We start from the raw sequence: 998070 nt of genomic DNA on the forward strand, positions 1-998070 counted from the left end.
TTACCTCATGCGTACATAAGCGGCAATCGAAAAAGTTTCTTTTCTCGATCTTTAGGAAAATATGCGTTTGTGTACCCCATATACTCTCCTGGAAATGGAAAAAAGAACACATTGACACCGGTGTGTCCGACCCACCATACTTGCTCCGGACACTGCGAGAGGGCTGTACAAGCAATGATCACACGCACGGCGCAGCGGACACACCAGGAACCGCGGTGTTGGCCGTCGAATGGCGCTAGCTGCGCAGCATTTGTGCACCGCCGCCGTCAGTGTCAGCCAGTTTGCCGTGGCATACGGAGCTCCATCGCAGTCTTTAACACTGGTAGCATGCCGCGACAGTGTGGACGTGAACCGTATGTGCAGTTGACGGACTTTGAGCGAGGGCGTATAGTGGGCATGCAGGAGGCCGGGTGGACGTACCGCCGAATTGCTCAACACATGGGGCGTGAGGTCTCCACAGTACATCGATGTTGTCGCCAGTGGTCGGCGGAAGGTGCACGTGCCCGTCGACCTGGGACCGGACCGCAGCGACGCACGGATGCACGCCAAGACCGTAGGATCCTACGCAGTGCCGTAGGGGACCGCACCGCCACTTCCCAGCAAATTAGGGACACTGTTGCTCCTGGGGTATCGGCGAGGACCATTCGCAACCGTCTCCATGAAGCTGGGCTACGGTCCCGCACACCGTTAGGCCGTCTTCCGCTCACGCCCCAACATCGTGCAGCCCGCATCCAGTGGTGTCGCGACAGGCGTGAATGGAGGGACGAATGGAGACGTGTCGTCTTCAGCGATGAGAGTCGCTTCTGCCTTGGTGCCAATGATGGTCGTATGCGTGTTTGGCGCCGTGCAGGTGAGCGCCACAATCAGGACTGCATACGACCGAGGCACACAGGGCCAACACCCGGCATCATGGTGTGGGGAGCGATCTCCTACACTGGCCGTACAACACTGGTGATCGTCGAGGGGACACTGAATAGTGCACGGTACATCCAAACCGTCATCGAACCCATCGTTCTACCATTCCTAGACCGGCAAGGGAACTTGCTGTTCCAACAGGACAATGCACGTCCGCATGTATCCCGTGCCACCCAACGTGCTCTAGAAGGTGTAAGTCAACTACCCTGGCCAGCAAGATCTCCGGATCTGTCCCCCATTGAGCATGTTTGGGACTGGATGAAGCGTCGTCTCACGCGGTCTGCACGTCCAGCACGAACGCTGGTCCAACTGAGGCGCCAGGTGGAAATGGCATGGCAAGCCGTTCCACAGGACTACATCCAGCATCTCTACGATCGTCTCCATGGGAGAATAGCAGCCTGCATTGCTGCGAAAGGTGGATATACACTGTACTAGTGCCGACATTGTGCATGCTCTGTTGCCTGTGTCTATGTGCCTGTGGTTCTGTCAGTGTGATCATGTGATGTATCTGACCCCAGGAATGTGTCAATAAAGTTTCCCCTTCCTGGGACAATGAATTCACGGTGTTCTTATTTCAATTTCCAGGAGTGTATGATGATAAAAATGCTCAGTTTTCAATTACCTATCGATTTCATCAATTTGAGTCGATGACGCATCGTGAACCTGAGGGGACGGAGGGAAGAGGTTGTTGGGCCAAAATACCGCAGAGTGTTTCATTTCAGGCTGTTGACAAGTGACCTGCCTTGTATAAGCCAAATCGCTTGGCCGTGTCCGAGGCCTCCCCCTTGTTAGCGTAGCGGGCAATCCTCCGGCCTCCATGTCCTATGATGGGACGCGGACGTCCACCCCCGTGTCGCCCGCTTCTTGTTTCACCGCTCTTCAACCGCCGCCCACTGGTGCTCATCACAGCAGCAAGAGAACATCCGACCAGCCTCGCCGTTCCCGAGCTGCTGATCCCCAGGGGTCAGTCCATTACAATCTGACCTACGTCCAGGAAAGCAATATCCGCGATCTAGAGAGAGAGAGAGAGCAAGGAAGGAAGGGATGGATGGTGGGTAGGGCAAGGCGGACGAGAGAAAAATCACGTAGATCACATTCGTATCCCTTACGGACATTGAACTGATACAACGTTCACGTCACATTGCTTCCATCCGATAAGATGTTTGTCGAGAGCTCCACAGATTAAGTTGTCATTCACAGTACAGCTCATATCACACATGTGCTATTTAAATACGGCTTGGTGAGTTCAAACTATTCACAATCAGTTTATTAATCCGGTAATAGTAAGTTCTACTTGCCACCCGACACTTTCTGTGCTGCATCATTGTTTATAATTGCCAGCTCTTAAACAACAGTTTTAACAGTCATGCTGTCAAGTCACAGTGATTGGTGCCTCAAATATAATGGAAAAGTACGGAAGTAATGGTCTTAGCGAAGCAACTTTTCTGTGCTCGGTAAATCAGAGATATAAAGCTAAATTTTGCATCATGAGACTTTTAATTCTTTTCGTTTACGTGAATTCATCCCACACTTATAAACCTGTATTTCGTATTGAAAACTATGTGACACCAGTATTTCTGTCTAGTTCTTGAAACCCCCAGCAGCAGTTCATAAGATATCAGCATAACAGACTTATTTATTAGAAGATCGTGTAATGTACCTACAAAGAAAAAAATAAATACCGATAACATAGAACTCTTGTAAAAGTAAACTGTTAATGACCAACCGTAATGAAATTTGAACTCTGTTCTTGTGCGTGCATAAAATAATAATGAATTTAAAAAGGGTCAACCTTCTCCGAAGAACACAGTTTTTCTTAATTCCCTAAAAAATGTTTCACCACAGTTGTGGCATATACAGTGAGTTTATCTGTCATTTTTAAAGATAGATGTACAACATTTTAATCTGTTCGTTGAAACTCCCCATTTCCACCCCCAATGACGAATAAGGGAAAAACGTACTGTAACACACCAACTCTGTAAGTACATAAAATGTTAACGTAATACTGTTTCAAACAAATATCTAGCGACTCTTGTAAATCTGCTAGTCACAACTGTGTGTTGCACAGTGCTCTTTCTTCAGAGTTTTGTGTTCGTTTAGTCTTTAGATTCGCTAACCTTCATACGTTGAGTGTACAAAAATAGGAAGTCGTACAGAAAAATGACTTTGACGAGCTATAGGAGAGACACATCTCCATATTTTGAAAACATTTTTATTCTGTTTTAGTTGTTTGTGTGCTATTTCCATTGTAAGAACTGATGTTATTGTGACTATTACTTTCAGGGTAAGAGTATTGCTGTCTCTCCCATAACAGTTAACTCCACTGTTAATGATACTCTAACAGGAAAGCTGGTTAACTATGCTTAATTTTACCCTATTACATCTGGCGACACTGAATTCTGGGACAAATCAGTAAATCATTGTTGGCTCGGAGAAGGGCGACCAGAATGATCAGCTCTGACAGTTCACAATGATCATACATGTGGTTGTTCAAGCGTCTTGGAAGTGTAACTCTGTCATTGTATCGGGGACTAATGACACTGACTTATTAAGAAGCAACTGTAGCACTCATTCAGTGAATACCAGACACAAAACTACTTAATCATTGTACAGTAAATGGTCTTTATTTTAAGGGTGTTGTTTGCAATGGGCACTGAGCAGATGAGTGGAAATGAGTGAAAACCCCAAACGTTCAATTGGAATCTGAAGGCCTCCTCATAACACACTTAAGGACAAATTCTGTGTAGCTGAATATTTTGTAGTACATTTTAGCCCTTTAAGCGGTATGTGTAGGTTTGGTTTCAAAGAGACACTCACATATGGAGAAGCACTGGATGTCACTACAACTTCTTGGCAGATTAAAAACTGTGTGTTAGATTGGGGCTCACTGGCAAGTGCTCTATCGAATGTGTCATCCGAGCATGACTCACAACCTGGCATGATCGCTTTGCTTCTGCCAGTACAAATGGTTCAAATGGATTTGAGCATTATGGGACTTAACTTCTGACGTCATCAGTCCCCTAGAACTTAGAACTACTTAAACCTAACTAACCTAAGGACATCACACACATCCATGCGCGAGGCAGGATTCGAACCTGCGACCATAGCGTCGCGCGGTTCCAGACTGTAGCGCCTTGAACCGCTCGGCCGCAATGGTCGGCCTCTGATAGTACACCTCTTGGGCAGAACACTTTGCTGCGAAACACGAAGGTCCTGGGTTTCATACCAGTGAACACTCCTCTATGGTGTGAAAATTCATTTTGGAAATAATTCCAGAAGTTGTGCTGAGCGATGTCTCCGCAGTATCCTTTCTTCTTGGAGTGCCACTCCTGTAACGTATGCAAGAGAACTTCTGTACAATTTGGAAGGTAGGAGATGAGGTACTGGCGGCGGTAAAGATGTGAGGACAAGTCGTGAGTCGCGCTTGGACGGCTCGGTCGGCAGAGCACTCACCCGCGAATGGGAAAGGTCCCACGTTCGAATCCTGGTCTGGCACGCAGTTTTAAGTCACATGGGTGCACACCCCACTACAGAGTGAAAATACGTTATGGAATGGATGTCATTCTTACACATCTACTCAATGAATTTGGCCACACAATTGTAAGAACAGAGAGCAAACTGACGTCAGAAGTAAATAGGAAAAAAATTACAAATGCAATACATATCGCAGGGATAGGTTGGACATTAATTGTAACATAAAAAAATTTGATAATATCAAGTGCCGTAGTCATAGACCCCAAACCTGAATTAACTAGGGTTAATGTGTCAAAAGTGGATCTAGCGTGGTTGTACGTTGCTGACGGTGCCGCTTGCAGAAGAATCGACGAGTGGATTTAATCTTGCGACACAGGCAGATCCAGCAGTCGGATGGCACTTAATGTCAGGCAGAGCGACACGGATGAGGTGGGGAGGGGGGAGGGGGGGGCACGTGTAGCATATCCTCAGCACAGCGACTCTTTTAGCTGTCGTAAGCAAAAGCACATACGACGCAAGACGTGATTAGCCGGTAATTCGGGCTTGAATTGCACTAGGGTTTATTAATTATTTATGACATTATCGGTAGTTATTTATGACATTACCGGTTAGTTGTCGTGTGACTCACCGAAAAGAAAATCTGTACGTAGATAACAACTGCTGTGATACGTTAAAAGAGACCGCCGGTGCCATCGTAGCCGAATGACGACCGGTAGGATCGTGATAATACAGGGTGTATCAAAAAGAATTATCTGATTTTTATAAATCATAACTATTATTTGAGGTATGTGCGTGAACAACATACTGTTGGAAAGAGCCAACTCTCGAGTTTTACATGGTTCTCGCTAGGTAGCAGCAGTGTGACTCCACTTCAGTTATAGTAAATATGGCGACATTACAACATAAAGCGTTTAGTGTGCTACGTTTTCCACAGTGCGCGTCAGTAATGACTGTTCAGCTTGATATTCGTACTAGGTATGTTGTGGATCGTCCTGCAGAGCATTAGACGATGCCGTGAACAATTCTGAGAAACAGGTTGTTTCTGCAAAGACAAATCGCTGGGCCGTCCCCGAGTGTCTGACACGGACGTCGAATGCATCCGATTTAGTTTCACAAGGAGTCCGCAAAAATCCGTTCGCCGTGCAACTCGACAGCTCAACATGCCCCGATGTTCGTCTGGCGTGTGTTGCGTCGACGTTTACACATGAAACCATAGAAAATTCAGCTACTGCAGGCTCTTCGTGTAGGTGACAAACAAGAACAATGTATGGAGTTCTGTAATTTCGTTCTTGACAAGATGGAGAATGAAGTTTTCTTCCATGCCTAGTGTTTAGTGTCGAGGCAACATTCCATTTTAACGGAAAGGTGAACCGTCATAATGTGAGAATATGGGGTTCGGAACAACCACACGAAGTAGTACAACATGAGAGGGACTCTCCAAAATGTAATGTCTTTCGTGCAGTTTCACAGGAAGAGATGTATGGTCCATTTTTGTTTGCCGAGAACACTGTTACAGGAAGAACATATCTCGATATACTTGAGAACTTTCTTTTATCACTGTTGAAGACTGATTCGCACGACTTCATTAACCAACAAGGTGGGGCACCATCACACTGCCATCTGGAAGTGCCGGAATTTTCAAATCAAAGGATTACTGAATGAGGGATCAGTCGCACTGGACCAAATGATTCAGCCTTACATTACTGGCCTCCAAGGTCACCGGACCTGACTATGTGTGATTATTTCTTGTGGGTATTTATAAAAGACTCTGTTTATACGCCTCCGTTACCAACAACAGTGAATGAAGTGAGACACCGCATAACAACTGCTGTGGAAGCTGTAACTCAAGACATGCTCGCTGCAGTGTGGGAAAAATTTGAATACCTCATTGACACATGCCGTGCATCTCAGGGGAGGGCGTGTTGAACACCTATGAAACGGTATGAACAAAAACTTTTTGAGTTCTCCGCTCATCAAAAAACAAAATTCATTGTGTATGTATGTTAGTTTCAGCAATATAGACTTGCCAAATCCGATGATCCTTTTTGATACACCCTGTACTTTGGTATCTTTCCAGCACGAAAGCTGCAGTCGGCTTCCAGGTGCGGTTCGAGTCAATAGCAGACATAACGATTTTGGTAATGAGTCGCAATAATATTGATGTTTTCCGTCGTTTCCAAGGCAAACAGACAAATAAACAAGATTGGCTGGCATTCCCACTTTTAGCGTTTTGCATGCCGCCACAAAATACAGTACATTGTCATAACGCTGATGGTTGCTACCTTCTTCAGGGTGAGGAACATAACAAGGGAAGTTTACGAGTAAGTGATTCGAATCTGGTGAATGAAGAGTACTTTTCACAATCTCTTTAGCAAAGTGACTGCTAATATCATTGCGAAATACTATCCACTATGACGGGTGTTCTATGTCTGTATGTCCAGCCTTACTCTGTACATTACTGTGGAAGGTTAACTATCATTGAATCACACATTTGAATTACTTGCCGTTATATTCAGGTACGGTGGACGGGGAGAATTACTGCTCAAAAGCTGTCATGCTGTAATTATTTTAATTTTGGTTTCGCTGTTCCTACAGAAGTCATACGCCAGGGGCTGTAGTATAATCTGGGATTCCTTATTGAATTCTCGAAATTTTTAAGTAGACTTCTGCGAGACGTTCTCGTCGATTTTCAAGCATCCATCACTTCAGTTTTTTTAAGTATTTCTGATAGGATTCGTATTGACCCTTTTTTCTTACATTCAATGTCCCTTGTCAGTCTTAATTGGTACTGATGACATATAGTTAAGAAGTATTCGAGAACGGGTCCCAAAAGTCTTTCTAGGGAAATCTCCTTTGCAGCCTTCAGAGGTGCCAAGAAATCGTCAGTTCATCGACAGAAGCATGGGATTTTAGGGGGGGGGGCGGGGAGGGTGTAAGTGGCTGAAGAGGGAGAGCAAGCTTCAAATGGGTTGTTTAAGTTTTAGTAGTTATTCAGAGGTGAAGGGGCTTGTGCAGGATAGACTAGTACGGAAAGATGCCTCAAACCAGTCTTCGGACTAAACGCAACAACAACAACTTCTTTGCAGACGGATTGCTTCTCGCAGTATCCTACCAAGGAAGCTAGGTGTGCCACCAGCTTTACCTGAAGTGGAGCCTTTGTAATCATTCTATACCATATCTGCGCAAAAAGTGTTACACCCAGGTGTTTAGTCTTGCACTGTAATAATGGCAATATGGGTAGCGTAAAGCTTGTCAGGGGATTCGTTTTGTTTCCGGTTAGTATATTTGTTCTTTACTAATTGCATTTGTAGGTGATTTTATACTCCAATTGGTTCATGAAAACTCATCAATATTTTCATATTTCGTTTCCTACTCCGAGTAAGTCCTTTCGTGTCTGAGAAATGGTTAAAAATACGTAATCAGTACACTGTGATATTATCGATAATACTGAGAAATCAATACAGTTTTAGGTCTCAGCATCGGTATGAATTATCGTATCGAATCTGGTATTTAAAAATATCTAGCTGAGCCACTGGAAGCAAGGTCGGGGTAGGAGAAGTACAATAATGCGCCATCTTGGACGTGTGACTGACTATGACGTAACTGAAATGCTGCCAACGTATAATAGAACACGATTACAGTAACAGAACAATAGCTCTAGTCACTGCGGCTCTTAATTGCTGCAATCAAACGGCGTTGTTTCACCAGTAAACTTATGTCAGAACTCAGCCTCTTCCTCGCTGACGATCTATTGTTCGAAATTAATGTCATTCGGCCTGGCTTGCTTCGGAACTCTGACCTACCTGTATTTCGACGTTCTCGTGCATTGTGATCTGTTGTGCCATTCTTTTCACGGACGAAATACCTAATCCAGACCAAGTTGTTGTGATGCACTGGATCCCAGAGCTGCCGGCGAAAAGCCACGACGACGAAAATAACCTGGCGATATGTAATGCTACAGTGTATGATCATCATTACAGGTTCCCGGTCTCGGAGATAATTTAGTCATGTACATATTTTCTAGCTCTGAATTTCTTTTTGGGGCACATACTGCTGTCTCAGTACTGCCTTACACTCTCTTCTGTCGTAGCCGTCTCAATGAATGGGTGAAATATAAAAGGTAGTGTCTTATGAGGTTCACTTAATTAAATTGCTTTTAAAATTAGTTGCGACTTTTGGTTCACCCGAAGTGGCATGACGCCGTTGCCCAGGTAACTCCAATGGCGAGCCGGCTTTCCCTACCACGCCACCAGCAGCTCGGTTGCTGAAGCGCCCCTGTTCAAATGGTTCAAATGGCTCTGAGCACTATGGGACTTAACATCTATGGTCATCAGTCCCCAAGCGCCCCTGTTGCCACCCCGTGAATAAACACTGCCACCAGGTGCCACGCATTAGAGCCACCTACGTTTATCAGCTCTCGTTGTAAAGTGATATTTTCTGGCGTTGAAGTGTTCTACAGACATCGGGTATTGTGAATGAGTGCTTCGTGCTGGCGCTGCATTAATAATAACAGCGCAGCACGCCTGAACACGAGACTCGCAATAAAGGTGGACGTCCAAGAACACGTTCACCAGGTGTGTAGATAACGTTCTGCTGCAAAATGTTCCTCCGAATTCGACAACAGTAATGGACTATGAGCAATACCGCTCGGTTGTGGTGGATAAAGCTTCAACAATACAGCGGAGGCAAGCGGCTGGTTTTCCTCTGGGTGCAAAGAAATGTTTGACTGGATGAAGCTGAACGTAACTTGTGTAAGGCGAACTTACGGGACTTGTACTAGTGCTCACGCTAAAAAACTCCACACGACCAAGTCGTCGAACTGGCTGACGCTAAGGAGCATCTGTTTAATCACTCTTCCTCCCTAACATGCTCTTTTAAATCCGACTGAGAATATGCGGATCTAGATGAAAACTAATGTGCCAAAAAACGACAAGAGATTTACGCTAGGTGAAGTTGAAATGCTGACAAAAGAAATCGTAACAAATGTTACATCACAGGATTGGTCTCAAGTTCCCAGCCGTACCAAGTTGAGAATATGTGGGTTCATGAAGGACTGTGTCGAGTGTCGAGTAATAAGTTACTTTTCTTGTTGCTGTGTTAACAACTTATTCATTTGCCTAAACACAGCAGAGTTTACAGATATACATCTCACTAACATTCTAATGCGATTTAAATTGTGGCAGAATCTTAAAGCACCGTATTATTAAAGTAGCAACCGAGGACGAAAAATATCAATAGTTATGAGAAAGCGGATTCTTAGTATAAAAGTAAATGTACAGCTTCTTCACTTATATTGCCCAAAATCCACAGCAAGTCTCGTTTCATAGACTTTGGTGGTCCTTAAAGATTACATTATTTCACTTAAAAAAATCTGTAGTTGCTTGAATATAGCCGTGGATGTGAAATTTTCGCATATTGATCACATGGCAAAATACTCTTCACTTTGCGATTTGCCAAAATCTTCTTTCGATATCTCAGACCGTATGTGAGATAAGAGGGACTGATTAATATTCTATTTTGGTTTTTTCACTTGTGAGTGCGTTCGTACATATCATTTTCTCGACAGTGGAGACAGACAGCGATATCCTTCGAGGTTTAAAGAATGGTTTAATTCGTTATCTAAATTTCATTTGCAGCAACATATAACTCAACACACAATAAACGCAAATTCATAGCGACTCCTACTTTTCACTGCAAACTTTAAGAATTTCTTGCAGTACTTTAGGTAATTCCGAAGTATTTCAATAACTATGACCATTAACGAAATGATAGGTAATTTATCACGAAGCTGACGAATGAAGACATAAGATATGCGAGACTGAGAGTTTGTTACCGTACGGTTTCTTTAAAAGCGCTTGAGAAAGACTGCAAATCGGCCAGTTTGCGCGGCTGACAAGTTACGCACCAAGCAGGCAGGCCCAGTAGCGTCTTCGTAACCTGTTGAGGCGTGTCCAGCACGCGCTGGCAACCACGCTTGCCTCCACACCCTCCACTTTGAACTGTCCAAAATCGCAACTAATTTTAAACGCATTGTAAGTCGAATTACATTACTCCGAACATTTAGTTTATCCATTTGTATTATTTAATTTACTCTTAGTTCGCATATGATAATTTTTAATGTTTTCAGCAAATATACGTCGTTGGTCGTCTTAATACGATGACGCAATGGGCCGTCATTTTCGCAGTCGTAAGTGCTCACAGCAGTTACAGAAAACGAACCTATCTTCATTCAGTTGCATGATGTCCAATGCTCATTTATGAGCGTCGTTTTATTTTGACGCACGAAACTGTTTAATCACCTTTCCACGGTCACGCATCATCGTGTAAAAGGTAGGGCAACAACATGGGCTTCGCTGATATTTGTCTTTCATCATGTCCACCCCTGGTAGCTGAGTGTTAATTGGTCGCGAAGAAATAAAATTTTTGGGTCATCTCATATCTCTTGCAGGAGTAGCACCTGATATTGATAGGTGCCGTGAAAAATTTTCCAGCTCAAAACACAAAAAGGCTGATGAAAGCTTTTCTTGGCCTATGTTTGTGTTTTCGCCATTTTGTTCCTGAACAACTATTTAATAGTCCAGCACTATTGAGCCAATTAAATAGGAGCGTTGCATGGTACTGGTCAGAAAAATGTCAAACAGATGCAATAAAGAACGTTTTAGTAAATTCTGAAATTCTATGTCATACTGACAAGAGTATAGTTTTTTCATTGCCACTGACGCATCCTTTTCGGGAATTGGTGCGTATCTATTTCAAATGCCTGAAAAGGATGATGAAATTCACGTGATACTTTTTGCTAGAAAAATCCTTTCAGAGTGTGAACGTGGATATTCTATTACTGAGTTAGAAAAATGGTTCAAATGGCTCTGAGCACTATGGGACTCAACTGCTGAGGTCATTAGTCCCCTAGAACTTAGAACTAATTAAACCTAACAAACCTAAGGACATCACAGACATCCATGCCCGAGGCAGGATTCGAACCTGCGACCGTAGCGGTCTTGCGGTTCCAGACTGCAGCGCCTTTAACCGCACGGCCACTTTGGCCGGCACTGAGTTAGAAGCTCTGGCCAAAATATGGGCATCTAAGAAAGTCAGTTATTATATTTATACACTGAAATGCCAAAGAAACTGATATTGGCATGCTTATTCAAACACAGAGATGCGTAAACAGCCAGAATACGCCGCTTCGGTCGGCAACGCCTATATAAGACGAGTGTCTGGCACAGTTGTTAGATTGATTACTGCAACTACAATGGCAGATTATCAAGACTGACGTGCGTTTGATCGTGGTGTTATAGTCGGCGCATCAGCAATGGGACACAGCATCTCAGAGGTAGGGATGAAGTGGGGATTTTCCCATACGACCATTTCACGCGTGTGCCGTTAATATCAGGAATCCGGTAAATCATCAAATCTCCGACATCGCTGCGGCCGGAAAAAGATACTGCAAGAACGGGACCAACGACGACTGAAGAGAATCGTTCAACGTGATAGAAGTTAACCCTTCCGCAAATTGCTGTAGATCTCAATGCTGGGTCATCAACAAGTGTCAGCGTGCGAACCGTTCAACGAAACATCATTGATATGGGCTTTCGGAGCCGAAGGCCCACTCGTATAACTTTGATGACTGCACGACACAAAGCTTTACGTCTTGCCTGGGCCCGTCAACACCGACATTGGACTGTTGATGACAGGAAACAAGTTGCCTGGTCGGACGAGTCTCGTTTCAAATTATATCGAGTGGATGGATGTGTGCGGGTATGGAGACAACCTCATGAATCCATGGAGCCTGCATGTCAGCAGGGGACTGTTCGAGCTGGTGGAGGCTCTGTAATCGTGTGGGGCGAGTGCAGTTGGAGTGATATGGGACCCCTGATACGTCTAGATACGATGCTGACAGATGACACATACATAAGCATCATGACGCATAACCTGCATCTATTCATGTCCATTCTGCATGCCGATGGAATTGGGCAATTCCAGCAGGACAATACGACACCTCACACGCACATAATTGCTACAGAGTGGCTCCAGGAACACTCTTCTGAGTTTAAACACTTCCGCTGGCCACCAAACGTTCCAGCCATGAACATTATTGAACATTCTGAGATGCCTTGTAACGTGCTGTTCAGAAGAGGTCTCACCCCCTCGTAGTCTTACGGATGTATGCTCAGCCATGCAAGATTCATGGTGTCACTTCCCTGCAGCACTAGTTCAAAAATTAACCGCTGTTCATGCCCCGTCATGCCGTGGCAATTCTGCGTTCTCGCAGGGCTCCTACATGATATTAGGCAGGTGTACCAGTTTCGTTGGCTCTTCAGTGTAGAAAACATATTAATGATATTTTAGGCGACCATACATTGAGCTTTTTATTAATCTGTAACCTATTAGATCCTACGATTACGAGGTGGACACCTTTGCGACAGGAATATACGTAGTTTCAATTAAGGTATGTAAAATGTAAGAATAATGTTGTGGTTGATGCTTTGTCGCATCTACCACAAGGACTGATCTTTCGAATTTAGCAGGATAGATAACTTACCACAGAATTTTATTAATGAAAGACGCGCGCTACAAAAAATACTATGTAGATATGTGTAACAACATGGCTACCTTACAGGATGCTGATTCGAGGTGGCATAAAATAAAGACTCTCCTTACACAAATCCTACCTGACAAAATTTTACAGCATTACAAAACTCGAAACAACGTTTTACTCTACTGACGTAATATTTCTGGTGACCACTGGTGTGTATACAGGGTGACAATTACTGAACTAGTTGAAAAAAAATACATTAGTTACAAAGTTCGGTGTGCACACACTTTATTCAACATGCAAACGTCAGTTCTGATCCTCAGATTTAGGTTATGATATGTTCGCTGTGCCTGACGTCAGTGGCGCAGACGAATAGCGAAATCTGCACGACCCGCCGAAGTGTTTTAACATCGATGCTGTCGATGACCTCCTGCATGGCTGTTTCCAGCTCAGCAATGGTTTTGGGGCTTTTGTTATACACCTTGTCTTTAATATAGCCCCACAAAAAAGACTTGCATTGTTCAGATCTGGAGAAAATGGCGGTTAATCGAGACCCATGCCACTGGCCTCTGGGTACAACGGAGCCAGAATGCGGTACCAAACTGCTCCTCGAGGACATCAAGCACTTTCCTGCCATCAAGAAATATCGCACCGTTTATTCCGTGACTGGACATTGTACACCATGCAGTCACCCGTTGTAGGTGAAGAGTCTTCTCGATCGCGAAATTTGTATTCTCAGTTCCCCAAACGCGCCAAGTTTGCTTATTGACGAACGCATCCAAATGAAAGTGAGTTTCGTCTCTAAACAAAAACATACATACCCATACCAATTAGCATCACACCCCGCGGTCAAGCGTGCAGTTCGAACGCCCTAACGCAAATCGTTCAGAGGTTATGGCGATTTTACTTCATATAATTCAATAATAATTGTCACCCTGTTCATTCCAGATATTATGTACATTGAAGGTGGAGGGGAGAGAAACGAGAGGGAAGGGAAGGAGCTGAAGACATCAGCTGCATTGGGACTTCATGCAGAAGCAGCGGAGGCGAATCAGAGTGTGTGCCGGACCAGAACCCTAACCCGGGATCTCCCGCTTGCTAAGCAGTTGGTTTATCGCTCGGCCTCCGGCAGGAATATAAACTTAGCGAACGTGGAGGAGATGAACCGGCCTACAGATAGGTGGAACTGGGTGGGAATGTGAGCTGGCCGGGGAGCGCACGATATAGTATAACTTTTGTGTTAGCAGAAGAGCCAAAACCGTGTTACGAGTGCAGGCCGAAATGCACGCGTTTTAGCTCGAGCAGGCTAGCGTGAGGAGGAAAGAACTATACTGACGTGAGGTCTGGAACATGACAAGGAATGAGAATTCAGAAAGCGGACGTAATTAGTTTGATACTTAACTTTAATCCATTAATGATGAACGTCGCTCTTGACAATACATGATTCACAATATCATCTGTTCAGAATACATTCTTGAAGTAATTATAGTAACTGAATATGGCGCCTTGCTAGGTCGTAGCAAATGACGTAGCTGAAGTCTATACTAAACTGTCGTGTCTGCAAATGAGAGCGTATGAAGACAGTGAACCATCGCTAGCAAAGTCGGCTGTACAACTGGGGCGAGTGCTAGGGAGTCTCTCTAGACTAGACCTGCCGTGTGGCGGCGCAACCACTGATAGTGGCGACACGCGGGTCCGACGTATACTAACGGACCGCGGCCGATTTAAAGGCTACCACCTAGCAAGTGTGGTGTCTGGCGGTGACACCACAATATCCATTTGCAGTAAACTATGTGTCCGGGTGGCACCGTGGTGAATGCAACCCTCTAGTAAGCAAGAGGTCCCGGGTGCAAGTCCCGGTCCGGCACGCATTTTTCCTCGTGGCCCTGATTCGGCATGAAGTCTCTATGTAGGTGATGTCATCAGTTCCTTCCCTTTCCATTCCTTCACCCCCCCTCCCCTCCACCTTTAATTTACATAATATGTATCACAGCTGCGGATTCCGCGTGGTGTCTATTCTTTCGTACGTATCCGAAAGCACAAAAACCAAGCATTCATACATGCCAGATACTTGTAGAGAACCTTGAGTTTGGCATATTAATTATATTTCGGCTCATTACGGTTTCACAAAAGTTTAAGAAACTTGAATTTATATTGCTGCTTTCCAAATGTGCGGAGGTATGTTGAACAAATATTAAACTTGTCTACTGCGTCAAAAACCAAAGCCTGTTAAAACATGCTGCTACACTGAATCACGCTCTATCTTACCAACACACCAACTACAAACTGTGTACCTTTATGGCGGTTGGCCAGGGTCTCCGGACTAGATGGTGTTAAGTGATTAGTACACTAAGTGATCCAAAGGATCCGCACACCCCCAGAAATATACAATATGTGAACAAAAGTATCCAGACACCCCCAAAAACATACCGTTTTCATTTTAGGTGCATTGTGCTGCAAGCTACTCCATATCAGCGACCTATCAGTAGTCATTAGACATAATGAGAGAGCAGAATGAGCCGCTCCGTGGAACTCACGGACTTCGAACGTGTTCAGGTGATTGGGTGTCATTTGTATCATACGTCTGTACGCTAGATTTCCACTCTCCTAAACATCCCTAGGTTCACTGTTTCCGATGTGATAGTGAAGTGGAAACGTGAAGGGACACGTACAGCACAAAAATCATACAGGATGATCTCGTTTGTTGACTGACAGAGACCGCCGACATCGAAGAGGGTCGTAATGTGAATAGGCAGACATCTATCCAGACCACCACACAGGAAATCCAAACTGCATCAGCATCCACTGTAAGTACTATGACAGTCAGGCGGGTGGTGAGAAAACTTGGATTTCGTGGTCGAGCGGCTGCTCATAAGCCACACATCACGCCGGTAAATGCCAAACGACGCCTCTCTTGTGTAAGGAGCGTAACCACTGGACTATTGAACAGTGGGAAAGCGTTGTGTGGAGTGACGAACCACGGTACACAATGTGGCGATCCGATGGCGGGGTGCAGGTATGGTGAATGCCCGGTGAACGTCATCTGCTGGCGTGTGTAGTGCCAAGAGTAAAAAAATTCGGTGGCGGTGGTGTTATGGTGTGGTCCTGTATCTCATGGAGGGGGCTTGCACCCCTTGTTGTTTTGTGTGGCACTATCACAGCATAGACCTGCATTGATGTATTAAGCACCTTCTTGCTTCCCACTGTTGAAGAACAATTCGGGGATGGCGATCGCATCTTTCAATACGATCTAGCACCTGTTCATAACGCACGGCCTATGACGGAGTGTTTACACGACAACAACATCCGTGTAATGGACTAGCCTGCACAGACTCCTGACCTGAAACCTATAGAACACCTTTGGGATGTTTTGGAATGCCGACTTCGTGCCAGGCCTCACCGACCGACATCGATACAAGACAACAATATTAAGCACATTTTGATATCCCGGTATCACCTGCAAAGTAACTCGGTTGAACACATTATCACAGAATTCAACCGATTTATAAGCACTTACACTAATACACAACACCCGCGATGGATAGCATTTATTGAGGCATTTGAAAATATAATAAATAATTTACATATTTACACAAGACCACATACACTTGGAGGACTGTTTAACATCCACGAGGAAACCAACGACTGGATAAACCCATTGCCACGCCTGCCTGAAAAAGAATCTGCTCTTGAAGAAAAGGTAAGGTACGCACTTGTTGCAAACAGACCATGCCAGAATTAGTAAAAAATACATACGACAAAAGGTTAACTCATGTACAGGAATATTTGATTGGAAAAACAGTACTATGAAATCTCATCATAAATCATCTGCTTTACTTAAAAGAAATAGTAAATGACAGTTACCCTATACAGGACGCTATCGAATAAGCAACATACCACATCCAGATAGTTATCTTTTGGCTTTTCCTAAATCTGGTAAAAATAAAGGACTTCACTGTTACCAGGATCTAAAAAGATATCTAAATGTGTAAAGGGGATAACCTTATGCTTCTATCTGAAAGAAATTAGATGTACCAACGTTTTTTTCAAATCACGTTTGTCAAGCTGAATTAAAAAAAGAACGAAACCTATCCTTTCATACTATGAATTTTAGATTAATCAAATATGTGCAAGAAAATCACAAAAGAATAGATCACAACCTAAGATAACCCTGGCATAATATGTATAGAAATTGTTGACTGTAACCAATACCGCTTTTATTTACTGAGTAGATTACTATGGGACCAAAGATCCTGTGAAATGTTACATGAAACACTACATTTGTAAAGAAATTACTTTAAGATTCGTCTTGCTGTAAGTACTGTGTACTTAAACTTGGCGTTAATAGAAAATTAATTTCCTTTCCATTTTAAGAAGGTTACAAGAGCTATCATGGAAGCCCTGATACACTTCCTTGCTTTCTTTCAAATACGCCCCTGTGCACGGTCGCAACCGAGCTGACACGCAGGACGGATATGGCCGCCGTAGCGCTTTCAACCTTCTACGCTCGATCTAGCGAGCCCAGTCGTCACAGCAACGCCTGTGCTACTATACAGTCTCTGGTGCTGGTTCGCTCGTACAGCCTCACATTAGAATGGACTCGTGGGTCATCAGTAGTCATAGGGTCGTTAAATGATGGACGAAGCGGCGAGATATTAGCATCTCAGAATCGGTCGAGGCAGCTAAATGAAGTGATCCCCAGAATACTACCTCATCAGGGCCCAGGTAACTACTCAAGCCCGGCAACATTGCTGGCTACCCCTCCCAGATAGCCAAGGTCCAGACCGCCGTCCTCCGGAGTTCCACACAGTAACCAAAGAAGCTCGTACCTCGCACCTTTGACTGAACTGCTGCCTCCAGCTGTGGAAGTCTCCTCCCCGCCAGAAGACTACGCCCCGAGGCCCAGCACACACCACCAGCTGTCACGGTGTCGCTTGCAAGGATATGCACATCCTTAGTCCACCTCCATGGCAGTTGCTGGTTCCACACTGCTACCGCCCTGATAGGTAGGTTAAATGGGAGAAAGATCCAATATCTCGCCCCTCCAGCGATACCGAGAGTGGCGGTGATGTTATTCGTATGGCCCTAGTTCCGCCAATAGTAGTAATGATCCTGAGGATTGCAGCAAACACATGACATTAGGACGCACATTTGTGTTCTACCTGAAATGAACATAGGCACAATGGGCGAACGGTACAGCTCATGTTTAATTGTTCAAGCAATTGTTACTCCGCTTAAAAACAACAGTCGAAATCGCAATAACATTTGTTTATTATGACCGGTTTCGGCTTATGTTTAGGCCATCCTCAGGTTTTTTGGGCCCCCTCTGGTTGGCGCTGCCGGCTTTTCACGTTACACCACAGTCGTACATTGGTATTATGTGAAAAACCGGGGAACCCCCAGTACCAGCCGTATAGGGCCCAAAAAATCTGAGGATGGCTTTAACATGAGCCGAAACCGGTCATAATAGACAAATGTTATTGCGATTTCGACTGTTGTTTTTAACCAATGTGTAGCACGAGATCGCTGTGTTTCACGGACAATGTTGTCCAAATTTATGAACAATTGTTATTACGATTCAAGAATAAAATGTCACCTCCCTTTCTGGACCTCATCTTTGATTTCGAATTCTGTTGGATAGTGTCCTATTGTATAAGACGATTCTGGCTTTCGTTCATCGGTTCTCCTTATTTCTAGTCGTAACGTTCTTTTCAGCTGTCTACTTAAAGTCGATATTGGTTTGGACACGGTAAGTGCATTTTGACAGGTAGCTGATTGTTTAGCGACAGGCTACGACATTTAACTAACAAACTCTGCTCATCCTAAATCGTTCCACTAAAGTAACACACCGAAACTTTTCCCTATGGGAGCTATCAGCTACACTGCGTGAACATCTGAACTTGACACTGCGGTCTACCCTGCTTCGTTCCGTTTAGCCTCATCAAGATGCAATAAGGGGCTTTCCACCCAGTTCTTCGCAGCCACCTTTTGCAGCTCATACAGAAATATTAAAGAATTTTTTCATCAGTATTCTATCAGCTTTGAAATTTTTTCAAGAACGAACTATACAGCAGTGTGTAGACTACTGTAACGCTGCGTCATCAGCGGAAACTTCTCACTGTAAGAAACTGTGGTACCAAGCAAAAATACTTTATTACCAGGTCATTAGACGAACTTCGAAGCGATGTTGTACATTTTAACGGTCTTGATCGCAATCAAATGTAATTACAACTAGATGACAACTGGTTTGAACAGTGACCATCCTCGGATATGCTTATACTATGAATAGCACATAAGTACAGTGTTAACCGCAACAACACTGTTATTCAGCGTAACTTGTCACTCTCCTACTGTTTTATACACTATAGTCATTCTCTGACCTGCCATTTAATATTGACAAGTTGCGCTTACTAATGGTGTCGTTGTGATTAACGCTGGGTCTATGTAACGTTTGTAGTGAAAAATGATCTGAGGATGATTGCTAGTCAACTGAAATCGGTTATCATGTAATTGGAATTACATTACATTGCGATCAAGACCATTAAAATCCATACATATTATAAAAATGTGTGTATGTGTGTTCAACGTCTCCTCCTCACCCACTGGACCGATTTCAACCAAATTTGGAATACGTATTACTTATGATCTGGAAAGAATGGTTGTGGGAGTAAGAACGACCAACCTATCAGAAGGATAGGGGTGGATTTGAAAAATCGGTATAGCCCATGATGTGCGAATACTCATACTTTATTCATCTAATACTCGTGAATGAGAACACCTGGTGACTTGCAACAAACTTTATACTGACGAAAGGAAAAAAAAAAGTTTATTACTTACTACATATTAGTTGTTCACGCAGTAAAACTGCCGCATGAAGCGTGACGTTTTAATGTATTAGTTCTTTACTACTAACTGTATTTGCGACACATTTTAAAGAGAGTTTTCACATATACCACTGAATATACCAGAAAATTATATCATTATACGAAGCATAGTTCAGGAGATATGAGTTCATGAACAACGAAATGCATCAAAAACTGACGTATCATGCATGACGTTTCAATTTATTAATTCTTTGCTACTAAGTCTATTTGTAACATATTGTGCAGACAGGACCCACATATGCCGCTGAATGTACCTACAAAGATATTTCATTTTACGATGAATAGTTCAGGAGATATGACGTCAAACACTGAGATGCATTAAAAACCGCCCCATCATGCATGACGTTTAATTTACTTTTTTCTTTACTACTAAATATATTCGCAACACATTTCACAACCAGTATTAACGTGTACCGCTGACGGTACCTAGAAAAATGCATCACTGTACGATAAGTAGTCCAGTAAATATGATGTCAGAGACACCGAGATGTGTGTAAAATTACTGCATCATTCATGGCGTTTTAATTTATTACTTATTTACTACTAACTCTATCCACAACCCATTTCGCAAACAGTAGCCACATATGCCACTGCATGTACCTGTAAAACTGTATCCATTGTGCAACATATAGTTGAGGAGTTACGATCCCATAGACAACAAGCTGCATAAAAATGAAACTGCAGGGCGAAATTCGCCAGAGATACAGATTACATATGTGTACAAATACGTGGACATTTATTAAAAATATATTAAATATATTTGAAATGTGCATACGTGTCCAAAGTCATGGGTAAAATACTGATCCTAAACCTCTGGAACGATTGGTTTCTTACACATAATAGCTACGATCTGCTAAGAAATAGCAAGGGGGGGGGGGGGGGGGGGAGTAAGAGCGACCAGCTTCCTCTTCAGGTGAGAGTGATAACATGGAGAGAAAAGGGAGGAGATGGACAAAGATAAAGGTAAGGTTATGGACAGAGGGAGGTGAGGGGAGAAATTGACAGAACGAGTGGAAAGAACGAGATGGACAGAGAGTGGAAATAGGAGAAAATGGAGAAAGATATGGGCAGAGAGAGGAGAAAGAGAAGAGGAGTAGGTAGACAGCGAGAGGTTCAAAATGGTTCAAATGGCTCTGAGCACTATGGGACTCAACTGCTGTGGTCATAAGTCCCCTAGAACTTAGAACTACTTAAACCTAACTAACCTAAGGACAGCACACAACACCCAGCCATCACGAGGCAGAGAAAATCCCTGACCCCGCCGGGAATCGAACCCGGGAACCCGGGCGTGGGAAGCGAGAACGCAGACAGCGAGAGGGGAGAAGAGGAGATGGACAGAGAAAGGAGAAAGAGTGGGAGACAGACACAGAGAAGAAAGGGAAGAATAGCGAGAGGGGAAGGAGAAAATGGATAGGGAGGGAGGGAAGGCTGAGATGGACAGAGAGGAGGACAGGGAGTGGATGGTGGACGAGGTGGACAAAGGGTGGATGGAGGAAATGGACAGAGAGAAGAGGAGGAGGAGGAGGAGATGGACTAATGGAAGAGTGGTGTAAATACATACCCAGGCAGCGCTGGGTTTTCTGCAAGTTTATAATAAATCGTACAGATATCTATGCATCCCTCACCTGACGATGTCATGATTTACAAGTTCGAAGCAACGTTCTATTGTCTTTTTTATCACTTTACTAGCTGAGAAACCTGGCATTGGCCGGATAATTATTTATTCCAATCGTCCATTAGTCTATCTCCTCATCCCTCCTCCGTCTGTTCATTTCCTCACGCCTCTCCTCTCGTCCATCTCCTCCTGCCCCTTCTCACGTCATCTCGTCCTCCCCACAACCTTCCTCCCCTTTCCTGTCAATCATTCCGTTATCACCCAAGCCCTCACTTCAACTGGTGGTTGGTGCTTTGCACCATTGCGGCCCCCCCCCTCTCCCCTCCCAAACAATATTTCTTTGCAGAAATAGTATTCGTGCCATGATTGGTTGAAATCAATCCAAGGGCATAGGAAGAGATGTTAAATAAATGTGTATGTGACATATTGCACACATAAATGTCTAATTCTCTGCTGTTTTACACAGCATGACTTCAGGTGGGATGGTATTCAGTAGTTTGGCCTGCTGTTACGTCCCGAGAGAAGTTAACAAAATTTTTGGCTGGCTGCAATGTTCATTCTCAAGCCCTACACACTGAACACACAACAAATAAGAGACCAATTACATTCATACTTTTAAAAGTATTTCTCGTTAGCTAAATACAGGACTCAGGCCGTTTTCGAACATTTTTAGGTCACTCCTTTTCATTTACATCTCCCACCCGTATTGATAGTGGAAAATCTTACTTCCACAGTATTTTTAAACAAATGATAACTGATTTATCTAATAATTTGGTTGAAATTGCTCCAGGTGTTCCTCAGTTGTGCATCAATGTCAACCACTTTTTATCCCCGCCCATATGAGATGTAGATGGTTCTTAACCCCAGAGTGCTTCTTCCCTGACAGCAAGTAATCAGGAAACCCCGCTTCTTTAAAGAATAGAACTCACTGTGTAAAACAGCTTCGAATTTCTGATAAAATTACGAATGAGTTAACGAGTTAAATATTTGAGGTTAAACATGTAGGCGAGAAAAAGTTTGATAAAGGTTTGAAATTGTCTGTAAAGTTTGTTGCAAGTTACTGTGTGCACTAATTCTCCAATACTGGATGAATACGAGTACACGTAGTCTGGATATTTGCATGCAGTGTGTTGCACTTGTTTATCAACCCGACCCGAGTCCTTTGAGAGGTAGCTGGTTCTCACGTGTACAGCGCTTCTCTGCATATAGCAAGTGATATGTATAGCAAGTTTAGTAGAAACAGATCGACTAGTTTAGAAAAAGATGCTGAACATAAATTTCTATAAGACATTGGGGTACTGCATCTTTAAGTAATAAGCCAAAACTTTATGACCGCTGCCCACCTCGACATTAGATGCCGCCCTCTGGCGTTTCGGGAACGTGGCGCGGTAACAAAAGTATGTAAGTGGAGCAGACAGGGATATTGAATCACCCTACCGGGGATATGGGCTACAAATAAGAAGTCGATTGAGATAAGCGACTTTGACAAAAGGGCATACCATTATTATACAGAGCGTGTGAACGAGTATCTCGAAAACACACACTCTGCAACCCCAGCGGCACGGTACCGTAGCGCGCCGATAGAGCAGCCAAAGAAACTTGTTGATGAAGTAGAGTATCGTGCGGTAATTCGCTTCTGGTAGCTGCTGAAATGGTGCGGCTGTGTCAGGCCAACCCAGGCGACTTCTTTAGCCGTCTTGACTAGTCTGACACAGTAGCAACGATGTCGTCGCTGCCGAAAGCGAATTATCGCACGATACTCCAATTCATTAATGGGCTCTGCCGTTTTATTTTGGTTCCAAGCATCTATGGAAAGAGGTAGGACAGCGAAACTACCACTAGGCGCTAAATGGTTGGACGACTCTTCACAGAAAGTGGGGTTCGGAGGCTTGTCTGCTCTGTAAAGTAGGACAGATGGTGATCTATGGCATCTCTGCCAAAAAGGCACAATGCTGGTGCATACATAAGTGTTTCGGAACACACTGTTCATCGTACATTGTTTAACATAGAGCTCTGAGGGCCTCCCCTGCGTGTTCACATGTTGTCCCAACACCATCGTCAATTATGACTGCCGTGTGCCCAGGACCATCATGATCCACTGTCGATCAATGGAAACTTGTAGGCTCTTCGGGTGAATCATATTTTTGCTATACTAGGTCGATGGTCGTCTCCACAAACGCCGTCATCGAAGTGAACGGCGGCTCGAAACGTGCAGCGCGCCGCGAACGCTGGCTGGTAGGAGCAGCATTTTGATATAGAAGACATTCTTCTGCGCTTGCATGGGATCTGTGGTACTAATCGATGACGCTGTGAATCACCTGCATCCCTTCATGCGTGATGTCTTCTCCGACGGCGACGGCATCTTTCAGCAGTGTAATTGTCCGTGTCTTGGAGCCAGAAACGTGCTACAGTTGTTTGAGGAGCGTTATAGTGAACTCACGTCGGACCAAATTCGCCTGATGTAGATCCTAAGGAACCCGTCTTGGTCGCTATCGAACGCCATCACCACGTACGCATATCCGTGGTCCGTTATTTACGCGAATTACATGTCCTTTATGTAGGCATCTAATACCACATACCTCCAGTAGCATACTAAGCATCCCTTACAAGCAGAATCAGTAATGTATTTTGTTTTAAGGATGGACAAACAAGTTGTTAAGCAGATGGTCATAAAGTTTTAGCTCATTAATTTGTGTATATATATGGAATTCTTATATTGGCTTTTGGAATCTGCCTATAAAACCAGTCACTAAGTGCGTTATGTACTTCGTCTGTCTTTAAGTTATCAGAATTATGAACTGCTAAAGCAGGTATTCGGATGCGAATTTATATACACTTGACGAATAGTTTGTGAAATAACACCTATTCTCACATAAATAGTGAACATAAAAAATAATATTGTATATATATATATATATATATATAGGGTGAGTCAGGAGGAAAGGTACGTGTTTTGACAGGTGATAGCATTACTGATTCTGAACAAAAAACTTCATGTGGACATATGCCCCATTCCCAATGGTTTCCGATATAGAACACTTTTAATGTATATTTCTATTCATTTTCTGTATTATTCATTGTCGTTGTTTACAACGTACCACATTAATATATAGGAAGTTGAGACGAAAACTACCTCAAACTGGCCTACAAAAAGTACCTAAGATACAGGGCACGCGCGTCGCGCGAGATTTTCAATGTTCTCGCGATCTCTCCGCGCAAACTGTTAGTCCTAGACAAAAAATAAATAGGACCTTTTTTGTAGCAAATTGTTTTAGTTTAATTGTGCACTGAGACACGTTTCCATTGGAGTGTGCGGTTTTCGAGTTATTAAAGAAAACCGTACAAATGTGATATTAAACGTATTCTATCTCGGAAACAATTCGCAATAGGGCATACGCGCATATGAAGTTTTTTTGTCCAGAATCACTAATACTATCGCGTCTCAAAGCATGTACCTTTCCTCCTGACTCACCCTTATATATATTGTGAAAATAGGTCTTATTAGACAAACTATTCGGTAAGTCTGTGTAAATTAGTATCTGACAACCTGATTTAGTGCTGCGCAATTCTGATAAGCTAAAAACAGATTAAACACATAATGCAATATTTTATTGGTTTTATATGCCTATTCCAAAACCCAATATTAGAACAATTCCGTACACCTGTGCTCAGTAGAGGGCACTGTACCTTGTCTCCTAGCCACCGCCGCATTAAAAGTGAGTGAGAAAATCGATTTTATGAATAGGTGTGATAGCTTACTGTTAGCGCTGAATTAAAATTTATCAATGTTATATGGAACTGAATGACTGCGATCGTCTTGTGAAATTCGTAAACAATAAACTTTTTCGTTTTGAGTCCGTTTTTAGGAACAACGCTCGGATTTTAACAATCTTCGTTAGTGGCACAAGAAAGATGGAGAACCAGGTGCTGCATGACAATTTAGAAAATGGTAGGAGCCCATTCATTAAAAAATAAATTTTCTTGAGTTTTTTTTTCTAATGTAAGTTAATCTATCTTAACATGACATACTTTCCTGCTATTTCTGACAGAAAAAGAAACTTTGTATGAATGGTGTAATGTATTTTACACTGGTTTGGAATTAACAATCGAACTGGTCTCGCACATGTTCGATCAGAGACATAACGGAGGATCTTCCTGGAAAAGGGAGTATTTCATTGTCAGGCACGAAGTTTATAGAAACGTGTGTCGTGAGAGGACGAACATTGTCCAGTTGAAACCTGTTACTAGTAAGCCGTCTAATAGAGGTAATATGAGAGAATGCAGGGTGCCCATGGGGTGCCGCTCTCTCGGCAGATTTCCCTGAATCACTGCTGGGTATGCCCTGAAGCTACAAGGGGGTTTCAATAAGCACTTCAACAATTTTTTCCCTCAGCCAAGTCACCTAAAAAACTGCGGAATTTCTTGGGGGACATCGTGGAAAATTCCCGACCCAGTCCCTGTAGTTTCATGCAGTTCCGAGGGGTGGTGGCGCTATACGTACCTGTCATTCAGTTTCTTTTGGCGGAAAACCAGAGCACTTGCAGAAAGTTTACGGACACCTGGCAGTGACAAAAAGCACGGTGAGTCGTTGGACTTGGCGTCTATCATCAACACACCAAATCGCAAAAAACTTGTCCAATCTTCTGCGTGTCGGTAGGCTGCAAAAAGCTCTACTGTCCTCATGAATTTGAATACACAAATTCAGCGTGTTCGTCACTGCAAAAATGCGAACGAACTTCTTCCTCTCCACGACAACGCTAGGCCTCGCATCAGTCTTCCTCGTTTTACCCTACAGCTCGGATCTCGCACCTTCCGACTTCCATCTGCTTCGCGCAGTGAAGGATGCACTCGACGGGAAGCAGTACTTGGATGATAGGGAGCTCATTGATGCAGCAAGGGGTTGGCTCCTACGTCGATCAGCAGAGTGGTGCCATGCAAGCACACAGATCCACCCAGTAATGTAGCACAAGGCCATTGCACTGAACGTAGATTACGTTGAAAAATAGGGTTTTGTAGCCAAAAGAGTGGATAATAACATGGTGCATTGGAATCCAGAATAAAACCAACCTTCTTTCAGAAAAAATGTTGCTGCACTACTTACGGAAAGTCTCTCGAATAAACAGTGGATTCCCACACCATAACGCTATTGGGTGGAAGACAGAGACTTCTTCCCTCAGCGCTGGTGAAGTTGCAGACTGATCGTTCGATGTGTTGCAGATCCGTGGTTCATCGTTGAAAATGATGCGAAGCCGCTCATGAGGAATCCAGAAGTAACGTCTGCGCTGTGGTTTTAACAGCAGCCTATGCAGGGGGCGCTGATTCGGTAGTCAGGCTTCTGTCAGTCTGACTATTGGTGCTGTGACGCATGATGATGTGGTGACTCAATTGCTCGTGCCAGGATGACAGATGAAGGTGTGGTAGAGTGACCACGCGCGTGGTTTGCCTCACGCCCTCTTTCAATTCAGCATATAAACGTTCTCATATCCTGGGTACTGAACAGTTTGAGAAGACAGCTACGTAGATCACAATTGTGTCTCTTTCAAACTCTGTCAACTGCCACTAACGTTGACTCGACGAGCGCAAAGCATTCTCCGTGTTCCTTCACAGTGCTCACTTGTCATCTGACCCAGCGCAATACTATTATGTATACTATCAGACTTCATTATATAGTCACGTGGCGACAATGCACTCTGATGAACTTTTGAGCCCTCACAGGTCTTTATAACTATATGTTATTCCAACTCTAATTATGTACATACCTGCGGGTCACATGTACGTAACGGAATTGCGTCTAGACCTGACCATTGTAGCCAGGTCGTTAACTTTTTTCCTTGTCACTTAATGTGTTTACAGACAGTGTGTTAACAGATGCACTGAAACGTTCATCTGAACTTTATGCGGGGCTTAGTCATAAGGCTTTAGTTATCGCATCGCAAAAACAAAATGAGGTAATTTTTGCTTGTTTGCAGATACATTTGTGCAGTCCTTGTACACAATGGAATCCCCACACTACAGCACTGTAGCACTCCCCTAGAGGAGCCAAAATAAAACGGCAGAGCCGATTAATGAATTGGAGTATCGTGCGATAATCCGCTTTCGGCAGCGACGGCATCGCTGCTGCTGTGTCAGACTAGTCAAGACGGCTAAAGAAGTCGCCTGGATTGGCCTGACACAGCCGCACCATTTCAGCCGCTACCAGAAGCGAATTACCGCACGATACTCTACTTCATCAACAAGCTGCACCAGTTTGTTTGGCTAATTTATCGGCGCGATACGGTACCGTGCTGCTGGGGTTGCAGAGTGTACCATGACTAGACACACGTACCTGAAAACAAAAAATTCCGTCTATGTTTCGCTTGTAGAATGAAAGTAATTATGAAGCGTTGATAAATTAAGTCTGGCGTTATACACTAAGGTAACAAAAGTCATGGGATACCTCCTAATATCGTATCGGATTACCGTTTACCCAACGTAATGCAGCAGCTCGACTTAGCATGGACTCAACAAGTGGGTGGAAATTCCCTGCAGAAAAACTGAGCCACGCTACCTCTGCAGCCGACCGTAAATGCAAAGGTGTTGCCAGTGCAGGATGTTGTGCACGAACTGACTACTAGCGCATGTCCCATACGTGTTCGATGGGATTCATGTCGGGAGATCTCGGTGGCCCAGTCATTTGCTCTATATGTCCAAAATGTTCTTCAAAACCAATCGCAAACAGTTGTGGCCTGCCGCCATAGAGCACTGTGATCCATAAAACCAACACCGCTGTTTGGGAACATCAAGTCCACGAGTGGCTGCAAATGGTCTCCATATAGCCGAACCCAATCATTCCTAGTCAATGACGGGTTCAGTTGAACCAGACTACCCAGTCCATTCCATGTTAACGCAGCCCCCACCTTTATGCAGCCACTACCAGTTTCCGCAGTGCTTTGTTAACAACTTGTATTTACACTCGAACCGCACCATTGGCTCTTACCAACTGAAATCGGGACTCATCTGACCAGGCCACGGTTTTCCAATGGTCTAGGATCGAAATGGAATGTCTGATGCGTCTATCTTCAACTGTCGTCCCGCATTCAAAGTCTATTAATCCCCGTCATGCGGCCATAATCACGTCGGAAACCTTTTCACATGAATCACCTGAGTACGGAAGACAGCTCCACCAGCGCGCTTCCCTTGTACACCTTGTGTGCCCAAAACTACCGTCTGTATATGTGCATACCGCTAACCCATGACTGTTGTCTGGTCGGTGCACTCCTACGTCTATTGAGTTTGCATTTAATTTGTGGGTGTAGTGCCTACAGCTAGTAAAATAAGTATTCTGTGTAGCTGGCTTCACGAGTTGACAATATTATAGGTTTACGCTTGTTTAAAATTAATAGTGAAACCATTGTTCAAAGGTTAGTGATGGCACTGTTTATGCAATCGATAAAAACCTCGCCGGGCCAAATACAGGGTGGCCCTTTCAGACCTCCCACATTTCAAAGACTCAAGAAAAAAAACTACATCAGGTATGATAATGAAATTGCACAACATCCTGGAGCATCTCAAAAAATTTATTTAACAATCATCGGTACACCTCCGTATGTAAACCATCTGTAACATGAAGATTATCGAGTCTGTATTCAGTTTCTTGCCATGTTCTTCGTATCATGTTCTCCGCCATTGTTGGAATCGCATCTATGACATGACATGGTAACATAGGAATATCGTCTATTTTAAAAAATCCAACGGGGTAATGTCGTATGAACTTGGTTGCAGGGCAACGGGTCCTCCGCATACGATCCAGCGATTTGTAAATTTCGCATGCAGGAACTTGTGAACAGCTGCAGATCAATGCGGTAGGGTTCCATACTGTTAGAAGACGGTTTTATGAAGTTAGGTTGCAAGTCTTGTATCTGAGAGTATACACGTTGCTCCAACATGTCCACATACACTGACCCATTCTCGTGTTTTCTGCAAATAGGAACGGCTCAACAATACTGTTGTGCATTAGCCCTCACCAGCTGTTCCATTTAGGTCTAGCAGGGACGTGTTAAACGACAGAGTGTGGATGTTACGAGCTGAAAATCCGAACGTTATGCCAATTAACCGTACCCAGTACATGAAAGTTTGCTTCGTCTAAGAATAAACATCTTTCCAGGAAGCTGTCATTCATGTTAGTACGCTGCAGCATATCCGTAGCAACGTTTTATAAGCATGGTTTGTCGTCCGGCAACAGATGTTGTAGAATTTGCATTTTGTAAGCAGACAAAAGAAGACGCTGCTGTACTACACGATGTAACGTTGCTCGGGGAACTCGTAAGTTAACTAGATGCCTGCCGATCTGACTTACATGGGCTTCTGAGAAACGCTTGTCTGATGTATCCGCTGTTTCTTCTGGAACAATACGATGTACCCCGCCAGAATCTTTCAGAAACTGACGATACCATTTCTTAACTGTTTTCACATCTGGTGAATTATATCCACACAATCTACGATAATTTCCATGCACAGTAATCGGCGAGTTTGTTAACGCAAACCACACTATTCCTTGCGCGCGTTGTTGTAGAGTCGTCATTTTCACTTCATGCGATCGTGCTGCACTCTGGTGATAATTGTTGGAACGTTGGCAAGTGAGACGCGAGGAAATAAACCCTTTGAGATGCTCTAGCGTGTGGCACAATTTCGTTATCATATCTACTATAGTTTTTTCCCGAGGTCTTTGAAATGTGGAAGTTTGAAATGGACATCCTGTTTTTGATGTAAGTGAGACTTTTATCGAATGCAAAAAAACAGTGTCATCACTAAACTGACACTCTGAAAACAGTGACGTGGTTTGACTATGAATTTTAAGCAAGCATAAATGTTTGGAGGTATGAATTATAAAACGCCTTCAGTCACAACTTCTCGTGTGTTATTAAGTACACGATGCATTTCGGACCCTGTAGCTCCATCATCGGGTGTAATTTGTCTTATTACACTATACCGAAATGCATCGCGTACTTAATAAAACTCGAGAAGTTGTGACTGAAGGCGTTTTTTAAATCATACCTGCAGTGTATTGAATACCGTCATGTTTGAAGCTGCGAAATATGGATAAAAATAAAAAAAGTAAATGTTTGTATCTGTTGTTTGGAATCATTGTCAAAAGCTCTTAATCGTGCGTCTCATTGGCTAGGCTATGCTCAGGCGATTCACCTACCTTTCGTGGCTGCTGGACGTCACACCAGGTGGGCGTGGTGCTCCGCTGAGAAACCCTGCTCCAGTGTGGGGAGGTGGGAGAAAAGACCAACACACAAGTAGTTTTCTTACAAATTCCTGTATTTAGATTCCACAGTTATATTTAGCACCTGAACAGGACCACAGTAGATGGCAGAGCGACCCCTGACCCACCGACCAGCCCCATTCACCTTTCAACTCTCCTCCTGCCCTGCTATTGGCTCTTGAGTTCCGAACACCGATAACATATGCAAAATATGTTATCTTTCTGCCCAGAGAGGGAAAGTTCATTTCGCTTCCTCTTGGTGTCCGACACACCATTGAGTAAAAACTCCTTACATGGTGGAGCTCGATACAATATCGACACCTGTGCATTGTTTGTCGGCGCCTAGGAGAGATTGCACAGTATCCTTCTCTAATGCACGATGTTCACCGTTTGGCTGGCAGCCCTTTAGCAATGGTCCCTCAACTTAAGTCATAAAAGTTTGAAATTAACAATCTCTCGATGACCACTTGGTACTGAAGACGTCACTGATCTTTTCAGAGGAGCTGGTTACGATGTAGACCTACATTTAACAATTCACAATCTCTACACAGTGATAGTTATGCAGAACATATCAGTACGGCACAGTGGTGGTCTATAGCCTCAGCCCAGTCGAGAGGAAATAATCGCTAACTTGAGAAAGCGCGCTCCAAACTCCGTATCCTTCGTCGCTTGCACCTGAACACATTTCGCGCGGTCACGTGGTATGCATAAAAAAACACGCATAATTTACTCTCGACCGCGCCGTTGTTGACTGCCTGTTGACGTCGCCAGATGGAGTCATAGATTTTTACAGCAGCAATGTGTTCCTCTGTTCTGTAGCAACAAATATTCGTCCATGTGTAGCTGCTCAGTAGCATGCAAATGACAGAGATCTCTCCACATTCGTCAGGTGCAGCTGAACAGTGACTGAGTGGCACTCTACTTCTCAGACAACTGGAGATCACCGTAACAAATCATAAGACTTGGAGTGGTGCTGGTGGGAGAGTCACCTACAGTACCTCTGCAACACCGGCTTACCAGAATTACCCACTCACTCTTGACCAGTGGTCACGGACCGGGCTGTGGTTGGACAGGTGTCGCTCCGCCGCAGGTCAACATTCCACTGTAGCCCAAAACATGAACAAGAATTTCAACAGCAGAAAATAAAGCTTAACAGTAAATTGCTTCGTTAGTCAATCGTGCGTTTCACGGAGAAGGCAGGTGGACACTGACATATGAACATCCAACACTTTCTCATTGTACAGGCTCACGATGGTGAAAGCGGAAACGTGGTGCAGCTCAAATGATGCAAACGTCGACATTTCTTTATACTCCTGGTAACATGCGTCAAAATAGGTGATATTAACTGGACAGATTGGGAAACCCTAGCAGATCGCATCAGCGATTTATTGAAAAATGCTGAATTACTTACAGATCAACAATATGTTGGACAAGTTCAGTATGACACGTAACCATCTGGAAGATATCGTGCCACGGCATTCACGCGGGCGGAAACTACTTCCACTAGGTTGTATGCCTGCACACCGAGCGTAGAGCCTGCGTTAACAAAAACGACGTTCATCATGCTGCAACACGGTAAGACTTCTTACAACCAAATCCACGAACAAGAACTGGGACGGGGGATAACACTAAACACGCAATTTCATACAACCGCTCTCAAAGTGAGAGCAAGGGGCAGGAAAATTAACAACTGCGGATGGGAGCACGAGTGGAATGGGGACGACAGATATGCAACAGTCCGACTATACAGCCAAAGCCGAAAATGGAATGGGAAGATCGCGAAGCGGAGCTCTTCCAGGATAAGGTTCTCATCAGAAACACATCGACTCTTCTCGAGTGGGTGCAGCGCTTAGTTTGCGTCTACAAGGAACGCGCGGGGTGGGTTTATGGTTGTCCTAACCGAAAAGGAGAAATAAACGGCATATTAAGACCACGGGGCAGTCTCACACCAAACCAAAGCCTGCGATCAATTCTGTGCGTGTGTCTCAAAGTATAAAACCGATTAGCTTCGAGGGAAAGGCGAAGTGCGCAACTATTTTTCACAACCGGAAATAAATGCCAGCGAGACTAGGCAAGAAGATCCGCTCTTCGCCATCTCTAGGAGATTTAGCTGGCACGGGAGAGGCGACGGTATAAATGTTCAAAAACAGCTCGTCGTAGCATATCTGCAAGAAACGGCCTAATTCCGTTGTATATAACGAACATCGCTCTTAAGCGTCTTACAGTTTACAGTAGAGAACTTGCTATTATTACGTTAGCAGTAGGAAAGTGTTAGTAAATCTTAGTCCCAATAATTTGGCTAGACAACAAGTAACAAGGTATATAATGAGCAGTCCTAAAATATCTTCTCATTTGTTTCTGAAAGTACAAAAGGACAAGATATTTCCTTTGCGACATACGTGAAACTAATTTAGACAGCCATTATCTCTTCCGTTAGTTTTTGTTCTCAAAAGAGTCTCTACTGAAAGGCACACATCCGTGAATTCCTCCCACCCCTCATGCAAGAGCAACCCATACTATCGGTGAAGAGCGTCCACTCCGTTAGTGAATTAGAGTTTTGATATGCTTTAATACAACATACTCGGGGTTTCCTTATAAACGTTATTTCACAGAAATGCTCATCTTTTGCTCATCCCGATTTGGAATCCGTACAGCACGTCAGCGGCCCTTCTACACAAACTAACACTGTCTCGCCTTTACAAAGGCAATCCAGACGCTGCGGGCGAAATCTTACATCCGATGTCTAGATCGGACCAGAGTTGATAGCCTACGGTCTTTCCAACAAATTACAAGGCAACACTGGAACGCATCCAGAGAAAACTGTGCTTGATCCCTTGAACCTGCAATGCAACGAAACGATGTCGGTAAACCGTATGACAATTGACACGTATGCAGCCCTAGAACAGATCCCGGCAATATCAAGCTTGCGTGGATGAGAATAAAACAACAGCAAAGAAGAGCCCTTTGCCAATTATGACCACAGTTTCTCTAACAAACAACCTCGCTAAGATAACTCCAATAAAATTTTTTGCAGAATACAAAACGACAGTAGTCTTATGCTAGTAAAAATTTAGCACTAATATACACAGCGGTCAGAAACATGACGTACAAAGTTGTTACTCCACCTTATACAGGCGTTAAAAGGTGAAAAAATGTCAAATGAGACTCTCCATGTAAAAATATGTCATACATATACAACACTCTATAAATAAAGACCTTCAAGCGTATCTTTTAATCATTCCCTTTGGTATCTCTTCCTCGAGTTTCGTACAGAAGTGTTATTTTTGTTTTTTGCAATATTTTTAGTCTCTAAACAAGAGAGGTTTCTTCTCGAATAGGTAACTGGAGTTTTGGAAGCTAGGTGGTATTTCTTTTTATTCACAAGTAGCTATTAGTTTCTTTTCTCGCAAAAAGAAAACAAAGTCACGAATCCTATCCCGGTGAAACTCTGTTGTTGCCCGAGGAGACACGAAGGGGCGTGTCCGCTGTGCGGCGGAGGCCTGCAACGGCGGCGGCGGCGGCGGCGGCGGCGGCGAGGTCTGGGCCGTGTACTACGTGAGCAGCTTGAAGAACATGATGGCCAGCGAGATGTTGATGAAGAGCACCAGCATCACCAGCTGCTGGCGCGAGAACCATTCCTGCCGACAAACACACACAACTATCTGTCAAACGGAAATCGATGACTGTCTCAGTTGATCTAGGCCATCTTCCATAAGCTTAATAAACACAATAGATACACATAACAGAGACTTCAGTCATCAATAATACACTCCTGAAAATTGAAATAAGAACACCGTGAATTCATTGTCCCAGGAAGGGGAAACTTTATTGACACATTCCTGGGGTCAGATACATCACATGATCACACTGACAGAACCACAGGCACATAGACACAGGCAACAGAGCATGCACAATGTCGGCACTAGTACAGTGTATATCCACCTTTCGCAGCAATGCAGGCTGCTATTCTCCCATGGAGACGATCGTAGAGATGCTGGATGTAGTCCTGTGGAACGGCTTGCCATGCCATTTCCACCTGGCGCCTCAGTTGGACCAGCGTTCGTGCTGGACGTGCAGACCGCGTGAGACGACGCTTCATCCAGTCCCAAACATGATCAATGGGGGACAGATCCGGAGATCTTGCTGGCCAGGGTAGTTGACTTACACCTTCTAGAGCACGTTGGGTGGCACGGGATACATGCGGACGTGCATTGTCCTGTTGGAACAGCAAGTTCCCTTGCCGGTCTAGGAATGGTAGAACGATGGGTTCGATGACGGTTTGGATGTACCGTTCACTATTCAGTGTCCCCTCGACGATCACCAGTGGTGTACGGCCAGTGTAGGAGATCGCTCCCCACACCATGATGCCGGGTGTTGGCCCTGTGTGCCTCGGTCGTATGCAGTCCTGATTGTGGCGCTCACCTGCTCGGCGCCAAACACGCATACGACCATCATTGGCACCAAGGCAGAAGTGACTCTCATCGCTGAAGACGACACGTCTCCATTCGTCCCTCCATTCACGCCTGTCACGACACCACTGGAGGCGGGCTGCACGATGTTGGGGCGTGAGCGGAAGACGGCCTAACGGTGTGCGGGACCGTAGCCCAGCTTCATGGAGACGGTTGCGAATGGTCCTCGCCGATACCCCAGGAGCAACAGTGTCCCTAATTTGCTGGGAAGTGGCGGTGCGGTCCCCTACGGCACTGCGTAGCATCCTACGGTCTTGGCGTGCATCCGTGCGTCGCTGCGGTCCGGTCCCAGGTCGACGGGCACGTGCACCTTCCGCCGACCGCTGGCGACAACATCGATGTACTGTGGAGACCTCACGCCCCACGTGTTGAGCAATTCGGCGGTACGTCCACCCGGCCTCCCGCATGCCCACTATACGCCCTCGCTCGAAGTCCGTCAACTGCACACACGGTTCACGTCCACGCTGTCGCGGCATGCTACCAGTGTTAAAGACTGCGATGGAGCTCCGTATGCCACGGCAAACTGGCTGACACTGACGGCGGCGGTGCACAAATGCTGCGCAGCTAGCGCCATTCGACGACCAACACCGCGGTTCCTGGTGTGTCCGCTGTGCCGTGCGTGTGATCATTGCTTGTACAGCCCTCTCGCAGTGTCCGGAGCAAGTATGGTGGGTCTGACACACCGGTGTCAATGTGTTGTTTTTTCCATTTCCAGGAGTGTATATTCTCCTTCACTATTTACAACAGTCTGACAGAGCTGTGGTAACTTTTAAATTCCGTGACTGTAGAAATCATTTGGTTTCGAGGCGAAGAACTCTTCGAGCCATGTTCGGAGCGCATTTTCATCCGGAAAGGAAATTCCATGAAGGTTATACGACAGAGAGCGGAAAATGTGAAAATCTGAGCGAGCAAGATCAGGTGAATAAGTGGATAGGGAACGACTTTCCAACCTAACTCCTGTATACTGCTTTTTGTCAGTCTAGCAGAAAGTGGGCAGGAGTTATCGTGCGGTAGCATCACTTCACACAGTCTTCTTGGTCGTTCTTCTTGGATTCCGTGTGCAAGACGACTCATTGGGAGACTTAATGTCGGCAATGATAGTTACATCCTGGGGAAGCAATTCGTAGTACATAACACCGTCGCTGTTCCACCACACGCATTAGATAATCTTTAGTGGATGTGCGCAGGTCTTTCTACGTGGAGCTGCTGCTTTGTTCGGGCTCACCCATTCCTTGCTTTTGCTCGTATTAGTATAAAGACACCATTGCTCATCATCAGTGACGATACGGGATAGGAATGGCCGGTACTGTTCACGAGCCTATTGACGACGAGCACGTAGTGATGTACACATGGCCACCCGCCGATTTTTGTGATTTTTACTTAGAGCGTGCGGTATCCACACACCCGATTTTTGAACCTTTCCCGTTGCATGCAAAGTGGAATGAGCACAGTTCATCACATCTTCTAGCTCTCGAGTATAGCGACGCGAATCGTCGTGGATTAATTCGATTAAACGATTTTCATCGAACCCCAAAGGTTTTCCTGCACGTGGCGAGGCACTAATGTCGAGACGATCCTCCTTAAAACGAGAAAGCCATTTTCTTACCTTGCTCTAGCGAATGGAATTACCCCATATACGGCTGAAATGTTTCTGGCTGTCTTTGCTGCTGTCACCTCTCTATGGAACTCAAACAGAACAACATGTCGAAACACGTTGATTGCACTTGTCCATTACGTTTCAGGCCTCAGGCACGGCTGATTCGATTTCTCGACTTGGCACTCCATTTACTAGCGTTCATCACACATCCACTTGACGAAATGACTATTTGTAAATTCAAATAACAACAGTAAAGCACAAATAAAAAACGACAAGCGACAAATAAATCCACAGCAAACGGAATACCACCACGAAAAACAAATACACTAGAAACGTAACTTAATTCCTGCTCATATTATTTTAATTATTTATTTTTCACGATCAGTCCTGATCCCTGACAGTGCAGAAGTGTTATAGTATAAAACTATTTATGAAAACTGCAATACCTACAAGGAGTGGTCTCAATCACTCCAGAATCGGAAGATGTGAAGAACAGCGGAACCTTTGTACATGATTGAAATTGTAAGGAGACGGCATACATGCACTTTTTGACCAGAGAGGTCGTGCATAGTGCTACAGTCAGCAGGAGCTGAGTCCTCAAACGAAATGGCCACGTAGAAGCAAAGAATGCGACAGGTTGACTAAAGTGTTGCCATATAGACGTTTAAAAAAAAATCTACCTGCCAGGATGGCCGAGCGGTTCTAGGCGCGTCAGTCTGGAACCGCGGGACCGCTACGGTCGCAGGTTCGAATCCTGCCTCGGGCATGGATGTGTGTGATGTCCTTAAGTTAGTTAGGTTTAAGTAGTTCTAAGTTCAAGGGGACTCATGACCTTAGAAGTTAAGTCCCATAGTGCTCAGAGCCATTTGACCCATTTTTAAAAAAAATAGCGTTATGTTATTAGATGACGTACGCGCGTGAAGCTGTCGCGCCCAGTCCACACTGCAACTGTGAAGAATCAACTTATGCCGACTCAACTATAGTGGATAGAGAACGGTCGTGCACTGAGGCCAGTGGGTACTGGACCTTACAGTGTGACGGTAGTGCGGAATGACCGCCCTCTTGTCCACGGCATGGCCGTAATCGACAGAGCAGCTCCACCCACAGCGTTGGCTTGACTTTGAAGCACTGCAAAAAGTGTGGACCTGTCTGCGTCGACAGTTCCATGCCATCTGCTGAGGGCTGGACTGGTGGCACGCATCACGCATGGCATTACATCATCTTCAACTGATGAGAAAGCACGAAAGCCTCTGACAGTAAAAGGCACATGAACGCCACTACTGGCGTGCTGAGTGGCATAATGTGTTGTTTTCGAACGAGTCTCACTTCAATTTGTCCCACAATGATGGCCACTACTTGTTAGATGATAGCGTGATTAGCTCGGTTGGGCAGATTGCATTGGGAGTGGCATAGTGGGCAAACGTAAAGTGTAATAGTTTGGAGCAGAATTGTCTGTAACATGTGATCTTGTTTCCTATATTTTGAGAGCTATCTGAACCATAACCATCAGGGTGACTATACAGGGTGTCTCAAACTTTTTGGTTCAAATTGCAACAGGTGATACTTGGTCCACAAATGATTACATGCAGATAGTGACCAATGGTCGGAAATGCATATTTACTGTGCTGACACAGTGTACACCACACAACAACCAAGCTCATAGTAATTGTTCAAAGCGACGACCCCCATTCTTAATGCATGTATTGCAATGGCACATACAGCTCTCTCACACCCTCGCAAAGATCCTGGTTGTCTGTTGTACACTGGAAGAGGAAGTGGGTGATAAACAGCGTACACCCCAGACCACCAACAAGTCATACTGTACACATCATCGCTAATAGCACGGTCGTCCTGTGACAACTGCATGTATCTCACAGCGCATTAACTTATGACACACACACACACACACACATGCACACACACACACACACACACACACACACACACACACACACACACACACCACTATCCCTGGTGCCAGCTGCATCAGACACCTTGTGATACGTCCATGGTGAGGTGTGTTACTGTGTACAGTGTGTGATGTGTAGCCAAAGATGGAATGTTATTCGTCACGAGAGTTGGCTGACATGCATTTAATGTATGGCGAGGCAGGATGTAGAGCCCTAAAGCGGCTCAAACGTACAGAGAATGCTTCCCCAACAGGTGTCGTCGTAAGTGGAAGAAGTTTATCTCTGTGGATACCAAGTTACAAGAGATGGGGTTGCTCGCACCACAGAGAGCCAGCCAACATTCCCACCAAAGACAGGTCTAAACATCACCAGATCTTGAGGATATGGTATTGGCTTCATGTGGCCGACCACCCAGCAAAAATCACCTGCCAACTTGCCCATTAAACGCACACTTCAAAGGATACAGTGTGGAGAGTACCAATGGAAAAGGTATTACACCCCAATAAAAAAAAAGTGTGGAAGAACTGGGACCAATGGATTTTGAGCCCTGCGTTCCTTCTGTCAATGGATTATCCATTTCAGTGCTGTACTGCCGAACTTCGTACAGTTTGTATTGTTCACAGATGAGGCCTCAGTCATCCGTAATGGTGTTTTCAGCAGGCACAACAGCCATGTCTGGAGTGAGGACAATACCCACGCCACTCACGTTGGTCGCCACCAGCAACAATTCTCAGTCAACAAATAGATGAGCACTGTCTAAGATCACCTAATAGGATCTTACTTGCAGGCTCCCCATTTCGCTGGCCGATGTTACCTGGTGTTTCCTGCAAAATATGCAGCCACAGTTCTTTAACATCGTACCCCTTGTTGTCCGCAAAGGATGTGGTTTGTTTCAACATGACAGTGCACCAGCTCACTTCAAAGTTAATGTCCACGAGCAACTGAACAACACATATCCTTGTCACTGGGTAGAAAGGGGAGGTCTTCTCCCTTGGCCACTGCGACTGCGGAGCTCGCACTTCTGAACATTTATTTCTGAGGTTAGGTCAAGACGTTGGTGTATGAAACCGCTGTAGAAATGGACGAAAACTTGCTTGCTAGGGTCCAAACTGCCTGTTGCCTGGTGCAATACACACCAGGGATCTTTGAGAAAGTGCGGCAGAACTGTATGTGCAGTTTCCATGCACGCAGTGAGACTGGCAGTCGCCACTTTGAACAATTACTATGTGGTAAATTGTTGTTATGTGATGTACCCTGTGCATATCCATAACACAATAAACATGAATTTCCGACCATTGGTTCCGTATCTCAACATAATCGGTTGTGGACCCACTATCACCTGTAGACCCTGAGGCACTGCCACTCCTGCAGGAAGCTCCACATAACATATTTCAGCAAGCAAATGCCCTGGCTACATGTTGTGAGGAGTGTCCAAGCCTTCTTTGATAAGGATGGCTACTGCTGTGTCCGTGAGCTGCAACTTCACTTGACATGTCACCCACTGAGCATGTTTGGGATATGGTTAGTCGTAATCTTGTTTGTTCTGGTCCTTCTTCAATCACTGTAGACGCTTTGTGGCCTCGGATAGAAACCATGTGGCACTGTGTTCTCCTGCAGCACACCCAGGCCCTCTTTGATTCCAGGCGACGGAGTCTAGAGTTTCTGACTGCGGCATGTGGTGGCTTCCAACCATGCTGAACCGTCACAGTTAAAGTGCGTGCAGTTCTAACCACTCATGTATTGTCATGTCTCAAATATGTGCAATAAATTTCGCTGTTATCACATTTCTTCTTTGCGTCACGAATTTCGGGATCAGTTGTGTATGAAATCAGACACTGGCAAACTGGAGCACGCGATCTGTTTTGAAGAATACTTTTTATTCACAAATAACCTGATCCATTAATTTTGTTGATTTTATGACAGTTAACTAGTTTGGACTCTAACGAGTTATCATCAGTAACAAAAATTTAACAAAGATAAAAATCAAAAGTTATGACATATAAATTTATATGAAGTGCAAGATAATGCATTTTGTTGCGAAACCGAGGCGTCAAGTCGTCATTAAGTATTCATGGGAGTCACTTAAAGTTGACTGCCATGCCTGCTTATGGGTCATACTTACAAAGCAGAACATTTATGGTCGTAGAGAGTGTATGAGCATGCTTTCCTAATACGTGTGAGAATGACTCCACGAAGCCTGATGCACATCACTGGTGCTTCATGGTATAACTCTTTCCATTTCCATCAGTGTATTACTGAATGAGTTACTGATGACGAAAACTGTAGCTGCAAGAAAGAAACACAGCGGTATACCTAGATATGGGAATATAAGATATATCGGTCATGACGTAAGATGCAGATGTTGTGCTGAAACGAAGAACAAGATAGTTGCCAGGCGACACAAATGGAGAACTGCATTGAATCAGTCTTAGGGTTGATGAACGAGCAATAATATAAACCGCCTGTGTATTAAAATGTATTCCTGCTAGGCTGTGGTGACTAACTGCGTTGGAGACTCAACGGTTGTGATCAGATGAATGACTTAGACTCGAAACGTGGTCTCAAGACCAGAAAGTTTACTGTTCCAAAGTGAAGGATCTGATGGAAGAAGAAAAATATATATCTAGCTACTGATACACACTAGTCCCTCTTGACCACCAATATTCGTACATTAGCTTTATGGAAGTTGAAGCGACTTTGAGCGCAGTGCTCGATGTTATGTCATTACAATATAGGTGAACTGAAGAGGTCCACCACGTAATTACAGTTACTTATTGAATTACTTGTTTGTAGCGAAGTTTTAGTACATAAGGAGAATTTAGAAAATCGAGCGGAAGTGAAAGTGAGGTTCAGAATTGTTAGGAGATGAGTATCTGTACAGGGATTCAGCATAATTATCCTCAGCAACTACACAAGCCATCGTCGCGTCTTTCCTATGTAATTGCAATTTGAAGATAATTACAGTGAGTGCACTGACACTCTTCTTGCAATGTGGTAAGCTGTGTAGTACCACATCCTCAACAATCGAGTTTTCCTTATTGTGTTCTCTGACTTAGTAAACCAATGGGCATATGTTGACACATGGAGAGATGGGTCAAATAAGTGGGAAAAGCATAATTTGAAGTAGGGCAAGAAAAAGAACACTATGGTCAGGAATGTGTACACTTTGACTTGTGGAGGGATGAAATGGAGCAGTACCGTCAGGAAATTACCTCGATGTCTGGAAATGTGATGCAAATCATCAGAGTTGGGAGAAAGAAATTTGACATACAGAGCAACGAGTTACATCAATGGGATAATGAACGCATAGCAAAACTTGGGGAGAGATGAGGTTGACCATTGAGGTAAGGAAACCACATCTTGACTAGGACGGATACGTAGTTGGCCAGTGAGATGAAGAGAGCGTACTTTGCATAGGTGGAGATGTGGTTGAGAATTAGGATGTGGAGGGAATACTTTGATGTTGAGATAGATATGGTCGGGAAGTGAGATGCAGAGAGCGTATCTTAATGTTGAGAGAGGTGTGGCTGGGAAGTGAGCAGAAGGAGAACGCTCTGACATGAGGAGAGATATGCTTGGCATATGAGACGAAAGGAGAACTCTGTAACATGAGGAGGGACATGGTTGGAAAACGAAATGAGGAGACAGTATGTTGAGGTTAAGAGAGACGAGGTTGGGAAATGAAAGAGAAGCACATACCTTGACATGGAGAGAAACAAGGATGAGCAGATGAAAAGAGCATACCTTGATGTGGGGAGAACCTTGCTTGGTAAATAAGATGAGGAGAGCGTGTCTTGGCACTGAGAGAGACATAACTGGGAACTGAAATAATGATGGCATACCTTTACATGGGAAGACATGTGGTTGGGAAATGACTTGTACTTTGAGACTGAGAGAGACTTAGATGAAGAGTGAAATGAGGAGTGCACGCCTTGATGCTGCGAGAGATGAGGTTGGAAAGAGACATGAGGAGCAAATACCTTGATGCAAGGAAAGACGAGGATGAGCTGAGAAGTGATGATGTAGCTTGAGGTGGGCAGTGATGACATAAGGTGGAGCAGGGAAGTGGGGAGGGTGACGTTGAGGTGGAGAGTGATAAGGTAAGGCGGAGCAGAGAAGTGAGAAGGATGTACCTTGATGTGGGGAGAGACAAGGTAGAGCTCAGATGTGAGGAGGGCGTAGCTTGACGTGGGGAGAGACGAGGTAGAGCTCAGATGTGAGGAGGGCGTACCTTGACGTGGGGAGAGACGAGGTAGAGCTCAGATGTGAGGAGGGCGTACCTTGACGTGGGGAGAGACGAGGTAGAGCTCAGATGTGAGGAGGGCGTACCTTGACGTGGGGAGAGACGAGGTAGAGCTCAGATGTGAGGAGGGCGTACCTTGACGTGGGGAGAGACGAGGTAGAGCTCAGATGTGAGGAGGGCGTACCTTGACGTGGGGAGAGACGAGGTAGAGCTCAGATGTGAGGAGGGCGTACCTTGACGTGGGGAGAGACGAGGTAGAGCTCAGATGTGAGGAGGGCGTACCTTGACGTGGGGAGAGACGAGGTAGAGCTCAGATGTGAGGAGGGCGTACCTTGACGTGGGGAGAGACGAGGTAGAGCTCAGATGTGAGGAGGGCGTACCTTGACGTGGGGAGAGACGAGGTAGAGCTCAGATGTGAGGAGGGCGTACCTTGACGTGGGGAGAGACGAGGTAGAGCTCAGATGTGAGGAGGGCGTACCTTGACGTGGGGAGAGACGAGGTAGAGCTCAGATGTGAGGAGGGCGTACCTTGACGTGGGGAGAGACGAGGTAGAGCTCAGATGTGAGGAGGGCGTACCTTGACGTGGGGAGAGACGAGGTAGAGCTCAGATGTGAGGAGGGCGTACCTTGACGTGGGGAGAGACGAGGTAGAGCTCAGATGTGAGGAGGGCGTACCTTGACGTGGGGAGAGACGAGGTAGAGCTCAGATGTGAGGAGGGCGTACCTTGACGTGGGGAGAGACGAGGTAGAGCTCAGATGTGAGGAGGGCGTACCTTGACGTGGGGAGAGACGAGGTAGAGCTCAGATGTGAGGAGGGCGTACCTTGACGTGGGGAGAGACGAGGTAGAGCTCAGATGTGAGGAGGGCGTACCTTGACGTGGGGAGAGACGAGGTAGAGCTCAGATGTGAGGAGGGCGTACCTTGACGTGGGGAGAGACGAGGTAGAGCTCAGATGTGAGGAGGGCGTACCTTGACGTGGGGAGAGACGAGGTAGAGCTCAGATGTGAGGAGGGCGTACCTTGACGTGGGGAGAGACGAGGTAGAGCTCAGATGTGAGGAGGGCGTACCTTGACGTGGGGAGAGGCGAGGTAGAGCTCAGATGTGAGGAGGGCGTACCTTGACGTGGGGAGAGACGAGGTAGAGCTCAGATGTGAGGAGGGCGTACCTTGACGTGGGGAGAGACGAGGTAGAGCTCAGATGTGAGGAGGGCGTACCTTGACGTGGGGGGAGACGAGGTAGAGCAGCGGATTGGCGCGCAGGCGCTCCTGCTCCTCCTGCATGCGGCGCATCTCCTCGCGGCGGGCGGAGCTGAGCACGGACACCTCCTCGCGGGACATGGGCTCGGTGGCGCGCGGCAGCCCCTGCACGTCGGGCAGGCTCTTCTTCCGCTGGATGGGCTGCGGCACCGGCAGGGTCTGCGGGCACAAAACACCACACGTCACGGGAGTCCACTTCCCTGGTGCAACACGCTCTCTCAATGGTGCCTGCTGGTCCTCTAGCTTAATGCCATTTCTCGTCACCGTGACAAAGTGGAAGTCCGATCAGCATCCACAGCAATTTTTCCTTACCGGCCAGATGACGATCTGATTTTATATCTTGACTTTTACTATTTCTGGATGACAAAGCACAGTCGTTGGTCCCATAAAAGGCTATCTTTACTATTCGTCAGACAGGCAGCGGATGACTGAGACATCCTACATCTGCGCAATTAGTGTGTAGTGAACACTTGCGTTTGGCAAAGGATTCATAATACCATTTTCAGAGCGTTTCTGTATTGTTCTACTCCCGAATAGCACATGGGAAAAATGAACACCTAGATCTCTCATGCAAGCCCTAATTTATTTAACCTTGATGGTCATTTCTGCCTATGGAAAAGAAAATTGACGATCTGATAGATGACGATGGGTTTAGGAAAGGTAAAGGCGCCAGAGAGGCAGCTCTCACTTTGCGGTTGATAGTGGAAGCAAGACTGAAGAAAAATCAAGACACGTTATAGGATTTGTCGACGTGAAAAAAGCGTTCGACAATGTAATATTCGAAATTCTGAGAAAATAGTGGTAAGTTGTAGGGAAAGAAGATTAATATAAAATATGAACAAGAATCAAGAGGTACAATAAGAATGGGAGACGAAGCACGAAGAGTTCTGATGCGATATATCGCCCTTATTGTTCAATGTATACGTCTAAGATGCAATGACAGAAATAAAGATTCATGTGTGGGATCAAAATTCAGGGTGAGATGATATCAATGATATGATTCGCTGATGACCACTGCTGTTCTCAGTGAAAGTGAAGAATTACAGGATTTATTGAATCACATGAACAGTCTGATGAGTGCAGAACAAGGATTGAGAGTAAATCTAAGAAAGACAAATGAGAATACCGAGAAATTTAACATCAGAAATAGTGATCGGAAGTAGATGAAGTTAAGGAAGTCTGGACCTAGGCAGCAAAGTAACCCATGACGGATGGAACAACGAGGACATAAAAAGCAGACCAGCACTGGCCAAGGAAAGTCTACAAGACAGAGACTGAAATACATCCAGCAAATAAGTGAGGATGTAGTTTGCTACTCTGAGCAGCCACTCTTCCACGGATATTTTGAATGTTTAGTTTAACACGGCAGGGAACTCCAATTTCCTCGAAGACTGCTTTGCTGGATATCACCATATATGACAGCTTACAACTAATAGTCAGCTGGTACGAACGTAGCTTAATGGTGTTCTCGACATATTTTGATATAGCCTTATTTCAATATTTATTACACTGGCTACTGAAAATAACACACAAGGCGAAACTGGTATCCTCACAGGAATACTTCATGCAAATATCTGATGTAGTAAACTCTACAACTCTTATGGTATATGCTGCACATTGCCACTTTAGGCTTCAACTTTGGTGAATTGTTCACTTTTATCGTGGTTCTTAAGTCTTCGTTTCTGGCCATGTATTTCCGTGTTATATTCATTATACACACATAAAAAAAATTGCATCACCCCGGTTCACAGAACTCCTGAAGATAGACGTTGAGTGTGGATATTGTATCACAAACGGTCTCTTTGACTGTTCAGAGGTGCCACTAAATCCTCCCAAAGATGTAAACAACCAGCGTCTATTAGACGGAGGGGGTCCGACAGCCGATCAGTTCCATTCATTCCACCAGGAAGAAGGTACACGGCTCGTGTTGTCTGTAGTTCAACCATGCCTAGATGGTCAATACCGCGGTTCGATCGTGTCCGCATTGATACTTTGTGCTACGAAGGGCTCTCAAGAAGCGATGTTTCTCGGACATCGACGAGATACAGAGAGACAAGAACTGTCGATGACATGCCTCCATCAGGCCGCCCAAGGGCTATTACTGCAGTGGATGACCGCTACCTACGGATTATGGCTCGGAGGAACCGTGACAGCAACGCCACCGTGTTGAATTATGTTTTTCAAGCAACCACAGGACGTCGTCTTACGACTCAAACTGTGCGCAATAGGCTGCACGATGCGCAACCATTCCCGACGTCCATGGCGAGGTCCATATTTGCAACCACGACACCATGAAGCGCGGTACAGATGGGCCCAACAACATGCCTAATAAACCGCTCAGGACTCACATCACCTTCTCTTCAGCGATGCGTGTCGCATATGCCTTCAACCAGACAATCGTCGATGGTGTGTTTGAAGGCAGCCCGGTCAGACTTAACGCCTTAGACACACTCTCCAGCGAATGCAGCAAGGTGGAGGTTCCCTGCTGTTTTGGGGTGGCATTATGTGGGGTCGACGTACGCCGCTAGAGGTCATGGAAGACGCCGTAACGGCTGTACGATATGTGCCTACCATCTTCCGACCGATAGTGCAACCATATCGGCAGCACATTCGCGTGAGGCATTCGCCTTTATGGGCGACAATTCGCGCCCCCATCGTGCACATCTTGTGAATGACTTCCGTTAGGATAACGACATCGCTCGACTAGAGTGGCCAGCATGTTCTCCAGACATGATCCCTATCGAACATGCCTGGGATAGACTGAAAAGGGCTTTTTGTGGACCCACCAACCACTCTGAAGGATCTACGCCGAATCGCCGTTGAGGAGTGGGACAATCTGGACCAACAGTACCTTGATGAGCTTGTGAATAGTATGCCACGATGAATACAGGCATGCATCAATGCAAGAGGACGTACTATTGGGTATTAGAGGTCCCGGTGTGTACAGCAATCTGGACCACCACCTCTGAAGGTCTTGCTGTATGGTGGTACAACATACAATGTATGGTTTTCATTAGCAATAAAGGGTAGAAATGATGTTTATGTTGATCTTTATTCCAGTTTTCTGTACAGGTTCCGGAACTCTCGGAACCGAGGTGATGCGAAACTTGATGTGGGTACTACGTTACAAAATCATCTGTGTCATTCTGATTTTATTTTTTTATTTATGTGTGAGTCTCTTGTGGCTATATTCGGGTTGACTCGCCAAATAAAGATATTTCTTTTTATACGCACAAATATGTTTGACACAAAAAATATTTCAAGTTCTAGTATTTTCCCCATCTGTTTTTAACGCAGGTATCAGCTTTCAGTTACTGACTGATACTGAATGATAGGATGTGTTCAAGGTACATATACCGTTGTGTGTGTTCTAATTGGGTCTTACTTCTCCTGTATCGGTTTATGTTCCAGGCTGTTACACATTAGCTTTGTTGATGATAGGTTAGTAGATATTCTGGCTTGATAAGTCACTTTACTGATTTGTTGTATCATGGGAGATATATTGTACAACTTTATGTCGTCTGCAAATCCCATATGTCTTTATTTCGTTCTTACAATTGCGTCCGTTGTCCTCCCAGTCTAGTTTTCTAAAGGTATGTTTTCAAGGTGTTACAAATACAGGTGGCATTGAGTCTCTTAACTAGACTGTTCTTCTAATATTTCATCTAATTTTTTTAGTCTAATTTTAAGTGTTTTGTATAGATGTATTTTATGCTGCTCATAGGTAAACCTTGTTGATTTCAAGTTTCGAACATCATTTCATAAGAGACGAAAGCTTTTGTATGGTTGGTAAAAGCTATATTTGTATAGTGTCCTGCTTTATTCGTTATATTTCTTTATTATTGGGTTGATATTTTGAAGACTATCAGTCACTGAGAAACTTTCCCTTAATGCTGATTGACGTGTATTGTTTTGATACATAATTTGTAATTAATTTATGGCACATGTTGACTACCTGCACGTTGTCCACGCCCGCAACTGCGACAGTGAAAATCAGAAGGCTGTTTGGAAGAGACAGGATTCTATGTTACCGTCAATATTACGTTAGTCTCTCAATTAAGCATAGTCAGAAACAGAGGAGTGTGGAAACGAAAAAGGCGAGCAGTCACCGTGACAGGTGGAAACTGAGATATATGAATTTAAAAAAAGGAGTTCTCCGTGTTCCGAATAGGCGTGTGGCTCCGAGATAATGAAAACAGTGCACTGGGCTCATGATGTGTCGTTCGTATTTGCTCTTTCCATGAGAAAAGTGTGCTCTTGGCGAAGATTAAACCTCAGAGCCACAAGGACGCCGTTTAAATCCTGTTTTCCAGAGTAGAATAGTTGGTCGCCTTGAAGCGGGTCAGAAGTGAATCGCAATCTAACTAGCGTTTGCTTTGCCACAGAAAGTCGAAGATTTCGTACACGATCTCCGGATACGAGAAATGTTTACATGAAGGGATTACAGCGACGACCAAGACCCCCCATCCAACACGATATGTTCCGCTAAGCGCAAGATAAATTCCAACAGTGACCGTAAAATTGTCGCCTCCGGAGCTTACAACTGACTCACAATTGGAGGATTACCAACAAACCATGCAACCGAGGCCGTTACAGGTGGTCTGTGTGTGATATGTCCGATAGCGTGTGCCCCGCCGAAGGTAGTGCAGAGACGGTTCCATTTATTGCAGAGCCAGCGACACCAAGACTGGGCCATGCCTGAACGGAGGAATGTGCGTATATGAATCGAGCTTCCATTTGCCGACTAGATCTCGTCACATATTCGTGCATCACCGTCGGTGGCCCTAAAAATACTGTTAACTCTCGTGTGTACAGGGAAGGGGTACTGTAAATACTTGCGTTTTTCAGCTGGTCCAGGCTTCATCTTCTCGAATGATAACGTGTATCTATACTCCTGGAAATGGAAAAAAGAACACATTGACACCGGTGTGTCAGACCCACCATACTTGCTCCGGACAACGCGAGAGGGCTGTGCAAGCAATGATCACACGCACGGCACAGCGGACACACCAGGAACCGCGGTGTTGGCCGTCGAATGGCGCTAGCTGCGCAGCATTTGTGCACCGCCGCCGTCAGTGTCAGCCAGTTTACCGTGGCATACGGAGCTCCATCGCAGTCTTTAACACTGGTAGCATGCCGCGACAGTGTGGACGTGAACCGTATGTGCAGTTGACGGACTTTGAGCGAGGGCGTATAGTGGGCATGTGGGAGGCCGGGTGGACGTACCGCCGAATTGCTCAACACGTGGGGCGTGAGGTCTCCACAGTACATCGATGTTGTCGCCAGTGGTCGGCGGAAGGTGCACGTGCCCGTCGACCTGGGACCGGACCGCAGCGACGCACGGATGCACGCCAAGACCGTAGGATCCTACGCAGTGCCGTAGGGGACCGCACCGCCACTTCCCAGCAAATTAGGGACACTGTTGCTCCTGGGGTATCGGCGAGGACCATTCGCAACCGTCTCCATGAAGCTGGGCTACGGTCCCGCACACCGTTAGGCCGTCTTCCGCTCACGCCCCAACATCGTGCAGCCCGCCTCCAGTGGTGTCGCGACAGGCGTGAATGGAGGGACGAATGGAGACGTGTCGTCTTCAGCGATGAGAGTCGCTTCTGCCTTGGTGCCAATGATGGTCGTATGCGTGTTTGGCGCCGTGCAGGTGAGCGCCACAATCAGGACTGCATACGACCGAGGCACACAGGGCCAACACCCGGCATCATGGTGTGGGGAGCGATCTCCTACACTGGCCGTACACCACTGGTGATCGTCGAGGGGACACTGAATAGTGCACGGTACATCCAAACCGTCATCGAACCCATCGTTCTACCATTCCTAGACCGGCAAGGGAACTTGCTGTTCCAACAGGACAATGCACGTCCGCATGTATCCCGTGCCACCCAACGTGCTCTAGACGGTGTAAGTCAACTACCCTGGCCAGCAAGATCTCCGGATCTGTCCCCCATTGAGCATGTTTGGGACTGGATGAAGCGTCGTCTCACGCGGTCTGCACGTCCAGCACGAACGCTGGTCCAACTGAGGCGCCAGGTGGAAATGGCATGGCAAGCCGTTCCACAGGACTACATCCAGCATCTCTACGATCGTCTCCATGGGAGAATAGCAGCCTGCATTGCTGCGAAAGGTGGATATACACTGTACTAGTGCCGACATTGTGCATGCTCTGTTGCCTGTGTCTATGTGCCTGTGGTTCTGTCAGTGTGATCATGTGATGTATCTGACCCCAGGAATGTGTCAATAAAGTTTCCCCTTCCTGGGACAATGAATTCATGGTGTTCTTATTTCAATTTCCAGGAGTGTAAATTGAACTTTTCTGGTGGATTAATTCCTCACAGCTGACTTCCGTCCCCCTGGAACAGCCAGCGAGGGTCTACAAAAGCCTCTCCGTGGGGTATAACGCTTTCCTATAGCGAGTACCACTGCAGTTTGTTGTGCATCTCAGTTACACTCTCACGCGTAGTACGAGAGTCAGTCAAAAAATATTGCCTCCTTTTTTTTCTCTCTAAAAAAAGTGTGTTAAGTAAAAATTTGAATTTGGCGTTATTCCGTATAGCTGCTTCTCCAGTCCACTGCAATAGTAACTTTCTGCGTTAGCGGATGCTGGTACTGATGCTTGAAAAATGGCCGACATCGATGTTCGTACTAGACAGCGTTCTGCGACAGAATTCTTGAACGCAGAAGCTGAAACGCCCAATCGCATTCATGAACGACTGAAAAATGTGTGCAGTGAAGTAACAGTGGATGTCAGCACAGTTAGACGATAGTTTCGTCGCTCTAACGAAGCTGAAAGGCAAACACCTTTGGGTGACGAAATGCGGAGCGGCAGTCCGGTGACGGCAGTCACTCGACACAACATTCAGCGAGCCGATGACATCGCTGGTGGTGAGCGGCGGTTGACTCCAAGTGATTTGAGTCGCATTACTTCCCTCGGTAAAGGCAGTGTGATGACGTTTATTCAATAACTGGGATACTCAAGGGTTGGGTACGAAAAACTGTGACCGACTAATGAGGCAAAAAAATTGCCGCCAAACTCTTGCAGAGCTTCGTTCGGAGGGACAAGAGTTTACAAAAATATTGTGACCAGAGACGAAACATGGGTTCATTTTTCTGAACCATAATGAAAGAGTCAGTCAATAGAATGGCATCTCCTAAACTCATCGAAGAAGATAAAGTTAAAAATTCTTCGATTGGAAGGGAAAGTTATGGCTATAGTATTCTGGAACGAGGGTGTGATTATGGTTGACTTTTTTGGAGCGGCTATGCACAGTAATAAGTTTCGTCCGATTCGTCAGAACACTCAAACAGCTTAAAGCACGTCTTCAGTGAGTTCGTCCAACAAAAGTCCTGCTGGATGTTGCTCTTTTGCACGAAAATGCAAAACCACACACCAGCTAACACACCAATGAAGAGTCTGTTAAAATTGGATGGCATGATTTGCCTAATCCTCCATACAATCCTGACCTGTCACCATCATTCTTCCATCTGTTCGGCCCGTTAAAAGAAGCTCACCGAGAGATTCGCTTTGAAGATGAGAAGGCCGTGAAAACTTCTGTACGTGAATGGCTTCGGAAGCACGGCTGTGCATTTCACCACACTGGAATACATGCCTTTGTCAAAAGATGGACTAAACTGTAGAAATAGATGGAGATTATACTGAAAAGTCATGAATTTATATTCAGTGTCGTAGTATTCAACCTTCGTTGTTGCTTTTGAAATGACTGACAAATTAAAGAAAAATGGAGGCATTACTTTTTGACTGACCCGCGAAAACATGCACCACACTTCGGATCTCCTCTCCCTCTCGCTTTATCTGCTGTTAACTGAACCTGGAGAGTGGCCCACACCGGTAAGAAGTACTCAAAAATCAGACAAAAGAATAGCTCTCAAGCTGAATGAATTACATTTTATTCTAATGAATCTCAGTATAGTTTCTGTTTCTCCTACGGTTATGGCGGTCATTCCAATTTAGGTCACTCCGGACGATTACTGCTAGGTATTTTATGGTTGTTTATGTTCACAGATACTTATCTCCAGTAGGATAATCGAATAGTAACGAATCATTTTGCCTATGAATACGCTACAAATTACATTTAACTGCTTTGAGGCTCAACTTCCGGTCCTTGTAGCAAACGTCGATTCTCAGAAGGCGTCCCTGCATTTCGGTACAGCTTGCTGCTGCTGTAGCCTTACTACAGACAATAGCATCGTCCGCGAACATTTCACAGACCTTCCGACGTTATCGACTAGGTCATTTATATATACTGTAAACAGTAAGGATGCTTTCTCTGGACGGGATTTTCTAGCAACAAACTCAAGCGCGTCCATGAAAGACAATGTTAAGCAGCTGGTGGAACGGCGACGGTATGGTTTACTAGGAACTGCTTCCCCGAAGTACAACCATCACTGCCGACATTTACTGTCAAAAACTGAGACGTGTTGCAGACGCAGTAGAAGAACAACGACCAGGAGGACTGCGTGAAGTGATGCTACCTCACGATAAGGCCTGGTCGTATTCTGACAGACGGACAAAAAACACTACACAGGAGTTGGGTTGGGCAGTCATTCCACACAAATTTTATTCAACTGATGTTACGCCGTCAGATTTTCACCTTTTCCGCTCTCTGTCGAACAACCTTCAGCGAACTTCCTTTCCGAATGAAGATGCGCCGGCCGGGGTGGCCGACCAGTTCTAGGCGCTACAGTCTGGAACCGCGCGACCGCTGCGGTCGCAGGTTCGAATCCTGCCTCGGGCATGGATGTGTGTGATGTCCTTAGGTTAGTTAGGTTTAAGTAGTTCTAAGTTCTAGGGGACTGATGACCTCAGAAGTTAAGTGCCATAGTGCTGAGAGCGATCATCAATGAAAATGCGCTCCGAATATGGCTCGAGGAGTTCTTTGCCTCAAACCCACGTGATTTTTTCATTCCTGGAACCGAAACGTTACCGTAGCGTTGGCAGACGTAAATAGTGAAGCAGAGTATATTATTGATGACTAAAGTCTCTGTTACATGTATTTGTTATGTTTATTCAACTTGTGGAAAAATGCTACGAACTTAACGCACCAACCCAATACATGTAATTAATGGTTCGATCTATTGTATGTGTTTCTTAGATTATGTCTAGGACTCTTATTTGCATAGCACTGTAGTTTTTCCACCCGTCCTTGGAGTAGTCATGCGGCTCCGGAGCAAGTTCATATACCGGGACCCCCTCCCCTTCCTGCAGGTCCCAGATGAGAAATCTTTTAGCCGGCCGGAGTGGCCGAGCGGTTGAAGGCGCTACAGTCTGGAACCGCACGACCGCTACGGTCGCAGGGTCGAATCCTGCCTCGGGCATGGATGTGTGTGATGTCCTTAGGTTAGTTAGGTTTAAGTAGTTCTAAGTTCTAGGGGACTTATGACCACAGCAGTTGAGTCCCATAGTGCTCAGAGCCATTTGAACCATTTGAGAAATCTTAACTTATCCTCAATTTTTCAATTCTTTGTTTTGGGTGCTAGAGGCCCTCTGGAGTCCAGGGTCATTGCTTCATTTGCCTGTCTAGTTACGTCCTTATTAGTAGCTTGACCGTAATCACAGTGATTAAGCTAGAGGACAAGGTTAATTACGCCTTCAAGTACGAGACAAAGCTGATGCCTGGGCCACGCTCTGGACTGCTATCTGTACGGCAGGTGCGCATTTTAGCAAGGCCACACAGCAGCTATCTCGTGATTAGACTTTATTATTTCGCGAAGCTCGGCCCCCACCCTGCCCAGGAAGCCCGGCCTCGTATCTGGACTATGCTTCAACGTCGGGCTCCAGAGTACGCGGCGCCGGCTCGGATGGCCGGCCACGGGTGGAGCTCGGCGCGCAGAACAAAGCGAGCCGCGCCTCGGCGCTAACTAGCCGCGTGACGTCAGACGGCACGGCACGGCACGGCGGTGCACGCCCACACGCCGCTTCTGCTGCCGTGGCCGCCGCTCCACACCAGCAGGACACAGCCCGCTACCGCGTCCTAAACTAGACGTTGCGCGCTAGGGACGACTGTTTTCGCTGAAACAACCAGTATTCGGTTGTATCGGTTTTTCCACAACGCTCAAAATAATCGGTTTCTAAAATAACCGATTTTAGGTTATTTGTTCGTATTATTTACTATAATAAACGTAGAAATCGAACAAAGATTAAAAAACTTCTGAATCCCTCAGTTTCAAGACACGCAGAATGAAATTACTGAATTAAATAGGTAGATAAAGGAAAACTCCCCGCTGCTTTCCGCGAAAAGTGATAAGTGGTTGAATGCTACAAAACAATCACCACTATTCTTATATTGATTCTAATTTTCAAAAATCGTGTCGTAATCGAGGGCCATATAACCATTTGGGCATTAGGAACAGTGTTAAAGGGTGAAAACTGAAGTTGAAGAACTCTATTTCTCGTGTTAATTTGTCCGCTGGCTACAAGCAGATAAGGGGCATATTACGCAATATTACGTACACACAGGCAGTAGATTATCTGCTTTCTATCTTTACTGAAAACGATGAGTGTATTGTTTAGTTTTCTCGTTATATGACGTTGCAAGTTTGCTATTCTTAATTTTTTAAAGGAAATGGAGCATATTACTTTATTAGTACCGCTCTTCGTAAAAACGTCCAGACTAGGGATGGTGCCATACTGTAATACAACTAATGTCCGACAATGACAGGGTGAAACTACCATGCAGACCAAATGGGGCAAGTTCCGCACGCTGAATGCACACGCGTACCATCCTACAAGCCAAATCCACATGATAACAGGTTCAGTATTGTCTCAGCAATGCTGGACCATTTTGCCATGTGTTTGTTGCTCGTTTCTTTCAGCATTGTGTTAAAAAAGCACTGATCGCTTTTCCCATTTTCTATAATAAAGCACTCCGACTTCAGGCCACAAGTGGCCCATCAGGACCATCCGACCACTGTGTCATCCTCCCATTTTCTGTAATAAGGCAATGGAAATTCCACGAATAAAGGTTACCCGTTTCTTTTAAAAAAAGTTTATTAAAAACCAAAACAATAGTACTGGTGCTACAGCTATCTGATGTTTTGGTTTTTTATCCCGTTATCAGTAAAAATAAAAAAAACACCTCTCATAAGAGAGACCAAACAAATACCATGGCGGATTGGTTCCGACTGACAATAACGGACTGTGACAGATCTGCCAAGAGTAGAGTTTACTCATTAATGAACATACGCCTGTCTTGAGACAGAAACCGACAGTATATCACTACAAGTACAAGTTCACTGTTAGCCATCACAATTTACTTTTATTTCCACTCGCGTTTCGGAAGTTTAAACCTGTTTTCGGGAGGATTTATGTCAATGGCATGTTTGTGTAAGACTTTACGGTAACATGCGTCACTGTCAGGGAACTGTAGACAGGAACGAAGCACTATTTTACTACAAGAATCAAACTTTGAGTCTTGTACAGTGGCAGAGGGTTCTCCTTTGGACACAGAAGAGAGAAGATTTAACAGCATATAGCTATATTACCTACATTAGACAACATCCACCCACGAGGGCCGAAAAATGAATCTCTTTATTTATTTACTGTATTGTTACTGTGTTCAGTTTCATTGAAATAATATTTTATGAAACAGTTTCCGGTGTTATACCAATCAGAAAAGAGCCGAGGGTACAACGAAGGCTTACGAAAAGGCACTGAAATTTAGGATCCCTCAAAGTCAGATCTTCCTATCTCAGTTATCTGTATTTAGAACGCGGAGAGCGCTTAGATCTAATTATTGCCACATAATACGCCATTTAATGTATTTATCATGGAAGTGAAGCAGATTATAAACAACGTAGCTGTGTTCTTATAGTGCTCAAGTTCTACACCCACGTATGACTGCCTCCAGTAAATAATTGTTAACTAGTACCCCTTTCTTAATTTAAACCAATTGCACAAGAGCCCAGATACATGTAGCAGCCGCCTACGGGTGTTGTTGCTGCGCCTTCAGAGGACTGGGGTAATGCATGTCTCCGCGCTATTTTATCCAGCACAAGTCTTTTAATCTTTGCAGAAGTAGTGCATCCTACATTCATTTGAAACTGCTTAATGTATTCCTAGCCCAGCCTACCCCTAGAACTTTTACACATCACAGTTCTTACATTATCATACTGATGATTCCTTGTTGCCTCGGGACGTGTCTTACCAGCCGATCGCAAGTTGTGTCACAAATTTCTTTCCTCCCCAACTCTATTGAGTATGTCCTCATTAGATATTCGATCTGCCTATATAATCTTCTGTATCCCATTTCAAAAGCTCCCATTCTCTTCGTGTCTGAACTTACATTTCACTTCCGTACTTGACTACACTCGAGACAAATATCCTCACGACTTCCTAACAATTCAATTTATGTTCGATGTTAGTAAATGTCTCTTTCTCTGAAACGCTTTTCTTTCTGTTTCCAGTCTGCATTGTCTATCCTCTCTATTCGGCCATGGCCACCTAAAAATTGCTGAAAATGCAAACCGGTCTACTACTTCTGATATCTCATTTCGTAATCTAATCCCCACAGCATCGCCTGATTTAATTTAACTACATTCCGTTACCATTGTTATCCTTTTGCTGATGTTCATCTTATAACCTCAATTCAGGATACCATCTAACTTCTCTCGCACGTTCCTTGCAATGTAACAGAATTACAGTGTCATAAGGAAACTGCAAAATTTTTTATCCTTCCTACGTGAAATTTAATCCCCCTTTCAAATTTCCCTTGGTTTTATTTACTGTGAGCTTAACGTACAGTCTGAATTATGTTGGGGTTACGCTTCAGAACCGTCTCACTCCCTTTCTTAGCTACTGCTTCCCATCACGTCCTCGATTCTTCTAACTATAGTCTGGTACATGTCTGTACAATTTGTGAGTAACCTTTCGTCCCCCCTATTTTGTCTCTGCTATCTTAAGAATGTCAAAGAGCGTGAGCTACCCAAAATTGTCAAAAGTGTGTCGCCTGCGCAGAATGTTTTATTATAGCCAGTGATCGCTTTTTAGGGTTATGTACCTCAATAGGTAAAAACAGAACCCTTATAGGATTACTTTGTTGTCCGTCTGTTTGTCTGTCTGTTGAATATCCTTATTGTCAGGAACGGACAGACGTATCAAACTGAAATTCATGTCACATACGAAGGTCTACAGTTTCTCGGCAGTGTAACAAATTGAAGCTTCTGTGTCAAAGCAATCAAATGAAACAGCATTTTATGTCACATATTTTGACACTCGAAAACTTACTCACTGATACCTATAGGGTACTTCTCGTTGACCTAGAATAATGAAATTTGGCAAGACGCAAGGTTTCATAGTACAACCAAAGGAAAAAATACGAAAATTGTGAATTTCTAACCACGTGATTTTTTTTTTTTTTTCATTCATCCGTCCGTCTCGTAAGACCTCTTTTCGCAGGAACAGGTTGACGTATCAAACTGAAATTTGTCACATACTGAGGTCTATGGGCCTTTGGTGCCATAAGAAAGTTAACCTTCTAAATCAATGAAATCAAAAGGTACTGTCATTTACGTCACAAATTTTGATACTCGAAATCTCACTCGTTAAAACATATACTGTACTTCCGATTGATGTAGAATGATGAAGTTTGGGAAGGTTTCAAAGTACAAGTAAAGACAAAAATAAGAAATTTCTTCATCTGTAACTATATCGTACGAAAAAAATATTTCTTTTCTCATTTGTTAACCTGGAGCAACTTGAAATTAAAACATTCTGAAAAATCCTTGGATCCTGGGACTGATGTCCTGTCACTACCAACGTCGACATAGGCGAAAACCGCCGAGATTCTGGATTCCCGGAATGTATGAATTATCTACATACATAATTAAGTTCGTACGGTACCCTCAATGCGTGAGTGCTACTCCCACCTGGCCATTTTTGTCTACACGTGCGCCAATAAGCAGAAAACTAACTGGTACGTGTGCTACACTAACCACGCAAACGCCAGCGCAGGATTCAGTGCGTGCACGTTCTTTATCGATTCACTGTCTGTCTGCGCAACGTATCAGCACCGTGTACCTGTAAAGGAGTGGGACAGATCGTTGACTAACCTCGCTCGGCTGAGTTTGTTCATACGTTGGAGCAAATGGGCGGAGTGCCACCGACGACAGGAACACAGCTGTTATAATACGGTGTTTGAGACGTCGTTTCGCGACCTGTGGCTGTGCTTTCCGGCTAGGCGAGACGTGGCCATAGCTTCCGCCCCTTCCCCCTCCCTCCTCGCCCTCTCTCTGCCCCCAAAAAACTCCGCGGCTAGTACAGCAGCCCCAAGGCGCAAGGCTGAACCGCTCCTTGCGTGACACACAGCGGCTCCTGCTGTTCTGTATACTCATCGTTTCGTGTTCAACGATCGACCGTCTCCATTTTTAAACTTTAAGCGCTGTTATGATTACTCGTCGCTTTCTGTAAGCTTGCTTTGGACATCCTGATATACACTACATGTATACTCTTTTATTAGGCAGGGCCTGAAGATGGCATAGTGAAATGCTGAAACTGATAGCCTTCCAAACAAAATAAAATAACATATTAAGTTACACGGCTGTTGGCAAATTTCATTGACACTGACAATTACTATCAAGCTTGGCATTTTTCACAATAACAAAACAGCACTAGAGATGAAAGAAGCGGTAAGCTGAGTGGGGTTCGAGTATCAGACCTTGAAATCAGCAATCGATACGTACCCCATTAGCTACTGGGTCACAGAGATTTTCTTTTTGAGACAGAAATTAATCATAATAATATGAAGCAAGAGAATATGTGCACATCCCTGAAGATATTCGACTGCTTCTATCGTTTGGCAAATTTTCTCTTATTTTAAATTTTTGGCAGGATGCCCTTCCTGTTGACAAAGTCATCAATTAAACTAATGGAGAGAGAGAAGCAACTGTGCGTCATCTGTCCGTACATTGTATGTTTTGCGGTGGGGACTGGGGACGAGTCCACTGTTTCTATAAACGAGCGTGGAGATCCACCAGAATTCTACAGTCAGACAGGCCGGTCTGCCACAGCGTCGGCCGTTAACTCGCGAGACGGATTCTATCCGAATCTTGCTCACCTCCGTGAAATAAATGCGAGTCCATTAACTCTGATGGTACGGTATGTCGGTTGCCTGAGTTTCAGTACAAAACGGTACAACGACCCACGGGACAAAGTCTCGGGTTACGTGTAGTGTAGTGACTTCAAAAGTTGTAATACTATCAAAGCGTGTATAGAGAATTATAAGGAAAATTCCGCCACTGGCATATGTTTTTATGATATTTCACCACTGTGTCACCGAATCGCAACAGTTTCGCATCATCCATGTTTCGTGACAAGTTACGACAATCCAAAAACAGATTTAGACATTCGAACGGATACGCCACATAGATGAGACCTAATTTGAGCCCACATATGTTAAAGGACTTTTTAAATGGTTGGGAATATGCGCACCGTCTGTACACATATGGGTCACGCGAGAGAACCGATGAAAAAGCTCCCGTAGGATTTGTTCATATACCTCCATGAAAAGTAAAATTGTGTACGCAAACGGAACACAGATTTTTCTTTTCTTTCCAAAGTAACATTTGAGCGCCAAAATCGTTCCGGTTTTCCTCACTTTTCGACTGAATGCCTCGTTCTGGCAATACTTTGTTCCTACGAATCTAAACGCTCTGTTGCGCACATTTAAGGTATGAGCAGGTCACCTTGAACATCGGACACTACCGGGTGTTATATATGTGCAGACTGGAGTGACAAATGAAAATTTGAACCAGTGCTGGGATTCGAAATCAGGTCTCGTGCTGACTAGGCAGATGCGCTAACCGCTACGGCACGCTGGCACATTGGCTTCGCCCAACTGCACTCCACGAACTAGCGTAGCTCGTCTCCCTTCCCAATCCAAACTCCCATTCGCGCCTCGGCCCACTGTATATTCCCATCGAACCCGAACAGCATTGCAGACGGCCTCCTCTAACAGTACTGGAATAACACATCAGCATCGACCGCGACGTGGGATCCTGCCTGAAACTCAGGCATAAGGGCTTTCATCAGGTGAAACAACATGGTTCCAGATAACTTTCCAAGTCTCAGTCATCTAAGATGCATATATGCAGACTGAAGCGACGAATGAAAATTTGTACGACGCGTATGCCGAAGGTAAGGGCCGATCGGTCGCGAAATGGAAACCACAGCGAAAATCAAAAGTGTTTTCTTTGAAGTAGTTAGCCACACCTTCCAGCAACGTCTCTACACAGTCGCCCCTCCCTCTGAGACATTTGTCGTAGCGTTGTACCAACTTTCCAATATCCTCGTCACAGAAGGCAGCCGCGTGCACTTTCCGCCGATTCGCTACGCTGATCTGCAGTTCGTTGTCAGTGCCAAAACACCGACTTCATAGCCAGCGGTTCATGTCAGCAGAGATGAAAATCAGAAGGAGCGAAGTCTGGGCTGTATGGAGGGCGATCAAACACCACCAATCGAGAACGCTGCAGGGGCGTCCCTATTGCCATTGCAGTGTGCGGCCGAGAACTATCATGAAGAAGGAAATGCATGAAAGTTATGTTGTGTGGGCTGCATCAAATCAGGCGGAATCTCTCACGTGCACTCATACTTGGCAGGAGACACTATTCTGTGCGCTGAGAACTGAAAACACAGACGTGATGCGATCAATGGACATATTAAAGACACTGTCCAACACGCCTATGCAAAGCTTTATCGGATTTCCATTTCGCGACCGATCGGACCTTACTTTCGGAATACGCCTCATACCAAGTCTGGGATCCGAACCCAGCCAGTTGTGTAAAGCTACTGCGTCAGGATGGCATAATGATTAGCGCATCTGCCTACTGAGCAGGAGACGTGGGTTCAAAAACCAGCCTTGGTACAAAGTTCAATTCGTTGCTTCAGTCTGCGCATATACGAGGGCTGTCCAGAAAGTAAGTTACGATAGATCACGAAATGAAAATCACAGTGAAAATCAGAAATGTCTCATTTGTAACAGTTAGCTACACCTTTCAGCTACTTCTCTACGTGGTAGCCGTTCTGACTCAGACATTCGTCGTAGCGTTGTACCAAGTTTCTAATACCCTCATCATAGAAGGCAGCCGCCAGTGCTTTCCGCCAATTTTCTACGCTGGCCTAAAGCTCGTTGTCTGTGCCAAAATGTTGTCTTCATAGCCAGCGGTTCGTTTGAGCAGAGATGAAACTCAGTGGGAGACAATTACGGGCTTTATTGTGGGTAACCAAACATTTCCAATTGAAACGATGCAGGAACATCTTCATTACCCCTGCAGAATGAGGCTGAGAGTTGTCTTGAAGAAGAAACCGCACGACAGTTATGTAATGTTGGTTGCATAGCTTCAGGGGAAAATTCTCACCAGGCCCTCGTACTTGGCGGGAAACACTATTTTCTATAACATCTTCACGCGCTTACTAAGAGCTCAGGAATGAAAAGAGCGACATAATTCTACCTAGAGTCATACTAGAGACACTGCCCAACACATCTTTGCAAAGCTTTATCGGATTTTCATAGTCGTTTCCATTTCGCGACCGATCGTAACTTACTTTCTGGACAGCCCTCGTACATCATACAATGAAGCGCCAAAGAAACTGGTATAGACATTCGCATTAATATACAGAGATATGTAAACAGGCACACTATGGCGCTGTGGTCGGCAACGCCTGTATAAAACAACAAGTGTCTGGCTCAGTTGTTAGATTGGTTACTGTTGCTACGATCGTAGGTTATCAAGATTTAAGTAAGTTTGAACGTTGAACGTGATGCTACAGTTGACGCGCGAGCGGTGGGACACAGTATCTCCGAAGTCGAGGTGAAGTGAGGATTTTCCCGTACGACCTTTTCACGAGTGTACTGTGAAATCAGGAATCCGGTAAAACATCAAATATCCATCGCTGCGGCCGGAAAAAGATCCTCCATGCAACCCTTCCGCATATTGCTGCAGATTTCAGTGCTGGGCCATCAACTAGTGTCAGCGTTGTGAAATCAGGAATCCGGTAAAACATCAAATCTCCATCGCTGCGGCCGTAAAAAGATCCTGGATGCAACCCTTCCGCATATTGCTGCAGATTTCAGTGCTGTACCATCAACTAGTATCAGCGTGCGAACCATTCAACGGAACATCATCGATATGGGCTTTCGGAGCCGAAGGCCCACGTGTGTACCCTTGATGACTGCACGACACAAGGCTTTACCCGTCGCTTGCGCCCGTCGACACCGATATTGATCTGTTGATGACTGGAAATATGTTGCCTGGTCGAACGAGTCTCGTTTAAAATTGTATCGAACGGATGGACGTGTACGGGTATGGAGACAACCTCATGAATCTATGGAACCTGCATGTAAGCAGGCAACTGTTTAAGCTGGTGGAAGCTCTGTAATGTAGTGGGGCGTGTGCAGCTGGAGTGATTTGGGAGCGCTGATAGGACTCTAACAGGTAACACATACGTAAGCATCCTGTCTGATCACCTGCATCCATTCATGTCCATTTTGCATTCTGACGGACTTGCGCGATTCTAGCAGGAGAATGCGACACCCCACTCGTCCATAATTGCTACAGAGAGGCTCCAGGAACACTCTTCTGAGTTCAAACACTTCCGCTGGCCACCAAACTCCCCAGACATGGACATTATTGAACATATCTGGGATGCCTTGCAACGTGCTGTTCAGAAGAGATCGTCCTCTCTTACTCTTACGGATTTATGGACAGCCCTGCAGGGTTCATTGTCTCAACTTCCTCCAGCACTACTTCAGACATTAGTTGAGTCCATGCCACGTCGTACTGCGGCACTTCCGCATGCTCGCGGGTGCCCTACACGATATTAGGCAGGTGTAGCAGTTTCCTTAGCTCTTCAGTGTAGATGTTGGAACTTGTTACGGTCTCTGAAAAACATATAGTTTTATTTGCCTACCAGGTGTAGCTCTTTTCGACTTGTACATAAGAAATTTGTTTTCTCTGTAAACGTTGTGTCGCTGGGAAGACAGAGCGGATGTGACGGTCCATTAAAGGACGCGATTTGTGCACAAAAACGAGTGCGGCGAGAGAAACCGCCGGCTGGGGAGGCGACGCGGGAAACGGACGGCCACCGCGGCGTGTCGCGGCCGCCTCTCAGATTCGAAAGCGGGACCGCTCCCTGGCCTCATCTGGGCTGGCCTGCCCGATACAGCCGTCTTGTGAAAACCTGGCAGTCCCAGAGGTCGCCAGCGTTTCACCGCAAACGCCGCCTGCAGTAAACTGCTCTGCGGGGGCTGCTTGTGTGAGTAGGGCGCGTCGCAGAACACTCGGGCATAGTTTACGGGTCTTCCTAATGTTACTACTTGAGACTCCTAGAGACTATGGCGGCCCCACAGTGCCGGAAACAGGCAAAACTATTGATTTATTTACGGAGACAAAACATTTCTCCATCCTGTCCACGAGGGCTTTCTGTTAGTAATGCAACACATCTTTTATTCTGGACCAAGTTCGGTTGAAAAAAATGCGGAATTCGTTGCGTGAGATTGAGGAATATTTTCGCTTCAATCCTTATAGTTTCATAATGTTTCGATAAGTGGCGACGCTACACGTAGCATTCAAAGGGACGTTTGGAACAGAAGAGCACTCCAAGCAGAGAGCTATCATTGAGTTCCTTTTGGCGAAAAACAGTGTATCTACGGAGACATGGCAGTTAATAAAGACTCGATGAGTCGTTGGGAGAGGCGTCTGTCACCATAGCAACAAGGTCGCCCAAATGTGTCCGACCTCCGACGCGCTAGCCAGCCGCACACAGCTGTGACTGCTGCAGTGCTGGAACGTGCGGACACTCTCAGTCGAGGTGAGTGGAGAATCACGAACACTGCGCAGCACAACCAGACGTCTCTGTTGGTAGGCCTCACTCTGTCTCTGCGCACTTGAAATATGCTCACCATACTTCACTGGCTTGTTCTTTCTCATCCATCCAACAGCACGGATCTCGCACCTTCCGACTCCCACCTGTTCTATCCAATGAAGGGCGCACTCCGCGGGAAGCAGTATATGGATGATGGAGAGATTGCTGACGCAGCAACACGCTGGCTCCGACGTCACCAGCAGAGAGCTACAGTGCGGACAAACAGGCCCTCCCAGTAAGATGTAACAATGCCGTTGCATTGCACGGACATTTTATTGAAAAATAGAGTTTTTTAGCCAAAAGAATAGAGATTTACATAGTGTGCCGGAATTCTGAATAACAGCAACCTGCTTTCAGAAAAAAATGAGTTGTGATACTTATTGAATGCCCCTCGTAAGAATAATTCTCCACTTTGTGGGACTTATCCAAGTCTAACATGGGACAATGAAAGTAAATAAGGAAGTTCTGCGCGAATGGTCAAGATTTGTTTCACTTACGAGCGTGCGTGCCGAAATGATGAAAAACATCAGCTGGTAGTCACTTAAGGACAGATGCCAATTATCCGCGAAAGCCTACGTACAAATTTTAAACAAGCAGTAGTAAGTGAAGAATCTAGAGTTATTCTTCAACCTTATGCCTGTTGCTCCAACAGATCGTGAAGACAAGATGACACTAATTACATCAGCCACAGATATATTTAAACAGTCATTCTGCCCCCTCTCAACACGAGACTGGAGCGGGATGAAACACCGACGTGGTACATGCCCAAGCACTACATAGTAAATGACAGAGTAGGTATGTACATGTCGGTGGGAACTTTCAATTTGTTGTTTCTCACTACAATGTTTTCCCTTTCTTGTGCGAGAAGGCCTCGAAAGATCTGCGTTTCCATTTCAGTTCTTTATCTACCGATGTTTCTCCCTCTTCTCCCAGCATTCTGTCGTTATTTTACTGTTAATTAAGAAACTGTTCTATTTGGTGATAACTGAACAAAAGTATTTCACAATTCTGTAAACAGTATAATTTCTTTCAGTGAGACACTGATGTTATACACGAAGTTCGACATTGAGAACATTCTGACACAGGAAAGAAAACTCATTAGGAAAATTATTGGACTAAAACTCAAGGACGACGGATATAGGCTTCACTCCAGGGACATCACAGAAAAGTTCTCCAACATCGCAGCGGACATTAGAAAGAGGGGACTAAAATTTTGTAGACACATCAGCAGATTGCCACAGACCAGACTCACCAACAGAATCCTCAGGTACATCCAGGGACTCAAGACCACTACACCCTGGATGACAAGTCAAAATTGATCTGGAAGGAACTCAGATAGATTCAGCGCACGTCATGGACAAAGGCGTCTATAGACACAAGGTGTACAAGTGGGAAGTGATGTCAGAGAAAACAGCACCTAAAGCTCGAAAACAGCACCTAAAGCCCAAAGGACAAAGCGGACTGAAGAAAGGAAGAGAGCCTTTAGTGAACGAATGAAGGAGTACTGGGGGAACAGAAAGGACAAGTAGTCATGAATGTTTCGCGTGGTCTGATAAAAAGCCTGTAATAATAATAATAATTTCTTCCTACAATCGGGACCTGTGGATACTATCATACCCTTGAGTGGAGACAAGAAAGCAAACATGGAGACGATCTTCTTCTTCTTCTTCTTCTTCTTCTTCTTCTTCTTAAGTGTCGCTTCAGCCTTGGAGACCATACGCGTTCTCTACATTCCTCTTCCAGAGCCCTCTGTTCCTGGCTTTTGTAGCCCATTCTCCTTCACTCAGGCCCATTGCTACCGCGACCTCGTCGATGTCACCCTTCCATCTGGCTCGTGGCCTTCCTCGCTTCCTTCTGCCTCCTATGGAACCAGGGAATGCTTCTTTAGGTAGTCGTTCCTCCTTCATCCTAATTAGATTTCCAGAGAATGCTTCTTTAGGTAGTCGTTCCTCCTTCATCCTAATTAGATTTCCCGCCCACATCAGTCTCCTCGTCTTTATCCTTTGACTAATATTAGCCTGTTCATATAACTTCTTCAGTTCCTGGTTTTTAAATATTCTCCACTCCTGTGTTTCTGGGTCTCTCTTGAGCCCAAAAACTTTCCTGTCAAAAACTGATAATTTTTGTTCATCTACTTTTCTAAATGTGAAGCTTTCCGACCCATATAGAGCTACTGGCAGAATTACACTGCAGCGTGTTGTAACCGCGGGGTCCACGGCGCCTTGTTACGGTTCGCGCGGCGCCCCCCGTCGGAGGTTCGAGTCCTCCCTCGGGAATGGGTGTGTGTGTTGTCCTAAGTGCTAGTTTAAGTCAGATTAAGTAGATTGTAACCCTAGGGACCGATGACCTCAGCAGTTTGGTCCAATAGGAACTTACCACAAATTTCAATTTTCAGAATTACACTCTGATATAGCCTAAGTTTGAAGCTCCTGGAAACAGCTCTACTGCATAACACATCTTCTAGGCCAAAATAAGCTTTATTCGCTGTTGCTATCCTCGCTTTAATTTCAATTTCCATTTTATTCTGTTCATTGACGATACCTCCCAGATGCATCGAGACAATCAGCTAAGTAAAAAACTAATAGTTTAATACTGTGAGCATGTACATTTCAATTTCGGCCACAAATGACTGACATCCGTACTGCAGACAAATTGTTGTATAAACGTTATCGAAAGAGGCGTGTTACAAGGAAAATGGCATCAATATGTGCGTGGTTGTCTTCTGTCCTCTACTTCTCAAGTGCTAAAAGAGCGAGGAGGGTCTGATAAGACCTCTGCTTGTGGAATTCATGTTGATATCTATACAGGAGATTTTTCGTTCTCGTAAAACGTCGTATTGCATAAGCATGAAACACACTGCATAAGTCTACAGCAGACTTATGTCAGCGGCATAGGTTTATAATTGTCCGCATTAATATGCGTTGAGGTGACAAAAGTCATGGGATAGCATACATATATATGACGGTAGTATCATGTGCAGAAGGTACAAAAAGCAGTGCATTGTCGGAGTTGTCATTTGCAATCAGACGAGTCACGTGAAAAGGTTTCCGACTTGGTTATGGCCGCACGACGAGAATTAATAGACTTTGAATGCGGAATGATAGTTGGAGCTAGATGCACGATACATTCTGTTTCGGAAATAGTTAGGGTATTCCATATTTCGAGATCCACGCAGTCAAGAGTGTGCCAAGAATACCGGATTTTGAAGCATTATCTCTTACCACCGACAATGAAGTGGCAGACAGCCTTCACTTAACGACAGAGAGGAGCGGCGTTTGTGTAGAGTTGTCAGTGCTAACAGACGCAGAAATCAATGTGGGACGTACGACGAACACAGCCGTCAGGACAGTGCGGCGAAATTTGGCGTTGGCAGCAGACGACCGACGCGAGTGCCTTTGCTGACAGCACAACATCGGCTGGAGCGGCTTTCCTGGACTCGTGACCATATCGGTTGAACCCTTAACGACAGGAGACCGTCTCCTGGTCAGATGAGACCCGATTTCAGTTAATGAAAGACGACGGTAGAGTTAGAGTGTGGCGCCGACTTCATGGACCCCTGTTGCGAACAAAGCGGCTCCGTAATAGTGCGGACTGTCCTGCGGTCCGACTGAACCGATCTTTGGCGGGAAATGGTTATTTTCTGTTACTTGGGCACCATTTGCAGCCATTCATGGCCTCCATGTTCCCAACTGACGATGAAATTTTTATGAATGACAATGCGCGATGTCGTCGGCCTACTGTTGCTCTCGATTGATTTGAAGGACATTTTGGACAATTCGAGCGAATGATTTGACCACCCACATTGCCCGACATGAACCCCATCGAACATTATGGAACATAATCGAGAGATCAGTTCGTGCACAAAATCCTGCACCGGCAACACTTTCGCTATTAAGGACGGTTATAGAGGCAGCATGGGTCAATATTTCTGCAGGGGACTTCCAACGAATTATTGAGCATGCCACATTTAGTCGCTGCACTATGCTAGGAAAAAAGGAGGTCCGACCCGATATTATGAGATATCCGACGAGTTTGGCACCTCAGTGTACATCTGTCGGTCGATCTTTCATGAAACTGCGAATACCTTGTGCTTTTTTTTCAGTGTTTGTTTTTGGCTCTGAGCACTATGGGACCTAACATCTATGGCCATCAGTCCCCTAGAAATTACAACTACTTAAACCTAACTATCCTAAGGACATCACACAACACCCAGCCATCACGAGGCAGAGAAAATCCCTGACCCCGCCGGGAATCGAACCCGGGAACCCGGGCGTGGGAAGCGAGAACGCTACCGCACGACCACGAGCTGCGGACAGTTTTTGTTTTTATTTTCCTTTCGTTGCCCCAGCGACATATGATGAATTGTTGCCAAAAGCTAGCGAGTTACTTCGTATAATGTCTGAAGACTCTCGCAGGTGTCTCATTCAGTCCGTACACCTTCCTGCTATTGAGCATTTTATGTGATTTTGTAGTCCCGATCGCTTATCACAATATCTGCCATTTCGACGTTCGTGCGATGATTGAAATGAGTAACGAACAAGGCTCCTCTGTCCCTGTCCGACGGCTTCCGACTATGCTAGGTCAACTGCGGCATGTGTGGCCAAACGTGACATACGTTTGGTGCGGAAGTCTGTTGGACAAGGGCAAACACACGCTGGCAAGCAGCAAGGTTGCGACCACATAAGGAAACCTGCAGCCAACTGGTTCCCTCAGCCCCGTGTCCTTGAATCAGCGAGAGTGCTCTAGGGGTCGCTTCCTACTGGGCTGTCCACACTGCGCTACTCTCAGGAGTTACGACTCTGGTTTTACAGCTGGAAACGAAGAGGGCGCTTAACTAACAAAGCAACAACCATAAAAGAGCTTATTTGTTTTCATAACGTCCATACGACATTCTCGTCGCTCCCGTTTTGTAAGTGGGCCAGAATTTGCAGTGCGTTGTTCAAATAAACTGTAGAACTCGCAGTCTTGGTCGAGACTTAAGTTATGTGAACAGATAACCGGTTTCGCCTTTACTGCCGTCATCAGCTCGCTAACAGGAAAAAATATAGATATTCTAGAACTCGTTACGCACGAACATGATTTTATGACGACGTACACACGGGAAAACAAGCTAATTACCTTCGATAAACGCTTCAAACTCTTAATGTTAATTGCGTTGTCAGGTGCAGAGGTGACAGCTCTTTAATAAACGATGTTTATTATGCGTAATTATATGTGACACAGTGTGCTTTAAAATGTGGTTCATACACTTACCAATAACGTATAATAATCACGTTGTCTTCTTTGATTTTCGGCAACTTTTTACGCATTTGTAGTTATACGAGTAATATTGCTTATATATACCGTCTTTTCGACTGTAATAAATGTCTTATTTCGACCATAAGCGTTTCGCTTTATTATAAAGCATCTTCAGTGGTCTCCATAACAGCATGAGTTTTGCTACTGTGACAGTGGACCTACGTAACATAAAACATTAAATACATTTTGTTGTGTTGGCAGAAGAGCCAACACCGTGTTACTAGAGGAGGCCGAAATGCACGCGTTTTAGCTCACGCAGGCTGGCGTGAGGAGGGAAGAACTATACTGACGTGAGGTCTGGAACATGACAAGGAATTAGAATTCAGAAAGCGGACGGAATTAGTTTGATACCTAACTTTAATCCATTAATGATGAACGTCGCTTTTGACGGTACATGATTCACAATATCAATGGTAACTGATAATGGCGCCTTGCTAGGTCGTAGCAAATGACGTAGCTGAAGGCTATACTAAACTGTCGTCTCGGCAAATGGGAGTGTATGTAGACAGCGAACCATCGCTAGCAAAGTCGGCTGTACAACTGGGCGAGTGCTAGGGAGTCTCTCTAGACTAGACCTGCCGTGTGGCGGCGCTCGGTCTGCAATCACTGACAGTGGCGACACGCGGGTCCGACGTATACTAACGGATCGCGGCCGATTTAAAGGCTACCACCTAGCAAGTGTGGTGTCTGGCGGCGACACCACATATTTCGCATCAGTGAAACGGCTGTCTGCAAAAATCTGGCACAAGTGTGTCGAAGAACACTAAAAAAAAAGTGAGTAACATCAGTTTCATACTGTTTAACAGTAGTAAGTCAAGAGAACCGTTTAAGATCCTGGCAAACAGGATGTAAGAAAAACAATATTGTTACAGTAATCACAGACGACGCTTTAAAATAAAAAGAATGCTTGATGGTTCAAAGAAGACTTTTATTATAGTCGCAAAAAACTGTATAAATCTATATAACTTACATAATAATCATTTTGTAAAAAGATATAACAAAATGTAGTTCAATGATTAACTTCTTAACATAAAAGATCTTTATTTAACTCCACTGTTGAGTAATCTTTTATAATATGTATTAAATCAGGCGTTTTTATGTACGTTTTTTATATCGTTTTACTAAAATGTTTATTATAAGTAAATGGCAAGTGTACTAACCTTAATTTTAACCATACTTGCTGACGTTCAATTATCCGTAGTATATGCTACCCCTTCCACGGGCTCCACTAGCGCCATCTTGTAACTTACAAAAAGGTAATTAATTTACGTGTTTTCCGTGTCCATGTAATTGATTCATATTCATGTTTTATTAGTTCTGAAATACTTTTGTTTTTATTTTCCATTTGTAGATCTGATGATCTGAGACAGGCTGTAAAGTCGCAATCGGCTATATGTTCAGATAAATTAAAATGTGGGCAAGTCTGCGAACTGTACGACTTATTTATGTATCAAGATCGCCAGTCTCATGCGGAGTTTACAGCTACTTTATTTCATGCGTCGTTTCTTACCGATGCAGTATCTGTAGAACAGGAATCTCTGAACTCAGACCCGCGCTGGGTAGCCGAGCGGTTTGAGACGCCTTGTCACGGTCCGCGCGGTTCCCCCCGTCGGAGGTTCGAGTCCTCTCTCGGGCGTGTGTGTGTGTGTGTGTGTGTGTGTGTGTGTGTGTGTGTGTGTGTGCGTGTGTGTGTGTGCTTTGTCCTTAGCGTAAGTTAGTTTAAGTTAGATAAGTAATGTGTAAACTCAGGGACCGAGGACCTTAGCAGTTTGGTTCCGCAAGACCTTACCACAAATTTCCAATTTCTGAACTCAGTGTATTAGGAAAGCAATTCTTCTGCACACGTACCAGGCATTTCTGTAGTGACACAAGCCATTTTCTTAAGCTGAAGATTAAGACTAAACCATACACTACCTTCGACAACAGTGACATAAGATTTTTTTCTAGTGAACACAAGAGAAAGAGGAATAAAAGCACATAGACTGGAAACGTCTCTTAAGAAGCTTTTAAATTCTATTTAATCTTAGTGAACAAATATTCACACGAATTTTCCGAACTGCAATAGTTGGCAGATTATACGCTTAAAATGAGATTATACATCTTGTATTACTCACTCATCTATTTCTTCTGCGAAATACGTATATGTGTCATTATTGAGTAACAACTCAGTCCCACTTTTTCTCATGGCAGCCGTGTCCGTTTTAAAGCTTCCTGAACGTCTTCTCTACGGGCAAAACAAGTTGCTGACCTCCTGCGACAAGTCAAAAAGGTGTGCTTGACTCTGATGGTTGTCATTTGCGGGCAAAATTTCACAGTCACAACCACACGATACAGGCTTTCAATTTGCCACCCTCCTTCTCTTTATAAAATGAGAAAGAATTTCTTCCGCAAGCGAAACCGTTACTTCTCGTGTTGGTTCTCGTACGTAGCGACTGCAGCCACTCCCGTCTAATAACGTAGTGGTGAGCGATACTTTGTGCGATTTGAAGCGGAAGGGATTACGAACAAAACGATATCACTCGTAACTACTGTTGATAATTCTTGTAGCAAAGTGCGCTGGTGATTGATGAAGCCAAGTCAGCAAGACCCTGATGAAATTTGTTACTCTTTGTCATCTTTATATACCGCGAAACATGGACATGGCATTTTTCAGCCGGCAGGTGTTTTCCTCCTCAAAATGACGAAAGACAGTGAAATTGCCGTTTTCGTTACGTTTTCGCGAGTCAGCATTATCATCGGCTATTATAGATTTCAAGAAGAGACGGAGCCTCTTGATTCCGCAGCAGGCGTTCGGCAGCACCGAGAAAGTTTGGACGGCGCAGTAGTGAGGCCTGGGAAGCAACCTGTTTACCCAGATTCGTGCCAAGAGGCCCGACCTCGGCTAACCAGCGCGCTGTTGACGCGATAAAAGTCGCCTCTCCACCGTGCGTCACGTCGTCACAGGCACGCTGGCAGAAGCTTTATCACCAAAACCCACTAACTGTTCTTGCTGCGGAGGGACACCAACAAGTATCTGATATAGTTCAGGAATGTTTTGGCAAAATCTTTGAGAGGAGCGAAAACAAAATTCCCTACAAATTACACAAGGATTCTTGCCCGAATTTTCGAAGCCAAACGAAGAAGGGGAACTGGAAAAAAGGATTAATTGCTTGAAAGTAATCAGAATAATTGAGTGAAACCTAATTAGCGATTTGAGGAAAATTGTACTAATTCACGACTAAAACTTAAAAATTAAAAAAGGAACGGTCAAATTTTTGTGAAGTGATTTGTCTAAAAGTAAGAAAAAAATGGTTCAAATGGCTCTGAGCACTATGGAACTTAACATCTGAGGTCGTCAGTCCCCTAGAACTTAGAACTACTTAAATCTAACTAACCTAAGGATGTCACACGCATCCATGCGCGAGGCAGGATTCGAACCTGCGACCGTAGCGGTCGCGCGGTTCCAGACTGAAGAGCCTGGAACCGCTCGGCCACACCAGCCGGCTAAAAGTAAGAACTGAAATATATCAGAGAAACATTTGACGCATTTCATATGCTGCAATGTTCTCGAAACTCATTCGAGGTTTCCTAATGTATTTTGCTTCTTAGCTCTCATTTCACAAAACATTTGACCGTTTGCTTTTCAGAAGCTTTTTATTATTTGTATGTGCCACAGTCATTTACAAGTTATTAGACGATGGCTTTAGACAGAAGCTGCAAATTTTCTAGTTGGTAGCTGTTAAGGAAGTTCCGTTTCAGATGGTGCCATATGCTTACAAGCATGTGAAGGCAACACTTAACATTTGTTGTATGTTTTTTGTACCATGGTGTTCCGCAGTGGAAATAAAACTAATTAATGTACAGATAGTACGGCAACAGGTCGCGTCTTACTTGATTGATTTTCCTCTTTTTTTTTTTTTTTTTTTTTTTTTTTTTTTTTTTTTTTTACTTTCAAGAAGTGAACATCGCCAGATACTAATTACTCTGGGTGGCAAGAAGTCAGAAGTTAACAGCGTCGCTTTGAGCAGTGACGGGCGCTGCTTTAAACCTCTCACGTCTTGCCACCCAGGGTAATGAATATCTGTCGATGTTCGTGTCTGTGGTGTAAAACTAATTAAGACTAATAAAATGGTCCGCAACCTGTGGGGGTTTATGTGAATATTTGTTACAACGGTTGCAACATCCCCTGCAGGCGATGCCTGGGTTTGGTAATCCTTTTTAAACCAATTTTTTATTGCTAGCATAGAGAGAAGAAAGGCTATTAGGACGTAAGGTCTCGTCGACGTAGAAGTCATTAAAGTCATTAGAAGAGAATGACTGCCTCAGTTCCGCAAGAGTGAGGGAGCTAGCGACGGTGAGTTTTCTATAGAACAATCCCGTCTTCGCCTAGAGGGATTTAGAAAACCAAAAGAAACCGAATGGCGGCCGATGAGGATTTGAACCCAACTTCTCTTGGATGGGATAACAGTGCCTTAGCCACTGCACTACTCCATGCTGTTTGTTACTGACGAATCCTCGTACCACAATAATGGAACCAGAGGATTTCTCCTGTATGAAACTACAGAATTTATACGAGTTCCTCATCGTTGCTATTAAATGGGAGATCACTATTTTCATGGCCTGACAACTAAAGTTGTTACTAACATCTGAACAGATATTCATAATGAAATCATCTAAATGGAAGTAGAGACTAGAAAGAAAATTAAAATCGGGATCTATAATGCTGCTATAGTGACTGAATTCAGAATGTCAAGCAGAATCTTTCGTGAACATGATAATAATTTTCAGTAGCATACATAAGAAGCGTTGGAAGTATGCGAGACACTAATAACCTAGGCAAAGTAATACTGAATACGTTCGGTATCGGCAGCCTCCTATCCACATATCTTATCTCAGATTTGGAGCTATATTTTGTGGATACTTTACGACTTAGGCATTTATCATACTCCGAATTCAATGATTCTGTTCCTGGTAATCACTATTCTACACTGATTTATTTATATAGTAAAGCAAGAAACATGTATGAAAGCACAAGGGAAGACTGAAGAACTCCGACAAAATCAGTAAGTCACTGGGTAATGAACATCTTAAAGTTGCCTTCGCCGATTTAGATGAATTTGGAATGCAAGCTGACAATGGGGTGGGATCTGTCCTCTGGCACAACACTAAGGAGGGAAGGGAGAGGGGTGGGACACTGAAGTTAACGTGCTCATTCGAATGATCGATTACCAACAGTGCCACATGCCCTTACTCTATTGTTATAAATTGCTCTGATTTTGAACCAAAGACATTGTCACTGGGTTTAGTGGCGAGAAACAGTGTATCGCCACACTGGATATTACTGCCATCCAAATTCTACGGATGCAGTCGTATCGAGAAAGTGTATCCAAATTTCTTTTTTTTTCTATACGCTACTTTACACTGTCCACCCCTAAAATTAATTTGACAGTCCTCCGGAGCAAATGCACCGTTATGTGGTTGTCGTCGCAGCTCAGCATAGCTCTTCCACTGAATTCAGCGAATCCATACACGAGGTACATATCGGATAACTCTTAATCAGTAAGCCTACACTATGTGATCAAAAGTATCAAGACACTCCCAAAAACATACGTTTTTAATATTAGGTGCATTGTGCTGCCACCTACAGGCACGTACTCCGTATCAGCGATCTCAGTAGTCATTAGACATCGTGAGAAAGCAGAATGGGGCGCTCCGTGGAACTCATGGACTTCGAACTTGGTCAGGTGATTGGGTGTCACTTGTGTCATCCGTCTTTACGCGAGATTTCCACACTCCTAAACATCCCTAGGTCCACTGTTTCCGAAGTGATAGTAAAGTGGAAACATGAAGGGACACGTACAGCACAAAAGCGTACAGGCCGACCTCGTTTATTCACTGACAGAGACCGCCGACAGTTGAAGAGGGTCGTAATGTGTAATAGGCAAACATCTATTCAGACCATCACACAGGAATTTCAAACTGCATTAGGATCCACTGCACGTACTATGACAGTTAGGTGGGAGGTGAGAAAACTTGGATTTCATGGTACAGCGGCTGCTCCTAAGGCACACATCACGCCAGCAAATACCAAACGACGCCTCGTATGGTGTAAGGAGCGTAAACATTGCACGATTGAACAGTGGAAAAACGTTGTGTGGAGTGACGAATCACGGTACACAATGTGGCGATCCGATGGCAGGGTGTGGGTATGGTGAATGCCCGGTGAACGCCATCTGCCAGCGTGAGTAGTGCCAAAAGTAAAATTCGGAGACGGTGGTGTTACGGTGTGGTCGTGTTTTTCATGGAGGGAGCTTGCACCTCTTGCTGTTTTGCGTGGCACTATCACAGCACAGACCTACATTGATGATTTAAACACCTTCTTGCTTCCCACTGTTGTAGAGCAATTCGGGGATGGCGATTGCATCTTTCAACACGATCGAGCACCTGTCCATAATGCACGGCCTGTGGCGGAGTGGTTGCACGACAATAACATCCCTGTAATTGAGTGGCCCGCACAGAGTCCTGACCTGAATCCCATAGGACACTTTTGGGATGTTTTGGAACGCAGACTTCGTGCCAGATCTCAGCGACCTTCATCTCCAAGAAACCTTCCAGCACCTGCTTGAACGTATGCTTGCGAGACTGGAAGCTGTCATCAAAGCTAAGATTGGGCCAGCACCACATTGAATTCCAGCATTGCCGACGGAGGGCGCCACGTACTTGTAAGACTTTTTCAGCCAGGTGTCAGGATACTTTTGATCACATAGTGTATCAGTACTGCCATTGATCACTGTTAACGTACAACCAACACTGTCGGGTCAACTAAGCCGTAACTAAACCGAGCAGTACTAAATACATGCTTAGGGACATTGTCGTCGTCAACAGCAGGTATCATGATTGAATGAAACAAGTTTGTTTCGAAACAAGATACCCAACGCATACCGACAACGTTGGCACTGTTGCGCAGATATTTTCAGCGCAGTATTGATAAAAATGTGAATGACGGAAGAAATCAATCAAAATACAATTACTCTGAAACGAGCTACCACACATCACAGGTCCCTTATACGAAAATATTCAGAAATATCCCTGAACAACCTCCAAAACTGCGTACTGCCTAAAGAGTATAGAATGATCTTATTGTACAAAAATGTCTTTCATTGCATTATTCCAGCCTAGAGTCCCAAAATTGCTATCATGACCGGTTTGGGCAATTTGGATAGTTATCATTAGATGATTTCAGTACATTACGTAGGAATACGTCAGAATACCAATGCAAACATATCCTAGTGCACATGTTTACATTCAAGTCTCTGCATCTGCATCTACGTGACGGCTCTGAAATTCACACTTTCAGGCTATTTCTCGACCTTCCGACTCTCGAACTGCACATAGGAAAAATTAACACTTCAAACTTAACGCATGTGAGCTCCGATTTCTCTCATTTTATTACGATGGCCATTTTCCCTATTTTCTCATACGGAAGTAACAGCTGGTTTTTTCGTGAAAAGATCTCCCTGCGAAGAAAATGCCTTTGTTTTAATAACTGCCACCCAGGTTTGCTTCTCATTTCCGTAACATACACTCCCCTATTTCGTGATAATACAAAACGAGCTGCCCTTCTTTGAACTTTTTCGATGTATTCCGCCAATCCTATCTGGCATAGGTTGACAGAGCGGACCAGTACTCCAGAAGACAAGGGACAAGAGTATTGTAGGAAGTCTCTTTGCTAGATTCGTTGTGTCTTCTACGTGTTCTGCCAGTAAAACCCAGTCTTTGGTTTGCGCTACCCACAACATTTAAGCTGTTTGTAATTGTAATCCACAGATAGTAACTGGAATCTCTCTTGGTACAGCACAGCCCCCGTGATGTTTGTAGCCAAACATTTGAGAATCTTTAACTTTGCGCGTCTAATAGCTGACTGCCTCAAAGGCAGGGGTCGGTATTCTAATCATGATCCGGCACATAGTTTTAAACTTTCACAAATGTTCATCACAGAACATACTAGTATTTCCATAAAGAGCGGAAAAGTGGCGTCTCATCGAGAATCCTTCTACACTCGTATCTACATCTAAACTCCGAAAGCCACTCAGTGGAACGCCGCGGAGGGCACCCTGTGTACCCCTGTCATTTTCGGCACTTTCTCGTTCTTCCCCCGGATGGTGGGCAGGAGGAACGATTGTTGGTATGCAGCGGCGTGAGCTCGAATCTCTGTAACTGTACCTTCATGGTCCTTTCGTGAGATGCATGTACGAATAGCAATATAAAGGGTTATTGGTAACCTCAAGGATTTCAGAAGATAACTGGACGAAAACTACAAGACACACAGGAAATGACACTCGTCAGTGGAGAGAGTACCTCTCTAAGTTTCTATTCGTAAAACACGCCGTGGTGTAGTTCTACGTCGCACCACTAGGGGCAGACACGTCAGAACACATAGAAAAATTATCCGCTCCGTACTGTTGCGTAAAATTAGTTCGCGCCAGTAGACAGACAACCCAATGAGCAGATCTCCAAACAGGGCTGATGTGGCAGCAGCAGCGACTTCAAAGAATTGCACTCACATGGTATTCCGCCCGTACTGACCTTTGACGCACCACAAACGCTGCAAATATGGAGCAGCTGTAATATGAGTTACACAATGAGGTGACAAAAGTCATGCGATACCTCCTTATCTTGGGTCGGAACAACTTTTACCCGGCTAGTGCTGCAGCTCGACGTGGCGTGGACTCAACGAATCGTTGGAAGTCCCCTGCAGGAGTATTGAGGTACGCTCCCTCTACAGCCGTCCCCAATTGTGAAACTGTTGACTGTGCAAGACTTTGTGCACGAACTGACCTCTAGATAACGTCTGAAAAATGTTCGCTGGGAATAATGTCGGGCGATCTGGGTGGCCAAATCGTTCGCTCGAATTGTCCAGAATGTTCTTCAAACCAACCGCAAACAACTCTGGCCCAGTGACATGGCACACTGCCGTCCATAAATATTCCATCGTTATTTGTGAACGTGTACTCCGTGGATGGTTGCAAATGGTCTCCAGGTAGCCGAACATAAACATTTCCAGTCAATCATCGGCTCAGTTGGACCAGAGGTCCCAGTCCATTCCATGTAAACACAGCCCACACCACTACGGAGTCACCACCATCTTGCACAGTGCCTTGCTGACGATAGTTCCATCAGTGAATAGGATGTAAATGAAAATTAGCGATTCCACGACGCACGGAGGTTCCGCAATGGCCGGCCCTCGGTCGAGCTTTCGGTAGTTCTGCTGGACCGGACAGAGATGTGGCTGAGATAATTAAGAGGACAGGGCTGTCTGTTGTGGCGCGGAGCTTTCCACTTTTAACGGAGAACCCCTGGTGCCCTCATTAGCTCCAGACAGCTGCCTTCTGTGCCGCAGCGGCAGCAGATGCACAAAGAGAAGGGGCGAGGAGGGAGAGCCAGAGCGCGTGGCCAGGAATAGCTGCGGCTTGGCAGGTGGAGGCGGCTGGCCGGGGTCCGCAGCGCGAGATTCGACCAGACGAGACGGCAAAGCACTGCAGCCACCACACGCGCTGCTAGCCGGTGTACACTTCAGTTAACGACGGTTTCTATCGACGTTTTCGCTAGGTGTCCATCGGTTTTAAGGTAAAATTTTGAAACTGTAAATCCCTTCCTGAATGTTGTCAGTCGGGACCGCCTCGATCTCACCTCCAACTCACCTGGTATTTGGCTGAAAAGATTCTGACTCTATTTGGCTGAAAAGATTCTGACTCTATGTGTGTCATTGCTCCAACTGTTCGCTATGGAAAATATGTAAAAAAAATAATGTAGGAAATCGATTTCATACAAATTGACGCCACGTCCTGACGCTGTTTAATAAAGACATGCTTGAAAATTAACGTGTGCGACTTTTTTTGTAGTCAGTATTTCCTGTGGAGGCTTAACACGGACGTATCAAATAGGAACATCAGGATGTGGAACTTAAGAATGACAGTGAAGATACCGTCCAAATAGACAGAGATAAAACTCTCACAGGTGTAGTTATCGAAAATTATATGAAAGACCTCACTCTATCAATGTTGTAGTTCCTCTGTTTTATGTACAACGTAAAAAGACTATTTATAATGGTAGCGTAATAATGATCAAACAGTTATCCCAAAATGGAATTGTATGACAAATGAGACTACTGTGTATAAAAATTAACAGTAAGGCCCGAGCTGAGATTTAAAAAGTCAGAAACTGTCAGACTACAAATATTAAGGTTCCACCTTCTATCGCCGGCCGAGGTGGCCGAGCGGTTCTAGGCGCTACAGCCTGGAACCGCGCGACCGCCAGGGTCGCAGGTTTGAATCCTGCCTCGGGCATGGATGTGCGTGATGTCCTTAGGTTAGTTAGGTTTAAGTAGTTCTAAGTTCTAGGGGACTGATGACCTCAGAAGTTAAGTCCCATAGTGCTCAGAGCCATTTGAACCACGTTCTATCCGAGGGTACTTTATCATGAATATACACAAACAGGATACCTCTAGGATCGAAGACTTTAAGAAAATAAGTCCGGTTGCAGTAACGCTCCAATCCTTTTTTTAAATTTCAATACAGATGAAGTGTTACAGTAATGAATGCACAAGATTAAAAAGAGCACTCAAAGCTTATGCCATACTAAATTTTCAACGGCTGTTTTATTTTCTGCTGACGAAGTTGTATTCATGATCGTGATGAATGCAAGAAAAGAACTGCCCATGAATTCCATTAAGTGAGTCTTAATGTTTCAAGCTACAGTTTTTAAAATAATGGCGACCAGCGCACTCCATACTCTTGTATGAAAGAGAGAGAGAGAGAGAGAGAGAGAGAGAGAGAGAGAGAACCACTCTACGGAAAGAGTGAATTAATTGAGTTATTTGGACTATGCCATAGCGTGGCAACAAAAAAAAAAAGCGGACATTCGAAGTAAACTGGAAGATTTATTTACATCAATGGGACATTTAACGAAAATTCAGAAAAAAATAATAAAAGAGATGGCAAAGAAATTTTATAAAACCAAGGTTACTCATATTTTACTGAAGAATGGTGTGGTATTGATGCTAACGCAAAATAAAGAAAACTTAAGATTAAAGACAGCAGAAACGATGTAGCTGAGAATAATATGACACATAAGAAGAGACACGAGAACAAATATTGAAGCAACAACACAATTACAAATACAAAATGTCAGTAATCACATTCAACCAAGTGTACAGGTTGCTTAGATAGTATGGACCTTACTTCCATTTCCAAACAGGAAGACATGTATCGGTCAAGGAGGCGAAGATCGTTGAAATAACCAAGAAAAGACGGATTGATCAACACCGGCGATAGGAATTATAAGCCGTAACAGTCTACGCAGTCTGACACGCAAAGAAATAATTTTCACCTGGAAGCATGTAATTGTCGTTTTCATTCTTCACTGAACATTAGGTGAACCCATAGCTGGACGGGTAGCTCAGTTCAAAGGTCGTAGGAAGGTAAGAGATTATCACCTCTAGTAGGAGCATGAATAGTAGTCACAACACGAAACTGAAACATTATTAATTTCAGATATCGTATCACGTGGTTTAAACACGAATTGCAAATAGAAGGGACTGGCTGATATGGAAATTAGTTGTCGCCGCCAGATCTACGATCAAACAGAACGCGGTGTCGTCTTCTTAGGCTTCTACCAGCTCAAGAGTGCTGCAGAATAGGATTTTCAACAAACTTCTTGTCCTAGTCTGGCCACACTAAATTGGTCTTTGTGTGCATATCCTAAGTGATTCTGAGGACTGTCCAGCTTAATACTTGAAAAGTTTACAGCGGCGTATTTTCAGGTCTCTGACGGAAGTGATGTTACTGCTGATGTTAGAAAAAGGAAATACTTTCCAACCAGAAGAATGGGCGCAGTCTCTACAGTAGCAAATGCAGACGTGGACAAGTGAGATAAGGCGCCTAATGTGTTACGCTACAGTGATGACGCCTAACTGTAAGTGTCTCTTGTCTGGCGTTAATGATACCAAGAAAATGCAAAACATACGCAGTAACTACGCAGGATGATAAACAGAAACTGTACTATCATCTCTGAACAATCACGGAAAATTGCGTACCAGATTACGTAAATACTTGGAAGTACAGTAGTCGAACTTGTTGTGAGTTTTGGCGAGACTGACCTGTGAGGCGGGCGACGGCGGACGGGCGACTGGAAGGCAGATGCGCCAGGCAAGCGGCCAGTGGAACACTGACCGGGGTGGTGTGTTCGCCGCGGCACACACACACCGGGGCTTCTTTTTCAATTTGTGAGCCTGCCAGCATTCCGCTACATCCGTTCCTGCGTGGGCGGCCGATCTTGGACGTGCCGACGGGAGCGCCCGGTCTAACGCACAGCCGCCGCTCTCGAGCCACGGTTTGCATATTTTTCAGCCCTGGCACAGACTTTCAATGGCTCCGCCCACACCCCTCTCTGTTCTTTCTATGTACACTGCCTGGCAAAAAGAAGATGAAGCATCCAGGAGGCATTGTCGGATGTTCGAAACTTCATAGCGTACATACTATCGGCGGGTATTTAAATGTTTTAGAGTTCCAGTTCTCTGTTGTAGGTGGAATGTGACCAGAGTTCGTGTTTAGCGATGTTACCAGAGCTGGTAGGACATATAAGGGGCGTTAACAGGGACAGATGTTCAGCGATCACTGTGGAGGACAAGGAGATGACGCGTACTTGTGTGAAACACAGTTATCAGCAACTGGAGCTTCAATAGTGTTACCCTTGACGTCAGGTATGACTTCAGGTCACGGCTGGTGGTGATTAAGGGAAGTGTGACAGCACAACGCCACGCCACGGACATCCGGTGTCTTCATATGTTACCTCTTATGTGACAGTGTCGTGTTGACATGACAATGTTCGTTCATACACATGGTACGTGTCTCTATGAAAATACGCATAATGTTGAGATACACCAATGGTCAGAACGATCCCCAGATCTGTCCCCGACAGAACATGTATGGGACCATCTCTGACGTCTTCTCCGTCCCAGGGCTAGAATCCAGGATATCAAGGACCAATAACAACGGCTGTGGGCCAGCCTGCATCTGGAGAGGATACCACCTTTGTGACACCCTTCCCAGCCGAACAAGTGTTTGTATCCAGATTAGACGAGGGGCAGCGTCATACTGTCAGATTCCTTGTAAAATTGACTAGATTTTGAAAGCACTGAATATCACATCACATAGGCTACCCTATCAACCCCTGAAGTTTCATTTTTTTCCTCCTCTCCCAATGATGCTTCATTGTTTTTGTCAGCCAACGCTTATCAAAAGAAATGATTGCAACGAAATGGCATACGCAGCAACATCACCGACAGAGCTAGTTACTGCCTCACCTCGACACGCATTATTTCGGGGCCAGCAGTCGAACAACGGGGTTTGCAGACGTGTGTACATAACTCCTTGGGGGAAGACTATAGTGGACTATCTGTGGTACAAATATGTACGTACGTTAGGTCACTTGCTAGACCCGTTTGTGCCCTCGTATATAGCGACGGATAGGAAGGGCCTACGAAATCAAACAAAGGTCTTGCATATAAAGGCAAAGTAGAGGAAATGAAAATAAACGTACGGATGTTTAGTTCTACTTAACATTAACATCTGTATGAAAGCTGTGTGTCGAGATGTCGTTGATCATGACGGTACCAGAAGGAGACACTAAAATGAAAGCCGAAACCTAAATTTTGCCTTCGAAATTGTTTCATCAAAGATCACGGCAAATTCGCAAGAATGTGAACATGGCACAAATGAACAACGCTGAATACGCTCGACAGAGCTCAAATTTATTAAGGGATCCCTTAGCTTCTTTAAACGATATGTGGAAAAGATAGCCCCACTGCCGGAAAAGTATATCCTTAGTCGTTCGAACATGGAGGGTGAAAGGCGTATGTACATTAATTCTTGGAGAAGTTTCACAGGACAGATGCACAGAATTACAGACCTTATGTTGGTTGATTTGTAGTGGAATTATGAAAAGTACGATGAATTTTTCGGAGAACGAAAAGCCACTCTATATGAATCAACGGGGATTATGCCAGCAACAATAGGGCTACTTTACGAGATTAAGAAGTTTGAAGCCATGTTTCTTCACTTCTGAAAACCCACCGAGAGAGTTCTATATCTTGGCCTCGTAAATAAAGAATATATTTATGAACTATCGACACACGCCGACTTAGTAGCAAGCAGAACTCACTGTGGTGTTCTTAATGGTGCGGAATCGTCAAAAGTGCTATAGCGTCCGCTGTTCTTGAAGAAAGAGTTATTGTTCATGATGTGTATGTAAAAGACAACAGATTTATTTCCAGAGCGCGGGAGGATCTCAGAAATGCAGAACGAACTCCAGTGGGAGACATGGAAGAACACTGCATCACTAATTTTTATATTACGAAATAATTGTTTGAAATAATTTACAAACAAGACAGTGTGCACAGTAGGAATAAATCATACGAAGTTACGCTGTTTAAAACAGAAGATGCAAGCTGTAACGTCCATTCACCAATAGTAGGTTTTCTGTAGTTTCCCTAAGCGCCAGGATGGTTGCTACTAGGATATGCCCGACTACCTGTGCCCTCATTGTCCAGTTAAACCTGTTTATACGTAATTCCCTTTATTTATGAATTATATTTCTTGTCCTGAAACCGTAATACCGTGAAACGTTCAACATCCTCCTCTACGGATGAGTGAAATGACTACTGCTACACTGGACCACGTTAGCTGCTATAAAACGGCGTTTTGCATCAAAAAGCGTCTTACTCTCAAACTTTCGATGGTCAGTGATTCAGTATGACTTGAGAAACATGTCACTTCCTACAACATACATGTCCTGTACTGGCCACAACTCTAAAAACAGAGATATTCTGGTTCATACTTGATTGGAACAGACTCCAATATGATAATCGCCAGTGTAATACTGTGTTGTTCTACCTTGCGTGGATTCAAAAGATTGTTGGGGAGTTTCTGGAAGTATGCAACTTCATTCAAGCAATTCCCGTAAATTATCCGCCGGTGGTCTGTGGGTGCAGAGCTGGCGCACTTAGTTTAGCATACCTGATATCTCTCGTAGGGTTCAGATGAGGCACATTTCGTAGCCAAGATATGAGTTCACTATCACGGTCCTCAAATAGTGTAGCACGAGTCTATGACGCGAACGACTGTCCTGTTGATAGATGCTATTGCCGTCAAGGAGACATGATGCACGAATGGGTGCAGCTGGCACTCAATAAAGTTTACGTTGTCTACAGCTGTCATGGTTCCATGGAAGCCAGGTGGATGTCCGCCGCAGCGCCATTATGCTCCCACCGACCTATGTCGGGCAGCCATTCGCCTGGATGGGGGTGTGGCCCACGACCTGGTGTCACAATAAATCTGATCCATCTGAACAGGAGAAATGTTTCCACTGATTCACGTCCAATGTCGATTAACATGTGCCCACTGTAATCGTAACTGACGACGCCGATGTGTTAGCATGTCAACACACAGCGGACGTCTGCTGCGGAGCCCCGTGTCCAAAAATTTACGCTTAATGGTGTTCTCCGCCAACAATTGTGCCTTGGTTCAAATGGCTCTGAGCACTATGGGACTTAACTTCTGTGGTCATCAGTCCCCTAGAACTTAGAACTACTTAAACCTAACTAACCTAAGGACATCACACACGTCCATGCCCGAGGCAGGATTCGAACCTGCGACCGTAGCAGTCGCGCGGTTCCGGACTGAGCGCCTTAACCGCGAGACCACCGCGGCCGGCTAATTGTGCCTTGTATTGTGCATTGTGAAGTGTCGGTAGAAGTGCCAACACCGTGTTGTTTGAGGAAGCCGAAATGCACGCTATAAGCTCACGCAGGATGGCGTGAGGTCTGAAACAGGATACGTAATGAATGCTATAAAGAAAAGTACGTAGCTGCTGGAATACTTAACTTTAATCCACAATTGGGGAACATTGGTCTTATTGATACAGTATTATCATTTCAATATAACTTGGTGATGGCGCCTTGCTAGGTCGTAGCAATTGACTTAGCTGAAGGCAATGCTAACTATCTTCTCGGCAAATGAGAGAGTCTTCGTCAGTGTCTGTTGCTAGCTACGTCGGCTGTACAACTGGGGCAAGTGCTAGTAAGTCTCTCTAGACCTGCCGTGTGGTGGCGCTCGGTCTGCCATTACTGACAGTGGCGACACGCGGGTCCGTCGTATACTATCGGACCGCGGCCGATTTAAAAGCTACTACCTAGCAAGTGTGGTGTCTGGCGGTGACACCACACATTGTATTCTCCCGCCAGATCTACAGACATCGCTGCCTCTCATGCACAGCGATCATGTCTACGACCACCACTTTCCCCGATGAGGGCCGGCCGGAGTGGCCGAGCGGTTAAAGGCGCTACAGTCTGGAACCGCACGACCGCTACAATCGCAGGTTCGAATCCTGCCTCGGGCTTGGGTGTGTGTGGTGTCCTTGTGTTGGTTAGGTTTAAGTAGTTCTAAGTTCTAGGGGACTTATGACCACAGCAGTTGAGTCCCATAGTGCTCAGAGCCATGTTTTCTCCGATGAGGTGTTGACGATCAAAACTTTGTCGCTTGGCCGTGGTTTGAGCGTCGTTCAACCACTTCCATAGATGCTCACCACACTAGCAAGATACTTCCGATCAGCTTCACCGTTTCGGAGATGCTGATTTTCATGGCCCATTGACAACACACACACAAAAAAAAAATGGTTCAAATGGATCTAAGCACTATGGGACTTAACATCTGAGGTCATCAGTCCCCTAGACTTATAACTACTTAAACCTAACTAACCTAAGCACCTCACACACTTCCATGCCCGAGGCAGGATTCGAACCTGCGACCGTAGCGGTCGCGCGGTTCCTGTAGCGCCTAGAACCGCTCGACCACTCCGGTCGGCTGATTGATAACAATCTGCCCTTTGTCAAAACGGCTATGTCAGCGGATTCTTTCATTTGCGGCCTGTATAGAAGCTAGAATAATTCCCCATTCGTCACTGCTCCACTTACATATTTTTGTCGCCGTTTCATGTGCCTGCAGCGTCTGCAGGTACCATTTAATCCCATCCATCAGTGTATACTGCGAAGAAATTGTTATAGCAAAGAGTCATTCAAGGAAAGGCTGCGTGGAAGAAAGAGAGAGGAAGAAAAGGACTTGGAGTGCTGAGTGACATTAAAGAAAAAGAAACGAACAAGCTCAAGTAGAACTTACGACCTTAGGGTTCCACGCAAACTTACTATTGTATATATATATATATATATATATATATATATATATATATATATATATATATATATATATATATATATATATAGTTGATTATAGGTTTTGCTGAATGAGTTTGCGAGTGACGTGAATGGCCGCACGTTTGATTCCACTGACTTAGAAGCTTTGTACACCACCAGGGTCCATAGACCGTAGTATTTGACATGAATTTCAACTTTATACCTCTAATTGTTCCTTATAAAAAGGGATGTTAGTAGGCGAACAGATTGAGGGCCTGATGGACATCAAAGCGAGTCTATAAGTCGGGCAGCCCTACACCTATGACCACTAGATGGCAAAGGCAGAGTTTTCACGGCAACAGGGGACTTCATTGTAGCTCAGCCAACTAGCACGAAATATTTGTAATTTATATACACATACCTTCCTCTAGAATGACTCTACTTGTTATTGAGAACCAAATCAAAATCCATACAGTAGTTCCTGAGATTTTTGGTGGATTACAAATGCAATGTTAGTTTGCAATGCCAAATAAGTAGTTTTCTATGTGATATACGAGGGTTGGAACTTTAATAGTCGCAACTATTTATTTACAGCTCATACAAAATAGATACGTGTTTCAAAGTTTTACTGACCTTCAAAGTAGTCACCAGCATTGTGTATAACCCGTTGCCAGCGATGTGGAAGTCATAGGATACTCTTAGCAGTGCCAGTTTTATTGACAGTTCGAGTGGCGCGGTCTATTGCCCGACGAATTTGTAGCATACTTGGAAGGAGAGACAGCATTGGTCGTATATTTTTGTTTATTATCGCAAAATCGATTTTCGGTCACTTAGTGACCATCTTCAGTGCTGTAATATATAACTTAAATTAGTAAGCTTATTGACACCAGTGCTTACTAATTTAAGTTATATATTACAGCACTGAAGATGGTCACTAAGTGACCGAAAATCGATTTTGCGATAATAAACAAAAATATACGACCAATGCTGTCTCTCCTTCCAAGTATACCCATTATCTGGTCGTAGTGCACAGGACACTACGGAGGCGCCAATCAATAGAATTTGTAGCAGTTCTTAAGCGAATGCCATGAAGTGTTTCCTTCAGTTTAAAAATCGAGTTGAACTCACAAGGGCTTAAGTCAGGGGAGTCCACTTGGTGGTATAGCACTTAGCAGCCCCATCAGTCAAACAAATCAGTAACAGGTCCCTCTGTACCTGCTTGAGCATTGTCCTGCAAAATGATGGTCAGTTCCTGCAGAAAGTGTCATCACTTCTGTCTCTAAGCTGATCGTAGGTTGTGTTCCAAAAATGAACAGCATAGAGGCAGAAGTTATGACCATCATTTTGCAGAACAATGCTCAAGCAGGTACAGTGCGAGCTGTTACAGATTTTTTTTTTTTTTTAACTGATGGGACTGCCAAGTGCTATACTACCGATTGCACTCCCCTGACTGAAGCCATCGTGAGTTCAACTCTATTTCTAAACTGAAGGAAACACTTCACGGCATTCGCTTCGGAACTGCTACAAATTCGTCGGGCAATATACCGCGCCGCTCGAACTGTCAACACAACTGGCACTGCTAAGAGTATCCTACGACTTCCACATAGCTGGCAACGGATTATACACAATGCTGGTGACTACTCTGAAGGTCAGTAAAACTTTGAAACACGTATCTATTTTGTACGAGCTGTAAATAAATAGTTACCACTATTGAAGTTCCAACCCTCGTAATTACAAACTAATAATTTTCGAATTTTTTCCTTTACTTGTTCTGTGAAGTCTTAGTTCTTACCAAATTTCGTGATTTCGGGCCAATGGGATGTACCAAATAGGTTTTGATGAGTGAGTTTGCGAGTATCATAAAATGGCCATATCTTTTGATCGCATTGACTTAGACGCTTAAATTTTTTACACTGTCAAGGGACCATAGCCTTTCACATGAATTTCAACGTGGTACCTCTAAGTATTCCTGAGAAAAAGGGGTCTTAAAAGACATAAGCAGATGGACAACAAAGAGATCCTTTAAGGGTCTGTTTTTATCGATTGTGATACGGAACCCTAAAAACGACGAAGATATAGTACAGAGGAAGTGAGGAGCGTCCATTCAAGATCCGTCGTAAGATAGAAGATGAAGAAGAGAAAGGAAGGGTGTTGAAACATGTGGTTCCTGCATACAACCCACTAATATAATAGAAAAGTGGGAGGATACCTTCCATCTCACAAAAAACTGTTACTCATTCTCCGAGAACAGAGTTTCAGGTTAGAAACTCCAGATATGTGCCAATCCCATAGAGACAGTGAAGAAAATAGAAATCATTTTTCACTCGCTCCATCCGTGAATGGCACACGAGGAAACCATAACATACTGAAGCGCAAAAGAAACTGTAGAGATATGTAAACGATGTAAGATATGAAACTGGGGAGATATGTAAACACGCAGAATACAGCGCTGCCATCGGCAACGAATGGATAAGACAAGTGTCTGGCGCCGTTTTAGATTGGTTACTGCTGCTACAATGGTGGGTTATCAAGATTTAAGTGAGTTTGAACGTTATAGTCGGCGCACGAGTGATGGGACACAACATCTCCGAGAAAGCGATAAAGTGAGGATTTTCCTGTGCGACGATTGTGCCGTGAATATCAGGAATCTTGCAAAACATCTAATCTCTCACATCACTGCGGCCGGTAAAAGATCCTGCATGGACGGCACCAACAACGACTGAAGAGAATCGTTCAACGTGACAGAAGTGCAACCCTGCCGCAAATTGCTGCAAATTTCAATGCTGAGCCATCGGCATGGGTAAGCGTGCGAACCATTCAACGAAACATCATCGACATGGCCTTTCGGAGCCGAAGATCCACTCGCGTACCCTTGATGACTGCACGACACAAAGTTTTACGCCTCGCCTGGGCCCGTCAACACCGACAATAGACTGTTGATGACTGGAAACATGTCACCTGGTCGGACGAGCCTCGTTTCAAATTGTATCGAGCGGATAGACGTGTACGGGTATGGAGACAAACTAATGAACCCATGGGCCGTGCGTGTCAGCAGGGGACTGTTCAAGTTGGTGGAGGCTCTGTAATGGTGTGGGAGGTGTGCAGTTGGATATATATGTCTAAATATGACTCTTGCAAGTGAGACGTACGTAAGCATACTGTATGATCACCTGCATCCGTTGATGCCCATTGTGCATTCCGACGGACTTGAGCAATTCCAGCAGGGCAATGTGACACCCCACACGTCCGGAATTGCTCCAGAGTGGCTCCGAAAAATTCTTCTGAGTTTAAACACTGCCACAGACCACCAAACTCCCCACACATGAACATTACTGAGCATATCTAGGATGCCTTGCAACGTGCTGCTCAGAAGAGATCTCCACCCCTCGTACTCTTACGGGTTTATGGACAGCCCGGTAGGATTCATGGTTTCAGTTCCCCCCAGCACTACTTCACATATTAATCGAGTCCATGCCACGTCGTGTTGCTACACTTCTGCGTGCTCGCGGGGGGCCCTACACGATACTAGCTAGGCACGTGTACCAATTTCTTCGGCACTTCAGTGTATATGGCACAGAGCAAACTACACTGCCCCACGCATTGTTTGGTTATTAGCAGAGTGCAAATGCAGATATAGGTACGTAAATGCTGGAGACTTGGCCCCTTGGAGCACGGGCGAAAGCGGCGGTGTTAGGTGGCGGTCCCTGGGGCCCGGTCCGCGCTCCCCTACGTGGGCGAGCCGGAGCGCATCGAAGCGTTGGCGGCCCCGGCAGCCGGCTCGCCTTCCCTCCCCGGCACTTGGTCACCTCCTGGCCCGGCGCCGTCACACGCCGCAGGGCTCTCCTGCAGCGTGTCCAGCGCGCCTCCGACTGGTCCTGCCACTCCAGAACACGACACCGCGCTGGACGCTCTCAGGCGTTTCGTTCCACTGCTAAGAAGCATGTTCCCATCTTTTCCGCTACCTAGTCTAACTCGTCGTTACACAACTTGGTAGTCTTTCTCTGAAGACTGCCGGTGCATTGTGGGCAGCTCATATAGCTGAAAGAGATTCCGATGCTACTGAATTTTGGACCCAGAATGAAAATGTTTTGGTGTTGTAACAGTTTCCTCGACGTTACCCTCAGAGAAACAGTACAAATGTTGTACATGAAGAATATCAGAGTTGCGCACTACCAAAACTACCGTTCAATAGCTTTGGTACACCACATAATTGACGCAGTAAATAGTAGGATTACAACACGCGTGGATAGTATTGGGAAAGAAACATAAATGATTATGTACAAGAGATACTGAAGCAAACGATTTTTTTTCACATAATCAGAGCTGCATATCATTCAGCGTTAGTCCATTGTGCATTTTATATCTTTACAGAATGTAAATTGCATTCTATAAGTAATAAAAATTAGTTGACGTGAAACAACTGTACTCTACACTCACTTTCTACGGTAGCCTACGGCAGTTTTACAACTCTAAAATCAGTATTAAGTGGTAAAAAACTGAAATCTATACCAAAGGATATCTATGCTAGCTACGGAGCTACGCAATATTACATGCCGCACCTAACTACTTCAACGAATTATATTGTCGGACTAGAACACTCTCTTATTAGTGTCTGACAATGGAGTTTGTCAATTGCCTCCGTAACACTCTAAGCTCTTACTAAACCACCCGGAGACAAAATGCCCCATAATACTCAAGAAATGGTCGAATTAGTGTTTCGTAATCCACTTCTTTCGTGGACGAATTGCATTACCTTAGGATTCCTCCAGAGATATCATTTACTGGCCACACATGTCCACTATTATGGTAGCCAGGAGCAGTACGCGGTACACGGCAGGAGAGGGTTTTGTCGGCCTGGAGACGATGGTCCAGTTTTCCTATAAGCCTCCTACATGGAATATTGTCTGAAGTTATTAGGGCGAGCAATATTTCCATGACGGCAGCTGTTTTCCGGCACCTGGTGGAAATAAACTCTGAAGATCCTGGCACGCTGCGGCGCCTTCTAGAAAAGTTCCACTTGACGAATAGGAAATGGCCAACGGCAAAGACTGCAGTGCAGTATTTGCAATCGACAAAAGTATTGCGTCTATCGAGGCCGACATGAGTTTTGCTGTGAAGTTAATTGGGCACGCATAACCAGCCTAGGTGAAGTCAAGTCACTCACGGTGGTTTTTACTGGCACACGATTCCGCTTCAACAGTTGCAGAGTCATTCAAGGAAAGCAAACGCTCAGTAGCGCGGAATTACCCCGATCGTGCAATATTAGTTGTAAGCGACTTTAACCTATCGTATTTAGAACAGGAGTCTAAGGATTCACTGCAAGGGGTACGGACAGACAAGTCTTGTGAAGTAGTTCTGAACACGCTTTCCAAAAGCCGTCTTGAGCCGCTAGTTAGATACCCAAGTACAACGGAAAATTTTTAGAGCTTGTAGCTACAAACAGGCCATACCTTATCGACAGTATCAGAATAGATACAGGGATTAGTGATGATGATATCGTAACAGGTGATGGTTACTAAAGTTAATAAAACCATCAAGAGGGTTAGGAGAGTATGGTGGAAAGAGAAAAAGTAATTGTTTGCATCCTACACAGACAATGAATGGACATCATTTAGGTCCCGTATGATGGTCGTAGAGGAATTATGGGCAAGGTTTAAACTGATTGTAAATCGCACTCTAGAAAAGTATATCCTGAGGAAGTGGATTAAGGACGGAAAGGACTCATCGTGGTTTAATAACAAAATTCAGAAAATGGTGCAGAAGTGTAGATTGTTGCATTCTCGACTCAAAAAAGAATGTTAGATATGTAGAGAGGCAAAAGTTAGTACAGATTCATACGTCTGCAAAAAAATCGAAGTGCAAAGCATATGCTTCCACCGTCGTGCCTTGGAGAAAGATCTTGCCCAGAACAGAAAAAATTCTGATCCTTAGTAAAATCGCTCATCAGGTCGAAGGCTTCTATCCAATCACTTGTAGACAGTGTTGTACACCTATGTAAGGCAGCAAAAGGAAAGCTGAACTTTTAAATTTCGCATTTAAGAAATCATTCATGCAGGAGAATGGTATATACATACCGTCGTTTGACTATGCACTGTCTTCCGTATGAAGGACATATTAATAGGCATCTCTGGCATAGGGAAGCAACTAAAAGAGTTGAAAGCACATAAGGCATCAAGTGCTGATGGAATCTCAGTTCGGGTTTACAAAGAGTATTCTACTGCTTTGGCCCCTTAACTTAGCTTGCATTTACCTCGAATCTCTCTCTCTCTCTCTGAACAGATTGGAAAAAAAGCGCAGTTGACTTCTGCATATCAGAAGGTTAAAAAACGGACCCGCTAAATTACAGACCAAAATTCTTAACGTCGGGTTACTGCAGATTTCATGAACATATTCTCAGTTCGAGTATAATAAATTTCCTTGAGACAGAAAAGCTTCTATACACAAAACAAAAGGGATATGGGAAGCATCGCTCGTGCGAAATTCAGATTGTGATTTTCTCACATGATATCCTACGAACCATGGATAAAGGGCGACAGGCAGATACCATATTCCTAGATTCCTGGAAAGCTTTTAACACGCCCATAGGAGGCTGTTAACGAAGATCCGAGAATGCGGAACAGGTTCGCATATATGAGAGTGACTCGAAGACTTCTTGAGTAATAGAATCCAGTGGGTGAGTGTTCATCAGCGGCAAGGGTATCGTCAGTAATGCCCCAGGGAAGTGTGATAGGACTCCTGTTGTTCTCTAGCCATATGAGCGATCTGATTGAGAGGTTGGGAAGCCATCTGCGACTGTTTGCTGATGCTGTGGTGTGCTGGAAAGTATCGTCGTTGAGTAAATGTAAAAGAACACAGCATGACTCATACAGGATTTCTATTTGCTCTAAATGTTGAAGAACGTAAGTGAATGACGATGAGAGGGTGAATTAATTCTTCGATGTTCGAATACAGTGTTAGCGGTGCTCTGCTTGCTATAGTCATGTCGATTAAATACCTAGGCGTAACGTTGCAAAACGATATGAAATGGAACGAACATGTTGGTACGGTTGTAGGGGAGGCTACTGATCGACTCTGGTTGATTGGTGGAATTTTAGGAAGTTGTGACCCAACCGGAAAACCAGACCGCGTATAAAACACTTGTGCGACCCATTCACGCGTACAGCTCGAATGTTTAAGATACCCAACAGCCCACCAGGTCGGCTTAGGGGAAGACATCGAAGCTACTCAGAGACGCGCTGCTAAATCCATGGAGGGAAGACGACATTCTTTTCGCGAAACCGTAATGAGAAAATTTAGAGATCTCGCATTTGTAGCTCACCGGAAAATGATTCTACTGATGCCAACGTAAACTGGCCGCGAAGGCAAGGTAAGACAAATTAGGCTTCGTACCGAGGCATATAGACAGTCCCTCGCTCCATTTACGAATGGAACACGGAAGAGAATGACTAGGAAGTGATACAAGGTACCCTCCGCCGTACACCACACGGTGGCTTACGGAGTAATATAGACGTAGAATTCCTGAAGCTGACTAGGTCAAAGGACTAGACGTTAAAAAATATTTTTATGCAACTGTTTGCAGCTGTAGAAATCGCGGCGTCGACTGCCAAGCGTCGTTGGACTGAGGTGAAAAGTCGTGTGGGTTTTAATTGCAATCGGAAGATAGTGATCCTTAGTGATCAACAAAGCTACTTTACAAATACGGAAAGACTGTAAGAATCGAAAGTGCGTTCCAGTGCGCGAGCGTGGATTCCCGCATAGTCCTTTTGTTATTTTCTAAGCAACTGTTGCTTTTTAGTGACAGTGCGAGTGCTCGACGGGAAGATCCATTTTGTATCAGAGTGGGAGCTTCAACTAGCTGGAGGTACTGTTCACTGAACAAAGCAGACTTGGTGAGGTGTAACTAAAGAAAATAAATTTATGTTTGTTTCTTTGTAAATTTGAGTGTTCTATTAATGCGTATATTTGACCTAGGGAGTAGAATTCTGTTATGTTTTATTGACGTGGAAATTATTGGCGCAAGTTGCTAGAGAGGTTCAGATTTTCCATTTCAGTGGCCGGATCTCGGAATCTTTCTGAGACTAGCTAGACAGCTAAGAGGCTTTCAGTTACTGACGTCGGCGTCGTGATAGGTTTAACCCTATCTCGAATGCCGAACTGAGGCCGGGATCCTTTATTTAGACTGATGTGTACCAGACCAGAGATTTAACCCGGGTCCGCCAGTTATCGTTTTCGAGTGAATCTGTAAAGAAAATTCGTCGCGTAATTAGTTTCCCACGCCGCTCTGCACTGAGTCTGTATCGATTCTGGATGTGATCGGCAACTGAATTTCGTTTAACACTACAGAAGTTCAGAGAATGGACGAAAGGAATGTTTCAGTTTAGGTCCTTCCGCACGGTTACTCCTAGACATTTTATTACTGTTATTTTTTCCAGAGATTTATCACCAGTATTAGCGAACGAAGATGAGTTTCTTCTTCTATTTATGGTATAGACTGTAAATTTAATTGCAGCGAGGACAATGAGGATTAAAAATCAGTGCCTGCACCAATCATCGATCCTCTGCATATCTTTCTGCAGTCCGATATATTTTTGTAGCCTCGTATACATACATGGTGAAGAAAAATTCGCGCATTCGGCCTTCGCAACTCGATTCCTCATATACTAACAAAATTTCGTCCTGCTATTATTTCTGGGAGTAAATAGACGTCAAAGACTGGCAATCTGGCAAAGCTATAATCACGTGTAACGTAACTGCCTCTCTCAGCACTTAGGAATAGTGCTGTACAATTGGTACAGTGGATAATGTTTTGGGTTAACATGTGGGAGGTCGTGGGTTCGATTCTAGATCGAGGCGAATTTGTGTTTATTTGCTAGCTGTAGTACACGTGGTTCGCTATCTGGCGACTTAATCGTCATACAGCGATCACAGTGAATCTTTTACAAAACATTTGTATTTACGTACTACTAACACAGGAATGCGAGTACAATAGTTTTCATTAGAAGTCTTTTGCACATCGTGGACGCGAATTGTTTCGCACCAATGCATCTACAAGATTCCAAAACTATTTTCTTTGTACCCTCCCCCAATGGTCCGGTCGATTAATACCTACTATTATTCTCATTCAGGTCCATTACATTTTTGTTTAGGAATGTGCTACGTAAATGTCTGATACGACTGGCTTAAGAAAAATTTTCACTACAGTATTATACGGCAGAATGAAGTTAGCAAAGAAAAACAAATACGTCTCAACGCAGAATCGAACCCTCGATCTCCTGCATGCCACCCCAAAATGCTATCCACTACACTACTTGCACAGCGACATTCCTTATCGATGGCAGTGGTAGTTACCGTACCTCTGATTGCAGTCTTGCCAGATTGCCACTCTTTATCGTCCATTTGTTGCCCGAAATATGCAGAGGATGAAATTTTGTGAGAGACATTTTTATATTGCTAGTATGTGAGGAATGGCGCTGCGAAGTCAGAGTGCGCGTATTTTTCTTCACCCTGTATACGGAAGACATCTCGAAAACTACACATCGGACAGAAAAAAGTTATAATTCTGTTTCTCGGAGGGGAACATCCAATGATAGCACACTCGACCCGCCGCCCCTCTCTTTGCGTGGTTGGCGGGGGTATCCCCCGTTTGACATTACACATACCGGTTATTCGATAAAATCTACGTACGTTTTGTCTGAAGTATTTTCTTCGTTTTGCCACAGATGGCACTGTAGTCGGAAGAATAGAAATAGGTAAACAATTGTAATTTACAACATACTACTCAATTGTCCTTGCGTATCCAATGGCACTCGAGACACCGCCTCCATACTTTTTTTGCGTCACCTCGGTTCCCAGAACTCCTGAAAATAAACGATGACTGTGGATATTGTATTACAGACACAGCCCCTTTGACTGTTCAAAGATGTCACGAAGCCCGCCCAAGGATGTAAACAACCATGCTTGAGCAGCGCCTATTAGACGGGGGGGGGGGGGGGGGGGGGGGTGTCCGGCAGCCGAAAAATTCCAGACATTCCACCAGGAAGGAGGTACAGGGCTCGTGTTGTCTGTAGTTCAACTATGCCTAAGCGGTCAATACCGCGGTTCGATCGCGTCCGCATTGTTACTTTTTGCTAGGAAGGGCTCTCAACAAGGGAAGTGCCCAGGCGTCTCGAAGTGATCAAAGCTGTGTTGTTCAGACAGGGAGAAGATACAGAGAGACAGGAATTGTCGATGACATGCCTCCATCAGGCCGCCCAAGGGCTACTACTGCAGTGGACGACCGCTACCTTCAGGTTATGGCTCGGAGGAACCCTGACAGCATATTGAATAATGCTTTTCGCGGAGCCACAGGACGTCGTGAAACGACTGAAACTGTGTGCAATAGGCTGCATGATGCGCAAATTCACTCCCGACGTCCACGGCGAGGTCCATCTTTGCAACCACGACACCATGCAGCGCGGTACAGATGGGCCATCAACATGTCGAATGGACCGCTCAGGATTGGCATCACCTTCTCTTCAGCGATGCGTGTCGCATATGCCTTCAACCAGACAATCGTCGGATACGTGTTTGGAGGCAACCGGGTCAGACTTAACGCCTTAGACACACTGTCCAGCGAAGGCAGCAAGGTGGCATTATGTGGGGCCGACGTACGCCGCTGGAGGTCATGGAAGCCACCGTAACGGTTGTACGATACGTGACTACCATCCTCCGACCGATAGTGCAACCACATCGGCAGCACATTTGCGTGAGGCATTCGTCTTCGTGGACAACAATTCGCGCCGCCATCGTGCACATCTTGTGAATGACTTCCTTCACGATAACGACATCGCTCGACTAGAGTGGCCAGCATGTTCTGCAGACATGAACCCTATTGGACATGCTTGGGATGGACTGAAAAAGGGTGTTTATGGAGGACGTGACCCACCGACCGTTGAGGAGTGGGACAATCTGGACCATCAGTGCCTTGATGAACTTGTGGATAGTATGCTACGACGAATACAGGCATGCATCAATGCAAGACGACGTGCTACTGTGTATAAGAGGACCCGGTGTGTACAGCAATCTGGACCACCACCTCCGAAGGTCTCGCTGTAAGGTGGTACAGTATGCAATGTGTGGTTTTCACGAGCAATAAAGAAGGCGAAAATGATGTTTATGTTGATCTCTATTTGAAGTTTCTGCACAGGTACCGGAACTCTCGGAACCGAGGTGATGCAACACTTTTTTATGTGTGTACATATCGAACAGGGGATGGAGTAAGTGTTCAAACGCCCTGGACGTTCGACAACGTACGTGGTCTCAGCATGACGGTTGCTCAGCGCACGGCAGATATTAGACCGTTTTTACACTGGTCGGTGGGTCGATAGAGGTGATCCTATGAATTTGCCCGTTGGATCGGTGGCTTGGACGTCGCCGCATTTCTTTCTGTGGGAATATTTAAAAGATAAGGCGTACCAGAAGGGGTCAATAGGCCGCAAAAACATGGTCAACCGCATCAGAAACGCCTGTGCTGACATTCCTGCAGATATGCTTCTGTCCTCTGCACGGTTATTTGAAAAGCGGATGAGTAAATGTATTGAAGCTGGCGGTACTATGTTTGAACACTTACTGTAACTGGAGTAGCGTTAGCCTCTGAGCTATTGCCACTGTGGAGCGTCGAGTAGTCCCCTGTTCAAAATGTCAGAGGAATACAACGTTGGGAATGGAATTTCCAAATGGAAGTTATGAAACGCTGGCCTGCTCTAACCTCGTAATATGGAGGTGGGTTCTCACGTGTCACTGGATATTCAAGGGCCATTGAGTAACATATCGTAAATTTCGGTGTACCAATTTTTATTCCTCCAATTACAGCGCCATTTGTGTCGAAACGATTGAAATGCTTCAGACAATTCGTAATCTACCATAAAAAACGGGGTTTCCACTGAAGATTACAGAATTGCCGCTCCTCCCCTATCTCCCCACCCTCCGCCACCCCAACCCTTGTGATATCATCGACTGGGGTCGCAGACAAACTCTTTGGAATCATAACTTTTTTTCATTGGATGTGTAGTTTTCGAGATATTTCAGTCTCTTAAAATGAACACCCTATATGCATATATGACTGTCAACTTCCCGCAATCGAACATCATGCTCCATCGAAGCTACATAAATAAATTTATTTCATCGTGCTCATGTTTCTCGACAGCTCCTGCATGAAAATACCAAAATAGCAAAACAGCTACCTAAGGTACTGACGTCAAGCAGCTTTCTGTGAAAGATTGTTACAGCCACACCAGGGGTACAATTTGGTTCGCAAAGATTGAAACAGTGAAGACACAATGCTCTTCACACGCTGATATGTTTAGAATGTAGTCGATTATTTAACATTCAGCTGTCTGCAAATAACAGTTAACTATTTTTCATAATTTTATATTAGTTTTAATACAGCTGGCCCAAGTTAAAGCAGGTCGTGGCAGTTAACAAAATTCAAGTAAATCAATCAAGCCAAACGACGCTCGAACTATCACGCAGAGGAGGGGCGAAGTCCCTTTCGTCATCAGCCACTGAAACAGTGCTGCAGTTAACCTGAGGGTTGAGGGTCACTATTTATGTGGATTTCCATTGAATTTTTCCCATCCATACCTGTTCACCAGGATGCAATAAATGTACAGTACCAGATAATAAAGCTAGCGTTGATAGGTGTAGTGATTAGACAAAAATATGGAAATACCGCGAGAAATGCGTGCTTGAGAATAAATTTAGATGCCAGCCACGCCTGTAGGTTGCGCTGTCGGATTTGACGACGAACGGCACCTGTGCAATGGCCTCAATACTTTGCAAGTGTTAGTCGTAAGCAGAACAGTGCTCTTTATAGTTATAAGCGCTTTATATCGGAGCTAAGTGGGTTCGAACACTGGCAAATTGTTGGTGTTCGTATGTGTGTGCCTCCGTAAGCAACATAGCCAGAGTGTTAAGTGTTTCGATACGTACCGTATCGAAGATTTATACTGCACAGAACTAAAGCCGAGAAACGTTATCCGCCAAGTCACAACGCGAATGAAATCATCGGTGAGGACTGTGATGGATAATTAGAGGACGGCACCTGAAAAAGTCGCTACAGAACTGAATTCGCATTCGCGAACCCTGTCAGCGCAGACACAACTCGAAGGGAGATCCAGAAGGTGGGAATTGAAGGGCGCACTGGAATTCGAAGCCTATGCTTCTCAGATGCTTATGCCCGTAACAGAGAAACGTGTTATCGAAGCCATAAAGTTTAGACTGTGGAGTAATGGAAGAGAGTAATTTGGTCGGATGAGTCTTGTACACTGTTTCCAACTTCTGGCCGAGTTTTCGTCCCAAGAATGAAACGTGCCGGAGGTTGGGGCAGCCATATCGTGGTATTCCGTGGGCCCCACGGTCACTCTGCAAGGTTGCATCACTGCCAAGGATTGCTGGCCATTTTGGCTAATTAGGTCCATCCCGTGGTACAACGCTTGTTCCTCGACGGTGACGTTGTGTTCGAAGACGGCAGGGCCCCTGTTCACACATCTCACATCATCCAGGACTGGTTTTGTGGGCACGAATATGAACTGTCCGATCTTTCCTGGCCACCACAGTTACCAGACCTCAATATTATTGAGTCTTTGTGCTCTGTTTTGGAGAAAAGGTGCGAGATCGAGATCAACCTTCGTCATCGTTACCTGAACCCGCCATTATTACTTTGCAGCCAGAATGGTCTAAGATTCGCTTGAATATAACACAAAGCGCGTATTTATCCATTCCGAGACGACTGGAGCTGTTTTGAAAGGCAACGGGTTTCCTACAGCGTGTTAGCCACAATAATGTGTTGTGTCTTTGGTGTTTGCATGCTTTTGTTCACCCCTTGTGTTTCAAATCTACTTATTACACACATACACACATTATCAACAACACTACTCTTTTCATTTCCTCTTTATATCAGTACAACCTTATGTGTGTTATAAAAACTGTACACAGTACTTTGCTCTTTTCAGTCATAATATTTCGCAAGATTGTTTAACCTCTCCCTCCAGCTCTACCTTTCACTGAACGGGAAGTCCCATCAACACAACCGCAGTTTGCGTTTGGTTCTAAATGTTGCCGTTCCAGTATTAAATGGTAAGATACAAGGCACGATTTGTATGTTGACAAGTTTGGATTACATCAGAGTGCTTGCTGCCATGTAAAGGCAGTTCCAGGTTACCATCAGCTGTTGATACGTATTCGAAAACTCTTTACACAGATTAAACTCTATCGCGTTATCTTCAGGCCTCGTCTCATTTCATCCTTTTTGATTGTATCGGTAAATGAATATGCTAGGAATTTAGAGAAAGTTGGTCACATTTTGCAAAAAAAAAAAAAAAAAAAAAAAAAAAATTTGTTATATTACTTTGCACAATGCCTTTCGCTGGAGATAAAGGAAGAATTATGTGCGAGTTCAGGCCTAGAACCTGACAGCAGAGCAAAGCCTATTTGTGTCCATATAACAAGTATTTTTATCGACACTGAAAACTAATACGTTGATATAAGTAAATCACTAACAAATTAAATGATTTTCTGCATTCTGACTTCTCCGTAAAAGAGAGCAACTATGAAGCAATGCTTTAGCTACATTTCCTGCATGAAAGAGCGACAGACAATGGGCTACCATTATCTTCCGTACGTCGTTGCCCACACTAATTCCTCTCATGTGCATCGTAATAGGATATTTCGGTTGACGAGTTAGGACTCTGTTGTGAACAGAGCGACGTATACCTATTTACACTGTTTATAGCCTCACACACTTCCTGACATAACACTTGAAAAATTTGCGTTGGCGTACGCTCTCCCGTTGAGCGGAATCTGTTGGTAGCAAAACGTTACACTACGAAAAATCTGCCCTTCCCCACTAACTATTTTTCTCTTTCTTCAAGTATTCGGCCTTATAGTCACACTAATTCATCTTACTACTGGCATATTTATCTTTCTATCTCTTCTCTGGTAGTCGGAATGATCTTCGTTTCGTCCATTAACACGATGGTGATGCCGGCCGCTGTGGCCGAGCGGCTCTAGACGGAACCACGCGGCTGCTGCGGTCGCAGGTTCGAATTCTGCCTCGGGCATGGATGTGTGTGATGTCCTTAGGTTAGTTAGGTTTAAGTAGTTCTAAGTTCTAGGGGACTGATGACCTCAGATGTTAAGTCCCCTAATGCTTAGAGCCATTTTTGAATGATGGTGTTATCTTTCCGTGTGCGAGCTTAGCCCTTTCTGTTTATGAATTGTATGTTTTGTTCCATCTTTCTACATACGTTCTCTTTCCTTGTATTTGTAATTCTCTACTTATTTCTGTACTTATTTCCTTGTCCCTGTTCATGTTTTCTGCTGTTCTCAGAAGCCTTATACCTGATGTCGGCAAACTTGTTTTTTGATCTTTTGTTGGAAGTCATTCCTAATTTCCAATCAATAAAGTATGAGCAGCAATGTTTCTAAAAATGCAGAGTTATATCGTCATTAGCAGAATAATGCAGTCACTACAAATTTAGTGTCACACAAGTTACGTAGTTCTTAATATTTTTGATGTATCTCTGAAAAGCAACATCTACATAAAAATAAACAAGGTTTAACAAGCAGCAAGCTGTCTCCTTGTTGTACGCGTATTTTCCTCTCAAAATCTTAATTTCATCTAAAAGCAAGTTCCGTATTTCTGTACATGATTCTTATTCATTTTATTGTGTACAGTGCTGGCCATTAAAACTGCAGCAGAGCACAGGCGATATACAACAAACGTCAAACTGGTATGAAGAGTACTACATGCGGGCATACGCAGAAGATTAACATTTAATCACGGCCGCACAGACTAGGTGGAAGTAGCGCCACCCAAATTCTGGACATAAGAAAAGGATAAGCAGTGGGTTTGTCATTCAGAAATTTCTGTTGAATATAAGCTGTTTGCAACAAGATGGTGTTATACCTTTTGTACGAGGAAGCCCTTCTCAGAATCCGACAACAGCAGGATCATGGCTTATCGAGACTGTAATTCATCGTTCTGCAATATTTCTGCTCGCTCTGGTCGAGATTTCACGACTCTCGCGCGAAATTACCATCAATAGGTTCAGGAGGGCCATATTCATCGCCACGCAGGATTTTAGCGGTCCCAAGTGACTAGCGCCAGAGAGGATCGACATTTCTCACCCCGCCGTGCTAGTTCATATAGCCACGATACGTGTATCTACATCTATATCTCGACTACGTAATTCACGCTTATTTGGTAGAGGATTCACTGAATCATTTTCAGATTTTTTCTCTACCGTTCCACACCCACACAGCGGCGGGAAAATCTGGATGAATGGTCATTATTCAGGGATATGACAGGAACAATCTTTCGAAGCAAAAGTCTTGTAAATATGGACTATAAAATGTGCATCTTGAGTGCTATGAGCACTACTTCATCTTAGATGCTGTGAAACAAATCTCTTCTACTGCAAGCTCTTTTCTTTCCATATTTTGGGAGAAGGTAATCTGGACAAAAAGAAGAAAAAAAGTCTAGTAAACATGGGTTCTGAAATGCGTATCTTAAGCGCTATGAGCACTTGTTCAGTAGAAGAGTTGTGTTCCGTTGTTGTTGTTGTGGTCTTCAGTCCTGAGACTGGTTTGATGCAGCTCTCCATGCTACTCTATCCTGTGTAAGCTTCTTCATCTCCCAGTACCTACTGCAACCTACATCCTTCTGAATCTGCTTAGTGTATTGATCTCTTGGTCTCCCTCTACGATTTTTACCCTCCACGCTGCCCTCCAATGCTAAATTTGTGATCCCTTGATGCCTCAGAACATGTCCTACCAACCGATCCCTTCTTCTAGTCAAGTTGTGCCACAAACTTCTCTTCTCCCCAATCCTATTCAATACCTCCTCATTAGTTACGTGATCTACCCACCTTATCTTCAGCATTCTTCTGTAGCACCACATTTCAAAAGCTTCTACCGAGCGAGGTGGCGCAGTGGTTAGCACACTGGACTCGCATTCGGGAGGACGACGGTTCAATCCCGCGTCCGGCCATCCTGATTTAGGTTTTCCGTTATTTCCCTAAATCGCTCCAGGCAAATGCCGGGATGGTTCCTTTGAAAGGGCACAGCCGACTTCCTTCCCCGTCCTTCCCTAATCCGATGAGACCGATGACCTCGCTGTTTGGTCTCTTCCCCCAAACAACCCCCAATCAAAAGCTTCTATTCTCTTCCTGTCCAAACTGGTTATCGTCCATGTTTCACTTCCATACATGGCTACACTCCATACAAATACTTTCAGAAACGACTTCCTGACACTTAAATCTATACTCGATGTTAACAAATTTCTCTTCTTCAGAAACGATTTCCTCGCCATTGCCAGTCTACATTTTATATCCTCTCTACTTCGACCATCATCAGTTATTTTACTCCCTAAATAGCAAAACTCCTTTACTACTTTAAGAGTCTCATTTCCTAATCTAATCCCCTCAGCATCACCCGATTTAATTTGACTACATTCCATTATCCTCGTTTTGCTTTTGTTGATGTTCATCTTATATCCCCCTTTCAAGACACTGTCCATTCCGTTCAACTGCTCTTCCAAGTCCTTTGCTGTCTCTGACAGAATTACAATGTCATCGGCGAAACTCAAAGTTTTTATTTCTTCTCCATGGATTTTAATACCTACTCCGAATTTTTCCTTTGTTTCCTTTACTGCTTGCTCAATATACAGATTGAATAACATCGGGGAGAGGCTACAACCCTGTCTCACTCCTTTCCCAACCACTGCTTCCCTTTCATGCCCCTCGACTCTTATAACTGCCATCTGGTTTCTGTACAAATTGTAAATAGCCTTTCGCTCCCTGTATTTTACCCCTGCCACCTTCAGAATTTGAAAGAGAGTATTCCTGTTAACGTTGTCAAAAGCTTTCTCTAAGTCTACAAATGCTAGAAACGTAGGTTTGCCTTTTCTTAATCTTTCTTCTAAGATAAGTCGTAAGGTTAGTATTGCCTCACGTGTTCCAACATTTCTACGGAATCCAAACTGATCTTCCCCGAGGTCCGCTTCTACCAGTTTTTCCATTCGTCTGTAAAGAATTCGCGTTAGTATTTTGCAGCTGTGACTTATTAAACTGATAGTTCGGTAATTTTCACATCTGTCAACACCTGCTTTCTTTGGGATTGGAATTATTATATTCTTCTTGAAGTCTGTGGGTATTTCGCCTGTCTCATACATCTTGCTCACCAGATGGTAGAGTTTTGTCATGACTGGCTCTCCCAAGGCCATCAGTAGTTCTAATGGAATGTTGTCTACTCCCGGGGCCTTGTTTCGACTCAGGTCTTTCAGTGCTCTGTCAAACTCTTCACGCAGTATCTTATCTCCCATTTCATCTTCATCTACATCCTCTTCCATTTCCATAATATTGTCCTCAAGTACATCGCCCTTGTATAAACCCTCTATATACTCCTTCCACCTTTCTGCCTTCCCTTCTTTGCTTAGAACTGGGTTGCCATCTGAACTCTTGATATTCATACAAGTGGTTCTCTTCTCTCCAAAGGTCTCTTTAATTTTCATGTAGGCAGTATCTATCTTACCCCTAGTGAGACAAGCCTCTACATCCTAACATTTGTCCTCTAGCCATCCCTGCTTAGCCATTTTGCACTTCCTGTCGATCTCATTTTTGAGACGTTTGTATTCCTTTTTGCTGCTTCATTTACTGCATTTTTGTATTTTCTCCTTTCATCAATTAAATTCAATATTTCTTCTGTTACCCAAGGATTTCTATTAGCCCTCGTCTTTTTACCTACTTGATCCTCTGCTGCCTTCACTACTTCATCCCTCAGAGCTACCCATTCTTCTTCTACTGTATTTCTTTCCCCCATTCCTGTCAATTGTTCCCTTATGTTTTCCCTGAAATTCTGTACAACCTCTGGTTTAGTCAGTTTATCCAGGTCCCATCTCCTTAAATTCCCGCCTTTTTGCAGTTTCTTCAGTTTCAATCTGCAGTTCATAACCAATATATTGTGGTCAGAATCCACATCTGCCCCTGGAAATGTCTTACAATTTAAAACCTGGTTCCTAAATCTCTGTCTTACCATTATGTAATCTATCTGATACCTTTTAGTATCTCCAGGATTCTTCCAGGTATACAACCTTCTTTCATGATTCTTGAACCAAGTGTTAGCTATGATTAAGTTATGCTCTGTGCAAAATTCTACAAGGCGGCTTCCTCTTTCATTTCTTCCCCCCAATCCATATTCACCTACTATGTTTCCTTCTCTCCCTTTTCCTACTGACGAATTCCAGTCACCCATGACTATTAAATTTTCGTCTCCCTTCACTACCTGAATAATTTATTTTATCTTGTCATACATTTCATCAATTTCTTCATCATCTGCAGAGCTAGTTGGCATATAAACTTGTACTACTGTAGTAGGCATGGGCTTTGTGTGTATCTTGGCCACAATAATGCGTTCACTATGCTGTTTGTAGTAGCTAACCCGCACTCCTATTTTTTTATTCATTATTAAACCTACTCCTGTATTACCCCTATTTGATTTTGTATTTATAACCCTGTAATCACCTGACCAAAAGTCTTGTTCCTCCTGCCACCGAACTTCACTAATTCCCACTATATCTAACTGTAACCTATCCATTTCCCTTTTTAAATTTTCTAACCTACCTGCCCGATTAAGGGATCTGACATTCCACGCTCCGATCCGTAGAATGCCAGTTTTCTTTCTCCTGTGTTCCGCAGTAGCGAAAATGAACAAGTGCCCATAGCTCTTAAGGCGTTCCCTTTAGAGCCCATGTTTACTACACATTTTTATTTGTTTTGTTCCTTACTGCCATTTCCAGAAATTTAGGCAGCAAAGAGCTTATAGAAAATGAGATTTGTTCCTCAGCATCGAAAATGGAGAAGTTTTTGCAGCCGTTAAGGTATGCATTTTAGAGCACACGTTTAGTAGACTTCTTTGCTTCGAATTACCGTTCTTGTTATATCCCTGAATATTGACCATTCCTCCAGGGACATCCTATATTTCCGTGTATGCTCTGATGTCTCTTATTTTATGATGATGATCTTTTCCCCCATACAGGTGGCCGTCAACAACGTATTTTCGCATTAGCAGGAGAAAGATGGCATTTCAAATTTCATGTAAAAATCTCGCAGCAACGAAAAACGCCTTTGTTTTAATAATTACCACCCAAAGTCGTGTATCATACCCGTGACGGTCTGTCCCCTAATTCGCGATAATACAAAACGAGCAGGCCTTCTTCGAACTTTTTCGATGTTCTTCGCTAATCCCGTCTGGTAATGCCATACCGCGCGGCAGTGCTCCATAAGAGGACGGACAAGCGTAGCGTAGACACCTCTTTAGTATATCTGTTGCTTCTTCTAAGCAAATAAAACGCAGCCTTTGGTTCGCCTTCCCCAAAACATTTTGTGTGCGATTGTCCCAATTTAAGTTGTTCGTGATTGTAATACCCTATGTACTCACATTAAATAAAAGCCTTTAGGGTTTGGGTGATTTATCGTGGAACCGAAATTTAACGTATCCATTTAGTACTCATGTGGACGACCTCACACTTTTTTCTTTAGAGTCAACTGCCTCTTTTCGCACCATACAGATGTCTCGTCTACATCGTACGTTGAGTCAATAAGTGGACTTGTTTACAGCAAGACAATACATTCATACGGACAATGGGACGGCGAGTGGAACAACACACACCCTCAGCACTGCGAACGGTGTTGTGGCTTCCCTTAACGCGTTGGCAGAGGGTGTCAGCAACACCGGTCACGCGGTGGGCAATGCAAAGTCTTTTCAGTCGCGTCCCGGTTCCGTGTAGGACGTCACAGTGGACACATCTGTGACTGGACGCTCCGAGGAGAAAGAACGCTGTCAGACGGCATTCGTTATCATCACGTGGGCGCAGCACCTAACATGTTGGTATGCGATACCATTGGTTACGCGACACCTTCACCTCTTATTCGCATAGGCGATCATTTGGATGCCAGCGCCAAATCAAATTTCTCACGTCTTATTGCAGGTGGCTGTGCCCTCACTTCGGAGTCTCCATGACGTTTTCTTTCAACAAGATAACGCAAGTCCGTGTGTTGCCATTGCTCTCACGTTCTGTCTCGATACGGGGGTGATCGACTGTTGCTCTTGCCAGTACGTTCTCCATAACTCTCACTGAAAACATCTTGTCTTTGGATTCCGAACGACTGGCAAGCCACCAACAGCAACCAACTACGATTGATGAGTTCTGGGAGAGAACTGGAGCAGCACAGAATGACGTACACATATCCGCTTCCATACTAATGTCGACATCATGCCCAGCCTGGTTAGAGCCAATGTTGCTGCCTAAGGTAGCAGCTCTGTGTACTAAATTTCGCACCCTGTATACTACCAAATAATCTAATAGTTCAATAGTGTATTTCTCCTACTAGAGTGTAGACATACAATAAGTAAAACTTCGTTATTTGCTATCCTTAGCGGTGTAGCAATTTAATGGCCAGTAGTGGAATAACCAGCAGAGTATATGTAACACCTTTAGATTCACTAGTACGAGGGGACGTTCCAAAGTTATGCAACACGTTTTTTCCCCTGAAAGGAGGTTAGTTTATTCCCGTACACCAAATCATTCACCACACTTTTGGCTACGAAACCTCACTTTTCAACATGATCTCTGTTCAATGTGACGGCCTTAAGCAACCTTACTGGGAGAAATTGTATGCCCACACGGTACCACTCTACTCGTCGGCGTCGGGTTCAGCGTCTATCTGCATTAATAACCTCCCCATCTTCCACGTACTGCTTCCCGCCGAGTGCGGCCTTCATTGGGCCAAACAGATGGAAGTCGGAAGGTGCGAAATCCGGGCTCTGGAGTGGATGAGGAATAAGAGTTGAATGAAGTTTTGTGAGCTCCTCTAACGTGCGCAGATCTGCGTGAGGCCTCCTGCTGTCATAGAGAAAAGTTCGTTTGCATTTTTGTGGTGACAACCACGCGGAAGTCGTTTCTTCGTATTGCTGAGGGTAGTACACATATCCGCTTCCATACTAATGTCGACATCATGCCCAGCCTGGTTAGAGCCAATGTTGCTGCCTAAGGTAACAGCTCTGTGTACTAAATTTCGCACCCTGTATACTACCAAATAATCTAATAGTTCAATAGTGTATTTCTCCTACTAGAGTGTAGACAGTCGGGTAGTACAATACTCGTCGGCGTCGGGTTCAGCGTCTACCTGCATTAATAACCTCCCCATCTTCCACGTACTGCTTCCCGCCGAGTGCGGCCTTCATTGGGCCAAACAGATGGAAGTCGGAAGGTGCGAAATCCGGGCTCTGGAGTGGATGAGGAATAAGAGTTGAATGAAGTTTTGTGAGCTCCTCTAACGTGCGCAGATCTGCGTGAGGCCTCCTGCTGTCATAGAGAAAAGTTCGTTTGCATTTTTGTGGTGACAACCACGCGGAAGTCGTTTCTTCGTATTGCTGAGGGTAGTACAATACATTTGAGAGTTCATCGTTGCCCCTGAGGGAGGTATTCAAACGGTTCATATGGCTCTAAGCACTATGGAACTTAACATCTGAGGTCATCAGTCCCCTAGATTTAGAACTACTTAAACCTACCTAACCTTAAGACATCACACACATCCATGCCCGAGGTAGGATTCGAACCTGCGTCCGTAGCAGCCGCGTGGTTCCGGACTGAAGCGCCTAGAACCACTCGGCCACAGCGGCTGGCACTGAGGGAGGACATCAAACAGAATAACCCCTTCAGATCCCCGAAAACCGTCCCTATGATTTCACCGGTTGATAGAGCTGCTTTGAACTTTTTCTTCGGAGGAGTGATGGTGTGGCGTCACTTCAATGATTGTCGTTTTGTTACCGGCTCGAAGTGATAAACCCCTGTTTCACTGCCTGTGATGATGTTTGACAAAAAATTGTCACGATCAGCCTTCGTGGCGTGCATTCAATTCCGCACAGAAGGTCCTTCTTTGCTCTTTAGGTCTTTTCTTAGGCGGCGACGAACGTTTGACAACCCCAACTGGTGGACGGGTCTGTCAGGACTACGAAGAGACGTACAGTTGTGCAGCGAGGTGTTTGGTTGTGATCCAATGATCACCTCGATTGTGAGTGTCCACACGTTCCAAAACTGCAGAAATCACAGCTGCGCGCAGTCGGCCGGCACGCAAGCGATCGGATAAGTCTGCACGTCCTTGTTCCTATGATGACAGACGCCTTGCGCAACGACTCGTCGTGCTTTTGTTTACTGCCAGGTCTCCGTAGACATTTTGTGAACGCCTATGAATACCTGGGACGATCTAGTGTTCCGCCAAAAGAAACTCAAACACAATTACGGCTGTCTGCTTGGAACGCACCTCCATCTAACAGACGCCATTTTGAAAGCTATGTATAGAGCCACCACTATAGGAACTTCGTGGAACTATAGGGGCTGAAGCGGGAATATTCCTCGATGTCCCCCAATAAATTCTGAATTTTTTTCAACCGAAACTGGCCGAGAAGCAAATGTGTTGCATTACTTGCTGAAAGTCCTTCGTAACATAAGCAAACTGTTAAATACGCTACAGAAGTAGAAACAAAGACAGTAGCGACAGCTGCATGTGAAGCACGTGGCGGGCGCACGCGGCTTCCCGACAGCTCAGCAGCTACTTAATCGCCAGCGAGACACTTTCTTCTGGCAAATTTCTGAGTCAATGGTTGCGAAACCGGCCCCGTTATCTGAGACACCAGTGTTTGCGTCGTCCCACTATGAATCGCAGATAAAGCGAAGCCGGAAGGCACTCCGACTCGCAGTGACCTCTTTGCGTAGTGCCTCTGCACACTGGGATTCGCGTGTCAAACGTGTGTTCGCCACTCTTAAAGCATAGAAGGGGGCATGTGAAACACAGGCTAAATTTCTGCTTAAGGGAACCCACGTACTCTCACATTTTCGTCAGTAGCTAATTAGCAACAAAATATGCACTGCCGTACTTTATCAATCCCGTCCTCGGTTCCCTCGGTATTCCATCATTCTTTTTCTGCGAGAAACAGGTGCACAAAATTATGTAAACAGCATTTTGTTACGAAAGATGATTATTCTTCGGCAGTTCCTTCTGTATTTATTGAGTAACATAATTATAAGATATTCTTAGAAGACGAGATTGACACAGGTGAAATCATGTCGGGTCGCATCAACACAGTTAGCCTCCCTCCAATCAGTAGAAAGTTATTGCGATGTAATCTATTTACATCACTGCAGCTGAAGCCCCGAATCCTTTCTCTGTTAATAACTCCAATGCAACACAGAAGTGCAATTATTCTGTAATTGACAGGTCCTTCAGGATTTAATTAACTTATCTAATTGCACTTACAGTTTTACATGGAAAAAGGGGGTTGAAAAAGTTTTTGAGAATGTGTCAATGGCTTATGACTGCCTGAAACCAGCTTTATACAGCAATAGACGGTACAGCTAAATTCAGATTCTGCAACTCGAAAATCTAGACCTCCTTCTTAGTCAAAACTAAGAAACCTGGAACACAGCGGTTAGGTCTAAATGGAGGCAGGCACTGATGTGACATTTCGTCGGATGAATGGCAGAGAGAGTTTAAATAATGTTGCGAAGTATTGTGACCTGAAGGATCTCTTCCCTAAGAGTCGACCATGGATCACTTAACGACTTCTGTTTGTTGTTTTCCTGGACTCTAGTTTTGTTGGCAGTCGATACCCCCCACCTACACTGTGAAACATGTTCCATTTTGGTACTAATGTACTTTTCCTCTACATCTTTTACAAAATTTCTGCTTAGTGGAAAACACCTAAACAAAGAAAAAAATTAAAGTTGAGGCAATGGAAGATTTAACTTTGGCGCTCTTTTCAACATGCAACACACCCCTCACTCCCACATCCTCTCCTAACTGTGACCTGCTCTCATCCACTGGTCCAGCACTCTAAGTCACTCGCACTTTCCCATTCTCACTCACGCGATCAGCCCAACTCATTCTCGTTCTCTCTCTGTGTCTCTCTCTGTCACTGCCTCCTGTCTCACAGCCACAGTCTCCTTCGTTCTGTCCTGCTGCTACAGTCTTGTCTCCCTCTTGCTCTCTCTTACTGCTACCATATGATTCATTCCTTCCCACTGCTCCTGTCTCTTCTTTCTCTTTCTCGTTGCCACTGTCATAGACTCTGTCTCTCAGTATCAGTGGTTCCCATCCACTTTCACTTTCTCCCTCTCTTTATTCATGTTTCACTGGCATTAAGTGCTACACTCTTTTTCCTAGCACTGTTCTGTCACTGGCAACTATGTTTACTGGCACTGTGTCCCTCTGTTTCTCTCACATGGCCATTTCTCCTTCGCTCTTTCTATACGACAACCACTGTCTGCTATGTTCCAGTATTTATTACTTTTCCATCTTTTTACCACTGTCATTTTTTCCTACTCTCTCAGCACGAAAAAGCGCGCATATGTTCGCATGCCGAAAGTTTTGGAAAAATTTTTAAAGATGCTGAGAACGCTAGGATGAGGCAGCTGGTACTCCACTTTCCAGTCAGAGTCGCTCCAATAGGAGCATTTTTCCGCTGGTTCACTTATTTTCTCTGCCACAGCAAGGCATGTCACTCACATGAAAAGAATTTTTCGGGTCAAGTAAAATTTTGGTAGTTTAGTTTTATGAAACTGCAATAACGCGAAACTAATTTTGCAGCTCAGACCGGATTTGATGTGCACAACAATTTTGTAAGTGCTTCAGTGCTACAACATGGTGTTCCTAGAACCGTTCTGATGATAACGGCACACATAATATGCATGTGTGTGTGCGAATGCACAACAGGTTCCGAGCCTCTTGCGAGAATAGAGGACTCGCTGTGAGCAAGTAGGTAAATGGACAGTGGACGCTACTTAGCGTGTGACAGGTTGAGAATTTTGGTCGGATGGGAAGCGTGTCCGGATGATCGATACAGTTAAGGCAACTGCTCGCGAGACTCGAACCTGGATCTCCCGCTTAACAGGAGCGGTTGTCTTAACCGCTCCAACCATCCGAACACGCTTCCCGTACGGTCCCAACAACTGGCATCGTGATTTCCTTCGAAATTTGATATTTACTGCCGTTGTATCAACCAACACTGTGGTGTCTGTTCCGGCGGGCATGTCAGACAGATCGACAGAACACACACACACACACACACACACACACACACACACACACACACACACACACACAGCTGAATGATTGAGCTGAGGCCATAGTACGATAGCACCCGCCAAAGCATCAAAGAACCGCCTTCGGCCTGAACCATCGCCCTCACGCTGAGGGTTAAACCCTTCAGTAGGCTGTCGCTGCACTTGAGGCTATGCGTCACTTGAAAAGAAGCGTAATTGTCGGATAAAACCGCATCCCTCCAGTCCACTTTCTGTATTGTTTGGTCCATTGAAGAACTGGAGTTTTTAGCTCTGTGCGAGGCTGTGAGCAGAGGCTAAGCGAGGTATCTGACTAAAACCCTCCACAGCATAGATCTCCCTTCGGAATGTTCGCTCGGAAACAGTTGACAAGGACCGACATTCGCAGACAGCAGCAATTCCTGTCAGGTTCGAAACCGATTGTCACTGAGGAGGTGTGATCTCTTCTCCGGTGCCTGTCCGTTGAAATCGTTCTAGAACACTGTTTGTACGCCGGATTACATCGTCTCCTAAATTTCTGTCCAGACATTACACAGTGATATCCCAACAAATGGCGTGGTCATGGGCACGTCCAAATGCGAGAGTTCCTTTGTGCCATTCTACATGTCGAAGCATGTTACTACGGCTGTTCCATACAATTGACTGGTGCATATGCATCGCCTCACTGTCATTACGTCGGAAGCAGAGGATAACGTCTCCGGAACGACCACTGTGCTGTTTTAGGGGGTGAGCAATGTTTTGTCCGGTGAGCTAGTAGTGAGCGCGAGAGGGCTACGGCGATTTTCACCAAAGCTACGCGAAAGGCTTTGTAAATCCTGGGGAACATTATGATTAAAATTCCAAGAGCGTACGTACCAGGAAGGGCCGGGCAACATATTCTTCCTCTTCACAAAACATTCACGTACAGAACATGAAATCGGGGAAAATAGTAATACCACCACAAGCGTCCTCCACTACGCACCACTGGATGGCATGCAGAGAATGGATGTTGCCAAAAAGTAAAAGCACTATGAACGATTACACATCATGGTTTTATGACCAAAAAAGTTCTGTTACTGCTACTGAGCCAAGTGTCTGTTTAAATTTCTCAATGAAATGTTTCTACTTGTTCCTGAAAATTTGTCAAGCGTCTGCGTCGGTGCTTAGATGTCTGAATTATCTGCTTTCGCGGCGTGTTGCTTCCTTGATGGCACGAGCAGTGGAAGGAATGCGTAACGTTGTGCAACACACACCGAAAGTGTTGGCACCTGCTACAAGTTACGGTTTCTTGTTTCTTTCGCGCACAGACGCTGGCCAAAGGAGGGCGAAGGTTTTTAGGGAGTGTTGTCAGTTTGCTCTATTCACCCTGTCTGCTTGTTGATACACATTGGAAATCACAAATAAAGCTGCTTCCCTTTCAAAAGGCAATAGTGAGATACAGTATCTCTCGATACACAGTTGAAAATCGCAAGGTAAGGTGACAGAACGAAAACGACCTTGTTTTAGCGCGGAAGGCTTATGACGCTCGTTCTAACGGCAGATACTGTAGCGGCCTTTATGTATCAAGAAACCTTTTGTTTGTTCTATGCAAACAGGGCCAATGCCAGTGTCATTAGAACCATCTGCTAAGGACGCAAAGGAACTGTGTTGTCATCCGTAAAGGTTTTATCGGATGAGAGGATGCTCGGAGCATATTTTTTTTCCCGCGCTACCGCAAGACGCAAGGGCTTCCGTGTTTTTCCGTTCCTAGTTTCTACGCAGCGGACCGCAAATATTACCTCTTTTAATGAGTACGCTCATTCCTTATAAGCACCGTTCTTCTGACCATAACGTCCGTCTTATCTGGCAGTTACAGCCAGGCGTCCCCGGTAGTAAGTTTAAATGGCAGTAAGGCTCATGTAGTTCAGTCTGCTGGCCTACGGCATGCTGCATGTTTCCGTGGGGCCAACAAAGTTCATTTGCGCGCGTTAAGTATTTAACTTTCCTGCATGCTATAGTTTCACGGGGAGATGTCTGTTTAAAAGTGAACTGAAACGGTCATCAGTGCCAACTTTAATTTCAACATCACAATAGACTGCTAATACCCGTCGTGTTCAGAATGGTATGCCTTTGTCTTCGCCTGACCCGAGAACCATTTCGGTACTTGGCACTTTTCACGTCACGTGCAGATGCGGATCGCTCAGCGCAATTCAGTGGCTCGCATTGCTGGCTAATACCACGGACGCGTTGGATTTGTTTCCTGCTGCGGAGTGGCCGCGGGGTTAGAGGCCCCATGTCACGAATCGCGCGGCCCCTCCCGGCGGAGACTCGAGTCCTCCATCGGGCACGGGTGTGTGTGTGTGTGTTGTCCTTAGCGTAAGGTAGTTTAAGCAGTGTGTAAGTCTAGGGACCGATGACCTCAGCAATATGGTCCCTTAGAAATTCGCACACATTTTTTGTTTCCAGCTGGCGGCCATAGATTTTTATGGACCTGAGTTAGCTCAGCTCCTTGAGTTCAAATGTGAAGCTGTTTGAATGAATAAGCACGCTGCGACATTGTTACGCAGATCGCTAAAATATAGTCAGATAGAAACGATTGCACCAAGCTGTGTATCACGGCATTTATTTGTTCATTCCTCTCGGTATCCGTCGCGTAGAGCTACAAAAATCCATTGTTCAAGAATTCGTTACCCATCCTTCCTTCATCCGACGGGACCCATGACCTCGCTGTCTGGTCCCCTCCTCCGAATCAACGAACCAACCAGCCACCCAGAATTGAATCGGAAAGAGTTGATATAAGGAATATTGAAGAATGGCGTTTCTGAACGTAATGTGACATTCAGAATGGACACCTTATTAACACTTATAGATGAACAAATTGCTTCCATAACAAAAGAAGACTCGAGGAAATGCCGTCAGCATGCAAATAAAATTGCAGAGCAGTATATTTCAAGTGAAAAGTTACCATACCAAGCGTTGGAGATGGTCATAAATGTGGGAAGTGGAACAGGCTCGTATAGTGATAGTCATAGTGATGGAAGCAGTACTGATTCCGCAAGTAGAGATGAACGTGAATTAACTGGCATGCCAGTGGAAGCTCCCGAAAATGAAGAAACGCAGGGTGGGCCATTTTCTAAATGTGTTCTGTGTATGGAAGTAATTAAAGTGAAAGTTCTATAGTATTATGTCAAATGATGAACTGTATTATTTGTAATGTACACCTGTGTCTTCAGTTACTCTAGAGATATGTGTAAGTCTTCTTAATAGTGAAATTCTACGTTTCACGTGGCTATGATTGTGAATAAAGTCGCTTACATTTTTTTTTGTGTGTGCTCGTGCCGCCTCTAATTCCTTTGCTCACCCGCTACACTGTAATACTTCTTCCTCTCCCTCGCATTTCCCACCCTGCGCATATGAGTGTCCTCTGTTTGCGTGAAGTGTAACATGGGTCAATCAAGAAAATTTGTTTCCAAACAAGACAGACTAAGGACACCTCCGATATTTTCAGTACGGAACATATACGAAGATAAACGAAGGACGGAAAACAAACGAAATGCAACTAATCTGTGACGAGTCACTGGAGACGAAGAATATTATATACTAGAACACTCGAAAGACGTTCTTCAACAACCAGCGACATTTTGTCGGTGAGATTCGGATTCACCCTGTAGACACGTATGTACTCTGAAGCGCCAAGGAAACTGGTATAGGCATGCGTATTCAAATACAGAGATATCTAAGCAGGCAGAATGTGGCTGTGCGGTCGGTGACGCTCTTGCAAGACAACAAGTGTCTGGCTCAGTTGTTAGATCGGTTACTGCTGCTACAATGGCATGTTAACAAGATTCAAGTGAGTTTGTGCATGGTGTCACAGTCGGCGCACGAGCGATGGGACACAGCACTTCCAAGGTAGCGATGAAGAAGGGATTTTTCCGTACGATCATTTCACGAGTGTACCGTGAGTATGAGGAATCCGGTAAAACATCGAATCTCGGACATCGTTGCGGCCAGAAATATATCCTGCAAGAGCAGGACCAACGACGACTGAAGGGAAACGTCCAACGTGACAAAAGTGCAACCATTTCGCAAATTTCTGCAGATTTAAATGCTGGGCCATCGACATATGTAAGCGTGGGAACCATTCAACGAAACGTCGTCTATATGGGTTTTCGGAGCTGAAGGTCCACTCGTGTACCCTTGACGACTGCACGACGCAAAGTTTTACGTCGCGCCTGGCCCCGTCAACACCGACGTTGGGCTCTTGATGACCGGAAACACGTCGCCTGATCGGACGCGTATGGGGGTGTACGGGTTTGGAGACAACATCATGAATTCATGGACCCTACGTGTCACCAGGGGACTGTTCAAGCTAGTGGAGGCTCTGTAATGGTATGGGGCGTGTGCAGTTGGAGTGATATGGGACTCCTTATACGTCTAGATACGACTCTGACTGGTGATACGTACGTAAGCATACTGTCTGATCACCTGCATCAATTCAAGTGGGGATTTTTCCGGAATTCCAGCAGCACAATGCGACACACAACACGTCCAGAATTGCTACAGAGTGGCTCCAGAAACACTCTTCCCATCTTAAACATTTCTGTTGGCCACTAAACTCCCAGACATGAACATTATTGTGGATATCTGAGATGCCTTACAACGTGCTGTTCAGAAGCGATCTCCACCCCGTCGTACTCTTACGGATTTACGTACAGCCCTGCAGGATTCATGATGTCAGTTCCCTCCAGCACTACTTTAGACATTAGTCGAGTCCATGCCACGTCGTGTTGCGGCACTTCTGCGTGCTCGTGGGGGCCCTAAGCGATATTAGGCAGGTATACAGTTTGTTTGGTTCTTCAGTGTAGAAGAAGCCGGAGTGCGTTCTAAGTTAGTTCGCTATCGAGATGCCTCTTGAAACAATGAAACGTTGACGCTTGGGACTTTTCCACACGTGAAGACGGCGGAGCAAGTAGTGCGTGTGGGGATGGTAGCCCAGGTAAATGGCTTCTGTGCATACGTACCGGACACACTGAGTGTGGGCCCCTTACATCCGGAGCAGCACGGCGGCCCTGGGCGCGTGCCCGGCATGTAAACAGTGGCACGGCCGTCGCCACGCGCCGCGCCGCGCCGCTCGCCGCTCGTCCCTCGCCGGCCAAGGCTCGGCGCCGGCCGGCTGGAGCAGGTGGCCTTGGCTGCGCCGCCACTTTCCCCTACCTCCCACGGCCGCAGAACGCGCCACGCTATGGCTTCTGTAGACACTGCGCGCTCTGCTCAGGCGCACGTGCCGCCGCCGCGTCAACGGACGAACCGAACCGTGCGCGGGGACGACATTTCGCGTGCAGCTTGCTTACCATTTGTTTGTGACATTCGTCTTTTCGGTCACGACATTCCATTTTACATACTTCTTTTTCCGTAACGTACAATGGACATTATTCAATCTGTATATTGAGCAAGCAATAAAGGAAACAAAAGAAAAGTTCGGAGCAGGTATTAAAATCCATGGTGAAGAAATAAAAACGTTGAGGTTCGCCGATGACATTGTAATTCTGTCAGAGACAGCAAAGGACTTGAAAGAGCAGTTGAACGGAATAGACATTCTCTTGAAGGGAGGGTATAAGATGAACATCAGCAAAAGCAAAACGAGGATAATGGAATGTAGTCGAATTAAGTCGGGTGATGCTGAGGGAATTAGATTAGGAAATGAGACTCTTAAAGTAGTAAACGAGTTTTGCTATTTGGGGATCAAAATAACTGATGACGGTTGAAGTAGAGATGATATAAAATGTAGACTGGCAATCGCAAGGAAGGCGCTTCTGAAGAAGAGAAATTTGTTAACATCGAGTATAGATTTAAGTGTCAGGAAGTCGTTTCTGAAAGTTTTTCTATGGAGTGTAGCCCTGTATGGAAGTGAAACGTGGACGATAAATAGTTTAGACAAGAAAAGAATAGAAGCTTCCGAAATGTGGTGCTACAGAAGAATGCTGAAGATTAGATGGCTAGATCACATAACTAATGAGGTGGTATTGAACAGAGTTGGGGAGAAGAGGAACTTGTGGCACAACCTGACTAGAAGAAGGGATCGGTTGGTAGGACATGTTCTGAGACATCGAGGGCTCACCAATTTAGTAGTGGAGGGCAGCGTGGAGGGTAAAAGTCGTAGAGGATGACCAAGAGATGAATACACTAAGCAGAATCAGAAGGATGTAGGCTGCAGTAGGTACTGGGAGATGAAGCTTGCACAGGATAGAGTAGCATGGAGAGCTGCATCAAACCAGTCTCAGGACTGAAGACCACAACAACAACAACAACAAAAACAAAATCAACGTGATGGAATTAGATTAGAGGTGCAGATGAGTTTTGATATTTGATCGGCAAAATAACTGATGACAGAAGTAGAGAGGATATAAAATTCAGACCGGAGATAGCAAGAAAAGTGTTTCCGAAAAAGATAAATTTGTTGACATCTATACATGGTATAAATTAGACCGAGGTGACAAAAGTCGTGGGATAGCGATATGCACATACACAGATGGCGTAGTACCACGTACACAGCTTATAAAAGGGTAGTTCATTTGCGGAGCTGTCATATGGAATCAGGTGATTCGTGTGACAGCGTCTACGACGTGATAATGGCCACACAATCGGAATTAACAAACTTTGAACGCGGAATTATAGTTGGAGCTAAACGCATGGGACATTCCACTTCAGAAATCGTTAAGGAATTCAATATTCCGAAATCCACAGTGCGAACAGCGTGCCGAGAATACCAAATTTCAGGCATCACCTCTCACCACGGGCAACGCAGTGGCCGAGGACCTTCACTCAACGGCCGAGAGCAGCGACGTTTGCGTAAAGTTGCCAGTGCTAACAGAAAAAAAAACACTGCGTGAAATAACTGTAGAAATCAATGTGGGACGTACGATGAATGTATCAGTTAGGAGGTTGAGTCAAAATTTGGCGTTTAATGGGCTATGGCAGCAGACGACTGACTCGAGAGCCTTTGCTAACAGCACGACATCGCTTGCAGCATCTCTTCTGGGCTCGTGACTACACTGTTTGGGCACTAGGCAACTAGAAAACCGTGACCTGGTCAGACGAGTTCCAATTTCCCTTGGTAAGAGCTGACGTTAGAGCTCGAGTGTGGAGCAGACCGCACGAAGCCGTGGATCCAAGTTGTGAACAAGGCACTGTGGAACCAGGTGGTGGCTTCATAACAATTACATGGAATAGGCTGGGGTCCTCTGGTCCAGGTGAACCGATCACTGACTGGAAATGGTTATGTTCGCAGCCATTCGTGGACTTCATATTCCCAAACATTGAAGGAGTTTTTATGAACGACAATGTGCCATGTCAGCGGGCCACAATCGTTCACGATTGGTTTGAAGAAAATCCTGAACAATTCGAGCGAATGATTTGGTCACCTAGATGGCCCGATATGAACCCCATCAGACATTTGTGGGCCATAATCGTGCACAAAATCCTGCACTGGCAACACATTCGCTATTATACACGGCTGAAAAGGCAGCATGACTGAATATCTCTGCATGGGACTTCCAAAGACTTGTTGAGTCCATGAGACGTCGAGTTGCTCTACTATGCAGGGCAAAAGGAGGTCCGATAGTATGTTAGGAGGTATCCCACGGCGTTTGTCAACTGCCGCTTATTTCTGTCTATATGTGAAAGCTAGTCTCAGAAACTACTGTAGGGATTTTCACCAACAGACTGTTTCACGAGGAAAGTTTGTTTACATCACTACTTATTATAAAGAAATCTTCCACCTTTGGATACTCAGCACTATCCATGCGAGACCAGGCTGAGCCGCTAGCCAAATATATATTTAAGTGTTGGAAAGTGTTATCTGAAGGTATTTGTCTCAGGTGTTAAACAGTTCAGAAAAAAAGAGAATAAAAGCTTCTGAAATGTAGTGCTGCAGCAGAGGCTGAAGATATGAGTACCGGATGAGAAATGTCAAGGAGAAAAGAAATTCATAGCACGAACTGACGGAAAGAAGGGATCGGTTAGTAAGACACATCAGGTGGCATCACAGAATCGACAGTTTGGTAATGGAAGGCGGCGATGGCAAATGTGACGAATATATAGGGTGTTTGGAAACAGTCTGAAAAGCTTGTGGCAGTGTCGCAAGGTATGCTGTGCTGAGAAATACCTGTTAAGAAATAAATTCGATACTTTGCGTAGTTCTGGGGTTAATTAGCACTGAAACTAGCCAATCAGGCCATCACGCTCGCAAATTGAAGCGGCCCGACACGGACGGTGTCGCCAAACGTGTTCCTTGTTTGGTTTCCTAAAACTGACCAAGGGAGCCACACAAACATTGAATATATAAGAATATGGTTCAAAATGGTTCAAATGGCTCTGAGCACTATGGGACTTAACAAAAATGGCTCTGAACACTATGGGACTTTACGTCTATGGTCATCAGTTCCCTAGAACTTAGAACTACTTAAACCTAACTAACCCAGTCATCACGAGGTAGAGAAAATCGCTGATCCCGCCGGGAGTCGAACCCGGGAACCCGGGCGTGGGAAGCGAGAACGCTACCGCACGACCACGAGCTGCGGACTGGGACTTAACATCTGTGGTCATCAGTCCCCTAGGACTTAAAACTACTTAAACCTAACTAACCTAAGGACACCACACAAATCCATGCCGAGCCAGGATTCGAACCTGCGACCGTAGCGGTCACGCGGTTCCAGACTGAAACGCCTAGAACCGCACGGCCACACCGGCCGTCCATTGAATATGGGACAGTAGTGAGGATCGAACCCGAGCCAAAGGCTGGGCAGTCTCGTGCGCTGTCATCTACGCTATGAGAACAACTGACACTAATTGTATCTGGCGGGCTGCTTGAATGCGCGCGCAACGGCCTGACTGGGTAAGTTCAGTGCTAATTAACTCGAAAGTGGCGCAACGCATCGAATTTATCTCTTAACAATTATTTCGCAGCACATCCTCCCTGGAGCACCCTGACAAGCTTTTCAGACTATTTCTGATCACCGTGTATGAAAGGAAAACTGTGCGACACTCACTAACTTCACAACATTTCTAATTAGCCCCGCTGATCAATCCTGGAAAAAGTTTGGTGTTTCCAAAGCAACAAGCCTCTTTCGCATGGATCGCTGCAGCGACTATTGTCTATTTTTCTCCCAGAATTCTTTATAGTATGATCACGTCAGTTATGAATGAACTATTATTTGTCAGCTTCAGAAAAGTTGCGATAAGCCTGTAAATATTGGCTTCCGTGAGAAATTGCACCTAACTTGAGGATTTCTTTCAGCTTTACATGTGCATTGTTTTATTTCCTGTATTACTAACGAATGGATTTACAGCAACCAGTCACAATTTGAATTATGACATTTACTTTTTTTTAACTCTCTTCCAACAACTGTCTACTGAATCAACAAATTAGCTAAAAAAAATTTCACTCAGAATTTGGAGATCTACATCTACATGACTACTCGCCAACACTTAAATGCCTGGCAGAGGATTCGTTGAACTATCCTTCAGGCTATTTCACTACCTTTCCACTATCGAATAGCGCACCGGAAAAAATGAACACTTAAATCTCTCTCTGTGCGAGCTCTGATTTCTCTTATTTTATTAGTATACACATTTCTCCCTATATATGTTGGCGTCAACGATATATTTTCGGATTCGGAGGAGAAAGCCGGTGATTGAAATTTCGCGAAAAACGCCTTTGTTTCAATGACTGCCACCCCAACTCGCGTATCATATGCGTGACACTTTCTCCGATATTTAGCGATAACACAAAACGATCTGCCCTTGTATTACAATCAAATACCACACATTCATTAGTCCAATCATCAAGTTCGACCAACAATTCTATACGCTTGCGCTAACAGGAGCTATAAACATGCTTATTTTTAATAAATAGATTGGTGTATACAGAGCCCAATGTAAATAAAAATCACACACAAAAGATGCACATTACTAAATCTACAATGTTACTGAATATCATAGACGTATTACTGCACAAGAACGAATATAATGTATTGATAATTTTGCGCAAGCCGATTATGTAAAACAAAAAAATGACTCTGAGCACTATGGGACTTAACATCTGAGGTCATCAGTCCCCAAGAACTTAGAACTACTTAAACCTAACTAACCTATGGCCATCACACACATCCATGCCCGAGGCAGGATTCGAACCTGCGACCGTAGCAGTCGCGCGGTTCCGGACTGAAGTGCCTAGAACCGCTCGGCCGCCGTGGCCGGCTATGTAAAACATAATCACTGTATATTACGTGTCCTGTCAGATATGTGTATCTGTGCTGTGACCTGGTGTGTAGGGCACATACAGACTGTGTTAACAATACAGATAATACACAGGTAGCCATCTTTATAAGAAAGTACAATAATATTCGAATGATGAGGACGAATATTAAACAATTATAAGATTTGTTTATAGTAGTAAACCACATGTATCTCTGGTTAATTCCACTGTTCCAGAGTTCAATTTTGGAGACGCTGTCGAATGTGTGCTTTAGATCTAAAAACTGCACAGCTGAATGTTTGGAAGTCCATAGACGAAAGTGAAGTCACGCGGTACATAGATCCTTCAGGAGGAGAGGTCGGTTAAGGACGAGATGGAGCGATGGCATCACAAAAGCAATTTATTCGAATCTGGAAAGGCTGCGGGAGATAGTGCAGGGTAGAAGAAATTGGTGTGCTTTAGTTCGTGGGATCACGGAGATTCGGAATCGACTGGGGGGAACGATTAGACAGAGAACGAGATAGATACACCAGGAGCTTGTAAGCAAACTGCAGCACGTTTGAATGTGTCACTAAGCCACTGTAATACACGTTGACCGGATAATGAAGCCATGGAGCAGTATTGTTCGGGCATATGACTTGGATGTGTGACTGTAGATATGTATCAAATTGGACACTGCGAAACGAAATGAGTTCCACGTAGCCATTATTTCATGTCCGAGTACATACAGCTTCGTGAGGTCTCAGGTAAAAAGCCAGTGAGGTAACAAAACAATCTTTCACAGAAGACGCGCAACTTAGTAGATATGTCTGAATTCAAGTGGATTTCCCCGTATCCACCTTGTCTTCTCCACACACACACGTTGTGCCACGCTGACTGCTGGTGCTGTGCATCTGGTCGGAGCTACTACTAGCGTGCGCCTAATGCTTGTGGCATTTGCTGCAGACTTACAAATGGCTTCGGTTCAGCCGATAAAATAGCGACTTGGACGAGAGCCACGTAGGCGCTTCCTGTTTATTTCGTGTCTCTTGTAAGTCTTGTTATCCTGCAGCAGAGAATAGGAGCCTTGTTGCACGGTCTCGTATCACCCAACGTTATGTAGCAAGTGTGCTTCTCCAGCGAATCTCTACATTTGCCACGATGACTATGCGCTCTGACCCATTACTCCCATTAAACGGCGCATGTACCTTCCAAAAGCCCTAAAATGTACGGGGATTTATGACATAAAAAAGAAACGAAATGATTGCGTAATCAGGGTGGTGGCACCGTCGTGTTTACGGTAGCAATAGCGCACGCTGCAGTACTTTTACAAGTGGAGTTCTCGTATTCGGCTCATGTACACAAAGTTCATTTGCATTTCAAATGAAAGTTAACCGTATGCTACATACATTTTATTCAGGGTGAACATTAATAAAATCGACAAACCGCAGACACGGACTCCTGAATGGAAATGGAGGAAAATAGGTCCTAAGAAAATGGGTCCGGAAATGGACGGTGTGCGTGCAACGACAAGTCGTCCCGGAACACACTACAGAATTTCATCGCATTCACGTGACAACAGATATTCGTAGTGGCCTCGATGTGATGCAGTGTCTTGCAGGATACACATAATCGTACTTTGGCTTACACCATATTGGCGGGCCACTTGCTTGGAGCTTGTACTACGGTTCGTCTCTATATCCTGTTGAACCCGGTCCTCCAAATCGGGTGTATGCACAGTCCACCGCCTCCCTGAAGGGACCCATGATCACACAAACTCCCAAAAAGGGCTTGAACTACTGTGTGATGTCGATGGTGTCTGTGAGAGTACTAGATTTGGTATAGCCGTGCTGCCTCTCGACCGTTTCCATTCGCTTGGCCCTGCACAAACACCATCTCGGCGTCTTCCCGACATCAATGCCGAACCATTCTGCTGCTTACAGTACGCTGCGTCAATCACACAGCTTGCAACACGTAAGGAACACACGGCACGTGGTCAGAGGAACTGTCATTCGTCAGCGCCATCTACCGTGGCAACGATGCATTTCCGGACAAATCTTCATAGGAATTTTTTTTCTTCATTTACAGTCAGCAATCGGTCCCTGCAGTCTCTCGGTTTCATTAATGTTAACCTTGTATAAAAGTAAACTTTTGCTAGTAGGTTCTACGTTTGTCTCTGAACTCTCTGTTGCCGGCCGTGGTAGCCGAGCGGTTCTAGGCACGTCAGTCCGGAGCCACGCGGCTGCTACGGTCGCAGGTTCGAATCCTGCCTCGGGCATGGATGTGTGTGATGTCCTTAGGTTAGTTAGGTTTAAGTAGTTCTGAGCTCTAGGGGACTGATCACCATAGAAGTTAAGTCCCATAGTGCTCAGAGCCATTTTTGAACTCTCTGTTCTCCGAAACTTGCGGATTACCTGTACCAGTTACAGATACATCTTTCGTGCAGTAAAAGGTGGATTAAACCACACGAGGACTGATTCTGAAATGAATTTTCCAGACACTGACTTCCCATTCTGAATGCTACACTGTCGATCGCGTGGGACTAGTCTTTCTGTGTATGTGTTGTAGTTAGTCACTGCTGAAAGACGATGTATACCAAGTGTTCGTCCGTTTTGGTCCGGTAATTTCCACTCCAGCCGCTGAAAGTTAAGAGCTGGATGTTTTTTCGTAGTTACTTAACACACTGTCTGCCACCATGCTGCACCACGTCCATTTTGACGACAAAAATAATGGTGGAGTGTTGTTCCATTGAGTTGGTGCATAAGCTTGTATCGTTTTCCCGTAAGTTTAATAAACGCAACAGATACACATAAACAGAGACTTTATTCATCAATAATATATTCTCCTTCAATATTTACAACAGTCTGCCGACGCTGAGCTAATATTTTCGATTCCGAAACTGTAAAAATCACTTGGTTTTGAGGCGAAGAACTCGTCGAGTCATGGTCGGAGAGCATTTTCATCCGCAAAAGGAACGATAGAGAGCCGAAAAGTGAAAGTCTGGGTGTGCTCAATAAGGTGGCTGGGGAATGACTTCCCAACACAACTCTTACAAAGCGTTTTCAGTCAGTCCAGCAGAATGCGGGCGGACGTCGTCGTAGAACAGTGGCACTTCACGCAGACTTTCTGATCATTGCTCTTGCACTGCGTCTGCAAAACGTGTTAGCCGCTGCCAGTAAATGTCTGCAGTGATGGTTACACCTCGGGGAAGAAGTTCGTAATACACCACAACGTCGGTGTTACACAAGGTGCATAACATTATCTTTGGTGGATATGCGTAGGTCTTTGTACGAGGAGTTGCTACTTCGTTTGCTCTCAACCATTCCTTTTCGTTATTTTAGTATAAAGACGCCATTTTTCGTCACCAGAAACGATACAGAATAGTAGTAGTTGGTGTCATTCACGAGCCAGTTGATGATGAACAAGCATAGATGCATACATGGCCACGTGCTGATTTTTGTGATTTTGGCTTAGAACGTGCCGTACACATGCACCCGATTTTTGAATCTTCCGCACTGCGTGAAAATGTCGCGCGATGGTGGACTGTTCACAGTTCGTCGCATACAGTTCTCGAGTACACTGATGTGCATCATTGTGCATTAAAGCGTTTAAATAATCTCCATCAGACCCCGAAGGTCTTTCAGAACGTTGAGAGTCACTAACGTCTAAACGATCCTCCTTAAAACGAGAAAACAATCGTGTTGCCGTGCTGTGTCCAACGGCATTTTCCCGGTACAAGGCGTAAATATTTTAGTTGTTGTCACACCTTTATTGAACTCAAACGGAAGACAATGTTGTAAATGTTCCGATTTTTCCACTTGTCACTCCATTTTCTAGCGTCCTAAGATCCATTCATTATCTCCAAATGACGGAATGACAGTATGTAAACTCAAATAGCAACAGCGAACTACAAATAAAAAAATGACAATCGATAAATAAGTCCATAGCAACCGGAATAACAACATGCAAAACAAAAACGATGCTAACTTAAGCACCACCCCGGTGTTTGCGTAAATGAAATGTTGTGGTGTTGCCTCTCTACTGTATGCTATATCTTTCGGGGGAGAGGGGGGTGGGGGGGGGGGGGTAGCGAATGTGCGTGCGCCGGCGGCGGCTGCTGTGTGATGTACGAGGGGACAATGAGGGACGCTGTGGCCGCGGCGGCCGCGACCTTGGTCCCCAATGGGCCGCGTTGCGTAATGCGAGCCGCCAGGCCTCGCCGCGTGCGTGAGGCGTGCGCTAATTCCCGGCAGGCGGGCGTGGGTGCGTATCGCAGCCTCCAGCTGCGCAGTTAGGGCTCGTTGTGGCGGCCGACTGCGGCACAATGCCCAGACTCTGCTATCGACGAGACGCGCGCGACACCTAGCACAATGTCGTCGCGGACCTGCACGGTGTCTTACTTCACACTTGTCGATAGAAGGCGCACAGTCGCACTTCCATTGTCTACAGACTCGGTTGTAGAGATGACGCGCTCTCACTCAAAGCCGCAGGTAAACAGGGGTTTCTTTCTCGCAAAGCCGTATAGACTAACAAACTAACGAACTGTACATACAACGCGTATCAGAATTAACAGCGAAAGCTGACACGTTTGAAAGGGTACGATAACAGAAGCAAAACCCCCCAAATAAACTTGGATCCGCGAACGAGCCATTTGCAAGGTAACTGTGAATGTGTCTTTAAGAGCTGCTATTGATTCCAGTACGAATGACGGTCGTAGTCACTAAAAATGGAAAGCAAACCTTTCGAGTCGGGCCCCATCTAACTGAGGTCAAATTCCGTCCCGTGTCAATGATTGGAAAATATGATATAGGAAAGCCGGGAAAGGTGTCCACTGGGGTCCCGAAGAGAACGAGTTGCTGGAATCGAGCGGGAAATGCCTTAACTTATTATCCCTGGAGGGTCCAGTCATCCCACGACGACTAACCTCTTTGTTGTGCCGCTCCTCAGTGTTATATGTTAATAATGATTTTTGCGGATTTTCGTTATCCTAAGGTAAGGTAAGTGCTCAGTTTGGAGAGGAAATGTGACTTAATATATTTTTAATGAAGTTTTGTTCAAAGTGCCATATCTTGGCTCGATAAACCTTCTTTAATTATTGAAAATTCAGTCATGCTGTTAGAGGATATACAGCATTCGTATAAAGGTATCAAATCGGCCATATCGGCAGTGGCTCTTGGTACGGGGGAAAACGCAAAAGCAGCGGCCGAAAGAATGGCTCCTGATGAGAGAGACGTCGAAGCGGAAAATAAAAAAAGAGAATAAAAAGAAAATGGAAAGAAGAAGAAACGAAAACTAGCCGAAAACAAGAAAGAAAGTAAGAAGAAGAGTGCGAAGAGCAGGAAATCCAACCCTAGAAGACGTCTTTTCGACGACATCGGTGAAGACAGCGTGCATGTCCTGCGAAGAAAAAGTTTCAAGTTCGAGGCCAGAAGAGCAGAGGATTGACTGTCAATTGTGCTCCATCTGGGCCCACGAACTTTGTACAGGAGTTCAGGAACACAATTCGACTTTTATTTGTGAAAAGTGTACATAAAATATGAGTCATGATTCATGATAAAATATATTTGATTCTTTGTAAAAACAGTCTTTTATCCCTTATTTTTGGTTTTAAAACTAAGTGGCCATTTTGGCAGCTCATGTCGCGGAAAGTGGTCATTTTACCAGTTTGTGAAAATCGAACCTTCAAAGTACTTGACTTGATCCTAAGGTAACTAAACTCTTCGATATTATATTTTAATAAATGCAGATTATAATTGCTTATTTCTGAGCAATACCTGAGCCTGGCTAGTTTGTCCAGCTCTCCCCTACGTATGATGGGGCGCCAACACATTTTACTCTTGATGTAAGACGAAACCTAACGCATCAGTATGGTCCAAGGCGGCAGAGCCTGTACCTTGGCCTACAAGATCAGCTGACCTAACTCATCTGGATTTTTTTTTCTCTGGGGACATTTCAAAAATGAGGAATACAGCACTCTCGTTGGTTGAAGAACCGGACCAGCGAATAGTACAACGTTGTTAGTATTTACGAGACGATCCGGGTGCGATTGAAAGTATTCGTTACTTATTACAAAGACGAGTGCAGCACTGCATCAAAATGCGAGGAAGATACGTGGAACAAGTCCTTCAATACGTACGAACGTGCGCCAGTACAATGGGTTTCTTGTTATCGTAGACCACGAAAGAAATTTGGGCCCGATTACGTGGGGAATCAACTGAAAAGTTACGTGTTGGTCTGCAGCTCCAGTCTCAAAAAATATACTCAATGTACGTATTCACTCTCAAATTAGTTTTCGGCGTTATTCAATCCCTCGTTGTTAAAAAAAAAAAGGTTCAAATGGCTCTGAGCACTATGGGACTTAACATCTATGGTCATCAGTCCCCTAGAACTTAGAACTACTTAAACCTAACTAACCTAAGGACATCACACACATCCATGCCCGAGGCAGGATTCGAACCTGCGACCGTAGTAGTCGCGCGGTTCCGGACTGAGCGCCTGAACCGCTAGACCACCGCGGCCGGCTCCTCGTTGTTACAAATACTGACTGTTCTTCTTGTTTTGCAATCACGCTCATCAATTATCATTGCACTGAATATTGTACCAGACTAAGTAACGCAGCTCTATGGTTTAGGAGATAAAATATACGGTTCGTAACAAAATTTTCTTTGTACTTGGTGTCACAACAAACACTCACTAAAAATCATTAATTTCGGCAGACCTGTACCTTTCAAATATTAAATTGAAAACACCTTCTCAAACACCAGAGATTCGTTAAAGAGAACCACAGTATATACGTAATTTTGAAAGCATATGAAATATTTTTGTCGAAACGAAGAAGATTTGCCATTTTGGACAGTATTTTTTAATGAAATAGTTTCAGTTCGAAAACAAAATGCCAAAAGAAACGTAAAAAAAGATCAAACCTGATTAAATATTTCAGAAATAGTTGTGAAATGTAGATAGGGAGCAAACAAAGTATGTAATCTCTGACGTGATAAAAGTAGGTGGCGATACGGTAGTTCAAGGAGCTATTAACGTTTGTTTGTGTCTCTCTAACTCGATCATTGTTTCCCCTGCTGCACTCAAGGTTTGTTTGGCCCCGAAAAAGGTGTTGTCTACCTGTTTTCGTTTCCTACATCAGCTGTTGCGCTGACGTAACCTGGGATAGCGTGTCTTGCGAGACGCAGAACAGTCACGATACGTCCAACACGTGTGCACACGTGTTTCTGAAGATTGTGGCATGTTGTCAACCACAATTTCAAGGAGCTATTCCCGCATTTTCTAAGAGGCCTATGAACTAAAGAAACGGTATTGTAGAAATTAAAAACCCCATTACTCGTGGCTATAACCACGTTAATCCAAAGTTGCTCTAAAAGACTGTGTAAAATCTTCTGAAAGAAACACTTGGTGCATACATCTCGATTCCCCACCTATAGCTTCACAGTGTCCCATACCTGGCAGTGCTGTACAGTGATACAATTTACCTGCGGACCGGCAATATATCAAAAACCGTATTCACTGCTACCTCCCCTCCCCTTTTATTTTTCATTCGCGGCTTGTACGTGGGAATATGTCTGGAATTTTTTTTTTGTGTCGTCGTTCATCTGACTAATTTATACAACGCGCTACAATTTCCTTTCCTGTGTCAATCACTTCTTCCCGAATTAGTTCTTACATCCAACGTTTTCGATATTTTTTGCATGTTCTCCAATCTCTGTCTTCCAGTAAAATTTTTAACCTCTACGGTTCCTCCTAGTGCAATCGAGGTTATTTACTTAATACGTGTCCTATCACCGTGTTCCTTCTAGTTATCGTTTTGCAACATCATTCCTCGCCGATTGTGTAGAAACCTCTCGCGTCCTCGTTTCCTTTCCCCCGCTCTTATCTTATTAGTCCACTTTGTGTACACTGCCTCGTACCTTTCTTTACCCTGGAACTCGTAACCCGTTATCATGGATTTATGATACACTGAAATACTGAAGTAGGTTTGTGTGTATCGGAATCATGTTTTCGACTGTGATACGTGCTTGTACAGTATAGTTTGATATTCATGTTTTTACAGAAGTGAAATGAAGACAGAGGGTGTATCACGGCAACTGCATATAGCCAACTCTTCTCAAAAGAATGAAAAACTAATGTTGACGTGTACGTCAACTTATGAAGTTGGAACTCTACTACACTGTATTCCACCGCCACTCTTCCCTCTGGCCAAATACAGGTAACGGATATTTCTTCCTCCATCTGGTTTCGACCGACTACTACGTGGTCGAGAATCCCTCACTGTCTTGCGTACTTGGGCCTTGCGCTACGCATACGAGTGGGCGGAAGCAGAACGTCAAACTTTCTATTTAAACAAGCAGTAATCGCCACTGTGTAGAACTGTTGCATACTCATTGGGGACTATTTTTGGAATACTCTTGACGAGCGCAAAATCGAAGCGGCTGTTTTGTCTTGGATAAGTGAGACGTTAACCTGTGCCGTGAATAGAGGAAACCAAGTAGATACGATGTTTATAGATTTCATTATCGCATCGACGCCATCTACAGAAAATGCTTTCCTATGGCATATCTAAACAGGCTTGCGACTGGAGCGAAAATTTCATGACATGCAGGACGCGGCAGATTATCCTTGACGGATATTCATCAGCAGACATTGAAGTAATACCTGGTGAGCCACAGGGGAGTGCAATAGGGCCGCTGCCGTTCATGTTGTACAGCAGTGACTTAGCGAACAGCTTTAGTCACAGACTGAGGTGTTTTGTAGTTTTATAGTTCACGAAATGTAACAGCGTTGTAGTCTTCGACTACCAGATTAATTCACACACTGAGAACCATAGAGGCACAAAGTACAGAAAAAAGTTTTGGGAAAAGCAGATGTTTGTGAAAATCAAATTTACAGACAAACTACCAGTTTCATTGGTCTGAATTGTTAGGGAATGGCCATGACCGACCAAGTCTTACATAACGTTATGTGTGGGGAGAGCATGTCACTCGACAAAACGATCTTCATCCTCACCTGTATACTTAATAGCGACTGGAAAGAATGAAGCACTTAAGTTAATTCTCAAATTTGTTTTGATATGGAATTGTGTACACAGGGTAGAGCCTTTCCAAAGAGCGTTGAGTATCAATATCCTATACTTCTTATGGAAAGATAATGTACCCACTTTATGTTGGGAAATATTAATTAGTATTTATTGTTAATGTTAATTTACAAAATATTCATGTACGGGCTACCGAAAATAGTATTTTTTACAGTAGTATTTTTTTTACAGTTGAAAAGCATGTAATTAGCGTGAAACTAATATTCATTAAGCACTTTCTGTGCTTTGAGGTTCAGACAAAACTGCCGATACACCTCTGATTAAGAAATGTGTTACTGCTATGAACATGATGTAGACGCTACATTATGTTGCGTACCCTAGATAACAATTGAGCAGTGCAGAACGACAAAATTATACTTTGTGATTTGGGCCCACATAGAAATGAGTATCCGAGAAATCGGTGAGACAGCTCTTGCCCGCATCTCGTGGTCGTGCGGTAGCGTTCTCGCTTCCCACGCCCGGGTTCCCGGGTTCGATTCCCGGCGGGGTCAGGGATTTTCTCTGCCTCGTGATGGCTGGGTGTTGTGTGCTGTCCTTAGGTTAGTTAGGTTTAAGTAGTTCTAAGTTCTAGGGGACTGATGACCATAGATGTTAAGTCCCATAGTGCTCAGAGCCATTTGAACCATTTAGACAGCTCTTTATGAATGATCATATAGGCTAAACCTACCTAACGTTGTGATATTAAGGATTGTAAATGAAAAAGCAAAGCAAATATCCAAACTGGAAGCTGCATATTTTACATGTAAAAGACTCTGCTAACCCGCGATTTAAAAAAATTCAGGAAATGACTAACTGTTGAAGTTATGAAATGCAGTAATTTCGTTACAGCATACCTAATTCCGTGACACGATATATTTAAATTCGTGATAACCTGCTTGATTCCGTGATAATTTTCTTTTTAATTGTTGAAGTGAATCGATGGACTCACAACTTTCATGGAACCGTCACAGATAAAAACAGGACTATTATGTATTTTGATGGTGGAGGGGGCAGAAAGGAAAGGGAATGAACTATTGATGTCAGCTGCATCGAGTCTTTATGTGGAATCAGCGGCGACGAGTGCAGACGCACTGAGTAATAAGGCATCTAAATCCAACGTGACGACTAAAATTATAAGTATATTCCATTGGTAATACAGCTGAATATTAGTGTATGACTAGTTACTCGACAACGCACCTTACAGAACTTGTATTATAAGATCAGCGCAGCTAACGACGTACTCGTGCTTTCCTCTACGCACAAACAATAAACTGCCCGTCCCGCACACAGCACTCATTCCCGCCCAGAATGTCTTTCCCGTTTGAAGACATTCCTGTCATTTGTCGACAACGGTTGGAACTCTGTTTAAAAGACCTTCCAGTCATCTCGAAATGTTTGAATGCAGGTCTTATACCATTCCTTCCTCAAAATAGTGCCAAGTTCAATTAACTATGATTGAGGTGGGTAGCGATCACGCACCTATCACGAAATAAAGTATATCACGGAATTAGGTAGGATTGCCCCACACAAAGTGGGGCTACGATATAGACAAAGCTGGCCCAGCATAAGATCAACAGATGTCAGGAGCATCCATACACGCTAAAATCTCAAAATAGATGACACTATGCCTTACGCCTTTATAGTCCTCAGAGCTTCAATTATTCACAAATATACTCAGTCATGTTATACAAACACCTGGGTGTGACAATGTATGCAGGTATGGTGTGGAACAAAGCGAACGGCAGGCTACAGTTCATGGTTGGGATACAGGGAGAGCGGAGCTTATCTAGAAAAGAGACTGCATACAAAACATTTGTAGGCCCACGTTTCGGAACCATTCCACATCGAACTAGTAGGAGTGATTGAGCATGTACGACGGAGAATGTTGCGTATGGGCACAGGGTTGTTTGACTGACGGTAGACTGTAAAAGAAATGCTGAGAAATTTTAAATGGCACGTTTTCGATGAACTGCTTAGAAATGTACAAGAATTATCTTTCAAGGCATCTCTATCAGCTCCGTGCGCATCTATCGAGCAGTGATTGCGCAGGTAAAATTAGCCATTTTCAACGATAAAATCCGCTACAGTTGTAAAAATGATTTATTTCTAAAAAGCACTACCAGGTTTCAGGACATATGTCCCATCTTCAGGTGGAGCTGCAAAATTTTTAAGTGAATAATGTGGGTAAGATAATGTGCTTAAGATAATTAAAGCTAAACAGAACCAAGAGAAAGTCTTAGAAAAACTCTATACGTACATTAAAATGTAAGTCCATAAAGGATGTATAAATAAGGTTATAACATGTTGAAACAGCTTTTAACCTTACTTATACATTCCTTATGAACTCACATTTCAATATACGTATAGGGTTTTTTCTAAGAATTTCTGTTGATTGTGTCGACCTTTGATTATCTTAAACATGTCGATAAGTATTATTATTCATTTAAAAATTTTGCAGATGTACTGAAGATGGGGCATAAGTCCTGAAACCTAGTAGTGCTTTTCTTTTCAGAAACAATTAGTTATTACAAAAAAACTAGACTCCGCCCGAACAGGTCATGAAGACCCAACGGTACCAACCGGCCCCGTATTATCCTCAGCCCACAGGCGTAGCCGGATGCGTATATGGAGGGTCATGTGGTCAGCACACCACACTCCCGGCCGTATGTCAGTTTCCGAGACCGGAGCAGCTACTTGTCAATCAAGTAGTTCCTCAGTTTGCCTCACAAGGGCTGAGTGCACCCCGCTTGCCAACAGCGCTCGGCAGACCGGATGGTCATCCATCCAAGTGCTAGCCCAGCCCGACAGCGCTTAACTTCGGTGATCTGACAGGAACCGGTGTTACCATTGCGGCATGGGCTTTGGCAAATAGTTATTACAGCTGTAGTGGATTTTATCATTGACGATGGATTACAGTTGTGGATTTCCCTTGAAGGAAAACGTTTGTCAAAATTAAGCATGTCTCCTAGTGCAGAGACGTTCAGGCAATTATTCTTCTAACGTCCCATCCGAGAATGGAACGGGAAGGGAATCTATAAAATTTTTAACTGTCACCTCGATAAAAGAAAAGTTGCGTAATTAATTGTTTATTGGTAGGCACATGTCTGTCAGTACGCAGTTCATCCACACACTCAAATCGCAGCGCTGTAGAACTGTAGCCTCCACTGGAGGAGTCAAAATAAATTCGCGCAGCTCATTTATAAATTGGAGTATCGGGCTGTAAATAGATTTCGGCAACAGTTAGGATGTCGTAGCTGCGAAATGCCAATCCGTGCGATTCCTTCAACCGTACTGCGACGCGGGGATTTCAATGTATAGCAGGACTTCAGACTTGTACCAGCAAACAAACAAACAATTACGTAACTTCATTCTTTCGAGGTGATAGAAGTTTATGACCATCGCCCCTATCGTATGACAAAAAGAACCCTCTGCCACACACTTCGTAATGATGCGGATGTGCCACGTCTCGAAAAGGTGACGCCCAGGCGGCGGTCAGTTGCGCAGTGCAGTGCGGCCGCCCGACTTGAGACAGAAGTCGGTGCCAATCCGTCCGTCCCGGAGCTGGCGGGTGACGGCGCGTTGCATCAGACGCCCTCCCGACGGTATTTTGATGCGCCGTTTTTGCGGCCAAAGATTACTCGATCACGGGAGCAGCCACGATTCCATGCGAAACACGACACGCGTCACCTCAGATAATGCATCTGTGCAACAACTACTCTAGTCCACGAGAAGAGAGTCAGGAAAAGAGAAACATGGGATGGGAAATGGTGAACTGTCATTATAATTGACCACGAAGACCTCCCCAGAAGCAGCAGTTATTCTGACGGAGTCTTCTTAGCCAGTAATTTGCTAAAGACCACAATGTCTTCTTTTCGGACCTGAGGAGCTCATTGGTTATGGGTATTCTAGTGACTATACACAGAGATAACAAAAGTCATGGGATAGCTATACACGCGTATACAGATGGGCGGTAGTGTCGCGTACACCGGGTACAAAAGGGCAGAGCATTAGCAGAGCTGACATTTGTACTCAGGCGATTCGTGTGAAAAGGTTTCCGACGTGACTGTGGCCGCACGACGCGGATTAACAGACTTTGAACGCGGAATGGTAGCTGGCACTGTACGCATGGGACATTCCATTTCGGAAATCTTTAGGAAATTCAATATTTCTAGATCTACAGTGTCAAGTGCGCCGAGAATACCAACCTAAATGCATTACCCCTCACCACAGACAACGCAGTACCCGACGGCCTTCACTTAACGACCGAGAGCAGCGGCGTTTGCTTACAAGGGAACCTCCCCATCGCACCCCCCTCAGATTTAGTTATAAGTTGGCACAGGGATAGGCCTTGAAAAACTGAACACACATCAATCGAGAAAACAGGAAGAAGTGGTGTGGAACTATGAAAAAAATAAGCAAAATATACAAACTGAGTAGTCCATGTGCAAGGTAAGCAACATCAAGGAATGTGTCAGCTTACGAGCGCCGTGGGCCCGTGGTTAGCGTGAGCAGTTGTGGAACGATAGGTCCTAGGTTCAAATCTTCTCTCGGGTGAAAATTTTAATTTTTTATTTTCAGGTAATTATCAAAGTTCAGGCACTCACACGTAATCAACTTCGCTCTCCAAAATTCCAGGACACATTCAGATTTGCTTGGACATATACAGAATTTGACGGTCTACGCACGGAAACATTTGAAAACGTAAAAAACATATGTTTTGACAGAGCACAGGGAAAACTGTGCCACTCTGAAACTGTTGCATTCATTTGATGCAGTTTATGTGACAAACTCTTATGTTTTCATCACTTTTTTTGGAGTGATTATCACATCCACAAGAAAACCTAAATCAGGCAAGGTAGAAGAATCTTTTTAACCATTCGCCAAGTGTGCAAGTTAGGTGGGTCGACAACATATTCCTGTCATGTGACGCACATGCCGTCACCAGTGTCGTAAAGAATATACCAGACGTGTTTTCCTGTGGAGGAATCGGTTGACCTATGACCTTGCGATCAAATGTTTTCGGTTCCTATTGGAGAGGCACGTCTTTTCGTCTACTAATCGCACGGTTTTGCGGTGCGGTCGCAAAACAGACACTAAACTTATTACAGTGAACAGAGACGTCAATGAGTCAACGGACAGATCGTAACTTTGCCAAAATAAAGAAAGTAAAATTTTCAGTCAAGGGAGGACTCGAACCAAGGATCTTTCGTTGCTCACTCTAACCACGAGACCACGGCGCCCATCAGCTATTAATGTCCTTTAAGTTGCATATGTTGTACATGGACTACTCAGTTTGTATATTTTGCTTATTTTTTCATAGTTCCACGCAACTTCTTCCTGTTTTCTCGATTGATCTGTGTTCAGTTTTTCAAGGCCTATCCACTGTGTCAATTTATAACTAAATCTGAGGGGGGTGCAATGGGGAGGTTCCCTTGTTAGAGTTGTCAGTGCTAACAGACAAGCAACACTACCTGAAATAAGCACACAACGTACGAACAACGTATCCGTTAGGACAGCGTGGCGAAATGAGGCGTTAATGGGCAATGGCAGCAGACGACCGACTTCGCTGCCTTTGCTAACGCCTGCAGCGCCTCTCCTGGGTTCGTGATCATATCGATTTGACGCTGGAAAACTGTGGTCTGGTCAGGTGAGCCCTGATTTCCCTCGGTAACAGCTGATGGTAGGGTTCGAATGTGGCACAGACCTCACGAAGCCGTGCACCCAACTTGTCAACAACGCACTGTGCAAGCAGGTGGTGGCTCCATGATGGTGTGGGCTGTGTTTGTAGTGAATGGACTGCGTCCTCTCGTCCAGTTGAACCGATCATTGACTGGAAATCTATTTGTAACTGTGATGACGTCCCATCGAACATTTATGGACCATAATCGAGAGGTCAGTTCCTGCACAAAATCCTCCACCGGCAATATTTTCGCAATTATAGACGGCTGTAGAGACAGCATGGCTGAATATCCCTGCAGGAAACTTCCAGTGACTTATTGAGTCCATGTCACGTCGATCTGCTGCACTGTGGCGGGCAAAAGGATGTCTGACTCGATATTAGGATGTATCTCGTCACTTTGTCACCTCAGTGTACTGTGTATAGATCAAATCTAGTAGCTAGAATATTCACAAATATTGCAATTAAAACATGCTGAGTGGTTATTCGTTTCTTATTCGCCTACTGCTTATCTAATTAATGTTTTCGACGTTCGTGTTCTAAGTACTCTCATATAATCCATATAGTTATTCTGAAAATCAATGTGCATATTATGATACAGGATATTTCACATTGCATCAGAAAGGAAAGATCCGTCTCGTTCCGTTTGCGCACGGAGTGCGGGAAAAATGACTCCTCGGATGATTCTGTGAACGCAGTAATTAATATAATCTTGTCTTCACGGTAGCTTTAGGAGTGATACACAGAGTTGAAGTATATTCCAAGATATCTCACTTAATTGGATTCTTGAAACTCTGTAAGTAGGGTTTCGCGGGACAGTTGACGTCGTCTGTATTCAAGTGTCTGTTACGCCCCAGTTTATCGCTAACCTCATTTCTGCAACTCCTCATTACTTTCCTCTCTCTTAGATTTACTCTCAGTCAATAGTGTGTGCTCATTAGTCTGTTCATTGAAGATAGTAATGTCATCAGCGAATTTCATCATTGATATCGTTCACACTCCGTATTAACCCAACTCTTTAAACGTTCTTTTATTTCCATCATTGCCTCTTCGACGAAAAAAACTGACCAATAGGAGCGAAAGTCTACACCAGTGTCTTGTAAACTTTTTGATACTAACTTTTCGATGTTGGTCCTCTTATTTCTCCGGAATGAATTTTTACTCTGCAGAGGGGTATGTGCTAATTTGAAATTTACAGACAGATTAAAACTGTGTGCCGGACAGGGGCTCGAACCTGAAACTTTTCTCTTTCGCGGGCAAGTACTCTTAACTACTCAACTATCCAAGTACGACTCATTCAGACATCTGAGAGTCTACGCTCCGACCAGTAGAATATTAGCCTTTCGTTGATCATTCAATATTTTTCTCATTGTCACCTACCCAATAGCAGTCCTCTCACTCAGATCCGAATAGGGAATTAATCCGAAATCTATTGCCAGATATTATCACAACAGTTTTTCAATTTAGGCCACATGTCTTGTGGATATGCACTGTGTGACTTTAACGGCGTTCTTTCCACGTTTTTAATATTAATTACGTATTTCTGCATGTTTCATTAGAGAGCACCTAATACCTTTTACGCTGTCCTCTGCCGACGTTGTTGACCCTTACGTTAGGCAAACAATATTTGTTTGGAGAGACGAGACTCTGTCGTATGTACCGCATGACCACTCCATCGGAGATGATGTTTCCATTTTTGACTCCTCGATGCCCATAGCACTAACTTCTTCAAGGGTAGTGGTGCTGGTTCTACATATTCTCCTCAGACTGCGCTACCAACGTTTCTTCACGCCTATTACGACGGTCCTGTATGTGGCCTACATTTGACAGCCTTAATTTAAGCTTGGCATTTCAGTTGTCTGGTACACAATCCGAGAGCTGTAGTTATGGTTATCGAAAACCATTTCCTGTAGGCGATCCAAAGCTGTATTGTCCCAATCGAGGCGAAGTTGGATTATGGAATCAGTGGGTGAACTTGCAGATACCAGTAGTTCAGGACTTAGGAGAAAACAATGCCGGCCAAGGTTATCAAGACAATTTCACTTGTTTAGTTGTATAGGCAGTTGACCCGGCATAGCGACTAAAATGTCTCCTTAGGCGACAATAATTGAAGGCGACGGCGGAAGAAACTGTTAATCCCTGGTCAAGTTGTATGTTCTGTTTTCGAACGCACAAAAAAAAAAGAAGCATCCAGAAGACATGGTCGGGTGTCAATGTAATTGCGTACTCGTGCACACCATCGGCGGATACATAAATGATTAGAGCTGCAATACTCCGTGACAGGTAGGACTGCCATCAGAGTGCGTTAGTGTTGTTCGTGTTTAGTGTTGTTACTAGGTCTGACTAGGTATATAAGGGGCATAAACAGCGTCAGATGTCGAGTGATCACAGTGAAGGAGTCGGAGATGCTGCGTATTCGTCTGAGACAGCGTTATCAGCACCTGACAGACTGTGAAAGTGGCCTCACTGTGGGTCTCCATTTGGCCGCCTGGTCGAATCGTGCAATATCCAGATTTATGGGGAATTCGGACGATACAGTGGTCTGACGATCTACACGGCAGCTTGGAGGCAGGCTTAATCGTCGTCAAGGTAACGGTCGACCAAGTCTGAACTCCATCAAGAAGTTTTTGTAAGTCCGTTCTTTTGACTGGAGGTCTGGTGGACCACGGCCGCACTATTGTAAGAAAATGAAACGCCTAAGCCGTCATTATGGTCTTATTTATTGTGTAGCTACCAGTTCCGTCGCTTCAATGCCCTGTCTTCAGGCCTTAGTTGATGCTGAAGCGGTTATCACAATCCATATGTCCGATGCATCAGTGGTCGAAATAACTGGTTTACGCAGACTGTCTGTAACTGTGATGTCGCCTTTCCAACTGCCAACTGTCAGCTTGAGTTGACAGTTGACGGTTCGAGAGACGACATCACACTTACAGATAGTTTGCGTAAACCAGTTATGTTGGCCACTGATGCATCGTATATATGGCTCGTGATAACTAAGGCCTGAAGACGGCGCAATGAAGCGCCGAAACTGGTAGCTACAGAATAAATAAGACCATAATGACGGCTTAGGCGTTTCATTTTCTTACAACCATTAAGAAGTACCGTCGTATTATGCACCAGGCACACCGCAACCGCTTCACATCTGCGCCTGCCATCCGAGAACAAGTAATGGACTCCTCCCGACATTTTGTGTCACCCCGTACCATTGGTCGGTGAGTAGCAACAGCCGGACTAGGGAATTACTTGTCCCTCGTGTACGCTGTGCGTTAACACCATAACACAGGTAGTTGCGTATGTATTGGTGCCACGGCTGGGAAGCACCTGCTGCTGATGAATGTCGTCGCATTGTGTCCCGTGATGAGCCGCTGTTCCGTACCCTTCTCGACGACCATCGTCGGTGTGTACGGTGGCGACATGCGAAGGGGTTCAGCTCTTCCAGTGTTTAAGAGAGGAACAACGGTGCTATTCTTGGTGTCATGAAGTGTGTGGAGGGAGGGGCACTGGATATGACTTCGGGTCACAGTTGGTAGTGGGTAGTGGCGGAAGTAAGTCCGATGGCACCAACTGTACATCACGGCCATACTGCGTCCATATGTGTCACCAATCATGTTGCGCCATTTTTCAACAGCACGATGCGCATCCACAGATGACACGTGTACTATGTATCGTCTGAGATGCTGAGGTACTCCCTCTCCTTCAGAACAAGTTTGGGACCAGCTCGGAATGTCAACACTGTCCCACTTCCAGTGTCCAGTGAGGCTCAGTCCCAGTGCCAGTATCCATGTTATCGAGGGCCGGTTACAACAATTGTGGGCCAGCTTGCCTCAGGAAAGGATGCAATGGATTTGTGATGCCATTTACAGCTGAATCACTGAAATCTCATAGTGGTAAATGGTTTGGAACTGCCGGATTCTTTGCAAATTTTATTTTGCACTCACTCTAGTAATTTCACAAACTTTCTTAATCCGTAAAGTTCCATTTCGTTTTCTCCTTCCCTTCTGGATGCTTCACTTCTTTTGCCAGGCAGTGTGTTTATATTCTTGTCTTTGAATTTTGCCACACATACAACGCACAGTGAAATAAAATACGCTCTTGTAGATTAGCGCTTTGTTCAGCTGATTCCTTCAATGACGTGACACATCGCGTGTGCCGCTCCTCGCGTGAAGCACGCTACGGCGACAACGGCACACGTTATAGTGACATCGCAAAAGCAGAGAAGGGGAAGAAAAACCACACAATGACTTGAAGCGAGAGGAAGTAGCTTGTGGTAGAGCAAGTTCTAGAACGTGCAAAGGCGCTCCACTCACGGCTCTTTACCATAACTTGTGATTCGAATCTTGGAGTTCCTCTTTGCTAAGCTCCAACAAAACTCTATATAGCGACTGGAATACTTATCATAGTCTTTATTCGTATTCTGTGTCTTTCTACGTAATTGTGACTTGGCCAGAGGATCGCCCGTGTAGTCCGAAACTGTGGACTGGTTAGTATCTAGACTGCCCCTCATTTCAATGCGCTTACGAGAGTATATCTGATTTTTTTGTTTTAAAAAAGAGCTGTGTGTTACTGGTCTTTGTCTGCCCCTGTGCTCTTCAGTAACCAATTAAATTCAGTCAGTAATCGATACTCCTGATGTAAGCAAGGAAGAATCTGACGTCAGCGCGGTCCGGAGAGCAGCAGATCACCAGGTATGGTTTTCTGGTCTGGTGGTAGGAAACACGTTAACTGGCACACACCATTTATTTGTTTCAATCGATCCCTCCGAAGCCAAAAGAAACGAGCAAGCCATACGGCCTCACCACTGATTTTATCAGCCGTGAAGGCTTCTACGTTATGAAGGTGGTTCGGATGCCACGTTAAACTGTAGATTCCCTTTTCCCGATTGGATAACAAGGGTGGAATAGGGACACGAAAATAGCCCTAGCGGCTTCCAATTGAAAGACTTGTATCAGGCCATAGAGCCAAACGAAAATACTATTATTACTATTGTTTCCTCTTTAGTTCTGACATAGACTGTTCTTGCTTCCCAAATAGCAAAACATTTATGCTACTTTCAGCCGCGCAGGATTAGCCGAGCGTTCTAAGGCGCTGCAGTCATGGGCTGTGCGGCTGATCCCGGCGGAGGTTCGAGTCCTCCCTCGGGCATGGGTGTGTGTGTTTGTCCTTAGGATAATTTAGGTTAAGTAGTGTGTAAGCTTAGGGACTGATGACCATAGCAGTTAAGTCCCATAAGATTTCACGCACATTTGAACATTTTTTGCTACTTTCAGCCTCATTTTCCAACTCTCTTAGCATCACTTGAGGCCAGGCTCAGGGTGGTAACGATTAAATTGTCGAGAGAGTGTAGCGGCATACCTGTTGAAGATCATGCAAGGGCAATTAGATTGCTCTGGGGGCTGCGCGAAACCCTTTTCTGCTTCCTCAGCAGGAATTTCAGTGGAAGGCACCGTCATGAATTTTAATAGGACGCAGTTTTTAAACAGTCGCGATCAGACACATCCTTAAGACCAGTGTTACCACAGCGTCGGCTGCGCGTGTCCGCACGTCGATCGGGCACCGCTTGCTGCAAGGTGTGGTGGTCGCTGCATACAGAAGTGCGGGGCGGTTGAGCAACGCCCTCCGCCATTCTAAACAAGGGAAGTGGAACGGGCCGTTTGTACTGTTGACGAGGGCGGTGTTCAAACCAGCCATTGACGTGAGGACAGCTTTATCTTAGGACTTTCTACCATCCTTTGAGTATGGTCATAAGTTACCTGAAGTAGTCGTGAGGAGACATGAAACACAGATTGAATTTTTGCGTACCATCGAATAAAACACATCTTCATGGATTTTGTTTCAACTGTATGCCAATGAAACTCTCCAAAGGCTACAGACAAAGCACATGGGAAATGTAAAGCTATTACGGGCTAAAAAAAATTAGCAATATACTGCACTCATCACAAGATATATCAAGAAAAAATATTAAGTGTCTCCCCCTGAATTATAAACTGTTCATAGTATCTCACGTTTCTACTTAAAAAAAATGGTTCAAATGGCTCTGAGCACTATGGGACTTAACAGCTGTGGTCATCAGTCCCCTAGAACTTAGAACTACTTAAACCTAACTAACCTAAGGACATCACACACATCCATGCCCGGGGCAGGATTCGAACCTGCGACCGTAGCAGTCGCGCGGTTCCGGACTGCGCTCCTAGAACCGCGAGACCACCGCGGCCGGCTCACTTTTCTACTACATAACACATCTATATTAATCTTCTATAGCCGGCCGCGGTGGTCTTGCGGTTAAGGCGCTCAGTCCGGAACCGCGCGACTGCTACGGTCGCAGGTTCGAATCCTGCCTCGGGCATGGATGCGTGTGATGTCCTTAAGTTAGTTAGGTTGAAGTAGTTCTAAGTTCTAGGGGACTGATGACCTCGGATGTTAAGTCCCATAGTGCTCAGAGCCATTTGAACCAACCAACTGTTGGAAATTACTGTATTATTCTATTATTGTCTTCAACGAAGCTAAGAATGAGAACATTTCCCAAATTTTGACTGTCAGAACTTAGTTCCAAATGCCAGCTGAAACCACTTGTGATGAAACCGTAACTGTCTGCGGTGCACGATGGAAGACCTGTGTAATTGGCTCGCACAGACACAAATAACTGCTTCTCACCGATAGATGAACAGCTGTGACTCTTGCTTGCCAATGTCGCCGCCTCAAATAAAAGCGACACTACTGCACCTGAAACGCTGCTTATTCTCACTGTAGCTTACGTCTTCTGATGCGTACACAGATCCTTGCTTCCTGCAGTACACAGAAGAGTGGTAAAGAACTGTACACAAGAGAAAATGTGGTGAGGAAAGAGACGTGCATTGGATGAGCTGTTAGACAAAGGTGTTTGTCACCAACGCTCTTCAGTACACATGCTAAGAAAATAGAGAATTAACCATCAGGAATAGCAAGAGGTATAGTAGCAGGAAGAAAGATGATGAAGACATTTAAGCTGGGTAAGGCTGGGTAGTATAGGACACGCAACCTTTTTGAAATTATAACAGTTTTTGAAGGTCAAACTGGAACATTCTTCATGATGAAGAAAGCTACGATACCTTATTTAATAGAATTATAAAGTTCGATGTCGTAAGACCATAGGTTCGTTGTTTATGTTTAAATATTTTCCCACTCTTTACATTTTGGTAGTCTACATTTCTGCACGGTTGTATCCGACATAAAACTGTAATTTGTAAGTAAATCGTTTTTTTAGAATAAAATTTTAATTGATTCGTAAATGGTTTTAAACTGGAATTTGTCCATCATCTCAGTTAGTCAGTCTGGCAACTAAATCCTTGCTGAAATGTTGCTCACTGGATACTCGGATTTTGCTGCCGTAAGTCCTCGTGTCTTCTCATAACACGACAGTGGAAGACTTTACCCGCTTTCATTTTTGCCTTATTGAAACGATGCTTTATTTTCATTGCTACTCATATTTGTACTCGTCTTTACTCAAAGACATAAGATGCTCAATTTTTATCATGACTGCACCCTATGGTTTCCCGTTCATCACTCAATGTCCTCGAGAAGAATTTATTACTTCCTAAAACAGCCACCTCTTTATTTTATTGTAACGCTTGAAGTCTATTACCTAATGTACTTTTTGGAATTTAGTACTGCTGACTCCTTTCGGTGATTGTCGTTTCGAGAAATACTGACTTTTTCTCCAGCTTCCTTTGGGTTATTTTCATGCCATTTATGTCCTACCTCCTCCACATTTGCTTGTTAAAGATGAAAACGTAAAAATTAAAGTTTTATGCTAACTTTTTGTCTGGTGCAACCCGAAATTTATTTTTCTAATACAAATTAACGTTCCGGTGGGATAGTTTAACATTCCTATCGTTATTACCTGGATGGACATTGCCAAGGCCTGCAACGCAGAGAATAATATCTGTTGCATTTACATTAACTGACTATTCTGTTGATTAAAATGTAATTTTGATTACACTCAAAGCTAAATTCGTGCACCCAAAAACTCACTATGAACAGATAACTTGTTGCCATGCCGAAATGAAATGTTGTTTTGATTCATAATCGCACGAGTTGTCTCATTGTTCCGTAGCTGATACTGCAGTGGCGCGACGGGTGTTGCCACCAGCAAACACTAGAGTTTAGAAACAGCTTCTGTCCGATACTGCCCGACCTTCCGCTATGCAGATCATTAATAGAGGAAGAGCTATATTTTTATGACAGGGAAGTGTGGGAAGAAGAGTGGAAAGAAGGGTATTACATGGCGATAAATGTAGGAAAGATGAAAGAGATTAGGAGTGGGAAAGTTAACGATCACGTCAATGTACCACTAGCAGGAACGGCATTGTAACAAGCAAAATCTTGTAGTTACAGAGAATATGAGCCGAGTGGGGCAAATAAAAAGTTTATCATGTATGGCTATAAGAGTTTATCAAACAGTTACTGGTTGATTGACAACAAAAGGAATTTCCACAGAATTTAGATTCGCCCAAGCCTGTAATGTTGAATTATGTGGTAGTAAATCAAGATTAGTCCAAAAGAAAGAGGAAAAATACTTACATAATTCTGAAATGGCTGTGGAGTAAAATGCTTGAAACGGGATGATAGAAAGAGGAATGAAGAAATGCTAATAACAAGAGAAAAAAGAAAAATAGAGGAAATGATAAGAATGTAGGAAATACCTTGGCTCGAACATTGCGAGGAAATCATCTCCAACGAAGAGCCCCCAAAGCAAAGATTACAGGGAAGAGGAGGATGCGAGGAACAAGGCTTGGAATGTTGGGTGAAATTAAAAATGCAGAAGTTAGCGGTAGGGTAGCGCGGAATGTCTCGTCTATGCTCGAATTAAGACAGATATCAAAGAAGACGAATAGTATGTAATCCGTAAAGTTAATAGGAATAATAATAATCATCATCATCTCCATCCAAAGATTAGATGTTGTAATCACCTATTAGGGTCTGTATCATCAATATATCTGCTACGAGGTCCATATAGTTCTCTCTTTCCAGTCGGCCCGTAATTCATTATTTTTTGGCAACATTTTTTCTGTCATTCTCTCAACATGATCTTTCCATTCTAATCTCTTCTATATTGTCATTAACCGAAAAGATATTTAAATCTGATCTTATTGTTCCACTCCTTATTTTATCCATTTTATTACAGCCTCTTACAACTCTCGTGAACATAATCTCTGCTGCTTATATAAGTTATTTTTCTTTTTTTGTTATTTTCCATGATTCGGAAGTTTATACGAGAGTAGGTACAGCCATAACTTTACAGAATTTCATTTGCGTTTCTTTTCTTGTTTTTCCTCCCAAAGTTCTTCCAACTGTTCCGCAGATAGCTTGACATCTGTTAACTTCTTCTCAATGTCTGTGTCACAGTTAACACTAATATCACATCTTAGATAACTGAAGTGGAATACTTGTTCTAAAATTTTCTCATTTATTATTATTTTCGATCTGACTGAATTCTTTGAAAGCCATTATCTTTGCCTTATCTGCAGATATAGTTAAGTTGCAATATATTGCGTTCTAGCTCTGTCTCTATACTGCTCTTTGGAAGTTATCTTCTGTTTTCTGTTAATAAAGCTGACGATATGAACTATATTTTGGAAAATAATCAAGCTTTTTCCTTTTATTTCTCTGCTGTTAATCGCCAAAACCAAACTGATGAAGTACACTGCCATTTGAAATTTTCATAGAAAGGTTGTTTCAGGTCGAGCGGTCAGCAGTTGTGTGCGTGTGCGTGCGCGTCCGTGTGTGTGTGTGTGTGTGTGTGTGTGTGTGTGTGTGTGTGTGTGTGTAACCGCAAGTGCGAAACTAAGCTGTGTCACGCAAATACCACAAAACGACAACTGGGTGAAGCATCCTTTGAAAAAGAAGAATAAAAAACATGCAAATGGTTTCTCTCAGGCAAGCTCATTCGATGCATTCAGCAACAGACGATACTTGCAAAGCAAACCAACTTGACATTTATTTTTCGGATGGTCTCAGATCGTCTTCGGCTGCAACTAGGAACTAAACAGCATATAATCAAAATGGGCCTCCTGTCAGTCAGTAGACTACCAGTTCAGTAGACCGTATTCATGATAAACATTAGCACTGTGATGTGGAACGTGTTAGCTGAACAAAAGAGTTGCAAATATATCTGCTATGCCGAGGAGACGTTAAGGATGTGCGACATCCTTATTCCTGTGTACAGGGTCTTCAAAGCAGTCCCCGTTGGAGGTTACTAATTGGCCTAATGTATTCAGAGGTTGTCGTTTAGATTTTTCTGTTAGTATAAATTTAGTATTTGCAGGAGGTACTTGACTCATTGTAGCTATTGATGTTGGTTCACACACTGATTTTGGAAGTTAGGAGGCGTTTGCAGGTAGTGATATTGTAGCACGGACGACTTTTGGAATATCAGAGTGACCGAGGTTATTTCTGAAGAACCGATATGGAATAATATCACGAGGCAAGCTGTTGTACTTTAATGCAAGGAGGAAAAGGGAGATAAATAGCGATGTATATATTTTTATTTCGTGTGAGATTATTTTTTCTATAAAGTTTAAAATTATTGATTTTGTGCTAAACTAGTGGATAACTCTAACAGAAACCCCATGTACTGTTTCCCCTGTGGATGCTCCAGCGATCCGCTTGACAATAATGCTTGTCTCAACTGCCAAAAGGATTAATTTTTTTGTCCTGTGTAGAAAGACAGATCATAAACACAGAATGTTAACATTTGAACGATCTGTATCGACGTATGCTGGTGGGTGTTCGTAATGATTAGTAGGGAGGTACCGGAAACTGGACCGTGGTGTCGACATGTAGGTCAGTGAGGCCGTCTGCGGCAGGAGGCCGCACTCGCTCAACACATTCCATCAGCGACCACTAATTGCTTCCGCCAGCGGGCGAGTAATTGAGGATCCGCTCAGAGCACTGCAGTCCCCACACTGCGCCAGCGAGCTAACGCCCAGTTTCTGCACTCGCAGCGGGGCAACCCGTTCAGCTCGTGACGTCATCAAGACAGCGCTGTGGCAGGCAGGATAAACAGCCACTAACATGTGGACGCGCGTCCGAGATTTAGTTCCTCTCCAGGAGACGGACTTCAGGCTTTAGATACGAGGAATGGGGCGCTGTTGGAAGATCTGCAAGTCGATTCATTTGCGGTGCTCTGATTCTGAACATTCGGCAACTCACTTTTTGTCAACTAGGTTAGTTTATAAAGTCTAGATGCACGAGGATAACCATCAGCAGAAACGACTGCAATTCAGAACACCCAACAGCATTACGTTGCTGATATTAAAAATCCAAGCTTCCTCCTGAAGGTGGAACTGAGGCGCCGAAACACCTCGTGATTTTTGTGACTGTGTACTGAGTTTTGTTGTGGCTTTAAAAATGTCTGATTGGAACATTTGTGACAAGTTCAAACAGTGCGCTACTAGACTCGAACTCGAAATCACATCTCCGTTTTCTTCGGGCAGAGTTTCGTCGCTTGAGTAACCCGAAGAAACACAGCGGATGCAGCACAGCTTCACCACCCTCCGTTCCTTACAAATTGAAGAGGATCCAATAGCATGAGCGAATAGTGTATGCGATTTGTGGTTCCATCTTGGAGCGAAACGTTATTTTTCGGAGCTAGACAAGATTGAACGAGAAGTGTTTTACGATTCATTTCGTAATAAACCACACAATCTGGAAAATGACTGCCAACAATGAGTTAAGTTTACCTCTAGTCGTCGTCCATTGCTGTAACTTACCATTGCAGCTTTCTGGTTAACCGTATCCTAAAAGTATAGAAGAAACTACAAACAAGAAATGAGGCTTCACAGTGAAAGTAAGCACTATGGCGGAAAAGCTAGTCAAAGCCGAATATTATCTATCATATTGGAGTTTTGTGATTGCAGAGAAATAATAATGGATTAAGGATGGGTCCGACTTTTTATGAGTACACAAAATATTGTTTTGTTTTAACGCCTAAACGTGTTTTATCACATACCGATTAAGTTTAGGTTAGGGAATATGGAACATCAGATTTTATATATATATATATATATATATATATATATATATATATATAGTAAACGCATACAGTTGAAAGTACACGATACTAGAAACAAGAAAGTCTCAGTAAACATAGGGTCGAAAATGCTACGAGCAATTTTTCAGTCCAGTAAACACGTGCTCTAAAATGCATACATTAATAGTTATGAGCACTTGTTCATTAGAAGAGTTGTAATCGAAGGTATGCAGTTTAGAGCACATGTTTACGGGACATTTTTTTCTTGTTTTGGTCCATTTTATCACTTCACAAAATATGGAAAGCAAAGATTTTGCAATAGAAGAGATTTGCTTCACAGTAAAATTTCTCTTACCTCTTAAAGGTATGCATTTTCGACCCTATGTTTACTGAGACTTTTTTGCTTCTAGCATCGTGTACTTTCAATTGTATGCGTTTACGCCATTAACTATGATACATCCTGTATATAATTTTACATTGTGTGTGTCCTGTGGCTGCTAATCAAAATCAGCCACAGGTCTAAATTAGCACCCCAGGTCAATGACCAAAGAGCTCTATGTAACAAGACACTACTTAACAGTTTAAACGAATTATCGGACAATACAAAAGAGAACACACGTTCGAGCAGCACCAAAATAGCAAAACGCAGCATTTACAAACAAGCAGGAGAAAACGTGAGTAAACACTGCCAAAATACGAAACATAATACAAGTGTAACAAACTACACGAAAAAGTTCCCCATACCTAAGCTTCACAAAACTTTTACTGGTGTCCAGTGAATCAACTCAGTTATACAAAAACACGTTTGGTACATAAAAACAAGCTTTTCACAGTTCAGGACTAGCCAGATAGTACAATGATAAGGCCAAAAACGGGCATATACCACAAGTTTTACCAGAACATACATTTTAGAGATTGGATTATAAACAAAAATTCAGAGCAGACGATTTTTTAACATGGTCGCAGATGACACGGTGTTCTAATTTAGACAAGTGCCTCGTTTTGGTTTGCAGCCACAAGACAAATACAATGTAAAGTAAAATAAAATGTAAAGCGCGTGTATAATTTAAATAACAACAACATCGCTTGTATCACATTCTCTCACTTAAACAAAACCTGTATGTACGTATTTCAGGAAAATAAAAGAAAAAACCCAATAGGAAGCGACCAGTGTGATAAAATATGTTTGGGCGTTAAAACAAAACAATAATTTGTGTTCTAAGAAACAGGCGGACCCATCTTTGATTCATTGTTATCAGAATATTATCGTAGAAGCAATTCACTGACCAGCCTCTTACTACTTGTTAACCATACTGGTTCACGTTTTGCTATGCGCTGGTTACGTGAGTTCGAAGGTCTCTGGCTCCAACTTACAATTTCTAACAGAAATTGCTCTCGCTGTTCTTCCCATACCAATAACTCAACTAGTTCTCTAAGAAACAAAACTCCGCCCCCGATGGTGTGCACGAACGCTGAACCAGTGCTCGTCGATAAACCTTGTGTAGGCCGTGGGTGTATCGCGTGTCATTAACCTCGTGCATGCTGCCCCCCCCCCCCCCCCCTCCCGCATCCCCCTCCTCATTCCTCGGCCGCTCTTTTCCTTCACACAGTCCAGACAGGCACCTGCCCACTCGCGCTACACCTGCTCCCTGGAGTACGGTGTTTGCCAGCCGTTGTGCAACTCGCTGGAGAAGGCAGGCCTTTCACGACGGCTCCAGTTATATCACATCTCTGCGGCATTTCGCAGGGAGGAAAGGATATTACTTGTCAAAGGCCGTCGCTACAGATGGGGGACACGTGCTAAGCTTTCCGCAAGAAATACTAGGCAACCCTCACGTGAGCACATCGGTCGCTAAGAAGCGCTGGTAGATGGTGTAGGAGTGGTGCTAGACGGGCATGTACTGGCGTAAGTCATGGCAGTGAAGCATTTTTGGTTGGTTTTGTTTTATTTGGCCTCCAGAGCCTGTACTCTATTTAGCCATCGAGAACACATGTTTACGTAGAATACTTAATTGTATACTGAAAATCCGTAAATGCATATTTACAGAACTGAAAATTCAAGCTGGCAACTTTTTTCACAGCCAATGTTTAACAAATAGAATTATAAGTAAAGTACACATTTTTATGTTATCAATTCATGCTACTTCTTAAATTTAATAATACTTTATAAAAAAACATGAAAATGTGAGTCCCACAGATTCTCCCTGTACTCTTAAGAAACTAACAAGCACTTTATACAAGCGAATGAATTTAGCAATCAAAAGAGAAGATGCTGATTGAGGGAAGAGGTAACCCATACTCATCAAAGTCTTCAGAAATTCCGACTGTTCATTGTCAAATTTGGAAAGCGAAAGCATGACGTTGTTTACGTCAGTTTCTGACTCGTACTCGTATTCACATACAGGGAAATCTTAAATGTTGATTGTATACATCTGCACACGAAATGAGGCATGATTAAAGCAGAGTCGAATGATGTTGGAAATCGTAGATCGGCGCAAATGCGTCCCCGTAAGCCACAGTCTTGTAGTAGTTTGACGTTGTAACACCCCATAATATCCACCTTTCGTTTGTTGGGACGCATTCCACATCTCTTGCCGCTGCTGTTTTCCGTGCCTCTTGACTTCGGTAAGTAGTCTGTATATAGTAGTTTCGCATCGAGAACGGTTTCCGTAGATGTAGCTTGCTTCATTAAGACATCAATTCCCTCATTATAGCGGATGCAAGCGTGGGACTGCATCCGCAGCGGAATGATTGTCTGGCTTCTCTGTTAACAGCGAATATATTCCAGTACCACATCCATAATACACTGAAGCGCCAAAGAAGCTGATACAGGCATGCGTATTCAAATACAGAGATATGTAAACAGGCAGAATACGGCGCTGCGCAGCTGTCAGATCGGTTGCTGTGGCTACAACGGCAGGTTATCAAGATTTAAGTGACTTTTAACGTAGTGATACAGATATGGGACACAGCATCTCCGAGGTAGCGATGAAATGAGGATTTTCCCGTACGACCATTTCACGAGTGTACCGTGAGTATCAGGAATCCGGTAAAAAATCAAATCTCCGACATCGCTGCGGCCGAAAAAGATCCTACAAGAACGGGACCAACGAAGATGGAAGAGAATCGATCAACGTGACAGAAGTGCAATCCATCCGCAAATTGCTGCAGATTTCAATGCTGGGCCTTCAAAAATGTCACCGTGCGTATCATTCAACGAAACATCATCGATATGGGCTTTCGGACAAGAAGGCCCACTCGTTACGCTTGATGACTGCATGACACAAAGCCTTACGCCTAGCGTGGGCCCGTCATCACCGAAATTGGACTTTTGACGACTGGAAACTTGTTGCCTGGTCGGACGAGTCTCGTTCGAAATAGCGTCGAGCGGATGGCCGAGTACGGGTATGGAGAAAATGTCATGACTCCATGGGCTCTCAATGTCAGCAGGGAACTGTTCAAGCTGGTGGAGACTCTGTTATGGTGTGGGGCGTGTGCAGTTGGAATGATATGGGACACCTGATACGTGTAGATACGACTCTTCACAGGTGAAAAGTACGTAAGCATCCTGTCTGATCACCTGCATCCATTCACGTCCAGTGTGCAATTTTGGACAATTCCAGCTGTACAATGTGATACCACACACGTCTTTAATTGCTACAGAGTGGCTCCCGGAACACACTTCTGAGTTTAAACACTTCCGCTGGCCACCAAACTCCGCAGACATGAACATTATTGAGCACATCTGGGATTCCTCGTAACGCGCTATTGAGAAGAGATCTCCATCCCGTCCTACTCTTTATGGACAGCCCTGCGGGATTCATGGTATCAATTTCCTGCAGCACTAATTCAGACATTAGTAAAGTCCATATCATGTTGTGTTGCGGCACTTCTGCGTGATCGTGGGAGCTCTACACGGTATTAGGCAGGTGTACCAGTTTCTTTGGCTCTTCAGTGTATAACGGTTGGTTGTTTTATTACATCTTCAGTATTGAACACTTTTAAAATCACTCTGGGAGTCGGACTCAAGGAAATTGTTAGTTTCTTAAAAAATTCCCAGTCTCCTCCGTAAAAAATTGAAGCACTTTTAGGCAGTTTTTAGGCTTTACTGGGTTGGATCTGAGCACATAGAAAAGCGCATCCAATATACTCCTCGTGTGGAATTTTGGATCCGTTAGTATATACACACAGATAACTAGGTCACTGAGCTTCAGTGAGACAACTGTATCCGCAATTTATGTTAACACTCCGCGAGCTTTTCATATTATAATAATAGACTGGAATCTGGTAGCTGAGTGTGTGAAGATTGTATTAAAATCAAGGTAAATGAGAAGAACATCGCATAGAATGTGTGACAGGGCACCAAGAGACAAAGCCTGTGCAGAAGGCCGGATTTTTAATTCTGTTGCTGGCACCCCGTAAATGGTAAATGCAGCCTCTACTCTTATATATAGGACTTTCGATGAACGCCGCTCCTTGAATGAAACATTCGTCTGACAGCATTTGACGTCTTATGCGTAAGAGCATCTCTGCTGTCTCCACCAAAACAGCACTTGTAGGTGTCGAAGTAGTGTAAGACAAGGCGACTATACACCAGATGGGTCGACGTGGAGACGTGACAAAAGTCGTCCGAGTTTTAGGTTCAACGCGGACTATCCAGTGTGTCTACAAGAAACGGAACACCAATAGCAGGCATCAAATACGGCGCAAGAAGAGTAGTTGTAAAGACGTTCTAGCAGAGAAGGACGGGAGACGAATGTCACGCCTTGACGGTTTGAACCCTGAGTTGTGTTACTGCTGTCACTGAATGCAGGACCATCTCAACTAGTTTCCGAGCGAAGGCTGAGAAGGGAACTGCATGCAGAAAATGGATTGTAGCTACCTTGGAGGCGTGAAGTGTGCTCAGTTACCAGACGACGGAAGAGGTCAAGTGCACTGACGACACGTAGAGATGTTCATCCCACAGTGTGTATAAGGTTTCGTTCGGACAGGATTGGTACTGTGATGTTTGCCGAGTGTTTCTGGATCAGGTAATTGTTACATGAACTCAGGAGATTTATTTCAGCATTCTCTGTGACGAGGTGTTGCCATTTCCTTCACATCTTCCTGACGTCAAGTTAAATCATCCGAAATTTACTTCCACAGAAAATATCTGTGACTATTTGAAACAGTTGGTGAAATGATCTCACAGTATGGTATCTCTACGGGATATAATCAGTGAAGACTGACAGCAGTTGATTATGGCATGCTTGAAGGAATTTGAGGACACACTTTCTCGACGAATTGAGAAAACTGTCACGGCTAGAGTCAGTGTTTCACATCATTAGCGTGACATCTCCTGGCGTGTGATTAATTTCTTGTGTGGTGTGTTTATGTTCCCTGACTCTTCTTGGAACTCTCCCGGAAGCTCAAAAGTAAACCTCTACGAGATGCATGTCACGTCTCTGGAATGTGTTGAGGACTACTAACCGAACTTGTCACGAACTAAGCCGTTCTTTATTGGACCTTCTCGCTTCTTTTCGTCCAAACTGATGTGCTTCCTAGACTGATGACTAAAATTCAAAGAGTCGATAGAACGGGTGTTTTGTTAGCCACTTCTTTCCTCGATGAATTACGTTTGCATGAGATTCCTCGCATTAATTTCAGTACAGTATCATTCCACTGAATGTCCTTTCGGAGGGTTCCTCATATTTTACGGTTGCTAATGTTTCCAGGAAAGTATCGCGAACAGCGTAATGAAGCAGTAAAGGACCTCTTCGCCTTTTTTTTTTTGCAAGCTAAAAGTCAGCTGCAAGTCGATGCACCAATCTGCATTTCATTACAGGTTTTTGGCGTTTCAACCTCATGTTTAGAGATCGGCGAAAAGCTGCATCGAACACACTCCCTCGATGCACCACCGAAATTACATTAACATTTGTCATTATCGTCACATTAAAAAATACGTGTTTAGTTCTATCCGCAACGGAGTCCTGAAACAAATCAATTACAAATCTCGTACGATAGTTTATAAACTCGTATTTTACCCACCAACGGCAGTGCCGAACTGTACTTCATGCCATAGGAAAGTGAAGGCATACGTTACCAGCTGGGGCGTCGTTGTCTACTCTAGACACGCCTAGTTTCGCAAGAACTTTCTTTTCGGAATCCATGTCGATTTTTTATAGTGCAGTTTCTCGTTCTGTAAAAAGGTTTCAATCTTCCAGTCACAGCAATAACACATTCACATGCCGCAGACATGTGAGACATAGTTTGAGGGAAACGGCGAACTCCACCTTCGTTCTTGTACGAAACGACTGTTAGCAATAGCAAACCTGAGCGGCACGATAGCGAAAGGTTTGCCGGCTGCGTTCTCCGCCTCGCCCTGGGGAGCCCCTGCCCCTGGCAGTTGCAGACAGCTGCTCCCAACAGCTGACTGCTACCTCCCCCCCCCCCCCCCCCCACGTCATACCCCCCAGGTGTCAGTTGTCAGCAGCTGGCGCCTTGCTGCTACAGTAACGGCTCTAAGCCGTGTCTCTGCGCGACTAGGAAAGGTGCGACTTCATTACTGTATTTTAATCTCGCTGTTACAAAGGCGTCTCATTGGACCGAACTGATATTTGATATGGGCGAACACTCTGTAATCTTAAATTAGATGCCATCTCAGTTTTCGTCAAAGCTGTGACCTTATGGTGATGAGTACTATCTGAAGGCAGCCGAAAGCGGCGATGGTAAGTCGCTTTAAAGGGTCCACGTGCTACAAAAATGATATAAAAAATCTGAAATTCGTGTATGGTACAGGTCTCTGTAGTGCATCCAAGTACGTCAGAAATCTGTTCTTAAGTTTAATAAGTGCCTCTTTTCTGATTTTTAAAACAAGTATAATATTCCCTTCCGTCAAACGTCGTAAAAGAACTCATCAAGTCATTTATCAGAAACTATCTGACCAGCTGAAATACTTTCTTTTATCGTCGATTACCAAAATACATCGCTCGGGAACGGATCTGTTCCAAAGTCGCGTATCGCAATGCGTTTTGCTGCTATCAAGTTTAAACTCGCTGTGTCCAACAAAAACCTCTAAAAATTCACTTGTGGTATAGATAACTATAGCGTCTCTCCAGTGCCCCACTGTAATCGCACATCGAAAGGTAAACGAAACAAAACGTTCCACGGATCTCCTATTGCACCGGCTCACAGAATTGGCAGGCATGTTTCTCTGCAATGCGGAACTGGCAATACAGTGGGAGTCGACAGTGCGAGTACAGTTTATAACGGTGTAACGGTGGTGGGAGCAGATCAGCCTGCTATCCGCCAAATGCCAAATACTCTAAATAAGAATAGAAGTAACAATGTACGAGGAAGGGCAAGGAAAAGCAATCGAATTCGAGAAAAGAAAATCGGTGACAACAACTTGATATCCATAAGCAGTCAAGAATATTTGGTGTTCCTGGCATTCCCAAGGTGGTGTTGTTGTTGTGGTCTTCAGTCCTGAGACTGGTTTGATGCAGCTCTCCATGCTACTGTATCCTGTGCAAGCTTCTTCATCTCCTCTTGTCTCCAATTCTATTCAATACCTCCTCATTAGTTATGTGATCCACCCATCTAATCTTCAGCATTCTTCTGTAGCACCACATTTCGAAAGCTTCTATTCTCTTCATGTATAAACTATTTACGTCCACGTTTCACTTCCATACATAGGTACACTCCATACAAATACTTTCAGAAACGACTTCCTGACATTTAAATCTATACTCGATGTTAACAAATTTTTCTTCTTCAGAAACGCTTTCCTTGCCATTGCCAGTCTACATTTTATATCCTCTCTACTTCGACCATCATCAGTTATTTTGCTCCCCAAATAGCAAAACTCCTTTACTAAGTGTCTCATTTTCTAACCTAATTCCCTCAGCGTCACCCGACTTAATTCGACTACATTCCATTATCCTCGTTTTGCTTTTGCTGATGTTCATCTTATACCCTCCCTTCAAGACAATGTCCATTCCGTTCAACTGCTCTTCCAAGTCCTTTGCTGTCTCTGACAAAATTACAATGTCATCGGCGAACCTCAAAGTTTTCTTTCTTCTCCATCGATTTTAATACCTACTCCGAACTTTTCTTTTGTTTCCTTTATTCCCAAGGTACCTTTCCAATTTTTCGTTATTTTCTCACTAAACAGTACAAAAAAAATAAAGTGTGTCTTGTACTTCTTGAAGTGATTTCCCTGCTACGAAAGGTGAAGTTCCAATAGGAATCAGCATTGCGTTAGTTGCAGCTGCGTAAGAATATCACTTATTTGTTTAAAAATTTGAAAATAATACAAATTGCAACTGTAACTTCTTCTATATTGAAGACAAATGTGTAGTGTTCTTTAGGATGTATGAGATTTGAAAAAAAGATGCGTTATTTGAGAACTTGAAGGAATTTCGGCCGTACGCCCACCTGGCCATCTCACACAGATGACGGTGGTCACCTTATGTACGTATGGAAGGCAGACTCTGCAGTTTGCGGGACACGCCTGAAGCCAGGCAACCCGCTCAGCCCGTTCCTTACTCCTGGTATAATTGTACGCTGTCAGAGCTCCGCTCTGCCCAGTTCCGCGAGGGAATATCAAGCCTGGTTTACACCAGAGCGAATACAAGCGATCATTTTCTCTAGTAAGACTGTAACCGAGCGCGAGTAAATAGCATTCGGTCGCACTGGGTTAGCATTTGTTGGTGCTCGCTCGTGTCCTGTTGCTTGTCCGTTAGCAGCCAAGCATCAAAGGAAATTCGTGTTCTCTCCGCTTCGGCGCTCGCAGCACAAAGAGTATTCGTCAGCTGTTTCATCGCGGGCTGCTCTCGTTACTGGCGTGAGTTGCATGAGCGATGGAATGGTCGGATGACAACGCAGTGTTACTCGTAGAAGAATCTAGATATCATAGGATGCTTGTGGGGTGAAAGAGATCTGTAACATAATCAAAAGAAATATGCTTGTGAGAAAATTGCCGAAGGACTCAAGTGTCCGACAGGGGACGTGATAAAAAGACGATAAATTTAATAGTTGAACACGAAGTATGAATACAAAAACCTGTCACAAAAATTTTTGTGTTTTATTTCATGACACTATGGATTTCGGATTCTTTGCGTCCATTATCAGGTGTAAATCGCTTAACAGATTATTTACGCTGTTCTATAGCGAGATGATGCGAAATATAAGTTCCCATTGCGAGAAGGCTACTTCTTAAATTTAGAAATTCGAGATTCCAACCTCGGAAAATAAGACAAAAAAAAATGAAAAAATTCCGAAAATATTGAGGAAATAGATTTTTAACCCTGTAATGTCAGCAGAAGCTGTTTTATCCATTCCATAACTGCACACCACATCACGTAAGGCTCACACTTGTTTGTGCACTTCAAAACACTTCGCAAAGGTGGTATAATAAGAGACGACCAAAGCTGTAGCGTCAGATGTTAGTGTTATAAAGTAATTTGACTTATGTAAGGTACTTGTTAAAATTACTAAATAACTGTGGCTAGCGAGATCTACCTCTTCATTTAACATGGATGACCGAGCGGAGTACCACAATGGTCAGCACACTGGACTCGCATTCGGGAGGACGACGGTTCAAACCCGCGTCCGGCCATCTTGATTTAGGTTTTCCGTGACTTCCCTAAATTGCTTAAGGCAAGTGTCGGGATGATTCATTCGAAAGAGCACGACCGCTTTCCTTCTCCATCCTTCCCTAATCCGAGTTTGTGCTCCGTCTCTAACGGCCTCCTTTGTGGAACGTACGTTAAACAATAATCTCCTCCTCCGTAACATGGGTGATGGATTTGTAATTTTATAGAAGTGTATCTCCATTTGCTTCAACAGAGCTTGGGTCTTACCATTGGTATTTCACGACGTCGTAACACCGCATTCTCTGCTGGCCAATCCTCAAATTTCTAAATTTGACATCTAACTTTCTCACAACAGGAACGAACATTTCGCATCGACTTCTTCAAGAGCAGACCCAAATAATGTATTAAACGATTTAATGTCCGACCCGCAGTGACTGACGATGTTATTATTCAGATTTCCTATGAACTGAATACAGTCACGTCCGCACCTGAAAAATAAGGAGAAAACTAATTTCATTAGTTTCTTCCATTACGAGGTAATGGAGCGAAGACGCACAAGCTCTCTTATTTCTTTTTATTACATGAACGTACAACGAATCACTCTGGACGCAACCAAATACGAATGCGAATATCATGCTCACCAATGTAAACTTAAAACTTTACGAAAGACCTGCTAATGTTCGTTGTCTACGTTCATTGTAGCTGTAATTACATCACGAATGTATCGCTGTTATTTTAGAGCTTCTGCTGTAATAATAGAATAAATATAAATTGTCATCTCGCGGCCAGGCTATCTCCCATTCAACTAACAACACTGCACAACACAATTAAAGGGTCACTGAAACGAAATACGGTACTGTAATTGTCTCCCATAGTGACGTAGAAGCTTGAAATTTGACTCAAAGAGGGTGGCATAAAAGACGTCACCTCTTGCTTTGGGGCGCTGATCCCCACACATCTCGAGGTTGAAAACGACAGTGTCCAGTGTGATGAGCAGCAGGGCAACGTGCTTCACAACTTTGACACTGCTGACACCTCCCGGATGGCTCAGCACTTCTCTAAGGAAATGGTGCGACTCTAATCCCACTGCTCGTGATCTGACCCCTTTGGAATGCAGCACGACAGCAATGTTTGCTCCGGATAACAAGGAGGTAACTTTGTTGGGCACTCCAAAAATTTACTTGTGCAGAGGCAGCCATTAACTGATCCCTATGCGCCGGACAACCATTTCGACACATCTACAGCTACATTGCTGAACCAGCTCTTGCTGGCCGCTTGTGAATTCTAAGGGGTGTCGAAAGGGATGTCTGTCATGTCGACGCCTAGGAATTTGCGATTGGTTGTCTCTTTACAGGAACATTTTTAAAGTGTAGCACAGGCGGCACCAAGAGCGTTACGGAAGCGGGGAGTGTTAGAGAGACCTTTTGCCGTTTTGCTCACGTACCTGTCTATTTCACACCCCTCCGTGATCACGCCACAAGGGAGCGCAAAATAGGAAGGCTGAAAAAGCGTAAATACCAATAGCTGCTTTGCGTAACGTACAAATTTCAAGTGGTTTTGAATAGTTCCTAGTGGCTCCACCCTGTATACCAGAGCAAAAACTGCCGTCGCAGTACACTCCAAAGGAATCAGAGCGCATCCAATGAAGTCGAAGCACCTGACGACCTTAGAGAAGGGTTTAATCGTCCGGGAGGTGTAAGCACTGTCAAAGATTGCCAAGAACGTCGTTCTGTCGTATATTATATCGTAAGTTGTCGTTTTCAGCCACGGAATGTGTGTAAATGAGGCCCCAAGCGATGGGACCGTTTCATTGACACCCTTGACACCCTTTATGCCATCTACTGAGTGGCAGTGTGTTTGAATGTTTTCATCAGCCATTTGTAAGAAATCTGCGTTATTTCAGCGCTGCGCATTGCGGTTCTTTCTGGCCTTCTTTTCGCATGTGTCGACACCTTGCTGCTGGAAGCGCCTCCCTGTTGGAAACGTCACCGAGTCTGACAAGCGGAGGCCGCCAATTGTGAAATTCAGATTCGATTCATACTGCGCATAATAAAAGCTCATGGCCAGAGGTGTAATGTGGCGAAGCACCAAGATGCACTTCTCAGCCATTGTCGAGAAAATCGACAGTCAAAAGAAACCGTTACGGTGAAATACTCTCTACGATTAATAATTTTCTACAGCGTCGTGGCGCAGCGGTAATCGCTCGGGTTCGTAATCCGAAGGTCGCCGGATCGAATCTTGCGCCATGAAACTTTTTTTATTATTAGTTTTTTGTAATTCAAATGTACACACACACTCACACACACACACACACACACACACACACACACACACACACACAAACTATTAATGAATTGCTTATGCATGTTGGTGAAGGCGGATCGCTCTCCAATTGTACCGCCTCCATTTTTCCGTTTGTTTAACAGGGTGTACCAAAGCTCTCACGTCCGCACTGATTTTCGACGATGTTATAAGTTGCGCTAGGGACCGCATCTACCTTCTTTCGAAGTTAGCAGGCAACTACGCTGTTATGCGGCGGCTCGTTTTGGGCCCATTCAACATCTGTGCTTCAAGTGTAACGAGCGAGTAACGGAGTTCATATTTCATACCTGCCACAGCAAATTTGTGTTCTTGGGTCTCTATTCTAATTTGAACGTTTGACTTACGCTATACGTATTCGTTTCGGAATATCGTTTCTACGTCTTCTGTTAACTATACGTGGTAAACATTACGAAGACAACTAATAGCATTTGTGAAATACAACTTTGTTTGCGGAAAACATAATGATGTTCGAAGTCGCCAGTTTTTCCACGACAAACGACTTTCAACAACTTATTATATGCATAATTGTTGCAACTGATTGCCGGGAATTTTAAAAAACAAATACTAAAAAAAAAGAAAAAGGTTGCATGGGGAGAGATTCGATCCGGCGACCTTCGGATTACGAACCCGAGCGCTTACCGCTGCGCCACGACGCTGTAGAAAATTATTAATCATAGAGAGTATTTCACTGCAACGGTTTCTTTTAACTGTAGATTTTCTCGACAACGGCTGAGAAGTGCATCTTGGTGCTTTGCCACATTACACCTCTGGCCATGAGCTTTTATTACGCGCAGTATGAATCGAATCTGAATTTCACAATTGGCGTCCTCCCCTTGTGAGAGTAACGTCGCGGTGCACCACGCTTGTGCACCATTATAGAGGAAGACTGTAGACACCTTTGAGCTAAATTTCAAACATCTACGTCGCAACGGGAGACAATTACAGAGTTTCGAAAAAGTGATCGTTCAATTGGGTTATGCAGTGTATGTAGCACATTTCATCAAGTCACCTGTGTCAGGGGCTATACGTATATTTTACATTACGCGAATGGTGCTTCACTGGCATTGTCTTCCTTACGTTTCCTTCAATAAAAATTTTGAAGCGATTCGCATAAGGCACTGGAGAGATCAGGAACTGTCTTAAATGCAGGAGTTACTTAAATGCAGAACAATTACTATCGTAACTCTCTTCCAACCTTCACAGATCAAAACGAATGGCAGTGACCGCTGGCGAATTATCTGCAAATGCTCGTTCCTTTGTGTTCGCTTCTATTCGCTCCAGTGCGAAAGAGCCTTATCGCTCCACAGGAACTATGCAGTACGCTGCATCATCTCCCCTGAAGGCATCACGTATACACGTGAGCGCAACAGTACCAGTACATCAGCTGTAAATAACGTCGCTGTTTATCTCTTGCTGCTGTTGTTTTCAGTCCGAAGACTGGTGTGCTAGTCTTGTTGTGCAGACCTCTCTATCTCTGCGTAACTAATGAAACCTGCATCCATTTGAAGTTGCTTACCTCAGTCAAGCTTCGTCTACCTCTACAATTTTCATCCCTCAAGCCTACCTCTACTTCCAAATGGGCTACTGCTTAATGTCTGATGTTGTGCCTTATCAGCTGAATCCTTCTTTATTCAAGTAGAGCCATAAATTTATTTTCTGACCCACACGATTCTGCATCTTTTCGTTACTTCCTCGAGCAGTTCATGAAATCTTCAGCGTTTTTCTGTAGCACCACATTCCAGAAGCTGCTATTTTTACCTTGTTAGCACTATTTATCGTGCACGCTACACTTTCGTACAAGGCTACACTATAGACAAACACCTTAAGAAATGTTTTGTCATATGTTCACCTGAAGATGTGGCTTTTAGTGCCACAAAACCGGTAGTGGTCGAATAATAAAGGTCTAAATACAGCTGAAGCGGTTATTAATACCCAAGACGACTTTCAGATAAGATTCGAAACACTTAAATTTATATTAGGTGTCAATGTCTTTTCTTTCATAAACGCTTTCCTTGCCATCGCCAGGCTGCATTCAACATCCTCTCTCGTACAGCTACTGCCAATTATTTTGCTGCACTAATACCATGTCTCGGGGACTGCTCTTAGTAATAGACTAGTGACCTGCTCTGACTTCGGAGTGTAGCACTAAGTATCTACAGCTGACGCCTTGTGCGGCGTAGTGGTAATAAGTTATATACGGAAACCTTCCTCTCAAGTCAGCCTATCTGTTAGCGAAAATCGGATCAAAATTGCTTCAGTAGTTCCTGAAATGACCTTCGCGTATGGACAGAAATTTCACCTTATTTTATTTTCATTGGTGCTTATCTCTTCGGGACATAATTCATTGCGTCAAACTGATCTTCCCAGTCCTTTGCCGGCCATGACAGAATTAAAATATCATCGGCAAAATCTCACATTTTTGGTTCAGTATCCGTGAACTTTAATCACATTTCCAAACCCCTTTTTCGTTTCCTTTACTGTTTGCTCATTGTAAAGATTGAAAAATATAGGGCAAAACTCTAAACATCTTTTCCCTCCAAGAATTTGTCTCTGTTCAAAATCCTGTCTGCTGTTAATTCTCTAGACTATGAGGTCTACTACGCCATACTCTACAGAGTCCGAATTCGAAGGTCGGCTGTCTTAACTTCTAAACACAGGGGAAAAACAGTGAGTTACCCCAAAATAGGCTGTGTTTTCGGGAGTAGCGATTCTGAATGCTCCCCTTCATTGATTCAGGATTAGATTTTCCATGAAGTCCGTCTTATGTGAGGTCCCTATAATTCCTGATACATCTTAAGGAGAGTTGGCAACGTATTTAGGAAGCAAACGGTCTTTCTGAGAGCGAAGGAAGAACGTTTGGCAACCTGATACATGATGTAGTGCTCAAATCATTTTATATAGCGCTTAATTATTCACTGTACACCCCCAGAGCCGATTAGTCCGCGCACGTAGTTGCCATGCCAAGGACCCATGTTCGATTCCCGGTACTGCATGGGATTTTTCCTTGGTGTGAGTCCTCCCACCGGGGTTTAGTCAGCTTCGTAATGCCAGTTGAGGAACTACCTGAGCGAACAGTAGCCTTTCCTGGTCTGCTAACCCACTGAACCACTGAAAAGTGAGCAGTTTATGTGGATTCCGAATCATGGTGCAGTTCGACATTTTTCACACCAACAAACATTGCAAGAGGAGAAAGAACTCATAAGTGTGGGTGAAAATTCTAGGATTGATCGGGATGGAACTCAGAACCTTTATTCGCAGTCCTGCTCTTAACCATTGATCCACCGAGCACTATTATGCACACATAATTCTGGATGTGCTGTAATGCTCAATGCCTCTCTGCTGTGCCCATATGTCGTCAGTGTAACAATCGAAGCCGGTGCACTTGAACTTCAGACAGATGGAGGGGACGTGGGCAGCCTTCACAATACACTGACATATTAGCCGTCAGTATTCCACCTAAAATTACACCACTGTCTGACACTGCAATACCACAGCTTGTCTAAGACCTATCTTCCACTGTGCTTAGAGTAAGCAAAGCAAGACGACACATTTTGACGGAGTGTACACAGAGATACAAAGGGACACGTTAAGATACTCGTTTGTCGCCTACTCAGCTTATTCATAAAGCTGGCTCGCATGAAGTGTTTCAACTACATACTTATGATATAAGGGCAGAAAAGTACCAATCATACTTCATACGTACTTTCCATCTCGTATCTGCCAATTGGTCAGAAAAGAGCTGGAATTTTAACTGGAATATGAAATGTGAACTACAACGTGAGAGCACTCTTCGGCATCTGTTGTTGTTGTTGTTGTTGTTGTGGTCTTCAGTCCAGAGACTGGTTTGATGCAGCTTTCCATGCTACTCTATCCTATGCAAGCATCTTCATCTCCGAATAACTACTGCAAGCTACGTCCCTCTAAATCTGCTTACTGTGTTCATCCCTTGGTCTCCCTCTACAATTATTACCCTCCACGATTCCCTCCAATGCTAAATTGGTGATCTCTTGATGCCTGAGAATGTGTCCTACCAACCGATCCCTTCTTCTAGTCAAGTTGTGCCATAAATTTGTCTTCGCCCCAATTCTATTCAGTACCTCCTCATTAGTTACGTGATCTACCCGTCTAATCTTCAGCATTCTTCTGTAACACCACATATCAAAAGCTTCTATCTCTTCTTGTCTAAACTGTTTATCATCATGTTTCACTTCTATTCATGGCTACACTCCATATAAATACTTTCAGAAACGACTTCCTGACATTTAAATCTATGCTCGACGTTAACAAATTTCTCTTCTTCAGGAACGCCTTCCTTGCCATAGCCAGTCTATATTTTATATCATCTCCACTTCCAACATCATCAGTTATTTTGCTCACCAAATAGCAAAACTCATTTACTACTTTAAATGTCTCATTTCCTAATTTAATACCCTCAGCATCACCTGATTTAATTCGACTAAATTCCATTATCCTCGTTTTGCTTTTGTTGATGTTCATATTATATCCTCCTTTCAAGACAATCTCTATTCCGTTCAGCTGCTCTTCCAAGTCCTTTGCTGTCTCTGACAGAATTACAATGTCGTCGGCAAACCTCAAAGTTTTTATTTCTTCTCCATGGATTTTAATTCCTGCTCCAAATTTTTCTTTTGTTTCCTTTACTGCTTGCTCAATATACAGATTGAACAACATCGGGACAGGCTACAACCCTGTCTCACTCCCTTCCCAACCACTGCTTCCCTTTCATGCCCCTCGACTCTTATACTGTAACTGCCATCTGCTGGTTCCTGTACAAATTGTAAATAACCTTTCGTCTAAATGCTAGAAACGTAGGTTTGCCTTTCCTTAACCTATCTTCTAAGATACGTCGTAGGGTCAGTATTGCCTCGCGTGTTCCAACATTTCTACGGAATCTAAACTGATCTTCCACGAGTTTGGCTTCTACCAGTTTTTCCAATCTTCTGTAAGGAATTTGTGTTAGAATTTTGCAACCGTGACTTATTAAACTGATAGTTCGATAATTTTCACACCTGCCAACACCTGCTTTCTTCGGGATTGCAATTATTATTTTGTTCTTGAAGTCTGAGGGTATTTCGCCTGTCTCATACATCTTGTTCACCAGATGGAAGTGTTTTGTCATGGCAGGCTCTCCCAAGGCTGTCAGTAATACTAATGAACGTTGTCTACTGCCGGTGCCTTGTTTTGGGTTAGGTCTCTGCTCTGTCAAATTCTTCATGCAGTATCACATCTCCCACTTCATGTTCATCTACGTCCTCTTCCATTTCCATAATATTGCCTTCAAGTACACCGCTCCTTTAATTTTCCGGTACGCAGCATCTATCTTACCCCTAGTGATACATACTTCTGCATGCTTATATTTGTACTCTAGCCATCCCTGCTTACCGTTTTTACACTTCCTGTCGATATCATTTTTGTGACGTTTGTATTCCTTTTCACCTGCTTCATTTACTACATTTGTATACTTTCTCCTTCCATCAGTTGCCGGCCGTGGTGGCCAAGCGGTTAAAGGCGATACAGTCTGGAACCGCGTGGCCGCTACGGTGCAGGTTCGAATCCTGCCTCAGGCATGGATGTGTGTGATGTCCTTAGGTTCGTTAGGTTGAAGTAGTTCTAAGTTCTAGGGGACTGATGACCTTAGAATTTAAGTCCCATAGTGCTCAGAGCCTTCCATCATTTAAATTCAACATCTCTTCTGTTACCCAAGGATTTCTAGCCCTCGTTTTTTTTACCTACTTGATCCTCTGCTGCCTTCACTATTTCATCTCTCAAAGCTACCCATTCTTGCTCTACTGTTTTTCTTCCCCCTGTTCTCATGAATCGTTCCCTAATATTCTTCCTGAAACTCTCTACAACCTTTGGTTCTTTCGGTTTATCCAGGTCCCACCTTCTTAAATTCCTACCTTTTTGCAGATTTTTCAGTTTTAATCTACAATCGAGCTTAGCCAGATCGGCTTTTCTCGCCAAGAAGAACGGGGAATAATATAAGGTCCTGGAATTGCAGACTAAACGTGAGTAACGAATACACCTTTGGTCAAAAGTGGTCTAAACATTATTTTTGGTTCACCATATCGGACTGGCTATTTTGATTTTTAAAAATTGAACTTCAGTGACATCAAAAACATGTAGTTTGTATGCAAATTGAACTAATAATTCATATAAAAGTTTTATCTAAACTTTAAACAGGTTGTTTTTCAAAACTGCGTGTAGCATAAAATAAAAAGTGTTCAGCCTGTTAATTTATACCTTTGACCCCCAAAAAGTAAACACTTTTCTTGAAAGCTGCTGTCTGTAATACACTAAATCTGTTAATATTAACTTTTTTTGTAAAGCCATAAAGAGTGAAAAAAAACACAAAGTCGAACTCCAAGTTCGAGTTAGTACCATATCTTTGAATTTAAGGTTTTTTCATTGTGGTTAGATATAAGCTCCCATAAATTTAGTGTAGTACCGCCTGAAGTTATCCATTTTTGACTTCAGATAACACCTGAGGGGCTAAACTCACGGAGTTGCGTACTTCAGAGTCGAAGGCCCTTGATCAAAACACAATTACAGACGTCATTTTTTTGTACTAAAATCTAAAATAAAGTTCAAAGTATGATCAGTCATAATTCCATAACAGACTCACTGTATGTGTTTTCATTGTCTCAAAAAAATTGTAAGCTTTGTCTATTTGTTGCTCATTTGAATGAGAACCTGGCCTTCAACGTAACGTGGTCTTTTGCTATCCACGAGACTCGTCTTGCATTGCCCTATAAATACGATAAATTAAACGAACAGCAGGACGTCGGACGTTTACATATACACGAACCTGTGCTGGCTGCACAGTGGGATCTGACTAGCGTGAACCGAGCGAGGTGGCGCAGTGGTTAGCACACTGGACTCGCACTCGGGAGGACGACGGTTCAATCCCGTCTCCGGCCATCCTGATTTAGGTTTTCCGTGATTTCCCTAAATCGCTTCAGGCAAATGCCGGGATGGTTCCTTTGAAAGGGCACGGCCGATTTCCTTCCCCATCCTTCCCTAACACGAGCTTGCGCTCCGTCTCTAATGACCTCGTTGTCGACGGGACGTTAAACACTAATATCCTCCTCCTCCTAGCGTGAGCTCCCTTGTCGGAGGGGCAATATTTAAGACGCGCATCTGTTTCAGCCACTGCTGTCGACGGGCGGATGACAGACTCTGCAACGACAGCTCATTACTGAATGGGCACAAGGTGAGCGAGCTGAGCAGGAAATGCTGCACAGAGCAGAGTCATGACTGTGAAAGCCCCCAGAATAGGCGGAAGGAAATGGCGGTGCCTGAGCTGGGCGGATGCCACGTGATGCAGAGGACGGAGGCAACACGATAGCCTCTGCTTTCCGCAGTGACACATTATCCATAATCAAGTCCACATGTATCTGTATTTTTGTGGACTTGTTCACGCCCATAACTTTTCCCCTCTGGACGCAGGCTACGATCGTAGCATAGCTTTTGCCTTCACTAAGGGCATAATACCGAGACTTGAGATTCGACGGGAATGTGTCTCTCACTGCAGCCTCTGGAGCCGACGGACAAGACGTCTTATGGTTTACAACGTGCTCTTTGTAACCGAAATATTTTTACATGTATAAGTTTAATTCTCTCTTTATTCGATTGATAACAGTGCAACAATACAATTCTTTTTTTCTTACGTAATTCGATTGACGTTTAAAAACTGCAATATCATATTATCATATTAGCGCAGTTAAAAGAACAAACCTAAAAGGACTGCAATGAGAAACATAAAAGTAAAATAATTACATTAACAGAATTTTCAGTCGGTGCTTGGCAGAACAAGATAACAACACTAAACACGAAAACATTTCTCAGTGTTCTGCAAAATTATATTTGTTTGGTCAGAAGCAAAGTTAAATTTGTTTTTCCACGAACTGGCTTTCGACTTCTTAGGCCATCTTCAGGTGACAACTGAATGTCGCAGACACAGACAAAAGTGATGTGCGACTTATATTGTGAAGACGATAGAAAAATAACGACTTTTTTTAATAGGAAAACACTACATTTTTGTCACGTAGAAATAGTAATGATAGCCAAAAAAATAGAGAAAAAAGTTTTGAAGTTGTGAATTGGTCTTATTTCTCATCGGTTGTTGAATGTATCTCAACATAAAACGTAATTATTTCTACGTGACGAAAATGTAATGTTTTCTTTTGTAAAAACTCTACGTTATTTTTGTATCTTCTTCACAAATAATATATGGGTAGGTCGCACATCATTTTTATTTATGTTAGCGACATTCAGATGTTATTTGAAGATGGTCTAAGAAGCTGAAAGTGGTTTGTGACTAAATAAACATGATTTTGCCGAACACTTGCAAATGTTTTCCTTTTTAATATAAAATGATAAAATGAGTAAGTTGTTTATGAATTAGGGGGGGGGGAGTGAGAGCGAGAGCAATGAGGCGTATTGTCTGACATTAATTAGTTATCATGTCACGTTTAAGGTCCAAAGTAGCGACGTTGTCGTGACAAGTACTGTGTGCATGAAAGGTTTCAGAACCCTCTGTTCTCACGTTTTTAGTTTCTTTCTATCACAGAAAGCAAATGAAGAATCTGACATTCACTTACAGAATAGATCTGTTTAGTGTCTCTAAATGTGTCAAAAATATGTTTTTGATTTAATATGAGCCGGAGCTATGTTACTTTGCTTCAAAGACATGAAATTTTCCCATCCGCGAAACTTCCAGAAGTATCACCTGATATATATGAATTCAAGCTTCCTCGGAAAATTTCACTGATGGAATCTCTTCGGGTTACCAGCAGAGTCGTGGCGGAGTGTTGTCGCAACGTTTCGGTGAGTTTCCTATCGTTCATCTTCAGGTGAAGTGTTGTGTTCGCGTCCAGTTCGTTCGTTGATGGCCGACGAACGGCAGACTCTGCTGCTGACGGCCCAACCAGTGGACCAACCGCGAGCCTTTGGAAGAAATGTCGCGGCAGCGGGTGTGTGTATGTGAGGGGGGGCGGGGGGGGGGGGAGGGGATCGACGGGTGGAGGGGGAGATGGGACTCTCCGGGTGTCGAGTTCTGGAGCTGCCTGTGTATTTCCCTCCCACCTCCCTCCCTCCCCCCAAAAAGAAAAACGTCAGGAATACTTGGAGGCGGATCGGCAGAGGCAGCAGGCGGACTCGACTTCTAGACAGCTACACTTTATTGTTTTCATTTTATTTGTATCAATTTTTCCTGAAAATTTCCCCGAAGATCTATTTTATTTCTTTGCGACTAGTGTCGGAATCGCAACTCCATTCTAAAGCGCTCATTCTTGTGATCGGCGAAGCTGTGGAGTTGGGACCTACGCAATCTTAGTCTCACTGAGGCCAGCTATGATGACAGGTTTCAGCTCGATAGCTTGGCTGATCACAGGAATGAGGGGCCGTGAATGGAGTTGCGGTCCCGACACTAACGCAAAGAAAGAAATACAAGTAAATAAAATAGAAAGTATAAAGTTTAGTAGTGGAATTCATGTTTCCAGAAAAATATCAGCAACTGACACACACATAAATTTTGCTCCTCAAATAATGCACAAGATCGTGAAAAAAGTTGACAGCGATCGGTAAAAGATCTTCCAGAGTTTCGTATGGCGTAGCTTTGCTGTGTACTAGCTTAGGAAAACTGCACTTTTTTTTGCAATTTTATCAATATTTGACTCGTATCGAGTATGAAGTTTAAATTCTGCATCTGCTACAAGAAACACGTAAAAATCTGAAATTCAAGTCTCGTATAGATCTCTAGAGGTCCATAATTATTTCAAAAATATGTTTTAATTGCAATTTGAACCGGAGCTCCGGTTTTTCTTGAAACAGGTGAAATGTCCTGCGTCAGGATTAATTTTCAACTTGAAAACTGGCAAGCACAGCGGAAGGGGCAACGCAGTGGGAGTAGAAAACGAGAGTACAACTCCCACTGGTGAACTGCTGGCGGGAGCAGACCAGCCGGCTAGCTGTCACGTGGTATCTATACTACACAGACCTATCACAAACAGCTTATCCCCCTTTACATCTAACTTGTGCCTGCTCTCTCTTAACGAATTTGCGATGCTATCTGTTAGTAACACACGGGCAATTCATTAACAGTTAAACAGCGAGCAACGAATCCTGGAGATAACAACTGTAAGAGAAGCAGGGAAACAGCTTATGTTAGATAGTATGGGGGTGGACAAAAAGAGGTACGCAGAGACGCTGTTGTGGCGGGAGTCTGGTTCCGACGATGCAGGCGTACTGTGCCACCTCCCTCAAGCTAGACGGCTCGAATTTACACCCACCATAAACTCGGTGCGTAGCTGCGAGTCTACATCCTGTACCGCCGCTGCAGTGGCTCGTTGTCAAACGGACAGGCAGTAACGCTTTACTTTAGGCGGTAAAGCAACAGCGGAATGTGTTCCTGGTTGCACAGCAAACAAAGATGCGAGTAACGTTTCTCTCCAAGCGAAGAATTCAACTGCGACAAGACTTTCTCGCTACGGAGCGAGCTAGGCAAACAAACCTGATTCTACTGCGCACAAGACAGCCATCAGACTTTGTTGTCAGAGTTCTCGAGCTGTCAAGTTTGTTACAAGAACGGTGATGGCCGCATGCCGACGGTAACACTGAGTCTCATGCTGCCACGGTCAGTACATAAGCTAACAATTACCTAAAAAACAAGCGGAACCAAGCATATGCAAAGCTAACGTCATTCCTATGTATGTTCACTAGAATATGGAATATTAGGGAGATTTAACATAGATGCACCGCTGTCCGCTGATATTGTCTATCGCATGAGATGATGATGATGTTTGGTTTGTGGGGCGCTCAACTGCGTGGTTATCAGCGCCCGTACAAGTATCCAATCTTTGCTCAGTCCAATTTCGCCACTTTCCTGGATGATGATGAAATGATGAGGACAACACAAACACCCAGTCATCTCGAGGCAGGTGAAAATCCCTGACCCCGCCGGGAATCGAACCCGGGACCCCGTGCTCGGGAAGCGAGAACGCTACCGCGAGACCACGAGCGGCGGACATCTATCGCATGGAAGTAGCCTTATTTCTTAGTTAACATGCAGTCACGTATCTAACTTCTGGATCGAAAACCTGAACAACATAGATGCACTGCTGTCCGCTGATATTGTCTATCGCATGGAAGTAGCCTTATTTCTTAGTTAACATGCAGTCACGTATCTAACTTCTGGATCGAAAACCTAAACAACATAGCAACATAGATGCACTGCTGTCCGCTGATATTGTCTATCGCATGGAAGTAGCCTTATTTCTTAGTTAACATGCAGTCACGTATCTAACTTCTGGATCGAAAACCTGAACAACATAGATGCACTGCTGTCCGCTGATATTGTCTATCGCATGGAAGTAGCCTTATTTCTTAGTTAACATGCAGTCACGTATCTAACTTCTGGATCGAAAACCTGAACAACTTTTATCGGATTTTCTAAGTCTGCTTGTATTGCTGTGCCAGTAAAATAAACACGTTTGCGCCCTTCGGTTTGCAGAATAAGGTGCCAAGAAGGTAAGCGAAATTACGATTCAAATAATACAGAGATTAATGTTTTTATTTCTACTTATTGAAATTTAATTTCCTTTTCAAACCTGTTCTTGCTTTCTAATACGGCTTGCTCACACCTCCCTTCTCGACTACTGCTTACCTTTCATGTCCTTCGACTGTTATAATTGCAGACTCGTTTCCGTACAAGTTTTAGATAACCTTTCCCTCACTTTATTTATCCCAGATGGTCCCTGAATTTCGAAGAGAGTATTATAGGCAACATCCTTCTTCGTGTCCGAGGGTACGTCCCCTGTCGCATTTATCTTGCACACCATTTGGAATAGTTTCGTCTCACTTGTACTAAGTAGGACAATATTTCGTACTAACGTCGGTGGCATCTGCCAACCACATATTCTACTAGACGAAAGTTTTTAATTCTTATTTTATACTTCCACCTATGTCATTTTTCGCGATTAATTCTAATACAGCCTCTAGTATGCTCTCATTTCATCATACATGTCACTTTTACAACTGGTTTTTAAATATGATTTTTGTCGCTATTGTACTTATTTTCTCAATGACACATGTTATAAACGTACACGTTTACGGTTCTGTAATCGATTCTACATGAAAGCGTTTTTAATATACCCTGCTATCTTTGGTACTACACATTTTATAGAATTTAAGTTACACTATTAGTTAAGACTGGCTTAGGCATAAGAATTACCTTTTTAACAGAAATTCAATTTCTATTTTACACGCTTATTTACGTTTATTAAAATATTAGCTTTATGAAAATTTTCATATACCTCCCCTTCTTTCCTCATTCTCGTGCCCCCCGTCTGTCTCTCTCTCTCTCTCTCTCTCTCTCTCTCTCTCTCTCTCTCTCTGTCTCTCTCTCTCCGCCGTCTCATCCTCAAGGCCTATACAGGGTGATTCCATGATTAAGGTACAAACTTTGAGGGGAGAAGGAGAATAGCAAATGTATCAATTTGAGTTAATAAACCCTTATCAGTTTGTGGTAAGACACCCTGCTCTGGAAAGTTAGAAGCGAAAATCATTTTGACATCTCTGACAGTGGACCTCTTCTACTGCAAGGTTAAGTAGTGTGTAAGCTTAGGGACTGATGACCTTAGCAGTTAAGTCCCATTTCACACACAATTCAACATTTTGAACACACACAGTGCAACTGTGGCACTAGCAACTGCAGCACAGAATAACAAGTTGTTCAAATGTGTGTGAAATCTTATGGGACTTAACTGCTAAGGTCATCAGTCATAAGCTTACACACTACTTAATCTAAATTATCCTAAGGGCAAAAACACACGCCCATGCCCGAGGGAGGACTCGAACCTCCGCCGCGACCAGCCGCACAGTCCATGACTGCAGCGCTAAGACCGCTCGGCTAATCCCGCGCGGCAAAACAAGTTGTTGTCCGCCATCTTGAAATTTGATGAAAAATATGACGAAAGTGTAATACCTTTTTTGTAGAGTCATGTGAAAGATCTTTGTCAAAGAACTTTGACGAATATTTGATCATATTCCGTTAGGACAGTGCGGCGAAATTTGGAGTTAATGGTGCGTGTACGGGCTTCGGCACATTCATAGCTAAATAAGAGCAAATTTGACAGACAAGTTTCCTCTTTTACGACGGTCTTAACGAGTTTTTAAAAGCTCCGTTGTCCACTCGAATAAAGCTGATATCGTCATCGGAATCTGAGAGTAATATTTCCTTAAGCAGATTTTCGTGGATAAATCTCTCTCATTTCAAGCTATTCCCTGGACCAGCGCCTTGTTTTCTTCTTCATCTTTAAACACAATGCCAAAGCTAATACCAGAACTGCTTTGTTTGCGTTTGTGACCATTCTCACTACTGTCAAAATACTCATGAACACAAACGGCGTCCGCTTCAAAGTGCGGTTAACTGACAAACTTTGTAGGTGCACGGAATTGTTGTGACAAACCCCCTAGCTTGACGAGGGCTCGTTTGGCTAACAGGTTCGTTCGTTCACGGGGGGGGGGGGGGGGGGGCTTAACACGGGCCTTGCCACCTCTTTATAATCCGGCGTTCTGCGGTCCCACTGTCGCAGCCGCGGCGCCAGCTGGCACGCGGCAGACGCGGAAGAGCGGCCCTCTGCGGGCGGGTGGTGACGTCACGGCCGGGTCCGGGCCACTGCGCGCCGGCTTGGCCCGGCGCTGCTAGCCGGGCGCGACCGCCGCTTCGCGCGCCCAAGGTCGCCGCAGCAGCGCGTGCCTCTCGCATCCGCTATCCGCTGGCCCCGGACGCGCACGTCTCAGCTGCGTGCCAGCTCAGCGCCCGCTCCAGCACAGCCGCGGAAGGGAGGGGGGAGCTCTGTACTGGAACTGGGCAATGTCACACCTGACACGTGTTCCACTCCGACGTGTTCCCTACTGATGACATTAATAGATGGTGATGAAATCAGTGAGGATGAAATGGGAGGAAATAGTATCAGAGGAGCCGCAAATTACTGACTAAGAGGGGCAGTCAAAGATTAAATTATCACCTCGGAGCCGGCTGGAGTGTCCGTGCGGTTCTGGGCGCTACAGTCTGGAACCGAACGACCGCTACGGTCGCAGGTTCGAATCCTGCCTCGGGCATGGATGTGTGTGATGACCTTAGGTTAGTTAGGTTTAAATAGTTCTCAGTTCTAGGGGACTGATGACCTCAGCAGTTAAGTCGCATAGTGCTCAGAGCCATTTGAACTATATCACATCGGAAAAAATTGTTGTTGTTGTGGTCTTCAGTCCTGAGACTGGTTTGATGCAGCTCTCCATGCTACTCTATCCTGTGCAAGCTTCTTCATCTTCGGAAAAAATAAACTTAATTAATTAATATTTTGAATGCTGGCCTCGATGCCAATTTTCATTTGTCGGTTTATTGCACTCAGATGATTCATGTGGAAATGACCGTAGGACGGGAATCAATACTCTTTGAACGTGAATGGAAGTTGGAGCAAGGCACATGGGATATTCAATTTTGGAAATCATTAAGGAGTTCATTATCCCGAGATCAAGAGTGTACTGAGAATAACAAATTTCAGGCTTTACCATTCACCATAGACATAGCAGTGGCCGACGGCCTTCACTTAACAATCGAGAGCAGCGGCATTTGCGTAGAGGTGTCAGTGCTAACAAACAAGCAACACTGCGTGAAATATCGCAGAAATTAATGTGGGACGTACGGCGAACGTATCCGTTAGAACAGTGTGGCGAAATGGCGTTAATGGGCTGTGGCAGCAGACGGAGTGCCTTTGCTAACAGCATGACATCGCCTGCAGTGCCTCTCTTGGGCTTGGAAAACCGTGGCTTGTCAGATGAGTCCCAATTTCAGGTGGTAAGAGCTGATGGTAGCGTTCAAGTGTGACGCACACCCCACGAAGCCACAAACCCAAATTGTCAACAATGGTGTGGGGTGGGTTAACATGGTATGGACTGTGGTCTTCTGGTCCAACTAAACCGATCATTGTCTGGAAATGGTTGGAGACCACGACTGGTTTGAAGAACATCCTGGACAATTCGAGCGAATGATTTGGCCATCCCGTTCGCCCGACATGGATCCCATCAACATTTATGCGACATAATCGAGAGGTCAGCTCGTGCACAACATCCTTCATCGACAACACTTTCGCAATTATGGGTGGCAGGATCGCTGAATATTTCAGTAGGGGACTTCAACGATTTGTTGAGTCCGTGCCACAAAGAGTTGCTAGACTACGCCGGGCAAAAGGAGATACGTCACGATATTAGAAGATACCCCATGACTTTTTTCACCACACGTTATAATGTATATACATCATAGATGTTTTGAGACTTGCAAAGGTCTTATGCAACCATATAGTTTCACTTCATTAATTTTTGTTTGTTTCTGATAAGCGCCTTCAGCCGTGGTGTACATTTAAATCCCTGCTTCACAGTACCTAGTACTGCAGCCCATTAACAAAGTGAGTGTCTCGCAATAATTCGTTTTCAATTGAAGAGGAACAATACTGTAAAAATTTCTGACGCTTTGGAAGTGTATAGCAACAGTGCAAACTGGCAGTCGTCGTGTATGCTTCCAGTGTGGTCAAACAGATCTGAATGACAAAGAACCAAGTAGCAGACCATCTTTCTGTGAATAGTAGGGAATGGTACTATAACACTGGCATATCCCAATTGAGGTTACAGTGAAACAAAAACTGGACAACTGCGAGTAGGACCTGAGCTCTCAGGGTACCGTACAAACTTAATTACGTATACACATTGTTCATCTATAGGTTTTGATGAGTGAATTTAAGAATATCAAAATATCTAGCATAAGTGGCAGTATCTTTTTACTGCATAGACTTACAAGCTTAATTTTCTTTACATCGCCAAGGGATCGTAGACCTTAGTACTTGACGTCAGTTTCAACTTGATTCATCTAACGTTACTGAGGAAACAGTGTCTTAACAGACCGACAAAAATGTGAACCTACGCTGTGACCACATATCAAAGGCCTGAATAACCACCTTTTGTAGCTCGGACCGCTGCGAGAGGTGCAGGAAGAGAGGCAGTGAGGTTCTGGGAGGTGACGACATGGATGTGGAGCCGCGCCGATCCCAGGGCCGTGGACAGCTGCGCTATGTTTCTCGGTTGAGAAGTCATGGCTTGAACTCTTTGTTCGAGGTGGTCGCACAGATTCGCGATTGGTTAGAAATGCGGGGAGTTTGGTGGCCAGGTGAGTACAGTAAACTCATCCTGGTGCTCTGCGATCCACGCACCTACTCTGCGAGCTGTGTGACACGTTCCATTGTCCTGTTGGTAGACACTATCGTGCTAGGGAAAACAAACTGCATGTAGGGGTGGACGTGGTACCCTAGGACACACGCAACATTGTGATTATCCATTGTGGTCCCCAGAATGACGAGATCACCCAGATACTGCCATGAAAACGTTCCCCCGACCCCTACTCTCCCTCCTTGTTCCTTTCAGATGTTTCGCACTGTACACGCCGACGACCACCTGTCCGATGGAGCATAAAACGTGACTCATCTGAAAATGCCACCTTTTGCCACTCAGTGGACACCCAGTTGTGGCGTTAGCGTGCAAATTACAGCTTTCGTCGTCGATGAACAGCAGTCAGCAAGGGCGCATAAATGAGGCAACCACCGCGGAGGCCTACACGCAGCAACGTCGTTGAGGAGACGCTGTCGCTCGCCCCACGGTTCACCTGGGTGGTCAGCTGGTCCGCAGTTGCACGTCTGTTCGCCCGTACACACCTCCGCAGCCGTCGTTCACCCCTGTCATCTATGGGCCGTGATGCACCACACCTGCCTCGGGGACGGTTTTGGAAAGCGCAATTTTGCGATGCGTGGTATACTTCAATCCACGGCGGCATGCGACCAGTTTACTAACTTAGCCATTTTGGAAATGCTTCGACCATTGGCCCCAAATGATCATCCCATTTTGGACGTCACATAAACTGCTCCGTTTGCGCATTACGACAACGACTGCACTGTCTTCCGCATCCTGCCCTACACGCTTTATATAGCCTTCGCTGCTAGTGGTGCCACCTGCTGTGTGTGAGTAGTTGTTACAGATGCCGTCAAAGTCGGTGGTCACTTCAATGTGAGTGGACCCTGTATAACGATTCTGCTTTTATCGGTTAAGGTGCGAAAGCTCTAAAAAGTGAAAATCAGTAATGGATTAATCTTCAATAGCTCGCACGACATTTGAAACGTGTCAAAAGCCGCCGCCAGATTCCGCGACCCATTAAAAAAAGCATGACGAAGTGAAGCAGAAGCGGAAATGTTGCAGCTGTGTGAGAACAATCCGGGCGACTTACTTAGCCGCCTACTCGTACTGGATGAGTGCTGAGTGTACAACTACGCCCGCGAGACGTTGGAGGAGAGCAAGCAGTGGGGGTCCACGGTAGCAGAAAACGGCGAAGATTCAACCTACAGCAGGTGAAGGTGGTGCTGAGTGTTTTCTGGAGCGCTACGGTGAGCAGCTAATGGATTACGCTCCTGAGGCGACGCGACGTCAGGGTGCTTTGCATACCTGAACCGGTAGCCAGCCGTTCGCTGCCGCAGCTTGTTTGCATAACTGCAGCCGGGTCTGTGAATGTGCCGAAAAGTCACGGCCGTTGGGGCTTGAGTGGGGCTCGCTCTGCACCGACTGCACTCAGGGAACTCGTAAAGCCTCCCCCAACCCGGAGTTCGGTTTGAACATCGTAGTGCTTTGGTAGGCGTTGTTTTATTGTTTGTAATATGCCGTTGCCTTCTTCCGACGTATGGGCTGACTTATCTACTTCGTTATAGAGGACTCTACTGTTTGACATTAACTCCGGACCACGCAGCAATTCAGTATTTTCATACTTAAAAAAAAAAAATGCCCGCGATGAAAGAAACGAAAATCGACAGATGAAAATTCTAATGTCAGATTATTAGACTGATTTATTTGAGTGGCAGTCAAAAGAAAACTTAACAGATGGGAAAAAGTAAGTAAACCGCTTATAGTTTCAAAAGTAATCGCCTATAACTGTTAATACATTTACCCCATTGTCGAACAAGACGGTCAGTGCCTTCATGGAAAAATGTTTGTGGCTGCGTACGGCATCTTGGTTGTACCTAGGCGTACACCTCTTCGACCGAAGAAAATCGTCAGCCACGAATGTCTTACTTCAGGGCTCCAAAAATAGGGAAATCGCGTGGGGAGGGATCGGGACTGTATGGAGGATATGTAAGGACTTTCCAGCCAAACTTCTGATGCTTAGTCGAAAAACAGGCACGCCAGATCGGGGAAAGTTCAGGATGACCTTGTCTTTGACTGCAAGGACCCGCTGCTCATTGACTTTCTGGAAGACGGCGTCACAACTAACGCACAGCGGCACATAGACTCTTTGGAAAAATTGAAGCTCTCCATCAGGGCCAAATGCCCAGGAATGTTGACGGACGGCATGATTCTGTTGCGGATAAGGCCCGCTCACATGTTGCCAAGATTGTTTCGACTGCGCTGCAGAAGTTTCACTGGGAAGCCGTTACATATCTTCCACGCATTTCCTATCTCTCCCCAAGCGATTTCCATCCCTGAAGAAAGACATTCGTCGCCGTCGATTTGCTTCGGACGAAGACGAGCACGCCTGGGTATCATCATGGCTCCGCAGGCAACCGAAAAAGTCATGAGGGCATTGACTGTCTTGTCCCAAAGTGCTATAAATGTGTTAACAGTTATGGCAATTACCTTCGAAGTACTAAACAGTTTACTTGCGTTTTTCCATCTGTCTCGTATTCACTTGATTGCCCCTTACATAATTATAGCTTTACATCGCTAACATCAATCCGTTGTAGATTTGTGGAACATGTTTACGCTTACGCATTGTGACGTTTTCGGTGTCACAGAATGTCCTCTATAAGAATTTACATAGATTCAGTAAAAAGGGCTCTTTCGAAAAAAGCTCGCTCTGTTCGTCGGGGAATGCAGAACGCCACAGAAAAGGTTCCAAGGTTGATACCACGTTCTTTGACTTCAGGAAGGCGTTCGATAAAGTCCGCACTGTCGTTTAGTGGACACAATACGCGATCACTGAGAGTCAGACCACACTGGCAGCAAGATTCGAGTTTCTAGCAGAGAGAACTCAAGTTGTTGTTCTCACCGGAATGAAACTGACAAACTTAAAAGTAATTTCCGAAGTACGGGAAGGCTATTACTGGAGTTGCGCTCTACCAAAACTACGGTTCGACAGTTTTGGTACGCTACATAAATGACAAAGTAACTGGTAACATTGCCGGTAGAAATGGTAGCATTACTGGGGCAACAAACGTAAATGAATGTGTAAGAAAGAAACTGGGAGCCGACGACTTCTTTGTTTTGCAATTTATAAGTATTAAAAGTTAGCTGATCGCGTAACTTCCGCACTTTATGTAACAAAAGCAATTACTTTTGATGCAAGTACATTTTGCATGCATAAACATAAAAAAGTATAATTGTTGTTGTTACTTTGTGCTCAATAGAAAGTTCTTCCACATGATCAATAGCAAGAGTTTGCTATTATAACTGATAATGCGAAAGTTATTTGTGAATAACAGAAACATGTTTTATGTAAGTTCGACGAAGTATTGAAGCGATGTTTGCTATATTTTCGATTTGAGGTTTTATCATTTTACCTTTCTTGAGGAAATTGAGTTTTCTAGCGGTGTATGGTAAGTTTTTATTGTTTTATTTATTTATTATTGCAACATCCCTCTGTTTCACATTACAAATCAACAATTTTCGAAAAAAATCGGAATTAAACATTGACAGTTTCAATTTGTTTATTTTGTAAGTAACAGACAGGAGGATAAATATGTAGAACAAAAATGTTCTGTCGGTTATACATCCCTTTATATACGCTCTCCCCGTTTATGGATGTTTCACCGCTTCTGGCTTTTAGGACAATCAAGTAAGACAGTGATCGCATACGTAAAGAAAGCAATCGTTACGAGGTAACGCCCGATAGGTATGCAACACACCTAACGTACAGTAACACGGGTATGACCTTAACTGACCAAATACTAGGAAAACTACCGTAGTTTACGCTTTATTATGATAGTCTGTGGCAGATTACGGCAGTTTTACAACTCTATCCGTTACTGTCCACAATACATATTAATGATGTACTGTACAACGTCGGAAGCTCCGTGATATTCTTTTTTTTTTCAGCTGATGTCGTTGTCTACAGAAATGTTGCAATGCCACGAGACTGTACCGAAATTGAGAAACACCTGGTGCAGGGATTGGCAATTTACCTAGAACGTAAATGAATGCAACGTGTTGCGCAATATTAGGTGAAGAAGTCCATTACTGTTAAGTTACACCGTTTGAGATATATCACTGGAAACAGTAGTAACCGTAAAATACGTAAGAGTAACAGTCTAAAGTGGAATGATCACATACAACAAGGCAGGTGCCACCTGACACTCAGTGGAAGTATCTAAAGAAAATAAAATTCATGCACGGAAAATGTGGCTTACAAAGTGCTTGTAAGACCGCTTTGCCGACAATCATTCTTCGCAAGTGCTATACGTGAATGTAACAGACAAGTGTGGCATGTGTGTGTGTGTGTGTGTGTGTGTGTGTGTGTGTGTGTGTGTGTGTGTGTAGAGAGAAGGGGGGAGGGAGAGAGACTAGAGTAGTGGTGTTAGAAGTAGAGGCGTACATTATCTGGTAATGTCTCACCGAAACGTGCTAAAAGACGCCTTTTCATGTTTACATCGGCGCTTGTCCTTCACGCTTTCGAAGGCGCGACGAAAACGTGTATTTGGCGGACACGTGTTTTACTGTAATGGAAAATCTGCGCCAGTATGGATTGCGTCCCGTTTCGTTGCGGTTATTACGCACGCTGTTTGGCCGACGGGACCAATGCGTGACGAGATGTTTAGCACGCCCACTTGCGTCTTGAAGGAAGATGTAGTACCAACACAGTTCTTGAATTCGAGGTACACCAGCAAGAATCATTCTACCTGAAATAGGAGCCTCAACATGGGCCTTAGGAAGCCATAAATGAACCAAAAATATCGGCATCTCAACTAAAAAAGCAAGAATTATAAACACATAAAATATAAAATAATAAGAACCAAAATCAACCAATAAAGGAAAATATAAAGTATTAGAAAAATCATAAACCTTAAATAAAACTAATAATAAAAGCAATCGAGCAACCAGAGTATAAAAAATTAAATAAACACCATACAGTTGGTCGTTCGCTTTTGTACACTTACGATAAGTGGTTGGCTCATCTGAGCTTGGCTTTCAGTTATTACACTACAATGGTGTTTTATTAGTTTACTCATCTTGAGTTGTATGGGGCAACCTGAAACAATTAATTGAAATAAGATGAACTTTTTAGCCACGATCGCTTCTAAACAACGTTTATTGTGGATTACCTGTTTCGATAAGCATAGTTACTATCTCCCGATCTCGATAAAAGATTATTACATGTCCTATACCAGGTACACAAGTACTCTTTCCAAAACTTTGCTAGGTACGTGAGAGACGAGTTGAGCGATGTATCCGCAAGTCAAGGTTAAAGCCACAATCTACAGATTAATTCGTCAAATGCTCGTGTCCCACAGCACACACTACTGTGTACTTCTTTGCACCACTAGACTTAACAGTCTTTCAGTACTTTTGAGTTTTATTTTGTGAGAAACTGTGTTTTGTCTCCTCCAACTCTACACAAAAAAGTAGTATAGAAGTGGATCATTGGTACGGAAGCTTGGCTGTATATACTGGATATCGCAGTAGGAGTAGTCAGTACTCAGGGACATGACAGGATGGTGCGTTCGCAGCAAATAGTCTAGTAAACATGGACTCTTAAATGCATATCTTAAGAGCTATGACCACTTGTTCCGTAGAAGAGGTGTGTTCACACTAGCAAAGATGAACATGTATGTACTTTAGAGCTCATGTTTACGGGACATTTTTTTCGTGTTTTGGTCGATACTACCACCTTTCAAAATATGGAAAGCAAGGAGCTTGCAACGGAAGAGATTTGTTTCGCAGTATCGAAGACGAGGTCCTCTTAAGATATGCATTTTAGAACCCATGTTCAAAAGACATTTCTGCTTCGAAAGATCGTTCCTGTCACACCCCTGAATATTGACTATTACTCACGGAACACCGTGTATGTAAGAAGTACAAGGTTGAAACGAATTGTACGAAGCTAATACAGAAATACAACCAACGCTTCAGTTGAAATACTAGGGTTTCTGTGTTGACACCAAAAATAACCATTTCACCCTATTTTATTAGACGTGTTTTCAGCGCAGCATTGCTTAACTAATATGAAACGGAAATGGATTATGGACGACCATGTTGAGGAAGTCTGTGGTAGTGTGTCTTTTCACAGCGTAACAATTAATCAATTATGCTGAAATTCGATTTTTTTACAATTATATTCTCTATTACATCTTCATAGGGTAAGCAGTTCTATTTGTCTTACGACCTAATTAACTCGTTACGTCACATAATCTTTTCGTAATACTTATTGCCTTGAAGAAGACACTATAATCGCCTTACGCATTATATCTCGGACACTGGGAACGCTCTTTGTGGACCGTGTCTTAATTTTTTACCACCTTTCTAAACGACGAAGGCCAGGCTGCTTTGGTGATGTTACTATTGTTTCATCGGAAGCAACAGCACAGAACTATCGGCAATGACAGAGAAAACAGCTATCTCATCCACAGAGGAATGACAGAGGGTTAATATTTTCTGTGGCAGTAGGGGTTTTAACGAATCGCGAAGCCTGTTGGAGAATTCCTAGAGACGTGTCCGCGGAATGGAGATTTCAATCTCTGCGTTAGTCAGCAGCGGAGCAGTTGGAACGGCCGGGTTGCCTGACGCCATGCCGGTTACTTTCCGCGGCTCCCACAATAGCGCCGGCGCGCCTTGCCAGCGGCGGTCCGCCACAGGTGTATAATTAGACCGCCTCCCGTACACTACAGTACACTCACTCACCAGAAATGAATTTATTAGCCGAGCCAATATCCCGTGCGCTACGCTTCATGAAGTCGAGCTAGCTGCCAGTGTTCTGTAATGTGCTGAGTACGACGTCATGCACGAGTTAACATGGGGGTGACGGCGTGAATAATGAGCTTGCGATCAAGAACAGTCACCACATAGTCACAGCAGCACTTGTACGTGTACACTTGTACTATGTACTATGTACATAACAGCGCAATCAATGTTTTCTGTTGTCAGTGATCCTCCTTGCAAGAAGATTCATGCCCTTTTAAAAAAAATTATTTGCCGATTAATAACGTCGTCCAGTCGAACTAATTTTCACATTCACTGCCTCGCATAGCAAGACCAGAACCAGCATCAGAGCAGAAATGAGAAAGAGAATTTCAAACGTTTCATTTAGGAACCCACTGATGGCAAATATGCGTAAACAGAAAGCTATTAGAGAAACAGACAGAGCGTTAGGATGTTGACACACTACTTATTGTCACTGCACCTTCCATAAGTGATCATTTTCAAGGATTGTGGGATGTTGTAACCCACTCAATAACATAAAGCTGTGACATGCCGTGTAAGAGTATTTTATTCTGGCGTTGTGAAGCTATCGACTGTTGAAATAATGATACGAACACTTAAATTTGAATTTAAAGTAGTAGGCGTGGTAAATGAAAATTAGCACATGTCGAAATTGCAGTCCCAATAAATAATGTTTTAACAGCCTAAAGTGGAATGATTTCATTTAAAATTTTCACGAAGGCAAACGTCTACATTTTAGTGTATTTGGAGGAGACACAAAGGAGCCTAAAACCCACATTCATGCCAGAAACTGGTCACAAACTTGTTATCTTCGCTAGTGGAAGTTGTTAATATCAAATCTCATGGAAACGACGAAGTTAATGACGTAGGGATATTGAGAATTCCCTAATATCTTTAATTTGCCGTAAGATGTGACGCCAGCCGAAGTGGCCGTGCGGTTCTAGGCGCTGCAGTCTGGAACCGCGAGACCGCTGCGGTCGCAGGTTCGAATCCTGCCTCGGGCATGGATGTGTGTGATGTCCTTAGGTTAGTTAGGTTCAACTAGATCCAAATTCTAAGGGACTAATGACCTGAGAAGTTGAGTTCCATAGTGCTCAGAGCCATTTGAACCATTTTTTAAGATGTGACGTTCTTGAATACTTTCTTAATATTTCTTCTTTTTGTTGTGACAAATTTTGCAAAGGGCACTGACGGCCTCAGGTCTTCAGTACTAAGTGTGTCTACCCTTTTTGATCGTAACTGTCACTTGGTTCGTCTGCAAAGATATCTCCTCCGCCCGACGACTTGTGTATCTCTTTAGCTTTCACATCTTTGACTCCGGGTTATTTAAGTGATATATGAATGTACTACACTTACGTGCCATAAATTTGCATTCTCGTGCATAACAGCACGTTTCTGGCCTACTTACTAGAGTCTAGTTTGCTACCGAAGGGTAGGAGGGTAGGGGGGCAGGGGTAGTCGCGACGCTAGAGGTCATTTACCCTCCCCCCCCCACCCCCACACAAACACACTTTCCCCTGAAAAACCAAAACAAGCACGCATGCTGCCCCTTCACAACACAGTACGACTAGGAAGAAAGCCAGTATATGTAACGCATGTTGCCTAGAAGCGTATGTCCCTAGGGTCGTTTGTCGTGAAATCTCGAAGCCGTTTCGCCTCACTCGCCGCTATACTTCTTCTAAAAATGTTAGATGGCGCTGTCAGCATTAAAAACTTTCGGCTACGTCGTGCTCACACTTGACTAAGAATATGAATACTGAAACTATTTGTACGTATATCAATGTAACCTTCTTGACGGTAAAATAATCTCTCACAAACTACCCTCTGTCAGTTAAATAACTATTGGGTATACATACTTACGAAGTGTTACGAGTAGTATGCCTAGCAATTAATTAACTCTGTGTTTTAATAGCTTCGAACTTTACTTTCTAAAATATTATGCTTTACACCTACCATCCCTTAATCGATCTACGTAACTAAAAAGTTTCCCCTGCATATCTCAGATCCTGCGTACAGTTTTGTCCTATTACGCGTATTAAAGGTTTAATTTTGAAATGTATTATATCAATACAGGTAATTCTGATTGAACTGTCGAAGGAAAGAGGAGGCCGAGACGATACACTGCAAAGCAGTGCTGTACAGAGAAATTTGTGGGGTAAATAGCACATTACTTAACGTCTATTCGATGGCGTTACAATAATTTTGTTTTTGCACGCTAAGTGTGAAAGTTATAAGTTTATAACACCACGTAATGAGCTGCTATCTGGCATAAAGTCCATATTATTTTAGAGTACAGTACGCATGATCGAACGTTAGTATCATGAATTACTCGTACTTGTATAACAGCTTAATTATTTCTCTCCCTTGCAAAAAGACTCAGAAGACAACTTAAGCTACAATACAACGGCCACACAGCCAGTAACTGTCGATAAAGTCACCGTAAAGATCCGGTCTTCATTGGGTAAAACGATTAACATTTTAAAACCGCATCGCCTAATAGCACTTAGTGTCACAGATCGACGCGCAGCGACGAGGGCAGCACCGTCCGGACATTCACAATGGCGGTAACAGTGCACGCCGCCGCGGGCAGATGGCAGCACAGGACGGGCCGGGCGACGGCGCCCCTGGCGGCGCGCGGGCTCACCTCGGCGGGCGGCACGTTGATCCAGCTCTCGCTGGCCCTGCGCGCCAGCAGCGCGGGGCTGAACATGAGGTCATCCTCCTCGTCGGCCGCTTCGTCGTCGCCCATGTACCACTGCATGCCGCCGGCGCGCTGCTACACTACTGAGGCTCCGCTTTTAGCAGCGGCTGCCGCGGCGGCGGCGGCAGCAGAGGCAGGGCGCGCGCGCGGCCGCCTGCCAGCTCGCACCGCGGAGGGGCTAAAAGTGCCGCCGACCTGCCGGCTAAACACAGCGCCGCGCGCCCCGCTGCACTGCCCAGCCCGGCACGTCCCGCATTTCTCTTGTCGATTTTACTTCCAATTGAGCCTCTATGGATTGTGTGACAATAACCAGTGTCGTTTTAGGTTCCTGCCAGCGTCTCTAGGGCCCGTCAGTCAGTCAGTCTGGTGAAATGAAATGTTCGTGGTGCTAGGGCTTCCCGTCGCGTAGACCGTTTGCCTGATGCAAGGCTTTTTTTAAATGAGGCTACTTCAGCGACTTGCGTGTCGATGAGAATGAAATTATGATAAACACAAAGCAACATCCAGTTTCCCAGCGGAAAAAAATCTCCGACCCGGCGAGAATCGAACCCGGAACCTTCGCATGGCTTTCTGTCGCGCTGATCGAGGAATTGAGGTCGACGCTCCTCTGGTAATGCCACTCCAATCTGCTGGGTGCTGGTACCACCAAATGATCGGTGGTCATAAAGTTTTAATTATCGCCTCGGAAAAATTACAGTTATTTATTAAATTGTTCGGTCGTTTGTTTGTTTGCAGGTGCATATTTGCAGTCATGGGTAACAATGAAATCCTCGCACCACAGTGCCGTAGCAGGCATCTATAAGAGCCCAAGTTGGAACGGCACAGTCTATTGAGGAAGTGTAGTAGGTTAGTTTAATACTTGCTCCGTAGATCATATGGTATGACACTTGGCAATGATGTAGAACGCGCAGGTTTAACGATAGTTTCTTTACATGTCATCATTCAATTTGTTTTTTTTTTTTAAATTACTAATTTATATCTAAAACTTCATCTACTGAGTAAAAAGATTTTAACTTGTTTTTAAATATTGGTATTGGTATTTGATACTAATCGCTAACTGACCAAAGACTTTCGTGGCAGCATAATTTGCCTTTTTCTGTGTCAACGCTAGATTTAACCCAGAGTAATGAAAATCAGCGTGTCTCCTATACTGCGAATATTACTTGTGTCTTAAATAAATACCTACAAGATGCTATTACTCTGATTAAACGTTTTTCTGCAATGATTACTGTTTTCCTTAACGAAGAATAACTCAAAAAATGATGCCACACTAAAGAAGTGTGTGAACATTGGCATAGCACGCTAATTTACATGTATGTTAGTGACTAAAATTTGCAATAACTCTAATAGAACAAGTAGCTGAACTCAAACGTTTTGGCAGATCATCAATGTGTTTTTTTCCAATTCAATCTTTCATCAGTGGACACACCAAAAAATTTGGAATATTCTGTCTTAGCTACATAATCTGTTCAAACTCCATGTTTATTAATGACGTTATGCCATTTACTGTACAGAACTATATAAACTATGTTTTATTACAATTTAATCAGAGTCCTCTTGCAGATAAACACTTAATAATTTTCTGAAAGACATTATTTACAATTTCCTCAGCTAATTGTTGCTTGTTGGCTGTGATTACTATACTTGTATCATCAGGAAAAAGAATTAATTTTGTATCTTAGTGAATACAGAATGGCAAGTGATTGATATATATTAAGAACAATAAGGGACCCAAGACTGAACCCTGTGAGGCCGCATTCTTGATAACTCCCTACTTTTTCCAAATTATGTGAACTGTTATTATTTTGAACCTTCTGCACTCTTCCAGTTCCATATGAATTAAACAATTTGTGCACTGTCCCACTCATACTATAATGCTTAATCTTACCTAGAAGAATTCCGTGATTTACACGATCAAAAGCCATTGAGAGATCACATAAAAGCCAGTGGGTGATGCTTGGTTATTCAGAGCATTTAATCTTTGATCAGTGAAAGCATGAATAGGATTTTCTGTTGAAATACCTTTCTGAAAACCAAAGTGACATTTTGTTAGTATTTTATTTTTACAGGTATGTGATGTTACTCTTCAATACAATACTTTTTCAAGAATTTTGGTTAAAATGTCAGAAGTAAGATGAGGCAGTAGTTGATATCAGACCTATTCCCCCTTTTACGCAATGGTTTGACAAGAAGCACATTTCAGTCTATCAATGAGCTATTACATATGTGGCTTTCAATCCTGCTTAACTGTTGGGAACAAGCTTTTAATACTCTGCTAGTGAGGTTTTTATTTTCCTAATTTCAGAAGGAGAGGTGGGTAGAATTCCAATTTTATAGTGCTGTGATCCGTTTTCGGCAGCAGTGGAAGTGTAACAGCTGTGTGGGGCCAGATGAGACGGCTAAATAAGTTCTCTGGACTGGCCTGACACAGCTGCTACACGTAACACTGCTGCCGAAAACGAATCACCCCACGATACTACACTTCCTCAGTGGGCTGGGTCATGTTCTTTTGGCACTTGCAGTGCCGTGCTGCGGTAGAGTGGAGTGGGGATTTCACTGCTTACAGGACCGCACATACGTACCTGGAAACAGTCAACTAATGTATTACGTAACTTTATTTTTTGGGGGCAATAACTGAAACTATAAGACTAGCGCTTGTAAAACACAGATAGCTATTCACCACCAATGTGAAAACTATCTCAATGATGTATCTTATCTTTAACAAAACCCATCTCTCATAGATCTCTATTTAAACCATCTTAACTTGGTCAAGAGAAGGGCTGGCAGCACCCTAGGTCATGGAGTGTATCGGAAGACAACGCACACTGATATGTATTTGCACGCAGACAGATGCCACCACCCTTCACAGAGTAATGGGGTACTTAAAACTCTAGTACATAGGGCGCGCACTATCTCTGACGCAGTGAGTCTACCCCAGGAATTGGAATATCTGAGAACCGTATTTCGAAAAAATGGGTACTCAGAGTGGCAGATTCAACGTGCTCTCCGCCCAACCACTACAGCACAACCTGTGGAGATGGATGAAATCACGAGAGAGGAGGTAGGCACTACGTTTATTCCATATACAGGCGTACTCTCGGGGAAAATCGCCCGCATTTTGAAGAAACACCAGGTCGGAACTGTGTTTTGCCCTCCGAATAAAACTCGCGCACTGGTGGGGAGCGCCAAAGATGACCTCGGTTTGAGGAAGGCCGGCGTGTACCAGATTGCGTGTCAATGTGGCAAGTCGTATATTGATCAGACGATGCGTACCGTCGAGGATCGATGCCGTGAACACCAGAGGTATACCCGACTGATGTATCCGAGCAAGTCGGCGGTCGCTGAACATTGTCGGAAAATCACGCTATGGAGTATGAACGCACGAGGATTCTGGTACAGACGTCGAGATACTGGGACGGCGTTGTTAGAGAAGCCATCGAAATTCGCACCAATGACGACCTCATAAACCGTGACTGTGGCTATAATCTTAGCAAGGCTTGGGAACCAGCGATTGGGTTAATCAAGAGTAAATCGAGCAAACGTATAGTTGTGACGACCACGGCGGACAGAGCCATCACACCGACGTCATCTCAGACGCCGTCGGAATCTGTTCCACCGCGCGACCGTGGCGCGGGGCGTGGACGGCGGAGGGAGCGCGCCGCGGGCGGAGGGTATTTAAATCGGCCGCCGCCGCTACCGAACCCAGTTCCCCCTGAGCAGCCATAGCCGGATCTCCGTACCGGCACGTTCACAGGAGCTCAGTCCGTCAGTTCACCTGATGATGGCGACATGTATGATCGCCGAAATATTGTGCCCGTTGGACACTAGACCGGCAGTACACCCGTGGATATTTTGATCATCTTAACTTAGATGACGTTTTTTTCCTTACGAAGTTAGTAGCTGTAGAACACCAATTTTCTCATTTTATTTGTTATCATCGCTTCCTTGTTCTATATTTTTTCCCGTATCTGAATTTAATCTGTCCGTTAACTTCTTTTGTAGTACAGTTCCTTGTCTTTTACATTGCTGGCCATTAAAGTAACAACATTATACTCCGAGGTGAGAAGAGTCATGGGATAGAGATATGCACATGTATAGATGGCAGGAGTACCGCATACAGAGGTATAAAAGGGCAGTCACGTGATTTATGTGAAAAGGTCTGCGACATGATTGCGGCCACAACCCTGGAATTAGCAGACTTTGAATGCGGACTAATAGTTGGAACTAGATGCGTGGGACATTTCATTACGGAAATCGTTAGGGGTTTCAGTATACTGAGAACCACAGCGTCAAGACTGTGCCGAGAGTACCAGTTTCCAGGCATTACCTCGCATCACGTAATGCCCGACGGCCTTTGCTTAACGACCGAGTGCGTTGGCGTAGAGTTGTCAGTGCTAACAGACAAGCAACATTGCGTGAAATTACCGCAGAAATCAATGTGGGAAGTACGACAAAATTGTCTCTTAGAACAGTGCGGCGAGATTTGGCGTTAAAGGGGCTACTGCAGCAGACGACCAACGCGAGTGCTTTCGCTAAGAGCGCGACATCACCTGTAGCGGCTCACCTGGGCTCGTCACCATATCGGTTTGGTCTTAGGCACTGGAAAACCGTGGCCTCGTCAGATGAGTTCCGATTTCAGCTGATTTAAGCTGGAAACAGCTGATGGTAGGATTCGAGTGCGGCGTATACCCTACGAAGCCGTCGACTCAAATTGTCAACAAGGCACTGGAAAGGCAACTGGTGGTGGCTCCATAATGGTGTTGACTGTGTTTACACGGAGTGGACTGGGTCCTCCGGTCCAACTGAGCCGATCGTTGACTGGGAACGGTTATGTTCGGATACTTGGAGACCATTTGCACCCATTCATAGACTTCATGTCCATAAACAACGACAGAATTTTTATGGTTGACAATGCGCCACGTTACCGAGCCACGACGGTTCGCCTTTGTTTGAAGAACATTCTGGACAATTCGAACGAATTTATTGTACACACGAGAGGGGTCACCTACAAGATTTTCATTCTATCAGTTCTCGATATTTTTCGTGTAGAACCTTACGAAATTGGGTTAGAGGGAAAGACACAAAAGATTCAAAGAATAGCTGCACAATTCGCGACGCGTGTCACGGAAATGATGAACAAACTGCAGTCGGAAGCGTTACACTGCGGAGATGATAAAGATCCCGGAGAGGCTCGCGTTCGAAAATGAGTCTGTAAACATACGACTTCCTCCAACATTCACCATCTGCTCAAAAGTACCTGGACATTCCAGAATTGATTATTAAATGTCACGAAAGGTGGACGCGCCAGTATAAAAGGAGGCGCGGAGTAATGTGCTGTCAGTAGAGAAGCAGTAGCAGCAGGAGAGGTCGGTCAGGACGTTAACATGGTTCACGACCTACTGCTTATATTGCACTCAAATAACACAAAAAATGGTTCAAATGGCTCTGAGCACTATGGGACTTAATATCTGTGGTCATCAGTCCCCTAGAACTTAGAACTACTTAAACCTAACGAACCTCAGGACATCACACGCATCCATGCCCGAGGCAGGATTCGAGCCTGAGACCGTAGCAGCCGCGTGGTTCCAGGCTGTAGCGCCTAGAACCGCTCGGTCACAACGGCCGCCTCGGTCAGGAGAGCTCAGTCACTTCGAACGTGGAATGGTCATTGGATGTCACCTAGGTAAAAAATCCGTCGGCGACATTTCAATCCTTCTAAAGCTATCCATGTAACCTGTTGGTTGTGTGACTGACAAGGGGAAGGCCTCAGACACGGCCAACTGATTCGGCTCAAATTTGGCAGGTCGCTTGAGTACAACCTAAAATGAAGGACTCCAAGATATTTTGGGTCAACACCCCCGCAATTTTGAGATAATCACCCCAAAAGGTTATGACGAGCAATCGACTCAAAATTGGAGCAATCGATAGATAATTGTAAATAGAGCATTTTTCATCATCAGGTATGGGGTCCGCAAATGCAAACTTTTCCAGAAAACGAGGAAAGAAACTTTTACAACTGCCGCTTCTGTATCCACATGGTAAACGCTTTTTGGCTACAGCGCCGATAGCGCAACGGCTAAGGTAACTCGCTGGGAATCAGTAAACCCGGGTTCGAATTTCCTAGAAACCTAGCGGATGTTATTCTTTTCGTTTGTATTTTTCCATATCTCAATTGATAGGGATAGGAGGGTTAATAAGTAAATCAATAAGGAATGATAATAATAAGGTGGGCAATCTAATTACCCAAACGCCGTGAGTTAGTAAAGCATTAAACTTTTAATCCTTGTCACATGAAAACAACTCCGAGTAAGAGTGCTGCGAATTCCTCACAAGGGATCACAGATAGCCAACCTCGCGACGCTTGTTTACAGCGAGGCACGGGACAGAATGAACGCGGGGAGAGTTATGTTGTCCCCGTTGCCACTTCGTCATATCATAGTTGTGAACCTGGAAGAGTGAAATTGACCAGCACGAGCCTTATAGAAGTCAATCGGAAAGAGTTGTTTTCCGTCATTAGGCTGCCGCGAACCTCGCGAATGCATATAGTTATTTTTTCATCGTTAATGCGCCGAAGTAACATATGACGAGTACTTTATGTAGTTTGTAGTAATTAACTTGTCTGTTTATGCCATAGTAACTAGTTATTGTTTGTTGTGTCATATGTTTCAGGTACATAATCTGAATAATGGAGGATGTACACCCTTCGAATAGCGCTGTAATATATATTTGGGAGCCTGTCACAGCATTACCGATGCTGTGTTTTGGTTTGTAAAAGTGTTGCAAGACAGATGCATTATCAATGCACTACTGGAAGCAGGCAGTTCTGTTTCTCGGCGTTCCAGATTGATAGGAGCGGCTGTCGTCGAGCGATTTCTGGAGCTGACGGACGAAATGACTTTTGTTGATGATGAAGTACTATACCATGAAGACGAAGAAGAAGGTGATTCAGTGGAAGATATCCCGACTAGTGACTCGCAAAATGGTCATAACACTTTGGAAATCTCCACGTCACTGGGAATATGTGCTTCATCTGTTCCCGATGAGTCTTACAAATCGGTTATTAAAAGATTGAACTACGGCGCTATACCCCTTGAAGTAAAAGTAAAGGCGGTAGCGCTAGCCAGGAATCATCCAAATTGGAACTTACAAGCACTGAAAAAGAATGGAGCAACAACAGCCCTGAAAAGGAAGAAGGAATTGAAATTGTGGGAAAGTGATATCGTTAAAGGAGGGACAAGATACGACAAGTACCAGGTGATAAATAAATGGACATACGACCGATTTGTCGAATCTCGTTGTCGTAACGAGAATGTAACAACGAGAATACTTGAGGAGTGGGCTGCAGGTGCAGCGCTTCAGTATACGGCCAACAAGGATTTTACGTTTGCTGCATCATTACCTTGGGCAAAAAATTTCAAATTGGAGAATAAAATTCGTGAATGTCACGTCACTAAATACGTCTCTCATGAGGAAGTACAAAATATAGAAGATATACAGAAAGTTGCGGCTCTTTTCAGCACGCAAACGGTGTCACTCATGACCAGTTTTAATCGTGATTACGTGATCAACACCGATCAAACAGGTTGCGAGTATCGGGTGAACACTCGAAGCACGTTATCGCATAAGGGAGAAAAACGAACCCTTGTAGCAGTTGGTAGTAAAAACAAACTAACACATTCGTACACGGCGCAATATGCCATCACAGCCTCTGGAAAAGCGTTGCCTAAGGTTTTCCTGTGTTTAAGAGAAACGAATATTACATTTGGTTCTCAGGTTATAGAAGAGGTCAATCGTTTAACCGTCTCGTTGAAAAATGTTTACATTACCTGCTCCAAATCCGGGAAACTGACGAATGCGATTTACAGAACATTTCTTGAGAATGTTTTAAAACCGTACGTTTCTGATAACAAGTTTTGTCTAATATTGGATTCCTGAAGTGGACAAATTAATACTTCAATATATGACACAATGTTTATAGATGGCGAGCGTCAGCCGACGTGCACAGTAAAAGTAATACCGCCAAACTGCACACCTGTGTGCCAGCCGTGTGATGTTTATTTCTATCGCCAGGTTAAAAACTTTATTTCCAGGCTTCAGAATAGCAGTGTGTTTCTGGAAACCCAGGGGGAATTGCACAACCGCACGGATGCAATAACTATTCGCAGCATAGTTCATAACCAACTTTCAGCACCGAGTTTTCAGGCAATGATATCGTATGCGTGATACGAATCAAAATTAATTCCCGAAAAAGACATATTTTTAAATGTAAACAAAATTTGTTTTCCACCGACTCTTCGGAAGGAACAGTGTAGCTGTCGAAAGATTGCATTCACTAGATGTTCTTGGTGCAGTGAGTATATTTGTTTCGAATGTTTGTCTGATAAGTACCATCCATCTAATTGTTCGAAGAAATGTGAGGACACGTAACAGTGACTGGAAAAGTCATTGTAAAGTGACCTGGAGTAATATTTTAGTTGTTTACTATCCCAAGAGGTTTGAGAAATTTATTTGCCTACTTTATTATTATCATTCCTTATTGATTTACTTACCTTATTAACCCTCCTATCCCTATCAATTGAGATATGGAAAAATACAAACGAAAAGAAGAGTATCCGCTAGGTTTCGTCGAGATTCGAACCCGGGTTCTCCGATTCCCAGCCAGTTACCTTGGCCGTTGCGCTATTGTTTTTTTTTTTTTTTTTTTTAATTTCATTTTGTTCGTTTTTGTTCGTTGCATCTGATCAGCGCGGACGTCGTAAGACACCCTTTTAAGTTGATTGTTGATCTATTAACTCAGTTTTTTTTTTAATTACAGAGGGCGGCTAACCCTCTGACCGAGCACGCTGAGCTACCGTGCTGGCTGGTGCTGTCGGCGAAAAGTGTTTCCGTGTGGGTACAGAAACGACACTTGTAAAAGTTTCTTATCTCAATTTCTGGAAAAGTATGCGTTTAAGGACCCCATAGTTAATGATGAAAAATGCTCTGTTTACAATTATCTATCGATCCCGCCAATTTTGAGTCGATTGCTCATCATAACATTTAGTGGCGATTTTCTCAAAATTGCGGGGGTTTTGATCCAAAATATCTTAGATTCCTTCGTTTTAGGTTGTACACAAGCGACCTGCCAAATTTTAGCCGAATCGGTTGGCCGTGTCTGAGGCCTTCCACTCGTGAGAAGCCGAAACGGGAAGGAACAACCACAGGTAAGCCAAGACCAGGCAGCTGGCCGCTGTGGCCGACCGGTTCTAGGTGCTTCAGTCTGGAACCGCGAGACCGCTACGGTCGCACATTCGAATCCTGCCTCGGGCATAGATGTGTGTGTGATGTCCGTAGGTTAGTTAGGTTTAAGTAGTTCTAAGTTCTAGGGGACTGATGACCTTAGAAGTTAAGTCCCATAGTGCTCAGAGCCATTTGAACCAAGACCAGGCCGAACTCATGTCCTGTCGGACAAGGACCGTTGAGCGCTGCGGAAGGTGGTTCTAAAAAGGCTGTTCCCGCACATGTCACTTTAGTTTATACTCTGCGGTGAGGAAAGCCCAGAGTACTTTATGAAAGACCAGTATTAGCTAGATTCTGGATAGTGCTCATGTTTCTAGTGTGGGAAGTAAAAGTAGAAAATGAGAGACAAATAGATAGTGGAGAAGTTGGAGCAGAAAGTTCGTGTAGAACATGAGCATTTTACGTTAAGCTTTCGTTGTAAAAGTTTACGACCTGATGCGCACGTATCGAACACAAAAATTAGCTGTATATCTAAAGAGAAAACCTTCTTGCAATTATTACAAGGCGTGTTAAATAAATAATGCAACGCACTTTTTTGTCTTGGCAAATTTCGGTTGCAAAACCGCGGAATTTGTTGCGGGACACAGAGGAATATTCCAGCTTCAGCTCGTGTAGTTTCGTGAAGTCCCGATAGGTGGTGGTGCTATACCTAGCCTTCAAAATGGCGTCTGTAACGGAGGTGCGTTGCAAGCAGAGAGCTGTCACTGAGGTTCTTTTGGCGGAAAACCAGAGCATCGCAGATATTCACAGGCGATTGCAGAATGTCTACGGAGACCTGGCGGTGAACAGAAGCACGGCGAGTCGTTGGCGAGGCGTCTGTCATCATCGCAACAACCTCGCAAAGACCCGTCTCATCTCCCTCGTGCCCGCCGGCCGCACACAGCCACGACTTCTGTAATGCCGGAACGTCCAGACACTCTCATTCTAGATGATGACGGTCACAAACCCCTTACTGCTCAAGTGGACGTCACTCTTAGTAGTTCTAATACACTCGTCCACCAGTTGGGGTTCCCAAAGTGTGTGTCTGCTGGATTCCGCGCTTCCTAACAGAAGACCATTAAGAGTAACAAAGGACCATGCGTGCGGAATTGCTTACGCGTTTCAAGGTTGATCGTAACAATTTTTTGTGGAACATCATCACAGGCGATGAAACAGGGGTTCATTACTTCGAACCGGAAAAGAAACGACGATCGATACTTAGAGTGGCGCGACACCACATCTCCTCCGAAAAGAGTTCAAAGCCGCGTCGACAGAAGGCAAAGTCATGGTGACGGACTTCTGGGACTGTGTAGAGTTCTTTCATGTCCTCACTCACGGTGCAACGATCGACTCTGAAACGCATTCTGCTGCTCTCAGGAAAATGAAGAAACGACTTTGTGTGTTGCCACAAAAATGCAAACGAATTTCTCCTTCTCTATGTCAACGCAGTGACTCACCCAAGTCTTCAGACTCGAGAGAATCTCAAAAGCTTCACTGGACTGTTCTTCCTCATCCACCCTACTGCATGAATCTTGCACCTTGCACCTTGTGACTTCCATCTGTTCGAGGCAATGAGGGATGCACTCCATGGGAAGCAGTATGTGCGTGATGGAGAGGTTACTGATACAGTAAGGCGATGACTCCGACGTCAATCAGTGGACTAGTACCATGTGGGCATACAAGCCATCCCAGTAAGGTGACTTAGGGCTGTCGCACTCATCGAATATTATGTTGAAAAATAAGGTTTTGTAGCTAAAAGAGTTGGGAACAATTGGCGTATTGGACTCCTGGATAAAAATGCAGCATTGCTTAATGAACGCCCCTCGTATATAAAAAAAAAATCCAAGTGTTGAAAGAAGAAAGCATATCTCTGTCAAAAATGAGCCACACGGAAGCATTGTCGCAGCTGTCCATATTCGTAGTAGAGCTCTCGCAAAATAACGTGGAACCGGCGCAGACACACATTCTCGTCATGAGCGCCGGCCGTGCCATCCTTTTGTCCAATGTGGCGGCCGCCTCAGATGATGCCACCTGCCGAGTGTTCTCATTACTCAAATAAAAATATATGGTTTCAGAGATCATTCCAAGTCTCATAAATCTATGATGCATATATGCAGATTGAAGCAACGAATGAAAATTTGTACCAACTCCGGGATTCGAAACTGGGTCTCCTGCTCAAAACGCAGGTGGGCCAACCACTGCGCCGTCTTGGCACAGTGACTTTCCACAATTAGCCTAGCACGCTTGCCTCCTCAATCGAAATACCCATTCAAGGCTGGTCCGTGCAATTGTGCAAAGCCGCTAGGTGGGGTAGTTAATTGGTTGGTTGGTTGGGTGATGGGGCCAAACAGCGAGGTCATCGGTCCCATCGGATTAGGGAAGGATGAGAAAGGAAGGCAGCAGTGCCCTTTCAAACGAATCATCCCAGCATTTGCCTGAAGCGATTTAGGGAAATCACGGAAATCCTAAATCACGATGGCCCGACGCGGGTTTGAACCGTAGTCCTCCCAGGGTAGCGTAGTAGTAAGCACATCTGTCTAGTGAGCACGAGTTCAGGGTTCGATTCCCGGCCATGGTACAAATATTCATCTGTCGTTTCAGTTCTCGCTACTATCTCTTTACTACTATCGCGGAGTAGGAGGTGTGCTGGCCTACTCTCCTTGGCGACCATTGGCAGGGCGTCGCCGGAGGCTGCGGGCCAGGGCTGGAGCGTCCAGCGGCTGGAGTGTGGAGCGTGCCGCGGGCGGTGCGCCAGGCGCTGTCCCTGGGCGCCCACCGGCGCTAATTGAGTGCGTGCGATTGATCGCTTAAAGGGGGCTCCGCCAGGCGCCGGCCGAGCTCGCCAACAGGCTGCGCACAGTACTGCCACCTCGCCCAAGTACCGTGCTTAAAAGAAGCCATCGACATCTGTCTCCACATCACCATTGGCAAACCAGCTTTGTGAACCACTCTCACTTGCTCTTTTTCCTGTTCCAGACCAGAGTGATCAATGCTAAGAACGACTGTTGGTAAGCGTCCGTGTGAGCTCCAATCTTTCCATTACCTCTAGGGGGTTTTCGCGAGATATTTACTATATATTGACTAACTGATCTACGCAGTTGTACGCTCTCGAAACTTTAACAGTAAACGTCACCGACATTCAAAACGCCTGTCTTGCAGAGTATGTCACTAAAATGGGTGAACATCTTCGTTACGCTTTCGTGCTTACTGAACGAAACTGGGGCGAAACGCGCTTTCCTTCTATGAATTTCTCCGTTTACTCTTACTATCCTATCTGGCGCGGAACTCACACTGATGAGTAGCATCCAAGTATTTGTCGATCGATAGTTTTGTAGGTTCAAATGGTTCAAATGGCTCTGAGCACTATGCGACTTAACTTCTGAGGTCATCAGTCGCCTAGAACTTAGAACTAATTAAACCTAACTAACCTAAGGACATCACACACATTCATGACCGAGGGAGGATTCGAACCTGCGACAGTAGCGGTCGCTTGGTTCCAGACTGTAGCGCCTAGAACCGCACGGCCACTCCGGCAGGCCGTTTTGTAGGCTACCTCCTTTGTTGATGGACTACATTTCCTCAGGATTCTTGCAGCGAATCTCAGTCTGGCATCTGCCTTACCTGCGGTTTATTATATGTGGTCACTCCACCTCAAATCGATCCGTGCGCATACAAGTATTTAATGCATGTGACTGGGTCCACTGGTTGTTTCGCAATAGTGATTTCATACAGTAGGGTTGATAAAAATCTTCTACATCTACATAGATACTCTGCAAGCCAGCGTCCGGTGCGTCGCGGAGGGTACCCTCTACCACAACTAGTCATTTCCTTTTCTGTTCCACTCACAAACAGAGCACGGGAAAACGCATGTCTATATGCTTCCGTTCAAGCCCTAATTTCTCTTATCTTCGAGTCCTTACGCGAAATGTACGGTGGTGACAGTAGAATCGTTCTGCAGTCAGCGTCAGATGGCAGTTATCTAAATTTTTTCAATAGTGTTCCTTGAAAACAACGTCACCTCCCCTCCAGGGATTCCCATTTAAGTTTCCGAAGCATCTCCGTAACAGTTGCATGTTGTTCGAACCTGTTGTTGTTGTTGTGGTCTTCAGTCCAGAGACTGCTTTCATGCAGCTCTTCATGCTAATCTATCCTGTGCAAGCTTCTTCATCTCCCAGTACCTACTGCAACGTACATCCTTCTGAATCTGCTTAGTGTATTCATCTCTTGGTCTCCCTCTACGATTTTTACCCTCCACGCTCCCCTCCAGTACTTAATTGGTCATCCTTTGATGCCTCAGGACATGTCCTACCAACCGATCCCTTCTTCTAGTCAAGTTGTGCCACAAACTCCTCTTCTCCCCAATCCTATTCAATACCTCCTCATTAGTTACGTGATATACCCACCTAATCTTCAACATTCTTCTGTAGCATCACATTTCGAAAGCTTCTATTCTCTTCTTGTCTAAACTATTTATCGTCCAAGTTTCACTTCCATAAATGGCTACACTCCATACAAATACTTTGAGAAACGACTTCCTGACACTTACATCAATACTCGATGTTAACAAATTTCTCTTCTTCAGAAACGCTTTCCTTGCCATTGCCAGTCTACATTTTATATCCTCTCTACTTCGACCATCATCAGTTATTTTGCTCCCCAAATAGCAAAACTCCTTTACTACTTTAAGTGTCTCATTTCCTAATCTAATTCCCTCAACATCAGCATCAACCTACCAGTAACAATCTAGCAGCCCGCCTCTGAACTGCTTCAATGTCTTCTTTTAATTCGACCTTGTGCGGGTCGCAAACACTCGAACAGTACTCAAGTATGAGTCGCCCTAGTGTCCTATATGAGTCTCCTTTACAGATGAACCACACTTTCCTAAAATTCTCTCAATAAACCGGATTCGACTAATTCGCCTTTCACATTGCAATACTTACACGCTCGTTCAATTTCATATCGCTTTGCAACGATACACCTACATATTTAATCGACGTGTCTGTGTCAATCAGCACACTTCTAATGCTGTATTAGATCATTACAGATTTCATTTCCCTACTCATCTGCATTAACGCATATTTTTCTGCAATTACAGGTAGTTACCTCTTAACACCAACTGTAAAATTTGTCTAAGTCATCTTGTATCCTCCTACAATCACTTCATGACTACACGTTCCCATACACCAAAGCATCCTCAGCAAACAGCCTCAGATTGCTGTTCACCCTGTCTGCCACATCATTTATGTATACAGCAAGTAATAGCGCCCCTGTCACACTTCTCTGGGGCACACCTGAGGATACCCTCGTCTCTGATAAACACTCGCCGTCGAGGACGATGTACTGGCTTCAGTTACTTAACATGTCTTTGAGCCACTCACATTTCTGCGAATCTATTCCGTATGCTCACACTTTCGTTATCAGTTTGCATTGAAGCACCGTGTCAAAAGTTTTTCGATAATGGACCCACCACGAAGGAATTATCCGAATAAGACGGAAATCGGTAGATATGATGCACATGTACAGAGAAATATGTAATCTGCCTGTTGTCTTTCAACCTTAGTTCGCAGCATATCTTATGAAAAAAGGGCAAACTGAGTTTCGTACGAGCAATGCTGATTCGTTGACAAAAGCTTTTCCGTATCAAGGAAATTTAATATAGTCGAACTGAGAGTATGTTCAAGAATTCTGCAGCAAACCGATGTTAAGGATATTGGCCTGTAATTATGCAGGTCCGTACTTTTACCCTGTCACCTGCGCTTTTTCCCAGCAGCTTGGGACTCTGCGCTGGGCGAGAGATTCGCGATAAGTGCCGGCTAAGTTAGGGGCCAGTGCTGTGGCGTACTCTTTGTAAAACCGAAGTGGGATTCCATCTGGACCTGGCGAGTTATTTGCTTTCAAATCTTTCACTTGTTTCTCTACGCCAGGGATGCTTATTGCTATGTCTTCCACACGGGAGAGTGTGCGATGGTCAAACGTCGGTATGTTCGTACGATTCTACTGCGTGTACGATTTTTTAATACGAAATTTAAAACTTCGGATTTACTTCTCGGGCTTCCATCCGAGTTGCTGTGTTCAAATTCCGCGACGATTAGATGAGTGTCACTCTCATTATCTTCTGGCGAAGTCTTAGAATCGTCGCAGAATTTCAACACAGTCACTCGGAGCTCGAATACACTTCGTCAACAGTACACGGCGGGAAAGTCTACATCCACAAACACTAAAAAAAAGAAAAAAAAAAGAAAATGGACAGACCACGAATAAGACGGAAATCGGTAGATGTGATGCACATGTACAGGGAAACAAATGATTACAATTTCAGAAAAACTGAATTATTTATTCAAGAGAAAGAACTTTACAAACTGAACAATTCAATAACGCGTTGGCCCACCTCTGCCCCATTGATTGACAGAGTTGTTGGATGTTCTCCTGAGGAATGCCGCGCCAAATACTGCCCAATTTGCGAGTTGGATCGGGCCCTGCCCATAACGCTCCATTCAATCGGGGATAAATCCGATGACCTTACCGGCCAACGTAGGCTTCAGCAAGCGCGAAGGAAACCAGTAAAAACTCTCTCCGTAAGCGGGTGGACATTATCTTAGGATGGCTTTTAAATATCTGAGGGAAAGTATTTTGTTTAGTACCATTTGGCGTTTTCATATGTAGGCTAAAGCCTTGAGTTCAGTACCACACTGAAGCCTGCTAAAGAAATCGTGTTTCTTAGGAACATCTTGTCAGGTTCGTGCCTGGACTGGATACCTAGGATGGATAGTCAATGATAGACACTGTTCTAATTTCATTTGCGCCCAGGGAAATTCTTATATGATCATTATTGTTGGTTTCATTAGCAAAAAAAAAAAAAAAAATGGTTCAAATGGCTCTGAGCATTATGGGACTTAACATCTATGGTCATCAGTCCCCTAGAACTTAGAACTACTTAAACGTAACTAACCTAACGACATCACACAACACCCAGCCATCACGAGGCAGAGAAAATCCCTGACCCCGCCGGGAATCGAACCCGGGAACCCGGGCGTGGGAAGCGAGAACACTAACGCACGACCACGAGATGCGGGCAGGTTTCATTAGCAGCAGTTCAAATTTTTGGCGAGTGGGATTATAATATATTAAGTGTCGGCGAGAGAACTACCTGATACGAAGACTAGAAGAAAGATGTCTGGTATCTCACGATATTTTAAGTGACACTTGACATAAAAAAGTGCATGTATGTTCATCCTCTTCCCCCATACCCACGAGTGCCAAACGTAAAATAACAGCACGAGCTGCACGAAAGCAATCATTATCTGCACTCTCCACCTCTTTGAATATAAGGGAAATGCACTCTTACGTAAGACCACTCTGCAGGATATCACATTGGTAGCTTTGGAGACGTGTGGATAGTCCAGAAGTGATGCGAGGTGGTAGTGTGACCCTGTATCGCTGGTGCGCGTCGTGGCATTGAAGTGTGCGCACGCGCCAGTCGGTTGTTATGGTACCAGCGCGATGGAATGGGTCGACGTGGAGCTGTGACAGGATGGCTGAAAGACGGTATCGTGTTTGGACGTGCCGGTGATCACACAGTGAATGAAGTTGCCGGACAATTAATGAGCGAGTTAGTTCCATGTTCCATGTATCATTTTGCGTGATAAATCGCATTGATGTGGAACGAGTAATTTTACATTCACATTGCAACTCAATTTGTACACATAACTACATTCTCAGTATTTCTAAGGAATTTTTTTCTTTAACAAAAAGAGAAATGATATATAGATGTACCTTCAACCAACCATTTTTCACACATTACAATAAAAGAAATTCTTCTACGGTATAGAAAAAGTCGTCAAGGAGAAACTTTCTCAGTTTGTTTTCAGATTTAACTTGAGCCCACTGGGTAGATGATCAAAACTTTTTGTTGCAGCATTGTGGACCCCTTTTTGTGCTAAAGACGTGTCAGTTTTCCTTTCGGTGATTATGTACATCATCGTTCCTTTTGAACTCTATCGGATTATTTACAACAAACCTCATGAGGGAATAAATATACTGTGAAGCAATAGTCAGAATTCCCAGTCCTGAAATAGACGTCTAAAAGATGATCGTGGGTGAACACCACATATTACTCTTAAAGCACGTTTGTGGGCAACGAACACTCTCTTTCCCAAAGATCAGATACCCCAGAACATTATTCCACATTACATTATCGAATGACAATATGCAAACTATGTCTGCTTACTGATTTGTCGCTCATCAAGATTTGCAATGGCCGGCCTTGGTGGCCGTGCGGTTCTAGGCACTTCAGTCCGGTACCGCGTGACTGCTACGGTCGCAGGTTCGAATCCTGCCTCGGGCATCGATGTGTGTGATGTCCTTAGGTTAGTTAGGTTTAAGTAGTCCTAAGTTCTAGGGGACTTATGACCTCAGATGTTGAGTCCCATAGTGCTCAGAGCCATTTGAACCATTTGCAATGATTCTAAGCGCAAAAGTGGCTGAACTAAGTTGTTTTAGGAGTTCCAAAACGCGTCCTGTCCAGTTTAACTCCTCATCCCTTTGAACGCTTAACAGTTTTGAAGTTTGCACCTAATTTGTTATTTGCTCATCATGTGTTACACTTGTGAATGGCGTAGTACCCCTAATCTGCAGAACGGAATATGTTGTGTATGTGTGAGACCATTTGCGGAAAGCCAGCCAATGATGCTTTTAAGAACTTTATTTACCATTTTTTTCTGTTTCTGAATGTATGCTTGGATCAATTACAATATCAGTGTCATCTGCAAAAAGGACTAATTTGCTTATTTTATATTACACAGAAGATCGTTTACATATATGAACAACAATAGTGGACCTAAGACTGAGACCTGGGGAACCGCACAAGTGATTTCTCGGCTGTCAGAATTATGTCCCTGGACTACATTCGTTGAATTACTGAGTACAGCTTTCTGCATTCTTTTACTTAGATATGATAACATTTATAAAACTTCAGTTTATGTAGGAGAATACTGTGATTCACACAGTAAAAACCCTGAGATAGGTCGCAGAAAATACCAGCCGCCGATTTTTTTTGTTTTACTTAATGGTTGTAAAATCTGGTGAGTGAACACGTAAATGGCATTCTCAATAGCGCAACCCTTTTGATACACTAACTGTCATTTGTTGAGGATATTATTGTTGCTCAGGTGAGATACTACTCTCAAGTACATTACCTTCTCAAAAACCTTAGAAAATGGAGTCAGCAGAGAGACAGTCGGTTGTTATTGAGATCTCTCTTATCACTTTTCTTAATGAGGGGTTTAGCAACGGCGTATTTAAAAAAAAATTGTTCAAATGGCTCTGAGCACTGTGGGACGGAACATCTATGGTCATCAGTCCCCTAGAACTTAGGACTACTTAAACCTAACTAACCTAAGGACATCACACAACACCCAGTCATCACGAGGCAGAGGAAATACGTGACCCCGCCGGGAATCGAACCCGGGAACCCGGGCGCGGGAAGCGAGAACGCTACCGCACGACCACGAGCTGCGGACGGCGTATTTCAGTCTCTCTGGAAAAATGCCTTGTATGTGCACTAAAGCGGCAATCCCAAGGAATGGTGTATCATTAGCAGCCGTGTGATACTGCTTAAGAACAGTGGTGGACAATAGATCGTAAGCAGCCAGGGACGGGAGGCGGGTGTCACGGCTTGACAACGACAATCAGTTTTAAACACCACAGGAATTTCTGCTGTCAGTGAGTGCCGATCCACTCAAACAGTTTCCGGGCAACCAATGCTAAAGGAAGTGCTTGCAATGTAATTTTGCAGTCGGGTACCTCACATAAGGCCATTGCTCACAACGGCACACTAAGCGACGGGCCAGACTAGACAGACTAGGCGGTAGCTGGCGAGGCGTGTAGTGTGGTCCGTCGAGTTACGATTTCACCTTTCCGAACGATGTGATGTGTGGAGTTCACAGAAGTGTTTCATGACTCCACAGCAGAGGTGGTTCCGAGATGTGTTTCTGGGTATTTCGTCGTACCGTAACTTGGGCTCACATGTTCCGGTTACCGTGAACAAGACCTAGAATATTTATTTCAAGATTTTCGGTGACCCTGGACTTTTCTTCTACATCTTCATACCGTTACTCTGGACCCTTCTGTCTTAGAAGAGAGCGTGAGCCATGTTCACAGGGGTACAAGGACTGTTCAGTAAGAATTGCAATACATTTTCTTCTCGGCCAATTTTGGTTGAAAAAAATGAGGACTCTGTTGTGGGACAGCGTGGAAATTCCCGCTTCCGCCTCTATAGTTTCATGAAGTTCCGATAAGTTGCGGTGCTGTACGTAGTCTTCAAAATGGGGTCTTTAACGGAGGTACTTCCCAGGCAGAGAGATGTCACTGAGTTTCTATTGGCACAAAACTAGAGCGTCACAGACATTCATACGCGCTTTCATAATGTCTCCGGAGACATGGCAGTGAACAAAAGCACGATGAGTCGTTGGGCAAAGCGTCTGTCATTATCGCAACAAGGTTGCGCAAACCTCTCCCATCTTCCGCGTTCCGGCCGCCCGCACAGAGCTGTTACTCCTGTAATGTAACGTGCAGACATTCTCAGTCGAGGTGATCGACGGGTCAGAAACAAACACCTAGCAGGACAACTGGACGTCTCTGTTCGTGTTGCTGACGCACTCGTCCACCAGTTGGGGTACACAGAGGTGTGTGCCCGTTGGTTCCTCACCGCCCAACAGAACACCATAAAGAAGCAACGAAGAACCGTCTGTGCGGAATTTCTTGCGCGTTATGAGGTTGATGGTGACAATTTTTTGTCGAACGTGGTCACAGGCTATGAAACATGGGTTCATCACTTCGAGCCGGAAATAAAACGGCAATTCAGGGGCTAGCGCCACAACACCTCTCCTCCGCAGAAAAATTTTGAAGTCGCGCCCTCAGCCGATAATGTCATGGTACCCTGAAAGGGGTCATTCTGTTTGATGTCCTCCCTCCTGGTGCAACTATCGGTTATGACGCGTATTGTGATGCCCTTAGGAAATTGAAGAAACGGCTATAACGTGTTTGTCGCCACAAAAATGCAAAAGAACTTCTTTGCCCCGACCACGCAAGGCTTCACGAAAGTCTCCTCACCCGAGAGAACTCACAAAACTTCATTGAACTGTTCTTCCTCATCCATCCTACAGCCTGGGTCTCGCACCTTCCGACTTCCATTTGTTTGGCCCAATAAAGGCTGCACTTCGCAGGCAGCAGTATTTGCACGATGGGAGGTTACTGATACAGCAAGACACTGGCTCCCATGTCAGTAGAGCGGTACCATTCGGGCGTACAGGCCCTCTCAGTAAGCTGATGCATTCATCACAGGTTATGTTGAAAAAAAAAATTGTTCAAATGTGTGTGAAATCTTATGGGACTTAACTCCTAAGGTCATCAGCCCCTAAGCTTACACACTACTTAACCTAAATTATCCTAAGGACAAACACAGACACCCATGCCCGAGGGAGGATTCGAAACTCCGCCAAGACCAGTCGGGTCATGCTGAAAAATAGGGTTTCGTATCCAAAAGAGTGGGAACTAAAATGGTGTATTCGACTCCTGAATAAAACCAAACTGCTTGTGGAAAAAAGTGTTCCATTACTTACTTAACGTCCCTCATATTTAGAGCAGTGGTTGAAATGTAGCAATCAACATGCCACACTTTGCTAGCTCTACGGAATCTAAAAATAATCAATGAGTGACTTAAGGTGAAGAGACTTGTCGGCCACCTCCCTTGCCACACTGAGGCCATTGTAACGTCCACAGCGGTATTAAATGGTATTAGTGAGAAGTCTGCTTGGGGTGACAAATTTTTTGTGATGAGTGGTTATGTTAGAATAATAATTACCATGTGCCATGCACTGAGGAGACGGAAGTCACGGGGTAGCAATATGCACATATGTATACACATGGCGGTAGTATCGCGTTCACAAGGTACAAAAGGGCAGTGCGCTGGCGGAGCTGTGATTTGTACTCAGGTGATTCATGTGAAGAGATTTTCGACGTGATTATGGCCGTACGCAGGGGAATTAACATACTTTGAGCGCGGAATGGTTGTTGGAGCTTGACACATGAGACATTCCATTACGGAAATATACCGAGAACCACAGTGTCAAGAGAGTGCCGGGAATACCAGTTTTCCGGCATTACCTCCCACCAACGACAACGCAGTGACCGACGACCTTCACTTTACGACCGAGAGCAGCGGCGTTTGCGTACAGTTGTCAATGCTGACAGACAAGCAACACAGCGTGTAATAATAGCAGAAATCAACGTGGGACGTACGACGAAAGTACCCGCTAGAACAGGGCGGCGAAATTTGGCGTTAATGGGCTACTGAAGCAGACGACCACCGCGAGTGTTTTTGCTAACAGCAAGATATCGCCTGCAGCGCCTCTCCTCGGCTCGTGACCGTATCGGTTGGGACCTGGACGACTGGAAAACCGTGACCTGGTCAGATGAATCCCGATATCAGTTGTTAAGAGGTGAGTGTAGTGTTCGAGTGTGGCGCAGACCCCACGGAGCCATGGGTCCTAGCCAAAAGGCGCTGTGCAAGCCGGTGGTGGCTCCATAGTGGTGTGGGCTGTGTTTACATGGAATGGATTGTGTCCTCTGTTTCGACTAAACCTATCATTGACTGGAAGTGGTTACGTTCGGCTAGTTGGACACCATTTGAAGCCATTGATGGACTTTATCATGTCACTGGGCCACAGTTGTTCGCGATTGGTTTAAAAAACATTCTGGACAATTCGAGTGAATGATTTGGCCACCCAGATCGCTTTGAATCCCTTTGAATTCTTATAGGGCGTAATCGAGAGATCAGTTCGTGCCCAAAATCCTGCACAGGTAACGTTTTTGCAATTATGGATGGCTTAGTATTTCTACAGGAGACTTCCAACGAGTTGTTGAGCGCATGCCACGTCGAGCTGATCCACCACGGCCCACGAAAGGCGATCCGACAGGGTATTAGCAGGTGTCCCATGTGATTTGTTACCTCAGTGTACAGTGACTTGCAGATTAGTAGACGAAGATGTAGAAGAAGCACTCCTGTATCTGCCGTTACAAAGGTAACTGAAGCGACACAGACGCCTCCCCGGTGCTTGACTTGCATCTCGGCACTCCGCCGTGCAGAACTTCCTCACGGCTGAGACCCAGGCGGCTGCGGCGGAGATGAAAGCTGCTGAGAGGAGAGCAGGGCCGGCCGGCGGCAATTGAAGCCAATCGCGCCGGAACCGCTGCAACTCCTCACCTCGCCTCCCCGTGACGTCATCCGCTGTACACGGAGCCCAGGCAGTGAACAGTGCACCGGGCAGGTTTCAATTTATAACCAGCTGTTCATCCACGTCATCGTTAACGACGTCCAGTAACACGACTAATTGACATAAAGTTAACGAATTTGCAGTGGGCTAAGTTCGTCGAAATATTTCGATGTTTCGATACGTGTCACTCCCATTACGCTTCGACGAATATTGTGTGAAGTACAGCCGTTGGTGGCGTGTCATTTCGAGAACTCGCCCGGCTAGAAAACCGAGATCTTTTTATTAGTTCAGTTCACCAAGAAAGACACAAGGTCATTCCAGGACGATTCTTGTTTAACACCACAGAAGAAAGTAACACCAACGCAAGGGCTCAGGGTTTTGTCGTGCATGACACTGTTTCCTCTCGCCAGGTGCATCGTAATCTGCATTAAAGGAGTTTCTGTAAAAGGCCTGATGCGAAAACCCTCGTATCCAATACACAGAATTTTCCGTTACAGAGTGTCAAAGACAACTCTATTAAATCATGTTAGATGATGTGCCAATTGGTAACCCAACAACAAAAGAAATCCTGCTCATAATATTACTTCATCTGAGAAAAACGCACCTTCTTCCCAACTTCTCACATGAAGCAATCTTAAGAAATCGGGAAGCATCAGCGAATTTCACGCTCTAACTTGTACTGCATGGCGTTGTTGTGCGCCTTTCGTTTAAGTGTAAAAACTGAAAGCTGTCTTCTGTCCTTTTTTATGATTGGTATCTTCTTTTCTACGAATACCTAAATACGTTTTTGTCTGAAACATGATTAGTTTTACTTGAAGGTAAAATAGACGTATACTGCTTATATGTATTTTTATGATAATTACAACGTAAACTCATAAAATTCTATTTTGTTCAATTTGAATTTCCCCGTCCTTTCACTTATTAACAACCAGTTTTTGAGAAAAATTAAGTGCAGATAACGACAGATATCAAGAAAATACGTATCATGAAGACTCAGCACCAACTACAACAAAAACATGGAATGATTTACAGAACATAATTCGCAAACAGAAAGCTGGGAAGTACTCATTGTAGACAGAAAGTTCAACTTAACACACCAACCACGACATAAATATCAATCCTTATTTCCGACAAAAATTTAGCTTCTTCTTCTTCTTTTCTTTTTAATTTCGTTGACGCTCTAGGACTACAAATAATTAATAACCAATAGCCTATACTACTTCATGAAACTCGTAGATCAACCTGGAAACAATTTTCTGTTTCTGACTGTAACTGTTTGCGCATTGAATACTGGAAGTTATATATGAGAGTATATTATCGCTTTATTGTACGGTAACAGTGATCCAAAACAAAAATTTGCATGGAAATGAAAATCAAATTAAAAACCAGGAAAGGAAAAATAAAAAAGGGTAAATGGCTTGAAGACTTTGGGTACGAAGTGAGATATAAGGTAATAGTTTAGTTCTGAAGATCGAGAACTTTCTTAGGAAGCGCGTTAATCCACAGGAATGCTTGAAACACTGAACTTGGCCTAAATATTTGTAGTATGAAACTATGAATCAGTTCCCGTAATCAACTCTGTCATACGTGAATTTTGAAAATTTCGCACTGTAATGAGAACATCCGACGATATTTCAAGATTGCAGCCGGTAGTTGCCTTCTGCCAAGAACGTCACCTGAAAATGTCTGACTGGTGTCCACATGAAATTTTGTGCTCTGTAGAAAACGACGACTGACTGCAATTCCGAAAGATCACTGAGTAAGGCTGTCACATTTCATGAGATTCCGGGACGCCATGGCACGATATTTCAGCTGGCGACGAGGAATCCATCGTTGAGCGGGCTTCGGTGTAAACCTCACCTGAATTTGGCTGCCTGCTTGTCAGCAGAAATATCGTGGCAAGAGCATCCGGCTGCAATCCCGAAATCTCATGGAACGCTCATTACGTCAGCAAAACTACAAGAATGGAGTCTGTCATACCTTCCTAATGTACTCCAACATAAGCGAAGAGACACAGAGCGCTCCTTATACACGCACTTGTACAGCCCTTGGATCTTCCCTCTACAAGGAAATCTAACGACTGCAGTTCCCATCGTAACTTAACACACAACAGCGTAAATGGAAGTTACTAACTACGGTTAACATCGATGGAAGCCACCGCTACTGTTCTCGTGGTTATTAGTGTGAATTTTACGTCAGTATAACGCTTCATGAGAAATCTCGTTCCTCAATATTTCTCCCGTGGTCATAATTTTTCAGACGACCAAAAATTAAGTTCGGGCTTCGGGAAAGAACCGAGTATTTCATGCTTAGCAGAGGAGATATAAAGTTTAACGTTCCATAAAGCCCTAAAGACTTCGTAAAACTCTGATGAAGCGGGGCTCTATCTTTTCTAAGGTGAATAAAAGATTCAAACACTATTGACAAGCCCAGTCATCCTTTCATAACTATTCAGCTGCTTTGTTGATAATTTCTTTACGTTATTGATGAAACGCTGAAAACCAACTAGTGCCCATGGCCAGTGCCTACCTCACTGTCTTACTCCTACGAAGCCGATAGTAAAACACGATTTACCTGCTTTGTTTAACTAGGTATGATTTAGCAATATTTTGGTCTCCAGTTTACGTAAGAGTTTGAATTTAAACTGATGTAATGAAGTCCAAGCATGTGCTGAGTGAAAGCAACATCTTTGATAGCTAAATATTTCAGATGAAACTTTAGAAAAACTGCAGTTTTTAAATCACTGGTTTTTCAGTTTCCGTGCAATTCACTCCCGCATTAATTTGTCGATATAAAAGTTTACTATCATTACTAGAACATGAAATTACATACTGCTGAATTTATGAAGATTAACACTATTTTTAAAACTGACACTTGTCACGCACCTTTACAAAGGCTGTAAGCGGCAGCTAATTACGCTCTATATTTGACAAATTATTGTCATCAACCCATTACTGATGCAACTGTGGTGGTTCTGATATATAATAAAACACCGAGTAGTAACAGTTGTATTATATGCGAATTTCACTGACGAAATCTTCTCAGGTTATCAGCTGAGCGAAGATGATGAGAGGGAAACTCGTAACGCTGCTCCAAGACGACGAAATCACTCGACTATTAACACTACAAAAGTTCCAGAATTAGATTTTCACTCTGCAGCGGAGTGTGTGCTGATATGATTCGGCCTGGCATACAGTTTTAATCTCCCAGGATGTTTTATATCAGCGCACACTCCGCTGCAGAGTGAAAATCTCATTCTGGAAACATCCTGCAGGCTGTGACTAAGCCGTGTCTCTTGAAGTATCCCTTCTTCCAGGAGTGCTAGCTCTGAAAGGTTCGCAGAAGAGCTTCTGTGAAGTTTGGAAGGCAGGAGACAAGGTACTGACAGAAGTAAAGCTGTGAGGACGGGTCGACAGTCTTGCTTGGGTAGCTCAGTCGGTAGAGTACTTGCCCGCGGAAGGCAAAGGTCCCGAGTTCGAGTTTCGATCTGGCACACAGTTTTAATCCGCCAGGAAGTTTAACTATAAGGCTTCATCAAAGGTTGCTTTTTGGGCTGCAGGTGGAGTAGGAACTTGGAACTGAGGATAAAAATGCTGATTAAGCTGAAACAGTGACGTTCTGAAAGAATGACCTGTTGTTTCAAGATCTACTAGATCAATTACCAGTGATAAATGCACGTGCAGCCTTGACAAACATGTTTCGTGGAGCTGAACCAAAATCATCGAGATAATTTTGCGCCTATAAGAGCAATATCGCCCTTTTCAGGGTACAGTACCTCAATCGATAATAACGGGACCGTTTTAAGATCACTTTGTTGTCTGTCTGTCGGACTGTTCAAATCCCTTTTTCTCAGGAACAAGTAGATGTATCAAGTTGAAATTCCACATTTTACGGTGTACGCTCCCTTGGTGATCTAAAAAATTGAAACTTCTAGGTCAATACAATCAAAAGATACGGCAGTTTATGTCACATATTGTAATAATAGCAAACTCGCTCATCAAAACCAACAAGGTACTTCCCATTGACCTAGAAACGAAATATTTGCAAGAAGTAAGGATTTACACTAAACCCGCAGGAAAAAATCGTAAGATTGCTAATCTGTAATTATATCACATGAAAAAAAAATTGTCATTTGTTATCACAACGTTTGTCTGTCCTTTAAGACCCATTTTCCTCAGGAACAGGCAGAGGTATCAAGCTGAAATTTATGTCACATGTACCTTAGCGGTATAATAGATGTTAGCTTCTAAGTCAGTGCAATCAAAAGATACGGCCATTTACGTCACACATTTTGATACTCGAAAATCAGTCATCAAATCCTACAGGATAGTTCCCACTGACACGGACTCAAGAAATTGGGTAAGAAGCAGATTGTCACACTACAATCAAAGGAAAAAAATTCGAAACTTGTTAAATGAAAACATCCTTGAAAGTCTTGGAATCCCTGGAGCCGATATTTTACCAGTATCAATGTCGATAACAGGCAAAAATCACCGAGTTCCTTGATTACCGGATTGGGTATACTTAATTATGTTATACTATACTACATACTTAGTTAAGTTTGTACGGAACACTCGGTGTGCGAGTCTGCTCGCACCTGGCCAGTTTTATTTAAAATATCCCAGCAGAGTGTACGCGAGCGTACATGGTGCAGGTGGTCCAAGGAGCGCGCTTGTGGTCGTCGGCTCGGCTGCACCTGCCTCTCGCGGCTGCCAGGGCACTGGTTGCTGATGGCAAACGTTCATGACGTCATACAGAAGGCAGAAAGATTGTAACAGCGCTGCCTAGTGACTTGGCCTGTAAGGAGCTCTACTGACGTTCACGCTGTCCTCTTAGGTTGATGCCGAACAACACCTTCGGAAATCTCGACATATTCGGAAAAAACACCGAAGTATTTGCAACACACCAGAATACAAACACCGTTGTTGCTCGTCTCACTCGTAGCAATTTCACCTTTCGTTTTTTATTTGGGCTGAAGCTACAAAATTGATGAAACTCATTCCCGAGAAAGTACGCTCTTACGCAATACACATCGAATATTACATACTTGTATTGCGAGTGGCGTTTGATAAGTAATGCAACACATTTTTTCTGCAAGCAGGTTGATTTTATTGAGGGTTCCAGTACCTACAAAAGCCTGTTTATCAACATGATCTCCCTTCGATGCAACGACCTTCCGCCACCTTACTGGGAGGGCCTGTTTGTCGGCACGGTAACACTCTAGTGTTCGACGTCTTACTGCATCAATAACCTGCCCATGGTCCACGTACTGCTTCACCGGGAGTGCATCGTTTTTGGGTCAAATAAATGAAAATAGGCAAGTATGAGACACGGATTGCAGGGTGTATGACGAAGAACAATCCAGTGAAGTTCTGTGAGCTCCTCTCCTGTGCACGGATTTGTGTTCAAATGGTTCAAATGGCTCTGAGCACTATGGGACTTAACATCTATGCTCATCAGTCCCCTAGAACTTAGAACTACTTAAACCTAACTAACCTAAGGACAGCACACAACACCCAGTCATCACGAGGCAGAGAAAATCCCTGACCCCGCCGGGAATCGAACCCGGGAACCCGGGCGCGACAGATTTGTGTGAGGCGTTTGGTTGTCAAGGAGAAGGAGAAGCTCGTTAGCATTCGTCGATCACCTAAATTGAGAGCGTCCGCATGTCAACACACAGAAGTCACAGTTGTGTGCGGTCAGCCAGCACGCGAGAGATCGGACAGGTTTGCGCGACCTTGTTGCGCCCAACGACTCACCGTGCTTTTGTTCACTGCCAGGTCTCCATAGACACTGTGCAAGCGCCTGTGAATATCTGGTTTTCTGCAGAAAGAAACAGCTGTCTGCTTGAAACGCAACTCCGTTAAAGCGCCGCCACCTATCGGAACTTCGTGGAACTATAGGGACTGAATGAGGAATATTCCACAATGTCCGATATCAAAATTTGGTATTTTTTTCAATCGACACTGGCCGACAAAAAATTTTTGTATTACTTATTGAACGGCCTCCTGCATTAATACGAACGTGCCAGATTCTGTTGCACATGTGACGATGAAATATACACTCCTGGAAATGGAAAAAAGAACACATTGACACCGGTGTGTCAGACCCACCATACTTGCTCCGGACACTGCGAGAGGGCTGTACAAGCAATGATCACACGCACGGCACAGCGGACACACCAGGAACCGCGGTGTTGGCCGTCGAATGGCGCTAGCTGCGCAGCATTTGTGCACCGCCGCCGTCAGTGTCAGCCAGTTTGCCGTGGCATACGGAGCTCCATCGCAGTCTTTAACACTGGTAGCATGCCGCGACAGCGTGGACGTGAACCGTATGTGCAGTTGACGGACTTTGAGCGAGGCCGTATAGTGGGCATGCGGGAGGCCGGGTGGACGTACCGCCGAATTGCTCAACACGTGGGGCGTGAGGTCTCCACAGTACATCGATATTGTCGCCAGTGGTCGGCGGAAGGTGCACGTGCCCGTCGACCTGGGACCGGACCGCAGCGACCCACGGATGCACGCCAAGACCGTAGGATCCTACGCAGTGCCGTAGGGGACCGCACCGCCACTTCCCAGCAAATTAGGGGCACTGTTGCTCCTGGGGTATCGGCGAGGACCATTCGCAACCGTCTCCATGAAGCTGGGCTACGGTCCCGCACACCGTTAGGCCGTCTTCCGCTCACGCCCCAACATCGTGCAGCCCGCCTCCAGTGGTGTCGCGACAGGCGTGAATGGAGGGACGAATGGAGACGTGTCGTCTTCAGCGATGAGAGTCGCTTCTGCCTTGGTGCCAATGATGGTCGTATGCGTGTTTGGCGCCGTGCAGGTGAGCGCCACAATCAGGACTGCATACGACCGAGGCACACAGGGCCAACACCCGGCATCATGGTGTGGGGAGCGATCTCCTACACTGGCCGTACACCACTGGTGATCGTCGAGGGGACACTGAATAGTGCACGGTACATCCAAACCGTCATCGAACCCATCGTTCTACCATTCCTAGACCGGCAAGGGAACTTGCTGTTCCAACAGGACAATGCACGTCCGCATGTATCCCGTGCCACCCAACGTGCTCTAGAAGGTGTAAGTCAACTACCCTGGCCAGCAAGATCTCCGGATCTGTCACCCAGTGAGCATGTTTGGGACTGGATGAAGCGTCGTCTCACGCGGTCTGCACGTCCAGCACGAACGCTGGTCCAACTGAGGCGCCAGGTGGAAATGGCATGGCAAGCCGTTCCACAGGACTACATCCAGCATCTCTACGATCGTCTCCATGGGAGAATAGCAGCCTGCATTGCTGCGAAAGGTGGATATACACTGTACTAGTGCCGACATTGTGCATGCTCTGTTGCCTGTGTCTATGTGCCTGTGGTTCTGTCAGTGTGATCATGTGATGTATCTGACCCCAGGAATGTGTCAATAAAGTTTCCCCTTCCTGGGACAATGAATTCACGGTGTTCTTATTTCAATTTCCAGGAGTATATATATATATATATATATATATATATATATATATATATATATATATCAGCGTATGGATGGACACGAAGCTATTTCCATCGACTGCATAACTCCATGCGTCTACTCATCACACTACGGCGATGTCATGTAACTTCAGACACTTTTATCTTATGACGTCTTGAAGGCTTTTACCACCAATGTTCCGTTAACTGTCTATTAATTATAATAAATCGTAGCAAGAGTGGCGAGTTTCTCATAAATCTTGAATGCGCAATTGTCCTGAAATTGCGTACATAACACACACAATGCGAATACAGTGAAATACGACGTAATCCAGTATGGCATCCGACACGAAATCCAATATGGCATACGACTGCTAACATCTTTCGTGGCCAGAACTAACTACACTATGACGCCACGAACGTCAGACACGTGGAAAACGCAATTCATTGGCATCGTCGAGATGCAGTACTTGGTTCTGGACGGAAACGGCATTCGCATTCCACTCTGGACGCTGGAGCAGACGAGCAGCCATTCCTGATCGAACGCCGACTGCAGCACGTATCAGAGGCTCCGAGTGTGAATTAGGAGCGCCAGGAACAGTGTGCTGGGAGCTCGCCAAGCGGCAAGGGTGTCGCGCGCCAGACTAACCCTCTTCAGTCATCACCGTCCTGCAACCGTCCAACGAGGTAGCGAAATATGCCACCGGAAGGGGGGACGATCGTGTTCTGTGACGAGAGAATATTTTGTAAAGGCGTCAGCTGTGGTAGATTGGGAGTGAAACGTCACTTTAATGCAAACTTGAACAGAGCATCAGATGGCCACATGAATGACCAAACAGAGCTATAGTGAGCTAGAAAGGTAGCATGTCTGTGGATATTATTGAGAAAGCGTTGAACAGTTGAAGATCATGCATACCATATTACAATTCGCTATCGGAATGAGATATTCCAGTAGTACAATGTGTGATTATTTTCTGTTAATTTCCGTAGAAAGCCCTGCAATATTTTAGAAAAAATAATATTTTCCGCCTCATTTGTTATTTTATGTGGTTATTTATTTACGATCGCGATTTAGAGTGCTGTTCGATTCTCAAGTAATAGCTGTAACCATGTCAAGTGCTAATAGATGCAATTAGCTCCGCTTAGGAGTCAAATTATGTTTTTAAATGTTATACCACTTACCACTTCACTATGAAGTGTAACAATGCATACCCATTCCTCTTAAGATGATGTTGTTCCCATGTCAATCATGTTTATATTTGACAATCGTAATGGAACAGGTTTCCTTGTAATCTATATAAAGGGACGTGCCTTTTCACTGAAAATCAGATGCTTAAGCATGAATTTACTTACTAACTAATATACACTCTAAGACAAAGAAAGAAAAAAACGACGCACCACGAAGGAATTATCCGAATGGGAAAACGGTCGATGTGGTGTGCATGCAACGACAAACCAAAGATTACAATGTCGGAAAATTGGATGATTTTTTTCAAGAAAAAGAGCTACACAAATTGAGCAAGTGAGGAACGGGTTCACCCAACTCGGGCCCTTAAGCAGGCTTGGCACAGACCGAGTTGTTTGATATCCTCCTGCGGGATAGCGTACCAAATTCAGTCCAACTGGCCCGTTACGTGATCAAAATCCCTAGCTGGTTGCAGGGCCCCGCCCATAATGCTGCAAACGTTCTCAGTTGGGAAGAGATCTGGTGACCCTGCTGGCCAAGGTAGGGTTTGGGAAGCAAGAAGACAAGCAGGAGAACCTCTCGGCCTGTGCGGACGGGCGTTATCTTAGGATGGCTTGTCATGAAGGGCAACAAAACGGGGCGTAGCACGTCGTCGATGTACCGCTGTGCTGTAAGGGTGCCGCGGACGACAACCAAATGGGTCCTGCTATGAAAAAAGGTGGCAGCCCCGGCCATCACTCCTAGGCTGGTACCCCACCGCTGTTCGGGGCGTCTCCAGACACGTCTTTACTGGTCATCGGGGTTCAATTCGAAGTGAGACTCATGACTGAAGAAAACTCCAGTCATGACTGAAGAAAACTCCAGTGAAGTCAATGAGCTTACAGGCCGAAGACGTTTCTGGAGACGCCCCAGACAGAGGTGGAATACCAACCTGCTGTCGCCTGTCATACGACCAGACAGCCATGAGTGATGGCCTGGGGTGTCCTTTTCTTTCATAAGAGGACCCTTTTGCTTATCATCCGTGGCACCCTTACGGTACAGCAGTACGTCGACGGTATTGTACATCCCCTTCTTGTTGCCCTTCTTGGCAAGTCATCACAGGCTTATATTTCAGCAAGATAATTCCCGTCAACATACGGCGAGAGTCTCCATTTCCTGTTTTCGTGCTTGCCATACCCTACCTTGGTCAGCGAGGTCGCCGGATCTCTCCCCAACTGAGCACGTTTGCAGCATTATGGGAAGGGTCCTCTAATCAGCTCGTGATCTTGACGATCTAACGCGCCAATTGGACAAAATCTGGCACGATATACCTCAGGAGGGCATCCAACAACTCAGTCAGAGCCAAGCCAAATAACAACTTGCGCAAGAGTCAGAAGTGGACAAACACGTTATTGAGTTACTAAATTTGTGAAGGTCTTTCTCTTGAATAAAACATTCGATTTTTTTGAAATTGCAATCATTTGTTTCTCTGTACATGTACATTATATCTACCGACTTCCGTCCCGTTTGGATAATTCCTTCGTGGTGCGTCAGTGTTTTTTTTTTTTTTTTGTCTTAGAATGTAATTCCTATCGAAATACAGTAAGTAATGTACTTACTGGTCACTACCACTCATATCGTCAATACATCTACATCATACTTCGCAAGCCCCTAATGGTGTGTGGTGGAGGGTACTTTCAGTACCACTATCTGATTCATCCAATCCTGTTCCACTCGTGAATAGTGCGTGGGAAGAATGACTGTCGGTAGGCCTCTGTATTGGCTCTAATTTCTCGTATTTTCTCTTCATGGTCAATGCGAAAGAGGTATGTGGGGCGGAGAGGGGGGGGGGGGGGGGGGGAAGTAATATGTTGTCCGACTCTTCCTGGAAAGTGCTGAGTGCTGTCCCGAAATTTTAATAGTAAACCTCTCCGTGATGCACAGCATCTCTCTTGTAACGTCTATCAGTAGAGTTTGTTTAGCATCTCCGTAACGCTCTCTCGCCAGCTAAGCGATCCCGTGTCGAAACGCGCCGCTCTTCGTTGGATCTTCTCTATCTCCTCTATCAGTCCTACCCGAAAGGGATCCCAGATAGATGAATAATACTCAATAATCGGGCGAACAAGAGCCTTATAAGCCGCTTCTTTCGTGGATGACTTACATTTCCTTAAGATTCTTCCGATGAATCTGAGTCTTGTGTCTTTTTTATACGGTCATTACAGTTAAGGTCGCTGTGGATACTTACGCCTAGATATTTTACAGCAGACGCTGTCTCCTGCTGTTTGTCATCAATAGTGTAGCTGTACAGTAGTGGATTTCTTTTCCTATGTATGCGCAATATATTACATTTATCGATGTTCAGGGTCAACTGCCAGAGCCTGCACCATTCATCAATTCTCTGCAGATCGTTCTGCAAATTTATACTCTCTTCTGAGGTTGTTGCTTTGGTATTGACAACTGCATCATCTGCGATTAGCCTTAAAGAGCATCGACGCTTTCTACTAGATCTTGAGGATATTTTTGTTCTGTCGTTGCAGCTAGAACAAAAATACCCTCCAGAATTATTAAACAACTTCATTATAAAGCAATGAAGAATTCTACTAGATCATTTATATATATTGTAAGCAGTAACGGCCCTATCACACTTCCCTGTGGTACTCCGGATGTTACCTTTACATCTGTCGATTTAGTTCCATTAAGAGCGACGTGTTCAGTTCTATCTGCAAGAAAGTATTGAATCCAATAGCAGGTCTGCTCTGATACTCCGTAAGCTCGTATTTTTTTTTCATTACACGGCAATGCGGAACGGTGTCAAATGCCTCACTGAAGTCGAGGAACACGGCATCAACCTGAGCGCCGTCGTCCACTGCGCTGTGGATCTCATGGAGGAACAGAGCGAGCTGAGTTTCACAGGATCTCTGTTTGCGGCATCCATGTTGATTTTTATAGAGGAGATGTTCATTTTCCTAAAACATCATAATTCTTGAGCATAAAACATGCTCCATTATTCTACAACAGACTGACGTCAACGATATAGGTCTGTAATTGTGTGGAGCTGTCTTGTGGCCTTTCTTAAAAACGGGAATGGCCTGCATTTTTTTCCAGTCGTTAGGTAGCTTTCGTTGCTCAAGCTATCTATGATAAATTACTGCTAGAAGGGGAGCAAGATCTTTCGCATAATTTTATAGAATCATTTAGCTATCTCATCTGGTCCCGAAGCCTTTCCGCTACTATGAAATTGTAGCTCTTTCCAATTCCTCGATCGGTTATCTCAATATCTGCCATTTCGCTGTTCGTACGACGATTGAAAGGGGGGACAGTTTTAAGATCTTCCGTGGTCAAACAAATTCGGAAGACCGAATTCAGTATTTCAGCCTTCTTTCGCTTATCTTCCGTTTCGATGCCGGTGTGGTCGCCGAGAGAAGGAATAGATGATTTTGACCCACTTACTGTTTTACATACGAGCAAAATCTCTTAGGGTTTTTACTCAGGTCAGTTGACACAACGTCTTACTTTTAAAATCATTGAACGCTTCTTTCATTGCTCTCCTTACGCTCATTTTCACTTCGTTTAGCTTTTATTTGTCAGCTAGGTTTTTACTTCTGTTGAATCTCAGATGAAGTGCTCTTCGTTTACGTAGCGCTTTTATAACACGGCTATTAAACCATGGTGGATCTTTCCTATCCCTTAAAACCTTACTCGGAACATACTTGTCTAGAGAATATTGAACGATGCTTTTGAATTTTTTCCATTTGTTCTCCACATCTTCATCCTCATCACCGAATATTTGATGCTCACTGCTGAGATATTCTGAAATGTGTATGCTGTCACCCTTGCTGAGGAAATATATCTTCCTACCTTTCTTAACATTCCTTGTAGGACCTGTCGTCATAGATGCTGTCACACTGTCACAGCCTTATGATCACTGATACCTTCCTCTATGTTAACTGGTTCGGTAAGAAACTTCCTGGCAGATTAAAACTGTGTGCCCGACCGAGACTCGAGCTCGGGACCTTTGCCTTTCGCGGGCAAGCGCTCTACCATCTGAGCTACCGAAGCACGACTCACGCCCGGTACTCACAGCTTTACTTCTGCCAGAATCTCGTCTCCTAACTTCCAAACTTATCCTTTCTTTCAGGAGTGCTAGTTCTGCAAGTTTCGCAGGAGAGCTTCTGTAAAGTTTGGGAGGTAGGAGACGAGATACTGGCAGAAGTAAAGCTGTGAGGACCGGGCGTGAGTCATGCTTCGTTAGCTCAGATGGTAGAGCACTTGCCCGCGAAAGGCAAAGGTCCCGAGTTCGAGTCTCGGTCGTTCCCTTTCTCTGGCACCAGTGTTGATGGCATAACACTCCCAATATTTACCTGGCAAGTTGAAGTCACCCACTATTACAAAGGCATGATCATGAAGATTACTAATGATATTCTGCAAATTCTGTCTGAAGCGCTCTCAACTACAGATCCTGACCCGGGTGGTCTATAAAAGCATCCGATTACGATTTTTGACCGTTCTTTGACACTTAATTTCACCCAGATTAATTCACATTCGGAATCCGTGATAACCTCGCTACATTTTATCGAATTTGCAATAAACACGCTGCTGGCATTGATAACTAACCTATCCTTACGATCAACATTCCAATCTGGTTTCAACCAGCTTCTTGTTCCCAATACTATCTGTTCATTATAACCTTCAGTAAGCGATATGGGATTTCGCAGCCGAAGGCCCACTCGTGTACCGTTGATGGCTACAGAACACAAAGCTTTACGCCTCGCCTGTGCCCGTCAACACCGACACTGGACTGTTGATGACTGGAAATATGTCACCCGGTCGGACGAGTCACGCTTCAAATTGTATCGAGCGGATGGACGTGTACGGGTATGGAGACAACCTGATGAATCAATGGACCCTGCATGTCAGCAGCGGACTGTTGAAGATGGTGGTGGCTGTGTAATAGTGTGGAGCGTCTGCACTTAGAGTGAAATGGGACTCCTGATATGTCTAAATACGACGCTGATAGGTGACACATACGTAAGCTTCTTGTCTGATCACCTGCATCTATTCGTGTCCATTGTGCATTCCGACGGACTTGGGCGATTCCAGCAGGACAATGCGACACCCCACACGTGCAGAATTGCTATAGAGTGGCTCCAGGAACAAAGTCAGAGTTTAAACACTTCCGCTGGCATTCGAACTCCCCAGACACGAAAATTATTGAGGACATCTGGGATGCCTTGCAACGTGCTGTTCAGAAAAGATCTCCACTCCCTCGCACTCTTACATATTTATGGATAGACCTGCAGGATTCACGGCGTCAGTTCCCCCCAGCGCTACTTCAGACATTAGTGGAGTCCATGCCACGTCGTGTTGTGGCGCTTCTGCGTGCTGGCGGGGGCCCTACAAGACAGTTTCTTTGGTCCTTCAGTGTATAAACGTTGAAAAAATGGGAAAGGGGTTTTACAAGCTTTCCGCTTTGCAACTGATCGGCTGCATACTATTTCTACAAGAAGATTTTACAATTTTGTCCATACGTCTATCGGCAAAGCACGTAGTCTTCACTCGTGTGGCGCCTCTGCTGCAGCGCGTTTGACACTGGCCACCGGTTTAGTAAGGAATATCAGTGAGAGGTGCGACTGACCTTGACGGGCGGCTGCCTGTTGATGTAGAGGGACTCGGTGCGCTTGGGCTGTCCGGGGGACGGGATGATGTCCTGGCCGAGCCCGCGCTTGCGCAGGATGACGTCCTCGAAGGGCGGGATGGCGTTGGGCAGCTGGGAGGCGGCGGCGGCGGCCGGGGGTGGCACCAGCGGCTGCTGCTGGCCGGGCACGGCGCCGTTGCTGGGGGCGGCCGTCGGCGCCGGCGTCGCGCCGCGCACCGCAGACCCCGCGCGCACCGTGCGGTCCTGCGACGCCTCGCGCGTCAGCCCGGGCACCTGCGGGCAGCCGCCGCACTCTGCAGTCTCAGTCTCCCCAGCACGTAAGGAGCACGCGCGGCACATAAAACGGAAACCCAACATGGTCTTCTTCACTGTTGTGATGTCCGTTGGTTAGTGGAGTAGTGCTACATTATGAAATCGTGTGGCTGCATGGACATCCCCGATGCATTAAGTGACGATACTTTGGACGAGTCTACAGCTGGATCAAAAGTCATCATCACATTATATTTCTGTGTTCCATCTGGATGCCATCATTATGTGAGACCGATGTTTGCCTGTTATCCTGGAACTGATTCATACTATGGAAATGGAAATGAGCGTTTGGCGTCACTGGCCGGGAGGCCCGTTGCGGGGCAGGTCCGGCCACCTTGGTTCAGGTCTTACTACATTGGACGCCACATTGGGTGACCTGCGCGCCGGATGGGGATGAAATGATGATGAAGACATCACAACATCCAGTCCCTGAGCGGAGAAAATCCCCGACTCAGCCGGGAATCGAACCCGGGCCCGTAGGACAGCAATCCGTCACGCCGACCACTCAGCTATCAGGGCGGACATTCATACTATGAACGGAGGTCTCTCTATACTCCGTAGAGAGGAATACCAACAGCGTGTGCGCCACAAATCGTCCGTCCTGAAGGTACAGCGCACCAATAGTGAAAGCTGTCGTAAGTGATGAATCGCTATCGAAAACCTCTGTCAGCACAGTCTGCCGGCCGTATGAAAGACCGTTGTTTTTTAGTGGCAGGTAAAAAAGGACTCCAAATGAAACTTCCTGGGAGATTAAAACTGTGTGCCCGACCGAGTTCGAGTCTCGGTCGGGCACACAGTTTTAATCTGCCAGGAAGTTTCATATCAGCGCACACTCCGCTGCAGAGTGAAAATCTCATTCAAGGACTCCAAATGTTATTTAAAGGATAAGCCCTATCTCTATTTTTAACGTTCTCTGGCGGTCTAATTCCTTTATGACATCATTCCAACTGGGAGACGCAAGGGCTACTACTTGTGTCTGATTATGCAAGAAGATGTCATGGAGAGGTTTAAATATTCAGGCAAGGTGACCTAGTTGAAAAGTGAAGAACAGAAAGTGACTGAAGCCAGGACTTTTACAATTACATCAAGTGCAACAATTGTGAAAAATGGAAGAAACATAAAAAGGTTTGAGATTACAAGTGAGTTTACAGCCGTGACTATGGGAGGGCTGCAGATTTACAGTTAAACGTTCAGAACTTGGATTGCAGACTGAGTAACATAAGGCAAGAGAAATCCAAACCGAAATGGGGAGAGAGAGAGAGAGTCTCTTCTGGAGAACTAAAAGGGGGCTCTGATTAACAGCATGAAGAGCTAATGGCAGCATGTAAAAGGTAGCAGGAGAGATACTAAAAGAAGATCATTTTATTTAACAGTGGTTTTCAATGATATTCATTGTTAACACACAGCTCACAAACACTCATAAGAATTTAAAAATAATAAACAGTAGAAACTGCAAAGAAAAATGTCCATAACAGTTAGAGACCAATACCAGTGTGGGAGCAATCAAGATCACCTAAGCTAAACATCATCTCCTTAACTGTGGAGTCAATGGCCTGAGACAGTTGTGCTTATTTTCAAGTTCACAGCTCAAAGTCCTTCCTGGGACAAGGGGTCCATTGTCCTATAAAATTCATCCACTTAACTTTATCACCTTTATTAATGATCTGCATATTTCATTGTACAGTTAAAGTAATTAATGACATATATGTTTATTTATAACCCAATTATAATGATTTACGACAAAACTAAAAAAAACACTTCTCTGATCTCACTATCCTTCAGACAGACTATTCATTAGTCTTCAGTACACCACATTGGAAGGCTCATCACTAACCATCAGACGTACTGCACTCGTGTTTTGTCATGTGCATTACCCTTTAACGCAATTTCACTTCTTTTATTTTAAATTTACAGAAGAGTATTTATGGTATGTGCGACCACTTTCTTCCATTTACGACCACATTCTTCCATTGTTGTTTTGGGGCTGTTAGTTACAATCTTTTTTCCAAAATACTCACTTTTCAAGATCTTAAATACCAGACTTTCAATATTTCATAAATATCACAATGCCTTATTTAAACAATTTAAACTGATGTCCTACATTTAAACAACTGACGGCCTACTATGTTCTTGGTAATCAATACTTAACACTGATTTGATGCGTAGTAACTTGGCGTTTAGATGTGTTAGAAATAATGACCTACGAGCTGTGTCGTCAACTAAGAGGAGTGTTATGCCACCACATTACTGTGTAAATACAAAATAACGGCGAGAATTAGGAAATTTTCTACTGCCGTGTCACACTCTTCAGCCCACAAACACAAAATGCATCGCTGAATTTAACTGCTGCTACCACTAGGATAGGAATGGGGGAGATACGTACTTCATTTAAAGCAAACAAAATTAGTTTTTTCGGCGGCCCACGCCATAGAAGCGTGAGACCCGAGCACTGCCCACCCTGGCCACAGAGACAGCCCAGCCAGTGCGAGAGCAAGTAGCCACTGGTCGCGTCCAGCTCCCGACTCGGCCAGATATAAAGGGACAGAGGCCCGTACCATCTGCCGCGGCCTCCTGTGGTCTCCAACTATCAAGCCGAAAACGTACCTCTACCACTAGAGGTCAGCCTTCCTGCTAACCCGCCCAACAAGAAGAATCCAGTTGAAGCGGGAGAGCGGCAGTTACAACCTGCCGATTAACACTGACCACCACCAGTCTAACTACTTTATTGTTCGAGCGAATCTGACACACTTCTAATGACGTGTAGCCTATATTCTGATCAAAAGTATCTGGACTACAACTAATGATGCTAGCACTATTGTAGCGACAGGAGATACACGCTCTCCCCGATAAGAATTGTCAGGTGCTTTCATCTGGCGTTTCAGCATATATTTGCAATTTGTAGCTGCAGTCAGCACAGCCAAATACTGCTCATCATGACTTTGACGCACAGCAAAATTTCGATTTATTTCCTGGTACCAATAATATATTTACCTGGTCATTCAGTATTCGTTTGATCGGATGTATTAACAACAACAACAGTCAGCATTCCAGACACCAAAGTGATCATATTATGCAGCATCTTTCTGCAATCGTAAAGTGTGCTAGTTGTTCTTCTTACTCTGATGTTTGACTGTGCAGAATGTTGAGATACCTTGTACCCTCTGCCACGTATACTATGGGTACAATGGTCGACGATTACCAAATTTTGTTCTAATAAAGAAACTTCATTTCGAAATCAGGGAGACGAAGTGTGCCGTATATCTAGCAGACTATAGTATCTAGCAGACTAAAGCTTCCTTGGTGAGAACATAGAGGAATGCACATAAATATTTGTCCACAGAATCTATAAAATAGTCCCCGCAACTGCTCGTAATTTTATATTGCTTAGAGCCTTGTCGTGAAGGAGAAAATAATGAGAAGGTCCTTCATTGTACCAACACACTTTGCAACATCAAAATCCAAAAGAAACAAGTAGATAATCGTAAATAGGGCTTTTTTTTAGCAGGATGGTAAATCCGAAAACAAATATTCTGATAGTAAAACATCTGTTCTTATACTTTTACACACAGAAACAGCACTTTCTTTCTGATTATAAAGTATCGTATATCGTCTCCTACAAAGCCAGTGTACATGCGTGTACTGGTAGTTATTTCAGGCCCACTTTAGGTCGCTTACTCCTGGGCACTTTTTACGGTAGCTACTGTTGTCCTTGACAGTCAACTTGACCACCATAAAGCCGTAACAAAATGGCACTCTAATAGACATAGCCACAATTAAATTCTTCTTGCTAAGGAACACACGATTTTCAGTGAAATTTTCGCCAACAGCAGTGACAAATGTGTTCAGGTTCTCCATATTCAAATCGACTGTCAGTTGCCGTCGTCTTCCTCCCTGATAACTGAGTCATATTTAGCACATTAGACGATTCGGTATTGCAGCCCCAGACGATGCTAACGTAGACTGTTCCGAAAATCGGACACCATCATACGTTGTGTGATAAAGAGTACTTCCATCACTACATCGCAACATACGTGTCTGCAGAGATGATCAGTCCACCTCCAGTGTCCTCATACTTTTGCAGTGTTCCTCGAAAATGATTACCGATGAAGGCTGCAGCTCACAGAGATATTTTCGACTTCTGCACCATACCCATATTACAATACAGTCACTGTCATTCTGCTAAAGCTGTAGAACAGCACTACATTAATTCTTGGGTGTCAGTATACAGGTCAGACTGATGTGTGCTTACTAACAACCCCAAGCTACAGCAGTGCAGACAACTGTGACAGACTATGAATCGATAGGGCGTAGTTTTCAGTCCCACATCTGTCACTCGCAGGATTTGTATCTGTCACTTCCTACAATTTTATTATAGTTTATTTGTGCGTAGAGTCCGACACTTTAGTTTTAAAGCCGAAGCTTAATACTTGCTTTGTGGATAAGGTTCCCATCAGCATGACATTTTTTTCTGCTTTTTGTCTTATGCGATAATTACACTGTACGTATGTCCAGACACCTGTTCCTAAGTATTTTACCGACACCATTGATTTTTCGTCAATGGTGAAGTAGAACAGTCCTCGGTTTCTTCGCCTATTTATGTGTAGTAGTTACATTCACCTACATACAGATTCCTGTAGCAATCATCCATACTCTGCACTTCATTACAGCCTTCCAGGGTTGCTGTGGTCTTGTTATAGACAGCCACTCAATTTATGAGATTGTGCAGGGTTCCGACACGGGAATCACTGACTGACTGGCGAAATGTTCTAAAGGCTCCTGAGAGAAGCATCCCCAGTATCTAATCCATGCTTGCACTCTGCTATATGAAATCACTTGCGTCCAGTTTTCCTGCTTAATTTTACTTGACAGCATGTGCTTACATAGCTTATGTGACCCATACACTATGTAATATAATTGCCTGATGGATGATGTGCTGTGTAGTACAAGCCAGTTTTCCCGAAGGAAGTGTAAGGATAATAGTGACAATATTGAGCGTTGAGTTATCTTTATGGGTATTACTTGCCTTTTTATGTAGAAATGTCTCAAAACGGGCTATTATCAATATCAATTTGTGTAACTGTAATGCACAATTCTCAAACGCTGACGCTATTACTGGATTACCATACAGTGTATGGACTGTGCCCAAGAACATCGTAAATATACTACAACGAGCATATATGACCTACACAATAGGCTTTACATTAGGAAATTCAAATTAGTAGCAGTCCCCACCATCCCTCCATCCAGCCAACTTGCACCCTCTGGACCAACAGGTCTCAATTTGGTATCCTGTCCACTACTACCGCCAGAGAGATGTGGACTATTGTGACTGGTAGTGTATATAAACCCAGCAGTGCGCCAGTCCATCCATTTAGTTACCTGTCAGAGCTATCCTGCTATTCGCCAATATGAATCATCTCAGGATAGCACCTGACATTGAGTTACAGTAGAAGCCGACAGAGTACAGTGAGGTAGGAGGGTGGGACTCTTTGAAATAGAGTGGAGCAACTGTGCAGTAACCTGACATACATTGAGAGAAAGTCAACAACGAAATACAGTATGATCCTTTTCAACGTTCCTCTCACTGGCGGCAGTAGCAACAGCAGCTGCGGTGTTAGTGCTTCAATAGTCAACGTGTCTGATGGTGCTATGCTAAAATTAACAGCTAAGGAGTCATTGCAGAAGGTATTTATGAAAAGCCAAAGTGTTGCGAACACATTTGATTTGCAGGACGCAGGCTAAGTCAATGGTAAGTCATTTTTAAAATTCTTTCTGACGATGTTATAAAGTGATGTACCACAGTGTGTAGTAGAAATCTACCCCAGCGTGCAGTGGAAATAATTATAAAATATTGCTGCGTAGTGATTGGGGCTGATGTGGGACCAAGAAGAATGAGATTGATTTAATGTTACAATATATGGTCAGTTGTCCTGTTATACCCGAGGATAGTATATACATACACATGTGACATAAAACCAAAAGATTGCAATAAATTTATATCTTTGCAAGTTGCAATATGTGTTTAATTCCATCACAAATGTTATTATGTTCCGGTGGACACAGATATGAGTTAAGACAGCTTAATGTCAGTCTTTTCTGTTAGGTAAATGTGGTCAGTGTATTTTTATCAGATGACTACGTACTACTAATTCTCTATGCGTGTCTGCCATGTCCGAAGTATCACGTAAACACTTTGATGCCTGCAGTTGATCAGTATACTGAATACTATTGCCGGTATTCCCATCTGTTACCTACGTCTTTTATCTTTGGAATGTATACTAAGGTTTGATAACTGTAGCTGGACAGTGTTCTGTGTTATCAGCATCTGAGAAACAACAAATTGATGTCTTCATTGTTAGGTGGTCATGGAGGTAGATTTTCGTACGAATCAGTGAACAAAAGGCTGCATTTAAGGTAGGTAATGCCACCACTCCACCTCCAATGCAATCCACATGTGTACGTTTTAGTGCGTATAAGGTCTGGATTTGGCAGTTACCATTGTGTGTTGACGGAAAGTTTTTTCTGGGTTGACATTTGGAAGAAGACGAGGAACAAGTGATCTTGTAGTCACTTTGTATATTCTCTCTGGCTTGATGGGGGATTCCAAATCACTGTTGGATACCAAAGAAACTCAGTACTGTAAGAAATAAAAACGTAAGTATTCTTCTACATTTACACAAAGAATGCGGAAAAATATGGAAAAATATAGAAAAATGTGAAAAATGTTAAAAAATGAATGCAATATGGGAATAAAGAATATCTGTATTTACTAAAGGAGAGTGGTCATATGTAGACGTACTTGCAGAAAGGATGATGGTTTTGGGGATGTTTACCACGTGCACATTTGTTTACATGATACTTCCAACACAGAGGGTATTCTCTTATATTCTTTTATATATATACTGTATAGTTTACATTATATTAGGGGCCCTATGAGGTAGTTAGCAAAAACGCTGTTCGAAGGATGTGTTTTTTTTTTTTTTGTTAAAGTGAGACACTACACTTCGACATTAAATGAAAAGAGGGATAATATCTAGATAGTTCAATTCTTAATATGATAACTTCATAATCTTAATTAACACTATCTTAAAAACAAAACAAGGAATGGGTGAAATTAAGCAATCATGATTTTAATGCTAAAACGAACATAGAACTCACACACAGTACAGTCAGATATAGATATTACTGGATTAGGAGTGTTTGCCACAAAAAATGTTATTCCACAGATTTTAGTAAAAAAGAGATAAAGTGACAAGCAGGCACAAATCAGCCCCTATTAACAATTTAGAGTATAGAACACACCTGTATCACTATTGGGGAAGTAGGTGCATGCACTGGTGAAAATGTATGCAGTCTATTTAGCAGATTACTCACTTATTATTCTAAGCGTTTTGCTAATAGAATGCAGCACTACTGCTTTGGCATATTGCAGTACACGCTAGTTTACATGATACCTTGGGCATGAGAGACATGCATAGAGATTCAGTAACAGGTAGCTGTCTTACAAAAAATACGTCTATACACATCATGAACCTTACATTCCAAAACACACTTTCAAATATTGGAAAAAGTGTTTTAACATGGATTCGCCACTGACGTAGGCTGTCCACTGCAATGCACACTGCGTCCTGCAAGTCAGGTATGTTGGCAACAGTTTGACGCTTTAGAAGTATACTCTGCAATGACTCTTGAGCTGCTAATTTTAGTGTAACAGCAGCGCCAGACTTGTTGACTATTAACGCGCTGACACTGCTGATGCTGCTGGCAAAGAGAGGGATTTGGGGATGGAACGTATTGAGTTTGGTTGTCGACTGACTCTCGGTGTAAGTCAGATTATTGCACAGTTGCTCCACACTGTTTGAGTGAGTCTCACCTTCCTACCTTGCTGTACATTTTACGCCTCTACTATAACCTCGGACTCAATGTCACGTGTTAAAATGCTCTGAACCATTTGTGATCAAATGATTTGTAGTGGTGAACAGCAACACCACTTCGACAGGTGTGGATTCACATACCCCCACCAGTAGCCGCCTACCAATCACAACAGTCGACATGTGTCTTGCGGCGGTGATGGAGAGCGCTATCAAGATGAAACCTGTTCTACAGGCAGGCCAGTTGGGTGGAGGAGAGGTGGTGTGGAGGTTTACTACTTTCAATTTCCTGAATGTATAGTCTGTCGTGGGAAAGAAGCTAGCTCATATATCCAAACTGTAGTATATTTCTCATGTTCATGGGCAGCTCTCCAAACATTCTATGGTAATCCAGTAATACTCTCAGCATTTGAAAGTGGCACATTGCAGTTATACACATTGACAACAGTCAGTTCTGAGACTTCTCTGCGTAACGCTGCACAACATTTATGTAGAAACTGAGATATATTTAAAGTGAGACATCAGCATCACTGTTCTGCTTTAAGGTAAGTAATATATAGATAGGTCAACGCTTACTATATGGTGGCTATTATCTCTACACTTCTTTCAGAGAAAACTGGATTGTATTACAAAGCACCATACCATCGATTAACAAGTGTGCTTTCCGATGCTCTTAATAGCACTCCAGAGGCAATATGGACACTCCATGTAGCAAGTAGCAACTTGATGCTGTGTAGGGGCTACTGCATGGAGAAATATCTGAATCCATTACCACCTGCAACACAGCAACTATAATTTATTGCATACACCAATATGTCTTATTACAGTAATTTATAAATACATTTAGGAAGATCAGTACATGCAAGAAGTAATCAGGTGAGCTTTAAAATAAGTACTGAAGTGCTATATATAATTGGGTGTTGTACCCTACACGTGTATTTTAATAGGACGACATAGCATTCAAAGTCAAATAAAATTATGAACGAATACTGGAGCCAGGTGATCTCACATGAGGGAGTGCAAGCATGGGATTATATAGGGGTACGCTTATCTTAAGAGCCATCAGAACACTTCTCCAGTCAGTGAATGATACCTTTGTCGGATCACCATAGAAAACGTGCATGTACATTGTGGTTTCTGCTGTACGTGGAGCTCTACGATATGTAATCATAGGCTCTGTGGCTGTCTAAAACAAGACTACAGAAACACTGGAGGGTTGTAACGAAATGCAGAGGATAGATGATTGATTGCTACACGAACCTAGACATAGAGAAATGTAACTACTGCACGTAAATAGATGAAGAGAATGATTACTCTTCTATTACACCATTAGCAATAAATCACTGTTGGTAAAATAGCTAGGAGTAGGTGACTGGGCCGACATAAAGTGTAATGATCGCAGAAGACAAAAAGTAGGAAAACAGAGGCCATACTGATGGGAATCTTATCCACAAAAGAAGTAGCGTCGTATTAAGCTTAGATTTTAAACTGAAGTGTCTGACTCTACACACAGATAAACTATAATAAAAGTGCAGGAACTGACAAATAAAAATCCTGTGACTGTTTTGAGGCTAGAAACTAGGCACTATCGATTCATAGTCTAACACACTTGTTTAAATTGCTACGGCTGGGGTTTGTTGATAAGCAGACGTCAGTATGTCCTGTTCTACAGCTTTAGCAGAATGACAGTCATTGTATTGTAATATGAATGTGGTGCAGAAATCACAAATGTTTCTGTGGGCTCGGAGCCTTCATCGGTAATCATTTTCGAGGAACACTGCAAAAGTTCGAGGACGCTGGAGGTGGACTGATCATCTCTGCAGATACGTATGTTGCGATGTAGTGATGGAAGTTCTCTCTTGTATCACACAATTTCCGATTTTCGGAACAGTCGATGTTAGCATCGTCTGTGGCTGCAATACCGAATCGTCTAATGCGCTAAACATCAGTTAGTTAATAAGGAGGAAGACGACGTCAACTGATGATCGTTTTGAATATTGAGAACCTGAACACATTTGTCACTGCTGTTGGTGGCAAAAATTTCACTGAAAATGATATGTTCCTTAGCAAGATGAATTTAATTGTGCCTATGTCTATTAGAGAGCCGTTTTGTTACGCCATTATGGTTATCAAGTTGACTGTCAAGGACAACAGTAGCTACCGTAAAGTATCGAGGAGTAAGCGACCTAAAGTGGGCCTGAAATAACTACCAGTACACGCATGTACGCTGTCCTTGTAGGAGACGATATACGATACTTTATAATCAGAAAGGAAGTGCTGTTTCTGTGTGTAAATGTATAAGCACAGATGTTTTACTATCATAATATTTGTGATCTTATTTACTATCCTACTAAAAAAAGAAGTCCTATTTACGATGATCTACTTGTTTCTTTTGGATGTTGGCGTCGCAAAGTAGCTACAAGTGGATAACTGGAACGTGTGCTGGTAGAATGAAGAACATAGACGACATTGCGGTAAAAAAATATATATTTTCTCCTTCATGAGAAGGCACTAGGCAATGTAAAATTTCGAGTAGTCTCTGGGAGTATTTGATAGTTGCTGTGGACAAATAATACTTTGCATTCCTCTATGTTCTCATCATTGAAACTATAGTCTGATAGATGAACAGCACACTTCGTCTCCCTGATTTCGGAATGAATTTTCTTTATTTATTAGAACAAAATTTGGTATTCGTGCAGCATTGCACCCGTAGCATACGTGGCAGAGGGTACTTAGTAGATCAACATTCTGCACTTCCATAATGTCAAAGTGACACCACCATCAAGCACAAAATGGTTCAAATGGCTCTGAGCACTATGGGACTTAACATCTGTGGTCATCAGTCCCCTAGAACTTAGAACTACTTAAACCTAACTAACCTAAGGACATCACATACATCCATGCCCGAGGCAGGATTCGAACCTGCGACCGTAGCGGTCACGCGGTTCCAGACTGAAGCGCCTAGAACCGCACGGCCACACCGGCCGGCTCCATCATGCGCACTTTACGATTGCAGAAAGATGCTGTATAATATAATCACTTTGCTGTACTGAAGTACTGGCCGTTGTTTTTGTTACTACACCTACTCACACGAATACTGAATGATATATAAAATATATTATTTGTAGCGGGAAATAAATCGACACTCTCCAGTGCATTAAAGTCATGATGAGCAGTATTTGGCCGTGCTGCTGCAGCTACAAATTGCAAATGTATGCTGAAACGCCTGATGAAAGTACCTGACAATTCTTATCAGGGAGAGCGTGTATTGCGGCCGTTACAACAGTGGTAGCATTACTAGTTGGAGTCCAGAAACTTTTGATCAGAATATAGGCTACACATCGTTAGACGTGTGTCAGATTCGTTCGAATAATACAGTAGTTAGACTGGTGGTGGTCAGTGTTAATCGGAAAGTTGTAGCTGCCGCTCTCCCGTTGCAGCTGCCCTTTTCTTGTTGGCCGGGTTAGCTGGAAGGCTGACCTCTCGTGATAGAGGTTCACTATTTGATGAAAAGTATTCGGACACCTGGCTGAAAATGACTTACAAGTTCGTGGCGCTCTCCATCGGTAATGCTGGAATTGAATATGGTGTTGGCCCACCCTTAGCTTTGACGACGGCTTCCACTCTCGCAGGTATACTTTCAATGAGGTGCTGGAAGGTTTCTTGCTTCACGGAGTGCTGCACTGAGGAGAGGTGTCGATGTCGGTCGGTGAGGCCTGGCACGAAGTCGGCGTTCCAAAACATCCCAAAGGTGTTCTGTACGATTCAGGTCAGGACTCTCTGCAGGTCAGTCCATTACAGGGATGTTATTGTCGTGTAACCACTCTGCCACATGCCGCGCATTACGAACAGGTGCTCGATCGTGTTGAAAGATGCACTCGCCATCCACGAATTGCTGTTCAACAGTGGGAAGCAAGAAGGTGCTTAAAACATCAATGTAGGCCTGTGCTGCGGTAGTGCAACACAAAAAAACAAGGGGTTCAAATTTTTTTATCACGTCCCGCCTAACTGTCATAGTACTTGCAGTGGATCCTGATGCAGTTCGGAATTCCTGTGTGATGGTCTGGATAGATGTCTGCCTATTACACATTACGACCCTCTTCAACTGTCGGCGGTCTCTGTCAGTCAACAGAAGAGGTCAGACGGTACGCTTTTGTGCTGCACGTGTTCCTTCACGTTTCCACTTTACTATCGCATCGGAACCAGTGGACCTACGGATGTTTAGGAGTGTGTAAATCTCGCGTACCGACGCATGCCACAAGTGACACCCAATCACCTAACCACATTCGAAGCCCGTGAGCTCCGCGGAGCGCCTCATTCCGCTCTCTGGCGTTGTCTAAAGACTACTAAGGTCGCTGATATGGAGTATCTGGCAGTAGGTGGCAGCACAATGTACCTAACACGAAAAACGTACGATTTTGTGGGGCCCGCATCTCGTGGTCGTGCGGTAGCGTTCTCGCTTCCCACGCCCGGGTTCCCGGGTTCGATTCCCGGCGGGGTCAGGGATTTTCTATGCCTCGTGATGGCTGGGTGTTGTGTGCTGTCCTTAGGTTAGTTAGGTTTAAGTAGTTCTAAGTTCTAGGGGACTTATGACCACAGCAGTTGAGTCCCATAGTGCTCAGAGCCATTCGGGATTTTGTGGGTGTCCGGATACTTTTTATCACATAGTGTACTCTTTCGGCTTGTAGTTGGACATCACAGGAGGCCGCGGCACCTGGTACGGGCCTCTGCCACTTCATGTCTGGTCGAGTCGGGAGCTGGACGCATCCAATGGCTACTGGCTTTCGCACTGGCTGGGCTGTCTCTATGGCCAGGGTGGGCAGTGCTCGGGTCTCACGCTTCTATGGCGTGGGTCGCCGAAAAAACTAATTTTGTTTGTTTTAAATGAAGTACGTATCTCCACCCCATTCCTATCCTAGTGGTAGCGGCAGTTAAATTCAGCGATGCATTTTGTGTTTGTGGGCTGAAGAGTGTGACACGGCTGTAGAAAATTTCCTAATTCCCACCGTTATTTTATATTTACACCGTAATGTGGTGGTATAACACTCCTCTTAGTTGACGACACAGCTCGTAAATCATTGTTTATTACATACCTAAGGACCATGTTAGTACACATCAAATCAGTGTTAAGTATTATTTACCAAGACCATAGTAGGCTGTCTGTTGTTTAAATGTAGAACATTAGTGTAAATTGTTTAAATAAGGCATTGTGATATTTGTGAAATATTGAAAGTCTGGTATTTAAGATCTTGAAAAGTGAGTATTTTGAAATATCAACAAGATTGTAACAAATAGTCTCAACACTGTAGATAGTAATGTAAGTTGGGAGCCTTACACAGCAGAAATGTTATTGAGACAATACTCTGCTGGAAATTAAGAAAAAAAATGAAATTGCATAAAAGGTTAAGGCAGATGACAGAACACTAATGAGGAATGTGTCTGAGAGTTAGTCACGAACATTCCACTTTGGTGCACTGAACACAAGTGAATAGTCACTATTGGTTTGTTAGGCTATAGGAGTGGTTGGTTTTCTTTGGACTTCTGTGAAATATCCGTAATTTTAGGTAATAGCCCATTATAATTGGGTTATAAATAAAGTTATGTATCATTAATTACACTAGTTGTGGAATAAATTAAGACACATCATTAACTTAAGTGATAAGTTCAAGTGGATGCCTTGTACAGAAAAATGGGCCCCTTGTCTCAGGGAGAAACTGACCCCAGTAGACACTGACAACAGAGATAAGGAGAGGACCTTGACCTAAGATGAAAATGATTTTTTCCATACTGGCACTGGTCTCCGGCCCATAATCATTGACACTTTATTAAACACAAACTCCAAAGAGAAATTTATCGACAAAATAACTGAGCCATTTGAAATAAAAATTGTTGTAAGACCTGGGGATAGTTTATCATTAACTACACACTATACATGTGTCTTAGAAGAATGTATGAATCTGAATCTGAAACTTAAAAAAACAATTATTCAAGGGAGTGAATAGAATGGAATGAAAGTCAGGTACGAACACAATATTTCTATTTGACACAATCAGAAAATGCTTCAAAACATCGGTGCGTGTCGGTCTACACTGAGCACCATCAGAACAATGCAGTGGAAGTAGGAAGTGATTATCACAATGACAAATAGAGCTCTGCCACTTTTTTAAATGACATTAAAGAGTTAACAGTTTAGTTAATGACTTCCTCTGCTTACTTAATGTCTTTTTTTGCATTAGGGTCAAATGGCTAACATTTGCAGATGACTCTGCAATTCTCTCAGAAAATGTAAAAAGAAATTACTTAAATAAATATTGGAGAAAAATAATAAGCAGAACTGGTCTGAGTTGAAAGAACTAAAGTCATTAGAAACATAAATTACAACCACAAATGCTTTAAAACAATCACAAAAATTAACAGTTAAAATATTTATAGGAACACAAATACTTGAAACAGAGAGTGTTAGTTCCAGTAAAAATGTTGGAGAAATTATGCAACAGAATGGTTTAGAAATCTCTGCAATAGGAGTAAGAAGTAAAAAATAGAAAAAGGATACAAACTTTTAATACGAGCAATGCAAACATCAACATTATACTGAATTTTTTATGGAGAATATAGGTTATTCTCTTACTACTTTTGTTTCACTGAGCTGTGTTTATAATTTTAATTTATTTTAACGATTTCGACGAAACGTCGACTTGATTTTCAGGCACTTGAACACTGTGGTCGACGTGATACACCACCACAAGTGTATCCTGTTAATGTATCCCACTATCCTCTAGTGTAGTAAGTGTAAGACGCATCAGCACATCGGTAACACTGCTAAACTGCCAGAATATGGAGCCGTCTATGCCTCGAAATCGACTGCGAATAATAATCACAGGTGACTGGAAGAAACTTAGTAGGAGACTAGCGTTCGTTCCCCCAAAACAAAATATTATATATTTGAATTCCCCAATTTCTAGCGCAAAGGAGGCAACTAGACAATAATACATTGATAAACCTGAATTTTTATTTTCATGAAAATGCTTAACACTCACCTGCAAGCAACACAGACTAGAGTTACCTGAAGAATGAAGCATTCAGAAAATAATGGGTGAAACACAAGCTGAAGAGGGTTGGAAAATTAGAAGCAATGAAGAAATTTATCAAAATATTCATAAAGGTCGTAGGTAACAGCAAAGCGAAAATTACTATTTTTTGGGACGTCCGCAGTGAGTGGTGAGGATAAGCAAACAAAACAAATATTCCTACACTTCTATGGAAAATTCTCAAGAACAGTCCGGATCTATGAAATAACTTGAAACAAATGGTATACAACAATTAAAAAATTAACAGTTAAAAACTCTTTTAGAATCAAGATCCTCAATGAATGAAGGTAGTGATAATGCTTTAATTATCACCCAGAAAAAATAAAGTTTCGTAATTAAATTTAGTTTGTTTGCAGATAGATGTCTTCATGTTTTCTACTCGCCGTCTTCAGGCGCCTGAGATCATAAGTAAGAAACTTGCTGAAACGTAGAGACAGTATGAAGCCAAGACTCAGCTGATAATCCGAGATTTCATCAAAAAAGACCATGTACGATTTGGAAATTATGCTTCAGTCACCTGACAGTCTGTATTCAAATACTTACTAAAAAAAAAAATTATTCTGCTTCTGCCTGTTCGAAGTAGTGAATCCTTGGGAGGTAATTTTAGCTATGTTTGCCCCTCCTTCTTTATTCTCTTGACTACTCTCCTTGTGCTCCTTGTGTGCTGCAGACTATGTGATTAACGGAGCGTACTGTAAGCAGCAGAATTGTCTGGTATTCATGTGTGGAACAAGCCAAGATGGTGTTTGTATACGGCGAAACAGATGAAAACGGTCGAGAGGCAGCACGGCTATACCAACTCACAGACAGCAACCACATCACGCAACGTTTCAAGCCCTCTATGGCCGTTTGTGTGAACATGGGTCCTTTCAAACAGACGTACTTGCATGAAGACGCCGATCAACACGTACACCACATCTGAAGAGACTGATTCTACAGCATATTGAGACGAACGCTTGTACAAGCTCCAGGGAAATGGCCCGCCAATAGAGTGTAAGCCAAAGTACGATATTATGTGTATCCCGTATGACAACGTTACTATCCCAATCATCTGGAGTCCCATGGAGGCCACGTTGAATATCTGTTGTGATGTGGATGCGATGCAGCTCTGTACTACGTTCAGGGACAATTTGTTTGTCGTAGCACGCGCACCGTCCATTTCCGGACACATCTTCGAAGGACCTTTTCTGCTCCATTTCCAGTCAAGAGTCTGTCCCTGCTGTTTGTTGATTTTATGAATGTTCATCCTGTATAGGCCAGACAATTCACACAGTCGCAGAGCGATGTACAAAGCACAGAGCGATATATTAAAAAACAGGAGCTTGTCTAGTTGGCCATAGTTGAGCATTGCCTGAAAAACGGACACAACATACAGTTTGGAAACACGAGGCTCATGCGTCAACATATCGGGATTATTTTCTTCTATGCGGCTGAGACCAGAATAAACAGCAACAATTTAAACAGAGATCAGGGGTACACAATTAACCGGGCGTGGGGGAGGGCTTTGGATACCGAAAGGAAGTAAAGCACGCTTCTTAACGCTTGTAGAGAGGCGGGAGCGGCAGTCTCAAACGTGTCACCGGCCCCTCTCGCCACCTCACGTCACTCGGTCCCGCAGCGGGCCGCAGCTGCTGTGAGCTGCCCAACTCACCATCCACGCACGCGTCATTTCGGATCTCTCTTTTTAGACGTCGGCACACGGACCGTGCATCCGAACGTTGAGCGTTTGAGCGTGCCGAGCTTCTGACGTCACAGCGTGGAATAGCACACTCGGGAGTCTTTCCGAACGTGCAGAGCAATATGTGACATGTCAGATATTCTGAGCGTGCGTCTGAGCGTTGACCAATGAGATGGCACGACGGCACATACGTCACAAGCATGCCGCCTCCCTTCAGTACAGAGTTGTGAGGCACCATATTGGCATTCATTTAAAGCCTATATGTATATATGCAAGGGGTAACATAATATATTTAGGGGACAATCCGGCTTTCGCCGCCGTGCAGTGCGGACGTGTTGTTGTTTCCGCCTGCGGAGCACGCGCGCTCGCTGTTGTTTACATTTCAGCGGCCGTCACTTACGTGTCGCTTACGCGCACTAGAACCATGACCAACCGTTTTCGAAAATCAACATTACGAATCAACTTCTGCAACGAATACGCACGACCAAAGGCCTTGGAAGTGGAACGCTTCCTACGTGACGTTGCTAAGATCCCAGCTTCCGACATCTTGGGCATCCATTTGTCCATATTAAGCAGTACTGTGTACGACAAAGTCGTCAATGACGCGGTATGTGAAAGAATACTTCGCGACACCAACCATGGATTACGCTTTTGCCACGCCGACGGCAATGTCGGAGCGGTCACTGTCGACCATGCCGGCTTAGGAATGCGCACCATACGAGTTTTCGAACTCCCGTTCGAGCTTCCGGCGGAAGACGTTATCGCGGCTTTCCGCCCCTATGGCACTGTATATGGCCACACTGCCGAACGCTGGGCGCAATTCCAAACGTACCCTGTTCTTAACGGTGTACGGCAGATCACCATCGACCTCCATGGCCATGTGCCATCTTACCTGCAAAATAGCGGGTGGCGCGCGGTTGTCATATACGACGGCCAACCCAAGACCTGTTCCGGGTGCGGCAATGAAGGCCACCTCAGATCTGAGTGTCTTCAGCGACGAATCACCCAATTGCCAGCCGCTACCGTGGCACCTCCGGCTCCGACGACGGTTTTACCGATCACCTATGCACCGGCGCTCTCTTCTCCTCCCACCGGCCGCCGCCCATCGGTCCACGTACCGGTGACCCTCCCAGCTGCTACGAATACCGCCGGGGCCGACACGTCGCGCTCAAACCCTGACGCTACTCCGGCGCCACTACTAACAGCGACGACTTCCGACACCCACCTGCCTGAACATATGGACGCCCCTTCATTTGACGTTCCCGCGACGGCATTCCTCTCAGAGTGACGCGACTCCCTTCCGTCTTCCGACACGGAGGGACGAACCCGCAAACAACGTTCACCAAGGAGGCACAAGAGGAGGCGCCGTACGGTCTCGGAACGAAACGGATCACCTACCCCTGATGATACGAATGACGACAACACGACGCCGACTGTGGCTGTGTCGATGCCTACTCTACTGGCTCGCTCAGGTGCTCCTGAACCAATGGACTCCACCGTTGCGACTGCCGCCGAGACGTCCTCCGCCCCTACGACCGAAGTGGAACGTACGACCATCACAACGACAGCGCCTTCAATGGTGTGGAGTGAGGACGTCGATGAGGGCCCGGACCACACGCTGGGGACAGAGTTACCCCAGACGGAAGCATCGTTACGCCGCTGATAACGTCGTCAGGTGGCGTACGGCACGACTCACCGTTGCCTCGTCCCTCTTCATCCTCCGCTGGTGGAGTTCCCCTCCACGGCGGGGTACGGCTCCAAACCTACCGAATAGCGACGATCAACACTAACACCATTAGCTCACCAGTGAAACTTCAACTGCTGCGAGAGATGATATGGGCGTCGGACGTCGATATCGCACTACTACAGGAAGTACACTTGGCCACACTTCCAGACGTCGCGGGATATAACACTTATCCTTCTCCTGGTGACCACCTGGGACGCGGCGTAGCGTGGCCGATATCACATACCTTCCATCTGCCAGAGGCATGGCCGTCACCGTCATGGGGACGCGTATCGTCAACATTTACGCTCCGTCAGGCTCCACCCGCAGACGCGACAGGGCATTCTTCTATTCAGAAAAAATCGCTCCTTTGTTTCTTGGACGCTGCGACCATTACTTGCTTGGGGGTGATTTTAATTGTGTATTGCACCCTAAAGATCAAGTGCCCCACTACAATACCTGTCAAGAACTGCGTCTTGTCGTCCGAGATCTGTTGCTCCGCGACACTTGGGAAGTTCAGCACGGCGACGCGCCTGGACATACTTACCAGACGAGTCACTCCGCGAGCCGCCTTGATAGAATTTACGTCTCTCGGGAACTCACACCTGCAGTCCAAGGTGCAGAACTTTGGCCCCTGGCCTTTTCGGACCACTGTGCCTACATCTGCAACATTCTCTTCCCCAAGCAAGTGATCTGGCGTAGTCGTGCACCGTGGAAGCTAAACACCTCCCATCTTCATGATCCCGAATGTCTTCAACGTGTTACCGAGACACGGGCCACCTGTGAACGTCGCTTACCTACATACTGCACGACCTTGACCCGGTGGCTGGAATGTGCCAAACCTGCCATTCCACGTACTTTGATTCAGTATGGAAAGGAAGTTGCTACGTGGCGCCGGCACACTACCGAGTATTTCTACGCCGTTCTCAGCGACCTGGACGCCCAACCGCCCATCCCCGACACCCAGAGGGAACGCAGCAGGATTAAGACGCAAATTGTAACTTTGACACGCCGTAGACTGCAGGGGGCTATGGTGCGAACCCGATGTCAAGATTCGGCGGAACAAGAACATCCGACCATGCATCATATCGCCTCCGATAGGAAACATCGACGACAACAACTCATCACCGAGATCACCACCTGTCGCGGCCAGCACGTCACTTGCCAGGCCGAAATCGTCAGTGCCTTTTTCGACCACTACCGCACAATGTACCAGGAGGAGACTATCAACAACCACACTGAGGAGTCTTTGTTACCACACGTAACTCGCACCCTCACCAGCGACGAAGCGGACGAGCTGATGGAGCCCATTACGCGTGACGAAATCCACGATGCAATCAAAAAAGGTGCTCTGAATACGTCACCTGGTGTCGACGGATTGCCGATAGAATTTTATCGCGCTTTCTTCACACTAATGGCGTCACGGAAGACAACGATGTTTCATGAACTGCTGACGATGGGGAACGCCGTACCGCCGTCCTTCGTCACGGGAATTATTATACCCATCCACACACCGACACCAGGTGTGACGACTGCACATCACCGTCCCCTGACTGCTTAACGCAGACCGTAAAATTTTTACGCGCCTACTGGCAACGCGATGCCGCAAGGTCCTGCCCAGCATTCTATCCCCGGAACAGACATCTCCGGGCGGCTCAGTTACTATACAAACGGCCACAGGAGAATGTCGCGATTTAATTGCACTGGCAGCGGCGTGCAGACTCCGCGCCGCAGTGGTTGCCATTGATTTTGACAGCGCATTCGACAAAGTGTGGCATCTTTTTCTGTTCTCGGTGATGAACCGCATGGGTTTTCCACCAGCCTTTATAGACGTGATCCGGCGCCTGTACGGCACCGCCGAATCGCTGATTCAGGTGAATGGCCGTGTGGCGGGACCAGTGGCGACCCGGCGTTCCGTACGGCAAGGCTGCCCACTTTCGACCCTACTCTATGCCATAAGCCGGGAGCCACTCATCGGGAGTCTGACGAGCCACTTTTCTGGTCTCACTCTGCGACAGCACAGTTTTCGATGTCGTGCGTATGCGGACGACCTCCTCCTCTTGATCCGCTCACGGAGTGAAACACACACGGTACTTTATTTGATATCAACGTACGGCACTGCAGCGGGCAGTAACATGAATGTGGCTAAATCCGCGGCGATGCCCGTTGGACGCGGCCTCTCACACGACGACTTAGCACCTCTCCCATGTGTACAAAAACTACGATACCTTGGTATCATTTTCACCTCCACCGTGCGCCGCTCCGCTGCCATCAATTTTCGGCGTGCACTCCAAACTATCCGCACGACGGTGCGACAAAATCTTCTCCGACGACTCTATTCTTTACAACGTGTCCAGTACCTGAATCAACATGTGGCGTCCAGAATGGTCCACATCGCACAGGTCCTCCCGCTGCCATCAACTATTGGACGCAGCCTCCAGGCTGCCTTCGGATACTTCCTTACGGCCGGTAGGCTCTTTAAGGTCCGCTACGACACGCTCACCCTTCCCCCGCGAGCGGGGGGCCTCGGCCTTGTCAATGTGCGACTCCGCGCTGCGTCCTTGTACATGTCCACCATGCACAAGCAGTGGCACGGGGGCACCTACCTTACGCGCAGCTTGCTGGAAATTCTTGTGCCCGCGACCATAACACCACCAGTACCAGCCGGACACATCAAGCACCATCTGACGCACATTTCTGATTTCATCGTCCAGTTATGCTCGCACACACTTACCGACCACGCGTTCTCCTCGACCTAAAGATTTTTACACCCCACTCCTTCGTTCCATATCCAGCAACAATATCGAACTGAGACATCCGTCCACGCGGTGGCCCACGGTTTGGCGTCACATCCACCAGCCTTTTATTCCCTCCAACGTCCGGGCCACATGGTACCAAGTCGCAAATGAAAAATTCGCCCCAAGTCATCGTCTTCACGCCATCGGACTAATGGACTCTCCACTTTGTTCCATTTGCCACTTCGTGGATGACGATGTCCATCGACTGACTTGTGCTGCCACCAGTGACGTCTGGAAACTTGCCCGACAGTTCGTTGCCTGTTACCTCCGCGTTCCGCCGGACTCGATTGACCCATGGACTTTTATCCATCCTGAGGATACTTATTTCCCCGCCACCAAAAATCATGCGATTGTATGGGTCAAGGGATGGATGATCACCTACATGTATAATGATGGCGACAAATCACGCCTTGATTTCTGGCAGTACTTACAAACCGCCCACAGTGAAGTCGAACACCGACCGCGCTACCGCGCCTTCTTCGCCAATTACCTACATGCGATCTTTACGTCACCCCCACTCAGTTGGATGGTGCCACACGCCGACAGCACTCCCGCCCCCCCCCCCCCCCTGATGACATCTGAGACCCCCCGCGCTACTTTCTACATTGTAACCCACAGTGGAGTAGGCGCATGGACACGCGCCTCCTTTACCTTTATGCACTATACCAGAAAACACGGGTTTTTCCCTCACTCCACTGTATATTGCTTCACGCCTCTTAGCTTATATCAGTATTATTATTCTTTTTTTTTCCTACACCTTGTTCATAAAAACAAAAATTGCTCGCCTTGTACGAATATAATGTCTTGTGTTATTTTCGCCGGAAGGATGGCATTTCTGTTGTATTTAAGTTTGTACCAATAAAGATCTTTTGTTCATTTACCTTGTTCCTGGTAAAAAAACATAATAAAAATAATAAAATAAAATAAAAATAACTCAAAAAGCTACTTCGAGGGAGTGATTCAGGGACGGGAGGGGGAGACATCGCGGCCAGGCCTCGGGTTCCGATCCCTGCCCGCCTTGTCTCCACCTACTCATAACTGAACACTCATAAAAAAAAAAGTAGCGTAACTGACCTACACTCTCTTATTTAGTGCGGCGCTGGTTCGCGTCTTGACACTACCAAATTTTTTTCCTAACATTCGCGTTTTTATTAGGTTCTGATACTTTATTATTAGTTTAATATAAGTATATACTATAATATTTGATGTTATATAAATATAAGTTCGCCTTTTTTTGAGGGGTGACTTTGTCCGATTGGCATAATGTGCAGGACAGATTGCGCTACTTGTATAAAGATATTTTGCTCCTTTTTCTTTTTCGCTTCGTAATTGGCATGTTGCAAAGATTTTGCTACTGGGTAGCAACAGTGATCAAGTAAGACTGACCTTGGTGTTTTACTAAAAAGTGGGAATGATGAAATGTTTATCTTATGCGGAAAAGTATTCCAAATTCGTAACGCACTGTTTGTAATGGAACTTTTATAAGCCCGTGTCCTTATTGATTGGACGATGGAGGAAATGTGCGTTTTAGTAGAGCTAACGTGGGAATTTTACACGCGCCTGTTGAGTAAACAGTGTGATTCCGAACTAGAAACATCCCGCAACTGCCGCTGGAGTGCGTTGCAATCGCGTATACCAGGTTGGGGCCCACGTACCGTATGCACAAGTCGCATCATTCCCGAGCGTTGAGCAGTACATTGAACTTGGCACGCTCGACGTTAACGTTCGACAGCACGGTCAGTGTGCCGACGGCTTTAGGTGCCAGAGCCGAAAACACTGCCAGTCGCGACAGTCAGTGGTTTTTACTCCTGACGACGACGGCAGCGATAGCCACCCTTCTTTCACCACGCCAAGTTTCGACTGTATCAGAGAACGACCTATAGCGGATTCCTCTTGTCAGTAGCAACGAACACATACGATATGCAACAGCTCTACTGGAAAGAAAAAGGAAGTAACAAGGGAAGAAGTGAAGAATACGACAATAAGCAAAGGGAGAGCAGCGGGCACGCACCACGGCCTTGTCGACGGAGGGCTGCCTGGAGGAGGGCGCCATGCTGAGCCGCGCGGAGGCGGTGGCGCGCGCGTAGCGGTCCACCGAGGAGTCGCGGCTGGGCGGCCGCTTGTAGTGGTCGAAGCGGTCCGTCATCGTCTGCTGGTAGCTGAAGCCCGGCGGCTCGCCGCCCGCCGCCGCCTTCACGTGCGGCGTGTTGCGCTGCAGCGAACCGCCGCCCCCGCCGCCGCCACCCACGCTCCCGCCGCCGCCGCCGCCGCCCCCGACTGGCACGCCGTCTTCGTACGACACGGCGTTCCCCACCTGTCGGAAAAGGAACGTCTCAGCGTTATCGTCCTACACCACTTTGCATCCGTGCCGCAAAGGTTCCGTCCCATCTCCGCCCCTAATACATTGTAGGTTTGACGCAATGCTCCGTCCTCTGCTCGCTCCTACATACCAGCCTGTCTCCTTCGCCGATTTAAATTAATGCAGGACGGAAATTATCTACACTTCTATATAAAGACAGGACGTCCTTTGACGTTGTTACCAAAAATCTCAAAGTTGTTGACGGATTTGCTACAGATTTTTACGCTATGCTGTAACATACATTCAGACGGACATACGCTAAAATAAATACATAAATATATTTAATATATAAACTGGGAACGTTGTTACCAGATATCTCGAAAAGTACTTCTGACCTCAAATTGTGATACGAGACTCTAAGAAACGTTTGAACAGACATTACAGGACTCTAAGAAACGTTCGAACAGACATTACATTACATATTTCTGTAACACATACATATATAAAAAGGAAGCTTTGTTAGCAATCGTCTCGAAAAGTTAACCGATTCACTTCAGATTTTTACATGATACTTTAATAAACATTCAGGAATATATATATATATATATATATATAAAGAGAAAGAGAGAGAGAGAGAGAGAGAGAGAGAGAGAGAGAGAGAGCTAAAGTTAACCGATTGACTTTCAAATTTTTACATGATAGTTAAATAAACATTCAGGAACACATACCCCATGAGAAGTTCTTCACTGATTTACTTCGAAGTTTTCCGTAAGGCTCTAAGAAACTTTCGGTCCATTATATGCTACATAATGCATATAATACATACATGTCCACTTTATATATAGGAGACACGTTGTTATCAAAGATCTGAAAAAGTTCTTTACCGATTTACTTAAGATTTGTGTATGATACTGCAATAACCACTGGACGAATATACGCTACAAATTTTTCAAACAACAGGTTTTCTCTAACAACAAGCTGCGAGAAAGACGCTGTGTTGTACAAATGTGCGGTTTCGTTTTCTTTTTTGGGGTCAGTTTAGAACGACAATAGCAGGACATTTAAACCAAATTGTTTCTCCAATACATATTCTTTCTACTTATAAATAATTTTAAAAAAGAAATTGTATACTCAACAATGTGCTGTTGTATTATCTTCCTACGTCTGGTTCTTCAGATATAATACGAACCGAAAATGACACTTGCAGAAAATCGTGCAAAACTACAAAGAAAATAGACTTACAATGCAGACTCTTTGGAACTACATATGAGACATGCAACAGAGAGAGAAGTACTGTTCTGTGTTGCACTGGACTTATTTCAGGGCAAATATATTTTGTGGAAATGGTTGCAATTATGCTCTTTAATTTCTGTAATTTACATTTCAAACCAGTTCAAACAACTCATAACGTAGCATAAAAAAAAATGCTCTGCAGCAATAACTCAAAATCAGTTTATGTTTAAAAAATATTCTTGTTGTTACAAAAGTACACTGGTACTGTCACTTCTTTAAAAAAAAATTCTTGCTTAAAGTAAATAATTTGAAGGATATGTTGATAATGGTTAAGCTTCGTGCAACAATTATACAATGTTGTAATTAATTTCATTTCCGCACACTGGAAGTCAATGGCCTTGCCACGTTCAATATGCCGGCTCTCACTGGATCACCGAAGTTAAGAAATGTCGGACAATCTGAGTACTTGGATGGGTGATCCTCTCGAACTCCAGGTCCTGTTAGCTGGAGGACACACAAGTCGGCGAAGCGGCGTCCAAATGAGAGATTTGCACCGTGCGTTGCGCCGCATAACATTATTATTATATGGTGTAATACAGGACTTTAAAAATATTGATAGTCACTAACGCACACCTCTATGATGTCACTCGACTCAGAGGTAGTTGATTCTGGTGGTGGAAGAAATATTCAGCATCAGTGTTTGTCCGAAAGGGGGTGAAAAGTGGTGGTATGAAGTTCCAGATAACCAGGTTTCGTGCGACTATCAGGCAATAAATTCCAAACCTTTCCACAGAATCTCATGGAGTGAGGGCATATTACCCTGTTGATGGGCACGTTCAGCCCGGTCTCCATAGGTACTATTCGAGACTACTAGTTCCTGCACCGGCCCCTAGTTTCACTCGTTCCTGTCCCTCATTATTAATCAAGATAAAAATGACACTTTCGTTACAGTCATCTACACTCAGCAGATGCACGTACGACACAGTTATCATACACCGCGTGGGAAGTGTACATTGTAGGTGGAACAACGAATTCCTTTCAAATTACTTGGCTCAACAACCCCTCGAGGTCTTCGGCCAGCAATGCCACAATAATCTCTATACGATATAGATTTTCCCCAAATGATGAATCATTCTAGCGACGATACGGACTGCCAATGGGGAACTACACTGACGTGAGCGATACTGTCAAAGGGCAGATTGATATGCCCAGAGCGTGGAACGAACATTTCGAAAAAGCCGAAGCTGGCTGGTTATTCGTGCGCTTCTGTCATGAGCATTTACGGAAAGTGGTTAAAAAAACGATAAAACCATGAGCAGGTGACAAGGTTCTGGACGTCCACCCTTCATCACAGAACGTGGTTGTCGGAGGACTGCCTGCTTTGTAAAGCAGGACAGGTGGCGAAGTACAGTAAATCTGACGACACAGTGCAATGATTGTGCAGGCATAAGTGTTTCTGAGTAGACCGTTGTGTGCATATGTTGAACATGGGCTTCCACAGCAGACGACCCATATGTGTCCCCATGTTGATTCTGTGGTGTCACCGCCAGACACCACACTTGCTAGGTGGTAGCTTTAAATCGGCCGCGGTCCATTAGTACATGTCGGACCCGCGTGTCGCCACTGTTAGTGATCGCAGACCGAGCGCCACCACCAGGCAGGTCTCGAGAGACTGACTAGCACTCGCCCCAGTTGTACGGACGACGTAGCTAGCGATTACACTGACGAAGCCTCGCTCCTTTGCCGAGCAGATAGTTAGAATAGCCTTCAGCTAAGTCCATGGCTACGACCCAGCAAGGCGCCATTAGTAACATTGCATGTATCTAAAGAGTCTCACTTGTATCGCCACAATCTCCAGATGTATCAAAAGGATGGATTAAAGTTAAGTATTCCAGAAGCTACGTACTTTTCTTTATAGCATTCATTACGTATCCTGTTTCAGACTTCACGCCATCCTTCGTGTGTTTATAGCGTGCATTGCGGTCCCCTCAAATCACACTGTGTCGGCACTTCTGTCGACACATCAGATTCAACGACAGCGTCAGTTACGAATTTAGTGCGCATGGGATCATCGAGTTTGTCTAGAATGGACCATGGATCCATGTAAACGTGTCTCCTGCTACGATGAATCACGTTTCTTGCTATTTCAGGCCGGTGGTAGTGTCCGGGAATGCCGTCGTCCAGGCGAGCAGGTCCCACGAAACATGCACCACGCCACGGACGGTACCTGGCAAGGGAGGGGGATGGCAATATTACGCTATGGAGGACATTAAACTAGGCTTTCATGGTAAAGGAAAGGTATCATAAGGAAGTAGACTATAAAAACATTATTGTGGACCACTTTCACACTTGATGCATTCCCCGATGTGGATGACATCTTCCAGCAGGTAAACTTCCTCGTCACAAGGCCACAATCGTGATGTAGTGGTTCGACAAACATGATAGTGAACTGACGTTCGTACCTTGGCCGCCAAATCCACCTAGCGTGAAACTGGTGAAACCCATCTGGGACGCCATCGGGTGCCAGTTCCTTGCCTACAAACCATCCGACCGTAATTGCGGGAATTGCGTGACCTGTGCATAGACATGTGCTGCCACATACGTACGGAAACCTGCCAACGACTTGTCCAATAAATGCCACGAGAATCGCTACCGACACGCTGTTAAGACGGTGTAAAATAAATAATAAAAATAACACCATGATTATGAAGATAAACTACAAGCCAGTCATGGGGAACAGTTTTAAGTAGACCGTACGTTAGTAAGAAGTTTGCTGCTTCAAACAACCATTTCTTTTACCTCACAAAATAATTACGAATTCTCTCTGGGAGGGAGACCACGAGATGTGTATGGCGCAACTAGGTGCAGGTGATAGGTAGCCAGTACAATTAACGGGGCGCTCAAGGCGTCGGCCACCTGTTGCTTCCGAATGTTTAAGTTACGCGACAAGTGGAGCGCATTTGCCTATAGCCCGCTGCACAGGCAGAGCAAGGCCGTTCCACAGCAATTCGGGCACAATGCTTTCAGGCGAAAAGCGTGCAGCTTCCGAGGTTCAAGCTGCATGTCAGTTTAGTCGTATGCCCTTTCCGTAATGCGCACGACGGAGACGCGAGATTCGTAGGAACAGCGTTCATGTTACCTCTACGATACAACGAAACTATATATTTGAGTAACATCCATTCTGTTTTAGACGCGTCAATTGCGTTAAAGTTCTCGAAATTCCATCAACTTCAGGAGTTATTCTTCGATTTGGATAACTTTGTGGTTGAAGTTTCAGTAATTCAAGAGAAAGGAGGCAGCCGTCAGTCAACCGCAGTTCGTTCTTGAACGTCACGTGCTCACTATGTTGAATGATTTATAGGTAACTGTATACGCAGAGCATTGTCAAGCATCAATGTCCCCGTTACAGCAAAGTGTCAATTGTAAAATGGTTCTATTCGAAATATAAAAACCATACACTGTCAGAAATGCATATGTCTCATCATTATGTGAATTATAATCTATGTTTTTATGAAATGCTAAACCAACTGTGTCAGAAAGAAATTCAACATGACCTTCGTAGCTGATCAAAGACGATGAGGAGAGTTGCCAAATACTTCTGTCGAAGCAACCGTAGCGGGACTAGCTCAGTTATTTAATGGGTTAAATTATCTAAGATGTGTACACGTTAAAAATATGCTTAGTCAGCTGTAAGTTAACAAAGGGAAGGAATACAGTACTATCCCACTACAAGATGAGTAACGAACATCTGCTGCACGTATCACTGTTTGTGTCCACTGACGAGCCAAACCGTCACGACCACCTGCTTAATATCATGCTGGTTCACCTGCGCAGCACGACACAGCAGCATTTCTGCGTGGCGTGGATCTGACAACTCACTGCTACGATTCAGAAGGTTTGCAGCACCTGATGCCTGATGCAGTTCCCGTAATTACAGGCACGTGTTTTGTGAGCGGAAGTCATGACACTCCCCCCGCACTAAGACTACTCAGCGTGTCTACTCCAAACCCAATTTCAAATTTCTGGCTGGATTAATTCTAATTTTTAATATGTTGCATATTTTATTAGTTGTTCGAAAATTTTAATAAGAAGAGGTGTACCAATACATATTGTAAAGGTAGTTCAAAAGATCTATGGCAATACAATAATCCAAATATTTTGACTAAAGTTCAGTCTTGATCACATCATGTATGTTTTAATAATACAGGTAACCGGCTTCGGTTCTTTCTATCAGTTGACTGCGTAGCAGCGAGGAGAGCTCCGTCTACCATCCTAAGGGAGCCATGGGTCTGATGATGGTTTTGTAGAAAGAACCGAAACCGGTTACCTGTATTATTAAAACATACATGATGTGATCAAGACTGAACTTTAATCAAAATATAACAATTAATTTATCACTGCTTCCCAAAAACGTTTACCATAATCCAAATAATTGGGGATAATGAAGAAACAACTAAGGTTATTAATTTAGGAGTTCGACAAGGTTGCAGCCTCTCTCCACTGCTTTTTAATATATACATTGACGACATTATACGCCAATGGAGAATGAAACTGAAGGACTATACATATAACTTCAACCAAAAAGATTACATTATGACTTCGTTATTCGCAGATGACGAAGTGTTAATTTCGAATAATGAAGATAGACTGCAGAGAGCTGCATATGAACTATACGAAACATATATAATATGTCAATATCAATACAAAAACAAAAGCCATGGCTTGCTGTTGGAAAAATCCAGTAAGAAATAAAATAATTATAGACAACAAGATTATAGAGCAAGTTCAAATTTCTAGGAACCATGCTGTCGTGCAGGGGAGACCTAGATGAAAAAGACAAAATTGAGAAATTTTAATACTTAAATGGCACTATCAGTAGAGCCCTCCAATGTAAAGTAAGAAAAGAAACATATTTAAAACTTATGTGAATACCAACATTACTATATGGAAGTGAATCTTGGGTAATGAAAAAGAAAGACAAAATAAGATTACAAGCCAATGAAATGAAGTTCCTCAGCTACATAGCAGAATACAAGCTAGACTACAAAAGAAATACAGATATCAGGACGGAATTAAATATTTTCGGTATAAGCACTAAGACTGACGAATACCGACGAAAATGGACATCCCATTTGTTACGAATGGACAAATCAAGATTACCACTACTTTTTGGCGATATACTTCGCAAGGTAAAAGATGCATTGGAAGACCTGCAGAAAGATGGAAGGACCAGGTGTAGCTGCAACAGGCTGAGGGAAAGCCTAATGCATGACGGAAGAAGAAGAAGAAGAAGAAGAAGAAGAAGATTAGCTGTTCAAGGATTTTACATTGTCAACTGCCACACTCATTTGAAGTCACATTGAACCTTACGAAAGACTTTTTTCAGGTAGGAAGGAAATGTCTTTTGCATATTCCAGCTTGATATTCACATGTTATTACTAGAATGCACAAGCCATAGAGAAATCCTACTTTGTCATTTATTTTAGTAACAAAATTGATAAAAAAATTTTCCCCATTAAAATACTTGCAGAATCTAGCTACTAACAGTTAACTAACATGGTAGATCAAAATATTCTGTACACTATTTCAAAAAAAGTATTATATTCTGCGATAAGCACAACTGTTATATAATACTTATAAAAACAAAAAGTGGTTACGTAAATATTGTTAAAATGTGATTAATTAGACCGTGTTACAGGTTCAGTTCGAAAACCATTGTTAGTCCTCCCTCGCAAATAAATGCAGTTGAATTTTTTTTTGAATTAACTTAGTAAACGTAGCTACACAGTCTTCCTATTTTAGAAACATTACACTTTTCACGAACATGTGTGCTTTTCTTTGATTACACATAAATTTTAATGGGTCTTCATAATATTTATATATATTTTTTTAAATTAGTCCATTCGCTAAACTGTTTTCATATAAATATCCATTATACATCAGAGTATCTTTAGAAAGAAAATATAAAATAAAAATATTATATACATTTAACTATAATCCATTTTAAAAATTTTGTGGCAGAGCTTTAATTTCTGCATCTGTTTCTGCTGCTTAAGGTGCTGCTTCTCGTAGAAATTTTTGTCTTTTGGTCTCTATTTCTTATTTCTCTTAAAGTAGCCTTTTTTGCCTTTCGTGTCCATCTGTCTTGTTTTTCTCTTCTTCTTTTTTTCTTCTTAATACATTCCACATAGTTTGAACGAGTATTATGTGCAGCGTGAATGAGGGTCTTAGGGACTCAAACACTGCACACACAATCAGCATTCTGTACAACGTTGTGAGAAGCCTGGAAAGTAAAAATACTTTCCTCGTGTTGATTCTCTGCTAAGCAATCTGTATTAACGGACAAACCTCTTTCAATGGCAGAATTTTCGTGAGAAAGGAGTGTACCATCTTCACAATTGAAAGGAAATTTGGTCTGCGATGAGAGAAAACCAGAATTTATTCAGTCTGTGTGTCCGAATTTAAATTATTTATTGCTTCAGTTGGATCAGGCAACTTGCAGATATCTTGCTTTATTTTGTCTGCTTTTGCTCCCGAGAACCACAGCTCCTGGCAACTTAACGCATCTGAACAAGACACAAGTTACTGCTCATCTGTTGCTGGCTGTTCTGCTATAATACCTGGGTCAAGACAAGAGATGGCCTCGTCAACTTAAAAGAAACAGGAGATCTATCCATCAGTTTTTTAAGGATGGCCAAATACGCTTCACGGCACTGATTTCGAACCTGCAGCACTTGTAGTTCTGAAAAATTCTTCACTTCGGTTTTTAAAGCATGGTTAGTTTGGAAACGTAAGTTGATTTCGTTGGCTGGTAACATATGCGGATGTGATGGAAGACCAACTTTTAAGTTCTATTGTCTAACACACTTTTCTTTACAACTCTGTCCAGTACAGAAGTTTCTAGATATGTAAGTAAAGGAAAGCTACCGTCGGCTTTTCTGACTGAAAGAGTGTCAAAACGGGGTCAACTAATGTTGCAGCCGTAATAACAAAAGATAACTTTGCTGGGAGAATTTCATCTTTCAGAGCGCTTGCGACAACTTTGAAATTATGATTGTATTTGTCCAGAGGATTTTTTGAACCTTCTTTCTCAACTGTTTCAATCCAATTTTTCCAGAAACCTAGCTTTATATTTGATTTCGTGGCTACTCTCACATTTTTATCCCATCGAACTGAACCAAACTTTAGAAGAAAACACGATGCCATCAGCATGAAATCTTTGAAAAGAAAATGTGAACTCCTCAAAAATTCTGTTATTTTCCGATGTGTAGCTTTCATGCCCTCTTTAAAAGCACCATGTACCACATGCAAGCCACAACTATCTACATCAATGAGAGTAGCACTACTAGGACTTTATCCCTCAGCTCAGAATTAAGTTTCCTTCAAACCTTTCAGTTTACTGCTGGATCATTCATAGACAACTGACTTTTTTTTCAAATTAACTTCTCCTATTCTTTTCAAACCGATTTTCAGATTATTTGCTTTAGTGCTGTTGAGAAAAACAGAAGAATATGTTAGTACCAGCCCAAGCTTCTGGTCGAAATAGCGTACTAGGCTATCCTTTTATTGGCGCTGGGACACCTGATTTAAGCTTTCATCAAGACCAACTATTATAAAAGAACATATTTCAAGATCTGCTGCAATTTAGTTTCGAAAATACATAGATAAGCCCTGTGGTGTGGTATATGCTAATTTGTCCTTTTTTAATTGCATTTTAGTTGCAATTTCACTATCAGGTAAAGTAGTTTTAAAATTTGTAGCAGCGGCTGCTGCGCCTCGAAAAGAGAAACGTTAATCAGCTGCAATCAAGCAACACGATATTTCTGCTTTTGTTAACATTCTCCTGTAATACAAATTTCTTGAGCCCACTTGTTGACAGTCTGGCTGGTTCTGGTGTTTCAGATGTGATTTTGTTGAGAACTGGACATTTGTACTGTCACTGATCCTTCTCTGCCTTCTAGCAAAGGGAATACGTATTGGAATAATGGACATTGTACATGCTTGTCGGATAAATTCAATAATAATTATATCCTCTAAAATATCGCACCACGTTCTGCAGTATTCTCCGGTAATTGTTTGAAAAATACATTTAATTTCACACTTTTTGTTGACGTATCGAGATAATGCTTGAGCCGATTTCATTTAGTGTTACTCTGGCGGGCAGTTCTTCCCACTGATCCTACGTTTATACTTTTATGACACCATGTGCAACCTGCAGGGATTTTAGATTTTGGATGGGCCAAAACCCAAGGATACTCCAACTCATAAAATGGATTATATCTAGTGGTTGACATTTCAGTAAGTGCCATAATACACAGCAAATTCTATGTAGTAGTGTTTGTTGCCAGCATGAAGACAACTAATTGTTTAAATGTTGGATTTAATTTATTTTAAATAGTTTAAAAAATTGGATTTTTATCGTTTTTCCGCAAAAAAATTTTAATTCAATAATTAGTCCTACTTTGTTGACCACCTTAGGAAAAACACACCAGTTTACCGCGCCCCACGTGAATTGAATTCTTGGCTGGTTAAAAAAAATTCGTAAGTACCGCAGTTAATAGTGTGTTATGTATACAGATAAAGCATTCCTTCACTGTGCATCGGCTTCAAAACTTATTCAGTGATTTCTCTCCACGTGTCTACTATTACTACACTAGCATTTTAATGCGCATTAAATCATTCTTACAAATCGATACATAAGGCAACAAGAAACTAAAGGTTATCAAATTACCTGACATTAATTCTGCAGACTACAACACAACTTTTGTACTCTAATTAACAATACAGTTAACGTACTAAATTTTGTTTAAATTGTATCAACGTACTATAAGTTAACTTTTTTCAGTACACAATCATTGCTCGACACAGTCCAGCAGCAAAAAAAGAAGACTGGACTACACGCAGCGGCGAGTAACAAACAATGTGGCCACTCGCAACTATGTTTTTTCTCCTGCGCTGCGGGTTGTGGGGTCATCTTGTTCTCTAATCCTGCTGTTTTATGAGACTGGCACACTTGTTTTGCGTTTAATTACGTTCAACATACCATGACTGTGTCACGTGCGCGTAGCTATTGTACTGCATACTCCATCAGGAATATTAACTACTTTATAATCGAAGTTTACCGAAAACGAACGAGATTAAGCAAAAAAATAAAATTATCCGGATATGTTACGCCGTGTTTGAAGAAGTGAAGTCACAAAATATCGCCCACAGAACTTACTCACTGCCATAATAAATTTAATTCCTCTTCAAAACAATAGGTAGGGTTCATTCCAAAATGTTAATTTAAAACATATAGAATTAAGACTTAAAAATCAGATTCCTTGGTTTTTCCCGGATTTTTAAAGACGGGCAAAAATCCCTGTTATTTCCCGGTTTTTTTAAGATTCTTGGTGCGGTAGACACCCTGCTATAAGCGATATACCAATTCCAAGAGTTCTGAGGTAACTTTCGGAGAGTACAATTACACGAAACTAAGAGTCTCGAATGTGGGAAGAAATTTCAGAAAATTCCAACCTGCAACCTGCGTTTAACGCAGGATACTTTCCAGTGCCTTGCGTTGGGGCCTGTCGATACGGATGCGTTTGCATACCGACCATGGTGACTGCAGAGAACATTTCAGCTAGAAAAGGTCACTCGTTCACAGGCTGACCATACCCACTGCCAGTAACTCCAACACTGTTCCAGAGATCTTAGGTAGCACTGGAAAATAAAAGAACGTTGAGTAAAGACGACATTATGGCAACGACCCTCTACCAAGAAAATAATAAGAGGTAGACTGTCTTTCTCGATTGGTAGCAGAATCGACTCAAGGCAACAGCATTTTCCCCAATTATATACTAGCATAGCCATTCTCTCCAGACGTATCACCACAATTTCAGTGAACAACGGACGTGCATGACCTCGACCACTCAGCCTATGATACAATATGTTTGTTATGACGTTGACATACCAACATAATTGTTTGAAAATGTATTTAGTGTGGCGTATGATACCAGACGGATTGAATGCATTTTCATATTGTTCTGTTCCACTTTGCTTTGACCTCTTTACTGATATGCCGCATCTGCACTTTGAAGACTGAGCAGTTGTGCAAAATTATGAGGTCAGTGAAAAAAGTTTGTTGTTCAGATGTTAAATATTTGTGCTTTTCGTCGTATTATATCGATGTTTTGTTTCTTCGTCTTACCACAGTTCCTCTCTTAGAGCTTGAATTCAATTTCGTCTCTTGGTATGACGCGCAGTTTTGAATGCGAATAGCTCATTCGCTGTTTTTGGGATGTGCGATTTATATTCTGACCACATTTTCGTGCGGCTTTGAGCGTTCGAGGTCAGGAACTTTATTTTAGGTGAAATGCCGATAATAGTTAGCGCTCATTTCGATTTCATATCCCGAAAATTGGGACGTTCTCAAAGTTGTGACACTTTTTTGCTATTGATGTTCTAAAATCACACACAAGGACTTTTCAAATTTTCAGACGTATGCTTTTAAAATTATGTAATTTTCTAAATAGGAATTTGTTTCAAGTGAGGCTGCAGCGAGTGGTACTGTAAACATATTATTGTTATTATTATTATTATTTAATGTTATATTTTAATATTTAATACATTATTACTATAGCTGTTATTGATATTACAGTGTGGGGAGCAGGGGGAGAAAGCACAAGCTGTGAGACACCGCCCGGAAGACAACAGGGAAACCGCGGTTTTCGGGATATCGTATGTAGCAAACACAAGCTACGTTTTCGAGAGATTTATGTTTTCAGGATCTGCGCTGGCAGTGACTGAGACGGTCGTTTTCTTGTAGGTGGGTCCCGGTGTCTGAGCTGGGACCCGGTGCTGGGGCGAGGCGAGTGGAGGTCAGTGCTGTACAGCGGTTTGCCCGCTGCCTCGTGGCAGTTCTGTTTTAAAGGGAGGCCGGCCTCACAGCTGACACCGCCCACGCTGTGCGCGGGGCCGCGCCGCCCACGCACCCGGCCAGCAGCGGGACACCTGTTGGCGCTGCGAAGGCCACCGGCGTGGGTGTGGCTGCGGCTGCCGCCCCAGCTGAGGCTCGGCGTGTGGGCGTGGCTGCGGGTGTGGGGTTGTTGTGACGGCGGCCACCGCCTCTGCGTTAATACCGCCAGCTCCATCTGCAACGTCTCTCCCCTAGTACTTGACACAACGCGGCTATTTCCAGGAGCCAAAAATGAACCAACCGAGTCAGCACTGACACTCCAGTTCAAAACATTGTCCTTTCGACGATATCCGACCACGCCTTCTAGGTGCTTCAAACCATTTTTTTTTCAGGCAGTGTACTTCTGGATGCCATAGCAGCTGACCTTTCTTCTGAAACAGTCGCTGCAACTTTTTTTTTCTGAAGTTTAAAGCAATATTTGAAGGCCCCATCTAATTTAAGAAAGTTTTATTTCCCGGTGCCAAACTCCTTCTGGTATAAATTTTGCGACGTTCCTGAGTCACAGTCATACAATATTTTTTGAGAGAATACACCGTTGTTTGACTGTATATTTCTGTACATTTCTAGTGTACAATCTAAATTTCGGCTTTCACGCCATTACCGAATATATTGATCTTAGACCATTACCGTATTTTGCTGTGTACTGTGCAGGATGACAAATACGCAGTTCAGCAAGTTTGTTCAACTGTGAATTTGTCATCCTGCACAGTACACAGCAAAATACGGTATGGTGTAAAAAGATCGTTGTACTCGATAACGGCGTGAAAGCCTAGGTCTAGATTGTACACAAGTAATATACAGACATATACAGTCAAATGGCGGTGTATTCTTTCAAATAATCCTTCTGGTATCTTTCTTGTTTCGGGTACCGTGTCTATTTTCACTTCGTAGACGGGAGGATTCTTCGACTTTTTCCAGAACAGTGTCGTGTCCAGTTCTGGTGTTATCGTTTCGTTATTCTTATTTCTACTACTCTTCATCATAGTCATCTTTGCTTTGTTTACCTCTTAGTCATATTATAAACTAACTATACTGTACCGAGCGAGGTGGCGCAGTGGTTAGCACACTGGACTCGCATTCGGGAGGACGACGGTTCAATCCCGCGTCCGACCATCCTGATTTAGGTTTTCCGTGATTTCCCTAAATAGCTCCAGGCGAATGCCGGGATGGTTCCTTTGAAAGGGCACGGCCGACTTCCTTCCCCATCCGCCCCTAATCCGATGAGACCGGTGACCTCGCTGTCTGGTCTCCTCCCCCAAAAACCAACCAACCAACCAACTATACTGTTCATTTCTTTCATCATACGTTGCCGGCCGCGGTGGTCTCGCGGTTAAGGCGCTCAGTCCGGAACCGCGCGACTGCTACGGTCGCAGGTTCGAATCCTGCCTCGGGCATGGATGTGTGTGATGTCCTTAGGTTAGTTAGGTTTAAGTAGTTCTAAGTTCTAGGGGACTGATGACCACAGAAGTTAAGTCCCATAGTGCTCAGAGCCCTTTTAACCATTTTTTCATTATACGTTTTAACTCTTCCTGTCGGCTATCCTTAATGTCTACGCAGTCTGCAAACCTTCACATTGTTGCCTGTTTCCCTTGCACACCCATTCGTCCTCTGTAATTTTCTTTCACTTTCTTCAGTGCTTCTTCGGCGCGCAATTTGATTAAGTGTGATGATAAACTCCAATCCTGTCTTAGACCATTATTACCTCGATCTTTCCACTATTATTATTCCTACTTGTGAGCTGTAGATGTTTTGTAGAGGATTTCATTTCGGTTCTGAACGGGAAGAAATGCGCTCACGGATGGTTTTCTCCCTTTCGGAGCTTCGGCACAATGATAGTGATGTATTTTGCTTCTATTTTTTCATCTCAGAAATACATCATTTGCCTTTACACTTACGGAACCTAAAGTAGGCGTCTCGTTACCTTTTCTACTCTACTTTTGCGGATAACTTTGTTAAATGTCATAAGCTTCCTCTTCTTGTGTCATATTCTTCAGTTCTCCCTTGTAAATGATGTTTTGTGATGCAGGTTGGTATTTCTATGCTGGAAAGTTGAATACTGTTTTCGCCTCTCTTAATTTTTGAGTCACACCGAAATCTACTTATGTCAGTTGTTGATGACAGCTGAATGATACTGTACCTGTCTGTAGCGTTTGCTAGGTGCCACGCAAGTACACGATGGTTCAGTTAGCCGTCGCGGCGTCCTGAGCATTGCTGTCTTCAAGTTTCTCTCCTTGCTGAGTGGTTCGGCCACCCGTGACGAGTGAGGCACCAGACTGTCGCTTTGCAATGCGTCGAAGTATTGGTTCAACAATTTTTTTAATGTGTGCGCAGCGTAGTTTCAGGCCTCGCTCACTTTCTGTGTCGCCAGAATCATGAGCCACGCCCAATAAGGAAACAGAGCACTTGCCGCCCGCCGAGGGACATATACATTACCTATCGGCACGTGGTCCACATCCCAGCTGTTTACTACAAATACGCCAACATGTCAGTGGCTGTGGAGCAGTCGGCACGCTGGATCACATTGTCTGGGAGTGCGACAACAAGTAATTCGTTACAGGGCAAACAGAAACTTCGTTGGTAATATACCATTCCATAGCACAATAAGGAATGAGGAACTGAGGCATAATCTGAACTTGCTGAGAGCCAAATGTCGGATTACGAAGTGCAAGCCTACATGGGCGACACACGACCAATAAGAGGGCATGCATCATGAAAACGAGATGCACCACGGGAGAAGACCCAACCACCACTTCCTCGCTAGAGCACTGAGGAGATGAGCCTTACAGATGACCAGGAGGGGCAACCACCTCTCTCCTGCACTCTACACCTTGAGTGGCATCACATCACAGCACCTCTGAATCCCCAGTTATATTCAGCAGATGCTAACAACCCAGAAAAAATCCGAAAATTTTTGTTTCTGACGGCAACTGCGAAGTGTGGTATGGTGTAGTGCTGTGTAGTATACTACAGGTTATAAATTATAAAATTCGTGAAGTAACAAGGGGTTCAGAACAAAAGCATCGTAGCATGTACCTTCGGCCTTCCGGAGAATCATATAACACATGTGTAGAGTTGTTTGATACGAGGTGTGAGGACTTTTCCAATTTCTCGATGTTTTTACTTATTTTACTCCCTTTAAACAGCATAATCCTGAGACGTGCCAACACATTTGAAATTTTGTGTTAGGATATGATGTGTTATACAAAAGTTGATTTGTTTTAGCATCTACATAAAAGACTAAAATCTGTTCGCTGTCAGTGTGGTTGCTATCTAGCGTTTTCTAAAGATATTTAGCTGTCTCCTTTGTTCATACTTGCAATGTTTAAAGATACATTCTTCAGCTTCTGGGTCAGTTCTGAATTCTGTTAAGGTGTTGGAACCCTCCAATCCTAAAATTCTTAACGTTTTGGAACACATAGTGCAGTCTCGTTCATATCCACTTACACGTATCCTCCTTTAATATTGTCGTTAAGTCATTATTTTCTATTTTTTTTATTAATTTTTATTTAGTATGTTATTTTCTACCTTTACATTTATTCGTAAGCAGATGTTAATTACAGAGCAGTCATGCTTGCTAACTCAAGGAACATCAGAATCAACCACGCGAATGTGTGAAAAATCTCTTGTTTGAAGTTACGTGGACTCAGTCTATTAAAGGGGGTCATCGTTGCGGCATATACACTGACGGACCACAGATGTGAGGCTTGTGCTCCTGCACAGGGCGGAGATGCTTTCTACGGTATAACTTTATTCGTGAGGTTCTGTTTCACCCAAGGACAGGTCAACGAAAGAGAGGGAATGATGAAAAACTAACTATACTTCTGCATCGTATATCGGATCCTTTAACCAAATTAATTCCAACTCTATATCAACAGGGTTGATTCCGACATAGTTTTAGTGCGGTTCGCGGAAAGCACTTAAGGGTGACGCTGCGGTTACTCGTTATTCTCTCACCCTATCCGACCAAGAACGAGTTCCGCCCGTAATGCTGTCTGTGTCGATACTAATCTTCCTCCTCAGAAATTCGACGGACCAGGCCTTTACGCAGCTATTTACAGTTGTCTGCGTGTATGACATGTCGAGTATACGGGTTCTTTTATAATAACATGGAGGGAGGGGAAAGGGGGGGGGGGAGGGCAGATGAAAACGTACCCATTTACAAAACCAGTTTCCAGAAAACCGCATGTATCTACATCTGCAACTACGTACATACTTCGCAAGCTAGCGTCAGGTGTACGGCGGAGGGTACCGTGTATTACTGTTAGTCATCCATTCGCAAAAGGAGCGAAGGAAAAACGACTGTCTACATGCTTCCGTACGAGCCCTAATTTCTCTTGTGTTGTCTTCGCGGTCCTTACACATATTTACATTGCGGCAGTAGAATCGTTCAGTAGTTAGCAGCAAATATCTGTTCACTACAGGTTCTCAATAGTGTTTCGCGAGAAGATCCATCTGAGATCACGAAATACTCCCGTGTTCGAATCTCGGTAACAAGTCAAGCAGCATGCTTCTAAATTGCCTCGATGTCTTCTTTTAATTTTACCTTATACGAATCCCAAATACTCGAGCAGTACTCAGGAATAGTTTGGACAAGTGTTCTGTACGCAGTCTCCTTTGCGGATGAGCTACTTTCCCGAAACTCTCCCAACAAACCGAAGCCGACTATTCGCCTTCCCTGCTGACGTTTTTAGGTGCTCGTTCCATTTCATATCGCTTTACTACTTTACGAGTAGATATTTAATCGAGGTGACTTTGTCAAGCGGCACACCACTAATACTGTATTCCAACACTACAGGATTGCTTTTCTACTAACCTGCATTACTTATGTTTTTCCTGCCAGTCATCAAAATAACTAGAAATTTTGTCCAAATTATCGTGAACCCTCCCGCAGTCGCTCATTGACGACACCTTCCCGTGCACCACAGCGTCATCAGCAAACAGCCACAGACTGCTAATCACCATACCTGTCAGATAATTTATGTTTATAGGGCGCAAGAGCGGTCATACCACACTCCACCGGGGTGGGGTGCTCTTAACGATATCCTTGTCTCCCGTGAACTCTCGCCGTCCAAGACAACATACTGGGTTCTATTACTTCAGGGAACCACACCGTGGTTCAGGTCAAAAAAGATCGATTTTCGATTTTGATCGTATTTCGATGGATTAAGGTTTTATTTAAGTACTCTGGAAAGGATTCTGCTGAAAATTTTTTTTTCGAGCATTTAAAGAGCATTTTCCTACCACGTGTGTTTATGTGCCACGCCCACTTTTCTGCCACCCACTTTTCTGCATATATTTTAGATCTTTACATCCCCTACACTGCACGTTAGGGATTTTTTTTACTCCCGAGTGTGTTGGCTATCCGTGGAATGCAACGTTAGGTATTCATTCGTTTCTGCTGTTTGTAAACAACACGCTTTCAAACACGCGGTTTGTTTTGTTCAAGTGTGATTGTAGTTGTTATAGAAAACTTGCAGGTATACTGTGGGCAGGCAATTAGGAGAAATAAAGAAAATCTGGAGGCAATGAAGAGAGACGTTTGGGCCATATTCTTCCATAAGTCCTCTACTGATGATAAGCCATGTCATGGATTGTGTCCATCAGGAGAAAATTCGTGCTGCAAATACAATAGGGCTCAGGCAACTGGAGAATTTTATTCTCACCAGCATTTTCTTCCTGCTACTGTTATTACTGCAATTAAACCTATTTTCAGAAACTTGGCTCATCCTGACCTTCTAAGGAAATGTCTGCATGGGCAGACACAGAAACATCATAATTTGGAACCGCCTTCCTAAAACTGTATTTGTAGGCATGCATATAATGAAACTAGGAGTTCATGATGCTGTTATTACATTCAGTTGTGGTAATATTGGAAAGTGTTGTGTACTGAAAAAGCTGGGAATTAATCCTGGTGAAAATATGATGACTGGGCAGCAACATTGCGATAAAATGAGGATAGCGAATGCAGACAGGTCTGCATCTAATATGGCCAAGAAAGCAAGACAAACATCCAGGAAGGTGAAAAATCAGCTGGAAGACCTGCTAGAGGCCAAAGAAGGACCATCATATGCAGAAGGACTGTTTTAATTAACTGTAAGCAACAAGTTTCAAAAGTTTCTTCTTTAAAGTCAATTTCCCACAAACTAAAATTTTCAGTACATATGTCCCCTTATATCAGAAACTATCATAGATAAAAGAATGAAATTTTCAGAGACTGTGCATAACATAGAAATCCACCTCTGGTACTACATTCATTAATATTCCCCCATTAGGAAGTTCACAAAAAATATTTTCTGCAGAAAAGACTTAATATTTTTTGTTAATAAATTTAAAAAAGTATTTCTTAAAAGCTATAAAATGGATAAAGTAGATTTTAGTACAGTTAACTCTATTAGCATCATGTAATATACAGTAAAAATATTAAGGTCCTGCATCAAATAGTTTTTTTCAGACATGGGTCAAATACTTGCCTATATTAACATGTGTTAGATAGGCAGGGTGTGGTGCTCTTAAGATACCTTCGAGTCACTCACGTATCTGGGAATCTATTCCGTGTGTTCAGACTTTCGTTACCAGTCGGCAGTGGGGCACCGTGTCCTACTTTCTGTACCGAGACGAATGTTGATGTGGTGTGTTCTTATCGTTTCACGACTTTTCTCACATGTACCTTATTATCTTTGTAGCCCACTAGCGACAGTGATTTTATGTGACCATAGCTAAATATGACCACCAACTAAAGACAGCACAGGGCATACATAACCCAAATCGCTGTCTATAATGACACAAAAACTCACTCCACTTTGGTAGCGAGCACAAGAGGTGAAAGCAGGTACATACAGAATGACATGAGAGGTTTCCTCATTTACAGAGATGCCGCAAGAAAACTGTGGTAAAATGAAATATAACTTAAAAGCACTCCGGGGCCAAGCAAGCGTAGTTTCAGCGATAGTTTGAGGTGTCTAGTAGGGCCCGTTACCAGATACAAATGACAAGCAAACAATTTTTTAAACAGACGCCACGAAGGATAACTAAACGAGCCGCGGGAGCTTTGGACTGAAACTTCCACGTAATGACAGCAAGAAATACGCTCCTTTCTGAGACGTAATTTAAGTTTCTAAAACTACGAGAAATGAGCGCGTGTAGGTTTGAACAGATTCCCAAAGTTATTCATTGCAAAAATGAGTATAACTTCTGTTTCCTGCGGAATTAGAATACCAATTACATTAAAAGAGCTTAAACTTATTCAGAAAGGAGCATCTTTATCGATAAGTAACTCGTACCATCATAAATCCGTGTAACTAACGATATGCGTTATCAATACTTTCCATATTCGTCTAATCCATTAGAACCACTCTACCCACGAAACCACAACATGGAGGTGATTTTTAATGTAAAAGAAGAAATGCTGTGCTTAACGCGTGCAGAGGAAATACAGAGCAACGATTTGCATTCTCGATGGAATCTAAATTCAGATTAAGCATAGATGAGGTGTCTGGCTGTCATCGGCGAGAAGGTCTGGGTGATAAAGTGAGAGAAAAGTTTCCACATTGGCGGAGAAAGAGCAGAAATATATTTCTGTTTGTTTCAAGAGGTAATGGTACGTAATACAATTAAAGCACTAAGCGGATAAGATCGTATTTTTTTTTAGATCGCTTCTAAGGTACATTGACGGCTTATTACATTAGCATATGACTTGACCGCTTCTCCTGCAACTAAATCAAGTAAATTATTGGCACTTCCTGGAAGATTAGAACCGTGTACCGGTCCGGACCCTAGCCTTTTGCGGGCAGTTCACTCACTTGCTATAACAGCTTAAACTGTGCAGAAGACACGGGACATATTTTGTGAGGTTTACAAAGAAGTGGATAGGGTTGAAGCTGTGAGGATTGCCGTGAATTGTGGCTGGCCAGCTCACTCGCTAACACCACTGCCCGCCACGCACGGTCCTGAGTTCGAGTTCAGGCCCGGCACACAGTTTTAATGCGTCGGGCAATTTTCAAAACAGTGCACAGTGGCAGATCCAGTCTCATGTAAATTATTCTTTCTAACTGTAATCAGGTTTCATTACGTGATTTATTGTATACGTATACAGCTAATATAAATTTTAATGTTGAGTTAAGCACTAACATGTTTCGCTGTTATCACCAATCGTATAAAATAGTATTTCTGTGTACTGCACGCCACTTACAGGTAAGAAAGAATGGTTAGATCAAGCAATGGAAAATCCACGATGGAATAATGACAATGTTATGAAAGGACAGTTGCTCCTCACCATACAGCGGAGATGATTCTCATATAGGTACAACAAAAGGACTGTCAAACAAAACTTTCGGCCAAACAGGCCTTTTCATAATATTGTCAAGGAATGGCTAGAGATTTACATTTCCTCAGTAGTTACTGATTATGACACTACCATTAGCTCAACTAGACAAGGGTTAGGGACGGTGTGTCCGAGGGCGGTTTAAGGAACCAGCCGAGAAGTGATTTAGTGAAATATCGAGAATCACGAAGTTACAAGTCTGCTCGTGGATTTTAACTCCACTGCCCTTCATTACGAGTCCAGCACCTGAACTACTGGTTCAGCTCGTTCAGTGGCTACATGCGGCAAAGAAAACGCATGTGTAAGTTAGGACTTAGATCTAGCAACTGGTACCACATACATAATTAAGGCGATGACGGACAACGATCCCATCGGTGCAGATGAAGAACAAGTTCGAACTCTTACGGGAATTGGCGAAATGTCACGAATAATGTGGCAAATGAGCAGGGGCGTTAGGCCTACATCAGTAGTGTGTTGTGGTACAAGTTGAGAATCTGGTTAGGATGGGAGGGAAGGCGTGCTTGAATAGTCCGTGCGGTTGTGGTGACCTCAGTGTCCGGATGGTGTAGCGGTCAGCACATCTGCCTGATAAGCAAGAGATCAGGGTTCGATTCCTGGTCCGTCACAAATTTTCAACTAGCCCTATTGATATAAATCAATGTCCACTGGCGGCTACTGTGTTTGATTCCTATGTGTCTCGTTCATACTGGCTACAGGATCAAAATGGATTCGATTTTTTTTCCGGACAGACACCATATATGTACTTGTTCTCGTGTTAAGTATCTGCAGAATGCATGACAACGCCGATACTCGATATTGTCGGCGAGGATAGCTGACAGCTAACAACCGGGAAACAAAAGCCCGTGAGTGGAACGAACTCACCGTGCAAATTGAACTACAGCAAGCGGAGCGTCCGTACCCACGTACATACGCGCACGGCAATATACTCTCCACGCAGCTAACGAATGAGCACGCAACTCTCGGCACGAGCGCAAGGCTAGAGCCGTAGTGGGTTGACTCACAGAATACCGAAATAAGAGAAGTGCAGATCACAGAAACAGAACTACAGCAGCACTTCAAGTGGCGTGGCTCTGAACTTTGAATATCGGAAATGTGGCGCGGAAATCCGTGTGATTGCTTTTCGAAATACGGTAGCAGAAGATTGTATTTTTCATTTATACTTTGTGGGTGGGTCTGGTAGTCTAGTGGTAAAGAGTATTTGTAAAGAGTATTTGTAAAACCCAATCTTGCAACTTTTGACCTGTGGTTGTTATCAACGGGAAATTGTTTCTGATTACGACCTTCTTGTGGGTAGTGCACTTTTTGAATTGCATGAAATATTTCAATTGCATATATTCCTCGGATTTTGCTTAATTTTTGCTCTCGTCCGTAAAAATTGTGTGGAGTAAATGACTCCATGCCAACCGCCTTGCCGCAATTGTAATACCGGTTCGCGTCAGATGACCAAAGTTAAGCGCTGTCGGGCTGGGCTACCACTTGAATGGGTGAATATCCGGTCTGCTGAGCGCTGTTGGCAAGCGGGGTGCACTCAGCCCTTGAGAGGCAAACCGAGGATCTACTTGACTGAGAAGTAGCGGCTCCGGTCTCGTAAACTGACATACAGCTGTGAGAGCGGTGTGCTGAGCACATGCCCCTCCATCTACGCATCCGGTTACGCCTGTCGGTTGAGGATGACACGGCGGCCGGTCGGTATCGTTGGGCCTTCCAAGGCCTGTTCGGACGGAGTTCGGAGACTGCTTATGAATCCATGTCTAAAATGCTCAATTTAAATGCACTGTCAGCATATTGTTCATATTTTGTCTTATTTTTGATACCATCCATTTTTCGTACTCTCACGTATAATGGAGGCCACCGATGTTTTCATTGAAGTCTGCTAAAATGTACTGTTTGTAGTACTTGTAACTAACGTGTGAAAAACTTTGAGCATTTGGAAGGAAGAATAATTTAGTCACCAAGACTATAAAGCATTGGGCCTACTCATCTACATCTGCATCCATAGTGTGCAAGACTCTGTGAAATGCATAGGGCTCAGTGGCAAGAAGCAACATCATGCAAGGCATTTCGTGACAATAACGTATAATACAAGCTATATACTTACAGTACGTTTAAATCGAGGAGTTAACGCTAAAATTCATCAGCAATAAGACATACATATTAGTTTACAGAATACTACGCAACGAAAGCAGCTTCTGTTTTATTAAACAAACAAAAATCTGGAATCATTTTCACCTCAAAATATTAAGGATGCGAGAACACAATCAAAATACAAGTAACACATTTACAACGCAATTCGGAGTCTGTAATATATGCGAGGAGCCGTAATCAGAAGCACACTGTGGTGAAACCAACTTCTGTTAACTATGAAACGAAAACAAACATGGAAGACTAAAAATGAGCCCATCAGAAAGCGAGATGATAAACTTGCAGCGCTCCAGGTGGCGTGGCAGCGAACCGAGGGAGTGTTACCAAAAGTCCCTATATGAGTTTCATCCATGTGCTACTCCGCTTACTGCCGCCCGCAAGTAAACATGTCCTTCAGCGGCTCAGCCCGTATGACGCGACACGTGCGCCTTTTGTGGCAGGTGTATGAACTACTCCACTTTTCTGCCCATGTCAGTTCGTCTGCCTCTATCGGGACGCCTGTTGGCAGGGATACTAAAGTCTGAAATTATTTGTTAGGAAATTACCTGGGAATTATCTGATGCGACGTGTTGTGCGCATTTAATGGAACTCATCTTTCTGTGAGTCATGGAGTTAATGTTCATGTACTTAAGAATGGTTAATTTCCAAAGTATATAAACTGGCAACGTTTTTAGCGCCTCATATGTTAATGGTTTCATGGTTTATGGGCAAAATATTTGCATCTCCATAGCCGGGTGGCCAGCGTGCTTAACTCTTACGTGGAGGGCTCAGGTTCAATTTCGGATACTGCCACAGATTTTTCCCTGGTGGGAGAATGTGTAATGCGGTACAGGAAGGCTCTTGAGACTAGCTAAGGATCTACTTGAAGGTGAAATGGCGGCTCCAAGGTCTGTAAAGGTGACAACGGCGGGGAGAGTGCCGTGCTGACGACGACGTCGCTCTATCATGCATCAAAATTCAAAGACGCCACATGGCAGAGCATGAGACGGTGCCCGGCCAGCGCAGCGTGATTCTCTGAGGCGATAGGGTATGCAATACGACAGAGCTGTGATAAAAGCCGCGCGACACGACGCTCAAAATGGCTCTGAGCACTGTGGGACTCAACTGCTGTGGTTCAAAATGGGTCAAATGGCTCTGAGCACTACGGGACTTAACATCTATGGTCATCAGTCCCCTAGAACTTAGAACTACTTAAACCTAACTAACCTAAGGACATCACACAACACCCAGACATCACGAGGCAGAGAAAATCCCTGACCCCGCCGGGAATCGAACCCGGGAACCCGGGCGTGGGAAGCGAGAACGCTACCGCACGACCACGAGATGCGGGCAACTGCTGAGGTCATCAGTCCCCTAGAACTTAGAACTTAGAACGACTTAAACCGAACTAACCTAAGGACATCACACACATCCATGCCCGAGGCAGGATTCGAAGCTGCGACCGTAGCAGCAGCGCGGCTCCGGACTGGAGCGCCTAGAACCGCACGGCCACCGCGGCCGGCCCACACGACGCTCACTCGCGTTCCTACTAGAGCGGTGTGGCAAGCAACAAGACACGTGAATAATCACGTTTCTGCCTCTGTTTCATTCGTGTGCTCTTCGGAAAAGGGCGTTGTTGTAGCTTATCATTATTTAAAACTCAGAAAACTGAAAAAACGAGAAACATACTGGCAACACCCACAGAATGCCATAAATGTTAAACGTAATTCGGCTGTTGTTTCTCGTGAGCTCTCCCAATACAAATCCAAAGTCGATTAACTCTACCGAATAAGTCCAGACTAGGGTTGTAAAACTACTGTATGGTCTTGTACACTACCATAAGCAAGCGTAGACTACTGTAATTTTCGTAGTAGCTTTGGTCAGTTAAGGTTGTACCCTCGTTACCTGTATGTTGGGTGTGTTGAATACTTTCGACGTTATCTCATAACGATCGCTTTCTTTACGCATGCGATTAATGTCTTACTAGATTCTCCCTAAAGACCGGAAGCCGTGAAACGTCTTCGTGTTCAGTCAGGAGGTATGAAGGGCTGGGTAACCTAAGAAACATTTTTGTTTCACGCAGTTATCCTGCTGTCTGTTACTTAAGAATAAATAGTATCGAAAGGAAACGGGAACTGTCAATGTTTAATTCAGGTTTTATCAAAACATTGTTGATTCCTAACGTGTAATAGAGGGATTTTCTGCTAAAAGTAAAGAAAACAATACAAATATGTCTTACAGCTATCAAATATCGCTTCGATACTTCGTGGAAATTATGTAAAATCTGGTTCAGTTATTCTTAAACAACTGTAAGGATTTAACAGTAACTACAGGAAACTCTTGCCTTCGCTCATGATGAAGAACGTTTTATTGAGTACAAAATAATAACAATAATTTTATATATTATTTTATGTTTGTGCATGTAAACTGTACTTGGAACAAAAGTAATTGCTCTGCTTACTTAAAAGCGCAGCCGTTACGGAATAAACTAATAATTTACTACTTATAAAATGCAATTTATATTCTGTAATACGCAATTAACTAACAGTGAATGGTGTGCGGTTCTAATTATGTGTAAAACAATCAAATAAACAGACTAACAAAGAGAAGTCGTCAACTCACAGTTTCTCTGTTACACCTTCATCTACGTTTCTTTCGCTACGGATTCTACCAACACTATCATTTACTACGTCATTTTTGTAGTGTACCGAAACTATCAAACCGTGGTTTTGGTAGAGCGCAACTCTAATCCAGAAAGTTTCCACTTTTGGAGCTTCTACTATGGTGTACTCTGAGAAAGTAGGACACAAATTTCGACTAATGTTTCTCCTGCTGATAAGCTATTCATTACAATGAAGTAGGTAGATGCAAGTGTTTGAGTGACATTAAAACAGCCACTATCAAAAGTTTATCCTTAGTAAGATCACCTTATCTGGTACGTTAACCCATGTGGCACACAAATAAATAAAAGTTAAAAGCTAGTAACCGTTTTCCACAACTATTCAGTTCCGCAAGGTAGTGTCAGTTTCAGCTTGAGGTGTATTCAGAAGAAACATTGCTGGATTTGCAGTGAGATTAGTCACTATCGATGGTACACCAGGAGGTGGTGAGCTCTGTTCAGGCGCAGACATCTTTCCAACCCTAAAGCACATGTGTGAGTGAACCACGTTTCACACCAACTATGAGAAATATCGAAAAGAAAATCAGTTCATTATCAAGTTCTGATGTGAGACTATAAGAGGCAAAAAATTGTACTTTTTTATTGAGTAGCTTTCTTAAAGTCAAATGAGTATCATAATCGTCAAAATGACGACAGTGTAGAAGAAAGAAAAGATGCAACAAATCGGGAAGAAGATGAAAAAGACAAGAGACACTCCTTTCTTTCCTTACGTGGGCCTACTCTATCCAGCACATTCTGTTCGGAGGGCCGCACCCAATAGCCACGAAAACAAAGTGCCTTTGTTGCAAGATCGATATGAAGCAGTTTATGTTGTGTCAGATCACAATACTGAATCAATGACATACGTTTGTGAGAAAAAGAACAGCGAACAAAATAATGCTGTGATAAAACAGCAGTCAACAGTATAATGAGAGCTACAAACATTACCATGCGATTTCCAGCTAAGTTCCGTGTTATTTAGAATATAATGTGGAAATCCATGCATGTATTTTCATGTGTTTCACTATCATTGCTACACTGTAGCTGCAATGTCGCCACCAGACTGCCGACTCGCAGACCTTCGGCTTCCTGCGGTGCGGTTCGGGACTGTAGCGCCAGGACGCCATCTGGGGAAGTTTCTTAGGGTCCCGTTTTACATTGCGTTACACGAGTCTGGTCTGTGCGTAAGCACTGGATAATGCCACAATAGGCAACAGCATTCCATTAGAAGGCAATTAATTGATTGCATGTGAGCTGCATAGCTCCAATCAGATCTACTGTACCATGTTGTAGAATATTGCGCTGCAATCTGGATCAACAGCCCATACATCAAACTCGTCGATACGCAGTGAACCATACTATGCGCACCACCACAGGAACAATCAGAAATAGTCCAACTTTCTGGCTGCCTATTCTCGGCCACACAGGTCTCCCAGTTTTGCACTGTGAAGCTGTTCTCAAACAGTAGTTTACAAAAATAGCTGACAATCCTTACCTCTGTATAGATGATGACATTCCTACACTCAGTAAAAACAGATTTCGCTCTTGTCACCCACATCTACAAGGTGCAAAATCTCTTGTGGACAACGGATCAAAAATAGCAGACTGATAGACAGAAATAAGGCAGAACAACGCTACCACAAAACAGCTGAGGACGCCCTGCATCTCGACTAGGGCACAGGGGTTTGAAGAGCATTGAAAGATCTGGTCTGCACTCACTAGAATAAGGACAAAGAGTGGAAGAAACGGTGACTTAATGTACAAAAGGAGGTGTTCCTGTTGGCAAATAAGGCATCAGTTGTGTATGTTGAACAGTTGGACATAAGCCTGTGGCCTTCTCTGCCTTGTAAATATGGTAAATTTAATCACTAATAACCGTGACTTTATTTTCTGAGTGTTAAATATCTGTATCAAAGTAAAAAAAAAGTTCTCTTGTGTGACGATATGCGAGCCATATGCTAAAGAGACAAAATAGTGTAACTCCGTAAGTCACAAACTAGTTCGGTTACAACATTGTGAGGACTATGGCGTTGAGTGTGCTTAGTTGTGCACAGCCTGATAGGTAAGCTGTCAGGCAAGATGACGCGATCATCATGCCGCGATCCGCTACGCTAACCAGCATTGTATGCAGACGTCTACTAAATACATTGTTCGTGAAACCTACCCACGAAATAATCCACTCTTGTGAGTCATGTGTCGGAGCTGAGGCCGCTTACCTTGTTGGCCATGGGCTTGTTGTCTGAGGCCTCTGTGGTGATGATGGACGGCTGCTGCTGGCTGTAGGGGTAGTTCTGCTGCTGCTGTGTGTTTGGCTGCTGCTGCTGCTGCTGGCTGCCATACACGTAGTTCTGCTGCGACTGGGAGGGGTTCTGGCCGTACTTCTGCTGCGCCTCGTACTGCTGCTGCTGCTGCTGCTGCTGCGTCGGCTGCGACTGCGGCACCTGGTTGTAGTTGGCGTACTGCTGCTGCTGCTGCTGCTGTTGCTGCTGCTGCTGAGGGCTCGGGTACTGGTTGGGCACCGAGAAGCTCGTCTCGTTCGCCTTGGTCTGCTGCTGCTGCTGCTGGTTGGTCGACGGCTGGTGCAGTATGGACTTCGCAGGCACCGCATCTTCTGGCGGCGGTCGGTATTTGGGGATATACCGAACACGGTCCAGACCTGGCAAACAGGCATCTCTCTGAGAAAGCAACATGGCACAAAACTTTTCTCATCTCGTATTACAAACAGGGTGTACTTCACACATTAATTTAGTGTCACAAGGAGCATGGGTCTCAGAACCACCTGTGTAACAAACAACATTACCTACAGGGTGTTTCAAAAATGACCGGTATATTTGAAACGGCAATAAAAACTAAACGAGCAGCGATAGAAATACACCGTTTGTTGCAATATGCTTGGGACAACAGTACATTTTCAGGCGGACAAACTTTCGAAATTACAGTAGTTACAATTTTCAACAACAGATGGCGCTGCAAGTGATGTGAAAGATATAGAAGACAACGCAGTCTGTGGGTGCGCCATTCTGTACGTCGTCTTTCTGCGGTAAGCGTGTGCTGTTCACAACGTGCAAGTGTGCTGTAGACAACATGGTTTATTCCTTAGAACAGAGGATTTTTCTGGTGTTGGAATTCCACCGCCTAGAACACAGTGTTGTTGCAACAAGACGAAGTTTTCAACGGAGGTTTAATGTAACCAAAGGACCGAAAAGCGATACAATAAAGGATCTGTTTGAAAAATTTCAATGGACTGGGAACGTGACGGATGAACGTGCTGGAAAGATAGGGCGACCGCGTACGGCAACCACAGAGGGCAACGCGCAGCTAGTGCAGCAGGTGATCCGACAGCGGCCTCGGGTTTCCGTTCGCCGTGTTGCAGCTGCGGTCCAAATGATGCCAACGTCCACGTATCGTCTCATGCGCCAGAGTTTACACCTCTATCCATACAAAATTCAAACGCGGCAACCCCTCAGCGCCGCTACCATTGCTGCAGGAGAGACATTCGCTAACGAATAAACCATTCCGCCAGACACGTTGTCAAAGGTTTCGGGTAATTTCATTCAGAGACTACGCCATATTATTGCTACGCATGGTGGATATGTGGAAAATATCGTACTATAGAGTTTCCCAGACCGCAGCGCCATCTGTTGTTGAAAATTGTAACTACTTTAATTTCGAAAGTTTGTCCGCCTGAAAATGTACTGTTGTCCCAAGCATATTGCAACAAACGGCGTATTTCTATCGCTGCTCGTTTAGTTTTTATTGCCGTTTCAAATATACCAGTCATTTTTGAAACACCCTGTATAAACAATGCTGCACAGCTTCAATGTATTTAAAGAATGACATTATGAAACCACCAAATAATCATAAACGTTATTGTATGACTTTGGGCACATTCATAACAGAGTAATATGCTGAGGTGAGAAAAGTCATTGGATAACGATATGCACATATACAGACGGTGGTAGTAACGCGTACGCAAGGTATAAAAGGGCACTGGATTGGTGGAGCAGTCATTTGTACTCAGGTGATTCATGTGAAAATGTGTCTGACGTGATTACGGTCGCACGAATGGAATTAACAGACTCAGAACGCGAAAGAGTAGTTGGAGCCAGACGCATGGGACATTCCATTTCGTAAATCGGTAAGGAAATGAGTATCTGGATATCGACAGAGTCAAGAGTGCCGAGAATACCGACTCTTAACACGGACAACGCAGTCGCCAACGGCCTTCCCTTAAAGACCGAGAGCAGCAGAGATTGCGTAGCGTTGTCAGTGCTAACAGACAAGCAACACTGCGTGAAATGACCGCAGAAATCAATGCGGGACGTAATACGAAGGTATCCATTAGGACGATGAGGCGAAATTTGGAGATAATGGTCTGCTGCAGCAGAAAACCGACACGAGTGCCTTTGCTAACAGCACGACATCGCCTGCAGCGTTTCTCCTGGGCTCGTAACTATATCGGCTAGACCGCAGACCACTGGCAAACGATGACCTGGTCAACTGAGTCCCGATTTCAGCCGGTAATAGCTGATGGTAGTTTTCAGTGTGGCGCAGAGTCCACGAAGCCACGGACGTAGGTTGTCAACAAGGCACTGTGCAAGCTGGTGGTGGATCAATAATGGTGTGGGCTGTGTTTACATGGAATGGACCGGGTCCTCTGGTCCAACTCAATTGATCGTGGATATGTTCGGCTTTTTGGAGACCACAGGCAGACATTCATGGACTTCATGTTTCTAAAGGATGATGGAATTTTCATGGATCACAATCCCCATGTTACTGGACCACAGCTGTTTACGATCGGTTTGAAGAACAGGCCACCCAGACGGCCCGAGACGAATCCCATCAAACGTTTTTGGACGTAATCGTCAGTTCGTGCACAAAATCCCACAACGGCAAAAATTTCTCAATTACGAACGGCTATAGAGTCACAATGGGTGAATTTGTTGTGCAGAGGACTTCCAGCGACTTGTTGAGTCCATGACACTTCGAGTTTCTGCACTACGCCGGGCAAAAGGAGTTCCGACAAGAGATTTTGAGGTATCACATGACTCCTGTCGCCTCGGTGTACACTGTCGAGTTCTGCACGTGTTGACCGCTGGAAAATGTATGATATAACAGTTGTGTCAGAATATGACAGATGCTACAACTAGTAAACAATAGTGTATATGACGCCAGGGAACCTTCCTTAAAGTTTACTTGATGTTAATTCGGGACGAAGATGATCCCTTAAGCAAAACTACTTGTTCCGGAAAAAAATATTAATTGCAACAATTTTTGCTAATTCCACAATGTTGTCCTTTAAACAACATCAGATTTCTTTCTCAACACACGGTACAGGATAATAACGTCATCAGGGATAAAATACAGTGAGTGGAAAGCTATTTATTGTTTGTATCAAAACAAGATTGCAGCTATAAGGATCAAAGAGCAGAGGACAAAGGGAGGTAGCCCTTCTAAATGGAGTGATACAGGGTTGTCGCCTTTTATTCATGTTACTCAGTCTATATACTGAGCAAGCAGTAAAGTAAACCAAGGAGATATTTCCCAAGGGAATTAAAGTTCTGGAAGAAGAACTAAAAATTTTCAACTTTGTCAATGGCATTGTAATTCTGTCAGAAACTGCAAGGGACTTCGAAGAACATTTGAACGGAATGGATTGTTGCAAACATTTTATAAGGTCGACATTAGTAGAAGCAAAGCAAGGCAATGGAGCGTAGTTCACTTAAGTCAGATGACGCTGCGGGAAGTAGATTAGGAAGTGGGACTATAAATAGTAGTACAGAAGTTTTTTGTTTGATGCAAAATTAAAGAGAATATAAAACACACACTGACAATTGCAAGAAAATATTTTCGGAAAAGAGACTTTTTTAACGTTGGATGTAAATGTCAGTTCTTGCGTGTCTTTTCTCGAATTACTTGTTTGGAACGTCGCGTAACGCGGAAGTGTAACACTGACGCAAAATTGTACTGAATATTGCATAGGATAAAGAACGAATAGGTACACAACCGAATCGGAGAGAAAGAGCTTTATCGAACAATTTGACTAAAAGAAAAAAGGTTGATAGGACTCACCCTGGGGCATCAGGAACTTATTAATTTTGTAAACGAAAGAAACGTGGAGGATAGAAACCGTAGAGGGAGACCAAAGCTTGGATATGGACAGCACGTTCAAATAGGTGTATAGTGCAGCAGAGAGGAAGGGATGTACACAGAATGGACACTGATTGCGTTAGCAATACACCTTTCCTTCGAGATTGGCTTTAACATAGGGGGGCTGCGCCAGTTATTCCGCATCAAGAGCAATATAGTTGATCATAATTTTGAACGCATTATTCCTCCATAATTTTTTTCTCAAATGAACGGTGTAGTTATATTAGTGAATTTTTCGAGTGAAGATCTACTCTGTGAGCGCTAACACTATGAAATGTTTCCATTAAAAAAAATAAAAAATAAAAAAAACGAAGTTGATTGCCGAATACCCTCCACCCGTCCACCTCTGCACAGAAAGAGTGCAAAGAGAAAAATAAGTTCCAGAAATAAATTAAAAAATAATACGGATCCTTCCGAATCCGACCAAGGCTTTTGGAAAGCTGCTCCAAACGTAGCTAGGGCAGAACACCGAGCAGCGCGAAGGCTGAGCCCTGACTGTCCTCCACTCGAACGCCGGGAGCGAGCCATCCCCACGACGCGTTCTGAGGTGTGGAGCTGTGGGGATGGCATTCCAAACACTTATATCACGCCCTCCGGGTCAGGACCTAAGAACACACGCAGACGCAATTCTATAGTGAATGGCCGAGTTTATGATCAAATTGACTCCTCTAATGACGACCTTGACATATTACACTAACGAAGACACTGGATCTGGCCCAGGAGACATCGGGGGTGCCAGAAACATTAAAAGTCTGCCCACTACTAACATATCCCCACACCCATACAGGAACTGTGACTGATGGCAGCGTTCCACTCCCGTCCAACAGGCTGCACAGGTTCTTTCCCCAGAGCGCGTGCTTGGCATTATTTCCCCCTGCGCCGAAACAGCTACCTCTTAAAATTTTTATATCTACTACGTCCCACATGGGACCATGTTAATTATTGTAACAGCGAGACATGTGAACATTTGGACATCAGAGACACGCATCCTGTGAAACTAGACAGAAAATTAACCCTTTCGCAGAGGTGATAGTGTAACTTTTTGGGATGGTCACGATGCAAGTGCGGTTGTGGAGTGGCTCCATTTCTCAACAGAAAAATAAAAAAAAGAGACGTGCGTAAGAAGGAGTCCTACAACGACCTACCAATCCAGCTGCATGGTCGAGAGACCATGGAGCAGCATCTTCTACATACAGATCTATCTGTGCAAGCCACTTCGAGTCTATGTAATTAACGAAACGTGCTGCTTTTCTTTGGATCTTCCCTACTTTTCTCTGAGTTCTCTCTTGAACTGATCCCAGACTGACGAGCATTATTCAAATATTGTCGAACGAGGGTTTTGTAAGCTACGTCCTTCATCGGTGCACTACATTTGCTGAGGATTCTTCCATCGAATCTCAGCCTGACGACTGCCTTACATGGGGTTAATTTTATGTGGTATTTCCACTTTAAATCGCTCCATACGAATAGTCTAATTTATTTATCGGATGAGATTGCCTCCAGTGATTGTTCTGCAACTGAGTAAACATTCAATGATGGGTGTTTCTGCCTATTTATACGCACTACAACTGTTTATGTCGGTCACTTTTCTAGCCATGTGATTTCTCTGTATGCATGATACTCGTAAAACCACATGGAACTTGAGTTATATACATGTTTATTCTTATTAACGTTCAAAAATCCATGAGGCGACATAGATAAGGTTGAGACATGTAATCTGATATAAGAGCCTGGGATCGCAAATGTCGGGAAATACCCCAAAAATGGATGACAAATGTTGAACACGTGACGTCACCAGATGACGTACCTCGGCACAAGTGCAGTGGTTGGAAGTGTCGATCCTATCCTCGCCGATGGGGAACAGTGCTACATGTCGCTCCGGTAGGATACCCTGCTTTCGTTCTTGCATTATCCGTGTGAGACAGTAGCGCTCACGGTAGCGGTAACACAGGACTACGATGAATCGGTTAACACTTACGAAAACAGAGTAGTGTGATGGAGTGATTGGTAGCACTGCCCCCTACCAGCGAGAGCAGAATCGACAAGACCAATCGCTGCACGTGCGGCGAGGTACGTCATCTGGTGACGTCATTTGTTCAACTTTTGTCATCTACTTTTAAGGTATTACCCGACATTTGCGGTCCCATGCGCCTCATATTAAGTTACGTGTCCCAGCGTCATCTTCAGCGCTTCGCGGTTATTTAAACGTTTATAAGAATCACCCCTGTATATTATGAAAAGTAATAATCCTGTAATACTTCTGTGGGACAAGTCTGAAGTTGCTTCAATACTCTGTTCTGTTTCTTAGAAACTCTTCAACCCAATCACATAGCTGTTCTGACATTCCGTATGCCCGTATTTTATTCATTAGGCCGCAGTGCGGAATCGTATCGAACGCCTTACAGAAGTCAAGGAACACGGCATCTACCTGCACGCCGGTATGTACTGCTTTCTGGATCTGTGAGCTGGGTTTCACACGATCGTTGCTTTCGGAACCGATGTTGATTTCTACAGAGGACATTTTGGAGCTCCAGAAATGGCAATAATACGCGAATATGAAATAACAGTAGGACGTCAGAGATACAGTCTTATAGTTTTGTGCGTCTATTCGACGACCCTTCTAGAAAACGGGCAAGCGGAATTTTTCCAATCACTAGGAACGCTTCGGTCCTTCAGCGCCCTGCGGTACAATGCCGCAAGACTATGACCACGGTCTTTCGCGTACTCTACGTACACTACTGGCCATTAAAACTGATACACCAAGAAGAAATGCAGATGATAAACAGGTATTCATTGGACAAATATATTATACTAGAACTGACATGTGATTACATTTACATGCAATTTGGGTGCACAGATCCTGAGAAATCAGTACCCAGAACAACCAACTCTGGCCGTAATAACGGCCTTGATGCGCCTGGGTATTGAGTGAAACAGAGCTTGGATGGCGTGTACAGGTACAACTGCCCATGCAGCTTCAACACGATACAGTTCATCAAGAGTAGTGACTGGCGTATTGTGACGAGCCAGTTGCTCGACCACCATTGACCAGACGTTTTCAATTGATGAGAGATCTGGAGAATGTGCTGGCCAGGGCAGCGGTCGAACATTTTCTGTATCCAGAGAAGCCCGTACAGGACCTGCAACATGCGGTCGTGCATTATCCTGCTGAAATGTAGGGTTTCGCAGGGATCGAATGAAGGGGAGAGCCACGGGTCGTAACGTCCACTGTTCAAAGTGCCGTCAATGCGAACAAGAGGTGACCAAGATGTGTAACCAATGGCACCCCATACCATCACGCCGGGTGATGCGCCAGTATGGTGATGACGAATACACGCTTCCAATGTGCGTTCACCGCGATGTCGCCAAACACGGATGTGACCATCATGATGCTGTAAACAGAACCTGGATTCATCCGAAAAAATGACGTTTTGCCATTCGTGCACCCAGGTTTGTCGTTGAGTACACCATCCAAGGCGCTCCTGTCTGTGATGCAGCGTCAAGGGTAACCGCAACCATGGTCTCCGAGCTGATAGTCCATGCTGCTGCAAACGTCGTCGAACTGTCCATGCAGATGGTTGTTGTCTTGCAAACGCCCCCATCTGTTGACTCAGGGATCGAGACGTGGCTGCGCGATCCCTTACAGCCATGCGGATAAGATGCCTCTCATCTCGACTGCTAGTGATATGAGGCCGTTGGGATCCAGCACGGCGTTCCGTATTACCCTCATGAAGCCACCGATTCCATACTCTGCTAACAGTCATTGGATCTCGACCAACGGGAGCAGCAATGTTGCGATACGATAAACCGCAGTCGCGATAGGCTACAATCCGACCTTTATCAAAGTCGGAAACGTGATAGTACGCATTTCTCCTCCTTACACGAGGCATCACAACAGCGTTTCACGAGGCAACGCCGGTCAACTGCTGTTTGTGTATGAGAAATAGGTTGGAGATTTTCCTCATGTGAGCAGGTTGTAGGTGTCGCCACCAGCGCCAACCTTGTGAGAATGCTCTGAAAAGCTAATCATTTGCATACCACAGCATCTTCTTCCTGTCGGTTAAATTTCGCGTCTGTAGCACGTCATCTTCGTGGTGTATCAATTTTAACGGCCAGTAGTGTAGATCATACTGATATCATGTCAGCTCTAGTGGTCTTTCGTCTACAGAGGAAAATCACAAAGAGCTGAAAGTGATGGATAATCGAATGTTCCTTATTCATTTGAAGTGGTCATCACCACCCGCACGAACTGTTATACCAGCACACACTGTCATAATGTTTGCCAGCGATTCTGCAATTTTACGACTATGGTTAGTAAAGACAGGAGGAGGGTACGGTGACCTGAATACGGGCAATGTGAGGGAGCGGTGTGGTGAGTCAGATTCGCGGCCCCCGCCGCACGCTTACCGGGCTGCTGGAAGTCCGGCGCGAACTGGCGCGCCGTCTCGCGGGCGATGTCCGAGTCCTCCCTCGCGTGCTCCGCCGCCATGTCCGCCAGCTCCGCCTTGCCGCGCGCCGTCGCCGTCCTGCGCACAAAACACGGCCACACTCACCACCCACTCACATCGCTGCAAGCTGTGGGAAGCTATACACACACTCCTTCGTCCACCGTCAACAACAACTCGCATCTACTGTAGCCCCCGTCGCAAAGATTATGGCCCTCTCTCAACGTCGTCCCCTTCATAACCCTACGGTCAAACTTGCACGCCTCTCTGTTCACACGCAGCACTCAGAAATGCACATTATCTACCTGAAATGACTTACGCCAGTGAGACTTCAAATTTGAAAACCACTGACAAACTCCGCGGCACGCAGGGTATAATGATTTGATGCTTTCTGGGAATTACCAGGGGAGACAGGAAAACAAAAGAGACCAGAGCCCGAGACGTAATTATTAATGAAACGAAAGTGAAATGTTAAAGGGTGAGGCATGTAATTTACCGAAAGGAATACGGAACTTCTTATGTCAAATAGCTGATGGTAAGTATAGCTAATTATAATCTGACATACGAGAAAATTATTAACAATTTGTAGCACATGACATTAATGTAGCGTGTCTATTATAAAAACAGAACTAGGTTTGATTAAGAATAATGAGAAATTAGAAAATCATATCACATTTGTTTATCTACTGTAACTTAATCTGTATGTGTTCGTGGTTTTTCTTTTCTGCGATTAGGCCATCTGAGGACTATGTTCCAATTTCAGTTCTTCATTCTTTGTTCTTTCCTTTTCTTCCGGTATGCTTTCATGTGTTCATTAAGTTTGTTCTCTCCGTCTGCATACCATTTTGAACCAGTCTTTTTAGCTACCCTGCCTTGGAATCCTTCTCTTTTCAAAACTTTTCCCCGAAAGTCTTCTCTGTTGTTTATATTTTCTGTTTCTGCAGTAAGTTTTCGGTTCCAAATTCTTACTATTTTCTCTAACACACTATTAAAAAGAACTGGAAATAGGCCATCACCTTCTCGTACACCCGATTTTATTTTGAAAGGCTGTGAAATTTCTCCCATAAATTTTACTTTATAGATTGTATCTGGGAGCGTTTCACGGATTAGGTTTGCCAGTTTAGACATTATGTCAAATTCTCGAATTATTTATCTATATTCTTTCTGTCAAAAGAAACACAAGCGTTTTTTTAATCACAAACATAACTACAATGTCCTTAAAATTAAGTAATCTGTGGCGAATTACTGACTTGACATTAAATATTTAATTTTGTTTTTTAAAGTTTCTTTCCTTTTAAGCAGACGGGAAGTGAACAATTCACGATCTGTCGATATCAGAGGTCCTAACGTGACCCTTATGCACCCATGCTTGGCTAGATGAGATATCTGAAGTAATGTTGGAAACGTGGCACAAAGAAATAGTAATACTTTTATTTCATTGTAGCATCTTAAGCCGTCTTTTTGTGTGCGTTCTAGATGAGTGATTATGAGGCATTGTCAGAATGGAGACAGGACAGCCAGCTAGTGTACAAGATTCCGTAACAACTAAATTAAATGACAATGTTTTGGCTGATAATTCACAAGTTAAAAGTATTTTTAACTATCACTTTCTAAACGTAACAACAAATATACACTTAAATGGTTCAGTTGAAGAAGCAAGAGAATAAATTAAAATTACTTGAAATAAATACAATTACAAAAATTCTAAAAAACGAAAGCTCTTGTGGGACTCATGAAACTTCAAACAGAATTATGAAAAACTGTTCCACTTCATAAGTAATGTCCTTAGTGATATATGTAATGCATCGCACGCATAGGGATTTTTTCCAGACAGGTTAAAAAATGCAGTTAATAAACCACTTCATAAGAAAAGTGACAAGACAGAGTTATACAATTATCATCCTAGTTCCTTACTGATATCTTTGCCAAAATATTCGAAAAATAAATGAACTCAAGGATAGTCGCACACTTAGTGAAAACAATTTACTTAGCATACCACAGTTTGGATTCCAGAAAGGATGCTCAGCCAACAACACTATTTATGCATTCATTCACAAAACGCGTAAGCCTCAAACAATAATATATCACTGCTTGGTATCTTTCTGATCTTTCCAAGGCATTAGCTTGTGTAGATTATGATACTCTGTTAGAAAAATTCAAGTTCTATGGAACTGATGGTTTTACCTACACCTGATTTTAATGATACTTGAGAAACAGAATATAAAAGGTTATGCTGAATAATTCAGTGTTGGAAAGATAGAAAAGGGTTAAAAAAATCACAAAGGGAATCCCACAGGGTTCAATTTTGAGACCACTACTATTCCTTATGTATGTGAATGACCTTTCACTCAACATTCAACAAGCATAATTGCTACTCTTTGCAGACAGTTCTACTATTACGATAAATAACATTAGTGACAAAGCAACAGAAGAGTAAGTAAATTATATTTTCGAAGGAGTTATAAGTGATTCTCAGGAAATGGACTTTCCTTTCCCTCACTTTTTGAAAAAAAAAAAAAAAACACTCTGCGTTCAGTTCTGTATAACAAATAGAGCCATACCAGCAAAAGATGTAGCACATGAGTGGGAATCAGTAAGTAAGGTTGAATGCTCCAAGTTTTTGGGTGTACATGTTGATGAAAAATGGAACTGGAAGAAGCATATTACTGAGTTTCTCAAACAATGAAATTTAGCCACTTTTGCTCTTCGTATAATTGCTAATCTTGCAAAGTATTGACTGCACAAAGACGAGCAGTAAGAATAGTATCTTCTGTTCACCAACGGACGTCATGTAGGTACCTCTTCAAGGAGCTAGGCATTTTAATACGCCGTCAAATTACATATGTTCGCTAACGAAATTTGTCATAAATAATCCATAACAATTTGACAAGGACAGTGATGTACATACCTACATACTAGAGGGGAAAATGATCTTTATTAGCCACTGTTAAAGTTGTCAGTGGCTCGGAGAGGAGTTCAATATGCAGGAATAAAATTTTTTTGTCATATGTCCGATATAACACAAAATGTCTGACAAGTAGCGATACAAGTTTTAAATTTAATTTAAAGTCATTTCTCCTGGACGGCCCCTATTCCATTGAAGAATTTCTGCTAAAAAACCACTTGATTTTAAGATTAGTTGCACGAGTAGTAATAAAACGATAATATGCTCATTAATGTTGTACACGTGTCCCGTAAAGTTACACTTTCCACATAATTTCGATAAAAGAATTGTTCAAATTATCTATAGAACGCGTAACTAACTAATTAACTAGAGCTTGATAGAAACTGTTATGTCTGACGGGTGATCTCGTTTTTACAAACTATTTGGAAGTTGTGTGGACTAATATTGAAACAAAATGATATTAAATGGAACAGTTTTATTTAAAAAATCATCAACAAATTTTAGTGATATTTTACAAGAGACATTGTTTCTACGTCTCATCTTTATGAGCAGTCGAGAAGATGGAATGGAACTTTCGGTCAGTATATACCGCTCACACGAACCTATTAACTTCGGTGAATACGGCAAGTATCTTCATTAATTTAGTTAAGTAAGTGCAATGTCTTTTAGTTTTGCTCGCCTTCGGAATTTTTAATTGTATTCTGAGTTAGTGGACACTCTTGTAGAAAGAGTTTACTTTTTAAAATTCGTATCAGAAACACGAGTTCGAGTTAAACAAGATAATGCCAAAACTCCACACTGATTCTTCGCTTAAGAAAATCTGTAATGCCAGTGGCCACCGCTAGCGACATGAAACGCTGGGTGTTGGTAAACCCTTGAATTGTAACTGACAAAGGATATGTGTTGTCCTGCTCGCCTCCTACCAGACATGTGCGTAATTTCACGTATAGTTGTAAAACTACCGAAGGTTATCGTAGACTATCATAAGTAAGCGTAGATTACAATAGTTTTCACGGTAGTCTTTGGCAGTAAAGATAAAACCTGAACGTGAAGTGTGTTGCGTAAGTCTTGAGCGTCACCTCATTTCGATCACTTTGTTTACGTGTGCAATCATTTTTTTACAAGATTCCGCTAGATACCTGAAGTACTGAAACGTATAGAAGCTGAGTGAGGACACGCAATGGGCCGTGTAATCTGCGGAACATTAATAGGTGACCACTGTTCTTCAGCATGCGTCATCGTTTGGAAATGTGGGAATTGTACAATACGAGGACCATCGAAAACAAGACAGAAGCCACGTGTAAGTACTGCGCCGGCCGCGGTGGCCGTGCGGCTCTAGGCGCTCCAGTCCGGAGCCGCGCTGCTGCTACGGTCGCAGGTTCGATTCCTGCCTCGGGCATGGGTGTTTGTGATGTCCTTAGGTTAGTTAGGTTTAAGTAGTTCTAAGTTCTAGGTGACTGATGACTACAGCAGTTGAGTCCCATAGTGCTCAGAGCCATTTGAACCATTTTGTAACTACTGCGTAACCCATATCATAACGCAGTGGCTACTTGTCTACGAGACCACCTTCATAAGTGTAGAGACTGTCACATTCTTATGAAACATGTGACTCAAGAAGCTTTACAGTGATAAGGAATAATTTCGAGGAGCACTTTTAAAACAAATAATGAAACGTCGATGTCTACTATGTCTGCGACCTTACCTGATGAGCAGTCTAGTCTCTAGAAAGGCGCATCATCGGTTTCATCAGGCACTTCTAAAACGACTTCTGACAGAGACTTGAACGAAGTCGTCACTGGAGCTGTTTACACTTCGGGAGCCTTTGATCATGATGAGGAACGTTCAACTCAGTACAAAGTAACAACAATAATTACATAGATTTTTCTTACTGAGCATATAAGCCGTACTTGAATCGAAAGTAATTGCCCCGGTTACATAAAAGCGAAGAACTTGCCCAATCGACTCATTTTCATTACTTATAAAATACAATTTATTTTCTGTAAGAATAGGAAATACACAATGAAATAACACTGAAGAATGTGCGGCTCTAATTGTTACCAAACAAAGAGAAATCGTCAGCTCCCACTTTCTCTCTCACACACATCCCTTTATGTTTCTTTCCCTATCAATGCTAGTAATACTACCATTAATCCTACCATTCACTACGTCATTTATGTGTTGTATCATAACCATCGAACCGTAGTTTCGGCAGCGTGCTACTTTACATTCACATAATCAGTGCGCCCCCCCTCCCCCCCTCCCACCCACACACACAAGAACAATCAGGTATCGCAGTTGCAATTGTGTGATTGTGGTTTGACGCGCAAATGCATTGACATCTGTGGTTTTAATAATGATTCCACGACTCTACATTTACCGTTATGTGACCCAATGCGTTTCAGATATTGATGATAATTAGCGCATTTGTTTGTCTTCATTAAGTACAAATGTCCGTCTGTGCATGGACGGATTGTTGCGCTGTAAAGTGCAGAAGCATCGATATATTTTCGCCGAAAGCTAATCAGTGAGAAATTTACGGAAACGTGAATAATTTATCTGGTTAGGTTCAAAACGTAATGGCAAGAGCAATTTGTCATTTCACTGAAATCATTAATGAGGTATTTGCCTCATTCAACGTTACTATTACCGGGTGAGGTAAAATGAAGTCAGCCGACAAAATCTGATATGTAGAGTTTTGCTTCACTGCAATAAAGGTGTATATGCGTACTGTGGGTGTGCGCAGTATGTTTCTGATTTGCAGTGATTTCGTAGGAAGTTCGCAGTACTGGACTGAGTAGACCACCGGGCTTATTTATCTCTCTTTTTTGTCTTTCGTAACGTTCTAAGGAGATACAGTTGAAGCTAAGGCGCCAGACCATATTTCATGAAGTTCAAAGTTTGTATTTCTTCGCTCCAGAGAAGGACTTGGTACTTTTAGGGAAATCGTAGCCACACTTTTGTATAACGATTTTATAAGACATTCTGTGGTGTCACCGCCAGACACCACACTTGCTAGGTGGTAGCTTTAAATCGGCCGCGGTCCATTAGTACATGTCGGACCCGCGTGTCGCCACTGTGTGATCGCAGACCGAGCACCACCACAAGGCAGGTCTCGAGATACGGACTAGCACTCGCCCCAGTTGTACGGACGACGTAGCTAGCGATGCACACTGTCGAAGCCTCGCTCATTTGCAGAGCAGATAGTTAGAATAGCCTTCAGCTAAGTCAATGGCTACGACCTAGCAAGGCGCCATCAGTAACATTGCATGTATCTACAGAGTCTCGCTTGTATCGTCAAGAGCGATGTACCACAAGTATGGATTAAAGTTAAGTATTCCAGAAGCTACGTACTTTTCTTTATAGCATTCATTACGTATCCTGTTACAGACCTATCTCTTGCCTGCGGTAACTAAACGCGTGCCTTTCGGCTACTTCCGTGGCGTGGCTGTCTTGCTACGCCACAACACATTCTATAGTTTGAGTACCCTATGCTTTTCAAACTAAACTGAGTGAGGTCCACAAAACACTGTTGAAGTGCCTAAAATTTAACACCGTTTCCTATACGGCGGGTAAAAGTGCTTACGAGTACCTAAATGTACAGGTGAGGCCTGGATTTGGCCATACACGTCCAGGCCAACATTCGGGATGTTTTACAATTAAATACTAAAGTACACTCACGACAGGTGTGATAAATAACATAAAATTTCTGCTTGTCAGAAGCATAAATTAGATTCAGTTCGATTTAGGGAAAGCCAATTCGCTTCACACACTAACAGACTAAACAATAACATAACACGTAAAATAATGGAGAGCACGTATGAAAGAAAGTGTACATGACCCACCATGTTCTTAAATTCTGGCCGGCCGGAGTGGCCGTGCGGTTCTAGGCGCTACAGTCTGGAGCCGAGAGACCGCTCCGATCGCATGTTCGAATCCTGCCTCGGGAATGGATGTGTGTGACGTCCTTAGGTTATTTAGATTTAAGTAGTTCTAAGTTCTAGGCGACTGATGACCTCAAAAGTTAAGTCCCATAGTGCTTAGAGCCATTCGAAACATTTTTCTAGTTAAATTCTGCATAGGACGTGATTACAGATAACTTCGTGCTCTGCAAATCGGCGATCTTACCGTGCGAAGACAATCGTTCTGATATCAGAGAGGAGGACGCACAGAGCAGCACGCAGACTTACAGCAGAAGCGTATGAGCTCAAGCAAGCCACGCAAATTGCCAACTAGGAAGACCATGCATGTGCCGGCGGGATCTTAAATAGAAGAGCTGAATGAATTCACTTACAGATGACCAGAAGACACTGTGCCGAAATATCGTGCCAGCAAGATATAACATCCAGCAGTTCTCCCGAAATTTAGTGGAACAGCCTGTACGTCGGTAATGTTTTAATTTCACGTAAGTGGTATTGCACGTAATTCAAAGGGACGTTACAGTCTTTAACACTTCAATGAATAATATCTCTTGAATTAGATAAAAAATGTAAACCATGGCCAAGTACTTGGGAGCGCTTACAAAAGAAAGTGGTGAGATGATACCAGAGAAAGGCACATCGGTAACTGGCCACAGTAGTGCTTCATTATCGGAGCTTTTGAAAGTGGAGTAAACGTAAGCACAACTCACAGCTTGTTCCCACAGGCAGATTGCTGCCTGCAAGGTAAGAAAAGTATGTGATCGTGGGATATGTACTCAACATTTCACCAGTACCTCTAGCCGTTACTGCCGGTGGATGAGTACTGATGATGTCCTCGCTTTCTTGTTTAAGCAGTTCCTCTTTTGATCTCACGAAGTTAAGTGAGCCACGTTCCAGATATCTCTACCTCAGAAAGATCCGAGAAGACATCGGGAACAGAACCCGGTTCTTTCCGCTCCGATGGCAGTGACACTAATCATTAGGCTATGTGGGCAGTCTTTGAAACTGGATTAAAGTCGAAAAATAACTACGACTGATGCACAGTCGAGTGCCCTTTCAGCTGAGCAATGCTTCAATCAAAAAAGTCGAAACAGGAAGGCACATCAGCTGGACATCCAGCTGGTTCCTGAAATATCTTCCTATTCTCTAAACTGAGAAATAAGACTTCTCAGCAAATGAGAAAGCGATCGTCTTCATAAAGAAATATTTTGCAGTTTAACAAGACCTAGCCTACAGATCGAACAAACAAATGTTAACAACGAGATATCTGAAAGGAGATGCTGTCCCATAGTACTAGGTTGGTGCATGAGTTTGTGGCGTTTTTTTGTTTTATATGTTGTAATTCCGGTCGCTATGGGTGTATTTATCGATTATCACTTTTTATTGTAGTTCGCCGCGCAGGATTGGCCGAGCGGTCTAAGGCGCTGCAGACATGGACTATGCGGCTGGTCCCGGCGGAGGTTCGAGTCATCCCTCGCGCATGGGTGTGTGTGTTTGTCCTTATGACAGTTTAGGTTAACTAGTGTGTAAGCTTAGGGACTGATGACCTTAGTAGTTAAGTCCCATAAGATTTCGCACACATTTGAACATTTTTATGTGTAGTTCACTGTTGCTATTTAAATTTACTTAGTGGTCAAAAATGGTTCAAATGGCTCTAAACACTATGGGACTTAACATCTGAGATCATCAGTCCCCTGGACTTAGAACTACACTACTGGCCATTAAAATTGCTACACCACGAAGTGGACGTGCTACAGACGCGAAATTTAACCGACAGGAAGAAAATGCTGCGATCAGCAAATGATTAGCTTTTCAGAGCATTCACACTATGTTGGTGCCGGTGGCGACACCTACAACGTGTTGACATGAGGAAAGTTTCCAATCGATTTCTCATACAAAAACAGCAGTTTGACCGGCGTTGCCTGGTGAAACTGGTGAAACTTTGTTGTGATGCCTCGTGTAAGGAGGAGAAATGCGTACCATCACGTTTCCGACTTTGATAAAGGTCAGATTGTAGCCTATCGCGACATTGCTGCTCGTGTACGTCGAGATCCAGTGACTGTTAGCAGAATATGGAATCGGTGGGTTCAGGAGGGTAATACGGAACGCCGTGCTGGATCCCAACGGCCTCGTATCAGTAGCGGTCGAGATGACAGGCATCTTATTCGCATGGCTGTAACGGATCGTGCAGCCACGTCTCGATCCCTGAGCCAGCAGATGGGGAAGTTTGCAAGACAACAACCATCTGCACGAACAGTTCGACCACGTATGCAGCAGCATGGACTATCAGCTCGGAGACAATGGTTGCGGTTACCCTTGACGCTGCATCACAGACAGGAGCGCCTGCGATGGTGTACTCAACGACGAACCTGGGTGCACGAATGGCAAAACGTCATTTTTTCGGATGAACCCAGGTTCTGTTTACAGCATCATGATGGTCACATCCGTGTTTGGCGACATCGCGGTGAACGCACATTGGAAGCGTGTATTCGTCATCACCATACTGGCGTATCACCCGGCGTGATGGTATGGGGTGCCATTCGTTACACGTCTCGGTCACGTCTTGTTCGCATTGATGGCACTTTGAACAGTGGACGTTACATTTCAGATGTGTTACGACCCGTGGTTCTCCCCTTCATTCGATCCCTGCGAAACCCTACATTTCAGCAGGATAATGCACGACCGGATGTTGCAGGTCCTGTACGGGCCTTTCTGGATACAGAAAATGTTCGATTGCTGCCCTGGCCAGCACATTCTCCAGATCTCTCATCAATTGAAAAAGTCTGGTCAATGGTGGCCGAGCAACTGGCTCGTCACAATACGGCAGTCACTACTCTTGATGAACTGTGGTATCTTGTTGAAGCTGCATGGGCAGCTGTACCTGTACACTCCATCCAAGGTCTGTTTGACTCCATGCCCAGGCGTATCCAGGCCGTTATTACGGCCAGAGCTGGTTGTTCTGGGTACTGATTTCTCAGGATCTGTGCACCCAAATTGCGTGAAAATGTAATCATATGTCAGTTCTAGTATAATGTATTAGTCCAATGAGTACCCGTTTATCATCTTCATTTGTTCTTGGTGTAGCAATTTTAATGGCCAGTAGTGTACTTAAACCTAACTAACCTAAGGACATCACACACATCCATGCCCAAGGCAGGATTCGAACCTGTGACCGTAGCAGCAGCGCGGTTACGGACTGAAGGGCCTAGAACCGCTCGATCACAACGGCCTGCTACATAGTGTTAATTTGTCATTAAGAGATAGTGAGTGGGGATGTGGACGCTAGAAATTACGAGTTCCAAGTGAAGAAATCTGACTTTCGACCTGTTCTTCTGTTTGAGTTCAGTAGAGGAGTGACAGCAACGGAGGCAGCCAGAAACACTTGCGCCGTGTATGAGCGCAATGCCATTGGACAACGGTTACCTCGTTTTAAGGGGGATCGTTCTGGCATTAATGGCTCTCCACATTCAGGAAGACGTACGGGGTTTCATCAAACCGTTTAAACCCATTAATCCGCAATGATCCACGTCACACTGCTCTAGAACTGGCAAATGTGGTATAACGTGATCACCCCAACATCGCGCGACATTTGGATGCAAAGGGGAAGGTTCAAAGAGCGGGTGTATAGGTATCGCACGTATGTTCATCTCTGCTTACTCGTCGTCAATTGGCTCATGAACAACACTTACCATTCCTATCCTGTATGGTTTCTGGTGAGGCGAAGTGATGTCTTTATGCTAACACAAGGAAAAGAAAGGAATGGATGAGCGCAAATAAAGCAGCAACTGCAAGAGTAACCATCCATCACTGTCAACAACTGAAACGTCTTGCAGGCACATTCCAAGAACAATGCCAGGAAGACAACGTGAAGCGATGCTACTCCAAGATGCCGTCCACTGGCATTCTACTAGAGCGCCAAAAAAACCCTATGCGGGAGGTGGGCTGAGAAGTCATTCCACACCCACCCATGTTATTAATCTGATGTTGCACCCTCAGATTCTCACCTTTTCCACCCTCTATCGAACAACTTTTCCGAGTGAAGATGCGCTCCGAACATGGCTGGACGAGTTCTTCGCCTTTGTACCACGTGATTTCTAAAATCGCAGAATCGAAAAGTTACCCTAGCGTTGACAAACTATTGGAAATAGTGAAGGAGAATATATTATTTATGACTAACGTCTCCATTAGGCGTATCTGTTGTGTTTCTTAAACTTATGGAAAAACGCTACGAGCTAATGCACCAACGCAATAGATTTCTCAATCCCACAACAGTATGTGAGTCGAAGAATTTCAGCGCTTAACATCCGCCTATTCGTTCATGTAATTCTGAAGGCAGACGATAGGACTTTTCAGACTGAGACAGTCTTTCTTGACTTCTGGGAAGTGTACGAGACAGGTCCACACTGATTTACTGCACGGAGTACTTGTCGGCGAACATAGGACCAGGTTTCTGAACGAATGGAATATTTCTTCATAATAACAACTCAGCACGTCCTCCTCAAAGGACAGCTGTAGGCATATGGGAGAGAAAATTTCGGGCATAGCTGAGATTCACTGCAATAATGCTAAGGTACTATAAACCATCGAAAAAGAAGGTAGTTTAGAAAAATCTCGTTTCTCCGTTCCATGACTACTGCTCAAGGCTATTAGATTTCGCTCTGTCTGGTCATGTGAGGGCTACGGTGTAAGCGATGAAGATCAGAAAACTCGTGAAACTCAGGGGCGGCTTTTTACTGAATGTGGCTGCGTACTGGTATATATGTTGGTTGAATTCCATGAGGAATGGGTGAAGGGGATAGTAACAACCTTACAGTGCGTTAGACGACAGGTAGAGCACGTGTAGTAGCATTTACGTGTTATCACCAGCATTTTTATTGTTCTGTACAAAATGTGATGTAGCTCGAGAGTGAATAAATCTCTACTCAAATGAAAGACACATTGTTTTTCTCGTATAATTCTCTATTTATCTGGTACGTTACATGATACCACTTTCCATTTAGAAATTACTAGTTGCATCCAAGACAGTGGCTTCCGAAACGGTCGCCTTGTGGGAAATATACAGCGTGTCCCATATCTGTTAGAACTGACTGTGTGAAAGTCCACACTGCAGTGCCGTTGCGTGGCCAGTTGTGGCTTTACCATCTTTGAAGTTTCAACAACTGCCTAGTAGAAGACCTAAGCAGTAGCATCACTGGAGCAGGCGTCCTGGGCGCAGACGTAACAGTACGTGCCTGACACTGTGGAGCAGCGAGGCAACATCAACTTCTGTATTAAGCTTTGCGTTTGTGGGCGACAGTTCGTCGAATTCGACCCGAAAATCGAGAGGCAGGTCCCTGGTCGCTCCACAATGACAACGCCCAGTCCACAAAACAACGGTCGTGCACGAGCTTTTGGCCAGGAAAGCGATCACAGTCCTGGATCACCCGCTACATTCGCCGGATTTGGCTCCAGCCGCTTCTGGTTGTTTCGCAAATTGAGGCTGACTATGAAAGTGCATCGTTATGACGCAGTTAAGGACATCCAAGAAAACTGTACTCCAAGACTAAATGCAATTACAAAAAAGGGCTACGTTGACTGTTTCAAAGAACTTTTGAGATAATTTCAATTGCGTATTGACCCAGGGAGAGATTGTTTTGAATAAACACAGTGATTTTGCGAACGTAATTCACGACTTTAATTTTTAATAGTCACAGTCTTACCGGAACTGTGACACACCGTGTAGAACTTCACAGGTTTGGCCCTTTCCCATTTCATATTACTTAACTTTAAATTTCTGTGTATGTTTAGGGTCAAGGTGGAGTATCAACTCCAACCTCGGTGTAAAACAAATTCTTTCCAGTGTCGCCAGTTTAGTTGCGAGCAGTGTACATCTAGACGGGAAGGTAGACGGCAATATGACAAAAAGCTTGAGCCAGCTCTCGGAGGGGAGAGGGGTCCAGTCGGGGGCTCACCTGGAGATGGCGATGTCGGCCTTCTGGAGGGCTATCTTGGAGGCGCGCTGCGCCGCGTTGACTGCGGCGTCGATGCGCTCGCGGAACTTGGCGGAGCGGATGAGGAACATGTGCTTCTTCTTCTGCGAGGTGATGAGCACGTTGTTCTTGTACTTGCCCTCCTCCTTGGTGCCGTCGCGCAGCGTCGTCACGCCGTAGCCGTACTTCTTGTTGGCGAACCACTCACCCTCGTAGCGCAGCCCGTCCGACCGCTCGCTGATGCCGAAGCCGGACCGCTTGTCGTTCTTCCACTCGCCCATGTACGTCTCCGTCACGCTCGCGTCCAGCTGCTCGTCCTGCGGCAAAGCACCAACAGCTGTTCAGCTTGACAAGCCCCCCCTCCTCCTCACTGACAAACAGACGCAAAAACATATATAGCGAAACTCTACTTCTTCTTGGAGATACGTATATACAGGGTAGACCACTGATCGTGACCGGGTCAAAGATCTCACGAAATAAGCGTCAAACGAAAAAACTACAAAGAACGAAACTCGTCTAGCTTGAAGGGGGAAACCAGATGGCGCTATGGTTAGCCCGCTAGATGGCGCTGCCATAGGTCAAACGGATATCAACTGCGTTTTTTTAAATAGGAACACCCATTTTTATTACATATTCATGTAGTACGTAAAGAAATATGAATTTTTTAGTTGGATTACTTGTTTCGCTTTGTGATAGATGGCGCTGTAATAGTCACAAACGTATAAGTACGTCGTATCACGTAACATTCCGCCAGTGCGGACGGTATTTGGTTCGTGATACATTACCCGTGTTAAAATGGACCGTTTACCAATTGCGGAGAAGGTCGATATCGTGTTGATGTATGGCTATTGTGATCAAAATGCCCAACAGGCGTGTCCTATGTATGCTGCTCGGTATCCTGGACATCATCCAAGTGTCCGGACCGTACGCCGGATAGTTGCGTCATTGTTTTAGTTGGACCACTTTTTCCCCTTTGTGATAGATGGCACTGTAATAGTCACAAACATATGGTTCACAATTTTAGGCCAATAGTTGGTAACAGGTAGGTTTTTAAATTAAAATAGAGAACGTGGGTAAGTTTGAACATTTTATTTCGGTAGTTCCAATGCGATACATGTACCTTTGTGAACTTATCATTTCTGAGAACGCACTCTGTTACAGCGTGATTATCTGAAAATACCGCATTAATGCAATAAATGCTCAAAATGATGTCCGTCAACCTCAATGCATTTGGCAATACGTGTAACGACATTGCTCTCAACAGCGAGTAGTTCGCCTTCCGTAATTTTCGCACATGCATTGACAATGCACTGACGCACGTTGTCAGATGGCTGTCAGGCGTTGTCGGTGGATCACGATAGCAAATATCCTTCAACTTTCCCCACAGAAAGAAATCCGGGGATGTCACATCCGGTGAACGTGCGGGCCATGGTATGGTGCTTCGCCGACCAATCCACCTGTCATGAAATATGCTATTCAGTACCGCTTCAACCGCACGCGAGCTATGTGCCGGACATCCGTCATGTTGGAACTACATCGCCATTCTGTCATCCAGTGAAACACCTTGTAGTAACATCGGTAGAACATAATTTAGGAAATCAGCATACATTGCACCATTTAGATTGCCATCGATAAAATGGGGGCCAATTATGCTTCCTCGCATAATACCGCACCATACATTAACCCGCCAAGGTCGCTGATGTTCCACTTGTCGCAGCCATCGTGGATCTTTCGTTGCCCAATAGTGCATATTATGCCGGTTTACGTTACCACTTTTGGTGAATCACGCTTCGTCGCTAAATAGAACGCGTGCAAAAAATCTGTCATCGTCCCGTAATTTCTCTTGTGCCCAGTGCCAGAACTGTACACGACGTTCAAAGTCGTCGCCATGCAATTTCTGGTGCATAGAAATATGGTACGGGTGCAATCGATGTTGATGTAGCGTCCTCAACACCGACGTTTTTTCCCGATTCCCGATTCTCGCGCGATTTGTCTGCTACTGATTTGAGGATTAGCCTCGACAGCATCTAAAACATCTGCTTGGGCATTATCATTTGTTGCAGGACGTGGTTGACGTTTCACATGTGGCTGAACACTTCCGGTATCCTTAAATAACGTAACTATCCGGCGTACGGTCCGGACACTTGGATGATGTCGCGCAGGATACCGAGCAGCACACGCCCGTTGGGCATTTTGATCACAATAGCCACACATCAACACGATATCGACCTTTTCCGCAATTGGTAAACGGTCCATTTTAGCACGGGTAATGTATCACGAAGCAAATACCGTCCGCACTGGCGGAATGTTACGTGATACCACGTACTTCTACGTTTGTGACTATTACAGCGCCATCTATCACAAAGCGAAAAAAGTGGTCCAACTAAAACATTTATATTTCTTTACGTACTACACGAATATTTAATAAAAATGCGGGTTCCTACTTTAAAAAAAAAAAAAAAAAAAAACGGAGTTGATATCCGTTTGACGTATGGCAGCGCCATCTAGCGGGCCAATCATAGCGCCATCTGGTTTCCCACTTCAAGCTAGATGAGTTTCGTTCATTGTAGTTTTTTCGTGAGATATTTGGACAGGTCACTATCAATGAACCACCCTGTACAGCTTCGCAATGAATATGCAGCGAGGGTGAGGAAGTTGCTCCCTAGCTTTAAATATCAATTAGTTTTGTGATTGTTGATGTATGTTAATCAACGTTATTGTGTTTCGTTACAGGACACCTGCGAGTACCTCAACCATCCGTTGGATCTTCTTACGGTGAACGACGAGATGGCAAGAAAGTTGACTTTACAAGAGCGCGCTCAGCTCGCTTCGCAGTTTGAAGTGTGAAGATATGTTGCCCTTGTTCAGCAGCGGTGGCAGGGTCTTCGTGGCCCTCACGCCATTCCATTAGGAACTGTCACAACGAGCTAATGGCAACTGGATCAGTTGTCGATAAACCACGAGGACAACGACCGGTGGCGCGATCTCCAGAAAATGTAGCGGCAGTGGGGAGCATCTTCCCGCACAGTCCTGGTAAATCAATAACTCAGGCACCTCGTGAGACTGGAAGCAGCAGGGACGCCGTGCGTGTTGTCTTAAAGAAGAACTTGATCAGGAAATCCTGCAAACCCCATTATGTCCAGGAGTTATCGTTGGAAGACTGTGACAGACGGATGGAATATGGGGAAATTATGCTGTCATGGTACAATGATTGGCCATATTTGTTCAAGAACATTTTTTGGAGCGATTAGGCTACGTTTCAAGCTAGAGGATTCGTCAGTCGACACAACTGCTATTATTGGGCAGCAAAAAATCCATGAATGTCAACTAAAAAATCATCAAGTCGACTGAAATTGACAGTTTGGTGCAGTATGGACTCGAATCGTCTCAATGGGCCTCTTGCGAGACACTATGAACAGTGACTGGTACTGCCAGATGCTGAGTGAGTATGTGTGACCACTGATATCATAACCGGAAAATGTTGTGAATGTGCTGTGAATGTTGTGCCTGCATCGTTCGTGATTAGCTGGATAAACACTTCCCAGGACGTTGGCTGCGATGGCGAGGTTCCCACGAATGACCTCCGAGAAGTCACGACCTTATCCCTCGTGTGTACCGAACAAACGCACGCATTCCGGACGAATTACAGGAGAGGATCACAGTTGTCCTCGGAAATGTGGGAAATCAGTTGATGACGTTCTTATATGTTTACGTCGTCTGCTCGACAACGAAGGCGCTTATGTAGGATTATACTACACACATTGTCATGGTCCTGAGAAACAGAACCAACTACAGCTTGTTTCATTTGTAAATATTCATTAATAAAAAGTTTAAGGAAATTTAAAACGAGGGAGCGACTTATAAACCGCCCTGCATTTCTTTGTTTGCAGGCACATGTATGGAGTACTGGTACAGGAATGAATCAAGCGGCTAGAAGAGTCAAAATAAAACGGTGCATCCCATTTATAAAGTGAAATAACCTTGGAAATTCGTTTTTCTGAATTTGGCGGAGAGCTACCCTACAACAACCCAGCCGTGGAGTTACAAGTGGACGGCAACAACACACCATTACATGAACCAATTATTAGGTCTCGCATTCGGGAGGATGACGGTTCAATCCCGTCTCCGGCCATCCTGATTTAGGTTTTCCGTGATTTCCCTAAATCGCTTCAGGCAAATGCTGGGATGGTTCCCTTGAAAGGGCACGGCCGATTTCCTTCCCCATCCTTCCCTCACCCGAGCTTGCGCTCCGTCTCTAATGACCTCGTTGTCGACGGGACGTTAAACACTAATCTCCTCCACTCACTGCTATTATTAGGTGGTGCAGACTCTTTCAGTGTGGCCAAGAACTCTGAGGACGAAGAACGAAGCGCCAGACCATCTCTGTAAAGAGTAGGGAACTGTAAGAGAAGTGAAGGACCTGGTGCTTGGAGACTAGCGCAACAGATCGCGGCGGTAATGGACATAAAAAAATTAGACGTCTATCAGTTTTTAACATCTGGCATGACATTTAGAGCTTGATGAAGTTCACCGGCGGCTGTTTGCACGACTGTTCACACTCGTTCAGAAACCCCACCGAACCGAGACATCAGCAGAAACGTTGCAACTGTGCTCGGCCAACTCGAATCAAACAGAAAGACCGTATATTGTATGATTACAAAATTGCAAAAGAATGACTGGAAGCAGTTCAAATAAATGGCTCTGAGCACTATGGGACTTAACTTCTGAAGTCATCAGTCCCCTAGAACTTAAAACTACTTAAACCTAACTAACCTAAGGACATCACACACATCCATGCCCGAGGCAGGATTCGAGCCTGTGACCGTAGTGGTCTCGCGGTTCCAGACTGTAGCGCCTAGAACCGCTCCGCCAGCAAGCAGTTCGATAAAATATGGGTGTGGAGCGATCTGAAGCGGAACGACCACATAAAATTAATCACGTGTACGGCAGATGCCAGACTAAGATTCACTAGAGGAATCTTCAGTAAATGTAGTCCATCAACAAATAAAGTAGCTTACAAAACACTCTCTCGACCAATACTTGAACACTGATCGTCAGTACCAGATAGGACTGGTAGAGGAAACAGAATAGTTCAAAATAAGAGCAGGATGTTTCGTTCCAGGTTCATTGAGTAAGAGCGAAAGTGTCACTGAAATACTCAGTCAACTTGTAACAACAATAACGTTGTACTATTGTACATATAATAATATTTTTCTGATTTTTCGATAAATTAGTGTAATCGATGTTCTGATTTCATTTCTTTTTTCTTTCATGCCATTATGTTAAAGCAACTGTAAACAATTTTCGATGTGAATATTAATGTTTATGTCAAATTTCAAGCAATATGGTAATAGAATTGAAGTGTAACAAATGTTGTAACTGTTGTAAGATGTTAAAGTTGTAATTGTGCGTCTGGTTCATACGTAGGCAATGTATTAGGATATGTAGAATGCAAAACCTCGGGTGAATACCCTGTCTGTAAGGGAGCGGTAAAAGGTGGATGGCAGGCGAGCGCGGGAAAATGCACGCGGGCGCTGCACGGCACAACGGGCTCAGCAGTAGTAGTTGGAGTTTGGCATTGGTCTGAGCAACACGTCCTGGATCGAGGAGGCTCTCCTGGAAGACGTAGTTTCATTGAGCCTCTGATATGCCGTTCCGACGCCTATACAGCATGGCAGAATTCCATAGGCACTAAATGGAAAAGTATTGCGACGCTAAGAAGAAATAAAGTGCCGATACGTCAAGAGCCATTGCTGTGGTTGTATGTGTGCTTTGTGCCTCGCCATCTCGCCGCCCGCCAACTGCCGCATCGATACGAACAGGTTGAACTTTTTAGTACTGTATTCGTATGGACCAGTGTTACTTTTATTCCATACTGTTCAATAACAACTTAAATTTTATCAGAACTGTCCTATCATTTAATTATCCTCACAACTAACCTAGACAGGGTCCTTTCCAAATGTTGCGCAATCCGAGTGTCCCGAAATGAAGAATTAAAGTTTATGTTAATAATAATTACCTGCAGACCTAGCTATGTTAGAATGATGTTTAAAGAACTATTTTTTGTTAACGAACTAATAGACGAATAACAAAGGTCTGACAAAGTTGGAAGATAATTTTGATATTGATTTAGTAATGAAGATAGATTATTTCGAGACAGATATAATGGTATTTAAATGAGTAGGAAATAAGACAAAAAGAGTAGTAAATCATATATTGGAAATCTTGAGGGCATAATGATTTCAGTAATTAATTGTTTTAATACAGTGCTCATAACAGTTTCAGGGTCCCCCCCCCCTTTTTTTTCATTTGAATTCTGAAGTGTTCTAAACTGATTTGACCAGCAAAGTCAAAGCCAAAATAGAATCCAAAATTTACCAGTGTTTTACCTTTATCAAAATTGACATTGTGTGTGTGTTTCGAAAGTGCTATTTCTAGGGTAACCTATGCCCGATTTTAATCAGATCAATAGACAGTACGAAGTTTTGTAGTAAACATTATAGTGTAATGTTATGTATTTATGGTTTATCCATATTAGTACAGAAAGTGAAATTATCAGTTCAGTAGATTTTCTGGTTCTAAAATTTACCATATTATGCAGTGTTATTACGTGTTGTTTTGTATGAACGTACATCAACATGTATAGGGAAGAAACTCAGTTAATGCCTAATTAGGCTGGCGACCGTATTATTAGTAAATTGGTAGCATATTCTGTGTTGTTTCTTGTCCATCCTGACGTGTAGTTGCATTTCGGACTTGCTTGACGTATCATTGTTATTACAGAGTGGGTGCAAGTCTGATATGCCTCCATTCAGGTACACGCGGTCAATTTCTATACAAAAACCCTTTCTCTTAAGGTGAAGCCCGTCAACTTACCATAGTACAGGCTTTAATGAGTATCGTGTGCACACGAGCAGCGTTACAAACTTCAGTGGCAGAAGCTGCAAGAGCGGCGTTCTGCTTTACTGTTAGAATTGCAAGAGTGTACATATCTAGAAGAGTCAACGAGTATGTTATATCGTCCACAGATTGTGGCGCCACACCAAAGTCTGCAACGCGTATCGGTACCAGAGACATCAGCGATATCTCGCTGCAATCGTTAACGATGAATGGGAGAAGCTGAAGAAGACACGCCCTCTCTCTAGCATAGCAGCGCCCCCACACAGAGGTCAATATAGAGTCGAGCCTGGAAGCGCTCTGATCCATTTCGGAGCTTCAGGTAAAGCAGTTAGTACGGCTGAGCAGGACTCAAATGGAAAATGTTTAATATTGTACTTGAAGAGAAGAGGTTGTTAATTAGCATATCAAGTAATGCTTTAATAGTCAATGACAGTTGTAAATTATCAAGCACTCCTGTAGAAAAGGATTGTATTAAGTATATATTTTTATCATTCATGGAATATTTCACACGTTTAGTTGGGATATGCCATCTCCCAGAACAGTCAAAGAAAGTCATAGCCGAACTACTGTAGTTTTGTCGGGTCATGACACAATGTATTGCTTCCTCCCCCGCATATCTTGTGGAAAGACTATGAAGATGAAATTAGGAAGACTCGAGTCCAGATGGAGGCTTACCGGAATCTTTCTTCTCGCGAACCATACGCGACTCGAATAGGAAAACGGGGAAGAGATATTGGTACACAAAGTACCAATCGCCACAATCAAAATATATCAGACTTAATGTAGATGCAGAAGCAGATGTAGATATACTGTGTTAGCCGCCTACTCAGCACGGAGGAGTGCTAGATGTATCACTAAGACCCCGAGACAGAAGACCACAGCAAAGGGGGAGGGAAGGACTAAACTTGTGGATTCATCACCACAAAATAGGCAAAGACACAGCTATCACCGCATGAGATACGCTGACAAGGGATCTCCCCATCGCACTCCCCTCAGATTTAGTTATAAGTTGGCACAGTGGACAGGTCTTGAAAAACTGAACACAGATCAATCGAGAAAACAGGAAGAAGTTGTGTGGAACTATAAAAAAAAAAGCAAAATATACAAACTGAGTAGTTGATGCGCAAGATAGGCAACATCAAGGACACTATCAGCGCAGGAGCGCCGTGGTCCCGTGGTTAGCGTGAGCAGCTGCGGAACGAGAGGTTCAAGTCTTCCCTCGAGTGAAATGTTTAATTTTTTATTTTCAGTTTATGTGACAAACTCTATACGTTTTCATCACTTTTTTGGGAGTGATTATCACATCCACAAGAAAACCTCAATCTAGCAAGGTGGAAGAATCTTTTTACCCATTGACCAAGTGTACAAGTTAGGTGGGTCGACAACACATTCCTGTCATGTGACGCACATGCCGTCACCAGTGTCGTATAGAATATATCAGATCAGACGTGTTTTCCTGTGGAGGAATCGGTTGACCTATGACCTTGCGATCAAATGTTTTCGGTCCCCATTGGAGAGGAACATCCTTTCGTCTACTAATCGCACGGTTTTGCGGTGAGGTCGCAAAACACAGACACTAAACTTACTACAGTGAACAGAGACGTCAATGAACGAACGGACAGATCATAACTTTGCGAAAATAAAAAGAGTAAATTTTTCACTCGAGGGAAGACTTGAACCAAGGACCTCTCGTTCCGCAGCTGCTCACGCTAACCACGGGACCACGGCGCTCTCGAGCTCTCACTATCCTTGATGTTGCCTATTTTGCGCGTGGTCTACACAGTTCGTATATTTTGCTTATTATGTGATAGTTCCATACAACTGCTTCCTGTTTTCCCGATTGATCTGTGTTCAGTTTTTCAAGGCCTATCCACTATGCCAGCTTATAACTAAATCTGAGGGGGGTGCGATGAGGAGGTTCACTTGTGAGTATTTTTGGGACTGCAATGGTGCAGTGCAAAAATTATTAAACTCGTAAAAAGCAAACCGATGTCTCCTGACAAGGTTACAGGAGGCTCTCAAGAAGAAGCGGCCCGTGGAGGTGTGCAAATGGTTCGTTTTGCCCCACGGCAACGCCGCGCCTCATTCTTTACAGTACAAACTCACCCATGCTGCCTGCTTGGGCTATCAGATTTTGACTGAGACACCCATATCTTCCTGACATGTCACCATGTGACTTCCTTGACTATCATCGTATGAATAAACCATCATCCAAATCACAAGAGATTTTCGAGGTGTACTGATTCCTGAAAAGCCAACACGCAGACTTCTACAAATAAGATCTCCACCAGGCCCTCCACCGTTCTGGCAAATGTGTCACACTGAAGGGTGCATATGTAGAGAAGGACTAACACCAAGTTGCAGGATCCCAGGCCTACTTGTTCTAGGTGATAATGAAAGCCTTATTACTACCCCTGGTAGTGACGGACTTACCTCGACGACGAAGCTGGCGTTGGAGTCGGTGTGCACGGAGGCGTTGGTGACGGCCGACTGGGAGGAGTCGGTGCTGACCCACGAGGTGGTCGAGCCGGTGCTGCGGATGCTCGCCGACGTGCCCCGCTTGTCCAGGTCGCTGGCGCTCCGGTGCTTCAGCTTCAGGCCCTGCAACACGGCCACGCGCCACAGTTGCTGCTGCTCTTCACCGGGTCCCACAAGCAGACACGCTCATCACTTTCAGGTGTTTCTTTACAAAAGAAAATTCAGGAGTACTGCCCCAATTTAAACGTCGCGCCACTACAGGGGTGACTGATATAGATATTAGTCCCAGTGGCGTTGAAAAACAGCTTAAATAACTAAAATCTGATAAAGCTCCAAAGTTCATTGGAATCTCTACCAGTTTCTATATTAAATTTGTGGCTGAGTTACCCTCTCTTTTAACCATAATCTGTCCCTCGAACAAAAAAAACTCTAACTTTCCAGAATGAGATTTTCACTCTGCAGCGGAGTGTGCGCTGATATGAAACTTCCTGGCACGTTAAAACTGTGTGCCGGACCGAGACTTGAACTCGGCGCACACTCCGCTGTAGAGTGAAAATTTCATTCGAGAAACACCCCCCAGGCTGTGGCTAAGCCATGTCTCCGCAGTATCCTTTCTTTCAGGAGTGCTAGTTCTGCAAGGTTGGCAGAAGAGCTTCTGTGAAGTTTGGATGGTAGCACACGGGGTACTGGGGGGATTAAAGTTGTGGGGACGGGGCGTGAGTCGTGCTTGGGTAGCTCAGTTGGTAGAGCACTTGCTCGCGAAAGGCAAAGGTCCCGATTTCGAGTCTCGGTCGGGCACACAGTTTTAATCTGCCAGGAAGTTTCATATCAGCGCACACTTCGCTGCAGAGTGAAACATCTCGTTCTGGAAACATCCCCCAGGCTGTGGCTAAGTCATGTCTCCGCAATATCCTTTCTTTCAGGAGTGCTAGTTCTGCAAGGTTCGCAGGAGAGCTTCTGTAAAGTTTGGAAGGTAGGAGACGAGGTACTGGCAGAAGTAAAGCTGTGAGTACCGGGCGTGAGTCGTGCTTCGGTAGCTCAGTTGGTAGAGCACTTGCCCGCAAAAGGCAAAGGTCCCGAGTTCGAGTCTCGGTCGGGCACACAGTTTTAATCTGCCAGGAAGTTTCAAACTGTAAGTTGGTTGAAAGAAAGCACAGATCACGTATCACGTCCGAACACAAGAAACGTTGCAGAAGTGATCCGCAAAACTACCGTCCGATAACCTCGACATTCGTTTCTATAGAATCTTACAATCTCAATCTACAACGTAATGAGGTTTCCGAATAGAATGACCTCCTCTATACCAACCAGTGTGGACTCCGAAAACGTCGCTTATGCATACCTCGACTCGCGCTTTTTTCATATGGCACACTGATAGTCACGAATTAGGTCAGCAAGATACATACAGTATTTCTTGACTTCCGGAAATCATTTGACGCAGTAACACACCAAGGTTTGTTAAGGTAAATCTGCTCATAAAAAGGATCGAAAGAAACTTGTGACTGGTTTGATGATTTTTTGGCAGGCAGGTTCCAGGACGCTATCTTGGATGGAGAGTCAGGGACAGATAAATAACTTAAGGTGTGTCCCTCCAAAGTGTGTTAAATCCCTTGCTGTTCACGTTATATGTTAACGACCTGCCAGACTTTTAGGAAATTATGCAGTTATCTTTAATAAAGTACTGTCAGAAAAAAAAAAAATTGCACAAAGTTTCAGGCAGATCTTGTCAGAATTTCGAACTGGTGGGCAAAGGCTGCCAGCTTCCTTTAAATATTCAGAATGTATAATTCTACAACACTACGAACGGCAGCAACATTACGGTGAAAATGTAAACAAAATTATACAAAGTAAAAGTTTTTAGCGTGTACAGGAGATGCTGAAGATTTCATTGTTCGATTAGGTGGGCGATTGTTGGCGTAAAGGATTGTGGAGGCTTCTACTTCTAATACAGTTCATTTTCTCTGGGAAATTGTGTGCTACTTCGCTTATGAGCCACGCTGATTAACAGTTATTGCCACAGCATGGATGAACTAGTTCTTAGTCTGGAGGAAGGTACAGGTGCATTACCTGAGAAAAATGAGGGATGGTTCTGCATGTCCCATCCTCGGTAAACTATACCTTGTAACCTTTTCATCCATTTCGTCAGTTTTGCATGATTGTCGGGTCTTTGCGGAGGAGTTTGGTTTATTAGCGTACTTTCCGGTTACTACCATTCCTCTGTCGTCTTCCAAACTTAATGACGTCATTCGGTACGTTTTTTTATGCGAGAATAGATGGATCAAGCAAACCTCTACCTATACGTGTTGCCCTTCTATTGTATACGTTCAATATCCTCTAATAATCCTATTTGGTGTGAGTCCCACCGCTTCAGCAGTATCCTAGAATGGCTCGCACAAGCGTCTTGCAAGGAATTCTCCTTGTAGACTCACGGTATTTTTCCAGTCACCTACCAATGAATCGAAGTTTGCTATCTGATTTATTATGTCTAGGGTCATTCAATTTCCTACAAACTGTTACACACAGCTATCTGTATGAGTTAACTGACTCCAAAAGTGGGTCACTGATAATGCAGTCATAGAATGCTACGTTTATCCTTTTTGTAAGATGAACCATTTCACACTTCTAAATACTTAAAGCTTGTTACACAATTTGAAATATTATGAAGATCTGACAATATTTGTACAACTTCTTTCAGACAGCACTTCCTTACAGGTAACTATAAAATCTGCAAAAGTCTGGGCCTATTGTTAATATTGTCTGCCAGGACATTAATATACTATATGAAAAGCAAGAATCGCAACACACTTCCCTGGATCACTTCTAAATTTACTTGTATAGCTGATTGTCTATTTATACAAGACGTAAACGATAACTGCTTACAGCGTACCACAGTGGCGTAGAGCAAGTCGAGATACGCGATTTCATACAAAACGCTTGTGGTCCATAAAGTCGAGAAAGTACCACACATTGACCCAGAAAAAACCCCTAGCTACAGCGCATGCGCGGGATTGAATATTCTCTCGCTCTCTGCGCGAAAAACCCTAGAGAAAAAACGAAATGGACACTTTCTTGTAAGAAATTTAATGTAATTTCATTTTGTACTGGTATACATTTAATTCACAAACGCAACCTACGTCGGTGGCATAACAATAGTCCATAAGATGAAGACCAAAGAAGGCCCAATACGGGAAATAATTTATGCAGTTGCTATTTAATGTACAGTGGCAGGAGGTAATTCCACGAACAATACCGGTAAGTGTGGAAGGGGAGGGTGGTGTTTCAAGGCCACTTTAACATTTTTGCTTGAATAACTGGGCAACAGTGGCTGTGGCGAAAGCGTAGTACAGCACAAATTAAACTAGATAATTAAATTTCTATTTTTGCTTGAATAACTGGAGAACAGTAGCCTCTAGCGAAAGCTTAGTATAGTACAAATTAAACTAGATAATTAAATTTCTACAGAAAAGTCCATGTTTTCGTTAAGATCAAGGCTTTGCACGCAGAGAGCAAGAGGATATTGAAAATCTCGCGCACTGCGCATGCGCTGTAGCGTAGGTGGGCGCTGTGCAAAGACGCAGTGCACGGGGAAACGCCAGAACGTTGGACATGCCTGCGAGCACGAATGCATAAAATCTTACGAAACATCCTGCACTGCTGCCCATACAAAATCACCCATGTTCAGGAGTTGCTTCCTGCTGAACTGCCAGCAAACAAACACTCGCTCTGGAATTCCTAGCCGGCCGAAGTGGCCGATCGGTTCTAGGCGCTACAGTCTGGAACCGCGCGACCGCTACGGCCGCAGGTTCGAATCCTGCCTCGGGCATTGATGTGTGTGATGTCCTTAGGTTGGTTAGGTTTGAGTAGTTCTAAGTTCTAGGGGACTGATGACCTCAGAAGTTAAGTCCCATAGTGCTCAGAGCCATTTGAACGATTTTTTTGGAATTCCTTGTCCGCATAGAAGTGGATAATGAACGGCCATGGAACAATATGTACACAGAAGAAGCTCATTGCCATCTCCAAAAACACGTCACTATGTTGAATAGCAGAATATGGGCAACGGAAAGTCCGCACGCACATCAGTCGGCACCACTTCATTCTCCAAAGGTGGCTATGTGGTGTGGGTGGACGGTGTTGTTTATCGTAGGGCCGTACTTTTTCGAGGAGATAAATGCTGCGGGTCCTGTTATCTGTACCATCAGTGGTATACGCCATGAGAGCCTTTTGCACACCAGTGTCATTCCAACAGCGTGGATGTGTGGGTAGGACCATTTCTATGCAAGATGGCGCTCCTCCACATATTGTACAGCCAGTGAAACAGTTGCTACAGGGGCATTTCGAAAAAGCCAGAATTGTCAGCCGTCACTTTCTTCAGCCAGGCCGTCCAGATTACCTGATCCTAATCTGTGTCACTTCCGGCTGTGGGAGTTACCTGAAATGTGTGTTCAGTGTTCCAGTTACGAAAGTAACTGAATTGGAAACATGCAATGCACAACGCATTTTGAACGTGACCTCCGAGACAGTCTCAATTGTTGTGGAACATGCTGTCTCTCGATTTCAACTTGTGCCAGGGAACGGTAAATAGCACATTGAACATATCTTCCACCAGTCTCACAACATCAATGTCATTTTGATTTTCATGCGGGTTTTGGTCCCAAGACAATAAAAAACCGATTTTTCCCATCCAATGTGGTACGACCTTGCCGTGGTGGATGGGCTTACCCGACTAATAGTGCCACAATTACTGACTGCCGAACTTTTACAAAAATGGTTCAAATGGCTCCGAGCACTATGGGACTTAACTTCTGAGGCCATCAGTCCCCTAGAACTTAGAACTACTTAAACCTATCTAACCTAAAGACATCACACACATCCATGCCCGAGGCAGGATTCGAACCTGCGACCTTAGCGGTCGCGCGGTTCCAAACTGTAGCACCTAGAACCGCTCGGCCACTCCGGCCGGCGAACTTTTACAGCCATGCACATTGAACAGAATGGATGGTTAATGTGCAACTCAAATCATAGCGGTCGATTGCGATTCATCTCTCATTTGTAGCCGAAACCATTTACGTGATAAATCTTACAGCGCCATCCATGGGTAACTTTTTTCCATGACGTTTCCCTCTGCGTCTATAATATGCTGCTCAAATTTGATGCCATTCTGAGCAGCGGTCCTCTTTTTAAAGCCTCTTGTTACTGGAACTTTAATTATGGATGCCCTGTATTTAATCTACAAGTACCGGATTTATATCACTTCTCTCCGAAGCACACAAAGTCTTCATGGCTTTTAAGTTTGACTTTATAATGTGACTCTTTTGGAAATGCAAAACCAGCATCTGCGCGTTGTTAACATGTACTACGATTAGCACTGAACTTGCGTTTTGGCAAACGCCACGCTGCTGGCCGAGAAACACCATTTCCTACGTCATGTGGAGAGCATCCAGGCGGAGCAAATGGAAAGCTTAACCGCGTGTCGCGCAGGCGGAAAAGTTGTGGAACCCATTTTCCGGACTGTCGGTCAAAGAAACACCCGCTCCTCCTTGAAGTGACGTGCAGGGGGAGGTCACACACCAGTATGTCCTTTGAAGCACGACTCGCGCCGCTGCATGATTTGCGAGCCGCTGTCATGTATGCAAATAAAATTAGATAAAACTAAAATTTTCATACGAATGAGGCGATAGCCGGCGACAGAAAGGCGTAATGAATATTTATGTAGCAGTAAGTAACACGTTCCTTTTTTTGTTTATAGAGCACCGGAGTTCACAGTTCCAAATAAAACAGACTGGAAAAGCCGTCTACCAACCAGACGAACTATTACTGGCGCGCCCCGTTTTGATGTTTTCCTTCTACTTATTACTGAACTGTTCGTATAGAAATATGTTGTAAAACGCTGCTGCCGGAACAGAACTCTGAGGCAGATCAGAACATCAAAATAACCTTTTCAAATCTCAGACATCTACGCTGCATGTATTCAGACTTACGCGATGAATAAAAATTTGTGACAAGGCCAGGATTCGAACCCGCGTGTCCTGCTCACTTGACAGGTACGCTAACTGCTACGCCACCCTGACACAGTGGCTTTGCACAAACGCACAGGCTACCCTAGTACGCCTCCCTCCTCCATCCAAATTCCCATTCATGCCTCAGCCCACTTGAACATGAACAGCATTGCAGATGATCTTCAGCTCTATTGAAACAGCACATCAGCAGCGAACGAAAAGGGGGATTCTGGAAGAAGCCGAGGCATAGGTGCTTTAATCAAATGAAACCATGGTTCAAGAGACTTTTTGAAGTCTTAAGCATTTATGATGTACGTATGCTGACTTATGACATGAATGAAAATTTGTACCAAGGCCGGGATTCGACCACTGATCGAGTTTAGGTGGATAGCATGTGGGCTGAAGCGCTAATCATAATTTGGATGGAAGGGGGAGCGTGCTAGAGTAGTCTGTGCTGTTGTCGGAAGCCACTGTGCCATCGTGGCATAGTAGTTAGCGCATCTGCCTAGTGAGCTGGAGACCCCGGTTTCGAATCCTGGCCTTGGCACAAATTTTCATTCATCGCTTCAGTCCGCATAATTCAAAATAACGATCTTCGTTAGGCTTGTTGCGCTGTCCTGTAAGCGTGTCTACAGAATTAATGATGACGTTTTGAAGAAATTTACGCTGATGAGACAAAACATTACGACCGCGGCTCATCGCGAAACTGAATACCACCTAGTGGTGTTGCGGACACATGGCACACCAACGGAACTACATAATCGAGGCAGAGACGAATGGGGAATTGTTCTGCCGACAGGTACTGGCTGCAGATGGGGAATCTACTGACGCACAAGCGACTCTGACAAAGAATAGACTGTGATGGCCCCGTGCCTGAGTGGATGCATCTCGGAAACGGCACAGCTGGTCGGCTGTTGGTGTCCAGGTGTCGTACCCATCTATGCAGAGCTGTTGAGGGCCGGTGAAACCACGAGTAAGCGAGTAGCTCACGCCTTGTCAGGAGGTGTAGGTCGTTCCCGCCTTGTTACGGAACGTGGAAGTCGGAGGCTTGCCCAAACTACGAAGCAGAACAGACGGCGATCTGTAACAGATCTGGCAACAAAGTACGATGTTCGTAAAGGCACAGGTGTTTCGGAACACACCGCTCAGAGCATGTTGTCGAACATGGGGCTCCGCAGGAGACAACCGCTACTTGTTCCCACGTTGGTCCAACGACACTTTCAATTACGACTGGAGTGCGCTGGCGACGGGATCATCGAGATTGGACCATGGATCGAGGGAACGTGTCACCCGGTCGGATGAACCACGGCTCTTGTCACGCCAGGCTGACGGTCCTGTACGGATACACCGCCATCCAGGGGAACTGCTACTGGAGACATGTAAACATATACTGCGGACGCAGGAACAGCATTACACTGGACGCAGGAACAGCATTATGCTGTGGGTGATATTCACCTGGTTACTATGAGACCTGCGGCAGTGATCGAAGACACCGTGACAGCTGTGGTCTACGTGAACATTACTGGGGACCACCTGCATCCTTTCACGCTTGATATCTTCCCCAACAGCGACAGCACCTTCCGGCAAAATGATTGTCCGTGACACAAGACCACATTAACGCTGCAGTGGTTTGAGAAGAATGGTTGTGAAACCACTTTGATGTTTTGTTCATAAACTTTCCCTGACACGAACCAGATAAAATACATCCGGAGCGGTGTCAGGCAGTCCGGAACCGCGCGACTGCTACGGTCGCAGGTTCGAATCCTGCCTCGGGCATGGATGTGTGTGATGTCCTTAGGTTAGTTAGGTTTAAGTAGTTCTAAGTTCTAGGGGACTGATGACCACAGCTGTTAAGTCCCATAGTGCTCAGAGCCATTTGAACCATTTGAACGGTGTCAGGCGCTAGTTTCGCGCCCTAAAATCATCATTCCGTGACTTACGGGAATTGATTGACATGTGCGCAGACACCTGGTGCTTTCCAGCCTTGTCAAATCCATGTTACGCACACTGGTTGCTCCTTTTATTCCGAAGGTTCAAAAAATGGTCCAAATGCCTCTGACCACTATGGGACTTAACATCTGAGGTCATCAGTCCCCTAGAACTTAGAACAACTTGAACCTAACTATCCTAAGGACATCACACACATCCATGCCCGGGGCAGGATTCGAACCTGCGACCGTAGCAGTCCCGCGGTTCCGGACTGCAGCGCCTAGAACCGCACGGCCACCGCGGTCGGCTATTCCGAAGGTGTACCAACACATTACTAAACAAATGGTCATAACGTTTTGTAACTCCACATCAACAACTACATACCCACTACGCCAGTCACCGTATGATGCATGGTGTAGAGTGCTTAGCACCACTACTAGTCATTTCATTCCCTGGTCCACTGGCAAATACAGGGAATGGATGCCTTCGTAGGAGCCCTAATTTCTCTTATTCTATCTCCGTGGTCCTTACGCGAAATGTACGTTGGCAGCAGTAGAATTGTTTTGCAGTCAGCTTCGGTTCTCTAAATTTTCTCAGCAGTGTTTTGTAGAAAAAAACGTCGTCTTCCCTCAGGGATTCCCACTTGAGTTCACGAAGGATCTATGTAACACCTGTGTGTTGATCAAAGCTGTCGGTAAAATATCTAGCGGCTCGCCCCTAAACTGATTCCATATCTTCCTTTAATCCGACCTTATGGGCATCCCAAGTACTCGAACAGTGCTCAAGAATGGGTAGAACCAAGTTTTCTATAAGCAGTCTCCTTTATACACGAGCTACACTTTTGGCTCACCACTGTATTTACTTCCTGTAGCCTACCTTGTCTCAATAGGTAGATGGTATCGTTAATATGCGTTCACTTCATCTGTCATTTGAAAACTATGAAAATATGCTTCATCCGCAATAATCCCGAAGCTATTTGGAAAATAGGGCTACAAGCTTTACTGTAACAACTATTGTTATAAATATCCTTTTTGTCTTAATTGTTGTATTATTCATCTCCTTCTCCCGTTTTTGCCAATCAGGCACTACTTGCCGACTTGCTTTCTTTTATTTGATGTCATCTCATCACCAATCTCTTTTCTTCTTTGTTCGGATCATTTCACGACTGTTCGATCATTGCTTCTGTCTTGAAATCCTTTTATAACTAACACGTTTTTCTTATGAAAGGACCTCTTTCTGCTGCTCATTCTGCATTTATGCTGTGTATTTCCAAATCTTTATTAATTCATTTCTTTCTCTGGAGATACTCGAAGATCTGCTTTTTCAGCCTGTTGTCACTCAACCTGTGTAAATGTCTAAACAGTATCAGGCTTTATGTCCTTGTTTTTCTGTTTTTTTCCCATATTTCAACTATTTCATCAATGCTTCTTAGCCACCAGGTTCCTTGCGTCTTATTGGAACCACAATTTTCTTCGTAATTCTTCGCTCTACACTGTTGCACACAACATAAGAATGGAAGTAACTCTCGCATGATGTGTCACTGCCAAGTAACTTAGCTCGATAAAACTTACACCACACATACGAGTGTGAGTCAAATGTTAACCTTAAATATTTTTTTAAAATATTATTTATTGTCCAGAGGTGGTAAAAAGCTGTATCACTTTTCAACATAATCTCCCCCACGCTCAATGCAAGACCTCCAGTGGTTACAAAGTGAATAAATTCCTTTAGAAAAAAATTCTTTTGGTAGTCCGCGCAACCGCTCATGCACCGCGTGGCGTACCTCTTCATCAGAACAGAACATCTTTCCTCTCATTGCGAATTTGAGTGGTCCAAACATATGGAAATCACTTGGGCGAGGTGTGGTGAGTATGGTGGATGAGGAAGACACTCAAAATGCAGGTCTGTGATTGTTGCAACTGTTGTACGGGCAGTGTGGGGCCTTGCATTGTCATGTTGAAAAAGGACACCTGCTGACAGCAATCCACGTCACTTTGATTTGATTGCAGGCCGTAGATGATTTTTAGGAGATCTGTGTATGGTGCACTGGTGACAGTGGTCCCTCTAGGCATATAATGCTAAAAAATGACGCCTTTTTCGTCCCAAAAGAGAGTCTGCATAACCCTCCCTGCTGATGGTTCTGTTCGAAACTTCTTTGGTTTTGGTGACGAGGAATGGCGCCATTCGTTGCTCTTTCTCTTCGTTTCCGGTTGGTGAAAGTGAACCCAGGTTTCGTCCCCAGTAACGATTCTTGCAAGGAAGCCATCGCCTTCTCGTTCAAAGCGCCGAAGAAGTTCTTCACAAGCATCAACACGTCGTTCTCTCATTTCAGGAGTCAGCTACCGTGTCACGCATCTTGCAGAAACTTTGTGAAATTGGAACACATTATGCACAATGTGGTGTGCTGATCCATGACTAATCTGTAAACATGCTGCAGTGTCATTCAGTACCACTCGGTGGTTTTCCTTAACTATGGCTTCAACTGCTGCAATGTTCTGTAGAGTCACAACTCGTTGGGCTTGACCTGGACGAGGAGCATCTTCCACTGAAGTCACACCATTCGTCGATGAATTTCGATAGGTTTCACACCTTCACCACGCAAAAACCGAATAACAGAACGCTGTTCTTCACTGGTGCAAGCCGCAAGTGGGGCGGCCATCTTTATACTGATTCTGCGACGGTATGTGTGCATCGGCACAATGCTGCCACCTACAGGCCATTCTGTACGCTGTTTGTAGCACGCTTACCAACTTACAGGATAACGGCGCGAAATTTCGATTTGTTATTATAAATTTAAGGTTTTGATTTGACTCACCCTCGTAGTATAGTACAGAAGGCAACTGAAGGAAATATGCAATGAAACGAACCCAAATCACTCTTTCTTCGAACACAGTAAGTACACTCAAGTTGCCATGATTTATGAAGGTCCCATGGACATTATAAAAGGCGGGACAAGCTACTTAATAGGGTGGGTTATCACCACTGACGGCAGTGCATGCTCTGCAACGTCCTCCCAAGGATGGGAGGAGTTCTTATGGTAGGGCTTTCTGTTCCTCCACCAGTGTGTTTGACAACTGCTGGATAAATGTTGCAGCATGTGGACATCTCCCCAATGCAACCCACGCGTACTCGATGGGATACAAGTCGGGTGAATGGGCAGACCAGTCCATTCGCCGAGTATCCTCTCGTTTCGAGGGGTCCTCCACCTCCGCATTTCCGTGTGGTCGCGCGTTGTCACCCGTAAATATTAAGTCAGGGCCGAGCGCACCCCTCTCACAATAACGTGTTGAGTGTACCATGTTCAAAGATCTGGAGGTTGGCAGGCCGATTCAACATTATAGCACTCCATACCATAACGCCTATACCACAAAAATGATCAGAGGTGGGAAAGCACACAGAAATATCGTCGAACATGAATGGTTTTGTGGTTTAGATGTCACGGTGTAGAGAGGCATAATGTTGCATGTGCGTACTGCCCGTTCTCCCGTCTTAAATGCCATGAAGCACGAGCAGGATGCGTTGGGGGAGACGTATCGCAGCACGCCCACATGCACGGACGACCGTCCAGCAGCTGTCAACAGGACTGGAGGAGGGATGGAAGGCCTCACCCCAAGAACTGTTCAGAAATGGCTCTGAGCACTATGCGACTTAACTTCTGAGGTCACCAGTCGCCTAGGACTTAGAACTAATTAAAACTAACTAACCTAAGGACATCACACACATCCATGCCCGAGGCAGGATTCGAACCTGCGACCGTAGCGGTCGCTCGGTTCCAGACTGTAGCGCCTAGAACCGCACGGCCACTCCGGCCGGCCCGCAAGAACTCCTCACCTACCTCGTGGCCAGCATATGAAAACGTTGCAGAGCATGCACTGCCGTCTGCGGGTATCACACATGCTACTAAGTACCACGCCCCACATTTTTAATGTCCAGCGTGCGTATTTACTGAGTTTGAATAAAGTGTCATTTCCGTTCGTTGGGTGTATCTTTCACTTACCTTCTGTACTGTACTGTACTGCATTATCGCCATTTCCTCTATGTCTAGTTCAAATTTCATCGAACCATGTTACCTGACAGTGACATTGTCCGAAACTTCCTTTTCTTCTTAAGTTTTGCACATCAATGTATTCCATAGTTCAGTGCAAACTAGTCACTTGCGTAGAAGCATTGTGGTTTCACTATCGTCTTGCAATACATTATTTTGCATTCCGTAATGTGGACTTGTAAATATTTTTGTCATTACATTTTATTTTAATTTGAAGCTTGTTTTAAGAAACAACATGAGCGATTAGCAAGCTCTGTAGTTCGATTTTCGATCTGGCGATGGTTCGAAAAAGTGTCATTTTTACCTGACATCTGTTCATACTCGTGTTCCTGCTATGGAAATCAGGCACTGAAACACTGTACATTTATTTATTTATATATTTGTTTAACCTCTGATGGTCAGGACTTTCAGAACTTCTCTAACGTCTAACGAGTCAACCTTTGCCTCTCTTTACAGCTAGCGTCACGCTGTGAGTGGAAGCAGTGTTACAGGTGATGATAGTATTAATAATAATAATACTAATAATAACAATAATAATAATAAGAATAAGAATAATAATAGTAATTTTTATTTATGGTTGGCAACTAGTATTTGAACATATTAAGTTCTGCTGCATCAGACAAACGTCAATGAGACGTAACGTGTCTTTTGTGGTCCAATCGATAGACCTATGGTCACTTGTTTACTTGTTCTCCTTGCTTGTCACGGGGAATCGTTTGCGCGAAGTTGGATGTGTTTGTGTATAGGAATTTCGGAGCTTTCATTTTCTAGGGAATTATTTCAAACCTTAAGGTCTCAGCAAATGCAGCACGTAAGCTTTAGCATTTCACCGCAGTATACTTCATTTTTAAGTTCCTAGCAGGGTGACCTACCTAAAATTCTGGCACTAGACACACAGTCTGATGAAAAGTATCCGTACACCCCTGGGTAATACAGAATTGACCACTAGAAGTCACGAGAGGCGCACTTGTTGTCACCACATGCTACGGCAGTTCAATGGAATTGTTTCAGTTTAGCGAATGCCTAGAGAACAGCATCTGCCATCATGTTTAGTGCCAATAGTGGAGTAGGAGGTAGTGTTACTGTAAAGGGGTGTGGTCCCCTTAATGCTCTCAAGTAATCGCTGGATGCGGAAGGACACGGACACATTTTACAGCATTGTGCACTACGTACCGTAGAGGAACAGTTTGGAGATGATGACTGTCGTATCAGTATGAATATGTCCCGTGTCATAAAGCAGCACATGTGGGGCAACGGTTTGTGGACTATATCATTCCTGAAATGGACTGGCCTGCCGAGTGGAACACGTTTGGGAGGGATTTGAACGTCGACTTCACTCCTCAACCCAGTGTCCAGCATCACTACCTTCTCGGGCTTAGATTCTTAAGGAAGATCGGGTTGCCCTATGTCTGCAGGTATTCAGACAGTGAGGGAACCATCACGCAATCTAGTTGAAACCTAATGCATCCAATTTGTTAGCAAGAATAATATACAGAAGAATAGAAAAGAAAACTGGGAATTTATTAGTTGATAGTTTGATTAACTTAAAGGTAAGGGTACCAGAACGACAGTTTTTACATTGCCCTTGATAATGGAAACAAGAAAAATCAATAGGGTTCGTCGAGCTAGAAAAAGTCCTCGTAAATAAAAATGGTGCAAGATGTTCGAAATTCTCGGGAAAATACGTATCAGCTATAAGGAAAGATGTTTTACATCGCTTCCATAACTATACAGGGTGAAAATTAATAAAACCGACAAACTACAGGGACGGATTCTTGACTGGGAATTGATGAAAAAAAAGGTGCTATGAACATGTGTCCAGAAATGCATCGTTGCCACGGTAGATGGCGCTGACGAATGAAAGTTCCCCTGACCACAAACTGTGTGTTCTTTCTGCGCTGCACGCTGTGTGATTGGAGAAGCGTGCTGTAAGCAGCAGAATGGTACGGTACTCATGGTAGGAACAAGCCAGGATGGTATTTGTGTCCCGCCAAGCGCATGGAAACGGTCGACAGGCAGCACGCCTACACCCAAACAAGTACCCTCATTACACAATACACATTACACAATATTTCAAGCCCTTTTTGTGTGTCTGTGTGATCGGAGACCCTTTCAAACACATGAACGTGCAGGGAGTTGGCACATGTTCAGAGGATCTTTTTTCCTCGATTTCCAGTCAGAAATCCGTCCCTGCAGTTTCTCGTTATATTAGTGATCACTCTGTATACATAATATAAGTTACACAAGAACTAAGTGCTGGTATTGAAAAGGGCGTGCGGCAAGAATACAGTCTGTACAGCAAGGATACAGTCTTTCTCCCGTAGTGTTATGAGTGTACAATGAAGACACGATGAGGAAACTAACAGAAAGGTTTAGAAGTGGGTTTAAAATACGGGGTGGAAGTATATGAATGATAATATTCACTGAAGATGTTGCTGTTCTCAGTGAAAGTGAGGAAGAACTGCAGGGCCTCTTGAGTACAATGAATAGTCTGATGAGCTACCACAATGGACTGAGAGTAAATCGAAGAACTAAAAAGTAATGAGGACTACCAGAAATGATGTTAACTATCAACTTAACATCAATAGCGGAGACCACGAAGTAGGCGAAATGCAGGAAATTTGCTACCTTGAAAGCAAAATAACACGGAAGAAGCAAGGAGCAGATAAGAAGACATTGGCAACACGAAAAGAGTCGAGGCGTTTGATATGTGGAGCTACAGAAGGATGCTGAGAATTTGGTGCACTGATAAGATAAGGAATGAGGAGGTTCTCCGCGGAATCGGCGAGGAGAGGAAGACTTGCAAAACACTGAAGAGAAGGGGTAGGATGATAGCACATGTGTTAAGACATCAAGGAATAGCTTCCATCACACTTGAGGGAGCTGTAAGAGAAGACAGAGACTGGAACTTATCGTACAAATGATTTAAGTTGTTGGGTGCAGTGCTGCTCTGAAATGAACGGGTTGGCACAGGATAGGAATCCGTGTCGGACTGTAACAGATCAGTCAGGAGAGTGATTAACCAAGTGCCATGAGGGAACGGACCGCCTAAGGAGCATGACTGCGCAATGCTTTTTTAGTCCCATGATCTGCTAAACAATCGCACTTGCATGACGCCATAGTTGAGTGGTTGGATTCGAACGGAGTGCAGTGGCGCAATCATGAGACACTGGACTCACACTCAGGAGAACTGTGGTTCAGATCCCCCCTCAGTGAACCATATTTATGTTTTCCATAGTTTCCCTACGTCACTTGATGCTGAAGTGACTGAAAAGGACTCGGCAGATTTCCTTCCGTATCCTTCTCCAATCCGAGCTAAGCTGTTCTCTAATCCTTATCGGCTGGACGTCAAAAACTTTCCTTGCAACTACTCCAGTAGGAGGTTCCTGTGGTTTACATAGAACCTGCGGTTCTTTCGAAAAATGTATGTACATGAGCTGGTACTTCGGCCTCATATGCACAGAACTTAAATAGATTAAACACAGTATGGCGCAGACATTTAATACGAGTTGACTGTCCTTAGGCTGACAAGCTGTGGGAGGCCTCAGAGATACGTAACTACGGACCGACGGTTCGGAAATGTCGACCCATGTGGTCTTACGGCGGTTAGAAAGCCCCCACCTAATTACTGAACCAGAGAAAAGATCATGAAACGGTGTAACTGTCGGTCTACGAGTTCTGTATACTATCAGTCAGAATGGCTGTGGCTCATAACTGAATTTTATCGTACTTTTACAGGCTGTCCATGTAGTGATCGGAGTCTCGCATATATGGTGTCCCTTGAACAAGACTTGGCACAGTCTCAGGCGAATCAACAGTCCTCAGCTATTGTAAATGACTTGTAAATCGAAACCGAATTAGCCACTCAAATATTTTATGCGCATATTTCACGGTAATAAACGGTAACGGTAGGAGCTGTGCATACTTGCTGGAAAAAGAAGGTAACTCATGGACAACGGCTGAAATAATACAAGTTTAATAAGAATAGTAATTGCGACAAATACCGATCAATAAGTCGTCTTGAGAATGAACAACAGTCTTAAAAGACAGCTGAATCACTACTATTAGAAGAGCAAATTGAGTTTTGGAAAGGAGGACCTTGTAGCAATAATAGCGGGTGTTTCGAAATGAATATCGGGGTTTTAATGCTTTGTAGCATTTATTACATTCACAAAATCATAAATAACACATCAAATGAAAGAGCAACTCCAACAGCTTTTCTTAAAATGTTCAATGTGAGCACCATTCGTCTCACGACACACACTGAGTCGATAGGCGAGTTCTTCCCCAACCTTGCTCAGTGGGTACAAAATAATTGTTGCAACAACCGCTTCAGTCCTTCTTTAAGTCATCTGGTGCGGGGGCACATACACGTCATTCTTTATGAACCCCCATACGTAAGAAACACATGGCGTCATATCGGGTGAACGTGGAGGCCATGCGAAAGAAGCTTTATCAATCGGACCCTTGCGGCCAGTCCAGAGGTCGAACACAACGTTGTTTAGCCGATACTGAGTTAAACCAGTGAGGCGGCTCACCATCTTGCTGCCAAATATAATTCTGTGGTACAGCTGCTTCCAACTGACGAAAGAATCATAGTTCTAGTGCGTCATTAAAAGAAACATCAGTTGCAGTTGCTTCACCGAAAGAGAAAAGTACAAAATTTTTTTTGTGGGATGTGGCACAAAAAATATTCGCTTTAAGGGAGCCTCGTTGCAACTGTATTATCTCCTGCCCCACGAGATGCGCACATCATGTATGTTCACATTTCCACATAGTGTGGCGTCGATTCATCACTGAAGAAAACGCGATCCAGAAAATCTTCATTGTTATCCAGCAACATTTCTCCCTTGCAAAGTTGGCACGTAAACTGTAAAATGTAGGCTTTAGAGCTTGTAACAACTGCAAATGATAAGGACATAGTTGTAAACGCTTCCTTAAAAATCATTCACACAGACATCACTGCAATTGCTAATTCATTACTAGCCTTCTGAACTGATTTCTTGGGGCTAGGCTCGTTCAATACATTCTTCAGTCACTCTTGACCGTCCCATTGTGCAAACACAGCCGGTGCCTTGAAACTGATGATACCATCTACTGACATTATTACCATCTGGAAGATTACAACGGAACTTAATACGGAGTACATGTTGCACTGTAACAACAGATTCGGTCCCTGCAAACTGTAGAACACAAAAAGCTTTGAGTTTAATAGGCGCCATCTTTGTTACTATCGCATTCTAATGGAATCCACAGGAAGCACTACATGCACTTGCTCACAGATAAACAAACGAAACTGTTTGAGTTACTCTTTCTTTTGATGTACTATTTATTATTGCAAGTTGAATGTAATAAATGCTGGAAAGCCTCAAAACCCTGATATTCATTTTGAAACACTCAGTATTACTGTATTAAGACAAGTCCCAGGAAAAAGAAGTTTATTGTGGAAATACATAAGTTACGATAAAGCTTTCAACCGGGTCAACCGGCGTATTATATTTTTATGGAGTGTTTGGAAATATGAGGATATACCAAACCCCTAGTACACGTCATTAAAACTGCATGTCAAGAAACAAAAATCGTAATAAACGTAGATACCGACAAGACTGAAATCATAAGAGTTAATAGACATGGGTGGAGCTTATCTCCCACAATTTTCAATAGCTACACTGATGATACTGTTAGACAATGGAAACGAAAGGTCAACCGAGGCACTAAACTAGGACCAGATATCTGGATAAATACCATGATTTTCGCTGATCACCACACAGTACTACAAAGGAGTGAGGACTATCTGCAAAGCGCTCCCTGCCTAGACCAGATACGCGAGAACCACAGTTCTAATATTTTTGACAAAGGATAATATTATGACTTCCAAAGGAAAAGAACACATACGTTACAAAAAATGCTAAATGGCCATGTTTTAGAAGAAGTTTCCCATTCTAACCTCTTAGGCTGTGTTGTACGCACCACCTTGAAAATTACTCACTAATTAAATTAAATAAATTTCAGATGTGTGGTACAAGACAAAGAACACTAGGCAACACACTGCAGAAAGAAACATGAATAAAATTTTATAAAGTATTGGCTAAACATGTTTCTAACTACAGCTCTTGGAAAGTGGGTAGCCGAAAGCATAGCAACCCTCGTTTCTTGCTTGTAGAAATGCGTATTACTACTGTTCAGTTTGCTACCCCGCCAAAGTAGTCTCCACTGTGTGACGGCATATGTCAGCATGACCAGCAGAAGGCGTCAAACATTTTGAACTGCAAGGTAAAGTTGACGCTCTAGCATGGGGTCACTAATGTCTGAATGACTTTGAATGTGGCTACTGAAATTATAACAACACTTGCTTCTTATATATTTGAATATGTGTTACTAGGGAACAGTGTGCTATTTCAGCGAAATGTCAAGTAGTTTTCACTGTATGACAGCAGAAGATAACAAATGTTTTTAACTGCAATATCGATTTAATACCCTAGCATGGGGGTCACTATAATGTTTGACTGACTTTGATATTGGTTTTTATCTGAATTATTGAAAATTTTAGATGTGGGGATAACATGATAGCAATGTTTACTTTGTTAATTCCTGTCGACAAGTTAAAAGGGTTAGTGTAATGCTTGGCATTACGAATATAAGATAGTAACGATTTGTACTGCAAGATAAAGTAAACTATCCATGCATGGAGTCACTATAATGTTTGGACGACGTCGAAAATGCGTAAATGAAAGCATAGCAACCCTCGTTTCGTACTCGTATGAATATGTATGACTGCTGTTCACTATGCTATTTCATTGAAGTGTCATTCGGTTTCCGGCCTTGAAATGTGGTAACTGAAAGCACAGTGAGCCTCATTTCTAACTTTTCTGAGTTGTATTACTGCTGTTTTGTATGTACTTCACCGAAGAGTCGAGTAATTTTCGTTTTAAGATAGCGCAAACTGACAAATGTTTTGAACTGCGGAATGAAGTTAATACTCAAGCATGGGATCACTACAACGTTCAGCTGGCTTTGACGTCAGTTTCACAGGTGTTTCTGACATTGCATGTCAAAATAATATTCGTTACTCTGAAAATTCTCATCAACAAGTGCACCTTAGGCCGTAAGTTAGATCAAAAGCAATGCCTCTGTGTGTTTCTTAATGTTAGATAACCAGTTTTCACGGAATTTGGTTTTTTTAATGCATGGTACAAATGTCGAATTATTCTCATCGACTAACCAGTAACTTTGTTCAGTGATGCCTATAAGAAAGAGGTGTGTTTTGATAAATAATACTGACAGTTTACATGTGGAAATATTTAAATTTGAGGGTCCATTGCGTTTGTGAAGTGTGGTGCAGATACTGAACTTTGGTCATCGACAAATACTGCTTAAACTGTAAGTTTTATCAGTAGTGCCAATATACAAGCCATGAACCGTAGAACAATTAGGTTACGACTGTAATGCCATGTATGCTTTTTGCGCGAAATCTTATATACTGTATTTTGAGCAATAACACAATTTTATACTGGTGGAAAGTTTGAATCTTTGTTTGCGATTACAGATCAGTAATTTTACTTGTGTATTATAATACCACGTGTGTGTGTGTGTGTGTGTGTGTTTCACTTGAAATTGATACTTATTTTCATAAGTAAATTTATTTTCGTGCAAAGGTTGTTTTGTGATATCGACCTTCCATCTGTGTCTTGTTCCACTACTTTGGCCTTATTGTGCGTAAATGTTTCGTTTTCTGAACATATTTTTGTGTATTACGAAAATACGCAGTTTAAGTAACACTTCTCCCATTGTATAGCGGTGCTTGTACAGTTTTTTTGTCTCTGGCTATGTTCTGTGTTTTTACATGTGTTTTGGAGCATTACGATTGAAGTTTTCGTGTTATTTAATAGTTGATTAAGGGAAATACTGTCCGATAAAGTTTTTGAGAGCCTTTGCACCATAGTTCGGATTGATAAATGTTGCACCTTTCCTCATAAGCTGTTTTGGTGTATAATCTCTCGTAGGCCTAAATTAATTGCAATGAGAAGCAGTAATTTCCAATCAGTATCTTCGATTATATTTTTCTAGTGTAGAACATGATGCATCATCTTCTTCGCCCCTGAACTGACGCTCCCTAAGACGAAATATTACTGACAAACCCGTAAAATCTTCAGCTGTTTTCTTTACAAGCTGACATAAACACTGTGTTGCCGACTTAGTTTTGCAAACATTTTAGATGTTAAATTAACAGTGAGACACTGCAAAAACATCAAAAAACAATTTAGACGTGGAAATACTTAATTGAGGATACATTTTGTCTTACACCAGTAGTGTAAATATTGCATTCTTCCAAAAGCTGTCAGTAATTCAGACTGCCCATTTGTTAATGCGCTTGGGTGCTTAACGTAGTGTTTTAGACAACATATGTTTGTGCAGTTATAGGCTTGGTTAGGTTCAAATGGTTCAAATGGCTCTGAGCACTATGGGACCTAACATCTATGGTCATCAGTCCCCTAGAACTTAGAACTACTTAAACCTAACTAACCTAAGGACAGCACACAACACCCAGCCATCACGAGGCAGAGAAAACCCCTGACCCCGCCGGGAATCGAACCCGGGAACCCGGGCGTGGGAAGCGAGAACGCTACCGCACGACCACGAGATGCGGGCGTTGGTTAGGTTCGTTATGGTACATAGTCTCATATAAGTTTACAACTAGAATGTCACCTACCTGCTGAGGATGTTATTTCTTTAGCCGCATGTGCTTTGCAAGAATCTAGGTATGAAAGTAACTCTGGGGCATTTACTTTGAGAATCCACATTGATACTGGAGATATCAATTTGATATATGTATGCACGTGTGTGTGTGTGTGTGTGTGTGTGTGTGTGTGTTTTGCTGATGTATTTTAAAGGTGAAAATGCTGCCAGATAAACCCTTTACAAAATTATGTGGATAAATACATACGAACATTTTGCAAACAATTCAGATCATTTGGAATCGTCAAGATTGTGAACCGCTGTTTCATTTAAACGGTTCTTAAAATACAAAGTACTACTTGGCTGTTTCGCTTTAATGACGGGTAAAATGATAGGCTCTGATTGGAGGAGTGGGGATTGAAGGGGAACGGAAAGGAGCAGGGAGAGTGGGGCGGGGAGGATCATGATAAAGTCATTGAAAGGAAGTGTGGCTTATCACATGATGATGATAACATCATCGATGATGGCGCCTAGCTTGTGGCCTCAAGCGTTTGCCCCTGGTATATTGGCAACCCGCACTAGAACATGTATTAGACATCAGTGGAACCAATAAGGTTCAATACAGAGTTTAAATACAAAATGAGCCAGGATCACCATGAATATGCTTCTACCGCTCTTCGAAAATAATATGGCAAATGTGAACAAATGTATCGTACTCTGAGATGGGACTATTTTAGGCGTCACAAGATGCCAGTAATAATCAAATTTAATCAGAATTGTGATTGTAATCTGAAACTACAGGCAGATACAATCACAGCTGTCCATTAAAGATCCCAGCTCCTGGAAGGATACGAAATATCTAAACTTAAGCTATTGTGAATATACAGCGAAGCATGAAGAGTATTTATTTGGAGGTAAACGGTGTACAAAATTCAGTATGCAATATTACAACTTCTGGCAGCAACAATGGCTTTGATATGGCTGGAGATAGGGTTGAATTGAGCTTGGATAAGAGATATGGGTATGTCATTCCCTGTTGCTTCAGCTCTGTACCAGAGTTCATCAGTCACAGTAGTTGACAAGTAGTGGAATGCTAGTCACTCAGTAACTCTTGACCACATATTTTCAATGGGTGAGGGATCTTGGGGACGTTTTGGTCAGGCCAATAGCCGAACACCCTCTGTATAGAGGTAGTCAGGACAGGACAGGAAACATATGGTCTTGCGTTGTCTTGTTGAAAGACGAAGCCCACGAAGACAGGTCACAGCGATCGGCCGTATCGCGTCAGAACTGCTATGCGAACCAGAAGTGATCGTGTTGTACACTCAGTAACACTTCATGCCATCATGACATGTGCTGGACCCGTATGAGAAAGACGAATGCAATATGGAAATGTTTTCTGTCCTCAGATCCTGCACGCACAACTAAGTCCATTGCGCTGGTGCATAGAGAACCGGAACTCGTCTGATAAGACGACTGCTCTTGGAACACTGCTTTCATCCGTGCTCGGAGCTTCCGTTGCATCGCGCGAAGTAATATTCGAGTCCACTGCCAGAGTGCACGTTCTCTTGGCCATGTAGTGCGCGTGAGACAAATTACGCGACGTACTGGAAGGCAGACTTAATTGGAAACGTTTATTGGCGGATCAGGATTAATCCTTTTCTCTGTTGAACTGTAGAATCAATCTAATTGATCCATGAGACAGTGTCAATCTTCGCACAACTCCAGTGTCAATAATCAAGACCCTCCAGCAACTGAGACAACGCCTTTGGCGCAGTGGTACCCCGGTTCCCGCCTGATCGATGAAATTAAGCGCAGTTGGGCTTGGCTAGCATTTGAATGGGGGAGCGTCCGGGTCTGCTGAGCGCTGTTGGCTACTGGGCGTTGTGAAGCCAACTGAGGAGCTACTTGACTGAGAAGTAGCGGCTCTGGTCACCAAAACTGACAACGGTCGGGAGAGCGGTGTGCTGATAACATGCCCCTTCGTATCTGCACCCAGTGATGACTAGTGTATTCCGCCAAGGGTTCACACGCCACATCCAACTGGCCACTAGCATATCTTTGTATAAACACAAATGAAATTTATTGGCACTGATTTAGCCTAGCCAAGTCAATTTTATTTTATAGAACACCATCTCCAGCTCACTAACAGCTCCACATTTTGCTCTGAGGCCTCTTTCTGCCGAACAACTACAGTGTCTAATCACAATTCGATGTTCGTGCACGGGAACGGACTTTGGAAAGCTACGTAGGCTTTCTGGAAATACCCCATTATAACTTACCCTGTGAGAAAGCCATGTACTGTAGGTTCTGGCCACGACCCAGTTAGGAGAATTAGGGGAAGACCGGCCCATTAGCTCCAGGCTGAAGAAACCCTCCTTCCCCAGAACCGACCCTGTCGCAGACAACGGCCAGGGGAAGAGTACACAACCACGGCCAAGGAATGAGGTGTTGCACTGTGGCCAGTGAGCACCACTGACGGCGCCTCCCTCCCTCCCCCACTCCCTGCTGTCGCGTCGAGGGAAGCCGTAACAATGGTTGTCATGCTGAGAGTCATGCGCTGTTGTGCATGTGTCGGAATGACCACCATCGTTCGCAGTCAGGCGCAACGGAAGGTAAAACCATACTCTCAGCAGAAATAAAAACCGAGTAACGAGGAAAGGAATATTACTTGATAATCAGAGAGTAAAATATGGAAAGGAATTAAAAATCTACAGGGTGATTCAAATTTATGCCGCCAAACTTCGACGTGATGTAGAAGGTGTCTTGAGGAGCAAAATGGGGATAGGAATCTGTGTCTGGAAACATCATCCAATGACACTACAGAACGTCGAAATTATGGACGCCGTCGCCCGAAAATTTATGTACGAAGGGCGTTCAATAAGTAATGCAACACTTTTTTCTGAAATCAGGTTGGTTTTATTCAGGATTCCAGTACATTATATTATTCCCTACTCTTTTAGCTGCAAAATACTGTTTTTCAACATAATCTACGTTAAATACGGCAGCCTTACACCATCTTTCTGGGAGATCCTGTTTTCCTGAATGGTGACACACTACTTTTCGACGTCGGAGTCAACATCTTGCTGCATCAATAACCTCCCTAACAACCACGTACTGTTCCCCGCGGAGTGCATCCTTCATTGGGTCAAACAGGTGGAAGTCTGAATGTGCGACATCCGAGCTGTACGGCTGGATGAGGAAGAACAGTCTAATGACATTTCGTGAGCTCCTCTGGGGAGCACAGACGTGTTTGACACCTTGCGTTGTCACGGAGAAGTTCGTTTGCATTTCTACGGCGAAGAACATGCTGAAGTCGTTTCTTCATTGCAGGAGTCAGAGCTGTTTGAGGCGGGCCGGCACGCGGGGGATCGGACAGGTTTGCGCGACCTTGTTGCAATGATGACAGAGGCCTCGCCCAACGACTCACCGTGCCTTTGTCCACTGCCAGACTGCCAGATCTCTGTACACATTCCGCTAGGGCCTATGAATATCTGCTATGGTCTGGTTTTCCAGTGTGTACGCACCTCCGTTACACACTGCATTTTCAACGCTACGGAAACTTCATGAAACTGAAGGGGTGAAACGTGAATATCGCATGTTGACCCACACCAAATTCTGAATTTTTTCAACTGCAATTGGGCGAGGAAAAAAGTGTTACATTTCTTGTAGAACGTCACTCGTGTATGCAGGGTGATTCCGTGATGTTGTTACAAACTTTCAGGGATGATAGACAAGGGTAAATGTATCAATCTGAGTTAAGGGTTCCTGGTGAGGAAACGAACGAGTCAAAAGTTATAAGCGGAAATCTTTCTGATACTTTTACGTGAAAGTGGTACTGTAACACCTAGACAACGTAATAGAGGGAAACAAATCACAACAGAAGAGAGGAAAAATAATGTTCTTGCTGCTGTTGCATTTGATTCACACGTTAGCTCCCGCTTAATCACAAGAGGAACGCATGAGTCAGACAAGTGTTCTACAGAATCTCCATCGACATAGGTGTCATTCCTGTCACATATCTCTCCATTAGGATTTGAAAATCGTGTTAACTTCTGTGCATGGAACATTAAGACAGGATACTCCAGCTGTATGACGTATCTTGTTAAATGAGGAAGCCACATTTACCGATCATGGCCAAACATACCGCATAACAATGCACTGTTGGTCTGTTGACAATGCCCATTGGCTTCGTCGGGTGGAACGTCAGCGTGCACGGAGTGTAAACATGTGGTATGGGACAGGCAACCATCAGCTCATACGCCCGTTTTCCATAGACGGACTACCGAACGTGCACACGTATCCCAGCCTCCTAACAGGGCTGCTGGAAAACGTTCCTCTGCAGACAAGGACGACGCAATCACACCAAAATGATGACTGTCCAACCTACAGCGCACGAAGTACTTCACGAACTGTTTCCATAGCTTGGATTGGACGCAGAGGGCCTGTACCTTGACCGGGTTTGACGCCTGTAGACTTTTTCCTGTGGAGAAAGCTGAAAGACGCTGTCTACAAAGGACATACCAACTACACCCGGTTATGTGCAACGACGTAAAACTGAGTCCTGCTCTGACATCTCCGCTGAAATGCTAGCACGTATGCTGCAGTCGTTCCATACCAATCTGGAAGCGTGTATTTCCGCTGCCGGTGGTCATTTTGAACACACACTGTGATGGTCAATTGCCTCGTTACTGATCAGAATCCACATAACTAGTGTATGTACTTGTTTTGTTCTTTAGCGTGTGCTACCACAGGTATTGGACAAGAGTCGGTGTGGGAACTTTTCAAAATACGATATCTCTTAAACGACTCGCACTAGAATTCCGCAAAAAAAGCACCACTAGCATTCTAATTTACCTTACTTTCAGACCGTTAATGTCAATAAGCATTAGTGGACATTAATACGGGGTATGTCCGCCCTTCGGCTTTATGACGGCTTGATCCATATAGCAAAGACTATCAATGAGTTGTCTGAATGTGTGTGGAGGGATGGTGGCCTTTTCTTGCCCGACAGCCGTAACCAGAGAAGGTTCTGATGTCAAACGTCGAGGACTGGAGTGAAGTCAACTTATTAACTCATACCAAAGGTGTTCCGTTGGGTTCAGGTCAATTTCACGAATGTTATTCTCAACGAACAACTGCCTCATGGATGTTGTCTTATGACAGGTTGGGTTGTAATGCTCATACAGTCATCCTCTCCAAACTGTTCCTCTATCGTACGGAATAAACAGTAAAGTGTTTACATCCTTCAGAGGAACTGTTCGAACATTGTACCCCATTCCTTTTTATCTCCCGATGCATAGTCATTGTGGTAGCTGGACTGCTGGTAGCACTTAGAAAATCGCTTGAAATCAGCGGAAGATTTTCAATCTTCACAATGCTCAAAGGTCGCTGTCTGCCAGTACACGACGTCTGCGTGATCTAGGTAGAGTTGTAGTTGTTCCTTCTCATGTCCACGTCACAATCAGATGACAGTCGACTTGGGCAGCCTTATATGGGGTGATAAGCCCCTCATGGATTTCTTATTCTTATTTGGGTAAGATCTAGTGACTAGACCATGTTCTATATGTGGTGTCTGTTCTTTCGGATTGTCATGAGTCAGGATTCAAATCTGGGTATCTTGCTCACTTGTCAGATGCGCTGACCACTATGCTATCTGAACACAGTCGTCGTCACAACCACACGGTTGCTCACCTCCCATCGGATCCAAATCTCAACTTACACCACACACCGTTGATGTAGTGCCCCTGCTCATTAGCGTTATCACTCGCGGCATCTCGCCGATTCTCATGAGCTTACGAGCTTGGCGTGCATCTGCACTGAAGCGATCACTGGCTGTCATCTCCTGAATTTATATATATAGTGTGTACTCTTTCGGTCATGACTGAAAGAATAGACACAATTTTGATACTGCAGCTACTACGAATCAAAACATAAAGGAATTAAAGACATTAGCAGCCAGTGGGCACCGATTTTTATTAATAGTGACAGTCGAAAATGTGTGCTGGACTGGGATTCGAAAGCGGGTCTCCTGCTTACTTGGTAGATGCGCTGACTGCTGTGCCATCTGGACACTGTGGTTACGACAACCGATGGACTACCCAAGCATGCCTCTTGTCAGATCCGAATTTTCAACTCATACCACACACTACAGATGTAGTGCCTCTGCTCATTAGCATCACTACTCGCTGCATCTTTCCTTTGTGTCTTGATCCATAGTGGGTGCAGATTCAGAGTGGTATATCTTCTGTAAGAGATGTTCCAGAGGACGGATACGACATATGTAATTAAGGCGATGACGGCCAATGGCCCCTTCAGTGCAGATTCACACCAAGCTCGAGCTCTTACGAGAATCGGCGAGATGCCACAAGGAATGAGATGAGACTAACGAGCAGAGGCACTGCATCGCTAGAGTGTGATATAGCTGAGCATTTTGGTCTTACGGGAAGCGTGCTAGAGTAGTGTGTGCGGTTGTGGTAACCACTGTGTCAGGATGGCGTAATAGTCAGCACATGTGCCTAATAAGCAGGAGACTCGGGTTCGAACCCAGGTCCGGTATAAATTTTCAGCTTGCCCCATTGTTATAAATCAATGGCCACTGGCAGCTAATGTCTTCCTTTGTGTCTTCAGTCTACGTTCGTCGAAGTCAGTGAGTTCTTGTGAACACCCCACTCTGCTGCTGCTGCTGCTGCTAACTGCTCTCCCTCTATTGGTGAGGGTCAGCAGAGGCGCTTACCGAGATGACCTTGCGCAGGCCCTTGGAGGACTTGTCGGTGAGCGAGCCGCGGCGCGCCGGCTGGTCGTCGGAGCGCGCCTTCAGCACGAAGCCGCCGCGCGAGTCGTCGAGGCGGCGGTCTCGCTCCGCCGCCGCCGCCGCCGCCACGTCCGCCGCCGCCGGCTCCGACGAGCGCAGCGACGTCATGGAGGCGCGCACGGCGCGCGAGCCCGGCCGGTAGTGCGACGCCAGGCCGAACGGCGCCGACGCGCGCACCCCGTAGCCGTGGCGCATGCCGCGCAGCCACTGCCCCTGGTACGTGCCTGCCGGCAAAACACCGCTCGTCAGCAAACACGGTGCAACGGCGCCACCACTGGTCGCTTATGCGCACACACACACACACACACACATATACACACACACATACCGAGCGTAGTCATAAAGCTTTAATCGTCACCTCGAAAGAACAAAAACTGCATAGTTAAGTTTTCATTTGTCTACAGTCATGGTACACGCTGAAATCCCCGCGTTACCGTTATTTATACTGCCTAGAGTTGGGCTCCGCCGAAACTATGGGTCAGTAGTTTCGGTACATTACATACTTGACGTAGTGAATAGCAGTGTTACCGGTAGTACTGGTAGCATTCGTAGGAAAAGAAGCATAAATGAAATGTGTAAGAGAGAAAGGGAACCGACGACAAGTTTTGTCTGTTCGCTTGTTTGTTTGTTTGTTTGTTTTAGCCCTAATTAGAACCGTACATCATTCAGTGTTACTCTACTAGAAGTTAGTTGATCGACTAACTTCCGCCCCTTTATGTATCCAAAAAATTACTTTTGATGCAAGTACAGTTCACATATACAAATATACAAAATATCAATAATTATTGTTGCTATTTTGTACTCAATAGAGCGTTCTTCATAATGATCAAAGGCAAGAGTTTCCTATTTTATTGATAAATGCGAAAGTCCTGTATGAATAACAGAAACATGTTTTAAGGGGGGTAGGAGCAGGAGAGGCATCTCAGGACATTTTAATTTCCAGTGTCTACACTTTTACAAATAAATTCATAAAACTTTGTCAGCATCACCAGGAAGGTGATTTTTTCACTTACTAATGGCTGCATTTGTTGCTATAGGTACACTTATCTTCATAAGTTAGAGAGATTCTTCGATGAATTTTGCACAGCATACATACTATACTTATAGGTGTATGAAACTCTAGAATTTATTTAATTTATGAAAAAACGAATGAGCTGTTATATTTCAAACTTCATGATTAGAAAAAACACAAATTTTATAGTTATTTACCTCAATGTTAGCCACAGTTTTTAATAGATTTGGAAAATTTTAGAGTTTCATACACCTTTAAGTATGGTTTGTACGCTGTGAAAAATTCATCGAAGGGTCTCTCTTACTTATGAAGAAAAGTGTACCTATAGCAATAAATGCTGCCATTAATAAGTGAAAAAATGATGAAATTTCACATGTAAAAAAAAATTATTTCGTTATTATTTTCGAAGTTCCACTGCTAAGAGTGTGAATTCTGAATCCTTCCTGGTCATGCTGACAAAGTTTTATGAATTTAAGTATAGACAGTGGAAATTAAAATGTCCTGTGGTGCCTCTCCTGCTCCAAGTCGGCCCGTTTGACGTCCTACCCCCCTTGAATATATTCGTCGACGTATTGAAGCGATGTCTGCTATATTTTTGTTTTGCGTGTTTTCATTTTACCAGTTTCTTTTTCTGGGGGGGGGGGGGGGGTTGTATTTTGTAGCGCTATATGATAAATCTGTAACATCTCTCTGTTTCACGTTTCAAATCAACAATTCTCGAATAAAAGCTGACTTTAACCGTAACAGTTTCATTATTTCTATGAATGCTCTTTATTTGTAAGTAGTGCACAAGAGGATAATTATGTAGAACAAAAACATTCCCTAGTTTACCAGGCCCTTTATATCGTCACTCAGTTCCTAGACGGTTCACCACTCCCAAAATTTAAGGAGTCGAGTAAGACACTGATCACTTACAGAAAGAAAGAGATCGTTATTATGTAACGCCCGATAGGTATGCAACACACCTAACATACAGGTAATGGAGGTGCGACCTTAATACACCACAGCTGCTAGCAAAACAACGCTTACTTACGATAGTCTACCGTAGTCCACAATAGTTCTACGACTCTATTAGCACCGCTCCGCTAGAGAAGGAAAAACAAAGTGGCGCAGTCCACTGATAAATGAGTTTTTTTTTTTACAACTCAACAACAATCCACGCTAGTTGGTGGATGTCCACGACAGCAATATACCATTCTACGACACATTGGTTGCGTGTCTCAAACACTTCCATTCAGGGCAAGCAAGTCTGAACGGCGACGAACGAAACAGATGTCCATTTCACTGTGAAGAACCGGGAATCACAATGGGAGTAGAGGCCCTAGTGGTCAAATAGCCGCGTATCAAAATCGAGGCGATATTGTAAAAAGAGGAAATCAGTTATGGGCCAGTCTCCAATATCTTGCACGACATTTTGAAGATAACAAACCGTTGATTCCGTGACAGCTCACACCCATGAATAAAGCCCGCCGAACCGAGGCATCAGTGAAATGTTGCAACTGTGTCCATGTAACTTCCTTAGTGCTAGGTGTTTCACTAAGGCCCCGAGGGAAAGGAGCAGAGCAAACAGTGGAAACATGTGGATTCAACAACCCCGAAAAACGTCAAGATCAAACAGTCATTGGGCAACGTGAAGCTCTTCTTTTTTGTGGGGACGTCTCCCATGGAATTTAAAGGTCACATACTACCGCAGTTTCTGACAAAGTTGTGGTTGGCTATCGCAGTAAGCTGTCCAACGGGGTGATCTTGCTTCAGGAAAACGCCCCAGCTTGCTCTGCACAGGACACGGTCCAGATGCTCCTGCCAAATGAATATCAAACTTTTCCTCACCCGCCGTACACTCGAGCGAAACACCCAGTGACAACATCCTCTTCCTCGCCTGAACAAATCGCTGCGGGGAGGTATTTCCAAAAAGACGACGAGGTGATTTTCCAGAAAGACGACGAGCTGATATTCCAGGGGCACATATCGTGAACAGTCAAAACGCAGCCTTCCACACTCAGTATTCTGCCAAGTTATCGACCTTTTGGAAAAATATTTAGAACCCTAGAGTGAATACGTAGAGGAGGACTAATTGCATCACTATGTTTCATGACGGCAGCATGATTTTTTTCTCGGTCATAAACAGAACTTTATGACTAGCCCACGTATCCGTAGCAACACTCGCAATTTACGCAGTTTCATCAGAACCAACATAGTAACAAAGTTTTCTTTTCTTAAATAATATACAATTTCGGTATATGTGAATAACGTGTTAATGTTGATGATGCAAAAAGGACTATTGTCACACAAAAAACTCCTCACCTATAGCTGCACAATAAATGTTACTAAATTTATTTCCTCAGGGAGAAAATTCGTGACTTTTCTGAGTTGAACTCTATATAAACACCCTGCTTCCAAAAAGTTACGGAAATTATTTTATTCCTGACGTATAAGCGACTTCATCGCAGCAACTACGATGACAGCTTGAACTAAAAACTGTAAACCACAAATGTGCATTCGACCAGTCTATTGTGAAGAGGCAGTGTTAACTGGTCAACGTTCGATTTGCCACAAGTAGCAATGAAACAACGCAGTGATCATCACCAAGTGTTGAAGATATTATCCACAATTTTTCGAAGAAGAGAAAAGTATGTGCACACTTTATCCCGCATATCTTGACTTCCGAACAAAAGAACGATCTGTGTACGCCAGCAGCGATTTTACTGAAATGAAAAAGTGGACACTTACTTTTTAATGAGACTCCGTCAAATTGCATTCAGATTTGTTGTAATATCCGGAAAGGTGGAGACAAAATGCGATCTTTATGTGAAGGCTTTAACTAACGCTTAATATAACGAAACACGAAACTGTCTGCTTTCCGAAGAGTTAAAATAATAGGGAACTTAAGTCCTCTGGTAGCGTTATTTTTATTATTTTTAGGTGTTATATGCACATAGGAAAATAAGTAAGTGATACACGGTTATAAACTGTTTTATCTTCGGCTGCAGAAAACCGTATTTTATTAAGCCACTGAAAGATGGCGTTTTCTAGATGCCTACTAATAATAATATACGTGAGTTGACCGTTCCCGTGGGTAAATTTCATGGGGTAAAGAAACCATTGTTCTACGTATTAATTGTCTAACGAAGTTGTCTGTTACGTTCTTCTCTGCCGACTTCCAAAACCGTAAACCAGTTTCCGAGTATCGCTCCTGATTGGTCATATAAACACCCCAATATCGATTCTGGAAATGCGGTTCCAGCTACCGGATTTTCACTTCCAAAGTCGAATTTTTCTATGTAAACATACAACAGTGTTTGGAACGTGCTTGGGATGTGTTGCTTTTAAAAACTTTCGACTGAATTGCATGGAGTGACGTCTGGTGCAGTGAAGGAGAACTAGATACCCTAAACTCAACATGAATTTGTCTGCCTCTAATATCTAAGTGAAGAGTCTAGACAAAACCTCTTCAGACTTTGACATGTAAACGTAACAGCGAGAAATGTACGATTTCCGAAATTTGGTTTTCGTCTCTCGGAACCTGTGTCACATGTAACCGTAGTGAGTGAGTGAGTGAGTGAGTGAGAGAGAGAGGAGAGAGAGAGAGAGAGAGAGGGGGGGGGAAGTGGGGGTCGGAATCGGGCGAATGTATGTGTTTGGCAGCGAAGCATAAGTGGCAGGCGCGACCATATAACGTGCTCAGGCCTACCTCAAGATAGCAATAAAGCGTTAGGTCACGTTCATCGAGGAAGCACTTTTGGGGAGAGAATGCAGGGAGACAACAAACTAATATTTAGTTGTATTATCCGTCATCCTGTTGATTTCTTCATCTAATCCAAGACCGCCCTCATCTTGACCGTCTGTAAAGTTCTAGTCATCAAAATCAAGTACGCACTACACGATCCGAAGCGAATGGGTTTTGTATTTCACTATCATATCTGTTAAGATCAGGACATCTGGCCTTTCTGAAAGTCATGTCCACAACTGCTGAGCGGATGCGATGTATGAGCTTTGAAAACCCAGGCACTAGGTGAGCTCTGAAGGGAAGGTGCTGTGCGTGGTTTCGTGTGTTGGTTCTCTAGTTGTCGAATACGGCCTGTTACGTCCTCATCTAAGAGGAATCTGATGAATATGCGTCCGGCTTTCATCGCAACGCGACGCCGGTATTACAAGGATTCTTCCTCAAAAATTTAAGGGTCCAGAAACAATACAATTTTATAACACAGCATAAAATGTAGAAACAATGAAAATAACATGCATTCACTCCAAAAAATGATTTAATATATAAAGAAAAAAATCCCCTATTTTGAACCGACAATGAAATATTTAATTGCGTTTTCTATTCCGCTTTTAACCCGGCATTTGAAACATAGATCTCAGCGAATTTCATTTCTGTGTTGTTCATAATCGAAAACTGCGGTAAGATAATGAAATGCAAACAAATGAATTTCGATGAAATCACTTCCTTTTGTTCCCAATTTGTATTGGAAGTTGATATTGATGTATTGATCACCTCACGGCACTAAATCGCCAGGTCACAGCAGACAAACTAGTTGCAACGAAGCGACTCTCCGTATGCCAGCTGAAGCACGCATTTAAATCTTACACCTCAATTTGTACATCATACTATTCAATACCACCATTGTAGGTTTATAAACAAACTTCTCACGACTGGAAATGCGTTTCGACCCTGATCTTTATAGACATACATTATCTACACGACCCGAACAAGAACAGTTCATATACGTCGCAATCCAGAGTACAATTTTTAGTTTGCATAGACCACTGATTAGCGTACATAGTATACAAAATTGTTTGTTTGTGTTTCGTTCTGTAAAATAAAAGATACAGTGACAGAATAAAATCACACTACCGAGAAATAATTAATATAGAGTAACGAAAGTTAGGGAAAACATTTTTTCTAGGTACCACATTTAAGTGATTAACGCTGCAAGCTCACAGATTCAGGTACGCAAGAGAAAAGCCATTCGAATGTGAATACATTAATAACCTGTATAACCGCCAGAATGTTGAACGCAAGCATGTAAACGTGCATACAATGAGCCGGATATCAGTTTGTGGGATAGAGTACCGTGTCTGTTGCACTTGGTCGGTCAGCACAGAAACAATTAACGCTGGTCGTGAATGACGCTGAAGATTGTCCGATGAGGTCCCATACGGGCTCGATTGGAGACAGATCTGGTGATTGAGCAGATAAAAGAAACATGACGACACTCTGTAGAGCATGTTGGGTTATAACAGCGGTATTATCCTGTTGGAAAACACGCCCTGGGTTGCTGTTCATGAATGGCACCAGAACAGGTCGAATCACCGGACTGACGTACAGATTTGCAATCGAGAAGCGTGGGTTAACCACGAGAGTGTTCCTGCTGTGGTACGAGATAGCACCCACAGACCATAACTCCAGGTGTTACTAGGCCGCAGACAGGTTGGTTGCAGGCGCTCACCTGGCCACGTCCTAACCGACAAACGACCGTGACTGGCAACGAGGCAGAACCAGCTTATATCAGAAAACACAACAGGCCTCCACCTTGCCTACCCATGAGCTCTCGCTCGGCACCATGGAACTCGCAAATGGCGTAGATTTGGGGTCAGTGGAAAGCGCGCTTCAGGGCGTCTGGCTCGGTGCTATCCTTGAAGTATCCGATTTGTCACAGTTCGTCGTGTCACTTTCGTGGCAACTGCTACTCAAACTGCTGCTGCAGATACAGTGCGATGCACCAGAGCTACGCGCCGATCACGATGGTCTTCCCTATGTGCCACGTGGCCGTCCGATGCCGGGTCTTCTTGCGACTGAACCATCCCGAGAACACTGCAACCAGCAATCATGTTCAGTGGCTACATTTCTGCTTAGTCTGTCTGCAGTATGGCAGAAGGAACATCCAGCTTCTCGTAGCCATGTTGCATGACCTCGTTAAAACTCAGTGAGCTGTTGATCACGGCGACTTCATCCTCATAAGGCATTCTTGACTAACATCAACTCACTACGTCCCATTTCAGAGGTAACTAACGCTTAAGATCGTTACACCGTGTATTCAGAGTAAACCTGATTTGCAGCCTCATAGTGCCACTCTTACGCGACTGGGGCGAAATTACAATAGACCTAATTTTTCAGATGTAGAAACACGCCTACCAACTTTCGTGTATCTCGCACAACTCCTTCGTGGGTTGGAATTTTTTTCTCCGTGTACTTGCTCGTGCGTCGTTCATCTATATTCAAGTCTGTATGAAAGAACATAGGAATGCTGGAAACAATTACATTTCCTTACCATTAATTTTTCACGAACAGTGTATGTTTCATATGACATGTAAAATCAGAATACAGAGCACAAAGAAATATCCTGTGCACTTTGTGCCACTGCTGTTACAGCTGTCTGGCCAGGACAGTTAAGGCAAGAACACATCATTAAACCACCTCTAGTAGTGTTAATGTGCTACAAGAGGGTCAAGTACGGCGGCCCACTGATGTGGCTGCCTCATCGCGTGCTCGCTACTGGTCATAGGTCAGGATTTAAAGAAGGGAATGCTAACCGAGGACAGAACAGTCTTCCACAAGAGCTTGGGATCGCGGCCGTGCCAGGTTATGGCAGAACCAGGACAAAATCGAATCCGCTATCTGTTGCTCTTTTCCGAGTACTATTTCTCCTGGCTACCTAAATTATTCCACGGGCTGTTCTGATACGTATACAAGAAAGGTCGCAGCTAACTGTTCCACGAAAAGTCACATAGAATAATAACAACCCCATTCCCAGGAGAATCGATTTCCAGGAGAACAAGAAGAAGAAGAAGAAGAAGAAGCAGCAGGCACTCCTACCGTCAGCGCCTGTTTCTTCAGGTATTATTGCAAACAGATCAGTTTTCAAGAAAAAGGAAAACAGCTCTGAATAGCAAATTTTATGCGCTCCAAATATCGTCGTACTATGAAAGTCACCGGGACACCAGATCTATAACAAATGCGCAGACGACAACCAGTCGCGATTTATTACCTTGAAATATAATTATGTGTTTGTTCTTCTAGTGGCTTTCGATTCTCCTCGAGCGAGTATTTAGAAAAACTATTTGCTGAACAACACGCCGATCATCAGTAGAGTCTGGCGCTGCTCAAAGCAACTGATTTTAAACGGAATACGTCAAAATAAAAGAGTAAGGACCGTTTGTAATTACTTAAATTTCGAAGGGACCAGGAGCACTTCGACAACATCCATTTCTCTCTAACATGGAACTCACCATTCATAAACGTGTGTGTTCCTCTTCTGTTAGTATGGAAGTGGATTTTGGATAATACTAAGGCTGCGTTCACACTGCCGGCCGGGCGGAGCCGAGCCTGGCCGGGCCGCCGCCCGCTTTGATATCAAACACATGGTTTTGAATTGCGGTGTTCAGACTGGCGGCCGGGCCGCGCCGACACGGCGTAAGCCTCCCGGAGCCGAGCCGGCGACATCTCGAATGTTTAATATTGCCGGCGCGAGCCGACCGCAGGCGCGAGCCTGTGGAGCAGCACTACAGCTTCTGCAGTACACGCATCACACGTCTCCCTTCTGCTTTCATCACAAGTGTGACTGCACACGTCTTTTATTTTAAGATGTTACCTCACATTTCACAATCAGAGAGGAAAAATTACGTTTATTATAATGATACATGAGAAATTACTTTTATTTCATTTATTTAATCTACCGTATTTAGAATTAAATTTGTGTTCTGTTTCGAAATTTTGTCTTGAATGTTCTGCAGCACATACTAAAATGTATTATGATTCATTCTGTAATATGAATAAAATTTTTCAGGATGGTTTTTAAGTTCTTCATGTAAAGAAAAAAAACCTCCTAAATGTCTGTCGCTATTTATGGGATGAATCCATAACCTCCTAGTTCTTCTGTACTTCAAAACTCGACGAGTTACAGCAGATTCAAAACAATACGAATAAAAGAGTGAAGACATTGTGCTACACGACAGCACAGACTAGCTAAAGGCGAGCAACTGTTGACTGCAGCTGCGTTTTCTACAGACTTGCTTGTTAGCTGTCGAAGGGTGGGGATTTTTTAAAATTTATTTATTTGGCCTCCGGCAGCTGACATCCATTTAGCCAAAGAGTGGGGATTACCTTGACAGTGCAGCGCAGCCCGCCAAGGAAGAAAATAAAAAAAACAATGAAGAACAATGAAACGCACATCTGTGTCGATGTACAGTAGTTTCATTAACTCTCCATTATTTTTTCTGTCAAAGTAGACAACGAGACTACAGAATTGCGCTTCAGTTTCTGCAGTAAACGTATCACAAATCTCCAGTTTGTTTTTGTGATTAGTTTTACACCACTGATCACTTGTAATTAGTTTTTTTCTGTCCTGCATTATATGACTACATTAAACCAAGCTGTAACCGCTCGAACTCCGTGGCTTGCGGACGCGGCACTGACGCCACTGAATATCTCGCATTACTTGTGACCAGAGACAGATATCAGTGTCATTATCATTTCAAAAACTTTTTGGTACTTTTAGCTACATTTCATTCGCAACAATGTATGGTCTAAAACGGATCTAACAGTAAGCTACCCGCTACATAACTTTTTCACTACAAGATTTGTAAATAAAGTGCACAACGTTGACAAATAGCATCATTTCACAATGACTGTTAAGAAATATGAAAAGATAAATGATTCAATACGAAGCTAAGATGTTGCACTACCACGTGTACAAAAATCAGATTCTTTAGCCGCATACTTTCTTCAAAATCGGTTGGGAAGCGTTGCGAAACTAAGAAATCACGCGAAACGAAAAGTAGACTTTTTCTTTTTTCACGACGTAAGTAACGCTCTTAAGGAAAAAATGAGTTCATAAAACGATGTGGCGCAGTCTTATATACCGCTAAGAATTTTTAGAACATGAAAATCGGAAAAGTGGATTTTCCCCCATTTCGCCGACCCGGCTCGGCGCGGCGCGCAGTGTGAATGCACTACACGTCGGCCTGAGCTGGATAGGCACGAGCCGAGCCAGTACGCGTCAGCCCGGCCCGGCCCGGCCGGCAGTGTGAACGCAGCCTTAAGAGTATCAAAACGTTGACATCCATGGCTCGATTTTTAACATTTCTATTTTATACTGCTCTGATAAAAGTAATATGTAATTGGTTACTATTGCCTGCAAGAATTTTTATTATAAAAATATACAGAATACTTGGGCAACGAACCTTGACACCGAAGATCGAGTTGTGGCGGTGTCAAACCACCACAATTTTAGTTGGCTGGTTGATTTGGGGGAGAGGACGAAACATCGAGGTCGTCGGTCGCATCGGACTAGCGAAGGATGGGAAAGGAAGTCGGCCGTGCCCTTTCAAAGGATCCATCCTGGCATTTGCCTGAAGCTATTTAAGGAAATCACGGAAAACCTAAATTAGATAATTTTAGCGCACAGTTGATATCAAATAGCGCCTTCAACTACAGAATCAACCGTACCTGTTTCCTTAAAATGAGTCTGCGTAACAAATTTAGTTTAAAACCAGTTCTTTACAGCGACACATAAATTATGACAGTGATCTGTATATCTACCAGAAAATATTTTTTGTTATTATTCACTAACTCGACAGGCAGATCAGGGTAGGAGAATAAACAAACAGCTTTCAATTCCAAGCAGTTGGTATTCCAGCTTCAATTCTCACCTGCAAAGCAGATAATACCTTCAGTTTACGAACAACATCAAAATGAATTGAATTCTTTTAAGAATGGCTCATCTAGTGTGCGTAATGAGGGAGTGTAATTGGCAAAGGTCACTGAAAAACATCAAGATCGAAATTTTTGTATTTATCGTATCCATTTTTAGATCAAATACCGTGGGTGCTAGGAGGATAATGGAGAACAGTTTGCAGGGGAGACACCGATGAACATTTAGACTTCCTGCTCTCTCGTTGGCAAATTGGACACAGAACAAGTAAGTACACAGTCCCGGTTTCGATTCCACGTTGCACAGACATACCTTCTGTTCATATTGAAAATCGAATAAAACTTGTCTGATTGAGAACAGATCGGTTCCATTAGGACGCTATCCAGCAGCATAATAACGGCTGATGTGGAAGATCAGCGACGTTGTACATCGCTATCCTAAGCACTTTATCTTTGTATTTATCTATATATAATATCGTTGAGTGTCTTGTTGTTATAGTTACGCAAATAAACAGTTAAAGCGATCGGCTTGTACTTCCTTTCTTTCTCAACTCGACAGAGAAATTTTTTGGTGACGTCACCATGGAATAGGGAGCTCGAGGTTTATAACTGGACGATACAGTGACGCCATCTTGCTGCTGACAGCGGACGAAGCTGCTACAACATTTAAAAAGTATGACGCAAGTGCGCACTGTAGAGTAGGCACATTACACAACAGATTATGGACACTGGTCACTGCTCTTGCGGCTCAGAATGAAACATTCACGGCCCGCAGAGCCTGCTGCTGCCATGGTAATTCCGAAGAATGTTTGCCTATCCAAGCCGCGGGCTCCAAACGATATGCATCGAACGTGCGATTCTAAATCGATCACGCGACTGTGGTGGCGGGCGTTATGAGCATGATTATAGTGGTCACTACAGCAACGACAAAAGAAGATCTTTACTAAAATAGTTGTAATTACAAAAGAAAAGACTTACCTCATTCGTCGTCGACGTTGCCGTCGTGAAAAAATCAATTTGATGTCCATACTACGGGAAGCATTCCCTTTTTGAAGTAACATGGGTAGACTCTGCCAATGTCACGCAAGAATGTGAGTAGAGTGTCACATTTCCGACAAAAATTCAAACAATTTTCTACACTGCATAAGCATGGAATTAGATTCTTCCACGTGAGGCAATCGTCCGAATAAACGTCTACAGTACCAGGCATCCGACGCACTACCGTCATAAATCGTTTGGGTTTTCCTAGCACCTCACAAATAATTCATCATAACGCCCGCCACCACAGTCGCGTGATCGATTTACAATCGCACGTTCGGTGTATATCGTTTGCAGACCGCGACGCCGGCCGTGGTGGCCGAGCAGTTCTAGGCTCTACAGTCTGGAATCGCGCGACCGCTACGGTCGCAGGTTCGAATCCTGCCTCGGGCATGGATGTGTGTGATGTCCTTAGGTTAGTTAGGTTTAAGTAGTTGTAAGTTCTAGGGGACTGATGTGATGACCACAGCAGTTAAGTCCCATAGTGCTCAGAGCCATTTGAACCATTTTTGAGCAGACCGCGACTTCGATAGGTAAACATTCTTGGACATTACCAGAAAAACACTATAAACCGTCTTGTCTAGCCCAAAAAAGATCATATTGTTGTGCGTATTTAATTTAAAAATTTATCGTCCATTGTCGCGATAGGCAGTAGCATCTCTGTACGCCAGCGACTTGCTTCACGTAGTCAACCTTTGTCTATTTGAAATAGTGGGATATTTTGACAGTGCGCGTAGTGTTTTATTTGAAAGCTACCAACAACAACGCTTCTTGACGAGTTACAACGCTTGAAAAAGAAACGATATCTTCAAAGAAGTCCTATCATGTAACTAGTGTCCGCGATTGAAGAATTTTCAGATAACACACCGCTGGAGGATATTAAATACCGCAAGGGACGCTTGGAAGAGGAGCAGCCACTTCTACCACAGCTTGACGACAATTTACACAATCATCCCTCGAACGAGGAGTGTAACACGACCTTAGTTATTTGCAACGAGTATCTCGACAAGGCTCAACAAGCAGTTTTCCAGGCCAAAGAGTGTACTGAGAAAAATTATCTACTCCTACAGTGACAGCGTGTGCGACTTTCACAGTCTCATCTGTGGTTCATAGCCCTACGCCAATTAACGTCTATTAAGCTCGAACTATTCCTTGGAGACACTAAGATCTAGTCCGGACTACAGCGGCAGTTGTAAGCTTCATTTGGCTCGCTAACAATGCAGTTTGTTCACAAAAACGGTCGCGCGAAAAATTCCTACGTTCCCTCTATTACACAGCACATTAACTCCCTTGTCCATATGCAAGTCGTGTGGTTCTGTCTGTGGTATATTTAAATAAAAACTTCAGTATCCGTGAACATATAAGAAAAAAATAACTGAAGATACATGACCGGTTCGCTATGGACATCAATTCACCAAATCAAACAGACTCACTCCTGACGGAGAACGCAGATATATTTACATATCACGTAAAAAAGTCCCACAACCTCTTAAAAAACGTGATAGCGAAAAAAATAGATATAACAGGATTCAAATCGTATCCCGACTAAATGTCTGCACGTTAATATGGTGCCTCCATATACTACGCTAGACTGCAGTTTCGCTACAACAGAGCCGCACGGTCTGAGGCGCCTTGCCACGGTTGGAGCGGCTCTCTCTCTCCCCCCCCCCCTCCCGACGGGGGTTCGAGTCCTCCCTCGGGCATAGGTGTGTGCGTTGTCCTTTGTCCTTAGCGTACGTACGTTAGTTTAAGTTAGATTATGTAGTGTGTAAGCCTAGAGACCGATGACCTCGCCGTTTGGTCCCATAGAATCTTACTACAAATTTCTAAAGTTCGTTATAACAGATTTTGAATTTTGCTTTATAGTCTTCTACAGACTTTAACCGCCGATATGTTGTTAATTTACATTCAATTATAATACATTCTAACAAGTACGGCACGATTTTCATGAAAATTTAATAACCCGTTGCCTTAAAACGGCTTAGTCTGTCAGTGCGCGAGCTATAACGTTATAACAACAAAATACGAAAATTCTTTAACCAGCAATACGAGGTTTTCCGTAGTTTCATTACAACAAATGCTACCAATGATGATTCGTCCTCGAAACATTCAACGCGCTGGTGCTTAAAATAGCAGACGTATATGGGGTGTAAGGTATAACCCTCCGACTATGGGCTTCTATTGAACAACATAAGTACAATAAGGCGTCTTGCTTTCTGCAGGCCTCAACCTTTCTCCTTGAGACGTAGGGAGCGTTCTTGATTCCTATTGGTTTTACTTTAGGTGACACGTCGCCGAAATATCGCAGAATTTATATTGTGTTTCACGTGACGAAATACCTCCTCAAGGTGAAATAGCAGGAAGTGACGTCACAAAACTCGTAGCGAGATCCACGAGAAAGACAGTCGTGGCGCGTACGTCACAACACGTTGCACTGCAGGTCTTACGAGTGCCAGCAACCGTCTCCGGCGGGGAGCGAGTAACTATTGCAGGCGAGTTTAGTAATTCTTGATTGTGTGTTTAAATGCACGCAAGTTCTCGATAGGTCACGACAAAATTAAGACTTTTCGTGGGTACCTTTCCAACTAAATAATGACTTCCCGTGGGCCCTACACGGTGCCGAGGGTTGGCGAAGTATGGCGGACAAGCCGGCTAGTGTGATGTCTCAGGTTCGTCGCAGGGCCGTACATCTCCTTGGCCCCGACGCGTAGAGCGCCGCACGTCAGCTAATTCGTTCCGTGTGCCGACGGCTTAAGCCACTGTGCTCTCACCGCCACTGCCGCTCGACTCACCTACGTGTGATAGCCTCTGAGGTATTTCTTCTGGAACTAAGCTGCAGAATATGTAGGCCCTAAAAAATTAAATTAAAATGCCCACTTAATATTACCTCGTTCCACTTACAAGATAAAAATTTTAGTATGGCTCTAGTTCTTTCGTAATTAACTCAATTACCTGACGTAGCCCTTTGTATTGGGGTTATTGCTAAGAACTTCCCGTGAATTTCTACTTCTACAACACTAATCACTACAAAATCTTAGATTGTCGACGTATTCATATTCGCTTTTCTTCTTAATATAAGTGACAACTCCTGCTTTAGCTTGACTTGCGATCCCTGAATAACTATAAACTCCGGCGTAATGTCCATGCTCTACACAACCACGCTGAATAACTAGGCAAACGAGTCGTAGCCGGGCAGACACTTTGCCACATATGATCGATTCGTGGCAATCATTCCATCACATTGCTTGGGAATTACGATAGATCATCTATCTATCGCTGCAATCTGCGATTTGCCCACAGTCGCGACGATCTACAGAAAGATGGCGCGACCTGTCGTTGCTAGTCGCGCTCGTGTGTGTGTGTGTGTGTGTGTGTGTGTGTGGGCGATAATATCCTGCGGGAGAGTGAGCGCAATATTATCATCTGTGGCAGTTAGTTCGGCTTTCGCTGCTGCGATCGAGGACTCGAAACAAAAATATCACGTGAGAATGGCACCTACAGTAAATAAAAACACAGTCCTGTGGGTAGATCAGGAGTTCGTATCATGTCTTCGAACCTTTCGTTACGCCTATTCTCGCTGTTCTGGACCTGGTCTTCCATATGGAACTCTGTCTGATTATGTGTTGTTGCGTAAGACGATTCCGGCTTGTTGTTCCATATGGTACACATAGAAGGCGAAAGACATATTTAATGAACAAATGTCCCTTGACTGTCTCTGTATTTCGGGTCTTTAGGTTCTCATTTCCGATAACCATTCCGGAGTGGAATCTCCATCGTCAAGGTTTCCAAGATTCAGTTTGTCATGACCTGGTGTGGTGAAGGAGTCGCACCAGAGGGAGGTTACGTTGGTATATAAACAGAAAAGCACATGAGCGCTAGTAAAAACCAAAATACAGTGCTACAAAATACCTAAATAACGCTAGAATGCAGTTCAATGATAGTGTACGCCATACGATGAAAATCCTCAAGTTCTTTTCTTCTCATTACACTTACAACGCCGCGCGAGATTAGCCGAGCGGTCTAAGGCGGTGCAGTCATGGACTGTGCGGCTGGTCCCGGCGGAGGTTCGAGTCCTCTCTCGGGCATGTGTGTGTGTGTTTGACCTTTGCATAATTTAGGTTAAGTTGTGTGTAAGCTTAGGGACTGATTGATGACCTTAACAGTTAAGTCCCATAAGATTTCACACACATTTGAACATTTGAACTCCTACAACGTAAACAAACTTATGTATGAAAATATTGGAAATAAATATCCTATAATACTAACAGAAACCTAGTTTGTCCAGTATATCATACATGTACAGTAGAACTACATTAAGTCAATGTCTTTCGTAGTATAGAATGTTTACTTTCAATGTTTTCATATCTCAGTGTGTTTACGTTATATGTGGAATAAAAACCAAACAACTTGGAAGGCATTGTTCTAAGGGCCACCAGTGAAGCAGATTATCACAATATGAGGATACTTTGTAGTGCTATAGCTTTTCTGTGTTAATCCGTTTATCTCGGAACATAACGTCCAACAGTTACTACTGGCGTTCTCGCTTCCCGCGCCCGGGTTCCCGGGTTCTATTCCCGGCGGGGTCAGGGATTTTCTCTGCCTCGTGATGACTTGGTGTTGTGTGATGTCCTTAGGTTAGTTAGGTTTAAGTAGTTCTAAGTTCTAGGGGACTGATGACCATAGATGTTAAGTCCCATAGTGCTCAGAGCCAATTACTACTGCTTCACCAGGACATAACGAAGACACGGTGTTGAGTCTTGTAAACCCTGATGACGGAGCTTTGACTCCGAAATACGTATCGGAAATAGTAACCTCTAAAAGGAAGTACAGATAGGCAACGGAATTTCTTTCATACGATTGTGGCATCGATGATACGTACTGATTCCGGCTGACGTTATGTGCAGGCGTAAGGCACACCTTCTGTGCAGTGACCTGTCTGCTTAGAGTCAGGCTACGATACAAAAATTATCTTCAAAATTTTGCTGGATACTGCAGGGTCATGGTCCGCAATTGAAATATTATTAGCCATTACGATCACAGCACTTTTAGCAGGCTTACGGTTCCCTCCCGTGGAACATTCAGTGCACAAAAATTAACGCACAAACAGAATAAAAATAGTGTGCGGCTACAATGCCAATAGGGATAAACAGAATTTGTAACACTAGTACTGTACAATACCACATGTTCGTGGGTTACAGGTCACAGTGCACCACGTCGATCATTTGTGGAAGCTGACATTCTGTCACTGTCAACCCGATGTGTTTCGTTCGACACATTAACAGAAACAATTCTATTTGTGGTGTCACCGCCAGACACCACACTTGCTAGGTGGTAGCTTTAAATCGGCCGCGGTCCATTAGTACATGTCGGACCCGCGTGTCGCCACTGTTTGATCGCAGACCAAGCGCCACCACAAGGCAGGTCTCGAGATACGGAATAGCACTCGCCCCAGTTGTACGGACGACATTGCTAGCGACTAGACTGACGAAGCATCGCTCATTAGCCGAGCAGATAGTTAGAATAGCCTTCAGCTAAGTCCATGGCTACGACCTAGCAAGGCGCCATTAGCCTTACATAGCAATTGATAATTATCGTCTAAAGCATGTCTCAACAAGAACGAAGTATACCACAAGGATGGATTAAAGTTAAGTATTCCAAAAGCAACGTACTTTTCTTTATAGCTTTCATTGAGCATCCTGTTTCAGACTTCACGATATTCTGCGGGAGCTTATAGCTTGCATATCGGCCCCCTCAAAATAACACTGTGTCGGCACTTCTGTCGACACATCACTATTCAAAGTGGATATTAGAACAGTTAAGTGGTGAGGCGTCCTGCTCAACGTTTTGAGCAGCAGCAGCTTGATAACGGGTTAACAATTAAAGTTAATAGACCTTCGCCTCATGAGCTGCGCAGCCCGTATTGTTTCAAGCGGTATTGCCCCTCTGCTTACCTTCGGATCGCAAAGTGTTTCAGGGTCGCGTCCCGTAAGCACTTAACTGTAGTTACGACGCTGATAAAGCGAATAGAGTCGGTGCAGCTAGAAATACCAGAGGACGAGTGGAAGACGGAATGCCAGGGCCGCGCGATGAGCGCCTGATGGACGAGGCAGCAGCGGTGGTCTGCTGGATCGCGTGAAGGCGTGACGTCACGGTGGGGCCCCGTTTGGCCCCGGCTGCGTGGTGTGAGTGCGGAAGGCGCGCAAGTGGCGGCTATGGGCTGCGCTCTGCAGGGCTCCTGTGGAGCGGCACGCAACGGCCATCCGGCTGGCCTGCTATTCGCGGGAGCCACGCGAGCCGAGAGGCGGGAACACCCGAGCGACGCAGGGTGCCTCTAGATACTGTGGGGCTATCTTTGCTGCTGCCTGCAGCAATCGACAGACTGCTTTACAGCCACAGTTTCACTGGTAATCAAATATTACACAATTTAAATCGCCGGATACTCATATCCGGTAACCATTAAACCATTAAATCCCACAGGAAAATAAACGAAGTAGGAGGAAGTGACGCGTGAACTTCCAGAAGTTCAATGTCTATCAGCTGTTAATAACGTTAACAATTTCAGAAAACAGGTTCTTTATAATTTTGCCGAAAGTAGCTACAAATTGCGTATTTCTTGTTAATTACATAGGTTCACGACACGCTTGTTTCGGCGTAAATGCAATTTTCAAGTGTTCCTGATGACACTACATTTATAGACTATCATTTTATTCTACGTCTGTGTAATAGTACTATGAGATTTTATCTGCTATTATACTCGCGTCGAGATGGAGTAACGTCCATAAAACCTCTCGCAACATAATTTATTTTATTTATTGCGTTCTTAACTTAGGTCACATATTTACTTTCTATACAAGAATAATAGTTAAACTTCGTATTATTATTAATTTTTTCCTTAGAGCAAACCTGCATAATTCGAGAGTCACTACACTGATGTCTCACATTGACACTCGAACAATCCACGACCATATAACAGTCAAAAAATTAATAATACGAAATTTCAATATTATTGCCCCATAGAAAGAAATTACATTCCATGATATTTTATGGAATCACTCTATCTAGATGTAAGTATAATAGAAAATAAAAAAATCTCATAGTACTATAATATAGATGTACAATAAAGCCATGTATTGCATAAGTGTAGTGTAAACTGGAACGCTTGAAAATGACACTTATGACAAAAATCGTTCCGGAACAAGTTTACTAAACTTCAATTTCTACTTCCTTCAAATGTTTCAAATGGCTCTGAGCACTATGGGACTTAACATCTGTGGTCATCAGTCCCGTAGAACTTAGAACTACTTAAACCTAACTAACCTAAGGACATCACACACATCCATGCCCGAGGCAGGATTCGAACCTGCGACCGTGGCGGTCGCGCGGTTCCAAACTAAAGCGCTTAGAACCGCTCGGCCACCCCGGCCGGCTCTACTTCCTTTTTATTGTTGTAAGTATTAGTGGATATACGAATATCAACTGCCATTGTTGCTAAACATAGTTCATTTTCTATAGTAGAAATTCTCGACAATATAGCGTTCCAAATATTGGTTGAAACCACCGGCAATCGGTTGCTTGTGTGTGGGACCCTTTAGAATGATAATTTCAGTGACAGATTCGGCGGCAGGCACTCAGCGTCGAAAGCAGGGTGCACGTGGTGGTGCGTATTCGAAAATATGATCGTGCATTGAAGTAGTGCAACACGCTTGATTCACGGCATGTGTAACCCACGTAGGATGTAGCCATGGACACCGCTGTGAATCGAATGATATGTGTAATGTCTACTCAGCATATTTCTCACCTTAGCCCGGAAGGAACGGAAAAGGAGACTGTGCTGGTAACTCGTACCAATAGCTAAGTGTAAAAATTTCTGGAAACGAGATGAAATTACGAGACAGGCTCAGATGTACGAGGTAGAGCAGGTGCTAGGCTTTGGTTCATTGGCAGAATTCTAGAGAAATTCCATCTGTCTACAACGAAGACTGCTTGCAAAACACTCATGCGACATATCCTAGGATATTGCTCAAGTGTGTGGTGCCTGTACTAGATAGGACTAACAGGGTATTTCAGACGTATAGAAAGATGGGCAGTACAAGTTGTCACAGGATTATTTGCCGCATGCCAAATGGTCACGACGATGCTGAAAATCGGAACTGACAGACACTTATAGGCGAATGCAGAAATTCCGGATAAACCGAACTCAGAGCTCAAGAACTAATATAAAATGAGGCATCTAGGAATTCTCGTACAGCCTCCAAAGTTTCGCTCCCTTAGGGACCGCGAAAATGAGCTTGGACTAATAATAGGGTGTACAGAGGCGTTCAGGAAATTATTCGTCCCGCGTTTCATGCGAAAATGGAACGGAAGGACATCCTACTACGCGGAACGTTGGTAATAACCCCCTGCCTCGCACTTCATTGCGGACTATAGGTGTAGATATAAAAGGCTAAAAGTCTATAAGCGAGGCGTGTTCGGATGACTCGGCTGAAAATGTACTGCTGTTGAGGACAAGGGTCTATGTTCGAATCTCTATCCCTGTACAAATACCATTAGCTCATATCAAAGTATGTTCCATCAAGAGAAAAGAAATGCCGCTTCAGCTGGATCTGTTGAAAGTGGGGAGATGCACCACCAACCAATCTCCTTTGCTTTTCATCAGCAGAAACAGCTAGGTGTGAAACAAATGAACCTCAAGTATGATTCTTCAACTTCTCCCAGCGTATTTCTTGCTCGAACAGTCCGCCCGCTCTCAGGAGCTCAGTTCGTCAGCGCACCTGACGATGGCGTCATGTCTGATCGCCGAAATATTGTGCCCGTTGGACACTATGGACCGGCAGTACACCCGTGGACTGTTCGAACCTCAAGTAATCAGAATGTCTATATGCCCACGTATACTTTGGACTATTGACAGGCAACCCTGATTGAAATATCTCGTTTCTTCCCATTCGAATAATGTGATAGCCTCAGAAAGCTGACAACTATTGGGGAGTTCATTCAACAGTGCTAGATTCATAGGGCAGGAAGCTTATGAAAATCTCGTCATTTAAGATCATCAGCAAAATGCACACAGTCTAAATATTTCACATGAATCTTTCTCCAAAATTGTTGAGAAGAAATGTAGTGCAAACAAGATGTGGCCGATTGTTTTCATCTCAGTTGATCCCGAACGCCGCGTAGTTCCCACCGACCCACATCAAAAATTTCTGCCGTTTTGTGTCGGTACGATTGCGTTCCTACCACGAAACTTAACTTTTTGTTCACAACTACAACAGATGTCAGCAGGCATCACATCAAATTTCATTTTGTCGTGGAGATAAGACTACTTATTCCCAAACCGAGACCTGTACACTTACAATTATGTTAAACAGTCCAACTGCGAGGGTAGGCACAGTGAACATATATCTGCCTTCAGATGCGGCATATTTCTGCTCAACAAATTCTTGTACGAAGACGGAAACTTGTGAATATAGTGTCTCCAAGAATAAATCGAAAACCAGAAGGCAACAACATTTTCTTTTCTTTCTTCCTTTCCTTGTTCGTCATTTTTCCTGACGGTCCGGTCAGTGGGGAGGTAGATGTGATTATGATAGGATGTCGTTTCATGTACTTGACCATAAAGCGTAGGACGAGTACGTTTAGTATCCGATGGTGAATCGGATTCCCTGCCCATCCCGAGTATAGAAATAGAGGACAGGTCAGGATACTGGGCTTCATAATCCGGCTGGAGGTTGTACACCCGTTGAAGGAGGGAAACGTAGGGGTTCGCCACACCGCAGACATCTCACACGGGCGCGTCAGTACAGCAGCAGGCGTCAAAGTGCCGGTAAATACCGCGGCCTCGCACTTCCCAGTCATTTTCGCTAGTTCCTTGAAGCCTTTGATACCAGCCATCGATTAGAAGAATGGTTATCTCTTTTGTATTACGTTTCGATTCGGATTGCTCCATGGACTCCAGAATGAAATTTTCGCACTGCAGCGGAGTGTGCGCTGATATGAAACTTCCTGGCAGATTAAAACTGTGTGCTGGACCGAGACTCGAACTCGAGACCTTTGCCTTTCGTGGGAAAGTGTTCTACCATCTGAGCCACTCAACCACGCCTCACAACCCGTCCTCAGAGCTTCGATTTGCCACTACGTCTGCTCCATGGACTGTTTGTGAACGCTTCCAACAACTTCCCTAACGAGGAAAACACAAGTGCCATAATCCGATTTTCCAGAAATTTCGCTCAATGGAAGAGGGGTCAAAATAAGCGAACACGTATTTCAGCTTATTTGTAGATACACCTCCGTTTCTGAGAAAATGTTGGTCAAAGTTTTCGAGGTCCTTTACGTACCTTCTAGCGAGAAAATCGTCCAGTCGAAGCGGTAGCGCAGTGGTTGAAGTCGCTATATTACACGTTTGCGCTCCGTGTTCGAAACCAGATAACTTTTTTGTTTTTCATTTACCTACCAATGTCCGTAGAAGAGTACTACACGAATGTTTCCCACTGAGTATTGAAATAACTTCGCATTTATTCGTCTACTCATTGTATCGCTGGCGAATGAATTTATAAAAAAATAAATAAAAATGAGGAAATTACTTAAAAGTCTGTAATCGACTGCAAGCGCCAATTTCCGTTATGCGTGATCTGCCGCAAAAATTACTGCCAACGTATGAAATCTGTAGCAACATTAATGAGTGAGATTCATACGAAGAAATATCACTGAGGCAGACACGCCTTAGCTCGATGCTCGTGGTTTCCGGAATTTCTGTTGTTGTTGTGGTCTTCAGTCCTGAGACTGGTTCGATGCAGCTCTCCATGCTACTCTATCCTGTGCAAGCTTTTTCCGGAATTTCTGTGTTTCGTATATGTCTACGGTTTGTATCATCCGAGGAAGTGCACCGCATCATCCTGAAGAATAAACATACGAATAAAACATTAAATTAACATAAGAATTTATATAAAAATGAAATATAATAATAAGAGAATTTAAAACTCGCTTGTATCCCCTATCTTGATAAGGAACATTCATGAAGTAACCTTCTACAGAAATCGGTAGATAAATGAAAAAATCCGTAGAACTTCGACATGGCGCACCAGGGATGCCGTACAAATTTAATTATATATAAAGACAGTTCACCCAGACCGGGAAACGAGAGATTCGACGATTTTTTCCTGTTATCGATATCAATACTGGCAATATATCAAAGTATGTTACATATATGGCCTTGTCTTTTGATTTCACTAACTGAGAAGATTAAATTTTTTAAACCGTCAACGGGCCGTAGACTTTAACATGTGACATAAATTTCAATTTCATACATCTACACGTTCCTGAGAAAAATTTGTCTGTACAGACCGACAGAGAGTTAGTAGAATAACAAAGGACCAAAAATTTTTTTCGTGTGACATAATTACGAAATAACGAATTTTCAATTTTTTTTCCTTTAGTTGTGCTGGGAAACCTTGCTTCCTGCCAAATTTTCATGATACCATGTCGAAGGTTTTGATGAGTGATTTTGCGACTGTCGTAATATGTGACATAAACGGCTGTATTTTTGACTGCACTGAGCTATAAGTTTCCATTTTTTTATACCGCCAAGGGACCGAACACCTTAGTAAATGCCATAATTTTCAGTCTGATAGTCCACCTTTTCCTGAGAAAAAAAGGTTTTTAACAGTCTGACAGACGGACAGACAGACGGGAGGACAACAAAGTGATCCTGTAAGGGCACCGCTTTTACCGATTGATGTTCGGAACCCCGAAAGTAAAATAAAATGAAATAAAATAAAATAAAATAAAATAAAAAATCCCGTTTCGAACACGGGGCTCAAAAGTGAGAGGCCGCAGCGCCAGCCACTGTGCCATCATTACGGCTGAGATTTTCGCGCGCTAAAGGGCATTTGAATTACATCGAAAACTTTGATCGCCGTTTATCTACGGATAAGGCGTGACGCTGGGTCGCTTGTTTTGGCCCCTCTTCCACTGAGCGAAATTTCAAGGAAATCGGATTATGGCACTTGCCGCGTACTCCGCGAGTAATCACAAACTGTGGTCTACCTCCAAAGACTGGGATGGAAAACTAAATCACAGTAGTATGGAGAAACATACCAACACGTGAAACTGAGGAAGAATGTCACAACTGTTGAGGACTATGAACAGTGTAAAGAGAAAGCATATTGAAACGGATTAAACCAGGAAGGTAATAAGTAGTAGCAGAAATAAGATTACAAATAAACATCATATCAAAATTGGTGTGACTTGGCAAGACAGCCAAGCCATTAGGAGGTGAAGCCGAAAGGCACGCGTTTAAGCTGACGCAGGCGTGAGGTCTGGAACATATAAAGGATTTGAGTCTAGCAAATAAAGTACGTAGCTGTTGGAATACTTAACTTAAATCCATAATTGGTGAACATCGGTCTGACGGTACATGCATCACAAGATAAATAGCAAATGATAATGGCGCATTGCTAGGTCGTAGCAAATGACGTAGCTGAAGGGTATGCTAACTATCGTCTCGGCAAATGAGAGCGTAATTTGTCAGTGAACCATCGCTATCAAAGTCGGCTGTACAACTGGGGCGAGTGCTAGGGAGTCTCTCTAGAATAGACCTGTCATGTGGCGTCGCTCGGTCTGCAATCACTGATAGTGGCGACACGCGGGTCCGACGTATACTACCGGACCGCGGCCGATTTAAAGGCTACCACCTAGCAAGTGTGGTGTCTGGCGGTGACACCACAAAAATTACTGATCTAATCTACGAGCAAGTTATCGCAAGGTGGGCGAAACAAGGAAGTTACAAGAAGCAGATCAGGACAGTCAAAGAGAGAAGTCTTCGGCTAAAGACGTTCTTATATGAAACGTAGGTCCCTATTTGAGATGAAACGTGAGGTTTACGTTGAGGCACAGCATTCTGTGGAAGGTAATCAACGACCCTGCAGTCAGGAGGGGACTGTTCAAGTTGGCGGAGGCTCTGTAATGGTGTGGGGCGTGTGCAGTTGGAGTGATATGGGACTCCTGGTACGTCTAGATACGACCCTGACAGGTGACACGTACGTAAGCATCCTGTCTTGTCATCATTCATGTTCATTGTGCAATCTGACGGACTAGGGCAATTCCAGTAGGACAATGCGACACCCCACATGCCCAGAATTGTTATAGAGTGGCTCCAAGAGCACTCTTCTGAGTTTGAATACTTACGCTGGCCACCAAAGTCCCCAGACGTGACGGAGAAAAATTAACTTCCGGTTGCGAAAGCGGCAGTGATAAGGCCGGTAATGGCGAAAGTTGCGGTTAGTTGAAGAGGTGCTACATAAGTTCAGATGGTACAAATGGCTCTGCAACTTAACTTCTTAGGTCATCAGTCGCCTAGAACTTAGAACTAATTAAACCTAACTAACCTAAGGACATCACACACATCCATGCCCGAGGCAGGATTCGAACCTGCGACCGTAGCGGTCGCTCGGCTCCAGACTGTAGCGCCTGGAACCGAACGGACACTCCGGCCAGCGCTATATAAGTAATGTTTTTCATAAGACGGCGTCAGTTGTCGAGTAGCAGCACGTGCAGCAGCATCGAGACACAGAGCATGTCGCTTTATTATAGGAGGAGAAGGCGTTCGCGCCTGATAGTGTATAAAGCTGTCGATAATCTTGTGATGAATACGGAGAACGGTGTAGGTGTACATGTGATTCTCCACGGCCCTTCAGTGATTTGTGGATGTGTACTGAATTTTACACTCACGCTTACGCTTTCTTCATACTGAGGGCTTCTGCCTGACTTCATGCATCCTATAAATCGTATCTTGTCATGTGCGACAGCAAAGTGCGACAATGGTGCAAGAACTTCGAAGCAGGAATTATAGACGTTCATGATGCAAGCGATCAGGGAAGGAAGTGACTGTCAGCCGATGATCTTGTTCAACGAGTGGATCGGGCGAGTCAAAAAAATCGCCTAAAAAGGCACGTGTGAACAAGCGAAGAAGAATGTTGTTATCACGCATTGTCCTGCATCATAACAATGTTCCGACGAACATTGCAGCTGCAACAAGGACGCTCCTGCAGGGCTTTCGATGGGAAGTGTTTGACCGCCTACCACACATCTCGGACTTGGCTCCCTCCGATTTTCATCTGCTTGCTCACATGAACTGCTGGCTCTGGGGACAGTATTTTTGGCACAGACAAGAAGCTACAGACCAGTGTAGAGAACTGGCTGCCTTGTATGAGGAGGGCATTGGAAAGTTGATACAACGCTACGGCAAGTGTCTAGAGAAGTAGCTGAAAGGTGTAGCTACATGTTACAAGAAACAGTTTTTGATTTTCACTGTGGCTTCCATTTACGAGCGATAGAGCCTTGAATAAATAAATAAATAAATAAATAAATAAATATCCCTCACACATATCAATGACATGCGGATCAAATTTTATTTTGAAATTTTTGTTGCGTTTTTTTCGTTTTTGCATGCTTTTAGCTCTTCTATACCCATGTCAATCACTTCAGTCAATACTTTACGAATATGATTTGCATGCAGACAGAAACAGCAATCTGTTGACGCACTGAATGCTGCTTAAAATTGTCGTCCAGAGTCGTCTGAAATTGTATGAACGATAATATGATTTAAAAGACATTACGTAATTCTGACTTATGATTATAGGAATGAGATCACAAAGCATTAGTAAAAAAGTACCTGCTTTAGATGAGGGTGAGTAGTCTCCAGTAAAGTAACGGTAGCGGGCGCGGGTGGTTTAGTTTGGCAGCTTCGGATGACACACAGTGTATTTTCGTTTCTGAGTAGTAGTGTGGTGGCAACACTGACGGCGGCCGTAATGAGCAGAAACAGATGGATGATTGTATTTGTGGTGGAGGCTAATAATAAGTAATAAACTTTATTTAAAATTTATGTTTCTTGTTAGCTTTTAAGATCACTTCAGACATAGGAAGCGGTGTAGGGGCAACCGTGGACTAAAGAACAATAAGTTTATATATGGGAGTTGTGGATTTAAGAAACTCGTGACGAGGGATCGATTATATGTCAGAAAGTAAAATACAGGTAGATGTAGGATGGGGATGAATGATTAGCGTTCGCCACCGGTCACGAGCTCGGATCTGAGACGATTTGTGCAGGAAAGCAGTCTGTGCAGAGCCGAACCATACGCGGCGCAGTCGATAATAGCAAAGGTGATGATCCTAGTTAGATTGCCCGCCCGACACACAGCTGGAACTTTCATAACAGCTACACCCCGATGCGAAGAGACATTCACTATTTGTCTCTCTCGTTTAAAGACGGGTTTACGGGTGCGTCATCTTCGTCCGTCACAAACAAGTTGGTTTCATCAACTGGTACAACGTTTGAAATACGTTTCTCCCTTATTGAAACAAATAAAGAACACAGCCGCTTACCTGTTTATCTCTTGGTTGCGCTTTGTCTTTACAGTGGACTGCGGGCGAAGTAGCTGCGCAATATACCGCACCATCATAATTGTTATTACGTCACAGACGGTGGAAAGATTTAGTGGTCCTCAGTTCCTGGAAGATACATTGTTTGTGTGTCTGTTTTTCACGTCTCTCTTCGGAATTCCAAGAAAATAACTTTTTAGCAGACGGAAAGCATCATCAAAGCAAATTCTCCCAAGCACGTCGCTGTAATGCTTTTTGAACCGTTTTCTCCATGTCTGAGTCACGTACCAGTAGCATGCTAACATTTCGAGTATTTAAGAGCAAGTCACTTGCATTTTATTTAAAATCTTCAATTGCTTACTCAGGACACCTGGGTCTGCTGTTGCTGAACTTGCCTCTTTTCTGCAAATATGCCAGTAGGCTGGAAGTGGGGCGTAGAGGTTGCCAAAGAGGAATGTTTTGATGAGTATTTCCAACTCCAGCTACTGAGAGCAAGGGTACCTGCTGCTCGGAATCAGAGGAATGATTATTTTTGTTTAGTATCAACATCGCACCAGTTCTTTTTAAACACTTTTCGCTCCCTACTCCTAAAAGTGGAGCCGGCTGTTCCCGTTATGACTCATTGTAGAGCTAGGAGCTTTTCAAACAATTAGCAGGCGAGCTGGTAGTGAGGCAGGAGGAGACACAATTGGCAACATCTGCGATGTGTTTTCCTGTTCCAACATTTCCGTTACAGCCAAGGGAAACTTCCAGAACACCTTGGTCAGAACTGGAGGACGGAAACCATTTTAACATAATTCTGGGACGATATGTCCCGTACAAAAAATATGAAACCTACTGTATGTGAATCTGTCTTTAGTCATGTACATATATAGTGAGTATAGTCGACGACTTGCTTGAAACGTAAATTGTACCTAACCAGTGATGACGCAAATTTATGATCACTGCAACATTAAATTCTTCTTTGGTAGAGGAATAAGGTGCCAGTAGCAGACAGTGTGCCTGCAGCTTTCGTAGACTCTGTGTAGCTCCTGTTCAGATAACGGTTTCGTTCATTTCATCATTCACTCGCGAAAAGTCACAGGTGGTGGAGGTACTCGACTTCTGAAGCACACGCCGTGCATATCTCCTTTTCTGTTCAGAGAAGTTCATGGGTACTTCACGGGTTCCTCAATTAACTTTAGGGGAGCGCTGGAATGGAGTTTTTTAGTTAGTGTGTGATTTATTTTCGCTTATTTGTATCAGTGAACTAGTGCTTCGTCTCTAATGACTTGACCGTTGACAGCTCATATAGCTATGACCAAGTATCCTCCTGAATCCGTTTACCACACTCGATTGTGATGTTGTTCTCGATTTTGGGTTCAAATGGCTCTGAGCACTATGGGGCTTAACATCTTAGGTCATAAGTCCCCTAGAACTTAGAACTACTTAAACCTAACTAACGTAAGGACATCACACACATCCATGCCCGAGGCAGGATTCGAACCTGCGACCGTAGCAGTCCCGCGGTTCCGGACTGCGCACCTAGAAGCATGTGACGGCGCAGATCGTAATCCATCTGCCCGCTGAGGTGAGGTTCGCCTGGTGGTCTTTAGGACCTGTTCCCTCTCCTCTATTTCACGTCCGTACGTGAAAACTTTTAAAGTCCCATTAGTGGGAAAGCCTACGTACACGTATCCTATCAGATCCTGAAATAGAAACTAGAAAAACAGTATAAATATGAATTATCTGAAAACAATATTCTAGACTAAGGTGTTTGGCGCTGGGGAATTGAGCTGAAGCAGAGATCTTATTAAAATATGACAAGTTTAGCCAAAGGTCGGTAGCCAGAGCATGTGGTCACTGTACCTGATGAGACAAATCATAATGACCGTTGTCGACCACAAGACTGAATGCGTGGCTCAGTAAGGAAAATATATAAGCGCAGCAGAGACGAATGGGCATGATTGTAACGACGGTACGGATTGAAAATGAGAGCGTCCACTGACATAAGCGTCTGTGATAAAGAGTAAATTGTACTCGCCCGGCGTCTGGGACTGAGCATCTCGAGAACGGTGAGGCTGGTTACAACACTGGTGCAAGCACAAGCGTTTCGGAGCACACCTCTCAGCGCACTTGTTTAAATGGAGATCCATAGCAGTCGTTCCCTAAGTGTTCCCACGCTGAGCCAACGTTATCATCAGTTACGACTGCAGTGGGCACCAGATCTTGGGGACTGGACCGTGGGTCAGTGAAAATGTGTCGTGTGGTCGGATAAATCTAGTTTTTTGCTACACCACGTCGAGGGTCATGATGGCAAACGCCATCAAAGCTGTTCGAAACATGCAACACGCCACTGGCAAAGGAGCCGGCCGCGGTGGTCTCGCGGTTCTAGGCGCTCAGTCCGGAACCGCGCGACTGCTACGGTCGCAGGTTCGAATCCTGCTTCGGGCATGGATGTGTGTGATGTCCTTAGGTTAGTTAGGTTTAAGTAGTTCTAAGTTCTCGGGGACTGATGACCTAAGATGTTAAGTCCCATAGTGCTCAGAGCCACTTGAACCATTTGCACCACTGGCAAAGGACCGTGGGAGCAGTATTATGCTATAGACACATTCATAAGACCTGTTGTATTAATTGAGAGCGTCACGAACCTGCGGACCACGTCAACGTTATGGCGGACCACCTACACCCCTTCATGCTTGATGTCTTCTCTGATGGCCATGGCATCTTCCAGCAGGGCAACTGTCCGTGTCTCAATGGCAGAATCGTGCTTCAGTGGTTTGAGAAACATGATAGTGAACTGACTCTGATGTCTTGGCCAGCAAATTCGCTTAATATGAAGCCGATGGAAGACTTCTGGGCGTTATTGGAAGGCAGTTCCGCGACCAAAATCCACAGGCCAGTAATTTACGGGAACTGCATGACCTGCGCGTGGAATTCTTGTTCCACATGCCTCCGGAAACTTACCAAGGACTTGTCGAATACATGCATCGTACAGTTGTTGTTGTATTGCTTCTCAAAGACGGACCAACACGTTATTCACCGGGTGGCCTTATCTGACCCTCCCGTGCATCAGGCTTTCAGTTATTGTCTCTTCACAAATATGTACCCTGATCATCTTGTTCTTGTATACGTGCTCAAGCAGATTCTTTTCTTTATCATTTATTCCCTTTTCTCTTAATATTTGTAAGATCTTGTTCCGTTGTTTTTCCTAAGTCGATAGAATCAGCATGAATTTCTCTTTTCTTTTAGATACATGGCCCCTTCTATTGTTGTTAATAACGCTGATACATCTCCTGTAAACAGCGGTCTGATTCTGTCCGTCGTGTATTAAATTCTGTCAAGGACTTTTAAAGCAGAAGTCACTGTACAGGTAGCACTCAAAATATACACGTAATTGACTCAGGTGAATATATTAAGCCAATAGTTGAGCATGGCCCACGAACACCTGTGGGACACGGGTCGCACCTTTCAGGTTCGAATTAGTAACGAGGAGCAGTGCTGTTCGCTTAGCGGCGGGTATAATGCCGCGAAGAGTAAAAACATGAATGCTTTCGCTGCGGTCGAGAAGCGCTAGGAATCCCTTTAAAATTATCAGCTCCGACATCTGTGACTGTTTCTGAACGAGTGCAGTCTCGCACCTTAATGAAGGCAGCGTTTGCAACTGGCACGGGAAACAGTCAATGGAAGGTCAGAGCGAGCAACCTTCAGCAGCTTGCAAGGAGAGCGCTGCAGCTCAGCTCAGGTCGTTAAAAAACCGCGGAACTGGCGCCAGTTCTTGCGGCTTTTATAAGGCCCCGATGTCGCAAGCAGGTTCCCAAGGACGAGCTTGCGTCTGTCTAGAGCGGGATTATAGTCTTACCTGTCTGTGCTTCTTTCATTCACCCAGTCTCCTTTCGCCCATTGGTGCGTTTATCTTGTGATACTTTCAATACGAATTTCTAGCGCTTTCACCGTTGTACACGTGTTGAAGCGGAGGTAAACACTTCAAGTAGAAAATCATATACTTCATTTTCACAGTACAAAAGCACCAAAATAAATAGCATCATTAGAGTTCCCAGTAATTGTGACTGTACAGTCTTTAGCCATATTGATACACTTTCATGGATTTCGAAGCAGTAAGATGTGCTTCCATATGTCATTAGATACATACACACACGTCTTCACAGACCGACAAGACGACTCGTTTTCTGAATCTTGCAATAACTATCCTTAGCCGACTGAAGGCACTCCACGTAAGTCAGTCACTGACTGGTTTGATGCAGTCGTCACGAATTCATCTCTCGTGCCAACCTCTTCACCTCATTTTACCACATGCATACGACGGCCTGATTTATTTTCTTGCATCTATTCAAAACTTTGTCTCAGTCAACAGCTCTCTCTGGTACCATGGAAGTTAGTCCCCCGTGAATACAATCATATCCTATCATCTTGCAGGCAAGGTGTTAAAATCTGCATCTAACAACTGACCAAGAACAAGTGTCTAATAACACAGCATAATCTACAGGACAGTAAAGCGATTTTGTAATAAATGTGGAATACCAAACGTGAATAATCCCTGTTTGTAAAGCAGAACATTTAGTACCTATTAACCAAACTAGAAAAGCGTTAGCAGAAGACTCACTAAAACTCTTGCCAGATCAGTTTGATGACAGTGACAACGCTTGCTTCGCAGAAAGTGGCAAAAAATTGAAATAACAGAGTCTGAATGTTTTCCGATGTCTTCCCAAACATTTATTTACTGTCTGTCTTGAATATTTTCAATTATGTTAAAATTGCGCTGCCATAAATGACGATACTCTGAAATGATGGCCTTGTTACCAGAAAAACGGTTAACTAAATAACTTAGTAGTGTAGAATATTCACATGTTTTTTGCTTCTCATTTAACAAAGACTTTCTTAAGCTGTATGACAATATAGAGAAAGGCATAGTTAATGAGAAGCAGGACATAAATGAAAACCTGAAAACAAGTAGAATCCGTTGAGAATGGCTTGCGAACTTTGAATAATATCTGAAAGCACCGTTTGTTTTAAACCCGAGAAAATCGTTAACAATAAGGTCCTGAGAAAAAGGACCACTGCACCCTTTTCGTAATCTCCAAGGTTTGTCCAAACCTCATGAGACATAAAATGAACTATGTGTTTTTTAACGAAATTCAGGGAAACCAAACCGAGAAGTCTGGATGGGATTTTGAACCCTGTTACTCTCAAACACGTTTCTAGTGTCGTATCGGAGCAAGGGTACTATGTACAGAGCTAGGCGTCTGTTGAAAATAAAACAGATTAGATTTTCTCTGTGGTTTCCATTTCGCAGCCGATCATTCCTTACTCCTAGGTTGAAAAGTTTATATGAAAAACTTCATATGCATTACCCCAAAAGTATGAAATTTTTAGCTTTAGGTACAATTTTCTCCGAATCTAATACATCTATGCCAATGAATCTTGGTACTGAGGTTAATTACATCACTTACATTAATATATACTAGAATTATGGCAGTCAAAAGATTTGAAAAAGCTTTGGATATAGTTTGCTTTAGATATAGTTTTTATGCAAATTTTTTAGGTCACATACTTTTTTTAAAAATTTCTACTGTGATAACAGAACTACTGTCATAAGTAATACACTTTGAACAAAACATAACTTACGCATATTTGAAATTTGGTTTGCTTTGGAGCAGCAGCTTTTGAGAAAAGTGTACCCACGGTAGTATGGTCAGCCATAGGAAATTCCCTCACGACCGGGTCCCCCTGAACGTGGTCGGTGTAGCCACCCAGTCCGCCGCTGTCGCTGCAGCAGTGCACAGAGACAACAGCGGCCGCCCGACAATCAGAGGCTGGCGGCCCTGAGGTCGCCCCGCGGCTGCAGCGGACGCCGGCGCGGCGCACTCCATTTCCTGGCCGCCACCCGCTGTGGCCCCAATTTCCGACTCCGCGCGGTCTGCCGCGCGTCCACGCGTGGTGCGTATTAGCAGTACGCGGCCGACCACACCGACCACTACCTGTCGTCCTTCTGCCTGCACAAACCCGCCCTTACAACACGGGACGTGGACGTAGTGCTTGACAGTTTTTGTGACGTCACGTCCCGAGATTTCACGTTCCACTGCTCTGCGAAGCGTGTCGAGTCAGGTTTTTGCCTCAAGGAGACGCCGTACTGTATGGAGTTAAACGGCGTATTTGCTTGTTACTATAACATACGTACTACTAATGTAAGCTCCTTAAAAGCACTTGCACATTGAGAATCTCTTGAAAACGCGTCGATTTGATGCTTTTTTTATTATAACTTGCATAGCATGAAAGTATGCCATTTCAGTGCTACAGTGCTTTATTGATTCCTCAAGAGTGCGTCGGTTTTTGGTACAGTTTCTTATAGTCACATATCAAACAATGACACCTATAGTTACAGCCTTTAGATAATTGGAAAAATTGTATGTCCTGTTACTTAGAACCTGTTGTTATGTTGCTACCAAGTGTAATTGATACTATAGCGAACTTTGATGTGAAAGGAAGAAGGTCTGTGTCTACTTCTAATTTTTTCACCTTTTGTTATGTAAAATATTCTGATACTTTCTTATTAAGTTAACAGAAGTACATCTGTACTACTAGATGTTATTTATAGCAAAGAATTTATTAGCTGTAGTTCTTGTTGTATAGTTCAATGACTGGAATGTTTCTCCAGTGACTAGAAATCTTAACCTGACTGCCAATAATTTACAGAAAGAAATCACAAATTGCATGCTGGAAGTTTTTGCTATTATGGCAATTTGTGTACAAGATGTGTAGCTATCTGTTGGTTTTGTGGACTGCCTAATCTGCCGTTAAATATCTTTTACAATGATGGAGAGTAGTTCTGGAAAAAATCTCCTCATGCATTCGAATGAAGCTGCTTAACGAATCTCGAACTGGAATTCTAGTAGGTGTGTGAAAAAAGTAATGAGACTGATTTTTTATCTACCAAAGTTTTCATTTTTTTTTCAAACAGAATTATTGCTCCTTCACAGTACTTCCCCCTAGCAGCTTTACACCGGCGGAGTCGTTGTTCCCAGACTTGGTAGCTTCAACCGCTAGGGACTTTAACATGCCGGTTATGTTCTTTTGAATACTCTCCAGAGTCCGAAAGTGACGCCATTTTAAGACTTTTTTTTAATTGCAGTAAAATAAATAGGTCGAAAGAAATAGAACAAGTCAATATGTGCGCTGGAGCAACAGGAATGCCTTTCCGGGCCAAAAATGCCGTGATGCAAGTGGCCGTGTGACGTGGGCAATCGTCACGATGCAGCATCCACTTATCTGCAATGTCTGGTCTCACTCGATTCACCCTATTCCTGAACCTTTCAAGGACATCTTTGTGAAACACTTGGTTGACAGTTTGTCCTGGAGGAATAAATTCCCTATGCACTATACCTCTAATGTCAAAGAAGCAAATGAACATACACTCCTGGAAATGGAAAAAAGAACACATTGACACCGGTGTGTCAGACCCACCATACTTGCTCCGGACACTGCGAGAGGGCTGTACAAGCAATGATCACACGCACGGCACAGCGGACACACCAGGAACCGCGGTTTTGGCCGTCGAATGGCGCTAGCTGCGCAGCATTTGTGCACCGCCGCCGTCAGTGTCAGTCAGTTTGCCGTGGCATACGGAGCTCCATCGCAGTCTTTAACACTGGTAGCATGCCGCGACAGCGTGGATGTGAACCGTATGTGCAGTTGACGGACTTTGAGCGAGGGCGTATAGTGGGCATGCGGGAGGCCGGGTGGACGTACCGCCGAATTGCTCAACACGCGGGGCGTGAGGTCTCCACAGTACATCGATGTTGTCGCCAGTGGTCGGCGGAAGGTGCACGTGCCCGTCGACCTGGGACCGGACCGCAGCGACACACGGATGCACGCCAAGACCGTAGGATCCTACGCAGTGCCGTAGGGGACGGCACCGCCACTTCCCAGCAAATTAGGGACACTGTTGCTCCTGGGGTATCGGCGAGGACCATTCGCAACCGTCTCCATGAAGCTGGGCTACGGTCCCGCACACCGTTAGGCCGTCTTCTGCTCACGCCCCAACATCGTGCAGCCCACCTCCAGTGGTGTCACGACAGGCGTGAATGGAGGGACGAATGGAGACGTGTCGTCTTCAGCGATGAGAGTCGCTTCTGCCTTGGTGCCAATGATGGTCGTATGCGTGTTTGGCGCCGTGCAGGTGAGCGCCACAATCAGGACTGCATACGACCGAGGCACACAGGGCCAACACTCGGCATCATGGTGTGGGGAGCGATCTCCTACACTGGCCGTACACCACTGGTGATCGTCGAGGGGGCACTGAATAGTGCACGGTACATCCAAACCGTCATCGAACCCATCGTTCTACCATTCCTAGACCGGCAAGGGAACTTGCTGTTCCAACAGGACAATGCACGTCCGCATGTATTCCGTGCCACCCAACGTGCTCTAGAAGGTGTAAGTCAACTACCCTGGCCAGCAAGATCTCCGGATCTGTCCCCCATTGAGCATGTTTGGGACTGGATGAAGTGTCGTCTCACGCGGTCTGCACGTCCAGCACGAACGCTGGTCCAACTGAGGCGCCAGGTGGAAATGGCATGGCAAGCCATTCCACAGGACTACATCCAGCATCTCTACGATCGTCTCCATGGGAGAATAGCAGCCTGCATTGCTGCGAAAGGTGGATATGCACTGTACTAGTGCCGACATTGTGCATGCTCTGTTGCCTGTGTCTATGTGCCTGTGGTTCTGTCAGTGCGATCATGTGATGTATCTGACCCTAGGAATGTGTCAATAAAGTTTCCCCTTCCTGGGACAATGAATTCACGGTGTTCTTATTTCAATTTCCAGGAGTGTAGGTTTGATCTTTGATATGCTCATTCGAGCTTTTTTCGGTCAAGGAGATGGCTCAGTGTGCCACTCCTCACTTCCCCGCTTTCCCTCAGGATCGTACTCAAGAATCCAGATTTCATTACCTGTGATCACACGACTGAACCATTGGCGATCATTGGCAGTCCTCTCAAGAGGATCAAGGCACATGTTTCTTAGATTGTCCTTCAGCTCAGTTGTGAGGTTTTTGGGCACCATTTTGGCACAAATATGCGGTCTAAATCTGATGTAAAGTGTTTAACAGGTCACACTTCATCCGTATTGTTATAGTCGCTCTGATCTCACAAGAGCCTGCACATGCTAGATGGTTTCGTCGGTTTTTGAAGATGAAAGTCTCCCTGCACAAGGTTCATCTTTCACGTGTTCTCACCCTTCCAAAAATGATTTGTGCCAGTGAAAAATTTATGCTCTTGATAAGCAATGTTCCCCATTGGCATGTTTCAACTTTTCAGAGATCAAACTCACACATTTCCCAAGTTTAACACAAAACTTGCTTGCATAAAGTTGCTCTAAATTCCTATTTCCATTTTCCAACACACAACTTCACTAACGGCGCTCTCAAAAATCAGTTGATGGCTTTACGGAGGTGACGCTCGGACTGAGGATCTGGAAGGGATGAATACAACGGTCTTCGCAAGTAGGACAACAAAGTGTTCTCAGATCACTGTCAGTGCTGTGAGTCTCATTACTTTTGTTACGAAGTAAGTTACTTCGGAGAGACAGTAGGCAATACGACATCGAGAAAATACATATTATGTACGCACAAACTGACATAAGACGCTATATTCAATTTAAAACCAAAAACTAGACGGAGATTCAACTGAGTTAATGAATAGCCTCTTCTAGTATATGCCTCAAATCGTTACGCAGAATATGTAGCGTTCCTTTATCAGCAAATTCAAGCCATCGTTGAACCCAGAATCTTCGCGATTTTTTTCCGCTCTTCTTCGACGGTAGCTAACGGATTTAACGCAACTTTGTTATGAGCGTGAACAAACTGTGTGATAGCGGGCCAGATACAGTCGACAACTGCCGCTGGAGAGCGCTGTAGTCGCAACTCACGATGCGGAGTGCGTGACGTTCCTTGAGATGTAGCAGGTCGTTGTTCTAGAGCGTGCAGACACCACGATGGATACCACGTCTGGCATGCTTCGCTACGAGAGGCACAACCTGCGCAAACCTGTTTTCGAATTAAAAAACTTCCTGATGATAACTTTTGACAAAGAGTCGATGACTTTGTCAAGGAGTGATACCATTACTGTCCAGGTGAAATTAGTCCTCTATTTGAGGGTGCTTATTTGTGTATAAATGTTACGAAATAAGCAATAACTTTTCTCATGCATCTTTCTCATAAAAATATATTTCATAATCTCTTCCCACATAATCTGAACGATGGTACAGTTTTCCCATCGATGGCGTGTTAAGGAATGTTTCTCCGCTTGCCTGGAAAAGGAAGAATTTTAAGAGAAACTAACAGACAAAGTAAAAACTTTTCACCTGAAAATTTTGTCACTGATGCCTTTGGTATTGGAAGAAAACTGAATCTGTATACAGTGCAATAAGTTTCTTTTATTTCCTATTTTTTCTAGAATTAGCATCTACACTGGGAAGAATAAACTGTCAGTCACGGAGGAAAATTCTCTCTTGCATGTATTCTATCAAAAAATTCGGGGACAAATTTCTCACCTAAAATAAACAAAACAAAAACCAGTCCAGTCTTTACTTCTGCCAAATCTTCATTACTGTGATACAGTGCAACACAGCATTCCTGAGTACTCTAGCTTGTGTAAGATATGACGGTGACATTCGGGTGTTTTATTAAGTCAGACACAGCTAATGCTCAGTTAGAGTGAATGCAGCCGGATAAGAGGCGGGATTTTCGTTGTCTTCTTAACCGCATCCTTTGAAACTGATGTCCTCAGCACCTTTCTTCTCATATCAAACCGCTGTCAACGTTATATAACCGCAATACAAGATCGGATATGTCCAGCATCTTGGCTATATGAGATATGATAGAAAAGTAACAAGATGTTCTGTTTTCCGTAAAGAATCTTTATTTATGCACCAACATCAACTTTGTCCCCTTCAGAGTAATTCCCCTCAGATATAATACACTTGTACAGCACTTTATATAATCTTGGAAGCACTTCTGGAAATTCACTTTTGGTTGGGGTGTTCAGCTTCTTCATAGATTCTGTTTTTATCTCATCAGAAGTGGGAAAACGACACCTTTCATGATTCTCTTCAGCCTCGCGAATAGAAGAAAGCAGCAGGAAGCCACGTCTGGTGAATAGAGTGGCTGAGGCAACATCGCGGTTTTGTTTTTTCCCAAAAATCACGAACAAGCATTGAGATGGTGAGCGGGAGCATTATCGTGTAGCAGTTTCCACGAGTGGTTCTGCCACAATTTTGGTCGTTTTCTTCGAACTGCTTCACGTGAACGACGCATAACTTACAGCTATTATTCCCTATTGACTGTACGACTATAAGATACGAACTCATGATGCAGTATCTCCTTTAGGCGAAGGAAACAGTGTGATCGAACTTGTCGAATTTTTTTCCGCTTTGGCTCTTCAGGCAGTTTACATTGGGACGGTTTGGCGTTGGTTTCAACGTCACACCCGTACATCCATGTTTCGTAGCCTGTTATAGCCTTCTTTAGAAGTTCGGAGTCGTTGTCGGCTTCACTCAGCAATTCCTGAGCTATGTTTACGTGTAGTTTTTGCTCGAAATTCAAAATTTCGGAACAAACATTGCTGCTACACGTTTCAAGCCCAAAATATCCGAAAAGATTGCCTAGCATGAGCCAAAGGACTTTCTGACAGCACAGCAGCCTCTCTGATGGTGATTCGGCAATTTTCCAGAACAATCTTCTTTACTTCTTTCACACTGCCGCCAGTAACTGATGTGCTAGGGCGCCCAGGGCGGTCGTCGTCTTCAACGTCTTTTCGACGCTCTTTGAAACGTTTATACCACTCGTAAACTCTTGTCTTACTCACAGTAGATTCGCCAAAGCCACAGTAAACATTTCGGATCCGGTGCTGCACTTTATTCTGCCTTTCAAGCAAAATTTTATGGAAATTCTTCTGCATTGCTGCTATGCGTTTCTATTAGACGTCATTACTCACATTCGAGAAGAATGCATTGAGGAAATTCTTAACTTAATGTAAATAAGAGTGAAATTTCTGAAGTACCACATATTTATTACTATATCATTATTATTATTATTATTATTATTCTTTCTTTTCTCAGACGTTATGTCTGGTCAAAAATGGAAAGTGACGCGGACCTGGATCAAGCGTGACTTCCTTTTTACTGTACGGTATATGTTACATTGCATTTAGGAACTTTCGCGTAATTGAACATGTATTAATAATTACGGATTTCTGTAGTTGTATATATAAGTTTGGATGTAGCTGTATTGCGTTGATGTACTGGTGGATACTGTGAGGTATGACTTCAGAAGTTGACAGTATAATTGGTATAATGTCAACTTTATCCTGATGCCACATGTCCTTGACTTCCTCAGCCAGTTGGATGTATTTTTCAATTTTTTCTCCTGTTTTCTTCTGTATAATTGTTGTATTGGGTATGGATATTTCGATTAGTTGTGTTAATTTCTTCTTTATATTGGTGAGTATAATGTCAGGTTTGTTATGTGGTGTTGTTTTATCTGTTATAATGGTTCTGTTCCAGTATAATTTGTATTCATAATTCTCCAGTACATCTTGTGGTGCATTCTTGTGTGTGGGAATGTGTTGTTTTATTAGTTTATGTTGTATGGCAAGTTGCTGATGTATTATTTTTGCTACATTGTCATGTCTTCTGGGGTATTCTGTATTTGCTAGTATTGTACATCCGCTTGTGATGTGATCTACTGTTTCTATTTGTTGTTTGCAAAGTCTGCATTTATCTGTTGTGGTATTGGGATCTTTAATAAACTGCTTGCTGTAATATCTGGTGTTTATTGTTTGATCCTGTATTGCAATCATGAATCCTTCCGTCTCACTGTATATATTGCCTTTTCTTAGCCATGTGTTGGATGCCTCTTGATCGATGTGTGGCTGTGTTAGATGATACGGGTGCTTGCCATGTAGTTTTTTCTTTTCCCAATTTACTTTCTTCGTATCTGTTGATGTTATGTGATCTAAAGGGTTGCAGAAGTGGTTGTGAAATTGCAGTGGTGTAGCCGATGTATTTATATGAGTGATTGCTTTGTGTATTTTGCTAGTTTCTGCTCGTTCTAGAAAGAATTTTCTTAAATTTCTGCCTGTCCATAATGTAGGTTTTTTTATGTCGATAAATCCCCTTCCTCCTTCCTTTCTGCTTAATGTGAATCTTTATGTTGCTGAATGTATGTGATGTATTCTATATTTGTGGCATTGTGATCGTGTAAGTGTATTGAGTGCTTCTAGGTCTGTGTTACTCCATTTCAGTACTCCAAATGAGTAGGTCAATATTGGTATAGCATAAGTATTTATAGCTTTTGTCTTCTTTTCTTGCTGTCAATTCTGTTTTCAGTATTTTTGTTAGTATTTGTCTATATTTTTCTTTTAGTTCTTCTTTCATATTTGTATTATCTATTCCTATTTTTTGTCTGTATCCTAGATATTTATAGGCACCTGTTTTTTCCATCGCTTCTATGCAGTCGCTGTGGTTATCCAATATGTAATCTTCTCGTTTACTGTGTTTTCCCTTGACTATGCTTTTTTCATACATTTGTCTGTTCCAAAAGCCATATTTATATCACTGCTGAATACCTCTGTTACCTTTAGTAATTGGTTGAGTTGTTGATTTGTTGCTGCCAGTAGTTTTAGATCATCCATGTATAGCAAATGTGTGATTTTGTGTTGGTATGTCCCAGTAATATTGTATCCATAATTTGTAATATTGTCATGTTAGATAGTGGGTTCAGAGCAAGGCAGAACCAGAAAGGACTTAATGAGTCTCCTTGGTATATTCCACGCTTAATCTGTATTGGCTGTGATGTGATATTATTTGAATTTGTTTGGATATTAAGTGTGGTTTTTCAATTTTTCATTACTATGTTTAGGAACTGTATCGATTTAGGATCTACTTTGTATATTTCCATTATTTGTAGTAACCATGAGTAAGGTACACTATCAAAAGCTTTTTGGTAATCAATGTATGCGTAGTGTAGCGACCTTTGTTTGGTTTAAGCTTGATATGTCACCTCTGCATCTATTATCAGTTGCTCTTTACATCCTTGTGCTCCTTTGCAACAGCCTTTTTGTTCTCCATTTACAATTTTCTTCTGTGTTGAATGTGTCATTAATTTCTGCGTAATGACTGAAGTTAATATCTTGTATATTGTTGGTACGCATGTTATGGGGCGATTTTTAGCTGGGTTTGCTGTGTCTGCTTGATCTTTAGGTTTCAGATAAGTTATTCCATGTGTAAGTGTATCAGGGAATGTGTATGGGTCTGCAATGTAACTGTTAAATAATTTAGTTAAATGTGAATGTGTTGAGCTGTACTTCTTTAGCCAGAAATTTGCTATTTTATCTTTTCCAGGGGCTTTCCAATTGTGAGTAGAATTAATTGCTTGGGTGACTTCATGTTGCAAAATTATCACTTCAGGCATCTGTGGTATCATGTTGTATGCGTCTGTTTCTGCTTGTATCCACTGTGCATGCCTGTTATGCTGTACTGGGTTTGACCATATGTTGCTCCAGAAGTGTTCCAAATCTGTTATGTTTGGTGGATTTTCTATTTCAATGTGTGTGTTATCTATTGTCTGTCAAAATTTCTTTTGGTTTGTGTTGAATGTTTGGTTTTGTTTCCTTCTATTTTCACTTTTTTTGTATCTTCTAAGTCGTTTGGCCAATGCTTGTAATTTCTGCTTCTTTTCATCTAATTGCTCTATCGCTTCTTGTTGTGAGATTTTACTTAACCTTTTTCGTTTCTTGTCTGACATTTCATTTCTTATAAATTGTGTTAGCCGTCCGATGTCTTTTCTCAGTTTTTCTGTTCTGGTCTGTAGCCTGTGTTGCCATGCTGGTTCTGTGGGTTTCTTCTGCGTGTTCGTTGGTTTCTGATCTCTGCCTAGTGTGTATATTTAGTGTAGTGGGTGCTCCTATATAAACCAGTAGTTGTAACTCTTCCATAGTTGTATTTTCATTTATTTTGTTGTGTATGATTGTGTTGATAGTTGTTATTGTTGTTTCGACTTGTGGGTTATTTGGTGGTCTATGCAAGAATGGTCTAATGTCTGCATTTGTGTCTTTGTATTCTATATATGTCAGCTGAAATTTTTCTTCTATATCTAACATGTGTGTCACTTCGTGTTCTATTTGTGCTTGTTCTGGTGGCTGTCTTAAGATTTCGTTTTCCTCTGATTGTTTAATTGATGCGTGTTGTTCTTTGTTTGTTTGCTCTGGGATGTTTGAGTCCATTACTGTATTTTCTTCTTCTTCTGATTGCACATTATTTTGTCCAGTATTTGTTGTACTTGTTGTTTGATGTTTTCTAATTCTGACTGGGGTATCCTGTTATTTTTGATTATTACACTGATCTGATCAGCTAGTCGTTGTTCTGTTAAAAATTTTAATTCTGGGTATCTGGTAATAAATGTTGTGTATACTTGTGATCTGTATCCAGTTGTGCTGGTTCCTAAGTTTGTTGCTTGGTAATAACAGAACATGAGGTGTCGGTTAACTTCATCTGACCATCTCATCCTCTGTCTTTGTTTTCCTTCTAGAGTGGTTGCAGGAAGCATATCCTGCAAAACACCTCTATTTGGATTTAAATCATTTTCCGTGTGGCTAGCAGTGTCGTTACCATTGATGACGGGCATAGGGTTCAAGCGTCGTCCCCGACCATGACAGCGCTTGTCCGAGGCTTCATTAGTTCTGTCCTGAACCAACTAATCACACAAAAAGGGGGGTTAGCCCTATTAGTGGTTTGTTCTTTTCGTCGCCTTTTACGACTGGCAGAACATATCGGAGGCCTATTCTTTTCCCGAGCCTCCACGAGTATTATTATTACTATTATTATTATCATTATCATGACATGCAGATGCAATACGCATATTGTAATAATAATTCATATCACAATGACAAGCAGATGCACTAAGCATATTGTAATGATAATTCGATAAAGATCTCTGGTTAAATGAAGAGAGCCTTATCAGGTAAGATAAATGCATAAATAAATAAACAAAAATGATCTAAGACCTTGCCATATTTTCTGAGGTTATCCTGAATGTCTGACGGTATGATTTTACACGTCCTACGAGATAACAAATGAATTTTGTGTACGATATTTCGATTGCTATCGTAGCTGGAATCGATACTGATGGTGACTGTAGGTGTTTGTTGCAGTTATAAGTACTTTAACTTGCCACGAAATTGAAGTAGATACATCCTGTGTGTTAGTATGGGCAGAGGTCATGGTTGGCAATCTGAAGAAAATAATAATAGGATCATTTCACCGACCTCCCAATTTAGATGATACAGTTGCTGAATGGTTCAAAGAAAACTTGATTTTGATTTCAAACACGTACCCGACTCATACGATAATAGCTGGTGGTGACTTTAATTTACCTTCGATATGTTGGCGACAATGCATGTTTAATTCCGGAGGTACACATAAAATATCATCTGAAATCGTACTAAACGCATTCTCTGAAAATTATTTCAAGCAGTTAGTTCATGAGCCCACGCGAATAGTAAATGGTTGTGAAAACACACGTGACCTCTTAGCAACAAATAGCTCTGAGTTAATAAAGAGCATCAAAACCGATACAGGGATTACTGAACACAGGGTTGTCGTAGCGAGACCGAGTATTGTAATCCCCAAATACACAAAAATAAGGGAAATATATACTCATTCAAAAAAGCAGATAAAAATTCACTTGACGCCTTCCTGAGAGACAATCTCCACTCATTCCAAATTAATAACATAAGTGTAGAATAGATGTGGCTTGACTTCAAAGAAATAGCATCGGCAGCAATTGAGAGATTTGTTGTTGTTGTTGTTGTCTTCAATCCTGAGACTGGTTTGATGCAGCTCTCCCTGCTACTCTATCCTGTGCAAGCTTCTTCATCTCCCAGTACCTACTGCAACCTAAATCCTTTTGAATCTGCTTAGTGTATTCATCTCTTGGTCTCCCTCTACGATTTTTACCCTCCACGCTCCCCTCCAATACTAAATTGGTGATCCCTTGATGCCTCAGAACATGTCCTACCAACCGATACCTTCTTCTAGTCAAGTTGTGCCACAAACTTCCCTTCTCCCGAATCCTATTCAATACCTCCTCATTAGTTATGTGATCTACCCATCTAATCTTCAGCATTCTTCACCCGACTTAATTCGACTACATTCCATTATCCTCGTTTTGCTTTTGTTGATGTTCATCTTATATCCTCCTTTCAAGACACTGTCCATTCCGTTCAACTGCTCTTCCAAGTCCTTTGCTGTCTCTGACAGAATTACAATGTCATCGGCGAATCTCAACATTTTTATTTCTTCTCCATGGATTTTAATACCTACTCCGAATTTTTCTTTTGTTTCCTTCACTGCTTGCTCAATATACAGATTGAATAACATCGGTGATAGGCCACAACCTTGTGTCACTCCCTTCCCAACCACTGCTTCCTTTTCATGTCCTTCGACTCTTACAACTGCCATCTGGTTTCTGTACAAATTGTAAATAGCCTTTCTCTCCCTGTATTTTACCCCTGCCACCTTCAGAATTTGAAAGAGAGTATTCCAGTCAACATTGTCAAAAGCTTTCTCTAAGTCTACAAATGCTAGAACGTAGGTTTGCCTTTCCTTAATGTAGCTTCTAAGGTAAGTCGTAGGGTCAGTATTGCCTCACGTGTTGCAACATTTCTACGGAATCCAACCTGATCTTCCCCGAGGTCGGCTTCTACCAGTTTTTCCATTCGTCTGTAAAGAATTCGCGTTAGTATTTTGCAGCTGTGACTTATTAAACTGATAGTTCGGTAATTTTCACATCTGTCAACACCTGCTTTCTTTGGGATTGGAATTATTATATTCTTCTTGAAGTCTGAGGTTATTTCGCCTGTCTCATACATCTTGCTCACCAGATGGTATAGTATTGTCAGGACTGGCTCTCCCAAGGCTGTCAGTAGTTCTAATGGAATGTTATCTACTCCCAGGGCCTTGTTTCGAGTCAGGTCTTTCAGTGCTCTGTCAAACTCTTCACGCAGTATCATATCTCTCATTTCATCTTCATCTACATCCTCTTCCATCTCCAGATTATTGTCCTCAAGTACATCGCCCTTGTATAGACCCTCTATATACTCCTTCCACCTTTCTGCTTTCACTTCTTTACTTAGAACTGGATTTCTATCTGAGCTCTTGATATTCATACAAGTGATTCTCTTTTCTCCAAAGGTCTCTTTAATTTTCCTGTAGGCTGTATCTATCTTACCCCTAGTGAGATAAGCCTCTACATCCTTACATTTGTCCTCTAGCCATCCCTGCTTAGCAGTTTTGCACTTCCTGCCGATTTCCTTTTTGAGACGTTTGTATTCCTTTTTGCCTGCTTCATTTACTGCATTTTTATATTTTCTGCTTTCATTAATTAAATTCAGTATTTCTTCTGTTACCCATGGAGTTCTACTAGCCCTCATCTTTTTACCTACTTGATCCTCTGCTGCCTTGACTACTTCAGCCCTCAAAGCTACCCATTCTTTTTCTACTGTATTTCTTTCTCCCATTACTGTCGATTGTTCCCTTATGCTCTCCCTGAAACTCTGTACAACCTCTGGTTCTTTCAGTTTATCCAGGTCCCATCTCCTTAAATTGTCACCTTTTTGCAGTTTCTTCAGTTTTAATCGACAGTTCATAACCAATAGATTGTAGTCAGAGTCACATCTGCCCTGGAAATGTCTTGCAATTTAAAACCTGGTTCCTAAATCTCTGTCTTACCATTGTATAATCTATCTCAAACCTGTCAGTATCTCCGGGCTTCTTCCATGTATACAACCTTCTTTCATGATTCCTGAAGCAAGTGTTAGCTATGATTAAGTTGTACTCTGTGCAAAATTCTACCAGACGGCTTCCTCTTTCATTTCTTAGCCCCAATCCATATTCACCTACTACGTTTCCTTCTCTCCCCTTTCCTACTACCGAATTCCAGTCACCCATGACTATTAAATTTTCGCCTCCCTTCACTATCTGAATAATTTCTTTGATTTCATCATACATTTCTTCAATTTCTTCGTCATCTGCAGAGCTAGTTGGCATATAAACTTGTACTACTGTAGTAGGCGTGGGCTTTGTATCTATCTTGGCCACAATAATGCGTTCACTATGCTGTTTGTAGTAGCTTACCCGCGTTCCTATTTTCCTATTCATTATTAAACCTACTCCTGCATTACCCCTATTTGATTTTGTGTTTATAACCCTGTAGTCACCTGACCAGAAGTCTTGTTCCTCCTTCCACCGAACTTCACTAATTCCCACTATATCTAACTTTTGCCTATCCACTTCCCTTTTTAAATTTTCTAACCTACCTGCCCGATTAAGGGATCTGACATTCCACGCTCCGATCCGTAGAACGGAAGTTTTCTTTCTCCTGCTAACGACATCCTCTTGAGTAGCCCCCGCCCGGAGATCCGAATGAGGGACTATTTTACCTCCGGAATATTTTACCCAAGAGGACGCCATCATCATTTAACCATACAGTACAGCTGCATGCCCTTGGGAAAAATTACGGCTGTAGTTTCCCCTTGGTTTCAGCCGTTCGCAGTACCAGCACAGCAAGGCCGTTTTGGTTAGTGTTACAAGGCCAGGTCAGTCAATCATCCAGACTGTTGCCCCTGCAACTACTGAAAAGGCTGCTGCCCCTCTTCAGGAACCACGCGTTTGTCTGGTCTCTCAACAGATAACCCCCCTCCCCGTTGTGGTTGCACCTTCGGTACGGCTATCTGTATCGCTGAGGCACGCAAGCCTCCCCACCAACGGCAAGGTCCATGGTTCACGGTGGGTTGAGAGATTCATACCACATAAATTAACAAATGACGGAGCCGATCCTCCTTGGTACACAAAACGTGTTAGAACACTGTTGCAAAAACAGCGAAACAAACATGCCAAATTTAAACAGATGCAGAATCCCCAAGATTTGCGATCTTTTACAGAAGCTCGAAATTTAGCGCGGACTTGAATGCGATATGCTTATAACAGTTTCCACAATGAAACGTTGTCTCGAACCTGGTAGAAAATCCAAAGAGATTCTGGTCGTATGTGAAGTATGTTAGCGGCAAGAAACAATCAATGCCTTCTCTGCGCGATAGCAATGGAGATAATATCGGAGACAGTGCTGCCAAAGCAGAGTTACTAAACACAGCCTTCCGAAATGCCTTCACAAAAGAAGACGAAGTAAATATTACAGAATTCGAATCGAGAACAGCTGCCAACATGAGTAACGTAGAAGTAAATATCCTCGGAGTAGTGAAGCAACTCAAATCACTTAATAAAAGCAAGTCTTCTGGTCCAGACTGTATACCAGTTAGGTTCCTTTCGGAGTATGCTGATGCATTAGCTCCATACTTAACAATTATATACAACCGTTCGCTCGACGAAAGATCCGTACCCAAAGATTGGGAATTTGCACAGGTCACACCAATATTCAAGAAACGTAGTAGGACTAATCCACCAAATTACAGGCACATATCGTTAACGTCGAAATGCAGCACGGTTTTAGAACACATATTGTGTTCGAACATTATGAATTACCTCGAAGGAAACGGTCTATTGACACCCAGTCAACATGGGTTTAGAAAACGTCGTTCCTGTGCAACACAACTAGCTCTTTATTCACATGAAGTGCTGAGTGCTATTGACAAAGGAGTTCAGATCAATTCCATATTCCTGGATTTCCGGAATGCTTTTGACACTGTACCATACAAGCGGCTCGTAGTGAAACTGCGTGCTTATGGAATATCGTCTCAGTTATGTGACTGGATTTGCGATTTCCTGTCAGAGAGGTCACAGTTCGTAGTAATTGACGGAAAATCATTGAGTAAAATAGAAGTGATTTCTGGCGTTCCCCAGGGTAGTGTTATAGGCCCTTTGCTGTTTCTTGTCTATATAAACGATTTGGGAGACAATCTGAGCATCCGTCTTCGGTTGTTTGCAGATGACGCTGTCGTTTACCAACTAATAAAGTGATCAGAATATCAAAACAAACTGGAAAACAATTTAGAAAAAATATCTGAATGAAAGAAAATTGGCAATTGACCCTAAATAACGAAAAGTGTGAGGTCATCCACATGAGTGCTAAAAGGAACTCGTTAAACTTCGGTTACCCGATAAATCAGTCTAATCTAAAAGCCAAAAATTCAACTAAATACCTAGGTATTACAATTACGAACAACTTAAATTGGAAGGAACACACAGAAAATGTTGTGGGGTAGGCTAACCAAAGACTGCGTTTTATTGGTACGACACTTAGAAACTGTAACAGATCTACTAAGGAGACTGCCTACACTACGCTTGTTCATCCTCTTTTAGAATACTGCTGCGCGGTGTGGTATCCTTACCAGATAGGACTGACGGAGTACACCGAAAAAGTTCAAAGAAGTGCAGCACGTTTTGTATTATCACGAAATATGGGAGAGAGTGTCACAGAAATGATACAGGATTTGGGCTGGACATCATTAAAAGAAAGGCGTTTTTCGTTGCGACGGAATCTTCTCACGAAATTCCAATCACCAATTTTCTCCTTCGAATGCGAAAATATTCTGTTGACACCGACCTACATAGGGAGAAACGATCACCACGATAAAATAAGGAAAATCAGAGCTCGTACAGAAAGGTAGAGGTGTTCGTTCTTTCCGCAAGCTATACGAGACTACGATAATAGAGAACAGTGAAGATGGTTCGATGAACCCTCTGCCAGGCACTTAAATGTGATTTGCAGAGTATCGATGTAGATGTAGATATGTATGCCCGATGCGAGAACTGTGCGGTGTACTGTAGCAGCGGTAGTGGTGTCCTTGGAAATTTTTAATGAGTATGCTGCCGCTGCGTTGAACAACGCAAACTTTCTGATTTTCCATTCATTGCGCTTTGCTGCATATACTGCACCATTATCCTCGCTACGTGCTGAGGATCCAACCATCGGCGGTACTGAAGAGTAATTAACACAAGGGTATCCTTGTGTTCGGTATGCTTCACAGACGGACCACATACGTCCACTCTTTACTGTGCTCTCCACAGAAATGGTTTTCGCTCGTTTACATAGTATTTCTCGGTATTACGCTACTGTTTCGCTGATTGTACACTGTAAGGTATTACTGCGAATCGGTACATGTAGTACACTCCGTCAGAACACGTCTCGGAAGGCCCATCGGTACCGACCAATAACAGTGTCAACCTCAGCCGCTGGATGTGGATATGGATGGACATGTAGTCAGTGTACCACTCTCCTGGCCTTTGTCGGTTTTCGTGACTGCAGTCGCTGTCTGTCAACCACGTTGCCCCTCGCCCGCCGGAGTGGCCGAGCGGTTCTAGGCGTTACAGTCTGGAACCGCGCGACTGCTACGGTCGTAGGTTCGAATCCTGCCTCGGGCATGGATGTATGTTATGTACTTAGGTTAGTTAGGTATAAGTAGTTCTAAGTTCTAGGGGACTGATGACCTACGAAGTTAAGTCCCCTAGTGCTCAGAGCCATTTGAACCAAGTAGCCCCTCAGTTGGCCTCACAAGGGCTGAGTGCATCACGCTTGCCAACAGCGCTCGGCAGACCCGCACGGCCACGCATCCAGTGCTAGCTAAGACCGATAATGGTTAACTTTGGTGATCTGACGGGAACCGGTGTTACCAGTGTGGCAAGGCCGTTGGTGGTACAGGTAGGCCTACACATTATTTCTGGACACAGCCGCGTCCCATCTTATTTCTAAAGAATAAAGACAATAGACACATCATTCTGTGCACGAGGGGAGGATGGAGCTGAAGAGTATCAAATATACGATTGCATTCAGATTCAAATGAATAGAAAAAAATGCTTACAGTGAGGCACTGTACATAAAATAATAAAAAGTGCATGGCAATTGAACGAAACAGCAAACAAATACCAGTTAAGCGATTAGAGCCTTTGACGGTCACGAGACAGATGCACATGAGCTGTGGCGAGTAGCTTCTCTAGGATCAGAGGGCAACCGGACAACAGCCACGAGCAGCAGGCAAGCAGATGTGTGGCGTGACTCCTAAACTTCGCCACCAGCAGCAGTCGTAAGGGTCAGTGAGGCACAGAGGAACCTGCGGCCGAGGAGGCACAAGTAGGCGACGTCACAGTGACCACGACGTCTTTGTAGCAGGTCTCCTCCCTCATCGCTCATTCACCCAGTATGCTACTGGTTGGTCATTCTACGCCCATTAGCCCGAAATATCGAGAATCAAATGACTCCGAGCACTATGGGACTTAACATCTGAGGTCATCAGTCCCTTAGAACTTAGAACTACTTAAACCTAACCAACCTAAGAACATCACACACATCCATGCCCGAGGCAGGATTCGAACCTACGACCGTAGCAGTCGCGCAGCTCCGAACAGCAGCGCCTAGAACCGCTCGGCCACCCCGGCCGGCCTATAGAGAATCCCTAACATCTATACCCGGAAATGGGATAAATATCCTCTCCTTCACCAAAGGAGCAATAATATATGAAAATCTAAATTAGACTGAGCATATAGCTGCAATGTGTAAGAAGGCTGATTGCGGGGTTTTTATAAGAAGGCTGACTGCGGGGTTTTTATAAGAAGGCTGATTGCGGGGTTAAGTGACTTTTTTTACATCCGTTTGGTGCGGAATGTTCGTAATTCGTCCCACACAATAAAAAGTATGAGGTTTTCCACATACACTATGTAGTGAAAAGCATCCGGACACCTGACTGAAAAGACTTACAATTTCTTGACGCCCTCCATCGGTTATGCTAGAATTCAATGTGGTGTTGGCCCACCCTGAGCCTTGATGACAGCTTCCACTGTCGCAGGCACACATTCAATCAGGTGCTGGAAGGTTTCCTGGGGGAACTGCAGCCCATTCTTTGAGGAGTGCTGCACTGAGGAGAGGTATCGATGACGGTCGGTGAAGCCTGGCACGAAGTCGGCGTTCCAAAACATCCCAAAGGTGTTCTATGGGATTCAGGTTAGGAATGTGTGCAGGCCAATCCATTACAGGGATATTATTATAGTGTAGCCACTCCGCCACAGGCGATCGTGTGAAAGATATTATCGCCATCCCCGAATTGCTCTTCAACAGTGGCAAGCAGCAATTTGCTTAAAACATCAATGTAGGCCTGTGCTATGGTAGTGCCACGCAAAATAACAAGGGGTGCAAGCCCCTCCATGGAAACCACGACCACACCATAACATCATTGTCTCCGAATTTTACTGTTGGCGCTACACACGCTGGCAGATGACGCTCACCGGGCATTCGCCGTACCCACAGCCTGCCATCGGATCGCCACAAAGTGTACCTTGATTCGTCACTCAACACAACGTTTTTCCACTGTTCGGTCGTCCAATGTTTACGCTCCTTACACCAAGCGAGGCATTTACCGGAGTGATGTGTGCCTTATGAGCAGCCGCTCGACCATGAAATCCATGTTCTCTCGCCTCCCGCCTAACTGTCATAGTACTTACAGTGGATCCTGATGCAGTTTGTAATTCCTGTGTGATGGTCCGGATAGATGTCTGCCTATTACACATTACGACTCTCTTCAACAGTCGGTGGTCTCTGTCAGTGAACAGACGAGATTGGCCCGTAGGCGTTTGTCCTGTACGTTTCCCTTCACATTTCCACTTCACTATCACATCGGAAACAGTGTATCTAGGGATGTTTTGGGAGTGTGGAAATCTCGCATACAGACGCATGACACAAGTGACACACAATCACCTGACCACGTTCGAAGTCCGCGAGTTCTGCGGAGCGCCCCTTTCTGCTCTCTCACGTTGTCTAATGACTACTGAAGCCCCTCATATGGAGTACGTGGCAGTAGGTGGCAGCACAATGCACCTAATACGAATAACGCATGTTTTTGGGGGTGTTCGGATACTTTTGATGACATTGTGTAAGTACCAAAAACACTTCGTTAACTTTCGCTTACGCATGTCATAATTTTGATGACTGTAGATTCAGTTAAACACCTACGGATTACAATTATGGATACATGAAATTGGAACCGCCACGGTATGATGTTGCGAGGAAAGTGAACCAAAGACAGCGTTTTATCGGCAGATCCCTTTAAAGCCGCAAGAAATCTGTTAAAGAGACTGCCTATAATACGCTTCACCGTCATCTTCTGGAGTAGTCCTACGCGGTATGAGATCCTTACCAGGTAGGATTGACGGAGGACATGGATAAAAATCAAAGAAATGCAGCTCGCTCCGTATTATCCCGAATTAGTCAAGAGGGTGTCGCGATATGAGAAGCGATTGAAATAAAGACGCTGTACGTTGCGACGAGATCTTTTCAGTATATCACAGTCACCGCCTTTTCCTCCCGAATGCCAAAATATTTTGTTGACTTTCGCCTGCTTAGTAATAATGAGCATCATGACAAAATAGGAGAAATCAACGCTCGCAGGAAAAAAGTTTGGCGTTCATTTTTCCTACATCCTATTCGAGAATGGGCCGCGAAAAATTCGGAAAAAGATTCTGTGAACCCTCTACCGAACACTTAACTGTGAGTTGCAGACTAATCACGTAGCCGTAGAAGGAAATCCCTTTTACTGTTTTGTTACGATACGGAAGTCCGCTGTGGTTTCTTTTGGAACAAAATTTTCCGATACCGGTAATCATAGGCGAAGTCATCTTTTGTTACGCATCCGTTTCTCTGTTGATTTCATTATAACAGCCAAATTCGTAAATAACGAAGAGCCTCTTATCCTCAATGCGGAGCTGAATAATACTGATCTTAACACCAAGCTGAGTTCCACGACAAAAAGAGTTAAATAACAGCTCGCAGCATAATACAATTCATCAGCCATACCTCCTCCTTTTTTAGTGAGAAAGTACGCTCACGTTATTCTACAAACATAGATTCAGGTGTGTATGATTGAAGTCTGTAAGTAGTACAGTACTGTTTCTTCATGTGTGACGGATTATGGATATCTTTGATAAGGAGAAAAACCTTTGCAAAACTACTGCTGCTAACGGTTTCCAATTCCGTGAGATTAAGATGATTCAGTCTTTCAGTATACTAGTATTATAGCGTAACTTCCTCCGTTTTTTGAGGCAACAGTCGCTGAAAGTTGGGCATGAACTCGCATGACCCCTATCTAGGCGACAGCTTTCAGTTCATAGAAAGAAACGCAGACAGTGTTAAATTTCTGTGGATACGAGAGAGGTAGTGTCAGCTTCCACAGGACGGCAGTTTTACCTGACGTAACAGATGTTCGACGACACGCCCTACTGTACACATATTAGGCGGTCCTGGCTATGACGCAATGTAGTAGGCAGACTACGTACGGCGCAAAGGCGCCATTTATCACCCGACCATTAACCCGGAGTTGTATTACACCGCTGGTTAGCCCGCCAGATGCGGCAAAATTCCCAGAAAAGGGTCTCCTACACAGAAGAGATCTGCTTAAAAGGCAGTCGAGCAGCTCTGGTGTTTAATCATAGAGCGCAAGCTTTCACTGTAGATACTTGAGTCCTTAGTGCACTATAATTCAAAACCCATTGAATCGCTCCCCATCCTAACGAGAAAATGAAATTATTATGTGTTTGGCAGACAAATAACTATGTAACTTACCTGTTTTAACACTGCTAAACAACAGCACAGCACGGTGATTTTTCTTCTATAGGTATTATGTCCTGGAACCAGGCATATTTCACTGCGTAATACACTCCTGGAAATGGAAAAAAGAACACATTGACACCGGTGTGTCAGACCCACCATACTTGCTCCGGACACTGCGAGAGGGCTGTACAAGCAATGATCACACGCACGGCACAGCGGACACACCAGGAACCGCGGTGTTGGCCGTCGAATGGCGCTAGCTGCGCAGCATTTGTGCACCGCCGCCGTCAGTGTCAGCCAGTTTGCCGTGGCATACGGAGCTCCATCGCAGTCTTTAACACTGGTAGCATGCCGCGACAGCGTGGACGTGAACCGTATGTGCAGTTGACGGACTTTGAGCGAGGGCGTATAGTGGGCATGCGGGAGGCCGGGTGGACGTACCGCCGAATTGCTCAACACGTGGGGCGTGAGGTCTCCACAGTACATCGATGTTGTCGCCAGTGGTCGGCGGAAGGTGCACGTGCCCGTCGACCTGGGACCGGACCGCAGCGACGCACGGATGCACGCCAAGACCGTAGGATCCTACGCAGTGCCGTAGGGGACCGCACCGCCACTTCCCAGCAAATTAGGGACACTGTTGCTCCTGGGGTATCGGCGAGGACCATTCGCAACCGTCTCCATGAAGCTGGGCTACGGTCTCGCACACCGTTAGGCCGTCTTCCGCTCACGCCCCAACATCGTGCAGCCCGCCTCCAGTGGCGTCGCGACAGGCGTGAATGGAGGGACGAATGGAGACGTGTCGTCTTCAGCGATGAGAGTCGCTTCTGCCTTGGTGCCAATGATGGTCGTATGCGTGTTTGGCACCGTGCAGGTGAGCGCCACAATCAGGACTGCATACGACCGAGGCACACAGGGCCAACACCCGGCATCATGGTGTGGGGAGCGATCTCCTACACTGGCCGTACACCACTGGTGATCGTCGAGGGGACACTGAATAGCGCACCGTACATCCAAACCGTCATCGAACCCATCGTTCTACCATTCCTAGACCGGCAAGGGAACTTGCTGTTCCAACAGGACAATGCACGTCCGCATGTATCCCGTGCCACCCAACGTGCTCTTGAAGGTGTAAGTCAACTACCCTGGCCAGCAAGATCTCCGGGTCTGTCCCCCATTGAGCATGTTTGGGACTGGATGAAGCGTCGTCTCACGCGGTCTGCACGTCCAGCACGAACGCTGGTCCAACTGAGGCGCCAGGTGGAAATGGCATGGCAAGCCGTTCCACAGGACTACATCCAGCATCTCTACGATCGTCTCCATGGGAGAATAGCAGCCTGCATTGCTGCGAAAGGTGGATATACACTGTACTAGTGCCGACATTGTGCATGGTCTGTTGCCTGTGTCTATGTGCCTGTGGTTCTGCCAGTGTGATCATGTGATGGATCGGACCCCAGGAATGTGTCAATAAAGTTTCCCCTTCCTGGGACAATGAATTCACGGTGTTCTTATTTCAATTTCCAGGAGTGTAGTTCGCTTTCCAGTGTTGGTGACATAATCACGAGCTATACCGACTCGGAAAGCAGTTACAAGCTCAGCGATGTTAACAGCAGTCTGATGACGGCACGAACTATCCACTGCGAGGATATTAGTATGATAATGATTTTCCAACACGCTCAAAACAACTAGGTGTATATATTCAGAGATGTGTGGAAATCGCTTGGGGAGAGATCGGAACTATATGGAGGATGTGTAAGGGCCCACATGTTGCCAAGGTTGTTTGTACTACGCTGTAGAAGTTTCGCTGGGAAGTTCTCACACATCCTCCATAAAGTTCCCATGTCTCCCCAGGTGATATCCATATTTTTCGAGCTACGAAGAAAGATATTCGCCGCAGTCGATTTGCTTCGCACAAAGAGCAGCACACCTGCGTACAATCATGCCTGGGTACAATCATGGTTCCATAGGAAACCGGTAACATTTTTCCGTGAAGGCACTGACCGTCTTGTCTCAGAGTAGGATAATTATATTAACAGGTATCGCGATTACCTTTGATATAATAGACACTTTACTTACTTTTTTCCACGTGTCTCGTTTCCATTTGATTGCCTCTCATACTTTAAATCCTTCCTTGAAACCAGACGATAATGCGTATTGTTGTCACCAAACGCGTTTCGTTATACTGAAATAAAACATTATCAGAGGAAAACGCGTATTGTTGTCACCAGACGCGTTTCGTTGTATTGAAATCAAACATTATCTGTGAACTGTAATGAAAGATACTTCTATCTGGCTTGCATGGAGATTGATATCACAAATCGCAGAGGAAGAAAACAATGTTGAGTCAATGAAAAGACTTCCAAAAAGACGTTAGCTTCCACGTTTTTGAAATTTCCTTCATTTGGCACTGTTTATTCTGGCCTCATCCCACATTACTTCGCAGAAATACACATTTCTCGATGCGACACACATCACACTGCATCACATTAGTGTTTGTTTGTAGCTAAAGACGTCTCGTGAGTTTTGTGTAGTGTCACCCCTTTCCCTCCAGCCTCTACATTTCACTGCTTTGCATTCACCCATTTCCCTCCAACCTCTACATTTCACTGCTTTGTATTAACTATTCACTTCATGGTTGAAGGTGGAGCCTCCACTGACCCCCCCCCTCCCCCCTCCCACCAGAACCGTCTACTACCTACCTACTCACCACTTATTAGATCATCAGCTCCATCACTACTCCTTCATTTCTGTTACACATTAAATAAATTCATAGCAACATAATTAAATGTTGCAACATCTATATCACAAATCGCAGAGGAAGAAAACAATGTTGAGTCAATGAAAAGAAAGCGGTAAACTTCAACATTTTTCGTAACGAATTGTCTTTCAATCTAGAATGCAACCCAAATTGAAGTATCTTCCATTACAGAACACTGATAATTTTTATTTCAATAAAACGAACGGCGTTCGATGGCCAAAAATACGCATTGAATTGTGGTTGGAAAGATGGATTTGAAACTCCTGCAGTACACGTAATTTCAGTGTGTGTGTTAGATTCTTCAGATCGCTGGATAAGCGGTCGAAGTTTTAGACGGCTGAATATCTCGCGCCCTTCTGTGCTGCATAAAGGTTAACTGATGTACAGCGCGTCGTTACTCTCTCCGGCATTGTATTTATCATTGTTGTTTTCGGACTGCAATTAATTGTTGACAGCGAAATTCTTACGAGAGTGAATTACTGTGAGGCTGTTGTTAGTGCGCTCACCTGGTGGTCAGTCTACAAATTCAAATCGTTCAAATGGCTCTGAGCACTATGGGATATAACTTCTGAGGTCATAAGTCCCCTAGAACTTAGAACTACTTAAACCTAACCAACCTAAGGACATTACACACATCCATGCCCGAGGCAGGATTCGAACCTGGGACTGTAGCGGTTACGCGGTTCCAGACTGTAGCGCCTAGAACCACTCGGCCACACCGACCGGCCGGCCTACAATAAATTCTAGAGTAGAAACCAAACATAATCCTCATTACACGCTGCCGTGCAACAGACACTTTCTTCTTCACTCAAGAGTTGCCCCAGAATATACGACGCGACACTAGTGTTTGACAACAGGAAAAGTAAGTCTTTGACATTTTTGTCTCCAAAGTCTGCTATTAGCCGTAAGGCTTAAGTTACAGATTTTAGACGTCTAAGTAGCTCCGAAACAGGTGACTTGCAATTTCAGTCCTTATTAATATAAACTCTCAAAGGGTTTGAATATTCTGTTCTGCTTACTGGTTTTCGCTCGTGCATTGTTTGCAACGGCGCTGTCAGACGCTGCTGCCTCGACCGAGCGAGGTGGCGCACTGGTCAGCTCACTGGACTCGCATTCGGGAGGACGACGGTTCAATCCCGCGCCCGGCCATCCTGATTTAGGTTTTCCGTGATTTCCCTAAAATCGCTCCAGGCAAATGCCGGAATGGTTCCTTTGAAAGGGCACGGCCGACTGCCTTCCCTAATCCGATGAGACCGATGACCTCGCTGTCTGGTCTCCTCCCCCAAAACAACCCAACCCAACCCCATTGTGCAGCGAAGAACTTATTTATTGAGTTTTGTCTGAGTTCAGTGTGAGTTCCACAAACCACTGTTGTCGGTATTAGAACTGCTGCAAGATGGTGTGTGGCCAGTAGCTACTCAGTTGGACAATGTAAGACATCTTCACTTTATGCAGGATTGTGTATTCCGAGAATTAGAGCACTGCACTGAACAGAGACTCCGCTGCTGCCAGGCGTAAAAACATTGGCATTCATGCGTTTCTTCATGTTACTATGATTAGAATGGCACTTAAAGGAAGATACTCGTATATAGATGAGAAAGGAACTTCAAACTTCAACAGAATATGTATCTGCAACTGTTCATACACTTTCTAGGCGAAACAGATTCGGCACGTGTTTTGTGAGGCGTGTAGTACTATATGACAGCGATTCATGGACAAAAAATTAAAATAAAAGATAATGTCTATGAAGCAAGTGCACGGCATGACTATACGTAAAGGGAAGAAAGAAGAGAATAGTTGGATAGTTCTGAAAAGTGACTGTAGAGAAAAAAGTTTAAAGTGAAAAGAACTAACAGAATGGGAAATCAAGAAGTAATTCTAAGAACAGTAGAGGAAAGAGAACTATTGGAAGCCGTAGGAATGAGTTAAATATCTTAGCTGGAGCATATATTACTAAGAAATAATATGAATTACGATTCACGGAAGGAGAGGTTACCAGGAAGACAAGGATAGGGAGAAAAAGGTTTATAATTCTGGACGAATTTAGAAACGGTTGAAATTAAAGGCGGTTTATAGAAGAGGCGCAGACAAGGATCTAAAGAGCATTCCTGTCGTAAGACATACCAATGAAAAGAAAGAAAAGGCAGCACATAAATAGAAATCGCGTAAATACAGTAAAGACAGAAAATACACAGCATAAAGAGAGTAAGAGAGACAGAAAGCGGCCACGACCAGGAAGAGGAACAGGAGCTGTCGTGGTGCAGCTTTAGTGTGTCAATAATGCACAAGGACATAGGCATAAGTTACACAGTATAACATATCGTCGGAACAGAAACGCATTTCTTCGCGAGTGCTGGACGATGTTCGTCCCATTGTTCCGAAGGGGCGTCCGCCTCAGGTGATGGACAACTCCCGACCTGCACGCTTCGAGCGTTCTTGCTGATATCTCTTTATCATGGGACCGCACTCTTCACATACCATACGTGAAGCGAGAGTTCTTTATAATGTGACTTGTGTGATTCCTGAAATGGCTAACGAGGAAGCAAACATCTTACTAAAAATTACGCTTGCGTGGGATTGCAGGAAGCGTTAGCTACTCCAATTGCTCAACAAAGAGAACAACAAAGAAGAACAGGCAAAAGATAGCTGCAAGTACTTTCCAAAGTTTCATTACTGCAGGAAGATTCATAAGAAGACGATGAAAATTGTAATTTTAGGTAACAGTACCAAACAGATTGTCAGAGAATCGCATACATGACACATGTTGTTTATTTTGTATTTTCAGTTTCGTATTAAGTGACGCCGTCTGCTCCATTGCATTTTCTACCCCTTTTTAGGATTCTACACCTCAGTCGGTAAAAATGGAAAAATTATAGGATCAATTTATCGTCCATCTGTCCTTTTTTCTCAGGAATATGTAAAGGTATCAATTTCTAATTGGTGTCGAACACAAAGGTCTATGGTCTCTTGGTGGTGTAAAAGATTTAAGCTTCTAAGTCAACCCAATCAAACGTTAAGGCCACTGATGTGATATTTTGATACTCGAAATACTCACCTAAACATGTAAGGTACTTCCCATTGACCTACAAGCAATGTTCCACAGTACAAGTGAAGGAAAAAATCCGGAAATTGTTAATTTGTAATTAAATCATGTAAAAAATATTTGTTGCCATTTGTTTTCCATGCGTCTCTTTGTCTGTCTGTCTGTCTGCCAGGACCCCTTTTTCTCCGGTACAGGTGAACGTGTATAGATTTGTCGAATTCTTCGTCGTACTGATATAACCTGTTAATACAATCGTTTGCAGACTCGCTAGCTGTAGCGTACAAGATATACAAGACAGGCACATGTGCACAGGCTTCAGCTGTCGACTGCAACTTCCCCTCCCCCTTTATTTTTGTAGCGGACATCACATATCCGTTGAAGTTTATTTTTGAACCCTTCACTCAGTTTTCATTACAGAGAGCAGCTAGCTCTGTGACCGAACACGCTCAGCTACCGTGCCGGCGTCGACGGCACCTCCCCTACGGCTAACGTCCTACCCTACCCTGAGGCACTGTCCGTGCAGCTACGGGCCAAGTTATTTTGCACATGCCGTACACAAGAAGGCAGCCTTAACCCTTTAGTGACCAGTGGGAACATTAGTTCCCACTTATTTGTTTTCGCTGTAAGTTCAGTGGTAATCCGTGTTCCCACTTCCAACTTATGCTACCATCTCTGTTAGAATGTGCTAACTACGTGTAGATTGTCAACGTTTAGGCGAAAGCTGTTGTATTTCTAGCTTGTTAGTCAATCAATGCAGAAGCGCGGTTCCCGCGTGAAAACGAGTCGCTGTTTCGACCGCTACAGCATTTTTTGGATAGTGTGCTTTCCTTTTGCGTGTGAAGTGACTTGTGTTGTATTTATCTACTTTTATATTTATGAGGGAGATAGTGTTCATGTATATTTGCTGGATTTGACTGAAAATTACATAAATATTACAAGGTAAGTTAGTGGGAACTATTTTTCCCACTGAACTTGCGTGATGTGCATTGCATATGGCTGCGCAATCGGCATCATAGTTATTGTTTGTTTCTTATTGTTTAGAATGCCTGGACTGACACCAGAAGAGGTTTTCAGAATTTTGTATGCTTTACCAGAAGATGTAGAAGATTCAGATATCAATGCTGGCTCTGATGATGATTCTGAATCACCAAATACTTCTCAGATTCTCAGAAATAGTGATAACGTTATTGTTTCAAATGAAGAGAACTGTTTCAATCTGACAATAGACACTAGTGAAATTGGGAACATGTGTCCTTGTCAAGCAAGTGTATCCGATTCAACCCCACAAACACTGCTGCAACATTTTCTTCTAGTGAAAAAATGTGGAGTGAGAATATTTCCTATTTTGAAAATCGTCCACTGAAATTAGAAGAAAGCGCAGAAAATATTGCAAATTTATCAAAGTCTGATAAAGAAATAAAATATTTGGAGTCTACATTTGCAGAAGAGCTGTTGCTTCATATTTGCAATCAGACGAACTTATATGCAAGGCAGGAAAGGTGTGTTGTGAAGTCAGGGAAGAAAACAACCAAAGTATCTTCCAAATGGCAGGACATTACTGTTCCTGAGCTAAAAGCTTTTTTGGGAATGCTTATTTTGATGGGTGTTTATCAGTTTCCACAACTCGGAAATTATTGGAGCAGTGATCCTATTCTTGGAGTAACTGCTATCTCGTCGGTCATGACAAAGCTTCGATACAAAAAAATTGTTGAGAACCTGCATTGCAATGACAACAGCACATGTGTCAAAAAAGGGAAGCCAGGTTATGACAAGTTACACAAAATTCGACCTGTCATCAGAGCAATATCAAATAAGCTTTGTAAAGTCTACAAACCATCTTCTGTTTTAGCAGTTGACGAATGTATGGTGGCCTTCAAAGGACGGTCAACACTCAAACAATATATGCCAATGAAACCAGTGAAGCGTGGATATAAAGTGTGGTGCTTAGCTGATGCTAGTACTGGGTTCATCATAAATTTCGACATCTACACTGGAAAAAGAGATACAAATGATACATCCGAATTTACTTTGGGTGAAGGAGTTGTGCTTACTCTAACAAAGGCAATGGATGGCAGCAAAAGGCTCGTAGCTTTTGACAATTATTTTACAACAGTACGAATAATGGAAGAGTTACAGTCTCATGGACTTTATGGCATTGGAACTGTTCGTTCAAACAGGAAGGATTTGCCTGATATGCTGAAAAAAATTCTAGACTTAGCAGGGGAGAACTTGAATTTGCTGTCAGGTCATGTGTTGCAGTAGTTAAGTGGCAGGATAGTAAACCTGTTTGTATATTATCAAATTACCACAATCCCAAACATGTTACAACTATTTTGAGAAGAAACAAAGATGGAAGCAGAAGTGAATTATTCTGCCCACTGGCTGTGGCACTGTATAATAAAATAATGGGAGGAGTGGATAGATTTGATCAGCTGCGTGAACGGTATGCTGTAGGCCGTCGTTCATGGAAGTGGTGGCACAGACTGTTTTTCTTTCTTGTAGATTTGGCAGTTGTCAATTCCTACGTTATGTGGAAGCTACAGAAGACAGAAGCAGACCAGCTAACATTTAGATTGCACTTGGCAAGGCAGCTTATCTCTGGCTTCTCAAGTTGTAGGAGAAGAGGAGGGCCCGTTCATTTTCAAACACCAAAAAGAGGTGTGTCTGGAGTACCAGATGAAGTTCGTCTGGAGAAAGTTGGAACTCACTTCCCTACAAAAGGTACAACAAACAGAAGATGCCGCCAATGTAGCACCAAGAACAAAGAAAGAGAACAAAGATAATGTGTAGCAACTGTCGTGTACCTTTGTGTGTAGCACCACGCTTCTCTAAGTTCCATAGTACATCACCTTAGTGAACTCAAAGGACAATATGAACTAATAAAAATATAAATGTAATGTTTAACATGTTTTTGCACTAAAAATAAAGGAATTACATTTTTTAAAATTTGCAAGTGAAGTTACTCCAGAGTTCGGTGGGAACAATAGTTCCCACTAATTTTTTTATACTCGTAGTCTAAACTCTCACTTTAAAGATTTAAACTGTGATTTTATGAACAGTTTCTTAGCCCAATAAAGCGTTCATAAAAAGTCTACAACTTCCGGAAATAATTTGGTCACTACAGGGTTAAGCGAATACTGGGAAGCGCCAGCAGGATGTCTAAGAGCGGCGCGGCACCGACAGCATTTTGTGCTCCGGAAGCTAGAGGCGCTTGTCGTCACAGTCTGCCAAATAGAACGGCGGGCCCGGCGCTAACACACGGGATGTTTGATGCCGGACGCCAGGGAGCGGCTCGAGCGCCTCCCTAAATATTATTGCGGGCGCGGAAATTTTCTTTCGCGGGGAGTGACGTGCTCGGCAGATCGGCAATCGGGAGGGGCGGCGAGCTAGACAAGGTGCGACTGAGCCCGCCGCAGTGACACGGCTTCTATACTTAGCCGCCGCCGTCCGTCACGGCGCAGCGTGCTCCGCGGAGGCACCGCGGCGCGCCGGCCGGCGAGAAGTCGCACAGCAGATTGTGGGCGTGTAGGCTGAGCCTCAGCAACCAGCATTGCTCACTTGCAACTATAGAGGCGAGCGTCCACAGGTTCCGTATTCGTCCGACTAGTTGGACGGCCGTATAAGATCCCACACGGCCGACTAATCCCAAGATATGTAGCGGTATTGGCACGCGTCCTTTGCACACGACCAAGTCGGCCGCGTACGGCCGTTTACGGCCAGCTGACGGACGGATCCCAGTGAAAAGGGATTGGTCGGACGTAGGTGGTGCAAGCGAGCGCCTGTTGTTGTTTGTACCTGGGTAAGTTTCGCACATAATTACGTAGAGAAATATATAGGTCTTGTGAATGAGAACAGGTCAGAGTCGAATATGCAACATACGAGATATCACCATCGAGACTAACGGAGGATACTATGGTTTAACTCTGAAGAGGAGATGAGTGCAGAAGACAAATTAAAACGGTAATAACAATGTAGCAAACAGTGATAATAATAATTGTATGTGTGATATGAGACATACCGTGTACATTCAACAAGACTTTTTAAATAAATTCTAGAAACTATATTTAAAAACGAAATTTAGAACAACAGCTTCAACCATATGTTTACCCCATGTAGCTAGGATTCTCTGAAGTACCCAAACCGCTTTCGTTCGTGCACTTCCCCTCAGCAAATTAACGTCATAAATTTATCCCGGATGTAATACACTGCAATAGCACCACGGTACTCGCAGGCCGAAGGGTATCTTTTTGTCGGTTGTGTTAGCTGGCAAGTGAATGCAGCTGCTGGTTCTTCCCCACGCTTCTCAATTACGATGTTACGTAACCAGCACAAAAATTTAACTATAATATCGCTATAATGTCAACATTACCAAGTTTATCAATTTCAATACTTTTGTACCAATCCCAGTTACTAGTCATTATGAGAAACGCACATTCTACCAGTTGTCGAAGCTTAGAAAGACACCTGTTGAAAGTAGTTCACACTGGTTCAAGATTTTACACTGGGAATGGTCTCATCAGGTAAGTCTTCATTTCAGCTGGCTTGCCAACTGCAGGTTACCGGCCTTGTTTGGGATGTTACTCGGCTGCAGTGGACAAACTCCATCGATCGGCCGTAGTCGTACGGCCATACTGACGGACGACTACGGCACCGGTGGACGTCCACGCTAACAGTTGAAAGGTGGCCGTTTTACAGCGAAACGCCTCTCACACATCGCGCATCCGCACTCTGCATAAGTCACTTGTTGAGTGACAAATGATGATTCACTACTCGTCTTTGTTCGCGAGAGTGGCACATCTTTACCAAAGAAAAGAGAGTCGTGGTCGTGCGGTAGCGTTCTCGCTTCCCACGCCCGGGTTCCCGGGTTCGATTCCCGGCGGGGTCAGGGATTTTCTCTGCCTCGTGATGGCTGGGTGTTGTGTGATGTCCTTAGGTTAGTTAGGTTTAAGTAGTTCTAAGTTCTAGGGGACTGATGACCTAAGATATTAAGTCCCATAGTGCTCAGAGCCATTTGAACCATTTGAAAGAAAAGAGAGTATGGATCTCTTACCGCCAGGTGAGAGCTTTCACCGGGGCCAGCCAACCAGAGCGATCGGCGCGTAGTATGGTTCATTCCTTCACGCAGTTTGAAACGCAAAGGCAACCTCGTCTCGTCTCTGAAACTGTCTTGAGCGCCATAAAAGAAGTATTCAGACACTTCTGTCTTTTCTTTGATATGAATGAGTTCGAATAGCAACTTTCAATACAAGCAACGCAGGAAGCAGCAGGCATTCGCAATTCCACTTACTTGACAGGAAGCTTTGATATTACTGAAGCTAGGTAAAACGGTGTCCTTTTCGCGTTAGTTTTTTCGTGTGGACTTGCTGCGCATAAGGCTGAGTCTTTGTTCTCATTCTCGGCTGCTTTAGAATAAGTGGCAGTCCGGATTTGTGTCTGCTTTAACCATCTATAAATAATAAGTGAATTTCAGAGAGTAGGGCTGTGACTGTGGTTTTCAGTCTCAGTATGATTCTATGGTTTGGACAAGAAGAGAATAGAAGCTTTCTGAATGTAGTGCTACAGAAGAATGCTGAATATTAGATGGGTAGATCATATAACTAATGAGGAGGTATTGAATAGGATTGGGGAGAAGAGACGTTTGTGGCACAACTTGACTAGAAGAAGGGATCGGTTGGTAGGACATGTTCTGAGGCATCAAGGGATCACCAATTTAGTACAGGAGGGAAGCGTGGAGGGTAAAAATCGTAGAGGGAGACCAAAAGATCAGTACATCAAGCAGATTCAGAAGGATGTAGGTTGCAGTAGGTACTGGGAGATGAAGAAGCTTGCACAGGATAGAGTAGCATGGAGAGCTGCATCAAACCAGTATCAGGACTGAAGACCACAACAACAACAACATGATTCTATGCAGTGTTGGATTCAATACGCTGCTGACGACTGACAGCGCCATTAAATAATGAAATGCATTCACAAATTGCGAATAAGATCGCATAATAGCTATACAAATTGCTAGTAATGTACGAAATATGAGCCGGACCGGCACCCAAATCAGGATTTCCTGCTATACGCGAGTGGTCGCCGTAGAGGCCTCCGAGCGCGCCTCCAGGACCGACTCAAACTTCCGCAGTATCTACAGCCTCATGTCTCGCATACAAATCGTGTGATTCCCTCAGAATGGGACGGAAATCGGAAGATGTGAACTGCATGTACAGACGAACAAATAATCACGGTTTTTGAAAAATTGGGCGATTTATTCAAGAGACATGTCTTCACAAATTGAACAGGTCAACAACACATTGGTCCACCTTCGGCCCTTACGCGACCATTTATTCGGCTTCGCATTGGTTAACAGAGTTGTTGGATATCGTCCTGAGGGATATCGTGCTAAATTCTCTACAACTGGCGCTCTAGATCGTCAAAATCCAGAGCTGATCGGATAGGCCTGCCCATAGTGCTCCAAGTGTTTTCAATTGAGGAGACATCCGATGACGTTGCTGGCCAAGGTATGGGTTGGAAAGATCGAAGACAAGCAGTAGAAACTCTCGCCGTGTACAGACGGGCATTATCTTGCTGAAATGTACGCCCATGGTGCCTTTCCATGAAGGGTAACAAAACGGGGCGCGGAATATCGACATACCGCTGTGCTTTAAGGGTACCGCGTATGAGAACCAAATTGGGCTGTTATGAAATGAAATGGCACCACGACTATCACTCCTGGTTGACATGCCGTATGGTGGGCGACTATCAGGTTCGTATCCCACCGTTGTCCGGAGCCTCTTCAGACACGTCTTCGGCCTCGAATCTCATTGACTGGAGTAGAATTGTCTTGAGTGATAAGGCTGGTTTGAACTGAGGCCGGAAGACCAGCGAAGACGAGTCTGAAGATGTCCCAGACAGCGATGAGATACTAACCTGATGGTCGCGTGCCAATGCCCGACAATATGGAGTGATGATCTGGGGTGCCATTATTTTTCATAGCAGGAACCCTTTGGTTGTCATCCGCTGCACCCTTACAGCACGGCGATAGGTCTATGATATTCTGTGCCCTGTTTTGTTGCCCTTCATGGCAGCCCATCCTGGGCTTACATTTCAACAAGGTAATGCCCGCCCGCACACGACGACAGTTTCTACTGCTCCTTTTCGTGTCTGCCAAACCGTATCTTCGGCAGCAAGGACGCCAATTTTCTCCCCAACTGTGAGTGTTTGGGTCAATATGGGCAGGGTCCTCCAACCATTTCGGAATTTTGACGATCTAACGCAACAGTTGCAGAGAATTTAGCACGATATGTCTCAGGACATCCAGCAATTGTGTTAATCAATGTCAAGCCGAATAACTGCTTGCGTAAGGATTAGAAATGGACCAACGCTCAGTTTGTGAAGCCCTTTCTCCTAAGTAACTCATCCAATTTCCCTGAAATTGTAATCATTTGTTTGTCTGTACATGTGCATCACATCTGCTGATTTACGTTCCATTCGGATAATTCCTTCGTCGTGCATCGTTTCTTCTGTCGTAGAGTGTATTAGTCACACATTAAAACTTTGCTCAAACACACAAAATTCGTTATTACATCACAGGCCATGCAACACGTTTTGAGAGCAGTCCATCATCTTCAGTTAAAGATTTAATAACGAAAAGAAGTTCAATCGCAGGACTAAACAGTCAGCGAATGCAAAGTAAGACGGAAATTGTTTATTCCGAGAGTTTTACTGTTTTTTTAGGTTATTAAAGTATTAAATTATTTTAAAGATTCTTGTATATTTTATCTTCAGATAAGACAATCTTCACGAAATGCGTCGTGTGATCCATATCTTAAAATGAATATTGTGTGACTGAGCCACATTCAAAATTTTAGCCTATTATGAATTAATAACGTAAACAACTACCACCAACATTCCGGCCACGGTTGTAGCGGCCTCCTTCTGGCTCTTCTGGGTCTAGAGGTAGACTAGAGAAAAGCCACAGTAATTGAGGCCGAAGCGTTGGTATCATCAGTGACGGTTTTTTACGATGTGACCCGTTACCAGCCCTGAAAGCTTTTATGTTGACTTTGGGTGCAGGACTCTGCGCAATTATACAGGATTACTGTACATGGAAAATGATGGATATGCTAAATTATTTATTTATTTAGAAATCGAATTTCCGGGTTACAAAACTATCTTCACACAATAACTGACTATCGTCATCAAAGAGCGTACAGTACTGGTAGACAATTTTACAAAAGGTGTTACACATATGGATTCTGATGTAAAAACATAATAAACGTTATCTGTGAATGCAACACAGGTAGTATGCCGGAAAGTACAATTTCTTCTCTTCAATTTCTGTTGTGGTCTTATTAAATTCGTAATACGAACCTACTCTGTACTTCTGTTATTGAATATAGGCTCAATATAATGAATATTTAACTCTGCAGCGGAATGAATTGTTGTCCTTCTGAGCCATTAATACTCGGATGGACAGCTCAGTTGGAAGATTACTGCACACAAAGGTCCAGCATTCAAATTAGTTTACGAGCGGAGAAGAAAGTTTAAATCTCAGGAAGTTTTGCGAAACTAATAACCCAGTCAGTAAAGTGAACCGTGAAGATATGTTAAGGCAAATAATACGAAACCTGTAGATAGACAGGAATATCTCTTGACAGAAAGCAGTTATCCAAGAGGAAAGCCTTTCGATGTCCGTTCTTCTTCTCCGTAAATGTTGCTCTACCACTCCTTTTTTTTACGAGTCATTTTATATTTATTGCCAGAATTTAATGGATTTTGTATTTTCATAGAACTACTGCACGATGGCATCAAAGCATCTAGCGGAGTACACATTCCATCTCTGCTATAACAGAGCTCGGATTACTAAATGCTTCTTTCTGATAGTGTGTGCTTTGGAAGCCGCTTACAGGAGCGTCATCATCTGCTATTGTAATATGTGTCGATGTGTTGGCGGTGGGAAGTACTGTGGATACATTAAGTGTCCGCTTCCAAGAAGCATTCCGAAAGCTGTGAAGGGCCCGCTAATGTCACTGAACAATTTAAATATCAAGGACTACGAATATATTACATTCGTAGCCAGGACGAAAATAACACTACTCATACATCTCCCAACAAAATTGTATTCAAACAAACATTTTCAAAAGTCAAAACAATAAACTTCTATAATTACATTTATTTATTGCTTTGTCTTCTTGAAAATGTTTAGTTGGAATACTGTTTTGTTACGAGATGTATGATTAGTTTTATCTTAATCCTTGCTACGAATCTCCGCAGTCATTGATCTCTGCGCCCGCATCTCGTGGTCGTGCGGTAGCGTTCTCGCTTCCCACGCCCGGGTTCCCGGGTTCGATTCCCGGCGGGGTCAGGGATTTTCTCTGCCTCGTGATGGCTGGGTGTTGTGTGCTGTCCTTAGGTTAGTTAGGTTTAAGTAGTTCTAAGTTCTAGGGGACTGATGACCATAGATGTTAAGTCCCATAGTGCTCAGAGCCATTTGAACCATTTTTTTGATCTCTGAGTTGTTTTCTATGAGTTCTGGCCCGATAATGCCAGTGTATGTATCGTGCTTTCGTTAATTGCTCTAGACACGGATATCATAGTTGCACTGTTCGAAATGAACGATACTTTTAGCTTCGATATGTAATGCTAACGACAGATTAATTTTTCGACTAAGGTAATTTTTCTGTTTTTTCGTCCGAAATAACCTTGACCTTGTAGGTCATTTCCTTTCTGCATTTTAACACGATTTTTGTTTTGTATTTTGTACAGGACCATGAAAATGGTTTATGACCGAAACTGGTCGTAATAAAATATAAATAAAGTCAACATTTGTGAGTTATGCATTTTATGAAACTGTTACAGCTGGTGTGCGTGATACATGAGGCAGGCAAAATAGCCTCAGACCTAAGAAAGAACGTTAACTATTGCAGTTTCAAACAATGAACGTGCTGACACGCGTTTGTCTTACCGAACTACGAGTTTAGTAAGTCATGGTTTCAAAACACTGACGGGAACTATTAACAGAAGAATGGAAAAACTGGTAGAGGCCGTCATCGCGGAAGAATGCTTTGGGTGGGACAAATGTACGAGTACAGGATTTAGTACTGACTCTACGACTTATCTTAGAAAATAAGTTAAAGAAATGCAAACTTTTATGTTTTTAGTATTTGTAGTTTTAGAGAGAGATATTGACAATGCTGAGTGGACTACATTCTTCGTAATTCTGTAGCTAGCAGAGATAAAATGCAGGGAACGAAACGTTGGCTACAACTTGTGCAGAAACCAGACGGCGGTTCTAAGATCTAAGAGACGGAGCGAGACAAGATTTTAGCATATTCGCAATGTTATTCGATCTGTAACTTGAGCAAGCGATAAAAGAAACCAAGGAATAAGTTGTAGAGGGCATTGAAGTTCAGTGAGTAGAAAAAAGAAGTCTGAGGTTCGCCGATGAGTCTGTAAATCTGTCGGAGATGACAAAGGGTTGAGAACGTCAGTTGAACGGAATGCATAGGGTGTTGGAAAGAGATCATCCATAATATGTTTACCAACGAAAGTGAAACAAAGGTAATAAAACGTCGTCAAATTAAATCAAGAGATTCAGAAGTAATTGTATTTGGAAGTCAGACAGTAAATGATTCTGGAAGCAAAATAACTGCCGATAATGAGAGTAGAGGGTAAATAAAACGCAGAGTGCCAACGGCAAGCGTTTCTGAATGAGAGAAATACTTTAACAGCTAATATAAATTCAAATGTTTGGAAGTATTTTCTGAACAATTTTAACTGGAGTATAGCCTTGTAAGGAAGCCAAACGTTAATGATAAAGGGTTAAGACAAGAAGATAATAGAAACTTATGGAATGTAATAGTAAAGTAGCATGCTGAAGATTACGATGAGTGATCGAGTACGTAACAAGGAGGTACTCAAGCGAACTAGTGAAAAATAAATTTATGGTAGAAACTAACTAAAAGAAGGGATCGGCTGATGGGTGACATCCACATCGTGAGTCCTCAAAGGATTGTCGACTAGGTAATGGATGGTGGTTAAGGCCAAGTAACAGAAGATGGAGAATACAGAAAACAAGCTTAAATGGATGTAAGCTGGAGTAGTTGCGCATACATAAAGAGACTTGCACTGGATAGTTTATCGTAGACAGTTGCATGAGAGACTAATCTACAGACTGCCACTGCGAACTACGAACTACGACAGAACTCGAGTCATATAGAATGTGACCCCGAGTGCGGTAGCACGAAGTGCGGCGCATGCGTACATTTCTTCTCGGAGCTACCAGAGGAACGTAACTTATATGGAAACGTCGTGTGACTTGCACTGCAGTATAACCCGTACGATTAGAAGCTGGGGTTGTAACATTCGTTTCTGTTTCGTTGCTTATTTGTTGAAGCAGATTCTCGCGTAACCTAGAGGGGTGACTGTAACTTTTTAATGCGACCCGCCACGACTTCTTCTGCGGCGCCAATATCTTCTTCTCAGTCCCAACTCACACAGAAATGGCGTCGCATGGACTCGTAAATACTGAGCAGCGAAGAGGATACTGGTTACATACGTTTTGGTTGGAAAAAATGGGGAAGATATATGGCACATTCTGCGTAATGAAGTAAATGAACATGTATCCCGAACTATTCAAGCGTATTTATAGTATGTCTCAAATGTTTTTCTGTATTTCGTTCGGCAAAGAGAAGGACAGAATTTTCTTTTACACATAAGCCTAAAAACTGCTGATGTGCAAGATGTTCAAAATATTGGAAAAAATTTCCAAAATCTGATCATCCATGAATATTTCACTGTTGTAGACCAAAAATTCCTCGTTACAGGGCATAGTTTCTTACCCTGTTATAGAGGTTTTGCCCTTATAGAGAGAAACAAAATATTCTTTCACCCAGAAAACTGGACTCCAGCTATTGCCAACGCCAAGGATAATGGATTCATCGTTGTGCAAGAAGGGACCAGACGATTTCAGAGACGTTAGCGCACTAGACGACGGGTTGCACAGAGTACGTCTGACTACACATTTCATCTGACAATTCTACTACACCGTGGATTTCTCAAAGCATTGCAAAGAAGCCGCGAGGTACTGGAAAAGAAATCTGCCGCTAGTTAACTTACAGTTTTCCCTATCTTGTGTGCCTAAATTCTACCAGTTAAAAATGCCACAAAGAAAGCCGTACTTGAAATATGGCTATATATCTCAGTTCATAAACAGAATTTCTATTAACGAGCCGGCCGGGTGGCCGAGCGGTTTTAGGCGCTACAGTCTGGAACCGCGCGACCGCTACGGTCGCATGTTCGAATCCTGCCTCGGGCATTGATGTGTGTGATGTCCTTAAGTTAGTTAGGTTTAAGTGGCTCTAAGTTCAAGAGGACTGATGACCTCAGAAGTTAAGTCCCATAGTGCTCAGAGCCATTTGAAGCATCTGTTAACGAGTACCAAGTGAGTAGTGGATTTGCACGTCTGCCTGACAATATCCATTAACTAAGGACAAAAATGAAATGCTGACTGTACATATTTAGTGTAATTGCAACAGGGACAAGTTAATTTTTTCATATCTTATGCTGCTGCTTGTTCAAATTTGTATTGGAGTTAAAATTTTGTGTTTTGACATGTGTTGTTTCACTTTCCAAAATAAGGTTTCTATTCCTGCAATAAGGGACACAGTTGTTCGTCCAGGAAAATAAAAAAGTGCAATTTTTCGAATGTAACATACGTATTGTGTAATAACTGTTACAAAAATATGCAAAATGGTGTTTTACCTCATATACACTGCCTGCATCAAAAATTCCTTTTACTTTAAATTCAAAATACTGAAGCAGGTAGGTAGACATAAAACACACAGAAGACAGACTACTTTAATTGCCACTATACGAGTAGCATATAGCTCCCTCTGATGCTGGGTCTACGATATTCTATGTCTTGTTTTAAATCATTCTTAAATCAATATTAACTTGAAATGTGAGTGTAACTGACTTCATAAACCACACACGAAAGAGAAACACGAGCTACAAGTCCGCGCAGCGCACGGCCATAACGTCGAGTTTTGCTCGTCGAAGCCAAACGTCAAAATACACCTCTTATTTATTCGGGACTGGAAAGAGATATCGCTCTCCTTCCACAGTTAAAACCAATTTCAGTATAGTAAGTATATTTCGCTCCCGACGACATGTGCCCCAAATCCCACCAAACGTAAACTGACCGGCGACGATATTCTTCATTGCAAAATTTTCAAAATATGTCCAGTGGTTTTCTTATTTGGGAAGTGTCACTACAGTTGTGGGCAATAACGAAATCAAAGCCAGTTCACTTTCAAGCTGTGATGTCGAGACTACAAGATTCCGAAAACTCTCTCTTCTTCTTTTTCGTTTACCAAATATTTTCCTAAAACTCGAAAGAGAGAGACTACATAGCAGTGAATACGCGTAACTCCCAAAACAGTGGTATTTAATTTTTTACTCTAAAAGTAAAAGTTTTACTGAGAAACTATCTACAGAGACGGATGTAGCTTTGTTTAATCTACATAAAGCAGCTTTTAAGCACACAGTATTACTTCAGATCAATGAAAACCGCAGCGCGCCACTCGAACGTCCCACGCGCCGCTTCGCTGAAGCGAGGCGTCTCCGCCAAGCGACCTCTGTCGTTCAGGTGCCTCATTTGTGAACGTGCAGGTGGCACGAAACAGCGGTGCGCCCCCACCAGCCGTCCGCGCCACGCCGTTCCTGTGTGAATTGGGCCTCAGCGTAGTACGAGGGTCGGTCAAAAAGTAATGCCTCCCATTTTTTTTCTACTTAAAGAAATTAAGTTAAGTGAAAAATTTGAATTTGGCGCCATTCCTCAAACCTTCTTATGCAATCCACTGCAGTAGTAACTTTCTGTGTCAACATGTGGCAGCACAGCAGAAGTTTGTAAGATGGCCGACATCGATGTTCGTTTGAGACAGCGTTGTGTGATTGAATTCTTGAATGCAGAAGGTGAAACGCCCATACGCATTCATGAAAGACTGAAGAAGGTGTATGGTGTTGTGACAGTGGATGTCAGCACTGTTAGACGATGGGTTCGTCGTTGTAAGGAAGCTGAAGGGCAAACACCGTTGACTGACGAAAAGCGGAGCGGCAGGCCGGTGAGTGCAGTGACTCCACACAACATTCAGCAAGTTGATGACATCATTCGTGGTGACCGTCGGGTGACTGCAGATGAAGTGTGTCGCATTATTTCTCTTAGTAAAGGCAGTGTGATCACGATTATTAAACAATTGGGGTACTCAAAAGTTTGTGCACGGTGGGTTCCAAGAATGTTAACCGATCAGAATAAAGAGGCAAGGAAAACAATAGCCTCCCAACACTTGCAGCGCTTCCGTTTGGAGGGAGATGAGTTTCTGAAAAAAATTGTGACCGGGGACGAAACATGGGTGCATTTTTTTGAACCCGAATCAAAGAGGCAGTCAATGGAGTGGCGTCACACAAGCTCGCCGAGGAAGAAAAAATTCAAAACTGTGCGATCGGCAGGGAAAGTTATGGCAACAGTTTTCTGGGATACAGAGGGTGTGATTCTGGTTGATTTTTTGGAGCAGGGATGCACAATAAATTCTGTTCAATACGTCACAACCCTCAACAAACTTAAAGCACGTCTTCAGCGAGTTCGCCCAACAAAATCAATGGCAGATGTTCTTCTTTTGCATGACAATGCAAGACCACACACCAGTCGTCACACCTCTGACGAGATTGTCAAAATTGGATGGGAAGTTTTGCCTCATCCCCCATACAGCCCTGACCTGGCACCATCAGACTTCCATCTGTTCGGGCCACTAAAAGAAGCTCATCGTCGGATTCATTTTGAAGATGAGGAGGCCGTCAAAACATCCGTGCGTCAATGGCTTAGGAAGCAGAGCTGTGATTTTTACCGTGCTGGGATACATGCCCTTGTTCAAAGATGGACCAAAACTGTAGAGATGGGCGGAGATTACATTGAAAAATGACAAAATGATCCTCAATGTTGTGGTTTTCAACCTATGTAATTGCATTTAAATTTCCTGACAATTAAACGTAGAAAAAAAAATAGGAGGCATTACTTTTTGACTGACCCTCGTAGTTACACTCAACGTCCTCATTTAGTTGTTGCATATATTCCAGCCTTTTTTCCCTGTAATAGTTGCCTTCTACAGGTACATCTGATACCATAGAAGTTATACACCATTGTCCTAACACATATATTGTCATCCTCGGCGTCCTTGTACCTGGTGTCCCCATCTTCCTTACCTCGCCAATTCTGTGGAGGACCCCATAGTTCTTATTTTATCACTCCACTTTTATTCCTCAGCACTCTTCTCCGACACCATATTTCAAGTTCTTTACTTTTCCGGTTTGCCCTTAGCGCGTAATTCATTGTCATGGATACAGTAGTCTACGCGTTTACTCCCAAATATTTACTTAGGCCTATTTCAAACAATGGAAAATCCAGGATGGAATGTAACAATACGAGAGAAGGGAAGTTGCTACTCATCATATAGCGGAGATGCTGTGCCGCGACAGGCACAATAAAAAGATGCTCACAATCATAGCTTTCGGCCATTAAGGGCTTTTTTAGCAGTAGACACACACACACACACACACACACACACACACACACACACACACACACACTCGTGTGTGTATGTGTGTCTACTGCTGACAAAGCCCCAAATGGAAGGTATGTGGTGGTGAGGAAATTAGATTAGAAAATCAGACGCTAAAAGTATTAGATGAATTTTGCTATTTGAGCAGCACGATATACGTCCCCGTTGATGACTGCCGTACTCTGGTGTAAGCAAATGGCTCAGATGCACTAGGAGTAACACCGAATGCATTGTGGAGTGGGATGAAACAGCTCCTCCAGGTCGACGAACGGCAACCACCAATTTGAATTCTGGAGTAAGGATCAAGTTTGTTGTGGCATCGGGACAGTAGATCACATGGTAGTGTCCGTTTCCGCAGCGTAGCGGTAGCGTTTCCGCTCATCACGCAGGGGGCCCGGGTTCGATTCCCGGCAGGAGACTGGGTGTTGTGTGTCTTTCATCATCATTGACCCGCAAGTCGCCGAAGTGGCGTCAACTAAAAAGGACTTGCAAGCCGGCGGCCGAACTCCCCTGCATGGGGCCTCCCGACCAACAATGCCATACGCTCATTTCATTTCATCACATGGTAGTGACTTACTGAACAACCAACGAGTCGAAAGAAATCCTTCACCCTGAATTTTAATCCTAGTTCTTGACATTCTTTTTCTTTCCTTCACTGCTTCTTCGACACATCAGTTAAACAGTACACAAGAAAGACTGTATCCCTGTCTTACCAGCGCTTCCCTCTCCGTCTTCTAGGCCTCAGTAAACACAAGGAACAAAATATTAGTCGCTGCCAGGGGCCACCACGCTAATACCTTTTGACACCGCCTCTAGCCTTTTTTTTTAATTTTATTTTTTATTACAATTTATTGGCTTTCTGTCCGTGTCCATTCAGCCATCTCAATCTCCAACATGGCCGGGAATCGAACCCGGGCCCCTTTGGATAGCAGTTAACGAGTCGGGCAGCCTTTAGCCACGACAAAGGCGGAGAGGATCCTCCACAAGTTTCTTTAGGTATCCACTCCCGCTTTCCAACACGACAACGGCCGTATTCACAGGGCTGCACTTTGCATCGTAGGTCGGGTGGTCCGCTAGACTACCCGATCTTAATCAAATAGAAAATGTCTTGAACTAGAAGTGCCACTTAACATCCCCGCTATCTGGAAGCTGTACGGGAACTAATCATCGAGGATGTTTCCTATTCGTCACACTCAGGCACCTGTAGATTACGAGTAGGAAACTCGTCAAAACGATGCTACAATGCGACGTCACGACTCGTCGATAACTTCTTTCACAGTGGAGCACGTGCAGACCCGCCTCCTTTCTGCCACAGTGTCTTGTATTCATACCGACCCATTGTACAATGCTGATTCTAACCATATGGCATATCCATACCATTTCACTGTCATGAATGAATATAATCTGCAGTGGGTTCTGTAACGAACCATTACCCGTTGTACATCGTCTGCTCTTTTAAGTGGGGTGACTAGAACACTGACGGAGAAAACTGCAATACCAAGGCGGAGTTGTGCGACATAAACGAAAGTCGGTAGGCGTGTTTCTACATCTGAAATATGACGTGTATTCAAATTTCTCGCCATTCGTATAAGGGTAACGCTAGATGTGCCACTATGAGGATGAAAATCTGGTCTCCTTTAAATACACGCTGTAACGAAAAAAATGGTTCAAATGGCTCTGACCGCTATGGGACTTAACACCTGAGTCAGCACTCCCCTAGAACTTAGAACTACTTAAACCTAACTAACCCTAGGACATCAAACACATCCATGCCAGAGGCAGGATTCGAACCTGCGACCGTAGCGGCCGCGCGGTTCCTGACTGAAGCGCCTAGAACCGCTCGGCCACTCCAGCCGGCTACACGCTGTGTTGTGAGCTGAGTGTAAGTCAAGAATGCATTTAAGGCGACGAAGACGCCATTATCAACACCTCACTGAGTTTGAACCAGATCTATAATTGGGCTGCGAGAAGCTGGATATTCCTTCTGGGATATTGCAGAAAGACTCGGCGGGAGTGTAGCCACTGTACATGATTGCTGGCAGCTGTTATCACGAGAATGTACGGTCGGATGAAGACAGGGTTCCGGACGGCCATGTGGCACTACCGATAGGGAAGACCATCGTGTTCCGCGTATGGCTCTCGCGCATCTTAACGCATCTGCAGCAGCAATTCAAGCAGCAGTTGGCACCACAGTGACACAAAGAAGAGTTACAAGTCGGTTAATTCGAGGACTGCTTGGAGCCGGACGTCCTGTAGCGTGCTTTCCACTGACCCCAAACCAACGGCATTTGTGACTTCAGTGGTGTCGAGCAAGATCTCATTGGAGGGCAGCGTGGAAATCTGTTGTGTTTTCTGATGAAAGCTGGTTCTGTCTCGGTGCCAGTGATGGCCGTTTGTTGGTTAGGAGGGGGCCAGTTAAGCGCCCGCAGCCAACCTGTCTGTGTGCTAGACATACTGGTCGTACACCTGCGGTGCCATTTCGTTTGACAGCAGGAGCATCTTATAGTTAGCCCACGCATGCTGGTTGCAAAATTATACAACTGGTGATACGACCTGTTATGCTGCCACTCATGAACGGCATTCCATGGGGTGTTTTCCAAGAGGATAACACAGGTCCACATACCGCTGTTGTAACCCAACATTCTCTGTAGAATGCCGAAATGTTGCCTTGGCCTGCTCGATAACCAGATCTGTCTCCAATGGAGCACATACGGGATTTCATATCTACATCTACAAACATACTCCGCAATCCACCATACGGTGCGTGGCAAAGGGTACCTCGTTCCACAACTAGCATCTTCTCTCCCTGTTCCACTCCCAAACAGAACGAGGGAAAAATGACTGTCTATATGCCTCTGTACGAGCCCTACAATCTCTCTTATCTTATCTTTGTGGTCTTTCCGCGAAATGTAAGTTGGCGGCAGTAAAATTCTACTGCAGTCAGCCTCAAATGCTGGTTCTCTAATTTTCCTCAGTAGCGATTCACGAAAAGAACGCCTCCTTTCCTCCAGAGACTCCCACCCGAGTTCCTGAAGCATTTCCGTAACACCCACGTGATGATCAAACCTACCAGTAACAAATCTAGCAGCCCGCCTCTGAATTGCTTCTATGTCCTCCCTCAATCCGACCTGATGGGCATCCCAAACGCTCGAGCAGTACTGAAGTATAGGTCGTATTAGTGTTTCATAAGCGGTCTCCTATAAAGATGAACCACATCTTCCCAAAATTCTGCCAATGAACCGAAGCCGACTATCCGCCTTCCCCACAACTGCCATTACATGCTTGTCCTACTTCATATCGTTCTGCAATGTTACGCCCAAATATTTAATCGACGTGACTGTGTCAAGCGCTAATGGAGTATTCAAATGTTACAGATCTTTTTCCTATTCATCTGCATTAATTTACATTTATCTATATTTAGAGTTAGCTGCCATTCTTTACACCAATCACAAATCCTGTCCAAGTCATCTTGTATCCTCCTACAGTCACTCAAAGACGACCCCTTCCCGTAGACCACAACATCATCGGCAAACAGCCGCACATTGCTATCCATCCTATCGAAAAGATCATTTATGTAGATAGGACAACAACTCCAATTTCATCCACAAACTGCATTAATCGTCCCTGTATTGTCCGACCAGGTGCAACACGCATGGAACTCCACCCCAGGAACTGACATCCGCCACCTGTACAACACAATGCTTGCACGTTTGCAAGTTTCCACTCAACATTCTGGCAGTTCCACTAGTTATTACTGTAGCAGTATTTCACATTTTAATGGCATATCTCGTTCTTACATTAATGTTCGATCTTGCAATGTTAATCACTTAACTTCTGGTACCTAGACAAATGTGTTGCAGAAATTTCATTTCCCGTCAGTGTATTTTGTCTCTTGAGCTTAGGTCATTAAAGGACGAAGTCGCGGACACTGTCCCTTTACGGAAGCGTCGAGCGGCGGTAAGTTTTGGAGCGCGCAGGCAGCCTAACACGGGACTCGGCGCTCTCGTCAGACACGGGCAGCGCGGGCGCGTGTCCTCGGCAGCAGCTGAGCGGCGTGCGCGTCCCGGCGCGGCAGTGTTGGCGATTGTAAAGGCGGACAGCGGCCGCGGCCGCGGCGGGGTCTAGCGTTACACCTCGGACCGAAATAGCGCGACGGGACGCGGGTATTTCGGGCGGCTGCCGCGTGGACCCTTCCGCAGGGGTGGCGGCTGCCTCGGAGGCCGTCTCCACCCTCGCACTAGAGGCCGTAGCACGGCTCCGTCGCCTCGTGTCGTGACGTCACTTCCAGACCTGCAGCAACAGCTTGCCCGCCCGAGATACGGCGAGATGGGCTACGCTCGCAATCGAAAGGCTGTTCATACACTTGCGCGACGGAACTGCAATGCGACGACAACGAAACGATTTGACAACACCCTGATGAAGGATGCGATGCACGTTCTTCGTCCACTGATGCAACTGTTCCACGACTGGTGGTACACTCAAAAGGGCTGGTTTCTGTCAGTAAAGTCCATAGTGGTTGGTTGGTTTTGGGGAAGGAGACCAGACAGCGTGATCATCGGTCTCATCGGATTAGGGAAGGATGGGGAAGGAAGTCGGCCGTGCCCTTTCAGAGGAACCATCCCGGCATTTGCCTGGAGTGATTTAGGGAAATCACGGAAAACCTAAATCACGATGGCCGGACGCGGGATTGAACCGTCGTCCTCCCGAATGCGAGTCCTGTGTCGAACCACTGCGCCACCTCGCTCGGTAGTCCATAGTGGCTAGCAACTCCATTCGTAATGTTTTCGTTGAGTATTGGTACTTGAGCAGGTTTCAAAGCAAGCGGAAATTTTGGAGTCACCCTTTCATTCGCAATAACCAGATACGATCAGTTTTTGTATTACCACGATAACTTGAAAAAGGCGAAAAGACCTTCAAGTAACTGTTGGCTGTCGAAGAAAGTGTGCGACAAGCTGATTCAAAATATTCGTCCAGCCATCACAAAACAGGACCCAAACTAGTGAGAAAATATCGCAGTTCAGGAAAGAATACTGCTTACCTTGAGGTAAGATATATTTTTAATTGGTTTACTGTATGAAATAAATACTGCAGAAAACATGAAATTATTATGAAACCAATCTAGATATACTGCTTGACAATTCCTAAGGAACAGGGACATTGTTCGACAGAAATAATCACAAGCAATGAAACACAGTACATACGTAATAGAGATGCAATAGTGTATTTATAACGAAAAATGGCATAGATTTCACCACATGGGAAAGCAGGATATCAGATATAAGTAACGTCCATTTTTGACACTGATCGGACTTTCAACGTAAAGGTCGATATCGGGCTATCTGAAAGGAATATGCTCTCCTCGGAAACTAATGCACATTTTGGACCTGTTATTCATGTTGGCTATCAAACTGTTGAGGAGTCCTTGGGAGATATAGTTCAGCTCCTCCCTGAAGGCCGTTTACAGTTCTTGCACGGTTCGAGGAGCGGAAGATCGTTGAGAGGCACGTCTGACAATAGCATCCCACGCATACTCTAGAGGGTGTAGGTACGGGGAGTATGCCATTCTATACGTTCAATATCCTCACTCTGAAGTGTATCTGACACCCCCGCAGTCCTGTGCGGCCGGATATTGTTGGCTATAAACAGAAAGTCGGGACCTACTACACCCCTAAACACACGGACATGACATAAAATGTTCCTTTGATAACGCTTCAACAAGAATTGTATGGACAAAGATGCCTCTCCTGTTTCGGCCAGCTTGGCACAAACCACTTGGTCCTCATCTGTCAGGGCTGCGAATCAGCACACAGTACAGGGATAGTCGCGACACATGTGTCAACGCGGCTGCATCGGAGTTGGTTACTCCCTAGTCGCACGTAGCTTGCGCTGCAATTGTTGTGCCAGTGGGGAAGTACAATCCAGCATAGTGGGTCGAACTCTCCAGCGACTGGTTCCCACGCACACGCGACATGCGCTGCAGTTGCGTTGCGCTAAAGGAAGAACGGCCCAGCTGACACACGTGACGGGAAGATCAAGGAACTTGCGTAGTAATCACTGTCGCAGAATCGAAGGTTTAGATGTCTTGTAAGGGTTCTAGGTAAGTGCAGCGCTTCTATAAACAAAATCAAATGCAATATGCTGGTTCGAGCGATTCTAGAGTTCTGCTCTACCGCAGGGATCTTTGTCTCGTAGGCGTGACGGCAGACACCAACGAATTCAGTAGCGCGCTGCTAGGATCATAACAAGTTGATACAGAAATACAGCAGATGTGTCAGTGATTCTAGGGGTACCTCAGTGAGAATCTTCGGGAGAAAGGTGCCGCAGTTCTCGCAATAACCTCTTCGTTAAATTTAGAGGATCGGTAATCGATGAAGACCGTGCGATAGATCTGGTACCATCGCATAACTCATTAAGGATCATAAGAATAAGGTAACTGCGGTCATGTCACGTTGTTGCTTCTGTGAGCTTCATTCAGAAGACTGCTTTATTGCAGCTACCCATGCTAGTCTATACTATGCAAGTTTCTTCATCTCTGCATAATTACTGCAACCTACTTCCATTTGAACATGGGTTACTGTGGTCAAACTTTGGACTCCCTCTATAATTTTAACCCCGCTCCCCCCCCCCCCCCCCCCCCCCTCATTATCAAACGGGCGGTTCCTTGATGCCTCAGGATTGTCCTGTCAACCGTTTCCTTCTTTAAGTCAAGTTGTCCCACAAATTTCTCTCTCCTATTTGATTCAGTCCCTCTCCCCCAATCCCCCCTCATTATAGGAGCCAACCCATAATCTCCAGCATTCTTCAACAGCACTACATTTTAAAATCTCCTATTCTCTTCTACTCTGAGCTGCTTATCGTCCATGTTTCACTTCCATACAACGCTACCTTCCAGAAAAATAAGTTCAGAAAAAAATTCCTAAAATTTAATACTCAGTTCTATTTTAACACCCTTATCTTTTTCAGATTTATTTTTTCTTTTCCTTTTTTTTCTTTTTTGCTATTCCATATTTCCATCTTATATCCTTTCTATTTAGTCTATTGTCAGTTTTGTCACTTAGTTTGATGGCAAAATAGCAAAATCCCTCACTAGTTTTAGTGCCTCATTTCTTAGTCTATTTCTCCCAGCGTTACATTATTTAGTTCCACTACATCTCATTCCTGTCGTTTTACTTTCATTGAAATTCTTCTTATAACATCTTTTCAACACACTATCCGCTGCATTACGTACCATATACTAAAATGCTGATTATTCCTGCTGAAACGTCCTGTATTTATGTGAAACGTTGATATTCCTTCTGAAATTATTACAAATACTATTTGTGCCATATCCGGTACTAAAATAGGAGTTAGACTGTGAAGCGAAGATTCCAATGGAGGGATTATCCTAGCAGATCCTTCAGGTAGTTTTGTGGCAGCTTTACATAATTGTATAATTAACATTTGTTATGGGTAACGAAACTGGAATGACTCAGGTGTCAGCCAGTCGCTCTTACAAAGAAAACAGGATGCACGTGTAACTGTGCGGAAAATCAGCGAGAAGGGCATGGCGTCATATTCAGCGCTTGCCGATGTCTTCCCTTTTAATAACAGCGCACTGAAACCAATATAGTGTTCTTCCGTTTAAAATGGGTGATAATAGTGACGAAAAAACAAAAATATTTATTATTTTGGATCACGTTTAGTGAAAATAGACGAAACTCATAATACTGATACTGCAAGAAATAATCATTATCATTGCGGATTTGCGCACACACACACACACACACACACACATATATATATATATATATATACTCCTGGAAATGGAAAAAAGAACACATTGACACCGGTGTGTCAGACCCACCACACTTGCTCCGGACACTGCGAGAGGGCTGTACAAGCAATGATCACACGCACGGCACAGCGGACACACCAGGAACCGCGGTGGTGGCCGTCGAATGGCGCTAGCTGCGCAGCATTTGTGCACCGCCGCCGTCAGTGTCAGCCAGTTTGCCGTGGCATACGGAGCTCCATCGCAGTCTTTAACACTGGCAGCATGCCGCGACAGCGTGGACGTGAATCGTATGTGCAGTTGATGGACTTTGAGCGAGGGCGTATAGTGGGCATGCGGGAGGCCGGGTGGACGTACCGCCGAATTGCTCAACACGTGGGGCGTGAGGTCTCCACAGTACATCGATGTTGTCGCCAGTGGTCGGCGGAAGGTGCACGTGCCCGTCGACCTGGGACCGGACCGCAGCGACGCACGGATGCACGCCAAGACCGTAGGATCCTACGCAGTGCCGTAGGGGACCGCACCGCCACTTCCCAGCAAATTAGGGACACTGTTGCTCCTGGGGTATCGGCGAGGACCATTCGCAACCGTCTCCATGAAGCTGGGCTACGGTCCCGCACACCGTTAGGCCGTCTTCCGCTCACGCCCCAACATCGTGCAGCCCGCCTCCAGTGGTGTCGCGACAGGCGTGAATGGAGGGACGAATGGAGACGTGTCGTCTTCAGCGATGAGAGTCGCTTCTGCCTTGGTGCCAATGATGGTCGTATGCGTGTTTGGCGCCGTGCAGGTGAGCGCCACAATCAGGACTGCATACGACCGAGGCACACAGGGCCAACACCCGGCATCATGGTGTGGGGAGCGATCTCCTACACTGGCCGTACACCACTGGTGATCGTCGAGGGGACACTGAATAGTGCACGGTACATCCAAACCGTCATCGAACCCATCGTTCTACCATTCCTAGACCGGCAAGGGAACTTGCTGTTCCAACAGGACAATGCACGTCCGCATGTATCCCGTGCCACCCAACGTGCTCTAGAAGGTGTAAGTCAACTACCCTGGCCAGCAAGATCTCCGGATCTGTCCCCCATTGAGCATGTTTGGGACTGGATGAATCGTCGTCTCACGCGGTCTGCACGTCCAGCACGAACGCTGGTCCAACTGAGGCGCCAGGTGGAAATGGCATGGCAAGCCGTTCCACAGGACTACATCCAGCATCTCTACGATCGTCTCCATGGGAGAATAGCAGCCTGCATTGCTGCGAAAGGTGGATATACACTGTACTAGTGCCGACATTGTGCATGCTCTGTTGCCTGTGTCTATGTGCCTGTGGTTCTGTCAGTGTGATCATGTGATGTATCTGACCCCAGGAATGCGTCAATAAAGTTTCCCCTTCCTGGGACAATGAATTCACGGTGTTCTTATTTCAATTTCCAGGAGTATATATATATATATATATATATATATATATATATATATATATATATATATATATATATATTAAGCAGACAGTAGTTATTGCTACTGATGGGGTAATATACATCCAGAGCCATTCAGCAAAAGAAAAGCTGGTGTTGCGCCAATTCAGAAGAATGCTCGCTCACACAGGACTCAACACACGACAGGTTATCCGCGGCATGCGTCGCAGGGATGAGCAATGACGTCATATTCGCATTGTGAGGTGGTTCAAATCCCCGTCTGGCCAAGCTTGTGCTCCGACTGTGTGACGTGTTCGTCTACGGCTCGTCAAACTATGATCTTGCTTCTTTAATTTGATATCAGGAATGGCACATATCATATGTTAGTAAAATTTACCATCTTTCCCAACAGCAACAGCAATAACAACACAATCCCTGCCAAGGACCTAACAGAAGTGCAAATCTGTAGACTAAAATTTCATGAAGAATAATAAACTGTTTAGGACGTGATTGCCTTAAATCACTACAGAATTGCAATTATTGAGTTTTAAGTTGTAGAATAAAGCTAGATACTAAGGGAGTCATAAATAGTTTTGCTATGTTAAGAAGTTGATAAATGTAGATTATGCCAATGTAGATTTATGAGCGGTTAGACAAACAAGAAGACGCACCACGAAGGAATGATCCGAATGGGACAGAATACGATATGTGTGATGTAAATTGCACATGCACAGATAAATGATTACGATTTCAGAAGAATTGGGTGAATTATTTAAGAGAAAGGGCTTCACAAATTGAGCAAATCGGTAATGCGTTGGTCCACCTATAGCCCTTATGCAAGCAGTTAGTCGGCTTCACATTGACTGACAGAGTAGCCGGATGTCCTCCGCAGGGATATCGTACCAAATTCGGTTCAGTTTGTGGGTTAGTTCGTCAGAATCCCGAGACGCCTGGAGGACCCTGCTTGTAATACTCCAAACGTTCTCAATTGGAAAGGCACGGTTACCTTGCTGACTAAGAGAGTGTTAGGCATGCACGATGACACGCAGTAGAAACTCTTCATGTGTGGGCAGGCATTATCTTGCTGAAATGTAAGCCTCCGGATGGCTTGCCTTGAAGGTTAAGAAAGCCCAAGATAGCATGCCATGAAAGTCAACAAAACGGGGTGTAAAATGTGTAGAATATTATCGACATACCGATGTGCTGTAAGGGGCTGCGATTGACAACCAAACGGGCTCTGTGATATATATATATATATATATATATATATATATATATATATATATATATATATATATATATATATAATGGCCAGAGGTGGATCAAAGCGTCATTGACTCGCTTAATTTGTGAAGTTCTTCCTCTTGAATAAATCATCCAATTTTTATGAAATCGTAATCACTTGTTTGTACATGTACGTCACTTCTACTGATTCCCGTCCCTTTCCGATAATTCTTTCGTGGTGCGTCAGTTTTTTATTTTGTTTTGGAATCTGTTCATGGTGTGGGTTTCTGTAGTCATGTCCTAGTTCATGAACCACGGGCAACGTATGAGTGGCCAAGTAAGTGGTCCCGACAGTCGGGATACCAGTTACTTTGGAATAAGGCTGGGCACCTCGGACATATTCTGAGTCGTGGTCACCTTTGTGCTCATACGGCAAAGACTACCAAATCCACCAGTTAGTCCCTCAGCCGTTAGGGGTAAAACCCAATGGGACTCGGGGCAAGTAAGGCTAGCAACCTGCTTCCCTGGTACTTTAAATATGATGCTGGCAACAATCAGAGCAAAATGCCTCGGACCTTTGGAGGTGACGGAGTCCCACCTCTAACTGACAAACCAGGGACTCCTAAGATACGACGTGGCAAACAAATGGTAATGAGATGGGGAGCTATTAATATCAATGGGGGCTACTCTGGGATGAAGGTAGAGCTGGCAGAGGCTGCAAGTAAGATGGGGCTGGACGTTTTAGCTGTTAGTGACATTCGGGTAAGGGGTGAGAAAGAAGAGGAAGTGGGAGAATACAAGGTCTACCTGTCAGGAGCCAAAGCAGGAATAGCACAATGGGGCGAAGGGCTTTACATCAGGAAAGAAATCGAACCCAGCGTAGTTGCAATAAGGTATGTAAACGAACGACTGATGTGGATAGATTTCACAGTGTCTAGCAAGAAAATTAGGATTGTGTCAGTATATTCGCATTGTGAAGGGACAGATCAAGATAAGATGGATAGTTTTTATGAGGCACTCAGTGATGTAGTTGTTAGAGTAAAGGACACGGACAGTGTTCTGCTCATGGGTGATTTTAACGCCAGGATTGGAAATCGAACAGAAGGGTATGAAAAGGTTATGGGTAAATTTGGAGAGGATATGGAGGCCAACAGGAACGGGGAACAACTCTTGGATTTCTGTGCCAGTATGGGCTTAGTAATCGCAAACTCCTTTTTTAAACATAAGAACATTCACCGGTATATTTGGGAAGGCAGGGGAACCAAATCTGTCATTGACTATATAATAACAGATCAGGAATTCAGGAAGGCTGTGAGGGACACACGTGTATTCAGGGGATTCTTTGATGACACTGATCATTATTTAATCTGCAGTGAAATTGGGATTGTGAGGCCGAAAGTGCAGGAGGTCAGGTCCATATGTAGGAGGATAAGAGTGGAGAAACTTCAGGACAAGGAAATCAGGCACAAGTACATAACAGCGATCTCAGAAAGGTACCAGTTAGTTGAATGTAGTCAATTACAGTCATTGGAAAAGGAATGGACAAGGTACAGGGACACAGTACTAGAAGTGGCTAAAGAATGTCTTGGAACAGTAGTGTGTAAAAGTAGGATGAAGCAAACAGCTTGGTGGAATGATACAGTCAAGGCAGTCTGTAAAAGGAAAAAGAAGGCGTATCAAAAATGGCTACATACTAGAATCCAGGTAGACAGAGAAAGTTATGTTGAAGAAAGAAACAAAGCCAAACAGATAATTCCAGCATCCAGGAAGAACTCTTGGGAAGACTTGGCAAACAGCTTGGAGACTATGGGTCAAGCTGCTGGAAAACCATTCTGGAGTGTAATTAGCAGTCTTCGAAAGGGAGGTAAGAAGGAAATGACAAGTATTTTGGACAGGTCAGGAAAACTGCTGGTGAATCCTGTGGATGCGTTGGGCAGATGGAGGGAATATTTTGAAGAGTTGCTCAATGTAGGTGAAAATACGATCAGCAATGTTTCAGATTTCGAAGTAGAATGGGATAGGAATGATGATGGAAATAAGATCACATTTGAAGAAGTGGAGAAAGTGGTCAATAGATTGCAGTGCAATAAATTAGCTGGGGTGGATGAAATTAAGTCGGAACTCATCAAATACAGTGGAATGTCAGGTCTTAAATAGCTACACAGGATAACTGAAGTGGCCTGGGAGTCGGGACAGGTTCCATCAGACTGGACAAAAGAAGTAATCACACCAATCTTTAAACATGGAAACAGAAAAGATTGTAACAATTACAGAGGTATATCTTTAATCAGCGTTGTGGGTAAAATCTTCTTAGGTATTGTTGAAAGGAAATTGCGAGTATTAGTTGAGGACCAATTGGATGAAAATCAGTGTGGGTTTAGGCCTCTTAGAGGTTGTCAGGACCAGATCTTTAGCTTACGGCAAATAATGGAGAAGTGTTATGAGTGGAACAGGGAATTGTATCTATGCTTTATAGATCTAGGAAAGGCATTTGACCGGGTTCCTAGGAGGAAGTTATTGTCTGTTTTACATGATTATGGAATATGAGGCAAACTTTTGCAAGCAATTAAAGGTCTTTACATGGATAGTCAGGCAGCAGTTAGAGTTGACGGTAAATTGAGTTCATGGTTCAGAGTAGTTTCAGGGGTAAGACAAGGCTGCAACCTGTCTCCACTGTTGTTCATATTATTTATGGATCATATGTTGAAAACAATAGACTGGCTGGGTGAGATTAAGATATATGAACACAAAATAAGCAGTCTCGCATATGCGGATGACTTAGTTGTGATGGCAGATTCGATTGAAAGTTTGCAAAGTAATATTTCTAAGCTAGATCAGAAATGTAAGGAATATGGCATGAAGATTAGCATCTCCAAAACGAAAGTAATGTCAGTGGGAAACAAATATAAACGGATTGAGTGCCAAATAGGAGGAACAAAGTTAGAACAGGTGGACGGTTTCAAGTACTTAGGATTCATATTCTCACAGGATGGCAACATAGTGAAAGAACTGGAAGCGAGGTGTAGCAAAGCTAATGCAGTGAGCGCTCAGCTACGATCTACTCTCTTCTGCAAGAAGGAAGTCAGTACCAAGACTAAGTTATCTGTGCACCGTTCAATCTTTCGACCAACTTTGTTGTATGGGAGCGAAAGCTGGGTGGATTCAGGTTACCTTATCAATAAGGTTGAGGTTACGGATATAAAAGTAGCTAGGATGATTGCAGGTACTATTAGATGGGAACAATGGCAGGAGGGTGTGCACAATGAGGAAATCAAAGAAAAACTGGGAATGAACTCTATAGATGTAGCAGTCAGGACGAACAGGCTTAGGTGGTGGGGTCATGTTACACGCATGGGAGAAGCAAGGTTACCCAAGAGACTCATGGATTCAGCAGTAGAGGGTAGGAGGAGTCGGGGCAGACCGAGGAGAAGGTACCTGGATTCGGTTAAGAATGATTTTGAAGTAATAGGTTTAACATCAGAAGAGGCACCAATGTTAGCACTGAATAGGGGATCATGGAGGAATTGTATAAGGAGGCTATGCTCCAGACTGAACGCTGAAAGGCATAATCAGTCTTAAATGATGATGATGATGATTGAAATCTGTTACGACGAACGTCCACTGTGAGATTGAATGCCGCCTGATGCGAGCTCGTGGCATGGTAAGAAAAGTGTATAATCAGAGCAGATACGAATGTGGGAATCATTCTGGCGACGACACGGGCAACAAATGCGGTAGTCCACTGACATAAAGGAGTTTAACGATAGCTGGCCAAAACATGCACCGTAGAACGGACGCTGGCCGGGGGGTGGGGGTGGGGGGGGGGGGGGGGAGCACAGTATTGTACAATGGGGGAGATTCACTTGAACCTCCAAGGTACCTGCGGTAGTAATCGAAGACATTATGACAGGTATACACTACTTCAGTATTGTTGCGCACCATCTGCATCTCTCTTAATGTATGATGCGTTTCCCGAAGGCGTTGGTATTTTCAAGCAGGGTAACTGTCCGTGTCCCAACAGAGAATCGGGCTACAGTGGTGTGAGGAGCATGACAGTGAACTCACGTTCACGTCTTGGTCACCAAATTCGCCTGATCTGAACCACGCGAAATACTTACTTCTGAGATGCTGTCCTGTGCCAGCTCCGCTCCCTTAAACCACCGGCGCTTAATTTACGGCAATTGTGTGACTGTGAATAGACATCTGGCCTTATACATATCGCTCATCTACCAAGGACTTACCGAATCTGCACCACGCAAATTGGCTGCGGTACTGCATTCCAGTGGTCCACCAACATGCTGTTAAGCGGGTCAATATAATAGTTCGGCTCATCAGTGTGCTGAATAATAGGCATTTATTCCAAATAACTTAAGAGAGAAGCATAACATCCTAGAAAATGAACAAAATGCATGCGGGGACAATATGGATGGTAGTTTAACAGAGTTATATCAACAGAAAAACACTGTGCAGTTACCAAGAACGTAAAAGCAAAGAGAAGTGTTAACAGAACAAGAATGCGATAAGACACTACGGAATACCTTTGCGACTCACCGATTTTAAAACTCGTGTTTGTACGAGGCGTAGCTATAAAATAACGGGATTGATGCTATCGTAGAGTAAGTTCGCATACACCAAAGACGTGCGTTCACTATCTATGAAGCGTGGAGCCTTCTCAGTCGAATGTACCATCTCTGGTGCCTTCAGACAAGTCAATGCGGCCGTGGCCTTCCTTTGTGTAAGACCTGTTATTTAGTCTTGCCGGAAAAATGATAGGTGTAATAACAAACGAATTGTCGTTAGGTTTCACATGAAAATTGGAAAAACTACTACTACTTTTATTAAAAAAAACGGGCATGGCGAAGACTGTATATCACATAAGCGAATTTTTGAGTGATCCAAACGTTTCCAAGATGGCCGAGAAGATACAGAAGATGATTCACGCCTAGGACCCTCTACAGCATCAAATACGGATGAAAATATCGAAAACGTAGGTAAGCTGCTTCACTCCAACCATCGGTTGAGTATTAGATCGATTGCTGAAACTGTAGGAATTGACAAGCAATGCGTTAAGGCAAATTTTACATAACCAGTTTAACATGAGAAAAGTCTGTGCGAAACTGGTGCCGAAAATTCCCACGGTCGAACAAAAATAAATACGTGGATATATTTGTTCTGACACTTTCAATACCACTGAAAATGATCCTAATTTATAAGAAAGAGTGATAACTAGTCACGAATCTTATTTTTCACTTATGATCCAGAAACTAAGCACCAATACATGCACTGGAAAGGCCCAGTTTCTTGGAGCTGTATATATTCACTGGGTTCCTGACGGTCAAAGTATTATTCAACATTATTTTCTTGAGGTTCTTTCTCAGCTCCGTGAGAAAACAAGGGAAAAAAAAAGACCCGAAATGTGGAAGAACAAGTGCCAGGTTCTGCATCAAGACAACGTATCGCTTCATGCCGCAATTTCTGTTAAGAAGTTTCCGCCGAAACACAGCGGCCGGCCGGAGTGGCCGAGCGGTTCTAGGCGCTTCAGTCTGGAACCGCGCAACCCTACGGTCGCAGGTTCAAATCCTGCCTCGGGCATGGATGTGTGTGATGTCCTCAGGTTAGTTAGGTTTAAGTAGTTGTAAGTTCTAGGGGACTGATGACCACAGATGTTAAGTCCCATAGTGCTCCGAACCTTTTTTTTTTTCTTCGAAACACAGCGTCCCAGTGGTAGACCACCACCTTATTCGCCTGACCTACCATCATGCGACTTTTATCTATTCTCGAAGGTCAAATATGTATTAAAACGGATAAGATTTCAGACCGTTGCAGCAGTAAAATCAAAAGCGGAAGGCATACTGAAGGAGCGCACATAGGAAGACTTCCAAGCACTGTTTCCATCAATGAAAAATTCTCAAGGGCCGTTGTACGCATAGAAGAAGGGAGTATATTGAGGGTGAAAATAATATCTTTTTAATAAATGTTTCATGTCAATAGCCCAGTTATTTTAGAGCCACACCTTGTAACAACTGTTCACTATAGTGTTCTCAGTATTTGTATTCATATGAATTCAGAGACAGGAAACGGCTTGCATAGTGAACTGTACAATACGAGCACAAGGTCGCAGCTCTGTGGCATAACACTATGACGTTTCCGAATCTGACCCCTTTTGTGTCGTACCTTTTTCAGCAAGCATGTTCATCCCACAAAGCTGGCAATATCGTCATTGATGACGGAAAACACGAGACATTTTATTTCAACAGTATTTCGTTCCACTGCGCTCACATCAAACTGGGACGCGCTATCGATGAAATCTGGTACGTTGTTGAATACACTGCTTTTCACGTCTCTCATAACGCCGCTGATCATAACGAATCGCAGCCAGACAATTGTGCGCTAGTTCGTTTCAGCAGCTGGACTAGTCGACAGACATTGAGGGCAAGTCATAATAAACGTCCACCAGCGGCAGAAGCAGGAAGATGTTCTGTTTGCCAGCGTTACAGTAACTTTTGCAATAAGCTCTACAAGCTCACCGCTTCCCGAGGGAATCATCATTTGTCAGCAATCAAATGCACACTGCTCCATACAGAAAGCTAGCGTATGACAGCCTTGCACGCCCGAACGTTCGCAATCGAACACTGTTTTTGCAGAATTTAACCGAAGCATTGCAAACGGCCGTCTTGTTTCCGCACAGAATTTTTATTTCTGAGAACACTTACTGTCAAAAACGAAGACGTGCTGGACGAAGCTGGTCTGATAAATTCGACAACCTTTTAGGAAAGGATATGGAATGAACCTTGCCTCCTCGGAACTTTCCCACATTAACCGAAATGTTCGATTTCGTATATACTTTACTCCGATTTGGATTAATTTTCTTACTTACATTACATAATTCCCAATCGAGGATATCTCTGAACGTATCTGATAGCCAAGAAACAATTTTTTTGTTAATATGTTTTATTATTCATGTCGATCAATTTCGTAATATCGATCTTGCACCATGAAATTAGTACACACAGTTGTGAATTTAAATGACTTAAAAACAAATTACAGTAAAACAATATAATATTGTTATGGTTGAGTTTTCATGTAAATAAAATTTCTCTCCTCATTTATAATTTTTTACTAATGATAAGGAAACTGATTTTATAAAATAACAGGAAGTTCCTATTTTTCACGTTGTCAAAATTTGTAACCTGTGTTACTAACCATTAGGCCAGTAAATCTTCAAGTAAATATTTATTTGCAAAAAATTGTATAAATCAAATCTGAAAAACAATTTCAATTTAGACAGTAACGTTCAGACTAATTTGGATTATATCCCATTCTAGAAGGTAATGGAAGCTGGGTTCGTAATATATCATCCATTAAATTTTGGCGCCAAGTCCGTCAGAGTGTGTTTAGAATCTATTGAGTTTTGTACATGTTACTGTCTGATCTATAACCATATTCTTGTGTCTCAAGCACGTTGCACAATGCATATTTGAAGGTCTCAAATATGTGATGGTAAATTGTCTTTCAAGAACATGCAAAAGCAATAAGAAAATGGTTAATAGCAACAAAATATTACCGCAATTTTTCATTTAAAGGACCCTGAACGAAATCTTCTGAACAGGTTGTACGTGAACAAAGGAACCACCGCTGACACTGAGACCAACTTCGCAAGATAAGTACTATTTATCTGAAAATATAATGCTTTTCTCTTACTCTCTTTTTAACGTTATTTAAAATATGAGATAATTTTTACAACTTAATGATTGTGCTTCGTAATATATAGAAAATAAGTAAGGGAATACATCATAAACGGTTCATTTTAATACGTCCTATAATCTGGCGGCGAGCGGGATCCCTGTAACAGTAATGTCAAGACTTCCACACGGATTGACTGGAGGCGCAGTTCTCTGTTGACAGCCGTGTTAAGTGACCAGCGTCTAAAATTTGCTGGAGATGGATAACAAATAGCGCCCTGCAATGATTAAATATTTTTATGTAAAATGCGACAGCGCCACCGGCGTTAACTAAACAGAAGGAAATTCCCTGTTTCATCACCTGTGCTCTAGAATCCGCTGGGTAGTGATCCACAGATAACAACTGCGGTCTTTCGCTGTGATATAAAACGATAAACGTAATTTACATTTACAAAACACTTTCCCAGCGAGATATATGTCAACATACTGACCATTTCCTAGCTTGCCTTTTACGTTAAACTTAAGCTACTACTTTCTTTTTGTCTACATACGTTGGTTTATAAGTAAGACTGTGTGTTCTGTCTCGGAAACCATTCGGAGTAGGGCGTATGTCCACATGAAACAATAAGCATGTACGGCCGGACGACTTGTCTGTTAATTTTGTTAACGTGGCACTTGGCAGAGTTCTGATTAGACAGCAGAGTACAACATTAGTTAACTGAATATTATACCTTCGTGTAAATTGAACTATTTAGCCGAATGAAACAAGAAGTTCACTACAACCACTCACTGTTTATTATCAACGAACCGTCTCGAAGGTTTAAACCTCCATCGTCAGGAAGTTTTAATACAACATATGCATGTGTTTTGTTACGATTTTTGGATAACTTGTGGCACTGTCTGGTGGAGAAACAAAAACACGGTTTTGGGTGGGGTGTTTTGTGTAAAAACTAAAACTATATCTAAAGGTGAAAATTAAACAAGTAAAATAGAATACTTCCAGTGGTCACTGGTTCCTTGATCTGTCGTAACATATGTAAACTGTCATATTTTGTAAACAAAGATTGTGTCTGGGGATCACTAGGTGCAAAGAACACGTAGCAAAAGAGAAATATTGTCCGATATTTCAAAGAATATGTATCATAACCACATTATTATTTCGGAATAAGTTTTAAAGATTATGGAGATTTTACTTTTTGCTGTAGAATACATGCATTAGATTAAATATTTCAGGTGGTATAAAAATCCGATTCTGTCAAGATTATATAGCTTAAATTTCATACTCATTTACATATTCAGGTGAAATACTGAAAACTTTAAGCACAATAATTATGTTGCCCACAGTGGTTAAATTAAACATAAATAACAGTTTTGGCTGGGATTCAGATAAGGGAATGAAAGGACGGAGGCGCAGGGGGAGAGAGATTCAGATACTGAGGATGGAAGCTGAGGTTGGAGCGGAGCAAGCTTTTCCAAAGCGGGAGGTTCTTAATAACTAACTAAAGGTTGTAGTAATACATTTATTTATTTATTAAAATATGTAGATTGATTACAGTTTATGGTGTTAGTTGATGTACATATAGTTTCAACCTGCCAGTGGGTAAAAGCTTTTGTGTAATGGTATATTTGTAAATGAAGCCATTCCATTGCTCATTTGGGGAATGTCATCGCAACATAACTAAATATTTATGGTAAATATGAAGGTGTGTGTGTGTGTGTGTGTGTGTGTGTCGGTGGTAGAGGATATGTTTATGCCTTTTCGTTTGAAGATATTGGCAATCAGATATAAAGTATTACTTAGAAGTGGGATTACATAGAAGATATTATTTTCAAATGGTTCAAATGGCTCTGAGCACTATGGGACTTAACTTCTGAGGTCATCAGTCCCCTAGAACTTAGAACTACTTAAACCTAACTAACCTAAGGACATCATACACATCCATGCGCGCAGTTCCAAACTGTAGCGTCTAGAACCGCTCGGCTGCCCTGGCTGGAGTATTATTTTCTTTTTGTTTTTCGTGATGCTATTGTTTTGCCACTATTCAATGTTTTACGCTGTCCACTATGGAGCTATTAAAGCCATTTGCAACAGCTGTTTGTTTTATTATTTAAATTTCATATCTATCTTCAGAGATCTGTAATTGGATACTCTGTTTATGATATATTGGAATGCTGCAATTTTGTCAGATTTGGAGTGACAGGAGGAGCTGTGGATGGTAGTATGTGTTGTGGAAGGCTTCCAACATGTTTCAAACTAGAGTGTTTATTATTCTTTATTCTAATGGCAAAATCCAAAAAATTTATACTGTCACCTGCTTAGTGTTCAACTGCGAACACAACGTTCAAGCTCCACTGGGCCAAGAGAACCGAGAGAAGCTCAACACCAGTGTCACACAGATTTCAACCATCGCCTTTAAGAAACAAGATAACACAATAGCAGCCTGCCACAAAATTAACGAACTTATTGAGAGGGAGATTGCAAAACCATCTCAGCAATCAATAAAGGGAAGAAACCATTACACATACCACTGAGACTAAATTACATGCAAACAATTCAATAATTGTAAGAGCTGACAAGGGCAAAACAACTGTTGTAATGATCGGAGCAACACACATGATATAACTTTACACTCCTTCCAAGTCAACAACATAATAGAAATACCTAAAGATCCAGAAAACAAAATCAGATTAAACAGGTCTCAAACAACATATACTTACTACTCACGTTCCAAGAAGGAAGAAGCATTGTAACAATGGGCCCACAAGCGTCTTGCCTTAGATCACAACCAAAGATACACAAAAACTGGACCCCCATCAGGCCTACAGTGAACTGTAAGGACAGACCAATACTGAAACTCAACGAAAAGCTCTTCAGAATTCTTAAAGAAACATACATTCGGTAAAAACATAGCACTTAAAAACACAGCAGAATTTACATAACATGCCAGAAACATAAATTTCATGATGGAGCCACTCTTGCTTCAATTTATATATATGAAAGCTGTATTCCTCTTTGCCAATACATACCACACTGCAAATAATTAATGCCAACCTATAAAATCACAAAAAATCCCATCTACTTACATCACCGAATTAATGGACCTGCTTGAATTCACTCTCCCCCACAACTACTTCAAATTCAACAATAAACTCTACTAACATACAGGTGGCCTAGTAATGGGCTCAAACCTTTCCAGATTGTTAGCTGAAATATTTATTAGTAGTTTAGAAGACAATGTCCTGAAATCCAATCATCAACCGCTCAAAAATATCATCTACAGCTTAAGATATGTAGGTAACACCATCATTTTAATCAATGGTACAAAAGATGATATGAATAAGTCGATCCCAGTTTTCAACAACCCCTACGAAAATAAATAATTCACAGTTGAACACCAAGCAGCTGACAGTATAAATTTTTTAGACCTTGTCATTAGAATAAAGGACAATAAACACCAGATCGAAATTTATTGGAAGAATATCACAACATATACTACCATCCACAGCTCCTCCTGTCACCCCACAGCCTAGAAAATGGCAGCGTTGTGGTATGTTATCAACAGAGCTATCCAACTGCAGATCTCTGCAGAGAAATGTGAACAAGAAGTTGAAATAGTGAAAGAAACAGCTATTGAAAATGGCTTTAAAGCTCCATAGTACACACCCTAGAACATTTAATAATGGCAAAGCAATAACATCACTAAAAACAAAAAGGAAACATCTTCTATATAATCCCATTTCTATGTAATATTTCATATCAGACTGCCAATGTCTTCAAACGAAAAGGCATAAACATATCCTTAACAGAAGTTACCTCACAACAACAACACACAATATCCACTTCAACACATGGGGGTGCACAAAACTGAATGTTTGGACTGTGACTGTTTTTATATAAGCCAGAAAGGTAGGTCACTTGTGATTAGATTCAAAGAACACATGACAGCACTAAAAAACAAAAAAACACCACACATCAGCAATACCCACCCACATGCATGAAACAAAACACCACGTCAACAGCACTAGTGTCAGCATCCTACACATCCAATCTAAAAGTAAACTAGACATCCTTGAAACACTCCAAGTTTACAAACACCAAAGGGAACAAACTGAATCCATCTTAAATGATAAAAATGACTACATTTACAATGGTATCATCTCTGTTCTCAGCAACAGCCTACATTATTTGCCATGCACACACACACACACACACACACACACACACACACATCTTCATATTTACCATCAATATTAAGTTAACATGACATTCCCCAAAAGAGCAATGGAATGGCCTCACTTACAAATACACCATCACACAACAGTTTGTACACACTGTCAGCTTGACACTGTACGTACATCAGCTAACAGCAAAAATTGTATATCAATCTACATATTTTTTAAAACATTAACCAATGCATTACTACAAACTTTAGTTAGTTATTACATGTAACATACATAATCTTGAGAACCCCTGCTTCGGAAAAGCTTACTCGCCTCCAATCGCTGCTTCCATTCTCTGCATCTGACTTTCTCTCTCTCTCTCTCTCTCTCCCTCTCTCTCTCTCTCTCTCCAGTCCGCCTCCTATCTCTGAATCCCAGCCGTAATTGTTGTTATGTACGTATAATTTTACCATTGTTGGCAACAAATGAGGGTTGCCCAGAAAGTAATGCACAGCATTTCTTTTATCTCAGCCGAAAACAGTGCTACAAATGAGAAACGTTACGTATGTATCATTTGAAGTCTCGTGAGTGAGCGCGCCAAGTTTCCGTTACTTCCGACAGATAGCGTAGGTGCAGGACAATTTCAAAATGGCGTCTGTAGATGATGTACGGTACAAGCAATGGGCCGTCATTGAATTTCTAACTGCAGACAAAGAAACCGTGTGGAATATTCACAAACGCTTGTGCAAAGTCTGTGGAGCATCTCCTGTCGACAGAAGTACAGTTAGTCACTGGACACGGAGGATGAGGTCATCAGAAGACGGTTCGGCGGAGCTCCACGATTTGCAGCGGTCGCATTTAAACTATATTAGCAGCACACGCCTCTTGCTGGCGTACTGCATCGCGTGACCGGACTGCCCGACCAAAACCCGCTAACAAAAGGAGCCGTGCATCAAAAGCCGCTGTGTTTCCGCGGACGTTCATCCGTCAGTTGCGCGGTCGCACTAGTCCGGTACGAGTAACAAATTCCCCACAGTAGTTCCTGACAGAACACAAAAACGAGGTGGGCGACTAATTCGTCATAGTTCAGCCAATTTGCACCATATGTTTATAAATTATATACACGAATCTTGCTCGTGAATGAATGTATCTGTCAGTGAAAACGGTATCAAAATCCCTATAGCAGATTAGCCTTCGTATCTAGGGGGAAAAGGCGGCGCGGAACATTATTTTATAGCATTTATAGTTGTCACTGCGGTGACTTGTGTCTCCCTAGCATCTTATACAACTGGGGAGAGGCGATATAGATTTTAACGCGGAATCCGAAACAAGTTTCGTTTCTGGCGAACCTGCAAAGGGATGCGATGTGATTGCTCGGTTAAAAAGGAGAGAGAATAATCCGTGGTCTGTCCGGGATTCGATCCCGTGACCTTTCAGTTTTCAGGCACACACTATACGGCCACACTCATCTTGGATTCTGTTCAAGCTTCGCTGCTGCCTGGAGTTACGGAGATTGTACCTCTAAATGGCTATGCCATTGTTTTCATAGCGGCGGCGAACTTAAATTCATCATAGTTCAGCCAATTTCCACGATATGTTTGTAAGTTAAATACACGAACTTTCCTCGTCAATAAGTCTATCTGTCAGTCAAAACCGGATGCAAATCCCTACCATAGATCCTGTGATTATCACATACATACAGAAGCGAAGAGATAACTTCAATTTCTACTTCCTTCAAATGGTTCAAATGGCTCTGAGCACTATGGGACTTAACTTCTGAGGTCATCAGTCCCCTAGAACTTAGAACTACTTAAACCTAACTAACCTAAGGACATCACACACATCCATGCCCGAGGCAGGATGCGAACCTGCGACCGTAGCGGTCGCGCCGTTCCAGACTGTAGCGCCTAGAACCGCTCGGACACCCAGGCCGGCACAGAGAAGGTATATGTAGATATAAAACAGTCAGTAAGAAATAACATAAATTGTATTTCACCAAAGATGCTTGGAAAATAAAGGAAGCGGAAGAGGACTGACAAACGAACAATCTTTCATGTATTCGTAAAGACGACATTTATACTATAAGATGATACCAATATTGTTCACGTATCTTGCAGAAGTGAATTATTTTTCATTGAGATGCAAGGAAAATGTTGCTTTTCCCCATAAGTTTTCTAAGATGAGCTTAGGGGTTTGACGTCATGATGAAGCACGTGAACAGTGCGTGAATAAAATGGCACAGGGTCCCCCTCCTCCCCCCCCCCCCACTTCTCTCCCCCCCCCCCCCCCCCCCCGTTTGAAACACCCTCGATGCTACTCACGCACGTTTGTTGAGCACTTTCAAAATGTTTTTGTAGTTCTGTAGAGAGGCAACACACGACGGATTCCTAGGCAACCCCTTCAATACCCATCAGATTCCACACGTCCACAAGCAGGTGCTATAGCAACAGCATAGCGCCACTTTGATGAAGGATGTTGAGGGGTTGCCTTTGCCATTCATTTTATTCACGGTTGGGTGTCAGTGTCATAATCCCCCCTGCAGCCCCCACAATCTCATCACAGAAGGGTCCGAACCAGGAGAGCGGAAGAAGCATAAACTAATTTTGCTGCTTCAAATCGCATTCAAAATTTGAGGAATGATTTTGAACGGTCTGTAGACGTTCCACCCTGCACACCAGAGCAAAAATTGCGGTCGCGCTACACTCAAAACGGGTGCGATCGCGCTCACTCGGGCTCCAGGCCCACGATGTCATTAGAGGAGGGTTGAATCTCCTGGGGATATCAGCAGTGTCAAACGTTATCAAGAATGTCGCCCTGTTGTTCAGCCCACTGGGAAATGTCGCTTTCGACTGCGAAATGTGTGGTAATCACTGCCCCAAGAGAAGGGGTGGCTCCGTTGACGCCCTTTATGCCACCCTCTAAGGTCTTTTCGTGTCTATTCTGGGCGGCTGTGTGTCTGAAATATTTTCCTCGGCTGCCCATAAGAAAACGCCGTGATTTTAACGCTGTGCGTCGCGGATCTGACCATCGCAGAGGTGTCAAAAGCAGGGGTGAAATGTGGGTAAGAGAGAGTTTGACGATCTTCCAGCCGTGTGAGATGTCCATGGTGGCGTTAGGCTGAATTTTGGTGGAAAAAATGGAAATAAGCGTATGGCGACGTTAGCCGGGAGGCCTCATTCGGGGAAGTTCTACCGCCAAGTGCAAGTCTTATTTCAGTCAACGCCACATTGGGCGGCTTGCGCGCAGGTGATGAGTAGGAAATGATGATGAGCACAACACCACACCCAGATCCCGAGCAGTGAAAATCTCCGCCCAGGCCGGGCCCGCTTGCATGGGAGGAGAACACGTTACCACCCAGCTAAGCAGGGGGATATTTTGGTGCAATCTGGTGTCAACGTGAAACGATTAACCCTCCTTACACCTCTCATGAAGGTCTGCGCTTTGGCCTTTTTTCATGTGTCGACACTTACCTGTTTGAAGCGTTGCCAAGTCCGAGGGTGACGTTGCAAGGCGCCACATATTTGCGCCATTACAGAGAAAGATTGTAAGCAGCTTCGAGTCAAACTTCTGCGTCACAGTGGGAAACATTCTCGGGGTTTCCAAAAAAAAAGGACCCTTTAATTGAGTTTCGTAGCGTGGTTCATTGCTCTAGAGGTGCCTTGTGATACTGTTGTTTGTTTTCATTTTAATTAAGACCGTGAGGGTTTTAATCACACTTAACTGAACGATCACATGCAACTGGATGAGTATATTACTAATAAGCAAAAGCCTTTGCCCAGCGAGGTAAATACTGAACACATAAAAAAAAATTCCCATCATCCCGGTTCCCAGAACTCCTCAAGATGGACGTTGACTGTGGATATTGTATCACAGACACAGCCCCTTTGATTGTTCAGAGATGTCACTAAACCCGCCCAAAGATGTAAACAACCATGCATGAGCAGCGTCTATTAGGCGGAGGAGGTCCAACAGGCGATCAGTTCCAGTCATTCAACCAGGAAGGAAGTACACGGCTCGTATTGTCTGCAGTTCAACCATACGTACACGGTCAATATTGCGGTTCGATCGCGTCCTCACACTAACTTTGTTCCAGGAGGGGCTCTCAGCAAGGGAAGTATCCTGGCGTCTCGGAGTGAACCAAAGCGATGTTGTTCGGACATGGAGGAGATACAGGGAGACAGGAACTGTCGATAACACGCCTCGCTCAGGCCGCCCAAGGGCTACTACTGCAGTGGATAATCGCTACTTACGGATTATGGCTCGGAGGAACCCTGACAGCAACGTCACCACGTTGAATAATGCTCTTTGTGCAGCCACAGGGCGTCTTGTTACGACTCAAACTGTACGCAACTTCACTCCCGAAGTCCATAGCGAGGTCCATCCTTGCAACCACGACACCATGCAGCGCGGTACAGATGGGCCCAACAACATGCCGAATGGGACCGTTCAGGATTGGCATCACGTTCTCTTCACCGATGAACGTCGCATATGCCTTCAAACAGACAATCGTCGGAGACGCATTTGGAGGCAACCCGGTCAGGCTGAACGCCTAGGACACACTGCCCAACGAGTGCAGCAAGGTGCAGGTTCCCTGCTGTTATGGGGTGGCATTATGTGGGGCCGACGTACTCTGCTAGATATCATGGAAGGCGCCGTAACGGCTGTACGATACGGGAATGCCATCCTCCGCCCGACAGTAAAACCATATCGGCAGCATATTAGCAAGGCATTCGTCTTCATGGAAGACAATTCCGCCCTCATTGTGCACAGCTTGTGAATGACTTCCATCAGGATAACGACATCGCTCGACTAGAGTGGCTAGCATGTTCTCCAGACATGAACCCTTTCGAACATGCCTGGGGTAGATTCCAAAGGGCTGTGTATGGACGACTTGATCCACCAACTGCCGGCCTGTGTGGCCGAGCGGTTCTAGGCGCTACAGTTTGGAACCGCGTGACCGCTACGGTCGCAGGTTCGAATCATGCCTCGGGCATGGATGTGTGTGATGTCCTTAGGTTAGTTAGGTTTAAGTAGTTCTAAGTTCTAGGGGACTGATGACCTCAGATGTTAAGTCCCATAGTGCTCAGAGCCATTTGAACCATTTGAACCAACCCACCAACTACTCTGAGGGATCTACGCTGAATCGCCGTTGAGAAGTGGGACAGTCTGGACTTGTGGATAGTATGCCACGACGAATACAGGCATGCATCAATGCAAGAGCGTATTAGAAGTAACGGTGGGTACAGCAATCTGGATCACCACCTCTGAAGGTCTCGCTGTGTGGTGGGACACCATGCAATGTGTGGTTTTTCATGAGCAATAGAAAGAGCGGAAATGCTGTTTATGTTGATCTCTATTCCAATTTTCTGTACAGGATCCAGAACTCTCAGAGCGGAAGTGTTGCAAAACTTTTTTTGATGTGTGTATTAAACGTATAGATGTATGAAGCAGTAAGTATATTCCATAGTGAAGTTTCAGTCCTGTGACACTCAGTTACGTCGCAGCAGATTCTCCGTATGCAACCACTACTATTTCCGACTAAGCATTGTAAACTTCGAATAGCCCCTAAAAACGAACAATGTCGAAGAAGTTTTGTGAAACTGAATAAAATCAAAGCCATCTGAAAATAAAGTAGTAAAACATGTGCATTTTTACAACCTCTCTACGAGTCGTCAAGTATTGATTAAAGGCGTCAACACACTAGCTCTAATGGTATAGTGGTTACTTTTCACGATGGCGACACGAAGACTGGAAGTGGCCTCTAACATACCGCTGCTACTTGTCACGCCCACCGGCACCAGCTCGGAGCTTTATGATCGCGTTTCGTCACCCCAGCGTATTTTTTAAGCAACGGTGCTTGTGGCCGTTTCGCTGAGCACAAGTGCCCTCATAAAACAAGCAAACGAGGTATGCGCGGACCAAGAGCGGTCATAAAATCTGCAAGGTTGAACGGAAGAGGGACTATCTGCAAAGGAACCGTCGCTCCTTATCTTCGTCAAAAAACACCGTACTGTTGTGCTTGTCGATGAATTTCAAGCTACTTCAGTCTACGTTTATGTGTAATGTCAAAAGGAAAGTGTGATATCATTATGTGCAGCAACGTCTCAGCGAACAATAAAAACTTACGTTGGACGTTATCGTCTTGTCTTAACGAGGGCGGAGGCTAGACGCCTGGAGTAATAACATTTCTCTGAGAAAAATTAGAAAATCTTCGCAAAATTTAAATTCTGGCTTACCGAACACATCTGCTGGTCAACGCATTCTCAAGGCAGATACGGTCATGTGCTCTGAATAAAAGACACCTGGACTGTGTAAAGTTTCTTTCCAAATTAAGCAAATGTTACCGAAATATTGTAAATATGATTTCCAATTCATGTGTAAATAAGAGATATGTACCAATATTCATTTCATAAAACACTTTGTCTATACCTGATATCAGTGCCCTTCTAATAATAATATTATTATTTTGTCGCTTTCTGATTTCATTTTTGGAAAGGAGCTGTTATAAGTAATATACAAGTGTATTTAACTTTTGTACTGAATACAGATTATGAAACTTCGTTGCCATTCCAAGAGTCAAATTGTGATGAAAGACCAAAATGCTGGTTTTGAAGTCATTCTTATATATTGTGTTCGTTGTTGAACTCTATGGCATGGTATGAGGGTATTTATTGGTTACGGTTTGGCACGCGAAATCTCTAGGTCAAAACTTCTAGAATTACCATAAATTTTCCAAACAATAGTGAGTTATAATAAACGCTAACATTTTTTTGAAATTACAATTTACATTAAACGAAACATGATTTTCCTTCTTGAAGTTAAATTCTAATGTATGGTGGAAGATGGTTTACATTATAATTTACAGTTTACTGTATGTCTTTAAGTAAAATGTTGTAGTGAAGTCGATCATGTAGTTACAATCAGCAAGATTAAAAATGAGTATTAGGCAATAAACTTCCGTTTAAAATAATTTAAATCTTTTTTTTTTAAATACCACGTTTCTGATAATGTATTTAGCAGAAGGTATACAAAAAAACATTACTACCTGCATGAACATTTACTATTTTTCCCTAGAACTGTGTTTGCCTATTCTGAAAATGATAAAAGTGAACTTTCTATTGAACATATTGTGGTTAAGCAAATGGCAAACAACAACCAAAAGAAATTCTTGCGTCAATTGTTGTCAGTTCAAAGACAGATGTCTGCTTCGCATAACCAAAATGCTCGGTATCATACACTGTATATTCCTTGATGCCTCAGAACTGATGCATGGAGTAGTCTAAGAGATGTCTTTACACATTTACCATGCACATTAGGCATGTGGCACACTTAATTCATGTGCTTAAGTAACTGAACAAAATATATAGAGAGAACACATGAAGGAGCGGGGGACAATTAACATAAACCCTCTCCAACCGCTAACCTTATGTTAAGATAAAAGTTTAATGACAGAATATGCATCCGATATTATACAAAAAATGATCTCACAGTAGAAATCACAAGTGAATCCCACAAAATAGAAGCAAAGCTGGTGCACAAAGATTTTTTTATTTAAATTACAAATATTTCCAACACTCCCGTTCCAACCAAACGTTTCGGGAGGTTTCTCTTGGTAGGCAGGAACTGGAAATCGTGTTTCAGTTATTTCCAATTGGGAGATCCTCCGAACTCCTACCAGCTCCTTGAATAGTCTGTTCTACTACCTTAAATAGGCGAAGACGTCCACTATTGTTCGACTGCACTATTGGCGGCTGATCACTGGACATAGTAACTATCTAAAAGAGCTAGGACTAAGCGTCCGGAGTGAGCTAAAGTGGATAAAACAAAGTCTGGGTAAATTCAAGGCTGAGACTCACAGGAAGTATCCCAAGGAAATGTAATTCATCTCCGAAGGAGGTGGCTTAGAGAACAGAAGTTCAATGGCTTTTTTAGTACTGCTCATTAGTCCTGGAGCCTTAGCAGATTGGATTAATAGAAGAGATAGGTAAGACCCAAAAGAGAGCGGCGCGCTTTGTCACGGGATCGTTTAGTCGGCTCAAGAGAATCACAAACATGTCCAACAAACTCAAGTGGCAGACGCTACAAGAGAGACATTGTGCATGATTGAGAGATTTACTACTGAAATTCCTAAAAACTATGTTCCCCGGAGAATCTAGCAATACATTACTTTCTCCCACATAAATCTCGAGAAATGACAACAACGAGAAAATCCGAGAAATCAGAACTAATACGGAGGTTTGCTTACGATCATTCTTCCCCTGTGCCATTCTCGAATGGGACAGGGAATACGGGAACATGTGGTGGTATCAGATGTACCCCCAGTCACAAACCCTATGGCGTAAAGATGTAGATGTAGTTGTAGTAGTTGGAAAAAAGACAACAAGAAAATAGGATGACTGCGGCTGGAATGAAGAATTCTCTAAACATGTACACACTGGGAAAGTTTTCAGCCTTCTCTTTATGCTGCTTTCCGACTTGTCAATTGCCTCAATGTTTGTGACTTGGTTCCAGCAGCTCTTTCCACTCTCGAGAACGACATGTCCGAAGGAAAATACTTTTGCCAGGAGCCGATTTATGTCAAAAAAAATACATGTGAAACATTCCCCTAGCAGCCGCTATAGGTTGCGGCGCTTACCTTTCAAAATGGCGTCTGTAACGGAGGTGCGTTCCAAACAGGAAGCTGTCACTTAGTTGTTTTTGTTGGAAAACCAGAGCATTGCAGAGATTCACAGGCGCTTGCAGAATGTCTACGAAGACCTGGCAGTGAACAGAAGCACGGTGAGACGCTGAGTGAAGCGTCTGTCATCATCGCAAGATGGGCGCGGAAACCTGCCCGATCTCCCGCGGCCGGCTGCCTGCACAGAGCTGTGACTCCTGCAATGTTGGAACGTGCGGACACCCTCTTCCGAGGTGATCGCCGGATCACAATGAAATACCTCGCTGTGCAACTGGACGTCTCTATTGGTAGCACTGTCACCCGAAACGAGCTCGCAAAACTTCACTGGACTGTTCTTTCTCATCAACCCTACAGCCCGGACCCCGCACCTTCCGGCTTCCATCTACGTGGCCCAATGAAGGATGCTCTCCGCGGAAGGCGGTAGGTGGATTATGGAGAGCTTATTAATGCAGCAAGACACCGGCTCCGACATCGACCAGTACAGCGGTAGCATGCGGACATACAGGCCCTCCCAGCAAGGTGGCGTAAAGGCGTCGCGTTGATTATGCTGAAAAATATAGTTTTCTAACTAAAAGAGTGGAAAATAATATGGTGAACTGGCATCCTGAATAAAACCAACCTGCTTTCAGAAAAGAGTGTTACAATACTTATTGAATACACCTCGTATTATTTGGTCTTTCGTCCGAAGATTTGATGCAGTTCTGGACGCTAGAGTACCCTGTGCAAGCCTCTTCATCTCCGAACAATTACTCAGCCAACAACCATTTCAGCCTGCTAAATGTCTTCAAGTCTTCGTCCCCCACGCTTTCTTCCAATACCAAATTGACAATTCGTTCATGCTTCAGGGTATGTCCTATCTACTGATGTCTTGTTTAAGTCAAGTTCTGCCACAAATTTCTTTTCATTTCCGCCCAGTTCGATTCCGTGCCTGCCTCATTAACAATCAGTATAAGATATAACGTTTCCACAAATACGGACTTGTATTTATCTGTTGTAAAATGGCATTTCTACACTCCTGGAAATGGAAAAAAGAACACATTGACACCGGTGTGTCAGACCCACCATACTTGCTCCGGACACTGCGAGAGGGCTGTACAAGCAATGATCACACGCACGGCACAGCGGACACACCAGGAACCGCGGTGTTGGCCGTCGAATGGCGCTAGCTGCGCAGCATTTGTGCACCGCCGCCGTCAGTGTCAGCCAGTTTGCCGTGGCATACGGAGCTCCATCGCAGTCTTTAACACTGGTAGCATGCCGCGACAGCGTGGACGTGAACTGTATGTGCAGTTGACGGACTTTGAGCGAGGGCGTATAGTGGGCGGGCGGGAGGCCGGGTGGACGTACCGCCGAATTGCTCAACACGTGGGGCGTGAGGTGACCACAGTACATCGATGTTGTCGCCAGTGGTCGGCGGAAGGTGCACGTGCCCGTCGACCTGGGACCGGACCGCAGCGACGCACGGATGCACGCCAAGACCGTAGGATCCTACGCAGTGCCGTAGGGGACTGCACCGCCACTTCCCAGCAAATTAGGGACACTGTTGCTCCTGGGGTATCGGCGAGGACCATTCGCAACAGTCTCCATGAAGCTGGGCTACGGTCCCGCACACCGTTAGGCCGTCTTCCGTTCACGCCCCAACATCGTGCAGCCCGCCTCCAGTGGTGTCGCGACAGGCGTGAATGGAGGGACGAATGGAGACGTGTCGTCTTCAGCGATGAGAGTCGCTTCTGCCTTGGTGCCAATGATGGTCGTATGCGTGTTTGGCGCCGTGCAGGTGAGCGCCACAATCAGGACTGCATACGACCGAGGCGCACAGGGCCAACACCCGGCATCATGGTGTGGGGAGCGATCTCCTACACTGGCCGTACACCACAGGTGATCGTCGAGGGGACACTGAATAGTGCACGGTACATCCAAACCGTCATCGAACCCATCGTTCTACCATTCCTAGACCGGCAAGGGAACTTGCTGTTCCAACAGGACAATGTACGTCCGCATGTATCCCGTGCCACCCAACGTGCTCTAGAAGGTGTACGTCAACTACCCTGGCCAGCAAGATCTCCGGATCTGTCCCCCATTGAGCATGTTTGGGACTGGATGAAGCGTCGTCTCACGCGGTCTGCACGTCCAGCACGAACGCTGGTCCAACTGAGGCGCCAGGTGGAAATGGCATGGCAAGCCGTTCCACAGGACTACATCCAGCATCTCTACGATCGTCTCCATGGGAGAATAGCAGCCTGCATTGCTGCGAAAGGTGGATATACACTGTACTAGTGCCGACATTGTGCATGCTCTGTTGCCTGTGTCTATGTGCCTGTGGTTCTGTCAGTGTGATCATGTGATGTATCTGACCCCAGGAATGTGTCAATAAAGTTTCCCCTTCCTGGGACAATGAATTCACGGTGTTCTTATTTCAATTTCCAGGAGTGTATATTGGTGTATTATTGGATATAAGTCCGCCTTTTACGCAAAAACACTGTTTTTTTCTTGTTACTCAAATAAGCTTCGGCACCTCTGTGACATCCTCAGTGGGTTTTATTTATTGAAAACGGTAAAAATTGAACATATTTTAAGTTGTAACAAAGTGAGGCCTAAAGAACTTTTTGTTCGTTTTTCTTCTTACTGTGGTTTCACCTTCTATGATTTTGCAGGACCAAGCCTGCGAACTATAAGTTTATATAGCCTGAAAAAGTTGACGTCTAATGTCTGGGTATATTTTGCGGTAATTTGATGGGGGGAGGGGTGATTATTTCTGTGCGAATGCGTTTCCCATTTAAAGATTTCTGAATTTCAGGTTCTTGAAATATAGCTCCATCGATTTGCCCAGTCCAAGAGCGAAGGAACAATAAGATGTTGTCTTTTAAATATGGAATGAAAACATTTTTTAACCAACGCATAACATGGTTCCGTGTAAGGGCAGCAGAGGTAGTGGCATCAAAAACAGTGTTAAAAGGAGTTTTCCGCGTTATTGGCCGTCTCCCCTTGGTTCGAATTTTCCATTCTGTTCTTGAAAAGAAATGTATGTCTTTGTACCAATAAATCCAGCAGATGACATATGAAGAAGCTGGGCGGTACAAGAATGTGATACAGATGAAACATATTTCACCACAGCATATGCGTGCTTTTTTCCTGCATTCGATAATGTTGCTTCACTTGCCATTTCATATTGAAATCGTGATTGGCCTGTATTGAAAGTGCTGTTTCCACTATACCTTTCACCTGCGATTAAGGCATTGACTTTATGTACATACTCTGCAGCAGACTTCATTATGTCTTTCTTTCTTTGTCCATTTCTTTCGCTGAAACAAATCTTGTTATTTTTCGTGAACGAATGCGGTTTCCTCTTTTAAACCTATCTATAAAAGTTCTCGACGCAAGGCACCTACAATTGTTTTTCGGCAGAAAAAGTGGCCAAATTATGTAAATTGTAATAATGGACAATCAGGACAAGACGAATCCCATATTTTTAAAATTTTTAAGACAATTTCTTTGTTATTAAACAATACTGATACGACTTTGGAAGGGTTTTTCAAAATTAATCTCTTTATTAACTACGTTCCTTCTATAATTAAATTTCCTTGCGGCCGCCAATACATGTTTTCTATTACGCTTCGTTTTCCACTTTTCTGCATATGCATATATATTTTCTTATACCTCACTATAGTGTTTCTGTCAGTTCGTTTCGTTTAGCTCCGTTTAATGATGACTGTTCATTATTCGCTTGTAGAATAACCTTCTTCATTCCCACTTTCAATTTCTGCTGTTTATTCTCAGAGGTAGTCCCATGGTCAACATTTAGTGTATCATCTATGTCAAAGATATTTCTCCAAAAAACGCATCATTAATGATTTCGAATAGACTATTCCCCCCATAAAAACGTCTCCAGTTCCATTTTCTATCACATTACATAATGTAACTTCATAATAAAAAATCTAGTCACTAAACGGCTTCAGTATTACACACATGCAAAAAGGTGGTGAAATTCGTAAGCTTTCGGAGCCTGGGGCTGCTTCCTCTGGCAGAAGGGTTGAAAAGGAAGGAAGACGGGTGAAGGAAAATTACTAGTTAGATGCTGAAAATGGTGAAGTTCGGGAAACTCGCCCAGAACCCCGGGTTAAGGGAAACTTACCGGACGGGATGAGAAGGAAAGCAGTCGTTCCTCCCTATCCCATCCTGTGCAGGCCCCCCCCTCACCCGGGGTTTTGGGCGACTTTTGCGAACTCCCCTCATGTCCTACATTTCACCAGTCCTCCTTTTCCTTCACCCCTCTTCCTTCCACTGGCTCCAAAAGCTCGTAAATTTCAATACATTTTCGAAGGTGTCTTCTCCTACAGCAGGTTGGTGATTAAATATATTATTATCCAGTTATATTACCTATTTTGAAAATTTGATAATTTTCGTTCCATCACATTTCAATACATTTTTGACAGAGCCACATAGTTTCGTAAAATGTTGAAGGCTTGGCCTGATGTGATGCATAATGTTAATGTGAAAACTTCTCATTAGATGAATAAATGTGTTAACAGTACGATCGAAAATACATCGCTATTGTACTTTAAAGATAGCAGAACATTTGACAGCATGAAGTCAGAATGATATAGGATGTGTAAACAGGCACTATCAAAATACGGTTTGTTCCTTCTGCACGACAACAGCAGTGGGAACTTCTTGGATCAACGAACCGTAAAAGCCCCATCTCACACTATCATACAGCAGGTAGTGCTGTCAGTGGTGTAGCCGCGCGTAACAGGGACGTACAGTTCACAAATCATATTACCTTTATACAACGAAAACTAGGCATTTCTTCAACTAGGGACTACCACCACTGCAATCAGCAACACACGACGAGTCCAGTACTTATATTTCGACCAAATACGAATCCTGCAGTTGAAATACTTACCTTGTAAGTTCAAGAGTAACAGGAATATTCACAAGTACGAAAACTACAAGGAAGAATGGTCTGCCTTACCCTTTAATCAGCCTAACACTTTGGCACAGAAAGGGATGAAATTTGCAGCTATAAAACTCTTTTACAATTTACCGACGGAAATAAACTTTCTCACAAATACCAGAAATAATTTCAAATGTAGATTAAAGAGTTTTCTCCTTAACAACAACTTCTACCCTACCCAAGAGGAATTCTTGAGTAGCGGTAATTAGTTTAAAAAATGTAAACGGTATTGTCGCATTTTGTTGTGTATAAACGTTCCATATCTGTTCTGTTAACACGCTCCTCATCATAATGTTTATCGTACATTTGGTCCCTGGAGGAAGTAACTAACTAATCTGTAAGAAAAACTGATGCTCTTCTTTGGATTTGCTCTATTTCCTCTATCAATCTATTTCAGACTGACGCGCAATTTTTCAAGTACTGGTCAAGTAAGAGTTTTTCAGTTACCTGATTTATAAAAGAGCTACACTTCCTCAGAACTTTTCCAACGAATCTCAGTCTGCCACCTGTCTTACCTATCTCGTCGCTTCACTTTACATCGCTTTGTAGGCATACTCCCAGATATTTTATGGGTACGATAGCTTCCAGTGACTGTTCTGCAATCGTGTACCAATTTAATAATGGGTCTCTCTGTCATTTGTGCGTGTTACGTAATACTTGGATATATTGAGGTTCAGGCGCCTATCCCTGTGAAACAAGCGCCGACCGTCTGCAGGTTTTCCCGCATTTCGCAACAATATCCTAGCGTTGCAGTTTGCCTATGTACAACACCATCACTCGCGAAAAGCTTTCCGATCTTATCCTCTAGGTCATTTACATATATGTTGCAAAAAATAATGGTCCTTTAACAACCTCTTGGGATACATCCGAAGTTACTTTCACGTCTGAAGATTTCCCTTCGTTAATAATATTACGTGTGCTACTTGCCAGTAAATCTTCAACCCAATCTCGTACTCCGTATGCTCCTATTTTATTCATTACATGACAACGCGGAAACGTATCGAACGCTTTCTAGATGTCAAGGAACACGGCATTAAATCTTATCGGACAAATTCTACATTCAAGGCATGGCCATTATGGACAGTTCCGTCTATCAAAGTAGAGACTACTTTTATCGACTGTGGATTGCATCCCACAGAAGGAATAAAGTGCCAGCCGTTTGTGCCAGCTTTGACACTTGGTCACCTGTCATACATTCTATACGGCGTTCAGCGCATCTACCTGTTTTTGAATATGATCTTCAAAAGCTCTGCTCTCAGATCCCAGTCCATTATTTAAGTACGACCTGGCTGGACAGTACTAATGTCAACGTTGGCTTCAGTCGTCTCGTTCAAGCACAATGGCCGGGTTTTCTCTGTGTATATACTGATGGCTCCAAAATTCCGCAAGAAGAGTATACAGGATGCGCTTTTTTCTGCCCTCAGATCCAGATCCGCAAAACCTTCAAACTGCCTACGAGCACTTCTATTTTTACGGCGGAGACAGTGGCAGTTTTGGAAGCACTTAAGATTGTCTCTAGCACTTCCTTCCCCAAGATATTGATAGTATCTGACTCGCAAAGCGTTCTTAAAAACATTCAGTGCAGTCGATGGAAGAAAACGACCAACAGTTATATCTTGGATGTGATATCTGAATATATTCGCAGCGCACGCACGGGCCGGACGATCCATTTGTTGTGGGTACCTTCCCACTCTGGTATCGTTTATAATGATGAAGTCGATGCATTAGCCAAACAAGCGGCAACGTCAGGCACCGTCCTGGATCTGCAGCTTCCTTATACAGACTACTTACGTGCGGTCAAGGATCACGCAAGACAACAATGGCAGGAAATGTGGAACGTTTCTCAACAGACAAAAGGCGGTTATTACGCAGTGCTACAACCTCGGATTCCTTCACAGCCGTGGTTCATGAGGACACATCTGGACCGATCCACGATTTCTACCATCATAAGACTCCGCTTCAATCATGCCTCTTTCCCACAGCATCTACATCGGATCAACGTTTACAGTTCACCAGCATGTGAGTGTGATCCTGAGTCGGAAGCTGATGTCAACCACATCTTATTTATGTGCCCCAAATTTGACCGTCTTTTTGAAGATATTGCTGAGTATGGGCTACCATCTTCCTCAATCAGCTTCTTCTCTTTTGTGTACTAAAGACGTTCGACTATATAAAGTGATCGTTAACTTCATCAAGAGTACTGGTCACAATCTGTAGGTTTTAATGGTGTACGTCAATTATAAATATGTCTTGCTGATGAAGATATTTCAGAATTGGTGTGAATTGTAAGCCAAGACACTTTTAATTATTTTTCAATTCAATTCAAATTTTTAAAAAATTGAGTACAAAACTGTAACAGTTAAGGTTTTTATTCTTGTAAATATGCATTTCTGTATTTGTTTATTCAGTTATGTGTACATTGTCACTGTGTTGCCGATGGCTAAATTGAGTACACACTCAAAGGCCAAATAAAAAAAATAAAAAAAACAAACACGGCATTTACCCGGGCGCCTGTATCTATTGCTTTCTGCGTCTCGTGAACAAACAGAGAGAGCCACGTTTCACACGATCGATGTTTTTGGAATGCTCGTTCATTCGTACAGAGAAGACTCTTGGACTCCAGTACTGCAATAACACGTGAGTACATAACATGTTCCAAGGTTCTGCAACAGACTGAAGTGAGCGATATAGACCAACAGTTTTGTCGATTCACACCTGACAAGACGGAACGACGAAAAATTCCGTAATGAATTTCAAACTGGCGGTAATTTGAAAATGGCAGTCCTCACCACTCACACAGGCCGACAAAGCTACGCAACGAGGCGTGTGTGAACGGGAAGTCATCGGCAAAATTTCTAGGGAAGAAACTTTGACGCTACTTTTTGTCAAGTGTCGGTAGCATTTTCTGGCAACTATCCGCATTGTTTTCGTGACACACTGTAGAGCTTAAATGACAACTTGGATATTTTTCCTATGAGTATTCTTCCACAACAGAGATCAGATCTCTAACTGCGAAGAATCATAAACATAAATTAAACAATTTTCATTAATTAACTATTTTTAAGCGTAAAATGCATCTACATTGAAGAAGAAACAGCTATTTTCGACGTCACTTGGAACTTAAGTAGAAAAAAAGCCGCAATAAGAATGGTAGGAAGGCTTTATTTATTGCATTCGCATTCATATACAACACTTTTCTGTTATTTCACTTCCGAGCAGTTTAGCATACGAACTACTAGAACACCCATTCGTAGTTCCTCAGTTCTGCTACTGTATTCAAACTTTCTGTGTGTCATTCACTGTTCGGTGCTGCGTTGCGCGACGTGACGTCGTGTCGATGATCCACATAGTTTGAACACACCACAATTTAACTGTGACTTCATCCTCAGTCCCATTCCGCTGACATTCAGTGCGAATCGACTTTAAGGCACTGATCATTCCAAGCGTGACCAGTTTCTTTGCGGAACGGATTTGTAATATACGTTCTTTATAACGCAAATTTGTCTACTGTTTGAGATTCATAAACGTATATGGAAGCATTCCAACTTGAGCTGTTTCTATAATTTAAGAGATTGTCAGAAACAAAGATAAACCAAAGTCAAAATAGTAAGATAGAAATGACATGTGGTATGTAGTGATTTCATTAAAACCTGTTTTAACTTTTCTACATCCATAATCTGTTCTTGCGACAACAATTTCATTTTCTACTTTTTCAGGTTTCCACCGTAGCCATTCCGCTTTAGCTTCCCTGCGTTTCCTGTTTGTTTCACTCTTAACTGTATTTCGTTCACCTCCAACACATTTTTGCATTTCCTTCATTCTTTGGTCAACTCAATTATTTCTTCTGTTAACCGAGATTTCTTCGCAATTACCTTTCTAGTACCTATATTTGTCCAACTTTTAGGGATGCTCACTCTTTTTCAACTCAACTGCCTAGTATGGTATTCACTATCGCAATGCCTACAGCTGCAGAGAACTTCCCTTATCATCCTAAATACTTTAGTACACCACCTCTTTAAATGTATATTCTTCCTGACGAATCTCTTTTAACTTCGACCTGTTGTTCATTAATAATAGATGGATATCTGAGTCTATACCTGTTCCTGAGTACACCTTACAAGCCAATGTCTGATTTCGGAAGCTGTGTCTCACTTGATTGTCATTCAGCTAGTACATTCGCATGCCTCCACGTCTTTTCCAAGTGTGCTTTCTTCTTTTGCTATTACTAGCTGAACTTTTTACAGAGCTCAATTTCTTCCTTAATTCTTATCACTGATCCCCTCCTATCGTGGAACTCTGTCTTCTGCTCCTTCCCGTACTAATGCTTTGTCTCCCTTTAAATATTCAGTTAGGCCGGCCGGAGTGGCCATGCGGTTCTAGGCGCTACAGTCTGGAACCGAGCGACCGCTACGGTCGCAGGTTCGAATCCTGCCTCGGACATGGATGTGTGTGATGTCCTTAGGTTAGTTAGGTTTAATTAGTTCTAAGTTCTAGGCGACTGGTGACCTCAGAAGTTAAGTCGCATATTGCTCAGGCCAAATATTCAGTTACCTACTGAGTACTCTCACTCACTACATTGTGCAAATAAGTAACACTTTTTCGAAACTCTGTAATTGTCTCCCATTGGGATTAATAAGTTCGAAATTTGTCTCAAAGGTTCCTACAAACTTCCTGTGTAATAATGCAAACGAGTGGTGCCCATGCGGAGTCACTCTCTGGTTCAGCAACCCTTGAAAGAACAATGTGTCGACACATGCTGAAAAAAAAGGCCACAGCTCAGGAGTTCATATGAGGTGTAGGATGGTTTAATGATGTCACATTGGCGTCCAACTGCACCACAATTCTACCCAACGCCATCGTGGACGTGACACATGATGGGAAGGTCGTCACACGCCATCTTCCGACGTCTTATCGCACCAATTCTCTACGATACAGAATCGACACGGAAAGGGACCAGGAAGTGACATACAGGGCGTCAACGAAACCCACATTTCCCTTGGGGCGTTGATTCCCACACACTTCGCAGTCGAAAACGACAGTTCGCTGTGCGACGAGCAAGTGGACGACGTTCTTGATAACGTTCGACACTGCTGACATTTCCCAGGCGGTTCAACTCTTGTGTAAGGACATCGTGGGGCTGCAACTCCACTGAACGTGATCTGACTCTTTTGCGGGTGGTGCGAACGCAACTTTTGCTCTGGTATACAGAATAGAACCACTAAGGACCATTCGACGAAATTTGAACGTGATCCAAAGCAGCAAATGGTTTTTATGTTCTTTCTACTCTCCTTTTCCACACCCTCCTGTGGCGTGATGACAGAAGTGCATCATCAACATGTGCGTGAAAAAACGGCATAAGGTTCCTCGAAGACCCCCGAATTCGCTAACACCATCGGTGCCCGTACACACACCTTTCTCGAGCAAGTTAAAAATGTATCTGTCAGAGATGTATAAACACGAATCGACATGAGTGGTGCATAGCGGCTGCTCTAGCACCTGAGTGCAGGCAATATCTTCGACACCCCTTAGGTGCCATAGTAAAGGGGTCAGATAACGTTTAATAGCATTGCAGCCCCGCGATGTCCTTAGAGTAGGATTGAATCATCTGGAAAATGTCAGTAGTGTCGAATGTTGTCAAGGACATCTTCCTGCTGCTCATCGCACTTCTAACTGTCGTTTTCGCCGGTGAAATGTGTGGGAATCAACGGCCAAAAGGAAGGGTGGCTTTCGTGCTCGCCCTGTATGTCACTTCCTGAGCCTTTTCCTTGTCGATTCTGAGCGGCAATGTGTCTAAAATGTTTTCATCACTTACCCATATGAAAATCACGTCATTTCTACGCTGGGTGTCGCGTTCCGACCTCCATCACAGAGACGTCAAAAGAAGGGATGAAATGTGGGCAAGTGACACGTCCATGAAGGCGTTGGGCAGAATTATGGTGAAATTTAATGGAAATGAGTCGTCATTAACACACCTTACATCTAAAATTAACTTCTGAGCAATGGCCTGGCTGTTTGAGGCGTCACCGAGCTCAAGGCACCATGCTTTTGCACCGTTGTAGAGAAAGGTTGTAGCATTTTAGACAAGTTGCAAATTTCTGCTTCGTAATGGGTGGCTACTATGGGGTTTCGAAAAAGTGATACGCTTTTTGTGCAGCTCTTCTGTGCTCTCCTTCCGTCTCTGTCTCTCCCCCCCCCCCCCCCCCCACCCTCTCTCTCTCTCTCTCTCTCTCTCTCTTCATATTCTGCATTAGCGTCGGAATATATACTTTAATTATTGCTGTTTTCGTTGCTTAACCATTGATTTTAAAGACAATAACCATACCACTGAGTTCTTCGCAGTAGCTCACGCTCTGCCCTATTTTTCTAGTCATAGCGAATCTCACCCCCATTGTACTGTATTCCGATGCTGTTCGAATTATCCTGTGTTCAACTGATCAAATATCCTTATAACCTTTTCATTTGCTTCACTGATCCCCACCATATCTAGACTGAGCCTTTGTATTTCGCTTTCTGATTTTATGGCTTCCCTGACACATCCGGACTTTGGGAATTCGACGAGGCAGGATTCACACCTGCGACCGTAGCGGCAGCGCGGATCCGGACTGAAGCGCCGAGAACCGCTCGGCTACAATCTGTGTTGTTCTCTCGCTGCTTCTCCATCGTGTTCTGCCCTACATGCGAAGACGCTGACTGTACCTTTGTTATGTATGATGTTCAATCCAGACGGTCATTTTCATGGTGAAACACACTGGAATTTATGGTGAGACCGTTGCTAGTGAGCGCAGCTTAGCGTAGTATTTCAATGCAAAGTTTTCAGTTTCATAAATACACATTTTTTTGTATCCAAAGTGAAGATTCGTTGTTCACAGAGAACGATTTTGTTCCACGTTAAGCATCAATATCGGCATTTCATTAATTTATAAGTGAATTTAGGCTAAGGTGCACGTTAACCTCCCAATCATTTGACATTATTATGGGAAATGCCGACTGTATGGGTATACCTTTTGTGCTCATTTTCATGTTTTCTGGAACTGTACTCCACGTGGGCCGTTGGCTGCAGTCTTGAGACTGCAATTTCGTATTGGATTACTGAATAACAACACAAAGACATTCAAACGTTCTCTTGATTCATTTTCATTCCACATCCATTTATAAAATTCATAAAACTGTTATGAGTTCTTATCAAGTTCTCTTGTAGTCTTACTTAACTCTGAAGTGGGAGGCTTTCAACTAATGCACATTCCTAACTTAATGGCAAGCATTCACAGTTCTCTGTTCCAGTTGTTCAATAAAGTTACCTGGAATACTGTGCAACACAGTTTCGAAGTGATTCCAGATACAAAAATCCAAAGAACTGATACCAGATGAAGTTATTTTATACAAAAATTATTGCCTTACCCTCTGACGATGTTCTCCTCAGAATATGACGACAAATTAGACAGAAGATTACATCAATATTGACATAAAAAAGCCTTAGGAGCTTAAATGATATGAAAATTGAATCTAGTTTTGTTAGAAGTATATTACGTTGGTGTATAAGTCTGTAGCGTTTTCCTGTGAGTTCAGTAAACACAGCGGATACACAATACAGCATCTTCAGTGACTAATAATATATTCTACTTCACTATTTACAGTAGTGTGCCAACGCTGGGGTACATTTTCGATTTAGCGACAGTAAAAATCAAGTGGTTTTGAGGCGAAGAACTCCTCGAGCCGTGTTCGGAAAGGAAATTCATTGAAGATTGTTCGATAGAAAACGGTAAGGTGTCAGTCTAGCGGAATGCAAGCGGATGTTATCATGGAGCAGCATCACTTCACGCAGTCTTCCTGGTCGTTATTCTTGGATTGCGGCTGCAAGACGTATTACTTGTTGAGAATTAATGTTAGCAGTGATGGACACTTCGAGAAAGCAATTCGCAGTACAACAAACTGTCGCTGTTCCAGAATGTGCATAACATTATGTTTTGTTGATGCGTGCAGCTCAAGGAGTAGCTGCCTTATTTGGGCTCAACCATTCCTCTCTTTTCCTTCTGTTAGCATGCAGACACCATTTATCGTCACCAATCGGTGTTGTTCACGTGCCAGTTGATGACAAGCAAGGAGAGATGCCAATATGACCGCCCGCTGAATTGTGTGATTTTGGCTTAGGCTATGCGGTACCCACACACTCGATTTTTTAATCTTCCGCATTGCATGCAAATGTCGCATGATGGTGGGATGATCACAGTTCAAGACATTTGGCAATTCTCACGTACACTGACGTGGATCATTGTGGATTAATGCGTTTAAACGATCTACATCAAACCCCGAAGGTCTTTATGAACGTGGAGAGTCACTAATGTCAAAATGGTGCTCCTTAAATAGGAGAAAACCATTTCGTTGCCGTGCTCTGTCCAGTAACATTATGCCCATATACGGTGCACATGTTTCTGGATGCCTCCGCTGCTATCACCCCTCTATTTGAACTCAAACAGAAGAATGTGTCTGAAATATTCTGATTTCTCCACTTGTCACTTTATTTTCTAGCGTCCACCGATCCACTCACTATCTTCAAATGAGAAAATGACAATATGTAAACTCAAATAGCAAGTAATAAAATACGAAAATCGGTAAATAAGACGATATCAACCATAATACGAACATGCAAACATAAACGCTACGAACTTGTACGGCAACCTAATAATAAGCGAAATCACTGTGCTACCGATATCTTCAAGGGTAACAAAAATATGGGGCTCGTAGCTGTAGCGTGGGCAGAGCAAGGATTTTTCTGGCCGGATGGGCGCAGCGCAGCTGCGTGTCCTGGCCGTGGGTCCCTGTCGCTACAACGGGCTCGCAACCTTTGCTCATGCAGGGCACGCAGGCGTTAAATTTCAACCCTCCGAACGTACGTTTCCACAGCTCGCCCATAAATCTTTGTTCTCTTGCCGCCGCTGAGAAGTAAGGAGCGAAATCCGACCAGCAGATAAAAGTTTCGCGGCGCTGTATCGCCCTTCGCCTCGTGTATTCAGTGAAATACATTTTCTTCGCACCTCACTCGAAAGTAAACGAGCTTGTAATGTAACTGGTATTACTTCTAACGTGCTCTAACAATGTGCTCAAGAAATAAAGATCTACTAATTATTGTCAGATCACAGTTTTGTAACCGCAGCGTTCCATCAGCTGGCAGAACATCGAGATTTACTGCTAAACAACTAACAAGAGGAAACATGACTTTATTGTGCAAAGCGAAGAGTTCCTCTCTCTCTCTACCCATGGCACAGCTACCGATGTTAGATCTTTCCAAACGAATGGTTTCAGCGATGGAAGGAAAGAACACTGGAATTTAATCTCCTGTCTACTTGGAAATCGTGAGACGGAGCATAAGCTCACATGGCTAGAATGGCGAGGAATGGAGAGAAATCATCATGGAATCTGCTCAAAATCATTTCTAGGTTAATCCATTGAATGTTAACTTCTCTTCACTCTGACATCATGTTGGAGTCTCGTACCAACTACTTCCTTAGAGCAATGCTGTATTGTTGAACCCGTTTAGAATAACATCGTACAACGAAACGGCATTTAGATGATTACCGAAGCAATAGAAACACGATGTATATGATTAAAAAATTGTTAATCTTTTCTGTTGGAGCACTAGGGAGTTAACTAGTCTGAAAAGCCAAAGAATCTGGTACACATGGCTAATATAGCGCAGGGCCCCTGCGAGCAGAAAGAGGTGCCGCAAGAGGACGCCGCATAGATTCGACTAATGGCTGAAGTAGCGCTGGAGGGAAATGACACCACGAACCATGCTGGGCTGTCCATAAATCCGTACGAGTACGAGGGGGTGGAGATCTCTTCAGAACAGTAACGTTGCAAGGCATCCCAGATATACTCAATAATGTTCATGTCTGGGGAGTCTGGTGGCCAGCGGAAATGTTTAAACTACGAGAGGGTTTCGGAGGAAGTGTGTAGCAATTCTGGACGTTTGGGGTGTCGGGCTGCCCAAGTCCGTCGGAATGCACAATGGTCATGAATAGATGCAGGTGATCAGACATGAGGCTTACGTACGTGTCACGCATCAGAAACGCATCTAGACGTATCAGGGGTCCCATGTCGCTCCAACTGCACATGCGCCACACCATTACAGAGCCTCCACCAGCTTGAAAAATCTCCGGCTGACATGAAGGTTCCATTGACTCATAAGGTTGTCTCCATACACATACACGTCCATCCACTCGATACAATTTGAAACGAGACTTGTCCGACCAGGCAACATGTTTCCAGTCATCAACAGTCCCAATGTCGGTGTTAACGGGTCGAGATGTGGCGTAAAGCTGTCTGTCGTGCAATCATCAAGGGTACACGAGTGGGCCTTCGGCTCCGAAAGCCTATTACGATGATGTTTCGTTGAACGGTTCTTACGCTGACATTTTTTGAAGATCCAGCATTGAAATCTACAGCAGTCTGCGGAAGGGCTGCACTTCTGTCGCGTTGAACGATTCTCTTCAGTCGTCGTTGGTCCCATTCTTGTAGGATCTTTTTCCGGCCGCAGCGATGTCGGAGATTTGATGTTTTACCGGATTCCTGATATTCACGGTACACTTATGAAATGGTCTTACGGGAAAATTCCCACTTCATCGCTTCGTCGGAGATACTGTGTCCCGTCGCTCTTGCCCCGACTATAACGCCACGTTCAAACTCACTTAAATCTTGATAAGCTGCCATTGTAGCAGCTGTAACCGATCTAACAAAGTTCTGCTCCAGACACTTGCTGTCTTATATAGGCGTTGCTGAGCGCAGCACCGTATTCTGCGTATTTACATTTTTCTGTATTTGAATAGGCATGCCTATACCAGTTTCTTTGGCGCTTCAGTGTAGAAAATCTTTCTTGGAAGGGGTGAACACAAGTGATGTTACTTCACGCAATGTAAAATGTACGAACGATGACTAATATCTAATTTTAATTTTTCCTCTTTCTTTCCTTCTAATTGTGTTCACTGTAGCGACGGGTGAAACGAAACCGTCGAGCTGTAAAACCATAGGTATGTTAATAACAGTCAGATGTGGTTGCATTCGATAGCAATCGAAAGAGTGCGGCTTATGTCCTCAGTGCACGTCCAAAGTCAATCGTCTGTGGTATTATTATTTGTGTGGCCATACATGACTATGTATGTTTCAGGAGTCAGAATGCCTAATTTCATTCTTTCCTAGATTCGAAACTAATGGGTGCGCAGTTCACACACGTTAGTCTTAAAGATCTGAAGTTTGTTTTCCACTTTATTAGTAACAGATTTGACTACTCTTTGATGGTATTGTATATTGAACCCGGGACCCAGAAACGACGGAGAGGCTTCATCCCGCCGTAGCCCTCAGTGGTACACAATCCCACAACAGGCCACAGTAGTCTACCCAACCCACCGCCGTTCCTCACCGAACCCAGGGTTGGTATGCGGTTCTGCCCCAAGTGGATTATCCCCCCCCCCCCCCTCCCCGCGGGAACGTCTCATACCAGACGAGTGTAGCCCAAATGTTTGCGTTGTAGAATAATCATGGTGTACGCGTGAGTGGAGACAGTGTAACTGAGGCAGGCGGAATAAGGGGAACCAGCTCGCATTCGCCGAGGCAGATGGAAAACCGCCTAAAAACCATAACTAGCCTGGCCGGCACACCGGACCTCGACACTAATCCGCCGGGAGGACCGGCACGCCTTCCCGCTCGGGAAACAGCGCGTTAGACTGCGCGGCTAGCTGGGCGGGCTGACGACTTTTATACGTCAGGACTTATCAGTAACTAAGCTGGCAATTGTGCAAGAGAAAGCACAAGTATTGATTTGGTACGGGGAATTTTCTATGAAAATACTGGTCCAAAGATAATTTCGTAGAGTGTATCACAAACAAACAACAGCTGCCAAACGAATAATATCTTCTGGAGATATACGTAGAATTAGTGAAGAAGGCTTCCCTGTTACTAATGCTCGAGTCTCAGGTGTCCAGAAGAACTAACTCTGCATACCAAAGAAGTGATTTCAACAGACCTCAGAGAAATTACAGTTGCTTTGGGCGACTTACTGAAAAATCAGTTGAGGGTGTACCAATACATAGTGCACATACTGCGAAACTAGCTGTCAAGACACAGCAATGTAACTATGCATGTGACCCGCTTTTCCAACGGACTATACATCGCATTGAAGAAAAAGTTAATAGGCATAGCGTTCCAGGCGCAGATCACACACACACACACACACACACACACACACACACACACCAACACACACACACACACACACACACCAATATTCTACTAAAGGCGTTTATATTTTTACATATATAAACTTCGAAAATTTCCAGCTAACTTTCGGAAAACACACTAGAATGAGAAATAAAAGTGAGGCAATATCAAAAAATTTGAAAAAAGATTACAGGCTTCATTTAACACCCCTTACACTTTTCAGTCGCTTGCCTGAGGGTCAGTTCACGTGGATTGGTTTGCCGCCTAACCGGCTGCAGAAAATCATTCCTGCCAGGAAAGGGCGCCTTTTCACAGACTGGCGGCGCCTGCTGACAACAACAGATCTGACAAGGTTCAAGAGCCTACTAGTGGAACAGGTAAACCGCAGGAAGTTGAGGAAACGAAATACGTAAGGAGAAAGATGCTCCAGTGACAAATAACGACGAAAAGAGTGGTTTTATCGAAAGCAAGTACAAACGACCGGAAGATACAGGAAACACCCCTCCACTTCCCTCCCCCCCCCCCCCCCCCAATTCCGATTCACAATTCATATACTCGCATAGCACCCGTAGCCCGCAGATTGGCATTCGTAACCTTAGAGCTAAGAGAAATACAGGTAATTAACATTTATTTTTCCTATACTCCCACGCACTTGAAACGTGTAAATGTTCATGTATTATGTTGTCACCTTTCATATATTTCATTTTATGGTTACAGATTTTCATGTATTTCACTATAATTACATGTTTTCACATATTTATATTTATGCTAAGTAAAAGTTACATTTTTTTCTTTTTTACCCTTCTTCATATTTCCCCAACCCTCAGTTGGCTGATCCCTTAGAAAAATATCAGATCTACCATAAAAGTTGAAGACAGGAAGTAAGTTATTTCTGAAAATTACGTTCTAGTGCCACAAAACGTGCTTAACTTTAATTTGGTTTGTGAAGGACGTGCTTCTGCTTTATTTTCATAAATTGAGAATTTCGTTCTCAAAACGAAAGCAGGTACAATACCAACACTATATGTAGCAATTGTTGTGTGTGATAAAAGGCTTCGTGTGCTGTCGTGACTGGAAATTTTCCGACTACTAGCGACTTCTGCCGACACAGAGCTAGAGAGTATGTGCTCGAAGAAAAAGATGGCAAATATTACTTCAGGATTTCACGACTGTTTCTCTTAATGATGACTCCTCTTATATCAAAACTATCATCTAAATTAAGATCTTGGGTTACGTCGAGTGATGCTCTCACTGCTGATGAAGACATTGCTCCTTGTCGGGCATGCAATAAGGAGATCAGGTGCTCTATGACGTCCCAAAACGATCAACGTAAATGTACTGATGCGCACACAAGTAACAAAGCAGTGTAATCTAACAGGAAACATATTTTGTTGACGCAAATACAAAGGATTCCAAACCAGACAATGAATTTTTCCATGATACGTGCTCCGCTATGGTTGCTGAGAACATTCTGGCATGCACTTCAAGTGCCTTTCTACAATAGTTGCGGCTAACAGTATCCTGAAGAATCAACATTAGGAAAAAAATAATAATGTTGTTATCAGGGGACTACAAAAATTGTGCGTCGCTAAACAGATAACTGTCGAGCAACTATTCTCATTGTTCGCATCTAGACAGAAAAACCGGCAAAACCGTGGTGAATTTCTCGGAATTCACAAGTCATTCAAAAGTAACTCGTTTTGTGAATAATAGTTTTAAAGTACTGTGGCCGGAAGGGAAACAGGAAGAAAAAGTTCTTCTTATGTAATCGGATGCAGCGGTCTACTGCCCTACCCGTATTCCACCACTTCAGCTGTCTGGCCAATGCTCAGTAACGTACCGCCGAAGCAGTCCTTGGAAGCTGCCCGAAACAAAATAATTTTAGACGCTAAGAAGGTTATTCTGAAAGCTCCGCATCGAATGTCACTTTATAGGGAAATGCTGCTGAACCTAGCGTCGCCGTCTGAGTCTGTCCCAACGAATCGCGGTACATGGATTGTAGCTGTCGGTTTTTATAATGAACATGTTCAAGCCGTGAAATCTATGAGTGGTTAATTTCCGAGAGAATCTTCGGTTTCGTTACAAGAGGCATTAAATGCTTCACCAAAACCAATATTGAAAATAGTCTGGCGTACGTACATCCATAGCAACTTCGACTTTTTTGCCAGTGGCATCACAGAATTAGTATGAATGGAATTGCCTTCGTATAAATCATAAGAAATTCTTCAGACTGATATTAGAGGTATGAATAAGTTTGTCAAGAGTTCCACGCTACTCGACTGCACTATCCCCAGAGGCGCAGACTAAGGCACTTCAATGAACATCTCTCCAAGAATATCTCATCCCCTACAATTTGCACCATCAACATTCTCTGATGTGGAGGAGCATTTTCCTCCTACAAAAAATATTCTTTCTTAATGGCGACATTCTATGACAACAGATAATTTGGGAAGCTGGAGAATTATCTGGCTGTTCTTTGAGCTTCAAATCGAATGGTATGGCAGAATACCTTAGTAATTTCAGTAGAGATGGACATCTTAGTAAATGGATGTGACCAAAAGTAGTTTTATATCATTAGCGCAGTATACTCAATCAAAATAAAAAATGTACCTTTTCAGTGCATATTAAGAGAATATCGTAATATGGTGTAGTTCAGGAGTTAATTTCAGGTGAAATTATTGTTTTATGTTAAATATTGAATACAATATTTCAGTACCAATTTCACTCATTTTCACTGCATAAATATGTAATATTTCGCACGTTGATATAAATTGCGAAAGTCGTGAACGGGTGTTTCTATTATAGTTCTTAGAACAACTGCATGACAAACACACTTCTAGAATTTTGGAAGAAATTCTTTTCAGATGGCGTATTTATCTGAACTGCTACTTCTTGAAACTTATAGTTAAGCGATATATATACAAAATGTTGACAGAAACAGTCTGACAAGCTTTTTAAGGGTGTTGCAGGGGATTTTGTGCTGAGAAATAACTATTCACAAAAAATTCAGTACGTTGAGCCGTTTCCGAGTTACTTAGCACTGAGCAATCAGGTCGTTGCATGCGCAAATTCAAGCACTTGCACTCTCTAAAATGCGAGAATGCACAGACTTCTGTGGATCGGTGAGTTACATCTGGTTCATATGCTCATTACCAGTTAAAATGTGCCTTATTCGGATGTGATAAATGTAAGTTAGGTTAACAAAAGCAACGTTTGTTCGGGTTTAGGAAACCAAACGTAGAACACGTTTGTCGCCACTGTCTGTGGCGGCTGCTTCAACTTGCGTGCACGACGACCCGATTAGCTACCTTAAACGCTAAATAACTCGGCAACGGTGCAGCGTATCGATTTTTCCCCCTTAAAAGTTATTTGTCTCAACAACCTCCACTGCAACGCTCTTACAATCTTATTAGCCTGTTTCTGATCATTTCTGATCACTATATGGTTTTAACACAGTAATTAATAATATATTACTAATATATATTTGAAGGTGTGGAGGATGGGGGAGGGGGTGGGGGCTAGTAAGAACCTCCCCTGCTCCTCAGAACCGAACCCTAGATTCGCGCCTGTAGCGTTCGAATTTGTGGCCAACAGCGTCCACAACTTCCATGAGAGAAAGCCATAAGTCTAGTGTCTGGTACGGGCTGGTGAGAAGCTCATCGCTGGACAGGGTTTTGTTGGCAGAGAAGGCAGTCAAAAACAACAGAGTAATCCAACATGCATGTTCGAACAGACAGGTCAACTCAGGTAACACGTGGAAAGGTTATCCGGACGAGACGTTTTATGACACAGGACCGGAAAGGGGGGACCTCTGCTGTGGGCATCAAGACTTCACACCCCTCCAGTTACCCTTCAGGTGCTACACCAAGGATCGGCATTACCCAGCTAGGAAATCTCATCTGGAATACCTTAAGTCCTGGACTGTGGACACTGTCAGCACCATTCCTCCAGATGTGTTGGATCACAGGCCGCTGGAGATGACCCCGTTTGTGCAAATTAAAAGAGTCCAATCTGTCTAGGAGTGACGTGTGTGACTCGCTTGTTCGTATTTTTATTTTTTTAGAGGGTGTAAGTCATTAAAATCAGTGCATTGAGAACTGATCACCTAGTATTTCATACAAGGAAGTGTGACAGCACTATCATATGGGTAACGAGTTCGACTCCATGACGTAGCTGACACTCACACGCAAAGCGCATTCGTGCCGGCAGCGATGGGGCAGCGCGCTTGGCGAGATCCGCTTTAACGCTGTGTTAACAGCGTTTCCCTCGCGCCTGTAATGGATACATGTTGCGGTCACTGCTTGTAGCGTAATTACATGTAGGTGGAAGCTAGCGCAACCATTCTCGAATCTCATAATTTGAAATTACAGCAACGCCTTTTAACGGCGTAGGTGTCACTGACACTATTATATTCAGGTTAGTTGTCCATAATTCACTACACATTTGTATGTATGTAATTCGCCACCATAGTATTGAAATACTAGCGATTACTCATGTGTGCACATACGTGTTAGGAACATAATAAATTCATCATCCCACATGTAAATAAATTCGAATGAAGAATACAGACCCTCAGTTTGCATCTAAGGTTCGAATGAATCACCCATTATTGACATCTCGCCAAACACGAACTAAACTTCTAAATGCTATCCCAATAACTGAGATGTAATGTATAGCTAAAACTCATTCTGCTACAATTCTAGTTACTGAACGTAATCGTAATAATGAAACAGAATGCTATCCAAATATAGTACTCGAAGGTGCTGAAAGTAGATTTCACGAGTTTTGTGCTAAATATGTGTTGCTTAATTAAATCTTAACAGATGGTATTAAATATGGTCTACAAAAATATGATCGTGTGGCAATGATGACCAGGGAAGTTCGGGCGCCGGGTGCAAGTTTTATTTAAGGTGACGCCAACTGAGCGACCTACACGTTGGTGATGATGACGTGATGATGAGAACAACACAACACTCTGTCCACCGGCGGACAAAATCTCCAACCCGGCAAGGAATTGAACCGATAGGAAAGCACGTTACCGTCCGCAGCTCGTGGTCGTGCGGCAGCGTTCTCGCTTCCCGCGCCCGGGTTTCCGGTTTCGATTCCCGGCGGGGTCAGGAATTTTCCCTGCCTCGTGATGACTGGGTGTTGTGTGTTGTCCTTAGGTTAGTTAGGTTTAAGTAGTTCTAAGTTCTAGGGGACTGGTGACCTCAGAAGTTAAGCCCCATAGTGCTCAGAGCCATTTGAAACAAAGCACGTTACCACTCAGCTAAGCAGGCGCACATGGTCTACAGAGAGCATGGTAACAGGCACTCCTAGAGCAAAGAGGAAAAGTGTATTTCGCGCTGAGTTGCGAAGAAGCATATAAAATGAAATAAAATACACTACTGGCCATTAAAAGTGGTACACCACCAAGATGACGTGCTACAGACGCGAAATTTAACCGACAGGAAGAACATGCTGTGATATGCAAATGATTAGCTTTTCAGAGCATTCACACAAGGTTGGCGCCGGTGGCGACACCTACAACGTGCTGACATGAGGAATGTTTCCAACCGATTTCTCATACACAAACAGCAGTTGACCGGCTTTGCCTGGTGAAACGTTGTTGTGATGCCTCGTGTAAGGAGGAGAAATGCGTATCATCACGTTTCCGACTTTGATAAAGGTCGGATTGTAGCCTATCGCAATTGCGGTTTATCGTATCGCGACACTGCTGCTCGCGTTGGTCGAGATCCAATGACTGTTAGCAGAATATGGAATCGGTGGGTTCAGGAGGGTAATACGGAACGCCGTGCTGGATCCCAACGACCTCGTATCACTAGCAGTCGAGATGACAGGCATCTTATCCGCATGGCTGTAAGGGATCGTGCAGCCACGTCTCGATCTCTGAGTCAACAGATGGGGACGTTTGCAAGACAACAACCATCTGCACGAACATTTCGACGACGTTTGCAGCAGCATAGACTATCAGCTCGGAGACCATGGTTGCGGTTACCCTTGACGCTGCATCACAGACAGGAGCGCCTGAGATGGTGTACTCAGCGACGAACCAGGGTGCACGAATGGCAAAACGTCATCTTTTCGGATGAATCCAGGTTCTGTTTACAGCAGCATGATGGTCGCATCCGTGTTTGGCGACATCGCGGTGAACGCACATTGGAAGCGTGTATTCGTCATCGCCATTACTGGCGTAGCACCCGGCGTGATGGTATGGGGTGCCATCGGTTACACGTCTCGGTCACCTCTTGTTCGCATTGACGGCACTTTGAACAGTGGACGTTACATTTAAAATGTGTTACGACCCGTGGCTCCACCCTTCATTCGATCCCTGCGAAACCCTACATTTCACAAGGATAATGCACGTCCACATGTTTCAGGTCCTGTACGGGCCCTTCTGGATACAGGAAATGTTCGGCTGCTGCCCTGGCCAGGACATTCTCCAGATCTCTCACCAATTGAAAACGTCTGGTCAATGGTGGCCGAGCAACTGGCTCGCCACAATACTGTGGTATCGTGTTGAAGCTGCATGGGCAGCTGTACCTGAACACGTCGTCCAAGCTCTGTTTGACTCAATGCCCAGGCGTATCGAGGCCGTTATTACGGCCAGAGGTGGTTGTTCAAATGGTTCAAATGGCTCTGAGCACTATGGGACTTAACATCTATGGTCATCAGTCCCCTAGAACGTAGAACTACTTAAACCTAACTAACCTAAGGACATCACACAACAGCCAGTAGAGGTGGTTGTCCTGGGTACTGATTTCTCAGGATCTATGCACCCAAATTGCGTGAAAATGTAATCACATGTCATTTCTAGTATAATATATTTGTCCAATGAATACCCGTTTATTATCTGCATTTCTTCTGGGAGTAGTAATTTTAATGGCCAGTAGTGTAATAGCTGGAGGCAGAAGCATGCTAAGAAGCAACAGATGATGAAACAAGTATCTGATGTTCAAACACAGAGACTTCACTATCGCACACCCAGACACAAAAAAGATGTACTTTTATAATAAATTTATTGTCCATCTGTATTACAATTTCGGCTGTGAACAGCCATTATAAGTTTATTTTCGGTATGTAGAAGATCAAGGTAATTCGCGTGTGATTATGGCTGCTCAGAGTCGAGGGCACTCATGAAGATATGTACTGCCATCGTTCAGACCGACAATAAATTTAACACAACAGAGTAAATATATAAATACCTAGGCTCTGACGGCCATTTGGCTGACATTTACGAATTATATCGTTACGACAATGATTTTCAGCTTCTAAGTCAGTTCTGTCCGAAATAGTGGCTTTACATCTTGTCTGATAATCTAGCGATTCAGTAAAACCATGCCAACTAAAACTTAAATAAATTGCGCGTCGAGTCATCAGTCAGCAAGTGATTTTGATCCTTCTTTATTTCACCACATAGCTGTAGTGACAACGTCTATCCAGTGACAAGTAAGCGACTGAAATTTCGCAACAGTCAAGAAAACTACGTGGAGTCCCAGAACTTGATCTCAGACCATTTTTGATGCGAGTGTAACCAGGAAACACTTTGAAAACTTGATGTTAAAGTTATAGTAAATTGGCTCGGTTGGTAAGAGCACTCCATGTGAAAGACTACGAACGGGGTTCGAGTCCCGCCAGGATTGTTCAACCTGTGCGAATTTTTCAATAAAAGGTAGGCCTACTCTTTGCTGCACGAGGTGCGTTTCTTCCTGAATTTTACATCCATCGACAGCAGACTAACATTTGAGAAATAAAATGATACATCGAATTTGTACATATCAACCAATACATGCAAAATACTTCACAGATGAACATCGGAGGCAGCTTGATATACGTGGTGCTGTCAGGCAGTCATTTTTGTTAGCTCATCCATGAGGGCAATCTAACGTATGCAAATTTATATGTATGGCTCCCTCCCTTGTACAAACGTTTCGGTTTGACACCTTGCGTGACAATGAAGTCGCCTTTTTTATGCTCAAATTTCTCTTTGGGCCTCACGGGGTTGAGTGATTTGTGTATCAGAGTTTACCTGCTCAGACAAACCTGAGAGGAGCACCGGCAATCGAAACCGGACCCTCAGCGCCAACAGCCAGATACGCTAACGACTCAGTCAAGGTCGAGTTCACCGACTGATTTCTAAAACATTAGAATAAATTGAAAAAATCCTACAACGGTGATCAATAAATGTGCGAATTTTAATCACAGTTTGTAGTTCCTTTAGAGATTACTGTAGTCACTTTTTGATGTCCATTTTCGTCCAAATCGCCTGACTTACGGAAGGACAATTGAAATGCAGAAACCTGTAGAAGTTCAGATTTTTAGAGAAGGAGTACCAACTCATTTTGGAAAAAGACAGAAAAAAATCATTCGTTCTTTTGCTACTCTTTAAGTGATTTAGGGCAAGAGTGTAAAATCTGCATCAAGATGATTGAGGAGGGTTTTTAATCCAGATTTTCATGCATATGAATCGAGTGCTTTAACGTCTGCATCATGTAACTCGACGCTTTTTGAGGTCTCCGTTTCAACAACTGCAGTTCAGCTACAACCGTCATAATGGATAGACAAACACTCTCTGAATCACAAACATACCGACTACCGGCAATTTTTTTCTCCACCACATCCGTTGTGTTTTACGTTAAATTTACACTATTGTTGACCAACCGCACTTCTGAGCGCCGAAGCTGAACACGATCTGCAACGCAGACTGATACCGGTAATCGATAGTAAAAAGTTGAGATAAGGACGAGTTTTATCTATTTATTATAACAAAAGAAATCACGATTCCTAGACATGCCGTCTATTATGAAAAAAAGTCTCATCCGCACCGCATAATTTTCGTCGAGAGTGACGATGGTGCCGACTTTCAGTACACTGGTTACTTACGTAAGAGCACATTCAACCCAACTTTGTGTGTGCTCCACAGAAATCAACCTATAGTGCTAATTGAGAGCAAGCCATTTATCATGTGTCTGCCGTACGTTGCCACGTTTGTGTCTGAAACCGTATAGGACTGAGTTGCTAATGACGATAAATATCAGCGTGTAGAGTTTATGAATTAATTCTCGGCCTGGAGATTTTGCCGTCACGAGATGTCAAACGCCCACGGCGATTTAAACGGCCGCGCCAAGGCGATACGCGCCTCGCAGCACCGAAGTATGCTGCTGTGTACGGGCGTGGGGCGGTGCGGAGAGAGCCTGCCTCAGGGGGTGTGATGGGAGCGAGTTGGGGTGGATCGTCAGCTGCACCCGTAGGAAGATGACGATTCGACAGACACAACGTGATGTCGACAGCCTGTAGGAGGCTGTAGCTCTAGCAAACGCGCAGGGAGTGGTGACTTTCTCATCTAATAGAACTGTGGAGTTGTACAAGAAATGATCGTACAGTTGCTTCATGTTGGCAAGGCTGAGTCGAATTGATTATCGTTTTAATGTTCCTCATCTGTAATTGAAGTAAGTTGTTCACTTTTGTATCCTGGGATACTTTTACTTATGTGCCAAAACTCTATCTGGAGGAGCCCTATTTGAGTAACACAGTAACAGTATTATTAATAACACTGGTGTTACAATATTAATTAATCTCAGTAGTGGTTGGGTTCGATTTCTAGTCTCAATGATTTGCCAAATTAATACAGAGTTACTCTATATTGTTAAGTAATGGGGAGCTGGTTACTATTAAGGTTAAATGTGTTTTGCTTAAATTGTTAGGGATATGTACAGGAGATGCATTTCAAACCCATTAATGTTTAAACTATATTTGGAGAAATAATGTTCTATGAATCTCTAGCACTAAAACATGAAACTACATACATGATTCACAGCCGATAAGTATCTGTTATTGTCTTGAGTTTTCTTATCATTAGTGTTCCTTTTTAGGATTCTGTACCTCAATCGGTAAGACAGGAAAAAGTGGCGTGATTTGGTTCATGGGCTCACGAAGAGTCGTAACCGACTAAACGAATAGAGAGAGAGAGAGAGAGAGAGAGAGAGAGAGAGAGAGAGACCTCAATCGGTAAAAACGGAAGCCTTATATCATCGGAGTGTTGTACGTCTGTCTGTTTGTTAAGACCCTATTTCCTCGAGAACCAGTAGTGGTATCAACTTGAAACTTACGTAAAATACCAAGGTCTACGGTGTCTTAGCTGGCCGAAAAAATTCAAGCTTCTACGTAAAAGTAATCAAAACATACGGCCAATTATGTCACACATTTTGACACTCGTAAATTCTCTCATTAAAACTTACAGGATATTTTCGTTGATCTACAATCATGAAATTTGGAAAGAAGAAAGTTTTCGCAGTACAAGTAAACGAAAAAAATTCGAAAATTTTTAAACTGCAATTACATCGCATAAAAATATTTCTTTATGCAGTTCTTGTCCATGTCTCATGAAAGGCAAAATTTATGCCAATTACTAAGGTCTATGGCCCCTCGGCGGTGTAAAAAATTTAAGCTTCTAAGCCAATGCAATCAAAAGATACTGCAATTTCTAAAGACCACTTTTTCTCAGAAACGGGTAGCGGTATCAAACTGAAATTTATGTCAAATAATGCATGAAATTATCGTGAAATAGAATACATACATCAAAAAAGTTTTGCATCACCCCGGTTCCCAGAAGTCCTGAAGATAGAAGTTGGCTGTGAATATTGTATCACAGACACAGTTTCTTGGACTGTTCAGAGATGTCACTAAACCCGTCCAAAGATGTAAACAACCATGCATGAGTGGAGCCTATTAGGCGGAGGGGGTCCGACAGCCGATCAGTTACAGTCATTCCACCAGGAAGGAGGTATATGGCACTTGTTGTCTGTAGTTCAATCGCGGTTCGATTGCGTCCGAAAATTGTTATTTTGTTCCAGGAAGGGCTCTCAACAACGAAAGTGTCCAGGCGTCTCGGAGTGAACCAAAGCGATGAGCGATGTTCTTCGGACATGGAGGAGATACAGAGAGACAGGAAGTGTAGATGACATGCCTCGCTCAGGCCGTCCAAAGGCTACTACTGAAGTGTATGACCACTACCTGCGGATTATGGCTCGAAGGAACCCCGACAGCAACGCCACCATGTTGAATAATTCATTTCGTGCAGCCACAGGACGTCGTGTTACGACTCAAACTGTGTGCAATAGGCTACATGATGCGCAAATTCATTCCCGTCGCCCAGGGCGATATCCATGTTTGCAACCACTGTCCAGCAAGTGCAGCAAGGTCGAGGTTCTCTGATGTTTTGGTGTGTCATTATGTGGGGCCGACTTACGCTGCTAGTGGTCATGGAAGGCGCCGTAACGGCTGTACGATACGTGAATGCCATCCTCCGACCGATAGTGAAGCCATATCGGCAGCATATTGGCGACGCATTCGTCTTCATGGACGACAGTTCGCGCCCCCACGTGCACATCCTGTGAATGAGTTACTTCACGATAACGCCATCGCTCGAGTACAGTGGTCATCATGTTCTCCAGACATGAACCCTATCGAATATGCCTGGGATCGATTGGAAAGGCCTGTTTATGGACGACGTGAGCCACCAAGCTCTCTGAGGGATCTAAGCAGAATCGCCGTTGAGGAGTGGAACAATCTGGACCAATAGTGCCTTACTGGACTAGTGGATAGTATGCCAACGAATACAGGCATGCATCCATGCAAGAAGACATGCTACTGGATATTACAGGTACCGGTATATACAGCAGTCTGGACCACCACCTCTGAAGGTCTCGCTGTGTGGTGGTACAACTTGCAATGTGTGGTTTTCATGAGCAATAACAAGGGTGGAAATGATGTTTATGTTGATCTATATTCCAATTTTCTGTACAGGTTCCGGAACTCTCGGAACCTAAGTGATGCTAAACTTTTCTTTGTGTGTGTATGATGAAGAACAATGTTGACTCACGGCTGAACACAGACGTACCGCTTCCCTGTTACAACACAGAGATAACAATTTCCTTCCACGTTTGGTATTCGGTGAAGTGGCTACGTGCGTTTCAAGTACAGCAGCGAAATGTCTCAGCATAAGAAATTGGGCAACACAGTAGCCGCATGCCGTAATGGAGCACAAGAGAGATTCTCAAAAGTTTCATCCGTTACGCGCGGATCCGCTACAAAATATTTGCGACCAATTCTTTTCTGTGAAAAGACTGTTACAGAAATGACATAACTGGATAAGTTAGAGACAAGAGTTTTCCTGCAGTTGCAACAAGAACCCAAAAATTTGACTTAAGGCATGGTGGAGCACCACCGCACTGAAGGCTGCATGTGAGAGCATTTCTTAATAATGACCTTCCTCAATGACGGATCAGCCGAAGCATCTCACACTGCGCCACTGGCCTCCAAGATCGCCTGCTCTTGCGGTACGTGATATTTTTGTAAGAAGGTTGTGAAACACTCCGTTCACGTGGCTCCCCTTCGGACAAAAAAAAAAAAAAAAATGGCTCTGAGCACTATGGGACTTATCATCTATGGTCATCAGTCCCCTAGAACTTAGAACTACTTAAACTTAACTAACCTAAGGACATGACACACATCCATGCCCGAGGCAGGATTCGAACCTGCGACCGTAGCGGTCGCTCGGCTCCAGACTGTAGCGCCTAGAACCGCACGGCCACCCCGGCCGGCGGTGTGTAACGGATGTGCGTCCCAGGCAGAGAGCTGACAATGAGTTTCTCTTGGTGGAAAATCAGATCATCCCAGATATCTGTCATCATCGCAATAAGGTCGTGCAAACCTGTCCGATGTTCCGCGTGTGTGCCGGCCGAACACAGCAGTGACTCCTGCAATGTTGCAACGTGCGGACACTCCCATTCGACGGATCACAATCAAACACCTCGCTGCTTAAATGCGTATCTCAGTTGGTTGTGCTGACACACTCGTCCAGCAGCTGGAGTATTCAAAGGTGCGTGCCTGCTGGGTTCCTCGCTGCCTAAGAGAAGACCGTCAAGACCAACGAAGGACCATCTGTGTGGAACTGCTTGCGCTTTACGAGGCTGATAGTGACAATTTTTTGTCGAACATAGTCACAGGCAATGAAAAATGGGTCAATCACTTAGAACCGGAAACAAAACGGCAATCCATGGAGTGGCGGCACATAGCCTCTTCTCCGAAGAAAAAATTCAGAGCCGCACCCTCAGCCGGTGAAGTCATGGCGACGGCCTTCTGGGGCTCTGAAGGGCTTATTCCGTTTGATGTTCTCCCTCATAGTACAACTGTGCTGTCACCGCCAGACACCACACTTGCTAGGTGGTAGCCTTTAAATCGGCCGCAGTCCGTTAGTATACGTCGGACCCGCGTGTCGCCACTATCAGTGCTTGCAGACCGAGCGACGCCACACGGCAGGTCTAGAGAGACTTCCTAGCACTCGCCCCAGTTGTACAGCCGACTTTGCTAGCAATGGTTCACTGACAAATTACGCTCTCATTTGCCGAGACGATAGTTAGCATAGCCTTCAGCTACGTCATTTGCTACGACCTAGCAAGGCGCCAGTATCATTTGCTATTTATCTTGTGATGCATGTACCGTCAGACCGATGTTCACCAATTATGGATTAAAGTTAAGTATTCCACAGCTACGTCCTTTTTTGCTAGTCTCATTTCCTTGACCTGTTCCAGACCTCACGTCAGTATAGTTCTTTCCTCCTCACGCCAGCCTGCGTGAGCTAAAACGCGTGCATTTCGGCCTCCACTCGTAACACGGTGTTGGCTCTTCTGGTAACACAACAACAACGATCAACCCTGAAGAGCATTTTGCTACCCTCAAGAACTTGAAGGAACGACTTCAGCGTGTTCGTCGCCACAAAAATGCAAACGAACTCCTCCGTGAGAACGCAATGCCCCACACAAGTATGCGCGCCGGACAGGATCTCACAAGACTTCACTGGACTGTTCTTCCTCATCCACCGTAGAGCCCGGATCTCGCACATTCCGACTACCATCTGTCTGACCTCATGAAGGATGTACTCCACGCGAAGCAGTACATGGATGATGGGGAGGTTATTGACGCGCCAAGAAGTTGGCTCCGGCGTCGGCCAGAGTGGTACCACGCGGGCATACAGGCCCATCACGTAAGGTGCAGTAAGACCGTCACATTGAACGAAGCTTATCTTCAAAAATAGTGTTTCGTACCTAAAAGAGTGGGGAATAATATGGTGCATTGGAATCCTGAATAAAACTAACAGCCTTTCAGAAAAAAAGACCGTGTTGCATAACTTACTGAACGCCACTCGTATCTTCATTCATGTAGAAGATACAGCCTTTGAAATTGGATGAATTTTCTGAAACGTCTGTTGTGTATTTCTTTTGGCGGTAACTGACGCGATTAATTTCTAAATACTTTTAAGCACTTCAGCATAACATCCTTGAGAAGCTCCTACACTGATGTCAATGTGAGACACAGGACGGAATAGATAAAGCCACAGTGCGAAAGCAACTTGGAGCCCCGAAGTGGCCACGCGACTTGTGACGTGGTGTTTGTGTGCCGGAGTGGCTCTAACAAGGGCGCCTGCGCTTCAGTCGTCAGCCGGCGGCTGCAGATAGCGGCTCTCAGCTCTGGACGCACTTCCTGGCTCTCCCATTTATTTTCGGCTTCCTCCTGTTAACATCACACGCCGACTGCCGGTCAATAGATCCGCCTTTCCGAAGTCGATACAGCAGCAGTTCACTACTCCTAATCGTTAACGAAAAGAATCGATGGCGCTAGCCGCAGCGTACAGTCTGTACCAAACTATCGGAATGCAGATTATTTCAGTCGCATTGAAGAATAAAAGAGCACAGCAAAATGGAAAAATCAGAAACAGTGTCGGATAAAAGAAAAAAAAAAGGCAAAGTGAGAGTTCCTTACCAACTTAATTGTGTATACAGCGTGAAAAGTATTTAAACCGACAAACTCTGGGAGGTTGTAGAGGACATCAAAACAAATATTTTTCCCTAATGTCATTTTTTCCTATGAGAATTATTTAAACCGGTGGAGGCCGTATTACGCTCTTCAGTTGTTAGAGGCCGTATTACGATCTTCAATTGTTAGAAGGCGTATTACGCTCTTCAGTTGTAGTCAGCTGCTGTCCACCAGTGTAGTAGTGCATTGTCTCTGTTTACTAATGGAGCGGTACACCCGGAGTGAGTACACTGAGATGGTTGGTGCGTACTACGTAGCTCACCACAACGGACGAGCTGCACAGCGGGTTTATCAACAACAATATCCTAATCTCCGTATCCCGCATCATACGACCTTTGTTGCTGTGTACCAACGTCTGCGTGAGACCGGGTCATTTAGCAGGTTACCTGGACAGCGACGCCGTCTCATGGTAAGAACGCAGCAATTTGAGGAAGCTGTCTTGCAGCATGTGGAGCGGGAGCCTTCAATCCGCATTCGAAAAATTGCACGTAACATGGGGACGAATCAGACGAATGTAAGAACAGTCCTTCGAGAGCAATTGTTACGTCCATTTCACTTACAGCGTGCCCACAACCTGGAATCAGTTGATTATCCACCCAGAGCACAGTTTTCGCAGTGGTACCTGGAACAGTGTGAAATGCATCCTACATTCCATTCTCTGTGTTGTTTACCGATCAAGCAACGTTCGGGAGTTATGGAGTCTTCAACATTCACAATTCGCATGTTTGGAGTGGGGGTAACCCACATGCCACAGTTACTAGCGCTCATCAAGTGCGGTTCATCGTTAATGAGTGGGTTGGTGTTGCTGGGGACTGTTTAATTGGGTCGTATCTGCTACCTAGGCCATGAAATGGCAGGTACTATTTCAATTTTCTCGCCAGAGCATCGCCAGAATTGCTGGAAGACGTCCCGCTCACTACAAGACAACGCATGTGGTTCCAACATGACGGGGCGCCAGCACATTTCAGTCGTCGTGTGCGTCGATTCCTGGACCGACGGTTCCCAGAAACGTGGATTGGCAGAGGTGGTCCTGTACTATGGCCTGCTCGATCCCCAGTTATGTCCCCTCTGGACTTTTTTGTGTGGGGAGAGACGCGAAATCTTGTTTCTGCAACTCCTGTTGCATCAGAAGCGTAGCAGCAGCAGGAACAATTCAGGATACTCCTGCGGTTTTTGCCCGTGTCAGACAGAGCATGATCCGACGGTGTAACCTTTGTTTACGTGTCAATGGAGGCATTTTTGAAAATCTACTGTAATTGAAACTGGGTGTCTAATTCTGATATCTCTCGGTCATAAGAAAAATTGAAAAGTGTTTGTTGGTTTAACTGATTTGCCACCAGAGAAGTCTTCCTCTACCGGTTTAAATACTCCTCATAGGAAAAAATGACTTTAGGGAAAAATATTTGTTTTGATGTCCCCTACAACCTCCCAGAGTTTGTCGGTTTAAATACTTTTCACCCTGTACAGACAGTTAATCTACACTAAGAAACCGAGAATCTCGACCATTTTTGTAAAATCGACATTGATACTGGCAGGATATCGGTCCCGAGAATCCAAGACCTTCGAGAATGTTTAATTTTAATTTTGAAGCTGTATAATAAATGACAAATAATAATTACAAATTCAAAATTTATAGATTTTTTCCCTTAGGTGTACGATGAAATTTTGCTTATTGTCAAATTTCAATATTCTAGGCCAGCGGGAACTACCCTACAGTTTTTGATGAGTAATTTTACAAGTATCAAAATAAGTGACATAGATGACTGCACTGATTTAGAAGCTTAACCTTTTTACATCACCAAAAGACCACAGATGTTTGTATGCGACACAAATTTCAATCTGATGTACCGACCCGTCCCTGAGAAAATTTTTTTTAGCATACGGACAGACAGCCGGATGGACAACAAAGTGATGCTATAAGGCTTCCGTATTTACCGACCGAGGTACGGAACCCTACAAAAAAGTGATATCTCTTTCGAGGAAAACAGTAAGCCGGATATGAAAGAAGTCAGGAGGAAAAAACAAATGGTAAAAATGTTTTTAAGTTTTCCCACATCAGTTGACCATGTAATTTGAGACAGAGTAGTTATATAATTAGTTGAATAGTTAAGGAGAAACAAGTACATAATCACAGATATCAAATAGACTTCTCAAACCCTTAGATATAACAGGTAGGATTTAGACGTCCGGAAAATGTTGCAGGATACTGGGAACTAACCAAGAGTAGTACGAATTCTCAAATATAACAAGCAGGAGTAATACAATTCATTCCAGAATGACAGATGTGATGTCATGTCTCAAGTGTAAAGCCTCTAAGACTGCTGTGTGAATATATGCACAGTTCTATGCAAGGCAGCTGAATGCCGTCATCCATAATTGTCTGCTGGGGAAATATGAAAGAGTTATCTGAAATGCTGTAAAACAGAAAGTGAGAAGAGGGAAAAAACTGCCGAATGTTATACATATTGAAAACATTGGTTAACTAACTAGACGTTGTCGGACGGTAAGAGAAAGTAACAGCCATTGTAGGTCATTACTTTTCACGATACAGGTACAGAAAGCGGTGCCGGTCGCACACTGTAATGGTTTAGTGGAATATAAAAGTAAATGTAGACGTAAGAACTCTTTTACGCAGCTATTCCACCAGTTGCCTATCTCAATGAAATTATGACGGTATGTTCCCGCAGCAGACCAACGTCTGTCAAAAATCATGCACTTAAAACATTGTTGAAAAGTTGTACGAAATGGAATGTAATATATCTCACTGAAGTATTAATTAATGTGGAGAAGCTGTGTATAAATATCATTGAGAATACATTTTTCTATGTAATACACGTAAGTTATTAACATTGCAAAATCACATGTTGCTGTAAGCTTGAGATAAGTCGTTGCAAATGTGAAATGTTGGTACATTAATAACCGGTGTAACAGCCAGAATGCTGAATGTCTGTTGCACTTGGTAGCTCAATACAGGGACGGTTAATGCTGTTTGTGGATGACGCTGGAGTTGCCGTCAGATGATGTCCCATTTTAGCTCGACTGGAGGCAGATGTGGTGACTGAGCAAGCCAAGATAACATGTCGACACTCTGCAGAGCATGTTGCGTTACAACAGCGGTATAGGGACGAGCGCATCCTTTTGGCAAACACCACACGTAATGCTATTCATGAACGGCAGCACAACAGGTCGAATCACCAGGCTGACGAACAGATTTGCTGACAAGGTTTGTGGAATAACCGCGAGAGTTCTCCTGGTGTTATACGAAATCGCAACTGAAACCATAACTCCAAGTGTAGATCCACTGTGTCTAGTTGACTGCACGGCCTCAACTGGCGTGCTTCTAACCAACACACGGCCACCACTGGCACCGAGGCAGAACAAGCTTCCATCAGAAAACACAACAGATTTCCGTCCTCGCCTCCAACAAGATCTTGCCTGACACCACTGAAGTCGCATATCGCTGTGGTTTGGGGTCAGTGGTATGCAAAGTACAGGGCGTCTTGCGCGGACCTGTCACTGAAGTAACCGATTTGTAGCAGTTAGTTGTGTCACTGTGGTGCTAACTGCTGCTGAAATTGTTGTTGTAGATGCAGTACGATGCGCCAGGTTCGTAAGTCGAACAAGAAGGTCTTCCCTCTTGGCAGTCCCACGTGGCCGTCCGCAGTCCCATCTTCTTGTGACCACCGCTGCCGGCAGTCACGTGCAGTGGCTACATTCCCGCCAAGTCTTTCTGCAATATCGCAGTAGGAACATCCGGCTTTCGTAGCCCTGTTACAGACATCGTTCAGGCACAGTGATGTGTTGATAACAGCGTCTTCGCCGCCTTAATGGCATCCTAGACTTACATCAACTCACCACGTCCGATTTCAAAGCAAACTAACCTCACGACCGTTCAGAAACCTGATCTGCATCCTAACAGTGGCGCTACACAGCGCTACTCTTATCTGACTGGTGCAAAACTGGACCAGTCACCGTCTCTCAGACGTAGAAACATGCCTACCAATATTCGTTGATGTCGCATAACTCATTCATGGTGCTGCGATATTTTTTTTTTGTCGTCAGTGTATTCAATCGGGACCTACAGTTTAACGTGTAATCTGAATCATGTGTCGTTTCTGGCGCCTCCTCACGTCGTTAAGAGGTGAAGGCTGGATTGAAGGGAGACTCAAAATTTCCTTGGTCCAACTGGGATTCGGGTCAGCGACGTCTTGGGTTCCATGCACGCTATGGCTGATTCATTTTCTCTTCTTTGGTGAACCCGGTAGCTGACACTTCTTCTCTCGATCGATGTAACATGCCGAACGTCGTTGACAGCAACAAGAATAGTTCAAATGATCTAGTCCACACAGTATTTAATGTTGCAAATAAATCACTCATATTTCAACTTGTGACTTATTCGCGAAAGATGGGCAATTGGGATTTCATAATAGTCTCTGTTGTATGCAGGTAAGGGAAACTACATGCTGCACTTTATTATAGTTCTTGCTATCATGTTTTTATGCAATAAAAATGCTCCTGATGAAATGCGTTTTGTATCTGAAGCCGGACTTTTAACACGAACGGACGTAATGATGTTATATGATTGCTTTCCGGTCGCGAACTTTTCGATACATAGATGTTACTCGAGCTAATTCTAATGGTACATGTGATTTTGTGGGACGGATGGCTATTCAATGACAAGCGTACGAATATGATGTGACTTCTGAAACTATATAATGTTTTGAAAATCTCCTAGGTTAGATTTTGCTATTGTGTATGAGCTACAAGATTCTACTTTTATCTGGTTTATGAAAAAATTTTAAGGTCGATAAATTATAAAAATATGTGAAATATTGTTATGCTTCCGTTATTATAGCTCTTCTACTTATGGCAGTCATCATGAAAATAACCTTGTATAGTAATAAATGATTCCAAATCTAGATTAGTGTCTCAATTAATCAGAGAGAGGCGTCATCTGATTCAGAAAAAATATAGTAATATAAGTACAGTGTTAAAGGTGACGACCTTGTAGGCACAAAAGCAAAATAGGCAACTAAAATTATGAGGCTCCGAACAATTGGTCTCAGTTATCTCATAAGTTAACTAGTTTCAAGTATTTAAAGTATATTTGTAAAAAGAATGAAATATCTACTTTCGAATGAATGGTAACATCACTTCGTATTCAGTTTATTAGCTCTAAGTTTTTCCCCATTACTTAACATTGTAGAAATTTCAGTCACCTGTAACACTCAATTAACTGAGCTTCTAGCGAAACTAATTGTATCATTGGGATCAGGAAGATAAATATATCAAACTGAACTATAAATGTAACTGGAAATTTATCTAAATAACGTTATAAAACATTCATTAACGTATTGTGTGTGCAACTGCATTGATCATAGAAGTAAAAAATTTAATTACTCCTGGGAGTACAAAATATCCGCCGTGTTTCAACACGCTCTACCATTAGATCACAGGGACCGATGCAGTCGTAATAAAAAAAAGTCAGTTTAATACAGCAGCTGTGATAATACCTACAGCCGGAAAAGGTGTGCCCCCACACAGCAAAGATAATACCGAAGACACGGAAAACACAGATCACTTTTTCTGGCGGCTTCACTTTCAGTAATAACAGCATCATGAAAGGTATTCCAATGCGAAGAACAGTCGAGTTTCGACAGTAAAAACACAAGCACATTCACATTGAAATTCAGAAAAGCACATAACCAGGGCTTCTATATCAAAAGTATAATCCTATACCTATACAACACTATTGATTCTTTCCTGAAACATACTGACATCATTGGCCTGCATAATTAATATTTTTGATGAACTTTCTAAATATACCACTATTACATTCTAGACTATTTAGAACAAAAGAAATTAAAGATGCTTCAACATTCATTCCTTTACAACATCGGAAAACGTTACTGTCGTAGTGTTTAACAAAGACAGACACATGTTACATCACGAAGAATTTGTACCTCTCTCAGGCCGTACAGGATATTTTCCACTGTAAGAAAAATGTGGTTCTGGATATTGCAGACATGATTTTTCTTATATGCCTTTAGTGCCAACTAGTCGTGGTAGACCTAGAACCGTAACACTGTGCTATGGATTACCTAAACGACCACACAAAAGGTCTGTCTTCAGCTTCCACAGGTGTCCAGGTCTTGTACAGAAACTAGGGCTGAACATCACACTATCTAATGTTTACGACATTCTTCAGAATTCGTTGGTGATGAGAAAAGAGTGTGCGAAGTTTGCCCCACACACCTTGGCTCCTGAACTAAAACAACGTGTGAACTTGAGTGAAATGAAAAACGCGGACAATTATTTTCTGGTGACGAGACTTGCTGTAACCAATACGAAAACGACGAAGTGCACAACGCACCTCTCATGTGTCGTCGAGGCCGAAGATGGTGCGAATGTGAGTGCGAGTTGGCCAAAATTCCGAAAAAGGACTTTTATGACAGCTGCACATTGTTGTATCAACGTTCTGGGCTTTGTACTCAAGTGGGGGCCGGGGATAGAAGAGAAGAGACTACGCATAACACTTGAAGCATTAAAACTAGCTCTCAGCTTTTTTTCTGTTTTTTATTAATCCAGTCTCGGAACTTCTTGGACTGACGGAGTGCATACCTTACTTACTGGTAATCAGACCATGCAATTTTTCAAAGTTTTTCATGATATATTCGACGTCTTTATTTAAGTGTCTGCTACCTGAGATATCTCAGCATTACTGTTACACTATCTCGGGAGTCAAACAAGCTGTGACCATTCGCACTCTCCTTTTTGTATAACTTCGATATCCCTGATAGTCTGGTTTCATATGGATTAGACATATCTGATAAATATTCTGCTACTGCTCGAACATATGTTTACAAGTAAAGCTGCATCGTATTTTTTGTTCCATGTTTACAAGTAAAGCTGCATCGTATTTTTTATTCTATCATCTTTCGGGCGCGCTCAGTATAAACACAACTCTGCATCTTTTGCCTCCCAGAGAGTTTCATCACGTTCGTATGGTTCAATAACAGAAGGAAACGACGTACTCACGAAAAATTACATCATCATATCATCTGAAGAGAAGGAAACGTAGTAGATGAATATGGATTTGGGGTAAGAAATGAAAGAGGAAGCCTCCTGATAGAATTTTGCACAGAGCACAACTTAATCATAGCTAACACTTGGTTCAAGAATCATAAATAATGTTGTATACATGGAAGAAGCCTGGCGATACTGACAGGTTTCACATAGACTATATAATGATAAGACAGAGATTTAGAAACCCAGTTTTAAATTGTAAGACATTTCCAGGGGCAGACGTGGACTCTACCACAATCTATTGGTTATGAACTGTAGATTAAAACTGAAGAAACTGCAAAAAGATGGGAATTTAAGGAGATGGGACCTGGATAAACTGACTAAACCAGAGGTTGTACAGGGTTTCAGGGAGAGCATAAAGGAACAACTGACAAGAATGGGGAAAAGAAATACAGTAGAAGAAGAATGGGTAGCTTTGAGGGATGAAGTAGTGAAGGCAGCAGAGGATGAAGCAGGTAAAAAGACGAGGGCTAGTAGAAATCCTTGGGTAACAGCAGAAATATTGAATTTAATTGATGACAGGAGAAAATATAAAAATGCAGTAAATGAAGCAGGCAGAAAGGAATACAAACGTCTCAAAATGAGATAGACAGGAAGTGCAAAATGGCTAAGCAGGGATGGCTAGAGGACAAATGTAAGGATGTAGAGGATTATCTCACTAGCGGTAAGATAGATACTGCCTACAGGAAAATCAAAGAGAAAAGAGAACCACTTGTATGAATATCAAGAGCTCAGATGGAAACCCATTTCTAAGCAAAGAAGGGAAAGCAGAAAGGTGGAAGGAGTATATGTAGAGGATCAATACAAGGGCGATGTACTTGAGGACAATATTATGGAAATGGAAGAGGAAGTAGATGAAGATGAAATGGGAGATATGATACTGCGTGAAGAGTTTGACAGAGCACTGAAAGACCTAAGTCGAAACAAGGCCCCGGGAGTAGACAACATTTCATTAGAACTACTGACAGCCTTTGGAGAGCCAGTCCTAACGAAACTCTACCATCTGGTGAGCAAAATGTATGAGACAGGCGAAATACCCTCAGAATTCAAGAAGAATATAATAATTCCAATACCAAAGAAAGCAGGTGTTGACAGATGTGAAATTACCGAACTATCAGTTTAATAAGTCACGGCTGCAAAATACTAACGCGAATTCTTTACAGACGAATGGAAAAACTAGTAGAAGCCGACCTTCGGGAAGATCTGTTTGGATTCCGTAGAAATATTGGAACACGTGAGGCAATACTGACCCTACGACTTATCTTAGAAAACAGATTAAGGAAAGGCAAACCTACGTTTCTAGCATTTGTAGACTCAGAGGAAGCTTTTGACAATGTTGACTGGAATACTCTCTTTCAAATTCTAAAGGTGGCAGGGGTAAAATACAGGGAGCGAAAGGCTATTTACAATCTGTACAGAAACCAGATGGCAGTTATAAGAGTCGAGGGACATCCAAGGCAATCAGTGGTTGGGAAGGGAATGAGACAGGGTTGTAGCCTCTCCCCGATGTTATTCAATCTGTATATTGAGCAAACAATAAAGGAAACAAAAGAAAAATTTGGAGTAGGTATTAAAATCCATGGAGAAGAAATAAGAAGTTTGAGGTTCGCCGATGACATTGTAATACTGTCAGAGACAGTAAAGCACCTGGAAGAGCAGCTGAACGGAATGGATAGTGTCTTGAAAGGAGGGTAGAAGATGAACATCAACAAAAGCAAAACGAGGATAATGGAATGTAGTCGAATTAAGTAGGGTGATGCTGAGGGAATTAGATTAGGAAATGAGACACTTAAATTAGTAAAGGAGTTTTGCTATTTGGGGAGCAAAATAACTGACGATGGTGGAAGTACAGAGGAAATAAAATGTAGACTGGCAATGGCAAGGAAAGCGTTTCTGATGAAGAGAAATTTGTTAATATCGAGTATAGACTTAAATGTCTGGAAGTCGTTGCTGAAAATGGAGTGTAACCATGTATGGAAGTGAAACATGGACGATAAATAGTTTGGACAAGAAGAGAATAGAAGCTTTCTAAATGTGGTGCTACAAAAGAATACTGAAGATTAGATGTGTAGATCACATAACTAATGAGGAGGTATTGAATAGGATTGGGGAGAAGAGAAGTTTGTGGTACAACTTGACTAGAAGAAGGGATCGGTTGGTAGGATATGTTTTGAGGCATCAAGGGATCACCAATTTAGGATTGGAGGGCAGCGTGGAGGGTAAAAAGCGTAGAGGGAGACCAAGAGATGAATACACTAAGCAGATTCAGAAAGATGTAGGTTGCAGTAGGTAGTGGGAGATGAAGAAGCTTGCACAGGATAGAATAGCATGGAGAGCTGCATCAAACCAGTCTCAGGACTGAAGACCACAACAACAACAATCATCTGAAGCTTCTGTAGGCAAAAAAGAAGAAAATTATCAATTTGGTTGCGAAGTGTGGAACCCTACAATAAATGTTATCGACAGACAAGAACCATTCCACAGTCGCCAGACACGTCAGCACTGTATCGAACCAAAGAGATGGTGCATAGCATCATGCAATGTGCTGAATGAGTTCCACATTGCTCCAACGTTTGAATGTGAATATTTAGGTTATTCTGGTATTTGTAACATTCATCCAATGCAAGACGTGGACTTCCAGAGAAATCGACTATCCCTCTTGTCAAGACGACCCGCTGAGCTGCAGCAAACACTAGTCCTTTATTTACAATGTCGCCGCTCACCTCCGGTATACGAAAGCTTTGTTATCAAGCTGTAACTTTTTATTTTCTACACTGTTCCCACTTGCTGACAGTTTACTGTATTTCCACGAAGTTATTTGTCCGTCTGTATTTGAATAGTTTCCCGTGTCATGCCTTTTATTGAAACAACGATTAAAAACCTGTTAACCATGATTATTCTTTTAAGTGTATTTATAGACAGATTCTTTGTTAAATTAATAGCATGTTTTTCTCTTTCTGAGTCGGTATCACTCAATTTTTTATGGTAAAACAGTCAGGGTTTAAGCCTTTAGCTAAGGACGGCATTGATTTTCAATATTCATTGACGATAATTTAGAGACATATAGCATTCCAACTGGCATTTTTGCTGCCAGTCATCCACTACCTTGGGAGTGGGGTCTTTAAACGTCAGATACGTATGCGACCGTTTCCTGCGCGGGGTAGCCGCGCGATCTTAGGTGCCTTGTCACGGTCCGCGCGGTTTCCCCCGTCGGAGGTTCGAGTCCTCCCTCTGACATGGGTGTGTGTGTTGTCCATAGTTAGTTTAAGTTAGATTAAGTGGTGTGTAAGCTTAAGGATCGAAGACGTAAGCAGTTTGGTCCCACAAGATCTTACCACAAATTTACATTTTCATACGGCGGTTTGTACGAAAACTGACAACTGACGGAAGGCAGTATGTTTTTTCTTTTTAATTTTTTTACGTTGTCTATCCGCAGATAAAGGAAGATTTTTACACAGACTTCGATAGTTCATTTTTAAAAGATATACAGTTATACTTATCTACATAAAAATAAAGTACTGTCGTAGGCACTGGAAGGAATTAACTGCTTATATCTTTTAAAAAGACTGGCAAGACACTGAGAGATGATTTCCCACTCCTGTGACAGAACAACGCTCGCTCAGCTTGCTCAGCGATTGTTCGTCGGGACAGTGGACCTACATCATGTAGTGTGTTGCAACTAGAAAAAGGCCCTGTTTTTGTGTCAGTCGGCATTGAAAGTCTTCACCGAGTTTGGTAATCACACTGTTGAACACAGTTCTTCTTTCAGATGGCATTGGCAGTCGCTCTCTCTGCCTCGTCATTCCTGTGCATGTGGTAGTGTGCTTCGCATGTGCTGTAGAAACGTGTGAAGTTCTTCCGTATTCTGTAGTGAAAGATAGGCGCAACAAAGTGTAAAAAGACAGAGAGAGAGAGAGAGAGAGAGAGAGAGAGAGAGAGAGAGAGAGAGAGAGAAGAAAGAAAGAGAAATAGATTGTGCTTAACGTGCACCAAGTTTTAAAACATATTATTTCATTGTTCCTACAAATTGTACTAAGTAGAATTCGAAGTTACACAGTTTGCTTTCTGTTCACCATGTTTATGAATCACACATACGGCGAATTTGACGTTTTGTCGGTCGACACGATACGTTAATGCTGCTACAAATGTAGCCTAATCCTCGCATGTGCTGTTCACAGCGAGGAGGAGGACTGCTTTTTTCAGCTGCAGGTTAAATGCAGAATGTATTAGTGTACCACAATATTATTACACCTGGGAAAGAGGACGCTTCCGTCGGCTTATTGTGATATTTCACTAGGATATGTTGAACCACTTGATTGTCCACTGAGGCAAAAAAAAAAAAAAAAAAAAAAAAATTAATGTGCGAAAGCGATATGCAAATACACAGATGGCGGTAGCGTCGCGTATACAAGGTATAAAAGGGCAGTGAACTAGCGGATCTATCATTTGTACGCAGGTAATTCATATGAAAGGGTTTCAAGCGTGATTAAGGCCGCACCACGGAAATTAAGACTTTGAACGTGGAATGGTAGATGCCGCTAAACAATTGGTACATTCCATTTCGGAAATCGAATTCAGTATTCCGAGATCTACAGTGTCAAGTGCGTCCTGAGAATGCAAAATTCCAGGCATTGCCTCTCACCACGAACAACGCAGCGGCCAACGGCCTTCACTTAACGACCGAGAGCAGCGGCGTTTGCGTAGAGTTTTCAGTGCTAACAGACAAGCAACACTGCGTGAAATAACCGCAGAAATCAGTGTGGGACGTACGACGAACGTATCGGTTAGGACTGTGCGGCGAAATTTGGAGTTAAGGAGCTATACCAGCAGACGACCGATGCGAATGCTATTGCTAATAGCACGACATCACTCCATTGCCACTCCTGGGCTCGTGACCCTAGACGACCTGAAAACCGTGGCCTGGTTGGTAAGAGCTGATAGGGTTCGAATGTGCCGCAGACTGCACGAAGCCATGGACCCAAGTTGTCAACAAGGCACTCCACAATGGTGTGGGCTGTGTTTACATGGAATGGACTGGTTCTTCTATCCAACTGAATCGATCAGTGACTGAAAATGGTTATATTCGGCTACTTGGAGATCATTTGCAGCCATTCATGATCCTGACTTTTCCAAACATAGGTGTCATGTCACCAGGTCATAATTGTTGTCGAGTGGTTTGAACAACAAAATGGTTCAAATGGCTCTGAGCACTATGGGATTTAACATCTGAGGTCATCAGTCCCCTAGAACTTAGAACTACTTAAACCTAACTAACCTAAGGACATCACACACACCCATGCCCGAGGCAGGATTCGAACCTGCGGCCGTAGCGGTCGCGAGGTTCCGGTCTGAGTGCCTAGAACCGCTATACCACCGCGGCCGGCTTTTAACAACAATCTGCACGATTACAACGAATGATACGGCCACACAGATCGCCGGAAATAAATCTTACAGAACATTCTGGGCATAACTGAGAGATCAGTTCGTGCACGAAATCCTACACCGGCAACGCTTTCGCAATTACGGACGGCTATAGAGGCGGATTGAATCAATATTTATGCAGGGGACGTCAAAGGATTCTCGAGTTGCTGCACAATGCTGGGCAGAAGGGGGTCTAACACGAGATTAGGAGACGTCCCATGACTTTTGTCACCTCAGTGGATATGCACTACTCTCTTGAAATCATTTATAATGAGATGTGTTTTCCGTGCTCGCTGTAACGTTACCGCATGTTTCCGGAAACCGCCACAGAAGGCCAAATACAATAACACTGTGGACGTGTAGTTATGCGGTGTGCGAGCTGCGAGACTGAAGTGCAAACATACCGCAATAATCGTTTGCGACCGTATTCGACATGGCGTGATTGACGTTCCGCAGGAAGACGAATTCAGTGAAGTAATTCTAAACGCCGAAGGTTACATAGCACAATGTATACGTCCGTGTTAAAACTACAATTACCGGAGTATAGTACGATTGTGTTCCACTATTTTTAAACAAATAAAATTTTAAAAATAAGTTGGTATAAGTACCTCAGTACATTCAGAAAGCCCCTTTTATTCGAAAAAAGAAAGACATTAACATAATTTTTTCTCAAAATTTTAATGTGCGTCAAATGAAGGTTAGAAATCTAGGGAGATAGGGCACGAGCCTGGACTGGACCATTAAGAGGAACAGATCGAGTGGTAGCATTTTTTGAGAATCCATCGCCTACGACGAATCAGAAGAGTCACGGAGACGGTGATGAATCTGTTAGCAGATCTTTCACTCCCTAGACGCGTTCCAAGTCCGTGGCAACTGCGCTCTGCAGTAGGTAGACTGGCGCAGGTGGCCACAGCTTCGCACGGCCAGCGGTTTGCGTGCGAAAAAGAGCGTGCGGCAGAAAGGCCAAGGACTTGCAGCGGCGGACTTAATTAGAGGCGAGTGTCCATTGTGTTTAATCAGGCAGCCTGGCAGGCGGGCCGGCCGAGATAATTACGGACATCCTCTGTCTGCTGCAAACACCTGTGACGGGGAATCCTGGCCCCACCTTACCGTCTGACGCATCTCGTACTCTCGCTGAACCACCCGGTCCAAACATTCGTATCTCCAGTGAAATACTTTTTTGACATACAGCACCGAAAAATAGAACGTATATCTACAAAATCGTAATGTGAAATCAGAATAAGTGTATGGGGCACCTACCGAAGGCAGTTAAGAACATGATTTTAAACGCTACATTGCGGAAGTAGAAGAAACCGCGCACTGACAATGAATCATGAGGCAACAACAACAGCTCTATAGAGAAACGTGGACCGTTGTGAGGAGTCTCCTAATACTTCAGGAATAATTCCTATGCGGTCTTCTTCAGACCGCTGGCGGCGGCGTTCTTGGAATTTTTGGGCGTCTTTGTAGCGCATCTCTGCATGTTTCTTCGGTGAACAAGAACAGCATTTGATGTCTCGGAGTTTATTATGTAACCGTTGAACTTCGAGTGTCGATGTGCCTACAGTTTACTAGGCATCCTTCCTAAGAGTTGTCAGGTGCGTTTTCTTGTGATTCGCGTGATATTTGCAATCTCTTTTTGTAATGTGTCTCTGAAGTCAGCCTAAAGAAGTACAGTTCTTCATGTCTTTCATTCGACGCCAAATGTCGACGGACGGCGTCACTTTGTTTCCCATTACAAAAAAAATATTTTTAAAGTGTAGTTTTCCGTCAGCAGTCAACAGAGTGCTCTCAGACTAGTGCGGTATTCGTTTTAACCATAAGCGTTAATAGGGACAGTAAAACACGAAGAATAGCCTTGTACTTCAGCAGCGACTAAGCAGCGCTTCTGCACGGTCGTAGCAATCTACGAGGTCCAGGACGGTGTTGACACTCCTGGAGTCGTGGTGATTTTTCGTGGTTTACTCTTCCTGTTAATACATATGGATAAAACTAATATGAAATTAGACTAATCTGGGCCGCTCGTTTGAATGGGCACGTAAAATTCCGTCTTAGCAGTCATTTTGCTTGTAACTGGAAACAAAACCACGCTTTCCATCAATCCTGGGCGTCGCATGAAAGGCGTGATAACCTGTATTTGTTTGGGCCGAAGCCAGCTACACATTGCACAAACGACACTGCAGACATCTCCCGGAACACCAGGGAAAATGCGCCAGACGACTCTTAAGAAAGATATCCGGTATACAGGCAATAGCACCACACGAAACAGGGAAGGGAGTCGAGGAAATACATGTAAAGATCCACTCCGTAGCTTAATTGATATATCGGTTACAGATGATGAAAGATATAGACCTATCTTTGATAACTAAAACTTAAGACAAACAAAGAGTGTACTGCCAGTGCTATAGGTAGTACCAGACTGTTTCTATTAAATAAGCGTAATTTGAATAATGATCGGTTATACAGATTACGATTATTAATAACCTAATTTAGGTGAAGATACCTTTATAACGAATAAGTTTATAACGGCGGTATCTCATAAGAAATACCAAAATTACAAACTGTTGGTATCTAATTATCCTTCACTTTAAATAGATAATTAAGAGCAACCTTATTTTTGACTTATTAAGTACAATGGTATGTAAATAAATGGGAAACCAAGTGCTCCTGCAAAAAACCAAGAACGCCACGTAAAACCTGGTGAGACTCTCACCCAGAGTTTTGTTGGCAATAAATTTTAATATACTCCTTTATCTAATTATCCTTCACTTTAAATAGATAATTAAGAGCAACCTTATTTTTGACTTATTAAGTACAATGGTATGTAAATAAATGGGAAACCAAGTGCTCCTGCAAAAAACCAAGAACGCCACGTAAAACCTGGTGAGACTCTCACCCAGAGTTTTGTTGGCAATAAATTTTAATATACTCCTTATTCAATGACAACTCCACGTATAACGTTCGATAGATTATATGCATAATTCACCTGTGAATTACACAGAAATTGAAATGTTGTAACAGGGCATCAGCGCGTAAGTATAATATGTTTAGGTATATAGTTTTAGCAGTAATGTGCACAAGTACAGTAAATCCGTTTCTGAGAATTTTCCGATGGCAGATTAACGGCTGTTTAAGAGATGGGGCATTTTAGTCTTGGTCAGTCCGTTGTATGTGGTGAGGCGGTAGGACCTGTGGTGAACAGAAACTTGGGGATATGCCATATGTGAGACTCTTTTCAAAATGTTCAAAAACCTGGATATGACAGTTCTAGGGGCATTAAATTTCTTCATGTGCTTGCTTCTACAGTACATTTTGTGGACTATGGCTCTGATCTGCAGCGTGTTGTTCAACACTTAGTAAATTCTTGCTGGAGCTCGCGGACTCGTAATATTTTCTGCTCTTAAATTAATGAGTATGGGATTACTTCCCAAAACGGATATTTAAATTACTTTATCAATGTACGGTTCTTACAACTAGAGCGCAGAGCAATGGGCAGAGAAGGAAAGCATATCAATCTGTAGTTGTAGTCACTACCTATAACCAGTAAATGAAGAAAAAGTTATTTTAGTAAATTGTAGCCTTTCTGTATCTGTCGCCACGGACACTCTGCCCGCAGTGTAAGTGACGTCCGAGAAATTTACGCACAGTAAGCGGCCGATGCGACAGGTACACGGCCACCACCTGAACACACAGCTTAAGACAACGAACATTAACGTCGATGCTCGCTCCGTAGCCGAGGTCGCTAACCTACGCCAGTGCGTCAGCATTAGACTCGTAGGTACACCCCTTTGGATCGTGGTGGTGGTGGTGGTGGTGGTGAATAAAATTTCGCTACAAGTATTTGGCCGCCAAGTGTAGAAGTGGTTGCGGCGTTAGGTTGCTCATCACCAGTATTTGCGCGAACGTCCACGATTAAATTGCAGACTTCTCTGCAGTTTCTCATGAAGTGAGGGGGTGATACAGTTGATGGTGAATTGTCTTTCCGATGAGGGTGTTAAGCCCGGCTGCTTGCTTGGTGCTATTTAGAACAAGTAGGTTATACGACGGCACTATATTTCAGCTTCTCCCATCCATCATCTACACCTACACAACATCTACATGGATACTCTCCAAATCACATTCAAGTGCCTGGCAGAGGGTTCATCGAACCACGTTCACAATAATTCTCTACTATTCCAATCTCGTTCAGCGTGCGGAAAAAGCGAACACCTATACACTTCCGAGCGAGCTCTGATTTCACTTATTTTATAACGATGATCATTTCTGCCTGTGTAAGTCGGCGTCAACAAAATATTTTCGCATCAGGAGGGGAAAACTGGTGATCGAAATTTCGTGAGAAGATTCTGCCGCAACGAAGAAAGCCTTTGTTTCAATGACGTCCATCCCAAATCCTGTATCATTTCAGTGACACGCTGAAACCAGCTCGTTGGATATGCCAGTCAACAATGGCATACGACATGTACATTACGTTTACATTAAAGTCGGTCTCACATATTTATTACGCTCTTTCATGCAACAAATAGTATTATTATACGGTTGAAACTCCTTTAAAAAACTTGATACTTGTGAATTATTCCATAATACATTTATTCAGTAACGTTCTTTCCATTACCAGTATTTCTCTGTTCTCACAAAGTATTGATAACAATGTATATAATTATTTACGACCGAAGAGTACCTCTAAAAAGAATTGATTCAGTACAGAAAGCAGTCAGATACATGGGTACACATGTATTCAGTAACCTTTCAGAGCATAGTAACATTCTTTAGTGTACTGTTGTAGAGTTCAAGACTGAATTAAAGACTTTTTGTTGGGCACCTCCCTCTCGATACCTGAAACGTATCTACACAGAAACTCTTAAAATTAATGTATTAACTTACAATTGATATTAGCACTGTAATACCACAATATTTCAGTATGTTACATCATTTCAGTGTATTTCTTTCGGACCAAGAAACATTCTTATCTCCCCATCGCAAACAACCAGCACCACGAGATCCATGGAATACGAGCTATAAATGTAATGCAAAGTATCTAGTTTTGTGAATTTGTATGCCAGTCTTCCCAGTGATGAAATCAGAACATGAAAGTGTCATATATAAAGGCTCGATTAGTAATCCTTGATCATCGAGAGCGTTAAGAGCACAGATACAAAATACGTGAAAGAGAGTTTTATAGTCCAGTCGGCCGGCCAACTCTCCAGTTATCGGCCGTTGCCTGCACTTGAGTAGGGCGGTGAAGCGGCGTCTGTATACTCCTCCGCACAAGAATCCACCAGCACACCAACCAAGTAAAGCGCAGCAGTGGTCTGAAACCCGACAGGACGTTGCAGCCTCCCATACGGGGAAGACCGGAAGCTGCGCCATTGTGCGCCAGGTCAGCTGTGGTGGGAACGTTCCCACGGAAGTACAGATGCTGCACGAGAGACCAGGAAGCCTGCCTGGATAGGCCACTGAAGCGTCATCATCATAATTACGTCATTACAGCAGGTCAGCAGATGACGGCCGGACTTCCGGACAGTTTGTGCGGCAGCGCGCGATGTCTCCGCGACAGGTGGGCTAACGAAGCCAACACACAATCTTCCCCTCTCCTCTCATCCATCGTTGTGACTTACATACGACGGGGGCTTACAAGAAAGTCATCGTCCGATTTATTGTTACACTGATGCCGCAACCATTACTTTTGAGGATCGAAAAATAGTTAATCCTGAATTATATACAGGGTGTCCCAGAAATGTTGCGACAAACGTAGGGGGGTTGTACAGGGTGTCTTGAGGAAGAAATCGAGGATAGGAACCATTGTCTGGAGACGTCATCCAACTACGCTACAGAGAGTCGAAGTTAATATGCGCCAGCGCCTGCCACTTGACTACCCTTTCGGCAACAAACGTGACTCTGTACACAGACAGACCATAGGCAGAACATCTCGCACTTTAGTTTGTTATTCAGTGATCAGACGGATTCCCGCGATCGCCAGTGGAGGAGATGGAGCTAGCTGCTGCGTAGAAAGCCCTTGTCCTTCTGAATTCGATGCTCTTTTGTCTCTGTAGTTGACGGTGTCCGACACGGATTTTCATCCGCAGCCTATTTTTCTCATGTATACCGAAAAACACACATTTTAGAGGAGAAAAATAAACTGCGGATGGAAACCCGTGTTCGAAACCGTCATTAACCAAGGTGAAAGAGCATCGCATTCACAGGAGACAAGGCCTGTCTATTCAGCAGCTAGCGCCATCTTCTCCACTGGACATCGTAGCAATCATTCGCTATCACTGAATAACGAACAGCATTGCGAGACGTAACACCTACGGCGTACAAAGTCACGTTTGCTCCCGAAGGAGTATCCTAGTGGTTGGCGCCGGCGATTACAACTTCGACGCCAGTAGCGCCGCTGGATGAGGTTTCCGGACACAGGTTCCTAGATTTGTTACTCAAGACGCCATCCACAACCCCTGAAACTCTGTCGCAGTATTTCTGGAACACTCTCTAAAACACTAAATGTATTCATGTATTCGCAGTTGCGAATATGAGCAAAAATCAGCTGTATAATGGAATGACGACAACGAAAATTTGTGCCCGACCGGGACTCGAACTCGGATTTCCCGAAAATCGCGAGCCGTCGCTTTACCACTTCGCTATCCGAGCACGAATCATGGCCGGACGCAAATTTGCATATGTCGTCAATTTTATATCAACAACCTGTACCTGTACATTCATTACGTACACTCCCATACATGCGAGATATTTTACTTAAAAGTTGCTATGAAGTTGCTTTGGATACGTATTCGGAATAACATAGGCGCTGCAGTATCGTATTACCCGCCTACACCGGACAAGCGGCTTTCAAGTAAAATGTCCGTGTACGGGAATATAAACACATCGAAAAAAGTTTTGCATCACCTCGGTTCCGAGAGTTCCGGAACCTGTACAGAGAACTGGAACAGAGATCAACATAAACATCATTTCCGCCCTTTTTATTGCTCATGGAAACCACGCATTGCATGTTGTACCACCATATAGCGAGACCTTCAGAGGTGGGGGTCCAGATTGTTGTAGACACCGTTACCTACCGCCTAGTAGCACGTCCTCTTGCACTGATGTATGCTTGTATTTGACGTGGCATACTGTCCACAAGTTCATCAAGGCACTGTTGGTCCAGATTGTCCCACTCCTCAACGACGATTTTGCGTATATCCCTCAGAGTGGTTGGTGGGTCACGTCGTCTATAAACGGCCCTTTTCAATCTATCTAAAGCATGTTCGATAGGGTACATGTCTGGAGAACATGCTGGCCACTCTAGTCGAGTGATGCCGTTATCCTGAAGGAAGTCATTCACAAGATGTGCACGATGGCGTCGCGAATTGTCGTCCATTAAGACGAATGCCTCGCCAATATGCTGCCGATATGGTTGCACTATAGGTCGGAAGATAGCATTCACGTATCGTACAGCCATTGCAGTGCCTTCTATGAACACCAGCGGCGTACGTCGGCCCTACATAATGCCCCCTCAACACATCAGGGAACCTCCACCTTGCTGCACTCGCTGGACAGTATGTCGAAGGACTTCAGCCTGACCGGGTTGCCTCCAAACACGTCTCCGACGATTGAAGGCATATGCGACACTCATCGGTGAAGAGAGCGTGATGCCAATCCTGAGCGGTCTACTCGGCATGTTGTTGGGCCCATCTGTATCACGCTGCATGGTGTCGTGGTTGCAAACATGGATATCGCCCTGGGCGACGGGAATGAATTTGCGCATCATGTAGCCTATTACACACAGTTTGAGTCGTAACACGACGTCCTGTGGCTGCACGAAATGAATTATTCAACATGGTGGCGTTGCTGTCAGGGTTCCTCCGAGCCATAATCCGTAGGTAGCGGTCATCCACTGCAGTAGTAGCCCTTGGGCGGCCTGTGCGAGGCATGTCATCGACAGTTCCTGTCTCTCTGTATTTCCTCCATGTCCGAACAATATCGCTTTGGTTCACTCTGAGACGCCTGGACACTTCTCTTGTTGAAAGACCATCCTGGCAAAGAGCAACAAAGCGGACGCGTTCGAACCACGGTATTGACCGTCTGGGCATGGTTGACTTACAGACAACACGAACCGTGTACCTCCTCCCTGGTGGAATGATTGGAACTGATCGCCTGTTGGACCCCCTCCGTCTAATACGCTCTGCTCATGCATGGTTGTTTACGTCTTTGGGCGGGTTTAGTAACATCTCTGAACAGTCAAAGGGACTGTGTCTGTGATACAATATCCACAGTCAACGTCTATTTTCTGGAGTTCTGGGTACCGCGGTGATGCAAAACCTTTTTTGATGTGTGTATAGAATGGACGTACGGGTACAGGTTGTAGATGTATGGTTGATGACATGTGGAACTTTATGTTTGGCTATGAGTCGTGCACGGATAGCCAAATGGTAAGGCGACCGCTCGCTATAACCAGGAAATCCGGGTTCGAGTCCCGTTCCGGCACGAGTTTTCACTGTCGTCTTTCCCTTCTACAGCTGATGATTGTCCACATTCGAAACTGCTAATACGTTTAATGTATTTCATAAAGTCTGCAGTAACCGTAGTGAACTTTGCATCGTAATTCAGAATAACATAGGCACTGCAATACCGTACTCTGCATAGCAGTCTGGTAGCGAGTTGAGCACTACACTCCAGGCCTGGAGGTTCCAGTTTCAGGCCCAGTTACGGTTGAGGACTTTTCGTCTTTCCAATCTCTCTAGGAGGACCGTTCGTCTATTCACTCCTGGTATCAAGTGAGTACCGTTGATTTTTCCCAGGGTAAAAGGCGGCGGGGTGATTGGCCCGCCACCGTCCCTCTCCCAGTGCAGGAGTGAAGAAAGGGTGCGCCCTACCTGTGGTCAGGAAAATAGCCCAGACACAGATTTGCGCCGGCCGAAGTGGCCGAGCGGTTCTAGGCGCTACAGTCTGGCACTGCGCGACCGCTACGGTCGCAGGTTCGAATCCTCCCTCGGGCATGGAAGTGTGTGGTATCCTTAAGTTAGTTAGGTTTAAGTAGTTCTAAGTTCTAGGAGACTGATTACCTCAGAAGTTAAGTCCCATAGTGCTCAGAGCCATTTTTTTGAACAGATTTGCGCCACAGACTGTACTGTACCCTCACACAACAACATGTTTTCACAAGTCATAGATGAAAGCAGGAAAAATAGAAGAAAAAGTGGCATACTTCTTTACCATTACATACAGTACGTTAAACGGTCGATTATTTCAGGGAAAGAAATACCGAATTACAATCACGTCGCCTATATTCACGTCATTTATCTCGTAAAGATTTGTTTTTCTTCTCTTATCTCAATTAAAAACGCCTCAACAGCGATTTTTATCGAATCAAGAAGCTGCTGAATTTTCTCAAAATCATATTTTTGAGATATCAACATCAGAGTGGAAAAAATATTTCCATTAACGGAGGGCGACACAGAAAACACCGAAATACTAAACGTTTTCTTCCAAAAGTGTTTCACAGAGAAAGATCGCACTGCAGTCGCAGAAAGGACAAAATGGCCGATATCGAGATAAGTGACCGTAGCGCAGAAAAGCAACTGAAATTGCTTAACTGAAGGAACGCCACTGGACCTGACGGAATATCAGTACGACTCTACAAAGAATATGTAAAGAACGTATCCCTGTTCTAGCAGCAGTGCACCACAGGTCTCTGGAGCAGCGAAGCGTTCCTGGTAATTGGAAAATGGCACAGTTCACTCCCCTTTCCAAGAAGGATAGTCAAAAGCACGCACACAACTATAGGCCTATATCTCTGACGCCGGTCAGTTGTATATTCTTGGAACATGTTTTATGCTAGCTTATTATGACATTTCTGGAGGCCGAAAATTTCTTCTTTATGAACCAACGTGGATTCCGAAAACAACGCTCGCGTGAAACCCAGCTTTCTCTGTTCATCCTCGAGACCGAGAAAACAGTGGATACAGTCGCCCAGATAGACGCTGTGTTCCCTGACTTCCGGATGGCACTCGACACTCCATACAGCTCCGCAGAGCTGCCTAATGAACAAAATACGAGCATACGGAATATCAGACCAACTGTGGGACTGCACTGAAGAGCTTCTAACAAACAGAACACATTTTGAACGGTTAGAAGTGTTCAGACTTCGGGCGTACCCCATTATACATATGAGACCTAGTAATAACGTCGGAAGTTCCATGAGCCTTTTCGTGGATGATGTTATTATATACAGGGGAAGTCGGGACGCTGAAAAATTGTAGCGAAATACAGAAAGACCTGCGTATGATCAACGGTTGGTGCTGAGAGTGACAACTGCCCCTCAACAAAAACAAATGTAACGTGTACTGCGAATACATAGACAGAAGGACCCAATATTGTATGAACAATCATTGAAAGCAGTTACTTCCATAAAATTCCTAGGAGTATGCATATGGAGCGATCTGAAATGGAAAGACCACATAAAATTATTTGCGAGTAAGGCAGATGCCAGACTGAGATTCACTCGAAGAATCGTCGGAAAATGTAGCCCAACTTACGAAACACTCGTTCAATCGTACTTGAATATTGCTCGTCAGTATGCAATCCATACCAGATAGAACTGATAGAGGAAACGGAGAAGATCCAAAGAAGGGCGTTGCGTTTTGTTTGCTTGCCCACACGTATACATCGGGAAATGACCATAGAGATAAAATTAGAGAAATTCGAGACCACTCTGAGATTTACCAGTAATCGTTCCTCCTGTGGTATCGTCCACAGAATGCGCTGCCACATCAAAGTTTGCAACGCGCATTGATACTAGGGACGTTAGCGAGGTCTCGTTGTAATCCGTAGCGACGAATGGGAGTGGCTGAAGAAGGCACGCTCTCTCTCTCAGCACAGCAGCGTCCTCCCATGGAGGTCAATTAGAGACGAGCACAGAATCACTCTCCCCCTGTTCGCCAGCCTAGCTGAAGCAGTCTGCATTATCGAGTATAACTAAAGAGATATGCAAGTTTCGGATGGAAATGTACTTTTGTTAATGTTTGACGTTGTACGTCAAGCGAACGGTTTGTTAATTAGTGCATCAAGTGACGGTTTAATAGTTAGTAACATAAATTATCAAGCACTCCTGTGGAAAAGAACTGTATCAAGTTGAGTAAATATTTTTATTCATTCATGTAATTAGTGAACAAATATTTCATACGTTGCAGTTCAGATGAGCCACCTCAGAGAGAAATCAAAAGACCCCACAGTTACGGCTGGGCGACTGTAGTTTCGTCTGATCATATCACTTCCAGAGAACTATTCGAGACCGGAAGAGAAAAGGGGAAAAGTGACAATGGTACACAAAGTGTCCAACGCTACATACCGCAAGGTGGATTGAGGCATATAGATATAGGTGCACATATAGATAAATCTTCCTCTTCTTCTTCTTCGCGTTGTCCTGTTTCGGCTACGGGGTCGGGATTGTTGTATGCGTTGAGACAACGTTAGTGGCCGGATACTCTTCCTGACGCCAACCGTCCTCGTCGGGACGAAATCCGCGTATCCCATCTGTCTGTGTTGTTCAAATGTGAAAACGTCTTCTAAATATTTGCGTATCGAGTATCTGAGGAGGGACGTCGATATACGCCCGTTATTTACTTATTCGGGTGTGGGAAACCGCCAAAAAACCACATCAAGGCCGGCCGACATACCGACCGTCATCGTTAATCCGCGAGTCGGATTCGATCGCGGACGGGCTCGTGTCCCCGAATCCCGGAAGCGGTGCGTTAACGCATCCGGCTATCTGGCCGGGTCCCCTAAATGCATGCTAAAGTGCATATATTTCTCTCATGAAATGTTGAGAAACAATAAAATAATTTGTACTAAAAATTTCTGTCTTTAAGTTTTTGTAAAAAAACCTTGAAGTCGGCTCTGGGACAAACCCGGGCTGACAGTGGATGACTGGGATGTTCAACGTAGTTCACCCTTCGTAAAAATGTGCGAGACCCAAAAAATCTGTGTATTTTCTGCGACCACACACAGAGAATTTCGGAAAATCGAAGCGATCTGTCGCCTTTCGTGAATTTTTTGGCACTTTTCATTTTACGTTGTAAGTCTGGAGCGAAGTAGTTGGAGTAACGACAAAAATTAACCAGTAAGGAAGACAGCAGACTCCACCTACGGAGGAGGTCTCCTACGAAATTCTGGCCTAGCAAACTCATGACTATAATTGCAAACCCAGAATATTATACTGAGGGAAGAAATTCAAAGAACGCCATTTCGCATCAGTTATACAGTTAAAGTTCTCCACTAGATTTTTCCATACGTTACAGTCTCCAACTGTAATTGCCCGTGACGCTCCCGCATGTTTCTAATACCATCTATCTACCTTCTGTAATGCTGACAAAATGAAATTGGTCCGGAAAAACATTTCATGCCTCTTAAGGTAGCCAACCAAACATATATCATCCCCATACAGGGTGGATGATGTGAACTGGGTTGCCTCACTTAAGGCGCGTGAAATATTTTTCGGCCCTGTTTTATTTTGTTTACCCTGCATCCAGTAATTGTCTCGGACCTTACTTCTACTTTCTATGTCTTCATCTTCTGCCTTTTCTTCCTCTCCATTCAAACCTTAGACAACTAAACCCTGTTGCTTCTCTCAGCTCTTGTGCTCCAGCAAAGACCTACATTGGTCCTTCTGCCACCCACGTTCGGGCAATATATTCCCCTTTGCCTCTATTTTATTTTCAATAACGTCATAATATCTTCATAGAATTCAACCGAAATCTGAGCCTGCCCTATGCGTTCATTCCTTTTCACACAGCTTTTTAGTACTACTGCGAGACGCTTAAATAATGTGACGGACCATAGTCGTACGATTTAAGAATCTCTAACTACTGGAATACTAAACAATCGATAGAAAATATTACAAGTTGTTTTGTCCGATGTTGCTATTAACTTTAATACGAAATTCGATAAATTTTCTCTTACAGCCGTTTGTTATCCAACACATATAATGAAAGCCGTTCTACAAAGAAGAAAGGGTTCTATTCCTGTCAGTTGGCAGGACTGTAAGACGACCTTCGACCACAATCGGCCTTTGTCTGATACGTTCACAGATGTTAAAATATCTCCGAACCTTGAGGTGATGAGCTACACACTACAGCCAACACAGAGAGAGGGGGGGGGAGAGACAGAGAGAACACTTGAAGGAGTTGTATAAATAGTTCGTACGATTATCACAAACCCGTAACGATGTTGGAGCAGCATAAGTACAAAGAAAAACTCTTATTTCCCGTGACCGAACTTTCATTGTCTATTTCATTCGTTTTTTGATATGATTATCAAAGAGGTAGTGAAAAACCGTCTGGCGAAGCATTTAATGAATCAGAATAGTGGATTTCGTCTTTACAATGTTGGAGTAAGGCCACTGATTTCATCTGTCACAGACATCAGTACAGCGCCATTTCCATGTACTGCTCTAAATCTCCGTTTGGTTCGAGCTTCTCACCCCTATTCCATTCTTCGGCCAGTTAGATGACATGTATAACACTCTTCTCTTCACACAGTAAATATACGTGGGACCTCAAACATATTGGGTCAGATTTAAACAGGTGATAGTTGCTCCACAACAGATTATATTGGGATAGGGAACCAATGATCGGAAATGCAAATTTATTGTGATATGGACATACACAGAGTACACCGCACTACAACAACATAGCTCATAGTACTTATTCAAAGTGACCACCGCCAGTCCCAATGCATCCATGGCAAAGGCACATGAAGCTCACTGGTGTCTGTTATTCCAAGAGACAGGCAGCTGTGCATCCTAGCTAGCAGACCTTTATCCATTTCTACGGGGTTTTCATACACCAACGTCTTGACGTAACCCCAGTGGAAAACTTTCAGAGGTGCGAGATCCGAAGGTTGCGTTGGCCGTGGGACTGGATCTCTCCTTCCAATCGAACGTTGAGGGTACGCGTTGTTCAGCTGCTCGCAGGCATTGACAAGGAAGTGGGCTGGTGCAGCGTCGTGTTGAAACCACAATCTTTCGCGGACAACAAGAGGCAGTCTCCAAGAACTATGGCAGCTCATCTTGCATGACCACCAGTTAATGTGGACTGGTCAAACGGGCAGGCAGCAAAGAAGATCCTATTAGGTTATCTTGGACAACGCCCACCCGTAGATTGACAGAGAATCGTTGTTGGTGGCCACCGATGTGTATGACACGGGGATTGTCCTGACTCCAGAGAAGGCCGTTGTGGCTGTTGAGAACACCATCACGGGTGACAGAAGCCTCATCCGTGAACAATACAAACTGGTCAGGGGTGTATGTTGTTTATCACCCGCTGCCTGTTCCAGTGTACAACAGACACCCGGGATCTATCCGAGAGTGCAGCAGAACTGCATGCGCCGTTGCAATACATGCGCTGACACTGGTGCTCGTCAATTTGAACAATCACTGTGAGCTGCGTTATTCTTATGTGGTGTTCACTGCGTGTGTCCATAACACAATAAACATGAATTTACGACCAGTGATTCCCTGTCTCAATACAATCGGTTATGGTCCCACAATCACCTGTTCCAATTTCACCCAAAATGTCTATGACACCCCCCCCCCCCCCTATATGTACGTCGCAGTGGTTCTATCACGGGTCATAGCGGTAGAAGTGAGGCGCTACTCTGCAGCGTTAAGTTTGTAGGCTTCCTTGGAAGGTGATGGAAAGGTATTCGACAACCATTTTATGGGAGGAGACAGCTGAAGCCTAAATGATTATGAATTACGTACGGAAATATGAAGTGGAAGTGATTTAGAGCAGTGGATATTAATGCTGTCTGTAATTGTAAGGGACTTTCAATTATATTATTAAAGAAGTTCCCAGCACCCGGAATAGCTGGGCTGCGTCAGGGGGATGAACAGATGTGGTCGCCTTCTAATCTCTGAATAGCATTACTTGCAATTGTAGCTTTTCCTGCCCATCTTTGACTGCAACACTAACATCTAACGGTATGAAGATACGACATCCGCCATCAGTGTTCTATCCTCCTCAGTCGTTCAGTAGTATATAACCTACACCCAGTTTTTATTTTTTTTTCTGGCTCAGGGAATAAACTTAACTCGCTGTACCTAATTGTAGTACATACTTTACATAATGTGCTTTCAGTGCATCACATGTTATCGTTTCTGCATGTTCTCAATAGATAAGAGCAGCTGCTCAAAAAAACCCTTTTCTCGCAGTGTCAGCACGTCTTTCAAAAATGGAGATAATTTCTGTTTGTCCTTATTAATTGTGGGCTAGGAAGTGCTTAGAATAAGCCGTAATATGCTAATACACCCTACACTATCAAACAAGTGATTTTTCATTCCATCACAACTGTACTATGATATTTTTTTGACTTAGCGCTGGATATTTTAGTTATTTTGTAACATAAATAGTATTTAGTTTGAATATGTCAAAAATTTTGGTGAATCAGACCAGTTTCTTAAATTTCGTAAGTTAATCTTATTTTGTCCAGAATAATGGAATGACCACCAATTTAAATTTTTCAAAAAAATGGTTCAAATGGCTCTGAGCACTATGGGACTTAACAACTGTGGTCATCAGTCCCCTAGAACTTACAACTACTTAAACCTAACTAACCTAAGGACATCACACACATCCATGCCCGAGGCAGGATTCGAAGCTGCGACCGTAGCAGTCGCACGGTTCCGGACTGCGCGCCTAGAACCGCGAGACCACCGCGGCCGGCTAAATTTTTCACTCATGAAATCTAAGCTTAGGAGTGGGGAGTCTGTATGGGATGAACTGTATCGTCCAATATTCTTCACTAAAATCCTTACTGACATCCAAATCTTTGGAAACGGTCCATTCACCGCTCAAGGTTATTGTGGCACTGCACTACTTCCCCATTTGTGTCTTTTCAGGGGAGCAACTGTCCCTGAATTCATTTTTGTGTGTGAGAATGCGCAGGTGGAGGAGCCCTCGGAATGGAGGGTATTGTGCGGTGAACTGACTTGTCCGCCCGACTTAAACCCCATCGAGCAGTTGTGGGATGCGTTGGGGAGACGCACTGCAGCACGTTCACGTGTACCACCATAAGAACTCCTTGCCAACCCTCTGGTCAGCATTGAAAGCACGTTGTCGACCACGCACTGCCATCTGGGGTGATTACATGTCCAATTAAGAACCATGTCGTTAGATCATGATCATCAGATAAAAAATCGACGTTGTCTTTCCAGTTAACTAATTTCTTTCCGTCAGTGTATCACTAAGAAGGTTCCCAGTATGTCATTTCTGAGCTGCGTCCCAACTTAACAAGTCCTTTCTCCTTCTATATAAAATAAACAAAACAACTTCCTTTTTTAAGCTCATGTTGAAGCACGCACGCCAGCACAGTGTGCGGGCTGATGCGGCAGCCGTGCCGTGCGTGTGAGCTGCGCGCCGACCAGCGAGTCTCTTCCTGGACGGCGGCGGTCAGTGCCCCCCTGACCCCGCGGCCGCTCGCTCAGCTAGGGGCCGATCTATCTCCAGAGTGTGCGGGGATGAGCGCGGCTACATTGTGCGGCGTGACGACTAATTAGCAGGGGCCGGCTCTGCTGGCCGGCTTCCACACCGGCTCTGGCGGGAACCGCCGGGGACGCAGATTTACGATTGAGAGGAGGGGGGGAAGAGGACAGCCGTGGAGCACGGACCGCACTGCGGAACCTCTGGCGTGTCACCGGGGCTCCACAAAATAGACTAACCTGTCCCGAACTTGTAAACCGTATAAACTTCAATAACTCTGTTTGGGCGGCCACTTCCCGCAGAAAGTATATAAATAGTCGTTTCTTAAGTCGATAGCTAATTTTTCTCTCTGTAATATAATATTTGTTAACATTCGTCTTTTATATGAGAGGCATTTGAATAGACATGTGGAAACACGCCTATCAACTTTCGTTTATGTACCATTACTGTTTCAAATGGCTCTGATCACTATGGGACTTAACATCTGAGGCCATCAGTCCCCTAAAACTTAGAACTACTTAAACCTAACTAACCTAAGAACATCACACACATCCATGCCCGAGGCAGGATTCGAACCTGCGACCCTAGCAGCAGCGCTGTTCCGGACTAAAGCGCCCAGAACCGCACGGCCACACCGGCCGGCTGTACCATAACTCATTGGTGCTGCGTTTTTTTCCGTCAGTGTACTTACAGTTTCGAAAACATCCCACAACATAATTTTTTCGTTAATTCAGTGCTCCAGTTTACTCACCTGTCTTGCTTAAATCCGCGTTTCTTCTCATCTGATCACAGATTATAAAAGAGGACACACTTCCATTACACTTACGAAAAATCGGCACATATTCGCGTCGTTTTTCCGTAGGTGTAATGTACGGGCGCTCTGTAACGTCCTAACCTATTATCAGATGAGATGAAATGCGGAATTCAGCAAGGGTAATGAGTAAACATTGTATTCATGCGAAAATTATTGTGTGAACTGTTTTCGAATCTACAAATTAAAATTGTATTTTCGAGTAAAATCCACTGAAGATGCCATTAATATAAAAGGCGAAACTTGTTTCGAATGTCAATAAATGTTACACTGGAGCAAGAAAATTGCGTTTTGAAGTTATGGAGCGAAATGAACTATATTCCACAGTATAAAACTGAGGATAAGCTTCAAGCATCCCTGTATTGTCTTCAACGAATCTGCTCTGCATGTAACACGAAAATCTCTGCACAAAATACCAAGATTATTGCTGTTAGAGTCAAATATGCAGTCCGAACAAAAATAACTCTATTGAGCAAGGCTAAACTTTCAATATCTTGACTATGACGTAACTTATGACACTGATCTTCACATCGACCACAAATGAAGAAGTACCAGGCCATATTGGTACAATCCAGAGAACATTATCTAGGAAAGCGAGAAAACAAACAAGAACGAAATTTTGTAAATTAACGTCACAGAGGAATGAATGACATGCGCTAAACATCTTAGTAAGATACAGCGGTCATAGATGAGAATGCTGAGACCCATGGAACGTTGCAACAAATTACAAAATTTAAAAACGACGATGGGCGTAAAGGACTCAACGTTTTAAAAGTAGAAGACAAAATGGAAAAAAGATGGCTCTTACACCTGAATAGGATTCTAGATGGAAAAATATCAAAAGACACTTTGCTATAGAGACAGAATGCAACAAGAAACATCGGAAGATTAAGCATACTTTGGTATCAACTTCGTCTGCCGGCCGCTGGTGGCCGAGCGGTTCTAGGCGCTTCAGTCTGGAACCGCGCGACCGCTACGGTCGCAGGTCGCAGGTTCGAATCCTGCCTCGGGCATGGGTGTGTGTGATGTCCTTAGGTTAGTTAGGTTTAAGTAGTTCTAAGTTCTGGGGGACTGATGACCTAAGATGTTAAGTCCCATAGTGCTCAGAGCCATTTTGAGCCATCTTCGTCTGTGACCGGAACAGGTGAATCACGTGTCCCTTGAAAGAAGAAACAGGGTTATAGCAAGCTTGTCGGACGTATACCGTGTTCCAACATTATGAAATACCACGAAGGAAACGATCGATTGGCACATAACCACTACGAATTTAGAAAACATCGTTGTTCTGAAATACAAGTGGCTCTTTTTCGCACAAAGTATCAGTGATACCTACAGGGAATGTCAAGTTTATTTCACATTTCTCCAGGAGGGTTTTGACAACGTTCCTACCAAGCGGCTTCTATTGGAATCACGTATCTATGGAGTATGGTCTCAGCTGTTCGACTACATTCGTGATTTCTTCTCAGAAAGGTCACAATTCGTAGATACTGAGGGGAAGTCATCAAATGAAACAGAAATAACATTTGTATATCCCCAAGGAAATGTTATAGACCTTCTGACGCTCGTAATCTATGTAAACGGTTTAGGAGGCATAGGAGGCAACTTGAGCAGTCCTCTTAGATTGTTTGTAGATGATGGTGTCGTTTACCATCTAATAAAATAATGAGAAGGCCAAAGGAATTGCCAAATTATATTTACAAGAAATTTGTATGATGCAAAAAATGGCAACTGATGCTGAACAAAGAAAAGTGTGAGGTCTTCCACATGAGTACTAAAACAATTCCGTGAAATTTTAGATATCAGTACAGAACAAATCACACAAAATTAATGACTGACAATTCAACTAAATGCCTAGACATTAGAGTTAACACCAATTTACATTGGACCCATCACACAGAAAATTTTCTGGTGACGGTGAGCAAAGAAACCGTTTTATTGGCAGAACACTTAGAAGATGCAATAAATCTACTAAGACGACTGCCTAAACTATGCTTGTCCGATTTCTTCTGGAATACTGCTATCCGGTATGGAATTATTTACAGATGTGATTCATGGAGGAGATTGAAAAATTTCAAAGAAGGGCAGCTCGTTCAGTATTATCGCGAAATAGGGGGGAGAATGTCAGTAATTTGCTAAGTTGGTTGAGGTGGAAATAATTAAAACAGAGTCGTTTTCCGTTGCGGCGAGATCTTCTCACAAAATTTTAGTCATCAACTTCCCGCTTAGAATGGCAAAATCTTGGGCTGACTTCCACCTGCACAGGAAGAAATGATTACCGTAATAAAATAAGAGAAGTCAGAGCTCGCACTGATTGACATAGGTGATCATTTTTCACACGTGCTATTCGAGAGTGGGAAGGTCGAGAAAAGGTCTGAAAGTGTTTATATGAACCACCTGCCAAACACTTAAGAGTGGATTGCGGAGTAATCACACACGAGTAGGTACATGATAACGCACAAATGATAATGATTATAGAACTGCACATAACCGATAATTTTGAGAGTCATGTTCGATGTGAAGCCCCTGGTTGCTGCAATACGTCCCTCCAATGGTCGTGGCTTGGAATCATTGAGGGTCTGGCTATACTGCAAGGATTCCTTTAAAAATCTATCAGAAACTGTTCTGACACAGACGAGAGTCTACATAAGTGTACAGAAACCTTAACACGCTATACGAAAATCAAGCCAGTTGCATTCTTTAAACATACAAAGCAATCATGCCTTACAATAGCTGGCGGATGATGCCGAATGTGTCAAAGGGACGCAACATGTACAAGCTGCACACAACTCTTCGTTCTCAAAAACGAGACCTTGCGTAACAGTTTGCAAAATCAAGTTTGCCAGGTTGGAATTAGGTACTTTCGTACTAATGATTTTAGATCACGATCTGTCTTATAGTCTGAATACATGACGCAACTTTGAAATAGGAAAAATACACAATATAGGGCAGCAATTCCAATGATAACTTAATAAATAATTCTCTACGTCATAGAATATCGAATGTGATCGATCTATAAGAAAATTATATCCAGTCTCCGACATGATACATGCAGAGAAACTGAGTGGCATTTTCCGTTTTAGAACTCGTATAATAAAAAAAACTGAAGTGTCTGAAATTAATATTTGCAAATATCGTCCTCCCAGTATTATTTACGATAAGAGATACTTTCAATCATTCGCTTATGCCCTTCATGTTTCCATTTTTTAAGCTATATACGGTAATCTGAACATTTAGAAATGGTGAAAGTTTACTGCTGCCTCAGACGTTTTTCCATCGGAAAATTAATTTGTGGAATCCAAACTAACAAAAACAGAGAAATTATTGTTTCATAAAAAGGGCCTAATATTATTTATCATGGCGGCGTAAAACAGAAACATAGAAATTCCATGAACTTAAACTTAAACTCCTATGCGGTATTCGCAATCATTCCATGTCTATATGATAAATTTACTCCATCGTGCAGAGCTTAACACAGTTTACGTATAGGTAGAAAAGATAAATATTAAACCTTAAGTCTACCCCCACGTCTCGTCGTTGCTCACAAATTACGCGTCCTCACTCAACTCTAACTCCCGTACAACAATAAAGCGACGTGACTCCAGGTCTGGGTATTCGGTACTACTGACAGTATGGCTCCTGTTGTTCTGTGGTGAACACGAAAATGGCGGCCCCCCGGTCGAAACGTCGTGGAGAAATTTTGGTGTAACTTGTGACAGTAATAGTATTACTGCCAACTTGTGGCATAACAGAACACGGGAGAGTTAAATACCGTGTTTTTACCGCTCTAGCGTCTTATAACTAAGACGTGTCATATTGGTTGACTTAGAAGTTGTTTATACTGTATTTTAATTTATTGTTATTGTATATTACATGAAATTTTGTTTTATTTTGTTACATGTTAAGTTCATGTGTGATGCAAAGCCCCGACGACAGTATTCTCACTGCGGCGGGCGAAGACGCTGTACTGACCAGGGTCACAACTGAAGCGACGGTCAGCGATAGCAAGATCCTGCGACTGTTACTGACCTCTGAAATTTTCGTCAAGATTTCATTAAATCCACTGCAATTAAATGAGAAAAGAACACCTAGTTATAATTGAAATGTGATGGTGTATTGAGTCACTCTGTCTTCTGATGTCCAATGACATCTGTACTTTATGATACGGCGACAATAAATCAGTACGCACGCGACAGCATGCGTACAGATATGTTCCAAAACGCTGCGCATAAAACGGAATTTTCTGCTACTCATACATCAGGTTCTGTTGGTGACAGAAAGGTAGGGCAAGTGTTTACGATTGCCCTTGAGCTACGGACCATCTGTATACTCAACAGAAAGATCGTCTTAGGGTCCACTATCCTACAGCACAGGGTCAAAATATGAATGCCACACACTTCATCCAGTTCATGCAAATGGAGCAAGTCCGTTGGTTCTTTTTGCATTTGACGTGGTCTATGGCGGGCCTGAAGGGCCTTGCGGAGCAACCATTAGTTCATGAGCAGTTTCTCGGAAAACCCCAAACAAGGGTTTTTTAACATATTTTCGCCAACCAAGATGGCTATGCGCAGCAAATGGCTGTAATTTGTGCGATATATTCCTAAGATTCTGGTCTCTAAGAAGTTTTAACATTTTCTAGATATTGTTATCCCTTTCCGAGATACAGAGTTTCAAATTTACCCTACTTGTGTACGTAAAACGTGCACGTAAAACGCGATGTGAAGAGAAAAGGTGGTTTGTAAAGTGACGTAGCACAGAGAAATATTATATATAGTGTGTCCGTTATCAGCAGAAGAGTTCTGGAAACCCCAAGTTGTGGTACTGAAGCACACGCAAAATTTTTGTGCACTTAAAATCCGGTATGAGGTGTAAAATTAGTTATGGATTATTTCAATTTCATATAAGTAAATTAACAAGACTTAAATGACCCATAAAGTTATTTTAACAGGAGTGACATGCCCTGCTGTGGCAAGGAGAAGGAGGGGACCAGCGAAAAAATGCTCTACCAGCTGCTTCATTCTATATTCCTCAGTACCTTAAAAATTTTCTCAAAACTATTGGTCTGCGAACATATTCTCGCTATTTTATGCAAGTAGAGAAGGAACAGTGGCAGATAGTAGACAGTGGTTGTGTTGTAGAAAGAGCGAAGGAGGCAATGGCAGTGTCAGAGAATGAGAGGGACACAGCGGCAGTGGAACATAGTAGACAGTGAGAGTAGAGTGACAGGAAAAGAGGTAAGGATACAGTGCCAGTGGGAGATGAATAAAAAGAAGCAGAAAGTGGAAGCGGGTGAGAGGCAGTGATAATGAGAGAGTCTCTGACAATAACAACGAGAAAGAGACATAGTGAGGCTGAGAAGAGACAGTATCAGTGGGAAGAAATTAATGAGATAGTAGCAGTAACAGAGAGCAAGAGGGAGAGAGTGACAGTGAGAGGAGTCAGTAGTAGTAGTAGTAGTAGTAGTAGTAGTAGTAGCAGTAGGAAGAACGAAGGAGACTGTCGTGGCGAGAGAGGAGACAGTGACAGTTAGAGAGACACAAGAGGTAATGACACCGAACTGCGCTGAATGAGTGAATGAGATTGGCCAAGTGAGAGTGGATGGATTAGTGGGTGTGAGCATTTTGGGCAGCTTGTGGGACTGAGAGGTGACTTATGTGTGAAAAAGACTGCAAATATGTTCGCATGCTAAAATTTTTGCGAAAATTTTTAAAGGTGTAGAATGTAGAATGAGACAGCTCGTACCCCACTTTTCAGTCAAAATCTTTAAATAAATATGAGCATACTCGCCTGTTTTGTTCTCCGATAGGAGCATTTTTGCGCTAGTATTCTTATGAAGTGAAAGTTATTGCTCATTATACTTATGCAAGAAATAGAAAGTGATAATTATTTTTTCAAGGGAAAGGATGAAGTCAGTTTAGTTGCTGAGATACGAAAAATTCATGATATTAGCAGGAGAATTTTTTCAATTTCTAAATTCATTTGAGATCTATAACATAGCCCGAGATTAAAAAATATAAAACAAGCTTCAGGGATAAATATCTTTTACCGCTTACGTCAGAAATAGTTATTTTCACGAAATGGGGCAAACTTTGCCAATCCAGTCTCGTTCTGATAGCGCGAAGCTGCTAAATGAAGAAACAAAAAATGTGACGAGTTTATTTCAAGGTTTAATTGCTACTTACCCTCACGGTTGAAAGAAATCCGAGCACGGCCGAAATGGGTGATTAAAAATTCAAATATTTGAGAACTTGAAAGTTCGGAGGAGGGGCATGTTGATGCTCTTTGTTCAAAGAATAATGCTGTTTTTTCCTATGTTGAAATTCTTATGTGGCGACACAGGGGTACGGTTTCTCCCACACACATGTGTGTTTCGACTAATGTATGTGTGGTGTCACCGCCAGACACCACACTTGCTAGGTGGTAGCTTAAATTGGCCGCGGTCCATTTAGTACATGTCGGACCCGCGTGTCGCCACTGTGTGATCGCAGACCGAGCGCCACCACAAGGCAGGTCTCGAGATACGATATAGCACTCGCCCAGTTGTACGGACGACATTGCTAGCGACAATACGGACGAAGCCTTCCTCTCATTTGCCGAGAGACAGTTACAATAGCCTTCTGCTAAGTCCATGGCTACGACCTAGCAAGGCGCCAATTGTAACAGTGCATGTATCTTACGAGTCTCATTTGTATAGTCAAGAGAGATGTATCACAAGGAGTGATTAAAAGTTAAGTTTATTCCAAAGCTACGTACTTTCTTTATAGCAGTCATAACGTATCCTGTTCCAGACTTGACGCCAGTCGGCGTGTGTGTACGCGTGCCTTTCTTTCGGCTCCCTTCTCAGTGTGGCGTAGCTAGCTTGTTACGCCACAACAGTATGTAAACACATCGTAAGGTAAACAGTAAGCCTAAGCAAAGTCATACTGCATGTGTCTCCACGGGAGGAATTCTGCCCGTCTCCCCCATTTCCTCTTTCCTTCATCACCTACAGTGGACAAGTGCCGTATTGCGAAGCCACCAGCCCCTACAAATAAGACCTCGAAGGTGGAGGTGCTGACTGGCCGGTAGCTGCCTCCTCCGAGCTGCCGCTGACGAGCTGCACACAAGTGTCATAATTCGATTTATCAGAAACTTCGTTCAGTGGAAGAGGAGAAAAAATAAGTGAACACATACCTCGGATTATTCGTAGACACTCTACTGTTTCTGAGAAAACGACAATCAAAGTTTTCGACGTAATTTAGATGCCTTTTAGAGCGCAATGATGCCAGCCGTAGTGGCGGCTCAGTGGGTAGCGTTACGGCTTCTCACTTACTTTATATTTCATTTATCCACTCATGTCCGTAGAAGCTTAATACGCAAATGTTTCTTATTAAGATATGGGCTGCAAGGGCGTTATATTAACTGTAAAACTACGACGCGTTTCACAACAAGTGTCATATATTTATTATACAACAGATGTGTAAATGGTATTTTCAAGGGTTATGATCTTTTTAAATTGCGCCAAAGAAACTGGTTTAGGCATGCGTCTTCGAATACAGAATACAGAATACGGCGCAGTTGTTAGATCGGTTATTGCTGCTACAATAGCAGGTTATCAAGATTTAACTGAGTTTGAACGTGATGTTATAGTCGACGCACGAGCGATGGGACACAGCATCTCCGAGGTAGCGATGAAGTGGAGATTTTCCCGTACGACCATTCCACGAGTGTACCGTGAATAGCAGGAATCCGGTGAAACATCAACTTTCCGACATCGCTGCGGCCGGAAAAAGATCCTGCAAGAACGGGACCAACTACGACTGAAAAGAATCGTTCAACGTGATAGAAGTGCAACCTTTACGCAAACTGCTCCAGATTTCAATGCTGGACCACCAACAAGTATCAGCGTCCGGACAATTCAACGAATCATGAGCTTTCGGAGCCGAAGGCTCACTCGTGTGCCCTTGATGATTGCACGACACAAACCCTTACACTTCCCCTGCGACCGTCAACACCGACAGTGGACTACTGATGACTAGAATCACGCTGCTTGGTCGAACGAGTCTCGTTTCAAATTGTATCGAGCGGATGGACGTGTACGGGTAAGGAGACAATCTCATGAATCCGTGGACCCTGCATGTCAGCAGGGGAATGTTGAAGATGGTGCAGGCCCTGTAATGGTGTGGGACGTGTGCAGTTGGAGTGATGTGGGACCCCTGATACGGCTAGATACGACTCCGACAGGTGACACGTACGTAAGAATGCTGTCTGATCACCTGCATCCATTCATGTTCATTCCGACGGAGTTGGGCAGTTCCAGCAAGACAATGCGACACCCCACGCGCGGCTCCAGGAACGCTCTTCCGACTTTAAACGCTTCCACTGGCCACCAAACTCCCCAGACATGAACATTATTGAGCATATCTGGGACGCCTACAACGTGCTGTTCAGAAGAGAACTCCACCCCTTCGTGCTCTTATGGACTTATGGTCAACCCTGCAAGATTCATTATGTCAATTCCTTCCATCACTACTTCAGACATCAGTAGAGGCCATGCCACGCCTTGTTGCGGCACTTCTGCGTGCTCGCGGGGGGCCCTACACGATATTAGGCAGGTGCACCAGTTTCTTTGGCTCTTCAGTGTATTTCATTCCTATTCAACTCTTATATTAATTCTTACATTTTTTCTTTGGCTCTTCAGTGTATTTTATTCCTATTCAATTCTTCTATTAATTCTTACATTTTTTCTTAAGTTTGTTCCTTAGATATATTTGATGCATTTTCTTGGATCTTACCATTCGTAGTTCCAAGCACCACGATCATCACGCGAAGACAACTTTGCCACAGTGACATTTCTTCGTGCAAATCTCACTCGGGAATGAAACGTGGTTAATATCGCAGAAGATTTCACGCATTGGTAATAATTTCGCGGCAGAGCACGCATAACGGATCAGTTTACAAAGACAGACGCTTGCAGCTGATAATGAATCAAGATACACTACAGGAAGTTTACCGTAAACAATTTCAAGTAACTATCTTATTCATTTATTGTTCTTTATTCTATCAATTTTTTAAGTTATTCAGCATATATACAATTAGCACACGAATGAGGACGATGTTATTTCACTATACAATGGAAAACACTGATACAGTACTCTTCTACAGACTTGGGTAGTTAAACGAAAAACTAAAATTAAAAAAACAGTCAGGTTTAGACTGTGGGGCGCAAAAGTTTGAAGCCCCGACGCTAGCCACTGTGCCACTGGTTCAATGGTTCAAATGGCTCTGAGCACTATGCGACTTAATTTCTGAGGTCATCAGTCACCTAGAACTTAGAACTAATTAAACCTAACTAACCTAAGGACATCACACACATCCATGCCCGTGGCAGGATTCGAACCTGCGACCGTAGCGATCGCTCGGTTCCAGACAGTAGCGCCTAGAACCACACGGCCATTCCGGCCGGCGTCACTGGTTCGACTGAATTGTTTTCTCCCGAAAAGGCACATAAAGTATCTCGAAACATTGACCGTCGTTTTCTCAGAAACCGTCGACTACCTAGGCTAAGCCGACGAGACACGTATTCGCTTATTTTTACATCTCCACAGAGCAAATTTTCTGAGAAATCGGGTTATGGCCATTGCCGTGTTCACTTGGTGAGTGGCGGGGATCGGTGAAGCTGTTAGCGAGACGGCTGGGACGTGTGTCGGCCGGTGGCCTGTTCCGCGCTGCCTAAAACGAGGCGCCGGACCGGGCGCCGCGGCGCGATGCGGCGCTGCCAACATTCTTGGCCGCTGGCGGCGGCAGCGGGAGCGGCGTCTGTGCCTGTGGCTGTGGTCCCAGTGCGCTGTGCCAAATCCCCGCTCTCTCCTACCCGGCCAGCAGGCACTGCTCTACGGGAATCCCTCCGCCGGAGTGTCGCTCTCAACCCGGCCTCCCGATACCCCGCCTGCTGGTGCAATAACTCCCACGGGTAGTGTACTCGCCACGCCCTCGACCTACCGTGTCATAAAACTCCTAACGTCAAGCGTTGTAAATGACATCTTTTCACAAAACGTGATTTCACTGCCATTGTCTTCCCCGCACTCAGTGGCATGTCGGTAGACTTCTTCGAAGCACCAAACCGTGGAAAAATGTTTCAAACATTCATTACTGTAGCGTACATGACGACAGCAGGCATCTCAAGCTCATCCACTGTCTTAAATCTTTGTCAGTTAGTGACAATTTCAAATGTTAATAAAAATTATTATAGGTGACCGTATCTTTAGTCTAGAAAATTATGGAGTCCTTCCTAAAAGAAAATACTTGCCACCTACTACAAAAAACAAAAAACAAAAAATCGTACTTTACAAATAATTTCAAAGAAAAGTAGCTTTTCACTTCAATCAACGGAAAAAAAACAGAACTACTGCAATATTGGAACTGAAAATAATACACGAAAATTCTTAAAGTTTATTGATGCATGTTATACATTCCTTCTGCGAAAACATAAAAGTATTCCGAGACAAAAATAAAAATACTGCAAGAAGTGTGAAATTGTTCTGCTGGCGTAACGAAAAATGTCGTAGTTGATGAATCTGCGTTCAGATGAATCTTCCAGAAAGTTGTTAAGGAAACTATAAATTAATTTTGGTAACATCTCAGACATGATTGCTCTATCGTGTCAAGTATGGACGCATTTTATTTCCCAGAGACGCCGTGTGTAGGACGTGAATTGTGTGGCTGTGTTTCCGACCTCAGTTGAAGTTCAATAACAGTGGTTTTCATGGACTTGTTGTCATATAGTTACATGTATCCGTACTGATGATGAATTCATTCCGGTATATGTATACATATTGGTGCAGCTATATGCTTGTCTGTGAAGGCGAAGTGACTCAAGACCATACAAAATAATACAGCAACTCGTCAATCGTTCATCTTGGTGCTGCAGTGCACAACCACTCTCCTACTTTTCAAAGCATTCACTACGTGTAGAACAAATGTAGATTTTTTCGACAAAATCACAACTACTTGTACCCCAAGTAGAGCCAAGAGTCCCGTTAGTAACATCGCAGGTGCCGACGCGACGAGAAAAGAATGACGGTCGTCCTTAATGAGCGCACTTGCACACTGCAGGCATTAACGAGCTCCAGTCGTCGCAGCCTGCATCTGGAATTTCCTTACACTTGTGCCCCAGGCGCTTCGTAATGTCAACGTTGGAACCTGGCTGTAGTATATCAACTCCGAATGCTTTGTTATTGCCGCTGTTTATATCGAAGGGGAGCTAAAAATCTGTTACGCGGCGATTGTTAGAGAGATGTTCATCATCGTAACAGCTTTGGTCCTGAGGACCTTCCGTGATACACGCTCTGGTACGACATTTGTGATAGGAGCACCGGATCCGATTGTGCTCCTTCCTACAGACTTTGTTGTGCGATACGTTGAGTTTCTGCTTCTGCAAAAAGGTAATGCAACCAGAATCCAAAATTCTTAAAAAAATATCAAATTTCGTCGAAAATTGTAGGAACTTACCGTCTCCTTAGTACTGTATGTTCACAGGTGTTCTCTGAACGCCTTTGCTTTCCTCGCACACTGTCGCACCATCATTCAGTGTGCGAGTTTATTTGGCCGTGTTACGAGGCCGTGTGTAAAGTTGGAGTAATACGAAAAACTAGCTTGTTGCACGGAAGTGTCGCCTAGAAAATAATGAAAGAAAGATCGAATGGTTTTCACGATGAAGTACGAATAGTGAGATTGCACCTCGCTGGACGTGACGTTATGGCAGTCGTGCCGTGAGGCAAATAAAAACATCATTTACTCGACGAAAAAGAAACACGTTTTTCTACGTTAATACTACAGCACATTTAATTACATTAACTAAATAACTAGAGCGGCAGAACCATCTAATAAATAATTTAAATAATTAACAAATAAATCTATATACAACCTAGCCTACTACACTGCCGAAAAAATTAGTACGCCTGGAAAAACGACGTCGATACTATCCGATGACGGCGTATGCCACCCAGGGAAAAGTAGATGCACTGATAATGTCTTCAACGTCGTCCACCAACAAATAGCGTTGTGGTATAGCTACCAGAGCGCCCTCTGTGTCGACCACCTAATAGCCAGAAGCCTCAGTGTGGTACAAACGTGTGAAGTAAGCAGGCAACCAAGCCATGGGAGACGCACTAGTGCTTGCTGCAGCCAAATAAGCGAGTTTGAAAGGGGTCAAATTGTAACCCTCGGACTGGCGTGATGATCCTTTCCGAGAATTGCCACACAAGTTGGACGTGGCGTTTCAGTTGTGGAACGATGTTGCTATCGGTGGTCGTGTGAATCATTAGTTAAAACTTCCGGCCTGAGAGGCCGTGGTCGATCTGTAAAACTTCGTTGCCAACTGCGGGCAACAAAACGTCAGGAAGAAGAAGTTTTACAGATCGACCACGGCTCTCATCCCGGAAGTTTTAGCTAATGAAGACTCTAGCCGTGAAAGCCTACACGTTGCGCTCATGTGAATATTCTCACAGCCGTAGACCAGGTTCTGGACGTCGACGCAGGATCCTCGTGTTGTAAGGGCAGCAGTGGCAGATCGTTCAGCTGTCACAGCACAGATAAGAGGGCTTGCGGGACTAGACCTGTCAACGCGAACTGTTGCGAACCGCTTACTAGCAGCGGGGTTACGGGCACACAGATCTCTAGCCTTTCTTCCACTCACGCCACAGTATGGACGTGCAGTGGATCACTTGGAAGATATAGTCTGTTGGTGAGATAAGCTACAACTTTCGTTCGCCTTCGGTGTTCCTGGATTGAAAGCTAACCAACGCTCGGTATGTGCAGAATGTTGTTAGATCTGTTCTTTTACAGTCCTTGCAGCAGGCAGGCGATGTGTTGTTCCAACAGGATAACGCTCGCCCGCACATTCCCCGTGATACTTAACGTGCTCTACAAGACGTGTGTCACCTTCCTTGGCGAGCATAATCTCTATATTTGTCTCCAATCCAGCACGTGTGGAATACAATAGGACAAGAAGTGACTCGTGCGGCTCATCAACCAAGAGAACGACGAATAGTTCGAGCAGGTGTAGAATAACGTATCCCTGGACAGTATTTGCCATCTTTACGTTCGACCGGATGCCAGAATTGTTGCCTGCACTGCAGTCCGTGGAGGCTGCATCACGTATTAACCTGGGTTGATACATGGTACATCAAAACCGCTTGTGATATTGATGTGTAAATGTAATTATTCCATTATTCCATATGCAATGTTGCAGTAATAAATCTTGACTGGACTGTAAACGTCTAAAAGGGTTATTATTTTTTTCCGGCAGTGTATGTGCCTATGAGTGCCACCGCATTTCCAGGGAACTTAATATTTAGTACGACTGGTGTCAGTCACGAGGACGCCCGACGTAACTCATGACTCCTTTCAGAGTGAGCTGTTGGCTCACAGTTTGGAATAGTCTCGCGTTCCTATTGCCTTCAACTATCCACTTTCGAAATCAACCTGTAGGCGAGCGCCAAACACCCCACCGCAAGCCAGACCTACTTGCCTCGTATTAAAATGACTTTTATACTTTAAGCACTCGCGACTTTCCGCCAGGGTTGTTTCCCACGTTTATGAAAGTTCGTTTGAAAATTTACTCTGGATGGGTGACGGGTGGAAGGAATGTTTCGTCACTGCTGCAATGGCTCCTTTGGCGGAAAAATTAGTAGGTACGCGCCTCTCTAGCGCCATTTTGTCACCTGTCGCCGCCAAATCGACGGCACTTTCGTTTCGTTGCGTTGCGTAGGCTGTCAAGTGCACCATTTTCGCTCTGACACTGCTAATTTCAACACAAAATGAGTACACATACAAGTAAAGTTCCACACTGTATAGCCAATAAGAGCTGTAATTCCGAATAAGACACTTCTAAAACCATTCCACTCATTGGAATATTAGATACTATAGCTGCGCCATTGAGTGCCTTTCTCAAACATAGCAAGTTGGATTTTCTGTCTTCAGTCGAAGAGATTCCATGTGAGAGAACGAGCAGTGTAAGATATAGTCCCAGGTGTGTTGAAGGGGTCCTAATTCCAATATTTTCTTGGATATAAGGTACCAGACACTAGACTGCAGCCCGCATCTCGTGGTCGTGCGGTAGCGTTCTCGCTTCCCACGCCCGGGTTTCCGGGTTCGATTCCCGGCGGGGTCAGGGATTTTCTCTGCCTCGTGATGGCTGGGTGTTGTGTGCTGTCCTTAGGTTAGTTAGGTTTAAGTAGTTCTAAGTTCTAGGGAACTGATGACCATAGATGTTAAGTCCCATAGTGCTCAGAGCCATTTGAACTAGACTGCACTTGACTAGGGTCCAAACAGTGAGTCTCTCTAGGACCACCGTTCACCACACTTGAACTAGGTCACCCGTCCAAATACCGCGTAGTAAAATGGAACTACAAGCCACGTGTGACGTCGGGAAACATATCTTCTCTTAATCGCATCGAAAAATCTCATAAAGAGCAGAGAATTTTATATTAGTGACGCATCCTAAATTTGAAACGTTTTTGGAGAGAAGTTCTCGACTCTCTGAGAACATCGATATTGTCGAGTTTATAAACACTACCAAGGATTATCAGCCATACTCGGAGTATATCGGGTTCTCATTTGTTGTATGCTTTCTTTTACCTTCTTTCATTCAGGGAAAAGTTTCACTTCATTTCACTTTCAGTCAACTGGAATTGTCCCCTTCCAGCAATAATGAAATAATTTTAAACAAAGTGGAAGTTAATTTTGCAACTTAATGCTTTGAAGATATAATCCATGTCTGAGTTTCTGCGACAATCATGTTCGTTACCAAGACAGAATACTCATTGGTAGACGAAGTTTTGAATTTTATCTTGTTGGACAACACATGCATAGAGCATTTGTTATTTAGACCAGGAGCTCACTGTATCAGATATGCGATTGTATTATATACTTTAAATCTTCACTCCGTAACAAAGCCAAGGAAGAACATCCGATCATGGTAGAAACTGTGAGATGTAGTGTAAGTTACAGAGAGCCCGTTAGCGTTCTGCATATAGCGACTGATATGTAAAAGTGTGTTATAATTCACGTAACAGTTGCTCATACCAAGCTGTGGGACTACAGATCTGGGAGCAGAACCATCATACATATTGCAATGCTCCTCTTGACCATTAAGAACTATTTATTTATTTCACTTGTTCATTTATTTATTTATTCATTCCATTCCATTGTAGCCTGTTACCTATAATTTAAACACAGGCTGCACTGATTCTTACAGAAATTATGCAGCATACATTAATACTTAATTTTATCATATACAATACTACCTGCACAACTACAAGGCTCACTCCGATGCAGAATGAAAATCCATTCTGAAAAAAAAAATTCGATTTTAAAATAATGTTCATTGGAATAATTAAGCCATTCCTGAAATTTATCGAGGCTGTTGTGCCAACCCACAAGAAAATCACCCAAGTTTAGATTTTTGTGATTTTATTAAATCGCTTAAGGTGAATTCCGGGATGGTTGCTTTGAAAAGAAAACGTCGGATTTCCTCCCGCGTCCTTTCCCAGTCGGAGCTTATGTTCCGACTCTCATTACCTCGTCGTCGACGGGACGTTAAACATTAACGGGCCGTTTTGAACTATAGGTTGGAAGGTTCTTTGGTTATGAGTCGAAGACTATGGATGTATCATGACAATCTTCTTGTCATATACGCTGGGCATTCACCTGTTACTTTTACGTCTATGATCAAGATCCCTATTCTACCACTGTGGACCGAGCGAGGTGGCGCAGTGGTTAGCACACTGGACTCGCATTCGGGAGGACGACGGTTCAATCCCGTCTCCGGCCATCCTGATTTAGGTTTTCCGTGATTTCCCTAAATCGTTTCAGGCGAATGTCGAGATGGTTCCTTTGAAAGGGCACGGCCGATTTCCTTCCCAATCCTTCCCTATCCCGAACTTGCGCTCCGTCTCCAAATGACCTCGTTGTCGACGGGACGTTAAACACTAACCACCACCATCTACCACTGTGGTCTGATACTACCAAGATTTTAATGTGTCTGAAGGCGTTAATAACGGGACTATCCTCGGCCCAAAAGTCACTATTCCCGTGGAGGTCCGATTAGCCTCTCGGATTTTATTTTGCTCATGTTTTCCCTTTATTAGTGACGTCAACTGCTGGCCATTTCTTAATGCCTATATCTTCGGCATGTTAATTATGTCATCGGTTTATCGGCGTTGTGTCCCGAAAATTCTCGTGTGAAGCCTTTGGGTACAATGACCATATACTCCACTCCAGAATTAATACTTATTACACTACATGCGTCAACTGAAATAAAATTCTTGCGCTTCCGACAGCCTTCACTGCTCCAGAACCTTGAGAAATTTATCTCACTGACGTGATTTGCTAACAGAGAACATTTTATGCAGTTATGCTGCCGCAAAACACTCAGCAGATACACTAATGCTACGAGGGCTACTTTCATTTGTTAATTTCCGACAGGTCGCGAAATTAAAACCACAGTGAACATCCGGTAAAGTTCAAACAAATTTAGGGCTTGCAGCCAGTCGTCGTTTAATACTTCGCACGATATTTCAACTGGAACCACACTGCCCGCCGGCAGCGCCCTCGCTGGTGGAATAGCGAAACTCAGTCGTCCTCCGCGTTGCTGTTTGGCACGGCCGTCGACGCACTCTGTCGTCTTCGATTTGAGCAAATCCGGTAAAGCTCTGCGCAGATTGCAGCGCAGTGTCTCTAGTATGCCTGTCTATCTTTTCAGTTCTGGGAGCACAATGAGCACGTAAAGACGCCTAGAAAACAGTTTCTGCTACTAAGTGTGAAGTCCTACTTACGGATTTCCGTTATTTCATGCAGGTCACATAACTGTCATGCGTTTTCTTCTTCGTGACAGTTCTCGGCCGCATAATGCAGGTGCTAGGAAGACGCTCCTGCAGCGTTTCCGATCGAAGTGTTTGATACGCACCATGCAGCTGGGACCTGGCCACCTCTGATTTTCATCTCTTCGCTCACCTGAGCGTTGGTATAGCCCGATGCAGGCCAGCGCTGGGAATATGCGGAAGTCAACAAGGGTACTGGACAGTTGGTACCAGGTTACGACGAATGTCTAAGTCGGAGCGGCGACTATGTAGAGAAGGTGCTGGAAGGCGTAGATAAATGTTGCAAATAAACCATTTCCTTTTAGCGACCGAAAAACAAATAACGCTTGTATTAACTGTAGAATTTAAAACTACATATAGTAGTTAATTAAGATTATTGGTATTAAAACCATTCTTGGCAGTAACTGACAAACAAATTATAATTATGTTATTTCGAGCAGTGTCAACATTATCCAATGCGTTATCTGCCTATTAACGAGGTGTATTGTCCAGAGACTCTGCTCATGTACTATCAACCACTTTTTTCTATGCTAATGTAGGGCGACCTAAATTTTTACGTTAGGGACTGTATCAGTGCTGAAAGATTATGGGACAAGCTACAAATTGGTGTACGTGTTGCTCAATTTATTCTCCACATGATCACAAGTTATAAATAAATTTTAATAAAATCTGAAGCCAGTATTTGACATAAACTTTAACACTGCAGAAACAGAAACACAAAAAAAGTATTCGTAATTTCGCCCTCAATAAAAATTCCCAAAGTAAAAATATTTTAAATGCATTTTTCCCTTCTAACATTGCCAAACACATTCACTATCATAAATCACATGAAGGCCATGAATGGACAATGTTTTCAAGTTTTTTTTCAGGTTTCTAAACAACACACAGCTATGAATTTGCAAGAATGTAGATGAAGAGCATGTTTCGCGATAACAAAGCAAGCATTTAGTATAACAAATGAATCTTGCGTTTACCCATTTAAAAACAGAAACGATCTTTACAAACAGAAAATCAAATTTAATTTTAATAACGTTTCAAAATTGTGTCCCCGGGACGAATATTGGAACCTTAAGGGGGACGAAATTACGAAGAACCCCAGATTTATTACAACGACTGCTACAGCAACATGGGTCAGACTTTTTGCTATACCGAATACACATGAGAAAGCAAAAGACACAACTGAAATAAGGCTCAATATTTGAACTAAAATCAGTGCTCAAGCAATGAATAGCGGGCTGTTAATACGACTGCTGCAGTAAGTCATCTCAGTGTGAAATGATGAATATCTCTTACACGGAAGCTAAACAAGCTATATATAACAAACTCCCTCAACAAAACAATGAACTGAGGTTACGTTGCTAAATATGTGTTAGAAACTCTGTAAACAGGAAATTCCTAGGGAGGCAAAATTAGGAGCAGGGACGACATTAGGACCTTTTATCTTGTAACGATTTGTGTCTACCTCTCTGTATTCACGTCCATACGATGCAAAGCATCAGAAGTGTACATCTTTACTGGCGGATACCGACAAACGAATTTCAGAATTTTGCGTGTGGTACTGACTGTGGTACTCCTGCACGATGGACCGACCGCTCCAGTCGGTGCTCGGCGAGTCGAATTAGACTGACAATTTCCGCCTACGAGATATAATGTCGCCGGACTGACACGTGACAGGCAGGACTAGCAGCGGCTGCGGCTGCGGCTGCGGCTGCGGCGTGGCGCGCTCCTCTTTAAGGGCGACGTGCCGGCGCGGCTCCAGCGGGCAGCAGCCAGTGGCCGGCGGCCGCGCGGCGAGGCGGCTGGCACCGGCTGACTCTGGCTCGGAGGGAGGGGCCGCTGCCGAATCGATAAGCGCCGGCTGGGCCGCTCCGGCCCACGTGCTGCCGCTGCCGCTGCCGCTGCACGGACGCTACCGACGCCGACGCCGACGCCCCGCCGCCGAAACGTGGCAACGCCGCAGGCGGGACGCCACGCGGTGCTGGCGTCGGCGCCGTGTCGCGTGGCCGCGACGCGTCCCTGCCCATCTGGCAACCGAGCACACTGCTTTCGCACATACCACGACAGGCTCCAACTTACAATGGTGAATGGACTGTTCATTCCTCCATCAGATGGAGAAGACTAATCACATAAAAAACTTGGATTAAACAGCGGAATTTACGTTGTCACATAAACATCCTCAAAGGTGACGGGCTGGGACTCAACGTGTACCATTATCTTCCATGGGCAATATTCTTAGTACCCACTCTGTCCCAAGAGGACTCGAGACTCGCCACTTTGTGTCAGTCGGCGAATATTTGTTTCCTCGTTCCAAAATTCAAAAAATCAGTTGGCGCTTAGCACCCTCGAACGAGAGGACCTTTACAGTCTCGCTCTCCTGTCTCTCTGTCCTCAGCTGAGTGGTAACGTATTTGCTACTGTTGCAGCGTGCCTGGGTTCGATTCTCGGCCGGGTCGGAGATTTTCTCCGCCGGTGAACCGGGTGTTTTGTTGAAACTTCCTGGCAGACTAAAACCGAGACTCGAACTCGGGACCTTTGCCTTTCGCGGGCAAGTGCTCTACCAACTGAGCTACCCGAGCACCCCTCACGTCCCGTCCTCATTCTGGGTGCTGTGTTATCACCGTCATCACCGACGCGCAAGTCGGCGAAGTGGCGTCGCCTGAAATAAGACTTGCAACCCGGCGGCCGAACTTCCCTGGATGGGGCCTCCCAGACAACAATGTCGCACGATCATTTCATTTCACTTCCTGTCTCTCAGCCGGCCGCGGTGGTCTCGCGGTTAAGGCGCTCAGTCCGGAACCGTGTGACTGCTACGGTCGCAGGTTCGAATCCTGCCTCGGGCATGGATGTGTGTGATGTCGTTAGGTTAGTTAGGTTTAAGTAGTTCTAAGTTCTAGGGGACTGATGACCACAGATGTTAAGTCCCATAGTGCTCAGAGCCATTTGAACCATTTTGAACCTGTCTCTCATCAATTAAAGTCCAGGCACAGCTTCTTCAGTTGTATAGTAAACCGAAAAGGACACGTCATTATTCGTTTGGAGTGCTCCTAAAATCCTTGCATCTTTACTGGGTTCCGTCATTAGAAGAGTTCACAGTCAGACGTGGAGAGAGTTTGGGCGACCCCTAACATGGAACGAACATGTATTGCTAGGAGCTACGAAAATTTGTACGGCTGGCTTTCTTCGACATCCCAGACCTATGTGGGTGTGGTGAGAAACACATTCAAGCACATGTAGTATCCTCGTTCCTGCTGCCCCATGTACTGCTCGCGGGAAGACATATCTGGACAACTCTGTACGTTTTATGACATCTGCTTCTGAAAACTGTGTATTGCATTGATTTGTCTCTGTATTGTTCTCTGTTATTTAATCTGAAATATATAATCTATTTTACACTCGTGTGATGTTTCTGGCCCAATTAATAACACCGAAAATACAGGTCTCCCGCACATCTTCCTGGACTGTTACCACTGAGAAAACCGACTTCCAGAGCGAGAGCTCGCTCAGTCTGCCGGAATCTACTGCATAACAGTAATCACTCCGTTATACAGGGTATGATTCGTTCTTGACCACAGTTTCGTCTGAGACTACGCTTATTCAATGCGACAACCTTCCTACCTGTGGTACTATCCCAACGAGGTATGGCAGATCACCTCTTTGGTCTTTAGCACCCTGGAGAGCCGAACTGACGCATTAAGGTACGAATCTTGGCGCCGGTCGTCTTTGGACAGATGGGACGGTATCCGACACTGCAGCCGAGATGAGTAACGCACGCCTGTGCGGTGGCGTTCAGCTCAGAAGTAGCCAGATCAAGTGCTAGTGCTGGAAGAATTCGCAGCCAGTATTTGGCCGACAATGAGGGCTCAGTGTTGGCGTCAAGACTATAACAACCAGTCTTTGGGCCAATGTCCAGTACGAAATTCCAAGCCTCTCTGTAGTGACTCATGGAGTGAAGACATGTGGCGCTGTTGATTGTGATCTGTCCAGCGATGGCCTTTTTGGCCTGTTCAAGATGAGCAGATTACGTGCAGCATAAATCCACGCTACACTCACACGGACATTACAGTCACCAATCTGTGTTAATTAATTTTACGACAGTGAAGTGGGATAGTCTTTTTATAACTCTATTTTCACTGACGTCGCAGAAAGGCTGGTACCATGTAAGTTGCAGTAATAACTGCACACTGTATGATGATGATTGCTTCGATAAAAAACTGGTAGCGATTAAAGGTTTCTTTTCTCAGAAGCTCACGGAGGTATCTACATATGACTACCTTTTAATCCAAACCACTGATACTGATCGCAATAACTTTGTCAAATGACTGCAGTATGCACAAGATCTTGGTATATCACTGAATGTATCTGTAGTCATAGAAAACCAGAAAACATAAAGATCTATCACTTTAGAAAGTTTAGTTCTCAAATAAGAGACTGGCGATTTTTATCATGTTGTCTATAGAAATAATCAAAAAAAGTGGCGTAAGCATTGTTACGTCAGAGACCTCCATGTGTTGTTCAGCCGCCTAATTGGAACGCTTTCTCTTCTTCCACGGCCCGCATCTCGTGGTCGTGCGGTAGCGTTCTCGCTTCCCACGCCCGGGTTCCCGGGTTCGATTCCCGGCGGGGTCAGGGATTTTCTCTGCCTCGTGATGGCTGGGTGTTGTGCGATGTCCTTAGGTTAGTTAGGTTTAAGTAGTTCTAAGTTCTAGGGGACTGATGACCATAGATGATAAGTCCCATAGCGCTCAGAGCCATTTGAACCATCTTCTTCCACGCACGATGCAATGTCTGTGAGTTTTGCCTAAGTGCATCTGTTCAGATAGGTAACTGCAATGGATGTTTATGTTCTGTGGTGCTACATTTTCCTCGTATCATGCTGAGAGGAGAGGGTGAAACCATTTGACAACACACAGTCTACTCCACTCGAAGTGCACGCAGGGGACCGCCGGACTTAATCATACCCGATGGACGGATGATACGCCCTTACTCCACAAGACACTATCGAAAAGTCTGGAATTTAACTGACCCATTGGGATAAAGTCCCTCATTATGGGGAAAGTTTCTTCCTGTACGAGAATTGTCTCTGCATCGAGTGAATTGAAAAATGGCGTATTCTGAGGATAGGTGCCTTTAAAACTCAAACTGAGGCGAATCAGTGTTATACTAGTGGACAGGTATCTCCTTGTTCTTAAAAAGTTAGGCAACAAATTATTGCCCACCGACGGCGACATCACTAGTGAGGGAGCACAAGTACGGACTGGACCCCGAGCCTTTTCAAAGGGACCACCGCGGCAATCGCCTTATGTGATTTAGGGAAGTCACTGGAAATCTAAAGCTGGTTTTAGCCGAATACGAGTCCGGCACCTGAGCACGGCGCCATCTCGCTCGATGTTATTGTTTTTGTGCACGTAAGGAGGTACGTAGTAAGGCTCGTCGGTAATTAGTAATCTTTATTTCTTGTAAAGAGATCTGACAATACTATATTTCAGTCCCTCTGAAAATATAGGTTACCGCATGGTAGTGATGTACTGCACATGTGACTGAATACATGGCATATAGTTCCTTGGCGTTGTAATAAATGTAAGGTTCTAAAGCAACGCTATCAAAATATATGGCTATTTATTTGATACTCGAAAATTCCCTCATCAAAATCTATGTATTTTTTGTCATTTGGTAGGCGAGTTTGTGTTCGTCCTGTTACGACCTCTCTTCTTCAGGAATGGGTAGATATATTCCTTGCCTGTATCAATGTCAGTAACATACCAATATCGTCCAGATTCTCGATTGCCGGGACGCAAGAAGTACCTATACGCATAATTAAATATGTACTGAACCCTCGGTTCATGAGTCGTACTCACAATTAACAGGACTTTTTATTATTACTACTGAACGCTGTGTCATCAAATAAATATATCTCAGCTGTCAACAAAAACGAATGCTTAGCGGAGATAAGAAACAAAACAGTGAGTAGTTATAACCAATTATTAGCCGTAGTTTCCTTAATACAGCTCTAGCATAGCTTGCGTGGTGTTTGACGTAGAACCGTTTCTGTATTACGTAATGTGTCCCCGTGAAGTGAACAAATTCTGAAAAAAATTCATGTACATGTTACTGGACCTGGCTTCTTATCCCAGTAACGTGATTCATTTAGTTACGGACTTGCGGCTGTGTAAGTCAGCGCTGCAGTGTTTTTGATGATGGTTTTTACGTCAGCAATTTCTCCTTCCCTTAGACTTACGCTCGTACTGTATACCGTTGCATGTGGAATACTGGCAAACAAACAAGGCGGGGCATTGAGCACCTTGTTAGACACCCAAGTTAGTGAGACACCGAGATCGTTACATCCTCTACGCGCTGACTCCAAGAACGTCCGGCATATGTATATAGTTGTTGAAGCTTGAGTGTCACCAGCGGAGTAGCTATTTTGTTTGGTGTGAGAGCAACCTGCCTATACAGTTTAACTCCCATTGTGCGAAGTAACGGTTGTTGGTGTGTTACAGCGGCCATCTCGAGGGTCATGTCGGGATAGTTGCCGAAAAAGACCAGTATGTCTCTCCATATCCGGCTCTAAGGCATAATACACAAATAATTGATATACGAAAACAGGTAGAATGAAGGTTATAAGATTCGCAGAGATACAGGTGCGAATGACTTTCCTATCTTAGCGCGGCTGACGAACAAGACGGAAGGAAGGGCCTCCCAGCTATGTAATTATTAAGTAAGAAATTACTAATTCGTTATCAGCGATTGACCTTCACTATCGGCCAGAGCCAACGGGGTACCATCATTGAAAAAGATAAAGTAAAAGTAAAAGAAAAGGTGAAAATAAGGTATTCGCGTAAGGTAATTACTTGTATGACAGCTAACTACATATCAGGCCATTAAAATTGTCACATCAGAAAGAATAGTAGTAATGAAGCTTTCCCTATTGTGTGTATAGATTATAGATGGAATAATACGCGATTACATTTATGCGACATTTGCTACAAAGAGCTGCCAGCTCTGGCAGCATGAATGTGTGTAACACGGCTGGGCATCAAGTGGAACTGAGTGTGGGTGACACATACGGGTACGCTATACCATGCTACTTCGACTTTGTGGCAGAGTCAATAAAAGGTAATTGCTGGTGAGTAGTAACACGCCAGTCTGTTGGTAATGCATGACGACATGTTTCCAATGGGTCAGAGACGTGGAGAACATGGTCGCCAGGTCAACAGCCGAACACCGTGTCTATAGAAGCGTTCTCCTCTTGGGAGGTAACGTTACGAAGTACTTGCAGATAGAGCACAGGCATTGGCCTCAATACTCCAGAAATACAATGCCTGATGACCAAATTACCGGCTATGAATGCCATTCGAGACTGAGATGTGTACCAAATGCACCCCATGCCAACACACAACTTACTATGCCCGAATGACGATAGCACATGCAATACGATAACCATCGTTCTTCTTGGAGCCTCCACAGACGGATACGTCCATCGTGATGCTATACGCAGAGCCGACCCTTGCCTCTGAAAGCGATGTGGCGCCATTCCTGCCTCCCGTTTCGTCGTTGGGCACACTACCCCCGTTGGTGCACCTGTGTCTGCTGCCGCATCAAGGTAATCCGCAGCAACGGTAGTGGCGACGGCCGTGCGTGGTGCTCCAGACGCCATCGTACAGAGCGTGTGAATGCCTGTCAAGCTGGAAACTTGCCCATTTCCTGATTCAAGGTACATGACGAAGCAAACTATGCAACTATCCTCTCAGGCACTAGTTGCGCGGGGTCGCTGACATCCTGCTTGGCGATTAGTATTGCCCTCCTGAAACCAGTAATCCGATATTTTCATGAGACATGTGGCATCCCGACCAACGTGGACAGCAACAGCCCGAAGTAATAACCGGCAGTCTTGGTCGGGAGCGATCGTGTTAATGTCAAATTCCGACAAGTGCTGCAGTCGTTTCTCCTTCGACAACAAATTTTTTCTCAAACAAACAACATTCAATCGCCAATTCTGAATGAGAAGCCGGCCGCTGGTGGCCGAGCGGTTCTAGGCGCTTCAGTATGGAACCGCGCGACCGCTACGGTAGCAGGTTCGAATCCTGCCTCGGGCATGGATGCGTGTGATGTCCTTAGGTTAGTTAGGTTTAAGTAGTTCTAAGTTCTAGGGGACTGATGACCTCAGATGTTAAGTACCATAGTGCTCAGAGCCATTTGAACCAATCTGAATGAGAAACCCGTCGCATAATATTTATTTGTACATGAAATGAAAACGGTATTACTCCTACGTACAACATGCGGTTGCGATACTATGCTAATCATTGTCATATCGAAGCCAGTTTGACGTTTGCTTCATGCTCCCTTCATGAATTTGCAATTTTAATATCCAGCGGTGTAGTAATGCGATTTCGAACTAGGTCTTTCGGGCCAATGCACTGACATCATGTAAATATACAGAGTGTTCGTTTTAGCTTCAGATAACTAAATATCACGGAAACTACGTATCGTACGAAATAAATGTAGGTGTAAAGTTAACGTTACTAACGTGGACATCTATCTGTGCTACAATTGACTTCCTCCTAAACACCTCTCTATCGTGGGCTGTATCAGCTTTGCATTTTCAAATGGGAGTCGGAAACCGATTCTACATTTCATTTATGATGCAAACGTAAATCTTTGTGCTCTAACGGTTGATATTTATGTTCGAAATTTATTTCTATGTTGAAAAGTTAATTGTACAGTACATTTACATCGTAAATGGAATTTAGAAACAAATTTGACAGTTCTTAGTTGCAAAAAGAGGCAAACATATCTGTCGATTACAGCGTCATCTTCCAGGAATGGGAAACAATTATTTGAGTAAACCGCACGTATTTTTTGGCGTAGAATCGAAGCTATAAACGTAGGCGAGGGGGTGGAGTTCCCAATTGAAAAACAAAGATGAACCACCCCCCCCCCCCCTCCCACACACACACACACACAGGAGTGATGGTTAGAAGATGGAAAGTTGTAGGACAGACGGATGTTCCCTTTACTAATATTAACTTTTCACCCACAGCACTTTTTCTGCACGGTGTGTCGTTTTCGAGATATTTAGTTGGCTCAAGTTAAAACAAAAACGCTGTCTATACGACTGCGCTTAAAAGCCTTATATTTTTTTATTTACTACAAATAATCTATTAAATTTGTTTTAATACGTTCACAATAGTTTCTCTGATAAGTAGGAATAGCATCTTCATCTTTCTAGCCGCGCGGCTCTCCCCCGTCGGAGGTTCGAGTCCTCCCTCGGGCATGGGTGTGTGTGTTGTTCTTAGCCTAAGTTAGTTTCAGCTAGATTAAGTAGTGTGTAAGCCTAGGGAACGATGACCGCAGCTGTTTCGCCCCACAGGAACTTACCACAAATTTCAAAAAAATTTCATCTTTCTAAATTGGCGGGCTTTAGCAATCAGCCAGCAATTGATTAACAGTATGAATATTTACATATGCCTTTGAGGCACTTGTTTCAAAGCTGGTTGATGTTCAACTAGTATTTGCCACCTGTGGATTTAGTCTTCTGATATATTCTAATACAAAAGACGTTAAGTTCAAGTCACAATAACATTTCCTACACTATAAAGTATAGTATCATTCACAGTTAGTTTTCTTCCGAGCCGCTCAATTAAACAAACAGACTGTCGTATATTCAGTTCCATTACATACATTTTACTGATTATTAGCTGTCAAATGCTTCTTCTAATGAAAAATAAACATCGCAAAGAAAATTGTTTTACTCATTACTTCTTAAAGTTAGTCGCTGAGATAATATACATTATTTCCGCTGACAGTTCCTGGCCGGCCGAGGTGGCCGAGCGGTTCTAGGCGCTTCAGTATGGAACCGTGCGACTGCTACGGTCGCAGGTTCGAATCCTGCCTCGGGCATGGATGTGTGTGATGTCCTTAGGTTAGTTAGGTTTAAGTAGTTCTAAGTTCTAGGGGACTGATGACCTTAGAAGTTAAGTCCCATAGTTCTCAGAGCCATTTGAACTTTTTTTTTTTTTTTGACAGTTTCCTCTCCTCCTTCTTTATGTGACCAATGAAACGAACTATCTTTTAAAATTATGATGTAGTGGCATGCGGAGTGAACAGTAACAACAAAATATAATGGACTGCATAGCTAGAACGCACCATTAGACCCAGAAGAAGGCCGCTGCAACCGTGGCCGAAACGTTGCTTTTTCTCCAGCAGCAGTAGTTTTACACATTATGACGCGGTACCATACCCAGAAAATTTTTATTTTGACCCCTGCTCTCTGTCGTTAAGTGAAGGCTGTAGGGTACTGCCTTGTCCGTCAGAGGTAATGCCCGAAATTTGATATTCTCGGTTAACTCTTGCAACAGTGGATATAGGAATATTGAATTCCCTAACGATTTCGGAAATGGATAATCGCATGCGTCTAGCTCCAACTACCATTCCACATACGAAGTCTGTTGATTTCCTTTTTACATGAATCACCTGAATGTTAGTACAAATGACAGCTCCGCCCCGCCAGTGCGCTGCCCTTTTATACGTTGTGTACGCAATATTACGGCTCTCTGTATATGTCCATGTCACTGTCCCATGTCACGCCAATGCAATCTCCTGCAAATTTTTTCAGACATTTTCACTACACAGTTTGTGCTCCTGGTTCGTTGGTTTCCATATTTAGCACACCGTTACTCATGGTCGACTTCAAAATATAAAACAGAATGAACAGTTTTAGTGGTTACTATTCCAAAGAGCACGCAGTGAATGTATTTTATTGTTATGTCGGATAAAACAATTTGCCACTTACAGGGTTACTACCAGAGCGTTCTGACGATCTAGTTGGAGCAGACGAGAATATTCTACAGGAGCAAAGCTTTGTCTGCTCCACGGCAAGCAGGAAACCACCACAAAGGACAGTCGAAGTGGGCTGGCCACTCAGTACTCGGCAAGGTCGGGCAGCCACCATTAGTCCACAGTCCCGCAGCTACATTCACGTCTCCGGTTTCCCGAGAGGATACTCTCGAGACATATGCGAAAGACTGTGGGAGAGAGGAGGAGGGAGTGAGAGGGGGGAGGGGGGGAGGGAGAGAGAAAGTCTGGCTTGTCCGCGGACGCTGTTGGTCTCTCAGCGACGGCCTGCACAGAGCGCAGCACTCCTGGCGGACCTGCAGCCCAACTCGGGTGCGGTTCAATTTCATTTGGCCGACAGTGGCGGTCGTAAATGCCGAGCCACCAGAGCCTGCAATTCAATTACATTCTGCTCGCAGGTCGCTTCTGGAACTGTTCTCTGCAGGAGCCCCGCAAATAGGTGCCGCTACGATTTAACAAACACGTCTTTCAAGGGTTTCTCGCAAAGTTTGGGATTTCGACACTGTGTATTCCATAGATACGTCACGGCTAGTGAAAATCTTTGCCAGTCTGGGACGCGGACAAGGGTTTCCCCCTACCCGTTAGGCTATCTGAGAATGCCTCTAGACCTGACTCAGTGAATGTCTCCGATATTTTGGCCTCTAATTTTCGAACACTTCGTGAAACTGAATTTATTTTATGAGGGATTTAAGCTCCAAATTAAAATAAGAAACCCCCGTCTCCAGATTTAGCGTGTGCCCCAGAGACGGGAATGAGATGGAAATCAGTGAACATTATTCCCTCTGTATAGGAGCAATTTGGGACCAGTTTAATTTTATAGCAGTACCTTTCAAATTCCAATTATTCGTGGCCACCAAATGGTATTACCGCTAGAGAAGATCCTTGATTTGGAGAAGGTCGCCAGGGGTGTGAGAACACATTCCTGAAAATTATCTGGCGTTTAAGACCAGCCAGGTACTGGTACCCTAACAGATCTGCAGAGTTCCTCCAGCAGTCGTTGGTAAAACAGGCATTGGCTTTCGTATGAATGGCCATTTAGGGTGGCAACAGAAACTAGTTGCTTATCCTGTCAGTCTCCTGTTTTCTTACTGGTACCGAGTTTTTAATAGGACCCAAAATAATCACTTAGCCTCACTTTCGTCGGTATTCCGGAGAAGTTAACAGGTGGCGTCCTTGTCCAGCAGACAGGACGTCGTGGACAACCGCCAGCCGCCGTCGGCACAACACGGCGAGATGGTGCGGCCTAAGCAGGGTCTGCCATGTGCGGACGGCGTGCGGGCCGAGGCCCAGCCTGTCTCGCCTTTGCTCGCTACTTACGGCTTTGCTCGGTACTTCTCACAAGTAGTCGGAACAGTGCGATATTTCATTTAGCATTGCGGTTTTTCTCGGCCTCAACGACATTCTTCATTTCGGTAGGACCTCAGTGTCAGCGCAGTTTACCTTTCGCTGTTTGTCAGTGGAGTAATTACTAATGTGAACAATCGATTCATTTCGTTGTTGGAAAAAAATCGACTCATTCGGTTCCTTTTGAGTGAAACTTGTCTGTGGGAGCAACCGAATGAAAACAATCAATTCAATCGGTTGGACAAGCCATTCATTGTTTCGAGTGAAACCAGTTCCGAGGGAGCAACTGAAGAAAACATTCAGGTGGTCAGACTACGCATTCCTTCTTTTGAATGAAACCAATAACAGGAAGCAACCCAATAAAAACAATCCTGTCAGTCTGTTGTAGTTTTACCTGGTGGCTGGATTATTATTCATTTACGTTTTTCGAGTGAAATCAGACAGTGGGAGCAATCGAATGAAAAAAATTCGACCCCGGTGTAGCTTTGCATGTTAACCGAATTATTCATTCTTTCTTTTCAAGTGAAAACAATAAGTAGATTTTCTGTCGGTTGAACCATGTACTCATTCTTTTAACCGAAACGGTTCTTTGGTATTTTAGCTGACCGAGCTATCCATTTATCTTCTGAATGTAAATACATACATTTTGAATGTACTTTATTTTTAGAAACATGTATTTTACTCACATCTCCTTGAAATAAGACATTTTGTCTCTAAAAAGGTTGTCAACCTTAGTCTTGTTTCACGCATAACCGAAAAAGCTTAAAGCGTTGTACATAAAATCACTCAAACCCGATAAGTGAGTGAAAACATTCATATAACGACCGTAACCAACGGAGACTTGCTTCAGTCGGCTGTCTCACAATCAATGAAACCACTCAAACACGCTGAGTGAATGAAAACATTCATATATGTGGCACAGCCACTGAGGCTAGTTTCATTCGAATGAAAAAACCGACTGAGCGTAAATAAAAAAAATTGACTGACCAAACGATTGTTAAAAACAGTCGATTGTCCCATCACTAGGAATAAAGGAAGTTTACAGATCCAGTGGCTGATTGCACAGAAAGTTGGCTTGCATCGAAGAACGCTGTCCAGCGATCTATCGTCACAAGCATTTAAAAATGAATGGGAATGACAGAAGAGAAGGAAAAGAATTCTCAACATCGCACAACAGATATACAGTCATGTAATCGATAAATACCGCAAATTTGCTACGGGAAGACATTACAATACCGTGCACAAAGAGTTTAAAGATTTTCTCACGATGAAAGAGCGAAAAACCACAATTCTGTACAACAAGAAGAACTTTGTGCTAAATATGCAGGTGTGGAGCACTTGATGAAATTGGTGGTGCGAATAGTAAACTTACTGAAGTCAGGCGCATTATTTCGTTGTTAGTTCCAACAGCATTCGATGAAACAGAAAAAGGAGTATGAAGACTTTATATTTTATTACAAAGTAAGTTGGTTAAATCAAGGGGTAGGCTTGGAACAATTTCTCTATTTAAAGCCTGCTGTTGTTGAAGTTCTGAAGGAAAAAGATGAACAGGAACGAAAAGTTATTGCAGCCCTCGTATTTAAGTGGACTTGACTGCATACTGCCCACAGTACGAAATTACAAGGTAAAAAACAACTAATTTCAGATTTGATGGGGCTGCATCTAAAATGAAAATCGCGCTATGGAGGGAATATATTCGGACAAAAAATACTGTCAGTTTCCCTAAGCTCTCTGGCGTTAAAGAACAGACGCGAGGTTTCAAGAATCCATTCTGATCGTAACGGAATTAGAAGGACAGTTTTCTAAGCGTCTTGAGGAGAATGTCAGTCTTTCTTCTGTTTTCGAAATGTTTTTGAGACCATTTGTCGTTTCAGTTGAAAGTACCCCTGAGCATGTGCAGATGGAACTGATGGATCTACAGTGTATAAGGGGCCATCACATCAAAACAAGTCATACAGAAAAAAATAAGTAAAATCTTTATTGTTTCAAAATCGCCATAACTGTTAACACATTTAATCCACGAGACAATATGGTCAGTGCCGTCATAGAAAAATGTAGTTGCCTCGGGAAACATGATTATAGGCCTACCAAGAAGTTTACCTCTTCGTCCAAAACAAACAGATGGCCACGAATGGCTTTCTTCAGGGCTCCAAAAAAATGGAAATCGCAAAGAGAGATATCGGGACCCTATGTCGATGTGAAAGGCCTTCTCTGTGCAAATTCTGCAAACAGCCTTGGCAACATGCGGGGTTGACAGATTTCGGTATTTTTGGTGCAGAAGGACATTTGTAGCCGGCGATTTTCTTCGAAGGAATAGGTGCACGTCTGTGTACAATAATGGTTCCACAGGTAATTACAAACATTTTTCCACGACGATAATGACCATCTTGCCTCAAAATGGTTCAAATGGCTCTGAGCACTATGGGACTTAACTTTTAAGGTCATCAGTTCCCTAGAACCTAGAACTACTTAAACCTAACTAACCTAAGGACATCACACACATCCATGCCCGAGGCAGGATTTGAACCTGCGACCGTAGCGGTCGCGTGGGTCCAGACTGTAGCGCCTAGAACCGCTCGGCCACATCGGCCGGCAAACAGGTATGGCACGCGAGCAAGAGCAGTAGTCGCGTGTGGAATTCTTGGATGTCCGGGGTTTACAGAATAATTAATGCGCCATCATGCTCCACTGTTGTTCCTTACTTCTCGCATTTCTCTCTCTCTCTCGCTCATTTCAACCTCACAGAAGCTTCACTGACTACATTTTTGAAACTTTTAATTGATGCCTGAGAACGGATTAACTTGATACTGAACGCAAGTGCATTCTGTGGTGTCACCGCCAAACACCACACTTGCTAGGTGGTAACCTTTAAATCGGCCGCGGTCGATTAGTATACGTCGGACCCGCGTGTCGCCACTGTCAGTGATAGCAGACCGAGCGCCACCACACGGCAGGTCTAGAGAGACGTACTAGCACTCGCCCAGTTGTACAGCCGACGTTCATAGCAATGGTTCACTGACAAATACGCTCTCATTTGCCGAGACGATAGTTAGCATAGCCTTCAGCTACATTTGCTACGACCTAGCAAGGCGCCGTATTCAATTGATAATTAATATTATGAAGCATGTACCGTAACGAGAGATGTTCTACAAATGTGGATTAAAGTTAAGTATTACAGCAACTGCGTCCATTTTCTAAGTTCTCATTTCCTTTTAACTGTTCCAGACCTCACGCCAATCTGCGTGAACTTAAAGCGTGCCTTTCGGCTTCCTCTCGTTGTGACTTGGCTGTCTTGCTAAGTCACAACACATTCTTTCCTCTCGATTTCAGTGCTTAATTTTTATGTCCTGTTGCTTTGTAAATCCTTAACGGAGAATATATCGCAATTAACGAGTCGAATTTGCTCTTATCATTATTATGACTGTGGTTCTGCCGTTCACGTTCAGCTACAGCTCCACGATCAGCTTTCATTAATCAGTGCTGAAAGTGATTGCTTGGATCACACTTGCTAGTCGGATCGAGTGAGATGCTTGCAAGGCCTCAGGGCGTGGGATCACTTTGTCACTGAGTTTCATCACAAGCGGAGGGCAGGTGAGGTGGAACACAGCAATTTCTAGCAAAGCTTATCTAACGGGGTGTGTAGCAATAGCAGCACTATAGGAACGGGGTCGAAGCAGGACCGTAGCTTACCTTGCCACAAAGGAATACACTGAAGAGCCAGACATTACTTCCACTCTCCCCTAGTGAAACGGAGAGCCATTTTGCTGGGAGACGTCATCACACAAGAGGGCCGCATAGTGTTCACGTGGTCCATAGTTGTCGTCGTGGCTTCGAGAACTACCACAACTCCCATGGGAGTCCACATGTATAATACTGCCCCCACCAACTAGCGTTACAAGTTCAGTGCATGTTTCGAGCAGTAATTCGCCTGGATGTCAGGGTACACGGACATGACAGTCCACTGTCCAGTCTTGACGATTCCGCGCTCATTGCAGTCATAATTCAGGAGGCCGTTGGGTCAACGTGAGGACACGAAAATGGTTTACAATCGACGATACATGCGCCACACTCGCAAATATTCCAAAATGCACAATTTATCACGACACACACACCACCTAATGAAAGATTACTGTTAAACAAGTCGAATAGCAAGAAATTACTCGTACAATTCAGAATTTGGAATCGGACGTGTTTGCCAAACGCGGTACCGTACAAACAAAAATCTGGCTCTCGCCTTTTATATTTAAACAAGCTTAGCGCCCTCTGCCTCACTGTACCGCCCGCACCGATTTCCTTTTGGTTTTCATTTAATAAAATTTTTATGTTGTTCATAAATTGCAACATCTTCTAAACTTTGCACACCTATTAAGGCCGTAGAATAATGGTCTTTTCCCGTTGGATTTTTGAGCAAAAACTGATTCTGGCATGTGATGTTGGAGGTCTTCGTTAATCCTGTCTTGTGATGATATTTCCATAGAAACTTTCATCCCATAACACATTTTTATTCAGAAGTCAAATATAAATTTACTTAGACTTAGCTTTAAAAATGCTTTGATATAACGAAATATTTCATACCCTATTTCATATCTTATTTCACCTCCTTCGGGGTTATGTTTTCAAAAATACTGAAACACATATTTTTTTCCAACCAAGAAGCCAAATACAAATATTCTTAGATTTAGCATAAAAATGCTTTCATAATAAAGTATTTTCACAAAAAATTTCAAGCCCTATTTCACGCTCTATTGAATTTCAAGAACAGTGAAACACGTATTATCTCATTTCTAACGAAGAAGTAAAATAGTAGTTTTCATAGATGTAACCTTAAAATGCTTTAGATGTTCTTTAATAGTGATTTGTTTTCAAAAAAATTTTCACCAACTATTCCAGCCCCTTAGGGATCAAATTTCCAAAAATACTAAAACACTAATGTCTTTATTTCTGACGGAGAAACCATATACCGATTTCCGTACTTCTAGTTTCAAAATTTCTTTAATAGCGTCAGATTTTCAAGAAACCTTTCTTAGCTTATATCATGCCACTGAAAATGAAATTTCGAAAAATCGCTTCTTAAATGATACCTACAGTACAAGATCACCTCCCCCTACAAATATAAAGTTTCCATCCTTAGCAATTTGGGCTGGACGACGCTGACTCAACCATTCAGGACATTGACTTTTGTATATGGAGATAAACGTTTGAAATGTACGGATTTTTGCCATGAATGCATGGATTCCGGCTACTGACGAGCGTGATACGTCATGTGATGCCAGAGTACCGTGGCGGATAACGCCAATCAATATTTCAACATATCTGCATTCAGTTTGTGAACCACTCTCTGCGACTTGCTTCACCGACTCAGTAGGAAACTAAACATTTATCGATAAATGTCTATTGGTACCCGTTCTATGCACAACACGAACCTCACAAATGAGAATGGAACTTACACTCAGAAATAGTTTTTGGTCACTCACAGTTCGGATTTTTCCATATTTGGATTCCTGTAGTCTGCCTATTGTCACATTAGGACACACAATGTGACTATCATTTTTCTGCCACATAAACTAATGTGCAATCGTCTGTACACGTGGTAACAAATTAACAACACAACTGATGGAATGACAATACCGGAAAAAATGTTTCCTAACTCTCATAACACGTATGACGCTACTCTGACTTATTTCGACAGTAATGTATACACCTGTATGTCGATGACATTAAGGTATTTGTAGTTGATTCGCTGTAAGCCAGTTCTCTCCATTTCTCTCCATTGCCTGAAACAGCCTCGTTAACGCACCCCTCACTTGTCACGTTCGCACGCTATATTGACGTTTTGGCTGGCGCACTAAATATGTGATAAGCAGACGATTGTGAAATGGTGTCGCTTCTCGAAGAATCTGCTTTATAAGGACTGCCGTCGTTGACTATTCACAAACAGCACTATCTTCTAGACTCTTCTGTAAGTGGACAGCGCAACCTTGTTATAAAGTCGCAAATGTTAATTTTGAGATGTTTGTAACCTGTAAAATCGAAGCAGTCATGTGAACAGAATGTGCAGGTGAAATTTGCATACAACAATAAGAAAAACACGCCGAAAATGTGGATGACGAAAAATACACGATGTAAATTGGCAAAAGTTTGACAGAGAACTTGGTACCTGTTTACATCAACAACAAATTATTTTGGCCATTTAACTGAATAATTCTCATTCTCTGTGGTGAATATTCAAGTTTTAACTGCTTGTTAACTCATATCAATAATTTCACTCCAAAGATAGTGGCATTCTACGCAATATTAAGATTATATACACCGACAAACTTTAGGGACAGGTTTCTTACACTAAAACAAGAGTGAAAGTCGAGTAAACATGGGCTCTGAAGCGCACGCTTTCAGAGATATGAACACTAGTTCGTCTTCGATACCATGAAACACTTCTCTTCTACTGCAAGCTCTTTGCATTTCACGTTTTCGGAAGAAGTAGTATGGACCAAAAGAAGAAAAAAATCTAGCAAACTTGGGCTCTAAAATGCTGACCTTAAGAGCTATGTGCAGTTGTTCAGCAGAGGAGGCGTTTTTCACATTAGCGAAGATAAACAAGTGCTCATAGCTCTTAAAGTATGCATTTTAGACCTATGATTACTCGACATGTTTTTCTTGTTTCAGTCCATACTACCTCCATCCAAAATATGAAAAGCAAAGACCTTGCAGTAGAAGAGATATGTTTCACTGTATCGAAGACGAACAAGTGCTCCTACCTATTGAAGTAGGCGCTTTGGAGCCCATGTTTACTAGACTTTTTACTTACCTCTGTAGAATTCTGTATAAGAAATCTGTCTTTATTTCTGACGGAGAAACCATATACTGATTTCAGTACTTCCAGTTTCAAAATTTCTTTAATAGCGTCAGATTTTCAAGAAACCTTTCTTTGCTTATATCATGCCACTGAGGATGGAAGTTTGTTAGTGTTTTTTGGGACGTCCTGAATATACGGTCCGCTTCCGTGTCTGACTTCCAAGCAGTGGACCTGTGTTCATTTCTCATACTGTCATGGTGTTTTGCTTGGTAGAAGGACTGGAACAGGCTTCAGTCATCCTCGTAACATCAGTTGGGGAACTACTTCAATGAAAAGTAGCAGTTCTAGTGTCTAAAAGCTGTCAACGACGGGGAGATTGTTCAGGGATACCTTCTGCGTATTTTGCTATATGGAACCCATTGTCTCCACCGGCTTGTTAGAGAGTAATATTGTAACTATGATTTATTCGGATTGTTACCGCAGTCACCCTTACGTCTGTGAAAATACCTCCATAACATTGAAGAAACCTGTAATATGCTACAACCAAACCATATAACACACGCAACAATCCTCAGAAAAATGGAAAATGCTGTGACGGTGTTACCGTCGGTGTGGAAACAGCCCATCATAGCGTCGAAGAGCCGCTCTTCCATTGCATTCACTGAACCCATACACAAGATGCATATCGGCAGCTCTTCAGGAGTAGTTCTATCCATAGCGCTGCCATGTGTCACTGTTAACGCACAACCAACGCTGCCACAGAAACAACACCGAGACACGGACGACCAGCTCTGAATGCAAACTTGAGAGATGGCATTGCTGTTGTCAACAGTAGGTGCCGTAAGCGAATGGGTACAAGACACTCAGCGCATACTGTCGACATTGGCACGGTTGCGCACTATTTTCAGTGCAATGCGGGTACAAAACAGATTGAGACATGAAAGCAAACGAAATGCAATAACTCTGTAACGAGCCGCCGGAGAACCGTGGGGCCCTACAACACAATTCTCAAAATCCATCCCTGAACAACCTCTGAAAGTATAAATAATGGAACCTTCCTGGAACCCAAAGGAAGGGTCGAGGGCAAAGTGCGCAGGAGACGCATCACGAGGCCGGGACACATTGTCCTCTTCCTTCCCCCAGGAATCAAGGAAAATGCAGGGAAAGTGGAGTGGAGGTACAAAGCACGTCAATGAGGCACGGTTAATTAATTAATTTAATTACCTCTTTTTATTTTATTTTATTATGTTTTTACCACCGAGCGTAGCAGGAAACCGACGTCACTGAGAAGAACATTCCAGTGACCAGAAAATAACCAGTAGCAAGAGTGGAAAAATGTGTGGATCAACTTCTCATTGCAGTTAACATCCCAACTTAGAGGTCGATTAAGAAACACACTACAAAGAAAATTAGAAAAATATTGTCTGTATTTGGGACTATGGATAACCGCACAATGCAGTTCATTAAGAAAGTGCCAAAAATCGAGAACATTTTTCTCGCCGTCAGCAAACAATTAGTGAACTGCGTGTCCACAGATCCACTTCACGGAGTTCGTCTTCGTTTGTGGGAAGTATCCCGAACCCGGAAAGAGGAGCAGGCGAGTAGGTATCTGATGAGGAGCCGTACGGGTAATTAACACCACTATCTGTCATACCAAGAACGAGATACCTATCGCCGATTCGCACACCAGGCGATGCTCGTCTTTGTCCAGACCATCACAGGCAACACTCAGTGGGGTGTCTGGAAAGTGAAAGGCCTGAACAGCATACATGCTTCCTATAGATCGTAAAGTACCATGCAGACTGGACGTCAGTGTCAAGATAAGGAGCGCACACCGATCGCCAGAAGGTACGCCAGTCGACGTCGGGATGCTTCCTCTCAACCACATTCGGCGACCTATGCTGCTGAAGAAAGCCATTGATTGCTTCGAGGACATCAAGCGCGTTGGCAGTATTGCAGTACGGACATAGATCAGTTCAAGGAAGAAACGGCAGAAGTAAAAGGAGGGGGGCGTCATGTCCGAAAGCTGGATAGGGGCTGAGAGAGAGCCTCTAGCAGCGGACTGGTAAGGCTCATGAGACAACGGCGCCACAATGCCATCTGAGAGCTCTGTCAGGGACATGAGGCAGGCCAAAATAACCCTTATACCACTGGAGAGAGAGGGTCTCGTACCGAATCTTGAACAGCAAGCTGTGGGAAAAGTATGAGCCCAATACCGCTAGAATGCGGCGAGCCATGGATGTCGGAATGGGAAATGTCTGTGCGGTGTGTGTGATACGTGTCGCCAAATATAGATTTACATATTCTGATCGTTGCAGACGATCGAGGGCTCGTAAACGACGACCAAGGAGCCCGGCTCATAATTGGTACAGTAGACGTCGGCAGTTCGAGGCAACCGTTCGCCGCAGATCACTCGTAAAATCGAGTCCTAAGCATCAGATCGTAGCAGCTACACGCAATGGAGCAGCGCAGTCCTCAAAAAGCCCCCCCCCCTATAGCCATAGGACTCAATTTATGAGTGTTAATAGTTATCATAAGATGCCAATGACTCCCTGACATCAGCACCGCTACGAAGAATTGGGACAAGATCGTCCGCATAAGCAGGGTAGCAAAAGACGTGGCCACCGAAAGACATCCTAGGCATGTGTTGACGGAGGCCGCAGAGAAACGGTTCCGTGGCGACAGCATAGAACAGTGCAAGAGTGGGCAGCCTTCACGCACTGAACGACGGATCAAGATGGTGGAGGTCAGACGCCCATTGTAGGGTACTCGGGACGTAAATCTATGAAGGTAACGCATTACGACGTAGTATCAAAATATCCCATATTGTGGAGTACCTCTTCCAGGTAGCTGTGGTCAAGCCGATCGAAAACCTCGCTGAAACAAAGAGTTGTTAAAAGTACAGGCGCTCGACGAGCGTGAGCAGGAGAGATTATGTCTCTTTAGCGACAAAGGGCAGTGTGTATGTTAGTGGCACCTCCCAAAGAGGTTTGATCAGGAGAAGCCACAAACTGGGTTGTCCTCTTAACCCGTGGAGCCAACAACCGAATAAAGATATTTCTCTCACTGCTGAGCAATTTTAAGGTGCGATAATCGCATATTCGTGATGTACCCCGAGGCTTCTGGATGGGAATCACTAGACCATCGATGAAACCGTGTGGGATCTCGACATTAGGCGACATAAGGTCTCGACAAATTTCCGTCCTCATCGGTGCTAGTAGTGGACAAAATGTCCGATAAAACTTTAGTGGAAGGCCGTCAGGACCAGACGATTTATTTGTAGGACCGGCCTGGATAGCATGATGAACTTTGTCCTCCGTGACATGGACTAGCAGATCCATCATTGCAAACCTAGGAACCGAGCCAAAGGACGGTCGGGAGACCGCCGTGATGTTGGCAAGCTGGTGACTAGCGGGGTACAGCATAACATAATGCACATGGAGTGCAGACTTTATATCGCGTTGGGTATCTAAGCGCCGCCTATCATCAGCAGTAAGAACATTAATCAGAATCATCCGACGTTAGCGCCATCCGCTATTACGTGGAACACCGGCGAACGATCCTGCGCTAACCCGTCGTGTGTGCGTGTCCTGACTGAAGCTCCTTCAAGGCGATTACCACTAGACCACAGATGCTGTCTCTTTGATAGCTGGAAACAGATATATAAATTCTGATACATTCACGGAATGAGCAAAATCGAACAAGTTGGTAACAGCGCTACATCGCGAGGAGTTGAAGACACTAAAAGTTTATATTTGTCTGGTCAAATCTTAATCTATTACTAAAGAAATTATTAAATTAGAACTAAGGCGGTAACGGAAATGTTTGTAATTTCATCATTAAAAAGAAGTTTACACGAAATAAGATTAAAACTATGTGGTTGAAAACGTGAAGCAATCTATCATAAGAAATCTGTTATAAAATCATTCATAGTTCATCAATTTAATTAAAACTCAAGTTTTAATGAAGAAAAGACACGCGCAGGGTGATTCAGCTGCCTCAGCTCAAGTTTTAACGAAGAACAGAAAACACACACAGACACGCATGGTGATTCAGCTCCCTTACTGATTCGTTTAATGCAACACAAACTACATGTGCATGTGGAACAGTATCCAGACAGGCGACTGCCACGTACTCGATTTAAGTTCCCTCTCAGAGCTTTGAGCGATTGTTAGCAAACGGAATCGTACTGTAAAAAATACAAGTGAGGATTACACATGAGCTACACAGTATTTTTGAACAAAGGTATACCTTACTTCTGCCATACTTATCCAAGTGTATCCAATCTTTATTTGTGTAATCAGCGCTGTGGTATTACAGGTGTAAGTTTATTCCGTTTATAGTACTTCATCTATTGTAAATGGTTCAAAGTTTATATAGCGGAACGTTGTTACTACAACACTTCCCAATTTGGTATCTCCTGTTAATTTAGTTTTTCTTTATTTTTTCTTTTCTTGCTTTGTTGAAACACACTTTATAAGGTAACATTTCTGAATAATTAACAAAAAGATTAAGTGCAAAATTTACAGATACAGCATTCAAAAAATGTATGATTACACAAAGATAGATTGATGACACTGGGATACGTATGAGAGAAGAACGGTATATCTTGGTCCAAAAATATCTTGCAAACTCATGGCCGCTCCTCACTTATATTTTTTTTTACAATGTGACTCCGTTTACTAACAGTCGCCCAAAGCTCTGAGAGGGAACTTATACCGATTTCGTAGCTGTCGCCTGTCTGGATGCCGTTCCTGGTACCTAAGTAGTGCAGGTTGCATCGGTAGCGGCAGCTGATTCACCCTGTATACACTCACAGGGTGTTGCCGGTATAAGCACAGATATTTTTATATGTGGTACCTTAATGTGTACACACATCAGTGTGGTGGTCGTTTTTTCTGTGTGCCGAACAGACTTCCCACCAACACATCATGTAATAAACTGCCTGATACTGAAGTCGACTATCACTGTCAGTATAGACTGATCATTTTGCTTCCATGTGTCCACACTTCAGCACCTGGCTTGGTGCTCCGAGGAAAATAAGCGTTAATGACTTGTTCTTGCCACACGCACTTGGAGATTCAACTCAATATAAAAACCTACAACTTAGCTGTAATTATTGGTCTGCAAATGATGTAAATACTGACGTAATGCTGTTCATTACACCGTCGTCAGTCACCAATAGAAGTATCTGCAGTTATACTTGCTCCGGCCTCTGTGTGTGTGTGGGTGGAGCAGGGAGGGGGGAAGGGGGGAGTGAGAGAGAAATTTATAAATGTAATCATGGCTGTTATCATGTGACTAAGTACTTAATAGTGTAAGGCTCGGTACCGGTTTATCCCTCGTTCAGTATGATGACTACTTTTTTAAACATTCAAACACTTTTATAGCTTAAAATTGTTGTGGACTAGTATTGAATTTAGGACTACTCATCTGGTACAAAAACGAGACATTATAAGCAGGTTACGTCATTTTATTTATGTTTTATGAACTCGAAATCAATGGTATATTAACATCATTCCGATAACTACTTGAGTAGTAGTTTCTAACGTTACTATTTCCAATGATAACATGTTGTACAATTACCGGAGTATTTACTACATCGCCGCGCGGGATTAGCCGAGCGGTCTAAGGCGCTGCAGTCATCGACTGTGCGGCTGGTCCCGGCGGAAGTTCGAGTCCTTCCTCGGGCATGGGTGTGTGTGTTTGTCCTTAGGATAATTTAGGTTAAGTAGATTGTAAGTTTAGGGACTGATGACCTTAGCAGTTAAGTCCCATAAGATTTCACACACATTTTTTTATTTACTACATCAACTCTCCTGGTTGACAAGAATTCATTTACCAAAGTAAATAATTTTATTTTCTGTATTATCCAAATGGAAACGTAATCTGTGTTACATAGCCACAGAAAAAATTTTAAAGCATTCTTCTTGAAAATCTCCTTTATGGAAATCGATATACGATTCTTACTCCCCAATTAAAGAAGTTACTCGAGACAGAGAACGTCACTTCATCGTGTTGACGAAACTGGAAAAGCAGCTTAAAGACACAATTCATCTAAAGCAATTGTCGCTCGGGAAACCAATTACTGATCGGGAGAGCAAAAACAATCCAAATGTAACTGATAAATACGACAGGGGCAAACTTTTTCAAAACTCGACTTTCGTCTTCTGCGAGTTGTGTCGTATGTTGTCATGCAGTGTGCCACTTCCAGTGCACCTAGTAGTTGTGTATGCTACGTCGGGAGTCTGCTGTGGTTACTAGTGAGTGACGATTACAGTGCCGGTATTGATGGAGTGTGGTGAAGTCTTGTGTGAGATCGCGTATGTGGGAGGGTATCACACAGCAGAGGTGGTCCGTAATTAGCGGCGGTTCGTGGCGCTGGTGGTCTCGCGGCGTGACTAATGTTCGTGGACTGCCCTCTTTGTTTCGCAAGGCCGCCGATCGCTGCCAGCGGCGGCGCAGACAAAAATATTCCGCCTGTCGTAGACGAACCGCATCGGCAGCGGAGGAGCTACGGCAGCGACAGCCAACAGCGAGCAGCGTCCTCTTATGGCGGCATGCCGGCTACCACACACACACAAACTGTCGACAAGGAAGATTTGTCCTTCACAACGCCTGTCGCCTGCCTCTACAGTTGGTAGGATACAGAGGAATGCACGAGCGTGGCCGATGTGTGTGGTTGTTACTCGTGTGCGGTGTACGGGAGAGAATGCCAATGCATTTCGTATAACTTGGCTGAATGTCCGACGATCAGCGTCCTACAACGCCTAAAGACACCGCCAACTGCTCAGCGTATATGACACCCAGCACTCACTCACCTGCTAGAGCATGCAAAGTGTGTCCTTGAAGTGTCACCAACAGCCGTGTACAATCAAAGCGCTGCAGTAGGCGTCCACGCAGCTAATGTAATGGAGTAGCGAGGTAGCATCAAGTTTTGTTTTTAAGTTCTGTGTTTGTGTGCGAGAATTCGTCGAATTTGATCCCAATACTGAGAGTCTGGTTGCTGGTCTCTCCTCCACGTCAACATCTCACCCCATAAAGCGGGGACCACGAGCGAGTTTTTGGCCAGCAAACAGGTCTCAGTCCCGGATCATCCGCCGTATTCGTCGTCGTTCCCCAAATTGAAGCTGGCAATAAAGGGCAACGTTACGACGCAATTAAGGACATCCAAGAAAGTTGTACTGCAATACGAAATACAGTTCCAAAAAGAGAATAACAATGACTGTTTCTAAGGACTTTTAAAAAGATACCTGCTAACGGAACTGGGACATACTGTGTACGCTCCAAAGTCACGGAGTGTGCAGGTGCGATGTACTTCCATTGTACATGATTACAGCTCATGTTGCGCTGTGACGTTGCTGATCGCCACATTTTCTTAGCCGTGTGGTAGGGCTACCCGGCTGTTGGGTCACAATCGGCGAGTGTTCGGCCGCGTGAAACCGAGTGAGGAAACTGCCGGCCGAGTGAAACCGAGTACCGCTAACATGGACTCGCCAAGCAGATGCAGTGTTCTCGCGTGGTATGCTTGTGAAAACTAGAATAAAGTACTGTAAAATATAAACTTTCACTACTGGGCCGCCTGGTGTGGCCGAGCGGTTCTAGGCGCTACAGTCTGGAACCGCGCGACCGCTACGGTCGCAGGTTCGAATCCTGCCTCGGGTATGCATGTGTGTGCTGTCCTTAGGTTAGTTAGGTTTAAGTAGTTCTAAGTTCTAGGGGACTGATGACCTCAGATGTTAAGTGCCATAGTGCTCAGAGCCATTTGAACCATTTTTTTTTCCGCTACTGGCACTGTCAAATTTGTTGAAATATTCTGGGTTATTATATTGTGTCAGAATGAATAACTGGGAAAAACCTAACATTTGATCCCTATCTGTTGTCTGCAGGTGACAACTTCAAGTGAGGGAGAGGAAAGGGCACTGCACCTGCTATGAGGTTCTGATTCACACCTCGGCTTTTTAATCATTGCAGTAAAAGTTCGTTTCAGCGAACTCCTCAACAGAGACTTCACTCATACGTTTTCAAAACTCGATTGCAGTTGGCTGTTGTCAGATTCTGTCATCAGCTATTGCTATCACCTTACGGCAGAAGACTAGTACACATCTTCTACAGCACTGTAATACAAATGTGATACAGTTTTACATCTTCTTGCTTGCCATTAAGATAATCAGCATGTATAATAATCTTTATTGCCATTCTGTTAAGCTAATGAAGAATCAAATGCCATTAGTGGATGCTGTGACAGGCTTAAATGGTATTTGGTGCTGGAAAAGAAGTGCATCCCCCCCTCCCCCGCCGGGGGCGACAGCAATAATGGAGGACAGCATCCGAGGAAAGACAATACAATTGTGCTCAAGTTTTGGAAATTTCTGTAGAGGGGTACGCAGATCGCAATTTTACTTCAGCCAATAGTTCCCAGGAAGCAAATCGAGCTTCATGCAAGCTACAACTTTCGCCCCCGTACAACGTTGAAGAGGTCCTCCACGGACGGGTATGAAACATTAGATCTCTCGAAGAAATTCATTCGACCTTGTCATAATAGACTGGAATATTTTCATAAGCGTGAATACAATGTATTACAGAACATTTTCACTACTACCAATGACCGAAAGAAAACTGAATTACTCATTTTTTCTGCACAGGAGCAGACCACCAGAACTAACGCTCGGATGGCACAGGCAGAACGCTGAGGCACAAATTATCCACTCGAACTTTTGCCGAAATTACCATTTGTCTGTGGCAAAGAAATAGAGTGACCCCAAGTCAGACAAGGTTGTCAAGGACGAACATGCAAAATTACTGTGAGTCTTGTGGGTTCAAACAGATTAAATGCTTGAACACAGTACATCAGATCACAACTGTGAAGAAAAAATAGTGTGGATCATTGACACTGCCATCCCAGCTGATAACAGAAGCGACGAGAAACAACCGGAAAAACTTACCAGATAAGAGGACTTGAAAAAAACTACAGCAACTCACGCGTAATCCAGTGAATGTGGTAACAGTGGTTTTCGACACCCTGTGAGCAGGGCCAAGAGACCTTAGTGGGCCTTGAAAACTATTTGTCGGTTAATTAGTTTCAAGTCCCATTTATCATTTTGCACGATAAATCGTAATGACGTGGACAAGTTATTTTATATCGAAATCACAAATTAATTTGTAAGTATGTCTATATGCTGAACAATTATGACTTTAGTAATTCCTACCCACCACATTTCACACATTACAATAATATAAATTCTTGTATGGAATAGAAGGCGCTATCAAGAAGAATCTTTTTCAGTTTGTCGTCAAATTTTTCTTTGCTGTCTGTCAGACATTTTATATTAATGGGTAAGTGATCAAAAGCTTTAGCTGCAGCACAGAGTACCTCTTTTTGTGCCAAAACAATCTTAATGTGGAGTAATTAATGCCATTTTTCTTTCTGGTATTGTATTTACATACATTATTGTTCCTTTTTAAACGCAGTGGATTATTAACAACAAATGTACTGAGCATGCAAATATACTGTGAAGCAGTAGTCAGAATGCTCAACTCCTTAAACATATGTCTACAAGGTGATCGTGGGCGACCACTGCGTGTTATTCTTACGTGTCTTTGAGCAATGAAGACTTTCTTCCTTATAGATAAGTTATCCCAGAACGTTATTCTATGTGACATTAACGAATGAAATATGCAAAATATGTCATCTTACTGGTTTGTCTTTCTCCGAGATTTGCAATGACTCTAAGTGCAAATGTAGCTGAGTCAAATAGTTTTAGGAGTATCAAAATGTGCTTTTTCCAGTTTAAATTCTCATCAATATGAACACCTACGAATTTTGAAGTTTACTTCCTATTAATTATTCCCTCGTCGTGTGTTACACGTGTCACTGGTGTAGTACGCCTAGATGTGCAGAACTGAATAAGTCGTGCCTTTCTAAAATTGAGGGTGGGGTCATTCCTATAAAACCAATTAATGATACTTTTAAGAACACTATATACCATTCCTTCTGTTTCTGTATGTGTGCTTGGGCTGAATAGAACACTAGTGTCATCTGCAAAACGAATTAATTTTGCTTGTTGCATATTACACGGAAGATATATGTGCCAGCCGGAGTGGCCGGGCGGTTCTAGGCGTTTCAGTTTGGAACCGCGCGACCGCTACGGTTGCAGGTTCGAATCCTGCCTCGGGCATGGATGTGTGTGATGTCCTTAGGTTAGTTAGGTTTAAGTAGTTCTAAGTTCTAGGGGACTGATGACCTCAGCTGTTAAGTCCCATAGTGCTCAGAGCCATTTTGAATATACGAGGGGCGTTCAGAAAGTAAGCTCCGATCGGTCGCGAAATGGAAACGACTATGAAAATCCGATAAAGCTTTGCACAGATGTGTTGGGTAGTGTCTCTAGTATAACCCCAGTTAGCATCACGTCGCTCTTCTCATTTCTGAGCTCGCAGTGAGTGCGTAAAGATGTCTAGAAAATAGTGTCTGCCGCCAAGTACGAGGGCCTGGTGAGAAATTTCGCCTGAAGCTATGCAGCTAACATTACATAACTGTCGTGCCGTTTCGTCTTCACGACAATTCTCAGCCGCATTCTGCAATGGAAATGTTAGATTACCCACAATACAGTCCACAATTGTCTCCCCCTGAGTTTCATCTCTGGTCACATGAACCGCTGTCTTTGAAGACAACATTTTGACACAGACAACGAGGTGTAGGCCAGCGTGGAGAATTGGCGGAAAGCACTGGCGGCTGCCTTCTATGATGAGGCTATTGAAAAGTTGGTACAACGCTATGACAAAAGTCTAAGTCAGAACGGCGACTACGTAGAGAAGTAGCTGAAAGGTGTAGCTAATTGTTACAAGTAAAACATTTCTGATGTTCACTGTGGTTTCAATTTGGCAATCAATCGGAGCTTACTTTCTGAACAGGTCTCGTATATGTGGAATAACAGGAAAATCGCAATATCACTTCTCCACAGTCAGAGTAACGTCCCCGGACTGTATTGTTGAATTATAGCACAGTACAGTTTCCTGCATGCTTTTGCTTAGGTGTGGCATGACCCATTGGCTGTCTACACCACCAATATCAAAAAACTTCCATTTATCCCGGAGAATAATGTCTGAATCACAGGGTCTTAGGGAGATCGAAGAAAAGACAAGCCAACGCTGTTTTATTATTTAATGCTCGTAAAATCGGTGAGTGAACATGTAATTGCTGTTCTCAGTATAGCAAACCTTATGATATCTAAACCGTAAATAGCTGAGGATATAACTGTTAGTCAAGTAAGATACTATTCTAGAATACATCACTTCTCAAAAATTTTGGAAAATAATGTCAGCGGTGAAACAAGTCGGTAGTTATTGACGTAATGTTTACTGTCTTTGAGTACGTCTCAAGCACGCGTGACAGGTACTCCCGTTATCCATTTGTGGCTAGGCGACTGCACCTGTCGTTGCTGCATCATTAATGATGTAATGCTACACAAGCATTTTGCGATTTCACTTGTAATCGTACAAATGACACACTCATGTTCAGAAAAACTGAATGTCTTGAACGACTAGAGATAAGACGTTTATATTCACAGGAGATGTACAATAGCATGTTTTCAGAAATGATTAGCATTTGAACCATGTCGGACAGCGGGTTTCAGATCCCCATCGATACTGCGGCGCAACACCGCCTGCCGGTAATATGTGTCTGCGGCTCTCGCTGTCGCTGTAAACCGAAGGTAATGGATCAGTGTGACTTGAGCAGACGTTCAAGATGCCTCGAATAGCCATGTGCGAACTGTACCGTCAAATCAGTGAATTTGAAAGAGGGCGCATTATTGGTATGAGTGCACCTCATTCGAATGGCGTTGCCGTTTATTATGGTATAGGCGACGTGTGCGTTTGTCCACGTCTCCGCCTACATTTGACGAATGTGCAGAAACACGGTAGACACCAATGGTGTATGGAACGACGTTAATGGGAGCGGGAATGGCATCAGGTAATTTTTTTTGGATGAATCCAGCTTCTGTTTGTTTGAAAATGATAGCTGCATGTTGGTTCGCCACAGGCAGGGGGAGCGGCATCACTGTGACTGCATTCGCATAAGACATAAAGCGCCAACTCAACGGCTTACGGTGGAGTGAGCTATTGGGTACAGCCACAAATCTCATTTGGTGCGTGCCCAGGGAACTGTGACCAGTGTGACCTACGTGAGTGACATCCTGTGACCTGTAGCCATACCCTTTCTGCACGACAGCCCAGAAGACATTTTTCGGCTACACGAACACGTACCTTCTTCGTGTCACAGGATGTCAGCCTTTCGCCATCCTTGTCGCCAGTCGAAAATGTGAGGGATGTGATGAAGTGATGGGTGCAGCGCTGTGAGCCAATGCCAACCTCCACACATGAACTTTAGAACCAGGTGAATGCAGCACGGATGGGTACACCACAGGACTCCATTCGTGCCTTATAGGCCTCGATGCCATCATGGATTGATCAAGTTATCAGGGCCCGTGGTGCACCCTGTGCCTACTAGGCAACAGGAATATGCTGAAGCGAGATGACTGAAATGCTAACCATTTCTGCAGAACACACTAGTGTACACATCCTGTGAATTTGAACGTCCTATCTCTAGTCTTTCAAGGTGTTCTGTAACGGTAACACTGCACATGGGTCTACTTGTAACAGTACAGACGCATAGGGCTTGGAGTAGAAACGATACGCAGACGATGTGGATTCCGACCTACTCGCAGTGGACAACGAGAGTGACCTCCAGCGGCGTGCGCTGCGGTGCGGGACCGCCGCCCGCTGCGCAGCACGGCAGGCGGGACTGATGTGGCGGCGGTGGTGGGGGGGATATTAGCGCAGCAGCGGCGGCGCCGGGCGAGCAAATTAAAGTTAACGAAGCGGCGCGGCGTGCCATCGCGGCGCGCTCGCCGATCTCCGGCTGTAAACGCGATAACCACACCCTCTGCCGGCAAACCCGCCTCGAGCGTTACCGTGACAACCGCAGGCGCATCACAAGCGAGATATACTGCAACAGTCTTCCCGTGTCTCCTAAATCTCTGTTTCACTTCGACTCGCATATTTCTAATTTACTTAACTCATTCCAAGTGACGTCTCTCGTGATCATAAACGGTTTTTTTGCCGCCTTCGCATACTCAATTCTGCTATCGAAGCGAAAAAAAGGTAGTGTACAAAGCACAAAAAAGACATTTCAGGACGGGTTTAGTGTCCCTTAACACTTTTGGAGCTGGTCTCCTACGTAACTGCCATTACGTGCGGACTGGTTACAGTATCTGGTGTCTTTGATGTTATAATTCGTGCTCATATACACACATCAAAAAAAAGTTTTGCATCACCTCGGTGCCGAGAGTTCCGGAACCTGGACAGAAAATTGAAGTAGAGATCAACATAAACATCATTTCCGCCCTTTTTATTGCTCATGAAAACCACACATTCCATGTTGTACCACCACACAGCGAGACCTTCACAGGTGGTGGTCCAGATTTCTGTACACGCCGGTACCTCTGATACCCAATAGTTTCTCCTGTTGCATTGATGCATGCCCGTATTCGTCGTGGCATACTATCCACAAGTTCATCAAGGCACTGCTTGGTGGGTAACGTCGTCTATAAACAGCATTTTCAGTCTATCCCAGGGATGTTCGATAGGGTTCATGTCTGGAGAACACGCTGACCACTCTAGTCCAGCGATGTTGTTATCCTGAAGGAAGTCATTCACAAGATGTGGACGATGGGGGCGAGAATTGTCGTCCGTGAAAACGAATCCCTCGCCAATATGCTGCCGATATGGTTGCACTATCGGTCGGAAGATAGCATTCACGTATCGTACAGCGGTTACGGTGCCTTCCATGAACACCAGCGGCGTACGTCAGCCCCACATAATGACACCGCAAAACATCATGGAACATCCACCTTGCTGTACTCGCTGGACAGTGCATCTAAGGAGTTCAGCCTGACTGGGTTGCCTCCAAACACGTCTCCGACGATTGTGTGGTTGAAGGCATATGCGACAACTCATCGGTGAAGAGAACGTGATGCCAAACCTGAGCGGTCCATTCGGCATGTTGTTGAGCCCATTTGTACCGCGCTGCATGGTGTCGTGGTTGCAAAGATGCGCCTCGCCATGGTTGTCGGGAGTGAATTGCGCATCATGCAGCCTATTGCGCACAGTTTGAGTCGTAACACGACGTCCTGTAGCTGCACGAAAAGCATTATTCAACATGGTGGCGTTGCTGTCAGTGTTCCTCCGAGGCATAATCCGTAGGTAGCGGTCATCCACAGCAGTAGTAGCCCTTGGGCGGCCTGAGCGAGGCATGCCATCGACAGTTCCTGTCTCTCTGTATCTCCTCCATGTCCGAAAAACATCGCTTTGCTTCACTCCGAGACGCTTGGACACTTCCCTTGTTGAGAGCCCTTCCTGGCAAAAATTAATAATGTGGACTCGATCGAACCGCGGTATTGACCGTCTAGGCATGGTTGAACTACGGACAACAAGAGCCGTGTACGTCCTTCCTGATGGAATGATTGGAACTGATCGGCTGTTTGACCCCCTCCGCCTAATAGGCACTCCTCATGCATGGTTGTTTACATCTCTGGGCGGGTTTAGTGACATCTCTGAACAATCAAAGGGACTGTGTCTGTGATGCAATAGCCATAGTCAACGTTTATCTTCAGGAGTTGTGGGAACTGGAGTGATGCAAAACTTTTTTGATGTGTATACCAGCATATAGGGTTGGACTCTCTAAACATAAAGTGTCTCACGTTTATCTGATAGTGATAGAAGCTGAATAGATCAATTAAAGCTAGTGCCACGAGCAGGACTTCATCCTGGGTCTCTCGCTTACTAACCAGACATGTCAGCCATCGCACAACTGTAGCAGCACAGGTAACACAGCTGCACGTACTATCTTAGGGCAATGCTTTCCCTAAACCAACTTCGGTTCACACCTGCAGCCTATTTTCCCTTTTTAAATCGTCAGTATTTCTGAGGCTTTCCAGTATTAGAACAGCACCCCAGCTTTTTACCTGAGGCATAGGTGATCCGTACATCTTATATAACTGAATTTTCCTTGAAACATTTGGGTCTCAACTTTATATGTGTTAATGACAGAAGCTGAAGAAATGCATTATCGTAGATGAAGTTGAAACCCATGTATCTCAAGGAAAATTTAATTATATATGCTCTATAGATCACCTATGCCTAAGGGCAGGCAGGATTCCCCATAACGTACAAAGCTTGGGTGCTATTCCAGTACCAGATAGCATTGGCAATACTGACGATTTAACAAGAAACAAATAGGCTGAAGACGTGATTTGAAGTCTATGTTAGGGAGGGCACCGGATAGGGTAGTCCTTGCAGCTGTGTTACCTCTACTGCTACAGTGGTGTGTTGGCTAACACACTTGTTTACTAGTTGACGCCAACGGCCATACCATCTTGAATGCCGGCACGGTAGCTCAGCGTGTTCGGCCCGAAAAAAAAAAAAAAACTGAGAGAAGGAATCAACGATCAACTTGAACCGATGTCTTATGACGTCCACCCAGACCAAACGCAACGAACAATACTGAAAAAAAAGTGGGAGACCTAGGTTCAAGTTCCAGATATGGCACAAATTTTAATTAATTTCTTCAGCGTTTATCATTACTGTTATCTTTTTGTTTATATTTCTTTAACATCTAAAAACACACAAAACAGAAGATCAAAGCAAAATTTAGCATTCATAGTGGAGTACAGTGTGATGCAAATTGGAGGGATATAAGCCCAAAATTACATTAACTGCACGCTTACGCTCGGATTTCTCGATGAACGTGCAGGACAATCCTTCATAACAGCACAATCTGTTAAAATAATACAATAAACGTATACAGCAACTCATATTCAAAAAAATTTTAGAATTTCTACGTTTTTCAGATGACGCGTAATCTGAAGCGAGTCGTCTAAGGGCTTTGTAAATCATTTTCTCCAAACGCTTCTCCTCTTCACTGCACATTTTGAACATAAAATCAATATAAAAGCACAATGCACGCATGAAACAGGGAAACTCTAACGTCACCTTAGGCCTCCGTAGCAAGAGAAAATAACAAAGGTTTCATAAACGATTACAGTAATTTTTCTGATGATACCACTACTGTCATGTAGCGGTCGCAGCAGAAACTATGAAGCCTGCAGACTTCACAGATGATTCCGGGAGCCGTAAAAATACGTTCCATATCAATGAAAATTATCGTAGATGGCGTGTTGTAATATTATGACTGGCATATATACCCGTTTCTCCAAAGCGCCGTATATTAAAAACGAATGTTAAGCTCCGTAGTATTCAGACACTGCAAATCTTCAGACGTAAAACTGACTTCGGGTGTCCACCAAGGAAATGTTATAAGATCATTACGTTTCGCAATAAATAATCCTTCTAGTGGATAGTCGGAAGTTCCACGAGGTTTTTCACAGTTGGCGCTATAATATACAGAGAAGTCGCAACGCTGTAACAGTCACGAAATGCAGGAAGAATTGCAGAGAATCGACGCTTGTTGCGGAGACTGGCAGTTAACCCTCAAAATAACCAAATGCAACATATTGTGTATTAATAGGCAGAAAGACCCATTATGTTATCATTAAACTATTCAAAACAATGCCTGGAAGCAGACATGTCTGGGATTATACGCACGGAGAGATTTAAAGTTGAACGGTAACGTAAAACTAATCACGCCAGAGTGAAATACACTGGAACAATCGCCAGGAATTTTAGTTAACCCCAGATGAGGTAGCTTCCACAACCGTCGTTCATGCCTCAGGCATGCATGTGTGTGATGTCCTTAGGTTAGTTAGGTTTAAGTAGTTCTAAGTTATAGGGGACTGATGACCTCAGATGTTAAGTCCCATAGTGCTCAGAGCCATTTCTTTGTCTCTGAAGCCTACCTTTACTCTGCCTAAAATACAATGACAGAGTCTCCAAAAATTACCACCACCCACTCATATGTCCTCACAGTAAGGAGCACCAGTACTTCAAACACTCTCAAAATAATCAATAGCCTCCCATATGCAACACCTGCAGTCATTCCCAATCCACACACTCCCACAAATGCAAATCGTCCAGTTGACACATACGTACAAGTAAATCCCTCTGTCCACCGCACACAGCAAAAGATGTAAACCGCTTCTCATGATTGCCATCAAAAACGTCTGCTGCCTCCAGCACTCCCACATCTTAAGCCTCTTCTCTCTTGGTGCCGTTATCGTCTTTGAGCGTGACGTATTTCAACACATGCATCAAATAAAGTTCATTTAATTCTCACACGCATAGAAAGGTATAACGTCCTTACGTGAATTCTGTCTCCTCAGAAATGTCAATATATTACTCGTATTTATCCTCAAGATATTGTCACTACTCTGTTAAACTTCCTTCCTCACTACTCCTCCCCCATCTCCCAAAACAACAGGTAAAACCCTACGTCTGCTGATCCTCATCATCTCTGTCAGTTTGGAGTCTGCTAGTACCCACGCAGCCAAACCACTGCTGCTATCACAGTCGCATCCCAACTGCGTTCTCCTCATATGACAAAGAGCAATAGGTATAAAGCAACGCCGACGTTAGGCACATTTAGGAAAGCCATGAAATCATAATCCGGAAACAGCTCCACCCAGAGCCAGCCTAAACTTTCGTATGGTTATCTCCTTTTCATTCCGGCAGAAATAATAAAAAATTATTACAAAATGAATTGCTGTCTCTCTTATTGCAGAAGCTCATGACAGTGTGGGTACGCTCCAACTAGAGATACGTCTGTTTATTGGTCTGTAAAACAATTCGATAAATAACTACTATCACTTAAATTATTCATATGTAAAGAACGACAACAGTCAGTTGCAGAAAGCCGCAATTTTTTACAGATCTAGATTTCGACTACTACACAGTCATCATCGGCGCATTACCAGAGGAGTCAAATAGGCATAATCATGTCAGAGCACAAACATGTGACTTGGTTGTGTCTACATCTCTCTTGTGCTAATGCACCGATGATGATCATGTTATAGTCCAAACTTAGATCTGCAATAAATTACGGTTTTCTGCGACTGACTGCTGTGCTTAGTGGGCAACTTAAGTGCGTGGTCCTGTCTGTATGCTTTTCAGACACCGCCGCAAATCTACTACCATGTAGGAATTCTGACTATGCCTATACGAACAAAATTTTATTACAAATGTTTGGAAATACATTTTATTCATCATCACTCTCACATCCTACTGAACCGGGCAGGCGTTTCAGGGACAGTACTGAAGGATCAGCTCCCCTTTCATAGCCATACTCCATCATAAGACTAACATGCAACTGCTGCTCAGTTAGAAGATTATGCAGTGTCTTTATTATGTTCAATTTGCCTCATTATCGATTTAACATCGTCATCACTTTTGGTCTGTAACAGTCTGACATCTACAGAGTCATTCAGCTGCCGGTACATATGGTTTTATGCAACCCAAAACGCCTTCAAAAAACACATACAAGATTTTCATATTCCCTCGCTCACTACGTGCAGACTATTAGTCATAGCCGCGCGGGATTAGCCGAGCGGTCTTAGGCACTGCAGTCATGGATTGTGCGGCTGGTCCCGGCGGAGGTTCGAGTCCTCCCTCAGGCATAGGTGTGTGTGTTTGCCCTTAGGATAATTTACGTTAAGTAGTGTGTAAGCTTAGGGACTGATAACCTTAGCAGTTAAGTCCCATAGGATTTCACACATTAGTCATACAGAAAAGGCAGAACAGGATGTTTTGTAGGAAATGTAATACAGTTCAATTTTGCATTACAATACGTTTTAGGTAGAGGCTGTAGTTTTCGAATTACTGAAGAAAAACATACGAAAGTGACATCTAAATGCGTTTTTCTTTAATAACTCGAAAATCGCTACCTCCAGCGGAAACGTATCCCAGTGCAAAATTTAACGTCATTAAATTTTCTACAAGAAGGTTATGTTAATTTTTTTCTGTACGACTATTACTTTGCGTGCAGCGAGGAGAGAACATGAAAATCTTACTCGTGGTATTGGAAGGCATTGCGGGTTGCATAACCCATAGGTTCAAAAATGGTTCAAATGGCTCTGAGCACTATGGGACTTTAAACATCTGAGGTCACCAGTCCCCTAGAACTTGGAACTACTTAAACCTAAGTAACCTAAGGACATCATAAACATCCATGCACGAGGAAGTATTCGAGCCTGCGACCGTAGCGGTCCCGCGGTTTCAGACTCAAGCGCCTAGAACCGCACGGCCACACCGGCCGGCTAACCCATAGGTAGGGATAGCTGAATCACCCTGTATATCGCAGACTGTCTGATCAAAAGTATCTGGACATCCCTCTGTAAAGCAGAATTGAGCATCAGATGTCATGAGAGGCGGACTCACCAGTACTAAAGGAGGCTGTTCTCAGTAGATCAGTAACAACGTAATGGGTGAGTCAGGAGAGTACACTGACTGCAAACATGGACTAGCCATGGGAGCAACACATCGATCACAGACATTTAAAGCCTTCTAAAGTTGCCCAATCCGAATGTTGATGAGATGTTTATGAAGTGGAAACGCTAAAGAAGAACCACAGTCAAACTCATGCACTAACGGACAGAGAAAGTCGAGTATTGAAGAAAGTGGGTGTACAAAACCGCACAAAATGAGCGTAAGGAATCACTCATGATGTCCAAAATGCTGCTAATAGTCCAGCTAGCACTATGACTGTGCCTAGGGAGTTAAGAATAGTGAGGTACAATGATCGAGCAGCTCCTCATAAGCCATACATTTCTATAGTGAATGCTATGCGGCGCTTGAGGTGGTGTAAGGAGCGAGGACACTGGACTCGACCAGGAATTTGCAATGACAACTTACGCTATCCTCTAAGGCAGTCCTAGTGAAGGGTCTGGGTTTTACAGATGCCTGGAGAAAGTTACGTGGCATCACGTGTAGTGCCAACAGTGAAGACGTGGTGTTAAGGTATGATGGTGTTTCTCGTGGTTAGAGTGTGGTCCGTTTACTTAAAAAAACGCTAAATGTGGATGCCTATGAACGCATTTCACAGAATTATGGATTGTGTACAGTAGAGGAACAGTTCTGAAATTATGATTGTTTGTATAAGCAAGACAATACACTCTGTCATAAAGCAGCATCTGTGAGGCAGTGATTTGTAGACAATAATATTCCTAAAATGGAGTGGCCCGTCCCAAGCGTCGACTACGCTCCACACTCTAGTGTCGCGATATCACTATCTTCTCTGGTTTCGGGTCCTGAAGTATAATGGGCTGCCATTCCTCCACAGACATTGAGACACCTCACTGAAAGAGTCCCCAGCAGAATTCATGCTGTCATAAAGCAGAAGGGTGGAAACACCCCATATTAACGCCCACTTTCAGGTGTCCGGATACTTTTGTTCATATAGTGTATGTTGTTGAATTAAACGGCAAAATACCTCTACTTCAGTACTCCGCGAGGCACTGTACAGAAAGTTACTTAGCGTGTTTAGAGTACCATGGTTAGTAGCTACTCTTTCCATTCAATATTCAGGCAGTTCTGCAGCCGAGCATCTTCAGACATCTGCTCTATGTGAGAAGTATGCCAATGAACCTCTCCCTCTAGCATTCGCTTTCTCTAAAATTATTTTCGTATATTCTTTCCATCTTAAATCGCTGCAGGCGATAACATTTCAGTTATTGAGGTATTTGACTATATATGATGGTGGATTCAAATACTATACGCCTATTGATTATGGTACAGTATTTACTTCAACTTATTCACCTGCAACTTTTCCAACTAGGCACTGATAAACTGTTACGTTTTTCTGTGCCTTACAACAGTTACTCCCACACACACACACACACACACACACACACACACACACACACACACACACACAGACACACACACACACACACACACACACACACACACACACACACACACAATATCGGACCTAATTTTGCCTCGACCAAGGTCTTCCTAGAACACATAATCCAATATGTTGTCCTCAGATGGAAAAGATTGTCTTAAACGAAATTAAGGCGAGCGCAGTGTGATAGGAAGTTGTGTACAAAGCACTGGTTCCAATGATTTCTTTGTTCATTAGTCTGAGACTCTTACCAAGCTGGATTACTAGAAGAGATAAAGAAGATCCAACGAAGAGAGGCGTGTTTTCTCATGGGATCTTTTAGATAGCGTGAAACGCTCAACAGATTCCAACGGTAGATGCTAAAAACAGTTCGCCATATCTGAGAGGTCTACTTCTGAAATTTCGAGACTGTACGGGCAACATATTACTTCCCCCCACATACGTCTCACAAAATCATTAGAACGAGAAAATCTGAGAAATTAGATGTCACACGGAACTTTACTGACAACCGTTCTTCCCACTGGCATTTCGTGAACAGGACAGGAAAACGGGAAGAAAATAGCGCTCCCAGAATTCCCAGCCGCTACACGTCATAGGATGGTTGGAGAGTAGATATAGATGTACGTAGAACAGATGCTATTCACAGTAGACCACTAAATAGATAAAGTCAGTAGGTTCTGGTGTTAGTTATCATTCCGTGATAACATCGTCCACGAAAATCATCAGAGAGCTTCTGAATCCAACAAGTTTTGTACTATCGCGAAACAGCACAGAGAGCTTCACGGATATGATAAGCAAGTTGGAGTGGCAATCATTAAAACAAAGGCGTTTTTGTGGCGGCGAGATCTTTTCACGAAATTTCTATCACCAGCTTTCTCCTCTGAATGTGGAAAAGAGCTCGTACAGAAATTGTTAGTATCATCGTTATTATTTTGATAATAACCAGTTTATACAGCCACTGAATAAACCGCAGGGCACAATGAAAGGTTCATCAAGTGCGAGATTCGGGCGCCATAGACGTGTTCATTGCTCCCACGCGCTATTAGAGAGCGGAAAGGTAGAGAAACAGTCTTAAGGTGGTTCAAAGAACCGTCTGTCATGTGCTTAAGTGTGATTTGCAGAGTAGTCACACAGATGTAAATACGGATGTGGAAGTAACTTATTCATCGTGAAGCGTAACTGTCCTGCTACGGTTCTCACACTTATACCACTTTCAGCTAAGACATTCTCCAGCTGAGGAAGACATACAATATTTTGTCCCTAATTAAGTTCTTAGTTCAGTCACAAATGTAAGCCGAAATTCCCAAAGCACTTATTTTCTTTACGAGTCGAGAATGTGATGCTGGTCTTCTCGAAATACTTGAAGGCAGCAGTCCCATAGACAGCGCAGCTGCACATTTTGGATCTTCTGAACGAAAAGGATGAGCCGAATTTTTAATGTTTTTCTACCAAGAAGGTGTTCAGTGTTTTAAGTTATCATCCCACGATAATACGGAAAGTAGTACGTGCCTGGAAACAAAGGAGATCTAATACAACACAAGCAGCTATGTATGCTGGGAGATTTATGTTAAAAAGTACCCACCGCTGCAGGAATTCTAAATTACGCCCAAGACTCTAGGACGCAACCCAATGCTTACAGCCCTTGCTCATTAACTTCTCAAGACGACTGAAACTTCATAGTTTCCTCGCAGATCTGTAGTTCACGTTCTTTTATCAAAATCCAATACACATTAAAGCCTATTAAGACAGGAGTAGATTAAACTAAGGCTAGCTAAAAGCAAATCATGATGCTACACACATAGTCTAAGTACTCGATTATTCAGGAATCGTTTTGCGAAATACTTGCACACAAAATCTATGGCGCCCGAATACCGCAGTTGATGAACCTTTTAGTGTCTCCTGCGGTTTATTCAATGGCTGTACAAAATAGTTATTAACAAAATAATAACGATGATACCGACAATTTTAAATGTTTTTGTGAACAGTTTTTACAAGTCTGACACATACTTTTCGTCCCTCTTATTGAAAAAGGTTTGGTTACTCAAGAGTTTTAGCTACAGCCATAAGTACAATTTGAGATTATTGTCGTGGCAATCATTAGTACCTACCGACATTTGACCGCGATTTAGATTCGAGGGGTGCAGTCTGTGTACCGAGAAGCCCGCGTTCTTTTGTTACTGCTCTGCAGGCAGTATTCCCATTGCAGCACGCTATACCAAGGCTGTCTTCATATTTTTGTGGCAGTAATAGCTTGATAATTATCGTTTTTGCCCGTCTGCTTATGATGCCTCCGAGCCATTTCGCTGCACCAAGTAGGAAAATTCCACGAAGAGCTGAGTGCGGATACACAGCCCGAGAGGTCAGCTTAAGAACTCTGTTCCGAGGAACTGGAAAATGATGCAAATGGTAGAGGCAAGACTTTTTGGAAAACAACACAGATTTGATTTATAATTTTTTTTCACGGATTTATGGAATGTCAGTCGAAGCAAAATGAAGAAAATACACAAGAAGCTTTAGAAACGAATCCTGAAATGCTATCTGCTGGTTCCCAAAGGACGAGATTTAACGTCCGTAAAGATTACTACCCCAGTAAGTCTCCCATCCAGGATCCCGTCTCCGTGCGTCTGTGTTATGGCATGGGTTAGGGCTGCACGATGTTTTTCCAGAGCTTACGATTATTGTCGCGTTTAAATTATTTATTAGAAGTCAGAATGCCAATATTGGTAGAACTATTGTGGTCTTAGAAGGTTCTATATAAGTTCCACGACGATGCACTTCAAGAATATATGCCATTACTTTCACCATTTGTTCTTGCGTTGATGGTTTAGCCTTCCTCATCTTGAATACTGTTGAATTTTAAAGCTTTATCTTGCGGTTCAGAATTTCTACATGGTGACCCTAAGTATAAATGTATCGTCTCAGTGCTGCGACTGCATTCATGATTTTCTGTCAGAAAGGTCACACATTTCGTGGTAACTGACGAGAAGTCATCTAGTTAGACCGAAGTGATATCTGGAGTTCCCCAAGGAAGTATTAATAGGCCCTCTGCCATCATTTCCAGAGTGGCCCAGAAGGTCTGGTCATATGCAGGATATGACAGAAATGATCATTCGAGGAAAAAAAAGTTTAGTAAACACGGGCTCTAAAATGCATAGCTTAAGAGCGATGAGCACTTCCTCTTCCTTGATACTGTGAAATAAATCTTCTCTACTGCAAGCTACTTCCTTCCCGTATTTTGGAAGGAGGTAGTATTGACCAAAACAAGAAAAAGTTGTCTAGTAAACTTGAGCTCTCAAATGCATACTTTAGAGCTTGTTTGGCAGAAAAGATGTGCTTCACAGTAGTGAAGATGAGCAAGTGCTCATAGATGTTGAGGTGTGCACATTAGATCCCACGTTTACTGGATATTGTTTTCTTGTTTTGGTACATACCACCACCTCTCAAAATTTGTAAAGTAAAGATCTTGCAGGAGAAGAGACGTGTTTCACAGTAACGACGGTGAACAAATGCTCACAGATCTTAAGAAGTGGGTTTAGAGCCCATGTTTACTTGACGTTTTTACTTCAAATGATCGTTCTTGTCTATCCCTGAATATTGACCATTCTTCTCGGGATACCCTGTACATAATCGTTTTAGGAGTGTTAGGGTACATCCTTGTAAGAATGATCGCGAACTTTAAAAACAGACACGGCCGTGTGCACGCATCTTGTTGAGAAACAGGCCACTGGGCTAGTGCGTGTGTTTTGATAGCTACTCAGGTGTGTCGGCCACGCTGGGCTAAGCTCAATGAGCACAGCTCGAGTGTTGCGATGTGGTCAACAGATGGCGGCACCTTTGAGTCTCAGTCCTTGGTGGACACTGTGTGTATGATGAATACCACGTCCGCAGAAGGGAGGGCAGGTAAGGTCATGTTCAGATGCGTGATCGGGAGAACTTATTAAGTGTTACAGCCGTTGGTGAAAAATATGGGGAGTGTAACCGCCATGTCTGAACTGAGTGGCCAGCACGAATATTAAATACGACTAAATTCGATAAAAACTGTTAGCTACAGAAAACCCAGTAACTTATTTGCATAGAAAGAAAAATAATACGACTGTGAGGGTGGAAATGCGCCCACGATCGGAAAGGTATTTCTTAAGCTATTTAAAGTCACATTTATGTAACTATAATGAATTTTGAAAATTAAATTTTTCGAAAACGTCTTGTGCGATGTTCACAAACTAAGTGTCTGCGGATAGGTCTCATTGAGCACTAAAATGTTAGATTCTCAGTAAATATGATATACTCCAAATTACATGCCAGAATGTGGATTCATTGCACAAAAACGTGAACTTTGACTTAAATAATTACTAAAATATTGAAATTAGCCGTAGCATTACGAATTATATAAGTGTTTGGTTTTATGTATTATAACAGAAGTGTTGACTACAGTAAAATCTCTATTACTGAAAGAAATATTTAACTGAGAAAAGAATCAAGAACTGCAATTGATAGGTGAGAAAATTTGCAAGCAAATTAATGTATAATGCATATACACAGCATAAAATTAATAGTTTTTAACTACGTTCCGGAAGACGGAAGCCTATGAACTTGAATCGCAATAGTCCGAGAGCTTAAATAAACAGCAGCCACATTGCACGAGAGACATTCGGCTATGAGAATCAGAGGAGGCAATACATGTGTATGAGTGAGGTCTTGGTCGCGTCTCGATTGCGTTCGCAGTTTTCTTAGTACTGAAGTGGTTATGTGTGATATTCTGTGACGATAGTGAACACTTGAAATATTTCAGCTCATGAACTCAAGATAACTCGCATTAGGCGAACTAATCTCAACACTGAAACTTTACCGTGATCGCTTGCAAGTGATCTGAAGTTGTGATGTTAACCAGTCGTATGTGTAGAACTATAATTTAAAACTTGCGCTGAATGATATTTAATTTAGTACCGGAATTTTTACCAGAGGATTTTGGGATACTTAAACAGAGATTCTGCTCTGATTTGCTTTACGCTCTCACACAGTCACGCATTAATTCATTAATCAAAATTTATTACCTGATACACTGTTCAAGAAATAGGAAATAAACTCGATTTTTAATCAAGTGTAAAATACTGTGAGTTGTGACCATTATTTTTCCCCGTGTATTTCTTCCTGCACATATTTTTGAATTTCGTGACGAGATTTGCTGGGTAAGTGCGACAAATGCATTTGGTTGGCGCCTAGACATTAGCGTAGACAGACCACAAAAATCCAGCCATGCATTCGAAAACCCAGGAACTTCAGTATTTCAATTAATAACTGCTGCAGACGGACGTAGGGACTCAAGAGCTAAATAAATAAACAATTCAGAAGCATCATTCATATTTTATTGTATTTGTAGCGTTGAAGAAGACAACCTGGGCAACCGTCTCAGATTGTTTAAAGATGATGCTTTCGTTTGCTGTTTAGTAAAGTAATCATAAGATAAGAACCAAAAACAAAACGATTTAGATACGACATCTCCATGATGTCAAAAGTGGCAGTTGACCATAAACAATAAAAAGTGTGAGGTCCTGCACATGAGTACAAAAAGATAGAAAAAAAGAAATCCGATAAATTTCGGTTCCGCTATTCCGGAGTGAAACACTAGAGAAGTAATCTGAAATTGGTTATATGAGCCCTGTGCGAAGAACGTAAGTGTGAACGGGCGGGTTGAACATGTAGATCGATGTAGGACAGCACGTGGAGCCCATCCGTTGTCACGTTGAATGCTAACGTTACACAGATCTCAAAGTCAGGGCACAGCCACAGGTCTTAACACGTCAGAATTACAACACCTGCTGTGCAAATTACCAGCTACGCGAACCAGAGGCAATCTTTCTGTGTACCCAATTGCACTGTATATCATTATCCCAGTTGCTGGCCCTTTAAGAAGATGAAGAACGCAAACTGGCAACATTCATTCTCCTCTGAGCCTCCTCAAGCGGATGCGTCGGTTGTGATGCCGTATGTAAGACCGGAGCTAGTATGAAAGGACGACGTAGTGCCACTCCCATTTCCGGTGTGACCTTTGAGCAAACCACAGTCGGCGCTTTTCTGAAGTACCACATCAATCGAATCTGCCACAAAAGTCTCTGTTCTTATAGTCCGTGATGCTCCAGAGATCGCAACACTGTCTGTCTTGATACTTTTCCTTCTGCAAAAAGCTCATTTGCTGACTCAAGGTACGAGAAGTCGCTGTACGATCCTGCACAACCGAGCGAACAATACGTCGGTCCTCTCGGGCGCTAGACGCATGGGACCACTGACATCCTGTACAGCGCAGAATATGGACCGCCTGAACCCACAGATTTCATTTTCGCTTTACACCTGTGTCATCCTGACCGATGCGAGCACCACGATAATCTCGATAGGGTACGATCCAGCCAATATCGATTTCCAAATCGTGCTGTGTAGTATGTAGTTTTTCCACTTTTCACGCAGCGTACCATGATCTTCTCACGGACAACGACCACTGCGATGCCAGAACTGTACGAAAAGCGCACTTCGTAATTTTTTTTTTTTTTTTACGCAGAATGGAGATGGCGTTTCCTCCACCTACTTTCTGCTGCTGCACTGACATGCTGATCGTTTGCATAAGCGAGCATGCCGCATTCACTGCGTTATGTCGGTGGCCAGCAGTGCCGCTGAGTGCGGCGCGCTGAGAGGTGGTCGGGTACTCCAGCACCGCGATACTATCGAAAGGTCCCCCGGCGGGGCGCGGCGCGGCTTTTACGAGCAGGCGCAGGTCGCGGTTACCTGCCGCGCTTTACGGCCTCAGCCGCCGCGGATTGCGGCTCTTATCTGCGCCGCCTTCCGTCTTCCACCTCCACCCCCACCCGACGCCCGCATAGGTCGCTGTGCAGCAGCCAGACAGACAGGCTTCTCCGGCAGCGTCAGGGTCAGGCAGAAAGGAAGCGCCTCCCAGGCGATGGTGGGCTCAGAGACATCCCGAACACCACGAGGTAGAAGGCGTGGCGCGCCATATGCATGGAATCAAAACTAGACCACTGTTCCAGCTTCACCAACTTCCCCTCTGAATACTGCCAGTAGAAGAATTTAAAACTACTGCCCATTTATTCTTCAGTATGCAGAAATGATCTCCCAATTCACCAAATTTTATCTCTTATTATTATTACTATTAACTAGCCTGTACCCTGGGGCTTCGCCTGCAAATGCGTTCGACACGATATTCCCCACACCACCTCCTCTCTCTGTTTACACCTCTTCAAAAAAATGGTTCAAATGGCGCTGAGCACTATGGGACTTAACATCTATGGTCATCAGTCCCCTAGAACTTAGAACTACTTAAACCTAACTAACCTAAGGACAACACACAACGCCCAGTCATCAAGAGGCAGAGAAAATCCCTGGCCCCGTCGGGAATCGAACCCGGGAACCCGAGCGCGGGAAACGAGAATGCTACCGCACGACCACGAGCTGCGGACTTAACACCTCTTCCTCTGTCACTCTGTCCATCTCATTCTCTAACTTATGTCTCTCTCCTCCTCGCCACCCTTTCTGTCTCTTCATCTCCTCCTCCTTTCTTTTGCTGTCCATCTCCTCCCCTCCCCTCTCTGACCATCTCTTCTACCTTCTCTCTCTGTCCATCTCCTCCTCACCCCTCTCTCTATCTCCCCTTCATCCTCTCTCTATTTCCTCCTTCTCCTCCTTCTGTAATCTCCTCCTCCTCCTCTCTCTGTCCACACTCCCCTCACATCTCTTTCTGTCTGTCTCCTCTGCCCTCTATCTATGGCGTCTAACTTCTCCTCCTCCACACACTATCTTTCCATCTTCTCCACTATGTCCTCCTCCACCTCCCCCTGTCTCTGTCCCTACCATTCTTGTTCCTTGTCTCTACCCATCTCCTCCTGCCTCCCTCCTATCTGTCCCTCCATCCAGGCAGATACTACTCCAACATAATACGATTTATGCACACAGCCTACATATTGCGGCTGGAAAACAATTTTTTTCGCGTGACTTAGACGCTGCAATGCAAAGCAGGTCGATGGGGCAGGCCAATACTACTCCAACACAACATGCCTGTTGTACAGGGCAGCCTACGTACTGGGGCTAGAAAACCGTTTCTTGCCCATGACATGTACGCTAGCTGCCAAGCAGGTCGATCAGGCAGCTGTTAATCTTCCTACACAATATGGCTGTCATGCACGGAAGTGTATACACAAGGGGCTGGAAAAACACGTTTTTGTCTTTATCTTCATTCTTATAAATCTGACAGTGCTGATACTCATGTGTCCTGCTGTTTCCGTGCCAAATTTGCCTGATGTCGATCAATGGATTTGGGACGAGATCCTGGACACACACACACACACACACACACACACACACACACACACACACACACACACACGTGCACATATGCTGCTTTGTATATACACCTGACTTTGAAGTACTGTAGGTCAATCACCATGTAAAGTCCTCTGCATTTCTTTTAGGCCAGTACTGTTTCATTCTTTCTCGTCTTGCTTTGCATTCTTCTTTGGGGATTTGGATCGTTCGTTTGGTTTTGATTTCGATTTGCAACCTTTCTGCCTTGTCTTTCGTTATTTTTTGCACTTTTATCTGTCAGCATATTTTCTGCGATTTTTAGTTCTCGTCTCCATTTCCTTAAACAAATCTGGTTTTGTATTTTTGCTACAGAAATACTCAAATGTTTTGGTTAGTTTATTTAGGTTCATTGTGAGGATGTCTCCATAAATATCGATTCTTCTTTTTCTCATTGTGTCACAGTTTTTCAGTTATTTGGTAAAGAGTTCATTTCCGATATGGATTAGTTTGCTGCTATCGAATTTGCGCTTTAGGATTATTATTATTATTATTATTTTGTATCACTTCTGTGGATTACAATAACTTTAAGAATTTAATTTGTTCTAGCTGTCCCACGCCCCCGTTCGTTCTCTCTAACCAGCGCTGCTCAGCTTCAATGTATTTAAAGAATGGAACTGCAGTGCCATAAAAAGATGGTGTAACGTAAAGGGTCATTCATAAATATCTCCTGTGTTTCAGAAGATGACTGCATGAAAACTAGAAAACATATAGAAAATAGACAATTTTGTCAGAGGATAGAGTATCACTTCAAGTTCTTAACTCACATAACAGGTGCTCAGTGTAGGCACCCTTCAAGACACTGAAAACTTCATTATCTGTGCACAAATGACTGGAGTCGATGAGACGAATTACCTGGGAAGGCGCGATAGCAGCTTGCTTTGGAAATCTGTTCGTTGGGTTGCCTATCTCTGGGTGCGAATTAATGCGCTGCTACAACACGTAGCGGACGATCCGTCACCATGTTCCGGCACACCTGCACCCTAGTGGTGTGCTCTGCATCTATGCCATGGCGCGTGTTACGAATCGGACCCTGGAGACATGCTCTCGTCTACCGATATGTGTCACTTTTCTGCGTGTCCTGTAGTTTTCATGCAGTCGTCTTCTGAACTGGGCACAAGTATTCACACTAAACATATTTCGGTTACGAGACCATCATCAAGCCACAGACAGGAACGTTCCCTTGCGCCAAATACGTAATTGTTTTCAGTTGCATCATCTGTCACATATCCATTTTTCTATACTGCACAATAAAATTTAAGGAACGCTTTTTGAAAAAAAGGCTACTTTCTTCCATTAAAACATTTACGTAAGTTCGAAATTCGGATCGAAAGTGCTTACGAACCTCCTCTGTAATGGTGGGAAAGCGTGGCGCACCCCTGTGTCGCCCTCTGGCTCGGCGACCGTTCAAATAGCAAGACGGTGACACATACAAAAAGGAAAGAGAAAAGACCAGAGGACCAGCAGTTCATGTGAGGTGCAAGATGGGCTACTAACGTCACAATGAGACTTTTTACCCCTTCTTTTCTGCGATGGAAGCCAATAGCGCGACGACCAGTGTTGAAATCAGGAAGTTGGCTTATGGGAGGTCGAGCAAACATTTCGGACACAACGCCGTTCAGAATCGACAAGAACAGGGCCTCACTGGGTGGCTTGGAGCGTTGATTCTCACACATTTCACGATCTAAAGTGACGGAGTTCGGAGTGCGATGTGCAACAGGATGACGCTGTTACAACCCCCCCCCCCCCCCCCGCCCCGGACAGTTCAAACCCTCCCTAAGGACATCGTGGACCAGCAACCACAATGCACGGGATTTCTCATCGCACTGCGAACTGCAGTTTCCGACCGTTAAATGTATGGGAATCAAGGCCCCAAGAAAAGGGGTGATTTCACTGACCCCCTTTATGCCATCCCCTGACGCCTCTTCGTGTCGATTTAGAGCAGGGTTTTGTCGAAATGTTTTCTCGACCACTCATAAGCTAACCGCTTGATTTCAACAGTGGTCGTCGCGGCTCTGGCCTCTATCGTAGGAGCGTCAAAAGAAGGGGGGAAATGTGCGTCAATTCGACCCTTACACTTCCAATGAACGTCCGAGCTCTGGTCTTTTTCCACACACGTGTCGGCAACTTGCTATTTGAAACGTCTCCAAGCCTGACGGTGACGTCGCAGGGCGCCACACTTTTGCAGCATTACAGAGGAAGGTTGTAGGCACTATTGTATCATATTTCAAACTTGTATGTCGTAATGACAGACAACTACGGGATTTCGAAACAGCGATCTTTTAACTGTGTTGTGCAGTGTAAGTATTCTGTTGAAGTAATCCTCAATTTCCCTACAGTCATTCAAAAACGACTTTTCCCATACACAGTAACGTTAATAGCAAACAGTCGCACATTGCTGTCAAACTAATCCAAATGATCACTTGTGTACACGTCTATAGCAAAATTCCGGTGCACGCATTACAAAATATTAGAATATACTACTATAAAAATAGGTAAAACCTTACATAAGGTAATATATGAACTCAGTTACACGTTTATAAATTTAATACGTCAAAAACAACACAGCCCTGAAGTGTACTTTCGGACGTAAATGAAAGTAAAATATCTTAATGGAATACTGTATGTAATACTGTAATAAAACGGGGATCGCTATCGTCGCTAAATGTCAGTATTTTATATTTTCTGTATACTGTCAACTCCTGGTAAACTGGTAACCTGCCTGCTGATTTTCATAGTTTCACCGTGACCTACATCACATATTTTATGTGTTACCGGCATTCGTAACTAGTACCTGGCTTCTGCTTAATCACAATTAGGTACGATGGTGTATATACATTTTAGATATTTGAAGTTTTTACGTATTTTAAAGCACAATTTTTGCAGTACTCACTTGATTATCGTTACACAGCACAAATTACAATAGTGAATTTTATGCTAAATAGTTTTAGCGTCAAAGGCAACAATAATACACTTTTAAAAAGTATATGTAACACTGAACCCCAGTTCTGACAAGTTAATCACTCCTATGCCGAGAAATATTATTACACTATCATCATCTCTCTGTCACCTTTCGAATGCGAATTTTAATAATAAAATTTTCACATTAATTAATTAATAAAGTTTTTTCATTAATTTTGAGCCTCAATGGCTTCGTTTAAATAACTGTACTTAACTACGGAATGTAATATTCGTGACCGCAGAGGGTGCGGCATCACAGTGTCTACTGAGAGGTAGATATCTGTTTCGTTCTTCGCATCTTTCCGTGAAATATCTGACTGAAGAATGCAGTTGACGCTGTGTGACGTAAGAGGGCCGCAAACGCCAACACGGCCGCCTGTGACGAACGAGGTCACCGGCTACTGAGGCAGCCGCCGGCACTTACAGCGTGTGTCTATGAGGCTCAGACGGACGAGGGTTTACCCACGTTTTGCATCTCATGCATATAAACTAGGCGCGCCGCCGTTCAACTCCTTATGTCTGCCGCCGGAGAGGACACAGTGACACGTAGAGTGACCTGGTGAGTCCGAAGAGGAACGACGAGTTTCAACACGACGCTTAATGACGCATCGAAGAGTGTTTTCATAGGCCATGTCACATTCAGGTCCATGACGATGGAAACCAGAAAGCGGAAAATAGAGAGAGAGAGAGAGAGAGAGAGAGAGAGAGAGAGAGAGAGACCTTAGCATATTTGTCTCAAGGACTCCACGAAATTTAACATCTCTCCTTGAAGTGCACATTTAGGTTTTTTTGATTTTCATATGGGTGGCAGCATTGAAATTCCGCAACGTTTCGATGAGTACTACATCTGGTAATGCGGCAGTATAATTTATTTAAATACGAGACGGGCAGTTCCCCTTGCCACCCTTTTCCATTCGGAGATCGTGCTTTGAATACAGCAGTATTTATTTCCTACTTATTTTCGCACCTTCTACGACTATGCTGCGTGGAGGAAAAGCTGAATAACACCGAAGTGGTATCTAATACCCTAATCAGTAACGGCAGGTATTCATAAACTTGGAAAATTTACAGGGTGTTTCACGTACTATGGATGCATCGGTGTGTCCATCAGTGTGCGGAAAACATACCAGGAGGGAGCATAAAATCTCCTGACACGCTTCAGCCCGTTCCTCAGAATTTTGCGGATGCCGTATTTCCTATAAATGGTGCTAGCCGTCAGTGTAGGGCCCGTGAGATCGCGTCTGCAGAACCAGCTGCTTTCTGTAACGGCTGACGACAAATGTCAACACACAGTAACCCAAGTTCCATACATCGGTATCTGTTTCAAACCCGTAAACTTGTCGAGTTTTTGCCAACGAACTACGATTTGCAAGCAGCATTTGTTTTCTGTTATCATTTGAATAAAACTGCTTTAGAATCGCATCGAATGCTTGTCGGAGCTTTCGGCGAACATGCTCTTCGGAAATCATACTGCTTCTAGTGGTTCAAAAAATTCAAAAGCGGTGATTTTGACGTGAGAAGCTACGAGCGCAGAAACAACCGGAAACTTCTAAGACAAAGAATTGCAGGGCGTATTGGATGAAGATGATACTCAAACTCAACAGGAAGTCGCGGAACAATTGAATCTGACGCAGAAAGCAGTTTCTCTTCGGTTGTAAGCTATGGTAAACGTGCAGTAAGTGGGAGAATGGGTTCTGAATGAACTGAATGAAAGACAGCATGCAAATCGCAAGACCACTTGTGAAATTCTGCTCGCCAGATACAAAAGAAAGTCGTTTCTCCATCAAATAGTGACAGGTGATGCAAAATGGATATATTTTGAGAATACTAAGAGTTGTAAATCATGGGTGAATCCAGGAAAACCATCGACATCCACTGCAAGACCAGATCGCTTTGGAAAGACAGTGCTCTATGTCTGGTGAAATCAGAAGGGTGTCATCTACTATAAGCTGCTAAAACATGGCGAAACCGTTAACACTGACCGCTACCGACAGCAAATGATCGACCGGAATATGGAAAAAGGCAACACAAATTCATATTGCTCCGTGTTAACGCTCCATCACACACGGCAGAAAGGGGTCAGGGAAACGATCGAGGCGTTCAGCTGGGAAATACTAGGGCATGCGGCTTATTCTCCAGACTTGGCTCCGTCCGATTATCATCTATTTACATCACTGGGACACACTCTCGATGAACAACACTTCAATTCGTATGAAAATGTACGAAAGTGGTTCGCTGATGGTTTGCTTCAAAAGAAGAAATGTTTTTTTGTCGTGGTGTTAATAGCCTGCCGGAGAGGTGGGAGAAATGTATACATAGCAATGGAGATTATTTTGAATAAAATATTGTTTATCACTTTCAAAGAAAAGTCGTTTAATTATTGCAACGAAATTCCGGTTTCATACTTCTACACCTGGCAGATGAGTTGGAAGTGGCTTCGAAACAGGTTCGAGAATGCTGATGGCCCACTTAGTATTTAAGACTGTTGTGCCGGTGGCATATGCTAAGAGGGCTTTCCACAAAATGGACAGGTTCATCTTGAAATACTTCGTATCACCAAAAACATTTCGCATAGAGTCGCATGCATGACGAGTACCTCAATTATCAGAAAAACTTCGCGGCACTGACTCATACACATTGAGGGTGCGTATTGTTGTATTCTCCTGCATGAAATACCAACAAGTCTTTTCGATGGTTAGTCTCTGAAAAAATGTTGCTATATATTGTTTACATGCCAAACTGTGCTCATGGTTTGGTGGGAGAAGATCGGTTCAGTAATTCGTATTGCACTAAATGCATACTACACCTTTATTTTCACATCTTGCAGAGGATATCGATGCAACTGAAAAAATTTCCAGAACTTCAGACTCAACGGTTCTACGAATTGACGTTCTCCAATAAATGCAGTAATGTTTCATCAGGAACGAAGGAAGCATTTCAGGGTCAATCTCTCCATTATACACAAAGTGCAACAGCATTTCAGTACTGATGTCGAACAATAGTGTCCGGATTGGTCGGTTGTGAGGTTTCAGTTCGTGTTTACGAACACCTCTGAGGTGTTTCTGAAGTACAAGTTTGAAACCGTTCCTAACTCTTCTAGTTCAGCTAAAGCGGATTCGCCACCGGCCAGAGTCTGAGTAACGGGCCTAGGCTTCAGAAGTTTTACTCTCTGGTATATGTTCCAGCTGGAAGCCAGACAATTCCCTTGCATCTTACGTGAAACACCGAGTGCGTATAAAATTTAACGATACTTTTCTTTTTGACCATACAGTAGTAGACATTGATCATTAGGTCTCTGAGTTTTGCTGAGATGAGGAACACTGATGTTTGGGTAGATGAGAGCGGAGTTTATATTCAGGATCTGGAACTCTTCATGTTGGAAGCAACGGACCAACAACGGCTTTCCAGATTCCAGAAATTTCTACAATTATTTTGTTAAGATCAAAGGCAGTACAGTTCTTTCAATAGGATACAAAGAACTGGTTGTCCATAACCGAAAACTGTGTCTACACTACTGGCAACAGTTACGTGGAATAACAGTGCACGTTAAGTGCTGCGGCTAGTGCTATGTTTTTGTTTGTTTACATCGCTTGGGGTTCCGTAATGAAAGTGATGAGGGATAAAGTACACCATGCAGATAGTTGCATCCATCATCTCGACCTTATCACTACTGTCTGCGTGGGATTGCTGCGGTATAGTCACGGTCGTTATTGTTACTGTTTGATAAAACATTTTAGAATATCATTCGTAGAGTACACTGGATTTAATCCCCTGTTTTGAGTCATCTAAAAACATTAGAATGTAATTTGTACGATACATGGAATCCCAATATCAATTCTTGAAGCCTTGGTCAGTTGATAAGATCCGTTGTCTGAGAATTGCATTTAATTTAAAATAATCATCTGTGACAAAAGCCTTACTACAGAGCAATCGGCATTACATTTCTTATTTAAAATGACAGTACCATTAACTATGTGATGCTGATATTCGTTCTTGCGTCGATAGAGTTCGTCTGGAAGTACGTATCGCTATTAACGAAGGCCAGTAGTCGAGGATGGCAAGCCGAAACTCCTTTATTTGACAGTGCGTTGCGCCCGCTCATTACTACTTGGCTTATATACATAATAACATGACGGACATGGTGAGCAGCAATCTGGGGTTGTTTGCTGATGACGCTGTAATGTATGGGTGACAGTTGTCGTTGAGTGACTGCAGGAGGATACAAGATGACTTAGACAAAATTTCTAGTTCGTGTGATGAATGGTAGTTTGCTTTAAATGTACAGAAATGTAAGTTAATGCAGGTGAATGGGAAAAACAATCCCGGAATGTTGGAGTATAGCATTGGTAGTGTTCTGTTGACACTGTCACGTCGATTGAATATCTGCGAGTAGCGTTTCAGAGTGACACGAAACGGAACGAGTACGTAAGGACGGTAGTAGGGTGGGTGGATGGTCGACTTCGGTATCTTGAGAAGATTGTAGGAAAGCAGGTCTGCTGCATAACACTAGCGTGATCCATTCTTGAATACTGCTCGAGATTTCGGGATCCCCCACAGGATTAAAGGAAGACATTGAATCAAGTCTTGAGGCACGTTGCTAGATTTGTTACTAGTAGATTCGATTAATATGCGAGTTGTACGGAGATGCTTTGTGAACTCAAGTGAGAATCTCTGAAGGGAAGATGACATTCTTTTCTCGAAACACTATAGAGAAAATTTAGTGAACAGGCGTTTGAAGCCGACTACAGAACGGTTCTATTGTCGCCAACGTTCATTTCGCCGGAGGCCCAGAGGCTTACAGACAGTCGTTTTCCCTCCGCTCTATTTGCGAATAGTAGAGGAAACGTACGCTTAGCCATGCACCACTCGGTGACTTGGGGAGTATACATATAGATCAAGATGTAGATTTAACTTCCTCTCGCTAAAGAGCTTTTATTTATTTCTGTTTAAAGTCACAATATTCATGTCGCCTTTAGGATAACAATTTATTTCCGTGGAGAGAGTCGTAATTGGAATTAATCCTGACATTATCGATCGACAGAAGCACTATGAAGGCAGGAGTGTGTCAGAGTAGGACAGGGAGGATCATGACTATAGGATCTGGATTACGTGAAGGATAAACAGTTCAGACAAGAAGTTACCACAAACTGTGGAAATAAGGTGCTACAGAAGAATGGCGAAAATTACATGCGTGGATCTCATAGAAAATAAAAATATACTGAATCGAACTGGGGAGAAGAAAATTTAAGGTACAAACTTGACTAAACTGAGCCACCTTTTAATATGGCACGTCCTGTGACGTAAAGAAGTGGGGAAGGGAGGAAGGTGAATGTTAGATGGAGACTAAAGCCAGAGCACAGCAAGAAGGTTCGAACGGATGTAAGTTGCAGTGGTTAACCATGGCTGAAGAGGCTTTGTCAGGATAGGATACCGTGGAGATGCATCATTCCAGTCTTCCGACTGAAAACCACAACAACAACGCTCCATGAAATGTACCCTTTCGTACACATCTAATATCGGACTGACGTCCAGTTTGGGGAGCACGTACTGCCACATCGCAATGAGCAGGAATTTCGAGATCCCGGAGGCTACGTAACGCATGCTTTGCTTAGTGCAGTGGTTCCCAGCCGAGAGTTATTACTCCCTTAGCCGTAAAATGAAATTTACTAAGGGTTCAAATGGTTCAAATGGCTCTGAGCACTGTTAGACTTAACATCTGAGGTCATCAGTCCCCTAGAACTTAGAACTACTTAAAACTGACTAACCTAAGAACATCACACACATCCATGCCCGAGGCAGGATTCGAACCTGCGACCGCAGCGATTGCGCGGCTCCAGACTGAAGCGCCTAGAACTGCTCGGCCATACAGGCCGGCTTTTCTAAGGGATACAAAAAAGGGTTCAGCACTGTTTGTGTGTCGAAACTGAAATATTTTGAAAAGACCATTGTTATTATCATCACTATTTCGTAAAACTGTAATACTGATTACAAAAGTTGCCAATAACTACATCTTTTTTTCAAACACCAGCATTAACGTGCAAAACAATGTGGGTGAGGTTACAACTAGTGAAACGAATGTAGCAACATCATCTTGATTCGTCTTGACACAGACCGCCTACTGGACATATACTTTGTGTCATTCATCTGTGACAGTACAGTTGATACTTATAAGCTTAAATATCTCATGAAAATGCCTTCTCCGAATTGTATGCGGTACCCACAGCTGCTTCCTTATTCATTTCGCTGCAATAAACGATCTAACTGAGATCACAACCCAGCTGTAACTATGTAATGGCTACTACGCTGCTGTGTGGCAGTGGTCAGACGCAAAGCATTGGCACCCTGAAGTCTTCCAATTTCTACCAGTTCGGGGTGAGGAGCCCAGGAATCTAGTGGTAGACAAGCATAGTGTACACCATTTGACTTGGCTGATTTTCAAGATGAGTTGCAGGGTGTGAGTGAAGCTAGTGTCACTAGGAAGAGAAGTGGTGCACAGGAAGCACGTTTTGTAATAACTGTCTGCCATCAATGTGGATACATAGCTTTCTTTTCTGTGGAGGAGTTGTAGGTAACACTCGTAATGCGCTGAGGATTACTTCATCTTTCAACAAATATAAATGAAATGTTAGAATTAAGCGGTACCAATTGTCTCATTGACTCATTATTTCGAGGTTTAATAAGACACCTATCATTTATCTATTAATTTATTTATCTATTAATAAGACACCTATCATTTATCTTCCATCATTTAAAAAATAACAGCGTTCAAAGAAAATTCGTTTTCATTCTGAGGTTTACTTAGGCGTTAATATTGTTGATGGTGCGTGTAGGGGGGTGGTCTCAGGAGGCTTGGGTGCCACTGACTTTTTGTGACGAAATTGCAGCGACAATATCAGTTTAAACTATTTAAGAATAGGGCAAAAGGGTAATAAACACACCATAAAGCGCCTCTTTTTGTCACGAATGTAGCACATGACAAAAGCGCTAGCGACGGAGCAGGAACCCCGCCGGCAGGCAGAAGAGAGCCGCGTGCCAGCCGGCCGGCCGGCCTGCGACTGGCGCGCTTCCAAGCGCCGTGTCAACACCGCCGTCACGACCTTCTTTCGCTCACTACCATTGGCACCAGACGACGTCAATTCTGGATCCTGAACGGCAGTGAGCATCATGGCGACGCGAGTTTGCGGGTGTATGGCGAATCTCCTACACGTTATCGCATCGTACTAACCACTTACATCCCAGTTGTGCCGTCCCAGCCGGCCGGTTCTAGGCGCTACAGTCTGGAACCGCGCGACCGCTACGGTCGCAGGTTCGAATCCTGTCTCGGGCATGGGTGTGTGTGATGTCCTTAGGTTAGTTAGGTTTAAGTAGTTCTAAGTTCTAGGGGGCTCATGATCTCAGAAGTCAAGTCCCATAGTGCTCAGAGCAATTTTTTTTTGTGCCGCCCCAACCATTGGGCGTAAGCGGAAGGCAAACATTCGTGTTTAAGGATTGTAAAACTGTAATCTAGGGTCGGCCATGCCAACAAAAACTGTAGTTAGATTTCTCAATCATTCGCACCAGTTTCAGTCAGGCATCGATCCAGGATTCGAGCCTGTGAGCGGTCAGCGTTTGTTACTCCCCCCTCCCTCCCCCCTCCCAAATATAGCTAGTCGTCACGCTCATTCTCAGCGTACAACAGTGCCAACGGCTGTAGTAATCATAAAAGTAAAATATATTAAATCTTCTTAATTTAATGATAATCATAAATTTTGAGAACTGAAAATCACCACCTAACAAATTTTTGTATTTACGTATACACACTGAAAATTTCAGGGGTGGTACATTCAAAACTGAAATTGATCAAAACAGACTTCGAACATCCATGTTAAAAGACTATCTCAACATTTTAGTTTCGGTAAGGCCCGAAAGCGATACTTTAAGACATCTAAGTTAATACGAATAGCATTAGTAGTGTCAACGGTAAGGACAAATCAGTTAGCTAGTAAGATTACCTGAAAGCTTCATTTTAAGGATGACTATTTCTGAATGTATTGCATTTGAAACATACATAGTTAAATTTTTATTGTTTAATACGTTCCCTCTATCATCTTTCATTTGGCCAACACACATATTTGCTTATATATTGTTTTGAAAATTGAAATATTGAGTTTTGCATGGGCGTCAATCTCAACTTTTTTTTGTTACAAGAACATTAAGAGTGACCCAGAAGGAATGATCAATGTGCAGGAATATGACAGGAACGCACATTCGAAGCAAAAAACTGTAGTAAACATGGGTTCTGAAATACACACCTTAAGAGCTATCAGCAATTCTTCATCTTCGATTCTGTGAAACAAATCTCTTCAATTGCAAGCTCTTTGTTGTCCATATTTTGGGAGGATGTAGTATGTAACAAACAAGAAAGAGTTGTCTAGCAAACACCGGATCTTAAAATCATACTTTAAGAACTATGAGCCCTTGTTCAGCAGAAGTGCTTCACAGTACCGAATAGCTCATTCCTCTAAGGTGTGCACTAAAAAGCCCATATTTACTGGATGTTTTGTCTTATTTTCTTTCATATCACTACCTCTTAGAATAGAGAAAGCGAAGATCTTGCAGTAGAAGAGACTTGCTTCACAGTATCTGAAACGAGAAAGTACTCATAGTCTTGCTCTTGTCTTCAGTCCGAAAACTGATTTGATGCAGCTCTCCATGCTACTCTATCCTGTACAACCCTCTTTATCTCCAAATAACTACTGCAACCTACATCCTTCTGAATCAGCTTACTGTATTCATGTCTTGCTCTCTCTCTACAATTTCTACCCCCATACTTCCTTCCATTACTAAACTGGTTATTCCTTGATGTCTCAGAACGTACCCTATCAACCTATCCCATCTTCTAGTCAGGCTGTGCCACAATTTTTTTCTCCCAAGTCCTACTCAGAACCTCCTCATTAGTTACGTGATCTACCCATCAGCACCAGATTTCAAAAGCTTCCATTCTCTTATCGTCTAAATTTCTTACCGTTCACGTTTCACTTCAATACATGGCTACGCTCCAAACACATACATTCAGAAAAGACTTCCTAACTCTTAAATCTATATTCGTTTTAACAAATTTCTCTTCTCCAGAAACGCTGTTCTTGCCATTATCAGTCCACAATTTACATCCTCTCTACTTCACCCATCATCAGCTAATCTGCTGTAGAAATAACGTAACTCTCATACTACTTTAAGTGTCTCCTTTGGTAATCTAATTCCGTCAGCCTCAGCTGACTTAAATCGACTACATTTCATTACCCTTGTTTTGGTTTTTTTTATGTTCTTATATCCTTCTTTAGAGATACTGCCCATTCCGTTCAGCTGCTCTTCCAAGTCCTTTGCTGCCCCGACAAAATTACAGTGTCGTGGGCAAACCTCAAAGTTTTTATTTATTCTCCCTGAAATTTAATGCCTACTACAAATTTTGATTTGGTTTCCTTTACTGCTTCCTCAGTGTACAGATTTAATAACATCAGCGACAGGCTACAACACTGTCTTACTCCCTTTTCAACCACTGCTTCCCTATCATGCTCCTCGACTCCATCTGGTTTCAGTACAAGGTCTAAATAGCCTTTCGCTCCCTGTGTTTTCAGCTGATACCTTCATATTTTCGAAAAACGTATTCCGTGAACATTTTCAAAAGCTTTCTCTAGGTCTACAAATGCAATAAACGTAGGTTTGCCTTTCCTTAACCTGTCTTCTAAGGTAAGTTGTAGGGTCAGTATTGGATCGCGTGTTCCTATATATTTCCGAAATTGAAACTGATCTTTCCCGAGCTCGGTTTCTACCAGTTTTTCAATTCTTCTGCAAAGAAGCTAGAGGTTTTGGAGCCATCGTTTACTAGACTTTTTTTCCTTCGAGTGATTGTCCCTGCCATATCACTGAATATCGACTATTCCTCCTCGAACACCCTGTATGATTGTCAGCGATGTTAGTGAATCGTGTTGAATACCTGAATTATATCTTTTTTTTCCCTTTCTTACATCACATCAATTTATTAAATTGTAACTGCCTAGTAAAACCTTATACAATTACATAATAAAAGTTAAGTGCTGTGTCACTGGCTTTTAACGCGAAAAGCACACTAAAATATAATTTACAGATTAGGTATGAGAAAATTATCCGCTCCACAGATCGCGTCTAGGGCTCTGTTACTACTGAATATGGCCCTGGGAGTACAAATGACACGAGATAAAAGTTCCTTGTAGAGATATGCAACCGCCGAAAATACAGATTCCTTTTTTCAGTTTATTTTCCTTAGACATGTCGCGTTTCAATTATCATCATCTTCAGATTCCAGGATATAAACATAGGACATGAATCATTCATTTACTTAACGTAATATGCAGTCGATCAGCAGATGAATACATACGGCAATGATTCCCGGCGGGGTCAGGGATTTTCTCTGCCTCGTGATGACTGGGTGTTGTGTGATGTCCTTAGGTTAGTTAGGTTTAAGTAGTTCTAAATTCCAGGGGACTGATGACCATAGCTGTTAAGTCCCATAGTGCTCAGAGCCATTTGAACCACTTGAACATACGGCAATGGAGTATTTACAATTATATAATCAACAATTACAGCTGAGAACAGTCACTTGGCGAAAAATCTTAACTACGTGAATTGTATGGAGATCGAATGCCATGTGGTTGCATGGGATCATAAGGGAAAAATGGCTTCTCACTAGGTCGTAGAAGCATAATCCTCAAAAATGTTGTCATGGTGGATTGTTCAGCTGCAGTTTTATCACAAAATGAATCCCAGGGTATAACTGTATGACGACGTCCACGCCTCACTTTGATGGCACTTTTGTTGTAACAAAACATCATTTATCGCTGTATTTTTGCGTACATAATTATGTCATATGTACAAATTCTTGGGTCTTATTAGTTAACCATTAAACTAATGAACTTATTATTACGTCAGCTCAGTTTCTGACATATACATGCGTGATAAAATACGCTACTTTATTGCATTTGTCGTAGTTCCGACACAATTACTGAAAGAATTTGTGCAGTTGTTAATACTTTAGGGACAGATTCAGAATGAATATGTCAACACCAGCAGTGGTACGAATCACTTCATTTCAGGCCATGGTCCATTATCCAAGCTTTCTTCACATAATTCAGAGGCCAGTTACAGACGTATGTAACTCTGGCAATGTAGGAGACCCGAAGTACATCGTACTCCAGTGTCACAATTATAACACAGACAAGACATCAGCAAACACATAAGATAGAGGATATAGTGAAAGATATAGGACTCTAACACATAACGTAGCAAATAAAACACCAACGCTTGAGATGGTGAAATATTATGAAAATCATGCCACATAAAATCTTTGCGATAAAGACCAGGTGGGGTAGCACATGGGAAAGTTTCACCAACAGAAAACCGTACAGAAATGCAGTCAAACGAAGCAGCTCCAGCTGGAAGCAACAATAACGTGAGAACGGGAACAAGAAGAGGAACTGCGGACTTGTCTCATTCGTCTCTACACCAGCAACCACAGGCATTGATGCCTGTACGAGCTAGCAGGGGACGATTCCTATGGATTTCGCCTTGGAGGACACGCGCCTTGTACTCCACCCGAAAATCTTCAAGATGCGGAATCCAGTTTTGACGGCAATGGTCGCGGTATTGAAAAAAGACTATCTGGAGAATCTGAAGTAGAATGTGTAGTTTTTGCACTTTGGACCCGTAAATCATTGCACCAGATTTCAGTTTCAATTGTTCTCTTAGTTTGAAGATAAGTAGTGTGATTTTCCATTGTATGTCACTATTATAAATTAGTACTAGAACAGAACAGACCAGATTTTTTGTGGACTTCAGTCTTGCCGTGTCACACAAAATCGGTGTCATTTCCCTTCAATCAAGTATTTTCAAACAGTTCACTGTTTGTCTTACGTTGCAGTAAAAGAAAAAAATATCAATTCCCATGATTAATTACAATAGATTCGTCTGAAATATATGTTGACTTGAGTACTTCTAAGCCACACAAGGAAAGCTGGTACCGTAGCATCATTGTAGGTAGTTGCATTAAGTTGTGTTTATGGCATAGGGAAGATTCGAAGTGGTTCAAAAAATGGTTGAAATGGCTCTGAGCACTATGGAACTTAACTGCAGTGGTCATTAGTCCCCTAGAACTTAGAACTAATTAAACCTAACTAACCTAAGTACATCACACACATCCATGCCCGAGGCAGGATTCGAACCTGCGACCGTAGCGGTCGCGCGATTCCGGACTGAAGCGCCTAGAACCGCTCGGCCACTACGGCCGGCCGAAGTAGTTCGGAGACGGTCATGTACAATATATGCATGTATGTATTATCATAATTAGGTTACTACGTTTCTTTCTTTTTTAGTTTTTTAGTTGAAGTTCTCCCGTAGTGACGTATACAAATGAAGAGTTTAGACTGAACGTTCATTAGTGAAGAACTAGGGATAGGGACGGACAACTCGAAGGACCCAAATGGGTAGCTATCGAGGCAAATACACCAACATGATGGAATTAATAAATAGCATTATAATAAATAGCAGTTAATTATATCAAAAATCTTTACTAATGTGTAACTATTGTTTCTGTTGTGTAATATTTACAACACTCTTTAAATTATTCAGACAGCAGGTTTTGTGTAGTAATTAAAAATAATGAAAGCTATTAATGCGCTGAAAGAACAAGGATAAGATTCACGTGTCCTTGTCCACGTTTAGGTTTCCACGCTTTCCCTCAATCACCTTAGCCGAATGTTGGTGTGTTCCTTTGCATTTATAACACACTTTTATTAAAAAGAACGTTGCGGATAGGCCACCTCAGATTTTCTTCCAAAGTTGTAAGATCTGGAGCTAAGTGTACGGACAGAAAAACAAAGGCCGTAAAAATCGCGTTTGAAGATTAGAAGACTTGAAAGCACTATTAAGTACAAAACATTCAGAAGTAAATGACATAGTCACAGGTATATGAGAGAGCTGCATTTAAGTCTTACAGTCGTAAAGTCGCTTATTACATTCTTAATGCCACTTTTTTACTTTTCATTACAATTATATTTTCATTATCACTGCAAATGGTGAGTGACAAAATAATTATCCACGATTTATTGATAAAAATAACGTTTTTGTATTTTTGGTTACGTACTAAAAAAATAAATCTTCGTAAATCCGAAAATTGTGTTGAAAACAGCAATGCTTTACTAGTTTTGGTGCTGGTACGCCGTTGCCATCCTCCGACCTCTGAGCTGATTTACCGAGGGGCGATCCATAGTTTGACGTGGAATCCGAGCCACGGTGCAACTCGGCGTTTTAAAAAAAAAATGGTTCAAATGGCTCTGACCACTATGGGACTTGACATCTGAGGTCACCAGTCCCCTAGAACTTAGTACTACTTAAACCTAACTAGCCTAAGGACATCACACACATCCATGCCCGAGGCAGGATTCGAACCAACGACCGTAGCGATCGCGGGGTTCCAGACTGAAGCGCCTAGAACCGCTCGGCCACAACGGCCGGCTCGGCGTTTTTAACATCGCCAGATGTGAAAGAAATATTAAGTGATAAGCGACAGTTAAAAGCCTAAGATTGACCGGGGGGATCGACCCTGAGACATTTGTATTTGTAACATGGCACTCTACCAAACTCAAAGGGAAGGCCTCGGACACGACCAACCGATTCGGCTCATATTTATCACGTCGCTTGTGTACTGCCTACAATGAAACACTCTAAGACATTTTGGCTCAATAACCTACTGTTTTTGAGAAAACTACCGGTAGAGTTCAAGGCGCGCAACGACTCAGGATTGACAGAATAGACAGGTAACTGAAAACTGAGCATCAGTTTACATGGGGTCTGCAAATGCACATTTTCCTAGAAATCGAGGAAAGAAACTTTTTGGACTTACACTTATGTTCCCACAAGGTGTGCGCTGTTAAATGAAAGCGTCGCCGATGTAGCGACCAATGTAACTGGCTGCGGAGGACAGCTTGTATTCGATTCCCTGTTGTATTGTGCAGGTTTATTCATTTGTATTTCTTCCGTTTCGTGCTGATTGGTAGGAACAGGAGGGGGAATAAGGTAAACAACTCAGAATCGAATACTAACAAGGTACGCAAGTACATTTCTCAAACGGCTTCGATTAGTTAAGAATTAAAAATTTTATACTAATGGCGCCAAGAATATCTATGAAGGCAGTTTTTGGGGAATCACATCGTTCCTAAGATTCTGACCAAAACAAATTTGATTTACCTTTTAAAATATTTCTTTGGCAAGAATTAATTTTGCTGCATATCTCACGTACGATAATATTGTCTGAAAAATTGGCGCTGGAAGTTGATCACGAATTAGCTATGAATCGTTATTGCATCTGCTCGGCTGTGCAGTTCTCACTGGGTTTCCAGAAGCAGACTGTAATTCTGAAGCCTCGAACTTAGGTTCTTAAGTTGACGATAAAAATAAATATCACATGGCTGGCACACAGGAGTGTAGTTAGGCGGTATTACTTTTACCGTGCAAATCGGTTGACCCTTGTCACCTATATACATACTATAATATATACATGATGGTGTTAGTTTGTCCACTCAGGAATCCATTATCAGCCAAAACTTTTTATCAGCAAGGTATGGTTTCACAAACTTCTGAAGATATCTTTTATACATTGAATTCTGCTGTTTCCCAGATTTGGAGCAAGTGAAGTAAACATTTTTTAACGAGACAATTGAGCGATTGGCCCCTAGTGTACCCAGAGGACCAAATTAATCAGCAGTTTCGTCTAAGCACCGTAAAACTTTAGGCAACAATTTTCCAGACGCTGTGGTGGGATACGGCGCCGTATACGAATGAGTTATTTTATGTAAACCACGAACTGCGACAAGAGTTAGTTTTTCTCCCTTATGCAATGAAGTGCGCCGAATGCTCGTCTTCGCAGCAATATTACTCGCAATTTTTTCTTACAACTAGGATTAAATTTGTAATTACTTACTAATCCAAAACGTTTGAGAAATTTACTTCCCTATTTTGTTATTATTCGTAAATGATTTACTTCCTTACCAATCTTCCTATACCTATCAGTTGCGATGTAGAAAAAAATAAAAAAACTGCAGAATGCAACGGGGAATCTAACACAGGTTCACCGCTTCCAAGCCAGATAGATGCCTTGGTCGCTACTGCAGCGACCCACTGGTTTAATAGCGCACACCACAAGTCGTAAACGTCTTAAAAATATGTTGTTGAAAAATGATCTATTTTCAATTATCTACCGATCCAGTCAGTTCTGAGTACTGAACTTCAAAGGTAGTTTGAAGGAGGGGGGAGGGGGGTGGATTGGGGGATTGAGCCAAAATATCTTAGAGTCTTTCATTTTAGGTTGTGCTAAGCGACCTGCCAAATATGAGCTGCGTCGGAGGCCTTATCTTGGTCAGCCATCGCGTCACTCTAATCACACTAAAATAAATTGAAATTCGACACAGTCATGTGAAACGCTTCCCTGTTAGATGAAAAACAGGCGATTGGACCCTATCGTATCACCCAAAACTATTGTGTTTCAATCTTCGAAGTTGACAAGCACCTCTCACTTTTTCTCCGTGGATTCCTTTTCTTGTTTCAGTTCCCTTTGTCCGTGGCCTGGTGGTGACTTCATTCGCTGGCAGTACTTTTCCAATTTTATATCTGTATTAAGTCTCTGTTGAAAATTTCTGATGGACTTATTTAGCCTTTTTGACGTCTTGGGTCAACAGTATGATTTTGAGTTGTTCTATAAACGTCTCAATATTGTCTCTTTTTGGCAGGAGGGTGGGTTTATGCCCATGAAATTTGAGTCTGGTTTTTCTGAGTTCTGCCGCGAGATTCGATGCTTTTCCTGTTGTTTTTCGGGACTGTAATCCGTATCCTTCATCAGATGCTTCCCCGCGTCGGAGGTTCAAGTCCTCCCGTGGGCACGTGTGTGTGTGTGTTGTCTTTAGCGTAAGTTAGTTTATGTTAGATTAAGTAGTGTGTAAGCCTAAGGACCGATGACCTCAGCAGTTTGGTCCCATAGGAACTTACCACCACCATTGCTTTGGGTCCGATTCTTTTTCTTAGAAGGTTGCGTTCTTCTTGTAGGATATCTACCACATCACTTTTTCTATGTGTAAGGGTTTCGCTAGCGTACAGAACTGCAAGCTTGACAACTGTGTAATAATACCAGATTTTTGTTTGCATGGCCATACATATCTTGTTGTGGATGTAGATTTCACCGTAAGATCTCCTAAGATTTTGCATCCGAATTTTCTGTGACACTTCTCCACTTTCCAACTCTTTCAGTGCTCTCCTAGAGAGTTTCTATCTGTTTAATTGCCGTCATCGCGTTATGTGCCTGCATTGCAAGGTCATTTGCGGAAGATAGGCAAGATAATTGGCTGTCATTTCTAGGTCTCCCAAGTGGTATGGGTTTCCATTAGTTTTGGTATTTACACTATTTTTCACAATCTCAGATGAATTTGTCCAAGACCAGAGTAAGAAAGTTAGGAGACAGACTGTCGTACTGCCGAACACCGGTTTTCATGTTGTTTTTTTTATCAACTTCGGTTTTGAAAATGACCTCCTTTTACTGTTTTGTGAAACTATAAGAAATACATACTGTTTTGGAAAGCACTTTTGACGTACTATGGAAGGAAATTAGTTTCTCGTGGAATTTAACTCATTTCAGACTGTCAAAATCCTGATAAGCGTTCTTTTGAATGTCTTGGTGGTTCGGCCAAGTGAAGTGGTACGGGATTGCCTGGATGCCACTGGGAATTTGACGCTAGGGAACGAGGGCTTTGAGAGGTGAACGGAGACAATTCTTCTCAGCTGCCCACTGACAATTCGGCAGAAAAAGACCACACAAAATAATTATGTATGCCATTATAAGCGAGTACGCACAGCAACATTAAAACACAGACATGTTTTTATTTTAAACTTTTTGTAATGTGGGCCGCTATGCTTCGTTTTAAAACAGCTGTGTGTACATGCGCTTTTAATGCATAATTTTCCAGATTCTTTGATGAGAACTGTTATCTGATTCGTGTTTACCTTGCAACTAAAAGGATAGGAAAATACTTTCGAAATATTAAAACTGGCAGTTGATTCTGAATTTTAATAAATATCCAGCTTAGATAATATTGAAACAGAAAGAGTCGAGTGCTTCCGAACTACCGGCCGATAGACGGGAGCAGTGGCGGGAGGCAGGGCCGGCATATGGCGGTCCAGCTGTCAGCAAATTAAGACCGCGGCTCGCGCGATAGTGCCTGCCAACCGAATCACTCTCCGGCCGACCAAAGCACCTCTATCGAGCTAGCGCTGCCGGCTCCCGTGTGCTCGGCCTCGTACGACGGTACCTAACGGTTTTCTGCTGCTGAGTCCTCTTGGAAACAGCATCCCACTCGAGCAAACCAGTTGCGTCTTTACCCACGGGTACGCGCACTTTAGGTATTGTATTGTATTGTATGTTAACCGGGGGCCTAGAAACGACGGAGAGGCTCCGTCCCGTCGCGGCCGCAGTGGTCCACAACCCCACGACGGCTACCGCAGTCCACTTCACCCCTCCACCGCCCCACACCGAATGCAGGGTTATTGTGCAATTCGGCCCCCGGTGGACCCCCCAGGGAACGTCTCACACCAGACGAGTGTAACCCCTATGTTTGCGTGGTAGAGTAATGGTGGTGTACGCGTACGTGGAGAACATGTTTGCACAGCAATCGCCGGCATAGTGTAGCTGAGGCGGAATAAGGGGAGCCAGCCCGCATTCGCCGAGGCAGATGGAAAACCGCCTAAAAACCATCCATAGACTGGCCGGCTCACCGGGCCTCGACACAAATCCGCAGGTCGGATTCGTGCCGGGGACCAGGCGCTCCTTCCCACCCGGAAAGCCGTGCGTTAGACCGCGCGGCCAACCGAACCGGGCGGGCCAGCTCGCACTTTAGGTACCTGGGCTATGCACGGCTCGGTTTGAAAAGAATAGCTCGAGACAGCAATAGTGTCGAGCTGCGCACGTCTGCTTTCATCCCCGCAGCTAATTCGTTTCAAATAGTAACCTGTAGCTGTGATCCTGCAGACAAGTAGTCTACGCATTGGCTAGAGCTGCGAGTTAATAAAATACACAGAAATACAATATAAACGTTAAATGAGTCATTTAACAACACAGGTTCTATTCTAACGTTTGTAATTGATGTACACCACAGAGAATTATATTGGATAATGCTAATTCAAGAAGGACATCTCAATTAAACGGGAAGTCGTCCTACGATATTTAGTTCAAATACAAAAATACCCTTACCAAATTATCCTTATTAAATTACGTTGACAGCACTACGAGAACAATAGCAAAATCCGCAAATTAAATTGTAATCAAAGATGTGTAAAAACAAATGAATTATTCACCACCTCAGAACAATTCAGAGTTCAGCATGATGATTTACAAATTATCACACATGATACAAAGAATAGTAACTCATACTCTGTCTATCCTCACATTCTGTAATACAAGAAAGTTAAGACTCCTACACGGGAGCACATTCAGATCCCTCGAAATATGAAGTCCCTTCAGAAGTTAAAGTATGGTAGCGGCCATCCACCACGCAGAATCAAACACCTCCACAATCCCAGTATCCACTTGACTCCTATAGTGTTCTGCTTTTCCAATGGCTAAAGGCCGTCCCCACCTAAAGTCACCGTTCTGATGTTCTACAGACATCATTTGACTCAACCTGGCTACTTCCCGGACTAAATTAATACATTACAACAATACTTAAATAAAGAAGTGTTATAAACGGATGGTGACACTCAGACCATTCGCAATAAACGTATCTCAATGAATAAATAAGCCAGTATTCATGATAAATGTTCACAGCTTGTCATTAAATATTATTTAAGAAGTTATTTAGGCCTGTTTGTCAGCTCTTTCACAATGGTGGTGTCAGCTGACACATGCGGTTGCCCACTACTTAAATTACCATCTCTCTTTAAATTTCACCTCTCATCATACCGCCTCGAGGCGGCCAAATCGCTTGCCTACATACGTGTAACATTACGCTCGCTACTGCCTAAAACCGTCCTCACAAGGGACATCCACGTGCACGTGGAACTTCATGAGTTTTGTGACGACGCAACTTGGACACCAAGTTCCGCATCATTACCACACGTGAAAGGCAGAATAGGATGCGTCAAATGTTGGCAAGCTAGAGAGGGACGTGGCCAATGAGAGGCAAGGCCATTTTATACGGCATAAGCAAAACTTAAGAGACGTGAAACTGGATTGCGTTGTTTGCTGTTAGGCCCTTGGTCATTTATACAAGGTGTTTCACAGTTCCTATTAGGGATTACAGAGGGGGTATAGCAGATCAAGTTCTGATATGGACCCAATGTCTAGCAATGCACCATTGGGATATAAATCAAGTTTGAAGGTTAGATCATTTTCGAACCTCTTACTTGAAGATACGCACACAAACTGAGAAGAGGATGCCGACGTCATTCCGTGTATTAATTATGGCTTCACATACCATTTTCGTCCGACTACAACAGCGGCTACGAGAAACTGATGAGAGGTAATTGCCGTGTTCCACAGACGCGCCGTGCCGCTTTCTCCACTTTGGAGAACCTAACTACCATTACTCGAAATACTGACCACACCACTGGCTCCTGCTGAGTGTACAGGTCAGAGCTCTAGGTCTCCGCTGTCTGTGTACCACGAAGCGGGAGACTGAAATTTATGCGACTTTCAAATTTGTTTTATATCCGAAAGGTAATTTTCTGGGCATAGGTCGCTTAGCAAAACGTGATCTAGTATATCCCCTCTACCACCCTTAGAAACCTCTCTTAATCACGCCGAAATGAAATGATGGGAAACGAAATATCGGCGGTTTAAGATTTTTCGTATTGGTAACTGCGTACTACCGTAATCATGGCTTCAGCGCATTGAAGATTTGTCAAAAGTGTGTCGTTTTTGGTATGATTTGTTATAATTAACTGTCGGATAATGACGTAGTTTCTGTTAAAGTCTTTAGGAAATTCCAAAATCGAAGACATAGATTCGTCTGACATGCCTGCGAGTGACTGTCGAGAGTCGTTAAGAACTGAAAATGTCGACGAGCTGCTCGCATTCAAGCTGGTGACAAAATTACCTGCTGGAACACGATAGCTGACAAAACAATGTAAAGCTACAGAGAAAACAGACGTAAAATGAATACTGTTTTCAGAAGCATATGAGAGTGCAATATAGACTCATTTTCGTGTAACATTTTTAAGTACAAACGCACAAAAACGGTACGTTTTGCATTCCACTGCTAATTTCATAATTTTCACAACTTAATTAATAAAAATCTGAACAATTAACTTTCACCTGCAACAAATCATTCATATCACTGCACGAATATTGCATGTACTCTTCCCTGTAATACACATCAAATTCTTCTTTCAGAAAAAAATATATTATCTGGTAGTTGTTGCAGTACGATTGTATAATCTCTCAGATTTACATCTAAAAGTAAATCTAACGAGATATCAAGAAAGTAAAGACAAAATTTTGAGCAAGAATAGCTTAAATTAAATTAGAATTTTAAAAAAATATTTATTCTTATCTTTCACTAATTAATTCCTTTTTTATGTAAGTATTTTGAACGATGTTTTTTTATTGGTTAAGCTTCCGATAAACATTTGTGTAACTGCATTTCATATAACTGCATTGCATATATAACTAAAAATCTATTACCACACGTATATAAGACACTTGCGGATGGATTCAGGGATTTGTTTGATTTCTTTGTTGTCTTAGTTATTGTCAGGACAAAGTCTGTATGAAAAAAAATTGGAGGAAATTAGCATCAATTCCCGCAAGTATGAAACATCATCGATAAAGAACAGGTCGACAGATTTGGTTGGTTTTTGTCTTTGTTGTCTTCGTAATTGCCAGGACAAGATTTGTGTGCAAGAAAATTTTTGGAAAATCCAGCAGAAGAGTAGGAAATTAAAACCAGCTGTGAAAGATCATCGCTTGAGAACGGCTCGAGCGATTTTTTTTTTTTTAATGCGCTCAGTTTGACAGTTCCGCTGTCGTACATTTTCATAACAAAAACTTGACAATTATATATATATATATATATATATATATATATATATATATATATATATATATATATATATAAACACATGTAATATATCAAGGAGAAATGGTGTTACATGAAATCTTTAAAATTTCTGAACCGATTTACTAAGAATTTTTTCACGACACTCCAACGAACGTTTGGACGGACATTGTAATATATGTAAATAATATAACAAGGAAGCGTAGTTACCACAGATCTAACATTCGGATGGACATAGGCAGATATGCTGTATATTTTTGTTATAGATATATATATATATATATATATATATATATATATATATATATATATATATATAAAAAATTGATGGAGCGCTGTTATAACAAATTTCGATAAGTTATTGGTAGGTTTACTTAAAATTTTACACGATACTGTAATGAACATTGGGGAGGAAGTAGGACATATAATTTTGTAATATATTACATGTATATAAAAGAATATGTAATATGAAAAGGGGGACAATGTTACCAAAAAGCTCGAAAAGATCTTTACGGATTTACTCCAAATTTTTAAACACTACTATAATGGATATGTATAAATAAATACGCTCTCCGTTCTGGAGTGAGTTCGTCCGAGTTTGTGAGCTTGCCCGGGAAGATCGACGAATGAACTGCAAAACAACGGTCTTCGTCACTGCCTGTTTCCTTCGCAATTCAGCACAGTGCATGCCACAGACAGAATAACGTGGTTAGCACGTACACAAAGGAGTACGTTTTAACAGAGCAAACTTGCCTGCTTTACAGTCTCCCATTATCGTAAACAAACTGAGCAGTTTGCGCGCCAGATATAGCGGACAACTGTGGCTGAGCAGCGCAGCGGTCGAAAATCACGATGAGAAGCACGTTCCGTGTGATGTACCAGCTCCTTTCTGAGAGTGTATCAACCACGTTGAAAACCACGACTGATATGCGTCTCATTGGAAACAAATCATGTACGAGGACGGTTCAACTCAGAGCAGTGTGAACAAGCAGTCTCTCTTTCCTGCGTCCCATAATCTAATGAAACGTTCGTGCGGCAGACACTACATTCGATTCAAACACAATGGAACAGCCACAATCGCAGGTAATTCTCTCAAGTACCACGTGCATACTGTGTGATATTATCAGTTTCTACTGACAGTTCCATTGTTAATTTGTTTTTATTAAAGGCTTTTTATGTGTTATAATAAAGTATAATTTTACGAGAAAAAAATGATGCAAAACTAAGAAATTACCCTAATCGGACGGAAATCGTTGGATCTGACGGACATGTACAGAGAAACAAATGATCACAATTTCAGAAAAATTGGATGATTTATGACACAGAAAGAGGTTTGCAAACCAGGCAAGCCAACAACGCGTTGGTGCAAATGGTTCAAATGGGTCTGAGCACTATGGGACTTAACATCTGAGGTCATCAGTCCCCATCACACACACCCATGCCCGAGGCAGGATTCGAACCTGCGACGTAGCGGTCGCGCGGTTGCAGACTGAAGAGCCTAGAACCGCTCGGCCACTCTGGCCGGCCGTGTTGGTGCACATCTGGCCCTTATGCAAGCAGCTATTCGGCTTGCCTTTGATTGATAGAGTTGTTGGATGTCCTTCTGGACGATATCGTCCCAATTTCTGTGCAACTGGCGTGTCCCTGCCGGTAATCCACCGGACGTTTTCAATTAGGGAGAGATCCGGTACTCTTGCTGGCCAAGGTAGGGTTAGGTAAGTACGAAGGCAAGCAGTAGAAACTCTCGCCGTGTGTGGACTGGCAACACAACGAGGCGTAGAATGTCGTTAACGTACCGCTGTGCTCTAAGTGTATCCCGGATGACAACCAAACAGGTCCTGCTATGAAATGAAACGGCACCTCAGACAGTCACTCCTGCTTGTTGGTCCGTAATGCGGGCGACACTCTCGGGTTGGTATCCCACCGCTGTCCAGGGCGTCTCCAGATACGTTTTCGCTGGTCGTCGAGGCTTAGTTCGAAGCGGGACGCATCACTCAAGAGAATTCTACTCTATTCAATGAGATTCGAGGTCGAAGACATGTTTGGAGACGCCTTGGACACTGGTCGCACACCAACCTGTCTATCACCTGCCATATGGTCCAACAACCAGGAGTGATGGTCTAGAGTGCCATTCATTTCATAGCAGGACACCTTTGGTTGTCATCCGCGGCACCCATACAGGAAAGGGGTACGTCGGCGATATTCTGCCTTGTTGCCCTTCATGGCAAGCCATCCCGGGCTTGCATTTCAGAGAGATAATGCCCACCCGTACAGGCTTGTTTCGTGCTTGGCGAAACCTACCTTGGCCAGCAAGGTCGCCGGATCTCTCCCCAATTGAGAACGTTTGGAGTGTTGAGGACGTTGCCCTCCAACCATCTCCAGATTTAGACGACCATCGCGCCAGTTGTACACAATTTGGCACGATATCCCTCTATCAACCAATGCCAAGCATAGTAACTGCCTGCATAATGGCAACGCGTTACTGACTTGCTGAATTTATGAAGCTCTTTCTCTTGAATTTATTATCAAATTTTTCTGAATTTTAATCATTTGTTTGTCTGTACATGAACGTCACATCTACCGCTTTCCGTCTCATTCGGATAATTGCTTAGCGGTGCGTCGTTTTTTTCGTCTTAGAATGTATTTCTCTCGATAATGGGTACTTAATAATTCCAGTTCTCTACGTAAACTAAATAATCTTCGTATTGTCACAACATATCCTTGAGTTTCACTGCAACAAGAACATTTACTGTGTCTGAGCAGCAACGATATCTAGTTCTGTATTCCCGTAATTTTACGTCACTGAAGTTAATTCATAATATGACATACGGTATTGCAAATACAACTGCAAAATTATTCAATAAATTTCAGTTTCAACACAGTTTATCATACGTGTAAAAGGTAAAAACATTATTTCAAACTACAATTTTACGTTACACAAATGTAAGGATCATAGATTTATAATTTATAATTTATAATAATATACTTTCACCAAATGCTGCATGAGCAATAAATGACATTTCAGGGGAGTTTATAAATGTCATTCCCATCAGACTACTATCAGCGGAGTAAAGGCGATAGCTATATCGGCTACTATCGCTCTCTAATCCGAGACCCAGTTGGATATTCAGCAACGATCGATTCAGCACATGTTAAATGGTCAATGTCCCTGAAACGTATTTTCCCTCAACGGACACAGGCCATCACAACAAACTCAAATGAATTCTTATTCCCTGATTCAGCTTCAAGGTATCTCGTTTCAAGGCATGCAACGCTGCTTCAAATCTTACTCAGTAATTAAATATCAGATTCCGTCAACTATAAAGCAATGTATGGATAGGATAACATCAATACTTCTTGAAATCAAGCGACGAATGTTACAGTCCTTCGATTATTGACAAAATGCTGCGAATACTATGGCCCGTCTAAGCTTCCAACTGAAGCTTGTGTCGGAATTTTTGCCACATAAACATAAGGTTGAATTTTATAAGCACTCATTCGAAATATTTTCTTTTATGAGGACATGCGGCGTAATGACAGCGGGGGCCAGTAGGTCTCTCGTCCGAGCAGAAAGATCTTATCAGTGAATCCTGGCGGGCACACACGCAAAGACTGCTGTTTTTTATTTTATAATTTCTTTAAGAATAATTAGCCATTTGAATTTGCTTTTGAGTTGTGTATGAGTGGTAACAGTTGTTCGTAATAATATACTTAAAGTCATTTCACAAAACGATCCGATTCTGAATTCATAGTGCGTGATACGGCACAGGGTCACATTCAAATCTGAAAGGTTCACAGAAATGAAACAGTGCGAATCTTTACGCTTTTCTATGTAATTCCTTGCATTAGTATTATATTATTATAGTTCTGCAATTTCGTATACGTGAATAGATAACTATAGTACTAACAAGTGAATTACATAATAATTTCAGATTAACGTTCAACGCTTGACAGTTTGCAGAACTTGGCGCCACTTGACCGAAGTCCTTAGCGTGGAGTTGACAGTCCTCTCGTCATTGATCAGAGTCAGTTGCTCTGGCCGACACCCAAAAGTAATAGTTTCTTGAAGGTCTCACTTCTTCAATTCACAGCACTTGCACGCGAATATTCAATTCAAACCTCGAGGAATCCGGCGGCGAATGGTGAAACAAGCGACAGTCGAAACTTACTGAGGAGTTGTTGGAGAAAGCTGATGCAATGATTTTAGAGAACAGACGCTTTACGGCTATGACGCTTGCGCCTCCATGAAAACGAAGTGAGAGTAGACCCACCAAATGCTTCCCAGCAGTGGTAGAAAATTTAGGCGAAGGAAGTAGGCCTAGTCTATCACTGCAGCTACGCTACGACCAACATCTCAGCAGGCAGGTAGCATGTTCTCTTGTCTTTAAAAATACATTTTCTGACATACTTTCCTTTTCAATGTTCCCAATGGCTCCCGATCCTGGAGTACCATTCTGCAATCAGGATGGATGCATTTTCCATAACAGGTAATGCTCCGTACATGCAAAACCCACATACAATGTGCTTAAAATCGTTGAGGATTGTCATGAAAATCATCAAATACTTCAGTGTCGATTGCCAAGGGAGAGAACATCGGGATAGGCCCCCCCCCCTTATGACGCCCGTCTCATTCGGCACCGGTAGGAGAGGATTATGGACTTTTACATCTCCTGTGACCAACAGTCGACGATCAACTGAATACGTTTTGGTTTTACTCAAGAGCAAAAATTTTAGTGCAGCTGGACCTGCAATTCACTGAAGCTAGTATTGACTTTTGCGGATACCCTGGTCCAGGAAAAATGTTAAAGAAAATAATAATGCACCCATACTGATTGTGGAATATGCGGCTCTACATCTCAGATGTGAGACCTTCAAGAAGTGTGGAGCAGAGGGCCTGACTTTGAATAAAGCACGAGAACTGACTTTTCCACGTTAAAGACTCCAATGAAGTGACTTAAAGTACTGCGGCCTAGTTGTCAAGATTAAATGTTAATTTGTAATTTTATGTAATTAACTTAATAACATTATTGTTGTCTGTTCAGGTATGTGTAACTACAACATAAGAAGGTCATAGTACTAATGCAAGGAGTTATAAGGAAACTGGTTAATAGACCCACTTACCCATGTAATAAACACCATTATTACCAATATCTGTGTATATAATCTACTTTAACTTATTCTTTAATACACCAAAGGAAGTTGAAGCTCCTAGAGCGGCATTTAAAACTTTGAGCTACGCCGATGTCATCGTAATTCTGTTAGAGACTCCAAAGAACTGGGAAGTTTAGGTGAACGGAATAGATGGCGTCTTGAAAAAAGGTTGCAAGATGAACATCAGCTTTCCAACTACAGAATATACAAGCAAACTTCAAACCCAGCATCACAGTTAGAGGTCAAACTCTCCAATACTGGAACACATCAAAATAACTACATGTGACCCTAAACACGTCTTTGACATATAAAATCCATCTCCGTAATGTGACAACTGGAATCAAAACGCGGAACAATGTACTCCAGAAGTTAACAGGTACTGACGGGATGCCATTGCAACAGTCATCGGATCATCGCTTTCAGCTCTTCCATACTCTGTCGCAGAATAATCTTGTTCCACGTGGGTAAATAGTGCTCACACCAAAATAATTGACACACAGCTCAGTCAAGCAGTGGGCCTCATAACAAGGTGTAATCGTCCCAAGCAAACGTACTAGCTACCCGTTCTCACTAATGTTTTCCCATCACCCATACTAAGATCACAGTCATCAGCGAACCTGTGGACAAGAATAAAAAATAAACTACAATTATCATGTCATTTAGAAAATTCATTTTCAGTGTCTCAGCGATTAAGATCTAGAAAACCATCGTGGCACACAGCCTGCATCATAGATATTTCAAAATGCAAGATGCCTAGAACAGTCAATGGCAAAAGCAAGCTTCCACGAGACATGACCAACTAATTCCCTGGGGGCGACTAGCAGATTTTTATCTGCAATGCCACTGTTGCATACTGAATAGAATCGGAACTGACCGCGGTAAATGTGGAACACAGCTGTTCTAATAGGGATGGAGGTCCTCTCCTCAATACCACTGCGACAAAGAATAGCAAACAGTACATATAAAACATTTAATTGTTCGTTTAGAGCATTCAAAGCGACAACAGAAGACCACAGTTTGTATACAGAAGCTTCTGACTGGATGTTAAACCTGGACTTAGGTCCATGAACCCATTACTAACTGAGATTGTATCTTTGTAGAAATGTATATATTTGTTGTAAATAGTTGTCTAGTATTTTCTCCAGTCATCATACGATAAGTAAAACAAATCAAGAAGGTAAAACAAGGATAATGAAATACAATATAATTAAATCAAATGACGCAAAAGGAACTAAGATAGGAAATGAAACACTAAAATTAGCAGACGCGTTTTGACTTTTGAGCAGTAAAGTGACTGATGGCCAAATTAGAAAGGATATAAAACGCAGATTGCCTACACCACAAAAAGCATTCCTGAAAAAGATAAATTTGTAAACACCTGATACAAATGTAAGAGTTATGTGGTATTTTCTGAAGGTAATTGTCTGGAGCGTAGTCTTGTACGGAAGTAAAATGTGGACGATGAGGAGTTCAGACTAGAAGACAACTGACGTATTTGAGATGTGATGTTACAGCAGAATGCTGAAGATTGATGGCTAGATCGGATAACCTATAAGGAAATAGTGAACTGAAAAGAGGAGAAAAGAAATGTATGGCACAACTTTACTAAAAGAAGTGTTCGGTTGATGAGATGCATCCTGAGGCATCAAAGAATCCTAAAGTTGGTAATGGAGGGATGTGTGGAGCGTAAAAGTTGTGGAGGAAACCAAGTCTTGAATACCTTCAGCGGCTTCATATGGAGGTAGGTTGCAGCAAATACCCACAAACGAAGAGGCTTCCACAGCATAAAATGGCGTAGAGAATTGCATCAAGCCAGTCTTTGGATTGAAGACGACGACGACGACAACAACAATAACTACCACAACAACAACTGTACTTCAAAGTAGAACTTACTTCCTTGCTATCTCTATAGATTCAAAATAGAGGATAATGAAAGATGATCAATAGTGATGGATTCATAGTGACTATTTTTGCTACTTTTTATTTGTCTACCTCGGACTTTTTCTCTCTCTCTCTCTCTCTCTCTCTCTCTCTCTCTCTCTCCTCGGCGCGCGCTCGGGTGAAAGAGAGAGAGAGAGAGAGAGAGAGAGAGAGAGAGAGAGAGAGAGAGGCTGTACCACAGTTTATTCGAAAGATGTTGATCCTCAGGTAGCCACTTATGCAAGATCAAAGAGTAGGTAACTGATGGTGGCAGGTTGCGGCTGGCTTAAACTGGTGTTTCCTGTCGGCGTGCAGGCTCGTAATTATGTAGCGGTCCAGTGGGACGGGCTGTTGAATGATTAGCTAGCCACGTTCGTGTTGCGAGCAGCTCGCTGACACTGGCGGAGAAGGAATTGATTTGCCGCCACTGCAGGTGCTGAGGCTGACCGCACCCGACGGCCGGTCCACTATATTCTGAAGGCCTCGTCACACGACTTGGCGTGTGTTGCGGAATCAGGAGAGAGAGCAAACAGCCTCATCTACCATCAGCTATGAAATTTGTTTTGTTCCATCATAGGTTTATGTGGAGACTGCGATACCACTGAAAAAAATTCTTTAGGTTCTCCTTTCGTGTACTCTAGGAAGAATACATGCTCGACAACAGTTCACAACACCAAGTGTTGTCCGCCCCGATAGCTGAGTGGTGCCGGCACGGTAGCTCAGCGTGTTCGGTCAGAGGTCCGGTTGGCCTCCGTAATAAAAAACTGAGTGGAAGGATCAACCACCGAACTTGAACAGGATGTCTTGCGACGTCCGCAACGACCAAACACAACGATCAATAACGATCAAAAAAAAAAGTGGTCGGCGTGACGGAATGCCGTCCTACGGGCCCGGGTTCGATTCCCGGCTGGGTCGGGCAATTTCTCCGCTCTGGGACTCGGTGTTGTGTTGTCTTAATCATCATTTTATCCCCATCCGGCGCACAGGTCACCCAATGTGGCGTCGAATGTAATAAGACCTGCACCAAGGCGGCCGAACCTGCCCCGTAAGGGGCCTCCCGGACAATGACGCCTAACGCTCATTTCCATTTCCATATCAAGTGTTCGTCTATAGAATCTGTAAACTGCTCCCATGATCTATGCCAAGTTTGTACATCTCACGCATATCCGTGTAATTTAATAGTGGATAGCTTCGTATTTAGGTAAACGACTCGAAGCAACGTAGACAGTGCTGAACGAATATCCGTGTTATGTCAACCCCCTGGAAACACTGAAAACTTTAAAAATAGGGCTTTAGCGTTTAGAATAGCGCACCGCCATTGGTCTGATTTTTTTTTTTTTTACTTGTCGCTACCGACTTCATATTTCGTATCGTCAATGAAATCCTAGATTGGATCATTTAATATATTCAATCGTCCCAGGGTTTCTGTAGCCGGCCTGGACAATATTCTGCTTCCAGGACTCACGTGGAGGCACCACAAGTATCAATCTGACTTACAGATCTAGTCTAATCCAAACGTAAAGTGACCTGTTTACGTATTGTTTTGTAGAGGGATTTCGCTTCTATTGTTTGTTATGGAACTACAGAGCGAACGTTTCGTTATCGCCAAGACTCAGCACTGCGAACACACAGTACACCTGAAAGCGTGCGCGTACAGACATATGTAGACCAATAATCAACCAGTACGCTCGCAACAGGTGTCCTCCTTGTTTCGGCACCAAATTTTAATATTACAAATTATTAGATTCAATGTCACTAATGTTCAGAGAGGATTAATATGCATAGCTCAGAAAACACACACACACACAAATATTTTACTTACACATCTTGTCTTTTCTCTCACGCTGTTTTTTATCCCTGAGAACAAGTGTCATTGCCGTCTCCAGATCGTTCAGCTGCTGCTTCCTTTTGCCTGTTGCACCGTAAGTACGACGCTTCCTACTACGAGCGACAGCTGCTGCAAAACGCTTACCGCTATTACTCCAACGAACAGCGCCCGGGGGTGGGATGTGTGTCTTTCTGCAGCGCACCAAGCGGTGAAGGTTAGAGGTCGTTAGGGGTATGTGCGAACAAGGAAAATGCTATCCACAACCAAACCCATCCACAAGTCCACTATTTGCTTACACATCCGCAAGTCCTTTATTCGAATTCGTGGATTTTAAAACAATGTAATCCACCTCAACCCGTTTGGTACGCTGGAGCTCTGGCGGTAGGCATGCGCATTGTCTGAATTTTGTTTTACTGAAGATGTATCCCGTATTTTTCACTCCATAGGCTAAAGGCGTTGTACCCATCATGACCGCAATTTAATACGAGGTGGTCTGTCAGGTACTTGATACGTTCCTTAAGTTACAACTTCGTGTCGTAGTTATTGCAAAGCGCTTTGGGAAATGTTCTGCAGCATATTTCCCGAAGTAGTGTTGTCATATCCTTCATACAGTTAAATGTTAGCCATAGAATTAGTTTATAAAATTACATTAATCAACGTAGTACTGAATTCACTTATTATATACGAGGCGTTATTTATGACGTATGAGATACGTAAACAGGATTAGGCCATGAACCGAAGTTTCTATAAATCGTTGTGTCCTAGAACAGCCTCTGTCGATTACAGACAGTTTTCGGTAATTATTTAAGTTATGCAAACGAAGCAAGAGTGCACAGACCTAAGGTAGCCATAAATGCAACGAGTAAAGGTGCACTCCTTCTGTCAATTTTCTTCTGCTACCCTGGTGTGTGTCTTCCGTTGGTTCTTCAGTAGAAAATAAAAAAATAAATTATTGCACCGACAATGCCAGTCACAAAACGAGTATTATTTCAAGATTTGCGAGTTTTATGACAAATTAAAAAGATGTCGCAATGCATTTCGAGCTGCAGCGCATTGTAAAAGACCATTCAGTAAACATATTACATTGTTAACCCAAGCTTTTCCTACATTTCCCGACGTTATCACTGCGGCATTTTCTGTGGTGTTGCTGATGTACAATTCCTGGTATCCGATGGTCAATCCTTGCCTAATGATTGAGGTATGAATAACTACTGCCTGTTGCAAAATTAAATTGTTCAGTGTCTTCCTCACAAAGTAAATTGTCAAACGCAGTGGACCTACGGGTCGAATTGCATCTGACTGACTGTGAGGGGTCGCAGATGCAAAAACTGTTAAACAGATAGTTTTCGATGAACATCCATCATTGTAGTTAGCAGAGATAATAATGGTGGAGGTAGACACATGTAGATGTACTGGTAGCAGCAAATTGGTCAATGATGGAGGTAATATTTGCAGTATTAATAGTGAAACTAATAATATTTTCAACCATAGAATCATTATTGCCTTAAGTGAATGCAGGAATACATTGTAAACGGAAAATACGGCCTGTTATAGAATATTAGGTAACAAGAGTAAGTAAATAACTAAGCCTTCTTCTAATCCAGTTTGAGTAACATTAAAAAAACATGATTATCTTGTGACCATACTGACTTTAAATTTGTTGTTGTGGTATCTGGTAACTCATAATTAGCTTTTTTTATTTTTTTTTATTTTTTTTTTTCAGGCACGCGCCTCATCTTACAAAACTACGCTTGTTCTTCTATATACTTTCGTATGATGCAGTGTGGAAGATCAGAACAAATGTCAATTGCCAAATTCTAGTACGTCTCCCGACAAGAATATGCACTGAAAATAACGCAGGTTTACCCTGACATATTTTCTCCTTTGCTTGTAGTTTTCTTCGATATTAAAGCATGCAAACAGCTCAAAGCATAACCACATAGCCATATCATTCCGTATCTCGTAGCACTGAAATTGTAATCCAAGTTTGAAAGGGTAATGCAATTGGGTCGCTAACAGCTCATTAACCTTCTAGTGTCCTGAGGGCAATTTCTAGCGGACAAAATAGTTTCCTTTCGTGTTAGATGTGGATATTCAGGAAGCACTACAGTACACACACATTTTGCTCCTAATATGAACATCTTTAATAAATCAAAAATACATCGAAATACCGAGAGTTTAGCACGCAAAGTGGCAAGCATTTGTCGCTGGGGAGTTTTATATTAACCGAGATAAGGAAGCTTCTTTTTCAAACAGAACAATGTATGATTTTTAGTGGCCTTGGAAACTTCTAGTGACAAAGAACGCACTGCCACAGCGCCTGCTAATCTTTTACGGAGACGGTTTCCGTAGCAACGGGCAGCAAACATCCGGAAATTAAAAGTCCAGCCAACCTGCTCAACGCAGCATCCGCGCAATTTTCTATCGTGTTTCTTCCCGTCTTGAATGTGGCTCTGGTTGCTTCGAGCATAAAGCCAACACTTCAGTGTTACACAGAACAATTTCTTCGATTTAGTTCTACTCATAATAGGCATTGCATGGTCTTGTAACTATTTCTTTAATTTTTGGGTTGTGAAACAGAGCTGAAATGAAGTTCAAACGTAACACAGACTGTTAAATACATTATTATGTTCTATCCTTTACGTACACAAACCTTTCTAGTGAATCACTCTACCTGTCAGTGAAAACCGTACAGACATATAGTGACGACACATGCACCACAATGCATGACGTGTGATTCGAATCCGCGCCTTTCATTTTATATTCGCAGAACTAGTTCGTGTAACATTTTCAGCATTATGAGTCTTTACAAATCAATTTTTCTCTATCACGACGTTAATCGTTCAACTACAATTTTTTCTGTTGAAGAACAGCAACAAACTGTTCAGTCTGCACCTTCCACAGCGCCTGACGCTTTCACTGGAGCTTCCTTTCCCTAACGATCTTCCCTGGACCTTCTAGTGCCCAAGAAACACTGTCTGTGCCACGAACAGCCAGACAAAGAAGAGTAACAAAAATTGTCGCATGTGAGAGTAGTACAGGTATTCCTTCATACGTCGATAATTCACTTATTTGTCTTTTGCACCCATATTCTATCACAAATCGCATTCTTTCTTTTCCTGATGGAGAACCTACACGAGCAGATGACCCGCTCCAGGCTTCGGCAGTGACTCATTTCATGACACATGTGCATTGCTACACAGGTTTCATATTCATCTTTCTATCTAGTGTCATGTACCTAATATGTTACAGATATGATGTATTAACTTTTCATTAAACATACTTTCCATCAATTCATTCAGAACAACCTCTTTTAAACGGAAGACGGAAAGCAGAGCGCAACAAGAGAGAGGCATATGGAAGGGGTCTTTTGGTTGTAGGACGCAAAATGCATTTTTCGTAATTTTCGCTTTTCTCCCTCTCCCCTTGTGAGAAAAATGAATTTTACGGACGTCTCTTATAGATCATTAATGTAATTTCCCGTAGTGAAGGCGTTTTTTTTTTTATGACATTTACATTTTTCGAATTGTATGGAGTGAGAATGGGCGTTTTTGGCATTTTCTCAGAGCGCTCTAGCGCTGATACTGCTAGTCAAAATTCAAACCTAAATACTGCGTTTCGTAGGAAATTTTGTCTACTTTAAATCTGTACATCTTCGAAAAACTCATAGTTTTCGTGATACAAGCAGAAAACTGAAAAAAAACACAAATTTGGTTGTCTATTGTCCATATTTTCCTTCTCAAGAAGACTTTTCATAAACCCTGAAAACGTGGTAAAGCGGTTTCAATAAACCTTTCAGTTTCCAACTGATAAGATGTTTACTACTTCCACTACATTTTATTCTACGGTTGTTGCTCCAGTCACGTATAATTTTTTTTAAAAAAAGGCAGCAGTCTTAATATGTACTTAGAACTCCAAGGATTTGCTACGAACATAACCACAGTTTACATCACGAAAGCGCTTATTTGTTATCTGTAGCGTGCAGCCGAGGTGTTTACCGGCTAAGGCCCACACGGCTGCTCCTGAGTGAGACTGCGGGGGTACTCACCGCCGTCGGCGTAGGTCTCGGAGCCGTAGCCGTCCTGCAGCCCGTTGGCCCAGGTGCCCTCGTAGCGCGCGTTGGACGTGGCCGACTGGCGCACGCCGTAGCGGCCCTTGAAGCCCTGCGTCCACTCGCCGCGGTACAGCCAGCGCCCGCGCGCCTCCACGCCCAGCCCGTGCCGCTTGCCATTCTGCCACTGGCCCTCGAACGTACTCCCGCTGCAACAACCACACCAGCCCTCCGCTTAACATTCGACGAGCAAAACTGAAGACGATACTAGTGTTATAACAAATCCCATTAGAGAGAAAGCAACACAAAAGTTAGTACACGACATTTTTCGAAGAATCAATAAGTGATTCTCTGAATATATACTCTCTATAAATTTCGAAAAAAGCTACATTCATTTCTGTACAACAAATACAGCCATACCAACAAGTCATGTAGCACATGAGTAGGAGTCAGTAAGCAGGATGGAATGCTCCAAATTTTTGAGTGTACATACTGATGAAAACTTCAACCGGAAGAATCATATTACTTCGCTTTTTAAACTGTCAAGTTCAGCTACTTTTGTTCTTCGTATAAGTGCTAGTCGGAAACAAACGTATCAACCTTCTGACAGATTTTGCATATTTCCACTCATTAATGTCGTACGAAATAATTTTCTAGAGTAATTCATCACGCCGGCCGCAGTGGCCGTGCGGTTCTAGGCACTACAGTCTGGAGCCGAGCGACCGCTACGGTCGCAGGTTCGAATCCTGCCTCGGGCATGGATGTGTGTGCTATCCTTAGGCTAGATAGGTTTAATTAGTTTTAAGTTGTAGGCGACAGATGACCTCAGAAGTTAAACCGCATAGTGCTCAGAGCCATTTGAACCATAATTCATCACTTACAAAGAAAGTATTGGCTGCACAAAGGCGAACAGTAAGAATTATGGGTGGTGTTCAACCACGGAAGATATGTAGACACTTCTTCAAAAAGCTAGGCTTTTGACTGCGCCGTCACAATACACATTTTTGCCAATGAAACTACCCATAAATAACCTGTCACAGTTTGAGAAGAACAGTGGTGTAAAATTTGGAAATTTGCGGTAAGGTCTTAAGGGACCAAGCTGCTAAGGTCATCGCTCCCTAAGCTTACGCACTACGTAATCTAACTCAAAGTAACTTACGCTAAGGACAACACACACACCCAGGGAGGACTCAGACCTCCGTCGAGGGGAGCCGCCCGGGCCATTTCAAGACGCCTCAGACCACGTGGCTACCTCGCGCGGCGCAGTGATGTACATACCGACAACAATAGAGGGAAAATCCGTTGTTAAAGATCTCAGCTCTCAGTGGCTCAAAGAGGAGTTCAGTATGCATAAAAAGAGAAGGAAAGACCATTTGCCCAATAACATAAAAGTCTGACAGGTAGTGAAGCAAGTTTTAAGTATAATTTAAAACCATTTCTCCCGGACAATTCCTTCCATTCCACTGACGAATTAGTACTTAAAAAGTGCTAACCGCTGTAAAAAGTGTAATTGCATGAGTAGGAGTAAAATGATAAGTTCAAATGGCTCTGAGCACTATGGGACTTAACTTCTGAGGTCGTCAGTCTAAAATGATAAGTGTTCAGTAATGTTAACACTGATCACTTACACGTATCCTGTTAACTGACTCGTTCCACATCATTTCGATAAAGAATCGTTTAAATTATTTTTGGAACATGTAAAGTACAATTTAAAACCATTTCTCCCGGACAATTCCTTCTATTCCACTGACGAAGTAGAACTTGAGCTAACCACTGTAAAAAGTGTAATTGCATGAGCAGGAGTAAAATGATAAGTGTTCAGTAATGTTAACACTGATCATTTACACGTATCCTGTTAACTGTCTCGTTCCACATCATTTCGATAAAGAATCGTTTAAATTATCTTTGGAACATGTAACTAACTAACTAGTCGATAGCGGAGTGCACCGGGCAGCATAGACTCAAGGATGTTACATCCCAGGTCGAATGCAGGAATCACAAATTATGATTTTCTTTTTACCCATGATCGCGATTTTACCCAAGTCGCTTGTCGCTGAAGAACTCAAGCAAGCACAAATACTACTTATTATCAAACTGTCGAAGTCCGCTTCCGTAGCTGAGTAGTCAGTGCGGCTGACTGCCATACTGCAGACCCGGGCCCAATTTCCGATACTGCCATGTATTTTTCCTTGGTTTGAGGACTGGAATGTGGTGTACTCAGTCTCATGAGGCCCACTTAGTAGCTACTTGGCTGACAAGTAGCGACTCCAGATCTTGAAAACTGAGAACGGCCAGGTGAGCGCTGTGCTTACCCCACGCCTCTCCATACCGCATCCAATGATGTCATTGGCAAAGGATGACATGGCGATCGGTCGGTACCGATGGGGGTTCATGGGCTCATGGACTGAGTTTATATTTATTAAGCTGTAAAGACGATCTTAAACGATGTAAATATCTACGAGTGTCACTCTTAACTGTTGTCAAGACACGTTCCCGACGTATATTTGAATTTTTTATTTTTATTTTTACTTTTTTTGCGGTGTCAGCCCAAAAAAATATTCCTCATCGTGTCTTTTACTAGACGGAAAGTGTCGGTTTGATTCCAGTTACAAACAAAATTAGTTTTAAAGTGGAATTTTACATGCTCATTTGCCAGAGTGGTCCAAAATTAACTTAGTGCTATATTCGTGTTATCGATATGTATTATCGGGACAGTAAGACACAAAGACAGTGCTGCAGTAATGACTGAGTAGCGCTGCTGAGTCAGGACCAGTCAGAGCGGTGCTATCGCTGCTGGAGTGCTGACTATTCCTCCTCTTTTACTGTTCCTGTTAATATGCGTTGTTGAAAAGGACAATGCACTAGACTAATGTGGGAGCGCTCTGTCGAAATGACACGTAAATTTCCCCATTAAAAACCACTTTGTTTGTAACGGGTAACAAATCGACGTTTTCCATTGACACTTGGCGTCACATGAAAGACGTGATGAGAAGTACGTGTTGAGGCTGATTCCAGCGACACGATGCATTAGGATTATTTGCTTGTCCATTTTTCTTTTACCCACCCGTTTCGTTTGTGTCTGTAATACTCAAACACCCTGTTGTCTACTTTCTAGTATGTTGCACCTCCTACACATATTCTTTGACTAAAATTAGTCGAGAGATTTGGTTGTCGGGAAATGAGTGGTACCTTTGCTTAGCGGACAGTCTTTGAATTGTAAACAAAAGCATTACATGTGAAGTACACATCTGACGCTCCAACAGACATGAGGGACATTGTGAAGTGTTTGGGTGCCACATTGGTTTGTTTACTATGTGAGTGGTGTTTACACTTCAACACTTTGTGCGTCGTTCCGAAATGACATAAGAACGAAAACAAAACGAAACGCCGTCCACTGTAACAAGTCTTTTTCACTTTATTTTTTATCAATGGCAACCACATTAGCATGTTTTTGCTATCCACACAACATACAGCGTGGCGCTAAGTATTCAAATATTCTTATGCAGTACATATGGTAACGGTAGGATGCTGATGAAAATATTACTTCAATTAAAATTGTTAGCTATTTGAAGGCGTAAATGGACGTGGCAGCCCGAGACCGGTAACAACACTGATAAGCTTTTTAAAAATGTTTTTGGCTGGCTGTGTTCTTCAGCAACAGAAAGTTTCACTTTATCTATAACTGATGGCTCATTATCCAGCATATCCCGATTACCTTATTGTCCCAGTCTAGTACTGGGCAGAAAAAGGAATGAAATATTTCTTTAGTGTAAAAACACAGACTACTTGGCAGAGAAAAGTGAAGCATCCAGAAGAGGTGGTCGTTTGTCAGTGTAACTTCGTACATGCACACACCAGTGGCTGGTTTTGTAAATGATTAGACTTGTAAGTCTCTGTGACAGGTAGATCATCAGAGTGCATTAGTGTTGTTCGTGTCTGAGGTTGTTACCAAGCATAGTACGACATGTAAGGGGCTGGAGAAGAGATGGGCAAAAAATATTGATACATCAAAATATCTATACTTTTCCATAATAGTACGATATATATCGCTGAAACGTAAGATATCAATATATCGATTAATCGATATTGTATACTGTATTAAGTATTGAAATTGATATTTATTACTTTCTGTCTTTCCTGACTCATTGGCGCTATAGTTCTCATCGGCAGTTTTCTTGCCCATTGCAGCTACTACCAGTCCTTGCAATATAACAGTAAATGTCTTACAACGGGCTTGACTTAATTTCTTACTCAGTACAACAAATGAGCACCAGATCTGAAGATACATATATCTGCACTGTATGTGCCTGGAAGTTTGTTACTTCCTGTGTTATTTCTATTATTGCAAATGATAGCTAGGAGGTGCAAAACGAAAACGTTTGGTGACATCACTGTATGGGAATGGTGGAAATTACCACACCCTACTCCGAATATGAGGCAGAATGTGTGCTCTCCTTATCCCCTGAGTGCCTGCGTCAAGAAAAGATAGACACACTGTGAAAGGAACGTAAAGTCGTCACAAAAGTCACACACATTACTGCACTGGTATTTAGTGGAAAAAGGAATCTTGTTGTCTGAAATGTTTTTGGTAGGTACAATATTTCACGCTCAGGACACATATCAGAAGTTTTTCACTCCCGACACTTCTCTCGTGTAGTGACGAGCACTCCGTCTGCAGGCCACAAGTGGCCCTTCGGGACCATCCGACCGGCGTGTCATCCTCAGCTGCGGATACGGATAGGATGGGCACGTGGTCAGTACACCGCACTCCCGGTCGTTATGGTGGTTTTCTTCGACCGGAGCCGCTACTATTCGGTCGAGTAGCTCCTCAGTTGGCATCACGAGGCTGAGTGCACTCCGAAAAATGGCAAAGTGCATGGGAACCCATCCAAGTGCCGGCCACGCCCGACAGAGCTTAAGTTCGGTGATCTGAAGGGAACCGGTGCATCCACTGCGGCAAGGCCGTTGCCTCGCATAGTGATGAGCCAAGATTATATAGATTCATTTCTTAACAATCGATACAACATTCATCGATTTTTTTAAAAATATTGCCCATCCCTAGGTGTGAGCAACGTCAGATGTTGGTGTGAAGGACACAGAAAGAAATATTATCAGCTGCTGACAGTATGAATGTTGCATCATTGTGGGTCTATATTTGGCCAGCTTGTCGAATCGTGCAACATCCAGACTTGTGGAGTATTTGGGTGTGACAGTGTGCCGATGCTGGACTGGTTGGAAGCATGAGGGCAAGCATACTCGTCGTCAAGATTCTGGATGACTACGTACGACCGCCAGAAGGCAGGACCGCCGTATCGTGCATCAGGTACATCATAACCCCCTTCACATCTGCACATGTCATCTGATAACAGGTAACGAACTTCCTTCAACATTCTGTGTCATCCCACGCTATTGGTTGTAGACCAGCACCAGCCGCTGTAGGGAATTACCGTCCAGTGCATGAGTCACCGGGTATGATTTCGGGTCAGGGTTGGTACTAACTGAGGAAAATTCGACGGTGCAGTGATACATCCGTACATCCAACGTCCGCATGTATTACCTGCTGTGCAACAGTACCGAGGTGCCATTTTTCAACAGGCCAATGCTCATCCACATAGGGTACGTGTCTCTATGAAGTCTCTGCGTTATGTTGAGGTATTCCTGTAATGTGCAAGACTCCCAGAACTGTTCCCGATAAAACGTGGGGCAACTTGCCTCAGGAAAGGATACAACAGCGTTATGACACCCTTCCCAAACGAATCACTGGATGCATCCACAAGCATCCCCCCCCCCCCCCCCCCCAATAGCTGAATGGTCAGCGCGACGGAATGCCGTGCTAAGAGGCCCGCGTTCCAGTCCCGGCTGGTCCAGAGATTTTCTCCGTTCAGGGACTGGGTGTTGTGTTGTCTTCATCATCACCTCATACCCATCGACGTGCAAGTCGCCGGAGTAGCGTCAACTCAAAAGACTTGCACCAGGCGGCCGGTCTACCCGACGGGAGGCCCTAGCCACACGACATTTCATTTAATGCGTCCAAGCCAGGTGGGGTACAACTTCATACTGATAAGTGAGCTTATATTGCTAAATTCTATGTAAATTTGGCTTGATTTTCAAATCACTGAAGTAAGAAGATCAAACAACCTCTCAACGCATGATGTTTCATTTCGTTTTCTCCCCTCGTCCTGAGTGTTTTACTTTCTTTGTCAGGCAGAGTAGATTTTCAGAACTTTCCCTCTGCAAAGGAATAAGCGTTGTTTTTAAACTTCCCAGAAGATGCGAATTGTGTGTTGGACTAGGACATGAACATGAAACCTTGCCTTTCTTGGGAAATGCTCTTCACTACAGAAGCGATTCATACACAGAGGATAAGCTATTTCTCTGCTACGTCCTTTCTTCCAGCAGTGTTGACCCAGCAAGCTCTGGAGGAGAGCTTCTGTGAAGTTTGGAAAGTAGGAAACAGGTGCCTGAACAAACATAGCTGTAGGTGGATAGTGGGCCACGATTGGATAGCTCAGTCGGTAAGAGCATGGCCAGCGCAAGGCTAGTTTCTGCATTGGAATTCAGAGTTGGCACACGGTTTTCAACTTACATTGTCTACATATTTTGAAAAGTACAAATACAGTATGCAAATTACGAAAGTAAATCTCTCAACTGTTGATTCTAAGATTAATTTAACACAACATTTGATTATAATCAATTCTCTTGCTATCCACTCGATGTGCGATAACATACAAATTCTTGAGCAGGCACCGTAAAGGGTCCATAGGAGAAATATGACTATCTCACATCTGCTCTACAGTACTTCATAGACTGCCCATTTGGTTTATTGGTCGTGGTCGATGACACGAGTCTCACTGGAAAATGCAGCATATTACAGTTAAGAAGGAAACCTGTTAGAATTTCACATTTTCATCGTCACAAATACCGAAGGAAGAAATGTAACCGCAGCTGTTACCAACCAACCACCAGAGTAAACTAACTATTCGGTTCCAACGTCAATCCTTTTCGTTTTTTTTTATCCGTCCGTCTGTGCCACATCCACTCCAATAACAGCGGTTCTAAGGGTACCTTATCCGCTCAGTATTTTTCCTAGATAGTTTGCCATGTATGTATTACGTTTTGCTGGAATTTCTTCATGATTGTCTGAAATATGCTTACCTGTCACCCTGTTCTCTCGTGCGCCCTGCCCTCAAGCCCTAGGAGTGCTACACTGCTAGGAGTACACTAATTCTACGGTATTCGTTTCCAGACAGTAAGTCATACGTGTAATAAGTTTGGCTGAAATTGGTCTGAAGGCAAATAACAAACAACTTAAAACAGCCACATGTAACGTACAGTTTGATTCACTATTGCCCGTTTCGATCGTCAGACGCTAGCATCATGAGGCAGTCGTTGTCCTGGTGGGAACATGTTAAGGGGTTGAAACTACCATCCGGTACCACCGTCAAATACAAAGACTTTGCATTTCATCGCAACCGCACAAAATATCTAGGAACAATCCAGTCAATTTACGGCGAACACTTCCTTGTTTACTCAGAGGAGCGCGATTCTACCCATTCGCTCAAACAATGTTTCAGTGTCTGTGGAGTTACTGTGCAGCCATGCGGCTTTTTGCAGTTTATTAACTTCTTACAGCTGCTCTGTAAAATATTATGAAGCTGCTCTGTAAAATATTACGAGTAGGGCTTATACGGAGAATGTGGCGATGCATGTGTCTCGCACAGTGTGCACATTCATCAAGGTATTGTTATCGTAGAAGTTGTCATTGTGCTTTACGCTGAGGATATTCATTACGAAGATGTAGTATATACGGAAGTCCAGCGAGTAATCGAAAACAGAAAACGAGCCACTGAGGCAGACAAACGGCCCATTATTGTCTTCCAAAGTGTTGCATTAGGTGTTTCCACTCATAAGATCTCTACACACTCTGAACGGAAAAATGACAGTGTTGCTATAAGTACAACCGATAATGAAGGACATGCTCTCGTTCAAAATTATACGTATAAACCGAATGACTGTGACCCTTACTAGGTTTATATTGAAAATAAAATAGATAGATGTATGCAACCAATTTCCATTGGAAAATTGATACATCGCGAAAGTACAAGCAAAATTATTAATATTGCCTCTGCCGGCAAAAACAGGATCAAAGTAGCAGTAACTAATTAATTATTCGCCAACCATATATTACGATCAAGTTTATCTGCAAAGCACAGAATTAGTGGCATTCATACCTACTTATGTAGTGTGCAAGCAACGTGTTATTCGGGAAGCAACTTTATAATTTGACGTAATAGTACCAGCTGTCAAAGTCATCAGCCTGGAGTGATTCTCCAAAAAGATAATTAGTGAAGGAAAACCAACTATTGCTAAACTCCAAACATTTCTATCGATTCATAGCTGCAAGTACGATTACCTGCGTGGAACTAGATGTGGAGTGCGTCAGTTTATTTCCCCCTATCCGTCAATCTTACAAATGCCTTACTTTCGCCCATATCAGCGACCAGTGGCATAGTGTCGTGCACTGCAGTAAATATGGCGGAAGACAGTCACCAGCTGCATAGCTACTAATTTACAGTGATGGAATTGTGGAGGAGGCCATATCGTTGCGGATAAGAAATTTGCTAAGGAAGGGTAAAAGGAAAATCATTACCATAAAGTTCCTGACGAAGAGAAATATGAAATGGATGATATCTTCCATGTTTCAAAGTTGGGCAAGAGTATCCAGACTAATTCCCGATTACCAACTTAATTGCCGAGTGCTAATGTGGGGGTTATGATTCACTGCAGCTAATATTGCAGTTTCATTACCCTCTCTTACCATTACCCAACTGTTTTTCGTCGGTTTCATTTTCGTGGTTGTGCAGTTCCCTCGATGAAGAACTGTCAAACAACCCAACGAAAAGAAGCGCGTGATCTCACACTGTGTGAAAAACGCTGAGCATAAAGAGTTACTACGGTCGCAGGTTCGAATCCTGCCTCGGGCATGGATGTTTGTTATGTCCTTAGGTTAGTTAGGTTTAAGTAGTTCTAAGTTCTAGGGGACTAATGACCTCAGCAGTTGAGTCCCATAGTGCTCAGAGCCATTTGAACCATAAAGAGTTACAGCATTATCAGCATTCCTGGCACTTCCTCCATAAATGTAAGCCATATAAATTTCCTCTTCTACCTTAAAAGCCTGCATTCTAATTAATAACGTAGTCGAGTAATGGAGAAACGTATTTAAGAAATGCGGGTCGACGTGCACGCAGTGATATCAAATCAAATGATGAAGGAATCAGTTTTTCAAAACAATTACATGGAGAAAACTACGAAACACATCTGTGTTTACGCTTTTGATGCAATGCGTTGTTCTCGCGATATATAATATTATTTTGTAGCTCACATATGTTATTTATCGATTGCAGCGTCATCTACCACGCAACGACAGAAGTGTTACATACAGTAGTTACGTGTATTTTTCCCGCGGAATCCGATTCTGCAATAATAATGGGATATTCCTATTTAAGATTTCAGAGTCAACATCCACTCCCGTCCCAATCCCAGCATTTTAAAAAATGTTTCACATATTTTTCCGGTTTTTACTCAGATGTGTAGTTCTTGAGAAATTTCGTTGTCTCAAGATAAAAAACTGACCCCGTTTCAGGCGCTCACATCTGTTTTACCTCAATGTTTTGACTAGCTTTCGTAGACCTAGTATTACATACAAAGTTTATGAGTAGTGATTTGGTAATATATAATTACACTGACGGGTAAAAAAGCACAACATATAAAAATAATTAGTGCAGGCTAGTGAAATTTTGGGAATACGTTTGGCTAGCTAATGTATTTAGGTGATAGCATAGCAAAATCACAGGTTATTGTAGCGCGAGATAAGTCGCTGCAAATGTGAAATTCTGGTATATTAATAAGCGGTGAAACTGCCAGAATGCTGAATGCAAGCACGCAAACGTGCATGAATTGTGTTGTACAGGTGCCGGTTGTCAGTTTGCACGATGGTGGTCCATGCCTGTTGCACTGGGTCGATCAGTACAGGGACAGTTAATGCTGTTTGTGGGTGGCGCTGGAGTTGTCGTCCAATGATGCCCTATATGTGCTCCATCGCAGATGGGTATGGGGATCGAGCAGATCAAGGCAATATGTCGACACTATGTAGAGTATATTGGGTGACAACAGCAGTATATGGGTGAACGTTATCCTGTTGGACAACACCCCCCTGGAATGATGCTCATGAATGGCAGCACAACAGGTCCACTCACCAGCTTGACGTACAAATTTGCAGTCACGTTGCGTGGGATAATCTTGAGAGTGCTCCTGCTGTCATACCAAATCGCACCCCAGACGTTAACTCCAGGTGTAGGTCCAGTGTGTTTAGCACGCAGACAGGTTGACTGTATGCCCTGAATTGGCGTCCTTCTAACCAACACACGGCCATCACTGCATCGAGACAGAACCATCTTTCACCAGAAAACAACAGATTTCCAGCTCTCCCCCCCCCCCCCCCCTATCAAATTTTGCTTTGCACCACTGAAGTCACACACTGTGGTGGCTTGGGGTCAGTGGAAAGCACGCTAAGGGAGGTTGTATTGGAGCAGTCCTTAAAGAGAGCGATTTGTAAGAGTTCGTTGTGTCGATGTGGTGCCAACTGCCGCTGAAATTGCTGCTGCCGATACAACACGACGCGCCAGAGCCATACACCGAACACGATGGTCTTCCCTCTCGGTAGTACCACGTGGCCATCCGGAGTCCGGTCTTCTTGTGACTGTACCTTCCTCTGAACACCGCTGCGAACAGTCATGTAAAGTGGCTACATTCCCGCCAAGTCTGCCAAGCCTTTCTGCAATATCGCAGAATGAACATCCAGCTTCTCGTAGTCCTATTACACGACCACCTTCAAACACAGTGAGATGTTGACAATGGTGTCTTTGTCGCCTTAAAGGAATTCCTTACTAACGTGAACTCATCACATCTAATAACTAACGCTCACAACCGTTACAGCGTGTCATTCTTATGCGACTGGCGCGAAATTTGAATAGACATCATCTTTCAGATGAAAAATACGCCTACCGATTTTCGTTTACGTCGCGCAACTCCTTCGTGCTGCGATTTTTTTTTCTGTTGGTTTATATCGCACAAACATTATGTGTTTTATCGATAGCGAAATTAATTCACGTTTTATTCTTTCACACTTCTGAATAAAAACACCCACAGTAAAAAATGAGTAAAATGACAAAACTGAATTTTACAAGAGTAGCCAAAAAGAGGTGGTCATTTTGCGGGGTTGGATCCCGGCTAGCTGTCCCCGCTAGATGTGGCTGCTGCATTGCAGTGGGACGGGACACAGGTGGCGATTCGGCCGGGGGCAGGGGCCGCGTGGGGGCGGGGGGGGGGGGGGGGGGGGGAGAGGGGCACATAGGCGGCGTACAGGCCTCGCGAAACTTCTCCCACGGCCGTGGTATCGATGCTGGTCAATGCGGCAGCAAAATTAAGTCAACCATCTCCCCTAACACTGAACTGATAAGCACCTTCTATGCTGTACCTACCTCCAAAAACTGACACGGTGATCCAAAAGTTCGTCAACATCTGAAAATGCACTAATTCACGTAATAATGTAGGTAGAGAGGTAAAAATTGACACACATGACTGAAAAGACATGAAGTTTTGTTGAAACAGTAAACGAGTGCAAAACTAGCCAACAGATGACGCTGGACAGCAACACGTCGGCTACGCCTCATGAGAATCGTGCACAAAATCAGCTGTTGAGAGAGAGGGAGTTAGACCATCCCAAGCCTGGCTGATGAGCACCTGCTGCAAGAAACGACTTTTAGGCAGGAAGGTGCTCCACCCCATACTCCTACACATCTGAAAGATGTCTTGCGCATATCGTTGGGTGAGGATCGCATGCTGAGCCGCCACGGCCGTCATGTTTCGCCTCCCAGGTCCTGTGGCCTCAATCTGTGTGATTATTGATAGTGTGGTTACTTGAAGTCGCAAGTCCACGGCGATCGTCCAACCTCATTAGGGTTGCTGAGAAAACAACATCAGACGGCAATTCCTCACCATACCTACTTGATGCTTTACAGTGCTGTTCACAACACTATCCCTCGACTACAGGTATTGTTGATAAATGACGGCCGATGTGGTGGACATTTGCTATAAAGAACATCGTCTTTATTAAAAACCAGTCGTTGTGCTAATTATTGCTTTTGTTTCATACGAAGCGCCATCTGTCGGTCTTTTGTGCACTTTTTTTGGTATCAATAAAACCCCATGTGATCTCAAGCATGTGTGTCAAATGGTTCAAATGGCTCTGAGCACTATGGGACTTAACATCTGAGGTCATCAGTCCCCTAGAACTTAAAAAATGGCTCTGAGCACTATGGCACTTAACATCTGAGGTCATCAGTACCCCAGAACTTATAACTTCTTAAACCTAACTAACCCAAGGACATCACACACATCCATGCCCGAAGCAGGATTCGAACCTGCGACCGTAGCGGTCGAGCGGTTCCAGACTGAAGCGCCTAGAACCGCTCGGCCACTCCGGCCGGCCATGTGTGTCAATTTTAATTTCTCTACCTACGTTGATATTGAAATCAAATGTTAACAGACTTTTGGGTACCTCTGTACTTAATCCAGCACCGATCACGATCAGTTTTACATTTTCTTCTCTTTCTTTATCTTTTTCTGCATCATAATTTGATACCTCGTTAGTTATTACTGGACGCCTTAGCATTAACCTACACGTCCTTCTAGCAAGAGTGTATATTCGGCTACTTCACTCAACTATTTATACAGTCTCTCTCTTTCCTGGAGTTTATCCAGCATTAGGAGTCGGCTGTTTTCTAGATCTGGCAAGTTTATTTAAGTTTGTGCCCACAGCCGTCAGTTAACATAAGGGAGGTAATTCATGTGAGCCACCTTTCTATAAATTGTGTGAACATACTTCTGTGTACTGCCTAATTTTACTGTTTATCATATTTTCTGAGGCGGAGATTGTGGTACAGCCCAGCACTCACCTAAAAGAGCGGGAAAACCTCTTAAAAATGCCACATTCGGGCTGGCCGATTTACTAGATCAATGGCCGTTAATTCGCCGCAGGGATTCTATCCGGCTGTGGACCACCTCCTTGTCGTGCAAGCTAGCGCGCTGTGCACTGAGCTACACAGACAGAAGTTCCCCCACTACACGCACTATCGCAGAATAGGAAGAAAAATTATGGTTCAACGTCCCGTCGATATCAAGGTCAATAGACACAGAGCACAAGCTTGTAGTTGTTTCATGGATGCGGAAGGAAATCGCCCGAGTCCTATCAGAGGAACCGGTATGGTGTTTCTGCCATATTTTTCGCCCACATTAAATTTTAATTTTACATTTACTTGCTGTCAGTCGGACAAGAACATTCAGTAGCAGCAAAGAGCACCGTGCACCGTGCATTCAGTTACGTGACATATGGTTTTAGAGAGTGGGAACGCACCTGCCAACGGTGACTATTATCATTCTGGACTACCATATAGACGGCGTGGCGCAAAGCAGAACAATGTTATTAATTGATGTTTATTATCTGAATATTGCTATACTCCTCCAGCCACACGCACTAAATTATTTGCGCTGGTAGAAGGTTAATAATAATATAAAAAAGTCATTAACTAAAGTAAAAACGTAAATGAGAAGAACATTTTAATTTAGTTGTTATTGGTGGAAACCGAAGAACCAATCAGAAACACATGCTGAATGAGGAGGCCTCATACTCTTGCTGTTACTGACTACCGGGTACGAGCGAGGGAACACGTGTCGCGACGGCCAGGTGGATTAAGGTGCCGATAATCATTCGTCGCAGTTAACAATGTCTCAAAAAACGTTTGTGTGTAACAACCCACCAGAAGTTTTAAATCAGATATGAACAAATGCAACAGGCGCTTTGGACGATATAGTGTAACAAGTTACCGAAAATCAATTTGTCCTGTTGAACAATGCCTTTGTGAACGGTCGTGTGAAGTTCTGAACATCTTGCAACAGTGTGGGTCATTAGCTTATGTCCTGTTGCAGTGCTCTGAACACAGCGTCACCGAATTTGAGTTAATGAATTAACATAATCAGGTTGTCACTTGCGTTATATAATTACCGCCAAACATTAATGAATAAAAATCAAGTGGTATCCTATGGTTTGATAACATAGCACTGGATTTTCTCCCAGACTGCCACTTCAATTTAGCGCAGTTTCTTGTTTGCACGTCGAATCCTGCGCCTATATGGAGAAGAAGCCAATCGAGGCGAGATGTACGAGACAAGTTTAGAAGACGCGAAGTAAGCAAACCAAAGCCAGTGATGCTAGGAAAGTGGAAAGATATACTTCCATAAACTGTTCTATTGATAGAATACGGCATTTCTGTCTGGTGGATAGGGCATTTTATGAAACCCAATGTCTAACGGATGGGTAGGCGAACATAATAATAATAATACACCATCACTTTATTTTAACGTTACACCATCCCGGCATTTGCTGGAGCGATTTAGGGAAATCACAGAAAATCTATGAAGGGCAGTAAAATAAAAACCAAACAGATGGAAAGAAAATAAGTAAATTGTCTGTTATTTCAAAACGAATCGCTATAACTGTTCATACAGTTATCCCACTGTGACACAACACTAGATCAACACAGTGCCTGTCCTTTCGGAGGTGTCCTAAACAACAGACACCATACATATATAATTAAGGCGAGGACATCCAATGATCTCTTCAGTGGGGATGCACACCAGGCTCGAACTCTTAACGAGAATCCGCGAAACGCTGCGAAGTAATAAGGATAATGGGCAAGGGGCACTACATTACTTGTGAGTGTGGATAAGTTGAGAAGGCGCACTAGGGTAATCCGTACAGTTGCGGTAACCATTGTGTACGGACGGCTTAGTGTCAGTCTGGCTTTAGCAGCCGAGCAGTGTGGTGGTCCCTTATTTCCGGCTGCGGAGTGCGAGTGCTAGATTTGTTTACCTTCTGCGGCCACTACTTGCGTGACGTCTAGTACTCCAGAGCAGTGACGAACAGATTCTGTAAATCAAATCAACACTTTGTTTCACGTTCTGCAATGACTACGAAAGACTAAAGGCGTTCGAGGTAGAAAGCTTTCTTCGTGATGTAGCCACAATCCCAGCAAACGAATAGTGGCATCCACTTACCAATAGTGAACAGAACGGTATGCGATAAAGTAACCGATGACACAACTTCGTTAAGATCCTCCGGAACACGCAGCAGGGGCTCTGTTTCTGCCACACCGTCGGTAACGTCGGTCGGGGCAGGATTAGACTTGCGTACAATTCGGGTCTTTGAACTGCTATTCGAACTCCCAGCAGAAGACGTCATGGACGCCTTCCGTCCTTATGGCACTGTTCACGACCATGTAGCCAAACGATGGACACAGTTTCGAACATACCCGGTCCTCAATGGCGTCCGCCAGGTAACCCTAGACCTCTATCATCACGTGCCATTCTACCTCCAGATATGCGGCTACAGCGCACTTGTTTAGGATACGGTGGGGAAGGGCACGTTCGATCAGAATGTCTCTAGCGATGCACCACACTAGTGCTGGCCTCTGAAGTGATGCCTGTTCCACAACCGACGTCGCTTCCAGTCTCCTACGCGATGGCTCTCGTCGCACATGCAGCGTCGCACCACCGCCTGTATCTTGTATCGGAGCCCTTCTTGGACGCCACCAATACAACCGCCGCACAATCTCCATAGCAAGAAAAGGCCATGTCGACACCACCGGCACCATAGCCTGCGGAACCCCTTCAACCCTCAGGTGACTCGATAGAACTTACATCAACGACAGTACCAGTGAAAGCCTCTGTGCCGGTTCAAGGCGATTCACTCCAGTCTTCCGACATGGAAGGCCGGTCATGGATGCAACTGTCACCCAAGTGCCGTAAACTCAAATGTCGCACTGCCTCAAAGAGGAATGCCTCGCCTCCCAATGACGCCTCACTTGAAATTCCTATGGACAACGACCACGAATCGAATAAAGTAACACCGACTCCAACGAAAGAACAGCCACCAGCCCTGACAGCAACTCACAGGGTTGTTGAGCCGGGAGACGCGACCATTACTTTGGACGCTTATTCATTAGTCAAGCACTCTATACTGCCCGAGCAAATGGATGATTCGCAGGGACTCCACACTTCCACGTGGAGCGACAACATCGAAATCTACCCCGACCCACGTAGGGAGCCACATTCTACTCCACAGACATTGCCCCGTTGTTCTTAGGGCGTTATGTTAGTTGCATAATTGGAGGCGACTTCAGCTGTATCTTGCAACAGACAGGTGAGGCGTCTCATTTCCACACCTGTCAAGAACTCCGCATGATCGTACAGCACCTCCGGCTCAGCGACACGTGGGAAGAGAAATTGCAATTATCTATTAATACCTTCAGCTGCTGATGGGCGTTGATATATATCAACGGGGACAGGTGAAAATGTGTGGCCCGACCGGGACTCGAACCCGGGATCTCCTGCTTACATGGCAGACGCTCTATCCATATGAGCCACCGAGGGCACAGAGAATACTGCGACTGCAGGGACTATCTCGCGCACGCCTCCCTCGAGACCCACATTCTCACCTTGCATGTTCACACACTACATTCGTAGTGTCCCACCCCAACACACTCATTACTCGTGGAAGACATTCTTACCAAGACCCGTAAGAGTTCGGGGAATACGTGTGCATCCGCACAGAAGAAGAAGGTCATGGCCAGTATTGCTGGTATTGTCAGGACTCGGTGGCTCAGTTGGATAGAGCGTCTGCCATGTAAGCAGGAGATCCGGGGTTCGAGTCCCGGTCGGGGCACACTTTTTTACCTGTCCCCGTTGATATATTAACGCCCATCAGCAGCTGAAGGTATTCATATATATTTCTAATTTCGTTCTAGACTGCTGCAGGTCATCAATGGTGTCTGTTCTTTGTTTTGTCACAGGCATCATCATTCCTGTGTATAAGCCACACTGTGATGCAGCTATCACCAACTACAGTCTACTAACCCTCCTATAATGCGGACTATGAAATCTCTGCCCGCATTTCGGCGGCGCGCCTTCGTCCACTTCTTCCCAGCAGTCTTTCACCGGAACAGACAACTCCAAGTGGACAGGCGAATATGCAGACAACAACTGGGAAATGTGACGATGTCACTGGCTGTGACGTGTCAGCTCTGGGCAGCTGTGGTCGCAATCGACTTCGGTAGTGCATATGACAAAGTACATCACTGTTCCCTATTCTCCAGATGGGGCCGGCCGCGGTGGTCTAGCGGTTCTAGGCTGAGCGCCTGAGCGCCTGAGTGCTCCGGAATCGCGGGACTGCTACGGTCGCAGGTTCGAATCCTGCCTCGGGCATGGATGTGTGTGATGTCCTTAGGTTAGTTAGGTTTAAGTAGTTCTAAGTTCTAGGGGACTGATGACCACAGATGTTAAGTCTCATAGTGCTCAGAGCCATTTGAACCATTTGAGCCATTTCTCCAGATGGGTTTCCCATCCCCCTTCCTCAACTTCATACATTGCAATTATAACAGCGCCAGCTGCTACACACAGGAACAGTCACTTAACGAGTCCAATTCTGATATGGCAATCTATCCAACAAGGCTGTTCACTATCGGCCCTGCTACACAGTTTCACACTGGAGCCCCAAATTGGGAACCTCAACTCTACGCTCACGCGACTCACGTTACGACAACACGCGTTCTGTTATCGAGCATACGCCGACGATCTGCTCCTCTTTGTTTGCTCGGGGGCGAATACATGACAGACAGCTAAAGCAGTCACGACATACTGCATAGTGGCGGGCAGCTCGATGAGTGTGAATAAATCTGCAGCCCTGCCAATAGCGTGTGGCCTCCCAGATGCCAAAATAGCGCCCTTCCCACGGGTGTAGAACATGAAGTACCTGGACATTGTCTTCATCCCCAATGCATCCTGTATGACTGCCAGTAATTTTCGGCGCGCGGACCTCCTACAGCGAAAGACATCTGTATCGCCCTGTAACGTCGAGTATCACGCGACACTGTCGAACAGAAGTAGCCTGTGATCCGTTGCTCAAATGTATGACACTATCCACCAAGTCACCTTCCCGTATACGTTAGAGCAACATGGTATTTGGTTACCAATGGCAAAATTGTGACATGACAGAAGTTACGTGCAATTAGATTAGCTGATACGCCATTCTGTGTTGGTTGCCAACACATCGACGAGGACATCGACCACCTCACATGCCCATCAACCCTGGACATCTGGGAGCTAAGCCAGAAGATGGTGGCCTGCTTTCTCCACATTCCACTGACCATGGCTGAACCTCAGACATACATCTTCTCTGAGGATATATACTTCTCAGCTGCTAAAACCAACGCCATCCTCTGGATAAAAGGTTGGACGCTCAGCTCCATCCGCAGCGCCGGCGACAAGTCAGACCTTGGCTTTTGGTGCAGATTACAGAATGCCCACTCCGTTTTGGAGCGACGACCCAACTACCGGACCTTGCTTGCCATCTACTTGCATGGTGCGTGTTATATTCAATGTCACCCCCTCCCCCCGTGTCTAGTTGGAGCGTCAGAGGCGTTATTCCCACTCTACCCACATGACTTCTTCTTCCGCTCTTCTCGCTGCATCTGCATCCTTCGTCCTCGCTTTCTGAGGACGTCACAAAGGCGAGCGCATCTTTCGCTGCATAAGGCAGCCCACGTAAGGCGGCACCATAACACTCTCCTCCCATGTCACCTGAATTGGGATTAAATAAATAAAAGGAAGTCTCCCTCACCCCACTCTAACTACCACATTCACCCCCATCCTATGCATCCGACTGCGGAGAGGTTCAGCAACACAGTGGCCAGGCCTCAATAACGACCCTGCCTTCCCTGTCCTCGAGCTCCGCCAATGGACGGATGTACAGCCCCGATTGTTTCTCCTCTCCCCTTCCTCCCCTTATACAGTACATTATACTGTAAATAAGTTTGTCTATTGTTCCTTTTAGATTTTGCTAATACAATTCTACATAAATAAAAAACTGAGCAGTTTGCTGTAGAGAGGACTAAGTTCTGAAAAAATGGATAGAGTAAGAAATAAAATATGTGACCAGCGTTGCTGACTGCCATCCAGTGGGACAAATCAATGGTCAAAGCATCTTAGTTGTAAGGAAGAGACCCGTGTTCGTATCCCGGTCCGGCACAAATATTCAGCTTTCCCCATTGATATAAATCAGTGTCCACTCGCATCCAATGTCTATAATCCGTTTGTGTCTTAATTGAGAGTGGCTGCTGGATCAAGATGGTGTCTACACGACATATATAAGTTATGAAGTTCGTCAGTAACATGGCTGTCAAAAGTTGACTTTCTTTAAGAGGGTGAAATCTGCCCATTTGATTTGTCATACCTGGGGCGGTCAGTGACCTGATAGTGTGCGTGGTCGTTTTCCATCTCCACAGGAAAAAATGTTGTCTTCTATCGCTCAGTCTGCCTGCGACGAAAGCGATACACTCATACTCCTCGTTATAGCTGATACCACGGTGCGTGAACCTACCTAATTCGGGTACGCGTTTGAACCATTAGCGACATAAACTGCACCCTCGCTTCCAAACAGGCTGTTTTCTCTACGTGAACTCTCTCCCAAAAACTCACATACAAGCGAATACAGACGCGTCCGCCTGTAGTGATAGAGAATAGGCATATAGGGAACGGGAGACGGGGTCTGAGAGAGACATATTTGATCATGTTCTTTCTCATCCAACTTTATCATGTTTTTAAAGCGTAACTTCACATTGAAAAGAATAACAGAAATGAAGCATATGAAGAGTCCTAACTTGGAACTAGTTGAGCCACTGAAGGTAACCTTGAACCACTGAATGAAATGGTGCACGATCTTAATCGAAATGGTAGAGTAAGCAGTTCAACCACGATCCTTGCACGCACCAGATCGACGCTGTAGTGCTACGTCGTAGACGTTGTCGCCACGAATGCACAACGGATCCAGAGGCCATAACAGTAACTGTCGGCGACAAAAGTATTTGCTTATCTTCCCGCAATAAAAACCCAGTCGCTGTCGCAGGCAAAAGAACACAGCGGTAACTCAGACACGAAACGTAAACGTCATCGTAAATCCCTTTTGATTGTTAGGCTTGTATTCGAAGCTGTCTTAAGTGCGGATGGCGTCGCGTTGTAGCGTACGCGAGACAGAAAACAAATTTTATCACCATATTTTCCACCACTGCAGTGGCTAAGAGACACGTAATTTTCAAGCACGATCTGTAGTAACACGCTGCAAATACTGCCTCGTTTCTAACACAGGCTGTTTCGCTTACATGCAAACACGGTAACAAGCTAGTAGCGTTGCGCGGAGAGGTGGCAGGTAGCTATCAGGCTGAATCGAGAATAAACCAGGCCAGTCAGGAGTGACCTTGGAAAGCAGTCCGAGCGAATAGTATCGGCGCTTAGTATGCCCGGCCGATGTGTTACCAGCATATATTCATAGAGCTGCGCATAAACGAAAACTAAAAATTTAAAAACCGCCCGTTATAAACGTCTTTCACGTTATACATCAGTGTGAGGGTTACGAATAACTCGCATGACACAAAGACACTAGAGTTCATGTTTCTTGTCTTTGGTTGAATACTAAAAAAGCAAGTCTCCAAGCAGTATTTTCAGTGTGGACCCTTTTCAGCCAATGAGCTTGCTTGGAGCAGAGTTTCAAGTTCGAATTGGGCCACGTGAAGACACTCTCTCTCTCTTCCCCTGGTCGCCGTTTGGAGCTGTTACATTGTTCTGCCTGCTGAAGATTTGTTAAGATCAGACACTTTATCTTGTGCATTATTGGGATCGGGCATTTCTACGCTGCTTCATTATGGACTGCAGAATCGTAGCCTATCGATACTGCCGGAGACAGCGCTTCGTAGAGTCCTGTAGGAGTTGCGAGAGGCGCTTTAAAATTGCCATCAATGAAGAACCTCCAGGCCGCCGACCAAACAAGACCGCCAGGACGGTGTTATAAGCGGCGGGCGCCTGGGCACCTTCTAGTTTGAGATTAATTCCGTGTTGCTAGTTGGTGCCGAAAGTTACACCGAGATGTTGATAGCTACCTCTAACCCTCTACCGGCACACACTCACAATCAGTGTACATAGACGCAAGCCCGTATCAGGCTTCTGCTTATACCTAGCCACGGCTGCTACGCGTTGTCAACAGTGTGGCAGCTCTTCACCCACAAGTTGAGTACAATATATTTATTTTGCTTGCCTGTCCAGTCTCGTACGGCGACAGATCCTTCTGCCACCTTGTACCCATGTATCATTAGCAACGAAGATGTAATATTTGGCTCTTCGGAACATAGCGGCTATTGACTCGCAACATAACAAGGATTACTGATGGGACTGTGGCTTACTTGTGTTGTAGTGGAGCACTTCAATATCGCATGATTTTTCTCAGGTGAATCTGTGAGGCATACTTTCGCAATTTGTGTATCCACGTGAGGAAAGTTAGCTCTCTATTCAGAACGCGTCTTTGTTGGAATGTGCTAGGATCAGATTTTTCCTTGAGTCATCCTAGGATATAGATGGTCTTTCACATCACTTTCCCGCTCTCGAGATAGTATTACGGGAATTGCAAAGTATGTAGTGTTATTTTTCTGCTGTTGTGAACTGTTGTATTGGACAACCACTTGGTCTGTTAGAGGAGATTTATAAGAATTGCTCGTGAATTTTCATTTCTTTCTTTTTCTAAAAAAAGTTAAAATCTCACACGAATTATTTTCCCTCATAAGTCACTTTTCAATCCTGCGAAGTTTCATGGTCGTTTTGCACATGTGCACACTTATCGTCTGTTCATACTCGTACCAGGTATGAGTGCAACGTATTTAAAATGATCTGCCTTCAGCAGAATTAATATTCACACAAACTATTTTCTTATTAGTTTACAATTTTGTCCACGATTTTCATCCACACATGGCGAGTGAAAGCTGGAGTGAACTTCGAGACTTGTGCTGCTGCAATAAATAATTCGACATTTTATTTTGAAATTTCATCATTTTCTTCATGATAGGTGCAGTTACATCTGCACTGTATGGCCTTCTCCTATAGGGAAGGAGGCATGTACACTAAATGGGTGTATTAGGACAGCTGAAAACCATGGTTTCAATATATTTTTATTTACTTTATGTTCTAGGCCCTTTTATTGCCCTGTTGTGCCATGACAGTTTGCTCCTTATCTCATATTTCATTACCTGCAGTCAGGGAGTGCTTTTGTTCATTCATGAGTCAAATTTCATACGAAAGGGAATGATTTCAGGGCATTCTTTGCTATGCACTCAGATTAAATTATAATAGGTAGTAGCGCCTTCAAACTTCCAGACTACCTTAAGTGCACAGAACGTCCAACTCAGGTACTAATGATGGATTTTGGTACTGCAAGATGCTACTGAAGTTGGTGCGCGATGGAGAGGTTTATTCTGAAATTCTTATTGTTTTAATGATAAAGTTTGAATGTATATATCGGGTTTCAAATAGGAACTGATCCTCCTCCTACTCTTTTCCTTTTTGGCTGATTTATGCTACACACAGAGACAGCGTTAAAGGGTAACGTGCAAATAATACATGCTACGCAAATATTTTAAGAATTCACCATACATTATTTGACAACTTTTACGAATGCGAGGGCGCTCCTGAATTTCCGACCGCTCGATAGGACTGCAACAGGAACGAGAGAGAGAGAGAGAGAAATCATTTAATTCATTTTATGCCTTCGTCGTTGACTAGTGACAGTGACTCAGAAGTAGACATATATTTTGCTCAAATGAGAATCTAATCGATTCGAAAAACACGAAAAACATATAAATGAAAAAATAATAGCGGATTGCGTTATTGTGCTCGACGCCTAGCCAGTCTGATATTTATTTCAAATTTTTTATTTAAATATTTTCTTGTACTTTTCAAGTATAATTCGTCTTTCTCTACGTGCATAGCAGGTTGGTTGGTTGCTTGGTTCGTTGGTTGGTTGATTTGGGATTGATAGACTAAATAATGTGATCATCGGTCCCTCGGTGAAGAGATCGTTTTCTGAAGTCCCGTGCCGTCCGCCAGAAATTTATTACGGATGTGTGTAGCGGTGGTAACATTTAGGCATTTAAACGAATATTTATTCCATAACTGAAAAATAATTTAAGGTAAAGTAAAAGTTTGTGGGCCGGGCCGGTAAATAGGTCAGAAAACACGAGCGGTCTCCCAGGGCTCATCTGTGGCGATAGAAACCTTATAGAACATCGACCCCCCGCCATGTCTATTAAGGGCGGACACAATTACGGAGTAAGGTTGCCATCTAGTCGGGAGATTCGTTATAGTTAAAGCTACAATGTTATAACAGTAATGGACACCAGCTGGACCGTCAATAATAAAATAAGGGGAGAGAAATAATGACGTCAGTAGATGGGTGGTGCGAGGCGAGTGTCCGCCGGGCTCTCCAAGCGTCGGGATCTTCACTCTCACAGCCTTCCCACTCCCAATCCGCTACAGTCAAAGTGCCAAAAGGGATAACAGCGCCAACTATTCATCAGAGTGCTACACGTACAATGTAAAATAGGACGCGCCAGAGAAAAGGGGCTAATCGCAACTAAAAGCAATTGAAAAAGAGTAAAAGAGGAATGACGATGACGATGTTGGGTTTGTGGGGCACTCAACTGCGCGGTCATCAGCGCCGATACGAAGTCTCAATTTTTTTTTACTCTCCAATATCTTTACATAGTCCAATCTAACTAGCTACAGTCACGAATGATGATGACGAAGATGAAATGATGAGGACAACACAAACACTCAGTCCCTGGGTAGAGAAAATCCCCAACGCAGCCGGGAATTGAACCTGGGACCCTGTGATCCAGCGTCAGCAACGCTGTCCGCTAGACCACGAGCTGCGGACTAGGAATGACGAAGGCAGCTGGTAAAGGAGGTAGGGTCGAAGTTCCCCCAGATCCAGACCCAGTAGGATCGTAGTTTATGAACAGGCTGTTTGATGTGTACTACTTCACACACAGTGGTAACGAGAGGTGGGCTACACAGTGGTGCAGCCTCCGTCGTCTTTGGGAAACTGGACAGGAGCAAATACTGACAGTCACATCTGATGTCAACGTGTTTGACAAATTCTAAGACAAATTATTTGCACAATTTCACTGCATAATTTCGATATCGCCCAGCTTCAAAGGGATATGGGGTGTTTTTAACTAATCTGTTGTACCCTACATCCTGGATGATGATTAATAACCGAAACCGGTAGATGACTAATCGGAAAAATAAACAGCTGATGGTTAAAATCCATTTTACAAAATACTTTACGGCCGTTGAATCTCACCTTATAGAAACATTGCAAAAGGAGCCAAAATGATTAGCAAGCACGTAAATACAGTAAGCACAAGTTTTACTTAACTTATAGCTTTCTCTAAGCGTTACGAAGACACTTTACAAAAGAACAGCCAGCAATAAAATCCAGCTATTACAAAGAGCGTCGTGCAGTGTCAGGCTCCCCCTGTTAATGCACGAGCGAACTATCGGCAGTTAACTACGACTGATGACTGTCGAAGACTGAGACTGAGACGGATTTGTGCAGCTGCCGTTAGCCAGCCTGATATCGCGGCTGCAGAGGGCGCTCTTTAAATTTTATAACTACCTATCACCTGTTGTGTGTGTAAAGTTTTACCTATATTCTTTGCACTCTGTATCACAGTATATTTTTATCTATTATAGTATATTAGTATCTGTAGGTGTATATGTATATAGCCGATTATATCACATACATTAAATTCCTAATGAGACACACTGAACAACCAAGGAATTATTCTGATATTTGATTGTTGGGAACTTAATTCATGAACAATCAGTGTTAATGCCAAGTGTTTCAGTTAATCTAAATAGTTTGCATAAATAAAGCAAAAAATTATTTTAAAAAAGGTTCAGTGTTTTATGAAATTAATTGTCTAAAAGTAAGAAATAAAATTTATCAGAGAAATATTTGATGCGCCTCATCCGATGTACATGATTTAGAGCATTATTCAAAGCCACGTCGGATATTTTTTTAATCTGTTTTATTTCCCACTTTCAGATAAATCAATTCATACAATATATTTAACTGATTTTTTCTTTTTTTTTTTTTCAAGTTTTACTCAGAAAGCACAATCTTATTGATTCCTCACTTGCAATCTTGGCGTCTTCTGTTCTCGAAATGTCCTAAATCCAGTATTTGACTCGAAGGATGCCTTTTTGACAGTTTAATACCACATAAATGTATCTTTTTATGCGTAAAATAGCTAGACCTTGAAGAGATTAACTTTTGACAGTTCATTTACATAGCCAGCAGCAAGTGGTTGTGAAATATTTCAGTGTTCCCTCAACTCGATAAGTTTCTCTTAATTTCAGTGATTACTTATAAATAATTAAACATGCTTCGAAACACCTGATCAATTTGATAACCCACATTCTTTCATTTCCCGCTGTTCGTTTGGCTATGAAAATTCGGACAAAACTCATCGTGTAACTTACAGGGAATCCTGTTTCCGCTCTGTTCAGATATTTGACCGAAACGTTTCGAGTGTTAATCACAGACAGAGTATGTGCCTCTTTGGATGCTATCATTTGCAAAAATATCTTGAACCGATTTTCGAAATGTGACGACTTTTACAACCACATGATCGCCGTCGCGTAGGGACAGAATCGGGCACACTGCACACGACCTGCGCATCAGATATGAAATCCAAAATCTCGAGAAGTGAGAGATACAGCTTTCTAATCTCAACTTTAAATACATTTTCGATACGTTGGCTACATTTTATTTGTTGAAACGTTTGTCCTATGTACTACACTGTACATAACAATAAGGAGAGGTGAGTTTCAGTGTGGTGCAGCAGCTGTTGTAGAGAAGCTAGACAGGAGGAGAAATGATAAGCGAACACTTAAATACAGCAAATAGGAGTTTTGCTTAACTCATAGCTTTCTCCAAGCGTTGCGAGAAAATTTTACAAAAGATAAAAACCAGCAATAAAGTCGAGTTATTTCATGAAGAAAATTAAAGAGCGTTTTGCAGATAAGGGTTTCCACTACTAATGCACGAGCAAACTGTCGAAAGCTAACGAAGACTGAAGACTGCGACTGATACTGGGCCATGTAGCTATCGCCGGCAATCCTACATCGTGACGGGAGAGGGAGTTTGTAGTCGGAGCGGTTGAAAGCGTGGTTCAGTGGGAGCGCGTCATTGGGTCCATCCGCTCGGTCCCTGCGCGACCACTGTCGGTATCTGTCGGAAACCTGTATTTCCGTTGCCAACTGTGAGACGCCAGTGGGCGTGGTATCAATCTATTACACAACAGTACGACCTAAAATGAAAAATACACAATGACCACTTTTTTACCTTTTCAAACTGTTAAAAATTTCGTTGCACTATTTTGCTTACTTCCGTGCAGCATAGAAACTGTGAAGAATAACGAAATGAAATTCAGTCCTTCATCGAGCGACGACATCAAGCTGTAAAATGTGATAGAATCAAACTCTTTCGCTGAATACTTTACTTAAGGTTGGATGATATGTGTTTCATAGCAGCCAGTACGTCCACTCCAGTGCTTTACAATGAAGATTCATAAATGTCGTTAGGACTGACCTGAGGTGACGAGGCCAGGTAACTCCACAGCAACGCAATAGCTACCAGACTTATACCAAATACTTTCACTGACCATTGCAGTTTCACTTGTCTCCCGTTTCCAAAACCATCCAGCCCCTGAGCTAGGTGAAGTTTGTATGGTGATACGTCCGCAGGGGTGGACCCACTGAATCGGCTGATTTGAGGGTGCGGTGAGGGCCGGAGAGGGAGGGGTGCACCGTTGCAACCGGTCTGATCCTCGAGCTGTGGATAAGGGAAACTCCCCTCCCCCCCCCCCCCCCTCTTTTATTGGGGGCTGCTGCTGAATATCTTGAATAGGTGGCTCAGGAGCACGGTGAATGGGTAACACTGGGAACGTCAACAGAACTGTCAGCCTGAGGTTACCATCCGAGGTTCTGTGGCCAAAATGAGGAGTTCTCAAGTTCTCAGCCAGTATGAGATGGGCGGTAGAGGTTCTTTTCAGTGACGTCGATGGTGACCCGGCAATTATTGTAAAATAAACCTTGCTAGTATGAGTTTTCCATGGTCTCATGAACGAAATGGGTAAACGCTGTGACAGTCGTTTGAGGCGCCAAGCCTGCAGTGATGTGGGACTCACTACTATTCAGGGCTCTTTGGGGTAACGATGAATTCCCCTGGTAGACTGCACGCTGTTTACATACAAAATAATCGGAAACTACGCAATTCCTTTTTCAAGGGGCAACGAGCGTTCTCCACTATAATGAGAGGGGCGGAGGGGGCAACATAGAAGAATCCTAGCACTGACGGTGTGTGGCGGAGGGTACCTTGAGTACCTCTATCGGTTCTCCCTTCTATTCCAGTCTCGTATTGTTCGTGGAAAGAAAGATTGTCGGTATGCCTCTGTGTGAGCTCTAATCTCTCTGATTTTATACTTATGGTCTCTTCGCGAGATATACGTAGGAGGGAGCAATATACTGCTTGACTCCTCAGTGAAGGTATGTCCTCGAAACTTCAACAAAAGCCCGTACCGAGCTACTGAGCGTCTCTCCTGCAGAGTCTTCCACTGGAGTTTATCTATCATCTCCGTAACGCTTTCGTCATTACTAAATGATCCTGTAACGAAGCGCGCTGCTCTCCGTTGGATCTTCTCTAGCTACCTCTTCTATCAACCCTATCTGGTACCGATCCCACACCAGTGAGCAGTATTCAAGCAGTGGGCGAACAACTGTACTGTAACCTACTTCCTTTGTTTTCGGACTGCAGGATTTTCGATTCAGGCACCTACATGTTCATTTACATCCATACTCCTCAAGCCACCTGACGGTGTGTGGCGGAGGGTACCTTGAGTACCTCTATCGGTTCTTCCTTCTATTCCAGTCTCGTATTGTTCGTGGAAAGAACAGTACGATTCTTCCAACGAATCTCAGTCTAGCATCCGCTTTACCGACGATTAATTTTATATAGTCATTCCATTTTAAATCACTCCTAATGCCTACTCCCAGATAATTTATGGAATTAACTGCTTCCAGTTGCTGACCTGCTATATTGTAGCTCAATGATAAAGGACCTTTCTTTCTATGTATTCGCAGCACACTTGTCTACACTGAGATTCAATTGCCATTCCCTGCACCATGCGTCAATTCGTTGCAGATCTTCCTGCATTTCAGTACAATTTTCCATTGTTACAACGTTTCGATGTACTACAGTATCATCCGCAAAAAGCCTCACTGAACCTCCTATGTTATCCACAAGGTCATTTATATATATTGTGGAATAGCAACGGTCCTACGACACTCCCCTGCGACACACCTGAAAGCACTCTTACTTCGGAAGACTTCTCTCCATTGAGAATGACATGCTGCGTTCTGTTATCTAGGAACTCTTCAATCCAATCACACAATTGGCCCGGTAGTCCATATGCTCTCACTTTGTTCATTGAGCGATTGTGGGAAACTGTATAAAACGCCTTGCGGAAGTCAAGAAACACGGCATCTACCTGGGAACCCGTGTCTATGGCCCTCTGAGTCTCGTGGACGAATAGCGCGAGTTGGGTTTCACATGATCGTCTTTTTCGAACTCATGCTGATTCCTACAGAGTAGATTTCTAGTCTCCAGAAAAGTCATTATACTCGAACATAATAGGTGTTCCAAAATTCTACAACTGATCGACGTTAGAGTTCTGCACATCTGTTCGACGTCCCTTCTTGAAAATGGGGATGACCTGTGGCCTTTTCCTATCTTTTGGAACGCTACGCTCTTCTAGAGACGTACGGTACACCGCTGCGAGAAGGGGGGGAGGGGGGGGGGCGAGTTCCTCCGCGTACGCTGTGTAAAATCGAACTGGTATCCCATCAGGTCCAGCGGCCTTTCGTCTTTTGAGGAATTTTAATTGTGTTTCTATCCCTCTGTTATCTATTTCGATATCTACCATTTTGTCATATGTGCGACAGTGTAGAGAAGGAACTATCCCTTTGTCATCTATTTCGATATCTACCATTCTGTCATCTGTGCGACAATCTAGAGAAGAAAGTACAGTGCAGTATTCTTCTGCGAAACAGCTTTGGAAAAAGACTTAGACTTCCAGGAAATTTAAGCACAGGTATACGTGGACAGTTTCACACTAATTGAGGAAACATTAGGTGGAACAATGTCAAGGTGGCCCAACGCAGAATATCGAATTATCGTTACTGTCAACTGAAGGCAATATACGTCTCTACTCAATGACCACGTCCCTCCAGGATATTTGCCGTAGCCTAGCTCCTGCTAACACAATACTTGGTGGTTGGACGATAACAAACGAATTACCAATATCTCCTAGCCTGAATTTCAGCCTGGGATCTGCTTTTGCTGCAACTAAAAGGTAGGCAAAATAAAACTGGCCATGAAAATATTTCATGCACCTTAAGATAGGCAAACCAACTTGTATCTTTCTCACCTAGGATGGGTGATGTAAAGTTGGATTGCCTGTATTATAGTACATGAAATATTTTGTCTACTCTGTAGCTACACGGTTTCATTCCAGTTTAGATGACACTATGTGGTTACATGCTACGACTCAATATTAAAGGCAATTTTTTTCTACATTTCGTTTTTCTGGGTCTGGTGATATGCTCTTGGCATTCATATGCTTAATCGTGTGCGACGCGGTTGTTCTGGGTTTGGCTGTTCTGGGAACATGGCTAATCACAGATTCTTATTATGTATCACTGAATATGATTATTATCCGCTCAACTGTGCGTTTGTCTATCTGTTGTAACTGTCTTCACTAGCGTACACTCGCGCACAAAATGTCGAACCAGATAGGCTTTACACAGTTTGATGTACTCATTATTGGTGATCGGTACAGGAGTCAGCGAAAAGCGTTATTCTTGCTCGACATTGGAAATAGTTTTACATGTTTGTGATTGTAATACCCACAACGATCAATGGTTGCGTCTTGGCATTCTGTCTACAACTGCCATACAGAAAGTTAACAGAAAGTCTCTTATCATCAAGTTCTCGTTTCATGCTGGACTGTGACATATCAGGTAATTTAATCCAAAACTCCCGAGCAACTTAAAACTAAGCGTCAGACTGGGGCACGAATCTACTACTTTCCATTTCGTGAGGCATTATCTTTCCAGCTGAACTGTGCAGGCACAACTTACGACTAGGTTTCAGTGCTTTTATTCCCTCAGCATCCCTCTCCTGCTTCCCAAACTGGCATGGCAGACTTGAAGATATGGAAGCGGGTCGTGAGTTGAGCTGCACCTGGAGTCTCAAGAGCATCACCCGCTAAATGCAAGGTTCTGTGTTCGAGTCGCAAACTGGCACGTAATTTTAATCTCACTGGAGCCTAAAAAGTTCACGTTACGTTGCATATTCAAGGATCCATGCAAATCTGATTTCGTTGCTCATCCACTTATCTCGCTTTCTCCCATCATGCACACTTTGCTCATTAGCCTCTGTCCATGCGAATTACGCATATCCACGTTTAGTTTTCCAATACGAAAGGCTACTTATTGAGAAAGTTCTCCGCACCAACTAATTAACTGCTGTCCTTTCCCAGTGCCTTCTTGACCATCTAGAGCCGTAGTTTTCAAATGTTCAACAACTACAAATGTCCTCATGCTATCTGAAAACAGTGAATCAACTGCTGGCGTAAAGGCCTACACCGTCTGAATTACTAAACACAGTTCGCTGTTAACTAATGCTGTTTACAGCTTGAAACCTTGTCAAGTTCTTACTTCTCGCTGCAATCACTACAAGCACCATGTGAAGTCTTTCGCCACTTTCCACGCCGCGAGGCGACCTCCCACTCGACTATGTGTGAGGAGTTAACCTCAGTGCAAGCAGTAACTGGTCTGGCCACCGGTGAGCACCGAGCAGAGGACTCTGACGTGTTGGACGTCCAGTGGATCCCCATAGCTGGCCCACAACAGTGATGCCCATCCACTGCAGCTTCAAGCTGTGGTATCCGAAGTCATCACAGCCTGGAGCTGAGAGCAGTGTGTCATCAACTCAGCTTGCATCTGCACGTGACAATCACAGTTCCTGTCCATACTAAAGACCGTGGAAAACTTCTATACTCTGACAAACGGACTATCAACACGTGTTGCGGAACTCTATTGTAGACCCTAACAAAAACGCAAGAATTCTGTCTAATAAATTACGTTAATATGCAGAGATTCAAAACTGAACTACGGAAGCACTCAGGTTAGACTAAATAATTCGCCCCTGATTAGGAACTTGCAATGTGTCACAAAATCGGTTTACTTTCCAACACAAACGAAAACATGAGAACTGTTTCTATTAGATATTTAGTTAACATGCATAAACTCAAGAAACTAAACTATCAAAGCACACACATGAAATTATATATTTGCTCCTGGTTAGGAAATCGTAAAAGTCACAAAATCGTTTGCTCCTCTGTGGCTGCTTCTGTCTCAGCCGGTTGCTGTTGCCTGACTACGTTATTCCACTACATAATCTGTCTGGGGAGCAGTGCATGTTTAAGTGCTGCTTCCGGGACTGGGAGGTGTTCCAGCCCTGAAACCAATTCGCCTGGCGGTTTAACGAGGAGAACCGGGACAGCGGCCAGCCAGAATGTTTTTCGGCGATTTCTCACATCCCACTAGGTGCACATTGTGCTGATACCCCAGTCTCACCTCATTTACACGTTTTGCAAACATTTAGAAAGCTTCCGCTCACTTCTACATGAATAAAACTGGACGGAGACATTTGGGGCATCCGGCCATCCCTTAAATTAACCATACCAAATCAGTTCATAATTATGCCGACACTGCGCCAATGGCGCCCAAAGGTGCAAGAAAAAGGAAGTACTCTTTTTTCATTAAACTTGGCTAGTGCTTGATGAAACTGCACTGTGCAGTCCAAGCTGGTAACGTAATCAACTTCTTGAAATGTGTCTTTATACCGCTGAACACAAATAATAAGACAGTCGAGGAAAGCAGTTATACGAGATTGAAGTGAGTCTTTATTTGCCCGTAGCTCGTGGTCGTGCGGTAGCGTTCTCGCTTCCAGCGCCTGGGTTCCCGGGTTCGATTCCCGGCGGGATCAGGGATTTTCTCTGCCTCGTGATGGCTGGGTGTTGTGTGATGTCCTTAGGTTAGTTAGGTTTAAGTAGTTCTAAGTTCTAGGGGACTGATGACCATAGATGTTAAGTCCCATAGTGCTAAGAGCCATTTGAACCATTTTTTTGAGGCTTTATTTCAGTTTTAAGGAGATTACCAGAGCCATGAGGAGTAACCAACCTATTCTCAATGATTCATTTGTCTAATGAAATGTGAAATTTTATATAATTTTTACTGGGCTTCATGTACGAATCTTTTGTTGATTACTACATTGATGGGACAAAAGATGATTAAAAAATTGGTTATCGGTGTACGAACAACTGATTGTAATGACAAATCAGAGCAATTGGTTTTCAGGACAGTTCCTTTAGATTACTGAGTGAAGAAAAATGTACAGAACAGTGCAAATACACTGAGTTGTATGAACTGAAACTGCTGCATATTCGTCGTGTCATGCGGTGATTTTCACCGTATAAGGTTTAAAAATAGAAATGACGCTATTGCCTAATAGACAGTGTAGAAGCTCTCTGTAGGGACCAATACTCTATTATAAGAATAAGTTAAAATTACGTTAAAAGTTTATGGGGATCGTATAAGTTTCTGCTGTTTGTGATATAAGAAGTGTTATAACATTAGTTAAAAACTGATATTTGAACTTAGTTACTCCCTGGCACAAACTGACTTGCTGGTTGTAAAACCGCTCTGACGAATATAGTGGATTATTTAACTCGTCTTCCAATGGTAACAGTAACAGGTTGCGTAGTCCCTGACGCCTATGGCAACAGGTTGCTAACAAGAATAATAGCGGCCCGTGTAACATCGTGCTTCCTCCTACCCTTCTTTCCGCGAGTTACATGCGTCTGCTTTAAGTTCATGGCTGCCGGATGGATTGAAATCAGTGTTAACCAAATCGGCGTAATCAAGTTGTTGGAGGTTACTTGCGCTTGTATGTGGAGGAAGTTCACGTACTTTCCGTGTAGCTGTTGGCCAATTTTTGTATTACGCTCATAAGATGTTTGTTGTTGTCTCTCAGTACTGTGGTGTTCTTGAAAATCGACAGTACTCTTAACGAGCCAGATACAATAAGAAATTTTTTTAGCCCGGGAGAACTAGAGTGGGCATTATCTGGGTCATAAAAACTGACATGTTGTATCTACGAGGGAGAACGATCGTTCGTCTTGGGGATCAGGAGAGAAGATAAAGCTACCTTCGTCAATTTACACACAGTGACTGAATCTAGTTTCTGCTGTAATCTTGTGTCTGTTGATAATGATTGATGTTTAGGGTTTGCAGAGCAGATGAAGTTGCAGGAACCAAGTATCTAAGACGAAGGAATTTCCTTAGCGTGAACTGGTTAATAAGTAAATCTTCCTGTTAAATATCGATTCGACTAAGCCGTGGAATTTTTGTTTCAATAGGGCTCCTGCGTTTTTTTTCTCCAAACCACAAACGAGTCCGACATTCACTGGCACGAATATGGAGAGGTACTTCAACTGCTTCAAACAGCAGAGGATAGGTCGATATCGCAGGCATTACTCCTAACGCGGCCAGTGCTACTTTTATGTAACTATGGTAAAAGACCGTGCCATAGTCTAATTGAGGGCTCACAAGCGATCGATGCAGGGAGCGCATTATAGAAGGATCAGCGTCGTACTTATGGGCCGGCACACGGAGAACGTTTAACTCGTGTTGTAGTCTTCGAAGGTGTATGAAGGGAAGAAGAAGAAGAAGAAGAAACGACACGGAATAACATTTCGGTGGACGGAGCGTGTGTAGTACGCATTTTTGTTGCTAGGCGTGTTAGCACAACTCATTGCTAGTTCAGTGCCGCTTGTGTTGTCGACCTGGCTTGTTCTGTTCATCTGCAGTGATTGTTTTTGCTAGGGCTGTTTTGTTCGTGTTTCGTTTTTTATGACGGCAAATATAAGTGAACAACGACAGCTGCTGTGAAATTTTGGTTTTTACTCAATAAAAATGCCGCTGAAACTGTTTTAATGTATAAAACAGCTTACCAAGATGACGCTATGGGAAAAACTCAAGTTGGTTTGCTCGATTAGAAAAAGGCGAGCTGTCGAGTAATGACGAACCTCATACTGGGCGTCCATCAACTGCCCGGACCGACGAGAATACTGAAAAAATTCGAGAGCTCGTGCTTACATACCAGCGACAGACAATTGATCAACTGCCTGAGATTAGTGGTTTATCTTGGATCTCGGTTCATCGAATTGTAAAGGATGATTTGGGAGTGAAAAGAGGTGCTGCCTAGTTTGTTCCTTGGGTTCTGAGTTACAAGCAAAAGGAACGTCGAGCTGAAACGCGTAGTGCTTTTAAACATGAGCTAAAATCTGATTCCAATTTTCTGTCAAACTGTCTGGTGATGAGTCATGGTGCTATGGTTACGACCCAGAAACAAAACAGCAGTCAGCCGGCCGCGGTGGTCTAGCGGTTCTAGGCGCTCAGTCCGGAGCCGCGCGACTGCTACGGTCGCAGGTTCGAATGCTGCCTCGGGCATGGATGTGTGTGATGTCCTTAGGTTAGTTAGGTTTAAGTAGTTCTAAGTTCTAGGGGACTGATGACCATAGATGTTAAGTCCCATAGTGCTCAGAGGAATCTGAACCATTTGAACCAAAACAGCAGTCAAGCCAGTGGAAGTCGTCATCGTCACCCCCTCCAAAAAAAAATGTCGTCAAATCAAATCAAACATCAAAACAATGCTGATTTGCTTTTTTGATGCCAAGCGCGTAGCTTATTCAGAATTTATTCCCCCAAGTGAGACCATCAGTCAAACCTATTTGTAAGTTTTAAGAAGATGGTGCAACGTTGTTCTGGCACACAGGTGACTGGTTCTTCCACCACGACAATGCACCTAGACACACAGTCATCTATGTTAGACACTTTTCGGCTAAAAATGGCATGGATCCGCAGCCCGACGCGCCTTACTCCCCTGACCTGGCTCCGTGCGACTTTTTGTTATTTCCACGCGTGAAAGGTGCATGAAAGGACACTGATCTGACAACACTGAAGAGGTCAAGAAAAAAATGGGGGTTGGAGCTGTCAGCCATTTCTAAAGATGAGTAGGCTACAAGAAATGTTTCGAACAGTGGAAGCACCGGTGGGACAAATGTATTAGTTGTAATGGAGAGTATTTTGAAGGGGACAAGGTTGTTTTGTAAGCAATTTGAAAATATATAGTTTTTTTAAAAAAATCCGTTATTTTGGGTATCCCCGTACGATGCGGGTTAACGATGTCAGCCATGAGTCGTAGGGCACTGTCAGTCGAAAATATTGGTCTCCCATGTTCATTAGCGTAGCAACGAGTTGTCCGCGTTTGCGAGTAATCGCGTCTTGGGATGTGGACGTATTAGTCGACTACAATATTATTGCACCTGGGAGTGAGGGCACATCGGTCGACTTATCGTGGGTTTAGAGTGTGATCTTTTTGCGAGGACACACTGAAATACTTGATAGTATATTTACAGGTGTCTTGAAATCATTCACACTGCGATATGTTTTCCTCAGTCACCACTGTACCTGTTTACTGTAACGTCAGCGCGTGTTTCCGATAACGGCTACGGGAGGCGAACCGCAATAATGTCGTGGTCGGGTAATAACCCATTGCTAGAACACTCGCATGGCGATATGAACACCAGAGCCCTCTGGTGTCCATACAGTTCTCAAGAGAGAGTGTTAACGCCTTTATGTAGGAGAATTGTGGGTGGAATGAAGTGCAGCTTATGCTACATCTGCCACGGTCCTGTGTTGTGATATCACGTGTATTAGTGTGTTCGTCTGTGGCAGTCATTTGGTCACTCTGCAGATGGCTTCACTACTGTGCAATGAACAACCACTAATGAGGTATCTGCCATACCGTTTCTCGTCTCTTCATTTATGTTTGTTTGAGCCCTCGATAACAGACTACGTGTCTAGCGAAGAAATAATCGACAGCGATCAAATCCTAAAAAGGCTGGGACATATTATTGCAAAAAGTGATACAGAATATGCGTAAGATTAGTTTATGTGATAGATTAGGTTTAATGTTGAAGCGATATTTTGCTTCAAAGTGGAAGACTGAATCAAGTGGACAAGGCTAGAGCTTAACTTTCTGTGAGTTCGAGGAACTCAGACGCGGAGCTGTTACATTGCTTTCAAGTGAGTTCTGGAAACCGCTGGAAGCGGGTTTATGAGTAGTTCCTCGAATGCCAGTAAAGTATTTCACGCGATGACGCTGAAAGTTCTGTCGTTGATGAGACAGTGATAACTCAGACGAGACAGGGACGCCGTGGGGAAGCTTCATGAAGGTACTGTTTTGCCCTCCGTAAGATGCTTTATGAGAAAAGGTTGCAGATTAAAATCGTGGTGCAGGGAGAAATCCGCGGGACGCAGCGATGCTCAAATTAGATGCAATATTCAGGCTATGTATCATCATTAGCACTGTCGGTACAATCAATCGAAACTTGTGTATTAATTAAAGAACGAAGCCCGTGCTTCTGATCATTTCGTTACATAGAGCTAAAAATACATAAATTAAATCTATGTATTGAGTTGCCATTTTCTGTAGCTGATAAATATTGATCAGAACATACACCTGGTTTAACATATACGTTTTCATTTATATGCGTGCTCTGCAGACCTCTGTGAAATGATTGGCAGAGAGTATTTCCGGTAGTACCAGTTATTACTATATGGAGCGCTGGAAGAATTATAGTTTAAACGTCTCTGCGCGAGCTACAATTATTCTAATCTTCTCTGCGCGATATTCTATTCTTGTATTCTCGATGCCTACGGGACCAATACGTACGGGGTTGCAGTGTATTCCTAGATTCATCACTTAAATTTGGTGCTTGAAACTTTATAAGTAGTCGTTCACAGGATAGTTTCCGTCTATGTTCAAGCGATTGCCAGTTCAGTTCCTTCCGCATCTCCGTGACGCTCTCACATGGCTCAAACAAATCTGTGACTATGTGTAGCCATTCACTGTATACGTTCAGTATCCCTTGTTAGTCCTATTTTATGCGGGTCCGACATACTTGAGCAATTTTGTAGGGTGGGTCAGAAAAGTGTTCGTAAGCAATCTCCGTTGTATACTAATTGCATCTTTCTACAGTCCTGCAACTGAATCGCTCTTCCAATTGCTTTATGTCCTATAAATGCCCTATAACTTATTACACCCAGGTATTTGAATGGGTTGATCACTTTCAACCATGACTCATTGACAGTATGGCCACATAATACTACGATTTTCAGTTTTGTGAAATACAAGATTTTATATTTCCACCTAACTTGGCACAATAACACTTAGAACCAAGAGAAAATTAACTTGGCGATAAGGCATCCATAGTACCGTCAGTTGTGGAAATAGGATGTGATAACTATTTTGAACGGGATAACGTTGTTTTGTAAACAGGTTTAAAATATATAGCTTTTAAAAAATAATTAGGTTTTTTTGGGGGGGGGGTGGAGGGGGTTACCCGTTCTGGTTGTGTCTTACCGCATCAAAGCAAACCACAAAATGTCTAAAACTGTCCACCAACCTGACGTCAAACGCTGTTCTCGTCCCATCATAGAGGTAGTATAAATATCTTTAGTACCCTGCTTTCGCTGTGAGGCAATAATGGAAGGTATAAGAATTACGCTGAGTTTCTCTCTTGTTAAAATGATAAGTTTTGAAGTTTATAGGGATGCCGTTTTTCATTCTGCACATTGAATCAGACTAAAAAAAAACTGGCTACTGTTATGGCATGGTAAAGTGTACGAATGCAAGGATCATTATTGTTAATCAAAAATATACTTCTATGTGGGCCCCACAGCCTCAGTGAACTTCAAGAACGATATTTTTCCACCAGACTGCGTATAATTCTTTTTTTTTTTTTATTTTTCACACTACTGGTTTCAGGCATTGCACATTCTTAAGTGTGTCTCTAGTGATATGTCACTAGAGTCACTTTTGAGATGGGCAATGTCCGAAATCGATAAAGTGGAAAAAAAGATTATACACAATGTTATGGAAACATGTCGTTCTTCAAAAATATACTTCTTGTTCACTGTTCAATAGTATAGTAGCGTATATTGTTGAAGTTTCACAAGTTCAGGTAAACATTCGTAAACTTAATTATTCTCTACATTGCTCGCAGTATCGCGATATTAGACGCGCACTACTATACTTCCGATCTAACATTTCGGCCTCTTCTTGCACTACTGTGCGTGACCTGCAGCTTAGCTGGGCAGCACGGAGCTCCTTGTTAGTTGGACTTTTCGGCGCGAAGCTGATGACACACGAAGTTCAAAATGGTTCGAATGGCACTGAGCACTATGGGACTTAACTACTGAGGTCATCAGTCCCCTAGAACTTAGAACTACTTAAACCTAACTAACTTAAGGACATCACACAGATCCATGCCCGAGGCAGGATTCGAACCTGCGACCGTAGCGGTTGCGCGGTTCCAGACTGTAGCGCCTAGAACCGACACACGAAGTGACTCGGCTGTATCTAGTTACTCAAATTTATCTTAAAAGTTGATATAAAAATGAAGTTTGGCTTATGTAACGATAGCTCAGTATTCAGATGTTTTCCCCTGTTATTATAAACAAAATCTGAGTGATAATTTAGTAATAATGTACAAAAATAGTAGCTTTTGCGCACTGGCTCGAGGAAAATCCCCCCATCTTTTGTTACAGCAGCCAACCAGATCCCAAGACTATTGAGTTGGCGTAATCTCTCGCGATAAGTGTACTTGCAGTACCATCTGTCGCTCGGACCTCAACGCACTTTATGACGTCATGCGTCAGCTACTGCATCTTCTCTCATTTGACACGTAAAACGTGTAATATCACACGTCCCCCTGCCGCAACATAATGCGCAGGCGTAGGGGTGGCCTCATCCGCTTGGCTAGTATGTGGTCATCTTAAGGGATTTGTAAATGAAGGAACTGGTTAAAGAACTAACGAAACAGACGTATTAGTTGCATCGAATACAGACATGAGCAACAAAGTCGGTCTGTAAGGCTGTTTGCCAGTCTTCGGGGGCCATGAATGAAGTTAATTTTTTTATTTGACAAAGCCCGAAAGAAGAGCAGGAAAGAATCACATCATCACTAGCTGGAAGCCGGAGGCAGAGCGAGCATCAGCCTGAAAGAATGCTTCAGGCCGCGACCGGTAGAGACAAGTGATTTCTCTCCCACGTTCGGTACCGGTTACCTAAAGCAGCAGCATAGTGGCCAGTCTGTCAGCAGGTCACATTCCACAGGAATAAACTGTGGTATCATAGATCGATACTACCCTCAGCTGCGTCTCACAGTTGGCAACAGAAACGTACGTTTCCGACAGATTCCGTTAGCGGTGTCAAAGGGACTCGGCGGACGCAATGATGCGCGACTGCTGAGCCACGACTTTAGCTGTTCCAACTAAATAGTCTGAACCCAAGTTCCACGACGCAGTCGACAACTGGTCAAAGACGCTACTGCACTTTTTCCCCCTTGTCTTTCTCTCTTCATTATATTATTTACTGTTCTCGGCATTTGGTCTGGGCCGACGTAACATGGCACCCTTTCTAGTTCATCTTGAATATTTCACTCAGCCAGCTATTTGACCGAACACGCTGAGCTACTGTGCCAGTAGCACTAAGCCAGTGCCACTTCGTTGCTACACCAAGTCATTTTCCCCTACTTGCTGTCGTCTTCAATTCTTTGATGGGATACTCCATTGTATCTGTGATTATCATTGTAAATTGGAAGAATCTGTCTGGTGATCTTCATAGTTGATTATAAAAATGATGAAATTCTCCACGAAGATTCCTCTCTTTATACGCGTAGTGCTCCTTCATCTCCTTATTTTCCTAAGCTAATTTTGCTGCCTTATTCTTGAGCTACAACATCCCACAATTCATGGTGGCCGTTTCATAGAAACAGGTGGTCAGCTGTGGTAGCCACCTAATAGTGGGAGTTTGTCGCTCGCACACAGGACGTAATTGAATGTTGCCCGATGCTGCCGCTTGCGGCTGGAATGTCTCATATTTAGATGCCGCGCGCTGTCGGTCGTTTCTGTCGCCCACGTAGGTCGCGGCCTTAAAGGCTACGCTCCACCGACTCTAGCAGTACGGTTGAATGCTGGCTGGGAGGGTTCTAGTTCTAGGCTGTGTTGTTCAGCTCGTAACCACTATTTTGTTTCCCTTGCTACGTTATCTAATTTGTTTTGCATCGGGATAAGTCGCTTTCAGCAGTTCAGGAAAGTTTTAATTAAAGACTCTTACATGAGAATGCTGCAGGTGGCCACGTCTCATTAATTACCAAACAGAGCAGGGCAGTGGAAGTGCTTCAGCGGCAGACAGCAGGCCACTTCAGCGTAAGAACGAACGCTGAAACCGTCGGGCGCTAGACACGACTATGTGGTTACTGTAGGCGCCAAACTAAATGTTTTGTAATTTATGTAATAACTGAAGCAGTTAACAGAAATTAATTTTTTTTCAAGGAATGTCTCTTTCTTAGTTAAAAAGAGCTTCTTTGGTTTAGTAGTAGCGATGTATGCGGATTACACGATGGAAATTGGGATCGCACTGTCAGTTGATCAGTCACAAACGTTTAGCCTACGACGTAGTTGTTGCTCAAAAAACCCCTTTTTCGCATTTCACTCCCCTGGTCGATCGTTATAGTCAGAATGAATAACGCAAAGTTATTAGACGTGTGGCCGGCCATGGTGGCCGAGCGGTTCTAGGCGCCACAGTCTGGAACCGCGCGACCGCTACGGTCGCAGGTTCGAATCCTGCCTCGGGCATGGCTGTGTGTGATGTCCTTAGGTTAGTTAGGTTTAATTAGTTCTAAGTTCTAGGGGACTGATGACCTCAGAAGTTAACTCCCGTAGTGCTCAGAGCCATTTGAACTATTTTTTTATTAGACGTGTAAATTAATCTTAATTAGTGTCAGATCTCGAACTACTGTGAATGTTATATGTTGATATCAGAACATTATTTTATACGATTTTACGGAAGTAATGAAGTGGTCTAAAAACTCTGTACGTCATTTGTATGATGGTTTACCCACATTCGAATCACAGCTGTCTGCTGTTGTGTTTGCTTGAACAGCTAAGTTGCGGAGCTGTATTTGGTAAGAGACTGTTTGGTTGGGGTTGTTTTTGGGGGAGGAGACCAAACAGCGAGGTCATCGGTCTCATTGGATTAGGGAAGGACGGGGAAGGGAGTCGGCCGTGACCTTTCAAAGGAACCAACCCGGCATTAGCCTGGAAGTATTTAGGGAAATCACGGAAAACCTAAATCAGGATGGCAGTGTGCTAACCACAGCGCCACCTCGCTCGGCAGACTGGCTTCACAAACTCGCTGTCTGACGTTTCTTTTTTAACGGGAAGTTACTACCACAGTGGTAGATTCCCAGGTGTGGTAGTGGATGCAGAGAGTTGTCCATAGATGTACAGCCATTTTTGTAAAACAAAAACAGATGGACAAAGTTGAAGTTGAGTGGTATGAGATTGGAGACTGGATAAACCTCTGATGCTATGTTACCAACATGACGGCCATTTTCGAAGCCGCCATTTAAGCTCGTAATTTTCAATCAGAAAGAGGGGTCATGAAACATATCAAAGAAGTAGAGAATCACACGAGAAAAGCAAAGGTGCCTGTCATTTGAGCACAGCTTTATTCATTATAGAGTTAACGACAAGTTTCTTCCTTAAAGGTGACGTGAAAGCTGGTAGCTTCAACACAAGTCGAAGCCATGGGGATCGTTCTGGTATCAGGCGAAAGGTGCACCCGTCTCGTCGCAGAGAATATCAGCCAGTGTCACCCAGGCAGACCACCCACTATGCACAGAGCGGTGGTTAAACTTCTAGCAAATTCCGTCAAACAGGTTCCGTCGCAAACAAACCAAAATCTAGACGACTGAAAACAGCTACGAATGAAGTAATATAAATCGCTGTTCTGATATCGTACAGTAAGAGTCTAGAGCCCAGTACTCATCGCATCTCGTAGGAAACAGTGCTCAGCAATACTTCAATAAGGAGAATTTTAGCACATGTGTTGGTTAAAGGCGGATAACAGTCTCCTTTGAAGGTGCTGAACAGCACGCTGAGCGCATCCTGTAGCCTTTACGTGTTATCATCGTTTGCCTTGCTCTGTACAGAATATTACGTAACTCGAGAATGCATGCTCACAGGAAAGTCACCATTGTTTTTCTCGTGTAATTCTCCATCTAACTAATATGCCAAATCACGACTTGCACCCAAGACAGCGGCTTCGAGAACGGCCGCCATGTTGGTAACGCAGTCTCGTAAGTTTTTCCTCTGTCTTATATTACAGTGTTTTTTCTTTGGTGTAACCCTACGGAAGGGTTAGTATCACCATATGGTAAGCCCCTCGACGATCTGTTTTGATGAAGCGCTGTGCTGAGCTTTGTGCCTTGCAGGCTTTCGATCTTGTCTATTCATCGCAATTGTGCCTGTCCTCTAGGTCTTCGGCATCGACTTTTCAGTCTATGATTGTTCTTTCCATTGCCTCTTGACATTAAATGTTTGTTTACCGGTCCTTTTTTCGTTTTAGAAGGACTTTTTGACACTTATGGCCGGCCCTGCATTACAACGGCCGCTGAGATTTGATTGCCAGTTGTGACAATTGGAGCGGCGGCCACATACAGCCATTGCAGTTACATTCTGTGAATGGCACTCGGTTTCTGTTCCTATTCCTTCTATGACACTGTACATATTATCTGACCATCCCGAATTCTTACCAGTAAGAAGCACATAGTAAGCACATGTTACATAAGAAACGTCACAAATGTGAACTGGATTGGAACTGCACATTTAGAACGCCTGGTTTAGATCTTTCATCGCTTGATTATATGGCTGAGTGAAGGTAGTAAAAGAAGGTACACCTTGAATAACAACGTACGTTGGTAAATTATGGCAACAGAGCGCCAGCATGGCGGCACGTAGCTCAACAACAACGATTTAGGAATAATTCAACACATTCTCGGTAAATCTTTTCACTGCAACACAAGGCGCAACCATTTTTACAACAGATTTAATTCTGCAGCACAACGTGTCTGCACTGGCTGAACATCGTGTTTTCAGTGTTCATTCCATGTATTACGGTAAAGTCAAGGTACTGGCCAGAGCCTCAACCTATTGGGATTCAGTGGCCAATGAAGTTGTGGAAATACAGTTAGCAGACAAACTACTCAACTTAATACGAGAGTTTCTAGCTCGACAAATTACGAAAACCACTCGTTTCACGTCTGCACTCTCAGATAAACTATTACATTAATTTCGGACACCACGAATTATCCGAATGCGATGTAAATCGGTAGATGTGATGTACATGTACATAAAAACAAATGATTACAATTTCAGAAAAACTGGATGACTTATTCAGAAGAAAGAGCTTCACAAACTGAACAAGTGAATAACGCGTTGGTCCACCTCTGGCCTTATGCGAGCAGTTATTCGACTTGACGTTGATAGATAAGAATTTTTGCATGGCCTCCTGAGGGATTTCGTGCCACATTCCGTCCAACTGGCGACTTAGATCGTCAAAATACCAAGCTGGTTGGAGGATCTTACCCACAATGCTCCAAACGTTCTCAGCTGTGGAGAGATCTGGCGACGTTGCAAGTCAGAGTGGGGTTTTGCAAGCACGACGAGAAGCGGTAAACACTCTCACCATATGCGGACGGGCATTATCCTGCTGAAATGTGTAAGTCCAGGTTGGCTAGCCATTAAGAGCAACAAACCGGAGCCTAGAATATCGTCGACGTACCCGTATGCTGTGAGGGTGTCGCGGATGACAATCAAAGGGGTCTTGCTATGAAATGCAATGGCACCTGCTGGTTGTACGGCCGTATGGTGGACGACAATCAGGTTGGTGTGCCACCGCTGTCCGGATCGTCTCCACAAACGTCTTCACTGGCCATCGGGGCTCACTTCGAAGCGGAACTCATCACAGAAAACAAATTCTACTCCAGTCAATGAGATTCCAGCCCAAATCCGCCCGACACTACTGAAAACAGGCTTGTGGGTATACAGGAGTCAATGATAGTCAGTGCAAGGGGTGCCGTGAGCCGAGCCTACTTTTTGTGAGCCGCCTGTTAATGATCCTTGTGGTCACTGAAAAACCAGCTGAAAGTCGGAGCGTTGATAATGATGCCTTGTGGTCTCTGAGTCCTTCTCTGACAATTTCACCGTTCCTATTCAAATAAGCTACTTGCCGACTACTGCAACCGGCTTCTGTGACCCCAACTACATGTCCTCTCTCAAATTCTGACATTCGAGTATCTTGTTCACGCGTCTGTCTGCGAGGCATAGCTACTGTGCAACTGATTATGCGGAACGTAATTCGCGAAGGCTTTATCCCTTGGTATCACAATGTCCCATGTTTGCTAACCTCGCCATCTACGTAATGAAATCACGCTGCAGTGTCATCCATGGGCCGCCAAAGTTTAAAAATCCTTCGTGGTGCGTCGTTTTTCTTTCTTTTTTTGTCTTATCGTCGATGAATTACATTTTAAAACAGAGTGTCCTGCTAATCACCGGCTGCAGTTTCTCCGTGTTCTCAGGAGCAAAGGAAGCTTAGGGTTAACGTCCAGTCGAAATCGAGGTCACTGAAGACAGAGCTCAAGCTCGGATTATGGAGGATGATGATGGAAATCGAAGTTGCCCATTCAAAGGAACCATCCCGTCGTTTGCTTTAAGCGATTTAGAGAAATAATGAGAAACCTAAATCTGGATGACCGCACGGGGTTTTGAACCTTCGGCCTCACGCATCACGAGTCCAGAGTGCTAACCCCAACGCCACCTCGCTCCCCTCCTTCCAGGGAAATCTCAAATTTTGCTGCATTGTGACACCGAACGACCGTTTCTGAAACGTTCTTAAGGAATCAGTACTTGCTATAGAAATATGCTCACTGTCTTGGTTCGTGGATGAGGGGTCTCCTGATTTTGCAGTACGTTTCTGAGCAACATACTAGTTCTGTCGTTTTCGGCACTGGTCTTCAAGGGTCGGCTCGGTCATAGAGGTGGTGGAATGCTGGGACACATATCAGTTTATTTCAGCCCCCAGATTTCATCTTACTCTTCCCTTGGTGAGTTTCGAAGACTTCCTGTCGACGGCTGATACACCGGTGCAGATGGTTTCGTAGGAGGCTGGAACCCCGGCTCTCAGTTTCCACTCTCCCCGTCAAACATGATGACCAGATGATGGGGCGAGAATACTAATTTCGTGACTTATCAACACTAAACACGGATATGATGCAGTGCTGCTTATTGGGGCAAGACTATACACCTCGGCATCTCTAAGAGAACTGATTAGCAACCCGTATGAGGTAAAATACACGTTCGATGACTTTTCGAATTAAGTCAAATAATTTTAGAACGGCACAGTCAAGAAACTTGTTCTTCAAAATCTCCCTTTAATCAAAACTTAATTTTACAGAATCGTTTTGGTATCACTGAGAAACAGGATACTCGCATGAAATTGTTATTGCCGTCGGTGATCCTAACGATAGGTACGGCTCAGCTAACAGATAATTAACACTCGGAATGGTCTCAGAATTCGCCCCAGAGATTTTGCGTTTCTCTATAGAGACCAGAGAGGTTAATTGAACAACTGTCTATTTCGTGCAGATACAATCAACCCAGAAAAACAGAAATTGTGTCTAGTAATATCCCTAATTAATCGTTGTCCGTACATGGATTGCATGCGACGAACGGTTGGTATATCTCTCGTTATCGAGCTAACCGAATGATGTACGGTGCATCAATTAATGCCAGAGCTCTAACAGCAGATTACGGCGCTGATGAGCAATTAGACTGTTCGGCAAATTGAGAGTGAGAATTTATACGTACCATATAATCATCGGCTGTTACAGGAATTTGCTCGATCGTCAACAGCATCATCTGGCTTATACTAAACTATGTCAGTAACGATAATGATACAACAGCGCTGTGCCCTACAGGAGACACATTGTACTTGCTTTACTGTATCCCTGTATCATTTACGAACGGATTGCGGACAGAACAGTTTGTTACATGAGATCTCCACATTATTTGACTACGTCACAGTGTTATTTGAGTAGTGTGTGTGTGTGAGTGTGAGTGAAAGATCTGACGAACAGCACTGCTACAGTCATATCCACTAAATCATCACAACTGTGTATTTATCAAACTTTAAGACGTCAAAGCAATAGTGTCCATAACTTTTCCTTCCTGCCCACGTAAATCTCACCATTGGCAACCGGCGCAATATACATTAATAAAGTTTGAGCCACATGAGAAACATACCCTTAGGAAGAACGGTGAAAAGAAATCGGCCATGGCCTTATTGAACTAATCATGTCGTCATTCTTGTTTCTTTATACGCATGAACGATCTGTCGGATAGTGCGAGCAGCAATTTGCCTCTCCTTGTGTATGACGAGGTGCTGTATGGGAAAGTGTCGCTGTTGAGTGACAGCAGAAGACGACAGGGTGACTTGGAGAGAATGTCAATTTGGTGCAATGAACGGCAGCTTGCTGTAAATGTGGAAACGTAAGGAAATGCGGATGAGTTGGAACAACAATATCGTGATGTTCGAATACAGTGCTAGTAGTATGCTGCTTCACACAGTCACGTCAGTTAAATGTGTAGGCTCAACATTCTGAAGTGACGTGAAACGGAACGATCAGTAGGGAAGGCGAATGGTAGACTTCGGTTTATTGGGAGAATTCCAGGAAAGTGTAGCTTGTCTGTAAAGGTGACCGTGTATCAAGGAAACCGCGTACAGAACAATGGTGCGATCCATTGGTGAGTGTTTGCAATCCCCACCAGGTCGGGTTAAAGGAAGACATCGAAATAGTTCAGAGGCGTGCGCTAGATTTTTTACCTGTAGGTTCAATCACCATGCTAGTATTACGGAAATGTTTCATGAACTCAAATAGAAACATCTGTAACGAAGAATACTTTCTTTTCACGAAACACTGCTGCGAAAGTCTAGAGAAGCGGCTTTTACAGCTAACTACAGGACGATTCTGCTGCGACCAAGTAACATTTCGCGTTAAGATCAGCGAAATACGAGAAATCAGGGTTTTCGCAAAAACGTTTAGACAATTGTTTTTCTCTCGCTCCAAAAGAAAAGGGAATCACTAGCAGTGATGTATGGTATCTTCCACCATATAGTAGCTTGAGAGGTATGTATTTAGACGTAGAGATTTAGGGAGACACGTCTAAACTAAAATCGTAATCTTCTGGCCATTATCATGATTCTGCGCTTGCAGAAGAAAATTATTTTAAAGTTTCATCACTGCACTCTTGCCAACGGCCTTGCCGCAGTGGTAGCACCGGATCCCGTCAGATCACTGAAGTTAAGCGTTGTCGGGCTGGGCTAGCACTTGGATGGGTGACCATCCTGTCTGCTGAGCGCTGTTGGCAAGCGGGGTGCACTCAGCCCTACTACTCGGATTTGCTTTAAAACATGGCGAAGTCAGCCAGGAGAGAGAGACGTCGTGGATCTCAGAGGAGAGGTGTGATTCTCCAGCAAGACAACGCATATCCTCTTATCGCTCAACTAACCCGAGAAAGCATCGACAAAGTGGGCTGGGAAGTACTGCCTCGTCCCCCTTAACAGTCCTGATTTAGCACCTAGTGATTTCCGTTTGTTTAGCGCACTGAACGAGGCATTACGTGGGAAGAGGTTCCAGGACAACGAGGACATGAAAAATTTTGTGGGAAATTGGTTCAAACATCAAGATAAAGAGTTGTTTACAGCCGGAATAAGAAAGCTTGTAGCCCGTTTGAACAAGTGCATAAAGGTTCAAGGGGATTATGTTGAAAAGTATGAAAAGTATTGTTTTGTAAAAATAAACGCTTTTTTCTCCAGACCAATTTGCCTCTTTAATTATTGAATGGCCCTCCTATTTAATGACCATGTAAACGTTGTACGAATCGTCTTCCACAATGGACTTATAACGCCCTAACACACTGTTCGTCGCGGGAAAATAAACATATAGCGATTGCAAAACATACTTCTCATTAACAGTTCGAACCAAAAGGATCTGTGAGGATATTATGGCAATGAAATGAATTTTTAGTTACTCATTTGAACGCCATTCACTTCGTTCAGATGATCAGAATCGGAAACAAAGCGTAAAACGTAAGAAAAATGTTAACATTCATGTCCAGTTGCACTAGGACATTGTAATATTGCTACAACAGAGACAATTTATATTTTAAATCACTGCAGACAGATTACTGCACAATGGTCCAAATAGAATAGGATTCCGTACAAATGCTTTACCATGTTCAAGACAGTGTACTGTTTTCATTTCTTTTATTGACTAGATTTCAATATGCAGCAAACGATATAAGCCATTAAATTCTCGTCTCTATATCTTTCAACATTTGATCAGTCTTGTTTTTTATTCCATAAGTAACATCTTCACTCGATCATTGAACATCTCATCATACAAAATAAATTTTAATTAATAACATGGATCTTGACAATAGCTATAACGTATAATTTCTACTACATACTAGTAATGGGCACGAACTGGAGAGCGAGACCGCAGTAATCACATTTCAGTTGCATTCTGACAGTCGGCTGGAATTATTTGAAAAATTTCAAATGAAAAGTTATGACTGATTACAATTTATATACTTTTTCTCATGAGAAAGGACTACAACACAGTTATGACACACAAAGGTATAACACTACTTTTGAAGTATTGAATTCTATTCCTTTTCATAATGTGGTGCTTCAGAAGAATGCAGAAGATTAGATGGGTAGATCACACAACTAATGAGAACGTATTGAATAGAATTGGGGAGAAGAGGAGCTTGTGGCTCAACTTAACTAGAAGAAGGGATCGGTTGGTAGGACATGTTCTGAGACATCGAGGGATCACCAATTTAGCAGTGGAGGGCAGCGTGGAGGGTAAAAATCGTAGAGGGAGACCAAGAGATGAATACATCAAGCAGATTCAGAAGGATGTAGGTTGCAGTAAGTACTGGGAGATGAAGAAGCTTGCACAGGATAGAGTAGCATGGAGAGCTGCATCAAACCAGTCTCAGGACTGAAGACCACAAGAACAACAACATTCCTTTTCACCAATGTAAATTTTTCTTTGTTAAATCTGGTCAGTTTTAACATTTTTTTAAATTTATTGGAGGTAAAAAAGGAAAGGAAACCCCGCGATCAGGCCCTGAAGACCACGAGATACATGACCGACCACCCACCGTATCACCTTCAGTCATTCATCATCGAATGCGACATGGAAGGGGAGGGATCATCACACTGCTCCCCCGGCCGTTGTCGATATTCCGACCTTGAAGCAGTTACGTTTCAATCAGGTAGTTCCTCAACTGGCATCAAGAGACTGAGTGCAACCCGATCCAATCCTCCCGCCAACGAAAACTTCCTGGTAGTACCGACGATCTAAGCTGGGTCCCCTGCATGGGGGTCTCTAGCGTTGAACACTCTGCTACGGATGCGGTAACAAGATAACCGATCAGAAAGCAATTTTTGCCAACCTTTGCGCAGCAGACACAATGACAGTGACAGGAATATAATTTTAGAATGATACTGTCTGAGTGGGCAAAAGAAACTCGTTGGAATGCACGTGGAGAGAAGCGAAACCAGTGACCTCTATACTGTTTGGATGTCGAACTCTAGCTGTCCCAAGCTGACAGTCAAAGATGCTCGCATTTTTTGTTTCTTGCCTGATTACAACACGACCTCTACGAAATCTCACAGAACGTAAAATGAAAATACTTCTCGATTCTGCTCCCACATCAGCCTATTCATCGCACGTTAATATAACGTTCGAAGCCAGAAATAAGTAAAGAATTCCTTATGATGCACAGATCGGTGGAAATTTTTTGGCCTAATTACAATATGGCAGATTATCCAGATGTCAAGAATCTCTAGGCACGGCCAAGTTCCACGCTCTGAGATCAGAGATCTACATCCGGGTAGTAGAGTGATAAGGATTATTCCATGTCAGAATGCCTAAGATCGGAACATTTTTCCACACGATCACCGTGGATTTCGATGAAATTTTGTGTGAACATGTCCCCGAAGTGCAGATGAACGTTCGGCGAAGCAATACTGGCCCAGATATAGCCACTTGTTTGACTCCATGCGCGACTTTGCGCAAATTCAAATGGCTCTGAGCACTATGGGACTTAACTTCTGAGCTTATCAGTCCCCTAGCACGTAGAACTACTTAAACCTAACTAACCTAAGGACATCACACACATCCATACCCGAGGCAGGATTCGAACCTGCGACCGTAGTGGTCGCGCGGTTCCAGACTGTAGTGCCTAGAACCGTTCGGCCACCCTGGCCGGCGACTTTGCGCAGGGCGTGCGCGTATTTCTGGTGACTTTCAGGTGTTATATCTCGAGCAATACCTGGTTGAAAGGAATTAAATTTGGCCATCGCGCACATACGCAAAGATATTGCCACAATGAAAAACGCCGTTGTTTTAATGAGTGCCACCACACTTGCGTGTCATATACGTAACACTCTCTCCGCTATTTCATCCAGTCAACGAAGGAAAATTGGGGGAAAAGATTCGTGTAGCTGCAAATTTTTGTACAGTGGCAGGGAGGAGTACAACGAATAGCGTACTATAAATTCTGACCGGTGGGGTGAGGACGTGCGAGTTCCGTGAATATCTCGAAAACAGCGCTTTCTAGCGAAAAAGTTTCCCAGTACACAATCAAATGACGGAAACTTTCCAACAAAAAAAGGTCCTATTCATTTTTTTCTGCCGGCCGCGGTGGCCGTGCGGTTCTAGGCGCTCTAGTCCGGAGCCGCGCTGCTGCTACGGTCGCAGGTTCGAATCCTGCCTCGGGCATGGGTGTGTGTGATGTTCTTAGGTTAGTTAGGTTTAAGTAGTTCTAAGTTCTAGGGGACTCTTGACCACAGCAGTTGAGTCCCATAGCGCTCAGAGCCATTTGAACAATTTTTTTCTCTATGACATATCTCCGCGTTTCAGGGGATGGAAAAACCACACATTATTAAAAATAGTGGTTTTTATGGTATACAACTGATGTTTATTGTTAAATGAAGTGGGTTAAGAACGAATATTAAATGTTTGTACCACATCTATGTGCACCAGAACCGTGTTACGCGAGAAATTGTGTTCTGGGGGAGCAACAGGGTGGAAAGGCGAGGATGGAGGTCAGAAGCGTGAGGGAAAGTAGTTGTCTCTTCCCTCCTTCATAGGTCTGCAGAATAAGAGCGAGCGCGCAATTCCTCGTTCTCTCTACGGCACAACGTCACATAATGTAGCAGCAGGGTGTTTCACTGCGTTATACCCGCCCTTCCGCGCATCGCTTTATGGATCACTGACGACACAGGCTGCAGACATTTCCACAACAATGCTACAGGGAATTTGATTCTTCGTCGTCCTGCACGGCACCTGCAGCGTTCTTCCGCGAAAGGCAACTTCACCGCCACGAGTGCTGCTCGCATTTTAGTTTAGAGACAGACTATACGTCCCCACTATTTCGCGTACAGTTCTCTCATGTGAGCAGGCAAAATAGCTTCGCTATATAATAGACTATTTTCAGTTTATTATGCACGTATTTATCTGCAGTTTGCGCAATAAAGGTATTGATTGTGTCCAGTCGCCGGTGTTCTTCGCACACGACCAGTATGTCTTTGGATTTAATGCCAGATTTCGAAACAGAAAGACCGAAAGGTGATTTCACTCCCTCTCCCGCCGAATGCAAGACCACTCTCCCACGCCCTGAACAATTCCAAACAATTCGGTTCTCGCTTCGCACAATGTCATTCCTGGCTCAAATGGAAGTATACTTTCAAATTTTTCTCGTTGTAATAATAAATAACGTGGGGGCCTAAGGAATTCTCTGTTTGAGACTTATTAGAAATACTAGAAACACCACACGAACAGGCGTCATAAGCTCTCTGTAAAGAAATTATGTTCGCTGGAATAAGTATAATAATAATAATAATAAGAAGAAGAAGAAGAAGAGATACCGTCTCGAAATAAGACGTAGATAAATAATAAAGCAAAATATGTGACTGATTGAGGTACTTATGTGTTACAGTAATCAAGCATTTACTATGCTCGGTCTTTAGAACTACCAACACCCATGCGTTACAGTAATGGGAATTTCATGCAGAGTACTCTCTCTGACTGTTCGGCGACGAAACGATTGTCGTGCAATGGTTTTAAGAAATTGCAAACCGACTTAGAGCATTTTCAGTTGGCAAAGAGAAAGTACCTCACGTTCTTCGATTACAGAATTAGAGGTAAACTTCTGGAGATCGTCCTATGTCTAGAGATTTAGTAGCTATCTTACTATTTGTAATGAAGTTGAAACAAGACATGAACTTAGTAATAGAAACGACGAGCAAAATACATGGATGTATGAGAAGATGAAATTACCAGCAGAAACGGCGAACAGAGTACGTGGATGAAAAATTACAGTTAATTTGTTGTGGAAAACGCATACGGTAGTACGCTAGTACTAAATGTTCTAGGATGCTACTCCGTTGCAAGCGATCGTTATCATGTACGCCTGTTCATTTGACACAAAAGTGGCAGGAAGGGGGAGAGACCTTGCTAAGATTATAACAGACTGTTCATTTCTATACGAAAGAGTTACATAAATACTTTGTGAACCTGAATGGGGATGTGTGGAAGAACGGCGACATCGCTCGTATTGGATTCGTCAGGTTAAATGCAGAGAGCGAATGCACAATATTGTAGACCAATACCGCTAACGTACGTCTGTTGACAGATACTGAAGCATATTTTGTCTGTATCGGTAGTCGAAGAGGCCAATAAATACAATGAGACCTCTTCAAAAGGGTAACACGTTAATAAATCAATTTTTACTACGTCTGCTTAGTAATTAAATTTAGAGCTGCACTTTACCAAAATTACGGTTCTGTAGTTTTGGTACACTACATAAATGACGTAGCAAATGGTACGATTACCTCTAATATTTATAGCATTGGTAGAGAAAGAAACACATATGAATGTGTGAGAGAAACTGGGGAGCTGACTACATCTCTTTTTGTTTGTTTGTTTGTTTTCCACATAAAAATTATATGGTCGCGTAACTTCTGCGCTTTTGTGTAATCAAAGCAATTATTTTTGGTCCAAGTTCAGTTTACATGCACAAGCATAAAAAATCTATATAATTATTGTTTTTATTTTGCACTCAGCAGAACGTTCTTCATCATGATCAATGGCATGAGTTTCCTGTTATTACTTATATGCGCTAAAGTTGTTTTTTTCTTGCACTACATAATAAACCTGTAGTGTTTTTTCTTTTATTTTTACTACACCATACCTCTGATTCATGTAACAAATCAACAGTTTTCGAATAAAACCTGAATTAAACACCGACAATTTCAATTTAGCTACAAATACTGTTTATTCTTAAGTAACACACGAGGACAACTATGTGGAACAAATACGAGTATGTTCTGTAGGTTACCTGGCCCCTTACATATCCTCACTCAGTTTCTAGACAGCTGACGCTTCCAGTTTCTAGGTGAATCTCGTAAGACACTGATCGTATACGCAAAGCGATCGAAATGAGGTAACGCGCCATAGGTATGCAACACAATGTGCAGATAACGCGGTTACGATCTTAGCTGACCAAGGCTGCTAGGAAAACAACCGTAGTCTACGCTTACTTATGGTAGTCTACGGTAGCCTACGATGGTTTTACAACTCTAATTGAATCAAACATAACGTTATATGCTGTAGCTTCTCCTGTGGTGCTGAGTTGTATACAACGCTAGAAGTGTTCTTGATACAACCAATTAGTCCTGAGTCCTGAATGCTGATACACTTACATAATTCTCCCAATATTACTAACACTTACGTAGCGTCGTTCTAAGATGATGCCAGCCGGGGTGGCCGAGAGGTTTTAGGCGCTACAGTCTGGAACTGCGCGACCGCTACGGTCGCACGTTCGAATCCTGCCTCGGGCATGAATGTGTGTGATATCCTTAGGTTAGTTAGGTTTAAGTAGCTCTAAGTTCTAGGGGACTGATGACCTTAGAAGTTAAGTCCCATAGTGCTCAGAGCCATTTGAACCATTTTTTTTTCTATGATGATGTGTTGTCGAAATTGCAGTCTTCTGTGACTAATGTCAATAGCCTATAGATGCACTAAATTTGAGGCGAGCTGTCACTTGTAGCGGTTTAAAAAAGTGCGCCAGCCGGTAGAGGCGCACGAAGTGTGGTCATGTTATTTTAGCTCCTGTGGTGGCGTGTATTCGCGGCGACATCTTTCTTCAAAAGTGGCGGTTCCCGTGTAGTTGTGAGCAAGGTGTCGTCGATGCCGCATGTACTGATCTCGAAAACTCCTTAGATCAAATAACACTACTGCAAAAGAATGCAGGAAACGCAACACGCGTGGAACACCAGCCTGCTTTATTCACATATAACATCTTGTACACATGGACACTGCCGCGCGGGATAGCCACGCGGTCAGAGGCGTCTTGTCACGGTTCACGCTCCTTCCCCCGTCGGAGGTTCGAGTCCTCCCTCGGGGTGTGTGTGTTCTCCTTAGTATAAGCTAGATTAAGTAGTGTGTAAGCTTGGGGACCGATGACCTCTGCAGTTTGGTCCCATAAGAACTTAGCACAAATTTCCAAAATTTACATGGACACTGAACCAGATCGTCAACTAATAACCACAGCATTGAGTACCTTCACATACGAGCGACTGACTCGATGATTTTGTTACGAATAGCCCATGTACTGTACCACACAATTCGTTTCACTCGCAACACTTTAAATTGTGCTATTAGGTTCTGTCAAAGTTTCGAGAACATACCTTCACCGAAGAGTCAAGCAGTATATTGCTCCCTCCTACGTATATCTCGCGAAGAGACCATGAGGATAAAATCAGAGATATTAGAGCCCACACAGAGGCATACCGACAATCCTTCTTTCCACGAACAATACGAGAATGGAATAGAAGGGAGAACCGATAGAGGTACTCAAGGTACCCTCCGCCACACACCGTCAGGTGGCTTGCGGAGTATGGATGTAGATGTAGATGCCCTAACAACCACATCTGAAAACGTGACATATTTGGAAAAAACCTGTCAGCTATTTGTCATGACCAAGATTATAAAACTGTTTCTCACTGGTAGCTATATACCATCACCTGATTGGCTATGACCAACTATAACAAACTGCCAACAGCAGAACGCAAGGATATAGCTGCAAACACCGTAAGTGCACTTTAGACTTCACCTAGTCTCACTTTGTTCGCTGATGTTGTAAGAGTAGATTTTATGCTTTTATATCTTCTCAATATTTACGTTATTGTTATTCACAGAGTGCGAAGATTGCATGCGGGTTTACATATTTACCTATGGGCGCCAAATATGAAAGTGAAAATTTCAAGATTTTTCAATACGTGACGTGAGCGTTACATACCGTTATTTTTCTGCTCATTTATTGGCTATTTTTTAGGGGAACACAAGCCTTACTAACTCTGGAGGAAGGTTTCAGATTATCTTGTTAGTAAACAAGCGGTCCATGTGTCCACCCTGTCGTCTGGCTTCCCCAGAGGGGGTCTGTCAAACAGGCTCTGGAGAAGGGAAGAGCGTGCCCGAGGTGCTGAAGTTGCGATACACCCTGCCCTCGCCTTGGTGGCGAATGCAGCTTCCATCTATGGAGGCAGCTACTGTTAAGCTACTGAAATTCCTTCAGTGGAGCTGTGTAAGACGAATTCATTTCCTTGTACGCAGATCTAAGAATGAGCCAACATGGCGCCGCTCGGCTAACGTGAGGAAATGCGTTTACTTTTCCCTCTATACGTTGTTATCCGATCAACTTTGTCTTGCCCGCCACCGTGTTAGACACAAAGGGCTCGACAATTGAGTGAAAGATCGCTAGCAGCCGATTCTAATGTTTTGCATGTTGTAAGCCAACATCGGGGAATTTCTGCAGCGTTCTTCTGCAATCAAGTAAACAAAGCCAAATTCTCACTCGCCGCTATGGCTGAGTGTCCTCTTCTCCATGTCGAGTTTGTTCTAGAGGTCGGAAGTTTGGGTTAAAGGAGGAGAGTTATGGGTACTTGGCGTGGGGAAGCTGTCTGGGGCACTCAAGGTCGAGAAGACGTCAGCGGCAGCCTTTTTCTGATGCCACTTCGGCCGTTTTCAACCGGTGCTGACTGGCATGTTCTGGAGCATTTCGCAAGTTCCGCATTTTGCATTAGCGCTGTCCACTTTTGGGTCGGCTACATAACCTGAGTTGCCTGATTCATTTTATTATTTCGTAAGTTTCACATTTGCGAGCTGCACAGCTTGCAGCGTTTCCCAAGCAGTCTTCCCCGCCGATGAGATAACTCCCACAGTGTTAGCGGGACATTCATGATTAAGTTGTGTTTGGAGAGAGTTTTGTGCTTTGATATTTTCTATACCTTTGTGCTAGTTTCGTTGGAGCACTTCCTCAGTCAACATTACAAGACTACGTTCATTTTGTTGGTAACTTCCCTAGTCTCTGCAGTCTTAATATAGTATGCGTCGATATTTTAAATAAATAAACTTATAAGATTCAATTTTAATATGAATACATTTTCTTACTACTGGTCCTGGTTATGTGATCCTCCAAAAATAAATGTAGCTCTTGTATTTCCAATTTGCTTTGCTCGCGGTGACGGTGACGGTGTTCCATTGCAAAGCAGGTGCCAACCCATTTGCTGAAATATTAAATGTGGGAGTTCGATTTGTAATTAAGATTTACGAGCATTGGCCTGAGCTTGTCTCAGATGTGCTAACAGCAGGTCACAGGGAGACCGATAAAGCTAGGCCTATGGTTATTTTTCATGCCGACCCTGATCCTGGATAGTCGTAACAAAACGGTTACCATCTAAATATCCGGACAAATTAATAAGAATATAAATAGATGAAACAATCTCCATTAACAATACCTTTATTAAAGAGTGAAAAAGTCTGCTCTATTTGAAGGGAAAAAAGGTTTTTCGCGTTTGGCACTAAGAACAAGAAGCAAAAGATAAACTAAAAAGAGCGATGTATTCCAATCAAATATTGCTTGATGTGCTTCTATCGATATTTTTTTTCGAGAAAATAAATGTTAATGTTTTGAAATGCTTTGATGACACTGTGTTATTTCAGCTCTGATCCATGTGGAAAATTAATCATACGATTGCCATCAGGTACGACCATTACGAAATTTCCATCGAAATTAATAAGCTCTATTATCATCGCTAGTTTCATACTGCTAAAATTATAATCGAATCTTTTGTGAGCAGGTTCCGGGAATCGAATACAGGTCATTCCGCAATGAACGCACCCATGCTGACCGTTCGGCAACGGTCTTGTCAATACACACCGCATGACAAAAAGAAATGAAGAAATCAGCAACGGAACAAGAAACGAAATGAACATTCATGGGTTGAGAGTGTATTTAAGAGATTACTAAACCGACTAAAATTTTCAGAAACCTGGGCAGTCTGAGCTCACTTATCACTATGATATTGCATCCCCTCTATTCTGGGTGCTATAAAGCCGTCGTGTCCTCTTCTGACACAGGCTGGCCCGCAACTGTTGCCACTGGCCCTGTACATCCTGGATACTGACACTGTGGGACAAGGAACTGATGTGTGGGATGGTCCAACACATGTTTTATTGCGTACAGATCTGCAGACTTCGTTGGGCATAGGATTGATCCTGAATCAGAGTTCATAGAGACTGGTGACAGGTATGAAATGGAACCACGATACCGTCATATGTGAGGTAACACACGAGGACGCACCTTTGTGCCGACAGAGCTCCTTCAACACTACTAACCGTGAGCTGAAGTCGAGCCCGATGGGTTCTCCAGACCGTGACGCCAGTAGTAACACCGCTGTGCCTCTTCAACTAACTGGGAAAATGGGACCCCAGGTCGCAGCCACATTCGCCGACGAAGGTCATCCGTGATGGTGCAAAACTGCGATCCACCGCTGAACATAGTGCGACACCAGGCGCCTGCAGTCCACATCCCCAGTCACGGCGCCACTCCCAGCGCAGCTGTCAGTGTCGTGGTGTTAACGACACCCTAAGCATGCTGCTAGCCTCTGTCCAATGGTACTGGGTGACACTGAATGTTGCAGCGAGTATGTTACTTGTTCTCGGATGCCCGGTGCAGATGTGATGGGGTTATGATATGCTTGGTGTACAAAATGGAAAGCCTCCCTTGTGGTGGTCAGACGTGATCGACTGGAATATTGACGACGAGTATGCTTGGGCTCAAGGTCCTGTGCAGTTTACGTCGGGCCATTGTCACACCTTAGTGCCCCTCAACTTCAGATATTGTCGGCAAAGGAGTTCCTTTCGAAATCTGTCAGGTCCTGATAAAGCAGTCTCATACGAACACGAGGCATCTCCATGTCCTTCACAGTTACTGATGAGTCAACGTATGTTGCTGTATCCTAAAGTATCTGGAATCAACACTAAACACGAACAAGACTAACGCACTCTGGTGGCCTTTATACTACTCCCATAAAATTGGAAATCTAACCATTTAGATACCTCCAGATGATGTGTACGTCTACCACGTTACACTGACATTCAACAGTCTTGTTGGTGCTTCAGTCTTTTTTGTCAGGCAGTGCAATTATCTTATACCATTAACCTAAAAGAACAACCACCTGTAAAAATAAACTAGCGTGATTCATTACAGTACTTACGTTATATATCAAGCAACTTTTCGTTGTACAGAAGCATGTATCAAATTTTAAGGTTGGAAATATGAAGTCGACAAACACACTTGGCTTCAGAAGTAGCTTCGCAATGTGTAAGAAAATTGTAATTTGATTTTACGTGTAAATTCTTATGTAAAGATTTAAAGGAGGCAGAGGAACAGCTGGTCACATCATCCTCCCCCTCCCCCCCCCCCCCCCCCCCACACCCCCATAAACCGCCCTGCCACGCAGACAGGCTTATCAGTTCAGAATCTATTTGAAGAAAGCGCCAATACGTAGTGGATACTAGCAGGTGTACCAAATACTATTTGTCGTGAAAACTGTGTCTCTACTTAACACGAAACTAATACCAATATATGTCCCCTTCCCGATCCCAAGATCCTGAGTACACTCTTGTGCTGCGTTGCACCAGTGTTGCTAAACTGTGCATGCTATGCATGCAATTGTGAAAAAAGGACCTACAGGTTACAGAATGGAAGCAAGTGCACCTAACTATTCATTAAACATAAACATGCAACTCGGGAAACGTGGTAGCTAAGGAAATTATTATTCTACACAGCCCAGCCGCCGTGTTCAGAACGTAGTCGACAAAAAATTGTGTTAATAATGTAGTGGACTGACAAGACAGCCAGTCCACAGTGACGGGTAGCCGAAGGCACGCGCTTAAACTCACGCAGGCTGGCGTGAGGTCTGAAACAAGATACGTAATGAATGCTATAAAGAAAAGTACGTAGCTGCTGGAATACTTAACTTTAATCCACAATTGGTGAACATTGGTCTTGTTACTGTACATGCTTCATTAGATATATCGCAAAGGATAAATGGCGCCTTGCTAGGTCGTAGCAATTGACTTAGCTGAAGGCTATGTTAACTATCGTCTCGGCAAATGAGAGCGTAATTCTCAGTGAACCATGGCTAGCAAAGTCGGCTGTACAACTGGGGCGAGTGCTAGTAAGTCTCTCTAGACCTGCCGTGTGGCGGCGCTCGGTCTGCAATTACTCAGTGGCGACACGCGGGTCCGTCGTATACAAGCGGACCGCGGCCGATTTAAAAGGCTACCACCTAGCGAGTGTGGTGTCTGGCGGTGACACCACAAATAACGGTAGAAATGTATTACGCCAACAGAAGGTGGGCGAAAACCCCAAATACATTTCAGCATAACTTAAGCTGCATGAAACGTTTAATGATGGTATGCTTCCTCTGAGGCCGTAACTGTATGTAATACATTTAATTTGCTATTGACCTTTTTCATTCTCATTTGCCTATTAACACAAAATGGACAAACAAGAATCAAACACATAATTTTAAATATGAAGGCAAATCGTATTTCCTACGTATCAGGCAACACAGTGATAATAACATAGTAAATTTGTTACTTAGACATAGCCGACCGGGGTGGCCGAGCGGTTCTAGGCGCGTCAGTCTGGAACCGTGCGACTGCTACGGTCGCAGGTTCCAGTTCTGCCTGGGGCATGGATGTGTGTTATGTCCTTAGGTTAGATAGGTTTACGTAGTTATAAGTTCTAGGGGACTGATGACCGCAGAAGTTAAGTCCCATAGTGCTCAGAGCCATTTGAACCACTTTGAACTTAGACATAGGTACCGGGCAAGGTGGCGCAGTGATTAGTACACTGGACTCGCATCCGGGAGGAAGACGGTTCAAACACGCGTCCGGCCATCCTGATTTAGGTTTTCCGTGATTTCCCTAAATCGCTTTATGCAAATGCCGGGATGGTTCCTTTAAAAGGGCACGGCTGACTTCCTTCACCATCATTCCCTAACCCGATGGGACCGATGACTTCGCTGTTTGGTCCCCTCTCCCAAATCAACTAACCAACCAACACATAGGTAATAATGTTCCTACTGCTTATAGACCAAACGTAAAGTCAAAAAATAAATTTTCCGAAATAATGTCGAGGCATATTTCAGCTAGCATTGTCGAATCCGTTAATAACGTATTCATGATCAGTATCATGAGAAGTATGAACTGTAAGAACATTAAACCGTATCCATTGAATCTTGTCATTACAATATAAACCACATACTGTGGCGTACTCGAACTACTATTGGATATATGTGCATCTTAGTGCATGTGACCTGGCAGCGGTATGTCGCAGTTAGTTCACGCGTGAGAACTGAACAAAACTTGGCCTATGCAGGAATGATGTACCACGGGTATGTTAGGATTATCTATATATCAGGATGCACAGGCACAGGTGTGAGTAAAATATCCAGCGAATGTCGCAGTGCAGAATTCATTCATAAAAGGTACCAGATCAGGTGTGAATAGTTAAGCTTAATGTTCCCGTATACAGCCAGTATCATACAAGATTATAACACGCAATATACATTAACCAAGTTACGACTGCTCTTATACACGGTGAAAATTTAACTGAAAAACTATGAGAGGTTGCACGGGACATCGAAACAAATATTTTTCTTTAACGTCATATTTATCTGTGAGGATTTTTTAAACTAGTAGTTTTCTCTGGTTGGAACTTAATTAAACTAACAGACTTTGGAGGTTGCATTGACAATGGTAACATTTTTTTCTAACGTGTTTTTCTGTGAGGACAGAAAGTAACACAAACCAGTTTTAATTTTTTATTATCGAGGGACAATAACTTAAACACAACACAATTACTTCAGTTACGGTAGAGGTTCAAAAATGCCTCGTTTGGCTTGCAAACAGAGGTTACACCGGTGGGTCATGTTCTGTATAACACGGTCAAAGACTGTAGGAGTGTCCTTAATTCCTATTGCTGCTGCTACTATCTGGGCAACCAGATTGTCTTCTGATTCTACGAGGTTTTTTTTTTTTTCAAAAAAGGTTGAACATCTCTCGTCACACGAAAAAGTATAGAGGGATCAAAAGGGAATCGAGTAGGCACTGGTACATGACCACCATTCCCAATCCACTTTCCTGAAAATTGTCAGATCAATAATCGACGAGCAAGACGACTGAGATATTCCGGTGCCCCTTTATGCTGGAATCACATGCGCTGTCTTCTAGCGAGTGGCACCTCATCCAGAAATTCTGGCTATGCTATAGTGAGGAAATTGTAATAATGCCAGTCATTTAATGGCCTAGGTAGGAGCCGTGGCCCAATTAAACAATAATCAACAACATCTGTACACACATTCATGTAGGACCGCAATTGACTAGCGCGAGTAAATGTAGCATGTGGATTAAACTCACTTAAAACATACGATTTGTGGCTGTCGAAAACCCCATTACGTGCGAACATTGCTTTATCTGTAAACAGTACAGAGTACGGTAATGTAGGATGCATTTGACACTGTTCCAGGTACCACTGCGAAAACTGTGTTCTAGGTGGATAATTTTATGGTTACAGGTTGCGTACACGCTGTAAGTGAAATGGGTTAATAACCGCTCATGAAGGACGTTTGTTTGATTCTTCCCCATGTTGTGTACAAGTGAACGAGCGCTGAGAGCGATTACGCCCTCTGCCTTAATAAAAAACGCTCACAGGTAATGTTTGTTTTTGCGTTGCATGCAACCTCCCAGAGTTTGTGGGTTTAAATAATTTTCCCTCAGTATAAAAACATGAAGGCATATTCGAGTGAATGGTGCCTGGAAACAACTCGAACTGATCCGTGCATGCGGAGTCGTGCATACAAATAAACGTGTCACATGAAGTTAGAGACTCAGCGGAAACATGTCTTCATTTAATCAGTATTTGAAGGCTGCAGACCCAGATACGGATAAAATAATTGTGTGGAGAGTGTCTGGCTGCCGTATTTCTTCAAGAAACTGAAAGTGATAAGATTAGGAATTTTTGGCTCGCGGACGGGACAGCACGGATAGTGGAGAGCGCCGGCGTGGCGGCGGCAGGGTGGCCAGGTGGCGGCGCCTGGACCCCCCTGTGGGGGAGGCATTTGGACGCGGCGACCCGGCAGGTTCTTCGCTGGGAGGGCCGGCTGTGGCGGCCTCATTGATCCGCGCACGCTGCCGCCGCCGCCAGCCCGCTCCGCTCTCCAGCAACAGCTACTGCCGTCTACTGCTGGGGCCGACAGCCGCGGGTGCAACGGGTGTGGCGGTGGCGACGGTCACTGCGGTCACGACAACTCTCCCCCCCCCCCCCCCCCACCACCCCCTTCCATCAAGGCAACCGCCAAAAAACATTTTACTGCAAGTGTTTACGTTGATGTTGTTGTTGTCGTCTTAAGCCCAAATACTGAACTGAGATAGCTCTCCGTGCTACTCTATCCTGTGCAAGCCTCTTCATCTCTGAATAACTAATGCAACTTAGGTCCTTCTGAATCTGTTTACTGTACTGTACTTGGCTACAATTTTTACCCCCCCCCCCCTCTTCACTCCTGTACCAAGTTGGTGATCCCTTGATGTCTCAGAATGTCTTCTATCAACGAATCCCATCTAGTCTAGCTGCACAGCAAATTTCTTTTCTCTCCAGTTCTACTCAGTAGCTCCTCACTAGTTGTATGATCTACCCGTCTAAGCAGCAACATTCTTCTGTAGCACCACATTTCAAACTCTTCTATTCTCTTCTTGTCTATATTGTTTATCGTCCATGTTTCACTTCCATACATGGCTGCACTCCATACAAGTACTTCGAGAAAACACATCTATATTCGATGCTAACAAATTTCTCTTCCTCAGAAACGCTTTTTTGTCATTGACAGTCTACATTTTATATCCTTTCTACGAGGGCAGTTCAATAAGTAATGCAACAAATTTTTTTTCTGAAACAGGGGCTGTTTTATTCAGCATTGAAATACACCAGGTTATTCCCCAATCTTTTAGCTACACAACAATATTTTTCAACGTAATCTCCATTCAATGCTACGGGCTTACGCCACCTTGAAATGAGGGCCTGTATGCCTGCACGGTACCATTCCACTGGTCGATGTCGGAGCCAACGTCGTACTGCATCAATAACTTCTTCATCATCCGCGTAGTGCGTCCCACGGATTGCGTCCTTCATTGGGCCAAACATATGGACATCCGACGGTGCGAGATCGGGGCTGTAGGGTGCATGAGGAAGAACAGTCCACTGACGTTTTGTGAGCTCCTCTCGGATGCGAAGACTTGTGTAAGGTCTTGCGTTGTCATGAAGAAGGAGAAGTTCGTTCAGATTTTTGTGCCTACGAACACGCTGAAGTCGTTTCTTCAATTTCTGAAGAGTAGCACAATACACTTCAGAGTTGATCGTTTGACCATGGGGAAGGACATCGAACAGAATAACCCCTTCAGCGTCCCAGAAGACTGTAACCATGACTTTACCGGTTGAGGGTATGGCTTTAAACTTTTTCTTGGTAGGGGAGTGGGTGTGGCGCCACTCCATTGATTGCCGTTTTTTTTCAGGTTCGAAGTGATGAACCCATGTTTCATCGCCTGTAACAATCTTTGACAATAAATTGTCACCCTCAGCCTCATGACGAGGAAGCAATTCCGCACAGATGGTTCTCCTTTGCTCTTTATGGTTTTCGGTTAGACAACGAGGGACCCAGCGGGAACAAACCTTTGAATATCCCAACTGGTGAACAATTGTGACAGCACTACCAACAGAGATGTCAAGTTGAGCACTGAGTTGTTTGATGGTGATCCGTCGATCATCTCGAACGAGTGTGTTCGCACGCTCCGCCATTGCAGGAGTCACAGCTGTGCACGGCCGGCCCGCACGCGGGAGATCAGACAGTCTTGCTTGACCTTGCGGCGATGATGACACACGCTTTGCCCAACGACTCACCGTGCTTTTGTCCACTGCCAGATCACCGTAGACATTCTGCAAGCGCCTATGAATATCTGAGATGCCCTGGTTTTCCGCCAAAAGAAACTCGATCACTGCCCGTTGTTTGCAACGCACATCCGTTACAGACGCCATTTTAACAGCTCCGTACAGCGCTGCCACCTGTCGGAAGTCAATAAAACTATACGAGACGAAGCAGAAATGTTTGAAAATATTCCACAAGAAATTTCCGGTTTTTTCAACCAAAATTGGCCGAGAAAAAAAATGTGTTGCATTACTTATTGAACTGCCCTCGTATTTCGGCCATCATCAGTTATTTTGCTGTCCAAATAGCAAAACGTATCTATTACTTTCAGTGTCTCGTTTCCTAATCTAATACCCTGAGCATCCCCTGATTTAGTTCAACTGCATTCCATTATCCTTTTGCTTTTCTTGATGATCATCTTATATCCTGGTTTCAGACGCTAGCCGTTCCATTCAACTGTTCTTTCAAGTTCTTCGCGGTTTCTGACAGAATTACAATTTCATCGGCAAACCTCAGACTTTCTGTTTCTTTTAGCCAAACTTTAAATCCTACTCAAAATTTTTCTTTGGTTTTCTTTACTGCTTGCTCAAAGTAGAGATTCTATAACATCGGCGATAGGCTACAATCCTGTCTTACTCCTTTCTTAACCACTGCTTCTCTTTCATGCCCCTCGACTCTTATAATTGCCGTCTGGTTACAGTACAAGTTGTAAGAAGCCTACCGTCCCTGTATTTTACCCCTGTTACTTTCAAAGAGAGTATTCACGTCAACATTGTCAAAAGCTTTCTCTAAGTCTACAATGCTGGAAAAGTACTTTTGCATTCCCTTAACCTTTCTTCTAAGGTAAGTCGTAGGGTCAGTATTGCCTCGCACGTTCCTTCATTCCTCCGGAATCCAAACTTATTTTCCCCAAGGTCGGCTTCTACCGTTGTTCCCGTTGTTCTGTAAAGAATTCATGTTAGTATTTTTCAGCTATGACTTATTAAATTGATAGTTCGATAATATTCACTCTTGCTTTCTTTGGAATTGGAATTATTACGTTCTTCTTGAAGTGAGAGGCTATTTCGCCTGTTCATATATCTTGCACACCAAATGGGAGAGCTTTTTTATGGCTGGCTCTCCCAAGGCTGTCAGTAGTTCTGACGGAATGTCGCCTACTCCCGGAGCCTTGTTCAAACTTACGCTACCACGAGAAATTCGCTTTAGCTGAGCTTGGTTTAGAAAACGGTCATCGGATAAAATTTGAGGAAACCTCCGTCGTGACTCGCACTAACGGCTTCTGGGACTATGTAACAGAAGAAGCCATTGAAATAAAAATCACCAAGAACACCCTAAACAGGGACGACAGCCTGCAGCTCAGCGGCTTGTGGGATCCAGCGACTACACGGTTGAAGCCGACACATCGAACGCATTCTCCGAATGCCCATATACGGCAATGCCGCGAGCACCAGTGACGTCACTGTCGGTAGGCACTGTATACAAGGGGCGCACCAGTAACACACTGGCAGTCACGCCATTTGCCGATGACTAAGGGGTACTTGGACGAAAGCTCGTGAAATTTTTATCACTTGAAGTGGCTGGAAACTCGAGAACTTTTTATTCAGAATAATAGAAAGACTAATTTGACGAAAGTAGACGGAAATGACTAAAGGAAACAGCATCCCCGTCATTTATACGCGTACGTAGCTGTAATTTAAAGACTTGTATTCACAGTCGCAGTACTAAATGATATCTGCTGTTATGTCTATGTATGTGGAAGCAAAAGGGCATGTTGTGCCCGTAATAAATGTGCAAGGACCAGGAATCCAGCAGTTGGTAGTGTTCGTACTTCCGTACCGTGTTGTGTAACTCCACTTGTCCTGATGTCTACTCTCCCATGTGCTCGCACTGTATTACCGTGATTCCCGCATAGGGCGAGGCACTGAACAGCAATATTTCATGCCACAGCAAGGTAATGACGGGACAAAACGGTGTCTCACCTTATGTAGCTATCACGGTAGTACAGTCCGGGCGCAAGGGATTTGGGCCGCTCCTGGAAGCCTGTACTGATAGCTGTAGTTGTTAATGTATGCGCTCGAGACAAGAGGGAGATCTGGCACCGAGGCGCGGTTCGGCACAAATTTTCATTTGTTCTGAAATATTCTACAGCTGATGCGGAACCATAATCTCTCTTAACTGAATACGACCGCTGATCGTCAGTGCACTGTGTCAGATGCTGCACTGCAGTGTTGTATAGCTTTTGCTTGGAATCAGGTTGTGATGGACATGACCGTATACGTAAGAGATCAACAAGATCTCCGTGGGAACAAGTGTTAGTCCCCATATAACACGAAACAGTGTTTAAATGTGACACACACCACACTACCACTACACATTTGAAAATTTAACACGACAGCAATGTCAGATATGTACATAGTGCAATGGAGGCACTTTTCATAACAAAACTGACAGCGTAAGTGGTTTTTAAAATGGTTTCATCAATTATAACTTCAAAGAACAAACATCAGTTGATAGAGAACCTAAATCTGAGTTAAATAATGAAATTCCAGCAAATTAGTAATCAACAAGATGCAGTCCAGGTATACGTGCAATGCAGTCAGTGGACATACCATGACAGTAAGTTCGATGTTGGTGTATGAAATGATTGGGATCTCAGTAGTTCGTTGTAAAAACTTACTTAACTCACGTTGTACATGGTTCTTCCATTATAAACACTTTGGCTCTATTTGATGCAGATCACGTTAGTGTTTATAACTGGCTTCACACGGGGCCTGGTGAACTCATTTGCATGCTACATCTGTTGTGGCATGTCACGTAGAAGACACCTGAAAGTTGTTTGATAATGAGTACATTTGACAACAACAACCGCGCCGCCACACTGTTTTACTACTTGGTAGCAAAATAACTGACGACGGCAGAAGTAAAACTACATATAACGCAAACTGGTAGTATTTTACAAAGATAATTATTTTACCATCGAATACAGTTTTAAACGTCGGAAAATCTTTTCCTGTAAGTATTCGTCTGGTGTAAAGACTTACTTAGAACCGTAGTCGAAGAAGCCAAATTTAATAGTTAGATCGGATAAGAAGGAAGAGGGACTGAATCGAATGGTGAAGAAAGGAGCTTCATTGCACAACATGACTTAAAAAGGAATAGTTTGAAAGGCCATCCCTGCACATCAAGGAATATTTAATTTGGTAATGGAGGGAAGTCTAGACGGTAAAACTGGTATAGGGTGACAAAGGCGTGGATGCAGGAGTGTGGAATTAGGCTGCAATAGTTATAAAGGGATGGAGAGACTTGTATAGGATAGACTAGCAACGAGAACTGAATTAATTGAACTTAACTGAACTAAATACCACGACAACAAGAACTGTTTCGTGTTGAACAGCGTACAGTTCGTGGCCACCAAACTGTATTCATGTGCCTACGACCAAATTCCACATCTGTCCAGAGAAGGGCTTTCGCATGAATCCTCGAGAAAGTCCGTCAGGCGGAGCGGTAACTCGCTGATAATGACAGGAGATAACTGTTCCGCGGTTCCATGTTTCAACCACTGCTTTCCTTCAGCACACTAACCTGTAAGCACAGACAAGTGATACCGATCATCACAAGCTCTAGTCGTCTTCTGGGACCCACCCTGTTACACACACTCACTTCTCACTGTGGTATCACTGTAGACCACACGACACCAAAATCTGGTTCCGCCGCGAACTCATAATCAAACTTGCAAAATATGGACGTAAGATACACTGAGATGAGAAAACTCATGGGATGTCTCCTAATATCGTGTCAGCCCTCCATTTTCCCGGTGTGTTGCAGCAGCTCCACGTGGCACGGACTCAACAAGTCGTTGTAAGTGCCCTGCAGAAATACTGAGCCATGCTGGCTCTACAGCCGTCCAAACTAGCGAAAGAGTTGGCGCAGGGTTTTATGCATGACCTGACCTCCCGATCATGTTTCATAAATGTTCGATGGGATTCATTCGGGTGATCTGGGTGGCCAAATCATTCGCTCGATCTGTCCAGAATGTTCTTCAAACCAATAGCGAACATGACCCGGTGGCATGACCCGTTGCCCTCCATAAGAATTCCATCGCTGTTTGGGAACATGAAGTCCATGCATGGCGGCAAATGGTCTCCAAGAAGTCTAACGTAATCTTTTACTGTCAATGGTCAGTTCTGTTGGACCAGAGGACCCAGTCCATTCCGTGTAAACACAGTCCACACCATTTTGAGCCACCACCAACCAGCTTGCACAGTGGAGTAGTTGTCACTACGCTACACTCGAACCCTACCATTATCTCTTAACAACAGACGGGACTCATCTGACAAGGTTACGGTTTTCCAGATGCTTAGGATCCAACTGATATGGTCACGAGCCCAAGAGAGGCGCTGCAAGCGATGTCGTGTTGTTACCAGAGACGGTCGCAACGATTGTCCGCTGCACAGCCCATTAACAGCAGATTTCGCCGCTTCGTCCTAACGTACACATACTTCGTACTACCACATTGCTTGCCGCGGTTATTTTACACAGCGTTGCTTGTCTGTTAGAACCGACAACTCTACTCAAGCGCCGCTGCTCACGGTCGTTCAGTGAAGGTCGTCGGCTACTGCGTTGTCCGTGGTGACAGGTAATGCCTCCAATTTGGTATTCTCGGCACATTCTTTACACTTTGGGTCTCGAAAGATTGAATTGCCTAACAATTTCCAAAATGGAATGTCCCATGCATCTACCTCTAATTACCATTCCGTGTTCAAAGTCAGTTAATTCCCGTCCTGCGGCCATAATTACAGCGGAATCCTTTCCACATGACTCACCTGACAGTGAGTACAAATGACAGCTCCGCCAGTGCACTGCCCTTCTATGCTTTGTGTATGAGCATATCGTTATCCCACGACTCTTTGTCAGTTCTGTGTATAGTAGCGACGCTTAACAGCAATGTTCGGAATACTGTTAATGAAAACATAAACAAATTAATTTACTCAAAGTGTCGAAACACAGATCAAGAATATTTTGAAAACCGAAAGATACCGAATTTCTGCAAACAGTTCGTGTGTTGTACGTATTAGCTCGTTGTCAGAAAAGAAAAATTTGAGTTTTCGTCTGGTCAACATCGAAACGGTATGCTATTGCAGGCGAAAAAAAATGCCAGTTTCTCGTTTCATATTCGAGGGCCTTTTAGAGAAATATATGTTTCTTTCTCTCATAAATCCCACGACATTGAACTTGTATCAATGGTCCACACGAAATGTGTGCTTTTCCTGCCAATCATTATTGTACGGTGATGCCCAAGGGAGCAACAGTATTTTTCAAATAGTTAAATTCAAAAAAAGTTGGGAGGCTCGTCTATAAATTTCTTGGACCTTAAGATAGATACCAGTACACGAAAACACACATCTACTGGTACGGTTGCCCCTACAAGCTCCCAGCATCCACACAGCCACAGACATAGGCTTTCCATACAATGATGCCTCACCTCATATTTGTACCATTATTCAAGTCAACCTTTCAAAAGAGGTACAAAACATCAAACAAAAATCACTTACGGCAAAGGCTATTGCTCTGCCCTGAATGATAATATTTTACGACCGACCGAGGTGACACAGTAGTTAGCACACTGAACTCGCATTCGGGAGAACGATGGTTCAAATCAGCGTCTGCCCATCCTGATTTAGGTTTCCGGTGACTTCTCTAAATCGATTCCGGCAAATGCCTGAATTATTCCTTTGGAAAGGGGAACGTCCGATTTGCTTCCCCATGCTTCCCTAATCCGAGCTTGTGCTCCGTCTCTAATGACCTTGTTGTCGATGGAACGTTAACTAATCCTCAATATTCAACGAAACAAGAAAATGAATAAAATGACACTACTTCTGTATGCCAGCCAACCGTAACCACTCAGTAGTTACAAAGCCTGATGCAAAATTTCCATATATTGGCAACATTTCAGACAATCTTGAAAAAATATTAAACACTCGCAACTGCAGACCTGAATTTTGTAATACCAAGAACATATCAAAATTTTCATTCAGCAGCAAAGAAAAATTGGCAATCCCGACTTAGACTTTCCGTCTTTTACCTAAAACGCTGTAGATAAACACTAAGATAGTTACTTTGAAAAGTATACAGCTGATTTGTTTCATACGTTTGTGTGTGATGCATTTATAATGACCTTATCGTCGAAGGAGCGTTTTGATACCAAGTTTCCTCCCTCTAATCTTGATTTCTTCTTTTAGTAAAGCTAGTCAGCGACATATTTTCTCAACTATGTTTCTGAAATATCATGAGTACAATTTATCAGGCTACTTTCTTACATAATTCCACAGCATTACATTTCATTGCTTGTAATTTCTTCTCTTCCGCTTTCCACAATCTAGGTTCTTGTCCCACACAATACTAACCTGAAGATGTACAGTTCAGACCGCGTACTCAACAAATCCATACTACTGGAGCATCGAGAAGACATAGTCGGATGTAGCTTCTTACAGGCACACACCATCGGTGAGTACGCAAACGATTATAGTTACAATTCTCTATGACAAGCAGAATCGCCACAGAGAAAATCAGTGTTGTTCGTGTTTAGTGTTGTTACCAAGCCTGGAAGAGTATACAAGGGTAAAAGGGGCGTGAATAGCGTCAGGTGTAAAGGACATGGAGATGCTGCATTCTCGTGTGAGACAGCACGTGACAGAGTTTGAAAGTGTACTTTGTGGATCTCTGTTTGGCCGGGTGGTCGGATCGTGCAATGCCCACGTTGGGGATGGGGCATTCCGATCTGACTGTGACCAGACGTTGGACTAAATGAGAACGTGAGTGTAGGCGTACACTTGTCAAGGTCCCGGTCGATCATGCATGACCAACACAAAGGAGGATCACCGTACTGTAACCAGGCACATCGTAATCCCTTCACATCTGCGTCTACCATAGGGGAACAAGTAATGGACTCCCTGCAACAGCCTGACAACCTGCACCAGTTGCTCTCGTCAGTTTTGATATATGACTTATTTTCAGTTGTTTACGACCTGTGGGACACCATCTGCACAATGTATCAATACTGATAAGCCTCTGGCCACCGCGATCTTGGATGCAGCCTGGTGACGTTGCGGGCACGCGCCGCGGTAACAGAAGTATGTAAGCAGAGCAGTCACGGACGGGGGATCTTCCTAGCGAAAATATGGGGAAATAAGCGACTCTGACAAGGGCATATTGTTATTACGTAAAGCCTGTCAAGGAGTATCTCGAACACGGTGAAGCTGGATGAATGCTGACGTGTTACTGTCGTGAGCGTCTTCGGAAAGAGGTAGAAGGACAGTGAAACTACCACTAGGCGCTAAATGGTTGGACGTCCACGATTCTTCACACGCTTGTCTGCTATGTAAAGTACGATAGATGGTGATCAATGGTATTTCCGACGAAAGAGAACAATGTTGGTGCACGCACAAGTGTTTCGTAGCACATCGTTCATCATACACTGCTCAACATGGAGCTCCGCAGCAGACCACCCTAAGTGTTCACATGTTGACCCATGTTACGATTATAGTGGACACGGGACCATCGGGATTCGACCGTCGATTAATAAGAACGTGTCGGCTCTGCGGGTGAATTACATTTTTGCTACACTAGGTCGCTGCTCGTCTCCACAAACGCCGCAATCGAGATGAACGGCGGTTCGAAACGTGCAGCGCAGACTGGTGGGAGCAGTATTACGCTATGGGGAACATTCTACTGCGCTTACATAGGGGCTGTGGTGGTAATCGGCTGACAGTTGCGACCCACCGGCTGACAGCAGCGAACCATCTGCACCCCTTCATGCTTAATGTCTTCCCCGACGGCGATCCAATCTTTCAGCAGTATAATCGTTCGTTTCTCGGAGCCAGAACGGCGCTACAATGGTTTGAGGAGCTTTATAGTAACCTCACGTTGATGTCTCGGCGACCAAATTCGCCTGATGTAAATTCTTTGGAACCCTTCTCGCTCGCTATCTGACGCCATCACCGAGTACGCACATCAGCGGTCCGTTATTTACACGAATTACATGACCTACGTATACACATCTAATGCCACATACTTCCACAAACCTACCGACAAAATGTTGGATTCCTGATACGCAGAATCAGTTACGTATTTCGTTACAAAGATGGACAAACAAGCTATTAAGCAGCTGGTCATAATGTTTTGGCTCATCAGTGTGTGTGTGTGTGTGTGTGTGTGTGTGTGTGTGTGTGTGTCTGTGTGTGTAATCTTGTTTGACAAGTAGGAGCATTCTTTCATTGTCCCTGTAGGTTTGCGCAACGCTGTCCCCACATCCAGCCCATTCCATTTAATCTGTTGATGGGCCTTCTAAGTCTTGGTTACCTTTTTCCAGAATGTCCATGCCGTATTATAACCTTGCTGTTAACCCTTTTCCTTATGTTCCTGTTCTGAAATTTTATACTACATCTCCACGACAAGGTAAGCAACAGTAAGTGTAAAAGTTAATTCTGCCTCATATCCCACATAGAACAAGCTTGTCTCTCTACATCTACTCCTCTACCACACAAGCTACCTTTAGGTGTGTAGTGGATTGGGTGAGGTCGAATATCTCTGAGTTTACTTTCGTGGTCTTTTACCTAGATAGACGCGATAGAAATGGTAATACTGCCGATGACTGTGATGACTGAGCTACTAAATGTGGTTTTCCGAAATTTTTTCACCAAAGACGACGAAGTAAATATTCCGGAATTCGAATCAAGAACAACTGTCAACGTAACTTAGAAGGAGATAACCAAGTTGAAGGAAAGCAGCTTCAATCGCTTAATAAGGGCAAGTGCAACAGTCCAGGCTGTGTACCAATTAGATTCCTTTCGGAGAATGTTGAAGTAACAGCTCTGCGCTTAACAATCAATTATAGCCCCTCGATCGCCGAAACATCGATACGTAATGACTGGAAAATTGCACAGGTCACACCAATATTAAGAAAAGAAGTAGGAGTAATCCGACGAATCATATCACTTACGTCGATTTGCAGTAGTATTTTGGAATATACGTGTCCGAACATTATGAATTGCCTCGATGAAAACGATCTGTTGCCACATAGACTGCATGGATTCCCGAAATATCGTTCTTGTAAAACGCAATTAACTCTTTATTCTCACGAATTAATGGGTACTATCGACAGCGGACGACAAATTGATTCCACATTTTTAGGTTTACGGAAGGCATTTGACTCGTTCCTCAGGAGCGACTTCTAACCAAATTGCGTACCTATGAAGTATCGTCTCAGTTGAGCGACGGGATTCGTTATTTCTTGTCAGAAATGTCACATTTCACAGTAATTTGCGGACAGTCATCGAGAAAAACACAAAAGATGTTTGAGGTTGCCCAAGGAAATGTTATAGGCACTCTGCTGTTTCTAATCTATATAAATGATTTAGAAGACAAGTGAGTAGCCTCCTCAGATTGTTTGCACATTATGCTGTCCTTTATCGTCTAGTAAAGTCATCAGAATATCAAAAACAATTGCAAAATGATTTAGACGAAATATCGAAATGGTGCGAAAAGTGGCAATCATGACCCTAAATAACGAAAAGTGTGAGTTTATCCACATGAGTACTAAAAGGAATCCGTTAAATTTCGGCTACACAATAAATTACACAAATCCAAAGTCTGCCAACTCAGTTAAGTGCCTAGGGATAAGAGTTACGAACTACTGCAAACGGAACGATTACACAGATGCTGTTCTGGAGAAGACAAACCAAAGACGGCGTTTTATTGGCGAACACTTAGGAGATGTAACAGGTCTACTAGCGTACACTACGCTTGTCTGTCCCCTGCTAAAGTACTGCTGTGTGGTGTGGGATCCTTACCGAATTGACGGAGGACATCTAAAAAGTTCAAAGAAAGGTAGCTCGTTTTGTATTGTCGCGAAATAGTGGGGAGAGTGTCGCGGATATGGTACGCGAAATGGGATGACAATCAAAATAAAAGCGCTTTTCGATGCGGCGAGGTCTTTTCACCAAATTTCAATCTCCAACGTTCTACGCCCAATGCGAAAATACGTTGTTGACACCCACTTGCATAGGGATATTTGGTCAGCGCAATAAAATAAGAGAAATTGGAGTTGGCACGGGAAGCAGAATGATTTGCTCACGCGCTGTTCGAGAGTGGAGCTGTAGGTTCGACGAATCCTCTGCCAGGCACTTAAGTGTGAATTGCAGAGTACTCACGTAGATGTAGATGGTGCTTGCTGTATTTCTGTTGATATAAAGGTCAATTTGGATAAGACGATCAAGTTTTATGCTAGATAATATGCCAGAATGAAAAATGCTGATATCGTAGCACAGAAAAAGTCAAACATGTGCTGGGCAGAGTAGGGGTGTGAAAAAGGGAACTAGATTTTCGACTTATCTGGCAACTTGGAAGACATTTAAATCAAAATACCGTGCCTTTCTACCTGTTAGTATTAGTATCTATGTCATGTGATATAGTGCATCGTGTCAGGTAAAGTAATATCGTACATAACGTCGTGTCGTATAACATGACACATGCTATCGTGTCACCTGACATGGCATTTGACATTTCGTGCAGTATAACACAACTCGTCATTAAAATTTAGGGTGCATGCACCCTCTCTATGGCATACTTCCTACTATAGAGGCACCCACTCTCAGATACTTGCTAATGTAGATGCATCTCACTCTAGAGAGTGTCTATTACTTCTTAAACTCCTCATCATACATGTAACTCAGGCTGGGTCTAAGTTGACTGCGCTGGGGAAGGAGGTTTAACACTTAAAAATGCGCGAGGTGTTTTGAGTTTACACGTCTCTGAAGATGCAGATAAGTTCCCTTCGTTAAAATCTCTAGCTCCGTGCAGGACATATTCACCGCTTTTTGTGCTATGATAGGAGCACTTTTCATTCTGGTTCTCAGATTTATCACAATTTTGACATTATACCGCCATAGTGTTTTGGTGACCCAGGAAACGAATGATTAGCTGTAGGTTTTTTTATTGTCTTTTGAACCATGCTGTTTATACCGTGGCAAGAAATAAAGCTTTCAAAAAAGGGAAGACGACCATTAATTAAATGTGTCTGTTTACCTTCTTACAAAATTTGAACCGATTCACACAAGTTTGAAACACGGAAGTGGCGCGCGTAAAAAGCTCACAAGAAAAGTGTTTTTTGTGCGTAAAATTCGAATTAAAACAGATTTTAAAAGAGACTTTTCAATTATATCGTAAGAATGCAATTTTTATTTATTCTTAACCGTTTCTGCACATTCAGTTCACGTAAGAACGAACTTTACGTGCTACATTTAGCTCCAATTTAAACCGTCGTATGTCGACAACGGTTAAAGACTACTGAATAAAAAATTTCGTTTTGACTTCATCCATTTATTTACGATCGTGCAAAGTTTGAACCGATTCGTACGAGTTTAAGGTACAGATTTGGTGCGCTTCACAAACCTTCCAGAAAGACGTTAAACCTTCGTTATCTCGACTATGGATGAATATTACTGCATTTAAAAAAATTGCATTTTGACTTTATACGTTTACCCACCATGGCGCAAAGTTTGAATTGATTCATACAAGTCTGAAAACCTCCCGGAAAAACCTGTTTTTTATGTAAAATCCAAACGAAGCAAGATTTTTCCAAAACTTATCTTAGACCAAGGTCCGATACACCTGCGAACCAAATTTTAACCATCAGTATAACCCTAGTGCGGAGTTATTTATGGGTGACTGTTTTCGCCAGTAAAATTCGAACGAGAGTGACTGTTTTTGCACGTAAAATCCGATAGGTGCGCATACAAATGATACCATTACCTGAGCATTAATGTCAGCCCAATTAAAAATCTTCTGCGAAAAGAAATAATCGATTTGCCTGGGCGTTAGCACCGGTTCGTCGTTCAAACCTTGGTTAATATACTGTAACATAGCTACAATACGATGGATGTTCGAATGGCTATAAAGCACCAAGAACCCCTCAAACGTAATTCAGCGTGCAGGCTTTTCACACATTTTCTCCACTATAACGATTAAAGATTCTACTCTACGCAGTTTGCAGAATGACTGTATTGGGCAATATGTGTTGCAAAACTCGATTTGTTTATATTGTTAAGACGGAGTGCACCTACGTGCTGTCTGAATTTTCTTATGAAGCTCAACCGGGTTGTCCAGTGGTTAAACTAAGAACGAACGACACAGAACGAATTACACAGATATAAGAGGACATGTAAGTCACGGCGCCAATGGGGCGTTCGCTCTGGCCCCGTAAAGGCAGGCTCATTTACGAGGTCGGGGCAGGGCAGGCTAGGGCCCTTGACTACGCAAGCTGGGCTCAGCAGGGCCGGGATAATCCACACAGGAGAGCGTAGGTGATATGCATACCGGCTGAGGTAATTTGCATAGAGGGCGCTTCAGCGGAATTCGCAGGGCGATCGCTCTCGTGCCTCGTTTCGCAAAATAGCGTCTGTAAACACAGCGCTGCCAGGGGCCCCGGTAAGATCAGCCTGTGTCATCACCGGGAGCACCATCTGTCACCTCCACGTCTGTGCTTATTTTTTGTGTCTGTAATGGACTACACAACAATAAACGCGCTAACAAGTACCAAATGTATTACAGCGCGCATGTTGTTTAGAAAACATGCGTTGAGAAATGGAAGTAACAATAGAAAGAACCTGAAATGTGTGTTTCTTTTCCTTTCGGTTTTGCCGGCCGGGGTGACCGAGCGGTTCTAGGCGCTACAGTCTGGAAACGCGCGACCGCTACGGTCGCAGGTTCGAATCCTGCCTCGGGCGTGGGTGCGTGTAATGCCCTCAGGTTAGTTAGGTTTAAGTAGTTCTAAGTTCTAGGGGACTGATGACCTCAGAAGTTAAGTCCCATAGTGCTCAGGGCCATTTGAACCATTTGAACATTTCGGATTTAACAGTGGCAGATTCTTTCGCGATATATTTTGAAAGATGATAAGTTTAGAGTTCAATTCAGTATACTGCCATAATATCTGTCACCTGGAATCTCAGCAAAATTCGTACATTTTGCTATCGTCATGTCGTTCATATTACACACATATACACAAATGATATTAATTGAAAGTATTATGAATATCTAATAACCAAAAAGAACAAATATCGAACTACCCTGATTTCGCCTTAAAGCACTATCCACGACCTTAAGAAACTGCTTTTGATTGTCTCAGAAGCTTTTGGGGATTTAGCTGTTCTATACTAGCGGTAACTATGTCTACATTCAGATCGTTTCCGCTAATACTTGAAATGGGGGAAGATTAATACGTAACCTCTCATCGACGATATGGTTATTACATAAAAGAGCTCAAATTCAGATAGAGCTTCTCGTTTCAACGGAAACGTTCCAGACTCGCTTTAACTCGTTCAAAAAGCATTAATGCAAATGACCGGATGGAGATTCGAAGCCCGGTTCACCCAAGTACTGATCCAGTGTTTCAATCGATAATCGTCTAGTCAGGGCATGCACATGTCGGTGACTAGTCCCATTTTATGTACGAAATCTTATGCTTGAAATTTACATCGTATTATCAAATTAGCGCAGCAACTACATTTTGAAATTGAATTTAATATTTATTGTTAACCTTCTCATCTCAGATGGTTCCTACGATCTATTGAGGTATTGCTGATAGTTCATATTTCCACGTGACATCCATAACTGAAAGAGAAGTCAATGCAAATGGGTCGATGGGAATGAAATCAATGAAGATGCTGTGTCATGACACGATATCAGTGCAAATATTCTTCAGATATACTGAACTTCGATTGTGATAAACCTAGAGTCACTCAAACTCGCATTCTCACTGGAGTTGGGGACGTGTTTGATCACCCACCATACAGCCCGGACATGGCTCGCTCTGATTTTCTTCTCTGGTCATATGAATCGCTGAGTATGAAAATAATGTTTTGGCACAGACAAAGACTCTAGTCCAGCGTAGGGAAATGTCGGAATGCGCAGGAGACTGCCTTCTGCGACGGGGAAAGTTGGTACAACGCTACGACAGATGTCTAAGATGAAGCGGCGATTATGTAGGGAAGTAGGCGGAAGGTATACGTAAATGCTGCAGATAAAACAGTTTCGATTTTCACTGTGGTTTCCATTTCGCGACCAATCGTTCCTTGCTTTCCGAACAGACCTCGTGCACAGACAATTCAAAGCACGAAGAAATTCTCGATTGTCAGTCGTTTTATATGTCTTCAGAAATCGCTTTCCTATTGATCTCTGTACAGTACAGAATTTCATGCGGCCTAGAAGACATTGATGTTAATGAAACGCTACGATAGTAAGAGATTTCTTATGGGCATTGACTGCCTCACTGCGAATTTACAACAAATATATCCAACAGATAAAATATTTCAAATTTTGCAAGACGACCTCCTCACCCTCCTGAAGCAACAAGTAAAATTAATATCTTTCAGCTGGACAGGAGGCCATGCAGCAACGAGCAAGCTATCGTAGCAGTCAAGGAGACCTGCAGGGAACACTACGCGACGCATTCGGAAACTCAGTCGCAACGAGGATGTCGTCTGGTTGTAAAGGGAAAGAGCAATGCGACTATGGAAAGAATAGAGGTGATGGACAGTAAATTGCAGACGCTAAAACCAACTAGCTGTCTGTAGCATACCTCTTGCCAGTCAGACAGACGAAATCGATGCTGTAGTGTGTTGTGCAGTGGCTGGTTAATTGTCTTCTATTCCAATGGTGTATAAGCCATGTTTTTCTGCTGCACTCGGTTGCTGAGGTGATAAAATCCAGACTAGAAATCAAAAAAAGGCCTGAATTATACCTCTAGTCACCGAAAAGATTTCTTTTCTGTTGTTTATCGCTTGTTTTACTGCCGTGAGTGATTTGTTCTCGCGAAAATACGAGGCTACGCTGTGGATTGGTACTCATATAACTAGGGACGTCAGTTCGCAGATAGGAGGAAGGAAGGGCAAACCTTCTCCAATTGGAGCATGCTTAGTAAAGCAGAATGGTGTTCAAACCAGCCTAGTGGTTGATGAGATATTATTTTATTATTTACTTTAGATTTTTCATAGTTATTTTTCGTAATTTATGATGAGTTTTAGGGTTGAAAATAAAACGTTTTTTTAATGAGAGAGAGAGGAGAGGGGACGAGTGTGTGTGTGTGTGTGTGTGTGTGTGTGTGTGTGTGTGTGTGTGTGTTTGTGCGGGGGTGGTTTTTGGTAAATCTTAATATTTTAATCCTCGTTTAAACTTTTTTATTTGTTTTACCACTTTTAATGACATTCGCCTCATAAGATTAATGTACGAGCTGTTGTGCGCCCAACACAAAAAAAAAACGTCTTCTCGGACTGGATTGCAGGATAAGCCAACTGTTTGGATCACATTAATATAATATTTGGTGAAAATGCACTGACGGAAAAAATTCACAACGCCAAACAATAAATAATATAGAGTAATGAAATTTCGTGAATGCATTTGTCTCGGTAACATATTGAAGTGATTAACATTGCAAGATCAAAGGTTAATGCCAGACGAGATAAACCATCGTAAATGTGTAATGCTGGTGCATTAATAACCAATGAAACAGCCGAAATGTTGAATGCAAGCATGCAAACTTGCATGCATTGTGTTGTACAGGTGCCAGTTGTCAGTTTGTGTGATGGAGTTGCGTGCCTGTTGCATTTGATCGGTAAACACGGGGAGCGGTTAATGCTGGTTGTGGATGACGCTGGTGTTGTCGTCTAACGATGTCCCATATTTGCTCGACTGGAGACAGATCTGGTGAGTCAACAGACCAAGGCAACATGTCGACACTCTGTAGAGCATGTCGGGTTTCAACAGCGGTATGTGGACGAGCGTTATCCTATTGGAAAACCCCTTGTGGGATGCTGTTCATGAGTGCCAGCGCAACAGTCGAATCACCAGGTTGGCACAAACTTGCAGTCACGTTCCATGGGATAATCACGAGAGTGCTCCTGCTGTCATACGAAATCGCATCTCAGACCATAACTCGAGGTGTAGGTCCAGTGTGTCTAGCACGCAGTCAGGTTCGTTGCAGGTCCTCTACTGGCCTCCTTCTCGGTAATACAGCCACCACTGAGACAGAAGCACCACAAGCTTTCGTGAGAAAGCACACCAGTCCTTCACCCTGCCGTCTCGCTTCACACCACTGAAATCCCAAATGGCGGTGGTGTAGGATCTGTGGAATGCACGCTAAAGGGTTCGAAACTGTCCTTGAAGTAACCCATGTGGAACAGTTCGTTGTGTCACTGTGGTGCCAACTGCTGCTCAAATTGCTGCTGCAGATGCAGTATGATGCGTCAGAGCCACACACCGAACACGAAGATCTTACCTCTCGCTAGAGCCACATGGACGTCCGGAATCCCGTCTTGTTGCGACTGTACATTCTCGTAGCCATCGCTGCCAGCAATCATGTACAGTGCCTACATTCCTACCACGTCTTTCTGGAATATCGCAGAAGGAACATCAAGCTTCTCGAAGCGCAATTAAACGACCTCGTTCAAACTCAGTGAGGTGTTGATAATGGCGTCTTTGTCGTTTTGAGTAACATCAGCTCACCACGTCCAGTCTCAAAGACACCTAAAGCTCATGGCTGTTACAATGTGTATTAAAAGCAAACCTGATTTGCATCCTCATAGTGGCGCTACTAGCCCACCTCTTATGCGACTGGCGCGAAATTTGAATATACATCATCTTTCAGACGTAGAAACAACTTTCGTTTATGCGCATAACTTGGTGTTGAGATTCTTTTCCGTCGATGTACAAGGGGTTAACTCAACACAAATCCCTTCTTCTCCACAACGTCCGAGAGAAACTTCAGATCTTCTAGCATGCTTGTACTCTGGAAAACATTATTCAGTTCACCTTTCTCTGACTCACTTCTGCGCATTGCTCACACACCCAAGGTCAACAGAGAGCTACGGACTGCGGTGGGAAGCGTGTACATAATGCTATCAGGACCAGCCAACCAACCTGAGTACTTCTTATCATCATCTCTCGAGGAGACCTTCACATGTAACAGGTACACAATGTTTAAAAAATCAGTATAACTTGTCAAACCAGATGGTTTAAAATTGCGTCATAGCAACCAGGGTACAACCGTACGGCATGTGTGCGTGCTGGTGCAACAACCATCGCTAATCCCGTCACGGCTGCAGATGAGCCTCCGGACGCTACGTGTGCTGAACGGACTACGCAGTGCAGGGCATCATTCAAGCGGACAGTCCGTAGCGACGGCACGGCTGTCCTAGTTAAGCCCGACTGACCCTAATTACGCCGTAATCGACGGCGCCGTGTCTCTGTTCGGAATCAGCCGACCCGTGCCGTTACCGTCGCGTCGCACACATCTCTAAATATGTGACATTGCTGACTCAAATGCTGAAACGATTAAAATCAGTTTTTGTTTATCATTGGATCCTCTGTCAAAAATGATCATTGGACAGACAGACAGTCGAAGTGATTAAAGAAACATTTCTTACACTATAAAGTAGATTTAAACGCCATTTTTTACATTGTCCTGATTTAGATTTTGACGTATTGTAAGCCACAAATGATAAACAATCTTTGTCCATTTAAGATTTTTTTTAAAGTGGTGTTTAGGTCTCTATCCATACACTGAAGAGATAAAAATCATGGGATAGCTACAGAAGAATGCTGAATATTATATGGGTAGATCACATAACTAATGAGGAGGTAATGAATAGAATTGGGGAGAAGAGGAGCTTGTGGCACAACTTGACTAGAAGAAGGGATCGGTTGGTAGGGCATGTTCTGAGACATCGAGGGATCACGAATTTAGTATTGGAGGGCAGTGTGGAGGGTAAAAATCATAGAGGGAGACCAAGAGATGAATACACTAAGCAGATTCAGAAGGATGTAGGCTGCAGTAAGTACTGGGAGATGAAGAAGCTTGCACAGGATAGAGTAGCATGGAGAGCTGCATCAAACCAGTCTGAGGACTGAAGACCACAACAACAACAGCGATTTGTACGTATACAGGTAGCGGTAGTACCGCATACACAAGGTGTAAAAGATCAGTGGACTGACGGAGCTGCCATCTGTAGTCAGGTGATTCACGTGAAAAAGTTTCCGACGTGATTACGGCCTCACGACGGGAATTAACAGACTTTGAACGCGGAATGGTAGCTGGAGCTGGACGCATAGGACATCCCACTTTGGAAATCGTTACGGCGTTCGATATACCGAGATCCACACTGTCAAGAGTGTGCCGAGAATACCGAAGTTCGGGCATTAACTCCCACCACAGACAACGCAGTGGCCGACGGACTTCGTTTAACGGCAGAAAGGAGCGGCATTTGCCTCGAATTGTCAGTGCTAAAACACAAGCAACACTGCGCGAAGCAACCGCAGAAATCAATGTGGAACATACGACGAACGTCTCGGCTAGGACAGTGCGTCGAAACTTGACGTTAGTGGGCTATGGCAGCAGACGGCCGACGCGATTGACTTTGCCAACAGCATGACACCGCCTGCAGCACCTGTCGTGGGCTTGTGGCCACATCGGTTGCACCCTAGACGTCTAGAAAACCGTGGCTTCGTCAAATGAATCTCGATTTGAATCGGTGAGAGCTGGTGGTAGGGTCTGTGTGTGCGCAGTCCCCACGAAGCTATGGACCCAAATTGTCAACAAGGCATTTTGCAAGCCGGTGATGGCTCCATAATGGTGTGAGCAGTGTTTACATGGTATGGACTGGGTCGTCTGGCCAAATTGAACCGATCATTCACTGGAAATGTTTACGTTCGGCTACTTGTGGACCATTTTCAGCCATTCATGGACTTCATGCTCCAAATCAACGATGTTGTCTCACCGGGCCACAATTGTTCGTGATTGGTTTGAAAAACATTCTGGACAATTCGAACGAACGTTGTGGCCTCGCAGATCGCCCGACATGAATCCCATCGAATACTTACATGGCATAATCGAGAGGCCAGTCTGTGGGCAACATCCTGCACCGGCAACACTTTCTCAATTATCGAAGCCTATAGAGGCAGCACGGTTCAATATTTCAGACGACTTCCAGCGACTTGAGTCCATGCCACGTCAAGTTGCTGCAAAAGGAGGTCCGACACCATGTTACGAAGTACACCATGATTTTTGTCACCTCTGTCTATAACCATCTACATACAATTTCTAATATCTATTACTTAATTCTAAACGCTACATAACTAGATTTACAATACAGCGGGACGTAATGCAATATACATGCTGTATAGGTCTAGATGAGTCCGTTAAATTAACTCGTCTAAATTAACAGGCAATTTCAAATTTACAAATTTCTTCTACCACATTTTAACAGTGATTCATCTGTTTGCATATACCTGTATTATATATCTAACTATTCTGCGTACAGGAAGGAACCTGCAGTCCCTGTCGGCAGGAGTGTCACCGCAGGTATTGGAACAGGACATTTTAACGCCACCAGAGTTCGAATCAATTTTGAGGATTGTTATCTTTGATCGTTGCATCCAAAGAACAAGTGGTTCACGTCATTCATGACTGCACGCTCACTAAACAGTATCAATGCGGTGGAGACTCTCTCTGATGTATACATGATTGAAGCTCAGTCATGCTATAGCGGATACAAGCCTTCTGTCATAAAAGCTCCTCGTATAGGAAGGTTTGCATGGAACTGGTGCGTACAGCAAAAAGTCGGACTCTTCATTTTGAGAATTTTGCTCATTCTTTATTCCATACCTCTCTCGTTAGTCGTCTACATTTTTGTAGAAATTCATTTACCGGTACCGTTCGACGTTTTTCTTAGGCATCACATACTGCCTGTGCGGCTAGGCTATACGCAGTTTCGTTGCCTTTTACCCCACTGTGACCCTTGACCCACTGCACTTTCACTTGTCCTTTATTACTCTGGATTTTTCACAATACGTCTACTATTACGTGCGTTATAGAGTGACTCATTTTTCCGGCGTTGCTGTTCTTTTGTAAGACAAGTCCTGATTTGGAATATGAGTCTTTGCTTAGTACATACATCAAAAGAAGATTTGCATCACCCCAGTTCCCAGAACTCCTGAAGATAGACCCTGACTGTGGATACTGTATCACAGACACAGTCCCTTTGATTGTTCAGAGATGTCACTAAACCCGCCCAAAGATGTAAATAACCATGCTTCAGCAGCGCCTACTAGACGGAGGGAGTCCGACAGCCCATCAGTTCCAGTCATTCCACCAGGAAGGAGGTACACGGCTCGTGTTGTTTCTAGTTCAACCACGCTTATACGGTCAATACCGCGGTTCGATCGCGTACGCATTGTTACTTTGTGCCAGGAAGGGTTCTCAATAAGGGAAGTATCTAGGCGTCTCGGAGTGAACCAAAGCGATATTGTTCGGACATGGAGGAGTTACAGAGAGACAAGAACTGTCGATGACATGCCTCGCTCAGGCCGCTTAAGGGCTACTACTGCAGTGGATGACCGCTAACTCCGGTTTATGTCTCGGAGGAATCCTGACAGCAACGCCATCATGTTGAATAATGCTTTTCGTGGAGCCACAGGACGCCGTGTTACGACTCAAACTGTGCGCAATAGGCTGCATGATGCGCAATTCACTCCCGACATCCATGGCGAGGTCCATCTTTGCAACCACGACACCATGCAGCGTGGTACAGGTGGACCCAGCAACATTCCGAATGGACCGCTCAGGATTGGCATCACGTTCTTTTCACCGATGAGTGTCGGATATGCCTTCAACAGACAGTCGTCGGAAACGTGTTTGAAGGCAACCCGGTCAGGCTGAACGCCTTAGACACACCGTCCAGCGAGTGCAGCAAGTTGGATATTCCCTGTTGTTAGGTGGAGGCATTACGTGGGCCGACGTACGCTGCTGGTGGTCATAGAAGGCGCCGTAACAGCTGTACGATACGTGAATGCCATCCTCCGACCTACAGTCCAACCATATCGGCAGCATATTAGCGAGTCATTTGTCTTCATGGACGACAATTCGCGCCCCATTCGTGCTCATCTTCTGAATGACTTCCTTCAGGATAACGACATCGCTCGACTAGAGTGGCCAGCATGTTCTCCAGGCATAAACCCTATCGAACATCCCTGGGATAGTTTGAAAAGGGCTAACGATGTTAGCCACCAACCACTCTGAGGGATCCACGCTGAATAGCCGTTGAGGAGTGGAACAATCTGGAGCAACAGTGCCTTGATGAACTTGTGGATAGTATGCCATGACGAATACAGGAACGAATCACTGCAAAAGGACGTTTTACTGAGTATTAGAGGTACCGGTGTGTACAGCAATCTGGACCACCACCTGTGAAGGTCTCGCTGTATGGTGGTACAATATGCAATGTGTGGTTTTCATGAGCAATAAAAGGGCAGAAATGATGTTTTTGTTTACCTCTATTCTAATTTTCTGTACAGGTTGCGGAACTCTCGGAACTGAGGTGATGCAAAACTTTTTTTAATTGGATAGAAAGAAGAGTTTCCAAGACTGCATTTAGTTTCGCTACCATGATTGTGCTGTCCTTTGCTATCTGAAATTCTCCACCATACTGTGTTTTATAGTTGCAATATGCACTCCTTGTACCATTTTCATTCTTGAATCCATTTGTATAACTAACGATGGCACTGTACAAACCAAAATAAGTTCTCGTGTGTAGATAAGATTTGTCGGTGCAACGACAGATGACACATTCGCCTCCAAGATCGAACTGTTAAAGTGGTATTCACGATATAGAAGTTTTGTTGAGCGCATAGGCTTTCTTATGTCGTTTATAGTCTCCTCATACATGGACGCAGCGGGTGGCATGTTGTCGCTAACCGACCGAAGCCAGTGAAAGTATTATTTCTCGAATCAAGCCTTTTATGATTTTCTTTCCTATCACTATCCAGTCCGTGCTAACGCTTCCAGTCACCTCGATAAATTCTAATCCCTCTTTTTTTCTTTCAAAAAGTAATTTTTACTACAAGATGCACTACCGTCAATCATGAGACTTGAGGTACTGTTTCACACGAAATAAAGGGGTGATGCTCAGAGGCACGAATGCCAAGAAAATCAAAATGTTAAGACGTAAACAGAAACTTAGTGCGGCAGGTATAAACAAAGCAATGCTTTCAGCAGTCTCGGTGCCAGATACGTAGTGGTATCGACCTGGGAGACAGTCGATAAACGCTATCTGGCGGCTTCCGGTCCTGCACCTTTCGCTGCGGTGGCAGCTGGTGCGTGTGTGGCTTGCATTAGCGGGGAGGATGCACGATACGGGAAACGCACAACACTCCCCGCGGTCACGCGAATAGTTTGCTGCGATGTCGCCCACGTAAGGGGCAAATTTTTTTTTTTCCTATTTGCGCGGGTGTCACTTGATATGCGGCTGTTTCTTGTGATAACTGTGGCCGTCAACGGGATGATTAAGCCGACTGACTCGTTGTGGAGAGTGAATTCCTCTACAAAGCAAGATTTTCAAAAAATACTTCATCTGTGGGCTTGGGCAGTATTCGCTTGTTAAGGATACAGATGTATTCCAAAGAAACAGCACCAATCCATTCAGTGATCACATGACAGAGAAACGATTTTTTAAGTAATAGCACAAACTTGTGTGCAATTCAGAATAGTCGCTATAGCCATGACGTGAAAAATGCCGCCCAAATGCCGTGTTCATAAATGAGCTCAAATAAATTTTCTGAGACGCTGTTAAGGACAGATTCCACAGGACATAATTTTATTATGTAATGTATGCCCGTTTCAGCCCTTAGAACGATGCAGTCATGAACAGTGTCTTAAGTCAATCTCACATAGGACGTGTCTCTCATCGTAGAGTACGCCAGACGCGGTTTCCATCGTGGTTGTTGCACACTTAGAAACGAGCTAGTGCATGGCACGGAATGTGTAATTTGTGACGCAACGCTCTACAGTGGCAGTTGTCGGCTGTATACGGTTCGCAAATCACACGGTTTGGTTATGAAAATGGACGCGAGTAAAATTGCTCCTTTAGCTCTATTTCTTTCCTTGTCCCCATGCTAGTCAGGTTTTTCTGTCTGTAATGTACATAAGTAAAAACCTAAATATCCATCCATACGAGAAGGCAAAAAGTAAATTTCCATGTCCAGGAAGTAAGGACCTCAACTCTGAAAACTTTGCAATAGTCTTCCACGCAAGATAAAAGTTTTTAGTAAAACCATAAGGCCACTCTTACGGCCGTGAAATGTAGCCGTAATGGAGAGTAAGAACCATCAGCTATATGAGATGAGGGTATGGCGACACTGAAAATTTGTGCCGCATGGGGACTCGAACCCAGATCTCCCACTTTACGCCAGCGGTCGCCCTAACCGCTCCTACTATCCGTATTCGACTCACTGTCAGAGCCAGGCTTTCATATGTCGTCGTTCCTGCGTCAAAACCTACACTCGTACACACATTATAAAGATTAGCCGTCCTATTGATTTTATAAAATGTACAGCCAAGCATCTACGAGAAAGTTTTGCTTCTTCCTTGCATACATCATCGAAATTGAGTGGTGTGGAAGTAAGCCTTCCACACAATAAAGATCGAGAAAACATTAGAAACTATTTTTTATCTGCATTCAGTTTTAATTATTTACCTGTAAACTGCATGGAGATTCTTAGCGCAGATTATGTAAGTATTACACAGAATTGTATATTAAAGCAGGAAAAATGTATGTTTCTCAATCTAACATATTGTCCTCCACAACATTATCAATAAATATTGAATAGCGACAATTAAGAAACAAGACATGTATCATTACCGATTTTAACACACGAGGTATAAATGGAAATGTCGTGTGGCTAGGGCCTCCCGTCGGGTAGACCGTTCGCCTGGTGCAGGTCTTTCGATTTGACGCCACTTCGGCGACCTGCGCGTCGATGGGGATGAAATGATGATGATTAGGACAACACAACACCCAGTCCCTGAGCGGAGAAAATCTCCGACCCAGCCGGGAATCGAACCCGGGCCCTTAGGATTGACAGTCTGTCACGCTGACCACTCATCTACCGGGGCGGACAACACACGAGGTGATTAACTATGATGTGCTCAAAAGACTTGCTTAAAATTTATAGCATGAATCATCGCACTGACAAGTCATCATTAGAAATGACCCACAATCGGACTGCGGATGACGAGTGCCTTGCCTCAAGATTCTATTTTGTCCTCATTGCTTTTAAGGATACTGTATACAGTAAAGGATATACATAGAGCTGCTCTCCACCAAAAATGCAGTTCGGTAGTTTTGGTATAGTACATAAATGACGTAGTAAATGGTAGGACTACCGCTAGTATTAGTAGTATTGGTAAGGAAAGAAACATAAATGAATGTGTAACAGAAAAAATGGGAGCAGACGACTTCTTCTAGTTTTTTGCTTGTTTTCCACATAATCAGAACAGCACATCAGTCAGTGTTAGTCCATTGTGTATTGTACATCCTTACAGAATATGCACTGCATTTTATAAGTAACAAAAATTAGTTGATTGCGTAACTTCTGCGCTTTTATGTAACGAAAGCAGTTGGTGTCGATGCAAGTACAGTTTATATTCACGAACATAAAAATATGTATAATTATTGTTGTTATTTCGTATTCAATAGAATGTTCTTCATTATGATAGTTTTCTGGGATTACTGACAAAAATGTTGTCTATGAGATTTATCATATAGCGATAGAAAACGCAATATTACTCTGTGGTTACTACAATATCCCTCTGTTTCACATTATAAATCAAACGTTTTCGAATAAAAACTGAACCAACAACTTCAACTTTACTATATGTACTGTTTATTTTTAAGTAACAGATAGGAAGATAACTATGCAAAACAGAAATGTTCCGTAGGTTATGTGGCCCTTTATACATTCTCACTCGTTTTCTAGGGGTTCACCACCTCCTGTTTCTAGTAAGACACTGATCACATTACGAGGTAAAGCCGAAAGATATGCAACACGCGTAACGTAGAGGTAACACAGGTATGACCTCAACTGACCTAAAGCTACTAAGAAATCCACCGTAGTCTGCATTTACTAATGTTAGTATACAGTAGTTTTACGGCTCTAGATATACATGATCTAGTGGGAATGACACTAAGATTCTGTACTTCGCTGATAATGTCTGCATTTATGCAACCGAAGAGTACCACTGATGTACTGCCTCCAATGATAAAGATGTCTTGCGGGAAGTTCCACCGCGCCAGAAAACGAAGATAAAACAAATAAAATTAGGAATCCAGCACACCGAAAGTCATTGAGGCGGATAGAAATGAGGATGGGCAGAGCCAATAGCAGGTAAGCGTTTCACGGAGTGGGGGATTGTCTCCGCTTCCCTTCCCGGGGTAGAGTATTTCGACTCGCTGCGCACCGCTGTGCTCGACGTCCACCCAGCAGCAGATAGCGCGGGGCACCTGTTGAACGGAGGAGTTGCGGCTGATGGCACAACAATCGAGCGAACAAGTTGATCTCTCAAGTTGCCGCTGCTGGCGGGTTTGCCCCCTGCATTCTCCCCGCCTCAGTCCTGCGAGAGTTCTCCGACTACCGAGCGGGGTGGCGCAGTGGTTAGACACTGGACTCGCATTCGGGAGGACGACGGTTCAATCCCGCGCCCGGCCATCCTGATTTAGGTTTTCCGTGATTTCCCTAAATCGCTCCAGGCAAATGCCGGGATGGTTCCTCTGAAAGGGCACGGCCGACTTCCTTCCCCATCCTTCCCTAATCCGATGAGGCCGATGACCACGCTGTCTGGTCTCCTTCCCCAAAACCAACCAACCAAGTTCTCCGACTAAGCGCGGCTCTGCAGGTGTAGGTACCAGACTGCCGTACCACTCGTCCCACTGCTTACGTGGAGACACTGTGCTCTGGTCCTATTTTATTTTATACATACTTGTGGGACTTGAATGTGAGTATCTGGACATAATTTTCTGAAGCGGTACGATTTTCTTCCCGAAACCAAATAGTGGATGTGTGCGTTGCATTCTGGTGTTGCTTTAGCGAAGTTACTAGTTCAATTCTTGCCAAGTGCAATTTTTTTAAATTCAGTACTTATTATCAAACAGAAATGTTAGTCAACAAATTATGAAACTTATTTTCAAATAAAAATAACACCTTTTCGTTTTTAATTACTACTCATATAAGAATACCAATATTCAGAAATATTAAAATTTCATGCAAAAATGTGAAAATTCAAAGAAGGACGTCTAAAGAGACAAAGGACAGCCATCATCAGCCATGTAGAAGTAATTTACGCCACAGTATGCTCAGAACGGCGTAGTTCCCTTCATAGTTCCTCGCAATATCAATATTCTCGAAGCACAGTACAATGACGACGTTAGATTCATCAATTTTATAAAAAAACCGACATTCTGATATTTATTACACCTAAAACTAAAAATACCTTTATTTGTTATGCTCCATTCTTTTAATCGCATTTTGTTCGATATTGTTCGTTGTATTTGTTCGGTGCGGACGTTCCATGACACTCGTTTAAGTTCACTGTTGATCCTTCCACTCAGTTTTTTTTATTACAGATGGCAGCTAACCCTATGACCGAACACGCTGAGCTACCGTGCTGGCTTCCATCAAGTACAGGGCTTTGAGTCTGTTAGCATCTGATAAACGAACAACAAGATGAGCGAAACGATGCTATGTGCTTTTTTTTACCTTTCTTTTTAGTCTGACTGGAACATCTCTGTCGCGTTTATGACGCACGCAACCATGGGCTTTCGCAAAAATTTATCCACTTGGTAGAGAAGGAAGGGTAGACCATAGAACTGTCATTTTTTAATATAAATGTGATGGTCAGTTTGGGCCGTGCCATGCCACAAGAAGTACATTTATGACACAAAAGCCTTATTATATCCGAGAATAATCATGGTAACCCATTGAACATTTGTTATAGGTAGATCGTGTAAAGAATAAAAATTCCGTATCCCACGTTCCAGTGGGGAGAAAAGTGTCCCACCTTGCCCCTCCCCCCCCCCCCCCTCCACCACACTCTCCATCCAATGCGCACACCTATGTTTGGGGCTATTGATAACAGCAGGTTTCCTTCTCGTACAGTTCCATATCTTCGTTCGAGTTATGCACATGAACGTATGGATACGCGAGATGACTAAATTACAGGTTTCGTAACAAGAGCAAATCCGAAACTTAAGCTCGTGTTGGTAGCACCTTGTTGGCATCCTGCCACACCCTCATGAACTGCTGACTCTAGGAAGGGATTATTTGTCTTTGTTCGTGTTTTGATCATTCTTTTTTATCCACCTGCTAAAATAATATTTCATCTGAATTTTTTTGGCTTGAGTATCTTATGTTAAGACGTTATACATGGTGCCCCTCTCCTAATAGAGGTCAGATACATTTTCTCTGTAGTTTTGGAAGATATTTACAATTTCGTTTCTGCATTGTGTTGCTGGAGTCAGCCAAACAATTACTGCTCGTCACATCTTTCATGCGACGCCCAGTGTCAACAGAAAGCCTCACTTTCTTTCCCGTTTCATCAAAAACTATTTTCAAATCGAACCTTTACGTGCCCATTCGACAGAGCGCTTCCAAATTAGTCCGATATTCGTTGCGAGCTTGGCGGCTGCAGTCAGCGTGGGCCAGGGCAGTGGTGTAGCTGCTGGAGTACTGGTTATACTTGGTGCTTTACTGACCCTCTTAACGCATATCGGTAAAACAAATATCGTAATAGACCAATATGAGACAGCCCCGTCGAATGGGCACGCAAAATTTCACTTTATAAATAATTTTGCTTGTAATGTGAAACAAATCGACGCTTCCCGTAGATTCAGGGCGTCGTATGAAAGACATTTGTGCTCACTCCAGCAACGCAATACAAAAACGAAATTGCAAATATCTGCTGAAACACCAGAGAAAATGCTCCTGACGACTCTCAGGAGAGAGTCGTCCAGATGCAGAACTCGCTAAATATAAATAACTAAATATTTAAGAATCAACTAAAAACCATCGTTTCATTACGTGAAAAAAATAGGAAGTTGCTTTCCCTGAAGAAGACAATAAATGGTGTGGTTCATCTTACCACAAAAATTCTAAACGAAATAATTTATCACGGACAAATATTGAGGGACGTGTGTGGTGTTTTGTACTATTTGTGTTTCCAGAGTACTGAAAAGTGTAGAATCTTGTCTTTCACATTACGTATCACGAACCTGTTCCAAAACAGCCAACAGATTCGTGAAGTAACAAATTTCGACCGCTCCACAACAACAGGAAACATTCACCATAATCAAAAACAGTCGACGTCTTGTGTTCAGCATAAACTAAATAAAATTATAAATGTAATAGCCATCTGATGATGAATCTATCGTTTCTAAAACAGTAGCGGCGCTATAATTTTTTAAACAAATGACATTATTAACAGAAGCTCTTTTCTGTTGTTACTTTTATTTTAGAATTATCCTTCATCTCAATGAAATTACGAAACCGGCAAAATTGAACAGAAGTTTGTTTTTATTTATATGGTGACCACTTTCGGACCTTAGTCCATTATCACGCCATCCACATAAGTGTCACCACAGTGTGTGTACGTTGGCCACATTGCTCGTTTGAGTGGCTAAGTGCAAGGTACGATTTGCATACGCACATAAACCACTTGTTTTGCTGCACGCAGCGCGGGACTGTCGTAAGCAAATAGTACCTTGCACACAGTCATTCACTCAGGCACTGTGAACAGCGTACACACATTATAGTAGCATTTGTGTGGATGGCTTGATAATGGACTAAGGTCCGAAACTGGTCGCAATTTAAATAAGAAACTTCCGTGCAACTTCGATGATTTTGTAATTTCACTGAATCATAGTAAGATGCTCCCTGTTGCCATCCAGAATGCTGAAAGTTAGTAACCTACATCTACATCTACATCCATACTCCGCAAGCCACCTGACGGTGTGTGGCGGAGGCTACCTTGAGTACCTCTATCGGTTTTCCCTTCTATTCCAGTCTCGTATTGTTCGTGGAAAAAAGGATTGTCGGTATGCCTCTGTGTGGGCTTTAATCTCTCTGATTTTATCCTCATGGTCTCTTCGCGAGATATACGTAGAAGGGAGCAATATACTGCTTGACTCCTCGATGAAGGTATGTTCTCGAAATTTCAACAAAAGCCCGTACCGAGCTACTGAGCGTCTCTCCTGCAGAGTCTTCCACTGGAGTTTATCTATCATCTCCGTAATGCTTTCGCGATTACTAAATGATCCTGTAACGAAGCGCGCTGCTCTCCGTTGGATCTTCTCTATCGCTTCTATCAACCCTATCTTGTACGGATCCCACACTGCTGAGCAGTATTCAAGCAGTGGGCGAACAAGCGTGCTGTAACCTACTTCCTTTGTTTTCGGATTGCATTTCCTTAGGAACACTCACGGTCCCACCAAGTCAGTTTTCGACGAAACAGCATGAACGTAATGTGTTGGCTGACATTTGCAGTTTTTGTCAGAATTATTAAAAAATGGCTTCTAGGCCTCCTTCCGCTATCACAATTAACGCCTCCTCCCGTTACTACGTTTGCAAACATGTAGGTAAATTGATTATTGATCGCGCATTTAAACCAGTCGCTTCTCTCTTGCCTTCTGCTGACCTTCTAGCAGTACAGAATTCCTTCTTCAGAGAGGATGGTATTATCTCCCTCGCATTCTGTATTTATGGTTTCATCGTGGCCAAATATCTCAGAAATTCGGCCAGTTGTGACTTCCTGCGACTTGGCAATATTAATGTCTGAAGAAAAGAGATACTCCCTTAGACTGTAATGTTTACAGCCTGGCGCTATCCTGTTAATATTTAGAGTAGCCAAGTTACAAACCCGCCTTGTGACTATTCATTGTAAGCGAGGACAAGTTTAAGGCAGCTGCAGTTCTTTTCATGTTTTAACTTGAGGACAAACAGTCTAAAAATACTTCATCTAGCCACAATAAGCAAGCGTTCTCACCTATCTGTGGTTTGTAACCAGTATCCTAAATCACGTACTGTTATAGAGGACTGAATATATTTTTTTCCTTCTATTTTAAACTGCGTTTCACCTCATTTACACAAAAATGTTGAGTATTCATCTCTATGTACTTTCAGCATTGCACCATATGAAACCAAAGCGTGTTGAAAATTGTAGAAAGGTATTTTAAAGGTGATAATTAAACACTCGAACAGTTCGTAATCCTAAGTTTATTATAAGTTTACTAACATCTCCGCTGGAAAGATAAAAATTTATTGGGCCGTTGGTTGTAGTCATAATTCTAACACTTCCCTTGTTATGAGCTAACATCACATAGAAAACATTTGCAAAGAAGTCATACTGAAGCGCCAGAACACCTTATTTCTCAAGCTTATCTCGTCATGCAACCACTAATGAATGTCAAAGTTCCTACGGCGTTCGTGTCAGTCGGCTTCCGAATTCTTCTTGTGGGCTAAATTTCTGATAATTTCCATATTTATTCAGGGATTTAGCAAATGTTTGTGCACAGCTCTAACACTTACGATTACTCGTATTTTCAGATAGTCTCTGCTGCACTGATAAATTTTCTACTATAATAACTTGTGAAAGCACAGTGAAAAATAGAATAAGTTGTATGTCAGATCGCCGTTTCGTTAGATAATCACCAACACTCGTTAGCTGGTCTTACTTCGCGATAGTATCTCCCGGAACTACGGCGTTTCTCACAGTTTATCCTGGGAAGACATTAATGGAATTCTTTTGTTTCGAAGCCAAGTTTTTTACCTTTCCTTATCTAAGGTTGTTAGACTTAAACAGCCTCATTCGAGCTAGTAATTACACTGCTCCGTCACGGCCACAGAATTATGGCTACAGCTGTTCGTATTTCTTGACAGCTTGTTTACGGTGACAAGGGTGCTAGCCGAAACGTGACTATATGATGCTGTCGTGTCAAGAAATTGTGTTGCTCGAAGTAAGGAATGGAATGACTAAGTTCGAGTAAGGTGCGAATATTGGTGCCGGAACAGAAGGCAAACTGTGAATGTTCCCTCCCTAACACCTCTCGCTGCCGTCAACCACGTGGCCTAGCCATTGCTCGACACACTTCACTGCGCTACACTACGACAGTGAAAACATTCCACTGACGGACTCGGATCAAGCCGTTCACTAAATTGTATCGGCACGTGTTCCCCGCTCTGCTTTCTCTCTCTCTCTCTCTCTCTCTCTCTCTCTCTCACACACACACACACACACACACACACAACAGCATTGCCAGCGACGTAGGTGCACTGCACATGTTAAGCAAGTGTTGTCTTCATCCTATATACACAAAAAATACCCTTTCACGTACACTAAAGTTCTATATCTTTATCGGGAACATATTGTTCCAGAATTAAATGAAGAAAAGGTTCCATCCAACATAATTATGCCGAAGGTGTTTATGTGAGGTTTCCTTCGGTTGTAAGGAAAGTTCTGGCACCGGAAATACCCTTCTAAATATTCCCAATCGGAGCTCCATACGCCTGACTACCAGTCGCTTAACATACCAATGCGTCAGAACTAAAACAGCGCGTGACAGCTTTGTACACTGCGGTGCCAAAATTCAAGTATATGCACAAATATAGATAGCGGTAGTATCACGTACACACGGTATAAAAGGGCAGTGCACTGGCAAACGTGCAAATGTGTGTGAAATCTTATGGGACTTGACTGCTAAGGTCATCAGTCCCTAAGCTTACACACTACTTAACCTAAATTACCCCAAGGAGAAACACACACACCCATGCCCGAGGGAGGACTCGAACCTCCGCCGGGACCAGCCGCACAGTCCATGACTGCAGCGCCTCAGACCGCTCGGCTAACCCCGCGCCAGTGCAGTTGGGGAGCTGTCATTTGTGTTCAGGTGATTCATGTGGAAAGGTTTCCGAAGTGATTACGGTCGCAAGACGAGAATTAGCAGACTTTGAACGCGAAATGGTAGTTAGAACTGGACATATCTGACATTCCATTTCGGAAATCGTTAGTGAATTCAATATTTCGAGATCCACAGTATCAAGAGTGTCCCGAGAATACCAAATTTAAGGCACTATCTCTCACCACGTACAGCGCAGTGGCCGACGACCTTCACTTAACGACCGGGAGCAGCGACGTTTGTGGTGAGTTGTTGCTGATAACAGACAAGCGATAGCGCGTGAAATAACCGCATAAATCAACGTGGGGCGTAGGACGGACGTATGCGTTATAACGTATCCACGAAATTTGATGTTAATGAGCTTTGGCAGCAGACGACCGACGCGAGTGCCCTTGTTAACAGCACGACATCGCCTGCAGCGCCTCTCCTGGGCTTGTAACCATATCAGTTGGACCCGAGAGGATTAGAAAACCGTGGCCTGGTCAGATGAGTTCCGACTTCAGTTGGCAAGAGCTGATGGTAGGGTTCGAATGTAGCGCAGGTCCCACGACGCCATCGACACAAGTTGTCAACAAGGTACTGTGCAAGCGTGTGGCGGCTCCGTAATGGTATAGGCTAGGAGACATGACTGAGAAATAGAAATGTTCTGGGGTTTCAATATGACTTCTTTGCAGAAGCTGTCTACGTGAAGTTAGCTGAGGACGAAGGCTGCGCTAGAATTACGACTAGAACGACTGGAGCAGTAAAGTTTTATCTTTCCTCTGGATATGCCAGTAAAGTCGACATAAACTTAGGATTGCTAGAGTTTAATTATCACCTTTGAAATATGTTGCAACCCTTTGCAACATGCTTTGATTTCATAAAACCTGTCTTAGGACTACTATATACCAGGTTTACCAGTGGTATGATAGCATGACATTTACTGGTACCTACTGAACTTAAGTGCCCACCCCCAGTACACGTTTTGGAACAGCACACACGTTCCTTCCTTTCCTCTTGATTTTGTTTGCCAGTGAAACTCATGCTCTTTGTATCCTCCACTCTACGTAAGTTGTTTTTTGTTTGTTATTGTACACGTCAGACACCAATTTTTATTGATACTAACTGTCGACGTGTCTTTAAAATTACGTTTTGTGGTAGAAACTCATTTTGTAGTAAACAAAGAGTGTTTCTGATATGTAAGTAGTGGCAAGTAAGAATCGAATGGTCTTCTCTTGTCAGCAAAGTAATCATGGATAGGCGAGCTGCTTATAACATGCTATATCAGCTACTGGGTGAATTACCAGCTGAACTGAAGTCACAAACCTTCGATAATGGCAATGAAAGTGAAATTATGGCACCACATAATGTGACATTTTCTTGATTAGAAATTAGATGAGAAAATACAATGCGTTTGGGGGAGTGCAGAGTTGCTGTAATTGCAGGGCTTGGGGGGGCATCCATGTATTCACCAACAACAAATAAATCACTTCGTATCAGCGTACGTTCCACAAGTTAAACACGTGACTGACTCTGTAAAAGTAGTAATACGAACGCTTTTACAGATTACCGCAAAAAAGGAACAACACTGGTTTACCAAAGGAGGAGGAGTGTTGAACGTCCCGTCGACAACGAGGTCATTAGAGACGGAGCGCAAGCTCGGGTGAGGAAAGGATGGGGAAGGAAAGCGGCCGTGCCCTTTCACGGGAACCATCCCGGCATTTGCCTGAAGCGATTTAGGGAAATCACGGAAAACCTAAATCGGTTTACTAAAGATTTCACTCTGCACCACATAGTGTAACAGTGTCGTAGAACTTTTTCTGGAAATATTTGTAGTTACGTTAATTTGACATGTACTTGATTCTATCTATGTTAACAAAATAAAAATTCTGACAAATATTTTATTTCTAGTAACCGGAGGGCTGAAAACGAAATACTGAGCTCTGTTCGCAACGACCTCTTCAGTCCAGTCGCACAATCAGTTCGTATATTGCATGTGAACGTGTTTTGTTTACTATAAAACGGTGCGGCAATCTATCGACATAAAGTTGTGAGAAAACATGATGCAAATAGACGGACGTGTTAACGTAAAGGAAGGCTGTAGAGCTGGAAGTTTCTTTGTTAAGATGTCACTGGCCAATCCGTTCTCAATTGTGAAAAACGCCGTGAGGGTGTACATTTGACGTAACATTAGCACGGCGCTGGGAAGTTAAGTTAGGGTAGGTTACGTGTGCTCGTGCAAAGACGTCGGCGGTGCCGGAAGTAACCTTGAACTGTAAACAACGCCGCGACACCAACGATAACTGCCTCTCTGGCCAGGCCAGGCAGAAACTGTACTAAAGGTATGCCATACGATAACCTTCCTCTCTTGCAAGCCCAGACGCATAACACAAACGACACTGCGCAAGATTTTGTGGAAACAATGTACCGTACCCAAGTCCATTCTCGTGTCCACACGTTGTTCCCATTGTTCACGTACTCTGTTACGCATTCACTTCTTGGCCCTTCAGTTTGCTCTGCCTTTACTGTAATGAACGATGACACAAAAAGGAAGCACAGAGGCGACCACGAGTAAAAAATAATCGAAATAACAGAGGTATGCAGCTTTGTGGCTGGCAATTACACTTTCTTATCTGCCAACCGGTTAGTCATACCAGCTTGAGCTATTGATTTCGAATTACGAAACAAAGCCTTTCTGTGATTATTCCTGAAATTGTGAAATACATAACGGGAATTTTTAGTGATCATGTGAAGGTTACTTCGTGATTATTTGCAGGTTAGTTGCCTCCCATTACACTTTTACGTCCTCGATATCCTTTACTTCAATTTCTAGTAGTCTGTTGAGGACTTCCACCTATGTCATATTTCCAGATGTTTAGGTACCAGTGTCTTAAAGTGCTATAAAGTCGATAAAGAATGAATATTCATTCACTGGTTTTACATGCCCATTTAATGAATTTGTAGGTGACTTCTTGCCTGTTTTCCTACATTGAGATGCATCATACTCTGTACAGCAAAATAACTGGAGACAATTTACTTTATAGTCCACCCTGCTCTCAGGTGAAGCCCATATTTGGCGTCCAGGGTACTACATCTCAATATTTTGTTTAAAAAATCTTTAGAACCGAAGTTTCATGTGATTTCTCTCTGTCTGTAACTGTCTCTAACTTTTAGCGAGCTCTCTCTACAGTCAACAGTTATCTTTGGAGATATACACTGTACGAAAAAAATTAGTGCACCCTTTTAGAGGTTTCCAATTCACTTAAGATTTATTGCTGCAACAATGCATATGGAGTACATGAAACGATTACATTCACTGATCTATAGCACAAGCGGTCCTGAGGTACGAGGTATAGATCCACTTATATCTGTACGTGGTGCAACCCCTGTGGTGGGCAATGTAGGCGCTGACTCCGACATCCAGCAGATTTTACAGATGATGAATACTATCGTGGTGTACGTTATGCCACGCCTGCCCGAACTGTTCATGTAATTCTGTAAGAGTTGGTTCAAAAGTCGCACGAATCACTTCTCGTCTCATCATATCCCACACATGCTCGACTGGAGACAAGTCCGGAGATCGTGCTGGCCAGGGAAGCTACTGCACGTCTTGCAGAGCACGTTGAGTTTCACGGGCAGTGTGTGGGTGAGCATTATCCTGCCGGAACAACACATCACCTTCCTATTGCAAAAACGCGAAAAAAACGGGTCTAACAACACCCTGGGCGTACCGAGCGCTGGTTACCGTCCCCTCCAGAAACACCAAAGGTGAAAGAGAGTTGTAGCTTATCGCACCCAGACCATAAGGCGTGGGGTGGGGCTAGTATGTCTGGACGAATGCACACAACGAGACAGCGCTCACCAGGTCTACACAGTACGCGCAAACGACCATCACTTGCGTGCAGGCAAAATCTGCTTTCATAGCTGAAGACCATGGCGCACCATTCTATCTTCCAAGCGACCCTCTGCTGTGGCGTGAGGGAAAAACGGGTTAGAGGTGTCCGTGCCCGTTGCCCCACTGCTGATAACCAGTTCGCAAAAGTTTGCGTTGACACGTCTGGACCGCGAGCCCTTTTATCTGTACTGTGGTAGTTGTGCAATTTGCCACTGCTGCCCATACAATACGACAATCCTGGCGGGCGCCAGTGCTGCGTGGACGTCTAGAACCTCGTCTACGGGTGTGAGAATGTTCACGTGACCACTGATACCAGCATCGCTGCACAACTGACGCAGCGCGTGGAAATTTCCTGAACGGACCATCCCACCAATCGGAGGGCCACAATTTGACCCCTCTCAAACTCGATCAGTTGGCTGTAGGAAGCACGAGTACATCTCTTTGGAATGGTTGTCTGAATGCTTCACACCTCTTTATCACACTAATCCTCCTGGCCGTGAGCATTTCCTATTAAAAGATAGACACAGGTGGTGCTCTGGCAGCTATGCCGTTACGCTATCTGTTGGCAGAAGACCATTATCAGTATATCTACAAACCCCGAGGTGACCACGTGCCATCATCGGATCAAAATCGACGTCGCCTTTACAGATGTACTTTTTTTTCGAGCAGTGTATCTACTGAAAATATAAGAAAGACGCTACATACAACGAACGTAAACGGCGCAAGAGATCCCCGCCAATATGCTATGGCACATTTAAGCGAATGCGCATACGTGCAAAATTAAAGAGAAGAAAGGCATCGCATGGACGCTACTTAATACCACCACATCTACATCTTCTTCCGTACAGCGCAAGGCACCTTGTTGTGTGTGGCGGAGGGTACTTCTGGTACCACCATTATCCCCCCCTCCCCCCTTTCCAGTCCTGTTCATGTATGGCGTGTGGGAAGAATCACTTTCTCTGATTTTCTAGTCGTGAGCCTACTATTTGTTATATGTGGTGATTCCACTTCAGGTCGTCCTGATAGTTACTCCTAACTACCTACAGTGTCCGCCCCCGGTAGCTGAGGGTTCAGCGAGACAGAATGTCAATCCTAAGGGCCCAGGATTTTCTCCGCTCAGGGACTGGGTGTTGTCCTAATCATCATCATTTCATCCCCATCGACGCGCAAGTCGCCGAAGTGGCGTCAAATTGAAAGACTTGCACCAGGTGAACGGTCTACCCGACGGGAGGCCCTAGCCACACGACGTTTACATTTTAGTACCTACAGTAGCTACTGCTCCCAATAACCCGTCTCCGTGGCCGATGTCACTAACGTACGCTTTTTCGGTGGCGCTCGACATGGAGCAATGCCGCTTCAAATTCTGGTGGTGGAAAATTTTCGTTCCAAGTGTTTGGCCGGCAAAGGAAGAAGAGGTGATGGCGTGAAGTTCCTGATCGCCAGTCCTTGCGCCTACGACCTGGAGTGAATTCCAAATCTCTCCGCAATCTCTCATGAAGTGAGCGCATCTGACATTTTTGACGGTGACCCGGCCGTCAGATGGTCCCCTTGGTATATTTTGGGAAGAGCAAGGTATGTGTCGGCACCGACTTTCACCCTCTCCCTTCCATCACCCATAACAAAATGAACCTGACACTAAGCAGTACAAGCAATCATCACAGTTATCTGTACCACACAGAGACACACTTGATATTTCGTAACAGGTCGGAAAAAGGTAGTGTCGGACTAAGCTGACTGGGCGCCCACGCCGGCGAAACTAAATGACGCCCCCGCGAAAGTAAAGGAGGCCACCTGTCAGCTTAGAAACTGATCTATTTGTAGTGAACATTTTGTAAAAAATCTATAATATACATGCAATAGCAAACAAAAAATTCAAGTATTTATAGTAGTAATATACCATTTCAAACATATAGGTGAGAAACTTAGAATATCAATCAGCATTTAACACAGCAACGACGAATTTATGTTTCGCGCCGAACACTATATGGCGAGAGCTGGTTGCGCAACTTTAAGGAGCCAACTAGATAAAAATGTATGCGATTTTAGGTGCGTTCGGCAAGAAAAAAGCGTCACAAAACTTCTTATACCGTTAGTTCCGGCGTATAAACTCTAAGATATCTCTAGTGGTAATATTGATGTCTACAGCTGGTAATATACGCTTCTCAAATATAGATGAGTCTACTCTAGTTCATCGACCTGAATTTTCATATTCATAAAATAAACTGTATCATAATTACGAATAACCTCTTAAAAAAGTGATTTTCAGAATGTAATACTTCAGTTAAAAAATTAACAAATCAGTGGTAATTCTACACTGCACATATGTGCGTATTTTTAAACTAACTTACAGTATACTTGTGTAAGTGGCATAATACCAAAAACGTTTCATGTCAAATAATTACATCTAACACACAACTGTTTGTAATTCTACACCTTTTAAGTTTCATTCAACGTTTTACAAAAAATTCTAATAACACCCACTGACTACTGGCATGGGGTGATAAGAAGTTTATATTTTGCATATTCCAATCACAAAGAAAGCAGGTGTTGACGGATGTGAACATTACAGAACTATCAGTTTAATAAGCCACAGCTGCAAAATACTAACGCGAATTCCTTACAGACGAATGGAAAAACTGGTAGAAGCCGACCTCGGGGAAGATCAGTTTGGTTTCCGTAGAAATATTGGAACACGTGAGGCATTGCTAATCCTACGACTTATCTTAGCAAAAAGATTAAGAAGAGGCAAATCTACGTTTCTAGCGTTTGTAGAGTTAGAGAAAGCTTTTGACAATGTTGACTGGAATACTCCCTTTCAATTTCTACAGGTGGCAGGGGTAAAATACAGGGAGCGAAAGGCTATTTACAATTTGTACAGAAACCAGATGTCAATTATAAGAGTCGAGGGACATGAAAGGGAAGCAGTGGTTGAGAAGGGAGTGAGACAGGTTTGTAGCCTCTCCCCGATATTATTCAATCTGCACATTGAGCAAGCAGTAAAGGAAACAGAAGAAAAATTCGTAGTAGGAATTGAAATCCATGCATGGAGAAGAAATAAAAACTTTGAGGTTCGCCAATGACATTTTAATTCTGTCAGAGACAGCAAAAGAAATGGAAGAGCAGTTGAACGGAATGGACAGTGTCTTGAAAGGAGGATATAAGATGAACATCAACAAAAGGAAAACGAGGATAACGGAATTTAGTCGAATTAAGTCGGGTGATGCTGAGGGAATTAGATTAGGAAAAGAGACACTTACAGTAGTAAAGGATTTTTGCTATTTGGAGAGCAAAATAACTGATGCTGGTTGAAGTAGAGAGGATATAAAATGTAGACTGGCAATGGCAAGGAAAGCGTTTCACAAGAAGAGAAATTTGTTAACACCGAGTATAGATTTAAGTGTCAGGAAGTCGTTTCTCAAAGTATTTGTATGGAGTGTAGCCATGTATGGAAGTGAAAAGAGGACGATAAATAGTTTAGACAAGAAGAGAATAGAAGCTTTCGAAATGTGGTGCTACAGAAGTATGCTGAAGATTAGATGGGTAGATCACATAACTAATGAGGAGGTATTGAATAGAATTGGGGAGAAGAGGAGCTTGTGGCACAATTTGACTAGAAGAAGGGATTGGTTGGTAGGACATGTTCTGAGGCATCAAGGGATCACCAATTTAGTATTGGAGGGCAGCGTGGAGGGTAAAAATCGTAGAGGAAGACCAAGAGATGAATACACTAAACAGATTCAAAAGGATGTAGGTTGCAGTAGGTACTGGGAGAGGAAGAAACTTGCACAGGATAGAGTAGCACGGAGAGCTGCATCAAACCAGTCTCAGGACTGAAGATCACAACAACAACAACAACAACAACATGGGTTCCCGAACTCCAGACTGCCTCTTATTTACTGAACGTATTTTGGCTTTGTTTGGAATTTGATTAAAAATGGTCTGGTCCTGCGGGGTCTCCAAACCTTGAGGCCCTCGATAGTTGGGAGCCTCTCTCGGTCAGGGGGGCCGCCAGCTGAGATGCACCTTTAGTGCGCCACTGGAGAACGGCAACGGCGAACCACCTCAACTACGACCTTGCCTAGAACGACGACGCAGGATTACTGCAACTAAAAAAAATGTTCAAATGTGTGTGAAATCTTACGGGACTTAACTGCTAAGGTCATCAGCCCCTAAGCTTACACACTACTTAACCTAAATTACCCCAAGGAGAAACACACACACCCATGCCCGAGGGAGGACTCGAACCTCCGCCGGGACCAGCCGCACAGTTCATGACTGCAGGGCCTCAGACCGCTCGGCTAATCCCGCGCGGTGATTACTGCAACTGCTCCCCTACACTCACAGCCCGAGTATCGAAATATTTGTCTTTTGAATGTTTCCAATGGTTTGTCACCAATAGTGTAGTCGACCAGAAGTGAATCTCTTTGTCTATTTATGCGCAATGCGATATATTTATTTATGTTCAGGATCAATCACAAATCGTCAATCACCTACAAGTGTTTCTGTATTTCACTACAGTCTTTTGACGTTGCACTCTTCCTGTAAACAATGGCATAGCCTTACGGGGACCCCAACGCTAGCTACTAAGTCATGAATGTAAACTGTCAACAGTGACGGCCCTATACATTGATGTGACGAAAGACGTTGGGTACCTCCAAATATCGTGTCGGGCCTAGTAAAGCAGCTCGACGTAGCTTGGGCTCAACAACCCATTGGAAGTCTCCTGCAGTGCGAAAGTTTGCCGGAATAAGCGTTCGATGGGGTCCATGTAGGGTGGTCTGGATGCACAAATTAAAAAAAAATGGTTCAAATGGCTCTAAGCACTATGGTATTCAACACCTGAGGTCATCAGTCCCTTAGACTTAGAAATACTTAAGCCTAACTAACCTAAGGACATCACACACATCCATGCCCGACGCAGGATTCGAACCTGCGACCGTAGCAGCAGCGCGGTTCCGGACTGAAGCGCCTAGAACCGCTCGGCCACAGCGGTCGGCTGCACATGGAAAGGTGCACAATGTTCCTCAAACGAATCGCGAACAATTGTGGCCCAATGACATGGTAAATTGTTATCCATAAAAGTTCCATTGTTGTTTGGGAACACGAACTCGATAAATGGATGTAAGTGATCTCCAAGTTCAGCTGGACCAGACGACTCAGTCCATTCCATGTAGATGCAGACCACACCATTATGGAGCCATCACCAGCTTGCACAGCGCCTTGTTGGCAACTTGGGTCCAAGGCTTCGTGGGGTCAGCGCCGTACTCGAACCCTACCATTAGCTCTTACCAACTGACATCTGGTCTCATCTGACCACGCCACGGTTTTCCAGGTACCAACCGATATGGTCTCGAGCCCAGAGGAGGTGCTAAGGCGATGTCGTGCTCTTAAGAAAGACTCTCGCGTCGGTCGTCTGCTGCCAAAGCCTATTAAAGCCAAATATCCCCACCATGTCCTAACGAATACGTTCGTCGTACGTCCCAAGTTGATTTCTGCTGTTATTTCAAGCAGTGTTGCTTGTCTACTAACAGTGACAACTCTACGCAAACGCCGCTGCTCTAGGTCTTTAAGTGAAGGCTTTCGGTCACGACAACGCACTGCCCTTTCTCACCTAGTGTACTCGATTCTACCACTGTCTTTATATGTAATTATCGCTCTCCCAAGGCTTTTTTCGCCTCTGTGTGACATTCCGCCGGCGTACTTCCGAAAGCATCTGTCAACTTTGATCCGTCGAGAACAACCTTACGAAGATGAGCAGACCGAGGAAGAGTGCGCCGAAACCGCAATCACCAACCCGACATCACAGCATAGCGTTCGGATGATCTCTAGCTACGCGCCCCAGGGCACTGAGCAAGCGGCCCGCCGCGCTACTGAGCGCAGCTATTTCTGCCGCGCGCTCGCCGCAGCCGCAGCCGCCGGCGTGCCTCCAGCTGCCGCCCCAGCCGGCACGTGGCCCGGCACCGCCATTGCGCGTCGCTGCCGTGATTAACGCGTGTAACGGGATTGCGCCGGCCGGCGGCCAGCCTTAATTCACTTAGCGCCGCTGCACGCGGGCCGCCTCATCCCGCGCCCCGCCGTCCTGCTTTACATTCGTCTCCAAACAGCTGCTCCACAGTTAAGGCGGTTCCTCAATTAAGCGCATTTGCCAGATGCAAATACAGCCGGTACTCACGGACTGGAGTGTACATAGTCCAAGTCTCGCCGGGCTGTGACGGTGGGAGCCAACACTCAGCTACGCTGCTGGCCACTGAAACTGCAGCACCGTGAGACGGTATCTAACAAACGGCAAACTGACACGTAGAGTACTTCGTGCTCGGATATGCAAATAGTATTTCAGCGCAACAGCACGAAGTATGTTGCAGCAGTACCACCTACATCATACGTAACTATAAGGAAAGATGATTTTTCTTCAAATACTGCATTTGAATATTGGTAGTCTGTGAAAAGATAACGTCATGCAATGTCATAAAAGGATAAATGTCCATCAGTACGTGTCAGAAACAGACAGTGGCAGGGTGATGGTCTATCGGGACTGCAGTTTGCGTTTCCGCTATATTTCTTTTCGCGTTGGTGAGGATCCCGAGACTGCCATGAGAATGCGGCATTCGTGGGTTCGGAACGGCCGTGCTCACAAGGAGAGGTCCCCAGCGGTGTGATCCACTTTTTGAAATCATCTATAAGGTAATATTGATTAAGATCTCAGTTATCGCACTCTGCAGCCATTCACCCTGGTGGGAACTCCTTCGCGAGTAGTCAACGAAAGAATAAAAAAATTAAAAATTAAAAAAGTTTGGAATTTTGTGTGACGTTCAATAGCTTTAAAAATGTAGTGTAATACGGACTTCTTAGGTAGCGTAGAGGATAGGGTAAGGCTCTCACACGCAGTATGTTGTGCGCTCGAACCTCGTCAGGTGTTTCAACATTTTTTATTTTAAAATCTATATCCAAATTACTTTAATCATTATTTTTATCCAGTTACTTGATTTAAATGGAATTTTCGTTTCTGTTCCTGTTACAGCGTAAAGTCAAGTGCCGGCACACCAGTCAAGAACGAGACAGGGCTGTGAGGGAGACGTCAGCCATTCGGACGCTGACCGACCCCTCTCCAGGACGACAACGCGACAGCAGCGGCCTCTGTGCGAAGACGTAAGCGCTGCGCCCAACTCGCCGCGGCCCAATTCAAGAATAGCATCAGGACTAGTCATTTCGCTTCTACTACGCAGCATTGTCTGTACTAAAGAAACTTGCTTATTTTGTCTGTCCCCCTGTGCTTGCGACACATCTGTGTAGATGCAAAGTATAGTAATCATTTGCATTTGTAATAAAATTCATTAATATGGTTTGTTTTAATGTTGTCTAGCGATCCGAGAAAGCAAGTTTGCTAAACACCTCGTAATTGACGAGTAGGCATGATTCAACATTTGTTCATCCCATCATCGTCGCCAAATGTTGAATCCTGTCTAATCGTTCAATATGGGGTGTCTAGGAAACATGCTTTCTCGGATCGCTAGACAACAATTCAAGCAAATCGTATTAATGACTTTTATTACGAAATGGGCAATTTCAATACACAGATGTGTCGCAAGCAAAGGGAGACATACGAAACAATCAAGTTTCTTCAGTATAACAATTCCAAACTCTGATAAATAGAAGGTTCGGGGAAATAATGAGCTTTGACCCTTCTATGCAAGTCGGGAGGCTGCTGTTCTACTGTACCGCGACCAGTCGGGCGCGGCGCTTATGTCTTCTTCGCATAGAGGCCGCTGCTGTCGCGTGGTCGTCCTGGAGAGGGGTCGGTCAGCGTACAACTGGCTGACGTCTTCTTCACATCCCTCTCCGCTCTCTCGTTCCTGACTGGCGTGCTGGCGCTTGACTTTACGCCGTAACAGTTCTTTTATCACATAATTTTAATCATCGCATCAACATTTTCGTTTGCTCTAGTTTCTGTTCTAATCATTCTTTCATCACTTAGAATCTTTGTTATGCCATTTTAAAAATGTTATACATTAATTTCGATTTCATTTCTTTCGTTTCATCATCCTATACTTTCATCCACGATATTGCGTTCATTACTTCTTGAATTTTATTTTTCTTATAATCCCTTCCTTCGTTTAAATCTTCATCTGCATCTGAAATAATAATAGTATATCCTTTACAGTATTAAATAAGTGTCGCACGCGAGAGCTGATACCAAGACGTGTTGTCGTTGTTGTTGTTGTTGTTGTGGTCTTCAGTCCTGAGACTGGTTTGATGCAGCTCTCCGTGCTACTCTATCCTGCGCAAGCTTCTTCATCTCCCAGTACCTACTGCAACCTACATCCTTCTGAATCTGTTCAGTGTATTCATCTCTTGGTCTCTCTCTACGATTTTTACCCTCCGCGCTGCCCTCCAATGCTAAACTGGTGATCCCTTGATGCCTCAGAATGTGTCCTACCAACCGATTCCTTCTTCTAGTCAAGTTGTGCCACAAATTTCTGTTCTCCCCAATTCTATTCAATACCTCCTCGTTAGTTATGTGATCTACTCATCTAATCTTCAGCATTCTTCTGTAGCACCACATTTCGAAAGCTTCTATTCCCTTCTTGTCTAAGCTATTTATCGTCCACGTTTCACTTCCATACATGGCTACACTCCATACAAATACTTTCAGAAACGACTTACTGACACTTAAATCTATACCTCATGTTAACAAATTTCTCTTCTTGAGAAACGCTTTCCTTGCCATTGCCAGTCTACATTTTATACCCTCTCTACTTCGACCATCATCAGTTATTTTGCTCCCCAAATAGCAAAACTCATTTATCACTTTAAGCGTCTCATTTCCTAATCTAATTCCCTCAGCTTCACCCTATTTAATTCGATTACATTCCATTATCCTCGCCGGCCGAAGTGGCCGCGCGGTTCTGGCGCTGCAGTCTGGAACCGCGAGACCGCTACGGTCGCAGGTTCGAGTCCTGCCTCGGGCATGATTGTGTGTGATGTCCTTAGGTTAGTTAGGTTTAACTAGTTCTAAGTTCTAGGGGACTAATGACCTCAGCAGTTGAGTCCCATAGTGCTCAGAGCCATTTGAACCATTATCCTCGTTTTGCTTTTATGATGTTCATCTTATATCCTCCTTTATAGACACTGTCCATCCCGTTCAGCTGCTCTTCCAGGTCCTTTGCTGTTTCTGACAGAATTACAATGTCATCGGCGAACCTCAAAGTTTTTATTACTTCTCCACGGATTTTAACTCCTACTCCGAATTTTTAATTTGTTTCCTTTACATTAAGGATAGGCTACAACCCTGTCTTACTCCCTTCCCAGCCACTGCTTCCCTTTCGTGCCCCTCGACTCTTATAACTGCCATCTGGTTTCTGCACAAATTGTACATAATCTTTCGCTCGCTCTATTTTACCCCTGCCATCTTCACAATTTGAAAGAGAATATTCCAGTCAACATTGTCAAAAGCTTTCTCTAAGTCTACAAATGATAGAAACGTAGGTTTGCTCTTTCCTTAATCTATTTTCTAAGATTGCCTCACGCAAGACGTGATAGTCCACTTAATTTATGTGAAGTCATTATCTATATATTTCGCACTACTATAACAAAATACAAAAGAGTGATTATTAAATGCGTTGGCTAGCAAACACAATTTTTACTTCTTTTTAACCAGCCCTGTTTTGCTGAAATTACACCAGCGTCACTGGGTTCTTTCTTGTTAACGCAAGCTTTTTTTGTGGCTTTGTTCATGTTAGCTCTTTTTCTTTCAGTTTGTGATTTTTTTCAGGTTTCCGCGTTATCTTCACTGTGAAACTGCACTTTTAAATTTGCAGTTTTTTCGGAACATGTCAACAAGAAAGAAAATAAAAAACCGACTGATGTTCCTCTAACTTCATCTAAACACGTCTGAATAGGAAGATGAAAAACATGTGTTTCCTCAAGTTGGAACCAATCCAAAAACAAATTTAACTGTAAGCAAACAAGGACAAATACGTGAGCTTCAACCCCGAGAAAAATTATTACCCAGTTGGAAGACGATATGTGGTATATAATGACACATAGGTCATCTGGGAACCAGTGCCAGATGAGCGCGTATTAATGGTTAATCCTAACCAGACGTACGCAGACATCGCAGTACCCACATCCTGCGACACCTCACTTTAGTGAATACTAACCCTTATGCAGAGATGGCAGTAGACCTTTTGTGTTGGCCATCATGCCGGTGTGGGCGTGGAGGGGCTCCACCTCTATTAAAAATCTATTAAATCTGGGAACCAGTAGCATGTGTCACTGAGAACCATAGCGTGAGACTATGCTTTGATAAAACAGGCTTACTGTGCGCTAATAGCCGCATTCAAGTGACAGTTTTCATTTGGTATTAATCTTAATTTTACGACTTTGGGAACATAGTCAGTTCTTCTTGTACAGATTTATTTTGTTATGTAATTTTTTTCTCTTTTTCTGTTTTTGTGATTGTAGTAGCAATTGTTCGGTTTGCTTTTGCTTCTAGGTAGGAAAACAGAGGTACGACAGCAAATAAATGAATAAATAAATGCTAATAAAAATAGTGTTAAAGGAATGTGTTACAGAAATCCATTCAACTTTCACTTCATAAGTCTATGTTAATAACTACTTCTTAGTTCTGCGGGAAGCCTAGTGGAACCCGAACGTGCAAAACAGTGCACAACTTTTTGTATGATAGCGAAATAAAATGTTATCCAAGCGTAACTGGCTATTCATAGATAGTAAAAACAACTAGAATTAAAAGACGTTGACTCGAATAACTAAATAACATCTCAAATACCTACAGAGTGCAATTACATTGGAAAACGCCGAATCCTGGAGTTAATACCAATAAATGAAACATCACGAAAACACAACATTGTGTGTCAGGCGAGAAACATTATGCAAATGGAAGGGTGAGCTCAATAAAACCCCCGGTTTAGGAGCTCACAGTGTTCACTATTTCTAACCCTGTAGCGACGTATAATAAGGAAATCATCGCCTTTAAGGCGCTGTCTGCACGTGTATCCTCGTAAATAGATCAATATTTGCGACCCCTGTTTACCAGTCGCGGAAACGAGCGACGACCGTCCGGACGTCAGCGAGTGGCCTCAAGTCTAAGTTTATACTTCCCTCGTCGCGATCTGACAAACACATCACCCTCTATCTACGAAGACGGCTCGGCCTCAAGTAAACAGCTGATCGCTTGTGAAAGTGATCCTTCTTCAAAGAGAAAATTAACTACGAAAATTCATCTAGCACACACAATTGCTAAAGTTTGCTCTTCTTTTCGAAATGCTCTCCTCCTGTGCTTGACTTACTGCGTTTACATTGGCTCCCAAATCCGGTTTTCCCTAAACCGATTGCCCCAAAGCGACTTCTAGTTGGTCATGTAAACACTTCAGTATCGATTCTGGAAATGAGGTTCTGGCCACCTGATTTCAGCTTCCAAAATCGGTTTTCCCTCCACGTAAACGCTCTGTCCAATTTAATTTATGGGTCGCTCCGTTGCTATTTGCTCTTTAAAATGTTCGTTAATGTGTGGAAAGTGATTTTGTATGGAGTTATGGGAAAATAGAGAAGTCTTTACCTTGTCAGAACCTTATTCATTTCCTTCCTTTAAATGATTGGAGGCAAATTTTATATTGATTAGATGGAAAGAGATATATGAATACTGTTATATTTATCAAGTCAGCAACGTCGAATTGCTTGGCAACAACTTTACAACCTGCGTAGCTGGTTTATAAATTGCTGTACCGACTCACGCTTGTAATGGCAAACGCACATACACACAGCCAATGGCTGGTGACGAAATATTCTCTAATTCTGTGCTTAAGATTAAGAATGTGTCTTTTCTTATCAAGAAATTTTCTGTTCATTGGAAATACGTAAAACACTGAAGTGCAGTAATAATCTACAAGTGATCGCCTTGAACATTTTTCACAATACGCGTGATCTAGGTGGGTGTAATAAAAGTGTCTCACAGATCAACTTCCAAGACTGGATAAGATTATTAGCATCTTTTCTTGAACAATCTCCTGCTCTTCTTTATGAGATCTATAGCAGGTAAAAGGAAACGGTACTCTCTCTTTATTAAAAATATTACGAAGGTACTGATAGTATGACTTCATCGTGTTGACAAATTCAAAACAGCCGACTCACAAACGCTGACGATCGGAACGGAAATTTAATCTGGCTAGCAAGATCGATTCAGCGGTGGGGCCTAATTGGTTCCTGAAATTCGTTTTTCGTCTTCCGCAAATTGTGTCACTTGTCAAAGCGGTGGATGAGTCGAGACTTTATAAAATAATGTTGATGTAAATTGAATAACCAAAAATTATAGACAAGATTTGAATGTAGCTTGTAGTACTGATAGACTACAAAGAAAAAATGGATGATTAAGATTTCATAACCGTAAATGATCTCTAGCTTTGTAGATTCAGCTATGCTCTACACTCACAGCCAGTAGTCGCCACGGTATGAAATGAGGCTCTGTCTATGTTCCCCGGAAATCTCCCTGCACGCAGTTTGTACCCAATCTCACTAAGCAACATAACTGATTGCGTGAGAACCGTTACGAACAAGTTTACGGCGAACCATAACCGAGACGTGTTCAATACGCGACACGTCAGGTGGACGAACAGCCAATGAAAATGACGGTAGCAGTAACTCCTCAAAGAAATTTGCCCCCTTTTTTCGTCACATATTGGTGAGCATTATTCTACTGAGGTACGTCATATGGAGTTGCCTTAAGGCACTCCTGGCACCAAAATCTTCTTGATGTAGCATTTGCTGTTTATGCGCCGTCAGCTGCGACTGTCAATGTGACAGCAATAACGAAATCCAATTTTGCAGTTTGATTGAGGCAAGTGCTAGCCGAACAAATCAAATTCTCAACTTAGGTTCCTGGCATGGTCAGCATCTGAACTATTTGGACTATTAATACAGTAAATTTCTAAATGAAACCACAGCTCAATGGGCAAATCAATCAACTTGTTGAAAAGACGAAATGTCTTTCGTCTTCCATTTGAAACACCTCCTTTTCCTTCCAATTGGAATAGCCGAGCGGCCATTCTTACTTTCGAAAATATCCTCCTCTGTATCCAAAGAAAGACAGTACCAACTAGGGAGTTCGGAGGTCCATTTCCCCCAAAACGTTAGCTTTCTATCTTTAGCCATTTTGGTAATTCTACAGTTTTCGAGGTTAAATTACGGTGAGTTCATGGCTGAACGTGTGAAAACCGTCTTACATCTTTCCTCTATCGCCATTTATCCGTTTAATTGATTACGACGTTAGTTTTGGTGTATTTTCGCCCGTAAAGACAGGGGGCTCAGGTCATTCGCGACTTTCATTGTTAAGTTTGCTGCGTCTGGGGTGACCTCGCTTGGCGCCTGTAGCCCACACCCTTGTTACGAAAGGGAGTACAGGTCTTAACCCTCCGGCCTCTCAATCTCTGTCTTAAACTATCCAATGTCTCGATATGCCACACTCTAGATGAAGTATTAGCCACGTGTGACGATTGCTACGGTCAGGTCGAGCTGCTTGTTTTACTGAATCGTTATCTCTCATGGGATGCTAAGGAAGAAGATAAGTGAGTCACCGTATGCGCCAAAACATATGAACAAAATCACCAGTAAAGAAAATATCCTTTCGCGAAATGTGTTTTTGGTAAGGCCTGCAAATAAATTAAAATTGAAACTACAACTCATTAATAACATGCTAGAAAACAATTCCCTACGCATAAGTTGCCCGATTTTTTCCTATATCAGCAGATACATGGCCTTACAGAAGCGTCACCTCCGCTCTCTTTGCAGTTTCGGATTCTAGTCTGTTCTAGGGCGATTCTCATTGCTGCGCTCGTTTTGTTGCATTTTCTAGTTTAGTGTGGCAGCCTGACAACGTGAACTGAAATAAGTACTGATGATCAACTCCACAATCGCCTTAAATGACAACACGCAATTAAACAATTTCAAATCAGAGTCCAGGACTCGTGAATCGGCGTGACGAACGCTCCAAAGGTGAGAGATGAGCCGCTGATTCACTTTTTCACTTAATTCCTTTTTTTTCCAGGTCCTCACGAAGGGGTGAGCTGGCAGCAGACGAAATCACTCTTCAGGTACAGTGTTTACATGTTCAACAAATATTTTAAAACATATAAAAAGCATTAATGATTTTAACATACTTTGCTGGGCAAATTTTATAGTTTTTTAAAGTTTTCAGATGATTTTATTTTACAGTTGAAAAATAATCACTGATGAAATGATGCTGCTTTGCGACAATCGTAATGCTGGTGGTGCATGAAAATAATCATTCTCATGATGGAGGTGGAATGATGGATATGACTATGGGGCCTTGTGGTACCGCAAGTAACGACTACGCCTAAATGTCCCTGACTGAGTAAGTTGGAGGAAACAAAGTGAAAGGATGGTGTGGGGTGGGCGTTCTAACTAAGGCTGCAAAGAAGGGTGTATCTCGGGCCGTATTTCATCAATGGGTAGTGAAAGTCGGTCAAAGATGAGGCAAGAGAGCGTAGTTACACCATGAAGCTTCATGAGAGGTGGTACGTAGTTACTGACCTATCCGCTGGTCGGGTATTTATTTCCTGCAACGCCCATCCCAATATAACGTGTTTGGCACCATCCCTGTTGTGCCACCAGCCGAAGGTGGAACTATGTGCCACTATCCGACTCTGGCTACATATCACTGGAGTAGCGGGATATTGGAATAATCGCATTAATTAAACTCATTCCGACTACTGACAGATAGCTCGCACTGAGTATGCTCGTGCTTATGTCATTGCCAATTGCAGCAATAGATCGCAGACCTGAAATGTTTCACGGATAACTGTAGCAGAGTCCTCCCGGCTAGGCGCGCGGTCTAACGCGCTGCGGATGGTTCCTTTCAAAGGGCACGGCCGACTTCCTTCCCCGTCCTTCCCCAATCCGATGAGACCGATGACCTCGCTGTCTGGTCTCCTTCCCCAAAACCAACCAACCTAACGCGCTGCTTTCCGGGCGGGAAGCAGTGCTGGTCCCAGGCACGAATACGCCCGGCGGCTTAGTGTCGGGGTCCGTTGTGCCGGCCAGTCTGTGGATGGTTTTCAAGGCGGTTTCCCATCTACCTCGGCGAATGCGGGCTGCTTCTCCTTACTCCGCCTCAGCTACACTGTGTCGGCGATTGCTGCGCAAACACCGTTTCCACATACGCGTACATCATAATTATCCTACCACGCAATCATTTAGAGTTACACTCGTCTGGTACGAGACGTTCCCAGGAGACCGGGGGGGGTCCTCTGGGGGCCGAACCGCACAATAACACTGGGTTCGGTGTGGACTACTGTGGCCCGTTGTGGGATAGTGAGCCACTGAGGAATGCGGCGAGACGAAGCCTCTCTGTCGTTTCTAGGTCCCCGGTTTAATATATAAGCACATACATACACAAACGTAGCAGAAGTAGCGCAAGATTTCGAAGAGGGCAGCAGAGGAGGAAGGTAAAATGTCAGAGACTTCACAAGCCTGTTGTTAGTAATCCTAAATAAACAGGGAAAGTAGTGCGGAGATCAAAGAGGAGGCACTAGCAACAGTAGTAGTTTTATTCTTCCACAGACCAGTTCACAAGAATAGTTCACATGCCTCATAATTACAGTAAAGAAATGTGATAAATAGCCGGACATGACCTTATAGTAAGAAGCATTCTGCCATTTACGTTAATCACGGGAACCATAAATTAGGATGGCTTGATTGCGTTAATACCAGGGCCAGTTCGAGAACATTTATCCACACAAGCGGTCAATCATCAGGCGCCCACCCATAAACATCCCTCCCTACTTCGTACATTATCTGTCATTCCTTCGGCTCTTGGCAAGACTTTTAAAAGTAAATGTAAGTCCAAGAGCTTCTAAATGGGTTGTTTCCGCTACTAATTCTGGTACAGCTTGTGTACAACTTTTGCACTAGGGCGCCCTCTCTGATTGGCGCTCCGCGCGGCCGGCCTGGAACCGGCCCTGGTAGAACATCTCTCCTCCGAGTACAAAGCCAGTCACTTTAAAACAAAACCTCTTTCGGTATATCCCTTAGAACAATGCTGTTCTGTTAATACATTCTTTCAAAGAAGTTATATATAATGTAAAATATTAATATACGTATAATGCAAAATGCTAGTGGTACACCGTTTAATTCTCAACACCTATCACTGTACATGTTGCAGACCAAAAATTAAACTCCGTAAGAACATGTCTCGGAAAACCCAACGGTACTGACCGACCGTCGTGTCATCATCAGCGTCACTGGATGCAGATAACGAGGGGCATGTGGTCAGTACGCCGGTCTCCCAGCCATTGTCAGTTTTCGTGACCGAAGTCGCTTCTTCTGAATCAAGAATGCCTTCAAGGCGAAAGAGACGCCATTATCAGCACTTCGCTGAGTTTTAACGAGGTCGTTGCGATACTCCAGAGCGACTTGACAAGAATGTAGCCACTGTACATGACTGCTGGCACCGGTGATCACGACAATGTACGGTCGTAAGGAGACCGGGCTCCAGAGAGGGAAGACCATCGTATTCAGTGCATAGCTCTGGCCCATTGTAGTTCATCTGCAGCAGCAATATGACACAACAAAATGTTACAAATCGGTTACTTCAAGGACAGCTCCGAGCTAGACGCCCTGTAGCGTGCATTCCACTGAACCCTTAACCACCCCCCATTTGGGACTTCAGTGGTGTCAAGCGAGAGCTCATTGTAGGGCGAAGTGGAGATCTCTTGTGTTTTTTGATGAAAGCTGATGTTGTCTCGGTGCCAGTGATGGCCGTGTGTTGGTTAGAAGGCGGTCAGTCGAGGGCTTGCAGCCGACTTGTCTGTGCGCTAGAAACACTGGACCTACACCTGGAGTTATGGTCTGGAGTGCAATTTTGTATGACAGCAGGAGACTCTCGTGGTTATCCCACGCATCCCGACTAAAAATTTGTACGTCGGTCTGATGATTCGAGCTGTTGAGCTGCCATTCATGAACAGCATTGCACGGAGTGTTTTCCAAGAGGATGCTCTACAGAGTGTCAACAAGTTGCTTAGGCCTGCTGGATCATCAGATCTATCTCCAATCGAGAATATATGGATCATCATCGGACAACTCCAGCGTCATCCACAAACAGCATTAACAGTCCCTGTACTGACCGACCAAGTGCAACAGGCATGGAACTCCATACCACAAAACATCCGGCACCTGTACAGCACAATGCATTCACGCTTGCATGCTTGGATTCTACATTCTGTTGGTTACATCGATTATTAACGTACCAGCATTTCACATTTACGATGGCAAATACATTAACCTATGATTTTGCAATTGTCATCGCTTAAATATGTTACCTAGGCAAAAGTATTCCCGAAACTTCATTATTCTAAGTTAATTATTTTTTGGTGTTGCAATTTGGTTTCCGTCAATTGCATTAATTAGCAATTCTATAGCTTTCAGTGAGACCTGTACCGTATGGTGACTAGTGGCTCTCTTTTATCTAGACAAGGTTCCTTTCAGACCTATAATATCGCACAGAAATTTGGCTGAATCTGTTTTATCTACTGTCACCATAGGGAACGAACGACAAGAAAGTGGGAGACGACATACGATGGTGTCCATTCGTTTCTCAACACCACTCACTGTACACACTACTTACATTATAAGCACACTGTCACCTAACATTAAGAATACTGTTCGATTACACTATCGGCAATAAATCACTGGAAACAGTGTCTACAGGAAAATCCATAGTAATAAGTAGCGGCAAAGACATAAAATGGAATGAGCACATAAAAATGGTAGGAAAGCAGATGAGAAGCTAAAATTCATTGGAAGGATCTTAAGGAAATGTAATTCATCCACGAAAGAAACGGCCTGAAAAGGATTTGACCGATTCTAGAGTATTTCTCATCTGTCTCTGGCGATTATCATGTTGCGTTAATAGAGTAGATGGGGAAGATTCAAAGAAGAGCGCAAAGTTTAATCACGGGATCTTTTAAACGGCGCGAGAACATTACGGTGTTAGTCGAAAAACTCGGTACGCGGATGCTACAACAGAGGCATTGTGTGTCACAGAGATTTACTGTTGACATTCCGAGACTTAGTTAGTTAGTTAGTTACATGTTCCATAGATCATTTGAACGAGTCTTGTATCGAAATGATGTGGAACGAGTCAGTTTACAAGATACGTATAAATGATTATTGTTAATATTAATGAATGCATTATTTATTGGTCCTAATCATGCAACTACATTTGAAACGAGGTTTGTTTCTTTTTTTACATACTACCAGTTTTTAAAGAGAAATGCGTCCATGGAATGGAAGGAGTTGTCTAGAAGAAATGATTTTAAGTTAGAGGTAAAACTCGCTTTGCTACCTGTCGGACGAATCATGTTAATTGACAAATGATCAAAAATTTTTTTTGCTGCACGCTGAACTCCTTTCTGAGCCAATCTTTAGTAATGGGTAAACAACGTCATTTTTTGCTCTAGATGGATTGTGATGGATTATTTATGACGAATTTCATTGGCAACATATGTATCGCGACAATGCAGTTAAAATGTCTAACTCCTTGAGGATATTATTCCTAATGCTCGCGTTTGTTCAGTCAATACTTTTTTTTCTAAGTGGTGACTTACCGCAGGAATGTATTCCATAAGATATGATTAAGGGGAAACAGTCAGGAAGTTAATTCGTTGGTTTCCAAAACTCGCAATTATACGATGAACAAATGCAGCTGGAATTAATCTTTTGGGGAGGTCATTAATAGGGTTCTTCCAATTCAAGTATTCATTCACATGTACACCCAAAACGTTGGAGCATTCTACCATATTTACTGACTCCTGTTCACGTGCTTCATCAATTGTTGGTATGACTATTTGTTATACGGAACTCCATATTGCGTTCTCTAAAAATTGCAGGCGATTCAGTTTTCTGAGAACCGCTTAATAATTCTTTGATAAACATCATTGACAATCTCTTCTAGTGCTTTCTCTCTACTGGGATTTATTGTAGCAGTAGTATCGTCTGCAAAAGGTACAAATTCTGCTTGTTGAATGCTGAGTGGAAGATATTCACATATACGACCAAAAACTGAACCCTGAAGGACTCCCTTTGTGATTCTTCCCCTGTGACTAAAATTTTCAACTTTTCCAAAACTGTCTGTATTATTCAGCACAACTACGTTCTTGGAAGAGTCATGAAACAATTACTTCCTCGGAAAAGTCACTAACAATTACTTCCTCCCACAGGACATGTGTCTCCCGAGATGACCGCAACGAGAAAATCAGAGAAATCAGAGCTAAAGTGGAGATTCGCCGTCCTTTGTTCTCCCCGCGCGATATTTGCGAATGGAAAATGGTGCCAGAAGTACTCTCTTTAAGATGTCTCGTGGAGCACAGACGTAGATGTAGATGACTATGGCGTTTGGTTTCCGTCTGGTGTACTGCAGCTTCGTATTCGCTTGCCTGAGAAGCTGAATGTATGCTTCTGTGTGTGCCACACTGAACAAAAAGTAAATACACTGAATATATTATATGAAGATCTGCACATGAACAACGAGAACAGTAGTACGTGAGTGAAGCCAAATTACGACGCGAAGTGGGGTCAAGCTTATTACAAGTAAATCTGTGTGTTATTCGGAGCTTCATTTGAAGAGTGGAAAAGGAAAACGTTCTAAATATCAATTTTTTTCAAAATTATGTTTTCAGTGCCTTAGTGTTCTGGGTACTCTGTTGTACGGCCCAAGACTTGTTCCAAGTATCAAATCAGCGAGAAAATTACAGGAAGGTATATGGTCTTTGCGCCAAGAAGTTATAAGGAAGGACAGAAACACAGAAATTATCGCAATCTCATTGGTTTTTTTTTTTTTTGTTATTCTTGCATATCCAGGTATATAGCGGTAGCATGGCTCAAAATTTCTGCAGGGGACTTCCAAAGACTTGTTGAGTCCATGCCTCGTGGAGTTGCTTCACTACACCGGGCAGGAGGAGGCCCGACACTATGCTGGGGGATGTCCAATGACTTCTGTTAACTCGAAGAATTTCTGTACTTGTATTACAACATATAAAATGTAGTGCCTCTGTATGAAGGACACTTGGAGTAAAAACTTTGTTACTGCTCCTTCCTAGTTGGCACTTAGAAAGTCGGTAATAAATCATTTAGTTTCTAATTTACCTCATTATTTTTTTGCAGTGATGAGGTGGGCAGCAAAATTCTGTAGTATCAAAATACGTTCTCTATTTTTTGGATACGAGTAAGCTATATACAAAAAGAAATACGTTTTGTTTAGAGTCTGCTTACAAATGTGAGATCTGTCACTTGGAGTGTTTTCCTGATCCACTCTTCATGTGATGACAGGTATTCCCTCCGCTACCAGCGCATCGGCGCTTCGCCGGCGCCGGCGCGGGAAGTGAGCGCTCGTAGCGTGCCGCCGTGAGTCAGGCGGTATTTCTACGGGCGTTTATAGCAAATGACGGCGTCTTATATAATTGGGGGCCCGAGAGCGTCCGGGAATAGCCGGCGGTCCTCGGCCGCACTGTGCCTGCCAGTTGAGCCCCCCTCCCCGGTCCGTGCCACGTGGACCGCGCTCCCAGCAGGCCGTGTCCGCGCCCGGGCTGCTCCCCTCTTCCCGAGAAAATGTCCGTTCTTGGCGTCCCACCAGGTCCTTGAACGCTATGCACTCCGCCTTGCTTTCCGCATCCGCTTGCCATACCTGGCATGAACTCTGGAGCAGATTACCAAACTACTGCCTCTGTTCCACAGCTTACAGACAGATTCACCGAAGAAAGATTAGCCACAGTTTAAAAGAGAACACTGATCGGTTGTTGTTGTTGTTGTTGTGGTCTTCAGTCCTGATACTCGTTTGATGCAGCTCTCCATGCTACTCTATCCTGTGCAAGCTTCTTCATCTCCCAGTCCACAGCTCGTGGTCGTGCGGTAGCGTTCTCGCTTCCCACGCCCGAGTTCCCGGGTTCGATTCCCGGCGGGGTCAGGGATTTTCTCTGCCTCGTGATGACTGGGTGCTGTGAGCTGTCCTTAGGTTAGTTAGGTTTAAGTAGTTCTAAGTTCTAGGGGACTGATGACCATAGATGTTAAGTCCCATAGTGCTCAGAGCCTTCTTCATCTCCCAGTACCTACTGCAACCTACATCCTTCTGAATATGTTGAGTGTGCTCATCCCTTGGTCTCCCTCTACGATTTTTACCCTCCACGCTGCCCTCCAGTACTAAATTGATGATCCCTTGAAGCCTCAGAACATGTCCTACCAATCGGTCCCTTCTTCTAGTCAAGTTGTGCCACAAACTTCTCTTCTCCCCAATCCTATTCAATACCACCTCATTAGTTATGTGATCTACCCATCTAATCTTCAGCATTCTTCTGTAGCACCACATTTCGAAAGCTTCTATTCTCTTCTTGTCCAAACTATTTATCGTCCATGTTTTACTTCCATACATGGATACACTCCATACAAATACTTACAGAAACGACATCCTGACACTTAAATCTATACTCCATGTTAGCAAATTTCTCTTCTTCAGAAACGCTTTCCTTGCCATTGCCGGTCTACATTTTATATCCTCTCTACTTCGACCATCGTCAGTTATTTTGCTCCCCAAATAGCAAAACTCCTTTACTACTTTAAGTGTCTCATTTCCTAATCTAATTCCCTCAGCATCACCCGACTTAATTAGACTACATTCCATTATCCTCGTTTTGCTTTTGTTGATGTTCATCTTATATCCTCCTCTCAAGACACTATCCATTCCGTTCAACTGCTCTTCCAAGTCCTTTGCTGTCTGACAGAATTACAATGTCATCGGCGAACCTCAAAGTTTTTATTTCTTCTCCATAGATTGTAGTATCTACTCAGAATTTTTCTTTTGTTTCCTTCACTGCTTGCTCAATATACAGATTGAATAACATCGGGGAGAGGCTACAACCCTGTCTCACTCCCTTCCCAACCACCGCTTCCCTTTCATGCCCCTCAACTCTTATAACTGCCATTTGGTTTCTATACAAATTGTAAATAGGCTTTCGCTCCCTGTATTTTACCCCTGCCACCTTCAGAATTTGAAAGAGAGTCCAAAAATGGTCCAAATGGCTCTGAGCACTATGGAACTTAACAGCTGAGGTCATCAGTCCCCTAGAACTTAGAAGTACTTAAACCTAACTAACCTAAGGACATCACACACATCCATGCCCCAGGCAGGATTCGAACCTGCGACCGTAGCGGTCGCGCGATTCCAGACTGAAGTGCCTAGAACCGCTCGGCCACACCGGCCGGCTTGAAAGAGTGTATTCCAGTAAACATTGTCAAAAGCTTTCTCTAAGTCTAAAATGCTAGAAACGTAGATTTGTCTTTCCTTAATCTAGCTTGTAAGATAAGTCGTAGAGTCAGTATTGCCTCACGTGTTCCAATATTTCTACGGAATCCAAACTGATCTTCCCCGACGTCGGCTTCTACTAGTTTTTACATTGGTGTGAGAGCTTTAGATGGTGTAGAACTGGTAACAGAACAGAGAAAGTAAATAAAGAGACAGCCAGTTTAATGGTAGGTGCTGTGAGAACGTTCGAAATCGGCGTGCGACCGGAAACCAGTAGAAAGCAGCTCGTCAGACTTGGGACAGCCACAATAGCTTTTTGTAAAAATCTGGGGTTCAGCGGAAATCGAATGCAAAGGAACCGGAGCCCTGTATTCAAATAGTGTATGTCCTGTGCACTGCAAAGTACAAACAGAGTATTCAAGGCATACAGACAGAGACGGTCTGCCTCCCACTACATAATCTGGGGAGATTATTTACCTTTCCAAGTCGCATTACTCTAGAACGATATTAAAAGCTAAAGTAGCTTGGAGGAAGGTACCTGACTGGCTGCCACAAACATTCGTTCTGCAAGCCAGTCTGGAGTCGACGCTGATCTAAAGACAACACTTGTTCATGGGCCCTCATGAGAGGCAGACGCACAAGAATGCATTATTGACGCTCGTGACGGGTGAGTGTAGTGGCGTAGAAAACTGGGGAGACGTTGTATAAAAATGACCTTTCTGTACTGGCGTCCCTTTTCTCTATCCAAGAGCAGTTCGTGGCCTAGTTTTTTCAGTAAGTGAGCGTCAGAATTGTATCAGTTGTTTAAAGAACATTATGTTCGCCGTTGACCGTAGAGACCATTTGTTTCACAAATGCAATTTTGACTTTAAGCAAATTATCAAGAGGTACTGCATTGACTAAGAAATTTATTAGCTTTCACAGTGCCTTTTGATAATGGCCTTAAGGTCGAAATCTCAGCTGTGAAGTAAATAATCTCTACAGTCAATGGAGAATACAATTACTTGTAAAAAGTTCTACGTAACTGTGAACGCCAACCATGAGAAATTGATAAATTGTATTAGTGGTTCCTAAAAACAAAGATCAAGTATTTGGTGTAAAAGGGGAGTGATTATTGTAACATAATGCATTCTTATCCCGACTTAGTTTTGTTTATTCCGGGTTCGGACCATTTGCCTCTCTCTGATGTTTAAAACACTGTGTGCAAAGTGTTGGATATGTCCACTGCGTGATATGTCACGCCGGTGAAAGTATACGTTGCCCACAGATGTGCTTGGGCATTACGCAGCAGATTCACGTTCGCTGGATTCTGAAGGTTACGAAATCCACACGCGTTAGCACAACGCAATAACGTCATTGCAAGTCATAAATGCCACGCGCAACATGTACCATCGCTTCCCCCCCCCCCCCCCTGCACCACTCATCCCTCACTGATACAAGAATGCCAGTGAAGTTGTGTGTACGTGGCAGCGATGTCGTCGGCATACATCACAATCGACTTCGTGCTATACAGTATGTTGGCAAAAGTCTTTCACTGAGAGGTCACGAACTCAGAGGGTGTAGTAAGAGCCTCTAAGATATCGTTCCCCAGGTGCAAATTACTTCTGTGATTTACACGACTGGAGTCGCAGTCTGCAGCTACATGTCAGACAATTGATGTTTCTGCTATCAACTGAAATCTGAAGACGAATACCAACAAATCTTTTCATCCTATTGAGCGCAAAATTTTTGCGAACTTAAGTACTTGTAGATCATAGGTACAAAACATGCTGTAAAACAGCAGCGAGTACAGGTAATGGCGACGGAGATGGATAATGATCACGCACCCTCCTGTCCAAAGTAGTCCACAAAGGCTGAATAATACTGAGAGCTGGTGACTCTGATGGCCAGGGCGGATGTGACATGTCATCCTTGTCTTCACAAAACCAGTCATGGACGATGGGAGCTGCGTGAACAGGGGCCGTGTCGTCTTGGAATACAGCATTCCACTGCACCATGGATTGGACCTGATCAGCCAAAATGGTCACACAATCCTAGGCAGTAATGCGGCCTTGCGGAATAGCCTCGGGACTCACAGAATACCTCGATATGGCTGCGCGAATCATAACAGAACCGTCGCCACGTTTCACTCGGCCAGAAGTTGGAAACAGTGTCAAGCAAGACTCATCCTGTCAAATGAAATTCTTCCATTGGCCACTGTTCAGGTTTTATGATTTCGGAGCCACGTTTCCCTGTTACGGGCATCTGCATCGCTGATAAATGGTTTTGAAATTCCAGCTCGCCCTGCTATCCCCTGCTTATGGAAGTCCCTTTCTGTTGCTTCGGTGCTGGCAGGGTTCGCGAATGAGACATTCGGTTCTGCAGTGAATTCTCCAGCTGTTGTCCTTTTACTTCTTGTCACAACCGTCTTCAATGACCGACTGCCACGATCACTCAACACGCACTTTCGTTCCCGCTGTGATTTAGCGGTTGATGTTTTTCCGCTTCCCCTGTATGAGGCAACAATCTTCGTTTCAGTACCCCTTCAAACACCAAACATTTCAGCTACCTTGGTTGCCGAAGTACCAAGCATACGAGCACCACTAATTTGCCCATGTCTGAATCCACTTAGCTGCAAAATAATGCACTTAACAATTTCAAAGAACACTGTCCTGATCACAATGGACACTTGCAACGCATTGTGGACATAACATAGCTGGCTGGCTCTGAGCACTATGGGACTTAACATCTGTGGTCATCAGTCCCCTAGAACTTAGAACTACTTAAACGTAACTAACCTAAGGACATCACACACATCCATGCCCGAGGCAGGATTCGAACCTGAGACCGTAGCAGTCCCGCGGTTCCGGACTGAGGACATAACATAGGTGCCGTTCATGGTCAAATGCAGCGCAGCCTGCAGATTTGGCTAACAACCGTATTTGTGTTCAAGCATGCATTTCTCACTTGTTTTTTTTCATATTTTTGTCCAATCTCCGTATGTAGCCAACCGGTTGGATGGAACCACACTGCTATGATAGTTCGACGAGCATACGTGACAGAGTGGCAGAAAGGAACTATCATGTCTGGACGTGCAGATGACGCATGATTTTCAACGTAAGTAAAATATAACTACAACAAATCAACCTCAAAGATTTGTCGTTATTAGGAATAGGTCGTTTCTAGCATAGTTTCTTACTGTAAGACACCACCATCCCATTAGTTATAGCGTATATTTCAATAAATAGTAGACACTATTATAAAATCCCCAAAGTAAAAGCAGTTTTCTAAAATTCCTCATGACAACAACGACTGAATGCAACTGCCTGAAAGTGGATGAATAAATAAACATATGTCATACCCTTCAGATAAAATTGTGTCGGCCACATTAACCAAGATTTTAAAAATTTGTTTCATCACTGTGTCTCAAAGAACAAAGACATGATCAAGAACGCTGGAGGCAGTGAAAAATACCCTTTTCTCCAAGGACAGTCAATTCTATCTACAAGTGCTCAGTAATACTAAAGCTTATGTTAATATTAATTGATAAAAAGTTGAATGGCTGTAAAATTTTGTAAAATCGTAATACATTTCTGTGTTACTGTATACGTTTATTAACTGTCATTAATTATACAGATAATCTAGATTATATCAATCTTTTGTATCCTCTTATTAGTTATAACAATCGGGTTAACAAAATGTATCAACAAAACATTAATATTTAAAATTAAGAAACCTGGATACATGTGGAATGAGGTGTCCATTGGCACCCGGGTGAATTTGTCCCGGTTTTCACCGAAAATAATTTGGTCAACCTACTTTAGCGAAATGTGTTTTGGCGGCAATAGGATCGTTCTACAGTCAGCTTAAAATGCCGGTACTCTGTATTTTCTCAGTAGTGTTCCTCGAAAATAACGTTACATTTCCTACAGGGATTCCCATCTGAGTTCCCGAAGCATTTCCCTGACATTTTCGCGTTGTTCGAACGTATACGTAACAAAGCTGACAGCCCGTCTCTGAATTACTTCGATGTCTTCTTTTAATCCGACTTCGTGCGTATCCCAAACACTCGAGTAGTACTCTAGAATAGGTAGCTCTAGCGTCCTAAATGGGGTTTCCTTGACAGATGAACCAGACTTTACTAAAATTCTCCCAATAAACCGAAGTCGACCATCCGCCTTCCCTACCGCAACCCTCACACGCTCGTACCGTTTTGTGTGGCACTGCAACGTTACGCACAGATATTTAAACTACGTCACTATGTCTAGCGGGACACCACTAATGACATATCCGAACATAACGGGTTTGTTTTTGCTGCTCATCCGCAAACATTCCGACGAAAAGGTAAAGTAATTGTCATCGTTGAGTGCTTCAAGAGCAATGAATATTTCCGACCGCACTCCAACAAACTGCTCACAGTCGTCAGATTCACAATGATTGTCAACTTACTCTATCAGTTTTCGTACAAAATTCTCAAATAATCTTTGCAAAAATTGGAATTTGTAATTTTCTCTCATTATTTGAGGCTGCATTAACAGCTCGACTTTGGTAGTAAGAGATAGATTCGACCATCTAATTGGAAAGGTTTTTCTTCCTTTGCGAAATGTGAGAACTGTGTGTTAAGTGTATCTGTTGAATGCAGCTGACTGAAGTGGACGTGTCTCTATGGTGTGGTGTTATGTCTGTGTTCCATGATTATGGCAGAAAGGAGAAGATGGAACCCGCTACAAGCGCATAACTTACTCCTCTCGAGTAGCACGAAGGGGGTCGCCGAGCTAAATGCCCCCATCCGAAGGACGGATCAAAATCAACAGTGCAACGTGCCTGCCTCATTCCATGAGACCCTGGAGGAAGGTTTTGCATTTAACCTAGGAGATTTTCACTAAGTCTGTTTACAGAAACTTGACGCCTTCAACTCTGCTCTCATTACCAGCCAAATATAGATGGTGACAGTTTCTTCCACCACCTGGGTTCGAATAGGTTACGTTCTGAGCGGAGTGCCCCCCACAGCCGTGCGCTAGTGATCTCGGCTACGGGGTGGGTTGTCTTTGGTAGAGCTTGCAGCAGGGCACTGGTCCTGTTTGCTGCGGTCCTCTGACACGAGCAGCTCCTGTGAGCCGTAACCGGGTTCCGGATACTTGTCGCAGCTCTGCTTCACGAGAGCCTCTCCAGAGGCAGTGGACCGAGGTATCAGTACAGAGCACCGCGGCCACCTGCGAGCGGTGTTGCCGTGGAGAGCCCTCCATCAGGCAGCTGAAAGGCGCCTCAGCTGCTGTAGTTCTGGCGCCCTCTAACAGCAAGCCGAGGTGTGATTACAGACTGCAAACGACGCCCCTCCCTAGACCGTGTCTCGAGTCCATTTGAACTGCCCCTAACAAGCGACTGCTACGTTTAGGTGTGCCTACAGTTGAAGTTCATCTGATACAGCATTGGCTGTACCCACAGTAGGTAGCTCTGTTTGTAAGCCATGCTAAGAGCGCGTAGCACTGCGTTCCAATAAGATCACAACCTTTGACACTAAATCTATTTGTAGAATTAAAACCAGCACTGATCACAAACATTTTTCTCTTTTATGTTATGACCGGTTTCGATCTGTATGATCTTCAATCAATATGTCTGTCTTTTTAAACTAGTATAATTAAACAGGGTCATTCAGATATTCTTACCTATAGGTTTTATGCAAACCGCAACGCCTTCAAAAACTACGTGTGAGACTGTCACATACTCTCGCTCGTGCTGTTATTCCATAACGCTGTCGAACACGGATGACCTTGAACGAGTTTCGCTCGGCCGCCGCTAGGCCACGGAGGATCGCGCTAGAGTTTTAACTAAGCAAACTATTAGTCAACAGAAGAAAAGGAAAGGGCCTTTTTGAAGGAAATTTAATGTAGTTATATTTTGTGCTGACACTGAGAGAAATTTTCGCTGGAGGCCATAGTTTTCGACTTTCTACCGAAAGTGTATTCCAGCTGATAGGTATACCTGCTTAAAGGAAGTGCCTCTAACTAAGGGCTCACCTCCAGAGGATGTAATGTTTCCAAGTAGAGAAGGAATTAGCATATTTCATCAAAATATAAGAGGTATTAGAGATAAAGTTAGTGAACTGCTAATAGGTGTTAACTCTGAAATTATTGGTATATCAGAGCACCACTTAAATAATTTGACAATTCAGAGGCTTCCTTTACCAGGCTACAGATTAGCTGGCTGTTCCTCAAGGAGTTCCTTGCGGGGTGGGGGAGTGGCTCTGTAGGTAAAAAACAGTATTTCATTTGAGTCCATAGACGTATCACGACACTGCGATGAACAGATATTTGAAAGTTATGGAGCATTAGTTGAATTTAGTGACACTAACCTCCCAATTGCTGTTGTTTATAAGTCCCCTAACTCCGACTTCAGAGCATTTTTGCTTAAGCTAGAGAGGGTTCTTGATTCACTTTGTAGGAAGTACCAGAAATTAGTTATATGTGGTGACTTCAATATTAATTTTGTACATGATTGTGCAAGAAAAAGGATGGTGGTAGATCTCCTAAATTCATATGATCTGATGCAAACTGTTTTTTCCAACTAGGGTGCAGGGGAATAGTAGCACAGTCATAGACAATATTTTTATTCATTCTTCATTACTATGCCATCAGTGTTTGCAGAAGTTATCGAAAAGGCTGTGTATGTAAGATTAATTGATCATTTTATATCACACGATTTGCTATCGAATGTACAGTTCGGCTTTAGAATGCTGAATGCTGAATGCTGAAAATGCTATATTCTCTTTTCTCTGTGAGGTACTGGATGGGCTAAACAAAAAGTTTCGAACGCTTGGCGTATTTTTTTATTTAACAAAGGCATTTGACTGTGTTGATCTCACAATATTGCTCCAGAAGTTGGACCATTACGGAATAAGGGAAGTAGCTCACAATTAGTTCACCTCTTACTTTAGCAACAGGCAGCAAAAGGTCATTACTCACAATGTTGATAACGGCTGTGATGTGGGATCTGAGTGGGGTACTGCCAAGTAGGGGGTGCCCCAGGGATGAGTGTTGGAGCCGCTCCTGTTCCTTATTTATATAAATGATATGCCCTCTAGTATTATGGGTAACTCTAAAATATTTCTGTTTGCTGATGACACTAGCTTGGTAGTAAAGGATGTTGTGTGCAACATTGACTCGGTTTCAAGTAGTGCAGTACATGACCTCAGTTCATGGCTTGTAGAAAATAAACTAACGTTAAATCACAGTAAGACTCAGTTTTTACAGTTTCTAACACACAAGTCAAAGAACCTGACGTTTTAATCTCACAGAACGGGCATATGATTAGTGAAACTGAACAGTTCAAATTTCTATGTGTTCAGATAGATAGTAAGCTGTCGTGGAAAGCCCACGTTCAGGATCTTGTTCAAAGACTTAATACTGCCATTTTCACTATTAGAACGGTATCGAAAGTGAGTGATACTTCGACACGTAAATTAGTCTACTTTGCTTATTTTCATTCACTTATGTCGTATGGTATTATGTTTTGGGGTAACTCTTCCCATTCTAGAAGGATATTTTTGGCTCAGAAACGGGCGTTTCGGGCAGTAAGTGGTGTGAGTTCACGAACCTCTTGTCGACCTCTGTTCACGAGTCTGGGTATTTTGACATTGGCCTCTCAATATGTATATTCCTTATTGTCGTTTCTCGTTACCAATATTAGTTTATTTCCAACAATAAGCAGCTCTCACTCGGTTAATACTCGACAGAAATCAAACCTCCATCTGGATCGGACTTCCTTAACTCTTGTGCAAAAAGGTGTGCAGTACACTGCTGCATCCATTTTCAATAAGCTGCCACTCGAATTCAAAAATCTTAGCAGTAATGCACGCGCTTTCAAATCGAAACTGAAGAGTTTCCTCATGGGTCACTCCTTCTATTCCGTCGAGGAGTTCCTTGAAAAATTAAGATGATTCTCATTGTATTGCTGATAGCGTTTGCTTAAACTTATGGACTGATTTTCTTTCAGGTTCATGAACATTTATTTTTATCTGTTATTACTTTTATGTTGTAAATTCATGTACTGACACGTCCCATGAAAGACAAAAACCGAAAAATATGCAAAACATAATAAAGCTATGATACATCACGTGAACATAAATAGCCCTCTCTGTATGGTCACCAGCAGCATATTGTGATCCTAGATTACGAGTTATTTGTGTTCATTTTCTTTATCATAATTTTGACGGAGACTATCTGGCTAAAAGTTTTTGATGTTTCGTTTACTAGTTTAGCCAAAGGTCTTGCCGCATTGGCAACACCGGTTGCCGTGAGATCACTGAAGTTGAGCACTGGCAGGCTTGGCTACCACTTTGATGGCTGACCGTTCGGGCTGCGGAGTGGTATTCACAAGCAAGTCCACTCAGGCCTTATGACGCCAATTGAGGAGCTACGTAACTGACAAGTAACGGGTCTGGTTTCGTAAATTGACAACCGCCGGGGGGTGCCCTGTACAAACCACATGCCTCTCCTTATCCGCATCCAGTGACGCCTATGATCTAGGGATGACATGGCGGTCGGTCGGTGCAGTCTGTTCAGACGGAGGTACTAATAGTTTAGGAAGATAGACATATCTAATCACGATCATACAGATCGACACATACACCTACGTCTATACTTCAAAAATGTTCAAATGTGTGTGAAATCTTATGGAACATAACTGCTAAGGTCATCAGTCCATAAGCTTACACCCTACTTAACCTAAATTATCCTACGGGCAAACACACACACACCCATGCCCGAGGGAGGACTCGAACCTCCACCGGGACCAGCCGCACAGTCCATGACTGCAGCGCCCTAGACGGCTCGGCTAATCCCGCGTGGCGTCTACACTTCGCGAGCCACCTGACGGTGTGCGGCAGAAGGTATTTCTGGTAACATTACCTCATCCCCCATTCCCTGTTGCATTTGCGAATGTCGCATGGGAAGAATGACTGGTGATAGAGCTCCTGTATTAACCCTAATTTCTCGAATTTTCTCGTTACGGTATCTCTCGAGACGTACACGGAACGAAGCAATATGTTTTCCGGCTCTTCGGGGGACGCACTCTCTCGAATTTCAATAGTAAATGTCTCCGCAATACACAGCGTTCTCATGTAGCGTCTGCCACTGGAATTTGAGCAGCTCCGTACCGCTCTCGCACCAGCTACAGGGCCTCGTGACGAAACGCGCCGCTCTTCGTTGGAATTTGCTTACCTAGTCTATGAATCCAACCTGGTAAGGGTTGCAGCCTGATGAGTGGTGCTCAAGAATCGATCCAACAAGAGCGTTGTAAGCCACTCCTATCACGAATGAATTACATCTGCTAAAGATTCTTCCTATGAATCTCTATCTGGCATATGCTTCTCTCACTATTTGTCTTATGTGGTCATTCCACTTAATATCGCTCCGAATAGTAACAGTTAGTGCTTCACTGGAGTCACTGTTTGCAGCAACTCGTCATCAATAGCGTAATTGTACAGTAATGGACTTCTACTATGTTGCTTTTTTGGGTTGAGAGTCAACTGCCAGAGCCTCCACTACTCATCAATCTTCTGTAGTCTTTTTTGGGTTGAGAGTCAACTGCCAGAGCCTACACTACTCATCAATCCTCTGCCGTCTTTTTTGGGTTGAGAGTCAACTGCCAGAGCCTACACTACTCATAAATCCTCTGCAGTCTTTTTTGGGTTGAGAGTCAACTGCCAGAGCCTACACTACTCATCAATCCTCTGCAGTCTGTTTTGGGTTGAGAGTCAACTGCCAGAGCCTACACTACTCATCAATCCTCTGCACGTCTTTCTGTAGTTCGGAGCAATCTTCTGACGTTGACACCTACTTACAGACAACCCTACCATCTCCAAACAGTTTCATGGGGCTACCGACGTTATCCACTAAATCACACATACATGTATTGTAAACAGGAAGTAAAAGAAAAGAAAAAAAGATTTGTGATCAAAAGCTGTTCTTAATTCTACAAATTTTAAACATTGGGTCCATTTGTCCTTAACTGTGGCTATGTCATAGTTCATCATTAAGTCAACTGCTGTTACTATGTACACCATTTCTGATCAGAGAATACGTTCTACAGGGGCGAATGACTCATGTCTATGATGAGTGACAGAAAATTATTTCGTTACGAAATATTAGCAATGTTTTATCTTGTACCCATTTTCGCATTTTTAAGATCAAATTTAGTTTAGTTTAATTTAGTATAGTTGGCGGAACCAACGATTACCGTCGAAAACTGTTTGTAACATTTGGTTTGTACCCCACGGCATATTGTGTACTTTTGGTGCCGGGACTCCATGATGTGTGGAATTCTCCTTTCACCACCTCCTAAATGAGCCACGATTATAACACAGATCTCTATTACGACAGACACAGGGTGGATTAATTTATCCTGGGCACTTGTTTCGCGGAATAGTTCTTAAGACAGACCGGGGCCAGAGGCACAACAAAATAATTCTGCGGAACCAGAACTCAGTGTTATATGAAATGCGCAACGCCGCTCTGTACCATGCACTCGGGTGCACCGCGCTTCTAATTTCCGATAAAATCATCACACTTTAATGTCAACGTTCTCCTCACTGTAGGCTGCGCCCTATTTAAAACTTAGTTTCACACGATTCGTCGAAGCTATATATTCCTCCCTTCATTACTAATGGCATTACAGTCCAACCGTTTAAACCACTAATCCATAGGAAAGGAAGATTAGGATTTAATATCCCGTCCTCAACGAGATCATTTGAGTTGAAACACAGCACATGCTCGAAATGAAGAAGGATGTAGAACGAAGCAAATGGGAATGTAAGTAATACAAAAAAGCTGTACGGATATAAGATTTAGATAAAGAGCGGTGTAGAAACCAGATCAAAAAGCTTATCGATTGTGTATGTTCCTGAAACACAAAATAATTAATTTGGTTATCATACAAAAAATTAGCTCTGAAAAGCACGAGTAATGGTAGCGTAAACTACTAAAGCTAATGCGTACCTAACTTCCTAGGGATATTGGACAAAGATGAGGAAAGTACGGTGATAAAGAAGCTAGACTGAGTTTCTCGCGACTCACGAGGTCAGTGTAAGACAAAACCATCACCACCAACAATAACAACAAAAACGTCATCAACAATATGTGATGGGTTCTAAAACACAAAGCCACATTCTCGCTTACGGTACAGAAACCGCTGTCAGAGAGAGTAGTTGTATTAACTGCTCAGTGCAATGTGGTGAAATAATTCGCCCCAAGCTTGGTAATATGTCGCCTCTCCTGGTAAGTCACGATACTGCTGACGGTAGACTAGCACAGGCACAATACTAAAATAAGTCTACTAATACCATAGGCACTACTGTAAGGAATAAATTTCTCAGAATGTACGCCGGGAGCGTGAATTTGTAATCATGGGCTGTGGAGCAACGGGAAAAGAAGAGAAAAAAAAACGTGTGAGAAGCGGTGTTACAAAAAGGTGCTGAGAATGATTGGGCGGATGAGGTAAGAAATGGCGAGGTTCTCCGTAGGATCAGGGATGAAGGGAATATGTGGAAGATATTGATTAGAAGAAGGGACAAGTTGATACATCACGTGTTCAGAGATAAGAGAGTAACAGCCATGTTGCTAGAGGAAACTATACATCCAAAATTATAGGGGGAGCCACAGAAATCTAACAAATAATTGGGGACCTTTAGCGTGTTATTGCGAGATGCTTACATGGGGAGGTTTGCTTGGACTGGAAGTCGTGCAGGGCGCATCAAACCAGTCAGAAGACTGATGTATAACGACCCTGAACCCCTCCGCCCCCCCCCCCCCACTCTTTCCACTCCCCCGGGGATTAATGCTGATGACAGAGCAGGGGTGCGTTCAAATTGTGGTGGCATGCCTGATCCCTCCCTCTTACCATCAAGCTACTTGCTCCTGAGTCCAATCCTTCGAGTGAAAATACGAGGACGGAAGTTCGATCAGTCGCGAAACGGAAACAACAGCGAAAATTACAAATGTCTTATTTGCAACATTAAGTTAGCCCTTCCACCTACTTCTCTACATAGCAGCCGCTCCGGCTTATACATTTTTCGTATCGTCCTGCTAACTTTTCAGTAACCTCATCATAGAAGGCAGCCTCCTTTGCTTTCCGCCAATTCTCTACGCTGGTCTGCTGCTCGTTTTCTGTGCGCATATGCTGTCCTCACAGCCAGTGGTTCATGTGAGCAAAGAGATAACAATCAGAGGGAAACAAGTTTCGACGGTATGGTGGGTTATTAAACACTTCGCAGAGAAAACTCTGCAGAAGCGTCGTTGTTGAAGAAGGACAATGACTGACGTATTGCTCTTCGCTTCGTCTGAATTGCCCTTCGTAGACGATTTGCTCGAATGGCCTGAGCCACTCGCTGAATAAGATCACCGGCTGACACTTGTCTACTTCCCTTACAGTCTGCATCATGAATGTCTGTGAGTCTGGCTTCAAAGTTCTTGCATCGTTGCTTTGTTGTCACGCATGACAGTTATGCTATATGGGATGCATGAAATAAGGCGGAATCTTTCCTTGTGAAGAAACAACAGCACGCACTTCATACTTGGCGGAAGAGCCTATTATTCTAGGCATCTTTACGTACTCACTCTGTACTCTCATCTGAAAACTGCGACTTGACGCGATCGACAGGCTTACTAGAGACACTGCACAATACATTTGCGCAAAGCTTCATCGAATTTTCACTGTGGTGTTAATTTTGCAACCAATCGGAGCTTAAGAAACAATAGCCTTCGCGAGTAGGGTGTTCCACATTTCCTATTACACAGTTCTAGTGGTCGTCATCTGGGCAAAATGAGGTGCCATATGACACTAAACCAATTTCCCATTAGTACACTACCTGAGGCACATGTAACTGCTCAGGTAGCCGTAAACATTAAACATAGGCTACTAGTAGCATTGAACCTCAGAACTTGGTATTGAGTGACTGTTGAGCGGTCAGGTGTGATAATGATCAAACCTGGATGACATTCTTCGCTGTTTTCTATTCACACAAGTGCAAGAGCTGTGCTCAGATATCCAACTATTTGGCCTCAAAATGCGTTGCCCGTGCGCATGGGACTCGATTTTAACACCTTTTCCAGATAAATGCCACACGTCATCCCATTAGCAAGCTCATCCAGTATGTGACCTGAAAGTCACTATTGGCTTGGTTGGCCGCTGTGGGGTGGTACAGTATTCCCTGAGAGCCACGGGACTGTTTCACCATTACAGAAACATTTCTGTGTTGTTATTTTTGATGTTCAAATGGTTCAAATAGCTCTGAGCACTATGGGACTTAACATCTACGGTCATCAGTCCCCTAGAACTTAGAACTACTTAAACCTAACTAACCTAAGGACATCACACAACACCCAGTCATCACGAGGCAGAGAAAATCCCTGACCCCGCCGGGAATCGAACCCGGGAACCCGGGCGCGGATTTTTGATATTAACCTCACTGTGGAGACAGAGGCGGACAAGAAAGAGTGCCTGACCAAATAGAAAGATAAAGTGCGTAAACTAATAATAAATAGCTTCAGTTACACAGTACACCATAATATGATGAATTTACCACAACGGAACTCCGAAATACATTGGTGTCCAAAAATAAAGCAACAAACTGCTATTTCTCTGTCCTGTGTCTGATTCACCATATAATCGTACAAATTGTCAACAGATGTTACGATCGTGCTCTGCGCGGAAGGTGGCATTCCGATCAACGGACAACCACGCCAGAAACGACGTCAGACACCTATCAGGCGGAGTAGTGTTTGCAGGGTAGTCACACATCCACAATCCCTGTATACACAGTCACAGGCGGTGCGGTACGGTACAGAGAAGACGCGTACAGACTCTCTTCTGTGGAGGGGCATAGGAACGGTGGAAGCAGGTGTGTCGCAAACTGATGTGGCCCGATGGCTTAATGGAAATCGTTCTGTTGTTTCTCGGACGAGGTGACAGTTTATAGAGACAGAAACTGTATCCCGGACATAAGGACAGGGTCGACATCGTGAGACATCAGAAAGAGTGGACCGTCATTTGACTGTAAGGGAACGACGGTTCCGCCCTACTACTGCATGCAACTGGCCTCTGTCCTCCCACGCTGCGGGGCTCCCGAGGCAAACGGTGTACAGGAGGCTTCAGCAGAGTAGCCTTTATTGTTGGAGACCTACTGTTTGTTTACCTATGACTGTGTTGACCACTCGAACTCCTCTTCACGAAATTGTACGGTTGAATCAGCAAGGCTTAACTGCTGTCAGGTACAGTGAGGATATCTTGGGGTCTCATGCGCGGTTGCTGAGAGGTGCTGTGGGCCCAGACTTGGTATTGATCGACGATAATGCTCGACCTCATAGAGAACGGATGGTTTATGTTTTTTTGGAAACTGAAGATATTACACGCATAACGTGGCCTCTCGCTCTCCCGATCTGAATGCCATAGAGCATGACTGAGATGCACTCTGGAGACGGGTTGCATCACGTCAGCATCCACCACCCACTCTCCACGACTTGTGAGCAGCTCTGCAGGAAGAATGGGTGTTATTGCCTCAACATAAGATTTATATCATTCACAGCATGTCCCGTCGTTGTTAGGCCTCTACTGGTAACAGAGGTGGTCAACCCCATACTGAGCACATTAACCAGTTGTCAGAATGTGTGTGCAAATCCGTTAAGTTGAAAAAAACGAAGAATATTGCTGTTTATTGTTATGCATGTTGCAGCGGATTAGGTTCTTTATTCTTTACATTGTTTCTACTTTACACTCACTTGTTTATACTGTTTTGTGGAAAAATAAACGCAACCTTACAAAATTTCCGTTTGTCGCTATAATTTTGGACACCAGGGTGCAGCCGGAATTCCAATTCTCTACATGTGTGCCATGAATGTTCGATAGCATCTTTTCACATATAACAGGCCCCGTGTCAGGCCTCAAAACAAATTTATACTGTTGTCGACAGATTATAAAATTTTTGTTTGCTCATATGAGAAAAATTTTCGACGACAAAATAATGAAACCGCTCCTCTCCAATCACGCAAAAATGTTGAGACAGTAAACAACCAGACGGACTCGTATCTTTATTCCAACAAAGTTCTGGTAAGTTGCCCACAAGTAATGTCAAAAAAAATATATTGTGAACTTCCAGTGACTTCTGTTTATGGTCACTACACTATATTCTAGTAACATTTAATATATTAAGAAGATAAGCAAAGAATACTGAAAATATTGACGTGGGAGCTTTATGGGACTCTACTGCGCACCGAAGGTCCTACTACGCAATTATGTCAGCAAGGTAAAATCACTAAAACCGTTTTGTTAGAATGGAGACAACAGCAGTGCGAGAAGTGACAAGAGGCAATTCTGTGAAAACTTGCGAAAACTTATTTTACGCAAACCCCGTAACATCAGTCTGACCATGCGAACATTACTACTTCTATCACAGTAAGTTAGTTACGACTCTGCCTATATCTGTTTTCCGCTACTCAGGGCTATCGTATATCCACAAATACCATTTTTTTTCTCTTAATATTGTGAGATAACTGGAGATGAATTACATGCATGGTATATCTCTTATGTTTAACCAATTTTTCTATTTCAGGCAGCTAGTGTAAAGCAGGGAACTCCCAGTCGTTTCACCGTTATGGAATGTCTCATGACTTACTCTCTACAAAACATTTATGTGAATGTGCATTTTGTTTCGACTCACCACTATCAGTTCCCACACGACTGCCTCGCTTACTGACCTGAAAGTAAAAAAGAATTTTATAAGTAATTAGTTTTAATCAATGAAAGAAACATTACTGTCTACTGGACCACATTCACTTCATTCACTCACAACTGAATCGGCGTTGACTCGTCAGATGGTTATATAATCCATCACAGCAAGTATAAAAAGTAAATCAAATGTTACGGATCATTCAAATTAGCAAACAAAGTCATTGAGAGGCAAAGTATAGAAACGACCGGCACCAACCGCTATTGTGTACTCAGGATGCATTACGCACTGCGATGAGCAGTTAAAATGGCTTTGAAGCTGTTGAACTAACTGATGGGATACTCGAAGGTATATGAAATGGAGGGGCACATATTACACGTGCATCGTACAGGACAGATTAGAGGATCATACAGCTGTGGCACAGTTCGTAGAAAGTATCCTTTGAACTACCAGACACTACATTTGTGTGATCATAGTGTCCGCAGTTGCTTTACAATTATGAAAGGTATTTAAAATCCGTCTATGCAACTTCCACAAAATACGTGTTTACATAATGATAAGCATTTCGTTTTATTGGTGCGAAATATAATCAGTGGTATGAAATGAAATGTATTTCGAATTTTGATTTGCTTTCTAGATCGAAACACAGTTAATTACAGAAGATACGGATGTGTGATATCACTTACGGTATTTCATAACCGATTTTTCCTTACATCAGGAAGTATCGTCTGCGTGCACATTTTTAAGATATCTCTTCGCTTAGCACACTTGTTTTTCACCTATCTCAGGTTGGTTTGCAGCACTACACATTTTTGGGGTGAAATAAGACACAATATGACAACATTACTGCTTGTTTGCATATTCCTGGCTAAACGTGTCTCTGTGTGTTTTTGGGCCACTGAACAGCTGGTTTTGGTTTACATTTGAAGTAAAATGTGTTCTCTTCATCTGTCTTAATGCGTATGTGTTTTATGTCGTTTCAGTTATGTTATCTATTTAATAGGTGAGCGAAATGAAGGGATGGTGTGGGAGTTGACGATATAAATAGTATCGTATTTTACGTCACGAAATATGTAGTGCTACAAACCAACATGAGATAAGGCAAAAAATATTTTTGACAATGCGGAAATCGGACATAAAATGCCGCAAGTAAAATCACATCTTCAATGTCTTTTGTAGTGAACTGTCTTTACATCTGTCAATTTGCAAATACTCGAATGTTTCATTCCAGACCACTGAAGATGTTTTATATCAAGAAAAAGAAACTCATGTGTCGATTACACAAAATGAAATGAGAAAAGAAAGTGAAGCACCCAGATGGAGAGGTGGAAACGAAACGGAACTTCACGGGTTGAGCAGTTGTGAGACGTTATGTTGCAGGCCATGGAGTACCCCCACATCATGCAGATAGTTAGTAAAGCACGTTCGAGTGTGGAAGAGCAGTGTCCTGTTGAAAAATGGCACCATGTTACCGTCGCATGAGAGGTAATACACGAGGAAGTAACATGTCCGTGCCGTACCGTTGTGCCGCCATAGGTCTCTCAATCACTACCAGTTGTGAGCTGCTCGTACTTGATAATTTCCCACACCATGACGCCACGAGAAACAATGTTGCGCCTTTCCAAAACACTGGACAAATAGGACGGCTCCCCGGTCGCCGCCATAATCGCCGAGGATACCCATCGGGAGAGTGCAGAACCGCGAATTATCGCTGAACACAATGCCACGATAGTCATCAGCTGTTCACGATTCTCGTTCAGAGCAACATTCCACACGCAGACGTTTGTTTTGCGGAGTTAGCACCAGCCGACGCATGGGATGGTTATTCCTAGTCCGGCTAGTGCTAGTCTCCGATGAGTGGTGCAGTATGACACAGGAAGTTGCAGAAGTCCATTGCTTGTTCTTGGATGGCAGGCGCAGATGTCAACAGGTTATGATGTACTTGGCGCACAGTACGACGATCTTCTCTTGTAGTGGTCAGATGTGTTCGACACGAATCGTGACGAAGCAGATGCCTTCCGTCACGTTCCCGTGCGTCCAAAATCGGGCCACTCCCAGTTAGTACCAGACACTAAACTTATTATGTTAATGTATTTGTAGATGCAATCAGAAGTAAAGAGACGCACCCATTGGTAAGTAGTTCTCACATAGAATAGCGGTCGTAGCGGCACTATAGAAGTAGTGGAATGCAGTACACAAATCTAAAGTCACACTTGAGCGAGAGATAAGGGCTGAGATGCTGATGACTACTGGCACCTTCTCGAATTCAAGTTTTAGACACTTCATACAAATTTGAGGATCGTGTTAGATCAAATGCGTTCTTACACGAGAAAATACATTTTCAAAAGCGTCATCCACCGAACAAAATGTGAAGTTAACTTCACAAAAAAATATTGTAATCTCGTTGGAATGATAAAATAACATGATTTAATATATAAAGACAGATGATTAGATGTTGATGAAAAGCAAACCACCTAGATTTCGAAGCAGAAAAATAAATAGGACATCTAAATCGAAGATATTTGTAAAGAAGAGAAGATTGCATACAAAAAACTTAAAACCTCTGCATGACGTGAACATAGAGAGTCACTAGAAATTGATAATACTCTGAAGCTAGTATATGAAGGGCCCATAGGATGCTAAAATTGCACCGTAATGAACCGTTGCATCAACCTTGAAGGCGCTCTGAAAAGTTACATTAATCAGAAATTGAAATACTTATTATCTACATAAGACACGTCAACAATAATATTTATCCTTCAAATAATATTAATTAATTATTTAGTCCCTATTTGGAAGGCTAATTTCATACCGATGAAGGATAAAGAAATAGTACGTGGTTTGCAATGTTCTTCTCGACAGATTTTCAGATATCCTTCATATCACAATAAATGATTATCGTTAACTGCAGCATGTCGGTAAACAGCTTTGGAAGATAAATACTGGTGACGAAGTGTGTCCTGTGCGGCTGGTCCCGGCGGAGGTTCGAGTCCTCTCTCGGGCATGGGTGTGTGTGTTTGTCCTTAGGATAATTTAGGCTAAGTAGTGTGTAAGCTTAGGGACTGATGACCTTAGCAGTTAAGTCCCATAAGATCTCACACACATTTGAACATTTGAACGAAGTGTGTCGCAAATTTCCAGAGAAGAAGGATCACCTAATCTCTACAACCACTTTTCTGTAAGTGTGACATTGCCTATCCCATGTTCATTTTGCACTTTGTTTTATGTTATTTTGACATTACAGAAAAATTTAGCAACTTATGTTGCCTTTGGAGACCTGGAAAAGGCATTCGTTAATATTATGTGGAAAGAGATGCTCAGAGTGCTAAAAAAAATCAGATCTAAAATGTACAGACATGTGGGTGATACTGTCACTACAAACGGCTGTTGAAGATTAGTTAGAGAGAGTTACCAATCAAGATATGCTGAGAATAATGCAGGAAACCAGATCTCTCTGAGTGAGAAACCCACAAGAACAAACAAAGACGTAGGACACATTTTAAGAAACAATTACATCATTGGAATAATAGCAGAAGGAGCTACTGAGGGAAGGAATCGCTGGGGGCGATCAATACGTCATAATGCAGCAGATTAATTACACTGAACTACAAATTTGAAGTGAAAGTGTGTAAATTGCATGATTTTGAGTTACTTATGTTTATTTCAGTATAAAATTATACAAAATCATCATCTTAATAATTATTTAGCTCTAGTTGTTTTTTTTAAGTAGTCTACATTTTTGTCTAAATAACTCACTAACTAAATATGCATCCATGTTCCAAGATGTGCGTCGGAGATTTTCTCCGCTCAGGGACTGGGTGTAGTGTTGCCCTAATCATCATCATTTCATCCCCATCGACGCGCAAGTCGCTGAAGTGGCGTCAAATCGAAAGACTTGCACCAGACGAGCGGTCTACCCGACGGGAGGCCCTCGTCACACGACATTTATCACCATATATGATTCCATAAAATGTGTGGTCTCCTAAAAGCTCTCGAATCTGTGGGCCTACATCATTTAAGTAAGGGAATTTTTGCCTTAAGTACTTAAACGCGTCACCATCTTTGATCATTCCCTTAACAAAGTTTTTCATGAGACCCAACTTGATGAGCAAGGGAGGGAGAAGAATCTTTTTAGTGTCTACTAGAGGTTCACTCTTAATGTTCTTTATACCTGGTTGAAGAGATTTTCTGGTGGGCCATTCATGTTTACTGTAATGAGATGCACGAGCTTGGCTATCCCATTCACAGAGAAGGCAGCGATATTTTGTGTACCCTAACAGCATACCTAATAGCATTAATAAAGTCACTGAAGTTGAAGAGGAGGGAGACAAAAAGATCACTAAAATTGGAATCAAAATGTTTGTATCCAAAATATTGCACACAAGTAAGACCAGGGACGATAATATAATCCATTGTTACTACTTATTACGACTCTGACAACCATTATAATATTTGATTTTAAACTTAACATAAAATCTTTATATAATTATTTCACCATAATAAAACCATGTAAAATGAAAACCAGAGCTAATTTTGAATTGGCTTTGTGATATTTCTCGATCAGCACATTAGAACTGATAGGAATTGGCTATTTTCATTCGATTTACATGTTCATTGCACAGTGTTGTGGGTGATGTACGGTGTGCTACGTATGTAGAAATGAAGACATACAGAAGAGCGGATTGGTGTACTGCTGAGAGTATTTAACACTAATGAAGACAATTATATTTTAAAACTGTTTGCAGTTTAAAGGTATATAGCGTATATTTCTTCTGGAGTTAAGCACCCTGCTGCTACATAAACCAGTCTTGTGGTTTATAATTCACACCAGCAGCCAATTCCTTTAGTTAGAAATCTCTACATGACTTTCATTAATTCAATGAAACGGTCCAATGTTTTCTGTTGTTTCTAGGATGCACTGTCAGACATAAAATGACTCTGTCAATTATCCAACATCTACTTAATATCCAATTTGCCAAAATGTTCATCAGCATAGCATTGAATTTCACGATGGTAGTCAGTTTCGACAGACAGTGGCTTTTTAAGGGAAATACTGCTTAGCTATGATAACAAAGTCTGAAGAACGCTTACTGTTTGTGTTTTATTATTAAAAATTAGGTGAAATATGTATACTACAAAGACACAAAGCTTCTGTGCCTAGATAACACGGCGTTCAACATTGAGTTAAGTAAATATAGATCTCGATTTCAGGTAAGGAAAAAGCTAAAAGGAAAAAAAAGGAGTGAAGTGTTTCTTGCCATTGGGTTGAACTAGAGACTTGTCTATCAACGGAGACAGTGCTGACATGCAGTAGATTGTCTGTCTGTCAGTAATAATCTGATACATTAAAATAACTACGTGGAATAAGACAGGCAACAGCTATACCTTTCGGTACTCCTCTTGTTTGTTATTCATGGTACACAAGGAGTGAATTCCTTAGTACTTCAGATATAGCTTCCTTTCCTCTAAGAAATCAGTATGGTATTATGAGCTGTGAGTTTCACTATCAAAGTTTCGAATTTTGAAAGCCCTTCCTTTTCCGTTTTTCCTGGTAGATTGGTTAATCACATCGTCAATAGGGCAATCAATGTCAGGGTGTGTGTTCAACAAAGCTAAGCCATTAAGTCGACCCTCCTTCACTGTCGACCTCAGACATGTCTTGTGCTGAAAAACTTCTTTCTACTGTAGCAACAGATGCGGGAAGACAAGCACATATTTTGTACAGCGTGTGCGAAGTAGGATAGTGAGATCTAGGACAAACAGACAACACCTGCAGAAGAGAATCACGATCATTAAGGGCGTTTATGCTCGATTGCTTGTATTTAAGAATCTCTCCCATTAGTCTCTCAAAGAGTGATTCTTCTTCAAATAACGGTAGTTTAGTTACGCACTGATTCAACTTATATGGCAGATCATTACCGTTATGTTTCAGTAGTTGTGGGGGCAAAAGGATGTTGTATTTTAAATGATAAATATTTTCTTCAGCAAAACGTTCTCTCATGTCAGTCGTAACATGGTCCAGTGTTGGAATAAAAACAGTTCTTTTCAAATACGTCACATCATCATCATTATGATCGCAGTTTTCCGTGTGTCTTTGCCTGCCTGTAAGACGAGGAACACTCATCTCCACGTCTAACTCTTCCATAACTGGCTTCACCTCTTCAACAATACGAGCAAAGTGGCTATCTGTCGTACACCTTGAGCGTCGAATGTAACTTTGCTTTTGACATCGCGACGTCCAAATTAGGGTCTTGTAAGTCTTTGCTGACTGGGTACGTTACGCTCCTAATGTCACTCCGTGTAAACAGAGTGATAATAAACTCACAATTAAAGAGAGCTTGAAGGAGAATATTGGCTTTATCAGCCGTTGTCCTGTCCCTTCAACACTGTATTTCTTTAAGAACTTGGCGAACTGTTCCGGGATCAGCTGCGAATTGAATAACAGCATCATGTGGCTCAGCCCATCTCGTTTGACAGTGTGACTGCAGCAAGTGTTTTCGGTGACTCTTCAATGTTGCGAACCGTTTTCTAGACGCTGTAAAGAACGATACTACTTTTTCGATAGTACCACGTGAGTTTCTCACACTTATAATTTTGCAACTGCGAGAGACAGCGAGGTTGACTGATGACTTCGACACAGTGATACTTGCGCGTTGATAGCTTTCTTTTTTATTGTAGCCACAGCTCCTTTCAATTCTAACGTATTAACTAAGCAACCTTCACAGCATATACCCACACAGTTCTCCAGTGATTGAGAAAGACTATCCATTCTCCTTAGAATCGTAGTACCTAATACTTCATCAGTAACGCTACGCTCTTCATCTTGATTCTCTTGAGGTTCATCGTCAATGTTTCCAGTGGCGGGGGCGGCGCGGGTGGCAATGGGGGCGGTCCCGCAAGGGGGGCGGGGGGAGCGCCCCCCCCCCCCACTCCATATGTATCCGCCACTGTCTCCATCACTTTCACAGACATAAACACGCATATGCGTGCACTCACACACAGACAAGTAGACAGAAAGAAAGAGAGAGAGAGAGAGAGGGAGGCTAAATAATGCGTTGGATAACCAGAGGAAAACAGAATACTGCTTGGAAAAATAAGAGGAACGAAAAAAATTATAACCGATCGAGTATTAAAACGTTCACTATCTGTGATTCGGGTAATTCTCTTCTGTTTTGTAACTGTTGGTGTGTTGTGTTTCCGGGTTTAGAACCAGCCCGGCAGTTAGATACAGGACTGCCGGGCACCGCCCAAAAGCCACATGCAGGCTGGCAGGTGGACAAGGCGGATAGCAGTTTATCTGGGCCATGGATTCGATCCAGGTTTGACACATCATCATGCCTCACAATCTAGTATACTGAGCGTTAATCTGTGTGAGGGGAGGATGCTGTGCTAAGAAATCCAGATTTTATGCGGTTTAATACGTTCATTTTCGTTCTTTACATCGTTACTTCATTTTATTTCGTATTTTTCCTAATTAATTATGATTTTATATACACTCATATTTAAATTATTTCTGTAAATTAGTATCTTTATTACCACATAACTGAAGTTAATAATTAAAAACGACTATTATGCAGAGAATTTTCGATGTTATTTTCATTTCCTTAACACGGTGGAGAAAATTGCATCAAGAGAGCATAGAGGATGAGCATGAAGACTTTCCCTCATTACAAAAATTTAATTCTGAGGAATTATCTTAGGTACAGCTACCTGGTTTGTTGCAAACAGTAGCTTAAATCAAAAGTTTTTTATGAATACACTTCCACATACCTATCCGTTCTTCTGCAAATAGAAGCTTAACTCCTCATGGAATTTTTGTCGATACATTTAATACATGTGATCTGACAGCATCTAATTTCATTTTTTTCTCTCTCTGTTTTGGTGCAGGTAGAGTAATTTGGAAGTATTGCTGTCACAGTGGCGTCTATGTAGGAGAAAGCGCAGTGTGTGATTTCATGAAACGTGGGCGCCTAATACAGTTCAGCGACATTACGGAAGTGTCAAAGGTCGAGATCCACCAACCATGAACAGCGTCAAAGGATAGTGCGACGCGGTTAAAAGAGACTGGCTGTGCCAAAGACAAGGCAAGAAGTGGTGGTAGACCTCGAATTAGGGACGGTAATATTGCTACTGTGCGGAAAACAGTCTAACGCAGTCCGTGAAAATCGATGCGTCGTATTTCTAGAGAAATACGAATACCTCTGAGCACTCTGGTGCAGACCCTACACAAAGGGCTGTATTTCCATGCATACAAGTCAAATGAAAGAGCCAGACGTGCTGAGATTGCTAGGAACACGCTGGAGCGAAAAATGCGGAAAGTGGCTATCTTAAGAAGATTACTTTTCAGATGAGGCGAATTTTCACATCCTCAGGAAAGTAAATAGGCATAATTTCCAGACCTGAGGGTCAGAGAACTCACATATCGTAGTGCTGTAGATAGAGGACTGCCAGAAAGTGAATGTATTGTGTGGTTTAGCGCACAACAACGTTATTGGACATGTTTTTTTTTTTCACCGAGCCTATAACTATGGCAACAATTTACCTAGACTTTACGAAGTACCTCAGTTACAGTAATTTCAAAAAAAAAAAAAAATTTCAAATGTGTGTGAAATCTTATGGGACTTACCTGCTAAGGTCATCAGTCCCTAAGCTTACACACTACTTAACTTAAATTATCCTAAGGACAAACACACACACCCATGCCCGAGCCCGAGGGAGGACTCGAACCCCCGCCGGGACCAACCGCACAGTCCATGACTGCAGCGCCTCAGACCGCCTTTTTTTTTTTTTTGCATCTGCTTGGTGCAGACGTCGTAAGACACCCATTTCAGTTCGTCGTTGATCCATTAACTTAGTTTTTTTTATTACAGAGGGCAGCTAACCCTCTGATCGAACACGCTGAGTTACCGTGCCGGCTAGACCGCTCGGCTAACCCCGCGCGGCACAGTAATTTCAAACCACGGGGAGAGGGGTATTTCTTCACAAGTTCTTGGCTGAAACCTTTTCAGGAGGATGGATCGGTAGAGACGGTCCGACATTCACCACATTCACCAGACGTAACACCTCTTCACTTTTTTGTGGGGTTACGTTAAGAGTAAAGTGTTGAGTTCAGTAATTTCTGGTGTGCAGACACGGGAGGAATACGAGCTGTGCAAGAGATGTTGGCATGACATGGAGAAGAATTGAACATCTCCTAGATGATCGACGGATAACAAATGGAGCCTACGTGGAAATGTACCGATAAAAAAACACTTCATGAGTGAAACTACCGTTTGGAACAAGCCCCGAACTGTACCTAGCATAGTTCCTTTGAAACAAATTTTCATAATCATACAAAGACCTTGCGCTCACCCCGTACAAGAAGCCTAACGGGAATACCGAAGCTCCACCACTGCTGCCACTAGCCGGCATGCGTCCCGTCACCCGTGTGAACGCGGCGCCTCGTCACCAACTTGGCTGTGAATGCTCCCAGTCGCAACAGCAGCGCACGCCCCTTTAGGAAGCGTGTCCGCGTTATTCAGGCCGTTATTTCTGCCGAGCCCCTCACGTCTCTTCAGAGAAGTCGCGCGCACGCAGGGGCGGCATTTCCCGACTCTTCCGGGAAGAAGTGAGCAATCTTCCGAGTTGCCGTTCGGCGACGGCGGCGAGCGCTTCAGAAATAATCGCGCGGCCCGCTCCGCAATTAGAATGCAAACGCGCCGGCGACGCTAAAGCTAAAGTAGCCCGCGCTCTCGAGCCGCGTGACGTCAGCGCGGCCAGCTGGCTCTGAGCTGCATCTCTGGCGGCGCGTGTCGCTGCACGCTGCATATCTGCGGAAGGGGCAGCGCGTTCTCTCGTGATAATGGAAGCGCTACGAGGGGACGGATGGAACACTGACGTACGCGTTTGCCGGCTGAGGCTTTAATTCTTGCCACGAATTTCGCCCGCTCCGTTTGGTATCTGCGTTATTAAACTACCCCCAGTAAGTTCAGTGGGAGACGTATTTCACGGACATATATTAAGGTGACAAACGTCACAGGATAACGACATGCTCATATTCAGAGGGCGGTAGTATCGCTTAAACGAGGTATAAACGGGCAGCCCACTGGCGGACCTGTCGTTTGTACGCAGGCGATTCATGTGAAGAGGTTTCCGACTTGATTATGGCCGCGCAAACGGGAATCAACAGACTGGACGTGGAATAGTAATTGGAGCTAGACGCATGGGACATTCCATATCAGAAACTGTTACGGAATTCAGTATTCCGAGATCCACAGCGCCAATCATTACCTCTTACCAACGACAGTTAAGTGGCCGACCGCCTTCACTTAACGACCTAGAGCAGCCGCTGTTGCGTAGAGTTTCCAGTGCTAACAAACAAGCAACACTGCGTAAAATAACCGCTTAAATTAATATGGGACGTTCGACGAACGTATCCGTTAGGACAGTGCGGTGAAATTTGGTGTCAGTGTGCTATGGCAGCAGACGACCGACGGCAGTGCCTTTGCTAACAGCACAATATAGCCTGCAGTGCATCTCCTGAGCTCGTAGCCATTTCGGTTAGACCCTAGACGAATGGAAAACTGGGGCTGATCAGATGAGTCCCTGTTTCAGTTGGTTCGAGTGTGGCGCAGACCTTACTAAGCCATGGCCCTAAGTTGTCAACCAGGCACTATGCAAGTTGATGGTGGCTCCATAACGGTATGAGTGCGTTTACATGGCATGGATTGGGTCCTCCTGTCCAACTGAATCGATTATTGAATGCAAACGTTGATGTCCGTCTATTTTGAGACCATTTGAACCCATTCATGGTCATCATGTTTCCAAAAAACGATGGAATTTTTACGGACGACAATGCGCCATGTCACCGGGCCACAATTTTTCACGATTCGTTTGAAGAACATTCGGGACACTTGGAGCGAATGATTCGGCATCCAGATTGCCCTACCTGAATCTTATAGAATATTTATACACTCCTGGAAATGGAAAAAAGAACACATTGACACCGGTGTGTCAGACCCACCATACTTGCTCCGGACACTGCGAGAGGGCTGTACAAGCAATGATCACACGCACGGCACAGCGGACACACCAAGAACCGCGGCGTTGGCCGTCGAATGGCGCTAGCTGCGCAGCATTTGTGCACCGCCGCCGTCAGTGTCAGCCAGTTTGCCGTGGCATACGGAGCTCCATCGCAGTCTTTAACACTGCTAGCATGCCGCGACAGCGTGGACGTGAACCGTATGTGCAGTTGACGGACTTTGAGCGAGGGCGTATAGTGGGCATGCGGGAGGCCGGGTGGACGTACCGCCGAATTGCTCAACACGTGGGGCGTGAGGTCTCCACAGTACATCGATGTTGTCGCCAGTGGTCGGCGGAAGGTGCACGTGCCCGTCGACCTGGGACCGGACCGCAGCGACGCACGGATGCACGCCAAGACCGTAGGATCCTACGCAGTGCCGTAGGGGACCGCACCGCCACTTCCCAGCAAATTAGGGACACTGTTGCTCCTGGGGTATCGGCGAGGACCATTCGCAACCGTCTCCATGAAGCTGGGCTACGGTCCCGCACACCGTTAGGCCGTCTTCCGCTCACGCCCCAACATCGTGCAGCCCGCCTCCAGTGGTGTCGCGACAGGCGTGAATGGAGGGACGAATGGAGACGTGTCGTCTTCAGCGATGAGAGTCGCTTCTGCCTTGGTGCCAATGATGGTCGTATGCGTGTTTGGCGCCGTGCAGGTGAGCGCCACAATCAGGACTGCACACGACCGAGGCACACAGGCCAACACCCGGCATCATGGTGTGGGGAGCGATCTCCTACACTGGCCGTACACCACTGGTGATCGTCGAGGGGACACTGAATAGTGCACGGTACATCCAAACCGTCATCGAACCCATCGTTCTACCATTCCTAGACCGGCAAGGGAACTTGCTGTTCCAACAGGACAATGCACGTCCGCATGTATCCCGTGCCACCCAACGTGCTCTAGAAGGTGTAAGTCAACTACCCTGGCCAGCAAGATCTCCGGATCTGTCCCCCATTGAGCATGTTTGGGACTGGATGAAGCGCCGTCTCACGCGGTCTGCACGTCCAGCACGAACGCTGGTCCAACTGAGGCGCCAGGTGGAAATGGCATGGAAAGCCGTTCCACAGGACTACATCCAGCATCTCTACGATCGTCTCCATGGGACAATAGCAGCCTGCATTGCTGCGAAAGGTGGATATACACTGTAGTAGTGCCGACATTGTGCATGCTCTGTTGCCTGTGTCTATGTGCCTGTGGTTCTGTCAGTGTGATCATGTGATGTATCTGACTCCAGGAATGTGTCAATAAAGTTTCCCCTTCCTGGGACAATGAATTCACGGTGTTCTTATTTCAATTTGCAGGAGTGTAGAATGTAATCGAGAAGTCAGCTCGTGCACAAAATCAAGCAACAGCGACACTTTCTCAATTATGGTCAGCTATAGAGGCTGCATGGCTCGATATTTCTGCAAGGGACTTCCAACGACTTCTTGAGTCCACACCCTTTCGAGTTACTGCACTCCTCTGAGAAAAAGGGGGTACGACATGATATTAGGCCTCCCTTGACTTTTGTCTCTTCATTGTATATCTGCGTTGCCGAGTCATTTGGCACCTATGAAGATGGAATAAACAAATGTAGAAAAAGAATATCGTTCTCTACATCTGGCAGTCTTGTAATCCAGTAGTACATGCCCCGTCGAATCGTTGCACTGCGTCGGGCAAAATGAGGTCCGATACGATATTAGCAAGTATCTAATGACTTTTGTCACCTCAGTAAAACTTCCTGGAAATTTCTGCTCATCTGATATCTGTCATGTTATATTAGGTACAATAAGTTCTGTGGTTGGTTCAAATGGCTCTGACCACTATGGGACTAAACGTCCGAGATCATCAGTCCCCTAGAACTTAAGAACTACTTAAACCTAACTAACCTAAGGACATCACACACATCCGTGCCCGAGGCAGGATTCGGACCTGCGACCGTAGCGGTCGCGCGGTTCCAGACTGTAGCGCCTAGAACCGGTCGGCCACCCCGGCCAGATGTTCTGTAGTACAGGCGTAGTAAATAAGACATATGTTACGGGCACATCATGACGAGAAAAATATTTGTCAAGATCCAAATTAATTATGTGTAGGAGGAATAATCAAAGCACGACCGCTACGGTCGCAGGTTCGAATCCTGCCTCGGGCATGGATGTGTGTGATGTCCTTAGGTTAGTTAGGTTTACGTAGTTCTAAGTTCTAGGGGACTTATGACCACAGCAGTTGAGTCCCATAGTGCTCAGAGCCATTTGAATAATCAAAAAAATTGTAATTTGGTCCTCGAAAAGTAAAGTTACGCAGTTAACTTTTTATCTACAGTTACATATCTGAAGACCTGGCATACATTGACATCCCGCGTCGCAGTACCGTAGCAAAACAAAATAGCGCAGCCCATTTATAAACTGGAGTGTTGTGCGGTAATTCGTTTCTGATCGCAGCGAAAATGTTGCTGCTGTGACAGGCCAATCCAGACGACTAAAGAAGTCATCTGAACAGGTCTGACAAAGCAGCAACATTTCCAAACTCCTGTATGGACGACATTGTAATAAGCACCACAGCGCGGATAAACAAGTGAAAGAGTTGAGAATAAAGAAGTCACCATATCCGGATGGGATCCCATTTCGGTTTTAGAGAAAGTACTCTACAGCATTCCCCCTTAGCTTGCATTTATCGCGACTCTCTCGACCAGCGCAAAGACCCAAGTGATTGGACAAAAGCGCAGGTGACTCCTGTATGTAAGAATAGTACAAGAACGCACCCGCAGAATTACAGACCAACATCCCTCATTTCGGTTTGCTTAAGAATCCTTGAATATATTCTGAGTTCGAATATAATAAATCGTCTTCAGATCGAGAAGTACGGTTTTAGAAAGTGTCACTCGTCCGAAACTCAGCTTGCCCTTTTGTCACATGATATACTCCGAAATGTGGATGAATGACATCGGGCGGTTTCCATATTTCTAGATTTCTGGGAAGCATTTGACACGGTGCCCCATTGCAGACTGTTGACGAAGATACGAGCGTATAGAGTAGGTTCTCAGTTAAGTGATCGGCCCGAAGATTTCTTAAATAATAGAACCCAGTATGCTGTCCATGAGGGTTCATCAGAGACGAGGATACCGACAGGAGTGGCCCAGCGAAGGGTGATAGGACCACCACTAATTTCTACACACATAAATCATCTGGTGGACAGGGTGAGCAACGACTGCAGCTGTTGGCGGATAATGCTGTTGTGTACGGCAAGGTGTCGTTGTGGAGTAAGTGTAGGAGGAAACTTGATGGCTTATAAAAAATTTGTAGTTGGGTTGATGAATGAGGGACAGCTCTAAATGTAGAAAAAACGTAAGTTAATGCGAGTGAGTAGGCAAAAACAACTCATAATGTTCAGTTACAGCATCAATAGTGTACTGCTTGACACACTGGGCGTAGCATTACAAAGTGATATGAAATGGAACGACCGTGTGAGGATTGTGTTAGGGAATGTGAATGGTCTAGTTCGGTTTACTGGGAGAATTTTGGGAGGGAGTGATTCATCTGTAAAGGAGACTGCATTTAGGACGCTGGTGCGACCTGTTCTTGAGTACTGCTCGAGTGTTTGGGATCCGTCAGTGTCGGATTAAAGGAAGACATCGAAGCAATTCAAAGGTGAGCTGATAGATTTGTTACTGATGAGTTCGAACAACACGCAAGTGTTACGGAGATAGTTAGGGAACTGAAATGGGAATCCCTGGAGGGAAGGAGACGTCCTCTTGGAAGAACACTACCGAGAAAATTCAGAGAACCGACATTCGAAGCTGACTGCAGAAGGATTCTGGTGTCAGGATACATTTTGCGTAAGGACCACGAAGATACGAGAAACTGGGACTCATGCGGAGGCATATAGATAGTAGTTTTTCCCTCGCTCTATTTGCGAATGGAACAAGAAAGGAAATGATTCACAGGCCTAGTGGTACAGGTTACCGTCCGCTACGCACTGTACTGTGGCTTGTGAAGTCCGTATGGAGATGTAGAAAGCGAATTACCGCACGATACTATACTTTATGATTAGTCGTCAGGAACAGGCTAACGCAACAGCAACATTTCCACTGGGGTCGAAAGGAATTACCTCTCGACTCTATACTATATCAACAAGCCGCCCGAATAGCCGCGCGCGTGAAGTCGCCGCTTCCGAGATTACGGGAGGTGCATCGACCCCGCATCGAATCGACACGGCAGATTAACGACGACGGGCAGTTTGCCGGCCAGCGTGACCGTGGTTTTTAGGCAGTTTCCCACTTCCGACGAGGTGAATACTGGGCTGGTACCCACGACCTGTCTCAGTGACATGATTCACAAACATTTCCAACACGTTCTCACATTTTCGCATGACTAACACTTGACATAAACAGCTGGGGCAACCAATTTTCGTCCCGCGTGACGGGCGGGCGGAGGGTCGGGAGAATGGCTGACAAGAAGCGCATCCGGCCACGCTACCAAACTAACGTATCAAATCTAGATGCACTGACCAACTCCACACAGATAGTAGGTAAAGGCCAGGGAAAAAGAAGACTGCTTTATCAGGAGTCTGCGTCATTTTGTTTCGGCTCGTCTAGCGACATGCTATGGTACGGCAGCGCATATACTTCATTACGTAAGAGACTGTGATTGGTAATACACTTGAAGCTGTGCGAACTAGTCTCACCTGTACTAAATGACGCCACAACGATCTATATGGAAAGAATTTTCGTCTTTTCCTGATTCTGTGTTTACTTCACAAAAGCATTTTGGCCTGCTCTCACGATACAAACATGTTGAGGAATGTTCAGCGGCACCGAGCAAGGTGGCGCAGTGGTTATCACACTGGATTGGCATTCAAGAGGTTCAAATACCCATCCGGCCATTCGAATTTAGGTTTCCCTTCATTTCCCTAAATCGCCCCAGGCAAATTCTAGAATAATTCCTTTGAAAGCGCACCGCCGATTTCCTTTCTCATCCTTTCATAATCGGAGCTTGTGCTCCTTCTTTAATGAGCGCGCTGTTCCCTTCGCAGTTAAAAAAAATCTCAAAAGGAAATGATTACGCAGGTATTTGCAATTCACCCACTTCGCAACAAAAATAATTATCAAATACGTTATAAGCATCCACGTTGTTACCTTTTATAATTATTTGAAATTACTGCAACAAGTGTGAACGAAAAAGGGAAAATCATCTGATTTCGCTTTCACTCAAGTTAACATCACGCTATCCTGTCTTGTACAAAGACGCGTGCATGTTCTCGCGCTGGGAACGCCTAGCATAGCTCTTTGAACTATGCGGACACATGACCTGTTTTGCGTGTAGGTCTTTGGTTCGCGACGGCCAATTAGACGGCTTGTCGCGAAAATTCGTTTCTGAACTTGCGTGGCGTGGGTCCAGTTTGCAGCAGCCCGAGTTGCTCGTGAGTTTTATACACTTCTGGTCTGGCTTTGGTTGTGCTCGATCACGCGGTCGAAGGTTGCTGTTTCAAACCATACTAATGCAAGTCTTTGGATGATGCTGCTAAATGGTATTGGCTTAAGCAACGCACTGCAGGTGCAATCAGCTGCACTTGTGTAGGACCAGCTAGTTTTCCGATGTCGCGGTAAGGCAAGGTAAATCTCTTGTCATGTCTAGGCTTTTCGGGAATTTAGTTTCTTTGTGTACAGCTTCATTCACAAGGAAGTCCGTTCGATTCTTTGATATCATTAGTTTTTCATATACTGTAAAGCAATTTATCTCTTTTTTACTCAATTTCAATTTCGATGTTGACTGGTTATGTCCAGTGTACTTCTGCGTGTTCTGTAAAAGGAGAGGCCGCAGCTCGTGGTCTTGCGGTAGCGTTCTCGCTTCCCACGCCCGGGTTCCCGGGTTCGATTCCCGGCGGGGTCAGGGGTTTTCTCTGCCTCGTGATGACTGGGTGTTGTGTGATGTCCTTAGGTTAGTTAGGTTTAAGTAGTTCTAAGTTCTAGGGGACTGATGACCATCGATGTCAAGTCCCATAGTGCTCAGAGCCCTTTGAACCATTTTTTGTAAAAGGAGTGGTTTACCAATAGAGCAATTCATTAACAAATTTGCTGTCGATGTGCTCGTTTTTTTTTCTAGTTTTCCTCGTTTGTTCTGCAACAACGTGATTATAGAAGCTCACAGTCAGACACAACCTACATAATGATCGCATCCTCTGTTTAATTCCACTGGCACTCATATATATCTGGTAAATATCACAACGCCACGAGTACTATTTTATACTAAGTAATTTCTGAGTATTTCTGAGCAGCCAGAACACGCTGCAGGTCGACTTTCAACGGATGCTCAGAGGAGAGCTCTCTTGTGTGTGCACACGTTAGGATTTTTGCATGTACGTAAGTTTCAGAGTTCTTTCAGGCTATACAAACTTCACCAACCAGTGCGTTGCACGAAAGGTCGTCTTTAAAGTCAATTCCATTACACCCTTTCTGAGACACATGAGTCTGTTTCTCGCTGCCCTTGCGGAAGTCAACTGCTCTCAACACATAATTCATCGTCAGATGCTTCTTCAGTAGGGCTTGCTGGATAAACGGTTGTAAACAGTTACGTGTAATTCAGATTCTGTTTGGTAGAGTAATTAATTTAAAAAATGAAACTGTTGGCTTTGATTTGTGACGCATTTTCTCGTAAAAAGGCCTTAATAGAAAAATAAATCGTAGCGGCTGTAGGAGACGTTTACACCAAAATAATCTGACGACACCCACTAAACAGTACCTCAACAGCTCTTTGTTGATGCTTTGAGAAGATACAGTACGAAGCTTGCGCTTGTTACTCTAGGAAAATGTGCAAGCCGAGTATGGCTCTACGTCACTATACGTGGAGGCTGATGCTTCGTACGGAGGGCTCACACGAATTCTATCGCCACGAAATTATTTACATTTCTGTAGTTAATAATGCATCCTTCTTTGTATTGAAATTCTGATAAACTTTAGTGAATGCTGAGGAAGTGAGGTGGCTAATAGCCTCAATCAATTGTTTTCTAATAAGAGGGTCAACAGGAATGATCACAGATTTGTTTTACGCTTGCAACAGCCTTTCGGAGATGCTGAAAAATAGGAGCTGGCAAACGCATGAAGACAGAGACCTACTACCCGATGAATGCCTACTCAAAAAGTTTCAGGAACCGCGAAGACGGGTTTAGACCACTTGCTGCACGCACACAGGCATTCAAGCAGTTATTGTTCACGCGTTAATGGAACTGCAAGAAACTCTGCTGTTTGGTACAAGGAAATGTATGCTTCGCCATGCACTCCACAGTGGATTAGAGAAGATATACGAGCAGACGTAGAGTCGGTTTGTGACGAAGCTCCATGTACTAGTTCCTTTGATGTCAGTCGATAGCGTTGTACAAAGCCAAACGTCTCTAAGAAATCTAGGAATTCAAAACCTACAACTTCGATTTACGTTCACGATTAGCAAGTTACCCTTAAATATTACCAAATGAATTGAAAATTAGCGATGTGAACAACTTGCGATCTTCGTAACTATTAATTTTACACAACGTTTAGCACATATATTATTTACGAAGATTTTAATGCATTTTGCAATTTAAGCACCTATTACCCTCTGACAGCAATCATTCCACAAACTAGTTAATTATTTAAATATATTCATACTAAAAAGCAATTTATATTTAAATTTACTCTATAGCGCTCACAGAGTTACTGCGTCAATCTGGTTACATGGAACACATTATAAGCGCTTCCTCTCATGCGTTTTACGGCGCGGGAAATTGAGGTGGTTAGCTGAGCATGAGAAGCGTCACAACTACATTTATTATGTACGAGTACTATCTGCAAATTGTGGTCAAGTGAGCAGCAGAATGCATATTTTATTTACTACATACACTGCTCTACAAAATTTATGGACGAAAGTAACTTTCGCACGACGTGTCACTGCCAAGTAATACAGCTCGATGAAACTTGGGTTCCTGATGGCATATATTATCTTAAAACTCTGGAAAGACTTATGTTCTCATCAGTAACGTAACAGCGTTTTCGGCTGAAAGCGTGTTAACCCACTATTTTATTCGCTTTTATTTTTTTCCTTGGGAAACGAGCCTTGGAAAAGTGATAAAGCGATAGGTAATACGACTGACCGCTTCCAGTAGGTGTCAATTCTTGTAAGCTGTTATTTCACCAAGAGGATATATCATGAAGTCAGATCATATCATACATCTGGGGATGGCTACACTGCATCGCTCAGAAACATCCACACTTTCATGGCAAGGTTCATTTCTCTCTACCTTGAGGAACCATCAAATTGTACACTATAAAAACAAGTAGCTCCATGAGGTTTACCTTCACTTAATATCATTCCATGGATTTATGCGCTTTTGTCGATGTGCCTATTGGCAATTATTCTATCCCTGTTCCACAATTCGTAAGGAAAACAACCTTATCTTTTGTAACATTGGGGCTTCCTTAGGCTAAGTTAACTTTGGTTTCCAACCTTGTGCAGGTATTTTATTCTCGTCTGTAGCTTCACTCTGTTCATGTGATCGTTTCTTATATCCTTTCACGCTTCGCTTTTTCTTCTGATATGCTCTCGTCCTTGATTTTGTGTTAAATGTGCTTCAGTCCAGTGCTGTCTCTCGTCTTATATCACCCGACTTCCACTGTCAGACAATTCCATGTGTTAACGAGGTTACGTTTTACCTCCTGAGCTTGTGTCCGGACCATCTTTATCAGTTTGCTGTCGTTCTTGCGAAGTGTAGGCCCATATTAAAAGATCAGTCTTCTTTTGCTGGCGGTGTCTTTTCCTGTGCTTCTATAATCCATACTTTTTCTATTGGCGCAAAGACGTATCTATCACCATCTAAATTTATCTTCCCGTAGTTTCGAACCTCAGGTCAGTTTGCATATAGAACCTCTGGTTTACTTACGTTGGTCATGTACTTCGTTACTTGATAGACGCCCTGAGTCCAGTTTAACCTTTCTGCTTGTAGATTTTCTTAACCAGCACTTCAAATGCACTTAGGTGCCAAGATACGAAAGCCAGCCGCAAACGTCTCGGCCTTCTCTACAGTCTAAAACTTTTTCTAATGCATAGTCAAGAGGCCGTAACGTAATACTCTCCCATGGACGTCTCACGAAAGCAGTCCACTCAGGCGTTTTGTAGGGATAATTGTAAAGTTACTGTCAACAACAACTGACGTAGCAGACACCAGGATCTTTTCCTTTGAAATGCGCACGTGGAGAATAAATTAGTGCGCTGAAAAGAAATAACAATACGAGCTTCCAGGTGCCTGTATTAGTGACGTTATATCCAAGTGGTTTCACACAGACGAGGAGGTGAGTCATTTTAGGAAGATTTAAAATTCTCTTCACAGTAAAATCTTTACGGACTGAGCGTTTTACATCAGTCAACGAAGACGTCCGATACGCCGTTAAGTCGAGAATAGCGAATCCAAAGATTTAGAGTAATTTTAAAAAAATACAGAAGAAAGCAGAGAAACTCTTCGTCCTCGGTGGCGTTTCTGCCATCGCCGTCGCTCCTCGTTCCACAGAATAATGTGATACAGAAGTAGGTACCAGGAGAAGTGTCAGTCGAAGCGTATTTGACCAACACTGTTAACGGTGCTGGCAGCACGTGGGAAGCTGAATGCGTCGTCCACACAAGCGTCGGCCAAGGTCGCTGAGCTGGTGCGACCTACATTAATTCGGATTCCTTGCTCCCAAAGCGGAGCCAGTTTGAAACAGAAGGGAAGCGACAGGTATTACAACATCGTTTTGTCTCATATTTTACTGTCGATCGCCTAAAATTACTCTTGATGAGTCAAAGTAAACACTGCCTAACACCAAAGAAAAAGAAGAAAAATACATGGAATGACCGAGACGAGATTTACTGTTGTTTTTATGGACGACGACAAGATTAGCCGCCTTACGCTACTGCGCAACAGATGAGCTTCAGAAGGAATGTGATCAGAAGCTGAATGAGGTTTCTTTTTCATTTCCACAGCGAGGTACGTGTGTGGCAAGGGAATGGTTTTCTGAATACCACGACGGTATGGAATAATTTTTAGAACTATGGATATTGTATTGCATTGTATGTTAACCGGAGGCCTAGAAACGACGGAGAGGCTCACTGTGGATATTACACAGTCTTTTTCTGCGTTTCGCTATCGCGAGGAACTATGAGAGTCATGAAGATATGGAATGAATTGCATTTACGTTCTCTGAGAAAATGACAGGCCGGGTATCGAAAGACATACTCAAACACATTCCATTAAGGGATTGCACACGGCATAATCGCGATCTACAGGGTGGGGGAAATAAAAGTGGCCTGGATGAGGGGATACCATTAACGGAGGAGGAGGATGTCTACAGTTACTTTCACCAGGATGGAGCAATTGCCCATACAGTCGGCCAAACCTGGGAGCACATTTACACATACTTCACGCCTGACAGAATTATTACCAGTGATCAGTCTGGTCGCGGCCCTAGCTGACCACCTAGGCCACCTGATCTGTCAGTGTGCGATTACTATGCGTGGAGAGTCCTCAAGACTAAAGTGTATCGGCACAACGGTTATAGTCTTCAAGAACCGCAGCAGAACATTTCGGATGAGATTGCAGCAGTTCCAGCAGTACATCTTCGATCCATTTTCAGCAACTTGCTGATCAGGGCTCAAAAGTGTCAATAGATAAATGGTGGTGACTTTCAATATCTGCTATAGTCAGGTTAATATTGTATCTCCTTTGCTGTGTTTCTTTCTCCCCTGGAATTCTGTTTTTATATGCCCCACCCGGTACTACTGTCCAACATTCAAAAAAGTTGGAAGAACCGCAAGGAGTGTATCTGAGTTGCTCATCAACGCCGCATTTCTTGAACATACCTACATTGTGGCAGCTCACACGTTTCATCTGCTATTGTCTGATAGTAATAGCATAATCAAGAAACGATAGCATATTTCCCGAAAATTGAGAGTTTTTTACCAAATAAATTAACAAACAACGGAACTGATTCTCCTTGGTACACAACACTGGTTAGAACGCTGTTGCAGAAACAACGAAACAAACATGCCAAATTTAAACAGACGCAAAATCCCATTGCTGATCTTTCACAGAAGCTCGAAATTTAGCGCGCAGATCAATGCGAGATGCTTATAACAGTTTCCACAACGAAACTTTGTCTCGAAACCTGGCAGAAAATCCAAAGAGATTCTGGTTGTATGTGAAGTATGTTAGCGGCAAGAAACAATCAATGCCTTCTCTGCGCGATAGCAATGGAGATACTATCGAGACAGTGCTGCCAAAGCAGAGTTACTAAACACAGCCTTCCGAAATGCCTTCACAAGAGAAGACGAAGTAAATATTCCAGAATTCGAATCGAGAACAGCTGCCAACATGAGTAACGTAGAAGTAAATATCCTCGGAGTAGTGAAGTAACTTAAATCACTTAATAAAAGCAAGTCTTCTGGTCCAGATTGTATACCAATTAGGTCCCTTTCGGAGTATGCTGATGCATTAGCTCCATACTTAACAATCATATACAACCGTTCGCTTGACGAAAGATCCTTACACAAAGACTGGATAGTTGCACCGGTCACACCAATATTCGAGAAAGGTAGTAGGAGTAATCCACTAAATTACAGGCCCATATCGTTAACGTCGATATGCAGCAGGATTTTGGAACATATATTGTGTTCAAACATTATTAATTACCTCGAAGAAAACTGTCAATTGACACACAGTCAACATGGGTTTAAAAACATCGTTCCTGTGAAACACAACTAGCTCTTTATTCACATGAAGTGTTGAGGGATTTCAGATCGATTCCGTATTTCTGGATTTCCGGAAGGCTTTTGACACTGTACCACACAAGCGGCTCCTAGTGATATTGCGTGCTAATGGAATATCGTCTCAGTAATGTGACTGGGTTCTTGATTGCCTGTCAGAGAGGTCACAGTTCGTAGTAACTGACGGAAAGTCATCAAGTAAAACAGAAGTGATTTCTAGCGTTCCTCAGGGTAGTGTTATAGGTCCTTTGCTGTTCCTTATCTATATAAAAGATTTGGGAGACAATATGAGCAGCCGTCTTTAGTTGTTTGCAGATGACGCTGTCGTTTATCGACTAATAAAGTCATGAGAAGATCAAAACAAATTGCAAAACGATTTAGAAAAGATATTTTAATGGTGAGAAAATTGGCAGTTGACCCTAAATAACGAGAAGTGTGAGGTCATCGACATGAGTGCTAAAAGGAATTCGTTAAACTTCGGTTACACGATAAATAAGTCAAATCTAAAGGCCGTAAATTCAACTAAATAACTACGTATTACAATTACGAACAACTTAAATTGGAAGGAACACATAGAAAATCTTGTGGGGAAGGCTACCCAAACACTGCGTTTTATTGGCAGGACACTTATAAAATGTAACAGACCTACTAAGGAGACTGCCTACACTACGCTAGTCCGTCCTCTTTTAGAATACTGCTGCGCGGTTTGGGATCCTTACCAGATAGAACTGACGGAGTACAACGAAAAAGTTCAAAGAAGGGCAACACGTTTGGTCTTATCGCGAAATATGGGAGAGAGTGTCACAGAAATGATACAGGATTTGGGCTGGGCATCATTAAAAGAAAGGCGTTTTTCGTTGCGACGGAAACTTCTCACGAAATTCCAATCACCAGCTTTCTCCTCCGAATGCGAAAATATTTTCTTGACACCGACCTACATAGGGAGAAAAGATCACAACGATAAAATAAGGGAAATCAGAGCTCGTACGGAAAGATATAGGTGTTCATGCTTTTCGCGCGCTAAACGAGATTGGAATAATAGAGAATTGTGAACGTGCTTCTATGAACCCTCTGCCAGGCACTTAAATGTGATTTGCAGAGTACCCGTGTAGATGTAGAAGGATGTTGAAGACGTAAGCTTTTTCAAAACAATTAGCACTACAGAACGTGGTAATTAATATACACAGTTTCCTTCAGCAAACTCGTTTTCTGTTGAGCCTCTGTGTTGTGCAAACTGAAGGAATTCCAGTCCCGTGGTAGGCGCCTCCAGTGGACAGAGCGGCACCGCCTGGCCTGAAGGCAGCCCGGATCACAGTAAGCAGTGGCTCATGTAGCATACTGGAAGGGACAACGTGTTGGCAGCCTACCGCCACGGCCGTACCGTTCAAGTTAACTTATTGACAGTAGAGACTAGACTGATCATTACTTCCTTGCTTCCCTCAGAATCGATACATGCGCAGTTGGATATCTTTGGGACCTTAAGATTTGGCCCGTAAAATGGAAGTGACTTCAGCTGCCGCTGACCGTTGCGCAGGTATAGTCTTGGTCAGTAGCACACACACTATTCGTCGCCGTCGCAGAGAGAGGTGGTGCCTCGAGAATAGATAAAAAAGAGGAAAAAGAACACCATTATCACGCTGTTAGGACCACTGTACATATAAAAGTAGAGGAATGTGAAGCTGGATGCTGCGAAAGATCATGTTGCCAATTCAGATAAAAATCTTATTTGGCAGTAAAAACGCCCAGGCATGAGTAGCGCATGAATGCGGTTCAGTAATTAAGGCTGCTGTGGGGGTTTACCTTTGTTCTGGAAATTGAAATAGAGACATCATCTTTATCCAGCTTATACCTATAACGTGGAGTGCCGACACAGTGTGTGTGGTGACTACTGAGGCGCGCTGCCGCCTAATTGGTCGTCAGTTTCCAGTCGCTTACTTCACTATGTAAACCTTGCTGGGAGAACACCTGGCAACGACTGAAAATGCACAAATGCATATATGATGGAGATGATGGCAAAGATCATGGGAGGTGTAAGTCTGAACTTCGATTTTACGTTGTTGAAGTATCTAGAACTTGATATCAAAACTCAACCAGCCGTATACTATAAGACTGCATCCAACCTTAACGTGAAAGACTTTTTGCAAAAGGCAAGTACAGTGCCGCTGCTGAAGCCTGGGAAAAATTGTATGAGAGGCTCATTTTGAACCGCACGGCAGACACTACTGTTTTGAAACTTATCTCTCAACAAGTTGGTTTTAGACCTGGAAAATCATGCACGAGCCAAATTCTGTACATAACAGAACATGTAAAAGAATGGTAGGAAAGTAAAAAGATTACAGGGCTATCACTGGTCGACCTCAGCTCTGCAGACGATACAATCAATCATAGGTTACTCTAGCAGAAACTCTATAACGAAATCAGAGATTACCAATTTTTCAAGATCGTTGAGTTTCTGTTATAATATAGACTATTCTACGTCGTTCTCGATGGAAAAAAGAGTCAATGGAGACGCCAAAGAAATGGACTGGCCCAGTGAAGCGCTCTGGCACCCTCCCTTTTTAATTTATACACTAACGACCAGCCAGTATCTAATCATACTAAGCATTTCCTATACGCAAATGACCTGGAAATCACAGCACAAGTGAGGACTTTTGACGACGTAAAGCAGAAGCTGGAGAAATCACTCAGAGACTCGTCAGAATATCATCAAAATAACCCCCTTAAACCAAATCTAAACTCGGCAAGCAAAGCGAAAACTATATGTTTCCTTGAATAATTCGAAGTTGGAACATGCAGAAAAAAACAACTTACCTAAGTGTGACGTTCGACAGATATCTGACATATAGACACCACTGTGAAAATGTCCGATAAGGTGGCCTTCAGAAATGATATTCTGCGGAAGCTCGTAAACAGTTAACTGGAAGCAAAACCTGCTATCCTGAGAACCACTGCACAAGCATGCACTTCTCTACAGCTGAATATGCCATGCCAGGTACGGACCACATCAACCCAAGCGAAGAAAGTCGACGTAAGCATGATGAATCATGTCGAATAAAAACAGTGCTTATGAAACCCATGCCCTTAACAAACATTTACAGAGCTGCTGGTCTCACGAGTCCCAGCGGCCGAAGAACGTATCACGAATTCACAAAGAGGCTCTGACAAACCATTGATGACCGACATTCTGTCTTTGGCACTGATTGCGTGCCTGGACGACTGAGATCCCGTAAAAGGGACTTCAACATGTCCACTGAAGAACTACCACCTGACTACCCACCAGCACAGGTAGTGCCTGGCGGCTCCACAACAAACTGGAAGACATGGAGGACCCTGAACCGCGTAAGAATAGGATGGCCCTAGTGAAGATAAACATGATCAGGTGGGGTTATGGTAACGTGGATGACAAGTCGACTGTGGTGCTGTGCAAGACATGGAACACCTCCTGGTCTGTGGAAACTGTCGCTAGAGATCGCTTGTTGGACACGAAAGAAGCCCTCGTCGTGGCCTAATACTTGGCTGAAAGGCTGTGATTGATTTCCGGATACGAAAGTAAGTTTTAAAAGCCTTCACAAGTAGTGGAATTCAACGTACAACCCGCTGATGTGGTCTCCAGCACGCAGCTGAACGCTCAGAAACGATCCGGCTTGTTCGAAAGCAACGTATACTAGGACGTATGTGGCCACAGCGCGCCCCAGCGGTAACTGGTGGAGCGCGTGAACTACACGAGTTCTCGAAATGGTCATACGTTAACTAGTTTTCCACTTTGCCAAAGACAAGAGACAGAGCCTCTGTGTAACAATGTTTTTATAGTAATTCGCACTTTTCGCGTTGTGGCTGTATTGTTGTTAATTAAATTCAGCTGTCAATACGTAGGGTAGCGATAAAGTTTTATTTATAACCTCAAAAAAAAGCAATGATATTATTTTTTGTCGGTTGCAGATACATGTCTACAATCCTGGTACATACTGAAATCATCGCGCTACAATGCCGTAGCACACCACTAGAGAAACCACAGGACACGACGCACCATTGATAAAGTGGAGTATTGTGAGGTAAACCGTTCTAGACCGCAGTGAAAGTGTTGCAGCTGTGTCGGGACAATCCAGACAGCTAAAGAAGTCATCTGGATTGTACTGACAGAGCTGCAACATTTTCGATGCTTTCGAAAACGATTTTCCGCACAATGCTCCACTTTACCAGTGAACTGCGTCACGCTGCGTGGCTCCTCTAATGCTGTGCTACTGTACTGTGGCGCGATGATTTCAGCATGCACCAGGAGTGTAGACATACGTTCAAATAAAAAAAACAAAAAATAAATAATCGAATAAAAAGTTCTCGGGTCTCCAGCTGCGCCAACTAATTAAACCACGAGCTTTCGGCTAAGCCTCCCTGGCCATTCTCAAATAGCATGACTGCCACCGTGCTGGCGGTACGCCTCTTATATACAATATCTGCCAGCTGTGACGTCACTGGTGCTCACGGCATCGCCATTTATGGGCATATGTTGACCGTGCGTTCGATGTGGCCGCTCCAACCACGCGATCGCTGGATCCTACGCCGTGCTTAGCTTCGGGCCAGCGTCTCTATTTAGGGTGTTATCGGTGATTTTTATTTCAATGGCACATATAATTACACAGCCCCAGAAGCCGTTAGTACGAGCCACGACGGAGGTTTTGTCGAATTTTATCGGCTGACAAGTTTCCACAACATGCTCAGCTAAAGCACATTTCTCGTACATCCCAGGTGTTCCGAGACCTGCTGTGTGTTTAACTGGTGTCATTAATTGACGGATTGTTGTCGGAGGCCTGAAGAGCGGTTGGATCTTGTGTCTTTTCAGCAGCTGGCTTTCCTTGCTCGACACAGAGCTACAGAGCGCAAGAAAGCAAGTTTCTTTTCCTGGTCCTCGTCGGTAGTCTTACTGTGATTCTTGCTTGAAATCACTTCAGTTATTTGATTAACGTTATAGTCTTTGTTCCTGAAGACGTAACATATGTGGCTCAGATTATGAGGCAGATTATCAGTGTCTGATATCATTCTTGGACGATACACCAATGTTTGTAACACAGCGGGCTTCTGTGTCGGGTGATGATGACTGATGGTGTGCAGTTACAAATCGATGTGAGTGGCTTTTCTACAGACGCTGTGGCCAAGGCATCTATTTCGTTTGTGGAGGACGAGGACGTCGAGAAAAGGCAATGCATTGTTTTTTCTACCTCTGTGGTGAACTGGGTGTTACTTTTAATATCGTTGAGACGTTCCAAGAACTTGTCATGTTTCTCACGTCCGTCGTGCCAACTGACGGACGTGTCGGCAACGTATCATTAGAAACAACTAGGCATTCTTTAAAGAAATTAATCAAGTAACTTTATTTTTTCGAGATGAAAATTAAAACTTTGTGACTACCCATCGTACACAAAATATTCTTCCAGTATAGAAGCAGCTGTAATGCTCTGTCTGAAATGGAACGAGAAGCGAGCAGCATGTGACGTAAATGGTCACCTTCCACTTCACTAGACCACGTCTGAGTGCACGTTCAGAAAGACTGCAGAATGTGCTCTCACCACGTCTGAAACTCACCAAGTAGAACGCTGACGTTAGATTACACGGCCCGTGCGAGGGCAGCTTTAGCTCAGTTAACGTGGGATGTGCACTGTGCACCCCGAGGGACCAATGCGTCTCTTCCAGGAAGGGCCGAGGTTCCTCATTACGCGCTCGCGGAGCTGAGCTACGCTTCCCTTCCACCGTCCCCGAAGGTGGCTATTGCACGAGCGCGTGGTTTCCTTTTTTTTTTTTTATTGGCCTCTGCGACGCGACGGAACACAATATATCAGCGGCCGGTGATCTAACGGGATACGCGAGCCGCCGGGCGCTTCATTAAAAGTTGCGGGCCGCAGAAGCACAGCCTGCGCGTCTGCGCGAACTGGCCACGCCCCCAGGCGGCGAGTCACGGCGGTCCGCTACCTCGCTAACCGAGGCGTGCGTTACTCTAGGTCGCAGGCATTCGGCCGCTAAAATTTTCAGACCGCGCGCTGAAATGGTTTGAAAGCTACTTAAAAAGTTCTCGTTGGTTCTGTCGTCCCTTAAATATCATTCCTACGCCAGCTATCTCCAGCTTTACTCAAGTTTCAGACTGAAGAAATGATTACTGCGATGTTTCAGATGAATGACGATTTGCCTTCCGTGATGAGATGGGTGCACAGCGTTTGCCATTAATCTGCACTCGTACATTTGCTGTAATTCCCGTACATGGGAGGTAATTAATCGAAAGTCGCTAGCATAGTACCGGCGCTGCACTATCGTATTTAGCCGCCGATACCACGCTAGCGACTTTCCGTTGAATGTCACCCGTACGGGAATTACAGTAAGTGTACGAGTACAGCTGATGACACCTGTGCGACGACATATGCAATTTTGGTCTGCTCGTGAAGCGTTCACGGATAGCGAAATTCTTAAGGCGACCGATCGCAACATGCGGGAGTTCCGGATTCGAGTCCCGGTCCGGCGCTAATTTTCAATGTTGTCGCTTCACTCTACAGTTGCCCGAATTCGCAACTGCGAATAAATTTCCTGTACTTCATAACGGCTGCAGTCACCCCAGTGCCTCTTCATTCGGACATGAATGCATGTCCAAACGAACATTGCATCGTACTTCCTACAAACACAGGCACTGCAATATTATACCGATTTTATTTCAGGACTGAATTGCAGCTACAGGAAGCTATACTTGATACAGAAATTATTATTCAAGATATGGTGTTCATATGTGTAATGTCGTAGCTTAACGATACTGCCGGAGCCGGCGCCTTGATGAAGATTCCTGCGGATACCTCGAGCGGCGCTTTGAACACCGACACCAATAGGATGACCTGGTCAACGGAGAACCTCCAGGCCGCCGACCGCACCACCTTCTAGTTCGAGGTTAGTTCCGTGTTGGTAGTTGGCACCAAATGTTTCACCGAGCAGTTAATAGTTAGGTAATTCTACCGGCAAACATTCAGTGCAGGTAGACGCGCCTCCGTGTCGGGTCTCCGATTATTTCCAGCCACGGTTGCCAAAAGTTGTCAACAGTGTAGCAGTTCTTAAGCAAAAAGCTGAGTAATATATATTTATTTAAAATGCACCAGTGTCAACTAATCTTTTGCTTGCATGTCCAGATTCCTACGACGACAGAACTCTTTCGTCACCTTCCATCCGTTTATCAGTAGTGACGATGACATAACACTTGGCTCCTCGGAACATAACGCTTGCCGATTCGCATCGTAACAATAGCTGTATGGAATTGTAATTGTAATAATATACAAGGAACGAAGCAAGGAAGGATGACAAGTTCATTAGAGCGCTAGAGCTGAAAGGGCAGGGATTGGAGAAGGATATTAGCCGTGCCCCTTTCAAGGGAACTTTCTCGCATTTCCCCTTTATAATTTAGGAAAACCATGGAAGACGTCAACAAAAAAATGGTTCAAATGACTCTGAGCACTATGGGACTTAACATCTGAGGTCATCAGTCCCCTAGACTTAGAACTACTTAAACCTAACTAACCTAAGGACATCACACACATCCATGCCCGAGGCAGGATTCGGGCCTGCGACCGTAGCGGCGTCGCGGTTCCGGACTGAAGCGCCTAGAACCACTCGTCCACCGCGGCCGGGTCTCACTGCCTCTATGGCTCTACGATGAACGACCATGTCATTCTGTCTAGGGGTGGCGGTAATCGCCAAAACAACCGGTTTTCAGTTACATCGGTCTTTTTTTTCTTCTCCATTTCAACCTGACTGTTCAAACCGCTCAAAATAAATGGTATCTGAGGCAACAGATTTCGGTTTTAACGTAGACTCTGAACAGAGATTTTCAAAATTCTAACAAAGGTGAAGGAGTAGGAGATCACGATCAAATATGGGGTTGCGACTACAGCAGAAATCTGTGTCATTATACTAAGGAGTGACTGCGAAGGTGGAGGAAACTGGCGCGGCGACAGCGAGAGCAAAAGTCACAAGTTGTTAGCTTCCCTGGATCTTCACTTCTGAATAGTATCAGCTTTCACCCTGAAACAACTACAAAATTAAAGATTCAGTTATTATACCGAGTTTGTAGCTCGTCAACAAAATTTTATCCGGCCGGTGTGGCCGTGCGGTTCTAGGCGCGTCAGTCTGGAACCGCGTGACCGCTACGGTCGCAGGTTCGAATCCTGCCTCGGGCAGGTTAGTTAGGTTTAAGTAGTTCTAAGTTCTAGGGGAATGATGACCACAGATGTCAAGTCCCATAGTGCTCAGAGCCAATAAAATTTTAGGTATATCAAACAAATTTATGTTCTCTCTTCTAAGGAATATTGTGCACGTTCGCTCCTTGTTTTATGTCGCAAGTTTGTTGTGCTTCCTCCCGTTTTTTATCTTTTAAAGCAAATACAACGTTCTGCTTCACTGCAACCGCACTTTGTAAAATAATTCCAAATTGGGTTGGCGCCATTCTCCAATACAACTGTCCTCCGAGGACGACAGCGGGAAACTACCGTGACCAGTTGAGGGCAAGTCATACACCCTAGACTTACCGTCTAATAAGTCATGCCAAACGGCAACAGGAACATTATTGTCTCTGTAGTATTGCACCGACTCTCATGTCAATTGTTTGTTGCTGGTTTCTAACTGCAAGCAATGTTATTAAAATGTTACTGATCTCTTATCCCAGTTTCTACAATAATATTTCTGTAATAATATTTCAAAGCGATGGAAATGTAAGGAACTGATATTATTACTTTTTTTAAAAAGTTTTATCTCCAAGTCAAAAATTTTTGCATTGTTGCTGTGGCAAATTGTTATGCGGTTTTTGTATGCTGTTATAACCGAGACCAACTAAATACCGAAAAATACCAATTATTCAGCACTAAAATACTGATATCGGTTTTAACTGGTCGGTTTTTTCCATCCTTAGGTTCTACATACCTGCTGCCCTGTCAGTTATCCTGCACCAACATGGAAGCCCGTAGGGACTAAGGTCCATCCTGACCCCCACTACATCATCGCGTAATCACGGATCATTATACAATCTTCATAACAACCACAGCTCTATTAGTGTACATTAATTATGACACGACCAGTTTGGATCAAAAGAACATCAGTTTACACTGCCAACAATCTTCATAAGAATTCCCAACATAACTGTGCCAGTAACAATATTTAAAAAGTGCAGTTCTCTTTTGGTAAGATAACAGGTCTATACAGGGTGGTCCCGAATTCATGGTACAAACTTTAATGGTAGGTGCAGGACATTGTAACAAGGATATATTGTATAGGAATGTATAGTCCCAGGTGACGCGGTGAGGCGTAAACAGGGGAAATAACGGCCGAAAGGAAAACGAAAGATTTTATTGAAATCGTTGTTGACAAGTGTCATGTTTACAGTAAGTGTTCAAAATTGCGTCCACCATGAGCGATACATGCTTGACAGCGTCGGTGCAGCGATTGGCGTACACGTTCAAAGATGCCTGGTATTTCACGCACACCTGCAGCAGCTACAGATATGCGAGCAACGAGATCCTCATCTGAGTCAACTGTAGTCTCATAAACAAGACTCTTAAGATGTCCCCATAAAAAGTAATCGAGGCAAGAGAAATCAGGAGATCGGGGTGGCCAAGGGACTGGTCCACCACGCCCAATCCATCTAGCACCAAACGTGGCATTCAGGTAATTCCGTACAGCAGTGCTGAAGTGTGCTGGCGCTCCATCGTGCTGAAACCACATGCGGTTACGAATGGCGAGCGGAACATCTTGCAGCAGTTCTGGTAACACTTCTTGCAGAAAAATAAGATAGCTTTCGCCACAGAGTCGCGTGGGTAGTAAGTATGGCCCAATCAAAAAGTCGTTCACAATACCAGCCCACACATTAATACCGAAACGTTGTTGATACGCATGTGGACGCGTTGCATGTGGATTATCTGTTGCCCACACATGGGAATTGTGCGCATTAAAGACACCCTCGCGTGAAAATGTCGCTTCATCTGTAAATAGCACATGACCTACGAAATCCGGCTGCAACGCACATTGCTGCAACAACCACTGGCAGAAGTTCACGCGAAGAGGATAATCTGCCGGATTCAATGCTTGTACTTTTTGAAAATGGAAGGGGTGTAAGCGATTTTCATTTAACACTCTGCATACAGTCTGATGACTCACATGTACGACACGCGCAACAGTTCTTGTGCTTGACTCGGGTCTATCAGCCACTATGTTCAAGATGCGTTCTTCCAGTCTTGGAGTGCGTACAGCTCTTAATCGACCAGCGTCATGTCTGTTGACGTCGAACGTACCTGTTTCACAAAGTTGACGATGTAACCGTTGAAAAATTCTATGATCCGGCATTCGTCGATTAGGATACTCCGCGCGATACATTCGTAACGCAGCTCTGGCGTTACCATTTGCACGGCCGTACATGTAATGCATGTCTGCTTTTTCTGCATACGTAAAGTCACCCATCGTCTACGGCAGCACAATTGTGAATGGCGCTTGTCCCTACTGCGATACATCATGTTCATCTACTGCCCTCTACCGGCAGTGACACCAACCGATCACTCCATTTCTCTTTCCCCTGTTTACGCCTCACCGCGTCACCTGCGACTATACATTCCTATACAATAAATCCTTGTTACAATGTCCTGTACCTACCATTAAAGTTTGTACCATGAATTCGGGACCACCCTGTATATACACATATGTAGATGTCTACACAAGAGAATAACCGAATCGATGCCAAAATGTAATTAAATATACATCCGAGATGACGCACCTATGTTGGTGATCAAATGAACTGTTAACCAATTTGATAACGCCTCAGTTCTGCGACCAGTGCAAAAATATATAAAAGAAAATTTGGAAGCAGGATTTACTTAAAGTATTAATCAAGGGATAAATTTTAGTAATTTTCATTCGACGGCTTTTTGCTTCAAGTAAAAGCTTCATATGTGAGGGGGGAAGCGGGGGGACGTCACCATATTATGATTAGACAATGTTTCAAATAAATGCTGTGGCACGAGACATTTACTTAGTAACCGTTTGACAATAGGGTTAGTAAAACAACTTTCCTCAACCAAGTCTTACATAAGAAAACAAAAAATTCTAAATCACAACATAAATGTTACGCATGACGAATGAACAAAAAGATATGTGTCAACACTTTCTTACTTATTAAAAGCAGTACTAACTAACGAGGTCTGGTATCTCAAAGGCAACGATTATGATGGGAAAATTTATTTTGAATCGGAAAATAACGCTGACCAGGATACAAAAAAATGTTCATCAACAATAGTTGGAGCCACGAATGGTCGCGGTCGGGTTTAGACTTGTTCTGCGCATCTACGTTACGCATTCGCTGACAACCGATGAGCGTTCGGCAGCGTTCTCGGTGTTCTGCTGTGAATATCTAAGTCAGTGCGAGCATTATTCGTGATCGTAGCGACATTTTTAGAGAATTCTTATTCCATTTTTTGCGAGTTATCACAGCTGATGTTGGTGGTAAGCGACAAATTCTGCACAGCGAAGCGAGAGACATAAATTACAATATACACGCTTTCTTCAAGCACAGAGCTCTTGTATGCGCTTACCACAACCGTCGCTTGCAGCCGGTAACAATGCATTCTCCGTCCGTGTCTCGAGCTGTGCGAACCGTCATCGTCCGTGTGTCGGTCTATAGCAGAATTTTTAAAAAAAAGGAGAAAGTAATCATTTACCGAAACATGTTTGCTGCGGAGGACCACCCTCCTTCCCATACAGCGTCTTCTCATCCAAAAAGTTCTAACAAAACTGACTGGAGAAAAACAGCCATGCAAACACTTTCACCACTCTTCCCACCTTTCTGTAGCGTACACAACATGCTAATTTGCCTGCACACAGCTCAGAGTGTTTTTATAATCGTCATGATCCAAAATTTGCCTTTAACGTCAGGTAAACTAACTACATTTTCTAACTCGTGATGTCGACACAATTCCTTGGTGATTTGTTGTGAAGACTATTGGCAGTGTAACCTGATGATCTTTTAAACAAAACCTGTTGTGATATAATAAATATGCATCAATACAGCCGAGGCGGTTTCCTATTAATATTGAGAAGAATCGTTAAACATTATAAGCAATTAGCAAACGGAGGCATCACCTACCGATGCCATAGCGACCGTTGAAGTTAATGTAAAGATAAAACAGCCACCACTCGCGCACAGTTTAATTCACCATTTGCCGGTTTCACTCGTCAAATGTGAGTATTATCAGATAATCAACGCCCGGGTAACACCACTCCGTACCGCAGTTGTTTTTAACCTTGTAATATATTACCGCCAAGGCAATGATTATTCGATGATACTCGCGTCCGCCGAAACCGGCTGTACTGAATCAAACAGCACGAGTTGTGACTGTTCTACCTTAATATTATAAGCACTTTAATACATGTCTATCATCCATAAAAAAATCAAAATACATTTGTCAGCTGCAGTGGAAATATCGTGTAAATGCTGTTTGGAAACACACAAGAACTGACTGTCACAAAATTGCCTCCTTACAAGATGTGTTTGCTCCTCGTGTTTAGTTACATATTGAGAGAGAACAAACAACGTTTAACTGAACTTCGCACTAAGTGAGGTGGTGAAACGTGATTTGCTCGGGAAAAGCGCTAGCGAGCTATTAGAGGCCGTAGAGTTTGGAATACCTGAAATTGTATCAGCATTTAATTGCACGACATAGGAAAAACTGCGCAAGGCTGAAAATATAGCTGCAGGGCTTTCAAATGACACAGGCTACACGGAAATGGCCAAACATGGTTTGGTTTGGCGCCACGTAATATCTGCTTTAAAAGAACGGTGCGAGACAAGGGAACTGGCGGCTTAGGACTCGAACTTTCAGTGCGTGCGAAATTCCGTGCGAATTAGGATTCACCATTTTCAAAGTTCAAACGACCGTCAAAGAGCTAGGCCGGGCATTGGCCAGTTAACCTTCATCCTACACGACGGCTACAGCAGAGCGAGTACCGTCCCATAGGCCTCCACTTCGTGGCAGACCGAGCTGGGAGGCACACGTTTCCTCGTAGCACACGTGGCTATTTTAGTGGTTGCTGAGAGGTGGATCAGAAAAGTTCGATTATCTGTGGACGACGATATGCGTGCCTACATCTGGTGCAGCGATGCTTCTTTAGCTTAGAAACGTACATATAAGATCATTTATCTTGACGTTATCTTGTTACATATTAACAATCCACTACAAGTCGACCATTTCGGCCAGCGTCATCTGATGGCAGTTCCAGACAATGTCTGGTGGTGACTTCCCAGTCCTACTATATGCTAATGTGCCAGGTTTTCAGATTATCTTTGAGAAACTATTCCGTAGATCAGAGGGGAAACAAGGGAGATGCAGACAAACCGTGAGGTGGTGTGTGAGGTAGCGTACCTGGAGTCAACCCACGTACTAACGCAACAACACACCCGAAATGCGCTGCACTGGACCTAAATCTCGTTTCTGTTGGTGTGTCAGCGACACGTCTGCTGTTGCATACAGAAACATATTCGTTAGCCACAGGAGTTGGCTGGACCGGATGAATTATGTTCGCATATGTACGTTTCAAGCTCAGGTAGACCGTTACACTTACATCCTCAAATATCTCAGTTTTGTTGCCTTACAAGGGTTAACTGGCTTCTAAATCACTTGTCGGTGCCGCGTATCATCGTACTTTTCCTGTATACGGGAGAATCTGACACTTCTTAGCACATGTTGAAGACTGTGGCTCCACATTCAACAGCCAAGGGCGGAGAAATAGTGGAGAGAACTGCATCTTAGGATCGTTTCTTATTCATTTGTAAATCAAAAGAGAAATCATCCGACCAGAGAAGGACTGTATTACCCATCACTTTGTTGTTTTTGAATTTACCAATTCGCTGCCATCATCAGACATTTCGTTGAGTTCTACAAAAAATTTTAGCGACATTAACCGACGCAGCTCCGGAGCCTTGGCAATTGTAGCTATACCGGGAAACTTTTCAACAGCGGAACAAAACCTCTCTCAGCGACACAATCAAATTTTCGTCCGGCTAATAATAAGGCCAGAGGCACACAAAATGAATGTTATAATACTAGATGAAGAAGGATGTTACTTGCTACATGATAACTTTGAGTTAATGAATTACTCGCGTAAATCTTCTTCATGCCACGCCATGACGCTGAACTCTGAAGTCATTATGCCGCATTTCTCTAAGCTCTCGCCGCATTACCTGATACTTGAGTTTCTGCTCTGAAGTTAGCCGAACTGCTACGCTCAAACTTCTCTCCCAAGAGGAGCCTGCGTCAAGTTTTTGCATCTTTTTACATAACATTACGACGTCCGCGATTTCTCATTTAAAACTGAGTAGAGCGTACAGCAGCATCTAAAATGCACGAGGCAATGTGAACATGTTCCGTGAATACGTTGATTCAGGATTATCCCAGGCGTCAAAGTGAATTAACGAGGATGGGAACATACTAACGTTAGGGGTTGCTGCAGGCTACTGCGCTCGATGCCGGACAACTACAGCCGGTGAGCAATCGTACCTACCGCAGCTGCCTACTACCTGCGCGTTACAGAACCAATCAGCCCACATGTGAGCCTCTATTCACACCACGTCACGAGGCACAGGAGCTTCGAAGCACGGACGAAACTCATCTGATTTGTCGTGAACACATTACAACTCGTCAATAGCACGGTACATGTACAATACATTCAGCTGGCCAAGAGGACATCGTTGAGCTCAGTGGCGGAGGTATTCTGGACTGGGTGATGTCTCCACAGTATGAGATGGATCCCCCCATCAGTAAGCCGCTGAACGATCACGTGCATACTTTAGCTTCATCTTCAGCACTCCACAAAAGCGACGTACCTTCAGCCAATGTGCAGTCGCTTCCTAACCGTGTGAGGATATGCGCTTCTGAGCAACACTCCACGTATTTGAGGGTGCCGCTTTGGTTCCCCAGCTCCTACCTAAGTCCTACTGAACGCGAGCGCAATATCTGCCTATTTCCGCTGTGGCTGGTTGATTCGGGGGAGGGGACCAACAGCAAGGTCATCCGTCCCATTGTATTAGGGATGGATGGGAATGGAAGTCACCCGTACCCTTTCAAAGGAACCGTCCCGGCGTTTGGCTTAAGCGCTTTAGGGAAATCGCGGAAAACATAAATTAGGAACCGGTTTGAATCGTCGTCTTCCCGAATGCGAGTCCAATGCGGGTCCACTGCGCCATCTCGCTCAGTTCACTATGGCTGCTGAGCAGTCATACATCCGGATGTATTTCAAACACTTCCGTTGAGTAAATTTCACTAAACGCCGCCGCCATCAAAGAGACTGGCTTGATGTAAAGTACATTACTGGATAGGTGTCTCTAAATCAATTGCTCATGAGTGTGAACTTTTCAGCTTGATTCCAGGTATACAATGAGACGACAAAAGTTGTGGGATAGCTCTTAACATCGTGTCGGCCTCCTCTTGCCCATCATCGTGCAGCAGCTCGATGTGCCATGGACTCAACAAGTCATCTGCAGAAATACTGAGCCTTCCCGTTTCTACAGACGTTCATAATTGCGAAAATGTTACCGGCGCAAGATTTTTGTGCGCGAACTGACCTCTCGATTATGTCCCGTAAATATTCGATGGGATTCGAGTCGGCAGTCTCGTTGGCCAAATCATTTGCACGAACTGTCCAGAGCATTCTTCAAACCAATTGAAAACAACTGTTGCCCGGTGACTTGTCACATTGTTACCCATAAAAATTTCCTCGTTGTTTGTGAAAATGAAGTCCATGAATGGCTGCAAATGGTCTCCCAAGTAACCGAAAATAACCATTTCCATTCAATTGTCGGTTCAGTTGGACCAGAGGACCCAGACCATTCCATGTAAATACAGACCACACCATTATGGAGCCACCACCAGCTTCCACAGTGCCTTGTTGACAACTTGGGGTTCATGGCTTCGTGAGGTCTGCGCCACTTACCAGCTGAAATCGAAACTCATCTATGCCGGCCACGGTTTTCCAGTCTTCTAAGGTCCAACCGATATGGTCACATGCCCAGGAGAGGCGTTGCAGGCGATATCGTGCTGTTAGCAAAGGCACTCGCTTCGGTCGCGTGCTGCCATATCCCATTATCGCCAGATTTCGCCGCACTGTCCAAACGGATACTTTCGCGTATGGTCCACATTACTTTCTGCGGTTATTTCACGCCGCGTCGCCCGTCTGTTAGCACTGACAACTGCACGAAAACGCCACTGCTCTCCACCTTTAATTGAAGGCGTCGTCCACTGCGTTGTCCGTGGTAAGAGACAAGGCCTGAAATTTGGTATGCTCGGCGCACACTTGACACTGTGGATCTCGGAATATTGAATTTCCCAATGATTTCCGAAATGGATGTCGCATACACGAAGCTACAAATACCATTCCGCATTCAAAGTGTGTTAATTCCCGTAATACGGTCATAGACACGTCGGGAACCTTTTCACATACGTTCATCCCCTGAGTACAAAGGACACTTCCGCCAGTGAACCACCCTTTTTAAAACCTTGTATACGCGATACTACCACCACCTCTATATGTGCACGACGGTTCAATCCCGAGTCCGGCCATCCTGATTTAGGTTTTCCGTGATTTCCCTAAATCAGTCCAGGCAAATGCCGGGATGGTTCCTTTGAAAGGGCACGCCCGACTTCCTTCCCCATCCTTTCCTAATCCTATGAGACCGATAACCTCGCTGTTTGGTCTCTTCCCCAAAACCACCAACCAACCAATCTATATGTGCATATCGCTATCCCATAACTTTATTACTAATCTCGATAACAGTCTCCCACACCTTTGCTTATCATGAACTATTTGCTAGCCCGCTAGCTGCTGAATTCTCCTTCATAGTCGATGTTGCTAACACACGATTATGTGTTGGCGCTCGCTTCGAAGGTAACTGGTTCGTAGCCTAGTGGTGGAAGACATTTTCCCCAGAACTGTTTATCCGGCAAGGGGAGGAGAGGTGCTGGTTTAAGATTCAGACTTGCGTCAAATTCCTGGATTCAGTTCCAAACCTGTCCGCAGTGTCTCACCGAGTGGCGGAATCTGACACTGTTGATGCTGACCTGTCCTTCAGATGGGGACGCTAAGCTCAGCGGCCCCTTGTTGCTATTCGAGAGGAGTAGGCTATGTGCCAACACTAGGTTACAAACTCTCCCATCATCATCAACATTATCAAATGACACAAACATGACGCCACGCTATAAAAAATATCCATTGCAATCAACTACACTCAATAGATCCAGTTAGGGGACACATCTCTTAACATTGCGTGGAAAATGGACAATATGCGAAGATGTACTTTCCAATTATTCAGCCGAACAACCCTAGTGGATCTCTCGACCAACAATGGCATACGACTCTTCCCTCCTTTACCTGCTGCAGAAGACATTTGCCCTTCCCCGCGAGACGGAGTGACGCCTTCTGCAGCGAACAGGTGGTGAGGAAGTCGACAAGAACGGTGGACTGGAACAGAAGCAGCTATCCGTGAGATGTGGATGCGCACTAATGAAGCGGCCGGCCCGCTCTGGTGAGCGGATGATGGGAGTCCAGCTGGCGCGCTGCCAAAGCCTCGCCGGCCCGTCGTAGGAAGCGGCTGACCGCCTGCTTCACAGCCTCTGCGCAGATTGTCTCCTAAATCGTTTGTACGGATCAACAATAGAGGGTCTATATCGCTTCCTCTAGACGTACAATAAGAGGAAAAAACTGGACCACTTACAGTTTACTACTGTTTGATCAATCCAATTAAGGATTCCACAATCCCAAGTCCTGCTCCCATGCATTTGAAGAATGTATGGAAAAGTCTAGAGAAAAAGTTTACTGTGTTTTCATCATTCATAGTATTCATAAATAAAATCAAACCTACCGTCTTCCTCGTTTATTAACGAGTAGGTACCCAGATTCAATGTCCCAAGTAATCTGCCACTGCTACTTCTGACGCACGTTGTACTTATATAATAGCTCTGGTTGAAAGGTCTTATTTGCCTTGAAAAAGTTAACAAATATTTCAAAGCCTTTCACGTAGTAAAAAGCATTTTTCAGTTTTCGCACTTCTGTCCTTGGACAATAGTTTCGTCTGTCGGCTACAGAATGCTGTAACGTTCTAGGAAGAGGTAACTATTAAATTCGTAAGAAAAACGAATTAATTTCTCGCACAGTCAAGAACCCAGATTAAACAGGAAGAATTCAATACAACATAATGGTGAGCTACGCAATTCGATGTATAAGAGGCGGTCAAAAAGTTTCCGTTCGAAGGCCACACTTACCCCTCGCCTACAGGTCTGTGATTATACACAAGAGCAGGTGTCGCGCTGGATTGCATATAATCAGCAGCAACGTCTTCAAATGGAAATATTTTGATCTCTCCTTATACAAATAACGTAAGCTGTGAATTAGTAAGGCTTTAGTTGTTACAGGAGTCTCACTTTCTAATTCTTCGTGAATTTTTTTCCAACCTAATATTGCTTCAATCCGATTATTTTTCTAAAAATTTTCTATGCTGTACATAAAGTGTTCAGTTATTTATATAACGGAGTCTCGCAAGGACTAAATCAGACTACATCTCTCGTTTCCACCGCAACAACAGTTTTCCCAGTATCAGTACCGAATGCTACCCAGGCAGTTGTCTCCCAAGTCTTACGTCTTGCAAACACTGAGGAGAAGGGACTGCGTTGTCGGCCGACATCGCCAGCTTGGATATCACTATGGGAGGAAAGCCAGTCGTTTACATATACGCATGCCAATGCTTTTTCAAAGTTACGGTGTAAATGACCACATGTATTTCGGTTACTTCACCGCTTCATCATGCTTAAACTTTAATTGCATTTCAAAAGAGGTAATCACCTAACCGCTCCACATATATATATGTACATTGCCTGACAAGAAAGGGAATCACACACAAAACATGGCGGGGTGTCAGTGTAACTCTGTGCACGTATCGGTGAGTATGTAAATGGTGAGAGCTGCAATTCCCTGTGAGACGCAGAATGGCCACCAGAGAGCATTAGCGGTGTTCGTATTCAGTGTTGTTACCAGCCCTGACACGGTATGTAAGGGGAGTAAACAACGTCAAATGCTGAGAGATCCTGGCACGGTACGTAAGGGGAGTAAACAGCGTCAAACGCTGAGAGATAACTCTGAAGGACACGATGGCAGTAGCCCGATGTTGGACTGTATGGGAATGTTAGGGCAGGAATTATCATGATCAAAGTTCTGGTCAACCAGGTCTGACTGCAACAAGGAAGGATCGCCGTATTATGCACACATCCAACACCTTTATATCTGCGCTTTGGCGTCCGAGAGCATGTACTGCACCACTGGTCGGAGACCAGCAGCAGTCGGCGTTCGGAATTACTGTTCCATGCAAAGACTGCGGTCAGCGCCGTAACACAAACAGATGGGTCTGGAGTGGTGCCTTGACTGGGAGGCATGGACTGCCTGATGAGTGGCATCACGCTGTGTTCTGAGATGAACAGCGGTTCTGCGCTAGCCCGGATGACCATCGTCGGCGAGTACGGCGGTGGCGGTGACCTGGGGAGAGGTCTCATTCTTCAGATGTATTGGTATGGGGACCCATTGGATGTGACATCAGGTCGCGCCTGGTAATGCTGAGGGAAGTCTGATGGCACAGTGGTACGTCACGGTGTAATATTGCTGGTTTTACAGCCATTACATTCAGCTACAAGAAGCTTTTCTTAGAGCAATTGATAGGTCGCCAGTAGTGGGAAGATGACGTGAGGTGGTGTGAGGTACCGGTGGCAGATGGTTTATTCGGTACGGGTATCGTCAGAAAGGCCCACTAAATTGTGGTCCTTCTCCGCGATTGGCTGCTGCGTTCGGGATTAGCGCACCAAAATGATAAACTTCTCTTATAATTATTGCTAAAACTAAACAGTGAATTTACTAGCCTTTCATATAAAAGCATCTCTCAATAGCAACCTATGATTCCACTATTTAAAAAGTGTTAATACACGTAAAATAGTAAACAATTGCCAAACGAAATGGCTCTGAGCACTAAGCGACTTAACGTCTGAGGTCATCAGTTGCCTAGAACTTAGAACTAATTAAACCTAAGTAACCTAAGGACATCACACACATCCATGCCCGAGGCAGGATTCGAACCTGCGACCGTAGCGGTCTCGCGGTTCCAGACTGTAGCGCCCAGAACCGCACGGCCACTTCGGCCGGCCAATTGCCAAACGAAAACGCAGACAAAGCACTTAGGAGATTTTCGGGTCGCGCCTAACTTGGATGGTAGACGAATTGGTTCGGCTGCAAGATCAGAGCTGGTTCAGCAGTTTCGGAGTACAGACATGTTGTCTGCCGCGGTCGGTACCAGTTAAGACTTAATTGCCAATGGTCAATCTCTGGTTCCTTCTTTCATGTTCTTTTTTTTCTTTTTTTGACATGTAACAGAACTAAAACACACAGTTGATTATTTTATTTATTCTGTGTGAAAGTGTGAGGAATGGAAACTATTTGTGATCTGTCTCCTCCTACTCCTGACTCTCTCTGGAGGTGGAGAGAGAGAGAGAGAGAGAGAGAGAGAGAGAGAGAGAGAGAGAGCTCTTTCGTTTCAACAACAACAACAAAAATTTTTTCCTATTGTGGAGAAAATACGCATATTATGAGATGTTTATTACAATTCCTAACTGAAGCTAAACTTAATTATACAAAAAAACTCATATTTTCACAAGTTTCAGAAACAAAAAGATCGTTCCTTTATATTTAAAATAATACTCTTCACTTACAGAATTGTTGTTAAGCACACATGAACAATAGACTTTGCCGAGGTGAGGTGATCTGCATGTCTTAACGATAAAGAGAGCTGCACCATAGGCAGAATGGAAGGTTATTTGTAGAGAACATAGACTAGCTTATGGTTTCTGAAGAAGGGCAGCAGCCTTTTCAACAATTGGAGGCGCAACAGTATGGATAATTGACTGATATTCTCTTGTAATATTAGCCGACATGGCTATGCTACGGCAGTTCTGCTAAAGGCTGAAAACAAGGAGAAACTGTACCCATTTCATATATCTCGAGAAGATGCAGATAAGTTGTATAATTTAATCATGACGGCATCCTATTGGTAAAGTATTCAGAAGGCAAAATTGTCCCCAATTTGGATATTCATGCTCGGACTACAGAGGATGATGTTGTCATTGGGAAAAACGTATCTGGCGTTCCGAAAGAAGGAGAGTAAAATGTTAGTTCTCTTAAACGGTTTGATAAGTTAGAGAATTTGAAAACGGAGATGGATAAGTTTCAGTTAGACAGTTAGATACAGTGCGTGGGCAGCATAAGACATGAATGTACTCCTGGCAGTTTACTGCGTTAACAAAAAAGAAGAAGTATACTTGGCGAGGACTTTTTATGCGGTATTGAGTTTGGCGCAGAATTATCCAACCCGGAAAACGAATACAGCCGAATAGCGACCAAGAGGCGGCGAAACGCCGAACACGAGCGCAGGCTAGGGGAATGGGGTTTGGACCGCCGTCAAAAGCTCGCAGCAAATATAGACTTGGCATCGGCCGATGCAGCGACATGTGTAATGAGATTTTCACCATCCAACGGCGCTCATTGTCTGCGAGCTCAGAGCCAGACAGCGCCAACAGCAATCGCGCTACTGAGCGGAAGCTGGTCCCAATAAAATAATCTCAGGCATAATATCTATAACATGTAGGTCGAGAAGAGAGCTATTAGTTCATCCTCAGCGAACTAAACGAAGCTCTACGATTAGTAATGCTGCTATGGAAATATGGCAGCGCAGCCTAAAGTTAAGCCTATCACTGAAACACATGCTTTTATAAAAACGGACTTTTTACACACAGGATATGGAGTTATTGTGCAGTCAATGTACAATGAGATATCGAGAAGAATCAGAGAGTCAGATGTCCTCCAGAATGAATTTTTCATTCTGCATTTGGATGTGTGCTATTTTGAAACTTGACAGATCAAGAATGTACGCCAGATCGGCACTCAAACCCAGAACCTCTGCCTTTCGACCGAAACGCTCTTACCGACTGAGATATCTAGGCAAGGCTCACGACCCACCCTCACAACTTTACTTCCTGTAGCATTTCTTCTCCTACCTCCACCTTGCACTCCATGGAGAAAGGATAATGCGAAAATGCCACATCATATGGATCTCTGGTACCGCAAGTCATGCAGGAGAACTTCTGGGAGATTTGGGAGGTAAGAGAAGAGGTACTGAGGGAGGCAAATTTCTGAGGGCGGGTACTGAGCCTTGTCTCGATATCTCGGTAGGAAAGGCAAGGACCTGCTTTGAGCTAGCTCAGGCACACAGTTTTAATTTGCAAGGAAATTCTAGTGTCCTGTTTCCAAAAAATTCTTTTTTGTCATTGGTCTGTGAGCATACTTGCATCATATCACTAAACCGAATGAAAGGTTCCGAAGCAAGGCAATTTAATCAGCCAATCGCAGTGCTCTGATATATCGATTTTCAGTCTAATATACAACAAGCAGAATTAATTCTTTTTGCAGATGACACTAGCACTGTAATCAGTCCAAATACATGCAGAAACAGATGTTAAACAAGATTCTTAAAAGTATCATTAACTGGTTTTCTGCGAAAGGTCTCACTCTCAATTTTAAAAAGATACAGCGTATTCAGTTCTGCTCGTCTAGGGGCACTATACCAACAATAAGCGTAACACATGGCGAGAAAATAACAAGTAGGGTGGAAACTTCAGAATTCTTAGGTCTCCATATTGAGAAAGTTTAAACTGGAATAAGCACGTTTTGGAACTCCCAAAGCAACTTAGCTCAGCCGCCTTTGCACTTAGAATCATTTCAAATCTTGAGGAGAGAAAAATCAGTAAGTTGACATATTTTGCATTATTTTCATTTAGTAACGACATCTGGAACAGTGTTCTGGGATAGCCCATCTTAAAGACAGAAAGTCTTCACAGCGCAGAAATGTGCTGTAAGAATAACATGACGCAACCATCTTATAGACATCTGTTTAAGGAGTTCGGTATGCTATTACTTCACAGTATATTTATTCCCTCTTGATGTTTGTTATAAATAAACTACTTAAGTTTAAACGTAACAATGATGGACAAAAGGAATAATGATGTACATAATTACAAAACCACAAGGAAAAATGACATTCATTACTCAACATTAGCTGTCTTTAGCGCAAAAAGGGGTGCAAAATGCTGCAACAAAAATTTTTCATCACTTACCTGGTGATATAAAAGGCTGACAGACAGCAAAATAAAATTTGAAAACAAACTGAGAAAGTTTCTCCTTGACAACTCCTTCTGTTCCGTTGGGTAGGACTTACTAACTCACAACATCTGTATATATTTTCTGTTTTTGGGAAAAGAAACTCAGAAATAATCGGAATGTAGCGATGTAAAAATTAATCTGCCATGTAAATGTACAATTACTCGTTCCATACCATTAATATCTATCGTGCAAAATGATCAGTGGACCATGAGACTAACTAACTATCCACCCCGAGTCACAGGATGGCCAGCGGAAAACGCTACTGCAACGCGTCTTTCATTTCGAGCGTGAGAAAACTAAAGTTACTTTATTAAATTGTTGTTTATCGCAGGTATATGTGTAAAATCTTGATGGAAATTGAAACCGCCGAGCGACAGTAGCCCAGAACGCCTCTAGAAGAGTTTGTGATATTCGTGCAGAGAGGCACTTGTGCGTGGATGGGCTGTGTTGACATTTGTGCGGAGTCGGAGACACTTCGGGCGGTTTCTTGTTTCCACAGTCGTTGGCTTCGCCAGCTCATAACCAGACAGTCGCACTCCTAGCTAACCTAGACCTCGGGCTAAGCTACAAATCAGTCTGTTATCACAATCAAGTTTTCGCTTTCACATTCGTTTGTTTCACCAACTCACAAATCTTATAACCAAACCTTGAGCTCAGGCAAGGCTACAGATAACTGTATCAACACAACCAGGGTTTTCGCTTTCACATTTGTTGCCTTCGACAACCCGCCTAAACCTCGTTTGGAGATGATAAAACCAGCCTGTAACTCGTAAAGACAAACTAAGTTGTCATAAAAAAGTGACCGGTGATATTTTTTTCAACCTTTCCGTATATATTAAAACTATTTCCTAGTACAAATGCCGCAGACTACAGTACGCTGATGCAACAATGTTAGGCAGGAAACACATTCTTAGTGTGCCTGTATGCTACCTGCAGAAGGCCGCTTGTTCCAGCAAGAACCCCAAGGTTTTGCAGAAACATCTCTCCATAGAAGTGTCACACCGCGCGAGTGTTCTAACCTCCACTAGAGAAATTAAAACAACACGGTACAGCCTACTGATAAAGTGTAGTGTAGTGCGGTAAATCGCTCACTGTTAGCCAGCTTTTAAGTTGCCGTGGATAGAATACTGCGATTGGCCCATTAAACAATTGGTTGGTGTGAGGAGCGGGCTCAGTTAGCCTGCTTCTACTTTTTCGCATAGTAATTTTACAATTTTCAGTAGAGTGGATTTTGCATAAATCGTAAATAGCAAGCAACTACTAGTATTGTAAATTCGGTCCATAAACTTTCCAGCAGCAAAAAAAAAAAAAAAAATCAAAGTATTGGAAGACAGCAATAAAGAGGAACTACCCTAGTTATTCAACATGCATCAACTGAACAACGTTACATCCGCTAATGTACCAACAGAAAAAGTTGAAACATACACCCACAAACATGTGTGCAGTTCAGATAAGCAGCTGCTCGCTGGCCATTTTTCTGTAGCTGTAGACAAACTTGTTTATTAGGTTTGGATTTGCGATGCTGATACACTCTAAGGAAAAGAAAAGAACAGAATAGAAAAGGAAGACGACGCACCACGAAAGAGCTATGTAAAATGGTCACAAATTGGTATCTATACAGGTATCGAAGGAAAATGCAAAACTGTAAACTTTGGCGGCCGATGGACAAATCTGTGACGCTACAGCGCAATTTCGCCGCTTAGCTGGCAGAGATAGCAAACAGGGGACATATAGATACAGGAGCATAAAGTCTTTGTGAATTTCATTCTGTGTACTCAGTTGGACAGTAACAATATGCCTCGCAGACAGGGACGTGAATACTGTATTCAAATGTCAGCATTTGAGGGGGGCGTATAGTGAGAAGGAAATGGTCGACCTAGAGAGACGACAAACTTGAAGAATGAGCAATCGTCAGAGAGGCACTAAGAACCCCGGATTCGTCATTATCATCCATCCGAAGTGCAACTTGTGACGGCAAGTACTATTAACAGGCGGCTCACATAAAGGGGGCTGTGCTCATAGCGCCCCTTGCACCAACCACCACTGACCACAGTACGCCAGTTTGTAATGGTGTCAGACACGTTCGGCCTGGAATCTCATTGACGTGGTAAAATTGTCTTGAGTGATGAGTAAAGCTTTAGAGTGAGCTCCGATGACCGGCGAAGACGTGTCTGAGACACCCAAGACAACGATGACTTACCAACCTCACTGTCGCCCGCCAAACGGCTCGACAACCAGGAATTATGGTGGGGCTACCATCTCACTTCCTAGCACGCCCTCTTTGACGTATGTCGACGATGTTCTACAGCCCGTTTCGTTATCCTTAATGACACGCCATTTGGGCTTACATTTCAGCAACATAATCACTGCCCGCAGAGGACGAGAGTTTCTACTATTTGTCTTCGTCCTTGTCAAATCCTACAAACCTTAGTGAGCAAGGTCCTCGGATCTCTCCCCAATTGATAACATCTGGAGCATTGAAACTTCCTGGCAGATTAAAACTGTGTGCCGGACCGAGACTCGAACTCCGGACCTTTGCCTTTCGTGGGCAAGTGATCTACCACCTGAGCTACCCAAGCACGACTCACGCCCCGTCCCCACAACTTTACTTCTGCCAGTACCTCGTCTCCTACCTTCCAAACTTTGCAAATTTTATCAAGTTAGATTCATATTGTCAATCTGTTGGTTTTCTTGTGTACAAAGTCGATATTTTGAAATAAATCACGAGTTCATTTTGATTTGAATTTCACTTCGAGTACGTAGTGTTCCCTTCATCTTATTTTGATTATCAATTGCTTTTACAATGTAGTTATTAATGGATTTTATAGTAGTTCACCACCTTAGGATCTCATGTTAGAGCCAAAGTTAAGATAGCGTATTTCTGTGGTGTTAAGTCTATCAGCATTGTGTCTTAAGGTGTGTGTCGGTGTCTAGATTTCTAAGTTTACACACCTGAAGTATTGCAAATGCAATGTGTTCCGTCCAAGAGTGCTTCATGCTTCACCTTGGCTATGAACAATAATCCTGTGCGAAAAGGCGAAAACAACGGGTAAAGGAAAGGGGAGGCCTATTAGTAGGAACAAGTAGGAAACACCAGTAAATCTTCTACTGACAGGTCACGATCATTTGTTCATTATTTCATTTTCCAAATAACATTACTATCATTACTATTATTAATAAGAATATAGCTGTAATTGTTATGTTCATTTTAGCATTTTACATAATCACAGATACACTATCTGTACCACCTACTTTCACACATAATCTCACCTTGCATTGACTCCTGAGGAGGAGCTAACTATACTGTATTCACTAAGAAAGAATGGTGTCGCGTAAATATCCACAAAAGTTATTGCACAACTTTATGCGCTAATAGTTGTGAAAATTACAATACCAAGAAGGATGCATGGTAAGTAAATATGATTGACTAGCGATGTGCCCCAACTTCGTAAGGATAACACTAATAATGGAATCTCCCCATCGCAGCCCCCTCAGATTAAGTGGCAAGATGCCCCAGTGGACAGCCCGTCAAAAATTGAACACAGATCAGGCATGAAAAATGGAAGAATGTGAACTGAACTGTGGAAAAAAGCAAAATACAGATAGTGGACTGTCCAAGGACAGGAAGTCCAATATAGGGGAGGTTGAGAGAGCAATGACGTTGTGGGCAAGTGGTCATGGTGATGGAGTGCCCAGCACGCAAGCCATGTTCAAACATCCCTCGAGCCACAAACTTTTTCTTTCCGCTGTCCGCTGTAATCGAATTTGTGTCTGTGTCGGGGTGTAACGTTCGTTTGCAGCAGCGAGGTGTAAGCAAGGGACCTATAATGACAGTTGATTCTGCACAACTACTCTGTTAGTAGCCGAAAGGAAGTGGCTTTCTAAAGTTAACCGCAAAAGTTTGGTGACAGTACGTGTGTCATATGGTAGGAATCTCTTACAGACGCACCCAATTTGTACGCCTGTTTAAGTGAGTGAGCTATGCCTCCTTGTCCGATTGAGGTGTCCGTATAAATGTGAATCTGATAATTCCCAAGGAAATGATGAAAACATGATAGTTTGTCACATAAGCTGCAACAAATCAACGCAGCAGTTTCACAATCACAGAGTTTCTCTGTGGTCTGTCAAAACACATGTTTTTAACGTTTTTGAAGTTGCGTTCCGTTTTGAAAGTTTTGACTCTTGAATTTCTTTTTTATAGCGTAATCCACAGCCGTGTGCTCGTTGCTTTCATTTCTGTGAAACGTCTGTATGGTACCTCGCCTGCTCGCACTATTCATCATGTTTACTTGCGGCGGTAACGTATTCTTACCACATGACTCATATTCTATAACCAATTAGTATGGCAACTGGCAGGACTACAGGAAGTGAACAAACATTTCAGTTACTGAAGGGACAGTTCATAATGTTACGAAAAAAATTAAAGGAAATGTAAATGCGACGAGGAAGTATCGAATTCGGCTCATCTGCTTTATAGTCCAACACCGTGACGACGTAACCACGACCAATGTTTGTTGATCTGCGGTCAGTAAGACCGTTCACTGTTTTTATTTTATTTTTTTTCGTGGTTCAGTACACCTACTTCTGTTTTCATGACTGATTGTGTTCAGTTTTTGAGAGGCTACCCATTAGGCCACACTACCACTAAATCAGAGTGGGCGCACATGGGGAGTTTCCCTTGTAAGTATCTACGGGCGGACGACTTGTCTGGCTTAGAGACAATAAATTACATACAAAGATCTTCCTCGCGAATCAGTCTATCTGTTAGTGAAAACCGAATCAAAATCTCTACAGTAGTTCCTGTGATTGGTCTTCACAAACAGACAGAAAAACGCGGTGGGTCTGTGCATCTCTCCAGAAATCAGAATGGTGTGAAGTCCTCGGGTGCTGCATGACAGCCTCTACATGCCTCGACCTGAAATCAAAGAGGATCTGTATACCTCCTTGCGAAATCCTTCACTAAAAGGTTTGTATGGCAGTCCACTAAGCATCAACAGCTTTTGCTGGAGGGCTGAGACGAGCGACGGGGCGGGCAACCAAATCTCTGACCTGTATGACCCTTGGCACTCGAAGCGAACTTCCAGTCTGAGTTAACAGTGGTACTCGTCGTTCATCAAAGAATGCTTCAAAATTCTTCGTTATGTGTTACTAGACGCTATGGTGATGAAATATCACATCTACATCTACGTAATTATTCTGCTATTCACAATAAAGTGCCTGGCAGAGGGTTCAATGAACCACCTTCATGCTGTCCTCTCTACCGTTCCACTCTCGAACGGCACGCGGGAAAAACGAGCACTTAAAATTTTTCCGTGCGAGCCCTGATTTCTCTTATTTTATCGTGATGATCATTTCTCCCTATGTAGGTGAGTGCCAGCAATCGAAGGAGAAAACTGGTGATTGAAATTTCATGAGAAGATCCCGTCGCAAAGGAAAACGTCTTTGTTTTAATGATTGCCACTCCAATTCACGTATCATGTCTGTGACACTATCTCCTCTATTTCACAATAATACAAAACGAGCTGTCCTTCTTTGAACTTTTTCGATGTCATTCGTCAGTCCCACGTGATGCGGATCCCACGCCGCACAGCAGTACTCCAGAATAGGGCGGACAAGCGTGGTGTAAACAGCCTCCTTAGTACAAGTGTTGCACGTTCTAAGTCTTCTGCCAATGAATCGCAGTCTTTTGTTTGCTCTACCCACATTATCTATGTGATCGTTCCAATTGAGGTTATTTGTAATTGTAATCTCTAATTATTTAGTTGAATTTACAGCCTTCAGATTTGTGTGCCTTTTCACGTAATCAAAATTTAGCGGATTTCTTTTAGTAGTCATGTGAATAACATCACACTTTTCTTTATTCAGAGACTTTTCGTATCATACAGATATCTTATCTAAATCATTTTGCAATTCTTTTTGGTCATCTGACGACTTTACAAGAGGGTAAATGACAGCATCATCTGCAAATAATCTAAGAGAGCTACTCAGTTTGTCTCCTTTGTCGTTAATATAGATCAGGAACAATAGATGGCCTATAAAACTTCCTTGGGAAACGCCGGATATTACTTCTGTTTTATTCGATGACGTTCCGTCTATTACTACGAACAGTGACCTCTCTGACAGGATAGCACGAATCCAGTCGCACAACTGAGGCGATACTCGGTAAACACGCAGTTTGGTTGGAAGACGCTTGTCAGGACGGTGTCGAAAGCCTTCTGGAATTCTCAAAATATGGAATCAATTTGACATCCCCTGTCGATTGCACTCATTACTTCATGAGTATAAAGAGCTGGTTGTGTTCGACAAGAACGATATTTTCTGAATCCATGCTGACTATGTGTCAATAAATCGTTTTCTTCGAGGTACTTCAAAACGTTCGAATACAGTATATGTTCCGAAACCCTACTGCAAATCGACGTTAGTGATATAGGGCTCTAATTCAGCGGATTACTCCTATTTCCCTTTTTGGGTACTGGTGTGACTTGCGCAATTTTCCAGTCTTTCGGTACGGATGTTTCTGTGAGCGAGCGGTTGTGTATAATTGCTAAATATGGAGGTATTGTATCAGCAACCTGACTGGTATACAATCTGGACCGGAGGCCTTGCCTTTATTAAGTGAGTTAATCGTGTTTGCTACACCGAGGGTCTCTACTTATATGTTCTCACCTTGGCAGTTGTTCCTTATTGGAATCCGGGAATATATACTTCGTTCTCTTTGGTGAAGGAGTTTCGGAAACCGTGTTTAATAACTCTCCTTCAGTGGTACTGTCATCAGTGATGTTGATTTCGTGCAGTGAAGGTATTGATTGCGTCTTGCCACTGGTGTTCTTTAAGTATGACCAGAATCTCTTTGGGTTTTCTGCCAGTTTCGTTGTGTAAATTATTAAAAGCATCTCGCATTGAAGTACGCGCTATATTTCAAACTTCTGCAAAACTTTGCCGATCTTGGGGATTTTGCGTTATTTTAAATTTGGCATTCTTTTTTCACTGCTTCTGCAAGAGCGATTTGACCCGTTTTGTGTTCCATGGTGGATCAGTACCAGCACTTACTCATTTATGTGGTATATATCTCTCAATCGACGTCGACAATATCTCTTTGAAATCATTCCACATCTATTCTACGCTTATATGATCAGATCGGAAGGAGTGAAGACTGTCTCTTAAAATGGTGTTAAGACAATTTGTATCAGCTTTTTTAAATAGATGTACTTCGCGTTTCTTTTTGGTGGTTGTAAGAGTTACGGCATTCAGCCTAGCAATAACTGCCTTGTGGTCGCTAATCCCTGCATTCGCCAGGATACTCACTATTTGTCCAGGATTATTTGTTGCTAAGAGATCAAGTATGCTTTCGCAAGCATTTACACTTCGAGTGGGCTCATGAACTAATTGGTCAAAATAATTTTCTGAGAAAGCATTCAGTACAATTTCGGATGAAGTTTTATGCATGCTGCAGGCTTTACACGCATATTTTTTCCAACATATCCAGGGCAGATTGAAGTCACCACCGACTATAACTGTATGAGTGGGGTACCTATTTGAAATGAGACTCAAGTTTTCTTTGAACTGCTCAGCAACTATATCTTCTGAGTCGGGGACTCGGTAAAGCGACCAAATTAATAGCTTAGTCCGACTGTCAAATATAACCTCTACCCATACTATTTCGCAGAAACTATCTCCTTCAATTTCACTATAAGGCAAATTACTTCTGACAGCAATAAGTACTCCACCACCAACTGTATTTAATCTATCCTTTCTGAACAATGCTACGTCGTTTGGAGACATTTCGGCTGAATTTATTTCGAGCTTTAGCCAGCTTTCCGTACCTATAACTATCTGAGCTTCAGTGCTTCCTATTGTGGCTTGAAACTTTGGTTCTTTCCCAACACAGTTACGACAATATACAACTATAATACCGATCGTTTCTACAACTACCTTACTGTGTTTTACCTGCGCCCTTTTAGACAGACGCCCTTTCTTTGGTTTTCTGAGACCCTCTAACCTAAAAAAAAAAACGCCCACTCCTTTCCACTCAGCCCCCTCTACCCGTGTAGCAGCTTCCTGTGTGTAATGGACTCCTGACCTATTAAGCCGGACCTGGAAACCCACCCGATGGCGCAAGTCAAGGTATCTCCAGCCCACACGGTCACAGACCCGCCTGAGCCTCTGACTCATGCCCTCCACTCGGCTCTGCACCAAAGGACCACAGTCGGTTGTATCGACGATGCTGCAGATGGTGAGCTCTGCCTTAATCTCGCAAGCAAAACTGGCACTCTTTTCCATTTCCGCTAGCCGCCCGAAACCAGAGAGAATCTCCTCCCATCCAAAGCGACATACGTCATTGGTACCGACATGGGTCACCACCTGCAGTTGGCTGCATCCTGTAGTCTTCATGGCATCCAGAAGCACCCTTTCAACATCCGGAATGACTCCCCCGGTATGCATATGAAGCTGATTGACAGAAAGGAAGTACCGCAGTCTAGAACTTTCCTCATGAAGCGATTGCTGCTCGTATTACATTGAATATGTCACATACTATATGCAGTGGCACTGCAGACAATCACACTTAGTGTTTGTCAGCTGGTACCGCTCAACACAGGCTGGTAGACCGCAGTCACCACGTGTGCGATCGTCAGTGTAAGGATTAGAAATAGGACCCGTTGGAAAAAACAACGGTTTGCCACTTCGCACGCTACTTTGGAGGGGATTATGCTCCCCATAAACGCTCTATCGCGGTGAGAAAGATCGGATACAATCCGCGCAACAGATTAACTACCTTTAGTGAGCTTCTCTGGACAGCTTGGGTATGGATTTTTCGCAGTTTTCTACGCTCATTTCTGGAAATGCTGGTCTTGGCCCCAGCTTCATCCTCAGAGAAAACTATATACAACCAGTTGAGACACAGTAATGCACACAACAATATTTACACAATTCACCAACAGATGACAGATCATCTTTCTGTAAATAACCAGAATCCAAGACAAGCTGCAGGCTGCAAGAGGGACCAAAACAAAATAGCTCAGTCCATTGTTGGAGTATCAAGTGATAATTCGCTTTCTGAATTTCAAGAGGAACGAGGCTACAACAGTCCATACTGAGTTGGTGGAAGTGCACGGCAATAATCGACCATAGTACGACACAGTGATTTGGTGGCACAGGCGTTTCCAGTGCGGTCAGACAGGTCTTAATCAAGAAAATCCAAGTGACAGATCATCACAATCCAAGAGAAGTAGAAGCCCTCGTGTTCGTAGACTGGCATAGCACAATCGAGAGAATAATGGAAGAAGCGCAAATGATTCATAGATCAGTTCACAACCTATCGCAAGACATTTCGAACGTGATAAAGTCGCCGTCCTTTGGATTCCGCGACTGCTCACACCCCGCCGAACCGAGGCATCAGCGGAGATGTTGCAGCTGTGTTAGGACAGTCCAGGTAACTACTGTAGCCGTCTAATCACCACAGAAGAGTGCTGGCTGTATAATCAGGAGTGCAGGGTGTATCATTATGATCCCGAGACCAAGGAGGAAAGGAAGCTGTAAATACATGTGCTCTCACCATCGACGAAAAAGACTAAAACCCAACAATGATCGGACAGGATGATACTGAGTATTCCTTTCGGGACTGCCATGGTTTGCTACTAACAGATTATGCTAGTAACCGGCAAAACGTCACAGCAGCATACTACCGAAATCTCCTGACAAGGCTACGGGAGGCTGTCGAAACGAGGCTCTGCGGGAAGCTGTCAGAGGGTTTGTTTTTGCACCACGATAACACCCCCGCTAATCCTGCACGAAACACGGTTACACGTGTCGTTTCTTTGGGCTGTCAAAGTTTACCTCACCACCACATTCTCCTGAGATGGCGCTCACTCACTTGTTCCTGTTTTTCTTGGTCGAAGAAACCATTCTGTAGCAGAAATTTTTGGAATAACAACGAAGTGATTTTCGAGGCGTGACGCTTCTTGAATAGCAGAAATGCAGACATACACAACCAAGAAATCAGTTAAGCCATCCATCGGTGGGCGAAAATTTCGCACTAGAGTGTGAAAATCTAGAAAAGGCCTCGTAGCACCATCACCAGGTTTCGTGGTCGCAGGTCGATATTTTCGATCCGATACGTAAAACTAAGACTGCTGATGTTTTTAAAAATATCGGAAATCCAATTAATCGATATTTTAAAAAATATCATTATCGGCCTTCCAGAAATGGAAAAACCTATCGATATATCAACGGAAGAAATATCGACGTACTGGCCTATAAAAATGTCGGTAGCACATTGTAAACATAGTGTCGGTTTTAGAGCTGTATGTTTAAGTATTGATTTGTTATTAGATATTCTGTACATCGTCGAGCTAGCAGCCTGTCCATCCCCCTTAAAACAAGAGTTGGAAGGAAAACGATGCACGTTCACGCTTGGTGGTAACCACTTTGCTAACAATGGTAACTGCAAGTTATTGGCACAATAAGAGGTGGTTTCGTCACATATCAGATTTATCCGGGACACCTCATGTCGACTTCCCTGCAAATGCCAGCGACCTAGCAGTTGTAGTGTCAAAATTGCGTGGTGAAGTTAAACGTTACAGTTCCTGTTGGTAGCCACGAGCGCTGATCATGTCAACATTTCGCCTCACACGTCTCCACTCACTGCAAAGAACAATCTTGTCATTTAGATTTTTGTTCATAATTTTCAGCAAATTATTTTTAAAACAATTGCTGTGTTATTTCTTCACATCGTAAATCTTGTTATTCCATTCATACCGCCACCCCCAACTGCAATCGGACTACTTCTTCTTGTCACCTAATCTTGGTTCACACAGACAAACAGAAAGATTGGACGCGGTGAGAGACCAAAATCTTGCAAAACTTCTTCACACAGTGAAAGTAAAATTATATACTACAATGATTTCAAATGTTCCCGAAAATTGAGAAAACTGTAACATAAAATAAAAATTACAGCACTCGATATTGCCATTTCGTTTCCGATATATCGATATGTTGAGGAAAGTCGTAGATCACTTACGTCGATATTACAGTACAGATGTATCGATATATCGATACATTACAATAGTCCACACAAAAAACCTTACGACGGCGCCTCGCAGCAGGTACAGCAATCAACATGTTGTCTGTGGCTCTCACAAGGGGACAGTACGAACTTCCTCCCCACCGATCAGATTTATATTGGCATGGTGTGTAGCACACTACTAGGACTTTATCAGATGTAAATAGGAAGCCGCAACTCTCAGAAAATCCAGTTTGAAAATTATAGGCGTGCTGATAATGCATGCGGTGTTGCGTGCACCCCATGTGTTCACTGAGTCCGCAACCAGGCGAGTAGAAAAACAACACCGCGTAGTTTCATAAGCGCGACATCTCTGGATCGAATGTCGCTGCCGACAGGATTTTCCATTTCCACGTAATACTAACAACAGATTTATTACGATCGTGTAAAGTATAAGCATTAAATCTTTCATTTACTATTTTCCTAAGCTTTAACACGAGAAAGGAAGAAAAAGTTTATTTTCTTAAGGAGATTGGAAATGAAAAAAGGATACACGAGAACTTTTAGTCAGATAAGTGTAGTCACTTTATCTACATTATTGTATACACATTTGTGAGAAGTATAACCTGTAACCCGTGAAGCACTGTACGAATCAGGACGCTACTGATCGTAGGAATATGGAAAACAATATTTAGCGTAACGTATAGCATATGTAACGTACGGCAAATTTTTGCGTGTCCATGTCTTTTTTTCCCACTGCAAAAAAAAACTGGGTTATATTCATAAACGGTTCTCGATTGTCGTCACAATTGTGGGGTGTACCATGCATATCGAAGCAAAGCACAGATTATTGGCGCAAACAAGCTCACAAAAAAGTCGGATCGGCAGCGAGATTCGATCCAGAGACCTCGCTGGTGAAACTAAGAGCTTGCCCGCTCGGCTGCGAACTGCGTGTATGCTACTACCCCTGCAACACATACAGTATAAACACGCCTGTAATTTTCCAACACGGCTTTTTCGAAAAAGGTTGAAAGCTGCGTCTCACTATTTACACGTGTTGAAGTTCTAGTCGCGCCCTACACACCGTGTCAATACGGTGAGGGGAAATTCATGCGTTCCCTTTGTCAGCAGTGAAATGGCAGTACGGAGCGATACCTGCGCGTGTATGGTTCGTCGAGTGCCGGAAGCAGTGACGCGTCCAGGCCGTCCTTGGAGACGCACAGTGCCAGGTAGGAGTACCAGCGCTTCACTTTCGGCGGCCGCTTCTTGCCCCGGTTGCGAAAGAAGAGACGCTGCATGCTGGTGACCGGCGTCCGTACGGCGCTGGCTGCTGCACGAACTCGGCTGCCGCCCGCTTGCGCTCTACTTGATACCGCGGCACATTCCGCCAGGCGGCCGAAAACTGTGCATAACTGCCCGACTCGCTTGGTAAGGTGCGAGGAGGAGCCGAAAGAACGGTCTAAAGGAGGGGGTGAGTTACAGAGGGCAGTGGAACAACCCCTGCCTCGGGGAGAACTACATCGGCACTGACTCACTTGACAGGACCAGAGATTGGACACTGTAGACACTTTCGAAATCCTTGTAACTAATGCTCTATGTTACACAAAGTGTTTCATAACATGTACGATGAGAGTCATCAGGAGATACTGGAACAATGCGAAACGTTCGTGTGGAACAGCTTAAGGCCGGGTGAAATGTTTACAACTCTCCATATCCCACGACTTGTTTACGTGGTGTGGAGTGAATTACAACTGTTTGTTCTTGCATCGGGAGCGGTTGATACTGGTCTACTGGAGAAGCGTGGCACGGTTTACGACATATCGTTACTGCGACCGCGCAGTGCCGTGTGTTCCACATGAATAACGGAATAGTTTGATAAGGAAACTTCAAAATCGCGTTTGGCATGTCGAATGGCCCAAGACGATGTCTATCCAGTTTACGGCGATGTCTCTATGCCGTTGCATAAGACAGTGTCCAACACTGCGCAAGACGAGATCGAATTTACCGCGATGTCTCGATGGCATAAGGACTGTGTGCTTACTCCCCTCCCCCCCCCCCCCCCCCATGCCCCCACTTCACCACACCACTCAAACACAGCCATAGTATGCTGACTGAATCACAAACAAATAAACCAATTTGCTACTCGCAGACAAAATGAAAACAATTAACTGCGAGCAACAGATTTCCCTTGGCCGTCAGACTAACGCCATAAGACTAGTTACCCCCTCCCAAGCATTCGACGATTGCGTGAGACAAACGTGGCCACATCAAGTAAAGTAGAAAATTGAATATGACACAGGGGTCCATCAGAGTACAGGAAATGCACAACTACAAATATTTCAAAATAGCAACTCGCCTGCGGTCAGGCCGAAATTTGTGTCCAGGCCACATCATCTTTCGAATCGAAGAATTAAATACCAACAAATGTGACAACTTTACAAAAGGGATGTGTAGCGTCGATGCACTTCGGTTTATCCCTCTGTTATACAATACTACGGGGCCCTTATCATTCTGAAGTTAACGTACACGTTATATCACGTTGTTCGATTCAACAAATTTTAGAAAAATGCATCTGGGTAAACATTAGCTGGCCATGTGACCAATTGTTAACAACAAAATGAACGAGGTGAATATGGGGCTCCTCAGTAATCTGCTGCTCTCCACGTCCAGCACCGAGGATTACACCAAGCTCCAGAAGAGCTTTGACCAGGAGCTACGGCGAGAACAACCAACTTAATGCGTCAGCCACGATCTGGTTGCCGCAAGCTTAGAGAGACAGAATCTCATAGCGCCTCAATTTGTGCATGATGCATGACTCGTAATGAAAGGGGAAAAAACAAAATAGACTGTTATGGTAAAATTTCAGAAACTCATACATTGATTTCTGTAAGGCGTATCCTTCACCACATATTGCATGTCCGGTGTTGCGTCTAAAAGTTGTGCACCCATTTGAAATGCAAATAAAACGCTTATTGTATTAATTATAAACTTTTTGTTTGTTGTACATTGTTGCTGTGACCTTGGAGATTAATCACGAATAGGTCCAGGAATAAAGAACCAGCTGCTGGAGTTGTACTTCATACGTGGACAAAGTGTTATGCAAGCCCACTGGGCATACAAAGAAAAAAGTAATGTTTGTAATGCACATTCAAAACACGTCATATGAAGACGCGTGATCTAGTTCCGTTACATTGTTGCCGACAGACTACTCAGACGTGAACGTCCAGAATCCTTGCGGAATACAGTGAATATGGAAAACGCCCGCGTATCAGTGGAAAGCAGTCCCCAAAAGGCACATCGTCGTCTATCTCAAGAACTTGGTTGGTTGGTTGGTTTGGGGAAGGAGACCAGACAGCGTGGTCATCGGTCTCATCGGATTAGGGAAGGATGGGGAAGGAAGTCGGCCGTGCCCTTTCAGAGGAACCATCCCGGCATTTGCCTGGAGTGATTTAGGGAAATCACGGAAAACCTAAATCAGGATGGCCGGATGCGGGATTGAACCGTCGTCCTCCCGAATGCGAGTCCAGTGTCTAACCACTGCGCCACCTCGCTCGGTATCTCAAAAACTTGCCATATATATATATATCCTCGTTACGCAGTATTTTGATAGCTGACATATACACATATCCCCATAAAATCCAGCTTTCTCAAAGAATGTTGCCTTCTTACTCGCCATAAAGACTGCAGTTTGTAAATGAATTTCTCTTATTGGCAGAAAAACAGAGTTTCCACAAGAAAGATATCATTTTCGATTAAGCTAAAGTCGATCTCAGTGGCTTTGTCAAAGAACATAACTGTCGTATTTGGTCCACAGAACAGATTAAAATTATTTCTCGGCCCCCGATATTTTACTTTGGTTTTTCTCAAGGTCAATGTCTACAGGAATAAACTACTGACACTTAACTGTCTTCAAAGACAACGTTATCATTGTAATCCACGATCTTTCACAAGAGACTTTGCAGAAGATCACGCGACATATTGTGCTACGGAAACGTTGCTGTGAAAACGTGAATGCATAGCGTTGTTTTACACAAATAAATTCTTGACAGTAATTTGCAAATAGCCATGAACATATCGTTTGCAACAATATTATTAAACAAACTATGTGTTGTTCAAATGCGTACACTACTATTGGGACACCCGACATATGGTCATCTATGTTTGACAAGTCATCTCGGCAGACATACGTTGATTTACCCATTTTACTCTATCAGGCATCTCCGAGTTTAAGAAAGCATCATCGAATAGCTGGGAAACAAAAGCCTTGCCGGCCGCGGTGGTCTAGCGGTTCTAGGCGCGCAGTCCGGAACCGCGCGACTGCTACGGTCGCAGGTTCGAATCCTGCCTCGGGCATGGATGTGTGTGATGTCCTTAGGTTAGTTAGGTTCAAGTAGTTCTAAGTTCTAGGGGACTGATGGCCACAGATGTTAAGTCCCATAGTGCTCAGAACCATTTGAACCATTTTTGAACAAAAGCCTTGCGAAGACGTCTGAGTAATCCTATCGCAGCACATAGCGAGAATCGTTTGTCTCGTGTAACGTCCTGAAGGCTAAGTACTTCTTCCGCAACGGCATTTGCGTGGCATGACGAACAGCTGACAGTCTGGGAGCAGTCCAACTGTTTCTGTTGATACAGGAGCAGTCAGTCGCTAGTAGCAGAAGAACGCAAGGTCACGCAGCTAGCTGTGCCGCTTGGAATTAAAACAAGTTCCTGAAAGGACACAGGCTGAGGAAAGCAGTACCAGAACGCAGAAAGGACACGATGTTTAGTTCAATCTACCGAAGCCCTAAGGCAAATTAGGCGTTGAGAACGTTCTTTTTGGTGGTGACAATCTCGGATAAATATTTCTCATATTTCTCGCCGCGTTAGATTCGTTGTAAGCTCGAGCTTTCAACGTCTTCCTCTGTCGTCACCGTCAGGAGTTATCTTTTGTGTTAGTAGACCGTGAGGTAACTACGCATTTAGTTGGCTGAATTGTGTTTCAGATACATCACAAAGTTACAAAATTTCCACATGCTGCCAGAGATTATGCCACGGTCTATGATAGAAGAATATTAGTAGTGATGCTGATCCGTTGAATGATCGATAGCTCAGTTTATTTCTCTGTAGCCTTCCTGTAAATGAAAGTTCTGTGACTGAAACACGATATAATTGATCATCTTGAACGTTATTTTCTTTTGACTACACGACTCAAAGAGTTTCGGTCTCAGTCATCTTCAGAATCCCGTTTAAAATCACGATACGCTGTATCTTCTCAGTTCACATGTGCACGTGTGCCATATTCTATCGTAAGAGTGTACATGTGAACTGACAAAACACAAGTGTGCATGTGTACTGACAAAATACACTGTACGACATTTTAAATGAGATTCTAAGGATGGCTGTGGTCGAAATGTGTTACGGCATATAATTTTTTTAAAAGAAAAATGAACATGACGATCACGACGGACAACTATATTGACTAGTGACAATGAATGCGAACTGGTACAATGATTTTATGTCATTTATAGACAACATTCTCCATGACATAACCGGCCAACTATCCACGAAAGAGCCACACGGCCTACAGGGGTAGGATAAAAATATGGAAACAGCGCTAGAAGTGAGTGCTTCAACTCAAATGCGGATGACAGGCAAGCCTGCACGTTGCGCTGTTGCGTTTGACCACGAACGGCACATGTGTGAAGTTATCAATACGTTGCATGTGTCAGTCATGATCAGAGCACTATTCTGTGTACTTGTGAGTGCATTATGTTGGAGTTAAGGGAATTCGAACGTGGGCAAATGGTTAGTGCTCGTAAGGGGGTCTTCCGCACCAAGGTAGCCGAACTGTCTCAAGAGGTGCCATATCGAAGACTGATGCCGCATACAGAGAAAGTGGAAAAAACCATCGTACGATGAGTCACGGATGAATGTGCGTGTTAAGTGATCGTGAAAGAGGGTCATTGAAGGAGACTCTGAGGAAAAATAACGTGCAAAAGCCACTGCAGAGCTGAATGTCGCACTTGGCGAACCTTGTCATCATCAAAAACATCAAGGGAACTCCATTAGCAGGGAAATCCGAAGCGAATCATGAGCTGTGCAAATTCCCGTAGAAAACGTTGTGCAGAAGCCAAAAAACCTGGACTATGGAGCATTGGAAGAAAGTCATTTGGTCGGATGACTCTTGTTTCACACTGTTTCCAACTTCTGGCCGAATTTACGTCCTAAGAGTCAAACACGGCGAGGGTTTGGTGCTGATTTGACCAGCCATATCGCGGTGTCCCATGGGACCCATGGTTACTCTGAAAGGTCGCATTACTGCCAATGATTATGTGACCATTTTGGCTTATCAGGTCAATCCCATAGTACAATTTTTGTTCCCCAATGGTGCTGCTCCTCCATCATCGTTACCTGAACTTGCCACTTTTTGCAGGGAGAATGGTGGTATGCGAGTCCCTCGAAAACCATACAGGACCTGTATTTATCCATTCTGAGACTATTTTGAATGCTATCAGGTTTTCTACACTGTATTATGCATGATAACATGTTGTGTTTAGATATTTTTGAGGATGAGGACAAGGGATGTCGTAGAAAATTTTGAGTTTACCAACGAATCCGACACGGCGAGACGTCCGATTAACGTTTATCCAACTTTGGCGTCGTATGAACAAAATACGATTGTAACCCCAAAGGTTTGCGTGGTAGAGTAATTATGGTGTACGCATACTTGATGACAGTGTTTGCGCAGCAATGGTTCAAATGGCTCTGAGGACTATGGGACTCAACTGCTGTGGCATCAGTCCCCTAGAACTTGCACTAATTAAACCTAGCTAACCTCAGGACATCACACACACCCATGCCCGAGGCAGGATTCGAACCTGCGACCGTAGCAGCAGCGCGGCTCCGGACTGGAGCGCCTAGAACCGCACGGCCATCGCGGCCGGCTGAGCAGCAATCGCCGAGATAGTGTAACTGAGGCGTAATAAGGGGAACCAGCCCGCATGCGCAGAGGGAGATGTAATACCGCCTTAAAAACCATCCAAAGACTGGCCGGCACACCGGACCTCCACACCGGGCAGATTCGTGCTGGGGACCGGCACGCCTTCACGCTCTGGAAGCAGCGCGTTAGAGCGCGTGGCTAGCCGGGTGTGCGGCCACAGGAGTACCTCAGCATAACACAGACAGTTTGTATAAAAGCGTGTCATGTGTGAACGAGGACACCCTGTTGAAAAATAGCACCACGATACCATCACGTGAGAGGTAACACATGAGGATGCAGAGTATTCCTGGAGTACAGTTGAGCCAACAGAGTAACTCATAACCAATGGATCTAGACACTATGATATCACTGACCTCTGTACACCAAGAAATCCGTTTGTAGTTTTGTCGGCCACATTCAGCCTGGAATTTCATTGACTGGGGTAAACTGTATTCAGATGTGAGTCCCGCTTCAAATTGAGCCTAGATGGCCGGCGAAGACGTCTCTGGAAGTACCCCAGACAGTAGTAAGATACCGACCTGACTGTCGCGCGACATCCAGAAGCGATGGTACGGGCTGCCACTTCTTTACACAGAAGGACCCTTTTGGTTGTCAGCCGCAGCACCCTTACAGGACGACGGTACGTCGACGATATTCTACGCACCATTTTGTTGCCCTTCATGGCATGCCATTTCAGCAAGGTAATGACCACCCCCACACGGCGAGAGTTTCTTCTGTCTGACTTTGTGCTTTCCAAACCGTTCCAGCAACGTCACCGCATCTCTCTCCAGCTGAGAACGTTAGGAGCGTTATGGGGAGGGCCATCCAACCGTCTCGGGATGTTGATGCTCTAACAGGCCAGAATTTGGCACGATATCCCTTAGTAGGACATCCAGCAACTCTGTCAATGAATACGAACCAGTATAACTGCTTGCGGAAGGGCTAGAGGTGGTCAAAGTGCTGTTGAGTTGCTCAATTTGTGAAGCTCTTACTCATAAATAAATCATCTAAATTTTCTTCAATTGTAACCATTTGTTTGTTTGTACATGTACATCACATCTACCGATTTCCGTCCCATTCGTATAATTCCTTCGTGGAGCGTCCTTTTTTTCCTTAGAGTGTATTTTGTTGGCACTATGTTCCTTATATGTTGTTTAACAAAATCCTTAAAGTTCTTTGCATATGTCATTGTAGACGTCGGAAACGGTCTGATATGTAGCAGCAATAAAATATGAAACAATCGCTAACGATAATGTCTTCAGCTGCTTACAAACAGAATGTAAATACTAACCTTTCTTCAGGTTATGTTGGTCTTCAGTATTTAGTGGTCCGTTTTTAAATTTCCTCCTCAATCGTTGTGAGAAACTTGAGAAAAGTTTAGAAGTAATGCTAAGATAATCTGGAGCTGCAATTCAGTGTTAAGTGCAGCATCCTCACGCATTTCACGTTTACGCACAAATTGATACACCTGATTTCTTCCTGCCCTAGATCGTTTCGCTCGCTTCGTCAAAAACAATGCGGACACCTTGCAAAATAACCCCTTCTCAATACCAGATTTTTGCATCGTCACTAGCTATACGGTCTTCCAACCCGTGTGACGATTACCAGCGCCAGCGTCACACCAACAACACGTGCTGCACGTGCCCGTAGGGGTCCTTGCCTACCACGGTCGGCTTATTAGGCCGTTGCCTACTTGACACAGAGGGCCAAGTAGCGGGAGTTGATCTTCGTGCTGTTGCGAGTCAGCACCAAGTAGGTGCTAGCGAAAAGCAGCTCCGTCTGTCCGTCGCATGCTTTTGCGCGCCATTACGTGTAACGGTGAACGCTATTAAGGCCGACGGCGCCAGCGCAACGCGCGTTGTCCGTGAGAGCTAGGCCGCTACGTTCAAACAGTTATAACAATTAATGTTAGGCGTACCTTGTCAACACACATAACCATGGCGCTGGGCGGAGTAGACCAGCCGTTAGACTTCTTACAATTTAATCTTAGGATACCGTCCCTCGGTCTTCAACGGAAAAATCTACGGAATAGAGAATGGTCTAGCAATCGGTGAATGTCTGTCGACTTCCCTGTTAGATATATTTCTCACTGGAAGAAGTGCAAGGGGTATAGCAGCAAATTCGTGGTGGAGGGGTCCAGGAGTAATCAGGTGATGTTCATAGTATTTCCAGTGATCAGTTTTGTTTTATATTGGTAGTTACTTCGTGTAAACTCTGTATGATCAAAAGGAAACTATAAAATAGGAACCAAGCGAAAGAGGCTGTGGAGTTGTTAAGTCAGTGACGTTGTTCTGATCGACCGTCTTGATTTAGATTTTCCATAGTTTTCCTAAGTCATCTAACGCCGGGACGATTTCTTCAGCAAGGTCCCATCTTTCTTAAAAACATACCTACATACTCTGTGTATACGTACTTTCTGAGCTGACCATCTGTCCTATCGTCTTAAAGCATATATTCTATGTGCCTGCATATTCTGAACACCCTATTTTCACTGTACTATGATGATAAATCCTGTATCATTGTAAGATGATACCAGCATTAATTTATTAGTTAATGACACACAATGAAGAATTTCTGAGAAGTACCTAACCTCAAAAGACAAAACCCTGTGTTGCTGCGCTACATAGATGATAGAGTAGTTTTATTTACAGTCACTAAACAGGAGCTGCTTGAGGTAACCGGTAACTTAGCCAAATGCACTCAAAAACTGTTTATAGGCTCGAACACGAATCCGAAGGTACAGTCAAATTCATCGATGTGACCGTTAGCAAATCGGATCGAAAACATGCGTGTAAGTGTACGGAAACCCTACGTATTGAGGAATAACTACTGAGAGTCCGATATAAGATAAAAAACTGTATTTTTACTCTTTGTTACGCAGGATGCTTGAGTTGTCCCTTTACACATGATTAAGGAGCCAAAGAACTGTATACCGTTCAAGCGGTTGCGTTAAGAAATGAAGAAGAGGAATGTTACATGTGGAAAACACAGTCAGACGAGAAGTCATGAAAAAAACAAATGTTACGTTTTGCTTACGTACAGAGGCCCTCCAACTGGCTGCATAGCGAGATGTATGCTTCGGCGGAATTAAAGTTAGTTTTCAGACGAATAACACACCTTGAAATACAGAGAGAAATGTAGTGACTTGTGACTGAACAAAATTAATAGCAGACAATGCACAAGCACATAAATAGGTCAAATAGTTTCATGTACGCTATAAAGAACACTGTAAACTAATTTATAAATTAGCTGAACATTTAAACGCAAGCAAGCATACGACAGGAGAAATTCGGGACAGCATCAACGTTAGCCACACAGGAAATAAAGGGTAGTTACCGGTGCCTGAGGAACTGGAGATACTTCCGGAAGAGAAACGTATTTACGAAATTTATTTACTGAACAGATTAAGGTTTGAACGGAATTTTCCGCTTGTTCGTTGAGGTGTTGTACTGATACGTGGTTTCTCTGACCAAACACCCAACCAATGAGCTTGCAGTAAACATCACAGATCTAATGCGCAGCCGCGCGGGGTAGCCGCGTGGTCTAAGGGCGCCTTGCCCGGACCGTGCGGCTGCCCCAGTCGGAGGTTCGAGTCCTCCCTCGGGCGTGTGTGTGTGTGTGTGTGTGTGTGTGTGTGTGTGTGTGTGTGTGTGTGTGTGTCGTCCTTAGCGTAAGTTAATTTAAGTTAGATTAAGTAGTGTGTAGGCTTAAGGACCGATGACCTCAGCAGCCTGGTCCCATAAGACCTTACTACAAATCTCCACATGTCTAATGCACATCGCTTCATATTTGACAATCTTACTAAGTGGGGCTTCGAATGCCCTAACGTTTTGCCATCAGGGTACTAAAATACTACTTTGTAAGCCGAATTTTAATGATAAACCTTATCTAACGTTGTTGCTAAATAGTGGTAATTTTTACAGACCTGAAGTTGCTTATGAATGACGGGCGAAAACGGTTACAGTGAATGAAACTGTACGCAAACTGCGGCAGTGTTACCAGAATGTTAACCACAACCGTCATTGTATCTCCCGCAGGCCATGCCTGCGTTTGCCGAGTTAATACAACAGCTGATACAATAGAGGCGTTCACTACACAGCACTCATCAGCACGGCAGTGAACCTAAGAATCGCGTTCTCAGCTAACGGCAGCGACGAATTCCAGTCTCTCGAAGCAGCAGATCAGAGACATGCAAGTATACGTATCACTTTAGATAACGACGGAAACTCTCATTACTGGTTTCGGCGAGGCTCCATTGGAAATATTTCGCTTGTGCCTATCCCCAGTTTGTAGGAGACATAATACTTTACTCTTGTTTATAGTTTTATTTGTCGTTTAAATTTACATGTGGCTATTCTGTTCAAAAAATGGTTCAAATGGCTCTGAGCACTATGGGACTTAACATCTGAGGTCATCAGTCCCCTAGAACTTAGAACTACTTAAACCTAACTAACCTAAGGACATCACACACATCCATGTCCGAGGATTCGAACCTGCGACCGTAGCAGTCGCGCGCTTCCGGACTGAGCGCCTAGAACCGCTAGGCCACCGCGGCCGGCGGCTATTCTGTATTTAATTCTGCAGCACTATGACATTGCCACCTAACCACTAAACGGCATTACTAACATTTCAGTGCACGTGTACAGATAAACAAATGATTATAATTTCAGAACAATCGGATTGTTTATTCACGAGAAATAACGCGCTGGTCCTATTCTGGCCCTTGTGTAAGTAATTATTCGGCTTGGCGATTGATTGATAGATTTGTTTGATGTCCTCCTGGGCGATATCGTGGCAAATTCTGTCAAGCTGGTTAGATAGATCGTCAAAACCCCGAGATGGTTCGAGAGAGGTGCCAGTAATGATCTAAATGGGAGAGAGAGGTGTGGCGACCTTGCTGGTAAAGGTAGGGTTTGGCAAGCACGAAGACAAGCAGTAGAAACTCTCGCCCTTTGTGACAGAGCTTTATCCTTCTGAAATGGAAGCGCAGGATAGCATACCATGAAAGGTAACAAACCTAGGGCTAGAATATCGTCGACGTACCGTTGTGCTGTAAGGGTGCCGCGGAATGTAATCAAAGGTATCCTGCTAGGAAATGAAATGGCACCCCAGACCCTGCTGATTTTTGGACCATACTGGCTGGCGACAGTCACGTTGGTATCCCACAGGTGTATGGAGAGTCTCCAGAAACGTCTTCGCTGATCATCTGGGCTCAATTCGCAGCGGGATTCATCACTGAAGACAATTCTGATCCAGTCGATGAGATTCCATGCCGAAGACGTGTCTGGAGACGCCCTGGACAGCGCTGGGATACCACCCTGACTGTCGCCCGCCATACAGCCCGATAACTATGAGTTTCCGTTTCCTTTCATAGCAGGACCCTTTTGGTTATCACCCTTACAGTACAGCTGTCGTTCACATCAAACCATCCTGGGCTTACATTTCAGCAAGATGAGCCCGCCACTACACGGCGAGAGTTTCTACTGCTAATGTTGGTTCTTGCCAAACCCAACATGGCCAGCAAAGTCAAGGATCTCTCCCCAATTGAGAATGTTTGGAGCATTATGGGCAGGGCTGTCTAACTATCTCGGGATTTTGACGAGCTAACGCGTCAACTGCAAGAATCTGGCACGATAGTCCTCAGGACGACATCCAACACCTCTATCAAACCGAATAACTGTTTGCATAAGGGCCAGAGGTTTACCATCGCGCTACTGCCTTACTCAATTTGTTACGCTCTTCCTCTTGAATCAATGGTCCATTTTTTTCTGAAATTATAGTTATTTGTCTGTCTGCACATGTACATCACATCTACCTATTTCAGTTCCGTTCTGATTATTTCTTCCTGGTGCGTCGCCCTTTCTTTTTTACCTTAGAATGTATCCAGAATTAATTTTCAACTTGTTGGTAGGAGAAGAGGTACTGGTGGAACTGAAGCTCTGAAGGCGAGTCCAGTGTCGTGCTTGGATCTCTATATCGGCGGCATCTGTAGTTGAGTACAGTTGACAGACAGAAAAATTTGAGCACGATCTTTACGGTGAATCCCATCTACTTGCTAGAACTCAATCGGCAGAAGGTGCAGTCAGTCAAAATCACATCAAGGATCCAAAACCTTCGAAGTCCACACAGAGTGCAAATGGCTTTTTACACAATACTCATACATTTTGCAAGCTCAATTACGTATCTGCAATCCTACCTATACCTGTAAAATATACGGGAAAAACACTTGAGGTGGTGGCGTGAAATGTCTGGAAGTTCAGTTTGTCCAAATTGGCTTTCTCAATACAGCTATCCCATGTATCAATGGCGGAAATCCGTATCAGTGTTGCGTGACAGTATTACTAAAACATAAAAGCAAACATCTATGGGAAGGCGCAGGAAGAAGCACATAAAAGATTTTCCAAATGCTTCCACTCTCAGATGTAAGGCTGGCGATTCAAACAGATGCAGAACGCAAAATTTACAACTATGTCTACATCTACAACTCAGAAATAAGTTACTTACGAGAGGCCACACTGAAGCACTCCTCAGCAAGACTCTCTCAACGGTTAATCAAATGGTTCAAATGGCTCTGAGCACTATGGGACTTAACATTTGAGGTCATCAGTACCCTAGACTTAGAACTGCTTAAACCTAACTACACACATCCATGCCCGAGACAGGATTCGAACCTGCGATCGTAGCAGCAGCGCGGTTCCGGACTGAAGCGCCCAGAACCGCTCGGCCACAGCAGCCGGCAACAATTAATCCAACGCGTTTCTAAGAAACCTATTGCAATCAAATACCCTCAAACAAATCTGTTACAGTCTCGGAGGAATGTTCAGGCAAATATTTTAGCCGCAAATATGAGAGCTATGTGGATAAATGTCATCGCCGAAACCTAGCCAACTCTTGGTAAGAAATATAAAACCGAACTGCCCTCTTCAGCTTTATGCGACGCGTGTAGTGTCGATGCGAATATGGCACACATACATTTATGCAAGTAAACGAATAGCATTTGGAAACGCGTGAGAAGAAAAAAACTCTAGTATCACGAGGCCGAATTAAATATTATAAGTGTCGACAAAGTTTTGCGATCAGATTGGAAATTTTTCCGACACTAAGCACAATGCATTTGCCTGACTTCTTGGACACGTCACATTTTTTTCTAGCTGAACTCGAAGGCACTGATTTGCAGGAATTTATCGACTATTTGTCATCGCAAACATTTATCTGCGTGTGTTTCTCGAGACAAGTTACCAAAGGAAAATGACGATGATCAGAAACATAATTACCATGAGGCAAAAGACAATTAGGAAAATTAAGTCAAGCTACAAAGAAAATAGACTTGAAAAGCAGACTATTTTGAGACCACATATGAAATCCAAGGGAAACAAATCATTATTTGCTGTAATTTTGTGTTTTATTATTATTATTATTATATGTGTAAGAGAAGGAAATTACATGTTTTGAATCTCACGTCCAATTTCAAATATGCACACTTTAATTAACAAAAATTGGACGCACTTCCATCTACAAAAAATTTGAAATAATAATTCACACCATTAACATAAACATCGCTTGTTAATTTTCTTGCAATAAATTCTTATTTTACAAAAAACTTAAATACTGTAGCAATTGGGGCCATTCTGATGTTTAATTTCGCTAGTCTAAACTACTCGTACTGTATAAAGACAAGATGTTGTTTAACCAAAAGTCTCTCGCAAACCGATTGCGGGCGAGGAATTTCTTGACGGGACCGAACAGAGTGGACCAAACAGATGAAAATCTGACGGTACAAGGTGCGAACTGGCTGGTGGATACTGGAGCAATTCCAACTCAAATTTCGCGATTTTCTTGCGGACAGGAGCAGCGATATGGGGAAAAGCACTGTCATGAAGAAATCTGACACCGTCAACATTTATGTTGTGGCGTTTGACACGAAGGGCACTATGCTACTTGACCAAAGTTTTAATGTTGGCTGCAGCGTTCGCAGTGGTCCTGCATTCAGCAAAGTCTACCAACGACACACCATGCATGTCCCTGAAACGCCGTCACAAGCACTGTCCTAGCAGGTTAAGTCACTTTGAATTCTATTCCTACTGAGGAAACTGCGTGTTTCCACTCCATAGATGACTGCTTGGCTTCGAAAGTGTAGCGGTCCACCCACAACTCATCATCAGTAACGATTCCTTTCAGAAAGTCATGCGTTTCTACGGCGTAACGCGGTAAGTGATCCAACCTTGTCATCATTCGCCGACCCTTGTGGTTATCTGTCAGGTTCTCAGGCGCTCAGCTGGCACTAATTTTACGAAATTTCAGCGTGTCATGAACAGTACCGTTCACAGCACCACAGGAAACGTTGAACTGCGGCGATAAGCTTTCCACTTGCATACGCCGGTCGTTCAAAATTGCTGCCTCAATGACTCCGATATTCTGTGGGGTTGCAGCCGTTACCAGCCGCCCGGAACGTGGCGAATCACTAAAATTCACACGGCCATCATGGAAGAATGTACATCACCTGGAGACATAGCTATCGTCCATACAGTCGTCCCCATACATGCCACTCATGTCCCCGTGAACTTCACTCGGTATGCCCTTTGGCTTACAAATATCGAACTTCACTTCGCTGCTCTTTACAAATTGACGACAGTAAAGTGCTTGCCATATTTACACTCCTGGAAATGGAAAAAAGAACACATTGACACCGGTGTGTCAGACCCACCATACTTGCTCCGGACACTGCGAGAGGGTTGTACAAGCAATGATCACACGCACGGCACAGCGGACACACCAGGAACCGCGGTGTTGGCCGTCGAATGGCGCTAGCTGCGCAGCATTTGTGCACCGCCGCCGTCAGTGTCAGCCAGTTTGGCGTGGCATACGGAGCTCCATCGCAGTCTTTAACACTGGTAGCATGCCGCGACAGCGTGGACGTGAACCGTATGTGCAGTTGACGGACTTTGAGCGAGGACGTATAGTGGGCATGCGGGAGGCCGGGTGGACGTACCGCCGAATTGCTCAACACGTGGGGCGTGAGGTCTCCACAGTACATCGATGTTGTCGCCAGTGGTCGGCGGAAGGTGCACGTGCCCGTCGACCTGGGACCGGACCGCAGCGACGCACGGATGCACGCCAAGACCGTAGGATCCTACGCAGTGCCGTAGGGGACCGCACCGCCACTTCCCAGCAAATTAGGGACACTGTTGCTCCTGGGGTATCGGCGAGGACCATTCGCAACCGTCTCCATGAAGCTGGGCTACGGTCCCGCACACCGTTAGGCCGTCTTCCGCTCACGCCCCAACATCGTGCAGCCCGCCTCCAGTGGTGTCGCGACAGGCGTGAATGGAGGGACGAATGGAGACGTGTCGTCTTCAGCGATGAGAGTCGCTTCTGCCTTGGTGCCAATGATGGTCGTATGCGTGTTTGGCGCCGTGCAGGTGAGCGCCACAATCAGGACTGCATACGACCGAGGCACACAGGGCCAACACCCGGCATCATGGTGTGGGGAGCGATCTCCTACACTGGCCGTACACCACTGGTGATCGTCGAGGGGACACTGAATAGTGCACGGTACATCCAAACCGTCATCGAACCCATCGTTCTACCATTCCTAGACCGGCAAGGGAACTTGCTGTTCCAACAGGACAATGCACGTCCGCATGTATCCCGTGCCACCCAACGTGCTCTGGAAGGTGTAAGTCAACTACCCTGGCCAGCAAGATCTCCGGATCTGTCCCCCATTGAGCATGTTTGGGACTGGATGAAGCGTCGTCTCACGCGGTCTGCACGTCCAGCACGAACGCTGGTCCAACTGAGGCGCCAGGTGGAAATGGCATGGCAAGCCGTTCCACAGGACTACATCCAGCATCTCTACGATCGTCTCCATGGGAGAATAGCAGCCTGCATTGCTGCGAAAGGTGGATATACACTGTACTAGTGCCGACATTGTGCATGCTCTGTTGCCTGTGTCTATGGGCCTGTGGTTCTGTCAGTGTGATCATGTGATGTATCTGACCCCAGGAATGTGTCAATAAAGTTTCCCCTTCCTGGGACAATGAATTCACGGTGTTCTTATTTCAATTTCCAGGAGTGTATATCGTCGTGAAATTTCAGCATTACGGCTGGAATACGATGGGAGAAAATAATTATTGTTCGTTACTTTCCGATCCTCCCTCGCATACACGTAGGGAAAGATTGTTTCCAAAAATCTCTAAAACTTATTGACCGATTTTCTTCAAATTTTTACGCGTTACTCTAATAAACATTCAGATGGACTTAGGCTATATTTTTTAAACACAATGTACAGGTTTTCCGTTAAAGTTGACTCAAAGACAGGAAATGCCGCGGTGTTCTGTGCTTCGCTCTGAAAATGTGCAGTTTAGTTTTCTTTCTCGCAATCAGTTTGCACTACGATAGCAGGGCGTTTAAACCGTTAGACAAATTCTTTCTTCTACATATATTCTTTCTCCTTATACGTAATTAAAAACAGAAGTTGTTTACACAAAAATGTGTATTTTTATTTTCTTCCTCGCAGTCTGTTTTAACACAAAACATGAAACTCGTATTTATGGCTAGGACAGAATACTACTACAGAATATGAATCATCTGAAACTTTTTAATCCTACGCATTCGCAGGTTGAAACTATGCGAAAGATTGTCGCTGAAGCTACTAAGCTTACAGATCCAGCAGCTGGAGAGCTCTCTCATATCCCGTACATCAATGGCCCCAGACTGTTTACCCACTCATTTTAAGCGACTTCAAATCCCAATTAAAGTTTTGTTTGCGAGGCTCAAGGTCAGAGACAAGGGGAGAAGGATATGGACAAATTGAGGGGAAATGCCATTGAGAGGGGAAGGAGGAAAAGGACAGTGAGAGTGGGGAGGAGGGGTCGGAGAGAGATTCTTTTCTTTTTTTGGGGGGGGGGGGGGTAGCAGTGGATGGAGAGAGAGAAAGGAATGATAAGGAGGAGATAGAGAGAGAAGGAAGGGCGAAGGAGGAGGTAGACAGAGAGAGGGGGAGGAGGTGATGCACAGAAAAGGGGTGGAAGAGGGAGTGGAGAGGGAGACGAAGAGGGAAGAGAAGGAGATTAGAGCGTATGCCCAATTCCCATACATAGGCTATGTATTTAGCAATTGCAAAGCATTTATGGGTACAGTAGTTTACATACAAAAGCTGTTCATACTACATACAAAATGTTCTGCAATAAAAACTAAAAATTATTCATGTACTTCAAAAAAATATTTTCCTTTGGGTACAAACGTTTACTGCCTTATCATCGTCATATTATTATTATTATTATTATTATTATTCACTCATTTGAATTAATTTGAAGGATGTACTGATGATGGTTAAGTTATACACCAACATTTGTAAAACCTTCTAAGTTTTGTACTTTAGTTCAGTAAGAGAATTAATTTCAAAAAATAGTTCAATTAACAGAGCACTTGCCTCTGATAGACAAAGGTCCAAGTTTGCTGTACACAGTTTTAATCTTCCACGAAGTTTGATTCATTCTTAGGTTGACAAAGACGTGCGTTCATCGATGGCAGGAATTCCTATGGGGTTTGAAACTGATTGTCGGTGACGAGGCATGACACTCGTCTTCTGCCTTCGTCGTCTAGGATCTCATCGTCTTGCGCTGAGCTTCATTGTTTGGAGTGGTTCACCACTCATTGTAGACAGGTTGGATAGTCCATGTTGATACACCATTAAATCGGGCAACTTCTTTCGTGGTGTAGTCATGTCCAAACACAATAGCATCGTCCTGCCATTCTGTCAAGCATCCATGTCGACACGCCTTAACTGCGATGTCAGTGACATAGCCGCCTGGTACCAGTCGTGCAGCAAACACTCGTGTAGCGCTACGAAGCAACAAATGTGCTCTTTTAAGGCGGTGACTAACGTTTTGTCTAGTGAGCTTACTATTATTAACGGCTCAGCGTCAGACCGTAGTACTTAGTCGTTTTCAGAATTGTAGTTATGAGTCACTACTGATACGCTCCTCTAGACCCGCGCCATGGAAATACGACATTCTTGCATTCCGTATTTAGACATTCTTTTTTTTTTAATTTTACACTGCAGTATTTTCCACACGTATGCTGCACTATGTAATTTTGTATGAATAAGTAAGCAGCTAAGCTGACACGCAAGTGGTGCCACACACACTGAGAGATGTGAACTAGTTAGAGGGGCAGCTGACCTTCTGTTTCCGTTTATGTGCCAGTCAGTTACTCCTCTCTGCCTTGCGACCTTTGTTAGGTACTAGTACTTACGTACACAATCCGTTTTCCCTCAGAATACTATATGTTACTTCGCGGCAGATTGCATGCCGTATCAGTTGAGGGCTAATTCAGTCTAATACTAAAGCACGTCATCGCCCACCCTGCAACCTGTACCACGACCAGTTAGTGGTTAAGGTTACTGTGTGCTCTTACATAGCTGTGTCCTCCCATGTTACTGTGAATATTTTGTTTTGGATTCAGTTTGTGACTGTCTGTTCCATTGCCGGCCGGTGTGGCCGTGCGGTTCTAGGCGCTTGTCTGGAACCGCGTGACCGCTACGGTCGCAGGTTCGAATCCTGCCTCTGGCATGGATGTGTGTGATGTCCTTAGGTTAGTTAGGTTTAAGTAGTCCTAAGTTCTAGGGGACTGATGGCCACAGATGTTAAGTCCCATAGTGCTCAGAGCCATTTGAACCATTTTTTGTTTGTTCCATTCACTGATTCTAAAGGGTAAAATGACGGCTGCAAAACATTTCGAGGACTAGGCGGATGGCGTGTATATCGTATGTGACCTTTGCTCATACGGAACAGCGAACACATTGCGGCTAAATCAGAACATACTAGAATAAAATAAGAAGTTCTGTTCGTGGCTTCTTCCTCAATTCTTGGTAGAGCGATTTCATATTTATGAACGTAAAGGGAAATGCAATGCGTTTTGTTTCACTAACCAGTTTTCGGCTTGTTGGTCCATTATCAAGTAACAGCTGACCAGTGTGCACAAAGACACAAGTGTACAAGAAGCCACACCTTGAAAAATAATCTCATAAGTAGCTACGCATAATCTTTGGTCACGGCATTGAGAAGATCACTTCAGATCTAATGTTCATCACTCGTATTGTGTGTTAAATACAGTACAATATTTAATGGTTTCTACTTACAGTAGTTTTACTAACTGTAAATATCAAGGTCTGATTATCTTCTGGATGATGTAGCTCTTTTTAGTTCCTTGGTTGCTTGGTTTGACATTGTGTCAAGGATTGGTTTCTTACGCACTAGCGTCTATCTAGATTTTAGTCGTCAGTACCTGATGATAGCATAATGAGCTGAAAGCTGAATAGTAATTAACAAGTACTAGTGAAACAAAACGCGAGGTTTTTGCTTTTCTCATATTTAAATAAAAAATAAAAGAATTAATACTGCAATCAGGTGGAAAGCGACTTTATATTTTCCACCGTAAGTATTGTCCAGCTATAGAGGAGCTGGGTCAACGCTGTAGATCGGCACCATAGTTAATTGAATGGACGTACGAGCTGAGAAGAGCCACTTGACGTAGTAACGTGCTGCACTGTACCACAACTGCCTGTGTCATGATTTCACACAAAGGACACGATACCCACAGATAATTCTTTCCCTGGTATTCCTGAGAGCATCCGAAGTTGGCATTCTTAAGACAATCCGTCTTTCCCTTAAGAGGAACGCGACACTCGATTTTGCAGTCCCTACAAATAAATAACACCATGACTCACACTCTTGTGTTTGCCGCAAGAATAAGCCTTTTCTAAGACTCTGGGTTTTTCGGAATCATCACAGTGGAGTTTAAAATTAAACATCAGGTACTTTTTAAAAAAGTAGGTGAGTGGGCACAACATGGCAGAAGAAAGACACATGACTACATAGTCGGTAACACGTATCTCCACCGAACACCCACTAGCGCCACCTCTTCCGGTAATTACTTTGCAGTGCCTTCAGTCATCCGGCAGCTGCTTTCGCGCTTTGCTGGTTAACAGTACAATCTGTATAGCGATTAAATCTATTGCGGCATCAGTTTTAATGTATTTTTTTTTTTAGTGAAGACTCATGTACTAAGTGTATTGAAACTCTCGCTTCACGACAGCTAAACAGATACGAGGAAAAGTGTTACAAGTCCAGAATGCGAGTTATTTTATTTCATCCTGGTAAGATCTGTGTGCGGCTATGGGTACCCATTTGTGGGGAACCACTAAGAGAGTGTAAAGAAAAAATAATGATAGCGTCCATCTTAGTGGTGCCAAAAACTGTTTGGAAAAAGAAGTAGTTAGCGTCCCGTCCACAACGAGGCCATTATACACGGGACAAAACTTGGATTAAGGAAATATGGGGAAGGAAATCAGCCACTCATTTTGAAAGAAGCCATTCCGGCATTTGCCTTAAGGGGATGGGGATTTAATGAAAAACCCACACTACTTAAAAGATGCGCCAAATCGACAATTTTGAAGATACGGCAATGAAATTTTGTACCATTCTTTCCATGAAATTAACACATTTACTGTTGAGTTCCTTATGATATGTATTTAAATTTTTTATGGAATTTAAAAATTTTATTTTTAAAAAATGATGTAAGTACCTTTTTCTCAGAAGCTATTGAAGAAGAGATCTACAAAATTTTCTCTACTTAATCTCTTAGCATACAACAAGCTTCTCACGTGACGTTTTTTAATATATCGAATAGGAGAATTTTAATAATTTTTAATTCTAATTCTATAAGTATAATATAAAATTCGTGCAAAATTCCAAGCACTTTGCTCCATATCTCAGCTTGTACTCAGAATTTCAAAATTTGCTCTTGAGATAACATTTATTGGATTTATAGAAATAAGTGTACATAATTTCATAATTCTAACCTTATAGATATTGAGAAAAAGGTATATAAACTTTAAAAGCCATAATTTTCGGGTAATGCTATTTAAGGTTTAGTCTACGTTTCTTCTCATGTCACGTTTCTAGAAGGGTCCAGATTTGTACTAAGGGTCCTGTTTCCCTTTAAGGCTTCTCTTCTGGTTTCTTGTTTTCTGCCTTCTTTCCTTTACCAGGTCTTCAACTGAGTGGCGCTGTGAATCTAACTTTATCAAGATGTTTTAAGTGAAATTCCCTATCTTAAGGCCCATTTTTTCTATTGCCTTATTCCTCACTACGTACCCATCATTAAATACAAGAACTGCACCATAAGTTGTATTTCTTACAACTATAGCAGCTGAAAATGTGGCAAAACAAGGACTGCTTCTTCATAAACAAAGCTGCTGGTGTGCTATTGTTTCCAAGATACGGAGTATAAAGCCAAACAGCATATATCATAGCTATCTGGATGCACCCCGTGCGAGTTTGCTTGAAAGTAATCCATGGAAACACTGTTCAACGAGGTGGTATTGAAGTGTTGCTTCAAACAGTGGGCGTGGCAGGAAAGTCGTGTCACATATTTAATTATTTTTCGGGGACTTCCGATTCGATTTCATCATTGAAACTTTGGGAACTTATTGTCCAAGAGTTCTACTAACAAATAAAAAGTAAATTGAAAACTGACATTTTCGTTCAATTTCATGAACATTTTGGCAAATCACCTAAAACCTAAATATGGATGACCGGAAACGGATTTGAACCGTTGTCCTCCCGAATGCGAGTCCAGTTTGCTAACCACGGCGCACCTCCTACCTACTGTCTGCAGTAGAAAGCTTGCATTGTTTTAGATCCTCTACGATCAACTACAAAACAAATAAATCAAATAAGACAATTTATCCCTATTCCTTCTTTTCAGTGGAGAATGTATTAGGCTGCATTTTCAGAAATTACATAGCCAAGGGTCACGAGTTACAAATATCGTGCTGTGTATATCGTGCTGTGTATAACACCGTCGTTATACATAACGTATTATCAACTTTAATTAAAGTGAATTCTGGTGCCTTAACCTTGACTAGAAATCCAGCTGTAAATTAACAGGTGCCCACAAGGAGCCTGATTAAATTCTTACACAGACAAACTACATGTGAATTTCGGCTAGCTCGCTTGTTTTGCATATCAGGTACACCGGAAGGGCGGATGCAGTATCAAGGACACCGAAAGCACAGAACACCTGCGATGAAAATGGAACATTCATTCGGTAGCAAATCCTACTTTCAGCTGTACAGTCTGCCGCATCTTCCTTAACCCTTTCAGACGATATGGTTCCGTTTGAAGCAACCTAGGATTTTCTCATTTCGTGGCATATGCAATGTAGATGCATCTGCAGCTACACTTTACGTCTCCAGTAGCTACTGCCCTTTAAACAGCTGCAGCTTGAGCAGCTTCAGCTTCATATGTTTCGAATCTTACAAGGGAACCTCCCCATCGCACACGCCTCAGATTTAGTTATAATTTGCCACAGTCGATAGGCCTTGAAAAACTGAACACAGATCAATCGAGAAAACAGGAAGATGTTGTGTGGAACTATGAAAAAATAAGGAAAATATACAAACTGAGTAGTCCATGGGCAACATATGCAACATCAAGGACAGTCTGAGCCCAGCACCGCCGTGGTTCCGTGGTTAGCGTGAACAGCTACGGACCTAGAGGTCCTTGGTTCAAGTCTTCCGTCCAGTAGAAAGTTTTAATTTTTATTTTCAGACAAGTATCAGAGTTCAAGCACTCACACATAATCAACTTCGCTCTCCAAAATTCCAGGACGTGTTTAGATTTGCTTGGACATATGCAGGATTTGACGGTCTACACAGGGAAAAATTTGAAAACGTTAAAAACATATGTTTTGACAGAGCACAGAGAAAACTGTGCGACTGTGAAACTGTTGCATTCATTTGTTGCAGTTTATGTGACACACTCTTATGTTTTCATCACTTTTATGGGAGTGATTATCACATCCACAAGAAAAGCTGAATCGGGCAAGGTAGGAGAATCTTTTTACCCATTCGCCAAGTGTGCAAGTTAGGTGGGTCGACAACATATTCCTGTCATGTGACGCACATGCCGTCGCCAGTGTTGTATAGAATATAACAGACGTGTTTTCCTGGATCAAATGTTTTCGGATCCCATTGGAGAGGCACGTCCTTTCGGCTACTAATCGCACGGTTGTGCGGTGCCGTCGCAAAACACAGGCCCTAAACTTATTACAGTGAATAGAGACGTCAATGAACGGACAGATCATAACTTGCAAAAACAAAGTAAGTAAAATTTTCGCTCAAGGGTAGGCTTGAACCAAGGACGTTTCACTCCGCAGCTACTCACGCTAACCACGAGACCACGACGCTCCCTTATCTACATATCCCTTGATGTTGCATATGTTGCCCATGGACTACTCAGTTTGTATATTTTGCTTATTTTTTCATAATTCCACACAACTTCTTCCTGTTTTCTCGACTGATCTGTGTACAGTTTTTCAAGGCCTATCCACTGTGCCAAATTATAACTAAATCTGAGGGGGGTGCGATGGGGAGGTTCCCTTGTTAGGAGTCAGGCGAGCAAACGTAGGAGCCATTTTTGTACGCAGTGCGCGATTTTCTTTATTTCCAAATCCCGGATAAATTTGTTTTTAGAAGGCGTGTTTTGCGCATGGATTACGCACAAAAAGCTGTCCTGTTCAAATTTATATTTCGTGTATTGAGATAATAATTAAATTTAAGTATTTATTTTCGTAATTATTGTGCTGGTTGCTTCTTAAACATCTGTGGCTCTAAGGGCAACATGAGTAGCTGTGACGGGTTGTTGTACTTCCAGTTTCACACGATGTAGTCTCGCAGAATAAGGGAAGAGGAAATCCTGGCGTTCCTTTTGGAAATGATTTATTTTGATGGCGACTCAGACTGACAGTAGCAGTGAAAGTGGAAATGACGTGATAGCTGAAGAACTTGATCTCTATTTTATATCTAAATCAGTGTTGTCTCGGATTATTTCAGAGAGTGAGAACAAAGAACCATGCTCCAGTTGAAAAATGTAAAAGAAAAGCAAAGCGTCTACCAAAACACGGCACCTGAGGGCACTGTGTACTCTGTAACAAAAAGAAGGAATCTCACAGAAGCAGATGGACGTGTGCTGTCTGTCACGTAGCACTATGCCTGGACTGGAGAACGGGACTGCATTCCACCTTATCACCAAAACTAGACATTTCATGCACAGTTGCTCCATTTGAAACCATCCTGTATGTGTCCAATTAACGTATGTAACACTTGATTTTCACATTGTTCTGCCTAAGAGTATGTCTCATAACCTACTAAATACATGAAAATATTAAACAAATAGTTTTTAATACTTCGAGTCGTAAAGGGTTAACGGCGAGGTACCAGCCGAAATCCGGAATAACAGCCCGGCTCTGGGTGGCTGCCACGCGGCAGATAGTGGAGGCCACAATCGATACGGCAGCCGACCGCGGCCAGCAGCGATGGGAACCGACACGTGGCGCCCACGTGGCCGCGTGGCCCTAGCAACGCCGGGAAACACACCGGCTCTGTGCGAGAAGTCGCCGTCGCGTGGACGCCGGAGGCTTTGTCGCCACCTTAGCCCCATTTTACACGTGTCCGGGAGCCGTCAAAACGGCCGTCTGTACGCTCCTTGCACCCGCAGCGGTTTCACATTTATCCGAATGGTGTTGTGCTCGGTAAGGCACAGTAGCTCCCTTCGTTTTATTTCTTCCCACTCTACGGAAGTCCAACGGGAGATAACTGCTTACAATTTCTTACTGAAACTAAATTTTCTACACCACGTTGGAGCAATTGTTGGCAAAAATATTCCATCGAATTCAATGTACTTCAATTATTAGGCTGATGTACAAGTTCGTAGCATTTTTGTTTTGCGTGTTGGTATTCCGGTTGCTACGGGATTATTTATTGACTGTCATTTGTTATTTGTAGTTCACTGTTGCTGTATGAGGTAGTGAGTGGAGCTTTGGACGCTAGAAAATGGACTGCCGAGTGGAGAAATCTGAACCTTTCCGACATATTCTTCTTGTTGAGTTCAATAGAGGGGTCACAGCAGCGGAGGCAGCCAGAAATTTTTGCGCCGTGTATGAGGATAATGCTACTGCACACAGCACGGCAATAAAATGGTTTTCCCCTTTTAAGGAGGATTGTTTTCACATCTGCGACTCTCCACGCTCATGAAGACCTTCGAGGTTTGATCAAGATCGTTTAAACGCTTTAATACACAATGCTCTAGGTAAGCAAATGTTCAAATGTATGTAAATTCCTAAGGGACCAAAATTGCTGAGGTCATCGGTCCCTAGACTTACACACTACTTAAACTGACTTATGCTAAGAACAACACGCACACCCTCTAGGTAAGCGCAGTCGCGAACTGGTGAGTGTGATGAACTGTGATCATTCCACTATCGTGTGGCATTTTCATGCGAAGGTGAAGGTTGAAAAATCGGGTGTATGGGTACCGCATGCCCTAAGCCAAAATCACAAAAATCAGCGGGTGGGCATCTCTGCTTGCTCGTCATCGATTGGCTCGTGAACAACACCGACCATTCCTATCCTGTACCGTTACTGTGGACGAGGAATGGCGTCCTTATGTTAACATAGGGAAAAGAAAGGAACTGTTGAGCTCAAACAAAGCAGCAGCTCTCCATGCAAATACCTGTGCACATCCAGAATTGATAATGTTACGCATCTGGTTGAAGAGCGACGATGTGGTGTTCTACGAATTGCTTCGCCGTGGTGTAACCTCCACTGTTGACATTTACTGTCAACAACTGACTCGTCTTGCAGACATAACCAACAACAAGGAGCAGGAAGACTGCATCTTCACTGGGCCAAACAGATGGGAGCCGCAAGGTACGAGATCCGGGCTATGGGAAGGACCAGGAAGAATAGTCCAATGAAATTTTATGAGTTCTTCGCAAGTGCATAGATATAAATCCGCTTGCATTTTTGTGGCGACGAACACCCTCAAGTCGTTTCTTCAGTCCTGTCTGGTAAGGATTCCATTTCGCGCAGGAATGCTTCAGAAGAGGATGGAAAAGTGTAGTGCAGGCAATATATTTAGCAGATTTGTTGCAGCTTCTTATTGTTCCGCCAATAAAACGTAGCCTTTCGTTCTCCTACGCAACAATATTTTCTGTTCGTGATTCCAATTTAAATAGTACGTAATTTTAATTTCTAAATATCTACGTATTTCGTTGAATCAGTAACCTTCATACCTGTGTGATTCATTATGCAACTGAAATTTATTGTATAGTACTCATGTGGAGGACCTCATATTTTTTATTGTTTAGAGTTAGTTATCACTTTTAGTTCCATACACGTATCTTTTCTAAATGATTTTGTAATTCGTTTCGATCTTATGTTGACATTACTAGTCGGTATAGGAGAGTATTACAGGCAAAAAATCTAAAAGGGCTGCTTAGATTGTCTCCTAAACAGTTTACATAAATTAGGAACAGCAGACGCTATAACGCTTTCTTGAAGAACTCCACATACCACTTAAGTTTCACTAGTTGACTTCTAATAGGACCGCAGTTTTACTAGAAGCAGTTCGTGCAGGACAGTCTCAAAAACCAGAAACCTAGAAATATGGAATAAACTTGCGATCACCTGTCGGTAGCACTGATTACTTAATGTAGATAAAGTTCTATTTTTGTTTCCCAAAAAACTGTCTGAATCCATGCTGTTTATGTGTCACTTGATCATTTTCTTGGTTATTTCATAGTGTTAGGACACAGCATATATTCCAAAATCCTACTAAAAATCCATGTCAGCGGTATGAGTATATACAGTCGAAACCGGCTACGACGACGTCGAATGGACCGGCGGTATACGGCCGTTATAGCCGGTAGTCGCACAGACTGCGTTTTTGCTTTCTTTTTTGATAAAAATTTCCTATCTGTAAATTTTAGACTGCCACAGCGTTAAAACTTAAAAAAATAGCTGAAATACAATACACTTACATTACTGAAAATACAGTATATGTGGAGAGGGACTGAAGAGGAATTTTCCTTGTGTTTATGTAGTACGTACAACAATAAAAGGTCAGAAAAATGTGAAAAACGTTTAATAAGTGAAGAAAGAGGTAGCACCAATGTGAATTGTTCAATTATGTCGAACACGGTCTTGGATAAATGTTGAGCATGTTTGAAATTACTGTTAATGTTGTATAGTATAACAGTCATGAATGACACAACTTTGTACAAGTTACTGTATTACAAAAATGACTCAACGGCAGCAAAACGAAAAGACAAGGTTCTATACATAAATTACACGAGATGACTTACACTTTCTCTCATGTTTCAGTGTAAAATTTTGTACAAATGTGATGTACTGTAGGCAACACGTTGAAAACATCCAACACACATAGCCAGAAAATCATCTATATACACATAGATACTCCGCAAGCACCGTACTGTGCGTGGCGGACGGTACTCTGTACGAACATGCTACTATTCCATTTCTTTCTCTGAAAAAACAGCACATATTAGATTTCAATTTTCTAGTTTTCTACAATCACAGCACTGACAGTGTCACTTAGTTTTTACTTTTAAATGCAGTTCAGTAGCATATACTACTGTATATGTCCTACTTAGGTAACAAGTTACCGTTGTTCGCTTTTTGCACTTAAGATGTGCGTGCTCATTTTGCATTTGACGGTGTATGCGTTTTAATGCATGATTTGAAACCAATAATCTGCAGAAAACAAGAGCTTGACAATGTTCGTTACATTGTTGTTCGTAATCCCCAGATACGAAACAAACAAAAATGAACGTTGGCCGCTATAGCCGATATGTTTCTCCGAGAATGTAATAAAAAATACATCGTTTTACACGATAAGTCGCAAGCGGTGTCGTACTAAGCTATTTTTTTAAGATTAGCAATTACTTATGATTTAGACAGGACCGTTAGATTTCGCTTATACCGACAATATGTCATTAAAAGCAATGTCGCTACAAACGGTAGCGACTGAAATTCTATTTCCTTGCTTATGTTTTGATGTGATATATGCAACTTTTCAGTATTTAGACGCTAACTTTTCGTAGGGTGAGTGCTAAAATCGCAGCTATTTCATCAGTATACTCCGAAAGGAACCTAAATAGTACACAGTCTCTATTGGAAAACTTGCGTTCAGTATATCATTTAAGCTTCTTGACTACTCATCTCGTTAGCTGACCTTTATTCGAAGAATGCAATATTTGCTGCGTCTCCTTTGGTGAAAGAGTCTAGAAAAAGAGCGTTTCGCAATTTCGCTTTAGTGGCGCTGTTGTCGATAACATTATCATTGCTATCACCAACAACTCGCAGTGACATCCCCACTAAATTTCCAGAGTGTGTAAATCGTCACCACTCTTGAATATTTTCCTTTCGTTAAAATCTGGAATACTTTTTCCGTACTTCTGAGACAGTGTACCGGCCTGTTTTGTTTACCATTAGGGATCAATTCCGTATTTTATTAATTCATTTAGTGTAGAACTTTCATTTCCCTTTTACCTCTGAAAAGATACGAGATTTCTCCAGTCAGTTATCTAAAAGCACGCGTACAGCATCCTCTTTCTTTCATGACGCGTTCAGTCGAATTTGGGTTTGCAGTGTTGTTGCATGACTGCTGTCCACCCCTCATTTCGGTCATATGTTTTCTGCTTTTGGCATGGTCTAGTGGGTCGCTACCGCAGTAAATGCCACCTGATTTTGGGAATAACACGCAGGTGACGTTTTTATTCCGGACCAGAAGGACTCGTGTTGCCCTTTATGTGTGCGCCAGTCCACTAAACCTGTTCCCCTCTTCGTGACGGAATGGGCGAGAATTCATATGAGCGTACGCAAGACGGGTTTATTAACACATACGTCGTCTGAGTCGGAACGGTATTCAGTTCACAGCAGGTGTTTCTGGCACCTCACTGGTGGTTTCTGGAACGGAACAATCTGCGCCTGGAAGTCCACATTTAATTAGTGCTTCTAATTACATGGTGCTTTGAGAAATTAATTACAAAATCACTACCGCTAGAATTTTAATTAAGGAACCGTCTCTACGACTTCCGTGCCGCAAGTTCGGCCCGTTACGTTGCTCCCGCTTGGTCGCATCTAACAACTTCCAATGTGCGGCGAGGGACTTCACTCCGCAGATTACAGCTTTCACACAGCTGTTCTTCCAGTGCAGATCCTAGTTCGGCAGAATGCCAACCACAGTCCTGTCCTCAGCGTTGTATGTTATCTTCGCAGTTAGGTTACTATGTTATGGCGTATTTTTTTATTGCTAATTTCAAAAAAAACTCGTACCAACACCGAAAGTTGTTTACTTGCCCTGTCACAGAGTGGTACTACAAGTCCTGATGCAAGATGCAACAACACAATTTTTTCAATGTCATTGTTTCACTTGCGAGCCAACAAAGTAATACGCTGCAGAATGTGATACATCTGTAATAAATAAGGGTTACTGGTACGTTTTTACTTGTATTTTGACTAGTGTCCATTTTTGTTATTAATAAACAGTTCATAAAGGAACTACGCATACACAGTTTTAGTGTTTAGAGAATATAATAAGAAACTTTTTTATGTGCCTCTGCGTAGGTATTGTTCGTCTGCAAGCTTAGAGTCTACAAATTTTCTTAACGATTTTGCGTTGCCTTTTCTCAATGTTTTCGATATGTGGTTTCATTTTCAAAATAAGTGTTTCTGATCCACAGACGCATTCTGGTTTAATTACTGTATTGTAATCTCTTAGTTCTGTGTGCTCGGAGATACATTTCTTGTTTTAGATATTTTGGGCAAGTCATTATATTTACACATTTTAATTTTATTATTATTACAACCGTAGAAATGTGTGGCACGTTAACCGATTCCTGGATCCATACCTGGTTCCAGAACTGTGGTTATAGTAGGAAAATCTTTTCTCTTTCCTAACGTCTGGCTCATCATATGCTAGGAATATTATACAATATTCTGGCTATCTGTCTATCCAGAAATTTTATTTATTTAGCCTATGTTTTGTAACATTTTTCCTTTTATTTCTCCTAGATTTATTTTGTGTCCTAACTACGGTTGTACATTTATAGTTTTTGCCTCTTGTTACGTATAGCATACGCGGTGTCCGCCTCTGTAGCTAAGTGTTCAATGCATAGACCCCACTGTGGGGAACCCAGGTTCGATTCCTGGTACAACCAGGGATTTTTCCTTTGTTGGAAGAGTGAACTTTGGTGTACTCAGCCTCGTGATCCCAGATGAGGTGCTGTATGACTGACAGGCTGAGGGTTTAAGATCGCAGCGTCGACATCAGCGGGGAGTGTGGTACCGCACCACGTCATGCCTCTACATGATAATAGCAGAGGATGACACGGTGGTCGGCCGACAATCGAGTCGTTTTCAGGGAGAGATCGCAGGGTTTCCTTTTTATAAGCATATATGGTAGTGGTGTGTTGTCTCATCCGTGTATCGGATTTTTCGTATCGTAATTTTTCGTTGCATTTTATGGTGTTTATTATACTTTATTGTGTACAGATACATCAAATGGTTGGTGTTGTGATCTTCAGTCTGACGACTGGTTTGATGAAGTTCTCCATGCTGCTCTATCGTGTGCAAGCCTATCCATCTTCGATTAACTACTGCCACCTATATCCTTCTGAATCTGCTTACTGTATTCATGTCTTGGTCTTCCTCTACCTTTTTACCCCTCTTCCTCTCCCCTCCCCACACACATTCGCACTTCTCTCCAGTACTTAGTTGGCAATCCCTTGATGTCTCAGAAAGTGTCTCAGAATGTGGCCTATTAGCCGATCCCTTCCTCTGATCAGGTTGTGGCACAAATTTCTTTTGTCCCCAGATCTATTCAGTACATCCTCATTAGTTACGTAATGTTAGTTACGTAATGTACCCACTGAATCTTCAGCACTCTTCTGTCACATTTCAAAATCTTCTATTCAATTCTCGTCCAAACTGTTTATCGTCAATGTTTCTCTTCCACACATGGCTACACTCATTACAGATACTTTCAGAATAGACTTCCTAACATTTAAATCTATGCTCGATGTTAACAAATTTGCATTGGCATTCCCGGTCACTGTGACCGAGCGGTTCTAGGCGCTTCAGTCTGGAACCGCGCTACCACTGTGGTCGCAGGTTCGAATCCTGCCTCGGGCATGGATGTGTGTGATGTCCTTAGTTTGGTTAGGTTTAAGTAGTTCTAAGTTCTGGGGTACTGATGACCTCAGATGTTAAGTGCCATAGTGCTCAGAGCCATTTGAACCATGTTTGCATTGCCCATCATTAGTTATTCTGCTGCTCAAATAACAAAACTCATCTACTACTTTCCTAAAATAATTCCCTCAGCTTCACCTGATTTAATTACAATACATTAAATTACCACTGACGTGCTTTTGTTGATGATCATCTTATATTCTCCTTTCAAGACACTGTCCATTCCGTTCAACTGCTCTTTCAAGTCCTTTGCTGTCTCTCTTATAATTACAATGTCATCGCCAAACCCAAGTTTTTATTTCATCTCCTTGAACTTTAATTCCTATTCCAAATTTTTCTTTTGTTCCCCTTACTGCGTCCTCATTGTACATTTGATAATGGTAAGTGTATTCCGAAATTCGATCACGTGTACTGTAAGAATAATCCATACCAATAAAGTTCAGACTGAGTAAGCCTGTAATATTTCACACAATAATGAATAGCTGAAGATGATACGGTGGTCGGCCGACAATCGCGTCGTTTTCAGGGAGTGATCGCAGGGAGTGATGGCGGCTGCATATTTCCGTGGTGGCATTACCAACAACGATGGAGTGATTAAAAGAAGAAGCGGCAGTGTGCAACGACAATTATGTGGAGGTGGACTGGATATGTAGCAATTCTGAGGAAATTCTTTGCTAGATTCCAAGGGATAACAGAAAAGATCGAGATAGGGCCGTAATGGCAGGTGGGTGGGTTGTATCAGAAGACATACAGGAATAGACACGGATGAGTAGAGCTGAGGACAATAAGAAATCCAAAAATCCTGAGGAGGGGCTGATATCATAAGGAATGCAAAATGGGTAATGATGAAGATGGTAATCTTCCTCTTAAGGGGGATAAGCTCCAAAAGGACCAACTTGGAGCAGGAGAGGCACCACAGGACATTTTAATTTCCACTGTCTATACTTCTACAAATGAATTCATAAAATTTTGTCAGCATGATCAGGAAAGATTCAGAACTCACACTCATAGCAGTGGAAGTTCAAAAACATAACAAAATATTTTTTTTTACATGTGAAATATCATCATTTTTAACTTACCATTGGCTGCATTTGTTGCTACAGGTACAGTTTTCTTCATAGGTCAGAGAGGTTCTTCGATGAATTTTGCACAGCATACAAACCATACTTATAGGTGTATGAAACTCCAGAATTTATTGAATTTATGAAAAAATGAATGAGCTGTTACATTTTAAACTTCATGTTTAATAAAAACGTTTTATACATCTGGAGGTATGGTTTGTATGCTGTGTAAAATTCATGTAAGAATCTCTCTTACTTACGAAGAAAAGCGTACCTACAGCAACAAATGCAGCCAATGGTAAGTTAAAAAATAATGAAACTTCACATTAAAAAAAATCATTTTATTATGTTTTTGAATTTCCACTGTTACGAGTGTGAATCCTGAATCCTTCGTGGTCATGCAGACAAAGTTTTATGACAGACAGTGGAAATTAAAATGTCCTGTGGTGCCTCTCCCGCTCCACGTCGGCCCGTTTGACGTCCTACCCCCCTTAATGACAACCAAATAGCAGTTTTACGTAAAGTGTCGAAGAGTATAAATGACAGGAGAAGAGAAGGCGTTGAGTTTCAGTGCCCTGGCCTGCTAGCGGTTAGCGCTCTCCTTCCCGCTCTCTCGTTATCCACAGCTTCTCTGCCATGCATATCTTGCCGGCGCAGAGCGTGCTTAGAGATTGGCCGCCGCCATTTGTCGACCCGGTGCTGCCTACGTTGGCCGCCTCGCGCGCTTGCGCAACCCTAGGAATTCCGCCAGTCTTAAGACGTGAGCGACTGACTGAGGCTGTCCGCCAGTAGGTCGCGCTCTGCTCGTACTCCACAGAGTAGGAATATTTAAGGAGTTAGCACGAGGTCAACGAGAAATACGGCCCTTGCAAAGTACTTGTGGCATCACTACAGTTGGCTTGTCCGCCGCACGACGCAAACGCTCGGCTCCTTGCAGGGCCCACAGGAAATCAACATGTAATTGAAATGGTGTCCACTAATGGTCTTTACTTTGTCGCGTGCCGTCGAGAGCTCGTGTACATTTAAATGCGCAGTGAAGAATTATTAAATTCGTCTGAAACAGATCTTATAATTAAATTTTCCTCGAGACATTCTGAGTCTCATCTTTATCTATGATAATGATGGAAGCTGAATAAATGAATTAAAATTTGTGCCACGGCCTGGTTCAAGTCCCTGACGTGCCACAAATTTTAATTCATTTCTTCAGCTTCCATCATTATCGTCTGAAACAATTACTCCCTCCACGGCTGCTGGCAGTCGTTAAGACCTACAGTGTCACGTGGTGTGACGTACGCACCACAGCCTGCCTTTCACGTGGGCCTCGAGTTAACATAGCATACATCAACACCAAACCGAAATTGTTGCGTGACGTTGGTATGACGCTGCTCTTTACATTTTCTACTAAAACCGAAACTTTAATATTACGCGTTTTTGCCCTGATTTCACATATTTATTTATGGCCGCGCGGGATTAGCCGAGCGGTCTCAGGCGCTGCAGTCATGGACTGTGCGGCTGGTTCCGGCGGGGGTTCGAGTCCTCCCTCGGGCATGGGTGTGTGTGTTTGTCGTTAGGATAATTTAGGTTAAGTAGTATGTAAGCTTAGGGACTGATGACCTTAGCAGTTAAGTCCCATAAGATTTCACACACATTTGAACATTTATTTATGAAGGCACAGAATTCTAGGGTTAATTTATGTGGTTGTATGAATATATATTAATGAGGTATAAGTGCAGGACAAATTTGGAAGTGTTGGAGTAAGAGTGTACCGCCAGTCAATCTAATAATAATAATAATAATTTCGTGGGGCTCAGTGCCCTTTAACTGGACACCATCAGAGAAAGGGGACCCATAGTTTGACATGGGATCTGAAACACGTATCGTTTCGTTCACCTGTGTATAAGATTTATATATCACTGTCTGAGTTATTTTCTGTATGTTATTTAGTTTTTCGAATCATTGTACTAAAATTACAGTAGTCACAAAGTTCGCATGATGACTATTGTCTTCGTTTCCTAAAATGTGAACAAAGATTTAAAAGATTGTACTGAAAATAAAAAACGAAAACTTCGTCGCTAACAGTATTTCACACTATAATAAATCACTAATTTAGTGCGTGTCAAAGCTCCAAATGACTTGTTTCCTTTAGGAAACTTTACTTTGGCATATTAGGAAGCAATTTTGCAGTTCCACCGCAGCATAATACAATGAAGTAGAGACGTGGTAATACGATAATGTTTACAAAACATAAAAAAGATGGCGGGTACATCTTAAGTCTCACAATTGTTGCAAAGATGCAAAATACCCTTGCGTTTATATCTTCATAGCCTTAACACACATTCACTCCAGATATCGAATGCAAATTGTTTGGTTTCCTACGAAACGCGTCTACAAAATCCTTACTACGCAAACACGCGGCTCGAAGTCTAGAACAAGGACGGTGAGGGAATGGGTGTACGAAGGAGTAGGCAGAGGACAAATTGACGGAAGGTTAACAACATGCCCACTGCTTGGGCAGTGTCAGGCACGGCGAACACTTGTTGGCGCGCATCGGCCGCCTGGCCAGCGGTTGGCACGCCTGAATTAGAATCCCCGCGCCAAGCCGCGCCGGGCCGGGCCACCGCGTCACACTCCTATTTAGACTCACAAGCGGGAGCGGAGCCGCTTTTCCACGCTAGGCGATGCGTAAGTCCTACAGGCTACAGCCCGAACAGCTGCCGGCAATCGCCGGCCGTAACTCGGGTAACCTCGGTAATTCGGACCAGCAGTCCGCATCGTAAGCTTATGCACCTACTTGATGCAGTGCTGCCAACAAAACAATACCATGTTATACAGCCAAGTCTCCATATATCCCAATGAAGTCACAGAGTGTGGCGCCAGGATTAACACATCTCACCTGACCAACCCTCTACTGCTACCGCTGCTAAACAGCGAGTGTGTCGATGTCTATGGACATAGAAATAATATGTGCGTCCAGGGAGTGGTGACCGTACTTTGAAGCGTAGCAACCGAATTATTTTCATTCTGCTAATATTAAATTCCATGTTGAAGTATAAAGGGTATAACCATAGTAATGCTTCCAGCGAAAGGCCAGAGTCATCTCGATTGTCTGATGAACCCATTTTGTGTCTAACCACAAAAGTAGTCTCGTATATTGACATTAAATTAATTACCAAACTATTTTTCTAGTTACACATCAAATGGTTACAGAAAACGGGTCAGATTAAGTGTGATATTTCATCACAGTGGTTCTACCCTTGATTTTAGGATGAATTGTAATATTAACAGAATGAAATTATCTGGTTGCTACGCTTATTGTAAACGTTAAGTACATTGTAAGTTACGAGCGAATAATCCTGCTAACAGTCTTATAAACAGCAATAAAAAGTAACTAAACAGTAGCCCGGATCTGCCATACCGACCACGTGTGCGTACTGCACTTGGCACGAGACTACGACTGTCCCCACCCCATTTCCTCCCCCACCCCCTCCCCTCCGGCCTCTCCTACCACCAGAGCCGGAACCGCACTTTGCCCGCCCTACGCCACGCCACGCACAAACAGTGGCATGCAGATTATACAGAGGCAGACCTAACATAGAGGAAATTTTTCTCGTAAACGGTGCGTCCTGTCGTTTTCAGGTATAATGAATTTTAAGCAAATGTATAAGAACGAACACAATTGCGAATCTTATATTGCCTGGAAACTCTTGGAAAACGGAGAGTTAGAACATCAAATGGGAACATGGGAAAAATTAATACCTTTGAAAAGAGCTTTCAGCAATGAAAATTATTGGTTTAAAGTATTTTTTTCTTTTTTGCGCCGTTTTGTGATATTATCAGACAACTATTCATGAAGCGGACAGTTACAAAGTAAAAGAAAATTTCTTGGGTAACTGATCTGCTCTTGATTATTGCAGTGAATGAAAGCTGCTGGTTGCAGTTTGATAATGTTCACACGTACAAGCTATTTTAAATGATCACATTTTTCTGTTTCATTTTACGGTATAATAGGTGTTCAAAATACTGCCAGCTTTGTTCTAAGCACAGTCGTGGCCTTATTTGTGCACTTTGAATACCCCGTGGTATTTCTGCACCTGGCAGTGACCGTCAAGCTTTGTGAATTATGTCTTTCATATCATCGCGCGTTGGAATACATTGTTGGTAAACAATGCCTGTGATGTGTCTCTCGAGGAGGGTTAAATCTGTTGACCACCGGTGGTCTAATCACGAATCCCCGTCTATGAAAGCACTGACCAGGAAAGTTACAGTTTAAGCTATACTACATACTAATCTTCTTGCAATCACGAGAACGACTGTGTTGCTCTCGGACCGTCTGCTGGCAAGCCTCTCAGAGCATTTTGATGTAATTCAGAGTGTCATTAACCATTTAATTGTTGGTCAAAAGAATAAAATACGATAATTTCGTTAACGATACATCCACTGATTATTTATGCTCCAGAGGTGCTGGTTGTCTGGCTGACACAACCAGAGTGAGTTTTCTTCTGACCAGTATTCTGTGGATATCTACATCACCATTAGACTTGAGACTTTTTCTTCAATCCACAGCACGAAAGTAGTGAAGTCCAGATTTTGAATTATAAACGAGGTGCCAATAGCGATTCTTGTCTAGAAATGAACTTCGCTTGTGTCTGATGAGCATGGATGTGGTACGGACGTAAATAACTGCCAGGCAGAACTCTCCAGGCTCGCTCCATAATCCCATGCTGGATCTGTCGCGCCTTGAATCCGTGTCGAAAAACACGTCGTGACGGGCCTGGATTATCCTGACACCTCTCTCCAGTGCCCGCTGTTCGGAGGTTAATTCTCGCGACATTCTCCGAGTACCATTAAGACCACAAGCAAACCAAACGCCCCTTCGTAGAGTGTTCCATTACTGAATGAACAACGTAAACAGTCTGACGACTACCACAGACATCTCTGACAATGTACTACCAAAACGCCTCTTGTTAAACGTGATTAATGGCGCTAGCAGGGAGGAAGTGCTTTTGGTTTCCACAATCCGTCGCACAGGACATAGGTTTAGATGAAACAAAAGTGAATATACAAACAACGACAAAAACAAAATAAAATATTACTAGATTTCAAGTTAAACATAGACGAAACAATAGCATCATTTAGACGAAAGAAGGTTCTCTGTTACGTTTCACATAGAGCCGTTTGTTTTGTAGAGCGGCAACGTGGCTTCTGCTAGCTGCCCACGCGGCATCTGTGATTGGCTGGCTCCCTGCTGTCGCTAGGCAACGAAACAACGCTACGGCTGTGACAGTACTAAAGATCCACCACCCAGACTATAAGTTTGGATCGGCCCTTCGAGGCATGCTGAAAGACTGACTAGCGCACACAAGCCGCATTATGCCGCTCACTACCCGCTACTGGGGAGCCAAAGCACCCATTAACTGCACTCAGAATGTGCGTAACGATTTCTTGTGGTCAAAAAGAACTTTCACTTTTGAAAATTCATAGAAACAAAACGGTACAACTTATTTGCTTCAGACCTTGGCCTGTTAATAAGAGTGTCTCTGAAAGTATTTTTTTTTTTTTTTTTTTTTTACGTATCGGTACAATTCCTTTATTCCTGATTGCCGCCGCCAAAGAGTGACAACGTCGAAAATAGTACGCCACAACAGTAGAGCTGGTGTCTCCTTCAGGATTTTGGAATAGGTTATTTTCGGACCTGAAGCTCACGATTTGCTAAACTTGTGGATTTCTGTGGGCTTCGTTCGAATGTTGCCCGGACAAGTTTTGCTCCGACACAGGAGGCAGACAATGACTTGCCTTTGCCAATACAGCCCTTCTCCCCATACTGTTTGTACCAGGCATAAATCGAGTCCCTGATTGATAGCTCGGTTCAAATTTAGAATCTAAGCATGGACACTATCAAATATGTATGTTTAACTGCTCGCCCTTCTTCATTGCCCCCTAATGAGCCATAAACTTAAAAGGAATCAAATCGCAGCGCCACAGTTTTATTACTATAACAATTGGTAGAAACTAAAAAAGAATGTAATTCACATAAAAAAGTATTTTGTGACATACAGCTAAGCGTATTTGCGTTTGCAAGAGAACACCACAAAATATGGAGTGAAAGCTGAGTGAGCGGTGAGTTACAAAGTGACTGCAAACTGCATTTAACCTTGCTGCTACAACTTGGCTGTGCACTGAATAGTATAGCTGTGACATGCAAATGATTAATAACTTATCGGAGAAGTTTGAGATCAGAAGTACTTACACAGCAGATTATGGTCACACATAAGGCAAAGGAGACATAAAAGAGCTAAATCAGAATACTGCACTTTTTAAGGACGTAAATATGAAAAACCTGAAACTGCTACCTTGAAACACAACGTATCTCAGAACAGTATATTTATCGTTAAGCAAACAAATATTTCCTTCATTTCTTTGTAGATCACTCAAGAGGCTCAACACAATTAAGTGAAACCTGCTTGATTCGAAAAATAATAGAAATTCAGTTGCAAAAACAGTTATTCTCATTACACATCGCGATACACAGCATTGAAGCAGCAGCTGGGGGTGAATGGCTGTAAATGTTAACACTGCGACTCTTGGGATATTACACAAGACCACCTCTTACTGTCTACCGAACAAAAACATCTACGAAGTATCAGGACAGCGAATCGGAAGACGTCTCTACATGAATCCAACTTCTGTTATTCTCTACATAACGATTATTAGAAATTCTATCTTCATTTCAAGTTTGTACATGAAATTAACAGTGGTCCCTTTACACCATGAACATACAGGGAAAAGAACGACTTTGTAGTTATAAATCAATGAAATATTGGAAAAATATTGCATAAAAAAACGTGACATGCAGGTGTCATAGTTGCAATTGTATAAGACAACTGACTTGTCTTGACCACAGATATTTCTTATTGAATCACTTCCCTTTTCGCATTTCAGCCGTTGTTGTTCTTTAGAAGACTGTACATCAACAAGGATAAAGTATCAGAAAACTATTGCGCAAGTAAACAACATAAACATTCACATCTTCAAACATGCCATGAACCCAAATCCCTATTAAGTTTTTCGTCATAGTTACTGATACCAAGCATGTCCGCAAACTGAAAGAATAGAGCATCAGAGAAAAAAAAGAAAAAAAATTGTATGTCAAATAGCTCTGTAGAACAATCTGCCAGTGAAACGGTTGAGAGACCACGATAAATGTGAACGCTTACACGCTTACATACCGAATGTCATGCATTCTGAACCTAAAGCTGTAAGTAGACTGTTTAGGTTTTTTTATTGGTAACGCCACCTTTGTGTAAAAATCACTGGCTGTGCTGTGTGCAGTCTGTGGCTAGTTTGCATTGTTGTCTGCCATTGTAGTGTTGGGCATCGGCAGCTGGATGTGAACAGCGCGTAGCGTTGCGCAGTTGGAGGTGAGCCGCCAGCAGTGGTGGATGTGGGGAGAGAGATGGCGGAGTTTTGAAATTTGTCATGAACTGATGTATATATTATGACTATTAAGGTAAATGCATTGTTTGTTCTCTATTAAAATCTTTCATTTGCTAACTATGCCTATCAGTAGTTAGTGCCTTCAGTAGTTTGAATCTTTTATTTAGCTGGCAGTAGTGGCGCTCGCTGTATTGCAGTAGTTCGAGTAACCAAGATTTTTGTGAGATAAACGATTTGTGAAATGCATAGGTTAATGTTAGTCAGGGCCATTCTTTTGTAGGGATTTTTGAAAGGTACCATATTTCTCTAACACACAAATTACACAGCTATATGATCATTTAACTGAGAGATAAACTTTTTTACTACATCAGTGACAGATGTTTACGCAATTACAGAGTTGGATTACTTCACACTTACGAAATTGTATTTCGTCTGTACTTTGTGAACTGTTCATATTTTTTTGGAACCATTGTGATACTATGAGAGCTTTGAGATATTTGGTATGGGATCATGATTTTTAAAGTACGTTTGAGGCAGCTGACACTTTTGACATGAGCAGAGAATTTTTTTTAGGTTTTGAAATTACTGAAGGAAGCTACGACGATTTTGAGATTTGGCTGAGGTTTCATGATGTTATGATGACGATGTGTATTACGCTGTTGCGGTTTGTTTATGATCAATAAGCTGATGCTATATGAGGAATTTGATTATGATTTATTATGACGAAATATTGAAGAAGTGTCGACGAATATGTATATTTGTAATAAGGTAAGGAATAATGAGTAGTGTTTAGGGACTCTGATTTGTGGAAAAGGTTGTTGGAAACCAAGAATCGTACTTTAAGAGTTATGAAATGTGTGTAAATGCTTGAATGTACCACAATGCCGACGAAAATTTTTTGGACACAGTTATATTTACAGGATTTTGTTTCTACACATTTGTAACGCAAATTTTCGACCTGTGAAATTTTTATATGAGACTGTCACTGTAGCGGAAACTGGTGTCGTAAATATTTCGGTAAGAAATTTAAGTGACCACCTGCACGTAATGCGTCGTGGGGATCCAGCTGGGCGACAGTCGCCTGGAAAAAAAGCCATTAGCGTGTGCCCCTTTCAGAGGTACAGGTGGAGAAAAAAAAAAAGGGAGGCCACTATCCTCGCTATTGACATTCCTTTGTAGAAAGCATCGCAAACACGACACGCTCATTACTTGGAAAGATACTTACATCTGCACACCTGATTATGACAAGCGTCTTTCTACGAGAGTCGAGAGAATTTCTATTAACTTATGACATGTCACATGACTATTGAATGATATTTTTATGCTTTGGCTTGCGTAATTGCTTATTTCATTTGATATCTGGTTTCCAGTTGTGTTGAAGCATTGGTTTTATAAAATAAAATTAAATGCATTTGCTAATGTGAACACTTTCTGTCAACAGATCTATTAAATAATTATTTTATGACCCACATTCTTCGAAAAAGGAGCTCTTGGAACGGAAAGAACAATAAGAAGGGACTAATAACAGTAACTGCATATATCATTTTCTTTTCAAGTACTTGGTAATTCCTTTTGTAGAAATAGTTGTGGTGCAACATTTTAATTACATAGACATTAAGATGTGATTATATATTTCCTTTATCTGCATTGTTGTTTTTAGTGTACTAGCTTGAGCTTTGTCATGTTTAGGTATTAGTTATAGCATTTACTGCTGCTGTTTGCCAGGCATAGTGTTACTGAATCTGACTTTGTATTATTCTGTTAAGCCAGTTTTACTGATGATTTATTTTTATTGTTTGCTGCACATTGCCTTATATTAGTTGTAATATTGCAATTGCTTTGCTAATTTCTATAATGCTGCTTGCTTCGCAAATCTGCATTAAAAATCGTAGTAGGAGACGAAGAGATGAATACACTAAGCAGATTCAGAAGGATGTAGGTTGCAGTAGGTACTGGGAGATGAAGAAGCTTGCACAGGATAGAGTAGCATGGAGAGCTGCATCAAACCAGTCTCAGAACCGAAGACCACAACAACAACAACAGAAAAACTGCTTTTTCGGATCGCTAGACAACAATGCAAGAAAATCGTATTAATGGGGTTTATTACAAAACGAAATGAGTACGATACTTACCTTTGTGAGATATAGTCGTGTCGCAAGCAAGGGGCGACAGGCAAACATAAGAAAGCTCTGCAGTATATAAAATTCGTAAAAGAAGTGAACCAATACAGTTTCTAATTCACTGCTGTAGCGTTCGTAGGTCGGCTCGACTTCAACTCCGCCTACATGTAGACGCCGCTGCTGTCTCGGTGTCGCTCTGGAGAGGGGTCCGTTGGCATACTATTGGCTGACGCCGTCTCACAGCCCTCTCTGCTCCTCCGTTCTTGATTGTCGTGTCTGCGCTTAACTTTACACCGGAACATTAACGATATGCATCGATCACAACTTTGGAGCGAAGCTCAACTAATCTTGAGTATACTGTGAACAACCACACACACACACACACACACACACACACATACTGTACCTCGCCAGACGCCCCTGTCCTTCGCATCACACTAATAACGCATTGCAAAGTTCACTGGTGCCGGTGCAGCGGCAAATTATAGTTACGTTTCGATTTAATACATGTGTACTGTTTTAAATCTTCGGCGCTGACTTGTTCCAGTGAGTTGAAAAAAAAATTCCATGGGAGGTGTCGGAATGGTTTTCGTACGCGTTCCGGCGGAAATTAGGCCCTAGCCAACTTGTGTGAGGGTACAGCGCGGCTGGGTGTTAAAGCTGATAGCCATAGATGAAACGATGGTATCATTGTTGTCTTGTTAAGTTGGCGAGGGGTGGCGGATACGAAAGGCGACGCGAAGTTCGAGGATTTGGAGGGACTAGTAGAATTTGGGTGGAGTAGAAAACCCAGGCCACATTGACGTAAAAGAGATAATGGACAAAATTAGGACGGCAACCACACTGATGCACAGATACCAATTACCGCTGGACGACCGCCGCCACAGCATTTAAACCTCACCTGTGTCGTTGTGACACGTGGCGTCTAAAGGGGTAGGGCGGACCACAGCAACGAGGTTGCCGTCCAGGAGGCGGCGTCGCAGCGGTGCATCGTTTTGTCCCGCCATGCCGCCAGATCGCTACACAGCACGCTTTCCACCTCGACGTTTCACAGTGCTGTGTTCATTACTGCGCCAGGAACAAGTTCTTTCTGAAGTGATTTCGAGAACACCGTTCGGACAAAAGAGCTACTAATCTCATAGCTATACTTGATAATGAACTAGCTATCTTTCCATCATTGGTCATAGTTGTTATGACGTTTCAAATTTAAATTGTTCGTTCCTAGAGTTTGCATTGGAAACTGTAGTCGCTGGTACTTCGCTTCTCATGCATCTTATGTCATACAGTGATAAATGTAGCTATCATATTCAAATTACTTTTAAAGCTGAAAACAGGGTCATGTACAGTGTGATTCAGGAAGAAATAACAGATCTCAGTTGTTTATTACAGACAGACTATGCAAGATAGAAACAAATTGCGCTTATCACTGGATAGAGGAGGGTTCAAAGTTTTATGTTCGCACAGACACAATACCGCACACTCAACAGGAGCACAATGCGTTGCTCGAGAGACATGAAACGGTAGTCCATTTCATTCCACACACGAGTCAACAGGTAGCCGGAAGACGAAAAGCAATGAACGAGATCTTGTCCACCTCTTTCAGTCCAACGTTGTAGAGTGGTGCTTTAAGATAATGCTGCACTGCAAGCTGAAAGTAAGGCGGGGCGCCGTCATGCATAAAAATGAAATCATTGGAATCTTCGTGAAGTTGAGGAAACAACCAATTTTGCAGCATTCGTGTCACAGTTTCCTCCGTAAAAAAGAAAGGTACATACACTTTGAGAACAGAAACAGCGCAAAACATGTGAGTCTCTTTCATGTGCGACGACGACGCCAGGATTTTGTGACACCCAAATTCTTACATTGCGACAGTTTACTTTACCCGACAGATGAAACGTAGATTCGCCCGAAAAGATGAGTCATACGGAAAAACTGTCCTCTGCCATATCCTAGAGAAATGAAATGCAAAATTCGTACTTTCTGTTACGGTTGCCGGAACTCAAATGCCACAGTAACTGCAACTTCTAAGGATTCATTTGCAGGCGTCGTTTCAGAATTTGAGTAAGTGTAATGTAAGTTCCAGCCCCGTCTTGTAGACATCCGAGGGCTCCGTGTGAACACACTTCTGGTACACTCGATATTTTTATCAGACGTGCGTGTCCGACAAATGCTCTTACCTTTACATATGCAACAAACTTCCTAGAATTTCGCATGCCAGTCATAAATCTGCTTGTGCAGATTTCTCTTGTGGTGTAATCGCCAGATTCCTTCAAACAAACAACGGAACAGCTGTGTCAAAGTTGAACATCCTCGATCCGGTGATATGCGCAATGTGTTTCTACCTTTTATAGTTTGTTTGTAATAAACAATTGATATCTGTTCTTTCTTTTAGAATCACCAGCTATATTTCCTACGTCCTGTCTAGTCTAAATAGACTCTAAATGCTGGAATACTGGAGATAACCCTTGCCGCGCTGCTCTCGAGGCTGCAGATACAGACTATCAAATGTGCTGTCATGTGAATACTGTGTGAAAGCTTTACTCACAAAACACAATGTAGTATTATTGACATCAGTTTAAAGTATACTATGCACAGATGTGTTTAATAATTGTCAATACATGCACTGTATAACCTGAAAGAAAAAAACTGGCTTCTCTTTCTTTTGGTGATATTAAATTAGGAACATGGAAGAATATTTATTTCTTATATTGACGTCGTTTATGTGGGATCAGTCCAGCTTGCGTCTAAGTATAGAAATTAAAGGAGTCGTAAGATGATGACCTGTGATTTTTGGAGGGTCTATCGATTAACGATTACTGATTTTCTGTTTTCATTGTTGTTAACAAGATTCTAATCTGAATTAATATAAAGTTATTTTTTAAATTTAGTTTCTGCTGCTCATTGCAGTGTTTTTGTTATTGCCGCCAAATTATCTGTATTAGTGTCATCTCTTTCAACTTATCTCTGGTGACCAACGTAAACAACATAAATCTTTGGTTTGTAGAGTCTTTGCGTGCCATCAATGCAATAGTGGATCTAGAACGCGTCATATTAAGTAAAACCAGGTTGTTCTACGTATAACTGGAAACAGTCACTCACTTTTATCTCTGGAAAATCGAGGTTGTGATTAAAAAACATGCAACATGGTGATACCTGTATATTTATTCAGTACAATACTTCGTGCTCCACGGAATAAAATTGAAGCGTTCAAAGCAACGAGGACACATTCACTGTAAGTAGATGAGCTATGCGTTTATTATACAACTCCAACTTCAATTTACGCTCTATACTCTCGATTTTCATTTTCCTTTCGAAAATTTATCAGCCTGAAATGTTTTCATTGGTGGACACCATGGCGTTCGAAGCATTAAAAAGTTCATTCACAGTTCGTCCTTCAAAGGCAGTGCATCCATCTGATAATGAACAAATCGTTCAAAACGAGTAACCGCAAGAAACAATAAAATGTGTTAAAGAAAAATGTCATCATGTTAGTGCCTGGTAGCCTTTTTCATAATATATCCAAATAAAGTAATTCAACGCGCTTCTGTGGCGTGCAGCTGTTCGTAACGGCTCGCGCGATGAATCATGGGAAGTTAGCACTGTTAAATAATACGTATTTGGCTATTACTTTTCAATATGTCACTATTACCGAGGTTCTGATGAGGTTGCGCGCTAATAGCAATGCGTAAATTGCTACGAGTGAAAAAAGCAGTATTGATATTTATAATCTTCGTTGTCAGAAACATTTCGCTGTAATTTTAAAATGGTCACAATTCACGAGGTTTTGCTTACGATGGATCCTACTTAAATTTTACATTGCTGCAACTGAAACAAAATACCAGCCAACTATAATTGCGAAGCGAAAGAATCATAGAATCTCGTTGGCTATCTACACCTTACCCATGATTCGTCGTGTTGACTTTCTATGATCCACGGCGCGAGCCGTTACCAACAGTTGCATGGCACAGAAAAGATGCCGACACCGTTCTGTTCTAGATAAAACTGCGGCGGGGGAATCAGCTTCTAGTACAGTTACCTTTCAAAATTTATGTCAAGCTCCAACTAACTTCCTTTTTTCAGAAGCCTTCAACATTAGCTAGTAGTCTTTTATGTTTTCGGATTTACGGCTTCCATATATCTCATATCAATAAATCCAACTCTGTTCCGTTCTTCGTCTTGTATTACTGTTAATATATAGTAAGATGTGACCTGATTCTTTTCTGTTAGTCAGGCAGTGGCATAAGGTTCCAAACAACACGTGAGAGGGAATGATTAACTTTTCATTTAAAAGTCACCTCTGCGCACGAAAAAGATTTTGTGCTATTTCACACACACCCATGTGACGTATGACAATTCCTTGTACATAATACGATTATTTTTCAACAATTACACCTGCAGAATACTTAAATTAAGTAAGTAGTAAAGTGTTTTGGAGAATTTAAAATCGTGGAGGGCAGCGTGTCAGAAGAGAATTGAATCCAATAAGCAGTAAGCATAAGCTGATTTTATTTCGAATATAGATCCAATCCACAACTACCCTTAATAGTTTCATTCAAATTTTTCGTGTCGAAAATACTGTTGATTGCCGCTTGTTCAGCATTGTGAACTGATATTTGTCTTATCATATTTAAAATTATCATGCGAATAGACGTACATTATCTGATTATATTATGATTATTATGTAATTGTATATATATATCTGTTTCATTACAGAACTTGTGCTTCTGCATATATCGGGGTCTGCGGACTTAGGGTTAGGGTAGATGCGTTGGGTTAGGTTTATGCTTCGTAGCATTATTGACTGTTGTGTTAGAGATTTTATTACTTCATATTATTTTATCATGCTTAATTATAATGTAAGCTTTGAAACGTCCCCTTTGAACAATTAAACACGACTGTCCTTAAACTGACACACAATATTTTTATTAGCGCAACGCAATCTGACTTTCAAAAATCCCTACAAAAGAATGGCCCTGACTAACATTAACCTATGCATTTCACAAATCGCTTACCTCACAAAAATCTTGGTTACTCGAACTACTGCAATACAGCGAGCGCCACTACTGCCAGCTAAATAAAAGATTCAAACTACTGAAGGCACTAACTACTGATAGGCATAGTTAGCAAATGAAAGGTTTTAATAGAGAACAAACAACACATTTACATTAATAGTCATAATATATACATCAGTTCATGACAAATTTCAAAACTCCGCCATTTCTCTCCCCACATCCACCACTGCTGGCGGCTCACCTCCAACTGCGCAACGCTACGCGCTGTTCACATCCAGCTGCCGATGCCCAACACTACAATGGCAGACAACAATGCAAACTAGCCACAGACTGCACACAGCACAGCCAGTGATTTTTACACAAAGGTGGCGTTACCAATAAAAAAACCTAAACAATCTACTTACATAGCCCCCATGCTCCCCACAAAAAATTTTACAAATTGTTTTGGGCAGTGGCCAATAATGATTTGATAAAATTTTTCATAATTACAATAACAAAGATATCAAAGGCACACACTTATTGATACAATGTTGGTCAAAAGCTAAACTTTCTCACAGTCCATAAAGACAGTCCTAATCGTTCATCACAGTAAAATAGCAGTGTTTTTCTCAAAGTCTGAGCAGTAAAAGAAAATGCACACGGTAGTAGTGGATTTCCATGCAGTCTTGAAGAAGTAGTGTTGTCCTTCCAACAGAAAGACAGTGCTGACTCTTGACATGCAGACAGGTAATGGGTCACAACAGAGCAAGCCCACAGCAGAGTCATTCGAAGTTTTGAAGAATATTGGTAGGTAGGTCATCACAGAGCAGACCCACTGTAGTCCTTGTAGAAATAATGGTATTGGTGGGCCACCAGAGGTGCAGACCCACTGCAGTCCTTGTAGAAATAATGGTATTGGTGGGCCATGGAAGGTTCAGACCCACTTCAGTCCTTGTAGAGACAGCCAGCAGCCATCTGTTGCAACTGTGCAGGTGCACAATCGCCATCGAAGAGTCTTGCAGACAATATAGCAAGTCCACAAACCACCACTTGTGCACTCACAAAGTTTTTGGAATTGTCCTTAGAACCAGCAATGCTGTTATCCAGTCCCTTGCTGAATTATTAACACATGTGCAAACACTAACAGTCCCTACTTCTCACATATTGTCCATATACTATGACCAACAGAAACGTGTGCAGTGAATGTAACTTACAAGTTACTTAATTTGATAAACTGGTGTCAATTACAATTTTATAACATAAGAATGCAATTACAAAGGTACAAAACACATCATTAAAAAATAATAATACAGATAACATTTGTAGTACAGGCTTCACAAAAGAATCGAACTAACATATACATCAGTGTTACAGGAATTATGACATAAGTACATACATAAAAGATCAGAATAATTTTTGAAACATCAACTTCACACATGAGCATTAAAACAAAACAGAATAAATAATGTCTAAGCATCTTTACAAGATAAATAACATAGTATTTGAAAAATTCTACAACATAAATCTTATTAGCTAAACACTTAAAGACAGGAAAAAGACAAATAAACAAGGATACATAAACACATAGTGGAATAACACAAAAGGAAAGGACAGGGTTTGTTTTACTGCAGTATTTTGCATGGAGATCTCCCTTTGTTCATCATTATTCCCAAAAAGTCCTATCTATACCTGCTTTCTGTATTCTATTCATATTTCTTTCAAAATAATTATTTCTCAGTGCAAAATACTCATTTTTGCCAAATCTGTTTCTTATAGCTTCTCAATGCATTCTTTACCTATTCTCCATAGTCAGTTTCTTATATAGTCTACCCCTCTTAAGCTAACTTAAATCTACTGAGCTCAGTTGCTAAACTAAGGGACGAGGCAATGCAGCAGCATTAGATCTATCGATCTAATCTTCAACATTCTTCTGTAGCACCACATTTCGAAAGCTTCTATTCTCTTCTTGTCCAAGCAGTATTCCTAGGCACCCTATATTAGACGAGTGGGCAGAACAAAACAGTTAACATTTGTGTTGACTTTCTTTTGCTTACGACTGTCAGCTACCTCAGTGATCCACAGTATAACCAAAATAAGTTGATTTCCGTTACGAAGTTGTGATCGCTGCATAACGCCTTTTGTTTACGACTGCCAGCAACCTCTGCGATCTACTACCATTGGCGACGTCTCGAGTTGTGTGTGCCAATGAGAAATACGTAAATAGCGTAAGAAACGTTTGAACATGAGCGTCTGTGTAATACGGGGTGTTCAAAAAGTCTCTCCGCAGTGCCGTATGATTGTTAGCCACGCGTGCCGCATGCCGCAGTGAATATACCGAAATGAAACTCACAAGGTGAGGCCGCCAATTGTGAAATTCAGATTCGATTCATACTGCGCATACTAAAAGCTCATGGCCAGAGGTGTAATGTGGCAAAGCACCAAGATGCACTTCTCAGCAGTTGTCGAGAAAATCGAGTTAAAAGAAACCGTTAGGGTGAAATACTCTCTACGATTAATAATTTTCTACAGCGTCGTCGCGCAGCGGTAAGCGCTCGGGTTCGCAATCCGAAGGTCGCCGGATCAAATCTCGCGCCAGGCAACTTCTTTTTATTATTTGCTTTTTGTAATTCAAATGTATACACACACACACACACACACACACACACATATATATATATATATATATATATATATATATATATATATATATATAATTCCCGGCAATCAGTTGCGGCAGTTATGCATATAATAAGTTGTTGAAAGTCGTTTGTCGTGGAAAAATAATACTTGAAATAAAACACAATATCACAAATAATATTGAAGTGGATACAATTTATTGGAATGTTCGGTAACACTCGCACATAATTAACAATTGGTGACCAGAAGTAGCTGGAGTATCGCACGAACCAGAGTGATAGTTATCATAGAAACATGGAAAACAGGAAACAGCACGACATCGATCACATCTGATAAACGATGCGTTTTTACAAGAACAATTGTTTTTTAAATTATCTGTTGGGAAACACACCTGATTGACATTCTGAAAAATTGTTCTAACGTTCGTCAGGTTTGATGCATATACATTTGAATTACAAAAAGCAAATACTGAAAAAAATGTTGCATGGCGCGAGATTCGATCCAGCAACCTTCGGATTACGAACCCGAGCGCTTACCGGTGCGCCACGACGCTGTAGAACATTACTAATCGTAGAAAGTATTTCACCGCAACTGTTTCTTTTAACTCGATTCTCTCGACAACGGCTGAGAAGTGCATCTTGGTGCTTTGCCACATTACACCTCTGGCCATGAGCTTTTATTATGCGCAGTATGAATCGAATCTGAATTTCACAATTGGCGGCCTCCCCTTGTCAGTGAAATACAAGTTATTAATTTATTGAATATTTATTTTTACATACAAATTTTCACATTAAGTGTTGAAAATGTCCCCCCTGTTGTTGAATACACAATTCAATTCGTCCAATCACGTTTCCAAACACAAGCTGCAACATTTCTTCTGTAACAGAAGCAGTGAAACTGGATATTACAGTTTTCAATTCATCGATGGATTTGGGACTGTTTTTATAGACAGTTTCTTTCGCTGCACCCCAGAAGAAAAAGTCAGGTGGTGTGAGGTCAGGCGACTGTGGAGGCTGAAGTCCCTGTGAAATTATGCGATCACGAAAAACATCAGCAAGCAATGACATTGAAACGCGAGCTGTATGCGTGGTTGAACCATCTTGTATTTCACTAACACAAGTTCTCCTATGAATGGGTACAAAATATCACTGCAGTACCGTTGTGCGTTTATTGTTTCGTTGAAAAACCCAGACAGGCAAACAATCATAGGGCACTGCGCAGAGACTTTTTGAAAACCACGTATAACATACATTCTGTTCCCATAAAAACTCCGAACAGGCCTTGGAAGGCTCAACGGTACCGACCGGCTGCCTTGTCGTCCTCAGCCCACAGGCGTCACTGGATGCGGATATGGAGGGGCATGTGGTCAGCGCACCGCTCTCCCAGCTGCATGTCAGTTTACGAGACCACAGCCGCTACTTCTCAGTCAAGTAGCTCCTCAGTTTGCTTCACAAGGGATGAGTGCACCCCGCTGGCCAGCAGCGCTCGGCAAACCGGATGGTCACCCACCCAAGTGCTAGCCCAGCCCGATGGCGCTTAACTTCGGTAATCTGACGGGAAGTCTGTTCTGTGTCATGTAAGATGGGGACGAAGATCTTGGCAGCCACGGGCTGAGGAGGGGAGAGAGGGGGGGGGTTCTCTTTATCTTGCATTGCTACCAACTCAGGCGCCATACACCGATCAGCTGCTATGGTACAAATAGCTCATGAAATTAACGATTCGTGAAGACATACTATAGGGACGTTCGTGTACAAATGTGTTGATTTCAGTTGTTTGTTAGAGACAAACTATAAAAGAAAGAAACACACTGTGCATGTCACTAGATAGAGGAAGGTTCAAAGACAATTTTGTGTGTTGTAGTTTGCGCGAAGTCAATCACTCCATTCCAGAATGAGATTTTCACTCTGCAGCAGAGTGTGCGCTGATATGAAACTCCCTGATTAAAACTGTGTGCCGGACCGAGACTCGAACTCGGGACCTTTGCCTTTCGCGGGCAAGTGCTCTACCAACTGAGCTACCCAAGCACGGCTCTCGCCGTGTCCTCACAGCTTTACTTCTGGCAGTACCTCGACTCCTACCTTCCAAACTTTACAGAAGCTCTCCTGCGAACCTTGCGGAACTAGCAATCCTGAAAGAAAGGATATTGCGGAGACATATATTAGCCATGAATGAAAATCTCATTCTGGAAACATCCCCCAGGCTGTGGCTAAGCCATGTCTCTGCATTATCATTTCTTCCAGGAGTGCTAGTTCTGCAAGGTCTGCAGGGAAGCTTCTGTGAAGTCTGGAAGGTAGGAAACGAGGTACTGGCAGAAGCAAGGCTGTGAGGACGAGGCGTGAGTCGTGCTTGGGTAGCTCAGATGGTAGAGCACTTGCCCGCGAAAGGCAAAGGTCCCGAGTTCGAGTCTCGGTCCGGCACACAGTTTTAATCTGCTAGAAGATTTCATATCAGCGCACACTCCGCTGCAGAGTGAAAATCGCTTTCTGGAAATGTTGGATGGATCAGCGACAGTACATTTCGCTTCCATTCTGACTTTAACAAAGCTACAATAACGTCTGCACAGGTAACTCTACGATTGTCGGCGATCGGCATATTACGATGACTCAACCATGCACGCCGTAGTTGGCAATGTATTTGCGATTCTACGCTCGAAATGTTAATACTGGCAGCGGCAAATAACACGAACAGATTATTACGTAAGTACATTTGCGTTGGGGGGGGGGGGGGGGGGGGGGATCGGAGCAAGCACCCCTTAGTGTTTGGGTCCTGTTTAATGAATTCTCCCAGTCTACTGTGCATATTTATACACGTCACGCGGTCTGAGGCGCTGCAGTCATGGACTGTGCGGCTGGTCCCGCGGAGGTTCGAGTCCTCCCTCTGGCATGGGTGTGTGTGTTTGTCCATAGGATAATTTAGGTTAAGTAGTTAGTAAGCTTAGGGACTGATGACCGTAGCAGTTAAGTCCCAAAAGATTTCACACACATTTCAACATTTTTGCAAGTCACGTCTAATCCAGTGTCTACTTGTCAGAAAAATTGTCCCGAGGTGAACTGTCTTGTTGTGAGACAACCGTAGAAAATGGACAAACATTTTACGAGACGCCGGCCGGAGTAGCCCAGCGTTTCTAGGCGCTACAGTCTGGAACCGCGCGACCGCTACGGTCGCAGGTTCGAATCCTGCCGCGGGCGTGGATGTGTGTGATGTCCTTAGGTTAGTTAGGTTTAAGTAGTTCTAAGTTCTAGGGGACTGATGACCTCAGAAGTTAAGTCCCATAGTGCACAGAGCCATTTGGATCAAGCCATTTTACTAGACGTTTTAAAACAATTACTTGTGTTCTACTAACAGATTTTTTTGGCAGCTAATACCGTTTACGTTTACACCCTGCATAAAGTGCCTCATATTAACGCGACATGTGCAATTGTACATTTTCTGTAAATGCCTACGAAAAGTAAATGATTCTCCTTTTACATACTTCTCTTCATATCCGTAGCAACTACAATACTTCACCACAGCTATTACTAAATCTCAAATGTGCAAAAACGTAAATAATACAAGGTGAATAAATGTAATATTGGAGTTTCGCGGTTAACGCAAATTCTAGGCAAGCAGCGTCGTCCCAAAATTACGTGACTATTCCCGTTTGATGCCGAGAACATGAGCAGTAGGCTACGCTCACTCCATAGATACGCGTACTCTATGCACTGCGCACGCCGCAGCAACAGGTGCTGCTGGCGCCCCCAGGTGTGGCGGCCGGCGGCTGCCACGTGGCACACGACCCCCACTCTGAATGGGAGGGCACCGCACGGAAAGTCACTTCCGTATACCACGTCGCCGACATACCCACCTGTTCCCTGATAGCACGCTAGCAGTGGCTGCCTCCCAACACGAACTACCACACTGCCTACAAGACAAAACCGTTCGTTGGTTGGTAGGTTGGTTGTTTCAGGGGAGGTACCAAACAGCGAGGACATCGGTCCCATCGGATTAGGGGAGGGAGGGGAAGGAAGTCGGCCGTGCTCTTTCAAAGGAAACATCCTCGCATTTGCCTGAGTCGATTTAGGGGAATCACGGAAAACCTAAATCAGGACGGCCGGATGCGAGTTTGAACTGTCGTCCTCCCGAATGCGAGTCCAGTGTGCTAACCACTGCGCCTGTTAAAACCATTCGTATTTTCGGAAGACAGGCGTTTTAATATCTTCCACCAAAAGGAAAAGAATAAAGTCAGGTATCTCAGGTTAGTGCCGGGCACGGGGTGATTTCTTCCTGCACACCATTTCAGTCGAGGTCCTCCATGACGCTTCACAAGAAAGTGTAGCACGCAGAAGGAATGATCGGATGACAATTTAAATCTGTACAGGTAAACACCACCGGCGGGTACGTTCCAAGCAGAGAGCTGTCATTGAGTTTCTTTTGGCGGAAAACCAGAGCATCGCAAATACTCATAGGCACTTGCGGAGACGTGGAAGTGAACAAAAGCACAGCGAGTCGTTGGAAGGGGCGTCCGTCGTCATCGCAACAACGTCGCGCAAACATGACCCATGTCCCGCATGCAGGCCGGCCGCGAACACCTGTGACTCCTGCAATGTTGGAACGTTCGAATATTCTTAAACAGCGTTTTCGTCGCCCAGAAAATACAAACGAACTTCTCGTTCTCCATGACAACGTAAGGCCTCATACAGGTCCGCGCAATCGAGAGCAGCTCGCAAAACTTCATTAGACTCTTCTTCCTCAGCCACACTACAACACCCATCTCGAACCTTCCGACTTCCATCTGTTTGGACCAATGAAGGATGCACTCGGCGGGAAGTAGAATGTGTTTGATGGAGAAATTACTGATGTGGCAAGACGTTGGCTCCGAGGAAGACCATTAGAGTTGTACCATGCGGCATACAGGCCCTTCCAGTTAGGCGTAAAGCCGTTGCATTGAACGGACATTATGTTGGAAAACAGGATTTTGTAGACAAAAGAGCGGGAAATAATATGGTGTATTGAAACCCTGAATAAAACCAACCTGTTATCAGAAAAAAATGTGTTGCATTACTTATTGCATGCCCCTCGTAAAATATGTTCCACAAGCATGACTCCAACCGACTACCTTCGAATCAAATATCATCGCACTACCTCTCTTTATCGGTCTCGTTTGTGAAGTTGGATAATTTTTTGCGATTATTTTCCAGAAATTACAGAATCAGTGAAAAGGAAAGTTCTCTATGTGCAGTAACAGTGGCGAGTACCATTATTAATAAGTATTCAAAAAAATATTACGACTCTTTATTTTTTCCAGGTGATAGTTAAAACTTTACGACCAACCTCGCGAAGCTTGTTAGTTTCAAATAATCGTTTACTTCCTCTGCTTCGCATATGGAATTTGAAGCACGTGGAGCCGCGCGGGTTTAGCCGAGCGATCTTAGGCGCTGCAGTCACGGACTGTGTGGCTGGTCTCGGCGGAGGTTCGAGTCCTCCCTCGGGCATGGGTGTGTGTGTTTGTCCTTAGGATAATTTAGGTTAAGTAGTGTGTAAGCTTAGGGACTGATGACCTTAGCAGTTAAGTCCCGTAAGATTTCAGACACATTTTTTTTTTTTTTTAAGCACGTGTTTGTCATACTGTCGATTACTTCCTTTAGGGCAGGTAATGTATTCGTACAAATTTACTGAAATGACAACGTTTTCGCCCTGGCTGCAATTGAAGAGTGGAATTATCAATCATTTTAAGTGCTATTTGTCCACAAAGCGGGTTTTCAGTGCTACTGTGTACTCGGTCCTCTGTTCCATGTCCCTAGACTTGTTCGAAGTGCGAAGTGGAGAAAATGTTTCAAACATTCATTACTAGATGGCATGTGGTCTATGAGCGAAGCAGTGCTTCACTCTGGAGTTCTAAGTGACATGCGTCAAGGTCTTTTCTATTTAGCCCCTGGATGGTATAAAGAGATACCACACAAGGTTTTGGTTGAGTAGCCACGACTCAATAGCTGCGCCAGAGATTTTGAATTGTAGGGAAACGAAGAAAGATAAAAGAGGCCTTTGTTTTGGCAGATTTACTCAAGAATGTCGAGTCAGCTAAAGTTGTCAACCGTTTCCACGTAACGCCTACACGAACAACGAAGTTCTTAGACTTTAAAGATACTTCTGAATCATTGTTGTCAATGTAGGCGTGTAAGATCACCAAATTCAGTATGATTAGGGGGTCTCATACTCTTGTATAAGAAATAGATGTTAACAGTTCTTGCTAAGAAACATAGGAACGGAAAAAATTCATTGTATTCCAAATAGGAAAGATGATGGCTCATGTATACCATGCCGTACTTCATCCGCAATAGCAGCCATATATATATATGGCTGCTATTGCGGATATATATATATATATATCAGTTGTAAAACAGAAAGTCCTGTTGAGCGCGTTGCTTTCCTACCTCAACAGCACAGAGAGTTCTACAGCAAACTTTGAAACATCTGATCCCAAGAAAGGAGTCGTGTAAGAAACAAAAATCAATACTGAGAGATCTTTTTCTTCAAGTTAATTTTGTTATTCCTTGCAAAAAAGATTAAGAGATATGAGAAAAGTGTTTTGTTGGCCACAAATATACTAGTAAAAACATTAATGCTTTTATTTCTGTACTTGTATTGTCACAACACAACGTATTGCCTCTGTATTAATTCCACTTGGAGCAAAAGTTTTCACTGATACTAAGGACAAGTTAGTTTCCTGATAGGCCACTTAGATCATCCTTAACAAATTAGTTATTTTCAAATTTGTCTGGTTATTTTTTGCGGAGGTGATGTGAGCAGGGCAGTTCTGTGGTTCAAAATACCTCCTCAATTTCTTTGATACAAAAAAGTTGTGTGCAAAAAGAGATACCTATTTTTTTATTTTCCTAACAAATGAGTCCGCTTCCGTAGCGGAGTGGTCAGCATGGCTCAGTGCCATGCGGTGAACCTGTAATGACACAGTTAAGTCAAGACGGTAACTTGCAGTTAAAGACACTCACTTTCGAAACATAAAGGCGTAGGATAATTTTCATTCGTGTATTTGGTAATTTCACTCGATAATCCAGTTTGCGGTAGTTTGAAGTATGCGCAAATGATCTGTAAATGTAACAAGCAAGACCATCTGTTAGTACTTTAACGAACTATCTGCATACATATCGTCACATTTCTGTCTGTGCAGTTTAGTATTAGCACATATATTATTTTTTTGAACAATTCTTTCAGAAATGAAACAACACAGAGAAACTAGAATGTGTAATGAAAAGAAACAACATTCGTAAAACATTTTCTTATGCCTGCAAGAGAGCTGCAATAGTTAGGCAGTGACTTTATTTATCGCAGCGGCGTCGAAAGTAGTCTGTGCCACTCTGTTGTTTTAGTGTGTGTTCTGAGTAGAGCATTGTGCGCTTGTGATCAGCGAGGAGAAGCATGTGGAAAAATGTCTATAATCTGGCTTTATATGGAGATACCAGAAAAAGAGGTTGGCCGCTAGGAAATAATTAACGTAACATTGTAACAGAAGGAATGATGGAGAATACCAATGTTGTTCATCTGTCATTGAAACACAGGTAAGCACTGTTTGTTAACCTTTTCTCGTTCACGTTCAGCAATCTAAGAATTAAAGAAGGTGTAGACAACTGGCTTTTTTATTTAGTTTTTTTTTTTTTTAATTCCAACCGTCATAGAATACTTTGACACTAACGTATGAAGTTTCTTTACTGAATTACTGTTCCACCACAGCAGAAACTTTTACATATTTATTAACTACACAGTATCATCTTTATTAATATTTATGTTAATTAGTCCACGATTAGTATTATAGTTTGCATGTATCATTGTGTGAGTGGCTACTGTATTTATTACGACGCTAACTTCTTATGTGATTCAGTGATACACTACATTACATCATTAACAAACTTAGATCAAACTTCGAAGTGTCGTAAATGTTTTATGGCTTTCTAATTTGAAATTATCAGCACATTCACATAAAAGTTAGATACTACCATCGCGTGTACCTGAAATTTTGTTGTAACAGGTCGTTGGGTAGTCCGATGCAAACGCGGTCATAATTTTAATAAACCAGGATAATCAAATAATAAATCTCGATGGCCACATTAAAAACCCAGGTTCAATTTCTGGTACTGCCAGGGATTTTTCCTCGTTGGGAGCACTGGAACAGGATCCGCTCAGCATCGTGATGCGAACTGAGAACCTGCTTTAAGGAGAAGTACCTGCTCGAAGATCTGCGAAGCGGACAACGGCCGGCAGAGCGGCGTGCTGATCCCTAGACCCTCCAAACTAGGACTGTCGATATTTTTAAAAATATCGGCGAACCGATATATAGATATTTGAAATATATCAATAACGCCTCTCGATAGTTCGAAGAAGTATCGTTAATCGGCGGGAGACATATTGACGTACCTGCCTATAAAAACTCCGGGTGCACATTGTAAATATACTGCCGTATTAGAGTTGTATATTTTAAGTATTGATTTATTATTAGATATTCTGTACATCAACAAGTTAGCAGCCTGCCTATCCCCCTTACAGCACCAACTGAAAGAAAAACGATGCATTGTCACGCTTGGCTTTACCCACTTTGTTAATAATGTTAACTGCATATAAATGGCATAATAAAAGTTGTCGGATGGATCCGTCGTTCGATTTCGTCACATATCGGATTTGTCCGTAACACTTCATGACGACTTCCCTGCTCTTTCATTTCTGTCAATTCCAGCGATCTAGGAGTTGTAGTGTCAAAAATGCTTGGTGAAACTAGACGTTGCAGTTTATGTTGGTTGTGCCCAGCGTCGATTACGTCAGCATTTACCTCCGCAGGTCTCTGGCCACCGCAACGACCGATTTCGTCATTTAGATTACTGTTCATCGTTTTTAGCTACTGTTTTTGAAGAATGCCGATGTGAAGAAATGGTAAACTAGTTGCGTTAAAAATTGTTTTTGTAACACAACTGGAGTACTGTTCCTTCATATCGGAAATCTTGTTATTCCATTCACACCGCCAACCCCAGCCAAGTCGGAGTTCTTTTTTGCGACATACACTGGCTTCACTCAGTCAAACAGAAAGACTGGGCATGATGGAAGCTCACAAAGTAGTAAGACTCTTTTACACAGTGGAAGTAAAATTATGTCCTACTACAATTTCGAAAGAACAATTTAAAATATTTTCCGAAAATTGTGAAAAAATATAATATAAAATAAAAATATCGGCACCCGCTATTGCCGTTTTGATATCGTTGTACTGATATATCGGGGGGAAAATAACGCCATTGCATAACGAGGTCCGTTTGAAAAACTTTCGATATATCGATATTTTATCAACAGCTCCGTTCCAAACCGCATCCACATGACGTCATTCGCGGAGGATGACATGGCAGTCGGTCGGTCCCGACTGTCCCGTCTGAGACCAGGACGTCGGACCTTTGCACTGACCAGCGTGCCATTTGGCACTTACAGCGTTTACCGCGATTGGCCATTGGCACAGGAGCCGAAGTCGGCCAGTAGTGGGAAATGAACGATAATAACAGCCGATGGGAAAGTGTTGTCATGTCGGACGTCATACCGTCTGTCGTGCGGCGGAAGGCGTGGGGGCGTGCGCCTGGCTGGGATGGGGCAGGTCCCGCCATCTGGCGGCGGCGGGCGCAGCGGCTGGGCGTAATTTTAGCCGTGCCGGCGCGGCGGCGTGGCGCTCACCTAGGCGGCCGCGCTGTGCCGCAGCCTCGGCTAAAATTAAGCGGCAAAACAAGTGCCGGCCGGCATACCTGCCGCTGCGTGCGCCTGCCCAGGGCACGGCCGCGCCGCCGTCGCCCGGGAGCTGCCTAGGCCCCCGTCCGCCTGCAATCTGTCAACCAGCTAGCCCGACCGCGGGCGAATTTTCGCCCAAATGTAGAAGTTTGCGACCCGGCGAAAGCGCCACGGGCGCACAAACCTAGTGCAGATACTGGCGGGGACTGCTTAGCTGTCTGTCGAACCGTCCTTAATTGACCACACTCGTCGATTTGGAGCACTGTAGATGGTTTCGAACTGGTACCTAGAGGTCACGTGACCTACCCGGCTCATGGAACTCCTGTCGGTGTAGTGGAGTGTATCCTATTTGATCAGAACAATCCAGATACCTATTTCTGGACAATGAAATAGGGTCAGTCTTTCCTTCGCCTTTACGACAGCTAGAACTGCGTTGGGGACACTTTCACTGAAGTGTCTGAAAGGAAGCCCATTCTTCCTCAAAAGCCAAAACCAAGGACGCTCGAATCTGTTCCATTGTTTTCAGGTCGGAACTCTGGGCAGTCCAGCTAATTTCAGCGATGTTATTGTCTGTAAACTTCTGAGATAATGCTTTATAAAAAATGCACTCTGTAAGTGTCACATCATTCATCATCTTCCAACTATTCCTCTGCTGTATGCAGTACACAATTCCGTCAAATTTGATACTGAGCGTTTTCTTGAGCGCAATAATGGGTTCACACCCTTACCACAAAAAATACACCAATGCCGTAACATACCCTCCTCCTTACTTCACTGCCGGTCGGAGTCGCCGAGCGGTTCTAGGCGCTTCAATATGGAACCGCGCAACCGCTACGGTCACAGGTTCGAATCCTGCCTCTGGCATGGATGTGTGTGATGTCTGTAGGTTAGTCAGGTTTAAGTAGTTCTAAGTTCTAGGGGACTGATGACCTCAAAAGTTTAAGTCCCATAGTGCTCGGAGCCATTTGAATCTTACTTCAATGTTGGCACTAAACACGATGGCAGGAACCTTCTCCAGGCATTCGCCAAATCCAAACGTTCCACCGGACTGTCATATGGTATAGCTTCATTTATCACTCCAAATTAATTGTTTGCAGTAGCCTCTCTCTTTACACCATTTAAAGTGACGCTTAGCATTGAGTATAGAAATGTGGGGCTTATGAGGAGCTGCTTGACCATTATACGACATTCTTTTCAACTCCCTACACAAAGTCATTGTCCTAGTTACATTGCTGGTAACATTTTGGATCTTGTATTGTATTGTATGTTGGCGGGGGACCTAGAAACGACGGAGAGGCTCCGTCCCCGTCTCAGCCGCAGTAGTCCACAACCCCACGACGACTACTGCAGTCCACTTCACCCCTCCGCCGCCCCACACCCAACCCAGGATTATTGTGCGGTTCGGCCCCCGGTGGACGCCCCAGGGAACGTCTCACACCAGACGACTGTAACCCCTATGTTTGCGTGGTAGAGTAATGGTGGTGTACGCGTACGTGGAGAACTTGTTTGCGCAGCAATCGCCGACATAGTGTAATTGAGGCGGAATAAGGGAAACCAGCCTGCATTGGCCGAGGCAGATGGAAAATCGCCTAAAAACCATCCACAGACTGGCCGGTTCACCGGACCTCGACACAAATACGCCGAGCGGATTCGTGCCCGGGACCAGGCGCTCCTTACCGCCCGGAGAGCCGTGCGTTAGACCGCACGGCCAATTTGGATCTTACGAGTGATGGCTTTTTTTTTTTACAACCACCTGCTGCAATGGTGAAGGGTCGCTGCCGTCACTATACGTGGTCTGCCTGGCTGTTCCTTCGCTTTTCTGTTTCACAACCGCATCACCAACAATCAACTTGAGCAGCTTTAGAAGGGTTACAATGTCGCTGATGGATTATCACGACATCTAATGACTAGTCCAAGTTCGAAGTCAGTGGGCATTCGTGCCCGACCTGTCCACACCTTGCGGTCTAGTGGCTACCGTTCCTACCTCTGGATCATGAGGTCCCGGGTTCGATTCCCGAGCGGGTTGGGGATTTTCTCTGCCCCGAGACTGGGTGTTTGTGTTATCCTCATCATTTCATCATCATTCGTGCAAGTGTCTAGTCTGGACTGTGTACAGATGGGGAATTTGTACGGGCGCTGATGACCGCACAGTTGAGCGCCCCACAAACCAACCATCATCATCATCATCATCATCGTGCCCGACCCATTCTGTTGTTACCTCTACTGTCGAACTAATGCTCCCCGCCTCCTTTTGTAGTAGCATGTCCAGCTCTCGTGATATCTAATGGTATATACAAGTGTGCGGATATTTCTGACCGGACAGTGTATGTGGCAATCGGCTATGAAACTAGCACAGTAAAATGCGTCGACGCTGAGATGTGGCACACACTCCCGACTGCCTGTGATCTGTCAACCAGATAAGGCGAAGTGGGCGCTGCAGCTTTGCCAAACCACGAGACTTTTCTTTCTCGGACACTTAGTGCAAACACGCTATGTGATCAGACCTATTCCTATGTAATGCGAAATGACCACTAGATGTCACGAGAGGTGGACCCGCCAGTATAAGAGCAGATGTGTTGTGTTGTGTCATCAGTAGGGAAGCAGAAACAACAGAATGGACCTGTCAGGAGAGCACACTGACTTAGAGCAACGTCATCGGATGTCCCCTGAGTAACATATCCATCACCGACAGTCAGTCCGACTTTTAGTGACGCGGTTGTGAAGAGGAATCCGAAAGGAACAAACACAGCTAGATCAAGACCAGGCAGACTCATGTACTGACAGAGAGGGTCCATCGAGCTTTAGAGAGGGTGGCTGTCGAGATGCGCATGTAATCAGCGGAAGGAATCACTCGTGCGTTCCAAAGTACTACCAGAAGTCCAGCTAGCACAATGACTACGCGTGCTGAGTTAAAAAGAATGAAATAGAATGGTCCAGCAACTCAGCATAAGCCAAACATTTCTGTAGACATCGCTAAGAGACGCGTGTAAAGAGCGACGCCAGTCGATAGTCTTTGACTGGAAACGAGAGATTTGGGATTTTGAGTCACGCTATACGCCATAACGCCCGCCCGGTTAGCCGTGCGGTCTAACGCACTGCTTTCCGGGCGGGAAGGCGTGCCGGACCCCGGCACGAATCCACCCGGCGGATTAGTGTCGAGCTCCAGTGTGCCGGCCAGTATGTGGATAGTTTTTAAGGCGGTTTTCCATCTGCCTGGGAGAATGCGGGCTGGTTCCACCTCAGTTACACTATGTCGGCGCAAACACTCTCTCCACGTACGCGTACACCATAATTACTCTACCACGCAAATATTTGGGGCTGCACTCGTCTGGTGTGAGACGTTCCCGGGGGGATCCACTGGAGGCCGAACCGCACAATAACCCTGGGTTCGGTGTGGGGCGGCAGTGGGGCGAGTGGACTGCTGTAGCCTGTTGTGGGGTTGCGTACCACTGAGGCCTGTGGCGGGGATAAAGTCTCTCCATCGTTTCTGGGCCCCCAGTTCCATACAATACAATACAACACTCTTTAACAATCACATGGATTGGTCTGAGTCTGGCGAATGCCTAGAAACGTTTTGTCATCATGTGTAGAGTCAACAGTGAAGTAAGGAGGAACTGGTGTTACGGTATTGGAACGTTTTTCGTGGTTGCTGTATGGTCTCTTATAGCACTGAAGAAAACAATATGTGGGGAAGAATATGAATACGTTCTACAGCATTCTCTACAGCATAGGAACAGTTCGAAGACGATGATTGCATCATGCAGGACAATGCACTGTGCTGTAAAGCAGCATCTGTGAGGCAACTGACCTACCCAAAGTCCCAACCTGAACATGATGGAACAACTTTGGGATGAGCTAGAAAGTCGGTTTCTCTACAGACCTCATCGTCCTAACTTCTCTGGTTTTCATCTCTTGGGGAACATGGGCTGCGACATCTCCAGACATTCAGGCACCTCACTGAAAATGTCACCAGCAAAACATAAGCCCTTATGAAAGTGAACGGTGGACACACACTCGATGTTAACGATCACTAACAGTTGTACATATACTTTTAATCATACAGTGCACACGTAATGGACATTTAGATTCACGCACCCCAAACAGAGAATTACTCACCCCGGCACGTAAACTGACACGTACTCAGTGGGCCAGAAGTTGTTCTTTGACGACTCAAATGGCTCTGAGCACTATGGGACCTAGGCTGAAGCGCCTAGAACCGCTCGGCCACCAGAGGCCGGCGTTTGACGACTCAAGCCGGAGGTAGTTCTACGATGTTTTAGTGATATTTTTCGCTCCATGATCTGGACATCCACATTCATATTAGTACGAAAATGAACCACGTTGCGTATTCAATTATTCTCGGTGACAAAGTGTTGCCCTCCCCGCTACATCTTCGTGATGAGCATTCTGTGGACACTGCCGTCGTCCGAGATGGCAACAAACATTCCTGGTGTCAGCAACAACAAGGGACGCTGTCGCACCTCGACTGGCCTAATGATTCACCTGATCTTAATCCCAATGAAAAGGTCTGTTGGAACTGTCCGAAACAGTGAATGAAACAATAATCAACAACCCCGCAATTTAGTAGCTGTACAGGAAGGAATGTCTTCATCCGGATTTGGCATGCCTAAGAAAAGACATGGGCTCGTTTCCTCGTCTAACTGAGAGCTTTATCAATGGTAGAGGCAGTATTGATACAGTCATGTCTTACGGTCACGACTAATTTTTTGTGCAGAATACAACTCTTACGCACTGAGCAATACTGTCTGTATGTTATTAGACTGGCAGTGAAAGTGAAGGCGTGAATATTAGCAAACCACAGTGTAAGACCCAATTATTTAAATACGAATTAGTTACAAACGAACTGGAAGACTTTCAGAAGTCAACCTTAACGAGGATCTGTTTGGATTTCAGAGAAATGCAGCAACATACGAAGCAATACTCTCCCTACCTCACGTCTTAGTTCATGGAATGGAAGAAACAGCAGTCTTACATTTGTAGCATTCGTAGATATAGACAGTCACTGGCAGTCAGTGTTAGCTAAAATGTACTATTTAAATTTTAAAGGTGGTGGAAAAAAACAGTCAGTGCAAGGTTATCAACAACATGTGCAGAAGCCAGGGCCAACGGTCTTGCCTCAGTGGTAACACCAGTTCCCGTCAGATCACTGAACTTAAGCGCTGTCGGACGTGGCTAGCATTTGGATGGGTCTCCGTTCCGGTCTGCTTAGCTAGGAAGTCTGGCGAAGGACATGAAAGCGAATCAAAAATTAGGAAGAGAGTGATACAGACTAGTAGCCTGTCTCCGATGGTATTCAACCAGTAAAGGACTCGAAGGAGAAATTTGGAAACTAAGTTAAACTACAGGAAGAAGAGTAGGAACTTTAAGGTTTGGCAGTAACACTGTAATTTTGTCCAACAACACAAAGGATTTGTAGTATAAATTCAGTGGACTGGATAATGGCTATATAACATGACGATTAACAAAAATATAACAAGACTAATGAAATGTAGAGGAATGAAACTTAGAAATCTACGTAAAAATTGAATACACTGAGGAGCCAAAGAAACTGGTACACCTGCCTAATATCGTGTAGAGCCCCCGCGAGCACGCAGAGTGGCGCAACACGACGTCGTATGGACTCTACTAATGTTAGAACTAGTGCTGCAGGGAAGTGACACCATGAATCCTGCAGGGCTGTTCATAAATCCTTATGAGACGAGGGGGTGGAGATCTCTTCTGAACAGCACGTGGCAAGGCATCCCAGATGTGCTCAATAATGTGCGAGTCTGGGGAGTTTTGTGACCAGCGGAAGCGTTTAAACCCAGAAGAGTGTTCCTGTAGCCACTCTGTAGCAATTCTGGACGTGGGGAGTGTCGCATTGTCCTGCTGGAATTGCCCATGTTCGTCGGAATGCACAATGGATATGAATGGATGCAGGTGATCAGACAGGATGGTTACATACATGTCCCCTGTCAAAGTCGTATCTAGGATATCAAGGGTCCCATATCACTCCAACTGCAGACGCCGCACACCATTACAGAGCCTCCACCAGCTTGAACAGTCCCCTGCTGACATGTAGGGTCCATGGGTTAACGATGTTTTCTCTATACCCGTACACGTGCAACATGTTTCCAGTCATCAACAGTCCAATGTCGGTGTTGACGGGGCCAGGCGAGAGGTAAAGCTTTGTGTCGTGCAGTCATCAAGGGTACACTAGCGAGCCTTCGGCTCCGAAAGCCCATATCGACGATGTTTCGTCGAATGGTTCGCACGCTGACACTTGTTGATAGCCCAGCATTGAAATCTGCAGCAATTTGCGGGAGGGTTGCACTTCAAGCTACACTGTCCGATATGCTGTATTTTTTACCCTTCAGCTGTCGAACTGCACCTCCCCTACCGCGCCGAGTTCGATCACAACGGAGCCCCCACTACTACCCTCTCCCTTGCCCTACTGCAAACTGTCGGTGTAGCTACCGGTCATGTTATTTTGTCTGCAATCTGCTTCCCTTTGTAGCAGTCAGTAACAAGTCCCAGTGCTTTGCGCCACCTCTACATGTCACCATTGCCACATAACAGTGCGCTTACATGACTCCTCCCTACAGAGACCTGTCCTTATTATTTGCAGAGATAAGGCGCTTCTCTACGATGGAGTCTGCTTCTCAGGAAGAACAAAGCTTCCTCACCTTAATGAGGCATTGCACAGCGGTGTGAATTTCAGGCTTCCGCGACGCCACAGTTACGCGAGTTAAAATCTCTGAACGTGCAAGGTATGAGAAGGCACTGTGGAGAGGGATCTGTCAGTGTTAGCGTGATTTTCTCAAAGCGCTTCATCCAATTTAAGTCATACTCAAGTGTCTATCTATGAATATTTGTGGCAGGAGAAATAAAGAGTTAGCACATCTTTTGTCTACAGTATACTTATGAGGAGCTTAAACATGCATTTTTGAGGGGTGTAAGTCATGTTTTATCATTTGTGGCAGTTCTGTACTGGGTGATAGATCGCGATTCGATTTCTGACCTCTGCCTGCCTGTGGAGTACTTTCCTTACTGTCACTATTGACGCTTGCAAGAACGTTGAAATTGCCACTGGCTTATTACAGTCTGAGAACTTCCTAAGAGCTTAGAAAAATAGATAGAAGCCTGTGCCAGTATTTTAAGTTGGCCAGTGAAGCACTGACCACTCGTGAAAGCAACTCTTGAGAAAATCATTTGCCCAGTTTGAGATCCAGTCCGATAAAATGGAAGAGAGAAGAACAGAGTTCTACGTCCCATTGGCAACGAAGTCATTAGAGATAGAGCACGAGGTCCGATTTGGGAAGGTTATGGGAGGAAATCGACACGCCGTTTTGAAAGAACCGTCCAGACTTTTGGCTTAAGTGGTTTAGGAAAAGCTCTAAAATCCTAAATCTGCTTGATTGGACGGTAATTTGAACCAACGCCCTCCTGTTGCGAGCCCTCGTCTTCCCACTGCGCCCTCTCGACATGTCCGAAATAGAGTTCCAACTTATTAAACTTATCTGTGTAAGGAATTTCGTTGTTACATATTTTTCTGGGGCCCGAAAGCATCCTTTTGCTATAAAGAGTGTTTTATTTTGAATTCTGGTCATGTATCAATAACTTTTTACCTTTTTTACATTTCTTCGCATGGTGTCGCTAATTTACTCTGAGGACAAGTTAGAAGTACCCGCCGTTGAACAGGATCGACGCTGACATAAATGACTTTTCGTTTTTAGAGTTCGTGTGTCGGTCGGTAGAAACGGACTTCTTGTAGGAGCACTAAGATCCGTTTTTCTCAGGGACGGGTAGAGATACTAAGTTCAAATTTATGTCAAAGGGCTACGGTCGCTTGTTTCTTTCATAAACTGAAGCTTCTAAATAAATACAGTCAAAAGATACTGCAATTCATGACACGTATTCTGGTAATGGCAAACGCACGGAGCAAACTCTCTAGATGAATATATATACATATAATCAAGTTTGTATGGAACCTCAGAGTGCGAGTGCTACTCTCACTTGTTCGGTTTTTTATTTATTTTTTTAATGTTCTTAAAGGTACGATACTGTCTCTTGATAAAGTTATTTGTTTTGAAAAGTTTATAGCCAATGGAAATTTAGCTGTTAGTAATGAGAGCTTATGAAGATTCTGCCCATCATTTTCAAAAGTTTAGAAAATCTGAATTCAGAACCGAAGTCCTTCCCGTTAATATGGTCGACGCGCGGAGGTTCCAAAATAGAGACCTGAATGTACATCTACATGACTACTGTGCTTTTGACACTTTAGTACCTGGCAGTGGATTATCGAACCAATCGAAACACCTTCACGTTATCCGCTACAGTTCTACTACTATCGAACAGCGCGCGGAAAAAACAAACACATAAATCTTTCCGTGGGTGCTTTGATTTCTTATACTTTACTGACATTATTATTTCGCCATATGTATGTGAGCGTCAACAAAATATTTTCATATTCAGAAGAGAAACTTGGTGAAAACATCCCACCTCATCCAAAAACGCCTTTCTCTGTGAATGCCACTCCAACTCGCATATCATATCCGTGACACTCTCTCCCCTACTTCGCGAAAGTACAAACTAGCTACCCTTCTTTGAATCACACAGGCAGTGAAAAATATGGGACTGGACAGTCGGCAATTAAAAATGCATGGAATGACTGACGGCATACGTATAGCTCTACAGCTCTTCTCGGACCCGGATTCGTTCTCTGCAATGCTGTAAACATACAGCCAATTTAAACAAGGGTCGCCAACCTTGCTTTGGCCTTTCAGACCAGGTTAAAATTGTCACTAATCCTACGCCGCTAGTCAATGCCCTGTAGCCACATCAGTGGTAATCACTTGTCCTTGGAAACAGTATAGTAGGTTCAGATCACCAGCCATATATCCGGATTAAAGGAAGACCAGGCCTTTATCTCGGGACTGGAGAGTAGCCGCCGGCCTCGGAAACCGGAAACCCAACGTTGGTGCTGACAACAGCGACAGCCACTAGCAATTAGGCGAGACCAAGAAACAATACGTTACAAAGTCACAAAAAATTCTAAACCCAGTTTTTCGGTGGATGGAGTACTTCAGTTTGTGCAGCTTTTCGGTGTTACAGAGGTGGTAAGTGTGAAGGTCTCCACACCGAGAAGGCAGTAAGTCCACATCACATGACAATGGTCTCATAATGTCAAGACATGCCTTCATTGCAAACAGTGTTTTTTCGGTTTTGTTGTAGTAGTGATTCAGTCATTTGAGTAAAGGGGCAAAATGTCAGTAAAAATTATCCTTTGGGGCACGTTATTGCCACGTATGGCATGCTCCTTCAGAAAGATTTCCTCGCCTGCAAGATGTCGCTACAAGCGTCGGGGTGTAAAAGATTTCGACAGATATATTGTTTTGGAAACAAACGTAAAATCGGGGGCATTTTTCTGGCCTCATTCATAAAGTATTAAAAGGAGACGGAAGCGTTGTGACAATTCAGAACGGTCAGCTATATTGTGTTAACACCTCGTGATCGCCTCCAAGTATGCGTTCAATCTTTTAAATATATTTTGAGACTCTGCGTTGCCTAATCCAGTGATAAAGGGAAAGAAGAGAGGGGATGTCATTTATCAGAACCTACTAGGAATTAGCGCTTTATCTCATTGCCACAAGTTGAAATTCCAGAATAGCTCATTATTCCACTATCGCTATAGGGACACTGATCGGCGATCATGTCATCAGGTTTTCACAAATGCTTCTAGAAGCTTTAATTTCACTATTCCCATTCAGATATTTCAGGTATTTGTGTGAGTTGCGGACGAATGACGACCAAAGAGAACATTAGTGGTTTAGGTAACAATAAATAAATAAATGAATAAAATAAAATAAAACCTACATGTAAGAATAGTAGAGAAAGTCATGAAAAACTGTGGAGAATTTAATTTAGTTGCAGATGAGGAACAGTAAAAGAATAACAGCCATACTGTGAAGTACACAAGGCTAAACGAACCACAGCAAGTGTTAACAAAAAATATGCACAATTTTGTTTATGTTCTTCACGGGTATGCTCCCGGATACAATCGTCTTCAATACACGATATTTCGGCGATCCATCTGGCCATCTTCAGGTGCGATCGCTGAGACACAATCACGCCGGAACTGAATGAACATTTTTTAAGCACATTTCATTGCAACAGTACAAAGGAAGACGGACGCATACCTAAAACGACTCGAAGACTGGATGAAAAAATGGAGAATCAGACAAAACCCAACAAAGACACAAGCTGTACTCTTCCGATATAGAAATTTGACCAAAAAGCGGCAACAAAATGACAACGACATACAGTTGACCCTCTGGAACACGCCACTCTGACTTGCCAACACTGCCAGATACCTTGGAGTGTTCCTAGACAAACATATGAACTGGCTTACTCACTTGAACTACCTCCTTGACAAGATTAGAAATCCCAAAAACTAATAAGACAAGTACAAGGACGCCTCCATGGTTGCAGCACGGAAACTGCCATATACACCTATAAAACATTTATAAGACCTGTCCTGGAATAAGCCAGCGCCCCGCTAGCAGGTGATCCACACACAGTAGCAGACAGACTGTACAGTACTGCAAGACGACTGCTCCCGACAATGACGCTCAGTTAACGACGTGTATGAAATAGTTAACGTTGAACCACTCCAGACACGACTGACAAAACTACGCGCTACGGAAAACGAATACTAAAGCAAAGACCAGACATGGAAAACATAATAACGACAAGATCACAAACTCATCGACTACCCAAGTTCAAGTATATCTTCCCAGCGCCTACAGTATCCCAAAACACAGCAGGCCAATTCCCAGACGCAGCACGTCAGGCAATAAAACAGAGACACACAATATAAGAACCGACATCCAAATGAACATCAGAAACGGCGGCTCTTTTATACCCCCGGTCCAGGCCACTGCGCCTGCCCGAGAATCGGAAGAGCTGCCCCCTGCGAAGCGAAGAATTGCAGCGCCGCCGGCGGTAGAAACTGGCTAAAGTGATAAATCGCAAATTAAAATGTGGCGGGTCGAAAACCAGACCGTTGTTGTGTTATATCAGATAAAATAGGGTTCCATATCTTGCTTAAACGTCTATCTCTGTTAACAATGTCATCGGATGATCGTATTTCGATGGATTCCTTGAGTACACAATCTCAGTGACCAGAAGCCGGAGCAACAGCTTGCGTCTCTGTAAACGACACTGTTCGTGACCGATGTGTGGAACATCAGCGTCACATACGTTTGCTCTAATCTGAAAAATCTGCCGTCACCGAAAATTGTCTCAGCGAAGGGCATGTCATATCGTTTAAAGAGACGGAAATTGTTGCTCTGGCTTCTCGTTACTGGCATTGTGTACGCAAGGGATCCATCGACATACGATCATCCGATGACATTGCTAACAGAGATAGACGTTTAAGCAAGATATGGAACCCTATTTTATCTGATATAACACAACAACGGTCTGGTTTTCGACCCGCCACATTTTAATTTGCGATTTATCACTTTCGAGCGGCCGGTGTGGCCGAGCGGTTCTAGGCGCTTCAGTCTGGAACCGCGTGACCACTACGGTCGCAGGTTCGAATCCTGCCTCGGGCGTGGATGTGTGTGATGTCCTTAGGTTAGTTATGTTTAAGTAGTTCTAAGTTCTAGGGGACTGATGACATCAGATGTTAAGTCCCATAGTGCTCAGAGCCATTTTTTTTATCACTTTCGCCAGTTTCTACCGCTGGTGGCACTGCAATTCTTCGCTTCGCAGGGGGCAGCTCTTCCGCTTGTCGGGCAGGAGCAGTGGCCTGGACCGGGGGTATAAAAAAGCCGCCGTTTCTAATGTTCATTCAGTTGCGGCGTGATTGTGTCTCAGCGATCAAATCTGAAGATGTCGGCCAGATGGATCATCGAAATGTCGTATATTGAAGACGATTATATCTGGCACCATACCCGTGAAGAACATAATCATATAACACGCTGGGAAAATCTGTGGAATTACAATACACAATTTTTTTGGGTTTTTGTTCACAGTTTGTGAATACTTTTCTTACAAACTAAAATTGTAAGTGTACAGAGAGTATACGATAAAAAATAAATGTCGTATATTGAAGACGATTATATCTGGCACCATACCCGTGAAGAACATAATCATATAACACGCTGGGAAAATCTGTGGAATTACAATACACAATTTTTTTGGGTTTTTGTTCACAGTTTGTGAATACTTTTCTTACAAACTAAAATTGTAAGTGTACAGAGAGTATACGATAAAAAATAAATCAGAAAAGTCACTGAAGACTCTGCAACTTCAAGGAAAAATCTCTAGGTAAAAACAAAAAAGAAATGCCTTTGTTCAAGGCGAAACCGGCCCAAAAACAAATTTACTTATAATCAAACACGGACACAAGAGTGATCTTCAAAATCAAGATTAAAGTAAGATTATTATTACTTTGTAAAGAAATAATTAAAAACACAAAAAATGTTGTTCAAATGTGTGTGAAATCATATGTGCACACCTCCTAACAATAGCTCTAGGCAGCCCCGGACGGTGACCCATCCAAGTGCCAGCCAAGCCCAACAGCGCTTAACTTCGGTGATCTGACGGGAACCGATGTTACCACTGCGGCAAGACCGTCGGCACTTTTTACTAATAGCGTGGTAGAAAAACCGAAATATCAGTTAGCCATAGCAGCAGTGCCAAAATTTTTCGTTTTTAAATAGACATTTTTTAAAGAACGAGTGATTTTAATTCGTAAGATTGGCATTGCTTTGAAGTATTGCATTACTGCAGTTATTATTATTTTAATAACACTGCCGACAGAAACGAGCAACAAGCGCATGACATGAGACTGGTACACCACTGCTGAACAATAATGTACCTGTTAGGATGTGGCGCGTCGTGTTAGATGGTGTGCGCGTATGTGGTCTGTATGGTAGTTTCTCACTGTCGTCGTCGGACATCACTTGTTTTACAGAACGGCCCCATCCCTAGTCCGGAACTATTTTACAAAATGTGGTATCAATGAAGTGCAATGCTTCATTTATTTTAAAAAATTAAAAAACGGACGGAGCCACAACAGACTTGCGACATAATGTAAGGAACTTAAAATTTAACAGTTCATTCACAGTTTACAATAAAAATAGAAAGCAGGATGTCTTTATCCCTTGGAAACGGAACACGAAAAATAGAGTTCTTCAACCTCAGTTTTCACCCTTTAGCACTGACTATTCATAATGTGCAAATAATGGTATGTTCCCGGTTAATCAGTTACGCAGAGTTTGAAAAAATTAGAATCAATAGGAGAATAATGGCGATTTTTTGCAGTAGTCAATCGCTTTATCACTTTTTGAGAAAAGCAGCGAATGGTGGACAGACTTAGATTTCTTTTGTTTGCCTACCGAATTTAGCACATTGATTCCATGTACCTTGAAACGAAGGGAGTCAATATTTTTCAGTCTTTGCTCGATTTCCACCTTTATTACAGGAAACAATAGGAATAAAAAACCAAAATCGGTTATTTCAGATACCTATTATTTTGAGCGGTTTTAACAGTCTGGTCAACTGGCGTCGAAAAAAAAGACGTAACCGAAAACGGGTTGTTTGAGCGATAACCGCCATCCGTACTTCTGACTGCAGAATCCGGGGCCGGCCGCTGTGGCCCACGGTTCTAGGTGCTTCAGTCCGGAACCGCGCTGCTGCTACGGTCGCAGGTTCGAATCCTGCCTCGGGCTTGGATGTGCATGATGTCCTTAGTTTAGTTAGCTTTAAGTAGCTCTAAGTCTAGGGTACTGATGATCTCAGATGTTACGTCCCATAGTGCTTAGAGCCATTTTAACCATTTGAGCAGGAGCCGGGCACCGTAAGACACAACTGCCGTGTCTTCCTGCAGTGCCAGCGGCTTTGTGCCAGTTCAATTTGGAAATATTATGATATAACCCTTGAACTTCAGCTGTTACAACTACCGCTGCTACAGCCAAGTGATTTTTGATCAGAATGTAGAAGAGAAAATTCTGATCAGGAAAGACAACCAACTCAAACGGCGCATTCTACAGAACGGCTATACATACGATATCCTAGGACAGCAGAAACGTATTTACGTGTAATAGCTAGACACGGCGGTCGGTCGGGCACCATTGGCCCGTCAGGGCTACAATGCGGAATTTGGTCACGTGGTTCTAGTCACCGATTGCCTACCAACGGCCTCAATGGGCAACGAAAATTTAGTTTTCACTAATCCACACACGAGGGGCTCTCACTAAGCAACGCAACACTTTTTCTATCGACCAATTTGGTTGAAAGAAATGCGGAGTTTGTCGTGGGACATCGGCCACTATTCCTGCTGCAGCCTCTATAGTTACATACAGTTCCCATAGGACGCGGCGCTACACGTAGCCTCAAAACGGAAGTGCGTTCTAAGCAGATATTCATAGGCGCTTGTGGAATATCTACGGAGACATGGCAGTGAACAAAAGCACGGTGAGTCGTTGGGCGAGCCGTCTGTCATCATCACAACAAGCTCGCACGAACCTGCCCGCTCTCCCGCTGGCTAGCCGGCCGGCCGCATGCAGATATGACTCCTGCAATGTTGGACGTGCGGACACTCTCATTCGAGGTGCTCAACGAATCACAATTAAACACCCCGCTGCGCTGCCCAGCTGGGCGTCTCTATTGGTAGTGCTAAGACACTCGTCCACCAGTTGGGATATTCTAAGCTGTGTGCCCGCTGGGTTTCTCGCCACCTAACAGAAAATTATAAAGAGCAACGAAGGACCATCTGTGCGATGAAATATGCACTCCGTGGAAAGCAGTACGTGGATAGTGGGGAGCTATCGGATGCGGCAAGACGTTGGCTCCGACGTCGACGAATAGTGTGGTACCGTGCTGTCGTACAGCCCCTCCCAGTAAGTTGTCGTAAAGGCCATCGCATTGAATGGGGGATCATGTTGAAAAACAGGATTTTGTACCGAGAAGAGTGGGGAATAATATGATGTACAGGAATCCTGAATAAAACCAACCTACTTTCAGAAAAATGCGTTGCATAACTTACTGAACGCTCCTAGTAATTATTGAACGAATTTAAAAATTTAAAATGTTGTCATAATTTGCTTGCTATAATCTTATGTTAACCCTCTATGGGCGAGCTAGACAAATTTGTAACGCCTACAGTACACTGCTGAATCTTCATAGTAGGAAGACTATTCTCGCAATCGCCGTGGATAGCAGTTTTCTAACGCTTCACACTAAAACACAGGGAACTGCATTGCACTGCGAGAATTTCTTACACTAATTGAATAGTTGAATCTTTGGAGTTCTGTGTAGCGTGGACGCATCTGTTTCAGTTGTTGATATTTATTATTAGTTATCTTGGAAAACATAAGTTGTTAACTGTAAATAAATATTACGTGATGCCGACCGCGGTGGCCGAGCGGTTCTAGTCGCTTCAATTTGGAACCGCGCGATCGCTACGGCCGCAGGTTCGAATCCTGCCTCGGGCATGGATGTGTGTGATGTCCCTAGGTTAGTTAGGTTTATGTAATTCTAAGTCTAGGGGTCTGGTGACCTCAGATGATAAGTCCCAATGTGCTTAGAGCCATTTTATACGCATCGATGCCATCACACATGGAACAAGTTACAAGCGCCGATTCAGGGTCCACGGCCGACCCTGTGCCTACTAAGCAACAGGACACATGCTGAACCGTGGTGACTGAAATGCTAATCATTTCTGCAGAACATACTAATGTACATGTTCTATGAATATGAACGTCCGTCTCTAGTTGCTCGAGGTGTTCTTTTTTTTCTGAACGTGAGTGTATTTAGGACGTCTCCCCGGGCGGAGAAAATGCCCAACCCAGCCAGGAATCGAACCTGTGACCTCGTGGTCCAGAGGCAGCAATACCGACCAACCGACCACGAGTTGCGGGCAGTAGAAGACATGCAGTTAGCGATTAACTTTTTCCCTTTCATTTACTTGGAGGAGGGTAACAGTGATAAAAATTAACGGCGAGTTAAAGTTTGTAGGAAGTCGATAAGTGCTCTCAATGTCATATACTGGATGACTACAGTCTGAGTAATACGAAGGCTGTCAGTTACTGCTTCAAGATGCAGATGCCCCTGCCTCTGGGCTTTATGCAGCCTGCGACGCATTCAACTATCTCTCACAAGACTTTCATATTCTCTCGGACACTACGTGCAAACAACCTGACTCTCATTCGGGAGGACGACGGTTCAATCCCGCGTCTGGCCATCCTGATTTAGGTTTTCCGTGATTTCCCTAAATCGCTCCAGGCAAACGCCGGGATGATTCCTTTGAAAGGGCAGGGCCGACTTCCTTCCCCGTCCTTCCCTAATCCGATGAGACTGATGACCTCGCTGTTTGGTCTCCTCCCCCAAACAACCCCACCCACTACGTGAAAACTATTTGCCCAACAGAAAAAATGAAGAACATCTTTTTGTAAGAAACTTAATGTAGTTAAATTTTGTACTGGGGTATGTTTTTGCTGGAGACAACGGCTTTCGAGTTGTTGAACAACTCCTTTGAAGGTAACGTCTTCTTGAATAATTGAAAAACTGCGGCCTCTAGTAAAAACGCATGTCAGTACAAAATTTCCTACAAAAAAGGTCCTGTTCATTTTTGCCGCAGGATTAATAGTTTTCGCACAACGAGCGAGAGAATATGTTAATCTTGTGCGAAGTATTTGAAGGTTGCAGGTTGCATAAAACTCAGGGAAAAGAGCGTATACCCATCTGGCCATCAAGATGTACGGTCTCCACTATTTCACTAAATCGCTCCAAGCAAATGCCGGGATGGTACCTTTAAAAAGTCACCGCCGATTTCCTTCCCCATGTTTTTCTAGTGCAAGTTTGTACTTCGTCTTTAATGACCTCGTTTTCGACAGGACACTAAACACTAAGCTTCCTTTATTCCTGCTTCATTGCACACACACAGTTTCTATTCATCTCATGGTAAGATTATACAGCTTAATGAGTAGGTTACGATAGCTTTTTAAATCTGGTCAATAAGTATACGAAATACTGGAGATTAAATTTCTGTTACCCTGGTACCCGTTGCGCAACCTGCAGCTAGCCCTGGGCGACCTTTTTTTAGCCATTTAGTGATAAAGACAGTAAAATATTAATCGCTGAGTTAATCAGAAATATGAACGAAACTCTGCTGAGCTAAAGAAGAAACAACGAAGACATGCTTCCTAAATCTGGCAGCAGCGCGCGTTGCCTCGTCACCAGATCGTAGTCAGCCGGTAACTCGAATAGCACGTACCGCCCCTTCACATAGTAGCGCTCCCACTGGACCTAAACAGCACACTTTTGCGTAAAATAATGGAGAATAAGCGCTCGGTGGAGCTCCATCGTTTAAAGAAGCCGAACGTGCCTGAATGTATGGAGGCCAGGTTTCCTTACGAAAATAGAAGTTCGGTCCGGTGCCAATTATCTCTGGCAACTGAACAAGGAACAGGCAGGGAAGATGCAGCGGCCGAGCCGAGATCTTATTCTCAGTCCTCCGGCGGCAAAGGGCCCGACTTTATAACGACCGCCTTGTCCGCACCACTGATCGGCCCCACCTCCGCTCTGGTGTTCGCCGTGTGGTCACGTACCCAGCAAGTGGAGGCGGCCTGTCCGTTGTACACGAGCTAGAAGCATCCACACACTTGCCATTTTGTTATTTGATTTGTTCGAAGACTCTTTCGTAACATTAAAGATGTCTTTCCCGTGTGGCTAAAAGTTCGTCTTCGACAAAAGTGCTATGCCGCATTGACATTAAGATTTCATTTTAAACTGTAGTTCGCACATACCACACACAACAGCATCGAGCACAGCAGATCAGTATGGCGCTGAGGATATTCTCAGCGATCCTAAATGATTCGCTTGTACGTTATATCAGTTTTACCGCATACCGGGAAATCTGTCCCAGACTCAGATGTCTCTTGTAACGATGCAGTTGTTCCGCGCAGCTATTGATATACGTTAAAGACGCTAGACGTTGGGTTTTCTGTCCTGGGCAGAGCAGGTGCCACTAGCGGCGGGTAGCGTCGCCGCTGGCAAATCAAAGACACCACAGATCCTCGGAAACGACCACTCTGAAGCCCAGGACATGGGCAGACGGGGTGTGTGTGGGGGGGGGGGGGGGGGGGGGGGGTTCGCGAGCAGCAAGGACGCCCAGCAATCCTGCCAGACCGCCGCTAGCAACGACTGCGAGCCAAACACTGTCTCAGCAAAACAAAAAAAAAACAAAAAACAAAAAAAATGACTGTAAGCACTATGGGACTTAACAGCTGAGGTCATCAGTCCCCTAGAATAAGAACTACTTAAACCTAACTTACCTAAGGACATCACACACATCCATGCCCGAGGCAGGATTCGAACCTGAGAGCGTAGCAGCAGCGCGGTTCCGGACTGAAGCGCCTAGAACCACTCGGTCACTGCGGCCGGCTAGCAAACCACAGAACAGATGTAATTAGAGTAATAGACTAATAATTAGAAGCAACGTTTAGAGGAGAGAAATAGTAAGTTACGATAGAAACAAGTCTGACTGTCACAAGAAAACCAGAATTTAATATAAGGGGCAGTAAAATGAAAACGAAACAGATGGAAGAAAAGTACGTAAACTGCATTTATTTCGAAATTGATCGCATAACTACTAATACGAGGGTCGTTCAATAAGTAATGCCCCACATTTTTTTTAAAAAAAGCCATTAATACACATAGACAAACCTCCTTGTTGGTTCTTCACATTTGATGTTTGTTCTGTGTGCCGGTAAAGTTTCGAACCGTTCCGGCAGATGGCGGAGCCGTAGTACAGTGTCAAAATGGCGTCTACGTACGACTCACGTTACAAGCAGCGAGCTGTTATGGAATTCTTGTGTGCAGAAAAAGAAACCGTGGCAAACATCCATAAACGTTTGTGTGCAGTGTATAGCGATGCTGTAGTTGATAGGTGTATAGTTAGGCGATGTGTAAAAAACGTTAGTCTCAGGAAATGGCCGGCCGTTGTGACCGAGAGCTTTTAGGCGCTTCAGTCAGGATCCGCGCTGCTGCTACGGTCGCAGGTTCGAATCCTGACTCGGGCATGGATATGTGTGAAGTCCTTAGGTTAATTAGGTTTAAGTAGTTCTAAGTCTAGGGGACTGGTTACCTCAGATGTTAAGTCCCATAGTGCATAGAGTCATTAAAAAAAAAGAGGGGGGGGGGGGAGCCCAGACATGCTGAATCGTGCGGATGTCATTATTCGTGCCGACCGGTGCATCACAACTCGACAATTGGCTCTACAGTTGTCGGTCAGCATTGGAAGTGCGTCTGCAATGTCGAGTCTCGGATAATCAAAGAAGTGCTCACGATGGGTTCCACGAATGTTCTCAGCGGACCACAAGAATGAAAGAAAGGCCATTTCATCTGAATTGTTGGGGAGTTTTGAGACCGACGGAGACGCCTTTCTGTCACGGATCGTTACGGAGAGCGAAAGCTGAGTGAAGCACTTTGCGCCGGAAACAAAAAAGCAATCCATGGAGTGACATCATCCTCATTCGCCACGAAAGAAGAAATTCAAGACAACCCCCCACACCCACCTCCCTGCCGGAAAAGTCATTGTGACAGTTTTCTGGGATTGTAATGGCGTCGTGGATGTGATGCCAAACGCTCAACCATCAATTCAGAGGCATACGTGAAGACTCTGAATAAACTCAAGAACCGTTTGAAACAAACCTCAGGGAGCTTTAACACTCTTTTTCAGAAACATATATCTTATACTTGATACTATTCTATTTTTCATTTCTGTTTACCTATTATCACTTGATTACTGTTAGAATGCTTTATACTGGTAACAAGAAAGATTATTGTTTGTTTGTTATGACGTTAGATGTTGCAGAAAAAGATAAATATTACATAACTGAGCATTTCAACACTACATCATCACGGGTTTATTTCGACATTTGCCTTTGTTCAGCAGCCATACGTATTTCACTCTTACAGTTTCTACAGACATTTTAATTATAGTCACTGCATGTGACATAAGCTGTTTAGCTCGTGATTCATGCAACATGTTTTAATTGATGTAACCAAGTAAGTAATGGTTTCATTTTCCAACTGGGAATTTTAATTATTTTTCATCGTAATTGGTAGCTAGAGATTATTCTTTGTTTTGCCACAATTTTTAGGAAATATCATGTACTTCTAAAGAAGATACTCATAGTAATAAAGAAACCTAGGTCAAGATTAAATAAACTTTCGGTAACTGATTGGCTGTTTACTTTATTAACTGAAGCTCAGTGTATTGTATTCATTAATAATTTCATAAAAGGCATGAAATGGAAAGGGCAAGGAAAACTTGGAAGTGCACATAAATTAACAGGAAGGGACTGTAAGACATACATGAGAACCTCGTATATAAAAATTAAATACTTATTTACACATGTTGGGTTGGTATTAATCGTAAAATCAGGAGAATCAGTAATTATCTCGGCATCTAGCGCACTTTACCAACGCCGCATTTTTACAATCATATCATTGTTTAAACTTTTCTATAAAATAACTTGTTACACTCATAAAAGACACTCTCTCGTTGCAAAGTTAGGCGGCAAACGATGCCGTATACTAGCGTGGATAACTGATGATATACAATGGATTGTTGTATGAAAAAGAGCAGTTTTGAAGATTTTTCTCAAATTCTTTACCTGACGATAAAAGTAGACATCGCAGCGTTGCACTAGCGGAGTTCATTTATGGGAAGGGGAGAGAAAATCAGTTTAATACCACACATTGGAAATCATTCTCCACTCCTAAAACTCTCTTCGTATAATTGTGGATTTGTTTGTCCTCGCCACGAATCGATTAACAAAATAAATTCATTCTTCCGCGCATAGGACAACATTACATCTGTCAAAACGTTTTTTACGTAAAGCTGTTGTAAGTTTCTCAGATTTTGATGAAGTAAAGACGACATTCCTCATTCCTATATCTTCTCACATAATCATCCACCGTTTTCTGAATCTACTATCCAAAAATTTTCTTTGCTTTTTCTTTTCATACCTTATATAAACGGCCGCCCGGAGTGGCCGCGCGGTTTGAGGCCTCACGTCACTGACTGCGCGGCCCCTCCCGCCGGAGGTTCGAGTCCTCCCTCAGGCATGGGTGTGTGTGTTGTTCTTAGCATAAGTTAGTTTAACTCAGTTTAAGCAGTGTGTAAGTCTAGCGACCGATGACCTCAGCAGTTTGGTCCCTTAGGAATTCACTCACATTTGAACATTTGTTTTATAAATGTATTAATAGCTACAATATATTGTGCATTATTTCGGTTGATTTGCAGTGTTAGTAATGTAAAAATAGAAATTTTTAAGTTTCTGCATAGGGCCTCGACCTCACGACCCTCGGAATCTTGTTTTGTACTCTTTCCGTTGCACCGACTGCTGCCTGGAAATTACGCTTACATAAAACCGTCATGCTAAGCCCGATCCGCGCCAAAAATGCTATTTTTTCTAAATGCTTGGCCAGCAGGAGTTATCAGTTGTGTCACTAGTATTTCTGTCCAAGTTCTGGATATACCATAAATCTGGAGGAAATCGATGATGACGAGTAGGCGCGGTCACCTTGTAAGTGGAGGAGAGATGAATGGGGAGTTATTGTAGCGACGATACGTGGCGCAAGTGGGGGAATATACTGACACGAGCAGCTTTGACGGAGGGCAGGTGGTTACGGTCTGGCGCCTGGGATCGGGACTCTCGAAAACAACAAAGCTGGTGGGAAGTTGGTGTGCTACTGCCATGAGCGTCAAAGGAATGTTACTGAAGGATAGTGAAGAAGACACAAAGGAACTAAGGACATTAGCAGCCAGCGGGCACTGATTTATATCAATGGGGCGAGTGGAAAGTTTGTGTTGGACCGGAATGTGAACCTGCATGTCCTGCTACTAAACTATCCGGACAGAGTGGTCACCACAACTACACGGACTACCCTAGCGCACTCGCTTGAGCAAATTACGGCCGTAAAAATGGCGGCTATACACTGAGGCCATGGAATAGCGATGTGCATATATGCAGATGGCGGTAGTATCACGCACACAAGGTATACAAGGGCAGTGCATTGGCGAAGCTGTTATTTGTTGTCAGGTAATCCATGTGAAGAGGTGTCTGACGTATGTGGGGTGTGTTTACATGGAATGCGCTGCGTCCTCTGATCCAGCTGAATCGATCACTGATTGGAAATGGTTGTGTTCGGTTAATTAGAGACCATCTACGGTCATTCGTGGACTTCATATTCCCAAACGATGGAGTTGTCACTGGGCCTCAATTCTTCGCGATTGGTTTGACGAACATTCCGGACAATTCGAACGAATGCCTGGCCAGATAGCGCGAAATGAATGACATCGAATATTTATGGGACATAATCGAGAGAGCAACTGGGGCACAAAATCCTGCACCGACAACGCTTTCGCCATTATGGACGGCTGTAGAGCCAGCACGGCTCAGTATTTCTGCAGGGGACTTGCAACGACTTGTTTAGTCCGTGCCCCTTTGAGTTATTGCAGTACTCTGGGCAGAAGGAGGTCAGACACGATATTCGGAGGTCTCCCACGACTTTTGTCACCTGATTGTATATATCCGTTGCAGAGTCATTTGGCACCTACGAAAGATGGAAAAAACGAATGTAGAAAAACAGTTTCGCTCTCCACCTGCGGCAGTTTTGTAGAACGGATGCAAATCAAGAAGGGCGCACATATTTACAACAGACGTAAAGGATAAATTATGAGTTTTACACATACTCGTATTGCTTGCATTATTTAATGGATAATCACTGAATTTTGAAGCAGTAGAAGCAGCAGCCAGCTCAGTAACCAAACGTGTGTATGGATTTTCACAAAGGACGCTGGTTGTAGAAGGTAGAAAGCGATACCTTGAATTCTCTCGCTAACATGCTCAGCGAGAGGGAAACGTACACTGCAGACGAGTGAGGTTCTCTGCAGCAGGCGCCACCCGCACGTCGTCTCGAGAGCCAACTCCTACAACGCGACGCTGGTTCAAGTAGCCACTCGTTTTTGAACACCGTTGAATGCACATGTGCTAGTTCCAGAGAGGGATCAACTTGCTGATGTCTTTCTAAAGAGCTTGGTGCTCAGTACCTAATCAGCACTTACAGCAATGAGAGGAAAGTGTATTACGATCTGCCGAATACCATGTCGGACCAGGTTTGGAACGAAACACAGGACCGATTCGTGATGGCATGGATTCGAAAGCCCTTGTTCTATATCTCTAGGCAGAGATCACACAATTCCTGTAAATTACGAGACGATGGTTTGTGGGCACGCACGTGGCACCCGACAGCGTCCCATAAGTGTTCCAGCAGACGAATTTGGAGGCGCGAGTTCACGATCGTGCTCCTCAAACGCCAGCAGCACTGTTCTGCCCTTGTGGTCAAGAACACTTATCCTGCTAGAAGACATTGGTCTAAGGCGAGACGTCAAACGTGAAGAGATGCAGGTGGTCCGCAATATCGTTGACGTAATGCACAGCCGTCACTGTGGTTTCAGTTACTAGTACAGATCCTATAGATGTCCAGGTGGATGTTCCCCTACAGCTTAATGCCGTCTCCAATGGTCTGCGTCCGTGATGCGTTGCATGTTTGCCGTTCATCTGGATGACGGCACAAGAAGTATAGTTCGTCGAACCACGTGACACGTTTCCATTAGTCTGTAGTACAGTCTCTATGATCCTATACCGACTAGAATCCTTAATTGACTATGTGGTTGGGGCAACTTGGGAACATGTACAGTTCGTCTGGTGCAGAGACTTATGTTCAACAATGTGCGCTGTAATATGGACTCCAAAACATTTGTGCCTGCACCAGCATTGCAGCCTGTCGTTAGATCTAACCTCATAGTCTATAACCGTCCGTCCTGCTTTACGGAGCGCACAAGACTCCAAACTCGACGCTCTAAACGACTCGAATCACGTTGTCGTCCACTCGTGATTTCAGTGTCCTTCGATCACTTTCCATAGATAATCAGGACAGCAGCAGTAACTTCGCCGTTCCCGAGATGTTCGTTCCCAGGCACCGGACCATAACAACCTACCTCTTGTCAAAGTCGCTTGTGCCAGTGGGTTGCCGGTATCGTCGCTACAGTGATTGCTCCATATACTGGGTGTTCCAAAAAGACACCGACAAACTTTAGAGATAGGTCCTTCATACAGAAGTAAGTAAAAAAAAAATAGTTCTGCTAAACATGGGCTCTAAAACGCATGGCCGGCCGAAGTGGCCGTGCGGTTAAAGGCGCTGCAGTCTGGAACCGCAAGACCGCTACGGTCGCAGGTTCGAATCTTGCCTTGGGCATGGATGTTTGTGATGTCCTTGGGTTAGTTAGGTTTAACTAGTTCTAAATTCTAGGGGACTAATGACCTTAGCAGTTGAGTCCCATAGTGCTCAGAGCCATTTGAACCATCATTTAAAACGCATTCTTTAAGAGATATGAGCACTTGCTCATTTTGCTACTATGAAGCACATCTCTTCTACTGCAAGGTGTTTGGCTTCCATATTTTCGCAGCAGGAACTGTTGGCCAAAATAAGAAATAAATGTCTATTAAACATGGGTCTAAAATGGATTCTTTAAGAGCTTTGAGCGCATGTTCATCTGCGCCAGCGTGAAACACATCCCTTCTATTGAACAAGTGCTCATATCTCTTAAAGTATGCGCTTTAGAGCCCTTGTTTATTATACGGCATTTTCCTGTTTTGGTGTAAGGAATTTATATCTAAAGTTTGTCGGCGTTGTTCTGGGACACACTGTATACATCCCTTACCACGTGACGTGCCCAGAACGCCACCAGGCGGCATCCAATCTCTGATGGGAAGCTGTCATATATACTGTATTAATTTTCTGTGTTACACTTTTATTTGTAAACGTTGTTATAACGAGTGGTTATAATTAAAGTGCAGCTACTCACAGAGCTCCACCGTGGGCTGTAACAGCCGTATGGGAGCGAAACTTGACAGATATTCTATTGCGTTAATACGCAACCGATTTACGCTGGAAAAAGATTACTTCCATTTTGGTCACCAGGTGCAAATTGGATTATATCCAAAATCTCGTCGACGTCTCCACTGCCCATATTGAACAAACTGCCAAAGCAGCAGTTCATAATAACATCAACATTATGCCTTTCTCACTTGTTTGACCTTTTCTGCTCACTTCACATTCCTAATACATTACATATGGAAACATTTCTATACTCATTCTTGCATTCACAGCGCCAGATTTACACCTGGTGGCCAACATTGGAAGTAAATTTTTTTTCAGCCTAAATCGGTTCCATATGCCGCATTAGAATATCTACATAGTTTCGCTGCCATACGGTAAATACAGATCGCACTGGGCCTCTAAGTAAATGTACTTTAATTACAACTACCGGGTGCTTTCCATCTATTCAGTACAGCTATGTCTATCACTGTGAATCATGAACGACACTAAACTATGGATTACATTTTTTCTTCTGTTACTTTCATTGCACATTACTATTTTTTACATTCCGAAAACAGGAATTACAAAAAAAGGGAGCGACGTCAGTGTTAGCACGTATCAAACTTAACAAGTACAGACGACTGGAAGTCACTGGCTTTGAGATCCTGACAAGTAGGTCACCTAATGGGAAAATTTTCCTTTCTTCGCGAACTTTGGCACCTTTCTTTTCATGGAGTGTGGGTGTTGTAAGTTAAATGCAACTTATTTGATGAGGGGAATGTGTGTGGAGTGTAGTATCATATTTTGTGTCTTTGATCACTGTGGGAGGAGGAAGCGTCAAAAGCAGTTGGCAGCACACAGGCTGCTCCTGTCGAGTAGCACCAAATGGACAAAAGTCTTGAGTGTGCCCATCAGATGAAAGAATTGCCTTCGACAGGGTCGCCATAAGACGCTGCAGGAAGTTCTGCTGTGCAGCCACAACGTCAGAGCACGAAGCTCTTATTATTGAAATACCGGTGACGAGGCCTTCGTCCACCCTAAGGATTCAGTAATTCTACTTCTGTGTTGGGAAGCACGGCAACGCGCTTTTGTGTACTCGGCTACCGAGGCCAGAACACACGTATTGGCCATGACAGCAGAGACGTTTCTGCAACGTAACCGTGTTTGGCAGCGAAAGGACGCACCAAGGCTGATTACCTTCTCCGTTATGCTTTCTCTCCTCACCTAATTTGCCTGAGTGCTACTTTACAAATATTTGGAATATCAGGGAAAATTGTACTTCTGTCCTGTCAAGGACATTAATTTTCAACTCGTAGTTATTCTGTCCTCAGCACACTGAGGACAACTCTTGGTGTCGATTACTTATTAGAAACAGTAGCAACCATGAGATACGTACGAGCAGCCGTCTGGATCGTCCAAAAGTGGAATGATCACGTAAAACGTACTGTAGGAAAAGGAGACACCAGGCGGAGATTCTTTGGAAGAAGCTTGAGGAAATGTAGTCCATCCACGGAAGAAGGGCTCCGACCGATTCTTACGTGTTTCGCGTGGGGTTGTACTAATAGAAGGGACAGAGAATATCCACAGAAGAGAGGTGCATTTCGTCATGTGATCGGTTAGTAAGCGCGAAAGCGCCACGGAGATATCAGCAAGACCAGTGGCAGGCGTGCAAGAAAGACGTTGGGCGCCGCGCGGAGGTTTTCTTGGGAAATTCCAAGAGCGCACGTTCCAGGAGGATTCCGGCGCAAATTACGAGGTGTGCTGAAAAGTTATGCCTCCAAATTTTTATGTGAATACTCTTAAAGTATTTAAATTAAACTAACGTTATTAACGTCCCGCATCTTTATTCTACATGTCTACATATTTGCAATCCTCTGTCGCTAAAGGGCAGCGAATCGTAGCGTGTAGCGTGGCAGTGCGTACCATAGCTGTGTTGGTACATGAGAAACAGCGCGCTGTAATCGACGTTTTCGGATTCGAAGACTTTCGCCCACACATGGAGACCCTCTCCTTCAGACATACCACACACGAGCGCTGCGAAATATGCAACAGACCGTCACTGTGGGGTCACCGTGATATCGATCTTCCTCCATTCAGTCCCCCACTTGGGCCCATCCGATTTTCATCTTGTTTCAAAGACTTAAAAAATAGCTTCGAGGACCTCACTCTGATAATGATGAAGCGGTCCAAGCAGAGGTGAGGTTGTGGCTCCATCAACAAAGTCAAACATTCTACAGAGACGGTATCGAAAAATGTCCTCTCGTTGGGAGAAATGTTTTCGTCGCCAAGGTGACTATATTGAGAAATAAATATGTAGATATAAAGTGTAAAGATGTGGAATGCTAATAACGTTTTTTTATGGGAAAACATTTAAGAATTTTCACATAAAAATTCGGAGGCATTATTTTTCAACGCGCCCTCTTACTTCCTCTTACAGACTGATGACCTCAGATGTCCCATAGTGCTCAGAGCCAACTTCCTCTTACAAACGTTTCACAATATGAACACTAAGGAATATAAGTGAAATTTGAAGTGATACGGACGTTTACCAACAACCGTAAAAAGTATTGTAAGTAGGCTGTTTAGGTTTTTATGTTGGTAACGTCACGTAGCGCTCTGTATGAAAATCACTGGCTGTGCTGTGTGCAGTCTCTGGCTGGTTGGCATTGTTGGAATATTCGCTATTGTAGTGTTGGGCAGTTGGATGTGAACAGCGCGTAGCGTTGCGCAGTTGGAAGTGAGCCGCCAGCAGTGGTGGATGTGGGGAGAGAGATGGCAGAGTTTTGAGAGATGACGATCTGGACGTGTGTCCGTCAGAAAAACGAAATTTGTAATACCGGATGTCATGAATTATAACTTTTGAACACTATTATCTATGCCTATCAGATTTGTAATAGCGGATGTCATGAATTATAACTTTTGAACACTATTAACTATGCCTATCAGTAGTTAGTGCCTTAAGTAGATAGAATCTTTTATTTAGCTGGCAGTATTGGTGCACGCTGTACTGCGGTAGTTTGAGTAACGAAGATTTTTGTGAGGTAAGTGATTCATGAAACGTATAGGTTATTGTTAGTCAGGGCCATTCTTTTGTAGGAATTTTTGAAAGTCAGATTGCGTTGCGCTAAAAAAAATGTGTGTCAGTTTAGTGATGATGAGAATAAGTAAAGAGAAAACTGCTTCAGTACTTTTCAATACTTTTGTTCAGCTGTTTGACAATCAAATAACGTAAGAGGTTGACCAGCACTGTCATACTTAATTTTTCTAAGGAGATGTTTCAGTAGCTATGTGTAGGGATGTATTCGGTACACAAGATGAGAGGGTGCCGCAGCGATCCTGTGTAGGCAGACAAGCAACAGGGACTTGCTGTCACCGAAGCTTTGAGAGGAAGTGCAAATTTAATAAAGTAAGGAACCGATTCAGTCACATTCTCTAATTATAATAAGTAGATACACCTCTTACTTCACTAATGAAAAACACAAAATCAAATAAATAAATACATAAAAGTAAGTATGGAGTATACAAAATATCATCTTCTAGTACCCACGACTATCATCTAGGATAAGTAAGGAGAAGTTCTCAAGAACACAAGACGTAGAACTAAACCTGCTTCTCATCGTTAATAACATATGATAGAATCTGACACTTTCATCCGAACAGTAAGAACTTAGAGCTTCTGGAGGTAATAGAAGTATTCCCCCATCAAACGACAAAACCAGATTCCATTCTAAATCAGCATGTAGAGCTTCCTTACCACATAAATTTCAGTGATTTTACATATTCTAAAATTATGTTTGTAACAAAAAAATTCAATTGAACAGCAATACAAAGACAACATACTGTTTTACTACAGCACCGAATAGTAAACAACATTATTTAATAAAATCCAGATTGCTTATATAGTAGTAGCTTAATATGTATTTATTGTGATGGATCCATTTTCGGCTAGACTACCATCTTCAGATCATATGCGAAAGTTACGTGACATTTTTTATTTTATTATAATGTTGGTTAATTGTATTTTAGCACATATAAATTTGGTGATTACGTATCATCAGTTGTCACTGTCTCCCGTTATTGGACGTAAGTACCAAATTTGTATATCCGAAAATACAATTAAGCAACATTATAATAAAATAAAAAATATTATTTAACTTTCGCAGATGGTATGAAGAAGGCATTCTAGCCAAAATGGATCCATCACAAACTACTATAGCAGCGGTCTGCATTTTATTGCATAATGTCTCTAAGAGATATCTTCAACGCTGGGGGTCCTTTGGATCGTAAATCCTAAGAAACAGCGTGTCTGAATATATCTGTGGACTGTTTTCATTTGTACATGCATGCGTGGCTTAAGCAAAATTATTACGAATTGCAATAAGCGGCAGTACGAGTACAACGTTAAGAAATCTTGCTCCCAGCTGCTCACGAAAGTTTTTCTCGCCTCCTCAACTCATACCTGGGGATAGATATACTGGGTGTCACAATAAGGGACGAATATTTGTGCGTCTCCATCGCATCCACAGTGCAACGAAGTTCCCTCTGTGGTCTGTATGCATAGTCTCTTGTTCTTATTAACTTTGTGATAACATTATTTCATTTGTATAAGACGACCCTGAGCTGTGAGCTAACGATAAAATAACAATAAAGTATTTCTATTAGAGCGAAACGAAATTTTAGTGACAGCTGACCAGATAATGGATTCTACTGAAAAAAAATGCTACTGAAATTATCAAGTATTCACCCTAAACACACCAGCAAGAGAGCCGGCTTGTTACTGGGAAAGTGCAAAAATATCCATGCCTCGCCCCTTTGCTACTTGTGCATCTCATTAAAGCGTGGAAACCCACAAAATTGGCAGAGCCTAATCACTACACTTACGATTTATAACAGTACAGTAGTTCATCATAAAAAATTATAACAATGGAAAGTGTAAGATTATATGCTGTCAGTATGAAAAAACGGGCAGTACAGTAGAAATTTTTCAAAACAAAAGAAAGTCTACACCCAGGGAAGTAAACCGGGAAGTTATATGTTAGTTGTTTAGAGGAAGAAATGCTTGCCAGCTGGATTTAAAAGTGTAGAAGGAACTTAGGAAGCCTTGTGGTATGTTACAATACCTATTAATACGAGTGATGGCAGTGCTTTTCAGAAGAGAGAGCGACAACAAGCGGCCAACTATCAGCGATGAGCATACGGTAACGTTAGTTTAGCGCTCTTGCATTAACTTTCATTTACGCACTCAGTGAATGCTCCTTTTATCTCCTTTTAGTGCAATCCTTATACAATCACGTGTAAAGATTACAAATAGTACTGAAAGTGTGAGGCAGTAATTGGCCTCATTACACCAGCGTCTGATAGAAACAAAGTAACGCCATACGGATTGAGAAGGACACTATGCTTGTTTCAATATGTTTATGGATTACTGTGTCTTTTCTTATTATCACTAAAATAAGTATCAAAAGCTTTTCGCCCGTATGTAACAGCCTGATCGCATTCGTATATGTGTCACAACGATGATAACAACTAGGTTGTTACTTTTTTTTACTGATTGCTGTGGTGCACTGAAATGACGTGTCTACATCATATGCTCTAAATAGGTTATAGGCGAACCAAAGCAAGAGACTTATAAGACAGTTTTCAGAAAAAAAAGATATTCAGGGGTTTCCTTACAAGGCAAAGTTTGTTTATTTAGAGAATTTTACAAAGTATAGTTCTTCTTCTGTGATTGTGATTTACGTTAGTGCTCTGATTGTAATAACGATATCGTTGGTGCACTCATGATGTGCTCGAAAGAGGTATAGGACTAACCAAAGCAAGGGACTTGCAACACGATATTTCATTTTAAAAAAAGAGAGAGAGATTTTCGAGATTTTCTTTAAAGGTAAAGCTTCCTTATTTAACTAATTTTACAGCCGATAAATAGTACTGTTCTATTGACGTACATCACTGTTCTGTTTATAATAAAGATAGCGGAAGATTTCACCGAACAAACGGAAGATAATTGGAAGTGTCTTTCGGTAAAAATTAAGTATCTATTATCCGCAGTAAGTCTCTCACAAAAACATCAAATGCTGATACATTATATTTTTAGTGCTATGAAAGGTGAGAAGGTTAAGAGAAAGAATAACGGGGAAGGGGAATCGGCCTTGGTGCATCCTTTGGCCGCCAGACACGATTACGTTGCAGAAACACCTCTGCCGTCGGGGCCAATACGTGTGTTCTGGCCTCGGTAGTCGAAATGAGCCCACAAAATAGGCACTAAGCGAAAAATATTCTGATAATTGTAGTACAGTATTTCAGGAAAGAAAGATTTTCGTGTGTCTCCTTAGATGGCAAATTTTCCTAATGACAGCAATTTTGTAACTGCTAAGTACTATTCTTCTGCTGACTTGTATTTATGTTCTGGTTACAGGAACGGTACGGAAAGATTGCATATACTAAGTGTGGAATAACTGAAAATCTCTTTCGGAAAGTAATAAATGTATTTTATCCACAAAAAGTCCCTGAAAAGAAAAAAGTGAATGCCGCTAACGAAAGGAGTTCCTAAGAAGTAGAGCAAGTGAGGATGTAAAACAGCGGCTGGCCTTTCATTGGTTATTAAGTACTGTCTCTCAGAATTTATCGTCTCTTGCTCGTTTATCAAGTATCCGAACACAAGTGGCGGTGTGATTTCCTGCTGTCACTACGTGGTAAATTTCCGATTAGTCCTGCCCACGCTATCGGCAGAGTTGAGGCAGGAATCTGTCACAAATTCAGAGGCGCTCTGATTGTATGAGAAACGGTCAGTATAGACACCATACGAAAGTGTAACAGAAAAGCGCGGTGAACTTAAATGTGAATCAATGGAAGACAGACGATGTAGTTCTTGCGAAACCGTACTTGGTAAATTTAGGAAACCTCTACTGGAAGAAGGCTGTGCGGCCATTATGCTGAAGTGACCAAGGATTCGGGCAACACGTTCTCTCGACATGAGCCAGCTGGACTACAATGAAGTGACAAAAGCCGTGGGGTACGTCATGATATCGCGCCGGACGTCATTTGTCCTGACGTGGTGCAGCAGCTCAACTAGTCGCTGGGAGTCCCCTGCACGAATACTTAGCCAGGCTGCGTCTACAGCCGCTCAAGTGTTACCGGTGTAGGATTTTGTGCAGGAACTGACCTCTCCATTGCGTACCATAAATGTTCGATAAGATTCATGACGGCAGATTTGGGTGGCCAAACCATTCGCTCGAACTGTCCAGAATGTTCTTCAAACTAACTGCGACAATTGTGATCCTGTGGTGCATTGTCATCCATAAAAATTCCATCGTTGTTTGGGAACATGACGTCCATGAGTCGCTGCAGATGTTGTTCAAATAGCCGAACATAACCAGAGGACGCAGTCTATTACATATAAACATAGCCAGCACCATTACAGAGCCACCACCAGCATACACAATGCATTGTTGACAACTTGGGTCCATGGCTTCGTGGTGTTCAAATGGCACTGACAAGGGAACCTCCCCATCGCCCCCCTCCCCCCCCCCCCCCCCGTCAGATTTAGTTATAAGTTGGCACAGTGGATAGGCCTTGAAAAACTGAACACAGATCAGTCGAGAAAAGAGGAAGAAGTTGTGTGGAACTATGAAAAAATAAGCAAAATATACAAACTGCGTAGTCCATGCGTAAGATAGGCAACATCAAGGGTAATGTGAGCTCTGCAGCCCCGTGGTCCCGTGGTTATCGTGAGCAGCTGCGGAGAAAGAGCCCTTGGTTCAAGTCTTCCCTCGAGTGAAAAGTTCAATTTTTTATTTTCAGACAATTATTATCTGACAAACTCTATGTTTTCATCACTTTTTTGGGAGTGATTATCACATCCACAAGAAAACATACATCGGGCAAGGTAGAAGACGCTTTTTACCCATTCGCCAAGTGCACAAGTTATGTGGGTCGACAACATATTCCTGTCATGTGACGCACATGCCGTCACCAGTGTCATATAGAATATATCAGACGTGTTTTCCTGTGGAGGAATCGGTTGACTTATGACCTTGCGATCAAATGTTTTCGGTTCCATTGGAGAGACACGTCCTTTCGTCTACTAATCGCACGGTTTTGCAGTGCGGTCGCAAAACACAGACACTAAACTTATTACAGTGAACAGAGACGTCAATGAACGAACGGACAGATCATAACTTTGCGAAAATAAAAAAATTAAAACTTTTACTTGAGGGAAGACTTAAACCAAGTACCCCTCGTTCCGCAGCTGCTCACGCTAACCACGGGACCACGGCGCTCCTAATCTCACATTACCCTTGATGTTGCCTATGTTGCGCATGGACTACCCAGTTTGTATATTTTGCTTATTTTTTCATAGTTCCACACAACTTCTTACTGTTTTCTCGATTGATCTGTGTTCAGTTTTTCAAGGCCTATCCACTGTGTCAACTTATAACTAAATCTGAGGGGGTTGCGATGGGGAGGTTCCCTTGTGAACACTATGTGACTTAGCATCTGAGGTCATCAGTCCCCTAGAACTTAGAACTACTTAAACCTAACTAACCTAAGGACATCACACACATCCATGCCCGAGGCAGGATTCGAACCTGCGACCGTAGCGGTCACGCGGTTCCAGACTGAAGCGCCTAGAACCGCTCGGCCACAACGGCCGGGGCTTCGTGGGGTCTGCGCCACACTCAAACCCTGCCATCGGGTCTTACCAACTGAAATCGCGACTCAGCTGACCAGGCCACGGTTTTCCAGTCGTCTAGGTCCAACCGATATGGTCACGAGCCCACGAGAGGCGCTGAAGGTAATGCAGTGCTGTTAGCAGAGGTATTCTCATCGGTCGTCTGCTGCTGTAGTTCATTAACGCCAAATCTCGCTGCAATGTCCTAACGACGTGCGTTCGTCGCACGTCCCACATTGATTTCTGTGGTTAGTTCACACAGTGTTGCTTGTCTGTTAGCATTGACAACTCTACGCAAACGCCACTGTACTCGATCGTTAAATAAAGGCCGCCGCCCACTGCGTTGTCCGTGGCTAGAGCTAATGCACAAAGTGTGGTATTCTCGGCGCACTCTCGAAACTGTGGATCGCTAAATATTGAATTCCCAGCAATTTCCGAAATGGAATGTCGCCTGCATCTAGCTCCAACTATCATTCAGAGACTGTTAATTCCCCTCGTGCAGCCAAAATCACGCCGGAAACCTTTTCACACGAATGACATGACTACAAATGACAGCTTCTCTAACGCACTGCCCTTTTATACCTTGTCTACGCGGTACTACCGCCATCTGTATGTGTCATATCGCTTTCCCATGACTTTTGTCACCTCTGTGTATAATAAAGATAGCGGAAGATTTCACTTAATAAATTGAAAATAGCTGGAAATTCCTTTGGAAACAGTGAAGTACCTGTTATCTAAAATAGGTCTCTCATAAATAACATAAAATACTGATACATTAGATTTTTGGTGCTATGAAACAACATAGCCTCAGTGAGCATACGATATCAGCACCATGCGTACAAAATATCGACACAGTATTTAAGGAAAAAGTATTTTCGTGCGTCTCCTTAGATGTCAAATTTTCCAAATAACCGAAATTTTATATCTGCTAGGTAATATTATTCTTCAGTTCACTTGCAGCTATGTTCTGGTTATACACTGAAGCGATAAAGAAACTCGTATAGGCATGCGTATTCAAATACAGAGATATGTAAACAGGTGGAATATGGCTCTGCGGTCGGCAACGTCTATATAAGACAACAAGTGTCTGGCGCAGTTGTTAGATCGGCTACTGCAGGTACAACGGCATGTTGTCAAGATTTAAATGAGTTTGAGGGTCGGCGCACGAGCGATGGGATAGCATCTCCGAGATAGTGATGAAGTGGGGATTTTCCCATACGACCATTTCGCGAGTGTACTGTTGTAAGTAGGCTGTTTAGGTTTTTTTATTGGTAACGCCACCTCTGTATGAAAATCACTGGCTGTGCTGTGTGCAGTCTGTGGCTGCTTTGCATTGTTGTAATACTCGCCATTGTAGTGTTAGGCAGCTGGCTGTGAACAGCGCGTAGCATTGCGCAGTTGGAGATGAGCCGCCAGCAGTGGTGGATGTGGGGAGAGAGATGGCGGAGATTTGTAATTTGTCATGAACTGCTATATTTATATATGATGATATCAAGGTAAATACATTGTTTGTTCTCTATTAATATCTTTCATTTGCTAACTTGCCCTATCAGTAGTTAGTGCCTTCAGTAGTTTGAATCTTTTATTTAGCAGGCAGTAGTGGCGCTCGCTGTATTGCAGTAGCTTGAGCAGCGAAGATTTTTGTGAGGTAAGTGATTTGTGAAAGGTATAGGTTAATGTTAGTCAGGGCCATTCTTTTGTAGGGATTTTTGAAAGTCAGATTGCGTTGCGCTAAAAAAATATTGTGTGTCAGTTTAAGGACAGTCGTGTATAATTGTTCAAAGGGGACGTTTCACTGTGAATATCAGGAATTAGGAAAAACATCAAATCTCCGACATCGCTGCGGCCGGAAAAAGATCCTGCAAGAACGGGACCAACGACGGCTGAAGAGAATCGTTCAAAGTGGCAGGAGTGCAACCCTTCCACAGACTGCTCCAGATTTCAGTGCTGGGTCATCAACAAGTGTGTTCGAGCGAACCATTCAACGAAACATCATCGATACGGGCTTTCGGAGCCTTAGGCCTGCTCATGTACCCTTGATCCGTGATGACTGCACGACACAAAGCTTCACGCCTCTCCTGGACCCGTCGACACCGACATTGGACTGTTGTGGCTGGAAACATGTTGCCTGGTCGGACGAGTCTTGTTTCAAATTGCATCGAGCGGATATGGAGACCACCGCATGAATCCAAGGACCCTGCATGTCAGCAGAGGACCGTTCAAGGTGGTGGACGCTCTGTAATGGTGTGGGTCGAGTGCAGTTGGAGTGATATGGAACCCCTGATACGTTTAGATACGACTCTGACAGATGACACGTACGTAAGCATCCTGTCTGATCACCTGCATCCACTCATGTCCACTGTGCATTCCGATTGACTTGGGCGATTCCAGTAGGATAATGCGACACCCCACAAGTCCAGAACTGCCATAGAGTGGCTCCAGGAAGACTCTTCTGAGTTTAAACACTTCCGCTGCCCACCAAACTCCCTAGACATGAACATTATTAAGCATATCTGGGATGCCTTGCAATGTGCCGTTCAGAAGAGATCTCCATCCCCTTGTACTCTTACTGACTTATGGAAAGCCTTGAAGGATTCATGGTGTCAGTTCCCTCCAGCACTACTTCAGGCATTAGTCGAGTCCATGATGCGTCGTGTTGCGGTACTTCTTTGAGCTTGCGGGGGCCCTACACGATGTTAGGCAGGTGTATCAGTTTCTTTGGCTCTTGACGTTATGGAAAGATTTGTTCTACTCACCGCGGAATAACTGAAAACTTCTTTCGGAAAGAAAGAAATATTTTTTATCTATAAAGAGTCTCTGGAAAAAGAAAACGTGAATGCTGGTACCAGAGGGTTTCTAGCAAGAGAAAGTGTAAAATGGCAGATGGCCACTCGTTAGTTATTACGTGCTGTGTCTCAGAATTTATCATCTCTTGCTCTTTTATGAAGTATCTGATGGCCAGTGGCGGTGTGAATTTTTGCTGTCACTACACGGTAGATTTCTCATCTTGGGTGATCCTGGAAAATTTTCTTCATATCTTTATCCGTTTTGGAGATACAGAGGCTCAACGTTTACCCTACTGGTACACGTAAAATATGAACGTAAAATCCGATGTGGGGCGAAAACATAGTTTATAAATTAACGTAGCACGGACAAATATGCTGTGAAGTATCTCCGTTATCATCTGGGAATGCCATGTTGTAGTACTGAAGCATGTGGAAATTTTTTCGCGTAAAATACGGTCTCGAGTGTAAAAATAGTTTTGCGTTATTTCAGTTTCACATAAATTAACTATCTAAATTTTACTGACCACTACATTTCTTTTGCTGAACGTTGTGGTGGAGCAGTTCTAGGTTTAGTCTGGAACCGTGCGACCGCTACGGTCGCTGGTTCGAATCCTGCCTCGGGCATGGATGTGTGTGATGTCCTTGGGTTAGTTAGGTTTAAGTAGTTCTAAGTTCCAGGCGACTGATGACCTCAGATGTTAAGTCCCATAGCGCTCAGAGCCATTTGAGCCATTTGAACCATTTTTACATTTCTTTTCGCTGCTGCAGCAGCGAAAATAGGAAAACCAGTGGAAAAATGCTCCTGTCGGTGAACAAAAACTGCGAGTGTGTTCCTCTTTATTTAAAAGAGTCTAACTGAAGAGTTGGGAACCAACTGCCTCATTCTATTTTCCTCAGTATGTTTAAGTTTTCCCAAAAATTTTGATATGTGAACATATTCTCACTTTCTTATGCTGAGAGAGAAGAACGCAGTGACAGTGGCAAAGAGACGAAAAGTAATAAGTACTGGAAGATAGTACACAGTGGTTGTGTTATAGGAAGAGCAAATGAGACAATGGAAGTGTGAGAGAAAGAGGACACAGTGGTAGTGGGGCATAGTTGGCAATGACAGAACAGTGCTAGGAAGAGAGTGAAGGAGACAGTGCCACGGAGAGGGGGGGGGGGGGGGGTTAGGAGAAAGGGAAAGTGGAAATGGGTGAGAGCCAGTGATAATGGGAGACGGAGTATATGCCAGTGACACCGAAGAAGAGAGAAGAGACAGCAGCAGGAGGAAGGAATCAGTGAGACTTTAGCAGTAAGAGAGAGCAAGAGGGAGACAGTGATAGTAACAGGAGACTGTAGTAGTAGGACAGAGCGAAGGGAGACAATGACAGAGACAGACAAAGAGAAATGAGAAAGAGTGGGACCGAATGGATGAGTGAGAAAGGGCAGCGGTGAGTGGATAGGTATGGGCGACTTACAGCGATGGAAAGTAGGTGTGAGCGAGTTACAGTTTTGGGAGCTTGTGGGAGTTTGAGGTGAGCTGCATGTAAAACAGAGCACGAATATGTTCGCATGGCATAGTATCTGGAAAAATTGTTAAAGGCGCTGAGGAAGGCAAAATAAGGCAGCTGGTATCCCACTTTTCAGTCAGAGTCTTTTAAATAAACAGGAATATATTCACATTTTTTGTGTTCCGATAGAGGCATTTTTCCGTTGGTTCTTAGTATGATGGAAATATAAATATTTTACATAACAGGAAATGAAAAACGAAGCTTACATATGAACAGTATAGGTACAGAAAAAATATATGATTCACTTTTTGGCGTTGGGAAGCAACGTTAAGTAATAAAAAACTGAACGTCTGGTGGATTTAAAAGGTTATGTGCACAATGATATCGTCAGAGAAATGGGCACGTCATGTTTATAAAAAAGTGTGAAGATCGATACATTTAAAGTATTAGCATGCTTTCGCTCTAAATGAGTTATATTCTGACGTGTTAGAAGTCTGAAATTGCATGCTTTACCAACGAAAAGGCCGAAAGTATTTGTTTTAGATATTGTAAAAATTTAAAATAGCTGCAGTCCTCGTAGCTCATATCATACAAGGTAGTCACACGGGGCAATGAAGAAGGGACTTTTAATGGACATATGAAGAAATATAAATTTACATCCATCTGAAAAAATTGAAGGCAAAGACGCCCAGGAAGCAATGCATTGTAAGAAACGCAAATTTGTTGGCAAATTGGCGCCCGTTATTGACAACTTCCTTTCAAGATCTCCATAAGTTCATAGTTGTACCTAGCGTTTGTAAACATGCTCTTGTAAACAGGCCACGTTGCGTCCAAGACACGCTACGCAACTCTAAATTTCCCTCTGCGTTGAATTTCGCCCGCTCACGCTGGAAGACGTCACTTAACACTCGACATGGACGCACAGTCCACTGCACCTGTTTTAGATTTTTACTTAATCTAGAAAAGTGTTTGTAGATTTTTTTATTGATAAAGCGCATAGTTCGAAAATTCTAACACTTCAGAAAATAACTCACTTTAAAAATAAAACACGCTAATACTTTTAATGTATAGAACTGTAAGTTTTTATAATCATGACAGCCCATTTTTCTTACGATATCATTGGCCACATAATTCTTGAAATCGACCTGACCTTTATTTTTTTTATCATTTGACGTTGCTTCTGAACAGCACAAAAAATGGTTCAAATGGCTCTGAGCACTATGGGACTTAACTTCTGAGGTCATCAGTCCCCTAGAACTTAGAACTATTTAAACCTAACTAACCTAAGGACATCACACACCTCCATGCCCGAGGCAGGATTCTAATCTGCGACCGTAGCAGTCCCGCGGTTCCAGACTGTAGCGCCTAGAACCGCTCTGCCACCCCGGCCGGCTGAACAGCACAATGTAGATTTTATATTCTTTTTGCACTTATACTGCACATATGTATGCTTCGGTTTTAGTCTCCTCTTATGTAAAAAAAAAAAGTCTATAGCCATCATATTATGCGTTAACAATCGCAGTTGCAGGGCTTGTTGAAAATGGTCTGGTTGTAACGGCTTTTCATTGATTGAGTACAGTTCCGGAACAATAGGACCATCAGAACATGGAGAAACAAATAATAGTCATTGTTCTGTCGCTCGAAACGTGAAGGCGAAAGGGCAGATATTCGATAACGTCGGTACGAGGTACCCTCTGCCATGCACTGTGCAGGAGCATATTGCCGATACAGAAGTAGATACAGACGGCGTGTACGCCGCTGCTGCTTCCGAGGTTCGCTTGTTCGCAGCCCTGGCCGATTCACCTGGAGCAGACGGGGTGCAGGTCAGGCCACGTAAACAAACCCGGTGCGCACACGTGCCCAGCAGAGCGTATCACTGCCCGTCGCCATCGCCTGTGGAAGTGGGGGGCACCGATCTCTCCAGTACCCGCAGCTGTCTGACACTGACGGCCACTGAACCTCATATCTCGTTTCTCGCCTGTATACACTGTGGTGGCCACGAAGTATCACATGAGTCCGCTACACTGTGAATACCAAATTTATAGAGCACAACAAAATTAAGTATTTCGAATTAGTGCAAATAAATTGTGACAGCTATGCTGAAGCATTTGAAAACGGTATTGTGACCAAAAAAATTGATAGACAGACCAGAAAACTTGATCTTATTTATTTCACGTATGTTTTACGTAGACATATCGTTGACTAGTATAACAACGCCGTTAGGAGCAGTAGAAATCGAGAAATTAGATATTGTATTAGGCAAGCCTTTAAGTATAAATAATTCGTAAAAGCAAGCGTAATGAGCAATGCATACGCCAACTGAACCATGTTGACATTATTTGCCCAGGCACGTTCCTACTGACAATAAAAATTACGAATGAACTAAGCAAGCAAATGAACTAATCATTAAGTGTAAACCGATATTAAAATGTGCATGGCCGTTTACCTCTTAATCTAAAACGAAACACATTTTTGGATGCTCAGTACCTGAAGTGAAAGACTGCTTACCACAAATTACATTGTGACTAAAGAGAGTCATTGAGAGGCCTATTAAAAATATGACAATATGTTTTTCTCCACAGGGCATTAAATGCAGAGATTTCAGGACGATTATTTGTGTTTCTGGGTATAACGTGTGGGCGACAGGAAGAACATCCTGCCACATTCTACCACGAACATGGCAAATTCGGATTAACATGCAGATACGGGATGATGCCAAGAAAAGAGAGAAGCGCTTGATAAATATCTGCAGCCTCTCAGACATCACTTTTAAGAATCAGTGGAAATCAAAAAAATAAGACATCAGTGTTCTGTTAGTGTATACAGTGAGACACCGTGACCATATGAGCAATTCATTTTGATTGTCTCACAGAAGGGAAGCACGCACATTCACACGCAAACGCAAGCGCACACGCACACACACACACACACACACACACACACACACACACACAAGCGCGCGCGTCCGCTTGCATGCACGCACTCGCACGTAGGCATGCATACATATGCACACACCCGGACATCGATACAAACACACTACGTCTACATGGGTTCCCAAATCCGGTTTTCTATAAATCGATTTCCCAGTCACGTTTCTGGGTGGTTGAGTAAACACGCGAATATTAATTACGGAAATGCCGTTCTGGGTACAGGATTTCATCTTCCGCAGCCGATTTGTGACACCATGTAAAGCCGGCCGGTGTGGCCGTGCGACTCTAGGCGCTTCAGTCTGGAACTGCGTGACCGCTACGGTCGCAGGTTCGAATCCTGCCTCGTGCATGGATGTGTGTGCTGTTCTTAGGTTAGTTAGGTTTAAGTACTTCTAAGTTCTAGGGGACTGATGACCACAGATGTTAAGTCCCATAGTACTCTGAGCCATTTTGAACACCATGTAAACGCTCCATCGCGTTGTGTTGTAGGTTTGCTAGTTGGGTTTTAGACTCTTGGTGAATTGGACTGGGTGAAAGAAAAGGGCAAACTGTGAACTGACCAGAAAATTATTAATTTCTCTTACTTAATCAGCGGGGAGCACATATTGTTTCTTTATGAGATGGAAGGAGATACACAAATAGTAACATATTTACTGAATTAGTAATATCGGAGTGCTTGGCGACAACCCAGTATTTTGTGTTGCAGACTAATTTGTAAATTGCTGTACACAGTGTCGCTTTTAGTGGCACAGAAACGTTGCCTGGTACTAAAACATTTGATAATTCTATGCACAGAATTAGGAATGTGTCTTTACTTGTTAACAAGTTTGCTAGATATACCGAGTCTCCAAAACGTTGGAACGTGATGGTGTTCGACCAGTTATCACCTCGCACGTTTTCCACAAATCGTGTGGTACAGGCGACAACGGCACCCATACGATAGTTTGTAGGGGGAGGGGTAGAACAGGGGGTATCGAGCACTTTTAATATTTTGGAAGACGAATGCTGACTTGTAAGTAGCCATTTTTAACTGAGCCAGTTAAAAATTTGCGTAAGACCGACTTTTAAACATTTTCTTGAAAGAGAAACACGTGACTACACTATATTCTTTCCTTTCCCTGAGAGCTTGGGGGGGGGGGGGCAGTCCTCCGCTCGCCCCCCCCCCCCCCAACCTCCCTTGACCTCGGGTATAGGCATCGTTGACAGCTGGGAATAATTAAACAGTTTTGCACTTATTTATTCGTGTCGACAGAATTATTATACTTCTTTTCCTGAACAGTTCCCGGCCCTCGGCGTTAAGACCTCACGGCATCGATAAGGAATTCGTAACGCCTCTTTATTAAAAATTTTACAAAGGTACCGGCTACCTCATTTTCTCGTACTGGCAAAAGCAGAAGAGCTGATTAACACCGTTTATGTAAAAAAACTGAAGATCGGAGAACCGATGTTTTTGACGTAAGAGCGAAAATCGAGAGCTATGGAATTCGGTTTTCGTCTTCCGTAAGCAGTGTAAACGTCTCGACAAATCGAAGTTGCACAGTCCTTTCCTTTCAGTCGGAACGTCACCTGGATGGCACCTGTAGCTCGGAAAATATTAGGTGAGTCAGCCTTTGCTGGGAGAGTGGCGTTGCTAGGAGACAGGTAGTAGGCCGGCTGTATCGCAAGCGCTGCCCGCGGCGCCTGCGTTTATTTATACGACAAGCGGGCGAGCCACCGGCGCAGACCTATTTCTGGGCGCGGTATTCCTCTTGTACCGCGAATATTTATTTTAATCGCTGCGCCGTTCCGTCTGCTGGCCCTATAGTATTGTAGCCACCTTGCCTATAATACGGCCACCTTCCCGCGCTCTGTTCTGTGGGCCGGCGCTCGGCGAAAGGATTTTTTGTTACCCTTGTCGACTGAGACTTCATCCTATCAACGCTCAGCTGTGAAGACAGTGATCGGTGACTCATAATTACACTTGCTACGCGTGCAGACTGCTGAGAATCGTCAGCTGCGCACTGGTATCTAAGTCATTCATTCAATCGAAAAAAAATCCCCAAGTTAAAAGAATGCCTGCGAAATTGCTGCACTGTGTTTCCCTCCACTTTTATCCGCTATAGTTGCCATACGTCGATCGTATACGAATCATCACATAATCTCGATGTTCCCTGAGAATGTCTTTATGCCTGAGCATACGTTCTCTTGAAACGTATCTCCTAAGAAAAATGACTCAAAGTATAACAAAAACAGATATTGAAAGCGTATCGAAATAAGCCATGAATTATAAATTCTCAAGAAGAAGTAATGTAGGAGGTCCTAGAAATAGGTGCACTTTTCAGTCGGATCAGAGCAGTCTCCCTTATCCACGATACTGATGAAAGTCTTGTCGATTCGACACTGTTCTGCTTGTTATTGTCGCTAACAACCACCACTGTATTCAACAGTTAACCGAGAAACAGTTCTGCGTTCTGTGTTCACACATTAACTTCATCATATGTTCCTCGTGCTATGGCAGCTAGCTAATGGTGTCGTCGCATTCCATGAATTCCGCGGCTAGTGATCTTTGAACGCATCATTTAAAGGGAACAACTACAACATCACTCGTGTAACTAAAACCACTGCTCTCATTATGTATAGTTTGCATGTGAGACAGAGATGTTGCATGTGCCAGAGCATCTTTGCCATACCTTGACATGCAGTAATATCCTTGGCAGCTGTTGTTGCTTCTATTATTGTTTAATGACGATTAAAATCGATTTCTTTGGAAATGCTGCTCTACTTTTATCTCGGCAACTAAAGCGCTGGGAATAGCTTGTGAGATTTGCTTAAATAATCAGGCGAGTTTTCATGTAGAATGAGTTTTTCAAGTTACAGAACAAGCCGAATGTAGCACAATTCAAGTAAGATTTGAACCCCGATGACGTGCAGCATGTATGTTGTGCTGCAGCTTTCAAGCGAAAAAATATATATATTTTCCGGCAGGTGATCAACGAAGAAACCAGAGCAGGTAATTGAAAATGCTGAGAAAGGGGTGTCGAGCAATATTTTGACCACTGGAGACAAACTGCAGAATATGATCTCTGAGACGACAAGGAATAAACGTCTAATGTGCATAGATCTAGAACTGTGTGGTTCCCGTGCGAGAGAGCATTTTATTCATGTGATGCAGTACATTCCGGTGGGTGAAGGTCCATACCGGAGGTGGTCATGTTCCTCAAGATCTTCTTTCTTCCTAAACGTCTGAGAGATGGTCGTCTCTTACCGCACCTGACTGGCGATATGCATCTGCATGTACCGGAGGATACACTCTCTGCCTTTTTGGACACAGTAACCGTGGCTGTTAGATGAGGATGCCCTCTCTAGCCTAATTGCGCTCTCTGGCAAAGACCGACGCCGTGTCGTACAGTAGTCTGATACACCGAATAAATAAGATGGCCTATTGCAGGAAAAGGACGCATATCGTCATCCGAGTTTATTTGATCATTATTCCCTGAACGATCGAGTCTAGAGGTTTGTCCGTGCCGTTCAAAATCACTCCGCATAGAGCAAGGTGCCAAACTGATGTCGACCACCTTCCTACATTCCCCGTGCGAACACTTTGTGGGATTTGAGCGTCTGGTGTTACCGATGAGACGGTAGAGGGGTGCAAACACAAACTGGACGGCCAGCAGGTGGTGCTGCGCCAGTTTTTCACCTCCGAGGACGTCCTTCGACAATGCCGCCTGCCTGCACAAGTGGTCCGTCACACGACAATCAATCAACCGGAACTCCTCGCGAGCTGCAGCTCGGGGGCGCCGGCTGGCGTCCCGCAACAGGTTGAAGGTAGGAGGGTCGGCAGCTGGCGGCCCGGCAGACACAGCACACGCACACAGGCACAGCCACACAACACATTGGGGTGGGCGGGGCGGGGCGTTACCTGGGCCAGGTGTACACGCCGGACACCTCGAAGCCGTAGTGCCACGAGCCGGCGTAGGCGCCCTGCCCCTTCGGGCCGGTGCAGACGCCGTGGCCGTGCGCCTTGCCGTCCTCCCAGCCGCCGCAGTACGTCCCGCCGTCGTCGAAGTCGAAGCGGCCGCCGTTCACCATGGTCTTGGTGGTGGTGGCGGTGCCGGTGGCGCCCGTCGACGCGGGAGACGCGTTCACAGCCGCCGCCGCCGGCGCCGCCCCCGGCGCGCCCGCCCCCTGGCCGGCGGCGGCGCTGCCCACCTGGTTCGCCTGTTGCATTCCGTTACTTTAGTTCCTACCGCTCGTGGACGACTGCTGAGGACGCTAGGTCTTCTTCCGTACGACCTTCCGTTCCCAGAAAAAAAAAAAAAAAACAAAAAGAAAAACGGGCCAACTGAAGAGGAAGATCGGGCGGCAGCGCTAGAGGTATCACCGTTGCCAGCACGTATGGCTGCCCATATTCGTGGCGGTGACAGAGTCGGTCGGTCGCTCGGCTCGCACTCGCGGCACCCGCGGATCAGCTGGCCATGCCAACGGCGCGCGCCCCGCACTGGCGATGGCGCCGACCGCCCGCCCGGCTAAACTCGGCCGCGCGCCGCCCGCCGACCGTCGGCACGCGGTTCCGCCGGCCGCCGCGCGGCGCGCTGCCGAGCGCCGAGTAGCCGCGCGCGCTGCTAGGTGGCGCGTCGGACGCGGTGCAGCAGAGCGACAACGGAGGCGCCACCGCTTCAGTGCGGCGTGCGTACTGTTTGTCGTGTTGTGGAGCAGATGTCGCTGCGGGAATAGGTTTAGCCTCAGTACAGCCTCATCGCTGTCTGTGGTCGGCGGTAGCTTCTACATTTCAACTGTTTACGTCTCTAACAACTCTCTGTTGCGTTGTGCCCAGTTTTTATGTTAAGTGTCTTATAACCCTACCACAACAAAGGTCAAAATTTAATAGTGATTGTGGTGTTTGCTCACGCTGCTAAATACTGCATTTTCGGGCAACAACAAAGTTATTATGTGGCAGGTGTCATTAGAGCACAGTTAATAAAGTCATTTCATGTAATAATGAATAAACTAGGCACTCATCTTTTCGTGTTTCCCACGCTGGTCTCGTTGTAAAATCATGGCTCAATCGTCGAAAATCTAGGTGGTGATGATTCCAAGCTCGGGTGCAAAGAGGCCTAGGTTTTATTCCGCTATATTCAAAAGTTTTGTAGATGCGCTTCACAAACCACTCTTGAAGATTAAACCTTTCAAAGTTAGCACAATGGTGATATAAAAAAATAATCAGCACTCCGAATTTAAGTTACACTTTCTTTTTATTGCTTTTGTTGCAATATCACGTAACACACAAAACATCACTTCACAATACAAAACATACTTGAAAACATCTTTCTCACTGTTAAAGTTCACATTTTATAAGCTGACTACAATATGCGTCTTTCCAACATGACGTCCAAGACTTGACTTTCTCAACGTCCGACTCTCTAACTAATAATCGCTTACGCGCCCAAAAATCAGAGTTACAAGTACGTCAAAGATCATAGTGGCAAATGAAAGAATACACATAAGAATAATATCATTGCAATACAAACATATCGATGTATCAAAGTACCTATACATTAATGAAATCAAATCTGAATGTCGTCTCAGAAATATGTCAACTACTTTACAGAAACGCAGTAGAATATTGCTGGTATCGAGAGGTTGAGGTAAGGTGCCGTATGGTTACGTAATTCAAGTACCATTACACGTCGATACACTGTGTTCATCGTAAGAATAAACCTGATGTAAACATTAAACAATGTATTCTTCTCCGTTTGCTTGAACTTCATTAAATTTCGTTTCACGTGGAGCTTTAGCCAAGCTGTCTCGAATAGAGTCAAGTACCATAATGAGGATACTTTTGTGGTGTATGTTAGGAGCTCGTCGACTCAGAGATGATTCGTGCAACAGCTTTACCGACGCATTCAACTTGGACAGCACTGGCCAGCCACCTAATCCAACTAACCTGTACTGATGTGTACAGTTGCAGGTAAGACGAGAAAAAAGAAACGAGCGGAGAAACAATATACTTTCGAATGTCATTGCATCATTAAATAGAGTGAAAGAGTATAGGGTATAACTCCGGCAACCCACCTCTTACGTGACCAGATGGAAAATATAACATACTCTCGTTCTTAGCTAACATCGTAATTAAAAACAAGAGTTATGAGAATTCCTAACTTAAATAGGGGTTCACTTTCCTGCGTGAGCTACGATGTCCCTTCAAAGAATTCCGAAACATTGGTAACTGGTATGCCAAATAGGTTCCCTTCAGAGTATGCTGATGCATTATCTCCATACTTAACAATCATATACAACCGTTCGCTCGACGAAAGATCCGTACCCAAAGACTGGAAAGTTGCACAGGTCACACCAATATTCAAGAAAGGTCGTAGGAGTAATCCACTAAATTACAGGCCCATGTCGTTAACGTCGATACGCAGCAGGATTTTAGAACACATATTGTGTTCGAACATTATGAATTACCTTGAAGGAAACGGTCTATTGACACACAGTCAACATGGGTTTAGAAAACCTCGATCCTGTGAAACACAATTAGCTCTTTATTCACATGAAGTGCTGAGTGCTATTGACAAGGGATTTCAGATCGATTCCGTATTCCTGGATTTCCGGAAGGCTTTCAACACTGTACCACACAAGCGGCTCCTAGTAAAATTGCGTGCTTATGGAATATCGTCTCAGTTATGTGACTGGATTTGTGATTTCCTGTGAGAGAGGTCACAGTTTGTAGTAACTGACGGAAAGTCATCGAGTAAAACAGTAGTGACTTCTGGCGTTCCCCAAGGTATTGTTATAGGCCCTTTGCTGTTCCTTATCTATATAAACGATTCGGGAGACAATCTGAGCAGTCGTCTTCGGGTGTTTGCAGATGACGCTGTCGTTTATCGGCTAATAAAGTCATCAGAAGATCAAAACTAACTAAAAAACGATTTAGAAAATATATCTGAATGGTGCGAAAATTGGCAGTTGACCCTAAATAACGAAAAGTGTGAGGTCATCCACATGAGTGCTAAAAGTACTCGTTAAACTTCGGTTACATGATAAATCAGTCTAATCTAAAAGCCGTAAATTCAACTAAATACCTAGGTATTACAATTACGAACAACTTAAAATGGAAAGAACACACAAAAAATGTTGTGGGGAAGGCTAACCAAAAACTGCGTTTTATTGGCAGGACACTTAGACAATGTAACAGACCTACTAAGGAGACTGCCTACGCTACGCTTGCCCGTCCTCGTTTCGAATACTGGTGCGCAGTGTGGGATCCTTACCAGGTAGGACTGACGGAGTACATCGAGTTCAAAGAAGGCAGCACGTTTTGTATTATAGCGAAATATGGGAGAGAGTGTCAGAAATGATACAGGATTTAGGCTGGAAATCATTCAAAGAAAGGCGTTTTTTGTTGCGACGGAATCTTTTCACGAAATTCCAATCACCAACTTTCTCCTCCGAATACGAAAATATTTTGTTGACACTGGCCTACATAGGGAGGAACGATCACCACGATAAAATATGGGAAATCAGAGCTCGTACGGAAAGATAATAGATGTTCATTCTTTCCGCGCGCTATAAGAGATTGGAATAATAGAGAATTGTGAAGGTGGTTCGATGAACCCTCTGCCAGACACTTAAATGTGATTTGCAGAGTATCCAAATAGATGTAGATGTAAATATTAAACTATGTAATCTTCCCCGTTTGCTTGAACTTCATTGCATTTCGCTTCAGGTGGAGCTTTAGCCAAGCTGTCTCGAATAGAGTCAGGTACCAAAATGAGGATACGTTTCTGGTGTATGTTGGGAGTTCGTCGACTCAGAGATGATTCGTACAACATCTTTACCGACGCATTCAACTTGGACAGCCCTGGCCAGCCACCTAATCCAACTAACCTGCACTGATGTGAACAATTGCAGTTAAGACGAGAAAAAAGAAACGAGCGGAGAAACAATATACTTTCGATGTCATTGAATTATTAAATAGAGTGAAAGAATGTAGGGCATAACTCCGGCAATACGCCCCTTAGGTGACCAGACTTAAAATATAGCGTACTCTCGTTCTTAGCTAACATCGTAATTAAAAACAAGAGTTACGAGAATTCGTAACTTACATACGGTTTAACTTTTCTGCGTGAGCTACGATGTCTCTTCAAAAAATTACGAAACATTGGTTGTATTTTTTTTTTTTTTTGAGTGAAACGCCAAACGAAACGCCAAACGCTTCCCTGCACACGCTTGTATAGGACTACCACACGTTTCATTGTTGCATGTCTGTTGGTTCAGTGCTGTATGGAGTAGAACGTTGTGTCACGCAGTTCGCGAATTTCGAGATGGCAGAGATAGAGGAACAACGCGTGTGCTGAAACTCAAGAAAACATTTACAGATACACCAAATGATGCAGGAAGCCTGCGGTGATGAGTACTTAAGCCGCACTAGGTGTTACGAATAGTTCACACGGTTTAAAAACGGCCGGATTGAAGTTAAAGATGACCCTCGTTCAGAACGCCCTCCGACGCTCATGTCAGGAACGTCAACGAAATAGTGCGTGCCAAAGACAGATTGTCCGAGAGTTTGCAGAAGAATGTAAAATTTAAATTGGATCATGTCATGACACGGCATCTCGGAATGCATCGTTCGTCCCACGGCTCATGAGTCAAGACCAGAAAGACGTTCGCCTCGTAATCTGTGAAGAGGTTATGGATCGCGCAAATGAGAACGAGATGTTCCTTAAGAGAATCATTATTGGTGATGAGACGGCGGTCTACGGTTGAGACCAAGGTTCAATCTTCACAACGGGTCAGGAAAAATTCTCCAAGACTAAAAGAAGCTCGTCAGGTCAGGTCGAACGATAAAGCCATGCTGATAGTTTTCGTTGATTACATAGTTCATTATGAATTCTTGCCACAGGGTCTAACTCTTAGTCGATGGTTCTATCGGGACGTGTTGCGACGCCTGCGAGAAAATGTGAGAAGGAAACGGCCTGAAATGTGGCGACGAGACAGTTCATGGCTTTTGCGTCAGGATAACGCACATTCATTCCTGTTAGTGCGTGACTGTTGCACAAAAAACGAAATCACTGTGCTACCTATCCTCCGTCCTTTCCAGATCTGACTCCGTTGAAAGGATGGAGACATTGGGAACGGTGTATCAGTTGTCGAGGAGAGTAATCCGAAGGAGACCACGCACAATAAGTAAAAGGGAAGCGCAGAAAAAAAAGCAGTGGATAGCGTTCTGGAATTTTTTGAACAGACCTCGTACGTGTTTACGTGAAAGCAAATGGTTCAAATGGCTCTGAGCACTATGCGACTTAACATCTGAGGTCATCAGTCGCCTAGAACTTAGAACTAATTAAACCTAACTAACCTAAGGACATCACACACATCCATGCCCGAGGCAGGATTCGAACCTGCGGCCGTAGCGGTCGCTCGGTTCCAGACTGTAGCGCCTAGAACCGCACGGCCACTCCGGACGGCATGTGAAAGCATATTGCAGGTATTTCACCATATAGGCTTAGTTAAATGCTGAAGCCACTGATGGAATTATTTACAGTCAGTGATATGGAAATCTCTGGAGTCCTTCCATTTCCGGGTCTGAGGAACATTTCATTGTCAATACTGGAACTGTTAACTGTTACGTTGATAACGAGGCGATCAACATCAGCATCCACAAAGCACTCAAAAACCCATACTGTCTCCTTTTATGACCTGCTGTACTGCATTTCGCCAGCGTGACGTTAACTTGGCTCCAGATCAGTTGTCTTGGGTTCAAATTGCGCTGGTACGATAGCAACTGTAAAAATGTAGCGTTTGTTGTGTGTGTGCGATGCTGTGAAAATTATTGTCTTCCATGTTCTTACGATGCTTATCACGCAGGCCTGTGTGCGTCCTCACCTATGGCATAAAACAATGAACATAGTTCAAATAAAGAGTATTTGATTTACATTTTTCTCACAAAAATTTAATTGTGTTATTTATTTTCAACTTAAACAATCTTTATTAACAATCTTTTATAAAATATCGATATTTAAGAACTTATATTTGCAATGAAATCTGGAATTTTTTGTGCGATATGTAATTAGAAACAAAAGACATTAAAAATATGATGACCAAGTATGTGTTAATTAGCATATGTTTGATGAATTTCAATTTTAAACGATGTAGGTATGCGAAACGAAAGAAAAGAGGGAGAGAGAGAGAGAGAGAGGCTAGAGCGAGACTGGAACGAACCACCCACAGAATTCTCGGTTACCAGACTCCTACACCTCGACTACATCACGCTTCTTACATCTATAAATGCCTTGTTTTTGATAAACATAGTTTCTCGAAAAACTTCGACGTCGTTTTCTCTGTAATATTGTGAAAAAGATAGAGAACAAGTTGTTTCTCGCCATTTTTACTGGTGTTCCGGGCGCATGTTTCATTACGGAAGCAATGTCAGCCATTTTCACAGTGCGTATTAACAGTGCAACAATCACAATCAGAGTAGAACCAACGTTTGCAGAGACTACGACTATACACGATTTTTGAAGTAAAAACTACATAGCTAAAATATGATTAGGGAAAACGTTGATGGCTGTTAAAACATTTGAATGTCTGAAAGTTTCATTTACAGTGACATAGTAGTAAGTAGAGATCGGATTGTATGCATTTGCATGTTGAATATGCATTTGCATATTTGTCTCCTTTTCACCGATTATTTGCATATTTTAACTAGAAATTAGTGACGATGCGTATTTTCGCTCTATGTTTACAATATTTTAAAAATTTTGTCGGACGGTCTCTATCTCGATCTAGTTTTGATGTCCCCTCCGCTGTCATACCTTACGCGTAGGCAACAGTTAAATCAAACTGCGCAAGCTTTTAGTCGCACGTCCATTGTTTCAGTTTAGCTTTCTGTTTACTTGTACACAGTTAAACGTGTTTACGACGTGTAGTGTGTAACGTGTTGTGCGCCATGCCGCCCGAAAACAGAAACGTCGTCTCGTGGTTAGCTGACCATCCTGAACATTTACATATGACGGCATTGTTTCATATCGTCGAGTTTTCAAGAAAAACGTTTCGTGCAAAAAAAAAGTTTCAAATAGACCAGCATGTCAAGACATGTCTTCATTTCGCAGGAATGCGGAAGAAAGGACCATGACAACAACTTCTGACAACAGCAAGTTGCAGTAGCAGGGATGTTCCAAAGGTAGCCAAAAAAGTTGGTTTAACATTGATCTGCAAGTAATGTTCCTGTTGACAAACTTACAAACCCTATCCTCAAAGGCTTCCTTCGCGAATATTGCTTAAATCAAAATATACCAGATGAATAAACATACGTAAATATTACATACCGTCAATTTAAGTAAATGTTCCGGGTGATACACGCAGTGAACTCAAAGGCAGCATTATCTGGATTTCAGTTGACGAAACTATAGACACTTGTAGCCGTTACAAAAAAAATGGCTCTGAGCACTATGGGACTAAACATCTATGGTCATCAGTCCCGTAGAACTTAGAACTACTTAAACCTAACTAACCTAAGGACATCACACAACACCCAGTCATCACGAGGCAGAGAAAATCCCTGACCCCGCCGGGAATCGAACCCGGGAACCCGGGCGCAGGAAGCGAGAACTAGGCTACCGCACGACCACGAGCTGCGGACTGTGGCCGTTACATTGCAAATTTATTTGTTGATGCTTTAAAAGAAGAGCCTTCTTCTTCCTACTTAGCGGCCTGCAAAGGACTTGAGAAAGTAAATCATTCTACGATCACCAGATTTGTGAATGAGGTTCAAATGACTCCAAGCACTATGACACTTAATTGAGGTCGTCAGTCCCCTAGCTCAGAACTACTTAAACATAACTAACGTAAGAACATCACACACATCAATGCCCAAGGCAGGATTCGAACCTGCGGCCGTAGCAGCAGCGCGGTTCCGGACTGAAGCGCCTAGAACCGCTCGAACACAGCGGCCGTCTGTGAATGAGGGTATAAGAAAAATATTTCCAGAATCTTCTGTAGATGAAAGGATGTTTGTGTTCATTTCAGATGCTGCTCCCTATATGATCAAAGCAGGAAAAGCCCTCCGAGTATTTTATCCCAATTTGACTCACGTGATGTCCTTTGCTCATGAAGTACATCGCCTTGCTGAAGAAGTACGTTCCACGTTTGTGAAAGGAAATAAACTGATTGTATCCACAAAGAAAGTGTTTTTAAAGTCTCCTGCTCTCATCATGTTCTACAAAGAAACACTACCAAATGTGCCTTTACCCCCCAAACCAGTGGTAACTCGTTGGGGTACGTGGGTCGAAACTGTGTTGTTTTACAATGAACATGTCGAGGCCATTAGAGGGGTAGTGAACGACTTCGATAGTGTAGAGGCTTTGGCAGTTTGCCAGTGCAAGGAAGCTTTTAATTATTCCGGTAAAAGACATTGCTGTGATTGGTACTGATTTTCCCCATATACATGCAAGTATTAAAAAGCTTGAAACTCGAGGTTTGGCGTTCAATGAATCTATTCAGTTAATGAATAAAATCATTCTAGTGAAAGATTACGTACCAACAAACTCCGGGCATTGTTAATAATCTGTATTAAAATGAAACGAAGCTGCCAATCTACTGAATGACGAAACTATTGCATTAGTACGCGGTCCCATTATGAAGGATGGAGTTCCGTCTCGGAAATATTGTCTCCAAGGGAATTAATAACCTGTCATTGGCTGGATTAATGACTGGTCATTATAGAGATGTGATAGGTTGAAATCATAAAAACTTGAAAATGCATCGTCTCAGTCCCTTAGGAGCCACATGGACCAACTGCGTTGTCAGGCCACGTTCCTGTCATAAGTGGCAAGGTTCCTGGTGTGTAGGCTGGGAGGCGTGTGACAGGAAAGATAAAAACCCATGGCCAGCATCTAATACTGCTAAAGCAAGGGTGGGATGCATGCTCCGCCGGAAACGCAGCGATCCTAATGAGGTACTGGACGCGCAACGCTCGCCACAAGGCTACGTTCTGTAGCCCTTGCAGCTTCTGTATATTGTATGAAGCAACGTAGGCCCGCTCGTGAGCCGCGTATTCCAAAATGGGGCGATATAACTTGATACAATCGTTCACAGTTACCACAAACATAATTTTAAAAAAATATTGTTTCGTGTTTTGAGCGAAGCTTCGGCTGCAATGAAAGTAAAGTTGACCAACTTCACATAATTGAATTTAATGACATGATTTTTCAGCCTATTGATTCAAGTCCGATTGCGTTCACTACGTAAGCAATTAATGTTATGCAAAACGTACATTAAATTTTGTTTTTATGTGCTCAGACAATTTTGAATGGTAGGAAAAAGAATTTATTGAAGGAATAGGGTGTAATAAAACATTACAGACTAGAATTGACAGATTCCCAAACCCAGAGATAACATAATTAAGTGTATATGAAGTATGGAGGCACTGTATGTTCACTTTTCAGCTGTATTTTGTTTAAAAAACAAGTGCTGGAGCCCCAGCAACTACTACTGTCTTTCTTCTTCTGGCGCTTCTGACTGCACATTGGGCAGAAGGTCTCTTTCTTTATTGTATATTTTATGATAATTACAAAAAGTGATACGCATATTGCAATTAATTATAATTTTTAAATGTTCCTCGCCATTACTTGTTTTCCAAATGTTTTTTCATCAGTTAAGTGGAGAGCTTGAATTAAATGAGACGCCTTAACACGGTGATGCCTTTGATCAGTCGTCATTGTAGCAGCGATAACTGCTTATCGTAATGTCAATCCAAGATCCTGCTCTAACACCTACAACGCCTCTCGGTGTTGAAAAAACAAAAATAGCTCCCAAATTAGCTCCCATGTCCTTAAAACATCAATTCACATAATGACTCAAGTCCCTCACAAGTAGTAATTACGAAAAATAAATAAAAAACAAATAGAGGGAAATATCTAGTATAGAAAGCAAAAGAAAAGAAAAGGAAAACTTAATTATAAATTTTAGAAACATGGGAAGGGGGAAAACAGTAGAAAATATTAAAATATTAGTTATTCCAATACGTAAGAAAATCAATATTATAGACATAGAACGTAGGTCTGGGACACCAAAGATAGTGTTTATTAAAGTATAAATAGCCATACGTTGTAATTACGATACTCCAATCTCTAGTCTGTTCTAGTTCTGAAGTTATTTAGGACGTACAGCTTTAGAGAACAACAATTGGGACTTTATTAAACGGGGATCAAGAATATATCGTGACGAGATTGTTTTTGAGGATTGTCAATTCAAGACTTTAATTTGGACATTTATCAGGTTAAATAAACGGGCTTTAATGTCAGTTCGTGTGAATATTTAAGCGCTTTACTGAATTGAGGTTTTTAACAGGATTCGGACTTTGAATTGTGATAGTGGGAAACTTCAACTTCACGCGACTAGTGATCATAGTTAACGACAGTTTGCGGATATTAAATAGAAATAACTTATTTACCGAAAGTAACAGGATATTATCTAACATCTCTGATGCTAGCGGAAATCCTACTTAGATATCTAATTAAAGAACTTCTTTGAATGACATCGTATGAGTGAACCTATTTATTAATAATTCTTGTCAATAAACTGACGTTGTTAATTTGAAACATAATACAAGGCTTGAACATTAATTTAACTTAGATTAATAAACGTTAAGGTTACGTGATCTATGCCAAGAACAAACTAGCGATTCGTAACTAAAACAATTGAACGAAAGGTTAAAGTATCGTCGTCTGTAAACATTGGTAGTAAAGCTACTAAAGATTTTTTCTCTCAGAGTTGGGTTGACTATACGTGTAGTGACCCACGTTTAACATTGGGTTTTAAAAGTAATGAAACTGATACTTAGCCGGGACAATATAAAATAAAAGTAAAACCCTTCAATGACAGTCAATGTGCAAAAAATAAAATCAAACTTTCACCAATTAGACGAAAAAGCGAAAACAGAAAAAAGGCTGCTACACTGCCTTCACTTTAATTTGCTTTACGAAGTCCGATTCTTTTTTAGAGGAACCATTTTTACTACAAGACCGATACTAGCACTGAAACTCTTTCTCTTTTCACGGTCACGCAAAACCTTAAAACGACTGAGCGATAACTGCTAGTGACGCCGATTTTGTAACAGCTCTCATTATCATCACCCGAGATCCTGCCGTCGCTTTAAATTTGCTTTACGACGTCCGATACTGTTTTGGAAGGATCTTTTTTTACTAAAAGGCCAATATTGGCATTGGCACTCTTACTTCTCTTTTCATGGTTACGCATCACTTCATTACGACGGACCGATAACTACTAGTTACGCCGATTTCATGACATGTCTCCCCATCAATATAATCGCACTCTCCCTATTTGTTTACTTTATCATTCACGATCAACAGTTAAAATCCCGTACCACGGCGAAAGAGAGATTATAAGGGCAAATGATGGAACCAACAGAAAGTAATTAAAACGGTGGGAAAACGTAAAATCTGGCACATGTTTTAGTAATACGTAAGTAAAAGACCATCAGATAACAACGTCCTCATAATTTCTAAATAAAATGGAAAATGTTTTGCCCCTACTGATATGAAAACCTATAGGCGCCCCTATTAGCGATCCGCGAGGGCCTCGCGCGGGTAGTACAAAGCCTCACTGGTGTAGCGGTTTTACGGGACGCAGCGTTAAGTTATACATTAAATTCGGGGAACAACGTCAGTTAACAGAATATCATCAGTTCCATATAACTTGAAATGCTTTGAGCAGCGCTCGCCGGTAAATCAGTCACGCATCAATATTATATTTAATTGGCGTTTCGAGTGACATGTCGTGGCAGTGATGGAAGCACATCATGATGTAGTTGATCAATTTACTACCAATGGAAATACTCAGTGCGAATTATTACTGTAAGTATGTGTGTGATTTGATACATATTTTAATTTGTTGCATATCATGTATCGAAGAATTGCTGAGTGAACCGTGTCTGAATGCCACAAAGAAAATAAAATGAAAAGTAACAAAACATACGCCTATTATAAATATAAAGCCTTTGACGGCACTCCTGCATAGTATGCAGTGATTCGTTGTTCAGACTCATTGCTAAAATTCTTTCTCGCAGTCTCTTTGTAGAATACCTTTTCGCCCTGCCACGCAATGTGCCCGCATCTATGTTTGATTGTCCGCCCCCGGTAGCTGAGTGTTTGTAGTTGGTTTAGCGTAGTGAGTAGCATTACTGATAAGTACTCGCTTCGGCGGTACATATACTGACATTGGAACGATACAGAGATTAGCATGGCCCCTGCGCAAGGATGACACACAGATTTTAGATTTGCTTGTTTTTTACGCTAGCAGTAGTTCTAAAATGATTGCAATCAACTGGACGCCACGTAGGCGACTTGCGCTTTCCTAACTAATAATCCAACTATTGGGAGTAGGACCTATAGTGCAACTTGGGAGTCCGAACCAGGTTGCGTTTCTGGCGAATCTCCACATGATGGAAAGATATTAAAAAATAATGTGGAAAAAGAAGGTTCCGGCCGGGATACGCTCCCAAAACTTTTCACTTTCCAGGCACGTAGTTTACCGCCTTTTTATTTTATTTTATTTTTTGATGAAAGACGCTGCAACCATTTTTTTATACCCGGAAAGTTTTGAGTGTTAGTAAAAGACACTACCCTTTTTTGTTTGTTTTTATGTTTTTTGTTCTTTTTTTGCTTGAGGAGAGGGGGAAGGGGGACTTGGCGACTGAGAGGGCAGGGGGTCGCCACTCGAGGCCTGGCACTGTGTCTTACTGCTCATGGGCCTGAAACAGGGATCGAAGGAGGAGATATAAAGGGTTGTTTTTCTCTTGTTTCTTATTTATTTATTTTTATTTTAATCACAAAGTAAATACCATACTAACCAGGTAAAGAAAACCCTGCAACAGCTGAGCGTGGAGATCATCCAGGCCGTCTTCTCGTGCGATGAGCAGTACTGTCCCCTCTGTACACGGGCTAGAATCGACCTTGAATTGTGGATCATCGTCATCTGTCTCTCCTCGCGCCGAGAACACCCCAGCTAGCCGGAGGGTAGATAAACAATAAACCCAGATAGCTGACAAAACAGGAACGATATTTCGCCCGGCACTGTAAGTCCCTGTGTCTGTCCAGCAGGAAGGACTAATAATTTAAAGCATGTTTGTCATCGACGCGGAAGAAACAGTACAGCGTCATTCCTTTATTCCTTAAATCCAATTGACTACGTTTGTCGCCGCGCGGGATTAACCGGACGGTCTGGGGCGCTGCAGTCATGGACTGTGCGGCTGGTCCCGGCGGAGGTTCGAGTCCTCCCTCGGGCATGGGTGTGTGTGTTTGTCCTTAAGCCCGTCCCACACGGAGCGAGGTTCGCCGCAAGTTTGCGAGATGGCGTGCATGCCTGCCGGCTTGCAGGGAAGGGAGCCGGCTGTCTTCCATGCCGAAGCTCTCCCACGGTGCAAGATCGGCTGCATGTTGTATCGAACGAAGATGGCTGCTTCAGGTACAGATGTTCAGAGCAAACTGGCGTTATTAGCTGTTTTGGTGCTAAACAATGCAGAAATGCATGCTAATGAGAGAAGAAGAAAGAAAGAATAGACGAAAATGTGGATTAAGAGGAGAATCGCTGGAAAAGGTGTGCTCTCCATGCTTCGTAAAGAGTTGAGGTTAATTCGCATAACACCTACTTTTGTTTGAAAAGTATCACCATTTCATTACTGTTTGATTTTATAAATATACCGATAATGACTGTTCTATACGACTTTATTTTATAGGATAGAAGATCGTACATCCTTTGCAAATTTTATACGAATGGATGTATTGGTATTTGCAACTCTTTCGAGTGCCTCTGCACGCAAGTGTTTATTATAATAGTTTGCGCTTTTCACTGTTCTTCCCTATAAGTACATATCAATGCTTCAATCGCTTCCTTGGACCACTGCGGTGCCATTATTTATTAATTATAAGAACTTCCTACCGCACCTCACAACAGCAGAAAAGCGACCATTAACAAAGGCTTCCCGCCGAAGCTTTCCGCGTCTGACGTCACAGACGACACGCCTCACGATTGGCCAACGCAGGTAGCACTCAGGGAACCTTGCAAGAAAAATAGCACCGGACCTATCCTGGAAATCTTACAAGGTTCCCAGGAAGGTAGCCCGCTAGCAGACGACGGAGCCCGCAAGGTAGCCGCAGCGCGAGCCAGCAAGGAAACTTACAGCGAATCTTGCTCCGTGTGAGACGGGCTTTAGGATAATTTAGGTTAAGTAGTGTGTAAGCTTAGGGACTGATGACCTTAGCAGTTGAGTCGCATAAGATTTCACACACATTTCAACATTTTTGAACTACGTTTGTCCTGACGGCTGGAAAATAGACGGCATTGAGGTGGAACAGAGCTTCAGAATCACTCGGCGCTGGCGCCCGCCGTATGAGTAAGGCTAGTGAGTAGTCAATACGCAGCCGCTGTACCAAATGTCAACCGATGTACGTCAGAATCAGTTACTGCTCAAAGTGGACACAAAGGCGTGTCGACCAGATGAATGGAGTCCAATCGTTGGCGATTAGCGAATTTGTCATTCAATACCACGTTCCACGAAGTCCACACATTCGTGGGCGTGAAGGGATAGATGGATCGCACGTCACACTCTCTTCCATCGTACGGCAGGGTTGCGTCGTTCAACCTAATCAAATGGTTGAAATGGCTCTGAGCACTATGGGACTTAACATCTATGGTCATCAGTCCCCTAGAACTTAGAACTACTTAAACCTAACAAACCTAAGGACATCACACAACACCCAGTCATCACAAGGCAGAGAAAATCCCTGACCCCGCCGGGAATCGAACCCGGGAACCCGGGCGTAGGAAGCGTGAACGCTACCGCACGACCACGAGCTGCGGACTCAACCTAGTCGGCGTGTTGGTGTCTTTGTAATTGGCGGTAATAGTCCGTCCTGTGCGAACGTGTGGAACGCAGTTCATCCAGCAAATAACTATAGTCCACGAGGAACGCCCTGATGTGACTAAACAAAGCTCACGGCCCCGATGGAATCCCTGTCAGATTCTATGGTGCATTTGCGGCTGAGTTAGCCCCTCTTCTAACTACAATCTATCGCAGATTCCTCGAACAAAAAAACCGTGCCCATTCCTTGGAAGAAGGCACAGGTCACATCCTTCTACAAGAAGGGTAGTAGAAGTGATCGCACAAAACTACCGTCCTATACCATTGACATCGATTTGTTTTAGAATCTTAGAACATGTTTTGAGCTCAAACATAATGAGGTATCTTAAACAGAATTACCTCCTCAGTGTCCGCCCCCGGTAGCTGAGTGGTCAGCGCAACCGAGTGTCAATCCCAAGGGCCCGGGTTCGATTCCCGGCTGCGTCGGAGATTTTCTCCACTCAGGGACTGGGCGTTGTGTTGTCCCTATAATCATTATTTCATCCCCATCGACACGCAAGTCGCCGAAGTGGCATCAACTCGAAAGACTTGCACCAGGCGACCAGTCTGCCCGACGGGAGGCCCTAGTCACACGGCATTTCCATTACCTCCTCAGTGACCCCTCCCAACGAGCATGGATTTTGAAAACATCGATCATTTGAAACCCAACTCGCACTTTTCTCACACGAGATACTAAAAGCTTTGGATCAAAGCAACCAGGCATATGCAGTGTTTCTTGATTTCCGAAAAGCATTTGGCTCAATACCGTACCTACGTTTAATGTCAAAAGTACGATAATATGGGGTATCAAGTGAAATTTGTGACTGGATTATTTTGGGGACGCTTGTTGTTCATGTTGTATAGTAATGACCAATATTAAAAGTAAAATAAGGCTTTTTGCAGATGATGCAGTTATCTATAATCAACTATTATTTGAGAGAAACTGCATAAATATTCAGTCATTTCTTGATAAGATTTCAACGTGGTGCAGAGACTGGCGAACCTGCTCTAAATGTTCAGAAATGTAAAATCTTGCGCTTCACAAAATGAAAAAAACGTAGTATCCTATGACTGTAACATCAGTGAGGCACTGTTTACAAATACCTGGGTGTAAGACTTTGTAGGGATATGAAATGGAATGATCGCATAGGTTCAGTCGTGGGTAAAGCAAGTGGTAGACTTCGGTTTGTTGGTAGAATACTTGGAAGTGCAATGAGTCTACAAAAGAGATTGCTCACAAATCGCCTGTGTGACTGATTCTAGAATATTACACTGGTGTGTGGGACTCGTACCAAATAGGACTAACAAGATATATATAACGTATACAGAGACGGGCAGCACGAATGGTCACAGGTTTGTTTAATCCGTGGGAGAGTGTCGCAAAGATACTGAAGGAACTGAACAGGAAGACTTTTTGACAGGCGTAGACTATCTCGAGAGAGTCTGTTAACAAAGTTTTAAGAACCGGCTTTAATTGATTACTCTAAGGATATACTACAGCCCGCTAAGTCTCGCTCACATAGAGATAGTGAGGATAAGATTAGAATAATTACTGCACGCACAGAGGCGTTCTAACAGTCATTCTACCCGCGCTCGAAACGTGAATAGAACAGGGAGAAACCCTGATAACTGGTGCAATGGGACGTACCCTCTGCCATGCACTTCACTGTTGTTTGCAGAGTAAAATGTAGATGTAGAATGGCGGGGAAACGTGCCCGGCGGGAACAGGAGGGTGCAGTGGTTGTGGTGCCACTTCGTCAGTTACAGTGCCTGTCGAGATGATGTGCACAGAACACCATAGTCGGCGTTCCAAGAAACAGTGCCCACTCTCTGTTCCTGACAATGGCCGGACCTACACCACCTTCATGTGAGGGCAATGTCAAGGTGTCGTAACGAATTTTGAAAACAAGTTCAACATACACAAAATATCCAAATGCGGCATGTAGCCTCGTAGCAATCGCAATAGGCATCGGTAACACATGGTCGAAATGATTTAATTTTAGAGCTAAGTAGACACTGAGATGCTGTGCACGTTTGAAAATGTCCATCGTGCATCGCGTGTGGAGTCACACCAGTGCACGCATTTGTTGTAACAGTCGATGATATGTGACAACTGCAGTACGCTGAATATGGCCATGAAAGAATACCCCTGAACATTTGAGCACAGGTACTTCAGTGATGGGCACTGTCGTTCCCCGGGCCAGCCCCTTGCCCACGATCATGTACTCCATCTTCCGCAGATTGATGATACTGCCTACCACAGTATCGTACTGTTGAAGCCACCGTAGCGACGTCTGTATGCCATCCCCTGACCTGGCCAGGAATACGACATCGTCGGCATATTTGTAACATCGGAAAGACTATGCAGGGCTGGCTGGAGACGTCTGTATGCCATCCCCTGACCTGGCCAGGAATACGACATCGTCGGCATATTTGTAACATCGGAAAGACTATGCAGGGCTGGCTGGAGACGTCTGTATGCCATCCCCTGACCTGGCCAGGAATACGACATCGTCGGCGTATTTGTAACATCGGAAAGACTATGCAGGGCTGGCTGGAGACGTCTGTATGCCATCCCCTGACCTGGCCAGGAATACGACATCGTCGGCGTATTTGTAACATCGGAAAGACTATGCAGGGCTGGCTGGAGACGTCTGTATGCCATCCCCTGACCTGGCCAGGAATACGACATCGTCGGCGTATTTGTAACATCGGAACGACTATGCAGGGCTGGCTGGAGACGTCTGTATGCCATCCCCTGACCTGGCCAGGAATACGACATCGTCGGCGTATTTGTAACATCGGAACGACTATGCAGGGCTGGCTGGAGACGTCTGTATGCCATCCCCTGACCTGGCCAGGAATACGACATCGTCGGCGTATTTGTAACATTGGAAAGACTATGCAGGGCTGGCTGGAGACGTCTGTATGCCATCCCCTGACCTGGCCAGGAATACGACATCGTCGGCGTATTTGTAACATCGGAAAGACTATGCAGGGCTGGCTGGAGACGTCTGTATGCCATCCCCTGACCTGGCCAGGAATACGACATCGTCGGCGTATTTGTAACATCGGAACGACTATGCGGGGCTGGCTGGAGACGTCTGTATGCCATCCCCTGACCTGGCCAGGAATACGACATCGTCGGCGTATTTGTAACATCGGAACGACTATGCAGGGCTGGCTGGAGACGTCTGTATGCCATCCCCTGACCTGGCCAGGAATACGACATCGTCGGCGTATTTGTAACATCGGAACGACTATGCAGGGCTGGCTGGAGACGTCTGTATGCCATCCCCTGACCTGGCCAGGAATACGACATCGTCGGCATATTTGTAACATCGGAAAGACTATGCAGGGCTGGCTGGAGACGTCTGTATGCCATCCCCTGACCTGGCCAGGAATACGACATCGTCGGCATATTTGTAACATCGGAAAGACTATGCAGGGCTGGCTGTAGACGTCTGTATGCCATCCCCTGACCTGGCCAGGAATACGACATCGTCGGCGTATTTGTAACATCGGAACGACTATGCAGGGCTGGCTGGAGACGTCTGTATGCCATCCCCTGACCTGGCCAGGAATACGACATCGTCGGCGTATTTGTAACATCGGAACGACTATGCAGGGCTGGCTGGAGACGTCTGTATGCCATCCCCTGACCTGGCCAGGAATACGACATCGTCGGCATATTTGTAACATCGGAAAGACTATGCAGGGCTGGCTGGAGACGTCTGTATGCCATCCCCTGACCTGGCCAGGAATACGACATCGTCGGCATATTTGTAACATCGGAAAGACTATGCAGGGCTGGCTGGAGACGTCTGTATGCCATCCCCTGACCTGGCCAGGAATACGACATCGTCGGCGTATTTGTAACATCGGAACGACTATGCAGGGCTGGCTGGAGACGTCTGTATGCCATCCCCTGACCTGGCCAGGAATACGACATCGTCGGCATATTTGTAACATCGGAAAGACTATGCAGGGCTGGCTGGAGACGTCTGTATGCCATCCCCTGACCTGGCCAGGAATACGACATCGTCGACATATTTGTAACATCGGAAAGACTATGCAGGGCTGGCTGGAGACGTCTGTATGCCAACCCCTGATCTGGCCAGGAATACGACATCGTCGGCGTATTTGTAACATCGGAACGACTATGCAGGGCTGGCTGGAGACGTCTGTATGCCATCCCCTGACCTGGCCAGGAATACGACATCGTCGGCATATTTGTAACATCGGAAAGACTATGCAGGGCTGGCTGGAGACGTCTGTATGCCATCCCCTGACCTGGCCAGGAATACGACATCGTCGGCGTATTTGTAACATCGGAACGACTATGCAGGGCTGGCTGGAGACGTCTGTATGCCATCCCCTGACCTGGCCAGGAATACGACATCGTCGGCGTATTTGTAACATCGGAACGACTATGCAGGGCTGGCTGGAGACGTCTGTATGCCATCCCCTGACCTGGCCAGGAATACGACATCGTCGGCATATTTGTAACATCGGAAAGACTATGCAGGGCTGGCTGGAGACGTCTGTATGCCATCCCCTGACCTGGCCAGGAATACGACATCGTCGGCATATTTGTAACATCGGAAAGACTATGCAGGGCTGGCTGGAGACGTCTGTATGCCATCCCCTGACCTGGCCAGGAATACGACATCGTCGGCGTATTTGTAACATCGGAACGACTATGCAGGGCTGGCTGGAGACGTCTGTATGCCATCCCCTGACCTGGCCAGGAATACGACATCGTCGGCATATTTGTAACATCGGAAAGACTATGCAGGGCTGGCTGGAGACGTCTGTATGCCATCCCCTGACCTGGCCAGGAATACGACATCGTCGGCATATTTGTAACATCGGAAAGACTATGCAGGGCTGGCTGGAGACGTCTGTATGCCATCCCCTGACCTGGCCAGGAATACGACATCGTCGGCGTATTTGTAACATCGGAACGACTATGCAGGGCTGGCTGGAGACGTCTGTATGCCATCCCCTGACCTGGCCAGGAATACGACATCGTCGGCGTATTTGTAACATCGGAACGACTATGCAGGGCTGGCTTGAGACGTCTGTATGCCATCCCCTGACCTGGCCAGGAATACGACATCGTCGGCATATTTGTAACATCGGAAAGACTATGCAGGGCTGGCTGGAGACGTCTGTATGCCATCCCCTGACCTGGCCAGGAATACGACATCGTCGGCATATTTGTAACATCGGAAAGACTATGCAGGGCTGGCTGGAGACGTCTGTATGCCATCCCCTGACCTGGCCAGGAATACGACATCGTCGGCATATTTGTAACATCGGAAAGACTATGCAGGGCTGGCTGGAGACGTCTGTATGCCATCCCCTGACCTGGCCAGGAATACGACATCGTCGGCATATTTGTAACATCGGAAAGACTATGCAGGGCTGGCTGGAGACGTCTGTATGCCATCCCCTGACCTGGCCAGGAATACGACATCGTCGGCATATTTGTAACATCGGAACGACTATGCAGGGCTGGCTGGAGACGTCTGTATGCCATCCCCTGACCTGGCCAGGAATACGACATCGTCGGCATATTTGTAACATCGGAAAGACTATGCAGGGCTGGCTGGAGACGTCTGTATGCCATCCCCTGACCTGGCCAGGAATACGACATCGTCGGCATATTTGTAACATCGGAAAGACTATGCAGGGCTGGCTGGAGACGTCTGTATGCCATCCCCTGACCTGGCCAGGAATACGACATCGTCGGCATATTTGTAACATCGGAAAGACTATGCAGGGCTGGCTGGAGACGTCTGTATGCCATCCCCTGACCTGGCCAGGAATACGACATCGTCGGCATATTTGTAACATCGGAAAGACTATGCAGGGCTGGCTGGAGACGTCTGTATGCCATCCCCTGACCTGGCCAGGAATACGACATCGTCGGCGTATTTGTAACATCGGAACGACTATGCAGGGCTGGCTGGAGACGTCTGTATGCCATCCCCTGACCTGGCCAGGAATACGACATCGTCGGCATATTTGTAACATCGGAAAGACTATGCAGGGCTGGCTGGAGACGTCTGTATGCCATCCCCTGACCTGGCCAGGAATACGACATTGTCGGCATATTTGTAACATCGGAAAGACTATGCAGGGCTGGCTGGAGACGTCTGTATGCCATCCCCTGACCTGGCCAGGAATACGACATCGTCGGCGTATTTGTAACATCGGAACGACTATGCAGGGCTGGCTGGAGACGTCTGTATGCCATCCCCTGACCTGGCCAGGAATACGACATCGTCGGCGTATTTGTAACATCGGAACGACTATGCAGGGCTGGCTGGAGACGTCTGTATGCCATCCCCTGACCTGGCCAGGAATACGACATCGTCGGCATATTTGTAACATCGGAAAGACTATGCAGGGCTGGCTGGAGACGTCTGTATGCCATCCCCTGACCTGGCCAGGAATACGACATCGTCGGCATATTTGTAACATCGGAAAGACTATGCAGGGCTGGCTGGAGACGTCTGTATGCCATCCCCTGACCTGGCCAGGAATACGACATCGTCGGCGTATTTGTAACATCAGAACGACTATGCAGGGCTGGCTGGAGACGTCTGTATGCCATCCCCTGACCTGGCCAGGAATACGACATCGTCGGCATATTTGTAACATCGGAAAGACTATGCAGGGCTGGCTGGAGACGTCTGTATGCCATCCCCTGACCTGGCCAGGAATACGACATCGTCGGCATATTTGTAACATCGGAAAGACTATGCAGGGCTGGCTGGAGACGTCTGTATGCCATCCCCTGACCTGGCCAGGAATACGACATCGTCGGCGTATTTGTAACATCGGAACGACTATGCAGGGCTGGCTGGAGACGTCTGTATGCCATCCCCTGACCTGGCCAGGAATACGACATCGTCGGCATATTTGTAACATCGGAACGACTATGCAGGGCTGGCTGGAGACGTCTGTATGCCATCCCCTGACCTGGCCAGGAATACGACATCGTCGGCATATTTGTAACATCGGAAAGACAATGCAGGGCTGGCTGGAGACGTCTGTATGCCATCCCCTGACCTGGCCAGGAATACGACATCGTCGGCATATTTGTAACATCGGAACGACTATGCAGGGCTGGCTGGAGACGTCTGTATGCCATCCCCTGACCTGGCCAGGAATACGACATCGTCGGCGTATTTGTAACATCGGAAAGACTATGCAGGGCTGGCTGGAGACGTCTGTATGCCATCCCCTGACCTGGCCAGGAATACGACATCGTCGGCATATTTGTAACATCGGAAAGACTATGCAGGGCTGGCTGGAGACGTCTGTATGCCATCCCCTGACCTGGCCAGGAATACGACATCGTCGGCGTATTTGTAACATCGGAACGACTATGCAGGGCTGGCTGGAGACGTCTGTATGCCATCCCCTGACCTGGCCAGGAATACGACATCGTCGGCATATTTGTAACATCGGAAAGACTATGCAGGGCTGGCTTGAGACGTCTGTATGCCATCCCCTGACCTGGCCAGGAATACGACATCGTCGGCGTATTTGTAACATCGGAACGACTATGCAGGGCTGGCTGGAGACGTCTGTATGCCATCCCCTGACCTGGCCAGGAATACGACATCGTCGGCATATTTGTAACATCGGAAAGACTATGCAGGGCTGGCTGGAGACGTCTGTATGCCATCCCCTGACCTGGCCAGGAATACGACATCGTCGGCATATTTGTAACATCGGAAAGACTATGCAGGGCTGGCTGGAGACGTCTGTATGCCATCCCCTGACCTGGCCAGGAATACGACATCGTCGGCATATTTGTAACATCGGAAAGACTATGCAGGGCTGGCTGGAGACGTCTGTATGCCATCCCCTGACCTGGCCAGGAATACGACATCGTCGGCGTATTTGTAACATCGGAAAGACTATGCAGGGCTGGCTGGAGACGTCTGTATGCCATCCCCTGACCTGGCCAGGAATACGACATCGTCGGCGTATTTGTAACATCGGAACGACTATGCAGGGCTGGCTGGAGACGTCTGTATGCCATCCCCTGACCTGGCCAGGAATACGACATCGTCGGCGTGTTTGTAACATCGGAAAGACTATGCAGGGCTGGCTGGAGACGTCTGTATGCCATCCCCTGACCTGGCCAGGAATACGACATCGTCGGCGTATTTGTAACATCGGAACGACTATGCAGGGCTGGCTGGAGGGCTACTGCATTAGAACGGCGGACAAGGAAGGGGCGTTCTTGCCTCACGGAACGCTCAACGCAAATGGATTCTGATAGATAAACTTTCACCATTAACCTCGAATGTGCTCTGTGAATCAAGCTCAGGACTACATCTACAAATATGTGGGAGGAGGGGGGGGGGGCATGCGTTCCATGACTGCACACACGAAACTGCGATCGACGCGGTCAAATGCGTGGTCAAAATCCACCGCAACAAGGACATCCCGGAGGTTGCACGCCAGCACCCGGACAGCACATCAGTGCGATTATGTCCTTATACGATCCCATCGCCTTGTGAACATTGCTCTCTGCCCAAAGGCATGGTAGATCGGCATGTATTGCATACTCGACTGTGGAGTGCAGATGGGCACGGAGGATGTGTGTGAAACCTTATACTAGGCTTTTAACAGTGTCATGGATCGATAGTCCTGTGGACGCCGCCCGTGGCCGTGTTTAGCAGCAGGAATCATGATGCCTTCGTAAATCCGGTGGGGACTCGGAAGGTGGGCGTCATAAGTTCTTCATACATTCGGATTCATCTTGCGCCCACAAGACCGGAGAAGGAATGCTAAAACTCAGTAGGGAGCCCATAGAACCCAGATGATTTGTTCAACGTACCAATCGCAAAGGCCATACCCAGTTTGTCCGGAGTAATGTCTGCCAGAAACATGTCGTCGTCCTGCACAGTCTCGGTTGCTTGCATGTTGTGCAGAACATCTGCTAGCCCCACGCCACCAGAAGCTGCGACAGTATTGGGTAAAGACTCGTGAAGTATCTGTTTGTGCCACAGCTTGCCTTCTCTCCGTCGTTTCGACTGTTGATCTGTTTGTGTCACAGCTTCCTTTCCCTCCGTCGTTTCGACTGTTGCAATAAGTGTGGGTCTGCAGTGACGCCTTTCTCGTACTATGCGATGCAGCGATGCTCGTTCGCCATGAAGACCGTCTGTCATTGTCACACGGACTCTGTCGCCTTCCTAGTGCACCGCAGTGAGATGGAGCAAGCGGGCTATGATGCGTTGGGCGGCTCGTTGACGGTCTGGTCATGGTGATTGCATTGCCAGTCCCCTTAATGTTGTGTAATAAAATTCTGAAGTCGTCCGTTGCCAGCAGGTATCTCTGCCATAGCCTATAAATGCCCTGCGTCTGGCAAGTTTGATACAACTAATCCACCACAGCAATGAGGAACTGTAAGCTCGTTGCTGCCATTGGCATCGGCGCCAAGTATCCTCATTCTCACAGTGACAGGCCTCTTCACAGAGGTGGGAAACGTTGAGTTTCCATACTGCCATACTACGTCTTTTCTGTTGCCGAGGCAAGGCAACGTCGCAGGTATAACGTTGGTGGCCAGTAAAAGCCGTTGGCCATAACTCAGTGCCAACGGTCGCCGCGCGGAGTCCTCGCCATAAGTACACCACATCAGAGCAGCTGGCCGAGTGGCTGGTAAGGTATTTGCACCCGCAGTTGTCGCCGTGCTGTAGTATCCAGGTATCTTGCAGCCCAAGTCCTGTACTGATGTGTGCAACGCTTGACAAGGGACGATGAGCAGTTATTGTTCCTCGGGGTGCAGAACACTGTTGAAATCGCCGGCCACTATATAATGCTCCACAGTTCCTTGAAACAACGAGGTCACCTGCTCGGAGTAGAAGATGGTCCTTTCTCGGCGCTTCGACGAGCCTGATGGTGCATGAAGGTTCATCAAGCCGACTGCACAGACTGTCAGCGCGACACTACGCGCCGCTGGAAGGTCAGTCACGTGCGACGGCTCAGTCCCTTCCCTTAACAGTATCGCCGTGCCACCACTACCTTTGCCAGCCGGTAAACTATAAGCGTCGTAACCATAAAAGTCTAACCTTGTGTCAGGGCGGACCTTTTGGAGGAAAATAATACTGTACAGGGCCGCTGGCTCAAAAGAAATCATGATAGGGAAAAAATAAAAATTTTAATATTTATATTATCTGCCTTTCAACTTCAGTTAACATAGAAGCCCTGCTTGGAGCTGACTTGGCCACGGGTACGTCACGAGCTGTCCTCATGAATATCACACAGCTGAGTGCATGATGTCGCCACTTCCGCTGTCCGCTCAGAGGCAACCACTAGTGTGCGAGGGATGTATGACGTGAGCCGGCCGGTGTGGCCGGGCGGCTGTAGGCGCTACAATCTGGAACCGCGCGAACGCTACGGTCGCAGGTTCGAATCCTGCCTCGGGCATGGATGTATGTCCCGTCCTTAGGTTAGTTAGGTTTAAGTAGATCTAAGTTCTAGGGGACTGATGACCTGAGATGTTAAGTCCCATAGTGCTCAGAGCCATTTGAACCTTTTTTTGTGTGTGACGTGAGGCCCTGGTGCGATCAGCGAAGAGACGTATCCACAAAGGCGACGTTCTCTTGTGTGCTGGCTCCAAAACCGAACAGATGCACCTACCGTTGCCTCCCCTCATGGCTTCGCCTCAGCCCCACTGTTTCAACACCTCTGAACTCGCGGCGACCTCCTAGTGACGCTGTACCCCGAAACTGAATAAATTTTAATTATGATTTAATCTGATATCTTGCTTCAAAAAGGGAAGGACGCCCCAACTTCGCCTGTCCGCTCCTGACAGTCCTGAACAATATCCATGTCTGCCACCCGTGGCGGTTCCCTCAACATTTGTACCTTTACCGGGGTGCTAATGCTGTTGATGTCAACGGTACCTACACGCGTATATTTGTGACATTTCAATTAATTAGGTGGGCTGCAAATGATCGCGGCATCGCTGTGACGGTGGACTAACCGTTGTCCCGTCACTGGGATGGTCGACACGCAAGTTAAACGTCACCGTGCTTGCTGGGCCAGTCCGACACAGTGTCGGCGGCGGGAGTACGTTGATCATCTGATCCTGCACCACATCGTTCAGTTCCACGTCATTAGCCCAGTGTCCCAGTGAGTATCGTGGGCTGGGTTCCGTCCTTTGGCGCGCTGTCATCCTGCTGCATAGTAGCCTCCATCTCGCCGCCATGTGCTCCAAGTCAGCCTGTGACAGCTGTGCATTTAATCCAGCTGGCAGTAACGTGCTGGGGTCGTCCTCGCCCTCCGGCAGTGCACCTCCCTCCCTCACGCAGCCCTTCTGCTGTGAACAGTCGCCTCTTCTTACGGCATTTCGGTGACTTTTTCTACTGACGCGTCTCTGCATCGGACGTATGTCGCTGGTCAGTATAATCCTCCCGAACCGCCGCTTCCACATCGAGAGAAAGGGTCGACTGTGCAGCCACTTGTTCCCGACCCTGAAGTATTTCGGGGATGACGGGGCGGAGATGCTGCTGGATCAAATGTGACTGCTGCAGCGAAGGATAGGGGGAAAACTTACGATCACCTTCGTTGAGGGCTGGTCGTTGTCAATACCCACATCATTCCTCAGTGCCTGCACATATGGGAGAGGGAGGGGCGTCGTCTGCGGCCCCAGCGTCTGCTCTACATGAGATACCTGCACAAGACGTCTCTGAAGGCAGTCTGAGCGAACATGTCCTTCTTGTCCACAATCAGAGCAGACCCTCGGTTCTCGGTCATAAATGACGATTGAGCGACATCCACCGATGGACACACATGGACGCACATGAAGATCGATTCGGACTTGACACACTCCACTGATAAGGGCAGGCCACGACGTTGGGATCACGGATTTACTTCAACCTTTGCAATTCCGAGAAAATCGCGAGAGAAGTTTTAAGCGTCCATTTAACTGCTGTGTCTGTGCGTAGGTGCCGGACGTTAGAGTTCATGGTGGTCAAGCGGTTAGCGTTCTTCGTAAGACGAACGTGTATGAGACGACGCTTCGTCTCCAGCTCAAAGCTTCATTTTTGTAGTAAAAGTGCAGATTTTGTGATATTCGAAAAATTTGAACCTACAGTGTTCGTTCTTGCTTCATTAGCTATGTCTCACTGCCACGCAGGTTAACTGCCAAATGAGGCCTGCCTCTGTGTCTGCAGCTCGAAGTGTTGAGGTGCAAAGTAGTTCAAACGGGAACCTTACCATATTGCTTGTATAAGCGATTTCGCAAACCACGACAGGAAAACTCTGTGCGTTTCTTCATTTACTTGTCAATCGTTATAAATATAATTCTTCTAATAACTGTATTTAATTAAAAACAGTATGTAGTCAAATAACATGAAATTCACTAAAATTTCATGCAAATGCGTGTTGTTTTTTTATTTATACTACGTCTCAAAAGTCCCCGGGAGGTATAAGTAGGGGGAAGCAATATATTCGATACCTCATCCAGAAACGCACCCTCTCGAAACCTGGCGAGCAAGCTACACCGCGATGCAGAGCGCCTCTCTTGCAGAGTCTGCCACTTGAGTTTGTTAAACATCTCCGTAACGCTATCACGGTTACCAAATAACCCTGTGACGAAACGCGCCGCTCTTCTTTGGATCTTCTCTATCTCCTCCGTCAACCCGATCTGGTACGGATCCCACACTGTTGAGCAATACTCAAGTATAGGTCGAACGAGTGTTTTGTAAGCCACCTCCTTTGTTGATGGACTACATTTTCTAAGGACTCTCCCAATGAATCTCAACCTGGTACCCGCCTTACCAACAATTAATTTTATATGAATATTCCACTTCAAATCGTTCCGCACGCATACTCCCAGATATTTTACAGAAGTAATTGCTACCAGTGTTTGTTCCGCTATCATATAATCATACAATAAAGGATCCTTCTTTCTATGTATTCGCAATACATTACATTTGTCTATGTTAAGGGTCAGTTGAAGTAAATCTGTGATCCCAATTTCGTGGCCTCCCTTTGTGTGTACGGAATCATCTCAAAAGTTTTCAATTTTTCCTCCACACGGCTAAGAATTGAACCATACGGCCGTAAAGCGTTGATGACAGAGCGGCGGGGACTTCAAAAGGGAGTTTGAAAACGCGCACCATTGGAACTCACAGACCAGCGTGATCAACCGGCGCCACACTCACGTTCCCATCAGAATGGCGAAAGCGGAGTCCATCAGCAGATCTGCGTAGCAGCCTGTCACAAGCAGCTTTGTCTATGGGCTTGAGGTAAACCATGATGGGAACAATGGACAGATGAATTCCTAGCACATCTTGTGGTTCTAAGTGCACCACTTCACACAAAAAACGTTCGATTTCGCGAGCGTTGGGTCCAGTGTATTGTGCGATGAACGTAAGCTTGAGCGCCACCTTTCGGCACGAAAGAGCCATTCTGCTTCGAGTCCACCTAAATAACACTACTACGCATCACCGCGCGCAAGTGAACTAACACCCGCTAGCGGAGCGCGATTTGGAGCAGCCGATCGTTGTGGCCGAGCGGTTCTAGGCGCTTCAGTCCGGAACCGCGCTGCTGCTACGGTCGCAGGTTCGAATACTGCCTCGGGCATGGGTGTGTGTGATCCTTAGGTTAGTTAGGTTTAAGTAGTTCTAAGTCTGGGGGACTGATGACCTCAGATGCTAAGACCCATAGTGCTCAGAGCCATTCGATTCGGAGCGCTGAACATGTTGGCGCCGCTACGCAGCCGAAGGCAGACTGTCCCCTACACCAGCATGGCCGCTATGGAATGTAATCAAACTTTGCTGTTCTCTCGACTTGCTGCTGCTCTCTAGAGTCGTGGCGCCTATAATGCTAGGTGGCAATGGGATCGTTTTCACAGCGGTGGGGGATATGAGTTCATAATAGTTCAGATAATTTCCACGTAAGTTTTATAAATTACATACAGAAACCCTCCTTGTATATCAATATATCTATCAACCAAAAACCTGATCAAATTCCTATAGCATTTCCTGAGATTAGCTTGGATATACAAAGGGAAGGGAGCATGCAGTTTCGATAGTCAAGTTGCAGGGCTGCAGCCCTTGGTGAGCCTTGGCTTCTTCAACGATTTTGCTCCACATTTCGCGGTTTTTTGCTGCTCTGTTCCACTCTCGGACTCGCATACTTGTGATATCCCCCACTACTAATCGTCAATCCATCTTCTTCTAGGTCTCCCTTTTCGCCTGGCTGAGTAGATAATACTTTTCATAATTTTCTTTGCAATTCTATCCTCTGCATATTCTGTCCACATGTCTTAGCTATCGAATTCGCTGTGATTGCAATAATTTTACTATATTCCTACCATGTGTTAATACTTGTAATTTGGCATTGCAGCGTATTCTCCAGCCTTCTTCCTCCCTTATTGGACCATAGATTTTGAGCAGTATTTTCCGCCCAAAGGGTCTTAGTTTGTTTTTGTCATGTTCTGTCAGCGTCCATACCTCTGACGATTATGAGATAACTGAGCGGACTATGGAGTTAGATATTAATACTTTTGTTTTTCTTGTAACAAGACTATTTTTGAAAAGTTGCATATTTACAAAGCAGGCTCTGTTTCCTGTTTGTACTCTTTCCCTTATATCCCTTCCAATAGTGTTATCATTTGTTGTTAGGGCTCCCAAGTTGTTATGTAAAAGGGCACTCTCCTTTGAAGCATTTCCTATTGATGTGTAGGCCTTTAGCGGTTCTTCTGGCCTCAAATTGCGACATTACCATATATTTTGTTTTGTTTTTATTTACTATGAAGCCAATTTTTAATTCTTCTGTTTCCATTGCCGAGTATGTTTCTTGGAATGTGTTGATATTTCTTCCTATTATAGTATGCACGTATCTGGCTAGTTTTCATAAATATTGTGCCTCTTTTGTTGATTTTGTTTACTACAATGTGCAGGACTATATAGAATAGGACGGTGGAGAGACCTTGCTTCACGCCTTTATTAAAGCCAAAGCTTTCACTTGTTCTGCTAAATATGTTTACTTTTTCTCTTGTCTCTGTCAATGTCATTCTGATTAGTCTTATTAATTAAGCACATATGCCAACTTATTGGAGTACTCTGTATAGTTTATACTGGTTTATGCTATCAAAGGCTTGTTTGAAGTCGATGAATAGGAAATGCAGATCTACACTGAAGAACCAAGAAAACTGGTACCTGCGTAAATTGTGTAGGGCCCCCGCGAGCACGCAGAAATGCGACGTGGGATGGAATAGACTAATGTCTGGAGTAGTGCTGGAGGGAACTGACACTATGAATCCTGTAGGGCTGTCCATAAATCCGTAAGGGGGTTAAGGTCGTCGTAACTGCCGTCTGCTTCACATCTGCTGTGCAGCGAGCTACGTTAATTTAAGTATCAACTGTATTTTTCTTACTTGTCACTTCTTCTTCCGTGCGTTTTTGCTTTTAGGAAGCTTTAATTGTCGAGTGCTAGTAATAGTATTCCATAGATTTCGTGTTTGTTTTGATACAGTCAAAGAGAGTCCCTATAGTCAGCCATAGTGCCAGTAGAGTCAGTGTCGTCGCAACTGCCGTCTGCTTCACGTCTGCTGTGCAGCGAGCTACCTTAATTTAAGTATTAACTGTATTTTTCTTACTTGTCACTTCTTCTTCCGTGTGTATTTGCTTTTAGGAAGCTTTAATTGTCGAGTGCTAGTAATAGTGTTCCATAGGTTTCGTGTTTGTTTTGAATACAGTCAGAGAGAGTCCCTTTAGTCAACCATAGTGGCAGTAGTGCTAGTGTTTGTTTTCAATACAGTCCAGAGACATGTAGTACTATTTTCATTGTTTTCTACAAGAATTTCTAGCAACCACAGTTTAGTCAACTATCAGCCGCCTTTAGTGAACTAGCAGTCTAGTTAAAAGCTGATTAACTCTCTACAGTAAATTGATTTCTTAGGATGGATAGGATGTGTGACTGCTGTGTACGGACGCAGGAGGAGCTAGCCACTGTTCGCGGACAGCTGAACGTGTTGATGGCCGCGGTCAGCCGTCTTCAGGCTGCTGCCTCGGAGTGTAGCGGCAGTGGGGAGTCTGGTGCGTCGCATGGTACACCCCAGGTGTTACATGCTTCACCCATTGTCCCTGCTGTCGAGACATCTTCGCGGGTACCGAGTGCGGTTGGGCCACCCTCTCTCCAAGGGGAGTGGCGGGTTCAGCGGCGTTCGCGGCGCACGAGGCTGAGGGTCAATGTGGAAGCTGGCCGTGTGGCATCGCCCGCTCTGCCTGTGAGTGGACATGTGGCCGCTCCTTCAGCAAGGTCCGAGCAGGCACACAGGGGGAGGGGTTTATTAGTTATTGTGAGCTCCAACGTTAGGTGGGTGATGGAGCCCCTTAGGGAAATACGGAAAGGTCGGGGAACAAGGCCAGTGTTCACCCTGTCTGCTTGCCGGGGGTCTCATCCGAGATGTGGAGGAGGCCATGCCGGCGGCGATAGAGAGCACTGGGTGCACCCGACTGCAAATTGTTGCTCATGTCGGCACCAATGACTCCTGTCGTCTGGGTTCAGAGGTCATCCTCAGTTCGTACAGGCGGTTGGCGGAATTGGTAAAGGCGGAAAGCCTCGCTCGCGGGGTGGAGTCTGAGCTAACTATTTGCAGTATCGTTCCCAGAACCGATCGCGGTCCTCTGGTTTGGAGCCGAGTAGAAGGTTTAAACCAGAGGCTCAGACGATTCTGCGGAGATCTGGGGTGCAAATTTCTCGACCTCCGCTATCGGGTGGAGAAATGTAGGGTCCCCCTGAATAGGTCAGGCGTGCACTACACACCGGAAGCGGCTACAAGGGTAGCGGAGAACGTGTGGAATGCACATGTGGGTTTTTTAGGTTAGAGAATTCCCTGCCTAGGCCCGACAAGACGCCTCCTGAGACGCGGCAAGGTAGGAGTAGGCAAAATGCAACAGGGAATAACAATATTAATGTGCTAATAGTGAACTGCAGGAGCGTCTATAGAAAGGTCCCAGAACTGCTCTCATTAATAAGCGGTCACAATGCCCATATAGCACTAGGGACAGAAAGTTGGCTGAAACCAGACGTAAACAGTAATGAAATCCTAAACTCAGATTGGAATGAATACCGCAGAGACAGGCTGGACAGTGAAGGGGGAGGCGTGTTTATAGCGATAAGAAGTGCATTAGTATCGAAGGAAATTGACCGAGATCCTAAATGTGAAATAATTTGGGTGAAGGTCACGGTTAAAGCAGGCGCAGACATGGTAATTGGATGTCTCTATAGGCCCCCTGGCTCAGCAGCTGTTGTGGCTGAGCACCTGAAGGATAATTTGGAAAATATTTCGAGTAGATTTCCCCACCATGTTATAGTTCTGGGTGGAGATTTTAATTTGCCGGATATAGACTGGGTGACTCAAACGTTCATAACGGGTGGCAGGGACAAAGAATCCAGTGAAATTTTTTAAAGTGCTTTATCTGAAAACTACCTTGAGCAGTTAAACAGAGAACCGACTCGTGGCGATAACACATTAGACCTTCTGGTGACAAACAGACCCGAACTATTTGAAACAGTTAACGCAGAACAGGGAATCAGCGATCATAAAGCGGTTACTTCATCGATGATTTCAGCCGTAAATAGAAATATTAAAAAAGGTAGGAAGATTTTTCTGTTTAGCAAAAGTGACAAAAAGCAGATTACAGAGTACCTGACGGCTCAACGCAAAAGTTTTGTCTCAAGTACAGATAGTGTTGAGGATCAGCGGACAAAATTCAAAACCATCGTACAATATGCTTTAGATGAGTATGTGCCAAGCAAGATCGTAAGAGATGGAAAAGAGCCACCGTGGTACTACAACCGAGTTAGAAAACTGCTGCGGAAGCAAAGGGAACTTCACAGCAAACATAAACATAGCCAAAGCCTAGCAGACAAGCAAAAATTACGCGAAGCGAAATGTAGTGTGAGGAGGGCTATGCGAGAGGCGTTCAATGAATTCGAAAGTAAGTTTCTGTGTACTGACTTGGCAGAAAATCCTAAGAAATTTCGGTCTTATGTCAAAGCGGTAGGTGGATCAAAACAAAATGTCCAGACACTCTGTGATCAAAATGGTACTGAAACAGAGGATGACAGACTAAAGGTCGAAATGCTAAAAGTCTTTTTCCAAAGCTGTTTCACAGAGGAAGACTGCACTGTAGATCCTTCTCTAGATTGTCGCACAGATGACAAAATTGTAGATATCGAAATAGACGACAGAGGGATAGAGAAACAATTAAAATCGCTCAAAAGAGGAAAGGCCGCTGGACCTGATGGGATACCAGTTCGATTTTACACAGAGTACGCGAAGGAACTTGCCCCCCTCCTTGCAGCGGTGTACCGTAGGTCTCTAGAAGAGCGTAGCGTTCCAAAGGATTGGAAAAGGGCACAGGTCATCCCCGTTTTCAAGAAGGGGCGACGAACTGATGTGCAGAACTATAGACCTATATCTCTAACGTCGATCAGTTGTAGAATTTTGGAACACTTATTAAGTTCGAGTATAATGACTTTTCTGGAGACTAGAAATCTACTCTGTAGGAATCAGCACGGGTTTCGAAAAAGACGGTCGTGTGAAACCCAGCTCGCGCTATTCGTCCACGAGACTCAGAGGGCCATAGACAAGGATTCACAGCTAGATGCCGTGTTTCTTGACTTCCGCAAGGCGTTCGATACAGTTCCTCACAGTCGTTTAATGAACAAAGTAAGAGCATACGGACTATCAGACCAATTGTGTGACTGGATTGAAGAGTCCATAGATAACAGAACGCAGCATGTCATTCTCAATGGAGAGAAGTCTTCCTAAGAAAGAGTGATTTCAGGTGTGCCGCAGGGAAGTGTCGTAGGACCGTTGCTATTCACAATATACATAAATGATCTTGTGGATGACAGCGGAAGTTCACTGAGGCTTTTTGCGGATGATTCTGTGGTATATCGAGAGGTTGTAACAATGGAAAATTGTGCTGAAATGCAGGAGGATCTACAGCGAATTGACGCATGGTGCAGGGAATGGCAATTGAATCTCAATGTAGACAAGTGTAATGTGCTGCGAATACATAGAAAGATAGATCTCTTATCATTTAGCTACAAAATAGCAGGTCAGCAACTGGAAGCAGTTAATTCCATAAATTATCTGGGAGTACGCATTAGGAGTGATTTAAAATGGAATGATCATATAAAGCTGATCGTTGGTAAAGCAGATGCCAGACTGAGATTCATTGGAAGAATCCTAAGGAAATGCAATCCGAAAACTAAGGAGGTAGGTTACAGTACGCTTGTTCGCCCACTGCTTGAATACTGCTCAGCAGTGTGGGATCCGTACCAGATAGGGTTAATAAAAAAGATAGAGAAGATCCAACGGAGAGCAGCGCGCTTCGTTACAGGATCATTTAGTAATCGCGAAAGCGTTACGGAGATGATAGATAAACTCCAGTGGAAGACTCTGCAGGAGAGACGCTCAGTAGCTCGGTACGGGCTTTTGTTGAAGTTTCGAGAACATACCTTCACCGAAGAGTCAAGCAGTATATTGCTCCCTCCTACGTATATCTCGCGAAGAGACCATGAGGATAAAATCAGAGAGATTAGAGCCCACTCAGAAGCATGCCGACAATCCTTCTTTCCACGAACAATACGAGACTGAAATAGATGGGAGAACCGATAGAGGTACTCAAGGTACCCTCCGCCACACACCGTCAGGTGGCTTGCGGAGTATGGATGTAGATGTAGATGTAGATCTAGATCTCTGCTGAACAACACGTAGCAAGGCATCCCTGATATGCTCAAAAATGTTCATGTCTGGGGATTTTGGAGGCCAGCGGAAGTGTTTAAACTCAGAAGAGTGTTCCTGGAGCTACTCTGTATCAATTCTGGATGTGTTGGGCGTCGCATTGTCCTGCTGGAATTGACCAAGTCCGTCGGAATGCAAAATGGACATGAATGGATGCAGATGATCAGACAGGATGCTTACGTACGTGTCACCAGCCAGAGTCGTATCTAGGTCTATCAGGGATCCGATATCACTCCAGCTGCACACGCCCCACACCGTAAAAGAATCCCCACAGCTTGAACAGCCCCATGCTGACATGCAGGGTCCATGGATTCATGAGGTTGTCTCCATACCAGTACACGTCCATCCGCTCGATACAATTTGACACGAGACTCGTTCGACCAGGCAACATGTTTCCAGTCATCAACACCAGGCGAGTTGTAAAGCTTTGTGTCGTGCAGTCATCGTGGGTACACGAGTGGGCCTTCGGCTCCGAAAGCCCATATCGATGATGTTTCCTTGAATGGTTCACACGCTGACATTTGTTGATGGCCCAGCATTGAAATCTGCAGCAATTTGCGTAAGAATTGCACTTCTGTCACGTTGAACGATTCTCTTCAGTCGTCGTTGGTCCCTTTCTCGCAGCATCTTTTTCCGGCCGCAGCGATGTTGGCGAGTTGATGTTTTGCCTAATTCCTGATATTCACAGTACACTCGTGAAATGGTCGTACTGGAAAATCCCCACTTCATCACTACCACGGGGATGCTGGGCTATCGCTCGTGCACCGACTATAACACCAGGTTCAAACTCACTTAAATCTTGATAACCTCCCATTATAGGAGCAGTAACCGATCTAAGAACTGCGGTAGACATTGTTGTCTTATACAGGCGTTGCCGACCGCAGCGCTGTATTCTGCCTGTTTACATGTCTCTGTATTTGAATATGTATGGCTATAACAGTTTCTTTGGCGCTTTACTGTATATCATATTCACAGAACTTTTCCGTCATTTTTCTTATCACAAATATCTGATCAGTTGTTCCTCTGCGTGGTCGAAAGCCCCAGTATTTCTGCTGCGCACTTCTGTATCCTTCCGTTTAACATACTTGTGAAGCTCTTATGAGCTGTGATCAAGAGTGTTATATCTCCATAGTTTTTACGTGCTGTTCTATCCCCTTTCTTATAAATGGGGATTATTATTCCAGTTATCTGACATGGTTTCCATTTCCTACATATCTGATATTAATGTGTGCAGTTCCTCAGCCTTAGTTAACCTATTATGAAACACCAGTAAACTCAAGAATTCGTAAAGAGTTGTAGTTTCAAGTATAAAACAGCCTAAATCTTCTTATTACTTTGTAAATGAGTTGATGTTTTAAACATTTGTAAGCGAGAACATTTTAGAGAAGATTTGAAATAATGTTTAAAAATTTGTTAGAAGTCGCTAAGCTTGGCTGTCTCTCTATCGGGTTGTGAATATTGTATGTTCTTATAGGGTCCTTCTTGCATTTCCGATCCTGGGCACTTAATACCCATAGTATGTTCGGTCCAAGTGAGATTACCCGTAGTAGGGGACTAAAACAAATGCCCAGTGAATACGCAACTAAAATTATGGCACAGATAGAACGTTTTGCATCTGACTGTGTAAAATTGATGTTAGTCCCTGAACGGAACGCGTAAAAGTTGCAGTTACCTAAGAGTATTTATGAGTTCCAAACAGCAACTGACTATCTCTTCATTTCGTTCCTGCTTTCAACTGAAATAGAACTAATCAGCCTATTAAACTTCAAAATCAGTACTCACACAGAAATGTGCTACCACTTCAGTAACACAGAACTACCAATCACAATGGTATAAATGCTGTAACACATTCGAAGTATATTGCATTTTCAAATAAACTTTACGCACAATGCACCGCATTGTTCCCTGTTTACCTGTAAGTGTTCTGAATCAAACTAATTCCACTAAAATCTTGGCCTGGCGCATACTAAATAAAAAAATTCGTCTATCGGAAATACAGACAACGACTGAATGTACATAACGAGACTTTTCTGTGTTTTCCGTTCATCAGGTGTAGCGTCCCGCCGTTCTCTGGCGGCCGGCGTTGTCGGCCTGCTGTCGCCACTCACACTGCTGCTTGCCGGGTAGTTCCACCCACCCCAGCACACCTGGACGCTGCCGGGCTCTGCAACAGCTTTCCACAACCAATGTATCTCCCTACTTGCAGTCCGTCTGGCAGCTCAGCAGTATTGATCGACAAAATTAAGTATCTTTACCATGTACTCGAGGACCAGAATAACATACTGACGGTCGTCCTAGGGAACCGTCACAAAGTACTCACATTATCAACCAATGGATGTGTATAGCGTGGCTAATTTGCTCTTCGTTTTAGGTAAAAGCTAGTTTTTCACGCATCTCAGTGTTTATGACGTCATATCTCCAGAACTGTGCGTCGTGCAACGATGTAATTTTTCAGGTACAGTCAGTCGTATAAACTATGTGATCAAAAGTATTCGGACAGCCCCAAAAACATACGATTTTCATATTAGGTGCATTGTGCTGCCTCCTACTGCCATGTACTGCATATCAGCGACCTCAGTAGTCATTAGACGTCGTGAGAGAGCAGACTGGGGCGCCCCGCGGAACTCACGGACTTCGAACGTGGTCAGGTCATTGGGTGTCACGTGTGTCATACGTCTGTACGCGAGATTTGTACACCCCTAAACATCCCTAGGTCCACTGTTTCCGATTTGATACTGAAGTGGAAACGTGAAGGGACACGTACAGCACAAAAGCATAAAGGTCGATCTCGTCTATTGACTGACAGAGATCGCCGTCAGTTGAAGAGGGTCGTAGTGTGTAATAGGCAGACGTCTATCCTGACCATCACACAGGAATTCCAGGATCCACTGCAAGTTCCATGACAGTTAGGCGAGAGGTAGAGAAAAGTTTGATTTCATGGTCGGGGCGGCTGCTCATAAGCCACACATCACGCCGGTAAATGACAAACGACGCCTCGCTTGGTGTAAGGAGCGTAAACATTCGACGATTGAACAGTGGAAAAACGTTGTGTGGAGTGACGAATCACGATACACAATGTGGCGATCCGATGGGAGGGTGCGGATACGGTGAATGCCCGGTGAACGTCATCCGCCAGCGTGTGTAGTGCCAACAGTAAAATTCGGAGGCGGTGGTGTTATGAGGTGGTCGTGTTTTTCATGGAGGGGGCTTGCACCCCTAATTGTTTTGCGTGGCACTATCATAGCAGAGGCCTACATTGATGTTTTAAGCTCCTCCTTGCTTCCAACTGTTGAAGAGCAGTTCGGGAATGGCGATTGCATCCGTCAACACGATAGACCACCTGTTCATAATGCACGGCCAGTGGCGGAGTGGATACACGACAATAACAACCCTGTAGTGGACTATCCTGCACAGAGTCCTGACCTGAATCCAATATAACACCTTTGGGATGTTTTGGAACGTCGACTTCGTGCCAGGCCTCACCGACCGACGTCGATACCTCTTCTCCGTGCAGCAGTTCGTGAAGAATGGTCTGCCACTCCCCAAGAAACCTTCCAGTATCTGATTGAACGTATGCCTGCGAGAGTGGAAGCTGTCATCAAGGATAAGGGTGGGCCAACACCGTATTTAATTCCAGCATTACCGATGGAGGGCGCCACAAACTTGTAAGGGGGTGGGAGGCTATTATACACTGCTTAAGTATTTACTCGAAATCTGACGATATGTGCCGCACGGGGTAGCCGAGTGGTCTGAGACTCCTTGCCACAGTTTGCGTGGCTGTCCCCGTCGGAGGTTCGAGTCCTCCCTCGGGCATGGGTGTGTGCGTGTTGTCCTTAGCGTAAGTTAGTTTAAGTTAGATTAAATAGTGTGGAAGCCTAGGGACCGATGACCTCAGCAGTTTGGTCCCATAGGAACTTACTACCAATTTCCAATGATATCTGGAAGAGTACTGCAGTGCATCGCGTCATTCGCGTAGGAATGGCCAGAAGTCAAGCACATCTTTGAGGCCGTCTCGAAGAAGGTAGTATACAGAAAGTCCTTTGATCCAGTTCATTGTATGTGTCTTTGATTGGGGAAAGCAGGTCTCGACATCGTGAATGCGAATTCCGGGCTCAGTCATGCGTGGTGGCACTCGGAGATAGAATGCAAGCGTCTTTCGAATTAGAAGCCACACATCTGCTGAAGGTTCGCATTCCAGGCGATGTTCATCCATATCGGTCGCACAAGACCGCATGTGCATTGGGAATTAGGCCAGAGCAATGTCATGCAGTTTTCGTTAACCATGAGGTACCAGGTGGCGCGGATGTCCGTCGCGAAATACGTATGATGAATCGCTCGTCACTCCGCAGGTCACGCCCAGAGATTGTGCAAATTCTCCTTCCAACTCGCTTGTACTTAGTTCCGCCGCAACCATTAAAGCAGCTCAACCTGCCGCAAGGGATCACATAGAGTACACGTGTACTGAAGCTCAGAGGTTAAAGCAGGCCAGCCTGGGTTTCCGCTAGCCTGGAAAGCTTCACGGGACTCGTTCAGCCTGCTGCACCTCACAACAGATGACGCTGTCAATCCAACGTGATTAGTCAGGTAAGCGTTTGTGCAGGTAGTTTCACTGCAGCTCATTTATCGTAACAGTGCGAGGAGCCAAATAAACAAACTAGACTTACAGGAGATTGAGGAGAAATGGGGAATATATACGAGTCATGCAACAAAGCCCAAATTTAGTAGGGGAAATATTGCTGGGTGTTTATGAGGCAGCTTGAAATAGGTCGGTAGGTGTCTAGCAATGGAAATTGTGTAAAAAATTACTAAACACTCATTCGGGAATATCTTACATGTTTATAAATCTGACAAGCAGTTGCCGGCCGAAGTGGCCGTGCGGATAAAGGCGCTGCAGTCTGGAACCGCAAGACCGCAACAGCCGCAGGTTCGAATCCTGCCTCGGGCATGGATGTTTGTGATGTCCTTAGGTTAGTTAGGTTTAACTAGTTCTAAGTTCTAGGGGACTAATGACCTCAGCAGTTGAGTCCCATAGTGCTCAGAGCCATTTTTTTGACAAGCAGTTTTCCTACTCCGCAAATATTTTGAAAGGGGAAGAGACAAGTGTCTGGAAATGCGTGCTAAAGCCTTGAGAATATTTAGCGGTGTATAGGGTTTATAAATTTAGGGAAAACATTGACTTACATAGGAGAAAATTGCTCAATTGGTGCAAAAAATCATATTCTGGTGGTCTGCAACATTGTATGAAGAAAGCTTAGTTTGAAAGAAGAGCATCTTCTTTGACACATGTACTTTATAGATTAACGTAATATGAATAACGAACTTCGTGTTTGCTAAAATGCATTTGGGGAATCCAGAACTAACTATTTTGGCCACTTAGAATGAATTCAGCGAACCAGCAAGACATATCCTAGAAAAAGTAGTTAAAATCGGTGTAACTGGGGTCAGGGGTAATACTTGACTGGTATAGACTAAGGTTTCAGAATCTACTACTTGGCTTTGTAGTTTAATCGACATCTTCAGGTTCTAAAGTGCAAAGGGTCTCGATTTTCCGAAATGGTTTTGCTTACTACAGAAAACTAGTATCAGAGGTGGTCTGATGACGGTTCGAATTGAGAATAGCCAGTACTAGTCGAAACAGGGCGAATTTTCAGGGAAAAGCGTTCGTATCGAAATAAATAAGCAGGAAATGCGCCGAAAAGAAAAAAATTCCGTTTTCTGATCTGAAATAATCTATGTTTCATTGAGATTCTTCTTGTGATACTAGGGAAAAGCTATATTCGAGGAAGAATGTTTTGATGTGGGAGAGTGCAGACACGATGTGAGCGCGTTCAACAGGGGGCAGGCAAGACGGAGACGCTAGTTCATCATTGAGTAGACCAGTGAAACATGGTTGACTAGGTCCACATATTGAGCATGGTGTTAATACACAGATCAAAAAAAGATTTGCGTCACCACGGTTCCCAGAACTCCCGAAGACAGACGTTGACTGTGGATACTGTTATCACAGACACAGTCGCTTTAACTGTTCAGAGATGTCACTAAACCCACCCAAGGATGTAAACAACCATGCACGAACAGCGCCCATTAGATGGAGGAGGGTCCGACAGCCCATCAGTTCCAGTCATTCCATCAGGAAGGAGGTACACGACTCGTGTTGTCTGTAGTTCAACAATGCCTAGAAAGTCAATACCGCGGTTCGATCGCGCTCGCATTGTTAATTTGTGCCAGGACGAGCTCTCAACAAGGAAAGTGTCCAGGCGTCTCGGAGTGAACCAAGGCGATGTTGTTCGGACATGGAGGAGATACAGAGAGACAGGAACTGTCGATGACATGCCTTGCTCAGGCCGCCCAAGGGCTACTACTGCAGTGGATCACCGCTATCTACGGATTAAGGCTCAGAGGAAACCTGACAGCAACGCCACCATGTTCAGTAATGCTTTTTGTGCAGCCACAGGACGTCGTGTTACGACTCAAACTGTGAGAAACAGGCTGCGTTATGCGCAACTTCACACCCAACGTCCATGGCGAGGTCCATCTTTGCAACCACAACACCATGGATCCCGGTACAGATGGGCTCAACAACATGACGAATGGACCGCTCAGGATTGACATCACGTTCTATTCACTGATGAGTGTCGCATATGCCTTCAACCAGACGTTCGTCAGAGACGTGTTTGGAGGCAACCCGGTCAGGCTGAACGCCTTAGACACACTGTCCAGCGAGTGTAGCAAGGTGGAGGTACCCTGCTGTTTCGAGGTGGCATTATGTGGGACCGACGTCGTTGCTGGTGGTCATGGAAGATGCCATAATGGCTCTAAGTTAGGTGAATGCCTTCTCTGACAGATAGTGCAACCATATCGGCAGCATATTCGCGAGGCGTTCGTCTTCATGGACGACACTTCACGCCCCCATCGTGCACATCTTGTGAATAGCTTCCTTCAGGATAACGACACCACTCGACTAGAGTGGCCAGAATGTTCTCCACACATGAACCCTGTCGAACATGCATGCGATAGATTCTAAAGGGCTGTTTATGGACGACGTGACCCACCAACCACTGTGAGGGATCTACGGCGAATCACTGTTGAGGAGTGGCACAATCTGCACAAACAGTGCTTGATGAACTTCTTGATAGTATGCCACTACGAATACCGACATGCATCAAAGCAAGAGGATGTGCTACTGGGTATTAGAGGTACTGGTGTGTACAGCAACCTGAAACACCATCTCTGAAGGTCTTGCTGTATGGTGGCTCAACATGCAGTATGTGGTGTTTCATGAGGAATAAAGAAGGCGGAATTGATGTTTATGTTGACCTCTATTCCAATTTTCTGTACAGGTTCCGGAACCCTCAGAACAGAGGTGATGCAAAACTTTTTTTGATGTCTGTATGTAGGGCCGCCACTGAAGTTATAAAGTCCCAGTCATCCTCTGTGAGGGCGGGGCGTGGGGGGTAATGGTAGCGTATCATATCTTGAAGAGAAGTCCATTACTATTGAAATATCCAAAGGCATCTGCTGTGTGATCACTGGAATCATCAGTAGGATCTGCACCAAGTGAGGGAACTGGGACATCATTTAGGTGTTATTGAAAGTGACCTTTTGGACCATGGAGGAGACTGTCTCAGACACGAATACAGAGCTCTCTTAAAAGGTGTTTAATAGTTCATCATCATTGTATGGCAGACATATCTCGTAAATAGAATGTGCAAAACACTGAAGTATATCCATCTACCACAGAGGGGTCACACTCTCCTCTCAGAATCCTCTGCCGATTTCCGTGGAATGTGTCTTGACCAAGTTAATGTTGCTGTCTGCTGTATTCCCATACCACTCAATCCATCCTAGCGTCATCCAGACCTTCTCTTCAGCGTGGGCTACAAAAATGAGATCGTTCACAGAAGCATGGCATTCGAAACTACGTCGTCTCATTTAGATACCCAAAAGATGTTTCACTGCTCATAGATATGGCTCTGCCACTATTGCATAGAGGATCATTGAGAGAGGATCATTGAGAGGGGCAACCTTGTTGGACCAAACATAAAACTGTTACCATTAATCATCACCCTCAACGAGGCACCGTGGAGAATGCAGGTAAAGGCAGCAGGGAAGGCCATATGATTAATCATGGCAGCCAGGACAGAATGCCCCACTGTATCAAATGCAAAATAAAAGTTCTCAGAGACCAGGACAGCATGCAACTGAAAGGCTGACGTTAGGGTAAACACATCTCAAGAGTCGTTAAGGGCCATCTGGATATTATTCTCCTCCTCCCACCACTCCATCCTAAAGACATTTGTTCATATGAAATAACTTGGCGCAGTACTCTCTTGAGACGCATAACCATGATTCTGGTGACGATCTTGAATTTACAGTTAAGAAGGGAGATCGAGTGGCAATGTTCGCAGAATAATGTGACCTTCCATGAAAGCCAATTGTATGGGGTCTGCTAATGACAGCAACTCTTGAACTCTTGGTACATCTCCTTAGACGGTGGGTTCATCAGATTCCAATATTCCACTGACAATCCATCTAAGCCTTGCGATTTATTAACTGACCCTTTGGCAAAGGTGTCTGCAACACCATTGCTCGCGATCGCTTCCAGAAGAGATGCCAAAGTGTATCATCCAGCGTGCCAGTGAGGGTCTGGGAGACTACTGCCAAGGCTGCATCATCATGGTGCACCTTCTAATAATTCAGTGATAGTGGTTGATGAATGTATGTGCAATATCAACCTGGGTTGTCACTCTGAGATCCAGAGCGGGCATCAATGCCCATCGCCTTTATCATTGTTTGGAGAGAACGTGGTATGTAGAGGGAGGTTCTCCACTGATCCTTATCCTGGCATCTCGTTTGTACCAGAACTTCAAGCCTATGGTGGACAAAGGTGAGACTCTTTGCTTTGGAGTGACAGATGTCCACCTGGGGATCTGGGAATGGTGGGAGCACTGGATACTTCAGCAAACGACATTCACATGAGGCCTATGGACTCGCTGTTAGTTGCATACATTCCTGTTCCCATAGCAGTTCCACATTCAGTTTCAGCAATCCCCAAGCACAACATCTCTCTCTGGAGGTTAACTGAGCAGATACATGCACTATGGCTCAAGAAAGCCATGAATCAGTCCTTCGCTTCCAGAACTGCCGTCGCTGCGTCAGAGGAGACGTACATGCAATCAAGTTTGGTGGCGAATGGCTGGTCACGTGAACAAAGCCAGGGAAATCACCATGTAATACCTCCTATGTATCATCATGGCGCAGGTCTTGTACCAAGAGACACAACTGGGGTCTGGAGTATAGTTTGGCTGTTGATCTTTCTGAGACAGCACAATAGTTAAGTCTCTAGTTTGGCTGTTGATCTTTCTGAGACAGCACAATAGTTAAGTCTCTGTCAATAATGATGTGGTCATAGTGGTCCAAGAAGAGAGGCATAATTTCTTCTCCAGAAAGCTGTGACCAGTTCCGCCTTTTATCTGCCCCAGAAAGAGCACAGACATTAATAATTCGAGTCCCCTTCGTACCGAACGCCAGTCCCCTCGCCAATGGCAAGTACATCACATTGGTTATCTCTGTTCCACCTCACACAAGAGCAGCCATTCCACTGTCTCCCATAGCATCAGGGGTAACGTAAGCAGTAAACCCATAGACCTCTGGAAAGGTCTCCAGTCGAACTTCCTGCATTAGTGCAACATCCATTTCTGCTGCCTTGAGCATATCGTACAACAGCTGAAGTTTGATACATGTGGTGATCATGCTGAGACAGATTGAGGAAATCTTGTAGGATTGCAGCTAGTCTGCAGGCAGTGATATATTCATAACAACATGGGTAGGAGACGTAATTGTAGCAGCAGATCAACCACATCAAGCTGTCCCTTCACTGCACAAAATATTCTATCGATTCTGTGCCAGTGAGGCAACAGCTGCCTGTGCATCCTCGGCTTAAGATTCTGGGGCAGTATCATCGATTCATGCCATTGGATAAGTGGCAAGGTCTTTAAACGCCTCCCAGGTGGGATGGCAGTTGCAGCATTACTTCGCAGGACACAAGGCATGATTCATCACGTTGGTCGGAAATCCATGGCTGCAAGTCTGACATTAGCAACCAGTGGTTCGCCCAGTGTAAGGACACTCATCACAGTCCAGTGTGGAGGAGTTCGTCGAAAGCTCACTGTGGTGGTGAGAGATCACATAGGCTTGTGACTGTGTCATAGACACACTGGCTGAGGTCATCCGTCACTCTTTATGCGTCCTTGGGGACCACTGTTTCTGAGAATGTGGCTCTGTCAGATGACAGAAGTAAATATTGACATCCAGCACAAAGGTTGCCTTGGGCACAGCCACTGCATCAACTTCCATCCTGACATGGGGCATCTCTTCACCCCCTTCCAGAGCAGGCAAAGTAGGGAAGAAACTGTGTTAGGCATTGGTCACCTCTCCTTGTCCCATCTTGATACCGCTGTTTGTGAAAGACCCTGTGAGTGGTCAGGCCCACGCATCTCTCTGGTATCCATCCAGAGCGCCGCTCTGTATGTGAGAGGTAAAGACATCATCTGTAGTTTGCAGCTGGGCGGTCCATCACTGCAGACACTCTGAGAAAATGTGGCCCTCTTTTCTGTAACCCGAACAGGTCTTCAGCTGGCCGTCATACATGATGATCACTCTATATCCCCCAATATAGAGGCAGGAGACAACATGTTTACTGAGGTCAATGCGTATCTATAAAATTCCATTCAATACAGGGTAGCTGGTGAATTGTGCCAATTTCTTCACAATTTGTCCGCGAATCATTCCACAGGGCCAGAGCAAAGACACCACATAGCCCACTGGCACTATGAACGAGAGTTCGAATATGAAGGTCGTCCTGAGAATGAGACCCGAATGATCCACACTCATTGGACTAATATTGCCATCCAGATGTCAGATCTTGAGCTCATCCTTCGTCTTCTCTAAAATCTTGTCGGACGGAGCATCAGTTACTAATCTAACAAAAACCACGTTGTTCACAATTGAGAGGTGGATTCCAACAAGATCAGTGTAGGTGATCTTCATACCATTTCGAAGCAGTTGTTCTACTTCAAGCGCATTGAACGTGCATATTCAGTCGAACAGCTGAACTTCAGCGTCGATTTTCGATAGGAATTGGTCATTTACTTCAAAAGACATTCACCTACACGAAGGATGCTGAAGCACATAAACAAGTTGAAAGCATGCAATGCAGTGATGGTGTAAGAAACTCCATCCACACTGCTTTGCAGACCCTTCAAACCTATATATGTCACACAGTCACAGTCAAGATGCTCGAACATTAGTGAAACTAAGCATAGGAAGACTATTATTGTTTTCTGTATCGTCATTTTAACCCCATCAGGCGTGATTATATCATTAATGGCAACAGTGTCTGTGTTGATGCAGTAACCACATTTCACATAATAGAATGTTATTCACACACCCAGCAGACACTGTCTTTAACGATTTGCAGCTGTTGGCATCATGAAATGGATTCAAATATAGTGAATACAATTTAGCGTCAGCTATTTAGGACCAGTGACAATTTGTGCCAGACCAGAACTCGAACCCAGATTTGCCACTTGTCATGAGTGGTCAACTGAACCAGTCGGCTATTCGAGCATGCTCGCAGTGCTAGTCCAAACCTCCAGTCACAATCCAAATGCTCAAAAGTTCATGAAATTTAGCATGAAAGACTATTGTTATTTTTGTATTGTAATTTTAATCCCGCCAGTCGTAATCATATTAATGGCGACAGTATCTGTGTTGATGCAGTAATTGCGATTATTGCAATACACATGCATGCCTGTCTGAAAGACATCGTTTTGTAACAAATGCAGCTACTGCATCAACACAGATATTGTCGCCGTTAACGATATACCCACGCGTGACCTGGCTAAAATGACTGTATGAAAATAGTAACACTGTTCCTATGCTTAGTTTCACGTATGTGAATCATTTGGATTGTGACCGTGTGACATGCAGAGGTCTGAACCAGCACTAGGAGAGTGCTCGGATAGCCAAAGTGGTTAATGTGACTGCTCATGACAAACAGGATATTCCAGTTCGACTCCAGTACCAGCACAAATTTTCATTTGTCGTTAGTAGCTTATGCTTATACGTGTTCACCTTATGTGAATTAATTTCATGGGTTCCACAGCTGCAAATCGTCAAAGACAGTGTCCATTACTTCAGACAAGCATGCATGCCCAGTCCGCAGCTCGTGGTCGTGCGGTAGCGTTCTCGCTTCCCACGCCCGGGTTCCCGGGTTCGATTCCCGGCGGGGTCAGGGATTTTCTCTACCTCGTGATGACTGGGTGTTGTGTGCTGTCCTTAGGTTAGTTAGGTTTAAGTAGTTCTAAGTTCTAGGGGACTGATGACCATAGATGTTAAGTCCCATAGTGCTCAAAGCCATGCATGCCCAGTCTGCCTTTGGCAGTGAAGCTTCATGGCAGTCCTGTTTACATCCCTGCTGTGATAGCTCGTGGGCATGTTTTTGAGTTTTATAATTACATGAAAACAACTTACTTCCTTCAATACACCATGACAATTTCACAACGAAAATCGACACCGAAGTTCAGTTTTAAGACCTAGTATACATGAAAAAAAGCGTTGGAAGTTAACCAATTTGTATGAGATGAGGTTCAGCTTGCTTATCATGAGCTGGTGGGGATTCGGCTTTCCATCTTGAGCAATGTGGTCTATGTGAAACTGGTGGACTCTGTGGCTTGTGAAAGCTCCTCAATAAGACGATGACATTTGGATGGACACATTGGCCCTGTGAAAGTGGAAGATGTGGGTCTTGGCCAGAGGTCGATCTGTGTGTCTGAGTTTCCATTTGAGTTGCAAGCAGATGGTGATAGCAGGGTTACGACCCGATGTAACTGTGATAAGCCATATGGGAGAAAAGTGGGTACACTTTTCGTGCCGGTCGGTGTGTCCGAACGGTTCTAGGCGCTACAGTCTGGAACCGCGCGACCGCTACGGTCGGAGGTTCGAATCCTGCCTCGGGCATGGATGTGTGTGATGTCCTTAGGTTAGTTAGGTTTAAGTAATTCTAAGTTCTTGGGGACTGATGACCTCAGAAGTTAAGTCCCATAGTGCTCAGAGTCATGTTTTACACTTTATCGTGTATACAATTCTACACACAGGGTATACCAGATGCACATAGACCTTACTAAACATATCCTGTCACACTTGAAAATAGGTGTCATGCCATCGTAATGAATAACGGACAGCTGAAGATGTGCTCAGGTTGCAGGCAAAAGGGACATCAGACCAAGCTGTATGCAATGTTGTATCATGCAACTTCTGTCAGGGGAGGACGCGATATTGTCTGATGTGATGGTGCTCGCATTGACATATATATGGGGGCCCTTTGGTCTGTACCGACTGATCATCGACTGTCGACAAAAGCATTTCCTCTATTGGACCCTCACTAGCCCTCGGTGGAGTAGAAGTGCTCTAAGGATGGACTGTCCATGCTGCACTAGAACCCCCCACAACACCAGCCTTGCAATGCGATGGGAGAACAATCCCAGAGGAAAAATTGGCCACCATAGACTTGGTGGTGAGGACCAACGCTTTTGTCCCCCAATGCCAACGACCCCCAGTAGTCGTCAGATACCAATGCTCTTGTCTGAAAACAAATGCCAATGAATACTGGTGAGGACCTGTTGTTGACAGAGGAGCCCTCTTCGGTTCTCCCTCTTCCACCTCTCCAAACGTTCGCCAACAACACAATCTCCCTGTGCCAGGCCTAATGGATTTGCACTATCAGTCTCAGTACTATTAGTTCAAGGATCAAGCTGCATATATTTCAGGACATGGTGCAGGTAGTAGATCTCGACATCGCACTCCTGCAGGACGTGTGCCTCAACCAGTTTCTATTTATCAATATTACTTTCTCCAGGCGCTGTGCATGGACAGTTGCAGCAATATTGCCCTCCTCATGAAAGAAGGTGCTGCGATGGATGGTGTGACCTATCTCCTATTAGCACGAGGACTTGCTATCATAAATTGGGGCATCAAGATCGTGAATGTGTTTGCCTCCTCTGGTATGGACAAGAGGAGAGAGACTGCTCGCAGTTTCATGTAGAGAAGATCGCGCGCTTATTCGAGGGATACTATGGTCGTATCATCCTAAGATGTGACTTCATTTGTGTCCTGTCACCAAAGGACCAAATGCCGCATTTTAGCACATGCAGGGAACTGCAATGGCTGATGCAAGACCTGTGGGTCATCAAGACATGATGGAGTATTCATGGCGCCAGACAGGGGTACACGTAAGTTATTGGACATCTGGCGAGTCGCCTTGACCAGGTCTACGTCTCCCAGGGACTTACAGCAGAGGCACGTGATGCTGAGATATGGCCGAGACCCTTACCAATCACGAGATATAACTGAGAGCCTTACCAATCATGATGCCTACCTCTGCAACATCTCCCTCTCGAGACAGAGGTTGTGGTGGTTTAGGAGCGTGTGGAATATGAATGCTGTACTCCTTGAGCACCTAGTGTGAGCAAAAGACAGTGGAACGTGGAGCAACTGTGAGAGATGTTTTACATTTTGCGCAGTGCGTGTCACTAGTAGCAGCTCAGTATGACTTTCGTGTTAGGTATGGTGTCGATCCTCCTACAGCAAGAGGATTAGACGACGGCATAAATGATTCCGAAAAATTCTGTGCCCGAGTGTCTGCCACAGACGTCGAACGCATCCGCCACATTTTCACAAGGACTCCACAGAAATCTGTTCGCCATGCAGCTCGGCAGCTCAACATACCCCTGATGTCCGTCTGGCGTGTGTTGCATCGACGTTTACATACAGAATTCGGCTACTGCAAGCTCTTTGTGAAGGTGGACAATAATAATGTGTGGAGTACAGTAATTTCGTTCTCGGCAAGAAGGAGGATGACAGTTTTCTTCCACGCTTAGTGTTTAGTGATGAGGCAATGTTCAGTTTAAATGGAAAAGTGAACTGTTATAATGTGAGAATATGGGGTACGGAACAACCACATGGGTTTGTACAGTATGAGAGGGACTCTCCAAAATTTAACGTGTTTTGTGCAGTTTCACGGGAAAATTTGTATGGTCCATTTTTCTTTGCTGAGAACATTGTTACAGGAAGCACATATCTCGATATGCTTGAGAACTTTTTTATCCCACAGTTGGAGACTGATACGAACGACTTAATATACCAACAGTATGGGACACCGCGACGCTGGCTTCTGGTAGTGCAGGAATTTTTAAATTTAAGAATTACTGAACGATGGATCGGTCGCTCTGGACCAAATGATTCAGCCTTACATTACTGGCCTCCAAGGTTACTGGACTTGACTGTGTGTGATTATTTCTTGTGGGGGCCTATAAAAGACTCTGTTTATGTACCTCTATTATCAACAACAGTGAATGAACTGAGACATCGCGTAACAGCAGCTGTGGAAGCGGTAACTCAAGACATGCTCGCTGCAGTGTGGGAACAATTTGAATACCGCACTGACATATGCCGTTCATCTCAAGGGGGTGTATTGAACACCTATGAAAAGGGATGAAAAAAAACTTTTGAGTTTCTCGTTCATCAAAAAACAAAGTTCATTTTATATGTTTGTTAGTTTCAAAAATATAGACGTGCCAATTCGGATGTTTCTTTTTGATACACGTTGCATATCTCCAACGGCTACTTATACACACTTGTCTAATGAAGCATCCACGTGAAATACACAAAGAAATTAGGATCGCCAGCCAAAACATGCGCGATGTATGTGGATTCCAGTATCTACTGCACAAGTTATAACAGAAGTAACAAAGTGATGGAACCTGTACACTTCATTCAAACGAACTTTCCTCAACTAACAAATGGTCAGAACTGGAGTATGAGACACCCCCTGAGATGGAGTGGAAACGGATGGGATAGACGAAATGATAAAGGATGGTGGGAACCTCAGTATCGACAAGATGATCAGAGAAATAACTGGAGACGTGACGGCCGACCAGATAACTGGAAATTGGAAATTTGTCGTAAGGTCGTATGGGACCAGAGTGCTGAGGTCATCGGTCCCCAAGCTTACGCACTTCTTAATCTAACTTAAACTAAGTTACACTAAGGAAAACACACACACACATGCCCGAGGGAGGATCCGAACTTCCGACGGGGGGAGCCGCGCGGACTGTGACAAGGCGTCACAGACCGCGTGGCTACACCGCGCGGCAGCCCAGATAACTGGGAATGAAGTGATAGGCAAGAGGGAAGAACAGAAATTGTCTAAGGTTGGCACCCCACGACTGTCTGGGACACCTCCAGAAACATCTTTTCTGTTCATCAAGGCTCAATTATAAGAGGGACTCCTTACGGAAGCCAGTTCTGCTCCATCCAGTGAGACTTCAGGCCGAAGATGTGCTTGGAGACGCCCCGGACTGTCGACCACCATACAGCTCAAAAACCAGAAGTGATGATCTGAGGTGTCATTGTTTTCATAGCAGTGCCCATTTGGTTGTCTGTGGCACCCTCACAGCACAGCGGTTTGTTGATGATATTCTATGTCTTATTTCTTTGCACTTCATGGCAAGCCATCCTGGGCTTAAATTTCAGCAATATAATGCCCGCCTGCGCACGGCGAGAGTTTCAATGGCTTGTCTTTATGCTTGCCAAACCCCCAATTAAGAACGTTTGGAGCGTAATAGGTGCGGCCCTCCAATCAGCTTGATATTTTGACGATACAACCCGCCATTTGGACAGAATTTGGCACAATATCTTTCATCCAACAATATCAGTCAATGCCAAGCTTAATAGCTGCTTGCATATGGGCCAGAGGTGGACCAAAGTGTTATTGTATTGCTCAATTTGTGAAGCTCTTTGTCTTGAATAACTCGTCCAGTTTTCCTGAAATTATAAGCATTTGTTTGTTTGTACCTATACATCACATTTGCCAGTTTCCGTCCCACTGAGATAATTTCTTCGTGATACATTTTTTTTTCTCTTAGAGTGTGTGTTCTGTATGGGTACACCAGATGCAATGGAGCACTGCGCAAGAAGCCATGCACACATGAAGGAACATTTTACTTTTAGTGTTTACCAGACATGAAAGAACGGTACGCTGTTAGATTTTGGGAGACGTGACAGAATGCTGCACTATGTGGATGATAACTGAGAACACAATAACATGATTTACATGAGTATTTTGAGAGTTGATGCGAGTGTGATGTGATAATTTTATATAATTCCATGTACTCTTAACAGGACAGATAGCTACTTTTGAGAATACCCACGATGAAAGTGGAAGATAGGACAAAAAGATTAAACCTACAACGATCCATGCTGAAGAAAGGAATGAGCTAAATTTTTGGATCCATCCTAAGAGTGAGACAGACCACAAACCGTGGTAAAATGTGGATACAAGTAACAAACAAGGGTAAGAGGAAAGGTAAGGAACAACTGAAGAGGTCGGAGAGATATAATCATAAGCCACATTCAACAAGTTTTGAGATACAGCGACTCTTAAGTTTCATGGAAGTATAAAACTGGTGAAGACAAAATAGACACTTCCTTTTGCTGTTAATTATACTTTAATACAATGCAAACCTTGTGTAAAATACACGATCCTCTTTCTATTATGTAATATTAATTTGAGAATCATTTTAATTATGAAGTGGTCGAAAATGGCTTAAGACTGTGTCCCCCTGAAAATAATTTAGAACAATAATACGTTTTTAAGATTTTATTTTGAAAATTATATAACGACTAGTAATTCTTAACAATTTTTGCACTTTCACATACACATATACATAACAGATAAGTCAGTCTAATACTTCGTTTTACACTGTCTTAGTTCTTCTACGTCATCATCGTTCACATTATTTCCAGCACATTACCGAAAGAAGCTTTGATATGCGGCAGTTATGTATGCCATAAGACACAGTATGTCAACAACCATTTTCTGGTTAATTTGAAGTAGCTTTCTATATTTTATTGGCAGCTGATATAGATTGGTTCAGCATGTCTTCCTTTCCTCTTGCTACGTAGATCCACTGACGTGAAGGCTCCTATATCTGAACAGCAGTGCTTCACACGTAGTGTGAAGGGATCTTTATACTCAAAGTTAAACTGAGTCACTTCACTAAAACGAATGGGATCGCTAGATCTGAATATTGTGGGTATCGAGTTTAATGACTTCAGATCACCCAAGCTTCTGAAGTCTTGTCTGTGCATTTTCGTCACAATGAAATTTTTTGGGCTAGCCGATTTGACTACTTCTGCCCATTCATCTGCCGGCCGGAGTGGCCGTGCGGTTCTAGGCGCTACAGTCTGGAGCCGAGCGACCGCTACGGTCGCAGGTTCGAATCCTGCCTCGGGCATGGATGTGTGTGATGTCCTTAGGTTAGTTAGGTTTAATTAGTTCTAAGTTCTAGGCGACTGATGACCTCAGAAGTTAAGTCGCATAGTGCCCAGAGCCAACCCATTCATCTGGCGTGTATACTATTGGATTTCTGTTTCTCGCATAAATTTCATTGCAGCCAAAATCCCGAACGCAAGGAAGTCTAATATGACCTACCACAGAGAATGCTGCACAGATCCAAATCTTCTGGTGGCAACGAGAATCTTTCCCAGGGCAATAAGAGACCAATTCTTTGCCTGGCCCTTTCAGTTATCTGTGATTATGTGGAGATTTTTGGCTTGAGTGTTAGTTATCTCCAAGTATTTTAATAAACAGCTCCCAACTTTATCCCAACCCCTTCCTCCGTCCTTCTCAGTCCACAGAAACATGTATCCCTTATTTGACCTACAATCATGGATAACGTGGTATTCTTCTCTTCTAGGATGCTGGGCCAACTGTCAGTTTTGGCGTGGGAAACGCTTGTTGCATGTTCATTGCTATTACGTGGTGCTCTTTCACATTCTCTTTAGCCAGAGAAGTTAAAGACACGATCATATTTTGCCCGCTATCAGCCTTTCTTAGACGCAACTCATGTTGTTTTTTCCTTTGTTTAATTTCTTCTGCACATAATTCTGGGCTACTCGTCGCTGTTAGAAAGGCATCACATGTTGAACAGGTGTCGCGTTTCGGCAGTTTGAAGCCCACGTTAAATTCGGACACAAAAATTGTCCTCAATTTCCTTTGTGACACAGTAGGGACACCCTTTTCCTTATAGTGTTCAGAATATTTGCCCCTAAATGAGGGTGAAACTGTGAGATCACATCCAAAATATATATTGTTGGGGTTCTGCTGCCTGCTATAGTGACTATTACATTTTGGTATAGCATTGAGGAAGTCTCTGATACCTTGCACAGCTTCGTCTTGAAATTTATGTGGATGACTGCCATGTTTGCCTGAAAGAAAAGAGCACATGAGTTGATACATTACTTCGTGTTATTATTATACTTCAACATTATTTTATTTGGTTAAAATGGATACCTTATTGTAAAATGTAATATACAAACCTCCTCTATCTACTTTTGGAAATGCGCGACCCAACTTCATTTGATGTTGCAAATGCCTCACTCTTCTTGTGTGGTTCTGTAAGCCATGAACCCTGAGGAAAGCTTGCTTGCAAATCATGACTTCCATTCCATTTACTTTCACATTATATGAAAATGTCACAGCGCTAGATAAAATTTGCTATGTAGTCTTTTTTGGATAGCTAAGAAAGAAAGAAATGTGAAGCAGATCAAGGTAATGTAAATTTGTGACAATTGGTTCATTCGTGTTTAAAAGAAAAGGGAAACGAACCTTCGCTTTTTTGGTAGCATTTTCATACAACACATTAGTTAAGTATTCGGGGCATTAAAGTTTCCTATATCCCAAAACGAGTGGAAAATAATTTCTTCTTCTCCGAGTAATGTCGTATAGCTCTTATTTGAACAACTACAGGGACTTCCCAAAGATGGTGCCTGAACAGTCTTGTTGATTTTACAAGGCACATACTGCTGACCCGCATTACGTCACCGTTTAGCCTTAAATTTTTTCCACTGATCAAAACTACGCTTTCTTTCACTTGAAGCGCTTGGTTTCTGGGGTGATACTTCATTTGCTCGACTTATTTCAAGCTGTAATATGAATAGAAAAATAGTCACAGAACTTCCGTGAGATATAGTCACAAGCCACACAAATCATTATATGTCGCTGAAATGGCATTGATAATAAAAATATTCTTACAAGTTTGTAGCCATGAAAACTGTATTATAACCGCAATCAGTGGTCATTAAAATTAGGCTATAAAGCCTTCTCGTTAACACAGCAAACGACGATCAACTGTGAGAGCAATGTTAAGAGAAACAAAGTCACAAGCTACTGAACAATGATCATCAGTAAAAAAATAATTTTGTGTACTTACCGAAACATCTTCTGAGCTAGTACTGTTGCTTGATGGACACCAAGAATAATCATCATCACTGTCGAAAGGATCAAAATCCTCATTAACACTACTGTCACTGACATATGCGCCTAGAATGCGCGAAGCACTTTCAGATGTACGTAAGCATTGAGCCATTTTGATGTGGCTTGTGACGATGTATCTTCCGAAAAAGACACCAGGTGGCAGAGTATAGAACTACACTACGTCATCACCTGCCACTTGTTGGAGAAATAAGGAACTTCTTCAAACTAAGATGAGGAGTGCATCGTTAAGAATGCCATAGCGTGAATATTTCAATTTCGACAAAAGTGTGGCTTATGACTATACCTCTCCGACCCCACCAATTAATTAAAGATTTAATTAAAAATTTAAGGTAAATTGTTGTTGTGTATATTCCATGTATGTGTCGAGGGCCGAATTATACTTCTGTTTATGTTACAGTTTTGCGATCGCCACAGTGTTTCAGAACCCACAATATGAGTAATGAACAAATTTATACACTGAAGAGCCAAAGAAATTGGTACACCTGCCTAATATCGTGTAGGGTCCCCACGAGCAGACAGAAGTGTCGCAACACGACGTGGCATGGACTCGACTAATGTCTGAAGTAGTGCTGGAGGGAAATGACACCATGAATCCTGTAGGGCTGACCATAAATCCGTATGGGTACGAGGGGGTGGAGATCTCTCTTGAACAACACGTTGCAAGACATCCCAGATATGCTCAATAATGTTCATGTCTTGGGAGTTTGGTGGCAAGAGAGAGTGTTTAAACTCAGAAGGGTATGCTAGAGGCACTCTGTAGCAATTCTGGACGTGTGGGGTGTCGCATTGTCCTGCTGGAATTGACCAAATGCGTCGAAATGCACAATGGACATGAATGGATGCAGGTGATCAGACAGGAAGTGTTGTGTACATAGTTCCATTTAGTCAGCACGTACACAACTTTCCCACTAGAGCGCGCCTCGCTAAGCACAACAGCACAGGTGCAGAGCTCGTTCGTCTCCGCACAACGAGATGGCGCTGCCATAGAGACAGACCAAATTCTGCTTCCGCCGATCCACGTATTAATATGTAACGCAGCCAATGAGATTGCTGCTAACGTAGAACCTTTTCTCCTCGCGGATCACACTCGCGCAGTGATACATGAACGCTTGAGGAATTATAACGAATGTACAGACCCCCGATTAGTCAGTCTGCATTTGTCCGCACCAGTCTGTACCAGTCTGCATTTGTCTGCACCAGTCTGTATCAGTCTGCATTAGTCTGTACCAAGTCTGTACGAGTTCTACATTTGTGTGTACCAGTCTATAGTCAAGTTTCAGTCTGCACCTAATAAGATTACCATATTCCTGTAAATAGCTATGCAGATAAATGATAAACACTTTTGTCAGGTATCAGAGATATATGTGAGAATGAGATTAACGTACCAATACCAGAGGAACTTCAGATTGTCAATTGTTAATAGCATCCAGAACCAAGTTAAGTAATTTTTATGCTTGTTATTATTTTAATAAATGTGTGTGAAAATTAATCAAGTTCTGTTTAAAGTTGGTCACCGTCAATCTGCTACTCTAAGCGTGCAAGTGGCATTTCTATCGTCTGACCTAACGGCAGAAGATAAACACGCCACGATAAGACCACGAGACATATTGCTGACACTCGCTTACTTCGTTAGAGCGACAAGTCAAATAATCTGATGGTGTGTGTACCGAAGGTCTTACAGTAGGCACACCACAGGAAGCTTACGTACGTGTTACCTGTCAGAGTCGTATCTAGACGGATAAGGTGTCCTATATGACCCCAGCTGCATACGCCCCACACCATTACAGAGCCTCCACCAGCTTGAACAGTCTCCTGCTGATATGCAGGGTTCATGGATTCATGAGGTTGTCTCCATGCCCATACACGTCCATTTGCTCGATACAATATGAAACGAGACTCGTCCGGCGAGGCAACATGTTTCCAGTCATCAATTGTCCAATGTCGGTGTAATGGGCACACGAAGGGCTGCACTTCTGTCACGTTGAACGATTCTCTTGAGTCGTCGTTGGTCCCCTTCTTGCAGGATCTTTTTCCGGCCGCAGCGATGTCGGAGAGTTGATGTTTTACCGGATTCCTGATATTCACGGTACACTTGTGAAATGGTCGTGTGGAAAATCCTCACTTCATCGCTATCTCGGATATGCTGTGTCCCATTGCTCGTGCGCCGACTATAACGCCATGTTCAGACTCATTTAAATCTTGATAGCCTGCCATTGTAGCAGCAGTTACCGATCTTCAACTGCTCCAGACACTTGTTAGCTTATATAGACGTTGCCGACCACAGCGCCGTTTTCGGCCTCTTTACACATCTCCGTATTTGAACACGCATGCCTTTACCAGTTTCTTTGGCGCTTCAGTGTATGATGGAAGGAAGAAGGATTTAAATTTATGAGAGGAAAAACTTCAAATCTGAATATCAGAATACAAAGGACAAGTATAAACAGGTTAAGTATGTAGTGTGGCCACATTAGTCGTGGGTGACTGGCAACATAAGGCCGTTCTACAAGTAACTGAAAGACTGCTACTGACTATTGGTACGACCTCTCTGGGGATATTTTGTACTGCATGCAAACAATGGTTAACTACATGGGAAACTAACAATTACTGCAGTGCTCACCTTCCAGCCAAAACATATTTATAATGACTTTGTACTTTAACTTTCTGTGAGAGGACTAAATATTATTAAGTAACTGTAAAAAAGTTCAGTACAATGATTTAAGCGTTAGTAAAAACGTAAAAGTTGATGTAAAAATCACGCATTAAAGAGACTGAATCTATCGATTATTAACAGTCACGAAAATGAAACTGATATGATAAGTGAAGAACTTCATTGGAACTAATAGTAAAGGAGGATTCTATTGAGAAAGAGCAATTATAACAGTTGATGAAAAGAAAGTTGTAAAAGCGGAATGTAACTGTATTATTGATATATGTTTTGTAAATTGTTTGAGGTCACACCAGACACACACTGGAAAGAGGCGTGAGAGTGGTGTAGATGGCAGATAGATCGAGAGGGCTGGAACCAGTCTGAGGCGTAGCGGACGAACCACCACTACACACGCATGCAGCATATAAAACTACGCCGGCCGGGTCGGCAGTTGCATCGCACACCTGAGGGTGCCGCCCGCCAGCTGGGCCAATCTCCGTGCAGGGACGACATGCTCCAAAGTTTACCAGCCAAGTGCTGAATAGGTCCGCGACGCCAGAAGAGCTCCCGAGAGACTACCTGATACACACCATCACCGACCGAATGACCACACAGCTGGGCATCCTCCAACCCCACCGCTACCCAACAAGCGAGCATCATCCGCACTGGTTACACACGCAGATGATGATGTCACGTGGGACCTTCACGTAGTTTGTCAACAAACCACTGTGTGTTGGTTGAGCGACGTGGCGCAGTGGTTAGCACACTGGACTCGCACGCGGGATGGCGACGGTTCAAATCCGCGTCCGGCCATCGTGATTTGGGTTTTTCGTGATTTCCCCGAATCGCTTCAGACAAATGGGTGGATAATTCCATTGAAAAGGCCATGGCCGACTTCCTTCTCTATCCTTCCCTAATCTGATGGCACCAATGGCCTCGCTGTTTGGTCCCCTCCCACAAATCAGCCAATAAACCAACTATGTGTTGCCCATATGATAAATATACTCATATCTTCATAAAACACTGAGACTGTGCCTTTACACTTAATGAAAAATGAGGTTGTGTCTTCATTCTACACGAATAGGGAGAGATTTTGTGGAGTGAGAGGAGGTCGCTGGCCGCTTCACAATTCACAATGTTGAATGAGTAATCGGACACTAACAGCTCAATGTTTATGTATCTTGCGACGCGATTTAGGAAGAAAGACACGTTGTTTTGACGTCATTTCTACATCTGAACGTAAGAAAATGTTGAGCACTGCTGTGATCAGCTCAGAGACTTTTTCTTAAACGATTGTAAGATAGATTGTGGTCATCAGTGCCATGAACACCTGTACTTCTGATTTGGTGTGTGTGTGTGTGTGTGTGTGTGTGTGTGTGTGCGCGTGTATGTGTGCGTGCGTGCGACAAGGACAATAAGGAAGGACTCTATACTGAGGACGATCTTGCATCACAAACAGTAAGTCGCCTTGTCAGATGTGCTACAGCAAACCCGACTTATTTCCGAGAACTGCGTACACTGAAAGTAATTGCGTAGCTCACGTTCCTAACCAGTTATTTTGCCACTCTTGTGTGACGAACTTGTTTTGTGCCACAAACTGACGACAATTTTTGAGTGCTTTCCTTTTTTTAGGGACAGCTTTTGCACTTTGTTGTGTCTTACATTTTATGTGACAAAGACTGACGTAAAGGTCTCGAGATAAACTATATTGATCACGTTTGAAAACTTTTGTGATTTGAGTTACGGTATTTGATCTTACGTGGAGAATAAGTACGTGATAATGTTTGATTCCACCATGCTTTATTATTATTCACTTAGAGTTGGAAATATAATTTGCAGATATGTACACCATTTCAAGCACAGTGAATTGCTACATGGAAAATTTAATTTGATGTTTTGTGTGCTTAACTTTACACAGTCTTGTGCCGAGTACATTGTTCTATGCGTCTCGTTTTATGTACAACTTCTAACATAAAAGTCTTCTTAATTTTGTTTTGTGTTATAATTAAAATGTTGCTATGTTTCTTTTGAATTTTTGTGTATCTTGTACTTTGTGTATTATCTATGATGATGTGCTTTTAAGGGTTTTTACGATGTTGTTATATATTTTGAGATGGTGAGAGTGTGTGAAATACGGAAAATTGTTTGCAGTGTGAATGAATAAATACTTACATTACTTTATAAGGTCATTTAGTGTGAACGTGTGTCAAACTAAGAGCTGAATTGCAACGTAAATCGTAAAGGGGAGTGAGTAAGTCATAAACTGGTACATTGGACAAACCTGTAATGTTTGATAAAAGAAATTAACTTTATACCAAAAAAGTACAGGCGGTCAGAAAGTTTCTGTTCAAGGGCTGTACAGTCCAGAATAGGTATGCTAGTGAGGAGAAATCGCCGCCAGCACTGAGGCAGTCGTCTTACCGGTACAGTACGTTGAAGATACCTGTTTGGTAAAACACAGCATCCTGCTGCATGAAGAAGTCCGTAGCTCTCTGCTGCACATCCTCGTCGACTTTCCAAGGTCTTTTTTAAGGGACTGAAGACGTGATAACTGGTGCGGAGAAATCAGGACCCTAGGTAGCGTGTTTGAATGTCTCCCACTTGAGTTGGTCTAGCTTCAGCGCTATGCGATGGGGACATGTGTTATCGCGAAGCAGCAGCAACTGTTGGCGCACTGCTCCACAGCGGTGGTTTCTGACAGACATACTACCACATACACGTTACACAGTCCTCATTCTTCAGTAGACGCCTATTGGTCCTTATCCTTTGGCGGGCAAGAAAAAAAATGAAACATGGGACTTACAGAAGGCAGGATTCGGTGTAGACGGGGCCGTTGGTTGCTCAGTTTTTTTAAATAACGTACACTTTATTTGGAACCAACTGTAAATAAGATTGACAATAAGGAACAATTACCAAAATTTAACTGTTAAGACACAATGTCTAAAAAAAAAAAATTCTTAAGCAAGTTAAATTCACAGCTGAAGGCCTTATTGACCAGAAATTCAAATTATCCGTCGGCTGAAAGCCCCAATAGTAATAACTCAAAAACAATTTGACGGCTGAAGGCCTGGATAACAATTTCTTAAGAACAGTTAAACTTCTCCAAGAGATACTAAAATATTTTTTACAAAAGACAATCATGGTTCATGGTGTGGGTTCCTGTAGTCATGTCCTAGTTCATGAACCACGGGCAACGTATGAGTGGCCAAGTAAATGGTCCCGACAGTCGAGATACCAGTTACTTTGGAATAAGGCTGGGCATCTCGGACATATTCTGAGTCGTGGTCACCTTTGTGCTCATACGGCAAAAACTACCAAATCCACCGGTTAGTCCCTCAGCCGTTAGGGATAAAACCCAATGGGACTCGGGGCAGGTAAGGCTAGCAACCTTCTTCCCTGGTTCTTTAAATATGATGCTGGCAACAATCAGAGCAAAATGCCTCGGACTTTTCGAGGTGACGGAGTCCCACTTCTAACTGACAAACCAGGGACTCCTAAGATACGACTTGGCAAACAAATGGTAATGAGATGGGGAGCTATTAATATCAATGGGGGCTACTCTGGGAAGAAGGTAGAGCTGGCAGAGGCTGCAAGTAAGATGGGGCTGGATGCTTTAGCTGTTGGTGACATTCGCGTAAGGGGTGAGAAAGAAGAGGAAGTGGGAGAACACAAGGTCTACCTGTCAGGAGTCAAAGCAGGAATAGCACAATGGGGTGTAGGGCTTTACATCAGGAAAGAAATGGAACCCAGCGTAGTTGCAATAAGGTATGTAAACGAACGACTGATGTGGATAGATTTCACAGTGTCTAGCAAGAAAATTAGGATTGTGTCAATGTATTCGCATTGTGAAGGGACAGATCAATATAAGATCGATAGTTTTTATGAGGCACTCAGTGATGTAGTTGTTAGAGTAAAGGACAAGGACAGTGTTCTGCTCATGGGTGATTTTAACGCCAGGACTGGAAATCGAACAGAAGGGTATGAAAAGGTTATGGGTAAATTTGGAGAGGATATGGAGGCCAACAGGAACGGGAAACAACTCTTGGATTTCTGTGCCAGTATGGGCTTAGTAATCACAAACTCCTTTTTTAAACATAAGAACATTCACCGGTATACTTGGGAAGGCAGGGGAACCACATCTGTCATTGACTATATAATAACAGATCAGGAATTCAGGAAGGCTGTGAGGGACACACGTGTATTCAGGGGATTCTTTGATGACACTGATCATTATTTAATTTGCAGTGAAATTGGGATTGTGAGGCCGAAAGTGCAGGAGGTCAGATCCATATGTAGGAGGATAAGAGTGGAGAAACTTCAGGATAAGGAAATCAGACACAAGTACATAACAGCGATCTCAGAAAGGTACCAGTTAGTTGAATGTAGTCAATTACAGTCATTGGAAAAGGAATGGACAAGGTACAGGGACACAGTACTAGAAGTCGCTAAAGAATGTCTTGGAACAGTAGTGTGTAAAAGTAGGATGAAGCAAACAGCTTGGTGGAATGATACATTCAAGGCAGCCTGTAAAAGGAAAAAGAAGGCGTATCAAAAATGGCTACATACTGGAACCCAGGTAGACAGAGAAAGTTATGTTGAAGAAAGAAACAAAGCCAAACAGATAATTGCAGCATCCAAGAAGAAATCTTGGGAAGACTTTGGAAACAGGTTGGAGACTATGGGTCAAGCTGCTGGAAAACCATTCTGGAGTGTAATTAGCAGTCTTCGAAAGGGAGGTAAGAAGGAAATGAGAAGTATTTCGGACAGGTCAGGAAAACTGCTGGTGAATCCTCTGGATGCCTTGGGCAGATGGAGGGAATATTTTGAAGAGTTGCTCAATGTAGGTGAAAATGCGATCAGTAATGTTTCAGATTTCGAGGTAGAATGGGATAGGAATGATGATGGAAATAGGATCACATTTGAGGAAGTGGAGAAAATGGTCAATAGATTGCAGTGCAATAAAGCGGCTGGGGTGGATGAAATTAAGTCGGAACTCATCAAATACAGTGGAATGTCAGGTCTTAAATGGCTACACAGGATAATTGAAATGGCCTGGGAGTCGGGACAGGTTCCATCAGACTGGACAAAAGCAGTAATCACACCAATCTTTAAACATGGAAACAGAAAAGATTGTAACAACTACAGAAGTATCTCTTTAATCAGCGTTGTGGGTAAAATCTTTTCAGGTATTGTTGAAAGGGAAGTGCGAGTATTAGTTGAGGACCAATTGGATGAAAATCAGTGTGGGTTTAGGCCTCTTAGAGGTTGTAAGGACCAGATCTTTAGCTTGCGGCAAATAATGGAGAAGTTCTATGAGTGGAACAGGGAATTGTATCTATGCTTTATAGATCTAGAAAAGGCATATGACCGGGTTCCTAGGAGGAAGTTATTGTCTGTTCTACAAGATTATGGAATAGGAGGCAAACTTTTGCAAGCAATTAAAGGTCTTTACATGGATAGTCAGGCAGCAGTTAGAGTTGACGGTACATTGAGTTCATGGTTCAGAGTAGTTTCAGGGGTAAGACAAGGCTGCAACCTGTCTCCACTGTTGTTCATATTATTTATGGATCATATGTTGAAAACAATAGACTGGCTGGGTGAGATTAGGATATGTGAACACAAAATAAGCAGTCTTGCATATGCGGATTACTTAGTTGTGATGGCAGATTCGATTGATAGTTTGCAAAGTAATATTTCAGTGCTAGATCAGAAATGTAAGGACTATGGTATGAAGATTAACATCTCCAAAACGAAAGTAATGTCAGTGGGAAAGAAATATAAACGGATTGAGTGCCAAATAGGAGGAACAAAGTTAGAACAGGTGGACGGTTTCAAGTGCTTAGGATGCATATTCTCACAGGATGGCAACATAGTGAAAGAACTGGAAGCGAGGTGTAGCAAAGCTAATGCAGTGAGCGCTCAGCTACGATCTACTCTGTTCTGCAAGACGGAAGTCAGTACCAAGACTAAGTTATCTGTGTACCGTTCGATCTTTCAAAAATGGTTCAAATGGCTCTGAACACTATGGGACAACTGCTGAGGTCATTAGTCCCCTAGAACTTAGAACTAGTTAAACCTAACTAACCTAAGGACATCACAAACATCCATGCCCGAGGCAGGATTCGAACCTGCGACCGTAGCGGTCTTGCGGTTCCAGACTGCAGCGCCTTTAACCGCACGGCCACTTCGGCCGGCTCCATTCAATCTTTCGACCAACTTTGTTGTATGGGAGCGAAAGCTGGGTGGATTCAGGTTACCTTATCAACAAGGTTGAGGTTACGGATATGAAAGTAGCTAGGGTGATTGCAGGTACTAGTAGATGGGAACAATGGCAGGAGGGTGTCCACAGTGAGGAAATCAAAGAAAAACTGGGAATGAACTGTATAGATGTAGCAGTCAGGGCGAACAGGCTTAGATGGTGGGGTCATGTTACACGCATGGGAGAAGCAAGGTTACCCAAGAGACTCATGGGTTCAGCAGTAGGGGGTAGGAGGAGTCGGAGCAGACCAAGGAGAAGGTACCTGGATTCGGTTAAGAATGATTTTGAAGTAATAGGTTTAACATCAGAAGAGGCACCAATGTTAGCACTGAATAGGAGATCGTGGAGGAATTTTATATGGGGGCTATGCTCCAGATTGAACGCTGAAAGGCATAATCAGTCTTAAATGATGATGATGATGAGACAATCATCAAATTTATCTATCGAGAGACAATATTTAATTAAAAATTCATAAGACAAATTGCATTCACGGCTGAAGGCCTTATTGACAAGAAATTCAAATTACTTGTCGGCTGAAGGCCCCCAATAGTAAAAACTCAAAATTAAAATATATTTTTAAAACAATCATAGTCTAATCAAACCAAGAGATAAGTAGGCCTCAGACAGTGCTGCAAGGGTCGGCCTGGGAAAGTCGCTCAACTCGTAGCCGATGAGACAGGTAGCCAAAAGTTGTATTCACTTAACCGTATGGCAACTCTCAAACTAGTGACAGTTTATGCAGACTAACACTCTTGCAAAATCTACCTGATGTCTGATAACCAATACAACGATGGAATAACCTAGGCAAGGCGGAACCGGCAGACAGTACTGCGTCTTCAGAATTGGGCTTTTAGAACATCCAGAAGCAGAAGGATCCACTGCGACCAAAGCAGTCCAACAGAAACAACATATCCGAACCACAATCAAGGAGGCTGTCGAACTACACGCCTTACCGGACAGCAGCGGCAGCCTTACCTGCCTCCAGGGCAGGTGAATGGGGCGTTAGTGGCCATGGGCCATGTTGTGTACATAGTTCCGCGTAGTCAGCGCGTACACAACTTTCCCACTAGAGCACACCCCGCTAAGCACAACAGCGCAGGCGTAGCGCTCGTCCGCCTCCGCACTACGAGGTGGCGCTGTCTTAGAGACGGACCAAATTCTGCTTCCGCCGATCCGTGTATTAATATGTAATGCAGCCAATGAAATTGCTACTTATGTAGAACCTTTTCTCCTCGCGGATCACACTCGCGCAATGATACATGAACGCGCGAAGTATTATAACGAGTGTACAGACCTCCGATTAGTCAGTCTGCGTTAGTCTGCATTAGTCTGTAGTCAAGTTTCAGTCTGCGCCTAATAAGATTACCATATTCCTGTACATAGCCATGATGGTAAATCAATAGACACTTTGTCAAGTATCAGAGATATGTGAGAATAAGAGTAATGTGCCAAGACCCAAAGGAACTTCAGTTTGTCAATTGTAAATAGCATCCAGAATCAAGTTAAGTAAGGTTTATGATTTTTATTATTTTAATAAATGAGTGTGAAAATTAATCAAGTTCTGTTTAAAGTTGGTCACCGTCAATCTGCTACTCTAAGCGTGCAAGTGGCATTTCTATCGTCTGACCCAACGGCAGAAGATAAACACGCCACGATAAGACCACGAGACATATTGCTGACACTCGCCTACTTCGTTAGAGCGACAAGTGAAATAATCTGATGGTGTGTGTACCGAAGGTCTTACAGTACGCACACCACAGGTCACTAGGCAGAAAAATACCGCTGGTTGAACTTCACGACTAAACACAAGGAATTCAATGATTAATAATAAGAAGCGGAGAATGGCTCACTAATTTCGCCAACTCCAAACACTCTACTCGTTGCTCTTCGTTTCAGCGATCCTGCGAGCAGCAACATGCGAAGAAACGGCGTGATTTCAAACTAGTGGGGGTTTCACTACCGGGTTAATGTTCACTCAACTCAAACGTCCTGGGTCCGGTGGACAACGAGGTGGAAAACGAGACGCCACTATCCCTATTACACGATGCCAACCTACCAACGGCACCGACGTGAGCCGCAACACGGCTCACAATAACAGCACGTTGTTCCTGTTTAGCCACAAAGCTAGTAACGTCGCCATAGTTCACATGTCTGCATTTACCGTACGCATGTTGGAAAGACACGAATGCCACGCTGATGCCTTGCCTACATATCTGTGCTTATGCACCCACATAGGAGTCGTGCTACGCTGCAAATACACTGCACAAGTGCCGTCTCAAATGGTAACTTTTTGAATGCCCCTTATGAAACGGTGAGCGGGTAGGGCATATGAGGTTGGTTAGGAACATAATAAAATATTTAAAGGATTGTTGTGTACCCTTGCTAAAACCCTAGTCCCGAACTGTGTCTCAAATGAGCACATAATCCTAATGTCACATTTGACAAATTTCTTTGATGCATTTATGCTTTAACAAATGATGAGCACAACTGCATCTACATAAATTTAAAAACAGGAGGAAGGGTAGACGCTACACTAATGTTATTTCCAAAACTGTCCCACAGCTGATATAAACCAGAATTAAACAAACCATTCAATTCAGAATAATTAATCCCAACTGATTAAATGAGGTGTGTATCAGTACCAGTGATTGCCAGTAATCAGTTAACGTAGTTTAAAGTTTTATACTGAACTGGCCGCGCGGGATTAGCCGAGCGGTCAGCCGGCACGGTAGCTCAGCGTGTTCGGTCAGAGGGTTAGCTGCCCTCTGTAATAAAAAAGCTGAGTTAATCGATCAACAACGAACTTCAACGGATGTCTTACGACGTCCACACCGAGCAGATGCAATGACCAAAACCGAAGATAATGAGATTTAAAAAAAACCGGTCTAGGCGCTGCAGTCATGGTCGGTGCGGCCGGTTCCGGCGGAGATTCGAGTCCTCCCTCGGGCATGGGTGTGTGTGTTTGTCCTTAGGATAATTTAGGTTAAGTAGTGTGTAAGCTTAGGGACTGATGACCTTAGCAGTTAAGTCCCATACGATTTCACACACATTTGAACATTTTTTTATACTGAACTGCATAGTTCACATAAATAAGAGGTCACACTAAAGGCACACGGAGTAGAGCTGCAAGGGCACCGGTGCGCAGCTGGTAGGGGAAGGCAGCCCCTAGGGAGAATTCTTAGAAGGCAATGGAGAAGGTCAGTGCCATTTAGTCATCTGGCCTTGCTTTGAACAACCGCTCCAGAAGCCACACTAAAGATACAATTTCCCATACTATAGGGCCATTAACAACCCCAAACTGAATGAGGGAGGAGGTGAAATGCTTCTTCGGACTATCATTAGTGCCAGCAATTGTTTCCCGTAGTACCTCATGTTTTAGGTACGAGTACCACACATTTCAAAAGTAAATTTCCAGTCTTTGTAGTTAGCCATACCAGTCAACTTTTCAGAATCAAACAATGGATATCCATCCAAAGCTATCTTAAAAATGTCTATCAGGTCCACGCAAATAAATCTTCATTAATGTTAACAAAAATACGATATCACCACGTAGAACACGCGAGAAATACGGTAGGGCCTAACTCACGACTAAAAATGATATTCGCAACAGTTGACGTCACGCAGATACTTGCGATCTTCATTTATTACTCTCTGAGCAGAAGGTAATTTATCGATGTGGAAATTTCTCTAATCCCTTACTGGGCCTACAACCTACTGGATACTGACTCCAATCAGTCCTTTGCGAGGTTAAGGTATAAAACTGGCTTAGTAATAATGCAGTTTAAGTACCGTAGGTACAGCATATTGACGGGGCCACAGATTATTGTAACTGATCATTCAGAGGTATGTACAAAACAAATCAAAGATGAAACACAACAAACTACTACTATACATGGTGCCAGCAAAGAAAAAATGGAATAGTTTCTACCAGTGGAGGATACAGAAAAACGTCAAGGAGGGGGCGCTAAATATAACTTACTTTTGCCGTAATAAAAAATAATCAAGTCACATGCAAAGCTTAAAAAGTTTTATTTAAACTGATTTTATACATGTACAAGACAGTGCCATCTTTGTTGTTGTTGTGGTGGTCTGCAGTCCTGAGACTGGTTTGATGCAGCTCACCATGCTACTCTATCCTGTGCAAGCTTCTTCATCTCCCAGTGCCTACTGCAACCTACATCCTTCTGAATCTGTTTAGTGTATTCATTTCTCGCTCTCCGTCTATGATTTTTACCCTCCACGCTGCCCTCCAATACTAAATTGGTGATCCCTTGATGCCTCAGAACATGTCCTACCAACCGATCCCTTCTTCTAGTCAAGTTGTGCCACAAACTTCTCTTCTCCCCAATCCTATTCAATACCTCCTCATTAGTTACGTGATCTACCCACCTTATCTTCAGCATTCTTCTGTAGCACCACATTTAGAGAGCTTCTATTCTCTTCTTGTCCAAACTATTTATCGTCCATATTTCACTTCCATACATGGCTACACTCCATACAAATACTTTCTGAAACGAATTCCTGACACTTAAATCTATACTCGATTTCAACAAATTTCTCTTCTTCAGAAACGCTTTCTTTGCCATTGCCGGTCTACATTTTACATCCTCTATACTTCGACCAGCATCAGTTATTTTGCTCCCCAAATAGCAAAACTCTTTTAATGCCTTAAGTGTCTCATATCCTAATCTTATTCCCTCAGCATCAACCGATTTAATTCGACTAAATTCCATTATCCTCGTTTTGCTTTTGTTGATGTTCATCTTATATCCTCCTTTCAAGACACTGTCCATTCCGTTCGACTGCTCTTCCAAGTCCTTTGCTGTCTCTGACAGAATTACAATGTCATGGGCAAACCTTAAAGTTTTTATTTCTTCTCCATGGATTTTAATACCTACTCCGAATTTTTCTTTTGTTTCATTTACTGCTTGCTCAATGTACAGATTGAATAACATCGAGAAGAGGCTACAACCCTGCCTCACTCCCTTCCCAACCACTGCTTCCCTTTCGTGCCCCTCGACTCTTATGACTGCCATCTGGTTTATGTACAATTTGTAAATAGCCTTTCGCTCCCTGTATCGTACCCCTGCCACCTTTAGAATTTGAAAGAGAGTATTCCAGTCACCATTGTCAAAAGCTTTCTCTAAGTCTACAAATGCTAGAAACGTAGGTTTGCCTTTCATTAATCTTTCTTCTAAGATAAGTCGTAGGGTCAGTATTGTCCCTCGTGTTCCAATATTTCTACAGAATCCAAACTGATCCTCCACAAGGTCGGCTTCTACCAGTTTTTCCATTCGTCTGTAAAGAATTCACGTTAGTATTTTGCAGCCGTGACTTATTAAACTGATAGTTCGGTAATTTTCACGTCTGTCAACACCTGCTTTCCTTGGTATTGCAATTATTATATTCTTCTTGAAATCTGAGGGTATTTCGCCTGTCTCGTACATCTTGCTCACCAGATGGTACAGTTGTGTCAGGACTGGCTCTCCCAAGGCTGTCAGTAGTTCTAATGGACTGTTATCTACTCCCGGGGCCTTGTTTTGAGTCAGGTCTTTCAGGGCTCAGTCAAACTCTTCCCATAGTATCATATCTCCCATTTCATCTTCATCTACATCCTCTTTCATTTCCATAATATTGTCCTAAAGTACATCGCCCTGGAATAGGCCCTCTATATACTCCTTCCACCTTTCTGCTTTCCCTTCTTTGCTCAGAACTTGGTTTCCATGTGAGCTCTTGGTATTCATACAAGTTGTTCTCTTTTCGCCAAAGGTCTCTTTAATTTTCCTGTGGGCAGTATCTATCTTACCCCTAATGAGATAAGCCTCTACATCCTTACATTTGTCCTCTAGCCATCCCTGCTTAGCCATTTTGCACTTCCTGTCGATCTCATTTTTGAGACGTTCGGATTCCTTTTTGCCTGCTTCATTTACTGCGTTTTTATATTTTCTTCTTTCATCAATTAAATTCAATATTTCTTTGGTTACCCAAGGATTTCTACTAGCCCTCGTCTTTTTACCTACTTGATCCTCTGCTGCCGTCACTACTTCATCCCTCAAAGCCACCCATTCTTCTTCTACTGTATTTCTTTCTCCCATTCCTGTCAATTGTTGCCTTATGCTCTCCCTGAAAGTCTGTACAACCTCTGGTTTAGTCAGTTTATCCAGGTCCCATCTCCTTAAATTCCCACCTTTTTGCAGTTTCTTCAGTTTTAATCTACAGTTCATAACCAATAGATTGTGGTCAGAGTCCACATCTGCCCCTGGAAATGTCTTACAATTTAAAACCTGGTTCCTAAATCTCTGTCTCTCCATTATATAATCTATCTGGTACCTACTAGTATCTCCAGGATTCTTCCATGTATACAACCTTCTTTCATGATTCTTGAACCAAGTGTTAGCTATGATTAAGTTATGCTCTGTGCAAAATTCTACCAGGCGGCTCACTCTTTCATTTCTTAGCCCCAATCCATATTCACCTACTACATTTCCTTCTCTCCCTTTTCCTACTATCGAATTCCAGTCACCCATGACTATTAAATTTTCGTCTCCCTTCACTATCTGTATAATTTCTTTTATCTCATCAACATTTTATCCATTTCTTCGTCATCTGCAGAGCTATTGGCATATAAACTTGTACTACTGTAGTAGGCGTGGGCTTTGTGTCTATCTTGGCCACAATAATGCGTTCACATTGCTGTTTGTAGTAGCCTACCCGTATTCCTATTTTTTCATTCATTATTAAACCTACTCCTGCATTACCCCTATTTGATTTTGAATTTATAACCCTGTATTCACTTGACCAAAAGTCTTGTTCCTCCTGCCACCGAACTTCACTAATTCCCACTATATCGAACTTTAACGTATCTATTTCCCTTTTTAAATTTTCTAACTTACCTTCCCGATTAAGGGATCTGACATTCCACGCTCCGATCTGTAGAACACTAGTTTTCTTTCTCCTGATGATGACGTCCTCTTGAGTAGTCCCTGTCCAGAAATCAGAATGGGGGACTATTTTACCTCCGCGATATTTTACCCAAGAGGACGCCATCAACATTTAACCATACAGTAAAGCTGCATTCCATCGAGAAAAATTACGGCTGTAGTTTCCCCTTGCTGTCAGCCGTTCGCAGTACCAGCACAGCAAGGCCGTTTTGGTTAGTGTTACAAGGCCAGATCAGTCAATCATCCAGACTGTTGCCCCTGCAGCTTCTGAAAAGGCTGCGGCCCCTCTTCGGGAACCACACGTTTGTCTGGCCTCTCAACAGATACCCCTCCATTGTGGTTGCACCTACGGTACAGCTATCTGTATCGCTGAGGCACGGAAGCCTCCCCACCAACGGCAAGATCCATGGTTCATGGGGGGAGGAATGCCATCTTATGATCTTATGATCATAATGCCATCTTATGATGTAAAAAGGTGGCAACTGGGGTTCTCTTCCTTAAATGATGAATTCTATGCGCCTATTCTTCCTAGTAAATTGATTAATTACATCGTCTATAGGACAACCAATGTCAAAGAGGGTGTTCAACAGAGCTAAGCCATTAAGTCGATCCTCCTTCATTGTCGACCTCAGCTATGTTTTTTACTCCGAAATGTTGAAAAACTTCTTTCCACTGTAGGAATAGATGCAGGTAGACAAACAAATATTTTGTACAGCATGTGAAAAGTAGGATATTCAGATCTAGGACAAACAGACAACGCTTGCATAACAGAATTACGATCATTAAGGGCGTTTATGCTCGTTTGCTTGTATTGAAGAATCTCTCCCATTAGTCTCTTTTTAATCACAAAGAGTGATTCTTCTTCAAAGATTAGTAGTTCAGTTAAGCACTGATTCAATTTATGTGCCAGACTGGATATTTTATGCTCATAATGTCACTCAGTGTGAACAGAGTGATAATAGACTCGCAATTAGAGAGAGAGTTTGAAGGAGAATATTAGCTTTGGCAGATGATGTTCTATCCCTCCAATACTATATTTTTTTAATAACTTTGCAAAACTGTTCCGAGATCAGCTACGAATAAAATAATAGCATCATGTCGCTCAACCCATCTCGTTTGACAATACTTTACTTTTCAGTGTCCAGATCAAAATTTATTTTTCCAATAATTAGCCACCGCTATGGCTTTGTCGTTGGCTTGTAGCAGGTCACTAAAACTGCAGGGCTCCGGCAGTAGTCGGCACATGAGCAGATGTGCCTCGTCTTGTACCTCTCCGCATCCGCAAAGAACGTCGTCATCGTTAGTCAGCAGTCCCCACTTGCACAGATTAGTTTTGGATCTGGGTACACCAGCCCTCAGCCTATTTAGTGTTCTCCACACTGTATAAGGAAGTTTGTTTCCAGGTGCCATTTGCTCTTTTGGTATTATCTGCAGTGCAGTTTGTTCATTCTCCCATTTACGGACTCTATTATCTTCCAGTGAACTGTCAAGGATCTTGGTTCTTGCAATAAAGCTATTTCTAGACTTAAGCCTCCGAGCCTGAGTGACGTGCCCATTCAGTGGGTATCGAGAATCTGTTTCTTTCTTTGTTCTCTCAGCGTCTGCTGCCACCTGCCTTCTGATCTTGGATGGGGCAATTCCAGCAAGTAGGTACAAATTACCCGTTGGTGTGGGTCTGAGACAGCCTGTAACAATTCACGCTGTCTCATTTACACTTACATCAACCTGTTTAGCATTTGCAGATGCTTCCCATACTGGCGCTGCATAGTCTGCTGCAGAAACACACAGAGCAAGTGCTGATGTTCTCAGTACTGGTGGTTGAGCTCCCCATTCATAGTTTGTCAGCCTGCGGATGATGTTATTCCTGGAGCAGACTTTAGCCTTGGTGTTTTGGCAATGCTGCTTCAAGGAAAGCGTTCTGTCAAGTACAACCCCAAGGTACTTAGGTGTTGGACAGTGCTTTAGCTTCTTACCCTGCCATGTAACGTCGAGCTCAACTCCAGCATCCCCATTGCGCAGATGGAAAGCACATACTTGGGTTTTGTCAGGGTTTGGCTTGAGATGATTGCCGTCGTAGTATTGAGCCATTTCTTCAAGCGCTCTAGAGAGATTTCCAGATGTTGCATCAAAATTGGACCCCTGGGAGAAAGTACACTTCCTTGTGGTAAGCTTTCTTCTGCAGTCGCCATCTACTGTTCTTACCATTTAGGGAGACATAAAATCTTCGATTCTGCAGAAGACTACCAATAACCATCGTCAACCTACAGTCCCCTGTGAGGGGATATAATTTGCGCAATAGCTTTCTGTGGTTTACTGTGTCGTATGCAGCAGTAAGATCTATGAAAGCTGCTCCAGTTATTAATTTTTTTCAATCCCATCTTCTATATGTTGCGTCAGATTAAGTATTTGCCGACAAGAGCTTCCTGCTCTGAAACCGGCTTGTTCCTTTATGAGCTTTCCATCTATAGTTTCTGCCACCCGGTTGAGAATCATCCGCTCCAGTATCTTATAGAGATGGCATAGAAGTGACACTGGTCTGTAACTTTTGGGGTACTTTATCTCCTTGCCAGGTTTTAGTAAAGCCACCACTCTCGCCTGCCGCCATAGTTTTGGAATATTCAGCTCTTTAATACAGGTGTTCATCATTTGTAGTAACCAGTTTAGAGTTTTTGGCCCAAACTGTTTTATCTGCTCCGTTCTGAGGTCATCAGTTCCAGCGGCCTTATTAAGTTTCATACTCTGAATGGCGTCTTCCAGTTCGGTTGCCGTGAGTGAAGCATTGAGGAGTCCATAATCTTTTTGTTCTTGGGGTATAACTCTTTCCCTTTCTCTTTTCCCTTTGGTTTTCCCATTCTTCAGAAGTTGGCTAGCAATCTGATTTGCTGTTACCCTGTTGTTCTTCTGCTGGTGGTCAGTTGGGTCCCCACTTACGTTTTTCAGTAATTTCCATGCACGTCTGCTGTTTTGTTTCATGTCAAGATTCTCGACTAGTTTGCACCACCGTGATCTTTTATCCTCAGCAATAGCCTGCATTAGTTCCTCCCCAGCCTCCATCGTATCTTCGCCAAAGGGGTCCTGAGTGAACAGCTTTTGGTACCTGACAAGTAAGACCTTGCTGCTGCCGGTCAGACCCTGGATGGACTGGGTACGGCAACCCCTTGGGATGTTTTTCCTTGAGATCCCTTTCACAAGATCGATAAATCTACCATACTCGTCTGGTCGAGGAGGGATTTTCTCAATCTCTTCGTCCAATTGCTCTTTAAATTTCTGCCAGTCTGCCTTTTTTAAATTAAACCATCTTTGGAAAGGCACCTCCTCTGGTTTAACCATGGCTTTCACAACACAAATGACGGGTCTGTGTTGTGTACTTGGGATAGGTTTTTCAACAAGCTTCATGCACTGTGCTGCCAACTTCCTACTCACAAAGATGTTGTCAGGATTATATCCCCTTCTCCATCTTCTGCTGTTGAACGATGATGGCTGTTTTGGCTCATGAATGAGTTGTAGGTCATTAGTGTCAGCCCAGGATTCAAGCTGTACACCATTCTCATCAGTCTCATTATATCCTCATGCTTCACCATGGCAGTTGAAGTCGCCCATGACAAAATTAATATGGTCGTATATAAAATTGTTTGGTTTATGGAAAACAAAGTCCACATCTGGTGGTTTGTACGCAGGCGTCACAGAGAACTTCTGGGTGCGAATGGTAAGTACTTCAATGTTATTTACTTCTGTCATTGCGGCTGATGTTACGCTGAGCCCGGGTCTGATGAGAATCGCACTCCCATACTTGTCGTGAGGTCTTTCAATGGCAAAATCCATTCCTGCTATTTTAGGTCTGTGGCTGGTGGCTCCCCAGTGTGTTTCCTGCACCAGCAATACGTCGCATTTTTGCTTATATCACATGTCTGCTAATAAAACACTCTTATGACTAGAGAATCCCTCAATATTTATCGAGATCGTCACAAGGGGTGGTCTTGATAAAGGCCATTGCATTTTGATGTTAATTTGGTTTTGGACTTTAACTTGATCTGGTGTTAGAAGGATTAGCCGGTGAAATCTTTCACCGTTTCCAGGGTACGCCCGATTGTGTCTGTCTTCAGTCTTTAGACTCAATCTTCTAGGAGGCTCTTTCTTTGTACCCCTCGTTTGACAATGAGACTGCAGTGAGTGTTCTAGGTGACTCTTCAATGTTGTGAACTGCTTCCTAGACACTGTAAAGAATGATACTACTTCTTAAATAATATTGAATGAGTTTCTCACACTTGTAACTTTGCAACTGTGAGAGACAGAAGGGATGAGCTGATGACTTCGACGCAGTGGTACTTGGGTATTGATAGCTTTCTTTTTTATTGACTGATTTTTTATTGTAGCCACAGCTCCTTTCAATTCTGACTTATTAACTGAGCAACCATCACAGCCTAAGTAGGGGACAGAGTATCTTCTGCCCCAAAGTACCGTTATCCAAGATGGCGGCCATGATGTCAGCTGATGATGCACGTACTGTTATCCAAGATGGAGGCTTTTGGTGGGAAGATAGGTCAATTGGGCTACCTCCACTAGCTTAACCCCTCCCCTATAAAATGGTGGGAAGTTCAAATTCCATCAGGAAAATGCAACACACCATGGCTACCTCCACTAACCTAACAAAATGGCGGGAAAAAAGGGCACTTGGGCTGCCTCCACTAACCTAAGTCACCGAACCACCACATCTTCCTAGGAATAGGTGGGAAAAGAACTCGGCCTGTGCTGGATGTAAGTCTTTATTTTGCATGCAGCCTTTATTTAAACGAATAGAGGCAGTACTACCATCAAGTGTGTTTGCCATGGGGTCTGGAGTCAAACTGACCTAGTACACAGTACCACCACCAGAGAACACTGTCATCCCTTCCATGACATAACTCAAGATGGCAGTCTCGGGTGGGGGAAAATGGTGGGAAAAGGACTCGGCCTGTGCTGGGCTGCTGGAGAGAGGAAGGAGTGTACTTTATTTATTTTCGAGCAATTTATTTAGGGGCGGATTTCACACAGTTTATTTATTACACTGATACAAAACACACGCTCTGACATGCTTGAGGTCATGCCACACAGGCTACAGACCTGCAAACTACTCATAAATTACCGAAATAACGCATATTAAACGCAAGCAACTCCTAAACTACCTAAATAATGCACTACACAGCACATAGATATGAAAAAAAAATGGTTCAAATGGCTCTGAGCACTATGGGACTCAACTGGTGAGGTCATTAGTCCCCTAGAACTTAGAACTAGTTAAACCTAACTAACCTAAGGACATCACAAACAGCCATGCCCGAGGCAGGATTCGAACCTGCGACCGTAGCGGTTCCAGACTGCAGCGCCTTTAACCGCACGGCCACTTCGGCCGGCCATAGATATGAAAACTACCTGTAAATAATGCAGTACACTGATGTGCAAACACGAAATTTACTCGTAAATTTTCAAAATAATGCAGTACACAGCATACAGACCTGCAAACTACTCGTGAATCACTTAAATAATGCAGTACACAGATGTGCAGACCTGCAAACTACTCGTAAACCACTGAAATAATGCATATGTCACGTTCTGCCACACACTCACAACGCTTAAACAGCCGGAAATAATGTAGTGCACAAACACTCATTGCACATAAAAACACTTTCGAACTATCGTAAACATATCAGAGGCTCCAAGGTCGCCGTGGGCGCGCACGTGCAGACGCCGCCGCGAGCCACCGCCAGATGCAAGCCAGCACAAGCCATCACCCTCACGCCGCTGCCGCCTACGGCAAGCGGGTGAAAGTCGTATCTATTTTCGGGTACAAAGTTGTTGTTGTTGTGGTCTTCAGTCCTGAGACTGGTTTGATGCAGCTCTCCATGCTACCCTATCCTGTGCAAGCTTCTTCATCTCCCAGTACTTACTGCAACCTGCATCCTACTGAATCTGCTTAGTGTATTCATCTCTTGGTCTCCCTCTATGATGTTTACCCTCCACGCTGCCGCCCAATGCTAAATTTGTGATTCCTTGATGCCTCAGAACATGTCCTACTAACCGGTCCCTTCTTTTTGTCAAGTCTTGCCACAGAAACGCTTTCCTTGCCATTGCAACAAAGTTAGAGTTCTTAAAGTGTTATACTGATGTCACAGAACTCCAAGGCGCACTCACTCTGGTCCCATACACGAAACGCCTCTGGATATGTGTGTTTACCGCTGCTAGCGCGTCACCTGTGGATACTGATGTCACAGATCATGGTACTGAAATCTGTTCCAGAATAGCACAGGCTGCTTTCTCCCTCGCGATCCTAACGGGACATACAAGCTGCGTCTAGCCATGCACGCGTGCTTACCTCCCCAGAGAGGCTGATGCAACTCTGCGAAATGTCTGCATGGACACTCACCATCTAAAAGGTACTCAATGTTATACTGACGTCACATGGCTATCCAAAATAAGAGCCAAGTCGTCTTTTGGAAATTGTATACTGCTCCAGAAATAGTTAACGGTCACTTTTGTAGCAGCTTTTACGATGTCTCAGCTTGTCTCCATGGAAATTCTTTTCCTAACAGAACCTGTTTACGAAAATAGTGCGGAATAACGCCGAATGCATTCCTCCTGATAGTCCTGACATGGCACCCCGTCCATCACGTGTTACTCTTCCTGGAAATCGTTAAGTCGTGCTTTCAACAAACATCTCTGAAACGCAAACGTTCTCACCGCTGTGCAGAGGCTCCTACATCCCGGCACAAAGGATGTCTTGTGAAATGAATGGAGCATTATTATTGGTTCTTATTGCATTTACCTGCCAAATTACTGATTCCGTCAGTGTGGAAGCGCCGTCTGCCTTTCTTATTTTCTTTCTGCAGACAAGATTTTCAGTGGCAAAAAACTATTTTGCATCGATCACCATATTGCACCGACAATTAGACCTTGGAAAATGGCCTACAGATCGTCGAATGCGGAAAGACTCTTACTCAATTACACTGCTCTGCCACTAAGGACAGGAGCTTGAATATCAGAGTGTGAGAAGGTCACCATTTTTACCAGTAAGTTTGGCAAACTTCATTAGTGTTTCAGTAACAGGTTTCTTGGCGATAATGGCTTTCTCTCCTCCAAACATTTTATTATTCACGAAAATTAAACAGTTAATGCAAAGAAGTCCCTTTCTAACTTGTGAGAACACCAGCCATGGATACTGTTTGAAGTGAATATCGTGCACTTGTCTGTGTTCAAAGTAGGAAAGGTATAACTTTTTTCAGGTTTTTTTGGAGCTGTGGGAAACTTATGTTTTATATCATAACTAAAATTTCCTGACGCTAATATATCCAAATAATTGCCAATATCCGAGGGATTAAGGGAATCAGTCGATGAACCTTGTGGAAGTTTCGACGAAGTGCTGGCCTCTGCCTGTACATCTGGCAGTGTTTTTGCGGCTGACTGGTGACCGGTATCTTCAGATGTTTCTACTTTTCTTTTTCTTATTACATAACGATCCATTTTGTTATATTGTTACGACGTAGGAATTAGATACAAATTATTCTCAAATAAACACTCTATTCACACTGAAAAATTCAACACTGGTATACTTAGCACTAAAACACACAAGGTCACACTCTGTGTATTTATAATATCACTAAGCAGAACACTGACTGAAGTCCGTGGTAATAGCCGATAATCGCAGTTCTTCACTTTTTATCACTTCCAAGTTAACGCGACGATTGTAGCTTTCAAACTACCTACCTGTCAGCGACTCTGCTTCCCCTATACATGTGGCTCGGTTGTTTCGAGAACATTTGCTGCCAGGATGTTCGCATCCAGACTTTTATGGAGTGTGAACAAATACCTACCGCGAAAGCGACAAAGGCAATCTGTACTTACGACGTATAATATAAGTGCGAGTTTCCAATGATGACGTCATTCAGCAATTTATGTGTGTGTAACTTTTATTGTCGATTCCGTTCCTTTCTAGTGCATTTGAAGGAGCGCCTGTGTAGTAACAATGCATTTTTAGGTATATTCTCGAAAGTCACTATTACCCGAGATATACGCATCAATAGTTTCCCAGGCATGTTATTAGTAAAAATATTGTTACGAGTCTCGTAACAATATTTTTACTGAGAAATTACTATGAATTACTATTATTAATACTTCACAATCAATTGATCACTCTCACTCTTGACTAATCTTCACACTTGCAGTTGCTACTACTAGGACATTTACTTATTCGTTCTTCAGTCTTAATATTTCTGTTTCTGAATGTAAACTAGCTTCCTATTTGGCGAATAGTCCTTATTTATAACGCAACGCATCGAAGGTTCTCTGTACAAGAAAGCAGTACAATATTGGCGGTTTTACTCGGACAAATGCCAGACAGAATAACGTATCGAGATCACTAGGCTTTTCTCGTAGCTATGTGTTGGCTATCTATGTGCCAGGCAGAAACGTATAAAATATGATGATGCAGACACGCGTGCTTTATAGGAAAGTAAAAAACGAACGAATAGCGAACAGAGTGATAATAGACTCGCAATTAGAGAGAGAGTTTGAAGGAGAATATTAGCTTTGGCAGATGATGTTCTATCCCTCCAACACTGTATTTTTTTAATAACTTTGCAAAACTGTTCCGAGATCAGTTACGAATAAAATAATAGCATCATGTCGCTCAACCCATCTCGTTTGACAATACTTTACTTTTCCGTGTCCAGATCAAATTTTATTTTTCCAATAATTAGCCACCGCTATGGCTTTGTCGTTGGCTTGTAGCAGGTCACTAAAACTGCAGGGCTCCGGCAGTAGTCGGCACATGAGCAGATGTGCCTCGTCTTGTACCTCTCCGCATCCGCAAAGAACGTCGTCATCGTTAGTCAGCAGTCCCCACTTGCACAGATTAGTTTTGGATCTGGGTACACCAGCTCTCAGCCTATTTAGTGTTCTCCACACTGTATAAGGAAGTTTGTTTCCAGGTGCCATTTGCTCTTTTGGTATTATCTGCAGTGCAGTTTGTTCATTCTCCCATTTACGGACTCTATTATCTTCCTGTGAACTGTCAAGGATCTTGGTTCTTGCAATAAAGCTATTTCTAGACTTAAGCCTCCGAGCCTGAGTGACGTGCCCATTCAGTGGGTGTCGAGAATCTGTTTCTTTCTTTGTTCTCTCAGCGTCTGCTGCCACCTGCTTTCTGATCTTGGATGGGGCAATTCCAGCAAGTAGGTACAAATTACCCGTTGGTGTGGGTCTGAGACAGCCTGTAACAATTCACGTTGTCTCATTTAGACTTACATCAACCTGTTTAGCATTTGCAGATGCTTCCCATACTGGCGCTGCATAGTCTGCTGCAGAAACACACAGAGCAAGTGCTGATGTTCGCAGTACTGATAGTTGAGCTCCCCATTCATAGTTTGTCAGCCGGCGGATGATGTTATTCCTGGAGCAGACTCTAGCCTTGGTGTTTTGGCAATGCTGCTTCAAGGAAAGCGTTCTGTCAAGTACAACCCCAAGGTACTTAGGTGTTGGATAGTGCTTTAGCTTCTTACCCTGCCATGTAACGTCGAGCTCAACTCCAGCATCTCCATTGCGCAGATGGAAAGCACATACTTGGGTTTTGTCAGGGTTTGGCTTGAGGTGATTGGCGTCGTAGTATTGAGCCATTTCTTCAAGCGCTCTAGAGAGATTTCCAGATGTTGCATCAAAATTGGACCCCTCGACCACCACAGCTGTGTCATCAGCATATACGAACAGTCTTGAATCTTGAGGTATAGGTTGGTCATTAGTGTACACATTATAAAAGATGGGAGAAAGTACACTTCCTTGTGGTAAGCTTTCTTCTGCAGTCGCCATCTACTGTTCTTACCATTTAGGGAGACATAAAATCTTCGATTCTGCAGAAGACTACCAATAACCATCGTCAACCTACAGTTGCCTGTGAGGGGATATAATTTGCGCAATAGCTTTCTGTGGTTTACTGTGTCGTATGCAGCAGTAAGATCTATGAAAGCTGCTCCAGTTATTAATTTTTTTTCAATCCCATCTTCTATATGTTGCGTCAGATTAAGTATTTGCCCACAAGAGCTTCCTGGTCTGAAACCGGCTTGTTCCTTTATGAGCTTTCCATCTATAGTTTCTGCCACCCAGTTGAGAATCATCCGCTCCAGTATCTTATAGAGATGGCATAGAAGTGACACTGGTCTGTAACTTTTGGGGTACTTTATCTCCTTGCCAGGTTTTAGTAAAGCCACCACTCTCGCCTGCCGCCATAGTTTTGGAATATTCAGCTCTTTAATACAGGTGTTCATCATCTGTAGTAACCAGTTTAGAGTTTTTGGCCCAAACTGTTTTATCTGCTCCGTTCTGAGGTCATCAGTGCCAGCGGCCTTATTCAGTTTCATACTCTGAATGGCGTCTTCCAGTTCGGTTGCCGTGAGTGAAGCATTGAGGAGTCCATAATCTTTTTGTTCTTGGGGTATAACTCTTTCCCTTTCTCTTTTCCCTTTGGGTTTCCCATTCTTCAGAAGTTGGCTAGCAATCTGATTTGCTGTTACCCTGTTGTTCTTCTGCTGGTGGTCAGTTGGGTCCCCACTTACGTTTTTCAGTAATTTCCATGCACGTCTGCTGTTTTGTTTCATGTCCAGATTCTCGACTAGTTTGCACCACCGTGATCTTTTATCCTCAGCAATAGCCTGCGTTAGTTCCTCCCCAGCCTCCATCGTATCTTCGCCGAAGGGGTCCTGAGTGAACAGCTTTTGGTACCTGACAAGTAAGACCTTGCTGCTGCCGGTCAGACCCTGGATGGACTGGGTACGGCAACCCCTTGGGATGTTTTTCCTTGAGATCCCTTTCACAAGATCGATAAATCTACCATACTCGTCTGGTCGAGGAGGGATTTTCTCAATCTCTTCGTCCAATTGCTCTTTAAATTTCTGCCAGTCTGCCTTTTTTAAATTAAACCATCTTTGGAAAGGCACCTCCTCTGGTTTAACCATGGCTTTCACAACACAAATGATGGGTCTGTGTTGTGTACTTGGGATAGGTTCTTCAACAAGCTTCATGCACTGTGCTGCCAACTTCCTACTCACAAAGATGTTGTCAGGATTGTATCCCCTTCTCCATCTTCTGCTGTTGAACGATGCTGGCTGTTTTGGGTCATGAATGAGTTGTAGGTCATTAGTGTCAGCCCAGGATTCAAGCTGTACACCATTCTCATCAGTCTCATTATATCCTCATGCTTCACCATGGCAGTTGAAATCGCCCATGACAAAATTAATATGGTCATATATAAAATTGTTTGGTTTATGGAAAACAAAGTCCACATCTGGTGGTTTGTACGCAGGCATCACAGAGAACTTCTGGGCGCGAATGGTAAGTACTTCAATGTTATTTTCTTCTGTCATTGCGGCTGATGTTACGCTGAGCCCGGGTCTGATGAAAATCGCACTCCCATACTTGTCGTGAGGTCTTTCAATGGCCAAATCCATTCCTGCTATTTTAGGTCTGTGGCTGGTGGCTCCCCAGTGTGTTTCCTGCACCAGCAATACGTCGCATTTTTGCTTATATCACATGTCTGCTAATAAAACACTCTTATTACTAGAGAATCCCTCAATATTTATCGAGATCGTCACAAGGGGTGGTCTTGATAAAGGCCATTGCATCTTGATGTTAATTTGGTTTTGGACTTTAACTTGATCTGGTGTTAGAAGGATTAGCCGGTGAAATCTTTCACTGTTTCCAGGGTACGCCCGATTGTGTCTGTCTTCAGTCTTTAGACTCAATCTTCTAGGAGGCTCCTTCTTTGTACCCCTCATTTGACAATGAGACTGCAGTGAGTGTTCTAGGTGACTCTTCAATGTTGTGAACTGCTTCCTAGACACTGTAAAGAACGATATTACTTCTTAAATAATATTGAATGAGTTTCTCACACTTGTAACTTTGCAACTGTGAGAGACAGAAGGGATGAGCTGATGACTTCGATGCCGTGGTACTTGGGTATTGATAGCTTTCTTTTTTATTGATTGATTTTTTATTGTAGCCACAGCTCCTTTCAATTCTGACTTATTAACTGAGCAACCATCACAGCCTAAGTAGGGGACAGAGTATCTTCTGCCCCAAAGTACCGTTATCCAAGATGGCGGCCATGATGTCAGCTGATGATGCACGTACTGTTATCCAAGATGGAGGCTTTTGGTGGTAAGATAGGTCAATTGGGCTACCTCCACTAGCTTAACCCCTCCCCCATAAAATGGTGGGAAGTTCAAATTCCATCAGGAAAATGCAACACACCATGGCTACCTCCACTAACCTAACAAAATGGCGGGAAAAAAGGGCACTTGGGCTGCCTCCACTAACCTAAGTCACCGAACCACCACATCTTCCTAGGAATAGGTGGGAAAAGAACTCGGCCTGTGCTGGATGTAAGTCTTTATTTTGCATGCAGTCTTTATATAAACGAATAGAGGCAGTACTACCATCACGTGTGTTTGCCATGGGGGTCTGGAGTCCAACCGACCTAGTACACAGTACCACCACCAGAGAGCACTGTCATCCCTTTCATGACATAACTCAAGATGGCAGTCTCGGGTGGGGGAAAATGGTGGGAAAAGGACTCAGCCTGTGCTGGGCTGCTGGAGAGAGGAAGGAGTGTACTTTATTTATTTTTGAGCAATTTATTTAGGGGCAGATTTCACACAGTTTATTTATTACACTGATACAAAACACACGCTCTGACATGCTTGGGGTCATGCCACACAGGCTACAGACCTGCAAACTACTCGTATATTACCGAAATAACGCATATTAAACGCAAGCAACTCCTTAACTACCTAAATAATGCACTACACAGCACATAGATATGAAAACTACCTGTAAATAATGCAGTACACTGATGTGCAAACACGAAATTTACTCGTAAATTTTCAAAATAATGCAGTACACAGCATACAGACCTGCAAACTACTCGTGAATCACTTAAATAATGCAGTACACTGATGTGCAGACCTGCAAACTACTCGTAAACCACTGAAATAATGCATATGTCACGTTCTGCCAACACACTCACAACGCTTAAACAGCCGGAAATAATGTAGTGCACAAACACTCATTGCACATAAAAACACTTTCGAACTATCGTAAACATATCAGAGGCTCCAAGGTCGCCGTGGGCGCGCACGTGCAGACGCCGCCGCGAGCCACCGCCAGATGCAAGCCAGCACAAGCCATCACCCTCACGCCGCTGCCGCCTACAGCAAGCAGGTGAAAGTCGTATCTATTTTCGGGCACAAAGTTGTTGTTGTTGTGGTCTTCAGTTCTGAGACTGGTTTGATGCAGCTCTCCATGCTACTCTATCCTGTGCAAGCTTCATCATCTCCCAGTACTTACTGCAACCTGCATCCTACTGAATCTGCTTAGTGTATTCATCTCTTGGTCTCCCTCTATGATGTTTACCCTCCACGCTGCCACCCAATGCTAAATTTGTGATTCCTTGATGCCTCAGAACATGTCCTACTAACCGGTCCCTTCTTTTTGTCAAGTCGTGCCACAGAAACGCTTTCCTTGCCATTGCAACAAAGTTAAGAGTTCTTAAAGTGTTATACTGATGTCACAGAACTCCAAGGCGCACTCACTCTGGTCCCATACACGAAACGCCTCTGGCTATGTGTGTTTACCGCTGCTAGCGCGTCACCTGTGGATACTGATGTCACAGATCATGGTACTGAAATCTGTTCCAGAATAGCACAGTCTGCTTTCTCCCTCGCGATCCTAACGGGACATACAAGCTGCGTCTAGCCATGCACACGTGCTTACCTCCCCAGAGAGGCTGATGCAACTCTGCGAAATGTCTGCATGGACACTCACCATCTAAAAGGTACTCAATGTTATACTGACGTCACATGGCTATCCAAAATAAGAGCCAAGTCGTCTTTTGGAAATTGTATACTGCTCTAGAAATAGTTAACGGTCACTTTTGTAGCAGCTTTTATGATGTCTCAGCTTGTCTCCATGGAAATTCTTTTCCTAACAGAATCTGTTTACGAAAATAGTGCGGAATAACGCCGAATGCATTCCTCCTGATAGTCCTGACATGGCACCCCGTCCATCACGTGTTACTCTTCCTGGAAATCGTTAAGTCGTGCTTTCAACAAACATATCTGAAACGCAAACGTTCTCACCGCTGTTCAGAGGCTCCTACATCCCGGCACAAAGGATGTCTTGTGAAATGAATGGAGCATTATTATTGGTTCTTATTGCATTTACCTGCCAAATTACTGATTCCGTCAGTGTGGAAGCACCGTCTGCCTTTCTTATTTTCTTTCTGCAGACGAGATTTTCAGTGTCAAAAAACTATTTTGCATCGATCACCATATTGCACCGACAATTAGACCTTGGAAAATGGCCTACAGATCGTCGAATGCGGAAAGACTCTTACTCAATTACACTGCTCTGCCACTAAGGACAGGAGCTTGAATATCAGAGTGTGAGAAGGTCACCATTTTTACCAGTAAGTTTGGCAAACTTCATTAGTGTTTCAGTAACAGGTTTCTTGGCGATAATGGATTTCTCTCCTCCAAACATTTTATTATTCACGAAAATTAAACAGTTAATGCAAAGAAGTCCATTTCTAACTTGTGAGAACACCAGCCATGGATACTGTTTGAAGTGAATATCGTGCACTTGTCTGTGTTCAAAGTAGGAAAGGTATAACTTTTTTCAGGTTTTCTTGGAGCTGTGGGAAACTTATGTTTTATATCATAACTAAAATTTCCTGACGCTAATATATCCAAATAATTGCCAATATCCGTGGGATTAAGGGAATCAGTCGATGAACCTTGTGGAAGTTTCGACGAAGTGCTGGCCTCTGCCTGTACATCTGGCAGTGTTTTTGCGGCTGACTGGTGACCGGTATCTTCAGATGTTTCTACTTTTCTTTTTCTTATTACATAACGATCCATTTTGTTATATTGTTACGACGTAGGAATTAGATACAAATTATTCTCAAATAAACACTCTATTCACACTGAAAAATTCAACACTGGTATACTTAGCACTAAAACACACAAGGTCACACTCTGTGTATTTATAATATCACTAAGCAGAACACTGACTGAAGTCCGTGGTAATAGCCGATAATCGCAGTTCTTCACTTTTTATCACTTCCAAGTTAACGCGACGATTGTAGCTTTCAAACTACCTACCTGTCAGCGACTCTGCTTCCCCTATACATGTGGCTCGGTTGTTTCGAGAACATTTGCTGCCAGGATGTTCGCATCCAGACTTTTATGGAGTGTGAACAAATACCTACCGCGAAAGCGACAAAGGCAATCTGTACTTACGACGTATAATATAAGTGCGAGTTTCCAATGATGACGTCATTCAGCAATTTATGTGTGTGTAACTTTTATTGTCGATTCCGTTCCTTTCTAGTGCATTTGAAGGAGCGCCTGTGTAGTAACAATGCATTTTTAGGTATATTCTCGAAAGTCACTATTACCCGAGATATACGCATCAATAGTTTCCCAGGCATGTTATTAGTAAAAATATTGTTACGAGTCTCGTAACAATATTTTTACTGAGAAATTACTATGAATTACTATTATTAATACTTCACAATCAATTGATCACTCTCACTCTTGACTAATCTTCACACTTGCAGTTGCTACTACTAGGACATTTACTTATTCGTTCTTCAGTCTTAATATTTCTGTTTCTGAATGTAAACTAGCTTCCTATTTGGCGAATAGTCCTTATTTATAACGCAACGCATCGAAGGTTCTCTGTACAAGAAAGCAGTACAATATTGGCGGTTTTACTCGAACAAATGCCAGACAGAATAACGTATCGAGATCACTAGGCTTTTCTCGTAGCTATGTGTTGGCTATCTATGTGCCAGGCAGAAACGTATAAAATATGATGATGCAGACACGCGTGCTTTATAGGAAAGTAAGAAACGAACGAATAGCGTGCGCGGGGAGTGCGTGAGGCCGCCCCCCCCCCCCCCCCCCCCCCCTATATGAATCTGCCACTGGTTCCTATCATATTTAGCTGCCTTACATCTCCGTGGTAGTATGACAGTCATAATTAGCAGCACACTTGCTACATCTCGCTAGACTTTGGCAGTATTTTCCTAAGTGTGCTTCATGTGTCATTGGAAGGCGCTTCACCATGATGTGGAAGCTCAATAACTTATTTAGCTCACAGGCTTTGTCTCATCTATTCTCAGCACAGATCTTTCGTATTACTCGAGCTTCTCAGCTTGACTGCCCTTCGCCAAATCTGGAGTATGGTAACCATTTCTTCAACACACGAACATGGAAAACTATGGAGGAGTATTCTGACTATTGACAACTTTTTTTTCATGCTATGTCTTGGCAGGTGCTGAGACAATGTATTTGGGTACCAGGAACTCGATGGCCTTTTAACTGTACAGGTTCTTTCTCTGTTATTTCTAGGAGAGAGTCATTGTCCAGACAATTGACACTGGGCTCAAATGATGTGCAATCCTGGAGAGAGCTCCTTGTCAAGCTCTCTCTAGCCCTGCATTGAATGTGCAGAGAAGGAGCAATGTCTTTCAATCATTTGTCACATACACCCCATTGTCTGTGTGGACAACAGCAAGCATCTTCATATTATATTGGTGTGCATGTAAGGGTCCAGGTCAAGGAGTGATGTACAGTGGCTAGGGTCATGCATAGATTTTCATGTTATTTTAGCTATAGTGAAGGTACTAAGCCTTTGTAGTGATCACTGTTGTGGCATAAAGTAAACATGAGACTATTACGTTAAAAAGTGAGAGCAATAATTTCCCGATCATACAATTTTTTCTAAGGAGGACCAGAAGCAGAAAGAGGGATTCAGTCTGACACTCATCTCAATATTTCCAGTTACCAAGGTAGACAATGGTGTGAGTATGTGATGTGGGACAGAGACAGAAAACACACTGCCTACACAGCCTTTTTACTTGTGCATCTCTATGGTCCTCATGAATGATCTCCCCAGCAGAAAAGTCCATCTTGTTTCTCAAGGTTCACCAATTGTACGCCAGTGAACCAGAAATTGAAAAATGAGTTTGTTGCTCAGTCAGCTCAGTAAACAGAACTGCCTAGAGTTCCATCACTTCAATTGGTGTCACATCTGTTCTTGCCTATGCTGCACACCAGTAATGACATTTTAACTGAATTTCTGCAGCACAAATCTGTATGTCTTCTCTCCCTTGTGAAAGAGACCATTTTAAAGAAAGTACAATCTCGTAAAATCAACCTTACTCACAGTTTAACTCAGCAAGCCAAGCAGATGACTGCCTGCCACAGTCAACAAGTAGTGCTAACCCCAAACTTACAGTGAGAGTCTCTGAGTACCACATGCACCCTTTCCTTTGTCTCCTGAGTCACTTCACCCAAAGCTACATCTTTATTCTGCAAGTCACTACCAAGTCCAAGGCATAGTTATGCGATGTTATACCAATGTTATTAAACTTACAATTCCACGATCAACCATCTGGCTTTCGTCTGGACAAACTAATGGTTTCTAAACTGACTGAACATGGTAGTATCCAGATAATGTCATGATACTTTTCTCATTTAGATGGTACTGTTATGTATTAACATCCAACATGTCTCAATCAAAATTGCTGCGCACAGCAGTGAGATGTTTATTACACCCTCTATTCAGAATTGCCACATGTGGTGTTCCATGCAGGCTAAGCATGTTGCATCTACTACAAATGACAACATCTATGGCTAATTTAGAGTAAAATGGTAGCACAGACATAAAAATAAATCAGCACATATTGGCAGTGAATACACACTCCTTTTTTTCCAAATAGAATGTAGTAAAAATGGTCCAAAAGAAAATTTTCTCTCGTGCAATGCATTGTAAATGAAATTCAAAGAAATAAACAGAGCTGAACACACTGAAAGTATCCTCTGAAAAATTTCTTTGTCGTCATGAAGTTGTCCATAAATTGCATTCCCGAGATAATAGTAATTCTCATCAAATCATTGAATATTTTACTTTATTTGATCCCTTAATGGATTAACATGGGACAGCTTTGGAGAATTAAAACTGAGGATACAAGGCAGGTGCAATATGTTGGAAATATTACTTGACACCAGTTGATTTAATTCATAACTAACACTATTAAAAATAAAATTATTTCTGAAACTTCCTGGCAGATTAAAACTGTATGCTGGGCCAGGACTCCAACTTTGGATCTTTTATTTCTGTAACTCAAAGAGTGAAAAAAAATATTCGATCAATGCTGGTTACATGCTTGGTATCGGTTATAAGAGCAAATGACTATTAAAATTATATTTGTTGATATTGTTAAATCTATAAAATAATTAATTCTTTATTTATCAGCAAGGAGCATGGTTGTGTTGCTATCCTTGACTTATTCCTCAAGACACCACCTACTGTTATTTGTCAGTATAGTTTTGTTACTTATCTATTGATGATATGTACACTAAGTGAAGTCTCCTACTTGTATATATATGTGAAGGCTCCCTAATATTTGCACATTAAAGCAGTTTTCACTCCACAAAAAATATAAAACAAATTAGATTCCTTCTATGACACTCTTAACAATAATATTAAATGCAAAATATTGGCAAAATGAATTACTATTATGAAAATCAGTAGCGAGCTTTTCAAACGGGACACACCTACTGCCAATGATACAGCAGATAGGGTATATTCATTATTATACTATGGGCTGTATAAAGACAAATCATCTCACTGAAATCAATTATTGTTGTTGGTGTAGCATTTACAGTTGCTTATGGAGCTATGAGATATTTGCTTCTGGTATCTAAGTCAACCTATGTGGTTGCATTTTGTTTTCTCCTCCCCTTCTGGGAGTATTATACAATACTGTTTGGAGAGATTCATCCTTCTGTCCTCATTAGTGGCCATTTCTTAAAATAAATTAAGAAAACTAACTACTACAATCATATCATCAAAGAAATTTATTTCAAAAAACTAGTTTCAGCACATTGCTTGCACCATCTTCAGCTTCGCTATAAACCAAGGAGTACTTTCATTCCTTGGCCCATATGTCATAGAAACCATATAGTACTAGTTGCCATGGACTGCAAACATCAGAAGTGTATACTCACTATAGTGAAGGTATTGGGCAAACGGTCAAAAATTTTTGTCACTAAATATTCTGAGCCTCTGATAGTTTTACTCTTTAGTGTTGTATACATAGACATCACTGTTCTTCTCAAATTTGAAGATGAATTTCATTAGCGAATATTATGTATTGTGATGGTGCAGTTAAAATGCCCAACCCCATGAAGAGGAACATGTGTGGCGAAGATGGATGAACAAAACGTATTATTCTTACTGCTCACTTTTGTGCAATCAGTACTTTCTAAGTGATGAGTAACTCAAAAAAATAAATTCATAAGACCTTACTGAGTGGAAGAATGCAAAATATGTCATGAGGCTGATTCGTTTGTGTCCCAGAATAGCAATTGTATGAAGAGCGAAAGTAGCTGAACTTAACTGTTTGAGAAGCTTAGTAATATGCTTCTTTGAGTTCAAGTTTTCATCAGTATGTACACCCAAAAATTTGGAGAATTCTGTCCTGTTTACTGACTCCTGTTCATATGCTGCATCAATTTTTAGCATGACTATTTATTTTACAGGTTGAATGTAGCGTGTTTCCTCAAAATTCGCAGAGAGCCCATTTTCAAAGAAGTACTTAAGAATTCTTGGCACATCATCATTGACAGTTTCTTGTATTGGTTTCTCTCTAATGGAATTTATTATAACACTAGTATCATCTGCAAAAAGTACCAATTCTGCTTGTTGAATATTTTATATTGATATCGTTCAGCTACGTAAGGAATAGGAGTGGACCCAAAATTGAAGCCTGTGGGTTCACTTTGTAATTTCTCCCCAGACACTAAAATTTTCAATCTGTCCAGAATTGTTTGAATTATTCAGCTAAACATTTTGCATTCTGATTCGGATCAGATATGTGTAAAGCCAGCAATTCCATAAAATTTAAGTTTTATAACCATATAGCAAGAACTGCATAATCTAATGCTTTGGAAAGATCACAAAAAATAGCAACTGGTGACTTTTATTATTTAAAGCTTGTAATATTTGGTAGGCAAATGTGTAAATACCATTGTCAATTGAGTAACTCTTCCATAATCCAAAGTGTGATATGCTAAATAAATTGTTCCCACTTAAATGTGAGCCTACTCTAGAGTATTTTACTTTTTTGAACATTTTGGTAAAAGATGTCACTAAGGAAAATGGATGAAAATTATGTCTTTCTTGTCACCTTTCTTACAAAGAGCCTTAACAACTGTGTATTTTAACCTGTCTGGAAAAATTCCCTGTAAGAAATAAGGACACTATTTATTAAGTTAGAGCAACTTTTCAGAATTCTCTCTGAAGTTCCAGCAACACAACATGAGCCTTTGTTTTTTTACAATTTTTATTACTCTATTAATTTCAGTGTAGGATGCTGATGCTACTTCTAGTTGTTTGAGGTTTTGTGGAATACATTTTTAATATATTCCCTTGATACTTCAACTGAACCACTTAATTCTAATTTTGCTACTACATTTAGAAAGCAATTTTTGAAAGTACTGTGCTTCCAACTTTTGACCTAACAGCCAAAACATTATCATTTAGTTTAATTGTTATGGTATCACATTCACAGACTGGCCGATCAGTCACCCATTTGACAATAGGCCATAAAGTTTTAATCTTATTACGTGCTTTATTGATTTCTGCCAGGACATGCATACTTCTAAGCATTTTACGATTTTCCTTAAAATATAACAGAATTTTTTGTTGTATGCAAATAATGTCAAATCTTGACTTCGAAAAAATTTCTAGGTGGTGTGATGAATGATAATTTGCTCTAAATGTAGAAAAATATAAGTAAATTCGAATGAGTAGGAAAGGCAGTTCTGTAACATTTGAATACAACATCAGTAGGGTGTAGCTTAACCAGTCACTTGGATTAAATATCTAAGTGTAACGAAGCAAAGTGATATGAAATGAAATGAGTGCATCAGACTGGTAAGTAGGGAAGTAAAATGCTTGACTCCATTGTATTGGGAGAATTTTGGGAAAGTGTAGCTCATCCAGGAAAAAGACAGCATATAGAATGCTAGTGAAACCCATTCGTCAGCTCTGTTCAAAAGTTTGGGATCTCCACCAGGCAGATTAAAGGAAGATATCAAAATAATTCAGAGGTATGCTGCTACATTTCTTATCTGTAGGTTCAATTAGCATGCAAATATTATGGAGCTGCTTTATTAACCCAAATGGGAATCCATGGAAGGAAGATGATGCACTTTCTGGAAAGCACTATTGCACAAATTTAGAGAACTGGTATTTAAGGCTGATTGCAAAACAATTCTTCCGCTGGAGATGTACACTTCGTGTAAGGACCATGAAGATAAGATGCAAGAAATTTGGGCTCATATGGAGGCTTTTCAACAATTGTTGTTCACTCGCTCTATTTGTGAGTGGAACAGGAGAGAAAATGACTAGTGCTGGTAAGGAGTACCCTCTGCCATGCACTATACAGTGGTTTGCAGTGTATGTATGTACGTATGTATGTATGTAGACTCTGGCCTTTGTATAAATTTCTCTCTTTTTATTACATGATATTTTGATTTAATTAGTTATCCGCAGTTTACTTGTCTTTTTTTCTTTCTTTCTTTTTAAATGGAATTTCTGAATAACCTCAGGAAACCTGCTTTCAAATATTGATGCATATATACTAAGAAATAAATTCAATTTGATTTTAGCATCTCTTTCTATACATACTTCATCACACATCACAAAGAATACATCCTGTTCTCATTAATGTGCCTCGCTGCTTTGTATGAACTTACCATGAGTGTAAGGTGTAGTGTTTATTTCTGTTAATTGTGCATTATGATCAGATAGTGCATTAGCAACAGGGTACACATTAACTGTTTCAGCTTGAGTTCTGTCTACAAAATTTTATTAATATGGGTCCTTTTATCTTGCTGCACACTGAGTTGGAAAATTAACCTTTGAAATCAGATTGAATAACTCAAATAATGATGCCAGTTAATTTTTCCTGTCTGTATATCTTAAGTAAACTACATCAAAATCTCCACAATCTTAAGTGTTTCTTCTTGTCTGACAGGTAGCTCAACAATCCATCTAGATTTCTCATGAATATGGAAGTATCCTAGAGGGGATCTGTAAACTATTACAATTACAAGAGAAGCATTCTGAAATAACTACTCACAAGCATGTCTCTAGGTACTGATCAACATACAACCTGTTAGTGTCAATATTTTTTACTTGCATCCAACATTTACATATGTTGCATTTCCTCCTTTTTCCATGTTCATTCCACACAAAAATGATGCTAGTTTACAATCCCTTATATTTAACTTTTCTACCCCCTATAGCTACATGATTTTCAGACAGGCAGACATCATTCCATTAGGATTTTCCACATCTTTTAGGCATAAAAGAAGTTCATCTATCTTGTTTTGCAGCCCACTAATGTTCTGATGAAGCAAACCAATTTCACTTTTCTGGAAACTGTTACATACAGTATGGCCCTGCTCTGTTCTAATTTCTTTCAAGAAAGTCAGTCTGTAACTTGATTCCGATACAAAAAATGAGTCCTCTGATTCCATTAACCACAGGGATTTTACCTTGTGTGAATCCCCATCTCCCAATTGCAGCAACAGCTACAGCAACAATATGAGGCTATTGCAGTCTGAAGCAATTCACTCAGCTTTTTGTTAAAATGGCTAACAGAGTTGTTAACCCAGGGCTGGACATGGGACATCCACAAATCCCACGAGTGTGCACTTGTGCTGCACCTATTTCCTCCAGATCACCTTTAATGCTCTTAAGTTGCTAGCCAGGTTATTTCCTGCTTTTCCTACCATAAGTACCTGATCCTCTCCATAAAAATCTTTGCACAAGCTCCTACGTTCTGTCATCTGGCTACAGTTAGCACTAGGTATCATGAAGCTTGTGACCTGGTACTCTATTCCTAGCTATTCCTGTAGCATTTCTCAACACCCATCCCATGGTTGCTTCCTAGCAGCAGGAGTCTCTTCTTTATACTTCACTTTTCTACTGACCTAGTCCTCAAGTTGTTTCACGAGTCTTCTGCACTCCACTCTGCTCAAAATTTGGTTGGGTTCTTCCCTGTTTCAAGTAACAACTTGAATTGACTGCTAACCAGGGAATGAAATGTGATTTCTGAGGGTTTCTCCTTTTGCTTATTACATATATCTTTTTCCTAGGTCATATTTTTTCTTTCCCCCTTCAACTTATCAAGATCAGATTAGGTTATTTCTAATTTTGCCTAATGGGCACAAATCTTTTTACCCATTCCACAATTCTCGTGTCTCATCTAGACAATCCCCTACTCCATGGAAGAGCCTCATCTGACACTTTAATGGCTTCCCCACTACAGTCATCCCAG

At 43.6% G+C, this 998070-nt stretch overlaps 1 protein-coding gene and 3 non-coding genes across 4 annotated transcripts; 3 read left to right on the forward strand and 1 right to left on the reverse strand.

Annotated features, from left to right (window-relative positions):
- Positions 1 to 30706: 30706 nt before the first annotated feature.
- Positions 30707 to 904177, reverse strand: LOC124615806 (junctophilin-1). The gene is made up of 11 exons (XM_047143946.1): positions 903579 to 904177; positions 603328 to 603539; positions 333342 to 333643; positions 305915 to 306082; positions 296564 to 296898; positions 283753 to 283871; positions 275412 to 275851; positions 247597 to 247899; positions 224098 to 224391; positions 44104 to 44304; positions 30707 to 34309 (listed from the first exon to the last, which is right to left on the reverse strand). Exons 1-11 carry the CDS (start codon positions 903884 to 903886, stop codon positions 34223 to 34225), a joined length of 2769 nt encoding a protein of 922 aa, XP_046999902.1. The 5' UTR covers positions 903887 to 904177; the 3' UTR covers positions 30707 to 34222.
- Positions 306986 to 307060, forward strand: Trnal-caa. The gene has a single exon. It is a non-coding gene; the product is annotated as a tRNA-Leu (tRNA).
- Positions 620097 to 620170, forward strand: Trnat-ugu. Its single transcript has one exon. It is a non-coding gene; the product is annotated as a tRNA-Thr (tRNA).
- An 11690-nt stretch (positions 904178 to 915867) lies between the features above and the next one.
- On the forward strand, positions 915868 to 915971 carry LOC124617269. Its single transcript, XR_006980022.1, has one exon. It is a non-coding gene; the product is annotated as a U6 spliceosomal RNA (small nuclear RNA).
- The last annotated feature ends 82099 nt before the right edge of the window (positions 915972 to 998070 follow it).

The sequence above is a fragment of the Schistocerca americana genome, chromosome 5 (assembly GCF_021461395.2).
Source record: "Schistocerca americana isolate TAMUIC-IGC-003095 chromosome 5, iqSchAmer2.1, whole genome shotgun sequence".
Classification (NCBI taxonomy): Eukaryota; Metazoa; Arthropoda; class Insecta; order Orthoptera; family Acrididae; genus Schistocerca; species Schistocerca americana.

Coding starts and splice junctions, on each gene's coding strand:
- LOC124615806 (XM_047143946.1), bottom strand. CDS start 903,886: ATGCAACAGGCGAACCAGGTGGGCAGCGCCGCCGCCGGCCAGGGGGCG. Junction 306,083..333,341: donor GCCTGCGCAAGGTCATCTCG/GTAAGCGCCTCT, acceptor GCCGTGTTGCAG/GGCCTGAAGCTGAAGCACCG. Junction 275,852..283,752: donor GCCGGACTTCCAGCAGCCCG/GTAAGCGTGCGG, acceptor CCTGTTTGCCAG/GTCTGGACCGTGTTCGGTAT.